The sequence below is a fragment of the Oreochromis niloticus genome, linkage group LG19 (assembly GCF_001858045.2).
Source record: "Oreochromis niloticus isolate F11D_XX linkage group LG19, O_niloticus_UMD_NMBU, whole genome shotgun sequence".
NCBI lineage: Eukaryota > Metazoa > Chordata > Actinopteri > Cichliformes > Cichlidae > Oreochromis > Oreochromis niloticus.
In genome coordinates, this window is record NC_031983.2 from 21,411,772 (window position 1) to 22,463,872 (window position 1,052,101).

At 39.7% G+C, this 1,052,101-nt stretch overlaps 43 protein-coding genes, 17 long non-coding RNA genes and 16 gene segments (V, D, J or C); 17 read left to right on the plus strand and 59 right to left on the minus strand.

Annotated features, from left to right (window-relative positions):
- The first annotated feature begins 1,085 nt into the window (after positions 1 to 1,085).
- Positions 1,086 to 38,551, plus strand: galnt16 (UDP-N-acetyl-alpha-D-galactosamine:polypeptide N-acetylgalactosaminyltransferase 16). Its single transcript, XM_005477406.4, has 15 exons — positions 1,086 to 1,518; positions 8,563 to 8,744; positions 11,054 to 11,152; positions 11,343 to 11,410; positions 15,983 to 16,048; positions 23,050 to 23,171; positions 28,329 to 28,416; positions 28,783 to 28,867; positions 29,717 to 29,820; positions 30,582 to 30,708; positions 31,291 to 31,383; positions 32,089 to 32,172; positions 33,918 to 34,044; positions 34,796 to 34,912; positions 37,616 to 38,551. The coding sequence occupies exons 1-15, from the start codon at positions 1,318 to 1,320 to the stop codon at positions 37,757 to 37,759; spliced, it is 1,707 nt and encodes a 568-aa protein (XP_005477463.1). The 5' UTR covers positions 1,086 to 1,317; the 3' UTR covers positions 37,760 to 38,551.
- A 1,913-nt stretch (positions 38,552 to 40,464) lies between these two features.
- On the plus strand, positions 40,465 to 83,506 carry numb (NUMB endocytic adaptor protein). 7 transcript variants are annotated; one of them, XM_005477407.4, is made up of 11 exons: positions 40,465 to 40,616; positions 65,384 to 65,520; positions 70,274 to 70,348; positions 75,168 to 75,200; positions 75,960 to 76,034; positions 77,500 to 77,640; positions 77,850 to 78,054; positions 78,775 to 79,071; positions 79,214 to 79,357; positions 80,425 to 80,556; positions 81,218 to 83,506. In XM_005477407.4, exons 2-11 carry the CDS (start codon positions 65,395 to 65,397, stop codon positions 81,970 to 81,972), a joined length of 1,983 nt encoding a protein of 660 aa, XP_005477464.1. In that variant the 5' UTR covers positions 40,465 to 40,616; positions 65,384 to 65,394; the 3' UTR covers positions 81,973 to 83,506. The 7 variants fall into 7 exon arrangements, with proteins under 7 accessions (XP_005477464.1, XP_003443005.1, XP_005477467.1 ...); XM_003442957.5 differs by having other exon boundaries at positions 40,466 to 40,616; positions 78,772 to 79,071; XM_005477410.4 differs by lacking the exon at positions 80,425 to 80,556 and having other exon boundaries at positions 40,466 to 40,616; positions 78,772 to 79,071.
- A 378-nt stretch (positions 83,507 to 83,884) lies between these two features.
- On the plus strand, positions 83,885 to 91,403 carry exd2 (exonuclease 3'-5' domain containing 2). 3 transcript variants are annotated; one of them, XM_003442956.5, is made up of 10 exons: positions 83,885 to 84,043; positions 85,339 to 85,390; positions 85,490 to 85,930; positions 86,209 to 86,465; positions 86,567 to 86,693; positions 86,825 to 87,132; positions 87,286 to 87,392; positions 88,367 to 88,502; positions 88,755 to 89,123; positions 90,067 to 91,403. In XM_003442956.5, the coding sequence occupies exons 3-10, from the start codon at positions 85,529 to 85,531 to the stop codon at positions 90,281 to 90,283; spliced, it is 1,923 nt and encodes a 640-aa protein (XP_003443004.1). In that variant the 5' UTR covers positions 83,885 to 84,043; positions 85,339 to 85,390; positions 85,490 to 85,528; the 3' UTR covers positions 90,284 to 91,403. The 3 variants fall into 3 exon arrangements, with proteins under 3 accessions (XP_003443004.1, XP_005477470.1, XP_005477471.1); XM_005477413.4 differs by having other exon boundaries at positions 85,490 to 85,915; XM_005477414.3 differs by lacking the exons at positions 83,885 to 84,043; positions 85,339 to 85,390 and having other exon boundaries at positions 85,777 to 85,915; positions 86,189 to 86,465.
- Positions 91,068 to 107,454, minus strand: si:ch211-168d23.3 (BRD4-interacting chromatin-remodeling complex-associated protein). Of its 2 annotated transcripts, none has more exons than XM_005477412.4 (14): positions 107,317 to 107,454; positions 106,152 to 106,337; positions 104,100 to 104,145; positions 103,915 to 103,957; positions 103,634 to 103,699; positions 101,892 to 103,433; positions 101,302 to 101,535; positions 99,436 to 100,108; positions 99,129 to 99,271; positions 98,677 to 98,738; positions 96,768 to 96,916; positions 96,500 to 96,594; positions 96,237 to 96,339; positions 91,068 to 95,581 (listed from the first exon to the last, which is right to left on the minus strand). In XM_005477412.4, exons 3-14 carry the CDS (start codon positions 104,138 to 104,140, stop codon positions 94,887 to 94,889), a joined length of 3,846 nt encoding a protein of 1,281 aa, XP_005477469.1. In that variant the 5' UTR covers positions 104,141 to 104,145; positions 106,152 to 106,337; positions 107,317 to 107,454; the 3' UTR covers positions 91,068 to 94,886. The 2 variants fall into 2 exon arrangements, with proteins under 2 accessions (XP_005477469.1, XP_019204344.1); XM_019348799.2 differs by lacking the exon at positions 107,317 to 107,454 and adding an exon at positions 106,775 to 107,040.
- Positions 107,455 to 109,538: 2,084 nt separating this feature from the next.
- LOC100697503 (enhancer of rudimentary homolog) lies at positions 109,539 to 115,708 on the minus strand. The gene is made up of 4 exons (XM_005477415.3): positions 115,569 to 115,708; positions 113,742 to 113,829; positions 113,056 to 113,176; positions 109,539 to 109,836 (listed from the first exon to the last, which is right to left on the minus strand). The coding sequence occupies exons 1-4, from the start codon at positions 115,569 to 115,571 to the stop codon at positions 109,734 to 109,736; spliced, it is 315 nt and encodes a 104-aa protein (XP_005477472.1). The 5' UTR covers positions 115,572 to 115,708; the 3' UTR covers positions 109,539 to 109,733.
- Positions 115,709 to 115,850: 142 nt separating this feature from the next.
- Positions 115,851 to 129,218, plus strand: psen1 (presenilin 1). 2 transcript variants are annotated; one of them, XM_005477416.3, is made up of 11 exons: positions 115,851 to 115,982; positions 117,355 to 117,441; positions 118,847 to 119,211; positions 119,707 to 119,848; positions 122,480 to 122,547; positions 122,654 to 122,874; positions 123,902 to 124,000; positions 125,867 to 125,959; positions 126,045 to 126,221; positions 127,050 to 127,168; positions 127,380 to 129,218. In XM_005477416.3, the coding sequence occupies exons 2-11, from the start codon at positions 117,406 to 117,408 to the stop codon at positions 127,533 to 127,535; spliced, it is 1,476 nt and encodes a 491-aa protein (XP_005477473.1). In that variant the 5' UTR covers positions 115,851 to 115,982; positions 117,355 to 117,405; the 3' UTR covers positions 127,536 to 129,218. The 2 variants fall into 2 exon arrangements, with proteins under 2 accessions (XP_005477473.1, XP_019204342.1); XM_019348797.2 differs by having other exon boundaries at positions 118,850 to 119,211.
- Positions 129,219 to 130,978: 1,760 nt separating this feature from the next.
- Positions 130,979 to 161,149, plus strand: paplna (papilin a, proteoglycan-like sulfated glycoprotein). Its single transcript, XM_025900816.1, has 29 exons — positions 130,979 to 131,075; positions 137,049 to 137,254; positions 139,314 to 139,376; positions 139,455 to 139,558; positions 142,754 to 142,814; positions 143,121 to 143,223; positions 143,385 to 143,515; positions 145,203 to 145,326; positions 145,489 to 145,569; positions 145,647 to 145,819; positions 146,313 to 146,436; positions 146,541 to 146,667; positions 146,845 to 146,910; positions 148,594 to 148,798; positions 149,683 to 149,859; positions 149,953 to 150,103; positions 150,322 to 150,402; positions 151,208 to 151,406; positions 151,573 to 151,657; positions 151,814 to 151,940; positions 154,002 to 154,467; positions 155,888 to 156,046; positions 156,144 to 156,271; positions 157,209 to 157,254; positions 157,419 to 157,565; positions 157,982 to 158,109; positions 158,977 to 159,085; positions 159,503 to 159,678; positions 160,405 to 161,149. Exons 1-29 carry the CDS (start codon positions 130,994 to 130,996, stop codon positions 160,581 to 160,583), a joined length of 4,008 nt encoding a protein of 1,335 aa, XP_025756601.1. The 5' UTR covers positions 130,979 to 130,993; the 3' UTR covers positions 160,584 to 161,149.
- Positions 161,150 to 164,295: 3,146 nt separating this feature from the next.
- LOC100696704 (immunoglobulin lambda-1 light chain) lies at positions 164,296 to 295,911 on the minus strand. The gene is made up of 10 exons (XM_025900821.1): positions 295,839 to 295,911; positions 295,637 to 295,686; positions 295,123 to 295,192; positions 294,713 to 295,011; positions 250,659 to 250,665; positions 165,665 to 165,718; positions 165,058 to 165,432; positions 164,930 to 164,953; positions 164,710 to 164,816; positions 164,296 to 164,589 (listed from the first exon to the last, which is right to left on the minus strand). The coding sequence occupies exons 1-10, from the start codon at positions 295,894 to 295,896 to the stop codon at positions 164,563 to 164,565; spliced, it is 1,071 nt and encodes a 356-aa protein (XP_025756606.1). The 5' UTR covers positions 295,897 to 295,911; the 3' UTR covers positions 164,296 to 164,562.
- On the minus strand, positions 177,986 to 189,543 carry LOC109195803 (T-cell receptor beta chain V region C5-like). The segment is given in 2 exon segments: positions 177,986 to 178,329; positions 189,352 to 189,543. Coding segments are annotated over 2 exon segments (339 nt in total).
- On the minus strand, positions 181,381 to 185,029 carry LOC112843080 (T cell receptor beta variable 9-like). The segment is given in 2 exon segments: positions 181,381 to 182,007; positions 184,751 to 185,029. Coding segments are annotated over 2 exon segments (360 nt in total).
- On the minus strand, positions 191,496 to 195,280 carry LOC109195935 (uncharacterized). Its single transcript, XR_003215193.1, has 4 exons — positions 194,773 to 195,280; positions 193,260 to 194,693; positions 192,111 to 193,143; positions 191,496 to 192,031 (listed from the first exon to the last, which is right to left on the minus strand). It is a non-coding gene; the product is annotated as an uncharacterized LOC109195935 (long non-coding RNA).
- On the minus strand, positions 196,163 to 197,562 carry LOC109195936 (T-cell receptor beta chain V region C5-like). The segment is given in 2 exon segments: positions 196,163 to 197,245; positions 197,325 to 197,562. Coding segments are annotated over 2 exon segments (360 nt in total).
- On the minus strand, positions 198,645 to 199,988 carry LOC102078057 (immunoglobulin lambda variable 6-57-like). The segment is given in 2 exon segments: positions 198,645 to 199,586; positions 199,687 to 199,988. Coding segments are annotated over 2 exon segments (474 nt in total).
- On the minus strand, positions 200,469 to 201,862 carry LOC109195937 (uncharacterized). Its single transcript, XR_002057368.2, has 3 exons — positions 201,167 to 201,862; positions 200,867 to 200,957; positions 200,469 to 200,764 (listed from the first exon to the last, which is right to left on the minus strand). It is a non-coding gene; the product is annotated as an uncharacterized LOC109195937 (long non-coding RNA).
- On the minus strand, positions 208,676 to 210,109 carry LOC112843086 (uncharacterized). The gene is made up of 3 exons (XR_003215201.1): positions 209,684 to 210,109; positions 209,384 to 209,474; positions 208,676 to 209,284 (listed from the first exon to the last, which is right to left on the minus strand). It is a non-coding gene; the product is annotated as an uncharacterized LOC112843086 (long non-coding RNA).
- LOC100701339 (uncharacterized) lies at positions 221,307 to 223,785 on the minus strand. Its single transcript, XR_002057367.2, has 4 exons — positions 223,652 to 223,785; positions 222,416 to 223,332; positions 221,527 to 222,291; positions 221,307 to 221,445 (listed from the first exon to the last, which is right to left on the minus strand). It is a non-coding gene; the product is annotated as an uncharacterized LOC100701339 (long non-coding RNA).
- On the minus strand, positions 259,522 to 261,726 carry LOC112843083 (uncharacterized). Of its 2 annotated transcripts, none has more exons than XR_003215197.1 (3): positions 261,528 to 261,726; positions 260,237 to 261,401; positions 259,522 to 260,110 (listed from the first exon to the last, which is right to left on the minus strand). It is a non-coding gene; the product is annotated as an uncharacterized LOC112843083 (long non-coding RNA). The 2 variants fall into 2 exon arrangements; XR_003215196.1 differs by having other exon boundaries at positions 259,522 to 260,113.
- Positions 287,054 to 287,560, minus strand: LOC112843082 (uncharacterized). Its single transcript, XR_003215195.1, has 2 exons — positions 287,463 to 287,560; positions 287,054 to 287,311 (listed from the first exon to the last, which is right to left on the minus strand). It is a non-coding gene; the product is annotated as an uncharacterized LOC112843082 (long non-coding RNA).
- On the minus strand, positions 290,930 to 291,293 carry LOC109195938 (uncharacterized). The gene is made up of 2 exons (XR_002057369.1): positions 291,197 to 291,293; positions 290,930 to 291,054 (listed from the first exon to the last, which is right to left on the minus strand). It is a non-coding gene; the product is annotated as an uncharacterized LOC109195938 (long non-coding RNA).
- Positions 295,912 to 304,749: 8,838 nt separating the features above from the next.
- On the minus strand, positions 304,750 to 305,781 carry LOC109195801 (T cell receptor beta variable 6-1-like). The segment is given in 2 exon segments: positions 304,750 to 305,314; positions 305,433 to 305,781. Coding segments are annotated over 2 exon segments (420 nt in total).
- Positions 305,782 to 305,821: 40 nt separating this feature from the next.
- On the minus strand, positions 305,822 to 306,433 carry LOC112843076 (T cell receptor beta variable 18-like). The segment is given in 2 exon segments: positions 305,822 to 306,196; positions 306,305 to 306,433. Coding segments are annotated over 2 exon segments (399 nt in total).
- A 584-nt stretch (positions 306,434 to 307,017) lies between these two features.
- Positions 307,018 to 307,739, minus strand: LOC112843074 (T cell receptor beta variable 18-like). The segment is given in 2 exon segments: positions 307,018 to 307,398; positions 307,517 to 307,739. Coding segments are annotated over 2 exon segments (417 nt in total).
- Positions 307,740 to 307,852: 113 nt separating this feature from the next.
- LOC112843075 (T cell receptor beta variable 19-like) lies at positions 307,853 to 308,613 on the minus strand. The segment is given in 2 exon segments: positions 307,853 to 308,279; positions 308,430 to 308,613. Coding segments are annotated over 2 exon segments (405 nt in total).
- Positions 308,614 to 308,707: 94 nt separating this feature from the next.
- Positions 308,708 to 309,436, minus strand: LOC112843077 (T cell receptor beta variable 7-2-like). The segment is given in 2 exon segments: positions 308,708 to 309,231; positions 309,342 to 309,436. Coding segments are annotated over 2 exon segments (399 nt in total).
- A 4,284-nt stretch (positions 309,437 to 313,720) lies between these two features.
- Positions 313,721 to 409,051, minus strand: LOC100702154 (immunoglobulin lambda-1 light chain). 2 transcript variants are annotated; one of them, XM_025900822.1, is made up of 8 exons: positions 396,893 to 396,959; positions 392,951 to 393,250; positions 382,848 to 382,852; positions 320,426 to 320,477; positions 314,602 to 314,949; positions 314,489 to 314,515; positions 314,184 to 314,291; positions 313,721 to 314,059 (listed from the first exon to the last, which is right to left on the minus strand). In XM_025900822.1, exons 1-8 carry the CDS (start codon positions 396,942 to 396,944, stop codon positions 314,040 to 314,042), a joined length of 912 nt encoding a protein of 303 aa, XP_025756607.1. In that variant the 5' UTR covers positions 396,945 to 396,959; the 3' UTR covers positions 313,721 to 314,039. The 2 variants fall into 2 exon arrangements, with proteins under 2 accessions (XP_025756607.1, XP_025756608.1); XM_025900823.1 differs by lacking the exons at positions 320,426 to 320,477; positions 382,848 to 382,852; positions 392,951 to 393,250; positions 396,893 to 396,959 and adding exons at positions 319,284 to 319,333; positions 408,557 to 408,863; positions 408,948 to 409,051.
- ccdc177 (coiled-coil domain containing 177) lies at positions 325,671 to 524,228 on the plus strand. 7 transcript variants are annotated; one of them, XM_019348676.2, is made up of 7 exons: positions 325,671 to 326,037; positions 445,689 to 445,829; positions 446,113 to 446,207; positions 460,308 to 460,462; positions 515,420 to 515,485; positions 517,654 to 521,002; positions 523,515 to 524,228. In XM_019348676.2, exons 4-6 carry the CDS (start codon positions 460,331 to 460,333, stop codon positions 520,204 to 520,206), a joined length of 2,751 nt encoding a protein of 916 aa, XP_019204221.1. In that variant the 5' UTR covers positions 325,671 to 326,037; positions 445,689 to 445,829; positions 446,113 to 446,207; positions 460,308 to 460,330; the 3' UTR covers positions 520,207 to 521,002; positions 523,515 to 524,228. The 7 variants fall into 7 exon arrangements, with proteins under 7 accessions (XP_019204221.1, XP_019204223.1, XP_019204224.1 ...); XM_019348677.2 differs by lacking the exon at positions 325,671 to 326,037 and adding an exon at positions 431,825 to 431,843; XM_019348678.2 differs by lacking the exon at positions 515,420 to 515,485.
- Positions 331,487 to 332,320, minus strand: LOC109195800 (T-cell receptor beta chain V region LB2-like). The segment is given in 2 exon segments: positions 331,487 to 331,918; positions 332,070 to 332,320. Coding segments are annotated over 2 exon segments (480 nt in total).
- LOC112843084 (uncharacterized) lies at positions 347,714 to 347,991 on the minus strand. Its single transcript, XR_003215198.1, has 2 exons — positions 347,874 to 347,991; positions 347,714 to 347,765 (listed from the first exon to the last, which is right to left on the minus strand). It is a non-coding gene; the product is annotated as an uncharacterized LOC112843084 (long non-coding RNA).
- LOC112843085 (uncharacterized) lies at positions 355,173 to 356,578 on the minus strand. Of its 2 annotated transcripts, XR_003215200.1 has the most exons (3): positions 356,525 to 356,578; positions 355,873 to 356,448; positions 355,173 to 355,686 (listed from the first exon to the last, which is right to left on the minus strand). It is a non-coding gene; the product is annotated as an uncharacterized LOC112843085 (long non-coding RNA). The 2 variants fall into 2 exon arrangements; XR_003215199.1 differs by having other exon boundaries at positions 355,173 to 356,448.
- Positions 363,375 to 366,255, minus strand: LOC106097400 (uncharacterized). Its single transcript, XR_003215194.1, has 4 exons — positions 366,102 to 366,255; positions 365,827 to 365,983; positions 363,623 to 364,791; positions 363,375 to 363,514 (listed from the first exon to the last, which is right to left on the minus strand). It is a non-coding gene; the product is annotated as an uncharacterized LOC106097400 (long non-coding RNA).
- On the minus strand, positions 368,758 to 369,482 carry LOC109195933 (T cell receptor alpha variable 23/delta variable 6-like). The segment is given in 2 exon segments: positions 368,758 to 369,206; positions 369,316 to 369,482. Coding segments are annotated over 2 exon segments (357 nt in total).
- LOC109195934 (T cell receptor alpha variable 23/delta variable 6-like) lies at positions 376,558 to 377,182 on the minus strand. The segment is given in 2 exon segments: positions 376,558 to 376,906; positions 377,016 to 377,182. Coding segments are annotated over 2 exon segments (357 nt in total).
- LOC112843087 (uncharacterized) lies at positions 380,760 to 382,115 on the minus strand. The gene is made up of 3 exons (XR_003215202.1): positions 382,062 to 382,115; positions 381,410 to 381,985; positions 380,760 to 381,223 (listed from the first exon to the last, which is right to left on the minus strand). It is a non-coding gene; the product is annotated as an uncharacterized LOC112843087 (long non-coding RNA).
- On the minus strand, positions 387,217 to 389,001 carry LOC112843081 (uncharacterized). The gene is made up of 3 exons (XR_003215192.1): positions 388,702 to 389,001; positions 387,854 to 388,539; positions 387,217 to 387,710 (listed from the first exon to the last, which is right to left on the minus strand). It is a non-coding gene; the product is annotated as an uncharacterized LOC112843081 (long non-coding RNA).
- On the minus strand, positions 391,370 to 392,347 carry LOC109195795 (T cell receptor beta variable 19-like). The segment is given in 2 exon segments: positions 391,370 to 391,994; positions 392,119 to 392,347. Coding segments are annotated over 2 exon segments (396 nt in total).
- Positions 400,977 to 401,907, minus strand: LOC112843078 (T cell receptor beta variable 19-like). The segment is given in 2 exon segments: positions 400,977 to 401,623; positions 401,756 to 401,907. Coding segments are annotated over 2 exon segments (396 nt in total).
- LOC112843079 (T cell receptor beta variable 18-like) lies at positions 415,891 to 416,727 on the minus strand. The segment is given in 2 exon segments: positions 415,891 to 416,537; positions 416,611 to 416,727. Coding segments are annotated over 2 exon segments (393 nt in total).
- LOC112843073 (uncharacterized) lies at positions 427,210 to 428,131 on the minus strand. Its single transcript, XM_025900825.1, has 2 exons — positions 427,750 to 428,131; positions 427,210 to 427,577 (listed from the first exon to the last, which is right to left on the minus strand). The coding sequence occupies exons 1-2, from the start codon at positions 428,111 to 428,113 to the stop codon at positions 427,216 to 427,218; spliced, it is 726 nt and encodes a 241-aa protein (XP_025756610.1). The 5' UTR covers positions 428,114 to 428,131; the 3' UTR covers positions 427,210 to 427,215.
- Positions 432,842 to 433,834, minus strand: LOC112843072 (uncharacterized). The gene is made up of 2 exons (XM_025900824.1): positions 433,382 to 433,834; positions 432,842 to 433,209 (listed from the first exon to the last, which is right to left on the minus strand). The coding sequence occupies exons 1-2, from the start codon at positions 433,743 to 433,745 to the stop codon at positions 432,848 to 432,850; spliced, it is 726 nt and encodes a 241-aa protein (XP_025756609.1). The 5' UTR covers positions 433,746 to 433,834; the 3' UTR covers positions 432,842 to 432,847.
- Positions 436,174 to 437,063, minus strand: LOC109195929 (T cell receptor beta variable 18-like). The segment is given in 2 exon segments: positions 436,174 to 436,606; positions 436,779 to 437,063. Coding segments are annotated over 2 exon segments (579 nt in total).
- slc2a1c (solute carrier family 2 member 1c) lies at positions 439,650 to 450,254 on the minus strand. Its single transcript, XM_019348517.2, has 10 exons — positions 450,108 to 450,254; positions 445,709 to 445,807; positions 444,897 to 445,057; positions 444,567 to 444,807; positions 444,249 to 444,411; positions 443,818 to 444,002; positions 442,680 to 442,781; positions 442,328 to 442,429; positions 441,796 to 441,999; positions 439,650 to 441,315 (listed from the first exon to the last, which is right to left on the minus strand). Exons 1-10 carry the CDS (start codon positions 450,252 to 450,254, stop codon positions 441,136 to 441,138), a joined length of 1,584 nt encoding a protein of 527 aa, XP_019204062.1. The 3' UTR covers positions 439,650 to 441,135.
- On the minus strand, positions 450,699 to 507,730 carry smoc1 (SPARC related modular calcium binding 1). 7 transcript variants are annotated; one of them, XM_005477441.4, is made up of 15 exons: positions 507,321 to 507,730; positions 489,702 to 489,864; positions 487,202 to 487,273; positions 485,165 to 485,283; positions 484,861 to 484,960; positions 481,941 to 481,991; positions 481,399 to 481,446; positions 478,443 to 478,535; positions 477,974 to 478,054; positions 467,685 to 467,877; positions 465,880 to 465,962; positions 463,287 to 463,392; positions 462,216 to 462,460; positions 461,522 to 461,555; positions 450,699 to 455,698 (listed from the first exon to the last, which is right to left on the minus strand). In XM_005477441.4, exons 1-15 carry the CDS (start codon positions 507,420 to 507,422, stop codon positions 455,659 to 455,661), a joined length of 1,530 nt encoding a protein of 509 aa, XP_005477498.1. In that variant the 5' UTR covers positions 507,423 to 507,730; the 3' UTR covers positions 450,699 to 455,658. The 7 variants fall into 7 exon arrangements, with proteins under 7 accessions (XP_005477498.1, XP_005477500.1, XP_005477501.1 ...); XM_005477443.4 differs by having other exon boundaries at positions 450,699 to 455,695; positions 461,502 to 461,555; XM_005477444.4 differs by having other exon boundaries at positions 478,443 to 478,499; positions 507,321 to 507,729.
- Positions 524,229 to 524,436: 208 nt separating the features above from the next.
- Positions 524,437 to 534,874, minus strand: plekhd1 (pleckstrin homology domain containing, family D (with coiled-coil domains) member 1). Of its 4 annotated transcripts, XM_019348681.2 has the most exons (15): positions 534,748 to 534,868; positions 534,465 to 534,639; positions 531,958 to 532,051; positions 531,731 to 531,820; positions 531,189 to 531,265; positions 530,924 to 531,015; positions 530,772 to 530,824; positions 530,499 to 530,593; positions 530,276 to 530,369; positions 529,445 to 529,635; positions 528,226 to 528,358; positions 527,103 to 527,247; positions 526,510 to 526,653; positions 525,913 to 526,086; positions 524,437 to 525,682 (listed from the first exon to the last, which is right to left on the minus strand). In XM_019348681.2, exons 1-14 carry the CDS (start codon positions 534,863 to 534,865, stop codon positions 525,929 to 525,931), a joined length of 1,659 nt encoding a protein of 552 aa, XP_019204226.2. In that variant the 5' UTR covers positions 534,866 to 534,868; the 3' UTR covers positions 524,437 to 525,682; positions 525,913 to 525,928. The 4 variants fall into 4 exon arrangements, with proteins under 4 accessions (XP_019204226.2, XP_005477505.1, XP_019204225.2 ...); XM_005477448.4 differs by having other exon boundaries at positions 524,437 to 526,086; positions 534,764 to 534,874; XM_019348680.2 differs by having other exon boundaries at positions 524,437 to 526,086.
- A 541-nt stretch (positions 534,875 to 535,415) lies between these two features.
- Positions 535,416 to 542,884, minus strand: slc39a9 (solute carrier family 39 member 9). Of its 2 annotated transcripts, none has more exons than XM_003445426.5 (7): positions 542,312 to 542,884; positions 542,080 to 542,188; positions 540,652 to 540,855; positions 540,179 to 540,247; positions 539,704 to 539,789; positions 538,366 to 538,500; positions 535,416 to 538,123 (listed from the first exon to the last, which is right to left on the minus strand). In XM_003445426.5, exons 1-7 carry the CDS (start codon positions 542,405 to 542,407, stop codon positions 537,890 to 537,892), a joined length of 933 nt encoding a protein of 310 aa, XP_003445474.1. In that variant the 5' UTR covers positions 542,408 to 542,884; the 3' UTR covers positions 535,416 to 537,889. The 2 variants fall into 2 exon arrangements, with proteins under 2 accessions (XP_003445474.1, XP_005477506.1); XM_005477449.4 differs by having other exon boundaries at positions 540,652 to 540,858; positions 542,312 to 542,881.
- Positions 542,885 to 544,047: 1,163 nt separating this feature from the next.
- On the minus strand, positions 544,048 to 554,388 carry rbm25a (RNA binding motif protein 25a). Of its 2 annotated transcripts, none has more exons than XM_005477451.3 (18): positions 554,197 to 554,388; positions 553,805 to 553,928; positions 553,350 to 553,399; positions 552,947 to 553,117; positions 552,448 to 552,505; positions 551,926 to 552,086; positions 551,475 to 551,669; positions 551,267 to 551,347; positions 547,914 to 548,182; positions 547,237 to 547,348; positions 547,022 to 547,111; positions 546,830 to 546,903; positions 546,578 to 546,728; positions 545,965 to 546,367; positions 545,549 to 545,853; positions 545,356 to 545,454; positions 545,206 to 545,253; positions 544,048 to 544,558 (listed from the first exon to the last, which is right to left on the minus strand). In XM_005477451.3, exons 2-18 carry the CDS (start codon positions 553,908 to 553,910, stop codon positions 544,466 to 544,468), a joined length of 2,466 nt encoding a protein of 821 aa, XP_005477508.1. In that variant the 5' UTR covers positions 553,911 to 553,928; positions 554,197 to 554,388; the 3' UTR covers positions 544,048 to 544,465. The 2 variants fall into 2 exon arrangements, with proteins under 2 accessions (XP_005477508.1, XP_003445523.1); XM_003445475.3 differs by having other exon boundaries at positions 551,267 to 551,350.
- A 3,978-nt stretch (positions 554,389 to 558,366) lies between these two features.
- On the plus strand, positions 558,367 to 563,750 carry arg2 (arginase 2). The gene is made up of 8 exons (XM_003445474.4): positions 558,367 to 558,775; positions 558,872 to 558,944; positions 561,393 to 561,567; positions 561,707 to 561,866; positions 562,017 to 562,111; positions 562,204 to 562,308; positions 562,452 to 562,588; positions 562,700 to 563,750. Exons 1-8 carry the CDS (start codon positions 558,656 to 558,658, stop codon positions 562,885 to 562,887), a joined length of 1,053 nt encoding a protein of 350 aa, XP_003445522.1. The 5' UTR covers positions 558,367 to 558,655; the 3' UTR covers positions 562,888 to 563,750.
- A 1,322-nt stretch (positions 563,751 to 565,072) lies between these two features.
- vti1b (vesicle transport through interaction with t-SNAREs 1B) lies at positions 565,073 to 568,973 on the minus strand. The gene is made up of 6 exons (XM_003445473.4): positions 568,720 to 568,973; positions 568,563 to 568,621; positions 567,438 to 567,632; positions 566,691 to 566,864; positions 566,029 to 566,090; positions 565,073 to 565,852 (listed from the first exon to the last, which is right to left on the minus strand). Exons 1-6 carry the CDS (start codon positions 568,814 to 568,816, stop codon positions 565,759 to 565,761), a joined length of 681 nt encoding a protein of 226 aa, XP_003445521.1. The 5' UTR covers positions 568,817 to 568,973; the 3' UTR covers positions 565,073 to 565,758.
- A 2,323-nt stretch (positions 568,974 to 571,296) lies between these two features.
- On the plus strand, positions 571,297 to 578,475 carry rdh12 (retinol dehydrogenase 12). Its single transcript, XM_003445472.5, has 7 exons — positions 571,297 to 571,466; positions 572,048 to 572,166; positions 573,863 to 574,018; positions 574,109 to 574,213; positions 574,356 to 574,565; positions 574,865 to 575,054; positions 577,587 to 578,475. The coding sequence occupies exons 1-7, from the start codon at positions 571,390 to 571,392 to the stop codon at positions 577,687 to 577,689; spliced, it is 960 nt and encodes a 319-aa protein (XP_003445520.1). The 5' UTR covers positions 571,297 to 571,389; the 3' UTR covers positions 577,690 to 578,475.
- A 1,713-nt stretch (positions 578,476 to 580,188) lies between these two features.
- On the minus strand, positions 580,189 to 603,626 carry zfyve26 (zinc finger, FYVE domain containing 26). Of its 3 annotated transcripts, none has more exons than XM_025901258.1 (43): positions 603,552 to 603,626; positions 600,988 to 601,274; positions 600,817 to 600,892; positions 600,484 to 600,570; positions 600,237 to 600,386; positions 599,799 to 600,120; positions 598,663 to 598,787; positions 598,301 to 598,465; positions 598,090 to 598,178; positions 597,841 to 597,992; positions 597,513 to 597,719; positions 596,584 to 597,183; positions 596,256 to 596,420; positions 595,936 to 596,087; positions 595,355 to 595,598; positions 594,889 to 595,152; positions 594,670 to 594,789; positions 594,410 to 594,580; positions 594,044 to 594,277; positions 593,756 to 593,861; positions 592,638 to 593,482; positions 592,202 to 592,401; positions 591,804 to 591,908; positions 591,533 to 591,655; positions 590,909 to 591,085; positions 589,877 to 590,126; positions 589,516 to 589,611; positions 589,238 to 589,425; positions 588,855 to 588,991; positions 588,692 to 588,720; positions 588,378 to 588,517; positions 587,921 to 588,141; positions 587,017 to 587,164; positions 586,702 to 586,911; positions 585,506 to 585,721; positions 584,785 to 584,982; positions 583,935 to 584,015; positions 583,700 to 583,827; positions 583,386 to 583,545; positions 583,039 to 583,098; positions 582,526 to 582,708; positions 582,352 to 582,402; positions 580,189 to 582,096 (listed from the first exon to the last, which is right to left on the minus strand). In XM_025901258.1, the coding sequence occupies exons 2-43, from the start codon at positions 601,176 to 601,178 to the stop codon at positions 581,893 to 581,895; spliced, it is 7,770 nt and encodes a 2,589-aa protein (XP_025757043.1). In that variant the 5' UTR covers positions 601,179 to 601,274; positions 603,552 to 603,626; the 3' UTR covers positions 580,189 to 581,892. The 3 variants fall into 3 exon arrangements, with proteins under 3 accessions (XP_025757043.1, XP_013126971.1, XP_013126969.1); XM_013271517.3 differs by lacking the exon at positions 603,552 to 603,626 and adding an exon at positions 602,643 to 602,790 and having other exon boundaries at positions 594,410 to 594,577; XM_013271515.3 differs by lacking the exon at positions 603,552 to 603,626 and adding an exon at positions 602,643 to 602,790.
- A 37-nt stretch (positions 603,627 to 603,663) lies between these two features.
- si:ch211-10a23.2 (Galectin-related protein A-like) lies at positions 603,664 to 609,085 on the plus strand. The gene is made up of 4 exons (XM_003445471.5): positions 603,664 to 603,799; positions 604,168 to 604,253; positions 605,480 to 605,660; positions 608,166 to 609,085. The coding sequence occupies exons 1-4, from the start codon at positions 603,773 to 603,775 to the stop codon at positions 608,307 to 608,309; spliced, it is 438 nt and encodes a 145-aa protein (XP_003445519.1). The 5' UTR covers positions 603,664 to 603,772; the 3' UTR covers positions 608,310 to 609,085.
- A 1,451-nt stretch (positions 609,086 to 610,536) lies between these two features.
- plek2 (pleckstrin 2) lies at positions 610,537 to 636,563 on the minus strand. Of its 2 annotated transcripts, XM_019349134.2 has the most exons (10): positions 636,313 to 636,563; positions 614,450 to 614,537; positions 614,201 to 614,365; positions 613,425 to 613,609; positions 613,242 to 613,333; positions 612,934 to 613,121; positions 612,693 to 612,794; positions 612,212 to 612,295; positions 611,909 to 611,987; positions 610,537 to 611,529 (listed from the first exon to the last, which is right to left on the minus strand). In XM_019349134.2, the coding sequence occupies exons 2-10, from the start codon at positions 614,501 to 614,503 to the stop codon at positions 611,402 to 611,404; spliced, it is 1,077 nt and encodes a 358-aa protein (XP_019204679.1). In that variant the 5' UTR covers positions 614,504 to 614,537; positions 636,313 to 636,563; the 3' UTR covers positions 610,537 to 611,401. The 2 variants fall into 2 exon arrangements, with proteins under 2 accessions (XP_019204679.1, XP_003445472.1); XM_003445424.5 differs by lacking the exon at positions 636,313 to 636,563 and having other exon boundaries at positions 610,538 to 611,529; positions 614,450 to 616,216.
- Positions 616,613 to 623,489, plus strand: LOC100710048 (zinc finger protein 501). Its single transcript, XM_005477455.3, has 2 exons — positions 616,613 to 616,714; positions 621,299 to 623,489. The coding sequence occupies exons 1-2, from the start codon at positions 616,705 to 616,707 to the stop codon at positions 622,774 to 622,776; spliced, it is 1,488 nt and encodes a 495-aa protein (XP_005477512.1). The 5' UTR covers positions 616,613 to 616,704; the 3' UTR covers positions 622,777 to 623,489.
- Positions 626,727 to 631,567, plus strand: LOC102079942 (oocyte zinc finger protein XlCOF20). Its single transcript, XM_005477457.4, has 2 exons — positions 626,727 to 626,818; positions 628,607 to 631,567. Exons 1-2 carry the CDS (start codon positions 626,809 to 626,811, stop codon positions 630,019 to 630,021), a joined length of 1,425 nt encoding a protein of 474 aa, XP_005477514.1. The 5' UTR covers positions 626,727 to 626,808; the 3' UTR covers positions 630,022 to 631,567.
- Positions 632,469 to 636,131, plus strand: LOC102079854 (zinc finger protein OZF-like). The gene is made up of 2 exons (XM_005477456.4): positions 632,469 to 632,576; positions 633,637 to 636,131. The coding sequence occupies exons 1-2, from the start codon at positions 632,567 to 632,569 to the stop codon at positions 635,088 to 635,090; spliced, it is 1,464 nt and encodes a 487-aa protein (XP_005477513.1). The 5' UTR covers positions 632,469 to 632,566; the 3' UTR covers positions 635,091 to 636,131.
- Positions 636,564 to 639,061: 2,498 nt separating the features above from the next.
- tc2n (tandem C2 domains, nuclear) lies at positions 639,062 to 651,566 on the minus strand. The gene is made up of 12 exons (XM_003445421.5): positions 651,125 to 651,566; positions 650,094 to 650,168; positions 649,845 to 650,006; positions 648,845 to 649,015; positions 648,362 to 648,441; positions 645,947 to 646,004; positions 645,285 to 645,385; positions 644,616 to 644,732; positions 644,328 to 644,519; positions 640,916 to 641,030; positions 640,614 to 640,810; positions 639,062 to 640,454 (listed from the first exon to the last, which is right to left on the minus strand). The coding sequence occupies exons 2-12, from the start codon at positions 650,158 to 650,160 to the stop codon at positions 640,344 to 640,346; spliced, it is 1,371 nt and encodes a 456-aa protein (XP_003445469.1). The 5' UTR covers positions 650,161 to 650,168; positions 651,125 to 651,566; the 3' UTR covers positions 639,062 to 640,343.
- Positions 651,567 to 652,174: 608 nt separating this feature from the next.
- fbln5 (fibulin 5) lies at positions 652,175 to 664,114 on the minus strand. Its single transcript, XM_003445420.5, has 11 exons — positions 663,640 to 664,114; positions 663,405 to 663,459; positions 663,135 to 663,183; positions 662,665 to 662,937; positions 657,137 to 657,259; positions 656,413 to 656,529; positions 656,194 to 656,310; positions 655,692 to 655,814; positions 655,345 to 655,471; positions 655,036 to 655,231; positions 652,175 to 652,928 (listed from the first exon to the last, which is right to left on the minus strand). The coding sequence occupies exons 1-11, from the start codon at positions 663,681 to 663,683 to the stop codon at positions 652,767 to 652,769; spliced, it is 1,386 nt and encodes a 461-aa protein (XP_003445468.1). The 5' UTR covers positions 663,684 to 664,114; the 3' UTR covers positions 652,175 to 652,766.
- Positions 664,115 to 664,376: 262 nt separating this feature from the next.
- Positions 664,377 to 685,496, minus strand: trip11 (thyroid hormone receptor interactor 11). The gene is made up of 21 exons (XM_005477458.4): positions 684,863 to 685,496; positions 681,615 to 681,691; positions 680,604 to 680,714; positions 679,986 to 680,288; positions 679,802 to 679,870; positions 679,553 to 679,718; positions 679,001 to 679,327; positions 678,756 to 678,796; positions 678,068 to 678,166; positions 677,643 to 677,843; positions 674,327 to 677,365; positions 674,038 to 674,178; positions 673,549 to 673,742; positions 672,966 to 673,129; positions 672,681 to 672,784; positions 672,399 to 672,498; positions 671,244 to 671,325; positions 670,548 to 670,662; positions 667,635 to 667,757; positions 665,970 to 666,114; positions 664,377 to 665,880 (listed from the first exon to the last, which is right to left on the minus strand). Exons 1-21 carry the CDS (start codon positions 684,999 to 685,001, stop codon positions 665,666 to 665,668), a joined length of 5,955 nt encoding a protein of 1,984 aa, XP_005477515.1. The 5' UTR covers positions 685,002 to 685,496; the 3' UTR covers positions 664,377 to 665,665.
- Positions 685,497 to 686,896: 1,400 nt separating this feature from the next.
- Positions 686,897 to 692,930, minus strand: golga5 (golgin A5). Its single transcript, XM_003445470.5, has 13 exons — positions 692,739 to 692,930; positions 690,989 to 691,636; positions 689,678 to 689,875; positions 689,364 to 689,583; positions 689,146 to 689,269; positions 688,847 to 689,050; positions 688,546 to 688,716; positions 688,328 to 688,456; positions 688,136 to 688,234; positions 687,790 to 688,009; positions 687,570 to 687,669; positions 687,410 to 687,473; positions 686,897 to 687,304 (listed from the first exon to the last, which is right to left on the minus strand). Exons 2-13 carry the CDS (start codon positions 691,626 to 691,628, stop codon positions 687,227 to 687,229), a joined length of 2,247 nt encoding a protein of 748 aa, XP_003445518.1. The 5' UTR covers positions 691,629 to 691,636; positions 692,739 to 692,930; the 3' UTR covers positions 686,897 to 687,226.
- Positions 692,931 to 695,460: 2,530 nt separating this feature from the next.
- Positions 695,461 to 708,693, minus strand: rtf1 (RTF1 homolog, Paf1/RNA polymerase II complex component). Of its 2 annotated transcripts, XM_003445469.5 has the most exons (19): positions 708,511 to 708,693; positions 702,607 to 702,717; positions 702,330 to 702,480; positions 701,353 to 701,554; positions 701,023 to 701,140; positions 700,588 to 700,699; positions 700,365 to 700,503; positions 700,072 to 700,249; positions 699,874 to 699,956; positions 699,673 to 699,760; positions 699,414 to 699,521; positions 699,230 to 699,307; positions 697,884 to 698,005; positions 697,627 to 697,684; positions 696,856 to 696,933; positions 696,494 to 696,595; positions 696,015 to 696,129; positions 695,743 to 695,885; positions 695,461 to 695,563 (listed from the first exon to the last, which is right to left on the minus strand). In XM_003445469.5, the coding sequence occupies exons 1-18, from the start codon at positions 708,592 to 708,594 to the stop codon at positions 695,779 to 695,781; spliced, it is 2,034 nt and encodes a 677-aa protein (XP_003445517.1). In that variant the 5' UTR covers positions 708,595 to 708,693; the 3' UTR covers positions 695,461 to 695,563; positions 695,743 to 695,778. The 2 variants fall into 2 exon arrangements, with proteins under 2 accessions (XP_003445517.1, XP_013126929.1); XM_013271475.3 differs by having other exon boundaries at positions 695,523 to 695,885.
- Positions 708,694 to 708,834: 141 nt separating this feature from the next.
- ndufaf1 (NADH:ubiquinone oxidoreductase complex assembly factor 1) lies at positions 708,835 to 711,702 on the plus strand. 3 transcript variants are annotated; one of them, XM_025900804.1, is made up of 7 exons: positions 708,835 to 708,979; positions 709,084 to 709,169; positions 709,560 to 709,772; positions 709,928 to 710,467; positions 710,572 to 710,757; positions 710,862 to 710,936; positions 711,046 to 711,702. In XM_025900804.1, the coding sequence occupies exons 4-7, from the start codon at positions 709,955 to 709,957 to the stop codon at positions 711,184 to 711,186; spliced, it is 915 nt and encodes a 304-aa protein (XP_025756589.1). In that variant the 5' UTR covers positions 708,835 to 708,979; positions 709,084 to 709,169; positions 709,560 to 709,772; positions 709,928 to 709,954; the 3' UTR covers positions 711,187 to 711,702. The 3 variants fall into 3 exon arrangements, with proteins under 3 accessions (XP_025756589.1, XP_005477516.1, XP_025756588.1); XM_005477459.4 differs by lacking the exon at positions 709,560 to 709,772; XM_025900803.1 differs by lacking the exon at positions 709,560 to 709,772 and having other exon boundaries at positions 709,931 to 710,467.
- nusap1 (nucleolar and spindle associated protein 1) lies at positions 711,362 to 714,848 on the minus strand. Its single transcript, XM_003445467.4, has 12 exons — positions 714,651 to 714,848; positions 714,423 to 714,491; positions 714,147 to 714,338; positions 713,825 to 714,008; positions 713,637 to 713,720; positions 713,172 to 713,284; positions 713,037 to 713,087; positions 712,777 to 712,943; positions 712,272 to 712,435; positions 712,050 to 712,166; positions 711,859 to 711,961; positions 711,362 to 711,776 (listed from the first exon to the last, which is right to left on the minus strand). The coding sequence occupies exons 1-12, from the start codon at positions 714,723 to 714,725 to the stop codon at positions 711,689 to 711,691; spliced, it is 1,407 nt and encodes a 468-aa protein (XP_003445515.1). The 5' UTR covers positions 714,726 to 714,848; the 3' UTR covers positions 711,362 to 711,688.
- A 134-nt stretch (positions 714,849 to 714,982) lies between these two features.
- oip5 (opa interacting protein 5) lies at positions 714,983 to 720,490 on the plus strand. The gene is made up of 5 exons (XM_003445466.5): positions 714,983 to 715,328; positions 716,713 to 716,779; positions 716,944 to 717,066; positions 717,364 to 717,445; positions 717,648 to 720,490. The coding sequence occupies exons 1-5, from the start codon at positions 715,154 to 715,156 to the stop codon at positions 717,738 to 717,740; spliced, it is 540 nt and encodes a 179-aa protein (XP_003445514.1). The 5' UTR covers positions 714,983 to 715,153; the 3' UTR covers positions 717,741 to 720,490.
- A 1,504-nt stretch (positions 720,491 to 721,994) lies between these two features.
- Positions 721,995 to 725,348, minus strand: LOC106098260 (uncharacterized). Its single transcript, XR_001224413.2, has 2 exons — positions 725,022 to 725,348; positions 721,995 to 724,144 (listed from the first exon to the last, which is right to left on the minus strand). It is a non-coding gene; the product is annotated as an uncharacterized LOC106098260 (long non-coding RNA).
- A 2,270-nt stretch (positions 725,349 to 727,618) lies between these two features.
- chp1 (calcineurin-like EF-hand protein 1) lies at positions 727,619 to 734,271 on the minus strand. Its single transcript, XM_003445465.5, has 7 exons — positions 733,894 to 734,271; positions 733,573 to 733,645; positions 732,542 to 732,622; positions 731,854 to 731,981; positions 731,715 to 731,776; positions 729,926 to 730,048; positions 727,619 to 729,176 (listed from the first exon to the last, which is right to left on the minus strand). Exons 1-7 carry the CDS (start codon positions 733,958 to 733,960, stop codon positions 729,123 to 729,125), a joined length of 588 nt encoding a protein of 195 aa, XP_003445513.1. The 5' UTR covers positions 733,961 to 734,271; the 3' UTR covers positions 727,619 to 729,122.
- A 3,206-nt stretch (positions 734,272 to 737,477) lies between these two features.
- On the minus strand, positions 737,478 to 746,415 carry lgmn (legumain). Its single transcript, XM_003445464.4, has 14 exons — positions 746,274 to 746,415; positions 745,834 to 745,999; positions 745,546 to 745,643; positions 743,150 to 743,231; positions 742,947 to 743,029; positions 742,758 to 742,833; positions 742,262 to 742,324; positions 742,056 to 742,122; positions 741,377 to 741,495; positions 740,763 to 740,852; positions 740,359 to 740,562; positions 740,076 to 740,246; positions 739,008 to 739,075; positions 737,478 to 738,374 (listed from the first exon to the last, which is right to left on the minus strand). Exons 2-14 carry the CDS (start codon positions 745,975 to 745,977, stop codon positions 738,338 to 738,340), a joined length of 1,302 nt encoding a protein of 433 aa, XP_003445512.1. The 5' UTR covers positions 745,978 to 745,999; positions 746,274 to 746,415; the 3' UTR covers positions 737,478 to 738,337.
- A 1,700-nt stretch (positions 746,416 to 748,115) lies between these two features.
- Positions 748,116 to 781,858, minus strand: pcnx1 (pecanex 1). Of its 6 annotated transcripts, none has more exons than XM_005477464.4 (37): positions 781,478 to 781,855; positions 779,883 to 780,097; positions 777,375 to 777,480; positions 776,414 to 776,450; positions 775,450 to 775,515; positions 773,658 to 775,370; positions 771,867 to 771,996; positions 769,892 to 770,085; positions 768,162 to 768,255; positions 767,405 to 767,462; positions 766,091 to 766,308; positions 761,657 to 761,810; positions 761,386 to 761,418; positions 760,277 to 760,448; positions 759,292 to 759,402; positions 758,988 to 759,079; positions 756,993 to 757,102; positions 756,551 to 756,656; positions 756,345 to 756,437; positions 756,024 to 756,174; positions 755,789 to 755,930; positions 755,477 to 755,654; positions 755,223 to 755,331; positions 754,976 to 755,105; positions 754,814 to 754,872; positions 754,422 to 754,637; positions 752,754 to 753,007; positions 752,436 to 752,666; positions 751,919 to 752,019; positions 751,510 to 751,660; positions 751,174 to 751,404; positions 750,802 to 751,076; positions 750,533 to 750,711; positions 750,019 to 750,449; positions 749,675 to 749,815; positions 749,253 to 749,387; positions 748,116 to 749,144 (listed from the first exon to the last, which is right to left on the minus strand). In XM_005477464.4, exons 1-37 carry the CDS (start codon positions 781,628 to 781,630, stop codon positions 748,944 to 748,946), a joined length of 7,170 nt encoding a protein of 2,389 aa, XP_005477521.1. In that variant the 5' UTR covers positions 781,631 to 781,855; the 3' UTR covers positions 748,116 to 748,943. The 6 variants fall into 6 exon arrangements, with proteins under 6 accessions (XP_005477521.1, XP_003445466.2, XP_013126930.1 ...); XM_003445418.5 differs by having other exon boundaries at positions 766,091 to 766,323; XM_005477465.4 differs by having other exon boundaries at positions 749,030 to 749,387; positions 766,091 to 766,323.
- A 1,320-nt stretch (positions 781,859 to 783,178) lies between these two features.
- med6 (mediator complex subunit 6) lies at positions 783,179 to 786,695 on the minus strand. The gene is made up of 8 exons (XM_003445463.5): positions 786,598 to 786,695; positions 785,365 to 785,524; positions 785,050 to 785,141; positions 784,754 to 784,836; positions 784,541 to 784,649; positions 784,258 to 784,373; positions 784,130 to 784,157; positions 783,179 to 783,826 (listed from the first exon to the last, which is right to left on the minus strand). Exons 1-8 carry the CDS (start codon positions 786,617 to 786,619, stop codon positions 783,696 to 783,698), a joined length of 741 nt encoding a protein of 246 aa, XP_003445511.1. The 5' UTR covers positions 786,620 to 786,695; the 3' UTR covers positions 783,179 to 783,695.
- A 2,953-nt stretch (positions 786,696 to 789,648) lies between these two features.
- ttc9 (tetratricopeptide repeat domain 9) lies at positions 789,649 to 793,322 on the plus strand. The gene is made up of 3 exons (XM_003445417.5): positions 789,649 to 790,335; positions 790,715 to 790,897; positions 792,302 to 793,322. The coding sequence occupies exons 1-3, from the start codon at positions 789,861 to 789,863 to the stop codon at positions 792,382 to 792,384; spliced, it is 741 nt and encodes a 246-aa protein (XP_003445465.1). The 5' UTR covers positions 789,649 to 789,860; the 3' UTR covers positions 792,385 to 793,322.
- A 3,362-nt stretch (positions 793,323 to 796,684) lies between these two features.
- On the minus strand, positions 796,685 to 814,223 carry map3k9 (mitogen-activated protein kinase kinase kinase 9). 2 transcript variants are annotated; one of them, XM_003445416.5, is made up of 11 exons: positions 813,456 to 814,223; positions 811,786 to 812,199; positions 806,307 to 806,487; positions 803,821 to 803,969; positions 803,332 to 803,507; positions 802,562 to 802,802; positions 800,091 to 800,213; positions 799,783 to 799,924; positions 799,540 to 799,652; positions 798,395 to 799,171; positions 796,685 to 797,367 (listed from the first exon to the last, which is right to left on the minus strand). In XM_003445416.5, exons 1-11 carry the CDS (start codon positions 813,841 to 813,843, stop codon positions 796,913 to 796,915), a joined length of 3,159 nt encoding a protein of 1,052 aa, XP_003445464.1. In that variant the 5' UTR covers positions 813,844 to 814,223; the 3' UTR covers positions 796,685 to 796,912. The 2 variants fall into 2 exon arrangements, with proteins under 2 accessions (XP_003445464.1, XP_013126913.1); XM_013271459.3 differs by having other exon boundaries at positions 799,783 to 799,948.
- A 1,800-nt stretch (positions 814,224 to 816,023) lies between these two features.
- Positions 816,024 to 944,989, minus strand: slc8a3 (solute carrier family 8 member 3). Of its 4 annotated transcripts, none has more exons than XM_005477469.4 (8): positions 944,182 to 944,989; positions 935,218 to 937,085; positions 861,139 to 861,245; positions 828,527 to 828,544; positions 824,951 to 825,075; positions 824,437 to 824,536; positions 822,467 to 822,736; positions 816,024 to 820,327 (listed from the first exon to the last, which is right to left on the minus strand). In XM_005477469.4, exons 2-8 carry the CDS (start codon positions 936,996 to 936,998, stop codon positions 819,951 to 819,953), a joined length of 2,778 nt encoding a protein of 925 aa, XP_005477526.1. In that variant the 5' UTR covers positions 936,999 to 937,085; positions 944,182 to 944,989; the 3' UTR covers positions 816,024 to 819,950. The 4 variants fall into 4 exon arrangements, with proteins under 4 accessions (XP_005477526.1, XP_013126982.1, XP_005477527.1 ...); XM_013271528.3 differs by lacking the exon at positions 944,182 to 944,989 and adding an exon at positions 943,403 to 944,166; XM_005477470.4 differs by lacking the exon at positions 828,527 to 828,544 and having other exon boundaries at positions 944,182 to 944,985.
- Positions 944,785 to 948,850, plus strand: LOC102081995 (uncharacterized). The gene is made up of 3 exons (XR_003215377.1): positions 944,785 to 944,917; positions 945,002 to 945,162; positions 948,395 to 948,850. It is a non-coding gene; the product is annotated as an uncharacterized LOC102081995 (long non-coding RNA).
- A 6,871-nt stretch (positions 948,851 to 955,721) lies between these two features.
- Positions 955,722 to 960,835, minus strand: cox16 (cytochrome c oxidase assembly factor COX16). The gene is made up of 4 exons (XM_013271480.3): positions 960,676 to 960,835; positions 958,970 to 959,047; positions 956,979 to 957,047; positions 955,722 to 956,417 (listed from the first exon to the last, which is right to left on the minus strand). Exons 1-4 carry the CDS (start codon positions 960,733 to 960,735, stop codon positions 956,304 to 956,306), a joined length of 321 nt encoding a protein of 106 aa, XP_013126934.1. The 5' UTR covers positions 960,736 to 960,835; the 3' UTR covers positions 955,722 to 956,303.
- Positions 960,836 to 964,755: 3,920 nt separating this feature from the next.
- LOC109194298 (uncharacterized) lies at positions 964,756 to 967,683 on the minus strand. Of its 2 annotated transcripts, XR_002057337.2 has the most exons (5): positions 967,669 to 967,683; positions 966,333 to 966,421; positions 965,343 to 965,517; positions 965,038 to 965,203; positions 964,756 to 964,887 (listed from the first exon to the last, which is right to left on the minus strand). It is a non-coding gene; the product is annotated as an uncharacterized LOC109194298 (long non-coding RNA). The 2 variants fall into 2 exon arrangements; XR_002057338.2 differs by lacking the exons at positions 966,333 to 966,421; positions 967,669 to 967,683 and adding an exon at positions 965,924 to 965,947.
- Positions 967,684 to 968,334: 651 nt separating this feature from the next.
- On the minus strand, positions 968,335 to 974,961 carry LOC109195866 (uncharacterized). Its single transcript, XR_002057340.2, has 3 exons — positions 974,765 to 974,961; positions 973,373 to 974,681; positions 968,335 to 968,612 (listed from the first exon to the last, which is right to left on the minus strand). It is a non-coding gene; the product is annotated as an uncharacterized LOC109195866 (long non-coding RNA).
- Positions 974,962 to 975,125: 164 nt separating this feature from the next.
- LOC102083183 (uncharacterized) lies at positions 975,126 to 981,156 on the plus strand. Of its 2 annotated transcripts, none has more exons than XR_003215378.1 (3): positions 975,126 to 977,112; positions 978,200 to 978,279; positions 978,430 to 981,156. It is a non-coding gene; the product is annotated as an uncharacterized LOC102083183 (long non-coding RNA). The 2 variants fall into 2 exon arrangements; XR_270147.4 differs by having other exon boundaries at positions 975,126 to 977,101.
- On the minus strand, positions 980,849 to 1,038,105 carry actn1 (actinin, alpha 1). 5 transcript variants are annotated; one of them, XM_025901239.1, is made up of 22 exons: positions 1,037,639 to 1,038,105; positions 1,011,743 to 1,011,857; positions 1,011,221 to 1,011,340; positions 1,007,025 to 1,007,111; positions 1,006,334 to 1,006,421; positions 1,002,869 to 1,002,947; positions 1,002,494 to 1,002,575; positions 1,000,389 to 1,000,474; positions 996,983 to 997,075; positions 995,746 to 995,976; positions 994,774 to 994,921; positions 994,468 to 994,618; positions 994,044 to 994,152; positions 993,513 to 993,653; positions 987,901 to 988,083; positions 986,983 to 987,117; positions 986,396 to 986,575; positions 984,809 to 984,955; positions 982,569 to 982,649; positions 982,186 to 982,251; positions 981,729 to 981,887; positions 980,849 to 981,430 (listed from the first exon to the last, which is right to left on the minus strand). In XM_025901239.1, exons 1-22 carry the CDS (start codon positions 1,037,744 to 1,037,746, stop codon positions 981,272 to 981,274), a joined length of 2,748 nt encoding a protein of 915 aa, XP_025757024.1. In that variant the 5' UTR covers positions 1,037,747 to 1,038,105; the 3' UTR covers positions 980,849 to 981,271. The 5 variants fall into 5 exon arrangements, with proteins under 5 accessions (XP_025757024.1, XP_003445508.2, XP_005477534.1 ...); XM_003445460.5 differs by lacking the exon at positions 1,000,389 to 1,000,474 and adding an exon at positions 1,001,676 to 1,001,761 and having other exon boundaries at positions 1,037,639 to 1,038,103; XM_005477477.4 differs by lacking the exon at positions 982,569 to 982,649 and having other exon boundaries at positions 1,037,639 to 1,038,104.
- Between the last annotated feature and the right edge of the window lie 13,996 nt (positions 1,038,106 to 1,052,101).

Consider the following 1,052,101-nt stretch of genomic DNA (forward strand, 5'->3'; position numbering starts at 1 on the left):
CCTACAGCTCTCCCAGCTTTGTTCTAAGCAATGCCCACCAGATGGTCATTTGCATGTGCTTCTCATGTGCTGAAAAACAGCAAGTAAAAGGGACCAGATGAAAACCCTCTACTTAATTATTGCTCAACCCCACTTTGTTTTAATAAGAGTTTTGTTTTATCCTGAAAATGTCTGAATGGGAGATTTTAAAAGAGCACTGATTGGCCAAAGTCTCCTGTCATAAAAGCCTGAAAGCCCACTGAGGTGAAGCAGCCCAGTTCTCTCTCAGACTGCTGAATTATAATAAGCTGAAAGGTTATTATCGATTTTCCTCTTAAAACCCAACTTACCCCAGCTTTAATAATCGGTTTATTGATTGGTAGATGAATTAAGTAATGCAAATGAATTGCTCATTTGTAGTTTTATAAAGGGAAACTTGCTGTTTTTCTTCGCTTTATAACACTATAAACAGAATAAGAAAAAGACATCCGAACATGTCTGTAAATGTGATGAGCATTTTTTTTCCTATTAATTATTTTTTGTATTGTAATAAAGACTCATAAACACATTTAGTTACAGCCCAACATTCTGTATTTCACCTCAGATTTTCTTCTTCGGGATGCTGAACCTCCAAAAATGCCTCATTTTACTTGAACGAATCAACCTTAAAGGCTAAAAGTAAAATATTTGCCTCTAAAAACTACCCTCGGAAACTCGAAGTACAACGAGATAGCTCCTCAAATATGTTCCAAATGCCGTTCTAAAGCATTGGGTGGAGGTCGACTTAGCTACCCTACACCCTTAATGCTTTGGCTATTATACAAACAAGGGGAGCTGCTTTTGGGTTTAAAGGGGAAGAGGTAATGTTCTTTGTAGGTAAAACCAACCAGCGGTGCTTCAGTAACGCGCAAAGGGAGTAAAAACTAAAAGATCACCGCGAATTAAAGCTTGAAAGAGCCAGAAGTGGAGATCTCTCATCTCAGTCTTTCCTTTGTTTCCCCCAATGATCTGCACCCAAGCTTGCGTGTCAGCTGTTCGTCGTAGATTGGACGCGCTCTCCTCATCACAGCCAGCGGATGGATAACGCGTGAGCGTGCGTGAGCGCGCGAGTGTTTGAGAGTGGGGAGATGATATGACTCGGCGCTAGGACCGTGGCTCTGTCAGTGCGCAAATCCCAGCAGAGAGGCATCGCTCCGGCAGAAGCGGCTGTACGCGCAGAGACAGAGAGGCTGTCTGTCTGCGCTGCGGTTCGACCCATCACCGGCGTGGGAGGCTGCACCTTCCACGGCGCACGGACCTGAACCTGCCAGGCTGCGGAGCCCTCCGTATGGGCTCACCATGCGAAGGATACGGGCCAACGCCATCGCGATTCTGACCGTTGCATGGATCTTAGGGACGTTTTATTACCTGTGGCAGGACAACAAGCCCCAGTCGTCGCCGTCGTCATCGGCTTCGCAGGCTCGCGGCAGGGGCCACGGGCAGAAGGTGATCCCTGGTCGACTGGAGATTCACCGGGATGACAGGACCATCCCGCTGATAGTGAGTGAGCGCGGCTGTGAGGGATAAAGACGAAAGGGGGGGATGAGAGCGGCGCTGTTGCTGGAGGCGCCGAGCTGCAGGAGAGTGTGTGCTGCATGTTGATGTGCATGTGTGTGCGCGAACCTTGGGATGATGATGATGGAGGTGGAGGTGGTGCTGCACAGCTGTAAGTGTCACAGTTGGACTGGACGTGTAGGCTGCAGGCTTGAGCGCCGACTTCAACCTCGTCAGGTGCACGCAACCTGCAGAGCAATCTACAGCCTGCCGTGCAGCCCTATTTTGTTTTTGTTTCCCCGCCTTTCTGAGCTGCACACCCGACGCCAGGGAGCCTCAAGTACCCGTAAGAGGCTTTCCGTAAGTCTCGTGCGTCGTGCGCAAACGCCTAGTAAACCATATTATGCTCCGACCTTTCCCGCACTGCACATGTGAGGTGAAAAACACGGAATTCCAGGTCGGGCATTCTGTCATTAAAGGGCCTGTTTCAGTCAGGTCATGTCTGTATTCGCCTGTTGTTGCCTTAGCGAACGAGGAAAAATACCGAGACTGTAGGTGTGGTGGTCGTCAGGCTTGACTTTTAGTAGCCTCCAGGTTGCAACACAGCCTACAGACACGGTCTGAACAGTATAGAGCTGGAGCTGGCTACATGCCAGCTCAGATTAGAATATCCAGTCTAGTCGGGCTGCAGGCTTTCTGTTGCATTTAGTGTGAAGAGACACAAGACCTGTAGCTTGTGCTTTTAGAGCAGTGCAGAAAAATAATCTGGTATCCTGGGATAACTGACAGGTCATTGACTCAATATAAATGACTAAGAGCTCCTTTTAATCTTGTTAGAAGGTGGAAAGGTTTTTGCTTAAACGATAGGAGATTACGTGTAAAATATAAAGTAAAAGTGAATCTTAATAGAATATTTTTTGGGCAAAGGCATAAACAAGCACTTTTCCTCAGATATTTATGCCACTACCACCCAATAAGCAAATATAAAAACCACTTAAGTGTGTGTATCCAGTTCAGTTTTAAGGAGACAGGGACTGTTGTGGAAATACTGCACACTCGAGCCTCTTTCACAATTTACTAGACCAATAAAATTGCCTCAGATGTGGCTGAGGTTGTGTGCCAACATATCAAAGCGTTTCACTCCAGCAGCAGCCAAATCATTAAAGTGTTGTTCGCAGGATTTATTAATTCAGGGGCAAATACCAAGCAGTGGGGTTGTTGTGGCATCTGTGCAGGCAGGCCCTCCGCAGCAGAAGAGAGGAAGCTGTGGTTTGCATTAGTGTGTGAGCACTGGCCAAGAGTACGGTGATGATTGGAGGATGCACGCAAACAAATATGGAATCAGTTTAAAAAACCCTCGGTATGACTGCAGTCAGAGGAGAGAGCGAGGTGTACAGTACCATGTCCCCGTCATAGTTTACAAGCTGATGCCATAAACTGCAAACTGCTGCTGAACCATAAAGAGACATCACTTCTAATCAGATTGTTCTTTGGTCTGTATGCTTTAGTTTTGAAAGCGAAGCCTTTACTGTTTGTAATCTTTGATTTGCTCAGCGGGGTCGTTCACCTTTATCACCAAACTGAGATTTTCTAGCTGTAGTTTGTCCTGGTAATCTGACCTGAAGCTCACAGGCTGCCAGCTTGGCACAGCAGGGTCCCATGGTTCAACAAGAGCAGGCTGGTACAGAGGAAGGCTTTCTTTCTTTCTGTCTTTCTTACAGACTTTCCAATTGTTTATTTTTCCCTTCCTTTCTTTTCACTTTGTCTTTCCCTTTATTGCCCACTCTCTCCTCTCATTCTTTATTCTTTCCTTATATCCTTTGTATCTTCATTTTATCTTCTTCATTAGTCATCTATTCTTTTCCCACCATCTATCTATTTATTCCCTCTTTAACAGTTTCTTTCTTTCCGTCCTTCTTTCTTGTCATTCTCTCCTCCTTCCGTCCTCTTAGGCTTCGCTTTTTTTCCACTTATGTTCATTAAATGCTTTTGAATCACTAATACATCATCTTTGAAAGCTGTTTGCACTGTCTCCACTTTTTTCCTCCATATTTCTCCCATTGAGCCTCCAGTTTCCCAGCATTGCTTTTGTTTTGCTACAGTTACCAAGTGCGTGAGCATTTTTCATCGTCTAATTTGATTTTAGCGTTCACAGTAATTGACAGCCTCCCTGACCTGCACAGCTCCCCTCATATCATGTCATCGCAGAGCCACATCAGCCAATTACTTTGTCATTTTCCTTGCAACACATGTCCCTCCTACTATATTTTTCATATGTGTGGTGATGTCTTCAGATTTTTTTTTCGGTTACTAACATTTTTAATGTATGATTTGACAATAAGAAGTTGTCAGTGCCTGGAACCGGCTCAGACTGCTGGTCTGGGTGCCCAGACGTTTTTTTTTTTTTTGTCAAACATTATTTCTGACATACACTTCATGAAAGAAATGTGCTGTTAACAGTCTTGTCTGAGCTAGGATTAACTACATATTCCATTACAGTGATGCATACATAACTTGAAGACTTTGTGAGAGTACAAAGCTCAACTAATGCTTTGTAGTTTGGCAACTTCCACTACCCAAACACAAAAGCTTTTAAAATCCGGATAAACATTGCAAAAATAAGCAGCATTCCAAGTAAATGTTTAAAAAAACCCTCTCTTTTTCTTATTTAGCAAGAGTTTTAACTCCAAAACCCATCTAATCTGCAAAGTGTGTGTGGTTTGTTTAAATTTGATTGCCTGTAGCATAAACCCTGTTCGATCCTGGTATGCCCAAAAAAATGCATAACATATTTTTTTCCCCAACTGACTTAAACCCAAATAAGTGACTAAAGCAGAAAGAGCTCTATAATTATATTTATATTGAAGTGAAGACATGGCAAAGCCGTGTTTTTAATTGTGATGCTACATCTGCTACAGTCAGCTGTAAGAGTATTGCAAACAGTGGTGTTTGAGCTGCCTACCTACACCTACCTACATTGGGATATCATTTCTAAATTTACCCATCCATCTTTCTCTGAAAAGAAAGTTTGTATATCAATACACATTCACTACATGGATGAAAGTGTTGGGCTAATGGACAGGTTATTTACATTCACCTCTTAATCTTTGAACTCAGGTGTGTTCATTGCCACAGCCACAGGTGTATAAATTTAAGCCTTTACAAACATTTGTGAAAGATTGGGTCGTTCTAAAGAGCTGACTGAGTCTGAGTGTGGTGCTGTCATACAAAACCACTGTTATAATAAGTCAGACTGTGAAATTTCTTTCTCCTAGAGATTCCAAGATCAACTGTAAGTGGTATTATTACGCAAAGGAGGCAGACCATGTAAAGTTGCAGAGCAGTGTCACTGAGAACTGAGGTGCATAGTGTGGAAAACGTGCCAATGCAGAGCTCAGTAACTGCAGAGCTCCAAATGTCCTCTGGCATTAACATCAGCACAAAAACAGTGTGCTTGGAGCTTCGTCACATGGTTTTCCTCTAGGCCTAATATGTAGGTGGCTCATTGCTGTTGTTCATAGAGTGTTTATGGACACATCTGTCTCGCTCGACCTGAAACTACCTTCCCTTGGCATTGTGTCTTTTCATTTTAAATGAATCCCTGTTAGCTGTGGGTCTCCAAACGTATACCAAATATGCAAGTCTGTTTTTTTTAAATGACCAAAAATACTCTTTAGAGGAAAGAACCAGTTTTGCTGATGATGGAAACTAATTAAGATAGCTGCTTGACAGTTTAATAATAATTTATGTAGCACTTTTTAAAAAGTGCTTCACATATGGGATGAAATAAAATATATTCAAATTAGTATACACACCTACATAGATGTTCTGTGGACTCATCTGTTACCACAGCCACAGCAGGGCTGCATCTCCGGGCAATCAGGCAGATTGCACTTGTATGTGACTTGTTGAGTCTTTTAACTCAGCCTGAAAGAGCGGACATGTGTTCATCTTCCAGACTAAGCTCATGTTTAATTCAGTGGACCGAGCCTCAAAGCGCCTTCTGTTATTTATGTCTTAATATCCTCTCTGTACCATTTTTTGTAGCTTTTAATATTTAGTCATGATGATATTTACAGATAACCAAGGATTTTGGAAAGAGATCAGAACAACGCAAGACTAAAAGAAATGCCTAAATATCACGTTATGGTAGAAAAACTTAAGATAATAATGAATTTCACATGTAACATATATTTACTAAACTATCCCACTTGTTTTGCAGATTTTCTAGTCCATGGCCTGACTCTGTCATCTCAGCACTCTTGGCTCCAGCCCGAAAAGATAAATTAATAGCAGTGATAAATATAGGCCCGTAGTCCCGATTGTGTCCCCTGCGAGATGATTTAGAGACTGCTAATGGACAGCTTGTTTACATTCACAAATGATAACAGTTTGGGCTTCACGAGCCTGCATTACATGGAGTACCTTAGCTCTAAAAAGCCAGAACTGTTTAAAATGATTGTAAATTTACCAGAATCTGCTGAATGAGCATAATTATCACACCTCTATATTTTCATCTAAATGAATCTGGTATACTTTATTAACCTTGATTAAATTATATGAAAAACACATATAATTTCAGTTTAAATGTCATTCACTTGGGTATTTTATTGGATTTATGTTTGGTTTTTGTAATCCTGGAAAAATTGATTTCAATTTGCTCAACATCAATCAAATACGTCACTAAAATAAATAATAGCTAAATAAATTCTCATGTACTTTTCTCTGTGTAACAAGCATCAGGTTACAGGGCTAGAAAATGTTACAATAACAGCCAAAGAATTTAACATTTAATTTTTCTGTAATTGGCTGCTGTTAAAATGCGACAATCTGAAATCTGGTTTGCCAATCGATCGAGCCAAACAGATTAGATTTGTTGAAGCCGTTACTGTCTCAAAGCTAAAGCTGCCGGGTTTTGTTTGGTGTTTTCCTCAAATACTCCTGCCATCCGCAAAAGGCTTCTGAAATTAGGATTAGGATTAATCCTGTTTTGCATACAGACGAGTAATTTTATTAGAAATCTATCTATATCTAATTAGCAAGTAGATGTAAAGAAGATAGAAAATTATATGGTCTTATTAGTGAAATGTACTGGATGCACAGAGTGAGGTCAAACAGCTTGGTTATCACTTTAATAATCAATTGATTGAACTGGATTTGATTAAATTATGTATTCAGCTCATGTTTACAGCTTTCAATTTGGTTCTAAGTATATACAAGAGAATGAGACTTATGTATTTCATGTATAATTAACCAGTCATGGAGTCAGTTTAATGAAGAATCTTTTAATCTTGTTGACTTTTGTTTTTCTTCTGTAGAAAAAACATTATAACTCAGCAATTTTATGAAAGATAAAAACATGACTGTTATATAAAATGTACCGAGTAAGATGATAGATTAGAATTTACACCTATTCTTTACCTTGTTTAACTCAGTATAACTATATTTTATATATTATGTAAGCTGTAATGTCTAAACTTTGCAAATTCAGGCTGCATTTTGCTTTTATTTCAATAACATAAACCCGTATTTTGTGCTGATCTATCAGAAATATGCTGCCACCAGTATGTGCATTAGTCAAAATAAATTAGTGTAGTTTTTAAAAAAAATCCCAAGAAGTCTAAAGAGCTTAAGTTCATGAGCTAATGTATGTACTAGCTGCTAGGTGGCCCAGTTTAATCCCACATGCACTGATTCCTCCACCAGGCATTGAGTGACATTAGCACTGATTCTGAATAATGTCAGCGTTACTATTTTCACCTGCTGGATGTAAGTTGTTTAGTTTGTTTCATGTTGCTGATGTAAAATTTGTCAGAGAGCCTTTGCTTAAGGCTGCTGCTCCTCGAATTCCCACCGTTAACCACCTAATAAAACCAAAACAATGAGCTAAAAGGCGGTAAACTGAAGAGTCAGATTTTGAGCTTCATCATCACCTGGTCCACTGTTGAAAAATATAAATTACAGCCTTAAAACTAGAAGTCTCGCTGCTATAGTTAGTGTGCCCTTCAGCTGGCTTTCTCTCTAGCTGTGCAGCGCAGATATATTTGAGCATGAATCCTTGAGGCTTGCGGGGTCATACTGCTCCTCTGGGGTGACTGAAAATGAGGTCAGTCTCACCTGAACCTCTTCAGGAGCTTTCTCTAAATCCCCCTACTTACACCGACCTTTAATAAAGCGGCGCAGTACAAAACCGCTGCCTTTCTGTCTCTGTCCATTTTGCCGTTGCATCTCTAATGAGGGTTGCTCTCATCTCCCTTTATGTATTCATCAGCTGTTTTAACCTCCCACTCACCCAGGCTGCCAGAGAGTGTTAAAGCTCCTTGCGGGGAAAATCCACTAATTACTGAGGATTTATAGACTATGTATTCCGATTTGATGAGTGCCCATCCCGTTTTGCCCTGTTAGCACTGACACGATGACCTGAATAAGAAAATAGCATTTACATTTTAATCATTTGGCTCGTACTTTTCTTCACATTGGATTAAAAGTTAAAGCAATTTATTTATTTTTTGGCTTATTTAGCAGGGACGCTGCGCATTAATAATTATGGCAGGAAATATGCCAGAGATTGCCAAGAGGGTTTTTTTGGGAATGTCCCTGAACAGATATTACAAAGTCACACTTAAAAAAACAAGAATGTGAACGTTTAGTTAGCAGAGTGTAAGGGCATACAAATATCAGATGAGGTGTTTTTAATCTTCAGAGATGTCAGAGTATTTTTTTCTCTTATCCTGAGAAAGATACTAGATCCCAAATTATTCCCAAAGGCAGACAGGTGTCTTATAGAGTTGTAAAGCACAGCTTGTTAAGACAGGCAGTTCCCTTTGTGTGTCACAGGAATTATAGGTGCTGGTTGTTGATAAAAGTTAAGGCACTGAGTGAGTGGAGTGTTGACAGTCAAAACCACCTGTGTATGCCTGAGTGACAGCAAGATAGTTTTGTGTGTGTATATAATTTAAATCCCACTCGTGCACACTTTTGAGTATCAGCCATTCACAATAATCCTTGTTTTTCTTAGTATTTGAATCCAGCTTTTATCATTTTGTGCAGGTGACCCAGCCCCCTCGGGCCGAGCAGCAGGGCCAGCTGCTGGGCAGCTTCGATGAGAAGGCTTACTTAGCGGCAAAGCAGCTGAAACTGGGCGACGACCCGTACAAGGACCACGCCTTCAACCTGCAGGAGAGCGACCGGCTGGGCGGAGAGCGAGCCATACGAGACACTCGACACTACAGGTGAGCGGGGTTAGTCCAGGTACTGTCTGCCTGCTCTGATCTGTACAAGTGGATCAGGGACTAATCTTGTACGAGCTGAACACTTGGAGGTGGTCAAAGATCTGTCTAATGAGCTGATTTGATGTTGGGAGTTTGTCGTCAGACTTGCAGCGTTTAGCGTAAACTGCTGTGACTTAAACCTTTTTTTGGCAAAAAAAGAAAAGAAAGAAAGATCAGATTTAATGTTTTGTAGACGTTGGACCTTGTGTTGAAACTTTTTGCCTTCTGCTGTGTTAAAGATCAAAAGATCAAGAATGAATCTTCCAACACATTTTCTTTGCTTAGTTTTGAGGCCTTGGGTTTTAGTGCACTCAGTAACTTAGAATATTTAGAATTTTGTTTAAAAGTGGAGTGGTTACTACAAGCACTGCTACAAAAGCAGGTCATACAGGTTTGCATTTTAACTCGCTGCACCAAAGAACCTTTTTCTCAGCTTGCATAATGTCTCCTCCAGTCTTTGTTTGCAGCTTCATGTTTAAAGATACAATTTGAGTTGAAGTAAAACAAACCTTTAGTTTTTCTCATTTTGCCTCTTTTGAGTTTTGTTTTTTATCCAGATTGCTCTAAAATCCACTTATCCGTGATTGTTGGGCTTCTTCTATAACTGGAAAATGCAGCTAAATGGCTGCCAACTGAAAATTAATTTTTTATTTAACCTTTATTTATGCAGAGCAGGTTGCTCCTTTTTAAAGCCGCATTCTGTTCACTGTTACACTGAGGCATAAAATTACAGGAAATAACACAAGTGAGTCATAAACAGAAGAGGACAATAGAGAATAAACAAAGTGCGAGCTCGGCTGAAAACAGGTTAAAGGTTATTATACATGCATATATATATAATTATATAATATATATAATTATACAAGTGGTTCTCCTGTTAAATTACAGTAAACTAGTGAAAGCTAGTTTCACTGGATGAAACTGCTGTTTAGAGTGTAGGTGGAGAAAATATAACCTTACTGTGCTCTAAACAGTATGAGCTGTACAGTATAATACTGCCAGCTGTTTATTTACCAACAACCAGCTTATTAGTTAAAATATTTTTTCAGTATTCTAGATATATATCTTTAAAAATGCACTTCTTATGCTGAACAGGTTCTTGGTTTGCATGTGAGCAGACAGTCTTTACCCACCTATTGTTTAAACCTTTGTTTGAAAAATTAGAAGACAGCTGGCCTAAGAGGCTTTGACCTGTGAAATCATGTAAAATCATACTAAAGTGGAGAAATTCACTCAAAACGTCCATTTTAACTATGAAAAATTCAAGCTTTTGTCTCTGCCCTCTGTACTTCTTGTGATTTCAGAAATTCTGCTGTATTCAACGTTTAAAAAACAGAAACAAGCACACTAAAAATAATCACTGGCCAGAGAATTTCCTTTGATCGTGATGGCCAAGTGCTAAATAAAACCCAAGTGCTGTTCTTGCCCCACAAACACTGCAAACCACAACATAAGTGGAATAGAAAATCATCACACTTCCAAATTGTAATATTTGAATATGATATATGGATATTCCACTGAGTCTCTGACCACTCTCACAGGTTGCTACAGTATTTTAACTCTTGTTTTAAATTTCTGTATATTGGAAGCATGCTAAAAGAAGGTAATAGGACTTGATGATACATTGTAACAACTTTTACAGTAGATCTCTGTACAAACTGTTTTTTCCTCAGAGGGCTTTCACGAGGATTGTAACATTTGTTTCTATAAAGAGAACAGCCAAACTATTTTTTTTAAAGATCTTTCATTTCATTTCAGTTAATGGATCTGCATGCTATAATATTCCCAGTTTAATTTTCTGTTCCTATTATTACATCAAAGTCTCATACGTAATTATATCAAATGGCAGCACATCTAATATGTGAACATACCCGTACGACTTACTAATTAAACAAACGCTGCAGTCGTGCAGTGATTGTTAATCTTGTAATAACGACTCCTTAGTGAATGTATATTGTTGCCTTTATTTTCCTGTTTCGTTGCTCCAAACACAAAGCGGTGTATGATATTTGAATTTCATGCCTTATAACCTAGGCTCAATGCGGCCAGCAACAGGTAGCCGATTAAAACAGAGGGTCGGATATCTGTGCAACTGTTGCTGGGCAACTGGATATTTCTATGTCACTACAGCAACAATGCAGAGACGACTCCGCGGGGCACCTCGGCCAATCGCATGTTTCTGAAACTGTGTCCAGCATGTGTGTGTGTGAATACAAGACGTCCAGGTTTGTATGAGTTACCACATGTGACCTTCTCACCCCTGCGTGCAGGTGTGCAGCTCTGACTTATGACACAGACCTTCCCTCCACAAGTATCGTCATCACTTTTCACAATGAGGCCCGCTCTACTCTTCTTCGCACCATTAAAAGGTAATGACACAAGTGGCCCAATTAGACAGGAGAAATGACACCAACTTGGGTACTTGCTCTAATCTTCTTCTTCTATCACAGCACAAATTTCCCCACCGTGGGATCAATAAAGTCTTATCTTATCTTATCTTATCTTATCTTATCTTATCTTATCTTATCTCATCTCATCTTATCTTCTTTTCCCGCTCAGTGTCCTGATGCGAAGTCCGCCATCATTGATTCAAGAAATAATCCTGATAGATGACTTCAGCTCTGACCGTGAGTTTTGTTCTCTTTGTATCTGAACTGCTGGTCAGAAAGGCTTCAGATGAATGTTGAATAGATGTTGCCCTGTGCCTTTTGCTTGTACAAAATAGAAAACTGTTAAAAAAGTATGTTAATTCTGAGTTTACAGCTTGTTTGTGCTGTCTCTATGGCAACCCCCACCCACCTGCCCCAAAAAAGAAAACTGTAAAAAAATAAATTGAAGCAAACAAAACAAAGAAACTGAAAATGGAAATAAATATTAATATAATATGGAAGCTAAATTAGCTTGTTTCTGAGAATTTAGATTTTATATTTGGACTGATGGTGCACATTACAATTTCGGGTTTTCTTAATTTATTAATTTACTTGTTTATGTGGAGTATCTTTGAAGCTACTTTTATGGAAACACTGACTGGCATGAATTATAATTGTATAGTTCACCTTCCCCGTGAAAGCGGCTGTAAAAAATGTTTCTGGACATGCAAACACAGTCGGACGTTGTAAATTTAGCTTACTGTAAAATCTGACTGCATAATACAGTGTTTTTGATTTGGTAGCTTCAGGGGTTCACAAGACAGTGTACTTGTACTGCTGCTCACAAGCCCGATTAATGGGGGAGCTGTGTCAGGAAGGGTATCCGGCTTAAAATCTGTGCCAAATCAAGCATGCAGCTCTATCTGCCGTGGTGACCCCTTGGGAGAGAAGGGAGCAGCTGAAATGTGCAAAGACTCATGTAAATGTGTAGGAACAGTACTGTGCAAAAGTCAAGGCACCTAACTCAAGGGAGGAACCAGTTTTGTGTCGGCACATAAACGACACCTTAGTAAGGAATCAATTGTAAATTGTATCTTGAGGGCAATTTGTTATTACCAGCCTGTCGCAAAAAATGGTTGAATGTATGAAAAAAATAACAGCGTTTGACAGGCATGAAATAATATTTTTTGCACCAAAGAGGTGATTCCAAAGAGCTATTAGCTGAAAAGGTCTCTGCATGTCGTGCAGAGTGTCCTTAAAAAGTGAGGAAACTGGACAAGTGAAGGACAAAAGGCCTAAAAAAATCCTGCACAGACCCGACGCAGCAGGCAAGAGATGCATCAGGCCCTTCAACTGATCATCTACTGTCTCAGTGGGAGCCTGGCTTTCAAAATAAAGGAAAACAAGGAGAAAAAGCTGAGATGTACCAAATTGTATAAGACTTGAACTGAAAATCAGTGTCAGTAGGTCCGAATTGATTCAAATGATTTTGGTTCAAATCATCAATATTTACAGAGGACGTCAGGAGAGATTACAGAAGGAAGACAGTGTAATGTAAATGGTAAACTTTAAATGGAGTAGTTCTTATATTCGCTTTTTTTTTACTGTTCCTTTTTTATATTTCTAAAATCCTGACTTTGATGCCAGAAGGCAGTTACGCATGTATCAGTGTGTGTGATGAAAATACCGACCAGTCGGGAATCCAAATAATTGGAAAATGGTAGGAGGGAATGATGTCAGAAGAAACGAGTGGCCTTTTAGGTTTGTAATGCTCACAGGAAATCAGAAACTTAATGACAGGTGGCTACTTTTTATATGTCTGAGGCAAATATGAACAAATATGAATGTAAACAACAGCTGTAGCAGAAGTGAGCTGGAGAAACACATGAGTAACAGCCTGGAAAGAGAACTAGCAGAATCAGTTTAATTCACCTTACCATTTTGAAAATTGGAGTTGAATTGGTTTAATATCACCGTAAAAAGTGGCTGATGTGGTTTATGTGGCTGCGGAATTATCGGATAACCACACTTTAGTAATTATTCCCCTTTGTCAGCATCGGTCTGAGAAATTTCATGAGCTCATGTCGCCAGTGCCTTCTGTAATTACCACCGCATGGATCCTCTGTCTGTGGGAACAGCACGGCGACCTATATCCACGGTGTACTAACACCCTCACACGTGCATTCGTACCCGGAGGTGTCAAAGCTGGCCAGACATCTAAACAGTAGTGTCTCAGTGGCAGGAGCAGCGGGAGCTCTGTAGCCCACTAATGCCTCATTTATCCCGCGTCTCCTGCTGCCAGTCTACCTGCACCTTGGCTGTACCAGCAGGGTTCACAGTGAACAAAGGGTTCTTAAGCTACACTCTTAATCTCTTCCCTGTTTTGGATTTTAATTCCCAGTATTAATTATCATGTGAACCAGTCTCAAACACACTTTGGTTCCAGTTTATGGCTTTTAGTTTCGACTCAGTCTGACTGTGAGCCAGTGAGCCTCCAATTAGCTGACTTCTCCAGTTGCTGCTCTCTAATGGGTGCCATTGTTACCAGTTTCAGACAATTAACACAACAGCTGCTACAGTTTTGAAACAGGAAGGTGCACAGCATGCTTTATTCCTCAAATATTTATTTTTTCAAATTTGTTTTCTTTCTGTGAGCCGCTACAGTTTTGAAACAGGAAGGTCCACAGCATGCTTTGTTCCTCAAATATTGTTTTACTTCTGTGAGATAGTAAATTAGATTTTTTTCCTGTAGTTTCTGTACAGTTAGAGTCACTCACCACTTAGACCCAACATTTTTACTCTGGGGATTGTTGCAGTGTATGTATTACCTAATAGTCATTCTGAAGCTGAATCCTTTACAGTGTTTTACAGCGGGTTTCAGCTCATTGTTAGAGGTTAACTTTTGTGTTTTGATGAACTCTCACCGCTGTCATAGCAGCTGGTCACAGCTGGCAAGTCCCAAGTGACAGATCAGTTATTGCAGGCTTAAATAAACATGGATTCCCATGCTCTCACGGCGGCCACTACAATATTATACATGTCCTGCTGTATGAGCAGCAATTGTTATTCAGACTATGATCATAAAGGTTCAGTTCGCCAACATATATGATAAAATAAGCACGTTTTTGCTTTTCTTCATGGATTTATTTCCCACTGTGTTGTAATATCTCCACCAGGAAAAAATGTAGATGAATGAGTGAATATATTCAAATCAGGACCGCTGTGTCCAGTGTGCAGGTGGAATTTAGAGAGACAGTCAGCCGATGCAGTGAGAGTGTGAGCTGATTTGTTAGTAGACGTGACGGTGTTGGAGGATGTCGGCCAGCAGCAGCAGCAGGAGGGATTGTCCTGGCCGAGCGTAATCCTGTTAAGGCTCGCCTGCTTTAATCACAAGGACATGGTGCTCAATCAAGGACAGTGATCTTTACTGCAAGCCTGCATGTGACTCCGACAGTGTGGAGACAGGAGTACACTGGATTAATTAATGTTTACAGGACTCTATCAGATAAGCTCAGTTCAAACTTAACAGATTCACACAGTCAGTAAACTAAAGGTCCTGGGTTTGAATCCACTGGCTGGTTGAGTTTGTGGAGTTCTTCCCATGTTTATGTGGGTTTTCCGCGGGTATCCGATCTTCTTCCCACAGTCCAAAGACATACATGGGTTAGCTTAACTGGGGATTTTAAATTGGCTGTAGGTGTGAATGTTGTCTGTGACCCTGAACTGGGTCAGCAGAAAGAAACAGATGGATATATGAGATGATTATCTTTATAATTCAGAAAAATAGGATAATATACTGTAGTTTAAAACAATAACTCACAAAACTCTTAAAATTGTCATTTTTTTGTGTGTAGTCTGGGGGAAAAAATTCCCTGATGCAAACAAGCTTTCACACACACATGCATGCATACAAGCTTATACAATCTGGCTAAAAGTATACAACATCTGTTCAGTGGGAGTGATCTATGACTTTTTGCTCTTCTTGCCCGAGTCTTGTGAGTCTTCTCTACACACACCAGCTGTCCCCCCATTAGGAGCAACACTAAAGCCATACACATACACACACACACGCCCTCTGACTCTACAGTCTACATGCAAACAAATAGGTTTGTACACACAGCAAATTTAATCACAGAGGATTACAACTTGTCATGCTCGTTTCTGTCAGCATAAGGTTGTATCGCTGCTCGGGAGGGGGTCTGCTTGATCTCTCCACAATCCCTCAGCAAGATCACAAACACAGACACAAACACACACTCTCTGCTGCTAATGCCAATCTTCCCAAGTGTGTGTGTACCTGTGTTTGTGTGTTGTTTGTAATGATGTCCACTACAACAGCAGCTCTGTGCCAGCTATGGCTCATGTAGAAACATGGAGTGGATGATGGAAGTTGGCTTGCTGGTGGATTTGTTTATGGAAAAAAGGATTTTGAATTGAATTATGCAGTGAAATGTAACTCTTTTGCTTGAACACTCTGACCTGTGCACTTTTTTGTGTTTACGTGTTTCTCATTATTATAGCCTAAGTGAAATGGATGCACCAATGGATGTTTGAATGTCTTTAGCTCATATTATACTGCAGCATTAAGTGACTTTTATCACAGCACGAAGTAGTGTGCTTATTGAGGGTGTGTATCCGTAACCATGCCCTTGTTTGTCTGTGTTTATGTCTGTTCAAGTGCACTAAATCCATGTAAGTGTAGCAGCGTGGTGTGCTTGTGGGTTTGGGTGAGTGACAGAGTGTGAGATGAGGCAGCGAGGAGAAATATTTTTCTCAGTGTGTGTTCTCCTTCCACCATAAAATGCCATCTCCTCTGCTCTCCTCCCCCAGCTGAGGACTGCCAGCTGCTCGCTCAGATCCCCAAAGTGCGCTGCCTGAGGAACGGCAGGAGAGAGGGTGAGTGTGCGGGGACAAGGGGAACGATGAGAAGGGGGAAAAATGACTTAATGGAAAAGATACTGGACTGAAAAGGGGATGTATTTTGTGTGGCTTTTTTAAAGGAATAATTCATATAAAGACAAGTGAAGGCAAGCTTTGTTGCAGAAGACGGTAAAAATGCTTCACATGACAGCTGATAGTCACTGAAAATGTGTGTCCAAAAATACTGGAGTAGAAAAAACAAATCAAATGGAAAACAGAAAATGCTTAAAAAAGCGATTGTCACGGGAAAAAGTGGGCTTGTAATTGCTGATGGATGAGGCCACATTGTAAGAATACACAAGAAACTGACAGAATCCAAAAAGATAAACACAAAAAGCCAGAGAATAAATGCAAGGACACAGAAGAAGCAGAGTTATTATAGATTTATATTTTGCATTCATTTATTTATTTTTAATTCTGTTTAGCTTCAGTTCATTTACTGGGTGAATTTTTGGTTTTTATTGTTTTTATTGTTTAATAGTTTCAGTGTTACTTTTAGTCTTTCTAATTATTATAGTATGTCTCAATAAACATGTCAATCAATGATTTAGTTTTTTTACCCCCCAAAAAACTAAAACTAAAGATATTTCTTCTGTATTTTTATTTTGCTTTAGTGTGTGAAAGTGTGTGAAACTAGGAGTGAAAAATAAATTTTAGTTGACTAAAGTAAAATCTATTTTTCACTCCTAGTTTTTGTTTTTAGCTTAGGTTTAGTTAATTATAATAACCTTGACAAGAAGAAACAGTAACATCCACAGACAGCATGAAAAATGATGACAGTATTTCCACTTGCCCCCTCCTGATTTCTTAGTTTTTTTTGCTTATTAGTCTCACTTATGTTTTTCAGAGCATCAAGCAAATTATAATAGTAGGCAAAGATAACTTGAGTAAATACAAAAAAATAGTTTTTAAATAATGATTTCATTTATTAAGAAGAAGAAAAAGCTATCCAAACGTGGCCCTATGTTAAAAAGCATTAGTCCTCCTTGTTAAATCATGAATTAACTGTGATTAACCACATTTTTTGGAAAGCTGAGTCCTATTTCAGTACCCACAGCCAGGCCTGAGTACTGCCAGACTGCCAGGTTAAATCCCCAAATCACTTAAATCGAACCCTGTCTGACAAAGCTTAGGAGGCTAAAAGACCTCAAAAAGCAACTCATGGTGCCACGATCTACAGAAACAGCTGAGAAACAAAGTCATTGACATCTATCAGTCTGGAAAGGGTTACAAAGCCATTCCCATGGCAAATGGATAAAACATGGAAGAGTGGTGAACTTTCTCAGCAGAGCGCATCGCTGACTCATCCAGAAAGTTTGAAGTAAAATATCCGGTTATGAGATTGTGCTCGGAAGCTCGAGCTATAATCCAAGGAAACTATCCAAAGTCCACTTCTAAATGGCTTAAAAAAACAAAATGAAGGCTTTGGAGTGGCCTAGTCAGTCTAGTCCAGACTTAAGTCCAACTGAGATCATTTGGGTTGACCTAAAAAGACCATTCATTCTCAAAAACCCTCCAATCTGGCTGAATTAAAGCAATTATGTAAAGAAGAGTGGGCCAAAAGTCCTCCACAGTGATGTGAAAGTGTCATTGGCAGTTATCACACATGCTTGAGGATGAGTACAACCAGTTATTTGGTCTAGGGTACAATTACATTACTCATAAAGGGCATTTTGTTTCCATTAATAAATGAAATCATCATTTATATTTTGTATTTACTCAGGTTATCTTAGTCTAGTATTAAAATTTGTTTAATGATCTAAAGAATGTAAGTGTGACCAAAAAAATAAACAATAAAATATACTTTATTATCCACTGTATACCTACTGACAGCTGATATGCTGTATGGAGTACTGGGAGCTGCTGGGACATGTAGAAGCCACACCCTGAAGCTCCCAGTGCACTGTTTCTCTGCTGATGTTAATGCCACAGGTGGTATCTAACTCTGCAGTTACTGTGTCAGCAGCACGGGGGCGCCTTTAGTGCACTATGTGTTTCATAGCTCACTGACCCCGGTCTGTAGCTTTATGTGGTCTGCCACTTCCTGATTGAGTTCCTGTGGTTCTTGAACACTTCTGCTTTTCAGTAATATCACTTACAGTTGATGAAGGAATATCTGTGAGGGAAGAAATTCAACAAGCTGACTCGTCACAAAAGTGGCTTCCTACGACACTCCAATTCAGCGTGCTGTTTAGAATGATCCATTCTTTCACAAATGTTTGTAAAGGCAAAATGCACGGCTAGAGGTGGTCAGTAGGTAACTGCAGACAGGTTAGACACTAACACGAAAACAGTAAAACATCTTGAAAGGTGTTCAGAAGTCCAGAAAAACTAAACAGAGACCAAAACTGAAGAAAACTGAGGCAAAATATTGCTAAAATAATATGACGTCAAAACAAGAATCCTAAAGTAAACTGACAAAGCATAAGACTCAAAACTTAAAGCACTAAAATATTAGAAAGACCTAAAAAGAAATCATAACTTCAATATACTAGATAAAAGCTCAAAACTCAAAAACCAACACAAAATCTGATCCTTCATCAACATAAAACAATCAACATATGCGTGTCTAAGGCAAATAGACAGTTATAGTAATTTTTGTAGAAACATACACTTAATTATTATCATTAATATTATTAATTGTGTTTGGTCACATGTAAGTATAAATCCATGTCTCTGGATTTATCTGCATTCCTTACAGTTGGATCTGCTTTTTTCTGCACTGCCACACCTTTCATTTGGCAAAATCCTGTGGCAGTACTTATTAGAACCACTCACTTTATTGTTCCATTGCTCCTTCACAGGCACCTGAATGAGTTTTATTCTCTAACTCTAGGATGTCAAACACAATGACTAGTCTGTCAAAGGGTTCAGTCGAGCCTACTGTGTGGAAATTGTCTAAATCCAGGGTACAGTTTTTTTTTTTTTACTGTGTTTCTAACCAGGAAACATTTGTACTGCACACTGTTAGAAATAGATGTGGGCTCATTTTATCCCAGCCTCAGGTCTGAATCATTGTCAGGTTTTCTAGCTTCTTACTAACAGCCTTTCCAGTGACCCACCACGTAAGCTGGTTTAACCAAGGACTGTACCAACTCGTTTCATTTTAGCGTTTGTTTTTGATGACAGCAGACTGAATGTGAGAAATGCAAGGGCTTTTTTTTTCTCAAGAAATCCAATTTTTGCAAATTTCTTCTTAATTTAAAGATACTGTTTTATGTGCCGTGTCCACAAATTATAATAAGCTTAATCTTAATCTATCTTTTTCATAGGCTTTCTCGTATAGAAATACACAAGAGGGTTTTTTTTAAATAGGATGACCCAGCAAAATACAGCCCTCTGAGATTTTACTGAAGACGGTAAAAGCAAATAGTCCCCGTCCTTGTGACTGAATTGATTTTCAGCTCTTAATGGCTTCACACCTTCAGGCATCATTGACTTTCTCTGCTTTAATGCGTCAAACTGCTGCCAGAGGTCATCAGGAACTGAAGCATTAAATGTACCCACAATTACACCAAACAAGCACGAGCAGGAAGACTTTGCTATCATGGGTGAGAATTGTGCAATAGCCAGTGTGTATCTAATATGTAGTATCTTCTGTAAATTAAGGAATTTTTCATATTGCCAGATAGATTACATACATGACATTTAGCAGCTTAATATGCAGTTTTTTCTTCGTGTGTTGGTGTAAACTAAAAGCACACAGATGAGTAATCTATTGGCCTGACATTTGGTAGGTGGCCTGAAACACAGCACCAGATAAATCACTGTTTCTCCCTAAGAGGTGAAGTGCCTTAACTGACCATGCGCGTAATCCTACTCTCAAATGTCACTTAGGTTATACTGGGGAAGAATGAAATGTGAACTGGTGTGATTCAAGCTCATTCATTGGTAAAACAAAGGCTAATGCATCAGGTAGGATGATGCATGTTATCATCAATTGCTGTTTGTTTATTAATATTTTTGTGTTTGTGTAAACTGAGCACTGCTTATTCACATGAAGCTTCTGTCAAAAGAAGCTTCGGTTAAACGTCATGCATCAGAATGAGGGAGAAACTTGATTTTTTTTGAGTATTTCAGAAACTTTTGATCTATTTGAACTTTCCCACATGCAGAGAATGGTCAGGAAAAGAGAAAACAACCAGTGAGCAGCAGTTCTCTGGGTGACAAAAAAGCTTCAAGCTTTTGGGAAGTAACAATCAAGCTATGCAGAAGAGCTCACTGGTGCAGGAAATTGATGCTATGATTTGCACAAGATTGCCAAAATTGGACAACAGAAGACTGGAAAAATGTTGCCTGGTCTGAAGAGTCTCAATTTCAGGTGCAACAGTTGGATGATAGGGTCAGAATTTGACTCATTAACATAAACGCATGGATCTATCCTGCCTTGTATCAGTGGTTCAGGCTGGTAGTGAAGGTGTGATGGAGTGAGGGATATTTTCTTGGCACACTTTGGAACCCTCAGCTCATTATTGTTTAAATGCCACAGCCTACCTGAGTGTTATGGCTGACCATATCCACCTTAACCTTTATGATCACAGTGATACCTGCTTCCAATAAGAAAGTGCACCCTGCGACAAAGCTCAAATCCTTTCTTGGTTTCTTGATAATGAAAATGAGTTTCAAATGACCTCCACAGTCGCCAGATCTCAATAGATTATCTGTGGGATGTGATGGACATGGAGATTCCCATCGTGGATGTGCAGATGGCAACTGTGTAATGCTATCATATCAACAAGGACCAAAATATCTCTGAGAAAAAGTTTCCAGCAGAATTAATTAAGAATTAAGGCAGTTGATCCTTGTATTAGCAATAGAGGACGGTGAATGTTTCTTTTCTTCTTTTTTTTCCTTCTCTGTTACAAAAGAAAGGTGATAATTCTGAAAACCATCCTTTGAATTATTCAGAGAAACAACCTCCTCTTGAGGTTATTCATAATAAACTTCATGGGTGCACATAATCAGCTCAGAACTAAGTTCTGAAACTCTCGTTCTATTAAAAACACAAAGCATTTAATACATTTGTGTTATTTTACTGATCTTTGACTTTAGAACAAAACTCTTAAGATAACAGGCTTTGTTTATGGATGCTGTATAAATATCAAAGACAATTAACCTTTTCCACATATCCAGATATTACTGTAACTGGAGGCGTACTTGATGAAAAAGAAAGCTGTTTTCAGTGCCCGGTGCTTCCAGCGAGTCAGTTTTAAATGTGAACTCTTTTAAAGTAGGTTTTACCCTCAATGTTGCTGACGGGAGTGAGACAAGTTCTGGGATCTACTTTAGATGAGTCCAAATAACTAATGTCATTTATAGAGGCCGTTTATTCTCTACATGCTTGTCCAGCTTAAGTCAAACGTATATTCCAGAAATTTGGATGATGGTGATTATCATTATCATGTTTTATCATATAGCACCAATTTAATAAAGAAGAAGCCAATGCTTTTTCTGTCAACTGTCAATTGCAATGCAACAATCTCAAAAACTGCAGGCAGGCCAGATCAGCCTGCCTAACCCTACCCTAACCCATGCTGTTGTAATAAATGAAGTGGTTTGGCATTGTCTTGCTGAAATATGCAAGGCCTTCCCTGAAAAAGACGCTGTGTGGGTGCTCTAATACCTTTCAGCAATGATGATGCCTTTTGCACATGTAGAAGATGTCACGTCATCTGAGTTCTGACAACAAGACTGAGGGTCTCTTTCCTCTTTCCATGGCGCCCTCTGTTCTGAAATTCTGTTTTCTAAAAAGGATTTAAAATATAAATTAAACTGACCTCAGAACAGTTTTCAACTCAATCCATTTTAAAATCATTTTGGCCCAAAGAAGACAGCAGCATTTCTGGATCATGTTCATTTATGGCTTCTTCTTTGTATCATAGAGCTATACCTGCATTTCTGGATGAAACAACAAACTGTGTTCACAGATGCTGATTTCTGGAAGTGTTCCTGAGCCTACGCAGTGATTTCTATGACAAAACCACAACTTTTGTTTTAACGCAGTACTGCCTGAGGGCCTGAAGATCACGGCCATCAAATACTGACTTTTTAGCTAGTTCTTGCACACAGAGATTTCTCAAATTTTGTGTGACATATTATATAAAATAAAGAAAGAAGGGGGAAAAAACAAATCATGAGACCTACTTTGACAGACTTTGTGTCTGTGTTGTTCAATTTATGCAGGTCCAGATATGAGGGCAACCTCATCCTTGAAATGAATCACCATCTTAGTGATGGTGATTCATTTTGTCCATTTAATGAGGGCAGTTCGCTTTATATCTCAAGGAATACATCAGGTTTTCCATCACATTTATATCCCTTCTGTCTATTCACGAATAAGAGGTTCCAACCAGAAGAATGTTACACAAAACCGCTATTTTTTCATCCATGTTCATTTTAGGGTCTCTTTTATTTGGTACAATGTCTTCTCTCCTTAAGAAAAGTCTTTAAAGATACTGTATTTCCCCAAGATGGACTTTTAAGTCTTTTCAAACAGGGTGCAGCGTTGCTTATTTGCAAACACTGAGATGAGAAAGATTTAAATACTTCCAGCCATTTTTCATCAGTTTGATACAGCTATTTTAGATGTAAATGTCATGACCTTGTGAGTGAGGATCATCCAGAACATGATGACATGAGGAGGAAACAAAGGAGTTTGTAATTATAACCATCTCGGTTTCAGAGATACAGATTTTTGCAGATTCTCCCAAAGCTCATTCGGAACAGCTACTAGAGTGATTAATAGCTGTCCACAGACTGAAGAATAGTTACGGTTGACAAAAAAATGACTATGGCATCTTAAATCAACATAGAGCATTTTTAAAAGTGACCCAAGATGTCACCAGAAAATGTAATTTCCAGAGATTTCTTTCAAGGATCAGAGTCTTGAAAACAACACTTCCATTAAACAGCATCAGTTTAATAAAACTGTGACCATCTGAGCGGTTTGAGACTTCAGTGTCATGTGTTTCCTTCAGGTCTGATCCGATCACGTGTGCGAGGAGCCAACATGGCGTCTGCTTCGATCTTGACCTTTCTGGACAGCCACTGTGAGGTCAACACTGACTGGCTGCAGCCTATGATACAGAGAGTCAAGGAGGTACAATCGCACAGGCTCACACACACACTTAATCAGACACTTAAATGCATGCTGCACATATCCACACGCACAGCCTCATGCATATGCTTGGAGGTGGAACAGTTATTTTCTTCTCTGTGGTAGATTTTATTGACTGTGATGCAATATGTTGGCACTGCGTGTTGTTAAATAAACACTCAATTTGTTCAGCTAAGATTCAAGTCAGACTATACCAGATGTCACACACTGCTCTGCTGCAGCTGGAAAAAGTTTGGTGGGCTTTTTCCTCCTCAGTCTGTTTTCCACTCTGTCCTTTGCATGAAATCACTTCATATAGTGCGCTGCATTTAAATTGTGCTATATATAGTTGTCTCGCCTGATTCGGGTTCATTTTTCTTATTTGATAAACACATTGTTCAGTGACACTTGGGAGCTGACTTTAATGAGACACAATGATGATTACTGAGTGACCAAAATCCTAATTAGCTTCTCACAACTGAGTCTCCGCTATAGAGGAAACTCTGAATGGGATAATGAGGGAGTGGTTTGGTTGAGTTGGCTGCTTTGTGTAGCAGCTGTGGTGCCGTGCACAGCGATTGCGTTTATTCTTACAGCATAGTCTTTAAATCAATAACACTCTTTGTTAATGACAGATTTTCCTGATTCACTGCCTCTTAAAAAAATAATTAGCCGTCCATCAGGAGCACTATAGTACTGTCACATCCGGCCGCGAGTGTTTTACACTTCAAAATATGATGCGATGCCAGCCAGTCTTCATTATGTGGTGGATTTATTTATTTTTAAAAATTGTGGTGGTATTTCCATGTGAACTTTCTGGGACGTTTCAGCTGTAAGCACTCACTGTTTCTGTTCCAGTCTGCTTTCTTTTTCTCACAAAGTCCCACAAGTGAGGTGCACAGAGAATGGAAATACACAGCGGCACAAAATCTTGTGCAGAGATGAATGTTTAATTCCTAAGAAATGAGTGTATTGATATAGCTGCGGAAAGAAATTCATCACCTGCTGATGAGTAACGACCTGTGACTGTCTCCTCCCTGCCCTGACATTATTAGCATCCTGTGACTGTGACTGCTTACGCTTTAGAACAACTGCTGATCCCCCCCCCGTCCCAATCTCAGGCTGTCCCAATGACTCTAGTCAGCAGGAGCTGTTTCATTTCATATTTCTCTTAGTAATCACCTTTCTCATGTTCATGACTCGTACTAATGTGTGACACTGTGATGTAGCTCCTGCAGTTTCTTCCTCGTCAGCAATGCACTGCTTCTTAATTTTCTTCCTGCTTGGCATTTTAGCAGCATGCTTGCTTCTCCAGGCTACAGTACAAGAAAGGAGTTGAGAAAAGAAGAAAAATCAATGAATTTTCTTTACTTTTCTCAACTTGTGGCTTGTTGTTTTACTTTAAAAGATATCTGGCATCTCGAATTTTCTTTTTGGGGTATTTTTGCCTTTATGTGACAACACAGAGCAGACAGGAAAGACGGGAAAGAGCACAGGGCGACACTCAGTAAAGGGCTATGGGTCAGAATCAAACCTGAACCGAGGCTCCTGTATTTCAGCTGTATAGTATATGGGCTCCTGCCCAACCAGCAAGCTAAACTGGCACCCAGTGAATTAAATTTTCTTATTGACCTAACTACAGTATACCTGTGAGGTTGACAATAACATTTGTTTCAGTGGTGTGCTTTTCTACCTTCAAAGAACATAACAAAGTTCCTTGTGTTATATTTATTACTTCTCACCTGTGTCCTCTGTATATGTTATTATGTCATTTGAGTTTTGCATTTTGCATTCTCTTTGGATTCGGTTCTTTTTACTAGCTACTAGGGAGGGGAATTGATAAGAATTTAATCATTCCGATTCCACTATTGAAATTACCCATCAGTTCCTTATCAGTTTTCTTATTGGGTTCTCACTGGCTCTGCTTTGAGAGTCAACACCATCTCTAAGCAGCATATCAAAGACATTACATTCATGCAAATTAATTGCATGTTGTTGGTCAAATGTTTGTGCATGTTGGAGGTATAGGCTACACTGCCACACATCAACACAAATCCCTAATGAGGACACATGTGTGATCTTTCTTTTATGCTGAAGACTTTTATCTTTTGTCTTTCACCGCTCCCCAAGTTGATCTTAGTTCTCTGTTCATTTTCGTCTTATTTCCTGTTTTAGCTCTTTGGTTTTCTGTATCTTGTCTAGTTTACTTCCCCTGTTCATTGTCTTGATTAAATGTGTATAGTCCCCACCTATTTGCGCTTCCCTCATTATCAGCTGTGTATATGTTGTCTCAGTCTACTTTTGTCATGTCATCCATGTAGCTGTGTGTTTCCTAACCATGTATTCCCTTTTTTTCCTGACTTAGTTTCCCTAGTCATTTCTGATATTTGGATCCCCTGGCTTTGCTCCTTGTGGATTTTTGGATTTTGAACTCTGGACACTAAGCCGCTGCATTAAATGCCCACTTTGTGTTTGAGTTCCATCTACTTCATCCGGGTGCATCTTAAATCTCCATTCCACACAGCTGGATATAAAAAACAAAAAAACAGCAAAACTTCCCACATCTGAATATTATGCAAAATCAAACCTATTTCAGCCTTTAGGAGAGTTCTTCAACTATACACTGTATGACCACAATTGAGGAGTTCCTCAAGTTTGAAAAACTCTGGGCTACTGCTGATTAATCAGATTAAATTATGTCACAGAGAGACATAGGGAGGCCAATTTTGATGTCCATTTAAGTTACCATATGTAGTCCTTTCCCCGATAAAGGACGGACTAATTTCTTGCCAAGAGTTCAGTGGAAATATCTGTAACCGCTAATTATTAAAAGCTAAAACATAAAGACTAAAAAACATCTAGCTAGGGATAAAATCCATGTAGATTACATGTTTGACCCTTTTTCTGCCCAAAGATGTGCTTAAGATGTTCTCTTTGGGATTTGAATAGTTTTTCCAGCTTTTTTTCTTTAACCTTCATGCTAAGCTGAGGTTAGAATCTCCTGACTATACCCTGATATTAATCGCAAAGACATGAGCGCTTCAAATTTAATTCTTGGCAAGAAAAGTAGTAAATGTCACAAAAAGACTGATATCCATAGATATATCCCTGTCCCCTTGGCCTTCCTTGAAAAGAAGACTAAGTGTTTATCTGCAGGAATTAAAATAGGCCTTTATTTTGCTGAAGGACAAAAGTCTTCTGTTTGTTTAGAAAGTACACCAGAAAACATGCACCCATTCAGAAACTGCATGCAGGACAAATCAGGCTACAAGCTATAAAGTCAAGCTACATATCATGTTTCTTCAGTGCAAACCTCACAGTTTATAATCACAAGACTCGACACATTGTGGGTGTGCGCACAACTTGTTTGTGTTTCTTGGGCTTTGGGCAGCTGTGACTCATCCAGCTTGCATTACAATCTTTTAGTCTGACGTTCACAAGAGTGCTGGCCTCAGTGATAATTTACCAGCCCCAGAGTTCAACTGCACCCCGCCTTCCATTTGCTCGTGTCCCAGAGACCACAACCCTGGTTTTATTAAAGCCTCTGGGGGCAGAAATAATGATGAATAATAATCTTCTCTGTTTTAACTTAATTATGCTTTTCCTTTGTTAATTAAAACCAGCAGGCGTAACAGCGTAATTCAAATGTTGCTAATGTGCAGCAATGAGCTTCTCACTGACAAATGTAAAGGGAACATGATTCAAATAATTGTCTGGCTAATCTTATGTGGTCAGTTTACCTTGCTTGTTTTCATCTTCGCTGGCACAGTTCCTTTAACTATATTATTAAATCATAAAGAATAATTGTAATGCTCTGAAGGAAAAGTCATGTTTTTAATTTTAATCTTTTACCCCAGCATGCATTGTCTGAGTTTCATAACTCAAAGACTGATCCTGGATGATAAAGTAAAGGAACAGAGATCCTGACATATCAAATGGCAAGAGCGTATTGTGAATTCGTCACCTGCCCATTCCTCGGTATGATTGACAGAGATCAGAATCATAGATTATGAAAGAAATATTTGGACTGACAACAGACGCGACGACACATTTTTGTATTATTGTGTCTCATTTTTGGTTCTGTGAAATACAAAGTGGTATTAGGAGACAGGACAGGGCTAGCTGGTTATCACACTAATTATGGTGGATAGCTGTGTAGCACCATCTGACATGATGTTAATATGTTGATAGCACATTTTAACAGAATAACATACACACCTGTTTCAGTTAACAAATACTATTTCACAGGCAGAGTACTGTGTCGTAAATTCAAAGACAGAAAAAAGGTGACATTGATTTTGGAAGTGCAGCCACTTTATGCATTACCAAATCACAGAGACTCATTAAAAGCCCAATAAATGTCCATTGCTTAAAGCTGTTGAGAGCATCACTTTTTAAATTGCTCTCTGGCAGAGTGGCTTTTCACACTCGCTCTTCCCCCGCACTCTTCGGCGCAACAAGCACAGAGTTCACAGCGGGTTCAATCTCTGATAAAGAGACGGACAGTTCTAATTGGAAACACTCATTTGGATTGTCCCGAGCTATAAGCTGTTTGACTACATGGACACAGGCACCCATTCACAGACAGATGCAGGCAGCACATATACGCTCAAGTATGCACAAACCAATCAACAGTTCGGTCTTTTAGAGTTTGTGTTGGATCTGCAGCTGACGGTCAGATTTGAGGGCTTAATGGGAAGGTTAGGGACACTCAGCTGATGTTCTTCAAAAGCAATCAGTATGTGCTTGTTATTATTCACATCAAAAGAATAATCAGAGCTTACATGCAGACACAAGTTTAGAGTACCACACAGAGTTCTTCCAGAAAAATTGTTTGATTGAAACAAATAGTTTCTTTCTACTAATAAGGATACATTTTTATGAAATGTTCTTGCTTTATTTAATTTGATTTCTTAGCATTACTCTTATTTTCATGTGATCAGAGGCTGGAAATTATAAGAAAAACCTGAAGTTAGAAATGCAAAGGTTTAAATATGTTTTATTCTTTAACTGGAAATCAGTGTTTTTTCAAGTATTTTTTAAAACTTTAATCCATCTCGATTTGTTGAAATAAATTAAACAAATAGTATTTAAGACTTTAAATATTTAACAATAGAATTTATTTATAATAATATGTCATTGTGTTCTCCTCCCATGCAGGATCATACAAGAGTGGTCAGCCCCATCATCGACGTCATCAGCCTGGATAACTTTGCCTACTTGGCTGCCTCTGCTGACCTGAGAGGAGGTCAGGGTGTAATAAACAGATCATACACAGTGGTAGTTGATCACACAGAGATCTGCAGGTTTAACAAACCCTTGTGACATGACATCATGATTCCTGACAGAATTCAATACCTATGACTGAACAATAAAAGAGGTTTAAATATTTCATTGTTTTATTGAAAAGCAGTGATTTATAGAAGAGAGTTTTTCCACAGATGTAAGGCTACGATTGATATTAAATTCAGGCCAATATATTAGATGAAATCATGCAACTGAGTCCAGCCAGAATATCTGTCATCTTGTCCGCTTTGGACTCAGGTCTAGACAACAGGAATATAAATTTGAAGATGAGAGCTGACTTTTTGCTTCCCCCATGCTTTTTTGTCAGGATTTGACTGGAGTCTCCACTTCAAGTGGGAGCAGATTCCCATTGAGCAAAAGATGGCAAGAAGTGATCCCACTCAGGCGATAAGGTATGTCTACAATGATATTTAGTGTGATAATATGCTTTGACTCATACCTGGAACACTCCCTTATGCATTATACGTGCATTATACCCTCACAGGCCACTAATGCCAGTATCTAATCCACCAATATGAAAGCAACTCAGTGCGTTTAGGCATTTAGATGGTCAAGATGACCCGCTGAAGTTCGAACCAAGCATCAGAATTGGGAAGAAAGGTGATTTCAGTGACTTTAAGCATGATAGATGAACCCAAAGTCACAAAGCTCAAATCATTTCAGACTGGTTTCTTGAAGATGCCACTGTACTCAAATAGCCGCCTGTGGTGGAACAGGAGAATGGAATCATCATGCTGTCATTTCAACATCGACCAGAATCTCTGAGCAATGTTTCCAGCACCTTATAGTATCTGTGCCATAAAAAAATTAAGGCAGCTCTGAGGAATAAATAGAATCCAACCCCAGTACCAGCAAGATGTGCCTAATAAAGTGGCCAGAGAGTGTATATTGTATGAGAATGACACATTATGGATTAATATGTCAGTTTTAGTTCTTGGATTACTAAAGTTAAAATAGAGAGACATCTCTCACTCTACAAAAGTTCAAGATAAATCATCATAGTTAGGTCCTTTCTATGTTGGTATTTGCAGTCTTTTTGTGGTGTGTTTTCCCCCTAAAACACGTCCAAATTGCGGCAAAGTAGTTAATGCATAACATCTGCTGAGCAAAATACAACTTTAAGCTCCTTTGATTTGTTGTTTCTTTCTGGAAAATATTCCCTTCTGGTGATTCTGATGAGGTCTGCCTGAATAAGCGAGCAAGTGAAGTTTTGTAACTCCTTCCCTTCCTCCACTCTGCAGGACTCCCGTCATCGCTGGTGGGATCTTCGTCATGGACAGGAGTTGGTTCAACCACCTCGGCCAGTATGACACCCACATGGACATCTGGGGAGGGGAGAACTTTGGTGAGATCATCGATGATTTCTAACCCTACTTGAATCAGATGACTTTTATTATCATATCATCCTCCACACGCATCCCACACCAAATGTCTTTAAATAAAACTAAGCCTTACTCTGCTGGCAAAGACTTACCAGACTCTAACAATGTAAATATTCCCAACTTTATTCAAGATGAAGGATTCCTAACAAGTTTATGTTAATTGATGACATTTACAATTACCTAATGTTGGCTAGGAGCAGGAAAGTAGGAGGATCAGAGTTAGCACATGTACTTAGCAAAATAAAAGTCATAATGTTTATGAATAATTTTCTCATTCAGTGTAAAATAAAAACTGAGCCCTGTGTTTACAAGGTTTTCTAGCAAGTAATTCAATTACATATTAAAGAAAATAATGTTTGTGTCAGTTTAGTGCTACAGTAAGCGTATTTTGTAAAATAAGCTTACTGTAGCATACTGTTTCCCACAAAATGATTTCATGTGTTAAGTCTGCATGCCTTCCTCTTTTGAATGCTGGAAAGGTCCGGCATCTCCAAAATGCTAAATATGTCCCTGGAATTTGAATGATCCACTACGACTGCTTTCATTCTGATGATTTACAGCTAACAGCCATTTGCTACAGGAAACAGTAGCAGGTGTACTACGCTGATACTGGAATGATACACATCAGGGCATTAATTCTAGGAGAGATTGACAAAATGACAGGCACGTCTTCAGTGGTATGCCTGCATTTTTGGACTCAACCACTGCATCTTTCCTTTTGCAGAGCTTTCTTTCCGGGTGTGGCTGTGCGGAGGAAGTCTGGAGATTCTTCCCTGCAGCCGCGTGGGTCACGTGTTCAGGAAGCGGCACCCGTACGATTTCCCAGAGGGCAACGCTCTTACCTACATTAAGTGAGTAGGCTGATCTGACTGATGACAGTTATTAACACAGAAACAACAGAAGGACGTCTCGCTTGTTGTTCGCCCTAAAATCTCAAATGTCACATGATTCAGCTCCACTCAGTGTGAAGTTAAATGCTTCGCCAGGCAAACTCACACTTTTCATACATCTTGACCCAAGTGCCAGTGAGAGATGAGCGTGTAAGAGAACTATGAAAGCATCCACAGAGCTCCTTATTTTACATTATTGTTCTTAATACTTAGTAAAGGTGGAGATGCTCACAAATATCTGGCTCTGTCTGGGAAGAGTAAAGCAGCAAGTTTTGAACTGTTGTATAATTACCCATAATGTGCTGTTGCTGACAGACTCTTTAGATAATGTTGCTTTTTATGAATCAAACCCAACATTACTAGTTGAAAATGCACATAAAACGTAAGATCTCAAAGCACAATAATATCTGTAGCGGAGCTGCAGTGAATAGCTGACGTATGAAGGCTCCAGAAGCATAGCACTGTCATTAAAGCTGGCTGCAGGAATGCTGGCAGCGCTGTCATTACCATGTCTGAGCAGGTGTTGTGTCTCTGTCCATGCAGGAACACCCGCCGGGCCGCTGAAGTGTGGATGGATGAGTATAAACAGTACTACTACTCTGCGAGGCCGTCGGCTCAGGGGAAAGCCTTTGGCAGGTTTGTCTGCTGCCATCCTCCTCTCCCGTATCTGTTTGTATCATACAGACACAAGTTTACTTTAATTTAACAATATGATTCTGTGTCTCCTGAGTTTCTGAGGTGTTTATAAGGTACCAAGTTTTATACGCAAGCATTAAAAAAATGCTTTGCATGCCATTTTTTAAATTTGCATGCACTGAGACTTCAACTAACATTTATTTATTTTAATTACAGATTATTCAGGGGATTTGTATGTTCTGTTAAAATAATTTTAAAATGCCTGTGATGACGTTACTCAATCCAAGGTGGCCCAGTTAAGACAGCAAACCCTTACATTTGATAGATGAAACCAGAACAGTTTTGCTTATTTTAAAGATTACCAAAGCAATAAATGAAGTTTAAACGCTGATAATCTTCTGTTGGACCTGCAAGTTCCGTTCCTATTGTATAAAAGGCCCAACACCTGTAAAAATGCAAAGACATAAGAAGTAAGAAGCAAAAAAAAACAAAAACTGAGTAAATAAAACACCCACACACACTGGTTTAACACTTTAAAGAAAACCTGTGTTAGCTGAGTGTGTAATTCATACTCCGTAAGCTGTTGATGGTAGGTTCACGAGGTTAAATGCACACTTTCTTTCTCATTCTCTCCTCCTTATCTTTTTTTATGTGTTCTATCTGCATTACTTCTCTCTGTCCCTAAATGCTTATCTGGTCTTGCAGTGTCACAGACCGTCTGGCGCTGCGACGGAAGCTGAACTGCAAACCTTTCCGCTGGTACATGGAGAACGTCTATCCCGAGCTGAGGTAACGAGGTTAACATTCAAGCTAAGCGGCGAGCATTCATTTTAAAGCGGTTTAATTCTCCCTCAATGGCACAGCATTGGAACACAAAAAATTAAAGTGCCATTCCCAACATTTTTTATCACATTCAGAAAAATATTTCAGTAAGGAGGAATCCTTTGGAAAAACTGAACACAATTTACTGAGACACAGAATTCAGTTTAGCCGTTTGGTAATTAGATGCCGATGATCCATCAAGGCAGAATGGAATCCTATCAGTGACAGGAATTAGGACAGGAGCCCCGGAGTCTAGTAGACTCTAGTGGTGGTGAGCATGAAGATGGAGGCTTCGACGGGGCTCTGAGTGACCCGGGTGAGGCAGAGATGGGAAGAAGACAGGTTGCACAAATGAGAGCCTGAAAGACAGAATGACAGAAGAGATTTAAAGTATATAGAATGGAAGCTAATTGGCTCACAGGAAGCAGGAAAGAAAATGATTGGACTAGAGCAGGAGTGTCAAACACAAGACTTAAACTTTGTACTTTTACAACTTTTCCTAATAATAAAAACCTCCCCTGTGGTTATTTATACTACACCAAAGTAATGAAGTAATCAATAAACTATTAGATGACAGAAGAATCCTTGTTTTTTTCACTACCTACAATAGAAATGTCTTCTTTTTTTTTCTCACAATGAGTAGTTAAGGTATAGTTAGGTTGACAGAAATGGTAGTTTCTTTGGTCCAGTCTGTGTAACATCAAAGGTTGTACTTGGCCCACAATGTAAAATGAGTAATCATGTTAGTATTGAGTTTGACAGTGTGGAGAAATTGAAGTGATGTAAAGAATAGACTAGGAGCCAAACACTTAGGAAGCAGACAGCTGAGTGATTACAGATGTCCCTTATTGAACTTATGCATAAGCTTCATTAATTACTGTACTTACACTTAAAGGGGTTGATATAAAAAGATTAACTGGCACAAGATTTTCTGCATTTCTGCACTTATAAAGTTCAGATTCAATTGGCAATGACTGGAAAATATCTAGTGTGAAAACTAGTATTCTTTTTGCTCACATGTGTGAGGTCATATGTATGGCTATCATAGAAAAAAAGCTTTTCCCATCAGCAGATGGATATGAAAACTGAGTCGTAGTGTCGGACTCTCCACAGGGAACATCCATTTTTCAGTGGAGATGTACATTATTTATGCAGTGCATCATAGAAGTTTTTGTGGATCACATTTTAGTATCTGTTTTGAATTATCTGTTATGCAAGAGAGACAAAGACTTTTCCAAACACCATTAGAATCCAACAAATGGAAATGTTCTCATCATGTTTTCACCTATGTTTATTTCTGATTGATCTCTGGAAGAGGCTCCAGTGAAGCAGAAATAACATTCAAGCTCTGTTTCCTTTAAGATAAAACTTTTTTTTTTCCCCTGAAGTAATCTCGAAACCCCTCGAGGTGCCATTACCCCGAAGTTCAGAGCCAGTCATCTAAATATAAATGATCTGGGTGGGAACCTCTGAGTGGGTTATCAGCTTGTATCTCACAAGCTTTTTTTCTCAATCTACTCCCTCGCCACTTCAGCTGTATCTGCTCCAAAACCTCAGAGTGTAATTGTATATAGTTTTCAGAACATGTTGCAATGATGCACATTACTTAGCGTTGCAATTCAATTACTCAGTTTAATCCATCTGTTCTTTATTGTTGAAATAAGACCTTTCACTGGCTTTGCGCCTGTCTCTTCTCTCTTGGCTCCCAACAGGGTCCCTGAGCAGGAAGCAGTGTCCAGTGTGTTGAAACAGGGCGGTTTGTGTCTGGAGACCCGTGGGACCGACGGCCTCGGGCTGGCAGAGTGTAGGGGCCTCGGAGCCAACAGGCCACAGTCGCAGGTCAGGACTTTACCGCTAGAGGGCGATTTATTGTGGCTCACAGTTATTGTTAGAAATACATCAGACTCTGTCCTGCACGCTCTCATTTTTGGTTCTAATTGAGTTCTATTAAAGCCGTCTCAGCGAAATGCAACTCTTTTTAAATTATACGCTGCTGTTCAACAGCCCAATTTGTAAACAGTGAATGGTAGATATTAATATAGGTGCCTGTGTGTGTGTTTGTGTGTGTGTGCGTGTGTGTAATGCATGCTAAATTATCCATATGTGGCCTGACTTGCTCTTAAAAAACACTGGCACATATTGTTTGAAGTATGCAAGAGATCCTTCCTTTAGATATTCCATTGACTTAAAGGTGTGCTTGAGTTTTTTTAAGTGTGCAGATACATAGATTTTCACTTATGGTCCCATTAAATTAAATCATGTCCCAGGATTCCATCTTTATAAACAAGTTGGGCATAAAATGGGATTTCTGATTCGTATTAGTGGAAATCCATTACCCTCTGAAGTAAAGTGCCTGATGCACAGGTTTCTAAACAAGTCATTGTTCCCAGTTTAGTAAACAAATTGGAAAAGCGCATTATTAAAGACTACATTTAAATTTTACTCCATATTTTTAACATGGTCACCACAACATTCCTGTAGTGGCACCACTCTGTATCGGTGGGGCCCACCGCCACAGTTTAAGAACCACCGGTCTATTTCACATTCTTCCTTCAGATGATAGCAGTCATACATTTTCTGTGTTTTGCAGAGATGGGAGTTAATAGAGCCGCTGATCCGGCAGCAGGACCTTTGCCTGGCAATTTCTGCTTTCACAGCAGGGTCGAAGGTCAAGATGGAGCCCTGCAATACAAAAGAGCCGAGACAGGTAAGAGGAAATACTGTTAGCTGATCAAATTGTATTTTCAGAGCCATAAAGAACTGGACTAAAGCTTTTTTTTCCTACTATTGCCTGTGCATTGGTCATGGCAAATTGAACAGTCTCTGCTAGCAGTCAGTGAGGGAAACTTTAACCGTTCATCAATAAAAAAAGCTTTATAGTAATAGCTTTAAAGGATAACATAGGTGGGTGTATTTATCTTAGCTTGGTGGTGTCCACACATTTAACACACGCACTGTGCAATTGTCTTTGTGTTAACTAAGGGTTAAGAAAAGAAACAGGACATGCTTTAATCTTGTGCTGTCAGTCACCGTTAACATTAGGTCTTAGGTTTTCCAGAAGGTTACCTCACTTTTGGCATCAAGCTGTTCATGCTTGATGTGCCACTCGCAGAACTGAAGTCGAACATAAAAGATTTGGACATAAGAGGTGGTTTCAGCGCAGATGCTCAGCAGCCCGCCTGCTGATGATGCCAGGAGGCTGAGACAATCTGAGTGTTCTTTTTGCACTGTTGCAGATCCTGCCAAATAAGAGTAGTTGACTTTATAGATGCAGTAGAACAAATGCTCCCATAACTTCAGACCCCACCCTGTTCCTTCCTTGTTCTCCTTTTTGTGATTATTTAATGCTAGCATCCCGGGGGGAATGGAGTTGGCTGCACGGTGATTTATAACACTGAAGAGGGAGTTATTAACTCAAACCATGTGCCGGACTCTTGCCAGGCTTTCCTCTCATCTCTCAGCTGGCCCATCGAAGTCCTTTGAGAGTAGTTTTGGGAGGATGCCCATCAACAAGAAACCAGTTATTGCTGTGGGAGACATTTGGGCTCTTTGTCCTGAGGCTTTAATCCCCGAGAAAGAAAAATAATACTTGTGTTTTTGACTTTGCCGCACAGAAGATAATTAACACTGTAGGCATAAAGTGACAGTGGAACCTTTATAAAAACATAAACGTCAACATTAAATAACCGTCTGAAATGGTTTACAGCAATATTTTTTCTTTCTGCCATCAATGTCTTTTTGATATTTTCAGTTTTCAAATCTTTCAACAATTCTGAAAGAATTTCATTATGTTTAGGGCTTTATTGGCGATATCAGATCCAGTGATCGTCTAAAAGCTGTTTTAGAGCCAAGGACAAAATGAATAAATGTAATAAAATACTTGGAGTTTCTCTGGCCAACCGATCACAAAATAATGGTGTCAGTTGCATATTACACAGTCTCCTGTTTATTGATGCATTGGCGCAGTGACATATTATTTCCTCCTTAAACAAAAGTTCTGACTGAGCACACTCTTCTAGTAGTTACAGTGTAATAACACGTGCATACACAGACGCGCTCTCTCTGGGATTTGAAGATTAACCCCACATTCACCTCTAAACTTTAATAAGCCTCCATGTGGCTCTTGATATCTGTACTTGGCATTCAGTTCAGCTCTGAGTACTTACTCAGTGACCCAATAAAGGAACCAGTTATACCTGGTGATTTGCAGACATCCTGCCCGAGGGACAGGTGTTTCTGGCAGGCTTTCCTTTCAGCTTTCTTGTCAGATTTGCTTTACACACTGTGATGGTAGAAAACAATATTCGATTTATGGAATATCAGTCAACACCTGGCTTTGTATTATGTCAGTGTTGATGTATATCCTCACTGCTTGTAAGCCAGTAGCCCCTCCCTTGTAGCTAAAATGGCTTGTTTAAGACAGTGGATGAAGTGAGGGGCTGTAAGCCCAGTATTAGAAAAATGAGGATTATTTTGAAACGTCACAGTGCAAACTGACTCCAAGAATAGTGCATCTGTAAAAAAGAAATGAACAAAGTGAATGACCATCTTTGCAACTGTTTTAGTGAAAAAGGAATATTGCTGAACTGCTCAGACTTGGTTCACATGACTGTGCATTATACTTATAATTTTAAAAAAAAGATCAGGTAACCGTGTACAAAAAGAATAAACTGTAAATTTATCCAAATTTACTGGGTAGTTTATTGGTATAATATTGCATATTATGTTTTTAAAATCCTCCTCCACAAGCAACTGAGTAAATGTAGTCATTCTCTATGACATGTATTCAAGGAAAAGTATTAAGTAGTTGAAATGCCAGATTCTTTACTGGACTTTAAGTTATTTATGAGAATAGATGTTCTGAATTAATCTTTAGCTCTGAGAAATGCAGTAACAAATTGAGTCTGTGTTATCTATGATTAAAGATTAGATTCATTATGTAGATTGATTCAGGACACCTTGTGATCTGAGGGCAAAGAATGGTGAAGGTGGGGGAAGGAAAGCAAAAAGAAAAGTTCACTTTTTCACAAATCTATATCCAGATCTGAAGCCCCTTTAAGTCTCCGGAGGTATAAAAATAAATAACTTTACACAGTATATGCACATGACTGAAAATGGCCCCTACACAGGACATCTTATCAGCAGAAACAAATTGTTTCTTCTCTCGTGGGATGGCAGGCTGCCGTGGTCTGCAGCTGGCTGTACAATGATTTTTCCACCGAGAGTGCAGAAAGTCAGTCATTCATGTGATTACTGCAATCCACCCCTGACTCAGTTCATTTCTCACTACTAACATGAACCTCCTGTGCTGATGCACATCATTTATGAGCCATGGATTAACAGGAATGAGTCAATGTGCACGAACATCTGTTAACAAACCAGCATGAAATTATTTTTTTGGTCTTTGCAGAAGTGGAAGCCAAAGGGCACAGCTCTGCAGCACATGGTCAGTGGCCTCTGCCTGGACAGTCAAACCCCGATGGGACCTCCAGTCATTTTACAGTGTCGCCCCCAGATGGCCAGCCAGTCCTGGGAGCCACAAGTCATTACCTGAGCCACAGAGAATGGGAAGAGGGAGAGGGAGGAGCAGATTCTGGACCCAGCCTGCAGAAGGAATTGGGGTGTCACGTCTGCACACTGTTTGTCGCCTTGCTGAAGGATAAAAGTAGTGGGAACTCTACTGTCTTGAAGTCAACTTCTAGCTCCTGCTCATTGTGTCTTGGGGACAAGAGTGCGCTGAAAACATTTTAAGACCCTGTTGAACAAAACATCTAAGGTCTTCTGTGTACAGTGCTTCATCCTTCCAGGATGCTTTAGTTCTTCTAAGTAATCTACGCTTTTCACAGAAAACTGTCACACATCCCACTTTTTCATTTCTGTATCTATTCTGGTCTACATGTTGCTTAAATCTGGAATAGTGAAGATTACCCGTAAAGAAAGAGTGCATAATGTACTGTTGCTAATATGCTGACTTGCACTTGACCCACTCTGAGTCTTGAGGTTTTTGGGCTGTTGAAGCATGTCTGATGACTGTGTGGACCAGGGCAGTTTTATGTGCAGTCAACTAAAATCTGAAAACAAATTTTTTTAATTGTTATTGCTGAATGGCAGTCTTGAAACCACCATGCGAAGCACTGTCAGGAAGATTATTTATTGTTTTTGCATGGTCAGACCCAAAGAATGTTTTTTTTCCTCTGTCTCTACAAGGTTTTATGTAAATATTTAAGGCAGGTAATGGCTTGTTTTGTGTAAAGTTCTCTATATGTTGTTTGAAAAAATAAAATGTGGTAATGGAGACATTGCTGTTGTAGTCATTTGAATAATAAACTGGATTACTGCACCATCACCGCTGTTTTCATCATTTTATAAAACAGCAAAAATCCTTTTTTGCATTGTACATGTTTGCATCCTAATTCACAATGGATATCCGAATAATTACATGGGGCTTATTGTAGCCATTTCAAACTTCATTTGAAGCCTTGGTGTCTACTAGAGTAGATTTACACGATTCACAGTTAAAAGTAATCATTTATTCTTTTGTGTAGCCAAACAACTGGTTTAGCTTCTCTCGCTTTAAGCCTTCTTTCTCATCATTGGTTGCCCCACTCAAACATAAAGTTTAAACAGTGGTTGTTTGGACTCAGTGCCTAACATAACCATTTTTAGACTATCCCCTGTCCTTGGTATCACAAACACTAAAGTGAGTCTGAAACGGAGTGAGCTTTTGGCTCACAGGCATTACTTTCACATACTCTAACCAGATTATTTGAAATTATCCATTTAAATATACAAAGAAAGCATTGCAGATCCACTTTCAAGTCCATTATATTTGAGACATTTATTTAAAGTATATATATCTTTAATATAAAGCAAAAAAATCAAATGGAGTTCTTCAGATGCTGATAGTTTCTATAGATTATTCTGTTACTTGGGGCCAGTGTGAAATTAGCAGTGTATTCCCTTTAAAAATAAGGGCCATGATTAGCTTCAATGTGTGCATAAATAATCTTTTTAATTAGGCAACGCAGTAAGTGGGAAAACGTGTAGACTCCTGGCTACATGACTGAAACCGTCCACCACTCATTACTCACACACACAAAGTGACCACCAGGGGGCATAATATGCTAACTTTTTTTCATTATAACGTTGGTCTCTTCATAGATGGAACCTCATGGTAAAAATAATAGATATACAAAATTAAAATGAATGTAAAAATAAAATAAAACAAGACTCTCGAAGAGTTAAGATAATTAAGGGGAAAAAATCGAGGCAGTAACAACGTGTTGGAGACTGGGAGGTCACTGCTGGGGCACTGTGAAGATTAATAAAGTTACTGTACAAGGCTGCATAACAGGCTTGACAACTTTGTGAACCAAAGTTTTTTTTTTTTTGTTTGCCTCCTTGTTGGTTTCATAACCTGTGAGGACACAATACAAGTTACACTGCAGCTTACAAGGCTTTAAAGGTATGCGAGGAATGCAACTTAATGCTGATAAACTTCTGGCCTTTTCAAGGGGTCAGTGAAGACAGAGGGAGTGGAGGAAGCCTTTAACTGGATGTATATGAAAAGAAACACGTTTCACTCGTTTAAACGTGCTTCGTTTTTGTTATGTGGTGAGAACGTGATGGCCTACACAGGAAGGATGATTGCGGTGAAACTCGGGATGGCACTGCACTGATGCCCTAATTTTTTTGTCGTTTCAGGAGTGACCTCACTGACAGGGTTATATTTGCATATCACCCAGACAATGAATTTGTAATGAAGGTGCTCGTTAAAAGTGGCGCAACTGAACGTTTGCAGTGGTGCCTTACATAGCCTGCTACATTTGAGAGGAAAATAGCACTAATATATGAAATACAAGAAAACCTAATGAGAACATAGGCATACAATTTGATACCTGCTTATATAGAAATCAGCCCCACTGTCACAAAATACGAAAAGTAAAGTGTTGCTTGCAACTTATTAATTGTAACAATAATCCATCACACACTCTTCAGGTCAGATTATAGTAGTTATATATTTACAGGTGCATCTTAATTGGAGCTAAACCCGATAGACTGAAGCGGTGTCTTACAATGTGCTTTCACGCCTGCTTCTCTTAATGACTACAAGACGAACAGCGTAAAGAGTGAAACTCAGCTTCGATCCAGGTTGCACTATCGAACATCGATCACCTTCGATGTACACGCGCCGGCCAATGGGGTCACGCGGAGGCGGTCCGTTGCTAAGGAGGAAGTTTGATTGAGGCTGTGAGTAGCAGCCATTCAGCGGCGGTGGCTGAAGCGATTGGACTGCGAGCGTCTCTCCCGACACTTTCTGTGGAATTTGAATTATTTTGGCACGGCACGGCTCGTGATACACTGGTGACGGCATACACGGGGCATCTTGAGGGTCGCAGCGGTGATCGCAGGTAGGCTGAAAGTGGGCTGTGTGCACTTTGGTAAGCATGCCCGGTGAAGCTTGTTAGCTCACCGAGCTAAGCAGCACTAGCTTGTGCCTCTCTGATGCGGCACACGGAGCTATGGCAGCTCCCATTAACACGGCATTTAGCTCTCTTGCTAACCTAACAAAATAGATGGTGTTAAGCTGTCTAACATCTTTATCTGCTGTTGGAAAATATCTGCTTCTGTCTTGCCGAATAAGCTAAGGTGTTTAAGAGGTATGGCTAACGTTAGTTAAGTAGCTAACGATTCTCAAGTTACCTGGATAACTTTAGGGGGATGGACGTTATTCAGCAAAATGACCTAAGCTCATCGGATAGCTTGCTCCTAGCACACGGTTTGTCACGACATTCACTTACACCCTATCACACGGTTCGCTTGTGTAATACCATTCTTACAAATGATATTCATCGGTAGCTTGGCAGTTTAGTGACTTGCAAGTTTCTCCCCCCCGCCCCCCTCAAAAAGTGTTAATTCACAATAAAGGTGGGTCTTCTTAACACTCATCCATCCAGACAGGTTGATCACCATGACGATACAGACTGTGACTCAGAGTCTTAGCACTCGGAATGTTCTGAAGTGTGATAATGTGTCTAAGATCGTCTTATATGGCAGGTGGATCTTTTCTTGCAAGAGAGATCAAGAAGTCCGCCATTCATGATCAGATAACCATCAGTGGTCAGATTACCTTCCACGTGGAGACTGTACTAAGATAGCCACATGATAGATTGTGTGATAGCCCCAGCAGCACAACCATACGGTTGAAACATCCTGTTTATTGGACGCTAATTCTATTTGGATTCTGTCATTAGGCATTTTATTATTGGAGCAGCGATGTAATTTGTGACCAGAAATAATACACAGGATGAGTTATTTGTTTTTGTTTGGAAAACACAGACGCAACCCTCTGGGTGATCGAGGAGAGGTGCTGAAATCCACTTATTCTGACTGTAAATATCAGATTATAGTAAAAAAGAAGGAGTTCAAAATATGTCCTGCATTGCTTATTTTATTCTGCTTACAATACTAGCACTCGGTTTCAGAGTGCTCAGAGCAGTGGGGGATGTAGTCAAGTGCTATACAGTTTATGTACTTTTTATTAGGTATTGCTAGTACCAGGTTTGACTCCCCTTTTCATTGAGAACAGAAATTCTTTGTGGCACAGATTCATAGGTTGGTTAGGTTGGACATGTTGAATGTTGTGCTCCTCACCTTTCTTCCCCATTGTGATGCTCAGTTTGAACTTGGTCTTGTCAACCAGCTCTCCCAGTTGCTGCCATGTGATCGGCTGATCATTTGTTTGCATTAACGAGTAGTTGATCAGGTGCACCTACTAAAGTGAGTGAGGAGGACATTAGGAGTGCTCGCACATCAGCTGTTGACTGCTGTCAGGCTATCTGCAGGGAAGATGACATTTACTGATGGCAGGGGATAGTTATCTGTTGTGTCATGTCAGTTTTGCACAGGCTAAATGTTTAATGATGGTGTGTTAAAGACCTGAAAGAAGCAGTAGACTTTCTGTTAGATAAGGGTTAGAAAAAGAATGTTAGGGCAGAAAATAAAAGCAAAACAATCAAAAAAGATCTGCCAAATGTATATTTTTAGCTGTGATTTTGAACTGGATGTATCAATGGATTAATTCCTAGAGAAACAGGGTAGTCTTAAATCTATTTACCATATGTAAAAAATCCTCAAAGAACTATAAAAGCAATACAGGAAAGAGAAGTAGTCATTATTGTTATTCATCCCTAGTGGTAGCACAGTAATGACCAGAGAGATGCAGTTTGTTTTGATGTCAGCTCTTATCCAGGGTTTGTTCTGCATTTACAACATTTTGGCGCCCATCAAAGACAATTTAGCCTTCACTCTAAGGAAAATCACCAGGACTGTGATTTTTGTCAATATTTTTTGCTAGTGGTCTCTAAATTACTCAGCCTTAAAATACACATGCAGACTTCTGTAAGGTGAGGTTATACAGACCCTTTTGTGGTTATGTTTGTAGCAGTCTCCAAAGGCTCATTTTGTGTTCATTTTGTGTTCTTTTTGGGGGACTGCTGCTTTTCCCTAACAGAGAGAGATGAGATTCTTTTTCCTCCAAATTTTGAAAGGGATGGCTTAGCTCATCTCACAGGATGAGGGAGGCAAGATTGGCTACCAGCCACCGAACCTACTGTGTAAGTCTGTCAGCTGTTTGGGAGAGGAGGAGAATGCAGGAGCAAGTCTCCGTCCTGAGCTCTGTGATTCACTCTGTGGGAGAATCTAGCTTTAACTCTCAGCATTTTGCTCTCTTCTCAAAGGCGGGGCCTACACTTGGCAGTGAGTTGTACATGTGAATACTGAGTAGTGATGCAACTGCAGGTAGATAAAGTTGCCGTATGATGACGATGCAGTCTAAAGCTTTACCCTGATAGGATGCTGATAGGAGAGTGATAGCTGAGCCTCTTGCTGCTCATGGTGAAATTAGAGTGAATGTCACTGTCAGCTTAGCATTCAGTCCAGCGTTACCTTGATCATTAAGAGATGACTGATATGGCAGATATGTTTTTTGTTTTCATGTTATCGTCAAACAGTCTGGATCAGGGTGATGTGTATGTGTCATCTGAGCCCGTTTCAGTGTTGTTATCCATATCCTGTGCTTTTTGTCAACACCAGTTCTTGGTGGAAGTGATGCAGCCATTAAATGAAATGCTCAGATGTTTACTTATTAAACCTGACTTGCGTGGGAATGCGAGAAAAAGGGTTTGTAAACTCATCTTCACCGAGATGCCTGCAAACCCGATTCTCTTCCAAGTGATTTTTCGTCAGGCGTGACAATGTTATCCAAACGCGTGGGTCTTTTGATGATGTAGATGTGCGAGATTATGACACGACAATGCGGACAATGCTGTCATTAACATCAAACGCTAAAGCGGAATGTGTTTTGGCGCCCTCCTGTTTTACAAGTACCAAAATGCTGCTCCCTAAGAATGCTGCTTGCAGTCTGTAAGTTTTTATTTATAAACTCTAATTGGACAGTGTGACACAAGATGAATACAATGCACCAAATTAAACTCTTCTGCTTTGAATAAGCATAGAGAAACTGACGTATATAATAAATGCCACAAAAAGGAAGCATTGTAAAAAGGACCATTGTATTTTAATGGTCCCCCTCACAAAAGAAAGAGGTCAACATCCAGGTGCATGTGGGATTCGATGCCTTTGAATCGATAGTGTCTACACTTGCTAGCTTCATATTCTCTGCTGGATTAGATCCAGCAAAGACACTCTGAGAGGATTCAACCAGAGGAGAGGTTTTAGAAGCAGGATCTCAAATGTGCCGCTGACCCCATTTCAACATAAGTAGCCTAAAATAGGATGTGTGGAGTTGATTTGAACTTATGTGTTTGCTGTGTTTGTTGGTAAACCGCGTCGTCTTCTCACACAGAGGATGATTGTTGTCGTTCAAGATGGTTTCACACAAGTTAGCTGCTTGGGAAAATGTTTTCCAGATTGTAAACAAATTTAAATGAATGGAAAAATCGAGGCAAGTAAGCATTTTAGAGTTTGCTTACATGCCCACACACAGGCTAACTGGACATGTTTATTTGCTGCATTGTTATTACCACTCATAAACCCTGGTTTTAGTAATGTAATTCTCTCAGCCAATGCAAAAATACAGTCACTTCATTGTAAATGTATTATTGTAATCACATATATACACACTGCACCTGATGTCCAAGAGGTGACGAAGTCATTTCCCATCACTTGGAGCAATAACTGTATTAGTGCAACTGCTGCAGTTACAAAATATATGCATAGTACACAGAGTTTATGAGCTACTTCAACAGGAATTTCCTCTTTTATAGAAGATAAAACTGGTAGAACTGATAATTCTCAATGTTTCTACACATTAACAGAAATAGTGTTTGAAGTTCTTGTGGCTGTTTTTCAAATCACGTTTCTTCTCTCTGGTTCAAAGTACTTTTATTTGCCCTGTTTTATGCAAACCGTGCAGTATTTGTATCTGTAGGCTGTTTCTTAGTGCCAGCATTTGGCTTTGTTAGCACTCTTTTAAGAAAGTGGAAAAAAATACCAGTGTAAGGTGGGCCCTGGATGGTGTATTACTGCTTTGAACTCTATTCCTAAAGTGTCCCCATCAGGGACAATATCTTTAGCTTGTAATTAGGTCCAAAGGGCTTTGAGCTCCTCATTTTGCCCTGGCTGTTGAAACTATGGATTAGGGCCAGGAGGGTTGGGGGTGCATCACTGTATGCAAGGAGTTGCCTTTCAGGTTAGTGTCTGTGTGACTCCTCCCTTGATATGGTATGGGGCTCAGGGACTCCTTTGTCCCTCTCTAGGCCCCTATAATGGTGATACCTGAGCCTCCTGGACTAGAACAGCTCATGCTTTATTCAGCCCTCTGATCTCTGCTTTAATTATGAGTGACCCAGAATGGAGTGACCGCTAGTGTATCTCACAGGTTGGGAGTAACCAGTTCTAGTTAGAGTGCTAAGATGTGTAAGTATTTTAGCTGTGGTGCTTGTTGCTTCACAAAGAGATGTTTATTTATAAAGCACAAGGTTTGGAATGACCAAAATGTTAACAGTAGGCCACAGTGACATCGGATAAGGTATAAAAATAGCCACTGGAAGAGGTTTCAATCTGGGATTTAAGGAGCTTTTTATATTTCTGATCTTTTCTAGATGTTATTTACCTTTTAAGGGGGACTGTAATGCTCGTTTACAGGTCTGTGTTTTTGTTCTTGGACTAATATAGCTTAGTATGATTTATAGTTCAAAATAATCCTTATTTATCTTGCCTTGGTGCAGCTCCTCAGTTTGTATAAGTGTTTGAAGCAGAAGTTTTTAGCTCATTTCCAGCCTGCATATAAGATAGCCTTTCATCCTCTGATTATCTGCCCCTCTCAGATGGAAGATTTGAACAGCAGGTGGGTGGGGCTTCTGTTCTCATAACAAGAGCTTCACACCCGAGATGGCCATATTGGCTAAATCCTCTCCCCTTGGCATCATACAGAGCTCAGAGAAGAGCTCCTGTGCTTCAGGAGTTCAGACACATTGACTTCTTTATTTGAATCTCCAGCTATTTTTACTATGAACATCTACTACTGGAAAAGTGTCTGTCTGTCACCCAAACTAAGACTTCAGCTGCTTATAACGTGACAAAAGATTCTGATGCAAAGTCAGGTTTCGGTATTGATCTTGTAAAACCACCGCTGTGCATCCCTTTCTCAGTTCCTCTGTATGAACTACGTAAACTGAGAGCGCGGTTGGTGTAATTACTACTTGTCTTAACACTAAGTGATATGTGTTTATGCCAAATGACTGCCTGTCCATAGCATGGGTGACAGTTGCACCGTTCTCTTGCGTACTGTGACCATCTGCAGGCAGCTTCCAGTGTAGTTCAGCCTAATCTGCACAATAGTCATGGATTTTCTTGGCCCCGCCTCCTCTCGTCATCCTGATGTATCAAGGTTGCTGTGGAACCAGTTTCCTGGTAACCACCACAGTGGTTGCTGGATGATGCAGCAGAAAAAGCAAGATGACCCAACAAAATATTCAAAGTTGGTGCCACAGAATAAAAAACCTCCTTGCATACAAAATATGGAAAAAAAACCTGCAAGTCCACAGCGTACGGCCTAAATGGCCAAAATGTGCTTTGCGTGCTTTTATGTACATTGGGATCTAATAATTATTTTTACATTTTAAATCTAATAGCTGTCATGTTATTGATTCTCAAGTTTAAATCCCCCCTTTGTTTTACTGTGCTTGATAAGAATTCCCTTTGCACCCACAATTTTTGTCATCTCAGCAGAACTGTGTTTAGAAATACACTGAGCTATGATGCTGGATGGGGGCAAGTCAAAGAAAGCATAGTAAGCCATAGTAGTGTTGCAATACAGAGAAAGCTGGCTTACTAGAATTGGTGTGTTATCATTAACACATCATCAAACACATAAAAGTATTTGCTTTTTGTTATCTTAATCACTAGTTATTTTATAGAGTGTGTTCATAGAATAGCATTGATTGAAAACTGACAGCTATTGAAAGCTTGAACTTATAGGTGTGATATAAATCATAAATCTATAAAATAATCCTGTATGCTGATGTTTATTCTTGGTTATTTTTGTGTGGAGGTAAAAAGCATTAAACACTGGTGCATTTCTGAGGTGTTGCTTGCCTGATTTAATGAAAATACCTGTTTTTATAGAGACATCTGTTTGCACGCAACATAATGAATTAACATGTGAAATGAGGTACAGCTGTGGTATCAACACTAAGAAACATCTTTGAAATCAGCTCGAAAATATGACATTGATACCAGTCTCGAAAGCTGTCTGCTTTATGGCCTCATAAACGAGCTCTTTTCCTTCAGTGTAACATCTCTCATCTGTTTAGATGTTGCTGCTTAGTGAGCAAATTCCTCCTCTAACTCTTGGTTTACAGGGAAGCTCCTTCTGGCCCATATGGGTCTGCTTTTACCGGCACTGCCTGTTGTATAACTGCACCGTGCCTCATCCAAAGTCTGCTGGCTGCTGCTGGGATTTCTGTTAGATAACAGTATGGTATGAACAAGCAAAGGAATCGGAGATGCTTCTGAGTTGTTCTTCTATTGCACCACTGCAGGAGTTTTTTCTGGTGGTGGTCAGAACTGTTTCAGACCGCTGTATTGTTGACAGTGGAGGGAGGATCGGCACACCAAGCACCACCACTCTAGCGTAGCCTAATCGATAATGAACGTTCCCCAGCACAAGAAAGACATCAATTATTAATGAGCTGAATATCATGTTTTGCTTCAAGTGAAGACACTTGTTTTGTTTTTTGTTTATAAATCACTGTTGATTTACAGCGATCGGTATGAGTAAGAGGAAAAGAAAGGAAAAATGTAAGAGTCGTGTTTGAAATGCCACAGTTTGGTTTAAATATCTTTGTCAGTCCACATTCCTCTTAGATAACGTGTAGTAAGTCGGGAACAGGCAGGTTGGCCTTTTTCCTGCGTAGGAATAGGTTATCAGGCAGGAAGGCAGCGTGGAATGTGTTTCATGTGTGTTGCATCACTGTGCAGCTCGTGGTGCCTTGTGCACTGCAGCGTTTTGTTTACAGGGACAGGTGTTTGATCAGCATGCGTGTGCACATTTGTTCTGCGTATGTTACGTGTGTGTCAGCACAGACACAGGGGCAGTATGTGGAAAAACTACGACATGTGCCATAGCAGGTTCACACACTCTAACCATAGCTCTCTTCCTTCAGTACTGAGCGGTCTACAGAGAGGGATGTCTGGCTTGTGAGAGTGCCAGTGTGCTGAGTCGGCAGGAGGGGAACAATGGCTTCGCTGTGCTGCTTCTCTGTTTGGCCGCCTTCATGCAGCATTTCAGCGAGGGCCACCATCAGCTTTTGGCTCTTGTGAGCCTTGTTGACCAGGCCTTTTCCTGGTGGTCACTGACCCGTTGTGCCCACACTGCCTGCAGCTCGTCAGGCCTCTGAGGAGCTGCCGATTATCCGGCAGTAATTGGTGCCTGGGCTCTTGCTGATCAAAGGTGCCCAGCTGATTGTGGAGCCCTGGTAATTTTCCATCCTCTGAAGCTCTGCAGTCTTTGCCTACTTGCCTGTCCATCTCTCTTTCTGCTTGCTTGGCTGCTCCAACTCATGGACATGGAGGGAAAGGCTTGACGTCTGTCTCTGTTATTAATCCTGCTTTTCTCATATGACATGACAGTGGTGGGCTGTCCTTGCCTTGCTTTTTCAAAAAAAACCCTGGCTTTCCTCCTTGTTAAATAGTTTGAGTGCTGAAACGTGTACAGCTCAGTTCCTCAAAATCAATTAATTTTGGAAAGTCAAGTTCAGGCCCTCAACCAATAGTGTATCCATCAGCTGTGTGATTTAGCACAGCTTTCTTCAGTGACACCTACACCTCAGTCATGTGCCTTGCACAGTTTCAGTTCATCTAAACTCTCTTCAACTGATTGCGTTGGTCTTTTTTTTTCTGCATTGATGGTTAATGACATCATCTAGTTTCTCTTTGGCTAGTGTTAAAAAAGCAACAACAACAAAAACAAAAACCCCAGGATCTGTACAACCCTCATACTTACCCTTCAAATATGATTTATAATCATCGGATCCAAAATGGGGTCCAATCCAAAAATGTGAAATGACTTTGGTCTCTAGTTTTTTGGCTGCTGAAGAAGAGCTTGTTTGCCTGGGCATGATGGCTGTGCAAATGGACATGGTGAAATCATTTCTTATGTTTGTTTTAGAGGCTTGTTCACAAGAGTTGTCCATTTTTGGGCAAAAGAAGGCACACAGTGCCAAATAGGTGCTGGCACTCAAAGTATACTATTAATTTAGTGTTTTGCCATTCCTGCATAATCATTAGTCTCTATGAAATAAAAACAATCAGGATTTTGAGTAAAGTTTTTCATTATCTAATTCTTACTGACTCTCCTTGAGTTCATAGTCCAGGCTTAAACTCAAATAGCTGTAAAACTGGCTGAAACTGAAACCTTCCTTGTGCTTCCAGAGGTAGCAACCTGTTTGGTAATCTAATTTAAGCACATGGCTAACACAGGACAGTTCCAGACTTTAGAAAATACTGCTGAGTAACACAATATAGTCTTAGAGTACACATTGAACAGTCAAAGTACGACCTGTTGGTGTCATTTGCTGGAAATGAAGTTCTGCTCCACCCCTGTCTGAGCAAAAACCATAACCATAAATGTGCTAGATAAATAGCTAGGCAGCACCAGCAGTCTGCCTTAATCTGTTACGTAATTTAGTATTCTACAGTCATCTTCAACTTGACAAATAGCCCAACCAGGATACAAAGAGTGGAGCTCAGATACGTGCAGAGAATTCCAAAAATAAGTGAGCAGCTCATACAGCTGCAGTAATTACTACAGCTGCATTTGCAGCCATACTCAGAAGACCTGTTTGGTTGGCTTCCTGACGTCAACATGCCTTTCATCAGACTGTTTGAGTCAGTACCTTTCCCTTTGAAAGTCAGTTAAAGGTAGTTTATAGAACAACATCCTTGGAGATGTCAGTCTTTATTCTTAGTTTGTCATCATTCAGGTTAAATCAACCAAACTGACGGCCAGGTGGAGGTAACTGTAAAACATGGTCCCCGTGTATGTTACTTATGTTTTTTCATGGATATGTGCGTTCCTGTGTGTCTTGGCCTGGTCAGAGGGGCAGTGTAGCGATTGTATGTCTGTTCACGCAGCAGGAAATTCCTCTTCCACTCCATCCTCTCATCACTCCTGCTGCTAAACAAATACTGCTCCTGACACACGCAGACACTAAGTGCCACTGTCTTTCCGTTTACAAACAGCACTGTTGGGATAAACAGTTATATTATTGAGATGACCTTGACTCATTAGTTTTTTGCATGTCTTTCTCTCTCCTGCCCCTCTCTTTTTCATTTATATTCTTCTCACACTGCCACTTCTTTTTTTTCTGTTTCTTTTTATATTGCTCTCTTTGCCTTTATCTTCATCACTTGTGAGTGTGGCGCTCTCAGACTTCCTGTGGGCTTGTGTTTGGGCATGTCTAAGTGACACATGTTCAACACTGTATATGATGTATCGCAACGTGTCAAAGTGTGTGTATGTGTGTGTGAATGTCAAAAGCCAGCAGTGCAGTTTTGAAAGACCCGAAAGAATGTGTTTCCCCCTGCAGCCATTTCTAGATGATGATTGGTAGAGCAGTGAAGAGTGACAGGCCTTCATCACTCAGTGAACTAAATGAACACACATACTGACACCATTCCTAACTGTGAGGCTTTCAGCACCTCTCACACCAGGATTGCCAGCCTAAATGATCTTTTGAACGCTTAAATTAGACTGAAGAAACGACAAGGGTGCTTTTAATCTGGATTGTTTAAAGAGTTTTTATTTGCATTTTTTTTTGTATCTTGCATCCATATTACCTCTGAGCTCAGTTTTTATATAGGCCCACAGGCATGGGCTCATTTGCATGCTGTGTAGTAACCTAATGCTACTGTTAAATGTTTCTGGTGGCTTCGTAATCACTGTTTACCAAGAGAGCGGATTGTAATGATGATGATGATGACAAAAATGACTAGCTTTTAGTCACCCCCAGCAATTGGCAGGAGATTCTAACAGGTTCTTTAAATGCTGCAGACAGCTCAATTTAACTTTCCCTTAGTGTGTTTGCACCACGCACAGGATAGACAAATCATCCTTGTGAAGCTTAATTCCTCTTGGAATGGCCCACAAGCTCATTTGAGGAACACGTTAATTGGCTCTGATCACAGCATAATTTGTTCTTCTTTCTGGTTTTTCTTTTATGCCTGAATAGTCTTTGTTCTTTCAAATGTGTCCAAATAACAATCAGAACATTTAATCAATAAATGTTCGTGTTAACTGAGCATCCACCTTCAGCTGTCAGGCCAGTTTCATTGCTGCAAGTGTGTTATCAAAGCTCCTTATAAGCAGCAGAGTAATTTGGCAGATGCAAGGCAGATCTATCCTCTGGGTTGCTTTAACTGAAGGGAAAGGAGAAGGATGAGTGGACTACAAAGAAAATGAGAAGAGTGGGGCAGCTGACGAACTGTAACCATTTAGCAGTGTCTATATACTGCGTAACCTGAAGTTGTTAGAGCCAACATGCGGTCAAGTAAGAAAAAAAAGGCAAACATCTTTATTGTTTTATTTCAGATGAAGCAGTTTTAAGTGGCAATATACTGCTTCCTTGTTGGTTCTCCTCTTTGTCAACCTTCTTCTTTTTTTTTCTTTTTGCAAGGTAAAGTGACCGCAGTTACACTGGGTAAAAAACAAAAAACAAAAACATTAATGCGCTGTCCTCTCCCTGTCTTGGTTGTGCAATTGAGCCCTCATTTTCCCAGGAGACTTTGTACCAACGAGTCGACGCAACTGCATAGTGAAAGCAAGGCTCAAAGGCTGCTTTGCACCTTAATAACCAAATATTTTGTGCCAAATAAATAGCGGATTAATGGAATCACTTGTCTCTTCTGTGATCTTCTCGACCTGTGCATGGGCTTTAACATCTGCTGATGCTAGTCTTGTTTCTGTTCCCTAGCCTTGGTAAGCTCCTTGCAGCAGCACTCTCAGAGCTCCTCAAAACTTAGACACTGAATGAGCACTACTGCCAGGTGTAGTCCAAGATGTTGGAGTTGTGGTTCCTTTGCAGGATGAGAAATTCCCTGGAGGCATGGTTTATTCTATTAATCCATGAAGGCCCAGGGCTAGGGCTTCAGAGTTGGTGAAATCCATTGCGTATTGCATAGCTGAGTTGAGATATACACTTTAGCGGGTGTTTATACTGCTACAAAATAACCTGGCCAAAGATTTCATTTAACTTTGTTTAACCTTTGACTCCTACTCTTTGTGTGTTTTTGTTCCTGATCGCTTCCTTGGGAGTTAAACTGCATGTTTGGCTGGTGATTAAGCTGAAAGCATTTTTACAGTTAGAAACAGGGGGTTGGTAGCTGCCTGTGTGGGTCAGCAGTAATTACAGTGTTTCAAAAAAGACAAGAAATGTAGACTTTCACTTTCTTGATGCTTTTAAAATTAGGTGTGGTGGTGCTGATGCGCAGGAAGAGCAAAATGTTAACTCTGAGACTTGTGATTGCTGATGCACATCCAGCATCCTTGCCTGAAAGACGGGCACTGTCTTTAACATGTTGCTTAACCATTAAAGATACCATATTTTATTTTAATTATCTGAATCAGCAGCTCTGCAACAAGTGCTCACTGGTCCATCCCTGCTTTTTTTTTTTTTTTAAACTGCCCTGCTCTGCATGCTGACTGGCTCACACTGGGACCCTCCTGTTTAACTTGACAGAAACAGTGTGTCTGTCTGTGCTGGATCTGATGCGTCAGTCCACGCCGTTTTTCTTGGCAAAACAGCGTGTCGGTTTGTGGTTAAGCTTCTCTTGACCCTGACAGCACTCTAACATGACATTTTCTGTGGCCTTTTATAAAGTGTATGTTGACACACACAGGGCTTCAACAAGTCACTAATCCACATAGATCCTGGGAGCACAGCTTGCAGTAACTTCACAAAGTCAAAAGAAGAATAACAATCAGAAATATAAGCTATCACCTTTTGGTCAGCAGGTGTTCTGGTGGGTTAGATTGTTATCTCATGGGTATGGTCTCAGCTCGGTAATTAAAAAGGGAAAAAAAAGACAAAAAACTGCAATCTGAGATTAGCATTCTTCTTCTGAGGCTCAAAATAAATGTGCTACTGCTTGCTTTTTTTGTTGTGAGTTAACCACAAGTAGGATTAATAGATCACGTATTAACTGATCTCTGGAAGTCAGGTGAATGAGTAACGTTCATGGCTGTGTGTCCTCATTGTCAGCACTGTCCTCATGAAGAATACCCAACGTGTGCAATTTGCCTTGCTTTCTTCATCTCGGTAAAACCCTACTAATGGCACTTTACTTATCTCAAGAATACCCAAACTTAATAATAGTGCCATTTTGGCTCTGGGGCCTTGAGAAGCTGTGGTCGACCCTCTAACTTGTGAGAGTGTGTTTTCATGAGCATTGTGCGTATCCTCTTCTGCTCGCTCGCTCGCTCTCTGAAGTGCCGCTATAGCATGTGCACGTAATGCGTGTGATGTCAAGGGGAAAAAGTAAACACGGTTTCCATGAGTAGCTTTTTTGCTCAGAGGTTTACTCAAAGTTTCCCCAGAAGAGTTCACTTCCAGAGTCAGGGAGAATGTATTGCAGTTAGCTCTGAGTATTCGCCCTGCGAGGAGGTTAAGCTTCTGTGCCACAGTTTACACAACACTCATGTGTTCCCAACAAAGGAAGGCTATCGTGATTCTTCTCATTTGAAGAGAGAGAAAGCCGTGGCTCCCAAGCACACATACAAACAGCCGCTTTGTTAACTCACAGCTGCTTCATAAAGACATTGCTCCATTGCTGCCACATGAGTTAATGGCTATTGAGTTTGGAGCAGTCATAAAGTCCAGGGCCAGGATTAATGAAGTTGGGCCACTCAGAACACTACATCAAACTCTTCCTTGCAGGCCAGGGGTTTGAATCAGCAACCCATGCCCAGCACAAAACTGCAACGTTTCCAGAACGATTCTTTTAAGTGAAATTGGACTAAATTTGGCACGCCATCTCCTCTGGCAAGAATTTCTGAAAAATGGTGACTAAATGTTGTTTTGGCGTAAATGCAAGTGATATAAATCTTAGGAGTGCCTGCTTGATGACCTGTGTGGCCTTGTGGTGGAAACCAGGCCAGATCCTGGCTATCGATTCAGTCTGTGAATCATTGCAGGGGGCATGTTTGAGGGGAGAAGATACAGTGACAGTGATTTGCCGCTCCCCAGTGAAAGGAGACTGCCCCGGCTTTTTAAATGTGGCTTCAGCTGTTGCTCAAAGTGATGTGTGGCTTTCTGTGTCGAAGGGTTGGCTGGCTGGTGAACTTGCTGTTGTTGAGCTCCCCCGATGCTTCTAGGTACATACACACACATATATCTATATATACAAACAAAAACATGGCCACATGGAAAAAGCCAGATGCAGAGTTTGTGATGTACACACAAACTGTTAGAAGTTGCTGGAGAAAAGAGCAACATAATATCCCCTGTGCAGCAGTCTGGGCTCATTTTCTTTCCCTTTCTCAACCCTAACCCCTTTACTCACATGCACTCAGGAAAGAGGGGTCATCGTGTCTAGCTGGGGGCAGGGAACAGATTGAAGGACTCCGAAATGATTCAGTGGCAGATAGGCGTCAGGGAGAACAGCGCAAACAGTAGCCAGCAACCCTATTCCCATCATTTCCTTCCTATGTTGCGTACCACCCATTTGTACCTTGTCCTACTCATGCACTCTCTGCCTCTCTTTTTGGAAGTTGGCTCACTCTGAGCATCTTGAATATCCCCAAATAGATGTTTTACCAAAATAAAATTGCTGACCCGATTTCTTGCTGACATTCTGGAATATTTTAATTTTGTTTCCTCTCCACGTAGTAATGCCAACTGCATTTGCCAACTACTTCTCTGCATTCGTCTTTTCATCACTTTATGTCAGGGGATCACTTCCGACACATGCCATACCTGACAGGTGAATGACGCAGAGTGTACAGACACGGATATTCAAGAGCGGCATGCTGAAGAGCAGCTGGCAGTGGGTTACACTTGTTTGCAAACATTCTCTCGTTCCACCAGCTCGATCATGCTGTAGCTAATTTTCGTAGTATTTATATCATGTAGAGCTTGTTGATATAAGTTTGGAAAATCTTACTCAGAACATGATGGAACATTTGGTAAAAGGTGTACTTCATTCTAAAGGTTTATAAAAATAAATGTACCACTTTAATACATTTGTAATTGTTTTGTGTATGCATACATTAACAAACAAAATACAGAAAAAGGTTTTAATTTAAACATTATGGTTCTCTAGTAGAAAAAGTGGATTGAGCTTCTGTGGAGGAGTTTAAGTGGAGTCTTATTAATGAGTGGGGGGAGAGTGGAAAGTTTGACAGATGGATTGACAGGGATATGGTTGGTTGGTTGAGGTAAAGAGAGAGTTAAATGTGAATGGAATGCCATTGATTTACTGGGCATTCTCTAATCATACCCTCAAAAATGGCCTGTGGGCAGTGGCCAAATGAATAAGATCATGGATACAAGCATCCTCTCGTATCCTCTGAAGTTTGGCTGGGCTCCCCCTAAGAAATTGTGTGATAAGCTCAGTAATTTGGGAGGGACTCTCAGAGTAAAGCTGCTACTACTCTAAAATGGAAAAGAGCCAGTTGGGATGGTTTGGGCCTCTGACTACGATGCCTCCTGAATGTGTCTTATTCCAACTGGGAGGAAACCCTGGTGCAGATCCAAGACATACTAAAGATAAAGCTTCTCAGCATGCTTGGAAACTACTTGATATCTCCATGAAGAAATTGGTGCTTAGATCTTCTTCCACCCTTGAACAATTGGAAGAAGATGGATGGATTGGTGGGTGGTTAATTGAAACAACATTGCCAGGATAGATTGCTAGAAACTTTATTTGGTAGTATTTTTATTTATCTTGATCATTAAAACCCTTTTCCAGTAGTACCTACTTGGATTGACTCACCACGGATCGCCATGACATAAGATAAAATAAACGAAATGTGGCTCTCAAGAAAAAGATTTCTATTTTTTCTATTTTTTTTAATAATTAGAAACTAGTTTTAATGGACCAAAGCCATCTATATGCCCTAATAACCCCTCTCAGTCTGTTGTTGTCTTGATAAGGTTTTATTATTTTATTTGTTGTTGTTGTTGTTGTAGTTGTAGTAGTAGTAGTAGTAGTAGTAGCGGTGGTGGTGGTGGTGATAGTAGTGGTATAATAAATGTGATCCACCCATGGATGCGACACAGAATGATATAGCCATTATGATAAAAGAAAATTTGCAATAATAATATTTATGTTGGAAAAAAATACAGAACAACATTTTATTGATACATGCAGCATTTATAAATATAAGTAAATGAATATAAGTAAATGAAGGCAGTTTTCCAATGTCATTGAAGATGCAATTCTTAATTTCAAGTGTGAGTTGGCTGAAATAGGCCAGCAAGAACAGCATTCTAGTGCAATAGTAGTGAAACAATATTATATCCAGTAACACAGCATAAGTCAGGACACATACCTAAGCACAAAAGTAGCCTAGGTAGTATTTATTTATTTATTCATTTATTTTTTTTTTAATTCCCTTGAGACTTATAAGTTAAAGTACAAAATAATGCTTCATGCTTTAGTTTAACAAAAACTAAAGTAACTTAACCCTGCTTTTCCATCATGTTATCACATCAGTAATTTTTATCTGCCGTTTGCTCTTTCTGTCATATGGAGTATAGCTAACGAGTGCTCCAGCGGCGAGTAATTTGTTTACATTTGGGTTGCACATCATCAGCTGCTGGTATTTCCATAGTCTGGTTGTGCTTGATGGTGTGTTTTTTGCCTCAAGTGCTGAAACAAGTGTGTAGTTTCCATCTTTATAGGTAGCTTTTTCTTGCATGTTTTGTGATCTATTGTATGAATTACTGAGTTTTGTTTTGTTTTTTTTGTTTTTTTAGGGGGGTTGTTTTGGGTTTGTTATTTTTATTTTTTTTGTTTCTTTTGTCTAGTTTTTTGAGATTTTTCAAGTAGCTCCATTTTGGATACTAATTTGTCACCAAGCATGTTGCTCTTACTGTCAGACATGCCCGGGCTTGTCTTGTTATTGCACACACTAGGCAGTTAGGTCATGATATGACATTTTTATATCACAAAAATTTGTATCAGTCCTATCACAAATTATATGTTGTGGCACAGCACCACTGAATAGACACCATTTAGGTCATGCTTTCCTCCGACTGGCTGTCTGTAATACTGTAATTGAATTTGTACAGTTGCATGTGACCCAGAATATCACATTTAGGGGTTAGCATTAATGAAGCTGCAGCTTAATGCCCCTTCACACACAGTTTCTTGTAACTGAATGTTGTATGTCAGTGACAGCCCTGTTGTATGTCTGTTGTGAAGTTTTGGTCAGTCTCATGTTTATTGTGTAGTTATTTGTATGTAATTATTGAGAGATTAGCTGACTTATTACCATAATTTTAGCTCCTTTTAGGCACATACTCCATTAATCTGAATGAGCAACCAGGACATTTTTTCATGACACTGCTGTTATAATGGACCAGGTGACATTTATGAATTAATTTTAACGCAGTAAAGGTCTGAGTTGCATGCAGATTTTTATTCTTGGTGCCCTAAGGAAATAAAGGAAAAAACCACACACACAAACCCAGGCATCAGCAGACTTCGATAGACTGGTGCAGAGCTTTTTGCCAACGCGAACAGAGACTTTAACGAGTGAGAGGCTGCTCTCTGTTCATAGCAGAAGAATGATGAGGACAGGCTTTGCAGAGAAGCACAGAACAGCTTCTTTTTGACCCAGATATTTCATTGTACTCTGTCCACAGCATCACCAAACATGGATGAGACATCATCCAAGTTGGTTTAGCCTAGCAACCTGACTGGTTGTCTTTTACTGTTATGTACATATAGCTCGACTGTCGTTTTTCTTTTCCCCCCCCCCACCTTTTATATAAGCATGCCAAGCCACAAACTGGGGCTGGAAAATTGGATTACCACGGTAACAGCATTTTTAAAATTCTCTATTCATATGGCCGTCTTGGAGGAGAACAGAGGCACTATCACCTCAAGTTGGCCAGCGCCCTGATAACATGGCTCAGTAGATATGCTTTGCAGGCATGCTTTGCATTATCTATAGCTGGTCTTATTCAAATGAGTATATAGTGTGTTATTGTTTGTCCCCAGACTATGAAGTAACTGAACATGCACACCGTGGAACTCCCTGAACCGAGTATAAAATGGGATGAAGAGTATCAGCTGGCAGAGTGGTGGAGCAAGTCAAGAAAGGAGACAGTGGGGCCTTTTTGTCTTGAATTGCTGCCTGTTCTCCCTCTTTCCTTTTCTCTTGGTCTTACACTTTTCCCCTCCTAGCCTCTTCCTCCCTCCCTGCCCCTATCTCTTCTTTGAAACCCAACTGCTGTGCTCATCCCTAGGATCCTTCTGCGAGGATTAATCAGTTTTCCATTCCTGGAGAGATTATTCAAATACTGTTACATCCACAGCCAACAGCAGTACTCCCTCCCTCCTTGTGCTGTGCACCACCAGGCAGAGGGGGAAAAAGTACTGTTCATTCTTTCTGCTTGCCTCTGCTTTTGTAGCTTTGCTTATTGTTTGTGCCCCTGTTTGGCCACCATGTCCTTACCTTACGATTTTCTGTGCGTGCCTGTAATTGTTCATTGAGCATGTTGGTGATATTGCATGTGAGTCTTTGGGAGAGCTCTGCACTTTTTTTATTATTACATGGTACCGTGTATATGAATGCAGAGAGAGTATAAATGGTCCTTGTGTAATTGTCCTCATTAGTGCTTCTAGGAGTACAGCCAGAGGGCCTCACAGCAATAGGCTGCAAGAGCTATGACAGCTCCAGCGGGGTTCAGATCCTGCTTTCCTAAACCAAAGCCCTTACCTCACTACATAACTTTTTGGCTCCGGCGTGCCCCTCATGCCTTTTATGCCCTCTGTTGTTTTAAAAAAAGTATGGTTTTATTTATTGAGGTCTAACAATGGGTCCAATATACGTAATTGCTGTCAAGGAGCACAGTTATATTTTTACTCCTTACAGTTTGCATCTGTTGTGCAGCTCTTGTTGTTAGAATAAAAATTATACCATTACTTGTAGGCTTGTTTTCCTGGTAGCACTGTCCCTATGTAAGTAGCCAAGCATGTGTTGTGCAGCTGGAATGAAAAGGTTCATATAAATGCTAGGCACTCAGAATGGAAATGCATTTCTCCAAAGACTGTAAGTTCATTAACACAGAGCAGAAACAACGTGTTTCTCGTCACATAACAAGTGCGAAAACAGCGCTCTGACTTTTGCTTTGACTTTGTCGAAGTGCAAATAACAACATGTTGAAGTTGCTTCATTTACATTTTGCTGTATTTTTGGATATCACTGGTGTTTTTTTTGTCTTTTTTTTTTTTAAATATAATTGTTGCTGTTAATGTTCATAAACTGTGATGTGATTGTCAGTGTTAGAAGCCATGTTGGATTAGTGCAGCTTTGCTTTTGTTCTTTGAGGTCATAAAGTTGCTTTGATTATATGTAGTTCTTTGATATAGTGGAAAAAAAACTGCTTGAGAAGTCTTACTGCTGCACTGAAGAAATATTATCTCCACCTCCACCCTGCTCTTTCTTCCCTTGCTTAATCATTTCCTTCCCAATTATTTCCCCTTCCCGTCTAAACTTATCACTCTGTCTTTGTTTCCCACCTTCCCTAAGTCTGTCCCTTCGTCCTTCTGGCTTGTGGCCAGTCATAGGACTGAACATATTGCGTTGCTCATTGTAGCAGGCAAACACAGACAGATTTTCACATCATTGCTCAATATCTGGTTTCTCTGGTTTGCACTGCTTCACGCTCACCTTTCTGCCATTTAACACACACAATGCATTTATCTAATGCCAGCCCAGCGGTAATGCAAATTTCACCAGTGATTACTTGGTTTACACCCTTTGCAGCTTTAGTTCTGTGCACAAGGCTGTGATGCGTTTACGTTGCTGAAATGTAAATGCTGTTGATTTACTGATCAAAGCACTTGTTTTGGATCAGTTTAGAAATTCTTATTTGCTGCAGTTAATGTAAATTATTTGGAAGTTCTATATGAAGCTGGAATTTTTCTTGTCTTCGTTGCATTGGAAGTTTTTCATTAGGCCAGGGAAATGATCTTTGTGAATAAAGCGTGGTTTATTGTGCCCAAAAAGTATTATGATTTAAAGATGTTGTACTGGAGAGGAGCTGTGTGATGTATTTTGATGTTATTAATCCTACGCTGAGGCTCAAACTTGCATCTTGCACCTTGCTGTGGTTTTTTTTTTCTTTTTTGTGAAGGAGATATAAAGGGTCAAAGCACAAAGAACATTAGTAGGAGCTCCAAATTGGATTAATAGCAGCCAGCAATAACATGTTATTAGGGAATTTAACATTTTTCTTAATACTGCTTGTTTCTAACATGCTCAACAAACATTTGCACCTTTATGCAAATGGTTACACATGTTGTACACTCCTAAAGTGCATATGCTTTGCTAAGCACCAGCACATATATACATTCACTCACACTCACACACACAAACACACAGTGAGCGTATGCTTTTCCCACGCACATGAATATATGTGCATTGACTTAGATTCCTGGACTCTAGGCCCTGCCGTTTACAGTACAGAGCGTGTGGGTTGTAAGCTGGCATGAAGCATTGAGCGATTTAGAGGTTGAGTTTGAGCAAGGTGCTGTGAGATGAGGCAAAAATTACAGGGGCATTAGTAGGCAAACATTTGACTGAGACAAAAAAATGGATTTCAAACCGTAGATTCTAGCTCAGCCTAAAGTGGGTTCCAAATATGCATTTATCTTTTAATAAAGGTATGTAAAGATGCACACTTCCATAAAGCCTTTATCTGTTTTTTGAGTAACTGATAAAAGAATCCAAGAATGAATCTGCACCTTGAACTATAACAAAAATAATCTTTGCTGTAAACATAACATAGATGTCAACCTTTTAAAGTTGATCGGTGAACACACACCGATTAGGTCTAACAGAAGAGGTAGACGTAAACATTCAGGTGCGAAAACACGGGGATTCCCTTGTGGTAAACACCCTTTCCACCAAGCCACTGAGTCAGCCTCAAATAGAGCAAGACGTGTTAATTTTCTATTTTGTTTCATATCAACCAGCTTTGTACACAATAACAGTGAGCATAAAAAAAGCTCAAAATAGCATTTGGATAATTCCGCGTGAAAGAGCGTTAGAAAAGGTCATAGTCAAGGTTCTCTCGTTGGGACTTCTTAAGAAAAAGGATTTGTTGTATTTCTTTCTTTGATTAAATTGTGTTTTTAGGACAGGGCAGAACAAAAAAAATGTTTGTTGCACTGAACTTGACCTAATTCTAGTAGTTATTTACAGAAAATGTGCTTTACAAGTTTGAAAAACTCGTGGAACTGGTAGAGGAGCAAAGCTGTTTTGTTTTCTATATAAAGTGAAAAAAAACAAAAACAAAAAAAATCCCCGCTTGGCACGAATCTGTTTTTAAAAAACCAAAAAACCCACCCCCCAAAAATATAACATTGTTGACACATCTCAAAGAGGTGTTTAAGTCATCAGCACTGGCCGATGTGCTGTGTCTACTGAAAATATGACAAAATTCATTCAAGGTGAGAACATTTCTCAAAATGTGCGCCTGGTGCGCCACAAATGTGTTTTCCCTCCTGCTCCTCCTCTTCACTCTGCAGGCTAGAAGCATGCAGCCTGTCAGTGGCACTGCAGTGAGCCCAAACATGATATGACCTAAATAAACGAGTGTGTTAGGAGAGAGCGGGAGTGAGCGATGAAGCAATATTTTTTTTCTAGTAGCTCAAGTCATCTTGTTTTCAAACACTCCAGTCTTCTGCAGGGTACAACTCATGCATGTGTCTGTGCACAGTTAATGCGGACATATGCACTAGGTTGTGACTGAGTGTTGTTATTATCTCAACGCTCGCTGAAGTATTTGGCTTAAAAGCTTCTGCTTGGTTTCCACATTGTTTCTGTCAGATTTTCCAACATGTGATATTGCAGAAAACAGTTTCCATTACAGATTATATTCTAAACCTTACTTAAATTTGGCTACACTCAGACTGATTTGATCCACTGATTAGCTCTGAAATTGGTGAAAAGAAAACGTAGCTGGCCTGTAACCTGTGCTGCAGATTAACTTTCTAATGTATGTTTTGTCTTGTGGAGAAATGCTACTGCATGACATTTTTAGAGTCAGTGGTCAACTCCAGTGTCCTGCTCTGGTGACAGTAGTTAAGTCTGATGTGTTTATCTGTGCTTCTGTGACCTGGTCAAGGCTGAAAGCTTTACTGTGTCCTGCCCGTAGCGCTGGGGCCTAGCACAGACAGATAAGTGAGCCTCACCTCAAACACACTTTACACTCTCAGTACAGGTTTCATTATGCAAAGAAACATCTAAGGTCCTCTGTGTGTATACATGTGTGGGTTAAGTAGGTGTGTTCATGTGAGAGTGTGTGTTTGCTGCTATGTTGCTGCTTGTCCTTGTGTCTTGTGTGTATGCGGACAGTCCGATCTACTGGATTAAAGACCTTTAATCCCCCTAGATCCTCATCAGCTCAGAAGTTAGCGGGTACAACTTGTTAGTCAAGGAGTTTGCTTTGCTCACGTGTTAAAAGTCGGAGCTGCATGGCTGAATGACTTCTGGTCCCCAGTTATGAGTCACTCCAGGAGACGTGAGCCGGGCTTTCGATGATGGATGCACCTTTCATTTCTAGTTTGGATCAGCAACTTTTAATTGGGTCTTTGCTTTTTTTGTGCCTCCTAATCCTCTCTCAGAGCCAAGAGGACATACATGTGCTGTTAGCCCAATTAATTGTGCTGGGGTTTTTTGGTTTTTTTTTAAAAATTCAAGATAATTTTAGAGTTTGAACCTACACTAAGGTCAAACCTTAGATTTGTAAGATTTTAAGAAAAAATACAAACCTGGGTATATTTTCAACAACTCCATGTATTAGGTTATTTATAAATAATACTAATTTAGTATATTAATAATTTAGAATAACAGCACTAATAACACTAGTTTAATAACTGCTTAGATCTGAGAGTCCAACAAGATCCCTAAAGGACCTGAAACATGTAGAGTTGGCCAAATGTTTGAATGATTGTTGAGAACTATATTTAGAAGTTAAACCAGTATTGAGGGCAACTTGCAGTGTGAAAGGTAGTTCAAACTTGAATGAGGAAGTGGGTTTAACGATTCGAATTTTATAGCCAGGATTGGGGTCTTTTGTTAATTATTATCCTCCATATGAAAACTTGATTTTTAAGCTTTGTAGTTGTATTTATCAGCAAGTCTCACACGTCTCCTGAGCTGTCTCAGCTCATTCTTCTTCTGTGAATCTGTCAAACTTCTCCAGCTTTGATGGTCGTCTGACATGGACCTTGGTGTTCAGTTCACCCCATAGATTTTCAATGGGATGTCATGTTGGAAGACGCTGGATTGTGGATGAAATCCAACAGAATGATGCTCCTGGCGGTAACAGACGTTCCAGCTGTGTATTCCAGCCATAACCCTAACCTTAATCCTAACCATAACCTAATCCTTAACCTTACCCACAACCTTAATGGTGTTAGATAGTGTTTTCTAAAGGGAATAAAGTAAAATAAATGTACATGTGCAGATTGAGTCCAAACGGTTCTCATGTTTCCTTCCTTTTTCCGAACGCGTAACATAGGAAAGTGTTAGGTGGCCGAAAGCATAACATACCAACGATTTGTCACATAGCGTAATATGTTATACTTTGGGAGTGAGAACGTGTTGCATATCCATCTTCCTTCATAATTCCTTCCACCTTGATGAGATTCCAGACGGACCGAAGCATCCCCACAGCATTATACTCCCACCACCGTGTTTCATTGTGGGGGACGGTGTTTTTTAGGTTGTACGCCTCTCACTTCTCTGTCCAAACATTAAGAGTGTCTCCATGACAACAGAGCTCTAGTTTTGTCTGCTCTGATCAGAGGATGCGCTTTCAATATGCATAATGTTTCTCAAGGTTCTCCTCGGTGTACTTCAGTCTGGCTTGAAGGTGTCTGTACTGCAGAGTTTTTCTTGGTCTGTAACCTCTGAGTTCATTCCTGTGCAGGGTTCTAGTGACAGCCTTCTTTGACGCTACAGTTCCTGACTTGCTATTCACTCATGTCTTGGCAGTTATTCTGGGGGCTTTAAAGTCTTTCAAATCTTTCTCTTCCTACCTCTGCTGGGCTTGTTATGTACTATGTGGCTCTCTTTCAATTTCTTGGTGATACAAATTATATATACAAAGTAATCTCAAGACCTGGATTTTCCATCTCCTGCTTTGTGAGCATGAATTCTTTTTCTCAAGTCTAAACTGATTTTTCTTTCTTTCTTTCTTTCTGGTTTTTTTTTCTTTTTTTTTTTGCCATGATGATTTTTCAAATTGCGTTTGTGTAAATTGGAAGATAACCCTAAATTTAAATTTGATATTACAAGCTTTAAGCATAAAAAAGTTATACCATATCATTACACAGCAGCGGTTTCTGCTGTGATTCAACAAAAAAGTCATTTTTTCAGGGGGCTAATGATATTGACCCTGGGAGCGTTTGTTTTTCTGAAATAAAAGAAATAGAATAGAAGTAATTAATCCTTTTAAAACTCTAAAGCTCTGTTAAAAACAATTGACAATAACTTTGTATTTCATAGGTGGGCTTGTACATTTGTCTTCATTTGTATACAATGCGTTAAACACTACTCTTTTACTTATTGTGCCAATGACTGCAGAGCTTAATGTAATGTGAAGTTTTTTGCTGATTAATAGGCAAATGTTTTATTCCAAGACTGTTTATACCAGACCTGGTGACAAGTTTACTTCTGACCTTTACTGGGGACTTGAGTTTGTTTTCTGCCTGAATGATCACCTGATCGTCTTGTTAGATCTATTTTTGCTCAGTTTACGTTAATGAGTACAGGGTGGCAATAAAGCCATGTTCTAGCAAACTTTATTATCAATATATAGTACCTGCCATACTTTGACCTCTGGTTTAGCTTTGTAAAATCTTACATTGCAGTGTAATTCAAAGTGATCTAGAGGTTGAAAAGATTTGTTTTACTAAATTCCCCCCAGAGAGGCCTCAGTGCAGTGTTTTGAGATATTAATGGAAAATGTCAGACCATCTAAATTAAAAATGTGCAAACACTGTCTGTTAAATTGTGGTTAAAAAAAAAGAGGCTCTGAATAAAAGGAACACTGCTCCCTTTTATTTGCACTGCCTTGACTCCCAACACTGCAAAGTCTCAGCCTCTTTTGTTTCTCCTGGTGAGTCAGAGACGCAGCAGCTTACTGTGTTTTGCACTGATGTCAGAGTTTAAAGGATTCCTATTTACAGGCACCAAAACAAGACTGCTGAAAGTGTTATTCTGGTGCTGTGGGTTTGCATGATCGCCTGCTTTTTGGACCATTATCTATAATTTCACTGTAGAAAAACACTAAGCTGAACCTGAGTTGGATGAATCTCCAGCTTTTTAGTGCTGCACCTTCTTTATTTCACTGCTGCTGCTGACAGCTCAGTTTTCACTGTGGGATTATTAAAAATGTCTCTCCAATTACAGGGAGCTCAGCGATGAATAAGCTACGGCAGAGCTTCCGCCGGAAGAAAGACGTTTACGTGCCGGAGTCGAGCCGGCCGCACCAGTGGCAGACAGACGAAGAGGCGGTCCGCACCGGCAAATGCAGCTTTGCAGTCAAGGTGACTCTCCCTCACACACAAACACACCTGCGTACACACCACTTCAGACACAGAAACGGAGTGCAGTGCTGACCTCGCTTTGGTGCATTCTTACCTTTGCAAAACTTCTTCATACCACCTTCCTCCCCAAGGACACTGCTTGTGATCAATCATAACCATTCAGAGAGTTTGAGCACAGCTTTTATCTGGGTTGCAGGATTATCTGCTGTAGTCTAACAAACCTGTGGGATGTGTGTGCACAATTACTTTGTGTTTTAGGAGTATCCGAACCACTTGAATCCCCAGTAAAATATGTGGAATTGAAAGAAATCTTTCATTACTGGCAAGATAAGTCGGGGACATGGTGAAATGGCAGTCAGCCCTGCTGTGCAGCAGTTGATGAAGTGGCGATCTTACCTTATTTTGGCAACAAAACCTCCTACTTTCGCAAACAGAAGTGTGACGGTACACTTCCTCCCATCACATGGGCTCAAATGCTCCTCTTACTCGGGATAAAAGGGAACTGAAAACTTCAGAGTCATGAAAGGGAACGTTTACCTCAGAATTTCTAAGATTGGAGGCTGTTCAGTGGATGTAATTTGTGCGTAAGCATGTGTACAAGCTCTAATTTGATGTTGCATATGTGCTCCCTTTATGTATTTTTTATTGAGAAGTATAATATAATGTGTAATGTATAAAACTGAAGAGGAGGAAGGTGGAAGTGACAGCAAGTACAGGAAGTTTTTAGATTTTTTTTTTTTTTTTTTTTAAAGTACAACACTTAAGTAAGACTTGTGTTGAGGTTGTTCCAAACAGAAATCTGAAGTGTCATTTGATTGATTTAAGCACATGTATGACAATTTTAGCCATAATGTAAGACACCAGCAATTTAAGAGTTCCTCCAAACTATTAAATGGTCAGTTTATCTCAAATCAATCCAATCCCCTATTGAAGTACTTTCAAGTTTAAACACTTAGTAATTGCCTTCTTGCTATCTGAATAAGTACTTGGAATTTGCTCTTGGAATTGCATAAACGGTCTTCATTTTTAAAAGAATTACTTGTCCAGATGCTTTCACAAAGTCCAGAATAGAATATTGAGATCCTAATTTTCTCCAATAAGATGAGCGGAAAACCTTTCATGCTAACTGTATTTCATCTTTTATATGCTTACATAAGAAATGTAGGTCTTATGAGCACATCATTTTGATTCTGTTGCTATGGCCCTAACCCTTAGTTCATATTTTAAGAGATATGTTAATCATGGATTACCAACATAAGGCAAATTCTTTAATAGGCATTTATCCCTTTGTTGACAACGGCACCTTCATTCTGTTGTGCAAAGTAATTTGGATTTTGTCAATATAATGTTTTTCTTAGCTCAGCAAGGCTAAGGAATATTAGCCGTATTACTTGGTATAATAAAATAATAGAATATTATAACTTTTGATAGTATATTCTTGACTAAGAAACACAGAAAAAGGTTTGTCGCGTTTAGAAAACTTTTGTATCTGTTTGAAAAGTAATAATTAGCCATAATTACAGCAGTGAAGGTGTAAAAGTAGCCAGTGACTTAGAAGCCAGATACTTTAGGTAAATGGGGAAAAAAACCTGACTGTCCTTTTGTTATCTCTGCAGCCAAACGCACACTTCTCCACCAGTATTTTGCTTTCCACCTTTCCACTGGCTTTCATCGCAATGGTGCAACCTACCATGCTACTCATCTGTATCCCTCCTCCCCCTCCTGCTGCTCCCTGTCTCCTGGTCTAAGTGCCTTAGAGGAGCCCAGTGTGTTTGTCTGTGTGTGAATAGTTGCGGTGAAATTATAGCAGACTGCTACAATACAGAGTAATAAATACATGGTAGGAGAGGACATGCAGGGAAGGAGAAGAGGAATACCCACCCATTCTGTAGTGCCTTTGGCAAGAAGATTATGAGTTTAATTGTCATTATCAGGGCTTGTTATGTAGCACTTATGTTTATTTGCATTTTTTTAAGCATAAGCAAATTGTTTTAATGTTAAATGTGTCTAGATAGACGATTAATTATAATTCAAGGTGATGGTGAAAGGCATAAAGATGTAGACTTGCTTTTTCATACGGAAATATCAGCCCTTATGACTGCTGAAGGCTGGTGGCAGATGCAAGATTAGATTAAATTGCTTGTGTGTGCTGTTTACCAACGGAGACATTTGTGAGGCTGCTTATGGAATTGGACTGAGTTTTGTTTTGCACTGTCACTTGACACTGATTTATAGCAAGTTCTCGGAATTAATTCCCAGGTCACATCCAGAGGATATACACTCCTTTTCTTTCACATGCCCCTAAAACTGTAAATTCCTTCATAGTTTAGATCAGTTTGAACGAAAAATCAAACAACAGTGAACCTTTTAGTCAGCAAAATCTGTCTAGAAGTAGTAAATTTCTCTGAATTTTTCAATGGGCAAACCTGTGGAAGAATCATGGACGGGGACCTGTAGGTGCTGCTTTCTGTAGTGTAAGACAGAGGTGTTGGTTGTGAGTGTCAGCTGTACATTGCTCTCCCTGTAGCTACAGTACTCCCTTCCCAAAGGTCTGTTCTTATTTCTGATGACTGGAAACAGGCAAAAATACCTCATACTCTGAGTCTAACTCCTAACCAGACAAACCTTAAAACTCTCCCTTTTTTCTTTCGTTTTTAATTTGACCTAGATATAAAGGTCAACAAAACCGTCCCACAGTTTAATAATTGCATGCATTTTAAGTTAATGAATAACCATGTTAAGAGATATAATTACTGACCAGCAATAGACACGTTTACGGTTGTTGCAATTATCAAGCAGCCCTAGTACTTTCTCTGTTTATGGTAGCTCTGTTGGCCTTTTACTGCTGGAAAAATTTAAAGTGATTCTGCAACAAAACGGAAACAGGTGCATCTAAAGTGTATTTCTTCAACGATCACGATTTATGTTTTATTTATCTTCATCTAATCGTAGCCCACCGTAGGATAGTTGCCAAGTGATTCTAATCCTGGAAGGGGCCCACACACAAATCTGAATTTCAGAACCAAATTGCACATGTGCAAAAATCTCTTCAAATTCTATTATTTTCCATTTATTTGGTGGAGTTCTTCTTCTATTAAATGTGAATGTTTCAGACCCCAGATTGTTGCTGGCAGCTATTTACTAATGGAGCAGAGTAAGACACCATAATGAAGAATCTGTTGTGACACTTCAAGTCTCCCCTGCATTTATTCATCTCACCTCTGCAACATCTTCTGGCTGATCCCCGATTAGTAGCTTTCACTGTCCTCACTATCCAAAGCTGCCTCCTCACATCACTATTGTCCTTAACACCTTGCACGTTTGCATGCATCGATGTGTGTTTACGTGCATGTGTATTCCAATACGGCGACAGTGTGACTCACAGCGGTTGCGTCACACGCTCAATATAGCAGGGCCGGGGGGGGGGTGAAAGGCGTTGGTCAGCATGTGTATCTATAAGGAAAGGGTAAGGACTTCCTCTCCGGCTCAGCATGCACAATGGCTTCTGGGGTAGTCAAGGTTGTGACTCCTCTGGAGTGACACACAGCAGGGCGTGATCTTGCTTCAGGTCTGAAAGGGGCGGGAAGGTTCAGGCAGGCAGCGGCAGCCTTTTCTGTTCATTCAGTTGGAGCTCAGCCTACTCGCGTAAGGTTTTCACTCCTGGTGAGTATTTCCATAGTCAGGAGCACAGGGTTTCCCTCGAGAAATTGATGATTGGACTGAACGTATAATGTGGACGATCATTTAGTGCAGCTTCCAGTGCTGAATCTGACTAATCCTGACATATCTTGTCTCTATTTACCATAGCTTAGTCTCAATGAATGTTTGGCATATATGGGGTATTGACTCTACCCTTCCCCATGAACTGTAATTCTGTGTGATTTAAAAGGCGTGCTGACTTTGTCTAACATAACTGGAGACCTTTTATTTACTTCCAAAGTACAGCGAGAAGGAAAATTGTCCGAAAAGGTCACCACTACAGCTTTATCAGCAACTTCACAGTAAAACCAGGATGTTTGCACTCACAAGCCACAGGATAGGATGAAGATGACCCTGCTGAAGGCCACTAGCTGAAATGCACTGCTCTGACTTCAAAGTTATTCTTTACTTTATACTTGAAGTGTCAGTACAGGCAGTTTTGATTCATGTGAAGCAGCTTGCTCCAGCAACAATATACTGTGGGAAGCCTTGGAGTAATATACTATGGGAGCATCTGCCAAGTTATTGCGTAATAACCTGGAACAACCTGGAACCTGCTATAGTCTTAACTAGAGTTTCGATGAGCCAGTCATTACTGGAACTTGGTGAAGCTCAAAAGAAAATATTCAGCCTACATTGTTTCCGTCAGCTCACAAAGAGATCGGAAGGGGCAGCTTCTTTTTGCCACTTTGCGTGCTTCTTTGATCTTCCCTGTGTCCCTAACAGGATCACACACTACAATCTACACACTTGCCCATTTACATTTCTCAGGAACGGGTTATCATTTTCTCCATGGACAAAATTAGAGATCAGCTAGGGAGCTATTGACTGCAATTGACCTCAAAACGGAATTTAATTAGGTGTATAAATCACCAGCGTTCGGGTACCAGGGGATATTAGACAATCTGGGCTCATTTAAATACCTAATCTCATTCTAGAGTTTATTATTGTAGCCTTAGTTAAACCTCAGCAGAGATAGCCACAGGAAAGGTTTGTCACAGCATTACTCATTCTTTCCTTTTTTTCTGTCCATCTACTTCTCTCTGCCCTGCAGTACCTGGGACATGTGGAGGTGGATGAATCCAGAGGCATGCACATCTGTGAAGATGCAGTAAAACGGTTGAAGACGGTAGGTTTCACTAGAAAAATCTTCTGTACTTCCAGGAATGAGGCTGCTATTTCCTACTTGTATCTTCTTTCTTTCAACTTTTCCTCCATTACTTTTCTATTTCCCCAACATCCTACTGACTTTTCCTAAAAACAATTTCTAAGGCAGCCCTCCTTTAGCTATCATTTCTCTCCTTCCAAGAGTGTTATCATTGCTTATTCCTACTTAGCTTTCTAGTACATAGAGGCCCAAGTGTGTCTGATTGTTCCCCTGTCTGGCTCTCTCCACACACTCTCAGCCAGAGCAGGTCAGCACGTACTTCCTGCTGGAGCAGATTCCGGCGGAGTTGCGCAAAAAGGAACAAATTCCAGTTTGAGGAGCAGGAGGAGGGGAAGGACAGGGGGAAAGCAACGGCGCTATTGCTTTTCCACGTTGTCAGTTGTTTGCCAAGGCCCCACCCAGGTCATAAACTCTTCTGGGCAAAAGAGGCTGATTCTCTGTGGTCGGGGCCAAACCTGAGTCGGCAGGTCTGCCGCTAGAGTCGGCCTCTGTATCATCAGGAGGACGTCATGCTCAGACATAAATATGATTCCTTTGCCAGCAATGGTAATGAATCTCCCGCTCGACGTGTCTGCTGACAGCTTTTGGTTTCAGTTTGAGGTGACTCAGAACAATTAAGAATTCACACCCTGTTTCACTTGTTATCAATACCTCTTCTTCTTGCTATTGTGAAAAAGCGCCTTTTAGTCTAGCTCAACAAACTACTGAAGACTGCTTGAGCTGTGAGAACCCTTTCTTAGCACGATTATACAGAAAAACATGCTTGGGACTCATTTTAAATACTTAAATTGCAATGCTAGTTGAAATGCATGACACATAATGAGAATGTACACTCACACGCAGTCTTACAGTTATATGTAAGGGCCTTTCTTCTCACTTTTGCATACTGACATTTGGTTATATTTTTAGAAAACACAACAGGGATTATACACACTACTTGTGGAGGAAAAGGTTTGACATGAACCATACGTGAGCACATATGGCAATTTGTACATTTGCTTATATTTGGATACAGCTGTCGACATTCGCTGCACAGCGTGCACACTGAGATGGAGCTCATAGTGGGATAATGTGTATGCACACAGGGCGAAGTGCACCCAGAGGCAGAGCAGACAGACACGCTGCATGTATACACACATGCCCTGCAGCACGCTTGTTCTCTTAGTGTACAGAAAATGCACAAAGGTCGACTGCAGATACAACGCACAGAAACACACAGCAGTGTCGTGCACACACTGGTGCTTGATGAGGTCACGTGGTTAACACGGAGCCCGAGGCCGCGAGCTCTTATTGAGTTACAGTCGTTTTAACAAGGCGGACAAAATGGAGCCAACTCGAGAGGAGAGGCGGGTGTTTCTGCCTCCCGTTCTCCTGCAGGCTGCGACTGTCTGACCCTCCTCAGCCTAATGACATTTCCTCCCCTGTCTCCTCCGCTGCTGCTCGCCCTCGCTTTCCTCACTGACCAAAAGCCTTATGTGTAAATGGACAGATGCACGGCTTCATTGGTCTGCGTTTACAAGCAGAATCGGTATTTTACACCAACACTCCCAAAACTATATTTTGGGAGTGTTAGAAAAACAAAAAAGTTTATGTTTGTAGTTTAACTGCTGCCATTATATTCTTGCTAAATGTTGAGCTCTGGCATAGATGTGGCACGTTACCTGTGCCCTGAATGGCTTGTCTTACAGGAAATGCCGGAAAACAATCTGCCAGTAGCTTGAGAACTGCATAATGTGTTCCAAGATGGTGCCTGTCCTTCCCAGTGGCAGGGATGCAGATCTGTGTTTCCTCTCCCAGCTTTGCTCATTGTAGTGCCACCGCCTTGAGGTGCACATTGTTGTTGTGTTCCTTAGGGTTGTCCCATAGATTTTACATAGTGATACTAAGTCTTCACAGTTAAAAAATTCATCATACAGGAGTATTATTTTTCTGGCATTAACATTCATCACTGGAGCTCAAAGCAGTGGAGCAGCAAACAGAATTGAGTCTTGCTGTACTGTGTCAGTCTGCCCCTCATTTCCATCATTCTTATTCCATTTCAGTCAGTAGATGAGAGTATGTTTGTAGTGTTTGTATCCTGCCGTACTGTGACCCTCTGATGCAGCATACGAAGTGTGCATTTTGCTGAGAAAATGAGGTTGGAGTGAGAGGTTCTTGATGGATGGTTTGAAACGCAGCCCCCTGATGCCAATGATCCACGTCAAAGCTAGATTGTCAGAGCAGACCAGGGCCACCTTTTAAACAAAAATACAATTAGTGAGGCCCTGATACATCCAAGTTCATCCTCTCTGACGCTTTAATAAGCAGACTGTTTCCAGGCAACAAATACAGTCCCTACCATTGGAGAGACATGCAAGTTAATATTGCTCTATTTCCAGAAACTAATAACTAAATTGGTCAGAAACCAGGCTCCACACCTGTAGGCACTTAAAATCTGCTCCTGGCCGATGATGGGAGGCTGTTTTCTGAAAGTCAGCTAACTGCAGCCACGTTACCAACACAGTCCGACAACATCGGCACTTAAAGTCTTGAAACGGATGAAAAACATGAAGAACAGCGACAATAAGCTGATGTGCCGTGAGAAATAGCTGCACAGAAAGAAATGTGTTGAGTTTAGATGTCCTTGTATGTGCGCTGTGCTTGAGGGTGTATGTTGGTGGTCCAGTCTTCCAGCCGGTGTGTGATTGCAAGTGTGACAGCCACAGCTCTGAGGCGACGCCGCTGCATTCCCAGCAGCCTTTGGGACGATAATAAGAGTTTTCTCACAGCTTTTTGACCCGTGACTCACATGGGAGGAGGTGGGGCAGAGGCAAGTGGAGAAGAAAGCTGCACTGCACCACCATCAACCTCCAGGCTGCCTTTTTTCTTGTTGGTTTTTTTTTTTGTTTGTTTGTTTTTTTGTTCCTGTCATCGTGACATCACTTCCTGCCATTGTTGGCCAGCAGCCTGGGGATTTGAAGTGTATTCTGAGTTTTTGCGGTGTGAATGTTTTTGCTGTTACTGAGGAGATGATAGTGCGTTGGAGTGTTACCTTTGTGCAGACTGGGTGAGGCACTCCACGAGGAACTGCTGACACATTAAAAGACGTAGTTGCATTTGAGCATGAACGCCCAGTAGCCTGAGGATGTATCATTGACGGTAGACTTAAAACAATTAAATTACGTGCTTTTTGTGATGCAGACTTTTAAAGTACTTCCTGTGCCACCCTCCCCCACTAGTAATATTCTGGTCTCAGTGCCATTTATTTTTTTTATTTTTTTTTAAAACCACAAACCTGACCTCATGAAGGAAAAAAATAAGTAAATAAGCCACGTATCATCAATAATAATCCCCTGTCCAGGATTAAGAGCACGCTGTCTTGCATTAGAGACTTATTTCATCCTTGCGACAAATATTGTAAGGTGTGAGCTGTTGCAGAAAGCAGCAGCGTGACAGATGTTGCACAAGATGTGCAATACGTTGTTGCACATCCTGTTGGTGGCTACCGTTGTTTTGAGGGCAAAATGACTTTAAACCACCAGTTGGGTGTGACAATGAAAGGTTTTAACTGTAGGCAGTAGTTAAAATGTTCCACTTATGTTCAATGTTCAACTTATTATTTTTTTTATCAACAGCGATCATGTTGGCTACATAGCTTTGTTTTTATTTTTTCGTCTTGTTGGAATCACCTTCATCTATTTAAAAACTACGCTTTCTGCCCACAAATCTCCTCCCATTCACTTTAGTTCCATCTCACTTCACACATTGAATACTTGAATGTTGTGTTACCTTTTTGTTGGTGCTTTTTTTTTGTCTTTTTAAGCAGGTTTTTAATGCAGAGAAATGCCTCGAAATCCTCCTCCCTCCACATTCCTCTTAACCCTTTAGAGATTTATTCCCCCTAACCATAGCATACTAATACTAACTTTGCAGGCTTTGCTATCATCAGCATGTCTGTGTGGTTCTCACAAACATAAATGTAAACACTCTCACGCTCACACACCCTAACAATCGCTTAGCTCATTCCAAATGAATCTCCAGTTCTGGTTAACATGTTAAATCATGCATTAACATGGCGCTTGGAGTGCCGTCTCCACCATGGCTGTGTAACAGGAGCGGAGTGGTACTCCTTTTCACAGCTTATGGGGAGGCGAGGAATTCTTGGGGAGTAGGGGAAAGAAGAGGGAGGGTGGGGTGGCTAAGACTAGGCCAGGTCTGGTTTGGTTTTTTGATGTGGTTGTGGAAGCCTAAACATGACTCCAGACTCAGGCTGACCATTGAACAGTCACAGGTTTGACTCAGAGGTCAAACTGCTGTCAGTGGGAATTTGTTTCTGTCTGCTGAACAACCATGCAAGGACCGGAATCAGAGAGGAAAAAGAATGAAAAGGGATTCAGGAATTTTGCGTCCACAGACAGAAACCTAATGATCTGCCATCTTCATCACCTCTGTTCAGACGGCTCTGTACGTTTTCCTGGGTGGTTTTTCTGCCTGTAGAGGTCTTGCTTTCAAGGGTATTCTTTCTTCCGTTGCGGTGTTACTAACAGTAATCATCAAACACATCATCACTCATCGAAACATCTCTCTCATTGTGGAATCACATGGAGCTACTTGATCCATTCCCTCACCCACTCACTCTCACACATAACCCAGCTTCACCAAAAACAAACCAAATCCAATCCCTTACTTTTGGCTCCAGACAATTTTTAGACTTCCTAGGTAACATTTTCATGCCTTGTTCCTCCTTCCACCTCCTCCGCCCTTCTCACCCACCCTCCCTTTTTACCATATCCACTTCCAGGACAGGAAATTCTTCAAAGGATTCTTTTCAAAAGTAAGTTATTGCTTTGTGTGTCTGAGTGTGTTTCTCTTTATTATTAGCATCATTATTATTATTATTATTATTATTATTATTATTATTTTTCTTCCTCTCACACTTCACCCTTTGATCATATCTGAAGGCTGGAAGAAAACACACAAACACACACGTTCGTAATACAGGGGGATCTGTCTGGGGAGAGACAAACATAACATTGCATGTGGCTGTGAGCAGGTGGGGCGGTTTAGTCTGGGGCGGGGCACTTTTCTGGTGTGTGTGTGTGTGTGTGTGTGTGTGTGTGTGTGGTATTAACATGCGTGACTCTCCTTTCAGCTCTTCTTTCCTGAACCAAGAATAGAACAATGAACAGTTTTTTTGTGAATGAACATTTCCTTGTTTATTGTTGTTGTTCTAACGAATGGGGTTCACTGTCAGGGGCAATGCATCAGGGGACAAAAATCTCATATCAACTTCCTTCTTTTAAATTTGGGTCCTGCTGTGTGACAAAAAAACAACAACTCCTGACTTGTCTTCTCTTTTGTCTTTTTACCTGCTGGTTTCTATTTATTTACAGGTGTGCTTTGTTTGTGTGTGTCTATGTGTGTGTGTGTGTGTGTGTGTGTGTTGACTGATATATATATATTTTTCTCCCTTACCCCTCTATGAGAAGGTTCCAAGGAATAACACAAAGGGAAGTAATCTTGAGGCATGTGGAAAGACTGAAAAAGTTTCCTTGTTTGTTAACTTATTCCATCCCTGTCATGTGTTTTCCAGGCTGGGAAGAAGCCTGTGCGAGCTGTGTTGTGGGTGTCGGCAGATGGTCTTCGTGTTGTAGACGACAAAACAAAGGTAATGAGTCCCTCTGGTCGCCTGTCGCACCTTGATCAAAAGGAAAGAACAGTCGGAGGAATTACAAGTAGCTTTAGCAGCTGTAAAGGTGGAAGCCGCTGAGCTTCACCAGTGAATAAGATAAGCTACTACAATTGTAGCCTAGTGACCTCCAAAAGGCAGATCTCTGGAAATATGTACTTAGTGCACCTGTAGATAAGATTCAGGTAAACAGGGTCACGTTACAGGTTCCACTGACACCTGCTGGAAGTAACCGGTACTGCATGCATCACTTTGTTGACCGTCAACAGCCTCAGAGTGCCAGTGCTGATGGTCTTTTGTGGTTTCTGTGAGGCTGTATAAATGGCAGCAAAAAATTTCTGGCACAACTTCACTTGCTTCCAAGGTGCATAGAGAGGATGAAAGAATTCACAAAGCAGGAACTGCAGCGACACTTGAGGGAAGATGAACAACTTTAATAATTGACCAACACGTTTCAATTATTAACAGGCTGTATAAATGGAAATTTTAACATGGAAAAGAAAATACGTTTTTCTCATCTATTTTTCTTTGTGACATTGATTACTAATAAACCATTTGCTAGCAATTTCATGCAGGTGAGCACAGAATGTAGTTTAAGATAAATTTAAGTTAAATGCACCAATCTGCATGTGTTAGGTGAGTTAACTATTCACTGTATGTAACTTGACCAATTTGGGTTTTCATAACATTTTTCTAGCTAACAATTTACTTCTTGGGGATAATTGTTAAAGATTGGTACTAAGCTGGTTTTTAAATATTTTAAATGAGAAATAATGAAGGAGTAGAACATTTCCTTGTGTGGAAAATAACTGTAATTTGTGAGAAAGTACTGATAAGAAGTTCTGCATCCTGTATTACCCCTGTTGATCTTGTCTTTTCTATAATTGTATTGTCATTTGTCTAGATTATGCTTTATTAGAAAATAATGAATTAACGGTGGCAAGCTTCCTGCATGAGTGAAACTTTTTTTTTTTTAGTTTGTTTATGTAAGAATCAGGGTTGGGTCAGAGACCAGAATCAAGTGCAGGCTGGTGCTTCTGAAGCTGGATGTAATTAGTTCAGTCTTTTTGGGCTCGTTTTCATTCAGTTATTATTTACTGTGAAAATTTTCAGCCCATGTTTTCAAATTGAAACAGACTGACTTAACTACAGGTGTTTATAGCACACATATGGATGGATGGATGGAACGATAGATAGATATAGGTGCTATATGGAGCACCAAAGCAGCAACAATATGCAATACAAAGCACCTTGCATGCAGACTACAGGTATCAAACCACTAACCTTCCGATTATTAGATGACCTGCCCTACCCCCCTGAGCTACAGACACTCCAGTTTTGGAACATTTGGAGTGGCTGAGAGAATCTCAATGATCAGAAAACCTCCTTTGAGCAATAAAATCACAACACCAAATAATTTTGAGGTTGTGTGTGTTTTTTGCAGGACCTGATTCTGGACCAGACAATAGAGAAGGTGTCATTCTGCGCTCCAGACAGGAATTTTGAGCGGGCATTCTCTTACATATGCAGGGATGGCACCACACGACGCTGGATCTGCCATTGTTTTATGGCCATTAAAGACTCAGTAAGGACTGGTTTTTGTAACTGCAGTTCTATTTTCCTGATTCATAATCACTGACAGTGAACATTAAAAATGTTGGAGTTCATATTCAAAGGTTGCTCAGGTGTACGATTAACCTTTTTTAAAAGACCGTCATATCCCTGAATCACTTAGGTTAGATGGCCGTTTTGACATTATGCACTTCGGTGTGCTTTTTGAATTGTTTCTCTCAGGGAGAGCGTCTCAGTCACGCTGTGGGTTGTGCGTTCGCTGCTTGCCTGGAACGAAAACAGAAACGGGAAAAGGAGTGTGGGGTCACAGCAACCTTTGACACTAACAGAACCACTTTCACCCGCGAGGGCTCCTTTCGTGTTACTACAGCAACAGAGGCAGCAGAGCGGGAAGAAGTCATGAGGCAGCTACAAGATGCTAAAAAAGGTCTGTATCTGGTGTGTTTTTCCCCGTCCTCAGGATTAGATCGACTGGCTTGTCTCCCACACAATTTAAAAAAGGTTTAATAGTTTATGATATGTTGACTTTTTAAGGTTTATGAATATATTTTTAAATGAGATGTATGATAAACCAGCACAGCTCGAATCAGCATATAGTACTTTGATGCTGCTTTACATAATTTCTTTCTTTTACAAAGCCATGACAGCAGATTAGCGGCTTCTTAAAATGCCTTAAATGTACATCAGCTAATATATAACCATTCATTTGAAAGTTTCCCCCTCGACACCAGTCTCAGATTTGTAATTTGACTCAGAAGGTGGCTGTAACCCTCATCACGGGCTCTATATTCAGACCAAGTCCATTGCACTACTTTCAAGCTCTTTGCAACCTGTCCTCCAATGTGTGCCTGTTATTTATTCTTGCTGTCCTACTATTTACATTTTTATTACATTTACATTTGATGTACAGTGACAATAAAAGGCTATTCTATTCTATTCTATTCTATTCTATTCTATTCTAAGATGTTCTTGGACCCCTACACCTGGCATTCTCTGTGAAGGGGTGTAGTGTTGCACAATGAATTACAGATGTAGAGATATGATTAAAAAACATGACTGATTAAATCGGCTTTAAGCTTTAATTTGTTTGTGATTTCTTACCACTGCAGAGGCCTGTTGTCTAAATGTTGCGCATCTCTTACAGCAGAGACAGAAGTGAAGGTTGCTGGGAACTCGGCAGTGAGTGTGACAAACTCGTCAGTCCACCAGACGGGCGGTTCACCGTCCCCCTCATCGTCACCGCCTCTTTCAGTGCCCATGCTGGGACCTCAGGCGATACCTCGCAGACACGCACCGGTTGAGATTCTCCACAGGCAGAGCTCCTTCAGAGGCTTCCCGGCACTCAGTCAGAAGACATCTCCCTTCAAACGACAGCAGTCACTGCGCATGAATGACCTGCCCTCCACTATGCAGCGCAAGTCTGACTTCCCCATGAAAAACACAGGTGAGTCCAGGGTGCCGTCCAGCTGTTACTGCCCGTGCAAATATGCACAATAAATCATAGTTCTAAAATACTTCTACCATGTTCCTATAGCATATAAGCTTATGTTGACCTTTACCTCTTTCCTAATGTGCACCTCCTCCAGTCCCTGAGTTAGAAGGAGAAGGTGACAGCATCAGTTCACTGTGTACTCAAATCGCCACAGCCTTCAGTGGACCGCCAGAGGATCCCTTCTCTTCAGCGCCGATGCCTAAACCGGCTTCATCCCCACAGTCTCCTGTAGCACCGGGTAAAAACCTATAAAACTTTCTGATCAGCTGTGTGTACTGTGAGAAGCTCTGAATGAATCTGCATTTAAAAAAATAAAAAATAAATAAAAAGTAGTAGCGAAATAACTTTGCTGTTTACTGGTAAAAGGTTACATTCAGTTAGATCCTGTTGCAAGTTAAAGATTATTTTTAATACTAAACACACAATTAAGTGAAAACAGATAAGTTGCTTAAAGTGGACATATTATGTTTGTTTCATTTTTTTTAATTAAATTATTTTTATTATTTGACTCTACTAGAGTAGCTCTGTATGATTCATAGCTCAAAATAATTGTTATGTATCAAACCATTTTAGCTCTTTTCCGCTTCCTTTTAATCTAAATGTATTCTAATTGGCTGCCTCTTGTAATCAGAAGGGTTGATCAGCAAGCGAGCAGAGCTGTGTGACTGAGAAGGCCATATTAGGGATGGTCAACAAGGTAGTTGATGCCGCTCACTGGATGTTTTATATTTTTGGACCATTCTCTGTAAACCCTGGAGATGGTCATGTAGAAAAATGTCAGTAGATCAGCAGTTTCTGAAATGCTCAGACCAGTCTGACTGGCACCAACAGCCATGCCAGGTTCAGTCACTGAACTCTGTCATCATATGACAAAACATGAGAAAAAGTATAATAGGTCCACTTTAACTATTTGTTTGTTATGGTTTAGCTGAGTCAGCTGTTGATTTTTGCATTTGCCAATTCAGGGAAATATAGAAGCATACACTAAAACCCTGGTTGTTCACTTTTATGATCAGCGTTATTTATACCTCACAGTTTGGCTGAATTTCCCTGTAATTCTGCTCTGTAGAAGTTAAGCCAGCTTCCAATAACTTGATGAATGTGTTGCTTGCAGTTTAAATTTGCAGTTGGAGAATGTGTGGCTGCTCATATTTTCTCATAACTTAGTGAATAACATTTATTTTGCGTGCAGTTTACGCCTCATTAGACTGCTAATTAAATGCAGAGTAACATTGTGCATGTCCAATGGACATCATCCATTGCACAGGCTTGCTTGTACTAGCTTCTGTCTCTTATTTGCTTTAGTGAATGGCACAACTCCTGCCTTCCCTGCTGCCACTACTGCTAACCCCTCAGTTCTCCCCCCTGCTCTGCCCGCTCGAGAAACTAACCCATGGGCTAAAAGCCCTGCAGGTGCAACGGCCTCTGCACAGACAGGTAAGCAGCTCATCAGAGGGTTTGGATTGAGAGTTAAAATTCAATATAATTCTTATAAGATGAGTCTAATGTGATGAGAACTTTTTTCTAGTTAAGCTGAATATGTGGGAAGAAGACAAGATTTGATCAAACCATTCAAATTTGTATGGCTTGCTTAAAGGGTGGTGTGGATTACTACAGATTAGCACATAGTAGGATCTGTGATTTTTATTTTAGGGCGGTCCCTAAAACATCTTGTCTTGCTATAGAACTGCTCTCCTAAATAGTACAACCCAGTAACTAAAGGTCAGGTGTGGGGTAAGTTAGAAGCCCCCCGTTATTTAAAGCAGATACAGGTGAGGTATCCAAATCTTTTGTAACACTTTAGAGCAAGAGAACAGGGTGGGATTATGATAAATAAAGATTTTAAAAATCAGAATAAGCATGAATGCATACATGGATCATTTAACTCAAGGATTAAACTTGGAAAAAGTGTTTTTCTTTCAGGTCTTTAAAAGGTTCTCCTTCATTCTTGCTCACAGACATCAGTAGCACGATAAACTTTTATTTTGCCTGATACTCTTTTTGCCTGCCTTTGCTTCTGTCTCAGTGTTGCAGTGTCTCATGTTTTGTCTGGTTAAATTTTTCAGTCGAGACTCATTCTTGTACTTTCTGCTGACAGGAGGTGACTGGTCAGCTCCTACTCCAGTGATCGTAGTGCCCCCCACGTCTTCTCCAGCTATTTCCTCCCACAAACGCACACCTTCAGAAGCAGACCGGTGGTTAGAAGAAGTCTCCAAATCTGTCCGAGCCCCGCAGCCCAATCCAATCCTGGCAACTGCCTCGCCCCCTCCCCAGCCGTTCGTTGCCCCAGTGCCGATGCCCGTGGCTTCTGTACCTTCTGGTCCCCCAGTGGCTTTTTTGCCCTCTATACCCCCTCCTGTGCCCATGTTGCCCCCTCGCCAGCCTGCCTTCCACGCTCAGGCTCCAGCCTCCCACCCGATGGCTAATGGGCTGCCGTTTCCTCAGCCCAGCGTTCCTGTGTTTGGCATCACTCCTTCACAGATGGTGGCTAATGTGTTTGGCTCAGCCACACAACCCCAGCCGTTCCCCGGCCCGGTCTCCACGACGCCCCAGCATGACGCTCAGCCTGTCAGTAACATCAGCCCATTCATCAAGCCTCCGCAGTCCACCGCGGCAATCCCCGCTCCCCAGCACCCATCCAGTGACAGTGTGACCTTTAACGGGGCGGACAGCTGGGCTGCTACATCTCGAATCGCTCCATCCTCCCCATCCACACAGCCTCCCCCGCAGCAGGAAGATGCCTTTGAGGCCCAGTGGGCAGCCCTGGAGGGCCGCTCACGCCAACGCACCACACCCTCCCCCACAAATCCCTTCTCTACTGAGCTACAAAAAACCTTTGAGATCCAGCTCTGAACACTAAGATTGAAGTTAGAAAGAACTGGACGTTAAGGACTTGGATTGGTTGAATTGACTAATTGACTAGAGCTGGGAATGTTGTTCTGCCTCCCTCTCTCTCTGTTTTAGTGGAAAATCTCAGTGGCGGCAGGGGGTGGGGGTGAAGCCTGTAGAGAACAGCGGGCAAATCAGAAGGGAGCGGAACCCTGCATGGCATTGAGGGAAGAAGAAGGCAAAAAACAAAAATAAAAAAACAGGGTGTATCCCCCTTCTCCCTCTCCCTGAGGCATTTCATTGGCATTGTCTGTATTATTTTGTTTCTGCTGTGGAGCGCAAGGTCGTCATAACTCTGTGGAATATCTGTGCCGAGCCACTCCCATCAGCTCCTCTAACTTCCCCAGGTGTGGCAGTTTCCTTCACTACCCCAGGCGTGGCAGCTCCCTTTCACAAAGTCCAGTTCCTAGCGCCCCCTGTTGGCAGGACAAGATCTCTGTCAACTGGCAGATGAATGCAGCAGTACTGAGAGAACTCAGCTTCCAGAATCTTAAGAATAGAGCAAGACGATGCCAAAATCTTTATTTTTATGCATTAAGTATATTTTAAATAGCTTTGGAATCTAACAGAAGAGTTGTAAGTAATCTTGCCAAAGGCACAGGCTAGCTACAATGAATCGAGTTTATGTTTGTGTATACAAGAAATGATCGTATATATTATACAAAAAATATATATCTATAAAGAATCTATACTGTACACAAAGCTCACAGCAGTGCTAATTTTTAATGTGATGTAAAGAGATTTTGTGAAGGGACAGCTGCTTTACTTTTGTGTTTATTTGTTTTATTTTTGAAGACAAGTCTCTTTATTGCCGTCTGTTGCATCCCGTGATTGATTGTTGCTGCAATGATACCCTATTTACAGTGAGATGCTTTACATCCAATGTGGACCTAGCGATGGTGGTGGTGCCCGACTGGTTGCCTCTCTTACCTGTGCTCAGTTTTTAATAGTTTTACTTCTTCTTCTGTCTTTATTGTCATTATTTTTATTTTTATTTTGTGTGGTAACAATCTTATTTGTTTTTATTTAACACGGTAGGATGTGTCATCTTGTTTTTAATCCACCTCTTTATTTTTTTAAGTTTTAAGTTGGTAATTTTAGGTCTTTTTTTTTTAAAGTTTTTTATGCACAAGCACTAAAGTAGAAGATTCGACATCACCTCCCAGGTGACCTCAATCACCGACGGTTTGTCAGTTGTGGTACTGCAGGATCTGAGAAGCTGCATGCTGACTTACCCTGACCTCCGTTAGACTGCTGTTGTTCTGATGGGCAGCAGAAAAATGCAGGGAGATATTAATGGTTTCATTTCTCACTGTCTGATTTTTTTTTTTTTTTCTCTCTCTCTGTCATGTTTTTATTTTTTTAAATCAAACCTGTGAATATGATCTATTCTCTGATCTATTTTTCCATTTTGTAATTATTTCATTACTTCGTTCCACTTCTTTGGAAAAATACTGAAGCTAAAAGATTGAATAAATTTATGGTGGTAGAGGAAAAAGTGGTGTGTGTTCTTGATTGTAAGCAATATACACTTTATATGAGAAATCTCTTAACAAGAATGACTAAATATGAACTTCTTAAATGATTAGTTAAGTGAAATTATATTCAGAGATTTATTTAAAAAAAGAAGAAGAATATTAATAGGTTCCAGGTCGCAAAATCTGATAATTTGTGTCATTTTTGTATGATTAAAAATCATGTCTTTGATTTAATGGGTAGTTGTTGTTTTTGTTTGGTTTTTTTGACAAAACATACTCTTTGCTACAGTGGCAACTAATTGCTAATGTAATATTAAATATTAATTACAGAAATGTGTGAAAGCTGCTGGCAATCACCTTAAAAGTGCACGCACCCTATCAGCACTGCCAGAGAGCTAAAGTTCTATGGGCTCCAGTGGTCTGTTGTGTTATTGGTCCATCCGCCCAACAGGCGGCGCTGCAGCTTCATATAAATGCACCCTGGAAGAGATGGACGAGCATAGCAAACAAGTGTACATGTGAGATAAAGTGGCGTTGTGTTGTTCGAAAGTGTAAAGGTAAGCTGCAGAATACGTATGTACGTGTGCTACTTTGCGCTTAAAAATTAGCGTCCAGGTTTCATTTAAAGGACGTATTGGGGCTGAAGAGCTCACAAGCTAACCGGTTAGCTCCAGCAGCTAACCAAGCTAACGTTGATTAAACTTTGCTTTGAGTAAATTGGAGGACACTAAACGGGATTAGAGGCAGAACGTAATTCGCGGTACGCCTTGCATTTAAAAGTGATGGACATTTGAAGAACAGAATTTATCGGTGTTTATTTCTGCTAAAGTTACGTCGCAGAGGGAAGCTAGCAAAAGTTGTGTTAACAAACGGTATAGTAACAGCTGGCTGCTCACCTGACCGAGAGGTGTTTGCTCTTTGTAACAACAATAGCTCTGCTTTTTGCTTTGCAGTGTTCTTATAACCCAGCCCATCCTTACAAACCAGTGTCAGCTAAGTTGACCGATGTTACGCTAAATTCGCCCTTGTTTTGTCCCCCAATTTCCCCAATAATTCTAATCCTGTCCTAGGACCCGAAGGGACATGTGCAAATATATAATAGCAGGATTACCATCAAGAGCTGCAGCTACTAACTATACACGAGTCAAGCTTCATTTCTTTTTATTTTGTAGGAAAATCGGAGCAAATCTTTATTGAAACATGTATTGCTTGGAAGACAGCATTTGGTCTGGCCACCTTTATTCTTAAGCAAATTCGGAACTCTTAGTCAGGCTTTCTTGTCATTTCTGTAAATATTCTTCAGACATAGTTTTGTTCTTGAAGGACATTCAAAGCTCGTATTTGGATTTTGGCTGCGTGGTGTTCAAGTCTCTCAAGATAATCCCACACTGCTTCAATAATGTGAAGGACAAAACATGACTACTAGTTTTTCATTGTTTTTTTCTATCCACGTATGTTTTTATTGCATTGTCAGTGTGTTTCAGATGATTGTCATACTGAAAAATGAAGCTGTTTCCTTTTCAGACGGCATTGCATGGCAGATCAAAATCTTGTGAAAATGAGTAAAATGCAGCTAATGTCTAAATTAAAACTTTGAATGACCTTAAAGACTGGAAAACAATGGCTCAAGAGTGCTTTAAAAATTGCTACAAAGTCTGGCTTCTTGGAATAAAAAAATAACCAAACATGATTAACTTGGCCAACGATTTCCTCGATTTTGCATGGTAATGGGCAGAGATATTGATGGTGTGAGGATTATCTGTCTGCTGTAAAACAGTATAAAACCTAGATATAGATCTGTTTATGAAGGGTATATATAAAATAACCTGTCTTTGCTGGTTTTGTTCCAAAGATGCGCATTGTCTGTCTAAATTGCAACAGCTGGGTTCACTGATGCAGGAAAGGTAAATCATCTCTTTTTTGTTAAATTTGATTTTAACAGACAAGCTGAATAAAACTTGCAGATCCTCTCACTCACTGCTTCTACTGTGTTTTGGCTCTAGGTTTGAACTTCAGACTGATTAGGATCATTACAAGTCAGCATGTCTCATCGAGGTCCTTTAACCGCTGTCGTAACGGCAGTACTAGGGGCAACCTTGGGAGGGCTGCTCATATGGCGGGTGTATCGAACAAAAAGGAAAAGGTTACCTTCCATCCAGAAGGTCGCAGATTCCTTGCACAGTCTTGAGGAAAAGGCCACAGAGGTCACAGCTGTGGAGTCTACATGCATACAGCCGCCACATGTTGTAAAGGATGAATTTCAGACTGTACAGTGCCAGACCACACTTCCTGCCCGGATCCCGTCTTCTGATCACCTGCTGGGAATCAAACCAGTGATTGTGACCTCTGAAGAAGAGTGGCAGCAGTTGTGGCCAATAATGCAAAAAGAACTGTCAGTCTTCCCTGTGCTGGGATTTGACTGTGAATGGGTAAAGACCTCCGCCGTAAGAAATACCTTTTGCATGTTTTTCCATTTTTAAAAAAGGGGAAAAATCCACCTAAATGTAGAAGAATATTTGGCCATGGGGTTCAGCGTTCCGGTTGTGAGGAATTCCTACTTTTTCCCTAAAAGCTGACAATAAGCGAACACCTTGAGCTTTACAAAACATTAATGACATTACACAATTGTGGTGGATTTTTTCCTTTTAAGCATCATCCATCATCATCACCTCACACAACTGTCTCTGTGTTTTCTGACCCAGCTGCTGTTGTTTGGATACAGGTGTCTGCTAAAGGCAAAGCCGCTGTGGTCTCCTTGCTACAGATGGCCTCGTACTCGGGTCTGTGCATCCTGGTGAGGCTGTTGCCGTTTCGCAGCAGTCAGCAGCCTTTCCCGCACAGCTTAATGGAAGTTCTCAGAAACCCACACATTCTGAAAGTGGGAGTTGGTTGCTACGAAGATGGCAAGCGGCTGACACGTGACTACGGCTTGTCGCTGACGTGTACGGTTGACCTGCGTCACCTTGCCCTGCGACAAAAGTAAAAATAATTCTGCTCTTGCTTAGAATTTAAACTATTTGTGTCAATTGCAAATACACCCTTACTGATTCTTTTTTCTTCATTATTTTATTTTATTTTAGGCAAACTTCAGTAAGTAACGGCCTCAGTTTGAAGTCACTGGCAGCAGATGTGTTGAAAATCTCTCTAGACAAATCTCCAGAGGTGCGTTGCAGCGATTGGGAAGCAGATCAGTTGACACAGGAGCAGGTGGGGATCTTATTGTATTGCAAATGCTATGCTTGTACAGACAAGACGCTGGTTTCTTCTGCCATGGCAAACTAATGGAACAAAAACATGTATTCTCAAAATAATTCTCTTTACCCTTTTGTTTCCTCCAGATGACTTATGCTGCTAGAGATGCCCAGGTTTCCATTGCTCTCTTCCTCCATCTCCTCGGCTTTCACTCTGAAGCCAGTCCCGCCTCTTCCAGTGGGAGCTCTTACTCTGAGCTGGCCTCCCGCTGCCAGGGTCTGGTCGATGTGCCGTTCAAGGGCCAAGGAGATAGAGATGACAGGGCTGGTGATGGAGACAGGAAGAGGAGGGCCAGGTCGTTAGGCTGTGAAAACCCAGAGTCTGGAGATCAGCAAGTCTCAGACCCTCGAAGGAATCACAAGAGGAAATCGCTGGGTGCCGGGTATTCCGCCAGGTGAGTGTTATTAATGACAAAGAAGCTCATCCTTAGATGAGGATGACCAGTTGTTTATTTTCCGCTCTTACTGTACAGTGAGTTTAGGGCATAGTTTGCACAGGAAAATATGAATGTAAACTGCTTTATACTGTCTCTCTCTGCCTGTTCCAGGAAATCTCCCCTCTATGATAACTGTTTCCTCCATGCACCAGATGGCCAACCCCTGTGTACCTGTGACAAGAAAAAAGCCAAATGGTACCTTGATAAAGGAATAGGAGGTATGCTGGATAACACCCTCTTTATTGCCTTTTAGGTTGTATTTAGGACAGCTGAATGTTTTTCCCTTTCATGTTGAGTCTCACTCCTTGCAGCAGCTGCACAGCTCTCTCTTTATTTTCTTAGCTCTCAGTGACTATCTTTAAACAGCCAGACTTGACGTGCGTTGCTGCACCTGCAGCAGCTCCTTAGAATATCCTGTTTTACTTTCCTGTCTTTCCAATTACTTTTTTTTTTTTTTAATTCTTATTGTTGCTTTACATTTCGTTTGTTGTTTATTGGTTCTGATGCTTATTCTAAGTATGAATGTTTGCAATTAGATGCTTAAATATGAATCAGGTTGCTGTAGACCACGTCTTAGGGTTTCTGAGGTGTTTAGATTTACCCAGTAAGTTGTCGTTTTATACCTGGGGCACAGTGTCACGCATGTCGGCAGCTTTTCAAATAGGATTTGACTATGAAAAAGCTCTTAAATGAATATGCAATATTTGTAATGAGTGTGGTGGTTTTTGGGTTGTTTTTTTTTTTTTTTTTGTATATACTAAAGGACTTGCTATGAGAAGGCAGTGGTCAGGAGCATCCGTTCTTACAAAAAGCATGCTCTTAGTCATTACTTCACAGCAACATGAATGCTGCTTTGATTTCAAACGTGCAATCCAGGGCATAGGTCAAGGGTCTTTTTGTTGTTGGTTTTTTTTTTTTTTCTTTGAAAGTGATAACTCAAAGAGGAAGTCAGTGAGGTGTGTCTACTGGAAGGCTGTGGAGTAGCACTAGTGGCCACTAGTATAAAGTATATATTTATGTATATTAAAAAAGTGTATTAATATTAATAGTGTGTTGAACTATACAATGGGTTTGTTTTTTGTTTTGTTGCTTTTTTCTTTTCTCAAACTCTGTAAATACTGTCATGCATTTGCGTCCCTGTGAGGTTCAAAGAATAGCCTGAAAACCCGATGCTGTTCTGTTTGTGATGCAGTGCTCGAGAGTGAAGAGCCTTTTATTGTGAGGCTGCTGTTTGAGCCGTCGGGACGTCCTGACTCGCAGCAGGATTACTACCTGACTGCCAAGGAGAATCTCTGTGTGGTCTGTGGAAAAGCAGATTCTTACATCAGGTTTGACACTTATTCACTTTGCAGTTGATTTATATTGAAGGTTTACTTAGAACTTGCTCTGCTTGTCTGATCTGAAGCACAGAACCAATAAAATAAATTTGCTTGACAAATGGCGGTTTGTTCTGAACTTCAGAGAATCCTTTGCCATGCTAAATGCACAGATTTGTGCTGTTTAAGTATAAATGTCTTATTTTGTGGTGCCACCAAATCACTGCAGACGTGATTAACATGCATCTTTGTTTGATCCTTAAGGAAAAATATTGTGCCGCATGAGTACAGACGGCATTTTCCCACAGAGATGAAGGACCACAACTCCCATGACATCCTGCTGCTCTGCACCAGCTGCCACGCTGCCTCCAATGTACACGACAGCTTCCTGAAACAGCAGCTGGCTGAAGAGTTTTCTGCCCCTCAGGGCTGCGAGGAGGGAGTTCGGATCTTTGAGGACTCTGATCGACGGAAAGTACGCTCGGCGGCTCGGGCTCTGCTTACTGCTGGGGAAGGACTCCCCGAACAACGGCGAGAGGAGCTGCAGGCTTTAATCAAGAGTTTCTTGAATTTGAATGACGAAGAGGAGGTGACGGAGGAGGCGCTGCAGCAAGCAGCCAATTTGGAGACGAAGTGAGTTTAAACTGATATGTGATCACACGTCAGTTATGGTTGGTTCTTAATGATACCTGAAATTATTTTAATACTTTAAAGCATTTAGGTTTTAAGTAAAGCTGAGCGCTGTTGCTGATTTACTTGAGCAGTGACTGCAAAAAAACCCATGAGCTACATCTCAGACTCTACAGGCCTGAGTTGGCATGTTGAGTGTTAAAGTTGTGACAGGACAATTAAAAAAGAACAAGTATGGCTTGTCTGGAAGGACTGTCAGGAGCAAGTCTCTTCTCGCTAACAACATGGCCGCATGGTTTGGGTTTGCGAAGTTGCATCTGAAAAAACTACAAGACAAAGAGTGTGCTTTGAATAGATGAGACCAAAGTGGGAGATGTTTGTCCATAATCCACAGCACCAACTTTGTTGAAAACCAAACACAGCATATCGACACAAATACCCTGTACAAACTATGAAGCGCAGTGGTGGAGGGGTGATGATTTGGGCTTGTTTTACAGACACAGCACCTGAGGTTTTTGCAGTCGAACCATGAACTCCTCTGTATGCCAAATAATGTCAGATGTGAGGCCATCTGTCCAATAACTAAAACTAGGCTGAAACGGTGTCATGCAACAGCACAACAAGCCCAGAGATTTTTAAGTGGTCAAATGGCAGAAAAATGCACAGATGTCATACAAATAAGTAATTATTTATACTTTTTGTGAACCACTTGTGCAAAGATGTGTACTTGCCAATCACAGGCACAGTGCGACATAAGTGTAGAGTTACTTTTAACTTTACTTGATACCCAGTTTAAATATGCTAATAAGCATTCATAATTTAACAGCCCACTCAGTTTATTGGTTGAGTCCTAATCATCACTGTACGTTTAAACAGCTGCATGTAGTGTATCATGATCGTTTTTGCTAGTCTGCACTCACTCTGGCCACTCCTCTCTCCTCTGAAGGATTTTAAACGAGGCGTACGTGCCTCACGGTCTGAAGGTGGTGCAAGCGCACGCTGAGGAAGGCCTGCGGGGACTGATGGTCCTGGAGCGTCGCTGGAGGCAGCATTTCCTCACCACCATGCAGCCTCGCCACCTCCCTCCTCTGTGGTGCATCGATCACAATCACAGCAAGTTACTTCGCAAATACGGAGAGGACCTGCCCATTAAACTCAACTGACTTTCCATCTCCGAGAAGGGCACGAGCAGCCTCGCACCTGGATAGGAAACCTGGATTTTACTCTTTTACTTTGAAACTCGACAGCCACTCCATCAGTTTCTCCATCCTGCTTTTGCTTTTTTTTAGTGAGCGCGTGAACGCACTAATTGAGCAGCAGGGATGGAAATGTTATAGTCTGTGGCTGCGGTCAGGACCCCACTGGGCAAAGAACATTACTTTGTTTTTTGAGGATGATGCCAAATGCCAGTGAGAGTAACTGACCTACCTACCTGTGGAGAGAAATCTAGGTAAAACAAACCTTACAATGTCGTGGACATGTTGTTCGCATGTGGACTTTTTATTTTTTAAAAAAACAAACAAAAAAAAACCAGATTCATGTCGAGATCACAAAGCTTGAACAGATTTTTAGAAAAAGCTGCTGCCTGCTACTTTTTGTTTTGTTCCCCCCCCTACAATTATTAATGACCTCCAGCCCCACCCCCTGTGGGTCAGCAGCTTATTATGAATGATTTGCTTTGCAGAGAGATGGTTGTTTTTATAGGACCTTAAATTATTTGGCTCTCCATCCAGCTTAAGTTTTCAGTCTGTTGTCTGGTTTAGGTCAATAGATGATAACTGATTTTCCCTGGGAATGCCACGAAGATAAAATTCATCTTTGCTCTATTTCATTTTTTCAAAGATGAGTCAGTCGAGGTGTTTCTGGGCCTGAATGTATTGCGTCTGTGGTTTTGTACACTTATCGCAGCAGGGGAGACAAAATGTAAGTACAGTTGGCATCTTTCACTTGGTCATTTATTTAAACTGCTGCTTATGTCGTGGTGCCGATTCTCCAGACGGGTGGGACCTCTCCATGGCGCGTGTGAACGTGCCTCTTAACCCCTAAACCTGACCGGAGACTGTCGGGACATGAGCTCGTTTCAGTTTCACAGCGACGTCGTTTCACAGAATCCAAACTGCACAGTAAAGAAAAGCTGCCAACTCGGACGTGACGAAGATAAATTACAAGATTTAACCCTCTGCAAAGCTTTAGAGTATAAGAAATTTACCTTATGGAAGCAGCTGCATTGTATTTATTCATGTTTTCCTGTGAATGATACAGTAAATAAGTGATGTTTATTAATCTTATGAATTATTGAACACACCTATACCCTCCATCCACTCCCCACCCCCTGAAGCAAGACATAGCCACATTCATTTGTTTATTTCTTACAAAATCACAGTTTAATAAATAGTCTGTAAAAATGAGTACAAAAGTGGTTTTCTTAACATTTCATATATGAATCACTCGTGACTTTCAGGTCAAAGGAGTCTTTAAGTGGATTTTTTTTTTTTTCTACAATCTAGTTTTGCTGAATTAAGGCCTCTTGATTTTGGCATCAGAAACAATCTGTCAGTCAAATGTTTTGTATCTGAAGTTGAATTAGTTATGAGCTCCCCTGGTTTCACAGTTCAGTCAGGAAAATTAAATAAAACACATTTACAAATAAATAAAACGGCTCAACATGCAGAATCCCTTTATCCTAAGACGCTGACAAACTAAGCATATTTCTAACGGTCAGTGTTTGACACTGCAACAATAACAATGGCACATGACGCTGCTTCATCCAAGGGGTTTCCATCAAAGTTGACTTTGCATTTCTTGGGTGCCCTTGATTTATTAACATGGACAAATAAGGGCTGACTTTGGGGAATTATTTCATTTTTTTTCTTGAAGTAAATTTTGGTGGAATTACCCTTGAAGAAGTCTAGCGGTGATAAAGAGTGCAATCCTGTGTTACGAAAGACACTCTGACATCTTTACTGCATTACAGTGAAAACCTCTGAGGGTGGAAACACACCTGAAGATTCAGTTTAAATTATTAGAAAGCCTTTGCTTTTATTTGGGGATATTCTATTTAATGAATTTTGGGAACTACTTTGAAAGGTGACAGCTAACCTGGCTTTTAGCAGTGCTGGTAGGCATTTACCTTTGGACAAAACCAGGCTAGCTGTTTCTGCTATGGACAGGCCTCATGCTAAGTTAGCATACATAGACTGTATATAAAAGAAGGCTGTTTCATGCTCACTGCATAACCACCATAAACCAGCATTTTCATTTTTCTTTTCAGTGGCCAGCAGGGGGCGACGCTTGTGAAAAAAGGTCTGCTTGTACAGAACTCCATTGGAAAACTGTAGAAGCTTCTTTCTGCCACTGTGAAAATTTCAGGTTATCCTAATTTCAATGTGACAAATTTTTGAGGCGATAATCTGAAATTTTGACTTAGGAAAAAAAATTTGGCTTTTTTTTGGGGGGGGACTTAGAAAAGGTCCTCAGCTTCCTTGATTTCTGCCTTAAGTAAACACTTTCCTGATGAGTTTATGGGCTTAACTTTAGGTAATCATCCCAATTAGCAATCACAGGGTGCCAAATCAGTCCCTATCTTATATTTCACAGTGAGATCTGTCCCATGTTGTGGTACCTGGGTTAAAAAAAAAAACACTCAGACACTCAGCTAGAGGCTTAAGAAAATAAGACTTCACAAATAGCGCATCCTGTCAAATTGCCCATGTCCGTCCTTTATATACAGTCTATGTTGGCAAGCATATGCATGGTTTCACTTCTAACCTTGAGCAGGAAACTTTAAAAGTTTAGAGTCCTTAGTGAATCCTCTTGTGTGTGTCCACCTGTACTCCCACAGAGTTTCAACACTAAATTACTGCATATTTATAACTCCTTTTGTTCGCTGCGACAAAAGACAATTTTTTTTTTTTTACAGATTGAAAAAAAGAAACCAAACAATACATTTCAACAAATGACTTTCAGATTTAGCCCCAAATCTCTGGATCTTATCTTTTTCTTTTTTTTCTTTGAAGGGACAAGTTATTTTCACTTTCAGAACACCAGATGTTATTCAAAAGTATTCAAAAACACCACATAAATCAGCTTTTTCTCCAATTCAGGTACACTGAAATTAAAATAAGGCATTTTCTCGACCATTCCAATTCGCAAGTCAAACCTTGATCCCTAACGGGATTTGCAAAAGCAAAATTTTTAAAACAAATTTTCAGGTAATATCACAAAAAAGGGAGACTATTTGCCGCTTGTACGTTTCGACCTTCTAGGCAAAAATTCACAAGGAACATTTTGCACGCATTTCACGAGGGAGAGAGTCGTACAGCTGTTACAAATGACCCCAAAATGACGAGAATTCACACCTTCACGCAGACCAATAAGATTGTCACATTAACATAAGATGTCGCAAAAATCATATATTGCTCCACAACGGCTGCGGTAAAATAAAGCTCCAGTTTTAGGACAGCGGGCTAGAAACAAAGAACTCTAAAGAGATGAGAAGCGGATGGTTCCTCTAGTTTTTGGTCAAAGGCTGTTTGATGATGCAGAGAGGCTCAATATCTGTACAGTTTGTCTGTTTTGGTGGGTTTTTTCCCCTAAAATGGACATTTTCATGGTCACATTTGCAGCTAAGTACCCTCAAAGCCCTTAAAACATGTTAGAAACACAATTTCTAAACTACACGGGCTTTAATGATGGAGTAAGCATCTTAGTCAATGATAAATAATCTTTGTTCTCATCCAATGACACCGATAAGCAAAACAGGCAAAGATCTGTTGTCTCCTCCTCTTCACTGCACCACCACTGCTCCCAACAACCCCAACTTATTATTGCTTGCATGTTAATACATACAGTATGGGAAACCATTATCGTTTCTGAAAACGCACAGAAAACTAGAAATTTTTCACAGTTAAGACTCTAGCACAAGTGACAGCAAGGGTCCCAAAAAATGAAAAATAAGAAAGCATGACTGCCTAATGTGTATTTTAACCCCCCTCGGGTTCTTTCTGCTATAACAAGGACGCACTCCAGTTTGTGGGAAGAGACACAACACGGACGTTTGCTGGTGTATTCAGGATGTAGCACAAATTCTTTGGAGTTTCATTCATTAAGCCGAGATGATGGAGCCTGCGGGAATTCTATATATTTTTTTTGTTTTTTTTGTGTACTGTCCCATAGCAGGATGCAATGTCTTCTCTATCTCTCTCACACACACACACACGCGCACGCACTCATCGGATCCACGCAAACCAATCCAAAGGAAAACACGCACGCACACCTTCGCTGCGCAAAACACAATTGGCACAGATTATCAAAATAAATACCCTGGAAGCTTGGCACTATGCAAAAGAAAACTTCACATTTTCGAAAGAAATCTTATAAAAAACTATTGAATAATCTCAGTCTACTCCACGTTTTCGTTATCCTCACTATTACTTATATACTATATGCTGATGAAGGTTACACCAGTGTCGTAAACCTCTGAATGACTCAACTACCACTGAAACAATATAGCTCCTATTCAAATAGATTTTTTTTTTTCCACAAACGTACATCAAAATGAAGTATCTAACATCTATCGGACTATAGATAGTGCTGTTGTCTGGTATGCATCTGCTTATAGTGCCTCTTAACTTTTTTCTCCTCGCTTTTTCTGTAAAATCTGAAACCCTTCTGGGAACAGGTAAGAAGTCTTGTACACCTTTCTTTGTTTTTACTCCAACTTCGATGTTTTAGGATCTGTGTGGATGCCTGTCAAGGCAGATTACCTCACAGGTGTCCCTCCAGGATGCTGGTGACAGCCTGGTCCAATGACGGGCCTGACGTGGCCCTTGTCGGGGCTGCAGAGGGGCCCTGCAGGCGCTGAAGCTCCAGTATGCTGTCGATGGCACTCTGTAGATGTTCACTGAGCATGTTGTCCTCTTGGAGAGGCGGAGGCGGCGGGCTGAACCGCTGCTCGGCCCGAGGTGACGCATCCAACCTGAAACATTTCAGTTTTGGGGCGCTGACATCTCTGGGAGGCAACTCAAAGCAGACATCCTGCGGCTCTGGCATAGAAAGAGGATTTGGGACTTTTTTTACGGAAGTGGGTGCTGTCTGTGAGACTTGCTCAGCAGTGTTACAGAGCGGCGCTCCGTTGGTCATCTCCTCGTCATGCTGAGGACACTGGGGTTCTCCGTTGGGTGCCTGAGAGTGGCGTTCGTTCACAGCCCCGCCACCGTTGGTCAGCTGCCCCGTGTGGTCCCTTTTGAGTCCCGGGTCGTAGGCCGAGTTGTGGATCACCTTACGAGAGCCCGACTCCTGCTTGATGGTAAGTCTGAGAGCCCCCCGCGAGCTGGAGCGGTAGGTCTTCAGTCCCGGAGGCCTGTCGGACAGTCTGGTCCAGGCCGGGGGAGAAGAGGGGCTGCCAGAGGAGTGGGCATGAGGGGAAGATGCTGATGTAGCCAAAGCTGTCATAAAGGACTCTGGAAAAAGGAAAGTGGAGCTGATTGAGCAATATTATCCAGTTTGGCTAGTTTAATTCTACATAGACATGCTGTGAAGATGGAGAATTTTCAGGCATAAAAGTCTAAAGGATCAGATCATAGAGAATAAAAAAATTATCCAAACAACTTTGTCTAATTATGCGCAAAGCTGTGCTTTTAGCTGCCCTCTGCCTTCACCCCCAAAACATAATGTTTTAATCCAGCTATAGAACTGCTAGATTAAAATGCAGCAGTGCGCCTGAAGAGAGCACATGCAAACAGACATGAAACGAATTGTTTGATGTCTTAGTTTTCGTAACAGCTTTTAACAGCCTCCTTCCCCTTTTCCAAATTTTTAATTAACATAACGGTGTTTTTTTCATCATCATGCTGAGTCTCTCTCAGCACACCCCGCTCCACATTTACACCATTTAATTACTTCTTAACACCTGGGAGCTGCTCTGGAGCAAATATGCAGGTTAAAAGCAGTGCTAATAAGTTTGTTTCACTAATTCATTCTTTCCCTGCCGGTTCAGATTTACTTCAGCGCTGGCATCTGCATTTTGGCAAACACACACACAGAGAGCAAACCTCTGTTTAATAATAGTAACAATAATAGGTGGTGGTGCTTCTTTTATCCTGCTGTGACACTGACCCGGGTCTCTGCGGGCTCGCCGTCTGTCCTCCGCTAGAGCGTATCGCTCGGCCTGGAGGAAGAGACGCTCCAGCATCACCATCTCTGCTGAGGGACTCTCCTGCTGTGGAGACAAGTTCAAATCCCCTTAAACACACAGATCCAAACGGTACCGAGAAGAGGATTATAGAGAATCAACATCTGAAACTGAGCGAACTGAGTCTCTCAACATCCAGATATTGATTTAATTCTGAAGCGATACCGCCCCAGAGGAGGTGTCTCACCTGGGCTTCTCTAACTAATAGCTGCCTGTATTTGTTGACCATGTCCTTGGTGCGTTTCAGCAGGAAACCGGACACAGTGTCGAACTCCTGGTCCACTGTGAAGAGGAGCATCATTAATAACTCATATGATAAAATAATTACATCCTATAGAGTAATAAGTTAGTTTGGGACTTTTGTTCTTTCAGATACATTTATGTGCAGTATATGGTTAGGTGATAAACACTAAAGAAGGAAAATCAGTAATCTGTTGGAGAGTAATCAAGCTAACCTAAATTGAAGTCATCCTGAGTGGGCAGGTGACCAGCGCAGGTGTGGTATGGCAGCAGGCGTCTAACAGCGTCCTTCAGTGTGGAGAAGGCTGGGCCAGTGAATGGAGCCTGCACTGCTCCATGGTCCAAACAAAGCTGCTGCTGGAACCTGAAGGGTTTTATAAAAACTCTGCGTTAACATAAACCTACAGTAGTTTATTACAGGACAAACGAAGTAGGACAATACAGAAAACACAGGTGGAACCATCTAATACTGTGGATCTTTTTTGTTTGTTTCATTACTTTTATCAGCTTCCAGAGCCATAAAAAGTACCAGTTTACAGGAATCTTAATGTTTTATGTTTCAAAACATGTCCCTGTGAGGACGTGTTTTGAGCCCTTTTATAAGGCAGGACCGCATGAAAGTGAGTATGTAGTAGTGCTGTGGTTGTGTGGTTTTGGGGCTCAGCTGCAGGAGGAAAGGTGTGGCAGAGCGATTCAGGGAGCAGTGCCAAGTGAGGTGACTGGCACACCTGTTGCACATTTTGCCAATTAACCTCTACCTTTTTATACAGTAGGTGCAGGGCTGACAACACACACACACACACACATATATGTACCGCAGACACGGGGAGCTGCTGCCAGGCTGTGAACTCATCAGGGGAGAGACTTTGGGTTATTATGTAGAATCTGAATCCGCTTCACCCACTGGGCAAGCTTTCTGAAGCGTGCAGTATTGAGTTTATGCCGTGTGTGTGCAGTGATGCAAGTAAAGTCTGATGTTTGCTGGAGGAGTGTTGTCTATACTGAGGCGAACACACAGGTAGCACAGACAACTGGTAGAATAAAATGTAAACGGTCTCACTTTTAAGTAAAAGCTGCTTATCAAACCTATTTTTGTCCAACAAACACTGCTTAGATAAGAGATGCCTTAAACCTCAGTGGCTGCCAGATAATGGCGAGAAATTCCATCTGCATTCACAAAACCACCACCAACTTTTGTTGCAAAGGGCTGAATATTGAACTGCTAGCTGTGGGAATGGGTCCATATTACATGCCGAGGGCATTTTAAATTATCTGGTACTTATACAGTGCTTTGAACACTACAAAACTCCTTCACCCATTCACACATCCCTAAGTGCTTTTAAACTAAAACTCACACACTCAGCTGATAGATGCACTCGGGGCGACTTTAGGTTCAGTATCTTACCCGGGGATACTTCGACATGCAGACTAGAGGAGCAAGGGATTGAAACACGGACCTTTCAAATAGCAGACAACCCGCTTTGGGCCCACAACCGCCCCCCTCCAGTTTAAATGCAGCTTTTATCAGTACACCATTTGGATTCCTCCATCAGCTGAGATAGTGGTGTAGATAACTCTTAATCATCATGTAATCTTATTAAACTCCTCACTTCATATTTAAAGTAGATAAATCAATAACTGAATATAAAGTGATTTTAAATCAAATTATACAATGTTTTAAAATGCGAGGCCTCACACTTCAGTTGGTGTGTACCAACGTAAGATAGCATACTCATCCAATACTCCAAAACCTCATTTCAACAACAAGAGAAGCGACAGAAGTTTCTCTTTGCATTAACTTCCCATCTTTCCTGTCAATAGCAGTAAATGCTTGTAGAATCACTATTTACTGCACTCTGTTTTCACAATAAGAGTCCAACAAACAAGAAAAAAATGCTTCTAAGGAATTATTGACAATCATTCTAATTATACATGGCCAAAAGTGCATACAGGGATACACACAACATTCATACGTCTGCAATAATTTCCCACTGCATTATATTTTCAACGTTTTGCATTTCGGACAGTTTCCTGTTATTCACCAGAAAAAAAAAATCTGAAAGACACTATAGCGTCTTGCATGACGACTTTCAGCAGTACAGAAATTTGCTTTGTTCCTCTTACCTGTGCCTGCGCATTGCTGGTGTGAGCCTCTCCTCTCTCTGCAGCTCCAGAGGACCTGCCAGCTGGCAGACGCACAACATTTTGGACGAGTTAAAAACGACAGACGCGGGTGCATTTTGAAGTCAGTCATTACACATTTGCAGTATTAAACAAATAATAATTTCGAAGCTTGTCATCTTTTATTCTTTCATTTCAGTACAGAGGAGAAATTATGTTGAGTAATTACGAGTAGATTACAGATTTTAATAGCACTAAACCTACTAAACACAATCAATATTATTACAAGAAAGAACATCATGAAATGATGAAGGCGCTGGTCAGAATTTAATTGTTTTATAAACATACCAAGGAATTAATACACTGACAAAATAATTATAATAACAATAAAATTTTTGTTATTGAATTAAATAATAAATCAGACTTCAAATAACTGGATATTAGCTTTTGCTCACCTTGGTGCTCGTCTGCTGACTCGTCTGGATGGGGGTGCACTCCATGGGAGCAGGGGGCCCCTGGACCCCCGGGGCTGCAGGAGAGGGTGGATGGACATCGAGAGTAAATGCCTTACTCTCCACGGCCAAGGCAGCTGTTGGCTCTGATAGAGGACAGAATTACAAGGATGACAGAAACGGTGGCAGCAATAATGATAATGAATGAACTGGAAATGAAAGATAATAACAGCGATAGCAATAGTGGGGGCAATAAAAAAAAAGAAGCTAATTAAGAATCATATTATTTATCAACTATCAAATAACTCACTGTTTTGTGTGTGCTGTTGGACAGCAGAGTCGTCTCCTGCTTTGGAGAGAACTGCAGATGCAGCTGTGGGATTAGGCTGCTGCTGAGGCACCGAGACACTGACAGGCAGAGGGGATTGACTGCTGTGGACTGAAGTATGGATTGAAGGCTGAGGCTGGGAAACAGATAGTTGGGGTTGGGAAACTGAGACCTGGGTCTGGGGCCGTGAAACCGAGGCCTGAGCCTGGGGCAGAGGCTTGGAAACAGCTGACTGGATCTGCACCTGGTTGTGGGCAAACAAGGCCTGCGATACCTGTAGCTGATGAGGGACTTCATACTGAACCAGGGGTTCACTGTGTGGCTGGGAAGCTGTAGTCTGGGGGACTGAATTCTCAGGTCCTGGCAGAGCAATCTGAGGGCCGGTTGGAGGGGAAAAAGTTGCTGCTGCTGGTCTTCCAGTGTCCTGAATCTGAGAGGGGGAGCAGATCAGTGGCGTATCCTCAGCGTCCGAGTGAAGCGGCGAAACCTCAACACACTGGTCTGACATCACTGTGCAGGTGTCCTGACCGGAGACTGCATGGGTCTGAGGTTGGGACTCTCTGTCACTGGTGACTGGTGAGGCGAGCGACTCCATTGGCACCACCGGCAGCGCTCCAACCAACAATTCAGAAGTGATCGGGGGACTAAGTGCTTGCTGTGGTAGAAAGGATAATAAAAAAAGACAAATTAGATCATTTTATATTATCTTCTCCACTGCATCTTTACAACTTTACAACTTACATTACAGATCTATACCAGAAGCTCTGCACACATTTTATTTTAATTTGTTTAACTTCACTTTTGTTAGGAGCGAAAGGGAAAGTTTACAAGATGGTAAAGAGACCTGCTGTGATGTCTGTTTAGGAGATGGTGGCACTGAGAAACACCAGGAGACTGAGCTGCAGGCCGAAGAGTTGAAGACTCCAGGTTCTCCAAGGTATGAATATTTACAGTTCTTTTCAGTTCTTTCTCTGCATCATCAGTAAACGTAACAAACAACAAGCATGCTATATTGCGAGTTCTTTCTGTAATTTGAATCCTATAGTGTTTGTGGCCACAACTATGCCAGAAAAGAGGGGTGACTTAGGGGGTCTAGTCCCTCCTTAAAGCAGCAAACTCAAAAATCTAACATTTGACTTTCCACATCTTTAAAAAGGTCGCCTAGCTTCTTGGGGGTGGCTGTAGCTCAGGAGGTAGCGCAGGTCACCTACTGATCGGAAGGTTGGTGGTTCGATCCCTGGCTCCTCCAGTCTGCATGCCAAGTGTCCTTGGGCAAGATACTAACCGCAAGCTGCTCTCCGATGCATCCATCGGAGTGTGAATGTGTGTGAATGTTGTTAGAAAAGCTTTAGATTGGGTGAATGTGGCATGTTGTGTACAGCGCTTTGAGTTCTCCGGGAGAGTAGAAAAGCGCTATATAAGAATCAGTCCATTTACTTCTCTCTGTATCTCCTATCTAAGTTCTTCCAGTTTGCCTGAGCCTTAAACTTCAGGCAAATCCTTGTTTTTGGTGAGCCTGTTTCCATAGGAAACAGAGGCAAGTCTATCAAATAGCAGCAGCTTGGTTAGCAACCTCAGAAACATAATCACATACTTGCACCCAGGGCTTGTTATTATAACATATAACATAAACCTATCAGTGAAATTCCTTTTTTAAATTCCTAATTGCTAATTTTAATTCACCATCATTTTGTCCTTTTCTGTACCCTGTGAAGTTTGACCTTAAATTACATTCTACCGTTTAGCTGCCTGTTGCTTATATTTTTACATCCACTTCACTGATGAGAATCGGCACTTTCTTGCTGTCATGTAAATGTAAAATTCGCAGGGGGTTGCTCGAGCTCTGACCTGTTGCAGATGTTGCATAAAGGCCTGGTTCTGACTCATCGAGTGGGTCACCTCCTCTACCACTTGGGTCATATCTGATGGGGGCAACAAGAGTTTGGGCATCTCTGCAGGGTCGGGGGCCAGAGGTGCTTCAGGAGGTGGCTGTAGGACTGTAACCACAGGGGGAGAGGAGGACTGCAGCCCGGCAGAAGTGGTGGGCTGTACGGAGACGTGCTGGAGAGTGTGTCCATAGGGCTGCAGAAGGAGACGTTAGAGTCAGATAAAACTGGGTTGTGTAATTGATCACAATAACCATCAAGTCTTTATATTAAAGTTATATTATTATTATGCGGTAATTAAGTTCAGGAACAGATAAAAAATGTAGTCGTGTAGATTTAGTGTGTTTATGGAGGGAATGTTTTCTGAATCTCTGTCGGCAAAATGGGATTTTAGGCATTTTGAGGCATCTCGTGTGTTACTACAGCAAGAAATCAGACATTTCTAAGTTGTTATTTTATGTTAAAGCAGCTATTCAGTTTTACTTTGTGAGTATCTACACCAAAAGCTCCTTCATGCAGATCATGTGCCTCTACACTCCAGTTACAGCTCACCTGTTGTAGCTGGTGAAAAGTCTCCTCAGAGCTGGTCCTCTCTTCTTGAATAGTTCTCTCTGGCAGCAGGACCACCGAGGCCTGCTGGAGGTTTAGCTGTCCTTCTGTCACTCCTCTCTGAGGAGCTGGGCCCTGGGCAGCAAAAGGCATCCCCTGAACCATTGAGGGGCCATTAACGATTGAGATAGAAGTAAGATCTGGGGGAAGCACCCCTGAACTGTTGATCAAGGTAATGTGGTTTCCAAGAGCAGGACTGTGGACCAGGGTGGCACGTTGCCCCTGCCCTCCTGGCGCATAGGTTCCAGCCAGCTGTGCTGGCATCTGGAAGACAGTAGCAGGTGCTGACTGTAGCTGCAAAGGTCCTGAAAGCACAGTGGCCTGGCGGAGCGCTAGCTGCCCAGCTGGGGTGGTGAACACAGGGCTGAAATTCAGCTGTCTTTGGGGCACAGTTAAGATCTGAGAGCCGTCTACAAGCTGCCCGGTGGAGGGGGTCATGCTGTGAACCGATGAGCCTTGGTGACTGGGTGTCAGCAGCGGTCGTGCTGCACTGACAGGCTGGGAGATTGTAACAGGACACTGGCCCGGAAGAAGGAACTGGTTTTGGCCTTGGAAGAGTCCCTGAGGCTGGAGCACAAAGGAGCCACCCTGATTGACCAGCTGCAGGCTGACTGGTTTGGGGAGCTGCTGGGTGGGCTGCGGTGGCGGAGCGACAGTCTTTTGGCCCGCTGCTTGAGACAATAGAATGTTTGGTGAGGCAGTCCCAGGGACGAATGTAAGCCCAGGAGTGGGCTTCTGCCCAGAGGGCTTGGGGCTAATTTGAACCAGTCTGGGCTGAATGCTGATGGGCAACTTGGGCTGTATAGGAAGAGGTGCGCGCTGCAGGACGATGCTCGGTGCTGCTGCTGCTGCTGCTCTCAGGGTTGGAGTTATAAGAGGTCGACTGGCAACGCTCGGCACAGCCTTGTGGATGATCATACTTGAGCCCTGGGCAGGACTTAGAGAGAAGGAGGTCTCTGGAGAAGGAGCAGGAAATACATTTCCAGGTAGTAGCCCCATCAGCTGAGGAGGGGCGGCAGGCTTTAAAGAAGGACATCCAGGCCCGACAGCCAGTAGGGAGGGCTGGGGAGGCTCCACTGCTGCCTGGGTGTCTCTGGGCAATGCCGTGGTCACAGGCAAGGTCACAGATTTGGGAATGAATGGAGCGGTGGGTGGAGAAAGGAGAGGGGCCGGTGAGTACAGGGACAGGCTGTCCCCTGATTGTGCCAGACCTGCTTCCAGAGCCATGGTCTGCTCAGTGATCTCAGCCTCCTGTAGGCTCTGCTGGAGGATATCACATGCCACCTCCGCCTCCTCTTCTTCCTCCACTTCTCTCTTCTCTGCCTCACAAGCTGCCTCCACAGGTGGCTCACCCTGCACCACCTGTGGGTCTTCTCCACCCTCTGGAGATGACAGGAGGGCTTCTTCCAGGAAGGACAGATCCACACATCCAGGCGGAGGCGTGTCTGGGGAGTCCCTGCCATCTCCCAGCAGAGAGACAGGACTCTGGGGGAAGAAGCAGTGGGAGATAAACAGAAAGGTGCAGACAACAGAGAGAGGAAGCTGAGTGAAAATAGGGGAGAACTGTGTGATTAGCACAAGTTAACAGGAAGCTTTTTCAAGCACAGAAGGGGAGAAAAACATAATTCTCCTGAGGGAAAATGCTGTTTGTTGTGACGCTACTGGCTGTGGATCCAGACACTCACCGGGGCATCTGTGAAGAGGGAGGGCTCCCCAGAGGAGGAGTTAATGAGCAGGTCTTCAGTCTGCAGCTGGTGGAATAAAATCAGCCAATTTTAAGTCGGGCTCACGCAAACGTGCTGAGAAATTCACGCAGTACTACATAACAAGTCCCTTTCACACTCTCTGCGCTCCTCCAGACATCTCTCAGTACCGTGTGCCAAGAAATATTTCCAACTCAAACCCATCATTAGCACTATTGATTTTTTTCCCATTTGAGTCCCTTTATTTAAGAGTCTTTTGTTACCTCATTGGTCCCATGAAGGAAGTCGTTCAGGGCTTGGGGGTCACTACAAAGACAAAGAACAAAAAAATCAGTTAATAACCTAGTGACTATTTATTCACGGCTTAATTTATTATAATCTATTTGCTTTAAATATTTTTGGGACTGTAGTTTTTTACCTGCTGTACGATTACAGATCAGAAACTCACCACAAAACATCAAGTAGACAAGTCCCATCTTCATCCTCCATGTCAACTGAAAGGAAGAGGAGGAAACGGTGAACATTTTGAAACTTGATGTAAGCTCCTTGGTTTTAAGGACAGCCCAGCCGGTTTTAGTGGCTAAATCTGCTTCTGAACGAGAGATATTTTGAGTGGACCACATTTGCTGAAACCGACTGAATAGATGGAGCAGGTGACTGGATACGGTGACAGTAAAACAGTAATCAGTTTATTTGTCCATCATTCATACTTATTTTAATCATCATTCTACTTTTTTTTTAGCCTGGAAAATTTATAATTAACAAATTAATGACAAAATTAAAAACTGTAGAAATGAAATGAGGCCACACACTCTTACAATCTATGAAATATGCCAAAAAACTTGGCTCTGTTACACATACTTCAGACCAGACTCTTGGTTTTGGGTCTTCCTGCAGAACCAGAGTCTAGCTTATTCAACAATCTGCCTAATAAGTTTTACCCAGGACTTGAAAACAGGCTTCTCCTCTGGTAACAACATTTTGTTTTGTGAATTTAAGCTTCTGCTCTTTCTAAACTAAACTTCTAAGAGCCTCTCTACTGCAAACATTATTCCTGCTCTCAGTTTGCAAACCCAACCAAGTGAAGTTGCTTCATATTCCCATGTGCATTATTTATCTGAATTTAAAGATACTTTAAATCATTTTGTTTACTCTTGCTTCAGTATTGTTCTCCATACTGTGCAAAAGTCTCAAGCCACCCCTCATTTCTTCATATTTTAATAGGAAAATTGGAATTAGGTGCAGTGAATTATTGAAATGTGGAAATATGTCACTATTTAGTATAATCACCTTTATTTTTCAATACTGCCTCAACACTCTGAGGCAAGCTTTCTCTAAGCAGTCTTCAGAAATAGTCTTCTGGGCTTCTTGCAGGACATTCAGAGCTCTTCTTTGGATGTTGGTTCCCTTTTGTCCCATTCTCTGTCCCACACTGCTTCAGTATCTGGGCTCTAGGGAAGTCAGTCCTTGGCTGTGGTTTTTTTCCTATCCAGATATGCTTCTGCTGCATTGTCAGTGTGTATTTGTTTGTGTTTCCAGATAGTATTGCATGGTGTATAAAAAAACGGATAGTGCTTTTCTGCGTTTATAATTCCATCAATTTTGACAAGATCTCCAACACCACTGGCTGAAAGGCAGCCCCAAACCATGGAGCGCCTCCACAGTGTTTTAGAGATGTATCTCTGTCCTGATTTCCTCTGTACATACCGATTTTTACTCCAATTCCTGTGTAATTTGGCATAATTCAGTATTTACCCCCCCCCCCATTTCCCTTCCTTTGAGACCATTTCTGATGAGGTTTCGGTGAACAATAGATGGATCAACTGAAGAGATGCATCTCTCAGATCCTAAATCAGATCTTTGCTAAAATTGTTCCTTCTCTTAAGCAATTTCAGGGACTGTTTGTGTGCTGTAGATTGTCTTTTAGGTCTGCTATTTCTTCCTTTTTCCTCCACTTATTCAGGTTCCTCAGATTTCTTTTAAGAACACTCTGCACAGCATGCTGAGGTTTGCCAGGTTTTTTGTTTTATGCCTGTCAAATTGTCTTATCCTCGATTTTATTTTCATAGATTCAACTAAAGGAACAAATGACATGTGGTTTTTGTGACAGGCTGCTATCCAAAGACCTTCAGAAAACCTGGAGAACTACTTCTTAACACCACTTAAAAAAATAAATAACAAAATAACTTGTTATGAATTTACACAGGGTTTTGTGTGTGTCTTTTTCAATATTGCAATGCAAGAGCTCACACAATAATCAGAAAATATAAAGTAATGTTAGTGGCTATTAGTCTTTGAATGCTTCAGCTAATAAATATTTCTTTTTATAAATTTGAAGGAGTAAAAGTGTCACATGTTTCACAAGGAAACGTGAAAAAACTCAATCTAGAAATCTCAAATGATCTCAAAACGAGAATTATTGGACCATTTTATAGCCCTGGATGAAAAACATGAGCACTGGATGTATCTCACCCTTATACCACATATAAGAGGAACCTACTTCATATGTGAGAGGCCCCATACAGAGCGGTCGAGCTGAGTTCTGGTGGTGGCCTCATGGGAAGTCGTGGTCGGGCATCAGTGTCTGGAGGCGGGTGGATGCCAGGCCGAGGCGGCGGGACGGAGACGAGACCTCCCTCTGCTGGGGCATCGCTGCGTCTCACGGTGCGGGTTGCCGGTGAAGATGCTGTACGCGAGGAGGGGGGGGGGCACAAACAGACCACCACATGCTGTCAGGTCACTTGAGGTTACCAGCAGCCAAAACACATTCTCATCTGAGCGCTGAGACATAAGATCAATATATGATTCATCAGTTTCTTCTCAGCTGTGGGCAGTGCTGGTGTGATTTTTGTAGCAGACACCTGGGAGACTGGACCAAATCTGCACTAATAATAGTGTAATACACACATATATATTTTACTATCGATTATGCCCGAGGCTGATGAGGAAAATGGAAGCTATTGTTGTGGCGCTCACAGACGTGAGAGGCAGATCTGAGCGCCTCAGCTGTAAATAGACGGCTCCCCCTGCGCCTTGGATGTGACTTGTCCTCTCCTCATGGCTGAAAAGGGAAGCAATGTGGAAAAGCTCGGCGCAGAGCAAGCCAATTATAACATTACTCACTGCCTTGCGCTCAGTTTCCCGGGGAGGTCCCTCAAAAAGACAAGACAAGCCTCCCTCTCCGATTCCGCTGACATATTTTTGTTTACAACAAGAGACAACCGCATTAACACCCTCAAGGTACCGCATCGCCCAATGAAATCCAGGCAAACGACCCTCATCTAAAGCTGCAGCGGCAAGTGCCATGCTATTCTCTTGGATCCTGTGATGCATTTATAGGTTACGTAAGGTGAATGTGTGTTCATGTGAAATTAATGTCCCAAACGATGCTGGATGCAGAGCCGCTGGTTTCCCCTTACGGTATTTTTTTTAAATTTCTTTTTAGAAAAATATATATATAATTTTTTTCTCTCTCCCCCCCCACCCCCTGAGTGGGACCACGGCAGCTGACGCCTGCTGTAAATCATATCGCGGTAACAAAAGATGCCGTGTGTTAAAATATCATCTCCGCGCAGCCAGCCTCGAGCGATCCCCTTATGGTTGTGCCATTAGAGTTAATTCCGCAATTCAAAAAAAACAACCAAGAGAGGGAAAAAAAAACTCACCCCTTCTTTGTGGTTTATTGTCCTGTCAAGCGGGCCTCTGCGCCATCGATTCTCACTCAGTGGTCTTTTCAGATGCTAAAAGGAGGAGAGGGGGTGGTGGTGGAGGGGGTGGCGGTGGATGGGGTAGGGTAGGGTGGGATGGAGGTGGGAAGGAGGAGGGGTGCGGATGGGGGGTACCGGGGTGGGTGTGAGAAACAGACTGGGAGAGCCGATCACAGCACAAAGGTGGAGAGCAGGAAAATACAGCTGAGAGGAGACAAGTATCCAGATTCAGCGGCGCGACTGCGGGAGGAGGCTGACCGCGCTGTGCGCTCCGCCAGGCGGCAGACGCTTCAGATGTGTCTGCGCTTCACCGCGGAGCTCCCTCATCCCGATTACTGAGGCTTTTCTTGCATTTTATGCATCTTTTAGTCACTCGCTTCTGATATTTGTAATACATTCGAAGGTCACAATTGTAAAGAAAAAGAAAATCAATGTTTGGACATGCCATGTGCTACCTAAAGGAGGAAGACATAACTACGGGAAAGTAAAGCAAGCTGCATTCGTGTAGCACTTTATGGTGTTAAGGAAGAAGAAAGTACAACAAGTGCTGAAAGAAAATAAGAAAACATTAGCAAATAATGCTTATAAATGCAATGACTGAGGAAATAGAGTTTTTCGTTTTCAAAAACTATAGTCTGCTGCAAAGAGGGTTGCTTCATCACGCACTGCTCAAGAGATCAACAGAGGAGGAGAATGTGGAAAAAATGAGAGGAAAAAGAGAAAGGAAATTAAAGAAGGTGGAAAAAGATTGAATGTAGGCCACATATAACCAGAAATAAGAAAAAAAAGAAAGAAGTCTGCTTAAGTATGATCCATGGAAAAACACACACATACACAAAGAGTTATTTGTCTGTGAAATGAGGGATAACTCCAAAGCAAACTAACATAATTAGTCACAGTTTTCAAAAGTTATGCACTAAACTGCCAAAGGAGAATGAGTGTAAGGGGGAAAAATATCAGTGAAGAAGGAAGCCTTTTCTTCGAAACCTTATCCCCATTTATTCTGAAAGGATACCAAACTGTTTACCACTGGACTGAGTCATTAAGGAGGTAATTCCAGAGTGCAGCAAGAGTCTGTTTAACTTAACCTTTAGCAAGAGTGAAAGGAGAAGTTTACGAGATGGTAGTGATACCTGCTATGATGTATAGCTTGGAGACAGTGGTGCTGACAAAAAGACGAGGGCGGAGGTGAAGGTGCTTAAAATTTTCATTTGGAGTGAACAGAATGGACAAGATTAGAAATGAGTACATCAGACAGACAGCTCAGGCTGAGAAGTAGGAGACAAAGTTAGACAGACAATACTGGACATAGGATGTTGAAGGTGGATGTCAGGCAGGAGAAAAAGCGGAAGACCACAGAGAAGATTCACAGATGTAGTGGAGGAGGACATGGGGAGGGTTGGTGTGACTGAAGAGGATGCTGGATAATGTGAGATGGAGGCGGACGATGAACTGTGGCAACTCCTAAAGCAAGCAAGCAAAATACAAAGAAGAGGTTGGACAAATAAGCAGAATGAGATTGCACACTTCTATTAAGGCTGAAAAATAACTCCAAGCTATTCATTAATTCAGTCCCTGCATCTAGTTGGGCCAAGTCTCACCTCTAATAATAATAACGAAGAAAAAAAAAATCATGTAAATCAGTCCATACTTTTTGAAACCCCCCTTTTTTAAACACAGAGCTTATTTGCTTTGTTAAGCTTATTTGCTTTTGTATTGTTGAGCCAAAACTGGAAGCCTCACAAAGTGCAGGACTGAAAGGCAAATTATCATTCTCAGCAGCACGTTTCTACATTTGACAAATTGATAGCAGAAAGGAGAGGGGGAGAATAAATAGTGCAGAAAATGAGGAACAAGGCAGGAAAAGAACACAATTACAAAAAAGAATAATGTAAACAAAAGCAGCAGCAAAAAGGGGAAAGCTTCACGAGTACTCTAAAGTCAGTCATTATTAGCACTTTTCTACAGCTGACATGCTGTTCAAGAGGGAGTGTAGATGAAAAACATATTAAGAATAAAACTAGTGAGAAAACAAAGAATTCCACTAAAGGAAATACGACAGAGATAATAAATAAATAAATAAATAAATAAATCAAACATGAGCAAAATTATTCAATTCAAGAAGGAAAAGACAGAACACAGAAAGACAGAACATAGGACAATAAGACGAGAGTCTGGAGTTTTGCTATTTAAAGGGAAACTTTATTAAGTCCAACAATAAAATACAAAATACATCCCCCCCACATGAGATGAGAAAAAAAGTCAAAAACTTCTGAAAACAAGTTACTTAAAACTTTTAAAACAAGTTCTAGACAGGAAAAATAATTCTGATCCCCCCACCACCCCCACTCCCATCCTCCACCTCCTCAGAAGCTTCACTGCGCTGCCTGCTGAGCCTGACGCCGCAGCAGCACGTAGATCTTCTCTTTGATCCAGTCCTTGTTGTACGGCTGGTACGTCTGCGTGTCAGCACGATACCTGAGGCAGCACAAAAAATGAAATTCAGTTTCAATTTTTTTCTTTTTTTTCCTCTGGTCGGCCCAGGATGTTCAGTTTTTTTTAATGAAAACATGCAACTCCTTATTTTTAAAAACACCCAACATGAGCAAATAAGTGACCTAAGTAGCGACTGTTCTTCTAGATTTGTCTTTTTGCGAGCTGCGATTAGCTCAGAGGAACTCAGAGTAATCTTGCCTGAATAAATGAGCTTGAACTTCCCACATTAAGAATAACAAATTGCCCTAAATCACCTGTGGGCAGGTTATTGCAGCTGGCTTGTTCTACATCTCTGTAAAGCTTGATGTGGTTTTCACTCACTGCCACGAGCATTAAAAGAAATATTAATAGAAACACCGATGCTGAGATGTGCCCGTTCCTGCCAAATGCAGCAGAAAAAAAAGCTGGAAACAAGCTCTCTTTAGAAGGCGAACTTACTGCTAAAAACTTTGTTTCAAATCAAACTGTGCTACAAAACTGCTGGAAATATCCCTGTAGGGTTGCTCTATGAATTATATACATGTTTTGGCAGCTTTGTGATGGAGAAATCTAAATGAAGGAAATAAGAAAACCCAGCAGATGACTGAAAAAGATTGAAAAAAAGGACTGTCATTGATTTGTCATCATCAAAAGATATGGGTTCTAAATATTTGAGGACAGATTTTAGCTCAAGGAGGGGCTGATCTGTTTTTCTTTAAGAATACAAAACATCAAGTGTGCCACTATAACTGTAATATCTTTTTTTTTTTAAGTCTGTCAACATTGCTCATCTAAATTCTTACACCTGAAGGGTGTACATTTAAATGAGTTTAATAGGTTAGACAGTTATTTTCTATGTCGTGGGTGGCTCTCTTTTTACCTGGTTAAATCGCCATGATAACTTATGCTGAACATAAGTTTGGTTTTAAAATAGTCTGAAAGTGCCATGTTTTCACTGATTCTTTTACTTACAGCATGCTGTAAGCACAATATAGATCCTCTGCTGGAGAAATAAGTTTTATATGTGCATGTTGTTAAGCTGAACCTAAAAAGAGTAAAAGTGCAAACTGGGCACCACATTGTAATGGAAATGCACTTCTATTAATTTTGTGATGCAGAAATTGCATAAATGTTGTTATACTCAGTCCTAATCTGCGGTTAAGCCTCATTTAGCCTGGTGGAACTGCAGCTACTAGAATACCTGTTCAGCCAATAAATTGTATTTCACTTTGATCTGCCGAGAAACTAAAGTGATTTCTACATCTCCTCTATCAGGCTGTGGGACAGTAGCATTTAATATGTTAATGTATCTGGTTTAAAGTTTTAGAGCTCTAATTTGCTGCCATCACTTTAGAATAAACAGCTTCCCTGAGAGCGCACTCAGAGATAAAATAATTAACTTGAATTAAAGCACATTTCACTGCTCTGTGTGATGAATCCAGAGATTAACGAGTTTCTTGCCCCAAAAAGCTGATTCTGTTCATTTGGCTGTACCGTTTTCAGTAGGAGAAACGTCACTCATCAAAGCGACTTCTTCAGTCTCAGTCTCTTATAAACAGTAAATTTGCATAATGACTTAAACTAATACCACTGATGAATGTTGGGATGTGAGGTTTGAAAGCCACAGAGATGTGGTGTCTAAAGAAAATGCATCTCAACTCTTCTGATACTCCTGACACGCAAGGGATCACTAAAGGTTTTCACTTAGGCAGCACTTGTCCTTCATCCTTCCTGGACTACCTGGACCATAAGACGTCCACAAACATCCCCAAAACATGCCGCGCTAAAAATTGGTCCACCACAAGGATCCGGTCCCCCGACACAAACTTGCCATGATTCATCAGGGAAACCAAACAACCTCTGGCTAAGCGGATAGCACGGCACAGGAGAGCTAACTCGTCAGGCCAGGGGACTCTGCAGTCTATTTACACCTACAGGCCAGTGGCCATTCTTTCAATGATAAAGATGCACGCATCCTGGACAGGGAGGAACGCTGGTTTGAGCGCAGAGTCCATGTACTGACCTATCCATCCATCTTCTCCCGCTTATCCGAGGCCAGGTCGCAGGGGGAGCAGCCTAAGCAGAGAAGCCCAGACCTCCCTCTCCCTAACATCAAGGTGTTCCCAGGCCAGCCGAGTGATATAACCTCTCCAGTGTGTCCTGGGTCTGCCCCAGGACTTCCTCCTAGTGGGACATGCCCAGAACACCTCTTTCAGAAGGCATCCTTTTAAGATGCCCAAACTACCTCAACTGCCTCCTAACGATGTGGTGGAGTAGCGCCTCTACTCGGTTCCATTCCCGGATGGCCAAACTCCTCACCCTCTCCAAGGGAAGGGTTAGGCTACCCTTTGGAGAAAGCTAATTTTCACTGCTTTTATCCGCAATCTCTTTCTTTCGGTCACTACTCAAAGCTCCTGACAACAGGTGACGGCAGTAAATTGAGAGCTTCGCTTTTATTCTTAACTCCCTCTTCACCTCGACCGACCAGTACAGCGCCCACATCACTGTAGCCACAGCAACAATCTGTCTGTCGATCTCCCGTTCTCTCACACGTGAAAAGAACTCAAGATATTGCCCCAAGTGGAGGAGTTAAAGTAACTTGTCACTGACCCGGAGTGGGCACTCCATCCTTTTCCGGCTGAGGACCATGGCTTCAGATTTGGAGGTGCTGATTCTCATTCCCTTTCCACAAGACTGTTTCTGGAGCCTAAGCCGTGCGCTTAGGTGAGCCTGACCTTATCCAGCCAGTACCTCTCAACCTCTCACACTAGCTCAGGCTCCTTCCCCACCAGAGAGGACACGTTCTATGGTTCCACGGTTTATAAGGTTGGGGAAACCTGCATTCAGCTGAGATTCAAGAAGTCATTTGACTGACGAAACGATTCTCCCACTGAAAACGGTACATCCAGATGAACAGAATCAACTTTTTGGGATTTCTTTACCTGGATGACTGAGCATGCATCGAAACTTATTTGTCTTTTTTTTATAGAACCCCACCCCGCTTTTTAAATCTGTCCTGCCCAGCAGCTTTAGCAAGCAGAATCATGAACTGAATGCACTGATGTGGCAAACACTTTAAACACTCTATTGACTCCTCTTGTTTTTTTTAAAAACTGATCATTCTCTACTATCAGTTAATTATGCTTTGCACATACATAGGTTTACAAGACATGCAAAGGGCTGGATATGACAAACAATTTAATAATTTAACATGAAACTTACACCAAACAGCTCAGGTCAGCCAGGTCATCAATGAAGTCAAACAGCTGGCTGATATCGTATGTTATCGACGGACTGTTGGGGTTCATTCTCTTTAAATGCTCCTCATACATCTTACATACGCCTGTGCAGGGGGAAAATATGCTATGTTACACTCACAATGTAAAGTAAATATTTCCATATTCACTTGACAATGTTTTGATTTCTGATGCAAATAAGGAATACCTTACAAAATAAATACCTGAAAAGTCTATGATTAGAAATACTGCAGTAAAAATAATAACATAACAGATTAATTCCTTCCTCAAGTCAAAGAAAGATAACTGTGCTATTAGAAACAGGAGATTATTACCATATGAAATGCTTATTTGACAATTACTTGTCAAATGACCAGAGTTTACTGGACAGTTTTAGTTGACCTGCCTGACCACTACAACCAAAAGTTTTCTCATGTAAGTAAACACAAGTTGCATACATGTCGGGTGAAAATAACCAGGTTTCCCTGAATATTTTAACACTACAGACTCAAGATAGATAGGAAACATTATGGAAACTTTACTAAGTTTGACTAAAATTCCAGGTGGATGCACGTAAGCTGTGTACATGTAAACAATGAAAGCCTGGAAGTTTGGAGTGGAATTACATATCACTGAAAGAAAAGGCAAAAGAACAAAGAACCACCAGCTTACCCTCCATACACTCATTGACGGATTCATAATCAGCGTAGGTCCTCCCCTCCGGCCTCTTGGTGGGCTGTACCAGGAGTATGGTGTGAGACTGAAAAACCAAATACTTATTGTTAGTCTGATTATACAATTCACCTTCTCAATTCAACATCTTCAAATGTCTTTTTTTGGTAGTTTGTGGGGGTGTACTTCTGTGTGACATATTTAATGAACACAGGGTCTATTAATTTTCAATCTTCTGCCTTATTATTAGTGCTTACCTACTGTGCAAAAGTATTGTATTGAGCCACCCCTCATTTATACATTTATTTTGTGAGGAAAATAGGAAATAGGTGCAAAGTTTTATTGAAACATGTGCAAACATAAATGGAAATATAGATTCTGAGGCAAAAACAGTTTATAGTTCTAAGAAGCATGAAAGTCAACATTTTACCATTCTTGTCATGTCTTTGAGTAGCCTTCAGGAATAGCTATGCAGGCCTCTTTGAAGGACATTCAAAGAGACCAATGCTTCAGTAATAATGAGGCCCGGGCTCTGGGGAGGCCAATCCATGACTGATAGTGTTCTACAGTGTGTTCTTCTACCCAGGTAAGTTTTTAATGTATTGCTTGTGTTTTTTGGGGCGTTGTCATGCTGAAAAATTAAGGTGTTGCCAATCAGATGCACTGCTGATGGTTTTACGTAGTAGATCAACATCTGTGCTACTTGTGTTCATAATTCTATCAATTTGGACAAATTTCTCAATTGTACTGGCTGAAATGCAGCCCCAAACCGCAAAACACTCACTGTGGTCACTTTCTCCTGAGGTCTCCTCATATTGATGATAATTTGTACGAAAAACTTGAAATTTGCTTCATAAGACCTGTTCCCACTGATTTTCAGTCCAGTTTTTGTATAATCTGGAATACCTCAGCCTTTTCTTCCTGTTTACCCATCTTAAGAATAGCTTCTTATTACCCACCCTTTCACTGAGTCCATTTCTGATGAACCCAGTGAACAGTAGATGAAACAACCGAAGGGTAGGATGCATCTCTCAGATCCTGTGTCGGGTTGTTTTTGGATTTATTTATTTGCTATTTCTTAAGGATATGACTTTCAGATATCTGGTGCAGAGTTTCTTTTTCGCCTACCACTTATTTTGTCAGGTTTCCTCAATTTTCTTCCATGCACTCTGCACGGCATGCTAAGATATGCCAAGTTTTCAACTAATAACTCTTTGTAGTCATCTTGATGGTGCAAAATTACTATTTTAACCCTGTGTGAGCCTGGAGGACTGCTGCTCAAGAACCCCTTAAAATATTACAGAAATTTCTGGCCGACTGGAAGCAAAACATAATGAAATGAGGAGTGGCTTAAGACTTTTGCACAGTACTGTCACCTACCTACGTTACTAATTTTTAAACATTTTTACTTTTATTTAATGTAATTGTCTTTCAATATAAGGCACATTGATTATTAAATAAATAACTACATTACATTCAACAAATACATTCCATCTGTTATAATCAAGTTATTACACATGGTATATTAAAATGCAATATTTTGGTTAGTTAGTAAAACTCTCTTTAGGCGATAAGCAAGTAGCAAAAAACTGTTAATAAAAGTAATTAAAATAATATTTTCGCCTCAGGCTGGTGGTCTATCAGCCGTGAATGTGCTTCATTTCTTCAGAGGTTTGTTGCAGCCAAACGCCCACTCATGCTAACTAAGCGTTACAACTCGTTTTTACAACAAACCCGGCTCTGCTGAAATGGCACGCTAAAACCGACGCACTGCTTTTGCTCTTCGTACAAATCATTTCTGCAAACACTGCATCAAAACGTACTAACCATGTTTTCTGACGCTTTTGAGTAGCTCTCTGTAGATTTTCTTAGCTCCTTGCGCCTTCTTCTCTGTTGACCTTTGTTACCCGGAAGAACAACCAGCTGAGAACAAAATGCGCTATTTTAATTCATTCTACTTGTTTCGGTTTCCTATTACTGCTTCGGTATGGCGATTTTAAAAGTTAACATTTCATCCTCAGAATTTATTTAATTCGACGAGGTTGGCAAAACAATAAAGACTACAAACAAATCTCAAACTGCCTTTTTGATCCTGACCACTCGCTGACTCTACAGGAAGTAGTTTCCAGCAGCGGCCGGATGTATTGCGAGAACACAGGAACAACAAAGAGGAGAAGGACCCGGGTTTAAACCCAACTCGAGAACCCCCAAATTAAGGAAATTATCTTGCGTTCATAGCAGGTAAGTGTCATTCTTTTAAGAGACCTTTTCAGGAACCATTTGAAATTTGAGTTACGTAACTTACCCAGCGCTAACCTCCCGCAGCGGTCGCAGCCTGCTCTATCGTTATTACATTATTGGCTATCGTTAACTAGCCATTTTAGCGAATCTCCAATTATAAAATACCTCTGTGAGTAGTTATTACAGCTAGATAATCAACGTTACAGCTTACTGGTTTCTCTCTGATAGGCATGTAAAGTCAGCAAGAAGAAGGGATCAAATAATAAAGATTTTGGATTTCCCGGCGTGTAATCAGCAACGTGAACGTTACATTCCCATAGATGTTTTATTTTTTTATTTTTATGGCCTTCAAAGATATCTTCAAGTCTTCAAGTACAGGTTCAAATACAATTCTCACGAGTCTCTGTATACACAAGAAGAGTTACTAATCAGCGTAATCATTCCTCTTGTACACAATGGCTGTGAAGTGAACACTGCCCTTGTCTGATCTACTCCCCCCAAAATGTGTGTGTATACATATATTTATTCATTTACTGTTTAAAGTTCAACCATGGCTAATTTGTGGCCCAAATGTTACCTTGACATATCGTGTTGTTATCTCTCAAAACTGAAATCTTATCAAAATCAATTTCCTCCTTATTTTGCAATAAGAAAGGCCCCTCTGTTGAAAGATAGAGACATTGACATGATTCAGCACAATCAAGGTTGTTATTTAAGCCTGGTATTTTAGTTTTTCCTAGTATTTAAAATGTTTTCATTAAAATGGAATGACTGATAACAAGTCTTCAAAACGATTTCACAGGTAATATTTTTGAGGAATAACTGAAACTGTTTAAAATATGAGAAGAATGTATTTTAAAAAGTGTGAAATTGTCCTTTAACATGATTTCCAACTCTGTGAAACACTGAATTCATACCAATAAGTAAAATCCTACTACTTAATTAGTGCTACTGTAGTATTTTATATTGGTTTTAGGTGTTTTAACATACATTTTTAGGTTGACGTTGAACATTTTTAAATAGCACAGTGGCCAGTGGCCAGGAAAGTAGTTAAGATGAGCAGCAAAAGGCTGTGAATCGAAATCAAACCTGGGCTGCTGCGGCATATGGTTGTATGTTCATGCTGTGAGCTAACCGACACCCATATTGGTCTTATGTTTTGTAACAACATGCACACGCAATGGAAAATCACTGATATTTAACATGTTTTTTGATTTATTTTTTTTGTCACTGTCCCTTTAGTTTCACATAACAAATATGTTTATATCTAGTTTATAATCTGCACAAGACATGACTCTCTCTGTCTTTACAATCTTGATTTATTCCTGTGTTGCTGGTTATATGCCCTATTGACCCACTTCTCTTTCATCAGGGTTGAAAAGTTCCGGTTTGCATGTGAGGACAAGAGTCCACCGAGCCAACAATGGCGAACAATGCAGAGGATATCGAAAACAATATGGTCAGTATTAAAGAAAGTTTCACAGTGGCTCTAATGCTATATCCGTCTGTGTTAATGTAGTGGTTAATGATTGCCACACAAGAGTCTCAGTAAGTGGGAAGTAAAGTAAGAGTCTGTTTCATAGTCACTTTGTAACATCATGTGCTGTTGAGTAGTTTTAATTGAATCATTTAATTTGGTCTCTGTTACAGTAAATTACCCAGGACAGGGTGATTATATTCTGATAAGGAGCAGTGTGTTTCCACTGACAGCACAACCATTAACCTTTAAATCATAGATAGAAGCTTTAGGAGCAAGTTGGCTTTGTGCTCTGAAGTTTGCTGTTACTGTAAACAAAGGCGTTTCCTCCTTAGTGGGGTGAATAAGTCAAAGTCCCTCTGTACTGTCATAGTGCACTTAACAGTGCATAGCCTCGTGCTTCACAACAGTTGAACTCGTACACTGCATCTATATTTCAGCTAAGGGAACACTTTGTTTCTGTCTTCCAGCCAGATTTGTTAGAGTGACAAGTCTGGCTAGGAAGGGCGTGCTGTTACAGTATCACTACATACCTGGTTAATTTATTCAGAAAAGCAGTCTGTATCTCTTTTGTCCTTGGGACCAATATTGGCCTAATTCCCAGGACTGAGACACAAAGCAGCATACCACACAGCGAGGTCATTTTTGCGCAGCAGCCTGTTTAAGAGCTCTGGCAGCTTTCACTACTCAGATCTCTGGAGATGCCTCCTGTCTTCATTTCTGTGTACCTGGTACAATTGCTTCATGTCTGGGCTGCCGCATGTCTCGACTCGTCTGGCAGCCTGACAGTTTTAGTTCACACAGTCTCCTTGAGTTGCGTCCTTATTTTGTCCTGACGGGACAGATCCTCAGGGTGAGTGGGAACAAGCACGCTGCTGTTATCCTTGGAGCAAGAGAGGCGGTGAGCCAGTTAAGAGCACATATGGATCGTCTGATAACATTTAGTTTTAATCTTTCACATTTTGGTGTGCATTTGTTTTCAATTTCAGCAAATAAAGTGGCTAAATGAAAACATTTAATTTGCCAATATAAAGAAGAAGCTACTTTTGGCTGCTTCTTTATTCATAAGGTGGTCACCACGGCGTTCCTGATGCAACCCTAAAGAGAATTGTGTCTCCTCCTGGGATTGATCTGGGGATCTTTCACTTGTTAGGCAAATGTGTACACCACTAGACATTTGTGTGGCAAAATCTTAGTTCATACATTTCATTATGTATGTGTACGTTTTGTGTAAATTACATTTTTGAAATCTATCATAGTAGGCAGGGGCTGATAAAACTCTCTGAGGGAATTTTATTTTGTAATGGGAGGCATAACTGTGTGTGTGTGTGGTTGTTTGTTTGTTTGTTTTTTATGCATTTCAAATATGGCTGTTTTCCTGCATCAGCAGAACCAACAGGAGGCTAATAGATCCCCAGATTCCACCCAGAAACCACAAGAAACTGGTGTGCCCAGAGCGCGGTCCAGAGGAGGTTCAGCAGCTGGTGCTGGAGCTGGAACTGGAGGAGGAGGTGATAGTGGCGGTGGAGGAGGTGGCAATGGCACCGGCCCGGAGCAGAATGGGCAGCCCCCTGCTGCTCCCGCTCCAAGAGTGGTGGAAAGAGAGGAGGAGGAGGAGGATGAGGAGCTGACCTTGAAATACGGGGCCAAGCATGTCATCATGCTGTTCGTCCCAGTGACGCTTTGCATGGTGGTTGTCGTGGCAACCATAAAATCTGTCAGCTTCTACACCCAGAATGACGGGCAGAGATTGTAAGTGCTATGGTCCATTTCACACTGATTGTAATAGGGAAATGAGATGTTCCAAGGCTCACATTAGAGCCGCTGTTTGAATGACATGCAGTGCAGCAGAACTGCCACTAGGTATAGTTAATGTAATGTGCTTGTGTCATTCCTCCATCCTTTGGGCATGTAGACAGTAATACGTGTAGCTTTGTAAATGCTTAAGATCTTTATAGAGAACCTGAATTTGGCTCAAAACACAGAAAGATAATCTTACATATCTTTAGTTTTTCTGAAAATGCCCCTGAATCATCAGCTCCAAAACTCTAACAGCAGCTATAACAAAAGTCACTGAATACAAGCAATATGCAATAACTACTGTAAATATGACATGATAATGTAAGATATGATAAATCCATCTTTTCTTTACTGCTGTGTTGCTTTCTGTTGACGTGTGTGTGTGTGTGTGTGTGTGTGTGTGTGTGTGTGTGTGTGTGTGTGTGTGTGTTTAATCTCTCACTTCAGGATCTACACACCATTCCCTGAAGACACAGACACAGTAGGACAGAGAGCCCTCAACTCCATTCTGAACGCCACCATCATGATCACTGTAATCATCGTTATGACTCTGGTGCTGGTGATGTTATACAAGTACCGGTGCTACAAGGTACGGATTAACACTTCTAACATTGTCTTATTAGCTACACCCTAGAGTGTAAAAACACTTAATGTTTCAAGGCTTTTTTACAGGATGTGTTTAGACTTGTTAAAGTCAGAAAGACATAGTTTCACTAGGAACATAGTGTTCGTGATAATTTGTTATTTAGCTGTACCGCTCAGATTAAAAAAAACAAAAAAAACAATAAAAAAACAAATACAGAAATCTCCTGTGGAAAACCGCCCAACACAAAACATGTTTTAAGTTGTCTGTCAGTTGGTGTAGATCCCCAGTCAACTTGTAGAAATATGATTTCAGGAACTGTAACTGTGTTAGAAACAAAATAAAGTTGGTAAGGTGTGGCTCGAAATCACTGCTTCCTTTATCAAAGCTCCTTCATTATTATTGAAAGGTGTAGTTTTTAATCAATACTTGACTTCTGCATTCATAATGTTTGTTGAATTAGCAGAGAGTAACAACAGACACCATTGTTTTCCCTTTCCATTGATAGAATGCACAGCATAATGGATACATTCAGTTGGAGACTAAAATAAAAAAATACAGGGATTAAGTGTGATGAAATATATAGCAAGTTAATCATGGAGTGATTACAAATACAAATACAGCTCTCATTGATGCTGTTTTCTGCTAGTCCATTGTGTTTCCCGTGGTCTACCTTGTATTAAACATGGCCTTGCAACTAGAGATGGACCGATCCGATATTACTTATCGGTATCGGTCCGATACTGACCTAAATTACTGGATCGGATATCGGAGAGAAATAAAAAATGTAATCCGATCCATTAAGTATCACGAAAGCACCTCACAAAACTTGCGACATGGCGTAACTCAGCTCATAACCTTAGCACGTCGGAGCAGTATACGTCACTTGAGCGGCTGTGGCGTGCGAGACCTCTCGACGGTCTGGTTGAGCATTTGGAGCCTCGCTACCAAACCGGCATTTCATCTCCGAGAAAGTTATCCCAGAGAGAAGTAAAGCAAGAGTGCAACTTCATCTCTGAATGTTTGTAAAGCATTCCCATGTTAAGCTTAACAACCGATATATGGAGCGACTGCCTCTTCTCTCTCCCTCCATCTCCTGTTGTTACTTCAATCATGAAACTGATCAATGATCAGCTGATCGGCTTTTCTGTCGCGACTCCCGTCTCTCTTGTTTTTTTTGGCCCACTTTGCACCAGAAAGAGGAAACCAGCAGATAAACAACAGCAGCACGTTTAAGCTTCATAAGGTGTTGTTAGAATTTATTTAATATTACTTTCTACACCAGGATCCTTTTCTACGTAGTTGATGGCTGGTAACTGTGCAGGGGCGGGTCTAGCAAAGTTTAGCCAGGGTGGCAAGTAGGGCATTAACAGGGAAAAGGGGGGCACAAAGAAATACTTTTCTTCCTTATTCTCATTTAAAATGTCTCGCTTTTAATAAATAATTATCCGAATCTTACACCCAGAGTTTTAATCTGATGTCAAATGTATAGAAGTCCATTACTGTATATAGTAACTATTAAGTCTAATATATACCCTGGTAAACTATAGTACCTTTTCCTTTGGGAAGGTACCATCTGTGCAGTCTGCAATTCTGTTGAAGAAAGATGTTGAATCTATTTAATTATTGTGGGAAAATAATAGATTTCTGTGCATTTTTTTAACATGTGCATTAAATTAAAGTTGATTACGTCGATTAAGCGTGGCGGAGGGTGGGGGGTGGTTCCTTTTTTTTTTTTTGCTGGGAGTTAGCAACCCTATTAGTTAGGTTGCTTAATATTTCTGCTAAGTACTCTTTAAAATACCAGAATAGGGAGGAATGTGTAGGTTTAAGTTTATTAGATTGATCAGTGTTGCTGAACTATGAAATATTTTGGGTGCAGTGTATTTTTTGCATACAGGTAAAACAGAATAGCTTTAGTGTTTTTTTTTTTAACTTGAGTATGAACTTATACAAAATGCAGCAAGATATTAAAAAAAACAGTTTTATTGATTAAAAAATACACTATATCGGATTCATATCGGTATCGGCAGATATCCAAATTTATGATATCGGTATCGGACATAAAAAAGTGGTATCGTGCCATCTCAACTTGCAACATATGTAAAAGTAAACCGTCTGAGCTAAAAGCACAGGCTTCAGACTGCTGCAAACACAGATCAATTTTTGCTACTCTTGGCTGTATGTGATGGCAATAATACAACATCTCTCATACGGTCATCTCATGAACACTGCTCTGTGACCACAGAAGCCCCACCCACAAACCCTCTGCTGGCAAAGCAAATGCAGCTATACTACAGGATGGGTGGTAAGAACATGGACTGGAGTACATCAGGGAACCAACTCCATTACATGAGATTTTTAGGGTGGAAGAAATGGTAGCAGAAATTGAGTTGAATGAGTGTTGGAGAAAATGTGAGCCACATATTAGTGACCATAATCACATATTTTGGTCATACCCTAAACTAAAAATGTTTCAGGAGGAGAGATTAAAGGGACTCAAATTTTCATGAAAGACCCAAAGGCGACCCCTTTTGGGTCAAATATTGTAGTTTAAATCAAATTCTAGATACATATTCTTACAAGCACAGATTCGGTGAAATATTCTGTAAATAACGCTGATTTTTGCTTTCACAGGTGATCCAAGGCTGGCTCTTCCTTTCCTCTCTCCTCCTGCTCTTCTTCTTCTCCTACATCTACCTCAAGTAAGCCGCACAACTCAACTTTTAATGCAGTTGTTACAAACGTTTCAAGGTCGTTATCAAAGTGTCAAGCAGTTTAATTCATTATGCTTTCACCCCGTCCAAACAGAGAGGTTTTTAAGACCTACAATCTGGCCATGGACTACATAACCCTAGCGATAATAATCTGGAATTTCGGAGTGGTGGGCATGATGTGTATTCATTGGAAGGGACCTCTGCGGCTCCAGCAGGCCTACCTCATCATGATCAGCGCCCTGATGGCCCTGGTTTTCATCAAGTACCTGCCAGAGTGGACTGCCTGGCTCATATTAGCTGTCATATCTGTCTACGGTAAGTCTTGCACTCTGCTTTTTGACCTCTGTGTGCTTTAAAGTCTTCATCAAACCTTTGAAGATGTTTTTGTGTGCTAATGTCCAGTCATCTGGTTTCTTTTAGCGGTTGCGCTGGATAAAAGCATGGGGGGTGAAAAAAAAGCTAAACTTTAAAATGTCGCTTTTAAGATATATAAACTTTTGATTTTTAAACAAAAACTTTTTAAGCAATTGAGCCTTTTCTATATTTTTGATAAATGAATAAACTCTGAAATAAAACCTAATCTTGACCAATCAGTTCAGTGTAAATGTATTCTTACTTATAGGAACATTTTTTCTCTGCAGCGGTATGTATGCAAGTGTCGAAATAACTCGTTGCGAGAAGGAAGAATGTTTCTCAAGAGCTAAAACATTTACAAAAGCACTTGAAAATGGGGTGAAAAGTCTGTGAGGAATGGAAATGTGGGGGCAGAAGGGCTGAGAGCCAAACCTGATATCCAGAGAGCACACACAGATGCTCAAACTGTCAAATCAGTGGTGGTTACAAGAAACGTTTAGATTGATTAGGTGTCAGTCACAGAGGAATTTTTGAGTTACTGTTCAAGGCTTAAATCACTTTGCTTGTATGCCATAGAAAAATAAATAAGAAGTGTGTTTGCCTGAAAGCTTGCTTAATATTTTTGTCTTGATTTATGTATTTCCTCAAAGACAGTGCACTGGGACAAAGTCCAGGGTATATCAAGCATCATCAAATTAGATTTCCTGTTAGTGTGGCAGTTTTCTTTTCCAAGAACAATATTTAACTGGGAGCCAGAGTTTAGGCACAGATCACAGTGTTGTGTAATATTTGGATGTATCGCCGTGTTTCAGTTAACTAAGACGTAAACCCTTTAGAGATTTGGGACTGCCAGAAACTGTGCATGTTAACTGAAGCTCCTGACTCTTGTTCATAACAGATATCACATCAGGTCATTTGGCCTCTTAAAGAACCCTCTGTTCAGTAGCTAACATCCTTTTTCTGGCCTCTGTCGTCTTTTCTCTTGCAGATCTGTTGGCGGTGCTGTGTCCCAAAGGGCCTCTGAGGATCCTGGTGGAGACTGCTCAAGAGAGAAATGAGCCCATCTTTCCAGCTCTCATCTATTCTTGTAAGATGGACAGTGTCCGCAGGCCTACATTTAGTAACATTTTATTGCATTAAAACAAAGATGGGCAAATGAAATCCTCAGTACCTTTACTTAAAATGTTATTTTTCTTCTCATACTTAACCTCTTTCCTCTTCTTTAAGTGATTTAATTTCATTTTTAGTATTTTAAATGATTTTATATGTAGAATAAGAAATCCCAATTCTATATGTATATGTAGAACTCTATATGTAATGTTTCCAGTGTTTCTGTTGTGTTACAGTTAAATCCATAACTTGCTGAACAAACACAGTTTTTGTAGCTTTGGACCTGTACACCACCACCACCACCACCACAGTGGATTTAAATTCAAACAACCATAATGTTTTTAAAGTGCAGATTTTTGCTTATATTTAAGGGGTTTTAAAAACATACTACATCAAGAACCTAGGAATTACAGGTATTTTTATACACAGTCCCCTTTTTTCAGTGGCTCAAAATTAATTGGACTTAAATGACAGGAGAGGATTCATTCTTGTTATTTCATGACAAATTAAGCGGACATAATCCCTAAAATTGATTTAAAGAGGTACATTTGTAATTTATAGCTTAACACTGTAATTTTAAATATGCCCAATGAAATAGCACGATAATAGAATTAATTTCATCACTAAAAAAACAACTTTGCAACGTCTGCCTGAAAAACATTCATGAGGAGCTCGACACATTATTGTCAAGGTCTACAATCACGGGACGCCTTCATAACCGGAAATACAGAGGGTTTACAACAATGTACAAAACACTGTTTACTCTCAAGAACAAGTAGACCAGATTAGACTCTCCCAGAGTCCCAGTTCTGGAAAAAAAAAGTCTTTGGATAAACAAAACGAAGACTAACTTGTAACATAATGATTGAAAGAGAAAAGTATGGAGAAGGACACAAATTGATCATCAACCAAAGAAAACTGCGTCATCTGTCAGTCATGTTGGAGGTAGTGCTATGCCATGGGCATAACTAGTGTTTAATGATGATGCGACTGCTGATAGAAGTAGTAGCATGAACTGTGAAGTGTACAGGGCTGTACTCTCTGCTCAGATTCAGCGAGATCTAAGATCCAGCAGAGCTTGCTTTTCAGTTACCCCAGATTAAACGGGGAGCAGAAAGACCCACACACATGCAGCAATTGAAAGTAGCTATAGCAAAGGGCAGCATTTAATAATGTCCATTGATTCTAAATATCACGGCGTCATTAACTGCAAATGATTTTCATCCAGTTAGTAAAAACAATCCTTATATTTTAGATTATGTCAGTTTAATTTGAGCCTCAGAAAATGCAGCACTGTATAAAATTGGCTGCAACTTAAATGGTTAATACAACTTGAAATAAATCTGAAAGTCTGCACTTCAGTCACATCTCGATTGTTTTTTGGTTTTAAATTCCCTGTGGTGGTTTTACGGAGGCAAAACTACAAAAATTGTACACGTACACGTTAAGGACCTAATTGTATGTAGTCAGTATCACACATCCTGCTTTAAACAGTGAGACCTTAACCATTCACCTCCATTCAAACACTCAAATGTTTTTAAAGGTCATCAGAAACTTCAGCTACCTTCAGCACGGCTATTTCTAATGAGACTTCTTCTGCTTTCAATAGTTCAAATAATCTTAAATTTAAGCTTTGTTTTAGAATGTCTGACTTCCCTTAAACAGATGGTGCTTCCTTTAACAGACACTTCAACTTCATATAGTGCTTGTTTTTTTTTGTTTGTTTGTTTTTTCAACTCATCCTGGCATGTAGTTGTAGCACTCTAGCTTCAGCTGTTGCCAACTTATATTTACCTTTTAAAGGCTCTTAACACAAACTGTTCTCCCAAACTTTCTTCTTCAGCTACGATGGTGTGGCTCGTCAACATGGCGGACACAGACAGGCCAAATAGGAACTCGACAGAAGCAGCTTCGCCTCAACAAGAGCCTCAAGAAGGTAACTAACAACTCAAAGAGATGGACTGGGCTTGACTTTGGTGCTCGACGGTTACTTTTCAAACCTGACTGGTATCTTTTTTCAGCACCAGTGGCGTCTCCGGTCCCATCGAGTCCATCACAGGACGACGGAGGTTTCACCCAGTCCTGGGTCAGCCAGCAGGAGCATCGACTGGGGCCGCTCCAGTCCACCGAGGAGACCAGACGGGAAATCCAGCAGATGCCCTCAGCGCGTCCTCCTGTTGAAGAGGACGATGAGGAGAGTAAGTGGTGAAACAATATTGAACATTATGACTGACTAATGTGTGGTTACTGCTGGATCTTATTTAGTACAAAGTACACAGGGCAGATGGAGGCGTAAACACAATGTTAAGTAATGGACCAAGTATATTTACTAATGTTGGCCTCCATGCAGGATTGCAGATTTAAGCCCAGTATTCCCTGCAACTATGTGGCTTTGCAGCGGTGAATTATTCCACACTGTTCTCCAGTTATTACTTAAAATGGGCAAAGATCCTACCTCAGGTTTCTGAAAACAACTGCCTGCTGAAGCATAAAATATTTTATTGTGCTCCATAGAGTTGAGCATCATACTTTAAATCATTCAAATTAGCTATTAAGTAAAAACAAAACCCGTCAGGGTCATTTTTAGATTTTAAAAGTGTAAAAAATGTAAAAGCTGGGTTCGGTAATTCAAACCTGTGAATTCTCACATTGTCTGCTTTCCTCTTCTTAGCGTGTAATCATCAGCTTTCACTTCCTTCTTCTAAACACACATTAAACATTTTAGGAATGTTTTTAAGTGTTCCCTTTTCTGTGAAATTGGGGGCATGTGTGAATGCAACTATTTTGGGACAGAGAAAATTAGGAAGCGATTATTCACGGAAATTGCTAGTGTTCATCTCTGTGCTATATTGAGGCCAGTGCTCTTTTTAACTTAAAGCTTCAGTAAATGCGGGGTCAGAGATCTTGTTTGTACAGTAATTACACACGAGGAAAGGTTTCTATAAGGGTTATAGGGTGTGTGGCTGAAGCAAAACTTGTGTTTGAATTGACTCCACCCTGAATGTGGCGTCCCTCTCCCTCCTCAGGGGGTGTCAAGCTGGGACTCGGAGACTTCATCTTCTACAGCATGCTGGTGGGAAAAGCCTCAGCCACAGCCAGCGGCGACTGGAACACCACCCTCGCCTGCTTCGTAGCCATCCTCATTGTGAGTGATCAGCTGTTTATTTTGGTATCAAACTCGACTCACCGCAACTTCAACCCTCTCTCTGTGCACAGTACCCACCCCCCTTTATGTAAACGTCTTGATTACATAATCAGCAATTTTTTGTCTCCTTCAGCGCTGATTTTGTTTGCTATACAATTACTCAGTGTGCTATTTCCAAAGTGTTTTATTTTGTCTGTCTCTGCGCCCGCAGGGCTTATGTCTGACTCTGCTCCTCCTCGCCATCTTCAAGAAAGCACTCCCCGCTCTGCCCATCTCCATTTTTTTCGGCCTTGTCTTCTATTTCGCCACAGACAACTTGGTACGGCCCTTCATGGACAAGCTGGCGCTACACCAGTTCTACATTTAGCAGGGCGCTGCCCTGATAACCCTCACCCACATAGCTCTCCGGCCAACAACATGAGAGCAGCCCCTTCACAGCCGGGGAACAAAGAGCGATGATGGGGCCCCTCCCGCCCCCACATCCCCTCCTAAGAGCTCATGATGCTGGGATACAAGTTGTTTTTGCTCTGCCTTTTTTTTTCTGGCACCGAAGGAGCGTATTCTCCACGACAGCTGTTCTTAAACCTTTGTATTTCTGTGTTAAACCAAGAAGTGACGCTTCTCGCTCGGCTTGGGATCTCATCTTCAGTTCGTTCGCTGATCAACAGCTTCAGGCGCAGTCCAAACCCAGTGGGAAGCTTTTACTTTTATTTATCCAGGGAAGCTTTACAAGAGCTCATCCGCTCCTTTCTCAGCAGTGCCCTTTTTTTTTCTTTTTTTTGCACACACACACACACACACACACACACACACTCAAAACTGGGAGAAGCCCAGTCCAACCGCAGTCTTCTACAGCTGTGGCTTTACAGCAGGTGCCTTCCTCAGGGACACCTTAGCGGTAGCTGTTGAGCAAAGGGAGACGTTTTCATAAAATCTTCCTTTAAAGACTTTGAACAACCTTCCTGTCACGTCTGTTTGCATTACTGCAGAGGTACCACTGGCCCCGAACTAAACCGAAGATTACCAAGCCTTCATCAAACGAATGGACACTCAGTGATGATAGTGATAATAGATAGAAATGTGTAGTTTGATTGTGTATAAGATATCAGTCACCAGAGTGTGCTTTTCTCACTGCTAAGAATGGTTTAAAAAAAATCACTTTAGACACGCAGAAGTCTGAAACAGGTGTGATTTACATTGATGTACGCTGAAGTGGATGCTTTGATCATGTGAGGCTCTTCCTTATGTGAATAGTAGAGACTTTTCTCTCTTGGACTGAATAATAAGTGTTATTGTGACACCCATCACATCATTTCACCCAGTTTTCTGCCCCCAGTTTTAAATGGAATCGGATTTGAATTCGCAGCTCGTAGAGGGAGGAAAGAGCACTACAGTGACACACTCACACCTGAGACTTGTCAGCCACTGAGGAGCTCTGCTGGAGCAGCCGGTGGTTCAGTGCCTTGCTCAAGGGCATTTAAGTAGTTGTTGTTGTAGGCCAGAAACATCCTTTTCGTTCTCTTTCCCGACTCAAAGTTTGTTGTCTTTATTTTTTATTTTTTTCCAACCTGTCCATTGGGATTGTAACCTGTGATCATATGGTCACAAACTCTGAACCTTTAGGCTATAGCTGCCCTCATGATGCTCGCCTGGTGCTTTTTGGAACTATGCTACATCGATACTGAAATGATTTTACTTACAAGCAGATACGGTTATGTTTTGTTTTGTTTTGGGGTTTGTTTTTTTTTTCAACATATGCAGAGAAGAAACAGTACTTTTAGAGACATGACTGTATTCACTGGACTCCTGCTAGATTATTAAAACCTGTGAGCGTGTGAAAACAGCGATGTGCAGTTGTTGAGCGTCAAAACCTGATAAGTGAACGAGTGCATCTATTTCCATTTGACACTTGAATTTGCAAAAGACTTAATCACCACTTATGAAGCAGACTGCTTTAGTCAGATTAAAAACAGACCAAAAACTTTCATTCAAAAATTTAAAAAAGCGATATGATATGTGTAAGAACAAAAAGCCTGCACATTACTTTGGAGGGTGACCAGCACTTCTGTCATTCCACTAGAGGTTCATGCTTGCAAAGAGAAGAATTCAAGAGGCGACATTTTAAAAAGACCATTTTCTTTCCACCCCTTTTGGTTTTTGGGAATAACCTGGGTAAATGCCTTTTTTTTTTTTTTTTTGTCCTTCACATGCTTATGTGTGTTATGCAAGGTTCCTCCAATTCAAATTTTGTTCTTTTTTTAATAAAAAAAAATTAAAATTGAAAATGCCCTTTTTGTTTTATTGTTGCTGCAGTTTCTTATCAGACATCTGCTTCTATATCCATTCTCAACCTGTACAAACGGTGGGACCACGGTTATAGTCCTGGAAGTGGTGCCTTTGCTCTTTGTGCTACTTACAGTTCACCAAATTACACCAAGTGTAAGGTTTATGCCACAGCTGCCCTAAATTAACAGAATTGTGATTGATGCTCAATCATCCAGGTAAGTAAACCTCAAAAGGTAGATTCTGTTCATCTGGAGCGTTTTCAGTGGGAGAAACATTTTGTCACTCATCCAAGTGACTTCTTCAGGAACTTGGATCAAATATGTAGTTAAGCAGATGAATCGGGATAGAACCAGAAACAAAACAGGATATTTAGTCATTTCAGCACAAAAGCTATAAACTATACTGTTCTCTTTTTCATTTCCACTCTCCACAGAGGTCAGGATCAACATCAACCTTCAAATAGTTGAAAAACACTTTAGCCTTTTTTGATTTTCAGTGAGCAATCCCTCATGAGACTGTCGCAGAACTACGCGGGTCGGTGGGAACATTGTGGAAATTCCTCGGCGTGCTGGTAAACTGGCATCCCGCACTCAGCATCCCCGATGCCAGCTGGCTGACAGACGCAGTTGGCATGTAGCCTGGGGCACTGGCCGCTTTTGCTGTCACCATGGGGATTGTTTGGCCTCGCTGGCTGGGACAGTGGCACAGTATGGCAGTTTACCCAGAATGTTTAGCCTCATACTGTGACTTACCTAACAAGCCCTCAGTGAGGCCTCCTCCTGGCATGCGAATCCTGCAGCTCGGCTGGTGAACACCTACGAGTTAATTCCATAATGCTTTCCTTGCACTGATTCCAGAAACCTGCTCTGGTCAGATTAAGTTATACCATGCACTTGAAGCTCTTTTGGGCTTCTCACCAAGGGGAAAAAAAGATTCAAACTGATTTTAACTTTCTCCCTTCAATGAAAGACACGAAAGTCTCATCATATGTGTTGCACTGACATAGATATAGACACTGCAAATATTAAAAGTGAAAATGCACAAAAATTAGACTTTATGGATGCGCAAGTATTTGCTGGAAAAGTGCAGTAAATCCCCTCATAGACGTTTACACTATGAAGGGATTTACCTGTCAGTATTGAAACCACTGACAAGTGAAGTGAATAACACTGATTTTTTTTTTTACAATGTCCCTTGGAAAAGTTGTGAGATATAACTCAGCAGATGAACAGTCATTAGTGTGAGAGAGTCGCCTGACGAGAGTGAGACTGTCATGACTGGACAACTGGGTCAGAGCATCACCAAAATGGCAGATATTACCAGGTTTTCCCAGCATCCAGTGATTAGTGTGTACCAAACGTGGTCAAAGAAAGGACAACCGGTGAACTGGTGACAGGGTCATGGGCAGCCAAGACTCATCAGTGTGTCTGGTGATGTCTGCAGATGATGTCTGCACATTAGAAAAAGAAGTAACAGAACACAGAGTGCATCTCATAGCTGCAGACCAGTCAGAGTGGAGCACAGAGCAATGGAACGTGGATGAATCCCACTGTGGTGCGTGCAAGTTTACCTGGGAACGAGAAGGAGGCAGGATCTATGGGAAGAAAGCTACCAGGTGGAGGTAGTGTGATGCTGGGTATTGTTCTGCTTGGACACACTGTGTCCTGGTACTCATGTTGATGTTACTTTGATCTCTACCATCTATCTTAAGAGCTCAATACAACTGAGCATCTGAAACAGGAGACGGGGGGACCTCCACTACAGGCAGGTACTTTTAATTATTATAGATTCATACAGAGGACATATTCATAATGGTTGATACTAATGGTAAGCCAGCAAGTAAGACTTAACACTTCACATGAAAGCTTCAACTTTCAACATCACCCTGTGGCTGTGGCTGTTTAAGCTCCTTTACTGGGCATGTGAGACCACAAAGTGAACTGAGGTAATCTGCCAATCACTGTCATCCTCTAGTGGGAGTCGATTTAGCCAGGAGACTTTGTGGCTGTGTATCACACCTGTGCGCGTAAGAGGTTTCCCAGGATAGTGCTAATAAGGAGATTACCATGCAGGGAGGGACGTCTTCTGCATGTGAGACATAAAAGGAATTGAGGATTAGGCTTCATTAATCGCTCTGCGCAGACAACAAGTGCAGACACTCAGCGGCACAGGAGAGAGGACACCAAGCTTGGACAAAAAGAGCAGAAAAGCCCGTTAAGGTGAATAAATAACCATCAAAGATGTCCAAGGACAAGCTGGAGAGCCTGGTGAAGCGTATGGAGGAGACACTGTCGGAGATGGAGCAGCTGAAAACACACTGCGGAAGGCAGAGCGAGGAGCTGAGCCAACTGGTGGTGGAGCTCCGGCGAGAGAACCAGGAGCTGGTGGAAAAGTACAACCAGCTCGCTGTGGAGATGAAGGAGGCCAAGGAGATTATAGAACAGCTACAGGACACAAAGTATGCCTTCAATGCAAAAGAAAGGCAAGCTCAGAAGCTCAGCAGGCAGCTCTGAGGGCCCACATGCAGAGTGGGAACCCGATGTGACCCAGTCCTGTAGGAAAACCAGACTGGAAGGCGAATGGAAAAAAAACAAAAAACTGCTCATTGAAGATGATGTCTAGAATCTGGGTGGGCACGCAAATTAAACTGGGCACAGCTGTTTCCTTTAACATATAGAGTGGATTTCTGAGTGAACATATGTGTACATTTAATGCCTGTGGCAGAGTGGCTGTAAAGCTTAGTAATTTGAATGTAACTTAAATCCTGTGGCTTAGAGTCCTTTTAAAGCTGCAACAAGACTTAATGACCAGGAATAAAAACCGAAAGTCTTTAAGAAGTGTGGATGTGGAAAATGTGGACTTAAAAATAGGTGACGATTATGCACAGAGTAGAATTATGCTCATTAGATTTCTATAATTAAAACAACATTCCTGGAAGCTAGGATACACTTCCCTGTAAAGTTTTTACAGGATAAAAGCCACTGGATATTATTTTTAAGTGGGTGGTCAGCTATTTTTGGTTGTGTCAAGGACTAAAAATAACTTGCTATCCCTCCCGCCCACAGAAGGAGTGCAAATACAAGAAAAACATAGAAAATGTGCTTTGATTTCTTGTTAGCATGTTTAAATTCTAAACATCTTATGCAGATAAAACTGACAGTTGCTTGTGTTTAAGGCTTTTTGCATCATGTTAATTTACAAACCCATTCAAAGCACTAATTAGTCACTGTCACTCCTGCAACATTGTTGGAAAAGACATATCAGAGCTGTAACTGCAAACTGGAAATACTGTCTTTCTTACTTTATTCTTTCCTGGGAAAACCTGGTGCCTACATTGCCCATAATGCAATGTCACCGCTGACAGTTTTGTTATGACACTAACGGTTTTACACTGCATAAAATAAAACTGATGTAGTCAAACATGTGCATTAAACCTGCATTCTTTCTGAAAGCCAGCAGGTGGCGACTTCACTGGTTTTGAAAAGAAGTCCGATTGTATAAAAGGTTCTGAGAAATGAGCTGATTTTCACTTGATTTGTTTCCTCTGTAAAGTTTTAATTGCTAGTTTAAAGTCTCAAGGAGCACAACCTCATGATCATTTTCTAAGTTATAGTCATATTTAAAGCAAAACTAACGATATATCAGGGTACGCGTTAGGGTGCGGTGACTTTGTAATTGCTCTCATCATGTATTGTTTTGGGGTTTTCAGTCACATCCACCCTTTGCCTACTTTTAACAAACCCAGATAGGGATGATCACCACAAGGCTTAAAATCAATCCACAAAAACAGTCTGTGGGCATGGCTGACGTAGCCTTAAGCCTTCTCAGGCAGAGCTAAGGAGCAGACTCAGTGCAGCCATGCAAAAAAAATCTTATTTGTGACATTTTGTTGTTTTCTTGTATTTTTGCCCATAAGAGTAAAATTCCATACAGTTGTTTTGAAAAACATCTGATCACATCTCTGCTAAAATCTGTGCCTAGATTTTTTAAAAATTATTCCACAACTCTGACTTCAAATCATCTTCACCTGTTAATGTTCAGTTAATATATTCTACAGAACACATTAGGGACCTTAATTTGCCCTGAAATCTGAGCTCACTGCCATGAACCACAGCACAGATCTTCAAACATGCGCTGAGATTCATGCACTGTATGTTTAAAACTCACATCACAGGTGGCCTTTTGCCTACCACAGCAGTAACATCACTGCCTTCAAGGACAAAACATATTCAAGATGATAAAGGACATTATTGTAAGATAAAAGCAGGAGACTTCAGTCACTGAGGTTTGCATTTTGCTTGTTTCACCTGACTGCATCCTGCCTTTGGGTCCTCTCTTCAGGATTCCTCACAAGCTTTCTCAGTAGTTGAAATCCAACACTAATCAACACTCTGATTGTGAGTATGTACAAATTGCTGTACTGCAAAAAGTTCCTTTAACTCTAGAAGGTTTTGCAATGTTGAAACTGTAGAAGATATCAAAATTGTTTGGATTGTAAAAATACTTTAGGAGGAGTACAATATAGATAAAAAGGCCAGTTCAAAGACGTTCGTCATCAGATGAAAGCATGTTGGAACAAGCTTGTAACTCAGGGATACAAATATAGTATAACAGAGTCAAAGAATAACACTTTGGTTCTAAGGTAAGTTATTAACTATGCACTCATGATGTAGCATGCTTTCTTCCAATGACAGCAACTCTAGCTACTTTGTTAAGAAGAGTAATAGTAATGACCATGTACCAAATGACAGGTGCTTTAAAGAGTTTTTAATTTAATTAAAGTGCACCTATTACCCTTATTTTAGCTCAATATTTTTTTTTAATTTAAACAAGTAAGATTGCAATTAAAAATAATCCTTATTTGTCTGTTTGTTGTACTCTTTCAGTCCATCTAGTGTCTAAAATAAGCCGTTTAAGCTTCACTCCCCCTCCGTTTAAGCAAGCTTTCTTCTGATTGGCTGCCCCTCACAAACAAGGATTTAAAGAGCAGGTGGGTGGGATTGATTGTGGCCTGAGATGCCCATGTTAAAGACGATTACTCTGACTGACATTAGATCACATCCAAAGGTAGAAAAAACTGTCTAAAGCATTAGGAGCAGTCTGAAGCTTCAGTTTTTGATTCACTGGATTACTCATGAATATGCTTATTATTTGAAACTTTAACCATTTTAATATGAATATCCACCATTGTAACAGCATATGCCACTAAATTGAAAGCTATAATAGGTCCCCTTTAAGCTCATCCCAAAAGGTCGATTCTGTTCATCTGGACGTAACGTTTTCAATGGGAGAAACGTTTCGTCACTCATCCAAGTGACTTCTTCAATCTCAGCTGACTGCAGGTTTCCCCAACCTTCTAAACAGTACATTTACACAATAACTGGAACCAGCCCACTGAATGAGCAATGGGCTGTGAAATCACTTCCTTGATCATTATTATGCAACATTGTCATGACCATTCAAGCTCATTTTTCATAGATCCAGGGTTTGTGAGAGTAGCACTAGCTGTGTTGTGAGATAATTTCTGTAGAGTTGTTGGGATATATAAGTCTGAAAATGTATATATCAAACAATATTGCACTGAGTCCTTTTACTTTTGATGGTTTAAAGTACGTTTACCAACCATAGGCTGCTGTGGTCTCTTTATACAATGGCCTTGCCAGTGATAAAATAAAAGCACGCTTGTGGAGTGTATAGGAAGCATGTTATTGTAAATGTCATACACTGGATTGAAGACTGAGATTCCTGAGAGCTATAACTAGAAGGCATATTTGATTTGGACCACAGGAGGTTACTCAGTGTCTTGTTGATGGTCCACTGAATTTAAGTGGAGTGAGAGGTGTGCCAGGTTTGCCAAGTTTGCACTAAAGATGAAGGTAACTGAAATTCTACATATTCATTCTTAGATCTGAGAGCCGCTCAGTCTGGCTTAAAGATTTAAAATGATGTTTCATTGTAAGGAGAAAAAAAGCTTTTTGGAGCCAAAGATTCAGCAACAAAACACTTCAGGAAGGTTTCTGGACCACAGTGTCTCTCTGGCCGAAAAACAAATGATGTCAACTGTAGAAAGCTGGCTCCAAACAACTACAAATCACACCCAAGCTGTATTTTTATAAACCCCAAACTATATAATTTTAGATGGTTGTGCAGTTTTCACATTGTGGTTGGGAAAAGAAGAAGTGGGACGAAAAAAAATAATCATGTTACATACTTGGAGATGTTTATAGATCTGGTTTTGCATTTAAAACCCAAAGGAAAAAAAAACAACCTTTTTGTGCTCGTATCTTCTAGTTTTAACATTTTCAGTAAGTTTTGAAAATTAAATCACCAAATTCTACAAATAGACTTTGTGTTTTTGTCAAGTTTGAAATCAGATTTAAGAGTTACAGAGTTTAAAAATGGTCAGCAGTTTTACTGGAGTCCAAGTAACACTGGACAATGACTGCTATGATTGGACAACAAATCACCCTGAGGGACTGGAAGATACCCGGAGAGGCTTTGATACGAGACTGGGTGATTAGGTGGCAGCTTATAAAAGGATGCACTAATATATGTCAAAGTGGAGCATGTAGGTGGACTTTTAATCCACGCCAATGTAATTTGACAAAACTGTTATAGGTATATTTACTGCTGTTACAGCCTTGAATGCTTTGGTGCTATCAAGCTACACAGGCGTCTTTTTTAGTTAGTTTTCTTCAGTCTCTTTTTCCTTAAACTGTGAGAATTGGGTGATTGTAATTAAGATGACCTCTTTTTGTTTGAGTTGAGGTTATCAAAACACTTTGTTAGACATATGTTTGTTGAATTGTTTTGGTTATGAAAAAAAATGCAAAAAAAAGAAGAAAAAATCAGACTTTTGAATTATTGACAGCGGTTTTCAGTGTACGTCTTGACTGATTGTGCAGTAATCGTGGGAAGGTGGATATCTGAAACTAAAGAAAAGGATTTTCATGTTTTGTAATCTGTGACTTCTTTTTTCTATGTTGGATTTCTGTTACTTCAGTTCTCAGTAACAGACCACACAACCGCACAGAGAATTTAGCATAGTGTACAATTTTTCTTCTGAAAAAGGAAATCTATATTTGATCTAATAATAAGCTCAGCTGTTTCTCTTCTCAGGCGCAATTTCTCAAGATATAAAGAGGCAAAAGTAAAACACAAAGATTAAACCATCACATTCCTGCTGAACATACAATCCAGGGAACATTTGGGACCTATTTTGAGTTTTATAATTGTAACTGAGCCTTTAAAATAGCGCCACAACTTCCAGGAAAGATGACTTTGGATGATTACCTTGGTGTCACATGTTCGGTATTACATGTTCGGTGGGTACAGTGGGGGAGCATGATAATAACGCGTTTGGTTACAGCAAAGCGGGTCTTTTTCTTTTAGCATTTGCTTGTGGGGAGCCTAGAACAAGCGAACATGCTGATTAACCCTTATTATTATAGTCTGAAATTAGAGATGGTGAGTAAAATGTCCCCTCCTCTACAGTTAGGGGGGGCTGTAATCGGGTTGGATGAGCTCCTGGTTAAAAGGCGCGGTGATGACGCGGAGGAGGTTTAACCAACGGGACTTTCTCTTCTCCTCGTAGGCTGGGCGCACGGCAGAAAGAAAGAAATAGAGAGGGAGCGAGAGGTTTCCACCCAGATAACTTTCCTCATATATCCAGGACACTGCACCGGACGCATCTTCAGGTCAAAACTCGGAGAGAGAGAAACCAGCTGTCAGGTCTGCTGCGCGCTGCAAGGTCCGACGGGTTGGAACTCCAAGAAAACATTATTAAACCCGCTGAACACGGTGAGGATCCAACATTATTTTACCTGACTTTACTTTAAGTTTGTAAAACTAACCTGTTCACGGTCACTGAGTCACTGACAGTGCTCTTGTAAATATCACTGAGGTACCATAGGAGGTAACATTTATTTTAATAGTATGTTTATTATTATTATTGTTATTATTATTATTATTATTTAATATGGAAATAGCACAAATAGGCTAAATTGTTATAATTTTCCCGGCTGATCAGGTGCCTGATGCAGACATTCTTCACCCACAGTACAGAGGACACAAGACACTGCATGCCCTCGATGACTGGCCAATAATTGTTAATTTGGTTGGATAAAAGCATGTAATCGCCCGAGGATAAAGGCTTTATGAGCTGGCACAATAAAAAGGGAGCGAGGCAGGAATCTCATAGGGAACTTCTAAATAGATCAGTGACCGATTATAGTCGGGATCAGTTTACAATCGCTGTTAAAACAACTAAGATTTATTAGCTTAAAACTTTAATCAATTAATATTTGACTCTAGTACTTTGTTTCAGGATACATTAATATGTTGGAATACTTTTAATAAAGCTATGATATAATGATATGAAGTTTTTTTTATTAGATGTGTTTCTGTGGGGGTATTTCTGTGTTTCTATTTATTTTCGAAAGTGCTTAATTTGGCGAGTTTATTTCCAAAATATTGTTTCTGAACTAATATTTATAGCTGAACTCACTGAAACAAATGAAACCAGAAATTCACGATTAATGTGGTTGTTGATGGGTGTAAAATGAATTCATTAAAAAAAAAAAAAGTTAATAGTTATTAAGGAAAAAAATGACAAACCACCCTTGAAGCAAAAAATAAATAAATAAATGAATAAATCAACAAATAGAAATTATAATAATCTAAATTAAATTTTACAGGGTTTGGATGAGAGATTTGTATTTTATTAACTATCTTATTAACTCATTCATGAAAACAGTTACCACTCCAGTAGTAAATGACATGACAAGTTTTATGTGGAGGTGCTGGTTTCATCATCAAGGACTTCTGCGGGTCCAGACAGAACAGCCTCAGATTAACTCCACCCAGGCCAATTACCGCATTAAGTTACTCAATTTTGTCCCTATGGCTCAGTAAGTGTTTGTGTATATATGTCTGAGACAGACCAGCTGACACCCTGTATTCTCTTCGCTTGGGCACGGCCATCCTTTTTGTTTTCTTTGTGTATGTGCTGTGAAGTAACTTTCCTTTCAGTTTGGTGGTCATGGCTAAGAGGTCAGGGGTAGTTTGGCAGCTACAGCCAACCCCCTTCTCACTCTCAGAGGGGCAGGAAACATGCAATTTGCCCTGGAAAAAACAAAACAAACAAACAGCCTCTCCACATGCAACAAAGGAAACATTTTAGCTCAGTTAAGCAATTAAGCAATGAGATAGCAGAGGGAAATGATAAGGCTGGCGCTTGAAGTGATGGACATCTGATAAAAAGCGTTTTTCCTAAAGAGGCTTTCTTCATGTCCGCATTCTTCCCGTCACTATATGCACTTTTTGGAATGTGAATGTCCACTTTTAACAATAGCTGGAACAACGAGTCATAAAGTTGGTGAATAGTTTTTTTTAATAATCACTATTTGGACCAGTGGAAAACATATTAAACTTACTGTTACAGAAGACTAAGAAAAACAATGCATATCTAAAGATGAGCCAGGAAATGTTTTTGCATTTTGCCAGGAAAAGAACTTTGTAAAAGTTTGTCTGTAAAACTGTCAAAGTAGCCAACACTGAAGTACAAGCAGTGCAGAAGCACCACAAACTGATTTATGTACTAGGAAATGTTTTAGGAAATGCTGCAAGGCAACAAAACTGATGTCTACTGAGTGTCAGCCGGCAGTGTTTTGCTTAGTCTTTTTCCCCCTTTCCTTAGAGCTCTGTTCTGCTTGTGTTAGCCCGTTTGTTGTGCGCCTAATCAATTACTGTTTCTCTCTCACTCTTGGCTTGTTTTTGAAAAAGTTTGCTGTGTGTGAAGTCATCTTTATTAGTCACAGTGACTAACTCTGGATGCCCTTTAATTCTTCTTTTTTTCCAGGGAATAACGAGGATGCTCCTGCCTTTGGCAATCCTACAGCTGCTCCTGACTCCAGCTTTAATGGTAATTTCCCAGCTAATACAGAAAAGAACAGGAAAAAAAGTCATTTTGACAAATTCTGATGTCTAATTTTGCACCCAGGGGCCCAGTGTGGATTACTGGGACTCATGGGGTCCATATGGAGAATGCAGTCGGACCTGTGGCGGTGGTGTGACTGTGAGAACTAGGCGCTGTATTACTCACAGGTAAGTCTTCTGCACATTAACTTTATCCATTTTAATGCATCTTGATGTACATAAATACATGTGTAAACTTACAACACACACACACACACACACACACACACACACACACACACACACACACACACACAGTTTTTTCCTGTTTGAATAAAGCTAATTGTGAGGTTCACGGGCACAGACTGTGTATTTTTATTGTGAAAGAATGCCTTGAAGTCACGACGATATCAGCTTATCTTACTTCCAAAAACACACTGCAGGGAGGAGCCCTTTAATATTAAAAGGACGTCTCTGTGTTGGGTGTTGTCGGTTGGCTGCTGAAGAGGATCAGATGGGAAGTGAACATTTCGAGCTGCCGTTTCTTTTGCTTCAGTAGTGGTTTTAAAAGTCAACATTAAATGTTAGGTTTCCTTTGCGGCACACGTGTTGTTACTTTTAAGTAACATGTACAGTTTTTCTTTAGTTTTTGGATTGGTTTTTAAAGCTTCTCCTCTCACATGTGACTAATATGTAAGCATGCTTTTCCCGTAAATGTTGCAGTATTGCTGGGGGCCATCTGGCAAATTGCCATTTGGAAGAAGTACTCAGATCTTTTACAGATAGACAAACATGAGAAAATTGAAGTAAAGATACTATATTACACATAAAACTAGCATTCAAAATTCTACCTGAATATTGGGACCAACCTGGACTGCACATATAGAATTAAACGCGCTTGTACAGTTGAGTTGAGTGCATTAGAAGAGCATGATTTTTTAATTAACTGTAGATTTTACTGTTAACTTACTGGCTGAAGGATTTCAAGTGTGTGACAGACTGCTGTGGTAGCACTGACGGATCATTTCATTTTGAGACAAATGTGACAGAGTTTAGAACAAGTTCAGTTGTATCGTTGACTTATTTAGGAAGTTAAAATGTCATTTTTTTCTGGCCTGAAATTACAGACAGAAAGACTTTTTCTAATCTATTCTCCCAAGTGTCTCATTACAGCATTTAAATTTCAGTAGTGGGCTGCAAGATGTTGAGAAGTACAATCACCTCAAAGTAAGAGGGTCCTGGATTTAAGTCCATCAGCCTCCTGTGTTTAAACCAGTGTCGCTCTGGGTACTCTTGCGTCATCACACAGTGCAAAGAAGTGAATGCTAGGTGAACTGGCGAGAGTAAATAAGCTATAGTTGAGAATGTAGGCAGGAATGATTGTCTGTCTCTCTGTGTAAGCCTTAGATTGGCAACCTGTCCAGGGTACACCCCGCCTCTCTCCCTTGTGTCACTTCCCTGCTTTGTTTCCTGCATTTCCGCTCTTTTTCTCCAGTGTACCTTACAAAAATAGAGAAAAAAGTCAATCTTAATATAGCCACGCTATAAATAAAACTATCAAAGAGGTTTAAAACAAAAGTCTTCCTATAAAGTAGATGACGGAGTATCTCAACGACCTATAATTTAGCTTAATATACTGAATACCTTTCTAAAATCAACAAGTCTTATTTTCTTTTGGGAAGAAATATTCCCACTAGACAGAACAAGTCTGTGAGGACCTGTTTTTAACAGGTCTAAGTACTTTGTTTTACTTTGTGTCATATTTTGTTGCATTTACCTGACCACAAGCTGTTAAATATGTTGTTTTTTTTCATACAGTGTTGATATAGGTGTTTGTGCAGCTTCTACATCTCTGTAGAAACTTGATGGCAGTGTTTTGATGTCTGATGTCTCTTGATGCTTGTTTTCAACATGTTCGTGCAGTCAGTCAGTGAGTCAGAGCCTTATAGTGAGTCTGTAGCCCTTCTTTAGAAAAATGATGAATAATAGGGAAGAGGTCCTACCCATTGCCAGTTAGATGAACTCTGTCATATCTTGTCTGCCAGGCTTGCTGAATCACCCCTTTAAACACAGTGATTTGACAGATTGGCTCCCTCTGTGCTTTACAGGAACTCCCACATCTCACCATACGTTCATTTTAGTAAAAAAAAAAAAAAGTACACACATTCATAAGAAAAACAAGCATGATTGGGGTTGTCATTTTGTCAGTCGGGGCTATAATCAGTTTCAATTTTGTGCAATCAATAATTTTGCATGAATAACTGCCACTTTTCCACATTTCTGTTTTGTATCATTTTAAACCGAAAGTAGTGTTTAATGCTGCGAATGTGCTGTTTTCCATTATTAAGTGAAAAGCCGTTGTTTTGACATGTTTTAGTTTCAGTTCAGGTGTGCTGACAGGAGCATGTCTTGTTTTAGGGCTTAAGGCCAGGTACTTTTGAAGGTGACTAAATCATGAATTATCAGCAGTGTTGGAATGGTGAGTGGCGAAACAGTCTGCTATCTCGCACTTTACTGGCATGTGCACGGATGTCTGTGCAAAGCTAGGGCTTAGCAATGTTGATGTTGAGGCTTCTGCTGTGCTGAGAGGTCATTTTTTTAACAGGTACAGATTAAAGAGGAATGTTGTTTAATGTCAGAGCTGAAACTTGTTATTTCTGCTTGCGCAGACAGTCTCTGCTGTATTTGCATACATTCATTGTACCTACTCATTAACTGTTTTTGTCTCGCAATGAGAAGCTGTCAAGTTTTAATGAAACTTTACTTGGGAGAGATGTGAGAGAGTTTGATGGGAAGTTAAGGGCAATGACTTTATACTGGATCGTCACCCCATTTTCAATTCAGTTCAATTCAATTTTATTTATAAAGTGCCAAATCACAACAACAGTTGACTCAAGGCGCTTTATATTGTAAGGTAGACCGTAGAGTAATACATACAGAGAAAAACCCAACAATCATATGACCCCATATGAGCAAGCACTTTGGCGACAGTGGGAAGGAAAAACTCCCTTTTAACAGGAAGAAACCTCCGGCAGAACCAGGGTCAGCGAGGAGCGGCCATCTGCCGCGACCAGTTGGGGTGAGAGAAGGAAGACAAGATGAAGACAGGATTATTTGTGAACATCTTCTTTTAACAGAAAGTCTGTGCTACAAATTTAAATGAAGTGGGCATTAAGAAGCACAGAGGCATCTAAAGAAATGTATCTATGATGTTGTGGAGTGTTTTAAAGCATAAGGAGTAGTAGAAGCAAGGATAAAAGTCAGTCAGGAGGTCTTAGCCTCTTCTCTTATGGAAATTGCTCTCACTATATCGGGCAGATCAGGGTTCATTCATAAAACTATTACATGAATTACATGTTCATGTTTTATTTTATTTGCACTCAGGGCGGATGGAGGGCACAACTGTGTGGGACCAGACAAGTCATATCGGTCCTGCAACATCCAGGTGATCACATGTGAAACTAATTTGGTTTTAATGGTCAACCTTTTATTTTCATCTATACTTTTATATTTAGATCTCTACATTTTTTTTTAATATATCAAAGGGCTTTTTTAAACAAGATAACTTGATAGCAATAATTGCTATAATGCACTAAAAGTACAAAAGTGTGTTTCTTTCTTAAAGAAGACATTGTAAATATATTTTTTGAATTTTTTTGACCCCTTCCAGTTGTTCGATTTTGCATTAAACCTGTCGTTATTTTAGGATTACTGACCTTTGACCTTTGCTGCATCTCCTTATTCAACTCAGGACTGTCCAGAGGGATCCAGGGATTTCCGTGAAGAGCAGTGCTCCCAGTTTGATGGGACAGATTTCCACGGGAAACACTACAAATGGCTTCCATATTACGGAGGTCAGAAACAAAAGCAGAGCTGAGAGTTTGCTTTGACAGGCCATATTTATATATACTATTGACTGAATTTTCTTGTGACATTTGCCAAGAACCCGCTATTTGTCAGCATTTGTATTTCTAAGTTCTTTAAATGGTTAAAATCAGCCTTATTTGTGTGATAGCTGAGAACCCCTGTGAGCTGAACTGCATGCCAAGAGGGGAAAACTTTTTCTACCGCCACCGCAGAGCTGTGATTGATGGTACGCCCTGTCACCCAGGGCGGAGGGATATCTGTGTGGATGGAGTGTGCAGGGTAGGATGCCCCGCCAAATATTGCGCACACATTTGCACACACACAAAGAAATTAATATCTGACAGGTTAGAAAAACAGAGAGGGTAGGAAGGAGGAGGGCGACCTCTAAATGTAATTCTATGTTTTCCAACTTGTCCTGAAAATGTCCTGAAACCGTAACTTTTTATTACTCCAAGCTTCTTGAGAAAGTGTATTAATAATTCTAATAATAAGTATTCTTTTCAGTTGATTAAAGATTATGTATGGGGCAATTTATTGTATTATTTTAAGTGGTAAACTTTCCAAATATGAGTGTACTGTAAGCTCTTTAGTCTCAACATGTTCCTGTTGGCTTCTCCTCAGCACTTACCCTCAGGGCAATCCCTGCTGACATTTTTACCCCGGTTGTACCTGACACGATCGTGTGATTTGTATCTGGGGTTTCTATGTGGACAAGAAAACACGTGTTAAAGCAGTTTATAATTGCACATAACACAGTTATATGCAGTAGTAATAGCTACATGCAGTGGTTAATCCAAAAAAACACACAAAAGATCCTGGTTTGAGAGCCAGCCTCAATGGGGCACAAACTAGTCTACTCCTAGTGTTGGTCCAAGTTTGGATAAATGGGAGGGTGGTGTCAAATTAAATATGCAAATCCATCCACTGTGGCGACCTCTTGGGAAACAAGGAGTACATTAAAAATACTCCTTGTACTAAAGTACTAAATGTAATGTACTAAAAGTACATTACCTCATACTTGGATGCAGAATATGTAGTGACCAGCAGAGGTCAAAATATATTTGGGAAAACATGATTGCTAAAAATATATTGGTTGCAATTGAATAAATGTGTGCATGAACATTTCAATTATAAGGTTAACTAAGTTGCAAGGCACATATTTTGTAGTTCTGCCCTCTGCCCTGTAGGTGGCAGCTCAAATACCATACAGTATGTATAACATATGCAATTTGGTGTTTACCACACACTAAAGGAATGTGAAGAGCTTTAGAGGTCTTATTTAAAAAATGCAACACATAGCCTGATATGAGTTGCCAGTTAGGTCTAATGATTTGATTAGCCTGCCCATCCATGATTTGGGGTTTGATGACTTCAAATCTTGGAGTGCAGCATCACTTCGTTAATCAGACAGGACACAATCAGTGGAGCTGAGCAGCAGGTTGAAAGATTAGCTTCGCTCTGTGGTAACGTCAAACACTCCTGCTCTTGTTCTTTTCTCATGCAATTATTGCTGCAACTTTTTCCTCATGAGTAAACCTTGTCAATTTAACCTCTGACTTCATGTCTCTATCACCTTCCCTGAAGGGAACAGCTGTCCCAAATCCGCTCTGTTCTCGGGTCTTTATTTATTTATTTTCAATTATTTCACCTCCAACCATGTTTTTCTTAGAAGCACACGTTTCACAGAAATAATATTCTCGGGACATTTGCTCAGCAGATGATTTCTAATCTCTTTCAGTTTATAGTGGAGCAGTGACTTTGACAGTTATCATACAAAGACAGGAATTTTACAAGATGAACACATCAGATTTTTATTAAGATCAAGGTTTAAAGTTTTTAAATGATGTTATTTGTGCTTGTTTATATCTGCAGAAGACAACCTAAATGACACAGAATAACAGTTTAGGTAAACTGTGGATTTCATCTTCTTTTTTTAACATTTTTTCCCAACTTTTCCTTTCATTAGCGTATGGGCTGCGACAACATGCTGGAGTCTCCTCAGCAGGAGGACTCCTGTCTGCAGTGTGGGGGTAACGGCCAGTCCTGCTACCGCGTCAAGAACAGCTTCACTTCCCGCGACCTGCCAACCGGTATGATTCATATTTCTAACTTGGTCAGACTTACTCCCAAATGATATGTCAAATGATATATGTACCTGACATCATAAATCATCATCATCTAAATATGTGTCATTTAAATCCTCTCCTGAAGTTTAAACCCCAGTTTCTTCTTTTTTGCCACTTTTATATCAGGCTACAACCAGATGTTCATCATCCCTGTTGGAGCCACCACCATCAGCATCAGAGAGACACATGCCACACGTAACTACCTCGGTAGGTTTGTGTCAGACCTTTTAGAAAACACACTACAAGATAATCAAAAATAATTTACATTTACAACTTCTTTACAGCTATCAAGAATCTACGTGGAGAGTACTACCTCAATGGCCACTGGGTAATTGAGTTTTCTAGAGCAACACCTATCGGCGGCACCATGCTGTACTACCAGAGAGGTGCCGAGGGCGACAGCGTCCCTGAAACCATCATCGGCCGTGGCCCCACCACCGAACCACTTGTTGTTGAGGTAAAAAACAAATGACACGGAAACTGGGATTTTGGTGCACCATTCATGATCAAATAGACTTCACAGGGTTATAAATATGAAATTGTAGAATGCACTCCACACACACAATGGTTGTGCTCACAGATGTCAAGTTTATTTTGGTTCTTATACAACGACCCACAGTCTGGTCTGTGCTGGTCTCAGCTTTCCATCCTCCCCTCTCATGTCTCCTGCCTCACTAAAAGGGGAAAAAGACTGTCATCAGTCCAAATGCCACCAGCTGTGTTCTCACCTGCCTCGCTGGCACCGCCCCGTTGAGCTCGCTGCACCACTCCTCCCCTGCAGCTGAGCCAGGGACCACGCCTCCGCCACAGAAATATATGAGAAACATTTCCACAAAAGAGAAACATTTAGTTTCTTCATGTCATAAGTGTTTGTTTAAAATTTTAAACTTAAGGTAGCGTTTTGGATGTGTAGTTAAAATTAATAAGTATGTTTAACTCTGTTCCCTCAGCTGATCAGCCAGGAGCCCAATCAGGGAGTGGAATACGAATACTACCTTCCAAATGGACGCTCCAGAGAGGGCTACTACTGGAGCTATGGGTCCTGGTCTGCTTGCAGCAAAGAGTGTGGATCAGGTTAGACTACAACTTTTATTTGCTGCCAGCATAATTTCATTTAAAAATTTTTTAAACATCCTTGTTTTTGGAAAGTATAATAGCTCCATACCTTCCTTTATCAGGCTACCAGTCTCGTTTGGTCTTCTGTTCAATCGACAATGAGGCCTATCCTGACTATCTCTGTGCTTCTCTGCCAAGGCCACAGAGCAACCGTACATGCAATCCTCAACCATGCCCACAAATCCGCAGGTAAATAATGCTTAAACTTCTCAAATGAAATCTGTTATTTCAGTAAATTTAAGCTAAATTTTAGACGTTTCCAGAGTTTACTTTGCTCCACTCTGAATGAATGAATTTAAAAAGTGCCATAAATACCTCCCAGAGCAGCATTTTGACTGTTGTTGGTATGTTATGCCTGTCTGAAAGGATGGCGTACCTGTATCCACCACAGTTGTTGAGATCCTCAAAGAGGCCCAGAGCCTCTGTGTTCAGGTAACCCATGGTCAGTGGTCGTAGAGGAGTTTTAGGTGACTGCAAACACAGGGGGAGGATCAAAATGATTAAATGCTTTCACTTATTTCCTTGAAAATATATTTTTTAGTAATTCTCTTAGAACATTTCCATGCTTTCTCTCAAACAAACACTTTTACAACGAATCATTTTTGGCTACTTGTCCCTAAAATTGGGCTGAAAATGCCAAAAATGACCAGAAATGTTATAAATGTTGATTGAAGATGTGATCTCTCCCCCTTTAAAAGTGTTTGACTCTAGTCGAGTCCGTCTTTAGTGCCAAGTTTGTTCTGTCCATGTGAGATAAGGATGAAGGCACAGGGCAACTGTCCGGCTCAGAGATCTCCTTTCAACCCTTTAATGACCCTCATTTATCTTAGACAAACATCCAGCACTTTGTACAGTGAGTGAAGGATGACTGGATGCAGCATTTCCCCCCCGAATGACCCAACTCTTCTTTAAGCTGTGGCACCTGTGTCTGATTCCTGAGCTGGGCTGCTGCCTGATCTCTTCAGCAAACTGCTTTAGCAAAGCTCTCTGTTCCTGTGCAATATTGTAGTCTATGTGTTGTGAGGTGCTGGGAGGCTAAAGATCGTCATGCCGTGGGTGTTACTTTTCAGGTTAGGACACAGCAGTAGTGCTAAGTAGTAAATAGTCGCTTTAGTCTATGACTTTCTGGTATTTCCTGCTTTCTTTTCTTTCATGCTGCTGCAGCTTAGAAACCTGAGATGTTTATGTAGCTCAAGTGACTCTAACTGCACCCTCAGTATCCATTAAAGTTAACACCTAAAGCCAGAATCAGTAGATGCTTAATTTGCGGAGATGCGGGGAATTAAATTGCCGTTTATTGCTGCTTTCACTTCTGCCTGTGCTTCTAGCAGCCCCATTAGTGCCAGTTCTAACCTATTATAGTGAGAAAACCACTGTCTGAGTTTCATCTGGGATCAGCTGGTGTCTTGACGTCTGTCTCTAAAAGTGTTGTTATCAGTGTCTATGTGTCCAGTAATTTAGTAGTTTTTCTAGCTGCATGTGAGAGGCTTTGTTCAAACAGCGCAGCCTTTTAAAGGCATTCGGAGGTTTCATTCCAAACAGCGATTTGCATCAAATATGAAATAATTATTGAATAATTATTCAAAAATTATTGAATTTGTCATGTTAACACAAATAGGTTTAGCATGTAGGTCATAGGTCAAGTGATTCTGCTCCTTTAAAAAAAAAGAAAAAGTAAACTACATGTGTTTGTATGTCTCACTGCTGATGAGCTAAAACAAGTAATTTAAAATTATAACACTTCTTTCCTGTATTAGTTTATCCATGCATCCAACCAAAAATAAAATTAAAAATATATACATAATCTACTAAAAATTTTAATTCATTAGCCAAGAATTTTTGGCTAATGGAAGACTGTGTCCCAGGTCAGATACTGACGAAGAAATGTTTACGTTATAGTTAAAGTAAAACGTAAAGAACCGGCTCTGAAGAGCAGTGAAGTCAAACTGGGCAGTATTTGTTCAACTCGTTTGTTTTTCCTGATTTTGGAACGAAACTCTTCCCATCACTCCTCTCTTGGCTGAAGCTGTGTATGCTGTATGTTCAGCTGTACAGTGTCTATATCAGCAGCAAAGTGAGTGACTCCTGTTTCTTGTCTTTCTGTGGTTTTCTTAGCTGGCAAACTGGGGAGTGGAACGCCTGCTCAGTTACCTGTGGTGGAGGCTCTCAGGTGCGCAGTGTGCAGTGTGTTTCCAATGATGTCTCGGGACCCCGCGTGGTGGAGGATGCCGTTTGTGCCGCTTATGCTGACGCTCCTCCTTCTCTGCAGACCTGCAACATGCAGAAATGTGCTGAGTACCATGTGACTGGATGGAGTGCGGTGAGCAACTGTAGAAGTCTATTTAAATCCTGGTAAAAGACTTTATAAATAAATTAAAGAAAAAATACAACCAGCACAAAGTAAAAGTGTGTGCTCTCTCTTCTAAATAACATGTAGAAGTGATGGAAAAGATATCAAGAAAGTAGAACTTTAAGAGCATCCACATTTATCAAGAGAATTTCTGACAGTTTCTGGCCGTTGTGTCGATTACTTTGGAAAAAATAGGCTGCATATTTAAAAGCCTCTGGCCTCTGACTCTGGGAACAAATGTAATATATTGTGAGAGTGAAGATGGTACTAAATGCGGTCCCTAAACCAGCCTAAACAAAGATTTATACATAAATAATATGTTAATGCAGCCAACTACAAAGCAGAGAAGCTGGTTTTAGCTTTATTGAGCTATAATAAACATTGGTATCTAATCTACACTCTGTTATAGTAATTTGTTTCTAGAAAAAAGTGGCTTACCTCAACTCAGTTCAATTCAGTTTTTTATATATATATATATATATATATATATATATAGATAGATAGATAGATAGATAGATAGATAGATAGATAGATAGATAGAAAAACATAGACCTCAAAGCACTCTCTATTGTAAGATGCCATAGTATTGTGTAAACAGCCCTCTATGAGCAAACCTTGGCGATGGTGAGAAGCAAAAACTCCCTCTTAACAGGATGAAACCTCAGATCCGATCGAAAGTCCTAAATGTAAAATTACATGATAAGCACATTTGACTATAAGGTTAAAATACCACACAAACATGTAAGGTTGGGTTATATTTAAAAAGTTTGTCTCCCCCACCTATTTTCATCTTTCTTGGGTCTTTATGAAAAAGCGTAATCTATGCACCTGATATATAATCCTTGTGTTTGCAGTGCTCCGTGACCTGTGGTTCAGGTCAGCAGACCAGAGAAGTGACCTGTATGGGTTCAGATGGTACGAGGCTGGATGAAACATCCTGCAGTGCTTTGCTACGCCCGGCTACTGTCCAACGATGTGAGATGGCCCCCTGCCCCCAACGGATCAGCTGGCACGTAGGAGATTGGGGACTGGTAAACCTGATGCACACATGCAACCAAACAAGGACTCATAAATGTAGTTATAGCAGCTGTATGGATGGAAAAACTCTCTCCATTTTCCTGCAGTGCTCTAAGAGTTGTGGATCTGGCTCACGAGAGCGCCAGGTTATCTGCTCCGATCAGGAGAGGAACTTGTACCCTGTGGACCAGTGTAACACCCAGCCCAAACCACTCACAGTGGAGCGCTGCAACACCCAGCCCTGTTACAGCCCACAGGGTGAGCAGATGCTAACTAAGCAAATAAACAATACACGTGTTGTTATTTCTTTATTTCTCAAGTTAAGTTGTTAAATTTCCATTTACTTAATAGACTGCAATGTATAAATACCATGTGCAAACTTACATTTAACATTTTGTGACTGCTCCCAGTCTTCAGTTAAGTTGCAATTGCATGCTTACACTGTTCCTCATTTGTTTTATCCACACTTCGTGCAGTCGTGCCCAGCATTCAGGACCCACGGGGACATGACAACACTCAGATTGGCTTCCAGCCTTATGTGCCAGATCACGCAACAGGTTAGACTCTACCTCTCAAAGGCATCTCATAATCACATCAGCATTGAACCTAAGCTAGTACATAAGCATTTTTAGCTATGTAGTTACTCAGAAAGTAAACACAAAAACCACTGAAAAAGCCCAATGTGACTAAAGGTAACATGTTGTCAGCCAGTTATTAACAATTAAAACTACCAAAACATACCATCTTCTTATTATGGTTGGAGCTTTAAAAGCTAATTGTAGGTGTGATTGCCCTTCTGTTGCTCAGCATCCCCTCTTCTCTGCTGATATAACTCCTGTCACTTTGTCCCCAGCAACCCCTCCTCCCCCCTTCATCCCCATTCAGCCTGTCCCAGCACTAATTATCTGGGCCTGATTGACATGTTTTTATGGTTCCATGGGCATTGTTGGCCTGATTAAAATATTTCCGAAGCACTGAAGTGTGCTAGTGCTGGCAGTGGCGTTTCTGGCATTTTCAGCATCATGTGCTGTCCCAGTGGTCAGGAATTTTAAGTTTGACGTCTTGTGTGTTTATTTCCCTTCAGATTGTTTCGTCTGATTCCTGATCGTGATTTCTTTTATAATTTCCTCTGCTTTGTTAGCCCATAAACAAAAGGAGTATGGATTTTTTTTTTGTTCTTCAGCATCCTGTACAGACTGACTGTGTGGTCTCAAACACAATGACAGACTCTATTGTTTATTCACAAATCGATGTGTGAACATCCCTATTGCTTGTATGATGTCTTGTAAAACATGGTGAACTGTGGGGTCTGGTTTGCATGTACAATGTGTGAATTCACCGCTCACTTGGCTTTGCCTGTAGCCCGCAGGCCTGAGACAAGAGATCCAACCCAGACGAATACAGTCTACGACCCTCACAGCTCTGCCCCGGCTCTCCACTGCAGCCAGTCTTATTATGGCTGCTGCTCAGATGGGCATACTTCAGCCAGAGGCCCCCAGGGTCTGGGTTGCCTGTCAGCTCCAGCTCCCTCTTCTGTCCCAACATCCTGCATTCAGACCAGGTATCCACCTGCACTCTGTCATTGCGCTGCGTCTGAGGTCATGTGCAGAGACTTTTTTAGGTCTTTGACTTGGTTACTAACCAGGGACTATGTGGCATTATACGTGACCAGAAGCTCAAACTTTTAATACCAACTGTTCTTGCTCTCTTCCTGTTCTGTGTGTCAGTTATGGCTGCTGTGAAGATGGTGTGACGGCTGCTCAGGGCCCCAATAAGGAAGGCTGTGTGGAGTACGTGAACCCTGCACCAACCGTAAGCAAAAGCACACAAAAGTCTGAATGAATGAAACATTAGTCAAATGTCAGCAGTAAGACAAAAATACTTTTTGTGCATTTTATGTCTGCATCAAGTCAAATTATTTAAAGAATTGGAAAATATTGCCTTATTTCATGCATCATGCCTTTTCAGGTTGCGCCTTCTCTCCCTACTGAGAATGCAGTAGAATGCCGCACCACCACCTATGGCTGCTGCTATGACCGCACCACACCTGCAGGAGGACCCAATGGGGAGGGCTGCCCCAATCCTCCAAATTATAGTAAGTTTTCTAAACTCAGTGAAGAGAAATCTTTTTATTTTTATATTATTTCCAGTTAAGATATAATTTTGTGCTGTTGGTTACTGAGATGCTCCGATTTAGAGGTCACTCTAACAGTCCCTTTTATCCAGTTGATCTAGATCACCTGCATCTCATGGATATAATGGTGTTGTAGCAATTGGCAGTAATAATATGAGAAGAAATAATCAGACAGAGAAACAAAAAATGGTATGCCGCAGAGGAAGTTTACTGAATACAAAACATGGGTGTTGTTTTTCATGGTTAACCCCTCAGGCCCCATAGTGCTGTAGTAAGAATACTGACTATAAACAAATACGTGACTGCAGTAAACTGTAATATTTTATCAGTAATACTGAACACAAACATATTCTAATTATACTTGATAAAAATACAATATTGTTTTTCCTCTGTATTTGCACAATACATCTATGCAATGTTCCCTCTAAGCTGCGCACGTGCGCAATTGCGCACTGCTGGCACGGTCTCTGCGCACAGAAAATCTGTGTTGCGCACAAAAAAAAATTAACCTGAATTGAAATTAAAATTAATACTTGAACAATTCTGTTTTGCAGTGTTAGTCAGTAAGTGACTGGCTGCTCCCGTATTGTATTAGAACGATGCCACCTTATCCCATAGTCCAGCCAATAATGCGATTTACATTCGTATATACGCAGCCAATCAACGTGGTTGACAGGCTATGACAGCGTCCTTATGTGCCGACACCGGTGTTTTAGCTGGCAAAGCGGCTGATGTGCAGTGAAGCCACGTTAATGACAACGTGTACAACCATTGGAGATGTGAGCAGGACAGACGGAACAATTGACGGAAAAAGTGTGGACTTTATACCAGTTTTTAAATTGTGTTGATAGGCCACGTAAAACCAGAGTTATGATAAAAAATATATGCAATGTTTGGTTTTCTTCCTGAATACTGTCGTTGTTTATATTTACTGCGGGAAGAAACGGTAAAAACGGCGTTTTATAAGAAAAAAGGCTCGAAAGCGCTCTCCGCCTGTGAGCAAAAACAAACTCCGCCCCCCTCTCCCTTTCCTATTCGTCCAAAAAAGTACCATGTCGACCAATCAAAAAATGATATGGCAACGTGGCATCTAGTTGTTAAGAAACGGGGGGAAGTTTTAGGAGTGACGGCGGTGCTTTGATATGTGAGAGATTTGAGACGTTTAGCGCGAATCTTGTGTAGTTAGTGTGTAGTGTAGTCAATAGTTTTGTTGTGTGTGTCAGAACAATGAGGCGGCTGCTGAATGTTACAGGAGTGATACATCTCCTGTTGTCAGGCCTGCAGGTATCAGGCTGTTGTTCTCCTTTATCTCATAGTGGACAGAAATTATTTTTTGGAGTGGCACAAATGATTTGTGTGGCATCAGATTTGATGCAGAACAGCTGATTGTTCTGTAAATAGTTTGAAATGTTTATTTAAAAATGCCTTGGCTGCATTAAACCCCCCCCCCCAAAAAACCAGCTGCAATAATCTTTGTTGTTTGCCAAACTGAGTTACTTTTTTGAAGAAGTAACTATATAATTAATTGCCCAGCATTGGTCATTATATACTGTATTTTGCAGACAGAGTTACAGGACTCTCTCCCAGACCACAGACTCATAATACAAGTCAGAGCTTTTAAAAAAAAGAAAGAAAGTAAGTTGTGTTTTCAAAATTGGAGTTCAAGTTATTTTTACTTCCAATAATGTTAACATACTACACAGGTCAATGACTAGATTTCTTTTAAATTTTCATTGTAAGTGGGCTAAAGCAGTTAATTAAAAGTAGTCTAACATAAATGTAAATGCTGTAATTTGATTATTTTAATAAACCATGTAACTTGGATGGATTAGATGCCGGCGCGACCACAGTGCACACGTCTGATGTCGCTCACAGTGGTCCAAGGGACACTCAGGGAGTTTGTGTGTTCGCTCAGACACGTGAAAAATTAGAGGAAACATTGCATCTATGCAAGAAAGCCCTGTTTGAGAAAATGCTCGACAATGACAAACAGCTGATCTGCATTGTGTTGTCTTTGTGCAGTTGAGCGATCAATCTGCTCCCTGCCCCGTGCTGCTGGCTCCTGCAGCAGTTGGGTGTCTCGGTACCACTTCGATGTCATCTCCTCCAAATGTGTGCACTTCTGGTATGGAGGATGCCACGGCAACAGCAATAACTTCATGACCCTAGCAGAGTGCAAACGGGCATGTCCACAACCTGCACCCAGCCGGCAGGCCCCGCAGCCTGCAGCTCCCTCTGGAGAGTCTACAAGAACCACAGCTGGAGAACACAGCGTGACTGGAGCAGAGACCTCAGCTGGAAGAGGATCTACAACGGATGGGCGGTCACGCAACATGGGGAGGATTTTCATAGTCCAGCGTGGCTCGACCAGCAGCACCGGCAGACAGGCTACAAGTGCAGCCACTAATGCCCACAGAGGTAGAGTCTACCTGCGGGTACGCCGGCCTTCACATGGCACAGCTGCACAGCACACCGGCCCAGCTGCGAGGTAAGATCCCGAAGACCCAGGGAGAGCAGTGAAAAGCTAACCCTACCCGATCCAACCCCACCCCTACCACTACTGGCCTCGTAATGCTGTTCAGAGCCTGCTTATCCCTGCTGAAGGAGCCCCAGTTCACTCTACCCTGCAGGGCCAAAGAGTTGGCTATAGGAGATGGAAACACAATCAAAAGACAAATCATGTGCCTCATTCACCCATCCTGGAAATATGATGGTGGAGCTGATGTTGTATAATTATTCCCAACTTGAAGAAACCAAAAATCATATAGAAGCAAATGATGTTTTATGCAATCCAAATTTTTAACTTTCTTTATTAAAATCTATCAGGGAACAAAACAAAGTAAAACACCAGAGAGAGAGAAAGCTCTTTTCCTGGCCTCTGAGAACATTAGCTAACTTAGTCTTACCCTCCATGTGGTTAAGCTCTCACTCTGACACAGCAGATGTCGGGTGTGTCATTTTCCTGTAACATCTGGTGTAACAAAGCACACCTCTGATCACACCCAACCTCACCCACAAGTAAATCAGGCTGTGTGCTTTCCAGCCTGGTGTTGAGTTTCAACCTTTCCCATTTTTCCTGGATTTTGTCCAACAAAATACTTAATGTACTGTGCTTCTGTGTAACATGCTGTCTTTGTAGACTCTTTTGATGCTCGTATAATCTAAACTCTTGCTTTATAATGAAGCCACAGCTCTTTCCAGCTCCACAGACTTTCACTCTCACGGCTGCTTATGTCGCAACACCTCATTTCTTCCTTTAACCTCAACCAAATCAGGAAGAAGTCACCAGACCTCACACACCTTATATGGACATCAACGCCGTTTCATGCTTCTGGGACTCACTGCTCTCTGTCAGTCATTATTGTCGGTGCTTATTTGTGCATGCTTACCTCTCTGTGTCAGTAACCACCATCATGTTTGGGCTTTGGTGTCTTCACCTAAATGTCATGAAATCAAACTAATAAAAATTCTCCTGTGATAATTCAGTCATCCTATGTGTGTGGTCCCTAAATCTCTTTCTTGTTTAGATGGTATTAGATTTAAATTTCTTTCGTGGTGTTTGGGTATTTTACATGAAAGTTGTCCTTGTCTCCTTTGTATGTTAGTAGTATTTTGTATTTGGGTTTTTTTTGCACTGTTTGTCTCGTCACCTTTTGGGCTGCATGTGGATTTCTCTTCTCTGAGCTATATCTGACAAACTCTTGAAGCCAGGTTGTGGGCGCTCTTTATGCTTGCTTTGGTGGCTGCTAATAAAAGTACCAACAGTGGAGCATAAAGTGACTTTTATTCTCTTCCCTTCTTCAAATGTCTCTTCCTTTGTCCTTTTCCTTTCACATTTCCTTCTCCCTGTTCTTTTCTCCTTTGTTTTCCTTCTGTTTCCTTTCCTTTTATCCCTCCCTATTCTTCAGCTTGACTCTGGGAGGAGTAACGATTGATAAGACCGACCCATCCACAGTCGAGGCTTTGGTTGGCCAGACGGTTGTGCTGCCCTGCCGAGTCAGCCCTCCACCTTCCTCCACCGTTGTTGTGGAGTGGAGGAGGGATGGTATACCTCTATCAACTCACAGGTCTGTAGAGAAACATACTCAGTGACTTAATTTGCATTCAAGTTGTTTTTCTGTTACTGTTTTTAATTATTATCTCTTTTAATTACATTTTCTTCAGGCATCACCAACAGCCCAATGGCTCTCTGTTAGTAGGTCCTGTCTCTAAGCTGGACTCTGGCTGGTTCCTGTGTGTGGCCACTCGAGAACGAGAGAGAGACCACCGCTACATTTACCTGGCTGTCTCAGGTAATTATATTTTAGCCACAACCTCTGTTTAAAACAAGACTGGTAGTTTCACTTGCAGATAATTATATCTGAAGTTAAGTAAGTTAAGATACCAAGTAGTGGACGAATTTGGAAAACATTACTATGACAGTCCAAACAAACTGATATGTGGGACATGATCTGAATTACATATTCTTATAGTTGATGTCAACAGAGTGACTTTTGCTGACAAAGGGGAAATGGCATATTTTGGAAGAGGCTCAGAGTGATAAAGATAAAGAGCTTTCTCTTGATATGCATTTTCGAGGGAGGTGATATTTAGAGGCTTTTATCTGAAGACTTCATTTGGTGGAATGTCTCTCATTTCAGACCTCCCCTGTTATACATATCCACACAGTAGATGGCCTTGCAATTCAACACCTTAGGAATGTTTCCAGGCCAATCCATTGGGAATCAATTCAAGCCTGGAATAAGTAGAATGTACCTCAAGAAATGCTTCAAAGTTCCTATAGAGGGGTCTCAGATGGTCTCAATCAAGAATCTGTGTGAAATTACACCATATATATATATATACTATAGAGTCTGTGTGAATGTAACATTTTGCATCAATAAGAAGACAAAAGTTGTAAAAAATTGCGCCTGATTGTAAAGGGGCCAGTTGGAAGAGGCAATGGCTGATTTTTCATGGGATGGCGTTCTCACACCCTGATATGCAATCGGCTAATTGGGGCTGGATTCGGTCAAACCGCTAAGTTGACCGACTTTGACCCCAATTAGTCTGTCACATGAACATGTAGAAAGTTTGGGGTAAAGCTCTGACGTCATAGGTTGTGTCAGAACATGCTGATCTTGCAAAGTCACTTGGTGTTTATACAATGACATTGTGCAAGTGCTCAGTCTGTGTGTTGAATTGTTTGCGAGCGGTCATATGTGCTTATGTTTTTGTATTTGGCCACAGAGGGACCATCTCCTACCTTGCTTCCCAGAGACGGTCCATTTGCAAGGTGAGAAGAATATCTGTGAATCAGTGCACCTGAAGATGGTTATTTACTGTTTCTGTAGATATTAAAAGCTCGGGCCCATTAGGAAACCTCAGTATTCTGATTTATTTCTGACAGAAGAAATAAATCATTTCACATTGTCTTTGCTTCCCTGTAATTTCTGTCAGGTTCAGTATTGACCGCTCAAGCTCAGCCCAGGTGGAAATGCGAGCAGGACAAACTGCCAGACTGCCCTGCACTGTTGTCCCTTCCTCAGCTCGGCAGTCTGTCAGCATTGGGTGGACTAAAGATGGACAGATAATCAGTGACCCCAGGTAATAAGTGAAGAAATTCACAAATTCATTAACCTTTTATTAAAATCTTTTAAAAACATTGCTAGCAGTGAAAGTTCTTCGATTTTATCCACGGGTCTTACTATTATTATTTTTATTTTTGAGATCTATTAACTCTGTGATGTCAGTTAGCATAGCTCAGTCATTTAGTCCACTTTATATATAAATCTGATTCAAGCTGAACTTTAGAGCCTAAAGAAAATAACCTGATCTGTCTTTATCCATGTGAGATTGTTTTATTATCCAAGAGAAACAGACACTGTTAAAGCCAGCTTGGTATAAAGTGCCCTCGTTTGCCTGTTAAGGTCTTGGTCATTTATCATTTTAAACCATAAAGATGAGTCATTTACGAAGAAGTCAGTGTAAACTTGAGGTCCTGTCTGATGGCTGCGCTGCAGGTTTACTCAGTATTCAGATGGCACCCTCATCATCGGCCCTCTGAAGTCTGACGACTCTGGTGTCTACACGTGTACAGCCTCCAACCAGCAGCAGCTGGAGCAGCGACAGCTGCAGCTCAGAGTCCAGCGTGAGTTTTATTTACATCCTCATCATTTTTTAAACATGTATCATTTGGATGCTTGTGTGCATTAGATAGCTTATCAAACCCAGAAGGAAAATTATGATTGCAAGACTGAAAACTGATGCTGCAGTTTCAGATAATCACCAGCAGAGATCAGTAAATGTCACTGACTGCATGATTCTCTCTCTGCTTGCGCTGTTCAAATACAATGAACAGTGCTGAAATAGTGTGTGAGTGTGTGTTCATAGACATAAACTGTAGTAGAAATCTCATAGAAATATAGTTAAAAACTAAATTATTATTATTTTATGATATAAAACCAAAGATATCTTAAATCTAACACATACTGTAAACAGATTGTTTCCTTTCCATTCAATGCATTCCTGACTGTGTGGGAACACCAAATAAACACTCATGCAGTTTAAATGCTCCAGACCATGAACATATTATTCCTGAATTTACATTCCTGAGATTTTACAGCTGAGTTGATCACATAATAAAGAAATCTATTTCTCTGTCAGACCAGTAAACATGTGGAATAAATGTTATGAGGAAGTAAGGATGTGTAGTTTATTTAAAAACCATAACTATACATCAGATGGCACACAAATATAAAACTGGAGTGTGATTATTATTGTTTATGAAACATTATTGAACATTACTGTTCATGAAACATTATTGTTAATATTTTGCCTAATTTTTTGGTCTTTCAGTTTACAATATGCACTGGGTGTAATAAGATAAAGCTAAGCAGTGTTTTTTTTCTGTTTAATTTAAGTAATTATTGACCAATTTTATTTTGGGGTGTTTTTGTTTTTTTTTTGTAAGAAAAAAGTGACATTAATCATCTTTTCTCTTGGTTTCTTTGTCCAGCTGATCTGAAAATCACAACAGCTCCCAATAACATCCAAGTGTCAGAAGGCAGCACGGGCATGCTCCCCTGTGTGGTGTCAGGAGACGACGTCAGTATAGGCTGGTCAAGGTGAAAAATGACATTATTATTTTATTAGACATCATTAAGAACACGCAGAAGAGATGCATGAAACATCTGTTAAACGGTCTGATTCCAGGTTATATAGCATTCAAAAAGAATCCCCAATAAAAGTAAAAATGACCCAGAAAAATACACCCTATAACTTTAAAGACTTAAATGTTAAATAAGGTGATATTTGTCTACCAAAAAATATATAAATCCAGTTCTTGTTGTCATCAACACTGACATTATTTACACTTTCATGGCCCTAAAATCCAGAAATAAAGACATGAGTTGTATTTCTGTTACTTGCAGTTACAGAGCACACATGCATTAAAAAGAGTGAACTGATTTTTAATTTAAGTGCCCATTGAATGCATTTAAATAATGTACCTAAACCTTTCTTGTTGCTCTCTTTAAATACAGAAATGGTGTACCGGTGCGTCCAGATGGGCGCAACATCCTCTTGTCTTCTGACGGCAGCCTGATCCTTAATAATGTCAAGCCTTCTGATCAGGGCACGTACACCTGCAATGCTTACACCGGCATTTACTCTGTGAGCGCCACAGCTGAAGTAAAGGTCGTTAAAGAAACACAGCAAGGTGAGAACGCTAAATCAGCTCAGACCTGTACCTGTTATCTGCACTGCAGAGGGAATGTAGAAAAACTGAACCTGGAACTGATTTATTTATTCTCCACGATATCATCATGTATTATTATTATTATTTTTTTTTTTAAGCTTGAGTTTAAACAATGATTTTGTTTTAACCCTTTAAAGCCAAGTGCATAATATTTTAGTTATGAGTGACTTTGAGTTTTCTAGTTTTCTACATCACCAATGTGACTTTTTCCCACTGAAAAAAAACAACATAAACTGCACGGTACATTTTTAAGAAATCAATTGCAGAAAAATGACTGAATATTATCTACATTTTAACAGATTAAAATGATTTAAACTAATCTGATATATGCAAATTAATATTTAATAAACTTTTATTTCACCATAAGCACTCCATTTTAAAACGAAATTGAATTTTCTGGCAAATATTTCATGGCTCAGGCTTTAAATTTTAATGTTTTTTTGGTTTTTTTTTTTAAAAAAGCTTTTTTGGAAGTATTTAAAGATCCACAAAGGATCAAAGCAAAAAAAAATTAAAAGATTTAACAATACAATTTTATATGACATAATAAACAAGGAAGCTGTTTAATGCTGAGAACAAACAATTACAAATAAAGTATAGAACCATAAAAAGTGTTTATATGTAGCTGGATTCATCTGTTTTACTTCTATTTATGTGACTCTGACCCTCTCTACTGTGCCATTGCAGGCGCTGACGTCCCGCCAGAATGTGTGGACCAGCCTGAGCTTGCCAACTGTGAGCTGATAGTTTACGCCCGACTTTGCTCCAACTCATACTACTCCAGTTTCTGCTGTGCCAGCTGCACCAGGCATTCACAGAAGAAACGACAGGTTTGGTCGACCAGGTTAAAGCCACAGAGGGTGTAAAAACTATGTGATGTGTGGTGGTGGACACTGGGGTGGGATCTGAATTCCCATTTAGATTCTAAAAAACTCGAGCTGTCGACTGCGAGCTGCTGCATTTGCCAAAAGGACTCAAAAAACCCTGACCACATTGTACAGAAATGTAATTCAATATTGCAATCTTAAAAAAGGGACAGATCACTGTAGATGCACAGTAGTTAAAGCTACAAAGTAAGTGGTGTTCAGGGAATCTTATGGAACGATAAAAGATGGGGCTTAAAATATAACGTAAACCTGTAAAGTCTGAATGTGATGAGACGATGAACTCGTTCTTACTCTGCCACACCTTTAAAATGAGTTATGCTCTCACTTGATCTATATATTCTCTGTTTTTTGAGAATCATAATGATAGTAACTTTTATATATGTTATTAAAAAAGGGGAAATTACTTTTTCATGCCAGTAAATCACTGATACAAGGCTGCACTCATTGCTGCTTCTGTATCATATAATGAAACTTTACAAGACTTTTCCACTATTTTTTTATTTCTATGTAATTATTTGACAATAAAGGTCATATTTTGATAAAAACTTTGGTTGACTTCAATGACTGTACCTTATACACGTGTGCTGAATTGTTCCAGTTTCTACCACAAGGTGTCGCCCAACATGAGAAGCACAGTTTCTCATTCACTTGATGGAAACTGAATACGAACATAACCGAACCTTCACTGGAAAATAGTTTAGTGACATCTCTAAATTCATTAGAGATGTTTTTCCACTGCATATTGCAGTATCTACTCCAACCGTCAAGTCAAGCAATGTCTAACAGTAAGAATAAACATTGAGATGAACATTTGCAACATCTCTCAGCAATCAGCTTTTTTTGCTCTTGTGTTGTTTTCATAAACATAATTTAACCACTTACATTCTAGCTTTAATGTGGATTTGCTGGCTCTACAAATAAAACAATCTTTAGCTAACTATCAGTATTTAATCTCCTCGCCGTGGTGTATATTTGTGGAGCGTTCTCTTTATATCTTGAATTTAGACCGACAATAAACAGTATAGTGTAATATTTTACTTAATGTAGCCATTTTTAAAAATAAACTCATTGTTTAATAATCTTTATATTTACAGTTCAGGTCCAAGGCTTTGCACATTAGGATGTTATAAAAAATAATCTGGCCCTTTCCCTAAGATTACGGAAATACAGCCTCAGACAAACATCATGTTATGTCATGTTATTACTTAACAAAGAGTGAGACAACATGAAGAGGTAGTTTGTGAACTGATCAATTGCAAGTGTGAGCTCCTTTATAAAGGCAGACATTTAGGAAGCTTGCTGGCCTGGAGCGTTCTGGTGTGTTAACACAATACTAAGGAGGAAAGACAGTGGTGCTGATCTGAGACAAGCAACTGTTGCTGCCCTTCAGATTGGGAAAATTTATGAGGTAATTTACAGACAATCTGAAATCCATGATGCTACAGTGAAGACACAATGCATCTGCCAATCTTCCCAGCAGTGGAAGTCCCAGCAACGTGACTCCAAGATCATTCTGTAATACACAGAGAAACTGGGGAAAAAAAGAGCTTCATTTCAGACTCTACAGGCCTCAGTTGGCAGGTTAAATGTAAAGTTCATGACAGTTTAATGAGAGTAAGACAGAATAAGTATACCATATTTTGAAGAGCTACTAGGAGAAAGCCTCTTCTCTCTAAAAACAACATGGCAGCATGGCTTAGGTTTGCAACGTTCAACTTGAACAAACTGCACAGCACTGGAATGCACAGGATCACATATGATTAAAGCCAAACACAGCTTATCAACATAAACGCATATCAACTGTCAGATACGGTGGTGGAGGGGAGAGAATTTGGGCTAGTTTTGCAGCCACAACACGTGAGTACCTTACAGTCATTAAGTTGACCATGGACTGCTCTGTATACCAAAGTATTCTGAAGTCAAATGTGAGGCCATCTGTCTAACAGCTAAAGCTTGGTTGAAAACGGATAATATAAAAGAACAATAATCTCAAGCACAGCAGCAAATCGACAGCAGAAAGACTGAAAAAGAGAGTAAGTGGTGCTGGAGTGGCCTGGATAAAGTCCAGACTTCAACCTGAGTGAAATGTTGTGCCAGCTGTACATAACAAATGACTGAAAAGCTCAATGAATCGAAACAATACTGTAAAGAAAAGTGAGTTAAAAATTCATCTACAGTGATGCATTTTGGCTTAAATTTAGTGTAATAATTTGTTTTGTTACTGGCTTATAAGACCTGGTACACACTGGCTATTTTGTTTTTATGTGCTGACATGTAAAAGCTTAGAATTGACAGGGGATGTAGTTTCTTTTTGTCATGTCTGTACCCGTCAGCTGTGATTGTGTTTTTAAGACGAAAAGCCCAAACACTGGCTCTTTTCTTTATGAGCTCCACACATGTGAGGTTTAAATTAGCAGCTTATACATTCATTTAAGGATCACATTCAGGGGAAGCTAAAATTATTTTCCTAACAGGTGGCAGATGTGCCACATTTCTGTTGCTGCTTCAAAGACTACGCTTCCTGTTGATTTGACTTCAGGACAAGAAAACATGTTTTTTAAGGAAGCAACCAGGGAAAGCAGAATGTGATGGTTTGAACTGAGTCCTGTAAAAAGGCCAGATTATCTTTTGAATGCAGTCCCACACAAACCTTTATCTTATAGTTATATACACATATGTACATTTAAACACTGTCAGTTATGTTTTTAAATGAGCTGCTGATATTTGCCTGAAGTTCTGTGGCTTCCCCCAAGTCTGATTTTATCTGGTGCAAAATACTGTGCCAGATCACTGCAAACAGCTTTTGCATAATGTATGACATTGTTTTTGTACAACGCGCAACTTCAGTTGACACAGAAATGGAAGTTTTTCCATCTGTTTGCTCATAGATGTGCAGAGCGGGGGGGTGGGTGCAAAGCTGCAGGTGCACAGAGCGAGCCGGAGGTTGTGGTAAAGTGAAGGTTGCACCTCCGCCGTTTCTCAGCACGGGGAGCGAGCTGCAGGCTGCTCTGTGACCACATCCTCTCCTCTGCTGTTGCACTCTCCTCTGCAGGGTTTCATGCCCTGGTTTATCTTTCTCACCCACAGCAGCTTTGACCTTCTTCAGCACACAGATGAAATGCTGATTTCCTGTTATGGGTTAGACTTGTGTTCTTATTTTGCTACAGAGAGTGTTTGAACTAAAGAAAGATATTCTTTGTTTAAGAAAGGAATGCATGTTGTCACACACTGTTTGTGTTTGTGGAAAAGGTGACTCAAAAAGTGAATTGATTTCCAAGAAAAGTAAAGAAAATTACTGGATAAAATTTAAATTTACTAGTAAATTTTACCAGACACTTTTTAGTCATCGGTTTTCTGAATGGAAAATCCTGTTATGAGTAAAATTAACCATCTTAAGAAGTTCTCCTGAGGTGAGATGTTTCAAGATTATGGGGGAGAAAATAGAAGACTTCTCAGAAAACAGGCTAGTTGATGAAAAATACATTTTACAGTATCTCTGGAAAATCTTAAGATGTAAAACCAGAGAAAGGAGATGATATTCTTCACAAGTTTGAGCAAATGACACATTATTATTCACCTGTCTCATCCTATCTTTTTCAAATTAAGTAATAGTGTTTGATATTATGATATGAAGACTGATTCACAGCTTTAAAAAGTATTTTCAGGGCAAACTACACAAGAACAAGACAGCTTTAAAATACTCAAACATATTTTTATTGAGAAGAAAATCAAGTTACACACAGAAAATCACTTTGTATCTAAAGAAATTGACATCAGTCTATTTGAAAGGCAGTTATTAATTATATAAAGACAAATAAGCAAATAAAAATCCACAGCAGAACTTGAACAGGCGATTAACATTGTGCACTTTAACAATAGACTATGTTTGTGAACGATATTTACAGAGAGCAAGGTAACTCATGTCCCAGAGTTATTTTTTGAGGCTTCAGCTCAGCTCTCAGTACTTCTGCTTTCCACCAAAACGCTGCAAAACATACAAAGAACACAGAAAGTAATAAGTCATTTGTGTTACTGTTATTATTATAAATGGAGACGGTTTTTGTTTAAAGAACAGTTCATCAGAAGTGGTAAGATTTGGACAAACCTGAAGCTTCCACACCAAAAATCCAACAAAAGCTCCATAGGCACAGCTCTTGACAGTAAGCACGCTGTAGACGACCTTGAAATTTTGTGTAGTTGTCAAATACTTCTCTGTAGAGGTGTAAAGAAGAAATATTCAGTGAAACAACACAGCTTCTATATTTTCTAAGTGATGATAATCATGCTAGATCTGATTCACTGAAGAAATAATCTACAATATTTACCTCTTGACATAGACGTTGTATCAGCTGTTTGAAAAAACAAAAAGAAATTATTAGTCAACAGACAGAAATATGAACAGATTTGCACATATTAATATGAACACAAAGATTAAGTTCCAGAAAAAAGTTACCCTGATCTCCTTTAATAGTATCTGAACGATATATATATTGATTGCCATTGTCAGTGCCATTGAACAATTTGACAGTGCATTTAAAGATATTGTCAGGATTTTCCCATTGTTTGGCATAGACTCTCAGCCTGCTGGTGATTTTGTACACGGTCTTGTTGTTGTCATCTTTTTCTTCACGCGCAGCTTCATCTGTTGCCACACCATCAGTGACTGTTTTCTCATTCAAATACCAATACACTTTGACATGGTCAGGGTAGAAACCAGAGGCCACACAGACGAGGGTCTTCTTCCTTTTTTTGTCCTTGCTGTTTCTGCACTCACGGGCTGAAGGTCTCAGTATTTTTACTTTTGGTTCAGTGACATCACGCCCTGACCCTGCAAGGACAAAGGACAAAGAAGAATCACATTAACACACATGACTAAAACTGCCTTTAGATCTACAACAAATGTAACACACCCAAGTCTCGTGCACATGCCAGGCAAACATAAACATTAACGCACAAAAACATGCAGGACAACTTTTTTTCCACACATATTAACACAAAGGATGAACTTAGATTACAAAACTCACATTTTCTTTGTTACAAAATTATTGTGGTGATCTTACCCAGAACTGTTAGCTTGGTTCCCTCTCCAAAATAAGGAGGATAAGTGCCAGAGCACAATGCCAAGTCACAGCCACAAAAACTCACAAGACTTAGAACACTTGGATTCACCTCGGGCTTATTTTTTCTACAGCATTTGTCAGTTCATACACAAAACAATTACTCTGCTATGTGCAATTTAAATCACTTTTTGATAAAACAAACTGCACTTTTCTGCCAGCTGTTCCATAACACACATATTCTTCCAGACTTGAGGCCATTTTTTTCAAATATCACAGTTTTTCTGACACATTCTGAGATGTTTACTCATTAAAATGCAATTTAAAGGTTTACAGCAGCAGATGACGACATCTTTACATCTCTAAAAACAAGTATTTATGCATGCTATTTTGTCACTTTCTTACCCAGTACTGTGAGTTTGGTGCCACTGCCAAAGTAAGCAGGGTCGTAGTTGTTCACACTGATAAACTGCTGTAGAAAAAACTGCTCTAGAAAGCTGCTGTCTGTCTTTGTTCTCTTTTTCAGTGTTAAACAACCTTTAAACCCAAACATATAGAAAAGACCTGAGGAAAATCATCTGCTTGTAGCATTATTAAGCAGATTTTGACCATGTAAGAGAATTAATTTTTGAAATGCACAAATCTAAAATGATAGACATTAAAACCAACTAATTTGCAGAACGATCACAATGAATATTTCATCAGAAATTATTACTTTAATGTTAATCCATCTTTGCACTCTTACCTAAAACAGTGAGTTTAGTTCCAGCTCCAAAATAAGCTTCTGACTGGGAACTCACAGTATTTCACAGAGCTGATAAGAACTGAGTGTGAGAACAATATTCTGGGCGCAGAGCCAAACGTTTTATAGGCACAGTACTTTTACTGGAGAACACAGATAACACTTTTTCTACTGGCACAAGAAAACTTCTACATAAATTACTTTTAAACTTTAACATTTACCCACTTTTTTCACTACCATAACATAAATATAAATAAAGAAATTAAACATATACTAAATGTTGTCAATGATATTAACATGTAACAGCATGAGAGTAAAGCCCAGCTGATTTTTGTTGGACGTTTTCTTACCTAAAACAGTGAGTTTAGTTCCAGCTCCAAAGTAAGCCTCGTTGTAGGAGCACAGAGACTTTGTACTGTGACAAAAACCCTTCCTAGTGCCTCTCTTTAACTGTGCCACATGGAAATTATTCCAACTGTCACTTTTTTACATGTAAAGACTTTGACTTTAGCTACCTGAGTTTTTGGTGTGATTTTAAAGTTTTAGAGGCAGCTTAACAAAATCAGTCCTCAACATTATTTAGTGAATGTGAAAATGTGTTCTTACCTAAAACAGTTAATTTTGTTCCTCCACCAAAGTGAGCCTCTGAAGTACCATAGTCACAGTGCACCTGATCAGTGCTCAAAACAGCTCAACACATGCTGCTTCTGCTTTGTTTCTTAATTCATTGCTTTCTTTTAATAAACTAAATGTTACTTTTCTTTAAATTAAAAATACCACATATGCTGCACTGCTTTTTTTGTTCCAAGTTTTTACAAGTTTAATATAATGCAAAATGTTTGTGTTTGTTTTTTCAGGTAACTCTTATGCTTTAATGGTTAATGGTTAATGGTTTTAATTTGAAACATTTATGAGAATAAATTTTCATTTTTCACTTACCAAGAACAGTTAGTTTTGTTCCCTGGCCGAAATAAGCTTCATACTGACACAGCATTTAAACCTCAGAGCAAAAAGCCCTGAGCTGAGACTACAGAGAACTCAAACATATTAGGTTGTTCAAAAAAGATTCCACTCCAGGGATAACTAAAATAACATGTTTGGATTCATGTATCCAAGACCTTACTGCAGACAAACATATACTCATATATAGTTTTTGTTTCTTACCTAAAACGGTTAATTTTGTTCCTCCACCAAAGTAAGCCTGTGCACCAGTACCAGAGTCACAGTGAAGTTAATTAGTGCTCAAAACAGTCCAACATGCTGTTTCTACTTTGCATCTTCATTTTTTGGTCTCTTCATAAAAATTAATGAAGTTTCCTTTTACTTTTCTTTAAAGTAAAACGTCTACATATGCAGCACTTGTGTTTTTGGATTTTTTTCCCGCTTTTTGTTTTTGTTGTTTTTACAGGTTTAAATGCCAAACACCTTACTGAAACACTTTTCACAGCTTTAACTACTTTTACTTTGACAGGTTTATGAGAATAAATTTTGATTCGTCACTTACCAAGAACAGTTAGTTTTGTTCCCTGGCCGAAATAAGCTTCGTTCTGACACAGCATTTAAACCTCAGAGCAAAAAGCCCTGAGCTGAGACTACAGAGACCTCAAATACAGTTTGTTTAATAATGACTCCAGTTGGGAAATTTTAACATCTATTTGGATCAATGTCACCAAGACCTTACTGCAGACATACATATAGTCATGTAAAGTTTTTGTTTCTTACCTAAAACGGTTAATTTTGTTCCTCCACCAAAGTAAGCCACTGCACCACCACCAGAGTCACAGTGAAGTTAATTAGTGCTGAAAACAGCCCAACATACTGTTTCTACTTTGCATCTTCATTTTTTGGTCTCTTCATAAAAAAAATGAAGTTTTCTTTTACTTTTCTTTAAATTAAAAACTCTTAAAGTGCTGCACTCGTGTTTTATTGTTGTTGTTGTTTTTACCAGTTTAAATTCCAAACACCTCACTGAAACACTTTTGTCAGCTTTAACTAGTTTAACTATGTTTATGAAAAGAAATTTAGATTTTCCACTTACCAAGAACAGTCAGTTTTGTTCCCTGGCCGAAATAAGCTTCATAATTGGCACAGTGTTTAATCTTCTGAGCAAAAAAGCACTGAGCTCAGACTATAACGAGTCCAAGTACAGTAAGTTTGTTACTAAGCTGCTCATGTAAGTAAGTTTTTTATATTAGTTATTCCTCTGGCCCAAATCTTATTACAAACTTTATGTATAATTTTTCATTCTTACCTAAAACAGTTAATTTTGTTCCTCCACCGAAGAAAGCTTCATAACCACCAGAGGCACAGTGAACTTAATCTGTGCTCAAAACATGTCACGATGCTTCTTTCACTTTGCTTCTTTAAGCATTTAAGCTACTATTAAGAAAACAAATCTGAAGCAACAGCTGCCCTTTAACATGTTTTACTTATTTCTGTGTTGAATTCATGTGAGAGAAAAGTTTTACTTACCAAGAACAGTCAGTTTTGTTCCCTGACCGAAATAAGCTTCTCTATTGACACAGCGCTCAGGCTTAATGTCAAAAAGCACTCTAAACATCTGAGCTCCTTACATTTCTTTTTGCAGCTTCACCCTTGAACATCTTCATGCATTTATTTGATTATTTTCATGCTTTACTTACCTAATACAGTCAGTTTGGTTCCTTTTCCAAAGTAAGCTTCGCTGTTTGTCACAGTGCAAAATACTCAGCATGAAACTCTTTCTCTACCACACTTCTCTTTGGGAATAATCTTTGCTCATACTTCTGCCAACACTTCTACTAATCCTTTAAACAAATCGATTTTCATCCAACACAGTAGAAAAAGTGAAATATTTACCTAAAACTGTCAGTTTGGTTCCTTTTCCAAAGTAAGCAGGATTGCCAGTGTTCACAGTGCAAAATACTCAGCATGAAACTCTTTTTGTTCCAGAATAACTTTTGACAAACGTCTTTGATAATCCCTCTGACAACGCTAAGGCTCTAATCAAAAATCCATTTATCAAAACACAGAAATAAAATGAAATATTTACCTAAAACTGTCAGTTTGGTTCCTTGGCCAAAGTAAGCTTCGTTAGCATTGTCACAGTGCAAAAATACTCAGCATGAAACTCTTTTTACGCCTGAGGGTTGTCTTTACTTATAATCCTGTCAATACTAAGCTTCTGATGAAAGGTACATTTTTCGGAACAGAGTAGTGAAGTGAAATATTTACCTAATACAGTCAGTTTTGTTCCTTTTCCAAAGTAAGCTTCGCTGCCCTGACACAGTGCAAAAACACTCAGCAAGAAACTGTTTTTGCACCAGAATTATCTCTGAGGATTGTCTTTACTAATAATCCTGTGAGTATTAAGCCTCTGAAGAAAGGTACATTCATCAGAACACAGAAATAAAGTGGAATATTTACCTAAAACTGTCAGTTTGGTTCCTTGGCCAAAGTAAGCAGGTTGGTTGTTGGTCACAGTGCAAAATACTCAGCATGAAACTCTTTTTCTATTATACAATAGTCTTTACTAATACTCCTGTCAATGCAAAGGCTCTAAACAAAGTTACAGTTCACAAAACGACGCAGTAAAGTGAAATATTTACCTAAAACTGTCAGTTTGGTTCCTTGGCCAAAGTAAGCAGGATCAGTGTAGGTCACAGTGCAAAATAGTCAGCATGAAACTCTTTTTGTATCAGAATCATCTTTGAGGATAGTCTTTTGGGATACTTCTGTTTATACTATGGTTATAGTTAAAGTCATATTTATCAAAAACTGTAGTAAAATGAAATATTTACCTAAAACTGTCAGTTTGGTTCCTTTGCCAAAGTAAGCAGGTTGGCCGGTGGTCACAGTGCAAAATACTCAGCATGAAACTCTTTTTGTATCAGAATAATCTTTGACAATAGTCTTTACTAATACTCCTGTCAATGCTAAGGCTCTAAACAAAGTTACAGTTCACAAAACGACGCAGTAAAGTGGAATATTTACCTAAAACTGTCAGTTTGGTTCCTTTGCCAAAGTAAGCAGGGTAGTTGTTGGTCACAGTGCAAAATACTCAGCATGAAACTCTTTTTGTATCAGAACAATCTTTGACAATAGTCTTTACTAATACTCCTGTCAATGCTAAGGCTCTAAACAAAGTTACAGTTCACAAAACGACGCAGTAAAGTGGAATATTTACCTAAAACTGTCAGTTTGGTTCCTTGGCCAAAGTAAGCAGGTTGTGTGTTGGTCACAGTGCAAAATACTCAGCATGAAACTCTTTTTACACCAGAATAACCTTTAGTTAGTATAATTGAACACTTATCTTAACACTAAGTCTATAGCCAAAGTCGTATTTGTCAAAAAATGGAAGTAAAGTGGAATATTTACCTAAAACTGTCAGCTTGGTTCCTTGGCCAAAGTAAGCAGGATTATTGTAGGTCACAGTGCTCCGTTTTTAGCTCAATATTTTAGATTTTTATGAAAACATAATTTTCCTTCACTGTCAAACCAGCATTTACACCAATTTCTGCGTAATAGGATGAATCAAAGCTTTGAGATATCCAACTTACCTAAAACAGTGAGTTTTGTTCCTTTTCCAAAGTAAGCTTCAGCTCCAGAGTCACGCTGTAGGCCTCCTCTGCCAAAAACTCTCAAAACTTTCCAGAAACATCCAGTTTACACATATTCTAATAATCCAGATGATTCTTAAACACTTTAAACATGGAGGGTGAGCTTCACAATGACCAGATTTGTTTTGTGTTTGTTGAGATAACAATACAAACATCCAACGGCTTCAAATATGAATTGCAAGTCTTTAAAAACTTATTTCCCATTAAAATTACTTCTTAGGAAAAGGTTTTCACTACCAAAGTGTTCCTCCATCCCAGACACCTTCAGATTAGTGATTTTTCCGCTCTGCCAGCGTTTTAAGTTGCATGTAGCAGTCTTCACAATGCATTTTAATGGGAGGAGGTTTTTGTACGACGGCTCTATGGGATTGTATCACCGTGGCCCCCTGTCCCCACGGTGAAAAAGCATCACACAAAAACCTTGCGTCTTTTTCGTTCTCTCCTCTCTCCTTCCCCCACCCCGCTTCTCCCTATCTCAGCCTCCATCTCTGTCTGCCTGTGAGCGCAGCTGTGCAAGTCGGGCTGACTGACGGATGAACGCGCTCCAACCTGACTGCTGCTATTTCTGTGACAGCTAAGAAAAGAAGCAGGAAGGGAGGGCAGAACAAAACAAAGAGACTTTTTTATTTGTGTTTGTAGTCGCTCAGAGGAAATGACATTTCTGGTGGTCACAGCTCTTTATCCAATCAGTTATCGGCAAGCAAGATGAGAAATACTATAAATGGATGCTCACGCTTTTCGGTAACTGTAACCTTCAGATAGACCCCGCATAGAACGCTATAAAAGCATGGCATGCAAAACAACCAAGCACTAGGTACTTGACACCAGTAATACCAGTAAAGTAAAATCTGATTGTTTATGGATGAACTTCTGCTGTCTAGTCCAGTTCATAAGAGTAAATTTATCACATAAATGATATAGTTTGTATAACTGAAAGGACATTTTGACAAATTATAACATAATATTGGATTGTGTGGATATAGAATCATAGAAATAAAAGAGCAAAAGTTATTATTCTGAAGTGAATTGTAAGATAATAGTCATAGTCAAGAACACAACGAGCCATTTCATAATAATATAAAATTGTATGTAGGTACTGATGTAAAAAATATTTATTTGATATATTTTACACAACATAAGTTTGAGCTAACTAAAGTAATCACATACTGAGTACCGTTGTTATGTACAAATTCCTTAAAACTGTATTTATGTCTAAATATATATTTATTTAGTTACATTTGCTCCACTGCAAATTAGCCTGGGCTATACTTACCTTATAATACCTTACATTTCAATTATTCTTATTCATATTTTTAATTTATTACTAAGTTTTATAATGTATTTTGGAACATTTCAGAACTTACTTAATTATATATTCAAACATCCCATCAGTTACATGTGTAAAGGCTGATGTATGTTTACATGTTTGACATTTAAGGATGAGTAAATAATTTGCAGCACAAGAATTGTTCTCATATTTAAACCTAAAATTTCATTGAGAACAGACTTAATAGTGCAAACTATAAGCATTTTTATGAGAGCATGTGTACAGTAGCTATAACATTAAGTATAAATTGCACTTTATTTGGAATAATTGTTATCCCGTATAAACCCAGTAGAGGTCAGTGTGTGATAATCTTCTGAACTTGATCGTATCAAACCTAACACACCAAAATAAATAAATGAATGAAGTAGAAACTAAAGCACATGGATGTTGATAACAGTTTGTGAGGATAATACTGTAGTAATAATGTAGTAAAATATCTTTACAGTACCGACACCTGCTCACTTATCTGAACAGATCAGCGTTGTGGTGATGCAGGGACATGACTGAACTGTGAAACGGCAGTTCTTGTACTTTTTGTATTGATAAATGTTCTTTAATTGTTTTTTATAAGAATTATTGTATCTGTTTGTGTCACATTGGCATTTCCTTTAAATTCATTTTAAGGGACCATCAGAGTTAAACGCATAATCATTCCTATTTATCCATCTTCCCCAACTCTTCCTGTTTTTTTCATTGAGGTTGTTGTTTAACTGCTCAGGCTTCCTGAACCACTGTGCTATACTAGAAGCACAGTAATACAGAGCCGTGTCTCCAGCCACAACGAGGTGTATCTTCAGGGTGGATTCAAGCACGGAAGGCCGAGACATGGTGTACTGTGAATTTTTAAAAGGAGCTTCAATGTTCGAGTTATCTTTACTAAGGGAATATGCCACTAACTCCAGTTTTTCATCACTGCTTTGTCTGTACCAGTACATGTAGTAATAGTCACTGTCATCTTGTTTACAATCCAGGGTCACATTTTTGGTTCCTTCATAGCTGAAAATAATTTGAGACTGATCAATTTTAACACCGCGGGAGAAATCTGTAAAACAAAGACACAAAGGCAAATCAGCAAATTAAGTGAAAAAATATGATGAAGAATTACCAGAGATATTACAGTTATCTAATATAAGTATAAATGTTCTTACCAGTGAATATAAAAAGCACAAACAAGAGGAAATTCATTTTTACAGTGATTATATTATTTCAAATAAAATATATCTTTCTGCGTTTGTATTTCTAACAGGCTGAGCAGGCACAGCACTGATGCAACTTATTGAACTGCTGCAGTTAAAGCTTCTGAAACAAGATGTCATCAACCCACAGTTTTTCATACAGGGGGTTCCTTTTTAGAGCAATCATATCCCAGTGGCCACCAAGCCAACTGCAGCTTAATTTAGTTTTTTCAGAGTAATGAGACAGTGCTGCTTGCAGGACTCAAGGGGGCAGTTTTTATCACTAACCACTGTATCTGCTAGTTACACAGATTGCACTTATGTTAATTCTCTTCCCTTTTTTTGTATTCTGTATTAGATTAATTGTGGAGTGCAGATGATGATGCAAAGCTGGGATTTACAAAAAAGCTATTACCTCCAATAACGACTGCATGGTCTAATTGCTTTTGGTGCAAACACACCGAAGTTCTTGTTCAGGGATGTCAAACATGAGGCCCAGATGCCAAAATTGTCGAGGTGAAGACTCTGTTATAATCTATTGGATGGCTTTGAAAAATGTGAAGCAATGCTGACAGATTTCTGTCGTTACATTTCATTGATCTGATATCAAAAATAATGTAAATTGTAAATGTTCTAGAATTTCCACATGATTCTACATATGTTTGAAGAGCTGAAATCTGTTCTATCTTATACTTCTGTTTCCACCAAGACAAAGGTGCTCTGACATTTACAACCAAACAAGCCACAGCTCCTTCCTGCTTAATGCCATCTGTGAAAGACACGCTGGTTATGTGTATGAGTGTCTGGTCTGTGTGTATCACTGTGACTGGCAGCACAGTAGTAGGTGCTGCTGTCATTGATATGCAGCTCAATTATTTGTAGAGAGAAGAGCTTATTGGATGCATCGAGAAATGACTTTAAGCGTCCCACAGGTTCATCATATTCTTTTATAAGGAACTCGATTGGAGCTCCATGGTGGTTCTGTCTGTACCAGAGCATGGTGTAGCCGCTCATGCTGAACCCTGAACCCATTTTGCACTCCAGCATCACTGTTCTCCCAGGGTCAGACATTTGATCTTCAGACTGAAGAACAATAACAGTCAGACCTAGAAGCCATGGGAGAGAACACAGAGAAAAAAAGTGAATTTACTCAGATTTGTCACTTATTAGGCAGTAAATAAAGTGTGAGTAAATACACAGCTGCCACACCCACCAGAGTGAATAAAAAATGAGAGGTAAATAACTGCTATAACCATGTTAGTATTGAGCTGTCTCCAGTGAAATGATGCAGCTGTTGCAAACATCACTGTATTCAGTACGAAAGCATCATGAGGTCACACGACCACGTGATTTGGGGGACGTATCATCTACAATTTTGTTCAATGCGACCACTTTGAAAACAGATGTTGACATATATTTAGTGACATTTAATTGATTGTGTAGGTGTACATATTTCATCATAACAAACCAAAGGTAATGGAAACAATGATTTAAAAAAAAAAGTAATGTAATGTTCAATATTACTGCTTTATATATTGAGAATCTTGTCTTATTACCTCATGAAATTTCTGCTTAAAAAGTCTCTGTTATGTCACCCTAATGATATTTTGGTATAGGATTACTTCCAGAGTTGAAAAACTGCTTTGCAAACACTTTTTGTCTAAATAATCAGAGTAATAAATCATTCTTTAAAAACAGCTCATTGCATCAAAATCAATGTGCATCAAGTCTGTCGAGTCTAAGTAGCCAGAAGTTATAAGATCACATGAACTTTAATATATTTTACTATTTATTAAGATTGTAGCAGACATGAAAAAACACACAACATTGGAACAGAAACATCTAAATTATCATTGTTGTACTGTGAAGCACATAGTTTATAGAGAAAAAAACAATTTTCACACAAAAAGACTAAAGCTGAAATTAACTTAAATGTAGTTAAACAGGGAAATTTGTTACATATATATAGTTACAGTACACTTCATAAAGAATACATAGATTTGTTATACCCCAATTTTGTCCTGATAAAAAGATGAACAGTCTCAACTTCCAAAAAGAAAAAACAGTGTGTCGTTGTCATTAGTTTTCCATCAGAGGTTTTTAGTATAGCGGGGACATGAAACACGTCACTGTGTGCTGGCAGCACAGAAATACACAGCTGAGTCTGACAGATTAAGGTTTTTGATGATCAGAGAGCCTTTCACTGTGTCGTCTCTTTTTATCTGAAACCGGTCTGTGAACTGGCTCTCATAGTTTGGTTCACCCATAAGGACTGTGTACCCAATGAGGCTCATCGCCTGATCACTCTGCTTGTGCTGGTACCACAGCATTACTTGTAAGTTGCTGCCATCATGACTGCAGTTAATCCTGAGCTCCTCAGTCCCTGTGTTCACAACTTGAGCAGACGACTGTTCAAAGGTAACACTCTCCACTTTTCCTGTGAGAAAAACAAAGGTGACGTGAGGTGAATTTGAGCATTGCAATTCAACAAAAATAAGACAAAACTGTTAAGCTTACTTGTAAGGACCACGAGTATAAATCCAAATGAGTACAGAGCTGGAGGCATTCTAGAAAGTAAACCTAAATGTAGATACGTGAAATCACACAATAAACTGCTTTCACGGCAAAATTACAAAACTAACATCTCTGCGGTGAAACATTTACATGTCGCTCTTGTCTAACAAACGTATACATGTTGAGTTATATCCTCTCTCTTCTTTACACCACACCCCTTCATTCCTGCCTCCTTAAAACTGCTCACGTGTCCCTTGGTGCACATGTTCCTTCATGGCCATTGAAAATTATTTACTGATTTTGAAAATATTTAAAGAATATGAGAAATATCATCCAAAAGGTGCAAATCCAGCTTGTAGTAGCAAATAATTGAATGGCATGATTTTATTTTATTTCATGAAAACAATACTGAACGTAGTAAAATATCTTTACTGTACCAACACCTGCTCACTTATCTGAACAGATCAGCTTTGTGGTGATGCAGAGACATGACTGAACTTTGCAGAGGCAGTTCTTGTACTTTATATGTATCAGTAAATGTTCTTTATTATTGTTTATAAGATTTCTTTTGTCCTATAATGTCACATTGGTATATCTCTGAAATGTATTTTAAGATGCTATCAGAGTTACACATATAAGCCTTTCCATTTATCCATCCTCCCCATCATGTAGTCATTTTTTTTCCCACTGAGGTTGTTGTTTAGTTGCTGAGGCTTCCTGAACCACTGTGTTCTACTAGAAGCACAGTAGTACAGAGCCGTGTCTTCAGCCTTAACAGGGTGTATCTGCAGAGTGGAGTTAAGCACGGAACGCCGAGACATGGTGTACTTCATTTTTTCAAAAGGAGCTTCAATGAATGAGTTATCTTGACCAGTAGAATATGTCAATAACTCCAGTTTCCCACTGCTGCTTTGTTTGTACCAGTACATGTAGTAATGTTGTCTGTCATCTTGTTCACATTTCAGAGTCACAAATGCAGATCCTTCACGGCTTGAAATAAATTGAGGCTGGTCAATTTTAACACCCTGGGAGAAATCTGTAAAACAAGAAAATAGAGAAAACAAAGGCAAAATCAGCAAATTCAGTGAAAAATATAATGAAGAATTACCAGAGATATTACAGTTAAATAATATAAGTATAAATGTTCTTACCAGTGAATATAAAAAGCACAAACAAGAGGAGATTCATGTTTATAACAAAACATAAATTTTTAAAAAATTTTCTGCATTTATATTTACAACAGTCACAGCACTGATGCAACTTATTGAACTGCTGCAGTCAAAGCTTCTGAAACACGATGTCATCAACCCACAGTTTTCCACAGCTTCCTTTTTACAGCAACAGTCTCCCAGTGGCCACCAAGCCAACTGCAGCTTAATTTCCTCTCTCCAGTGTACTGTGACAGTGCTGCTTGCAGGACTCAAGGGGGCAGTTTATATCACTTTACTGGTAAATGAACTAATGTTGATTTCTGCTAGCCACCCTTCCTTTTTTAGTCCTGTTTTTTGATACTTTTATTTATGATCAGTCAGTTTATTGGATGCTCTTTTCGTAATTTTATACCCACTAAAAGCTTCAAACTCACCGTTTTTGTCACGTATTGAATTAATTGTGCAGAGTGAGGGCAGATGGTGATGCAAAATTTGGATTTATAAACAAAGTTATTACCTCCAAAAATACTGCGTGGCTTAATCTCTTTTGGTGTACACCAGAAGCACATGACTTTAATCTGCTTCTGTATGCTTATTATTTGTAGAGAGAAGTTGTTTTTGGATGTATCAATAAATGACTCTAAGCGTCCCACAGGTTTTTCATATTCCCTCATAAGGAACTCGATTGGAGCTCCGTGGTGGTTCTGTCTGTACCAGAACATGGTGTAGCTGCTCATGCTGAAGCCTGAACCCATTTCTGGAAGTTTCAACTTCCAAAAAGAAAAAACAGTGTGCCATTGTCATTAGTTTTCTATCAGAGGTTTTTAGTATAGCGGGGACATGAAACATGTCACTGTGTGCTGGCAGCACAGAAATACACAGCTGAGTCTGACAGATTAAGGTTTTTGATGATCAGAGAGCCTTTCACTGTGTCGTCTCTTTTTATCTGAAACCGGTCTGTGAACTGGCTCTCATAGTTTGGTTCACCCACAGGCACTGTGTACCCAATGAGGCTGATCGCCTGATCACTCTGCTTGTGCTGGTACCACAGCATTACTTGTAAGTTGCTGTCATCATGACTGCAGATAATCCTGAGCTCCTCAGTCCCTGTGTTCACAACTTGAGCAGATGACTGTTCAAAGGTAACACTCTCCACTTTTCCTGTGAGAAAAACAAAGGTGACGTGAGGTGAATTTGAGCATTGCAATTCAACAAAAAAAGACAAAATAATTAAGCTTACTTGTAAGGACCATGAGTAGAAATCCAAATGAGTACAGAGCTGGAGGCATTCTAGAAAGTAAACCTAAATGTAGATATGTGAAATCACACAAACTGCTTTCACAGCAAAATTACAAAACTAACATCTCTGCGGTGAAACATTTACATGTCGCTCTTGTCTAACAAACGTATACATGTTGAGTTATATCCTCTCTCTTCTTTACACCACACCCCTTCATTCCTGCCTCCTTAAAACTGCTCACGTCTCCCTTGATGCACATGTTCCTTCATGGTCACCGAAAATTATTTACTGATTTTGAAAATATTTAAAGAATATGAGAAATATCGTCCAAAAGGTGCAAATCCAGCTTGTAGTAGGAAATAATTGAATGGCATAATTTTATTTTATTTCATGAAAACAATACTGAACGTAGTAAAATATCTTTACTGTACCAACACCTGCTCACTTATCTGAACAGATCACCTTTGTGGTGATGCAGAGACATGACTGAACTTTGCACAGGCAGTTCTTGTACTTTATATGTGTCAGTAAATGTTTTTTTTTATTATTATTTATAGGATTTCTTTTGTCCTATAATGTCACATTGGTATATCTCTGAAATTTATCTTAAGATGCTATGAGAGTTACACATATAAGCCCTTCCATTTATCCATCCTCCCCATCATGTAGTGATTCTTTTCCCACTGATGTTGTTGTTTAGCTGCTGAGGCTTCCTGAACCACTGTGTTCTACTAGAAGCACAGTAATACAGAGCCGTGTCTTCAGGCTCAACGGGGTATATATGCAGAGTGGAGTTAAGCAAGGAAGGCCGAGACATGGTGTACTTCCTTTTTTCAAAAGGAGCTTCAGTCTTCGAGCTATTTTGACCAGTAGAATATGTCAATAACTCCAGTTTCCCACTGCTGCTTTGTTTGTACCAGTACATGAAGTAATATTGTCTGTCATCTTGTTCACATTTCAGAGTCACAAATGCAGATCCTTTTTGGCTTGAAATAAATTGAGGCTGGTCAATTTTAACACCCTGGGAGAAATCTGTAAAACAAGAAAACAGAGAAAACAAAGGAAAAATCAGCAAATTCAATGAAAAATATAATAAAGAATTACCAGACATATTACAGTTATCTAATATAAGTATAAATGCTCGTACCAGTGAATATAAGAAGCACAAAAAAGAGGAGATTCATATTTATAACAAAACACAAAAATGATTTAATTTTCTGCATTTATATTTACAACAGGCACAGCACTGATGCAACTTATTGAACTGCTGCAGTCAAAGCTTCTGAAACACGATTTCATCAACCCACAGTTTTCCACAGCTTCCTTTTTACAGCAACACTCTCCCAGTGGCGACCAAGCCAACTGTAGCTTAATTTCCTCTCTCCAGTGTACTGTGACAGTGCTGCTTGTAGGACTCAAGGGGGCAGTTTATATCACTTTACTGGTAAATGAACTAATGTTGATTTCTGCTAGCCACCCTTCCTTTTTTAGTCCTGTTTTTTGATACTTTTATTTATGATCAGTCAGTTTATTGCATGCTCTTTTCATAATTTTTTACCCACTAAAAGCTTCAAACTCACCGTTTTTTGTTCCGCATTGAATTAATTGTGCAGAGTGAGGGCAGATGGTGATGCAAAATTTGGATTTATAAACAAATTTATTACCTCCAAAAATACTGCGTGGTTTAATCTCTTTTGGTGTACACCAGAAGCACATGACTTTAATTTGCTTCTGTATGCTTATTATTTGTGCTAGACAAATTTTATATTAGTTATTAGCATTATTATGATATTAAAAATAAATTAATGTAATTGTACCTGCATGTCCGTCTAATTCTACATAGATTTTAATATCTGAAGATGTTCTGTCTTATGTTTCCACCAGGACATTCACAACCAAACAAGCCACAGCTCCTTCCTGCTTTACGCCATCTGTGACAAACACGCTGGTTATGTGTATGAGTGTCTGGTCTGTGTGTATCACTGTGACTGGCAGCACAGTAGTAGGTGCTGCTGTCATTCATATGCAGCTCAGTTATTTGTAGAGAGAAGTTGTTTTTGGATGTATCGATAAATGACTCTAAGCGTCCCACAGGTTTCTCGTGTTCTTTTACAAGGAACTTGATTGGAGCTCCATGGTGGTTCTGTCTGTACCAGAACATGGTGTAGCCGCTCATGCTGAACCCTGAACCCATTTTGCACTCCAGCATCACTGTTCTCCCTGGGTCAGACATTTGATCTTTAGACTGAAGAACAACAACAGTCAGACCTAGAAGCCATGGGAGAGAACACAGAGAAAAAAAAGTGAATTTACTCAGATTTGTCACTTATTAGGCAGTAAATAAAGTGTGAGTAAATACAGAGCCAACACACCCACCAGAGTGAATAAAAAATGAGAGGTAAATAACTGCGACAACCATGTTAGTATTGAGCTGTCTCCAGTGAAATGATGCAGCTGTTGCAAACATCACTGTATTCAGTACAAAAGCATCATGAGGTCACACGACCACGTGATATGGGGGACGTATCATCTACAATTTTGTTCAATGCGACCACTTTGAAAACAGATGTTGACATATATTTAGTGACATTTAATTGATTGTGTAGGTGTACATATTTAATCATAACAAACCAAAGGTGATGGAAACAATCATTTAAAAAAAAAAGTAATGTAATGTTCAACATTACTGCTTTATATATTGAGAATCTTGTCTTATTACCTCATGAAAGTTTTGCTTAAAAAGTCTCTGTTATGTCACCCTTATGATATTTTGGTATAGGACTACTTCCAGAGTTGAAAAACTGCTTTGCAAACACTTTTTGTCTAAATAATCAGAGTAATAAATCAATCTTTAAAAACAGCTCATTGCATCAAAATCAATGTGCATCAAGTCTGTCGAGTCTAAGTAGCCAGAAGTTATAAGATCACATGAACTTTAATATATTTTACTAGTTATTAAGATTACAGCAGACATGAAAAAAAACACAACATTGGAACAGAAACATCTAAATTAGCATTGTTGTACTGTGAAGCACATAGTTTATAGAGAAAAAAAGTTTTTCACACAAAAAAACTAAAGCTGAAATTAACTTAAATGTGGTTAAACAGGGAAATTTGTTACATATATATAGTTACAGTGCACTTCATAAAGAATACATAGATTTGTTATACCCCAATTTTGCCCTGATAAAAAGATGAACAGTTTCAACTTCCAAAAAGAAAAAACAGTGTGTCGTTGTCATTAGTTTTCCATCAGAGGTTTTTAGTATAGCGGAGACATGAAACACGTCACTGTGTGCTGGCAGCACAGAAATACACAGCTGAGTCTGACAGATTAAGGTTTTTGATGATCAGAGAGCCTTTCACTGTGTCGTCTCTTTTTATCTGAAACCGGTCTGTGAACTGGCTCTCATAGTTTGGTTCACCCATAAGCACTGTGTACCCAATGAGGCTCATCGCCTGATCACTCTGCTTGTGCTGGTACCACAGCATTACTCGTAAGTTGCTGTCATCATGACTGCAGATAATCCTGAGCTCCTCAGTCCCTGTGTTCACAACTTGAGCAGACGACTGTTCAAAGGTAACACTCTCCACTTTTCCTGTGAGAAAAACAAAGGTGACGTGAGGTGAATTTGAGCATTGCAATTCAACAAAAAAAGACAAAACTGTTAAGCTTACTTGTAAGGACCACGAGTATAAATCCAAATGTGTACAGAGCTGGAGGCATTCTAGAAAGTAAACCTAAATGTAGATATGTGAAATCACACAATAAACTGCTTTCACAGCAAAATTACAAAACTAACATCTCTGCGGTGAAACATTTACATGTCGCTCTTGTCTAACAAACGTATACATGTTGAGTTATAGCCTCTCTCTTCTTTACACCACACCCCTTCATTCCTGCCTCCTTAAAACTGCTCACGTGTCCCTTGGTGCACATGTTCCTTCATGGCCATTGAAAATTATTTACTGATTTTGAAAATAATTTAATGAATATAAGATATTTCATCCAAAAGGTGCAAATCCAGCTTATAGTAGCAAATAATTGAATGGCATAATTTTATTTTATTTCATGAAAACAATACTGAATGTAGTAAAATATCTTTACTGTACCAACACCTGCTCACTTATCTGAACAGATCAGCTTTGTGGTGATGCAGAGACATGACTGAACTTTGCAGAGGCAGTTCTTGTACTTTATATGTATCAGTAAATGTTCTTTATTATTGTTTATAAGATTTCTTTTGTCCTATAATGTCACATTGGTATCTCTCTGAAATTTATTTTAAGATGCTATCAGAGTTACAGATATAAGCCTTTCCATTTATCCATCCTCCCCATCACATAGTGATTTTTTTTCCCACTGAGGTTGTTGTTTAGCTGCTGAGGCTTCCTGAACCACTGTGTTCTACTAGAAGCACAGTAGTACAGAGCCATGTCTTCAGCCTTAACGGGGTGTATCTGCAGAGTGGAGTTAAGCACGGAACGCCGAGACATGGTGTACTTCATTTTTTCAAAAGGAGCTTCAATGAACGAGTCATCTTGACCAGTAGAATATGTCAATAACTCCAGTTTCCCACTGCTGCTTTGTTTGTACCAGTACATGTAGTAATATTGTCTGTCATCTTGTTCACATTTCAGAGTCACAAATGCAGATCCTTCACGGCTTGAAATAAATTGAGGCTGGTCAATTTTAACACCGTGGGAGAAATCTGTAAAACAAGAAAACAGAGAAAACAAAGGCAAAATCAGCAAATTCAGTGAAAAAATATAATGAAGAATTACCAGAGACATTACAGTTAAATAATATAAGTATAAATGTTCTTACCAGTGAATATAAAAAGCACAAGCAAGAGGAGATTCATATTTATAACAAAACATAAAAATGATTTAATTTTCTGCATTTATATTTACAACAGGCACAGCACTGATGCAACTTATTGAACTGCTGCAGTCAAAGCTTCTGAAACACGATGTCATCAACCCACAGTTTTCCACAGCTTCCTTTTTACAGCAACAGTCTCCCAGTGGCCACCAAGCCAACTGCAGCTTAATTTCCTCTCTCCAGTGTACTGTGACAGTGCTGCTTGCAGGACTCAAGGGGGCAGTTTATATCACTTTACTGGTAAATGAACTAATGTTGATTTCTGCTAGCCACCCTTCCTTTTTTAGTCCTGTTTTTGATACTTTTATTTATGATCAGTCAGTTTATTGCATGCTCTTTTCATAATTTTATACCCAGTAAAACCTTCAAACCCAATGTCTTTGTCCCGTATTAAATGAATTATGCACCTCCATACAGAGTGAGGGCAGATGGTGATGCAAAACTTGGATTTATAAACAAAGTTATTACCTCCAAAAATACTGCGTGGTTTAATCTCTTTTGGTGTACACCAGAAGCACATGACTTTAATCTGCTTCTGTATGCTTATTACTTTTGCAAGACAAATTTGATATTAGTTATTATCATTATTCCGATATTAAAATTAAATTAATGTAATTGTGCTAGCATATCTGCCTAATTCTACATAGATCTGAAGATGTTCTGTCTTATATTTCCACCAGGACATTCACAACCAAACAAGCCTGGTTTGTTTGTCATACTCGCTGGTTATGTGTATGAGTGTCTGGTCTGTGTGTATCACTGTGACTGGCAGCACAGTAGTAGGTGCTGCTGTCATTGATATACAGCTCAGTTATTTTTTACAGGGAAGTTGTTTTTGGATGTATCGATAAATGACTCTAAGCGTCCCACAGGTTGTTCATATTCCCTCATAAGGAACTTGATTGGAGCTCCATGGTGGTTCTGTCTGTACCAGAACATGGTGTAGCTGCTCATGCTGAATTCTGAACCCATTTCTGGAAGTTTCAACTTCCAAAAAGAAAAAACAGTGTGCCGTTGTCATTAGTTTTCTATCAGAGGTTTTTAGTATAGCGGGGACATGAAACACGTCACTGTGTGCTGGCAGCACAGAAATACACAGCTGAGTCTGACAGATTAAGGTTTTTGATGATCAGAGAGCCTTTCACTGTGTCGTCTCTTTTTATCTGAAACCGGTCTGTGAACTGGCTCTCATAGTTTGGTTCACCCATAAGCACTATGAACCCAATGAGGCTCATTGCCTGATCACTCTGCTTGTGCTGGTACCACAGCATTACTGGTAAGCTGTTGCCATCATGACTGCAGTTAATCCTGAGCTCCTCAGTCCCTGTGTTCACAACTTGAGCAGATGACTTTTCAAAGGTAACACTCTCCACTTTTCCTGTGAGAAAAACAAAGGTGACGTGAGGTGAATTTGAGCATTGCAATTCAACAAAAAAAGACAAAACTGTTAAGCTTACTTGTAAGGACCACGAGTATAAATCCAAATGAGTACAGAGCTGGAGGCATTCTAGAAAGTAAACCTAAATGTAGATATGTGAAATCACACAATAAACTGCTTTCACAGCAAAATTACAAAACTAACATCTCTGCGGTGAAACATTTACATGTCGCTCTTGTCTAACAAACGTATACATGTTGAGTTATATCCTCTCTCTTCTTTACACCACACCCCTTCATTCCTGCCTCCTTAAAACTGCTCACGTGTCCCTTGATGCACATGTTCCTTCATGGTCACTGAAAATTATTTACTGATTTTGAAAATATTTAAAGAATATGAGATATTTTATCCAAAAGGTGCAAATCCAGCTTGTAGTAGCAAATAATTGAATGGCATAATTTTATTTTATTTCATGAAAACAATACTGAACGTAGTAAAATCTCTTTACTGTACCAACACCTGCTCACTTATCTGAACAGATCACCTTTGTGGTGATGCAGAGACATGACTGAACTTTGCAGAGGCAGTTCTTGTACTTTGTATGTATCACTAAATGTTCTTTATTATTGTTTATAAGATTTCTTTTGTCCTATAATGTCACATTGGTATATCTCTGAAATTTATTTTAAGATGCTATCAGAGTTAAAGATATAAGCCTTTCCATTTATCCATCCTCCCCATCATGTAGCAATTTATTTTTCACTGAGGTTGTTGTTTAGCTGCTGAGGCTTCCTGAACCACTGTGTTCTACTAGAAGCACAGTAGTACAGAGCCGTGTCTTCAGGCTCAACGGGGTATATATGCAGAGTGGAGTTAAGCAAGGAAGGCCGAGACATGGTGTACTTCCTTTTTTCAAAAGGAGCTTCAGTCTTCGAGCTATTTTGACCAGTAGAATATGTCAATAACTCCAGTTTCCCACTGCTGCTTTGTTTCTACCAGTACATGTAGTAATGTTGTCTGTCATCTTGTTCACATTTCAGAGTCACAAATGCAGATCCTTCACGGCTTGAAATAAATTGAGGCTGGTCAATTTTAACACCGTGGGAGAAATCTGTAAAACAAGAAAACAGAGAAAACAAAGGCAAAATCAGCAAATTCAGTGAAAAAATATAATGAAGAATTACCAGAGACATTACAGTTAAATAATATAAGTATAAATGTTCTTACCAGTGAATCTAATAAGCACAAACAAGAAGAGATTCATATTTATAACAAAACATAAAAATGATTTAATTTTCTGCATTTATATTTACAACAGGCACAGCACTGATGCAACTTATTGAACTGCTGCAGTCAAAGCTTCTGAAACACGATTTCATCAACCCACAGTTTTCCACAGCTTCCTTTTTACAGCAACACTCTCCCAGTGGCCACCAAGCCAACTGTAGCTTAATTTCCTCTCTCCAGTGTACTGTGACAGTGCTGCTTGCAGGTCTCAAGGGGGCAGTTTATATCACTTTACTGGTAAATGAACTAATGTTGATTTCTGCTAGCCACCCTTCCTTTTTTAGTCCTGTTTTTTGATACTTTTGTTTATGATCAGTCAGTTTATTGCATGCTCTTTTCATAATTTTTTACCCACTAAAAGCTTCAAACTCACCGTTTTTTGTTCCGCATTGAATTAATTGTGCAGAGTGAGGGCAGATGGTGATGCAAAATTTGGATTTATAAACAAATTTATTACCTCCAAAAATACTGCGTGGTTTAATCTCTTTTGGTGTACACCAGAAGCACATGACTTTAATTTGCTTCTGTATGCTTATTATTTGTGCTAGACAAATTTGATATTAGTTATTAGCATTATTATGATATTAAAAATAAATTAATGTAATTGTACCTGCATGTCCGTCTAATTCTACATAGATTTCAAGATCTGAAGATGTTCTGTCTTATGTTTCCACCAGGACATTCACAACCAAACAAGCCACAGCTCCTTCCTGCTTTACGCCATCTGTGACAAACACACTGGTTATGTGTATGAGTGTCTGGTCTGTGTGTATCACTGTGACTGGCAGCACAGTAGTAGGTGCTGCTGTCATTGATATGCAGCTCAATTATTTGTAGAGAGAAGAGCTTATTGGATGCATTGATAAATGACTCAAAGCGTCCCACAGGTTTCTCATATTCTTTTACAAGGAACTCGATTGGAGCTCCATGGTGGTTCTGTCTGTACCAGAACATGGTGTAGCTGCTCATGCTGAACCCTGAACCCATTTTGCACTCCAGCATCACTGTTCTCCCTGGGTCAGACATTTGATCTTCAGACTGAAGAACAATAACAGTCAGACCTAGAAGCCATGGGAGAGAACACAGAGAAAAAAGAAGTGAATTTACTAAGATTTGTCACTTATTAGGCAGTAAATAAAGTGTGAGTAAATACACCGCTACCACACCCACCAGAGTGAATAAAAAATGAGAGGTAAATAACTGCGACAACCATGTTAGTATTGAGCTGTCTCCAGTGAAATGATGCAGCTGTTGCAAACATCACTGTATTCAGTACAAAAGCATCATGAGGTCACACGACCACGTGATTTGGGGGACGTATCATCTACAATTTTGTTCAATGCGACCACTTTGAAAACAGATGTTGACATATATTTAGTGACATTTAATTGATTGTGTAGGTGTACATATTTAATCATAACAAACCAAAGGTGATGGAAACAATCATTTAAAAAAAAAAGTAATGTAATGTTCAACATTACTGCTTTATATATTAAGAATCTTGTCTTATTACCTCATGAAAGTTTTGCTTAAAAAGTCTCTGTTATGTCACCCTTATGATATTTTGGTATAGGATTACTTCCAGAGTTGAAAAACTGCTTTGCAAACACTTTTTGTCTAAATAATTAGAGTAATAAATCAATCTTTAAAAACAGCTCATTGCATCAAAATCAATGTGCATCAAGTCTGTCGAGTCTAAGTAGCCAGAAGTTATAAGATCACATGAACTTTAATATATTTTACTATTTATTAAGATTACAGCAGACATGAAAAAAAACACAACATTGGAACAGAAACATCTAAATTAGCATTGTTGTACTGTGAAGCACGTAGTTTATAGAGAAAAAAAGTTTTTCACATAAAAAGACTAAAGCTGAAATTAACTTAAATGTAGTTAAACAGGGAAATTTGTTACATATATATAGTTACAGTGCACTTCATAAAGAATACATAGATTTGTTATACCCCAATTTTGCCCTGATTAAAAGATGAACAGTCTCAACTTCCAAAAAGAAAAAACAGTGTGTCGTTGTCATTAGTTTTCCATCAGAGGTTTTTAGTATAGCGGGGACATGAAACACGTCACTGTGTGCTGGCAGCACAGAAATACACAGCTGAGTCTGACAGATTAAGGTTTTTGATGATCAGAGAGCCTTTCACTGTGTCGTCTCTTTTTATCTGAAACCGGTCTGTGAACTGGCTCTCATAGTTTGGTTTACTCTGGGGCACTGTGTACCCAATGAGGCTCATCGCCTGATCACTCTGCTTGTGCTGGTACCACAGCATTACTTGTAAGCTGTTGTCATCATGACTGCAGTTAATCCTGAGCTCCTCAGTCCCTGTGTTCACAACTTGAGCAGATGACTTTTCAAAGGTAACACTCTCCACTTTTCCTGTGAGAGAAACAAAGGTGACGTGAGGTGAATTTGAGCATTGCAATTCAACAAAAAAAGACAAAACAATTAAGCTTACTTGTAAGGACCATGAGTACAAATCCAAATGTGTACAGAGCTGGAGGCATTCTAGAGAGTAAACCTAAATGTAGATATGTGAAATCACACAATAAACTGCTTTCACAGCAAAATTACAAAACTAACATCTCTGCGGTGAAACATTTACATGTCGCTCGTGTCTAACAAACGTATACATGTTGAGTTATATCCTCTCTCTTCTTTAACACCACACCCCTTCATTCCTGCCTCCTTAAAACTGCTCACGTGTCCCTTGATGCACATGTTCCTTCATGGTCACTGAAAATTATTTACTGATTTTGAAAATAATTTAAAGAATATGAGAAATATCATCCAAAAGGTGCAAATCCAGCTTGTAGTAGCAAATAATTGAATGGCATAATTTTATTTTATTTCATGAAAACAATACTGAACGTAGTAAAATATCTTTACTGTACCAACACCTGCTCACTTATCTAAACAGATCAGCTTTGTGGTGATGCAGAGACATGACTGAACTTTGCAGAGGCAGTTCTTGTACTTTATATGTATCAGTAAATGTTTTTTTAATTATTATTTATAAGATTTCTTTTGTCCTATAATGTCACATTGGTATATCTCTGAAATTTATCTTAAGATGCTATCAGAGTTACACATATAAGCCCTTCTATTTATCCATCCTCCCCATCATGTAGTGATTCTTTTCCCACTGATGTTGTTGTTTAGCTGCTGAGGCTTCCTGAACCACTGTGTTCTACTAGAAGCACAGTAATACAGAGCCGTGTCTTCAGGCTCAACAATGTGTATCTGCAGAGTGGAGTTAAGCACGGAACGCCGAGACATGGTGTACTTCATTTTTTCAAAAGGAGCTTCAATGAACGAGTTATCTTGACCAGTAGAATATGTCAATAACTCCAGTTTCCCACTGCTGCTTTGTTTGTACCAGTACATGTAGTAATGTTGTCTGTCATCTTGTTCACATTTCAGAGTCGCAAATGCAAATCCTTTATGGCTTGAAATAAATTGAGGCTGGTCAATTTTAACACCGTGGGAGAAATCTGTAAAACAAGAAAATAGAGAAAACAAAGGCAAAATCAGCAAATTCAGTGAAAAAATATAATGAAGAATTACCAGAGATATTACAGTTAAATAATATAAGTATAAATGTTCTTACCAGTGAATATAAAAAGCACAAGCAAGAGGAGATTCATGTTTATAACAAAACATAAAAATGATTTAATTTTCTGCATTTATATTTACAACAGGCACAGCACTGATGCAACTTATTGAACTGCTGCAGTCAAAGCTTCTGAAACACGATGTCATCAACCCACAGTTTTCCACAGCTTCCTTTTTACAGCAACACTCTCCCAGTGGCCACCAAACTAACTGCAGCTTAATTTCCTCTCTCCAGTGTACTGTGACAGTGCTGCTTGCAGGACTCAAGGGGGCAGTTTATATCACTTTACTGGTAAATGAACTAATGTTGATTTCTGCTAGCCACCCTTCCTTTTTTAGTCCTGTTTTTTGATACTTTTATTCATGATCAGTCAGTTTATTGCATGCTCTTTTCATAACTTTATACCCAGTAAAAGCTTCAAACTCACCGTTTTTGTCCCGCATTGAATTAATTGTGCAGAGTGAGGGCAGATGGTGATGCAAAATTTGGATTTATAAACAAATTTATTACCTCCAAAAATACTGCGTGGTTTAATCTCTTTTGGTGTACACCAGAAGCACATGACTTTAATTTGCTTCTGTATGCTTATTATTTGTGCTAGACAAATTTGATATTAGTTATTAGCATTATTATGATATTAAAAATAAATTAATGTAACTGTACCAGCATGTCTGCCTAATTCTACATAGATTTCAAGATCTGAAGATGTTCTGTCTTATGTTTCCACCAGGACATTCAGAACCAAACAAGCCACAGCTCCTTCCTGCTTTACGCCATCTGTGACAGACAGGCTGGTTATGTGTATGAGTGTCTGGTCTGTGTGTATCACTGTGACTGGCAGCACAGTAGTAGGTGCTGCTGTCATTCATATGCAGCTCAGTTATTTGTAGAGAGAAGTTGTTTTTGGATGTATCGATAAATGACTCTAAGCGTCCCACAGGTTTCTCGTATTCTTTTACAAGGAACTCGATTGGAGCTCCATGGTGGTTCTGTCTGTACCAGAGCATGGTGTAGCTGCTCATGCTGAACCCTGAACCCATTTTGCACTCCAGCATCACTGTTCTCCCTGGTTAAGACATTTGATCGTTAGACTGAAGAACAATAACAGTCAGACCTAGAAGCCATGGGAGAGAACACAGAGAAAAAAAGTAAATTTACTCAGATTTGTCACTTATTAGGCAGTAAATAAAGTGTGAGTAAATACACAGCTACCACACCCACCAGAGTGAACAAAAAATGAGAGGTAAATAACTGCGACAACCATGTTAGTATTGAGCTGTCTCCAGTGAAATGATGCAGCTGTTGTAAACATCACTGTATTCAGTACAAAAGCATCATGAGGTCACACGACCACGTGATTTGGGGGACGTATCATCTACAATTTTGTTCAATGCGACCACTTTGAAAACAGATGCTGACATATATTTAGTGACATTTAATTGATTGTGTAGGTGTACATATTTAATCATAACAAACCAAAGGTGATGGAAACAATCATTTAAAAAAAAAAGTAATGTAATGTTCAATATTACTGCTTTATATATTAAGAATCTTGTCTTATTACCTCATGAAATTTCTGCTTAAAAAGTCTCTGTTATGTCACCCTAATGATATTTTGGTATAGGACTACTTCCAGAGTTGAAAAACTGCTTTGCAAACACTTTTTGTCTAAATAATTAGAGTAATAAATCATTCTTTAAAAACAGCTCATTGCATCAAAATCAATGTGCATCAAGTCTGTCGAGTCTAAGTAGTCAGAAGTTATAAGATCACATGAACTTTAATATATTTTACTGTTTATTAAGATTACAGCAGACATGAAAAAACAACAACATTGGAACAGAAACATCTAAATTAGCATTGTTGTACTGTGAAGCACATAGTTTATAGAGAAAAAAAGTTTTTCATACAAAAAGACTAAAGCTGAAATTAACTTAAATGTAGTTAAACAGGGAAATTTGTTACATATATATAGTTACAGTACACTTCATAAAGAATACATAGATTTGTTATACCCCAATTTTGTCCTGATAAAAAGATGAACAGTCTCAACTTCCAAAAAGAAAAAACAGTGTGTCGTTGTCATTAGTTTTCCATCAGAGGTTTTTAGTATAGCGGGGACATGAAACACGTCACTGTGTGCTGGCAGCACAGAAATACACAGCTGAGTCTGACAGATTAAGGTTTTTGATGATCAGAGAGCCTTTCACTGTGTCGTCTCTTTTTATCTGAAACCGGTCTGTGAACTGGCTCTCATAGTTTGGTTCACCCATAAGCACTGTGAACCCAATGAGGCTCATCGCCTGATCACTCTGCTTGTGCTGGTACCACAGCATTACTTGTAAGTTGCTGTCATCATGACTGCAGTTAATCCTGAGCTCCTTAGTCCCTGTGTTTACAACTTGAGCAGATGACTGTTCAAAGGTAACACTCTCCACTTTTCCTGTGAGAGAAACAAAGGTGACGTGAGGTGAATTTGAGCATTGCAATTCAACAAAAAAAGACAAAACTGTTAAGCTTACTTGTAAGGACCATGAGTACAAATCCAAATGTGTACAGAGCTGGAGGCATTCTAGAAAGTAAACCTAAATGTAGATATGTGAAATCACACAATAAACTGGTTTCACAGCAAAATTACAAAACTAACATCTCTGCGGTGAAACATTTACATGTCGCTCGTGTCTAACAAACGTATACATGTTGAGTTATATCCTCTCTCTTCTTTACACCACACCCCTTCATTCCTGCCTCCTTAAAACTGCTCACGTGTCCCTTGATGCACATGTTCCTTCATGGTCACTGAAAATTATTTACTGATTTTGAAAATATTTAAAGAATATGAGAAATATCATCCAAAAGGTGCAAATCCAGCTTGTAGTAGGAAATAATTGAATGGCATAATTTTATTTTATTTCATGAAAACAATACTGAATGTAGTAAAATATCTTTACTGTACCAACACCTGCTCACTTATCTGAACAGATCAGCTTTGTGGTGATGCAGAGACATGACTGAACTTTGCACAGGCAGTTCTTGTACTTTATATGTGTCAGTAAATGTTCTTTATTATTGTTTATAAGATTTCTTTTGTCCTATAATGTCACATTGGTATCTCTCTGAAATTTATTTTAAGAGGCTATCAGAGTTACAGATATAAGCCTTTCCATTTATCCATCCTCCCCATCATGTAGTGATTTTTTTCCCCACTGAGGTTGTTGTTTAGCTGCTGAGGCTTCCTGAACCACTGTGTTCTACTAGAAGCACAGTAGTACAGAGCCGTGTCTTCAGCCTTAACGGGGTGTATCTGCAGAGTGGAGTTAAGCACGGAACGCCGAGACATGGTGTACTTCATTTTTTCAAAAGGAGCTTCAATGAACGAGTTATCTTGACCAGTAGAATATGTCAATAACTCCAGTTTCCCACTGCTGCTTTGTTTGTACCAGTACATGTAGTAATATTGTCTGTCATCTTGTTCACATTTCAGAGTCACAAATGCAGATCCTTCACGGCTTGAAATAAATTGAGGCTGGTCAATTTTAACACCGTGGGAGAAATCTGTAAAACAAGAAAACAGAGAAAACAAAGGAAAAATCAGCAAATTCAGTGAAAAAATATAATGAAGAATTACCAGAGATATTACAGTTAAATAATATAAGTATAAATGTTCTTACCAGTGAATATAAAAAGCACAAGCAAGAGGAGATTCATGTTTATAACAAAACATAAAAATGATTTGATTTTCTGCATTTATATTTACAACAGGCACAGCACTGATGCAACTTATTGAACTGCTGCAGTCAAAGCTTCTGAAACACGATGTCATCAACCCACAGTTTTCCACAGCTTCCTTTTTACAGCAACACTCTCCCAGTGGCCACCAAACTAACTGCAGCTTAATTTCCTCTCTCCAGTGTACTGTGACAGTGCTGCTTGCAGGACTCAAGGGGGCAGTTTATATCACTTTACTGGTACATGAACTAATGTTGATTTCTGCTAGCCACCCTTCCTTTTTTAGTCCTGTTTTTGATACTTTTATTTATGATCAGTCAGTTTATTGCATGCTCTTTTCATAATTTTATACCCAGTAAAACCTTCAAACCCAATGTCTTTGTCCCGTATTAAATGAATTATGCACCTCCATACAGAGTGAGGGCAGATGGTGATGCAAAACTTGGATTTATAAACAAAGTTATTACCTCCAAAAATACTGCGTGGTTTAATCTCTTTTGGTGTACACCAGAAGCACATGACTTTAATCTGCTTCTGTATGCTTATTACTTTTGCAAGACAAATTTGATATTAGTTATTATCATTATTCCGATGTTAAAATTAAATTAATGTAATTGTGCTAGCATATCTGCCTAATTCTACATAGATCTGAAGATGTTCTGTCTTATATTTCCACCAGGACATTCACAACCAAACAAGCCTGGTTTGTTTGTCATACTCGCTGGTTATGTGTATGAGTGTCTGGTCTGTGTGTATCACTGTGACTGGCAGCACAGTAGTAGGTGCTGCTGTCATTGATATACAGCTCAGTTATTTGTACAGGGAAGTTGTTTTTGGATGTATCGATAAATGACTCTAAGCGTCCCACAGGTTTTTCATATTCCCTCATAAGGAACTCGATTGGAGCTCCATGGTGGTTCTGTCTGTACCAGAACATGGTGTAGCTGCTCATGCTGAAGCCTGAACCCATTTCTGGAAGTTTCAACTTCCAAAAAGAAAAAACAGTGTGTCGTTGTCATTAGTTTTCCATCAGAGGTTTTTAGTATAGCGGGGACATGAAACACGTTACTGTGTGCTGGCAGCACAGAAATACACAGCTGAGTCTGACAGATTAAGGTTTTTGATGATCAGAGAGCCTTTCACTGTGTCGTCTCTTTTTATCTGAAACCGGTCTGTGAACTGGCTCTCATAGTTTGGTTCACCCATAAGCACTGTGAACCCAATGAGGCTCATCGCCTGATCACTCTGCTTGTGCTGGTACCACAGCATTACTTGTAAGTTGCTGCCATCATGCCTGCAGTTAATCCTGAGCTCCTCAGTCCCTGTGTTCACAACTTGAGCAGACGACTGTTCAAAGGTAACACTCTCCACTTTTCCTGTGAGAAAAACAAAGGTGACGTGAGGTGAATTTGAGCATTGCAATTCAACAAAAAAAGACAAAACTGTTAAGCTTACTTGTAAGGACCACGAGTATAAATCCAAATGTGTACAGAGTTGGAGGCATTCTAGAAAGTAAACCTAAATGTAGATATGTGAAATCACACAATAAACTGCTTTCACAGCAAAATTACAAAACTAACATCTCTGCGGTGAAACATTTACATGTCGCTCTTGTCTAACAAACGTATACATGTTGAGTTATAGCCTCTCTCTTCTTTACACCACACCCCTTCATTCCCGCCTCCTTAAAACTGCTCACGTGTCCCTTGATGCACATGTTCCTTCATGGCCATTGAAAATTATTTACTGATTTTGAAAATATTTAAAGAATATGAGAAATATCATCCAAAAGGTGCAAATCCAGCTTGTAGTAGCAAATAATTGATTGGCATAATTTTATTTTATTTCATGAAAACAATACTGAACGTAGTAAAATATCTTTACTGTACCAACACCTGCTCACTTATCTAAACAGATCAGCTTTGTGGTGATGCAGAGACATGACTGAACTTTGCAGAGGCAGTTCTTGAGTTACAGATATAAGCCTTTCCATTTATCCATCCTCCCCATCATGTAGTGATTTTTTTTCACTGAGGTTGTTGTTTAGCTGCTCAGGCTTCCTGAACCACTGTGTTCTACTAGAAGCACAGTAGTACAGAGCCGTGTCTTCAGCCTTAACAGGGTGTATCTGCAGAATGGAGTTAACCACGGAAAGCCGAGACATGCTGTACTTCCTTTTTTCAAAAGGAGCTTCAGTCTTTGAGCTATTTTGACCAGTAGAATATGTCAATAACTCCAGTTTCCCACTGCTGCTTTGTTTGTACCAGTACATGTAGTAATATTGTCTGTCATCTTGTTCACATTTCAGAGTCACAAATGCAGATCCTTCACGGCTTGAAATAAATTGAGGCTGGTCAATTTTAACACCGTGGGAGAAATCTGTAAAACAAGAAAACAGAGAAAACAAAGGCAAAATTAGCAAATTCAATGAAAAATATAATGAAGAATTACCAGAGACATTACAGTTAAATAATATAAGTATAAATGTTCTTACCAGTGAATATAAAAAGCACAAGCAAGAGGAGATTCATGTTTATAACAAAACATAAAAATGATTTAATTTTCTGCATTTATATTTACAACAGTCACAGCACTGATGCAACTTATTGAACTGCTGCAGTCAAAGCTTCTGAAACACGATGTCATCAACCCACAGTTTTCCACAGCTTCCTTTTTACAGCAACAGTCTCCCAGTGGCCACCAAGCCAACTGCAGCTTAATTTCCTCTCTCCAGTGTACTGTGACAGTGCTGCTTGCAGGACTCAAGGGGGCAGTTTATATCACTTTACTGGTAAATGAACTAATGTTGATTTCTGCTAGCTACCCTTCCTTTTTTAGTCCTGTTTTTGATACTTTTATTTATGATCAGTCAGTTTATTGCATGCTCTTTTCATAATTTTATACCCAGTAAAACCTTCAAACCCAATGTCTTTGTCCCGTATTAAATGAATTATGCACCTCCATACAGAGTGAGGGCAGATGGTGATGCAAAACTTGGATTTATAAACAAAGTTATTACCTCCAAAAATACTGCGTGGTTTAATCTCTTTTGGTGTACACCAGAAGCACATGACTTTAATCTGCTTCTGTATGCTTATTACTTTTGCAAGACAAATTTGATATTAGTTATTATCATTATTCCGATATTAAAATTAAATTAATGTAATTGTGCTAGCATATCTGCCTAATTCTACATAGATCTGAAGATGTTCTGTCTTATATTTCCACCAGGACATTCACAACCAAACAAGCCTGGTTTGTTTGTCATACTCGCTGGTTATGTGTATGAGTGTCTGGTCTGTGTGTATCACTGTGACTGGCAGCACAGTAGTAGGTGCTGCTGTCATTGATATACAGCTCAGTTATTTGTACAGGGAAGTTGTTTTTGGATGTATCGATAAATGACTCTAAGCGTCCCACAGGTTTTTCATATTCCCTCATAAGGAACTCGATTGGAGCTCCATGGTGGTTCTGTCTGTACCAGAACATGGTGTAGCTGCTCATGCTGAAGCCTGAACCCATTTCTGAAAGTTTCAACATCCAAAAAGAAAAAACAGTGTGCCGTTGTCATTAGTTTTCTATCAGAGGTTTTTAGTATAGCGGGGACATGAAACACGTCACTGTGTGCTGGCAGCACAGAAATACACAGCTGAGTCTGACAGATTAAGGTTTTTGATGATCAGAGAGCCTTTCACTGTGTCGTCTCTTTTTATCTGAAACCGGTCTGTGAACTGGCTCTCATAGTTTGGTTCACCCATAAGCACTGTGAACCCAATGAGGCTCATCGCCTGATCACTCTGCTTGTGCTGGTACCACAGCATTACTTGTAAGTTGCTGCCATCATGCCTGCAGTTAATCCTGAGCTCCTTAGTTCCTGTGTTCACAACTTGAGCAGACGACTGTTCAAAGGTAACACTCTCCACTTTTCCTGTGAGAAAAACAAAGGTGACGTGAGGTGAATTTGAGCATTGCAATTCAACAAAAAAATACAAAACTGTTAAGCTTACTTGTAAGGACCATGAGTACAAATCCAAATGTGTACAGAGCTGGAGGCATTCTAGAAAGTAAACCTAAATGTAGATATGTGAAATCACACAATAAACTGGTTTCACAGCAAAATTACAAAACTAACATCTCTGCGGTGAAACATTTACATGTCGCTCTTGTCTAACAAACGTATACATGTTGAGTTATATCCTCTCTCTTCTTTACACCACACCCCTTCATTCCTGCCTCCTTAAAACTGCTCACGTGTCCCTTGATGCACATGTTCCTTCATGGTCACTGAAAATTATTTACTGATTTTGAAAATATTTAAAGAATATGAGAAATATCATCCAAAAGGTGCAAATCCAGCTTTTAGTAGCAAATAATTGAATGGCATAATTTTATTTTATTTCATGAAAACAATACTGAACGTAGTAAAATATCTTTACTGTACCAACACCTGCTCACTTATCTGAACAGATCAGCTTTGTGGTGATGCAGAGACATGACTGAACTTTGCACAGGCAGTTCTTGTACTTTATATGTGTCAGTAAATGTTCTTTATTATTGTTTATAAGATTTCTTTTGTCCTATAATGTCACATTGGTATATCTCTGAGATTCATTTTAAGAGGCTATCAGAGTTACACATATAAGCCTTTCTATTTATCTATCCTCCCCATCATGTAGTGATTTTTTTCCCCACTGAGGTTGTTGTTTAGCTGCTCAGGCTTCCTGAACCACTGTGTTCTACTAGAAGCACAGTAGTACAGAGCCGTGTCTTCAGGCTTAACGGGGTATATATGCAGAGTGGAGTTAAGCACGGAAGGCCGAGACATGGTGTACTTTGATTTTTCAATAGGTGTTTGAGTGTTTGAGTCATCTTGACCAGTAGAATATGTCAATAACTCCAGTTTCCCACTGCTGCTTTGTTTGTACCAGTACATGTAGTAATATTGTCTGTCATCTTGTTCACATTTCAGAGTCACAAATGCAGATCCTTCACGGCTTGAAATAAATTGAGGCTGGTCAATTTTAACACCCTGGGAGAAATCTGTAAAACAAGAAAACAGAGAAAACAAAGGCAAAATCAGCAAATTCAGTGAAAAAATATAATGAAGAATTACCAGAGACATTACAGTTAAATAATATAAGTATAAATGCTCGTACCAGTGAATCTAATAAGCACAAACAAGAAGAGATTCATATTTATAACAAAACATAAAAATGATTTAATTTTCTGCATTTATATTTACAACAGGCACAGCACTGATGCAACTTATTGAACTGCTGCAGTCAAAGCTTCTGAAACACGATGTCATCAACCCACAGTTTTCCACAGCTTCCTTTTTTACACCAACACTCTCCCAGTGGCCACCAAGCCAACTGTAGCTTAATTTCCTCTCTCCAGTGTACTGTGACAGTGCTGCTTGTAGGACTCAAGGGGGCAGTTTATATCACTTTACTGGTAAATGAACTAATGTTGATTTCTGCTAGCCACCCTTCCTTTTTTAGTCCTGTTTTTTGATACTTTTATTCATGATCAGTCAGTTTATTGGGTGGTCTTTTCATAAATTTATACCCACTAAAAGCTTCAAACTCACCGTTTTTGTCACGTATTGAATTAATTGTGCAGAGTGAGGGCAGATGGTGATGCAAAATTTGGATTTATAAACAAATATATTACCTCCAAAAATACTGCGTGGTTTAATCTCTGCTGGTGTACACCAGAAGCACATGACTTTAATCTGCTTCTGTATGCTTATTATTTGTGCAAGATAAATTTGATATTAGTTATTAACTTTATTCTGATATTAAAAATAAATTAATGTAATTGTGCCAGCACGTTTGCCTAATTCTACACAGATCTGAAGATGTTCTGTCTTATATTTCCACCAGGACATTCACAACCAAACAAGCCACAGCTCCTTCCTGCTTTACGCCATCTGTGACAAACACGCTGGTTATGTGTATGAGTGTCTGGTCTGTGTGTATCACTGTGACTGGCAGCACAGTAGTAGGTGCTGCTGTCATTGATATGCAGCTCAGTTATTTGTAGAGAGAAGTTGTTTTTGGATGTATCGATAAATGACTCTAAGCGTCCCACAGGTTTCTCGTATTCCCTCATAAGGAACTCGATTGGAGCTCCATGGTGGTTCTGTCTGTACCAGAACATGGTGTAGCTTCCCATGCTGAAGCCTGGACCCATTTTGCACTCCAGCATCACTGTTCTCCCTGGGTCAGAGATTTGATCTTTAGACTGAAGAACAATAACAGTCAGACCTAGAAGCCATGGTAGAGAACAAGGAGGAAACTAAAGTTGATGTAGAGTCAAGTAGGTATTAGGTAATAAATAAGGCTTGATTAAATACACAGCACTCACCAGAGTGAATAAGAAATGACAGGTACAGATAAAAAACTGCCACATCCATGTTAGCAATGAACTGTCTTCAGTGTAATGATGCATCTGCTGAAAAGTGGTGGAGATGAGGAGGAGGTGTGTTGCATGAAAGACACTTTTTAAGGGAGAATGATGAAGAGCTCATATTTAAAACTTGAGAAGACTAATTGGCTCAAAGAAGGCAGGCGAGAAGATGATTGGACTAGAGTAATGATGTCAGTATTGACAGTGACAGTGTGAGAAAGTGGTAGTCATGTAAAGAACAGAAAAGCAGCCAAACACCCAGGAAGGGAGGTAGACGAGTGATTACAGATCTCAGATCAGGTATTGTGGAGAGTTGATACGTCAGAGCTGCTCTGTTGGCATGAACGGTGTCTTACCAGTATTAATCAAGTGGTTTTAATGTTTTTAGTTTTGGTGTGTCTTTTCCTGCAAGTGGTAAAATGTCAGCCATCAGGGCTAAAGAAAGAAGATATTTTATTCTAGTCCTGAAAAATCTAATCATAATTCACCCTAAATGAAGAGTTCCACCTCCTTTTATTGTAGTTTGAAATGCCACTTAGAAATAGACAGCAGCATTTTCGTGTATTTTTTGAAATTTTGTGCCCTAAAAGGAAAGAAAATATATTATTCTCCATCCATTAAAAACTACACCTTGTTGTTAAAGCCAAATCAGTCATTTGTTTTGAGGCATATTCCATCAGCGTAGAGCAGAAAGAACAAGGTTTCTAGCATTGACGTTACACCAAAACACATCACTGTGTGCTGGCAGCACAGAAGTACACAGCTGAGTCTGATACAATCACACTGCTGATGCTCAGAGCTCCTGTTTGGATATTTTCTCTTGTAATGTCAAAACGATTTTCAAACTGCTCCTCGATGACAGCGACACTGCCTGTGTAGCTGTATCCTATGAAGCTCATTAAACCATTTTCTTTTTGCTGGTACCAAAGCATTAAATTGAGGCCATTATCATCATGACTGCATGCAATCTTAACATTGGCTGTTTCAGTGACTATTCTTGGATGAGATGGCTGAAAGGTCACACTGCTGGCTTGACCTGTGTGGGGGAAAAGCCACAGGTTAAAGGAAGGTAATGTAGAAGTCATGTTAAAAATCCTATAAGTGTTGTAAAATGTACAGGAAAATTTGAAATAATTACTTGAAAGGAAGACGAGAAGAAACCCGATCACAGCTGACATCCTCCAAGTTTGTGCTGTTGTAGGTTAAACACGGCTTTGTTCAGCAAAGGTCTGTGAAAAGAGTCACGTCACTCATGAGCTTATAGGAACAAATGCTTTTAGTAAGGGAGTGGCATTAAGCCACATCGCTGTGTGCTGGCAGCGCAGAAGTAAACAGCAGCGTGTGACAGTTCTGCTCTTTGAATGATAAGTTCTCTCTTGCATTTTGATATCCATACTCAATGAGGGTCATAGACTGATTCTGTTATATATACTGATACCAGAGCATTAGAGCAAGGTTCCCATCATTATGACTGCAGTCGATCTGGACTTGACTTTTCTGTGCCACTGTTTGGTGAGGAGATTGCTGAAATGTGGAAAAAGCAGAATAAAAATGTCATGCATGTATTTCAGGCAGAGACAAAAACCAAAACAAAACAGGAAACCAGATCTCTTTCAAAATAATAATACAAGTGAAAACTTATGAAATGACAGACTTCTTATGCTGACCCCTGGAACAACAATCAGTGGAAGACCCACCTCACAACTGACAGAACTGAAAGGATCTGCCTGATACTATTAGACACCAGCAGAGATATTGTGGAGTCCAAACCTTGATAGGTCTTAGTTGTTCTGGTGGCATAAAGTGTTTTTGATCAGAATTAATCAAGTGGAAAACTGTCAAAGTCATTATATTCAGGATATTCTGTTATTGCCAATTTCAAACTTCTGGGTAGATCTATCAGTAATAACACTCCAGTATTAAATCATTATAATTTACACTGCAAATGTTACAGCTAACTAAAGTAGTCATATACTGAGTACCAACACCTGCTCACTTATCTGAACAGATCAGCTTTGTGGTGATGCACAGACATGACTGAACTTTGCAGAGACAGTTCTTCTACTTCATATATATTAATAAATGTGCTTTATTTGTTTTTATAACAATTATTGTTTCCTTTTCTATCACATAGTCCTGATACTTATTTTATTGGGCTCTTAGAGTTTAACACATCAGCTTTCACATTTATCCATCTTGCCCTTATCTTCCAGTTTTTTCTTCCTGTGAGGTTGTTGTTTAGCTGCAGATGCTTTCTAAACCACTGTGCTATTCTGGAAGCACAGTAATACAGAGCCGTGTCTTCAGCCGCAACAGGGTGTATCTGCAGGGTAGTTTCAAGCATGGAAGGCCGAGACATGGTGTACTTTGATTTTTCAAAAGGAGCTTCAATGTTCCCGGAATCTTTCATAAGAGAATATGTCACTAACTCCAGTTTCCCATCACTGCTTTGTCTGTACCAGTACATGTAATCATATTGATTGTCATCTTGTTTACAATCCAGGGTCACATTTGCGGTTCCTTCATGACTGAAAATAAACTGAGGCTGATCAATTTTAACACCACGGGAGAAATCTGTAAAACAAAGAGACAAATGCAAATCAACAAATTCAGTGAAAAAATATGATGAAGAATTTCCAGAGATATTACAGTTACCTAATATAAGTATAAATGTTCTTACCAGTGAATATAAAAAGCACAAACAGGAGGAAATTCATTTTTACAGTGATTATATTATTTCAAATAAAATATATAACTTTCTGCAATTACATTTCTTACAGGCTGAGCAGGCACAGCACTGATGCAACTTATTAAACTGCTGCAGTCAAAGCTTCTGAAACAAGATGTCATCAACCCACAGTTTTTCATACAGACAATCTGAAGGGGTTCCTTTTTACAGCAGCTGTCCCCCAGTGGCCACCAAGCCAACTGCAGCTTAATCTCCTTTCTCCAGAGATTCTGATTCTGATTATTCTCCTTTAGTTTGTTTTTTCTTGCTTTTTTGAATGTTTTGTTTGCTTTTTTTTCACAATTTTGCTTGTGAAACCTCAAACCTGCTGTCTTCATCCTTTATTGGATTAATTGTGCAGCTGCATGTAGAGTTAGGGCAGATGGTGATGCAAAATTCTGATTTACAAACAAATCTATTGCCTCCAATAATTACGGTATGGTCTAAACTCTTTTGGTGTGCACAGACACACAGATGTAACAGTTAGACATGTGACTTTAAAAGGTTTTGACTTATTCTTTGTGCAAGAGGTAATTGGTGTTAGTCATCAACTTTTATCTGATATTAAAAGTAAATGCACCAAATTGTTTTAGGTCAGTTCTGTGTAAATTTGAAGATTTGTAGACTGCTCCATCTTTCTAAAAATTTTATATCAAACCAAACAAGCCACAGCCCTTCCTGTTATATGTGATGTGTGACAGACACACTTGCTATTTGTATGAGTGTCTGGTCTGTGTGTATCACTGTGACTGGCAGCACAGTAGTAGGTGCTGCTGTCATTCATATGCAGCTCAGTTATTTGTAGAGAGAAGTTGTTTTTGGATGCATCGAGAAATGACTTTAAGCGTCCCACAGTTTTATCATATTCATTTAAAAGGTAGTCGACTGGAGCTCCGTGGTGGTTTTGTCTGTACCAGAGCATGGTGTAGCTGCTCATGCTGAACTCTGAACCCATTTTGCACTCCAGTGTCACTGTTCTCCCTGGGTCAGAGATTTGATCTTCAGACTGAAGAACAACAACAGTCAGACCTAGAAGCCATGGGAGAAAAAACAGAGAATAAAAGTGAATTTTCTCAGATTTGTCACCTATTAGGTTGTAAATAAAGTGTGAGTAAATACACAGAGCACCCACCAGAGTGAATAAATAATGAGAAATAAATAATTGCTGTAACCATGTTAGTGATGAGCTGCCTTCAGTGGACTGATACAGCAGATGCAAACCTCACCACATTTAATGCAAAAGACATCATGAGCTGAGATCACATGATCACATGATTTGAGAAGTATCATATATAACCCTCCTTCATGATCGACTGCTTTATTTTTGTTCTTTTTGAAATGTTGCCAGTATTCTGTGCTGCTGTGACATTAATTTACATCTTTTGTTCCCAGCATCATGCAACATCGTGCAAGTAAGAGAAAGTTAGTGTCTACATTTTAATTATAACAAACAACAGGCCATGCAAATAATAAATAGGAAAAAAAATCCATCTAATGATCCAAACAATTGCTATATTACATGCATTATAAATGTACGATAAAATTATATTACCTGCCAAACTTATAAGATGACTGGTTTTGATCAACTTATTTTTACTTGATTAAAGTCAGAAGCAAAACATGATATTGTGATATGAGATTGTCACCACATTGTCTTTATAAAAGGATGTACTCCTGTTTGAACATGTTAATTATAATGGATATTATTTAACTGTTATTATATTATTTTAACATGTTCAAAATAAAGCCAAACATTACGTTACATTACAATACACAAAGGTATAAGATCACATATACTTTAATAAATTTGACTGTTATAAACTACAGTAGAAACTCAAAAATGACACCAAAATGAAAAAAACAGGAAAATCCCCTTTGCTATGTTTATTTCACTAGACTGTTTATGCTAACAATTACAGCTTCACCTTCTTAAGGTAAACATTTGCTTCTTTTTACAGCATGTAGCCTGCATTTGAATAAGATTGATGATGTACCAGACATACCAGTTAACGACTTAATTATATGTCAGCAAGTGAAGTTGATGTGTTGTAAAAAGAAGTACTTGGCAAGACTAAAAACGTTTTTAAAAAACTTTGACAAGGACCAAACTGTAAACAATGAACTCAGAGCGTCTCCAAAATCGGTTAAAAGAAGTGGGCACCCCAGGCTCACTGGTGTGTATGTGGAGTAAAGACACTGTGAGTTTGAACCACTGAAAGTTTGCCTAAAAAAACATTTTTGAGGCACATTCCAGCAGCCTGGTTCAGAAAGAAGAAGGTTTTTAGCATTGGCATTACACCAAAACACATCACTGTGTGCTGGCAGCACAGAAGTACATGGCTGAGTCTGATACAATCACACTGCTGATGCTCAGAGCTCCTGTTTGGATATTTTCTCTTGTAATCTCAAACCGATTGTCAAATTGTTCCTCCTTGACAGGAACATTGCCGAAGTAGCTGTATCCTATGAGGCTCATTAAACCATTTTCTTTTTGCTGGTACCAAAGCATTAAATTGAGGCCATTATCATCATGACTGCATGTAATTTCAACATTGGTTGTTTCAGTGACTATTCTTGGATGAGATGGTTGAAAGGTCACACTGGTAGCTTGACCTGTGTGGGGAGAAAGGCAGATGTTAAAAGAAGCTAATGTAGAAGTCATGTTAAAATAACAAGTGTAAGAAATTTGAAATAATTACTTGAAAGGAAGATGAGAAGAAACCCGATCACAGCTGACATCCTCCAAGTTTGTGCTGTTGTAGGTTAAACACGGCTTTGTTCAGCAAAGGTCTGTGAAAAGAGTCACGTCACTCATGAGCTTATAGGAACAAATGCTTTTAGTAAGGGAGTGGCATTAAGCCACATCGCTGTGTGCTGGCAGCGCAGAAGTAAACAGCAGCGTGTGACAGTTCTGCTCTTTGAATGATAAGTCCCCCTTTGCATTTTGATATCCATACTCAATAGTCTGATTCTGTTATATATACTGATACCAGAGCATTAGAGCAAGGTTCCCATCATTATGACTGCAGTCGATCTGGACTTTACTTTTCTGTGCCACTGTTTGGTGGGGAGATTGCTGAAATGTGGAGAAAGCAGAATAAAAATGTCATGCATGTATTTCAGGCAGAGACAAAAACCAAAACAAAACAGGAAACCAGATCTCTTTCAAAATAATAATACAAGTGAAAACTTATGAAATGACAGACTTCTTATGCTGACCCCTGGAACAACAATCAGTGGAAGACCCACCTCACAACTGACAGAACTGAAAGGATCTGCCTGATACTATTAGACACCAGCAGAGATATTGTGGAGTCCAAACCTTGATAGGTCATAGTTGTTCTGGTGGCATAAAGTGTTTTTGACCAGAATTAATCAAGTGGCAAACGGTCAAAGTCATTATATTCAGGATATTCTGTTATTGCCAATTTCAAACTTCTGGGTAGATTTATCAGTAATAACACTCCAGTATTAAATCATTATAATTTACACTGCAAATGTTACAGCTAACTAAAGTAGTCATATACTGAGTACCAACACCTGCTCACTTATTTGAACAGACCAGCTTTGTGGTGATGCACAGACATGACTGAACTTTGCAGAGATAGTTCTTCTACTTCATATATATTAATAAATGTGCTTTATTTGCTTTTATAACAATTATTGTTTCCTTTTCTATCACATAGTCCTGATACTTATTTTATTGGGCTCTTAGAGTTTAACACATCAGCTTTCACATTTATCCATCTTCCCCTTATCTTCCAGTTTTTTCTTCCTGTGAGGTTGTTGTTTAGCTGCAGATGCTTTCTTAACCATTGTGCTATACTAGAAGCACAGTAATACAGAGCCGTGTCTTCAGCCGCAACAGGGTGTATCTGCAGGGTGGCTTCAAGCATGGAAGGCCGAGACATGGTGTACTTTGATTTTTCAAAAGGAGCTTCAATGTTCCTCGAAGTTTGACCAGAAGAAAATGTCACTAACTCCAGTTTCCCATTACTGCTTTGTCTGTACCAGTACATGTAGTAATATTGATTGTCATCTTGTTTACAATCCAGGGTCACATTTGTGGTTCCTTCATGACTGAAAATAAACTGAGGCTGATCAATTTTAACACCACTGGAGAAATGTGGAAAACAAAGACACAAATGCAAATCAACAAATTCAGTGGAAAAATATGATGAAGAATTGCCAGAGATATTACAGTTATCTAATATGAGTATAAATGTTCTTACCAGTGAATATCAAAAGGACAAAAAAGAGGAAATTCATGTTTACAGTGATTATATTATGACAAATAAAAAATATATCTTCGTGCAATGACATTTCTAACAGGCTGAGCAGGCACAGCACTGATGCAACTTATTAAACTGCTGCAGTCAAAGCTTCTGAACAAGATGAACAACCCACAGTTTTTCATACAGACAATCTGAAGGGGTTCATTTTTACAGCAGCTGTCCCCCAGTGGCCACCAAGCCAACTGCAGCTTAACTTCCTTTCTCCAGAGATTCTGATTCTGATTATTCTCTTAGGTTTGTTTTTGTCTTATTTTTCATAAGATTTGTTTGCTCTTTTCACAGTTTTACTAAAACTCAAACCTGCTGTCTCCATCCTTTATTGGATTAGTTGTGCAGCTACATGTAGAGTTAGGGCAGATGGTTATGCAAAATTCTGATTTACAAACAAATCTATTACCTCCAATAAATACGGTATGGTCTAAACTCTTTTGGTGTGCACAGACACACAGATGTAATAGTTAGACATGTGACTTTAAAAGGTTTCTGCTTATTCTTTGTGCAAGAGGTAATTGGTGTTAGTCATCAACTTTTATCTGATATTAAAAGTAAATGCACCAAATTGTTTTAGGTCAGTTCTGTGTAAATTTGAAGATTTGTAGACTGCTCCATCTTTCTAAAAATTTAATATCAAACCAAACAAGCCACAGCCCTTCCTGTTATATGTAATGTGTGACAGACACACTTGCTATTTGTATGAGTGTCTGGTCTGTGTGTATCACTGTGACTGGCAGCACAGTAGTAGGTGCTGCTGTCATTCATATGCAGCTCAGTTATTTGTAGAGAGAAGTTGTTTTTGGATGTATCGATAAATGACTCTAAGCGTCCCACAGGTTTATCATATTCATTTAAAAGGTAGTCGACTGGAGCTCCGTGGTGGTTCTGTCTGTACCAGAGCATGGTGTAACTGCTCATGCTGAACTCTGAACCCATTTTGCACTCCAGTGTCACTGTTCTCCCTGGGTCAGAGATTTGATATTCAGACTGAAGAACAACAACAGTCAGACCTAGAAGCCATGGGAGAAAAAACAGAGAATAAAAGTGAATTTTCTCAGATTTGTCACCTATTAGGTTGTAAATAAAGTGTGAGTAAATACACAGAGCACCCACCAGAGTGAATAAATAATGAGAAATAAATAACTGCTATAACCATGTTAGTGATGAGCTGCCTTCAGTGGACTGATACAGCAGATGCAAACCTCACCACATTTAATGCAAAAGACATCATGAGCTGAGATCACATGATCACATGATTTGAGAAGTATCATATATAACCCTCCTTCATGATCGACTGCTTTATTTTTGTTCTTTTTGAAATGTTGCCAGTATTCTGTGCTGCTGTGACATTAATTTACATCTTTTGTTCCCAGCATCATGCAACATCGTGCAAGTAAGAGAAAGTTAGTGTCTACATTTTAATTATAACAAACAACAGGCCATGCAAATAATAAATAGGAAAAAAAATCCATCTAATGTTTCAAATAACTGCTATATTACATGCATTATAATTGTATGATAAAATTATATTACCTGCCAAACTTATAAGATGACTGGTTTTGATCAACTTATTTTTACTTGATTAAAGTCAGCAGCAAAACATGATATTGTGATATGAGATTGTCACCACATTGTTTTTAAAACGATAGTTTATAAATAGTGGAAAAGGGACGGACTCCATGTTAATTATAATGGATATTATTTAACTGTTGTTATATTATTTTAACATGTTCAAAATAAAGCCACACATTACGTTACATTACATTACACAAAGGTATAAGATCACTTATACTTTAATACATTTGACTGTTATAAACTACAGTAGAAACTCAAAAATGACACCAGAATGGAATAAACAGCTGTTTATTTCACTAGACTGTTTATGCTAACAATTACAGCTTCACCTTCTTAAGGTAAACACTTGGTTCTTTTTACAGCATGTAGCCTGCAAATATAATAAGATTATATGTCAGCAAGTGAAGTTGATGTGTTGTAAAAAAGAAGTACTTGGCAAGTGTAAAAACGTTATTAAAAAACTTTGACATGAACTCAGAGGGTCTCAAAAACTGGTTTAAGGAAGTGGGCACCCCAGGCTCACTGGTGTGTATGTGGAGTAAAGACACTGTGAGTTTGAACCACTGAAAGTTTGCCTAAAAAGACATTTTTGAGGCACATTCCAGCAGCCTGGTTCAGAAAGAAGAAGGTTTTTAGCATTGGCATTACACCAAAACACATCACTGTGTGCTGGCAGCACAGAAGTACATGGCTGAGTCTGATACAATCACACTGCTGATGCTCAGAGCTCCTGTTTGCATGTTTTTTCTTGTAATCTCAAACCGATTGTCAAATTGTTCCTCCTTGACAGGGACACTGCCTGTGTAGCTGTATCCTATGAGGCTCATTAAACCATTTTCTTTTTGCTGGTACCAAAGCATTAGATAGAAGTCATTTTTATCATGACTGCATGTAATTTCAACATTGGTTGTTTCAGTGACTATTCTTGGATGAGATGGTTGAAAGGTCACACTGGTAGCTTGACCTGTGTGGGGAGAAAGGCAGATGTTAAAAGAAGCTAATGTAGAAGTCATGTTAAAATAACAAGTGTAAGAAAAAAGTGCAAGAAATTTGAAATAATTACTTGAAAGGAAGACGAGAAGAAACCCGATCACAGCTGACATCCTCCAAGTTTGTGCTGTTGTAGGTTAAACACGGCTTTGTTCAGCAAAGGTCTGTGAAAAGAGTCACGTCACTCATGAGCTTATAGGAACAAATGCTTTTAGTAAGGGAGTGGCATTAAGCCACATCGCTGTGTGCTGGCAGCGCAGAAGTAAACAGCAGCGTGTGACAGTTCTGCTCTTTGAATGATAAGTCCCCCTTTGCATTTTGGTATCCATACTCAATGAGGGTCATAGACTGATTCTGTTATATATACTGATACCAGAGCATTAGAGCAAGGTTCCCATCATTATGACTGCAGTCGATCTGGACTTGACTTTTCTGTGCCACTGTTTGGTGAGGAGATTGCTGAAATGTGGAAAAAGCAGAATAAAAATGTCATGCATGTATTTCAGGCAGAGACAAAAACCAAAACAAAACAGGAAACCAGATCTCTTTCAAAATAATAATACAAGTGAAAACTTATGAAATGACAGACTTCTTATGCTGACCCCTGGAACAACAATCAGTGGAAGACCCACCTCACAACTGACAGAACTGAAAGGATCTGCCTGATACTATTAGACACCAGCAGAGATATTGTGGAGTCCAAACCTTGATAGGTCATAGTTGTTCTGGTGGCATAAAGTGTTTTTGATCAGAATTAATCAAGTGGAAAACTGTCAAAGTCATTATATTCAGGATATTCTGTTATTGCCAATTTCAAACTTCTGGGTAGATCTATCAGTAATAACACTCCAGTATTAAATTATTATAATTTACACTGCAAATGTTACAGCTAACTAAAGCAGTCATATACTGAGTACCAACACCTGCTCACTTATCTGAACAGATCAGCTTTGTGGTGATGCACAGACATGACTGAACTTTGCAGAGACAGTTCTTCTACTTCATATATATTAATAAATGTGCTTTATTTGCTTTTATAACAATTATTGTTTCCTTTTCAATCACATAGTCCTGATACTTATTTTATGGGGCTCTTAGAGTTTAACACATCAGCTTTCACATTTATCCATCTTGCCCTTATCTTCCAGTTTTTTCTTCCTGTGAGGTTGTTGTTTAGCTGCAGATGCTTTCTTAACCATTGTGCTATACTAGAAGCACAGTAATACAGAGCCGTGTCTTCAGCCACAACAGGGTGTATCTGCAGGGTGGCCTCAAGCACAGTAGGCCGAGACATGGTGTACTTTGTTTTTTCAAAAGGAGCTTCAATGTTCCAGGAATTTTGACCAGTAGAAAATGTCACTAACTCCAGTTTCCCATCACTGCTTTGTCTGTACCAGTACATGTAGTAATATTGATTGTCATCTTGTTTACAATCCAGGGTCACATCTGCGGTTCCTTCATGACTGAAAATAATTTGAGACTGATCAATTTTAACACCACTGGAGAAATCTGTAAAACAAAGAGACAAATGCAAATCAACAAATTAAGTGAAAAAATATGATGAAGAATTGCCAGAGATATTACAGTTATCTAATATAAGTATAAATGTTCTTACCAGTGAATATAAAAAGCACAAACATGAGGAAATTCATTTTTACAGTGATTATATTATGACAAATAAAATATATAACTTTCTGCAATTACATTTCTAACAGGCTGAGCAGGCACAGCACTGATGCAACTTATTAAACTGCTGCAGTCAAAGCTTCTGAAACAAGATGTCATCAACCCACAGTTTTTCATACAAACAATCTGAAGGGGTTCCTTTTTACAGCAGCTGTCCCCCAGTGGCCACCAAGCCAACTGCAGCTTAATCTCCTTTCTCCAGGGATTCTGATTCTGATTATTCTTCTTTAGTTTGTTTTTTTCTTGCTTTTTTGAATGTTTTGTTTGCTTTTTTTCACAATTTTGCTTGTGAAACCTCAAACCTGCTGTCTTCATCCTTTATTGGATTAATTGTGCAGCTACATGTAGAGTGAGGGCAGATGGTGATGCAAAATTATGATTTACAAACCAATCTATTACCTCCAATAAATACGGTATGGTCTAAACTCTTTTGGTGTGCACAGACACACAGATGTAACAGTTAGACATGTGACTTTAAAATGTTTCTGCTTATTCTTTGTGCAAGAGGTAATTGGTGTTAGTCATCAACTTTTATCTGATATTAAAAGTAAATGCACCAAATTGTTTTAGGTCAGTTCTGTGTAAATTTGAAGATTTGTAGACTGCTCCATCTTTCTAAAAATTTAATATCAAACCAAACAAGCCACAGCCCTTCCTGTTATATGTGATGTGTGACAGACACACTTGCTATTTGTATGAGTGTCTGGTCTGTGTGTATCACTGTGACTGGCAGCACAGTAGTAGGTGCTGCTGTCATTCATATGCAGCTCAGTTATTTGTAGAGAGAAGTTGTTTTTGGATGCATCGAGAAATGACTTTAAGCGTCCCACAGTTTTATCATATTCATTTAAAAGGTAGTCGACTGGAGCTCCATGGTGGTTCTGTCTGTACCAGAGCATGGTGTAGCTGCTCATGCTGAACTCTGAACCCATTTTGCACTCCAGTGTCACTGTTCTCCCAGGGTCAGATATTTGATCTTCAGACTGAAGAACAACAACAGTCAGACCTAGAAGCCATGGGAGAAAAATCAGAGAAATAAAGTGAATTTACTCAGATTTGTCACTTATATAGTAAGTATAGTAAATAAAGTGTGAGTAAATACACAGAGCACCCACCAGAGTGAATAAATAATGAGAGGTAAATAACTGCTATAACCATGTTAGTGATGAGCTGCCTTCAGTGGACTGATACAGCAGATGCAAACCTCACCACATTTAATGCAAAAGACATCATGAGCTGAGATCACATGATCACATGATTTGAGAAGTATCATATATAACCCTCCTTCATGATCGACTGCTTTATTTTTGTTCTTTTTGAAATGTTGCCAGTATTCTGTGCTGCTGTGACATTAATTTACATCTTTTGTTCCCAGCATCATGCAACATCGTGCAAGTAAGAGAAAGTTAGTGTCTACATTTTAATTATAACAAACAACAGGCCATGCAAATAATAAATAGGGAAAAAAATCCATCTAATGTTTCAAATAACTGCTATATTACATGCATTATACAGGGAGTGCAGAATTATTAGGCAAGTTGTATTTTTGAGGAATAATTTTATTATTGAACAACAACCATGTTCACAATGAACCCAAAAAAACTCATTAATATCAAAGCTGAATGTTTTTGGAAGTAGTTTTTAGTTTGTTTTTAGTTTGAGCTATTTTAGGGGGATATCTGTGTGTGCAGGTGACTATTACTGTGCATAATTATTAGGCAACTTAACAAAAAACAAATATATACCCATTTCAATTATTTATTTTTACCAGTGAAACCAATATAACATCTCCACATTCACAAATATACATTTCTGACATTCAAAAACAAAACAATAACAAATCAGCGACCAATATAGCCACCTTTCTTTGCAAGGACACTCAAAAGCCTGCCATCCATGGATTCTGTCAGTGTTTTGATCTGTTCACCATCAACATTGCGTGCAGCTGCAACCACAGCCTCCCAGACACTGTTCAGAGAGGTGTACTGTTTTCCCTCCTTGTAAATCTCACATTTGATGATGGACCACAGGTTCTCACTGGGGTTCAGATCAGGTGAACAAGGAGGCCATGTCATTAGTTTTTCTTCTTTTATACCCTTTCTTGCCAGCCACGCTGTGGAGTACTTGGACGCGTGTGATGGAGCATTGTCCTGCATGAAAATCATGTTTTTCTTAAAGGATGCAGACTTCTTCCTGTACCACTGCTTGAAGAAGGCGTCTTCCAGAAACTGGCAGTAGGACTGGGAGTTGAGCTTGACTCCATCCTCAACCCGAAAAGGCCCCACAAGCTCATCTTTGATGATACCAGCCCAAACCAGTACTCCACCTCCACCTTGCTGGCGTCTGAGTCGGACTGGAGCTCTCTGCCCTTTACCAATCCAGCCACGGGCCCATCCATCTGGCCCATCAAGACTCACTCTCATTTCATCAGTCCATAAAACCTTAGAAAAATCAGTCTTGAGATATTTCTTGGCCCAGTCTTGACGTTTCAGCTTGTGTGTCTTGTTCAGTGGTGGTCGTCTTTCAGCCTTTCTTACCTTGGCCATGTCTCTGAGTATTGCACACCTTGTGCTTTTGGGCACTCCAGTGATGTTGCAGCTCTGAAATATGGCCAAACTGGCGGCAAGTGGCATCTTGGCAGCTGCACGCTTGACTTTTCTCAGTTCATGGGCAGTTATTTTGCGCCTTGGTTTTTCCACACGCTTCTTGCGACCCTGTTGACTATTTTGAATGAAACGCTTGATTGTTCGATGATCACGCTTCAGAAGCTTTGCAATTTTAAGACTGCTGCATCCCTCTGCAAGATATCTCACTATTTTTTACTTTTCTGAGCCTGTCAAGTCCTTCTTTTGACCCATTTTGCCAAAGGAAAGGAAGTTGCCTAATAATTATGCACACCTGATATAGGGTGTTGATGTCATTAGACCACACCCCTTCTCATTACAGAGATGCACATCACCTAATATGCTTAATTGCTAGTAGGCTTTCGAGCCTATACAGCTTGGAGTGAGACAACATGCATGAAGAGGATGATGTGGACAAAATACTCATTTGCCTAATAATTCTGTACTCCCTGTAATTGTATGATAAAATTATATTACCTGCCAAACTTATAAGATGACTGGTTTTGATCAACTTATTTTTACTTGATTAAAGTCAGCAGCAAAACATGATATTGTGATATGAGATTGTCACCACATTGTCTTTAAAACAATAGTTTATAAATAGTGGAAAAGGGACGGACTCCATGTTAATTATAATGGATATTATTTGGCTGTTGTTATATTATTTTAACATGTTCAAAATAAAGCCACACATTACGTTACATTACAATACACAAAGTTATAAGATCACATATACTTTAATACATTTGACTGTTATAAACTACAGTAGAAACTCAAAAATGACACCAGAATGGAATAAACAGCTGTTTATTTCATTAGACTGTTTATGCTAACAATTACAGCTTCACCTTCTTAAGGTAAACATTTGGTTCCTTTTACACCATGTAGCCTGCAAATATAATAAGATTATATGTCAGCAAGTGAAGTTGATGTGTTGTAAAAAAGAAGTACTTGGCAAGTGTAAAAACGTTATTAAAAAACTTTGACATGAACTCAGAGGGTCTCAAAAACTGGTTTACGGAAGTGGGCACCCCAGGCTCACTGGTGTGTACGTGGAGTAAAGACACTGTGAGTTTGAACCACTGAAAGTTTGCCTAAAAAGACATTTTTGAGGCACATTCCAGCAGCCTGGTTCAGAAAGAAGAAGGTTTTTAGCATTGGCATTACACCAAAACACATCACTGTGTGCTGGCAGCACAGAAGTACATGGCTGAGTCTGATACAATCACACTGCTGATGCTCAGAGCTCCTGTTTGCATGTTTTCTCTTTTAATGTCAAACCGATTGTCAAATTCTTCTTCCTTGGCAGAGTCACTGCCGAAGTAGCTGTATCCTATGAGGCTCATTAAACCATTTTCCTTTTGCTGGTACCAAAGCATTAGATAGAAGTCATTTTTATCATGACTGCATGTAATTTCAACATTGGTTGTTTCAGTGACTATTCTTGGATGAGATGGTTGAAAGGTCACACTGCTGGCTTGATCTGTGTGGGGAAGAACGCAAATGTTAAAGAAGCTAATGTAGAAGTTATTGTAAAATAACAAGTGTTGTAAAAAGTGCAAGAAAATTTGAAATAATTACTTGAAAGGAAGACGAGAAGAAACCCGATCACAGCTGACATCCTCCAAGTTTGTGTTGTTGTAGGACAAACACGGTTTTGTTCAGCCAAAGTCTATAAGAGACACATCACACCTGCAGGAATAGGAACAAATGCTTTTAGTAAGGGAGTGGCATTAAGCCACATCACTGTGTGCTGGCAGCGCAGAAGTAAACAGCAGAGTGTGACAGTTCTGCGCTTGGAATAGTAAGTGTTCCTGTTGTTGCGCTTCCTCTTGTCAACTTGAATTGTTTTTCAAACTGACCCTCAAATGTTTGGCGGGTATTTTGATATCCATACCCAGTGAGGGTCATAGACTGATTTTCTTTCATATGCTGATACCAGAGCATTACAGGAAGGTTCCCATCATTATGGCTGCAGTTGATCTGGACTTCACTTTTCTCTGCCACTAATTGGGGAGGAGATTGCTGAAATGTAACAGCACTCACCTGACCTGTAGAGAAAATACAATAAACATATTTGTGCAAAAACAATTGCAAACCAAACAAAATATATCCAACAAAATCACCTCTAAAAAAACGCATATTTTGAATATTACTGTTCAGGCATATTAAAAGAGATCCACAAACACCTGAAGTTTGACATCTTACAGTAAAGACTGATGAAGAAAGAGCCAAAGGCATACAATGAAGACATCGTCAGGCACTGATGTGACTAGAGCAGTTCTCTGAGATTAAGACTGTGACACTGTAGGAGTGTCGGGTTAATTCATCACCACATCCTCATGATAAAAGCTTCAAACTACGTGCTGTGCCTCCACCTATCGGTTGAATTGGTTTAGTCCTGCCCCTGATGTTCTGCTTTTTAAATTCTTGATCATAATTAAACCAGTTTGAATGTACTCCCTGCTAACTTTCCATTTCTTCTCTGAAATAATGAATGTGGCAGTTCTTCCACCTGCTTTTTTACCATTTACATCCTTTATTTAAATGCACTCTTCTTCTTCTATATTAAATCCATAACATGTAAGTGCAGTGAAATGCTATTTCTCCACAAGTCCAAAACATTTATCACCCGGTTAATTTGCAAAGATAAACTGACAGATAGAGAAATACTTATTGATCCTACAAGTAAAATTATTGTATTAAAGAAGCAAGATTTTAATTGCAAGGATTTTCTGATATGCTTTGCCAGATGTGGTTGCTTTTTGACCATATTTTTTGTCCCAGAGAGTTAAAATGAAGAGTATCACTGATTGTTGGATTTTTATTGATTTTGGCTGAACTATATAGTTGGAAGATAAAACTCATTATAGATTGTCATATATTTAGATTTCCTGACTTTTTCTGTGCAGTAAAGAAAGTTGAACATTTAAAAAATCATTTGGATTTCTATCTAACTTTCATAGCATCATGCTGATGTTTTTTCAATCCTTTCCTTTTCTCAAACTACTTCTTCTTAATATTATCATTACCTGTAAAACTTGCTTCCAGTTCTAATGAAGACTGTTAGAGCACTGATATGGTGTCACATGGTATCTGTGGTTTCCTGTTGGGGTATTAATATCTGCTTGACTATTATGGAGGTTTTTGTATTGGGGAATGAGCATGTTTATCACTGTGCTTACTTGCTGCTCCAAAATATTCTCCGCTGTCTTCGGGGTGTTTTGGGTTCAGGATGTGAAGATAACCGGTTTTCTCTCCATCTCCGCTCACACTGAAACGACTTTCAAAACCCGGTTCAACTTTTGGGGTTTTATAATAGATGTAGGCAACCAGTTTCATGGAGGTGTCTCCTGCTGAGCGGTGATACCACAGAATTGTGTCATAGCTCGAGATGTTATGAGTTAAGGTCAGGTTTATTTGAATGTTTGGTTTTCCTAACAGTTGAGTTGGAGACTGAAAAACCTGATTTTGTTTATTGGGGTAAACTCCTGTAAAGAAATAAAGAAACACTGTTAGATATTGCTGTAATGTGCTGCTGCTGGAGAAGAAAAACCTTCAGCTTTATTACTGGAAAACAGTGTTACAGAAGGTGTAAATATTTAACCTCCAATTCCTCCATAGTAAGGTGTTTGTAGAGGGTTATTTTATAAATATATACAAGAAGAAGGTTAACTAACTAATTACCTTTAATCCAGAGAAAGGTGTTGATGGTGATGATAAGATAAGCTGGTGTCATGTTGAATGTCAAGAACTGAATAAAGTCTTTACTGTGCTTTGAGAAACAGGAGGAGGAACAGGAAGTGATGTAAAGAGCTCAGCGTATAAGATGAGATATAAAATAGTCTTCCAAGAAGCCAGACTTTCTTTTAATTTTTAAAGTGGTCTGTAACAATAGTTCTCCTGTTTGTTTTATTTTGAGTTTCTCAGTTAAGATAGTGACTACATATTTTATTTGTCACATATGTTCTAGCATTAAAAAAAAACATATGGATGTGTTAATTACAGTATGAATTCTATTTTCCCCTGAAAGGCTTTTATTTTAGTATATAGGATGTTGAGTTAAGTTTAAAAACGGTTCTCCAGGTGTTTTGGATTTGTATCCAAGTGTTTCTTTGGACATTGGTTACTTTTGCTATTTTAGTTACTTCTCAAAAAAGCAGTCGTAGTGCTAAAATCTACAGTTAAGGTGCTGAATCTATTTTTTGGTCCTCACATATCTTCTAGCATTAAAAAAACACCATATGAATGTACTAATTAGACTATGATTTTCATCTGAAGAGCTTTTATTTTATCATATAGGTTATTTAGTTCAGTGTGAGGTACTTAAATTGTGATATGCTGGCTGACAGGTACTGTTGGACTGGTTATGGGCTGGTACAGTAAGTGTCTCTCAGATTTCACTAGCAGTTGTTTTGTGGTCTGATCTTGGTGGCTTGAGTGTTCAAGGCTTTTTGTGGAATCTCGTGTCTGACAGGTGTTTTCACCTAACAGTTGGTCCAAGACTTTATTGAAAAGTCATTTGTGAGTTGATTACAAAAAGTAGAGGAGATCTGAAGGCAAACAGATCTTCTGTTTGGTGCACAAAAATAAATAAAACTTCATATAGAAACATAATGTACAGAGCTTGGATACAATTTAAATACACAACAAATTAATAATAACTACTCATTTTTGGTAAGATTGCAAACTAAGTTGCAACTCACCTATAAACGACTCTCCAATACAAAGATTAACATCACCTGTAAAGCCTACATCCAGTTCTAATGAAGACTGCTGTTAGAACACTGATACTGTGTCACATGGTATCTGTGGTTTCCTGTTGGGGTACTCATATCTGCTGGATCATTATGGAGGTTTTTGTATTGGAGGATGAGCATATTTATCACTGTGCATACTTGCTGCTCCAAAATATTCTCCGCTGTCTTCGGGGTGTTTTGGGTTCAGGATGTGAAGATAACCGGTTTTCTCTCCATCTCCGCTCACACTGAAACGGCTTTCAAAACCCGGCTCAACTTTTGGAGTTTTATAATTGACATATGCAACCAGTTTCATGGAGGTGTCTCCTGCTGAGCGATGATACCACAGAATTGTGTCATAGCTCGAGATGTTATGAGTTAAGGTCAGGTTTATTTGAATATTTGGTTTTCCTAACAGTTGAGTTGGAGACTGAAAAACCTGATTTTGTTTATTGGGGTAAACTCCTGTAAAGAAATAAAGAAACACTGTTATATATTGCTGTAATGTGCTGCTGCTGGAGAAGAAAACCTGTGCACGTCAGCTGATTTCTGGGAAAATGGTGAAAGTAAATATTTATATACCACCTCCAGTTCTTCCATCTATAAAGCATTTTAAGGGTTAATTTACAAATATATCAAAGAAGAAGGTTAATTAATGAATTAATTACCTTTAATCCAGAGAAAGGCAATGATAAGATAAGCTGGTGTCATGTTGAATGTCAAGAACTGAATGGAGTCTTTACTGTACTTTGTAAAACAGAAGGAGGAACAGGAAGTGATGTAAAGAGAGCAGTATATAAGATGAGTGTTCCGCCCCTCTGCAGCCCCTAATCTCTTTGCAGGGGCAGTACAAGAGTGTTCAGCTGCTAATTGATCACACCTGGTCAGGTGTGGATGAAGGCATACCTGAGGCAGGCTTTCAGGAAGGCTGACTGGTCTTTGTCATAGTGGTACCTGATATTTTAGTCAACTTGTTATGTAATTTAAAATAACACCTCTTCTCTATGAAACTCTGGTATTAGTCTGTGGCTGGGCGCGATACCGCTGCAGGTGAGATGGACACACCTGTGTGGCATCTATAATCACGCATCGCTGGTATGTTAGAGGTGAACAAAACACAGGCAGGGTTATGGGCTGGTACTAGCAGTTGTTTTGTGTTATGATCTTGACCCACATATCTTCAAGTAAATATGGTAGTTTAATCCACAAAATTTGAATAATTGTAATTTTAATTCAAACTGTTTAATGCAAACTGTCTCCATGCTGTCATGTTGGAACATGACAAAATGGAGACTAAGGGGCTGAGCCCAACCCCTGGAAAACAATCGCACACCATACTTTACACTTGGCACAGCACAATTAGGCGAGTATCGTTCTCCTGGCAACCGCCAAACCCAGACTCATTCATCAGACTGAGCCAGACGGATGGATTTTTCACTCCAGCGAACACATCACTACTCTAGACTCCAGTGGTGGCACACTTTACATCACTGCATCCAACTCTTTGCATTATGCTTGGCCATGTAGGGCTTTGATGTAAGTAAAATAATCTTAATCTAAATTAATCTGAAGGGCACGTGAAATTTGGAGGTCTGCAGCCATTGAATCTGCAGAAAGTTGGTGACCTCTGTGCACTATGCGCCTCAGTATCGGGTGACACTGCTCTGATTTTATGTGGCCCACCACTTTTTTGGCTTAGTTGCTGTTGTTTCTAGTTGCTTCTAGTTGATATTACACCACCAATAGTGGTGGACTTGTTGCACTGATGGCACACTGTCAGAATACTATGCTGGAATTCCTGAGACTGAGCCATTCTTTCACATTGATTTTATGCACCTGTGGCAATAGACGTGACTGGAACCCCTGAATTCAACGATTTGGATTGGTGAGTTAATACTTGTGGCAACGCAGTGTATGTCTGAAGGGTGAAAGGAAAGCAGTAGTGTAATAAATGTGCTGATAAGCTGGGAACTCGGTAAACCACAAAAACAACCCATGATTGTATGGGAGATAACTTACTCTTTAACCTACATTCATGGGTGAGCAAAAAAGAGGTTTTTGTTAGGAGAAGATGGATGTTTGATGCAGTGTGCTTCCCTGGCTGCACAGAAGTAAGTCGCAGTGTGCTCAAGTGGTTTAAGGTTGATTATGGTGAGCAAGCTATGTTTTTTCTCTCCTTCCAGATCTCCAGATAACTTGAAATGTTTTCTAAATGCCTCCTCCACGCTGTCATTGTTGAACTTTGCATATCCATATCCAACAAGTTTCAGAGCCGTTTCTCCGCGTCGCTTCTGGTACCAAAGCATCACTCTGTAGTCAGATTTTTCATGTTTGCACAAAATCTCAACATTGGCATCAGCCTTTTTGATGACAGAAGGAGACTGATGGATCTGAACCCCGAGTGAAAAACCTACAAAAAACCCAACAACAACTTAGATTTACTTAAACATTGAAACGAAATAGAAACTTGCTGATCTAGAGGAAAATTGAAATTACCCATAAGATGACCTAAAATAAGTAAAATTATCATTTTAGTTCTCTATCCTGTGCAGCTGCGAGATAAATGTGATACTGATGAGGGTTGTCACTAGTATGTATGTAAGTTTAAAAAAAAAAAACATGAGGAAATGATGTATGTATCACATGACAGGGATCCCAGAGAGCAGCTGGATGGCTGAAGGTTGCTTAAAGACATAAAACCACAGTTGATAAAAGATACACGCATTTAGTTTTTGTGTAACTAACAGGAAATCTGCCTCAGTGTGCATACCGCGCTGCACAGTAATACACCGCGCTGTGCTCAGACTCTTTTAGACCCGCTATAAACAGAGACCCCTTCTTAGCTGTATTTCCACTTAAATCTCCAGTGATGTTGCAATACTTTTCAAATTCTCCTTCATATTTTATTGTGCTATAGTCCACATATCCAATTAGTTTCAGAGCTGCGTCTCCAGGTGACTGCTGGTACCACAGCATCACTCTGTAGTCAGTTTTTTCATGGGTGCAGATTAGTTCTACATCATCACCAGCATTTCTGATAGCAGCAGAGGGAGACTGATGGACCCGAACCCCCAGTGAAATACCTGCTGTAAGCAGAGGTTGACACATCAATGATATAAAACGTGAAAGCAAAGATTGTAAATCACATTTAAGTGTGAAGCAGTTACCTGTGAGGAAAAGGCCAAAAAGAAATCTGATCATTGTGTAGAGTTCTGACATGAGCTACTATAAAATGATGGCTGTATCGCAGCATTTAAACCAACAGAGTCTGTGCTGCAGGTGCTTTCTCGCAGAGCTGGGTGTCACTGCACGAAGAAACCAGTGTGATGTAGGCAGAGGAGGAGTGGCTTCATGTGATTTATCTATATAAGTTCTCCTTTTATTAGATTTCACAACAAATGATGCTTTTGGACAGATTTCCTTATAACAAACATAAAAAACAGTCACAAAATACGTTAGCCAATGGAAACATGATTACATCAAACCACAGTACAACCACAAAACAGGTGTATGTGATCAGTTTATTCCCTTTCTGTTTTTTAAACCACTGATGATTCCACATTGTGCAGTTTTTGTAAGGTTCAAAGAGCCTTTTTGTCATTGTGCTTCTCTCGCAACACAGTAGTAAACTGCATTTTGCTCTTGTCCCGCAAGTTTAATTATGAGAGAACTCTTCTTTGCTGTATTCCCCGTCAGGTCTCCAGAGATGGTGAAATTATTTTTATATGGCTCTTCCATTGTGACATCTTTGGAGTATAAATACCCAATGAGTTTCATAGCTGTGTCTCCAGGTGGCTGCTGGTACCAGAGCATCACCCAGTAGTCGGTTTTATTATGGGTGCAGAAAATATGAATTTTGTCACCAGGTTTGTCATTAGGTTGTGTGATAATATCAGAGGGAGTCTGATGAACTCGAAGACCCTCACAAACACCTGTAGGAAGAAAAAACCCAGAATATTATTATTTATGCTCTGATCAATCCTGAACAAAAAAAAGCTAAACTAAATGTACAGTATTAATCAAACATCAACAAATATAGTTGAAACAAGTTTTTACCTGCCAGACAAAAGAGGAGAAACATGATCATTTTGAGCAACTGCTCAAAAAGCGATTCAGACTACACATGGGCTTTGCATGAGATGAAAGTGACTTATAGTGGCTGATAGTGATGGTAACCGAAGTGATAAAGAAACCCAATCCCTCCCAGACAGAAAAAGGCTTCAGCAACTTGGGAGGGGCCAGGAGTTCAAGTGAATTTATGAGGTCTGAGAGAGCCTAAAAGAAAAACCCATTTAATCAAAGCTCCATTCAATATAAATGAGGGAAAAAGCTTCTGTAGCTTTTTAGAATCTACATTTTGTGACGTGATAGATGGAGAGAAATTTATCAACTCAGGGGCCATAGAAGTAATTATCTCTTACTCTCTTAGTAAAAGATTATCTTTGAACAAAATTCAAAGTTGACATTTAAAGTAGTTTTGTTTGCTGTGAACTCTTTGTTTGTGCCCTCTGAAATCCTACTTTATATTTCACATGCTGCATGTTAAGGTGAAGTATTTCTTGAGCCCTAGTGCCACCTGGTGACATGATATAAAATGCTTGTTTTTTTCCAATATACATCTAATTGATTAGCAAACAGTTTTTGCTCAGCTTCTCATTCTTCTCGCATCACTGTGTCTGCCGACGGCACAAAAATACACCCCGCTGTCATTAAACTGCAAGTGTTTCACTGTGAGGGTCCCAATGTCAAAGTTTTTTTGCTGGCTAAATATTTTGCTTCAGAGACGTCTCCATATTCAATCTTCCCCCCAAGAGGTTTGGAGAGGATGAAGGTCATGGTCTTTCCTGGTCGCTGAATGTACCAGTATGTCTGCATATAAGTAAAGTCTTTGTTATGGCTGCAGTTCATCTCTGCAGAACTGGACAAATAACTCCAGCTGATTTTAGGATATTGAGTAACATCCTGGCAGTGACCTGTGCAGAGAAAATGCAACATTCAAACAGAATTTGATATCTTCTTATATAAGTTGTAACAAAAAAGTGTATTTACTTATTTTTTTCTCATTTAAACATTTTCCATATTCATTGATGAACTATTAGACCAGTCCGTTTTAAAAATAAGCAGCAAATAACTCAGTTATTACTTAGCCATATTTTAAATAAATAGTTTAAATGTTCCAGGTATTGCTTGACAGAGAAAAAAAGAACCCTAAACTAAACTTGGTTGTTGCAGTGCACACCATAACTATAGCAGAAAATATTTGCATTTCAAATGTTAATTATTAATTACTACCTTGAAGCCAGAGGGGAAAAAGTACAAATCTAATGAAAAGCTGCATCATGATAGTGCTCCAGTTTGCTGACATGCTGCCACTGCAGATATACTGAATATCTGAGGGCATTTAAATACTGAGTTGCCTGACAGAGGGAAGCTTCCTTAAAAAAAAAAAAGGAGGGGAAAAAAAACCCTCTTGACAGGTGCTGGTGCAGCGCCGTGTGCTGAGGGGAGAACACATGGTGAGGTTTTTGTACTGAAGCGCAGTGCTTTCTAGCATTGTGTTGAGTGACAGCACAGAAGTACACTGCGCTGCTGTTTGGGCCCAGTTTTTCGATTGTTAGTGTGCAAGTCTTATTTTTATTTGCATCTCCTTTTAATTTCACATCAAGTCCTTTCTCAGGATTATCCATGGTCCCGTACACGTATCCCAAGAACTGCAGATGTCTGTTGTTCATTTGCCTATACCAGAGGATTCGATCATAGCCCTGAATACTGTGAGAACAGTTTATTTCGACTTCTTCTGTTTCCCTTGAAATGTACAGCTGGGCTGGAGTCTGGTAAATTTGGGAATTCAGAGAAGAACCTGTGGAAAAGACATAAAAAAAAAAAACTCTGACTACAAATGTGACAAATTTTCCACATGTCAGTTAGTGCATATATGATTGACTAGATTAAGATGAGTAAGTAACCTTTATAAAAACCAAGAAAAGCAACACTTTAACAACAATATATATTTGCAGCTCCTCCTTACTTGTAGAAACAAGTGTTGGAGAATAAAAAAATGACCGGTAATAAAGTGTTTAAGTTAATACAACCGATCTACGTCTTCTGACAACTAATCCTCGTTTTAGAGACCATAGGAACCTCATGGTTACAAGCAAATACCTCTTTAAAAACATTTTAAAGAAAAAATACAATACAATACTTCTTTTTACCTGAAACATGGAAAAAACCAACAAGAGAACAATACAAGAAAATGATCATCATTGTGTTCTCTGACTTCAGTTTAAGGGCAGTCTGGTTATAGGTTAGCCTGTCAGGAATACAAGAGACCAGATTTTCAAGGTGGGTGGTGTCTTACGGGTTCCTGCTCTTCTATATGTTATGTTAAATGCTGCTAACCATACACCGCTGCCTCAACAAAGATATGCTGCCATCTTGTGAAAGAAAGTAAAACAAACCTGCAAGAATATATTCAAAGTTAGTCAGAAAACAGTCCCTTTGTAAAATCATTAACTTATTATTCATTAGTAGTTATGAATGTGTTCATTCATATCTACTATCTTGCTTCACAAAACAAGTTACTTGTCACGTTCTTAATAATAAAATGTCTTAAAGGATCAATTGTCAATGGTTCAATTGTCCTAAATTGTCCAATTTGACTGGATCTTAAATGTTAGTGAGCAGTAAACAAGCTTTTTGTTCCTGCTACATATACAGACCATAGTTCCTCCATCATTAAGGTCATGCTTTATAATTTGACCAGTTCTTTCACGCTGCTTTATGCGTAAAAACTGCTAACTGATACTGTACATTAGGTAAATGAATGGTTACAGCTTATGTCAGAAAGGTAAAAAACAGATTTCCAAAAGCAAGGGAAGTGTTTCTGGGGAGACAAAAACCTGACGGACCAGTTGCAGTTGTTTTTTCCTTTTTTCTGTTTTTGTTTTTCCTATTTCCGTTTTCGTTTTTCCTGTTTCCATTTTCGTTTTTCCTGTTTCCCGTGTGTTTTGTGTGCTTTTGCAGCCTTTTTCGTATTGCTGATATTTTCTTAAGTTGCAGTCCGTTTGGCCTCTCAGGGCCACCGTAAAAATTCCTGTTCCGCAGGCATAACAGTTGGCTACTTCAGGGACCCGATTAAGACCAGCCTCCTTGTCAGTCACATAAATTGATCAGATGCAAGGTTAATGATAAATGAATATTGATTAATTTCTTTCTTTATTATTATTATTATTATATTATTATTTTTACCATGGTTAAAACCAGCAGTTTAATCTTTGAATTCAGTTGTTTTCAGTCCCATTGCCAAAGGTGTATACAGTCAAGCACATAGCCATACAGTCTGTCTTCGACAATGTTTGTGGAAAAATGGGTTGTTCTAAAGAGCTTCAAGCACGGTTCATTAATAGGATGGTACCAATGTAACGGTCAGTTAAGTGGTTATGTAAGTGTTATTGGTATTAAAGTGGTATTATTCCAAAGTCCATGCATCTGTGGCAAAAGGCACAATGCATCAAATTCACCAGTGCTCTGCTCACTCAATAACTGGGATGTATTTCAAAATAAAACATAGCACTGATAATTTAAAGTATTAGTCAGTTGTTTCTTATAAACACCACTGCACCAACGGACACGGCTAAGACTAACCTGTTTATTTGACAATAATATTTAAACTATGTTTGAATGTAAACAGTCTGACTGAAGGCTTGAGGTGTTTGTTTAGTATAACAGGATGTGGCAACTCTATTTCATTATTGCACAGAAGAACCTCATATTATAATATCTGATCTGGATGGGGAGCAAGACCAATGTTGGCTAGAAGTGTGATCCAGGTGCAGAAGACTGTGAGCTACAAAACTGAAATGAAAAAGAAAAAAAAAGTAGCTGACGGGAGGTTTTTGTATTGAGAAACAGTGGAATATAGCACCGTGTGGCTAGCAACACAGAAATACACTGCACTGCTATTTAGGTTGAGTCCTTTAATTGTTAATATGCAGGTCTCGCCTTTAGTTGAACGCCCAGTCATCGTCACATTTACTCCACTCTCTCGATAGTCTTTATCGACATTCATGTATCCCAGGAGCTGCAGCTCATTGTTCTTTGATTGCTTGTACCAAAAGATTCGGGTATAGTCCTGGATATAATGGACACAATTGATTTTGGCAGCTGTTTCTTCAGATGTGTAGAAAGATTCAGCAGGAGTCTGGTGGACTTTGTCAATGTGAGAAGACCCTGCTGAAACAAGTATGTCTGCATTAAGGAGACTAATGCAAAACAATTATGCAGTAATAAAATCTAATAATTATAGAATTAATAAGCAACTGAAATAAAAATAAAAGAAACAATAATATTTACCTGAAACCTGTACAAGTCTAAAGATTAAACACAAGAAGATGATCATGATGCAGTGTTTTCTGAGTCTCAGTCTATTTGATACTGAGTTTCTGCCTTATTGTAGGCTGGTATGGCGATTACTGTATTCCTACTTCAGAGGAAACCCTCCCACTGTGTAAGCATACAGAACCTTTAAAGGTGGGTTGTATCTCATCACTTCCTCTTTTAACATTAAAGCCAACTACTCGTGCACACCACTCTGGACCAAAATGTGTGAGAAGAAGCAAATAACCCATGCAAAGCAGTTTAAAAAAGCTTGCTTTTTACCCTAGGTAGTGTTGTAAGCTCTAGATGTAAAACCTTAAACATCTCACACGATGCCAGTATTTTCATACCTAAACAGTTTCCTTCTTTTCTCTGACACTACTAATTTGATAGTAATAATATACTGTTCAGCTTTTGTGTATTTGGATTATTAAACAACAGATAAGGCTCACTTAAAGTACAATAAACTTGAGGATTGGAGTCATCACTGTGCTCATCTTAAAATGCAGACATATTGAATATTGAGGATGCTTTTTATACCAGGATGTGGTAGCTTGAATGCTGCATTCCTGTTCATAATGAATCTTATATGTTAATATATGATCTGGGTTAGAGGATAAATGCGTGCTGGTTTGAAGTGTAATACAGATACATGGGGCTGTCAGCTGAAAACTGAATTTGTTAGTAAGGGGTAAACGAAATGCTGCAGATGTGTTTTTTTTTTTTCTATAACAGGACATGATAGCAACAAATGTTGCTTTGCTGCTCATGAGGAACCTTCTATTGTGATATCTGATCTTTGTAACACCAACATTGGTTATAATGGCTGATCCCAGGTGTGAGAGGCTGTGAGCTGTAATACAGATATTAAAAAATGTGTTTGATAGGTTTTTGTATGGAAGTCTAGCGATGTGCACTACTGTGGTAACTAGCAGCACAGAAGTACACTCCACTGCTGTTCAGTTTGGTTTCCTTAATCGTTAATGTGCAGTTCTTGCCTTGACTTGCACTCCCTTCCATCACCACATTCAGTCCAGCCTCTGCATTACTTCCTGTTAAAACCATGTATCCCAGCAATTCTAATTGTTTCTTTGACTGTTTGTACCAGAGGATTTGGTTATAGCTTGAAATATTATGCGAGCAGGAGATTTTAGCATCTTCTCCATTTGTGTAAATATTAGCTGGAGTCTGGTAGACTTTGTCGCTGAAAGAAGAACCTGTTGGACAGATATCAACCAAAAGTAAGACACAATGCATAAGAATTAGCTTAAAAATGATGTATTTAAAAATGCAATTTATATCCTGTTATATTTCTAATACTCTTTAATTCTGGCTTAAATATATTCAACACAATTATGCTGTTACCTGAAACTAGAATACAGTTTAAATGAAACCTCAGGAGCAGAATAATCACGATCATCATCTCGCTATGAAAGGTGTTCTATGGTTAAAGTAAGAGTAAATCTGCTTTAGAGCAAACAGTCATTCAGTGGGTGGAGCTTATTATTAGAACTGTCATGGTGTCAGCCTTGTTCAATTTACAAGTCTTTGCAATGATATACTGCAGCGCCATGACAGGAAATGTTACAGGTGCACAGGGCTGTGAACTCTGAGAAGAAGAGATGAAAACTGATGATTGGGAGGTTTATGTATTGGGGAGCAGTGCTACATAGCACTGTGTGACTAGCAGCACAGAAGTAAACTGCACTGCTGTTCACAATGAGTCCTTTAATTGTTAGAGTGCAGGTGCTGTCTTGAATTGCGCTCCCACTTATTTCCACATTGGCACCAGTCTCTGGATATCCATCATTTACATTCATGTATCCCAGGAACTGCATCTGATCGTCCCTTGATTGCTTGTACCAGAGGATTTTATCATAGTGCTGAATGCTGTGAGAGCAGCTGATTTTAGCTGTTTCTTCAGCTCTGTAGTATATTTCAGCAGGATCCTGCTGGACTTGGTTATGGAGAGAAGAACCTGTAAGATGATTTATGCAAAAATATTTTCAGGACAGGAGTTTAAGACAAGAACAACTAATTTTTCATTACATGAAATACAGTTCTTGAATCACTGGTGCTCATAAACACATTATTCATTTCTGTAAGAAATCAAACAGTATGACAGTATGGTACATTAGCTACAACAAGCTGAAATACAAGGAACAATTAAGACTTTATTACCTGAAACCAGAATAATGTCAAAGCTTAGAAAGAAAAAAAATATCATGATGCTGCGTTTTCTGACTAGACTAAACATCAGTCTGTATAATGTTTCTGTAACAGTGTGTACTGATTCCATCTCCTTGTAGCCCCTCCCATCAGGGAAGTAGCACAACCTTTAAGATGGGCTGTATGGCTTAGTACTTCCTCCACTTCTTGACACTGACCAATCAACTACCACTGCACACCACATTTAGAATTGTGCATAATAACTGTTGCGGGTAAAAATGACTGTTTAAGCTCCAAAGTAATCATATTTCTCGGGAGCAGAGCAACTCACAAACATGCATATGACTGCAGCCAGTTTAGACTGCTGGGTTGAAAGTGATACACAAATGTTACTAGTACCATGTTGATATGATTGCCATCAGACTTTTATTGACTCCTGTCCCATTATAAAGGTCTACCTATAGATATCTGGTCACTATGTCAAAGATAGTCATGCAGATGTAAGAAGCTTTGAACTGTCTGGTATGACTAGTAACTCTCCAACTCTGTGCTAAAGACCAACACAAAAATACACTGCACTTATTTGCATTTCCATTCATCTTGACATCAACTTCACCCTCTGGAATTCACGACTTCCTAATATATATTAAAGAAACTCAATCTGACTGAAATTTGTTTACTTGGACATGAACCTGTGAGAAATGACAAAAAAACCCCTTTTTTTAAAGATCACAATAATAATGGAAACATGACTCACTGCAAGGCGGGGATGTTAAGAGGAGTGTGAGTTCATTATCATTGTTTTAAGACATGTATCTTATAAACTCTTATAAAGCTCTTTCTTTGCATGAAAGAGAACATTTGGTTATAAGATCTGAAGGCTACATGAGCAGTAGATTTTTGAGCAGTACAAGCAGCCTCGTTTGTGTCAACAAAACAAAAACAGTGAAACAATAACAAAATGTTCATCTGAACCCCAAAGATGAGAGCTTATTCAACTGAGAATCAGTCAAGATTATTGTTTACATCTTTTTAGGTGCTGATTATATCGGCCTCTGAAAAAAAATTAAAAATTACTTCATTTAAAGGTCATCAGTCACAAATTCATCAAATTCAATTCAACAAGTTGATAATGACGTGTGAGAATTTGTAACATCTTAGTGTTCTTGGTGGAATCAGACAGTGCACATATTTTGAATTGGAGGATGTGGTGGTTCAAATAGTGCCTTGCTCCTCATGAGGAACGTTCCGTTGTGATATCTGATCTTTGTGAGACCAAGATTGGTTATAATTGTTGATTCCAGGTGTGAGGAGCTGTACAAAACTGGTGTTGTTAGGTTTTTGTATAGAGGTGGAGTGATTTGCAGCACTGTGGAAACTAGCTGCACAGAAATACACTCCACTGCTGCTCGGTTTGATATCCTTAATCGTTAATGTGCACTTCTCGCCAGTTCTTGCACTTCCATTTATCATCACATTCACTCCAGGCTCTGGGTTGTCGTCGTTTAAATACATGTATCCCAGAAATTGTAGCTGTGTCTCTAACTGTTTGTACCAGAGGATTCGATTATAGTTTGGAATACTTTGTGAGCAGTAGATTTTAGCATCTTCTCCTCTTGTGTAAATGTTAGCCGGATCCTGGTTGACTTGGTCACTTAAAGAGGAACCTGCTGAAGAGACATCAATCAAAAGTAAGCCACAACATGTAAGAATACGCTTTAAAATTATGCTACTTAAAAAATACAAATATACCAACATTATAATAATAGTGTAGTTTCTTATTAAAATGCAGTTATTGTATTCACTGTATTACCTGAAACTAAAATACAGTTAAAATAAATGTTTAGAAGTAGAATAATCATGATGCTGTGAAAGATGTTCTCAGTTGTGATGAGAAAACAAACTCAAGTAAACCATCGTTCAACAGGTGGAGTCTTATTATGTCCTCAGCTTATATCATAGCTCTGACAGCCATGACTACACAGCCTACCGGTTCAGTATAAAAGTCAGAGATAGACTGCCACCTTATGACAGGAAGTGTTACAGGTTCAAAGAGGCTGTGAGCTGTGAGAAGAGCTGAAGTTGGTTATTTGGGAGATTTAAGTGAAATGGAACAATCTTGTTGTTTGTATAAGTGACAGTAAAAACAATTTATAGCTGGAATCAATATAACTTTACAGGTTAAATAGGAAGATGATGACATTGATGACAAATCTTATCTCTTTATAATTTGTAGATGTTACACTTGTGAACAAAATGTGCATTTGTTTTAGATTTCTTTCAACAAAGTGTTGTTGCTTGTAGTTTAATGACTTCATTAAACTACAATGAAGTTGCTTTTCAATTGTTTTTTTTTCTTGTTTAGTGACAGAAATGTAGTTTATTTTAGTACTGAACAAGTGCATTAAAGTCAAGTTCAGTGTCTTAAGTGAAAATTCAGAGGACAGCTGGATGGTGATTATCACTGAGAGAAGATCAGTGCATTTATGTATCTGCAATTAATCAACGTCTTCTGAGCATGTCTTCTTTTTTTGCAGAGTTCTCTTCTCTTTAAGAGCAGAGTAAAAATCTACAATAAAATAGTGCTCATGTTGAAATCCTACATGGGAGATATTTTTATTATTGGAGGTCGATTTTTTTTTTTTTTTTTTTTTTTTTTTTTTTTTTTTTTTTTTTTAGAGATGTGGCTTCTTAAATGTATAACTGTGTTTATTAGGTTTTTGCATTGAGGTGTAGTGATCTGCAGCACTGTGGTAACTAGCAGCACAGAAGTACACTCCACTGCTGCTCAGTTTGAGATCTTTAATCGTTAATGTGCAGTTCTTGCCTTTATTTGCATTCCCTTCCATCGTCACATTCACTCCAGTTTCTGGATAACCTTTGTCAATATTCATGTAACCCAGATATTGTAGCTGTTTCTCTGACTGCTTGTACCAGAGGATTTTGTTATAGCTTTGAATGCTGTGTGAGCAGTAGACTTTAACATCCTCTCCTTTTGTGTAAATGTCAGCAGGAGTCTGGTCGACTTGGTCACTTGAAGTAGAACCTGTTAGACAGACATCAACCAAAGAAAAGACGCAAAATAGAAAAATAATAAAAATGTGTTATAAAATGCAGCTTAAATACAGTTATAATGGTAGCTGTGGATAATACTGTTCTAAAGTGTATTTAATACATTCAGGGCATTACCTGAAACTAGAATATTGTTAAAATAGATGCTTAGAAGTAGAATAATCATGACTCCTTGATGCTTTCAGTTCTGCAAAAACGTTCTTATGAACAAACCATTATTTAGCAGGTGGAGTCTCAGCATCCTTATCTTATTATCATAATCGTCATAGTTTTAGTCACTACCCCCAATTTACATTTGTGTTTCAGTGTAAACGTTTGAGTAAAGGTATACTGCCACCTAATGAGAGGAAATGTTACAGGTGCATTGGGCTGAAATGTTGTTATTGGGAACAGTTAACAGGAAGAAGATGATAAGAAGATGATCGTGATGTTGTGTTTTCTTGCTGAAGTAAATATCAATGTACTTGATATTGTCTTACGTCTTACTGTATGTTCTTATGCTCATTATTTCTCCCTCCCATTAAGTAAACAGACCCAACCTTTTAAGGTTGTTTGAGTTACACAGACTGGCCATCATCCTAAAGTTTTCCTTTTTACTTTGAAGGTTATTAATCTGTGTTTTGTACATTTTGTCCATAACAGTACCTCCTACTGTAGTTACTCACACTGTAACTGTAACTACTCCATCATTTTAATCTGTGTAATTAAAAGAATCTCAAAATTCTTAGTGATTGGTAAAAGAAAAAATGTATATCCAAATGTTTAAAGAACATTTTTCAGTATAGAAGCTACTTTAACTACGTTATTTACAGCCCACTAAAGAACAACTGAGGAACAACTCTAAATATATGTAAATATTTGAGTCTTCAGCGTGCTGAAATCAGATGCCGCCAATATTTTGAATATTAGAGGTACTTTTGATAAAAGGATGTGGCAGCTTACATGTTGTATTGCTGCTCATTGCTGCAACTTTCTATTATAATATCTGATTTTTGTGAGACCAACATTGGTTATAATGGTGGATACCAGGTGTAAGGAGCTGTGAGCTGTAATCCAGATATTAAAAAGCTGAGATAGGTTTTTGTATGGAGGTGCAGTGATGTGCACCACTGTGGTATCTAGCAGCACAGAAATACACACCACTGCTGTTTAGCTTGATTTCCTTAATTGTTAATGTGCAGTTTTTGCCTTGATCTGCATTCCCATCCATCTCCACATTCACTCCAGTCTCTGGATAACCTTTGTCAATATTCATGTATCCAAGATATTGTAGTTGTTTCTTTGACTGCTTGTACCAGAGGACTCGGTTATAGCTTGGAATACTGTGCCAGCAGTAGATTTTAGCATCTTCTCCTTTTGTATAAATGTTTGCTGGACTCTGGTGGACTTGATCACTTAAAGAGGAACCTGTTGAACAGACATCAAATAAAAATATGACACAACATCTTATGTAAAATATAAAATGCAGCAATACAGCTAAAATTGAAGCACTGTATAATACTGGATATATACTGAACATATTCATGGCATTACCTGAAACTGGAATAGAATTCAAATAGATGCTTAGGAGCAGAAAAATCATGATGCTTTGTGATGAACGATGTTCTCAGTTGTCTTGATCATTTCCAGTTTTCTGTCTGAGTAAACTTTAATAGGAGCAAACTATCATTCATTGGGTGGAGTCTCAGTAATCCTCAGGTTATTATTAGAATAATTCACATGAGTAAGTCTGACTAGCGATATACTGCCTCCTTCTGAGAGGAAGTGTCACAGGTGTGAGGGGCTGTGAAATGTGTACATAGGCATAAGCATGACCAAGACCAGCCTCATTTCCTATAAAATTGACAAGTAAAAGAAAAAAGCAAAAAAAAGTCCAAAAATCTAAATGTTTCAACTTTTCGTAACTTACAACAACAACAACAGAAGAACACACTGGATGGCATGCCTGCTGTTACAACTGGACATTGAGGCTACTCTTTACACAGGCTTATCAAAATTGGACAAAAGAAGATTGGAAAATGTTTTTAGTCTGATGAGTCTCAGATTCAGATGATAATCAGAAAGATGTGTAAACAACGTGAAAGTATGGATCCACCCCACTTCATATTAACAATTCAGGTGGATAATGGTGGTGTAATGGGTTGGTGGATATTTTCTTTCAACATTTGGCCGCTCAGTACCAACTGAGTATTGTTTAAATGCCCCATCCTACCTAAGTACTGTTGCTGCCATGTCCATGCCTTTATGACCACACTCTACCCATCTTTTGATGTCTGCTTCCAGCAGGATAACACAGCATGTGACAAAGCTCAAATCACCTTAAACTACCAATATGTTTGTCATATGATATGTTTGAGAATTTTTGTCATCATTTTATTACGTTAAAGTAAAATAGTGCAGATCGTTTGAATATTATAGGTTTCTTTTTAAAACAGGATGTGACACTTTTATTCATAGTCAAAAGCTAATAATAATAATCCCCTACAGATATATTTGCCATTGGAGATTGGCCTCTATTACAAGATGTGGCAGCTCAAATGTTGCATTGTTTTTTTTATAAGGAACCTTTTGTTATAATATCTGATCTTTGTGAGACCAACGTTGGTTATAATGTCTGATTCCAGGCGTAAGTGGCTGCAAGCTGCCATACAGAAATTTTTAAAATGTGTTTGGGAGGTTTTTGTATTGAGGTGCAGTGATGTGCAGCACTGTGGTATCTAGCAGCACAGAAGTACACTCCACTGCTGCTCACGTGGGGATCCTTAATCGTTAATGTGCAGTTCTTGTGTTGTCTTGCATCCCCATCCATTGTTATATTTACTCCAGGTTCTGGATAACTCTTATCATAATACATGTATCCAAGCAGTTGTAGCTGTTTCTCTGGCTTCTTGTACCAGAGGATTTAGTCATAGCTTGGATTACTGTGCCAGCAGTAGATTTTAACTTCTTCTCCTTCTGTATAAATGTTAGCTGGAGTCTGGGAGACTTGGTGACTTAAAGAGGAACCTGTTAAACAGACATCAAATAAAAATAAAACATAATATCTTATGTAAAACATAAAATGCCGCAATACAGCTTTAATTGTAGCACACTATAATACTGTGTACATACTGAACATGTTCATGACATTACCTGAAACTAGATTATAGTTCAAATAGATGCTTAGGAGCAGAATAATCATGATGTTTTGTGATGAACGATGTTCTCAGTTGTCTTAATCATTTCCAGTCTTCTGTGTGAGTAAATGTTTATAGGAGGAAAACATCATTCATTGGGTGGAGTCTCAGTACTCCTCAGGTTATTATTAGAATAATTCACATGAGTAAGTCTGACTAGTGATATACTGCCTCCTTCTGAGAGGAAGTGTTACAGGTGCGAGGGACTATGAAATGTATGCATAAGAAATTAAAACTGATGATTGATAAGTTTGAAAAGCATTACCGAGACCAGCCTCATTCCTTATAAAAATTAACAAGGAAAACAAAAAAAGATGTAAATAAATAAATGTTTCAATGTTTTCAACATCTGAAACCACAACAACTTTAAAAGCTATGTACAAGAAATTATCATGACGATTTACGTTTGTTTTTTGATGCTAGAAAACAGATGTAAATGAACACACAGCTTCAGGCTAATAGAACGTCAACAGTAATTGAAATAAGCTTGTCATAACCAAGGCACAATTCACAATATTTCATACCTTAAAGCTGATGACTACAGCAACAGAAGAACACACTGGATGGCATGCCTGCTGTTAAAACAGGAAATTGAGGCTACTATTGACACAGGCTTATCAAGATTGGAAAATGTTGACTAGTCTGACGAGTCAGATTCAGATGCTAGTCAGAAAGATGTATAAACAACATGTATATCCACCCTGTCTTGTATTAATAATTCAGATGGACAATGGTGGTGTAATACCAACTGAGTATTGTTTAAATGCCCCATCCTACCTAAGTATTGTTGCTGCCATGTCCATCCCTTTATGGTCACACTCAACCCATCTTTTGATGTCTGCTTCCAGCAGGATAACACAGCATGTGACAAAGCTCAAATCACCTTAAACTATTAATATGTGTGTCATATATGTGTGAGAATTTGTGTCATCATTTTACTATGTTCAAATGAGATACTGCAGATAGTTTTGTAGGTTTCTTTTTATAATGGGATGTGACACTTTAAAAGTTCTGTTATAATATCTGATCTTTGTGAGACCAATGTTGGTTATAATGTTTGATTCCAGGTGTAAGTGGCTGCAAGCTGCCATACAGAAACTTTTAAAAGGTGTTTGGGAGGTTTTTGTATGGAGGTGCAGTGATGTGCAGCACTGTGGTAACTAGCAGCACAGAAGTACACTCCACTGCTGCTCACGTGGGGATCCTTAATCGTTAATGTGCAGTTCTTGTGTTGTCTTGCATCCCCATCCATTGTTACATTTACTCCAGGTTCTAGATAACTCTTATCATAATTTGTGTATCCAAGCAGTTGTAGCTGTTTCTCTGACTGCTTGTACCAGAGGATTGTGTAAAAGTTTGGATTACTGTGTGAACAGTGGATTTTAACTTCTTCTCCTTGTGTGTAAATGTCTGCTGGAGTCTGGTCGACTTGATCACTTAAAGATGAACCTGCTGAACAGACATCAACCAAAAGGACCACACAACATATAAGAACAAGAATAAATAAAATATAAATAAGAATAAAACATGTAAATTATTAAATGCAACTATAAAGCTGAAGTTAACACACAAAAATATAATGAACATATTCATTGCTTTACCTGAAACCAGAACAGAATTCATCAAATGTATAGCTAGAAGTAGAATAATCATGATGGTTTTACTGTGAATGACGTTCCCAGTTGTGGAGATCTTTTCAAACATTCTTTCTGAGTACACTCACTATCAAGCAAGGCATCATTCAGCAGGTGGAGTCTTATTATATTCTAAACTTAGTTGTGTAATTGTCAGTGTGTTAGCCATGAACATCACACTACTGGTTCAGTGTAAGAGTCAAAGATATACTGCCACCTAATGACAGGAAATGTTACAGGTGCATGGGACAGTGATGAAGAGTGATATGAGTCACTGTGGTAACTTGGAGCACAGAAGTAAACTACACTGCTTTTCACAACGGGTCCTTCAGTTGATCACGTGCAAGTCAGTCCATTTGTTGCAGTCCCATGTATACAGGAACCATATTGGTTTGAAAACAATGAACTGCTGTAGTGTAGGTTGATAATGCTACAGTCATGTTCATGAGTTCTTAGACAGTGGCACAATTTTTGCAGTTTTGTCTCTGTATACCAGCAAAGTGGATTTTAAATACGCAACATGCAAACTTTGAAAGGTTTAACAAAAGAAATGTCCAGAGTGTCCAAATCAATGATCTGTTTCATGTTTAGAAAGAAGAGAAGGATTGGCCTGCTCCACAACACAGAAGGGCCGAAAGACCACAGAAAAGGGGATAATCTGAAAGGCCAGACTTTTCCAGAAAATAGAGACTTTACAGTTCAGAAAAAGCGTTGTTTGGACATTTGAAACTAAGATGAATTTTTACCAGAATGATAGAAAGAGCGAAGAGAAGGAGAGAGCAATGAAGGAGACAACTCTTGATCTGAAGCATATCATGATCTATTAAACATGGCGGAGTTACCATTGGCATTAATGACTGCCACTGGCGCACTGCAGTGGAAGTGAGGCATTACTCATAGAGGAGCAGGATAAACTGTGATGTGTACTGAGCTTTTCTCTTGGCTGAAAAAGCAAATGAATAATGACCCACAGCATACTGCAAAAGCAACACAAGAATTTCCCAAGGCAAAGAGAGGGGATATTCTTCAATGGCCGAGTCATGAAAAAGGCCATCACAGTGATCATTTTGAAATTAAACACTACAGATATTTTCAATATATATATCTATAGATATTTATAGATATATAGAAGCTGCTTTTTAAAAACGATGTGGCAGTCCAAATGTAGCATTTCTGCTTATAGCGAACCTTCTATATTTGATCTTTGTGAGACCACATTCATGATAATGGCTGATTCCAGGTGTAAGATGCTGCGAACTGCAATAAAGAAGGTTTTTTTGGGGGGGGGGGTGGTTTGAAGAAAAACCCAAAAAACTTGGTTTTTGTATTGAGGTGCAGTGATGTGCAGCACTGTGGTTACTAGCTGCACAGAAATACACTCCACTGCTGCTCGGTTTGATATCCTTAATCGTTAATGTGCACTTCTCGCCAGTTCTTGCACTTCCATTTATCATCACATTCACTCCAGGCTCTGGGTTGTCGTCGTTTAAATACATGTATCCCAGAAATTGTAGCTGTGTCTCTAACTGTTTGTACCAGAGGATTTGGTTATAGCTTGGAATACTGTGTGAGCAGTAGATTTTAGCATCTTCTCCTCTTGTGTAAATGTTAGCCGGATCCTGGTCGACTTGGTCACTTAAAGAGGAACCTGCTGAAGAGACATCAATCAAAAGTAAGCCACAACATGTAAGAATACGCTTTAAAATTATGCTACTTAAAAAATACAAATATACCAACATTATAATAATAGTGTAGTTTCTTATTAAAATGCAGTTATTGTATTCACTGTATTACCTGAAACTAAAATACAGTTAAAATAAATGTTTAGAAGTAGAATAATCATGATGCTGTGAAAGATGTTCTCAGTTGTGATGAGAAAACAAACTCAAGTAAACCATCGTTCAACAGGTGGAGTCTTATTATGTCCTCAGCTTATATCATAGCTCTGACAGCCATGACTACACATTCAGCCTACCGGTTCAGTATAAAAGTCAGAGATAGACTGCCACCTTATGACAGGAAGTGTTACAGGTTCAAAGAGGCTGTGACCTGTGGGAAGAGCTGAAGTTGGTTATTTGGGAGATTTAAGTGAAATGGAGCAACCTCATTGTTTGTAAAAGTGACAGTAAAAACAATTTATAGCTGAAATCAATATAACTTTACAGGTTGAATAGGAAGATGACGACACTGATGACAAATCTTATCTCTTTATAATTTGTAGATGTTACACTTGTGAACAAAATGTGCATTTGTTTTAGATTTCTTTCAACAAAGTGTTGTTGCTTGTAGTTTAATGACTTCATTAAGCTACAATGAAGTTGCTTTTCAATTCTTTTTTTTTTCTTGTTTAGTGACAGAAATGTAGTTTATTTTAGTACTGAACAAGTGCATTAAAGTCAAGTTCAGTGTCTTAAGTGAAAATTCAGAGGACAGCTGGATGGTGATTATCACTGAGAGAAGATCAGTGCATTTATGTATCTGCAATTAATCAACGTCTTCTGAGCATGTCTTCTTTTTTTGCAGAGTTCTCTTCTCTTTAAGAGCAGAGTAAAAATTACAATAAAATGCTCATGTTGAAATCCTATACGGGAGATATTGTTATTATTGGAGGTCGATTTTTTTTCCTTTTTTAGAGATGTGGCTTCTTAAATGTTTAATTGTGTTTATTAGGTTTTTGTATTGAGGTGGAGTGATGTGCAGCACTGTGGTAACTAGCAGCACAGAAGTACACTCCACTGCTGCTCACTTTGAGATCCTTAATCGTTAATGTGCAGTTCTTGCCTTTATTTGCATTCCCTTCCATCGTCACATTCACTCCAGTTTCTGGATAACCTTTGTCAATATTCATGTATCCAAGATATTGTAGCTGTTTCTCTGACTGCTTGTACCAGAGGATTTCATCATAGCTTTGAATGCTGTGTGAGCAGTAGATTTTAACATCCTCTCCTTTTGTGTAAATGTCAGCAGGAGTCTGGTCGACTTGGTCACTTGAAGTAGAACCTGTTAGACAGACATCAACCAAAGAAAAGACCCAAAATAGAAAAATGATAAAAATGTATTATAAAATGCAGCTTAAATACAGTTATAATGGTAGCTGTGGATAATACTGTTCTAAAGTGTATTTAATACATTCAGGGCATTACCTGAAACTAGAATATTATTAAAATAGATGCTTAGAAGTAGAATAATCATGATTCCTTGATGCTTTCAGTTCTGCAAAAACGTTCTTATGAACAAACCATTATTTAGCAGGTGGAGTCTCAGCATCCTTATCTTATTATCATAATCGTCATAGTTTTAGTCACTACCCCCAATTTACATTTGTGTTTCAGTGTAAACGTTTGAGTAAAGGTATACTGCCACCTAATGAGAGGAAACGTTACAGGTGCACTGGGCTGAAATGTTGTTATTGGGAACAGTTAACAGGAAGAAGATGATAAGAAGATGATCGTGATGTTGTGTTTTCTTGCTGAAGTAAATATCAATGTACTTGATATTGTTTTACATCTTACTGTATGTTATTATGCTCATTATTTCTCCCTCCCATTAAGTAAACAGACCCAACCTTTTAAGGTTGTTTGAGTTACACAGACTGGCCATCATCCTAAAGTTTTCCTTTTTACTTTGAAGGTTATTAATCTGTGTTTTGTACATTTTGTCCATAACAGTACCTCCTACTGTAGTTACTCACACTGTAACTGTAACTACTCCATCATTTTAATCTGTGTAATTAAATGAATCTCGAAATTAATTCTTAGTGATTGGTAAAAGAAAAATTGTATATCCAAATTTTTAAAGAACATTTTTCAGTATAGAAGCTACTTTAACTACGTTATTTACAGCCCACTAAAGAACAACTGAGGAACAACTCTAAATATATGTAAATATTTGAGTCCTCAGCGTGCTGAAATCAGATGCCGCCAATATTTTGAATATTAGAGGTACTTTTGATAAAAGGATGTGGCAGCTACATGTTGTATTGCTGCTCATTGCTGCAACTTTCTATTATAATATCTGATTTTTGTGAGACCAACATTGGTTATAATGGTGGATACCAGGTGTAAGGAGCTGTGAGCTGTAATCCAGATATTAAAAAGCTGAGATAGGTTTTTGTATGGAGGTGCAGTGATGTGCACCACTGTGGTATCTAGCAGCACAGAAATACACACCACTGCTGTTTAGCTTGATTTCCTTAATTGTTAATGTGCAGTTTTTGCCTTGATCTGCATTCCCATCCATCTCCACATTCACTCCAGTCTCTGGATAACCTTTGTCAATATTCATGTATCCAAGATATTGTAGTTGTTTCTTTGACTGCTTGTACCAGAGGACTCGGTTATAGCTTGGAATACTGTGCCAGCAGTAGATTTTAGCATCTTCTCCTTTTGTATAAATGTTTGCTGGACTCTGGTGGACTTGATCACTTAAAGAGGAACCTGTTGAACAGACATCAAATAAAAATATGACACAACATCTTATGTAAAATATAAAATGCAGCAATACAGCTAAAATTGAAGCACTGTATAATACTGGATATATACTGAACATATTCATGGCATTACCTGAAACTGGAATAGAATTCAAATAGATGCTTAGGAGCAGAAAAATCATGATGCTTTGTGATGAACGATGTTCTCAGTTGTCTTGATCATTTCCAGTTTTCTGTCTGAGTAAACTTTAATAGGAGCAAACTATCATTCATTGGGTGGAGTCTCAGTAATCCTCAGGTTATTATTAGAATAATTCACATGAGTAAGTCTGACTAGCGATATGCTGCCTCCTTCTGAGAGGAAGTGTCACAGGTGTGAGGGGCTGTGAAATGTGTACATAGGCATAAGCATGACCAAGACCAGCCTCATTTCCTATAAAGTTGACAAGTAAAAGAAAAAAGCAAAATAAAGTCCAAAAATCTAAATGTTTCAACTTTTCGTAACTTACAACAACAACAACAGAAGAACACATTGGATGGCATGCCTGCTGTTACAACAGGACATTGAGGCTACTCTTTACACAGGCTTATCAAAATTGGACAAAAGAAGATTGGAAAATGTTTTTAGTCTGATGAGTCTCAGATTCAGATGATAATCAGAAAGATGTGTAAACAATGTGAAAGTATGGATCCACCCCGCCTCATATTAACAATTCAGGTGGATAATGGTGATGTAATGGGTTGGTAGATATTTTCTTTCAACATTTGGCCGCTCAGTACCAACTGAGTATTGTTTAAATGCCCCATCCTACCTAAGTACTGTTGCTGCCATGTCCATGCCTTTATGACCACACTCTACCCATCTTTTGATGTCTGCTTCCAGCAGGATAACACAGCATGTGACAAAGCTCAAATCACCTTAAACTATCAATATGTCTGACATATATGTTTGAGAATTTGTGTCATCATTTTATTACGTTAAAGTATGATAGTGCAGATCGTTTGAATATTATAGGTTTCTTTTTAAAACAGGATGTGACACTTTTATTCATAGTCAAAAGCTAATAATAATAATCCCCTACAGATATATTTGCCATTGGAGATTGGCCTCTATTACAAGATGTGGCAGCTCAAATGTTGCATTGTTTTTTTTTTATAAGGAACCTTTTGTTATAATATCTGATCTTTGTGAGACCAACGTTGGTTATAATGTCTGATTCCAGGTGTAAGTGGCTGCAAGCTGCCATACAGAAATTTTTAAAATGTGTTTGGGAGGTTTTTGTATTGAGGTGCAGTGATGTGCAGCACTGTGGTATCTAGCAGCACAGAAGTACACTCCACTGCTGCTCACTTGGGGATCCTTAATTGTTAATGTGCAGTTCTTGTTTTGTCTTGCATCCCCATCCATTGTTATATTTACTCCAGGTTCTGGATAACTCTTATCATAATACATGTATCCAAGCAGTTGTAGCTGTTTCTCTGACTTCTTGTACCAGAGGATTTGGTCATAGCTTGGATTACTGTGCCAGCAGTAGATTTTAACTTCTTCTCCTTCTGTATAAATGTTAGCTGGAGTCTGGGAGACTTGGTCACTTAATGAGGAACCTGTTAAACAGACATCAAATAAAAATAAAACATAATATCTTATGTAAAACATAAAATGCCGCAATACAGCTTTAATTGTAGCACACTATAATACTGTGTACATACTGAACATGTTCATGACATTACCTGAAACTAGATTATAGTTCAAATAGATGCTTAGGAGCAGAATAATCATGATGTTTTGTGATGAAAGATGTTCTCAGTTGTCTTAATCATTTTCAGTCTTCTGTGTGAGTAAATGTTTATAGGAGGAAACCATCATTCATTGGGTGGAGTCTCAGTACTCCTCAGGTTATTATTAGAATAATTCACATGAGTAAGTCTGACTAGTGATATACTGCCTCCTTCTGAGAGGAAGTGTTACAGGTGCGAGGGACTATGAAATGTATGCATAAGAAATTAAAACTGATGATTGATAAGTTTAAAAAGCATTACCGAGACCAGCCTCATTCCTTATAAAAATTAACAAGGAAAACAAAAAAGCAAAACAATGTAAATAAATAAATGTTTCAATGTTTTCAACATCTGAAACCACAACAACTTTAAAAGCTATGTACAAGAAATTATCATGACGATTTACGTTTGTTTTTTGATGCTAGAAAACAGATGTAAATGAACACACAGCTTCAGGCTAATAGAACATCAACAGTAATTTAAATAAGCTTGTCATAACCAAGGCACAATTCACAATATTTCATACCTTAAAGCTGATTACTACAGCAACAGAAGAACACACTGGATGGCATGCCTGCTGTTAAAACAGGAAATTGAGGCTACTATTTACACAGGCTTATCAAGATTGGAAAATGTTGACTAGTCTGACGAGTCAGATTCAGATGCTAGTCAGAAAGATGTATAAACAACATGTATATCCACCCTGTCTTGTATTAATAATTCAGATGGACAATGGTGGTGTAATACCAACTGAGTATTGTTTAAATGCCCCATCCTACCTAAGTATTGTTGCTGCCATGTCCATCCCTTTATGGTCACACTCAACCCATCTTTTGATGTCTGCTTCCAGCAGGATAACACAGCATGTGACAAAGCTCAAATCACCTTAAACTATTAATATGTGTGTCATATATGTGTGAGAATTTGTGTCATCATTTTACTATGTTCAAATGAGACACTGCAGATAGTTTTGTAGGTTTCTTTTTATAATGGGATGTGACACTTTAAAAGTTCTGTTATAATATCTGATCTTTGTGAGACCAATGTTGGTTATAATGTTTGATTCCAGGTGTAAGTGGCTGCAAGCTACCATACAGAAACTTTTAAAAGGTGTTTGGGAGGTTTTTGTATGGAGGTGCAGTGATGTGCAGCACTGTGGTAACTAGCAGCACAGAAGTACACTCCACTGCTGCTCACGTGGGGATCCTTAATCGTTAATGTGCAGTTCTTGTGTTGTCTTGCATCCCCATCCATTGTTACATTTACTCCAGGTTCTAGATAACTCTTATCATAATTTGTGTATCCAAGCAGTTGTAGCTGTTTCTCTGACTGCTTGTACCAGAGGATTGTGTAAAAGTTTGGATTACTGTGTGAACAGTGGATTTTAACTTCTTCTCCTTGTGTGTAAATGTCTGCTGGAGTCTGGTCGACTTGATCACTTAAAGATGAACCTGCTGAACAGACATCAACCAAAAGGACCACACAACATATAAGAATAAGAATAAATAAAATATAAATAAGAATAAAACATGTAAATTATTAAATGCAACTATAAAGCTGAAGTTAACACACAAAAATATAATGAACATATTCATGGCTTTACCTGAAACCAGAACAGAATTCATCAAATGTATAGCTAGAAGTAGAATAATCATGATGGTTTTGCTGTGAAGGACATTCCCAGTTGTGGAGATCTTTTCAAACATTCTTTCTGAGTACACTCACTATCAAGCAAGGCATCATTCAGCAGGTGGAGTCTTATTATATTCTCAACTTAGCTGTGTAATTGTCAGTGTGTTAGCCATGAACATCACACTACTGGTTCAGTGTAAGAGTCAAAGATATACTGCCACCTAATGACAGGAAATGTTACAGGTGCATGGGACAGTGATGAAGAGTGATATGAGTCACTGTGGTAACTTGGAGCACAGAAGTAAACTACACTGCTTTTCACAACGGGTCCTTCAGTTGATCACGTGCAAGTCAGTCCATTTGTTGCAGTGCCATGTATACAGGAACCATATTGGTTTGAAAACAATGAACTGCTGTAGTGTAGGTTGATAATGCTACAGTCATGTTCATGAGTTCTTAGACAGTGGCACAATTTTTGCAGTTTTGTCTCTGTATACCAGCAAAGTGGATTTTAAATACGCAACATGCAAACTTTGAAAGGTTTAACAAAAGAAATGTCCAGAGTGTCCAAATCAATGATCTGTTTCATGTTTAAAAAGAAGAGAAGGATTGGCCTGCTCCACAACACAGAAGGGCCGAAAGACCACAGAAAAGGGGATAATCTGAAAGGTCAGACTTTTCCAGAAAATAGAGACTTTACAGTTCAGAAAAAGCGTTGTTTGGACATTTGAAGCCAAGATTAATTTTTACCAGAATGACAGAAAGAGCGAAGAGAAGGAGAGAGCAATGAAGGAGACAACTCTTGATCTGAAGCATATCATGATCTATTAAACATGGCGGAGTTACCATTAGCATTAATGACTGCCACTGGCGCACTGCAGTGGAAGTGAGGCATTACTCATAGAGGAGCAGGATAAACTGTAATGTGTACTGAGCTTTTCTCTTGGCTGAAAATGCAAATGAATAATGACCCACAGCATACTGCAAAAGCAACACAAGAATTTCCCAAGGCAAAGAGAGGGGATATTCTTCAATGGCGGAGTCACGAAAAAGGACATCACAGTGATCATTTTGAAATTAAACACTACAGATATTTTCAATATATATATATAGATATTAGAGATGGCACGATACCACTTTTTTATGTCCGATACCGATACCGATATCATAAATTTGGATATCTGCCGATACCGATATGAATCCGATATAGTGTGTTTTTTAATCAATAAAACTGTTTTTTTAATATCTTGCTGCTTTTTGTACAAGTTCATACTCAAGTTTAAATAAACAACAACACTAAAGCTATTCTGTTTTACCTGTATGTAAAAAACACACTGCGCCCAAAATATTTCATAGTTCAGCAACACTGATCAATCTAATAAACTTAAACCTGCTCCATCCTCCCTATTCTGGTATTTTAAAGAGTACTTAGCAGAAATATTAAGCAACCTAACTAATAGGGTTGCAAACTCCCAGCAAAAGAAAATAGGGAACCACCCCCCACCCTCCACCTGATGATGCTTAATCGATGTAATCAACTTGAATTTGATGCAGGGTGAAAAAAATGCACAGAAATCAATTATTTTTCAAGAATAATTAAATAGATTCAACATCTTTCTTCAACAGAATTGCAGACTGCACAGATGGTACCTTCCCAAAGGAAAAAGTATATAGCTTACTAGGGTATATTAGACTTAACAGTTACTATATACAGTAATGGACTTCTATACATTTTACATCAGATTAAAACTTTGGGTGTAAGATTCAGATAATTATTTATTAAAAACTAAATATTTTAAATGAGAATAAGAAAGAAAAGTATGTCTTTGTGCCCCCTTTTCCCTGTTCATGCCCTATTGGCCCCCCTGGCTAAACTTTGCTAGATCCACCCCTGCACAGTTACCAGCCGTCAGCTACGTAGAAAAGCATCCTGGTGTAGAAAGTAATATTAAATAAATTCTAACAACAGCTTATCAAGGTTAAACGTGCTGCTGTTGTTCTGCCGCTGGTTTCCTCTTTCTGGTGCAAAGTGGGCCAAAAACAAACAAGAGACACGGACTCGCGACAGAAAAGCCGATCAGCTGATCATTGATCAGTTTCACGATTGAAGTAGCAGCAGGAAGGGGAGGGAGAGAGAGAGGCAGTCGCTCCATATATCGGCTGTTAAGCTTAACGTGGGAATGCTTTACAAACATTCAGAGATGAACTTACACACTTGCTTTACTTCTCTCTGGGATAACTTTCTCGGAGATGAAATGCTGATTTGGTAGCGAGGCTACAAATACACACAGCCGCTCTATCACGTGAGCACACTGCTCCGACGTGCTACGGTTATGAGCCGAGTTACGCCATGTCGCAAGTTTTGTGAGGTGCTTTTTGGATATTTAATGGATCGGATTACATTTTTTATTTCTCACCGATATCCGATCCAGCAATTTAGGTCAGTATCGGACCGATACCGATACGTAATATCGGATCGGTCCATCTCTAATAGATATTTATAGATATATAGAAGCTGCTTTTTAAAAACGATGTGGCAACGCAAATGTTGCATTTCTGCTTATAGCGAACCTTCTTTATTTGATCTTTGTGAGACCACATTCATGATAATGGCTGATTCCAGGTGTAAGGTGCTGCGAACTGCAATAAAGAAGTTTTTTTTTTTTTTTTTTTTTTTGGTTTAAAGAAAAAACCCCAAAACTTGGTTTTTGTATTGAGGTGCAGTGATGTGCAGCACTGTGGTTACTAGCTGCACAGAAGTACACTCCACTTCTGCTTGCTTTGATATCCTTAATCGTTAATGTGCAGTTCTGATCTTTTTCAGCACCCCCATTTCCAGTTTTCTGTCTGAGTAAACTTTAATAGGAGGAAACTATCATTCATTGGGTGGAGTCTCAGTAATCCTCATGTTGTTATTAGAATAATTCACACTAGTCTGACTAGTGATATGCTGCCTCCATCTGAGAGGAAGTGTCACAGGTGTGAGGGGCTGTGAAATGTGTACATAGGCATAAACATGACCAAGACCAGCCTCATTCCCTATAAAGTTGACAAGTAAAAGAAAAAAGCAAAAAAAAGTCCAAAAATCTAAATGTTTCAACTTTTCATAACTTAAAACAACAACAACAGAAGAACACACTGGATGGCATGCCTGCTGTTACAACAGGACATTGAGGCTACTCTTTACACAGGCTTATCAAAATTGGACAAAAGAAGATTGGAAAATGTTTTTAGTCTGATGAGTCTCAGATTCAGATGATAATCAGAAAGATGTGTAAACAACGTGAAAGTATGGATCCACCCCGTCTTGTATTAACAATTCAGATAGACAGTGGAGGTGTAATGGGGTGTTGCACTCTTTTTTTTTTCTTTCAACTTTTGGCTGCTCAGTACCAACTGAGTATCGTTTAAATGCCCCATCCTACCTAAGTACTGTTGCTGCCATGTCCGTCCCTTTATGACCACACTCTACCCATCTTTTGATGTCTGCTTCCGGTAGGATAACACAGCATGTGACAAAGCTCAAATCACCTTAAACTATCAATATGTTTGTCATATGATATGTGTGAGAATTTGTGTCATCATTTTACTATGTTCAAATGAGATACTGCAGACAGTTTTGGTATTGTAGGTTTCTTTTTAAAACAAGATGTGACACTTTAGAAGTTCTGTTATAATATCTGATCTTTGTGAGACCAATGTTGGTTATAATGTTTGATTCCAGGTGTAAGTGGCTGCAAGCTGCCATACAGAAACTTTTAAAATGTGTTTGGGAGGTTTTTGTATGGAAGTGCAGTGATGTGCAGCACTGTGGTATCTAGCAGCACAGAAGTACACTCCACTGCTGCTCACTTTGAGATACTTAATCGTTAATGTGCAGTTCTTGTGTTGTCTTGCATCCCCGTCCACAGTCACATTCAGTCCAGTTTCTGGATAACCCTTGTCGTTCCACATGTATCCAAGCAGTTGTAGCTGTTTCTCTGACTGCTTGTACCAGAGGATTGTGTCATAGCTTGGAATACTGTGTGAGCAGTGGATTTTAACTTCTTCTCCTTGTGTGTAAATGTCTGCTGGAGTCTGGTCGACTTGGTCACTTAAAGAGGAACCTGCTAAACAGACATCAACCAAAAGGACCACACAACATATAAGAATAAGAATAAATAAAATATAAATAAGAATAAAACATTTAAATTATAAAATGCAACTATAAAGCTGAAGTAATCACACAAAAATATAATGAACATATTCATGCCATTACCTGAAACCAGAACAGAATTCATCAAATGTATAGGAAGAAGTAGAATAATCATGATGCCTTTGCTGTGGAAGATGTTTCCAGTTGTAAAGATCTTTTCAAACATTCTTGACATGCGGGACCAGACCTCATTCACGCCCCTTCCGGCCTCAGGCTATATATGCCCCCTTCACCAATACCTGCTGTTCTCATTTTTATGCCCCCCCCCCCCCCCCCCCCCCCCCCTTTCTTTTCTTCTCCTCTTCTCCTTTTCCTTTCATTCAGTTCTCGTTTGTACATCGGGATCTGCCTGGCCTGGGAGCCGCTGCCAGTCTCCTTCCAGGCCTTCCCCAAACCGCAGCACCAGTTCACAGTTCCCTCATCCATCATCGCTCATCTTAACTGCAGATGTGGTCCCAGCTAGTGAAACTCCCTTTCAAGCAAGCCAACATTCAGCATGTGGAGTCTTATTATATCTTCAACTTAGTTGTGTAATTGTCAGTGTGTTAGCAATGAACATCACACTACTGGTTCAGTGTAAGAGTCTAAGATATACTGCCACCTTATGACAGGAAATGTTACAGGTGCATGGGACAGTGATCTGTGGGAGGAGATTAAGACCTGTGTTGGGAAGATTACGTATGGATGAAGAGTGATATGAGTCACTGTGGTAACTTGGAGCACAGAAGTAAACTGCACTGCTTTTCACAACAGGTCCTTCAGTTGATCACGTGCAAGTCGGTCCATTTGTTGCAGTCCCATGTATACAGGAATCACATTGGTTTGAAATCAGTGAACTGCTATAGTGTAGGTTGATAATGCTACAGTCATGTCCATAAGTATTTCACTACCTGGGCCCACGTCCTCATTTTAGGTTTGACAGCCTTTTAGTAGGTACAGGTGAATGCTTGGACATGAATTGAGCTGCGGTTTGGGGAAGGTCTCAAAGGGGACTGGTGATGGCTCCCAGGCCTGGCAGATAAATAGAAGCGAAGAAGTTAAAGAATTGAAAAGGGGAGGGAGGGTGGGTCACATAAATGAGAATGACAGGTTGCAGAACTGGGGGAACCTATATAGATGAGAACCCGAAGGAGCGTGTTTGGAGGCGTGGTCCTGCTCCTGAAATTCTGATACGTAATCTCAAATTAGACAGTGACACAATTTTTGCAATTTTGTCCAGACTTTGTGCAGACTTTCAGGTTTATCTCAAAGGCTTAACAAAAGAAATGCCCAAAGTGTCCAAATCAATGATTTGTTACATGTCTAGAAAGAAGAAATTGATTGGCCTGCTTAGCAACACCAAAGGACTGAATGACCACAGAAAAGGGCATAATCTGAAAGGCCAGACTTTTCCAGCACTTGCATTAATGACTGCCAGTGGAAGTGGGGTATTACTTATAGAGCGTCTGAAATGTCTGAAATGACCTTCCAGCTGAGCAATATATGTGAGCTTATGTGTCATCATGGTGATCATGTTGAAATTAAACACTAGATACATAAACAGATAATTTAATTATATATAGATATTTATAGATATATAGGGTTTGCTTTTAAAAAAAGGATGTGGCAGCATAAATGTTGCATTTCTGCTTATAGCGAACCTTCTATATCTGATCGTGTGAGACCACATTCATGATAATGGCTGATTCCAGGTGTAAGGTGCTGTGAGTGACAATAGAGATATTTTTTTAAAAAAAAAACAACGACAACTTTGGTTTTTTGTATTGAGGTGCAGTGATGTGCAGCACTGTGGTTACTAGCTGCACAGAAGTACACTCCACTACTGCTCGCTTTGAGATCCCTAATCGTTAATGTGCAGTTCTGATCTTTTTCAGCACCCCCATCCATTGTTACATTCACTCCAGCTTCTGGATAACTATTATCATAATACATGTATCCAAGCAGTTGTAGTTGTTTCTCTGACTGCTTGTACCAGAGGATTTGGTAATAGTTTTGAATACGGTGTGAGCAGTGGATTTTAACATCTCCTCCTTTTGTGTAAATGTTAGCTGGAGTCTGGTTGACCTGATCACTGGCAGGAGAACCTGCTGAACAGACAACAAACAAAAATAAAACACAATAAATAAATATGTGTATATATATATATATATATATATATATATATATATATATATATATATATATATATATATATATATATATATATATATATATATATGTATAAAAGCCAAATAATAAATTGTAAAATTCAGCTTAATTATTGTTATACCCTTACCTGAAGCCAGTATACAGTTAAAGAAGATGCTTAGGAGTAAAAGGATCATGATTCTTGACTAAAGATATTTCCAGGTTTGCTGATATTTTTTCTTTTATGAATAGATTTCTTAAAAGCAAACCATCACTTAGCAGGTGGAGTCCTACAACATCTTCAGCTTATTATTAAAATCATTACTGTTTCAGCCACCTCCACAAATTCACAACTGGTTCAGCGCAACAATCTGAGCAAATATATACTGCCACCTTAAGACAGGAAGTTTCATGGCTGCATGGGGCTGTGAGCTGTAAGAAGTGAACAGTCAACAAGAGCAACCCTATCGTTAGTAAAAGTGACAAGAAGATGATCGTGATGTTGTGTTTTCTGATTGAAATTACTATAAGTTTTGTTGATACTAAATCTATTTGTTAAAGATTTTCTTTATTGCCTAAGTTAGTATATAATTGTTATAAAGTTTCTTTCTTTGAAAGTTCGTAACATTTCTTGTTCATAACCCTTTGATGGTAGATTATTGTAGCTTATCTGTATAAGTCTGTATATTTAAAAATTACTTTAATTAAATTATTAATATTTATTAGTTTCATTCTTGTGCAACTCAATAAGTAAACAAAATTCAAGGTTACTGGAAGCTGCCTTTTGAATCCAATACTTCATTTTTGTTTTGGTAGGCATTTGAAGGATGTTTTTCTATTTTTTTTTTTCTTTAACCATTTTGCTGTTAGTCTCAGGTGAAGTTGCTGGGCTGGCTCCTTGTGCAGGGCAGTTTCCCCATGTGTCCATCCTTCCTACACATGCCTTATATTTGGCAGTCAAGTGCTGGGTAGAGCAAGGCTGGAGGCTGCATCACTTGTTTGCCCGATAGTTGTTGTCGTTATCATGAGCATTTTGTACATTTTGTTTGAAATCGCCTGTCTGTAGTAATCCTTGTCTCTCCTTGTATCCCCGAATTACCTGCTCCTCTCTGTCTTGGAAATTCTTGCTGCCTTGGAAACATACTCACCTACTAGCTGTGGAAATCTCCAGTCAAGCTTGCCCACCTCACCTGATCACATGATCTCTCTAACCTGTCAAAGGAAGGACTCACCTGCTCACCAGCCTGCCCACTCTCTGCCTCCTGCTCCCACTAACTTTTGGTTTGTTTCCAGCCGCCCACTGTGTGATACAGTAGCACCAACACATTGATGGCATTACCTGAAACAAGAATGCAGTTAAATTGAATGCTTAGGGGAAGAATGATCATGATGCCTTGTTTTGAAATATGTTCTCAGTTGTTTTGATCATGTTATGTACTCAGCTTAGTTGTGCAATCATCACTGTGTCAACCATCATCACAAATTTACACTACTGGTTCCAGTGTAAAAATCAAAGATATACTGCCACCTTATGACAGGAAGTGTTAGAGGTGCACAGGTCTAACAGCTCACAGCCTGTGAGAAGAAGAAAACTGATGTTGGGGAAGGTTATGTATTAATGAGTAGTAATATGAATCACTGTCCACGTAAGTAAAATTCACTGCTTTTCACAATTAATTCAGTTGATAATGGCAGCTCTGTCCAATATTTACACTTTAATGAACTGCTACAGTGTAGGTTGGCAATGACATAGTTCAATCTATACATATTTGGACAGTGACAAAATCTTTATAATTTTGCATGTGTAAACCAACAGCTAAAATGTAGAACTGCTGCTCACAAGAAACCTCATATTATAATATCTGATCGTTGTGAGACCAACATTGGTTATAATGGCAGATTCCAGGTGTGAGAGGCATGAGCTGTAAAACGGATATTAAAGGAGTGTGTTTGGGAGGTTTTTGCATAGAGGTCTAGTGATGTGCACAACTGTGGTATCTCGCAGCACAGAGGTACACTCCACTGCTGCTCAGCTTGAGATCCTTAATCGTTAATGTGCAGTTCTCATTTTTCTCTGCACCCCCATCAATCGTTACATTCATTCCAGTCTCCACAGAGCTTTTGCCTAAGTACATGTATCCGAGCAACTGCAATTGTTTCTTTGACTGCTTGTACCAGAGGATTTGGTCATAGCTTTGAATAATGTGTGAGCAGTTGATTTTAACGTCTTCTTCTTTTGTGTAAATGTTAGCTGGAGTCTGGTGTACTTGGTCACTTGAAGAGGAACCTGCTGAACATACATAATTCAAAAGTAAGACAAAATATATAACAATTTAAATACACTTATAACACTAGCACTGTATAATACCAATTTAAAATGCAATTAACATGTTGATGGGATTACCTGAAATTAGAATACATTCAAAATAAATACTTAGGAGTAGAATTATCATGATGTCTTGCTATGAAAGATGTTCTCAGTTGTGCTGATTATTTCCAACTGTCTGATGAAGAAACTGTAATTTAGTGGGAGGAGTCTTAAACAAATCCACACTACTGGTTCAGTGTAAAAGTCACAGATAGCCTGGCATCATATGCCAAGGAGTGTTTCAGGTGCCACAAGCTGTAAGCTGTCAGAATCAAGAGATGGAAATTGGTCTTTGATAGTTAGTGCTTTATCTTTTTGAGAAAATAATACCATGTTAATGTGAATGAAAACAAACAAACAAAAAAGAAAACAAAACACAACAACAAAGATCAGCTTGAATACTTTACACAAAACAAGCTGTTTGTTAAAGCTTATCACATAAGTACAACTTAGCTAATGGATAATGATATATGAAAGAACTGTCACAGTCCTCGGTCTGCAACCCAGTGTTTTGTGTTGCTGGTTTAAGTTTTCCTCTTTGAATTATGGTTTTCTGTTATATTTATTGTTGCTGGTTTCTAGGTTTCTGTTCTGGTTCTGCGCCTCACGTTTTCATGTCTCAGAGTCAAGTCTGCGTCTCTGTGTCTGTCTTGTATTTCCTGTTTTACTTTGGAGTGTCTCACGTCCCGTGTTCAGTGTTTTGAGTTTTGCTTCTGATTTAGTTCAACTGTGTCCACTTGTGTGTTCCATCTCCCAGATTACCTCTTGTCTCCTGTTGTTCGTTGTCAATGTTATCAATCTTCTGTCATTTGTTCTGTGTTCTGTTCTCTAGTTCATAGTTATGCCTTTGTTTGTACATGATTCTAAATTTATGTAACCCAGCAATAAAGCTGCAGTTGAATTTGTATCTGTCTCCGGCGTCTTACAGTAATCTGATCTTTCTGTGACCAACATTGGTTATAATGGCTCATTCCAGGTGTGAGAGGCTGTAATAAACAGATTAAGAAAACATGTTTGACAGGTTTTTGTATTGAGGTGCAGTGATGTGCAGCACTGTGGTAACTAGCAGCACAGAAGTACACTCCACTGCTGCTCAGTTCGAGTTCCTTAATCGTTAATGTGCAGTTCTTGTGCTGCCTTGCATCCCCATCCATTGTTACATTCACTCCAGGTTCTGGATTACTTTTATCATAATACATGTATCCAAGCAATAGTAGCTGTTTCTCTGACTGCTTGTACCAGAGGATTTGGTTATAGCTTGAAATACTGTGTGAGCAGTGGATTTTAGCTTCTTCCCCATTTGTGTAAATATTTGCTGGAGTCTGGTCGACTTGATCACTGTCAGAGGAACCTGCTAAACAGACACCAACCAAAAATAAGACACAATCCATAAGTATAAGCCTTAAAATGATCTAAATTATAAAATACAGATAAACAGATATGCAGGATTATTATAGCATTGCATCCTACTAAAATATAGTGAAGATATTCATGGCTTTACCTGAAACCAAAATACAGATAAACTTAATAGTTAGAAGTAGAATAATCATAATGCCTTTGTATGACAGATGTTCCTAGGTATGGTGATTTCCAATCTTTTTTTTTTTTTTGAGAAAACTCCCTTTTAAGCAAGTCATCACTCAGGAGGTGGAGTCTTATTATATCCTCAGCTTAGTTTTGTTTTCATCACTGTGTCAGCTGTTACCACAAATTCACACAACTGATTCAGCGTAAAAGTCAAAGATATACTGCCACCTTATGACAGGAGGTTTTAAAGCTGCTGTGAGATGAAGAGATGGAAACTGGTGTTTGAGAAGATTATGTTTTGATGAGCAGTAATATGAAGCATGTTATAAGGCAAGATGGATATTTCAATGGCCAAGTCATGTGTTATTGACCAAAAAGGCCAGTTTTTTCATTAGTTAATACCAAACTAAGGGCATGAAGAACCACAAACAAGCTCACTTAAAGGTGGCTGCAGTAAAGGCCTAACAGAGAATCTGAAGCAAGGACATGCAGCATTTGTTTATGCCTATGTAGAGCAGAGGAAAAGGTTTAAAATACTACTTATATTTTAAAGTATCCCTTATCCAATTACCTTTGAACCTCTGAAAATTGGATACTGTGTGTAGAAGAAGACAGTAATTCCTGAACATTTAAAGTAGCACTTTTATTAAACCTCTTGACCTGAATCTGAAAGTCTGAACTTCAATCACAGATTGTTTGATTATAAGATGATGAGATGAGATAGCCTTACTTGTCAGTTGCAGCTGCCCACAACCGAGATGACAGAGCTTGCCGACCATACATATAATACACAAACATCACATTGGGGAGACAGGTCAGGCTAGGCAGCAAGGGAAAAAAAACATCGAACACACTCACATGTACACACAGACAGGTATTCTTTGTTCACACACATGCCTGTTTAAGATGTCATATGTTAATGAAACTATGCATATTCATGTAACCACAATAAAACGAGCACTACGGGAAGTCTAGCTGAGAGTCTGACGGAGTTCAAGTGGACGGAACAACACTTGACCTCAGTTGGCTCTCTGTGCGGGAGATCACACAAAGAGTTCCGCCTGGTGTCTTATGTTTTGCTAGTTGCAGTAGGTTGTCTCGGTTGTTCCAGCAACAGGTTTGTGTTTAGATAAACCTAACGAATGTTCTAAAATATATTGAACATATTCATGTTATTACCTGAAACTCGGATGTTAGGATAGATGCTGAGGAGTAGAATGATCATGATGATCTCACTTGTGTCGATTATTTCTCCCGATGAAGAAGCTATCTCATGCGCAGACTTTCATTCAGCAGGTGGAGTCTTATTATACCCCAAACTTATAATCATAAACATCACTGTGTCTATAACTATTACAGATTCACATTCCTGGTTCAGTATACAATTCTGAGCAAGGATATATGCTGCCACCTTATAAATGAACAATCTACTTGTTATTGTGTTTCCATCTTAATCTATGCTGGTATCTATCTATGTTTTGAAGCTGGTAGGCAGTGTGAGGTCATTAAAAGTCTGGAACTGAGCCAATATTTATTTAGCCAAACAATATAACCAGCAAATTAATGAGCAAAAGTAATAACACAATTTCAATTTACAAAAACCTTTAACTTTAAACTACCATAACATTTTCAACATAGAGTGTTTATCGAGAGAAATGTCTTTTTACTTGTTTAGTTGTATCAGATGATGATCGGGAAAAAAATAAATAAATTTTTAAGTTACAGTAAACTTAAAAAAATGTCACAGACTCAACACAGTGATGTGTAAATGATACATGTGGGGAGGTTGTGTCATTGTTTTTAATAACTGGATATGACAGCTTAACTGTTGTTTTGCTGCTCATGAGGAACTTTCTATTATAGTATCTGATATTTGTGAGACCAACATTGGTTATAATGGCTGACTCCAGGTGTGTGAGGCTGTGAGCTTCAATGCAGATATTAAAAAATGTGTTTGATAGGTTTTTGTATTGAGGTGCAGTGATGTGCAGCACTGTGGTGACTAGCAGCACAGAAGTAGACGCCACTGCTGCTCACTTTGAGATCCTTAATCGTTAATGTGCAGTTCTCTTTTTCATTTGCACCCCCATCCATCGTCACATTCACTCCTGGTTCTAGATTATCCTTGTCATAAAGCATGTATCCGAGAAATTGTAGCTGTTTTTCTGACTGCTTGTACCAGAGGATTCGGTTATAGCCTGAAATACTGTGTGAGCAGTAGATTTTAGCTTCTTTTCCTGTTGTGTAAATATTCGGTGGAGTCTGGTGAACTTTGTCACTGAAAGAAGAAGCTGCTGAAAAGACACGAACCAAAAGTAATACACATTATATAAGAATTATAGAATGCAGCTTAAAGTTATGTCAGTAACATTGTATAATACTGTTCTAAAATATATTGAACATATCGATGATATTACCTGAAACTAGGATATTAGCATAGATGCTGAGGAGTAGAATGATCATGATGATCTCAGTTGTGTTGATTATTTCTTTTCAATGAAGAAACTTTCTCATGAGCAAATGAGCATTCAGCAGGTGGAGTGTCAATATATCCTGAGCTTATTATCATGAACATCACTGTGTCTATAACTATTACAAATTCACACTCCTGGTTCAGTTTAAAATTCTGAGCAAGGATATATGCTGCCACCTTATGAGAGGAAATGTTAAAGGTGCAAGGGGGTGTGAGCAGGCAAGAAAATGATCATGAAGTTGTGTTTTTTGTCTGAATGAACATAAATCTACTTGTTAGTGTGTTTCCATCTTAATCTGTGCTCGTATTTAACTATTGTTAAAGCTGGTCTTTTGTTTAAGGAAGTGTTATTTAAGTTATAAAACAGCTTTAGGTTGTTTACAGTCCAGCACTGAGATGGCATTCATGTAGCGTTACAATATAACCAGCACATTTACAGTTTCCTTTTCTTTGAAAGTTAATAACAGAATTTTTTTTTTCATAAAAAAACCTTTAATGGTAAACTATGTAATCCTGTCATCATAGCATGTATTGAGAGATGTGTGATATGATTAATTTTGTTGTATTACATAACAGAAAAAATAAGTTTTTTGGAAACTGAATATTAAAAAATATTAACTTAAACAGTAAACTTAGAAAAGTGTGATAGACTCAACTCAGCAAGGTGAAAATAATACATGTGGGGAAGTTATTTCATTGCTTTTAACAACAGGGTGTGGCAGCTTAAATGCTGCTCACGGGGAACTTTCTATTATAATATCTGATATTCGTGAGAGCAACATTGGTTTTAATGGCTGATTCCAGGTGGGAGAGGCTTTGAGCTTCAATACAGATATCAAAAAAGTGTTCGGTATGTTTTTGTATTGAGGTGCAGTGATGTGAAGCACTGTGGTAACTAGCAGCACAGAAGTACACTCCACTGCTGCTCACTTTGAGATCCTTGATCGTTAATGTGCAGTTCTCTCCTTTTTCTGCACCCCCATCTATCGTTACATTCACTCCAGTTTCTGGAGTACCTGTGCCATAACGCAGGTATCCAAGTAATTGTAGCTTTTTTTCTGACTGCTTGTACCAGAGGATTTGGTTATAGTCTTGAATACGGTGTGAGCAGTAGATTTCAACTTCTTTTTCTTTTGTGTGAATATTAGGTGGAGTCTGGTCGACTTTATCACTTGAAGAGGAACCTGCTGAACAGACATCAAACAAAAATAAAAACACAATGTATGAAATAGATGAAAAGTTCTGTTAAAAAATGAAGCTTTATGTTGTGACAGTAACATTTTATTTTACTATTATGAAATATATTTATCATCAATGGCATTACCTGAAGCCAGAATATATTTAAAATAGATGCTTAGGAGTAAAATAATCATGATGATTTGCTATGACAGATGTTCCCAGGAACGGTGATTTCCAATCTTTTTTATTCTGAGAAAACTCCCTTTTAAGCAAACCATCATTCAGGAGGTGGAGTCTTATTATATCCACAGCCTAGTTTTGTTTTCATTGTGTCAGCCATGACCACAAATTCACACAACTGATTCAGCGTAAAAGTCAAAGATATACTGCCACCTTATGACAGGAGGTTTTAAAGCTGCTGTGAGACGAAGAGATGGAAACTGGTGTTTGGGAAGATTATGTTTTGATGAGCAGTAATATGAAGCGCTGTTGTAATTTCAAGAGTTTTTCAAGGCAAAGAAATGGGATATTCTTCAATGGCCAAGTCACATGATCTTGACCAAAAAGGCCAGTTTTTTTATTAGTTAATACCAAACTAAGGGCATGAAGAACCACAAACAAGCTCACTTAAAGGTGGCTGCAGTAAAGGCCTAACAGAGAATCTGAAGCAAGGACATGCAGCATTTGTTTATGCCTATGTAGAATAAAGGCAGTCATTGCAAAGGCTTTCAAATTGTACTGAAATTTTAAAGTATCCCTTATCCAGTTAGTTTTGACTCTCTGAAGATACTGTGTATAGAAGAAGACAGTAATTCCTGAACATTTAAAGTAGCACTTTTATTAAACCTCTTGACCTGAATCTGAAAGTCTGAACTTCAATCACAGATTGTTTGATTATAACTCTATTGTAGTGCTGTACAGAGAGAAGAAAACATGTTATTGACTAAACATTTAGATAAGATAGATAACTCTTTATTGTCATTGCACAGTCATACATAGTACAATAGTACAATGAAATTGGAAAACTATCGGCACTACATATAACACAACATGACACGATACGACACATCACAACGCAACATTGACACACATTTATATTCCAAACTGAAACACATGAGATTGTTAGTTGAGATTTAGTTCATGGTAAATTTTGGGTATGTCAGACGTTTTTAATGTTGGAGGTTGCTCTTTATAACAACCAGTTTAAATGTTGCACTGGGGCTCGAAATGAAACTTTTCCCATATCTGATCTTTGTGAGACCAACATTGGTTTTAATGGCTGATTCCAGGTGTGAGGGGTTGTGAGCTTTTAATAGAAATAATTTTTTTAAATGCATCTGGGAGGTATTTGTACTGAGGTTGAATGATCTGCAGCACTGTGGGAGCTCGCAGCACAGAAGTACACTCCACTGCTGCTCAGTTTGAGATCCTACAGATTCTACAGAACTTTTGCCTAAGTACATGTATCCAAGATACGGTAGTTGTTTCTTTGACTGCTGATACCAGAGGATCTGGTAAAAGCTTTGAACATTGTGTGAGCAGTGGATTTTAGCTTCTTCTTCATTTGTGTAAATGTTAGCAGGAGTCTGGTCGACTTGATCACTGAAAGAGGAAGCTGCTGAAAATAGATAATTAAAAAGAAAGAAACAATACATAAGAATTATAAAAGGCAGCTTAAAGTTATGTAAGTAACATTGTATAATACTGTTCTAAAATAAATTAAACATATTCATGGTTTTACCTGAAACTAGGATGTTAGCATAGATGCTGAGGAGTAGAATGATCATGATGATCTCAGTTGTGTCGATTATTTCTATTCAATGAAGAAACTTTCTCATGAGCAAACTGTCATTCAGCAGGTGGAGTCTCATTATATCTTAAGCTTATTATCATAAACATCACTGTGTCAAAAGCTATTACAAATGCACATCTTTGATAGGTATAGAATTTTGAGCAAGGATATATGCTGCCACCTTATGAGAGGAAATGTTAAAGGTTCATGGGGGTGTGAGCAGGCCAGAAAACAATCATGATGTTGTGTTTTCTGACTGAATGAACATAAGTGTGCTTGCTTTTGTGTTTCCATCTTAATCTGTGCTGGTATCTACCTATTTGTTGAAGCTGGTTAGCAGTGTGAGGTCATTAAAAGTCCAGCACTGAGCCAATATTTATTCAGCCATACAATATAACCAGCAAATTAATGAACAAAAGTAATAACACAATTTCATTTCACAAAAACCTTAATTGTAAACTACCATAACACTTTCAACAGAGTTCATTGAGAGAATTATCTTATCACTCATTGGACTGTATTAGATGATAATAGGAAAAAAAAGAGATTTTTTAAAGATGTTAAAAACATTTTAAGTTACAGTAAGGTGAAAGTGATACATGTGGGGAGGTTGTGTCATTGTTTTTAATAACAGGATATGACAGCTTAAATGTTGCTTTGCAGCTCATGAGGAATCTTCTATTATAATATCTGATATTTGTGAGACCAACATTGGTTATAATGGCTGGTTCCAGGTGTGTGAGGCTGTGAGCTTCAATGCAGATATAAAAAATGTGTTTGATAGGTTTTTGTATTGAGGTGCAGTGATGTGCACCACTGTGGTAACTAGCAGCACAGAAGTACACTCCACTGCTGCTCACTTTGAGATCTTTAATTGTTAATGTGCAGTTTTCTTTTTGATTTGCATCCCCGTCCATCGTCACATTCACTCCTGGTTCTGGATTACCCTCGCTATAAAGCATGTATCCGAGAAACTGTAGCTGTTCTTCTGACTGCTTGTACCAGAGGATTTGGTAATAGCCTGAAATACTGTGTGAGCAGTAGATTTTAGCATCTTCTCCTTTTGTGTAAATGTTTGCTGGAGTCTGGTGAACTTGATCACTGAAAGAGGAACCTGCTGAACAGACATTAAACAAAAGTAATACACAGTATATAAGAATTATAAAATTCAGCTTAACCTTATGTCAGTAACATTGTATAATTCTGTTCTAAAATATATTGAACATATTCATGATATTACCCGAAACTAGGATGTTAGGATAGATGCTGAGGAGTAGAATGATCATATTGACTGGACAATCGCAGTTGTGTTGATTATTTCTTTTCAATGAAGAAGCTTTTACATGAGCTGTCATTCAGCAGGTGGAGTCTTATTATATCCCAAGCTTATTATCATAAACATCAGTATGTCAATAACTATTACAAATGCACACTCCTGGTTCAGTATACAATTCTGAGCAAGGATATATACTGCCACCTTATGAGAGGAAATGTTAAAGGTGCAAGGGGGTGTGAACAGGCAAGAAAAAGATCATGAGGTTGCCAGTTTAGCTCAGTGGTTGAGCAGGAAACCAGATGCTGCATGGCCGGAGAGCAGCAGTCCACTGAGTCAATATCTATTCAGCCATACAATATAACCAGCAAATTAATGAACAAAAGTAATTACACAATTTCATTTGTAAAATACCGTAATAAGAGTGTTTATTAAGAGAAATCTCTTTTAACTCATTTAGTTGTATTAGATGATAATAGGGGGGGGGGGGGTTACGATGTTAAAAAATATTTTAAGTTACAGTAAACTTAAAAAAATGTCACAGCATAAAGTTAGTAAGGTGAAAGTGATACATGTGGGGAGGTTGTGTCATTGTTTTTAATAACAGGATATGACAGCTTAAATGTTGCATTGCTGCTCATGAGGAATCTTCTATTATAATATCTGATATTTGTGAGACCAACATTGGTTATAATGGCTGGTTCCAGGTGTGTGAGGCTGTGAGCTTCAATGCAGATATTAAAAAATGTGTTTGACAGGTTTTTGTATTGAGGTGCAGTGATGTGCAGCACTGTGGTAACTAGCAGCACAGAAGTAGACACCACTGCTGCTCACTTTGAGATCCTTAATCGTTAATGTGCAGTTCTTATGTTCTCTTGCATCCCCATCCATCCTCACAGTCACTCCAGTTTCTGGATTACCCCTGTCATCAAGCATGTATCCCAGAAATTGTAGCTGTTTTTCTGACTGCTTGTACCAGAGAATTGTGTAATAGCCTGAAATACTGTGTGAGCAGTAGATTTTTGCTTCGTCTTCTTTTGCGTAAATATTAGGTGGAGTCTGGTGAACTTGGTCACTGAAAGAAGAAGCTGCTGAAAAGATACGAACCAAAAGTAATACACATTATATAAAAATTCTAAAATGCAGCTTAAAGTTATGTCAGTAACATTGTATAATACTGTTCAAAAATATTGTGAACATATTCATGTTATTACCTGAAACTAGGATGTTAGCATAGATGCTGAGGAGTAGAATGATCATGATGATCTCACTTGTGTCGATTATTTCTCCCAATGAAGAATCTTTCTCATGCGCAGACTTTCATTCAGCAGGTGGAGTCTTATTATACCCCAAGCTTATTATCATAAACATCACTGTGTCTATAACTATTACAAAGTCGCACTACTGGTTCAGTATACAATACTGAGCAAGGATATATACTGCCACCTTATGAGAGGAATAGTTAAAGGTGCAAGGGGGGTGTGAGGAGGCAAGAAAATGAAGAAAAAAAATGATGTTGTGTTTTGTAAAGGAATCAACATCAATCTACTTGTTATTGTAATTCCATCTTAATCTATGCTGGTTTTTAACTATTGTTAAAGCTGGTATTTTACCAAAGGTAGTGCTATTTAAGTTATAAAACAACTTAAGATCATTAAAGTCCAGCACTGAGCTGGTATTCATGTAGCTATGCAACATAATCATCAAATTTACAGTTTCCTTTTCTTTAAAAGGAACATTTCTTTAGTTTCTTTAGAAAGTTAATAACACAGTTTCTTTTCACAGAAACCTTAATTGTAAACTACCATAACACCTTGTTAGAGTGTTTATTGAGAGAAATAGCTTATTAATTTGGTTGTATTAGATAACAGAACAATATAATTCTTTTTCAATCACATATTAAGTTACTGGAAACTTTTAAAAGAAAGTCATAGAATCAACTCGGTAAGCTGAAAATGATACATGTGGTCAAGTTATGTCATTGCTTTTTATAACCTGATGTAGCAGGTTAAATATTGCATTGCAACTCACGGGGAACCCTATATTATAATATCTGATATTTGTGAGAGCAACATTGGTTATAATGGCTGACTCCAGGTGTGTGAGGCTGTGAGCTTCAATACAGATATCAAAAAATGTGTTTGATAGGTTTTTGTATTGAGGTGCAGTGATGTGCAGCACTGTGGTAACTAGCAGCACAGAAGTACACTCCACTGCTGCTCACTTTGAGATCTTTGATTGTTATAGTGCAATTCTCTTTTTCATTTGCACCCCCGTCCATCGTCACATTCACTCCAGGCTCTGGAGTGAATGTGCCAAAACGCAGGTATCCAAGCAACTGTAGAGTTTTCTCTGACTGCTTGTACCAGAGTATTTGGTTATAGGTTGGAACACTGTGTGAGCAGTAGATTTTTGCTTCGTCTCCTGTTGTGTAAATATTAGTTGGAGTCTGGTCGACTTGAACACTGGAACCTGCTAAAAAGACATCAAGTAAAAGTTATACACATTATATGAAAATCATAAAATGTAACTTAAAGTTATGTCAGTAACATCGTATAATACTATTCTTAAATATTTTTAAAATATCCATGGTATTACCTGAAACTAGGATGTTAGCATAGATGCTGAGGAGTAGAATGATCATGATGTTCTCTGTTGCGTCGATCATTTCTCATCAATGAAGAAACTTTCTCATGAGCAAATGAGCAATCAGCAGGTGGAGTCTTATTATGTCCTAAGTTTATTATAATGAATATCACTGTGTCAATAACTATTACAAATGCACACTCTTTGCTCAGTATGCGATTCTGAGCAAGGATATATGCTGCCACCTTATTAGAGGAAATGTTAAAGGTGCAAAGGGGTGTGTGCAGGCAAGAAAATGATCATGATGGGATGCCAGTTTAGCTTAGTGAGTAAGCAGGCAACCAGATGCTGCATGTCCAGAGAGCAGCAGCCTGGGTCAGTGTCTAATCTGTGGGTCTTTTCCTGCTTGTCTTCCCCCCTGTTTTCCCATTATCTTCACTGCTTCTATCCAATAAAGGTAAAATGCCGCAAATGATCATGATGTTGTGTTTTCTGACTGAATGAACATCAATCTGCTTGTTATTGCGTTTCCATCTTAATCTATGCTGGTATTTAAATATTGTTAAAGCTGGTCTTTTACTGAAGGTAGTGCTATTTAAGTTATAAAACGGCATAAGAACATTAAAGTACAGCTCTGAGCTGGTATTCATGTAGCTATACAATATAACCCTCAAATTTACAGTTTCCTTTTCTTTAAAAGTCAATAACACAGTTTCTTTTCACAAAAACCTTTAATGGTAAACTACCATAATGCCATCATCATAGAGTGTATTGAGAGAAATGTCTTATCATTAATTTGGTCGTGTCAGTTAACAGAAAAAATAAGTATTTTTTTAATTGGATATTTAAAAAATATTAACTTAAAGAGTAAACTTAGAAAAGTGTCACAAAGACTCAACTCAGCAAGGTGAAAATGATACATGTGGGGAAGTTATGTCATTGCTTTTAATATCAGGATGTGACAGCTTAAATGCTACAATGCTGCTCATCGGGAACCTTGTATTATAATATCTGATATTTGTGAGACCAACATTGGTTATAATGGCTGATTCCAGGTGTTGGCTGCTGTACAGATATTAAAAAAATGTGTTTGATAGGTTTTTGTATTGAGTTGCAGTGATGTGCAGCACTGTGGTAACTAGCAGCACAGAAGTACACTCCACTGCTGCTCACTTTGAGATCCTTGATCGTTAATGTGCAGTTCTCTTCTTTTTCTGCACCCCCGTCCATCGTTACATTCACTCCAGTATCTGGATAACCTTTGCCATAACGCAGGTATCCAAGTAATTGTAGCTGTTTCTCTGACTGCTTATACCAGAGGATTGTGTCATAGTCTTGAATACGGTGTGAGCAGTAGATTTAAACTTCTTCTCCTGTTGTGTAAATATTAGCTGGAGTCTGGTCGACTTTATCACTTGAAGAGGAACCTGCTGAACAGACATCAAACAAAATAAAACACAATGTATAAAATCGATGAAAAGTTCTGTTAAAAAATGAAGCTTTATGTTGTGACAGTAACATTTTATTTTACTATTATGAAATATATTTAACATCAATGGCATTACCTGAAGCCAGAATATATTTAAAATAGATGCTTAGGAGTAAAATAATCATGATTTGCTATGACAGATGTTCCAGGTATGGTGATTTCCAATCTTTTTTATTCTGAGAAAACTCCCTTTTAAGCAAACCATCATTCAGGAGGTGGAGTCTTATTATATCCACAGCCTAGTTTTGTTTTCATTATGTCAGCCATGACCACAAATTCACACAACTGATTCAGCGTAAAAGTCAAAGATATACTGCCACCTTATGACAGGAGGTTTTAAAGCTGCTGTGAGACGAAGAGATGGAAACTGGTGTTTAAAAAAGATTATGTTTTGATGAGCAGTAATATGAAGCGCTGTTGTAATTTCAAGAGTTTTTCAAGGCAATGAAATTGGATATTCTTCAATGGCCAAGTCACGTGATCTTGACCAAAAAGGCCAGTTTTTTGATTAGTTAATACCAAACTAAGGGCATGAAGAACCACAAACAAGCTCACTTAAAGGTGGCTGCAGTAAAGGCCTAACAGAGAATCTGAAGCAAGGACATGCAGCATTTGTTTATGCCTATGTAGAATAAAGGCAGTCATTGCAAAGGCTTTCAAATTGTACTTAAATTTTAAAGTATCCCTTATCCAGTTAGTTTTGACTCTCTGAAAATTGGATACTGTGTATAGAAGAAGACAGTAATTCCTGAACATTTAAAGTAGCACTTTTATTAAACCTCTTGACCTGAATCTGAAAGTCTGAACTTCAATCACAGATTGTTTGATTATAACTCTATTGTAGTGCTGTACAGAGAGAAGAAAAACATGTTATTGACTAAATATTTATATTAAAAACTGAAACACATGAGATTTTTAGTTGAGATTTAGTTCATGGTAAATATTGGGTATGTCAGACGTTTTTAATGTTGGAGGTTGCTCTTTAAAACCTGGAGTTTAAATGTTGCATTGGGGCTCAAAAATGAAACTTTTCCCATATCTGATCTTTGTGAGATCGACATTGGTTTCAATTGCTGATTCCAGGTGTGAGGGGTTGTGAGCTTTCATAGAAATATTTTTTTAAATGCATCTGGGAGGTTTTTGTACTGAGGTGGAATGATCTGCAGCACTGTGGGAGCTCGCAGCACAGAAGTACACTCCACTGCTGCTCAGTTTGAGATCCTTAATCGTTAATGTGCAGTTCTCAGCTTTATTTGCACCCCCATCTATTGTCACATTCACTCCTGTCTCTACAGAACTTTTTCCTAAGTACATGTATCCAAGATACTGTAGTTGTTTCTTTGACTGCTGATACCAGAGGATCTGGTAAAAGCTTTGAACATTGTGTGAGCAGTGGATTTTAGCTTCTTCTCCATTTGTGTAAATGTTAGCAGGAGTCTGGTCGACTTGATCACCGAAAGAGGAAGCTGCTGAAAATAGATAATTAAAAAGAAAGAAACAATACATAAGAATCATAAAAGGCAGCTTAAAGTTATGTAAGTAACATTGTATAATACTGTTCTAAAATAAATTAAACATATTCATGGTTATACCTGAAACTAGGATGTTAGCATAGATGCTGAGGAGTAGAATGATCATGATGATCTCAGTTGTGTCGATTATTTCTCATCAATGAAGAAACTTTCTCATGAGCAAACTGTCATTCAGCAGGTGGAGTCTCCTTATATCTTAAGCTTATTATCATAAACATCACTGTGTCAAAAACTATTACAAATGCACATCTTTGATCGGTATAGAATTCTGAGCAAGGTTATATGCTGCCACCTTATGAGAGGAAATGTTAAAGGTGCAAAGGGGTGTGAGTAGGCCAGAAAACAATCATGATGTTGTGTTTTCTGACTGAATGAACATAAGTGTGCTTGCTTTTGTGTTTCCATCTTAATCTGTGCTGGTATCTACCTATTTGTTGAAACTGTTAAGCAGTGTGAGGTCATTAAAAGTCCAGCACTGAGCCAATATTTATTCAGCCATACAATATAACCAGCAAATTAATGAACAAAAGTAATAACACAATTTCATTTCACAAAAACCTTAATTGTAAACTACCATAACACTTTCAACAGAGTTCATTGAGAGAATTATCTTATCGCTCATTGGACTGTATTAGATGATAATAGGAAAAAAAGAGATTTTTTTAAGATGTTAAAAACATTTTAAGTTACAGTAAGGTGAAAGTGATACATGTGGGGAGGTTGTGTCATTGTTTTTAATAACAGGATATGACAGCTTAAATGTTGCTTTGCTGCTCATGAGGAATCTTCTATTATAATATCTGATATTTGTGAGACCAACATTGGTTAAAATGGCTGACTCCAGGTGTGTGAGGCTGTGAGCTTCAATGCAGATATCAAAAAATGTGTTTGATAGGTTTTTGTATTGAGGTGCAGTGATGTGCACCACTGTGGTAACCAGCAGCACAGAAGTACACTCCACTGCTGCTCACTTTGAGATCCTTAATCGTTAATGTGCAGTTTTCTTTTTGATTTGCATCCCCGTCCATTGTTACATTCACTCCTGGTTCTGGATTACCCTCTTTATAAAGCATGTATCCGAGAAACTGTAGCTGTTCTTCTGACTGCTTGTACCAGAGGATTTGGTAATAGCCTGAAATACTGTGTGAGCAGTAGATTTTTGCTTCGTCTCCTTTTGTGTAAATGTTTGCTGGAGTCTGGTAGACTTGGTCACTGAAGGAGGAACCTGCTGAAAAGACATCAAACAAAAGTAATACACAGCATATAAAAATTATAAAATTCAGCTTAACCTTATGTCAGTAACATTGTATAATACTGTTCTAAAATATATTGAACATATTCATGATATTACCCGAAACTAGGATGTTAGGATAGATGCTGAGGAGTAGAATGATCATATTGACTGGATAATCTCAGTTGTGTTGATTATTTCTTTTCAATGAAGAATCTTTCACATGAGCTTTCATTCAGCAGGTGGAGTCTTATTATATCCTGAGCTTATTATCATAAACATCAGTATGTCAATAACTGTTACAAATTCACACTCCTGGTTCAGTATACAATTCTGAGCAAGGATATATACTGCCACCTTATGAGAGGAAATGTTAAAGGTGCAAGGGGGTGTGAACAGGCAAGAAAAAGATCATGAGGTTGCCAGTTTAGCTCAGTGGGTGAGCAGGCAACCAGATGCTTCATGGCTGGAGAGCAGCAGTCCACTGAATCAATATTTATTTAGCCATAAAATATAACCAGCAAATTAATGAACAAAAGTAATTACACAATTTCATTTGTAAAATACCGTAATAGTAGTGTTTACTAAGAGAAATCTCTTTTAAGTCATTTGGTCGTATTAGATGATAATGGGGGGGGGAGGGTTTTTTTTACGATGTTAAAAAATATTTTAAGTTGCAGTAAACTTGACAATGATACATGTGGGGAGGTTGTGTCATTGTTTTTAATAACAGGATATGACAGCTTGAATGTTGCATTGCTGCTCATGAGGAATCTTCTATTATAATATCTGATATTTGTGAGACCAACATTGGTTATAATGGCTGATTCCAGGTGTGTGAGGCTGTGAGCTTCTATACAGATATTAAAAAATGTGTTTGATGGGTTTTTGTATTGAGGTGCAGTGATGTGCACGACTGTGGTAACTAGCAGCACAGAAGTAGACGCCACTGCTGCTCACTTTGAGATCCTTAATCGTTAATGTGCAGTTCTTATGTTGTCTTGCATCCCCATCCATCGTCACATTCACTCCAGTTTCTGGATTACCCTTGTCATCAAGCATGTATCCGAGAAATTGTAGCTGTTCTTCTGACTGCTTGTACCAGAGAATTGTATAATAGCCTGAAATACTGTGTGAGCAGTAGATTTTTGCTTCGTCTTCTTTTGTGTAAATATTAGGTGGAGTCTGGTGAACTTGGTCACTGAACGAGGAAGCTGCTGAACAGACACAAAACAAAAGTAATAAACATTATATAAAAATTCTAAAATTCAGCTTAAAGTTATGTCAGTAACATCGTATAATCTATTCTAAAATATTTTGAAAATATCGATGGTATTACCTGAAACTAGGATGTTAGCATAGATGCTGAGGAGTAGAATGATCATGATGATCTCACTTGTGTCGATTATTTCTCCCAATGAAGAAACTTTCTCATGCGCAGACTTTCATTCAGCAGGTGGAGTCTTATTATACCCCAAGGTTATTATCATAAACATCACTGTGTCTATAACTATTACAAAGTCGCACTCCTGGTTCAGTATACAATTCTGAGCAAGGATATATACTGCCACCTTATGAGAGAAAGTGTTAAAGGTGCAAGGGGGTGTGAGGAGGTAAGAAAATGAAGAAAATGATCATGATGTTGTGTTTTCTGACTGAATGAACATCAATCTACTTGTTATTCTAATTCCATCTTAATCTATGCTGGTATTTAACTACTGTTAAAGCTGGCATTTTACCAAAGGTAGTGCTATTTAAGTTATAAAACAACTTAAGATCAGTAAAGTCCAGCACTGAGCTGGTATTCATGTAGCTATACAACATAATCATCAAATTTACAGTTTCTTTAGAAAGTTAATAACACAGTTTCTTTTCACAGAAACCTTAATTGTAAACTACCATAACACCTTCTTCACAGAGTGCTTATTGAGAGAAATAGCTTATTAATTTGGTTGTATTAGATTACAGAACAATATAATTATTTTTCAATCAGATATTTAGTTACTGGAAACTTTAAAAAAAAAAGTTATGCCATTGCTTTTTATAACCTGATGTAGCCGGTTAAATATTGCATTGCTACTCACGGGGAACCCTATATAATAATATCTGATATTTGTGAGAGCAACATTGGTTATAATGGCTGACTCCAGGTGTGTGAGGCTGTGAGCTTCAATACAGATATCAAAAAATTTGTTTGATAGGTTTTTGTATTGAGGTGCAGTGATGTGAAGCACTGTGGTAACTAGCAGCACAGAAGTACACTCCACTGCTGCTCACTTTGAGATCTTTGATTGTTAAAGTGCAAGTCTCTTTTTCATTTGCACCCCCGTCCATCGTCACATTCGCTCCCGTCTCTGGAGTAACTGTGCCAAAACGCAGGTATCCAAGCAATTGTAGAGTTTTCTCTGACTGCTTGTACCAGAGGATTTGGTTGTAGGTTGGAATACTGTGTGAGCAGTTGATTTTAGCATCTCCTCCTGTTGTGTAAATATTAGTTGGAGTCTGGTAGACTTGAACACTGGAACCTGCTGAAAAGACATCAAGTAAAAGTTTTACACATTATATGAAAATGATAAAATGCAATTTAAAGTTATGTCAGTAACATCGTATAATACTATTCTAAAATATTTTGAAAATATCGATGGTATTACCTGAAACTAGGATGTTAGCATAGATGCTGAGGAGTAGAATGATCATGATGATCTCACTTGTGTCGATTATTTCTCATCAATGAAGAAACTTTCTCATGAGCAAACTGTCATTCAGCAGGTGGATCCTTATTATGTCCTAAGTTTATTATAATGAATATCACTGTGTCAAAAACTATTACAAATGCACTCTCTTTGCTCAGTGTGCGATTCTGAGCAAGGATATATGCTGCCACCTTATGAGAGGAAATGATCATGCAAGAAAATGATCATGATGGGATGCCAGTTTAGCTTAGTGAGTAAGCAGGTAACCAGATGCTGCATGTCCAGAGAGCAGCAGCCTGGGTCAGTGTCTAATCTGTGGGTCTTTTCCTGCTTGTATCTCCCCTTTCTTTCCCCCTGTTTTCCCATTATCTTCACTGCTTCTCTCCAATAAAGGCAAAATGCCGCAAATGATCATGATGTTGTGTTTTCTGACTGAATGAACATCAATCTGCTTGTTATTGTGTTTCCATCTTAATCTATGCTGGTATGTAACTATTGTTAAAGCTGGTTTTTTACTGAAGGTAGTGCTATTAAAGTTATAAAACGGCATAAGAACATTAAAGTACAGCACTGAGCTGGTATTTATGTAGCTATACAATATAACCCTCAAAGTTACAGTTTCCTTTTCTTTAAAAGTCAATAACACAGTTTCTTTTCACAAAAACCTTTAATGGTAAACTACCATAATGCCATCATCATAGACCGTATTGAGAGACATGTCTTATCATTAATTTGCTTGTGTTAGTTAACAGAAAAAATAAGTATTTTTTTAATTGGATATTAAAAAATATTAACTTAAAGAGTAAACTTAGAAAAGTGTCACATAGACTCAACTCAGCAAGGTGAAAATGATACATGTGGGGAAGGTATGTCATTGCTTTTAATATCAGGATGTGACAGCTTAAATGCTACATTGCTGTTCATTGGGAACCTTGTATTATAGTATCTGATATTTGTGAGACCAACATTGGTTATAATGGCTGATTCCAGATGTGAGCTGCTGTACACATATTAAAAAATGTGTTTGATAGGTTTTTGGATTGTGGTTCAGTGATGTGCAGCACTGTGGTAACTAGCAGCACAGAAGTACACTCCACTGCTGCTCACTTTGAGATCCTTGATCGATAATGTGCAGTTCTCTTCTTTTTCTGCACCCCCATCCACCGTTACATTGTTACATCGTTACCTTAATTGTAAACTACGATAACACTTTCAACAGAGTTCATTGAGAGAATTATCTTATCACTCATTGGACTGTATTAGATGATAATAGGAAAAAACATTTTTAAGATGTTAAAAACATTTTAAGTTACAGTAAGGTGAAAGTGATACATGTGGGGAGGTTGTGTCATTGTTTTTAATAACAGGATATGACAGCTTAAATGTTGCTTTGCTGCTCATGAGGAATCTTCTATTATAATATCTGATATTTGTGAGACCAACATTGGTTATAATGGCTGACTCCAGGTGTGTGAGGCTGTGAGCTTCTATACAGATATTAAAAATTGTGTTTGATGGGTTTTTGTATTGAGGTGCAGTGATGTGCACCACTGTGGCGACTAGCAGCACAGAAGTACACTCCACTGCTGCTCACTTTGAGATCCTTAATCGTTAATGTGCAGTTTTCTTTTTGATTTGCACCCCCGTCCATCGTCACATTCACTCCAGTTTCTGGATTACCCTTGTTATAACTCATGTATCCGAGAAACTGTAGCTGTTCTTCTGACTGCTTGTACCAGAGGATTGTATAATAGCCTGAAATACTGTGTGAGCAGTAGATTTTTGCTTCGTCTTCTTTTGTGTAAATATTAGGTGGAGTCTGGTAGACTTGGTCACTGAAGGAGGAACCTGCTGAAAAGACATCAAACAAAAGTAATACACAGCATATAAAAATTCTAAAATGCAGCTTAAAGTTATGTCAGTAACATTGTATAATACTGTTCAAAAATATATTGAACATATATATTGAACATATCCATGTTATTACCTGAAACTAGGATGTTAGGATAGATGCTGAGGAGTAGAATGATCATGATGATCTCAGTTGTGTCGATTATTTCTCCCAATGAAGAAACTTTCTCATGCGCAGACTTTCATTCAGCAGGTGGAGTCTTATTATACCCCAAGCTTATTATCATAAACATCACTGTGTCTATAACTATTACAAATTCGCACTTGTGGTTCAGTATACAATTCTGAGCAAGGATATATACTGCCACCTTTTGAGAGAAAGTGTTAAAGGTGCAAGGGGGTGTGAGGAGGTAAGAAAATGATCATGATGTTGTGTTTTCTGACTGAATGAACATCAGTCTACTTGTTATTGTGTGTCCATCTTAATCTATGCTGGTATTTCACTATCGTTAAAGCTGGTCTTTTACTGAAGTTAGTGCTATTTAAGTTATAAAACAGCTTAAGAACATTAAAGTCCAGCACTGAGCTGGTATTCATGTAGCTATACAACATAATCATCAAATTTACAGTTTCCTTTTCTTTAAAAGTTAATAACACAGAAAAAATACATTTATAATATCTGATATTCGTGAGAGCAACATTGGTTATAATGGCTGATTCCAGGTGGGAGAGGCTGTGAGCTTCAATACAGATATCAAAAAATGTGTTTCATAGGTTTTTGTATTGAGGTGCAGTGATGTGCAGCACTGTGGCAACTAGCAGCACAGAAGTACACTCCACTGCTGCTCACTTTGAGATCTTTGATTGTTAATGTGCAGTTCTCTTCTTTTTCTGCACCCCCGTCCATCGTTACATTCACTCCAGTCTCTGGATAATCTTTGCCATAACGCAGGTATCCAAGTAATTGTAGCTGTTTCTCTGACTGCTTATACCAGAGGATTGTGTCATAGTCTTGAATACGGTGTGAGCATTGGATTTTAACTTCTTTTTCTTTTGTGTGAATATTAGCTGGAGTCTGGTCGACTTTATCACTTGAAGAGGAACCTGCTGAACAGACATCAAACAAAAGTAAACACGATGTAAAAGAATAAATGAAAAATTATATATAAAATATATTTAACATCAATGGCGTTACCTGAAGCAAGAATATATTTAAAATAGATGCTTAGGAGTAAAATAATCATGATGCCTTGGTGTGACAGATATCCTCAGTGGTGCTGAATACTTCAGTCTTGTTTCAGGAAAGTCTCTTATAGGGAAATTATGATCCAGTGGGCGGAGTGCTCTTAATTGAATGAACATTATTTGTGTAAACAACATTGTGCCATTCACAACAGTGCAATTCAAAAGATATACTGCCACCTTATGACAGAAACTTACAGGTGCAAAGGGCTCTAAACTGTGAGAAGAGATGAAAATTCATGTTTATTTATTCATGTGTATTTGTAGAGCTAAGCAGAATGACCATCATTTTATGGTTTTTTTCTTTCTTTGAAAGTTTTTTAAAGCAATTGTTTGTTTGTAGACTACTGTAGCACTTTTGTCTTAGCCTACATATATAAAAAAACAAATCTTCAATCACTTATTCATTAGTATGATAGACAATAGAAACTCAAGTCCTGTGTTAATACATGGCATCTTTCTGTAAGGTTGTAGGAAGTTTAATTTAAAAAAAAACAGCTGCTTTATTTATAGTTATCACATAAGCGCATCTTAGCAAGTCGAGAATGTTATTTGTGAGAATGTTTGTCTTCATAGTACTAATGTTGAAATCAGAAATTGCAGATATTTTGTATATTAGAGGTTGATTTTTATGTCTGTACAACTTTAATGTTTATGTACAAATACGATGTTTTTGGCCATGCTGCTGTTGCCAGGTCCATCCTTTTATGATCACAATGCACCGATGTTCTGATGGTTGTTCCAGCAGGATAAGGCGCCATGTCACAAATCACAAAACTAAAACTGTTTTCGTGTACATGACAGTACTACTGTATTTAAATGGCTTCTATGGTTAACAGGTCTCAGTCCAAAAGAGGAACTCTGGGATATAGTAGAACTAAAATTCACATCATGATTGGGCAGCAACTGTGTGATGCTATCATATCATATGAACCAACTAATGATACCTGTGAGCATATTTTTGCCATCATAGTGCTCAAGTTGAATTTGGACACTGTAGATATTTTGAATGCTGGAGGTTGCTTTTTATGGCAGGATGCGGTTTAAATGTTACGTTGATGCTCGTGTGGAACAATCTCTGGTGATATCTGATCTTTGTGGGACCACTGGTTATAGTGGCTGACTCTAGGTGTGAGGAGCTGTGAGCTACAATACAGATATCTTACAAAAACAAAAAAAACTTTGGTTTGTTCCATTTTTGTATTGAGGTATAGTGACGTGCAGCACTGTGGTAATAGGCAGCACAGAAGTAGACTCCACCGCTGCTCAGTTTGAGTTCCTTAATGATTAATGTGCAGTTTTTGCCTTTATCAGCATTCCCATCCATTGATACATTCACACCAGGCTCTGGATTATAGTTGCTTAAATACATGTATCCCAAAAACTGTAGCTGTTTCTCTGACTGCTTGTACCAGAGGACTGTGTCATAGCTTTGAATACTGTGTGAGCAGTTCATTTTAGCCTCTTCTTCTTCTTTTGCATAAATATTAGCTGGAGTCTGGTTGACTTGGTCACTTAAAGAGGAACCTGTTGAACAGATATTAACCAAAGATAATACACATTATGCAAGATTAAGCCTTAAAATTATCTAAATTTAAAATGTATGTAAAAAAAATGCAGCTATACAGTTAAAATCGTAGCATTGTGTCATACTATAAAACAATCAGCATATTCATGGTATTACCTGAAACAAGAATACAGTTAAAAGTAATAGTTAAGAGTACAATAATCATGATTTGCTTTGGCAGATTTTCCCGGTTGTGCTGATCATTTGCACCCTTCTTTCTTTGTAATCTTCCTTTTGAGTGAGCTATCATTCAGCAGGCGGAGTCTATAGCTTCAGCTTAGCTTTGTAATCATCACTGTGTCAACCTTGGCCACAAATTTACAAAACTGGTTCAGCGTAAAGGTGAAGACATACTGCCACCTTACGACGGGATGTTTTAAAGCTACACAGGGCTCCGAGATGGTGTTTGGGAAGATTATGTACTGATGAGCAGTGATATGAACCACTGTGCTAACTAGCAGTAAGGAAGCAAACTGCACTGCTTTTTACAGTGTTTAGTTGATAAAGTACAGGTCCATTTATTAGCTGCACTCACATCTGTAGAGTGAAGTTATTATTTTTGTCTGTTAAATCATGAATTGCTACAATGTTGACGTTGATACACTTGCTGTAGGTTTATATGTGTACACAACCATGCTGTATTTGAAGTCAAACAGGCGATTAAAGTAAATGGTAAATGGCCTGTATTTATATAGCGCTTTACTAGTCCCTAAGGACCCCAAAGCGCTTTACATATCCAGACATCCACCCATTCACACACACATTCACACACTGTGAAGTGCAGACTTTCAGTGTTAATTCAAGGGGTGTAGTAAAGAAAATGCCCAAAGTGGTCAAATTAACAATCTGGTACATTGTTAGAAGGAGGGAATGTATTTCAGCAAAATAAAAATGCCTGAAAGACCACAGAAGACAACAAGTAAATTCGAGAGCTCAGTTTTAAACTTTTCCAGAAACAATCTAAAGGAGGCCACACAGTTGTAAAAAACATGTTTGGACAGATAAATCGAAGATGATGGGAAAAGAAAAATATGGAGCAGGAGAGAAGGCACTCCTTATCTGTCATGGTCCTGGTTGGGACCCAGCATTTTGAGTTTTCTTGTGATTGTTTCTTCTGTATTTAAGAGGTTATTTAAGTTCATGCTCTGTATTGCTTAATCTTGAGTTTAATTCTTTCTCGTGCCTCTGAGTTTTATCAATATTTCTGGTTAATGATTTATTGTTTAATCATATTGGTTCCTTTTCTTGTCCTCAGCATCTCCTGTGAGAGTCAGTCTCATCTAAATGTTTATGTACCTCTATGTCTCCACGGTTATTTCCCTGTTTAGATCTGTCAAGTTTTTTTTGTCTTAGTCTTACATCCTGTTTTATTTTGATAGTCCCTTGTCCCATGTGCATTATGTTCAGTTTTACTTCGCCTGTCTCAGAGAGACTCACAAACAAACGGCAGCTGAAGGTGTCTGCAGTAAAGGCCAAGCAGAGCATCTCAACGTAAGATACGCAATATTTGGTGATGTGAAATCAGGTACGATGTATAGAACAAGACTGTAACAGCGCATTTGTTAAATCTCTTGAATTGAATCAGAAAGTCACTTCACTTAAATCCCACTTGATTGTTTATTAAAAATGTAGTATGGTGGCTTACAGAGAAATAGCAAAAATAGTAAAAAGTATTTATATCCCAAACTGAAAGACGTGAGATTTTGAGTTGTGATAGTTTTTAATGGTAAAACTGAGATATGTCAGACATTTTTAATGTTGGTTTCTCTTTATAACATCCAGTTATTTCCTATATCTGATCTTTGTGAGACCAACATTGATTTTAATGGCTGATTCCAGGTGTGAGGAATTGTGAGCTTTAATACAGATATTTTCAAAAATGTGTCTGGGAAGTTTTTATACTGAGGTGCAGTGATGTGCAGCACTGTGGGAGGTAGCAGCACAGAAGTACACTCCACTGCTGCTCACTTTGAGATCCTTAATCGTTAATGTGCAGTTCTCACCTTTTTCTGCACCCCCATCTATTGTCACATTGACTCCAGTTTCTAGAGAACTTTTACCTGAGTATATGTATCCAAGATATTGTAGCTGTTTCTTTGACTGCTTGTACCAGAGGATTTGGTAATACCCTGAAATACTCAGTGAACAGTAGAGTTTAGCTTCTTCTCCTTTCGAGTAAATATTAGCTGGAGTCTGGTCGACTTGATGACTGCCAGAAGAACCTGTTGAAAAGACAAGAATTATAAATGCAGCTTAAAGTTATGTCAGTAACATTGTTTAATACTGTTCTAAAATATATTAAACATATCCACTGCATCACCTGAAATTAGGATATTAGCATAGATGCTGAGGAGTAGAATGATCATGATGATCTCAGTTGCGTCGATTATTTCTCATCAATGAAGAAACTTTCTCATGAGCAAACTCTCATTCAGCAGGTGGAGTCTTATTATGTCCTAAATTTACTATCATGAACATCACCGTATCAGTAACTATTACAAATGCACACTCTTTGCTCAGTATACAATTCTGAGCAAGGACATATACTGCCACCTTTTGAGAGGAAATGTTAAAGGCTCAAGGGGCTATGAACAGGCAAGAAAACGATCATGATGTTGTGTTTTCTGACTGAATGAACATAAATCTACTTGTTATTGTGTTTCCATCTTAATCTATGCTGGTATCTACCTATTGTTAAAACTGTCACGACTGGTCTTTTACCAAAGGTAGTGTTATTTAAGTTATAAAACACCTTTAGATTCTTTAAAGTCCAGCACTGAGCTGGTATTCATGCAGCTTTACAATATAACCAGCAAATTTACAGTTTCCTTTTCTTTAAAAGTTAATAAAAACCTTTAATGGTAAACTATCATAATGCCATCATGATAGAGTGGGGTTTTTTCAGAGAAATATCTTATATCATTATGTCTTCATGTGTTAATGTATTAATTATTTATTAAGTATTAAGTCTTTAGTAATGGGTTGATTAAAAATATTCAAGATTACAGGAAACCAACAACAACGATTTAGAGATGATAGAGAATCAAGGTGAAAACTAAGAGAAAATGACACATGCAGGAAATTTATGATGACGTGTTCCCCGCAATGAAATCAGACACTGCAGATAATTTTAATATTAAAGAGTGCTTTTTTATCACAGGATGTGGCAGCCTTAATTTTTCATTGCTACTCATAGGGAAGCTTCTATTATAATATCTGATCTGTGTGAGACATTGGTTATAATGGCTGACTCCAGGTGTGAGAGGCTGTGAGCTGTAATATAGAGAAAAACAAGTGTGTGTTAGGTTTTTGTATTGAGGTGCAGTGATGTGCAGCACTGTGGTAACTAGCAGCACAGAAGTACACTCCACTGCTGCTCAGTTCGAATTCCTTAATCGTTAATGTGCAATTCTCTTTTACATTTGCACTCCCACCTATTGTCACATTCACTCCAGGTTCTGGATAATCTTTGCCAAAACGCAGGTATCCAAGCAATTGTAGAGTTTTCTTTGACTGCTTATACCAGAGGATTGTGTCATAGCTTTGAATACTGTGTGAGCAGTTGATTTTAACTTCTTCTCCTGTTGTGTAAATATTAGCTGGAGTCTGGTCGACTTGATCACTTGAGGAGGAAACTGTTGAGCAGACACCAATAAAAGTAAGACACAATATATAAGTACAAACAAAATATTACATCAAAAATTGTGGCATAAAATCGTAAATGGAGCAGTGTATTATACTCTCATCAAATATATTTAACACGTTCATGACATTACCTGTAACTAGATGACATTTAATATAGATGCTGAGGAGTAGAACAATCATGATGCCTTGCTATGACAGATGTTCTCAGTTGTGTCAATTACGTCTAACTTCTCTTATGTCAAATCATCACTCGGGGGTGGAGTCCTATTATATCTTGAGGTTTATTTTTATCTACAGGATTGTGCCATTCACAACCACCAGTTCACACAGCTGGTTCAGTGAGAAACTCAAAGATATACTGCCACCTTACGACAGGACATGAGAGGACATGCACCACAACCAAGGTTACACTAGTAGAGGAAACTCTGCTGTTAATTACAGAGACCCAACCAACCAAGTTTCTTCATCTTATTCAATGTATTTCAAATAATTAAATCACTAATTTTCTAGTACTTTATGAAATATAAGTCTTGAGTATTTTAATGGTTAAACATCTAAAACTTAACGAATATATGATCAAATGTTTTGCTTTTTCTTCTTTAAGCTGTTGTATTCATAGTCAGCAGCCAATAATAATCCTCTACAGATGTATTTGCAATTGGAGATTGGCCTCTATTACAGGAAGTGGCAGCTCAAATGTTGCATTGTTTTTTTTTATAAGGAACCTTCTGTTATAATATCTGATCTTTGTGAGACCAACATTGGTTTTGGCTGATTCCAGGTGTGAGAGGCTGTAATAAAAAGATTAAGAACACATGTTTGACAGGTTTTTGTATTGAGGTGCAGTGATGTGAAGCACTGTGGTAACTAGCAGCACAGAAGTACACTCCACTGCTGCTCAGTTCGATGTCCTTAATTGTTAATGTGCACTTCTCGTTTATATTTGCACCCCCATCCATCGTCACATTCACTCCAGGCTCTATAGTACCTTTACCTAAAAATAAAAATCCCAGCAGTTGAAGCTGTGTTTTTGACTGCTTGTACCAGAGGATTTGGTTATAGTTTGTAATACTGTGTGAACAGTTGATTTGAGCTTCTTCTCCTTTTGTGTAAATATTAGCTGGAGTCTGGTCGACTTGATGACTGATAGAGGAACCTGTTGAAAAGACAAGATTTATAAAATGCAGCTTAAAGTTATGTCAGTAACATTGTATAATACTGTTCTAAAATATATTAAACATATCCACTGAATTACCTGAAACTGGGATGTTAGCATAGATGCTGAGGAGTAGAATGATCATGATGATCTCAGTTGTATTGAATTTTTCTTTTCAATGAAGAAACTTTCTCATGAGCAAACTGTCATTCAGCATGTGGACCCTAATTATGTCCTAAATTTACTATCATGAACATCACCGTGTCAATAACTATTACAAATGCACACTCTTTGCTCAGTATAGAATCCTGAGCAAGGATATATACTGCCACCTTATGAGAGGAAATGTTAAAGGTGCAAGGGGGTGTGAACAGGCAGCAAAATGATCACGATGGGTTGCCTGCTTTGCTCAGTGGGTAAACAGGCAACCAGATGCTGCATGGCCAGAGAGCAGCAGCCTGGGTCAGTGTCTAATCTGTGGGCCCTTTCCTGCTTGTCTTCACCCTTTCTTTCTCCCTGTTTTCCCATTGTCTTCACTCTCTATTCAATAATGGCAAAATGAAAAGGATCATGATGTTGTGTTATCTGATTGAATGAACATCAATGCAATTCGTTTTGTCTTTTCATCTTAATCTATGCTGGTATCTACTTATCTGTTGAATGTGGTAAGCAGTGTGAGGTAGTTAAAAGTCCAGCACCGAGCCCTTATTTATGTAGCCAAACAATATAACCAGCAAAATGATGGACAAAAGCAAAAACACAATGCCATTTGTAAACTACCATAAGAGTAGTGTTTATTAAGAAAAATATCTTATCACTTGTTTGGTTGTATTGTATGACAATAGGAAAAAAATATGTTTTTTTTATGTTAAAATATTTTAAGTTACACTAAACTTAAAAAAAATGTCACAGCCTCAAGTCAGTAAGGTGAAAATGATACATGTGGGGAGGTTGTGTCATTGTTTTTATTAACAGGACACGACATATAAAATGTTGCATTGCTGCTCATGAGGAACCTTCTCTTATAAAATCTGATATTTGTGAGACCAACATTGGTTATAATGGCTGACTCCAGGTGTGAGAGGCTGTGAGCTTCAATACAGATATTAAAAAAATGTGTTTGATAGGTTTTTGTATTGAGGTGCAGTGATGTGCACCACTGTGGTAACTAGCAGCACAGAAGTACACGCCACTGCTGCTCACTTTGAGATCCTTAATCGTTAATGTGCAGTTCTTATGTTGTCTTGCATCACCATCCATCGTCACATTCACTCCAGTCTCTGGATACCTCTTGTCATAGCGCATGTATCCAAGCAATTGTAGCTGTTTCTCTGACTGCTTGTACCAGAGGATTGTTTCATAGCTTTGAATACTGTGTGAACAGTTCATTTTAGCTTCTTCTGCTTCTTTTGCATAAATATTAGCTGGAGTCTGGTGGACCTGGTCACTTAAAGAGGAAACTGTTGAACAGACATCAACCAAAGATAATGCACATTATATAGGATTAAGCCTTAAAATCATGCAAATTTAAAATGTATGTTAAAAAACGCAACTATAGAGTTAAAATCATAGCATTGTGTCATACTATAAAACAATCAGCATATTCATGGCATTACCTGAAACAAGAATACAGTTAAAAGTAATAGTTAAGAGTACAATAATCATGATTTGCTTTGGCAGATTTTCCAAGTTGTGCTGATCATTTGCACCCTTCTTTCTTTGTAATCTTCCTTTTGAGTGAGCTATCATTCAGCAGGCGGAGTCTATATCTTCAACTTAGCTTTGTAATCATCACTGTGTCAACCTTGGCCACAAATTTACAAAACTGCTCAGCGTTAAAGGTAAAGACATACTGCCACCTTACGACGGGATGTTTTAAAGGTGCGCAGTGCTCTGAGATGGTGTTTGGGAAGATTATGTACTGATGAGCAGTGATATGAACCACAGAAGACAACGAGTAAATTTGAGAGTACAGTTTTAAACTTTTGCAGAAACAATCTAAAGGAGGCCACACAGTTGTGAAAAAAATGTTTGGACAGACAAATTGAAGATGATGGGAAAAGAAAAATATGGAGCAGCAGAGAAGGCACTCCTTATCTGTCATGGTCCTGGTTGGGACCCAGCATTTTGAGTTTTCTTGTGAATGTTTCTTCCGCATTTAAGAGGTTATTTAAATTCATGCTCTGTATTGCTTAATCTTGAGTTTAATTCTTTCTCGTGCCTCTGAGTTTTATCTATATTTCTGGTTAATGATTTATTGTTTAATCATATTGGTCCCTTTTGTTGTCCTCAGCATCTCCTGTGAGAGGCAGTCTTGTCTAAATGTTTTTTACCTTTCTGTCTCCACGGTTATTTCCCTGTTTAGATCTGTCAAGTTTATTTGTCTTAGTCGTACATCCTGTTTTATTTTGATAGTCCCTTTTCCCGTGTGCATTATGTTCAGTTTTGCTTCCCCTGTCTCAGAGAGACTCACAAACAAACGGCAGCTGAAGGTGTCTGCAGTAAAGGCCAAGCAGAGCATCTCAACGTAAGACACACAATATTTGGTGATGTGAAATCAGGTACGATGTATAGAACAAGACTGTAACACATCTGTGTTAAATCTTTTGAATTAAATCAGAAAGTCACTTCACTTAAATCCCACTTGATTGTTTATTAAAAATGTAGTATGGTGGCTCACAGAGAAATAGCAAAAATAGTAAAAAGTATTTATATCCCAAACTGAAAAACGTGAGATTTTGAGTTGTGATAGTTTTTATGGTAAAACTGAGATATGTCAGACATTTTTAATGTTGGTTTCTCTTTATAATATCCAGTTATTTCCTATATCTGATCTTTGTGAGACCAACATTGGTTTTAATGGCTGATTCCAGGTGTGAGGAATTGTGAGCTTTAATACAGATATTTTCAAAAATGTGTCTGGGAAGTTTTTATACTGAGGTGCAGTGATGTGCAGCACTGTGGGAGGTAGCAGCACAGAAGTACACTCCACTGCTGCTCACTTTGAGATCCTTAATCGTTAATGTGCAGTTCTCACCTTTTTCGGCACAAACATCCTCCACTGCAACCACTGAACATCCAAGGTATGGACATTGAGGCTGTGGACAGCTACAGGTACCTTGGTGTTCATCTGAACAGCAAACTGAACTGGACTCATAACTCAGACGCCCTCAACAGGAAAGGGCAGAGCAGACTGTACCTGCTGCGGAGACTCAGGTCGTTTGGAGTGGAGGGCCCACTCCTGAAGACCTTCTATGACTCTGTGGTGGCCTCAGCCATCTTTTATGGTGTGGTCTGCTGGGGCGGCAACATCTCTGCCGGGGACAGGAAGAGACTGAACAGGCTGATCCGAAGGGCCAGCTCTGTTCTAGGATGCCCTCTGGACCCAGTGGAGGTGGTGAGTGACAGGAGAATGGCGGCTAAGCTGTCATCCCTGTTGGACAACATCTCCCACCCCATGCATGAGACTGTGACAGCACTGAGCAGCTCCTTCAGTGGGAGACTGCGGCACCCACGGTGTGGGACGGAGAGATTTCGCAGGTCTTTCCTCCCCACTGCTGTCAGACTCCACAACAAAGACTTTAACTGATCAAACACACACATCCACACATGTGCAATAACACTAATGTGCAATAATCTTTCTGGCATCGTTGTATTTTTTACTCAGTTGTATATAGCATTTGTATTCTATTTTTATCTTATTGTATATTTTATTCTATTTTATTTTACTGTATATAGTATTTTATTTTATTCTATTCTGTACAGTTGTGTACTGTATTTATTCTTATTTTATTTTATTCTAATTTTTCCTTCGTAACTTTTGCACTGTCCACTTCCTGCTGTGACAAAACAAATTTCCCACGTGTGGGACTAATAAAGGTTATCTTATCTTATCTTATCTTATCTTATCTTATCTTATCTTATCTTTCTGCACCCCCATCTATTGTCACATTGACTCCAGTTTCTAGAGAACTTTTACCTAAGTATATGTATCCAAGATATTGTAGCTGTTTCTTTGACTGCTTGTACCAGAGGATTTGGTAATACCCTGAAATACTGTGTGAACAGTAGAGTTTAGTTTCTTCTCCTTTTGAGTAAATATTAGCTGGAGTCTGGTCGACTTGATGACTGCCAGAAGAACCTGTTGAAAAGACAAGAATTATAAATGCAGCTTAAAGTTATGTCAGTAACATTGTTTAATACTGTTCTAAAATATATTAAACATATCCACTGCATTACCTGAAATTAGGATATTAGCATAGATGCTGAGGAGTAGAATGATCATGATGATCTTAGTTGCGTCGATTATTTCTCATCAATGAAGAAACTTTCTCATGAGCAAACTCTCATTCAGCAGATGGAGTCTTATTATGTCCTAAATTTACTATCATGAACATCACTGTGTCAATAACTATTACAAATGCACACTCTTTGCTCAGTATAGAATTCTGAGCAAGGATATATACTGCCACCTTATGAGAGGAAATGTTAAAGGTGCATGGGGGTGTGAACAGGCAAGAAAATGATCATGATGTTGTGTTTTCTGACTGAATGAACATAAATCTACTTGTTATTGTGTTTCCATCTTAATCCTGGTATCTACCTATTGTTAACACTGTCACAACTGGTCTTTTACCAAAGGTAGTGTTATTTAAGTTATAAAACACCTTTAGATTGTTTAAAGTCCAGCACTGAGCTGGTATTCATGCAGCTTTACAATATAACCAGCAAATTTACAGTTTCCTTTTCTTTAAAAGTTAATAACCGTTTCTTTTACGAAAACCTTTAATGGTAAACTATCATAATGTCGTCAACATAGAGTGTTTGTTTTTTCAGAGAAATATCTTATATCATTATGTATTCATGTGTTAATGTATTCATTCTTTACTAAGTATTAAGTCTTTAGTAATGGGTTGATTAAAAACATTCAAGATTACAGGAAACCAACAAAAACAATTTAGAGATTATAGAGACTCAACTCAATGTGAAAATAAAGAGAAAATATACGGGAAATTTATGATGACATGTTCCCCCCAATGAAATCAGACACTGCAGATAATTTTAATATTAAAGAGTGCTTTTTTATCACAGGATGTGGCAGCTTAAATGTTTCATTGCAACTCATAGGGAAGCTTCTATTATAATATCTGATCTCTGTGAGACATTGGTTATAATGGCTGACTCCAGGTGTGAGAGGCTGTGAGCTGTAATATAGAGAAAAACAAGTATTTGTTAGGTTTTTGTATTGAGGTGCAGTGATGTGCAGCACTGTGGTAACTAGCAGCACAGAAGTACACTCCACTGCTGCTCAGTTCGAATTCCTTAATCGTTAATGTGCAATTCTCTTTTACATTTGCACTCCCACCTATTGTCACATTCACTCCAGGTTCTGGATAATCTTTGCCAAAACGCAGGTATCCAAGCAATTGTAGAGTTTTCTCTGACTGCTTGTACCAGAGGATTTGGTCATAGCTTTGAATACTGTGTGAGCAGTTGATTTTAACTTCTTCTCCTGTTGTGTAAATATTAGCTGGAGTCTGGTTGACTTGATCACTTGAAGAGGAAACTGTTGAGAAGACACCAATAAAAGTAAGACACAATATATAAGTACCAATTACGAATTACATCATAAAATGTGGCATACAGTCATAACAGTAGCTGTGTATAATACTCAGAAAAGTGTATAATATGATACATTTAAAGCACTCTTGACATTACCTGTAACTAGATTACATTTAAAATAGATGCTGAGGAGTAGAATAATCATGATGCCTCGCTATGACAGATGTTTTCAGTTGTGTTGATTACGTCTAACTTCTCTTATGTCCGCCTCTTATGAGTGGATCATCACTCGGGGGTGGAGTCCTATTATATCCTGAGGTTTATTTTTATCTACAGGATTGTGCCATTCACAACCACCAGTTCACACAGCTGGTTCAGTGAGAAACTCAAAGATATACTGCCACCTTATGACAGGACATGAGAGGACATGCACCACAACCAAGGTTACACTAGTAGAGGAAACTCTCCTGTTAATTACAGAGACCCAACCAACCAAGTTTCTTCATTTTATTCAGTGTATTTAAAATAATTAAATCACTAATTTTCTAGTACTTTATGAAATATAAGTCTTCAGTATTTTAATGGTTAAACATCTAAAACTTAAATAATGTATCATAAAATGTTTTGTTTTTTCTTCTTTAAGCTGTTGTATTCATAGTCAGCAGCCAATAATAATCCTCTACAGATGTATTTGCAATTGGAGATTGGCCTCTATTACAGGAAGTGGCAGCTCAAATGTTGCATTGTTTCTTTTATAAGGAACCTTCTGTTATAATATCTGATCTTTGTGAGACCAACATGGGTTTTAATGGCTGATTCCAGGTGTGACAGGTTGTATTAAAAAGATTAAGAACACATGTTTGACAGGTTTTTGTACTGAGGTGCAGTGATGTGAAGCACTGTGGTAACTAGCAGCACAGAAGTACACTCCACTGCTGCTCAGTTCGATGTCCTTAATTGTTAATGTGCACTTCTCTTTTACATTTGCACCCCCATCTATCGTCACATTAGCTCCCGGCTCTATAGTATCTTGACCTAAAAATAAAAATCCCAGCAGTTGAAGCTGTGTTTTTGACTGCTTGTACCAGAGGATTGTGTTATAGCTTTGAATACTGTGTGAGCAGTTGATTTTAACTTCTTCTCCTGTTGTGTAAATATTAGCTGGAGTCTGGTTGACTTGATCACTTGAAGAGGAAACTGTTGAGCAGACACCAATAAAAGTAAGACACAATATATAAGTACCAATTACGAATTACATCATAAAATGTGGCATACAGTCATAACAGTAGCAGTGTATAATACTCAAAAAAGTGTATAATATAATGCATTAAAGCACTCTTGACATTACCTGTGACTAGATTACATTTAAAATAGATGCTGAGGAGTAGAATAATCATGATGCCTTGCTATGACAGATGTTCTCAGTTGTGTTGATTACGTCTAACTTCTCTTATGTCCGCCTCTTATGAGCGGCTCGTCATTCGGTGGGTGGAGTCCTATTATAGTCTGAGGTTGATTTTTATATACAGGATTTTGCCATTCACAACCACTAATACACACACCTGGTTCAGTGTGAAACTTATAGATATGCTGCCACCTTATGACAGGACATGTTACAGGTGTCTTGAGCTTTTCAGAAGAACAGATGAAAACTTCACAGGGATATTTTTGTATTAACCAGCAGGATTATGAAGCAGCGGTAGCAATTAAGAAGCATAGAAGTATATTGCAATGGCAATGATGAATTCAACATCAGTCTAAATGATGCTGTGTTTCAATTTTATTTTAAGTTAATGTAACCCTGATTTTTGGTTGTGGTAGACTGTTTTCCAGTCTTTCCGGACTGTGGGTGTATTGCAGGCTATAGTTCAAAATTCTTAGAAATGATCTAAAATAAACACCAACATGGCAGGACTCAACGTTTTACATCAACTCTGCAAGGCACAAGGACCTGTCACACCATAAACAGTCCCACCGTAAACACTGGGTAAGAACCAAAGTGACCTTACAAAATGCCATAAGAAATAACTTGATTATTATACATAAAATTATAAATTGAAGTAAGTGACAATAAAATAATTACTAATTTATAATAAATTTAAAAGGGTAAAATCATAAAATAATATTACAAAATCTAGTGTGCAACATAAATTTACATTATAATCCACACAAATTAAACACACCCTAAAACGAAATACATGTGCGATCACCAAGGTTACACGAGGAGAGGAAACTCTCCTGTTAATGACACAGACCAAACCATTCAACTTCCCGTCTGCAGCTCTATGGTCAAAAGCATACCACCCTTACACAACAGGAAGCAAATCATCACAAATCACCTTTTGGTTTAGTTATTGAAAATGATTAAAAGTCTTATAAAAGCTGTACATTTTAATGCAGTATAAGTTGTTTGTTTGTTAAAAGTCCAACACTAATTCAAAATTTTCAGGTCTTATTTCACAAATCTTTGAAAGTAAACTACTTTCTTCATCTTAGTGAATGTATTTAAAATAATTAAATCACTAATTTTCTAGTACTATATGAAACGTAAGTCTTGTGTATTTAAATGGTTAAACATCTAAAACTTAACTAATATATCTTTAAAAGTTGTTTTTTATTTTAAACTGTTTTATTCATAGTCAAAAGCTAATAATAATACCCTACAGATATATTTAACAATCGAGATTGGCCTCTATTACAGGAAGTGGCAGCTCAAATGTTGCATAGTTGTTTATAAGGAACCTTCTGTTATAATATCTGATCTTTGTGAGACCAACATTGGTTTTAATGGCTGATTCCAGGTGTGAGAGGCTGTAATAAAAAGATTAAGAACACATATTTGATAGGTTTTTGTATTGAGGTGCAGTGATGTGCAGCACTGTGGTAACTAGCAGCACAGAAGTACACTCCACTGCTGTTCAGTTCAATGTCCTTAATTGTTAATGTGCACTTCTCTTTTACATTTGCACTCCCACCTATTGTCACATTCACTCCAGGTTCTGGATAACCTTTGCCAAAACGCAGGTATCCAAGCAATTGTAGAGTTTTCTCTGACTGCTTGTACCAGAGAATTATTTCATAGCTTTGAATACTGTGTGAGCAGTTGATTTTAACTTCTTCTCCTGTTGTGTAAATATTAGCTGGAGTCTGGTCGACTTGATCACTTGAGGAGGAAACTGTTGAACAGACACCAATAAAAGTAAGACACAATATATAAGTACAAACAAAATATTACATCAAAAATTGTGGCATAAAATCGTAAATGGAGCAGTGTATTATACTCTCATCAAATATATTTAACACGTTCATGACATTACCTGTAACTAGATTACATTTAAAATAGATGCTGAGGAGTAGAATAATCATGATGCCTTGCTATGACAGATGTTCTCAGTTGTGTCAATTACGTCTAACTTCTCTTATGTCCGTCTCTTATGAGCGGATCATCACTCGGGGGTGGAGTCCTATTATATCCTGAGGTTTATTTTTATCTACAGGATTGTGCCATTCACAACCACCAGTTCACACAGCTGGTTCAGTGAGAAACTCAAAGATATACTGCCACCTTATGACAGGACATGAGAGGACATGCACCACAACCAAGGTTACACTAGTAGAGGAAACTCTCCTGTTAATTACAGAGACCCAACCAACCAAGTTTCTTCATCTTATTCAATGTATTTCAAATAGTTAAATCACTAATTTTCTAGTACTTTATGAAATATAAGACTTGAGTATTTTAATGGTTAAACATCTAAAACTTAAATAATATATCATAAAATGTTTTGTTTTTTCTTCTTTAAGCTGTTGTATTCATAGTCAGCAGCCAATAATAATCCTCTACAGATGTATTTGCAATTGGAGATTGGCCTCTATTACAGGAAGTGGCAGCTCAAATGTTGCACTTGTCATGGTTCTGGGTCGGTGACCCAGTGTTTTTGATTTTGTACTCTTATTTTTGATATTATGAATTATGACAGTTTGTTTTGGTTTCCCAAGTGTTCATTCTGTGCTCCCTCTGTTTTCCGTCGTCCCTGCCTGTGTATCCCCTCTAGTGTGGTCAGGTCCCTGTGTGAAGCCCGCGTCTCGGAGTCTGTGTCCTTGCGTGTGTGTGTGTGTGTGTGTGTGTGTGTGTGTGTTTCCTGTTTTATTTTGAAGGTCCGTGTCTTATGTGAAGGTGTCCTGCTTTGCTTCCCTGTCTCGTCAGTCCTGATTTCTCCCAGCTGTGCCCTCCTTCTGTGTCTCATTCCCCTCGTTACTTCCCAGTGTATTTAAACCCTGTGTTTCTCTGAGTCTGTGTCGCGTCGTCCCTCAAGCTGTGTGTTTCCTTGTGTGCCTCCCCGTCAAATGTAAGTTTATATTTCCCAGTTTAGTTTTGTATGCTTTCCCCCTGCCAGCAATAAAGCTGAGTTTTGAGTTCATCCTTCGAGTCTGAGTGTCTGCACCTTGGGTCCTACTCCTGCCTGCCACACGGCGTTTCATGACAGCACTGTTTTTTTTATAAGGAACCTTATGTTATAATATCTGATCTTTGTGAGACCAACATTGGTTTTGGCTGATTCCAGGTGTGAGAGGTTGTATTAAAAAGATTAAGAACACATGTTTGATAGGTTTTTGTATTGAGGTGCAGTGATGTGAAGCACTGTGGTAACTAGCAGCACAGAAGTACACTCCACTGCTGCTCACTTCGATGTCTTTAATTGTTAATGTGCACTTCTCTTTTATATTTGCACCCCCGTCTATCGTTACATTCACTCCAGTCTCTGGAGTACCTTTGCCAACACGCAGATATCCGAGCAATTGTAGTGTTTCCTCTGACTGCTTGTACCAGAGAATTGTGTTATAGTTTGTAATACTGTGTGAGCAGTAGATTTTAGCTTCTTCTCCGTTTGTGTAAATATTTGCTGGAGTCTGGTTGACTTTATCACTTGAAGAGGAAACTGTTGAACAGACACCAAACAAAAGTAAGACACAATATATAAGTACAAATGAAAAATTACATCAAAAATTGTGACATACAGTCATAATAGTAGCAGTGTATAATACTCTCATCAAATATATTTAACACGTTTATGGCATTACCTGTAACTAGATTACATTTAAAATAGATGCTGAGGAGTAGAATAATCATGATGCCTTGCTATGACAGATGTTCTCAGTTGTGCCAATTACGTCTAACTTCTCTTATGTCAAATCATCACTCGGTAGGTGGAGTCCTATTATATCCTGAGGTTTTTTTTTATCTACAGGATTGTGCCATTCACAACCACCAATTCACACACCTGGTTCAGTGAGAAACTCAAAGATATACTGCCACCTTATGACAGGACATGAGAGGACATGCACCACAACCAAGGTTACACTAGTAGAGGAAACTCTCCTGTTAATTACAGAGACCCAACCAACCAAGTTTCTTCGTCTTATTCAATGTATTTAAAATAATTAAATCACTAATTTTCTAGTACTTTTAGATGTTTAACCATTTAAATACACAAGACTTATATTTCTTAAACGTAACTAATGTATCTTAAAATGATTCTTTGTTTTGTTTTGTTTGTTTTTAAGCTTTTTTTTCATAGTCAACAGCCAATAATAATCCCCTACATATATATTTGCCATTTGAGATTGACCTTTATTACAGGCCAATCTCAAATGGCAGCTCAAATGCTGCATAGTTGTTTATAAGGAACCTTCTGTTATAATATCTGATCTTTGTGAGACCAACATTGGTTTTAATGGCTGATTCCAGGTGTGAGAGGCTGTAATAAAATGATTAAGAACACATGTTTGACAGGTTTTTGTATGGAGGTGCAGTGATGTGCAGCACTGTGGTAATAAGCAGCACAGAAGTACACTCCACTGCTGCTCAGTTCGATGTCCTTAATTGTTAATGTGCACTTCTCTTTTTCATTTGCACCTCCATCCATCGTCACATTAACTCCAGGCTCTATAGTACCCCTACCTGAAAATAAAAATCCGAGCAGTTGTAGCTGTGTTTTTGACTGCTTGTACCAAAGTATTCGGTTATAGTTTGTAATGCTGTGTGAGCAGTAGATTTTAACATTTTCTCCTGTTGTGTAAATATTAGCTGGAGTCTGGTCGACTTTATCACTGAAAGAGGAACCTGTTGAACAGACCAACATCAAAAGTAAGAAACAATGTATAGGAGTTAACCTAAAATTATATTTTAAAAATGCAACTTATATACTGTTATAATAATAGTACTGTGCAATCATGTCCTTGAGAGCTGATCACTGGAATATTGAACTTTAGGGAACACACACACACACACACACACACACACACACACACACAATTAAAGAGTTTTATTAAAGGGATAGAAAAGCTGAGGTTGTGGGTGAATGGAACAGATATATGATTGCTGCATGGTGGGGCAGGATGTAAGTACAGAGAAAGTAAGGAGCTAACAGGGAAGCAGTCTCCTCAATGCTCCTGTCACTATTGCTTTTTCTTCTTCTCTACCCATTTCTATTATTCTTCATTCTTTTGCTCCACCTCTGTTTTCCAGCCCTCACACTTCTCTTAATAACCCAGACTCGTCTTTTCTTTCTAAAGAACTTCTGCTGTGTTTAAGTGTTTTGTATTGTTTCCTCAAATATGAAATCCAGTTGAAATGATCAGAATTCAAACAATGTGGAGAGAAACAGTGCTCCCTAAAGGATGAAATAATTATAGCTGTTTCATGGCATGACAGCTGTCTGAGCAGTCACTGATATGTGGTTTATTTGGTGCTCTCCAGAATAACTGCTGCTGTCTGCATTAGAGGAGGTTTTTGTTGAAGAAGGATAGTAGATGCAACACTGTGCAGCGCTGGCAGCACAGAAATACATGGCGCTGTCCACAGACTCTCTCAGCTTTGGAATGTGAAAAGTTGACAGCCTACTCCCTTCACCTGTCACTTTATAAATGTTTTCAAATGCATCTTCAACAGCTGTAAAGGTAAATCGTGCATAACCGAGTAAAATCATTTCATTTTTCCCCGGAGACTGTTTGTACCACTGTATCATATCAAATTTATTGTTTGAATGGTTGCAGTGTATTTGGATTTCCTCTCCTGGGGCCTTAATGAGGGCAGCTGGAGTCTGATGAACACCAGATTTTGGGACTTCTGCAGAGTAAAAGTTTAAAAAATAAAAGCTTTAGAGGTAACAAAAAACTTTAAATATTTTAGAAAGATTTTGTAAGTTTGAATTGAACATTACCTGTTAAACAGAATGACAGCGTTCCAAAATGGATGATGAGTCTGATCATGATCCTTACATTGATGAAAACAAAGGTGTGACGAATATGAACAGAGCTGCCTGAATGTAAAGGAAGAGGAGGGATCTACATTATGTGTGTCGCTTCATCATCAATGCATTCTTCTGTGTGGGCTAACACAGGAAGAGATGGTTTTATGGCTGATATCATTGGTGATTTCCTGCCATAAACAGCAGCTAGATGCAGGTGCTCTCTTCTTCGCTGCTTATTTATGTGGCGTAATATCATGTAGGGTTTTTGTAAAAGCAAGACGTTAACTAGCTCACTGTGCGTACTAGCTGCACAGTAATAAATACCGCTGTCTTCAGCTTTGAGTTTCTCCACTTCAAGCTGTGATTTTACTGACCCATCTCCACTAATTTTGAAAGATTCTTGGAATCCATCCTCAATGGTTGGGTTTCCATATAAAATATATCCAATGAGTTTAAGAGCAGAGTCACCCCTTGGCTTCTGGTACCACAATATTACGTTGTATGTACTCTCTGAATGGTTGCAGCTGATTGCTGTTTCACCATTAAGACTTCCTAATATTGATGATGGAACCTGCTGAACTCTTGTGCACAATGAAGGACCTGTGGTGAAAGTGAAAAACAATATAAAGTGAACCAAAATAAAAATGCCAGCTGTGAGCAATAAATTCAGTTTCAAACGTACAGAAGCAGAGAAGCAGAAGAATGATCCTGGTGATGATTCTCATCATAATGTTGTTATGTTCCTCTTTGTATCTGCACTGAGTGAGAGGCTGAACACATGCTGCGGGTTACTTAAAGGGGAGGAGACAAAAATTATGATACCAAGAAGGTAAGCAACAGCTGTGCTGCAAAAAAGGTAAATCATTACTGCTACCATGCACAAGGCAGTTTCAATTAGGCCGTGTGTCTTATTGTACAACACAATCCAAATAAATGTGGCCTTTATTCACAGAAAATTCCTTTTTCAGGTACTTGTCTGCTTGTGACTGTTCATAAAAAACTATCAAAAACATAAAGTAAAACTCAGATGTAGTATAACATTTTATTAAAGTTGCTGTGTTAAACATTGAAATAGATAAATTAGCTTGTAAATAAATTTTAAAACAAAAAGTCAAGCAAAATTAATGCTGTTAAAAAATATCTATACTGCCATGCCAGTGTAACTGCAATAAGCCGTTCTTATCATAGATCATTAAAAAAGGAATGCTGAACCATAACCAAGTCCTGACATCAGTAACAGGTACAGAGCTCCCCCTACAGACACTGATATCTTTAGTTTATCAGTGTGCTGTCTGTAGGGAGTATTTGTGCGGCTCTTTAATCCACCTGTATCACTGTGTTCACTCACAGAACAGAAATACACTCCACTGTCTTCAGGCACCAGCTGCTTTACTGTCAGAGATCCAGTTTGTTCATTGGTCTTTGTTGCTGGAAACCTTTCCTCACTGAAGCCACTTTCATATGTGTGAGTACTGTATGCAGTTGTAAAAACAATTTGCTTCATTCCCTTCCCTGGCAACTGCTGATACCAATACATCTGTCGATATGTACCCCCCTTAGTGTGGCTGCAGTTCATTGTGACAGACTGACCCTCGGTACTCCACAACAGGGGAGTCTGTGAGACATCGCTCCCACCAGTTAGACCTGAGAATTAAAAAGTCACATCATGTAACAAGACCTCCAACAACTTTTCTATATGTTAACTAAAAAAACAGCATAGCAGCTTTTAGTGTACAATAACAACTTGTAAAGTACCTCCGATACAGAGCAGAGCTGCAGAGAGTTTGATCAGAGCAGCTGTGATCATCACTGTGTTCTGAGCAAACTGAAATAGAAACCACAGTCAACTGTCAGCGGGTGTGATATATGCAGAGATACATGTGGGAGTGTCACATTACTGTGAGACAATGTGTGTATGTACTTAAAGTTTATTTAAGTATTTAAGCAGATAATGGAAACATTGCATATAGGTTTCTGTTCAGCTCTCTGCTGTAGCTGTATCACTGTGCTTGCTCACGACACAGAAATACAAGCCTCTGTCTTTTGGCTCCAGGTTCTTCACTGTCAATGTCCCACTCTCAGGAACTGACTTACTGGCCGAAAATTTCTCTGTGTTTAAATTTCCATAGTCATGATCATCACCATTTTTGGCTATACTTATGAACACAATTAGTTCCAGAGTTTGTCCTGGTAGCTGTCTATACCAGCACATCTGGAAATAGACATCACCCTTTGTGTGGTTACAGTACATTGTTGCACTTCCACCCACCCTTCCCCACAGTATGGGAGTCTGTTGGACATCACTTCCATCAGTACCACCTGTGTGTACAACAGTTGAAGTTAATCAAGTAAACTTTTTAACTCTTGCACTTAACAGTTGTCACCTTCTCATAGCTGGAAATGTTGATCTTACAATATTTTACCCTCAACTAATGACAGGTTCATAAATGTTGTCCCCTTATAAACTTTACCTTTAATCCAGAGCACAAAAACCAACAAGCTGAGCAGACCGCATCCAATAACAGTCATGTTCTCTGTTGGTTTACTGTAGTTACAGAGATAAGAACAATTTCCAACAGGTAGTACAATGTATGAAGTTCTTTGATCCTATAAGCTGGTGTAAGAAAAGAAATCTGCTCACACGTAAAGTAAAATGCATAGATAAAAGCTGTACAGGAGCTCCCCCTACATACAGATCAGTCACATTGATTAGCTCAGCAGGCCAGACTTGAAGTTCTGAGCTTAACAAAGCATTAAAATTGGCTTGAGAATCAGTCAGTTAACGAAGATAAAGAATCAATGTTCCCTCTAAGGTGCGCACGTGCGCAATTGCGCACTGTTGGCACGGTCTCTGCGCACAGAAAATTTGCGTTGCGCACAAAAAAAAAAAATCTAACCTGAATTGAAATTAAAGTAAATATGTTAACAATTCTGTTTTGCAGCGTTAGTCAGTAAGTGACTGGCTGCTCCTCTCAGGGCCACCGTAGGGATTAGAACGATGCCACCTTATCCCATAGTCCAGCCAATAATGCGATTCACATTCGTATATACGCAGCTAATCAACGTGGTTGACAGGCTATGACAGCGTCCTTATGTGCTGACACCGGTGTTTTAGCTAGCAAAGCGGCGTGGCTGATGTGGAGTGAAGCCACGTTAATGACAACGTGTACAACCATTGGAGATGTGAGCAGGACAGACGGAACAATTGACGGAAAAAGTGTGGACTTTATACCAGTTTTTAAATTGTGTTGATAGGCCACGTAAAACCAGAGTTATGATTAAAAATATATGCAATGTTTGGTTTTCTTCCTGAATACTATCGTTGTTTATATTTACTGTGGGAAGAAACGGTAAAAACGGCATTTTATAAGGAAAACGCTCGAAAACACTCTCCGCCTGTGAGCAAAAACAACACCAAAAAACCCCCCACCCTTCCCTATTGGTCGAAAAAAGTACCATGTCGACCAATCAAAAAATGATATGGCAACGTAACGTCTAGTTGTTAAGAAACGGGGGGAAGTTTTAGGAGTGGCGGCGGTGTTTTGAGATGTGAGAGATTTGAGACGTTTAGCGCAAATCTTGTATAGTGGGTGTGTAGTGTAGTTTTGTTGTGTGTGTCAGAACAATGAGGCTACTGCTGAATGTTACAGGTGTTACAGGAGTGATACATCTCCTGTTGTCAGGCCTGCAGGTATCAGGCTGCTGTTCTCCTTTATCTCATAGTGGGCAGAAATAATTTTTTGGAGTGGCACAAATAATTTGTGTGGCATCAAATTTAATGCAGAACAGCTGATTGTTCTGTAAATAGTTTGAAATGTTTGTTTAAAAACGCATTGGCTGCATTTTTAAAAAATAAATACCTGCAAAAAACTTTGTTGTTTGCCAAACTGAGTTACTGTTTTGAAGAAGTAACTATATAATTAATTGCTCAACATTGGTCATTATATACTATATTTTGCAGACAGAGAGTTACAGGACTCTCTCCCAGACCACAGACTCATAATACAAGTCAGAGCTAGATATATATGTATATGTATGTATATGTATATATATGTGTGTGTGTGTGTGTGTGTGTGTGTGTGTGTGTGTGTGTGTAAAAAAGTTGTGTTTTCAAAATTGGAGTTCAGGTTATTTTTACTTCCAATAGTGTTAACATACTACACAGGTCAATGACTAGATTTTTTTACATTTTCATTGTAAGTGGGCTAAAGAAGTTAATTAAAAGTAGTCTAACATAAATATAAATGCTGTAATTTGATTATTTTAATAAACCATGTAACTTGGATGGATTAGATGCTGGCGTGACCACAGTGCACACGTCTGATGTCGCTCACAGTGGTCCAAGGGATCGCTCAGGGAGTTTGTGTGTTCGCTCAGACACATTAAAAATTAGAGGGAACATTGTAAAGAATTATGAAAAATGTATGACGTTGAAATCAGTTGAAATTTTAAAATATCTGCTGTGGATGCTGGTCTTTCATAAATATAAAACTGAAAGTTGCAAGAAGTTGATGTCTTATTTTTAGTAATCAGACATGTATACTAGTTGGAGTACTTCAATTGTCATAATCAAGAAATGTTGAAACAAAATTATGCTTTTATAGCTGAATGTTAAGTTGATCCGACAGTTCCTTTTAGATGTGTTTTTTCCAAAATGGGTCATTATGTATGATAAGATACAGGCTACGGTAATAACCATGTACTATTTCCCTGTAATCCCAGTCACTTTTGTACTGATACCAAAATTACTGGATCACTGTGTTGTGTTGTGAGTGCTGAACACAGTACGGTCAGATAACTAACATTTGCATGGATGTGTTACATCAGCAGAGCATAGTTAGACCTTGGTGTCCTAGCTTTGGGCTCAGCTTTTCTCATCACTTTTGGGAAGTGATGAGTAAATTTGTCCCCAGGCTCTACAGCTGTGTTTTGAGTTTAAACAGCAGGTAGCAGTGCAGGTCAGAAGTGCCAATGTCATGTGAGACGGTTTAAAATTTGGAACATAAACAAATCACCAATTGAGAGAGTTGCACATTCTGTGAAGAGACTAGGGAATTTTATGATGCCGTGCAGCTCACTAAGTCTGCCTGAAAGCGCTTCAAGCTTTGTCCCTCACAACAGAGGGGCATATCAGCTGAGTAATTTTACAGGACTTCCAACAACTGTGAAATAATAGAAAGACATTGTTAGCATAAGTACAAAGGTAACATAAGAGCGTATCTTGTGATTTGCAATGCAGTGTAAGGTAATGAACTTCCAGCATCAGTGATCATTCTTGTGATCTGAGCAAACTGCAATAGAAACAACAGATCTAACAGATATATGAAGAATGGTATTTGGCAGTTCCACAGTGTTGTGTGGCAGTACTTGAGGTTTCTCTACAGATGATGGGAACTTTGCCCAGAGGTTTATGTTCAGCTCTCTTCTGTGTCTGTATCACTGTGTTTGCTCACAGCACAGAAATACCATCCTTTGTCTTCTGGCTTCAGGTTCTTTACTGTAAATGTCCCACTCTCAGCAACAGGCTTGCTGGCTGAAAATTTCTCTTTGTCAAAATTCCCATAGTCATGCTCATTATCTTTTTTCCCAGTTGTTGCAAATACAATTAATGTCATTGTTTCTCCAGGCAGCTGTCTGAACCAGTACATATAACTATAGGTAAAATCCTTTGTGTGATTACACTGCATTGTTGCACTTTTACCCTCCTTTTCCCAAAGTGTGGGAGTCTGTTCAACATCACTTCCATCAGTCAGACCTGTGTGTAGAACACTGAAAGTTACATAAGTGTATATATTAAATCTTGCAGTTGTCATTTTCCCAAATGCTGTCACATTTCTGGGATATCTGCTGATCTTAGAGTATTTTACCTTTTGTCCAGAGCACAAACACCACCAAGCTGAGCAGACTGTGTCTGATAATAGTCATGATCTACAACTAAGAGTCTTGTACAGTTGTTAGTGTAGTTAGGCTAATATGAAGACTTACAGGGAGGCGTGTCACTGCAGTGAGTGGCATCCATTCACCCTGTGGGTTAATGTAAAATACTCTTTCTGTCTGTTAAAGTGTAGATGGTTAGATAAAAGTCAGTCACACTAACAAGCTAAGGAGGCTGGGTTTGTTGATGATATTATTTAATGAGTGGAATGAAAGTGAATGTAACGTATAAGCACAGGTCTGAGTTAATCTCTTTGGAAGAATACATGGAGGGTAATTATAGTTGCCCCTTATAGTTGTAATATCACAAACTACCTACCTGCTATTACCAGTTTTAATTAACTTTTTATATAAATGAATAAATTAATATACGTTTGTAAAACGTGTAAATATGTGCTTGTGAGTAACTTCAACCTGAATTTCTGTTCTTACTGCGGCCCACCTGCAGTACCTTCACGGACCACCTGAGGGCACCGGCCCACACGTTAGGAATCACTGATTTAGTTCCTTGGTTCTACTTTTTGGTAGGTTAGCAGTTCACAGTGTTCCTACTAGTCCTTCTGTTCTTCTTGCTTGTCCTTCTGTTTCTCCGGTTTATCTCCGGTATGACTGTTTTTAGACTTTGCACAGTCCGACCACTCACCTGGTTTGTTTGCCACACAAGCTACCTGGCATGTTTGGCATCAGTCTGGATTGAAGATTTCGATTTTGTAAGTCTGCTGTAGCATTTATGTTGATTCACAGTACAGAAATACACTCCACTGTCTCCAGACGCTAACTTCCACATTCTCAGAGATACAGTCTGAGCAGTCTTTGTCTTTAATGCTGGACTTTTTCCTGGATTAAAGCCAGCTTATATTTATGACTGGCCAATGCAGTTATGAAAAAATGCATCTGTTCACCTCATGCAGCTTTTGATACCAGTACTTCTGAAGATATGAACTCTCAGCGGTTCTGGAGACGTCACCCCCATCAGTGAGACCTGTGGTGTTAAAAATCAATCAAAAAGTCATCTTATATATATCTAAATGCAGACTCAGAGAACAATATGAAAATACTAAACAGCTGTGATCATTCATGTCAAAACTAAAATAGAAAACACAGTGTGAGTGCTGAGAAGTCTGACATGACATACATATAAAGTGATAGAAATGTGGGAGTGTCACATTATTGTGAGACATGGTGTGGTTGTACTTGAGGTTGCAGACAATGGGAACTTTGCCCAGAGGTTTTTGTTCAGCTCTCTGCTGTGTCTGTATCACTGTGTTGGCTCACAGCACAGAAATACCATCCTTTGTCTTCTGGCTTCAGGTTCTTCACTGTGAACGTCCCATTCTCAACAACAGGCTTATTGGCAGAAAATTTATCTTTGTCAAAATTCCCGTAGTCGTGCTCATTATCTTTTTTCCCAGTTGTTGCAAACACAATTAGTGTCATGGTTTCTCCAGGCAGCTGCCTGAACCAGTACATATAACGATAAGTAGCATCCTTTGTATGATTACACTGCATTGTTGCATTTTGACCTTCCCTTTCCCACAGTATGGGTGTCTGTTCAACATCACTTCCATCAGTCAGACCTGTGTGTATAACAGTAATAGTTACATAGGTGGACATTTAAACTCATGCAGTTGACAGCTTCATAAAGTTTGTTCATTTCTGATTGTTAGAATAATATTGGATTTTACCTTTTATCCAGAGCACAAATACCAAAAAGCTGAGCAGACTGTGTCCAATAATAGTCATGTTCTAAAACTGAGAGTCACATTCATCTACCAGTGTAGTTACACACCTATGAAGAGTTGCAGGTAGGAGTGTCACTGCAGTGTGTGACATTCTGTGAAGTCGGTTGGTTGAGTTTGGTGACGTGTGAGTTGCTCAACTGAAACAAGCGTCTCTTTAAAATTCTGGGGAATCAGGCTTTAACTGACCTGATACAACACATGTGGTCAGTCCTGATCTTGAACAACAATATTGTGGCGAGCTCATGAAACGGAGGAGACAGAGGTTTCGTTTGGTCTTGCTCTCGGCGAGGCTAGCCAGGGAGCACAGCCGTTTATTAGCTTTTTGAGGAGGAACACTGGCGCGAGCCCTCTGCTCAGCGCGGCAACACAGAACAACACAGGGCGCCCTCTGACCCCGGAAGGCCACCTCGTCGCAGCGAGAGGGCGTCACCTGTCACCATGGCAACATACACAAACATAACTGTAAACAGAACTACAAAACAGAACATAAATGTCTATAACATCCCCGAACAGCCCTGGGCCGCTACATAGCCCCCACCTAAGGGGTCAGTCGTCCCCGACAACCCCATTACCCCACACAAAGTCCTGCAACTGTCCATGTGTCTTCCTTCTGCGCGCAGGCCGATCTCGACCAGCAGGGGAAGAGTCACTTGGATGAGAACCTGGGGTGCCACCAGCATCCCCTGCCCCGGCGGCTGCTGGAGCGGGCGGCCAGTACGGTGAGAGCCTGTCCTGGTGCAACACCGCCACGCGTCCTGGACCTGGCATGCGGATCCGGTACACCACTTCTGTTAGCCGCCCCACGACCTCCGCCGGCCCTTGCCAGTGACCGCACAGCCTGGGGGACACCCCTCTCTTGCGAACCGGGCAGTACACCCAAACCTTGTCGCCGGGCACGAAAGCTCCCCCTCGGCACCTGGTGTCGCAGGCTCTTTTCTGTCGTACTCCGGCACTGACCTGGGCCTGGCGCTGCTCCCTCAGCCTCCTGTAGCCGTCTCTGGCCACCAACACGCGCCGGTTCTCTGCCTCGGGACGGGGAAAGGCTCTAGGACGCCTCCTCCCACTCTCTCCATCGGGGCCCCCACCCGATGCTGCTGTAGGGGGACAGTGAAGCATTGAGCAGAGCCCTTCCGTGCTGTACAGGTGTCACAGCAGTGCACATGAAGTTCCACATCCCGTCGACAACCAGGCCAGTAGAACCGTCCCCTGAGACGGCGGAGAGTTTTAGCATTTCCATAGTGGCTGGCCCCCACCGAGCCGTGGACGAGCTCGAGCACCTGCGACCGCAGCGTCCGAGGCACCAACAGCTGCAAGAGATCTCTGCCCTGCCCGGTGACCCGCCATCTCCGGTACAGGAGGCCGTCGTGGGTCTCCAGGGTGTTGTACTGGGAGTAGTAGGCCTTCACTTCGGGCCCCTGTCCTGACACCCCTGTCCAGCCTGGGCGTCGTGCTGCCTCCAGCCAGGCCCCCACCTGAAACAACGTCGCATCAGCCTCCTGCTCCCGCTTCAGCTGCTGCAGGGTCAACGAGAGCCATCCCCCTCCGCCGGCTGTGGCCCGAGCAGTAGCCACGCTCCGTGCCTCCTGGGCACGCTCTCCCGGCCGTTTCGAGAGAGGCAGCTGGCGTGGGCGCAGACAGATGGGTTGAGCAGAGCCGGTGTTGGTGGTGTGCTGAACCAGCCGAGTCTGCCTGCAGTCTCTGGTTACCTGCTTTTGGCCGCACTGGAGGGCCAGAGTCTCTGTGCCAAGAGTGATAGCCAGCTTCGCGGTGTCAACGCAGGCCCCCCAGCGGGTCAGCAGATCAAGGCCGATGATGCACTGTTCTTGGATGTCAGCAAGCCAGAAGTCGTGCACCAGCTCCAGATCCTTCACTCGGATCCGCAACGGTTTCTTCCCCAGCATGTCAGTTCTCTCCCCCGTCACTGTCATCAGCTGGGTGTCGGTGGGTGACCAACCCATCACAAGCGGCCCGGATGTTCCAGGAAACACACCAGGTCGTATTAGGGAAATGGTGGACCCCGTGTCCACCAGGGCTTGGCAGGGCTGGTCCTCAACACAGCAGCTTAAGTAGAGTCCCTTGAGGTGCCCGACTAGGCCCGCCACCGTGCATCGTTCTTGGAGGGGGGCAGGAAGCTGGAGCGGTGGTCCCCCCGCTGTACCGCTCCCCCTCTCATCCCCCTGAGGCCACATGGTCCTGGCCTTTGGGGCAGGCGCCAGGCAGTTGCGCGCCACGTGGCCAGGCTCATCGCACCGGTAGCAGCGGTCGGTCGGTCGACGGGGACGCCTCCAGGGCACCGAGGGCTGCAGCTGGCATACCTCCGGGACCTCCCCCTCCCTGTCGTAGTCTGCGGCTCTGATTTGAGGGTAGTTTGGGGGGCGCACATGCTGGTTAGGTGGCGAGGTGAGCACCAGCTCGGCCCTCTCAGCCTCAAGGAGCGCCTCACGGAGAGTTTGAGGCATGGCTAGGCGGACGTGTTGGCGTAGTCGCTCTGGAAAAAGTCCTCGCAGGAAAGCATGCAGGCTAAGCTCCTCACGGGCTGCTGCTGGGAACTCTGGGTAGCCACGACGAGCATACAGCAACACATCCGCTGCAAAAGTGCCCAGGCTCTCCCCCGGCCTACGGTTCCGGTTGGTCAGCTGCTCCCTGCTCTGCTCAGTGGAGTGCCGCTGCCCGAATCGCCTCTCGAGTGCTATGGTGAGGGCCTGGAGCTCATGCTGCTCTGACGCGGCTAGGTCATGGAGTACCTGCAGTGCATCTCCTTCCAATGCTAGCGCTAGCTGTGTAGCAGCCTCTTCGTCGCTCCAGCTATTATGTCTCGCGGCTAGCCGTACTTGTGAGAGGTAGGGCTCTAGCGGGGTTAGCCCGTTATATTTCGGTACCTTAGCTGGCGTTGCAGGCGTCACTGCTCGCTGTCGGGGGCCCGGTGTGTCGGCCGACGGAGGCAGCCCGTGAAGCATCGCCCTAGCGTCGGTCGCGGCGGGCCGCCGCCGCGGTGCGCTCGCGCCATCGGGACCTGTCGGGGCACTTACATGGCCGCTAGCTTCCTCTCTCTTCAATCGCCGGCTTCCCAAGCAGCGAATACTCTCCTCGACGGCTTGCTCCAGCCTCTGAGTGTCTCTCTCCATTCCGGCGAGGGTGAGCTATCCCACTTCTGACACCAATGTGGCGAGCTCATGAAACGGAGGAGACAGAGGTTTCGTTTGGTCTTGCTCTCGCGAGGCTAGCCAGGGAGCACAGCCGTTTATTAGCTTTTTGAGGAGGAACACTGGCGCGAGCCCTCTGCTCAGCGCGGCAACACAGAACAACACAGGGCGCCCTCTGACCCCGGAAGGCCACCTCGTCGCAGCGAGAGGGCGTCACCTGTCACCATGGCAACATACACAAACATAACTGTAAACAGAACTACAAAACAGAACATAAATGTCTATAACATCCCCGAACAGCCCTGGGCCGCTACAATATGATACAACATTCCTTCTTTAAACAAACAGCTATCCAATTTAATTACATTTTTTTTCAGGTAAATCAGGAGAAAGTGTCAAAGTTCATTTTCATTGTTTCCTGTGTTGTTTTTTTATTTCACGTGTGTTGTTGGAAGACAATTTCTAAAAGTTTACTTATATATCGTGAGGGGCATGTGAGCGTAAAAATCGTACAATTAACACTGAAGATAAGTATACTTTCCTCTTTGTCCAAAACTAATGTTGTGATTTGTGTTTGCATTTATGCTCATTTTTCTGTTCATTCTGACTGTAGCAGTACAAGAAAATTATGCTTCCAGATTGCAGAGGAGTTTTCTCATTGCATACCCTTTGTTACTGCAGATATTGCTTAGTATGACTGTAAATCTGAATAATGAGCATTGAGCGCCCCCTACAGATAATCAAACACACTGATGTCTTCAGTTCATTGTGAAACCATAGTCTGGGTATTTGTGCAGCTCTTTAATCCACCTGCATCACTGTGTTTACTCACAGCACAGAAATACACTCCATTGTCTCCAGGCACCAGCTTCTCCACTGTCAGAGATCCAGTCTCATAACTGCTCTTTGTTGCTGGAAACTTTTCCTCACTGAAGCCAGTTTCATAAGTATGCTGGGTGTTTGGAGCTGTGAAAACGATTTGCTTTATTTTCTGTCCTGGCAGCTGTTGATACCAATACATCTGTCTGTAATCAAAACTCTTAGTGTGATTGCAGGTCATTGTGGCAGACTGACCCTCTGACTTCCATAGCAGAGGAGTCTGGGAGACATCACTCCCATCAGTTAGACCTGTAGGTGTGAAAAATCAAATTATGATACAGTGCCTCACAAACACCACGAAATTTTAGCATTAAATTAAAGCTGAAGACACAGGTTATCTAGTCTTCAGCATCATGATGAAACATACCTCCAAACCAGAGCAAAGCTGCAGAGAGTTTGATGAGAGCAGCTGTGAACATCATTGTGTTCTGATAACACTGAGAGACCAGACTCAGTCTTTTTCTGTGTTGGGAGGCGTGGTATGACAGCAGAGATGAGTCACAGGTGGGAGAGTGTTTTGCATGTTTTTATCTTGTGACACCAGGTGCTTCACTGTAATAATACTACCTTATGTGTCACTGCATCTTTAACAGTGTGGAGCAATATTTTCATCTAATTGATCATTTCTGCTGCAATTCTCTTTGCATTGTTTGATCTTGTTCTGTGATTTTGTTAGTAACTGTGCCAGAAATATGTATGGGGAAGCCATTTATTTTTGGGAGTGTTTGTGGTGTTTGAGGTCCCCCTACAGTTTATGTAACAGTAGTGAACACTGCGCTGAGGTTTTTGTTCAGCTCTCTGCTGTGTCTGTATCACTGTGTTGGCTCACAGCACAGAAATACCATCCTTTGTCTTCTGGCTTCAGGTCCTTTACTGTGAACGTCCCATTCTCAACAACAGGCTTATTGGCAGAAAATCTATCTTTTTTGAAAGTTCCATAGTCGTGCTCATCATCTTTTTTCCCAGTTGTTGCAAACACAATTAGTGTCATGGTTTCTCCAGGCAGCTGCCTGAACCAGTACATATAACGATAATTAGCACCCTTTGTATGATTACACTGCATTGTTGCACTTTGACCTTCCCTTTCCCACAGTATGGGTGTCTGTTCAACATCACTTCCATCAGTCAGACCTGTGTGTATAACAGTAATAGTTACAGAGGTGGACATTTAAACTCATGCAGTTGACAGCTTCATAAAGTTTGTTCATTTCCGATTGTTAGAATAATATTGAATTTTACCTTTTATCCAGAGCACAAATACCAAAAAGCTGAGCAGACTGTGTCCAATAATAGTCATGTTCTAAAACTGAGAGTCACATTCATCTACCAGTGTAGTTACACACCTATGAAGAGTTACAGGTAGGTGTGTCACTGCAGTGTGTGACATTCTGTGAAGTCGGTTGGTTGAGTTTGGTGACGTGTGAGTTGCTCAACTTAAGCAAGCGTCTCTTTAAAATTCTGGGGAATCAGGCTTTAACTGACCTGATACAACACATGTGGTCAGTTCTGATCTTGAACAACAATATGATACCACATTCCTTCTTTAAACAAACAGCTATCCAATTTAATTACATTTTTTTCAGGTAAATCAGGAGAAAGTGTCAAAGTTCATTTTCATTGTTTCCTGTGTTGTTTTTTATTTCACGTGTGTTGTTGGAAGACAATTTCTAAAAGTTTACTTATATATCGTGAGGGGCATGTGAGCGTAAAAATCGTACAATTAACACTGAAGATAAGTATACTTTCCTCTTTGTCCAAAACTAATGTTGTGATTTGTGTGTCCATGTATGCTTATTTTTCTGTTCATTCTGACTGTAGCAGTACAAGAAAATTACGCTTCCAGATTGCAGAGAAGTTTTCTCATTGCATACCCTTTGTTACTGCAGATATTGCTTAGTATGACTGTAAATCTGAATAATGAGGATTGAGCGCCCCCTACAGATAATTAAACACACTGATGTCTTCAGTTCATTGTGAAACCATAGTCTGGGTATTTGTGCAGCTCTTTAATCCACCTGCATCACTGTGTTTACTCACAGCACAGAAATACACTCCACTGTCTCCAGGCACCAGCTTCTCCACTGTCAGAGATCCAGTCTCATAACTGTTCTTTGTTGCTGGAAACCTTTCCTTACTGAAGCCACTTTCATAAGTATGCTGGGTTGTTGGAGCTGTGAAAACGATTTGCTTTATTTTCTGTCCTGGCAGCTGTTGATACCAATACATCTGTGTGTAATCAAAATTCTTAGTGTGATTGCAGGTCATTGTGGCAGACTGACCCTCTGACTTCCATAGCAGAGGAGTCTGGGAGACATCACTCCCATCAGTTAGACCTGTAGGTGTGAAAAATCAAATTATGATACAGTGCCTCACAAACACCACGAAATTTTAGCATTAAATTAAAGCTGAAGACACAGGTTATCTAGTCTTCAGCATCACGATGAAACATACCTCCAAACCAGAGCAAAGCTGCAGAGAGTTTGATGAGAGCAGCTGTGAACATTATTGTGTTCTGATAACACTGAGAGACCAGACTCAGTCTTTTTCTGTGTTGGGAGGTGTGGTATGACAGCAGAGATGAGTCACAGGTGGGAGAGTGTTTGCATGTTTTTATCTTGTAACACCAGGTGCTTCACTGTAATAATACTACCTTATGTGTGACTTCATATTTAACAGTGTGGAGCAATATTTTCATCTAATTGATCACTTCTGCTGCAATTCTCTTTGCATTGTTTGATCTTGTTCTGTGATTTTGTTAGTAACTGTGCCAGAAATATGTATGGGAAAGCCATTTATATTTGGGAGTGTTTGTGGTGTTTGAGGTCCCCCTACAGTTTATGTAACAGTTGTGAACACTGAGCTGAGGTTTTTGTTCAGCTCTCTGCTTCATCTGTATCACTGTGTTGGCTCACAGCACAGAAATACAATCCTTTGTCATTTGGCTGCAGGTTCTTCACTGTGAATGTCCCTTTATCAGCAGTTGGCTTGGTGACTGAGAATTTTTCTTTACTGAAATCTCCAAAGTCTTGATCATCATCTTTTTTGCCTCTTGTTGTGAACACAATTAGTTTCATTGTCTCTCCAGGCAGCTGTCTGTACCAGTACATCTGGAAATAGAGATCACCCTTTGTATGGTTGCAGCTCATTGTTGCACTGTCACCCTGATATTTCCACAGTATGGGGGTCTGGGTAACATCACTCCCATCAACGTGACCTATGTGTGTATAACAGTACAGAATGCCATATTGAACTTTGATTGCTCACATCCTTCAGCATCATATCAAAATATGATTAAAGTATATTTATTGCAGCATGACCAGTGCAACTCTATGTAAGTTTAAATGTTGATTTTGTTGCAACTTACCTAATTGCCACGGCAAGAAGACTGCCAATGTGAAGAGAACTTGTTTAATGATGATGACATCCATCTTTTGTTGCACAGAAACTGAGCCACAGTCTCACACAGATTAAATGAAGAGCTGCTGATGGGAGTGTCTCTGCACTCTGAATTGTCAGTGATGCTGATAGCATGGTGGTACAGTGGGTCCCCCTTCAGGACATCCCAGTACATGAGCTTTAATTCTTTTCAGTACCTTTGATTACGATCATGTGAATTATTTTTCAATAGATCAGGCAGTCTAGGATTATTATTGTGTTCTTAGCTAAATAAAATCCAAGACCACAATCTGCCGGTGTGAGTGACAGTAACTGACGTTACTGCAGATATATTTGAGTGCATCAGATTATAGTAAGAATGTGTGTGGTTGTACTTGAGGTTTCCCTACAGTAGAGCAGGTAATGGGAACTTTGCCCAGAGGTTTTTGTTCAGCTCTCTGCTCTGTTTGTATCATTGTGTTTACTCACAGCACAGAAATACCATCCTTGGTCTTTTGGCTCCAGTTTATTCACTGTGAATGTCCCACTCTCAGCAACAGTCTTGCTGGCTGAAAATTTCCCTGTGCTGAAATCTCCATAGTCATGCTCATTATCTGTTTTGCCCGTTGTTGCAAACACAATTAGTGTTAGTTTTTCTCCAGGCAGCTGTCTGAACCAGTACATCCAAAGATAGTCACTACCCTTCGTGTGATTACACTGCATCGTTGCACTTTTACCCTCCCTTTCCCACAGTATGGGTGTCTGCTGGACATCACTTCCATCAGCACCACCTGTGTGTATAGGAGTGAAAGTTAAAGAAGTAAACATTTTAACTCTTGCAGAAGACAGTTTCCCAGAATGTTAGATTTCTAGAATATGCATGATAGTCTTGCACTACTACCTTTAATCCAGAGCACAGATACCACCAAGCTGAGCAGACTGTGTCTGGTGATAGCCATGTTCTAAAACTAAGAGTGTCTTTATTCTGTCAGTGTAGTTACACTGATATGAAGAGTTACAAGCAGGTGTGTCACTGCAGTGTGCCACATTGATCACGTGGGCTAATGTAAAACATGCTTTCTTTCTGTAGGCTGGGTTTGTTGATGTGGCATATATATATATATATATATTTATAGTATGAGCTGAAACTGATTTTTGATTAAACTAATTTTGCCAATAATAAATATATTTTTTATCAATATAAATTAAAACAGTGTAATCTTCTCTGACAGATGCAACAAGTTAATTGTAGTTTTTATGTTTCATTTTAACATTCAGACTAACCAAAAAGAATGTAATTTAAAAGCAAAAATACTCTAATCTGTTTAACAGTAATCTGTTTAATTTGCCATTTGCAGAGGTTTTTGTTCAGCTCTCTGCTGTGTCTCTATTTCGACAGTATGGAGGTCTGTGTGTCATCATTCCCATCAACACAACCTGCGTGTGTATAACAGTGCAGAATTCCATATTGTCAAAACTTCACACAGATTAAATAAAGACTTGCTGGTGAATGTGTCCCTGCACTGTGAATTGTCAGTAACTTTGTCAGTGTGGTGGTATTGTGGGTCCCCCTTCGGTACACCCCAGTATATTTGATCTCATCATGTGATACAATGTTTGGTTATCTAGTTTTTTTTTCCAAATCACAGGCACACATTAGTGCTAAAAGATGTAATAAATAAGACTTACCATCACAATTTAGTAATAATGTAGTAACAGTAGACTAACGATGTGGAAACAAGATGGTAATATTGAAGTCTGCGAAGTTTTTATACATATAAATTGTTCTAATTGAATAAATAAATACAATAAAAGCACATTAACAGGCTTCTGTAAATGCCATTGTAAAAGCTTGAACCATCAGATTCCCCAGCTTTCCTAATAATTTTTTATTATCTTGCATCACTCCAATATACATTAAACAAGAAAAATGAAGACTGTTTAAAACATAAGTTGAGAAAACGCTGACACTTCTGTGAAAGTGGGTGAGAACAGACACTATGGCATTATAGCAGAACAGCTCATTTTATTAGTAGGTAATAGGGATACTGGGGAAATTGTAAGCAAGAGTATAAGTAGCCCTTTTATTATTTCCTTAAAAGGTGTCTTCTGCAGCTCCTTCAAGTACAGTTAGTTTGGGAAGTATTGTAGAATTTTTTTTGAAGATGGCTGCAGGAGTTTGTGGGTAAAACTTGCAATAGATGATTTGATTTTCATACATGCTCTAAATTCAACAACAAACTGCTTCAAAGGCCAATTTGGACATTTAAATTAAGTCATGACAACAGTTTACATGAGCAGAACTCTACTCTTACTTTACTCTTCTTGAAATTGCTGTCAGAGACTTTATGCTTTGACTGCTGTCGTGCAGGTTTATCCAGCAGAGGTCACCCTGAGATCTGTTGAGCTGAATCCTGCAGACTGTACACATGTACAGACTTCACTGATGGGAGGAAGTATAACAGATGTAACTGTTGCAATTTCACCCTCTCCAGCAGAGAGCTGTTCAAATCCTAAATACTGTAATACAACTTCAGTACCCATACAAAATAAATGTGCTGCTTCTAATGTGCTGCTTCTAATGTGTGATAGATTAACTGAATTGAATCGATGATGTCTTCTTCACTATTTTTGCATCTCTGAATACAAAAAATTAGTTTGCACCACAAGGGGTCATGCAGCATAACTAAGATTTCGTTTACAGTGATGTGCAGAAGTCTAAGACCACCCCTCCGTTTGCATTTTTGTTGTCTTGAACAATAGTTCCCAGTTCTATTCTAGTTTGTTGAACATTGGCTGAACTTTGGCTGCTTTTTCTCATTACTTATTTTCAGTCTAGTCCTTGTACCTGTCTTTGTCCTGGTTCAGAGGAATTATTTTGGTTTTCCCCAAAAGGTTAATTCTGTTCATCTGGATGTAGCGTTCTCAGTGGGAGAAACATTTCTTCAGTCGCTTGGATAAAAACAACTGAAAATGCTACATCCAGATGACCAGAATTAACCTTTTTGGGATTTCCTTACCTGGATGATTGAGCCTCCGTCAAGATATTTTTGTTTTTGTTTCTACTTAACACCACTAAACACCTGAGTCTTTCATGCACAAACAGGTACCTAACTCAAGGGATGAATGAAACAAATTTAGATAGTAATAAATGTATAAAGATACAATCAGACTGTTCAAAAGCATAGAATTTCCCCAGTGTGGAAAATCTCTCTCTATATGATTTCTCATTGAAACTGTGTGTTGGAGTCAAAATTGAAAGAACGAAGAACATAGAAAACTACTGTCAGATATTAGTCTGCTTTTCAATACCATCTGGAACACATATTATTGGAAACAGATTCATTTTTCAGCATCAGCAACCCAACAATCCCAAACACGCTGCCACACTTTTTCAGAAAAAATTTTTCCTTCGTATTTTTAGTGCTCTTGCTGCAATGAGGGATGAGAAAGATAATTTTACCCCCATATTAGCTTCTCTTCACTGGCTCAGTGTTAAATCCTGAATTTAATTTGAAATCCTTTTCTTCACATATAAGGTTATGAAAAATCAAGCCCTGTCATATCTTAAAGGGGTCCTAGTTCCATATTGTCCCCAGAGCACTTTGCTAGGCCTTCCCTCCCTAAGGCTGGCTCTGCTCTATGTTTGCATGTTTCAATAAATTTCTGCACCTATTTCCCATTTTCTTAGGAAAATATAAAGAAGGGGGCCTCAAGAGTTTTGCAGAGGACCTGCTTGGAACTGAACATGAGGATGCAACATTTTGTTTGTGTGTTTGCTGAAGTGAGTTGGCGTCTGTTTTTTTTTATTTTTTTATTTCACCTTCAGTTTTATGTAACAAACATTATCCCCTGAGTTACCTCTCTTGGTAAAAGTGTGATAAAAACAATAATAATGCATATTCATAGTGTTCTAGGAAACTTTCTTATTGTCATTTCTTTGGAAGCTAAAAAATATTTGTACACAAACAAAACACACAAAAACAAAAATACCTTGTCAGTGTGAAACTAATACTTTAGATTGCATAGTACTCTCTTTTAATTGAATCTTCAAATACAGTTGATTATTAAGTTATTGTATAGTTTTTGGAATGCATTATCTTTGCTCTGTTATTCTAAAATCATAAATATTTACATTTAAATTCTGAAAGATATGGAAAATTTCAGCCTATAAAGATCAAGGTTTCCCAAAGGAGCTATAATTATCTTGCACGTGTTTGTAGCTCCATATTTCCGTTGCTGCCTCACAGATGTTATTTTCTGTTTATCTGACAGGAGCAACCGCAAACATGTTTTTAAAGGAAGCAAATGAGGAAAGTAGAACACATTCTTCATCTCACTGGGGCACTGACAAGAAAAACAAGATGTAGTGAACGGTTTAGACAAAAGCTATTGTGCAACTGCCTTCACTCAAACACCCTCAGTGGGGGGTTTTTTCATTCCTTAAGCATGCATTAAAAAATGGTTGCCATTTGACAGCAGCACAATTAAATTTACATTTCTTATCTGCTCCAACTAAAAAGATTGAAATAGAAATATCTGTTCCAGATCAGAGTTAAGAGCTGTTGTAGGTGTTGTAATTTTATTGCTTTGGTTAGCAAAGAAATGGAAGTTTTTCCATCTGTTTGCTCATTGATGTGCAGAGTGGGGGGGTCGGTGCAAAGCTGCAGGTGCACACTGTGAGCCGGAGGTTGTGGTAAAGTGAAGGTTGCACCTCCGTCGTTTCTCAGCACAGAGAGCGAGCTGCAGGCTGCTCTGTGACCACATCCTCTCCTCTGCTGTTGCACTTTACTCCTCTGCAGGGTTTCATGCCCTGGTTTGGCTTTTTTGCTTTGACCTTCTTTAGTACACAGATGACTGTTGTTACGGGTACACTCACATTCTTATCGTTTCCTACTGACAGGTTTTTACATAAAGAGAATGTAAAATGTAATACAACTGACTTATATGTGCAAGGTGTAAACAGAAACAATGAAAAACAGCCTACTTTAAAAAGGTCATTATGTATTTAAAATAGCAACGTTTCTCAGAAAATGTACATCACCTTTCAGTTTCTATGTTTATGACCCAAAATGAACCAACTTCTGAAGCTTTTCTGAGCTGAGATGCTTCAGTGTTATGTAGGAAGAAAAGGAACTGACTTCTCTGAAAACAGTCATGATCGGCAAACAGGAAAGAATACATTTTATCTCTGGAAAAAATCTTGTTCAGTGTGAGGTGAGATGTGGGTGCAGAGAGGGGAAAAAGGCACAGTCAAAAGGAAAGAAATGACTGAAAAGATCCTCTCATAAATGTTTATTGATATGAAAATGAAGCATTAAGTGGAAATTGTTCAGCAAGAATACAGCCAGTGTTTCATAAAAACAATAAAACTAAAATAAAATTAGCCAAACTTACTTTCATGCATTAGCTTTAATACTATATGAAGATTTAACTGCTCCTTTTCCTCTCAGCTTAGCAGTTTTATCTGAATGCAAATGGGCTGCAACACACAAAGTTGTGGCAATAAAACCAGCATCTTTTATAATTTTTATTTACAAAAAACATAAATGATCCAAGTCCCAAATCTGTGGTCAGTCCACAGCTCAGCTCTTATTTTTTACGTTTTCCTGGTGAACTCTGTAACACACATAAAGGACAATCTGTGTTAATGCCAAGCAAACAGTTATATTTGTTTTTATTTTTGTTGTTTTTATTTTTTTTTAAGGACAATGTAATGTAATTGGAGTTCATGTCAACAAACCTGCAGCCTCCACACCAAAAATCCAACAAAGGCCCCCATAGAGGCAGCTCTTGAAGATAAAAACGGCGTAGGAGAGTTTGGCTTTATTTGTGATCTTCAAATATTTCTCTGTAAAAGAATAAATAAATAAATAAATATCACACGGGAAATGTTCGGTGTACTTTGTGGAGGCAGTTTTCAGTACAGATTTTGTTTAGACTTTTAGCAGAAAATTCAATTTTAACAGTTTCTTACATACACTGATTTTAATTTTGTGCCTGTGATGATGATTTGAACTGTAATAAAACCACAAAATATGTATTTACCTCTTCCTGTGCCTCTATCTTCTTTATCTAATGGAAGAATAAAATAAATTAGACAAGAAAACATTTATTTCCCATGTCATCAATTATGGATCATTCTGTGCTCCTAAACATACCTTCAACACCCAATATTGTATCATGATGTTTGGTGGTTACGTGTCTAGAGTTGAAACTGACAATGCAGGTAAACTTTTTTCCCTCCGTGAACCAATCTTTAGCAGAAACTCTCAACCTGCTTGTGATTCTATAGGATAGGGGGGTTTCAATGCGCTCTGCAGCTTCATCTGTCGCCACACCATCAGTGACATTTTTCTCGTTCATTTGCCAATACACTTCGACATGGTCAGGGTAGAAACCAGAGGCCACACAGACGAGGGTCTTCTTCCTTTTCTTGTCTTTCTTGTTTTTGCACTCATTGACTGAGGGTGCCAGTACTGTTACATTTGGTGTAATGGGATCTTGCTCTGCAAGAACAAAGACAAAGAAAAATCAAAATGATATACATATGACATAAAATTGCCTTTAGATCTACAAAGAAATCAATCAACATTTATGTACCTGGGAATTCTCTACAACAGTCAGACATAAATGTTAATGCATTGAAAATACAGTAGAACTTTTCAATACTCATTAATGCAGAGGATGAGTTCAGATATTTATTGTTATTGCAGTGATCTTACCAAGAACTGTTAGTTTGGTGCCCTCTCCAAAATAAGCAGGATAATTGCCAGAGCACACTGCTGCCTGGTGTGTTAAAAACTGACTACTACAATCATTCATTTTAAAATTTTGTTCATGATCAGGCCAGGACATATAAAGTCAACTATCACAACTATAACAATCACAATAAGCATTTACATTGCATTTGCATCCACAGTTTAAGTTTTTTTTCTTTCTTTTCATTTCATTTAATCTAGTGCAACTAACAAAATATCATTTTGCAAATGAGACAGTGTTGCCACTTATACATTTTTTTGTGCAAATGCCAAATTTTATAACTTTATGATAACTTACGAGCACGATATTTAATTAAGCATAACAAACTCTTGTGCTCAAACAACTGTTGCATCTCAATTGCCATATTTATCTTTTTTTTATATCTTGTTATATAAATTTTAGACTCCCTTACTCAATACAGCAATCACTGAACAAGACAATAATGCATTTATTTACTCAGCAATAACTTTGCAGATTTAGACTACATGATAATAAAAACATGATTTTTTTTTTTTGTAAATAACATTTTCTTACCCAGTACTGTGAGTTTGGTGCCACTGCCAAAGTAAGCAGGTTCATAGTTGTTCACACTGATAAACTGTTGCGTAAAAAACTGCTCAACCTTTCAGCACTGACAGCTGCAGACCTTATTTTTTGTGCTTTTAAAGATAGATTTAATTTGTGGCAACACACAAATTCAGATAAAATGTATAAATTAACTAAGTAAAATCCCTTTTTGATTATATCATACTACTAAATAATTATCACTTAAAAGATTTTACACAAATACTGTACCAGACTTGTCTTCTTTGCTTTCAAAACAAAAACCTTTTGTTATGTATTTCATGTACTAGGTTTGTATCTTCCAAATAACTTTTATAGTCTTACCTAAAACAGTGAGTTTAGTTCCAGCTCCAAAATAAGCTTCTGACTGGGAACTCACAGTATTTCACAGAGCTGATAAGAACTGAGTGTGAGAACAATATTCTGGGCGCAGAGCCAAACGTTTTACAGGCACAGTACTATTACTGGAGAACACAGATAACACTTTTTTCTACTGGCACAAGAAAACTTCTACATAAATTACTTTTAAACTTTTTGTTCTCTACCATCACATAATATATATATATATATATATATATATATATATATATGAACCATATACCATAAGATACCCCCCAAATGTTGTCATTCAACCAACATATAAACACTATGAGAATAAAGCCCAGCTCATTTCTTACCTAAAACAGTGAGTTTAGTTCCAGCTCCAAAGTAAGCCTCGTTGTAGGAGCACAGAGACTTTGTACTGTGACAAAAACCCTTCCTAGTGCCTCTCTTTAGCTGTGCCACATGGAAATTATTCCAACTGTCACTTTTTTACATGTAAAGACTTTGACTTTAGCTACCTGAGTTTTTGGTGTGATTTTAAATTCAGACACAGCTCAACAAAATCAGTCCTCAACATTATTTAGTGAACTTTAAAATGTTTTCTTACCTAAAACAGTTAATTTTGTTCCTCCACCAAAGTGAGCCTCTGAAGTACCAGAGTCACAGTGCACCTGATCAGTGCTCAAAACAGCTCAACACATGCTGCTTCTGCTTTGCTCCTCAATTCTTTGCTTACTTTTAATGAACTAAATGTTACTTTTCTTTAAATTAAAAATACCACATATGCTGCACTGCTCTTTTTGTCCCAAGTTTTTACAAGTTTAATATAATGCAAAATGTTTGTGTTTGTTTTTTCAGGTAACAGTTATTCTTTAATGGTTAATGGTTTTAATTTGAAACATTTATGAGAATAAATCTGGATTCATCACTTACCAAGAACAGTTAGTTTTGTTCCCTGGCCGAAATAAGCTTCATACTGACACAGCATTTAAACCTCAGAGCAAAAAGCCCTGAGCTCAGATTACAGAGAACTCAAACATATTAAGCATGTTCAAAAAAGACTTCACTCCAGGGATAACTAAAATAACGTTTGGATTCATGTATCCAAGACCTTACTGCAGACAAACATATACTCATATATAGTTTTTGTTTCTTACCTAAAACGGTTAATTTTGTTCCTCCACCAAAGTAAGCCTCTGCACCAGTACCAGAGTCACAGTGAAGTTAATTAGTGCTCAAAACAGCCCAACATGCTGTTTCTACTTTGCATCTTCATTTTTTGGTCTCTTCATAAAAACTTATGAAGTTTCCTTTTACTTTTCTTTAAAGTAAAAATCTACATATGCTGCACTGGTGGGGGGTTTTTCCCCTGTTTTTGTTGTTTTTACAGATTTAAATGCCAAACACCTTACTGCAACACTTTTTTCAGCTTTAACTAATTTTACTTTGACAGGTTTATGAGAATAAATCTTGATTCATCACTTACCAAGAACAGTTAGTTTTGTTCCCTGGCCGAAATAAGCTTCGTTCTGACACAGCATTTAAACCTCAGAGCAAAAAGCCCTGAGCTGAGACTACAGAGAACTCAAATACAGTTTGTTTAATAATGACTCCAGTTGGGAAATTTTAACATGTATTTGGATCAATGTCGCCAAGACTTTACTGCAGACATACATATACTCATGTATAGTTTTTGTTTCTTACCTAAAACGGTTAATTTTGTTCCTCCACCAAAGTAAGCCACTGAACCAGCACCAGAGTCACAGTGAAGTTAATTAGTGCTCAAAACAGCCCAACATGCTGTTTCTACTTTGCATCTTCATTTTTTGGTCTCTTCATAAAAAATAATAGTTTCCTTTTACTTTTCTTTAAATTAAAATGTCTAAATGTGCTAGACTGGTGGAGTTTTTTGTTGTTGTCGTTTTTACAAGTTTAAATGCCAAACAGCTTACTGAAACACTTTTGTCAGCTTTAACTAGTTTAACTATGTTTATGAAAAGAAATTTAGATTTTTCACTTACCAAGAACAGTCAGTTTTGTTCCCTGGCCGAAATAAGCTTCATAATTGGCACAGTGTTTAAGCTTCTGAACAAAAAGCACTGAGCTCAGACTATAACGAGTCCAAGTACAGTAAGTTTGTTACTAAGCTGCTCATGTAAGTAAGTTTTTTATATTAGTTATTCCTCTGGCCCAAATCTTATTACAAACATTATGTATAATTTTTCTTTCTTACCTAAAACAGTTAATTTTGTTCCTCCACCGAAGAAAGCTTCATAACCACCAGAGGCACAGTGAACTTAATCTGTGCTCAAAACATGTCACGATGCTTCTTTCACTTTGCTTCTTTAAGCATTTAAGCTACTATTAAGAAAAGAAATCTGAAGCAACAGCTGCCCTTTAACATGTTTTACTTATTTCTGTTGAATTCATGTGAGAGAAAAGTTTTACTTACCAAGAACAGTCAGTTTTGTTCCCTGACCGAAATAAGCTTCTCTATCAACACAGCGCTTAGGCTTAATGTCAAAAAGCACTCTAAACATCTGAGCTCCTTACATTTCTTTTTGCAGCTTCACCCTTGAACATCTTCATGCTTTTATTTGATTATTTTCATGCTTTACTTACCTAATACAGTCAGTTTGGTTCCTTTTCCAAAGTAAGCTTCGGTGTTTGTCACAGTGCAAAATACTCAGCATGAAACTCTTTTTCTACCACACTTCTCTTTGGGAATAATCTTTGCTCATACTTCTGCCAACACTTCTACTAATCCTCTAAACAAATCAATATTCATCCAACACAGTAGAAAAAGTGAAATATTTACCTAAAACTGTCAGTTTGGTTCCTTTTCCAAAGTAAGCAGGATTGCCAGTGTTCACAGTGCAAAATACTCAGCATGAAACCCTTTTTGTTCCAGAATAACTTTTGACAAACGTCTTTGATAATACTTCTGACAACACTAAGGCTCTAATCAACATTGCATTTATCAAAACACAGAAATAAACTGAAATATTTACCTAAAACTGTCAGTTTGGTTCCTTTGCCAAAGTAAGCTTCGTTAGCATTGTCACGGTGCAAAAATACTCAGCATGAAACTCTTTTTACGCCCGAGGGTTGTCTTTACTTATAATCCTGTCAATACTAAGCCTCTGATGAAAGGTACATTTTTCGGAACAGAGTAGTGAAGTGAAATATTTACCTAATACAGTCAGTTTTGTTCCTTTTCCAAAGTAAGCTTCGCTGCCCTGACACAGTGCAAAAACACTCAGCAAGAAACTGTTTTTGCACCAGAATTATCTCTGAGGATGGTCTTTACTAATAATCCTGTCAGTATTAAACTTCTGAAGAAAGGTACATTCATCAGAACACAGAAATAAAGTGAAATATTTACCTAATACAGTCAGTTTTGTTCCTTTTCCAAAGTAAGCTTCGCTGGTCTGTCACAGTGCAAAAACACTCAGCAAGAAACCAGAATTATCTCTGAGGATTGTCTTTACTAATAATCCTGTCGGTACTAAACTTCTGAATAAAGGTACATTTATCAGAACCCAGAAATAAAGTGAAATATTTACCTAAAACTGTGAGTTTGGTTCCTTTGCCAAAGTAAGCAGGTTGGCCGGTGGTCACAGTGCAAAATACTCAGCATGAAACTCTTTTTGTATCAGAATAATCTTTGACAATAGTCTTTACTAATACTCCTGTCAATGCTAAGGCTCTAAACAAAGTTACAGTTCACAAAACGACGCAGTAAAGTGGAATATTTACCTAAAACTGTCAGTTTGGTTCCTTTGCCAAAGTAAGCAGGATCAGAAGTGGTCACAGTGCAAAATAGTCAGCATGAAACTTTTTAGATCTGACTCATCTTTGAAAATCCTATTTACTATAAGTTTTCTCTATACTAAGGCTCTAATTTAAGTGAGATATAAGAAAACACAGTACTGAAGTGAAATATTTACCTAAAACTGTCAGTTTGGTTCCTTGGCCAAAGTAAGCAGGTTCAGTGTAGGTCACAGTGCAAAATACTCAGCATGAAACTGTTTTTGTATCAGAATCTTCCCTAAGGATAGTCTTCATGGATACCTCTGTTTATACTATGGTTATAGTTAAAGTCATATTTAACAAACACTCTAGTAAAATGAAATATTTACCTAAAACTGTCAGCTTGGTCCCTTTGCCAAAGTAAGCAGGTTGGTTGTTGGTCACAGTGCAAAATACTCAGCATGAAACTCTTTTTGTATCAGAATAATCTTTGACAATAGTCTTTACTAATACTCCTGTCAATGCTAAGGCTCTAAACAACATTACAGTTCACAAAACGCTGCAGTAAAGTGGAATATTTACCTAAAACTGTCAGTTTGGTTCCTTGGCCAAAGTAAGCAGGTTGTGTGTTGGTCACAGTGCAAAATAGTCAGCATGAAACTCTTTTTACACCAGAATAACCTTTAGGTTAGTATTAACGAACATTTATGTTAACACCGAGGCTGTAGCCAAAGTCATATTTGTCAAAAAATGGAAGTAAATTTTTACCTAAAACTGTCAGCTTGGTTCCTTGGCCAAAGTAAGCAGGATCATTGTAGTTCACAGTGTTCTCTGTTCAGCTTAATATTTCTGCTGTTTTTAACAACAAATTTTTCCTTCACTCTCATGCTGACGTTTACACCCTTTTAATTATAATCGACTGAACCGAAGCTTTGAGATATCCAACTTACCTAAAACAGTGAGTTTTGTTCCTTTTCCAAAGTAAGCTTCATTTCCAGAGTCACGCTGATGTCGTCCTCTGCAAAAAGCTTTCAAAACTTTCCAGAAACATCCAGTTTACATGTATTCTAATAATTCAGATGGTCTTTAAAGGCTTAAAACATCGAGGGTGAGCTTCACATTGTCCAAATTTGTTTAGTGTGGCAAGATGACGGGACAGACATCATAATGCTGCTCCTAAGAACAACAAGTTAGAAAAAAAATGTTTTTCCATTAAAATTTCTGCATATAAACAACTTTTCACTACCAAAGTGTTCCTCCATCCCAGACACCTTCAGATTAGTGATTTTTCCGCTCTACCAGCGTTTTAAGTTGCATGTAGCAGTCTTCACAATGCATTTTAATGGGAGGAGGTTTTTGTACGACGGCTCTATGGGATTGTATCACCGTGGCCCCCTGTCCCCACGGTGAAAAAGCATCACACAAAAACCTTGCGTCTTTTTCGTTTTCTCCTCTCTCCTTCCCCCACCCCGCTTCTCCTTATCTCAGCCTCCATCTCTGTCTGCCTGTGAGCGCAGCTGTGCAGGTCGGGCTGACTGACGGATGAACGCGCTCCAACCTGACTGCTGCTATTTCTGTGACAGCTAAGAAAAGAAGCAGGAAGGGAGGGCAGAACAAAACAAAGAGACTTTTTTATTTGTGTTTGTAGTCGCTCAGAGGGAGTGACATCTCTGGTGGTCACAGCTCTTTATCCAATCAGTTATCAGTAAGCAAAATTCACTGAGAGATACAGCAAGACATTCTTTACATTTCTCAGTCCTCAATTTCCAAATGTTTAACTTTCAAATGAATACAGAGCACAACTTCTCTTTATAATACAAACCAAGGTCAAAACTCTACATTTAATTTTCAGTGTGATCCACAGATAGTTATTAGTCTGCAGCTCAGACTCTTTAAAGCCTAAACCATAAAATAATTACCAGAAAATTCTGTACTTTTTAAATGGAGCATTTATTGAACCACTTGACAAATTTGGTTGAATGTGTTAAAATTTTAATTTCCACATATGACTTTTAATTTGTATTTGCTACATCTTGTTTTTTGTTGTTGTTTTTTAATGCTTAAAAATGTATTGTGGAATTTATTTAGGTTCTTTTTGGGAGTAAAATATTCACACTAAAGTCTCAGAAACTCACAAAAACTGAACGTATCAAATATGAATCACTAAACTTTAAGGGCTTAAAGAAGCATTATAGCTTTTTAAAGTTTCCTTAAAGAATAAGTAAACTGCTTCATTAAAAATTATTATTGATATTTTAAGCTCATTCTTCTGGTGGATATGGCTGCAATTTTAAACATATCCCCAGTCTCATTATTTGAATTTCTTTTTCAGGATCTAAAAGTCAACACTAGTCGTAAAGCACTACAGAGAGGTTAGTGTTCTCCTCTTGCTGCTGAACATTAAAGATAATGGACCAAATATTTCCTTCTTAGCTAAAAGAAACTTCCTTCGATCCATTATGTGCGTGAGGACAACTCCATTTCAATCCTACTGGTGCTCTGTGTATGCTGGGTGTGTAGGTAGTCAACAACAATACCATAACAACAGCTTGTACTTCTGCCCCCAAGTGGCAACAGAAATCTATCAAATACAGCTTGGATCTTTTGGATCCTGTTGGTTGTGGGTTGGGAACTCCTTGGAGCTCTTTATTATTGATCAAGTCATTCCTGGGCATTTTTTATGGTGTGATGCATTATTTTGATGGGAGAGACCACTGCTGTCCCGGAGAGCCAGGTGGGTGTCTCAAATGATGTTTAGCTACATGCCAACTGAACAAAACAACCAAAACAGATCCCAACAGACAAAGTTTCCCTCCACTGTAAAAAGAGAAGGCCAAGTTTTTTCACCTCACCTATCAGTGATTATAATGTTTATAATGAAGTATATATATTTCTATAACTCATTAATGTGTGTGAATCCTTTTTCTTTTCTAATTTCTATATCTTCTTTGCTTTGCCATTAAATACATTTTATTATGTAGGAATTCCTACATAATACAATCATCTGTACTACAGGACCAATATGATACACAAGATTTACTCTTCATGATAATCTACCATTCAGCTCGATAGTACCTGTATCATTCAAATGTAATCATCTAAGTGTAATGCATGATTAACCCTGTAGAGGTCAGTGTAAAGTTGATATAGTTTTATTATGCCAGGCTGTACACAGAGCCAAAATATTTAATAAGATGCTGGCTTGAGCACAGAGTGACTCAGATGATGCTGAAAAGGGTAATATTGTATAAGCCTCACAATGCTAATGCACCTGTTCTGTTATCTGGACAGATCAGCTATATGAGGTTTGCAGAAACAAAGTGTGGAGAGGTTGTTTTTGTACCCTTTGAGAAGTATCTGAATTCATGAATGTTTTTCTTTTCTAGATATATTTCAAAGTTTGAAGTGTTTTAATGCAAGTTGTATATCTTTTTCGCCTCTAAAACAACATTTTGGTCAGAGTCTGACACTTTAATCCACTCTCAGATCTTCCTTCTTTTCTCTTCGGGTTGTTGTTTAGCTGCAGAGGCTTTCTGAACCATTGTGCTCTTCTAGAGACACAGTAATAAACAGCTGAGTCTCCAGCTTCAACTGAGTGTATCTGCAGAGAGGACCTCAGGAGGGAAGGCCGGGACATACTGTACTTGGATTTGTTGAAAGGAGCTTCAGTGTCCCACACTTTTTCACCAAGAGAATAGGTTATTAGCTCTATTTTCCCACTCTTGCTTTGTCTGTACCAAAACATGTAGGAATTATCCTCATCTTGACTACAGGACAAAGTTGCAGACCGATCTCCGATGTGACTGTTTATAAATGGATCCTGTTGGATTTTTACACAGAAGGAGAAACCTGGAAAACAAGACAAAAGGCAACAAGTGAGCATAAAAAAATCTTGAGCACAGAAAAATATTTATGTCTGAATTTAAAGCACTTACTGGAGAAGATTAGTACTGCAACCAAAAAAGTGTACATCATGATCATTATTATACACTTAGGGAAAAAAATTAAGAACCATCAACGTCCATTTACAGTTAGAACCATTTAGTCTTCTGTCGGGCTGAAGAGCTGCATGTGTCATTCACTGTCTTCTACAATCAAAGCTTCTAAAATGAGTTCAGATCATCCTCCTTCTCTTATTTTACCACAAAGCCTTCACTCACTTTCACATTTCCTAGGTTCTTACAGCTTTCTCTGCAGTTCAGCAGTCTCCTAGTGGACACTGAACAGCAACTGCAGAGCAGAGTTCTTGTTATGGTTGGGCACATTGTTAATAATGCTTCAAAACAATTAGAATTGTTTTTCTTTTTTATTACATAAAAAGCACAATAGATTCTGAAATTTAATCAGTGCTTCTCAAATTTTTGATGTACATTTCAAATTTTACTTTTCCAACTTTAAAGAAGAAACTGGACACAGTCTTTGACGATTTGTGTAGCAATTTATGCAGCATGTGGCGTTTTCACTCAGGTCCATAAGGTCCAGTGAAGACTAAGCTGAGGTCACAGAGATCCACGATCAAGAAGCAACCAAGGACCTGACAGAGCATCTCAGGGGAGGAAAAGCAGCATTTGGAGATGTCCATGAGAAAGATTTTCAAAAAATGTTTTAAAAATGGTTAAAATGTTACAGTTGTGTTATTATGTATAGCAGAACTGTAATTCCTAAACAGTTATTGCAATGCTTTTTCAAAAATGTCTTGAAATGTGAAAGTCTTCGAAAGGCAATTATTTTAAAAAAAAAAATCTAGAAAATTATGGGCTATATTGAATGTGCTTACTGTTTCTACACTGTGTTATATGACAGCAAAAGCAGCATTTAGTGACAATATCGATTCTGTTTTTAAACTCACGTTAGTATTACACTTTCCTGCTATTCAGCAAAAATCATAGTTACAGAAGTATAGAATAATATAATATTGTAGTAGTAATTAACGAAAAGCTTGACTTCAGCAAGGATAGGCTTGATATCAGTACAGTAAATTATGTAGATATATATAACATGCTTCAGTAATTACCTGGAAACAAACATACTGGACAAAAACACAAGTAAAGCTGAAATTCGTAAAAGATGAATCAGTGTACCTGGAATACCTGCCAACCAGTGATGAGAAAACTTTATAACTTAATACTGCCAATAGCTGTAAATTGTGATGGAACATGAGCTGCAATGTCACTGAAGTTTGTGTATTTCCTTTGTAGTCAGATTTTTTATATTCATATTTAATTTTTTTATTTTAGAATTGGGTTGATTTTTGTTTTTTTTCGTGGGTTTATTTCAGTTTTTTCAAGCAATTTATTTATTTGTCTAATTGACTGAAACTTTTTTTTAATAACAGGGATCTCGGGAGTAGACACTTCGTTGAGCTGGTGGACTCAGTCAGTTAAATCACATCTAAAGTCTAAATAAATAAATAAAAGGCTGGTTGTGATATTTGACTAAACTGTCAAAAAAATAAAATAAATTTCTTGTAGATGTTTTTCCAAAATGTAATTTTGATAGCTTTGTAAGTTCAGAATATTGCTTTAGTTATTTCCATTTTCCCGTTTTTCATTAGCTAGAATTTCATTTTCAAACATGTTTTTAGTTCATTTAGTTCATTTTTATTCATTATAACTGATGGTGCTGACGGGTTAAAGAGAGCTGGTGAAATGGGGTTGAGTGTGAAAAGGAGCTGTTAAAAAAAACTAGCCAGAATAAAAGGAAGAAAACAGAGCAACGTAAAACAACACATGTATAAAAACGCATCAAATTATTTATGTATTGTTTGTTTGTTTGTTTTGTTGACACCAACGTTTTGACCTAGCTCGTGCGGTCACCTGTACGTGGCTGCAGGAGGCGTGGCTGCATGAATGTCCTGTAGCTGCAGGGTTTGACCTAATTAGACTCAGAGCCACGTTTTTTCCATTTCTTTTAAATTAAGTCTTAAACTAAATTCTGCATTGATTTATGCCTCTCAGTTGCCTAATTTCTAACAGCTTACCTAGTACAAATATATCCAGTATCATAAACAGGCCTAATATTCTGTACTGCATTTCTAAAGCCGAGAGTTTAGTAATTTCTCCTTGCGTGGAGGATCCTTCCCAGCCCCCTTTCCTGCAGCTTTTCTCCCACACCAACATCCACCTGCGGACTGGGAGTTTTCTGAAAGGCTCCTTATTTCCGGAAAGCTGATGCTGCTTTATTTTCTTACCAAGGTAAGCCCCCATTTACTTTGGTAACATGTAGTAGTCGTTGTTCATCAAGTGTTTAATGCTAAGGTAACATTTAGCCCTGCTAATTTCAGCTTGCTAATGCTTTTGGTTTTTGTGTACAGCAAAGTAGTTAAATGTCATTCTAAAGAAAGTCGGGAAAAGTTCTTCACTGGCACAAAAACTTTGAATCAAGCTTTGTATTTCCTTCTTCGTGTCATCTTACATTCCTGTCTCCTACTTGAGATTTCCTTTTCACTTACAATTGTATTTACAATACTATATTTACATAACATTTTAAAAATGTAAATATAAATTGATCAATATTTCATGTTAATTTCAGTTATTTCTGAAAAAGATTCTCTTATTTTAGAAATAACCTTTGACCCTAACGACCTCATTACTTAGAGCCATGCAGCACTCACTAATCAACAACCTATGTCAGCTGAAGTGTTAACACACTGCAGGTATTCATTTGGATGGGCTTCATTTTTGTTGTTTATTAAGACTTTTATTGCCCGAGTTGAGAGTGAGCATCTTACAAAGATCGCACCTGAGTGATGTACAAAAATGTTCTGTTCTGTGAACTGAGCAGTTTGTGACCGTAGCTTAGGAGGAGTTGGTCTAACAATAACCAGAAGAACCAAAATAAAAAAAACACAGAATGACTTCAATGAAGAACATGCATGTTTTGGAACAGCCAAGTCATATAGTGCTGAATGTGACTTGAAATGCTCTGGGATGACCTGAAGAGGGCTATTGAATCAAGACAACCCCGAATTATTGATTCGTGAAGTAAATTTGTTTGCAGTCGTAGTCAAAACCTATTTCTCACTACCATGTAAGTCTCATAAGCAAGTAGAGGAATTCACTGGACCGTTTTTCTGTTATAGGAGGCTGCATTAAATTCAGTGGTTCCTTTTCTCTTTTTTTCTCTTCACCTGTTTGCCCTGCATGTTTGAATGGGGAAGAAAGTACAGTATCAGTCATCAATGCAAAAAGTATTGCAGTTATCAAGGACTGCAAATCTATAATGTGCCACAGATTGTTGCTCCCTTAATATTTAAATATTTTTGTGTAATACCTGCACTGCTGCATACTTTTAACAAATTCTACGTTTTCTTAAGCTTAATGTATGTGTTGTAGGATTTTAGTTTTAGAAGCCATCCATCCATCCATCCATCTTCTTCTTCTTCTGGATGGATGGATGGATGCAGCCCAAGCAAAAAAGCCCAGACCTCCCTCTCCCCAGCCACCTCCTCAAGCTTGTCCGTGGGAACACCAAGGCATTCCCAGGCCAGCTGAGAGATATAATCTCTCCAGCGTGTCCTGGGTCTGCCCCGGGGCCTCCTCCCAATGGGACATGCCAGGAACACCTGACACCAGGAGGTGCCTGGGAGTCATCCTTGTCAGATGCCCGAACCACCTCAACTGGCTCCTTTCAGTGTGAAGAAGCAGCGCCTCTACTTTGAGCTCCTCCCGAATGGCTGAACTTCTCACCCTATCTCTAAGGGAGAGGCCAGCCACCCTTCGGAGAAAGCCCATTTCTCCCATTTGTATAGGTGATCTGGTACTTTTGGTCACTATCCACAGCTCGTGACCATAGGTGAGGGTAGGGATGTAGAACGACCGGTTAATTGAGAGCTTCGGGTGATAAAATGGAAGCGAAGTTTTAGAGGCTCTCTTTGTTAATAGTAGGTCATTACTATAAAAGCACTATCGTTGTGACTGTAAAGAAAACCCTCCTCTGGTGTTAACTCTATCCATCATCTCTGGGTTTAAACAGCAAAAGATACATAAGCTATGCTGCAGTGTGTTTGTAATTATTAGCTAAAATTATTAATCAAAGTTAACTTTTTCTCTTTATTTCATTACATACAGCAGCATACATAATAACTAAGATATGGAAAGATTCTGTCCCCTTGGTTTGTTCTGCAATTCTAAGGATATGACTTCATGTGCACATCTATAATGCCTCACTTACAAAAAAAATGCTGAGGGTTTTTAGTGAGGGAGCAGCATTAAACCACATCACTGTGTGAAAGCAGCGCAGAAATAAACAGCCGAGTGTGACGCGTCTGTGTTTTTTATCGTCAGAGTTCCTTCTACTGTGCTGCTCCTTGCGATAATAAATTGTTCTGTAAATTGACCCTCATAACTTTGGCTATGTCCACACGTACCCGGGTATTTTTGAAAACGCAGATTTTTCTATGCGTTTGCACCTTTCGTCCACACGTAAACGGCGTTTTCGGTCAGTGAAAACGGAGATTTCTAAAAACTCCGGCCAGGGTGGATATTTTCTAAAACTCCGTTTTTGCATTTACGTGTGGACGAGAAAAACGGAGAAAACGCAGCGTCAAAGGTGTGCGCCTTTTTTGACGTCACAGTGTGCGCCACGTTGTTGTTTCGATGAAATGAATTTCTACAATACTGTTACTGTTAATTGTCCTCTCTGCAGTGTTTAAATGCTTACATATACACACACAGTTACTGTCCCTCCACACATACGACTCGGTTCTGCTTCTATGCCCCAGCTTTGTTTACTATTTCCCACCGAGGCTTCTAGACTTCTGATTGGCCAACATTTCTACACGGTTAGGAATATAGCGCCACCTGCTGCTTTGGCATGTTCCTAGCAGCGTTTTCCTTCATTTCTGCCTTTACGTGTGGACGGGATTATTTTTTAAAACGAAAACGGAAAATCTCCGTTTTCAAAAATACCCGTGTACGTGTGGACATAGCCTTTGGGACTGTTGATAATATCCAGAGCCAATGAGGGTCATGGATGCTTTCTCCTTTCTTTGCTGATACCAGAGCATTAATATGAGGGAGCTATCGTTATGCTTGCAGTTTATCTGAATTTCTCGATTCTTATCCACGATCTGTGGAGGAGACTGCTGAAATATAACTGCGCTCGCCTGACCTGCAAAGAGGACAAAAAACAGTTTACAGTGAGTCAGTACAGTATTTGCATTTAATTGATTGTTTTGGGAGTTCAAATTGGAATTTAAGATCTTACACGAAAACCAGATGATGACAAGAAGACTAGGTGAAGACATTTTCAATCACTGATGGGAGAAGGTGATTGCTCCTTTTAATAGAGGCTCAGGGTAAAGGGGGAGGAGAGTGTTTGTTGTGCTTAGTTCATCACTCCTGTTATACGGGCCTCATGCCATGTGCTGTGCTTCCATCTATTGGTGTAACAGAAATCCAGGCATCTTCTAAAATAGCATACATCGAGTTCCCTTATCCATTTTTCAGAGAGAGGCATAAGTTACATTTTTGAGGGGTTGTTAGTGATTAATGCCACACTATGTTCTTCTGCACTGTGTGGTGGTGTCTGCCTAATGAACAGATTGCCTGGGCATGGATGTTCAGTATGAAAGTTGTGTGTTTGTCTGTATTGCTATGATTTCCAGATTGGAAAGACTTATTTCCAACCATCCAGCAGTGCACAGGAGAGGTAAGAAAGCGAGCACAGTCAGGGTGGAGACCAGCGCCAGGAGCGATTTGTGTCAGAATGAGAGCAGCAGCTTTTATTGCATGGGATAGACTGCCCTCTCTAAGTTATGCTACCTAAGTTATACTGCAGTGCACTTTGTATTTAGTCTAAATTGAAGTGCTTTCTGTTCATTTTTTGTAGCAAACATATTTCATGGTAGCAAGCTATGGAGGAATCCAGTCCTCCTGTTTCTTGCTGCAACTCTAAGGAAAACCAGCAAACAGCTATCTGTGCATGTACAACACCTCACTTGCAGAAAAATGCTGAGGGTTTTTAGTGAGGGAGCAGCATTAAACCACATCACTGTGTGCTGGCAGCGCAGAAATAAACAGCCGAGTGCGACACATCTGTTTTTTTTATCGTCAGAGTTCCTTCTACTGTGCTGCTCCTCGTGAGGGTAAATTGTCCTTTAAATTGACCCTCATAATTTTGGGACTGTTGATAATATCCAAAGCCAATGAGGGTCATGGATGTATTCTCCCTTTTTTGCTGATACCAGAGCATTACTACAAGGGTCCTATCATCATGCTTGCAGTTTATCTGGACCTCAAGATTCTCATTAACTATCTGTGGAGGAGACTGCTCAAATATAACTGCGCTCGCCTGACCTGGAAAGAGAACAAAAAACAGTTTACAATGAGTCAGTACAGTATTTGCATTTAATTGATTGTTTTGGGAGTTCAAATTGAAATTTAAGCTCTTACACGAAAACCAGATGATGACAAGAAGACTAGGTGAAGACATTTTCAATCACTGATGGGAGAAGGTGATTGCTCATTTTAATAGAGGCTCAGGGTAAAGGGGGAGGAGAGTGTTTGTTGTGCTTAGTTCATCACTCCTGTTATACGGGCCTCATGCCATGTGCTGTGCTTCCATCTATTGGTGTAACAGAAATCCAGGCATCTTCTAAAATAGCATGCATCGAGTTCCCTTATCCATTTTTCAGAGAGAGGCATAAGTTACATTTTTGAGGAGTTGTTAGTGATTAATGCCACACTTATGCTACATAAGTTATGATTCAGTGCACTTTGTATTTAGTCTAAATTAAAGTGCTTTCTGTTCATTTTTATAACAAACATATTTCATGGAAGCAATCTATGGAGGAATCCAGTCCTCCTGTTTCTCACTGCAACTCTAAGGAAAACCAGCAAACAGCTATGTGTACATGTACAACACCTCACTTGCAGAAAAATGCTGAGGGTTTTTAGTGAGGGAGCAGCATTAAACCACATCACTGTGTGCTGGCAGCGCAGAAATAAACAGCCGAGTGCGACACATCTGTTTTTTTTATCGTCAGAGTTCCTTCTACTGTGCTGCTCCTTGAGAGGGTAAATTGTTTTTCAAATTCACCCTCATAAGTTGGGGACTGTTCATATCCAGAGCCAATGAGGGTCATGGATGTATTCTCATTTAATTGCTGATACCAGAGCATTAATAGAAGGGTGCTATCATTATGCTTGCAGTTTATCTGGACCTGTCGATTCTTATCCACGATCTGTGGAGGAGACTGCTCAAATATAACTGCGCTCGCCTGACCTGCAAAGAGAACAAAAAACAGTTTACAATGAATCAGTACAGTATTTAAATTTGTACATTTTGTATTAAATTAGTTGAAATTTAAGATCTTACATGAAAACCAGATGAGGAGGAGAATAGTTGAAGACATAGTTGAGCACTGATGGGAGAATGGTTGATTGCTCATAAAAAGGCTCAGTGTAAAGAGGGAGGAGGGTTTGTTTAGTGAGTATCTGCTGCTTAGTTCACCACTACACTCCCATTGTAAAGGGCTTATGCCATGTGCTGTGCTTCCATCTATTGGCAGGATTTATTTAAAACACCTTGCATCATCAAGAGCCGGTTAGTCTGAGGAAAATATCCATGTGTAAGAACATTATTTTGGGGAATACTGCAAATAGTGTTTTAATATTTTAGAAAACATTTTCTTACCTTTTATTTACTTAACAAACTTGATGGTAAAAATTGCTGTTATCTTCTCCACAGTGTGGTTTCCCCCCGCCCCCTTGAGTTGATTACTTATGTTTGAGTCAGATGTTTTTGTCATGCTTCTGAGGTCTGCCACAGTACCGTGTAGCCTTGCAGCGCAGAGATAAAGAGCCTCATCTTTCTCCTGAATACTGGTTATTGTCAGAGACCACTGCTTGTCATTTTTCTCTGCCTGAAAACCAGATTTGAATCCCTCTTCGAACTGTGAAATTCCAGCTACAGTAGCCACAATCAGCTGGAAACTTTTTCCTCTCGGCTGTTTATACCAGTACAGATATTGATAGTCTGTGTCATTCTGGTAGCAGTGCATCTTTGCCGAGCCATTGGAAGGGTTAGAAATGTAATGGGGCCACTGAGTGATCAGAACGGATTCAGAAACACCTGAAACACAGTAAGCAGAAATATATCTTTTATCATCTATATGGTAATAATATTTACATTTCTTGAATGGACTTAATACAGGTAAAAAGAAAAGGCAAGGAAAGTGTGAAAAATTAGAGTATGTTTTTGTCTTTGTGTTGATAAACTTTACCTGCTGCTGAGATAATCAAGAAAGTCAGGGTGGTGATGCAAGGAGTCATTTTGTCTTTAGAAGAGGAAATTAAATGGGTGGAAATTCAGCAGAGCCAACACTGTAGGTAGATCTCTGTGGAGGAAATGACATCAGAATCTGAGCAAAGACAGAAAGATTGTGTGAAGGCAGACTTTAGAACTGTCACTCCTCCTTTATCAATCATGCAGGTGTGGTTTTGATGCTGTTCGCCACCAGTTTTTGTAAAGCAGCCAGAGGAGTTGAAACACTGTGCCGACTCGCAGCACAGAAGTATTGTGCTGTGTCTGCCGGATTAACATTGGAGATTTCAAGCTGAGCTTTGGCCGTTGCATGGCCTGTTATGTTAAATTTGCTCTGAAAGCTCTTTTCAAGAGTTGGGGCACCAAAGTCAAGCCGTCCAATCAGGTCCATTGTCCGCTGGCCTCCTGCTGCTGACTTGTGCTGGTACCAGTACATGTAGGTATAGTCGCTCGATCCATGGTAGCATTCGATCTTGGCTTGTCGTTGTTCTGGATTTATCAGAAGATTTAAAGGTGTTTGCTGAATCACAAGTGATGACAGCGCACAGTCTAGAGGACAAAAACCAAACTGAAGGTTCACAGGAAGGATTAATATTGTTATGAGAAAGTACACATATCTTTTTTTTTCTACCTACCTGTGAGCACAGACAAAACCAAAATTCCAAACATTTCGAACCTTTACTGGAGAAAATCCTGAAATAGCAATGATCTATGTAACTGACTTGGAGCTAGATATACAGAGGTGTCAGTGCAAACACTCTGACATTACATGTTTCTTTATTGTATATGTGTGTTAAGAAGAGGGAGGAGCTATCTTAGCATTTTCATGTGTTGTCACTGCTCTCTGCTGTTCAGTCATTTTATTAAGACAAAGTCTTATGTGACACACGGAAAGCAGCAAGAGTGAAAGGGAAGGTTTACAACATGGTTTGGAGTGAGTAGCACTAACGCAAAGACAGGAGGCTGAGCTGGAAGTGACAGAGTTGAAAATGTTCAGGTTTTCATTGGGAGTGACCAGAATGGACAAAATTAGATACGAGTACATCAGAGGGATAGCTCAGGTTGAGCGATTGGGGGATTTGTAATGTTGATGTTTAATATTGGAGCTATCAAGCAGCAAGAACATCACAGAGAATATTTATGGATGTAGTGAAGGATGATAGGCGGAGGGTTGTGTGACAGAAGAGGATGCTAGAGAAGACTACATTTTATTAAGGCTAACTGAAATGGTTGCCTGAATAGTCAGAGGGGGCTCCATTGAAGAGCTAGATGCTCTTTCTGTTTGACAGGAATAGGACAGTACTCTAAAATTATAATTGGATTGCAATTAAAATCATCCTCATTCTGTTTCATTTTTACTGGCTGTCTGACTCTTAGCCTGATTTCTGGTTTTAAAAAGCAACAAATGTAAAAGTTATGCTTATTCTTCAAATTGACCCTCATAATTTGGGGACTGTTCACATCCATAGCAGTTATAAACACATTCTCCTGTCTTTGCTGATACCAGAGCATCATTACAAGAGAGGCATCATTATGCTTGCGGTGTATTTGGAGATGAAACTTTTTTCATTCATTATCTTGGGGAGATTTGTGAAACATAACAGTGCTCACCTGACCTGCAGAAAGAACCAGGGGTCTCTTTTCCTTTAGAAAGGAAATTAAATGGGTAGAAATATAACCAGAGCCAACAATGCAGGAAATGACATCCTAATCTGAGCAGTGATAAAAGGACCAAAGTGAGAGAAACTGTGAGAAGGCAGACTTTAGAACTGTCACTCCTCCTTTATCAATCATGCAGGTGGGGTTTTGATGCTGTTCGCCACCAGCTTTTTGTAAAGCAGCCAGAGGAGTTGAAACACTGTGCCGACTCGCAGCACAGAAGTATTGTGCTGTGTCTGCTGGATTAACATTGGAGATTTCAAGCTGAGCTTTGGCCGTTGCATGGCCTGTTATGTTAAATTTGCTCTTAAAGCTCTTTTCAAGAGTTGGGGCACCATATTCAAGCCGTCCAATCAGGTCCATTGTTCGCTGACCTCCTGCTGCTGACTTGTGCTGGTACCAGTACATGTAGGTATAGTCACTCGCTCCATGGTAGCATTCGATCTTGGCTTGTCGTTGTTCTGGTTCTGTCAGAAGATTTAAAGGTGTTTGCTGAATCACAAGCGATGACAGCGCACAGTCTAGAGGACAAAAACCAAACTGAAGGTTCACAGGAAGGATTAATATTGTTATGAGAAAGTACACACATCTTTTTTTTCTACCTACCTGTGAGCAAAGACAAAACCAAAATTCCAAACATTTCGAAAATTTACTTGAGAAAATCCTGAAATAGCAATGATCTATGTAACTGACTTGGAGCTAGATATACAGAGGTGTCAGTGCAAACACTCTGACATTACATGTTTCTTTATTGTACACGTGTGTTAAGAAGAGGGAGGAGCTATCTTAGCATTTTCATGTGTTGTCACTGCTCTCTGCTGTTCAGTCATTTTATTAAGACAAAGTCTTATGTGACACACGGAAAGCAGCAAGAGTGAAAGGGAAGGTTTACAACATGGTTTGGAGTGAGTAGCACTAACGCAAAGACAGGAGGCTGAGCTGGAAGTGACAGAGTTGAAAATGTTAAGTTTTTCATTGGGAGTGACCAGAATGGACAAAATTAGATACGAGTACATCAGAGGGATAGCTCAGGTTGAGCGATTGGGGGATTTTTAATGTTGATGTTTAATATTGGAGCTATCAAGCAGCAAGAACATCACAGAGAATTTTTATGGATGTAGTGAAGGAGGATAGGCGGAGGGTTGTGTGACAGAAGAGGATGCTAGAGAAGACTACATTTTATTAAGGCTAACTGAAAAGGTTGCCTGAATAGTCAGAGGGGGCTCCATTGAAGAGCTAGATGCTCTTTCTGTTTGACAGGAATAGGACATTACTCTAAAATTATAATTGGATTGCAATTAAAATCATCCTCATTCTGTTTCATTTTTACTGGCTGTCTGACTCTCAGCCTGATTTCTGGTTTTAAAAAGCAACAAATGTAAAAGTTATGCTTATTCTTCAAATTGACCCTCATAATTTGGGGACTGTTCATAGCAGTTATAAACACATTCTCCTGTCTTTGCTGATACCAGAGCATCATTACAAGAGAGGCATCATTATGCTTGCAGTTTATTTGGAGATGAAACTTTTCATTTACTATCTTGGGGACATTTGTGAAACATAACAGTGCTCACCTGACCTGCAGAAAGAACCAGGAGTCTCTTTTCCTTTAGAAGAGGAAGTTAAATGGGTAGAAATATAACCAGAGCCAACAATGCAGGAAATGACATCCTAATCTGAGGAGTGATAAAAGGACCAAAGTGAGAGAAACTGTGAGAAGGCAGACTTTAGAACTGTCACTCCTCCTTTATCAATCATGCAGGTGGGGTTTTGATGCTGTTCGCCACCAGTTTTTGTAAAGCAGCCAGAGGAGTTGAAACACTGTGCCGACTCGCAGCACAGAAGTATTGTGCTGTGTCTGCCGGATTAACATTGGAGATTTCAAGCTGAGCTTTGGCCGTTGAATAGCCTGTTATGTTAAATTTGCTCTCAAAGGTCTTTTCAAGAGTTGGGTTTCCATATTGAAGCCGTCCAATCAGGTCCATTGTCCGCTGGCCTCCTGCTGCTGACTTGTGCTGGTACCAGTACATGTAGGGATAGTCACTCACTCCATGGTAGCATTCGATCTTGGCTTGTCGTTGTTCTGGTTCTATCAGAAGATTTAAAGGTGTTTGCTGAATCACAAGCGATGACAGCGCACAGTCTAGAGGACAAAAACCAAACTGAAGGTTCACAGGAAGGATTAATATTGTTATGAGAAAGTACACATATCTTTTTTTTTCTACCTACCTGTGAGCACAGACAAAAGCAAAATTCCAAACATTTCGAACCTTTACTGGAGAAAATCCTTAAATAGCAATGATCTATGTAACTGACTTGGATATACATATACACAGGTGTCAATGCAAACACTCTGACATTACATGTTTCTTTATTGTACACGTGTGTTAAGAAGAGGGAGGAGCTATTTTAGCATTTTCATGTGTTGTCACTGCTCTCTGTTGTTCAGTCATCTTATTTAGATTTATTTATTTTAGTGTTTTGTGTTTATGCTTATTCTCCAAATTGACCCTCATAATTTGGGGACTGTTCACATCCATAGCAGTTATAAACACATTCTCCTTTATTTGCTGATACCAGAGCATCATTACAAGAGAGGCATCATTATGCTTGCAGTTGCACTATCTTGGGGAGATTTGTGAAACATAACAGTGCTCACCTGACCTGCAGAAAGAACCAGGAGTCTCTTTTCCTTTAGAAGAGGAAATTTAATGGGTAGAAATAGACAGAGCCAACAATGCTGGAAATGACACCAGAATCTGATCAGTGATAAAAGGACCAAAGTGAGAGAAACTGTGAAAGTAGACTCTGGAACCGTCACTCCTCCTTTATCAATCATGCAGGTGTGGTTTTGATGCTGTGTGCCACCAGCTTTTTGTAAAGCAGCCAGAGGAGTTGAAACACCGTGCTGACTCGCAGCACAGAAGTATTGTGCTGTGTCTTCTAGGTTAACATTGGAGATTACAAGCTGAGCTTTGCCCTTTGAATGGCCTGTTATGTTAAATTTGCTCTTAAAGGTCTTTTCAAGAGTTGGGTTTTCATAATGAAGTTGTCCAATCAGGTCCATTGTCCGCTGGCCTCCTGCTGCTGACTTGTGCTGGTACCAGAACATGTAGGGATAGCTGTTGTCTCCATGGTAGCAATCGAGCTTGAATTCTTGCTGTTGTGATTTTATCAGAAGATTTAAAGGTGATTGCTGAATCACAAGTGCTGACAGCACAGTGTCTAGGACAAAAAGAAAAACTGGTTTGATATTGTCATGAGAAAGTACACACATCCGTTTATTTTCTACCTACCTGCAAACAAAGACAAAGACAATACAACAAGCATTTTAAAATCCTTATAGCGATGCTTAATCTCCACTGTCGCTGCAGTGTTCTATATAACTATGATTTAGATATAGATATACAAAGTTATGAATGAAAGCACCCTGACACTACATCTTCCTTTATTGTACATTTGTGAAGAGGAGGGAGGAGCTTTCTTTTTACCATGTTCATGTGTCACCACTGCTCTCTGCTGTTCAGTCTTTTATTTAGACATAAAACATTTTAAAGAGACTGAAGGAAAAACGTTATTTGAACTTTATGGGTGAAAGAGCTGAAAATGGAGGGCAGCATTTATAACTGAAAGCCAGGTTTCTTCCAAAGTGAAATGCATCAGCTTCTTTGGAAATTGGTAATGGCAACAAATTATGTTTTGGGGTTTTTATCTGTAATGAAAACCTCAGTGTGAAACTTCTGTTCTTCTGCACATGCTCTACAGGTGTGGTGGTGGCTGCCTAATTATTTCATTGCTTGGGCATAGATGTATAGATATAGTTATAGATATAGATAATAAGCATGAAAATGGCACATGCAATGCTATGGTTTCCAGACTGAACAACTTATTTCTTTGCAACGCTTAGTGGGTGTGTCAGAAGTGTTAGTAGCAATCTGTAAATATAAACTCTGTGCGACCAAAGTTTTGCAAATAATGCATCCTTGAAGCATTTAGTACATTTTATCAAGGCTAAATGCAGTTTGGAAAATTATAGTCTGAAAACACAAAGTGGGTTCCACTGAGAGAAGCAACAGTTATATAAAAGAGTAATTGTAATTTTGTAGCCAAGCATTTTTTGCAGTTTCACTATTTTAACTTGGTACAGTTTCACGAAGTCTGTGTGGTTTCCTGTTGGGGTACTGTTATCGACTAGATCAGGATGAGGGTTTTTGTATGAGAGCATCACCATCTTTATAACTGTGTATACGTGCTGCTCCAAAATATTCTCCACTGTCTTCCGGGTGTCGTGGGTTCAGGATATGGAGATAAACTGTGTTTCTCCCATCTCCACTCACCTGAAAGTTGCCTTCAAATGGCTTCTCAACATTTAGATTTGTAAAATAGACGTAGGCAATCAGCTTCAGGGAGGTGTCGCCTGGTGAGCGCTGATACCAGAGAATGGTATCGTAATTAGTGATGTTATGAGTGAAGGTCAGGTTCACTTGTTGGTTTGGTTCCACTAACAGTTGAGTTGGAGACTGAGACAGCTGTTTTTCTTTGCTGAGATAAGCTCCTGGAGAAGAAGAGAGGGGGGGGAAAAAAGGAGAAAGACGTCTGAATATTTACCTTTTTTTTTTCTCCACATAAACTGATTTTGTAAGAGTTCGGTTTTACCTTTAATCCAGAACACGATTAGGATGGCAACAATGAAACTAGATGGCTTCATGTTGGATGTCAGCACACAAATGGTCTCTTCAGTGCTTTGTGAGTCAGAAGGAGAGACAGGAAGTGATGTAGTGAAATCAGAGTTGTTCATCAACAGCTTGGTTTTTTTGGGGGGGGTGTACTCAATGACAAATGGACTGGTTTTTAAAATAAAAAATGCGTTTTGTTCTTTCTGGGGGTTTTGTGCAGAAATCCTTGGTATTGATGCTTAATTTAAGAATATAAAAAATAATGCTGTTCCTCAAAGTCATCTTTAAAGGTTAGCTCAGAAAGTGTTGACACTGTGTTTCATGATGTCATCATTACTTCCCTCAAGTTAATTATTAACTGAAAAATTATAAATATCTTTTTTCTTTTAGTGAATAATCTGTAAGATTTCTTGTTATCCAAAAAGCCTCCTTGACAAATACTTCCTATAGCCGTGAGTCTTAGTGCTGCTGAATATGATGACTAATAGGCTCTTCTGTAACAGGAGACATGGGAAGAGGTTTTTGTTTAGAGCAGATGGGTGTTTGATGTACTGTGGTTGACTGGCAGCACAGAAATACGTTGCTGTATGTTCAGGTGCTTTTAGTTTGTTGATGAAAAGTGAGCCGTTCTTTTTATCCGAATTCAAATCCCCCTCTAATTTGAAACTTTCTCTAAATGGTTCCTCCACGCTGTCATCTTTGAACTGTGTATATCCATATCCAACAAGTTTCAGAGCTGTCTCTCCAGGTAATCGCTGGTACCAAAGCATCACTCTGTAGTCACTTTTATCATGGGTGCAGAGTAGCTGTACATCATCATTGACCTTTTTGATTACAGCAGACGGAAACTGACGGATCTCTATCCCCAGAGAGATGCCTGCTGTAAGCAGAGATAGAAAAATTAATGATTTTAAAATAAGCGAATGCAGTGTGTGTCACGTCACCGCGAAGCAGTTACCTGTGAGGAAAAAGAAAAAAAGAAATCTAATCATAATGTAGAGATGTGGCGATAAAGTCATGAATGTGCTGAAGCATTTAAATTAAAACAGTCTCTGCTGAAAGCACCATGTCACTGAGCTGATTGCCATTTCAGGAAGAAGCTACTAAGATGTAGGCAGAAGGGGAGTGGCTTCAGCTGCAGATGAAGATATTTTGGTTTTTAATTCTTTTATTGTTTAGCTTGTTAAATATCACAGCTCTGTTCTAGGATGCCCTCTGGACCCAGTGGAGGTGGTGAGTGACAGGAGAATGGCGGCTAAGCTGTCATCCCTGTTGGACAACATCTCCCACCCCATGCATGAGACTGTGACAGCACTGAGCAGCTCCTTCAGTAGGAGACTGCGGCACCCACGGTGTGGGACGGAGAGATTTCGCGGGTCTTTCCTCCCCACTGCTGTCAGACTCCACAATAAAGACTTTAACTGATCAAACACACACATCCACAAATGTGCAATAACACTAATGTGCAATAATCTTTTCTGGCATCGTTGTATTTTTACTCAATTGTATATAGCATTTGTATTCTATTCTTATCTTATTGTATATTTTATTCTATTTTATTCTACTGTATATAGTATTTTATTTTATTCTATTCTGTACAGTTGTGTACTGTATTTATTCTTATTTTATTTTATTCTAATTTTTCCTTCATAACTTTTGCACTGTCCACTTCCTGCTGTGACAAAACAAATTTCCCACGTGTGGGACTAATAAAGGTTATCTTATTCTTATTCTTATTCTTATATGGAAAATGCTCATTATCATTTTTGTAAAAGTCCTGTCAATGATCAGTGTTTTGATAAGCAAAGATTTACGGCATTGTAAATGTAAATCAAACTTCAAACTTTTAGATGGTGTATCATTGTAGTCCTGCAAGTTATACAGAATATATGCTCTTATTTTAATCATCCACATAAGATATGCTGCTTTAACAGAATTTTACTATTTATTAGAAATAATTACCTTTTATTATCAGTGACTGGAAGAAATCAACAAAATAATATCTCAATTAAAAACCAAAAGAACAAAACCAGGTGTCTGATGTCAGTTTCTTTCCATTCTGGTTTCAAACCACTGATGGTTCCAGATTATGGAGTTTTTGTAATGTTCACAGAGGATTTCTGTCATTGTGCTTTGCTTGCTGCACAGTAGTACACTGCACTGTCCTCTTGTTGTGTAGCTTTGACTATCAGAGAGCCGTTCTTTGCTGTACTCCCAGTCAAATCTCCAGAAATAGTGAAATTGGTTTTGTACTGATCTTCCATTGTGACTTGTTTGTGGTACAAATACCCGATGAGTTTCATGGCTGTTTCCCCAGGTGGACGCTGGTACCAGAGCATCATAAAGTAGTCAGTTTTATCATGGTTGCAGAAAATCTGCACTTTTGAACTAACATTTGCGATGATATCAGAAGACTGACGGACCTCAAGCCCGAGAAAAACCCCTAGACCAAAGAAGAAAAGAGAAGTTTTTGATAGCTGATAAATTAAAACAAATACAAAAATCTGAAAAAAACCTTAAAGAAATTGACATCTTTTTAAATGATTACCTGGGAGGCAGCAGAAAATTAGAAGGCAGATCATTTTATCTTTAACAACATAAAGCCTTTAGAAGACTTTCTAAGACTTTCTAAGCATTTAGAAACGTTATAACAGAGTTTAGTGGATTTAAACGACTAGAATTAGATCACACCAAGTGTTTATACTAAGAATTAACAGCCCAGCTGACATAACTGAGGTTTAAGAAGGAAAGGATGTGATGATGAAACGTCATCGCTTTACAGTTGCTGGGAGGAGTTTTCTCTTCAACTGATGTTTCCCTGAAGATTTCTGTGTACTGGAATAGAACAACATTCTTGTTTACATATTGAAAAATTGACTTAATTCCTATTTGCTGACTATAACAACCGCAAATTGTCATTACTTAGGCTGCGCAGTCTTTAAGGATATCTGAATTAGAGTATTTCACGAGTACTGCATTAGTGTCTTACTGCATGAATATGTTTAGTGATGATGTCTTTGCAACTCCTAGTGGCAGAAAAGGAAATGTGAACCTTTGTAAGGCTTGTAGGAGTGTGTCTGCTTCTTGGTTTTGTAAACAGTATGTGCTTTAAAAAGCATCCAACATGCCGAACTAAAGGAGAATAGAAACAAGGGTATATTCGTAAATTTTATATGAATGGATCGAGTCAAACGACGACCACTACAGCAGGTGCTTGGGAGCTTGTCTTGTCAAAACCACCAATGATAAAAATTATGTGGAGTTTTTGTAAAGTTCAGAGGAGCTTTCTGTCATTGTGCTTTGCTTGCTGCACAGTAGTACACTGCACTGTCCTGTTGTCCTTTGACTTGGATAGATAGTGAGCCATTCTTTGCAGAATTGCCCCCAAGATTTCCAGTGATACTGAAATGATCTCTATATTGTTCTTCAAGTGTGACAGCTGCATAGTTTAAAAACCCAATAAGTTTCATAGCCGTGTCTCCAGGCGACTGTTGGTACCAGAACATCACATAGTAGTCAGTTTTATCGTGGCTGCAGAAAATCTGCACATTTGAACTAACATTTGCGATGATATCAGAAGAAGACTGACGGACCTCAAGCCCGAGAAAAACCCCTAGACCAAAGAAGAAAAGAGAACTTTTTGTTAGCTGATAAATTAAAACAAATACAAAAATCTGTTATTTCCAGGCTTAAAGAAATTGACATCTTTTAAAATGATTACCTGGGAGGCAGCAGAAAATTAGAAGGCAGATCATTTTATCTTTAACAACATAAAGCCTTTAGAAGACTTTCTAAGCATTTAGAAACTTTATAACAGAGTTTAGTGGATTTAAACGACTAGAATTAGATCACATCAAGTGTTTATACTAAGAATTAACAGCCCAGCTGACATAACTGAGGTTTAAGAAGGAAAGGATGTGATGATGAAACGTCATCGCTTTACAGTTGCTGGGAGGAGTTTTCTCTTCAACTGATGTTTCCCTGAAGATTTCTGTGTACTGGAATAACACAACATTCTTGTTTACATATTGAAAAACTGACTTAATTCCTATTTGACTGACTATAACAACCACAAATTGTCATTACTTAGGCTGCGCAGTCTTTAAGGATATCTGAATTAGAGTATTTCACGAGTACTGCATTAGTGTCTTACTGCATGAATATGTTTAGTGATGTCTTTGCAACTCCTAGTGGCAGAAAAGGAAATGTGAACCTTTGTAAGGCTTGTAGGAGTGTGTCTGCTTCTTGGTTTTGTAAACAGTATGTGCTTTAAAAACATCCAACATGGATCGAGTCAAACGACGACCACTACAGCAGGTGCTTGGGAGGTTGTCTTGTCAAAACCACCAATGATAAAAAGTTTTTGTAAAGTTCAGAGGAGCTTTCTGTCATTGTGCTTTGCTTGCTGCACAGTAGTACACTGCACTGTGCTCTTGTCCTTTGACTTGGATAGTTAGTGAGCCATTCTTTGCAGAATCGCCCCCAAGATTTCCAGTGATATTGAAATGATCTCTATATTGTTCTTCAACTGTGACAGCTGCAAAGTTTAAAAACCCAATGAGTTTCATAGCCGTGTCTCCAGGCGACTGCTCGTACCAGAACATGATCCTGTAGTCAGTTTTATCATGACTGCAGAAAATCTGAACTTTGTCACTAGCCTTTGCGATGATATCAGAGGAAGACTGACGAACCTCAATCCCCAGACTAGCACCTAGAACAAAGATAAAAGAGAACTTTAGCTTGTGAAGGTTGATACATTTTAAAGAAACAAGCCAAAAAACAGAGTGCAAGTATTTCCATACTTAAAGAAATTAGCACCTTTTCAAATTATTACCTGACAAGTACCAGAACATTAAAAAGGAGATCATCTTGTCTGTATTCAAAGCTTGACTTTAGATGTGTTTAGAAACTTTATATAAGATTTTAGTGGCTATGAGTTGAAGAAATTGGACCACACTATTGTTTATACTGAGAACCATCTGCCTATCTGACATGACTGAGGTTTAAGAAGGGAAAGGGAGGAGATGAAGAATCATCACTTTATTGCAGATGAAACTGCAGATTGCTGGGCGGAGCTTTCTCTAAGTAAACTGTCATGTTTGTGTTTTTCTGTGAGTGTTTCTGTGGTTTCTGTGTAAATGTGGCTTTTAGTCCATATGTTGTATTTAAAAATAGATTTATTTGTCAGCTTTGCTATTAACAGTGTTACAAAAAATCTAAATTGTGATTAATTATACAGTATTTCAGGATGTGTGAATTAAAGTTTCACACGTCTAAAGATGGATCTGTGTGTTTCCTACTGCTAAAAAAATTCTTTCATATGGAGATGCTTTGTTTAAGTATGTTAAGGAGTGTTCTGCTAATATGTGCTTCCTTCCTGGTTATATAAAGTGTACTTAAATTATGTGCATAGTTAAATGAAAATGAAACATTGAAGCTGCAATACAACCACTAAAGCAGGTGGTGGGAGCTTGTCTTATCTAAACAAGCAATGATCAAATATGTGGAGCTTTTGTAAAGTTCAAAAAAACTTTTTTGAAAGTGCTCCTGTCCTTTGACTTGGGTATTAATTGAGCCATTCTTTGCAGCATCTCCACCCACAGTTCCAGTGATATTGAAATGATCTCTATGTTGTTCTGCAAATGTGACAGCTGGATAGTTTAATTACCCAGTGAGTTTCATAGCTGTCTCCCTGCAGCTGTTGGGATCAGAGCATCACCCTGTAGTCAGCTGGGATCTAACCAAGATGTGGGAGGAGTCTGTTCAGTTTAAAACCATCCACTTTGATGATTTCATGGTTCTGAGTTTTTGTATTAAAGAAAGGTGTTTTCCACTCAGTGTGCATAGCTTGCTGCACAGTAATACACTGCACTGTGCTCAGGCTTTAGGTCCACTATAAACATAGAAGCATTCTTTGGTTGACTTCCAGTCAAGTCTCCTGTAATATTAAAATGTTTCTCAAATGATTTCTCATGCTCTTTGTTGTTGTAGTTTAAATGTCCAATGCGCTTTAGGGCTTGGTCTCCAGGGGATTTCTGGTACCACTGCATGAGTGTGTAGTCGGTCTTTCCATGGCTGCAGACCAGCTGGACATTTTCTCCAGGTGTCCTGAAAACTTCTGAAGGTGTTTGGTGAACTTCAACACCCAGACAAAGACCTAGAAGGAGAGAAAATGAACAATAAACATGTAACCTATAGATAATATAAAGTGGGATTCTTAAATAGTGAATGGGATTACCAGTGAGCCAAAGCAAAATAAATAATGTCAGCATGATGAGCTTCTGTCTGAAAGCAGCACACGAAGTGACTCTAACATTTTCCCCATGGACACTTTTATTGACACCCCCCTCATTGAAGTAGCTACTGCATGTTTAGATATCAGCATTTCTTGAGCTCCATCGCCACCTACTGGAAGTACATAACAGTCAAGTCATTGAATCCCTACAGAATATAAACAAATAAATATGAGAGGATATGTTGGAAAAAGTCAAAAAGACCATGTTACCGGGCTAATGTTAAATCTTGTGCAGAGGACAGTGATTATCATGTTGTGTTGCATGACTATATTCAAGAACAACTGTACATTCAGTCCTTGTAATCATATCTCACTCCTGTTATCAGGAAAATGGGCCTTGATGCAGTGGGCACTGAATAACCACTACACTACAGATGTAGGGCCAATTTATTAAGGACTGAAAACGACAAAGACAAAAATTCAACCCCAAAACAGCTGGTGTACCAGAAGGTTATTTGTCAAAACCTTTTTGAGCCTAAAGAATGTTTCAGAAATTTCTCTGAATATTTTCAAAAACCTGTAAAGAATGCTTTGTGTCTAAACATTAAGTGCCACAGAGGCATTACCAAATTCTGTACCAAATTATGCAGAATTTTTAAATATGAATTACCATGGAATTCCCTGTACCACGAACCCTATGCTGACAGAAAAGAAGAAGACCGATCATTTGTTGGTGTTGACGGAAATTAAATCTCTTGTTGCAATTCAAGAGCTTGTTCCAATTCCTAGGGGTAGTAAAGGGAATACAAACATTCATAAGGCTTGCAGGAGTAAGTCAGCAGTTAATGCTGATGGTTATGTCGAAGAAAGTTGCACATATTTGCTAATTCTTGCATCCTTGCTGCTTTTACAAACTGCTTATTATATTAGTGCAATTTTGCGTGAATGGATCAATCCATAAGAAAACCACTCAAGCAGGTGCTTGAGAGCTTCTCTTATCAAAACCACAATAATAAAAAAATCATCTGGAGTTTTTGTAAAGTTCAGAGGGACTTTGTGTCATTGTGCTTTACTTGCTACACAATAGTACATTGCACTGTGCTCTTGTCCTTTAGCTTTCTTGACTATCAGAGAACCGTTTTTTGCTGTACTCCCACTCAGATCGCCACTGATTTCAAAATTATCGTTATTTTCATCTTCAAATTTTGGAGTGTTGGCATTTAAAAACCCAATGAGTTTCATAGCGGTCTCTCCAGGTGACTGCTGGTACCAGAGCATCACCCTGTAGTCAGTCTTTTCATGGCTGCAGAAAATATGCACTTTGGATCCAACGTCTGTGATGAACTCAGAGGGAAACTGACGGACCTCAAATCCCAGACAGACACCTGGATAGAGAATGAAGAAAAGATTATTTTTAAATCACAACAAATGGAAATCATTTCATTACATATATATCATGTTCAGAAGATAAATGGTAAACAAGTTATTACCTGTCAGGCAACAGAAAAAGAAAAAATTAATTATGTTGTCCTTCCTTTGATAAAGTGTCAAAGAGTTTAAAGATTTAAATTGCTGGGATTTGACATCAGATCATATGACTGACCCCACAGAGGTTTAAGAGGAAAGTGCTGTGAACACAATGCTTGCTTGGATGTTACCAAGATGTGGGAGGAGTGTGTTTAATTTTAAAAGGTTTTTTTTTTCTTCGTGTGTATAGTAGACTGCACTATGCTCAGGTGCCTTTAGCTTGACTACAAACTGAGTAACTTTAGCATTGGACACTTTTATCGACACCCTCCTCTTTGAAGTAGCTACTGCATGTTCAGATATTAGTATCCCTTGATCTCCATCGCCACCTAGCGGAATAACATAAAAGTCAAGTCTTTTCTAATATCCTATTAAAATGTATACTTGCTTGTATCAGAGGTTTTGATTGTATTTTTTAGACTGTCTGAACAGTTGATTTCAGCTGTTTTTCCTCTGGTTTTTTTTCTTGATTTTTTTTTTATACACATCAGCTGGAGTTTAGTACACTTTGTCAATGAGTGAGGAACCTGTGAAAAATACCATCAGAATCCTTAAAGAATATAAAGCAAGGAAAATGAGAGTCTTGAAAAATTTGAAAGTGAAAAAAACAAATCTTGTGCAGAAGACAGTGATAATCTTTTGTTGCATGGCTATAGTAAAAAAAAAACCTGTAAGTGTATGTTTGGTCCTTGTAATCATTCATATCTCAGTTCTGGGTAAGCCCTCCTATTAAGAAAATGAGTTACAGGGACACTGAATAGCTAGTACACTACAGACAAGGTGACTTAAAATAAAAACAGACCTGAATTCAAACCCAAAAATCTGTATAAGAATGTTATTTGTCAGCAAGTTTAAGAGAGCCGAACCTTTGGGCTGTGCAAGCCCACATAGTCCTTCTATTTTATATCTTCTTTTCTTATATATCATTATCTCAGTTTTTTCACCTATGGGAGCTCATAAAGGGGTTTGGTAATTTTTCTCAACAATTTGGAATCAGACCTCTGACCCCTTAATGTTGATGGTTATGTCAAAGAACATTGTTTTTTTTGTGTGTTGCTTATTTGGGATTCCTTCTTAGTTGTATAAATAGTGTATTAGTACACATATTAGCAAATGTGACTGGATTAAGCCACAAAACAACCACTCAAGCAGGTGTTTGAGAACTTGTCTCATCCAAACCACAAGGATAAAAAATATTGTTGAGTTTTTGTAAAGTTGAGAGGGACTTTGTGTCATTGTGCTTTACTTGCTACACAATAGTACGTTGCACTGTGCTCTTGTCCTTTAGCTTTTTTGACTATCAGAGAACCGTTTTTTGCTGTAATCGCACTCAGATCGCCAGTGATTTCAAAATTATCGTTATTTTCATCTTCAAATTTTGGAGTGTTGGCATTTAAAAACCCAATGAGTTTCATAGCGGTCTCTCCAGGTGACTGGTGGTACCAGAGCATCACTGTGTAGTCAGTCTTTTCATGGCTGCAGAAAATCTGCACTTTGGATCCAACATTTGTGATGAACTCAGAGGGAGACTGACGGACCTCGAATCCCAGACAGACACCTGGATAGAGAATGAAGAAAAAATTATTTTTAAATTGCAACAGATTATACAATCATTGAAACCATTTCTGCTGTCTGAGGATTTTATTGTAAGCAAATAAGTTATTACCTGTCAGGCACCAGAAAAAGAGAGAATGAATCATCATGTTGTTTCTTTGGCAAGAAACATTTATTTATGGATTTAAACTGCTGGGATTTGACATCAGATAACCTGACTGACCCCACAGAGGTTTATGAGGAAAGTGAAGTGGGTGGAGCATGTTCTGTGTTTTAATGTCAGCATGATGAGCTCCTGTCTGTGAACAAAACACCAGTTGACTCTTACTAACACCCCCTTCTTTTAGGCAGCTATTCTTAGATGTCAGTATTTCTTGAGCTCCAGCGCCACCTACTGGAGGACATAAATCATCTCTAATATCAGATTAATTGTCAGGCAGTTTTTGTACAGCTTCTCCTACTTCTCACACCACAGTGCATGCTGACAGCACAAAAATACACACCGCTGTCATTCTGCTGCAAGTCATTCACAGTAAGAGCTCCGTTCTCAATGGCTGCTTTGCTGGCTGAATATTTGTTTTCAGGCGCCCCACCATAGTCCGGGTTCCCACGAAATACTGTGTACACAATGAGCCTCATGGTCTCTCCTGGTCTTTGAATGTACCAGTACATCTGAGTATAACGTGTATCTTTGTTGTGGCTGCAGTTCATCTCTGCAGCTTTGTTGAGGAAACGCCAGCTGATTTCAGGTTCTTGAGTCACATCCTGGGAATGACCTGTGGAAAAAAAAAGTAATTCTGATCACTCTTTGAGAAATGTTTCTCAACCAATACATTAAAAAAATGAAAGCTTAGGAATCTATTGCACAGTTAATATGTCCATGTACCTTGAAGCCACAGAGATGAGACAACAAACGTTATGAGCACTTGAGCAATCATAGTGATAATCCACAAGGAGATGCAGCTGATGCTGTAAATATTAAAACCTTCTGCTATTTATAATGGTAGGGGGAGACTACAGGCATTACTTCAGTTACTTCACAGTAAGGACCTCCCATTCCAATATAGGATTAGATTATTGGTTAGAATATAGGTGCAAGTCTCTGTGAGCTGTAAGAGATGAACACGATGAGGAAATTTTCGTATTAACGAGCAGTGATATGCAGCACTGTGGTAACTAGCAGCGCAGAAGTACACTGCACTGATGTTCAGTGAGATCTTTAATTGTTATTGTGGTTAATAAAGGTCTGTCCTTTATTTGCACTCCCATTTGTTGTCACATTGAGGGCAGGCTCTAGAATGAATTCTGAACTGCATCACAAACATACTGCTACCTTATGAAATGACTTTAGGGAAGGGTAAGTCCTCAAGACTCAGCAAAAAGAGTGTATTCATATTTCTTTTAAGCTACTGTATATGCATTTGCCCTGAGAATGTGCTAATTTAAAATGTCCTTATTACCAAATATAATGTTTGGGACTAGTTATACATCACATGCAGCTTTTTAAATAGACTTACATTACAGGTATGTTCAGTTTAAAACCACTTGATGGGTCTAAGTTTTTGTATTGAGGGGAGGGTTTTTTAATCACTAATTTCATCATCAGTGTGCATCGCTAGCTGCACAGTAGTACACTCCACTGTGCTCAGGTGCCTTTAGATGGACCATTTTAGGTATGGTACGCTGTTAAGTTTTGTGATTACACACTGCATGAGTGTGTAGTTAACTTTCAATGGATACAAACCAAGCTAGACTATGTCTTCAGGCTTTTGGAAAACTTTCAAAGATGTTTGGTAGACCTTAACACCAAGAAAAACACCTGGAAAGAGAGCAAAACTATAGATGATATGAAGTGGGACTCCTAAATCATAAATGTGATTACTAATATGCTAAAATAAACTGGATGTCATCATGAGGAGCTTCTGTCTGAAAGCAGAACAATGGGTGACTTGAATATTTGGCAGTTACTGCAGTCCAGCGCCACCTACTGGAAGGACATAAAACTCACGTCATTTCTAGTATTAGTTTAATGGTCAGTTTTTGTACAGCTTCTCCTACTTCTCACATCACTGTGTATGCTAACGGCACAAAACTACAGACCACTGTCATTTAGCTGTAAATGATTGACAGCAACAGCCCCACTTCCAGCTATTTCTTTGCTGGCTCAGTGTTTGTTTTTAAAGGGTACATAGACGATGAGGGTCATGGTCTCTCCTTCACAAACCACTTTGTTAGTTTTTGTTTTGTCAGGGGTCCCACCATGTTCTGACTTCAGCCAAATTGTGTCGAGGATGAGGCTGAGAGGAGACGTGTAAGGGAAAAAAAAAAAAAAAAAAGGCTTTTCTTCACAGTAAGGACCTCCCATTCCAGTTTTGGATTATAATCACAAGACCAATGTTGGTTAGAATAAAGGTGCAAGCGGCTGTGAGCTTTAAGAGATAAAAACTAAGAGTGAAGTGGTTTTTGTATTGAGGAGCATTGATATATAGTACTGTGGTATCTAGCAGCACAGAAGTAAACTGCACTGCTGTTCAGGGTGAGATCTTTTATTATTAATGTGCAGGTTTGGTGTGGATTTGCACTCCCTTTGATGTCGACCCTCCATCCAGACTCTGGTGCTCCTTGGCTTACTACCATATATCCCAGGAAATGAAGCTGTTTGCTTTTTGTTTGCTTGTACCAGAGGATCCGATCATAGCCAGCTATACTGTGTGAACAGTTGATTTCAGCTCTTTGTCCTTGATTTTTATACATATTAGCTGGAGTCTGGAAGACTTGGTCACTGAGTGAGGAACCTGTGAAAAATATCAATAAAAACCCCACAACAATGTAAAACAAACGGTATAAGAGTAAATCGTGAAAAGCTGAAAAGTTACGAATGCATTACCTGACACGAGGATAATGTTAAAGGTTATGCAGAAGAAAGTGATCATTATGTTGCTTCGCATGATTAAGGAACAATCCTCTTAGGTCTACTGTGCTCTCATAACTGTACATTCAGCTGTTGATCATTTCTATGTCATTTCCTGGTAATCCCTCCCATCAGGAAAATGGGCAGTGATGCAGTGAATTTAGCAGCTGCTGTATTGTAGACCTTCTGCCATCTCACTAAAGGACTTAAAATAGCAAAGACCTGAGCTGAAAAGAAATTTGAAAGAGAATATTAAGTCAGAACCTTATGGAACATGTCCCTCCAACAAAAATATATTTTTAAAGAGTCTTCAGTGATACATTTAATCCAGAATACAGAATACCATTTCAAATTATTGAAAGAAGGCATCATTTTGTCTGTATTAACTTAATAGTTTTAGAAATTATTAGAAACTGATAATTAGTGGCTGTATGTGTAAGTAACTGGAATTTGATCATATCAAGTGGGAGGAGTTTTATCTTGGAGAAAGTGTCATATTTGTGTTCTGTGAGTGTTTCTGAGCCACTCGAGTAAAAGTGGCGTACTGAAAGATGTACTGGTTGTCTTTACTATACTTGGTGTTAAAAAAATCAAATTTATCTTTGCCTGAATTTATTATTAGATACATTGCACAGTCTTTAAGATTTGTGAATTGTAGCATTTCACGTACTAAGATCACTGCATAAAGAGGTCTTTGCAACTCTTACTACCACAAAAGTCAAAGTCCAAGTAAACTTTATTGTCATCTCTGCTGTATCCAGTGCAGCATACAGAGAGACAAGACGATGAGGCTCCATTTACATCAGTGTAAAAACGAGCTAATAAATAGATTAAAAAAAAGGAGAAGAAAATAAATAAATATACGCTTAAGAGTTACATTTAGAATTTACAGTTTACAATTTATTTAATATTTAGTATTTACTGTCATATTCCCATATATCATTGTGATCTTGTTTATTACTCTTGTCTTCTTCTGCTTGCTTTCTTTTTTCTTTCTCAACAGGTGATCCAGGTGATCGATATGTATTTTTTTTTTTTTGTCTGCTTATTCTGTTGGTTTTTGTTTTTTGCCCTTTTTCCCCGTCCCTCTTCTCAGGTGTTTTTTTTTTTCTTTCCCTCTTTCTTTCTCCCCTTTCTTTCCACCAGTCAAGTCTGTCCCATATTCAGCAAGTGAAAATAAAATAAACAATAAAAGGTGAATCAGATGGACCATTACGGCAAGGCTGGGATGGTCCATTTGGTAAAGTAAATCCGTTGGGCATCTTTCTTCGCCTTTAGACAATAATTCTGATGGCAAAAGAGCCAAACGGGACAGGTTAAAAAAAAATAAATAAATTAAAAAAAAAATAAATTACAATTTATAATTATGAGTGGTTTAAAGTGACCAGTGTAGCAGCTTGTAAACCCGGAGTAAAAAAGATTGTCCATAGAGCAGCATGTCTTACAGAGGTAGGGGTGTGTAAAGTGCAAAAAAGTCAGTTAACAGATTGTGTGAGTGTGTGTGGTGGGGGGGGGGAGGGCTGGTGGTGAGTTCAAAAGGGACTGCAAACGTTAATAGTGAGGAAAAAAAAAAGGTCAGGAAGAGCATGTGTGCTGTTTTTAGTCAAATGAAGCAAAGCTTCTCAAATTCTTTGCTATTTGCAGGTTTCTTCCTGTTAATGTAAGCAGTACTTACTCTAAGTAACATGCATTCTTAAAAGATATTAGAAACAGGGGTGTATCGGTACAGTTTTATACAAATCAATCGAACCACAAAACAACAGCTAATGCAGTGTTTGAGAATGAATGTGGAGTTTTTGTAGAGTTCAGAGGGACTTTTTGCCACTGTGCTTCTCTAGCTGCACAGTAGTACACTGCACTGTGCTCTTTTTGTGCAACTTTGATAATCAGAGAGCCGTTCTTTGCTGTGTTGCCACCCAGATTTCCATTTATATCGAAATGATCTTTATATTGGTCTTGGTCAAATGTGACAGCTTGGTAGTGTAAAAACCCACTGAGTTTCATAGCTTTCTCTTCAGGCTGCTGCTGGTACCAGAGCATCACCCTGTAGTCAGTCTTTTCATGGCTGCAGAGAATCTGCACTTTGGGGTCATCACTGATGTCGGATCCAGAGGGAAACTGACGAACCTCAATACCCAGACACCTGAATAGAGAATGACAAAAGATTGTATTTAAAGAAAAGGAGATGAGACATTTAAGGAAAGAAATTCCACTTTCTGAAGGGCTTATTGTGTGCAAACAAGGCATTATTACCTGTCAGGCACCAGAAGAAGAAATAATGACTCATGCTGACACTTTGCTGATAAAGTCTATGACCTGAAACTTATAATGATAAATATTGTAAGTTGCAGCCACAGAGATGCAACAACAAACATTATGAGCACTTGAGCAATCATAGTGATATCTACAAGGAGATGCAGCTGATGTTGTGAATATTAAAACCCGCTGCTATTTATAATGGCTACAGGTATTACTTCAGTTATTTCACAGTAAGGAATTATTAATGTGATGTAATGAGGATTTGAGCAATCATTGTGAGACTACAATGAGATATAGCACCTATTTCAAATTTTTAAGCCTGCTACTGTTTATAATAGTAGGTGAAAGTTAAAGGCTTTGCTTCACAGCAAGGATCTCCTATTCATGATTGTAATCACAAGAAAAACATTGGTTAGAATACAGGTGCAAGGTGGTAAGTGATAAAAATTGGTAGTGAGGAGGTTTTTGTATTGTGGATCAGTGATATGTAGCACTGTGGAATCTAGCAGCACAGAAGTACACTGCACTGCTGTTCATGAAGACCTCTTTAATTGTCAGTGTGCAGTTCTTGTCTTTATTTGCGTCCCCACGAATTGCCACAGTCACTCCAGGCTCTAGAGATTTGCTTGTTCCCAAGGAGCTGCAGTTGGCCAGTTTTTGTTTGCTTGTACCAGAGGATTTGATTGTAGGTATCTATACGGTGTGAACAGGTGATTTCTGCTGTTTGTCCTGGATTTTTATACATATCAGCTGGATTCTGGTGGACTTGGTCACTGAGTGATGAACCTGTGAAAAATATCAATGAAAACATCACAACAAATTACAACAAGGAATATGAGAGTGAATCTTGGAAAATGGAAAAGTTAAAGTGCATTACCTGACACGAGGATGATGTTAAAGCTTATGCAGAAGAAAGTGATCATCATGTTGTGATGCATGACTACATTCATGAACATTATGTCTTCTGTGCATTCATAACTGTGCATTCAGTCTGCTGATCATTCACATGTCATTTTTGGGTAAACCCTCCCATCAGGAAATTGGCAGTGATGCAGTGGATTCTGAAGAGCCACTACACTACAGACATACTGCCACCTTATGACAGGACTTCAAAGAACTAAACTGAACAGAGATGTGTAACAGAAATCATAAACTAATGGATGGTTATTTCCTCAGGAATACAAGACAGAAGTTATTAGGATTTGTAATTTTATTAAACATTTGTCTGTCACAGGCAATGAAACTACTACTACCACAATGAAAAACTACTTCTCAGCAACTATTTCTTCAGTTTGGCAACAAACAGCATTTTGATGCAGCACCCCTTCAGGCGGATGTTCTGCAAAACACAGTCATTTTTCCTATTGGTTAACATGATGAACAAGTACACAGCCATAATTGTTTTAAAATTTCTCAGATTATTTTGAAATATTATTTTTTGAATGTAATTATTAAGAAATATAATGTTTGACATGCTACAGCTTTGATCAGCTTGTTAATTTTGCAGACAGTTTTTGTCATCATCACAGTTCAATGATACGTTTAATTCAAGAGCACAGAAATGATGATGGAAACAACAAGTTTAAAGGCTTCATGTTTGATGTCAAGCGACATGTTCATATCCAACATGAAGGTGGTCTGTGGGGATGGAGGCGCAGCCTTATTATGTCCTCTTTCATTTGCACTGATATCGCTTTAGATTTTATACTGAATTATGAGTTTGAAGCTACCAAATACAGTTCAACTCTTTGACTAAACAGGCTCGCATGGCCATGAAACTACTTCTCAGTCAGTGAACTACTGAAAATGGGAGACTGTTCAAAGCTGTAGTTCATAAACATTTAAAGCAGTGCTTGCCATAAATCCACTGAATTAAAGTTGAAAGTGAGCACTTTGATCACATCTTTTTTTGTGTGTGTTTAATTTAAAGTCCACTGTGGTGATTTACAGAGACAAAATTACAAAAATTGTGCCCAATAATTCTGAATCTGTATATTCAAGCCACAACTGAGAAATATATACTTTTTTATTCTTTACTATTTAACTTTTATCCGTATTTTCTGTTCTGCTAATGTTCACTGTTTCACTGTTGGTCACGTCAAGATGCAAAGATTTGTTTCATTGTAAAACTAAAACTAACAAACTTACCATCTATTTTTCTGGTGATGAATTACTGTAAGCTTAAGATCCAGCGTTAATCTCTCTTCTCTTATTTCACCTGAATTATCAAAAAAACTTGTGTCGCTTTTAAGTTTTTATTACACATTAGAAATCTCATTAGTCTGGTAAAATTGGCATAAGCCAGCAAAACTGTATCAAAAGTAAAAACCAAAACCACAAAAACAGGTGTCTCAAATCAGTTTTTCTTTTTTCAAACCACTGATGATTCCAGACCGTGGGGTTTTTGTAATGTTCAGAGAATCTTTTTGTCATTGTGCATATCTAGCTGCACAGTAGTACACTGCACTGTGCTCATGTTTTGCCACTTTGACTATCAGAGAGCCATTTTTTGCGGTATCCCCACTTAAATCTCCTGTAAAATCAAAATGATCTTTATATTGGTCCTGGTCAAATGTGACAGCTTTGACGTTTAAAAATCCAATGAGTTTCATAGCTGTCTCTCCGGGTGGCTGCTGGTACCAGAGCATCACCCTGTAGTCAGTCTTTTTATGGCTGCAGAAAATCTGCACTTTGGATTCAACATTTGTGATGAACTCAGAGGGAGTCTGACGGACCTCTACACCCAGACAGACACCTGGATAGAGAATGAAGAAAATTCAATTTAGACCGTAACCCGACACATTTAATGAAACCATTTCCATGTTAACATCGCCTGAATAGACAAACATAAAAAAATTCTGGTTAAATTATAACAGATGATACACTTAATGACACAATATAAATGTCAACAGGATCTTATGGTGTGCAAACAAGGTATTACCTGTGAGGCACCAGAAAAAGAGAAAAACAATCATTGTGACCCTCCTTTGATAACGTGTCTTTAAATTGAACTTGCTATGTTTGGATGTCGGACTTTACTGATTTGTCTTAAACTTTAAGATGAAAATAAAGTGAACACTATACTGGCCGGGATCTAACCAAGAGGTGGGAGGAGTATGTTCAGTTTAGATCCATAAGACCATTAAAGTGGGTGGTTTTGAGTTTTTGTATTACAGGGAGGGGTTTTCCTCTCAGTGTGCATAGCTTGCTGCACAGTAATACACTGCACTGTGCTCAGGTGCCTTTAGGTCCACTATAAACAGAGAAGCATTCTTTGCTTTCTCTCCACTTAAATCTCCACTAATATTAAAATGTGTCTTAAACACTTCCTCATGCTCTTTGCTGTTGTGATATAAATGTCCAATGCGCTTCAGAGCCTGGTCTCCAGGGGATTTCTGGTACCACTGCATGAGCACGTAGTCAGTCTTTTCATGGCTGCAGACCAGCTGGACATTTTCTCCAGGTGTTCTGAAAACTTCCACAGGTGTTTGGGAAACTTTAACACCCAGACAAACACCTAGAAAAAGAGAAAAAGAGTAATCAGCATATAAACTGAATATAAATTGGGATACTTGGATGATGCATTTGATTACCAGTGAGCCAAAACAAACTGAATACTGTCAGCATGATGAGCTTCTGTCTGAAAACAGAACAGTGAGTGACTTGAGTATTTCCCCATGCACACTTTTATTGACGCCCTCCTCTTGAAACCAGCTGCTAAAGGTTTTGATATCAGTATTTCTTGAGCTTCATCGCCACCTACTGGAGGACATAAAAGTCAAGTCATCTCTAATATCAGATTAATTGTTGAGCAGTTTTTGTACAGCTTCTCCTACTTCTCACATCACTGTGTTTGCTGACAGCACAAAAATACACACCAGTGTCATTCTGCTGCAAATCATTCACAGTTAGAGCGCCGTTCTCAGCTTTTGCTTTTGTAGCTGAATATTTGTTTTCAGGCGCCCCACCATAGTCGGGCACCCCACCCAAAGCTGTGTAGACGATGAGCCTCATGGTCTCGCCCGGTCTTTGAATATACCAGTACATCTGGTTATGAGTTATATCTTTGTTGTGGCTGCAGTTCATCTCTGCAGCTTTGTTAACATAACTCCATCTGATTTCAGGTTCTTGAATCACATCCTGGGAAAAACCTGAAAGAAGAAAATATAAATGAATATTAAAAATGCTCTGAGCAAACGTGTTCAGGTCTTACAGGAACAAAAATGATTAATGTTTATGTACCTTGAAGCCACAGAGATGAGAATATGAAAGCGATGACCGGTTGAGCAATCATAGTGTTACTGTACAATGTGATGAGAGAGATTTCCATTATTTAAGTCTGCTGCTATTTATAATGGAAGATGGAGGTTAAAGGCTTGTCCTCACAGTAAGGACCTCCCATTCCCTTACTGGGTTATAATCACAAAACCAATGTTGGTTAGAATACAGGTGCAAGCAGCTATGAGCTGTAAGAAGACTAACAGTGAAGATGTTTTTGCATTGAGGTGTAGTGATGTGCAGCACTGTGGTAACTAGCAGCACAGAAGTACACTGCACTGCTGTTCAGGGTGAGATCTTTTATTATTAATGTGCAGGTCTTGTCTTTATCTGCACTCCCTTTGATTTCAACCATCCATCCAGGCTCTAACACGTCTTTGGTTTTTAACATGTATCCCAGGAGCTGTAGTTGACTGTTTTCTGTTTGCTTGTACCACAAGATTCGATCATAGTTAGCTATCTTGTGTACACAGTTGATTTCAGCTCTTCGTCCTTGATTTTTATGCATATCAGCTGGAGTCTGGAAGACTTGGTCACTGAGTGAGGAACCTGTGAAAAATGTCAACAAAAAAAATCCCACAACAATATAAAACAACAAATATGTGAGTAAAGGATTAAAAATTAAAAAGTAAAAAAGGTGCATTACCTGAAACCAGGATAATGTTTAAGGTTATGCAGAAGAAAGTGATTATCATATTGTGTTGCATGATTATATTCAAGAAGTTGCATGTTAAGTCTTCCGTGCTTTCATAACTGTGTATTCAGCTACACTGATCATTCATTTGTCATTTCTGGTTAAACCCTCCCATCAAAAAATGGGCAGTGATGCAGTGAATTCTGAGCAGCCTCTACCTGTAACAGACTGTCATTTTTCAGCACCTTACTATGTTTTTCTGTATCTCCTTGCACATCTTCATCATCTTTTCCTTCATCTATGCAGAACTATCTGCTATCTGCTCAGGAAGCTGTGCATCCAAGCTTCAAGCAGCACCATTGGGTCAAAATTGATGCTGCATTAATATGCTTGAATTTTTCATTTCTATCACTGAATTCTATCCACTATATCCAGATTTATGAAAAAGCTACATTTTTCTCAGACCACACCAGTGACCGTGAGCTGTGTCAAAGGTGATTTTATTCAAAGGTTCAAAGTCCCAAAGTTGCTGACAGCTCAGAAGTTGCTTTTTTTTCCTTTTAAAATGATTGTTGTCATAGCTAACTCAATGCAGAAGATGTTTCCTGAGCAACTGTTTCAGTAGTTTGACAGTAGATGTGGTGTAATAACTCAAAAGGCCTTCCAGAGGATATTAATAAAAAGAGAAGCATATTTTCATCTGAAAGGGGAGCTCCTTTTTTTTTTTTTTTTAATCTCTTACATGAATCATGTAACTGGAAGCCACAGAGATGAGACAACAAATGTGAAAAGCACTTGAGGAATCATAGTCATACTCTACAGGGTGGGCCATTTATATGGATACACCGTAATAAAATGGGAATGGTTGGTGATATTAAAGTCCTGTTTGTGGCACATTAGTATATGTGAGGGGGCAAACTCCTCAAGATGGGTGGTGACCATGGTGGCCATTTAGAAGTCGGCCATCTTGGATACAACTTTTGTTTTTTCAATAGGAAGAGGGCCATGTGACACATCAAACTTATTGGTAATGTCACAAGAAAAACAATGGTGTGCTTGGTTTCAACGTAACTTTATTCTTTCATGAGTTATTTACAAGTTTCTCTTTGTTCACAGCCATTGACATGTCGAAGAGGTTAACACGTGAGGAGCGGATCGAAATTGTGTTGATATCTGGTGAACGCAGTAACCGGGTCATTGCAGCAGATTTCAATGCAAGACACCCTACGAGACCACCCATCTCCCATGCTACAGTTAGCAAACTGCTTGCTACGTTTCGTGAAACTGGTTCAGTGTTGGATTTGCCAAAATGTGGACGCAAGAAAACTGTCACTAATGAAGAAACATCAGTGGCTGTCCTAGCTTCATTCAGCAAGAGCCCACAGCGTAGCACTCGCCGCATGTCACTGGAGAGTGGCATTAGTCGAACATCCCTTCGGCGGATATTAGCTACTCACAAATGGCAGCCTTACAAACTCCAGCTACTGCAGCATCTCAACGAGGATGACCCAGATCGGCGCACAGAATTTGCAGAATGGGCAAAACAAAAATTGGAACAGGACCCTCAGTTCACGCAGAAGATTTTGTTCAGTGATGAGGCAAACTTTTATGTGAATGGTGAAGTTAACAAACAAAACCACCGCTATTGGTCTGACACTAACCCACGTTGGATGGATCCCTCCAAGACTGTCGGAACAACAAAAGTGATGGTTTGGTGTGGTATATGGGGTACAACGATAGTGGGTCCATTCTTCATCAATGGAAACCTCAAGGCCACTGGATATTTGAAATTGCTACATGATGATGTGTTTCCCTCTTTATGCACTGAAGCTGGCACGTTCCCTGAGTTTTTCCAGCAAGATGGTGCACCACCACATTATGGGTGCCAGGTCCGAGCATTCCTAGATGAACAGTTTCCTGGAAAGTGGATTGGTCGTCGTGGGCCAGTTGAATGGCCCCCAAGGTCTCCCGATCTGACCCCCTCAGACTTTTATCTTTGGGGTCATCTGAAGGCAATTGTCTATGGTGTGAAGATACGAGATGTGCAGCACCTGAAACTACGGACTGGATGCCTGTGCTGGCATTTCTCCTGCGGTGTTGCTATCAGTGTGTGAAGAGTGGGAGAAGAGGGTTGCATTGACAATCCAACACAATGAGCAGCACATTGAACACATTTTATAAGTGGTCAGAAACTTGTAAATAACTCATGAAAGAATAAAGTTACATTGAAACCAAGCACACCATTGTTTTTCTTGTGACATTACCAATAAGTTTGATGTGTCACATGGCCCTCTTCCTATTGAAAAAACAAAAGTTGTATCCAAGATGGCCGACTTCTAAATGGTCACCATGGTCACCACCCATCTTGAGGAGTTTGCCCCCTCACATATACTAATGTGCCACAAACAGGACTTTAATATCACCAACCATTCCCATTTTATTACGGTGTATCCATATAAATGGCCCACCCTGTATATTGTTTTGCCCTGACAACGATCTGATGTTTCCATGTATAATTAGCAGACTGTGACATGCAGTATTTAACTGTCACTGTCCAAATGCTTATGGACCTGACTTCACCTGCTGTGAGAAGTGATGGACAAATTAAAGATAAAACAAGAAATGTAATAGTCAAGCAGCAATATAAGATGAGTTACTGTAAAATAATGGCTGTACTGCAGTATTTAAGTCATGTTTAGTGTCTTCTGTAAGTGCCTTCTCACTCAGCATCATATCATTTAAGGAATAAACAAATGTGATATCAGCACAGCAGATATTATATAAATAAACTGAAACTGCAGCTAAAAATATGTTGGCTTTTGATTCTTTACTGTTTAACTTGCAGAATATCAGAAACTATGGAAAATGCTCATCACCATCTCCTAAAACCAATGATTCAATGATTTGGATGCGAGTGAATACTTTTGGCAATACAGTGTATGTGTTGAGATGTAGGTCTGCCCCACCTGGTAGGAACAAAAGAGAATACAAACATTTATAAGGCTTGGAGGTCTGTCATGTCTGCTTTTTCTACTTATGTGAATTAAAGCTGTACTTATTTTTTGCTATTTTTTTCTTTCTTCCTGGTTTTATAAACAATCCATACTTTTAATAACACGCTTAGATAAATGATAATAGAACAAAGGTATATTAATACATTTTTACATGACTGGATTAGGCCACAAACCACTAAAGCAGGTGCTTAAGAGCTTGTCTTATCAAGACCACCAAATGTAAACAAAAAAAAATTAAACACAAAAAAAACCCGTGCAGTTTTTGTAGTGTTCAGTGGGGCTTTTTGTCATTGTGCATACCTTGCTGCACAATAGTACACTGCATTGTGCTCTTGTTGTGCAACTTTGATAATCAGAGAACTGGTTTTTGCCGTATCCCCACCCAAATCTCCAGTGATATTGAAATGATCTTTATATTGGTCTTCAAATTTCACATCTTTGAAGTACAAATGCCCAATGAGTTTCATAGCTGTGTCTCCAGGCTGCTGCTGGTACCAGAGAATCACCCTGTAGTCAGTCTTTTCATGTCTGCAGAAAACCTCCACTTTGGTTTCAACGTTTGTGATGAACTCAGAGGGAGTCTGACGGACCTCTACACCCAGACAGACACCTGGATAGAAAATGAAAAAACATTCAGTTTAAACCAAAACATATGACGCATTTAAAGAAACCACCTCCATGTCAAGATCATCTCATTTTAAGTAAAGTTATTACCTGTTAGGCAACAGAAAAAGAGAAAATTAAACATGTTGACCTTCCTTTGATAATATGTTAAACTATGTGCCTAAGGCTTATAGGGATTTAAATCACTGTGTTCTGACTTCAGATCAACTGTGTGATCCCACTGAACTATCTAAGACCTAAAAGAAAAGCGAAGCGAACACTATGCTGGCTGGTATGTAAGAGGTCGGGGAAGTATGATCAGTTCAAAACCATCCACTTTGATGGTTTTGAGTTTATGTATTAAGGGGAGGGGTTTTCCTCTGAGTGTGCACAGTAATGCACTGCACTGTGCTCAGGTGACTTGAGGTCAACTATAGACAGAGAACCATTCTTTTCTTCCTCTCCACTCAAATCACTTTAAAATAATTTTTTATTCTGACGTTTCGTTCCTGGGCCTACATCAAGTGCAATTGCTGCCCACATACCACTCCTATGAAAAGGTCAACAGCACAGAAAAATCCAAGTTTATGAGCAGCAGTTTGTCACTTTGAAGATATGCAATCCAAAACAAATAAAAACATCTAATCATCTTTGTTCTTCCCTTACAAAATAATAAGCAAACTCAAGACTATTCTCTAACTCTCAAAAACCAAGAAACAAAAAATGAAATATTTGAATAAAAAAGGGCCTCTTCCTCCTTATAAAGTTAGCTACAAATTGCTCGATATGTAAAGTGAATACAATTTTAAAGTTTACTATTTACAAGGATTATCTACAAAATGCTTTCAGCTACTGTAACCACAAAGACTTCAGATTGTAATGCTGATCTCTCACAGACAGGAGAGAAAGCTGAACACACCCACTCATTGTAATGGTAGAAAAAACATCACATCTTCATGGATCTTTGTTGTTTTAATTCACATGTCCAGTGCACTTCATGGCTTGGGCTCCATGGAATTTCAGTCTTTCTGTGGTTAGGACCTGTCGGACTCTGTCTCCGGGTGTCTGATAAACATGATGAGCTCCTGTTTGAACCCTGAGTGACTCTTACATTTTGCCAGTTGCTGCAGGTTTTCATACCTGTATTTCTTGAGCTCCTGTGCCACCTACTGGGAGGACATGAAAGTCAAGTCATTTCCAACGTTAGATTAGTTGTCGAGTGGTTGTTGGACAGCTTCTCCTGCTTCTCACGTCACTGTTTGCTGATAGGACAAAAATACATGCCACTGTCATTCTGCTGCATATTATTCACATTAAGAGATCTCAATGTCTTTTCTGCTGCCTGAATGTTTGTTTTTATGTTTCCAACCAAAGAATGTGTAGATGATGAGACCTCAGTCTCTCCTGGTATTTGAATGTACCAGTACAAATGGCTATGACTTTTTTTTTTTTTTTTTTTTTTTTTTTCCAATTTCTTGCATCAATCATGTATCCTGAAGCCACAGAGATGGGACAACAAATGTGAAAAGCACCTGAAGAATGATAGTGATACTCTACAGTGTGATAGCTGGCATTGTACATATTAATGCCTGTCATTATTTATTATGGTGGAGGTTAAAGGTTTTAAGTCTAAGGATTATAATCACAAGATCAATGTTGGTTAGAATACAGGTGCGAGTGTCTGTGAGCTGTAAGAGATAAAAACTACCATTTGGAAGGTTTTTGTATTGAGTATCAGTGATATGTAGCACTGTGGAATCTAGCAGCACAGAAGTACACTGCACTGCTGTTCATGAAGAGATCTTTAATTGTCAGTGTGCAGGTCTTGTCTTTATTTGCGTTCCCAGCAATTGTCACAGTCACTCCAGGCTCTACAGATGGGTTTGTTGAATACACGTGTCCCAGGAGCTGCAGTTGGTTGTTTTTTGTTTGCTTGTACCAGAGGATTATATTATAGCTGTCTATATTGTGTGAACAGGTGATTTCTGCTGTTTCTCCTTGAATTCTATAAATATCAGATGGATCCTGGTGGACTTGGTCACTGAGTGAAGAACCTGTGTTTAAAAAACAAACAAAAAAAAAAACATCGGAAATATGATCATTGTGAAATTTCCAATATAAGAGTAAATCCTGAAGACTTAAAAAGTTAAAGAGTGCATTACCTGACACGAGGATAATGTTAAGGCTTATGCAGAAGAAAGTAATTACCATGTTGGTTTGCATAACTAAACTCAGGAACACCACTGTTATGTTCTCTGTGCTTTCATAACTGTATATTCAGTTCTGCTGATTATTCATATCTCATTTCTTGTTAAACCCTCCCACCAGGAAAATGGGCAGACATGCAGACATACGGCCACCTCATGTAAATAAATAGTGTTTCTGTGTTTGTGGTACACACTGTTATTTTCTTTCTTTGTCTGTGACAGCTTCATAGGCTCTGAAATTTGCCGTGCTGTTTAGGGACAGGGTCCTTTTTTGCTCTATTCCCACCCAAATCTCCAGTGATATTGAAATGATCATGAATTGGTCTTCAAATGTGACAACTTTGAAGTTTAAAGAAAAGGTGTTTCATATCTTTCTTTCCAGGCTGCTGCTGTTACCAGAGCATCACTCTGTAGTCAGTCTTTTCATGGCCGCAGAACATCTGAACCAACATTTGTGATGAACTCAAAGGGAGACTGACGGAACCTCAAGACTCGTAGAAACGTTAAAAAAACCCAATTTTGCTTAAATCATAACATTTACACTTTTAGATAATCTTATCTTATGCAAACAGTGTATTATCTGTCAGACAGAGAAAGAGAATAGGGATCATATTGTCCTCCAATTTATGTTTTTTAGGGATCTAAATATTGGGCTTTGACTGATTGACATTGAGGAGAAAATTGAAGTGAAAATTATACTGGCTGGGATCTAACCAAGATGTGGGGAGGAGTATGTTAGTTTAAAACCATCCACTTCAATGGTTTTGAGTTTTTGTATTACAGGGAGGGGTTTTCCTCTCAGTGTGCATAGCTTGCTGCACAGTAATACACTGCACTGTGCTCAGGTGCCTTTAGGTCCACTATAAACAGAGAAGCGTTCTTTGCTTTATCTCCACTCAAATCTCCACTAATATTAAAATGTGTCTTAAACACTTCCTCATGCTCTTTGTTGTTGTAATATAAATGTCCAATGCGCTTCAGAGCCTGGTCTCCAGGGGATTTCTGGTACCACTGCATGAGCATGTAGTCGGTCTTTTCATGGCTGCAGACCAGCTGGACATTTTCTCCAGGTCTTCTGAAAACTTCCACAGGTGTTTGGGAAACTTTAACACCCAGACAAACACCTAGAAACAGAGAACATGAGTAATCAGCATATAAACGAAAGATAATATAAGCTGGGATACTTGGATGATGCATTTGATTACCAGTGAGCCAAAACAAACTGAATAATGTCGGCATGATGAGCTTCTGTCTGAAAACAGAACAGTGAGTGATATGAACATTTTCCCCATGCACACTTTTATTGACGCCCTCCTCTTGAAACCAGCTGCTAAAGGTTTTGATATCAGTATTTCTTGAGCTTCATCGCCACCTACTGGAGGACATGAATATCAAATTTCTAATATCAGATTAATTGTTGAGCAGTTTTTGTACAGCTTCTCCTGCTTCTCACATCACTGTGTTTGCTGACAGCACAAAAATACACTCCGCTGTCATTCTGCTGTAAATCATTCACGGTTAGAGCCCCGTTCTCAATGGTTTTTTTGCTGGCTAATAGATGAAACTAGATAAAATTCTTCTTTACCTGAATAGTAATAACCTCAAACTGTGGGTATTTATACTGAACCACCTTTAAGGATCCTTATGTACTTCATGGCATTAAAGCATGTACATGTGTGTTGAGATGAAGATATGTTTGAAAATCTTAGCAGAAAAGTTTCATGAGGCTTGTAGAGGCATGAATGCTTTTACTACTTTTGTGATTTAAAGTTGTACTTATTATTTGGACTTCCTTCCTGGTTATATAAACAGTACATATCTGAACAACATGAATAGATAGATAAGACTAAAACATGGGTGTGTTAGCATGTTGTTCTATGGATAGATTAAGCCACTAGACAACCACAAAAGCAGGTGCTTCAGAGTGTGTTTTCTCAAAAACCACAATGATGAAAAATAATGCAGAGTTTTTGTACAGTTCAGAGGGACTTTTTATCATTGTGCTTTACTTGCTGCACAGTAGTACGCTGCACTGTGCTCTTGTTTTGCGACTTGAACAATCAGATAACCTTTTTTTTACTGTATTCACACTTAAATCTCCAGTGATATTGAAATCATCATATTGCTCTTCAAATTTGGGATCTTTGTAGGACAAATACCCGATGAGTTTCATAGCTGTCTCTCCAGGCAGCTGCTGGTACCAGAGCATCATCCTGTAGTCAGTCTTTTCATGACTGCAAAAAATCTCCACTTTGGATCCAGCTTTTGTGATGAACTCAGAGGGAGACTGACGGACCTCAACACCCAGACATACACCTGGATAAAAATATTTAAAAAAAACCCATTCAGTTTAAACCAAAACATATGACGCATTTATATAATCTGATCAGTTTCCATGTTTACCTAGAATAAGATCTTCTAAACACGTTATTACCTGTTAGGCAACAGAAAAAGAGAAAATTAATCATGTTGACCTTCCTTTGATAACATGTCAAACTGTGTGCCTAAGTCTTTAGGATTTAAATCACTGGGATCTGACTTCAGATCAACTGTGTGACCATACTGAACTAAGATCTAAGGAAAGTGAAGTGAGCACTATGCTGGCTGGCATCTATTTAAGAGATCACAATCCACTTTGATGTTTTTGAGTTTTTGTATTAATGGGAGGGGTTTTCCTTTCAGAGTGCACACTACTGCACTGCAGAGTGCTCAGATGTCTTTACCTGAACTATAAATAGAGAAGTATTCTTTGCTTAGTCACCACTCATGTTGGCAGTAATATAAAACACAAAGATTTCAGAATGCATTTTTCAGCTTTCACATTTCAACTATTAGCTTATACTCAGACTTCTCACACAAACACTCAATGCTAGTAGCAATCTAACTGCTGGCTCGTTGTTTGCAGGGGAAGCAAGCAGTGGGGTGAGGTGGCTGTCACCTGGAAATTAAGATGCTTCTGTCTGTCCAAATATCCAATTTGCACGCATTATTTTCTGCAAACCAGTTAACAAGAAATCTCCACCTGTCTCAGCAGAACACACAGAGGAGAGAAAGCTGAACATGCCCACACAAGTTTTGATACCAGTATTTCTTGAGCTCCAGCGCCACCTACTGGGAAGACAAAAGTCAAGTCTTTTCTTGTATCACATTGGTTGTCAAACAGAGAGATGAGGCAATCTTTAAAGTCTAGCTATCTCTTGCAAGCATCATGTACCTTGGAGACGGAGAGACGAGTCAACAAATTCTACAAGCACTCATAGTGATACAATGAGATACGGCCGATATTGTAAATATTATAGCCTGCTGCTATTTATAAAAGGTTTTAAGTCACTCTAAGAACCTCCCATTCCTGTACTGGATCATAATCACAAAACTTTGTTGGTTAGAATACAGGTGCAAGAAACTGTGTGCTATGAGATGACAAGACAGTGAGGAGGTTTTTGTATTGAGTGTCAGTGATATGTAGCACTGTGGTATCTAGCAGCACAGAAGTACACTGCACTGCTGTTCATGAAGAGATCTTTAATTATCAGTGTGCTGTTCTTGTCTTTATCTGCACTCCCATCCATTGTCACAGTCACTCCAGACTCTAGAGATTTGCTTGTTCCCAACATGTATCCCAGGAGCTGCAGTTGGCTGTTTGTTTTCTTGTACCAGAGGATTACATTGTAGTTGACTATAGTGTGTGAACAGGTGATTTCTGCTGTTTCTCCTTGTTCTTTATACATATCAGCAGGATTCTGGTGGACTTGGTCACTGAGTGAGGAACCTGTAAAAATTAATAATCAGCAACCTCAGATCAATACAAAATATAGAATGAGAGTAAATCTTGAAAAATTAAAAAAGTTAACAAGAGTGTGTTACCTGACACCAGGATAATGTTAAAGCTTATGCAGAAGAAAGTGATTATCATGTTGTGTTGCATAACTAAACTCAAGAACAGAGCTGTTGAGTTGTCTATGCTTTCATAACTGTATATTCAGTTCTGCTGATCATTCATAGGCCATTTCTTGGTAAACCCCTCCCATGAGGCAAATCCAGTGCTGTTGCTGTGTTCTCTGAATAGCCACTACGCCACAGACATACTGCCAGGTTATGAAATGACTTGGTTCTAAATTGTTTTTAGAACAAAAAAGTTTTCTTTATGACCGATATTTTCAAATATATTATATGGGCATTTTATGTGATACTGCTGGGTTCCTATGAACGGTATAATGTCATTTTCTAACCCACTAAGTTTTTCAGTTATATTCAATTTCTTGAAAATTTACATTTTTCTCAAACCACACTTAAGGTCATGAGCTGTGGGTAGTGATTGAACAGTATTTACCTTAAAGAAAACTTTTTCATTTTGTTTTTCTGCGTTATGCAGGTCACCAGGTAAACCTTTAATATTGTAATGCCAATAAAGTTCCAGCAACCGCCACATTTTTATTGGAAGATTTAAAAATATCCAAAGACCACAGTTTTTTGTGGTCCCCACCAAAGTTTGCACAAGATGCACCAACATTTTTGGATTTTTAATTTTATTAGAAATGAATCCATCAAAGCCAGTAAAATCAGTGGCAAAGCTGGCAAATATGAAGCACTTTTTTCTATAGTTTGTCAAAAATCTGTGTTGAGATGGGACCTGTAGAGAACCATCTGCAAGCAGTGCCTGTGCTGTTAAGAATAATAAGAATGCCATGATCAGTGGTATTCAGATAAATCTAGTTGAACTAAAATGGAATATTCACCCATATCTAAGCACATAAGAATATCATTAGTCAGTGCCATGGTTTTTTGGTAAATCATGCAACCTCTTTAATGAATATTTAATAGAAAATGCTAATCACCACTTTGTAAAGCCCGCAGGGATAAGACCAATTATTTTGATTAGTGAGGTGCAAAGATTAATTTCCCCGTGTAACACTAAAAGAAACTAAACTTGGGAGATTTCCTAGTTATTTCCTTTTTGTGTGATGTAATCCTTGTGTTTTAATTCCTAATATGCCCATATTGTCATCTGAATCACCGACAAAAGAGCTGTTGCTTTTAACTTTTATTGTATATTAAATATGTTATTAGTGGGATATAATTAGAATGAACCAACGATAACATCAATTGAAAACAGAAACCACAAAAGCAGGTGTCTGAGATCAGTTTATTCCCTATACTTGTGTCAAACCACTGATTCAAGGCTGTGTAGTTTTTGTAGTGTTCAGAGGAGCTTTTTGTCACTGTGCTTCTCTCGCTGCACAGTAGTACACTGCACTGTGCTCTTGTTGTGCAACTTTGACTATCAGAGAGCCGTTCTTTGCTGTATTCCCACTTAAATCTCCAGTGATATTGAAATGATCTTTATATTGGTCTTCAAATTTGTCATCTTTGTAGTACAAATACCCAATGAGTTTCATAGCTGTGTCTCCAGGCAGCTGCTGGTACCACAGCATCATCCTGTAGTCAGTCTTTTTATGGCTACAGAAAATCTCCACTTTGGATCCAACATTTGTGATAAACTCAGAGGGAAACTGACGGACCTCAATACCCACACAGACACCTGGTTAAAGAATGAAAACAAATTCAGTTTAAATCATAACATAATGCCACATTTAATGAAACCGTGCATGTTCAGATAACCTTGTTCAGATAAGTAAAGAAGTTATTACCTGTTAGGCAACAAAAAAAGAGAAAATTAATCATGTTGACCTTCCTTTGATAACGTCAAACTATATGAGCCTAAGAGTTGTAGGAATTTAAATTGCTGGGATGTGACTTCGGATCAACTGTGTGACCACACTGAACTAAGACCTAAAAGGAAAGTGAAGCGAACACTATGCTGGCTGGTAGGAGGAGTATGAACAGTTCAAAACCCAACAAAATAAATGTTTTGGTTTTTTTCAGTTTTTGTATTAAGGGGAGGGGTTTTCCTCTGTGTCCATAGCTTGCTGCACTGTAGTACAAGGCAATGTGCTCAGGTGCCTGTAGGTCGACTATAAACATAGAAGAATTCTTTGCTTTCCTCAAATCACCATTAATATTAAAATAAATCTTCATACTCATGTTAAACTCACACAGAGGAGAGAAAGCTGAACATACCCCCACAAACTCTAATGGCAGAAGCAAACATCACATCATCATTTATTATGACAGTCTTTATTGTAATGCAAATGTCCAGTGCACTTAATAACTTGGAATTTCTGCCTTTCTGTGGTTGCAGATGAGCTGCACTGAACTTCCACAGGTGTTTGGTAACCTGCAACACCTTTTATTTTATTTATACAGCGCCAAGTCACAACAACAGTTGCCTCAAGATGCTTTATCATTCATAATCTGTTCTTTATAATCTTTTTTCTATCTATTTATGATAACATCTAAACTAAAGATAATATGAAGTAGTATTTTTAAATAATAAATGTGATTACTAATAATCCATAATAAATCCGGCTCCTCACATACAAGGTCTTGAATAATCAGGCCCCATCTTATCTTAATGACCTTATAGTAGAGTATCGGCCCATTATTATAAGGTCAGTTTTTGTACAGCTTCTCCTACTTCTCTCAGCCCCAAGTGCTAACTTGTGGTTCCTAGAGTATTTAAAAGTTCAATGTGAAGGAGAGCCTTCAGCTTTCCTTCCCATTCAACTGGCTCCCTTTTCTCTGGAGCCAGCTTCTAGTTTGGATTCAGGAGACAGACACTATCTCCACTTTTAAGATTAGGCTCAAAACTTTTCTTTTTCATAAGCATATAGTTTGGAGGTTTTTCCTTACCACTGTCACCGAAGCGCTATTGGGGGTTTTCTCTGTTTATTTTTTTGTTGTTGTTTTTATTATTCTTATTGTATTATTGTTGGGTCTTTACCTTACAATATAAAACTGAATATTGTTGGCATGATGAGCTCCTGTCTGAACATGTCTGACATTTACCAGCTACTGCAGGTGTTGATCAGTATTTCTTGAGCTCCAGCGCCACCTACAGGAGGAGATGAAAGTAATTTCTAATGTCAGGCTGGTTGTCGAGCAGTTTTTGTACAGCTTCTCCTACTTCTCACATCACTGTGTTTACTGACAGCACAAAAATACACACCGCTGTCATTCTGCTGCAAGTCATTCACAGTTAGAGCCCCGTTCTCAATGGCTGCTTTGCTGGCTGAATATTTATTCTCAGGGGCTCCACCATAGTCCGGCTTCCCACCAAACACTGTGTAGACGATGAGTCTCATGGTCTCTCCTGGTCTTTGAATATACCAGTACATCTGGCTGTGGCCCTTATCTTTGTTGTGGCTGCAGTTCATCTCTGCAGCTTTGTTAACATAACTCCATCTGATTTCAGGTTGTTGAGTCACATCCTGGGAATGACCTGTAGGAACAAAATATAATTTAATACCAATAATTCTATGAGCAAAATGTTCAGGCATTAGATGGTGAAAAGAAATCTTTAAAGTCCAGGTATCTCTTGAGCGGTTCATGTACCTTGGAGCCAGAGAGATGAGATAACAAGTACGATGAGGGCTTGAGCAATCATAGTGATGCTCTACAATGAGATATAGCTGACACTGTAAATATTGAAGCCTGCTGCTATTTATAATGGTAGGTGGAGGTTATAGGTTTTAATTCTCTCTAAGGACCTCCCACTCCACTACCAGATTATAATCACAAGACCAATGTTGGTTAGAATACAGGTGCAAACGTCTGTGAGCTGTAAGAGATAAAAACTGGCAATTGGAAGGTTTTTGTATTGTGGATCAGTGATATGTAGCACTGTGGTATCTAGCAGCACAGAAGTACACTGCACTGCTGTTCATGAAGAGATCTTTAATTGTCAGTGTGCAGTTCTGGTCTTTATTTGCATTCCCAGCAATTGTCACAGTCACTCCAGGCTCTCGAGATGGGCTTGTTCCATACATGTATCCCAGGAGCTGCAGTTGGCTGCTTTTTGTTTTCTTGTACCAGAGGATTTGATCATAGTTATCTATACTGTGTAAACAGGTGATTTCAGCTGTTTCTCCTTGATTTTTATACATATCAGCTGGATCCTGGTAGACTCGGTCACTGAGTGAGGAACCTGTGAGAAATATCAGAAATCTTACATCAATATAAAATATAGAATGAGAGTAAATCCTGAAAAGCAAAAAAAAGTTAACAAGAGTGCGTTACCTGACACGAGGATAATGTTACAGCTTATGCAGAAGAAAGTGATCATCATGTTGTGTTGCATAATTAAACACAGGAACAGAGCTGGTATGTCTTCCTTGCTTTCATAACTGTATATTCAGTTCTGCTAATTATTCATACACCATTTCTTTAAAACCCTCCCACCAGGAAATTGGGTGGTGTTGCAGTGGATTCTGAAGAGCCACTACACTACAGACATACTGCCAGCTTATCAAAGGACTTAAAATAGTATCTTTTAGTTTTTGGTTACACATTTTCAATCTTTACCAGAACCTTTCTATGAGCTTTAAACCATCATACTGTATAGGGACAGTATGAGGTATTTCTACCTTAAATGTTTTGGCTATATTCACTTTTATTAAAAACTTGATTTTTTATTTTGCAATATGGTTTTTGCCTTCCTCACTTTCATCTGCATGTCATTCGTCGTCATATTGAAATGTTTCATTGAGAAGCTTCCAAATACAAGTTCAACACTAATTGTTAAACACTTACCACTGCTTAATCTTTCATGGAATAATTAGGCAACACGCTCACATGGTCATAAAAATGTTTGCTAGTCAATTGTTCAAAAACTTTTTAACCTCTGAAAATTGGGAACTTTTTATAAGTCTAAAAAGTGAATGCAGTTTTTTGTGAAACTCACTGAGTTAAAGCTGAAAGTCAGCATCAGTCAGGTCAGACATCTTGTTTGTATTAAAATCCACTGTGTTGGTTTACAGAGACACAATTACAAAAATCCTGTCATTGTGCTAATAAATATGGACATGTAGATTTCAGCTGCAACTAAATTGTTTTGTTTTTTTTAATAAATATTCAGTTTAGCTCCTTATATACCATTATTTTTAGATGAATCATCCACATGACATCTTGTCTTTGACATATTATTATGTATTAAATATGTTATCAGTGTGGCATCATTAGAGCAAAATTATATAAAAATTGAAAACCAAAACCACAAAAGCAGGTGTTCTAGATCAGTTTATTCCCTTTCTTGTGTCAAACCACTGATGATTTCAGGCTGTGGAGTTTTTGTAGTGTTCAGAGGGGCTTTTTGTCACTGTGTTTCTCTAGCTGCACAGTAGTACACTGCACTGTGCTCTTTTTGTACATCTCTGACTATCAACGAGCCATTTTTTGCTGTATTCCCACCCAGATCTCCTGTGATATTGAAATCATCTTTATATTGTTCTTCAAATGTGACCGCTTTGAAGTTTAAAAACCCGATGAGTTTCATAGCTGTCTCTCCAGGCAGCTGCTGGTACCAGAGCATCACTCTGTAGTTAGTCTTTTCATGACTGCAAAAAATCTCCACTTTGGATCCAACATCAGTGATGACCCCAGAGGGAGTCTGGCGGACCTCAACACCCACACAGACACCTGGATACAGGAAAAAAAACAAAAAAAACAAAAACATTTTGTTTAAATCATAAACATTCACACTTTCAGATAATTTTATGTTATGCAAACAAGTTATTACCTGTCAGACACCAGAAGACAAGAAAGGGAATCATCTTTATATTCCTTTGATTTGTTTTAGAGTTTACTTTTTAATTACTGGGATTCGACTGACTGAGGTTTAAGAGGAAAGTGAAGTGAAAATTATACTGGCGGGGATTTAACAACAAGGTGGGGCGACTGCATTCAGTTTAAAACCATTCACTTTATTGGGTTTGAGTTTTGGTATTACAGGGAGGGGTTTTCCTCTCAGTGTGCATAGCTTGCTGCACAGTAATACACTGCACTGTGCTCAGGTGCCTTTAGGTCCACTATAAACAGAGAAGCATTCTTTGCTTTTTCTCCACTCAAATCTCCACTAATATTAAAATGTGTCTTAAACACTTCCTCATGCTCTTTGTTGTTGTAATATAAATGTCCAATGCGCTTCAGAGCCTGGTCTCCAGGGGATTTCTGGTACCACTGCATGACCACGTAGTCGGTCTTTTCATGGCTGCAGACCAGCTGGACATTTTCTCCAGGTGTTCTGAAAATTTCCACAGGTGTTTGGAAAACTTTAACACCCAGACAAACACCTAGAAAAAGAGAAAATGAGTAATCGGCATATAAACTAAATATAAATTGGGATACTTGGATGATAAATGTGATTACCAGTGAGCCAAAACAAACTGAATAATGTCAGCATGATGAGCTTCTGTCTGAAAACAGAAAAGTGAGTGACTTGAGTATTTCCCCATGCACACTTTTATTGATGCCCTCCTCTTGAAACCAGCTGCTAAAGGTTTTGATATCAGTATTTCTTGAGCTTCATCGCCACCTACTGGAGGACATAAAACTCAAGTCATCTCTAATATCAGATTAATTGTTGAGCAGTTTTTGTACAGCTTCTCCTACTTCTCACATCACTGTGTTTACTGACAGCGCAAAAATACACACCAGTGTCATTCTGCTGCAAATCATTCACAGTTAGAGCCCCGTTCTCAGCTTTTGCTTTTGTAGCTGAATATTTGTTTTCAGGCGCCCCACCATAGTCGGGCACCCCACCCAAAGCTGTGTAGACGATGAGTCTCATGGTCTCGCCCGGTCTTTGAATATACCAGTACATCTGGTTATGACTTATATCTCTTTTGTGGCTGCAGTTCATCTCTGCAGCTTTGTTAACATAACTCCATCTGATTTCAGGTTCTTGAATCACATCCTGGGAAAAACCTGAAAGAAGAAAATATAAATGAATATTAAAAATGCTCTGAGCAAACGTGTTCAGGTCTTACATGAACAAAAATGATTAATGTTTATGAACCTTGAAGCCACAGAGATGAGAATATGAAAGCGATGACCGGTTGAGCAATCATAGTGTTACTGTACAATGTGATGAGAGAGATTTCCATTATTTAAGTCTGCTGCTATTTATAATGGAAGGTGGAGGTTAAAGGCTTGTCCTCACAGTAAGGACCTCCCATTCCCTTACTGGGTTATAATCACAAAACCAATGTTGGTTAGAATACAGGTGCAAGCAGCTATGAGCTGTAAGAAGACTAACAGTGAAGATGTCTTTGCATTGAGGTGTAGTGATGTGCAGCACTGTGGTAACTGGCAGCACAGAAGTACACTGCACTGCTGTTCAGGGTGAGATCTTTTATTATTAATGTGCAGGTCTTGTCTTTATCTGCACTCCCTTTGATTTCAACCATCCATCCAGGCTCTAACACGTCTTTGGTTTTTAACATGTATCCCAGGAGCTGTAGTTGACTGTTTTCTGTTTGCTTGTACCACAAGATGCGATCATAGCTAGCTATCTTGTGTACACAGTTGATTTCAGCTCTTTGTCCTTGATTTTTATACATATCAGCTGGAGTCTGGAAGACTTGGTCACTGAGTGAGGAACCTGTGAAAAATGTCAACAAAAAAATCCCACAACAATATAAAACAACAAATATGTGAGTAAAGGATTAAAAATTAAAAAGTAAAAAAGGTGTATTACCTGAAACCAGGATAATGTTTAAGGTTATGCAGAAGAAAGTGATTATCATATTGTGTTGCATGATTATATTCAAGAAGTTGCATGTTAAGTCTTCGGTGCTTTCATAACTGTGTATTCAGCTACACTGATCATTCATTTGTCATTTCTGGTTAAACCCTCCCATCAAAAAATGGGCAGTGATGCAGTGAATTCTGAGCAGGCTGCCAGGTTATGAAATGACTTGGTTCTAAATTGGAGGTGTCTTTATGACCGATATTTTCAAATATATTATGTGGGCATTTTGTGTGATACTGCTGTGTTCCTATGAACGGTATAATGTCATTTTCTAACCCACTAAGTTTTTCAGTTATATTCAATTTCTTGAAAACTTTAATTTTTCTCAAACCAAACTTAAGGTCATGAGCTGTGGGTAGGGATTGAAAGGTTATTTACCTTAAAGAAAACTTTTTCATTTTCTTTTTTCTTTTTTTTTGTTTTTTGCAATATACAGGTCACCAAGTAAACCTTTAATATTGGAATGCCAACAAAGTTCCTGCAACTGCCCAAATTTTTATTGGAAGATTTAAAAATATCCAAAGACCACAGTTTTTTGTGGACTCCACCAAAGGTTGCACAAGATGCACCAACATTTTTGGATTTTTAATTTTATTAGAAATAAATCCATCAAAGTCAGTAAAATCAGTGGCAAAGCTGGCAAATATGAACCACTTTTTTCTATAGATTGTCAAAACTCTGTGTTGAGATGGGACCTGTAGAGATCCTTCTGCCTGTGCTGTTAATAAGAATGCCATGATCAGTGGTGTCCAAGGCTTCAGATAAATCTAGTTGAACTAAAATGGAATATTCACCCTTATCTAAGCACATAAGAATATCATTAGTCAGTGCCATGGTTTTTTGGTAAATCATGCAACCTCTTTAATGAATATTTAATAGAAAATGCTAATCACCACTTTGTAAAGCCCACAGGGATAAGACCATTTATTTTGATTAGTGAGATGCAACGATTAATTTTCCTGTAACACTAAAAGAAACTTAAACTTGCCAGTTATTTCCTTTCTGTGTGACTGATGTAATCCTTGTGATTTAGATCCTAATATGCTCATATTTTCATCTGAATCACCCACAAACAAGCTGTTGCTTTTGACTTTTATTATATAGTAAAATGTTATTAGTGTGATATAATTAGAATGAACCAACAATAACATCACAGTTGAAAACTGAAACCACAAAAGCAGGTGTCTGAGATCAGTTTATTCCCTATACTTGTGTCAAACCACTGATTCAAGGCTGTGTAGTTTTTGTAGTGTTCAGAGGAGATTTTTGTCACTGTGCTTCTCTCGCTGCACAGTAGTACACTGCACTGTGCTCTTGTTGTGCATCTTTGACTATCAGAGAGCCGTTCTTTACTGTATTCCCACTTAAATCTCCAGTGATATTGAAATGATCTTTATATTGGTCTTCGAATTTGTCATCTTTGAAGTACAAATACCCAATGAGTTTCATAGCTGTGTCTCCAGGCAGCTGCTGGTACCACAGCATCATCCTGTAGTCAGTCTTTTCATGGCTGCAGGAAATCTGCACTTTGGATCCAGCTTTTGTGATAAACTCAGAGGGAAACTGACGGACCTCAATACCCACACAGACACCTGGTTAAAGAATGAAAACAAATTCAGTTTAAATCATAACATAATGCCACATTTAATGAAACCGTGCATGTTCAGATAACCTTGTTCAGATAAGTAAAGAAGTTATTACCTGTTAGGCAACAAAAAAAGAGAAAATTAATCATGTTGATCTTCCTTTGATAACGTCAAACTATATGAGCCTAAGAGTTGTAGGAATTTAAATTGCTGGGATGTGACTTCGGATCAACTGTGTGACCACATTGAACTAAGACCTAAAAGGAAAGTGAAGCGAACACTATGCTGGCTGGTAGGAGGAGTATGAACAGTTCAAAACCCAACAAAATAAATGTTTTGGGGTTTTTTTTTCAGTTTTTGTATTAAGGGGAGGGGTTTTCCTCTGTGTCCATAGCTTGCTGCACTGTAGTACAAGGCAATGTGCTCAGGTGCCTGTAGGTCGACTATAAACACAGAAGAATTCTTTGCTTTCCTCAAATCACCATTAATATTAAAATAAATCTTCATACTCATGTTAAACTCACACAGAGGAGAGAAAGCTGAACATACCCCCACAAACTCTAATGGCAGAAGCAAACATCACATCATCATTTATTATGACAGTCTTTGTTGTAATGCAAATGTCCAGTGCACTTAATAACTTGGAATTTCTGCCTTTCTGTGGTTGCAGATGAGCTGCACTGAACTTCCAGCTTCCAGTTTGAATTTAGGAGACAGACACTATCTCCACTTTTAAGATTAGGCTCAAAACTTTTTTCTTTTTCATAAAGCATATAGTTTGGAGGTTTTTCCTTACCACTGTCACCGAATCGCTATTGGGGGTATTCTGTTTATTTTTTTTTGTTTTTATTATTCTTATTTTATTGTATTATTGTTGGGTCTTTACCTTACAATATAAAACACCTCTGGGGAACTGTTGTTTTGATTTGGCGCTATATAAAATAATTGAATTAAATTAAATGAAACTGAATATTGTTGGCATGATGAGCTCCTGTCTGAACATGTCTGACATTTACCAGCTACTGCAGGTGTTGATCGGTATTTCTTGAGCTCCAGCGCCACCTACAGGAGGAGATGAAAGTAATTTCTAATGTCAGGTTGGTTGTCGAGCAGTTTTTGTACAGCTTCTCCTACTTCTCACATCACTGTGTTTACTGACAGCACAAAAATACACACCGCTGTCATTCTGCTGCAAGTCATTCACAGTTAGAGCCCCGTTCTCAATGGCTGCTTTGCTGGCTGAATATTTATTCTCAGAGGCTCCACCATAGTCCGGCTTCCCACCAAACACTGTGTAGACGATGAGTCTCATGGTCTCTCCTGGTCTTTGAATATACCAGTACATCTGGTTATGGCCCTTATCTTTGTTGTGGCTGCAGTTCATCTCTGCAGCTTTGTTAACATAACTCCATCTGATTTCAGGTTGTTGAGTCACATCCTGGGAATGACCTGTAAGAACAAAATATAATTTAATACCAATAATTCTATGAGCAAAATGTTCAGGCATTAGATGGTGAAAAGAAATCTTTAAAGTCCAGATATCTCTTGAGCGGTTCATGTACCTTGGAGCCAGAGAGATGAGATAACAAGTACAATGAGGGCTTGAGCAATCATAGTGATGCTCTACAATGAGATACAGCTGGCACTGTAAATATTAAAGCCTGCTGCTATTTATAATGGTAGGTGGAGGTTATAGGTTTTAATTCTCTCTAAGGACCTCCCATTCCACTACCGGATTATAATCACAAGACCAATGTTGGTTAGAATACAGGTGCAAACGTCTGTGAGCTGTAAGAGATAAAAACTGGCAATTGGAAGGTTTTTGTATTGTGGATCAGTGATATGTAGCACTGTGGTATCTAGCAGCACAGAAGTACACTGCACTGCTGTTCATGAAGAGATCTTTAATTGTCAGTGTGCAGTTCTTGTCTTTATTTGCATTCCCATCAATTGCCACAGTCACTCCAGGCTCTAGAGATGGGTTTGTTATAAACATGTAACCCAGGAGCTGCAGTTGGCCAGTTTTTGTTTGCTTGTACCAGAGGATTTGATTGTAGGTATCTATACGGTGTGAACAGGTGATTTCTGCTGTTTGTCCTGGATTTTTATACATATCAGCTGGATTCTGGTGGACTTGGTCACTGAGTGATGAACCTGTGAGAAATATCAATGAAAACATCACAACAAATTACAACAAGGAATATGAGAGTGAATCTTGGAAAATGGAAAAGTTGATGTGCATTACCTGACACCAGGATAATGTTAAAGCTTATGCAGAAGAAAGTGATCATCATGTTGTGTTGCATGACTACATTCATGAACATTATGTCTTCTGTGCATTCATAACTGTGCATTCAGTCTGCTGATCATTCACATGTCATTTTTGGGTAAACCCTCCCATCAGGAAATTGGCAGTGATGCAGTGGATTCTGAAGAGCCACTACACTACAGACATACTGCCACCTTATGACAGGACTTCAAATAACAAAGACCTAAACTGAACAGAGATGTGTAACACAAATCATAACCTAATGGACGATTATTTCCTCAGGACTGTGCAGCCTCCCTGTAGTGGTTCTAATCTGTGGTTATACACTGGTGACCATGTTAGAAGGTAAAGACTCTACAATAATAAGAAGAACATGTTCCAGTGTAATAAAGCTATCACACTGGTACAAACACCAAATCAAGTTTAATGAGAAAATATGAAAATATTTTTTGAGGTGTTCAACAACATTTAACAAGACAGAAGTTATTAGGATTTGTAATTTTATTAAACATTTGTCTGTCACAGGCAATGAAACTACTACTACCACAATGAAAAACTACTTCTCAGCAACTATTTCTTCAGTTTGGCAACAAACAGCATTTTGATGCAGCACCCCTTCAGGCAGATGTTCTGGAAAACACAGTCATTTTTCTTATTAGTTAACATGATGAACGAGTACACAGCCATAATTGTTTTAAAATTTCTCAGATTATTTTGAAATATTATTTTTTTATGCAATTATTAAGAAATATAATGTTTGACATGCTACAGCTTTAATCAGCTTGTTAATTTTGCAGACAGTTTTTCTCATCACCACAGTTAAATAATACATTTAATTCAAGAGCACAGAAATGATGATGAAAACAAGTTTAAAGGCTTCATGTTTGATGTCAAACAACATGTTCATATCCAACATGAAGGTGGTCTGTGGGGATGGAGGTGCAGCCTTATTATGTCCTCTTTCATTTGCACTGATATCGCTTTAGATGTCATACTGAATTGTGAGTTTGAAGCTACCAAATACATTTCAACTCTTTGACTAAACAGGCTCACATGGCCATGAAACTACTTCTCAGTCAGTGAACTACTGAAAATGGGAGACTGTTCAAAGCTGTAGTTCATAAACATTTAAAGCAGTGCTTGCGTTAAATCCATTTAATTAAAGTTGAAAATCAGCACTTTGATCACATCTTTTTTTGTGTGTGTTTAATTTAAAGTCCACTGTGGTGATTTACAAAGACAAAATAACAAAAATTGTGCCCAATAATTCTGAATCTGTATATTCAAGCGACAACTGAAATATATATATATTTTTTTTTTCTTTACTATTTAACTTTATATGTTTTTGTTCTGCTAATGTTCACTGTTTCACTGTTGGTCATGTCAAGATGCAAAGATTTGTTTCATTGTAAAACTAAAACAAACAAACTTAGAATCTTTTTTTTTTTTTTTCTGGTGATGAATTACTGTAAGCTTAAGCTCCAGCATGAATCTCTATTCTGTTATTTCACCTGAATTATCCAAAAAAAACTTGGGTTGCTTTTAAGCTTTTATTACACATCAGAAATCTAATGTTACACGTTTGGTAAAATTGGAATAAGCCAGCAAAATTGTATTAAATTAAAAACCAAAACCACGAAAACAGGTGTCTCAAATCAGTTTTTCTTTTTTCAAACCACTGATGATTCCAGACCGTGGGGTTTTTGTAATGTTCAGAGAATCTTTTTGTCATTGTGCATATCTAGCTGCACAGTAGTACACTGCACTGTGCTCATGTTTTGCCACTTTGACTATCAGAGAGCCATTTTTTGCGGTATCCCCACTTAAATCTCCTGTAAAATCAAAATGATCTTTATATTGGTCTTGGTCAAATGTGACAGCTTTGACGTTTAAAAATCCAATGAGTTTCATAGCTGTCTCTCCGGGTGGCTGCTGGTACCAGAGCATCACCCTGTAGTCAGTCTTTTTATGGCTGCAGAAAATCTCCACTTTGGATTCAACATTTGTGATGAACTCAGAGGGAGTCTGACGGACCTCTACACCCAGACAGACACCTGGATAGAGAATGAAGAAAATTCAATTTAGACCGTAACCCGACACATTTAATGAAACCATTTCCATGTTAACATCGCCTGAATAGACAAACATAAAAAAATTCTGGTTAAATTATAACAGATGATACACTTAATGACACAATATAAATGTCAACAGGATCTTATGGTGTGTAAACAAGGTATTACCTGTCAGGCACCAGAAAAAGAGAAAAACAATCATTGTGACCCTCCTTTGATAACGTGTCTTTAAATTGAACTTGCTATGTTTGGATGTCGGACTTTACTGATTTGTCTTAAACTTTAAGATGAAAATAAAGTGAACACTATACTGGCCGGGATCTAACCAAGAGGTGGGAGGAGTATGTTCAGTTTAGATCCATAAGACCATTAAAGTGGGTGGTTTTGAGTTTTTGTATTACAGGGAGGGGTTTTCCTCTCAGTGTGCATAGCTTGCTGCACAGTAATACACTGCACTGTGCTCAGGTGCCTTTAGGTCCACTATAAACAGAGAAGCATTCTTTGCTTTCTCTCCACTCAAATCTCCACTAATATTAAAATGTGTCTTAAACACTTCCTCATGCTCTTTGTTGTTGTAATATAAATGTCCAATGCGCTTCAGAGCCTGGTCTCCAGGGGATTTCTGGTACCACTGCATGAGCATGTAGTCGGTTTTTTCATGGCTGCAGACCAGCTGGACGTTTTCTCCAGGTCTTCTGAAAACTGCCACAGGTGTTTGGGAAACTTTAACACCCAGACAAACACCTAGAAAAAGAGAAAAAGAGTAATCAGCATATAAACTGAATATAAATTGGGATACTTGGATGATGCATTTGATTACCAGTGAGCCAAAACAAACTAAATACTGTCAGCATGATGAGCTTCTGTCTGAAAACAGAAAAGTGAGTGACTTGAATATTTTGCCATGCACAGTTTTATTGACGCCCTCCTCTTGAAACCAGCTGCTAAAGGTTTTGATATCAGTATTTCTTGAGCTTCATCGCCACCTACTGGAGGACATAAAAGTCAAGTCATCTCTAATATCAGATTAATTGTTGAGCAGTTTTTGTACAGCTTCTCCTACTTCTCACATCACTGTGTTTGCTGACAGCACAAAAATACACACCAGTGTCATTCTGCTGCAAATCATTCACAGTTAGAGCCCCTTTCTTAATGTTTTTTTGATAGATTAAAAAAAAAAAAAAAAAAAAAGATAAATTCTTCTTCTTTACCTGAATAGTAATAACCTCAAACTGTGGGTATTTATACTGCACCACCTTTAAGCATTCTTAAGTACTTCATGGCATTAAAGCATGTACATGTGTGTTGAGATGAAGATATCTTTTCAAATCTTAGCTGAAAAATTTCATGAGGCTTGTAGAGGCATGTCTGCTTTGTTATTATTTGGACTTCCTTCCTGGTTATATAAAGAGTACATATCTGAACAACATGCCTAGATAGATAAGACTAAAACATGGGTGTGTTAACATGTTGTTCTATGGATGGATTAAGCCACTAGACAACCACCAAAGCAGGTGCTTCAGAGCGTGTTTTATCAAAACCACAATGATGAAAAATAATGCAGAGTTTTTGTACAGTTCAGAGGGACTTTTTATCATTGTGCTTTACTTGCTGCACAGTAGTACGCTGCACTGTGCTCTTGTTTTGCGACTTGAACAATCAGATAACCTTTTTTTACTGTATTCACACTCAAATCTCCAGTGATATTGAAATTATCATATTGCTCTTCAAATGTGGGATCTTTGTAGTACAAATACCCGATGAGTTTCATAGCTGTCTCTCCAGGCAGCTGCTGGTACCAGAGCATCATCCTGTAGTCAGTCTTTTCATGACTACAAAAAATCTCCACTTTGGATCCAGCTTTTGTGATGAACTCAGAGGGAGACTGACGGACCTCAACACCCAGACATACACCTGGATAAAAATATTTTAAAAAACAAAAAAAACATTCAGTTTAAACCAAAACATATGACTCATTTATATAATCTGATCAGTTTCCATGTTTAGAAGATATTATTCTAGGTAAACATGTTATTACCTGTTAAGCAACAGAAAAAGAGAAAATTAATCATGTTGACCTTCCTTTGATAACATGTCAAACTGTGTGCCCTAAGGCTTTAGGATTTAAATCACTGGGATCTGACTTCAGATCAACTGTGTGACCATACTGAACTAAGATCTAAGGAAAGTGAAGTGAGCACTATGCTGGCTGGCATCTATTTAAGAGATCACAATCCACTTTGATGTTTTTGAGTTTTTGTATTAATGGGAGGGGTTTTCCTTTCAGAGTGCACACTACTGCACTGCACTGTGCTCAGATGCCTTTACCTGAACTATAAATAGAGAAGTATTCTTTGCTTACTCACCACTCATATTGGCAGTAATATAAAACACACAGATTTCAGAATGCATTTTTCAGCTTTCACATTTCAATTATTAGCTTATACTCAGACTTCTCACACAAACACTCAATGCTAGTAGCAATCTAACTGCTGGCTCGTTGTTTGCAGGGGAAGCAAGCAGTGGGGTGAGGTGGCTGTCACCTGGAAATTAAGATGCTTCTGTCTGTCCAAATATCCGATTTGCACGCAGTATTTTCTGCAAACCAGCTAACAAGAAATCTCCACCTGTCTCAGCAGAACACACAGAGGAGAGAAAGCTGAACATGCCCACACAAGTTTTGATACCAGTATTTCTTGAGCTCCAGCGCCACCTACTGGGAAGACAAAAGTCAAGTCTTTTGTTGTATCAGATTGGTTGTCAAACAGAGAGATGAGACAATCTTTAAAGTCTAGCTATCTCTTGCAAGCATCATGTACCTTGGAGACAGAGAGATGAGACAACAAATTCTACGAGCACTCATAGTGATACAATGAGATATGGCCGATATTGTAAATATTATAGCCTGCTGCTATTTATTTTTAAGTCACTCTAAGAACCTCCCATTCCTGTACTGGATCATAATCACAAAACTTTGTTGGTTAGAATACAGGTGCAAGAAACTGTGTGTTATGAGATGACAAGACAGTGAGGAGGTTTTTGTATTGAGTGTCAGTGATATGTAGCACTGTGGTATCTAGCAGCACAGAAGTACACTGCACTGCTGTTCATGAAGAGATCTTTAATTGTCAGTGTGCTGTTCTTGTCTTTATCTGCACTCCCATCCATTGTCACAGTCACTCCAGGCTCTGGAAATTTGCTTGGTCCTACCATGTATCCCAGGAGCTGCAGTTGGCTGTTTGTTTTCTTGTACCAGAGAATTATATTATAGTTGACTATAGTGTGTGAACAGGTGATTTCTGCTGTTTTTCCTTGTTCTTTATACATATCAGCAGGATTCTGGTGGACTTGGTCACTGAGTGAGGAACCTGTAAAAATTAATAATCAGCAACCTCAGATCAATATAAAATATAGAATGAGAGTAAATCTTGAAAAATTAAAAAAGTTAACAAGAGTGTGTTACCTGACACCAGGATAATGTTAAAGCTTATGCAGAAGAAAGTGATCATCATGTTGTGTTGCATAACTAAACTCAAGAACAGAGCTGTTGAGTTGTCTATGCTTTCATAACTGTATATTCAGTTCTCCAGATCATTCATAGGCCATTTCTTGGTAAACCCCTCCCATGCGGAAATCCAGTGATGTTGCTGTGTGTTCTGAATAGCCACTACGCCACAGACATACTGCCAGGTTATGAAAGGACTTGGTTCTAAATTGGAGGTGTCTTTATGACCTATATTTTCAAATATATTATGTGGGCATTTTATGTGATACTGCTGGGTTCCTATGAACGGTATAATGTCATTTTCTAACCCACTAAGTTTTTCAGTTATATTCAATTTCTTGAAAACTTTAATTTTTCTCAAACCAAACTTAAGGTCATGAGCTGTGGGTAGGGATTGAAAGGTTATTTACCTTAAAGAAAAATTTTTCTTTTTTCTTCTTTTTTTTTGTTTTTTGCAATATACAGGTCACCAAGTAAATCTTTAATATTGGAATGCCAACAAAGTTCCTGCAACTGCCCAAATTTTTATTGGAAGATTTAAAAATATCCAAAGACCACAGTTTTTTGTGGTCTCCACCAAAGGTTGCACAAGATGCACCAACATTTTTGGATTTTTAATTTTATTAGAAAGAAATCTGTCAAAGTCAGTAAAATCAGTGGCAAAGCTGGCAAATATGAACCACTTTTTTTCTATAGTGTGTCAAAAGTCTGAGATGGGACCTGTAGAGATCCGTCTGCCTGTGCTGTTAATAAGAATGCCATGATCAGTGGTGTCAAAGGCTTCAGATAAATCTAGTTGAACTAAAATGGAATATTCACCCTTATCTAAGCACATAAGAATATCATTAGTCAGTGCCATGGTTTTTTGGTAAATCATGCAACCTCTTTAATGAATATTTAATAGAAAATGCTAATCACCACTTTGTAAAGCCCACAGGGATAAGACCAATTATTTTGATTAGTGAGATGCAACGATTAATTTTCCTGTAACACTAAAAGAAACTTAAACTTACCAGTTATTTCCTTTCTGTGTGACTGATGTAATCCTTGTGATTTAGATCCTAATATGCTCATATTTTCATCTGAATCACCCACAAACAAGCTGTTGCTTTTGACTTTTATTATATATTAAAAATGTTATTAGTGTGATGTAATTAGAATGAACCAACAATAACATCACAGTTGAAAACTGAAACCACAAAAGCAGGTGTCTGAGATCAGTTTATTCCCTATACTTGTGTCAAACCACTGATTCAAGGCTGTGTAGTTTTTGTAGTGTTCAGAGGAGCTTTTTGTCACTGTGCTTCTCTCGCTGCACAGTAGTACACTGCACTGTGCTCTTGTTGTGCAACTTTGACTATCAGAGAGCCGTTCTTTGCTGTATTCCCACCCAAATGATATTGAAATTATCTTTATATTGTTCTTCAAATGTGACCGCTTTGAAGTACAAAAACCCGATGAGTTTCATAGCTGTCTCTCCAGGCAGCTGCTGGTACCAGAGCATCACTCTGTAGTTAGTCTTTTCATGACTGCAAAAAATCTCCACTTTGGATCTGACATCAGTGATGACCCCAGAGGGAGTCTCGCTGACCTCAACACCCACACAGACACCTGGATACAGGAAAAAAACAAAAAAAACAAAAACATTTTGTTTAAATCATAAACATTCACACTTTTAGATAATTTTATGTTATGCAAACAAGTTATTACCTGTCAGACACCAGAAGACAAGAAAGGGAATCATCTTTATATTCCTTTGATTTGTTTTAGAGTTTACTTTTTAATTACTGGGATTCGACTGACTGAGGTTTAAGAGGAAAGTGAAGTGAAAATTATACTGGCGGGGATTTAACAACAAGGTGGGGCGAGTGCATTCACTTTAAAACCATCCACTTTATTGGGTTTGAGTTTTTGTGTTACAGGGAGGGGTTTTCCTCTCAGTGTGCAAAGCTTGCTGCACAGTAATACACTGCACTGTGCTCAGGTGCCTTTAGGTCCACTATAAACATAGAAGCATTCTTTGCGTTATCTCCACTCAAATCTCCACTAATATTAAAATGTGTCTTAAACGATTCCTCATGCTCTTTGTTGTTGTAATATAAATGTCCAATGCGCTTCAGAGCCTGGTCTCCAGGGGATTTCTGGTACCACTGCATGACCACGTAGTCGGTCTTTTCATGGCTGCAGACCAGCTGGACATTTTCTCCAGGTGTTCTGAAAATTTCCACAGGTGTTTGGAAAACTTTAACACCCAGACAAACACCTAGAAAGACAAAAAATGAATAATCTACATGGATACCATAAATAATATAAAGTGGGAATGATGAATGTGATTACCAGTGAGCCAAAACAAACTGAATAATGTCAGCATGATGAGCTTGGTGACAGCAAGCTCAGCCACAGGGATGAGACTAAAAATATGGTGACTACTTAAGCAATCATAGTTATATTCTACAGTGAGATACAGCTGACACTGTAAGTAAGAAGCCTGTGTAATGATGGGTAGCAATTAAAAGCTTTACTTCACATTAAGGACCTCCCATTTCAATGCTTCGTTCTAACCAGAAGACCAATGTTGGTTAGAACACAGGTGCAAGGGGCTGTAAGGGAGAAACTGCCAAGTGCAAGGTTTTTGTATTGTGACTCAGTGATATGTAGCACTGTGGTAACTCGCTGCACAGAAATACACTGCACTGCTATTGAAGTCGAGTCTTTTAATTGTTAATGTGCAGGTCTGGTCTTTATTTGCACTCCCCTCTATTGACACGTTCAGTCCGGTCTCTGGAGATCCTCTGTTTGCTAACATGTACCCCAGGAGCTGCAGCTGGTTATTTGATTGCTTGTACCAGAGGATTCGGTTGTGGTTGTCGTCGATACTCTGCAAACATTGAATTTTGGCTATATCTTCAGATGTTTTGTACATGTCAGCTGGTTCCTGGTGGACACGGTCGCTAGGAGAGAGGCCTGTTAAAAAAAATCGGAAAAGAAAATACACAAGACTTAATTAAATGCAATAAGTTAAAATACTGTGGTTTTAGCATGTTTAGAGAATTGCTTTATCAGCCAAATATATTAATAGATTTTATAAATTTCAAAAATGTCATTACCTGAAACCAGTATGGTGTTAAAAGTAGTGCTTAGCAATAAGACAAACATTTTGTGTTTTCTAAATGTTAGTGGAAAAATAAGAGACTGCAGTGTTGTTCTTATGGTCGGTTTTTCCTTCAGTTCATAAACATTTGTACTGGTAATTTCCAGCCTCCTTTCAAGTCAAGCTGCCTATCAGCACACAGACATAAACAGGAAATGGGTGGACTTGGATAAACCTCCTCTTAATGTTACAATCAAGTCAGCTACTGTGGGGCTGTACTGCCACCTTATGAAAGGAAACAATATAACTGGCTTTAAGCTTGCTTGTCATGGAGTTTCATGCAGACATGGAAACCACTATGATAAGGTTTTTGTATTGAGGATGAGTGATATGTAGCACTGTGGTATGTAGCAGCACAGAAGTACACGGCACCACTGTTCAGGGTGAGATGTTTAACAGTTAATGTGCAGGTCTGGTCTTTATTTGCACTCCCAGTTATTGACACGTTCACTCCGGTCTCTACATTTGCCATGCTTATGTACAAGCGTCCCAGGAACTGTAGCTGCTTGTTCTTTAACTGCTTGTACCAAAGGATTTGATCGTAGCTGTCTATTCTGTGTGAACAGTAGATTTTGGCTGTATCTGTTGAATTTATATAAATGTCAGCTGGTCTCTGGTGGACTTTGTCACTGAGAGAGGAGCCTGTGGGGAAAGAAACAAGAAAGAATTAGACCAAAAAAGGACATGAGCATTGAGGCTGCCAAGATGCAAAGCCAAATTTAAAAAACATTTTAAAAAATTGAATGAAGTAATACTTAAACTGCACATTTACAAGACTGGAGTAAACACTGGTATGTTTAATACCTGAAACAGAAAACATTTTAAAATAATGGAAAGAAATAAGATGATCATTTTGACTCCTGGCTTGAATTAGAGGCAATCAGATACAGCAAATGAAGCAGTTGCAATATTTATAACCTCCTTTTTGAGTAAGCCTTCCCCAGCAATTTTGTGGGTGGTGTCACTGTACACCTTCTTCCACCTAAACATATGCTTTACATTCGCAATACAAATGAATATATTCCAGATATTGCATGCAGGTGCATGGGCCTGTGAGCTGTGACATAGAGATCAAATAAAATATGATTGAGAGGTTTTTGTATTGAGGATGAGTGATATGTAGCACTGTGGTATCTAGCAGCACAGAAGTACACAGCACTTCTGTTCAGGGTGAGATCTTTAATAGTCAACGTGCAGGTCTTGTCTTTATTTGCATTTCCAATTATTGTCACATTTGCCCCAGTCTCTGGATTTCCTAGGTTTCCTACTATGTACCCCAGGAACTGTAGATGGCCTTTTGTTTGCTTGTACCAGAGGATTCGGTCATAGTTGTCTATACTGTGTGAACAGGTGATGTCTGCTGTTTCTCCTTGTTCTTTATACATATGAGCTGGATTCTGGTGGACCTGGTCACTGAGTGAGGAACCTGTGAAACAAAAAATGTTAACAAAAAATGTAAAACATAGTAATATGAGAGAGAATCTTCAAAAATGGAAAAGAGCTCATTACCTGACACCAGGATCATTTTAAAGCTCATACAGAACAAAAAGATGATCATTTTTGGTTGCTCGCAGATTCATGGATTTATGTTGTCTGCGTTATTGCTTCTTTACTTTCATAGCTGTAGCTTCTGTAACACTGATATCTCATATCTGAATTAACCCCTCCCATTTGGAAATCAACTTCTTTTCGGTGGGCAATGTGTTCTTAACAGCCACAAACTGTTGACATACTGCCACCTCATGACAGGACTCAAAATAACAACAACCCAGAAACACCTGGTGTAGTAGATTGCTATTTTTCAGCACCTGCTGGAAAGCTGATGACAAAGCTTTGTAAGCTCTCCAATAGTGTTTCTAAATTTTCTATTACAATTTTCTCTTCTTTCTTTGCCAGTGGCAGCCTGAACAGTAGAACGATATGGCAAAAGGTTCTGACATTTGCGACAGTGTTTGACTCTTTTCACCAAGTTTCATGCATAAACCTCAAGTAACACCAGTGGGTCAAAGTTATAGGTGTATTTATGTATCTTTGAGCCATATGCATACATTTTAAACATGCATCAAAGTAGTTACCATATCATTTTCCACCGTATTGCATTTTTCACCATATACAGTTTAGTTTTGAAAAAGTACATTTTTTTTAGTATCCACAAAGATTTGTGTCATTTTAACAACTGTGATGTACAGTATGAACACAACATATTAGCAACACTTCTAACAATAAATAAATATAAATATTAAATATAAATCAAGAACAATCATCAACATATAACCTGCTACTAAATGTATCACCTATCACTTTTGCTGTTGTAGCACATTAGAGTCCTCAAACAGTGCACATTGTGGAGAGGGAGTTTTTGTGTTGAGGCGCAGTGATAAGTAGCACTGTGGTAACGAGCAGCACAGAAGTACACCGCACTGCTGCTCACTGTGAGATCTGCGATTGTTAATGTGCAGGTTTCGTCTTTATTTGCATTTCCAGCCATTGTCACATTAACTCCAGGCTCTGGGTTTCTTAGGTTTTCAAACATGTATCCCAGGAAATGAAGCTCTTTGCTTTTTGTTTGCTTGTACCAGAGGATTCGATCATAGTCATCTATACTGTGCGAACAGTTGATTGTGGCCGTTTGTCCCTGAATTTGGAACATATCAGCTGGAATCTGGTGGACTTGGTCACTGAGTGAAGAACCTGTGGGAAATGGATCATAATTAACCATAAATAACCATTGAGCAGTACGGAAACAAACAACTTTACACATGGAAAAGTAAAACCAAACTTAATTATCAAGACATATAAAAAGTCAGTTACCTGAAACCTGTATGATATTAAAGATTATACAGAAGACAGGTGTCATCATTTTGTCTTTCATAGTTTCATTTAAGAAGGTCCTTGTAATGCCTTCTGTGCTCTAAAACTGTGTGTATGAAGTTCTGATTTCTTATGTGAGTTTAACCGTCCCATGGGTGGGGTGAGGGGTTAGTTCATTAGGTGGTGTCATAATGCACTCTTCTCTTCCTGAACTGTCACTACTAAAGTTCTGCTGCTACCTGTAGAAGTAATCGAAGTACCGTAATACTTGACCTGAACTGAAACTCCAAAACCCTGGTTATCCAGTAGAAAATATATATATTTTCCATCTATGTTCCTGAGCTCTCTGATTAGCTGTTTAAATGAAGTTAGAAGGTTGGATATTATGTTAAGAGATGGGGTATCCCGCGTCTTGCTGTAGGATAAGTGGAAAAGAATGGGTGGGTGTGTGGATGCCAGTCATTCTGTCTGGATTCAGAGAAACACCCTGGACAGGTCACCAGTCTGTCACAGGACTAACACAGAGAAACAGATAACCGTTCATAGTCACATTCACACCTATGGGCAATTTAGAACCCCCAGTTAACATAGCCCTGCTAATTGCATGTCCTTTGACTGTGGGAGAAAGCACGAGTACCTGGGAGGAATGTGGACTCATGTTTTCCCCATAAGTTAATTTAACTGAGCAGAGTGACAAGTACAGATGACCATTTTAATGGACAGTACCTCTAATGAAGAACAGAGCTAAAGAGGGCTTGATCAGATCAATTGTGATCAATAATTGTGCTCTGACGAACCTAAATTTAAGAAACAAGCGTGTGTGTGAGCTGTGATTTGGGAAGTTGAAGACCTTCATATGATCCTCTGATCTGTAGTTGTACTTGAGGTCCCCCTACAGTACAGGAAATAATTGCAACACTTGTGCCGACCATTCAGTGAGGTTTTTGTTCAGCTTTCACATGAGTCTGTATCACTGTGCTTACTGACGGCACAGAAATACCAGCCGCTGTCTTTTGGCTGCAGGTCCTTCACTGTAAATGTCCCATCGCGAACCTCAGTCTTTGTGGCTGAGTATTTCTCTTTTTTGAATTTTCCAAAGTCGTGATCGTATTTTTTGGCTGTTGTCGTGAACACAATCAGTTCCATATTTTCTCCTGGCAGCTGTCTGTACCAGTACATCTGGATATAGTTAGCATCCTTGGTATGGCTGCAGTCCATTGTTGCATTATTACCCTGTCGTTCCCACAGCATGGGAGTTTGTGTGACATCCTTGGCATCAATTAGACCTGTGTGTGTAGAACAGTTTGATTAATAATGAACATTTTTAAGTATAAAACTTTAAATCATAATCACTTGATTCTGCCTTCCCTAAAATAAGAAACACCATAAATGAGATTTTACTCAACTCACCTTTGATCCAAAGCAGAAATATCAAAAAGCTGAGGTGACCATATGTGAAAATGTCCATGTTGTAGACGACAGGAACACATGAATAAATGACAGTTTGAATTTATGTTGATATCAAGAGTTTCAGGTGGGCGTGTCACTGCTTTGTGGGGAGCTCTGTGATCCTGTTATGTGGCTTCACCACTGACAGTTGTATTTGTGGTACTTGACATCCCCCTGCAGTCCATGATGCCTCTGTGTCTCTATGTTAGCCCTGCCACAGCATGACAACCTGTCCGGTGTGTACCCCACCTCTCGTCCTGTGACCCTGAATTGGATAAGCAGAACAGAATGGATTAATGGAAGAAGTTCATTGGGAAACATCTGATACACACAGCAAATGGATGAAACAATATGAGGAGGGATCGTTTAACCATTATGTCCATGCTGTTTCAGATGGTTTCATGAAGTACAACTGTTGGTTACAACTTTTAATGATACTAGATGAAGGCTGAAGAAGACAGATTACAAGATGCTTTCATCTTTATGATCGTTGTTTCAACATTTATGCGGCTGACTGTGAAAATCTTGATAGAAAAATGGGTACAGCTTGATTGCAGCAAACAGAATTATGCGTCTGGCTTTAATCATAGATCAAAATTAATGATCTAATTCTTCCAATGATTCTTGGAACTATTAATATTTAAAATGAGCCACCAATGTGAAACTTTCAGTAACTTTTTTCCAAGGCTAGATTTAGTTGCATATTGGTTGCAGGTGTTCAGATATTAATCTCTCTGCAGAGACATTAGGAGAGGTTTTTGTATTGACTTCAGTGGAATCTGTAGTACCGTGCTGGCAGCACAGAAATACACAGCACTGTCAGTCACTGAAACATTAGAAATGGTCAGGTTTGAATGTTTTCTGGCATTTCCATCAAAGCTGATTTTCCCTTTCACATCATCCTCGGGGTATGGATATTCCCCATTTAGGTATCCGAGGAACTTTAAAGCTCTGTGTTCGTCTTGTTTGTACCAGAGAATCCGATCAAAAATTGACACATTATGTGAACAGTGGATCTGACTGGAAACAGATTGACCAACTTTCTTAATGATGGAAGGAGGTGTTTGCAGGACAGTGTAGGTGCTAGAAACTCCTGTGGGAACACAAAAATAACACGTGATTTTTAAGAAATGAAATTAACAGCTGTGTGATGATTTCCTGATCGTAAAATACTCACCATAATCCCCCATCAGCTGAAAGAAAAAGAGAATGAAGACTGTGGACATCATTCTGAACATAGACCCTATAGTACACCACAGTTAACACATGACTGATATGAAATCAAAGCACTGACTTTATCAACAAACAGACAGCTGATCTGTGATATTTGGGCGTGTACAATGTCTTTACGTACTTTCATTTCATTAACCGACTTTTGTCTCCCCCTGTAGGTGGGAAAAATGATATCAGTGCCCTCAGCAAATACAGATTTGTATGAAGCTGGGCCATTTATAAGTGAATTTGAGTGTACTTGTGTCCTGATATGTAAAACCTTCAAGTTGAAATGGGATGTAATTTGTTTTTCAAATGACTATATTTGGTGTTAATTTCTACATTAATTCCCATTTTTATATATAAAACCACTTTTGTTAATACTACATGAAGGCTGAAGAAGACAGATTACAGGATACTTTGTCTTTTCTTTAATCATTGTTTAAACATTTATATGGCTGACTGTGAAAATCTTGACAGAAAAATTGATCTGGCTTGATTGCAGGAAGCAAAATTATGTGTCTGGCTTTAATCATAGATTAACATTAATGCTTTAATTCTTCCAGCGATTGAAGCAACTATTAATATTTGAAATGAGCCACCAATGTGATTTCAAAGGGGATGAAAATTAGCTTGAAACTTTCAGTAAGGCTAGATTTAGTTACATACTGGCTGCAGGTGTTCAGATATTAATCTCTCTGCAGAGACATTAGGAGAGGTTTTTGTATTGCCTTTAGTGGAATCTGTAGTACCGTGCTGGCAGCACAGAAATACACAGCACTGTCAGTCACTGAAACATTAGAAATGGTCAGGTTTGAATGTTTTCTGGCATCTCCATCAAAGTTGATTTTCCCTTTCACATCATCCTCGGGGATTGGGGATTTTACATTTAGGTATCCGAGGAACTTTAGAGCTCTGTGTTCATCTTGTTTATACCAGAGAATCTGATTAAAAGACGACACCTCATGTGAACAGTGGATCTCACTGGATACAGATTGACCAACTTTCTTAATGATGGAAGGAGGTGTTTGCTGGACCGTGTAGGTGCTAGAAACTCCTGTTGGGGGGGAAAAGAAAAACATATGATTTTTTAAAAAAGAAATTACCAGATGTGTGGAAATCTTATGACGTTAGAATACTCACCATACTTCGCTATGAGCTGAAAGAAATAGATCAAGAAGACTGTAGATATCATGTTGAATATAGACCCTTTCTTTTCTGTCCTGTGGAGTTCATCACAGTTAAAGATGTGAAACCAAAGCTTTGACTTTATCAGTATGCTGTAGATATTGTGGCATTTTGGGCGTATGCAAAATGTTTGTGACATTATTTCATTTGCTGACATTTGTCTCCCCCTGTGGGTGTGAAATATATCATCTTTGTCATCACCAAAAACAGATTTTTACGAAGTTGGGCTGTCTTTGAGTGAAATATGTTTGTTTGTTTTATTTTGTTTTTTTTAACTTAATGGTTGGCAGTAATTTCAGTGTGTGTGTATATGGTTCTGTATGTCATATCATTAACCGGTCATTTAAAACTGTAACTAAATATATCTTTATTTATTTTACTGATTAATTTTGTTTGTATCTACTGAATGACTTAATGAGCCTGTGAATATGAGTTTATAATTTTCTATGAATGGTTTTTCATGCCGTCATTTATGTGGAAGCTTCATATATGCAAACAGAGCATTGAAGAGAGTTTTATCCAGCCAGCTGTGATCATCATCCTGTTCAGAGGAACCAAAACTTAAATGTGTGTGTGGTGGGAAGATGAAGACCTTCATATGATCCTCTGATCTGTAGTTGTACTTGAGGTCCCCCTACAGTACAGGAAATAATTGCAACACTTGTGCCAACCATTCAGTGAGGTTTTTGTTCAGCTTTCACATGAGTCTGTATCACTGTGCTCACTGACGGCACAGAAATACCAGCCACTGTCTTTTGGCTGCAGGTTCTTCACTGTAAATGTCCCATCACGAGCCTCAGTCTTTGTGGCTGAGTATTTCTCTTTTTTGAATTTTCCAAAGTCATGATCGTATTTTTTGGCTGTTGTCGTGAACACAATCAGTTCCATATTTTCTCCTGGAAGCTGTCTGTACCAGTACATCTGGAAATAGGAAGCACCCTTGGTATGGCTGCAGTCCATTGTTGCATTATTACCCTGTTGTTCCCACAGCATGGGAGTTTGTGTGACATCCTTGGCATCGGTTAGACCTGTGTGTGTAGAACACTTCAATTAATAATGAAGATGTTTAAGTATAAAACTTTAAATCATAATCACTTGTTTCTGCCTTCCCTAAAATAAGAAACACCATAAATGAGATTTTACTCAACTCACCTTTGATCCAAAGCAGAAATATCAAAAAGTGGAGGTGACCATATATGAAAATGTCCATGTTGTAGACGACAGGAACACATGAATAAATGACAGTTTGAATTTATGTTGATATCAAGAGTTTCAGGTGGGCGTGTCACTGCTTTGTGGGGAGCTCTGTGATCCTGTTATGTGGTGTCACCACTGACAGTTGTATTTGTGGTACTTGACATCCCCCTGCAGTCCATGATGCCTCTGTGTCTCTATGTTAGCCCTGCCACAGCATGACAACCTGTCCAGTGTGTACCCCACCTCTTTATTAGGAAACATCTGATACACACAGCAAATGGATGAAACAGTATGAGGAGAGATCGTTTAACCATTATGTCCATGCTGTTTTTAAATGGTTTCATGAAGTGCAACTGTTGGCTTCCGCTTTTACCGATACTAGATGAAGGCTGAGAAAGACAGATTACAAGAGGGTTTGCAGTTTTATGATCGTTGTTTCAAAATGTATGTGGCTGACTGTGAAAATCTTGACAGAAAAATGGTTACGGCTTGATTGCAGGAAGCAAAATGGCTTTAATCATAGATCAAAATTAATACTCTAATTCTCCCAATGATTCTTGCAACTATTAATATTTGAAAATAGCCACCAATGTGACTTCAAAGGGGATAAAAATTAGCTTGAAACTTTGAGTAATTTTTTTCCAAGGCTAGATTTAGTTACATACTGGCTGCAGGTGTTCAGATATTAATCTCTCTGCAGAGACTTTAGGAGAGGTTTTTGTATTGCCTTTAGTGGAATCTGTAGTACCGTGCTGGCAGCACAGAAATACACAGCACTGTCAGTCACTGACACATTAGAAATGGTCAGGTTTGAATGTTTTCTGGCGTCTCCATCAAAGTTGATTTTCCCTTTCACATCATCCTCGGGGTTTGGGGATTTTACATTTAGGTATCCGAGGAACTTTAGAGCTCTGTGTTTGTCTCGTTTGTACCAGAGAATCCAATTAAAAGTTGACACACTGTGTGAACAGTGGATCTCACTGGATACAGATTGACCAACTTTCTTAATGATGGAAGGAGGTGTTTGCTGGACCGTGTAGGTGCTAGAAACTCCTGTTGGGGGAAAAAGAAAAACATATGATTTTTAAAAAAAGAAATTACCAGATGTGTGGAAATTTCCTGACGTTAGAATACTCACCATACTTCCCTATGAGCTGAAGGAAATAGATCAAGAAGACTGTAGATATCATGTTGAATATAGACCCTTCCTTTTCTGTCCTGTGGAGTTCATCACAGTTAAAGATGTGAAACCAAAGCTTTGACTTTATCAGTATGCTGTAGATATTGTGGCATTTTGGGCGTATGCAAAATGTTTGTGACATTATTTCATTTGCTGACATTTGTCTCCCCCTGTGGGTGTGAAATATAGATTTCTTTGTTATCAGTTGGGCTGTCTTTGTGTGAAATATGTTTTGTTTGTTTTATTTTGCTTTTTTAACATAATGGTTGGTAGTAATTTCAGAGGGTGTGTGTATATGGTTCTGTATGTCATATCATTAACCGGTCATTTAAAATTGTAACTAAATCTGTCTTTCTTTATTTTACCGATTGATTTTGTTTGTATCTACTGAATGAGTTAATAAACCTGCGAATATGAGTTTATAATTTTCTATGAATGGTTTTTCATGTGGTCATGTATGTGGAAGCTCATATATGCAGCTTTATGATAAAAAAAAAAAATAATTGTTTAATCCATGGATTTATGTTTTTTGACTTATACAGATTTCTTTGAACATTATTGCAGTTAGTCATGGCACTGCGGCCCCTGACGCACCGCAGAGAAATACAAGCCTGCTTTAAGAGACCGTCTTTTCAGTTACAGTTGCAACACTAGTAGTAGTCTATCTAACAGCTATACAGTAATAGTAAAGCTGAAAAGCATTCACAGTCTCTAAGTGCCATTACAAATAATGAGTCTAAAGTTCCCTGTGTGTGAGATTATCTTCTGCTTCCTGACACCAGCAGTGCGGTATTATTTCAAGTGTCTAAGTCACTTGTTTGACTGTGTTGACTTACAGCACAGAAATGCACTCTTCTCTTCATCCAGCACCTTCTCCACTGTCAGAGATCCAGTTTGAATGTCACTCTTTCTTACTGAACATTTGTCCTCATGAGGCCTCCTTCATATTTTTGCAGGAGATTTAGAGACGTGAAAAAGGACATACTTCATTCCCTCACATGGCAGCTTTTTAAATCTGTGCAGGTTAAAAACTATCAAGCTTCCTTTGAATGAAGATGGAATAATAAACATGCATTCAGCAGTTTGACTGTAAGTGAGTAGTACAGATCAGCACTTCCAGTGAAGAACATTTTTGTTTTATTGTGTTCTGGGGATCTTAAACTTAAGAGACCAGAGTCTCTGTTAGTGTGTGTGAGCTGTGATTTGGGAAGTTGAAGACCTTCATATGATCCTCTGATCTGTAGTTGTACTTGAGGTCCCCCTACAGTACAGGAATAATGCAACACTTGTGCCAACCATTCAGTGAGGTTTTTGTTCAGCTTTCACATGAGTCTGTATCACTGTGCTTACTGACGGCACAGAAATACCAGCCGCTGTCTTTTGGCTGCAGGTTCTTCACTGTAAATGTCCCATCGCGAGCCTCAGTCTTTGTGGCTGAGTATTTCTCTTTGCCGAATTTTCCAAAGTCGTGATCGTATTTTTTGGCTGTTGTCGTGAACACAATCAGTTCCATATTTTCTCCTGGCAGCTGTTTGTACCAGTACATCTGGAAATGGTTAGCATCCTTGGTATGGCTGCAGTCCATTGTTGCATTATTACCCTGTCGTTTCCACAGCATGGGAGTTTGTGTGACATCCTTGGCATCAATTAGACCTGTGTGTGTAGAACAATATGTTAATAATGAAGATGTTTAAGTATAAAACTTTAAATCATAATCACTTGTTTCTGCCTTCCCTAAAATAAGAAACACCATAAATGAGATTTTACTCAACTCACCTTTGATCCAAAGCAGAAATATCAAAAAGCTGAGGTGACCATATGTGAAAATGTCCATGTTGTAGACGACAGGAACACATGAATAAATGACAGTTTGAATTTATGTTGATATCAAGAGTTTCAGGTGGGCGTGTCACTGCTTTGTGGGGAGCTCTGTGATCCTGTTATCTTCGGTTACACCACTGACAGTTGTATTTGTGGTACTTGACATCCCCCTGCAGTCCATGATGTCTCTGTGTCTCTATGTTAGCCCTGCCACAGCATGACAACCTGTCCGGTGTGTACCCCGCCTCTTGTCCTGTGACCCTGAATTGGATAAGCAGAACAGAATGGATTAATGGAAGAAGTTCATTGGGAAACATCTGATACACACAGCAAATGGATGAAACAATATGAGGAGGGATCGTTTAACCATTATGTCCATGCTGTTTCAGATGGTTTCATGAAGAACAACTGTTGGTTACAACTTTTAATGATACTAGATGAAGGCTGAGGACGACAGATTACAAGATGCTTTGTCTTTTTGTGAACGTTGTTTCAACATGTTAGAAAAATGGGTACGGCTTGATTTCAGGAAACAGAATTATGTGTCTGGCTTTAATCATAGATCAAAATAAATGCTCTACTCCATCCAATGATTCTTGCAACTATTAATATTTGATATGAGCCACCAATGTGAGTTCAGAGGGGATGAAAATTAGCTTGAAACTTTCAGTAAATTTTGTCCAAGGCTAGATTTAGTTACATACTGGCTGCAGGTGTTCAGATATTAATCTCTCTGCAGAGACATTAGGAGAGGTTTTTGTATTGCCTTTAGTGGAATCTGTAGTACCGTGCTGGCAGCACAGAAATACACAGCACTGTCAGTCACTGACACATTAGAAATGGTCAGGTTTGAATGTTTTCTGGCATCTCCATCAAAGTTGATTTTCCCTTTCACGTCATCCTCGGGGTTTGGTGAGATTACATTTAGGTATCCGAGGAACTTTAGAGATCTGTGTTTTTCTCGTTTATACCAGAGAATCTGAGTAAAAGATGACACACTGTGTGAACAGTGGATCTCACTGGATACAGATTGACCAACTTTCTTAATGATGGAAGGAGGTGTTTGCTGGACCGTGTAGGTGCTAGAAACTCCTGTTGGGGGAAAAAGAAAAACATATGATTTTTAAAAAAAGAAATTACCAGATGTGTGGAAATTTCCTGACGTTAGAATACTCACCATACTTCCCTATGAACTGAAGGAAAAAGATCAAGAAGACTGTAGATATCATGTTGAATATAGACCCTTTCTTTTCTGTCCTGTGGAGTTCATCACAGTTAAAGATGTGAAACCAAAGCTTTGACTTTATCAGTATGCTGTAGATATTGTGGCATTTTGGGCGTATGCAAAATGTTTGTGACATTATTTCATTTGCTGACATTTGTCTCCCCCTGTGGGTGTGAAATATAGATTTCTTTGTTATCAGTTGGGCTGACTTTGAGTGAAATATGTTTTGTTTGTTTTATTTTGCTTTTTTAACATAATGGTTGGCAGTAATTTCAGAGGGTGTGTGTATATGGTTCTGTATGTCATATCATTAACCGGTCATTTAAAATTGTAACTAAATCTGTCTTTCTTTATTTTACCGATTGATTTTGTTTGTATCTACTGAATGAGTTAATAAACCTGCGAATATGAGTTTATAATTTTCTATGAATGGTTTTTCATGTGGTCATGTATGTGGAAGGTTCATATATGCAGCTTTATGATAAAAAAAATAATTGTTTAATCCATGGATTTATGTTTTTTGACTTATACAGATTTCTTTGAACATTATTGCAGTTAGTCATGGTACTGCGGCCCCTGACACACCGCAGAGAAATACAAGCCTGCTTTAAGAGACTGTCTTTTCAGTTACAGTTGCAACACTAGTAGTAGTCTATCTAACAGCTATACAGTAATAGTAAAGCTGAAAAGCATCCACAGTCTCTAAGTGCCATTACAAATAATGAGTCTAAAGTTCCCTGTGTGTGAGATTATCTTCTGCTTCCTGACACCAGCAGTGCAGTATTATTTCAAGTGTCTAAGTCACTTGTTTGACTGTGTTGACTTACAGCACAGAAATGCACTCTTCTCTTCATCCAGCACCTTCTCCACTGTCAGAGATCCAGTTTGAATGTCACTCTTTGTTACTGAACATTTGTCCTCATGAGGCCTCCTTCATATTTTTGCAGGAGATTTAGAGACGTGAAAAGGACATACTTCATTCCCTCACATGGCAGCTTTTTAAATCTGTGCAGGTTAAAAACTATCAAGCTTCCTTTGAATGAAGATGGAATAATAAGCATGCATTCAGCAGTTTGACTGTAAGTGAGTAGTACAGATCAGCACTTCCAGTGAAGAACATTTTTATTTTATTGTGTTCTGGGGATCTTAAACTTAAGAGACCAGAGTCTCTGTTAGTGTGTGTGAGATGGGAGTTGGGAAGTTGAAGAGCTTCATACGATTCTGATCTGCAGTTGTACTTGAGGTCCCCCTACAGTACAGGAAATAATTGCAACACTTGTGCCAACCATTCAGTGAGGTTTTTGTTCAGCTTTCACATGAGTCTGTATCACTGTGCTTACTGACGGCACAGAAATACCAGCCGCTGTCTTTTGGCTCCAGGTGCTTCACTGTAAATGTCCCATCGCGAGCCTCAGTCTTTGTGGCTGAGTATTTCTCTTTGCTGAATTTTCCAAAGTCGTGATCGTATTTTTTGGCTGTTGTCGTGAACACAATCAGTTCCATATTTTCTCCTGGCAGCTGTCTGTACCAGTACATCTGGATATAGGTAGCATCCTTGGTATGGCTGCAGTCCATTGTTGCATTATTACCCTGTCGTTCCCACAGCATGGGAGTTTGTGTGACATCCTTGGCATCAATTAGACCTGTGTGTGTGTGTGTGTAGAACAGTTTGGTTAATAATGAACATTTTTAAGTATAAAACTTTAAATCATAATCACTTGTTTCTGCCTTCCCTAAAATAAGAAACACCATAAATGAGATTTTACTCAACTCACCTTTGATCCAAAGCAGAAATATCAAAAAGCTGAGGTGACCATATGTGAAAATGTCCATGTTGTAGACGACAGGAACACATGAATAAATGACAGTTTGAATTTATGTTGATATCAAGAGTTTCAGGTGGGCGTGTCACTGCTTTGTGGGGAGCTCTGTGATCCTGTTAGGTGGTGTCACCACTGACAGTTGTATTTGTGGTACTTGACATCCCCCTGCAGTTCATGATGCCTCTGTGTCTCTATGTTAGCTCTGCCACAGCATGACAACCTGTCCAGTGTGTACCCCACCTCTTTATTAGGAAACATCTGATACACACAGCAAATGGATGAAACAATATGAGGAGGGATCGTTTAACCATTATGTCCATGCTGTTTTTAAATGGTTTCATGAAGTGCAACTGTTGGTTACAAATTTTACCGATACTAGATGAAGGCTGAGAAAAACAGATTACAAGATGCTTTTCATTTTTGTGATCGTTGTTTCAAAATGTATGTGGCTAACTGTGAAAATCTTGACAGAAAAATAGTTACGGCTTGACTGCAGGAAGCAAAATTATGCGTCTGGCTTTAATCATAGATCAAAATTAATGCTCTAATTCTCCCAGTGAGTGAAGCAACTATTAATATTTGAAATGAGCCACCAATGTGATTTCAAAGGGGATGAAAATTAGCTTGAAACTTTCGGTAAGGTTAGATTTAGTTACATACTGGCTGCAGGTGTTCAGATATTAATCTCTCTGCAGAGACATTAGGAGAGGTTTTTGTATTGCCTTTAGTGGAATCTGTAGTACCGTGCTGGCAGCACAGAAATACACAGCACTGTCAGTCACTGACACATTAGAAATGGTCAGGTTTGAATGTTTTCTGGCATCTCCATCAAAGTTGATTTTCCCTTTCACGTCATCCTCGGGGATTGGTGAGTTTACATTTAGGTATCCGAGGAACTTTAGAGCTCTGTGTTCATCTTGTTTGTACCAGAGAATCCGATTAAAAGACGACACCTCATGTGAACAGTGGATCTCACTGGATACAGATTGACCAACTTTCTTAATGATGGAAGGAGGTGTTTGCTGGACCGTGTAGGTGCTAGAAACTCCTGTTGGGGGAAAAAGAAAAACATATGATTTTTAAAAAGTGAAATTTCCAGATGAGTGGAAATTTTCTGACGTTAGAATACTCACCATACTTCCCTATGAGCTGAAAGAAATAGATCAAGAAGACTGTAGATATCATGTTGAATATAGACCCTTCCTTTTCTGTTCTGTGGAGTTCATCACAATTAAAATATGACAGATGTGAAACCAAAGCTTTGACTTTATCAGTATGCTGTGTAGATATTGTGGCATTTGGGCGTATGCAAAATGTTTGTGACATTATTTCATTTGCTGACATTTGTCTCCCCCTGTGGGTGTGAAATATATCATCTTTGTCATCAGCAAAAACAGATTTTTACGAAGTTGTGCCTTGAGTGAAATATGTTTTGGGGGTTTTTGTTTGTTTTGTTTTTAACATAATGGTTGGTAGTAATTTCAGTGTTTGTACAGTCATGTGAGAAAATTAGGACACCCCATTAAATAATCAGCTCTTTATTATGAAATGTTCACATATCAATTTCCAATCATGATTTTGTGTATTACTGGAAAAGAAAGTGGCGTAATTGCAATTAAACTACAAAAATGAACATTTTGTGAAACATGGAAAAAAAAAGATAAGCAAAAATGTTTATTTCAATGGAGGAAAAAGTTAGGACACCCTACCCCCTAGTAACTAGTGTTGCCTCCTTTGGCTGATATAACTTCAGCGAGACCTTTTGTAACCTTTTACCAATCTCTGACATCGATCAGAAGAAAGTTTGCCCCACTCCTCCATGCAGAATTCTTTCAGCTGTGAGATGTTTGAGGGTTTTCTGCCATGTACATCCAGTTTCAAGTCACCCCACTGAATCTCAATGGGGTTAAGATCAGGGCTTTGACTTGGCCATTCCAGGACTCTCCACTTCTTAGTTTTTAGCCAGTCCTTGGTGGATTTGCTGGAATGCTTTGGGTCATTGTCATGTTGCAGTATCCAGTTCTGCTTGAGCTTTAATTTTTTAACAGATGGTTTCACATGTTCTTCAAGCACCCTCTGATACACAGCAGAATTCATGATGGATTCTGTGATGGTGAGCTGGCCAGGTCCTGCTGCAGCAAAACATCCCCAAACTGTGATACTGCCACCTCCATGCTTCACAGTTGGTATGAGGCTCTTTTCTTGGAAGGCTGTATTTGGTTTACGCAAAACATGTCTACTGTTCTGGTGTCCAAATAATTCAATTTTAGACTCATCTGTCCAAAGAACATTATTCCAGAAGTCGTGGTCCTGGTCTATGTTCGCTCTGGCAAACTTCAGTCTGGTCTTAATGTTTTTCTTAGAGAGCAAAGGTTTCCTCCTTGCACACCTCCCGTGAAAGTCAAACTTGTGTAGTCTCTTTCTGATAGTAGAGTCATGCACTTTCACATCAACAGTAGCCAGAGCCTGCTGTAGTTCCCTTGATGACGTTTTAGGATTTTTGATGACTTCTTTGAGCATCTTGCCGTCTGCTCTGGGGGTGAATTTGCTTGGACAGCCAGACCTGGGCGTAGTGGCAGTTGTTTTGAATGTACTCCACTTGTAAACAATTTTCCGGATGGTGGAATGGCTGATATCAAATTCTTTTGAGATCTTTTTAAATCCCTTACCAGACTCGTAAGCAGCCACAATCTTCTTTCTGAGGGCATCACAGGGCTCTTTAGATCTCACCTTGGTGCTCACTTCAACAGTCTGGAGCACATCAAACTAAATCTGAGGTTTAAATAAGGCAAGTCTCCTTTAAAATGCTGGTTAACAATGTACTGATCATGTGCACCTGATGTGATACACCTGTGTGTGATTTTAACCATTTTAAGTGGGGTAATATGTGGGGGTGTCCTAATTTATTCCTCACCAGAAATTGCATTCTTTTTAAATTACATTTCACGTAAAGTTTTAAAAAGGCTTTTCTTATTTTTTAATTTTTTAGTTATATTATTTGGATCCCTCAGTATCATTAAAATTGGTATAAAATATCCATATGGCCGAATATATTTTAAAATATACAGGCTTTCATAGGGTGTCCTAATTTTCTCACATGAGTGTATATCGTTCTGTATGTCATATCATTAACCGGTCATTTAAACCTGTTTGTATCCACTGAATGAGTTAATCAGCCTGTGAATATGGGTTTATAATTTTCTGTAAATGTTTTTTCATGCAGTCATGTATGTGGAAGGCTCATATGTGCAGACAAAGCGCTGAAGACAGTTTGATCAAACCAGCTGTGATCATCATCCTGCTCAGAACCTAAACTTAAATGTGTGTGTGGTGGAAAGTTGAAGAGCTTCATACGATTCTGATCTGTAGTTGTACTTGAGGTCCCCCTACAGTACAGGGAATAATTGCAACACTTGTGCCAACCATTCAGTGAGGTTTTTGTTCAGCTTTCACATGAGTCTGTATCACTGTGCTCACTGACGGCACAGAAATACCAGCCGCTGTCTTTTGGCTCCAGGTTCTTCACTGTAAATGTCCCATCACGAACCTCAGTCTTTGTGGCTGAGTATTTCTCTTTGCTGAATTTTCCAAAGTCGTGATCGTATTTTTTGGCTGTTGTTGTGAAAACAATCAGTTCCATATTTTCTCCTGGCAGCTGTCTGTACCAGTACATCTGGACATAGAAAGCACCTTTGTTATGGCTGCAGTCAATTGTTGCATTATCACCCTGTTGTTCCCACAGCATGGGAGTTTGTGTGACATCATTGGCATCAGTTAGACCTGTATGTTTATAAATGTTTGGTTAATAATGACATTTTTTAAAAGTACAACGTTAAACCAAATACGCCTTGTGTAAATGAGATCTTAGTCTAATCCACCTTTCATCCAAAGAAGAAAAGTCAAACAGCTGAGCTGACCATGCTTGATGAGGTCCATCTTGTTGGAGATGCATGAATAAATGGCAGTATGAATTTACGTTGATATATAGAGTTGCAGGTGGGAGTGTCGCTGCTCTGTGCCATGCTGTGTGATCCTGAATCAAAGAGAAGTCGTGAGCATTTGTGGTGCTTGACATCCCCCTACAGTTCATGAGCTTGTGTTTTTATTCCTGACTGTTAAATTCTTCAGAGGACAAGACATCTAGCATGGTGGCAGGAAACACAATTATGTGTGTGACTTTAACAATTGATCAGAATTAATTCCCTGCTTTTTCCAACGATTATAATAACGCTTAAGGTTTAATCTAAGCCAGCAATATGTCTTCAAATGGGGTCAAATCTGCCTTGAAACTCTCAAAACCTTAAGGCTAGATTTAGTTGCATACTGGCTGCAGGTGTTCAGATATTAATCTGCCTCAGAGACATTAGGTAAGGTTTTGTATTGCCTTTAGTGGAAGCTGTAATACTATACTGAGCCCAATAATGCACATGTTTCTGTCAGTCACTGAAACATTAGAAATGGTCAGGTTTGAATGTTGTTTGACATTTCCATCAGAGCTGATTTTCACTTTCACATTATCTGCGTGGTTTGGATATTCCACTTTTAGGCATCCCATGAACTTTAGACCTCTGTGTTAATCTTGTTTGTACCAGAGAATCCGATCAAAAGTTAACACATCGTGTGAACAGTGGATCTGACTGGAAACAGATTGACCAACTTTCTTAATGATGGAAGGAGGTGTTTGCAGGACAGTGTAGGTGCTAGAAACTCCTGTGGGGTGAGCAGAGTGAAAAGTACAGATCACTATCATAGTGGACAGTACCTCCAACGAAGATAGAGCTGAAGAGAGTTTGATCAGACCAGCTGTGATCATCATCCTGTTCAGAGGAACCTAAACTTAAATGTGTGTGTGGTGGGAAGTTGGAAAAACTTCATACGATTCTGATCTGTAGTTGTACTTGAGGTCCCCCTACAGTACAGGAAATAATTGCAACACTTGTGCCAACCATTCAGTGAGGTTTTTGTTCAGCTTTCACATGAGTCTGTATCACTGTGCTCACTGACGGCACAGAAATACCAGCCGCTGTCTTTTGGCTGCAGGTCCTTCACTGTAAATGTCCCATCGCGAGCCTCAGTCTTTGTGGCTGAGTATTTCTCTTTGCTGAATTTTCCAAAGTCGTGATCGTATTTTTTGGCTGTTGTCGTGAACACAATCAGTTCCATATTTTCTCCTGGAAGCTGTCTGTACCAGTACATCTCCTAATAGGTAGCACCCTTGGTATGGCTGCAGTCCATTGTTGCATTATTACCCTGTTGTTCCCACAGCATGGGAGTTTGTGTGACATCCTTGGCATTGCTTAAACCTGTGTGTGTAGAACAGTTTGGTTAATAACGCAGATGTTTAAGTATAAAACTTTTAATTATGATCGCTTGTTTCTGCCGTCCCTAAAATAAGTACCAGCATAAATGAGATCTCAGTACATCTCACCTTTGATCCAAAGCAGAAATATCAAAAAGTGGAGGTGACCATATATGAAAATGTCCATGTTGTAGAAGATGGGAGCACATGAATAAATGACAGTTTGAATTTATGTTGATATCAAGAGTTGCAGGTGGGCGTGTCACTGCTTTGTGGGGAGCTCTGTGATCTGTGGTATCTCCATCGTCAGTTGTGAGTATTTGTGGTCCTTGACATCCCCCTACAGTTCATTATGTGAGATTTTTGTACAGGCGTTGAGTGTGGCTGCATCGCTGTGTTCACAGACAGCACAGAAATGCAAGCCTTGATCTCCTGGCACCAAATTCTTCACTATCAGTGTCCCACTGTGAGCATCACACTTGATGGCTGAGAACTTTTTACTCCTGAAGTCTGGTTCAAAGTCAGGTTCAGAGCTTGCAGTAGTAAACGCCATTTGTTTCATTAGTTCACCAGGCAGCTGTCTGTACCAGTGCATCTGGAAATAGGTAGCTCCCTTGGTGTGGCTGAAGTTTATAGTTGCATTATCACCCTGTTTTTTCCAAAGCGTGGAGCTCTGGGTGACATCTTTTCCATCAATTAGACCTGTGTGTAACAAAACAAGTTATTGTGTAACTTATTTTTTTTAAATCAATTTCTATCAAGTATTAAAGGTTTTTCTCATCCTATATCTCATGAAAAAGAAACCTTTCAGTTCAAATAAATTGCTTCAAAGTAGTTTAAGTTGAATCTGTATTATATAGATGTTTTTTGGGAGTAACCTGATACCCACAGCAAGAAGATTAATATTATGAGGAGGCCTCTTTTGTTAATAATGATGTCCATGTTCTGTTTTGACAAGAACTCACTGGGTTAGTTACATGAAGAGTTCAGGCGGGAGTGTCACTCAACAAAACTGTCATGATGTGTAGATCAGAGTATATATGGTGCTGTTGATCCCCCTGCAGGTCATTAGTTTTGCTAACAATATCTAATGAGCAATACCCGATGAAGATTTCAGCATATTCTCTGCTTTTTGATCATTGTTTAAAAATTTATATTCCTAACTGTCAAATTCCTGAAAAACAGATCCAGCTTGATTGTACGACTTATGTGTCTGACTTTAATCATTATCATAATTAATGCTGTGCTTTTTCCAATAACTACAGCAACTCTTTAGGTTTGAACTGAGCCAGCAACACGACTTCAGATGGGATGAAATTTGTCTTGAAACTCTCAGTAACTTTTTTCCGAGGCTAGATGTAGTTGCATACTGGCTGCAGGTGTTAAGATATTAATCTGTCTCATAGACATTGGGAGAGGTTTTTGTATTGACTTCAGTTGAATCTGTAGTACTGTGCTGACTAGCAGCACAGAAATACACAGCACTGTCAGTCACTGAAACATTAGAAATGGTCAGGTTTGAATATTTTTTGCCATTTCCGTTAAAGCTGATTTTTCCTTTCACATCTTCCTCGGGGTAGGGAGAGTTCAGATTTAGGTATCCGAGGAACTGTGGAGCTCTGTCTTTGTCTTGTTTGTACCAGAGAATCCGTTCAAAAATTAACACCTCATGTGAACAGTGGATCTCACTGGAAACAGCTTGACCAACTTTCTTAATGATGGAAGGAGGTGTTTGCTGGACAGTGTAGGTGCTAGAAACTCCTGTGGGGGAATAAAATAACACATTATTATTTTAAAAATGAAATTACCAGCTGTGTGATGATTTCCTGATCTTAGAATACTCACCATTATCCCCCATCAGCTGAAAGACAAAGAGAATGAAGACTGTGGAGATCATGTTGAACATGGGTTCTTCCTTTCCTCTCCCGTGAAGCACATCACAGTTAATGCATGACAGATATGAAACCAAAGCTTTGACTTTATCTGCAGGCAATGTGTAGATATTGTGGTTTTGGGCATGTGCAATATGTTTGCTACCTTATGTCATTTGCTGACATTTGTCTCCCCCTGGGGGTGTAAAAAATCATTCTCTCTCCCCTGTTTCCCCTTTGTTGGTAGTCACTTTAGCATCGATATTCCAATCTGTATCTAAAGTTATCTTTCTATATTTTACTGAGTCACTTAGTTTTGTATCCACTGACTGACTTGCATTTATCAACTAGTGAAAATGAGTTTGTGTAAACTATTCTTGATGCACAATTCATACGTGCAGAGGGATCATATATGCCACTTTGTGATGAAAATGAATGTCTGTCTTATACAGATGCTGCACGTTGGTCCCTGAAACACAGAACAGTCCCTTCGGCTCTGCGCTACTTAATTTGGATTGGCTGTTCTTTTTTTCTTTTTTTTAAGAGGACAAGAGAGATGAGGCCTATTGCAATAGTTTAATTTTTCTATCGAGAAAAAGTTATTTCGCAATACATATTGTTATCGTTTTATCGCCCAGCTCTAATTGAACATGAATTCAACAAACTCAAACTTGAAAGGGAAGCTAGCTGCAGGTGCTCAGGAGCCCCAGTACTTTGTTGTTCTGTCAGGCAGATAAGGGAAAAGGTTTTTGTACTGACTTTACAGTGAACTGCAGCACTGTGGCGTTTGGCAGCACAGAAATACACTGCACTATCATTGAACTTTAGATTATAGATGGTGAGGGCTGACTTTTTGCGGCCATCTCCGTCAAAGCTGATATTTCCACTCGGATTGCTTTCTTTATTCACGAACTGCAGGTTGACATATCCCAGAATCTCCAAAGTTTGGTGTTGGTCTTGCTTGTACCAGAGAATGACCTCATAATCTTTAATGCTGTGTGAACATTTGATTTCACTTTGAACAGATTCACCAATTCTCGTAATGATGGAAGGAGGTGTTTGGTTGACACTTTTTGTGTCAGATGCACCTGAGGAAAAACAGAGTTTAAATACAGGAATCATTATGTTATAATTATTGTATTGTTATAATTATTGTTGTTTTTCCTACCTGTAATTTCTGGGAAGCGAAGAAAACAAAATATAGTGACCACAATGATCATTTTAAACGATTTATCTCAGCTTTCCTTTCAGTATAGTCGGTTCATCAGCTGTGGATGAGAATAGATCGCGGTTACCAGATGATGCACATGGGAGGTGTCAGCAGGTTTCTACTTCATTGCTTAAACTAGCAGTGGAAAACACTGTCGTCATTCGACAATCTGTGGGCGTGAAGATTTCATTTGTTGAGGTCTGTCTCCACCTACTGGAGTAAGGGTACTGTAAATGGAGCACAAGCCATGTGGAGTTAGATTCTGGCACTCATCCTTCTATAGAAACTGACTCGGTGTGTCGCTGATTATTAATTCAACACATGTATTCCTTTTGTTTCTTTTCAGTGGGACTGTACCTAAAACGGTAAACATTATAACTGGTGAACACGATTAATTTTATAATGATGAATTGATGTGGTTTTAGCTGATCGTTGCATCTTTGCCGTGTTTTGTTTTGTTTTTTCCCCTAGATTATGGAGGTCTCTGTGACAGACCTGTGAGTTTAACACAAAATTTTACGGCATGCAATATATATTTGACACAGTTTTCCATTGAAACACTTTGAAAACCCCTGGAACTCTTACATTAATGGGAAAAATATGAATATGTTCATCAGATTATAAATGACCTGAAGTCCACTTTAAAATGAAGAATAATCAGAGGACTACCTGTTTGATGAAAACAATATCCATGTCCTATTGGCTGCAGGTGAGACTGTCACTATAGTTTAGAATTTGATCCCACAAACACGTATGTATGTGTGTGTGTGTGTGTACAGTGGGATGCAAAAGTTTGGGAAATCTTGTTAATAGTCATTATTTACCTGTATAAATCGTTGGTTGTTACAATAAAAAATGTCAGTTAAATATATCATATAGGAGACACACACAGTGATATTTGAGAAGTGAAATGAAGTTTATTAGATTTACAGAAAGTGTGCAATAATTGTTTAAACAGAATCAGGCAGGTGCATAAATTTGGGCACCACAAAAAAAGAAACGAAATCAATATTTAGTAGATCCGCCTTTTGCAGAAATTACAACCTCTAAACGCTTCCTGCTGGCTTGTCCAAATGTGCTTTAGCATACCTCAAGCAGCTCTGTTTGTGCTGTGGGTGGAGAAAAGATTTCCTCTGCATCACTCTCGCATACAGCATCTCCTTGTGTAAAGTGCATCGAATGGTTGAACGATGCACAGTGACTCCATCTGCTGCAAGATGATGTTGTAGGTCTTTGGTGCTGGTCTGTGGGTTGTCTCTGACTGTTCTCACCATTCGTCGCTTCTGTCTATCCGAGATTTTTCTTGGTCTGCCACTTCAAGCCTTAACTTGAACTGAGCCTGTGGTCTTCCATTTTCTCAGTATGTTCCTAACTGTGGAAACAGACAGCTTATATCTCTGAGACAGCTTTCTGTATCCTTCCCCTAAACCATGATGGTGAACAGTCTTTGTCTTCAGGTCATTTGACAGTTGTTTTGAGACCCCCGTGTTGCTACTCTTCAGAGAAAATTAAAAGAGGAGGGAAACTTAAAATTGACCCCCTTAAATACTCTTTCTCATTATTGGATTCACCTGTGTATGTAGGTCAGGGGTCACTGAGCTTACCAAGCCAATTTGAGTTCCAATAATTAGATCTAAACGTTTTGGAATCAATAAAATGACAACAGTGCCCAAATTTATGCACCTGCCTGATTTTGTTTAAACAATTATTGCACACTTTCTGTAATCCAATAAACTTCATTTCATTTCTCAAATATCACTGTGTGTGTCTCCTATATGATATATTTAACTGACATTTTTTATTGTAACAACCAACGATTTATACAGGAAAATAATGACTATTAACAAGGTTGCCCAAACTTTTGCATCCCACTGTATGTGTGTATGCGTGTATATATACATACTTTCTAATTGTAGATGGGATTGTAAATGTCATTCAGGGTCCCCCTTAAGTCTGTAAATGGCTTAGCCAAGACTTAAACTGTTGCAGCTGCCACTACAGATGTTCAAGGCCAAGTGTGAAACACCGGGAATGAGAATCAGCGCCTCCAAGTGCAAGACCTGCAAAATGGTGATGTACCCACAGAGGGTCAGAGTTACTACCCCAGGTGGAGAGTCTTGTTCACAAGTGAGGGGAGGGAGGAGCATGAGATTGACAGACAGGTTGAAGCGCCGACTGCAGTGATGTGGACACTGTACTGATCTGTTGTGGTGAAGAGAGAGCCGAGCCAGTCAATCTACATTCCTTTACAGCATGCTTCAGAGGGGATCAAAGTTGTGTTCAGTCAATAAGTAATATTTTTCAAAGTCTAGATTTAGTTGCAGACTGGCTGCAGGTGTTCAGATAGTAATCTGTCTCAGAGACATTATGGTTAGAGGTTTTTGTATTGACTTCAGTGGAATCTGTAGTACTGTGCTGACTAGCAGCACAGAAATACACAGCACTGTCAGTCACTGAAACATTAGAAATGGTCAGGTTTGAATGTTTTCTGCCATCTCCATCAAAGCTGATTTTCCCTTTCACATCAACCTCAATGTTTGGATATTCCAAATTTAGGTATCCCAGAAGTTGTAGGACTCCTTTTTCATCTTGCTTGTACCAGAGAATGACCTGATAACTTGGTATGCTGTGTGAACATTTGATTTCACTTTGAACAGATTCACCAATTCTCTTAATGATGGATGGAGGTGTTTGGTTGGCACTTTTTGTGTCAGATGCACCTGTGGAAAAGCAAACAAGAGTTTAAATACAGAAACTTTGCATTATATTGTTATTATTATTGTTCATTTTCCTACCTGTAACTTCTGACAAGAGAAGGAAACAAAGTACAGTGAAAACAGCAATCATGTTAAACAGTGTAAGCCAGCTATCCTTTCAGTATAGTTGGTTCATCACTTGTGGTTAACAATAGATTGTGGTTACCAGATGATGAACACGGGAGGTGTCAGCAGTTGTCTACGTCATTGCTTTAAGAGCAGAATCTTCATACTGCAATCTGTGAAAGTGATTATTGTTGAAGTCTGTCTCCACCTACTGGAGTAAGGGTACTGTAAATGGAGCACAAGCCATGTGGAGTTAGATTCTGGCACTCATCCTTCTATAGAAACTGACTCGGTGTGCCGCTGAAATACTGAATACTCTAAATGTGACCTTAGTCAAACTCACCTCTCATCCATAGCAGAAGCATCAAACAATAGAGGTGAATGTGTTTGATCATGTCTGTGTTGTAGTAGTTTGTAAAACACGAATAAATGACAGTATGAATTTATATTGCTATGAAGAGTTGCAGGTGGGAGAGTCACTGCTCTGTGTGGAGCTCTGCCATCCTGTTGTCTGTGGTGTCACCATTCACATGATGAATCAACTTTCAGTTGTGAGTATTTGTGGTCCTTGACATCCCCCTACAGTTCATGATCTGGAGTTTTTGTAAAGGTGTTGAGTGTGGCTCTATCACTGTGCTCACTGACAGCACACAAACACCATTTGTTTCATTAGTTCTCCAGGCAGCTGTCTGTACCAGTACATCTGGTAATAGCTGCTGCCCTTGGTATGGCTGCAGTGTATAGTTGCATCTTCATTCTCTTTTTTCCATAACATGGAGGTCTGGTTGACATCACTTCCATAGGTTTGTCCTGTATGTAACGATAAAAGTTATAATTTAAAATTTTGTTCATTTCTACTTCTACAGCATTAAAGATTTTTGGTAATCCAGAATTTCCTGGAACAAAATAACTGTAAGTTGAAATAAATTCTTTCAAAACATTAAGCAGTTTGAGTTGAATTGGTATGATGAATCCATGTTCAGTTGTGAGTATTTGTGATCCTTGACATCCCCCTACAGTTCATGATCTGAGGTTTTTGTACGGGTGTTGAGTGTGGCTGTATCACTGTGCATACTAACAGCACAGAAATACAAGCCTTGATCTCCTGGCACCAAATTCTTCACTATCAGTGTCCCACTGTCAGCGTCAGGCTTGGTGGTTGAGAATTTTTTATCCCTGAAGTCTGGTTCAAAGTCAGGTTTGGAGTTTGCAATAGTAAACACCATTTGTTTCATTAGTTCTCCAGGCAGCTGTCTGTACCAGTACATATAGTAATAGCTACTGCCATAGGTATGACTGCATTCTATAGATACATTATCACCCTGGTTTTTCCACAGCATGGCGGTCTGCTTGACTTCCCCCCCATCAGTTAGACCTGTGTGTAATGATAGAAGCGATCATGATCACTGGTTCATTTCTACTAAGCATTAAATAATTTTTTGTTATCCTAAATCTCTTAAAACAAAATGACAGGCAATTAAAATAAATTGATTCAAAACATGAAATGGTTTAAGTTGAATTTGTATTATAAAGCTTATTGGGAATTACCTGATACCCACAGCAATAAGAATGAAAATATGAGGAGACGTCGTTTGCTCATGATGAAGATGTCCATGTTCTGTTTGGTATGACCTGTTTGAGACAGTTGTGTGAAGAGTTGGAGGTGGGAGTGTTGCTCAATGAAATTGTCACTCCAGATGTAGATGCAAGTATATGTGACGCTGCTGGTCCGCCCACAGGTCATCATTTCCATTAACAACAACATATGATGACTGAGGAAGCTGGATTTTGGTAATGGTGTTTTTTGTTTGTTTGTTTTAATACTTTTTTGAAATTTTCTCTGCCTGCCTGAAATTCTTGACAAGGAAACTGGTCCATCTTGATTATAGGAATTGCATGTCAGTATTTTATCAGTGAACATAATTAATTTGTTGCTGCTTCCACCAATTAAAGGAAATCTTAAGGATTTAATTGAGCCTCAAATGTGACTTCAAAGGGGATCAAACTTGTTCAGTTAGTCAGTCATTTTTTTCAATGTCTAGATTTGGTTGCAGACTGGCAGCAGGTGTTCAGATATGAATCTGTCAGAGACATTAGGAGAGGTTTTTGTATTGACTTTAGTGGAATCTGTAGTACTGTGCTGACTAGCAGCACAGAAATACACAGCACTGTCAGTCACTGAAACATTAGAAATGGTCAGGTTTGAATGTTTTCTGCCATTTCCATCAAAGCTGATTTTCCCTTTCACATCATCCTCAATGTTTGGATATTCCACATTTAGGTATCCCAGAAGTTGTAGGACTCCTTTTTCATCTTGCTTGTACCAAAGAATGACATCATAACTTGGTATGCTGTGTGAACATTTGAATTCACTTTGAACAGATTCACCAATTCTCTTAATGATGGATCGAGGTGTTTGGTTGGCACTTTTTGTGTCAGATGCACCTGTGGATAAAAGCAAACAGCAGTTTAAATATAGGAATCGTTAACTTTGCATTATATTGTTATCACTATTGTTCATTTTCCTACCTGTAAATTCTGACAAGAAAAGGAAACAAAGTACAGCGACAACAGCAATCATGTTAAACAATTTAAGCCAGCTATCCTTTCAGTATAGTCGGTTCATCACTTGTGGTTAAGAATAGATTGTGGTTACCAGATGATGAACATGGGAGGTGTCAGCAGTTGTCTACGTCATTGATTTAAGAGAAGAATCTTCATACTGCAGTGTGTGAAAGTGATTATTGTTGAAGTCTGTCTCCATCTGCTGGAGTAAGGGTACTGCAAATGGTGTGGAGCTGGGTCTCAGCACTTATTCTTTCTAAAGAAAATAACTGTGGTTGTGTGTCTGATTAATAGTCCAACACAACGTGTTCCTCTTTTTTAATTTCAGTGTGACTGAATCTAAAACTGTTAACATGACCAGAAAATTTTACTATGATATAGTAGAACATTTACAGCAATTTGTGACACTTGCCGATTATTTCTTTATCCTAAACAAATGCTGTACAGAGGAGCACAAATATCTCATGCACCTTTCTTTGTACTGTACAGTTAAAAGCTCCCAAGATGGTTTTGGATCATCTCTATAAAGTCAGAATATAAAGATAAAAAGCTGCAGGTGCATGTATTGTGTGGTGGGTACCACAGTAGAGGAGATTAGTAGGTAAAACTTTGCACTGACAGTGTACTGGGGTTTTTGTTCAGCTACTGGGTGCATCTGTATCACTGTGTTTGCTCACAGCACAGAAATACAAGCCTTTGTCTGTAGGCACCAGATCCTTCACTGTGAACGTCCCAGTGTAAGCGTCAGGCTTGGTGGCTGCAAATTTCTCCCTGCTGAAATTTCCAAAATCATGATCAGGTTTTGCTGTACTTGTGAACACAACTAGTTTCATAGTTTCTCCAGGCAGCTGTCTGTACCAATACATCTGGTTGTGAGAGAAATCCTTTGTGTGGCTGCAGTTTATTGTTGCATCTTCGCCCTGTTTTTTCCAAATCATGGAGGTCTGGTTGACATCACTCCCATCACCTGTGAGTTTAACAAAACATGTTACCACACGCCAACTTTTTTAAGTAGCACAGTTTTACACTGACACACTCACTTGAAGTCCACTTTAAGATGAAGCATAATCCGAGGCTGAGCCATTTAATGAAAACAATTTCCATGTTCTACCTTAGAGAAGGTGTCAGCATGTGAAGAGCTGCAGGTGAGACTGTCACTACAGTGTGTGATGTGATCCCATGAGTTGCTCTATACATATCAACACTTTCAGTCTAGCTGCAGGTGGGAACCACGTGGCACTCGGTGTCCCCCTACAGTCCATTAGTGCATTTGCTGTGATTTCAAACTGTAACACTGATGTAACATATGTGTTAAATACTTGTGAATTTCACCCAAAACCCCTTTTCTTTTGGATTAAATATGTCATTTTGCATCTCACTCTCCTACCTGTGTGATCTGAGTCTGTGTGCGTTCGTGTGTGTGTGCGCTGCGTAGTGACGTAGGCGCGTGCATGCGTGCCCCGGTCACAGCTCCTTTCAGCATGGCCGGAGGAGAGGTGCACTGGCAGACACATGACACACACGAAGATCACATCCTTATTTCTGTGTTGCAGATATACAGTAAAGAGCCAAAGACCCAGTACTGTCTCCTGCCTCTTACTCTTACGCCAGAACACAACGCAACGACAACAGGCGTAACACTTGAACGGGTTACATTGGTGCCGTGACCCTTTGGATTCATCAAGCATCGACGTCATCTCGATCACCGTGGGGAGCTCTTCGCGATTTCCTTTGTTCCAAGTTGGTTGCTTTTCCTAACTTGTGTGGGACTTTTTGAATGAGCTTGGACATTTAATCTGCTAAATTCTGATCCTGATTAACATTAAGTTTTTGCTTTTGTACGGTTACACTGTTTTGAATCTTGTGTTTTTTGTGATTGTGCTTTATTCATCATTATGGAGTCGGCATCTGGTTCAGAGGCAACTGGTGTTCCTGATGGGGAGGTTTCCTCTAATGTTGGTTTGGGGCGGGGGTGGTTTCTTGGGGATGGGTTTCAGACACCTAAAGTTGGTGTGTCATTTGCTCCCAAGTTTTGTTCCACTCGTCTCCAGGTTCCTCCCTGTGACATTCAGACCCCGCAGACAGCTGCCAATGCTGAGTTGAGTACGCTCATCTCAGATTTGGCCAATCAGATTGGTCAGTCCATTGTAGCCCAGCTGCAAGGTGATAAGGGGACCAGTATGCCTACTGAAGCCTCTAAGGCTGAGCAGGGACCTCCTGAGCTGAATTTGTCTGGGGTGAAACTTGTCTTGGAATCAGACGTCAAGGAGCCGCCAGTTTTCAGGGGTGACGGCAGTGATAAATTCTCCATTCATGAATGGGTGGAAATGATGGAAATGTACTTTGTAAAACGCAACACACCAACAGATCAGCAATCACGTGACATATTGGCTAGGTTGATGGGGAAGGCTAAGGATGTAGTGAAGGTCACCCTACGTCACAACCCCTCACTTGACCATGTCCAGGTTCCTGAATTGATCTTTGACATTCTGAAACAGCACTTTAGTGTGTTGACTTACTCTTCTATGCCTATGGCTGACTTCTATAACACTAAACCATTACAACATGAGGGAGTGATGGAATATTGGATAAGGCTAAACAATGCTATTGACGTTGCTGACGAGTGCTTGCGTAGGCAGGGGCGTAATGTTGAGGATCCGGGACGCGAGGTCTCGATGATGTTCATCAAGTATTGCCCTGACCCCATCCTCTTGAACAGGCTCAGCATCAAAGCAGCTGAGGAGTGGACAACCACTGAGGTTCAAGAACGCATTGATAGCTTCCAGCGTGAACTCAGGGCATGCAGTCAGGGCAGTTTCCACACCTCACAGAGGCAAGAGGTTAGCCACAACTGCTCTATTGTGCCTCAAGAAGTGATGGCATCACAGCCTGTGCAGGCCAGTGTCGCCTTGCAGTCTCAGCCTACAGCACCAGTCTCAAACCTTGCTTGTCAGCTTTCGCCCACAGCAGCTTGCTTCACTCCTGTTCTAACTGATGTTTCGACAGCCTGTCTCTCTGGGACATCAGTGTCTTCTTGCCCGGTGTCTACGCCTACTCCTCAGTTCCAGTAGTCTCCAACATGTCCTGTGACCACTCAGTCTATTCAGCAGTCAGTTGGTTGCGAGCTTGGTTCGACTACCACCCAAGCTTTTGATGTGACTGGCATGCGCGCTCTGATCAGCCTCTTGGATCGCGTGATGGCATGTCAGAATGTGCAGTCTGCAGCCCCGGCATCTGCAACTTTGCAGCATTTTAACCGCGGGCCCTCCCTTAAGAAGGGTTGTCAGGTCTGTGGCAACACTGGTCATTCCACTCACATGCACTGCAGGAGAGAGAATCTCTGTCTTGCATGCTTTGCTCCTGGTCATTGGAGAAAGGACTGTCACAGTCGTCGTGAGGGACGGGAGGCCGGAGCTGCCGCGAGGCAGAGTTGGCCTTCGGAAAACTGAATCACCCACACTTGGAGAGGGGCAGTGTGGGGGATGAACCTAATACCCTCAATCCTGATGAATCGGATCTTGAACTTCTTTATGTCAACACCTGTTCAACAATGCCAGAGGGATACCGTGTCGTGGTTCAGGGACCAGCAGTAGTGCCTACATTCAGTGAATTGTTCTACACCCAAGTTGCAGTGAATGACAAGGTTAACTTGAGGGGCATGATGGATTCCGGGTCCATGGCTTGCACTATGAGTGAGGAGGCCGAGAAGTTGCTTAGAGAAGCTGGAGCTCTTGTGAGTGAACCACAGTCAGCAGAACGTATTGTGCTGGTTGGCTGTGGTGGGAAGCAGACCCACCCAAAGTGTGTTTATGACTTGGCACTTACTGTCCACGGTGTGAAGTGCATGGTGCCAGTCTTGGTGGTGTCGGCCCAGCGTGATGAGCTCATCATTGGCTCCAATGTCCTCAAGTACCTGATGCGAGTTATGAAAAATTCTGATGACTATTGGAAGCTTGTGTCTGTGGGGAGCAACCACTCGCTCCTTGACTATGAGCACTTCTTGGACATGATGTCGTGCACCACCAGATGGAGGGGTGAGGAGGTTCCTGACAAGATTGGCACTGTGAAACTGCCTCGTGCTGTGACCCTACTCCCACAGTGTGAGCATCTGGTATGGGGCAGGCTGCCCAGCAATGTGCCAGTCTCTCCAGGCAGCACGATCATTGTGGAACCTTGCACCTCTGGGCCGAGAGACGTTCTTGTTGGCCGGGTGATCACATCCATGTGGGGTGATCGGTGGGTGCCGTTGAAGATGACCAATCTCTCCGCAAAACCAGTGACCTTGAAACGCAACTCGAGGGTTGCTGATGTTTCATCTTGCCTTGCGGTGGAGGACCTTGATTTCCCGCAGGACTCCTGCAAGGTGGCGAGTATGGCCCAGGCACAAGTCAGTGGGCCAGCCGCTACCGAGGCTGACTTGAATGATAGGTTGTGTTCCCTCGGTTTGGGTGATCTTGACATTGACTCATGCCATGCCACCTTACATTCAAAGAGAGAGCTTGTTGAGCTAGTTGAGCAATATGAGGACATCTTCTCTAGACACCCGCTTGACTGTGGCGAAGCTAAACGCTTTGTACATCGGATCCACCTGACTGATGAACGCCCATTCCGCATGCCTTACAGAAGAGTGCCCCCTGCTCATTACCAACAACTAAGGCAGGTACTTACTGACATGGAGGAGAAAGGGATTATTCGCAAATCCATCAGCGAGTATGCATCCCCCCTCGTCATGGTCTGGAAGAAGGACGGTGGATTGCGGATTTGTACGGACTTCAGGTGGTTGAATGCGCGAACTCTTAAGGATGCGCACCCACTCCCTCACCAAGCGGATTGCCTTGCCGCGCTTGGGGGCAATGCCTTCTTCAGCACGATGGATTTAACTTCCGGGTTTTACAACATTCCAATGTGTGAGGAGGATAAGAAGTACACCGCTTTCACAATGCCCGTTGGCCTGTACGAATACAACCGGATGCCACAAGGGCTCTGCAATAGCCCGGCTTCATTTATGCGCATGATGCTGAACATCTTTGGTGACCTCAACTTCACCAGTCTGCTCTGCTACTTGGATGAGCTTCTGGTCTTTGCTCCCACTGAAGAGGAAGCCCTGTGCCGGCTCCGAGCTGTTTTTCAAAGGTTGAGAGAGAACAATCTCAAGCTGAGTCCAAAGAAGTGTCATCTGCTGCGGAAGTCAGTCAAGTTTCTTGGTCATGTCATCGACCAGACCGGAGTCGCTGTGGACCGTGCTAAGGTGGAAGTGATTTCCAGGATGCCAAAGGAGGCTCTGATGGAGAAGGATGGTTGCACTCCTTCTGTGAAAAGGATTAAGTCCTTTTTAGGAATGGTCTTTTTCTATCAATGTTTCATTCCTGGTTGCTCAGCGATTGCCAAGCCTCTGTTTGCTCTGACGGCTGGCCAGAAGAGGAAGGGACGGTCTAGTCAGGCTGGGAGGGGTGCTGGCATGTTCAGGAGGTTGACTGCTGCAGATTGGAGCCCTGCGTGCGACAAGGCCTTTCATAAACTGAAGGATGACCTCCTTAACTGTGCCGTGTTGGCTCATCCTGACTTTTCACGACCGTTCATTTTGTCTGTGGATGCTTCTCTGGATGGACTGGGAGCGGTTTTATCACAACTGCCTATCGACGGGGATAAGGCACGCCCTATTGCTTTCGCGAGCAAAGCGTTAAGCAGGTCGCAGCAGAGATACCCAGCCCATCGCCTGGAGTTCATGGCCCTGAAGTGGAGCATCTCTGAAAAGTTCAGCCACTGGTTGAAGGGGCACGAGTTCACAGTATGGACTGACAACAACCCGCTCGTTCATATATTGACCAAGCCCAAGCTGGACGCTTATGAACAAAGGTGGGTGGCCAAGCTGTCATCCTACAACTTTGATTTGAGGTACATCCCAGGTCGAAAGAATGTTGTAGCAGATGCACTCAGTCGTGACCCCTTCACCTATTCTATTGGTGGGCGCTTACTTCAGGAGCCCTATGAGCACTTGGTGCGGAATGCAGAAGGTGCGGCGGCTCATGAGGTGCAGGACGCTTTCAGGTTTGGTGTCCAAAATCTTCAGGTCGCCCAACAACCTGCTCCAGCTCTGACCTCGGAAGATTCCTACAGCTTGTCGGAAGTCAAGGCTACCTTGGTTCACCATGATTACTGGGAAACCGCTGCGGAGAATAGAGCTGTCTCCCTTCTCCACCTTGTTCAGCAGTTGCAACCAGTTGGCAATGATGTACTGCCATCACTTACCTTGCATGAGCTGGAGGACCACCAACTTCGAGATCCTGTCATCTCCGCTGTCCTGCCACTCATAGCCCGCAGGAGGCGCCCTTCCAGGCGTGAGAGACATGATATGGATTCCAGGGCACTGGCCTTATTGAAGCACTGGGAGAGGTTCAAGATTCGGGATGGCATTCTCTACAGGGAGGCGAGAGACCCTGTGAGCAAAACAAAGAGACTCCAGTTGGTGTTGCCAGTGAATTTACGGGCGCAGGCCTTGAAAGGTGTCCACGATTTGGCAGGGCACCAGGGTCAAGTTCGGACCCTCCAACTAGCAAGGCAACGTTTTTTCTGGCCCAATATGGAGAGGGATGTGAAGGAGCATGTTCAGTGCTGTGGAAGGTGCATACTCGCCAAGACTCCAGAGCCTGCAGCACGAGCCCCATTAGAGAGCATTAAGACCTCTGCTCCCATGGAGCTCATCTGCATTGACTTTTGGTCAGCAGAGGACAAAAAGAAGCGCTCTGTCGATGTGCTTGTGGCGACTGACCACTTCACGAAGATGGCCTTTGCTTTCCCGTGCAAGAATCAGACTGCCAAGCAGGTTGCCAGAAAGTTGTGGGACTTTGTTTTTTGTGTATATGGTTTCCCTGAGCGTATTCACTCAGACCAAGGTCCCAGCTTTGAAAGTGAATTATTTTCTGAGCTTCTGCAGATTTCGGGCGTTGCCAAGTCTCACACTACTGCTTATCACCCTATGGGCAATGGTGGCACGGAGCGGTTCAACCGCACACTTGGCAATATGCTGCGAGCTCTCCCTCTCAGAGCCAAACAGGAATGGCCGCAGCAGATTCAGACATTGACCTTTGCTTATAACGCAACTGTTCACGAGACTACTGGATATGCCCCATTCTACTTGATGTTCGGCCGTGTCCCACGACTACCGGTCGACGTTATGTTCAAGTCTGTTTTGCATGATCCCATTGTGGTGGACTTTGACAGCTACTCCAAGCTTCTTCTGTCATACTTGTCTGAGGCTGCCAAGATCGCCCGGGAGCACACCAGCAATGAGCAGGAGCATCAGGCTCGTCAGTACAATAAGAAAACCAAGGGTGTGTCTCTGAATGTTGGGGATCGCGTGCTGCTTGCCAATAAAGGCGAGCGGGGCAAGAAGAAGCTTGCAGACAAGTGGGAACCTCGGGTTTATACTGTTGTGGAGAGGCATCCCAGGACCCACATCTACAGGATCAGTGACTCTTCAGGCCAGAGTAAGGTTGTACACAGAAACCTTCTGTTGGACGTGAGTTTCCTTCCTGTTCAGGATTCATTGGGAAGTCAGTCTCTGGACGTTTTCTCCAGTGAGGGGGATCTCAGTGCTTGTGGGGATGTGGAGGACCCTGGCAGTCTAGAGACAGAGTCTACCGCAGCAAGGACTTCCTTGTGGGTCCTTTCGGATTTGAGCCATGGGGTGGATGTGGATTCTGTGGCAGGAGAGCATGCCTCACAGTCTACGGATCGTCAGCACGGTTCATGTGATGGTGCGGACGTGGACAATACCTTACCTGACTCTCAGACTTGCACGACTCACACTTCAGCAAGCCCTTCTGGTCAGGCCCAGCACTTTGCTCTTCCTACTCCGGTTGACTGTTCCGCTACCTCTGATGTGACACAGTCTGGCACAGTTTCTGCTCCAGGTGCCTGTCATGGGGACGCTGCTGTTCCGCAGACTGTTCCTGTTTCTGGCTCAGACATAAATCAGACCTCTGGTCGGCCGTATCCTGGGCAGCCGTCCGACTTGCCAAGACATGACCCTGACCGTGCCAATGTTCGAGGCAGCGTGGTTACCAGAGCAGGTCGGGTGGTAAAGTCAGTCAACAGGCTGATAGAAAACATGGTCCAGAAGCCTATTACATGGGGCCTGTTACCGCCACGGGAGGCTCGGCCTCTGCCATAGACTGTTTTTTGGTCATCCCATTGCGTATTATGAATGTGTATTTCCTTGAGGCATCATGACGCACTCACTGTGCGTGTTTAATGGGACCACGTTTGATGAGGTGTAGGCTGCACCTTTGTGTTCTGAAAGGGTTGGAGGCCTGATCAACCTATCCAACTTCTTTTAATCCGTCTTACGGATAGTTTTTTAACTGAACTATGGATAAGATCCTGGGGTTGCCTGGTCCGGAGGTGATGGTAGTTCAGCATCGTTGTGCCTCTTGGTATTGCAGTACCATTCAGATGTGTAGTGATTTTGGTGAAATTCAGGGGGGGTGAATGTAACATATGTGTTAAATACTTGTGAATTTCACCCAAAACCCCTTTTCTTTTGGATTAAATATGTCATTTTGCATCTCACTCTCCTACCTGTGTGATCTGAGTCTGTGTGCGTTCGTGTGTGTGTGCGCTGCGTAGTGACGTAGGCGCGTGCATGCGTGCCCCGGTCACAGCTCCTTTCAGCATGGCCGGAGGAGAGGTGCACTGGCAGACACATGACACACACGAAGATCACATCCTTATTTCTGTGTTGCAGATATACAGTAAAGAGCCAAAGACCCAGTACTGTCTCCTGCCTCTTACTCTTACGCCAGAACACAACGCAACGACAACAGGCGTAACACTTGAACGGGTTACACTGACAAACTGTTTGTCGTCTTGTGCAATCACATAATAGATGTTTCTCTACTCAGACTGAAAAAAAGCTTCTAATTTTTATATTTTTCTGTATGTTATCATTGTAGTTTCATGAAAACAAGGTGAATGAAAGCAATTAGTCTTGTAAAAGAATGAAACATGCTCCTTTTTTTGTGCTCTTTAAAGTTTTCTAACTTTAAATTAAATGGTTACACAAAGTAACACAGCTGCAAATGTTTGTATTTCTTTTCTCAGACTACAGTGTCGATCAAGAGTGCGGTGGAAAGTGATGCTTTGTGACAGAAGTTTCAATATATACATTACTAAACAAATGTAGAAGTGCATGAATCTCTATGAACTGTTATCCTATACTGTTTTAGTTTTTTACAGAAAAAACAAGTAATGCAAAAGGTCCTGAAATACTGAATACTCTAAATGGGACCTTAGTCACCTCTCATCCATAGCAGAAGCATCAAACAATAGAGGTGAATGTGTTTGATCATGTCTGCGTTGTAGTAGTTTTTGAAACACGAATAAATAGCTGTATGAATTTATATTGCTATGAAGAGTTGCAGGTGGGAGTGTCACTGCTCTGTGTGGAGCTCTGTCATCCTGTTATCTGTGGTGTCACCTTTCACATGAGTCAACGTTCAGTTGTGAGTATTTGTGGTCCTTGACATCCCCCTACAGTTCATGATCTGAGGTTTTTGTACGGGTGTTGAGTGTGGCTGTATCACTGTGCTCACTGACAGCACAGAAATACAAGCCTTGATCTCCTGGCACCAAATTCTTCACTATCAGTGTCCCACTCAGAGCGTCACGCTTGGTGGCTGAGAATTTTTCATCCCTGAAGTCTGGTTCAAAGTCAGGTTCAGTGCTTGGAGTAGTAAAGACCATTTGTTTCATTAGTTCTCCAGGTAGCTGTCTGTACCAGTACATTTGGAAATAGCCACCACCCATGGTATGACTGCAGTGTATAGTTGCATTATCATTCTGGTTTTTCCAGAGCATGGAGGTCTGGTTGACATCACTCCCGTCAGTTAAACCTGTTTGTATATGTACAAGTTGTCATGTAAATGTATTCATTTCTACTATGTTTTTTTAATGCTGAATCTCTTAAAACAAAATGACAAGCAATTAAAATAAATTATTGTAAAACATGAAATACATTTAGTTGAATTTGTATTATAAATAATTTATTTTGCATTTACCTGACACCCACATCAAATAGTTAAGAAATATGAGGAGGTATAGTTTGTTCATGATGAAGATGTCCACGTTCTGTTGGGCACCACCTGTTTCAGATAGTTGTGTGAAGAGTTGGAGGTGGCGCTAAATTGTCATCCTTAAATGTAGATGTTAGTAAGTCCCCCTGCTGGTCATCATTTTCATTAAAAATAACAGATGTAGCCTGAGAAAGACCAAACTGTGAAACTCTTGACACTTGGCTGCGTTTATGCTCTTATCCTTTGTTATCACTATAGCTTCATGAAAATAAGCTGAGTGGAAGTTCCTATTCTTTGTTTAAAAAAAAAAATACTTGGTTCCTGCTCCTCTGTTTTGTGCTTTTTATGTTTCTAAGACGTTTATTGCTGTAATTCCAACAGTTAAAGTAACACAGCTGTCGATGTTTGTATCTTTTCTCAGACCACGGTGTGAGTCGAGAGAAAAATGATGCTTCTGTGACAGACATCTAATAAAAACAATTTTCTCTTAAAGATGTGGAACAAGTGCATGAATCTGAGTGGACGACTATCCTATCCTGTTTTCATCATTCTTCACAGAAAAAAGCAAGTAATGGGAAATCTTTATCTGCACTTCGTAAACATTGTCATCAGGTTAATCTTGGCCTTTTTATGAAAACGGTGGTATCATGTTCTCAGGACATTTTGTGTTTGTACATTTAGTAAATCGGTCTATCCATAAGCAAATGAGAACATATCGTTTACAGGGTCAACAAGCTTTTGCTCTGTGTTGTCAGTCATTAGAATCTGATTTGAGTGGACGAGTAAAACATTTTTCTGTCTGCCTGGTGTTTTTAAACTCAAACCTTTCCTCTCATCTTCTGGTTCCACAGCCTCGTTTGTATCTTTCCAGTTACATTAAACCATGTTGGATGATGTCTTCATGCTTAGAGCTGTGGTTGCTTTGCAGGTATCTTTCAAGTTTAAAGAGTTCAGAGATGTGCAAGATTTCCCACACCAATAATGAACTGTAAGGCTGAACCAGAGGAAAATCAAATTCAAGGAACCATTGTTTGCTGTTCCAAAGCCTCGATCGATATTAGCTATAGATTTGAATGTAACTAGGTTACATTCTAGTTACTAAATATACTAATATTTATTATCCTTGGTGTGGCGGTTGTTTGTTACTTTGTCACCTCATCTTTGTACAGCATAGAGGTTTGTGTGACTTCATTAGTATCATTCTATTTATTATCTTCACTAAAACACATGCATGTAGTATGTATTCATGAGATTAATAATGAAATATCTCATTAGAAGATGTGAAAATCTAACCACATTCATACTAAAATACTAAACGCTCTAAATGAGATGTTAGTCCAAGTCACCTTTCATCCATAGCAGAAGTATCAAACAGCTGAACTGACCATGTCTCATAATGTACATGTTGTAATAGTTATAGACACATGAACAATTAATTTATATGCTGTAAAGAGTTGCAGGTGGGAGTGTTACTGCTCTGTGTGTAGCTCTATCATCCTGTTATCTGTGGTGTCACCATTCACATGTTGAATCAACTTTCAGTTGTGAGTATTTGTGGTCCTTGACATCCCCCTACAGTTCATGATCTGAGGTTTTTGTACGGGTGTTGAGTGTGGCTGTATCACTGTGCATACTAACAGCACAGAAATACAAGCCTTGATCTCCTGGCACCAAATTCTTCACTATCAGTGTCCCACTGTCAGCGTCAGGCTTGGTGGTTGAGAATTTTTCATCCCTGAAGTCTGGTTCAAAGTCAGGTTTGGAGCTTGCAGTAGTTAACACCATTTGTTTCATTAGTTCTCCAGGCAGCTGTCTGTACCAGTACATCTGGTAATAGCTACTGCCATAGGTATGACTGCATTCTATAGATACATTATCACCCTGGTTTTTCCACAGCATGGAGGTCTGCCTGACTTCCCCCCCATCAGTTAGACCTGTGTGTAATGATAGAAGCGATCATGATCAGTTGTTCATTTCTACTAAGCATTAATTATTTTTTGTTATCCTAAATCTCTTAAAACAAAATGACAGGCAATTAAAATAAATTGATTCAAAACATAAAATGGTTTAAGTTGAATTTGTATTATAAAGTTTATTGGGAATTACCTGATACCCACAGCAATAAGAATGAAAATATGAGGAGACGTCGTTTGCTCATGATGAAGATGTCCACGTTCTGTTTGGCATGACCTGTTTGAGACAGTTGTATGAAGAGTTGGAGGTGGGAGTGTTGCGCAATGAAACTGTCACTCCAGATGTAGATGCAAGTATATGTGACGCTGCTGGTCCGCCCACAGGTCATCATTTCCATTAACAACAACATATGATGACTGAGGAAGATGGATTTTAGAACATGTTGTATTTTTTTGATTGTTTTTTGAAATTTTCTCTGCCTGCCTGAAATTCTTGACAAGGAAACTGGTCCAGCTTGATTATAGGAATTGCATGTCAGTATTTTATCAGTGAACATAATTAATTTGTTGCTGCTTTCACCAATTAAAGGAAATCTTAAGGATTTAATTGAGCCTCAAATGTGACTTCAAAGGGGATCAAACTTGATCGGTTAGTCAGTCATTTTTTTCAATGTCTAGATTTGGTTGCAGACTGGCTGCAGGTGTTCAGATATGAATCTGTCAGAGACATTAGGTTTTTGTATTGACTTCAGTGGAATCTGTAGTACTGTGCTGACTAGCAGCACAGAAATACACAGCACTGTCAGTCACTGACACATTAGAAATGGTCAGGTTTGAATATTTTCTGGCATTTCCATCAAAGCTGATTTTCCCTTTCACATCAACCTCAATGTTTGGATATTCCAGATTTAGGTATCCCAGAAGTTGTAGGACTCCTTTTTCATCTTGCTTGTACCAGAGAATGACCTGATAACCTGGTATGCTGTGTGAACATTTGATTTCACTTTGAACAGATTCACCAATTCTCTTAATAATGGATGGAGGTGTTTGGTTGGCACTTTTTGTGTCAGATGCACCTGTGGAAAAGCAAAATGACATTAAATACAGAAATCTTTAACAATACATTATATTTTTTATCATTAGTATTGTTGTTTTCCCTACCCGTCATTTCTGGCAAGTGAAGAAAACAAAATATAGAGACCACAGCAATCATGTCAAACAATTTAAGCTAACTGTCCTTTCACGTATTGTCAGTTCAACAGCTGTGGATGAGAATAAATCGCTGGTAACAGATAACCTGAGGAGGTGTCTGCAGTTGTTTGTGTCATTGCACGTCATAGCTGAGCAGCAGAATCTTCATAAGACAGTCTGTGAACGTGATGATTTCATTTATTGAACTCTGTCTCCACCTAGTGGAGTAAATGGAGTGAAGGCTATGTGGAGTTGGATGCTGTGGCTCAGACTTTATACAGGAACAGGCTCACAGTGTGGCTGATTATTAATTTAGCTAAATCGATTCCTTTTATTTAGTCTCAGTTAGCTGGATCTAAAACAGTAAACATGACTGGAAGTGAGCACTTTAATTAATACACGGTAAAACATTTACAGTAATTCTGAGTACTTTTTATTTTCTCTATCATACATTTCAGTCACAAATATCATGTGCTGCCAAGAATATTTTTGATCATCTCTATAAAGTCTGAATATAAAACATAACTGTCACAGATAAAAAGCTGCAGGTGCATGTATTGTGTGGTGGGTACCACAGTAGAGGAGATTAGTAGGTAAGACTTTGCACTGACAGTGTACTGGGTTTTTTGTTCAGCTACTGGGTGCATCTGTATCACTGTGTTTGCTCACAGCACAGAAATACAAGCCTTTGTCTTTAGGCACCAGATCCTTCACTGTGAACGTCCCAGTGTAAGCATCAGGTTTGGTGGCTGCAAATTTCTCCCTGCTGAAATTTCCAAAATCATGATCAGGTTTTGCTGTACTTGTGAACACAACGAGTTTCATAGTTTCTCCAGGCAGCTGTCTGTACCAATACATCTGAGAATAAGTATAATCCTTTGTGTGGCTGCAGTTTATTGTTGCATCCTCGCCCTGTTTTTTCCAAATCATGGATGTCTGGTTGACATCACTCCCATCACCTGTGAGTTTAACAGAAGATGTTACCGCACGCAACCTTTTATATGTAGCGCAATTTTTCATTGAAACAATCTGAATAACTCTCAGTGATAGCTAAAACATGAAAATATTGCTAAACCTGTAAATTACCTGAAGTCCACTTTAAAATGAAGCATAATCCGAGGACGAGCCATTTAATAAAAACAATTTCCATGTTCTACCTTAGAGAAGGTGTCAGCATGTGAAGAACTGCAGGTGAGACTGTCACTACAGTGTGTGATGTGATCCCATGAGCTGCTCTACATATATCTACACTTTCAGTCTAACTGCCGATGGGAACCACGTGGCACTCGGTGGCCCCCTACAGTCCATCAGTGCCATCAGTTTTAGTTGTGATTTCAAACTTTAAGACTGATAAGAGGTTTGTCAGCTTGTCAGTACTGAATAAGAGGTGATAGGTGTCTCTGTATTCAGATTGCAACTCAACTTGTTATCATCGTAATTTTTGAACATACAAATTCTGGTTCCACTCCCTGTGTGGTGTCCTCCAACATGTTGGACTTAACGCTCAGAGCTTTTCAGACATCTTTTAAATTTAGAGTTCAGAGATGTCTGAGATTTTCCCCACTGATTGGGAACTTTAAAGCTTTAGTAGAGGAAAGTAAAACTTGAAGAACCTTTTTTTGTCAGATGGCGTACATCAATTGATACTCACAGGTCTGTCACAGGTCATGTAAGGTAAATAATGAAATAGCTCATTAGAAAATGTAACCACCTTCTCCTAGAATACTAAAGACTCTAAATGTCACCAAGTCACCTTTCTTTCAAAATAGCGGTATCAAACAGCTAAAGTGACCATGCCTCATAATGTTCATGTTGTTTTTGACACATGAATAAATGAAACTATGAATTTATGTTGACATACAGAGTTGCAGGTGGGAGTGTCACTGCTCTGTGTGGAGCTCTGTCATCCTGTTATCTGTGGTGTCACTATTCACATGATGGATCAACTTTCAGTTGTGAGTATTTGTGGTCCTTGACATCCCCCTACAGTTCATGATCTGAGGTTTTTGTACGGGTGTTGAGTGTGGCTGTATCACTGTGCATACTAACAGCACAGAAATACAAGCCTTGATCTCCTGGCACCAAATTCTTCACTATCAGTGTCCCACTCAGAGCGTCACGCTTGGTGGCTGAGAATTTGTCATCCCTGAAGTCTGGTTCAAAGTCAGGTTCAGTGCTTGGAGTAGTAAAGACCATTTGTTTCATTAGTTCTCCAGGCAGCTGTCTGTACCAGTACATTTGGAAATAGCCACCACCCTTGGTATGACTGCAGTGTATAGTTGCATTATCATTCTGGTTTTTCCAGAGCATGGAGGTCTGGTCGACATCACTCCTGTCAGTTAAACCTGTTTGTACATGTACAAGTTGTCATGTAAATGTATTCATTTCTACTATGTCTTTTTAATCCTGAATCTCTTAAAACAAAATGACAAGCAATTAAAATAAATTATTGTAAAACATGAAATACATTTAGTTGAATTTGTATTATAAATAATTTATTTGGCATTTACCTGACACCCACATCAAATAGTTAAGAAATATGAGGAGGTATAGTTTGTTCATGATGAAGATGTCCACGTTCTGTTGGGCACCACCTGTTTCAGATAGTTGTGTGAAGAGTTGGAGGTGGCGCTAAATTGTCATCCTTAAATGTAGATGTTAGTAAGTCCCCCTGCTGGTCATCATTTTCATTAAAAATAACAGATGTAGCCTGAGAAAGACCAAACTGTGAAACTCTTGACACTTTGCTGCGTTTATGCTCTTATCCTTTGTTATCACTATAGCTTCATGAAAATAAGCTGAGTGGAAGTTCCTATTCTTTGTTTAAAAAAAAAATACTTGGTTCCTGCTCCTCTGTTTTGTGCTTTTTATGTTTCTAAGACGTTTATTGCTGTAATTCCAACAGTTACATAAAGTAACACAGCTGTCGATGTTTGTGTCTTTTCTCAGACCACGGTGTGATTCGAGAGAAAAATGATGCTTCTGTGACAGACATCTAATAAAAACAATTTTCTCTTAAAGATGTGGAACAAGTGCATGAATCTGAGTGGACGACTATCCTATCCTGTTTTCATCATTCTTCACAGAAAAAAGCAAGTAATGGGAAATCTTTATCTGCACTTTGTAAACATTGTCATCAGGTTAATCTTGGCCTTTTTATGAAAACGGTGGTATCATGTTCTCAGGACATTTTGTGTTTGTACATTTAGTAAATCGGTCTATCCATAGGCAAATGAGAACATATCGTTTACAGGGTCAACAAGCTTTTGCTCTGTGTTGTCAGTCATTAGAGTCTGATTTGAATGGATGAGTAAAACATTTTTCTGTCTGCCTGGTGTTTTTAAACTCAAACCTTTCCTCTCATCTTCTGGTTCCACAGCCTCTTTTGTATCTTTCCAGTTACATTAAACCATGTTGGATGATGTCTTCATGCTTAGAGCTGTGGTTGCTTTGCAGGTATCTTTCAAGTTTACAGAGTTCAGAGATGAGCAAGATTTCCCACACCAATAATGAACTGTAAGGCTGAACCAGAGGAAAATCAAATTCAAGGAACCATTGTTTGCTGTTCCAAAGCCACGATCGATATTAGCTATAGATTTGAATGTAACTAGGTTACATTCTAGTTACTAAATATACTAATATTTATTATCCTTAGTGTGGCGGTTGTTTGTTACTTTGTCACCTCATCTTTGTACAGCATAGAGGTTTGTGTGACTTCATTAGTATCATTCTATTTATTATCTTCACTAAAACACATGCATGTAGTATGTATTCATGAGATTAATAATGAAATATCTCATTAGAAGATGTGAAAATCTAACCACATTCATACTAAAATACTAAACGCTCTAAATGAGATCTTAGTCCAAGTCACCTTTCATCCATAGCAGAAGTATCAAACAGCTGAACTGACCATGTCTCATAATGTACATGTTGTAATAGTTATAGACACATGAACAATTAATTTATATGCTGTAAAGAGTTGCAGGTGGGAGTGTTACTGCTCTGTGTGTAGCTCTATCATCCTGTTATCTGTGGTGTCACCATTCACATGATGAATCAACGTTTAGTTGTAAGTATTTGTGATCCTTGACATCCCCCTACAGTTCATGATGTGAGGTTTTTGTACGGGTGTTGAGTGTGGCTGTATCACTGTGCATACTAACAGCACAGAAATACAAGCCTTGATCTCCTGGCACCAAATTCTTCACTATCAGTGTCCCACTCAGAGCATCAGGCTTCATTACTGAGAATTTTTCATCCCTGAAGTCTGGTTCAAAGTCAGGTTTGGAGCTTGCAGTAGTTAACACCATTTGTTTCATTAGTTCTCCAGGCAGCTGTCTGTACCAGTACATCTGGTAATAGCTACTGCCATAGGTATGACTGCATTCTATAGATACATTATCACCCTGGTTTTTCCACAGCATGGCGGTCTGCTTGACTTCCCCCCCATCAGTTAGACCTGTGTGTAACGATAGAAGCGATCATGATCAGTTGTTCATTTCTACTAAGCATTAAATATTTTTTGTTATCCTAAATCTCTTAAAACAAAATGACAGGCAATTAAAATAAATTGATTCAAAACATGAAATGGTTTAAGTTGAATTTGTATTATAAAGCTTATTGGGAATTACCTGATACCCACAGCAATAAGAATGAAAATATGAGGAGACGTCGTTTGCTCATGATGAAGATGTCCACGTTCTGTTTGGCATGACCAGTTTGAGACAGTTGTATGAAGAGTTGGAGGTGGGAGTGTTGCGCAATGAAATTGTCACTCCAGATGTAGATGCAAGTATATGTGACGCTGCTGGTCCGCCCACAGGTCATCATTTCCATTAACAACAACATATGATGACTGAGGAAGATGGATTTTAGAACATGGTGTATTTTTTGGATTGTTTTTTGAAATTTTCTCTGCCTGCCTGAAATTCTTGACAAGGAAACTGGTCCAGCTTGATTATAGGAATTGCATGTCAGTATTTTATCAGTGAACATAATTAATTTGTTGCTGCTTTCACCACTTAAAGGAAATCTTAAGGATTAAATTGAGCCTCAAATGTGACTTCAAAAGGGATCAAACTTGATCGGTTAGTCAGTCATTTTTTTCAATGTCTAGATTTGGTTGCAGACTGGCAGCAGGTGTTCAGATATGAATCTGTCAGAGACATTAGGAGAGGTTTTTGTATTGACTTCAGTGGAATCTGTAGTACCGTGCTGACTAGCAGCACAGAAATACACAGCACTGTCAGTCACTGACACATTAGAAATGGTCAGGTTTGAATATTTTTTGCCATCTCCATCAAAGCTGATTTTCCCTTTCACATCAACCTCAATGTTTGGATATTCCAGATTTAGGTATCCCAGAAGTTGTAGGACTCCTTTTTCATCTTGCTTGTACCAGAGAATGACCTGATAACTTGGTATGCTGTGTGAACATTTGATTTCACTTTGAACAGATTCACCAATTCTCTTAATGATGGATGGAGGTGTTTGGTCGGCACTTTTTGTGTCAGATGCACCTGTGGAAAAGCAAAATGACATTAAATACAGAAATCTTTAACAATACATTATATTTTTTATCATTAGTATTGTTGTTTTCCCTACCCGTCATTTCTGGCAAGTGAAGAAAACAAAATATAGAGACCACAGCAATCATGTCAAACAATTTAAGCTAACTGTCCTTTCACGTATTGTCAGTTCAACAGCTGTGGATGAGAATAAATCGCTGGTAACAGATAACCTGAGGAGGTGTCTGCAGTTGTTTGTGTCATTGCACGTTATAGCTGAGCAGCAGAATCTTCATAAGACAGTCTGTGAACGTGATGATTTCATTTATTGAACTCTGTCTCCACCTAGTGGAGCAAATGGAGTGTAGGCTATGTGGAGTTGGATGCTGTGGCTCAGACTTTAACAGGCTCACAGTGTGGCTGATTATTAATTTAGCTAAATCGATTCCTTTTATTTAGTTTCAGTTATCTGGATCTAAAACAGTAAACATGACTGGAAGTGAGCACTTTAATTATTACACGGTAAAACATTTACAGTAATTCTGAGTACTTTTTATTTTCTCTATCATACATTTCAGTCACAAATATCATGTGCTGCCAAGAATATTTTTGATCATCTCTATAAAGTGAGAATATAAAACATAACTGTCACAGATAAAAAGCTGCAGGTGCATGTATTGTGTGGTGGGTACCACAGTAGAGGAGATTAGTAGGTAAGACTTTGCAGACAGTGTACTGGGGTTTTTGTTCAGCTACTGGGTGCATCTGTATCACTGTGTTTGCTCACAGCACAGAAATACAAGCCTTTGTCTTTAGGCTCCAGATCCTTCACTGTGAACGTCCCAGTGTAAGCGTCAGGTTTGGTGGCTGCGAATTTCTCCCTGGTGAAATTTCCAAAATCATGATCAGGTTTTGCTGTACTTGTGAACACAACGAGTTTCATAGTTTCTCCAGGCAGCTGTCTGTACCAATACATCTGAGAATAAGTATAATCCTTTGTGTGGCTGCAGTTTATTGTTGCATCCTCGCCCTGTTTTTTCCAAATCATGGATGTCTGGGTGACATCACTCCCATCACCTGTGAGTTTAACAGAAGATGTTACCGCACGCAACCTTTTATATGTAGCGCAATTTTTCATTGAAACAATGAAAAATGTTCTACCTTAGAGAAAGTGTCAGCATGTGAAGAACTGCAAGTGAGACTGTCACTACAGTGTGTGATGTGATCCCATGAGCTGCTCTACATATATCTACACTTTCAGTCTAACTGCCGATGGGAACCACGTGGCACTCGGTGGCCCCCTACAGTCCATCAGTGCCATCAGTTTTACTTGTGATTTCAAACTTTAAGACTGATAAGAGGTTTGTCAGCTTGTCAGTACTGAATAAGAGGTGATAAGTGTCTCTGTATTCAGATTGCAACTCAACTTGTTATCATCGTAATTTTTGAACATACAAATTCTGGTTCCACTTCCTGTGTGGTGTCCTCCAACATGTTGGACTTAACGCTCAGAGCTTTTCAGACATCTTTTAAATTTAGAGTTCAGAGATGTCTGAGATTTTCCCCACTGATTGGGAACTTTAAAGCTTTAGTAGAGGAAAGTAAAACTTGAAGAACCTTTTTTTGTCAGATGGCATACATCGATTGATACTCACAGGTCTGTCACAGGTCATGTAAGGTAAATAATGAAATAGCTCATTAGAAAATGTAACCACTTTCTCCTAGAATACTAAAGACTCTAAATGTCACCAAGTCACCTTTCTTTCAAAATAGAGGTATCAAACAGCTAAAGTGACCATGCCTCATAATGTTCATGTTGTTTTTGACACATGAATAAATGAAACTATGAATTTATGTTGACATACAGAGTTGCAGGTGGGAGTGTCACTGCTCTGTGTGGAGCTCTGTCATCCTGTTATCTGTGGTGTCACTATTCACATGATGAATCAACTTTCAGTTGTGAGTATTTGTGATCCTTGACATCCCCCTACAGTTCATGATGTGAGGTTTTTGTACGGGTGTTGAGTGTGGCTGTATCACTGTGCATACTAACAGCACAGAAATACAAGCCTTGATCTCCTGGCACCAAATTCTTCACTATCAGTGTCCCATTGTCAGCGTCACGCTTGGTGGCTGAGAATTTTTCATCCCTGAAGTCTGGTTCAAAGTCAGGTTTGGAGTTTGCAGTAGTAAACACCATTTGTTTCATTAGTTCTCCAGGCAGCTGTCTGTACCAGTACATCTGGTAATAGCTACTGCCATAGGTATGACTGCATTCTATAGATACATTATCACCCTGGTTTTTCCACAGCATGGCGGTCTGCCTGACTTCCCCCCCATCAGTTAGACCTGTGTGTAATGATAGAAGCGATCATGATCAGTTGTTCATTTCTACTAAGCATTAAATATTTTTTGTTATCCTAAATCTCTTAAAACAAAATGACAGGCAATTAAAATAAATTGATTCAAAACATGAAATGGTTTAAGCTGAATTTGTATTATAAAGTTTATTGGGAATTACCTGATACCCACAGCAATAAGAATGAAAATATGAGGAGACGTCGTTTGCTCATGATGAAGATGTCCACGTTCTGTTTGGCATGACCTGTTTGAGACAGTTGTATGAAGAGTTGGAGGTGGGAGTGTTGCGCAATGAAATTGTCACTCCAGATGTAGATGCAAGTATATGTGACGCTGCTGGTCCGCCCACAGGTCATCATTTCCATTAACAACAACATTTGATGACTGAGGAAGATGGATTTTAGAACATGGTGTATTTTTTGATTGTTTTTTGAAATTTTCTCTGCCTGCGTGAAATTCTTTACAAGGAAACTGGTCCAGCTTGATTATAGGAATTGCATGTCAGTATTTTATCAGTGAATATAATTAATTTGTTGCTGCTTTCACCAATTAAAGGAAATCTTAAGGATTAAATTGAGCCTCAAATGTGACTTCAAAGGGGATCAAACTTGTTCAATTAGTCAGTCATTTTTTTTTCAATGTCTAGATTTAGTTGCAGACTGGCTGCAGGTGTTCAGATATGAATCTGTCAGAGACATTAGGAGAGGTTTTTGTATTGACTTCAGTGGAATCTGTAGTACTGTGCTGACTAGCAGCACAGAAATACACAGCACTGTCAGTCACTGAAACATTAGAAATGGCCAGGTTTGAATATTTTTTGCCATCTCCATCAAAGTTGATTTTCCCTCTCACATCATCCTCAATGTTTGGATATTCCAGATTTAGGTATCCCAGAAGTTGTAGGACTCCTTTTTCATCTTGCTTGTACCAAAGAATGACCTGATAACTTGGTATGCTGTGTGAACATTTGATTTCACTTTGAACAGATTCACCAATTCTCTTAATGATGGATGGAGGTGTTTGGTTGGCACTTTTTGTGTCAGATGCACCTGTGGAAAAGCAAAATGACATTAAATACAGAAATCTTTAACAATACATTATATTTTTTATCATTAGTATTGTTGTTTTCCCTACCCGTCATTTCTGGCAAGTGAAGAAAACAAAATATAGAGACCACAGCAATCATGTCAAACAATTTAAGCTAACTGTCCTTTCACGTATTGTCAGTTCAACAGCTGTGGATGAGAATAAATCGCTGGTAACAGATAACCTGAGGAGGTGTCTGCAGTTGTTTGTGTCATTGCACGTCATAGCTTAGCAGCAGAATCTTCATAAGACAGTCTGTGAACGTGATGATTTCATTTATTGAACTCTGTCTCCACCTAGTGGAGTAAATGGAGTGTAGGCTATGTGGAGTTGGATGCTGTGGCTCAGACTTTAACAGGCTCACAGTGTGGCTGATTATTAATTTAGCTAAATTGATTCCTTTTATTTAGTCTCAGTTAGCTGGATCTAAAACAGTAAACATGACTGGAAGTGAGCACTTTAATTATTACACGGTAAAACATTTACAGTAATTCTGAGTACTTTTTATTTTCTCTATCATACATTTCAGTCACAAATATCATGTGCTGCCAAGAATATTTTTGATCATCTCTATAAAGTGAGAATATAAAACATAACTGTCACAGATAAAAAGCTGCAGATGCATGTATTGTGTGGTGGGTACCACAGTAGAGGAGATTAGTAGGTAAAACTTTGCAGACAGTGTACTGGGGTTTTTGTTCAGCTACTGGGTGCATCTGTATCACTGTGTTTGCTCACAGCACAGAAATACAAGCCTTTGTCTTTAGGCACCAGATTCTTTATTGTGAACGTCCCAGTGTTAAAGTCAGGCTTGGTGGCTGCGAATTTCTCCCTGCTGAAATTTCCAAAATCATGATCAGGTTTTGCTGTACTTGTGAACACAACGAGCTTCATAGTTTCTCCAGGCAGCTGTCTGTACCAATACATCTGAGAATAGTCTACACTCTTGGTATGTCTGCAGTTTATTGTTCCGTCTTCACCCTGTTTTTTCCAGATCGTGGAGTTTTGGGTGACATCACTCCCATCACCTGCAAGTTTAACAGAAGATGTTACCACACACAACCTTTTATATGTAGCACAGTGTTTCACTCAAACACTGTAAAAAAACAAAACAAAAAAAAACATTCACAAAAACTGCAAAAACAGTAAAAATGTTGGTCAGACTGCAAATTACCTGAATCCCACTTTAAAATGAAGAATAATCCGAGGATGACTTTTTTGAGAACTGTATTCATGTTCTGTTGGACAAAAGGTGTCAGCATCATATATACTGTAGGTACAGAGATATGTAAAGCTGCTGGTGAGACTGTCCCTCTAGAGTATATTGTCCCAGGTTCTGAGGAACTGCTCTATACATAACGAGATTTTCAGTCCGACTGCAGATGTAACATAATTGGTACTCTGGTTCCCCCTACAGTCCATCAAAGCCATCAACATTAACTGTTAACTAAATAAATAAATAGATCTGAGCTCTGGGCTCTGGGCTTAATCATTTTACTTGTTTTATCATTTGATATTCATAAAAATAAATTAAACTAATGTCTTGTAATTAAAAAATAAATAAATACTGTCTGCTGTTACTTTTTTATGTTGCTATTGGTTTTCTAGCTGTGAAATAAAAGTTTACACAGCAGTCCTTCTGTGTTTTACTCAAATCACAGTGACTAAATAGCATCAGCTGAAAGGGTGGTGAAGGTATTTTTAATAATATCCTCAAGCAAAACAAATGCATGGCTTCATGGATTCATTCTTCCTCTTTTGTTTTTGTCAGGATGGGTTATCAGAGAAAATTACTTGATATTGTGGTTCTTTTACAAGTTGTTTTTAATACACTCATTTATTATAACAATACAGGATTGTTGTTGTTTTTTTATTTACAAAAGCTACACATAGCAGTGTGAAAACTGTTTCCTGTCTCACCGTGCTGTCCACTTGATCAGTTGTCTCCTCTTTGCTGCACCACTAACTAAAGCCACTTAAGTCATAGATTAATAACTAAAAGAGACTCTTTGGTCCAGTAGATGGCGCTGTTTACATATTTTTACACAAAGTGTTGGAAAACGGAATGAAATCCTGAATGTTGTTTTCTAAACACCCTGCTCACTTGATCTGCCTTTTTTATGAAAAAAAAAAAAAAATCATAGTCTCTGTGGACTTTGCTTGTGTGTCTAAAAAGAAAAAACAAGCTGTCCATAGACAAATGAGAACATATCCTTTACAAGCTGACTGAGTTCTGGCTCTGTTTTTGAGTTATTAGAAACTGACTTTGAATAGACAAGTACAGCATTATTCATTTCCATTTTATTCTGACCCCCTGCTGTTTTAAAACCCAAACTTGTCCTCTAATCTCCTGGTCTCACTCCCTCTGCGGTTACTGCGAGTCAAAGTAGATCGTGTTGGATCACATATTTATCCTCAGAGCTGTGGTTGGTTTTCAGGCATATTACAAATATACACAATTCAGAGACATGTGAGATTTCGCACACAAATAATGAATTGTAAGGCTGCACCGCTGAGAATCCAACTAAGAAAGGCTCCATAGGAGATCAGGTACAGATGGTGCCTTAAACTAGGCTGAACATTTAAAAGTACAATTTTTAGATGTGCAAAAACATCTAACTGGATCACTACAAAACCATTTTTAGGAATTGCAATAATCTCATTTGCTACCTGATACTGAGTTACAATATAATTAGCATATTTATAGAAATAACAAGAGGACAAGAAGTTACAGGAACTCTGTTAAACATTTAGGACATGCTGGAAGTGTTCTAACTTTCTTGTTTGCCAGGCAGTGTGTCACGGTACGCTTGTGTGTTAAAATTAAAAAAAGAGGCTTGGTTGATGGTGTGGAAATAAATCCAGCGTTTTTACAAGCTATAAACTATGCAAAGAATGTGTTGCAAACTTTTTCCACTATTCCCACAATCTCCCCCTAGTGCTTTTACAAAATAACAACACAATGGCCACAAAATGCCTCATAACATGCAGGATAAATATAAACTATAATCTACTTTTAATATCATTATTTTTTTACTGTCATGTTTTTAGTCTCATTTTGCTGGAGAGCCTAAAGAAGTAAGGTAAAAGTAAGAGTCAGTATATTCTACCTAATGGAATTAAATTTTGGTGCTCTGAGTTTTAATAATTACCATTTTTGAGTATTAAAATGTCGTTGCATAAATAAACAAACAAATTTGTGCGTGCTTTGAATAACAGCAATTGCATTGATAAGATGGTTTGGGGTTTGTGTTTTTTCCTTGTTTTGTGTTAAAGAGAGTAAGATTTGTTATTTAAAAGTCATTTTTCAATGCTGTGAGCACCAGATTTATACTCAAAACAGTTTTGTAGCATATTTTTTGTTGCTGTATATTGAATTGACTCGTTACACGCTGCTTATTGACCAGCATCAATCAAAACTGACACGTTGCTCAGGTGAAAGTGTTGAATCCAGTCTTATTGTGCAACGGGATGCCCTCTGCTCCTCTGAACTCCTCTGCGATGTCATCAAATGTACGACCCTTTGTTTCCGGGAGGTGAATCCAGGTGAAGGTGAAGGCGAGCAGAGCCACGATCATAAAAAGGAGGTAGACATAAGCACCACAGATTTTCTGTGTGAGAGAGACAGACAAGAATCCTTTATTTAAATGTTTTTATTTGACCTCTGCTTACCTAGGAATGGTCACTTAAGATGGGAATTTCATACCACAAGAGCAAAACAATGTTAAAAAGAGAAGGAAAGAAAGCAAACACAAAAGGTATCGATTTGGTTCACTGGTCTTAATTTCAGGTTGGCTGCCATTTCTGCTGCACTATAGGGAAAAGATGCTTCCTTTGTTAACTGTAATTTAATTACTTATTACATTATTTCAAGCTGGATTTAAAGGATTTAGCAATAGATATATATGTTTTTCTATAGATACATATGTGCAGTATAACAGATGGAGCAGATTTATAGCCTGTATTTAACAGCTATTTCTCTGAGGTGTAAGCAAACTCACAAAAGCAAACAAGAAATCCACCTTTAAAGTTTCCGCTGAAGTCTTGCTTGGTCATACAGCATGCAGGCCAACGGTATAAATGTTACGCACCAGTAATGGAGGAAAGAGAAGTGCCAGAACAAACTTCCCTCCCCAGTTGAGCAGGCTACTGAAGGCCATGGCTATAGGTCTGCCAGACTGGTCGAACAGCTCGGCAGCAATGAACCAGGAGATCGGACCTGGGCCCAGCTCATAGGCTGAAGTCAGGCAGAAAACCAGCAGCACTTGTAGGCTTCTGAGTTCTGGGACCAGATGCTGTACAGTAAAATAATAAATTGGAAGGATGGTTGGAGGTTAGACTTTGAGTTTGGGGATTTTGTTATATGTAGAAAATTCTGTTGGGTTAAGATGCAGATGGTTTCTTTCTCTCTAAATTAGACAGTTTTCAGCATAAAATTGTTTAAACTTGAAGCTTCCTTTTTAAACATCCTCCCAGCTCTATGCCATGGTTTGTTTTCATTTTATCCATTTAATCATGTCATAAGATCAGGTTCCACGGTTTGCAGAAGTTGGATATACATTCAAAACCAGCACATAACTTTTTTCTGCACAAATGGAAACAACCACACATAGATGATTTTACCAGGACAGAATCGACTACGGTCATGATTAAGTTGCACACTGCTATGGAGATGAAACCAGTCAGGAGCAACCTCCTCCTCCCTGCCCTCTCCATCAGGAAGAACTGGAGAGGAAAAAACAACACACTGGAATTAAAATGCAACACTATCCCTTTTGTGGTTCATGCTGTTAAACTATTCATGAAGAAATAATGACAAAACTTCATGCTTTCTGTGACAAAATCAACAAAATAGGGCACAGCTGATTTACTGAGTATATTGAGCAACCTATGAAATATTGTAAATAATATTGTTTCACATTAAAAAAACACACTGAACTGCAATATAAAGGATCAGCACTTAGTTTGCACTCACTGCTACCAAAGTGAACGTCAGATTGACGGCCCCAACACCCAGTGTGAGATATTTGGCCTGGTCAAACTTGGCCTGAAACATTTTGGTGGAATAGTTGATTATCTGGAAGAAAAGCAGAGGAATTTAGTTTAGTTTAGTGAGTAACTGAGAAATATTTCAGTGTTTTTTTAGGAGTTGAGATATTGCCTCAAACTCTTCTCAGGGTTACAGCAAGTGCGCAAAACTGAAAAAGAAACGAAGCCAATGTAGAAATGCCAAGTACTCCTTGAGGCAGCCTCCAAAAGTGAGTAAATCCTGTTAAGCCTCCTTTGTCAAAGTGGCCAACTTTACAATAGAAATATGTTTACAACCTGTTACAAAAAACAACATAAATAAATAAATCTTCCAAATAATATGTCCTGCTGTGTGATACATCCTGTGTGCTCAAGCTTTGGTAAGTGAAACTTTAGTGTGTTATTAGTATGCTCTTGACAGTTTGTAGTTGAGGAGGTGGAATGTATTGTCAACTCGGCTCTTCCAGTTTGAAGTGTCCTTGGGTAAGATGGTTAGTAACTTGCTAGAAATAAGTTCGCACGCCACCCTGTCTAAATATGATCACTTCACCACGTTCAGGTTCCTTTATTGATACCCTCAGATTTTTTTTGCAGGTAACCAGACATCTCAAACAGACACTGGACAGTATTCACATACACATGGTAAAAAAAAGAGAGACTGCTCCACTAAAAACGCAGTTTCAATCCCTCAGACTAAAAAGTACTACAAAAAGTCACAAAAACCCCACTATAATTTGTGCATCATATGCTATTGCTTATTCAGGCAATTTAGGGACTGCAAACTTGAATCCAGAGGATGGGTGTCTTCATGTAAGATGGAACTGGCCAGTCTCTGCAGCTGTCAGGTATACAGAGACTGGTAAATCGCAGCTTAACCCAATCAGTTTCCCTGATCAATTCATATTTTGCGTCAGTTTGTTCGTGTCTTTCAGAGTTAGGTTACCATAGCATGACACCAAGGAAAAAGGTAAAACTAAAGCAAAAGTTGAGGCCAAGAGCTTTTACTTGATCTATTTCAACACATAGAAAATGAGAAATTTATATCAGAGAAATATTTTTCAGATTAAGAGGATTTTATCACTGACCGCATTGAATCCAGAGAGCTGGCTTCCCAGGCTAACAATCAGGACAATAATGATCGGCTGCCTGTAGCTGCGTTTCTTGAAGAAATCCTGGATGGTGACACGACTCTGTGTATGAGCAGCTTCCTCTTTCATTTCTTCCAGCTCAGCAAATACCTTTTCTGCTCTGCCTCTCAGCCTCAGCAGGGCTGCAGGATTAAAGAAACAACTTTCAACATATTCTAAGGGGCTATTTAGGTGAAATGAACCGACAAAGCTGGGATACTAAACCGTAGTAAACCACTTTTACATTTTAACTTCTGAAACCAACTTGAGAAATGTCATAAAGATGAATTCATCTCTTTTAATATAGCATAATACAAAACAGTAATCTCTTTAAAGAGATGATGATTTATTAAATTATATGAGCAGTAAGTCCAGTGAGTGGAACCTACCACTTTTTGCCTTGCTTTCTTCTTGCCGGTTGATGAGCAGATAGCGGGGACTCTCAGGACAGAAGGGTAGGATCACATACTGTGTGAGGGCCGGGATGAGAGACAGGGACAGCATCATGGCCCAGTCATGCTCTGTGCCCAACACTATCTCCAGACCAGCCACCTGCAACGCACAAGCAGCTAGTTTGATGTCATATCCATGTATCGTATAAATCCTAATTTATGTATTATGGGATTTTGATGAACTTTGCTTCTTAATGCATCTCCTTACCAAGACCAGTGAGAAGGAAGTTAAATGTAAATTAAAGCTCAACTCACCATACCCACCAGGATGCCTGCAGCGAGGGACACCTGGTTCAGTGTAGCAAATGCTCCTCTGAGGTTGGTGGGGGAAACTTCCTGGATATAGAGGGGGTTAAGGCTCATCACCAGGCCACAGAACAGACCAAAAACCAGTCGCCCTAGGATGAGGACCTCAAATGACTCGCTGGCTTTGGAGGCAAACATCAAACATACTCCGACCACAGACAAACCGTTAACTATCAGGATGGAGTTACGCCTGGAGGGGAACAAGTAAATTTATAAGGAGAGGGGGGGAAAAAGCAAGCGCTGTTAGAAACTTTACAAAAGTTGGCTTGGTTTTCTTACCTGCCATAAGAATCTGCCAGATATTTGACTCCCAGCGAGCCCAGTAAGGCTCCAAAATCTTTAATGCTGACAGAGAGTGACCACAGAAGAGTAAGACTGTGATCTGAGATTGATTGGTTGTGTCTGGCTCTCCAGGTATTGTTGAAAAACTCTTCGATAATCTAAACAACAATGCCAAAGTGACACAGTTTGTACTGGTAACTCAATTAGATGCAATTACATATTTTCTTTAATACACACACATAAAAAGGGTTTACAAAGACATATTTTTATTCCTCTTTTTTTCATGGATGACTAATGTAGTGTTCAAAATCATTCATATGTTGCTTCTTTTGTAACAGAAAAACTTCCTCCACAAGAACTATTTCATGAATTATTGTTTTGGGGTTTTTGAGTGGGTAGAACGTCTGTTTCATTTTTGTAAAGTTAGAACAGTATACCTGTGAAAATGGAAAACCATTCCAAAAAAGGGAGCCAAATCCAAAGCTGAGACCGAGAGTTACCTTATTTAGTGTTTTATTGAGCCTCTGTAATATTTGTTTGACAGGCAGCATGCTTTCCAGCATTCCCCTCTGCATAACTGTTATATCTGGACAATGTAGGCCTTTTATGGAATATCAGCCAGACTAGAATCTCTACTTTTTGATGTCTGGACTTATGTTTTGTTGCAGTTTTATGCTTGCAAAAATAATTCTATTGTTTAATGCAGATTGTTTTGTATAGATTTTAATTTACACATCACACTTGTAATATAATTTGAAACATTGTAAATGTGTGTGTGCTGTCCCTCAGATGCTGCTAGCTCTGTTCACCTTGGCTGGAGCGTTGATGTTGCCAGTGTGGTAGCCAATCTGCAGGGAGCCGATCACCGCTCCCAGGATGGACGTCACAAGCGTGGCTGTCAGATGGCTCTGCCGCAGAAACAGAATTGAGGTTAGCACCATTTATTTTTTATCTTATAATTCATAGCTAATAAGAGAATGCTACCTCTTAAGGCAACATAAAAAGCTTTATATGGTTCTTAATTAGGTCATTTTTAACCCTTTACATTCTTATTTGTTTTCTTATTTTTGATTGACTACAATCATCATAAAAATCAAAAGTAGTTATGGTTATCATTAAGCAGATAGAAGACAAATACTCAATCCATTGCTGATTTCTAACCTTATGACCTCAATTCATTGATTAACATTCCTGATCCCTCCCATGATTCCAGCAACCAGGCCAATCATATGACTACTTGTAAAAGTCCAGCTTGGCAAGAACAACAAGGGTTTGGCGCACTGGCAACATGTCCAGAGCTTTAGTCAAGTAAGTGATACTGCCTCACTATGTTCATTCTGCCTCATTCACTCATTCATAGAAAAGCATTGATTCAAACAAACCTCCTGAGATGCCATTTGATTGTCTGAGATGGTGTATCACTCCCTCGGGATGTATGTGCATTTATTTTTCTTCTGGTTTTATTATCTGTAAAAACCAGATAGTAGAAAAAAAATGTCTAGCAGTTGTACTTTAGGAAGCATTAGTGGTAGTATAGGAGTTGGACGCAAAATGATAAGAAAAAGACTTGGCTAACAACCAGAGACACTGACATTTTTTTCTGCAGTGCTAATTTCATATAAATATATCAAATACAGTGTATATCAGTGAGTTAAAGTTTTTAAACCACAGTGCATTTCCCCTATAGCATCACAAAACACAACATTTCATGTTTCATCAAATAAAAATGAAGCAAGTATATGAAGCTATATACTTACTGCATACAAATATTTTTGCTTGTCTTTTTGCATGCTTACCTGTGTTACTGCATCAGCCAGACTACTTGATTTGTCCCGAAACAAAGTTGGAAGACCATATCTATATTAACACTTTCATCTATATAAGATTGTCCTCACCACTGTTCCTGAGTGTCCTACGTTGATCGCTTCTTCATCCCTGAGTTTTAGATATGACTATGTATCTAAACCAACTACCAGCTGAAACTACACACACACACATTGTACCAGTGACCACAGTGACGAAGTCACACCTAGCTGGTGAATTTGAGGTATATCTGATAAAATGGCAGCAGTGGGCCTCCTCTGGTTCTCATGAATCAGCTGATCAACATCCTGAGTTCCCACTGACTCCAGGTCTGCAGCACTCAAACCTCAAATTGCTTTGAAGACAGCAAAACTGCTCCCAGTTAAGGTTTTAAGAGGAACAGTTTGGTGCTTTGAGTAGGCATTTTGGCACTAATTAAACCATATGTTTGAGCTGTGTGTGTGTGTTGAACTGTGAATAACTTTGTATATGTCCTTTGTTCAAGTTCACTTAAAATGAAACTTAAAAGTACCTGATGATCATGTGTCTCTAAATGTATTTCAAGCAAGCCTGCCACTGAGATATTTCCCAGAGCCGTCAAAATAAACTCAGTTAAATGTGAAAATTGACTAAACAGTTATAATTACACAAACAGTGAAATGTATTTTGCGACTAATGCCACAGTTTATAATCGCATTTATCAAAGATGGAAAAAGTCAAGTACTTTGTTATAGTGTAGCAAGCTAAAGTTTATCAAAGCCTAAATGTCCGTGTTATCACGAGGTCGTACTGCATTCTTTGCAGGGTTTCCCATGCTTTGGCTGATATGTTCTTCGGGCACCTGGTAGCATTTTCTGTCTTGGAATCCCTCAAGTGACACACATCTGTGCATGGTAGTTTGTTTTTTTCAGGCTGGAGTCTGTTGGAAGTATAAATCTGTATTCTTGTATGGTTTGCCCTTATAAAACAAATTGCTGTAGAGAATTTAATTGAAACAACAAAGATTAACAGCAACGGGAGGATAACTAATTGGAAATTGAGGGTAAAGAACTGCTGCTGCAGAGGTGGCATGTGGATGGAAACAACAACACCCATCACACAATGCTGTCACAATTTAGGGCCTCAGGGCTTTTACTGATAATACTGCAATGAAGTACATGCATGTATGTGTACTTTCACTCCTCTTCCTCCTTCTTCTATCAGAAGAATACTAGCACGGAAATGCAAGTTTAATCTCAAAATGTTAGTATGTTTGCTGACGTGATAACTTTTTCCTGGAGTTTTCCTGTGCTGCCTTTTAATTTTTTGTGTATTTAACAAAAGAACAGCTCTAAAATGGTCCCTATTCATCTACGTGCGCACATTACAGCGTTACCCAAAACTTTAAAGATGGCAGTCAAAGACAGAAACTATGCAAAGGGGGAACACGTAAAACAATAACACGTTTCTATCTGATTTGGTATAATTAGGTGTTGTAGGTGATATGAACTCATCTCCAGTGTTCATCTTTGAAGTTATACTCTTCCTGAAAGCCTAATTTCATTATTCCGTTGCTTTTTTTTTTTCAGTCAGTGAATTGCTCAATTCTTTTTGCTACATCCTGTTTCTTTACATGGATCGTTAATGTTTAATCCAATCCAGTTTTATTGAATAACTATTGCACAATCGAGTATGTGCTTATATCTGTGCTCTGCGCTAGAATTCACTAAAGACAGATGTTTGAATATACTATATGTTTGCTCAGAATGTATCTCCACCAGTAAAATGTGGGTTAGGTTTATCTTTATGATGAAATCATGTAAGCTGAGCACACACCTGTCTCGTAAGAAAATCCACAAGGCCCCTAAATGTATTTCATTGCCGAGATGCACAAGCTAAATTAATATAAATGCTGTAAACATTTCCCACACTCAGTGCAAACCACATCATTTGAAAACTATTTTTATCATTAATTTTAAGTTGAATACGTTCACATAAATATTAAATGGCCCCTGGAGTCTGGAGGTGATGAAAAGCAAATAATCTCAGCTACACTGAGTCATATCGGAAATGCTTTATATTAGAGACGGAGCACAATTAAACACCATACACGAAAACAGATCTAGCTTCATATTTAAAAAGTAGTTCTTGTAAGCCCTAAACTGCTGACTGACATCATAGCTTTGATGTTAAAGTGTTTGATGTTACATTACATGAGATTGCTCATTTCATACAACAAAATGAAATATGTGCTTTCTTCAGAGTGAATAAGAAATATAATCCTTGCCTATGTCCATTTCTTTCAAACTGAAACTTAAAATAATTGGAACAGTTCCTTAAGGGTGTTCTATTTTCAAAGAAAGCCAGTCACAATATCACAAGACTATATTTATCAGTGATACTTATATTTAGAAGTTTCTGAGCACAAACAAGAAAGAGAAGTGTTTGGGGGCATTTTGGAGAGGGGTCAAATGCGTCATCCACCTGCAAGATCTTTTCTGTTCTGTGCAGCTGAGTTCTTAATCAGCGTGTGGATACGCCCGTCTGGAATATGACCTTTGACCCCTGAGCCCTGGCCTCCTGACAGGCAACCCCTTGACCTTGCAGTCAAGCAGCTGGGCAGGTGCTGCGCAGGCACACAAGGGCACAACTGGTGAGCGGTTTGCGCCATCATCCCCCCACCGCTAATGTTTTGCTATCGCCGAAGCTAATGGCTCGCTCTCTAAATTACCTGTAATGGTGGTTTTGATCTGTTTCTAAGCATTTCAGTGCGCACAGAGTTGGATAAAAATGCGCAAATTTACTCATCACTACTAAAACATGTGGGAAATATTAGATGGTGGCTAATTGTATTGGACAGCTACTTCTTGGACTAATTTCTTCCACACATGATGCCTGTAAATAGACAGCGAGGAAAAAGGTTGAGTCATTAGATGATTACTGAAATTGTTTTAGAATGCATTCCTATCAACTGAATTATCAGCTTTGCTGTAAAACCATCACTTGGGGAAAATGTCGGTAATTCAAGTTGATGTCTTTAACTCCAAGTCCAGAATCAAAAGATTCCATCTATGCACTTTCTGAACTGCTTATCCTGAATTAGATAAGTGATTAAAAAAAAAGATTCTGTGTTTAAAGAATTTTAAAAAACTACTTGCTCCTTTAAGGAAGTTAGATAACACAAAGTTGTAAAACTCCTAAACATTATTCTGCTCCTATTCTGCCCACGTCACTTTCAAAAATCCAAATTCCAGCTTTCACCTATGAAACCCCTCCAGCAACCTGCCTCCCCTTCACCCCACTTTCAACAAAGGAGAAAGAACACACACACTAACACACACACGCACATACATCCCTAAGCAGCTGCGTCATTATAAAACTCTTTTGAACTTCACACTGGAAGTCAAATGCCACATGTGTCAGTACAAGACAGATGTACTGCAGCTGCCTCTTGGCTCCAATTTCATCTGTGATACCAGCCCTCTCCACTGCCTGTCTCCCCCTTACCCATTTCCAAACCACTACCACCCCCTCCTTCACCAGCAACCTCACCACAAGCCCTCTTCCTCCCATCATGCACTGATAAAATCACCAGCACCTTTGAAGTATCATCACTAAATCAGCGCACACAAATAATTGTGCATAATAGGTTTCCACATTCAAACATGGGGACAATTAATTTTAGTCCTTTTTTAACATCGACGGGAAATTCCACTACAAATTTCTCATGGGATCTTTTATTTTTTTCAACCATTAAAAACACAAAAACTACACAAGTCTGCAGAGAAATTCAGTAAAAACATTATCTTTATTAAAATATTTCAGTTCATGAAATTCAGTTGGGTTGCTTGATGCAGAATCATAAGTAAAAACTTCTTGTGCAGACACTGGATTTAATTTGTCAAACTCAAACCTGCAGTGAGCAATCTTCACCATTTGGGGTCAATATTGAACTCCTTCGCCCTCCTTTCAGAAAATTTGTCTTCTGTTAACAGCTCTAAATCTGGAGTTTTTCCATTTTTTTTTAAGAATCATTATCAAGCTTTTTAAAATACCTATGTTTATATTGTAGTAATATTAAAGTGTGTCTAATCAGCTGGATACTTAGAGAGTGTCACACAGTACCTCTACAGTTTCATTTTCTCAACATGACTCTGTAAGAGATAAAACGTGGTTCAAGTTTTCAAGTGTCTTGTTGCTGAATTCAGTCCTCTCTGTCCATACAACAGTGAGATGTTAAATTCTTCCAAATGTTGGGCACCTCGATGGCTGCTTTAAATTTATGACACACTTAAGGTAGGAAACAGCATGAAGTATCCCAAAGAGTGATACAACCCAGGTGGAAGCTACTACTGTGTCGTAGCTCATAACCTTTATGAAAATTTTCTGAGCTTTACACTTCACTGATTCATTTTAAAATTAAAAGAAAAAAGGCTTTAGCCTCTTTTGTTTTGCTTGTGTCTACTTTGACACAAGTTTGAAAATGTCAATGATTCTGAGCAGCACCCAAATCCACATGAACCACATGAAAAATAACACATTTCAGTGTTTTCTTTTCCATGGATCTAATTTCCTTTGCTATGAATAAGAAACATTATCAAAACACATTTGGATGGTGAAGTGCAAAAACAAGTGAACAAGAAAAAAAAGCTGTCTTTTCTCTACCAAACTGACAAGCTACAAGCCTCCTTCACTACATTTTTCCCATCATGATTTGTAGTGATTACTAGCCTTTTGGGTTGTTTTAGATCTTGCATGTGATTTGCAGCTCTGCAGCGTCTGGAAGCACTTCAGCAGACACACATAAGCCCACTGTGTTCAAACCTGGATTGAAACAGGCACTCAGGAGAGACTGCACAGCCCTCAAAGAAAGGCTGGTTTCTTTTCTGGTTTCTTGGCATAACTATCCAATTCAAATTAGATGCAACTGGACTTGTGATTGTAGTATATTAAGCACCAGATACTGCATAAGTATGGTCCTGACTGTGCGTAGTGATGACGACGGGAATCTTAAAACACAAACTGAAATAGTAAAATAACCTCACCATAGTTAAAATAAACAGTCCTCAGAGCTGACAACGTGCAGTCTCGCCTAAGCATTTCCATGTTGTGAATTAGCTACTGTAACAGCCTAATGTTTGACATGATGTAAACAGAGAGAAAACTATATCTTTTTTACAAGAAGCCAGAATGACAGTGAAGTGAGTGAACAATCATACACCCCCACAGTGACATTTAGTAAAACAAAGCTTATTGTACATATTTACAAAAGGAGCCTTTTTTGTCTCATAATTGTGAGCCATTGCAGGGACTATTGGGGAATACAACTCATACAAAGTATTTAAACCACAACAGCAAAGGCACGATTCTCCGATTGTTCCCAAATGTGAGGATCACATTTTTATTTTTTACACTGCAAAACTAAAAGGATTTTTTTCCCCTTCACTGCTCATAAAATGTTAGCATTTATCAGACACCCGGGGGAGTATTTTTAAAAGACTTACTTCAGTGTCTTACATAAAGTGGAAAAGCTCCACTATGAGTAGTTTTAAGTGTTTGAGACAACAAGACTGACATCAGCTGCTTGAGGTCAGACAGTAATTGTGTTTACGTACACAATACATAGTCTGACATTACTGGGAAGGCTCCAATATTTACTGTATGAACTGGCACGCCGTATCTTGTGAGGTAAATGTGAATATGATCGATGAAATGGGCTGAGATTAACAAGATATTGAGCCATGTGAACTTCTTACTCTATTTACTGGTTAGATTAGTCAACTGTGGAGTCGTTTTTCTCTGATACTAATAATATTTAAAACATCTTTATTGTAATGTAATCTATTTAGAAAACTAAAATCTCCACAAGAGGGTCAAAAATTTGTTCAGTTTGGATCAGTAAACACTAGAAGGCAGAATTAAAGAAAGATCATTACTATAGATGACTGTGTAAAGAACGGATACTAACATTATAATAGTGCAGTTTAACAAAACCTGCACAATTACTTTTAACACTATATAAACTTATACACAAAAGAATGGGATGCATGTATTATAAATGAGTGGCCTCCACTGTGGTAAGGACACATTTAAATTGAAGTTGCATTAGTGAATGCGTCCCATTTGTTGTCTATGTAAACACCAATGCAATCGATTCCGATCACATAGTGTCGGACTTGGAAGTTAAGCATCAATTTGCCAGCTCCTCATTAGTATAAAGTTGAGCTCTATGTGACTTTATACAAATCAGAGGTCCCTGGTGCAATAGCGACTCTGGAGGCTTGGGAAAATGTAACCAAATTGGTAACAAATGAAGACAGATTTTGTCGCAGAGCTTGAAATTTGTTTTTTTCCGGGAAAATATTTTGCGGCTCTTTTTGCAAACAGTGTGTTTGTTTTGGTATGAAATCATTTGTACAATTCTACCTGGTTTTAGAAGAGCATCTATCAAATTATCTGTCATTACAAGGTCTAGTAGCTCGCCCATCTAACATGAAGCTTCACAATAACCCAGTTCTAAAAACACCTGTGTGGACATTTATGCTAAAATGCAACCCACAACTTTATAAGCTGTATTTTAGAGTTGTTTGTCTCATGTGGTTGCATTCCTGAAATCTTTCGTTACTTCATATTTAACACTGTTTGTTCATATTCCAACCTTTGTGTAAACATGCTGAAATGTCTTCCACTGGGTGCAACAGTGTAAAGTTGCATGAACATGCTGTGTGAAATCTTTTACTCGCAGTTGTTTTGCATGTTTAATTTGTCATAATCTTTTACCATTTCTTCTATTATTATATTTCTGTTTTTTACAAACCCATTTCCAAAAAAAGTTGGAACACTGTGTAAAATGTAAATTTTAAAAAAATGATTCCACTGATTTGCAAATATCATAAACCCATATTTTATTTAAAATAGAACACTGAAAACATATCATATGTTTAAACTGAGACATCTCATGAAAAATACTGGCTCAAAAGTAAGTGGTACCAAAAAGACAGCTTGTGGAAAATTTCACAACTAATCAGGTATTCTTGGAGTTTCTCAGAAGTAAAGATAGGCAGAGATCCACCAACCTGCAAAAATGTGCATCTCCAAATTGTGGAACAATATTAGAATAATGTTCCTTTTAAAAGTGATTGAACGTAAAGATTTTAAATGTCATATCATCTACAGTAGATATGATCTTGTGATAATATCACAAGTTTCACAAAAAGTCTCTGTGCGCAAAGGATAAGACTGAAAATCACTATTGTATGTCCGTGATGGCTGGGACCTCAAGTGGCACTGCATTAAAAACAAACATTAAAAACAGGCATTATTTTCTTAAATGCATGTTAAAGCTCTATCATGCAAAGAAGTAGTTATATGTGAACATGATGCAGAAACAAGCCAAAGCTTATTTAAATTGGACCAAGGCAAAGTGGAAAGCTGTTCTATGGTCAGATGAGTCCAAATTTCAAATTCTGTTTGAGGACCAAGCGCTTAACATTCTCTGAACTAAAGAGGGAAGAGACCATCCGCCTTATTAGTGCTCAGTTCAAAAGCCTGCATCTCTGATGGTATAGGGGTGCATTAGTACCCATGGAACTGGCAGCTTGCACCTCTGGAAAGGCATCATTAGTGTTCAAAGGTAGATGATATCTTTTTCAGGGAAAATCGTGCACATTTCGGCAAAACAATGCTAAACTGCATGATGAATCTTTTATGACAGCATGGCTTCATAGTATAAGAGTCTGGGTGCTGAACTGGCCTGCCTGCAGTCCAGACCTTCCACTAACTGAAAACATTTGGTGCGTTTGGTGAAACAGAAAAAATGACAAAGAAGACCAAAGTCTGCTGAGCAGCTAGAATCCTATATCAGACAAAAATGGGATGGGATTCCTCTCCCAGAAGTCCAACAACTGGATTGGAACAGAGGATTCTACACAGTGGTAAATATGGCCTTGTCTCAATTAATGTGAGATACGTTGCTACCAATAAATTCAAAATGAGCTTTTTCCCAGAAAATGGTACATTTTCATTTGTAAATAAAATATGGGATTATGAGATTTGCAAATCTTTGCATGCTGTTGTATTTACATTTTACACAGCATCCCAACTTTTTGGGATTTGTTGTTGTAAATTCTCTTTTTTGATACTACAGAGTGTGAAAATAAATTATGAATAGTGAAGAAGAGTGTTTTTGCAATGGTTTGGGGTTGTAGAAAAAGTAATCGGTTAGAAAAAAAGTGACATCCATGTAGCTACCACTGTCCGACTCTGGTGCATGCATGACACTTGACAAAAACCAGATATCCAAAATGTTAATGTATCCAGAAGGTTTTGTGCAGGATTCACGCAGCTAATTCTGTGCTGATGAACTGGACTGCATAGACTCAAGTCACAGTTTAATTCCAATGCATGCTACTCACATATTTGTTGCTTGTTCACATACACATTTGTTTTAGTTGTTCTAGACTGACTTGTAGAGTGCGTTTTAAATAAGCACCATTCTTTTTTGTATGTGACTCACTGCAAGATCCTCTTTTATAGGTTTCCACTGACCTGTGTGCTGCTTTTTGTAATAAAGGGCCTGTAATTTTAATTCACATGGCAAAAAACGTGTATTAGTACCTTGTGTTATCTGAGGACACACAGAAGGAATTAAAACATCAGACTTAACACAGAGAATTGTGGTAATATACACATACTTGCTCTTCCAGTGGTGAGCCTGTCATCTTTGCAAATATATTCTCATTCTTACCTAGATATTTTCAGTCACTTCAAGAAAGAAAAAAAAAACATGTAAAAACAAATAAAATGTCAAACATAGGGAGAAGAAAGTGCAAATATTTTGGCGCCACTTTGTTTTTCTTTTCCATTTTTTTTCTGTTCATTTACAAAACTCAGGAACTTCTTAATTTTTCTGCTCCATCTGTCTCTGTCCTGTCAGCAAGCGTGCAGATGCCTTCCCTCTGTGCCCTCTGCTCTCATCTCAGCTTCTTGATCCTTCTCTTCTCACACCAGACGTCCTACTGGAAACATGTGCAGGAGGAAGAAGACAAACGAAATCATTTAATAATGAAAGTGTAGGAAGTAGAAATTTGTTACTACTGATGTGGGCTGTGTTTCTGAGTACAATTAATGCAAACCCTTCAGTGCGCAAACACGTAACAATGCTCTTTGTGCTTTTTTTGTACATGCGAAAGTCTCTGAATGACCATGTGGAAAGCAGATTTGTCCTCAGATTTTTAAAACAAAGCAGATTTTTAGTTTAATTTAATCCGTTATCCATTTTATTTTAATTTGTCAAACTGTAATTATATCTCTATATTACATCCATCACCAGCATACTGTCTGCTCTCCATCTTTTTGTTTTTTAAGGTAATGTATTAAACTACAAGAGTAATATGTACTGACTCAAAATGTTATCCAGAACGGTAACATCAAATTTCCTGCAATTATGTTAAAGCCAAGCAAAATCTGTAAAGTTGTGCTGTTTTGCAGTTGCATGGGACACTGAACTGAACTGCGCATGCTGCTCACTCATCAATCAGATGTGTGGGTGTATATGTTCAGGGGCAAAAAGGGAGTAGAAGAGAAAGATAAAGAAGGAAAGAAAGAAGAACAGGCCTGGGAGAAAAGCAGATGGGTCAAGAGCTTAGATTGCTTGCAGATGGCTGTCAGAATAGAGCCGAGGTCCTCCTGTTAGAGCTCAGGCTGTGTTTCAAGCCGTGTGCCTGGGTGTTCACTTTTATATGCAAGCATTTCTATGCTGAGTTAAGTTTGGTTTAAATTTAGTGCATTAATAATGAAGTTGTATTTCTGTGTATACGTAAATTCTTTCTTTCTGCATATTTTCTGTGCAGTGTTTGCTTGTATGTGTAGACTTTACTGGCCTGCATGAGGTGTTCAAAAGAGCAGCCTGGGGGTGGGGAGCTGCAGGTGCAATATCTGTCAATAAGCTGGATTTCGTTTTTAGCTACGAAAAAGAAGCCCAGCTGATTTCACTCTAGAGGCTTCTGTAGTCTCAGATGATACATTTACAAGCAGTAACTCAGTTCAGACTTTCATGCATCACAATCCTTCCACTGTCCTATAAATCAGCAGTTACATTCCACATGAGCCATCCAGCGGTGGATGTTTTCATCTATACTTTACTATAACTGTACAAAATAAAATATTATAGCCAACTAATCTTGCCATGAGTCTGTTTAATCTAAGTGACTACTGTTTGCAGGTTTAGCTTTGACACTTTTATATAAATAAATATTGCTTTAGGTCCTGTATGTGACCAGAACAGAATGAATCATCTTATATCCACCCAGGTCGTAAAAAAATAGTTTCTGTGCTTGAAACAGAAATACAAAAAGTCTCTACTGCCTCTTTGCATAGAAGCAATGAGGTTAACGTGATCCCTTGTCAAAAGATAATTGTGATTTCCAATTTGAGCCATTTATATTTGGCAGCATGTTTCTGTTCTGGGACTCCCCCGCCCTTCTATGTGCCTACATAGGAAGCCAGTTGGAGAGAACAGCAATACCGCTGCACAGAACAGGGCATACACCAGTGACAACAGATATGACTGATTAAGTCAGGCACAACATGTAAAAGAGGTTTTGGGGTATAGGGGGTTTCAAAGCTGCTTGCAGATGTGCAACAACTGTGGCTAGACTAAAGCAGTTTAAATGGGGTGCCTAGCATGAGATATTGTCAGTCGCATGTCTAGCTAAGAAATCAGCTATTTTTGGCTGGTAACAAGATCAGATGATCTGCTGGGATTGAAGTTGAGCTTGGCCTTTTTGCCCAGCCTTGAGGAGACTCAGTTCTTAGAGGTTCTGGATGTTGAAGGGCTGTTTTGGTGACACATCTCAGCAACATCACATGAAATTTGAGGACAATGCCTCTTCTCTAATTTCAGAGGGTTCCCACAACGCAGCCACCCCAGCAAGGTCTATGCCAATGTACTGCAGAGGAAAATCCATCTCTTAGTAAAAGCTCATATTCAGGAGGAAACATGGTGGTTTGCAATACTGAACCAGCTCTTTACTCTCTCATAGAGAATGGAAGTTTGCCCAATGAGTCTGCATGTTTTTTGTGAACTCGGACAAGGCATTCGACTGCATCCGTTGGAACATCCTTTAGGTGGTGTTCCGGGAGTAAAGGTTGACTGGCCAGTAGCTACAGTTCATTCAGTCCCTGTATAGTGGTAGCGAGAGCTTAGCTTGCATGGCCTCTACTGCAGCTCCCTTCATCACCGATTCCTTACAACTTTAATGGATGGAATTTCTAGGTGGAGCCAAGTGTTGGAGGATCTCTGCTCTGGTAGCCATCTGCAAACCACTTTTTTGCAGATGATGTGGTTCTCCTGGCCTCATCAACCAGCGACCTTCAACTTGCACTAAGGTGGTTTGCCACTAATTATGTAGTGGCTAGGATATGAATCAGGATGTCCAAGTTTCAGACCATTTTTCTTATTCAGAAAAGGGTGGAGTGTTAACTCCAGGTCATCGACAAGTGTGGGGAGAGTGAAGTGGGAGAATGACGGCAGATCTGTAGTGAGGCGGACACTATTGGCTTGAAGAGGGAGCTGAGGGTGAAGCTGTCAGTTTACTGGTCAGTCTTTGTTCCTGTCTTTAGGGCCATGGCCATGAGCTCTGGCTAGTAACCAAAAGAATGAGATTGCAAGTACAAGCACCAACAATGAGCTTCCTCATGAGTTATTGGACTCTCCATAAGAGACCTGTGTGATTCAGGTTGGCTCACAGTGGTGCTGCTACATCTCCACATTGAAAAAGAAGCCAAGTAAAGCCTCCTGGATGTTTCCAGGATGCTTCAGGCGTTCTACTGCAAGGAGGCCCTGCGGCAACCCCAGGACACACTCGATAGATTATAGCTTACAGATTATAGCATACAGTTGAGTAAGACGAGGTGGCCTGGGAGAGGGAGGTCTAGTTGTCTCTGCTTTAACTATCGCCGTGACCCAAACATGGATGAATGAATGGATGGTTTTTCAGACCTAAAATGAAGTATTTGGCTAAAGTTTGGCCTTTCTCACATTAATGGATTTTTAAGTGGTAGTATTCGTTGTCATAAATCCTTTACCTTGGCAACACTAGTGGCATGTTCTACCTGTTGAGGCAGGTCCACAATATTTCCTAAGAGCTTTTTCCACTGAAGTCATGCTGTTCCTCTCTTTAGCTCAGATAAATGTCTCTGTTGTGAGGAGCTGAGCGACAGTTGTGCTGATGAATTGGCTTTGCAATTACGAGGCTCCAGAGGAGCGAATGGTCCTCTCCCTCCTCTCTTCCCAGTCTCTAAGGACACTGTCTGTGCCATTAACAACACAAAGCTCTCCAGCCTCTCCCTGGACACCTTGGCCCCACTTCTGATAAAGAGCTGAAAGCAGATCCTGTCTAGCAGTGAATCGCCTGGCCTCACCTGGGACTGACCAATAAAGCCACTTGGCTCAAGAGCTGGGAATCATGGTATACCTGTGCATAATGGCAGCAGGGGGGAAATCACTTTGCTAAGACGAGAGATACACTGGCTTGAGTTTACTTTCAGTTAGGTAAAAACAGCCCATTGAATGACTTTTGTAGCACATTCCTGAAGCTAATGATGTAAAGAAGTAATGCTTTCCTGTCAGTATCCTCTCTGATGACCTCTTTAACATCAGTCTAGAAGCCAGAAAGTCAAGCTGATGTCACTGTAATTAAAACACAAGTGGTGTTGGCTCTGAGGGGGCATGAGTTCTCTAATGGCCCTGTATCCCCAGTGCCAAGGCTGCTCAATAATGCCCTCTTTTCATTCCTGCCAGACGTAGCCAGAACAAACAGGAGAAGAACACAGGAAAGCACTAAGGGAGACAAGAGGAAGAGAGGAGTTTGACAGAAAACAGAAAAAGCATAATTCTGTGTGCTAGACTGTCTCATCTGTTTTTGTTACTCGTCTCGTCTACAAAACAGCACTGAATTATTTATTTGCCTCTGCCAGGTGAAATAAGTTTATGAATACCTCCAGTGATGAGCTCATTAGTTTCCTTCCTAATCTCTGCTTAAAGACTGAAAAAAACATATTTATATGACCACAGGCTTATTTTTAATTAAAAGATTATAATTAATGTAGATGGGATAAAAAAAAAAAATCATATTGGTTTTACTTCTGTAAACAAAGTGAAAATAAATCCTTCAGGTTTTGAAACCACCTCCTATCACATTCCCATCATGTGATTCACTCTGGAGTGACTTCAGTTTGCTGTCAATCTGGCAATACATGACGTTCTGCATGATGTACAAACCATCACATTTAGAACTTGTTGATTAGCCTGTTTGTTTTAAGTGTTATAGCAAAAATGAGCAAATCCTCATTCACAAAGCTCGTGCTATTCTTGACAGCAGGTGATGCATACTGCAAACTAAGACCTCTGTAGTCACTCTCACTAGATCCTCAACATCCTTTAACTGTGCATGACCCTGTGAGGTGTTTGTGAGCACTCATACATGCACAAGGCCATGTGTTTGCACTTACTGTAAAATGTGTTTACGTATTTCTAAATGGAATTAAGCCTTTCGGGGGGGAAAAAGAACTTTGTTAACCTTGCTCAACTTGTTTAACAGTGAAGCATTCTTGTGTTTTGTTCAGGAGTTATCTGAGCTTCCAGACCTATGGCTTACCAGTTGACTGACTGTAAGAAGAGATTACAGAGAATAAAATCATTGGCCTTGGCTTCATCTGTAATGACGTTTCCACTGTCTTCAGAGGATGGATGCCACTCTTTTCAGGAAATATCTCCCAAGGTATTTAGATATTTTTCCTTTGCTTTTGCCAACATGTCGGGAGGGAGAAACCTCATACAGATTAGCTCCACTCTTCCTCAAATGCTTGAAATCCTTCAGCAAAAAGCACACACTGTAAACGGTAAATATATCAAACAAGAACCCGATGACGATCCGGAGTTGCGACAGTGCCTGATAAGATTTAAGAGCTGACAAAGGCAGCTTCACTTAAAACGATCCAGGCCATTAAGGAACAGCTAGGCATACCTGAACACAATGGCTGTCCCTTAGTCAAGACAGTGAACAATGCCATATGTTCTTACAGACTTCTAGCTTCTCTCTGCAGGCTCTCTGCCCCCTCTTGTCTTTATTTCATACTTCACTTTCTCCACAATCATCAGCAGCTTATAGTGCCTGAGTGGCAGCATTAGGAGCCATATAAAGCTGTCAGGCCATTTACCTCCAGCTCTTAAGCATGAAGGTGATAGATTCAGTGACTGTAGTGAAACAGCTAGACGAGCCTCCTCTGCTCCAGCAGAGGGAGGCTGTTTATCCTGGCAACCATGCCCAGGGTCCAAGAACCCTGACGTTATGCCCGCTCAGAGCCACTGTTCTGCAGACACCGGAGGGCAGAGCCAGGGTAAACACATGACCTCAGTGTTATGTGGCGTTGAATAGGGCTGGTGGTTAGAGTCAGCAGCACCAGTGGGATCAATCACCACTCACTGAGGGGAATCCCGTTAGAGTGATCAAGAGGAGAAGAAGACAGGAAGATGGAAAAGAGCAGCGAGAAAGATTAAAAGGTCGATTGATGAGTTGGTCATAATTTATTTTTTGTTGCTGTGACTTACAAAAAAATGTAATTAACAACTAGTAGGCCAAAGTAATTGTGTGTTTATAACAAATCACACAGGGAATAGCATGCACTAGAACTAGTTTTAACTACGCCAGACTGTCACATTGCACATGTACATATATGTGTTAATGGATTACACAACAAGCCAACTAGAGCTCCTGAAGCAAGAAGCAGAGTTAGTGAAAGCGTATTAGTTTGCCTTACTGAACAAATTTGTCCCTTGCCTTGTCCCTTGGTTGCCACTTGTTGTTGAGCTACCTGCAAAAAAGAGAAACTGTGATTAAACCTAATGGGAGTGGATGGATTTTAAGTGCATAGGGTAATTTGGCTGTTAATGGATATTAATGCTTAAAATATAATTTTTTAATATTCAACACCAAGTAAAATTCTACTCTTCACAAATATTTGAACTGCAGCTGCTCTGAGCTCATCATTGTTAGGCTTGTTTGACAAATGCTAATAGTCTCTATTAGGAGCAAACTTGTTATTAGTACTTCAGTTTTCCTGCCCAGACTGTGTGTGTCTAGGATTGGTTAATGCATCAGTCTTGTCTAAATATTCATTAGTGGGTGCTGAGTGCATTAGCCTTCTTTGGACTGCGAACTGATTCAACTGTTTGTCACTTGCACTACAGTTACTTCATCTTTTACTTAAAATTACTGTCTTACTGTGACTGACTTCACATTTTTAAGCTATGAAACCATAATTATGTTTATTAAACTATGTAACAATAATGAAATATTAACAACAGATTAAAGCCATAAAACAGTTGCAGATGAGCTCCTAATGCCAACTGGCATCTCTGTCTAGTTGCTGAAGGAGGCCAGTCATGGTCTTACTGCATGACCCTGCTGGCGCAGCACTCTCAGCCATTTTGATTTCCTCGTTTTCTCCTCAGCTTCCTTTTTCCTCTCTTACCCTCCTTGCAGACACCCAGGCAGCCTTTCAGCTCCTGCAGGGAAATGGCTCTGTCCTTATTCAGATCACAGTAGTCGGTGAACTTTCGGGCACATTTCTTGGGTTTGGCTTTCTTTTTCAAGTACTTCTTGAAAGGCTTTAGTTCCTTCTTGTTGATGTCTTGACTACCATTGTTATCCAACTGGGCAAAGTACCAGTGCACCACCCTCTCTTCTAAAGTGTGACTGGGGTCAGGCTCCACAAACCTGAGTAGATATAACAGGCAATAGAAACTGAAAAATAAATCTGATGGAAACTCTTCAAAAAGTAATGTGAGGGCAGAAATACTTTTAGGACATTCACCACATCAATAGCCACAACTTGGTCAAATTTACTGTTAAATTACAGTAAAGTACTAGCAGAGAAATTTTCCAAGACTGGGCTCACATTTTGCAGTGTCTACAGTAATCCACAGCTTCTTACTATTAAAAAAAAAATGATGTACTGTCTGGTTGCTCTTTTATAGTTATGATTATTTTTAATGTTTCTATCGTACATTCTATAAAAAGTTTATTAATACAAAATATAACAGGATGTCCTTATCCATGTACCCTGAATTGAATTTCTTGTCTTTGAATTATGGCAAGATAACAACTTTGGTGCACTTTCTCTACTTTTTACTTCTCAAAAGTCCACTAACAGAAATGCTTCTGTATTCAGCATTTTAACAACCACCCTGAAGATAAAAGCTGGCTGGCCACACAGCAGAAAAACACAGAACACTTATCACCAAAGAAAAATATACTATGTTATGCCAGAAAAATGTAAAGTAGATAACAGTTGATATTTCCTCAAAGGCATTTACAGTATTTAACGATATGGACTCTGTTATTCCAAAATATCGTTCCGATCCATCATACACACATCTTTAGCACCGATGCATAGTAACTCCTGAAGTTTAGTGTCCAGATCTTCACATTGTGTGTCATAGAAATACTATGTGTTTGCAATTCATGAAACCAGAGGGAAACAAAGTTTTCCACGAACAATCAGCCAATATGTCAGTCTTCTGTGGTATGTGACACTACTTACCTCCCACCACCAGAGGGGGCTGGTGAGTTTATGGCTTGGACCATGTCTGTGGTGAGGGCATCTAACAAGCTTGTAATGAATTCCACTTTCTTGCCCTCAGGGCAGCCTGGTGCAAATAAAAGACAAAAATACACCAAAATTACCTACCACAACTAATTTGAGCCATTAGGCCGCAATGAAGAGCCTCTAAACCTTCAACACCAGTGAACCACTGTGACAGATGTCAAATAGAAAACGTCTGTTACACCGTCAAAGCAAACCTTATATAGAGCTTAGTGAGCAAGTAAATCTGTTAAAAGTGACCAGGTGAAAAACATGAACATATGAATATATGCTTTAACAGAGGTGAAATGCATTGTTTGGCTGTTTTGTTAGACTTCAAAAACACAGAGCTGAGGCACATGGGTGAGGTGGGGCAGAAGTGTGCTGTGAAGAGAGAGCTTTCTTGAGCAGTGCAGACCTGTTAACTTTTATGGCACAATTTTGAACACCTTGGGTAGCTCTTTTTAATTGCCCAGATGTATGGTTTTAAAAGCACGCAAAACCCGTGCAAAATTTTCCCTCCTAATTGTGTCTCTTAAAGGGAAACTTCAAACACAGCTGCACTGTAAACTAATCTTCCTATTCTGCCTTTTTTTCAGTCTCTTCGTTTTTCTCTCAGGCTTTCTCTGTAGATCCCCTCCTCCCCCTTTCTCTGAGGATTTGTGGCCTCCTCGTCCTCTGCGCCATTCACGTCTTTTCTTTCCTTTTGTGTTGGCTCAGGACGGTCTGTGGGAGGCGGGTTGATGCCCCGCCAGGTGAATCCAATTAGCATTTCCTACAGCATGACAAGCTTGAAGAATCTCTACCTCGCTGTGCTTTAATCCAAGTGTTAAATTGGGTGTTATGAAGCGCAAACTGTTATGTTGTATGTAGCTTATGAGGCAAGGTGGTTCAGGATGTCTGCCAGCATAAAAAAAGCTGCGGGCGCATGAAAGCTGCCACAAATATGAATGTTGCAGGTGTAAACATAAAGAAGGGCATTTACCCTTGAGAGACTCCAAATGAGACCCCCCCCCCAAAAAAAAAAAATCTTTTTGGCTCTTAACACCTTAAATGAAGTTAAATACTAGTGGATGTTGAAAAATATATGCAGCAATACTAGTATATCTGTGACAGGCCAGCATCAGAAGTCAGGCTTTACCTACAGAGCAGACACTGTAAATACTGCATTGGTGGCATATGTGTGTGGATGTGTTCAACCTTTCAATTTAAAGGCATTTGCTGATTCATGAAAAGTGTCATTTTGCTTTACTGTTTGGTGGACTTTACCATTATCACATTACAAATTGCATGGTCCTAAACAATTCAAAGCATAGCCACAGGATTCTAAGGCTTTACTACAGTTGAACTTAATTGATCTCATCCTTTGGTCTCAGAGGAAGAGCTGTTATATGCTCGAAATGACAGAGGCGATATTGTCACTATGTGTAGTTGGTGAGGCTGAACCTGTAGCCAAATGCTGTTAAGTCTGCCCTCTTAAGCATTCTTTTTTCACCATTGCCTTGATGTGACAGCCATGAAATATCATGCTTTGTTGTGGCGGTTCAGAACATCTCTCTACAGTACATAAAAATATCTACACTCAGCTCCCTGCAGCATCCAACACCACCAGCAGCCCCCCCACATGCCTTGCCACCACACCCCACAACACTAACACCTTCCATAAAACATACCACACATCTGCTGCACAGTCAGGAGTATGCTTGACTCTGTAAACTCACCAGATGGGGAATTAAATAAGAGTTACAATGCAGCCTTAAATGATGGGGAAACAGAGGGGCAACAAAAGTAAGTGAGCAGTAACAAGGGCAAAGGAGTATGAGCCTATGTTACGACCTCTGGCTCAGGGGGCAGTCTGAGTCATACATACTTAAAACTTTCCAGGTTACACTCTTTAACATGGATTTAAAAGCAGAATTCATGTGGATTATTATGTAGGACCTGGGCTTTTTTTCTGCAACAGCCACAAACAGGTATACATTGACAAACCACATCTCTGTATATATAATATTTTTCAGTTGTTATTTGCTTATATCATTCATCTAAATAGCTATAAAGAGCTTTTTTTCCATTACATTTTGGTATAAGTTTCTCTGTTTTAGCAATATTGACTTTAGAAGTTCTCTTGAATATGACGCGCCTTCCTTGTGGTGCTCAAAGTGCCAAAAAATAAATTTAAAAAACTTAAGCAGCAATCTCTCCTTCCAGCAAAGAGACATTGTTGTGAACAGATTCATGTCAAAATCATTTTCTTTCTACCAAACCACACTTGCCAATCCCTTCATGCTACAGAAGCTTCCATTTACCCATGACAAGCGGCCAGTGCCAGTGACAGGGTGAGAGGGTGTAAACATTGATGTTTTCCTCCTCAGCTAAGCTGTGTTGTTGGCTAGAAGCTAGTGTTCTGATATTAAAGTCCACTGACAGTTATTATTTGGAAAGCAAGTTTAATCTCTAAAGCAGCTATAAAAATTCTACAAGATAATAAATGGAAAGTTTCTGTACTCCCACACCCAAATTGGATTGAACTGCAGTGAAAAAGTGAAGTGACCTGGCAGTTCTCTGCCTTGGAATGCTTCTTCTGTGTCCGAGACTCGAGATCGTGCAGCTCCATCGCACTCAGGCGTCTGGTACCTGTTACAAAGAGGCAAGCACATGGCTGCATTAGATAGAAGCCGAAGAGGAAAAGAGTAAATCTGTCTTAGCAAAGTGTGAAAAATTGGAGACATCAAAGGAGTTGATTTCGAAAGATTTGAACAGCTAGAGAAAGAAAAAAAATGACCTGAAACTAAAACCAAACCAAACTAAACAAAGAAACCACCACAATCCAATTAGTCTTCCATGATGTCATTTGCAACATGTAACAAATGATTCAAATTCTGACTTCTTAAAATTACAACCTCTTGCTTTCTTGTCTTTGATCTGTATGCCCTCTCTTCATCTTAGTTGACCGTGATTAACCTTTCTTTATAGCTTGATAAATAAATTGGATTTGAAGTGCACAGAGCTTTTTTTTCAAAGCCATAACAAACTGTTCAGCATTACGCGTGGCATGACTCGTTTTCTCCTGGCTATTATATCAGTGGTTCATGGATACGATGGAAAATTGAGCACATGTGTTTGATTTGTCTTTTTTTTTTTTTTTTTTTAAGCAAAAGCAAGTTATCAACTCTATTTTTTTACACAGTCTGCACAGTCACTGATCCAAGATGGGGATATCTGATGGATGACTCTGCACATTGCTGTTTGGAGAAGAGAAACTGGGATGTATGACATGAGTTCTAGTCCAAGTGTATTTTTATGTGAAGGAATAATCACCTCAGGGTTTTCATAAAAGAGCTCTGAAATGCAGATCAGAATTTGCTCTGTCTAAAGTTTCCTGTTGTGCAAGTGATTTATCCTAGGCTGTCAAAAAATAAATAAATAAGTCTTCTGGTATCTTATTGATTTGAAACTAAACTTGAGCTTGTGTATTCAAACAGAAGACCATATCTTCAGATTTGAAAAATGTCTTTACTTCAGCTTGTAAAGCATTAAGCGTCTTGGAGAGAGAGAATGATGATTCCCTTTCAGGAACAAAATCAGTTCATCTCTTCACCAGTGCATGCTTATAGTCCACTCTTTGTCTTTGTCTCGCCACTTGTTTGAAGTTGTAATATTCATCTTCTGATTACAATCACGAAAACATTTTGCAGAAACAAAACATGAGCAGTGAACAATCATTTTTTTCGAACGTGTTTTTAATTCAGAGATCCCCCAACATGAAGCTTGTGCACAAAAAATACTGTGCTTTCCTCAAAGCAATGTAAACAGTAGCAACTGCACTAAAAACAAAGTCATTCCAGAAACAGAGTGTTTATAGCTAGCTAACCGAAATTCACATCATCTTGGAACTAATTGCTTTGGCAAGTGAACTGGCAAGAGAGCTTGGATCAGAAACTTTTTGGAAAATGTAACTGACCAGTCTGTCAGTGGGTCCACCACTTTAGTCTGACTTACAGCAAAAAGGTGTTATTCTTGAGCTTTTCCTTTGTTGATCCAAGTGAATTATTTTGGGGGATTGATTGCCTCAAATTTTGGAAGCAATATGTGCTTTTCAGGAATGGATTCCAAGATGGTGATTATGACTCCATAATCATTCATTCTCAGATGCCCTCAAATTAACTACCGTAGAGCACTCCTGTTTAAAATTAGACAGATTATTGTTTTTGACACATTTCACTAGTCCTGTTATTAGCATGTCAGTTATTCATATGACGGCAGACATACAGACATATCAAATCATTTAAAAAAACATCTGTAACTACTATAATAAATGATATTGTTTCTTTACGTGATTTTTTCTGATAATATTACCTGGTAGAGGTTCCAGGAATGGGGCGTCCCGTGTCCACCAGAACACACCAACAGTAGCCTGTGGACTGGTGGCACTGGACGGCCTTGTAAAGGCCTCCAGGCCCACAGTCGGGGATGAAAATGGCCTCACGTGGATTCTGCAGAGCCTCTTCCAGAGCACTCTGTCTCTCCTGGTCACAAGAGGGAACTTTCTCTAAAAGTATTAGAAAAACACTCAGTACAGGAAAAAAACAGATTTGGGAAACCAAATACAGACAGCACATATACAAAAAATTACTACTACTAAATTAAAATGTGAAATATGTGGAACAGGGTTCTGGAAGTGTTCATTGCAAACCAGATGGTGGCCTCTGGTAACATTTTATGTGGCCTGTGAGCACAAAAAGGGAAAAAATGCATTAATGTGCATTTTATTCAGGACATAAATGACAATTAACAACATAGAGCCTCATGTCCTGACCAGGCAACTTATAAATACCAAACCAGTGAGACTCTGAGTCATGGACTGGCTCTATAAAGAATCAGTCACACAGGCCTAGAGACCTGTAACCATCTCGTAACTACCGGTCATGAGGAAAATTTGTATTCTCCAACCGGTTGCAAATGGTTGCTGAGAATTGCTATGAAATTGATTGCAGTTCTGTTAACTCAGGTCTAGAAACGAGTCAGTGATGCCCATGGTAATCATCAGTCACTAAGGAAAAGTGTGTACTCCATGAGCAGTTGGCAAGGGGTTGCTAGAGTCTGCTGGCAGTCACTAACAGGTTGCTGTGGTCATTTGTAGTTTGCATGGAAAATGCTGACTTGTTTGCAAATATGCAACTTTTACTTTGAAGTCTGTTTCAGGTCTGCATTGCACTTTTTCCAAGTTTCACTACACCTTCAAGAATAAATAACAAGTGTTTCAAGAGAAGTCAACATCTTCCATGCAAACTATAAGCAACCACAACAATTGTAAAGCCAGCAACCTCAAGCAATAACTTACCAACCAGTCGCAGACACACTTTTTTTTTCGCAACATGTGCCCCTGCCCCTTTCTTGAATTCAGCTACCATCCGGTTCTCCTGAGAATCAGCCACCTGACAGTATAAAAGCTAGGGAAGAGCTGCTTGGTCAGTATGTGTTAGGACCAGCCTTTAGAGTATTGAGCTATAGTGGTGTCTTGTCTGAGCTGTGACTGAGAGTTTATCTGGGGGTCATAGCAGTAGATATTACTGGACAGAGGTTTATGTAAGAAAGTAAATGTTCCATTCAGTGATTTGTTCTCCCAGCCCCTTTGTGCAAAGTCTGTGTGAGCCCATGTTAAAATACTGCACAGCAAGCATGTGGATGCCAGGCATCCTCCCTGCAAGCATGTTCCAGGCAGGCAACTGTCACTGTTTAGTAACAATGTTGTGACTATCTCTCCGTAACCCATTCTTAACTGCAGATTTTTTTTTTAAATCAAATGGGTCTTCTGTTAAATCACGAATTTTTGACCACCTTAAAAGTAATGCCATTAGCAGCAAAGTTAAATTAGGGCTTTACCCACCGCAGTCTTACATGTTTCTGCCCAAAAACAGGCCTCAACCCTTGAGAGATGCTCCTGCAGCACCTTGTCTCAGTGCACATCAGTAGATGAAGAATGTATTTATATTCACATCCATTTAATCCATTGCTCACTCTTAAGCCACGTCCAACAGAGCTGCCTGCTGAGATGGTTACCAAGGTGATTAAGTGTGCTTTGGTCGCTGCAAATCCATTCTTCATTTTGCATTCAAGCACGCTATGATGAAGCCTTAAGCAACAATAACAGAGCCACAGTGACTTTTCTTCAAGGTGGTGACATGTGGTAGTGTTTTCACATTAAGGGGCTGACTAGTGCCAAGATAGTGCCTGCAGTCTTAGCTTACTCAGCTTTTGCTACCAAAGAATAACAGCTGTATCACACAGTCCCTGCCTAATTCAGATCAGCATCAGAGGAGTTGAGCAGTGAAAACAGAAATTAGATTTCTGGTCTTTACATAATTTAAGACCATCCAATAAAAAGCGGGTTGTATTCAACCCCTTTACGTTAGCAGCCACAATAGCAAATCACTAGTTGTGAGCACTGCTCTGGGCATTTCAGAATCTGTTGCTGTCGATTTAAACATGTAGACATGGTGAAGTTGACCTGCTTAAGGTCAAACCAAGCATCAGAATGGAGAAGAAAGGTTAAGTGAAATGTGAATGTGGCATGATTGTTGGTGCCAGACAGGCTGCTCTGAGCATTTCAGATCTACTGGGATTTTCCCACACAACCATCTCTATGGTTTGGAGAGAATGGTGAGAAAATATCCAATGAGCTGCAGTTCTCTGGGAGAAAATGCCTTGTTAATATTAGAGGTTAAAGGTGAATGCCCAACCTGGTTCGAAACGATGGGAAGGAAACAGTAACTCAAATAATGACTTGTTACACCAAAAGTATGGAGAAGAACATCTCTGAACATGCAACACATTGAACCTTTTAGTAGATTGGAAGCCACACGGGCTACCCAAAAATCTGACAAAAGAAGAGTGAAAAAATATTGCCTGGTCTGATGAGTAATGATTTCTGCTGACCGTCATCTAAAATCCACAGACTTCCTGATTATTGAAGCTAACCATGTCCCTACCTTTGTGAACACTCCAATTATTTCTTGGTTTCTTGTACCTAAATGGCCTCCACAGTCACCAGAGCTCATTCCAATAGAGAAACCTTGGGGCTTTATTGGATCAGGAGATTCATACCATGGATGTGGTACGAATCATGTCAGTATGGATGAAAATCTCTCAGTAACGTCCCCAGCAACTTGTACAATCTACATTAAAAACAATGAAAGCAGCCCAACCCATTACTAAGAAGTTGTACCTAACAGTATTGACAATAGCTTTGATGTTTTTAAATTACACCTTGTGTAACTCTTTTCTACATGGTAATAGACTCCCTCTCCTCTTCCCTACACCTGTATTTCAAAAGCAAATATAATCATACTATCATGGTCGTTTTTCAAATTCACAATAACACAGAAACCATACCGATAAAGTTGGTTTGCAATCAGTGTCCAGATAATATTTGTTAGTGTCTACACAGACCGTTACAATTACCAAAGGTGGACTGCAGTAATAATTCAAGCTAGGGATTTCACTCCATCCAAGGCTGCCCTGCTGCGTAACGCCAAACCAGTATTCTGGAGCCTTAGCAGGAAATGATAATAAAAATCAAAGTGCTGATTTAAAGGCTGACATTTAAATCATAATGCTCTGCTCAGAGTACAGAATATCATTGTCTGTTACAATGGCTGCCATGTCCATTTAGTCATAAAAACTTGTCTTTTTATGACTGAGACACATGACAGATCTCCATTGGTCACTGATCAATCATGGCTGCCATCTTTCACGGGATGCCTGATGTCACTGGATGGAAGTTCAGGAAAAGAGTGTAAACAGCCAACCAGATAGTATTACGATACTGGCTGTCTTGTGTTTAATAGTTCCACCTAGCTACTCCAGCATCATTATTCATCTTTTGCTTTGCTTTGTTTCCAGTTTTGCAAAGCTGAGCAGGGGAAAAAGTCTAAACAGCTGGTGGAGCACTCTGTACTCACGTCAGTCAACTTTACAGAAGTGACAGAATTGTTTTGAGTCTTCCACAATTTTTCCAAGATGCAAGTCTTTCTGTGACACTGACTGCTGTACACGATGCTCGCTTTCATCTCCAGCCTAAACAAGTGCCCAGCTTTGTCCACATCAGGCAGTAATCAAGCTGATATCATGAATCTGAACCCAGCAAAACTGAGCTGCTCTTTATAGGTGGCGTTTTGAGAACTGGGTCATGAAAAACATAGCATATGATTATTTCTGTTTCTTTTTTTAAGGCTGTGACTGTGTGCAAAACATAATACTCTCTTATCACGATCCACGGTGAAGTTAATAAAGATGGAGATGACGGTGGTGGCAGGTTCAGTAGCAGGCCTGAGACCTAGCTGAGGAGAGTGGGAGGTGGGGAGGTCATATTTCCTGAGCGTGGCTGCCAGCACAGAGCTAAACGTGTCCTTGCACTAAAGAACATTTTTTGTCCTGTAAAGACTCATACTCAAGTGTTCTTAGTGCTGTCCTCGCCAAGGTTCCTTCACATCCAAATTATTTAGCACTGTTTATTATACAGAGGTTATGCTGGCGCCAGGCACTAGGATTCCCAAAAGAAAATTGTTTTTGTACATATAAATGGAAAAAGGCTGAATGCTTGCAATGTAATCCTTTCAGTTTTGTGTGGACATGAAATTCAATCAACGTCGTCCAGGCCTGCCTTGGATATCTGCATTTCTGCTCTATTTATTTTTTGTTTTTGTTTCTTTTTCAATTTTATTTCTCTTCCTTCGACAGGAACTGAAAGACAAGAAACACAAAACCCTCAGAAAACAAATATTGTAGTTTGAAAAAAAAAATGAAACCCACACAAGTGGAAGTCAGGAACAGTTATAACAATGTGATCATTGTTGTCGTGATTTTCTTCAGGGCAAATTGATAATGAACAAAAGATGGCTGTCTGCAGTATCTTTGATAACACGCTTGCTCCATTTTATACGTCTCACTTTGGCCATTGTTACTGAGGCTCCAGCCTTGGCAAAACAATTTTTAATCTCCTTTTTTTCTTTATTCCTGTGCTTGTTGTGACCACCCTCACTTTCTCAGTATTTCCTCCACTCCTCTACATCTTTTTCTTTCTTTTTCTTTTACTCTGCTTCCCTCCATCCTAATTTCTCCCTCTTTAAACCTGCTCTCCCCCCCTCTGATCGCTCTCTTTTTCGCTTCACTTCAATGGCTTTCAGCTGTTGGGTAATCACTGCAACATTGTCTGCCTTCTCTGCAGTTAAGATGGCAGAAATGTTAGTAATAGAGGAACTCTGTGAGGATGTATATAGGTGCATGTGTTTGTCTTTATAACACAACAAAAGGATTGAGATGATAGACTCATTAAAAAGATGGTGTAACTTTTGAACACATCATGGCCGAAACCTGTTGCTGTGCACACTTATTGCCCTTTAAAGTTAAACAAGTGCATCCTGCCCTCATGCATGACATGTAAATTGGATTACAAGAAACAAAAGTCTTTTTAAGACTGCAAATGTTTAATGCTCATTAATGACATGATCGCATTATATCGCTTCAGCATTTTTGGTTTTCTTTTGTTTGCCGCACCACAAGAGAGGAGTGGTGGTTTGTAAGTTTCTGCTTCTCTGCACACTTTTAAAAATGAGCTGCATGACAGAGCGCTTCCCCCTGCTTGCAACATTTGATCAACAGCACGTCAAAGTCTGGCAACACAGCATCTGTTTGAAAAATGGACCTTGCTTTGCTTTGCCTAAGCAAACACATTTCACTAGCACAATCTCCACATCGCTCTAAATCAGAATTATTGAGTGTCCAGAGACAAAGCCTGTAAATGAATAACGCAGTTTATATGCGTGTGGGAGGTCTGCTCCATGAGGACTCAGGTTATCCCGCTTTGTATTTAAAGACAGGAAGGTTTAAATAAGGATTTTTGTGCCAAATCTTCTCTGCTTAGAAATTATTTTATCCAGAAGTCGATAAAGCAGTTTGTCAGTATAAGGAGCCCTGCCAGCCTCTGCCCTTGTCCTAGAGTCAAGTGGAGAAATCTCCTGGTGGGTAGAGAGATTTATTTGCTGTCTCTTCCCTTTCGCGTGCTGAATTGCCCGAGTGAGTGAGTGTATGTGTATGAATATAATACAACAATATAACACCTTCCTAGTACCCAGTTGGACAGCTTTTGCCTTTAGAACTTCCTTTATTCTTTTTAATTTATTTTTGACCTGTGCTGACTGGACAGCGTCACAAAGTTGCTCCAGATTTGTGACCTGCACATCCATGATGTGTATCTCCTGTTCCACCATATGGTGTTGCTCTATTAGAATGACATCTGGTGACCGTGGAGGCCATTTTGAGTACAATAGACTCACTGTCATGTTCAAGAGACCAGTTTGAGATTACTTGAGGTTTGTGACATGGTGTGTTATCCTGCTGGAGGCAGCTTTTGAAGATTAATGAACTGTGGTCATAAAGTTAGGCTGTGGCATTTAAATGATCAGTTTGTACTAACGGGCCCCAAGTATCTCAAGAAAATACTCCCCCACACCATCACGCCATCACTACCACCCTGAAATGCTGATACAAGCCAGGATGGATCCATACTTTCATGTCTAGCCTCATTACTTGACAGAAATGGCATCCAGTGTGGTCTTTTGCTGCTGTAGTCCATCTGCTTTAAAGACTGATGTATTGTTTGTCCAGAGATGCTCTTTTGCATGCCTTGGTTTTAATGACTGTTTGAGTTACTGTTGCCTTCATATATCAGTTCAAAGCAGCAGGCCAATGTCATTGCTTCAGGTTGTTTTTGCCAGTTCTAAGGGCTAAATACACTAACTTGTTGTTCATTTGATTGGCTGATTAGATATTTGGATTAACAAGCAGTAGAACAGAATGGCCAGTTCGTGTGTATTTGTGCACATTATACAATGTGTGATTGGTTACGACTTGAATTCTCAAGATTGCAGCCTCGAATGTTAATATTTATAGTATTTTGCATTTTAAAGGTTTACTGGTTATTTTTTTTCTTGGTTAAATGAATATAAAAATTACAAAATTGCTAGAAAATTATAAAGACAGAATGGATCCATGAATGAAGTATGAGAAAGGGCAGTTTTTGCAGTGAAGAAGAATTGGGTTTTAAATCTTTTTAGGATTTTAATGTTTTCGAAACATGTTAAAAAGGAAGAAGGCACAGCATCAAGGATATTAACAAAAGAAAAAGAATGGACAGAAGAAACACTGTAATTGCGTATGCTGGAGCTAACAAATTACAAATTAGTTATTTAATTTATTGATTTCCTTCTTGAGTTATCGCATTCACAAGATTTTCAGAAGACTTGACCTCTGACCTTAACCTTCAGGTTGAGGCTAATGCAATTCAAACTCACCTGAGATTTTTAGTAGCTACCCTTATGGGATCAATTTGAAGCCCCTACATCACCTCGTTCTCGAGTCATAGCATTCACAAACTAGGGCGTCCACGCCACCCACACGTCCAGCTAATGACAACGGCCCGAAAGCCTTTTAAGGCTGACGGGTAAAAGTGATCATTTGTTTTTGTTCCTTTGTTGCCACAAATTCTTGTAGCTAAAAGAATTTGTGACATTGTTCAGGTATTTTTTCCTGTTTCTTTTTTTTTCTTCTTTTTTTTACCTTACCTTACCTCTACCTTAAAAAGTACCTGCAAACAATGCTACAGCTGCCACTGTTAATGGAAGAGATGCTATCGGTACCAACCTGCTATGCAATGAGGTAAAGTCACTACATTTAGAAGTCCTGCCCTCTCATGTTAAGTTTATTTCAACCCTAAACTGAGAGTAGCTTTTTCACTTATTGTAATATTACTAATACTTAAAGTAAAATATACTTATTTTACTTTATTGTATTTATTTCTGATTAGTTTTTACCTAATTAATTTTTCATACTGTATTATATGTAAGTTATATGCCCTTCTACATATTTCATATATGTTTGTTGTGAACTTTGAACTGCTATAACAAAGGAGTTTTCCCACCAAAATAAAGTAAATCTTACATCTTCTTTTCTTTATCTGAAATGTACAGTAAGCTACATGGACAATATAATCAACATGTGCAAAGAATTGTGAATGCTGGTATCTCAAAGTACAAAAGTTATTTTTTTAAATAGGTAACATTGTAACATAAGAAATTAATTTATATTGTGGATATTTTGTAACGTAACAAGTATTCTTAAAAGTAACATTACCCAGCACTGGTAGCTAGCTCATTAAATTAAAGAATTACAAAAGAGCCAGTGCACTTAAGAATGTAAGCAGAAGAGGTGTACTGGTACAAATTTTCAAGAACAAGGGTGATGTGCAAAGCTGTTGTAGCTATAGAGGGATAAGGCTGAAGCTAGGTTAAGATGAGACTTCATGAGTATTGGTGAAAAAGTGTAAAGAAGGTCAAAAGGACGTATAGTGTTCTTGTTGATCTAGAGAAAGCATATGATGCCAAGAGAATGGCAGAGAGGGTGGTGCTGGACATGTACTGCTGGACAGTAAGACAGCGGTGAGGTGTGGGGTGGGAGTGACAGATGGGTTCAGAGTGGGGATGGGATTACACTGGGGATGACACTGCCTGACAGATGAGGTCAGGCAGGAATTTCTTGACTATGATGTTATGATCTGTGGTGAGAGTAGGGAGCAGATGGAAGAGAGCCTGGAGAGGTGGAGGTATTCTCTGGAGAGAAGAGGAATGAAAGAAAGACAGGATACATGTGTGTGACTGAGAGGGAAACGGGTGAAAAAGTGAAGGAGACAATTTTAAATACCCGGGTTCAACCATCCAAAGCAACGGACGCTGCACAAGAGAGGTGAAGAAGAGAGTGCAGGTGGGGTGGGTGGAGAAGAGTGGAAGGGGTGATTTGTGATAGAAGGATAGCATGAAGTGTAAAAGGGAATTTTTACAAGATGGTAGTGAGACCTGCTATGATGTATTTTTTGGTCGTGGCAAATGACAAAAAGACAGAGGCAGAGCTGGAGAGGGCAGAGCTAAATATACGGGGTGGACAAGATTAGAGAAGACAGACAAACTTAGAGAGGAAAGGTTGAGATGGTTTGGATATGTGCAGACAGGAGGGATGGTGGATATATTGGACAAAGGATGTTTAATATGGAGCTGCTAGGCAGGAGGAAACAAGGAAGACCACAGAGAAGAGATTCATGGATGAAGTGAAGGAGGATATGAAAAGGGCTGGTGTGGCAGAGGAGGATGGTTGGGATAGAATGAGATGGAAGCAGACGATCAGCTGTGGCAACCCCTAAAGGGAGCAGCCAAAAGAAGAGGTTTAAGTACTTTGCTTTCCAACTTTAAATTAGGCACAGGCACACAATCTCCTTTGACAACACACACAAACACACACGCGGTTTGCAATCACATGCAGATGTAGACACACACACACACACATCGCTCATGCCTCAAATGTGATGACATCTCCCCCTCACTCGGCCTTGTCGCTTGTCCTTTGAGGACACCGGATGCTAATTTGAAACAGGAAGCTGGTGTTTCCACAGAAGTTTCAAAGAGCTGTCACAGCGAATACCTCTTAGATAAAATACACCCCTCAATGCTGACCACAGTTTCCCCTTCCACATCACCATCATTCATAATCCCAGGAAACCCCAAGGTACAATCAAGTATTTGTATGCCTCATTGTTTGCAGCGTAGCATGTAAAATAAGATTTTGTGGTAAATGGCAGACAAAAAGGTTTAGGATGAAAGAAGAGTTGTGAGATTACATAGATACATCAATAATATTTAGATGCAAAATACTGATGTGTGCAAGATGACGGGCAGACAAACTACTGGTGAGATGTGGTGAATTTTTTCTTTTTTCCTTTCAGTATTTTCATGGCAAAAACTACGGGGCTTACAAGTTTGCAAGCTTCCACATCAGTTTTCATGGGTATTTGATTTTCTGAAAGTCTGATTAAATCATAAATGCTTTTTTAAACACTCGTGGAAACATTATAGCTTAACACACACACAGTAGGTGCCTGATTTGCACTTTTTTCCCTCTTTTTCCATCTTTAGGAGATACAGTCTGAATGAAAGATTTATTATTGAAGAAAAACAAGTCTAAACAAAATAGACTGTTTTTAGACTTTCGAAGATTTACGTCAACCCATATATATCAGCTAACCAATATATCCATCTACTCCTAATACACACATGCTCACACAGGCCACACTTCATTCACTCCTCGACTTGGTACAGCCATCAAACCGCCCAGAGTTTAGTGGACACGTCAAGGCGTAATTAAAAAGGAGACAGAGAAAGCTAAACAAATTACACCAAAGGAATGAAACCACAAAACATAACCCTGGCAGTGTAGGTCTGTCTTCAAGTTAAAACAGATTACATTTCATGGCGAGCTGGTGGTTTTGAAACTGGTTACACCGGAGCCACGTTTATATATACTTTGTGTAGGGTTCTAGCAACGTCTCTGACATAGTTTTCATATCTTCCAAAGGTCAGTATGGCTAATTATTTAGCCTGAGTATGTAAAAAGTGCAGCAGAGAAGAGCTGAATTTATCAGCATCCAACAATGCTATATTTTAAAGGCTTCACGCACACAAACTTCCAAATAATGCATACCCTTAATGCGTTTATTTTAGAGTATATGTGTAGAATAAGCAGAAAAATTTTCTATCACTCACCTGGTTTCCTGGAAGAGGAGCTGTTCTTCTTGTTCTCCTTGTAAACCAGCTGTTTTATCCATAGTGTTGGAGCAGTTATCTCTGCAGCGACAGAATGGCAAGTTCTAGACAAATAGCTTTCACACATTTAGGTGATCTCGAGAAAATTTTACACACAGCTGTGCTTTATTTAACCTCACCAGTAGCTACTTATTTGAAAAGCAACATGCACAGCCAAGCTTTGCCCACAAAACCAAAGCTAAAATTGCATCCAAGATCCCAGTTTTTCCAAAAATATCAAATGTATCATCTGGTATTTTTAACATCTGGCCTTTTCCATTTGATGTAATGGTGCATTCTTAAGACATGGGATGTAAGCACACAAAGGAGCAATGCTGTCAGCTGCCTTTAAACCCATGAGTCATTATAAATATACCGTATGCACACTAATTATCTAAGCGACTGTGGAGGAATTATTGAGGAGGCTTACCATCACCCTCAGGGGGGACATGAGTCTCCATGGTGGGTGTGGGCTTGGAGCCATCATCTGGGTTAAGGGTGAGAAAGAAACGGAAAGAGACTACTATTATTGAGGTTAATACAATCTACTCTCCAGAACTGTTGAATGGTTGGGATTTGCACATGGCCCGGCCAAGACAGACAGACAGACTGAATAATATAGAAAGAAGAGAGAGAGAGAGAGACAAACACCCACATGTGGTCCTGCTCACATGCATCAATAAATCATCCTCACACCAACATGATCAGCTGCACATTTAGCACACTTACTCACACTCGCAGTGTAAACCACACACCCAGACACTCATACGAGGAGGACACCGCTCCTCAGGACCTGCACAAATGCAGTGCAGATGTAGCATCAGAAAGCTGCATCCACAGTTAATGCAAAGAGGTGAAACTGTGTGTGTCATCATTCTTAATTGTCAAATTATGTTGTAACGTATCGCTAGGATGCCAAGTAGGTCAACTGGTTAGTCCACCCAAAAATGTTTGTTTTTGGTGAGATCTCAAGTTCCTCGAATGCATTAAAATTTGGAAATAATATACTCATGGATGTCCAGGGAATTTACCAAAGTGAATTCGGTGATGGTCTCATCGTTAGTTTACAATCACGTCACGCTGGAAAATTAGTCCTTCACACCTTGGTTAAGTAGAAGGATGTATAACAAAACCAGTTTAAAATGGAATCACACGAGTTTTTACAAAAATAATACGAGGCCATTTATTCTCCCAAGCGGATACGCATCACTCAAGCATCATCCTCAGGGCAAACTTTTATGTGTCTTCAAAGCACATGAAGTACTAGATAATTAACTGTCTCGGACACTAAAATAAAAAAACACTAATAAGCCACAGAAGAATCTTATTGAGCAATATTTTCCTCTTTATTTTTTTCTTTTTCTTTTTTTTTTTAAACTTCTTTCCTTTTGTAAAATATGCCAGTGTAGAAGGACACTTAAAAAATGTCGTGACTCTCTTGTGTTTGGCACATGCAAAATATGCAGCTCACTTTAACTACTAACCCAAACTACAAGTAATAAAATTGAAGATCACAGTATAAACGTTTATTCTTATTCATCACAGTTAAACACTGGTAAAATATTTGTGTCTCTGCTCGCACACTGAGGGCCAAATAAACTGCTGTCTTTAGTTTTCTTGGTAAATTATTAACTAAATATTTGACTTTCCTCTCTTAAACGCAGTAAATTCTGGCAATGCTAAAGTTCATATGGGTATAACAAAAATACAACACTTTAACTGTTAAGCAAAAACTAGAAACATTTCAAGTCCGTTTTTTTACATTTATAGATGTCATTATAAAGTTTTGCAACTCTGCCTATTAAAGATTCAAGAATGCTTTCTGGGAGTCCCCCTTTGTTATCACCTGAAGACTTTCGAGTTTGCTATTTAGCCCACAATCCCACAAGTGGCAGGTGAGCAAAGCTTTTATTGGTGAAGTGAAAATACTCCTGCATTTCAATTCACTGTGAGCATGTGCACAGTGCACACCTAATCTTTTCCCTCTGCGCAATATAGTAGACCTCCATGCTGTCAGTCAGATCCGATCAGCGCAAATTCAAACCCTGTGAACGATGAGCATGGTCGTGGCTGTCATTTGCTGCCTTTGGATGGAAATTTCTATCAAAAACTGCAGTTTGGTCTCAGGAACCAGAGCCCCAGCTCTCATTCTCCACTATGCTCTGCAGTAACATAGAAGTTGATAGTTTGCTCCCTACAAAAGTCTAAAGTCCATGTTTATATACCCCTTGCAGTTAGAGTAGAACTGATTTCTAAAACCCGCAGCTGTATTGAAAGTAATCCAGGGGCACCAAAGAGGGTGACCTTGTAGGGAAAACTGGTCAAATTTAAAGTAGCTAAGTTTTTAGGTAGAGTTGCAAAACTTTAAAAGATCTCATGTAATGCTGTGAATTGAACTGCCTAGAATACTCACCCACATGCGGTATTGTAGCATCTGGAAAATTCCTTGGGAAATAATTCAATCAAAAGCAAACAACAGAGAAACTTTGATTGGAGATAAACACTAATGTTAAGTTCTTAAATCAGATGACATGTCAGTAATGTTAAATAACCTCAGGTCAAACGGACCTATTCGGGTTGAACTGTAAATAAAATGCAGTAGTCATTGGGTCGGTCTCAGTGTAAACCCAGGTGAAACAAAGAATGAGCAGCAGCGTTTTTGTTTTGTTTATTACATATTTCTTGTAATTTACCATATGAGACGTCTATGTGTAAACCCTGCTAGAGTGTGATAAGCATTTCAAAATAACCTGTAACTTAATGCAATTGTCAAGTGGTGTGAAACAGCATCGGCAGAGAAGCTTTGAGAGACTGCCCACTTTTTCTCAGTTTAAAGAAATTCTTTAAGATCCATTTTCTGTGAGATTTCTGAAGCAAAGCCCGATTTTTAGAGGCTCATTAGAAAGAAGAGAGATGTGCCTAAGCGTCTCCTCAGTGTTTCTTTAATTTCTTGAATTAATTCTATAATGTTTCATATTTTATCATTTCTGAAGGGTGGAAAAAAAGCATAACTGGAGCAAAACCAGTCAAGATTTTGTACAGATTTGTCAAAACTGCTATGGTTAAAGATGAACTGTCACTTGAGGGATGCATTAGACAGTGGTGCATATATTTGAGATCTTATCTGGTTCGTTGAATACATTCAGCATCATTTGCATCTTATAAAAGGGGGAAAACATCTCTTGGTGTTGTTTTTAGCTTCCCTTTAAATTTAACAGTGAAGGCGAGTGCGTGTAAGTTTGTGTTCTTCACAAATATTGACTTTGCATGGATCACATGGAGTAAAATCAGGTCAAAACACTTTTTGAGCTTGTGCTCGTTTACCCTCTGTCATACACATAGAAACACTAGGGTACATGCACGCATAACAGCAGATCACAACTCACCTTTTCTATCTGTGTTTGGTGGCCCTGGTGGCTTATCAGTTACTGACCCTGTGCAGAGGAAGAAACACAGCGTAAACCAAAGACTAGACAGTAACAGGCAGTAAAGTTACATTTAAAGGATTTGTCTTCAAAACTGTTTTTGAGCTGGTAAAATAAAAAAAAATTACCACCTTACAGCAAGTAGATTTGTTTTTATTTCTTTTAAAACCGTTGACACAGGAAACATCAGAAAAACCAGCACTCCTACTGATTACCCTCTGGTGTCTTTTCCTTTGGTTAGGTGGACGAGCACATATTGTTAGTACTATGCATAATTTTAATACAGACCAACACAAACCTGAATGATCTGCTTCATCTATGGAAATGAAACATGAAAGATTCCAAGTTCTAAATGTCATTCTTGTTTGGTGCATGCAGGTATTTGTTGTCATGCGTGGATGCACGGAGGACCCGGCAAAATTAAACGGTGCAACCAATTACAATAGAAAAGAAAAATGGGAGATTCTTTTTTAAGTTAAAGCAACTAGAAGGAAATTTACTACCTGACAATCCACTTGTCCCAGCATGAGTTCCCATAAATTCACGGAAGTTTCCTGCAAATGTATGCAAGATGATTGATTTGGGTCACAGTAGACAGGGGCATCTGAGCATGTCAAAGGTTATTTGATTGGGAAGGTATAGTAAGGGCAGATGAGCTGGGCATGTACTGTTAAACTTTAGTATCCGGAGACACCAGTGGGTTTATTGTGCCCAGATTCAGGCGCCGGTGTCATACATACCTTTGCAAGAAACAATGAAGATATCGGATCTTATGCAGGACAGAAAGGAGACAGGTAGAAATTGTGTTGTGCAATAAACTACATTTCAGGATTTTAAAAAGAGTGTATTTAAACACGATTACACGAGAATGCACTTTCCAACCTGTGCTAAGTGTAACTGCTTTTAATTAAACTGGTAATTACACTCAGTGTCAACTTTATTAGTGCATCTTGCTGGTATCTACAGACTGTGAAGCCATTTGAGTGCATTGTCATGTTCAAGAAACCAGTTCAAGATGATTTGAGCTCTGTGACATGGCATATTAATGCTTTGGAAGCAGCCATCAGGAGATGGTTAGACTGTGGCCATAAGGGGATTTATATGGTCAGCAAAAATAATTAAGAGAGGGTGTGGCAGTTAAACTATGCTCAGTTGGTACCAAGGGGCCTGAAGTGAGCCAACAAACTATCCCCAACACCATTACACCACTAGGGAAGAAGGACTCAAGCTTTTATGTTGTTTAGACCAAATTCTGACCCTATTATCTAAATGTCGAAGCAGAAATCAAGCAACACCTTTCCAATCTTCTGTATGAATTACAGTCTGTTTCCTAGCTTTCCAGGCAGACAGGAATGGCACCGAGTGTGGGCTTTTGCTGCTGTGGCACATTTGCTTTAAGGTTTAAGATGTTGTACACTCAGAGATGTTCTTCTGCATACCTTTCCTGTAACAGGAGGTTATCTGAATTACAGCTTTCTTATCAGCTTGAAGCAGTCTGGTCATTCTCTTCTGACCTCTGGCATCAACAAGGCCCAGAGAATTGCCACTGAATGGATATTTGTTCTTTTTCAGACTATTACCTGTAAAGCCGAGAGGTGGTTGTGCCAGCAGTTTCAGAAATCCTCAGACTAGCCCGTCTGCCACAAACAAAATCACCTTTGTGCTTAATTCTGATGCTCCTTTTTAACATCGCCAGTCATTTTGACCATGACTACATGCCTGAATACACTGAATTGCTGCCATGCGAGTACACCGTATGCCTAACAAAATGGCCAATGGGTGTATTTTGTATTTTTGGACTGTCAGAATGTCGTAGTTAAAGATATCATCCAAAGTGACATCTTCACATTGCTTATTTTGTCAAACCAATCATCCAGAACAGATTTATGTCATATATGAACAGTAAAGCTCCAAATCCTGTAAGTTAAGGAACAGAACAAGCCAATATGATTTGGTGCAGCTCTGTTTTGGAGCAAATTCATTTTTTGCACGAAAATAAATTCATTTCAGTCTAATGTCTCTCCCTGAATTGGCTTACAGGAGTGAAGTAAAAAATGTTTTGCAAAACTTGCAAAAGTGATGATGTTTGAGGAAACGGAGCCTCACGAAAAAAAAGCACACAGAATTGTTTGCAGGGTTAAACACAGAAAAGTCACAAAGCTTTCAGGACCACATGTTTTGTGTGGCTGCACAAATTAATTTGCTGTCACTTTCTGTTGTGAAGGGTGAACTGAAAAATGAAGTATATGCGCCATTACAAAAAACACATCTGGTGCAGAGAACAATAGAGCAAAAAAATTATAATTAGAGCTACTTTGTCATAGCATACCTTCATAATTTGAAAATCAGTAAGGTGAGGTTTTATTGTTGTAACGGATAGATGTAAGTACGATCAATTTGTGAAGTTTTCTTCAAAGGATCAAACAGAAAAATGTGGCACAAGTTAGAGAGACAGAAAAGAGAAAGTACAGCAGATTAGGCAGATAGAGATCGATCAAGGAACTGAAGAGAAAAAGAAAAGAGGAGGTTTGGTTGGGGGTGCTCTGTCTGCTGAGCAGTTTCAGAGGGGCATGCGACCACTTTCACCGCACTTTCCACACAAAATTTGCACCATATGCTCTAGTGGCTTTGCAATCCAGCTCTGGCAAAGATCGCTGTGTATTATCTTCTGAGAGAAAATGATGGTGATTATCATAAAGTGTTCCCATCCAGGATGAGTGTGCAGAGCCCCGTTTGCTCTCTCTCCTCCAGCCTGCTGAGAGCACTTAGAGGAGGCGGGAGAGTCTGAGTGCCGAGAGGCCCCTGCATGTATGGCCATTAGCCTTCTCGTTGACCTTGCACCTGCTGTAAGCCACATGACATTTAATACACATGTGCCCATAGAATGGCTCGACGTTTACAGACAGACCTTTTGTAACTGTCATCCAAATGCTGTGTTCACTCTTTATCCTCCATCAGGACTGGCAGGCTTCCTGAACATCATTTATAAGTTTCAATTCTACCTCCGATGTGTCCAGTAGTATCCTAAAATTATATAAAGCCTTTGAAAAAGAATTATTGCCAGATGTTTTTTGGATTATGAAAACTAGTTCACTTCCTAAAATGATTGACTGGCCCCAAACCCCAGTGACTTGGCTTCCAAGCACGCTTGCCTGCAAGATCCAGCAAACATAGCCACCACTATCATGTCTAAAAGCTTATTTTTCTGTTTTTCATACCGACAAGGAATTGTTAGGAAACATCCAACCAACTCGGATGTTTTAGTCATGCAAACTGTTAAAAATTACTCAGAAGTAGAGCTGTTCAGGTAACACAAATAATTAACCATCACTCGTATGTGCGGTAATACAGCAGATGTTTTAAGATGATTTGGAAAAACTCCTCATCAACAGGTTACCAGCTTGATTCCTCCCTATTTAGTACCTGAACACACTGGGGTCCTGTTGTGCACAGAGGAGCCACTCACTGGCTTGCCATCACTGGTAACACACCAGCAGTAACCGGTCAGAGTATGGCACTGGACCTGCAGAGGCAAGACACGTGGAAGAGGTAAAACACATGGGAGTGTAAATAAAGAACAGGGGGTGGACCTTTCTGTCCGTGAAGAAAAAGCTAAATTTTGGGGTGATCTGAAGAGGGGGGTACACATGAGACGAATGGAAAGAGAAAGATGAAGCGTGAAAGATTTAAAAGGGAAGGAAAAAGCCACGGATGATCGGATACGGACCTGGGCAAATGTTCCATCTTCATTGCATTCTGGGATGAACATGGACTCTGAAGACTGAGGTCTTCTGGCTTGCTCCAGAGCCTGGTTCCTCTCAACACGACACTTGGACTGTCCTGCATCTGAAACATATTGAAGGGACCTTCTGTTCTCAAACACTGCATACAAACCTCCAGCACTGTTTTTATGAACTGAAGACACATGTTCTGTGTCAGTAACACTCTGCTCACACCTGTAAATACAGACAGAGTTTACTGCTGTGCCTTGCTCAGGGGCATGTTTTGACAGGATGGGAAAACAAACAATTTTTTAACTTTCTTCTCAGTTTTGATTTTTAATCTGACCCTTAAAACACTTCATCAACCTTTCACCGTGTGGTTTTTCACAAATCTGAAAAAAGCTCCATCCATAATAATTTTAAAACCTGCAGGTAGCTCAACTCTAGAGGAGGCAGAGACTTTTTAACAGTCTTCAAAAATACTAAAACAACACATTCCTCAACACTGACCACTGCTAGTGCCAGATGTAGGCTATGGACACTTCATTGTTAGTGCTGAGGAGTGCGTCATGTACTCTACATGGATATTTGGAAATGTCAGTGGAAAATGTTCGTGCAGCACCGATGAGCTTGTCCTGCTCTCAGGGCACAGAGATGGAGGTGGCTTTAAAGGTCAGAGAATGAAGTGGGCTTCACACCAGCTGTTCACTGGTTCAAACTCCCGTCAGCGACTACTGTTTTTATTGCACTCAAAAATCCTGTGGACCTGAGTTCATGTTCAACCGTTCATGTATACACAGTCACACCAGGGAGCTGACCAGTCGACCGCAGTCCTCCACTTTTGACAAATATTTTTCCTGGATAAATAAAAGTTTGAAAAAGTCATCCCTGGACCTGAGTGGAGACAGACATGATGTCTCCTTTAAGTGCAAAAGACTGACAGGGCCAAAATAGGGTGGTGATGTCACTGAGGAGGACAGCCATGCATGAATTCATAAATGAGACTTGTATTGTAGAGAAAATGCAGATAAAATATTGTAGTGAGAGACATAAAAACAACCCCAAAATCTAACCTGAATACGTCTGATTTATGTAAATGTAAAAAGAAAGTCGAGCCCAGCAGTTGTTTGCAGGTTGTCGTCTCGCGCTTGTCTGTGCTTGTTAGCTGTAACAAAGCCGAAACACAGTGTATGCACACAGACAAATCTCCCTTTGAGAGACTCTGAATGATGACCTCATGCATGATGTGTTGATTTTAAAGTTAAATAATGAATAAGCAGGTCTGCCGGTTGAATCAACCGCAGCTTTGTGCTTGTTGTTGTTTGCGCTTGTTTGTTGTACTTGTTAGCAATTTATAAGCCTCGTATTCAAATTAATCTGTTGTGTTTAATCTGAATCTCACGCACATTTCAACCAGACTTTGCCTGGCTTTGTCGTTGTAAACAAGGATTGGTTCACGAACTGCCTGCCTAAATAAAGCAGCATTTTCATTACAACAGAACAGGCCTGCTGCATCTGCAAAGACTGCGTGAGCTTTGCCCAGCTTTCCTTCCCTTGGCACAACACTGGTATTATGAAACAAAGCCACATATTACCACACAAAGGGAGTCAGATTCACTCCAAAAATGGATTTAGTCGTACTGCTGTTTTTCTAATGGATAGAAGGGGGTCTGGAAAAAAGGGGGCTACAATGCCCGGTTCCAATCTTGACTTTAGACCAATCAATCTCTGCCGTTGCTGGGTGGCTGGCATCCAGGGACTGAGGAAATGTGTGAGCCTGATCTGTAAAAACTTACACGGCTACACAGAGGCAGAAAATTAAAGACATCTTCTCATTTAGTTCCACTTTTCCCAGACTTTCAGTTGTGGCCACAGGCTGCAGTTACTTAAATATGCTATTTAAGGTTCCAATAAATTGATTTTATGGCTTTTTTTTAGTTTATTTTATTGCTTTTTTTTTAGTGGCCATATTACGTTTTAATGAATTATGAAACTTTTGCATTTTAGGTTGTGTGCAGTGTTTAAAGTGTCACAGTTCTTACCTTTGAGCTCCACGTCTCTCCCTTCAGATGTGGCAGTTGTTGCTAGAGCCACTGGCAACACCCAGTTTCTACCTGAATGACAAAAAAGTCACAGAGTCTGTGTGGTTTTGGCTGTTGATGCTCTTTTTTTGTTCTCTTTCAGGTACTATTTAGAGTCGAGTATGATACAGAACCTCTGCACACCTTAATGAGCAATAGGTGTGACAAGGAAAACTTAAACAGAACTCCCACACTCTAGTGAAATTACAATTAATTAAAATATTTCAGTCTGACTTTCTTTGAGCATCAAGTATCAAAAATCTAAAAGTACAAATCCAGCTGTATTGTTTTGACATTTCAGACCAATGCAAACTATCTACCATGGCAATGCTATAGTACACCATGTGTTTTTAGGGTGATTTTCATTTTGGTCCATTTCCTCTCCAGCCCTAGATACAGATTAAGAAAATGAGCAATGCATCAGTACAGGTAGGCCAAGTTAACCTCTACTGCAATCCCACAGGTCAGCTAATCTTAGTACAGTGTCAGTTTATCCAACCTACAGTTGCTATGCATCTGCAAGCTGCTTTGCAACCAACCTCCATCCCAGCTCCTCGTCGTCTTTCGATACGGTTGATCACTATATTCTCCTGGCAAGGCTAGAACATGTAGTTGGACTTAAAGGTAATGTCCTTTCATGGTTTAAATCATACTTATCCGAGAGGTCTTTCTCCGTCACAATGGGGAAATACTCCTCCTCTTCTGCCCCTTTCCGTTGTGGTGTGCCCCAGGGCTCGATGCCAAGTCCTACGTTATTGTCTTTGTACATGCTGCCCTTGGGACTCATTTTCAAAAAGCATAATATCTCGTTTCACTGCTATGCCGACAACATCCAAATCTACTTCCCCCTGAATCAGGATGTCCAGTCCTCATTAGTGCCTTTGTTCAACTGTCTGCGGGAAGTTAAAGATTGGCTATTGCAAAACTCCCTAACTCTAAATGAAAATAAAATGGAAATTATTGTTTTTGATAGTCCCATTCCCCTAGACCAGCTAACTAATACACTGGGGTCCTATGCCAGCCATCTCTCTTATACCGTTAGAAATCTTGGAGTGGTCCTGGACAGCTCACTCAAGTTAGACAAACAAGTTGCCTCAGTTGTGAAAACGAGTTTTTACCAGCTACGTCAAATCTCCAAGGCAAAGCCCTGTACAACTTTTACAATACAACTTTATTTGTATAGCACATTTAAAAGACCAGCGGTACACCAAAGTGCTTTACAATAAAAACAGGAAAATTAAGACAATAAATAAAAGACTATTAACAAAGTACCACATATGTCATCAGGTTAAGGGCACTAATTTTCAATAGAAGGGAATATAAGAACAAAGTTACTAAGAACAGATATAGCTAAAAGATAAAATACATAAATAAGAAATTGAACCAAATATAAAACAGGGACGCTAACTAGATGGAAAAGCTATGTTGAATAAATGAGTTTTTAAACGGGATTTAAAAGATAAAACGGAGTCTGACGCACGGATAGCGATAGGAAGGTTGTTCCACAGATTCGGTGCAACCAGCTATATTCCACATAAACACCTTGAAAGGCTTATCCATGCCTTCATTACTTCGAGACTAGACTATTGCAATTCTCTGTACATGGGCCTCCAATTCTCTCTCCTCCAGGGTTTGCAATTAGTTCAAAATGCCGCAGCACGCCTCTTAAATGACACCAGAGGGCATGATCACATCTAGCCAATCCACAATGGCTCCCTGTTAAATACCGTATCGTTTTTAAAATCCTTTTGTATACTTTTAAAATTTTAAATAACCTGGCGCCAAGTTACCAAACAGACCTTCTCGGTGTGTATAGCCCCAAGAGAGCGCTCAGATCCTCTAACCAACTGCTCTTAGTGCAACAAAGGCCCCGACGAAAGACTAGAGGGGACCGAGCTTTTGCAATTGCCCAAACTCTGGAATAATCTTCCTATCGATGTCCGCATGTCAGATTCCATTATATCGTTTAAATCACGCTTAAAAACTCACCTGTTCCATCTAGCTTTTGAAGCAAATTAGTTTGGACTTCCACCTGGTCTGCAGTTGTGCAATGTAACTGTAACTATAACTGTTTTTAATTGTTTTTAACTGTTTTTGTTGCCTTTGTTGTAATCTGCTTTGCTACCTTGTGTGAAGCACTTTGATGGACACTGTCCCTTTTTAAAATGTGCTATTGAAATAAAATATTGATTGATTAGTGCTGTGTCTGACTTAGTATTGTACCTGTTGTGTGCGCACTGATGTATGTAAATGCATATAATCAGACTTTTACTGATAGCTGTGGACTGTTTATGTGTGAGAAATGAATTGTGTAAACAGACATCAGGAAAACATTCATGTAAACATCGTCACTTTTTACATTTATAAAAAAACAGATGAATCCTACATCTCAATTTTCTTGAATGCGCCCTGAAAATAGCTCTGTTTATCTGCAAAAAGTTGACCAGAGTTTAGCTCTCACCTCGACACCGGCCTCGATGTGCTAATGTGAGTGTCTTATCTTTGCAGCGCGCCTTCTGCAATTCACAGTTGGTATCATAGCTCCGCCCGTCTGAACCACACACCGGCTTCCCCGTCCGTGAGCAGGTGATCCCACAGTCCCTGTCTCTGTCTCCAATCAGCCACTGCAACGAGAAATACAGCAAGATGTTAACGTAACACTAGTGCAATACACATTTAACTCACTTCAGATTTTATATAACGGGACAGACGCATTTTGAGATTAGGGACTTTGGAACTTTTTTGTCATCCCTTGAAAAATTGGTTTGTTCTTACTTTTTGGCTCCTTCTCTTTCTAGCTCCCCTATGTCTGAACAAAGGCAGCATTCAGCTGAATCTGAGGTTATGCCAAACTAACGTACAAATTGGACTCACGGGTCACTTGCCTATTTTGCTCAAAACATTTCTGTGTTTCTCAAACACTTGTCAGCTGCTGCCTTGCTTTTTTTTTTAGGCCGACGTGACAAGATTGTTTTGCACTGAAGCTTGACCTAGAGGCTAATTTATCTAATTGATCTTTGGCTGAAGACAGGTTCAACCTTGATTAAGTTTCAAAGTAGCCAAGCCACACTCTCCAATAGGAATCTGTCTTCCCCTCTCCCAAGATCACTCATGATCTATTAGTGAGTCAATTATACTGTACTGTTGGAACACGGCCTTCTTTCTGACAGCAGTAATGGTCCTTGGCATTACAGCTGCCTCAGATATATTTAAGCTCTAAAGGATTTCAGGGGAGTACAAACTTTGCCAGAAAGATGGAGTTTTGTGTTAGTGAGTGGAGAGAGTAGGTGTGTACTGAGCAGCAACAGAGTCCTCTGCTATGAGAAGTGTCCCAGTTGTGTACCTGAGCCAACTGTTGTTGAAATTATTTTCAGTATTCCAAAATGAAAACACAAGAAGAAACTGTGTCATCTTGCTAGTGATGATTATGCTTTTTTTCATTCTAAACATGTGTTTTATAAAAGGTAAAACAAAAAACAAAAAGAAAAGAAAAATATCCTGCAGATTAAAACTTTTGTCAAATGTGTTTCATATCGAAGGTCTCAAAAGTGACTAGAAGAGATCTAGTTGAATCCAACAGAGCATTAAGAGCAGGTACTTTACCAAAAACAGGACACACTTTTCCAACCTTCACTTGCCAAATCTTATCAGACAATCTGAGGCCATTTTCGAGGTGATCTACATTGAGCTTTCATGCTTCTCTCACTGTAACCCCCCACCCCCTCCTGGCCCCAGTCTCCAACTTCAAAACAAATTTTTAAAAAAAATATTTTGAAAAACATTAAAAAATGTTGCTTGGAGACAGATTTTCTCTGAACGTCTAATCAGACAGACATGAGCAAAGTGTAGATTGTAACTAGGCCAAATTTCTGATGTCATGAACAAGCTGGTACACAACTGGATCTCATACACACACCAGACGTTTTCATCAAACATACTCTAAACTCCTCTGTGGCTTTGAATTAGTGTTACTCTTGTTATCAAGGAGTGAGAACCCAACACAATCATCATCTCTGAAGACTTTCTGTTTATTCTGCCTTTAAAAAAAGAAAAGAAACTGCCAGTACAATCAGACGTGAAATATTTCCTATTGACAACAGCTTCCTAGGAATTTTGACTTATGTATGCCTTAACCTTAATCTATTCTTGAGGTTGTTTTAGTATACACTAAAGTCTACGCTAAAATAATTTTTCACATGACAATAGCTAGGATGTTCATCTCATTTCTTTATATTTTGCAAGGGAAATGGGAAATGTGCAGCAATTTATTGACGCATATTGGAAATTCAGTGAACTGCAGATGCATAAACAGATTAATTGTGTCATCTAACACAAAACTAAGGTATGTAGTCATGCCAGCAGCTCTGTAAACCCACGGTTATATTCACTTTTTTGCTGAAAGTAGTTGTTTTTTTTTATTTTATTTTACTTTCTTGTCCACATAGAGTCCTCTCAGGGGATGCATACTTAGCTGGTGCACTTAATGTGTTTTAACTGTGCAGACACGTTTGCCAACTCAAAACACAAAGCAAAGCCTGGAATGCCATTAGGTTTGCATGTCATAAACCACAGTTTGTGACCTAATTGTGACGCTTGACAAAAAAGGAGTATAAATGAGATATTATAGTAAATCCGGGGGGAATAATTAATGTCCATGCAAATCATTGCAATCAATCAATTTGCTGTGACAGTTAAAAAATAGCCATCCCTTGATACATGCTGGTAAAACCTGAAGCATCACTTCAGCCACAGTGGCAAAATACTCTTGCTACTTGAATTTTATATTCTTTGTCATATTCTGGCTGATATTTCGTTCTCTTTAGTGACCTGGAAAGAAAACAGGATTTTAAACTTGTTATAGCCTGCAGCACAAAGCCAAAACGCGGTGAGTAAAATGAGACGCAGGTCAGAAAATCATCCATTTGCAGTCTCTGTGGTTTTTTTACTTTACAAATACCGAACGATCTTTGCCAGCGCTGACAGCTGTGACAGTCAAAAACATTAATTTTTAAATCTCAGCATTTAAAAAAACACTGAGTCCCAAATTCAAAATGCAAATTATCTGCCAAGTGGTGAGTTAATATCACCAGTGTCCAATGCAAATGAACTAGTTTCAAGACTACATGGCTCTTTTTTTATTTATAATAGTGACGACTATTGAGTTTTTCTGGCTTTTTTTTCTTTTACAACTTTATTTGGAAGATTGGAAAATCATTTTACTCCACTGCAAAATATGTAACGGTGCACAAAAAATCAGCTTTTATTACTAAATGTGACATTAATTAGATTGTTTGGGCATTTTTTTACACTTACTATCATGGAAATAATCCTAAATTTCGATACTTCATTATCTGCAAAGATAATTGGATTTTTCTTGAAATATAAAAAGATACTCGACGTTATTAGCTAGATAAATCAGAAGCCAAAGTAAATGTCCTGAAACTGGAAAGTAACAGATTTAACCCCTTCAAAACACCGTCTTGTATCGAACGTCTGAACAAAGGCAGAAATGTTAAGTTTAATGTTGATTCTTCCCATATAGAAGAACCTTAATACAACAAGGTGAAGTAAAATTCAAACAAAGGGATTAATACTTTGGCGAGACACAAATACAGCTTGCCATGCTGTAAAAATATCCCTAAAACAAGGCAGAGAGTTTAACCTGATTCCAGGCTTGGCACTGAACTGTCACAGAGAAGCTCTTGTCAGATAGTGCAGAGTAAACCTAAATCATGACGTACCTCTTTAGGAGAACGTGCAGACAGGGAGAAAAACGTGGCACATCATTCTAAGTTTTAACTTGCGTGTCTTCCTCTTGGCTTTGGTCAAGGACAGCATTATTCAGTAATTGGAAAAAAGCATGTATCTGCATTATATCACGTTTTTTTTTCCAGACTAACCAGACCATATGACTATTATTCATTATCCAGGTAGAGAGCGACCATGTCAACTTTCTTTTTAAGCATTAGAAGAGGAGAGAGCAGTTACTTGTTTCTTCCACAGGAGAAATGATTAAAAATAGTCAGCTGGCCTGAGCCAAACGACTGTGGATGGAAAGCAGTTTGTCTGTGTGGTGAACTGTTAAACTGGTACATCACCATCCAAAGCAAACCATTTTTAAAAAGTGATTTAGCTCTATCCGACTTCATCTCCAGTGTTATGAGCCAAAGAGTCTGGCCTCTGCCCACAGACTGACCTGTCCTCCCCATCACTGACTCACAAACTTACTCTACCTCCGCTGTCATAATAAAGCATTGAGACGGTATTGTCTGGTAGGTGGAAATAAACACTTCTACCATGTCTCCCACAGTTCTTACTCATACCGTCCCACCCAAACACTCGCCTCTGGTAAAGGTGAAACAGACACTCAAGGAGATCATGAAAAGTTTCCCAATTTATAGTTGAGAGTACTTTTAATAAATGGAAGATTTTTTTTAATAAAGTACTCTAAAAGGGTAGGAAAGCATTACTTAAGCAGTCACTGGAACATTTTACCCATTGTTTAGCTTTCAATGTGACAGCATATAAATTTATCAAGTGTGAGTTATTGTTCTGTATGTTTCAAGTAGTACTCTTGAAATTCTAAGATAAACTAAAAGCACATCACAGAGAGCAATGTTGTGATATGTTCTTTCTCTCTTAGAGCTTTATCTGCATTACAGCGGTGTCTTCACAGTAACCTGTTAAGTAGTTTGTGAAATATATTCCTGGAAAGTTAACATAAGGTATGTATCAGCACCGATCAGGCCAAACATTTAAATAGCTGACAGGTGATGGTCTCGATGCAGTGTAAGGTCTTGCTCGGAAACCATTAGTCCAGACATTCACTAACCTTAAAAACTCCCCGCATACCGATCTGATCAAGCATCTACTGGATGCACCAGAACAGGCCTGCAAACAACGGGACCCAAAGGAAACATCATCAGTTAACTTGCCAGAGTGACTTGAAATGATTGATACCACTCTCTTGTCTCTGTGCCATGAAGCCTCAGCCAGCAGCTGACTCGTTACTGATGAAATCCCTTTGATAAGCTTTGTAATGTGCTTTGCTTCCTTTTAAATTAATATTAATTACCGTTTCACAAAACCCTGAAACACATAACTATATTTGGTAAAGAAATGTTCAAGAGGGCTGTGCAAAAAAAATCTTGACCCAACCCTTATTTTTTTTAATATATTTTGCTAGGAAAATCAGAAATAGGTGCAAAGATTTACTGAAACGTGCAAACTGTTTCAACAAATCTGTACAAAAACAGACATTGAATAACTCTAACAAGCCTCATTTCCTTTTACGCAGTGTTCAGGAATAGTTCTTCAGGCTTCTTGAAGGACATTTCAAAACTCTTCTTTGAATGCTGGCTACCTTTTCTTACATTCTGTCAAGACGTTGAGCTCTGAGCCCTGGAAAAGTCAATCTTCACTGCTAAGTGTTCCACTGTGGGGTTTTTTCTATCAAGGTATACTTTTACTGCACTGTCAGTGTGTTTGGGATCATAGTCATGCTGACACTGGTTCATACCATAAAATCTGTGCCTTTTTTATGCTTGAATGATTCACAAGTCAGTTTGTAAGTGGCTTAACAAACTCAAAAGACATTCATCTGAAAATGGACTGGACTGGCTGAAAAAGCAGCCAATGTCCAAAGGAAAACTCCAAAAGACTTTCAGACAGCATGGAGCTCTATTGCTCGAGACCACTTTATAAACTTGCAAAAGTGTCTGGCTGCTTGGAAACAAAATATAAAGAAATGAGGGGCAGCTCATTTCTGCAGTACTGCAAATTAAGACAACCACCTGAAAAATATCTAGCTTAAACAGAGAATGAGTCGTCAAACCCTTTGGAAAGAAGATCAAATAGTCTGTAGCATGCTGAGCTCTTTCCAATCTAATCTGAATACTCTGCTTTCTTTCACAGTAACATCTCAAACTGAGTCTTAAGGACACTCTGCTTTCGATTCCTCCACATTTGTCTCACTATAAACAATGTGAATGTGCTCCACTGCGAAAAAAAAAGCAGTTAATGTTACTTACTTTTTGACTTTAGCACTTGACAAAATTTCAGCCTTCTTAATCTTTCCTTTACTCTCCGGCTTACTATTATCTGAGCTGACCTGAAGTGATAAACCCCACCCATCACACAGCCTAAAGAAGTTAAAAAACAAACATTTAGAGTTATTTTCAGTCACTCCCTGACCCAGGACTGTGTGACAGTGATCAGCTGATACAGTATAAACCATGCTGACAGGACCTGGCATTATCTCCTGAGGAGAAACAGCCCCTACTGTTAGGCCCGTAATGGCTAACACTCCATAATCAAAGCCAAACAAACACGTCTACATTAAACAGGCTAACATATAACTGGAGCTGTTAAGGAACAAGCATAAGTCAAAGTAACATTAATTACATAAATCTTAATTACCTAAACATTATAGTGTAACAGGCAACACTCAAGGATTTATAGAGCCACATCCCCAAACAACATAATGGAGTGAAATAATGTAATTTTAACAACCACTCAGGGGCACTTTAATGTCCAAACAGTAGAACTAAAAGAAATGCACATTTTTCCTCTTTGATGGACAGAGAGACAGTTTATAAATCTCATTACATTATAAAGATGCGAGATCCTGCTTTTCCTGATGGACCACCAAAGAGATGAGGTGAAAGATTAGCTGGGGGTAGAACGCCAGGGGAGTTACACGATGGTTTGGTACTGATATCTTGACCGGGAAACAATGAGCATTGACATTCTCACATTTAACAAGCCACATTCCGCCAACACACACAAGTACACAAGCTCACACACGCATCGAAGTCAGAATAACACAGATCCCTGAGCCCTCTCTCCACCACTCGTAAAATAAGTGAAATGCAACCCCCATTGTGCAACCATTACTGCATTAGTAAAATGGTCTTTTTTACCATCACTGGCAGCTAGTCTGTTCCACTCCAACCCGCCGCAACGGAAAAAGAAGAAAAATATGATTAGAAAATGATCATTTTTATAAAGAGTAAAAAGTTGGCTATGTGAGACAGAACCAAGGTGGTAGTTAATATGCAGATCACATCTACAGTAAGTGTTTTTAATTTAGTAGAACTAATTTCTTTGGACAGATTAGGAGTATTAAAAAAAGCGATAACACAACATAAACGGTTGATCCCGTTTTCACCTTTATCAGGTAATGCTTTAATGGGGAACAGACTTGCTGAAGTTTTGTTGAACAGCAACTTAGCTGATTTATTTCCCAGATTTATTAGAGCTGGGATGACGTAAATGAACCAAAAGCTGCACAGCACAACATGAGCTGCGTGCTTACTGTATTTTATTTATAGCTCTTATTCTCAGATATGGTATGTGCTTTAGTGAGTGCACCACCAAAATCATTGGACTCAAAGTGAACAGTTTAAAAACAAAAGATCTAAAAAGAAACAGAGATGTTGTCTTTTTTATTCCTTGGGTTTGTCTTCCTTGTCATAAACTGGCGCCTGCTTTACCCAAATATAACCCAGCTTTCAACAGTTACATCCAGAAATTTGTGGTGTTATGGCTGGAAGCAGCTGGACAGGAAGTTTCACAGATCTTAAACTTCACTTCTTTCTCTACATTTCCATATTGTTTCTCATATTGTTTCATCTTTTTGTAACTTATCAGACCAAGCTGCACTGATTAGTGACCTGAGGACAAAAGACTTTTTTGTTTTTGTTGTTTTTCACAGTACTATCTCCCAAGTATTACACACCCTCTGAGAGGAAAATATTAACTCATAGATAGCATCATGAAACTTCCCATCTAATTACTCAAATTAAGACAATTATTTCTTGTATAACAAAGTTGTTTTTAAATGCACTATTTCCTAAATATGTGTTAACTTGCACAGATTTTCATTCATAAATATATGTTTATATGTCTTTATATATTTCCTGATATTAATTAGAGAGATTATTTTTCAGTCCAGTTTTTGGGATTTTATTCGGTCACGAATGATTTATGTTTTGCAGGGTCATTATCTTTCTAAATATGTGGTTATCATGTCATGTCATCATGTATGTAGTATTTTTCTAGTCTTACTGACCACTTAAAGCACTTTGGACTACATGTCACATGTTAATCACATTCATAGAAGTACTTCATTCACTTTATACAATTTAGTGTCACAAATTAACCTGTTATGCATGTCTTTGGACTACTGGAAGAAAGCTGGAGCACCTGATGGAAACCCAGACCAGGGTTCAAACTCGGGACCTTTCTGGCAATAGTGCTAACCACTGCATTACCATGACACATTATAAGTAAGGCTCAGAATGACACATGATCAAAGGCCTCTGGAAAAACCTTCAGAATTTAAAAAGGTGTAAAACTGGATAGTTTGGTTTATGCAGCCGCTACTAATCTTAAGATTTGTGGTTCCACTTCAGTAAAAGGAAAAAAACAGTAGACAACATCTAGTAAGATAAGATACGAAGGCAGTCAAAGCAGAATATGTTCACATTATTTAAAAAAAATAATTAAAACTATTCAAGTTCAACAAACAACAACAAAAAACTGAGTGCTTGTTTTTAAAGGAAAAGAGGTTAAAAATCTAAATGAAACAGTTTATCTTTGAAAACAGACTTCTGCATGACTTGAGGAGCTAACGTTTACCTAGCGAACTTACTGGTATGGCTGCTTGGTTCATCATTATCAGCTGTGGTATCTTTTTAATACCTACTGCAACAATGACTTGTGGTGTTTGTGTGTTATGTGGAAGATTGCATAAAAATTCAGCTTTTTTGTATTTGTTTAACATCCTTCATGAGCTGCCAAGAGAGATAAAGTTTCAAACCTGCAGCCAGGCGTTCCAGTAAGCAAGACGTTGTACTTGAGCCCGATGTTACACTTGGAAGTCACTGCCTGTAATGCTGTTGCTGTTCAAACTGAGAAATATAGCATATCGGTCCATTGAAGACATTTAATACTCATGCGTGCTTTGAAACTTTTACTGCCAACGGTCTGCAGAAAATTTGTAGTGCTGACATTTTTAAAGACATTTCAGTGTGATTAGGCATCATTGACATCAGCTTTCTTATGTGTTTTCCAGAAAATTTCCTGATGTTAATTAGAGATGATATTTTCCAGAGCTGTTTTTGGAGAGCCATTTATTCCGTCACAGAACAGAAGGTGATACGCTGGTTATGTCGCTGTCAAAGCTGCCTTGGTTATTAATACTTGCGAACATAAATATGTTGCAATCATGCACAGAAAACATATTTTGGATGTTTGGCTGTTTAGTCTGTGTAGACCTTGAGCCAGCATAATACAAATACAGCCTCCAATATGGTTGCAATTATACAGCACAGTGGTCCAAATTTCGCCAGCTTCACTGATTCTTTTTCCCCGATTGAAACACACAGTAGTCAATAATCCAAACTCTTTACTTGGAAAAGCCCACGGCCTCTTTTTTTAAACAAAGGATGACCTCAGCTCTTACCCTGATAACATAAGAGATGTTTAAATCAGATTAACTAACAGCACCGTGCACCTTAACATGAATGACATCACTGCTTATACAGAAAAGGCTTTTGCGTGCACAGATGGATTCATTACAGCCTGGTCCGCATCAGTGCATGTGTGTGAGAGCAAAACAGCGAGAGGGAGATCTGTGTGCCAGCTTCACGCTAACGTGTGATGGGTTCATTATAGCCTCCGGGCATAACAACAACAACAAACAATACAACAACACAGACGCATATATAAAGACATACATGCATGGCCATCTAATGCATCCCTATGTCATTAATCATCAGGTGTTTTGGCATTCCCTCACTGGGAAATAAGTGGATTAGTCAAATGGAGGAAAAGGAGGATGAAAGTGAGCCAACCACAGAGGTAACGAGCCAATGAAAGTTGTCCACCAAAGTCGGAGCTAATTGTGTACGGTTGTGGGCTTTTAACGGGCAGAGGTAATCACTTTTGTCCGATAATTAGCATTTAGTTTTCAGGAAATCTATAAAGTGAATGCCATCTGTCATGCTGTTTGAATTAACACACAGTGTTTTAAAAAAGTGTACAAAATAAAAAGGAATGTATTAAAAGCTACATCATTCTTTTCCCCATTCTTTTTAACTTAACTCTGTCTTGAGAAAGGAAAACCAGCTGACTACATAAAAAGCCTTGAGACACATTAACATTTTCAATTTTTTTTTTCACTTTTTTGGCCTGGAAGCCTCTAAAGAAGGTGGACAATTTTCACACAGGAGGCATCCACAGCAGGAAGAAATGACTGGGCATGAACTATTATATGCCCTGTTACTGTAGTGGATCTCCATATTTAGCATGGCCAGAGTTTCATACAATGAGGTCAGTATATGGGCAAAAAATCAGTAAGGTTTCATTGTGGTTAACCTCCTAAGACCCGAACTCTTTCATGGCATTTTTAATTTCTCTTTGCTGTTTTATTTGGTATTTACAATTGAGTAATGATGTGCAAAACTCTTTATTTGGTGTCTGAACACAGCAGCATTTTTCCTGAGTAAAAAAACAAAATGAGAAACAACAATTGGTGCCCCTTTGAGCAATATGGCTCATTTGAAAGCCATTTGAAAGAGCAAAAGGTAAAGCCACCCTTCACACAGGCCTACAGAGACAATCTGGCAACCACCTGTCACTAGTGGAAAATGTGTATTCCTCGACAAGCTGGCAATAGTTGCTAGAAGTTGCAAAGTGAACTTAGTAGCCAAGATGCATACGGTGCTCCACAGAAAACCTCCTTATAATTGGTTTGGTTGTTAGCAGACATTGATGCCTGAAGGTGAACATGCTCACTTTCTGGTTTTCTATAACACTTAAGTTTGATACACTTAACTTTACATTTTATTACTGCTTGACTAGTCCTTTCCAAGTGTTCGCATACAAGTGGGTATCTTCCATGCAAATAAAAGGCTACTGTGGCGACCAAAGTAATCACAAAGTGGGTTTTGCACCTTCTTTGCGACCCTTCAGCAACAACTCGCCAACCGGTTACATACACGTAGTTGCCAAGAATCACCAACTGGTCTCCTAAATGAAACCTAACTGGAAAAGAACTAAAACAAAAGTTATTCTGGAGAATCCAAGAATAAAAAATATGGAGTTCAAATTAAGCATAATTGTTCCCCTTTAAACTGTAGCACCTCCCCCTTTTGTTTCCTTTAGTTTTGGCAAAATTTCTTGTGGAAAAGCTGCAGAGCAATGAGGTAAAGACTGAAAGCAACTTGAATACAAACACTGAATCCAATAACCTTTGCAGGCAGATGAAGTTTCTGCCTCCGCCTAAGAACCAAAACAAAGAAAACCTGCAATTTTACTGTTAACACGTGTTATAAATGGAGAGAGAGTCCTGATTCTCTGTGGGCTCATCATGAGCAACTACGTTCTAATTACTGTTGTTAAGCTATTAATATGAAAATCTAGTTTATCCAGTAAATAAAGAGTTGACGACCACACCATCCTGAAATCAGATTTCCCCTTGATGATGGCCAGGACATAAACACATGATTAATGAATGCTGAAAACATCCTTATTTTTTCTTTTGAAGTGGTATGAAGAAATCCAAATCAAAGTATAAGTAAGGAGGAGGAGGGGGGGACATGTTCTTCCTTTTCGGAAATGGCTCTAAATCTGATTAACAACATTCCTTGTTTGTCACTAATGCTACATCCTGGCTAAAGAACAGTCAGCTGTCTCTGCTGTTCCCAGGAAGTGTGTGTATGTGTGTGTGCCCGTCACCCATTACAATAGGTTCCATGTCGCCATTGCATACTAACGCTGAGACCACACACTCACTTAAATCAAAGGAAACTTAAATATGAGGCAGAGCAGAAGCTAATCTGCTGAACCAGTTTGATAGGGAAGAGGAAGTGTTTCTGCCGTCCTGATAATCAAAAGGATTACAGAGAGCTATAACTCTTTCAACAAGCAGTAGTCCTCTCAAACAAGAGTCTGTGTTTGTCACTATAAGGCCAAATTTACATAGAGCAAGTTCCCATAGTGGGATAGATTGCATAAATGCAAACCAAAATGATCACGAGGATCTGCAAAAGAAAAGCGAGGTTGAATTAAGTAGCAGTGATCCGTGAGTGGAGCACACTGGCCTGATTCTTGGAACAGACTTAAGGCTGCTTTTCATTATGCTGATTAGAACGCCATGAAATTGAGCATGAAATGTATCTGATGATCATGCAGGCATGAGAGGGAATTGACATATGAAAGCAATTTGATTGGTCACTTGTTGAGTCACTATTAAAGCAATCTGTTAGTGTCAGATGGAGCCTAGGTGTGTAGTCACATGAGATCTTGGCTTATGAGTATCGAAATCAGAGGTTTCCATAAAAGTTTGTGTAACCATTTCTAATGGATCATTTTAATCAGGTGGGATTCGTGAATAGTATTACCCAAGGTCATTCTTATGTACGCATGTTTCTAACATAAATTAAATATGATTTTTTTTGCTTAACCTTCAAGTGACTGGATAAGATTATTTACGTCACCAGAAAAATAATTATATTCTGCTGCAATATCAATCAATTCATTCTCTTCTGCTAAAACAGCTATCCCAGCTGTCTTTGGGCGAGAGGCAGGGTACGCCCTGGACAGGTAGCCAATCAGAGCTAACAAATAGAGAAGAACAGGTATTCACACTCACACCTATGGGCAATTTAGAATTACCAATTAACTCAACCCCACTAACTATATGTCTTTGGACTGTGGGAGGAAGTCAGAGTACTGTGCAAACATGGTGAGATCATGCAAACTCCACACAGAAAGACCCTGAACTGATGGTGGAATTGAACGCACAACCTTCTTGTTGTGAGGCTAACCACTGCACCACCGTTTCCCTGCTGTTTTATTTTTATTTTCCTGAAATATTTTTTTCAGGAAAGTTAGATAAGGTCATTTATTTATTTATTTATTCTTTAATCTTAGAGAAAATTATTCGACCATAATTTTCCGCCTCTAATCACTACATTGCAATGTTTTGCAGTGAACTATGGCTAACTCATTCTTGCTTAAAAATAATTGAACCTTAATAACTACAGCAATATTTTAGAATATCTGTCATTAATAAAGTATGGTATACATATATACAGCAATTTGGAGTATTCATAAATGTCTTTATGGTGTTGTTTGTTGTTTCACTAAAATATCATATGTCAAAAAAAAATACCTGGCCACCTACACCTTACACCTACAGGAGCTACTCATGCCATGAACCTGCCAGCAAACAGTCTGTGTGCTGATGTTAATTAATTGAGGAGGTTTGGAGGTTGAGTCAGTAGAAGGCTGGAGACTTTTACTTGCTATGCACCTCAGCACTCGGTGACTGCACTCTGTAACTTCACATGATCTGACTCTTCATGACTGAGTTGCTGTGGTTAAGAGATATGTGTAAAAATATCGCTTAAAGTTGGTTGAAAGTCATAAACTTGTTACGATGGTGGCATAATATTACAGTATAGAAAGTTTGTAAAGGCAGATGGTTAGGTGCTTGATTTTATACTCGTGTGACAATGGGACCAAAAACCCCTGACTTTAAAGAATAAGAAATATGTTCAAGTACTGTTGTCGTTGTAGTGTAGCATGGCTGCTGTGCGACAATACTTGAGAGTTCAAACAACTATAGTTTACAGAAAAGGGACTGATTTGGCCTGGTGCAAGGTAGGTTGAAGTCTCCATGCTCACTGGTAGGTTAGGTAAAGGGTAGCAGGCATCAATTTGAATTTAAGCTGATGCTCTTAAGTATCATTTGCCAAATTCCACTTTTATGGCTCCAGGCTGGAGAGTAACTTTGATGGTATGATACCCCATGTAGCATTTGTTAATAGACTGCAGAATACAGTTAAGTAAATCCACACGAGCCTTAAACCTCAGAGCCAACAAAGAATACGCAATAATTTATTTTAAGGTGAGTTATTTTTCTTTACTCCACCACTAGGGTTCCCCCACCTCCTAGATCCCCTCTAACCCTTGATTAACACTCGCATAATCATGCAAATGTACTTTACGATACGACAAAAGAACCTCAAACCACAAGCTTCGTCATCAATGACTGTGTGCTGGGATTCTTCCTTTAACTGCCTAATCAGAAACTGCTGTTGAACAGTCAGTACAAAGTTAATCTAAAAGGTTTGTACTTCATGACTTCTCTTCACAGACGACGGTGAAACCAAACTATGACCTTATCACTTTGCCAGGAATCTTTTTTTCCCCTCATAAAGACTAAATGAGGAAATGTGCACTGCACATCTGCGTGATTATGGTCAACAGCTCTTCTTCATATGCATCTCAGTGGTTCATTAAGGAACAGTCCTCACACTCTGGCCTTGATCTCTCTCGCTTATCCATCTGCCACTCATAGCCTTTGTTATGCAGATGTTGTCTCTTCAGTTCTAATTATCACAATGTTTATTTACTATTGACTATTTCTTTAGGCAATTTTCTGTTATTCCCTTTGACATTTTGGGACAATTAAATTCAAATTTTCATTGTTACTAAGCACAGATTTATTATACTCTAAGAGAATAAAAGCAGAAGTAAACAAACTTCTTTTAATCCTGTAAATATTTAAGTTGTGTACATACTAAATTCAATGAATCCACAATTTTGTTTTCACTTTCAGAATGAGATTGGTGTGAATGCATTTTACTGATGAAAAGGCATAGAGATTACAAATGGGCCATAATACAGTCGGAACAATAGATAGTTAAGTTTGCTTTTTGACAACATTTCCCTTATTGGTTGACCCATAAAAGGGCTTTCTTAATAAGGCTTACATGGCTTGTTTGCCTCAGGTATTATCATATTGGCTATTCTGCATTCACCTCACCTCTTTTACCTCTTTATCAGACCTGCTGGGTTTGATAAAGCGAGTGAGTTCTCAGCTGTCCTGAATGATAACAGAATTCCATTTGTTGCCTTTCTTCATCTTTGTTTGATTCTGCTGGTATCCAACCTCTTGCTGACAACTTTGTCGTATATTTATAACCAAATATCTTGTTTGTTAAAGTAGTGAAACAAAAAATGGGCTCTTGACCACTTTACTTGTCCTGGTATGGGCTGCTCAGCCTACCCACAAAGTTGTAAAAATGTCTCGTTTTATCCCAGGGACTTCGTCTGACTAAATATCTGGATTTGAACTACAGACTCAAAATTGCTGAAAACTAAGTGAGCTTTCCCCAAGAAGGGAGAGTAATCATATTAGCGATTGCATTATAGGAAATATATGATCCAATTTTGAATCTGTTTTTGTAAAATGGTCTCTTGTGAGCTTCACTTATTGTCTTAATGTGTTTAGATTTTATTTCATTATGTTGGTTCTTGTAGATCTCTTCAATTTCCCCATATTCTTTTTTATGTCCTCCAGATAACAGATGTGAACTCATGTATATATAAATATAGCATAAACACTGACCAATTTTTAAGTAAATACTGCACTTAAGTTTAGTCACTTCTGTTTTCATGTTTAATTTTTCTTTCACTTAAAACAGGCCCGTTCTTGACCTCCATTCCTTTGTACACTGTAAGCATAATTAAGACTCCACGGCTCACCACACAGGCACCTGCACCCACACGCTGCACGCATCAGCACACTCACACCTGCATGTTTGCTGTGATCTACCTCACACTAATAAAAAGACTTTCCTGCTTTTGAACCAGAGCTCTGCTTTCGCAAGCTGAAGGTATGCAGTGTTCCTGCTTTGCTGCTTAGGCCTGTGTGTTTGTTTTAGTTTTAAGAGTCTTCACTGATGCTGTCACCAAATTATGCAAGCAGACTGCCCATAGCATCCCAAACCTAATCTGAGACTAACAGGTTGATTTGATAAGATGAATTAAAGTTGCATAGCTAAGCCTCTATAAAAGCTAAGCATTTCCTCCCACTGGGAAAACTGATTTCTTAGTTTAAATGTTTTAGGAAATGATCCCTGCAGACCATGTACCTCATGAGACTGATCATTCCTGGTTTTACGGTTTTAAAAACCATGAAATATCTTGTTGCACTCATAAAAAAGGCTAACTCATTGTGAACTTTAATCCTGTCTCTCTATAAAGGAAGCATCGTTTTGTTTTAAGGTTCATAAGAAGCTGTTTTTAAGTCCATTACCATTTTTTTTAATCTAAATAATTCAGACTAATGTTTATTCTACCAAATTTAAGCACAAACTATGTTGCACTAATTCATTACAACTGATCATCACACATCCTTAGCATCCAGCGGTTTACCACCGACTCACTGTTAAACTATTGAAGGACTCATACAAGAATAAAGAAGCTGTTGGGCTTCCAAACTGCACAGACAGCAGCAACTGCAAAATTAAAAAAAGGCTTTTTAGTCTCTCAATTACTTGTGTTCCTCAGTCTTGAGGATTGTTGTGCTATTGCATCATGGAACCTCAAGAGAAATGAGAAAGGAGCAGGTCTATGCAGGGAAATTAGCTCAGCCGTTCACTCCTGATATCAACGTGGAAAGTGGGGGTGTGAATTATGGTATTACAGCAGCTGTGAGAAATGTTAGAAGTAATCACTGTGGAGTGAGTGGGGGTTTCAGCAGGCTGACTGTTGCTCCTTGGGGCCTAATCCATGCCAGAAGGAGGATGAAGTGGGATGCAGAGGGAGTTTAATTTGATGGGATAAAGCTGATGGAGATGCTCAGATTTTCAGTGTTATCCCTGTTTTTATGAAAAGCTTTTGTCTGTAAAGAATCAAATTTCAGAGGACCAAGAAACCACATTTTCACCCTGGCCACCCTGTATTTTGGAGTTTATTCAATGTGGTTTTGAAGCGATTTACCAAAGCTGAGACTGATAGACTTTCACAGCCTGGCGAGGTACACAAAATCTTTCAGCTAAAGTTACAAAAGGAAGAACTTCATGATAAAAGGGCAGCTCAGATTATCAGCCATCATAATTTCAAAACTCACCTTCGTTTTGATTTTCTGAACACCCTAGCACGTGTAAGTGATGTAGCTAATCAAGGAGGTGCCACCTGAATCAGGCCCAATAATATGCAAAGTAACAAGCACTGCGTACAGTTATACTGCAGGAAAGCCACACACTCCACTTTGATCCTCTCATTATTTGAACAGTAGGAAAACAGTTATAAAAGGAGCAACAAAGAAGTGATTAGGCAAAATTCACTGTGGCTCTTTCCAGAGAACAGTCTTGACCACAGCATACTGTGTATGGAGGATGGGTGGGGGGGTTCAAAGATGTTGTGAAATAGTTCCAGTATGTGAGAGTATTACATATTCACCCCCTGTGAGTCAGCCCCTCGCCTCTGACCACAAATATTACAGTGCATCTGTGCACTGAAACAATGGTGTTCCCCTTCACTTCGCATCACTTATTTCCCCCTGTGCCAGGACAGGGGGAAATAAGAACCTTGAACAAGCAAAGCAGTGTGTGCGAGAGACTGAAGATAGAAAAAAAGAGAGCAATGGAGAGACATGGCAGTGACAAAAATCTGTTCCAGCTAAAGGAGAGGTCCAGGAGCAGAGATGCTGTGCCCAAGGAAAAGTTGACTAAGCTCAGTGAGTTATCATCGATTTCATGTTTTACAAGTTAGATTTGGCCAAACGCAAAGTTTAAAACCAGCAAATTGGTGGGATTAAGCTTTACAAGCCCAGTTGGAGATTGGGTTTGGAGTGTTCTCCTCTAAACAGTGAATCAGATGAAACTTTAACACCAAAAGCCAAATTTCTCATTTGATTTAAAGTCATCTAATTTCCCCACTCAGCACAAGTTTGAAAAAACCTTGAATCTAACGCCAGCTGTTGAATAAAGCTTGTCTTTCACTCTTCACTCGGGCTCGACAAAACTATATACACTCTCCACAACGCTCTAATGTGATCTGCATCCAGGGCTTCATCTTATCTACTAAAGGCGCATTAAAGAAAGATCTCTGCATATTTCAGGTTTACAAGCAGTCTGTAATTTATCCCATTCATTCTATTAAAGTAGAATCTAATCAGTTTGACACACTTTTACTTTCGTAATTAATGCAAGTATTGTGTTTCAAACTGCTACTTCCATGAAAGTGTGAGGCAGCAGACCCACAGGTATGTACTCACCCGTGACCCAGGCTTCTGTGCCGACACTTGAGGCAGGTAACAGAGGAACAGAGGCGCCATAAAGTAGGAAAAGGTAAAAATGAGGAAACTTGACAATAACATAATTGAGCGTCGGTGAGCGCAGAGCGACGAGCGGCAGGTAGTCTGAGCGCACAGCGTGTCCGTCTGTAACACTGATGATGGACAGGTCCAAACCGAAAAAAATATAATAGCACGTTCCAAAAAGACTCCTTAACCCTAATTTCCTGTTAATAATTCTCCTGTGTCTACTCCTCCAATAACTATTCACATAGTGCCACGCGTAGGATCGGGAATCAGGACTTGGCGGTCACCATTGTGATTGGTTTTATCCACTGCGGGAGGATCAGCTGTTCATCGCGGCTTCCACAGGTTGAGTCGCGCCTGTATCCATTGCACCTTCATTTAAAAGCAAAGGAGGGAGCAGCCTTCTCTAGCTGGCACTCGGAGGACCCAATAGCAGCGGCCGGTGGCGGGAAAGCCACGCCCACCTCACCCCAAGATTAACTGTTCGCAGAGTAGAAAGATCGGCTCCGGTCAGTTAGGAGAGAGGAGCAGGAGAGGCAGCAGCTGCAGGAACACTCAGTGTATTATCATGAGTCTTTGAGAGCAGAGACAATGGCCGAGCAATTGCGAGGTCAAATTTTAGGTTCTCATCCCCATTCAGAGACATATAATGCTATATAATAGCCTAGTATCCTGCTGCCGTGACATTTAGCCTGTGTACTTGGGTTTCAATGGAAAACATCTATTGAGTAAAGTCAATAGCTGTCACAAGCACTGCAGGGGGCCAGTCTGTGTTTGTAGATTTGGCTCTGTGTGTGTGTGTGTGTGTGTGTGAGTCTCGTTGTGGGTTTTAGTTGGCAGACGATTCATTGTTTGATAGAGCAAAAAAACAACTGTTTGTGTCACTTTATCCTTAATTACATGGTCATAATGTAACACATTTCATAGAATAAATGGGTTTTTTCTGCTGGAGAACGTATTTGGTTTTGGGAGATTTTTTCAAAATAAACTGGTTGTCCTTCTAAGAGCCATTTGGCTAGCATTGGAATTTCTTCATCTTATATGATAATCTGCAAAAACCTCAGTAATTAATGTATATTAACACCATATGTGTTTGCAAGTACTCACAATGTTAAAACTGCAATTTACCAATTTTACAGTAAGACTGAAATTCAGAAGAAAATATAAGGTTAATCAGTATTTTGATAAATAACAAACAATAATCTATGAAAATAAAGAAGTAGTCAATGTCTTAAACTGCAGTGCAAAGCAAAATAACTTCTTACTTCCTAAAAACTAAATGACTTTTGATCTTTTTTATTTTCTGCACTACTTTCCAGACTGACATAATGCATATAATATGTGATGCTGTATAGGTTAACCTAGCTCTGCTTCAACCTTCTACCGCAATCAAACATGAATGCATTAATTCTAATATTGTATTAGTGGCTTGCTGTGCACCACAACATGAATGTAGGGACATTTCTGCATTGTTGCAACCCTTTTGTCACTATATATACATTTGCATTTTTCACATTTAAGTGGAAAGTTTAAGGTTGTTATGAAGCACTTTAATATCGCAGTGTTGTTTCTTTGACAACTATACATGTTCTCAGTACTTTTCCACTTTTCCACCAGCCTGAGCAGGAAAGCACACTTAATGCATTCACAAAACATGCTTCCACACTGTAATCGGCCTCCAACCTCTCAATTTCTGGCTCTCACATCTTCCTCGCCTCCGTGCTGTCCATTTCTCCATCATTTCCTTTCAGATAAATTGTGAGGCCCATTAAGAAGAGAGAAGCAGTGTTTAGTGCAGGTGTCCCGTCACCCTTTACTGGAACGGGTAACCCCACCCCCACCCCAAATCCCCTTCTCTCACTCTTTGTCCCTATAGATATTTTTTAATTGTTGGTTTTGACAGTTCAGCGGCTTTTTGAGTGCCTCAGAGAAGAGCCTTGTAATTAGAGCTATTGAGCTTCTGGAATTGGCACAATTAGGGTCAGCATTAATTATTCCTCTGTGCTCTGGCCAGTTTCTGTAAAGCACTGTTTGCAGAAAGGATGCCAGAGGAGGGTCACTCCAAATGGGAGAGATAAAAATGGACGGGGCAGTTGTACAAAAGGGAGAAAACCCGAGGCCTAAGTGGTCTCAAGATAGTGAATTATCTGGATTCTTGCTTATCGGACCACCATAGAAACTCAGCAAAGCGTCCGTGTAGTATCATTATCAGAGCTGTGAGAGAAGGGATGCGCCTCATTCCAAGCCGTTTCCCACCCCAGAGACTTAACCCAACTACCCCTCCCGCTCTGTGCCAGCCGGTCCACTCATGTCCTTGTGTGGGTGGAGTAATGCTGTGGGAGGTGAGGATGAGGAGCAGAGAGGGTCAACAGGAGTGTCTCTTGGAATGTTAACGAGATCAGTTTATATCTGCTCTTCCCTCTCACTTCAACCCGCCACCCTGAACAATGAAGACAAAGTTTCTGTTGTCATTTGGCCGAACATAAAAGAAAACCTCTGACAACAAAAACAAAAGGAGGAATGAATGGGCATGCTGAAAGAAAATGTACTTCCCAATTACTGCAGTGGCCCTTCCAAAGACGCCCCAGCCGTCGGTCCCCCCACCGGCTTACACCAGCTACATACGGCCGAAAATTAGCGGGTGTGTGCAGACACAGAAACAGACGGAGCAGCACTGAGGCCACCCAGAGATCTGACGGCCTCTGGAGAGGAGCAGGTTTAGCACAGATGTGCAGCAATGATGTCACATTGCCTAAAAGTACAGTTTAGGTGCACACGCAGTTCAGATGCTGTATGATAAATGTTGAGATGAAAACAAGTTGAAGAGAGGCAAAAACTGCTACTTGTCGTTCATTTTTGCATTGCTTTTTTCCAGTTTAATGCTAAATAACTACATTTTTGTCTAAATAAAATCAGCATTTGCATTTGTCGTGTGTTTCAGTAGATTCTCATTGTTCTTCTAATAACAAAATCCATGAAAACCTATTTGTGACTTTCATTCCAGTGTGTAAAAAGTTCCTCCCTTTGTTTATTGTAGCGATATTTCACCCTCACCTGTACAACAATAAAAAGCTGATGTTTAGTTGATTTACCAGTAATTTAGGATAATCTGAGAAGGCCTACTATAATTATCGACCAGTCACCCAACAATACAGCAACCAAAACCCGAATCTGTTTCTGGGTTTAGGATTTTTTTCATCCCTGAGGTTCTTCAAGTGCTGAACTTATTCAAATTATTGAAGTATTTGCAACTCCCATGTTGCTTCACTACTTGTTTGGGAAGCATTTTTAGTATCTCCTATGTTCCTCTGTGAGGACACGGGGTCTCAGAAGGTTTACTTTACTTCCCACACACCTCCGTACCAATACAATTTTTTTTACGTTAGAGAATATTATTTGACTTTGTTTAGTTTTTAGAAATATATATATATACAGTATTTGCTTTAATAGTACCTTCACTGCAATCAACTTTATAAAAGCTTCCTTGTATGTCACCGTGTCAGTAAAAATAAACCAGTTATTTCAGATTTATTAACATGTTAATAAAGAAAGCATACTTCATGATTAGTATTCTGTGCTTGCAGTTGTAGTTCTATTACTTGTATTTCTGCTCTGAGATGTCGCTACTTTTACACCCACATGTAGTGTCCGAATACTTTTTCTAGCAGTGCATCTGTTTGATGAGTGTGTGATAGCACTTCAAAAGGCAGTACTGTCACACACAACAGAATACAGTTGCAGCACTCAATGAAAGACAGAGAGAATAGGGCGGCTTGTGTGTTGAAGGGAAAAATCGAAGGTCAGATTCAAAGCCTTCTCTTTTTAAAGTGTCATCTGGATTTCATTTCATAAATTCCATATATTTTACATGTACTGGCCGCAATTTTCACTAGCTCCTGAAAACGAGGAGGAGTGTATAGCCCTTGGCTGGCCGGCACTTCTGAACAGCAGAAACCTGGCCTCTTATTACCCTCTTCAAATACACACTTGCACACAAACATACACACACTGAAGCTGATGTAGAAGCATGTCTGGTGATGGAAAAGCATAGCAACAAATAAATAAGCCCACAAAGCCAAATTATCTATGACATTAATCAGAGATGTGAGGGATTTTTACGCAGTGAGAGAGTGAAAGAGAAAGTGGCAGCAGAGAGCCACGGGTGTGAAAAGGCCTATTGAGTATGGAATGGGGTGTCCCGCACCTGCGCTGTCTATTCACCCCACTGTTTACACACTGTCATCCACAATTAATACCTCCTGGGGACTGGGCTGCTTGCCCTCTACAGGGCCCCCGGACCCATCCAGGGCCCTTATGGATGCCTAATTGAGCATACCGCTCTCTTGATTGAATTAACAGCTATGTCTCTGGGACCTTTTCCCCTTCCACCAAGGAGGGGGACTGTTCCACACCCGCATGAGACCCCTGTACCATCCCACAGAATAGACAGCAGGGAGAGAGGGGGTTGGTGGCTGAATATGGCAAAGGGCTAGAAGCGGGAGTTGAAGCTGTCTAGAAAATGTGGCCCTTTCTGTTGGCAAACCAAGGCTGGAAATGTGAACTGGGGGCAATGAAAGGTCTCAATCTTCACAGGGCCAGTGAGTTCCAGCAGGCATAGAGTACTGTCCATGCACACACACACACACATATTTGAGTGCTTATGCAGCACTAAGTTTCCCAAAATCCATGTAGTCAGTCGTGCACTTTCTTTTGCTGTTTGCTGTTATGATCGTTCTTGTTACTTGTATTTTCTTTGCTTGTCTGTCAGTGAGACACAAAAATTTACAATGGCAAGTTTAATGCAAGTTAGTGGAGAGGTAAAGCCCTCCAAAGGAAAACTGGAATTTAAATGTTGGTGCAAATGCTGCTCAGTCAGACAGGGTGCTGTGGTATTGTGTGGCCTTGAGGAATACTGGAAAAAAAAAAAGCTATGTGATTGATATATAAGGTTTTAGTACTGATCTATTATTGCATAAGGAGCAAACCTAATCTACTCTTTGATTGTGTTGATTAAAATACAAAATGTCTTTTTAAAATGATCATTATTATAGGATCCTTATATGATCCTGCAAAACTATGTGAAGAGATTTAAAAAAGAAGAAGAAGAAGAAGAAGAAGAAGAAAAGAAAAACATATTTATAAGTATTAGAATAAGTATATATGTATTCAATAGCTTCATTGAGCTATGACCTCCAGCTTGCACTGGAGCTCTTTGCAGCTTCCAGACTTAGCGATTCCAAATCTGAGACCTTGTCTCTCAGACAGAAAACAGCAGAGTGTCCACTCTGGGTTGAGAATGAACTGCTTCGCGGCAGACTCTTAACACTCTGGAATGATTATGTCTCTTGGCTGGCTTGGGAACACCTTGGTGCCCCAGCAGGAGAGCTAGAGGAGGTGGCAGGAGAGAGGGAGGTCAGGGCATCTCTGCTTAGACTGTTGACCCAGAAAAGTAGAGGTGGGTGGATGACCAGTATCGGCAGATGAATATATCAGTCATGCTCTAATATGAATCATTTCTAACTGGAAAACTATCTGGGGTTTTACAGGAAAATTGGCAAATAGGAGATCATGACAGAATAACCAGCATTCACTGTGCTTCATTATTGTGGTCATCATTGTGACCCTTCCTGTTTATCTTCTGAAAACATATGAGTTCCCAGGCTGCTAGGTTGGAAAGCACTAAAGTAATCAGTGTAATAATATGTATCCTAAAAATTAAACATTATTGTCCGCATATTACTTTGTTGGCATCAAGCAATAAAAAACAAAACCAACGTACAATCAGAAAGAAACATTTAGTTTAGGATTGGAATTCTAAAATTATCTAAAGCCTTTTAAATATTAGAGCAAGCTTATACGTAAAGTATTTTTAAAAAGAAATCTTTTTTAACGAGTTTAAGAAAAATACATATTACTGCAAGTTTGCCCGATCTAATGTGTTTCTTATTAATTATGTTTGCTGTCTTTGAATAGGAAATACATTAAAATATAAAATGCATCCAAGAAAGCTTAAATTTGGTTCACTGCACTTGTCTAGACAGCTGTACACACTCACTCCTTGTGTTCAACCCTGAGCAACCACTGGTACAGTAAGCTCCTGGCTCGATGCACTACAATAGTAGTAAAATATAATAATGTGGAAAATCAGAAGCTCTCTGGAGAGGTGGAAATGTACTGAGGCCTTTTTATTTCCAGGTCGGTAAAAGAGTTTGCCATGTCTCTATCCATACTTGTCAAAGTTCTGCACACATGTCCAGCTGAAAATCTGATCTGCCTTTGAAGGGAAATGAAATGGGTGAATTCATTTCAGCTGAGGCTGCTGACTGTCAGAGTCATGTAGCCAAAAGTGTGTAATCTCTCAGTTCCTCTTTCGCTATAATTTCCTGGCTGGATTTATGTATTGGCTCTGTGTAAAAAAAGCCTTCCTTAAGTGGCGTGAACGGGACGTAGATCCTCGTAACGGCACAGATACTGGCTCACCTGTGTTGTTATAACTGAGTTCCTAAATCAATCAGATGCTTTTGAGGATCTGTCTTTCAATAGGTCCTCAAAAGCAGAGGAGCTGATACATAATCACTTTCCCAATCAGGATATTTTAAGGAAAATCTTTGAAAAATTCAATATGTTGGTTGTTGCATAGTATTTATGGTATACCACATTAAAGGTCTGGTGGTCTATAAGTTTATTGGTTGCAAAATACTTAAAAATTTATCTAGAATAGGGATTTTGGCATCTCCAGGTCGGATCCTACATGATGTGGTGGAATGCTGGGTTCTCACCACTACATGGGCTGTGTACTGGTCTCCATGACTGCACCAAGCAGCTCACCTCTCGATGAACCCCCCAGTTCAGCTTTGGTGGTGGGGAGCATGCCCTACCAAAAACAAAAACACAAACACAAAATTTCTGCAGAGCATAACCCTGCACCAGTGAACTGTGCAGCAAGCACACCATGCACCGCTCTCCTTTGGCTCCCCTCGCAGACCCCATGCCCCCAGTTAACAAGCCAGCCAGCACGTTCCTTGTTGTCACTTGTTACCCGCTGTCCTCCCGATACAGCTTGCGGGTGGGGCCAATTAAACTCGCACTGTTCCCCACAATGGGTCAGGAGTTTAGTGGGTCATCATCAGAGCTATTTTCACCCAGAGTTATCTAATCCTGAAACTCTGGACCAAACCAGACCAGTCTATATGCAGAAGAGGGCTTTCAATTAATCAACTGCATTTATTAGTGTGGTTGCATGTGGTGAGTGAAATCAGTCAGACACACACAGAGAAATAATTTTTTTCAACTTCGACTATTTGTACTAGATCTGTGAGAACAATAGTTGTTACTACTGATGCCAGTTGTAGTACAGTAAGAAATAATGTTGATGTATCATCAGTATTAGTATAAAAATGACTTTTATAGGAAGTGAAAGTAGTAGTAAAAAAGGTACAAGCAATAGCAAAATGTAACTGTAGTGGTAGTGTCAAGCAGGGGGGTTACCTGATGCATTAGTTTCCTATTCAACTAAATCTTTACAGTGATGAATATGAGGCTTGTCACTGCATAGTTCGCAAATCCCTGCCAGTAATTTATTTCTTCTTCAGTCACAGGCAGAGGCTTTTCGTTCATTTGTCAGGATGACAGTGATCTCAAAATCACTGCCATTGCAGTAACCGCTCGCTCTTTGCACCTTTGACTCATCTGAAATCTCTTCTATTCAGAGGGTGTTTGGGTGATGTTTTTGTGTTCTGTGTTGTTGTTTTTTTACTGATACCTCTGGAAAGTACTATGTGACTGGTTTCTTGTCTTAAAAAGCACTGTTGTAAACATAATTTACATACTTACCATATTATTAAAGAAGTGAGGGATCATCTTCACACAGCCTATAACCTGATCACCATTGGTCTTCAACACAGCCTAAAAGAGTTCAGGCTGTGTTGAAGGCTGTGTGTTGACTTTCAAGCTCATTAGAATGTCACAAATTCTGTTTTTGCCTTATATGCAGTATTTTCAGCATTTTTGCACATGTTTCAATTAATCTTTGCACCCATTTCTCGTTTTCCTAGAAAAACAAGAAGGCAATGAGGGGTGGCTCGAGAGCTGTATTTGTAAGAAATCCCCAGCTCATTAATGTGAGTGCAAATGGGTGAATGTAAATGAATGTGTATAAGTATCAGTCCTTTTATTTATGTAATAGAGTGTTAAAAGTCTATTTCTAAATGCTCATCAGTGCTAAATGTTATCACCGATATTATGGACACTTTAAGGTCTAAGATAGAAAAATAATTACATACATTTCGAGCACAGTAATGTTTATCCAACTGACATTAATGTCTGAGAGTAAACCTTTTCACATCAGACATGATGGCTTCACTGATCAGAACATCAGTGATGGTTCTAAATAATTATCCTATGACACTGTGACACTGAACCAATTCAAGCATACCTCTAGCTGGCACATTAGTTTCATAAGTCAGGTTTTATTTACAATTGTGCTTTTCTTATATGTCTTCTGTAAAAAGAAAAACAAAACATTTAGGCCTAAATTAATTGTGGTCATGCTGTAAACTAGGGTGATTTGTAATTTATTCGATCCAGTGTGTCACTTTTCAAGTGTAAGTGGCCTAATGGGGTGTTTATTCTATGATACTAAAATCAAAATCCTCGATAACTCAGTATTACGACTTCTTGAGGTCAGATGACCTCCCTGAGACGCCCCGAGCATAAATCTGCAGTGCTCTTTCGCCCTCTGGTGTCAATTTCGAGTAATTACATGCATTTTGATTTCACACCCAGGAGTGGTGGCAGATGTCAGCTTTAAGAGAAAGTGATGTGACTGGTGATGAGCCAGCCACAGATTAACAAAGACAAATTTTAAAATTCCACGCCTTTTTATTCCATCAGTATTTTGGAAACGTCTCCTACAAAATCACTTCTAGAAATGGAAAATAGACACATTTTGGAAACTGGCTAATATTCTTCTTCAACGGATAAACTGCGTGCGTGGTAGAAAAGCAGGCCTGCAGGAGGATCTTTGCTCGGGGGTAACATTCAGCACCATTACGCCAGCTTAAAAGCTTGTAAGTGGAGTGGACAGGCGCTCGGATAATTGCAGCGTGCACTCAGTATTTTTAGCATATTTGCCACAAGCGGGCGGAGCCAAGGAGGCTGAGATGGAGGGATGCTGAAAAGCAGGTGGCGACCGCTGATGTTTACAGGATGAACTTTAGCGAGGGAGGATGAGAGGAAGCTGGATAGGAGAGCCATCGTAGAGAGCAGATTTCACCGCGGGGACGGTTTTTATCGGTGTTTCTGATTGCGAAGAGTGCACATTTTCAGCGCCCCGGCGCTCAGAGGCTGACCGGCTGGGAAAGGCTCCGTCTGTGTCTGTCGTGTCGCCTGAGATTGCAACGATGTGATGCACCCATCTTCGGGACGACGGCCGAAGCCTTTTGCCTGAAACCTGATATTATGCAGGAGACGAGGCTTTCTGGACGGATTAAAGGGGAACAAAGCACCGGTTTAGAAAACGTTTTGCGACCTGGCAGGTCAGTGCATGCTTGCGCGATGCAATACCGCATTAAATTACAGCCAAATCCACCGGATTTAAGCAGCTGTAATGACTGTTGTTGTGCACCAAAGCAATCAGCAATATCCCTTTTGTCATTTTTGGAGTTTTAACCTTGAACCTGAGCTGTTCGTGTTGACAGTGCGGAGAGGGTTTTTCTGCCAGCATCCTGCTGATATGCAGGAGAAAAGTCTAGGCCTTCACTGTGTGTTACCAGGTGTGATGAGTCCATGTTAGTGAGCATAATAGTGTCCAGTGGTTGTTTACTACTTTCACACTCCATGCTATCCCATTCTTTTTCCAAGTAAGCTTTTACTATCAGGTGCTTAATAATTCATACCCCAGACGTCTGTGCGTTAAAGCATTTGTAGGTTGATTGTGTGATGTAGAGTGAAAAAATATTGCTATGAGTAATCAGATTCTCTCAGCCCAGTAACTCTGCCAAAAATAGATCCCCCGTTAAAGGACTGTGGTGTTTTTCTGTGTTGTGTCTCTTCCCTGAAGGGGGAAAATGTCTCATCTGGTGTAAAATCAGTGAGTGCACGAATATGTGTTCATGCGTGCATGCATGCATCTCTGGACCTGTGTAATGACCCTCCCCCCACAGACTGCATCTCTTAAGCTCTTGTCTCAGTGCTATAATCCTCTAATTGAAACCTCTCCCCACTTTTTCATCTATTTTCTCTCCTGTTTTATTCTCCCCTGCTCCCCCTGCCCTCTCTCTACCTGCAGCCAACTATGGTTGACCCCTCGGAGGCTGAGGAGCAGAATAAGTGTAAAGGCCCGCAATTCGACACGCCAGCTGTGGCCACCGAAGACTCTCGACTGCCAGAAAACACAGATAGCACGACAACAGAGGAAGATGGGGATGCTGGTTTTGAGACGCCACCAACTGGCAGTTCAGAGCCAAGCCCCTGCCACACTGCATCTCCAGCGGCTCCAGAGGTCACCTCTCAGGGCTCAGCACCTCAGCAACCACAGACTCAGACTGACAGAGATGTGTCTCCAAAGCTGCACCTGGATCTGTACAACTTTGACTCACCGGCCGCAGAGGGCAGCCGATACGTTTTAACGAGCCCCCGCTCTCTGGAGGCGTGTGCTCGATGCGGGGTCAAGCCTGTGGAGCTGCTGCCTCGCCCGCTCTCTGACTTTGCCCGGGAGGCTCCTGGCCGCTCTATGCGTGTTGCCACAGGCTTGTTTGAAGTCTTTGAGAGGGACAGGCATGCCAAACTCAGGCAGTGCAGGGAAGAGAGGGAAAGGATTGTTAGGGAGGAAAAACGAAGGATTCTTCAGGCAGCGGTCAATAGCAGCAATGCATCTTCTGTGGATAAAATGTCCTCTGGCCTCACCCAGTCTTCTAAGTCTGGGCCAGTGACCTCCAGTTCCACCCTCAATGCTGGAACATCTTCTGGAGCCACAGCATCAGGTCAAGCCTCCAAAACAGGTGCAGCTCTTTTATCCAAAGCACCTGCCTCCACTCTTAGTACCTCCCCTAAATCTTTTCATGCGGGACCAACCACATCCTTAAAATCTGGCTCCACAACCTCTACACCAGCTTCCAAGAGTGGATTTCTAGGATCTGGAAAACATCCTCTGTCCTCATCCCCTGAATTAGTAAAGCCCACACGACCACTTTCATCTGGCCCCCCACCAGTAGTTAGGAAATTGTCTGGTGGCAAATCTTCAAACACTTTTCCTAGACCAACACCGAAACCCCCTTCCTTCCCCAGAGCCAACTCCACCTTGACTTCATCAGTGTCAAAACCTGCAGTTCAGAGCTCTGGGATACCTCTGAACGGTGTGACAGGAGGACCATTTACACAGCACAATGGACATCTTGGATTTCATTCCAAGGTACGAGGAAAAAGCCATTCACTGGAATCTTTACAGCGAAGGATGGATCCCGTCTGCTCTTCAACCTCCACTACTACAACTACGACTACATGCACCTCGTCAGAGTCGGGCGCTTCTTCTTCCTACAGTTGGGATGGTGCACGAGATCACTGGGCTAGAGTCTCCAGTCCTCGAGCTCGCACTATGGCCACTTTCAACTCCCTAATGGGCCGCAGCCTCAGCCTCGGCGACCTGAGCCACTCTCCTCAGACGACACAGAAGGTGGAGCGCATAGTAAAGGAGGTGAAGCGCAGAGGGCTGAAAGCTGTGTCTGAAAGAGACCGCAAGATAGCAGCTTTGATGCTTGCCCGATATCAAGAGGAAGACATCATGAGCCAGACCCGCTATGTGGCTCACCTTCAGTGGGATAGCGAGCGCAGGATGGAGGAGCTACGTCGCGAGCAGGAGGAGCGAGAGAAACAGCGTGCCGTGCTTCAGTGTCAGAGAGTGTGGCAGACACAGGTGTCGCTGCGTCAGCGAAGACTCAGCCAGCAGGAGCGACAATCAGCAGCAGCCAAAATGCGACAGGTCGAGGAGAGCGAGGAGCGATGGAGGGAGCTTGCAGAACTGCAGGAACGTAACCGCCTGTTAAAGTTACAGCAGGCAGCACGAGAGGAAAAGCACAAGAAGGCTCTTCAGGAGCAGAACCTGAAGGCTTTGGAGGAGGAGAGGGCTGCCATGCTGGAGCAAGAGAGGCTGCTGCTGAATGAGAAGCTCACCATGGCTGAGCTGAAGAGGCAAGAGAAAGAGCACCAAGCTCAGGAGGAGAGGCGAGGTCTGAACAAAGCAGAGAAGAGGCGTCACATCGCCCTGATACAGGAAATCGCCCGTAGAGAGAAAGAGGAGAGGGATGAGACCAGGAGGGCAGCGGAGGAAAAGCTCAGCCGTTCCCTTGAAAACTACGAACAGATAGTTGAACGTCGAGGGAAGGAGCTGAAAGAGAAGGCCAAGCGCGAGGAGAAGCAGATCCAGAAAGCACGCAAGGCAGCAGAAAAGCGCGAGAGGCAACAGCAGCAGCTGCTGGAGGCTCGCGTAAAGGAAGCAGAGAAACGAGCCCAGCAGGCAGCTTTGGTGGCCGAGGAGAGGGCCAAAGAGAAAGCGCAGCGGGCAGTCCAGAGCCGACAGGAGAAGGAGAGACTCCAGAAGCTCAACAGGCAGCGCGTGGAGGAGGAGGAGAAGCAGAGGCGTCTGGAGCTGCTCCAGTCCATCGAGAGGAAGCTGGAGAAGAGCGAGCAGATCTTCAAGGAGAAGAAGGCAGTGTTAGAGAGCGCCCGATCCGTGGCTAGAGCCTCTTTTCACGTGCGAGACAAAGTGCGGGAGGAGACCAACATGCGTACCTTTGATAAAATGGCCCTGGAAGCTCAGCTCAAAGCTAGTCTTGATGAGAAATAACCATAGCTTTGTTGTGGACTCCTTACTTCTGGTCATGTGCTTGGCTCCTGCCTTCATTATGGCCCCAGTCACTCAACAGCTTTACCTTTCTACCCATAAGCACCTGCAATGTTATTTTTTCCCTCACATATCTTTACCCATCAGCTGATTTTACTACATTTTTCATAATTTTTATTGTCAATGCAAACAAAATAATTTTGTATCGTGGATGTAATGAGACTACAAACGAACAGTAACGCCTGTGAAACACATGCAGTGGACTTCATGAAAGACATGAGAGTTTTAGGACAGCAGCAAACCCCTTCTCTGTCCTTCTCTTTGCCTTCTGCTCCATCGATCTCAGCTACTGGACTGAAAGCTCTGCTGGAATGAAAAGAGTCATTGTTTACCAGTAAGCACAACTCCATGACAACTGCAGAGGCTTTTAAGGGAGCACTCACGTAAGAGAAGAACAAGCATAAGAAAAAGAAAAGGCAGATCGCAGATGATTCTGGACCCTCAGAGCAATTGAGAGATCCTTTTGTACATGCACTGTGACACAGCATGAAAATAAAGCCCTGGGCTGAACACTTAACTGCTGACAATGCAGCAGTGGAGGGTCATGTGCACGATACCCGTGCTGATGAAGCATCGGAGGACATTGAACAAGAGGGAGGAGAAGCAGTGTGCAGTGCATCAGTGTCAGGATTCTCCTGGCCATGCCGATTACAGTAAAATAGTGACGCACTCTGAAAATGCCCTCTCTGCCCACTGATCTGCTCCCACAGCCACCTGGTGACCACGTCAAGGTCAACAGGTACAAGTTTTTATTGCTTCTGCAGCTTATATAATGCCTTCTGTTTTGTTGCAATAAAAAAAAAACACTTGGTCACACTGACTCGACAGCACAGAGGGAAATAAAGACACACGAGTCGACGTGCAAGCCAACAGCAGGTTTTAAAGGCCTTTGGCTGCACTAATCCTGCAATCTCAGATTAAAAAAAGGAGGATGTGCTTAGTTTTTGCCCTCAGATGTAGCTGTTGCCATAGTGACAGAAGTCAGGATGAAGCAGCAGGAGGTGAATTACTGAGAAAGGAGAGTGCGTGGGAATTTGAGGGGGCTGTCTGTGGGAAACTGGATCTTTTGGCAGCTCGTTATTTGTGGGGCGTTATAGGAAAACTATTCAGTTCACTTTGTTATGTGTAAAATCTATCTGAGGCAGTGAGAGATTACTGCAGAGTTCCGTCTCTTTATTTATTTAGAAGTCGACCTCTACCTGGAGAGTCAGCTGCTCTCCCTGCACCCAAACTGCAGCCAGGAAGTAGACTGAACTGAGCAATTCAGGCAGTCACATGTTGGATATCTAAAGCCAGAATAAATATGGCCAGCAGAGGACTAACAGGCTTATGGCTGACTGATCCGCAGTGTTCCAAGCATATAATCATAGGGAGGTGATGTGAGGCCGGAGGATGAGACAGCATATCTGTAGGTGCTCATGATGCGATTCAGAAGGTAAAGTCGGCAATCTAAAGTATAGTTACTGTCAAACACAGAGGTTGCTGCAAATCTAGTAATTATTAACAACATAAATGCAGGTATGTCTCATTTCTAAAGAAAAATTAGAAGCCTTCCAGACTTCTCATGGAACACAGAACCTGCACATATGTCAGCCTCTAGTTCAAAGAGATGGCATTAAAAACTGTCTGTTACTGTCCGTGCCAGAGCTGGTGTCGTAACTTGCTGATAAGTGGAGGGAAAAGAATCGGTGGTTAAATGATGTGCATTTATAACTCGCCCTGGAAATATAGGAACTTATGAAAGAGAATATCTGCCCACAGTGCAGTGGTTTACACAGTTGCCTAAAAAGCCAAAGATCCCCAGTTGGATCCCAAGAGGAGACATAAATCCCTTAGGGGTCGTGTCATTTGGTGCATCTGGTATAAAATAACATCTGCCAATTCAAACATGCAGCGTGCCCTGCTGTGACGACCCCTTTTGACTAGAAGTAGCTGTTAAAGAGGATATTCATGTTAAGGAGATGGTTCATCACAAAAGTTCAGTTTATTCCTGTAACACCACTTATCTGTCTGGATGGCGTTTATGTGCTATCATATTTTAAATGGTTTGCCCTTTTCTTGAATGTAATAGAACCAGACGGCATTTGCCTTGTGCTGAAAGCACCATAAAAAGCCATTTGAATCAGTGTCTCTTTCCAGAATCACAATACAGTTATTCAGACATTTCCACAACCCTTGTTGTAACCAGTTTCACATAGGCACTATTTTATGTTTGCCGAACTACATTCACCAACCCTGTCATTACCTAAATTGTAGTGTGCCTCTAACAGCGAAGAGACGTTCACGCTAATGAGAGGTTTAAAGAATGCAAACATAGCTGACTCCCACCTCAGCTGATCAACTATATGCACACTTTTTTAGTTAGTTTACCTTCTCACAACAACTCTGAGCAACACAAACTGAGTAACATTTATTATATTATTTTTCTATAACATTATCATAGTCAAGAAAAGGCAGGCGCTGCTAAAATCAACCAAGAGTGCATTCTACTGTCCGTCCAGTCAAAATTTCCTTTAGTTGAATCTGTGTTACTTAATGTGAAACGCTCTTTAATTTTACATCTAGCAGCCTGATTCTTCATCAGCAGTGCTGCAGAGCCAATGCAGTTTTAAGTAGCTCATTGCTTTTTGTGTTGCTTTGAAGCAACACTTGAACATATATATATCAAATCTATTTAATTGTAACAAGTGAAGATACCATCTTTTCCTATAGACAATTAAATAATCAGTATCTGGTGTGCAAAAGATAACAATACATGTTTTCTTTAAGGTAACACAATGGACTGTCTGAAATGCACATGCATGTTACTAACCAGATTTACTTCATGATACTGAAAACGCAAACAAAATGTCTTTTAAAAAGGTATTTATTACGTGGACTGTGTAGTACAATGCTTGCGTAGACATCCTTGTTTTAGTACAAGTAATGAGTCTTCCTAAATAAAGCAGGGAATAGTATTTCACCATCAATTATATTAAAATAAAGTGCAATAACAACAGAAAAGGACAAATAATCAACCAGTTGCTTGTTGCTGAAGATGGTTCTTTATGGCTGTGTCTTTGGACTCATGTAATTCTGCAAAGTGAATGCAGTCTGAACTAAAATGCCCAAATCTTTCATTGTACTCTGGCTTTAGATTTCTTCCTTATACTTATTTTGAACACTAGCCTTCATTAAACTTCTGTTTTACTGAAGACCAAACTGCACTGCTGATACCCACATTCATCACCGTCTTATTTTTTGTGTTTCAGGTGCTGGTGATGAGCGTGAGCTGGTGATGTAACCCACAAGCCTCCCGACAAAACTGTTCCTCCCACACTGAGCTTTATCAAAGTGTAAAACAAAGCCTCTCCTGGTGGAAATACAGTCTTATCAGATCTTATTTTATAGGTTTTTATTCAGTTTGTACCCGTTAACAGTGCCAACTATTGTGCTGCAGAGAAGAAGAACCTTCCGCCTTTTACCTGCATCAATGAAACAACGTGTGCAAGGTTCAAACACAGCTTTATTAGCATCAAGTCGTGTTTAGTCCAGTTTGTTTCCTTCTCATCTTCCCCTTACATGTGGGCTTTGTTTCTGTATCACTTCTGGTGTTGAGTTATTTAACATTTGTACATTATCATAAAATGCTTCCTTTGATGAATTACATTGAGTTGCATTGTCAAGAAAGGATTTTTTCAGATGTAGCAATAATGAAATGGTCGTGGATGATATCGAACACATCTGTCAGTTCATCGTTTCCATCAGTCCTCTAAACTGAAGGTCTGTGCATACAATCAAACGTGGAAAAATAAAAACAAACATTTTTCAAGTTGGATTTGTGTTGTCTGTGCCATCTGCTTCATTTAGTAACAAGCTTTTTTCAGGAATACAAAATGGTAAAAGTACTAGCAGTTACACAGATACATCTTTAACACAGATATTCATTGGTAGAAGAATCAGAAAAATGTACTTCAAATATTAAACGGTAAGTGTAATTTATATTTTGCATCATTTTTCTTTTGTCTTTTTTTTTAAACCTTTTTAATACGGCAAGGTTTTTTAATTACATATGGTTCCAAAACTAGTGGTCATGTCCCTGCAGGGGGTGGAAAAAATTAATCTGACAGGTCCTGAGAAAACTAATGGTGTGGGAAAGTCTAAGAAATAAGTTCCTACTACATTTTTTTTTTTAATTCTGAGCTTTGAACTCAGAGATGTCAGACAATTCATTCTCTTTGAACCTAAAGCAGTTTTCTCGGTTAAAGTCTCAGTTGAACTCAGGTTAGGTCATTGTCCTACTTTTTTTTTCCCCTCACATGTGCCATACAAACGAAGATCACGTGTGGATTAACAATGATGCTACCTTACTATAGGGTGCAAGAAGCAGGACGCAGGACAACAACACACTCCATGTGGATTCCCCTGAGTATCACCCGCAGCTGCTCCCAGATTGCTGCAAACTGCCACGATCAGCGATGACCCAGACTTTGTACTAAGGAGCTGGCGGGGTAAAGACCTTTTAATGTATGTTGTTCGTTAAATGCTTTTCTTCTCACATCCACCTCTTTGGGGAAGTGACTGAAGAAAGATTCAGTGCTATAGTGCATTTGTGGAAATTTACCTATTTGACCTACAACTAAAATTAAACAGCAGGTTTTCTATAAGAGGCCCCAAACCAAAGACACAGGGAACCACTGATTGGCAGTAATTCGTTTTAAAAACTCGTGTTGTTAGTTTAAGCATGAAAAGTAACTAGTTAATACATTGGTTTAAGTTTAGCTTTAAGATACTCACATGTGGCTTAATCAGATCTGAAAGCTTCATGTGGTCATTTTCAGTCAAACGGTTCCAGGAACTGTTGACCATAAGGAACTAAAACTCAGCAGCTATTAGGATGTTTCCACTGCAAGAATTTGGAAAATATGGATATTCACACATTCTCTACGTACTTTTTGACATCTATAAAGTGTAGACTGTTTGAAGAAACTAGTGTAGTGACCATGAGTGACTATGACTCTTTTCTGACAGCACTATATAGTAAATAAACTGATCCAATCAACTACACCTAATAAATAGAAATTTCAGACAGTAATTAGCCAAGGACCTTTTGGAAATTTAAAATAGGGTTATTTCTAATGCTTTCTTGAAGGTTATGCTAAAAATAAATAACAGTAAACCCGAAAAGGAGTAGGAAACGTGGCATTCCTAGTTTAGCTTATGTGATTAGTTCCTTTTGGTCAACAAAAGACATAATTTATGTTAATGAAAAAATTAAAGGTTCTACTCTAAAATAAATCCCCACAGCTCTATACAACAAAACTCTCAGCAGCTGCTTTGGAGTCTCGTTTTTCACCTTGGCGCCTCCTATTTGCCTAATCTTCACAGTTTTCCCTGCTGTAGGAATTTAGTTCCCAGTTTAACTCCACTGGCCCTAGAACTGTTGAGTCAAAAAGACAACAAAGCCATCAGACCATGAGAGAACAGAAAAAGTGCTCTTATATTTACTCTATTAAATTTTGACTGATCAACTAAAACTTTGTCATGGTTTCAAATAACACAGATTTCTGTGCACATTCATTTACAGTGTCTTAATGGTGGGTTTGGTAACAGCATCTCTGGGTGACTCTGAGACTGAGGTGAAGCTAAGGACCGTTTCTCTTCTTTTACCTCGCTCGATCTCCTCTCAGACGTCTGCTATGTTTGTGGCGTCCTTGCGAGCCATGATCTTGTACACGCTCTCTCTGAAGCTGCTGTCCGAGGTCAGGCGTCGCGCGGTCTCCTTCAGCTCCTCGATGCTGCTGCCGTCGGTGTTGGCTACAGCGAACGACTTGGAGTGTTTCACTGTAGCGAGACAATGAAATGTGGAGCTCAGTCAATGGAGTGCTCCATTTGGGACAATGCCATTTCAGAAATGTATTGTTTTAATCATTTGTCATGAAGACAATGTGTTGCTTCTCTTGATTTTTTATAAATAGTATTAGGCAGAGATCTTGGGTTTTTGGACTGGTAACTGGGGCTCTGAAAAAAGATATTAACTAAACAATTACTCTATGGCAAAGCCTAAAATAATTACTGTTATTTAACAGTCTGTAACCGTAATACAAGTAGAAACTCCATAAAATGGCATCGGATTTTTGAACACTTTAGAAAGAAAACTTAGACACTCCATGGAGAGAGCCAAAAGTACCTGAAAGTAGGGACTTGAGAAGCATGTTTCTTTGGTGCGTCATTATGCTATGATGATTATTTCATGATATAACTTACACCAGTGGCGCTTCGAAGCTCGCCTCTGGATTCTGCAGCTCTTAATTCTGCGCGCAGCAGCTTTGTGAAGGTATACTGCATTCTTCATTATGGCTGGGAGCTTTGCCTCAATCTCTGCTGCACAGATACACTCCTCAAAGAACTCTGGATACACACAATCATATGCATTTGTTATAAAGAGGATGCTCTGCCTTCAAACATGTAACCTCAGACAGGGTCCTGATTTCATGCCTCAGTGGTAGCTTGGAAACTTAACAGAGCCTTTTCCTCTAATGACAGGTTAAAATATGGCATTATGGTACAAAATTACAGAATCATTTCTTGGAGAAAAATCCACTAAATCTTTGTCTACTGGAATATTTATTAAGAAATGATTGATTCCTGTTTTCTGGTGAAAACCAGAAGTGCCAGATTAAATCAGTTTCCATGGCAATAACATGACTATCACTTGTTCTGCGTGTGCATGATCCACCGCCACAGTCAGATTTCTCCAACAACCGACTTAAGCTCTTTGAATTTTTCAGTGCACTTAATGCATCACATATTGACCAGATAACTACACCCAAACGGATAACATCAGTGCATGCACTCACTCCTCAGCTGCGTGACGTCGCCCTTCATCTTCTCATCTCTCTCTTTGGTACGCTCCACTGAGTTCAGGCCTTTCTCCAAGTTCTGCAGAGCCTCTTCAGCCTCTTTTAGCCTCCTCTCCAGCTCCATCCGAGACTCTATCTCTGCCTGGGCAAAGGGGGGAATAGAAAGCCAAGTTTATTTAAGACCTATACTGTAGAGGATTATTAGTCCATAGTATCCTGATCAGTTGCTGATGTGTTTTTGATGCGAGTTTGAAAATTGAACTTAAACAGAATAAATATTGATTGATGTTAGCTTTTGTCCAAAAACATCTCTGTAAAACTCAATTATGTAGACATCTATAGTGTTAGGCTATGCCACATGAGGGTATTCTGCATGTGAAACTGCTCATCTGCACTTTACAAATAATCAACTTAAACTGAGGCCTGAGAAAAAGGGATGCAGAAGGAGCCGTCTGTGAGCAGGTGTACTAAGGTGATGAGGCAAAGCAGGCAGAAAACAAATGTAATTTCGTACAGAGAAATTAGACAACAAAGGAGAGTGAGCATCCCCGTCAGTGCAATGCATAACTTAAAGTCAGGGAGATCAGACTGAGTATGGTGGGTGAGCCAGCTGATTATAGGCAGGATGCAAAAGAAAGAACTGACAGGATGCTGCTATACAGCCACTCGGTAATGTATAATTTGTCAGATGCAAAGCCTTATATTGTGTCATTTCTTTTAGCAACACTTATTTAAAAGTTAGCTTATTTTTCTTATCTTTTTTTTATGTGAATATAAATTTACATTTGCACTTTTGTCTTGTATTTGGATGCAATGTAAAAAAAAAAAAAGCATTTGAGTAACTCTGTAGCAGTTGTTACTCAGCGAGATGCTACACTGTTGTTATAGGTGTTAAAATATGTTATAATATGTTTCCAGCAAGCTATGCTGTAGGGTCTGAAGTGTCACACATCACTACACACACAGACTCATCTAAATTCTTTGGAAGTTGTGAGAGAAAAAAAAATTCTACTCAAACTACATTTAAAGACTAAAGTCTGCCGGCGGATTAACGCAGTGATCTTTGAAAAGGTGTTTCATTAACATGCAGGCTGAGAGCTGCTGAGTCACGCTGTGTTACCTTGAGCTCAGCCTCAGTCTGCTGCTTGTCCACACTGAGCTGAGAGAGCGAATGCTGCAGCGTCCGGGCCTGAGACGAGTAGTACTCCCTCTCCTGCTGCAGGACTACAGCCAGCTGCTCATTCTCCCTGAGCCTGAATAAAAGAAACCACACTCAACATTAAACAGGAAGCACACACAAAACCCAACCAACGTAAAGAAAGGGTTTGGTCTGTGGGTTTTTAAACAACACTGCCTGTATGGTGCATGCATCTGTCAGTTTTCCTACTATCATGCTGTTCACTGAGCTCTACAGGAGACACATGAATGTACACCTCAGGTCATTTCTAGGAAGAACTGGATTTTTTGTTTAAAGAGAATTTTTCCATGAGTATTTAGTATCTGCAATGCTTAAAAATGTATTAACTAGTATTTGAGGTTTTGGATCCCAAAGGTTCAAAATATTCCTTACAGAATAATTGTGTTCTATGGTTTCTTTTTGTTTTCTATCTGTGGAATTAAACTGAATTCCTGAATGTCAAATAAAACTGAGAAAATATATACTTTCATCGTGATACGACTATGAAAAGGGGCAGACACTGTATAAATAGACAAGTTTAAATAAGTAAAAATGCATCTACAGTTAGTAGACATTGTTGGAGATCCATTCATGAGCATGCAGGGTTTAAAATCTCACCAGCAGCATCCTTTATACTACTTTTAATGTGATCCAACATATCTGGCGTGATACAACAAGAGAAGCAATGTATGAGAATGTTTTCAGCCTGATTATGTTATATAGTGTTCATATGACAAAAATACTGCTGTCAGTCCAAATATGACCTAGGAAAAATGGCTGAGTAAAGGTCAAGCATTGTAAAAAGCAATGTTATAGGTTTCAGCATTTTGTAACTGAACATTAGTGCTACACAGTCAATAACAGCTGCCTGTAATACTTCACTTACAGCCACCAATCAATCTGCCGGTTCTTTTAGGATCAATACACATTTCCACTAAGAGTTACATCCTGTGTTACATTATTATAGAAGTTCCCTGTCAGACTGTTTTTTGTGATATCCTGGTATGATGTATGATTCCTCAGTCAAAGAATATCAAAACAGAACATGGTCGTATTGGATGTACCCTCTAAAAAGAATCAGAGAAATAAAAATCCTAAAATGTTCCTTGCTGACTCCAACAATGCTCTGCCAGTAATCGTTTGCTCTTGAGGTTACACTCACTTATCCTCAGCCTGCTCTTTCTCCTTCAGCAGGATCTTCATTTGCTCCTCAATGTGATGCAGGTCCTGCAGCAGGTCACCGTCCTCAGACTCCATGCAGCTTTTTTCTGAGCTCTCCTCCTCCGCTTCCTTCTCCTCCTGCTCCTTTACTCCCAGCAGCTGCAGCGTTCGCTGTTTCTCCTGGGACAGCTCCTGAACAAAAATGAAAAACAGGAGAGATCCAGATTTTGCTTAGTTAAAATGTAGTTGATTTGTGACATATAATTTTTTTTAATTCCCCTATTTAATATTTCATATAAGCCAAGTGAAAATCTTTCCATTAAAATCAACTTTGTTTATTGTGTCCAACATACTGTTTTAAACTTGCATGAAGTTATTTTAGCACTAAGAACAACAACAACAAAAACATAACAAGCAGCTGGATAGCGTAGTAGTGAGACTACACGCCTTTGGAGCGGGAGTCGCAAGTTCGAGTCCCGCCTGAGGGTGTCTGTATCCAGTAAAGATCGGTTCGGAAAAAGGGTCTCATGGCCTGCTCTCCCAGTTAGAGATTGATGAGGTACAACACACATGCTACGGCAAGGGGGAGCCAGGACGCCAGGTCAGGGGGGGATATCATTATCATCCCCCACTTGAGAGTCTTGTTGTTGTTTTAAAGTAGTTAGTTCAGAGTAGAGGTATTGTAAGTTCAGCGTAAAGTAGCTGAGGCGAGGTGTAGACCTCTGGACAAGCTGAGGAGAGGGCCCCTGGGCCCCGGACAAGCAGAATGAATCATGTATGTAGTGTGTCAAGTACATAGGATCAACAGCGATCCAGTTTTCCAATTAAATACCTCAAGGGATTTCTGCAGTGTGACCGTTAAGCTGCTCAGCTCTTGTTTTTCACGCTCGACACCTTTCAGGGACTGAGCTGTACCATCCAGATCACTGCAGCCAGCAGAAGACAAACAAGTAAAGATAAACCAAACTCCAGACAGACAGTTTAATCAGACACTGCTAGAATATTAGCATTAGGAGTACGAAACAAGCCAGACGGGATAAAGGCTGAGTGCGTACAGTTTGATCTGCTCCTGCTCTGCCTTTAGCTCCACGACCACCTCTTCAAACTTCTGTTTCTCTTCCTCCAGGACCTGGTTCAGACGCTCCAGCTCCTAGCGTGGACAAACAAACTGAACTAACTACTAGATCATAAAAAGATAACACTCTTATCGTGATGAAAGTGACTACAAGATGATATGTATTTTTCATTTTATCGCTTCAACATAAAAATTAAATGATTTATCTTGATATATAAATCAATACTAATCTCTTTAATCCTTCAAAGTTCACCTCTCTCTGAGCTCGTTGATGACTAAGCTCCTCAGTCTCTTCCATCAGTTTATCTGGAAGAAAAAATAAATAAATATATTGCTAATACCCTGCCTCCACTTGTATAGACCTTTGAAAGGTAAATTTATTGAGATGACCTTTCTCCTGCTTACCCAGGTATTCTTGCTTCTCTTTGGCCAGCTGCAAGCCCTGAGCCTCCAGACTTTCGATCATCGCTTCCCCCAGCTGTGCATTTTTCCATGTGCTGTTGAGAAGATGCAGTGATTTGAGATAATCAAAGCACTATTAGCAAAATTAAAACATTCAAATGCTTTAAAAAAAAGCTGCAGAAGACAAAGAAATCATGTTTTTAACGGCAGAAGAAACGTGTCTCGAAAATAATACTTCTGACGGAAGTAAATGAATTACAGTACTCACACTTTCCCTGACTCCTGGAGCATCTCCATCCACTGGACCTGCTCCTCCTGAGACTCAGCAGCCAGCACTATGGTGCCCTGGGGGCCGGACACACTGTGTTTTACATATTAGCAGCTAATCAATGATCGTTTCATGCTGTAAAATGAATTTTGGTTGGGCGGTGATGGTAGTGTGTCTCGCTAAAGCTCCAGTCAGTTAACTATGTGCAATTTGTTTGATATGTTTATTTTTGTAGAAATTTGTTGTTGTGTGTTGGTGTTGTCTGTGTGCAGCTTTTCTCCGCACGCAGCTTCATAGATGACAAGTTTTAGACTTACATGACATTCGTTTGTTAACCACTTGGGGGCAGTAGAAAAAAAACTGTAACCACAACATTAATAATTAATCTACCTTATTTTAGAGTACTTTATCCTGGCATACGGATTTTTAGCTTAGTTTTTGGTCTCCACCAGCTTATTTTATATTTTGATTTAAACTTGCAATAATTTATAATGTAATGGGAAAAGATTTTTTGTGAAAATGTGAAAGGATCATGTGCTTACAGAGAAATCTTCAAGGTTGATGATGATGGCAAAGGGCATCCCCAAGTCTTCATTTGCCGACACCACACATCCTCCCAGAGGAATGACTCCCTAGGACAGGAAAAGGTTTTGTTCTTTTGGTCATTTGAGTTCATTTGATCTTTCAAAACTAAACTAAAACATCAGAAAACAAGCACATCTTTAACTTCAATTTTGTTATTGTTACCAGAGATGCTGCAGCTGCTCACCTTGGGGTGAATGTTGAAGTACCTGTTGGTCTCAAAGTTTCTCTTCTCACTTTCTGCATAGTAGAGCAAGAAGCTGTCTTTGATGATGAAGAATCTTTGTAACAAGGAAACAATGAAAGCAAGACTGAGTGAGTCCTGTGGGGCTAAAAGGAACCAACGTCTGGCATCGCTCAAAGTTTTGGTCACTTGATTGACTGAATATGAAAACGTTTTTGCTGATAACCCATTAACACTTTTCTCCAAGTGTTTCTCTTTATGCAAGTTTTTCAGTCTTATTGCACACACGTCCATGTTATGTTAACACACTCAGCCTAGGAACTCAATTTTCTTTTACTGCTGCTGCACTACCACTGTTTGGTTTCTTTGGGTTAAATAGCAAGTGATGAGTACAGTTCATCTCGTGTATGAGCTGCTCTTTTCTGTCCATTTTTTATTACAGCATTAAGAAGAATATTCATATTTTTCCTAAGTCCACTGGTCCAATCATCAGTCTGTTCATCATACCAATCATGACACAGAGAAATGGTTGGCAAGAATGGAATCGTTTATTTTATTTATTAAAATATAACATTAACTTTATAATTAAGTGTTGTGACAGCATATATTTTATTATTACAGACGTACTATAAGTATAAGCTGGTTGAATATGATATATAATAAACAATTTTAAACCAGTTTTTATTTTATAACATAAACCCTTTTATCCACCTATTAATCAGAGTACTGCAAACAGGTCTACACTCTGGAATGATAAAACCTTCTTAAAATAAGAATGTTTTATTTCACTGAGTCATTACATTAAATTAAATTAAATAAAAGATAAAAAGATATACGAGAAAATTATTTCATTTACAGTTACTTGTAAAAGTCTTGAGCCTGCCTTTATCTTTTGTTAGGAAAATGGGAAATAGGTACAATTATTTATTGAAAAATGTGCAAACATACATGTAAATAGAGTCTATAGAGCAAAAAACAAATATTGTGCAATTCTAACAAGCTTGAAATTAACATGAAAAATATTTGTTGTGATTTTTTCAGTCTGGTTTTCATTTAATTTGGCATGCATCAGCATTCTCTCCTCAGTTTGTCCAGTTTTCTCACAGGACATGCTGCGCAACATCTAAACAACATTTCAGGTAGCAGCACTTTGGGAATCGCCTTGTTGCTGTAAAAATAGTTCTTTGCCAGATTGTTTGTCATGTGTAAACTCAGCATTAGTTCATCCTGTGACTTAGCTGTCTTTTTCAATGTTTGAATGATTCATAGGTCAGTGTGAACAAACATCATTTCATCACAATAAAGAAAAACACCCAAAGACCTTCAGAAAGCCTTGTAGTCTCATTCCTTGGAAACAAAATATAAAGAAATTAATAATAACTCAAGACTTTTGCACAATACTGCACTAGTTTAGGGAGTGGCTCTGTAAGTTTGGGTGGCACTCATTGAGGGAAATGACTGACTAAGAGACATATTTATTTTAGAAATTAATCAAAACTGGTCAATAAAATCTTAATGTTTCCTGACATTTAGTTTCTAGTATGAGTACATCCTACTTTTCCAACACTACAAGACCTTCCTGTCTTTAGAAAACTCTTACAACACATCCAAATGTGTAATACTCGTCCTGACTTTCATTAGACTATTTAATTTTCACCATAAAAGAAGCTGTGAAATGTGCTGGACCATTAACACTTAAGGCTGATAAGTCTTTTACATACATTTCATCCCACTGGTTGGGAGATTTATATTAAACAGCTGGTAATGACAATAAAACCTACTAAACCAAATTTAGCACAGAAATCCAAAGAAGCACTTACTGAAAATTATGGCGACCTTTATGACACAAGCAGCTGGGATAGGTGACAAATAGTGTGCTGCAAATGGACTCTCTGGATCCACCGTATATTGTCGTTTTAACTGTTATGTAAACTAAGAGCATTACCATGACTCAAGATATCAATCCAGGCATTTTGACCAAATTTAAACTGCTCTCAGGATATACTGAAAATGCGGGTGTGCATAAATATTTCCTGTTATTATATAAAGCAATCCTCTAATGGAAAACACGTCAATGGTGCAGTTTACAAAATCCTATTGCTATCTTCTGGGATTAAAAAAAAGAAGTTTAATCAATAAGCATTCATAAAAGATAATAAATAAAACAATGATTGTCAATTTGTAGGGAAAAATTACTGCAGATGTTTTACCTACAATTTGTAATGCAAATTAAAAGGTAAAATTTCCTCTCAGTATACAAGAATTTTTATTTTACAGCTGTAACAGCCAATAAATGTGTTCTAAATACAACACAGCTAATTCAAACTTTTAGTTCAGACTTTGACACATGACAGAAAATTCGAACCACTTTCTAAACATGATTGATTTGTCGCTGTCAAGGGGCAGCCGACAAACTAAAGAAAAAGATGAGGCATCAAGAGAATTGGTCACATTTAGCTCTAGGATCAAAACAAAACAACAACAACAACCCAGTCACACCTCACCCTCACCTGCGGGACCACTTGGCCGAGGGCCGACCGAACGGCCTCTTCCAGAGCACGCCATGCAGCTGCACTTTGGTGCTGATGTCCAGCAGTTCAGAGTCTGACTGCTCCATTGATGACCAGGGCGAAAACAGAGAGTTCCTGGATGAAGACGAGAACATCCTCTGTGGCTTCCCTCGCCCTGGGAGGTGGGACAAAAATGATCAATAAAATAAAAATAAATAAACAAAGCACAATGCAATCACTCAATAACAATTAGTCCAACAACACCCGATAAATACACACATACACGCACGCATACACACATAGAGGTGCTGCAGGCACAGCTTCAATACAAAGCAGGAAAAGCAGCAAACAAATCCCAATAACTCAGCAGGGCGGAACGATTCAGCTGCCAATACGCTCATCAGCTGGAGGCAGACTGACTGCACAGCAACGATGAAAACAGGATGAGAGGGGGGGGGCAAGAGGAGGGATACTGGAAGGCAATGGGGGAGGGAGAGAAGCTTTAGCAATGAGTTGCTAAATCTGAAGCCGGTCGATATATTCCAGCCAGTAAAAGCTGTTATTCAGATTACAGTATTTGCAGAGAGGAGCGGTTTCCAGTTATTGGCAGGTATGAACTCTCCGGTCTCTCCATCAGTCCATCCTGCACCCCAGCAGCGAGTTAAGAGGAAGGCCATGGCTCCACAACTTTCTGCTAAAGAGGATGAAGAGTCAGAGCAGTTGTTGTGTGGCTTTAGTGTCATGGGTATCAGATTAATTTACAGAACATGTGTCCGAGTGGATGGACAGAAGATTATAAAGATACCGATAGTTCAGCCTTGAAATCCAGGACAGAGAAATGCTGTCTAACTGTAAGGCAACAGTTGCTGTCTAAACCTCTGTGATTTTGTTCAGGCTCATAAACATGTTACCGACCCATTATGTTTGATAGTTAAATCATCAGACATCATCAACAATTAAAAAAACTTTAATTTAGTCATCATAAAACACGCTCCTTTACAACTGATTTTTACAATCAAAGTATGGAAATAAGGCAGACTCCTTTAGGAATGATAGGAAAAGAAAAGAAAACAGATTCACACCGACCTCCACCGAAATTAACTATACAACAATCAGCCTGATATCCCCACCCCCCCCCTTGATCCCAGTCAGCCCCAATCTGAGCCTTTATCTTTAATCATGAAATGCATTTAGACCATTTCAAATCTGAAGGGGATGTGCCTTCAGCCAATTAAACCCCAGTATTTTGGTTGTTCAGGAAAAGATGATGAAGCCTCGTGTTGAAATATTATCACACATTATCATGTGTGAACAAACTACATTCTGAATAAGAAGTTAGAAAGAGATATCTTGCAGCCAACTCTACAGTCTCCCAACTTTTAAGAGGATATTTGTCTATTATAAAGCTTTTTTTCCCTGTTTTGACTGCAATGTTAATTAAATTCAATCAAGCTACAATAGCAGAACCACAGTTTTTTGTTTTTAACCCCACAAATGATCAAAAATATTTTTAACTTGAGGATAAAAAATAAAAAAAAGAGCCAAATATCTGCTGGATTTAGCTCTTATAAGTAACTGAAGATTGTGCTGAAGTAATCTCGATACATTAGGATATTTTTAACGTTTGACATTTGAAAATATTGAGGCTGCCTACTAGTGTGCCAAGTTGTCAAGCATCACAGTGGAGGGGGACGGTTCCCAGTTCCCTTTAGTACGCACAAACAGTTTCCCAGAAAAAACAAAACAGTCATGCAGCTTCTGGTCTGCATGCAATTCCACCCCACCTTCTGTCACAGTCACTCAAAAACAAAACAAACAAAAACAAAGCCTAAAACAACACGGCGTGCTTCTTCTCATACAAGTTAGAATTAATTCACAGGTCATGTGTAAAAGCCTTAAATTTTTACATAAATCAAAGACTCCTCAAGTCAGTCTGTAGCTTGTTGAGTTGGTACTGTGAAGACGAGTTTGTCGATGTCCAAAAGTTCAACATAGAAAAAAAAGAAACCGTAATTAAGAGTAAGCTCACATGAGAAATCCTGATGATTGTGGAGGGAAGAAGTTGCTTTGTACAGTATACATACATATACAAACACGTGAGCTCTGCTGTGAGCAGGCACAGTGATACAGAAGATATCCAAAATCAGCCTACTTACATTTTTATTGGTACTGGACAAGAGAAGTAACTGAGGCAGAGCAGCATTCGGGACTCCCTAACTTTCAGATCTTGGTGCGTGAATAACATAATGAGCACCTTTATGATCAAGACAAACCCTCTGTACACATTTCAGACTTGGCTGCACTGCTGGCAAAGAAGTGACCTGGCCTCAAATTCACTTTTTGGTGATTATTGCTATAAGTATAATTACTTAATAGAGAGTTAACCCAAATAAAATGAAACTGTTGGTCATAATTCTCCTCAAACAATCTTTAACAGGTCTGTTCTCCTGTGCCCAAAAAGGTTTTACCCAATTAATGCCCTCGAGCAAGACAAATCCCTCCACCACCTGAAAACACTCTACAACACAGACTTATCCCAAGTTTAAATATAAACTAAAGAAATTTTAAAGAAAAGTTACAGTTGATGTTCAGATGGGAGGCTCGTTGCGTTTGTCGTTATGCAGGACTTAAAGGAAACTGTGTCGCATAAAGAAAGAGTTTGTTACAACTGATTTTTCTAGCGGTGCCAGACTCTCCACTTGCTAGACAAACTCACTAGCCACTAGCCACTGTTACAAGGATCTTGCTGGTTAATCTGTCTGATCTACTGTGAAAACATGACCTCCTTTGGCAAGAAGAAAACATCTTGTACAAGCCAGTGTTGTTTTGGGGCCATCCTCATCAGAGATCTGTTTCAGGCTTGCTAATATGGCACTTAATCAGATCCAGTCCATCAGTATTGTTGCTAATTCATCTACACTCTATACAATTATTTTTAAAAAAGTGAGTTTCACTGCTTTTGAGATATCACAAGTTTAATCAAGACTAAATCTCACTGTGCATCTGCCATCTAGTAAAAGGTCTCTAATGAAATCAGGGCTATTTTTGACTTGGACGAGCACTACAGTATAACGCAACACTGAAAAATCCACAGTGACCTAAATGAACTCATCTAAAAGATCCACCTCTGGCGTCTTGGAAAAAAATGATTTCTGGTGGAATTAATGCATACATACAGTAGATGCATTATACTTTGTTGTCAGTGTCAGTAGATAAAATATCATCGTGTGCACTGGTTGTCACTGGAGCAACTCTGATTTTCACTCGTTCCCTGCTTCGAGTTCATTTTCAAGTCATAAGAAGTCCCTGCACAAGATCCATTAATAGACACCAAGCAATAAGACATCTGAATCCACCGTGAATGAAGTCTTTGTTTCAGCTTCTTTCCCCTGTACACCCATCTTAAATCCATCCTGAGCATGGGTCTAATGATGGTGACCGATGGACAGCACCAGCGGAATGAGGCAGCCCAGCACCAGAGCTCCCACCTCCACCTTGCTCAGTCCCTTTCCTCCGTTTCCTCCTGCAGGAGCGTGGCTGTGACCGCCGCCCCCCACCTCAGGCAGAACGTGGACCGTTGCCACGTAGAGAAATGTGCCGGCAGAGAAAAGCATGGCGACACCTGTGGCGTTGACGTCTGACAGTGCTTCTTTGCTGCTCTAAGAGGGGAACAGACAAGAACAGTGTGAAGCTTAAAGTTCTCCTTTTCTAGTGACTCCAATGTTGATGAAATAATGTCTTTGTAGTATTTGGGCAGTAGTCTACAAATCACAATACAGACTAGTAAGATGACAGCTGGATATCTCGATCCTCAAAGTACTGTATTGTACCAGACAGTTAACACTGAAAACTAAACATCTAGCAAAATGAAAACAGATCAGTGCAAAAATATAATAATTACCTGACTGAGACCTAAAAATGTGAGCATGGCGAGGACTGGCGCTGCCAGGGCAAAGACCAAGAGATGTTTGCGGATACGATTTCTCTCGAGACCGGCATGCATTAGGAAGGATACAAGACCAAATGCTGCTGGCGCCTACAATCAACAAAACAGAAGAGTTCATATAGCAATTTACTGCAGCAACCAACAATCAATTCTTTTACCAATTAATGTGCAAATTAATGCTGAAAAAATCCTCTGTGCATTATAAACTCAGTAGCTGTACTTAAATGTAATTCATTTGCAGGCCTGCAAAAATTAAAGACACCCTTACTGCTTCCTTAGGATTTATGGTGGAGTAGTAATTGATCATCATTAAGTGTAAGCACCTCTATAAATGCAGCTGTTTTGTCAGCAATCAGCAGTGATCTTAAAGAAGCAACTGTTTGTCTGGGAAGGGTTGTAGGTCCATTTTTATACAACAACAAGCAAACATAGTCCATCATCCTTGAGTGACAGTGATTATTTACAAGAGGAAAACATTCAAGATAGCAGACAATCTTCCTAGACGTAGACATCACAGCAAACTCCTCCCAAGGTCAGACTGTACAATGCCCAGATAGATTGCAAAAAACCCAAGAGCTACATCTGAGACTCTACAGCCCTCAGTTACAATTTTAAATGTTAAACTTTAGTAGAAAAATGGAAGGGTTGCTAACAGAAGGAATCTTCTCTTTAAAAAGAACATGGCAGCCTTGCTTAAGTTACCAAAACTGGATCCGGTCAACCCACAAGACTTCTGGAACAATGTCCTTTAGATAGACAAGACTAAAGTGGAGATGTCTGGCCATAATGCACAGCGCCACGTTGGTTTGGAGAAAACCCAAACACAGCATATCAAGAAAAAAAACACAGATCATACAAACTATGAAGAATGGCGGTGGAGAAGTTATGATTTGGGCTTGTTTTGGAGCCACGGGACCTGGACACCTTGCAGTCATTGGTAAACAAATCAAAGTATTCAAGAGTCAAATGTAAGGCCATCTGTCTGACAACTAAAGCTTGGAAGACACTGGAAAATGCAACAGAATGACTGAAAAAAAGAACCAAAGTGTTGCAAAGTCCAGACCTCAACATGGAAAATATCCTCCAAATCTATGAGAGACTGATAAAGTCACACAGAAAATAATTACTTAAGTTATCACATCTAAAGATAGTTCTACAAGCTACTGAATCACTGGGCGTGCTAGTTTTTCACAGGCCTGTGCAAACTTTATTTTTAAGATGCCTGTATACGTATACACACAAACAAACAAAAAAAATCAACCACTGACTTTATTATATATGATGTATATTTACCTTATGCAGCATGATAGCTACAAAGACAATGAGCTGAACGCTGGTCTGAGAGGTTGAAGCAGCAGCACCCAATGCAACACCATCAGCTGCAGCCAAAAAAGAAAGGTACAATAACTACTGGAACACTTTTAAAAGCAATGATTCGTCATTAAAACAGCAATAAAATCTGGATTAAACTACTGTAATAAAAAGAAACTATTACTGTTTGAACTGAAAAGTAAACTTCATGTATAAATTTTCCAAATGAAAACAATTTAAAGCTTAATTAAATTCATTGTATTTTGAAGTAACACAAACTCAGGTACAGAATAAAATTACACCTTTTTCATGAGTTCCACCAAATGTAAATAAATATTTAATATCTATTATTAAATATTAATATAATTAATTGATATAATATAATTTAATATTAAATATTATTTAATATTTATTTTGTGTACAGTAGCATTATCAGAAGATATAAAACCAGACTTACCTGCAGCATGGACCACAAGCCCCAGGGTGGTGGTGATTTTGGAGGAAGCAACTCTTGCTGCCTCTGGATCTAAACCAAACAAACAAACAAACAAACAAACAAACATAAATAAATAAATGAACAAACACAAACACACATACACAACTCAGACAGTTTGTGGCAAGGAAACAATAAAGGGTGAAGAAATTAGTGATTTTGATGGACCACTATCTCCACACTGAGAGCTAAATAGCACCATAACGTTGGCAGACTTTGAAGAGTATTATCAGCTCAAATAAAGAGCTCTAAAATTGTTCAGTGCAGAGTGTGGGTGCATCTGAGAAAACAGAATCGGCAGTTGAGCCATTTGGATGTGTTTTGGGTTTAGTTCAATTTTATTTTTAAAGGACAATAACACGAGATGAGACTAATGACAAAACTGCTTTTGCATCTTTTCCCTAACCAACTCTGGCTAAGGCTATTTGAATGCTTACCTTCAGTGTTGTGAACATGAGAACTGCCTATCTGGTCCACCAGTAGCATAAAGACAAAGCCTAGAACCAGGGACACTCCAATGTAGGCATGGAGCTGCTCTTGATTGTGCTCATGTTTCCCACTAGCACTAAGAGCTACCTCTGCTTCACCCTTTCCCTCCGACGCTTCTGCAACTGCAGATTGGCCGTGACTGTGGTGTCCACCTGCTGAATGAGAAAATCAGCAGAAAAATGGACTGTTAAAGACACAAATACCTTAATGCATCAGAAACAAAGAGATTTAAAATGAAAATTCCAGAGACCATCACAAATACTGCTGATATGCAAATGACAGTAAGTCAGAAACTGATTTCAGAATGTTGTACTTTACTTTCCTCTGTTTAAATAAAATTCATACTGTTACAATCTACACAAGCACATGTACCTATACCATTGGTCTACATGCTCTCTACTTAATTTTCCTCTGGTATATTTCAGTTTAAACCTGTTGCAAGCATGAAGGAATCTGAAGCTTTCATAAACGTCTAAAGACTATTTTATAATGCAAAATCTAAAATCTAAAGTGCATAAAATAAGAAGCTGACAGGAAATGAGGAAAAAACAGACACTCAGTAAAGATGCACAGCTTAAAGTTATAATTACCTAGTACTTTCAGTAGAATGATTAACGGGGATGGGGTGGGGGGGATACCCGATGGACAAATCTGGACACCAGTGCATTTGATTGAAAGTGTGTGTGTGTGTGTGTGTGTGTGTGTGTGTTTTTAACTCTTATTTGTACTTAATGTATGTACCGAGAACTGAAAAGAAGACAATTTGCTTCTCATTTGAAATTTTGATTACTTTTGAAAGTATTTTAACAAATTGTTTTGTCTGACTACCAGCCCATTTCCACAAGAAAGATTACATTTGCATTACACATCAAAGAGAAAAGCAGCAAAATAACATACAGGGAAAACTTTGTGTCCTTTCTCGATAATCAACCAGTTAACTACTTTAATCAATCTACTATTGGATTAGGATAGACGTTTATCACTTATTTAAGTTTATTTGACTATTTCACCAGGGCAGCCTCTGAAACACACTGTACATTAGTGTACAGTGTATTGTAAACCAATAAGACAGTGTATGCCCTGAGCTTTGCAACTCATCCATGTATTGCTCATAGGCTTAAGGAACAAGTATTTCTGAGAGCTGTAGCACATCCCGGCTGATTGTGAAGGGCATTATTACTCGTTTTCTGAGTCAGACTAAATTAAATAATAAATAAATAATAAGCTTATCGTCAAACGTGCAAAATCCAAAGATATTGCAGCCCGTAAAAAATCATGACTATTTCATTGTCTTACAGTTATTGATACAGTAGTTAATTCTTGTCTGTCCATTCATGATCTGAGCAAACCTTCCACCTCCACCTGTGGAACCCTACCTTCAAGGATTTCTTCGTAAAGTGCGTGGACCCCTTCAGGGATGATCACGGCAAGTGCAGTCCCACAGAGCAGCCCTGCTCCCAGCACAGTGATCAGCTTCAGCTTCTCCTAAACAAAGTCAGAGACCCAGACCTTAAGCACAATACCTCCTTATTGTTTGAAAGTTGAGTCCATTTCATGATAGCTTGGTAGCTAAAGTTAGCTACATGCATACGTATGTCACAAACCTACCTCTGAGAAGTTAACCGCTAAAGGTATCGTCCCGGCCACATAACATCCCACCAGCATCGCAAGGGACAGCAGGCTGATCGAGCTAAAATCGTCCATGACTGCACTTTTCTCTTCGGCTAACGTACTGCTAAGCTATACCATCAAATCCAAACTCCACTCCGCTTTTAGCACGGACTTTTACTCGTTACGGTAAAGTTCAACAACATTAGTTTTTTGCTGTTTAATTCAATACACGTCACGACCCACTTTCGGTACCAGCCCGGTCTGGTGCCAAACATCCACGTTATAACTGGTCAGTGTGTCTCTCTGGCCTCGGTAACGCAGTCAAAGCTAAGCTAACTAGCGTCAGTATTTATATGCCTTTCGATATTAATGAAAAAGGAACCCGGAAACGGTAACGGTCCAGTGCAAACAACTGATACTACGCATATTTTCTGTCAAGTCCAGTTGTCAGAATAATATTGCAACTTCCCGATTCGGTTAGCGTCAACACACCGGCTAATGGAACATCTTCTTGTTTGGAGCCGATCAAAGTGCTTCCGGGTCAGAGTTCAGGCGACCTGCCACGTATCCGTGAGACTCGCTGGAAAAGAGAAGGAAGTAATGTGACAAGAAGTCATAAACATAGGAAAAAACAAAACTAAACACCGACAGTAGATTCTGCAAGAGAATTTGCAGCTTTTATTTTTGTGCGATTTTTAAAAATGTATGTATTTATTTATTTTTTGTAAATAATACACTAAACGTAAAATATGACTATAAATAAATTATACACTGGAAGAAAATTGTTAATACCTTTTCAGATTTTCAATGTAAAATTTTCAGATTATTTTTATTTTATTCACTTAATGTATACTTAATATATACATTAAGTTAATTATTTAATTTACTTAATGTACATAATCCTCTATCCATCCTCCTCTATCACATCAGTCCGTCTGCATGTCCTTCTTCACTGCATCCTCGACTCCTCTGTGGTCTTGCTCTTCTCCTGCTGGGTTACTCCATATTCATCATTGTTTTTCCAGTATACCTATTATCCCCCCTCTGTACATGTCCAAACTAACTGCGCCTTGCCTCTCTAACTTTGTAACCATCTCCTTCTCATTGACAGTCCCTTACTTCTGACTTTACATGCTCTTCTCTCCAAACTCACTTCCACCTGCTTCCTGCTTTATACTACAGAGTAGGGAGGATAGGGAACATAATCTGAAAACATCACAGTCCACAGACACTGCTGCTTGACCTAATTTTTTCACCTGCCTATCACTATCGCAAAAAGGACAGGGCTCAATGCTGATCCCTGATGTGACACCTCACTAACGCTCACCCTTTCTCATACATGTCCTACACCACCATCAGGTACTTCTCTGCCACTCCAGTCTTCCTCATGCAATATCACAGTTCCTCTCTGGGAACCCTATCATGTGGTTTGTCTACATAATATGATGATAATAACAGATAACCTATTTGCACCAAAATAAAGTAAAACAAGGTGATGACCAGCAAATATAAGTATGGCTTAATGCCAACAAAGAGCACTGTAGATGTTTCCTTTGAGAAAAGTGATTGAGAAGAATAGAGAAGGTCAGAAGGAGTAAACCAGGTACATACATTTACCACAGTGATCACATCTGTATATGGAAGTGACCCCAATTAAGTTTTTGGTGTTTGAAAAGAATGTCATAATTCAAAAATAACTACTAATAATTATCAACATTCAACAAAAACAGATATTTTGTTTGTTTTTTTTGTTTTTGTTTTTTTTAAAAAGCATGTTTATTAGTTCACACAATGGAGTAGTGCCTCCAAACAACACCACTAAATTAAAGCAGAATGTGTCCAACACATTGTAGAACAGATGGATGAAATTCCTCCTGAACGGCATTAACAAATAAAAGAATTACAACCAAAGTTTTTTTTCATGCAGCACATTTGTTTCCAAACCCTTTCAGTTCACAATTTTGACTTTCTCACTCACAGTCTCACACACACACACACACACACACACACACACACACACACACACACAAGGCAGCAGCTCATTGCCGATGGAATGGAGTGCCGTGTGGGCATGTTCACAGTCTGCTGGACCGGAAAACTGCAGACAGTAGAACTGAAAGCTCAGGAAGTCAGTCAGAGAGGCGTGTTTACTTATTTGACCAGTCCAATCTTCTTTGCTTCCGTTTCATATATCAGTAACCTCCACATTTTTACTATGAAGACTTCTGCTTCTTCATCAAGAACCTAAAGACAAACAGGTCAGTTAAACATACTATATATTTCAAAGCTGAATGTATTCAATGAGTCAGCATATGTATACAATGTGACTGTCACCAACCATTTTAAAACAGACCAGTCTGGTTCTAAACTGACAGTTTTTCCTTTTTTTGGTTAGTCATCCACTTAATCGACAATGTGTGGTACAGACCATTCAAGGACCGTTCAACTGGGTTTCAGTTTTGGTGAGTGACATTCTAGTATTTATGAACTGAACTTAAGCACTCTGGTTGAAAAACTAGTGCTACTGGTTCTGAGTTTAAAAAGGTAAATACTGTCAACTTAACTTACTCTCTGCTTTTGTTAGCCATGCTAAGTCAACCAACAGATATAAAAAAGGTAACATGCAGATTCAGAGAAAATGGCATTATATTTTAAACTCCTCTACTTTGAAAGAAAAATGACAGCTTCTGTATTTTTGCATAAGGGTAAATTAACAAGAACTAGTTTAACAATAAATATTTTTAGCAATTCTTGTGGAGATGTATTCTGTTATTTATCATAAGTCTGGAGAGGATTTTACAAAGAACCTCAAACAATTAAACCTCTCCCAGAAGATGGATTACATATGTAAGATGTTTAAAGACTTAGGATCCAGGCAAAGTTCAACTTACCATAGCAACATCATCAAGAATACCCTGAGGAGTGCTATGCGCCATTACCTGATCAGAAGAGAAAAATATTAACTAGAGTGAGCAACAAGCCCAGCATTTCAACACCACAAGCTTAAAGATACAGATAAACTTCAAAGGATAATTACTGACCTTGGAGCAGACAAAATCAACCAACGTAGCTTCCTCCTCTCCAATGTACTCTATAATCTTCTTATTAATCCACGGTCTAATGCGGCGATCCATCAGAGTCTATGGAAAGCAAATCAAAACCAAACATAACCAATAACTAAAATATTCAAGCTATGGAAATAAGTGCAATTTCAAAATATGCCGAGCCTTTTACCGAATCAACCATTGCCCAGTCCAAAGGATAGGAGAAGAGCTCTGGCCTGGCAGTGGGGATCTTCTCTATAAGGCTTTTTATGTGTTTCCGTTTCTCCTCTGTGTTAATGCTGCCTTTGGCCCCTGAAATTTCTGCTCCATCAAGCCCCAGACTCTTTTCATCATCACCATAGTCCAGTGGAACCAGTTTCCTTTTGCGAGGCTGCTCATCTGCCTCCTCTTCGTCAAACTTGTTGAAAACACTGTCCACAGTTGCTAATTTCTTTCGCTTTCCTGCGCTGAGCTGACTCGGACTGTTGGTGGCACCTGTAGGAGGAAAAAAAAAAAATCATCAGGAAAGACTATTTACTCTGGGAAAAAGCAGTGGCATTAAACAAACAGATCTGTATGTGTGTTTTGCTTCGTTGCTGTACTCACCTAGCTTGAGGCTGAGGCCAATCTTGGGCCGGTGTTCCTCTGGAGGTTGGACCTCTGGAGTGTTCTCGCCTGGAATGATGATGCCACAGAGAGACTCATTTCCGGGGGTGTTTGGAGTAACATTTCCACTGGCAGAGGACACAGAGGGAGCAGTGGTGATTGGTCGCATGGCGGGTTTGAGTTGCGGCTTGGCTTCTTGTGAGTCCTCGCCATCGCGGTAATCATCTTCATCTGCCTCTTCCACATCGTCATCTGAATGCTGCAGGGGAACTTGAGGCTCCGGCTCCACAGGCCTTCCGGATCCCCTCTTCTCCCGCTCCTTGTGAGTTTTCTCCTGGTTCACATCCTCCTCAGGTTCAAGTTTCAGAGGTGGCTGTCGTCTGCGCTCTGCTTCCTCCTCCATCTACACAAATATGTAACATATTAAGCAACCTCAGGATATTGTTGTTTACTGGTGGACTGGCATATTATTATTAAATGTACAAAAATCATTACAGAACAAGTGAAAAGAGAAAATGGGGAATTCAGCAGTAATTCTGCAAAACAAACTGAAAATATCTGTGTCTATCAAATGTCTTTGTCAGAGGTTAGGGAAAGTTCCAGGTGGATTTACTCTCTGTAATTCAGCATCAGGGTCAGGGTGACCCTCAGCGAGAAGTCTTTGTCTAATTTCCTCCAGCTCCTCCTTCTCCCTCTTCCGGTCGCGTTCATCCAACTCGATCTCCTTTTCTCGGTCACGAAGGCGCTTCTGCAATGCGCTGCCCCTAAAAAAAAAAAAAAAAAAAAAGATTAGCATTAACGTTAAGTAATGACAAAAGGCATTAAAAGCATTAAAACATTTCAAAATGCTAATTAACATAATCACCTGTAGTATTTTGGGTCGTCCCTGTCATCATCATAGTCTTCAAGGAACTCTTTGAGCCTTTTGGCTTCTTTCATCTGGTTTTATGCACAAAATGAAACAGTAAACAGTAAATCAAGCCGTCCGTTTTCACATATCTGAAATAATAAACAGTCTAAAAGTAGTTTTATGCAACGTGGCATGCATTCTGTGTACCATTTCACGACGCCTCTCTTCTTCTCGCTCAGCATCTTTGCTATAGTCACGAGCCTTCTTCCTCTCTCGGACCTCCCAGTTTTTCAGGCGCTTTAAGAAGGCACAGAAAAGAAATTCCAATTAGTAATCTGTCAAACATTAACAGTAATTTGCTTATATGCAGTTATTTTAATGTACATTTCATCAGATCAAAATGGGAGAGATGATAAACATACTTCTTGATAAGCTGCTTCCTTATCTCTAAGCCTCCTCTCAAGTCTCCGCCGCTCATACATGTCCTCCTCATCTTCTTCCCGGTCTCGTTTTTTATCGTCTCTAGACCTCTCTCTGTTAAAATAATAATGGGTTACTGATCTGCGAAGTTCAGCTTTATATCAAATTAAGTTAAAATGCAATCATTTCAAGGGTATTTGCCCATAGCCAGTGCCAACTGCTGAATACATTTCACTACAGTGCTTTCATTAGAGTTATTTTGTAATATGGATATTTTCTACAAATGATCAACTGAACACAACACCCCCCAAAAATCAAAAGTTCCTAAACAGCTTCCAACAAACCTCCTTGGTTTCATTTACAGCTACTAAATGAGTCTTTCATTGTAGCTTAAAAAAAAAAAAATCTTACTAAGCTCTGAAGTGGGGAACAAGATTTCATATCTAGCACATCTTTACATCATGGATAATAAATTATGTTATGCCACATGCATTGATAAGCCAAAACTCATGTGGAGAAACTTATGAGTGGATCTTGAAGTCTATTGTAAGAAACAGCTGGGACCAACAACCTTTTGATTTCTCAAAGTCCAAACAGTTAGAATTAAGAGACGGCCCTTTAGATGAGTCACAACCGTTTGTGTGTGAGCCAGAACAAACCATCTTGCATTAGAACCGACCTCGATCTGCTGCGAGCTTCACTGACATCTCGACTCCTCTCCCTCTCCCGCTCCCGCTCCTTCGTCCTCTCACGTTCACGATCCCTCTCTCGCTCACGGTCACGATCCCGGTCTCTTTCCCGCTCCTTGTCCCTCTCTCTCTCCCTTTCCTTCTCTTTCTCGCGATCGCGGCGCTCCCTCTCCCGCTCCCGCTCTTTGTCTCTCTCCCTCCTTTCTCTCTCCAGCTCCAGGCGTTCCTTTTCTTTTTTGCCTTTTTCCTCCTCCAATTTCTGCAGGAGCCCACATGGGAAGAGAAAAGGAAACTGCATTACAAGATGCAAAAGATGAAAAAAAGATCATCATACTAAATTACATAAATGTAAACAAGTTATCGGCAAAAAATGGTTTACACTCCCTGTTTCAGAAATGCTCACGTTCTACCATGACTCATTGTTTGGGGAGAGGTTGGCTGCTCCAAGTCAGGAAGTGGTTTCCTCCAGGAAGAGTGGTCCGCAGCTTGAGCAGCTTTAATGTATATACTGCTCATTTCAGGACACACTTATATAAAACCATAAATGACAGTATATTCTTGAAATACCTAACAAACTGGGGATGTCACAGTTTATATGAGGGGTTTCACCAAAGAAATATTTCCAGTGTTATTGTAAACACTTATAGTCTTCTTTACCTGTGCAAAGAGATTATTTCTTGTTGTGGCTCCAGTATTTGACCTCCCTTCTTTATCACATTTGTACAGAATATATAACAGGCCAACTCAACCTTTGCTGTTACGATGGGCTCTATGGTGATCTGGGATTATTATCTGATATCGAAAGGCAAATAAGTACTGGTCAAACCAGCATCTGGATGTTTTCCAATTCAAAGTGCACTCGTGACTGCAGATAAGGGACAGATTTGACCTTAAATGCATAGGATTTCACTAGAAATGGTGTTTTTCCATATGGCTCATGTTAAGTAAAAAAAAAAAAAAAAAAAACAACAACAAACTGAAGCCAGCTTTAAACCTTTTTTAACTTAAGGTCATGAAGATCTAACTATAAACTTGAGATCTCCACTATATAATGCACTGGTTTTACCTATAGGTGCCAAGTGGATTAAAACAAGCCTAAGCTTAACACGGCAAATGGCGCAACTAAGTAAATTACATAATCGGCCCCCACGTGTTTTCAACATGGTCATCTGAGAAGCATAAAGCAATGCCTGACTGCAGTGTAAGTGATCCCCTAGAGCAGTGTGGGACTTCAGTATGAAGCCAAGCAACTCAATAATAATTTGAACACCATTTTATTTAGCCGTAAAGGCAATCACAGCTCACTGGTTCTCACAGCCGTCCATTGACAATCTCAGTAAACAAAGTATGACCCGTTTGTCTACATTCTCACTAGGTAACATTTAAATATGTTCCACAGTCTGTTCTGGAGCTACTGGTGCAAAACTTACAGATGATGAACTAGGGTTTCAGCACTTCTCTGCCCCTACACATCCTACAGGCTACATGTGGAAGGAAAAGCAGGTCAAGAGCAAAGTCAATATAATCAGGAAAAAAAAAAGAAGTCCAAACGATTCCTGTGAAGCAGTTTCATCTTATTACAACTCATCCACATAAAAAAAACAAAAAAAAAAAACATCCACATCAGTTTGTTTTTAAAGTCAATGCAAATCAGATACTGCATTTCATTTTGCCACAAAGAAATTAGTGAAGCAGTCTTACCGCCAGGTTGTGGTGTCTGTCTGGTCTCACCAACCCAATAAAAAAAATTTAAAAAATAAACCCTTCAGAGTCAGACCCACAGTTCAAACAGACCTGTGGCTGATTTAAAAAATGTTCCCGCTGGTAGCTTTGTGGATCTGGACTGGTTAACAACATAAACTACCACATGTTAAATGTGGGTCTGACAGCTATTAACTAAAAAAAACAAAAAGCAAAAAAGGACCACAGAGGAGGAAACTACAAAACTGTAATTTAAATAAAGTCTGCTAAAGTCTGTAAAGTCTGCACACCATTTTAGCACGCCTACCTTCGCTCTGAAGGGAGGGCTTTGACAAATACACATTATTTGTTTTGAAACAGTTTTTCCCTAACCTACAACTTACCTCCTGTATTAAACTAGTTAGTACTGAGTTTGAAACATACTAGTTGGAAAACAATCTTAAAACATTGCCATGAGCAGGTTCCCAACATACTGTGTGTTTGATGTGGTGTGAGGCTTGTTCCTCTTTGTTGATGGCAGTTTTTTAGCATATAACATCTACTGTCCTCAGTTCCAGTACACAAAGTCACAACTTTTGGGGTTTTGTTAGTAGCCTATAACTTCTTTTAAAAATAGCATACTACTTATAAGAGAACCTTGTTTTAAAAAGCGGCAAAGAAAACAGTTAAATGGTATTCATACTAAAATATCCCTGCAGCTTATTCCTCCTTATTTATGTTTGCATACTTTACTGATGCATTGTCTCATTGTGGCATAAATTTCTATGGGTTAAAAAAAACAAAAACAAAACAGAAACAGCAAAGCAATTACTTACCTTGCAAGTCTTCAGACCGCAGAGTGCTGTGAAGGGGCGCTCCCTGCTTCAGTAATACTACAGGCTGCAGTTCAAACTGCTGCAGTGGTTAGGCTCTTTCAGGCTCTGTGTGTTTTTCAAACACGCTATTTATCATATGAGGACATGCAGAGGTTCACTGAGCTGCCCGACCTTCTTAAACATGACTCACTGTAATCACAACCTGCTAGGAATTTGTCCAGCATCACTCTTTTTTTGACAACCTTAGTGTAAGTCGACTGAGAGCCAGCTGCCCCTCTGCAAACCCTCCAGGAGGGAGCGCCCAAAATGAGTAGAGAAGAAATAAAAGATCATACTTACATCCTATCCTCGCAACTTTTTCCAAAGCTGAGATTCTGAGATTCATCTTGCTCTAGTCACCAAATGAACTCTACCATATTGGTGGGGTTTAATCAATAGATTAGCTTTGGTTGGAATTTCACATTGTGTCCATGCACTCTGTGTGATGAATTTAGCTTGTGAAGAGCGAAATATTTTAGTCTCAATCAGTACTGTGAACAGTGACAACTCATGGCCAGTTTGGAAATACTGACACGTAGTATAAAGTAATCAATCGGTGGCTGAAGTATTAATGGATCATAAATCAACATCAACTATGTTCTGTACCGTTTGAATTCCACTAGCTACTCTAAGAACTTACTGACTACCAAAAGACTTTGTTTGACAGAAACAGAATAGTCTTAAACTGCAGATCCGTTTTGCGTTAGAGGAATTTCTACTAACAAATGTGGAGGATTTCTTCTTCAAAACCTAAATTACACAGTAACAAGAGCAGTCTGATACATTACCTTGTGTGTGTCCCGGAATTTACTGATCTCTCTGGAAATCAAGTCTCTCTTGTCATCCTCCATCTCCATGGCATTGATATCCTCCTTACACAAAGTGAAGACAGAAAGGAAACAAACACACTAAGCACTCCAAAAAAAATTACAAATACAACAGCTAGAGCCATGCTCCAGCCCCTTCTCCTCCCTGCGTGCATCATGCAAAGACTACCTCCTCTTTCTTCTCTTTCCGCTTCTTGATGCGAGGCTGACTGTCAGGATCCTGTGAGGGAGCATTAAGCTCACTTGCATACTCTCGGATGAGGACATCTATTGCCCCCTTCACAGCCTGGTCTCTGCGCAGGGTTTCTTCATCAAGAACCTCCTCCTCGTCTTCATCCCCGTTTTTCCCGCTGCCACCGACTCCCTGTTGATTAGATCAAGAAAGATTTGGAAACAAGAGAGGTAAGGCTGCCAGCTTGCTAAGTTGCAAGGAATAAAAGAGGAAGACCTCAGAAGAGGTTTGTGGATTTAATAAAAGAGGAAATGGAGTGGGCTGGTGTGAAAGAGGAGGATGCTAGGAATACGATGAGATGGAGGCAGATGAGCCACTGTGGTGACGTCTAAATGTAGCTTCCAAAAGAAAAGGAACAGTCAAAATAAAAGACAGATGAGCAGCATACCCCATTTGCACTCCTCTTCTTGGCTTTCCACTCATCTAGCTGAGCCTTAGTCTTGGCATCGACCTTCACCAACAGCTTCTTATCACCCAAGAGCAACTCATGCAGGAGTCTGAGGGCTCGCAGTGTGGATTCAGGCTCCTTATACTCACAGAAACCAAAAGCTTGCAGGAGTTAAGATGAAAACAAAGTTAGTTCACAAGGTTTTCAAATTCAGCCACAAAGATATTTTATAACTTTTTTTTTGTTAGAAAAAATGGAGTAAATATATGGGGAAAAACAAGAATCTGACATTCAACTTCAAATGTCCTAATTCTCCAAATCACTGATTGACTGACTTTACCAGAGAAATGACCAAAAACCACATACATAAAATTAACATATGAAAATAGGTCTTTAAGCATGATAAATAAGAGGGTAAGTATGTTTAGCAGGATTTAAAATTCTAGGAGTGTCATCCCGGTGCACCATTCCATGCAAACAACAAAAAAGGTTTAAAATGTACTTTTGTTTTTGTGCTGTTACCTTGAAGTTTCCCAGAGGCACCCTGGACCCTTTTCCAGCTTAGAACAATACCACATTTCTATATTCAAAGAGAACAGAAAAGAAGGATTTATTTTTTTGTTTAGGAGTCCAGATAATAACAAGAATTAACAAGTAAATGATCACATATAAAACACTATTGTTGTATCCCTGTAACAATACTTCCTGGCAATTGGCTATTTGAGAGACTCAAATAATGATCAAATATAATGAAAACCTCACTCCCTTTTACTTTTATTATACGTTGCAGATTTGCATTTGACTAAAACAAGAATAAATGTCTGTCACCTGAAACTCCTGAACCATTGTCATCTTTTAATTATTATGACTGCAATCTCTAAATATTTAAAGTGCTCTCATAAAAAAATAAAGATTTGTCTAGCTGTAGACTGATTTTACACCAAATTGATAATTGTTTCACATGAAAAGATCACTAATGTACATTAACAGGATTATTCCAGTTCAGTAACAGTAAACTTACAGCCAGAAGCTGCCTGACCAACATGTCAGATGCCTTTTCAGAAATGTTCCCCACAAACACAGTGGTGGTGGGACCGCCACCGTCCTCCGTATCCTTGGCTCTGATCGTGCCAGGCTCTTTCTTCGGAGTCATCGGCTTCTGTGCTACAGCAACTGTGGTTGGAACGAGCACCTGCAAAATAAATTTGAGGTATGCAAATGTCACTCATATTCAGAGAAACACCAAAGAAAACCAAAAAAAAAAAAATGCAAATACAACAAGCAAACAATGACAAGCATAGGGGTTTTATTCTTTGACAATGTAAGGAAAAAAAAAAAGAATTCCACCAGGCATTATTGTTAATATGTGCAAGCATTGTGTTTTTAATAGTAGGTTATCCAGAATGCTCATGTTTCAAACTCACTGTGGGTGTGGGAGTCACTACACCCATATGAACCGGTATCATAGGAGTCCCTGAAAACAGAAACGAAATACAGCACACTCAGGTGTTAAGCCAAAAACCAACAGATAACATGCGTAACTCCATGCCAATAATAAAAAAGTGTTTTGCAATTTTAACATTTAATTTTCTGAATAGTAAATGTTGAGGGAATTTTCCTGTAACATTCCCCTCTCTCTCTCTGGGGTCTTAAGTTATGTCAGTTTATTGGGCCTTCAGGTATCTTAATTCTCAACTGTTATCTATGTGTACTCATTTTCAAAGATATTCTACTGTCAATCGATGCTTCATCCACATTATGTGGTTGTAGATTTAGATCACCCTGCTGCTTTTCCTTGAATGCAACATAGCTGCCACTTCACAGTGTGTTCCTTAAAAAGGCTACAGAGCAAGTTTAAAAGCCCACAACTTTTCAATACCTGGTGGGACTGCAGGAGCAAAGCCTGCATACTGTGGAGGGGGGATCCTGGGTGGTAACTGTGGGATACCAATCTGCTGGCGGTTTATCGGAGGAGGATACGACATCCTGAAGACTCCAGAAACCTACAGAGGGAAAAAGATATTTAGCAAATTAGCAAAACATCAGAGGAACATTTCTTTATGTCCTCGGGCTTTTGTTAAGATCATGACAGTAGTATTTTTCACACGGATAGACAAAATGATCGTTAGTATGACCAACTGAACAGATAGGATATCTGCTCAACGTAAAATCAGCCACATTAACTAGCTAAATTAGCTGAGACTGGCTAACGCTACTCTGTGGCCTTGCTGCTAAATATTAGCTGCAGCGGTCAAGCACGGATTTACCTACCTGGTACACCAAGAGTAAAATAAAACCGGAGCCTAATTACGGAGTTAATTGTCCAAATAAAGCCCAGTTAAAGTCAACTAAAAGAAAAGCTGAACGCTAATGATTAGCGTTGTAATTTTCATCGGTAAGCAACGAGAACCACTACGGATACAAATAGCTGGGACCGATTCTTTTCCGAAATGAATCATGGGAAAACATATCAGTCACACATTTTCTTTGTTGCCCTGTTTTTAGTCTGGCAGGCAGGAAACACACCCACGTGTCCTAAATAAAAAATAACGGGACTTTACAAATGTGCTAAAAAATATGGAGAACAGTTATCTGAACTTTGCCTTCAATGTGGAAAAAAATAGAGAGGGAAAAAATATGACAAAGAGTTCTGAAATATAAAAAGGGGTTGATCGTAGAATTAGAGCCATTAGCGTATAGAACAAATTAAATATACACATTTATTTTATTTTTGTAGTGTTACACTTTGTAAATATTTTCTATGAGAAATGTGGATTACATTGTTACTTACTGAAAATGTAAACTGATACAATCAGAATAACATTTATAATTTGTTGCAAATTACCATACACTATGTGTCTAGTTATATACAGTGCAAAAGCCTTGAGCCATCCTTCATTCCTATGTATTTTGCTTCTAAGGAGGCAGATTTTATTGTCATTTTTAATAAATAAAAAAGAAAGAAATCCCAAACATAACACAGTTTGACAAGCTTAAACAACAATGATTTACAAAAAAAAATATTGGCTGAAAACTTGGCATATCTCTGCATGTTTTGCAGAAAATCTATCTAGAGCAAATGAAACAGATACATAATTCCCGCAAAGAGCAGATACAGGACCTGAGAGATGCATCAAGCCCTTCAGTTGATCCATCCACTGTTCACTGAAGCCTCATCAGAAATTATCTCAGTGGAATGGAAGTGGAAGCCGCATGGGATCATTTTGATAGAGAACAGAACAAAAGTAGCCGACATCTAAAGAAGAGCTTTGAATGTCTTTCAAGAAACCTGGAGAACTATTCCTGAAGGCAACCTAAAGAAATTACAAGGAATCTTACCTGAGAATGTTCAGCCTGTGTTTAAGAATAAAGGTGGTCATACAACCCCACAAACACGGAAGCACATTAGAATTGTACAAACTCTCTTTTTTTTAACATATATGTTGTATTCCCATGCTTGCACATTTTTCAATAAATTGTTACACTCTTTGTATCATCCAATTATATCTCTTATTACAACCAAATATTATCATTGGTAGAATGTAGTCGTAGATATTTCACCTGCCTTTTTCTCCCCTGCACTGCTAAGGGTTGTAGTCTCTCCCAAACACCTCTCAACTGAAAAAGCAAGTAACCATGGAATTTTTATTTTATTTTATTCAAAATTATCTTTTTTAAAAAGCATTTATTTCTTTTATGAGTGGACACATCATGAATGTGTGCTTTTAGGATGCCCTGTCTGAGTTTCTAAGCTTTAGTTTTGTATACAAGAACAACAAGTCCAACAGATAAAGAGTACAGGAACTCACAAGTGCTGCTGACAACAACAGGCTCCTGTACAGAAGACACAGAAGAAGGAAAAAGCCTGCCCATGAAAATAAGTCGGCAAGGGCCCACCTAGCATTTGTTCCTAATGGTCTGATACAGTCATTGCTTTACTTACTTCTCATTTTCCTAGTAAAATATGAAGAAACTAGACTTTGGCACAGTACTCAAAGTACAAAGAATTTTCAAGTGCCAGCTTGGGTTTGTCCAGTGATTGTCCAAATAGAACCCAGAACACGTTTAAGCTACATCAGGTGAAATACAATACAATCAAAGGTTTTCCCTGGCAAGCCTTACTGAGGGCTAAAAAAAATCAATATAACTTCTGTATCTCTACTTTTAGACGCTTGGTGGCGCTAAAGTTTTACTTTCGTAAATTTGCAACTACAGGACCCTGTTTTACGAGGACCAGTCTATCTTTGTTATCTAGATTCACTTACCCTGACATCAGGATAAGTGGTCAGCCTAACCAGACACTAGGAAGATGATAAGAGGAGAATCACAGTGGCATGACTGACATGAAACAGCATGTCTCCATGTGATATCAACAGTACTTTCCCTTTCGTTTCCTTTATCTCCTTTCAAGAGCAAAATCGTGACTGTAGACTATTTGCTGAGGGAAAACAAACATGTTTCGGTGCCACCCAAGTGTTCATCTTGATCACGAGAAAGTTCCTTTTAGTTTGTTTGTGCAATGACAGAGAGGCATTGAACTTTTTTTATTTCCACTTTCAATTTTACGTTTTACTGAGGATAAGAAAAATATTTAGGATTAGGATTCAACTTTATTGTCATTACACACGTATAAATACAGTTTACATCTAATCAGACGTGCAAGACCAGTAAGTGCAATAGAAGAAGATTATACACAGATACTTTATTTGGTCCCATTTTTAAAAAGTGATAAAAAGGAGAAGGGGCCCATTCACACTGATTACTGTACCCGCAGCTGAACAGCTGATTTACAAAGGAAGAATAAAGAGTTTTAGAAAAACATGAAGAGGTTACACACGTAATACAAAATGAAAGCAACAAAGCTGCCCCAGATGAACATCCCTGTACAGTACAGTAGCATCAAACTACTATATGAATGCGCTTTGGTCAACAAGACCTGAAAGGAGCTACCGTAATAATAAAATTAAGCTTGTTTAAAACCCATTAAGAAAGCTGTCCATCTATTCGAGATAACAGACAGCGATATTACAACAAGAGAATCTAATGGTTCATAATCGAGTATTTTATTAAATGACAGTTTAGTTTATATTACCCCAGCTCTAGTCTGGGTGTCTACTTCCGCCTACTTCCCAGTCAAGTTTCCAGAGAATTGCCTTGAGCAGGTTCACAGCAGGTTCACAGGTTCACAGCATTAGAGATGAGCAAGAATGAAATTCCTGCTGTTCACAGCATTAGAGATGAGCAAGAATGAAATCCCCGCCTACTTCCCAGTCAAGTTTCCAGAGAATTGCCTTGGAAGTCCCCCTCAGACATCTGTGTGCGGAAAGTAAAAGGGACTAATAAATTTTTACTAGCGTCTAATTTTATCGCGTTTCCCTGATCATTTGTCGAAAATAGAAAATCACTTGATCCTATGATCCTAAAGCATGTGAACCTGCTCAGGTTCACAGACACCACAGGGTTAATCCCGAACTTACCTTAATATTAACCTCTGTTTCGTAGTACAGTATGTTTATTTTTGTTCACTGCGTCATGCCACAGTCATGCATGTGAGGTGGCCTAATGACGTCAGAAGAAAAACTCGCCTAGAACCGCTCAGTGGGTTAGGATTAGGGTTAGGATTTGCAATTAGGCTTGAAGTTTAGAAATGCACTACTTTGTACCCACAATAGCCCATGTTAATGAATCCGAGCTATCTTTGTGTTGCCTGTGATGTAAATAATTTCACCTGAACGCTGTGCATCGTGCTTGCGAGAAAATCCGAGTACATAAAGATAAGATATAGTGGATTCATCATAGCCTGACAAGACTATAACAACTAATTAACAGTAACAGAGTAAGTCCGCAAAGCATTGTGTCCTCCTTTACTTGTAAAATAAAATTATAATTATAAACTAACTGCAATTCATCAACTAAATAAACATAAATAATAAAACAATCGATCGTTATATTTATTAGAAATCTTTGCTGTTTAAGTCCATTTTACTTTCAGTTAATTGCCTATGATAACTTTTTTTTGGTTTCGGTAAAACATGAACTTGCACTTGAGATTCTTTTATTGCTTTACAGTGTGAAATTTCTTGCGCTGGTGAAAGATAAACCCCGTAATTATACACTTACCCAGATAATAACATGTTTTTATGTTGGCCTGAAATCAAGTGGGATATGTTTTGGCCGGAGCTTTAGGACAAACACCTCGGTCAAGAGTGTTTAATGTAAACAAGCGGATCATTACACTACGCTGCGTCTGTGGAAATTTCCACTTTGATGACACTGCAGCAGCGCGTCCCAACATTTCACAAAACACCCCTTGGCCCACATTAGTTTGCAGGACACGCCTAAAAGCGAACCCACTTCTTTCCATAGTTGCTATTGGCTACTACGAAGGTGTGTCATTCAACCTGACGTCAGACGCTCTATATATATCAAGACGTGCCTCGGTAAGAAAAGCTCATAACACATTGCAAACGCTTAAAAGAAATTACGCTTTTTTATGGTAGGCGGCAGAGGGTTTTTTTTATTTTATTTTATGACTGAATTAAGAGGAGTTCTCTTCGTATTCGTTGTCAGAGTCACAGTCTCATAAATATTCAGTAGATTGACGAGTCATAAAGACCGCCTCTCCTGCACCAACGACACATTCAGCATCCTCCGGCGCAACATCTCACTGTGCTTTCGTCAGACTCCGAGTCGGTTTCATTGTGACCGCGGCGACTTTTAATTCCCGAGAATGGCTTTGAGAGGAGCGCTTTCCCGTCTTTTCCACTCTTCCCGTCATTTCAACCATACTTGTCAGCAAAGCAGAGCTCAATCGGTGGCCGTGCTTGGCGCTCCGTTTTCAAAAGGACAAGTAAGATATTGAGGGGTTTTTTTTAACATTATCATTAATTTTAAAGAGCCTATCATCTTCAACAGTTTAATAACCCCCATGTTTCCTTCCCTACAGAAGAAGAGAGGTGTGGAGCATGGCCCTAAAGTCATCAGGGATGCGGGGCTCATGGAGAGGCTTTCAAATTTTGGTAAGTGACGAACGAGCGGATAATCGTGGAGCTGCCGGTGGTGCTGCGTTATGTAACTTGTCGGTGGGTGTAACCTGCAGCTTAACCCGGCAGACTTTTAGACAGACATAGCTTCAGCGCTCGGTCGTCAGTCAGTCTGTTACATCACCGGGAGACAGTAAATATAAACAAATGATATGTAACCTAGGAGAGAGATTTGGCGCACATGTTTCGGAGAACAAAGTGATTTACGCGCGAGTCCAGTTTGAGGCTTTCGTCATTAGTTTTACAGGATAAAACGTCGTGTCGGGTGTAAAAGTAAATTTATTTATAGGCTCCCGAATGTATATTTGTGCATGTTTAATGCCATATTGAAGCCAGTCAAAGAGAGAAACCTCGAACATCCTCTCCGATGTTTGATGTTAATCCTCGTCGAAATGTTATTGTATAATGGCTACAAACTCATGCATAGGACGGAAAGACGAGACATTACAGGAGGATATTGTGAAAGCTGTCAACATGGCACGCCGGCGTCTCGCTCTTCTTGTGGGAAATTACACGTATTGCTCAGTCATTCTTGCCCCCAACCCCCCACCGCCGTTCTTGCACATGCTCGTAAGAGCCCAGAATGAAGATGACGGTGTTATTTCCATTATGTCGTCACTGCAGAGACAGACATTGTTACTTTTTATGTGGTCCAAATGAAAACTCCCACGCAGTCCGGTGTGAAAAGAAGTTGTACCTTTAACGTGAAAGGGACAGCAGGTGAAAAGAACCCCCTCTGTGCGCATGTCAGAGAGGTGCCATTGTGATTGAAATTCCACTCCAAAGGGGAGGGAATGACCAACAGGAAAGGATTCATGAGAGGAGGGCAGGCCATGATAAGGTCACAGCTATCCCAGGGTACTTAAAGTCTATCTGTGATCCAGACATAGTTAAGTACCTTTGGAGTGATAAGGTTAATGTAGATTAATATTGTGCATGGGACAAACACAATATAAATTGTGATGTCCTCCATTAATTATTGTAGTAAAGGTAGTTCAAATTAATCTGTTTTATGCTTAGTAAATATACTGAAAATGCCCAAAGTAATGGCTTGAAATTTCAACTAAAATGAAATGTAAATCTGCTGTTGTGATACTTCTTAGCTCACCAGAATCCCCATTTGCACCACAAACCGCTCCTGCGTCTGTAAATATAACAGAAAAACTAATGAAGGTGTGTGATAATGGCAGCTTGGTAGTAACTTCCTAACTTCCCTTACCTAACTACCCAGGTAATCCAGTTTGTTCTGTTCCACACATCAGCTCAAGAGTCGTAAACATGTTGTGCAAAAGGAAGAGCGCTCCCTTTGTCTCACCCATACATTATACAGTGTGTCACTGGCTTACTTTCATTTTTCTGTATGGCCACTAAGTGGATGTGCACAATTACATATAACCATATCCTCCAAAATACCTCAAACTGTATATACACTCATCAGTTTGTTCTTACTTTGCTGAATCTCAGACTGTTGTAAGTTTTATAGTAAGTTTTTATAGTAACAACCTTGGTGTTTATCACAAGGTGGTTTTTAAAAAGTAAAATAAAACCTGAAAATATGTAATCTAATGTAAAATGTTGGCCAGGAATCAATTCCGTGGTGGCCAAATTGGCAGCAATGAAATGAGATCTAGCTGCTATGTCACTAACAGAGTAGGACACTTGAAACCAAACAGTAAGAGAACTAGCTGCCATGTACATCTTACATCTTCACACTTTCTTGGTTTCCTGTCAATTTGTACAAATTGTTTAAATTAAAAATTTATAGATATAATCAAACCAATACTCACTGGCATTTACAAACATTTAACATGCCTTTACATATGAAAAATAGCGCTAGTAATCTTGCATTTTAAATTTAAAAGCTCATCTCTTTGACAAACTTATGAATTGTCTTGCAAGAGATGCTCACTGTTGCATCAAACAAGGGCTATTCCTGTCCTGTCTACGAATGGTCATGAACCGCATTGGTCACCCTTGGATCAGCAGAGTAATACTACACTACCATCTAGGCTCATATAGCTGGATGAACCTTAATATGGCGAAACACTTCACTTGTTTACTTCGCAGTCTATATCTAAACTTTTAAGTCTTTTGCAACCACGTAGTATAAGGCAAACTACAGTCACTGAAACCTGACCCGATGTGGGAAACGAGACTAACGGAAAGTGCTCCGTCACTAGTTCCACTGGCATTGAATGACTCAAACCCATGAGACTGCAAGGTCAGACAAACGCATGTTAAGTCACGGGAGCTACGGATTATGTAGGCTGCCTAACTGACACCTGCACATGGCACGTCTGCTAATTACAAATCCTCAGGTTGTTTGAAACCATCAGGTTTCATAGTGTACTCCCGTTCAATGCAGCAAGTGTGACACAGCGCAAAGTAGTTTAAATGTATGGATGTTTGTTGTTGTGTTTTTAGACTTTTCTGTCCATGACTTTGGGGATCTCAACTTCCAACACCTGGAGGAGGATGAGCCCTACATGGATGTAAAGTTCCCTCGGACTGTGGGTGCAGCAAATAAAAAGCTGTCTGGAGCAGTGAGGAATGCTGTCAGTGCTGGCCACACTCTTCTTATGCTGGGAGGTGATCACAGGTAGGTACAGAACATACTGGCAATACTACAAGATAGCCTACTCTGTACAACAAGTCCAGTGTTTGGATGTTTTTCCTGTGTCTTAATATTATGAATCCATTGCACAGATATCTTTAAAGCTGCTCTACATCTGTTATAGTCTTGCTATTGGATCAGTGAGCGGCCATGCCCAGCATTGTCCTGACCTGTGCCTTATCTGGGTTGATGCTCATGCAGATATCAATACACCCATGACATCCCCTTCAGGAAACCTCCATGGCCAACCTGTGGCATTCATGCTCAAAGAGCTGCAAGACAAGGTGAGGAAAAACATTTAGCTTCACTAAAGATATTAAAAAAAAAACACTTATGTAGCTACATAAGGGATTCTGTACTTTTTTAAAAAAAGTATTAGTGCTTTTTTTTTGTATCCCGTATGACACATTAAACTACCTCTTTTCACTCACCAGATGCCAGATATCCCTGGGTTCTCCTGGACTAAGCCGTTTCTCAGCTCAAGAGACCTGGTGTACATTGGACTGCGGGATGTTGACCCTGGGGAGTAGTAAGTACTTACATTTAAAACGTTTTAGTATACGAAGCTGGGGTGCACTCTGAAAAATAGTTCTTGATGTATTTTAATTTTGTGCATTGCAGCCAATTCCTCAAGAGCCTCGGTATCCAGTATTTCACCATGAGAGATATCGACAGGCTGGGCATCCAAAGGGTCATGGAAGTCACTTTTGACCATCTTCTGGCAAGGTAATATTACCAAATTGTGATTATAATAGATTTTAAAATGATAACGTTTCTAATGTTTTTAATTTTTCAATTTTTAATTGATACAATAAAAATAGTTATAAGTGTTTAAACTGAGATGTTTAATTTTATTACCATCTTGACAGAAAACAACGACCAATACACTTGAGCTTTGACATCGATGCATTCGACCCGTCTCTGGCTCCCGCCACAGGAACACCAGTAAATGGAGGTCTGACCTACAGAGAGGGAATCTACATCGCAGAGGAAATTCATAACACAGGTACAGATCACTACAGTTATGGCTTTCATTTCCTTTGGTCTTTTCTAGATTTCTTAAAGGTTTTTGACTGCCTGGTTGTCAAATCTAACTTGTCATCATCTTGGTGTGCAGGTCTGCTGTCAGTCATGGACCTGGTAGAAGTAAATCCTGACCTTGGGGCAAGTCCTGAAGCTGTGGAGGCTACTGCGACGTTAGCAGTTGATGTCATTGCATCATCATTGGGACAAACGAGAGAAGGCGCTCACACATCCATGGACGAAATCCCCCCTGGGAAAAACGACACAGAGCTTCGCCTCTAAAGGCATGAAGCAAAGCTATGGACTTCAACACTGTCATCCCTGACCATTCCACAGATTTAAAGAAGACTGCAAAGACTATATCTATTTGAAAGGTGACAGTTTAAAGCTTTTTTTTTTTTTTCAATCTTTTTGCTGCTTGGTCTTTCACTTTGAAAGCTAAATTATGTCGGGATTCATGAAACTACGAAAGGGCTTTGTATAATCTTTCTTCATATTGATAATGCTGAGAAAAGCCTTTGACAGAATTTAGACACCAATACAGCTATTGGGGATACAGCAATACTAACTTATTTTATTATTATTATGTGTAATAACTTATCTGGCTATCTGTGATAGAGCCTCTAGCACTATCAGAGATAGCCTCCACTCCTGCAAACCTCCAATAAGTGGCTAAGAAATGATGGGCAGATGGTTAATCTTAAGTGTACGTTTACACAGCTGCCAAGTATCTATCATGTTTGGTTTATGAGAGAATCAGCTTGCATCAGCGGTACAAAAATATTGAGTATGTATGTACAACTTTGAAGTTCACAGTCTACTGTGGACTGTTTTGTGGCTGTGCCAGTTAGTTAAAACTAGAAGTATCCTATCACTTCTGTGATAGTTGTAGTTACTGTATTTTCTTTAGAGTTTACTTTTGTATTTTTACTGTGAATCAATACATGGACTATAGTGATTTGCACACCACTATTTCAGCATCCCTAGAAAAAGTAATAACTGTTTGTATGATTATGCGTGAACTAAAGTATGGCTTGTTATCTATGTTTAGCTTAATGTGGCCACTGAATGACTATTGTCCTTGTAACAAAGAGCTTCTATTTTGGTCTTCCTTTAATATGATTAAAAATTTTTGTTTGTTTGTACACGTGTCTTATCTCCTCATTATTTTGTGCAAAGTATAACGACACTGTTTCAATCTAACGTGAAACTTTTTAGCTTAGTTTGGTGATCAGAGTAATATATTGCTCAAATTAACTGGTGAATTTACTAAATGAAGAACCAAAGAATAACCCTGAGGAATGTCTACCACATTCATCATCAATTAACCCAAAAGTTGCTGAAATATCACTAAACTCCACAAATATGAACCTCATAATTACTCTTCTATGGTGTACATTGGACTGCAAGAGCAGTCAACACTCCCCCGTATGTGAAATAGAATGATTAAATAGAAATCATTACATTTCCCCATAAAATAGAATGATTTCTGTTATGTTATTAGTTGTATCATGGAAATGAATCATAATTTGAAAATGTTTTATTTAATTGAATACATTGAAAATGGTTAAAAAAACTATTTATAACATTCTGAAACTGAGAAATGTTTTTGTTTCTTTAAAAAAAATTTACAGTCATTTTAAACCTCATGCCAGCAACAAATTTCAGAAATGTTTGAAGAGGGAAACAAGACTAGAAAAGCTATTTAATTCTTTAAAAACATAGCACAGGAACAATCAAAACATTTTTTTCAGGTAAGACCTTTCGTATTTCAGCAAGACCATACCCAAACACACCCTGTATGTATCACAGTAACATATGTATCCATACCTACTCGAAAGTGCTAAACCGTCCAGCCTGCAAACCAGATATGTCACACTGAAAATATTTGCCAGCAGCATGTTTTGTTGTTGGAAACATGTGAGCATGGAAAAATTCATTTGCAATGAGCATGAAAATAAAAAAGAATCTAAGTTTTAATATTTTATAAGTTATCTGAGTATTATCTTTCAACTAAATCACTGCATTCTGTTTGCATTTGTATTTTGTGTCCTGGCTTTTTATGGAAACAGATTTATTTTAAATTAGGTTATAAAACCCTAGAATGTTCCGTTTGTGCTTAAGAAGATGGAAAGGATTTAAAGAACTTCAAAGGCGATATTTTAGCACATTAAAATGATATTTCCTTCTTTCTACGTTCCTTATCGAACCCTGTCATACACACGCAGGTCACCAAACTTGTTTGTATACTCTAGAACACACCAGGTGGGCACGATGGAATAGAAAAACATTAAGGCAGGTGTACCGTTTCCCTTAACACCACTGGAAAACACCATATGGTCAGTTATTTGAGAATGAACTCCATGGTAAGAGGTGCTGTTTACCTTTTATTAACCTGATCAGTGCTTCCACAGAGGATTTTTCTTAACTGTTTTCCTTCCTTAAAAATATCAGATCTGATGCAAACTGAGGTTAAAGATAAACTTTAATGTTGTGAAAGACATCAAATCAGAAACCAAAAACCTATTTATAACAGTGATTTTTGAATTGTACAGTAATTTTGCATGAACTGTATTAAGACATTGCATCTATTTATTTCACTGATAGATCTGATTTAAAATTTAAGTCTTTTTTTTAAGCACAAAACCACTTAAACACAGAAAAGGAATTATTTTGTTGTCAGGTGCCGTTTCATCATATTGTAAAAGATATTCACACATCAGCAGTTGAATTTGAGCAGTTTTGTAACCCAATCTGAGAATTATAGCTTTCTAGAACTGTCAGTCACATTTCACAAGTGCTTTCACCCAGAGAGACATGTGGGCGCAATTAGCTTGTTTTCTGACTCAGCTAAGATGCTACAAAGAATCATCCATGGGATCTGTAACAGCCAGCAGACAAGTCCAGATCATCATCCTGCAGGACATCAATGGCATTGAGTGACAGTGCAAATCTTAGTTCAAAGAGCTTCTGTAGGTTTGGTCCATTAGCAAGTTGGCAAATTGCCATTCACATCAAATAATGGACAGAATCTCCTGTCAGAGTTCACAGATAGCTGAAAACAGCAGGACAGTGTTATTATTGCTACTGGATAGTCAGTAGAGACAGATAGAGTCTGAGTTTGCCCTGGATCCACAACTTAAAGAAGTCTGCTCATTTTCGGAAGAACTTCAGGTAAATCACAGCACCCAGAATGGCCAGTTCCATTAAAATGATGATGCCCAGTAGCAACTTGTTTGTCACCAGCCTGTAAGAAAGAAAATAAGCAACAATAAGATGCTTAAACCCTGCTCAAGTGTTCCAAGAACATTTAAAAGAGACCCTAACCATCAGAATCATGAGACTCACACAAAATATATTTAATTTGCATTAAAAAAACGAAGGAACTACTGTGGTGTAAGACGTCTTGTAGGGTGCACTTACCGCCTCGACATTGCACGAAGAATTTTTCTACTACGACTCAGATTCTCTCCAGTATTCGCAAGCTACAAAAACAACAAGACAGAAGAGTTTCAACAAACCTACTAATCTCAGATCATATCGTCATCCTACAGTACTGTGCCAAAGTCTTGAGCAACTATTCATTTCTTTATAGTTTGGTAGGAAAATAGGAAATATATGCAACGATTTATTGAAATGTGCAAACATGCATGAAAATACAGCACATAAGGTAAAAACAGAGTTTTTATTTAAAATGCTAATGAGCTTGAAAGTTAATATTTAAAGTTTTAGTTAGGTTAAAATTTTTAAGGACTGCACAGGATAGAGAGATATGTCAGGCTGACAGCTAGTAGCTTTTTGGAAATCACATTTTTAGTCCAAAAAATAGTATTTTATGCCTGTTGAACTGTGTTATATTTGGCATTTTTCATATATTTGACTAAAAAATTTGAAACTAATAATGTGTTTTTGTGATAAGTTGTCTGTCACGTGTAGACACATCAATACTGGTTCATCATTTGATTTAGGTGCCTTTTTAAGCTTAAACGATTCATAGGTCAGTGACATATAGACATCACAGGTGGCTAAAGACTTTTGCACAGCACAGTACAAGAATACAAGCGTAATAATGATTCTCAGCTCACTCTGTTTCTGGTTCGATCCAGCTGTTCCCTCTGTTCTCCCAACTCCTCGATGATATCTGTGCCAATTTGCTCTGTCTCAGCAGCGATGCGCTGGCTGCGTTCAATACTCTGGCTGGCGTTATTTAGAGCATCCGTACCCTGAAGAAGCAACGCTCTCTGGGACTGCAGGTGCGTCTACAAAGATGGGGAAAAGCGACAAATGAAACCAAGTTTAAGCAGATTTATTCTGGAAATACACTTACATAGACATTTTGCTGTCATGACAACTTCTACAATTCCAATGCATGGCTTTAATAAGATCCACAAGGATCACTAGGAACCAGGGTTGACATTTTTCTCTTACATTTTATTTAATTTAAACAGTTCTTGCTTTTAATTTGTCATTATTTTCTAACTGCAGTATGAATGTTGTTATCCTCTGTCAAATAATACAGTCTGGATCTGTAAGTGCTGCTCAAAAATAAGCCCTTATAAGTTGAGAGGATTTTGTGTCAAACTGATGAAGATGTTTTCTTGATTTGTGCGTCTCCTATTTGTATTTTTTTCTTATGTTACAGCACACTGATATTCCTCAGCAAAAAGAGGAAGAAAAAAAATACACACCCAGAAAAAGTCTTACCCTACACATGCAGCCTGACATAACAGCAACATCATAAAATAATGTTTTGTGCATCCAAACAGACTAGGGACAGGGCCTGTCACACATCTGCAACAGCAAACCCAAGCATCCCAAAGCCCCTCACTCACACTGTGCTGATTTTGTGAAGAGTAGATGCCATGATTTCCTTGCACTGTGTTGTACGAGGAGCCAAAGCCAGGTGCTGAGTTTTTCATGTCCCTCTGAAGCTTGCCGAGGTCTCGCCGGTACATACGCAGTTTTGTGCTCATTGAATTTCGATAGGACAGAGGGGCAACGCGCAGCTCCTCTTCCATTCCTTGTAACTGGAGAAAGACAAGAAAATGTTATTGTTTGAGAAAAAGACAAAAAAGGATCTTACTCCATAGAAACAAGGATATATTATTAATGTATTCACTAGTTTAGGCTTAACCTCCGTAAATCAGAACATTTCAGTGCCGTTTGAATTAATGTACAGTTAAAAATCTATTAAAATAGGGCATACTTACCATACTACAGAGAGCTGTTAACTAAATTTATTGAGAGCTTCTTTTATTTTGGTTTTATTCTTATAAACTTGATGGCTAACATATTAGAAACATCCCTCAGATTTTGATAATATAGGTAATAAGGTCGCTTTGGTGAGAGTGACACATTCAATCTAGTCAAAAAAGCTTGGAGAAAACCCCCCCAAAAATGTATAAGCAAATATCCAACCCTGGTGCTAGCACAAGACTCAATCATGTCACTGCATCTTTGTCATGTCACTCACTGTCTCGTTCTTTTCCAGGTTAAACAGGTGTTGGTAACAGGTTTGCACATATGTTGTAGGACACAATTTGGAGTGCATAATTCTTAAATAACTATTTAAAATATGTTGATGTTAAACAATGGAATAACAGTTATAAAAGATTTGTGTCAACAAAATGAAAAAAAAAAAAAGTTGTTTTTTTTTCTCTTTAAACTTCACTGTTTTACTTGAAATGCATTGTGGTTACCAAAAAGACTGGGCAAGAGAAAAATGCCTTTTTTGGGGTAAAATGTACACTAGGTTTCCATTTTGTATTGAACAAGTGTTATTTGCACAACAAATGCATGTATTATTTTGATAATTCACTATTTCTCTGGTGGTAAATTTCTTAAAAAGTTAATTTCAACCTCAATTTAAGAAAAAAAGTGTATTTACATGCAAAAGACATAGCTAGTAGTCAAGTGAACTTTAGCTAGCTGTAATGGGAAAAAGATAAACAGCTCACCACTTCTTCAGCCTCCCCATGTCTCTCATCAAAGGTCCTCACCAGCCTCTTCCTCTCCTCTGCAGGAGTGACAGTACAAGTGTTACTTAAAAGCACATAACTTATATTCCAAGGCGTAGTTATTTTGCTAATCTCGGCTTTATGAGCAAGTATTTACCTCCGTGAGATTTCTGAGCCTTGTCTGGCATCAGCTTCAGCTCCTCGTACAACGATCGGTACATTTCGTGCAACTTCTCGAATTCCTCCGACGACATTTTGCGTGTCGTTTAAATTCCTTTCTTGTGATATTATTTTTGTCTTTTATTGTAAAATACAACACTGTTTATGATCACAAGTTTAAGTATGTAGTTTTGCTAGGACTATAATCAGATCCTCGGGATTCTTCCGGATGGTTTTCGACCGACCGTCGTAACTCCGGAACAAAAATCAAACGTACTAAAATGTAATTATTTTTACTAGATATGAAATTGAAAAAATATTTTACAAACACAATTGTGTAGGAATTTAAAACAAAATAGTGAAATGTTGTGGAAAGCGTGTTTTAAAATCACCTGGATAATTATTTAACAATTATTTCATTCAGGCGCTACAGAGACAACGTTAATGGGGCTTTCTGGGAAATGTAGTTTTTAAACCGGGCTACTTGGGAAATGTTTGTTTATTCGGTTATTGAAACTACATGGATTCAGAGTTCCCCTCGTTGAAGATGGAGGAATATCCACATAGTAAGTGTCTATAACGAATTTTAAAGTACAGATCTATTTTGAATGTATAAATAGCCTGTCTAAATGGGTGATTAATCATGTATTAATGTTTCAGAGAGCAGGGGGAGAGTATTATTTCATGTTTTTTGTTTTGTTTTGTGTTGTTTTTACCTAAGACATCAAAACATCACTGTCAAAATAATTACAATGTATCTTATTGAAAGTTAAAATGGCACATTAAGGACCTGTTGGGACTTATTATATATATTCTTGTATAACAAATACAACTGTTTAACACTGCCCTCACTACTATGTCATAAAAACATCCTCATAAAGGTTTACAAGATGGTAGAGACACCTGCTATGGTGTATGGTTTGGACACAGTCCTGCGAGGTCTGTGAGGCAGGAGGAAACAAGAAAGACCAAAGAACAGGTTCATGCAGAGGGCAGGTGTGACAGAAGAGGAACAGGGGATAGGGTGAGATGGTGGCAGATGATCCACTCTGGTGACCCTTAAAGGGAGGAGCAGACCGAAAAATAAGATTTCCTTTATATTTATCAATATTAATTGAATATTAACAAACACTTAGAGCATAAAACTTGCTTGTTTTATTCTGTAAGTGTTAGGCACACACTAACAAGTCTGTGTTAGGCACGGTGGTAGAAGACTTTGCATGAGTGGGACAAGTGTTTCCCACATTTGCTGAAATGGCAACCTAGGTGCCTTTACAGTCTTATAACCCCACCAACCCCTGTGTTGATTTGCGTTTTAATCTCAGTTAGGTAAGAATAACACTAAACACTTCTAGTGCTATCTCACATAGCCAGTTTAGAATCACTAGTTAACCTGACATCCAGGTCTTTAGGAGGAGGCCAGGATACCTTTAAAACACAAAGTTTAAAGTTCCTGGGTGTGCACATAGACACAGACTCCCAATGGAGCTCAAACACTTCGGCGGTTGTAAAGAAGGCCCAACAGTGTCTCCATTTTCTAAGAATCCTCAGAAAATTGGACCTGAAGAGGGAACTGCTGATTGTCTTCTACTGTTGCTCCATTGAAAGTGTGCTGACATACTGTATCTCTGTATGGTTCTCCAACTGCACCATGGCACACAAAAAGGCACTTCAGAGGGTCATTAATGTCTCCCAAAAAATCACTGGACATCCTCTTCAGGCTGCTGAAGTCATGGACAAAACGGACTCAAGAACAGCTTTTACAACAGGGCAATAGCCCTAAGCAATGCTACCAGCTGACCAAATTTGCTACCTCGCTGGACTTTTTTTTTTTTTTTCCTGGGGGGGGGCAGCAATAACAACAACAACAACAATAATAATAACAATGATAATGTGCAATAAACATTCACTCATTCTTTTATTTATTTATTAAGTTATTCATTTTTTTTGCTCATACCTTTCTTCCACTTTTAAAAAACTCCACTTTAAGTTACTGTGTTGTGTTATTACAATGCATCATTGTTTTGCATTTTATTTGAAGGTCCCCTTTAAAGTCCAGCACCACAAAGAGGTAATTACACAAAGATGCCATCTACAGTTGCATAAAACCGCAATTTTCCTTGAGCTGACCCAGAGTGGTGAATCTAAAATCGATTTGAATAGATGTGGGTAAAATTTGACCCAGAGCAGCCTCAATTTTTCTGTATTTTAGCAAATTTCATTAAGCTTCCAGCTTAAAAAATGACCTATAGGGGATTTTTACTGCTGTTAAATGGCTAAAATATAATTCAACTGACTTTCTGTGTGTGCTTAAGACGGGGCAGATGAATTACATTTACCAAAAAATTTGAAACATTTGAAACAAGTGACTCTGTCTTTGTCTTTTTGTTGTTAATAATTTCTTAACTAAATTTGGTTAATTTCTTTTTTATGACATTTCACTTTAAAACCACTGCGCCCAGCTGCAAACTCGGTGTACCCTGTTACGTAACGTCTCCAGTAGCCGTCTTGTCACGCATCGAACTACAATCCCATGATCCTGTGCATGGTTCAACCTTCACCCCATCCGTTTGCAGCTCGCACCCCCATTCCTGCTTTGACATCAGCTGTTCCGCCTACACTTCGGTAGCATCCTGCTGGAAGAGGCAGAGGAGCGCAGATCCATAGCATGATGTTCCTTTTATTAATTATCGCGGGCCTCGGAGTGGTGACGCTGCTGGTGATTTTATTTGCACCACAAATAAGGTAAGCGCCCACTTCACGCGCTCAGTCATTAGAATTTAAACGCAGAGTTTAACACTGGATGTCAGGGCAGGTTATTACTTGGTTAACAAGACATTTAGGTGGTGTGTTGTAGTTATTACGATGAGGATCAGTTTGATTAATGAAGCCACATGATCGTTATTTGTGAATGCTTTACGTTAATGGTGATTTCACATGAGGCTGCTGATCAATGAAATAGAAAAATTGAGCTGTGGGAGGGTGTTTTTTTTTCTTGCACAGATGAACCGGGTGTCTTCCGTCTGAGCTGCTCGGGCCTATCAGCAGCCGGAGCGTGGGAGGAGTTATATATGCATGCAACACTCCAAGAGAGCTATTGGTTATGTGGCGGCACTGCTCACTGGCGTGTGTTTCGCACCACTTGCACACTTCACTATCCAAGTTTTTGTGTGAATAATTAACCCGGTTTCACCACAATGCCAGCTTTAACGGGGGCATAGCATGTAGAGACTGCAGAAGGAGCTCCTAGTCATTTAAATGGAGCTGTCTGCTGCATTTGATGATGCAGAATTTGTGTAGTATAAATCAGTCTTGTTTGTGTGCAGAAAATATGCAGCAGGAGGAGTGTGCAAGTCCACAACTCGTCTTGATGGGAAGACGGTCCTCATCACTGGAGCCAACACAGGAATTGGGAAGGAGACTGCCCTGGATCTGGCAATGCGAGGTGCCTCTTTAAATCCATAACCTGCTACTGAGAGAAATCAGCAGTCTCTTAAAGCAATAAGACTGAAATCAGCGTCCTTGTCCCATTTAAAATATACATAATAAAATGGACCATGGTGTGACACAATTAGCTGTTGTGGTCTCAAGGAAATCCTCGCTTTAAATGTAGTCACATAAATACTTGACTTGTTGTATGATTATAATATGGTCAATATGCCATCAGTCTGGGTTTGGAAAAGGTATAAAGTTTTATTTTGGTTTCGTTAAGAAAAAAACAATTCAATCCTATGAGTGGGTCATGACCTCCAACCGTAGCTTCAACCCTAACTTCATGTATTAGGTGCGAGTGAAAGGGATTGATGCATGTCGATTAGAATGATTCGTTTTTTTCTCACCTCATTCCAAATACTCAGGGGAATAAGCTTTACAAAATGTTAAAGAAATACATAAAAAACATTTACATATTCTGAAAGCACAGGATTAGGACTAGGTTTGTCGCTGATGATGACTCACAGTGCCATTAAAATCTTAATAATTTGAGATAGAAGGCAACTGCATTTCTTTAAAGTTTGTGAAGAGGCTTCTTTAGTTCTGAACTGAACAATCATTTTTTTTCACACTGGGTCAGGTCAGTTTAAATTGCTTTTTTCCCCCCTTAATAAATTATATAATAATTTAAAAGCTTTTTTGATGATATTTAAGCGTGACAAATATGCAAAAAAATCTACGGAATCAGGAAGGGGAAAATACTTTTTCCATGGCACTTTATGTTAGAGTGGATTGTTAAATGTTGTCATTTTTATGCTTACCATCTCTACATTGTTTTAACTCTGTGATGAAAGGATTCTTCTGTCCTTCCCCCAGATTCTCGAGGTTCTGAGTGGGGGGCTGTAGTCTTTTATTACAGGCAACATCCTTGTGAAGGTCTTTTTGATGTTTGGTAAAACTTCTTGCCCTTTGTATGGTTTCACTTTGTTATCTATGGTAAACAATACATTGGGTGTGGGGGAGACTACCCTCTTTATGACCAAGGATGTTGCTCCTGCTTTTATGACCCTCTTTGGTCAGGAGGAGGACACACACACACACACACACACACACACGCACACACATTCTTATTTACATACAGAAGTTCACACATATACATACAATGCCTTGTCTTAGAACCATGTGGGCGTTGCTTTGCTGGGATGTGTTTTGTGTGAACTGTTTCTCAATAAAAGGCAGCGAGAGGAGGCCATCGTCGGGGTCATTTTTGTGGTGGACACAGACGAGGCCTCCCTCGTCTGTGTAATCGATCGATCGTTGACTGTCTTGTTTTCTTCATGATGAATAAGTCTCTAGAACTAGCAGGGCTTGTGGAAGCACAGACCCAACACTTTATACCTTACAGCATTAAGTTACTCTTTAATGCTTTTTAGTGGATGACATTGTAACAAGTTTAAATCTTTCAACAGTCTCAAATATTTCCTGCGCGTGGGACTTAATAATTACTTGGCCTTTAAAAATAAATTGCATTCTCTAAAAGGTTTTTTGAGTCATCAGTGAAAAAGCTTTTCTACATCACTGACTAACAGGTCAGCTACATAATTTCCCTAGAGATTAATTCTGATTTTTCCCAAACCACACACCAAACCTTTGTTTGAGTTCATTTTTTTTGTTAATAGTTTAGTTGCTGCTTCTTTGTCACCTGGTAGGAGCTCGGGTGATCATGGCGTGTCGAGATGTGGAAAAGGGTGAGGAGGCTGCGGCCAGTATACGAGCCAGTTACCCCGAAGCACGAGTGGAGGTCCGGGAGCTCGATTTGGCAGATACGTGCTCTATACGAGCCTTCGCACAGAAATTCCTAAGAGGTGAGCACAGGTTAGCTTTTTAATACTCACATCTATAGAGCCCAAGTGTATGGTTATTAAATAGCTTTTTTGTGTTCTTCTCTTTTTTAGAAGTCAACCAGCTACATATCCTTATAAACAACGCTGGGGTGATGATGTGCCCCTACACGAAAACTGTCGACGGCTTTGAGATGCATATCGGAGTCAATCATTTGGGTACGCCTTTTATCGAACCTTTTATAATCAGTGAATCATTGTAATTATTGTCCAGCATCGCTGTAAATCAATTAGTCTCCAATGTGGGGACAGTTATTTCCAAAATAAAATACACTGAAAGGATGATTGTTACATGTTGCAGGCCACTTCCTGTTGACGTCCCTCCTAATCGGGCTTTTGAAGCGCAGCGCTCCGGCCCGGATTGTGGTGGTCTCCTCTCTGGCACACAACTTCGGCTGGATCCGCTTCCATGACCTTCACAGCCAGGGCAGCTACAACAGCGGATTAGCATACTGCCAGAGCAAACTGGCAAATGTACTGTTCACCAGAGAGCTGGCTTCCAGACTCAAAGGTACACAAATACAAAACATTGTAACCAGCAAGACAAAGTGTGGGAGAAACTATGTGACATTCATATCTGAGAGAGGAATGATGAGCATTTGTGCCAAGGGTGATCACGAGGTGTTCTGAGGCTTCTTAAATGAAAGACTCAACCATAAAATGTGACAACACAGTCTTTCATAAACAAGCTTTTAAAATGGAAGCTTTTAAAGCTTTTAAAGCCAACATGAAAACTTACAGAAGAAATGTTTTTACCTAAAATTTAAGCTGATAAAATTGTGACAAAAAGTTGGTGCATTTCTTTCACAGGAACTAATGTCACAGTGAACTCGGTTCATCCGGGGACGGTAAACTCTGACCTGACCAGACATTCAACTCTGATGACGATATTGTTCACCATCTTCTCCGTGTTCCTGAAAACTCCACGGGAAGGAGCACAGACTAGCATCTACTGTGCCATTGCAGAGGAACTGCACTCTATCTCTGGGAAACACTTCAGGTATGACACAAAGAAAGACAAAGGAAGTGAAAAATCTGTATAAGCACCAACCTGTAATTTGTTCCTGCTACCAAACTTTCCATCCTGACCACAGAGCATTTGACACCTTAGTCTACACCAGTGACTCCAACATGGTTTGTCATTGTTATTAATTTATCAGCCTGGTTTTACACTTAAAGGAAATGTATTTTTCACTGCTGGGACCTTTTAGATGAATATTATATCACAACATTTGTCAAAGGACCTGAAGCGAGATCGATCAACTGCAGACCAGACAACAAACGACGGAGGCACCAGACAAGTGCAATCAAACGATGAGTTTATTAACACAGGAGAAGAACCATCAGCATATGGCTTCTTTTCCTCTTTTCCTCTGACAAAAATACATTGAATGCTGGTTTTATAGCATAGAAAATTAACGCCCACACATACATGTCAATACAGGTCAAAAATACATTGTTTACAGACAAGAGTACTGATAGGTTTGTAGCTTGAACCCATTCGCTGGAACGTTGAAGACAATTTAATTACACAGCAAGCAAGACACGAGTAGGCAAGTTCTTTATGTTTTACGTGCACGGGAGAGAACCGGACAAACGCCGTTCCTTCGCTTGACCCCAATTGCTCTCGTCCGCTCTCCCGTAACACTGCTCTTTTATTGTGGTTACATGAATATGCATAGGTTCATTAACATATGACATCTTACATGGGTGTACATGTGAACAAAGAATACCCTGTGTGTGTATGTGTGTTTATGTGTGTGTGTGGGGTCAAAGCATGACCCCATAAAGACTTCCCTAAGCCTGCTGGCCTATAAGTCCAGCAGTTCATCTAGACCAGGGGTCGGCAACCCGCGGCTCCGGAGCCGCATGCGGCTCTTTAGTCCTTATAGTGCGGCTCCGCGTGGTTTGGGCAAATAAATTAGAAGTATTTAGCTGAAGTGTATTTTATTTATGTTAGTTCTACTGTTGTCTTCCTATCAACTCAGAGCAATTTGGCAGTTCTCCTCTGAGCTTAGTTTGTGACATTTTCACTCGGTGAACCGCTTCTCACTGGATATTCTTTCGTTTTTGGACCATTTACTTTAAACTACAGAGATGGAAAATCCCAGTAGACACCAGTGGTTTCTGAAATATCAACCAGCAACTTTCAGAGTGACTTAAATCACCTGTCTTCCTCATTCTGATGTTCGGTTTAAAATTTATTTCATTTCTGCATCCTTAAATGCATTGAGTTGCTGCCATGTGATTGGACAGCTGTACCTAAAAAATTAGCTGATACTCAAGTTCGCAAAAGCCCACCTGGATAATCCACAACAGTTATAAATTGTTTTGTTGCCTTAGAAAAAATATGTAAAAATGCAAAAATGTTAAGTTTGGAGTAAAAAAGGCAGCAACACCAGAACCTTGTCCGCGCTGTGAAACTGGGTAACGTTGCATAATGGTTTGAAACCTGTACGTCTTGCAACAACTTTTACAAAACTGTAACAAATTTTACAGGGTAGTAGTCTATGATGGGAAGTTTAGAAGACGTTGTCTGATACACAAAACAAGCATGCAAATAAAAAAACAATACCTGGAAGCTGAAAAGGGAAGAAATGGTCAATTCAAACCATGTACCTGAAACCAACTCGGGGGCTGTGGAATGAAATGAAGAAGAAATAACAGTGAACTGAAACAATTTTCCAGAATGTAATATTCACAGTTTCACTTTTAGCAGCCACACAAAACATCTGATGGAAGGCGTTACCGCAAAAGAACATTCCAGAAATTACTTGATTCGTCTGTTAGTTTGTTAGCCTGCTTTGCAAGTGATTGTTCACTGAACACGTGAACACTGAACACGTGAGAAGTACAAATCCTTGTCTGCTATTAGTTTAGTCAGATTGTTTTCGGCTACAATTGTAACATTGATAAGCAGCTAAATGTACTTTATGTAAATTAATGCCAAAACCCTAGTGAATCTAAAGGTTTTCCTTTTTTCCCCTTTGCAGCTTGACTTCTTTTTAAATTTTTTTATTTTAATTATTTATTTTTTTTTATTATTCATACCCGATTCAGGGTTGGGGGCTGGGGCCTATTCTGGCTGTCATAAGGCAAGAGTCGGGGTATACCCCTGCCAGGCTGTTGCAGGGCTAACACAGAAAGCCAGACAACCACTCACATTCATACCTACAGGCAATTTAGAGTCACCAATTAGCCTAACTGAATCCTGAAGGCCCCAGTCTGGTGGATTTGAACCCAGTACCTTCTTGCTGTAAGGCACCATTGCGTTGGTTGTGCTTCTTTGCTTTTATTTTTACAACTTTGCACATAAAGATGTTCACTCTCTTTGTAAGCAGACCGAGCACTGGATCCAATGTTTGGATCTGAGTAATTGATACTTCTTATGACTTAAAAAAAAGCTTCTTGGGGAAAAAAAAGATAGTGCTTATACGATTACACAAGGTAAAAGAGATCCTTGTGCCCAGGGTGATGACTCACAGCGTCATAAGTTCTTATGTAATAACCACTCCTCCTCCTTTCATTTCAGTGACTGCGCCCCTGCCTTTGTGGCCCCACAGGGAAGAAGTGCGGAGACGGCGAGGAGACTGTGGGACGTCAGCTGCGAGCTTCTTGGAATCGAGTGGGACTAATTAGGCTTTCGACCGCCATCTATCTCAGCTCTCCAAGGAGTCCTTAACATTAAAGTTTTTCATTGATTTAATTAATTCCATTATTGTTTTGATGTTCTGTACTTTCCTACCTAATAAGCAGTCAGGTAATTTAAGTAAGAGGTACTATAATGTGAAGTTGCTTTTTTGTGTAATAATATATTAATTACATTATAATAACTTGAGTATTTTGGTGCTCTACAACAGCTTCTCAAACCAAAACCACTCAACCATATTATCATGTAAACACAAATACCTTTTTCGACTTTATATTTTTTGTGACACAATGTGAATAGTGTAGGCAAAAAAGCAACTTGATGTGTTGTAGGATACAGTGAGGAGTCAACACAGGGTAAAAGACCAGCATCTTTATCAAGTATTATGTTTTTTCCAAATGATTTTTCCTGAATTCGCAGTTAAATTGCTCGACTTTAGTGCCAGCATTTCTTAACAACTGCAGGGGTTCTTACAGTGTTTCCAGGTTGATTAAAATTTATTAAAGTATCAAACATGCGCGACAGTCTGAGCCAAAATCACTGCTTAAATAGCATAAATGTATTTTGTCATAACTCTACTAGTCGATGTACAAGATAAGATTTTTTTTTTTTTATTATAGACAACGAATAGTTGAGATTACATTCATATTTCCAAAGATTTTTTTGGTTTTGTTTGGTTTTTTTTACCCCCTACTCAGTGCAATCTGCACATTCCTGTAAGAACTAGTTTAAAATTTATAAGGATCTCTTTAATCATGTTTCCTTTGCAGCATTCACATGCAGGTTTGCCAGGAGTTTACATTCTGTGTTTTATACAAGTCAAAACATGCCTTTTACTACACTTACATTCATGTTACCAGTTGAATGTTTACATTTTATGTAAATAAAACTGAAATATTACTAAAAAGTTTGTCATCTTCTTTAGGCTGCTCCCTTTAGGGGTCACCTGCCTCCATCTCACCCTATCCCTAGCATTCCTCATCTGTCGCACCAAGCTTCTCTTCCTTCCATCCAGAAACCATCTCTGTGGTTTTCTTACAAATTGGGAGGTCCAAGTTCAACATTTGTTGTCCAATCTCCGCAGCCTTGCCTCTCCAGCTTTGTCTTTCATTTTTAATCGTGCGTCTTCGCAATGAAAATTTTCAACTCTGCCACTTCCTTTTAGATCCAAAATTGAGAGAATGAAATGCACGAGTACCTAAGAATTGGTGGACAAAGATGATTTACACAGAACATGCGAGTCAGGTTTCATCACACTGTTACTGTTTAAAAATAAACTAAAAGTGAAAATATAACAGGACTTAATGAAAATGTGGCAACTTTTATAACAAGGCAACTATCCGGGGGCCTCAAATGTCAGAAGTTTTGCAAAACCCCATTCCCCATGTCAGTGCATTCCCCAGAATGCACTGACATGCAAATCATCAAAATCTTATAGCCATTTAAAAATGACTGCAAAGGCAACACACCCAGTTTTGAAACAGAAATGCTCGTTCTTTTTTTAAATAGGCATGCTCACTTTAAATTTGATGTCAGCATAACATAAAAAAAACAAAAAAATCAAAGAGAGTGGAAAAGTTGTGTAACGCTCAAACAAACACACCATTTAAAAACATCCCATAACTGATTTGTTGCAACATGTCATAACACGACTGTGTTTAAAAAGAGGATCTAGGAGCCTCAGACTTTTACCACAGTTTAACAAATTTAGAATAAAGTTTCTCAATATTAAACTATGAATAAATAAATAGCGATTTTATCATATATTGGGCATAATATCACTAGAATTTAAGCGAACTGTGACTTATCTCAGAATTTTATTTAAGAAATCTGTTGTACAAACATGGGTAGGTTGCACATCTGTTGAGGCACTGTTAATGTTGCTATATGCACACACTCCACAGTTGGAGCAACAGTTGCTGGCATCAAATGGCCTGTTTTTAATGCAAAGTATTGCAAGATACTGCCAAATTACAAGTATAAGCTCTGGAGTAAGAGGGTCTGCGTGCGTGGCAAACTGGCATGCCTGCAGCCAAACCCTGCCAACAAACAAATACAACAAAGGAAGCACCAAACCATAAGACACTAAAAAAGCTACAGCATATGATCTCCTCCATTTTTTTTTTTTTTTTTTTTTTTTTTACCTAAGGCGCTTGTTTTTTGTATTTTGATACAGAGTTGCTTTGTTTTTTCTATATTTACATATCCTAATAACTGAAAAATTTTAAATTTAAATTACTGAATGTTGTTCTGTATCATCTATTACATTTATATTTGTTGAACGTTTATTTTTACATGATTTTTAGCACATTTTGCTAACTATTTGCCTCAGGAAACAGTGCATAATTCCAGTAAGGCTAAAACCAACAGTGGTTTTCATTATTTATTTATCTCACAATCTTCTTCTTTAATAATAGATTAATTCTTCAGGGAATAACCCAAACTCTAAAATGTCGAAAATAGAAAAAGGCACAGCAGTACAGCGCAGTGTTACATATTTTATTTTATTTGATAAGGGATGGCAAAACAACTTACATTTTTGAACCATTAGTCCCTGCAGCATTAAAGCAGTTACATACCTTCAAATTTGTCAAAATATTTGATATTATTATTTATAAAGTGCGGCAGTGATGAGACAACAGTCAGAATTAGGGAGAATGAGAGTGGATCTCAAGTCTAAATTGGCTTGACACACTCACAATAACAGGAAACTGGTTTTAGTCTTCTGACTAGTGCAGCAGAGCGAAGCAAGGCAAACAGACACCACAGTGTCAGATCTAAATGAAGATACACTTCACCACATCACCATGTGATCAGAACAGTTTCAAAGTACACATGAAAGGCAGCTTGAGCAACTTGGGTGATTGTCACATTATCCAAAAATTGCGTTGGTGGTGCTATAAGTACATCACAGTTGCTCTTTTTCTTTCTCCGGGTTGCAGATTTGTGAAATCAGAGGGGGAAAAATGCATATCAAAAGAAAATATCCGGCAACAGTACAATCCCTTTTTCAAACATTGTTCAACTCATCTGTATATGTCAGTCTTTAGGAATTTAAATTGTTGAGACATCTGTCGTTCAGATCTATCGTGAGAACGAAGCAAAAAGCATAATTTACAATCTGCCGCCCTCGGGATAATTATTACCAAAACACAACACATTAACAAACAAGAGATCTGAATTCAAAGCAAACAAAATGCCCTCCAATATTTCAAAGTAATGTTATTATTATTATTATTATTATTTTTTATCAAAAAGAAACTTACACTGAAAGTTGGCCACAAAATGTGCTTCACATGTACAACACGTAAACATCTTCATTAGGGTTACAAAAACAAGACAGTTTCGAAACATGTAACTTCTTGGCAGATGACACCTCATTATAAGTAAAAAGCTCACTTACACACGGATACCTACAGGTAATAAATTTGTCAGTGGCCTTCTAGTCAATATATTTTCCCTTTAGGCTGAGGTAGGAAACAAATATTAAACATATACAGATTTACTATGAATATGCTTATATTTCAAGGGTGTAACTGTACCTATTAACCACAGTTAGCGGTTCTGTTGTGTAATACTGGTCGCCGCTCAAATGCAGTAACTTTTTTCCCTCACAAATACTGTGCAGATGAACAAAAAAAGCCAGCAAAAATATTTCCAGAGTGGAAATAAAGCACAGTGGTGATCCGTTTGTTTTGCAGTGGCATAAAGGTCACTCAACCAAAGAGTGAAGCTGATATCAGGGTTTTAAAAGGACCCATTTTTTACACGTTTTTCAGATCTGTTCCAGGTTTAACTCGCATTTCCTCTACATTGTGACTCCACTGTCCCATGCCAACTCAATAGCAACACACATTAGAGTGATAGTAAGGGTCTAGTACAATATGAATTCATTGATAATATAAATAATGTCCAACTAAATATGTTGTTTTAGTGTGAAGTATTGATACATTTACACAAAATGCAATGCATCATCTAAAAGTGTATGCTTAAGTCTTAGCAGGGCAAATCTGGAGCCAAAAATCTAATAAGAGGACTCTTTAGTAAAACTGCAAATGTGATAAGCTCTGTATATCAGTTACATAAGTTAATATTTCACCTTCCCAAAAAGTTGAATGCCCTCATTTGTCCTTAATGGGGGCTCATCTGTGTGCTCTCTGTGGAATCCCTTGTTATGCCCACTGTGCCTTTACCTGGTGCGCCCCTGACGCGGTTGAGATGACTTGTTGTGTTCAGCCAGCCACTGGCGGCAGATATTCTGCATTACTGAGTCCTGTGCTCCTTCAGCGGCCTGAAGGACATCCTGGACCAACGGGCCCGCACGGCTTGTCTCCAGCTTCACTGCTAGCAGGTACGCCGGCCTTAGCTTACTGCACATCAGGAAGGCTTTGATCTGTGAAAAAGACCAGCAATGAGATTAGAAGGGAGCTTCCCAAAAAAATTATACAAACTGAGGTCCAAAGATGCTAATAAAGGAGAGAAAAAGCCAAATAACGACAGGCTACAGAGGAAAAAATAAAGCTACATCGATTGTAAGGAAATACAGAGGAATACAGTGAGGGTAGTTTTTTTTTTAAAGCAGCCTCTGGCAAGAAAAGTAATTACAGGGGAAGGCAAAGAAGGGTAGACAAGGCAATTATTACTCTACCTTGCTTTCTGTGTTTTTTATCTCCAGAATGAGACTTTCCAGCTCCTTGGCCTAAACCACATCAGAGAGAATAGTCTTTAGGATGAGTGGACAACATTGTGCCTAAAGTATAGTTAGTATAATGAATATCTCTATCACATGCATCTCCATAGCAATTCTGTCACTGTCACTAACATCAGCTGGTCCTTTCTCTGCACAGGAGATGTAGTTGAGGATGAGGGCGTCACAGTCGTTTTTAGTGGCAGTGCCTGATTCGCCCACACATTTGAGCAGCTGCCGCACGGACGCGTACTGCTTGCGTCGGATGAGCCACTGTCCAGCTCGCACATAGACAGCCTGAGCCTCCAACTGGAAGTCCTGAAGGAGAGGGAGACAACATATATATTTTCAACTTTTAACTGAGAAAAAGACAACATCAGTAATCTAATTCTTCATTTTGCTCAGTTTTTGCTGCTGCTGTACTGTATTTTGTTATTTAAGTTACATTGGAAATCTTACTTCCACCATTTTTGGCTGCCTACACCGAGATAATTAAATTAATTATTGTGCTATCTTAGCTTGACTGGTGCTTACTTCCAATACTTATTTTGGCAAAATATATCAAAGACATCTGCACACAAAAAACTGCTGTGTTTGCAGTCTTGAATTTTGGCCAAAAGCAGTTACTGATCTCAGACATGAACATACCTGTATGACTCTGTAAGCAATGCCAAACCCTTCTTCTATGTTTTTTCCTCCAAGCATCACCTGCAAAAACACATCATAAAACATTGTACTGATTTTATGTAACAAATTATACAAATACATAACATACAAAACCAGTTCTAACAAAAATATTTTGCATTATTTTTAGCTACATACATAGCTATACACACACATTAAGACGCCCTGCGGCAACTGTTGTTGTACAAAAATCTTTTATTAAATATATAATGCTTAATGAGTAACTCAAATATGCTAAATAATGTTTTTTAGATTATTGCTATCAGAAGATTATCACTTTATATATTTCCAAAAAACAACTGCAGCCTAACCTTGCAGGCAACTTCTACTTTCATAGGGCTTCCTCCAAAAAGCGTAGGCAGTGAACTGGGTGCAGAGGGATTGGTCTGCGAGGCCTTGGAGGCTGCTGCATTCTCACAGCGATGGAGAAAACGGGTTACCTCCAGCTGGAGCTCAATCGTATTCATGTGCCTAAAAGAAAAAAAAAAACAGAGGCGAAGATCAAAAGCTTGAAGTAAACATAGTAATAATGAGACATTTTAAATAAAGTTTTCAGTTTTCCTTAATCATTGGTAGTCAAAAGTAGATGTCTATTTCATTAATTGCTATAAAGCTCTTAAATAACCTGGACACATCACTGGATGACATCATCTTCCTGAAAGAATTGGGCTGTGACCGTCTCCTCCCAGAACCTCGACCTTGCTGCTCCTGCAGGTATGTCCTTAGGTGCTCTTTGGCTCTGACCAACCAACGCTGTGCAAAATAAAGTTCAAGTTCAGCTTTCCCGTGTAAGAAGAGGAAATAATTTTTTAAAAATATATTCTTATTGCATAACTGTAGAAGAAAAAAATAGCAGATACCTGTTTTTCTCCCAGCTGTAGGTATGAACTGGCTCGATGTGTGAAGAATCGAATACAGGTCATGGCTGCACGCACGTGATCCTGTCCAGACAAACACAATTTTAAAGCTTCCCCACCAAGAATCATGAGGACCTAAAGAATAATCCTAAAGAATAAAACGCTTGTGGCCTTCATCAGGGTCATGACCCTTCATCAAGGTCATTACCCTGATGAAGGTCACAAGCCGAAACGTGTTGGTCAGTCAATAAAGGTGTTCCTCTTTCATTTTAAACTCCACCAACACTTAAAATGAAAGAGGAACAACTTTATTGACTGAACAAGGTGTTTCAGCTTGTGGCCTTTACAGTTGTTTATGACCCTGATGAAGGCCACAAGCTGAAATGCTTTGGTCAGTCAATAAAGGTGTTCCTCTTTCATTTTAAGTGTTGCTGGAGTTCCTGCGTTGTGAGTTTTTCATCCTCTCCATGCACCTTGGAAGTAGGTAAAGTGGTCCAGAAATTTTTGCTGTGATTTATAACTTCCAGACTTCTAATTTTTCACCTTTTAATGCAAATTATTGCATCAAAAAGGCTGCAATTCTTTGAGAAGAGAAATGGGCATGTAAACTGTTACTGGAACTGCAGGCCCATTGGGAAAAAAAACTTTACAATTATATAGTACTCATCCTAATCACTAACCTGCTAGGATGACATTTTGAAACATTCATGTGGGAATATAAAGGTTTTTCCCCCCCGTTTGGAATTATAAGTTAGTCAAGTCTCTGACCATCCACCTATCATTTCAGTCTAATTATTATTTTAGTAGTTTATAAGAGATCCTAAAGTGAGCATGAAGAAAAAAGTCCTCGAACCGTCATGAACTGCTGAAACTGGTAGAGAGAGTGATAGTATCCCCGTCGCTGAAGAAACTGGCAGGAAGCAATGAGGTACCGGCTGCATGTCTCCAGGCTGGGGTCCTGCTTTTCCAGTATTCCCTGGAGCTTGCTCAGATGGCCCCGTTCCAGACTGGGCTGCAACACACCCTCTAGAAATACTTCCTCTGGACACTCCTGATCCACAACACAGCAAAAAAAAACAAAAAAAACAAACAAAGAGGAAGAGGAAAAAAAATGACAAACTTGGATAAAACTGAGGCAATGAAACATCCAGCAATAATTTCAGGCAAGTGAAGTCATGTACTAAATGCGATGCTGCTTACTCAAGAAACATTCTATCTTTATGATACAAAGTACTATTACTCAATGTACTTTGTTGACTGTAGGCCAAAATGAAAACGAGCCATCGCTAATAAATCAGTGTCACATAGACCTCATTGCCCACACATTATGGGTAACCTGACATCCCGCATGATATGAGATCTTGGCAACAGATGGATATCAAAGAATAACCGAAGGTGAGTTAGATAATCGCCTGACCACACACAAGCTGCATCACAAAAGAGGACTGAGATTTCTGTTTTTGGCTTGTACTTTGTGCTGTTCACTCCTTTGACTTCTCCAGTAAAGTAAAAATAGCTAAATATTGATCCAAACATGCCAAGGATATGGACACTGTTAATAATTTAAGCCTCACCCTTTTAAGAAGGTATGTCAGAGCCTCCGTTACACAATCATGACGCATATAGAAGCTGATCAGTCCCAGGTGAGTGCCGTATGCATTCAGGTAGTAGAGACACTCCTGGTGGAGAACACTGTTCTGCATCAGCCCCTCCGGTCGCTCCACAGGACTGACCTCACACAGAGCGTCCTCCAGCTCCCGCAGGGATGCCAATATGTCTTCACCATTAGACTGATATATAGAAGAATACAAACAACAACGCAAAGGGTTATGCATTTATTGTGTATAAAAGCAGGTACAAAAAACCCAAACTTCTGTGTATTTGTAGTTTGTTCTGATTTAACAAAGGTTTTTTGTGTTTTTTCAGGAAAGGAAAGGAAAGGTGTTCCTGAACTGGGAAAACAGTTTCTTAGGATTACTCAACATTAACATAGGTCTGTCTTTACTTTCTCTTAGTCTGGATTCTAGATGCAGTAGAATCCGACACGTGTAGTGCTTCACATGCCAGGACTTAGCAGATTCGTCTAGCGTGCAAGAAATGTGCTACATGCCTAAGGTGTTAGGTAGCACAGCTAGTCTAGTCTTTCTGTCTGAGGATAAACTCTGCCTGACACTGGTGTATGCTCTTAAAAATACAGGTTGGTAAAATTATAGTTTATTGCATTATTTTAAAAAGTGAAAAAACTGGAAATGATCAAAAAACGTTTATGGCTATGTTTTTACATTTTTTAATGTTTTCAATTTTCTATTGCTACGTCAGACAGGCATTTGGTGTATCCTAATAAATTTGTGCGTGTGATAGTGATCTTCCCAAATGACTAGTTTCAAATTCATTTAAAAGGCAGGCACACATAATAGTGTTTATCTTTGTGTGCGCTACTGACTGCAAGAATGTAGCTGCTACTGCATACTTTCTTAACCATGACAGCTTTACAAAAGGACATGTTTAACAAATGTAAAGGTCTTTTAATGCCAGCACAAATTCTTTCTTGTACTTCAGCATTTGTATTCGTGTACAGTTTGACCTTTTAGCTGCATGCAAAGCAATGCACTTATGTTAAAAATGTTAATATGGTTATATATCAAACTTTGAGAAGGAAGTGTTGTGCGATGACCTACTCTATTTGCAGACAGGAAGCATGTTAGACATCTGCCCGTTTTTAATATGTTGTGGGCTGGAGGCTAGTGCCACCATGAAAGTATCTACCTACCATAGCCAGAGAGGGCCGCACCATGGTTTCCAGGTGCTGGACAATCTCCTGCAATAATAAGGGACCCGAGTTGAGCTGGTTGCGGTCCACTGGGGGCTTCAGGCAGCGAGCAAACTTCTCCCGTGCCCCTGAAAGATTTCCTGCCTTCAGAGATGCCATTCCCCATGCCTGCCACACACCACCAGGGTCAAGGCCACTCTTGGTTGACACCTGACAACCAAATAATAAAGATGACAAAGGCTTTGTGATTTAATTCTCTGCAACTTGTCATTTCTTTGAAGTTGAACTTTAATTTAACACGAACAAGCCTCTCACCTCCACAGCTAGCTGGTAGTGTTCTGCTTCTAGCAGCTGATTGCGGAGCCGTGTGACAGCAGAGGTCTCCAAAATGTCATCCAGAGAGGGAACATATTTGTAATTGGCTGTCACCAGAATTTTAAGCACATCCACTTTACTGATGTAACTGTTGAAAAAGAGAATAAGAAGCACAGTCAGACACCTGCTTTCATAATATCTTGTATTACTCTTGTGAAATAAAGGGCTATCCACTGAGTGCTGGTAACCATAAACTACTTCAGCATACTTCCTGTGACCTCATCTGTTCTCATTTAATGACAGTGAATCATCTTAAATCCAAACAAATGTGCCTGTATTACTCAATATTTTCAGAGCAAACAAGTCATTGGCCAGGTGTCTTTTATGATGCCAACAATAGCGCTATGGCAACATATCTCACTGTTTTGAAATGGGTGATTAAAGTTAAGAAAAAGAAAAAAAAAAGAAAAATGCACAGAGCACATGGACACATGTATACATATGCTGTACATGTATAATTCACTTACTATGCTGTTATGCATCTGTGTGTTACTGTGCTGCTCTGCATTAGCTGGTTGGTTTGTTAGCTGTATCAGCTTCATAGGTTTTATCATTTTCTCTGCATGTCTCTGGTTGAGCTGTGGTCATTCTGCCCACACATGCCCTAACCACTAGTCATGAGTTCTTTGGTTTCTGACTTTGCTGCATCTACTTTTGGTTTCTTATTAATCTGAAAGCTAACCAAAGTAAAGTAAAGGCTTAAAATATATATATATATATCCTCAACTACATTTTGCACAATAACTCACTCTCTTTCTCATCACCCTAATGACTGTACAGTCTGCATAATAACATGCAATTTTCAACTGTTGGTTAATCTAACTTACCCAGGGTTTCATCTTACCTGTCACATAAGGCGAGGTCATGGCTGCGGCCTACTTTAACAAACATTAACTTGGCACTGAACAACAGCCGCCGCATGATGTCAGTGAGCAGGCAGGCATCCACCTCTGGATTGGTCAGTTTACGAGACAAGGAGCGGCAGTGGCTGATGAGCTGATGACCACAGGCGGTTTGGTCACTGTGCAGAGATAAAATGGCCACGCAGAGGTATGCACTGGGAGCCTATGTGTTTTAGGGAAAGAGCATTATTACTTTTAAAGTACTGACTGGGTGAATTCCACTAACTGAAAGCTATTAAAGCAGACAAAGACAGAAATCACACAAAATTGACAGCTAAATTTAGAGCAAAATAAAGCTTTTGCTCTAAAAAAACAAAGTTACCCTCAATACGCTGCTAATGACCAACATGTAAAGTTAAACTGTACACTGGGATGGATGGTGAATATACAAATCCTAACCTGTTCATAGTAGAACTCGCTCCGCAGATTCTGGTTCTGTGCAGGGTTGGTGCTGAGGAGGAACTGTCGATGGACCACTTCAGGCAGATGCAGCATCCCATCGAGGGACTGCTCTGTGACCACAGGGCTACCATCCACTGCTAAAAAAAGAAGAGAATACGTCATCATTAAAGCCTTCATTAATTAGGTATTTAAGAATGGCTGCATGTAAGTGGCTCTGCACTGTTTTAGCAAATTCAACATAATGTAAAACTCTAATATTGCAAAAACTCAGGTGAAAGCACCAAAACACAACATAAAATTATTTAATTTACCTTCAGCAGGTTCCAGCTCATCATCAGTACTGCAAATAGAGACAAATTAATTTTTAAATTATATCCAAACCCTTTCTTTTCCCTGAAGTGCTGATTTTTTTTAATTTCTCGGTTTCTGTAATTCATATGCATTTGGAACTACTAGCTCTGATAAGCGTCTTACTCTGGGTGAAAGTAGGTGTAACACTGATCACAGACTCTGACTTCCTCTCCTGGACACCCGTCAACAGGCATCTTCTTTTCCGAACACGCATTACAAACAAGACGGCCACATCTCCGACAATGATGACGTCTGTTGAACTAAAACCAGAAAAGCAAAGGAAAAATCCCAGCTGAGCATACATGAAAACTGTATTTTTTTAATCTGTTGAGGAGATCCAACATTAACAGTCATGTTTTCTCCATAAAAATGTCATACAGAGGCCAATTATTCTTCACATCAAAGAAATTGAGTGTGAAATGGAAAAGGCAGGATGACAAAGAAATAAAATAATAGAACTGAACTTGAGCAGGTAATTCTCTTTCATTGGTAACTGCATCACTCACCATGGTGAACCTCTCACGCTTGCAAACCATGCACACATGCTGCTGGGTGTCTGGAACCCAGTCTTTGCGGGCTGGGGGTTGATCTGGAGGCTGGAACTGTGCAGGTGAGTGACGTTTTTTCCCTGCTGAACCACGGTCCTTCTCTCTGTCTGTGCTGCTTCCCGAGGCTGTGTGTGTAGGGGTACTGCCTATAATTAAAAGAAACAATCACAATGATTAAAAAACAAAAAAAACTACACTACAGTAATATCATCATTAAACATATCCAAATATCTCACTTCTGGAGGGTGCTGGCGATTCAACTCGACTGGAAGAGAGCGAGCTGTCTTGTGCAGGACACTGTATTAGCGCTTCCTGAAGACTGATTACAGAATCTGGAAAATAAAGTGTCATATATTTAGACACAACCAGTTGGTAAGGTGGATGGTTCTTTACCCATCTAATAAGTTAAATATTTATTACAGGAGTACATAACCAAGACAAGAATACAAACTAGAACTCCACTGAGTCTCACAACAATTCAGTTTAGTTTTCAGCAGTTTATTAAACCTTCGCATTACAAACATTTAACTCAAGTGGCTGCCCATCTCTGATATGTTTGTCTACTTGGCAACCGTATGCTGTAAGATTAGCACTGACCAGACCGAGTCCTCTCTCTGGGGGCGCAGGAGAAGTCGAGAGCCTTGCGGGCGTAGTCTTCCAGAAGCGTATCAATGTCCTCAGTGCTGAAGCCAGCCTCCTGGCCAACCAACAAGCTCCGCAGGGTCCGCACCGCCACATCAGCCCAGTCTACCTTCAGATTCATCAACAGCTGCTCGAGCATGAGCAGGGGATCTGACAGCAAGGGGAAGTAGTCCTGCCTGGCAGCTGGAGGCAGAGTCAGCAACACCTGGAGGAGGATATACACTTACTGAACCCAAAGATAGGAAGCAACTCAATTGGAGAACAATGCAGAACAACTTAAACAGTGTAAAACTAAAACTTTGGGCCAGAGTCATTCAAACCCAGCAATAGTAACATTATTATGATTATTAATAAACAGGCTTAAAACATTTTCAGTGCTACGCAAAAAAATTAATTATTTAATTTTTTATACAGAATTAAACACAACACCAATCACATGCAGACATCATCTGGTCATTTACAGAATAAACTCAGATTTGGAAAAACAGGACCATCTTTTTAACTGGATTACTTTGTGTTAGAGGAATATTCTCTACATATTAAGATATTTTTCTCATTAATTGAAAGAGCTTATGGTTTCCTGTGAATATATTACAAGTTTAGAATTGAAAAGTTGCAAAACCATTTTCAGTAAACCAAGGTTCACAGAATTACGCAGACTTGTGAAAGTCTCTATTGTAAGAAGGGAAATTTACAAACAGCTAAGGGGAAATTGCAACTGACACAAAGACAATGTGCAGTATTTCAATCATTATTATTATTGTTTTCTGATTATGAATTCAAACACACTATGTGGATACAATATTACTTAAAAGACATTTTTGAAATCAAACAACACATCCAAAAGATGTTTTTTAGAAGATTTTACCCAAGTTATGATTGTTCAATGGTCATTATGCACTTCAAGTCTACTAATTACTAATGCTGTTCATCATTTATTTATCATCTTCATGCTAACATACTAGTGCAAACTTCCCAATTACAAACCTTAGAGCCCAGATGAAGCGCGTGGATGTATTGGCGACGTGCAGGAGACACCTGCCTCTGGAAATGTAGGGTGAGGTAGTCTGCCAGGAAGTGGCATGCATCCAGTCCAGGGCGACGATCGAGGGCACGCTCGCAAACATCTAGACCAGCTGCAAAATCTGAGAGCCCGTCGAGTAACTAAACAAACCATGGGAGGGACAAAGGATATTAAGTGGGAGAGAAGAACACATAGTAATAGAGAACACATAGTAATAGAGGAAAAAGGTTTGAGAGGGTAAATGAGTTCTGAAATGTTAAAAAAAAAATCTTCTAAGATCTTAGAAGACCTTAAAAATAATCATATGCTTTCTCTACTTTATGTTATGTAGAAAAAAAATTGCAAAGCTAATTTGTTTTTTTCCCCATGCAAGAGAGGAGTACACCACAGACACAAGTATATGATGCTGATTTTAAGTTAGTATTACATAAAGAGTTTTCGGGAAAGAAAACTGTGTGTGTTTGAACAGAGCTGAGTTCTGCCAGTTCAAGGATAGATTTGATGACACATGACCACACTCTAACAAATGTTTATACATCTCAAAATGGACTTCAATCTAAATTTCCAAGAAGGTGAACAATCTGGACCTGAAAAGCCTCATTTGTCTGTTCCTTTTCCAGTAGATGAAGCAAATGCTCAGTTTGCAGCTGCAGTCTCAGCTGATCTGATACAGGATACAGCTCTGTCCACTGTGCACAAAGATGAAATTCCTGCAAAAACATAAAAAACAATTATAATTATAAGAATATACATAAACAAGTGCATACTATGGAGAGTAAGGTCTGTGTTAAGTTTTGGTAATAGTAATTTCCTGTCTAATGTTCTGTCAATAAATTGTTCTAACTGAGCTGCACCTACCTTTGCCTCGAGTATCATAGATAACACCCACTCAGAGTTTGTCTTGGATTCATTTCTCAGCTCCTGCCAAGTGCCCCAGGGCAACGAAGGCTGTAAATTCAGCATCTGTGACAAGGACGAGGACCACAAACAGTTGGCAGGATACAATGGAAAGTCAAATAAAGTGCCTGAGTGGTGTATTACATAATACATGCACACCATGCTGAACTCAAGTCATAATATCACTCCAGTAAGAATTTGAGTGACTAAACTACCACCAACTGATTTTCAAAGTTGCACAAGCCTTCTATAAGAAAGTCTACAAGCACACGTCTAAACTGTGTTTCTGCAACTACTTTGTTAGAATATAGATTTTTTTTTCCCAATAACAAAAAAAAAGTAACTAAATTCTGCACTACCTGGTGGTAAAGGTCCAGTTCTTTCTTCTTGAGCTCTAGATCTGTTTTCAGTGAGGTCTCTGTGCTCGGGTCATTAAGGCAAAACTCGAGCAGCTCCAGGCAGGCCAACAGTGGCCACCGCTCCAGAGCCTGGAGGGCAACACGGGCTCGCAGATTAGGGTCCTGTACTCGGAACAGATGACCTATACCTTCATCTCCATCTGAGCAAAAACAACAAGCATTTTAGTTAAAGTTGAAACAAATGGTAGATTAAATTAGTATTTTTTAAAATTTTAAGCTTTTTATGCTACATGATTGTGATTACTAAATTTGACCTCAAGTACTTTATAAAAATTTTTATCGTCTTCGTATTCTGTTGATGCAATTTTAGTTTTGTGTGAGCCACAGATACAAACTTTCTCTACAAGCATAAAAAATACAGAAAATTAATTCCCACCTTCTAAAGCAGCACATGCAAGCAAGCGGTCTCTTAGCGCCCCCTCCTGGCTGCAACTCTGCCCATACAGCTCCAGCAGACTGAGGGCTCGGCTCAGGTCTCTGGAGGCAAGAGCCTTCTGGAAGGCGTCAGCAGCAACACCCTGAGCGGCAACTTCTTGCGGCCCAGACAGCAGGAGACTGATGAGCGGTTTCCCGCAGACAACTGCCCCAAATCCAACGGAGCTTTCCTCATTCTCGCTTAATGACATGCCCAGCACTGGTTCAGCCATGGTGTGAAGGTAAGCCTGGAGAATAGGGAACTCCCTCAGGAGGTTATCAGCTTCACGAGAAATCTGCTCACCATCTAAGACAACTTCTTTACGTCCGCTGCGGAAATATCCAGACCATCCAGAAGATTGTGTCCGGGCAGTTTCTCCTTTACAGGCGCTTAAACATGTCAGTGTGGCCAGTAAAGGGGAGCGTGACTTAAGGAAAGACAGAGCCGATGGTGTGAGAAGAAAAGAATTCAAGGAGGAAGAAGAAGAGGATGATGACGACGAGGGTGGAGATGTGGAGAGGTTAGTGGGTGTAGAAGAATGATCCTCCACTGAGGCGTCAGACTCAGAGCTCACATCAGACTGAGACTCGGCAAGTCCCAGAATTGTCATGTGATCCTGAGCATGGCGTTGGAGTAGGTTAGACAACGCAGCAACACCAAACACACCATCTTCTTTAATCGCCTCATCTGACTCTTTTCCATCATCTGGACAGGAGATCCACAGAGGAAGAGCCTCACAGCATCGCTGAACAATCACTTTTTGGATGCTCAGTCGCAGCCCTTCCTGTTCCAGCAAGGACAGTACTCTGAAAACATAACAGGGTATAAAAAGTCAGCCTGTTGCTGCTAAACCCAAACAATTTCTGTAGTTTTAAGACAAAATTTTCTTACAGGATAATCATATGAGATTTGTTTTTTTGAAAATTTGAAGATGCTTAACTGAAATCTTTATTGTGAGGTAAATAGTTTACCTGCTCTGTTTACGTTTGTGTATTCTCAAGCAAAGGATAAAGACACTATACAAACTACACACTTATATATATGTGTATATGCTGATGGGGAATAACCACTGTGCATACTTGTCAGGAGATACTTGTCGGTCAAACAGCAGGTGAGAGAGAAGTTGAAATGGGGCTTGAAGCAACACTAGCAGTGGGTTCCCAAGCTTCACTTCAGTGTTCTGGTCTATTAGAAACAGCAAGAGATGCCAAATCAGAGCAAGACCAGGTAGTAGAAGAGAAACACTCTACATTCACAATTTAGACAGGACTTAAAAGCTGTTAACGTCACTCTAAGAATCAGAGATAACAGGTGGTGGAAGTGGGTATCAAGTAGTTATGATTGAGATGTAAAAGTCTTCATTTTACCTTCTGAACTGAGGCTACGCACTAACACAGATGCTAGTGTGTTGATGTAGTCAAAGAAACTGCGGACATAATCTGGTCTGCTAAGGTCTCTATCTGGCTCGAAGGGACAGAGGCTGTCAAGAGAACGAAGTAGCTGCTTCATGCTGGAGCGCACCGGATGAACATCCAGTTCTGACTGCTTCAGACTGGCCTGCTCCACCAGAAGTGCCAGTAGAGCGCTGCCCACACTGCCCTCTGTTATAAGTTAACATGAGAAAACAAAAACAGGAGAATACTTGTTTAGCTTTTTAAAACCAGAGGGGGGTTTAAGTTAAATATTTAAGTTAAACTATTTGATCAAATGTAGCATATGTTAACTGTGCCAACCTGTGCCATCTGTAGCAGCACTCAGATTGTGCAAAGTGTTTTCCAAACGCTGCACCAGACTAAGCCGAGCAGAAATAAATTCTTCACTCAGTGTTGGATAGCAACAGAGCAGTACTTCCTGGATGCAGCAACCAAATGGGCTGGCAAACACCTGGTCTTCCCCAACAGCTTCTACGAAGAAGAGTGAATCAGTAACAAAGACACTATTCTGCACACTCAATTCATTCAGTTAACTCAAGTGTTTAAAAATGTGCATTCACCTGTTTTTATAGAACTTTTATTGGCGGTTGAATGATTTAGGATCTTGCTGATCTGTTGTAATACCATGGGAAATCCACAGATCCCCTCAGAATGAGGCACTTTAAGGTCAACTATTACTCCTGGGGAAGCAGACAGGGATAAACACAAGACACCATTTGCTCTCGTTCCCATCACCATGTCAAAACTAATTCTTCCAGATAGAAATTTGGGCTTCATACCTCGACCCTCCAGGCTGCTGTTGAGTCTGCGTTCAGCTGTGTCCAGCAGCTGTCGAGATGTCTTCCAGAGCTGACAGTGGCAACACGCCAGGTCAAAAGCAGCCATGGCTGCTGGACTGAGCTCCTCCAGCAATGTGTAAAGAAGGCCAGAGGCATCTGAAGAGTAGTGACTTAGCCAGTAGCCTTCCTCCAGTGAGGGCAGTTTGTGAGCAGGGGTGCTGAGGAGACGGTCTGCTATGTCTGAGATGGAGTAGAAAGCCACTCCTGAAGAAAAACATATGCATGAGTCAGTTGTCATGTTGCACAGCTGCCTGTAAGTCTTTGCTGTGCTTTGCTATATTAATCTCTTCTAAAAACCAATATAAAAAGAGGCCAAACTAGAACTGTAAGCAGGTATACCAAGTTAAAATGCACACTGGAACTGAAAAGCAAAATAGGGAGAAAACCTTAGAACAGAAAGTCAAACCTGCAGCAGCAGCACTTCCAATGGCCTGCAGTGTCGATCGGCCACTACTGCCCAGCCGACTCCTCCCTGTGCCTGACCCAGCTGCTGTCCCCAAGCCCTCTGATGAAGATGAGGATGAAGACATGGATTGACTCTCCATCTTTTGCTCCACCTGTGCCAACTCCACCAGGACTTCTTTGTAGCGCTCCATGAACACCAGCTCGCCACAACAGGCAGACGCCTCCAGATCAAACACCACAGACACCTGTCACGAAGCAAATGTTGTTAACTGGATGGAAAACACTCTGACAATACTTACAAACGTCGCCAGTAATCAAAAATCAGGTTAATCGAAAAAGTAATTAACTGTAGTTCTGGTAAAGTGTAAATATGGCTAATGACCAACACAAAAGTGAACTTCTAATGTGTTATAAATGATGCTTGTAATCATATAATTAGTATGAGTGAGGTTGGAGTTAATAATAATACAATGCCAATAATTTGAAGAGAGATAACTGCTCTAACAATAAAGAGGAAAATGATTTTTTTTAGCTTTGTTCAAACAAATAAGCAGACTGTTGCATCCAAATTTTATTAGAGACCTGATGAGCTTCCATGAAGTTTCCTCGTCGGACGCAGGACATTAGCAGAGACTCTGGAGGGGACAACATGGCAGGAACCAGCCAACTGTGGGGACCTCCACATGGACAAAACTCCAATTCCACAGAGCCTGTTGTCATTCCTCCTCCACCATCTGACAAAGTATTAATAAATAATAATAAATCAACAACAACAACAGAAAAATTACTTTGAAGACAGAGGCAGACAAACAAAAACACATTTCTCCTACAGATTTAAGTCTTTAAGCAGTGATGTAAACAGGACTTACATATGTAAAGAAGAGCTAGATGTTTTTCCTTACCTGATGTGCTTGTGCTGACTTCTCCATTGTGTTTTTCTGTGGAGGAGTGTCTCTCTATGCTATGCCTTCCTGGTTTCCTTCGCCTCCTCAGGCTTGAACTCTTGTGGGGTCCCAGAGGAGTGACAGTACAGCCTACTGTTGATGTCGTAAGAGGACTTTCTGAACCTGTGGTTAAACCAATGTAACATCAAAGCTCCAAGATTTATGCTGAAGAATTACCTAAGTATTAACATAGTCATATGTACTGTACCCAGTACATATGTCAGTTCCCAGTCAAATATGTTACTTAAACATACAGAAGAATAAAGAAAATAAATTGCTAGCTCACCATTTCCAGTGCCCTGGTTGCTGGTAATAATCTGCAGCCTCCACTGAGCCTCTGCAGTGCGTTTGGTCAACCTCTGCAAGCGTGACCCAAATGACTCAGCAGTCACCGAGCAGCCCAAAGTTGCAGCTGCCTCTGCTTCTCGAGGCAATGCTCTTCCTTCCTCTTGTCCATCCTGCTGACCCACTACACACATTCCCTCCAGTCCTTCCTTCAACAGCTTTAAAAATCCCTCCATGCCAGTCACATCAACCAGAAACCCCTTGCAGCCCTGGATAAAGTGTCCGAGGTCCAGGTGACTAGAGTGGGCTGCTACTGGACTTGAGCATAGCTTCTGCTTCCCCTTTTTTCTCTCCTCAGTGTTATCCATCTGTCCTTTGTTTTCTGAATCTGTATTTTTGTTTCCTGTATTTGGAAAGCAAGTGTCATTCCCTACATTCTGATTTGAGTTTGCATCTTTTTGACTCTGCTGAGCAAAGTCACTGGTGGACAGAAAGAGAAGAGAGAAGATATTTTCCAGGAGCTCCAAGCGGAACATGGCCGGCACTGCCTCCAGATAGAGCTGACACTCAGACAGGTAGTGTTGGAACACCAAATGGCAATCTGAAAAACAACACAACCAAAAAAAGTGAAAACATCAGTAAACGGTAAACAACCTTGATGGCTTTAATACGTAGGAGTGGAAGTCCTTGTTCTGACTCCCAGCTTGACCTTTAATGTAATTTCCTGGTCTTTCCCCGTGCTTCCTGTCTATATTTCTGTACTTCTAGAAGAAATTTGCCATTAAAACTTGGTTTGTAAACTGTAATGTGACTGATGCACAAGAATGTGTATGTTTTTGCCAAAAGACTGTAATGAGAAAAAAAGAGAGAAGACTTTTCTATCATCTATTATCAAAGTAAAGCTTCACTGTATAAAAACAGCCTTGTTACCTTCTGAGGAAGCTGAGGTTTTATTTTGGTCCTTTTCTGCATCAGAGGGCTGGTACTGCTGCATGGGATCACACTTGGTGCAGTTTGAGTATTTATGTGCATTCACACAGAGTGCATAGATGGCATACTTCATGGCACAGAACCCCTGGAACAAAACTATGTTTCTTTGTACAACAGGGCTGAGAGTGCCAACTGCCCCAGCACCCTCTGCAAGTAACACACATACACAAAAATAAAAGAACCACAGACACCTTTAAATGTAAATACTATGCAGCATCAAATTCATTATTTTTTACTCATCTGAACAAAAAAAATGCATAACGCAAACCTGCTTCTGGTAAATTTGGCAGTTGCTGTAATAGATCTAATATCCTGCGTTCTTCAAACTGAGCCAAAGGAGTCAGAGAATGCAAGATATAGAGGGCTGAGTGGTTGTCCAGAGTGTGAAGCTGTGCCAACAATGCCTCCATGGAAATCCCTCTAGAGACACAAAACACAAATATATTAAAAGCTAAAGAGTAACTAGTTAGGAATTAAATGACAGCAAGACTTAAATCTAGAGAAAGCCAGTGCTTACGGATTGTTATTTTTACACCATTCAAGTATTCCAAGCTGAGTTGACAAAAGATTAGAAAACTCTTGTAGAACTGAGTCATTGGCTGCTGCCTGAAAAGGTGAAAACAGAGTATCAGTAAAGTACTTCCACCAAATATCAAAAAGATGGAAAATGTCTTTAGAGGTTGAGGTGCATGTAGATGTCTGGAGAGCTAAATGATTCTGGTTGTGACCTGCTCTTTGTGAAGGATGCTGAGCAGCTTTTGAGCTGAGCTCAGACTGTGACACTGAGTCCATCCCAGCAGCAGCAGCAGACGGGACAAGGGCTGGAACTCCAGCTGCAGCAGGTTTTTCAGCTGACTGAATTCCTCGTGTTTAATGAGGTCAAGTGCAGTAACCTACAGGAAGAACCCAGCTTTATTACATTACTCCATTTTATCACATGCTGTTGGTTTACTAGACCATCAAGATACAGTACGGATTATAATAAAAAAAATACTACCGAAGCAACCCTCTGTGCACTTTTTATTACATCTTGGAGGAATTTATATCTGGTTACTAAACTAGTATTACCAGTTTCCAGTTATTTACATACCAAGACTTGCTCCAGGAAGTGCTTTCCACTACTAAGGCACTCAAAGTAGATGGTCTTCCAAATGGATGGACGGTCTTTGTGGCAACATAAACTGATGGTAAGTTGCTCTGCTTCAGGCAGCTCAACTAACAGGGGAATATAAAAACAGCAAATGAATTCATAACAGAACAAAAATGAATTTTTTTAAGCAAAACATAAAAAATAAAAATAAAAGAAATCCACACAATCCTGACTTTTATAGACTTTAGTAAAATGTTTTTGATTAGATTTAGTGGGTTGAAATACAGCCAATGCAAAAGACAAAAACGATTAAAAACAAAACACCAACACTATTTTAAGTAATAATAAAACCTAAATCACAATAGTCAAAACAGAAACCAACAAAAACAAAGCAAAAAGAAAAGAGGAAATCTTCTTCAGAGCCGGTTAAATCTTCCACAGCTTTACACCCACAGATGCAGAAGTGTGACTGAAAGAGGAAAGAGGTGATGCTAGCATTTCTCTTTGAGCACAATAAAGCAGATGATGTCTGGTTTTTAAACTATAAATATATCATCAGTATCAAAACTATAAAACAAAATGTCAAAGTACCACAAAAACAGCTCATGGGGGAATTGACTTCTAGGAACATGTGCTTGTGCTTCAAAGCTTTTTGTAAAACTAACCATCAAGGAAACTGATTAAAGTTTAATCACATATTCTAGCTAAAACCAGTAGTTTTTTTTGGATTGCATTGGCCATCATACTGATCCTAAGGATCAAGCTAGAATAAGTCTTGATGCATGCTCTATATCAACCCTTAGTGATCCTGTATGTATCAGGAGTATCGAAACAGTTGAGATGCATTTTTTCTAAACACTGCGTCTCCATGGCTTTTAAACCCCCAAAACATGCTGTGCCAAAAAAAATGGTCCACCCCAAGGATAGTTTCAGCTATTGTGCAAATGTACTGTTTATAAGATTGGGGAAACCTGGAGTCAGCTGAGACTGAAGAAGTCACTTGGATGCGTGATGAAACGTTTCTTCCACTTAAAATGCTACGTCCAGATAAACAGAATCAACCTTTTAAGCTAGAATAAGGTTTATAGGACATGGAATGGTTGGCAGAATAATGTAAATTTCCTTAAATGGACTACCTTGTGTGTGAGGTGAGCTCCTCAGCAGATGATCTCTCTGCAGCCTGAGAGCAGTAGAGCAGTATGTCGAGACAAGTGCGTCACATTGAGGGCGAAGCAAGGAGCTGAGGATCCTCTCCTCTTTCAGGGGGCCCACTCTGGCTGCCCACAGTGCTTCACAAAGTGCCTCCAACTGCCCATCGCTTCTACGGGAGCTCCATGGCATCACAGCCAACACAGCGTATATCTCCTCCACCCACTCCTCCACATTCTCTGGCCTTCTCAGTTTCCTTATCAAGTGCTGGATGAATGCATTCTGCAGAGTATGGTCCTCTGTGCATTCCTGGTCAATGGATAAAATTAGGAAAACCGAAATGATTTTTAAAAAATATGATAATTACACTGACACATTTTTCAAGTACTTTTAGTCATACATGGTAACGATATATTTGACTTTACCTGTAAGAAATGTGCTAAAGATTGAGCGAGTCTTGGCTTTTTTTTCTCCAACAGGGTTAACAAACAAGTCTCAACAGTAGCAGCAGTTGTTCTTGAACTCTCCACCACCTTTAGCTCAGACTGTTTATCCAAGAAAGCATGTTGCAACTCCTACAGAAAGATTGTGGTCATATAATTACAGAATAGCAAAAAGTTTTTATTGTCAAATCTAAGCTCAACTCTAGTTGGCAATAAAAAGCAAATTAACCTTGAGAACAGTCTCGGGTATGCCCTCTGACCCCAGTTCCTCCAGAAGTAACAAAAACTCCAGCTCTCTTCTGACATTAGGAGAAACCTAAAGTTAAAGAAAAAGGTTTATATAGGTGTTTTTTCTGCTCTCATACTGTTCAGCTGTGATGTTTTAAATGCCTTTTTACATTACTTACACAAAAAAATATTATCTCTTTTTTTGCAAGAGCAAAAAGGTATTTTTTAATCTTCAATATTAGTTTTTAAAAATATGTCAATAATAAAATAATAACACAACAGAAATTTTTTTTTAAAAAATTCACTTTTATTATATATCTTCTGTGACAGTTACCTGTTCTTCTGTCCATTTCTCCAAGACCTGCAGCCAAAACCAAGCCAGTCTATGTGGACTCCCTACTGACTCCCATCTACAAAAAACATTGGCACTCAAACATTTAAAGAAGCTCAAATACAAAATGTCTTCATAGCCTTTATTTCTTATTATAATTCACTTCTGACTCACTTTAAGCTGTAAGGATGGCTGACAATAGCCTTGATTATGTCCCGTAAATTTTCGGAAAGTCCTCCCTCAGAGTTAACCAGCTGTGGCACACAGGCCCTCGCCAGCTCCCATTCTCCATGCTGCAGGCACCTCTTGAAGTACTCAAACAGATCCTGAAGCGATGTCTCGGCTTCACAGCCAAAGGGATGCATGGTCACTTTCCCAGTGACGCTTTCTGCTCAGTAGTCACACCTGAAGACCCAACCTCACTACCAGGTAGCCAAAGAGCACCCTTGAGCTTTCTTTACCTGAAACACACGATGATATTTATTTAAGTTTTTCATAAATATTAATAGTAACAGACTATTTGTTACATAAGCCCCAAAACCCACATCGACTGTTCACTTTTAAAACAGCTTTTGGGTATAATCAGATAATAAACTGTTTATCATAGAGGACTGTGCAAAAGCATTGGGACAACACTCTTATGTATTTCTTCAGATTTTGCTCCCAAGGAGGCAGAATTTCTTGTCATTTTTAACGTGGTCTTGAGGAATAGTTCTCCACGTTTTTTGAAGGTTTTCTAGTGTTTTTTTCTTTGGCTGCCTTTTCACTCATTTTCAGTCCAGTCTTTGTACCTGAATATTTTCACAAGAATGTTTCAGTGTTTGTTTGGTTATAAAGCCACTTCACAAAAGTGGCTGTCAAGAAGCCATTCTTAAGGAAGTGAAACAGAGAGAAAAGGCTGAGGTATGCCAAATTACACACGGACTGGTCTGAAAGTGAGTGGCATCAGGTCTGGTGGAGTGATGAAACCAAATGTGATATTTCTGTTTTAAAATGTGTAATACTACAGAGAAGGCCTGGGGGGAGTTACAAAAGTGAGTGGCTACAGCCATCTGTAAAATGCGCTGCAGCTGCAGCTACTGCTAAAAAGCCAGTGGTTAATTCAGTTAATGCAAAGCCATTATTAATGCAGAAAAATATCATTAGATTTTGAGCCACCATACCACCTGATAAGAAGCAGCTTCATTTTTCAGCATCACAATGATCCCAAACACACTGATAACACACTCTAATGCAGAAAAAGCACACCTGAATAGAAAAAAACAGACCTTGGAAGACCTCCCCTAAGCCCGGAACTTATACATTTTACATACATTTTAAACGGTATCAAAGGAGAAGTGATAACTGTACCGACCCTTTTACATAGCAGATCATGGATGGCAGGACACAAGCAAAAGATAAAAAGAAAGTTTGTTGTGGATCTCGAAATAAGTCTTAAACATTTATGGGGCGCTTACACATTTATTTTCAATAGTAGTCTACTTATCACATTATTACGAAAGTGAATTTATAAGTTCTTCACTGACTCAACCCAAAAGCAGAATTTATACCAAATGTATGAAAAGCTACAAACTGTATTTGAATAAGCTGTACATCTTATTCGCTGTAGAGAGTGAAATGCTTCCCGTCCAAAGTGAAAACTATAACTTCGCTTTACAAAAGTGTTTTCTTCTTTGACAGTTATCCCACTAGTTAGCATTAGCTTTCGTTAGAAATCAATGTGACTGGATGTCGCTTAAAAATGTCGGATAACTTCCGTAACAGTTGGCAGGACCGTATCGTTGCACTCACATTAATTATTAAGAAATAAATTCAGAAAAGTTACTTACTCATTTCTTTGAGCCGTTTTTCGTTCAAACTGGGTGCAAGTTACTCCTACCTACCTACGACTTTCTCTCGGCCTGTTATGCTAGCTGCATACAGGCTGCATAACGACAGTCATGTGATCAAATCAGCTGACTCTCCTACTCCGGTTGAGCAAAGGTTGGTTCGAAGAGGGCGTTACGGATTGTTTTTTAATTGATGCCTTAAAGTGCAGTCGAAAATACAGACTACTTTAAAAAAAAAAAGGGGGGGGGGGGGGGGGGCGGTCATAGGGGAGGTATTTGACTTGGAATAATATTTCTAAACCAATCATGTTCTCAGTATTTACGCTTTTTTTCTTTCTTTTTTTTAAAAGAAATAATCCACTTCAAATCTTAGCACTTGTGTGAAATATCAAAAAGCTTTTAACATATGATATGATGCTGTGATTTGGGCCATAAAACACTGCAGTCAAGCAAAAGCCTCAGTGAGTGGAAAAAACTTTGTGATGATTTCTTTTTTCAGTTAATCCCTTTAGGGGTCACCACAGCAGAGCATCTGCCTTCATCTCACTCATATCCATAGCATCCTCCTTTGTCACACCAACCCCCTCCATGTCCTCCCACCCAAAATCCAGGATTTTTTGTTTTCTCTATTTCTAATAATTAGCCTTCTAACGTTCAAATTTCACAATCAGGATGGTATGATTATTATTCTAAATGAAGTGCTTGATTATTGTATCCAAATATAGATTTACTTATCAAAAAGACACAGCAGAGATGATGACAGAGATGTCATCACACCCTTTACAAAACCTGTTTCAGTGCCTTCACACTCTCTGGTACAGACCACTGCAAATCAAAGGGACCTCAGACATCAAAGAGGAAGACAATTTGTGAGATAACAGTCAACACATATAAGAAAAGCTGACTGACCTTTAACCAGATTCCTTCACTATTAAAAAGAGTGAATGTATGAGTGTGCATTCGGCCGCCCCATCCCTTACTCTCTGTCTGCCTCTCCCACTATCATCACTGGGAGCCAGTCTCTATGACAACGTAGTGCAGGCGGGGTTTGCCAGCTGGAGGCAGAGTCAATCCGTCCTCAGTGTGTATCGCCGCTCCAAACCTCCACACTGCATCACGCCCTGAGTGGAATGGAAGAAAAGGACAATAAAGAAAATGTACGTAGCTTCCGTTTTGCTTTTCGTTTTTTTCCGTTCTTTTAAGCAGCTCGTGCATTGTGACATATCTGCATGCAACAATATTATTTCAATTAGAGCACGCGGTAGATATACAAATATAGTTTGTGCAGCTGAGTCACTGACTGTTTAAATCCGGGATCAATAAAGCTATTGTTCCGGCCGGCGCAACAGACTGCAACTGACCGCATATTAAGACATCAGCACGGAGCAGGGATTAGGAGACAGCTTTTATACACTTGTATCCTCAGAATAATAAACTCAAAAAAAAAAAAAAAAAAAAAGGAGAAAAAAGAGCTGTCTTTTGTATCGCTATAGGCCTCATCTGGCTCATCTCTATTGTTTCACAGGGGGAGTATATCGGAGAGATAAAAGGTGGGCTGCGGCCTTCAATGAAACTGGTTGTGATGGGAATTGTTGACAAAAAAGCCAAGAGGTTAGTGCACACCTGTTTTCATTTTAACCGTCTAGGGGGGAAGTGATTACATTACTATTAAGCTACTGTTGCGCACATTTCAGGATTGCCAATGAAATTTTAGAGAGAAAGATGTTCATTTAAAGCAGCTGATGTCTGCAAGTGCTTATGCCAGTCAGCTAGTTCCTGTTTTGGGAAAATGTCTTGGCAGTGCCAATGCATTTCCTAATTAGGGTTAGTCTGTGAAATGTGCGTGGGAGAGGAGCAAATCCCATGAAATCTAAAGAGTCACTGGAATTTCTTTTGGTTGATAACATCGGCTAGCTATTTTTCCTTAGTAATTTAATAGCCTGAGTGCAATAAGAATTAAAATAAATAAATATGACAGCTTTTATAGTAAGATTAAGCACAAAATAAACTGTGACGGACTTTTTTTAATAAGATTTTTCAAAAAAGTTATTTTTGGTTGAAGTATCTTTAAAGAGTTTGAGGCCAAATGCTGTTAAGTTACAGCTTTGTTGTCCATTTAAGGCTATAGATTTTCTTAGCTTCCCTTGGGAATTTATCCAAACAAAGTGCTAATACACTTCATCCTGATAATAAATACCTCATCATCATCGTCATCATTAAAAAAACAAAAACAAAACTGATGCCAAACACACTTACTTTATTGTGCTGGTTCTCAGAGGGTATGGAAATATATTTAAAATGCTAAAATGCTGAAATTTAAATTGTCACTGACGCAAAGTTTTGTTGTTTTTTCCACATGAAAAAACTGATTTGACAGAAATCTATAATTTGGAAAATATACAGTCTCCTGCAGGAACTAACTAGCATGCCTTTTGCCTGTTGTGTAGATAGTCACTATGTTCTGAAATGGTCTAACACTAATCAATACACTATGTAATTCAGGAGTGGGGACTTAATTTTCCCAATGGGTCACATGAAATTGTGACAAGCTAATACTATTTTTTCTCTTTATAAGCTAGTGGTGCCAGTCTCCACAACAATCCCAGTTTCTTATGTGGCCCCTTGGGAAAATGAATCGCCCACTCCAGATGTAATTTGTTATTCAGTTGTCTCCTTCTTACCTCGTTGACTAATACAACTAATTGTAACAGAGACCAGAAGATGTCACTGTTCTGCTGATGACTGAACTACTTCATTTAGAAGAAAATATGACAGAAAATCTGTCACTCCTATCTTTGAACATTGTCTTTGTTTATGTCTGATTTGGCTTTCTGCAGCATTGAGGTGACTCTTTCCACTAAGCCACAGGAAGAGGAAACCGAGGGTGATGTGGGTCTGCAGTTAAAAGTCAACTTTAGAGATAAGGCTGTCCAAAGAAATGCCCGTTTGGACGGAAAATGGGGCTCTTCTGAAAATACCCTCTCCTTCTTTCCCTTTGCACCTGGAGAATCCTTCAAGGTAAAGGTTAAAGAAAAGATTGTTGGGACAAAATCAAGGAAGGTGGTGGACAAAAACAATATTATTGATAACTTTCAATCTGATTTTAGAAAGTTAAACTCCATGGAAACAGCTCTCCTTAAAGTCTTTTGATGGCTACAGATGAAGTGATTGCTCAGTTGTTGTTTTGCTGGACTTTAGTTCAATTGCCTTTGAAACAGCTGATACTAATTCATCAGCTAAGCCACATGGGGAATTCCAGCCCTGCCTTGGAGTGGTTCACATTACTTTGGGTCACAGTGGGAAATTTTTGTTCTGATGTGGCTGCATTTTCATATGGCGTTCCACAAGGATCTTGTTTAAGTCCCTTGTTATTTTCAATTTTTATTAATTGTTTTAACCCCATTTTTTTCATCATCTGTATGAAGATGACATTCAACTGTACCTGTCCTTTAAAGCTTAGATAAGCTATCCATTTTAACTGACCGTCCTAATGCTATGAATAGTTTGATGGCAAGTAATCTTTAGCGAGTTAGCACAGGAAAGAGACAGAGTGTCTAATTCTTGCTTTGGAGAGCATTTTCCCCAAATTAGAGAATGTCTGGGTTCATTCCTATCCACTGCAAAGCTAATCCACAAAATCTTGGGTTCAGTTTTGAAAAATTGCTAAACTCAGGACCGTTGGCTAAAAATGTGAACTGGAAAATCTTGTTCATGATCTCACCTCCTCCCACTTAGATTATTGTAATGCTCTATTTTCTTGTGTGTCTAAAGCATCTATTAATCACCTCCAATCTGTCCAAAATGCTGCCACTCACACTCATAAATTCTCGAATATTTCCCTATTCCTAAAGTGTCTACAATGACTTCCGATTAGGTTTAGATATCAGTTTAAAGTTTGATTCTTACTATTATGACTTTACAAAGTGAGACCCCCACTCACATCAATCTACTCCATCCATATTCTCCAAACTGGAGACCCACAGTTGAGGTCTTCCCATCAGCTGAAAACTAAGGGAGATTGTGCATTCCAAACCTTAGCACCAAAACTGTGGAAAAGCCTATCTTTCTCTGTCCCCACTACTTTGTGGCACCTTTTTTTTTTTTTAAAAAAAGCTGAAAATACATCCATTCAGACAGGCAGAGTAATGTTTCTTTGTTTTGTATTGTTTCACTTGATTCAGGCAAGTTTATTTGACCATGTTTTTGATACCCATATAAAGGACTCCATGACAGCTTCTTGTCTTAAAAACGGCTATATAAATTAACTTTACTTACTAGGTACTTTTATAATCTCTGGATTAAGACTTCAAGAGTTCAATAAGCTTCAACTTCTACAATGTTAAATGTTGTCCAAGTTTAGTCTGTAAAACGGCATCCATGTATTCCATACTGCTGCACCCAAAAGTGAGAGTGAAACATGGTTCACATGTTTACACAGTTTTATCTTCTTTTTTTTTAAGTTGTTACCATAACAACATTGAATCTTGGCTGGTAGTAGTGTGTATGATCTGGCAGTTACTTTTACCTTCATTTTGCATAGTCAGCATTTAAAGCTGCATTATAAGCAACTTCTGTTTGTTTTGCTGCCTCAGTAACAAGTTACTGTTTGCCACTGTTTCCCCAGCATGAGAGAGTGCAAGAGGGGATATGACTGATAGAAAGAAATGCCAGTTATGCTTCTGCTCTGAATTTTCTGCATCATAAAACATTTACAAAAGATGTTTGTGCAAGACTTTGAGTCATGATGCATGGTTGTAAAAATGAATGGGAACTGGACGCTAAAGCCAAAAATGGCAACTGTTCACTTGAATAATAATAATAAAAAAAAGTTTTCTAGCTTCCAGGTTTGCTCATGTTGGTGACTTATAAAAAAAATACTCCGTGGACCACAGGGCATTTTTCCATTGCAATATTGGATATAGGCTAAATAGGATGGATATTTTAAGAATAATTGGATAGTGGATGTCCTCTAATCTGGTCATGGAGAGGTGTTATATATTTGTAAAAAGCTATATATCTGTAAAAGCTTAAAAACCAAACATGTTTGCAGTTGAAGGTACTGTAACAACAGTTTTCCACATAGTTTTACAGTGTCTAATGGGATTTTCCCCCCTGTAATATAATGAATGGCAGCTGGAAAAAAATGTCTACAACTGATCCAGCTTTCTAATCCATCAGCGGTTTATACATCCAGGGGTCTTCCTCAGTCCTGCCTTTGCTTACTGTTTCTTGGCACATTACTGCTACCAGCTGTCAGTTAGTATAAAAAGAAGTAACCATCATGTGGCTGCATGCTTGTGCATACAAGATGTACAAAGCAAAATAGGCCCTACTAACAAAAATAATTCTCTGCCTTGCAGATAAAGGCTGATAGCTCTAGTGTGTTTAACTTTTCTGTGAATGTTATTACTCTTATTAGCTTCTCTGATGCAGCATTAGTTTGTGATTCAGGCTCTAGCAATTTGTTTTTTCACATAAACCTACATGTAAAAACTAACTTTGACTGAATCTATATTTTCTTAGATGGAGATCGTTTGTGAACACCAGCAGTTTCGTATTTTGGTGGATGGACAGCCTCTGTGCGGCTTCACTCACCGCCTCTCCCAGCTTGCCTCCCTCACAGCCTTACGAGTTTTTGGCGATCTACAGCTTACCAAGGTGGCCTAACACCAGCGCCTCATACACAGATACCTAACATGAGGATGCCCTGGGACAGTATACTATACAATAAGTAAGATTAGACTAGACTACTACTTTCTAAGTGCATAAATTTCCCCATGAGGGGAATGTTGTGTTTCCATTTTCAGACAAAGTTACACCTGCCTCGTAATCACATGTTAAGACAAAGTGCCTTCACTAAGATTACCTGTCTGGAGACTTGAAGATCTTGACTGAATGTACCAGTCATTGATCTCTCAAATCAAATGAGGGGAAAGTGATTTTAACTAAAGTTAATTAAGTTATAAAAAATGCGATCTGAGCTCTACTATTTTTCCTGAACGAACATTTGTACAAACATGATGTGTTACATCAAAAATGAAGTTTTTGTGATCTAAGAAAAAGAGATTTCAGGCATTTTGTCTTTGATTTCTCTGAGGTTAACCTTTGAAAGCACTTATGTTTACGAGCGCCCGCATCAAGGTGAATGTTTCTGAAACTGAATACCTAACAAAGATTGTCATTCTGTGCAAACGAAGTACTGTAACAGGAATAATAATGTAAAACAAAAAAACCCTCCATTACTGCATGCCAGTGTGACAGTGTGCTTGTGTCCTGATTAAACACAATGGTGGATGGATGTGAGTCTGTCAGACTTTCAGTTTTTACCAACTTTGGCTTTGAAAACACCCGACAGTTTGTGTGCTTCATTTACAACTAGCACTTTTTATGTGAATGTTTCATAATGACTTTAATTCATTGCAATAAATCAAATTTGTTATGTTTTTGATGTCTGGATTTTTTCCAAAACACAGCATCATCTATCCAGCTTCATATATAGTATTCCTGTGGAAACTGCATCATGATTGCTGTGAAAACAAGCATTTAAACGCCGCCACCTCAGCTTGAGTCATTCAAATAAAGGCTTGAGTCAGCTTGCTGAGTGGGAGTGTCTGTCTATGATTCCTGGGAGTGTCTCATGCAGCAACCCTGAATTAAAGTCATGGCTGTGACAGGTACCTCTTGAGGCTTTTCTAGTCTGTACTTGTATTAAACTTCCCCTTGATGTCATACCCTTTACTTAAGAAAAAGCACCATTGAAAAATAGGCTCACTATTTAGGGATTGCCAGATTAGATTTATGACTTTTTAAGAAAAATTGGCACAACATAGAATGTAATTTAACACCAATTGCAAGCTCATGTGGGCCAAAGCATGAAGCTATAACTAAAACCAGTTATAATGATGTCCCCTATAACTGTTTCCGAGCAGTATGTGACTATTAAGTTGTGCACCTGGACAAACTGTAAGAATAAAGGACAGGGTTGCCAATGAAAAGGACTGATTAGTCACCTTTTTGATAAAATACACACCTTTGATACAATAAACCTCCACTACACCGGCAGTAACTGTGATTCATACAGGTCTTATGGTCCTGATAGAAAATGATTAAACAGGCTCCGTAAGCACCATGCACTTGCACATGCTTTTAGTTTCTTGTATGTATATAACTCCCTCCAACAGTATGCAATAGGATACATGTGCTCTTTATATGTAGTTTAGTTTATTTCATTAAACGCTGTTTAATAATGTCTAAAGAATTTCTTTAAGGCATCAAAGTCCAAACTTCTTGTTCAGGCAAAAATGTGTTTGTTTTTGACTGATATGTTATCATGTGATGCATGAATAGGTTGTTTTTCAGTGTTGCATCAAGTCTTTTGAAGCCATTCCAGGTGGAGTCAGCGTAATTATTTATTACACAGGTAGTTTAATCCAGTGATTCACAAAGCGTGGGGGTTAGGCCTTATTTACTTTAGTCACAAAAGTAAAGCCGAGGCAAACTTGACACTGTTCAAGCAGTTTGTTTTCCTCTTAAAGCCTTGGCTGTTATTCAAATTAAATAATCTGAGATGTTCATGACAGCAAAATGTCTCTCAAAGACCTCTATCAACCTCAAAGTTGATCATGACTTTCACTTTTGTAACTGATTAAATGTCAACAATGTTCCAAACCCCTCTTTTCATAGTATTTTTTAATTTTAACTTGTATTTAAGATGTTTTTAAGAAAGAATCTTCACTTGAAAACCAGTCAAATATAAAAGGACAAAATACAACCCCAGTTTAAAAAAAAAAAATAGTGGTACTGTGTAAGATGTAAATAAAAAACAAAACGTAAAAATGAACAAATCTCATAAACCCATTTTATTCACAATAGAACGGAGAAAACAAATCGAGTCAAATCAAATCAAAATGTAACAACTCAACAAAAATGTTGGCTATTTTCAATTTGATCGCAGCAACAAGTCTCAAAAAACTTTGGACAGGGTCATGTTTACATCTGTGTAGCATCCCTTCTTCATTTAACAACACTTCATAAATGTCTGGTAACTGAGGAGACCAGTTGTTGTTTTCCAGTTTTTCCTCAGTCTTTTTAAATGAGCTTTGGCAAGGAAAAGACGACGGGATTTCTGGATCATGTTCACATACGACTTCTTCTTTACTTGAGTTTTGCTGATTAGTTGCCACTTCTTTTTAGTACCACTAACTTTTCCAGCCTTTTGTTGCTGCTGTCCAAACTTTTTTGAGACACAATGCTGCCATTTAACACAAAATAAGCTAATATTTGTCATGAAATTGTAGAATGCCTCAGTTTCAACATCTGATATGGTTTGATTTATTGTAAATAAAAGGCGGTTTATTAGATTTGCAGTGCAAAATATTGCATTCTGTTTTTATTTATGTGGCAGAAAATGGAACTGAGAAAAAAAGCCCTGGAAATGTACAGTAAAATTTTTTGTAAATGTACTTTTCACTACTATGTTGTATAAAATTCAGCAAGAGACACAATGTTCATATAATGATTTTTAATTATTTGCATTTTATTAACACGTAAAAAAAAAGGTTTAACTTAAACACTGCTACAACTTTCAAAACATTCATATTCATTCATATACTCACAAAGAAAACAATCAAAACAAAAAATATATTTTAGGCACTAATGTACAGAAATGTTATGGAACCAGTAGCTCTGATACTGCTACACATTCTCTGAGTATTTAAATTAAATCTTCTTCACCTGCTGAAACGTGTTTTTAACATGAATCAGCACTGTGTTCTTATTGCATCTATCCAGTCCATTTTCTCCTGGTGAGTTGGCGCCTGGATGAAGTAATGTGTGTCTGTCTGAGTTATAATTTTAAACAAGTTGCCTTGAACGTTGCCTTTAACACCTGAATGGGAAGAGAAAATAAAGTTGGTGAAGTGCATCTGCATGGATATATCAAACCTGCTTTCAATGGAGAGACTGGCAAATAAAACAGACAAAAGCTTAAAATGCTTTTTTATTTCACTGAGCTTTTTGATCTTAAATAATATAAAAGATAAGATAAATTTTATTAGGAGAACACGTCTGTAATTGGATTACAACTTAGCATTGATATACAGATAGTGGCTAGTAGGAGCATGTTAGCACACTCACGTTTTTAGTCTTCAACTCAAAAAATGACAAAAACTTAAACATAGTCTTATTTAAACTGCACTTCTGATAGTTGTTGGTCCTATTTTGTAATCGTTTGACAAAACTAAACTAGATATTAGAGGGTAACTCACCTGAGGGAACGCCGTTATCCTCTAAAGATGACACAAGGCACCCTCGCAGTGAGAAACCACCAACAGGGCTGATGTCATCCTGCCAAATGACATAAGACAGGAAGTAGATCAGACTGAGTCACTCATGCAGAAGAATTATTGCTAATTATGAGTAGTTACATAGTTTCCAACACATGAAAACAAAACAGTTTGGGCAGTTCAGTTTCTCTTATCAAACATATTAGAATTTTATATCTTTCATTGTTTAGCTGGTTTTAATTTTCTATCAGGTATTTTTCTCATTAGCATTGACTTTGCACTCACCTTGGTCGGATCATAATAGTGAAGGAAAGCAGGTTCTGATCGCAAAACAAACAGTCTGACTTTCCAGTTCTTTCTTCTGTGCCCCTGCGTTTAAAGATGAATAAAGTTTGACTAATTCGTTCAAACACAGTCCAAACAAATGACCACCTTTAAGTCAAAGTACATGCATATGGTGCAATGCTCATTTTTGAGCTGCTACGACAGTGTTAATAACATTAGTGAATGGTTGATATATTTAGTTTGTTCAGCATATTCTGTGCCCTCTTTCTTAGGAATTATTTAAATGGTCCAGTCACCCAGCAGTGTTTTCACAACCTGACAACTCAGAGTTGTTATTAATGGCTATTAAGTGACCAATAAAGTCACATCAAATTATTTATTAACTATTAAAACTACTATTCATAATTTAGTTTTCTTGTATAAAATTCATAAATATTATTATTTATAGCATCTTAACACATCTTCAATACAGTATTTTTACCTGTTTAAGCAGATATCCTCTTTTTATCACCTTCCCACTTAGCTCCACTGCAGACAGCGATGTCTCTGCTTTCACACTGCCTCTCTTCTTTAAGCTGTCAGGCTGTAATAAATCACAAAACATGTTCTAAACCAAGAAAACGCCAAGTTTTCGTTTACTCTCTCAGATCAATTTGATTCATTAAATAACATTAATAAGCCACACTCAGTGTTTAGAGCCTGCATTATCCAGTGCTACATACAAAGCTGTATAGAGCAGTGGAGTCATCCATGAATTGCTCGCCGAGGCCGGCAGTGCGAAGTGCCTCCACACTCTTCTGACCAACAGTTCGCAGGAAACCCTCCTCCAACAGGGCTGAGGCCAGCGTCACAGCCTCCACACGGGTAAGAACCAGCTGCATGAACACCAGCCAGTCCACCACCGCTGAACCTGTGGGAGGATCACACATGATAGCACATCCATAGTATAAGATCAAAACAGCTTTGCAATTAGTATGAGGCTGAAAAACATTGCAGAAGGTCAAAGGTGCAGCTTGTTTCAAATGCTCACCTGAGAAGCAGTTACTGTAAGTGCTGCCCTGCTCCACATGGTTGCTCAGCTTGATGCCACTGTGCACGTCATACATTGAGTCCAACACCTTGCTTTTAGAAAGAAGACAAAACAAGATTGAGACATTTGGAACAAAATATACTAAATAAACTCAATTAGGAGACAGTGAAAACTCGTTTTTACCTCAGGTTGATGTTGTTCAACTGGGATTCAGCGGGGTCTGGCTGGTCTGTCTTGGACTTGCCATTGGTCGTTTGCAGATTGTTGACTGCAGCAGTGATATCAGCTGCCCACTCATCTCTCTCCTCCCTGGAACAAGCCTCCAAATAGTGATCCACCCCATGTTTTGTCTGGAGCTTCATCACCAACTGTTACAACAACAAAAAGACAGATGTTTGCTTTAATTGGTGCCAAAAAAGAAAAGAAAAAGAAACGAAAACAAACTGTTCTCGGCAGAGGATGGAGATCAGGTCCAGGCAAAAAAGAAACCTGGGGCAATAAATTCTCTCTCTGAGTGTGGCATAAGCCTCACCTGGAGAAACACACCTTCACAGTGGCTTCTAGCTATAAAGAAATGAACAAAGGACTGACTAGAAAATTAAAGAAACAGTACTGGGAACTATGATATAAAAAGTACAATATTATATAAATGAACATTAAACTCTTTGTGCATACCAGAGTAGAAAATCGCTCTGCTCTATCTGCACTTAAAGCAGACTTAAATTTACTAAATAACTTCCATGTTTTTAATAGTTCTTATGGTAATTTTATTATTACATTAAAGTTTCCAACTTTATATGATCAATCCACATACATATTATGTCAGAAAGCATATTTTCTAAATCTTTAAATGAAATGTTGCCTTAAAATCTATGTTTATTTTACCTGTTTTGTAATCTTTTGAATTTTTTGCAACTCACTCTCATTTTATTTGTAGAACCCAGTCTACAGTAACCTACCGGCCGATTTTCATACTCCAGGAAAGGACATGTTATCACACAGTCCTTCAGCAGGATTTTCCCTCGCTGGCATGAGTCCTTTTTACCTCCTTCATATTTGTAATACAACAACTTGTCTGGGGTCAACACAAACCAGCGTGCCTTCCAGTTGTGTACAACATGACCCTGTGAAGAGATGATCCAAAGTTGGAGTTAAAGTTATTATCATGTCTTATGTGACAGAGAGCAACTCAGTGAAATCTGTCTTACCCTTTTCACCAGAAATCCTTCTCGAAGAATATTGACTTGCTTGTCTGTATCCATGCTCCTCACTGTGATCTTGACAACTGAGCATTGCCTGTACACGTAAGCTCAGGCTTTCAATGCAGACGGTAAATGTGTCACCCGGTCTACACCCACATTCACACCCACACACTGAGCTTGCTAAACACAGTGTGAATAATCACATATTCTGCAATTTCTACTCATTACCACATGAGGGTACTCTGACTCACTTAGAAACTAAAAGACGATGTTTTCTAATGACTGTAGTGCAAATGGCATCCACAGATTTCGTTTTCCATCAGTTATAGTATGTGAAAAATTCAGATTTAAGACATGTGACTGTAGGGAACATCCTCCTGACAGACCAGAGAATTTTATCTTATTATGATTTAAAAAACACCAGCTGGTGGTCCACCACAGCCCCTCTCCTCTGCCGCAGCTGCGCCCAGTAGGAGTAGAGTTTCATTCAAGTCTCTTTCAGATATTTATTACTGCACAGAGCACATCTACCCAGTTAATGAGACTCCAAGAAACAAGCATTTTTACTCAGACCCCTGCTTTTACAACCATCTGTGGCACTGTCTGCTTCATTTTCCTTTCCTGATTCCTGGTTCTAAGAAAACTGATAGCTTTTGTGGAGCTTTGGAATACATACATTCAAATAAAAATATAGTTTGTGTTTATTTATTTAGACTTAGATGTATTATGGCTGTTGTAGTTCTCTAATGAATCAAAATGCTATATATACACACAATATAATAGACATGAAATACCAGTCACTTTTTAAAAATGATTTATTTAATATTGTATTAATAAGTGAACAAAGTGACCTTTTCACATTAAACTGGTGAAGATGTTTTAGGAAAGATTTAAGCTAAATATAGACCTGGTTTTTTTTCCATTGTGACTACTCAAGCTTGTTCTAAACAAGTGGGGACTTTATGAACAGAACATTGGTTTTGAATTGTATTTGTTGTAATAATGCATTTTGTATTAAATGCATTGATATGCAATATTAAACATTTAGTTGAACTTCTGATCATTCTTTGAAAATGTTTTGTTATATTTTACAATTGAACTCAAGCAGTATGAAACCTGTAAAATGCAAACATTTATAACACTTACAGTATTTTAAAGGAATTAAAAGTTAAATATTCGCCATCCATTCACACCAATTGGCAATTTAGAATGACCATGCCTAACCCCATGCCTCTGGACTGAGGGAGGAAGCCAGAGTACCTGGAGAGAAGATGCAAACTCAACACAGAAAGACCCTGGTGTGGTGGAATTGAGCTCAGAAACTTCTTCCTGCGAGGCAACAGTGCTAACTACCATGCTACCACCATGCCACCACATAAACTCAAAGGACTAATAAAAAACTGCCCTAGATCTCTTCTGGCTTGGATAAAGCTTTTTGTAACCCTTCCAGCTGCTCACTTTAGGATTCACCATCATCTTCCTCCATCTTTTACTATCCCTGTCATTCATCTCTGTCACGTTGACTCTCTGCATCTCCTCCTTCACCCCATCCATGAATCTCCTCTGTGCTTTTCCTCCTGCCTGGCAGCAACATATTCAACATCTTTGTCCCGTGTATTCACTATCCACTAACCATCTCAGCCTTGACTCGCTAAATTTGTTATCAAAATGCTCAACCTGAGCTGTCCCTCTGATGTTCTCATGTCTAACCTTGTCCATAAACTCCAGCTCCCTTCTTTTTGTCAGTGCAGCCATCTCCACCCACCCCGTCCTGCTTTAACTATCTTCTGTACCTCTCTTATGCACTGCATGCAAGTTATCCCCAGGTGTTAAATCACCAACCTTCACTACCTTGTATCTTCACAATATTTATTAGAATCATAATCAGAATACTTTATTGATCCCTAGGGGAAATTGTTTAAATTAAAAAATAAATAAATTATTATTTATATTATAAATATTTATAAAAAAAAATTTAATTACAAGATTTTTGTAATACAATAAAAAAACTAATAAAAAAATAACGTAAATTACGTAATCTACTGTCTTTCTTGCTCAAATCGGTCAGTAGAAGAAGACTGATACCAGAAATCATGATCCTTGCCTACAGATTTTGCACATTCTTATCACATCCATAGTGCGTGTCCAGGGCTTTTATTATGAAAGGTACGGGCAGGAAATATGTTCTTTTATCGACGAACCGTCATGTTTCCGGTATAGATGCAGGCTCTAGCATCCAGATGTGTTGTTGACACTGTGTGATGGCTCCAGGTGAGTCTTTTAAAGATGTTGGATTAGCTGACTACTAATTACCTAGTTGGTGCATGTGTTGTTAATAAAAATCACACCATATGCTTCCTAATAATTACGTCGGGCAGCATTGACCGGTTGTGCTATGCTAATATATAATCAGCTACACGAAATTTGCTGCGAAGGGAGGCGACTTCAGCAGAGATGCAGCTCGGAGAAGCACAACTTTGGTTGAAGTATAATTCTTTTATTGTGAAAAAGATCACGTTTCTATCTAAAACAAATTGAGAAAAACAACAAGGATGAATCCAAAGTTTAAGATAAGTGTGCATAGCATTTGGAATGCCTTTCATATTTATCATAATGCTGATGAGTGTTTTCAGATTTGCCTCTAACACCAAAAACTCCAGTGCAGAAAGTGTTGCAGGGTTTTATATACAAAACTTGAAATTTCCCTCTAGTATAATTCTTGGAATTCAACATGAATCATTAATGGCTCTGCCACACTGGAGTAAGAATGGGCAATGGTGATTGCATTATTATTATTATTATTATTATTATTATTATTATTATTATTTTTAATTACATTCATGGTGGTCGACCAGTTTCGATTAGAAAGTGTTTGGTTTATTGTCTCAGACTATTTGCAATTCCTCCCAGAGAGATTAATGAAGGTCTGCCAATGAATTGCCATCTAATTTGTAACCACAGAAACATTAGCAACATGTTGCAATCAGTCTGAGTCACTCTGCAGTGAAGAGTACGACTCTGTGTGTGGAGGAATTTTATGAATTTCTGTGTCAGATCTATGACTTTCTGGCTTTACTCTTACAGATCATTATTGTGAATTTCTGTGTACACAGACTGCAACAGATTTGCAATTTATGCTTATTTATCACAGCTAATTTTCATATTTTCACAAACAGACTGACCTCATTAAATAGTAAACTGAGTCCGTCAAACTGTCTTTTTTATCAGGGCTGCAGTTATTGATTGAGTGATCAAGCAGATTATTCCATCAAATAAATGTGACATATTAAAATCAAAACAAGAAAACATTTTCTTAATTGCAAAAATAAATAACTAATAATATCAGTTATAGTTACGTCAGTATATCAGTAATTAAAAAAAAACAAAAACATAAGACATACATACAGCCTAAATTAAATAATAAATTAAAGTAGTGTTTACTCTGTCTTGTTGGAAGGCTTCCTTATATTATTAGGGGGCAAAATTTATAACATATGTTTTTCTGTTTAGATGTGCTAATAAATGAGCCTGTATGTGTCTGTAAACCTTTAAAGGGGCATGTAGTGGCTGCAGTGAAGAAAAGTGAGCATATTAACTTTCTCAGAACTGAGGTTTTCCCTGTGCAACGTTCTGATGGTGTACATGTTAATAATGAATATTAATAATAAGTTAGAGTCCAGCATCACAGCCCCAGGTCAGTAGCTCACAGTTTTACTGCAGCAGAAATGTTATATTTTGAAATAAAAATATGCTTTAATTAATATAATTCATTGATATTTTATATTATTATATTATATTTTGTAGGGGTGTCTTGGTTGACACGCCTCTGCAATGTTGCGTGGAGATCAGGGGGAGTACCCCTGGATTGGCAGACCAGGGTGGTGGTTACCATCTTTAAGAAACAGGACCGGAGGGCGTGTTCCAATTATAGGGGAATCACACTCCTCAGCCTCCCTGGGAAGGTCTATGCCAGGGTGCTGGAAAGGAGAGTCTGTCCATTAGTCGAACCTCAGATACAGGAAGAGCATTGCGGTTTTTGTCCTGGTCGTGGAACACTGGATCAGCTCTTTATCCTCTCAAGGATACTTGAGGGTGCATGGGAGTTTGCCCAACCAGTCTACATGTGTTTTGTGGACTACAACCGTTGCAAGAGCTTGGTTCGCATAGCCGGCAATAAGTCGGACTCGTTCCTGGTGGGTGATGGGCACCGCCAGGGCTGCCCTTTGTCACAGATTCTGTTCGTAATTTTTATGGACAGAATTTCTAGGTGCAGCCAAGCGGCAGAAGGTTTTCACTTGGGTGGTCTCAGAATATCATCTCTGCTTTTCGTGGACGATGTGGTTCTGTTGGCTTCATCGGGTGGCGGCCTCCAGCTCGCTTTGGAACGGTTCTTAGCCAATTGTGAAGCAGTGGGAATGAGAATCAGCACCTCCAAATCTGAGGCCATTGTCCTCAGCCGGAAAAGGGTGGAGTGCCCACTCTGGCTCAGGGATGAGTTCTTGCCCCAAGTGGAAGAGTTTCAGTGTCTCGGGGTCTTGTTCACGAGTGACGGGAGAAGGGAGCGGGAGACCAACAGACGGATTGGTGCTGCGGCTGCAGTGATGCGGACGCTGTACCGGTCTGTTGTGGTGAAGAGAGAGCTGAGTGTAAAAAGCGAAGCTCTCAATTTACTGGTCGATCTACGTCCCTACCCTCACCTATGGGTACGAGCTGTGGGTAGTGACCAAAAGCATGAGATCGCGGATACAAGCGGCAGAAATGGGCTTCCTCCGAAGGGTGGCTGCCCTCTCCCTTAGAGATAGGGTGAGAAGTTCGGCCATCCGGGAGGGGCTCAGAGTAGAGCCGCTACTCCTTCACATCGAAAGGAGCCAGTTGAGGTGGTTCGGGCATCTGACAAAGAAACATCCATCCGGTGTTCCCCCGGATGAGCTGGAGGAGGTGGCTGGGAAGAGGGAGGTCTGGGCTTCTCTGCGTGGGCTGCTGCCAGCCCCAGATAAGCGGAAGAAGATGGATGGATGGATGGATGGATGGATATTTTATATTAATCTAAATTGCAAAATAATGTTATGAAAGCCTTAAAATAAATATGTTAGCAGAATGTGATGCCCCCAGTTTAAACTCACCCCTGCTTGCTTCAGGTGTCACTGCGATAGAAAGTTAAATAAATCCTCTTTTTTTTAAAAAAGCAAACAAATAAATAAAACTTTCTTTTTTTTAAATTTTTTTACTTCTGCTGCATTACTGTATATTTCTTGTCATGTAAAACAAACAGCAGCTGTTGTAGTTTGTTGAACAGGTGGTTTAATTTAAGGTGGCAAATTACAGCATCAAGTCCACCTGAGCTCAGCGTCTCGTTAAAGGCTCCTCTCTTTGCACTGCACCATGTCTTTGTAGACTGTCTCTGGCTCCACGTTAAACTATGACAGGTTACTGCTGCTATTGTGTTATCAGTCTGGGGGGGCGACTTTGGCTTAATATTTTAATCTTTTTTATTCACACACATGCTCATAACTGTTTCTGTTGCAGGTTGATGTTTAGTTGTAAATGTGGATGAAATACTTAGATGGTGACAGCTGTGCGATGCAGAGTCATGGATTAAACAAAGCACGGAGCAAAGAATTTGCATTGAGAATTTTTTTGCAATCGAGCTATTTGAATGAGTTATGAATGGTTACAGACTCACATTTCATCGGCATTTTGCACCAAAATCTCTGTGAACATAGCACCTGATTGTGAGTGGTGACCTGAAGCAACCATTTCAAAGACAACAAGATCACAAGATCACTGCACACGCCACAGTAATTTTGGTGGCGACGCAGTCTCCAACCTCTGCTTCCCCTAATCTGACTGTAGTGTAACCAAGCTATAGTCAGTGTTCATGAAAATGTAACCGTGTCCACTAAAATGTTTATTAACTTCTTTAGCTCAGAACAGGGATTTTGGGGGAAGATCCAAAATGCAATATGTCTCTTCAACAGAAATCTGTGTATTGTTTGCTCTTAGTTCAGGTTATTTTTTTGATCATTTGGCAAGAAGAAGAAGAGTGCATATAATGTCATATAATGTAATGTAAATTAAACGCCAGTAACATCATAACATTTTGTTTCATATTGGCTCGGGGTGAATTTTTTATTTTTAGAGATCGAGTCCAGCCGTCTTTGTGCACTTTTCTTTAGTTGAGATGAAAATACAATTCTTTGAAATTAAATTGTTTATTACTTATGAACTAAGGAAATATATAAAAGGCAGCCAGTACAGCCCATATATTTACTACTGTGTGTGAGAGTGCAGGCCAGAGAGAGCTAGATGGCAGCAAATGAAAGGCAACAACTACATTGTGTTCATTCTTAGGTTAATACGCCTGTATGTCACAACATACCAAACAGCAAGTTCATTTTTAGCAATAATACTACTGCTATTTTAGTTTGAATATTAGGGTAATCATATTATTGAGAAAGCTTCTGGCAACTCACAGAATTAACTGTAACACGTAATTTCCTTCTTCAGTGCGACACTGAATCCACCTTAATCCACCATGTAAGTGAGCAGGATTACTATTGCATCAAAACACCATCAGTAGGGTAAAACTAACCTGTGTCACAACAGGCCTGTGCTAATCTTATAATTCACTGGTGGAAAACCTTAAGTGGTCAAGTTGCCTTGAAATCATAGTTAGTAAGGAAACATTGTTACGTTATTGGTGGATTTCATTTTAGTATTTTAATAGTTTTTTGTTTTATTGGTTTCTACAAGCAATTTTGTTTAATTTGATCAAATTAAACTCCTTAGCATAAAGTAATAACACCAGCATGATTACAAAGTTGTCATTGTTCATTATGAGTGTGTGTGTTTCAGTGTTTCCTGCAGATGTCCAGCAGCTGTTGGTGATAAAAGAAGAGCTTCCCTATGAATGCAGCCCTAATCTGGACCATCATGACTCAGAGCTTCTTCACATAAAGGAGGAACAGGAGGAACTCTGGAAAAGTCAAGAAGGAGAACGGCTCAGTGGGCTGGAGGAGAATAACTCTGGGTTTGCATTCACTGCTGTTCACGTAAAGAGTGAAGATGATGATGAGAAACCTCAGTTCTCAATGCTTCATCAAAGCCAAACTGAAAACAGCAGAGAGACAGAGCCTCCAGCTAGCAGCTCAGCTGAACAGATAAAAACAGAAATCAGTGAAGAAGACTGTGGACCATCAGAACCAGAACCACATGCAAACTGTCATTTACAATCTAATACTGATGGAGAGACTTCAGAGTCTTCTGAGACGGAAGTCAGTGAGGATGATGATTGGCAGGAACCTTTGTCAGATTTTGGACCAGAAACTGATGACAGCGACAGCGGGTTAAACAAGAGCAGAGCACCTGTGTCAAGTGTAAATAAGGATGTGGGATTTAAGATTGCAAAACAGTCTTTAAGTTGCTCTGAGTGTGGTAAACAGTTTGTCTGCAAGCAGTCTCTTCGGAAGCATGTGACATGTCACTCAGAAAAAAGGTCTTCCAACTGTTTGGTTAATGAGAAGCATTGTAGAGTGGATCAAAACTGTGATTCTCATGTGACAGTCGACACAGGAGAGAAATCAGTTAGCTGTGACGATTGTGGTAAAAGATTTAATCAAATGAGAGATCTTAGAATACACACGCGAGTCCACACAGGAGAAAAACCGTTTGATTGCAGTGAGTGTGGCAAAAGATTTAGATATCAAGGAAGTTTGTATGTACACATGAGACTCCATGGTGGAGAGAAACCATTTTCTTGTAATAAATGCGGTAAAAGGTTTAACCTCAAGACAAATCTTAACAGACACTTAAGATCCCACACTGAAGAGAAACCGTTTAGCTGTCACATTTGTGGACAAAGATTTAACTATAAAAGAAATCTTAACATGCACATAAGAGTGCACACAGGAGAGAAACCTTTTAGTTGTGACGATTGTGGACAAAAATTTAACCAAAACAGAGATCTTAGGAGACACATGAGAGTTCACACAGAAGAGAAACCGTATGTCTGTGGCGATTGTGGTAAAAAATTTAGTTATCAATGTAATCTGAAGAGACACATGGCACTTCACAAAGGAGAGAAACATTTTGTTTGTGGTGTTTGTGGCAACAGCTTTAACAGAGAGGGGAATCTAAAGATACACATGAGAGTCCACACAGGAGAGAAACCATTTGGCTGTGACACTTGTGGTAAAAGGTTTAACCAAAAGATACATCTCGAGACGCACATCAGAGTTCACACAGGCGAGAAACCTTTTGACTGCGAGTTTTGTGGCAAAAGATTTAGACACCAGTGTAATCTAAAGATACACATGAAAGGTCACACAGAATAGTTAAGTAATAGATACAAATTGAATTTCAGCTGTTCCCTTATTCGCAAGGGGTTGCCACAGTTTTTACACATACCCTTGCTTACACAATCCAGAAAAATATTCACATTGCTTCAGTTGTTCCACATTTTTTTCATGTTACAGTTTTATTTCAAAATGTATTACATTTATTTTTCACCTCAAAATTCTACAAACAATCTTAACCCCAAGATCACAAAGTAAAAAAGCTTGCTTGAAATTCTTGCAAATTTATTTAAAATCAAAAAGCAAAATATAAAATGTACAAAAATATTCACACCCTGTGCCATGACAATCAAAACTAAGCTCAGGCAGCTGAGAAATAAGGGTAAAAGGCTTTAGTCAAGGAGGTGACCAAGACCCCAATGGTCACTCTGACAGAGCTCTGGCATTGTTCTGTAGAGAGAGAAGAAACTTCCAGAAGGACAACCATTTCTGCAGTACAGTGGTCCTTCGCTATAATGCGGTTGACCTTTCGCGGCCTCGCTGTTTCGCGGATTTTTTTTGTGTGCAATTTTGCATGCTTTCTTTTTTCAGTGCATTGTGTTCTGCATCCTGATCAGCTGTAGACCATTGTCAGTCAATCTCCTCCATGCCGTGTCTGCTGTACAATACAGAATGCATTCAGCTTATCAAATTTACATAAATCTTCGATCACTAGCAGTGTCACTCTGAAGTGCTGTACTGTATGTTTGTAAGTTTTCACCTCAACAAACACAACAATGTCGATGAAATGTTTTGCACTGTCAAAGGCACTTGCGATAGCACCTAAAAGGTAGACGAAGATGCTAACCATTGCACAAAAAGTTGGACTTCTGGATATGCTAAAGGACGGTAGAAGTTACCGTATTTTTCAGACCATAAGGCACACCGGATTATAAGGCACATTAAGCAAGTCAGATAAGTCAAACTTTACTCAACTCATTCTTCTTGCTTCCTCTACTTCCGTACCATTGATTAATTAATGTTGAATTCTCTTGCAGCTGCTCTATTCCCATGTTCTGGACCTGAAAACAAGGTTTGATCTTTGGTTTCATTCTATAATACTGGACTTATTTTTCTACGAAGGTTTGAACTTTGTTTAAACAAGAGAGAAAATTGTGTAAATGTTCATGCCTGTCTGAGAAAAGTGTATAAAGTGTGTAGTGAGGGGGTTTACAGCCTTAAAATATCTATAATAATTGTAAAAAAACAAAAAACAACTGGCTACTTTGTGGATTTCACCTATCGCGGGTTATTTTTAGAACGTAACTCCCAGGATAAACGAGAGACCACTGTACTCCACCAATCAGGCCTTTAAAGTAGTGACCAGTCAGAAGCCACTCCTCAATAAAAAGCAAATGACTGTCCACTTGGAGTTTGTCAAAAACCACTTGAAGGACTCTCAGACCATGAAAACAAAATTCTCTAGTTTGATGGAACAAAGATTGAACTCTAGCCTGAAGGTCATCTCTGGAGGAAACCCGCCACCACTCATCAACTGGCCCATACCATCCCTACATTAAAGCTGGCAGTGGGAGCAACATCATGATGAGGTGGTGTTTTCAGCAGCAGGAACTGAGACTAGTCATGGTCAAGGGAAATATGAATGCAGCAATGTTTAGAGATACCTTGAACTGGAGTGAAGACTGATCTTCCAACTGGACAGCAATCCAAAAAAACTTGAGGCTGTAATTGTGTGTAATTGTTTGTAATTGTGCTTCAACAAAGTATTGAAGAAAGGCTGAGAATACTTATGTACATCTTATGGATTTTATTTTTAATTTGCAAGAATTTTGAGCAAGCGTTTTTCACTTTGCCATTATCTGGGGTTGAAAAATGAGGTTGTAACATAACAACAAGGAGCAAGGAAACCACTGTGAATACTTTTCAGGTGCTCTGTGTGTCTCTTCCCAGGATCAGATCTGAAAACCACTACACTATGGACACATTCATAAATTATATGAATAATAGATTAATATATATGAAGCCATTTGGGTCTGTAGCATATTTTGAGAAACTCCTTCAACATTTTTAACCCTATGCTTTTATGTGTGTGTGACACCAGATTATTAAAGCAACTTCAGATGATAACATTCTCTCCGATCTGTCTAGGATTGAGGGTCTAGAGGGTATCAATACTTTTTGTAACAGCCTTTCATCTTAATGGAATGATTTTGAGTATCTTTCAGTCATAATTTCTAGGTATTTTGTTGTTTGTAGCAGATAAATAACTCATATGTATATACAGCATGTCACTATTTTGTACATTTTAGAGACATTTTGCTTGAATTGGGTTGTATTAATTTTTCATTTTACATGACGTAAAGTTAGATTTTGATAATAAAAGGAGAGATGTGGTAGTAGGTGAAGTGTCAGTAATGAGATCAGTGGCGATGTTACACTGAACAGTAAATAATGTGTTAGTTTTAAACCACAGTGTTGCCATTTTAACGTGTCCTCTGTAAGAGTATTTTTTTGTTGCTGAATTTGAAATATGTATTTTTAAAGTTAATATTTGTATATTATGTTTTGAGAGTCAACATTGAAATTGCACACCAGCAAGCTGCATGTGCATCACCTGGGAGACCTGCTCTTCTCAGATTGGTTATCATGTCCTTTAAGATTAAGGCAGAGGCAAATGAGGTGATGAGTGTAAAAAATAGTCAGTGCTCCAAATCCTTTAAAATATTTATATTTCACTGTGAGATAAACAATTTATATTGAAATATAGAAAATCTGGTATTTTCCCCAGGGTGCAGGGTGATTACTAAAAATCCAGTTTACTCCCAGTTAGCCTATACTGGAGTTTTTTTGGATTTATGTTGATACTTACAGATATTACTCACCACATTTTGGAGTGAAATAATGCGCTCTTTACCTCACTACACTCACCCGACAGCTGGGATATTAGGAAAAAGTTATGGCACATTACTATTACTCATTTATTTCTCATACCTAACACCTGTTTATATTATTCATATAATAAGGTATGAATGATGAAATAATATTCATTAATTATTCATATGGTAGAGTTATATGAATATATATGGTGTATGTTCTTTTTGTTTGCGTCAGCAAAGGTATCTTTCTTTAGTGTTAGTGTTGGTTCTGTGGGTGTGCATTTGCACATGTGTTTTGTTAAATCTTTGATTAAAATGACAACATGTCTTTAATACATGTTGAGGAAATCTGCTCATTATAGTTTCTCAGTTTAAAACATTTTAGGTGTGAAGTCATTTAATATAACTTAATATTTATTACAGTTTTCATAATTGAAGAAATTTGTTTTTCATTTTTTTCATTATTTTTTTAACAACATAAATAAACAGCTCTGTTTGTACTTCATGCTGGATGACGTTCAATTTATAGTTATTTCACAGGAATAGTTGTGATCATTTTTTTTTTTTAAATCGCAGCAATATCTGTAAATTGCTTTAACAAACTGCTTCTTCGTGAGAGTGTCGCTTTGGTAAGCAATCAGTCTGGTACTCTATTACTTCTGCTTAAGTACGAACATGAAACTGCAGAGGCAAAGCTTTAACCCTTTTGCTCTAGCCTGTATCTTCAGATAATGGATAACACATCCAGATTGTTTAAAATACAGATAATTTAATAGTCACCTATTTCAAGCTTGCATTTTGACCCAATTCATCTCTTTTGCTTCACACAGACTGTTTTTTATGTATGCAGTAAAAACCTACTTAAATGTAACTGGTCGAGAGAATTACAAGTTAACTACAGGAAAGCTTATGGTACAAAAAGTGATGGCATTTTCCCTTAGATTGCATTTTTACTTCAGTCCCTCTTTGCTTTACACACACTGTTTTCCTGTTCATTGTACAGAAGGCGATGGTCTTTGCCATACAGATTCACTGATACAGTTTAAGGATAGTAAAGAATGTATCTAGGGCTTTTATTATGAAAAATAAACCGGAAGTAGGTGCATTATTGCGCAGGGGAAGAAGAAGTGGTGTTTCCGGTGCGGGTGGCGCATCATCAGGCAGGAGCATCCAGAGGTAGAGTAGAAGGTGTATAATGGCTGCGGGTGAGTGTTTTGAACTTGTTGAACTAATTAGCGGTGATCTGTGAGGTCAGCGGGTTTTTTGTGAATGAAAATCTCCGCATATGGCTCCAAACAGTGCGCAGCTTGTCACGTTTGCATCAGTCTGAGCAAGCGTCCCCCTAACATGTAGTCAGCTACATGAACTGCTACCTTCCAATAGAAGGAGAGAAGGAGCTGAGGGAGGCAGCTAAGCGACACACGGACATTAAGCATGGTCGTTTGGGAGTAGTGAAGGCAGACACTCGTCTGATAGATACAACCCCATTTCCAGGTTGGGACCATGTGTAAAATGTAAATAAAGACTGAATGCAGTGGTTTGCAAATCTCATAAACCCATATTTAATTCACAATAGAACATAGAAAGCATACCACATCTATAAACTGGGAAAATGTACCGTTTTAAGAAAAGAAATGAGGTTTTGAATTTGACGTTGGGACAGGGTCATGGGCACGAGAGCATAGGAACAGGATGAGCAACCAACTTTGACTGAGGGGCATTTGGCTCAAGTAAATTTACTATTTTCCAAAAGTTGAATCTGTTCATCTGGACGTAGCGTTTTGTGGGAGAAACGTTTCGTCACTCATCCAAGTGACTTCTTCATTGACTTCAAATTTACTATTCCATTTTTTACAGAAAGATAAAAAAGTAAAGGTGCTTGCTCCACACACGGCCTGCATAATTACAGCTATGCATGTACACTCAGAGAGCTGTAGCCACAGTTATAAAAGTGCATACATGTCTTTGATTGCAGAGGCAAAGAAGGAGACAAACAAAAGAGACATTATCTGTGGGTGCAGAAGCAGATCACCGAACTCACCACACACCAGAACAGCTGACTACGAGCAAAAAGTATCTTCAAAACATTAACATTTGATTTGCAGAATTTTAGACTGATACTTTAAAACTAGCTGCACGAGCTGATGTGTGCCCTCGTTTTTTTGTCTCAAAGAGACGTCTTCATAAAGTCTGACCTGCACGGGTCCAACAGCTCAGTGTCCCCCTCGCTCATGCTCATTAGCATTATTGCTGTACAAGCACTGAACCACTGTTAACCAAATAAATAATCTAAGCTCGCACTGCACTAACTTATTGGCGATATGAGTGTTTAAGGTTTGAATTAGTAGATTTTAGCTAAGGTTAGTAGTAGTAGTGGGTGTAATATTCAGTAATAGGAAATGCTGGGGTGAGAATGAATTTGGAGCATTGTAAAGGTGAATGATACCAGTAGCTGTACATATCAGAGGAGGAGCTGTGTGGCTATTGTTGAGTTGTGTATTTCACTCAGAATTGTTGAACTGGGAGAATGTAAACAAGGCATTTGTTTACCCTTCAGCCGTAAAAGCCTGATAGGGTATTGTTGCCACCCCACCTGGTTGATGGACGATGTGGACACCCAGGTTTGTGCATGTGATAAATCGCGAAACGAGGTGATGTATTGTTTTGAAATTCGTAACGTAGGCACATAAACTGAAAGTCTCAGAGGACCTTAACCTTAAGGTCAAGGTGAGAAGTCAACTTTTCTGAAAATGACCCATGATTTTCAAATTTATAACATAGATTCATCTGCTATGAGGCTGAGGGGCAGCACTGCTGGCTGGATGGGAATGTAATTTTCAATTAGCTTGTTAGTTTAGATTAAGTTAGATTATATTTAATAGCGCTGTGTATCCACAGTCATCTCTGATCTCACTGACATGGAGTATTAATACCAGTGATAAGTTATCCGATTATAGAGTTTTTGTTCTTAATTATGAGTGTGTGTGTTTCAGTCTTCCCTGTAGATGTCCAGCAGCTACTGGTGATAAAAGAAGAGGTTTCCCATGAATGTGAATGGAGCCCCAGTGTGAACCATCCTGACTCAGAGCTGTGGAAAAATCAAGAGCGAGTTCACTGTAATGGGCTGGAGGAGGATATCAAGAGGTTTCCATTTACTGTTGTTCATGTGAAGAGTGAAGATGAAGAAGAGAAGCCTCAGTCCTTAAAGGTTCATCAAAACCAAAATAAAGACAAGAGAGAGACAGAGACTCAAGCGAGCAACTCCTCTGAACAGAGGAAAATAGAAGTTAATAAAGAAGACTGTAGACCTACAGTTTGGGACAGACATCCAAATAATAATTTACAAACAAATACTGATGGCGAGGCACCAGAATCTTCTGAGACTGAAGTCAGTGAGGATGGCTGGCAGGAACCTTTGTCAGATTGTGGACCAGAAACTGATGACAGCGACAGAGGGTTGAACAACGGCAGAACACCTGAGTCAGGTGTAAATAATGCAAAACACCCTTTAAGCTGCTCATTGTGTGGTGAACAGTTTGTCTGCGAGCAGTCTCTTCAGAAACACGTGACATGTCATTCAGAAAAAAGGTCTTCCAGCTGTTTGGTGAATGAGAGAAGTTCTAGAGTGGAGCAAAGTGTTGATTCTCAGATGAAGCGATTTGGATGTGATGATTGTGGTAAACGATTTAACCAAAAGAAAGATCTTAGAGTACACATGAGAGTCCACACTGGAGAAAGACCATTCTGTTGTGCAGATTGTGGCAAAAGATTTAGATATCAAGGAAGTCTGAATGTACACATGAGGCTCCATGCTGGAGAGAAACCCTATGCTTGTGATAAATGCGGTAAAAGATTTAGCCTAAAGACAAATCTTAACAGACACATAAGAGTCCACACTGGAGAGAAACCATTTAGCTGTGACATTTGTGGGCAAAGATTTAACTATCAAAGAAATCTTAACATGCACATAAGAGTGCACACAGGAGAGAAACCTTTTAGTTGCGACGATTGTGGGCAAAAATTTAACCAAAAGATCGAACTTAGGAGACACATGAGAGTTCACACAGAAGAGAAACCGTATGTCTGTGGCGATTGTGGTAAAACGTTTAGTTACCAGTGTAATCTGAAGACACACATGGCACTCCACAAAGGAGAGAAACAGTTTGTTTGTGGTGTTTGTGGTAACATATTTAACCAAGAGGGAAATCTAAAGATACACATGAGAGTCCACACAGGAGAGAAACCATTTGGTTGCGATTTCTGTGGTAAAAGATTTAATCAAAAGATACATCTTGAGACGCACATCAGAGTTCACACAGGGGAGAAACCTTATCACTGTGGATTTTGTGGCAAAAGATTTAGACACCAGTGTAATCTAAAGATACACACCAAACTCCACAAAGAATAAATAAGTATTGAGAGTCTCAACGGGATTTCTTCCCCTAACTAGGAGTAGTGATGCCCACCAAAATAATCTCTGCAAACACAGTGATGTGCAACAGTGTTCTTATCAGTACTGTTTTTATTTTTGACAAAGCTAGCCACAGTTTCTATTTTTCAAGGGTGGAAAATGTTTCTCATTTTGTTGCCAAAATTCAAAAATGTGTTTGTTTGATTGTTTTTCCTTGACATAACTGTTCTTTTCTTATTCATTAATTTTTCTCTGCTGGTCCATAGAAGTTTCTCCAATTCTCGTCTTTACATAGCAATAAACTGTCCTTGAGAGTTCAGTCAGACTTGTGCCACATATCAAACACACGGTTACCACTATAAGATATCCTTTTCATACTATATATTGTCTTCATCATTCTGGTAAGTGATAGCAGTCTGTCAGTCAGACATGACAAACTTTAACACTAATAAAGGCATCATTAATATAAATACTGGTGTTAATAATTTCAGAGTCTCAGCTGAATGTTCACTACTTAGAATAGTTTTCATTTGCTCATTTCTTAACTTACTTATTTGCTTTATCACACAAGATCACTGAAACCCAGATTTCCAAATGAATAAGCACCAGAAATCTTAACACCAGTTATCGGCCTTCACATGTATTTTCTAACATGATGGAAAATTCAGATGACGTTGCATTGCAAGTACCTTAAACCACTGACCAATGTAAGGATGGCCTCTGGTATTTTTAAAACTGTTAACAGATTTGCCTAACACCTGAAAAGTCTGAGTCAAGCCTGGGAGGAGACGCAAATCCCAAAGAGGGTTGTGTCATGCAGGACATCTGGTGTAAAAATCATGTAAAATTCAGTAGGACTGCAAAACTTCTTTATGATAAGCATATTGTGTATTTGTGGTAGCATATTTTTTTATTTTTATTGATTGATTTCTACTCATTTCCAATAGTATATTTAGCTCATTCAGCCAAAGGACCTGTGAGCTTATCGTTACTCATTAGTCCCCCTATAGAAATGGTCAAACTTGCACATAATGGTCTTTGGGCTTTACCTTACAATGTAAAGCGTCTCAAGATAGCATAATTTCCTTAGGGATTATTAAAGTATTCTGATTCTGATTGTGAAGATCAAGGTTACGTTTGTCACTTAACAGGCAATAATCTGAATTGTGAGAAAACTGAGCTGCTGGGTTATTGACATTATGGTCTTGTTTTTGGTAAATTAAAAATATGTATATAGAGTATATTCCACTTTGACTTTTATTTAGTAAATTTATGAGATATTTTACTTGAATTAACCGTCACTAATTTGCACAAAGATAACTACTTTGGCTTTTTTAATTGTGTTCTTTTACCGTGCTGTAAATAATGTTTAAACCTGGATTATAACAGCACCATTAGGTATGAACAGTGAGATTGATGGTGATGTTAAATTAAACAGTGGTTTTTGTGTTGGTTATTTGTGAGGTGTTATCATTTTTGTTATGTACAATAGTGACAATGTTTTTGTTTTTGATTTGTTAATGAATTAAAAATTTAAAGTCAAGCCAAGTTTATTTATATCACTCATTATATCACAACAGACATCAACCAAAGTGCAGCACAACAATCGGTAAAACAATTAGAAAGACTGATTTACATAACATTGGGAGGAAAGGCTAAAGAGAAATGGTGAGTCCTTAGTTGAGGTTTGTAAGCTGTTATTGAAGCAGGAAGTCTGACCTGGAAGGGGAGATTATGCCAGAGTTTCAGAGTTACGTGTTTATACCCCAGTCTGATAGATACTGGCACTTGTGTATGAGCCGATGCAAACATTTACAAGTGAACAAAGGAATTTTATAGGGAACTAAACTACACAGGTAGCTAGTGTAACGATGCCAAGGCTGGTGAAATATGTTCATGTTTTTCTTTACCAGTCAGATAAGGCATCTGGTGTAAAAGATCTCCCAAATCAAACATGTGGAGCTACCCACTTTGGCAATAAGGGAACAGCCAAAAGTAGCTGCTTCAAATTTTAAGACCACAAATTTTTACCAGACAGATGTGTAGCATCGTCTAGAATTAATTCTTGGCGTCTAGCATTACTATTGCATTAAAATCCACTGATAAAATCCTATGATTTGTGCAGACAGACACTTCTAGTCTGTCCAACTCATACATTCTGAAACTGCACGAATATGTTACATTTTTAGACCAAGACATTTCAGACTGTCTAAAGTTTTGCATAAACATCGCTGTGGATTCAATTCTGGAACATTTTGTGATGTAAGAAACCACAATATAAATTTAGACTAATACCCACTGTTCTATTGATTGTTAAAATACAGATAAATTAACCTGAATGTTTCTCTAAACAAAACTGCATTGAATTTAATTTTGATCTCAATAAAGACAGTTTTGCCGCTCATGATCCAGCAGTGCGTGTATCTAGGACTTTTATTTTGACAAAACAGAGATCGGAAGTTGTTGAATTATTGCACAGGGGAAGGACGTGAGATATTTCCGGTACTGGCGGTGTATCCAGAGGTAGAGTTGAAGCTGTCTAATGGCTGCGGGTGAGTGTTTTGATCAAAAAATTAATACCGAACTCTGAAGCCAGCGGATTTTCTGTGAATGAAAGTCTCCGTATGTGAATCCACACAGTGCGCAGCTTGTCACGTGTGCATCATGTCAGACAATCTGCGCTAGCTTCCCCCCTAATATTTAACCAGCTTCATGAGAAATGCTGCTTTCAAAAGGAGGAGAGAGCTGATGGAGGCAGCTAAGAAAACGCTGCAGTCAGACAACCAGCAAGTGTTGATGTCTTGTAGTTTATTATTAATTTAATGAGACTATAAGCATGATCACCACTGTTAAAATCAGTCTGTATAGCCTTATCTAACAAATCAAACTTGTGCAGCCAAATCTTGTTTTGTTAAAATAATTCCTCCCTGAAAATAGAACAATTTTGACTAATAATTAAATGCAGAGTGTTGTAAAGGGCACATGGTGAGTGAAAAAATGTGAGATAAGAAGTGCTTCATGAGAATCAGCCCTGCCTGTTGCAGCATTCCCAACGGTGAGGATTTAAGCTGAATCCTAAAGGTAGAGATCACTTCCTTCTCTTGTATCCAAACTGGGAGCTGGTTTGACAGAAGAGGGGCCTGAAAGCTGAAGGCTCTGCTTCTCATTCTACTTTTAAAAAACCTGGGATCTACAAGTAAGCCTGCCGTCTGAGAGCAAAGAGCTCTGTTGGGATGATACGGTACTATGAGGTAATTAAGGTAAGATGGGGCCTGATTATTCAAGACCTTGTATGTGAGAAGCAGGATTTTAAATTTGATTCTGAATTTAACAGGGAGCCAATAAAGAGAAGCCAATATAGGAGAAATAAGCTCTCTCTCAGTACTCTGACTGCAGCATTGTGGATCAAATGAAGACTTTTCATGCAGTTTTTAGGACATCTTGATAATAATAAATTACAGACACAATAAATACATGAACTAGTTTTTCAGCGTCACTCTAAAACAGGATGTTTCTAACTTTCGAGATATGGGACTAATGAAAAAAAAAACACTAGTTTAATATGCAAATTGAGCTAGCTGCCATTGTTCATTATGAGTGTGTGTGTTTCAGTGTTTCCTGCAGATGTCCAGCAGCTTTTGGTGATAAAAGAAGAGGTTCCCCATGAATGCAGTCTCAGTCTGGACCATCATGACTCAGAGCTTCTTCACATAAAGGAGGAACGGGAGGAACTCTGGAAAAGTCAAGAGGGAGAACAACTCAGTGGGCTGGAGGACAATATCTCTGGGTTCCCATTCACTGCTGTTCATGTGAAGAGTGAAGATGATGATGAGAAACCTCAGTTCTCAACGCTTCATCAAAGCCAAGCTGAAAACAGCAGAGAGACAGAGCCTCCAGCTCGCAGCTCAGCTGAACAGATAAAAATAGGAAATTATTCTTCACCAGATCCAGTCAGACACCCCCATCCAGATACTCCTTTACAATCCAGTACTGAAGGAGAGGCCTCAGAGTCTGAAAAGACTGAAGTCAGTGAGGACGATGATTGGCAGGAACCTTTGTCAGATTGTGGACCTGAAACTGACGCAAGCGACAGCCGGCTGAATGACAGCACAATAACTGAGTCAGGTGTAAATAATGATGTGGGATGTAACGGTGCAAAAAAGTCTTTAAGCTGCTCTGAGAGTGGAGAACAGTTTGTCTGCAAGCAGTCTCTTCAGAAACACGTGGCATGTCATTCAGAAAAAAGGTCTTCCAACTGTTTGGTTAATGAGAAAATTTGTAGAGTGGAGCAAAGTGTCGATTCTCAGGTGAAACGATTTGGATGTGACGATTGTGGTAAACGATTTAACCAAAAGAAAGACCTTAGAATACACATGAGAGTCCACACAGGAGAGAGACCATTTGGTTGTACTGAGTGTGGTAAAAGATTTAGATATCAAGGAAATCTGAAGATGCACACAAAAGTTCACGCAGATGAAAAACCATTCGGGTGTGATGATTGTGGACAAAGGTTTAGCCGAAAGACAAATCTTACCAGACACATGAGAGTCCACACGGGGGAGAAACCATTTGGCTGTGATGAATGTGGACAAAGATTTAACCATAAGGCAAACCTTAAACTACACATAAGAGTGCACACAGGGGAGAAGCCCTTTAGTTGTGAAGACTGTGGACAGAGGTTTTACCACAAGACTGATCTTAAGAGACACATGAGAATTCACACAGAGGAGAAACCGTATGTCTGTGATCACTGTGGTAAACTGTTCAGATATCGATGTAATCTGAGGAGGCACATGTCAGTTCACTCAGGAGAGAAACGGTTTGTTTGCGGCGTTTGTGGTAACATATTTAACCGAGAGGGAAATCTAAAGATACACATGAGGGTCCACACGGGAGAGAAACCATTTAGCTGTTACGTTTGTGGTAACACGTTCAACCGGGAGGGAAATCTAAAGATACACATGAGAGTCCACACTGGAGAAAAACCATTTGACTGTGATTTTTGTGGTAAAAGTTACAGACATCAGTACAGTTTTAAAACACACATGAAAGTCCACATAGTATAGAAACTGCACTGTTGCACTTCATTAAAACAACACATTTCCTAATATATTTATAATATTCTATTTAAAATATTTTATTCTTTTTTTTTTTTTTAAATAACAATTGATCAGTGTACTTTGATCTGTGTCACAGATACAACCCAAGAGTACGAGGGCTGCATGTTAGTTAGCATGAAAGGTAGAGGCACTGACAGTCAAAGATGGTGTGGATTTAAAGAAGAAATGTTTTTAAGGTGCTTTTTTACTGTTTTGTGTACAATGTGCACATTCAACACCTGCTCAACAACTTAAAATGTACAGTATTATGCCCATGTCCAGAACTTCTTTACACTTCTTTTACTTGTCTTAGGTATCCCACAATAATTTCATAATGCATCTTGAGATACACACTGCTGTGGTGTCCATAAACGTGGAGTCTATGTGTTTTATATGCGTTGCCAGCAACAAAAGAAAAAGAATGCTGGGACTTCTTCCCCTCCTGTGTCTTTGTTATGCTCATTCTGTCTGTAAACATAGTAGCTCAAAAAGTTTTGGATGAATTCTGATAAAGACTTTGTAGGGGTGTGGAGTCATGTTAACAATCCATTAAAATTTGGTTTACATTCACTGAGGTCTTCAAGGCCAACTTAATAATTTATTGCTTGAAAATTAGTAAAAGTCTTAAAACTTAGAATATGATCCTTAGAAGTGTGGTATGTGTATTGGCAGCATATAGCAAGTATCATATAGCAAGTATCATCATCAAGTAAAAAATGTCTTTTATCTTTAAAACAGTTCTTAAAATTCGACTCCCTTTGTTTGTATTGGAAGCATTTAGGAAATGATACGGGTATATGGGGATTCTAAATCTCACATTATAGTTTGCATCCCAATATCATGTCATATTTGACCGCTGATCTCAGTTTTACATTTCATGTCTGCCTTTCTGTCAGGTTTACCCCAGAATGTGTTATTTGTACAAACAAAATCTCCTTCCAGGAATTTGCTGACATCTGTGAATCTTTATAATCAGGCAATAATTATTATTGTCTCACTGAGAAAAGTAAATTCAAATAAAAAAAAAAACAACATAAATGCAAAGTGGTGAATCAACAATACTGAACACAATCACAATAGCTGTGGGCTGCATCAATGCAATGTGGAGTTGCATTCCCATGGAGGTGCACGTGAGGTTACTGCATAGATTACCTTGTAGGTTTTCAGAGCATTTGTGGTTAAAACATACCTAATGTCACGGTGAGCTGAGTGGCAGGCAGTGGTTGGACTCAGGCGCAGGACTCAGAGACGGAATATTTAACTTAAAGGTGGCAGTTTTTATTCACTGGCAGAAAACAAACTTAGAAACACAATACATGAACACGAGAAACAAAACCAAAATTCAAACTAGGAAGGATGATCTAAACTGGGAGTTCATGACGTGGCATGACATAACCTGACAAAACACGACAACTGAGGAACACACAACTAACGCAGAGGACGCAACAATGGGCCGGGAAAAACACAGGGCTTAAATACATACTGGTGTAATCAGGGAATGGGAGACAGGAGGGAAACACAGCTGGGATAATGCACTCATGATGAGACACGGGGAGGCAGAACTGAAATCATACACATGGGACAAGGACTACCAAAGTAAAACAGGAAACTGAGACAAAGCACCAAGATGCAGACTAGACACTAATCCAAGGACTAAAGATGTAACCTAAGCAGAAAACCATAAGTCATAATAATAATCAGAACTATCAGTTCACCAATAAACACAAAGCACTGGGTCCGTGACACCCATGGCAATATTAACACAGAAGTGTAAATCCAATGAGCGGCTTTATTCAAAAGCCAGACTTCGCAGCACGGTGCAGTGCATGGATGTGATCGATTGCTCCAGCAGAGGAAGAACGCACCTGAAAAATGCTTTCAGTAAGAAATGCATCAAACAGCTGACACCAAGGTGGATTTCATTTATTATATTGTGTGTATCTGAGCTTACGTCTAGCAAATAAATCATTTTTACTGATGGCAGTAAACAAAAAAAGCTGCCCAACAAAGTTAAAACTGCACCAGCAAGAGAAAAATGAGAGCTCAGAGAGTTGATTTTCAAATAGGACTGAATGTCAAGATTGTGTTGTAAAAATTCAGTGGACTAGTTAACTCTTTAATTGTATATTTTTGGGAAATAAACCTAAAAATTTAGACAGCAAAGTTCCTCCAGATTCCACTAAGTATCCAGGTAGGGCATGTCCCCTGGACCCCTACGTGTCCCCTTCTGGACCAACTGGTACAACTTTTACTGCCTTTTCAGGCTTTTTGGGGAGGATCACTCTCTTATACCTAACCTGCTATTCAGTGATAATTTAAAGACTAACAAAAGACCAGAATTAGAGCACAAATTTCTTGGACAGCCTGTACATGGAATGAAATATTCTCATAATTCAATTAACATGATCTAAAGAGCACAAACACAATGGAGAGCTTTAGTTAATGACTCCCAGTTAGTGGAGGTGAAGTCTAGCAGACGCCGATTGGCTACAGCTGCTGGAAAGCTTCATGAAAAGCACCAGGATTTTAGAGGGCCTCTGCTCTTTGCTTCCACACGCCTATAAACTTTCTGCTGTGTCTCCCAGGTGAGAAAACCTGCACAGTTAAGCATGCATTCATGACAAAATGGGAATGTGCTGTGGACTCGAGATGGCAGCCAGCCAAAGGAATCTGTTAAGCACACAGAAGACACAATAACAGCAAATCCTGCTTTTTCAGACACAAGCGCCTTACTTAAGTCAGACTCAAACATACTTATCTAAGATAAAAGCCGAGTGTAAAGCCTGTTAACAGATAAGAAATGTCCGTCTGAATTTCCTTCTGTGTACCATTAACCATAAATCAAACATTATTTTCCATAAAATGACAATGTGTTTTGGCACGCCAGGATGTGAGACGCTCTGACGCAGGTCAGCCCACGTGGTGCACCTAGTTGCCCTGGTCACGCACACTTAAGCACAAACACTCACTGTTTTCTCGGTTCACAGACTCTTTGTTCGTTGGGTGTGTGTTTGCGTGACCACAGCTGGTTACACAGAACACATCGCTGGTCAAGCTCATGCTTTCTGAAACAGAGAAAGGAGTTCCCTTTGGGATGATAAATGGCACCAATTCACATGTCAAAAATCCTACTGATTAGTTCATATGCAAATTAGCATTTCTTGCAAGTAAAGAATTCAAAGAAATTCACATATTTGTATATTTTTCTTTCTTTTTGGGCACATTTACTTGGAGTAAAATTTCAGTGCCACAGGAAATTGTCCTTTTTCCACTAACGACAATTGTTCCTTTCTGTAGTCACTCTAGAGATAAGGATAAAATTGGCCATATACAGCAGTGGCATTAAATTACTTTCCAATAACAGTGAAATCGGGGGAAAAAAACAGGATGTTCCCTTCCGGGAGGACACTGTGGATAACTATCTTGCTGTTTGCTTTGACAATCTCTCAATCATAGGCTTCTTCAATAAAAAGTGACAATAGTAGCACTGTGGTTTATGGTTGTTGACTTGTCTCATAAATACTGCAGAGTGTGAGTAACGAGTGTAATGTGCAGTACATGCTGTAATCCAGTCTGTTTTTTTATATGTGCCACTTGTATTTAAACCTGTCTTTTCAATCAACACACTTCACATTTTCAAACAATATAAACTTTTTATTACACTAAACTTTTACACTCAACACTTTTTATTTACATTCAGTATATAAAAAGCAGCTTTTATCAAAAGCACAGAGCTAATGTTTGACACAGAAGCCGCTGTTTTCTCCAGTAACATGACACCTTGTAAAGTTAAATTAAGGTAAGGGAAAGCCTTCTAGCTCACATTTAGGGAATTTTAAAGGACGTATATTTTGTTTTTCCAAAAAGATTTTAAAAAAATAAGCAACAAGACAATCCTACTAGTAAGTATTTTATATGTAACCAAACCCTGATACAGCTTACTCCAAACTAACCTTCATTTTTCAGCGCAGTCTGATTTGTCTTAGGCAAGCTTTCTTGTCATTTCTTTAACTAGTCTTCAGAATTAGTTCTCCAGGTTTTTCTTAAAGGACATTTAAAACTCTTCTTTGGATGTTGGCTGCGTTTTGTTCCGTTCTCTGTCAAGATGATCCCACACTGCTTCAATAACATTGAGGTCCATGGCCAAATCTTTGTTACTGCTAGTAACAAAGTGCCGAGAGATACAACTTAAAATTGGTTTTTCAACAAAACACTTGTTCATTCCTCAAGTTAGGTGCCTTTTCTTATGCCTGATTTATTCATATGTCATTGTTAGAGCCTAACAAAATAAAAAGCTCCTCTGAAATTGGTCAGGTACAAGAATAAAAAGCAGCCAGTGTCCAAAGAAAAGCTGTGAAAGGCTGTCTGAAAGCCTATTAAAATTACAAGTAAGTCCATGGAAGCAAAATATAAAGACATGATGAGTGGCTCAAAAGTTTTGCACAGGACTAAAAGGAAAATACTATTTTTCTGTAGCTTTTATAATTATTTGAAATTATCATTTAATATTGCATTTTATGCCTAAGACTATGACATTTCATTCTGCTGTGGTCTTATCATGCTAGCCAGCTTGCTTTAAAAAATATAAATGACACTAAATATTTCTGGCTTTTTTAAAAGAATTTTAAAAGATCTTTAGTTAATAAGTGACTGAATAGCAGAATTTTTATGGTTTTAAAAATACAGAATACCACCAACCTTAAACTATTAGATGAATCTTCTTTACAGTCTGAAACCACAAAAGTAAATATGGTTTTCCTATCACCTTTCTCCAGCTTGTAAACTTTCTTTGCCAAATGAAGCAGACTCATAAAGCAGTGATACTTCCACGTCATGCAACTTGCAGAAAACAGCTTATGTACAGTACAGCTAAATGCTAAGCAATTGAATTGTTAATTTAGCAAATGCTCTACTGTTTTTAAGAAATATCCTTCATTTAGTCTACAGTAAACACACACACAAAAAATAACCTTTCGACCATCTACACTTTGTTCGAAACCCTTATTTATAACTGATCAGTGAACACGTGCGCTGTCTCTGCGGAAATTTCCCAGAGCGTTCGGAGCACGTTCATCAGTTTACAGTCTGGTCAATCAGAGTTGACTATGTCAACGTAGAGGACTGTGGCTGGCCAACTGGAAAAGTAAGCGGGCACAGCGAGATGTGCTGCACGAGAGCACTATGTCAGTAGTGCGTAAAGAAGTAGCCGGGAGAAGAGGTTTAGGAAGAACTCAGCCTGTGCCACGCTGCCACCACTTTCTCTGGATGAGCCATTGTGTCCTTCCACTGCTCCACAGCCTCTGGGATAGGGCTATTGAGTCCCAGCTGAATCTGCCACAGACACAGAGAAGGAGCCAACTCCTCAGTTTGTTGCAAATAACATTTTGATTTTGACTTTTAGGCTAAAATAGAAGAAATTTTATTCATTCTATTAGAAGTAATGAAAGAATAAGCTAATAAAATACACCAAGGGACTCATAACTAACTCACCTGTCCGAGATACTGTTTCCTCCTGACTGAGCTGCGACTGTAGAGTTTCACTGACAGTGAGTAGGGGTGGTCTAAGATGGCCAGATGGAAGTGAAACGTCTCAGCCCACTGACACTGACCTCCCGAGGCTTTGAGCACTCGGGTCTTCTTCTTCGTCACCTGCTCCAACTGGGTCATCTCAACTTTGACAAAAAAAGCTTCAGAGGATAGGTGCAAGAGAAGAGAAGTTACCATTAAAGCTGCAAAGCTACTTATTTTAGGGGTTAAATATTGAAAAATACAGATGTGTATTTTACAGATACCTTGAGTGAGCGGTGAGGAGGACGCTGGGAGGTTTTGAGCAGCAAGGACCTGGACCTGGATGCGTCCATTCACCGGCTGAAAGCATGTAGTAAGATGCAGCTCAGAGTGGCACACCTGTAAGAGAATGGCGTCAATGAGCTTTTACATTTTCTTTACTGATATTTAGAAAGAAATAACAAGCCTCTTGCAACCCACTGTACTCATATAAGAACATCACACTTCTGCACCTTATATTTAAGTAAACATCCATTATCTGGTTTCTAGTGAATTAGACCCAAAGTAGCTACAGTCTTGCGTATTTTGACCTTTAACCACTGTTCTGCCTTTAAAGTAGTCAGTGCAGGTTGTCAGGGCATGTTTTAGTTACACTCATAACATGAAAGCTCCAACAGATTGAGCTTTAATAATGGTAAAGTGGCTACAGTTACAGTATAGAGTATGCTTTTGATCTTTAGACTACAAGGTGCTTTTACTGCTTTTTCTTGTTACAGGACATATTTCAAAGAATTAAAACAATATAAAGGCTGTTTGTCAAAGGAGGCTATGTAGAGTTATTTAATAATCCAAAATAAATAAAACAAGTTAAACACTGTTGCGCATAAGGCGTTTGGTTAGGAAGAACAGCTGTAAAACTAATGCAGTGACATCATACAGGTTCCTGTTGAACAGCTAAAAACAAAGAAGAGATTGACACGGTTACTTTTCTTTCATTACTCAGTGTTGTGTTTTTTTCCCCTTCACTGCCATCTCCACCATATTGTCAACACTGAGTGCCACACCAGCGCACTGAATCTCATCATGCTTCAGAGGCATCTTTGGAGAGCAAGTCCAGTCTCAATGCCAGCCTGGAACAAAACTTACTTCGTGCTCCATGAAGTATGAACCCTAATGACCTGATTTCTTCTACATGAAGTACAATTTTGCTTCGTCATCTCCTACAAATATCCTGAAGTGGCTTCACATCAGCAGCTGTACTTTGTGTTTGGTGCTACAGAAGTTGACTGAAGGCTAGTCTTTTAATAAGATGAAACTCATAGTCTATAGATGATGAGGTGGCAACATGTCAACATGTTTACATTATCACCAACACTCTTAACAACTTTTAGACATTAATACAGTTTTGATAATGAGATATTTTTGGACAGTGAAGTATTTTTGGTCATTTGGTTTCTGTACAATAGTCAAGATGAAGTGCAGATTTGGGGCTTTGACTTTAGGGGTTCAACAAAACTATTTCAGTAACTAGTCTGTAATTACAGCCATTTTATTTTACTTTTCACAGGCTCAAGAGTAACTGGACAAGCTGAATAATCTGAAATACAAGGGATGTTTTAAATACTTGGTTGAGAAGTCTTTGCAGTCAATGTGTGCCTGAAATCTAGAAACCACAGATCTAACCAATGGCTGCATTTCCTCTTTGAGATGCTCCACCAGGCTTTTACTGGAGCCATCTTTAATTGCTGTTTATTTGTGGATCTTTCTGCCTTCAGTTTTGTCTTCAGTAACGGAAAAGCTGCTCTGTTGGGCTGATGTCAGTGGACTGACTAGGCCATTGAAGAACATCCCATTTCTTGGGTTGATTTTACAGGATGTGTCAGGTCATTATCCGTTTGTAATATGAAGTGCTGTGCAATGAGTTTTGCAAAATTTGGCTGTATCACAGAGCACAGCCATGTACACTTCACAGTTCATCGTAACCCTAACCATCCTGCTTCTAGAGGCATTCATGTCATCAATAAACTCTAGTAGCCCTGTTTCATACATCCATACATCACCATGCCATGTTGCCTCCACCATGTTTGGCAGATATTCAGGGCAGTAGGGGAGCTTTGGATCATAAAATGCTAAGGAAAAGTTAATCTAGGTAAGAAATTCCTTCTGTCCTAAGACTTTTCCCCAGATCTTTGCCGGCTCTATTAGGTGTTTTCTGACCTTCCTGTTCTTGAGTGTATAAACACCCGACAATGATAAAACCTACCTCTTAGCTTTGTTAGATGTTGTGAAGATGTGTTTTTCTTAAATGAAGATATGAGGTCTTTCAGGCCCTTTGGTGTTATTTTGATGCCCACTCTTAAAGTTTTTGCTATCTCTCTAACAGGTTTTGGTTTGCAGAGAAATAAAGGGACAGACCTTACCTGACCAAGAAACTCCTTAATGGTCCATTTTTGATCAGTAGGCAGAAGGGGACTATATAAAAATTGCTGTAATTCCTAAACAGTTGATGCAATTCTTTTACACAAACCCCTTGAATTGAAGCTAAAAATCTGCAATTCAATCACATATTGATTGTTTGAGATAAAATCCACTGCGGTGGTGTACAGAGGCAAAACTACAAAGCACACTTCAGTGTCCAAAAACGTATGGACCTAACCATGGCCTCTCAGAACTCCTAAACTTGCTGCAAACCAGTTTTCTCACTTAATGATTCTACTTTTTTTTCTTCATTGGGTTCAGCTGTCTTCAGCCTTAAGAGCCTCCTCTAAATGACAGTGATTTGGACAATTTTACTCTTTTGTGTCCAGCAGATGGGTAAAATAACCGAGTGAATCAATTTGTCCCTCTGAAATCTAATGATGAGTCACCCTCTGATTTTCCAACTATTCAGACAGTTTGTATTTTACCATCACTGGCCAGACATAAATCCATTTATCAACAAAACCACTCTGCACTGGTAAAGTGGTTTAAGGTCTGACCTACTTTCCATGTCTCACATTTCCAGGACATGCTTTCTGGTTTTTACTCTCTCATTGTTAAAGCCTGTTTCCTTATTCCATGACAAATGAATTCCATTTCTATTTTTCCTGTGATTATGCAACAAATTCAGCCACAGCATTAATATTTTTCTGTTCAGGCCAAGAGGATAGTGTGTGTCAGTGGGCTACCATGCATCATGGGGACAGTTTTACAAGGCACCTTTAGCACTTTCTCCTTATTTTCTATACTTTTAAAAGAAGTGACAAAGGAAAGCAGCCAACACAGGAAATGGTGAAGAATAGGCAGTAAAAATCCAGGGAATTCCCACACAGAGTTTTTCCTCTTGGCCAAAGGAGTTGGAAAGTTGTGGCGAAGTACGAATCACATAGATGGTAGTTGACACTTTTCTTATTCTTTGCTTTCAAATAACTTACAATCTTATCTAAAACTTAGAGCTAACATAAAAGTAAAAACAGCTGCAGCATTCATGAAAAATACTGATGCAACATTGCCCTAAAACAGCAACAAAACTGGCAGAGATAGATACAGAATAACAACTGACTGTCTCTGTATACGTCTTTCATTGTCATTAAAAAATTGTCCTGTGTTACTATTTAACACATCAGTGACAGAAAGTATCAGAGAAACAGCAAACACTCCATAAACCCAGCTTCAGTGCTACAGGCCCGTCTCATGAACAATGCAGTGAACTCTTACCGAAGATTTAGACGGAGGGTTGAGTTCAAGCCAGTGCTCTGCCTCCTGAGAACCGAGGTGTCGCAGGGAAAGGACACACTCTGCCACCGTACGTTTTTTGGGGTTGTGTGTCTGCAGTCGCAGCACCAAGGCGCTGCAGCGCAACAGCTGGAGATGCAGCGCAAACACAAAGGTCTCCATGAAGGACACATCCTGAAAGCAAAGAAAGGTTAAAGTAGAGATTAGGTAGTTCTGCAATAGCGCTTTAAGGGCCTATAAATACTTAATAAATATAAACAGCATCAATACCTGACAGTACTCTCTAACTGAGCTCTTGAACTGTATAGGTTTGGGGGTGGTAATGATTGCTTTGAAACCAATCATTTGCTGCTCCCCTCCATCCGGATGAAGGTTGAGATCTGAACACTGATAAAAAATTTAAAAAAAAAGAAGATGTGGTTCAATCTATGAGTAGAACAACAAAGGTTTTATCCACAGCGCTCCACTTGGAACAAAAGACAAAAAAAAAAACAGTTCGGTTTTTGCACTAAGAAAGTCTTCAGGTTAGACAACAGTGGCAAGATCAAATGCCACCAATGTGATCTGAGGATGAAAACAAACCCAAACCAACAACAAATCCTAAATCAAAGTTGGCAGAAGAGTACACCTTGTGGAGTAAGAGTGCATCTCTGCAGCAGAAGTTTATTTAGTGTAGGGTTTTGATTTCTGAATAAACATACACTTCCTTAGACGATGTTCACCGTGTTGGAACTATTGTAACGTCAGTTAGGACCGTTCAGTTCCCTTAGAGGAACTTTTCCCTCTGGGTGTCTGAGCCGGAGTTAATAGAGCATTGAGAGGAGCTAAAGGAGAGCTGTATTCTGGACGCACAGAGGGTCCATTGAGAAATGTTACCAGTGACCACAATGGGGCTTTTTGTCCCTGAATCCCCCTCCTCCATACTGCATGTAACCTTACCTGAACCAGGGTGATCCACACCTGCTCCAGAGCCTCCTGATAGTTCAGCCGGACACACACCTTCCCCAACTCGCGCTCATCCCCAGACAAGGTGACAGACTCTGCAACATTTGGAAACAGACAGCAGGATGAGGCGTTAGCATTTAAATACGAGCTTATGTATAATATGATTTGAAGTTTTTAAAGATGATGCTTTTCAATTATTAAACTCAAAACTCAAGGCAGAAAGATTTACAAACATGCAATGAATCAAGATGGCTGCACTAAATGGCGAGAAGAGCATCTCAAGGGAGGAAACACAGTAAATGGTGATGTCCATGAGTTCTAAATTTCAAGCAATTATTGACTGGAAAGTATTTTCATTGACATATTAAAAACAATGCTTATATTTGGGATTTTAATTGTTGTTCCAGTTACTTTTGAACCACTGAAAATTCCTAAACAGTAAATGCTACATTTTGATTAAACCCTTTGAAAGTCTTGACTTCAATCACATCTTGATTGTTTGATTTCAAAAACTGTGCCTTTGTCCAACAAATGATTTGCTTGACTGTATGAAAAACCCAGAAACATTATATATCAGGAACTAAGGTTCAAAGTCTCTTTTTCTCTTAACGTTGGAAAACTGCTGGAACAAAAAGGTTTGTTAGTATGATGTTTACCCAGGCTGCTTGTCATGGAGCTCATCTTGGAGGATGCACTGCTGAGGGACTCAAAGTGCTGCAAAGAAAACAGAACAGACAACACATCTGAGACCAGACTTTCTGCAGTTTCCTGTACAACACAGTTTATTCACAGACTGCACAACACTAAACATTTCTAGCCAAGGTAAATATGGTGAAGAGCATAAATGTAGGTATAAACACCTGTGTGTCACACTTATCATCAAAGAAATTTTAAGAATACAGTTTCAGTTATTAAGTTATTAAGGGTAAAATAACCAAACCTACCTGGCCCTGTATGGAAATGTAATTCCTTTTAAAACTAATAACTGGTTGTGCCAACCTTGCAGCAAGAACTACAACCAAGTGTTTGTCATAATTCAAAATGAGTCATTCGCATCATTGTGTAGGAATTTTGGCTCATTCTGCTTTCCTGAATTGTTTTAATGAGGCCAAAGTGGAGGAGTTTTTGAGTGTGAACGGCCCATTTAAGGTCAGGTCAATCTGATTTTAGTTGAGATTTTGACGAGGTCAGTCCTTTTTTTTTGGCTTTTTTGTGTGTTTTTCTTTTAACATTCGTAGGTGGACTTGCTGCACTTACTTTCAGATCATTGTGCTGTTACATAACCCACGTGAACTTTAGCAAGTCGTCAGGTCCTGAAGCAGCAATGCATCACACTACCGCCACCATGTTTGACTTGTTTGATGTTCCTTTTATAAAATGCCGTGTTTGTTTTACACCACATGTAAAGGGGCTCAAACCTTCTAAAAAGTTCATCTTTTGTCTCGTCAGTCCACAGAATACTTTCCCAAAAGTCTCAGGCATCATTATGTTTTTTGGCAAAAATGAGATGAGCCTTTGTGTTCTCTTAGGTCAGCAGTGGTTTTCGCCTTGGAAATCTGCCATGGATGCCATTGTGGCCCAGTCTCTTTCTTATTATTAAATTATGAACTCTGACCTTAACTGAGGCAAGTGAGGTTTGCAGTGCTTTAAATGTTGTTCTGTGACTACCTGGATGAGTTATCAATGTGCCTACTTCACCCTGTCAGACAGGTGCTATTTAATTGATTTCTTGAGTCCTTGATTTAGGGTACAAACACTTTTTCATAGCACTGTTTGTAAAAGCTTGATGGACCAAGAATGAGATATTTTGCTTATCAGTTTATGGACTAGTTTTAAGTTTTCTTTTACAAAGCATGCTGTTCATTTTATAAATCGTGGTGCCATTTAGAGTAAGATGGAGAAAAACTTAGTATGGTGTGGTGTGTGCCTCCCCTGTGATTGCCCTGCAGTATCCTCAGCTTCTTAGTCGCATTCACACTTTGGTTGTTAAGATCAGTGTTTCTTTGAAGCTGTTGTGTTTACTGTAAGATCTATTGCCAGTAAGGTGGTTTGCATTTCCTGCCTATAAAGCTTTTGTTTGCTCATGATGGTGTCAAACTAAACAACTAAGCTAAACAGCTATGGTAATTTAACTGCAGTTGTGCATGCAATGGATGTTGTACTGAGCACATCAAGCCAAAAGAAATGCACAGAAATGTATCTGTGTTAGTTTCCAGGAAGAAACTGCTCTGACGTTTTTCACTGCGAGGGCTCTGAATGACATTTTGTAATGTTTATTGAGGTTTAGGGAGTGACTAGATTGATTGTAAGAGACAGTCAACTATTTATGTAAAGTAACAAGGAGCTGACGACAGGTGCGTCACACCACATCCTTTATTGAACAAAGAAATCCAACTCAACCTGGTCATTTTTTAAATTGGCATTACTGATTAATGTCCACTTTATCATAGGCAATCAGCAGGTATGTTCAATCGGAAAAGCTGGCCACATGTGGCAAACAGAAGTAGATTTTATCATAGCCACTAAAGGGGAAGAATAAGACCAAAAATGAATCACGACTTTCAAATTCATCGCCATAATGCCCGTCAGATGCATTTTAAAACGAAATTACAGGCTTATCTTAGCTATAGATTATTAGTTGAGACTGAAGGTAACTGAATGCTTTAAATGAAGTCTGAATCCTACCTAAATAAATTACACAGTTACATAACTAAAAGGGACTGTAATAAAGTTAAAGAGAATTTCATCTTTATTACAACCAGATCAGTTGATAAAAACTACTTGGCTTAACTAATCTTAGAACACTTATTCTCTCTTCTTTTTTCTACCAAGTGTTATGGGACAGCAGTCATACCAATCTAATGCCTGTATGGTAAATATAGAGGTAGCTGCATTACATAGTACACATTACACTCTTTGCTGCTTAAATCAAAATACCAGCTTTTGAGCCTTGTTTGCAATGCTCCACTATGCTGCTGAGGACAGTGGAAACTATAAAAACTATATTTAGTCTAGGTTGAGACAAGGTGAGAATTCTGTGTGAATACAGATTAGATAGAGGACAGTCTCACCTGCATGTGACCCTGGGGGTTGGACAAATCAAACATGGAGCTGCTCAGTCGCTCCTGGCCACCCAACTTCATATTCCAACCTGGGAAAAAAGATAAAAAGATGTTTTGAAGCTGTTTCAATCCTGAGATAATTCTGGTTTTCATGCTTCACTCTGCAGCAATCTGTTGACGAGTTCAGGTAGAGCTCAGTAAACTACTGAATAAACTACTCAGTACTAAGATGAAACATGTGTTTATGTCCAATTTTGTTATTATGTAATATGTTTACTACAATTTTAGTTAAATCATTCCCAAATTATTGTTTCATATTCCGTTCATCTATCCATTTTCTTCCACCTATCCAAAATAAGATCATGGTGGAGTTGGAGCCTGTCCCAGCTGCCATTAGGTGAGAGGTGGGTGTGGGGTACGCCCTGGACAGGTCATCAGTCTTTTATGTTTCATATTAAACAACAAAATACCATTTTTTCTGGAATTTGGTACCTGGGCTTTGTGGACCAAAGCTTCTCTTCTTCATTGTGTCTCGGCGGCTCGAGCCGGGGGAGATGTGCTCTGCCATGTGACCCTGATGGAAGAAGGACTCGGGGTAGTAGATGAAGGGAGTGGTGCTGACCAGCTCTGCCTTCCTTGCTGCAAATGTGCACCGGGCTGAACCTGCGAGCAAACAGCACAGCTGGTTGTTATCATGCTTTAAGCACATTATTGTTCTCTGTATCTCTAACAAGTATGAATAGCTATTCATCAAGAAACAAAGTGCCTTGATGCTTTTACTTCAGTGCATTGAAGAGAGCCGATAATATCTTAATAATCCCTGAGATAGGTTTACTGCAGTTTAGATTCTGTTTGTTCGCCGTAGCCTTTGCGTCAAACTAACCCTGGGTTGAGGCATGTTGTGTAACTTTCACTTATCTGTCTTGTGGGGCTTCTTGTTGACTTTAAGAGTGAATTAATTTCAGGACCACTTAAATGAACCATGGGATCTTTTTTGAGGTGTAAACTTCTAAGTCAGTATGTGTTGGTGTGATATTCCCTGGAATGTGAGTGTGGACATGGGCTGAGTCGAGCATAAAGTCAGCTTCATTTAGAAGCAATTCAGCCCAACTCTGAGTCAGATTTGGCAAACAATCACCAACTGCTAAAGTCATTTTTGTTAACTCACATTCCGGTACAGCAAGTCCAAAAAAAAAAGTTAGAAACAGCAGTTTTTAATTTATAGTTTGTCTGTTAGTTTATATGTTTTGCTTTTAGGGTAACTCTTAAGGCATATATTTAAATATTGATATGAAACACAACCAAAACCAACAGTTCAGTCTCATTACTGGAAGTATCATTACATGCTGTGTGCTCATTGGAGACCTTCCAACAATTATGATGGAATCATCATTATTTACCAGCCCATCCTATAAGTCATCACTATCCTCTCACATGCTACTAATTTGGATCATCACTGTTTGACTCTTTAAATCATCATACAAGTACGTACTCTGTGGCTCAGCCTGTAAATTAGGGAAGTTGGGTTGGACATAGGTCGGCACAACAAAGGGAACCTCTCTGCCATCTGGGGGCATCTTGGAAAGTAAGTAATCTTCAGATACATTTTGTCCTGGGGCTGCTGCTGTGTTAGGGGGCATCTTCAGTGCAATCACTTTAAAACAGAAGACATTATTCAGTAAGACACAAGTAGGTCTGTTAAAACCTGTCTGATACACATCTGTGCAGGACGGCAGCTTACCTTGGGTCTCCCGCTCCTGCTCGTTCTTCTTCATGAAGTTCTTGCAGCAGTTTTTGATGCACTCCATGGCTGAATCTGGAAATATTTAAATGTTGAAATAGAAAGTGGTAGTTGCAGATTGCATGATAAACAGTAACAAGGTGGCTAACAATAACAAGCCAAAGCCAAAAATTATTCATGGAACATGCCAAAATGACCCGGGTTTGCAACTTCTAATCTAACTGAACACTCAAAGCACTTTGATCTGTAAGCCTCAGTCATTGAGTTACTCTGACATTCACGCAAGCATGCAGACTCGAGGTGCCCGGGATTAAACCAGTGACCTTCCAATAAGTGGATGACCTGCTCTGCTTCCTGAGCCGCAACCACCACCTTCAAAACAAATAGTCTGCTTGCACAAGTCTCATAAATTTTAGGAAAGTCCCAAAAATTGTTCTGAACTTGTTTAACTTGTTTACCTGCTCTGCAGTTGCCAGAGTGTGTTAGGCTAGACTGTTCGAAAAGATTTTCTACCTGTTGAATTCCACTCTTTGATATCTTTGAGATCTCAAGGTCCCCTCATATCACCCCAAAATTTAATTTGGTAACATGTCATTTTTTGATAGTCCACCTAAATGTGGTATAAATACCTGTTGCTATGGTGTGACCACACTTTATAAATCGGATACATTAAAAAATATGTTGTTTTAACTGCTCAAATTAGGAGCACATAAAAAATCATAATAAACATAAAACATAATATATTTCAGTCATTCCACACCACTTCTATAACTATGCTATAGTCCCCAGAAACAAACAACTACATTCACTGCCATGACTTTCTTCAGGGGGCTCGGCTTAACCGGGATTATTGATTAACTCACCGCTTAAAACTGAATAACTAGTTATTTAATAAACCAGTTGGGCTGCTAGTGAATGGAGGAATTTCCGTAGGTGTGACTTTGGCCAACGCTAAAAATAGCATATCATCAAACATCACTTTAACTTACCAAACATAGCACACACACAAAAAGTTTATAAAATAAACTTACCGACGCCTTGTTTTCATTTAACGAGGATCCGCTTCGACCACCCAGGCCTGAGGTTCACACTCACCAGCAGGCGGGAGAGAAATGCCACCGAGCTCAGGTTTAAGGCTGACTTTCGTTCCAGGTCTGCCTCCCTCCCTCTCTTACTCCCGCCCACGCGTTTCTCATCTGTCATTCCCGAACTGACAGTAGCGCTTCCTTCCTTCCCCGAACAGCTGTGATCACAACCCTTTCTATTTTCACCTTTTTGTTTATCACTTATCGCTGTGTGCTTACTTTCCTTTGTTTCTTTTCATCCTCGGTCGATATGTTTGCATTGTGTGCATCATCTCAGCAGAAACTTGGCCATCTCCCCGGATCAAGATTTACAGCTCCTTTCTGAGATAACAATGACGCAAATAAGAAATTGAAAGAAGACACATCATAACTTTCTCGGGCTACTGTTATCCTTCTAAGTCGCCTATACTTGACATATTACCCAATTAATTAATGTAGACTGAATTCGCTGATTGCAAAACATTTGCTGATATATAAATATATACATTTTTTCTTTATGTACCTAAAAACTGTCATGTGTGCCCAAATCCCGCAAATTTTCTCAGTCACCCCTCAAATCTATTAACTGTTTAGATCCTGAAAAAAAATTAGATGAGGTGTTAAAAATGTGGTTCCCCATATTCAAAACAAGTGTTGCTGTAATGTCCATATCAAATAACCCTCACATGGTATAGCATTCAAAGGTTTATGCATATGCCCTTTTTACAAATTCTGATACCCAAATAAGTGCTGCTATAAACCCATACTTATCCCAAACTGACAGTTTTGTATATATGTGTAATCCAGTAATTCAAAATGTATCACAGTCCCACATTATAATCCAAAAATTAGCTGTTGTTTCAGGAGTTTTTGCTAAAGTGACCCCTAAAATGGACTGGCATAATCTCACAATTTTTTATAGTGCCAAAAAAATCCCCATCCGAATTCCCCAGAGTATCCACAGAACCAGGTGATGCGTTAGTCTGGGAGCCGCCTCATGCCAGGGACAGCTGTTTGTGTGGTGAAGAAGTTTATTGGTCAAAAAGAAACTGTGATCAATAATTCAGTTAATGACTTGTTGTTACATCATTTCAAATACTGTCTCTGTAAAATGCACATTTACACTTCTGCTTCGGATAACTGGCTCTCCTCTTGTCAGCTAAGATCAGATGCCACTTGAGAGGAAATGACAACATAAAACTCACAGCTTATGTGAAGGGATGAAGATTCACAGACAAATGGACAAGCTCGTGTGTATATACACTGATTCTCTGTGATGTTGCTGTTGTCAGGTCATCCTCTGAATGGAGGATGTCGGAAATTGTACACCATAAATATCCCTGCATGTCTGTGTGTGCGTGTGTTTGTGTGTTGAAAGTCAATATCGCAGTCATAAAAGCTCAGTGTCTATTAAACAAGGGTGGAGATTCCAGCACGGGGAAGTCTTCCCGTCAGCTGATCTCAGCGGAGTCCTGTTGTGTCTCTACCGAAGGTGACATAATGAGGGGGGGAAAAAACAACAACAAGCAAACTATTACATCAGCTGCAGGTGAAAACAGCTGCTTCATGCTTGACTTTCTTTTGTGGTAACGAAGTTCATTTGGGACCCTCAAAACGGATGCTCTGATACAAATATTGTCAGACGGATGATGGAGCTGCCTCTGAAGTTGATGACATTGTTGACCGTGACCATCTCCAAGTCCAGCACCACCTTCTTCGGCCCCTTGATTGGCCGCGATAAGACGAGCGTGGCGCTCACATTACTGGTTTGCTTTAAGAGAAAGAGGACAGAGACAAAAGGGGAATGTGAGGAATGAATTACAGGAAACACTACTGCACACAGCGGAAGAAACACGTGGCTCAGTGCCTGGTTATACAACTTCCAGTAAATAAAACAAGAGCACATTTGTTTAGAAAGTCAACTTAGCAGTTTCCGATCTATTTCTGATCTATCTGTAGAGCAAAATCAGCTTTTCAGATACATTACACACAATTATTGTGCCATCTACTGGGTGCACTCTGCATTGTCAGGTTCTTACAACTCATTAAACATTTGGTACACACATATATATATTTATAATTTATCCAAAATAAACCGTATTCCTTACATGTGAGTTTTTTCCTCCTGTGATATTTCAAAATGGCTTGAGTGGAAATAGCCACTGTTATATAAACACCTGACATTTCTTTGACGAGTATCCAGAATTTGATCATAATCACAACTACAAAGAAAAGGATCTAACCCTAACTGTAACCCATGATCAAAACTACCATCTTTTTCTTTCTGTCTCTGAGCACAAACTCGAGTCTTTATTTTAAAACATCAAACCAGTCCTGTGCAAACTGGAAATAAAAACAGAATGCAATGATTCGAGAACCTCATAAACCCACATTTTACTCATAAAACGACATAGAAACCATGTCGAATGCTTAAACTGAGAAAATGTATCACTTATGAGCTCATTTTAAATTTGATGACACCAAAACATCTCAGAAAAGGACAGCGCTATGTTTACCGCTGTGTAGCAGCCCCCCTTCTTTTATCAACAGTCTGTAAACATCTGGGAACCGAGAAGACCAGCTGTTGGACTTTTGAGAGGAATGTTGTCCCATTCTTGTCTCATGGAGGATGTTGGACTGCTCAAAAGTCCTCATATTTTTGGTTTCATGATACTCTAGTGTTTTCAGCCAGTAAGTCAGATGTACTTTTTTGCAGATTTGTCAACCTCTGTCCATCTTTACTTCTGGGTATAAAAAGAACATCAGCTGACTTGTTCCCAATTAACCTCATTAGTTGTGAATTGTTCCTCGAGCTGTTTCTTTTTAGCACCACTTCCTTTTACAGCCTTTTGTTACCCCCATCCCAACTTTTTGAGACATGTTACTGCCACCACAGTCAAAATGAACTCATTTTTTTCTGAAATAGCAAAAGGTCTCAATTTAAAATGTCATGTTTTCAATGTTCTATTATGACTAAAATATGGGCGTATTGGATTTTCAGATCATTGCATTCTGTTTTAAGTTACATTTTACACAATGTCCCAATTTGTGGAGGGAATATGGTTTGTATTAGAATGAAGATCAAAAACTTTGTGTAATTATTTGTTGTATTTTCGGTTACATGTCACAGTAATCCAAGACTCTATTTAAAATAAGCCTACTCCGTGTTGTGGGTGAACAAATCCTGATCATCTCACTGTGTAATGATACGAGGAAGTGCTGATACTATTCACTTAGATAAGTGCCAATACTAGATGGAAATCATACTGCATTACAAGGAAAGGTGCTGCAGGTCAAACGCCTATGTGAGTTTGTTACATTATATCATATGACTGAATCAATAAGATGGATTACATTAAATGTATCTTTTAGATGAAAGTTTTTGTAAAGCACTTACATAATTTTTTCAGTTGTTTTCAGTATTTCATTATGAATAAATTTGTATTCATTCATCTTTTTAGATAAATGTCATGTCATTGCATTACTTAACCTTTAAGATAAATGCAATACAATAAAAAGGAGATTTTTTTGCGTCACATGGTATCTTCTTTGCAGTGATTCTAATATGTTTTGCTCACTATTAAGCTGGTGAATTATCATCATCTAGGACAAGTCCAAGACTGATTTTGGAAACATCTTTGGTAACTAAACAGTCACAGCTGTGGAGTTTCTGGACTGCATTCTTTAACAACCAAACACTACTGTCATTTCCTTTCCTGCCGAGTTCTGCAGTTTCCTTGAATTTCCCCATCAACAGAGTTTGTGTTTCTGTAGGAGCGGGGGACCACTTTCGTTTATTGTGTTACTTTGCATTAATTCAGTGCATTAAAGTCTTCCATCTGCCATATCTTCTGTTGATGGGTCTCTGAAAAACTTACCCTCATGTAAAACTCTCGCCCATCGTTGCCTGACTTTATCTGGAAGATGTAGAAGGCGCCGGGATAGCGCGTGGTGGCCTGCATCTGGAAGATATCTGCAGGCACGCTGCGCCCCGACGACATGTCCATGTGTCGGTACAAAATAGTGAAGGGCTTATCCCTGCAGGCAGGGTTCTCAGCTGAACACATACACTGACTGCCAAGGAGGAGACACGGTCAGTTTAAGCTTTAGAGGATATATTAAAAAGTAAGCAGTGAAACAGTTTATAATTTGGTGTTAAAAGAAGAAAATGAAGAAGTAAAACTCACTTGTCACTAACTTCGACGTAAGGAGGGTTGCACTGTAAAGTATTCAGGCATGTATAGCTTCCCTGGAAATTGAAACACACTTGTGCTGTTGTACAGGTGTTGTTACCAGTGTCACATTCATTGATATCTTTAAGAATCAAACACACAACAATCAAAGTCAGTTAAAACATCATCATCATGAGAGAAACAAAAAAAGAAGCTTCAACAATGTTGATATTAAAGAAATAGATGCATGTGTCCTGAATCAAGAGAAGTATTTAACTGATAATAATAATAACTTTATCATATAAACTAATGCATTCAGTTAGGAAATGATGTCTCTGTGTGAGAGTTCCTCTTCCTCTTACCCTCACAGCTCCTGCCATCCTCATATATATAATATCCAGGTGGACAGATGCAGGAGTAAGAACCAGGGATGTTGACACATCTGTACTGACACAGAAACTCAGAGAAACTGCACTCATCCAAGTCTGCACGAAACAAGAAACAGAATTAACACAGAAAAGGACATCAGCACCAACAGTGTTCAGTGTTCAAGCTCAAGCAAGCCCGCCTCAGTATGTCTGAGTGAAGTCTGCATGTTTTGCACGGTCTCAGTCATGCAGCTTGCTCTTTCTAAACTGTGTCGACCTAGCCTGTGATAAACTGGAACCAGTCTCATACAGCACACCTGCTCTCTGTGATCCTGCTGCCAATGCAAACATTTTTATTCTGTTCAGTTCACCTCTGTCATACCACTTTTTTTTACAAAAACGCATCTCAGTTTCTGGTTCTTTACCGACTCAATTATTCACACTGCTTCAAAGATAGATTAATATTGATATATCAAAAGAATAAAATCTTCCTCACCGATGCAAGTAGTACCATCAGATGCCAGCTCAAATCCTTCGTCACAGTTGCACATGTAGGACCCGTAGGTATTCAAGCAGCCATGACTGCAAGGTTCATCTGCACACTCATCCACATCTGGAACAACAGAAGCTGGAAGTTAACAACACTGGTATGCGGTATACAAGTGTTCTTCTTTCTGTTGTAAAGCCGTGGCCCGGTGCTTGTGAGTGTGTTTACCTTGACAGGTCCGGCTGTCTGGATTGAGGATGAAGCCAGGATTACAGGAACAAGAATATGAGCCGGGCACGTTGGCACACAGCTGCTGGCAGTAACCATAGCGGCATTCATCAATATCTGGTACCAAAAAAGAAAAACAAAGAAGAAAATTTTGAAAAAAAGTAGAAGGTAGTCACTGACCATAATACATATTGTGCTGTAGGTAAGTTTACTGTAAGTAAATGTACGATTAGTGTTTTGATTTGAACAGACTCTGCTGAGCTGCATTGCACCACAAAGCATGAAGAGGGCGCTGTTCTTCTTTTCTAATTGAGGACAAGTACATGCAGGGACTTTTCTGCATTATCCAACAGTGATCATAAAAATTGACATGATCTCTGATCTATGCTTTTTACAGGGTTAGTACTAGGATGTAATAGATTGCTGGTTTTGCATGTCCAAGACTACAATTGCATTTATTAATGCTTGAAGAAGAAAAACAAAGTTTTTGCATCACTTGGTAATACCAGAAAATATTGAATTAAAATGCTCAGTGCTTGTTTTCCTAGTTTCCTTTCATTTGATAATTTGCACAGAGTAATTGAGCGATGGCTGAACGATGATAAACCGACTCTGAGTGCACTTTGTAGAGTATTTGCAGTGATGCAATGTGAATTCCATTGGGTAAAGTGCATTGTTAATATATGCTAATGTTTAAAGAAGTTTCATGGAAAAAGTGACTCACCCTGACACTGTCCACCAATGAGCCAGTAACCTTCAGTGCAGGAGCATGTGTAGCCACCTGCTGTGTTGATACAGACCTGGGTGGGGTTACAGTGGTGAGAGTTTGTCTCGCATTCATCAATGTCTGCAATAAAAAAGAAAAGAAAAAAAAAGAGGAGAAAAAATGAACAAAATTCAACAAAATTAAAAAGGACGCTCAAAGAGGCAGAAGCGACATAAAACAAGAAAAGTTTAGCACATTAACCCAAAAAACATGTTTTTCTGTTACATTTTGGCAGCTAGCCTTTCAAATCTACACAAAAGTAACGCCCAGAGAGACACTTTCAAAGTTTGTTGAGAGTTGGGAGAAGAGTATCACGTATCATCTAAAGTATTTCATAAAGTGAGGCATGGGTATTTTAAAAATGACATCAAAGCAAACAGATGAGATAAAAGCACACTGATAATATTGATTTCCATGTGGGAGTTATGCTTTTTGCACTTCTCGGACGTCAGTTGATTTGATTCCAAACATAGGTTTAGCCTTCGCCTCACCTTTTACTGACTAACTCCACTGCAGGATTTGATGCTTATGTGTCTTGCTCAAAAGCACATCAGCTAGTGAAATGTTTCCTGCTGGCTTGGAGATTGCACCAGCAATCTTCTGTTTGAAAATCAGTTTATCCAACACTCAGAGTTTCATCGCCCTGTGCTTAAAAAACCCCCCCAAAAAACTCTTAACCAAACAGTTAACATTTCAGTGCTTCTGATCATTTCTACACAGGTTTGCAGATTTCTCAGATTACAGTCTGAATTCCATCAACGCCCCTGGAGCAACTCATACACTAAATTATAATGCCCTTATGAGGATACGACAAATCGCAAATTCCAACTTCTGTTTATGGTTCTCAGACAATGAAGTCACCGATCTCTAGAAAACCGGTGGGGGGAAGTGGGTGGGAGCCTGTTTTTTTGTTTGAACAGGCAGCTATGATAAGCGATAACGTCTGTCTGTGGGACCGTTGCCCTTTATGCCAGCTGGGACCACTGGCCCTTCACAAGGGTGGAGGAGACCCAGTGCATTAGGCCACCGGCCAAAAGCTACACAGCCACGGCACCTGCTTACAGTTTCCAGTGAAAATCTCCCTGAATGCCCCTCATCTGCACCCCATGTGTAGACCTTACTGAAGATCTCCAACATATACACACACAAGCTGCAGGAGCGTTTCAGTTCACCTCCTTATATAGGCTGTTTTATGAGCTGCCCACGAGTTTCGGGGTTGCTGACAGTCCTGATCAGCTTCAGGGAAGACATGACAGGGTCAGATGTAGATTAAAAAAAAACCCCAAACTCCTATGCAGAAAGATCTTGACCACATATGGCTGAACAAACTGATTCAAAATAACAGTAAGTGACACATAACCAGCTTGCTTTTCTTTATCAAGATTCCAATGAAATGATTATAAGGATAAGAGTTTTTAGCTTCACTACCAGAAAAAATGCTTTGTTAAAAGATGAGCTGTTGTGCATTTTTGAGTTTACCCAATGGTTTCAAAAGTCCATAAGGCTGGATACTTTTCTCAAGGCACAACGGAGCATGTAAATCCCTGGACTCCAGTAAAAACCTGCAAATCCCTAAAATTGAGTTATGAGCTGAAATGAATATTACAGTCTCTCGTGGGATGAAAAGCACAGCATCTGAAATTTAAAGGTCTCTCTTTTTTTACTTGGTAGAGAATAAAAAGTGTGCTTAAGCAATGACAGTTTTGAACAGATTTTTAGCAGGTGTCATTTTTATAATGTTAATTTGATCTAACCTAATCTATCCTAATTATTGTGTGTTTCGTCTAGAAAGTAAACTGTAAGCACTTTTATTACGGTCCATTTATTAGAGATAGTGTGGTTAAATAGAGTGAAAGCTCAACCTTATTCAGCACCTTCAGGATGAAGCTTATCATTTCTATTGTTCCCCCAGACTGGTTCCATTTGAAACACTGACATGCCATTAACTCAGAAACAAAACCACAATTGTTGCAGGTTCAGACGGGAAGTCGCAGTCTGTGTATTTTCTGCCCCACAGCAGCATCAATCAGCAACTAATTACATCACTGCACACACAGTGTGCCAGCCTTCAGGGGTGTGCTGAGTCGTTGCCTCCACAGAGGCATGCCTGTTCTCTTGCCCTGGCCTGGGCACAAATTTGGCAACATATGACCTCATTTTTGGCACTCACATGGTATAGTTTACCCAAACAAGGTTGCAAGCTGATTCCATCACGAACCTTCTCCCCTACAAAAAGGAAAAAAAAGTCCATATTTGTCCATGAGCGAACTTCTAGAGCGCTCTTTGGAGGGGGAAAACTGAACCACATATGTACATTATCCCCCTCCCAGCACAGTCATGGCTAATTTATCCAAAATGACAGAAAAACACCCCAAATGGACCTTAAGGAACCCATTTTTTAACAGCTTGTCCCTGTTAGACCCACCGAGGAAAGTTTGTGAAGTGTTTATCTAACAGCTGGGAACTCTTGAAGTTGTGAAATTCAAATGGCTCAATTAAAAAAGATGACATTTATTCGCTTTGAAAAGTTAAACGGGCCTCTGGGTCGGTGGGGTGACAGCAGACAGGCTGCAGCACAAAACACTAAAAAACATCTGTCCCTGTGATGCGATGGATTCATGTATTCCTCTGGATTTTAACCACACTGAATTCCTATCTATCTTTTTCCACTCATGTTACCTCGTTCATAGTTTCACTCTAATATCTGATAAACAGCAGCAGGTGGCAGATGTCAAAACTATATTCTGCAAAACATTCAAATTTTTCAGCCACTGCTGAAATCCAGTTAAGAGCCTCAAGACCAGAAACAGCTGCAGCCGCGGATAGACACCTTCCACCCTTATATCTCCTGCAAGCAGTGACACAGACTAAAAATGAGCTTTGGCAGAGATGGGTTGCAAAGCAACTTGCAGATGTGCAGTAACTTCACGCCCTATGATGAAATTTGCCAGGTGATTGCTGATCAGCTAATCTGCAGGGATCCTGGTTGAAATTTGACTTCATAACTTGCCTGAAGTAACTTTAAAGATGCATTAGAGTGGCAGCAAAGGGAAAAGCTGCGATTGTGGTAAGAAAAACACTCCAGAAAATCAAATTTGACATTCATATATCAGTTAAGAGGTTAGAATACTCTTTAAGGGTAAGGTAATTTACAAGAGAGGTTACAAGATGACCACACATTTGATGGGGAATTTATGAATAATTACATGTCTTCAGTCCCGAAATAGAGTTGGGGAATTTCAGTGTTTTTCTTTTTTTGTTTGTTTGTTTTTAATAGAAAGGCTGGAATCTAAACCCACTTCCCTGCTTGTGGTTACATTCCCTCACTGTGATGAATGGGCGCAAATGTTGACCCACCGTGAACAATCAAACAAGCATTTTGTCAGACTGATGTAGGCAAATGACTGAAAACAATAAGCAACTTTGAACTTTCGGGGACTTCTGATGAACACGAACAAAAGACTTGGCTCGACCAATGTTTACTTCATTTTTTAAATTGGCTTGAACAGAAGAATTGTGAAGTTTTCAGCAGAACTTTTTATGAGTCAGTCTCGTATGACTGAACCGCAGCTACGGGAGTTCTCCTGAGCCCAGAGTTAATACTTTCTGCATGCGCAAGTATGCAAGCGTCCAAGTGACATCAATTTCTAATGGATGCAAATTTCGTCATCAGAGGGTGTACATGATGATTTGTACAGACAACCACATACCCTATGATTATCAGGATTTAACCCATTAGCAATTACCAGATCATTTCTAAATAGAGTAGTGACTGCACTGGCTTCCTCCAAATGGACAAAAAAGGTTGTATAATAAGAAAAACTGCAAGTATAATCCTGGCTTCAAGCAGGTGACCAGCCCCATATGGAACAACTGGGGAATGAAATCAGACTGAAAAACATGCAGTACATTTATTCCAGTGCTGTATTAAAGTACAATGTTGAGTTACAGTACTTTGCAAAAGTCTTGAGCTGGCTCTCATTCCCTTATATTTTGCTTTCAAAGGACCAGACTTTCTTGCCTTTTTTAAGGGGTCTTGAGCAACTGTTATCCAGGCTTTCTGAAGGTCATTGGCTGCTTTTTCACTCATTTTCAGTCCAGTCCTTGAACATTTTCAGAGGAATGTGTTTTGTGTTTGTTTGTTAGTCACCTTAACACGGACCTGTGTAATTATTCAAACATAACAAGGCACCTAACTCAAGGGATAAACCAGTGTTTTGTCTACACATAACAGATAACTGAGCAGGCACTTTGTTAATAGCAGTCTGTCACAAAAACACATCATTTGTTCAAACTTCTTTAGTTGAATTAATAGAAATGCCAAAGATAATGCAGTCTGAAGACATAAAGTAGTTTTTTGCACTTTTTACTACTAGCAGCTATTAGTTGAAACCTTGTCACACCTCAGCGTGGTGTGCAGTCTGTCCTTAAAAAAAATTAGCTAACTGCACAAGTGGAGACAGTATTTGAATGTCATGTCCTTAAGAAATAGGGGGTGGGGAAATCAGCAAAGATCTGTCACAGGACTTGCGAGGTGCAGCTAAACCTTCAGCTGATCTATCTACTGTTCACTGAAGCCTCATCAGAAATGTTCTCAGTAGAAGGATGGATTTCAAGAAGCTCATCTTAAAGAAGGGAGGCAGGGAGAAAAGACTGAGGTATGTCAAATTATACAGGAACTGGACTGAAAATCAGTGGGAACAGGTCTTGTGGAGTGATGAATCCAATGTTTTTCCCCCTAAAACTGAAAACAACTTGAGGGAGAAATTTGAGGGAGTTGAGGAGAAAGCTACAACAGTAATTTGTGAGCCATCTGTAAAACACGGTGGAGGCTCTGTCATGGTTTGGAGCTTCGTTTCAACCAGTGGTGTTGGAGATCTCATCAAAGCTGATGGAATTATGAAAACTGAAAAGCACCATCAGATTTAAATCCAACATGAAATACCACCTGGAAAGCTTCTGGTTGACAATAAATTCATTTTTCAGCATGACAATGATCCCAAACACACTGCCAATGCAGGAAAAGCATATCTGGACAGAAGAACACACAGTACTATCAGTCATAAATTGGCCTCCCTAGAGTCCAGACCTCAAAGTTACTGAAGCAGTGTGGGATCATCTGGACAGAGAACAGAACAAAAGGCAGCCAACATCCAAAGAAGAGCTTTGAATGTCCTTCAAGAAGCCGGGAGAACTATTCCTGAAGACTGCTTATAGAAATAACAAGAAATCTTGCCTAAGAGACTTCACACTGTGTAAAGAATAAAGGTTTTCATTTTAAATATTGACTTTCAAGCTTATTCAAATTGTACAAACTGTATTTGTACCTTTATTTCTGTTTTAATAAATTATTGCAATTATTTCTCATTTTCTTCTCAAAATATAAAGAAATCAGGGGTAGCTCAAAAAGTTTACACATTACTATATTCTACTTGTGGTAGTAAATATCTTAGACCAGTGAGAACAAACTGCAGACTCCTACTAACCGTTACAGGTGCCATCCTCTGCAAGAGCATATCCCAGGATACATTGCGCAGTGCTGATCACTCTTGGGTAGCTGGGCTCCACAGATCTTGGGGGAGATTGGACGAAAGAGTCTCCAGCTGAGGGGTCCGGGTAAACCGGCTCAGGCACTATGGGATCCGGTCTGTAAGGCTGGTTGTACAAGTTCCTCGGGATGCATAGGTAACCTCCGTTCTGGTTCACACAGCGCATGTCTCCTCGGCAAGCATCTGGCATGGTACGGCACTCATCTACATCTGGAATACAGAGCCGTGCACTGATAAGGACATTCTTGCATCCGGAGCATGTGTGAATCTGTGCTACAACCCATCCCGGTCCTTTGGGATTTGATTTTCTTGCGCACACCGTGTTTGCATTCCAGACACGTCTGTTTGTTCTATAAATGTAACTTTTCGATGCAAAAAAAAAAAGCCACAGGAGTGATGCCACTCACCTATACACTGTCTTGTCCTGCGTTCATATGCGAAACCTTCTGTGCAGGTCTGAGGAGAAGTGATCAAAATGCGGTTTGAGCATGTTTTTTTAACGCATTCATTTGCTGAGATGTCAAACTAGTATGAGAAGAATATATATTTTAATGCATAAATATATTAGCTTGCATCAAAGACGCATTTGCGTCTTTATTGGTTTTGGTAAGTTTCAGAGCAACTTTTTAGTTGAGTGATAAAAGCCTTAGACTAAATGGATGAAGGTGTTGTCTTACCTGTCCGCGCCCAGGCTGGACACAAAGCAGAATAAATACCAGCGCTGTCAGCATCCTGCAAAGAGGAAATTTTACGTTTTTAGGCTCTTCTCGGAAGGAGCTCGCAGAAGAAAACAGGAACTTGATACAGGCATTCTTCTCATATTCATTCAAACATGCAACTTAAAGAGGGAAAAAAAAAGAGTCCGTTACGCAAAAGATGCCTGCGGAGAAAATAAAAGTGGAGACTACTGACCTTGAAGGAGAGCAAAACCTGAAGCCACGTCTCTCTAAATGCATGGTTTACGACTCCAACTGAGTTCTCTCAAAGGAAAGATTTGAAACGACCCGTAAATTTGAATCCCCTCGCCACTACTCAGCAGGGCTCTCACCACCACCCCCAACTATGCGCCTTTACGCGAAAGCCGACACCAGGTTTTCATTAACCGCTGCCTGGTCAAGCTGAAGCTCCAGTACATTGACCAAGTGTTGGAAGAATGCTTTTTCAAAATGGACTGTTCTGCTTCTTCCCCGCTCTGTCGGCGCTACAGATTATTTAGCAATGCAAATTAACGGGCCCCCTCCGAGCACTTTCCCAACAGCTGGATTCAATCAGGAGAGCCAGCCCCCTCCAGTCAGAGCGCACGGAGACGGCGGCCCCACAGCGGCGCGCTCACTCCGACAAGCGGCTTCTCCTGGGCGGTTAGGAGGCAGAAAAGCATAAAGCTTACACACAGAGCCTGTTTTCCAAAGATATAAACAGCCCACCCCACCCCCTTACCCCAGTTGAATGACACTGCACATCTGTCGCAGGAAACGTACGCTATCCGCGCTGTAGTAGCCACATGTGGTTCAGATGCCTAAAACCTGGCGTTAAATATATATATATCTATCTATTAATATATCTATATCTATCTATCTATCTATCTATCTATCTATCTATCTATCTATCTATCTATAAAAACGGTAAAAATGACAAGATGCACACAAGCATGGGGTCAGCAGTGGTACCTTTATTTGATGTTAAAATCCCAATTAATTCACGGGTACTAAACTTAAGTAAAGCCCATCAAAGTCCGAGGCAACCCGACTCCTTTTAGACGCCCAAGTGTTTCAGATTTTACATCTACAAAAATTCTTTTCAAGGAGGATTTACAGTTTGTACATTTAATCATTACACCTGGAGAAGCCCTGTAACATTCCTTCTGCAGCAGCTGATTGATGTCTATACAAAAATGTAGAGCAGCTTCTGCTACTGTGGTCCTTCTAAATGTGCAATTTTGTAAATATATATTTTTTATATTATTTTTTACAATCCTGATTATAGAACTATGAAATTAGGGGAAAAAAAACGCAGGCACTTTTTTTACTTCCACAACATCCTCAGTGCCTATAAATAGAAAACAAAATAACACCACCCATTTTTACACATATATATAACTATATAATAGTACTTTACTTAAACATAAGAGCAGTCTCAAGCTTCCGATCAACCACAGTCAGCAGTTATAGCCATAATTACAACGCTTATTGCATATCACAGTCTAGCCGTCTGGAAAAGACAAGATTTCTGCAGAAATGTCTTTATGGTTTTAACAGATGTACTGAACCACATAAATCTCTATGCAGGCTGCCGCTGCCAGAGTGTTTCAGGCGAGTCCTGGATAAGAAACAGCTCACTGCATTGCTGAAAAGAAAAACAAAAGTATTCAACAAATAAAAAGTTGTTCCAAGAAGGACGTGTTTCCTCTTGCTAACAGAGGTGATGATTAGATCTAGCCCACTTGTATTGTACTGCGCAGACGGAGCTGAAAAAGGTCACTTGTGTTCAGATGTGGTGCGATAAATAAAAATCAGAATGTAACTCAGATGACCAGATCTTTGAAAACTCTCCCTCCGAATGCCTCAAAACTTTCAAATGCTCCGATCCTGCATCGTTTTTGAAGGTAGAGTCTCATCATTGATCACCTATCAATAATTCTGAGCGGGAAACACTTTCACTGGTGTGTAAAGGGAGAGTCTGTTGCATAGAACAGTAATTGCAAGTGAAACAGAATCTAAAAAAACAAAAAAAAAACAAAAAAAAAACTAATAACTTCTGTTTTAATCATCTCCCCGAAATGGTGACATTAAGCCTTTGTGAACGCTCTGCTCATTTATTTTTGCAGAAAGTAAAGAAAGCAGCAAAAAGAAGCAGATCTGCTCCAAGATCTCAGTCTTTGTAGTGTAAAACTTGTGTTGGCTAAATTAAGACATCTGTGTTGCACTCCTCACAGGGCTGATCACTGCTTTAACAAGTCTTTGAGCACGGCTCCACCGCTGGCCTCAGCTGAGACCGGCACAGGAGTGAAGGTGGGCAGGGTGTCAGAGATGGGCTTCATCAGCAGGTGGCCTCCTGGGCCCCCAGAGCTGGAACCAGCCAGCAGAGGTACCGCTGCAGAGCGAGGGGCCAGGAACGGATTGGAATCACCGGCTCGCTTCAGGGAAACTGGAGCCCCTGAGAAGAAAGAGGCTTAAATTTAAATAAAGCTGGATGTGTGAAAGGAAATAAGAAGCGAGTGTTTTTCTTTTAAGTGGGCCATTTACCTGCGGCCATGCTGGAAGTGCCGCTGCTGGTTCTTCCCGCGGGTGGGGCGCTCAGAGGCTTGATGTCATGAACCGGAAGCTTTGGTGCAGGCAGAGAGGGAGTCGACTCTATCTCCAGGAATTTCACAAACATCTCAGAGAAGGACTGCAACAACAAGGAACATGACAGTGAGTGAATGAGGCATTTTACTGAGCCAAATGAAGAAATTCTTTCTGAAAACCAAAGTAAAGAGCTAGCATCACAGTACCATCCTGGTAAAAAAATAAGCTGAAATTTTCAAAAAACGTATTCTGTAATTCTTTAAATGTGGATTCTTCACAAGTACTAATATTAAGAAAGCATTTATTTTGCTGAAAAAGCAGCTTTATTTTGTAAAGGGTTTTATATGTAATTGTTGTTATCATCTCAGTCTTTTGCAGATTTCCATTGCACTGTTGTGTTTGCACTGTCTTGTGTCTATATCATTCTGTTCTGTCTGGTGTTGCACTGTCTTTGTGTTTTTTTGCAATTTTTGCACATTGAACTTAATGTAGTCCTGTGTTGATTGTTATATGTCATATGTAGCACCATGGTCGTGGAGGAACGCTGTCTCGTTTCACTGTGTACTCTACCACTGCACTTTCTACATTTTGAGGACATTTTAGAAGTTCAGACCTTGGATCGAGTCTGCCGACTGTTTTCTATTTAAAATAAAGGCTAAAAAGTGATGTAAAAAAAATAGTAGGACTGTGGGTTTGTGTGTTCATGTGTAGGGATGGGTACCGGTATCCGGTACCATTATGCAAACTCAGCAGCCTGCAACAAGTGCTTTAAGGTGATACTGTGCAAAGGAGGTAACACCTCGAATCTGGTGAAACACCTGGCGACGCATAGCGTTTTTTTTTAAAAGCCGAGAAATGCACTGTATTTGATAGCTTGCTGCAAGACCTCACACGGAGCACATCTACTGCTGGTGTGGTGCCTGTTATCGGACCCGGAGTTAGCAACATCCCCCAAGAACCCGAAGAGTAGAGTCCTGGCCCCTAGCCCTGTCAGTGTAGCAGAAATGATGACGGATGATGATGGCAGCAGCAGCCGTTCTTCTCTGCGTGAGTAGCTTAGCCGTATAGCTCCACAGAAGGCTAATATGATCTTTTTGCAAAAAACCCCCAAACAGCTCAACATGAGAGGTTTTAGGACAAAGTTTGTGTTTTCCATTGTTTAAGCACCGGTTCCAACCACAGGAGGTGTGTTGTATCAACAGAAAAGGCTAACTTGGTTATCATTTTGCAGAAAAAAAGAGACTGCTAAAAATAAAAACATAAGAGGTTTTTGGACAAAGTTTATGTTCTCCATTCTTTAAGCACCTGTTCGAGCACCGTTTAAGCACCGGCACCGTTTCAAAAGTACCGGTTTGGCACCGGTATCGGATAAAACCTAAGCGATACCCATCCCTATTCATGTGTGGTCTTCTGTCAGAATCATGACTTTTCGTTATTGATTTTGTTTGAGCCTAATTGTAATTGTGGCTATTAAGTACAGAATTCTTGTCAGTATTTCTCTTTAATGAATCCTCTGTAAGTGCTGCGCTTCATGGTGATGAAAGACAGTTTAAGGAACTGTTGGGTTGGGTTCCATTCTTCAGGGTAAAATATATACAGTGAGAACTGTGAATCATTTCTTACAGAGTTGAGCGCTTGGCCACTGGTGGGTCTCTGTGGAGTGTTTGGGACACTTTGTGCTCCTCTGCTTCCCAACCAGCTCGATACCCATCCAGTAACACCGTGGCCCCTGTCCTCCTCCAGCATCTGTAGGTAGGAGAAGTGCAGATAAATATTTAGGATATTTAAAACAAATACACCGATTTGCTATGATCAAATACACAAAATAGACTTAATTTTTATTTAAACAAGCACAAGGATGAACAGCGCTGGCAAAGAAAAGGTGACACTGATGATTCAGGCTACTTTTTGGGATTTTCTTTGTCACAAAGTTCTTTCCCTTTCAGCGCTTGCCAAAACTTTATGGAAAGTTAACCCCTGTCACTTACTCCAAGTCCAAACTTTGTAGAAGAAGCTTTACTTGCTATCGCACAGCCCTACCTAATCCGAATCATCAGTTCTCTGGCAGGATTTAACTGGACAGAACCCATATAGACTGTATGGATGACAGCATAAGGCTTAAAAAGGGACAAGAAAGGGGGTTAGCTCCTCTACAGAGACAGATTCTGAAAACTTGCCTGGTTTTGTGGGACACTTGGCTCCCATAAACACGAGTTGAGTGGAAAATTTAATTAGCATTAACAGGAAATGAAGAAGAGACGAGAAAAAAAGTAGAATGATTTCCAACACAATAAAATGGCTCTTCTGAGGAGTTGTAATCGCATTGCCCCTCACTCTGTATCTGTTTTCTTTTAGGAGTGTTGGGTAATATACTTGGAGTACTCTGGCGGGAGCCCTGTGGGAATCGCGCCAGAGTACTTCAAGATCTGGACAAGAAAATGCTTTTTTTTTTCCAGGGCTGAGCTCCGAGAGGATTTTCAGGGACTGCTGGAGTCAAAAGAGACTGTTAGACAACTTTGTAGATCACTGAACGATATCTGAAGGACATCATTACCCAATTCATCCTGTCAAAAATTTCAAAAAGGCCTGTTGACAGAGTGTCAGCGTGACCTGTGACGGAGAATGTAAACAATGGAATCAGCCACTGAACTAAACGGACGCTAAACTAACAGTGATCAGCCTGACATAAATGTAACATCTTGTGAAGCCGACATAGGTAAATATTTTTGCCAAAAGTGTGCCAACGCAGTGTTAACGGTGGAACATTTAAAAATACTACACAGGTGCAATTTTGCTGCAATTAATATTTGACTCATTTTAAACTCAACTTGCTGGAGTTTCTTCAACAGAAAAAGGTGTCGCTGGAGAAAGCTGTATTTTTAAAATACTGATGGAAAAGGGAGTGCAGAAGGCTTTTTTTCCCCCACGGCTTGTGTAGAAATTCTCCTTCTTTTTTTTTTTTTCCTACTGCTACATTCGTCTCCCTCTGTAAGTGCTGTCTGGGAGTCCCATCATCCCACGTGGCAGGAGATGCTCACAAACTCAAGCCTGCAGCACTTTGCATATCTAACTTTCCTGTTATCATTATTTCATGTGACAAGATCCCAGACACCACTGCCTGAAACGCAGCCCCAAACCATGACAGAGCCTCCACTGTGTTTCACAGATGGCTGCAGACACTCACTGTTGTTCTGCTCTTCTGACCTTCACTGTACTTATTGTTGATGACTGAGCCAAAAAATTCAAATTTCATCACTCCATAAGACCTGTTGTTACTGATTTTCAGTCCAATTCTTGTGTAATTTGGCAAACCTCATCCTTTTCTCCCCCTTTCCCTTCCTTAAAAAAAACAATTCTTGACATCCACATTTCCACTGAGACTGTGGTGGCGGGTGTGGTTTTGGCTCGGCTGCAGGAGGAGATGTGGAGAGGAAGGTTCAGAGGTTCAGTGTTAAGGAAAAGCCGAGTGGCACAGCTGTCGCCGATCTTTTAATCAACCTCATCTATTTATGCAGTAGCATGTTAGGCATGGACACTCATGGAAGTACAGACAGCAGCTAGCTGATGATTCTGACTGTGAATGCACACAAGAGTGAAACACCACGCTGGAGTATAAAGCGTAAATATAATATTAATAGTGAAAAGATGAGTCCATGTGTGAGTGTTGGGGAACACAAAGTAGACAAGAGGCCAATCTGATGAGGCTTCAGTGAACAGTAGATGGATCAACTGAAGGGCCAAATGCATCTCTCATGTCTTGAGGCCTTTGCTCGATTTCTTTTGCCATTTCTTAAAGACATGGCTTTCAAATACTGTTCAACTGCTGTACATAATATTTTGGCCCTGGCACTTCTTTTGTTTTCCACATGTTTTTGCAACATGCTGCTAGTATCGAAATGTCTAAAGATAGTGTGTTTTGTTGAATTGCATATAATGTGTAGACAAAACTAGTTCATCCCTTGAATTAGGTACCTTATAATGCTGTAATGGTTCATAGGTCAGTATGAAGTGGCTAAACAAACAAACACACACAAATACATTCCTCTGAAAATGGACTGAAAATGATTGAAGAAAAAAAAAAAAAAAGGCAGCTGATGTCCAAAGAAAAACTTTGAAAGACCTTCAGATTATTGGAGAATTATTGCCCAAGAGCATTTTAAAATAATTACAACAAACTGACTCCTTGGAAGGAAAATATGAAATGATGAGGGGTGGGTCAAGAATTTTGCACGTATAAATCTTTAAACACTTAATTCATTTGGCAAATAACCAACATTCAACATTACAAACCTTTTAGTGATTACTGCAGGAAGCATAAAGATGTTAAAAAGTGAGTTTTATTTTTAATTAAACAGATTTTCATTTTTTGGTTTTCTACTAATTCAACAGAGTTTTAAGAGAAGCAAACCAGCTGCTAACGGACAGACACTGTCGCACTATTGTCACTTCTTTGCTAACAATGCTTTTAGGTAATTGGACTTTTTGCAAAAAAATCAATGAAACAAAATGATTATTGTCAGTCCAGAAATCTCTCACCTTTTCAACATCTTCTCGGTTTAGACCCAAGACACTTCCCATGAGCCTCAGCACATCGGCACGCTTGGTTTTGGGCGAGTGGAAGTATCCCAAGAACAAGTTACGCATCAGGACCCTGCAGAAAGAACAACATGGGCAGCAACGTTGACTGATGATGTAATTCAAGGTTTAAAAAAACAACAACAAAAAAAACCAAAGATGTGGCTATGATCCATTTTTATGCAGCTGCATGAACAATACCTAAATTCAAAACGCATCAATCTTCATCAAAGCTTATTTATAGCACTAAACACTATACTGGCTAGAAGGGTACATTTCTTTTCCATAATTGCTGCAATCCTTTTAAGACCACGTATCTCTAAAATAATCCAGTTTCCGTGAACTTAGTACAATTTGGAAGGATTTATGTTGCTAAAGATGGAAAGTATTTTTTTCAACCTAGAAAAAAAAGAATTCAATCACTTCAGTTTAACAGAAAAGGTTTAGTTTGATTCACCTGGTTTTCCCTAAATGGGAACAAACTGCTTCAATCATAAACTTGATCCTCTCAATTTCAAAGTTAAAAAAAATGAGAACTTGAAACTGGGAAATCTACCTGAGGATTTAAGAATAATCCATTTAAAAACAATGGAAAAATGTAATCATAATCTAAATAAACTGGAACTAATATTTAACAGAAATGTACTTGAAACTTACTTGTCTATTTTTCCCTCTGTGCTGTTCAAAAGGTTCATGAGTTTCCTCTGTGCCTCTTCCAGCATCTCCTGCCTCACATCCACTGCAACATGGAAACAAACAGAGTGACAACTTTAACAGTAATGTTCATGCCTCTGCTGTACATGGGCCACTTTGTGCCTCTTGTGTTTCAACATCTGCAGTGAAACCACAGTGATACAGTTACAGACTCCTCTAATCCTTCTTGATTAAAAATACAACAGCGATTGCACAAATACAACATTTTTCTATTCTGTTTATTAACAGATGTAACGACAAATTGCAAATGACAAGCAATAAATTGTACTATTTCATAGGAAATTAGGATAACACAACAATAACAAAAAATAAAAAATGTGTATGTTTTCTGGCTGCTAAGGTGGAAAATACAGTGCAAAAAAATGTTTGGCAAAGTCTTAAATGAGTCAGAAAAACTTTCAGCAAGCTGTTAGTGTTGCAAAAAGATCTGGATTTACAAAGATTGCAGGCTATTTACTTTTCTGAATCTCAGATATGTTAATCTGTGGTTCAAATGACAGGCACAAACTAGAGCAATGCTCCACAGACATACCAAAGCTAGACTGTTCAGTGTGTTCTCACAGTTAATCAACTATTTTTAGACACAATGTAAATTTTCATATAGGTGACTGATTTGTAAAGAAAATATAGAGCCTCGTATCAGGTCTGGACAAAGTCTGAACAGCCAGAGAGCAGTAAGAAAAAAAACAGTCTGAGAATTTGCTGTGATGTAATGTTCATATCTGATAGGAATGAAATCTGCTGCCGAGTGTGAAACAAATAATGGCTTCCCACTTGAGAGAGTTACAGTTTCACTAATTTGGTCCTTTACTTGGCCTATGCAAGGGAGGTAAGTGTTTCTTCAAAGGCTGGCAGATGCCTTCCATACGAGCTTTAGAAAGTGCTGTGATCTTTAAACCCAGCCAGCCTTAAAGACAGCCGTTTTATTGCAACCTCACGAGGATTCATTTTTCAGTAAAGCTGGAATGCTGAGCTTTATACAGTCTGATAAAGACACCATTAACACAACATTTATAGTTGAGGTTTAAAAAAATAAAAAATTTAAGAAAATAAAGACATGTTGAAGTCAGTAGGTGAAAACGCTTGGCTGAAGCTCACCTTGTTTTTTCAGCTCCTCAATTTGTTCCTCCTTCAGATCGAGCTGATCTGTGAGACGAGATGCTGAATCTAGAGCAGCGTTGGCTTCATCCAGGTTCATCTGACAGAGAAAGTTACAGCGGTACATAACGTTTGTCTTACTGATTTTTATTAATGTTTGTCTTCAAAAGATTATATGACATTTTGATATCTATCAACTTTTAAAAAAAAATTTAAAAAAATAGTGCTACTGATGCTAATCACTGGTATGATTCTCTGATAGGTGATTGGCTGCTGGTTTACCTGGAGAGCAGAAGCTTGGTCCTCCAGTTTCAGAGCTTTTCTTTTCCACTCCTCTTTCTCCTTCTTGTGCTTCTCAAGTTCTGCTGAGTACATGGCTTTCTCTTCTGTCGGAGAAATGCAGATAAAAGTATTACTAAAAGTAATCCAAAAAGGCATTGCCGGGTACACCAACTGTAAAGTGCTATGAGGAAAACACAGTTTTAAATATTCCAGGATAACAGATACAATTATCCTGCTCGAGTCTGATCTAAACAGCAAAGATCTCTTTGAAGCCCTCAAACTCGCCTTGTTGGAATTGCTCTAGCACCATCTGCAGGTTGGAGAGTGACACTGCATACTGGTTGACTTGTTCCTGAGAGGTTCTGAGTTGGGCCAGCGCATCGTCTCTCTGCTTCACCACCCCAATTAACTGCTCCTGCAGAGACTCTACCTGCATGCTGGCCTGTTGACTGGAAGAGAGAGGACGGGTAAGTAGAAACACAATAAGAATGACACTAAAATAATTTTAAAACGTTTTCATGCAAAATTATTTTAGTGTCAAACAGCAATGTTGGATCCAAGTGAAAGTAACAGTTTTATAATCAGTAAATAATTAGTTGTCAGCTAGTGGGTCAAACAACACTTTAGTTTGACAAAAAAATATTTGATCCTACCAGGTTTAAACCTTTTATGTAAAAAGGTCAAGGGTGAAGAAAGCCTACTGTAGATGTGTTATTTCTATGCATTTCCGCTTCCTTGTCAATGAGAACAAAGTGCAACATACATAAAGAAAACACCTGAACTAATTACAGTAAGTATAGAACAGTTCCTGGTGATTTTATCAGTCTTTAATCAAACCTTTTAAAACACACATTAGTTTTATGCTAACCTGGCACTCTCCACAGCACTTGAGGATGTCGTCAGTCTGTCATCCAGCAGAGCCACCTTCCTGCGGAGCTCTGTCTCTCTGTCCTCTGCAGCGAGGGCTTCTCTCGTGTATGAATCTTCAATCTCCAACAGGTGATTACGCAACCGTTCAAGCTCCAAGTTTAGGCGGTGCTCTTTGTCTCTCACATGTTGGAGCTGTAAACAACCAAACAAAAAAAAAGATAGCTTCAGCACAGTGCCATTTAACTTGAAGCAGCCATGTCTTATTATCAACAGACAAGTATTTACTTGACTATACTGTTATAGGGTATATATACAATATATACAAGAGATTCAATACTGCAATAGTCTGAGTATTTAATGAATGAAAACAACAGAGCATGTATAATGATGCCCGATAATTAAACTTGGTAACCTGGATGGTTCCATATGAAGTTACAATACCTCCACAAGTAAAATTAAGGGCGATGGGTGAATATTGTTCTCTTACCTCAGTCTGTAATGCCGTAGTCTCCATTTGCTTCTGCTTGAGTGCCATCATCACCTGATCCCTCTCCTGCTGAAATGCCACAGCTTTGTCCTGCATGGACTTCACTTCGTTCAGGAGCTGATTCAGCTCACCAGATTTACCCTACAAGAGAGCAATAAACAGTAAATCATAAAAAATTTTGAAAGAATAAATGACAAAGTTTCCTGTCTAAAATGACGCTGATCGATGAATTCCATTACTAAAATGCGTCAGTATAAATTTAACCACAAAAAAAAAAAAAGTTACTGACCTGCTCTTTGTCTTTGAGCAGTTTCTCCACAGTGGCAGCCTTCTCGCTCATCGCACTCAGTTCAAACTCCTTCTCTCGCAGCAGGAGGGAAACCTGCATGTTAGTTTCCTGCAGAGCTCTAAACTCTGACTCTTTCTCTCGAGAGCGTGCAGCAACCAGCTCGTTCTCCTCCTTTAGCTTCTTCACGTCCATCTCAAGAATGAGCGCACGCTCTTTGAGGTTGGTCACAGCCTGCTTCAGAACCTCGTTGTCATTCTCACGGTTACGTAGTGCTTCACTTACTTGAACTAGTTGGTCTCCTTTGCTTTTGATGAGCAAGTCTTTCTCCCTCACAGACCTCTGCAAGGCCTCCAGTCTCTCTCTGACCTGTCGAGCCTCCTCTGCCTGACTTCGCTGCTCGCTTTCAGAGGCAGACGCGGAGTTGGAGAGTCTGTGGTTGTTTTCTTGAAGAGTCCTGATCGTGTTTTCTTTCTCAGTCAACTGTGCTTTTAGTTGAACAACTTCTTGCTGTATCTTCTCATCTTTTACAGCGGAATCTGGCTGATGGCTTGGAGCATCAGTACTGAGAGAAGAGCCACTACACTGAGTGGCTATGACTTCAGGTGTCTGCGTGACGCTGTCCAGTTTGCCTAACAGGACATCCTTTGTGCTGCTGAGCTGGGTAATGGTTTGTTGAACCTGTGCGAGTTCCAGACTCAGACTTCCCAATCTCCTTTCCTTCTGCTCGTAATTCTGGACCAGTCGAGCGTAGTCCACTGAGAGCTTTGAGCTACAGTCACTGTCGGCAGAAACCTGACTCTGGAGTTTGATCAGCTCCTCGTGCAGCTGAGCCGACTCGTGCTGCATGTTCTTGACTGTTGTGATGACCTGCTGCTTCCACTCCTCCATCTTCTTCACCTGTTGCTTCAGTGTGTCCCTCTCCTGCAGTAGCTCCTCAAACTGGTTGCTGCTGACCCCTCCAGAGCCAGCACCGGGCTCTCCTCCTGAGGACTGCAGGACGGTCACCAGCGTTTGGCACTTCTGGGTCAATGCATCGATCTCTATGTCCTTCTCCCTAATAATTCGAGACAGATTCTGGATGGTCTCCTTGAACATCTCCTGGCTTCCCGAGGGATCGCTCATGTTAGAGAGGCGCTGATTTTCCTGCTGAAGCTTCAACAGGGCTGCTTCCTTTCCGGCCATGATATCCATGAGGCGGTGATAGTCGGACCGAAGCTGGCTGTTTTCTCTGGTCTTCTCGTTAAGCACGGCAATCACTTGCTCTCTCTCCACAGCGTATGCCTGTAGCTGCTGCTGTAAGAACATGACATCCTGGCTGTGTCCGCCTCCCATGGAAACTCTGGCATGAAGTGCCTGAATTTCAAGATCCTTCTGCATGATCATCTGTGAGAGCTTTCCCACTTCGTCACGAGAAACCACCAGCTGATCCAGCTGCCTGGTCAGTGACAGGTTCTTCTCATTAAGCTGGGTGATCTCAGTCTCTTTCTCCTTGATGCCCCTCACCAGTCTTTCTATATCTACCTTAGACAGGTCGTGTTTCTCATTGCCATTCTCCTGATTTAGGGTCTGAGTCTTTTCCTCCTGCAAGATGACCTCTCCCTGCACAGACGGAGAGTTGGCTCTGCTCTGACTCTCACTAAGCTGCTCTACAGTTTGCTGGAGGCGGGTTATCTCTTCGTCTCTGGCCTGGATGAGTCTGTCGTAGTTTAGTGTTGTCTGCTGATGGTGAGCACGAGCCTGTTCAATCTCACTCTGCTGAGCCTGCAGAGACTGTTGAGAGAGAAGTAGAGAAGCTTGCTGTTCCTCAGTGGTTCTCCTCAGAGTCTGGACCTCCTCTTCCAGGGCATTACGGGAGGATTTGAGTTGGGTGATCTCTGTCTCCAGCTCTGTGATGATGTCCAGAGTCCTGGGCTCAGCCAGAGGTAGAGGTCTGCTCTGCTGATCCCTGAGGCGGTCAATCTCCTCTTTCAGATGGCTGTTCTCCTCCTTCATACCTCCCAGCTGCTTATCCTTTTCATCTAGCGACTGTTTGAGTGTTTCAACTTCCTTGGTGAAAACTGAAACCTTATTATCCAGCTCTGTCTGTAAATCTGCAGCATTTTGTTTTAAAGTGTCCATAAAGACATCTTTCTCTTGCAGCAAATCCGTCAGCTGCTTCTGCCCTGCAACTGTGATCGATAGCATCTCATTGGTGTCTCTGTGGTCAGCTGCCACCTGCTCCACATCTCTTTTCAGCTGAGCAATCTCCATGTCTTTCTCCTGGTTTAGTTTGATGGCACGTTCATGCTCAGTCTGCAAAGCAGAGGCGTCCATAGATCGAGCTCGAGTTAACTCCTCGATGGTCTGCTGGTACTGTTTTACCTGTTCTTTTAGTTTGTTCTCAGCCTGCGTCAATTCACCTTCGAGCTGATATTTCTCCAGCTTTAAAGCTTCAATACGAGTATCCTTCTCCCTCACAACCCTGTTCAGAACACCCTGGCTTTCCTTCAGCTGTCTGGTTAGTTCTTCCACTTTACCCAAGGTCTGCTCATTGTCCGCCTTGAACCTCCTGTTCTCCACCTTCAACTCATAGTCTTCAGACATCACCTTCTCGTGGGAGCGCCTCATCTCATCCAATTCTCTCCTGAGGTCTGACAACTCTCTCTCCTTCTCTGCTAGCGCCTCATTAGTACCCTGTGCCTCACTTGCTCTCTCCCTTCCTTCATAAAGTTTTGCTTTAGCAGCCGATAACAGCTCCTCTTTCTCCTGCAGGGACTTCTTTAGCTCGCTGACCTCTCTGCGTGCATCCCGGCTCTGCTCCTGTGCGTGTCCCAGTTTGTCTTTTAGCTCTTTCACTGTCCGTTCCAATTGCTGTTTCCCCATATGCAGTTCGTTAAGGGTAAAAGCACTCTGGCTCATTTTCTCTTTTTGGGACTCCAGCTCTTGCTCAAGTGCCCTTTTCTGGTCATTGGATGTGTTGAGCTCTGCAGTCATTCTTTTCAGCTCTGTCTCGGCCTCTTTCAGCTGTCCAGAGAGCTGCTCTTTCACTGAGATCATATGCTAAAGTAGAAAAACAAAGTGTTAATATTGTCTCTACTGTTGGGCTTTGCTGTATCAAGTTGGACGGTATTTTTTGTTTTTTCAAAACAAGATGTTTTATTAGGGTAAACTATACAGACTGCGTATAACTGCTGAGGAAAAGGCTGAGTTATTTATTGTATGTTTTTCTAATCAAGTTAAACATTTTAAACACTTTGACACTTGATATCAAACATCTCTAAATAAGATGCTGAAATAAACAATAAACAAAGAGATAAAGCACCAAAGTCACGCAGACCTGTGTAGCTTCCTGGTTTTGTCGGTCTAGTTCCTCCAGTTCAGACATCAGTGTGTCCCGCTCCTCCTCAGTAGCTCTCAGGGCCTTTTCTCTCCTCCCCAATTCTGCCTTCAAATCATCCAATGACTCCAAATCAGACTCAGCTTCATTTCTGCTGACTAGTTGTTCTTCTGCCACTTTAAGTCTTTCTTGCAGATTAAGCTGTGGACAGAAAATCAGAAACTCACTTACAGAGACCGAGTACCTTCCGCAACCCATTATTGGCAGAACCGATCAACAAAACCACCTTTTGTTTTTCTTTGCTGACACTGTGTTGTCTGAGTACGGTTTTTCTTCTTACCACTAACTGACACAATTACACCGAAAACAAAGTCAAATAAACTCACGGGTGACTAAAATAATATTTCTGTACAATATAAACAAACCTTTTCTTGTTCCAAGTCTTCCTTTTCTTGTCTCAGTGCTCCAATAATGGTGTTCAGTTCTAAGATGTCTGCATGCTCGACTTCTTCCTTTGGTTCTGCCTAAAGTTAAAATAAGTCATTAAATTAATTGGAGAAGCTTATGGAGGTGACTCCAGCCATTAAATGCAAAAACTGCACACCATTTAAATGTATCTGTTATCCCCATTTAGGTCTTCATCTTGTGCAACTCTCTTGAAGGTCTGTCTTTCTTTGGCGTCACATTTGTCATGCACTAGGTCTCCTCTTTCTTTTTCAAAGGAATGGTACACAACCTCCTTGAATGTGGCAAGCCTGATCCTGTTTGCACTCCTGACCTGATGTGTTGACTTTGTGCTTAGTCAATGCAAGCTTTCCATTTGAGACTGCTGTTTGATCTGAGTCACAGCTGGAAACGCAAATCTTATCACGAGTGATGATCTTCAACAAGAAAGCTGAATCAATGTGACTGAAGTCCATCACAAAGTGTTCAGGATTGAAAATCCAGTGTAAACAAAAAGCAGCACAAGCACATGAAACAGTGCAGCACATCACCAGATGACAAGATTAAAAGATAGGTAGCCAAACTTACACACAGGTACAGTTTTTGCTTTTATAGCCGGAGTCACACAGTATATACAAACATGTGCATATTGCTGATCTTCATGCTTACCTCATCCAGGTTTTTCAGTCTCTCTATTTCCTTTTCTGCAGCTGGAAAGTGGACATTTTAGTTAATATACAGATGCAATGGCTTAAAAAGTGAAATCTATGACAATTTTCTGCATCTACATGTGATCTATATACAGCTCCTACAATACAAATTAGAATTAGCTATAGCTGCAACATCAATAAAGAATGTTAATTAAGCAGATAACACATCCATATGAATAAGCCATAATTTAACACAATGAATACCTGCAAGGCTATTTCTTAACATTTGGATCTCGTGGTCTAGCTGGGCTTTTTGCAAAGCCTTCCCCTCCTGCTCTTGAACTCGTGTCTGGAGCTCAGCCACGGAGGCCTGCAGCCGCGTGTAGTTCTGCAGGAGCCCGGTATTCTCTTGCTGAGCATCATCCTTCTCAAGCTGCAGTGAGGCTTGTATCTTCTGTGCCTCCTCCAAACTGGCAGACAGTTCGGCCAGCTGCTTCTCACGCTGCTCCGCTGCTTCTTGCAGGGACTGTATGGTTTCATGGAGTTCATGCAGCTTGGAGGTGTCTGACACAGAGGTGGGCTGACCACCACCTGGAGAAAATTATTAAGAGGAGCAAATTTATTTGTGTGTGACACCAGAGTAGTGCAACTAAGATACTTTCTCTAATAGAACTATTCTACGTCAGATGCATTTAAATATGTGCGTAGCTCTAAGACACTGTAAGAATTTAGGTCATAGCAGATCAGTGGAGCAATGAACTCTCAAAAGTCCCTAATTGCCCAAGCTTCCCATAGTTATTCCAAAAATGAGCTGACCACTCTGAATCTGTTCCTCCAGCTCCTCTATCCTCTCCTCGTACTCTGCCAGCTCCTGCCTGTGCCGCCGGGTGACATCTGCCAGCTTCTGTCGCTGGGCATCCTGCAGAGCTGCAAGTTCATGCTGGTGTTCATCCACCTCACGACTCATCTCATCTCGAAGCTCCTGAAATGAAGAACCCACAGCAGCAAAGTTAGAAAAACGCAGTATCATTTGTACAGACAACAGTAAGAGACCATATCATTTACCTTAATAGTCCTTTGAAGCTTGAGAATCTCACTGTGGTCGCCATTACCAGCTCCTGTTGCTGTTGATGCCTGTTACAAAAAACAAACAAACAAACAAAAAGTGTGTTCATGTGGTTATTTTAAAAAAATATTCAAAAGGTAAAACCATCTGTTCCATAATCATCTAATTCTTCTGTAGTCTTACCTGAGACATTCGTCGCCAGTGTGCTACCTCCGACTCCAGACGCATGACTTCTGTCGACAGCCTATTGATCTCTTGCTGCGACCAGATCACATCGCTGAGGTCCATTTCTTCACCATGGAAGCCCTGGTGAGATCCTGGGTGACGTAACAGGAAAGAGGAAGCAGAAGAGGAGGTAGTGGACGATGACGTAGTGGTTACGGGCAGCATCGCAGGGCCAGCTGAAGCAGACTGGGCTGATTGCTGTAGCTTCTGGACTTCTTCTTGAAGCCCACTCTGCCGAGCTTTCAGGTGACTAATCTCCACCTGAAAGGACAAAAATTACAAGACTTTCCCTTAAAAGACTTCCAAATGAAACTGGGTTTGTCTTAGTCTAACAAAGCACAAACGGCGAGTTTGATTTAGGCAAGACATACATGTCTATTTAGAGCTGAAATTCCTTTCTTAAGTAGCTTTTCATTGCAGATAAACTCCTAATGTTACTGGCACATCTGCAAACAGCGTTCACATGTTGGCGCATACAAAACATTTTAATACATCTAAAAATGAAATAATGTGTCTTAACCACTTTTCAATCTTCTCTCACTTAAAGCCAACACTGTTAAATTCATGTGTACATACATCTTTCTGCTGCAGCAGGGTCCTGTATTCTGCAGACTGACGCTTGATTTGGATCTCCGCTGCCTCCAGCTTCTCCTCAAGCTCTGCATGAAGCTTTCGCAATCTCTCATACTGCAACAAAGACAAATCAAGGACAAAAGACCGAAATACAGAAACATTCAGCAAATTAGAATGTATTTACAAATTTTATAGGGATCACAATCAACTACAAGGCAGACATATTGGATCTCAGAGACACTAAAATACTGCATTTTCCCCCAAAACTAAACCAACAATATTAACCCATTTCTGTCTATTTTACAACTTTTCCATCTACTTTTTTTCAGTCGCACTGAGCTCCAAGCTTATTTAATCCTTCCAGAGACTTAAATCTGATTGTGACCATAAAAAGCACATCGCAGAGTACATAGCCTTATGTTTTTATATGGTTAAGTGCTGGCCACAAAACAGCTGGGAACAGCTGTAGCTTTGAGCAACTGTTACTCAGAAAGGAAGATCTAATGTAGTACATTTGTCCAGTGCTATATTTAGCCACAGATTACAACGCATTTGTAAGAGTATTTAAAGCAGCAGGATGGTGTGTGAGGGACTGAAAATCAACAATAGGTTGATTCATGGCAAGAAAGAAGCATACAGTGTTTTTCACTAATGCGTTTAATAGTTTTGTGGGAGCTCAATGTCACAGAGGAATAAGCAATATGAAGCAGTGCATGCTAGTAGGTTAAATTCACTGTTGGCTTATTTATCTTAATTGGCAGGAAGACAAAATACAGAATGCTGCTACTTTTATTCATTAAGGAAGGACCTATTGCCATCTTTAAAACATGATTCTATAGTACTGATAAAGTTCTACTATGATTATGAAAGCTTTGATGAATTGAGGTACAAGCAAAACACACAAACCAAACAACAAACCCACGGTTAATGATATTAGTTTCACATTTCCTGCTATGACAAGTGAAAAGACTTTAGCCAGAAAAGTTTATAATACTGCAGAGTGAAAAGACTAACCTCAGATTTCTGAGCACCAAACGCAGACTCGACTTCAGCCAACTTGGAATTGGAAACCTGCAGTTCCGTGGCCGCATCTGTAGTTGCATGGGGGAAAAAATGTAGCAGTTCCAAAATTATTCATGATTCAATGTAAAAATAATGCAGCACATGATTTAAATCTGTTGCGTCATTTTAGTTATACAAATCCAATAAACACAATAAAAACACACTTCTGCACTACTTTTATGCAGATTTATATAGACATGTTTTGTTTTTTGTAATGAGAGGGGCTTTTCTGCTTTATCCACCATAGTGCATGTAGCACATTTAAGTGATTCTAACTGGAGCCTAACCTTGCTCACATGATAAACAAACATGCTTGGCTGAGCAGGCTGAACATTCCTCGCCATCTTGTCTGAGTTATGTGATCTAACAGCTGAAGGAATCTCAGCCAACACATAACATTCATTAGAAGACACATCAAGCCTCAGTTAAAGATCCAGCAATAAAAGTTTACTTAAAAGTCCTTCCTGCAGTGATATCAATTCATTCTTATTTTTTTTTTATCTAGAGCTGTGAGTTGGAAATCTGTGGCCAAAGTTCTCTTTCTGTCAGCGTTTTATCATTTATCGATGTTTGCTTTAGTAGGATGACACTTCAGGGTTTAAGTGGGTAAGGTTGATGAGGCTCTTCTAATCCAAAATAACTGCATTTTAACACTATGCCCAACACTGGCGACACAGTCCAGCAATCAGTATTTTCACATTATGCAATATTGAAAATAAATAAATAAATAGACTGTCGGCTCCCTTTTTCATATCTAGCGACCGATGAGTTCAAAACAACACTCTGACAGGAAAACTGTTAAACACTAACTAGAGTTTAAGTCTAAGTTAAGTTAAGTCAAATTAGTGATGATGAGTTCAAAAACCAGATATGAACCCAAATATGAGTAATTTTGGAAATCAAACAACGCCTCTCTATCAGTGTTGACAACATGCTGCTAAAAGTCAGTTGACAATGAAAAAAGAGGGACCATGTTTGCTTAAAGGCTTGCACCTAAATGAACTCAGAGTTGGAGCTTTGACTTTGCTGATAGCTTCAGACGTGAATCAAGTCGCATATTTGGTAACATGCATTTGTAAAAAAAATTAATAAATAAAAAATTCCAGTTGATAAAATCAAAGGCTGATGGGGAATTGATATGTTTCAACATACAAGAATGTGTCTACATGGAATATAAATAACCAGTGCTGAAGCTGAATAATCCACTAGCGTAACAGGAAAATAACATAATGCATAAGAGGGAAAAATCCACTTTAGGATTCTAAAACAATGTGCTGAATCTACTTTACAGTTAGTCTGACCATGTTCTGATAGCAGATCACGCTGCACAATAGCCATCAGTCTAATCAGGCAACAGTCAGTTTGAAAGAGACACCTTTTTAACTGCACCACACCAAAATCACTGATACAGACTTTTGTGTTACAATAAGTGAACTCTGCTGTGTTTCTCCGATCCATATGTCCATATTCAGCTGCTCTCACCTGGAATTTATCTGTCAGTTTACAACTGAATTGTTATTTTTAAATTCAGACATTACTGACTTTAATGTACCATTGAGAAAATTTTGACTGTAATAAACACAAAAGGAAAATTTTATTTTTCAGGAACTAAGAGTTCTTTCAGTCAACACATGTCTGTCAGAAGCTCAAACTTAAATATAGTGCTGTGGTGGTGTGGAAATGCAAGTATGCAAGAATGCTACCTACACTGTAAGTCACAGTGGCTGTTTCAGCCCTTCAACAATTTGGAAACTTTTGGAACTTTTAGTTCACTGCTAATGGATGTAAAACTCAAACACTGTTATCATACTAGCTGTCCCACTCATTCAGTGCCAAACAGAGGAGCTCCTTTTAAGACCAAAAAAAGTTGTTTAACTTTTATAGACTAATAGCACATAACTATAATTATATACAGCACAGCATGGATTGTTTTGGGGTTTTGTTTTTTTTGTTTTTTTACATCTAATGAGGACTCAGACAGTCACAGGTGTCTAATTAGATACGCAGATATTTTACTGTAAATACACAAGAATACAGAAATGCTTGCAATTTATTTGAACTTCTAAAGACTTGCATGAAAGGCCTTTTTAAATTTTAACTTTTAAATTGCATTGTACATTGTGCTTGATACTGAACTCAAAATTTTCATAACTCTTAATAAACTTTCAGAACTTTTAATAAATCAATTTGTTTATATTTTATCCTGCATTTTGAATCAATCACCATTTTAAAAGGTATGCATCCCTGTTTAATACATAGCTAGGTAGTTCACTGTCTATATTATGTGCTGCTGTAAAGCACTAATGTTATTATTTACTGGAAATGGCCTATATCTCATTTGAGATTAATTCCAAACACCTAACAAAGTAAACTACATTTACACACTGGTTTGACAATTTATAGCGAAACTCTAAGCTGAAAGTGACAGAGTTTAACACAACAGCGCTACTGTAATCGTGATGTCAGTTAAGTTTAAATCTTTATACAAAGAAGATGATTCAACTTCAGGTTGGAGTTTGTGGTGGTGTTAGAGTGAGCTGTGCTGCAGTGCAACTCGTTTCTGATCCTGATATAAATGTTTGTATAAGCACTGTGCAGTGTGTGAATGTGTGTGTGTGAATGGGTGGATGACTGAATGTAGTGTAAAGCGCTTTGGAGTCCATAGGGACTAAGTAAAAGCGCTATACAAATACTGGCCATTTACCATTTACCATTACTATATTATTTTCTGAATTTCTTTCAACAAAGCTGAGTTGTGTCTGTTATCTGTTGTGTCATATCCAAAATGCTCAGTGAAAGTACAATTCAGAGCTGAGGAGCAACCAAAAAGTTCAGATTTTCTTTGTGATGAAAAGGTCTATTTCGTCAAGTATTATCTTGTGTGGGTCACGCAAAAAAAGCAATTGATGTGTTTCTGCTCTTTCTGTCGCATCTGAAAATTAGGAAATGCACTGCAATATAACCCATTAACTGCAATATAACCATAAAGTTAAACAAGTCCATCTTCTACACAAAACTGAACACTGAAAATGCTCTTGAACCTAGGACTGATGTATCAGACAGCACAGGTTTTAATTGTACATCATAATTTGGAACTGAAAAGCATGTCTCATAGAGGTGTAGAAAAAGCCTCACTCAGGTGTGCTCTAAAGGTGATGTGGACATCGCACGGATCAAACCAGGAACACAAACAAACTTACCTCCGACTTCTTCTACACCCTCCAGCAGCATGTCTTTGGTAAAGTTCGATATCTGCCCGGTGAAAGATGACAGACTCCCGCTAACCTGGCCCAGAGACTGGCCGAGGCCGGAGCCGATTCCCCCCAACCACGATGACATCTTCGGAGGAGACAAAAACCAAACAAAAACAAAGCAGGGCCGAGGAGAACAGGGGAGCTAGCCTAGCCTAGCTTAGACTCGAAAGATAATACAGCTTGCTCGCTCATCAAGCTCAGCTGGAGACTCTCAGCCACGGGGGACCCGTAAATTCTAAAATCCAATTTCTTTCCTGCGTGACAAAGTCGCTTTCCAAACCGACAGAAGCTCATTTAGCAAGCACAGAACCCGGCTAATGACAGCTGGTCGTCCACACGAAGTAGTTCCTGAAAACCGGCGGACATAATATCGAAGTCTGACAGCTAATACCTGAGATGACGACTTTATGTTTGAGTCTGTGTCGTCTGCGGTCAGCCTGAGAGGAATATTCAGCGAATTTTTTGGCAAATCTAAACACCACAGCGACCCAAAAGTGCCACCTCGACTGCAGCCATTATCGACTCGACCGTGGCGAAGGGTGTCAAGTTTGACGTGGACACCGCACACGACAGCGGTGCATTGTGGGATACTGGAGGACCAACACACTGAAGGCGCATTCAAGGTCCCGAAGAACACAAAGCGTTGCAGTCTCATTTAAATAGTTTATTATAAATGGTGTAAATTCCACAAAATACACTATACTACTACTATATCTTCTTTTCATAAAATGTAAAATATTATTAAGATAGTTGATTAATTATTGTCAAATAAGCAGTAAGCTACAGTTAGTTTATTACAGTGCTTATTTCTTCCACTCAGTATTTTGAGCTTATGGGAAAGAGCTTTATCGAAATGCATGCAAACATATACCGAAAAACAGCGTATAAGGGAAAAGCAGAGCTTGAAACTCAGTATTTGGTCTGATCACCTTTATTCTTCAAAACAGCCTGAAGTGTCTTAGGCAAGCTTTATTATAATTTCTTCAGACAGTCTTCAGTTCTCCAGACTTCTTGAAGGACGGTCAAAACCCTTTTTTGGATGTGGACAGCATTTTGCTAATGTTGATGCCCAGGCTGTGGGGAAGCTAGTCTATGTCTGACAGGGTTCCACTGTGTGTTTTCCTATCCAGGTATGCTCTTACACTGGCAGTGTGTTTGGGATCATTGTCATGCTGAAATATGAAGTCGCTGCTTATCAGATGGTTTCCAGATGGTGGCATGGTGGTTCAAAATGTGGCTGTACTTTTCTGTATTCATAATTCCATCAATTATAACAAGATCCCCAACACCACTGAATGAAGTGGCACTCCAAATCACAACAGAGCCTCCACTCTGTTTACAGATGGCTGTGAATAGGCACTGTTGTACCTCTCTCTTGACCTCTGGTACACATCAATGATTTCAACCAAAAATTTCACATCTGGATTTATCACTATATTAGACCTGTTGCCACCAATTTTTAGTCCAGTTCTTCGTTAATTTAGCATACCTCAGCCTTTCTCCTTGTTTACCTTTCTCAAAATGACAGCCACACTTTCACTGCAACCATTTCTCTGGTCTTGTGCCAGGTTTTTGCAGTCTTTCCTGTTTCTGAAGGACATGACCTTCAGATACTGTTTGTCTGCTGTAGACAGGCCCATCACTTATTCTTTTTGTTCTGCAGTTTTGCCTAATTTTTTAAGGATACATTGCTCACCATGTCAGGATATGCTGAGTTTTCAGCTAACAACTCTTTGGGAACCATCTTTTTGGTGTGAAAACCCTTTTTTTTTGTCTGTCAGACTGTGTTATCACATCATCCTTGCATCCTCGATTCATCCTTTTGTGTTCTTCATAGCCCCCAGAATTTTTATTCAGTTCATCTGGACCTATCGTTTTCACTCCTCAAAGACTTTTAAACTGAGTGTTGTGCAGAAGATCTGTGAAGGTTCCCTTTCTGTTGCTTTGCGGCTCAAACAATGTGACAGAGAAGAGCCAGTCTCTGTTTTTCCTTCTAATTCATTTATTAAAAGAGTATTTTTTGTACATAGTGTTAAATACAATCTCTCAGAAGTCTGAAACCAACACAATTTTTGATTCATGTCCGTTTAGGAGACCACCAACACAATATCACTCTGTAATTACTTTAAAACTCAATGCTACCCATCTTCAGTTGGAAACAATATAGAAGAAATTAGAGGAAATGTCTTTTAATTCATAGCATATTTGTGCAAAACAGGGAGAGGTCCCAGAGCCCATATTCCAGCAGCTTCCTTACATTAAAGGCCAATGAAAACATCTTTTAATACCCAACCATAAAACTCAGGCCTTCTATCTTCCATCAGGACGACCATGCATTTCTGGTGTGTAGGTCAGAAGAACAATCATGACCCACAGGTGCAGTACCGCCTGCAAAGAAAAAGGAAAAAGAAAAACGATCATGAATAAACTCCGGATGTTAAAGACCACTTTACCAGCTACTGAGCACTCTCTCATTTCAATAATAACACTGACCATGTACAGGATGACAAAAACTCTGGCCATTGGGTAGCGCCTCAGAAAGATTCCCAGTCTTATGCTGTTAGAAATAAAAGTATTGGTCACAGTGAACAGTTTTTCACTGGTAAAACAGTGGAACTGTAGCACAGTATAGCGGTGAACAGTGAAAGCTTACCTGAAGCGGTCAATTGTGCTGGCTGCCTTACGTACTTTTCCATACACTCCTGGACTGTCCTGGTCACTGAAGAGCACAGGTGTGTTTCTTTGTCTTGCCCCTGACAGTCCAAAACAGAGAAATGTAAATGCATATATCATATATTAGGTTTTTTAATAAAACAACTGTTCAAAACAGATCTCATTTACCAAAACAAAAAGCAAATGACAGCTTCTCCTACCTGCTCCCTCTAAACCGCTCATGTTGATTGCCGGCCCTCCACTTTGTCCTCCCTGAGTATTCTTCAGCTGCTGCTCCAGGCGCTCCAGCTGAAAGACGAGGGAGTTTTTTTCTGTGCCAAGAGCTTCCAGCATTGTCTGCTTCTGGATCAGTGTCTCCGTCAGCTGGTGGAGCCGGTTCTCCAGCTCTGTTTGGCTGCTACTGAGTGTCTTGTTGGTCAACTGCAAAAAGGAAATTCATCAGACATTATTATTCAGTGGTTTTAATAGACACAAAGCAAATGTTCCCCAAGTCGTGATCCGGGAAGGAGACTCCTCACTTGTTTTGTATAACTTTAAGGTACTGACCTGGTTCCTGAGTTTTTGGATTTCATCTTCTCTGTCTTTGATTCGACTCTGCAGAGTCGTTTTGGCTCGATGGTGCTCTTCCTCAAGGTACTGCAGCTCCTATAGGCACAAAGATTAAATTAGTCTAAACAACAGCTTGTGCACAGCTTTTATCATTTTAAGCTTATTGTTATTATTGTGACTCTCTTTTACCTGTTTGTAGCGCTCCACCTCAGCCTCCACCTCCTGCTTAGCTCTGTTCTGTAAGGCCTGCTGCTCCTGTAACTGCGCCTGCTGCTCCCTCCACGTCTCTGCCTCTGCCAGCGCCTGATTCTCCAAATCCTGTAAGCAAAAATTCAACCTCCACTGATTTACTGGCCTCTCTCGCAAGTAAGTAATTTTGCTTTTTCCAGCTACAAATAGTATCTCACCTGTATTTCAGTCCTCAGAGTGAGAACTTGCCCCTGCAGTTTTTGGATCTCCTCCCTCTGCAGGTCCTTTTCATGACGCAGCTCCTCAAGCTCCAGAGCCATGGTCCCACTGCCGTCCAGTGCGTCTAGACCGGATCCCTCCTTCAGACTGCTGATCAACTTCTCTTTGGACTAAGCAAACATTTAAAAGTATAAAATAAAAGTTCAAACATCTAATGATGAGACAGTTTGTAGCCACACTTTACTCCAGGCTAAAGCTTTCAATGAAATGTTTTTTCTGGAAAGCCTCCACAAGCCTTACTTGTAGGATGCGTGAAGCTTTTTGTTTATAGTCTTGTAACTCTTGCTTGGCAGACTCAGCTGCAGCTTTGGCACTTTTTAGTTGGTGTTGGAAGTCGTCGATCTTGAACTTCTCCTCTGCTGCTCGCCGCTCAGCTGCAGTCACTGTTTCTGCAAGGGTTTGCCTCTCAGCCTCCAATTTAGAGAGCCGGCCAGCATATTCAGTCTACACAAGAACAGAGAGTTAAGTCTCATCATTTCCATATGACCAGTCTATATTTAACAGTTGTAAATACAGAAAATGAATGGCATCATGTGCACCTGCATCTGCCGGTAGTTGTCCTGTTCTCTTCTGAGCGCCAGTTCAGCCTCTCGCAGCCTCTCCTGTAAGGTTTCCAGAGCTTGGGACTGCATGCTGTTCCCTTCTGTGTGGTCTTGCATAATTCTAAAAATCAAACAAGACAAGAAAATGATGTTAAAATCAGCTCTTTATAAGTTTAATGTAATTTCTATTTCAGACTTTGGCTGCAAAAGCATACTTTGACTTTTCCTTCTGTGCCTCCTCTAATGCAGCACTGCGGGATTTTAGAAGCTGATCGGCTTCATCGAGTCTGATTTTTAGGACTGCAAGTTGACCGTCTTTGGCTGAGAGAGCTTCTGTTAGGTCATCGACTTGTGACCGAAGTTCTCGTAACGTTCGGTCAGTCTGGGACTGCTCCGAGTTCCATTTGTCTGCACGTAGACGGGCCTGGTTTAGCTCTAAGAGAGAAAAAAACAAATTAAATCATAGGAAGAGGTGTAGATATGTGAATGTGTGCCATTTTCGGTTTCAGTTTTGGGTTTTTTTGCTAACCATCTTGTAAGTCTTTTGCTCTCTGGATAACTGAAGCCATCTCTTGATTGAGGGAGGCCACCTCACTGCGCAGTAACTGGTTCTCTAGACGCAGGCTGGATAGGATCTGGTTCTGTGGTTCTTCTGTTGGTGGAGGAGGCTCTTGCCTGTTGGACTCCTGAGGGACAGCCAAGCCTGAGTCTGAACTCTCAGGTGTATCTGTGGTGGCCAGGCAAGAGTGAAGAGAGATCAGCATTTACAGGTATAAGTGTGGTAGCTCTTATATTATACTGCTAAACAGCAACAAACTGGTATAATAAAGCATTAATATAAAATTATCTTATTTCATACCATTGTACTTTAAGGTTCCCTGTCAAGTTTTGGACACTAAGTGGGTTAATTCTTTATTGGGAGGTGGTAAATTTAACATTTTAAAAGGGAGCCCCACAAGGTTCAGTATTAGGTCCCATGTGGTTCATATTAACAATCTTGCACCCTCTCTCTATAAGAAAATATACCATCCATCTTTATTCACATGCTACAGTTCTGTACTGTATTAATAATAATATTCTTTACTCAGCCACTGAAATCCAACAGCAAGTCTTTCTAAATTGAAAGAACGACGTAACCTAAAATTTGCTTTGAAAGCAAGTAAGTTCTCAAGAGCTTATGAGAAATTGTGGAGACGATCTGTATGTACACCTCTGACTCAATTCTTAAACCCTCTTAATTCATTTCAGCTCTTCAACCAAAGATTTACTAATAAAAACATTGATTCTTGTTTTTACTGGGTTTCATATAAAAAAGCTGAGTTATGACTGTGGCAGAGTAGTCACTGGTTTTCATTCACTTTCTTTATAGACCTTTATTTTCTTGTAAAATAATTTTACCCCTTCAAGCAATTGACTATTTCAATATGTAATTACAAACCAGAATGTTCTTGAAGATAACTGTTATCTTACCAAGTGACCAATTATTAGTTCCTTTTCATGTGTTTATTCACTCCATTTTCACTGTACTCTCTAAATATTTGCAAATTAGTGCATCCTATCACCGATTTATTTAAACAAAGGCTGCTTTCATGTGCATGCTCAGGATTCAGCATGCACATAACCGCACATAATTTTTCTCTCATAGTCATGAGAGCCTTTCAGTAGAAGTAATGTGACAAAAATGCATTGATGTGCCAATAAAGGTGAAGAAGAAGCTAAAAAAAAAACCTGTCTTAACTGTAAGCTGAAATTTTCTTCTCCTGTGAATAAGGTTGATTGTTTATAAAATGTTTGAGTGTTGTTAATTAGTCACACAGTGTTCTGCTGGTTTTGCTCATACCTTGGCCTTGCTCTTTAGCAGAGTTCTCCTCTGTTTTGATGCTGTGAGCAGATAATGAGCTCATGCTTGAAGCTCTTGATACACCCCGGGTGGACGGGGGTGTGGAGGGGACTGATGGGGTGGTATAAGAAGTGGTGGAAGCAGGAGATGTTGGGTTTTGGGCCTCTACCACTTTTACAAGCTCCTTTCTTGAATCCCTCCGATTGCTGACTTGAGGCTCAGAGCTATTAAGAAAATCGAAGAGCATGTCATCGTCCACGTTCTGCTCACTCTTTTTGGGTCTCACAAACCCAGATGAAGTCTTGCTAGTGTTGGGAGCGCTGCTACCAGAACCCAAGGGTGTACTGGTCACATTGGCAGACCCAGCCAGCACGGTTGCATTAGATTTCTTGATGTTGCCAGCTGCAGAAGAGATGTAGCTCTGGGCATCATGAGAGGATGCATAGGTATGATGTGTCACAGGTGGGTTGGTCTTGTACCCTGCAGAGTTGTAGTCAGTTTTAGCAGTGGATTCTTCTCCATAGGCTATTGAAAAGGAGGATGATTTTTCCTGGCCTTTGCTCAGGGCAGTAGCAGCTCCCTGGTCCACTTTATTCAGGAAGTCTTCAGCTTTCCCAGCCAAGTCAGTAAACCAAGACATTTTGCAACCTAGCGATAGAGACAAACAGCAACATGTAAAGATTTACTTGACAGATAATATATTTATTTACTTTCCAAGTTCTTGGATTTCTATTTAACAACATAAGGAAGGTCAGTAGGAGAGTAAAGGTCACTATGTCAATGACAGACGCTAAATCTAGACAGGCAGTTTAACTGTAAAATAGCATTTCACCTCCCCTCATCATTATCACCACTGAGATATCATCCAATGAGGCCTTTAGTTTCAAAAGCTCAGGATACACTGGCTAACTGTACCTGTGCATGACAGAGCTACTTCTGGTGTGGCTACTACCAGCCCAGGTAACCACAGCAGATCTTCTGCCTCTTTCTCTAACAGTCTTCTCTGTCACATCACACCACTGTATGCCCTCCTTCACTAGATCTATAATTCTTCTCTGATGTCTTCCTGTAGACTTCAGGAAGAGCAGCGCAAACCCTGCCCTGGGCTGTCAACAAAGGCTCTGTAGAGACGGTTTCTCAGAACCTTTATTGCTGACAACCTCACCTGGTCTGCCAACACAACAGGTGCAGACAAGACAGCTCAGTGGTGCATTTGCTTAATAAGGTTTCTGAAGAAAAACAGTCATGGATGAGAAACTACATTTGGTAACACTAAAATATGCCAGCTGCTTTGCAAAATCGTTATATTTTCTAACGCAGTGGCAATAAATGGATTCTGAGGATGGCCTTGAAACTAGACAGGACTGAGCTTGATGGGAAGCAAAACTGCGAATCGATCCATATTAAATAAACAGGATCGCAGCAACAAATTGTAGACAGTTAAAGTTAGGACTCTTCCAGTTTTGTGAGCAGCCTGTCAAGTTCGACTCAGGACTAAAACTCTCCCTGCGACAAATGCTGCACAGCTAGCATGCTATAACAAAAAACTAAGCAGCGAAATTTAATCAGCTATTATTTTTAACCACACCACGCTTTTTTTTGTTAAACATAAATGAACAAAGGGGGTTATTGGAGATGTTTTAACTCTAACGTTATCGTAAAACGATGTAAACACAGTTGTTCAGGATCAACTCCATCAGTGCTGCGGCTAACAGGCTAGCTGGCTGTTAAAGGAGACATTTAAACGTACCGTTTGACAAGAGGTATCAGTCTCAGGGTGTCTCCAGTCACCTGACTGCCGCCGAGGTTAAACAGATCAGAGTGAAAGAGTAAAACTGCTTGGAAAACAAAGTCAAATATCATCATCTGTCAAGGAGGATGTTGATGATCCTCTCAATACGTGGACCAGGAAGCGCTGCAAATAAGGACCCGACAACAGAGCGCCTTGGGAAAAGCCTGATCGAAAATTAACGGGGTTCCCAAAGCGCAGCACTCACCTCTGTTAAGGACTTTACTGTTTACTTTACTTTTACTGTTAGTAAAAATAAATGTTTATATATATATATACATATATATATATAGATATAGATATATATATGTGTATAAGAAGAAGGAGGCGAAGAAGAAGACCTGAACAACTGGTAAGTTATTTACTTTTTTTTAAAGGAAATTAAACATAGTTTTGTTTTGTTTTTTTAAGTTTAAGTATGATCCTATTTTAATTAATATTCGTATAAACACGTATAAAGTTCTCATCTTTGGATAAAAGCTTGCCGTTTGAAACAAATGAAGCTAAACACTGGGGAAACTAATATAAAGTAAAAGATACATTACAGACTAAGGCCAGAGTACTTTATTTTGTTCCGACAATCAAGATATGATTGTAGTATAGACTTTCAGTTTTAATTTAAGGGGTTTACTAATTGTTTTAGCATTTTTGTACATTGTACCTCATTTTCAGAGGACCAAAAGTATTTAAGATATTAAAACACAATTGCTTGTTTGTTTGTTTGTTTGTTTTAGTCCACTATAGTCAATAACCTTAATTATAGAACCCATGGACGTTATCAAGTAGATTATCTGCTAACCCTTTACTACTGTCACCATCCAGTGCTTGTGACTCTTTCCGTATTCAGTTTTTTATTTATTTATTTTTTTGCTGTATTCTTGGTTGTCTGTGAAGGTTCTCAGTCATCCAGTTCATAGCAGTCTAAGGAGCTTGGAAAGAAAAGCCTCTGGACTTCTTTATGTTTCTTGAAGACATTTCACCTCTCATCTGAGACACTTCTTCAGTTCTAAGAGCAATTGGTGGAGAGTCCCTTTGGGTCATTATCCATTTGCACTATGAAGGACTGTTCAATCAGTTTTGGAGTATGTGACTGAATGTAAGCAGAGTATATAGGCTTGTAGAATGTACATTTCATCCTGCTACTTCTATAAGCAGTTACATCATCAGTAAACACTAGTGACCCGGTTCCACTGACAGCCACACAGGCATATGGTGTAATATTATTTCCATTACATTGGATGATATGGTATGCTTCAGCTATTTCTGTGCTTCTCCATACTTTTCTCCCCCATCATTCAGGTACAAGTTCCTCTTGGTTTCATCTGTTCAAAGATTTTTTTCTCAGGACTGCACACTTCAGGGTTTTCTGGCTAACTCCAATCTGTCCTTCTTATTCCTGAGTGTAATCAATGTTTTGCACCTTGTTGTAAACCTTCTGTAGGCATCTCCTAAATGCAGACTTTGATAATGATATGCCTGCCTCCTTGAGAGTGTTCTCAACTTGGCTAGATGTTGTGAAGTTATTCTTAACCATGGAAGTAATTCTTTCGTCATACCCCTTAGCTGTCTTGTTTTTTGTTTTTGGGGTTTTTTTTTGGGGGGGGGCATTTAGTGTTGCTGAGCTGCCATTCAATGGTGAATAACACTTGTCAGTTAATTGCCTTCTTACTTTTGAGTGGGGCACTAGCATAGAATCGAATGAGATTGTCTTCTTTGAGGGCACAATTCATTTGCTCATGTCTTTGCAGTCGTCTTCAGACACAACTCTCACTAGTTTTGAAATCTCTCTCTTCTTACCTCTGCTGAGCTTGTTCTGTACTGTGAGGTTCTCTTTAAATTTCTTGATGATTACTTCTAACTCCAGTTTCTGAAACTTGGAAACATTGTTCTAACTTTGTATATCCATTTGCCCTCATCTGTAGTCCATACAGAAGACAGACAAAATGACACAGAAGTTATGAAACAGTGCCCCTTTATTTTTTTCCGCACTCACTCAAAAATGCATATTTACATGGCATGCCACATCAAAACAGGAACTGACTATGGACACAATCGATAACACATAGAATCTGCTCTGGGAGTTCAGGGCATGGGAGCTATCCCATGAACAACCAACCGAGGGAAACTAAAAATGAAGCAACACTTAGAATAAGGTCGGCCATACAAAAGAGTTCCTCTTTATTTAGGTTGATTAAAAAGTGACAGATGTCCAGCTGACCTGTACTGAACGTTTTACATTTGTCATGAAGGGCCAACACTGTGGTTAAGTCAGAGATGATGATAGTGTAAACTCTGCAAATAACCACAATGCTGTTGAAATTTAGGATGGAACTGCAAGTGCAGATGTTCATACATACAGAGGGGGAAAATGGACCATTTTAATTTATTACTGATGAGAACAAGCTGGTCAAATCCGAAGATGTCCATAGACTTTAAAATGGCTAAGCAACCTAAATTGTCTAAGACAGGTTCCTTGTTCAAGGTAATAATCCACAAGTGCCATGTTGTCTTTGTCCTCTTGAAGAAAATTTAAAAAAAAAACATTAAAAAATTTAAAAATTAAAAAAAAAAAAAAAGGGGGGGGTCGACTCCAGACATCCAGAAGAGTAGGAGAAGTTAAATACATTTAAAAAAAAAAACCAAAAAAAACAAAAAAAAAAACCACCACACAAACAAACTCAGTATACAAGTTTGTCTGTAAATGCAAAAGGAACAAAAAAAAACAAAAAAAAAAACCCAAACATATCTGGACAAGGTTTTCTTTTTTCTTCTTCCCGAGAAAGATCCTTTGAGAAAAACGTTGTCTCCGTTTAATCAGTATTTCCTTTGTGTTGGATGAACAGTCTATTTTATCATCATTCGAACACACATCCTTCAGGAGTCATTCACATTCTCTCTCTCGCTCACACACACAAACACCCAGTCTCTCACTTTCACTCAGACACACACACAAACTCTCGCTTACACATGCAATGTGGGTTCTCGATGAGGTGCTGCCACATCAAATCAGCCCCCTCCTCTTCTTGTAGTCTTCCAGGTTGAGCGACCTGCGGGGAGCGCCGTCCTTCACTGGCAACGCGTTAGAGCTCACAGACAGAGACTTCGCCTCTGCAGACGAAGAGCAAAATTACACAACTTCACTATATCACTGTGAAACACACTAGCATTCACCTTGTGCTCCAAGTAAGTAGAACATCTAGGCCGTACAGCTTCAACAGTACCAAAAAAGGGTCTCACCTGCATTGGGAACCTGTAGGTCAATCTTTACATCAAAGTCGTGAACTTTAAACAAGTCTTCCGAGAGGTCAGTGGTTGGCTTCGGGACATCTTTGTCTTTCTGGTTTGTTTGACCCTAAAAGAGAGAAAGTTAGATTTCTTCAGGATAAAGAGCTACAATTCAGGTTGGTGCTCATTTCCAGTCTAATCTTATTTTAATTAGATCTCAACGGAAAAAGAAATTATTTTCTGCTAAATTTTTGCCATATTCTAAAATAATAGTTTTGTTTTCATTATTTTAACTATGAAAGCTTATAAATCATGTATTCACCAAAAAAGAACTACAGTGCTGAACTCAGTTTATTCTTTCAAAAAGTTGAGTTTATCTCAAAATATCTTTGGCTCTGTCCATCAGTGTGTGCAAACTTTAACATCAATTTTGGCATCATTTCTACTTATCAGTATCTACATTATGAGCTATCAGGGAGGGTCCTGCTTACCAGTTTGTTCTTCTCTGGACTTGAATTGTCTGGTGTTGAACCAGAGCCATATTTCTGGTTTAGGTGAGCAAGAATAGCTGCGTGGACTGACGGATCTCTGGCCTGCCAAATGAAAAGAATCACAGTGACAGATCAGATCAACAGAAGTAGAAGTAGTGGTAGTTTAGGGGCATTTTCGACTGCTGTTATGCTGTATGCACATAATTAAGCATGTCTTCAGTCTTATTTATAGCAGTTCAGTAATTTAAACTGTCAATTTCATTATTCAGGTATTGTGTTTGTGAAAATGAGGCATGTGTTATTTCAGTGTGTTTAAACAAGTACAAATATCCAATCTGATAAATTTATTATAGAACACTTACATTAGACACCATGGTGGGTTTGCACTGTCTTCGTGTGAAAGGATCCATTTGTTGGTTTTTGGCATTTTGTCCTTCAGCCTGTTGGAAAATAATTAATAATATACAAATAAATAAACTAAATATTAGTATGTAGAAACCTGCACCATGAAGGGATGTATAATCATGAAAGCTGCATTAAAATTCATAGGTATGTTGTTTTTACTACACATGCAATAGGACGTGATGGTTTTAAGCCTCTGCAGGTCATCTTGGACATACAGGTGCTAAGGTTAGTATAAAACTCTTAGGCTGGGAGTTGGCTGAAGTGAACCACAGTGATACTGAACATGGTCACAGTAAAGCAGCACCAGATTAAGAAAACACCTGACATGAGGAAGCACTTTGAGGAAGATTATAAATGTACCATTTTTGATAAAATGCTGCAAAAACAGACTTTATAGAGATGAAACTCTTCTTTTATATTCCCGATGCTTGCATCATTGAAGGTTTTCCTATCCATAGATCTATTCATATGGTGTTATGCTGTCAATATTTTAGCATAAAGTTATGAATTCCTAGTTTCTTCAATCAATTCTATTTAAATAGCAGCACATTTGATTGGTAGCGACTTAGTCTCTTAATGCTTATGGAAGCAGTAAGGGTGTGTTTTTTCCAAAACACAATGGCTTAATTTTTGATAAATAATTACATTATGTAATATATCTTTCTTTTTTAACTCATCTGAGGTTGTGATGGCTGTATATGGTGCTGCTGAAGAAGGTGAACACTTACCACAAGAGCTTTTTCAGATTCAACAATGTTCCAGCTTCTGTTCCTCTGATTAATGTAACTGGGTGACAAAAGAACAGTTTAAGATCATTACAGAGTAATGATAAAGGGGCTACCAACAAAACACAATTTAGCTGTTTTTCTGTAGTTAATAACTTTATTTAAAGAAACCAGTGTTTTAAACTGTGTATTTTAATTCAGTAACTTTGGATATCTGTTTTATTTAACACAGTAAAATGTTATAAGTGTAGACTGTGTACCTAATAGCAGAGATGTTCTTGGTCCTCTGTCTGTCGAGGGCTTCTGCCCTTTCCTCAAGCTCATTCAGTTCATCCTGGATCACTTTCACTCGTTCACCATCTCCACTTTCCTCTGCCATGGCCTTCAAACCAAAAAACCAACAAGAAATGAAAAGGTAAGCCTGATGAGCCTTTGTCTCTCATCAAAGTTCAGTTCAATGACATTTGCTGTCAGTGTCCATGTTTTGTTGGTTCAGAGTTACAGGTTAGCAGGGTGACATTTAAAGGGCTATGATAATTCCACCTTCTCTGGGAGTCTTTACCTCTCTGGGGTTCCAGGGTATAATTGGCTGTTTTTGACTACTTTTGATTTGACCTCTATATATCAACTTTAAAAACTGTTTATCTTGCCTATCAGCACAACCTCACATATCTGAATTTTGAGTGATTTTTTTCATTTTGGCATACCGTATTATCACAATTGATCTAAATTTAGACAAAAAATAAAAAAAACAACAACCATAAAATCTGAGTAGAAAAGTTATATTTCTTACTATAAAAACCACAAACTAATGAATCGTTTTCATAACTTGAAATGCAAATAGAAATTGTACATTTTTAAAAAATTATGCACAAGTTTATAAAAAACACAAAGTAAAATGGTACCATTTACCTAAAAATGCAGCCACGGCCTCAGGCGTTTTTTATATAACCATTTAAAACTATTTACAAAACAATCAGGTGTGCTGCATCAAATAAGATGCCACACAAATACAAATTATTTATGCAAGTCCAAAAAATAGTTTCTGTCCACTATAAGACAGAGGAGAACAGCACAGGGATAAACCCTGCAGGTCTGACAGCAGGAGGTGTATCACTCCTTCTGTTTTCTAGCTGGAGACAGCGTTTGCACTGCAGTCTGCCTTTGGTGGCTTTTTGGAGAAACTGTCACATTCATCAGTATAACTGACACACAAATCAAAACAACGACTACACCACACACTAACTACACAATAACTATAGCCTCCAAACACACTAAACGTCACAAATCTCTCACATGTGAAGACTCGTTCTCTCTGTCTTTCAATTACTCGCTTTCTCTCCCCGGCATCACTCCTAAAATTTCCCCTCTTCCTAAACAACCAAATGCCATGTTGCCATATATTTTTTTGATTGGTCGACAACACGATTTAAAAACTGGTATATTGTTTGAAGTTTGGGCTTTCAACACAAGTTGAAATGAAGACTCTGGGTTGCTGCATCTTGTTGCTGTGTTGTCTTAAATGGGTCATGTGATTTTGACCCGCCGGCATGTCTGTCGACCCCAGAGGGTTAAAAAAAAAAATAAAATGCTGGTTCTCTTTTACCTTATCTTTGAGTAACTGCGTTTTCTTCATGGCGTAATTTGGTGGTGCTTTCCGGAATCTGTCCTTTTCTTTTACAATCTGCAGAGAGTTTAGACAAAACAGTTTTATGTCCACTCATAATTAATGACATCAGAAAAAAAGAATGAAAACCTAGTAAAAAAAAGAAAAAGAAAAAAGGACTTACATCCTCAATGTCTTTATCATTGAACTTGTAGTTGAGAGCTTCTTTGATGGATTGCTCCTTCTTGGTGATTTCATCCAGAGTTGGTACTTGCATTCCAGCAGCAATCATCTGAGAAAAATCAATGAAACACATTTCATCATCACTTTATTGATTATATATTTATTTTATTTTTTATTATAAAATAAAATAAATAATAAATATATTTTATTTATTTTATATATTTTGTTCAAATATTCTCCTTTTGTTAAAAATCACCTACCGCCTCTTTCCACTTCATGAATTCACTTTCTGTGAACTCTTGATTTGATACAAACTCAAGCCTGAAAACCCGTGTGTCACCACCATGCCTGTAGATGATTTACAACATTAAGAGCTGTGTTTTTGGAAACCAGGTAAAAAAGAAAAAAACAAATATGCACCATAAACTAAATGATCCATGTGTCCATGACAGTATGCTTACCTTAACTGTAATCCCTTGTTTGTTCGTGTTGACCCAAGCTGGTAAACCTTTGCCGTCTCTACTACATCAACAATTTCAGCAACCTTTCAACAACAAGGGAACAAGAAACTCAAACATAAGTAAAAATACTTCCTAAATAAATAAATCCTACATCTTTTCTACCACCAATATATTATCGTAACAACAATATGAGCTCACCCTATAAACTGGTTTACTGCTGCTGTTCCCGATTCCTATCCTTACAAAGCAGCCAGTCACAGTCTTAGCAAAGAAGGGCATGTGGCACCAGCGCTCCAGCTTGTGTCTGGACAGGCGGATCCTGTTGAGTTCATCTGGCAGGGAAACGGGCTGCGACTTTGGTGGAGTCTCCTCTTTTCTGGTAGCAGAACACAGTTTAAAATGTTACTCAGAATCAAGAGAAAAAGCATCAAACTTGTCCATTGATCTTCTTGTGATGGAACTCTGGTGAATGCACTGGTTGATACACTTACTCGTCTTCATCGTAAGATGATGAACGGGAACTCCGGTCGCTTTTGACAGATGACTTGTCATCATCCTCCTCTTCTTCTTCCTCATCGTCAGAGTAAACCTCGCTCGTCTTCAGCGGCTGACGCTTAGCCAGCAACTCCGCTGTAAAGAGATGAAACGTCAGCGTTTGAAAGACAATCAGATTGGCACAACAACCTGTCACAAAGGAGTAAAAAGCATGCCAACCTGTTTTGTTTTTCTTCTTCTCACGTTCAGCCTTTAGTTCTTCCATAGCCTGGGATTTTTTGTCAAGTTTTTCATCACGCTTGGATCGTCTCTCCTTGTTGTGTGACATGACCTAGAGAGCATGTAGAGGTTAGAATTAGAAACATGATAAAGACAAGGTGTAATGCCACCCCTTCTCATACCAGGCAGAAATGAGGAGTAAAAGAGGCATCAGATTTCACTTAAATTACTGAGTGAAATTAAAAGTTCAGTTTAAGCTCTTATTTAGGCTTTAGGCACTTGAATTAGACACCCCAAAATACTATAGAAGAGTAATTTGTACTATATACAGATGGTTACTATATACAGTTACTATAGGCACTAAAAGACACACTGATACACACTGTCGTATAGTATGTCTGATATTGTTTTAGATGTATGTGAAACTGGACTCACCACTTGTGTATCTTGAACTTGAGATGCCTTCCTTTTTTCTTGCTCTTCTTCCTGCTTTTTCTTCTTCTCCTCCTTCTCCTTCTTCTTTGCCGTCTTTAGTTTCTTCTTGATTTCAAACCTTTGAAAACGAGCAGAATCTTGAGTGAATAAACGGTGATCTCACGTGATAAGTTAAAAATGACATGTTTTTTCATTGTATGGCAAGTTTGTTGAAGTAAAATAAGAGTACTCTAGTGTATTTTAATGAATAAATATCTTGTAGGATTTTTTAACAACTTAGTTATTTATGCCAAGTACAACTTTTTTTAACGATTTTTATTCCCCACTCACCGTCTCTTTAGCACCTCTCTTTTCTCAATTCTGTTGAACAGCTCTTGTTCTCTCTCCTTTTCTGTCATCTGCTCAAGTCGAGCTCTGTCCTCAGCGTCACCCATCAAGTCATCATCATAACCGTCCCTGAACACCTCGTCCTCAGAGGAGTCTGAGTCCGAGCTGGAGGACGAACTGTTGCTCTCTGAATCAGACACCTCGCCTAAAATAATTTCAAGGAACCAGAGACCAGAGAGGAAAAAAAGGCTGTTTTCAAATCAATTACAACACAAAAAGTTAGAGATGTCATCAGAAAGATTTTAATTCTAGTATATCTGACTTTTCTTTACAAAATGTGTCAAAAACAGCTTTTATGAGCAGAATTTGGTAGGGAAGCTTTTAACCATGAAACAGTTATAAATCTTTTTAACATTGCCAATGTAATTAGGTCCCAAAAAAGTAAATAGGCTCTCCCCCCTCAGTTTAGACCGTTTCATGTCAAGCATCCACTATATCAGTGGATTACCAAAACTGAATTGGATTTGTGAACAACCACAAATTCCCAGGATAATTTTTTTCAGGTTTTTCTTAATTGTGTCAGCCAGTTCACACCAGGACAATGTGACAAAAATAAACAGCAGCTTAGATGCTTTGCTGTGAGGCACCTGGGATAAACAGGATGAGTGAATGAGTCATGTAATCCTAACATCTTAAAAAAAAAAAACTGTGGATGCAGCACTGTAGTGATGTATAATCTACAGTTCATAATATGTCTGGATGTCCCGCTCTACACTTCATGGCAACATGTTTTAAACATGAGAACGCATACAAGTCCGTTTTGCTCATCAGTTTAGTAGCCTTGAAATGCTACTAAACTGCTATGGACAGATGTGTGACTTAATTTTTTTAAAAAAAAGAAGAAATAAGTCTTCAAAGAAGCCTTATTTGAGAGCAGGGAAAATCTTTTTCCAATGTGAACACTGAATTAAGAAACCTACCTTCCTCCGGTGCAGAGCTTTCAGCTGAGCTGTCCCCATCTGAGCTACCAGACGCTGTCGCTTTATTAACCTTCTTCTTTGTAGCGTTCTTCTTTTCAGACCCTTTGCCCTGCTTAACCTTCTTTTTGCCTTTGGTGCCACCGACAGTCCACTGGATAATAGGAATGAAAATTTAACTTTTGATTATGTAATTGACAGTGAGTTCAGGTCTAGTCTCTTGTGCCTCATATGTGTCAAACTGTAAGGTCTTTTAGAGTAAATACTAATATTGCTATACCTCGTCATCACTGTCAGATGTCTCAGAGTCTGTGGAAGCTGCTGGTTTGCCAACAGGTTCTTCCTGCTCACCCGAATCAACCCTTTTCCTCTTCGCCAAAGACAGCAGCTCCTGCAAGTGACAAAACAGTGATGTGGTTTAGAAAGGTTCACCTATAGTGAGGGAAATAATTATTTGATGCCCTACTGAATAGGGCTGTTCGATATAACGATATATATCGGATGAAGATATAAAAACATCTATCGTTTCATTTTACGCTATCGTTTGTTTCGTGGTGTCGCAAAATAAACTGTTTACGGCAATATTTTTTCATCGTTTTGATGGTCACTGTAGTGGCTATATTAATTTCTTAAAGTTCTCTCTTTCTCTTATATTTAATATAACCACACTACAGACGGACAAGCGCCTGTTTTTATGTGTTGTGGTTAGCAACAACGACGGTAACACCATTGCGTGTCCGTTTGTTTATGTTCCACATAAGCCTTTCACAATAAAGCTCAAGATCCTGTTGGGACTTTTCAAAATAAACTGAATCACGTGAAAGATGCAGAGTATTTACGGATGAGAAGTAAAAAAGAGCCGCCAGGTATTAAAAAATAAACCTTAGACTCAAACGTTAGAACAGGCTTTTCCCCGCAGCACGCCATGTAATAAATACAAAGAAAACGCGGCCGTTACAACTTATGTCTAAAAATGTATAGTTTCATGCATCGGTTAAAATACTCGTCTCCAGCTACATAACGCGCAGCTAGAAACACTTCCCGCAAGTCGAGCTGCCCGAGATTCACAGAATTTACAGAAAATGTTACATTTTTGTGATTTATATCGTTATCGGGACGATAGAATTCTTATATCGGGATATGAGATTTTGGTCATATCGCACAGCCCTACTACTGAATTTGTAAGCTCACTTACAAAGAACTGCATACTCTGTAATGTAGTTTCATTTTAATGAAGAGACAGAATATCAATCAAAACATCCAGAAATAACACATTACATAAATGTTATAAATGTCACTGAGTGAAATTAGTACTCGTTTAGTACTCGCCCAGCCAGAATTAAGGCTCCCACAGATTAGTACACCTGTCCACAAAATCAATTCCTTTCATTTTGACCTCACCACCACCATACGTGAGACCAAAGAGCTGTCAAGAGACGTCAGACACAAGATTGTACACCTGCACAAGGCTTGAATGGACTACAAGACCATCATCAAGAAGCTTAGCAAGAAGGTGACAACTGTTGTTGCAATTACTTAGAAATGGAAGAAATATAAAGAGACCATCAGTATTCCTTGGTCTGGAGCTCCATACAAGATTTTGCCTCATAGGGTGAGGATGATGATCATGAAAAAGGTGGTGGCATTAGATTAAAACTCCATGGGAGGAGCTGGTTAATGATCTGAAGACAGATGGGACTGCAGTCACTAGAACACCATTGGTAACAAATTACACATAATGGACTGAAACCTTTCAGTGTCCGCAAGGTCCCCCTGCTCAAGAAGGCACATATACATGCCTGTCTTATGTTTGCCACTGAACATCTAAAATGATTCACAGAAGATTTGCAGAGAACGTGCTGTGGTCAGACGAAACCAAAAATCAAGCTCTCTGTCATCAACTCAATCTGGCATGCTTGGAGTAAGACAAATGCCAAGTATGATCCAAAAAACACCTTGCCCACAGTCAAGCACGGAGGTGGAAACATTACGCTTTGTGGCTGTTTTTCTGCCAAGGGTAAAGAACATAATTGAAGAGTCATGTACCAGAAGATTTTCTGGTACCTAATATTAGTATTATAATACCTAATATCTGGTACCTAATATTAGTAATATTAGTATTACCAGAAGATTTTTCTGGTACATGAAGACTTTCTGATAAGAGACCCTTTCCCTCAGCCAGAACACTCCAGAGAGGTCGTGGATGGGTTTTCCAGCATGAATGGCCCAAAGCATACTACCAAGGCATCAGGAGTGTCTAAAAAAGCAGCAGATTAAGATAATGCAGTGGCCTAGCCAGTCTGAAAAGTGTGAAGGGAGCTGAAGCTTTGAGTTGCCAAGGAGCAGCCAAGAAAATTAAAGAACTTCTTTATAAGTGGGCAAACATACAAATTTAGCAGAGGGGTCAAAAAAAAATTATTTACCCATACTGCAGTACAAATGGACAGAATTTCTCAAGCCACTTCTCTGTAATTCATATAGTGGGACATGATCAGCAGAAGTAGAACCTTTAAATGTAATGATTAAACCCAACAAAAGCTTATTTTCCTTATTATTTAGCTTCAATCTGTTTCCCAGAAGTAAAATTACATGTGCCTTGTATTTCTCAAAACACATTCCAATGCTAGTTTGATGATTAACTTGCCTCAACTACATTTATGTAATGTTGTTATTCAAGACAACTGCTCGAACAGGACCTGATAACACACAAAAAGAAAGTGAACCTACATACTCCATTACTACAAAATGCAGAAAAAGAACAACAAAACTATGCTCTCTCTCTTTCTCTCACACACACTTGAGAGCTTTCATTAAATACAATTTCTTTCCCTGTGACTTACCGGTAATATAATGCAGGGAGGATCATGTCGGGACACTGATCAAAGATGGTTTCTCTCGTGAAGTTTACAACAGCAGCCATTTGGTTTATTCAAGGCTACAGACTATATAGAGCAGCAAGAATGTAAAGCTTGACAAAAGTGCTATATTCTCACATGGATGAAGCAAGACATTATACGGTATTTGTACTAAAGAGCAAGCAGTCTGAAGAGCATTTGCAATTCAGCTTAGAAAAACAATTGCTTTTTCACATACAGCTCCTGCAGTTTATGTCAACAAAGATTCACAGCCACAGAAATGATAGGTCGAACAGTCTTGCGTTTCACGCATGCGCAGTACTGGAACGTAAGTATTTTCGGCCGTTTCAATGTGGACGCACAACTCTGTGAAAACGACTGAAAACGATAGTTTGGACGCGGAGCGTTTTCAGACGAAAACGCAGTTTTCAAATCTATCCGGGCTAGTGTGGACATAGCCTCAGTTATACTACTATAGGTCCTCCAAAACACTGAGGTCATCTCTTTAGCTTATCATGCATTTATTCACCATTGCTGCATATCATTAACAAGTTCTCTCAGTCTTGCAGTTTCTACTTTTTACCTGTACCCAAAGAAATCCATGTACATCTGCAGTTATTGTCCTCACCAATTTGGCCAAACACATATCCATGAACTCCGAGTCTGCTTTTGTTTGAGGTCTCTTCTTGTTACAAGGGAGCTTTCCTCACCACTGTTTTGAAACGTTTGCTTTGGGGCTAATTTGAGGGTTCATCTCTATGTTAAAAGATCTATAAATTCAACTTGTAAAAGTCAAAAACCTTAACTTAAAGTTAGCTAAATTAAATTTTGCAATGAGCAGTTTCCAATTTTGGAAACTGCTGGCTCTTCAAATGAAAACTCCAATTCAATCTTTGGGAGACTCAGACCAAGTTTCTTCAGCAGCAATTATAGTCATTGTGAATGAGTTGAGTGCTTAGGGTCCATGGTGAAACTGTTAATATCCACACTGAAGTGCTCAGAAAAGGTGTTCCAGGAACCAATCTCAAAATAGCATCGCAGGAAGGAAGAAGTGGCGCAGACTGGACATGAGAAGAACGACGCCTTGGCTACAAAATAAGGTTGGTGAATTACAGGCTTATTAAATTGCCTTCTCCTACACGTTCTGGCTGTCATCACATTGTGCCACAAATTCACACACGTCTTACACATCTATTTTCTAATGCAATTACAAAACAAATTCAGTTATTTAGACCATCAGGGTAATATTGAGAAATACCAACAACACTACCATGCTGTAGACATGAATTGACGCATGCTGCTCAGATTAATGTCAGGCTTAAACAGCAGCAGAGTTGTCGTCTTTCTCCAAAACTGTGTAAACAGGCATGCATGACAATGGGTAACTATGGTTACAGAGTGACGCTGGGAAGCTCATGATTCCCAAGAAAAGATCTTAAATTATTATGCATATGCAAAATCAAGAATGAACCTCAATGCTCAATGCTAGTAATATGGATATATACTTTGTGGTATATATATACTATATACTGACTGCATTTTTTTTTTTTTTTTTTTTAAAGAAAGGCAGGCTAACACACCTGATTGCAACCTTTACAGTGTCTGATATTTCACTATAAAGACTAATTAACAACTTTAAAAAGTTGCTGTTTTCAACTGAAAATCCAAAAGATTTCTGGATTGGTTTAACCACCCAAAGTTTCAAGATCCTAGCAATGCCTCTGGTAACATTTAACACCTCATTCCTCCAATCTTCTTCTTTCACCTGCTTTCTTTAAGGTTCACCACAGTGGATCATCTGCCTTGAACTCACACTATCCCTAGAATACATGCATCTACTCCTTTACTACATCCATGAACCTCCTCTGTGGTTTCTCTTTGTCACCTGCCTCACAGATCTATATTCAACACCTTTTCTCCAATATATCCACTATCCCTCATCTGCATATTTTCAAACCATCTCTGTCTCCAAACTGCTCAATCTGAATTGTCCCTTTGATGTACTACTTTTTTTTTTCTTATCTTGGCATTTTCTGATCACTCCCAGTGAAAATCTCTGCACCAAAGTCCCCCTAACATTCATCTCTACCAACTCCACCCTGCCTGCACTCTCTTCTACACTCATTTTGTTTTGGATGGTTGACATCAGGTATTTAAACGCATGTATCTTCACTACCTCTACTCCTTGCAGCTTTGGTTACACCCATTTAACTCTCGTTCACAAACGTATTCTGCTTTGGTTCTACTGACTTTTATTCCTCATCTCTCCAGACTCGCTTCCATCTCCCAGCTCTCAATACAGATCACTATGTCATCTGCAAACATCAGTCTATTGAGACTCCTGCCTGATCTCACCTGTCAACCTGTCTATCAACACTGAGAAGAAAAAGGGGCTCAGAACAGATCTCCAATGTAATCCCACTCCCACCTTAACCCCTTTCTCCTACCACATACCTCACCACTGTCTCTGCACCAGCAACAACCTCACCTGACTTCCCTCCTGTAAGCACATCAGTTCCTCTCTTGGCACCCTATCACGTGCTTTCTCTAAATCCACAAAGACCGTGCAACTACAGAAGATAACTATATTAATCCGCACTTAACAATCGGTCAAAAAACACGCACGATCAAACCTACTGACCGTTTGAGCAACCGAAGAAGCTGGTCTTATTGACCCAGTCTGATCTTCTGTGGTCACCGTTTCTGTTTTCTCTGGGAAAGGGTCAATTACACGTGAGTTTAAAGGTGATGTGAACAGCGTTGCCAGCTCTTCAGACTGACATGTTTCTCTGCCAGGAGCAGTTTGACAACAACACCACCGAAATAGAACTTCGGCTCATGACGTCATACAGGAGATAATGTTCTGTCTAAAGCAAACGCGACTCCAGAACGGTTTCACTTTGTCAAAAAAAACAAACAAATCCCATTCCAGTTTAGTCTGAACGCTAAATCACCAATTATCCAACAGAGCACGACTGCAGTCACGCAGCTTACGGCTCGAAACCAGTCAAAGGCCCACGGCGCGGCATTTTCATGGCTACATAATACTGCATGATTGCAAGCGTTGGGTACCTTTCATAACTTAACGAGCTGGCTCTGTACAAACTCAAACACTTTCCATTTTATCCAGTACCATACGGAAACTCGTAAACGCTTAGCAGAAACCAAGCTCCATGTTAAGATTTGAGTGTTTTATCACAAAGGAAACAACGGTTGTAAATAAAATAGGCCCACTCAGCGCAATCAGCTAGCACACATTAGCTTCAGCCTCAAACTGTTGTCAACTTCAGAATCCACCGGTGGGGAAAAACGGTAAAAATAACACCTACCTGATCTAAGTTATCGTCACTAGCGCTGTCTTCCGAGTCAGAGTCAATAACGACTCGACCTTTCCGCTTCTTTACATTCACCATGATTAGCTGCAGAGCTAACCCACTTGCTACCACTGTGTCGTCTAATGTAATGCTGTCTACGATAGCCGTCGCTGCTACCTGACTAGCTCTGGAGTCAATCACACAAAGGCGGAACTGCGCATGCGCGCCAGTATAAACAGCTTGATTGACGCAAAGTGTTTAAGTGACATATAAAAGCATTTTTTGTTCTTGATCCCTCTACACTAAATAAGGAAATTCAACTAAAGAACATACTACAGAAACGGAATCGGTGGATATAAGAACATATACAGTTAGCAGAGAGAGGGAACCATATATGAGTACAGGAGTCAGGACAGTAATCTTTGATGCACGGAAGCTGTGTTCAGTGATTACCTTGTGGCTCCAGTGACATTTCTGGTCGAAGGTTTGCTGAAGGAATTTCAATTGTTTTGGGTTACCTGTTTATACTGGGACAACTTTGGGCTAGCATACACCAGCAGTCTGTATTTTTTTTCTTCCCCATATTAGAGATATGTATCATAGTGTATGATAAAACCTAACCCGAACAAGCCCTGATGTATCTACCAGACATTTGCTGCTCCATCGTAGTCAACGTAAGTGTAAACAGTTTACACTGTGTTAAGTTATTAACTGTAATTTAAAATTACTTCATGTAATTTTTTCCGGTTTCAGTAATTCCAGTATGGTTAAGCTTTTATTGATTAATTTGTGTGTTTAGACAAATATCATTCGAAGAAAATGTATCTGACAGTCATTCAAAACCAATAGCACACAATCCGTTTTAATTCTAAGGACTTGGAGGTAAAAGTGTTTATTCACCAACTGTTTAGACAGGGAAAAGAAATCATGACCTCTCCAGAAACTACTTGGAGTCAAGTGATTGAATTAAGAAATGAGAGTGGGAGTGTGGTTATAGAGATGCCCTTCCTTAATCTAGTAATTGTCTTGGTTTGAATTTCTGTCTTTTTTTTTTTTTTTTTTAGCATTGTAAAATCCTTCCAAGATAGATTGGACAGAAACTTCTTTACCATCTTTGCTAAAGTCATTTTTCATCAACATTGTGTTAACACACATCTGAATGCACCAGACCAGTAAACTGCGAAAAACTTCTGCTCAGTTTGGAAATGGACGTGAAGAAAACCCAGGAATACATAACTGAAACAAGAAGCTTTTCATTTTTCTTCATAACTATAGTTGTATGAAGTGGGACAGTTTAAATGTCCTCTATTGAATAATTATACAAAACTATATACATATTGTTTAAAGTGTGTCAGGCCATTATTTTCTTTTTGAGAAACATATTCCTGGTTATATTCATTTTGACTGTGTTACTCTGTGTTATGTATGTCAGCAGTGAAACCTGCAGATCAGCGTTGAAATGTCCCTGCTGAGGATCACACACCTCCCTTCTGGGAGGCTGCTGAGCGCCATCCTCCACCACCAGAGGCTTCTCCCCTCCATCATTCCTCTCACTGTGCCAAAAAGGGCTGTGATCCAGGGTGAATACAAACGGCCCGGCCAGCCCAGAAAGGCCAAGTTTCCCTGGAAAAAGATTAACTTTAACTTCTCAAAAGGTTTGGAGGGAATAAAGAAGCATTTCACACTCCTGAAAAAGGAGTTTACTGACCGCTGGGTTGGCCCTGAGGGTAAACCGATTGTTGAGCACATGCTGGAGCAGAACAGAGCTGTATGGGAGTTCAGAGGTCCAGAGAGCCTGGGGGAGTGGACGGTGTCCTCTGATCGTGAGATTGGAGGCCATAGTGAAGCTTACCTGAAGCTTGGAAGGAACAATAATACCTGTTTTCTGTATGGGACACTGAGCTCTACTCCCCCACGAGATGGAGAAACACGCTACAGTGGATACTGCACTATGCGCTCAAAACAGCCTCTGGTTAGTGTTCATTGCTGAATTCCTTGTTTTTGTAGGATGCAGAAGGGTCCTCCCACATTACAGTTTATGTAAATGCTAATTCCCAAGTCTTTTGTCTCTCCTAGGCTTCCTTTGATAGAAAAAAACACCATGATTGGAGCAGTTTTAACACTCTGCATTTACGTGTACGTGGTGATGGTCGCCCATGGATGATTAACATCTCAGCAGAAACATACTTCTCTCACCAGAAGGATGACATATACTGTTATTTCCTATATACCAGAGGAGGGCCCTACTGGCAGGATGTTAAGGTGAAGTTTATTAAAAAAAAATTATGTAACAAATCTTTATAGGTCTGTCTGAGAGGCATGATAGTATCAAATATGTTGATCAGCCTGAAAATGTTCTTCTGCAGATTCCTTTCTCCAAGTTCTTCCTTACACATCGAGGGAGGATACAAGATGACCAGCATCCTGTCTGGCTGGACAAGGTAGTGCAAAGAAACATTCCTCACAAAGTGATGATAAAACTGATGTATCATTACCTGAATCCCTTTTTAGCTTGTGGCCTTCATTGTTTTTTTGTATTTGTATTTACAGGTTAACACCATTGGGTTTACTTTGGGAGACAAAGCTGATGGCCCATTCCAGCTTGAAATTGATTTCATTGGTGTCTGTAAAGATTATGCACACACAGAGGAGTTTGCCTACGAAGCATACAAGAGGAACCCAGAAGTCTAAGAACTGTTAATGCTGCAATCAGACTGTTGGGACAAATTTGAACTTATATTGACACCATTTCTGTAATGTCATTACAGAATTCAAACTATTAATATTTAATGACTCATGCAGATTGTTTATTATTAAATGATGTATTAAATACCACAGGAGAACAAATAAAAAAAGAGACAAGCTCTTGGGTTAATAACTCTTTTATATGAATGCCTCAATTCTAGCAAAAGTAATAAAGCAAATGAAATTTTTAATTACAAGCTTCAAAATGCAGCAAAACAGGAAAGACTTCAATCACATCAAAATATTATTTTAAAAAAGGGATTAGAGTTGGAGGTAACTGTTTAAAAGAAATGCACAATTTGAACCTCAAAGACGCTAGAAAGTATATTTAAGCTTCTACTACTTTTCTACAAGGGGCTACAAGATGCTGCTGAAACTGAAGCTGCAGACAATGAAATATTTACACTTCAACAGGCTGTACAAACGGCCACGAGCAGGCGCAATATTTTTATGCCATGACAAGGCCTCTTCTTGCCCCAAGGATACTTTCTTTCTTCTGCTTCCGATCTTGTACTTGCTTTGCTCTGCGGCCCTCCCTAAAATAGGATTAAAGACATTCAGAGATGTTGCATGAGCAAACTGCAATGGGAGAATTTTCAGTGTTAATTAAGGACCTACCTTGACTGGACTTTGTGCTGTTTGTAAGCTTCCTGATGTGGATTTGAGATAGACTGGTTCATGGCCATGTTTTCTTTGACATCTCCAAATGGCTTCAGTTTACCTATGTATAAAATAAAAGACTCAATGCTACATCTCATCCATTCAAATAGTGTTTCACACGAACAGGGAAAATGAGAACATTTTTATACCTTTATGAGGCTTGTAGGTGAGGGGACGTGACAGACTCGCCTTCAGATCAAAGCTGGGTTTCTTGTTTGTGCCAGGCGTTGTTGAAGTGCTTGTGTTGCCAGTGAAAACAAATGGTCCTTGCAGAGTGGGGGGGGGGGGGGGGGGGGGGGAAATATCATCATCTACGATGTTTAGAGACATATACTTCAGATATCATTCAAAGGGTTGAAAGGTCAAAGTACCTGGAGTTTTTGTGGCCGAGAAAGATGCAGTTTTGACACTGCTGGGCTTTAATCCGTTGGCGGTCTGTTTCTGAGGGGTGCTGGAAGCCACGCAAGGTGACATGCGTGCAGGTGTCTTCACCAGTGACCTTTTATATTCATTGTCATGAGTAGCTTCTGAGAACCTGTATGTAGACAGTTCTCATTAAAGCATTACATTGAATACAAAACTTAAGTTTCAATGTTTTCACTTTGCAATACCACTTAAAGTTTATTTTTGCAGTTCCACTCTTGAATTCAGGTTAATCCTTTAGAATGACCCATTATTTCACCAGTGTTTGTAAACAGAGACTGCATGGCTAAGTCACAAGTTTTGTACACCTGTGTGAATGTGATTGATAACTAATGAGAAGATTAAAAGACTGTGTGGCTCAGTACTTTTGTTCATTTAAAAGGCATATTAGATCCCCTAGAAATTCATTAGATTTGTTGTATCAAAAGGCCAGAGGACAAAACGGTGACTCACCGAACATTGATCCTGCGAGTGGAAAGAACAGAAGGCCTGAAGGAGACGACCTCCTTTGCAAGAGGTTTTTTGGTGGCTGAAAGCAAAGTGTGCCTGCGGTTTCCTCCACCTGGTGTCTTGTTCACTGGGGCAGGGCTGAACATTGAAGCACGAGTTGGATTTGCCCTCTGTGGGATTATATACACATGTGCCATTAGTGTGCTTTAGAAGTAATTGATATATACATTAAATGTGGGTGACGAGTAGATGGTGATGCTTACCACTTGAGCTTTGCCATCAACTTGCAGCAGCTCAGTTTTGTCTGAAAGACTCTACAGGTAAAAAATAAAATAAAGTTCAAGTAAAAGTTAGACTTAATTTTTCCTGAATAAAAATAAGCCAAGATGATTTGGCACCTTTAGTTCCTTGACTGAATTTCTGTACGTCTCCATCTGTTTCGTCTTCCGCTGAACATAGGAATCAATGGACTCCATCTTGTTGAAATGAGCCTCATGAAGTTTTTTGAAATCTAGATAAACAAATAAAATTTATAACATTATTCAAAGATTTTGAAGTGTGTGTGTGTGTGTGTGTGTGTGTGTGGGGGTGGCACCAGTACTGTAAGTATTGTTTTGTAGTTTTTTAAAATCGATTAAGGTTTTATTTACTAAAGCAAAATAGATGTGCATCATCAACAGGAAAATGTACAGATTTCTCTGAAATTCTGAAATAAAGTAAGACAGGCTCTGCTGTACATAGCAGAGACTCCTATAAAACTTTTGCTGAATCAGGCACAAAAAGAACAATATCATGGTTAACTTAAATAAAATACTTTGTTGAAAGGGAGACAAAAAAAGGAAAGAAAAAAAAAAAAAACTTACTGGGGGTAACAGGCTTCAACAAAGGCTTACTCTTCTGCTGGAGACGAGGAATTCTACCAGCTTTTGCCCCTTTTGGTGCCTTTTCTGGACACAGACATTTAAATTTAAAATTTGTGCGAAAGTCAATGATCTTAAAATCCAATGAAGAGAACTTAAGTGTGTATCAGCTTTTATCAACTATTACTAACCTGTTTCAGCAGTCACTGGTGCTTCATCCTTAATGGCAGGCTGTAGCTGCTGCTCCTCACGGTTAGGAGTCTGGATCTTTTTAGGAGGCTCATTTTTTTCTTTATCGATTGTAGACGACACCTTTCTCTTCTTACCACCCCTGGCATTGCAGGGTGCAGTAGATGCATCAACTTCAGTGTCACCCTTAAAAAGAAAAATAATCATAAAAGGTTTTAGACCTCCAGAATGCAAAGAACTTAAACAGCTGCAAAGCAACCCTATACACAGGGATATAGAGTGCTTCAGATGTATTTATGTTGAATACAGTGTAATGTATAATACCTTTGCAGCAACTGGAGGCATCTTGGCATCGCTTTTAGTCAGTGTGGCAGTAACAGAGATTTTTCTCTTGGTACCCTGTCCTTTACCTCGACGTGTGTTCACAAACCCAGTAGTGCTGGAAACTTCCTCCTTGCAAGATGAATCCAGGACAACCTCAGGTTTCGCCTGAGCTTCATCATTAATACCTTGCCCCTGGAACAGTCATAAACGCATTAGCGCTGTCCACACGAGATGCTGACAACAAAGCCGATACATTACAGAACAGCAGTAAGTTACCTGCTCCTTCGGCTCTTTGTTCTTTTCTTCTTGATAATGCTGCTTTATTGCCTTCAGAAGTTTGTCGGCCTAATGTTGCCGGAAAAAACCGGGAAAAAAAAATGCATTTGAGTGTAGTTTGCACAACACACGTTGACGTTAGAGAACAGCCAGCTACCGTTAGCGAATACAAGGTAAGTCTACCAAACCTCGCTAGAAGCTAATTTTAAAAAAGTAAAGCTCCCTTACCTTCATGTTCGCCTTGAGTCCCAGCTCCTTAGCGAGACTTCGCAATTCTGCATATTTCATGGAGTCCAAATCCATGTCGGTGTGACAGTTTATTTCGCCTTTTTTTTTAAAAAAAATTCGCGCACACGTCCGTCTTTCTCCTCACCACAAACAGCGTCGGTTAAAACTAGCCTCCGATTCAAAACACAGGAGCGCGACACATTTGATTGGCTCTTCACTCTAACCGGATGTGCCTCACAGCCAATCAGAACAACCGTGCATTTTTCGGCATTTTTTTTTTATATCCCCCATGGTTATTTTTTCTTTCTAAAACCGTATTTTTATTAGAAATTTCATACATTTAAAATAATTTAATCAGCCACACTTCTTTGTTAAACTTGTAGAAAAGTGTTATTTGGTAGCTTGTACATTTCTTTGTAGGGGCGTGGTTACGCTGAGGGCGTGCTTTCCTCTGTTGTTCAAATTCGCGAGGAGGGCAAGTTGCTGGCTAGGCACCGTGAAACATGGAATTTAACGACAGCTTTTTAATTAAACACACCGACGACCTAAAGCTGCCAGCCACAGGAACAGTGCACAGACAGCAGATGACTCTCCACTGTCACCAGTGCAACGCCGTCCTGGCGGACTCCACAGGCGTCTGTGGGGAGATGAAAAGCATGGACTCTCTTATGTGCATAAGTAAGCACACTTCATTTCTAAACACTTGTTCGCTGAGGCATTGGGTTTATGTTAAATGTAGTATCAGTTTACAGTGCTTTTAACTAAACTCATAGTAGATGGATTTTGACTTGTTTTTATGGCGACTGTTTACACCACATGACCTAAAATTTTGGAGTAAGATAAGCAATGAGATGATAAATACATTATTCAATAGCAATATGGTAGTATGCCTGGTGGTAGATGCCTCTCCTGTAGCTGCAAAGCTCAATCGGTCTTTTAGAGAGACTGCCTATTCAGCGCAGTGGTGGTCAGGATTATTAGTGATGGAAAAGTTTCATCACAATATCCTCAAAGTTTCCAATTTACAGCCAGTTACAGAGTCAGCCTTCATAATCAGTTTATTCAGTCTTCTCCCCCAGCAGACCCCAGTAGAGTTCAGCCTGCTGTTGATGTGGACACCCAGGTACCTGTACTCCACCACCTCAAAAGGAACCTTCTGAAGTAGATCACATTCCCTCTGGTCTTATTCATATTCAGAAGCAGATGAATCCTCCCAGGCCATGCCACAAAATCATCCATTAGTGCTCTCTACTCCCCATTCTGCCTCTAAAATCAAACCGTTGCATACTGATCAGAGTATTTCTGTAGGTGCCTAAACCCAGAGCTAAACTCTTCAGTGTCTTAGGTGTGCAAGGTGAACAACAAGGGAGATTGCAGAGTCCCCTGCAGAGCTCCTGAACTGAACATCACCAAACAGACAGAGTACTTCCCCAGTCTCATATGCTGTGGACTGTTTGTCAGTGGATGTGTTTCCTGACATTTCCTGTAGATTCTCTCTCAGTAGCAGCAGATGGATTGTGTTGAATGCACTTGCGAAATCAAAGAAGGTAATCCTCACTGTGCAGCCATTACTGTCTAGATGGCAGTAAGCTCCCTGCAGGATGTAGGTGATTGCTTCCACATTTGGTCTGTGTGCAAACTGCTGAGGGTCAAGAGGTGATTTCGCCTGTGGTCTCAGCTGGGCAAATGTTTAGTATCTACAGTACCTTTGTCACATGCCGTGAGGTCAGCTGTTTGATAATCGTTAAGCTCTGGCGGTGTTGACTTCTTTGGTACTACTTGGGCCAGCGCACTTGCTCTGGTGTAGTTTCTTCTGCCGTCTGTTTGGGAGTGGAGGGGATGGAATAGCCTGCCTGTAGTCCTGTCCTCAACGCCATCGAACACTTGTGGGATCAACTGGGACGTGCTGTTCGTGCCAGAGTGACAAAAACAACCACATTTGCTCCCTAATGCTCTTTTAATGTCTGTTTTTTCAGGGATACTATACTTAAACTCCACTGATGATTTTCAAAAGTTTTATGCCAATATATTATTAAATGGTTTTCTACCTGTTTTTCTTTAGGAGTAACCAACGATGTAGTCATTAGTGACAAGATGGAGTCAGGACATAAAGGGGAAATGACTAATTGGTGAGTAGGGTAAAGCTGCAGCGTTTATTGACCTTGTAGAGGGAATTTGTTTTGTACCACAAAGCATTGACATAAGCACAGCTTAGACTTTAGTGGTATAGATAAAATACTGGAGGAATCACAGTCATCCACAGGTTGTTAATGAATGTCTTGGTCACTCCCAGCATCTACAGCTCTTTAAAATGCCGTGGCTGCCGCTGTGCTCTGGGGAAAGTCATTCACTCAGCACCCTCACGTTTGGCTCTGATTCGGTCCATCTTTCTCCTCTACAAAGCAAACATCAACTGGTAAGCCCTCCGGCTTCTACTAACCACACAACCATATTGACTACTTGTGTACATGTTTTTCTGGGGAGGGTAGAATAAACATGTGGCTTATGAGCTTTGTTCACTTATTGTTGTGAGCTCAGGTCAGAGATGAAACAAACCCTGTATATGTTGTATACTTGATGAGTAGGTTTAAATATTCACTTTATAAATAAGTGGGTGGTAATTATATTTTTCGATCTTTAATGGAAACAGTTTCATTGAAGTTATTTTTTTGCATCCCTCAATCTTCAAGAACTTGCTTAATTCTCTCTGCAGTTACATCCTCAACAGCAGCTCCCTGGTGAAGGCATCCACACTCACATTTGATCAGAAGCCACTCAGAGAAAGCATGAATGAGGTGGGACACTGAAATAATAGTATCATGTCTGAGCAAAAGAACCAATTTTAATTTTTTTCATTGGGTTATATTGTGGTTCATTAGTGCTCACACTCACTTCACAATAGAAGAGATTGGTGCATAAAGCAATCCAGTCAGGAATGAAATAAATTATAATTCCCTCTGCTGAGCAAATAAATGTGTTACTTGCTTTCCATTGCAGGTGAGACAACAGTTTGAAGCACAGCTGGAACAGATGTCACGCATTAAGAACAGACTGGTAGACAGAAGTGTTACCAGTAATATGGTCAACTAGTGTACACAGGACACCCAGCTTGACCTGGGATTAGGGAAAATGTGTTCTTCAGTCTGCTGCGTACTGTATATGGTTTTTGGTGATGGTGGCATTTATGCGCCTCCATATGCTTGTAAAGAAAATTATATCACTAATAATGGATTCTAGCTGAAATGTGTTTGTTCCATTGGAAAATAAAGGGAAGATCAGAGAACGCTAATATGTCAGATTGTTTGTAAACAATGGATGCAGCTCTAACATTCAAGAGTGTGAATACTTAAACCTGCCTCAAACCTGCATTCTTTAGAAGGACCAGCAGAGGGCGCCTCCTCATTGAAAAATCAATTCTTAAGGTAAAGATGGAAAAACCCTCCCGCTTCTTTGATCTGCCACTTTCCTGTTGAGTTTATGGCCTCGGTCACTATTTTTAAGTCTTACTGAATACGGCATGATTGTTTTATTTTGTAAATTATGGCCCCACTTAGGCTATAAGGATACAAAACAAAACTGTATGCTTTATGATTGGCTAGTTGCTACTGTGTGACCATGAAGTGTCCTTGGTTAATCAGTCAGATTCACCCCTCCCTTCTGATGTGTTGTTTGCTGACCAGAATGCTTCAGAACTGGACCTCACTGTGCCAACATCCAACTTTTATATACAGTCTATGTTGACAGCTACTAAGTGAAATTACTTTTTATTATTCACTTTCTTAATTGTTGCAGGTTAAATCAGGGCATTGTTATGAAAGATAAATGCCATTCCACCTGCAGATATTAACAATTGTTACAGATGATGGCAACAGTTGTTGACACAGCTTCTCAGATCCCTTCTCTGCTGCTGATAATGCCATGAAAGCAGTGTGGCATTTGGTCTGGTGACTTGTCAACTTTTGAGATGTATGGTCAATGTTCAGAGTCACCCTCAGTTCAGTTCAATTAAAATGTCAAAGTAATCTTGATTTACTGTAGTTTGTTTGTAATGGATAGCATACACTCAGTGGCCACTTTTTTAAGTACATCTTGCCAGTACAGTTTTTGCCTTCAGATCTACACTAATTCTTCATGGCACAGATTCAACAAGATGTTTGAAACATTTCTCAGGGATATTGTCCATTTAGAGATGATAGCATCACACAGTTGCTGCTATCCATGTTGTAAATGACCTGTTTCACCACCTTCTGAAGGTGCTGTATTGGATTGAGATCTGGTGACTGTGGAGGCCATTTGAGGCCACCACTACCAGTCTGAACCTTTGATTATGAAAGTGAGATGGATCCATACTTGCATACTGTTTATGCCAAATTCTGACCCTATCATCCTCTTGCTCTCGTAACCTTCTGTTGTCCAGTTTTTGTAGCCTGAGTTTCCCGTTCTTAGCTTTGCCTTAATGTTCTTATGCTTGCATAATAACAATAAGACAATCCTGTCCCCGTTCTGATGCTCGGTTCGAACTTCAGCAGATCATCTCAACCACAAATACAGCCCTCAATGCTTTGAACTGCTGCCATGTGATTGTCTGCTTAGATAGTTCCATTAAAAAGTAAATAATAAAGTGGCCAGTGAGTGTATATCTCGTGTATTTGCTGTAAATGCTATTTTGTTAATAAAGTTAGAGCCTAATTCTTCCCATGATTTTAGGATCAGCAGTTCAGTGAGAGCAAAGGTAGTTTTGTCCCTGCTTACAATCTTCTCACCAAGCTAGAATTAGGTTCAAATCTTCCTTCAGTAATAATTTTCTGGTGTATAACCAGCCTCAGAGTGGTATTAAGGACAACAAACCTTTGGTTTGTTGGTTCGTGTTATATGGCACGAACCCTTGGTTCTTGTTATATGGCATTCAAACTGTAGTCGACACCCATCAATTTAATTGGCACCATGCTGCATTTTATTGCTGAACTTCTGATACAGATTCTTTTTTTCTTTTTTTTTAAAGTTAATACAAAACCAGACAAGAGGCTCACACATAACAAGCATGCCCATTTCCTCCCTCTGGAGTGCATAGTTTCTACACAGTCCACGTCCTGTGTGGAAAAGTTGATCAACAAAGTGATGTCGTTAATCTTACCTAAGCTCTTGATACATTTTTTTCCTTTTTTAATGGGAACAAAGGTTGATTTGTTTTTCAGCTGCACTGTGGCTACACTGTCAGGTCATATTTGACACAATGGAGAGCTACTCCGTTCTTTACTGTAACAAACTAGCGGGTAGTCTGTAAAACTGTTGAAGCTTTTTCAACGTGCTCGCCGTTGTGTCAAACAAGTCCTCACAGAACATCCAAAATGAACATTTCAATTTCCTAATTACACTCGTTCACATTACAAAGTTGGATTATTGCATGCAATACAAATCATTCATTATTCTGCTAAGACATGCATATTTTTTAAACCCATATATTAATGTTGCTAGATGTCTACTTGCTTATAAATTGTTGATTACAAATTCCAAGAAAGAGCATTACAGGGTTGTTAGAACAAAGTATCCAAGACAGGGTGGAGATGATGACGGTGCAAGTCAGTACATAGAGAAAGTGCTTTTCAAACAAGTGTCAAGTTCGCTCAGTGAGTCCTTTGCAGCCACAGATCTACTTCATTGTTTATTTCTAAATAAGAAGTGGGCTTTGAATGGATGTAAAAATGCTACGATTGAAGTTTAAAGCATCTCTCGTGTACTAATGTAATAACATGATGCTACAGCTGCTCTAGAATACACTTTGTTCTGCAGAAAATATCCTAAGCTTTCAGTGATAAATCCCTAACTCCCTAAAGAAAGAAGTGTCTAATTGACTGCGTGAGCAAATAAAATAAAAATGGGTGGAGATAACCCTTTCCACGTGATGCTACAGAAACCTTTAAACATTTTCACCCGGGCACTAAACTCATGCATTATTGTAGGTTATTGCTTCTAAAACTCTAATCAAATACAATTTTATGGATTAAAATATAACGCTTTGAATCCCATAACTATGAGGTAATATGTACAAAGTGATGTCACTGTGAGATCATTATTCTAGGATTAAAAGTCAATGTCGGATCCTTACCAATCAGATCCAAGTCTAGGATTAAATTGAAACTCATTCCTAATAGAACATTTCTTCATCATTGTCACACGTGAGTAGGGCTGCCACAAACGATTATTTTGATAGTCGACTAGTCACCGATTATTTTTGCGATTAGTCGACTAATCGGATCATGCATCCATTGGACGTAAAACGTACAGCTTATTGCACCAGCAGCATCTGCTCTTATATAACATTAGCTTACAGTTTTAAGTGTTTAGGGTATGTGCTAACTAAAAATAAAGACAAGATGATAGTTTATTAAATTTAATGAGATTTACAGATTGTTTCGGTAAAGTTTAATAAACTCCTTGATATCTAAAATATAACGGGACACCGGAGTATATTCTCGAACATCTCACACTTCTGATAATCAGTTGTCTGCTTGACGTTTATTCGGCCTAACTTTAATCTCAGCCAAACCGATTTACTCAGGAACAAATAAAATACTAAAAAAAAGGCCAAACAATAACATTTTTAAGTTATCTAAGTGACTTATATATGTTTAACCTGAGTAGCGAAAGACGGTGGTGGGTTTGAAAACGATTTGCCGGGAGTCCGGTGTTCTCACGGGCTCTAGTGAGCCTTGCCCCCGGCTAGCTATCGAGCTAGTGGGTAACAGACGTCTCCGAAAACGTCGGAGCGCTTTTGAAAATATGCAGTGTCTTGATAAACTGAGCAGATATTTGAGGTTTACACAGCTACATTCTCGCCTGAAAATATGTTGAACGTTTATTTTGTGACCCAGAAAGATTAATAAGAGTAATATTAAAACTAACTAGCTGCCGCCATTGTTGAAAACTGAGCAGGGCCGCGCTATGAATTCTGGGACACTGCTTCTTCTTCTTCTTCTTCGGAGTGTAACGGCAGCTGGCATCCTTGTACATGCAGTGCTGCCATCTTCTGTTTCAGTCCGTTATTACACTCTTAAATCCTACTACTTATTCCTGCGTCTTTTGTGATCTTACAAAGCTTCAAACGACGCGTCGACTATTAAATCAGTCGTCGACGATTTTGATAGTCGACGTAATCGTGACTAGTCGACTAATCGTGGCAGCCCTACACGTGAGACTTGGGAGATTTTTGGCTTTTGCATATTAACTAATTCTTTTAATGCCTTATAGTGCATAAATAAAAAAGTTACTTATTTTAAGTATATATGCTATAGTAAATGACTTGATAAATACTTAACTTACCCTGATTGTGCCTTAGATTAGTTGTATTTCGATTGCACAAACTAGTCATGTGATGAAAATGAGATTTTGCAGTAGAGTTTAGAGTAAAGCTGTGTCTTTATGCAGTGTATTTAAATGTGCCGAAGTCTACCACCCTTCAACTTCACTGAAATGGTTTCCAAAGTTTGGCGCTCCAGCTTAGCCTAAAAATCGATTTCACTATTCCTCATGAAGCAAGCATCACTACTGGTCATGCACGGCTACTATAATGTTGGCACCACAGTCCCGCTAAATAAGCTAATGCACATGAGTCTATACATATCTTAATGGAAGACATTGGTGATTTTGTTGCTTTCAAACAACTTGTCACTTGTTTATACAATATACAGTTTGGTCAACAACATGACAGTTAGGATCAAATATTGCACAAATCCCGGTAAAATGTGATTTTTCTCCTTTGTAAAAATCACAAAAGTGAACAAAAGAAACTGAAAATGTACAGAAGCAGCATGCATTCACTTGAGCAACAATTATGCATTTTGTTAGATTACATTATCATGAGAAGCTCTGACCAGCCTCACTCTTTGCTACTTGTTTATGCTTTCAAATACATGTCTGAATGCAGTTTAGATGCATCATACATCAACTGAGTTGCGAAGAATTTCTTTGTACGGCTAGTCCTAAAGAAACACCATAATGTCCGACAGACCAAGAGCTGTCTACCTAAAGAAAAAACTACAGATTAAAATAAACAAGCAGGACTTTGTTTGATTCCATTAGGTGGATCGCTAAATTAAATGTAAAGCTTCTTCTAGGATTTTCAGTAATTTCACTAATCCTAAAAAAAGCATTTTCTTTTGTAAATGAAATGGGTTTCTCTGAAATCTGAGATAATTACCTGCGTAATTCAGGGGGAAACTGGCATTTTCTTCCTCAAGTGACTGCATTATACTTCTGTTAAAATAAAAAAAATAAAGAAAAAGAAAAATGAGACCAGGTTTCTTTTGGGTGAGATAAAGCATATTTGATAAAGCAGATACTTTTGATCTAATTGTGTCTTCTCACAATTCCTTAAAAGAAATCAAAACTGAAAATCTATCTCAACCTGAACGTCCCATTATACACGTCCTACATGCAGGAGGGAAAAACAATCCCAGCAATTTACATGGGAAAAAACTAAATAAAAACATGTTAAAGTGAAAGAGACCAGACGAAGGAAAACTGAATCAGAATGCTTCAGGATACAAATTTGAAATAATACAAGTTGCCAGATTTCTATCTAAAGGACTCGACATTAAAAGGAAAACTTCCCAATTTTATCTCTGTGCTATATGTAAAGAAACACCTGCCGACCTGACAAAGGAGAGCACAATACAATGCAAAACAGATGCATAGGAGACCACAGTTTGAGTGGTTCAGTGGTTTTTTTTGTACCCAAAATGAGTGACAGTGTGCATCGTGTGCTTGTGTGCTGCTCAGTCTTCTCCCATTTACACCCAACCTCACTTTTTGACCCCCAGAAACAAAACTAATCATCCAACATTATACAACTTTCTGTGGCACTTGACAGCCTTTTAGCTAATTCACCACTCTCCTCGTCCATCCTGTTGGACTTCCCATGGCAATGAGGTAGAGCAAAAAAACTAAACATTAACACACCCAATGAGTCTAATGAAAATCACAGGCCTTGATCTTTGCTACAGTATCTTGTGTCTTTTGCTATGTTTCCCAGAAAATTGGGAGCAGGTACTTTGTTCTTTATCAAACTGTTTTGTGTAACTGTGGTGAAAGTAGGTTTTTCCTTTCTTACTATTTGGGAAGTAGAGACTATGTTTACATGCAGCCTGAAGAGAATCTCACACGTATTTCTAAAGGACTTTCTGGCAGACAAAATAATGCTAGGCTACATGTAGACATAAGCAGAGTGTGCATCATGCAAGTCCGACCGCCCAAAATTTCGGCACATGGTGTGCACTGATGATCCGTGGGATGCTTTGGAGGAGAGGTGGCTAATGTCCCAGCAGGAAGGAGGGCACCGGTGTCCCACATGCCCAAATGAGGTCATCTTGATAGTGGCCGTTTACCTCCAAATGTCTTGGTGGTGGCGGATGTGACATGTTGGTGGTGCTGGGTTTAATTTGAAAAGCAATATCACTTGCCGAGGTTTCATGACTCCATTAAATGACGGTTTATTCCTAAAATAACAATTCACATGTCATTTTCATAGAAGAAATATGACCATTATTCATGATTATACTCAGCACATTCTGTCATTGCATTTGGAACAATTAGATATGCAGTGATGTACAAAAATCTCGAGCCACTCTTCATTTCTTTACATTTTATCTCAGCAAATGGTAAATATTCAATATTGATGTACATTTAAAGCTCTTCTTTGGATGTTCACTGCCTTTGTTCTGTTCTCTCCCAAAATGATATCTCAACATTCAATTTAATCTTTTTTTTCTAAGCTGTCTGTTATGTGTAAACAGAAGAACACAGTTCATCCCTTGAGCTAAGTGCCTTTTTTGTGCTTCAATGACTAGGTGATTATTAAGTGATTTAACAAATAAATACATAACATATAATGACTGGATTGAAAATGAGTGAAAAAGCAGCCAATGTAAAAAAAACAAAAAAACAACAACATTTAAAGACCTTAAGAAAGCCTGAAGCCACTTTGAAAAATAATAATAATTGAGTCTGACTCAGTGGAAAAAATTCATAGAAATGAAGGGTGGCTCAAGAGTTTCACACAGTACTGCAGAATGAATGCATTATATAATGCTGCAATCGATTCTGCTCCTTAAGTTAATTTATTCGATTACGAATCACTTCAGCTTTAAACAGAGATTACAGTAGACTCTTATAGTGCTCAGTGGTGCTTAATGGACACAGTGTCATTTAATGCAGGCAAACATAATTTTCGATGGTGTTACTTTCAGTTAATATTCACACGACTCCTTAAAATAACTCAAATAACACAACGTAGAAGTCCGCTGGCATACAATTGTCGACAGTTTTCAAAAAGTGAAGACAGAGGTTTAAGTAAAAGCTGACCGAAGCACTGACCTTGGTGCGAGTTGGACCGAAAGGATGCAGAGATATTTCCTCTGTGGTCTGAGCTGCAGTTGCACACAATGGTAAACAAAAGCCGTGGGGAGGAGAGGGGGTTTCTTCCGCTACGGCGACACATTTAGGACTCCCAAACGAACGACTGTCTGATTTATCTTACTGAGAGAAACCACAGCGGCGAAGAAATAAAGTTCTGGACCCTCTTCTTTCCCCGGTTACCGCAAACGAGGAGAGAAGAAGGTCCTGTCGTCCCGTTCTCCCGAACACCCTACGTTCTACGCCATTTTCGCTCCGCTACTACGAGCTAACGGAAGAAGGATTGCGCTGGATAGCTGTCAATCAACATTAAACCCGCCCCGGAAGTTGTTCTTCTTGTGTCCTGAACATGGAACGCTTCACTGCCGCTAACTGGGTCACCCCCAAAAATGTAAAATAATTCACACACACAATGATAAAAAAATATGTTTGTTGTGTGAATTACATTTGCCCCAAACACAAAATACTAAAATTCAAACCTATTTAATATCATAATAATAATTAACACAGAAAGAGGCATATACAGTTAATCTTTGGAAAATACCAAACACAAATTTATTTACTTTAGTTTTTCACAACGTTTAAAAAGGAAACTGCGTATTACATTAAACCATATCTGAATTCAAAAATAATAAATATCAGTATATATTTTTTATTTATTTTATTTTTGTGTGTTGTCCACTTAATGCTTTTGTTTTGTTTGGGGTTTTTTGTTGTCGTTTTGGGTTTTTTTGCATAAGATCGTCCCCTGCTTTTTCCGTTGACTCCGTTAATGACTATCAGTGTTTATTGTATTTGCTAATAATTACGATTTTTTAAACTGCTTGAATGCTAGTTTTCATGTCACATCTAACATCTAAAATAGTCACAAATCCACTGTTGATTTTGTTTATACATGTTTTTTTTTCTTTCCTACGATTGTTAAACCACTTTTTCTAGAACAGTAATCATGCACTGCTTGTGGTGTTCCTTCTGACTAGATTGACTGTCACGCTAACCAATGCAACAATATTACACATATTTCCAAAATAAGACAAGGTAAAGTCTAAGTTTCCTTCCTTTATTTACATAATTACACTTGTCCTTGACTTTCACAGTGCATTACACTCCACAACTTGCTTCTGTTTTTGAGAAAACACTAATATTAGCACTTATTTGCAACCCTGTTACCGTGCATATTGAAATCAACTTTATAAAAACATGTTAAAAACATATAAAACACCGTTAAGTAATATTTCTTGAAATGTAACCATGTCACCATATCATTTTCAATAAAAGTAAGCAAAAATATTTTTATTAGCTCACAAAAGGGTTTAATCTGTTGCCTTTATGATAGTTTTATTCATTATATTGATAGTGTATCTAAGCATATATTTGAAAATATGTGATTATTAAAAACTTGAGCAAGGATGTCAAAAAGTTGCTTAAATTCATGTTAATTCAGGCTTATCTGAAACTGAGTGAAAATTCCCTATGAAGGTGATTTTTCAGGTTCCAGGGTATCGGTAACAGGGTTGAGTGAACCATAACCCACAGCTTTTTTCTGTCTTTTTCTGAAATACAAAAAAAATATTTTTAAAAAAGGTAAATTTTTTCACAATTTTTGAAATTATCTAAATTATCCTCTAATAGTAGAAATAGTACCGAAAGCACAGTCATATTACTCTTGTTTAAACCTTAGCTGCTTCCCACCAGCCACACAAGAGAAATGGCTGCTTTGTGCTAAATTTAAAGGTACAGCGCTTTTACAAATTACATACAAATTACCATCCAACGTTTTATAATTAGCAGAAAACAATAATAAAGCATGTTATTATGTTTTGATTGAGATGATTCAAATTTCCATATAATCATTTTCTGTCCTATTTAGGGCCTTATGGCACTATAGCAAGTCTAAAACTCAGCAGGTGATTATTATTTATGAATATCTGCTGTGTGCCCGCATCAGTGTAACATGATGATCTGTTTCCTGTGTTAACTGTCGATTGACTTTGTGGGGGCAGGGATCTGATAAAAGTCACCTTTGACATTTCCAGAATCCTCCCATTGATTTTTATGGAAGATTTTTTATATTTCTGGGTCATCCACTTATTCTCCTTTGTCAAAAACAGGCTGCTTTAACTCCTCTCCCTTTGAGGTCCCGCAGTTAATACAATTTTCTTGTTGAAAATGGAGTTTGTTAACATGGGATCACTTTGTACACACACTGACTTCATCATGTAGAAATCTGGATATGCTTAGTATCCACAGTTCTAACAGTATGTTACACAGAAAAAGAAGGAAAACCATGATAGGTCCACTTTATATCCCTATATATACAGTAAGTATATCTACAATATATTATTTAATATGTCAATGTTGTCATTGTTATCAGCCAAATATTCAATTCAAGAAATCATCATCTAACATATGAAGTTGTAGTCTGTTATATTCTAATTTTATCACACTCTACAATGTTTTAATTCCTAAAGAATAAATAAATAAAATTTCCAAGCTGGATGTAAACCGTGTGAGTAGCACAAAAATGTCACAAGAACATCCCAATAAATGAGACAAAGAAGCATGGCACTTATTTTTATTCAAATCAAATTCCTGAATCACTTTGATAATACCTCGACCAACATCACATAACGTGATTCACATCTGACTGATGATCACAGATTGATAAAATGATTGAGCTGTGTTTCCTGCACTGGAGGGTGCTCTAGTAATGACTTCACAGACTCACATTAAAGATTTAAAAGGGGTCATGCACAGTGACATGTCCCAAAAAATAATATGTCCAATGCATCAGGCGCTGGTCAGTAAGGAAAGACATTCTAAGAAATACAGAGCAGAGGAGAAATCAGCATTTTTCCTTAGCTGCAGGGAAACTGATCAAATGAGTAAAAGCACAGTATGTTATCTTCGCCTGCTCTAAGTCTACAGACTAACTGATCCACAGCCCAATTTCCAACACAGTACTCATAGCAAGGCCTTCATTAAGTCTTAAAGCCTTTGAGGGGTGGTCCAGGTGGCAGATACTTTTTGAGGATATCAAAAAACCTGCTGTGAAAGTCTCACATACTGATGAGACACCAGCATTTTTGAAATCTTCATGCCACTGTTCTCACCTCTAATTGAGGCACTCCTTTAAACCAGCAGTGGCTCCAACAGGCCCATAATTTGAGTCTACAGGTAGCAGTTGATCCATGGTGTAGTGGTTTACACATTCATCTAACAAGTGAGATTCCAGGGTTTGATCCCAGTCACGAAGGGCATCCGGCTTAAAAACTGCCAACATCAAACATGTGGTCCTACCCACTGTAAATACGGGAGCAGCTAAAAGTAGCTTTAGATTCTACTGGCAGTAGCTCTGTTAATTATATGAAACAGTACACAAACATGGCCATGGGTTACTGTTTAGCTAATAACTTACAAAGGGGAACCAGACACTTCAGTGAGTTACACAAGAACCCGAGGAACAGGTCAGTCCGATTTTGCTTCAAGAGACAAACTCGGATTGGCTGGTCTGGCTCGCTCAAAGGAAACAATTCATAATATCATGATGGCATTAAAAACACTGACATTTTGAAGTGGAATCACACAAATTTGAATCTTTGCATATTTATATGGACAAAGATGCAGCATGGGCTAAATATCAGTGGAGCAGCATGATTAAACGTATAAACTTACTCACTGCCATAGCAAAAAGTTAATCTGCCATGCTATAAATATTTATTTTTCCATGTGAAAAATGAACAGAAGTGGTAATAACTATGATCCTCTAAAAAGTTTCCTAATAAATAATGTATCATTACTGGGGGAAAAAAATACATAGTCACATTGCATAAAACAACCCAAGGCACGCAACTTTTCCCTTTGTTTACAGAGCAGTGCAAAGGCCGAAACTCAAGATTTATTATGGTATCCACCCAATGCTTGGCCTAAAGGAATGAATCCATAGCGTGGGCCACAGCAGCTTGTTGAGAAGCCGGATGAGATTGTGTCCTGAAATCAACTGACATGTTCAAGGGCTACTCTAAATAGGATTACAAAAAAAATGATAACAATAATGAAACTTTAATGCAGGAACCGGATGCTCATCTTCTGTTCCACATCCACCTTTTCCAAGACCTGCGAATAAACAAAAACAAGACAAGTTTATACTACAGAAAAATGTGCTGCTCTAAAGTTTACATTTGCAGCTGGGGCTTAAAAGAACATCTGTTTTAAACCAATCCCAAAAAACATGTCTAAGCTCTCCTGCCACTTCAGTTAACCATCACCCCTGTCCTGGGTGCTGGTTCACCCATTACACCACTGCGACATAAGTCCCACACAAACGATTTAAATCTCAATGTTACAACATAGTGTGACATTTTTGTCCAGTGGTGCCATAAAACACCTTTAACTGTCACTATAAGCTGAAAACAGCACATTATATATTAACTAAAACAAGTCTTTGGAAGAGTTAGAGGTTGAGACAGTTTAACTTGCTTGTAAATGTCCACACAAATCAAACTGTGAAAACCAAGGCTTTAATTAACTGGAAGTATTTCATCCTCATCCTCTCTTAATAACTAACAAAGATACACAATCAAATTTTTGTCCACTGGAAAACCATGCTGTGCTATGTAAAATGCATGCTTGATATATATATTTTTCCTTCTTTTCTGTGGTCAGTCCTGGGTTCTAGTTTGTGTACCACTGGGGCCTCAGATGCTAAAAATATACCTGCACATGGTAGTGGTCAGTTTTTAATTAAAAAGAATCCTTCAAACAGCATCTGTTATGTCATTTTATGTTTAGCAGCAATGGTTCAGTGGCTAGCTTAAAAAGGAAAACACAACAGTACAAATATGTATGTTGACCACAAAGCTTGCCTTGATAAACTCATTGAAGGAAATGCAGCTATCGCCGTTTGTGTCAGCCTCCTGGATGGTCCTATCAGCAATGCTGCCGAGTTGTTCATCTGAAATGTTAACTCCAACCATCATCCGCAAGACCTGGAACAAACCAGCAAAATGTATTTTTAACAGTCACCAAATAACAAGGTGACGTATATTTTTGCAATACACAAGATCATTTGTAGCTATTTTGGTTCACTGGCAAAGCCACACTTGACCAGGAAATTCACTATAATAACTGATGGTACACGCATAATGAGTGAAAAACGAGTGCACAAATAGTACTCAGAAATACACATTTAGCCCTACAGGTTCATGCATTACACGAAGCAGGTGACACGGTGAAATGTTTTGCGCAAAACAAGAGATGTGGCTGAGTCATTAACCCTGAGCTTAAAGCAATTACAGGTCAGAGAATGTCACTGAGCTTGACCCGCTTTAAAGCGGGACGACAAATAACACAGAGGGAGTGCAAAGGAAGCCAAAATACAGGATATTAGACTGTCTGGAAAGGATCAGCCTGTAGTTAAGGTGAGATATCACGTCATTGTCAGCACAAGGGCAAAGTTTTCTTTGACGGTGAAATCCTCCTCTCTGTAAAACACTTTAAAACAAATGTGGTGCAATAGAACTTGCTCCTTTGTCAAACTTAAAGTCTGTAGAGATACATTTACAGAAATAATAACTGATATTCACAGAAAGGAAAAGTAGCATCTGAAAATGTCTTAGATTCTGTAATATAGGAGCAAGAAGGTAGCTATGAAATCATATCCAGACTTTATGAGGGCTTCCAAGAGGCCTCAGATGCAAACAGCCACCACATTAAAGACATATGAGAATTTGAAGTCAAAATAGTTCTATCTACAGGGGAATAAAAATTACACAAAAAAAATTACACAAATCTCAACCAAAATATTGCTTCACGTACTTGAAGTGGATCCGGTTAGAAAAATGTTGTTAACTTTTATTTTATTACTCCTACCATAAAAGACACCAAAGAGTAGGAACAAAGTGCTGGAGGTTATACAGACCAACAGTAGCTAATCATTACCATTAATTGTGTTCTGTGTTCTGGGAACATTCAAGCACAGAACATTCAAGCTAAAGAAGACAAATACAAATACATGGAAAACAAAAGCGAAATAAAGATGTGGTTACATTCTGAAGGCTGGCTCAAAATCATTTATGAAATCTACGTAAAGGAAAGAGTCATTTGCTCACATTTACAGCAGGATGAATTTATGGAATTGTGGTTCAAATTGATTGCATTCATCACCTCAATTAGATCAGATTTAGCCTAAGTGGAAGTGACAAATTATCTTTAACCAAGAGAAAAACAAAAAACAACTTGAAACTTATGTGTGAACCGAAACAAGAATAGAGAAGAGAGGGAAGTGTGACATACTGATCTATTCTAGTGAAATTATACAGAAAAGTTAGTTAATATGACATAGAGGTTTCTTATAAATGTTACAGTTTTTGCTATATTAACAGACGACAATCCCATGCATGTAAAATTTAACCTGTATGCTGATGTTTTTATTTGGGAAATTACAATTTGACCTCGGAAAAATGATACATGACATCTCAACTAAAGAATGACTACACAGGGCTGACTGAACTTCTGATAAATGGGTGTGGAATTACAGATATTAATTTTTTTGTAAGCCTCACAGTTGCCAAAAGATTCTGTAATGTTTAAACACACTAATTATTCACTGTGTGAACCACAAACTACATGATGACTCCAAGCCAATCCACTCACCTGCAGCAGCTCATCTCGGGAGATTTTGTCATCTCTGTCCAGGTCATACAGACGGAAAGCAACTGAAAAGAAAGAAACAGGTAAGTCAGATACTCTTAAACCCACGCTAAGATGATACCAGTTCCACCCCAATACTCACAGAGCAGCTTGTTTGTCCTGCTGTTCAGGGGCTCAGTAGCTGAAGGGTTCTTGTTCTTCTCGTTGTCTTCGATGGGTCTGAAGTGAGCTAGGGTCCGCATGAAACCCCGGAAATTTACCTGGTCCTCTCTAAAAATCACAAGCACGAAATATTTACTATAGCTCTCTGGAAAGTTCAGTCAGATTACCTTTGTGCTCAAATGCATATTGTGGGCACCACAATGAGCTAGTAACCTAACACCACTGTGCAGATTTGAATGGTTTCTACATCTATTCTCAAGTTTAAAAAAAAAACAAAAAACAAACAGGCCAAAACCAGAGAAACCAGAATCCGTCTGAAACCATTAAAAGACAGAGCTGCAATTACAACGCCTACACATGTGACCTTTTAGGATTTTAATGATATATTTAAAGACATATGTTTTTTTGTTGTTGGTTTTTTTCCCCTCCCACAGTGATGAAAACATCCAAATAACTGTCAAGTATACAACTCAAAACCCCATTTGATTTACTTCCACACAGACTTGGCAGTAAGGGCTGAGCTTCTCCAGTCTGCAGTCAGGAAACCACAACTGAAAGGCATTACAGCCTGGTCCAGCTTTGTGGCGATGGTGCTGGTGACTCAATTTTATAGTAGTGCAAAAACAAGCTTTCCAAACTACTGCAGAGCATTAACACAGACTACTCACCCCTCAGGAAAGAATGCATTGATGATTCTATCTCCCAGAGGGTTGATGGCCAACTCGGGGATTCTCTGGAAATCTTCTCGACTGTAAAAATAAGGAGACGTGATCACAGTTCAATTCTAAACTCAGTATGTTTTAACTGTTCATTTTAACCTAACAATTCACCACCAGTCTTATATGGAGAGTTGATGAGCTTTACTAAGACATGACACATAGCAAAACGAATGAGGTCATGTGATGAATAATGTGATGAATGCAAAAATCTGACATAAATCAAAATTGTTAAAAACATTGTACAGATTTGTTACACACTGAAAATGTTTCTTACTCCAGTTGGTTGGACTAGAAACAGATCTGTGAAATCTCACTGTTGTGAAAACTAATGAAACGATAAGGAAGTCACACTGAACAAACGTGACTTCTACTGTGACTGGAAGCACTTGAGCAAGAAAAAAAAAAAAGTACAGCCAGGAACTTATTATGTGTAAACACAACATCTTTCATATATCTAAGTTGAATGAAACCAAACAGAGTGTGTGCATGGGGGGTTTCATCTGCCCTTGAGAAACTGACTGCCCTTTCCCCTTCAAGGAATCATTTTCAAATAACGAAAGGGCCGTCAAATTAAAATTTTAGCTGCTTAATGATTACCAGTCTCTTCACCTATCAGTTAACAGAATCTGAACCAGATGAATAGTCAGTGACAGGAGAAAGATTTATTACATGATTTCATCACTGAAATGAGAGACAGATCTCACATTGCCCACCTTTATCTCAGCACAACACTTTGTCTTAGACCTAATTTATTAATATAAATACCACATTCAGAGAAGCCAAATTAGTAAAACACTACACACTGTACGATTTTCTCAATTTAAATACCCTTGGAGGTGTGGGTTTTTTTATGACTCACTTTCAAGTCAACCAGAAAACTTAACTGCTTAGGTGACCTACGGAGTCCTTGTAGTGTGTACTGGTAAAGGAACAAAACAAATAAGGTGCAGGTTGGGGCTCCTGTTTATGTTTTTGCTCACCTGAGGGTGCCGTTTTCCCCTTTATCCAGGCTGGTGAAACGGCTATACAGGCGAGTGATCTGACTGTGGGAAACTGCGGCGACAAAGATTTTGACTATCAGATGAGCCAAAGATAGCTGATACACAACTCAATCCACAATAACCCCTCACCGATATAATGCAATCGATTACACTAGCAAAATATAGAGAGTTACAGCCTCAATCAGAAAAAGCAGTCAGCCAAAGACATCTAAATATGAGAGTACAGAAATCAACTAGCTAATTTCCAAGAGGTTTCGTCTTCACACAAGGACTAAACTCTCAACTCTGAGCTCAACTTACAGCCAGTTTCCTTCTTAATTTCTTCAATTTCCTCTTCTCGGAGTAACCTGGACGCTCTGGATCCCATGGTGAGATGTTAACGGCGATTTAAAATCGAGATGATTTACTAAGGCGCCTTGCGCAAGCTCTACAAGAGTCTCTATTAAAGTTAGCAAACAAGCTAACTAACCGAGCTAAAAAGGCTGCTATGTTCGGTTAAAAGCAACGCAGCTGGGGTTCAATCTAGAAATTTGCTTTTTATCTTCCTGTCGATGTAACTCAGCTGGAAGTCGGTCTGCTGCTACTGCTTTTCTCCGGCACACAGGGACGTTTTCACGTTACCAAGACGGGTTTCGGTGAGGTTATCTTCCTGGTTTATGGAGAAGGCGGGGCTAAGGAGGCCGCCTCCCCGTTGGGCCGTTCTCACCGCGGTTAGGTGGTAGACTTGATGCCTGCTTAAAATGTCAAAAATGGCGATGTGTTTATACACAGCGGTGTATAAACAATAATTACAGTTTTAAAGCTTAAAAATTATAATTAAAACTAATAATGGACAGGACAGAGCTGTTAAAAATTGTATAATTTGTGGAAAATGTCCACAGGTTTATTTTCTGGCTGAAAATAATCTAGTAAATAAATAGATAAAAATAAAAATAGTTTCAACTTTTAACAGTTCCAGGTAAACACACACAAAGTGGATTTCACTTCCATTTTACATTATACTATAACATTTTTAAACAAAGTTCACTAAGACGCATAAAATTAACATAAACACATACTACTACTACTACTACTACTACGAAGAAGATAATTTCAAGCTACGTTTCTAAAAATTTAAACTTTTCAACATTTCCACTTACTTTTTTGTAAGATGAAATTTCGAATACCTTACTTTAAATTTAAAGCTATCAAATCAAAAATTTAAGATGCCTGAAGTCAGATTTTTCAGGTCAGTACCCCAAAACCTGGGCATTCATAAATTAAGTTGTTGTTTTTTATATCTCCCACAAATAACAAATAAATAAATAAATAGACATGTACATATATACTGATGGTAATTCCATTGCAGAGCTTATACAGAGACATACACTGCTGTTCAAAATGAAGGCCTCAACCACCATTTCTTTCAGTTTTACTACTACCAAGGATCCAGATGTTCTTCTAAGTTTTGTGTTACGCATATAACATTGACCTGGGAATCATTCAAGCATAAAAAGAAGAAATGGACCAGTGTTATGTCTACACATAACAGACAACTTAGCAAAGAAACTGTTTTAATTGTATCTTTTGGCACTTTGTAATCACCAGCCTGTCACAAAAAGACATAATTTGTTCCTGTTCCTTAGCTGGATGAAAAATCCTGAATGAACCAACTGGGGGGAAGGTTTGCACCAAAAAGGCAATTCTAAAAACTTAGCAAATTTCAAGAAATTGGACAACTGGAGTGTGTGTGTGTATTATGTGCAGGTGTTGTCTGTTATGGTTGTATTGAGAGTGTGCATATAAGAAAGGATGACTCACGACTACAGAACAGATCTACCTTTGCGTAAGTAACGTGAACCTGAAGATTTGTCTGCTCATGTCTGGAATGCATTTCATTCAGCGGTCAGGAAGATCTTATCAAAATGGGTGGAATCATCATCTTGACAGAGAATAGAGAGCAAAAGTAGAGGTTTGGATGTCCTTCAAGAGGCCTGGAGAACTAGTCATCCTTAAGACTACTTAATGGATTGGATTTTGGATTGGATTTTATATAGCGCTTTTCAAGGCACCCAAAGCGCTTTACAATGCCACTATTCATTCACTCTCACATTCACACACTGGTGGAGGCAAGCTACGGTTGTAGCCACAGCTGCCCTGGGGCAGACTGACAGAAGCGAGGCTGCCATATCGCGCCATCGGCCCCTCTGGCCTTAAAGAAATTACAAAAAGCTTGCCTAAGATGGTTCAGGCTGTGATGAAGAATAAAGGTGGTCATACCGAATACTGAATTTTAATCTTGTTAAAACTCTGCCTGATATACTGTATTTCCACGAATGTTTGCACATCTTTAAATGAACTGCTGCCCCTTATTTCCAAATTTACACGCAAAATATAAAGAAAACCGTAGGTGACACAAGGGTTTTGCACAAGAGTGTCAATAACAACAAATACGGGGGCTGAGAAATAGCCAATAATTAAAGAACCCAACCAGAGTATAAATACAGCCGTTTTAATTTTAACATGTAAGTAAAGATTTCACCACTAGATGGAGCAATTTTATAGTTTTTCGTCGCGTTTTAAGGGTTTCGTGTTATGTTCAAAACTCAAAGTATACTTAGAATGACACTATCTTTGATGTGTTATAAATAATATCAATAAATAATAATAAACAGAACTTCCGGATCAGCTAACTGGAAGGTAATTAGCTCTTCCTAATTTGAGGTAATGAAAGCTCACTTCTCCCTGGAATCCATCTCTTTCGTTTTCTAAATTATAATTTTTAAGTTACCACAGTTTACATAAAGAGAAAGAATTCACATTTCCTACATATGTTTTAATATATATACATATGTTCGAAAATTCTTCTCAAAATGAGAACTTGTCAACTAGACTTAAAAAGCATGACCGATATTTATAACAACAGTCTCCACCGAACTCTGGAGAGACAAAAAATAGTTAAGGAAATGTGACTTCATTAGGTTCAAGTGTTTGACTGTTTGTTTGTTTGTTGTTTGTTTTTTATGCAAAATCACTAGTCAACCAATCACATGGCAGCAACTCAGTGCTTTTAGGCATATAGACATGGTCAAGATGACCTGCTCAAACTGAGCTTCAAAATGGGGAAGAAGGTAAATTAGGTGAATTTGAAAGTGGCATGGTTGTTGGTACCAGATGGGCTGGTTTGAGTATTTCAGAAACTGCTGATCTGCTGGGATTTTCTCACTCAACCATGTCTGAGGTTTACAGAGAAAAGTCCAAATAACAGAAAATACCCATTGAGTGTCAGCTCTGCATGTGAAAACGCCTTGTTGATGTCAGAGGTCGAAGGAGAATGGCCAAAATGCTACAACTAGAATGGAAAACTTAGACTGAAAGTCCCTCTTTGGGCTCACCAAAACTGGACAGCAAAAGGTTGGAGAAACATTGCCTTGTCTAATGAGAGCGACATTCAGATGGCAAGGTCAAAATTTGGTGTGAACAACATGAAAGCTGATCCATTCTGCCTTGAACTGACAGTTTAGCCTTCTGGTTGTGGTGTGAGAGAGTTTTTCTCAGCAAGCTTTGGCCCTCTTAGTACCAATTCAGCACAGTGTTTACCCATCTTCTGATAGCTGCTTCCAGCAGGCTAACATATCATGAAGCTCAAATCATCTGAAACTGGTTCCTTGAAAATAGTTTACTCAAAAGGCGTCCACAGTCACCATATCTCAATCCAACAGAGAACATTGGGACATTTTAGAACAACAGATTTGCATTACAGGTGTGCAGCCGACATCTGCAGCAACTATGTGATTTTATCATATCCAAAGTGTCTGAGGTTTGCTTCCAGTACCCTAATAAATCTGTGCCATGAAGAATTAAAACGGCTCTCAAGGCAAAAATGAGTCAAAGCCAGTATTAGCAATGTTTAGTGAGTGCATTTTTACTTTATTTAGATTTCTTTCTGCAGTGGAAAATGAGGAAATTCCATTAAAATATATTTTTAAAGGAATGTACATGAATCAATGATACTAGTATAACCAAGTTTGTTTTTAATTGATCAATCTCAAGCCTTTCACCTGATCTCTGATGACCCCACAGTCTCTGTTCTGTTTCTGTTAATATAGACCTGCTCCCAGGCTCATTGATATCCTGTAATAAACTATCAGCTGTTAAAAATCAAGATCACAGGGAGTCCAAAATCCTGTTAAAGCTCACAGCAGTTCACAGCCAAAGAGGATATGGGTGTATTCATGTGTTTATCACACAGTGGTGTGCTAACTTAAAGGTTTCTGATGATAGGAAATGCAGAATTATCTGGAAAAGAAATCCTTCCGAGGTTAGCTGCTGTTTACTATTTCAGCAGCTATTAGAAATATCATCCAGAAAGCATGTCACCTTTGGTCCATCGGATTTTATTCCCAGCAGTGTCACAAAAAAGTCTCTTGAGGCTTAACATTCATCGTTTAGTGGTCTGCCCTTGACAATACCACAAATAAAGCTTAGCAAACAATTTTATTTGCAGTCCATATTATAATTGTGTATTTTGTTCTAAAAACAAAACGGGTAGCAATAAAAAGTCTTGCACGCTCTTCACTGTGAAGTCATCATAAAAGAAAAATCAGTAAAATCAAAAACGACTTTAAAAAAATTATAGTGTGCTCATAAAACAATAACATCAGCTCCACATCAGATTGATTCCCAAGTGGTGCAAAGAGATGCTCAGTTTTCTCAGCTTCTCAAGCGGAAGAACCAGAGGCTTTGATGTTTCACAGAAATCCTTTTAGTGGCCACACACGGTGTCCATGGCCTGCTGGATGCTGTGGAGAGACAACAAAACAAGATTACCTTAGTATTAGATTGCCAAAAAATATATTTCCACAAGAAACAGAGTGTCTTCATCAATTTTCAGTAAGAAATATGACTGATTATAGGCTGCGACTACTGATTATCTGTCAAAAATGTTATTTTTAAGGACTGATGTGAAAAATTCACTTCATATGTTCCTAGAAACCAAGATGATTTATTCAAACAGCTTTCCCCTTGACAAAAACGCAGCAAAACCCAAAGATATCTGATGTAAACCAATAAAATATAAAGTTAAAAAAAAAAAAAAAAAAAAAAAGGTACACCGTTGTGTAGACTAAATGTTACAAAAAGAGGTACATTTTAATAGTAATTAACACACTGATAACAGACAGGAGAGTCTTAAAAAAACAAAACAAAAAAAGCCACATTTAAATGGTGCAAAGGTTTCGTACTAGTGTATAGCTACTTCTATCTACGAGAAACAAATCGACTAAAATCTGAGATAAAATCAGCTTGAATCCACATACTGTATATATATATAAAAATACCCCAAATCAGATGACTGACAATGAATTAGAGAGAAAAAAAACAAAGAACAGAAACTCAGATGAAAGTGGTTAGATTAAATGAGAAGTGGTCTATACCTCTCTGCAGGATATCCTCCCTCACATAGGTTCACCAGCGCATACAGATGTCTGAGGGCATATTCAAACTGGAAAGAAATCACATCGTCACACGTCAGAAACGTCACCACAGTCTGTGTTTTACATGAATCTTCAAATGTTCACCAGCTTCCTCTTGTTTTATCTGACGCCCTTAAACGTCAGAAACTTTCCAGAGCAAACAAAAGAAGACTTTCAGATTAAAAGCACACAGCTGCATGAAAGCACCTGGGAAAATACTGAGTTTAAATCATGTGATTAAGGGCTTTCCCAGTCAGTGAGATGACTAGTGATTAGTGTTTACAGAAGTTACCGATTGTAACTTTGTACTATAGTGACGTCTTTACCTTATAATAAGCGCCTCGAGACAAATGCTGTTGTGATTTGGCAATACATAAATAAAACTGAATTGAATTGAAGTATTTATGATCATTCTCTGCCAGATGGTGTGACATGATGAACAGAGAAACATTTACTGCTCAATTCTGTTTTAAAAATCCAACTAATACTGATTTTTTTTATATGTAATTAACATATTTCTCAGTATTATTCAGCAAGTCAATCCAATTTCTTAGTCATGTTATTTTTTTCATTATTTATTACTTTATTGAGTGATATTACTTTTAATTTATTATTTATATATTTTTTCCTCCATTTCCCTTTATCCTGAACCTAAATGATCAGAGATCACAGTGGGCAATTTGCTTACTGTGTGAAGCTTTTAACATGGCTTTCATAGAACTGTGAGTGGGAATTCAAGCTTATTCTCAGAGTGCCTAGATTAGAGTCAGCTGAATGCAAAAGAGCTGATGAATGCGAGTATGATACCTGCTGATGAATAGCATGTGAAACTGATCTGGCACTTCCCCTTTACAAGGAGAACCAGAGTTTAGGCATGAGAACAAAATTCTACTATAAGCTTGAAATGTGCCCACAATGGTGACTCATTTATTAATGTCTGTATATGAATCACCGACACTCTGTAAACTGCAATGGGATGTCCCGGGTCTGTTAAAAAGGAGGTGAAAGAGTAGTATTGTGTGGCTCTACCTCAGGTTTGCTCCAGTTGAAGCAGTTGTGTTTGAAGTGCTTCACTGCCGCCTTGTAGCACTGATGCTGGGAGAGGTCAGCTCTGCTGTTTAACATGTCATTGGCCTTGAGAGTATTGCTGACGACTCTCTCGACCACTTTGCGCATAGTGTCGGCCATCACCTCCCTGATCTACACACACAAAGGTTCACACACCCTTTAAATTAAAGTAAATTATCATCAAATGGATTTTCAGTGTATTGGCACACTGGCACAAACATTAGAAAGCTTTGTCACTCTTTACCTTGAGGTGGGCGCTGATCTCCATGAGCAGGCTCCGTGCCACACTGATGTCATTGGAGGCCATCATCTTCCTCTTCAGGATGGCAAGAGGAACGTCAGGGCTCGGGGTCAGATCCAGGTTTGTAATGGGTGGCAGGTTCATCGGAGCTGGACTGTCTGCTTTGTGATTACCCTGAAACTGTATAACTTTCATGTGGGCCAAAGTCTGCAGAGAAAGACATACAAGCGTTAAAATAGAAGGAGGAAACAAACTTTTTTTTCTTCACTCGCATACATAAACACATTCTGCAAGTCATTCCAACTTAAAATAAAACACTACTTCCCCCTCAAATTTCTTTGGTCTAGAACCGACAAGTGCTCATTGATGCATTTCGTTCACAGTTCGCACAGCCTTCTTGCTCTCACCTTGTTTCCGAACTGCTGGACGTGGCTCGTGTCTGTGTGGTTCTTCACAATCTTAAACTGCTGTAGCAATGTTTCTTTTGTCAGATCCTCCTGGATGCACAAAGACAGGGAAAAAAAAGTGAGCGTGACAAAATGCTTCCAAAATAACAGTCACATGAAGAGTCAGTGAATTTGTTCCGTAAAATAATGTGTGGCAGTTTGACTGTCTCATGGTCAGGTTTCTGTTCTGCCGTTACACACTTATGCAAAGTACTCAGGTCTGGTTAAAAACAAAAGTTCTGCTGCGTTTATCACTTCCTTTTCCTGCCAATCTTAAACGTTAGCCGTTTCTTCCTTTTTCATTCTTTCAGTGGATTCATGCTTCTGGATTAAATCTACATCTACACCATAATCCGATGTGCACCTCTCTAAAAATGTAACTAAATGTTGCATCCCTGCAGCCTGAAGTCTAAACATTATAAGATGTGTTAAAGCCACCACACAAGATACTCTGAACTTCAGTGTCACAATATATCACAGACAACAATTACATTTTTCTTTTAAAAATATTTCTCAAAAATGAATAAATATTAGAAGCTGTGATTTGGACACAAATGAGGACGATAATCACACACCGCATCAGAGTCCTCCATCCAATTCACGCTGTACCAGTCACCCAGATAGGTGTCCCGTTTCTCATCATAGTAGCAGGCATAAGAGGACTCCTCAGCGTTGGCTGCTGTGGTGGCATACACTGAAGGATACACAGAGATTCTCATGTTAGGAGACTCTAGTTTTACACTAAGCAGATCTAAAGGTCGCTCGCTAATCTGTTTAACAGCCTCAGAAAAATTTGAAGACTGTTACTGAAGATCTAAACACAAATTTCAGTAACTGCTTTACACTTGGACTCATCAAAAACAGACATTCATTGAAAACAATCAAAGAAGAATCTTGATCAATGTCATGTGCAGGTCCGGTTCTGTTTATCACTTGATGTCCGACACAGTAACTGTGCTTAAAGATGAACACAAGCTGGGTTGCTGACCTCAGCATTTAATGGATTCTTACAAAAGACTAAAAGTCAAAAGCAGAAGTCCTCAAACCACGGACCTGACATCTGTCTAGTCAACATAACACGAAGCGTAACACAAGGACGATTTTTTTTTAATTAAAACATGAAAAATAAAAATCACATGATCCTAGTCCGATCCCATCAAAAGCATAGACGAGCATCAGTTTCACTCTCATCACTTGATGCTGGGTCATCATCTTTGTACTGGAAAGTAATTCTGCTGATAAAGTTCAACTCACCATCAATGTCAGTAGGCAGGTGGGTCATCATTGACCCAGACTCACATGCTTCAATGTAGAACACCATCTATATGTGTGTGTGTGTGGACCAAACACAAATGTTATGAGCTTACACATCAGCACAGCTAAATCATCACTTTATCAGCTGAATTTTAGACTGCGGGACGTGCCCACACTTGTACGGTACATATCAAACATCACATCACCTTTTTGTATTTCTTGTTGTCGTGCATGTATGTAATGGCTGCTTGAAGGTCGTCAACATGGAGCTGCAGACAGAGCGGGGACAAATTTGCATTAACCACAATGATACACTAGTGTTTCTTAGAGCACCGTGATGGCATGCACTGCAAACATAAAAACACGGTTAGTTTACTTGGTGAGGATGTCTCCCTGGTTTGACAGGGTAAACACTAACAATGCTGACTGCAATGATAATGCAATCAGCATGACAATGGTTAATGTGCTGATATTAATCATGAATTGTGTTTACCATCTGTGTTTCACCTCAATGGGGCACTGCTATCTTTTCATAATATTCCATCTAATAATTAGATATTTCACTGAATTAAAAAAACAACCCAACCCAGATATGTCAAAGTGATTGTGAAGTAATGAGGCTCTTTATGAATCTGGTGTAACCTGTCTGTGGTTGTTGCAGTGCCAGGAAGTTTAAACTAAAAAAAACAAAAAGGTACTCACCTCATCAGCAGGAAATGCCAGAATACCAGGTGCTCCGTGATCGGTGAAGTAAACAAACACATGATCGTTGGGTCCACTGCCAGGAAAATGAGAACAAAGTTAACGGGGGGGGGGAAAGAAGGTATATAAACCAGATTTATTGTTGTTCGGCCACGCGCTCATTACTTCCTGTTTTTTTTAGCAACTTACCTCTTCAGCACTTTTCCAGAGCCACCTTTGACTTTTGAGGCATCACCCTTCAGCACTGCCAGGAAGTTTTCTGGGGTCACATCCTGCAATAACAGACACACCAACCCACAAAGTTTGCTTTCAGCAGAGAAGCCTCTTCAAACAATCATCTGGAAAATATTGAAATTAGTTGATTTTTTATAGAAATGCCCTGAAGCACTCACTTCCCCGATGTAGTCTTTAGGAACTCCCTTGTACACATCACTGCCATTTGGTCTATTGATCAGTATCCCAGGGGTAGGGTTCCTGGAAGAAAAACGTGATTCAGACACACAGAAGGAAGTGCAAATAGCTGATAAAACACTTTGTGAGATAAAAGGGAAACAGATGGATAACAATGATTCACTCATCTGGTGACAGAGCCACAAAACAATATGACACCACAGATGTTAAAATAAATCAATGAATAACATTTATAGTGAAATCTTATGGTATACGTATCTGCGCACTGATACGTGCAGTTTGTCTTTCTTGTTTGCATTTCTGTAACTAGGTATTTATTAACCAGATGCTCAGTCTGTGATTACAATGGCAGTGATACAAGAGCGTGACACGGATATTAAAAAGAAAAAAGTCCATATTGCATAATGTCTCTCAAACTCTCAAAAAAAACAAAGGGAGATTGACATTCATGGAACATTTTAAGGTGTGGGAACAGTAAACAATAACAGCATAAAAACATTCCTCAGCTAGAATTGTGTCTGTCAGCTTGAATAAACATGTCTACACATGGGTTATGATCCCAAAAAAAAAACAGAAACATAAGGAAGATATGTCTCCCATTTATCAGAAAGTTCTATCACAAACTATTACTAAATGTCTGAAATGAACCTGAAAGATTGACTCGATTGACTGCCAGGTAAACCTCAAGCAAAACACAGTGAAAAGTCTTTGTTGTAAACAGCTGCTAATATATTAAAGTATCTCTAATTAAAGTAACAGCTAACTACATGTGCAAGTCGGCTGGCACTGAAATTTAAGTAACACAGGCCAACTTTCTCAAATCACTGCTAAAGCTGGGTTTTACATTGCGTCCCACTATGTAACTGCCATTGTGATTCCTGCAACCAGCACATCTCCTTTCATTACCCCTCCTCTGCCAGTAACATAACTCCCAGACCATTTCCATGGAAGCACCAAAAGTGCTTCCTCGTGACTCCTCTCAGCACGACTCATTCACTCAACCTGTTTTTGCTGAGCGATGCGGGACCCTGCTACACGGTGAGTGGAGGAATGCCAGTGCAACTTTTTGATCTGATTGGGAAATTCCTGCAAAAACCCTGAAACCCACCACTATCTCCAAAGATGATGCCAGCAGACTGTTAGTTTTCCATGAGATAGACTAAAGATTCCATCAGCATCACAAAAGACGAAGACAAAAACGTAACGACTGACAATCCAGTTGTTTTTTTGGAAAAAGTAGTTCCAAGTGTAATTTAATCTCCCGAGCATTTTTAAACATCAAGAATTCATTCAGAATATTAAAAAAAATTAAAAAGAGTATCCTGTTGTTCAGTGTCTACAATGGTTACTCTGATTTGTTTGTTTATGTCCGTCAGTCACCAAAGCTGAAGGCCATTTAAGGTCATTCAGCAAACAACGGGATTGTCAGCAGTTACTTTTTTGTCTTTGTCTTGTGTGACGCTGATGGAACAGTGTTAGTCGGTCTTATACAGGGAGGAGATTCACAGTTTGACACCATAGAGAGCTGGGTTAAGACTCCAGCTTTAGGTTCCTAGGAGTCACCATCACAGAGTGCCTTTCCTGAGCCAAACTCCTCCAAAACCTGCTTAATAACTTCTATAGCTGCATCCTCACAACCTGTATGACTGCTTGTTATGGTAGCTGCACCAAGGTGTGCTGTGAAAACAGCACAAAACCATCTCTGGCTCATCTTTAGCCCACTGACTGTGCAAAGAGTGAAGGGCAAATCCACAAAGACTCTGAAGGTGCTTCAGAGCCATCCTCACACAAACAGACACTTGAAGATTCTTTCAGGCTTCTTGCTGAACTTCAGCTGTCAAATGACTTCTGTATAACTCTGTGATATATTCTCCTGCTCAATTCCACATGTTTATACCCCTCAGGAATATATGGATACATTTATAGGTAATATATTTAGTAACTCATGCAAAGTGCATTATCCTATTGCTCAAATATATACATTACACATTCATATATATACAGTTTATATCTCATGTTCAGTGCTAATGTATAATATTGTTGTGAATGTGTGTACATACACACACAGCAGATACATGTATCAGTATATTTATATGTTATGTAAATGTAATTCAGCATGTGAGGTAGTAAAGCTAGACTTTTGTTATGCATGCATAATGACAGCAGAGACTCTTGAATTTGAATCAGATGTAACAGGGCCTACAGAACAGCCTTTTCTGGTTTAAGATTTAGTTTTTGTGAGCTATATCTTACTAATAGTTAATATCCTACTATGGTCAACAGCTACTTAAATTAGGATGAGTTTGTGTCGAACATTTTAAGGAAAGAAGAAGTATGAACAAGTATCTACAACAGAGAAACAAAAGTGCCAACTCACTGTTCATTTTCAGCCAAATCATCGTACATCATAACCACAATCTGCTCGTCGGGGATGCCATTCTTGTGGACAATCTGGTAGGCATGGCAAGCATCGGCCTGAGCGAGCAGGAGAGCAAAAGATTCGGAGGTCAGCTCCACATTATCACAGTATGCAGCCTTTTAAACGGCAGGAGTACTTGGAAAGCATGCATTTGGGAGGTGAAGTAGCTTATCAGAGGTTAAAGCTGTGCTTATCAAAAACCATGAGAGAAAACTAATGAGTCATGCACTGTGGTCGCAGTCTCACCTGGTGCCTGTAGTTGTACCAGCCGTTGGAGCCAGCCACGATAACGACCCAATGTTTTCCGCCACTGTTTTCCTCCTGGGTGGGAAACCCAATAACGAGCCCGGCTGTCAGGCCGAGCAGTGCGAATAGGACGGACCGACACATCTCCTCGCTTTCTGTGGGATTCCTGGATGGATGACAGTAGGAAAAAATATTCAGATCCTCTTCTAGATTTCAGCTATGTTTACCGAGGTGGCAACAAACACGGAAATATGAAAAAAATAAAAAGACGTAAACGTCTCACCTGATAACTCTGGGAAGCTAACTAGCCATCAGTAGCACAACAAGCTTCGCAAAACATGAACTTTTTTTTTTTTTTTAATTCGGAGTGAGTTAAAGGTATTAAGACACACCGCTCAGTTCTAGAAGTTTTAAAGGAAGACAAAAACATATTTTATTACCTTTTCTTTGTGTTGTTAGACGAAGAAGGGAGCAATGAACCGACTACACGCACATCCTCAGCGGCACTCCACAGTTATATTTAACGTCGAGGGGAAAAACAGTTGGCATCGTCTTCGACGGGAGCCAATCAGAGTGCTCAGGGGCGGGGCTCACTGTAAATCATGTGAGTAAGGTAACAGCGCTCCGTCATGTGACACTATTATGTTATAAGGCTATAATACAAGCATAAAGGTATTTATGTTTTGGATGTAATTTCAAAACACCATAATCTCCTTGGCCATCGGTTTTTTATTATTATTTTTATTATTTTTTAATTTGACTTTCAGGTAATTTTGCGTTTCCTTTTGAGCGATCACTTCTACTTCTTTGTCCTGTTTTCTCTGTGGTTACTATCTCTTTCACTTCATTTTAATCACCCTTTTATATACTACAGCAAAACCATAAATATAAAATTCAATCCACGTGCTGATCACAAGTTTGATTTTATGCTTACTGACGCAAGTATGACTGCTTAGCTTCTGCTTAAAAGTGGGAATTCTACCCCATATTTTCCGTATATGGGGTATAATGTTAGACTCAGGCTTGTTGCAGCCCATCATTAAGGTTTGAAGAGCGGGTAGGTGGGCTTGTTCTCACAGTTAAAGCTGTGCCCTTAAGATGATCAAATTAGTGAAATCACCACTCTTTAACATCAGAGATCTAAATGAAGAAGAAAAAAAAATCTTTTTGAAAGAATGTTTTAAAGAAATCTGAGATTTTAACTCATACAATTCTATCAAGCTTCAAATATTTCTTATGACCACCTTTGTTCTTCAACAACCAGAACTCTCTTATTGTAATTTCTTTTAAGTAGTATTCAGGAATAGTTATCCAGGCTACTTGAAGGACATTCAAAGCTCTTTTTTGGATGTTGCTGACTAGATGACCCCCACACTGCTCCAGTAATGTTGATGTTTGGACTTTAAGGAGGTCAGTCTATGACATCTCCCCACAAGACCTGTTCCCGCTGATTTTGAGTTTAGTTCTTGTTTACTTTGGCATACCACAGCCTTTTCAGCCTGTTCCTTAAGAATGGCTCCTTGACAGCCATCTTTCTATTGATGAGGCTTCAGTGAACTGGATCAACAGAAGAGCCATCTCTCAGGGCTTGTGTTAGATCCTGGATATTTCCCCCCCCCATTTATTAAAGACGTGACTTTCTGACACTGTTCATCTGCTGCAAATATTTTTTCAAGACTGTAGGAAAAAGGAAGAATTGGCAATTTTCTTAGATTTTTTTTTTTAATTAACTGCACACCATAAAATGTGCCAATTGGAAGCAAACAGGTTTTTGGAAATCACCTTGGTGCAAAAACACTATTTTATATTTGTCAAACTCCGTTTTCTTTGGCAATTTTTATAGATTCAGGTAAAGAAATGGGAACAAATTCTGCTTTTGTGACAGGCTGACAGTCTCAAAGTGTACAAAGACAGAATTTAAAATTGGTTCTTTGTCAAGATGTCCGTTATGTGTAGACAAGACTAGTTTCAGCCCTTAAATTGGGTGCCATTTTTATGCTTGAATGATTTATGTAAAATACTGATCTGAACATGGTCAAGAACAAAGACTGGACTGAAAATAATGAGTGAGTTTCACAGAGTGAAAAAGCAGCCGATGTCCAAATGAAAAACTTATATAAGAAAGTCTGTCTACTTGGAAACGAAATATAAAAGATATGATTGGTGGGTTGGAACTTTTGCATGGCAAAGAACAATTAGAAAAGCAGAGGACATCTACTTTAATGACAAACTTGTATAGGTTTTTCTGTTTTAAAAAAACTCATGAATAAAATCATTCAGAGTATTAAAGACAGCAATAAATCAAACTTTTATTTCTCCATATAGAAAAGAATTAAGTTAAATAGAGAAACAGTCCACTGAAATTGCGGCATCTCATTTTCAAACAATGGTCCTTTGTACATTAATCTTTGTCCCAAAATGAAAAAAAAAGAAAAAAAAGGATGTAACAAAGTGTAAATACCGTATTCACAGTAATAAATATTGAAAACAAAATCTTTTATACATTGACATTATATATATATTTGTGTAAATATATATAGATATAGATATAATCATATACAGTAAAAAGTTATTTTCAAGTTTATCAAACATAAAATATTAAAATAAAAATGGCCAAAAACAGAATAATGATTGCATTTTTTTTCATTCCCAAGGCATCTGTAACCATGGCCATTCAGAATCTGTAATAAATAAAATGTGAATTTATCTAAAGATTGTAGTCCATCACTGTAAATTAAAAAAAAAAATAATTATAGTGCAAGTTCCTTTTTTCTTAGGCGTAAATTAATCTTGCAAATTTCAAACTAATCCAAACGGAATGACAACAATGAAACAGAGGGTGTTGAGGACAACATCGAGTCTCTGACTTCTGTCAATTCTGCACCACAACTTTCTTTGTAGTCTTGGCAGCAAAAAACAAATAATAATAAAAAAAAACATAAGGATTTCACATGTATGAATCCATAGCAGATATTCAATAAACCTATTTGGCAAATAGAGGAAAAACAAGAGAAGAAGAGCTCCAGAAGCTCCTTACACTCAGCTCTGTCAGGATTTCCAAAAAAACAAAGAAAAGAAAATGCATAGAAATCAATTACCAGTAGCAAGAACTAACTTAAGGGTTGTTTACTGTCATGCAGCATTTCTGAGACGCAAAGCAAGGCAGATATTGTGGATGTGAGTGTCGATGAAAGCATTGGATAAATGTATACTCTGCCTGTGCTTGCACATTTCCCTGGCTTCCTTTCCCCCTCAGCAGTAAGGAACGGGGGAGGGGGGAGAGCTCCCATTTCCTGTTTGTCTCCAGCCTCCTGTTAAAAGTCAGAAGAAGGCCTGACTTCATATCCACGCAAGCGCGCAGGGGTATATGTGTGCGTGTAAGTGTCTGTTTGTGTTTGTGTGCTTGCTTATCCTCAAACCTCTGCGCCCAACTCAATGACCCCAGTCTCAATAATGGGCACTAGCTTATCTTCCACCTGTACCAGCAGGATGGTTTTGTCTATATGGGAGCGATTGGCTAGGTCTCGGCTACAAGGCACCCACCGGTGAATCACCTGCAGGGGGCAATAGAAGAAACATCCAATAAAATTTATGAATCATTTATGACAGAACAAGTAGGTCAGAAAGGGTGTTACAGGGCAAAAAACAGGGCATATGCAAGCATGATAATAATTGCTAAATCACATCTATAGCACCAGAGGTGAGTGGGTGTGTAAAGTGAGTGTATGAGGCAAACTACAGCAACATATTTACATGACCTAGAGTTTACTTCATCTGTGTGTGAAGATGAGTAAAGGGAAACATGGTGCTGATTTAGTAAAGTCTGTGAGAACACACTTACATGCCCTTCCATGCCCTCTAAAGGGCTCCAGTCTCTCCAGCAGGTCCTTCCTGCTCTGAGTCTCATGGTTTCATCTGGCCACTGCAGCTCTTTCCGCTTCGATAAGTTAATGTTCTCCAGCACCAGACTCACGTCCACAATCTGAGGTGAAGACACGGACCGACAGTGTGTAAAACACTTATGTAACCACAAAGGGACTGAGGGCTTTTATTAGAAAGAAATCACTGACATTGCACGCACAAACACAAGGAGGATAAAGTGGAGAACAATGAAAAATAAAAATAGTTATATCAGGAATTTTTTTTTTTGCTGCTGTGGATACACAGAACAGATTAGTTACAAACCTGCACTCTGTAGGAGATGTCATCTCTCCGTACTGTGGAGACAGTGGGGTTGTGTTGCTGTAGGTGTTGATGATGGTGATGGTGCTGACTGAGGGGATCTGTCACGGTGCTGCAGAGGCCATCGTTGCCCAATAGGCCTACCAGTGTGTGGCGTTTGCAGGGAGGTATGCTGTGGCTGGAGAGGGAGGCCGAAGGGCCAGCGGGGTCAGAGGTGGAGCCCAGCCGGAGCTGCAGGGATGTAGGCAGCGTCCGTAGAGACAGCTGGCTGGTAGAGGAACGTCGGCAGGGCTCCAGGCCGGTGGTGGAGGTGCGAAGCGAGGAGTGGCGGCTGCTGCCATAGCGGTATGATGACGAATGGCTCGCCACGGAGGCCCGGGCGGGAGAGTGGCGCACCAAACCCGACTGAACCGACTGGGAACTTTGACTGGTGCCTGGACACAAAGGGGAGAATTGGTGTTAGTTTTCATGCTGTGCTGTTAAAGGCAAAATGTGACAGAGGAGCAGTAGTTCTCACCCAGAGTGTGTGGCTGGTATGAGTGAGGAGGGGGAGGTCCTGAGGTGCCCCCCTGAGATAATGAGCTCTGCTGAGAGTCGCCACCTGTCCCATTCCCACTGCCGCAGGACAAACCCCCTGCATCTGAATCCTCGATATTCCCGCCACTATTACAGCCTGCACCACAACCTTTCCGTAATCTGACAAGAGAAATCGTCATATTAATCTCAACGCAGACCCAAAATATACAGAAGAAATACTCAACAGAGAAGAACAACACAATAGGAAACCTGTGCCAGGTGCTGACAATAAAGTTGCGGATGTTTCCGATGCTGATGGGGCCTCCCAGGATGTGTCCGAGCTGCGGGTGTGAGTTGCAGTAGGAGGTTGTTAGCGGGGATACGTAGATTGGATATCCAATAGGCTGGTCGCAAGAAGAGTTGATCATGTTACGCAGAGCCTGCTTGGCATTCTGGATGCTCCCACGCTCTGGATTTCTATTTCTCAGGAACACCAACTCCTGCTGCTGCCCTGCCCAAAGTCCTCGGACACATTCTTTATTTACCTGCGGCAAAATTCACAAGTTTGCATTAAATAACCCGACTTAGAGTGAGTATCATTAAACCATTCTGTGCAGTCTGTTGACTCTGTTGCAGACCCACCTTGATAACACGGAAGCTGAGGTATCGCCGATTGAGCATTATAATTTTATACTCGTTGGTTCCTTCGTCCAGGACGTGGCGCAGAGCTAGGAGTGATGGAGCATTTGACAGCACGGCACTCCTCCAGGCAGGGTCCCCCTCGTGAGCGATGACCAGGTTCTGCTGGTGAGAGGAGATGGCCTCGAAAAGAACTGCTGGCTCATCGTACTCATCGGGGGACGTGAAGTGGTCCTGAGGAACATATGAAAAAAAAAAATAAAAAAAAGTGAGAAGATTTTGAGTATAGGGTTTAGGACAGTTTTGTCTCAGTAGATGGGGCCACATTCAGGGTCTCACCTGGTGTAGTTTGAGAGACATTCGGATACCAGGCACCACAACTTTCCTGAGCAGTTCCATGTCTGCAAAGATCCACTCGTCTCGCACTGAAGAGATGCGAAAATCTCCTTTAAAAAGAGCATGAAGTCCATAAAGGAAAGACTCCAGATTGCTGTGATGAAAAGAAGAAGAAGAAGAAGAAGAAGAAAAAAAGATTAGTCGGTACTCTTTATCTGGCTCACACAGACAGATAGAAAATAGGAACAGACTTTGAGTGCATTCATGCTTAGAAAGACGTGCTTTTGAAAGCTAAACAGGAAAACTACAGGAACGATTGTCACAACAAGTCAACCTCCTGTTGCTGTTTACTCTCAGTACATGACACATTTGAACTTATTCACTCACAATACAATAACAATTACTAAATAACCTGGACATATGATGGGCTGCAGTTCCCAGAGCTCTCCTTCCCAGCACACACAGTCCAAAGCAGAGCAGCACCAGAGGCGAGTCTTTCTCACTGTCCAGTGGCTACAATCCAAGCAAAACATGAAAGATTTTAGAGGTCAGCTTTTATCTCCAAATCTTTACAGATACTTTCATCATGGCTCTGATCCCCTCACTCAGTTTTTTATTAAAAAAAAACAAAAAAACCCCCCATATCATCTGACAACAACTGACGCAAATACAGGATCCCTTTGGGCAGTAACTAGATGCAGTGACTTTTTAAAGAGTGATTAAAATCAAACTGCTCAAGGGATCTAAAGTCTTTGAAGATCTTAGGTTTCCACTGTCATGCTATTAGAATATTTTTTAATTTATTGTGACAATGCAATGAAATATGCTCTGCTTGTACAGCTGAAAAAAATAGCCTAGACCAATAGCCTGCTGCCTCCTTTATGCCATTTGGGGGACAACAACTGAAGCAGAATTGAAGGCCTCATTACCTTGGCCCTTCGGGAGTTGCAGTACTGAATCCAGCCCAGGTAGACACCACAGAAACTGTCCCTGGAGATGCCCGCAAGCCGGTGGTCATAGTCCTCATCAATGTTGGGATTGAAAGTGGGATCCAGATCGACATAGTTCCTCTCTCCACAGCCCCGCAGGCCATCTTTCATGGTCTCATTAGCCAGCCATTCCTCCAGTTTAGGAGAAGCAACCACATAGTAGATGATACCCTGAGCACAGAAAGGGATGATGCATTTAGAACTTTTAGAAATCCCACACTGCACTAAAACATTCTTCTCTCTTGTCATCCCACAAACCTTGACATAGTAGGTGGTGAGGATGCGGCGTAGATCGAACACCTGCAGCATGGAGGCAGCGCTGTTATCAGTGATGCTGTAGCCTTCCAGAACATATTTGGTGACCAGCACCTCCCACGCCAGCCAGCGCTGCCCAAAGGCAGCATTAAAGGACAGGATGTGAGGGAGATGGCCTGGCTCGCAGCAGCAGCAGCCCTCATCTTCCTCCACCCCTTCAGTGATGGCTTCGACTTCCCTCTGCTGGCAGTAGGTTCCTGTGGAGGAAAAGTCAGCATGTTAATGATGCTGTGTGGGACACAGGTCTGTTCCAATTCAGTCCGGTAAAGTGCACCGACTGAGAGAATCGTGATTATCATTAATAGTTCAACCAATTAATTTTCTGTTAACTAACTCGTTGATTAATCACTTTATCACTGGAGCTTTAATCCAATAAACCGGCAGAAGGAAGATGCTCTGTAATAAACAAAAAGCTGCTGACAGAAACTGGTGATGAGTGTCATGCTTCGAGGCGTGCCTCCAATTCTGTCAAATGTTCACTGTGTCACATGCTCTCAGCTAATGTTTCAGCAGGTTTATTTGCAGCACAAAGCTTCAGGCTGAATAAAACAAAGTCACGTTGATGATAAAGCACGACCAGGTGTGTTTGGGAAGGAGATAAAAATGACTAAACAAATACAGTGGAATGCCACTTTGATGAAATATCTCAATAATTCTTAGGGTTTAGTTTAACATTCTTAAAAAAAAAAAAAAAAAGACACAAAAAAACAAAACAGGTGTACAAATATGAATGGAGATTGAAACTGGAGATCTATGAAACGCCAAACACACTTGAAAGCCAATACGTGTCACACTTATTTTCCTCTATGGCATGACTACGATGGGAACTGGCTTCACAAGTTTAAAGTTAGCTTTGTGCTGCTACACTACATGGACAAAAATGCTGGGCCACCTACACATTACTCCTACAGGAGGTGTTTGGCCTTGGAAACTCACACTGAAGCTCCTTGTCCACAGTTTTCATGCTGATCTTAATGGCAGAGGAGGTTTGGAGCTCTGCAGTTACTGAGTCAGCACAGAGTTCGCAACTTTTACACATTACATGCCTTAGTGACTTTAACATTATGTCATTTATCACGTCATGGCTGAGTTGCTGTGGTTCTTACACACTTCCCCTTTGCAATAATACTCTTATAGTTGATTGTAGAATATCCAGGAGGGAAGAACTCTCATGAAATGATTTGCTACAGCAGTGATGTCCTTCTACAGTACCATGCTTAAAACCAGTGAGCTCTGTAGAAAGACCCACAAACGTTTGTTAAGACATGTGATATGGGTCACAGGTCTGACCTGACACTTGAAAATAATGTTTAATGAGGTACACTAAAAAGTCATAAAATACATTTTCACAAACACTTACAAAACGTTAGACCACATGATCTTGGTTAGGTTGACATGACCCAAATAAGGTTACTTTGGAAGATTGTACTAGCTGTAGCAATAGGGCATGGGAAGACCTCTTCACCGTGAAATACCTGTACAGTTTTCTGAATTCTTTTACCTTCTTTTCTTGCACTACCACACACATTTGTTAATAATTAATTGCCATTAATTAGTGACTGAATTCCTGAAACAGCTGGTTCAACACTTTTTACAAATGGATCTTCTCACCTCTGAACTCCAGCCCTCGAAGCTGAAAAGTAACAAGGCCGTTGCCAATTTCTATGAGGTGCACCAACGCATTCAGGTAGTCAGAAGCCAAAATGAAACAGTCCCCGGTGCTGAAGTTTCCCCAGCGGCCCAAGAGGAGGTCTCCACAGAGGCTGTGCTGCAGGGAGCGGGAAAGGTGCTCATAGAAGATGGAGTTCAAATTGTTGTCGTCAGAGCCTGAGGAAAGATGAAGGAAGGAGTAAAGTACATTAATAAATCACTCGTCACTGCTTTATTGTGTAACCAGTGTGATCACTAGGGCACATTGAGGATTTAAGTCTGCCCCAATTAAATATCAACATTTAAACAAGCAATTCTCTGGTTACAGTTTTAACCAAAAGACATGTCGTCACCTGGATTTCTGTCCAGCTGAGAGGCCAGTCGAGTGTTTGAGTGATCCACTCTTTTAGTGCTACAAAAAAAGGAAAAGAGCAACACATTTTACAAGTGCAAGAAAGTGTCAAAGTGTATTTGACATTAAAATGTTTTTTTTTTTTTTAAATAAAACTCTTTACTTGTAGTCTCTCTCCCAGAACTTGACAGGGCGGACATAAGAAGTAATGAAGATGGCACTGCCCAGAAAGGGATTGAGGGGGGTGGAGAAGATTGCTGACACTACAGCCTGGACAAACAGCATGGCAGAGTCTGATGAGGCCTCAGGTCAAGGTCATTTAACAACTTGCTACAAGAAAAACTACAGCCTCAAAAAACAAAACACTTAACATGTTATAACAGGAAGAATTTACTGCAGTGAAAGGATACGAGGCACGGCAAAGGGCTGAGCAAAGGCGTGGAAGGCTGACCCCCATGTGATCTGCCAGGGGGCGATGTAGGTGTAAACAAAGTGCAGCTTATAGAACAGCTCCCACATCTTAAAAAACCAAAAAACCAAAAACAGAAAGAAACAGTCAAGAAACCAGTAATATGAATCATCCACCTGTGATATGATAATGTATGCATGTGTCTTGCAGTTAATCAGAATAGTTGTTCAAATAATTTAAATACATTTCTCTCACCTTGCTGAAAATGATAGACATCAGGAAGAGGTCAAGCAACAGCGTCTCCGACAGATGACGGTAGTCAAAGGTGAAGAAGAGGACGGTGAAGAGGATCGTCACATACTGGTAGGTAGGACTGCTGTAGCAGGAGCGAAGCAGTTTCAGGCCTGCCACTGTGATCATCAGCGCGCCGATTCTGGAGCAGCAGCAAAGAAAATGTTTTGTTTTGTTAAAGTACCACGCATTCAAACTTGCATCACTCTAAAAAGCTGTTAGAAATTAGAGGAAGAGTCACAAAGAGATATTATAGAAAATATCATGAGTCCTCACTCGGTGTCGAGTCTCTTCGGGCTGGCCAGCTCTCTGGCGCTGCCGCTGAGCTCGTTGAGAATAACGAGCGGATAAAGAACGTTCTTTTCCACAAACAGCAGCCACACGTGCAGCTTTTCAAACCACATTACATGGGCCGCATCTGACAAAAGAAAGGAAGAGCATTTGAGATGCTAAAGCAAATGGAAAAAAACAAAAACAAAGCAGTGCTGCTGAGAGAATTCACTGTACTTACCCCTGACTTCAAACTGGTAGTACTCCTTGGTTTTTAAAAGAGGGTGAGAGAAGCAGTACCAGGGTAGCTGCTTGCGAACTTGAGGCAGCAGGTAGTGGGTGAGCAACCCCACCGTCCCCAGCAGAGCATACAGGACATAACTGAGGAAAGGCTGCGGGAACACAGAGATGCAATAATGCTTACAGTTTGTGTCTGCTGGTTTTAAGAACAAGAGAGAATAACTGACTAGATCATCATGAGTCTTAAAAGAATATGTAATGTAACAATACAGCACACATTACATTTGATTTTCTGTTTTCAAAACCAAAGAAATGACTGTACCTGCAGCGCTATGAATACTGTGCTAACGTGGATGGCGAAGTAAAGGACAGCAATGACCACACAGACGATCAGGTCTGACTGCAAACGCTCATTCTAAAACATTTGAAAAGAAACACTTAAGGGATCAAAGAAACAAAAAAAACTATTTTAGACTGAAAATTAGTATTGTGCAACAATTTTAATAACTAAAATTGATGTATACTCACCACTGAAGACCGAAGCTTCTCTGGCAGAGGGTCCTGTACCTCTGACAGGGGGTCTTCTGGATTTTTGTCTCTTAAATTGGGTAAAATCTTGGACTGTACCAACGAGCTGTAAATCAAAGACAAGAAAATATTACCGGTTTGAAGGCCATCAACCTCCTGTGCGGGATTATACAATCAGAAGGAATGCAGAGTCATCATCTGTTATGAAGCAGTGTTAAGCTATTTGAACTGATTTTAAGAAATCCATATCTAAGATTATACTCAAATATATTCTGTGGATTAAGGTCACAAATAACTCTTAACGGATGAAGCAGTTAATGGAAAATCCTTTTTTGAACCAGATAAGTGATTTTCACCCATCCAACCATTAGGACCAGTTTTGGTACTATGTGAATTTTGCTCTAATACAAAGCAAAGCTGTGGTGCATGTCTGTAAACTTACAGGAGGACAGAGGGGTCACTGCTCTGCCGGCTCAGGTGGTAAGACACTGCCACCAAGAGGCCACAGAATACAGAAAACAGCACAGGGATGTGATGAGGCTCCCAGGTCTCCTGAAACACAATATCAAGGATTTAACACACTTCTGGGTGTCTGACCTTTTGTTGCTGGTATGTTTACACATACAGTTTATTGTTCATGTAGATGCCTGATGTTTCCAAAACTACTGGATGGACTACCATGAAACATTCTACAGACGAATCCTGACAATGCTTTCTTTTCAATATGCTAAATTATGCTTCTGTGTATCCTCTATCCTGCCATGACCCACAAACCTCTTCCTCCAACATTATGACAGATCTTTTAGGAGATGAAAAGGACAGAGAGAGGAGGCTTCTGGAGGAGCTAGGAGTGAGCAAGAACAAATGTAGCCTATATGTGGCATAGGCTACATCTGCATAATTTTAAATGTCACTCTTCCACATGTGACACAGCTTATTCCCACGAGGCTTACTTTGTAGTGCTATTGATAAAGACCAGCAGCCAGTATAACAGAACACAGCGACATAGGGAGACGCTGTTTAATGTACCTTCTTGTATCATGTGCTAAATCTAACACGTTTGCAATGTGGTTTGGCATCACGGAAAGCAACAGTTAGTCTTGTTTTTATTTTTATATTTAACACCCACACCTTTATGTAGGTAGGTATACTGTACAGTAATGATGCTTTACTTGTACGGTATACATGAATAAAGGCCTTGTTAGGAAAAAAGATGTTTTATGGACATTTGTACTTGTCAGTTTTAAAGGTAATCCAGATGTGCAAAACATCAATATGATGATTAAAACTGATGCTATACGAGTAAGAATTTCTCAACTATGGTTGTGTCTCTTCATCACATCCTCACCGGGAGGATGAGAAGCAAGTGAGGGAAGCGAGGAGACATGGATAATTAAAGGATAATGAATTAGGACAATAAATAACAAGTAGTGTATCCTGGCGATTCCACAGTAAGTTCTCTACTGCAGACTGAGGTTCACAGATTTTAGTGTCAAGTAGGGCTGTTCGATATAACGATATATATCGGATGACGATAGAAAAACGTCTATCGTTTCATTTTACGCTATCGTTTGTTTCGTGGTGTCGCAAAATAAACTGTTTACGGCAATATTTTTTCATCATTTTGATGGTCACTGTAGTGGCTATATTAATTTCTTAAAGTTCTCTCTTTCTCTTATATTTAATATAACCACACTACGGACGGACAAGCGCTTGTTTTTTATGCGTTTTCGTTAGCAACAACGACGGTAAAACCACGGCGTGTCCGCTTGTTTATTTTCCACATAAACCTTTCACAATAAAGCTCAAGATCCTGTTGAGGCTTTTCAAAATAAAACGAGTCACGTGAAAGATGCAGAGTATTAACGGATGAGAAGCAAAAAAGAGCCGCCAGGTGCTAAAAAATAAACCTTAGACTCAAACGTTAGAACAGACTTTTCTCCGCAGCACGCTGTGTAATAAATACTCAAAGAAAACGGCGGCCGTTACAACTTACGTCTAAAAATGTATAGTTCCATGCATCAGTTAAAACACTCGACTCCAGGTACACGACGCCCAGCTGGAAACACTTCACAAGTCGAGATGCCCGAGATTCACAGAATTTACAGGAAATGTTACATTTTTGTAATTTATATCGTTATATCGACGATAGATGTCTTAATATCGGGATATGAGATTTTGGTCATATCGCACAGCCCTAGTGTCAAGTGATGCTGACAACAACTAGTTGGATTGAAATTAGACACAATCATTCATGTTCTCCTCAAACTGCAAGAACAAGAATCAGGTACTTCTTATTTTTTCCATTTACTGTCACCACCTCAACAAAATACAATTTTTTATTTGTATTTTTAACATTATAGCTCAAGAATACACTCCTCCTTGAGCATCACTTGTACTTTGTGTTTAGCCATTATTAGGCATTGTTTGCGCTCACCTTCAGAGCTCCGTAGCAGAAGCCGTAAAGCAGAGCGACAGTGACGATGCTGCGCAGGATGCTGTACAGTGCTGACAGAAGGCTTGTAGAGGCTGCAAAGGGAACAGGGAGGATGCCAGCAATGAGAGCACTCAAACTGACAGCAACAAGGGCAGGCAGAATGCAAATCAGCACAGTGGCCTCTTATGATGTCTGGTATATCATAATGTATAAGGTAAAGCAACGTGGATAAGTGTCTGACGTCTCATCCTGTAGAGCTCAAAGTCACCCCTGCAGAGAAGTTGTGCATCTAAAAGTTACTCACCATTGCCCCCGAACACATGGATGTCCAGCTGCTCGAAGAGATACATGACGAACGTGTTGACTTGTGGCAGCAGCCCCACAAAGAAGATGATGGGAAAACACAGAGTAAAGACTGCAGGGAGAAGCAAGCAAAGCAAAATTAAACACATTTATCATCCTATAATTCTGTAATTTGCAGGGATCACCTTTCACACATGGGAAACAATGACCTGAGGTTCACTTCAAATATTACTGGTTCATAATAGTGTACAGAAATGTCTCCAAGGACAATGCAATAATTATTGATTATGGGCTGATGAAAGGAGCTTTTAATATCTATATAAACCAAAAGGAAAAATTTGCTTTTAGTAGAGATTTGTTGCTCACACACAGTCTGCACTTTATGACTGTTGCACAAACAGTGGATCAGATCCCAGAAAACCTATTTTATCTATCTTCTTATTAATGGTGGCAAAAGTTAGAACCATTTGGATTGCTTCAGATATTTCTGGACTCGGGCTGTTTTGTCAGTGCTTCCATACTTTGAAACACTTTCAACATCTTATGACAGCTGCTGGGTTGTTTGGTTATTACTGCTCACACCAAGAATTCTACATCAGATGAGTCCTGAAATTTAACTCTTAATATTCTCAATAAATGTTACCAAAAATGCTTTTGACAGCTTTGAAAGTTCCTTATTTAGTCATTAATATTTTATCAGGTTAAGTGCTTATGGCCACTTGCAGCATAAGCAAACTTTTTAAGGCCTTTAATATGTTTACTTACAACTTTTAAAGCATTTCCTGGCCTGGATTCAGCCTCCAGCTTTTGCACGCATACACACCCAAACTGTGCTGCTCAAAGTTGTCTTGCTACGTCACCCCCTTTCATTAAATCACTTCTAAAACTTCCAGGATTTAGCATTTTGGCATGTTTCTCTATGACTTTGTTTTAAACATTGATTGTTATTCACAGAGTACAAAGAAGTAACAATGTAGTGTACTCACCTATGACGAGGTCCCTGGCAGAGGTGAGCACCAGGGAGCTGGTGAGTGCGACTCCATACAGGGTGAAGCGGGAGGAAGTGGTCCGCAGGCTGCCGTAGTGGAGCAGCCAAATGAGGCCACAGCACAGGCAGAAATAGACAGGCCGGCTGTACGCTATGATACGATTATGGCCCTGCAGGGACAAGGGTATAAGGATACAAATGGATCATTAAAGAAGCATTTTTTTGTGGTTCAATATAGCTCAGTAAGACATACCCTGTGTATTAAAATAAGCAAAAAAGGACAGAAAACCTAATGTTTTAAATAACAATTGTCTGTTGTCATAGTATTTATTAAGCATGATAAAAAGCCATAATGCTAGTGTGCACATATGTTTTAAAACTTGAACAACAGCAAAAAAAACAGTAACTGCCAAGTATAACACAATGATCATTCTAACAATCGTTCCTTAAAGGCGTCAGTGTTATATCAGCCCCATGGAGAGTGACACAGGTATAAACAGAAATAGCATCAAGTGTAAGGTTTCACAGGAGAAGGAGGATGCATATCTGCAGCGTGCAGGTTGCAACCCAAGAGGCTATAAGATGTCCTGCTTTTCCACTCTGGGAGGCAGCGACAGTTCACGCACCACCAATCAGATTAAAAAGACTTTTTTTTCCCCCTCCCCACCCCGAAATGTCGAGAAATGGGAAGGAAAAAAGTCCTTGAGGTGAGATGAGAGGACACCCAGGGGGGAGAGAGGGAGAGAGAGAGACAGAGACAAAGAGTAAGAGAGTGAGCTGTGGTCTAAACTCTGACCAGCTATTTAAAGCTTGTGCCTGCAGCTGAGTATGAGCTGCATTAATAAAAGACGCCGTTTCAGAGCAGGCCACTGACGCAAGGGAGAGAGGAACACCCAGGCTCACAAGGAAGGGGGGGGTGGAGCAGCATGATTTTTCGGGACCACAACAGAGCAACAAAAAGCTGCTGAATAATAACTACAGAGCTTCAAAGTACTGCTGATTTTCTACTTTTTAATACTTCTTATACAAAATCCATTTAATTTCTTGTTTTGATGTCATTTCTCAATAAGTCGCTCTGTTCTAATGATTTGCAAATGACATACTTACATGACGAGGGGAAGAGGAGTCTGGTTGAACACTCTGTTGATAAAGAAACTCACAATTAAAATGATAACATCGACATACCTCGTGCAAACATGTTATTACAAACTCTCCTAAGTAATAAATCATTTTAATTTTTGCACCAGCTATTCCCCTAAAAGACATAACAAACCCCTGCAGCCATGCCTAACACATTTTGCAGCTTTTAAACTGCTTCTTTGTAGCAGTGCTCGTCTGTTGCACTTTAAGGTTGAGTCCTGTACACCCAGCTACTCACCTTTAGTAACGAATACTGGCAGCTTGCAATGACGAGGCAGAACTGGAAGACCCAGATATCAGTGAAGAAGCCGTGAACCAGCAGCACTGAACCCAGAAAGGCCACAAGGACAGCCAGCACCACTGCCAGCACATTCTCTAAAACCTCACGGTTCCTGTAACAATTGGGAAAGTCAATTCACAGGTACATTCAGCCACTTAAGGACTTCAAAATCATTTTTTTCTAATGCTTACTACTGAAAACTCAAGAGAATATTCATCAAGACTTAAAGTCAGCTCTAAAAAAATAAAATAATTATAATTGAAAAATAATTTGGAAGATTTAACAGAGAAGAAAAAAAAAAACTGTTCCAAAGACTGGGATCAACAAATAAAGAATGTCAACGGCCCTCCATTTAAACTGGCAGCATGTGGTGATGGGTCAGCAAACTGGAGCGACTTAGGAGGATAATATTGACTGAAGAGATCCACGTGGTGCTTTAAAAAAAAAACAACAAATCAAAAATCAATTCTTTCACTGCCAACTGTGGTTATTCTTCTTGGTGCTGTTGAGAAGCTTACAGCTAGACAAGTCTGACTGAGTAACTCCCACATAGAGATAATTACAGACAACTGATAGAAAGCAGAGACTCCAAATCCCCAAGCAAGATGGATGATTTTAATTTCAAAGACTTAACAATGTGGCTGATGTTCTTGCTGAATCCAGAAACAGAAACAGAATTGACAACAATGCTGTGCAAAAGTCTTGAGCTATCCCATTTTTTGAAAAGAAAAAAGAAAAAAAAAAAAAACTTACTTAGGCACGCTTTCTTAAGGTCTGGGTTCTGGGGCAGCCAGTCCATGACCAAAGGTGTTGCACTGTGTTTTTCCATCCAGGTATGCTTTTAGTGCACTGACAGTGTGTTTGGGATAATTGTCATGATGAAAAATGAAGCAGCGGCCAAAAGCTAATCAAGGTTAACCCTTGCTTCTCTTTTCTGATCAGAGCCATTTCTGTCTGGCCTCCTTCCAGAACATAATGAATGGGTTACTGAGGGTGATCTTTGCCTGTACAGCTTACTACAGCTACACTTGGACAAAAACTTAGAACATTGATAGATATTGAGGTGTCATAACTTGAGATTAAGGAATCGGGGTTGTCGTCAAATATCATCATTATCGGAGGAAGGCCTCTTAGTTTTTATTTCGTCCTCAACTTGTACAACTTGTTTTCTCAAATTTTTCAGGGATACACTGCACACCATGCTGAGACATGCTACTTTTTGGCTGATCACCTTTTTGGTGCAAAAATACTAATTTATGCCTGTAATCTGCGCTGTATTTGACATTTTGCATAGATTTAATTAAAACAATGGGAGGAAACTGAGTGCTTTTGAGACAAACTGCTAATAACAAAGTACCAAAAGACAACTTAAAATGAGTTCTGTGTTATGTAAACACATACATTCCTTCATCGTTTGAATTAAGAGCGTTTTTCATGCTTGAATGATTCAGAGGTTAGTGTTAAATGGCTTTAAAAAAATAAAAAATAAAAACATGAAGTGAAAAGGAGCCCATGTCCAAAGGAAAACTTTGAACGACCTTCAGAAAGCCTGGAGAACTATTCCTCAATTCAACTTTGGAAACAAAATATAAAGAAGGGGTGAGGGTGGCTCAGGACTTTAGCACAGTACTGTTGATTACCATAACAGCTATTTAGTTTACTATTTGAAGACAGGACTTTTGCAGGAAACTGCTGAACAAAAATGTTTACCACAGAAATTAAATATATAACATCCTAAAATGTTCACAACAAAAGCTGACAGCAGTATAAAAACCAGCAGTTATTTTAAAGCCAATGTGATCAACACAAATTAAAAATTAGGGCAAACAAAACAAACAAAGCGATCCCACTAAGCTGTTGCTACAAAATGTTTCACAATAAAAGCCCTGTTATTAAGTAGGGATGGACCGATCTGATATACAGTATCGGTCCGATACTGGCCTAAATTACTGGATCGGATATCGGGGAGAAATAAAAAAAAAACAAAAAAAAAAAACAACAACAACAAAAAGTAACCTGATCCATTAAATATCACAAAAGCGCCTCACAAAACTTGCGACATGGTAAACCCAGGTCATTAGCACATTGGAGTATGCGTCACATGATAGAGTGGTTATCGTGTGCGAGATCTGTCAGCAGTCATGTCAGCGGTGTGGAGTTATTTCAGTCTGAACGAAGAAAAAAGCAACACTGCCGAATGTCACTTATGCAATACAAGTGTTTCGTGAGGTGGTTGCAGTGTTGGGAACTTTAACACCACAAGCATGATTAAACACTTAAGGAAACACCACAGAAAGGAGTACACGGAATTTATCCAGGCCTCCAATGTTAAGTAGTATCAACAAACGCTTTTGGAAAACATTCAGAGGCGTGAAAAACTCGCTCCAGAAAGCAATAAAGCAAAGCTGATAATGGAGAAAATTGTTGAATTTGTTGTGCTTGATGACCAACCAAACTGTGCTGTGGAAATGTCGGTTTTCGACGCTTAATTGAGCATTTGGAGCCTTGCTACGTGCTGCCACATGGCATTTCATCTCCGAGCAAGCTATCTTAGAACAGTACAAGCAGGTGTGCAAGTTCATCTCTGAATATTTGTAAAGCATTCCCATGTTAAGCTTAACAACAGATATCTGGAGCTTGGACGTTTGTCCGATGTCTTTGCTAAGTCTGACTGTACAATAACAAATGCGTAATTACAAGAATATCGTTTGTTTTTTAGTTGTTTTTTTTTAGTTTGCCTATGTCTGCTAATATTGCACTTCATTTGTTTTTCAGAACCAAAAGGTTTTTGAAATTTGCATGAAGTTGCACTTTTAATTACTTGAATATTACTTTAGGATTGGCCAAGTCGAGGCCTTGAGGGCCGGTGTCCTGCAGGTTTTAGATCTCACCCTGAGTCTTCACACCTGAATCAAATGATTAGTTCATTACCAGGCCTCTGGAGAACTACAAGACATGTTGAGGAAGTAATTTAGCCAGCTGTGATGAATCAAGGACACATCTAAAACCTGCAGGACACCGGCCCTCGAGGCCTAGCTTTGTACACCACTGCATTAAATACTTAGATTTAAAGTTCTGCATAAAGTTGCCCACTTTGAGGATGGATGTTTGGATAATGGTGACAGCTAAACGGTGTTAAAGTTTAAAAAGATCAGTATTGCTGAACTGAGCCATATTTTGGGTGCAGTGTATTTCTTGCATACGAGTATAACAGAATAGCTTTAGTGTTTTGTCTTTTTAAATTTCAGTATGAACTTATACAGAATGCAGGAAGACATTAAAAAAAACAGTTAAACACTTAAAAAAAATTGACTATATTGGATTCGTATCGGAAGACATCCAAATTTATGATATTGGTATTGGACATAAAAAAGTGGTATTGTGCCATCTCTATTAGTAAGTGAAAACTCTGATCTAAAATTGTTACATGAGGTGTAGCATCCTGAAAGGCCATGTCGGTGAGGATCTGGGTGTGCTGTAGTAAAGCTTATGCTCTGACAATAATGATTGACTCCAAGCTCGTTCAGTCATTTTTACAGTTTGTTTGCACATGCTGTGTTTTATTTACCTTTGCATTAAATTAGCAAAGGTCATCCCTGTCTTAGTGGAAACAGGTGTGGTGGGCGCAATACTCTGCTTAACCATAAAACACAAGCTAACCTGTTGATCTCTTTGAGTAGTGACTGTAATGCTGTAATTCTGACTGGGCAATGGAGAGCAGATTGAAACAAACAAACAAAACTACAAATAAAGGCTTCTTGTGTGCTTTAAATAAAGGCCTGTTTTTTTGTATTTTGGACTAGTAAACTTCAGCTAATAACACACAGATTGTGTTTTTGCAAGCTGAGTCAATTTCAGATATACACATATAAAGCAAAGTAACATCAAAATTATTTCTATTAAATTTCACGTTATTCTTCAAAAGCAGGCACAAAATATCCTGCAAAGGGTGACATTTAAGGACATTTACACATGTATGTGCTTGAAATACAGTTAGGTAGTTCTCAAGGCGCCGATTTCTGTAGGAGAAATGTCAGTCTCAAACTAGGGGATCTCTTTTCGTTCATTAGTCAGACACTGCTGCAACCCACTTGGCCTGCTTTTTAATTTAATTGGAACTGATTAAATAAATGGCTTATGCTGTGATAGGCAGACATTTCATAAAAAGAAATATCAATTTTGTAAATAATCTAATTTATCTGAAGGACAAACTGGTTTTCTAGTAGAAAAGTCCTGGAAAGGTCCTTTAACATTCAGTATTTTTGAGCCTGACTAAATTGTGATCAAGTATGTACATGACACACCGAATTTTAAATTTGCATTGAGGTCATCAATGGTGCTTTGTAAAAATAAAGCTGAAGCAGATGGAAACGACCTGATGTGAAGCCCTACCTGTCGAACAGCGCCAGCAGGGTAAGTCGGTCAAAGTGCAGGCCGACCCACAGGTAGGGGAGAAGCCACAAACGGTAGTACTGCTTCGCTTTCCCAGCTGCAGCAGAGCCTGCAGGATCCTCTTGTCCCAGTGGTGCATCCTGGAGCTCTGGACTCAGATCTCCGTCCTGCTGCTCCAGCAGCTCTGGGTCCATAGTCAGCAGACGGTTCAAACGGATCTGAGGGAGGGAGATCTATCCCACAATCAGAAACATGTCCAAAAACATGATTTGGAAGAAGAAATTGATTATATTACAACACGATAAAGCAAGGAGTGATAATAAAGCTTTAATAGCATTTAATATTTTCTTTTAGTACAATTAAATATTTGATTTTGGCTTTCACTCAGGTTAAAGATTCACCATCACATTCATTCTTCAAACCATATGAGCCCTTATTGCAGACACGGATATATGACTGAAGACATCTTTGTTGCATATTGAAAAAGCAGAGCACATACAGTACTTTGCAAAAGTCTGAAGCCACTCTTCCCTTGTGTCTTTATGTTTGGCTCTCAAAGAGCCAGACATTTTAAGTCTTCTTTAGCAATAATTTTTTAGGCTTACATAAAAAGGCACCTATCTCAAGGGATAAAGCAGTGTTGTGTCTGCACATAACAGCTTAGCAAAGAACCTTGAGGCACCTGCCTGTCGCAAAAATACAGTTTGTTCCGGTTTCTTTAGTTAAATGTATGAAAAATGCCAAAGACAATAGTTTAACAGACAGAAAATACTTATTTTGCATCAACAGGGTGAGTCCTAAAGAGCTATTTGCTGAAAATCTGGTAAGTGTCCTTTAATTTTCTGTTTTTAAATAATGAAAACTGCAAAGGGAATGACAAAGAAAAGAAGTGACAGGGTTAAAAACAACAAACAGAAGATGGACACTATCTGAAAGTCCTTAGGAAATAACAAAAACTCCAGCTGAGACCTGAGAAAAGATTTAACAGATGTATCTGTCCTTTCATTCATGGGCTGTTTGGTGAAACCTTGTCAGATACATACTTGCCTAAGGGTTGTTAGAATTACACATAACTGTTTTTTTTCTCTTATGTACTGTATTTGCACACATGTATCAATAAATTGCTTCACCTGTTTCCCCATTTCCTGAGCAAAACAAAGAAACGACAGGTGGCTCGATACTTTTGCACAGTACTGTATAACTATATTAAATCAATTTAAACTGGTCAAGTAGACATTTAAGAGCTGAAAGTCTCCTTTTTTCACAAACATACAAACAGACATGCCAAGAGCAGCTCACTGGTTGGGTACACACCAGGTCATGAGGGTAAAAGCGAACTGAGGTAGAACTGGAGAGGTGGGAGTCCGTATCCCTGCGGGGAATTAAAGAAAATGAGAACACTGATGAAAGAAAAGCATCTGCTGCACTTACTGTATTAAACCATGATTCATTTCCTGATGACCTCAAACTAAATAGCCAATAGGCTATTTGCTGTGTTTTTGTACTGTACAGTCATGTTTTCCTTTTAAGGTAGGGTTCCATTAAAAGTAACCATTGGAGACATTAGGAACTCACTGCACCGACTAGCAAAACACTACAATCAAGAAAAGGTCAGCTAGCTAACTTGACAAATGATAAAAAGTAATGTATTTATTTCAATTTAAATCAAGGTAAATGATCTTATTTCAAAACTCAAAAAATGCTGACCAAGCAAAAATCATCAGGGCATGTGTTATGGTGTTTAAATCCTTCAAAGCTTAATGAGAAGATTAAGACTCCCTTCACTTTCAGTGGCATTTTGTTAAATGTGAAGCTACGGCCATCAGAAAGCTCTTATTTTATGACAATGGAAACCAGGGGAAAAGGTCTAGCATGGTTCAGAACAAAAGGTAACAGAATCCACCCACGAGAAACCTTAGAGGTGCTGGTAGATGCTTTTGTTTAACCAATCATTTCACAGCTCTTTAGAGAAAACTGCTACCTCCTGATTAAAAATACAAACCCTGAGCTTTTTTGTATCCCGTTGTCTAAAAACCCACAACACAAATTAGGTGATCATTTTGACACTAACCATATGTTATTGGAGGCTCGTCTGGTTGCAGGTTCAAAATTGACCAGCGACATATCACATCCGCCAGCCTCGTATAAAGAGGGAGTGAGCTTTCCTGGAGGCACACAACACAAAGAAAGAGACGAACGGTCAGACCATGGAAATCATAAGCACAGAGTGGCGTCGTCTGTGAGAGTAATTTCATTAAATTACATGTTTATATGTGGAGAATTAGATGGATTTGACAATATTGCTGTATTCATCTGAGCTAATGTGATTATGCAGTGAAAGTGCCTCCTCCCAGTGGCTGTAGGCAAGTCACTCATTTCCTGCTTGGGCTTGACAAGTGGTCAGATTTTTCCTAATACATGTCTGTTGCTTCAGAGTAGTTTTACTCCACTTTTTTGTGTTGAGGTACAAAACCCCACCCAAAAGTTACAGATGTACCAAGCCTTTCTATCAAATCCAAACCCTCCAGTATGAATCCAACTACTATAAAAGAAAGCGGACCTAAAATACCTACGATATTGCAGTATTCATTGTTGTTCAGGTATAGACATAATATTACCATGGTAAAGTTGCTGTTCTGCCTCAGTAAGTGAAACCTCACATGCATTCCAAACACTGAATGTAATGGGGATTAAAAGTGTGGGGAAACGCCATAAAAAAATAAAAAAAGCCAAGCTAGTCATTTCAAATATTTTAAGTAGACTTTCTGCCTCTCAGTGATAGAAATTAGGATTCCTGCAAGACAAAAATCACTTTCAGGAATTTGTTACAGCCCTTAAATGCATTTCTATTCAAGTCATTTCTGTTAAGAACCTGACCGTTTGTGTAATTCATATCCTCCTGAGAACCGAATTAAAGAAAAATCTTTCAGTTTAACTTTTTTTTGGTCCACTACAGAGAACATAATGAATAGGCGGGGTCTCCGGAGGACATGGCATGATGAAATTATCTGAAAAATTTCAAAAGTTAATATACTTCATCTAGTTGTTCACAGACGTTCCATAAACCACATCTTCACTTGAGTAGTCTTATAATCACCTTCACATCTAGAGTGCATAAAAACCTGCATCAGGCCACTTTTAGTCTGTCCCATACGGACAGACAAGACAATGGGACGAGTGCACCGACACACACCGACACACACCGACACACACCGACACACACACACACACACACACAGCATGTCACAAAAGTAATTTGCTTCTAGTTCAGTTATAAGCAGGAGTAATAATCTATTCATCACTGGTTCTGATGAAGAGTGCATGACAGCCCTTACACAACCCCTCCTTTTCCTTGATGTTTATGTAGACATGCTTACGTATAGACATCTATACCAATCTGTTACACTGCTGTCAGCATTGGGGTATGTGCTATGATGTGACCATAAGGTAACATTAATATCCCAGTGAGGTCAAGTATTAGCTACAGACCACAATATCGCAGACAGAGATAAATGGAGCATGGATAATGGTGCCGGGCTTTGACTGATTACAACAGTCCACCGACTGTGGATAATAGTGAAGTGCTATGACTGACGGCCATGGTCATATCTGTGACAACTCTTTGAGCAATTCCAAAATAACAAGCAGCAGCTTCCTAATCAAGCATGAGGAAAATACCACAAAATACAGGTCTTATGACAAAAATGACCAGATCTGTCACCTCTCCATTAACTACTAATCGAATACTCTCTCCAAAGAAATTCTTTCCTAACAGCTCAGCTCTTTTCATGAACTCCCTACCGAAGTCCTCCTGCAAGCTGGTGGCACCAACAGTTGAGGCCTTGTCCTGAGAACCCTCCAGGTGTGCGCTTCCATTCCTGGCCAGCAGGGACGCGCTAGCGCTCAGCACTGTAACCTGGGACGAGGTTCTGGATGGCTGACTTTTCACCTGGGAAGTAGAAGGCTGGGAGGCCTGGCTGAGAGCCTCCTGAAGACTGTTGGGAGGAGAAGGGAAGAAGGGGAGGAAATGAGTGGTGGAGTCCAAGATGGTTGGGGTTGGTATTGCTGGCACATAACGTCAAAAGGTGAGCGGGATATGACGTGTAGTTTTGAAAATGGTGGGATTTGATCCGGAGGCTACAGACTAATTTTTCCCCCTCACACAATAATCATTTTTTGTGATGGTGTCAGACATGGTTTAGTCTGAATGCAGAAATTATTTCTTGTTTCTCAAGTTACAATCATTTATAAAGCGGTGTACCTAACTCCATTCTTTTAATTCTTCTTAGGAAAATCTACTAAGACGTGAATGTCCTGTCAAACTTTAGACGAAGATTATTCTTAATGAAGCTGATAAATTCAGGCCTCTGATTACAACAACAGAAATCAGACTAATGAACGCAGAAGACTCAGAGGATTTTCATCAAAATGCTAAACTCAATTGCTTTCCCTTATAAGGTTGGATTAAGAAAACTACCTGAGAAGGCAAAGGTGTCTAGTGCAGCATAAGTGCATAAAGTAAAAATGTGCTGGAAGTGAAGGGATAGTGAAGGGTGGAGGAATCAGTGAAAGAGGGAATGATTTTGCAAGTTTATTGACCCCTGGCAGGCTGCACGCTTGCTTTTGTTGCTTAAGGCTCAGCATTTAGCAACGTGACCTTGTAAGATAGATGAAAGAAAACAGAGTTTTGCCTAGAGGTGAGTAACTGCTGGCAGTTGCACAAGCAAACGGGAGGGGTTTTAAAGAGACCTCGGAGGAGCTTGATGTGCATCCACAGAAATATATCAGTGGAACATTAACATATTTTTTTTGAGCACCAACACAACTGCTACTTTACATCTCTGAGTGGTTTTCTTCTTTTTAATCATTCTACAAACCGAGGAGTAACAGTTCATTTGTAGTATTCTGCAGGGAAGCATGGAGCACAGAAAAGATTAATCCACTCCAGACAGTACTCTGACTTTCAAGGTGAGATCTCATTTAAAGGGTACTAGAGACCTGCTCAGTTTGACACTTACTAAACTTGTGTAGAGATGTGATTTGCACATGTAATAAAATGAATAAAATGTTGCATCAGGGATGTGATCGGGACAAGCCACAACATTGGAATTACATTACATAAAGGCATTTAAAAAAAGAGCTAGAATTTAAAAGAAAAAGGTGGGAACATTAAGACATCTGTGTCCAGTATGCTGAAAACTGTAAAAACTGGGCTCTTAAAATCTAGAGAAGAGCAACTGGGAGTATCACAGATAATAAACAAACAAAATAAAAACATTCTATCATCACATATTATTATTTTATCATGTCAGGAGTGCAGACCTAACCTGTGACTTTTTAATGATCAATATAATCAGTCTCTCTCTGCACAGAAAGTTCTTTCTGAAGGGCAGAGCAATGTGATACAGCGGGGCGCCTGTATTGCTTAACAAATCATGCGCACATCTGAGAGGAGACGGCGTGTCAGCCAAGTAGATTAGTCAGACCTTGTGGCCTTGTGCCTTTGAATTTCTCAGGACTCCAAGTGGAATTTAAAAGATTGGATGGGATGACAACAGGAGGAAGAGAGAAGTCTTGAGAAAAGTAGGACCAAAGAAACCACATGCAGAGTGGAGAAACCAGTCCAGTCATAAATGATGTGCTGTTTGATGTCATGCACAGCAGAAGACCCAAATCATTGGTGGTGATGTGGGACAGGAAAGAGCGCCACCTGGTAACATGCTCATACCAGGCAACACAACAACAGAAACGACCCCCTGCTCCATTCACGGCGTACCTGAGAGGAGATCCAATGAGGGAGGTGGGTGGGGTGGGGTTACTCCCTGCGTTGTGTCGCCGCCGCACAGCCTGCCGACGAAATGTGCTACGTTCGCGGCGAAATATGACCGTCTCCTCACTTCCTGGGGCTGTCGTGATGAGAGACATCATTGGCCAGTTAGACTGGATAAGTTTCCTCTCTTTATGAGAGCTTTATGTGGACACGGGGACATGATTTTTCCGTGTGTTACGGCTGCTTTCAGGTACATATTAAAACAGTTACAGAGCAACACCAAAACACAAATTAATGACAGTCACTGAAAAATGAACCAGGTATGCATATCCTGCATCTTACTCTCTTAACAAATTGTCTTTCTACGCCTTTACTGTCACAATAAAAGGTACAAGAAAGTATTCCCCGATATATACCAAAATGTGAAATATTTTATGGAGGTGCAATATTTAAACCTTATCTGATGATTTCTGCTGACAAGCACATGCTCTGGTCATGTGGAACTTGCAGGATAATGGCAGAAACAATGAATTTTGCTATTATGGCGCTACTTAATCTGTTATGACCAGCAGCTCCTTTTAGCTAAAGTTAGCACATCTACTAAGTAGGTACAGCTTATTTAGGTCTTATGCTCATCTTCAGATAAAACACTCCAAAGGTCGATGGGTGAAATGCTAAGAAAGTATGCCAAACAGATAAGGGCAATAAAAGCAACAAAATGACACAGCAGTTCAGAGCTAAACTTAAGTACCTCCTACTAAATTTAGTTAGCATTAACCCTTGGGTGCAAGTCAACAAGGAGTGCTGCAGCAGCAAAACCCCCAGTGTATCAAGATGAGCCGATGTTCCTTTTTGTTTGCATGATAAATAATGCACAACTTATTCACTGAAAAAATACTTAAGCTTGCTGCAGTCACAGAGGTAGCGTTTGAATTCATGGGCTTCTTCCAAATCAGCCAAATCTCCACCAACAACCACTGCTGAAAACTTCAATTGCAGTCACAGACTTATATTATAACAGCAATAAAAATCCCTCGACTGACTGTGATATAACAGTGTATAATGAAGTTATAACATGTTTCTAGCCAACCAGTCATATGCCCTGGTATGTCCTGCCTCCAATACTGTATCCAATCCCACGAGGTGTACACTCCAGAAGCCAAAAAATAAGAACCCAGAAAGAGGAGGACTCAGTAAAAATGTGATATATCTGCCTGCAAATTTGAAGAATGTGGAGTATGGAATGTCTATTATACTATCTGAGCTTTACACTAATAAGAGAGCTGCTGCTTGTCTAACCTCAATACAAAGCACACACTGTGCCATCATGCTAACTGTGATCTACACAGGGAACACTATGCTTGGGTCAGAATTGCCACTCCATGGTAACTTACCATGACTACACTGAATGAACAAGAGAGACAGCATCTCGTCCGCAGTTTTGTCTCACGCACTCACTCCCACACAAACACACACAATTTTGAGGCAGCTGGACGACTACACCTAAACAGATTAAAGTTTATCAACTTTACCAGTGTGCTCCTGTTTCGTGTGCCAGAAACCATGAGTATGACTAAAGGTTTCCAGTGAAGCAGTGTTCACTGTGTTCAACAGATATCCAAACCATCACCAGCGATTATTATGCAAACAATTTGCAAGACAGATAAAAACAGAACCAGACTAATAACACTGAATTCTGTCTGCCAGCATAAAAAGTAGACTAGTCATCAATCACTAATGCAAACCACACAGAATGCAATGTGTACAGTACGTTGGAGCTCAGTGTGTGGTACATACCCCGCAGGGAAGCAGCATTAGCATCCTGAGGCTCAGCGAAAGCTGCCTGGTTGGGCAGACTGTTTCTGGAGCGGGTCACCGATTCCAGCTGGGAGGCCCGACCCAGCAGGGATGCCGCATCCAGGACTTCCCCTTCTTTGGCTTCCAAATCTGACTTGGAGGTGGTAAGAGGTCGAGGTCCTGCTGGAGCTCCTAGGTGGGTGGGATCATTAAGGCATGCAGCCGTACCGCTGTCTAAGCTCAACACTCTGGCATGCGTTTTGGCACTGCCTGTGCTTGGAGTACGGCGGGAGGTACGCCGCTTCCCTCCATTTCGAACTCCTGTCTCAGGTTTTACTGTGGTGGAAGAGGAGGAGGAGGCATTGGCTGAAATGTGCTTGGCTTTCAGGGCCCTGTAGTGGCTCTCTGGTGAGTGGCAGGAGCGGGAGGTGGTGCTAGATGAACTGTCCGTGCTTAGGTGCTTGGTGGAGCGGACACTGGAGGCACAGCTGAGTTCACTCTGATCACTGGAATCATCCTCTCCACCACCAGTGAATACAGCACTACAGGGCTTAGCCATAGCACGCATAGAGATGTAATCCCGGTGATGGCTGGCATCAAAGCTGCTTGCTCTTTTCTTTCCAGTCCGCCGGCGTCCACTGCGACCCGCTGACAGAGAAGAAGTCCTCTGAACAATGTTAGCTGAGTTTGGTTGAACGTTGTCTTTCACCTGCTCCTGCTCTGTGACAGCTACACCTGTTGAGCCATCAGCACTGGTCCTGATGCCAGGCTCTTCGGTACACTTGACAGGTTCCACCAGTTCTTGGGTTGCAGATGACTGAGTGTCCGCAGTTTGTTTAGCAGTCAGCTCATTGGCATGTGGGTTTTTATTGGCTTCCCTGGAGGGAAGATTACCAAGACTTCGAGGGCTAATACTAGAAGTCCTGTCGTCTGCAGGAGCAGATACTGTCTCTCCCGTTTCCCGTGCACGTTCATCCCCTGAAAGTGAGAGCAGGCTCTCCACATGTGTAGAGCTGGTCTGTTCACTGTGGAAGCTGCTGACAGTGCTGTTGGTGTCTCTGTCTGTGCCACTGCAGTAACTCTCAGTGGAACCACTACTGCGAGTACTCAGACTCCTCAGGCTATCGGCACTTCGCTCCCCTCCTTGGGACTTTGCTCCTCCGCCAGAGGCTTTTCCACCACCACTCCCTTCCACCTGGTATAGTCCTGAACTACTCTCCCCTGCTTCCTTAGAGGCTGAGCGAGCAACCCTGCGTTGCTCTTTGTGTCTGTAGCACTCTACTCCAGAAGTCGAGGGCACAGCTTGGTCCTGCTGGTGCAGGCGGTCTGCCCCCTCTCTGTCACACAGCCCTGGCCTGTGTGGTCTGGCAGTCTCCAGCTCACACACAGGGTCAAGGCCACCTCTTCTGGGTGGAGGATACAGAGCAAAGTCTGGCAGACTCGGGTCAGGGAAAGCGGAACCTGCCGAGCTAGAGGTCCGTGGCAGACCTCGAGAACGGAGCTCCTTCCTGAAGGTCTGAGATTGCATGGATGAATGAGAGGTCACCTCCGTGTCACAGGAGGAGTGTGATAGGCTGAAGTGATAAGCAGCAGAGTTACAGAGATCCGCAGGCTCCCTGGACAGCTCTGAAGGACACAAGGAGGTTGACGGCTGCAAGGAGGCGAAGGAATCATTGGGAACGAGGCAGTACATCTTTGTGTCTGAGAGCAGATCTAAACGGATACAAAGAAAATATACATTGAGAAAAACGCTGAGAAGTATTAGTAATAGCATAAGTGACTGTGTGTTTACCATGATCATGACTACAGCTCTCAACAAGAGTCAAACTAATGTCATCTGAGGTCCTTCCACAATCTCCTGAAAATATAGGAAAAACAGCTTTTAAGAAAACCATTATCTCTGAAAACCTACACGTAACTGGGCTCTACAGACTACATAACAGAATATTATGAATACAAACTGTGGCTGTGCACTAAGAAATGCTTTTTCTGGGAGGTTTCCCTAATTGTTTATGGGGAAAGGCCACACTTAATGGAGGTATGAGCTAGTCTGAATAGATTCTTTGAATGCTCTGATGGCAGCACAAGATAACAATTGAACAAAGATGTAACTGTTAGGATTTGTCTTGGAAATGAGAGTTAAGGGGTTTTTTTTAGGAGTTGCCATGACTTCCTGGAAGTCTGTGGCAAACCGTCTAAGTGTACAGTAAAGGGGAGGGGAGATTAAAAAACTAAATCCCTGCAGAGCCCTTGTCCCACTTCAGACCATTTAGTCTCATCACAAACTGCCAGCTAATTAGAATGGCATCGAACAGACTCACTGAATTATTCAGGCGACGCAGGCGCCTCAGTCAAACACTCAGTACAATGGCCCCCTAGCACAGCTACAAGTTCAGTTGTTGTCTTCGTCTCTGTGTTTCAATAATGTGCTCTCAGAGAATGACTCCCATGCTGGGTCTTACAATGTATACCACCCCCACCCCACCCACCCCCTTCCCATTTTTTCAAAGCCAGCAGCGCCTGTCGAAAGCTGCCTCATCATGGTGTGACTGTTGAGGTCACAGCAATGCTGAGTCAGGCTGCATGGGGGGTCGGGGGGGGGAATCATGGTTAAGGATGTGGTTCTTCCACAGTCGGAACATGCATTAGTGTTGCAAAGGAGTTTTTAAACCAACCCTACTTGTAACATGTCACTTCTTTCTCTTTTGCTCTTTTTAAGTTGAATAGGCACAGAAGAAAGCTGTGTGGCATATTACCTTTGGCAACTGTTGCTCTTCGATGTGAAGATGCTATCTGAAATTTGAATGAAAAGATAAGTTAAGCTATTTGTCTTTCAAAAGGAAAGGTGGTCAGGATATCAGAAGCTTATTTCTGCAACAACATTTTCATCAAGCAAACTGACAAGGTGTGATCTTTACAGAATATGACATCTCAAAGAAGATGCCGTTTGTGTTTTACAAATAGCTAACGCCTGTGTACTGTCAAAAAAAAAGAAAAAGAAAAAAGTTTTTGGTTTCTCTTCCAACTTGCCACACAGCAGCTGAGCAGAATGTGCAGGCTGATTAGAGACAAGGACATACAGTACAAAGACACAGAACACAGCACCCATGGGGATTCAGAGGTTAAATATATCTCACAGAATAAGGGAGCTAAAGAACTTCGAATATTAAAGGAGATATCAGCCTGACAGCAATATGTAAAAATAAATAAAGAAATAAATCATTCCTAATGAAAAAAAACTCCACGGCATATACACACACAACCCAACAGCTGCTTCCTCTAGTCCACCAACAACAAAAGTAAAATAACTTAGCATGCTCTGCTAAATAGCTCTGCTTACTAGAAGGACAGTACAGATAACAATAAGACAATCTGTAGAAAAAGTATTTTCATGCAATATCAAAAACAGGGTTTTTCTAAAATTCCTTGTTCAAAATTCACTATTGGGACTGTTAGGAAAGTAGTGCTGCTTCTTCTGTGGTTATTTCTTTTAGCATTCAATGAAATGTAAACAAGCTCAGCTGCGATGCGGTGCACTTATACTGGTACATAAACACATTGCTTTCCCCATGCTGTAAATAGGAAATAAACTGCCTGCTGTCTCCCTTCTCTCTTCTCCTGAATATAACACCACACAATTCGCGATTCGCTTTATAGCGGTAGACAGTTCTACATGAGTTGAGTGCAACATTGCACTGTATTACCTGCTCTGCTTACCTGCTGGTTAGACTCCATCCCAATATAGGAGTTCCTGGAACTGCAGTCCACTGGTGGAGTCTCTTGTCGGATGAAGTCTGCCATCTCAATACCCCCTCCAGGGTCCCTTTGCAGACACACAAACACATGCACATCAATGGAAACTATTGAGTTCACCAAGATTGTTCAGCCCTGTTACATGTCATTTATCTCCTTCAGTCAAACAGAAAAAAGATGGCAGCAGCCTCAATTTAGGGAAAAAACACCATGTGAACTTCTTAAACAGGCCTCTATTTGAAATATTTTGCACAGGCTTTCAAATTCCACAGAGAGAAAACAGATGAAAGCATCCATGATTTTTTTTTCTGGGTCTATATTTAGCCCAGACGTGCTTATTTAACCAGATGGTATGTAGAAACAAACAACTTGCCAGGGATATAAATCATTTCCATATGCCAAAACTGCATCATAGCAGGTCAGACAACAAAACAACACTTAAAGTAATCAACCACAACATGTAGCACCAAAAAAAGATACTGGAAAAAAAACTGGAGCAGGAAGTGGGGAAATTGAGTGGGTGGTGGAAGAGGAAATAAAGAAGAAGAAGGAGAAGAAAAAACACCTTAATGAATGTCATCTGAGCTTGTCGGCTTCACTGCAAACTTAAACAACCTGGAATGCTGTTCCAGATGTGTGGGCAAAGCTATGACTGGTTGAGCGGTCTCACTCTCCCTTTCTTTTTATTTTTTGCCTTTCCCCTGTCCCAGCGTCCTGCTAAGCACTGCTTCTGGAATGTGAGTATGAGTCACTTCTTCAAGTCATTTGCAGTAAAAGGCTGAAACCTCAGTGGCTTTTGTTCACTCTGAATGAGAGCTAAACCTAATGTTAGAAATCTGGCATGTGGCAGCTAAATAACGCTCAACTGGTACTAAGGAGCCCGAAAAATATCCCCCACACCATTACACCATCACCACAAGCCAAAAACCACTGATACAAGTTAGGATGTATCAGTGGTTTTTACACCAAATTCTGACACCATCAGCTGAATCTCACAGGGGAAATCGAGACTAATCAGACTAGGTCAAGTTTTTCAATCTTCTGTTGTCGAATTTTGGTGGGCTTTTGTAAATTCTAGCCTCAGTTTCCTGTTCGTAGCCAAAAGGATTGGGTCTTGGTGTGGTCTATCCATTTCAAGGCTTAAGGTTGTGTGTGTGGAGATGCTGTTCTGCATACCTTAGTTTCAATTAATGGTTATGTTAGTAGTTCATGTTGCCTTTTTATCTCCTCTTACCTCTGCCATCAACAAGGCATTTTTACCTAGTAACAAAGTGGTCAGTAAGTGTACTGCTACAACGTACTATTGTTTCTTAATGTTAACACTGATGAAACGTATCCCCCCAACAGGTGGGGATTAATTGAAAGCACATATACACCTGTACTGTTAAAGATAAGTGTAGATTTATGTGGCCAATGAGAAATAATGTTAACATCTTTTTAGTTTATGTTAATGTGAACACTGAAATTATATTTAAATAAGATAATGCTTCAAAATAACTAACCAAATAAGTGCCTGAAAGCATTTCAAGACGGCTGCTGAATAATGACGCTTGCTTCAAGAGCTTTGCCAATATGACAGATCCAATAAATTGGGAGGAAAAGAAGTAATAAAACCCAGTGCATGCTGTGTAAAGCACATGGCAATAACTGTAAAACCTCTAGTTTCTGTCAACTGGTAGCCCTCTGGAGGTTTTTCTTTATCCCTTTAAGGAGTACTCTCTCATTTGGTTTGTACTTTAAAGCAAACATGTGGGAGACATGATGAATCTTCCTGCCAACACTTTCACGCCACTTCACTGGCCTACAAGTGCTGGTAGCGTGCCAAAACAAAACCAACACACAAATGAACCAGAAAATGCAGGGGATGAAACAGACCACTAATGTAAGTAACACTAGTTTTACAGACAGAAAAAAAAACAAAAAAACAAAAAAATCAGCTTCATAGAATTTTATGGCCCAGAAAATGCATCCAACACATTTGTTAAGCTTTAAAGAAAAACACAATATTTCTGGATGAATCTAAACTTAAGTGTTGTCAATATTAATGAGACAGACAGAAAACTCTGCAATGGTTTTTGGAACAGAGCGTGGTAACAGATGTGTTAGCCGAGGAGAAATTAAATGTCACTTAACAGTTTATTTAAAAGTAACTTCCTGAACTGGTGTCAGCATGTTTGGTTTAATAATTTGAAGTCACCCTAAAGCAGCTACCCAGCTAACCTTTGAGTAACGTGTGTGTCCGGAGTGATCACTACTCTAGCCCTCCTTCCTCAGCTCCATTAGATAACGACAGATCACATGATCTTTAAGTGACTTGAAGATCAGTCACACTTTCTGATCACTCATCTGACAGTGCGATTTATTTCTGCTTAATGATCTTGCACATCCTCTACAAAATACTTTATCAGTTGTGCACTACAGTGCTCCATCTCCAGATATTAAATCTGCCATGAGACTATAACATGAACTTACCCTGGGCCATTGCTGTCCTCCCTTCGGGTCACGCCTCCATCATTAGCCCCCTCTGTGCCACCTCTGCTGCCCTGATTCTCCTTAGCCTGATGCTCCACCACCTCCCCCTCATCCAAGGCATAGTGGAGGCGGTAATTCACCGTCTTCAGCAGCAGGAACATGGCAGCAATCACACCACAGTAGATTCCCACTATCACCATGGTTGGCGGTAGGGCCTGGAATTAGAGGAACAAGTAGGGAAAAAGGTTATATAGACAACCCTCTTACGGTTTCATTTTTACCCATGTTACAGCATTTTATATCCATTTTCTTTCCTGTGTTTATCTCAGCAGCCCAGGAGTGATGTTGATTAAATTTGGACATTCAGACACGATGACACATCATTTATAAACCCGTGAACTGGAACCAAGCACTGCCACAGAGAAAATTAGCTCTGCTAAACGCAGCTAAAAGAGATAATTACATTATTGCACCTATTGTCCCAATTATTTATGACACATCTGCAGTGTCTTAAGATTTGATTATGAATTTGTCTGCTTAGTGCAGCTGGCAAGCAGGCGATTACAGAAAGAGGTGACTAGATGGGCTCTAGGCTCTCTCTTGTCCTTGAGATATCCTCCTGCATCTGCTTGTAGCTCTCACAAACAGCAGCAGCACGACTCAAACTTGCGGCTCAATATAAACCACAGAGCTGACCAAAGCATTTCCACTCCAGGAATAGAAAGGAAACCACAAACCTATTTCAAACACCCCAGTTTCTCTATATAGAAGTGAGCACACAGACATTCACAATCATGCCAGCAGTTATAAATGTGCATTTTATGTGTGCAGCACATAAAGTTTGGCAGAATCATTCTGCAAGCAACCTTTTATTGACGTGCCACAGAAAAGAGCACCTTAAGAAAGTAAAGCCGTTTAGGAAACCCGCAAACAAAGACATTTTGAGATGAAAAAACTGAACAAGCAGCTCTCAGCAATATGATTCTGATTCCTGGGCTTTTACACGGGCAAGATCCCTGCTAACACCCTTGTGAACTGTGCTCCTACAGTCACAGCTGGTAGCTTCTGAAAACTGGTGATACCGAAAATCACTGTCGACCGGAGGACAACAAATAGATAAAGATGGGGGAAGGGAAAATAAATTCACTGATTACAGCCTGACACAGTGTAAATATCCAAGTGGACCTTAACCTAAACACAGAATATGAACAAAAGAGCGTTTCGGTACGATCTAGTTGATGGACAGTAGACTGAAACCTCAAGGAGTTAAAGGCTCTTTTGTTAACGTCTCCACCAGAATAAGGTTTATTTGCTAAGAAATGCTTTTGCTTGATGGATAATTTGGATAATTCCACTACACTTCAAATATCCCGTTGCGTTTCCTTAGTTTAATGTGAGCTTACATTGTCTCCGCTCCAGATAATAGACCGAGACCGACCGTTAGTGAGCTGTGGCTGCTAACCTAACGGACAGTTGGTTTGGTTAACTTAAGCTGTCAACAGTCATGACAAATACATAAAGAAATACCAGTCTATGAGGTAAAAAAAATAAATAAAAAAAATAAAATAAAATAAAAAGGAGACAAAGCGGCTCACCATGTACAGCGTGAAGGGGAAACATAGTAGAAAGAGCCAGATGTAGAGATGTAAAGCGTTGACGAACGTATTCTGATCGGGGTCGTAGTACCATCCGCCTGTGATTGAAGCCCAGACCCCCTGCCTCAGGATCTGCAAAGTCTGCGACCCCATGTTGTTTTATCCCCTCCGACGAATCCAGGCGGAACCGACCGACACAACAACCGGGGTGACACGCTGGGGCTAGTCGTCGTTCAACATGACAAACAGCGCTCTGTTTTCAGACACTGGCCTGAAAATCCCCTCTGCAGCCATCTTCTCTCTGCAGCTAGCCAGCCAGCTGGGGCACTGTTCAGTCCTCCACTGAGGAAGACTGCTATCCCACCACGCCCTGCGAGGAAGTTCTTCTTCGTGGCATCGGTACTGTTTACACTAAAAATATAAGACCATACATACAAGCTTTATGCCTTCAACCTTCAGGTATTCACTCTCTCTTATTGGAAAATTATATTTTTTAGTGAGTAGGCATATTTATTTGATTGCGACTCAACAGGGTGATGGCAGAGAGCATAAACGTATGAAATAAAATGTAAAAAATCAGGCACATATATGGAGCTTTATACTAAATATGACTAAATGGCGACACCTGTCGGTTAAAAACAATACCTGCTACATTAAGGATGCAAAATGGTACTCGAATCCTATCCCATTAACAAAAATCCTGGTCCCACATGATGAAATATGGCATGTCTGTTTTTCTGTGGTAACTAGTCAAGGTGGGGTGACCTCCAACCACTTTTGATATATGGTGTTCTAAAAAAGTAAGAAGCCTCTTGTTAAATCATGAATTAACTGCATATTTTTTAGTTCAATTTCACTACTTATACCCAGGTCTGATTACTGCCAGACCGGACGAATTTAGAAATCACCAAAATAAAACCTATTTGACAAACTGAAATAGGTTAAAAGATCTTAAAAAGCAACATATCATGTCATGATCTAAAGAAACAACTGAGAAACAAAGTCACTGATATCTGTCAGCCTGGAAAGGATTACAAAGATATTTCAAAGGCTTAGAAACTCCAGCCAACCACAGTGAGAGCCATTATTCACAAATGGAAAAAACTTGGAATATCGGTGGACCTTCCCAGGAGTGGCCAGCCTGTCAAGGGTTCAATGACTCATCCAGGTCACAAAAGAATCCAGCATAACATCTAAAGAACCGTTTCCTGCTTCGGGACCTGGATGACTTGCTGTAACTGATCGAACTATGAACTCTGCTCTCTACCAGAAAATCCTGAAGGAGAATGTCCAGCCATCAGTTTGTGCCCCAAAGACCTACAACCACCCATATACCCAGATCATAAGAATAATAAGAATCAGGCACAAATACAGTAATGTGCAAAAGTCTTGAGCCACCACTTGTTTCTTTACATTTTGCTTCCAATAAGTAAAAGTGGAAAGTATCACACAAAGCACACAACAAAATCCCCAGAAACCAGATGACGCAGTATGAGATAATCTTGACAGAGAACAGAACAAAAAGCAGCCATCATCCAAAGTAGCATGATATAAAGAAATCAGGGTTGACTCAAGACAGGAAAAACGCTACAGTGCAGCTCTGAGTGCGAGTCTTGATTACAGGTTGAAATAAAACAGAAGAAAAATGGATCAAATAAATGTGAAGCCTGTTAAATGTTAAGAATTAAACAGATCAGAACACATTAATCAATACCATTTAATGTATATAAAAAAAACCATACAAAAGCAGGGCATTTCTTCCGAAGGAGATGAAAGTGTCTGAAATGAACAAGCCATGTTCAGGTCAAGAGGCCATTTGCTTTCCAGATGAGATGACACATCATGTTTGTAAAGCAGACAGCAAATTAAACGATCCTCTGAAGTCACTACAACAGAAACATTAAGATGATGTTGACAGTAAGCTGACACTGATGCTGATGTCAGCTTATCAAAAAAAAAAAAAAATCCTCCCCCACTTCAAATTGCTTGTTTGTGCTACAGCTGCTTGAAGCCTATCAAGGGCACAGGACTAATGCTGCAGCGTAAAAAGAGTCTCAACACTGACATAAACAACTGACTCCTTTTATTTTCAGTATTCTAAAAACTGATCAAATAAGCAGAGAGTTGGGGAGGAATGTCTCAAGTCATTTTCCCAGTGAGTGATGTAGGACTTTGCAGAGCCGTGCGCAACCTTCCCAGTGTCTGACAAATATGGCTGTCACTGTAGTCTTGCTCTTTTCTCAGGAGGTGGTTTGTTAGGTGGAGCTGGAGCAGAGGACTTGGTTGCCTGCTCCCTCTCCTCTTGCTTCACTGTTTCTGCGGGAGGTTCAGGTTCCTTTTTCACCTCAACTGCAAAACAAAAGCCTGTAGTTAAAAGTAAACTCAAGAATTTGGCCTTGAAGGACAGACATTAAAAACTAAACTTAACTGATTTGAAAATTGAAATATTCAGCAGAAAAAATAACTGATGTTCTTTTAGTTTAATCAAACAACATGAATTACATTCTGAAAGTAAAAGCAATGTTTCACATATGAAAATAAATTAATATCTTAGTAATCTGCAGAGTGTTAAGCACTTCCAGACAGACCCTGATAGACTCTTATTATCTATCATAATGATCTATAAACAAAAAACTGTTTTAAATATCATACCTGGAATGGGCTTCTCACCAGGCTTAGGCTAAAAGTTCAGAGAAAAGCAAAACAAAACAAAATCAATACAATTGAATCCTCTTAGACTCAAAATTCAAATGAACAAGCTGGGCAATAGCTGACAGTACCTGATAGAAAGTTGGTGGAAATTTTGACCTAAGGTCCAAAAGGAGTGTGTCAACGCGATGCCTCTGAAACAGAGAGCTAGGCTCCTCTTTCTTCTTAGTCTTTGGTTTGGCTTTTTCTGTACAAGAGATTCATGTTAATCACCTTCTGTCAAAGTCATTATTTTAAACTAAAACAAGGATAACAGGTTCAGACTCCTTCTTTTGTTGCTAGTATTTGTGATCACATCACATGACTGATAATCAGAACTTTAACATCTAAATTGTAAACTGCCAAACTGCTAACCTCTCTCCTCATGGTCCTTGAAGTGCCACCAGTATCCCTTGGATGGGTGATAGCGACAATATGACATGGCCTCATCAAAAGCAGACTGGATTCCATGTACAGCAGAAAGCTAAAAACAGATATAATTCATATAAATAACACTGATTTTTTTAAAATCAGTGTTACACAAACTTATCTTTTACAGAATTACAATGAATGTTTTTTTTTTTTTACCACTCTAGAGCTGATAACTGTTCCCAGGTCTGGAGCCTGATACACGACTCCAGCTATGATGTAGTAATCAGCCAAGGGAACCACTGTAGTATGAACAGAGAAGCAGAAATTCAACTGATGTGAAATGAAGACTTTACAAATCTAACAAATAACGGCTTGAGTGTTATCCAGCTGGACTGCTAATTACCATTTTTATGCAGCTGAAATTTTATACAAAAGACTCCAGTGGTAAACAGTATAAGTAAGTAAATAGAAGGACTGAAACAGACTATAGTCAATCAGACTTTGGAACCCACCTTGCGTCGGTGACTGCCTCTGTTGTTTACGGATTATATAAAGAATTGGCTCCTGAGCATGAAGAAGGATGTATTCAACTCCCACCATCTGACTGTAAATGAGACAGAAGCAACGTTTTCACAAATCGGTAGATGTGGCGATATTATAATAGTATTACTTGTGTGTGTGTGTGTGTGTGTGTGTGTGTGTGTGTTTGGGCTCTACTTGACAATATGATTTTGATCAGAATGTCTCCCTTCATAATACTTAATGTAATATTTTCAAAAATCTTTTCACTGCTCTCTATCCAATTTCCATCTATGAAACAAACTTACTTCAGATGATCCACAGTAAGCCGCTGCATCTTCACTACCTCATTATTGCAGGTACGGTCATAGAAAGGGTTGCTTCTGTCAGAAAAGTACTCCAGCACATTTCCAGGATTAAGACCTGGTACCCAATTGCTGTCCACCCAGGATATCCCGAGAAGGTTATCTGGAAATTAAACAGGCAATCAGTTTATGAAATTATATTATTAACTGATGCTGTCTGAGAAATAACTGTGAGTGCATTTATATGTTAGCGATGAAATGACATCTCAGCTTGACATGGATATTGTCAATACTGAGAGCATTTTATTGATGAAAATGTCTTGTTACACAACTATAGAGATGCCTTCTTTTTGTGTGCATGTGTATGTCTGTCTGTGTGTGTGTGTGTGTGTGTGTGTGTGTGTGGGGGGGGGGGGTGTTGGTGTAACATCTACACATGTTTTCAGTCAATCTACACTTTTATTATTTCTGGGTATGAATATAATTGAGGAACTGAGTCTGTATTAACACTATCTATCCAATAATGAAAATGGGTCAAATGGCCCAAAGGAAACATGAGGGTAATTCTGGTTTCCTGATTAACATGATTACGCTCTTGATAATAAAAGGTTTTATTTCAGGTAATAACAAGACACTCTATTGACAGATGACTTATCTCACAGATGACTTATCTCACTGTGAAAGCTGAGTTCTTCAGCAGATCCGAAATAATGCTAAAACAGAGCAGCTATTTGTATTTCTTGATTTTATATCAAATAAAATCAAACTAAATAATATAGCTTCATCTTTTATATGCTTCTCTATTGCCAGTATATTTATCAGATGTTAGGATACATGAATAAAGATAATGAATAAAGATAACTCAGAACAGCTAAACCGGACCAGTGAGCAGCGTCCATTACCAATTACCAATTATGCAGACATCACTTTACCAAAGATGAATAGCCCACTATACTGTAAAACTGAAAGCTGCAATGACTTGAAGTTGTTTTCTGTTGTAACTACCACCAAAAGTCATTCTAAGGCTCTGGCAGACAGCATAAGCTATGCTAGCCGATATGCTAATAAAAAGCGAAGGAGACGCTACTCGTTAACAGCGTTAGCTTGCAGCACAAACGAATAAGCTTGAAGCTGCAGAAAAAACAATCAAGGAGCTGTTTCGAAGTTATAAATAACATGAGGTTTTTATACTAATTAAACTGCACATCTAAAAAAAGAATATAACAATTTAGCTACCTCTGAAATCCACCGACGCCATGATATAAACAAACTGTCTCCTAAAGATTACGTCTCCGGCGTACTTTGATTACGTCATCGTACTTTTCGGCTGAGAATGTGATTAAGATGAGAAATGCTTTTGCTACAGCAGCTGAAATGGTGGTAAAATACTGCTGTTACTACTACTACTACTACTACTACTAATAATAAAAATAGCAGTACGAATAACAATACTAATAATACTAATAATAATGATATGACAGATATATATGACAGATAGATATATAATGTTAAAGAGGGTGATGGCATGTGGCATGAAAGACTTTCCTCTATCTGTTTTTGTGGCAGCAGAGCTGAATCAGTCTGTCACAAGAGATGCCTTTTAAAAAATTTATTTACAATTTATTCAGTGACCTTCTCTCCACCAGAGCTTTACTAGTCTCCAATTTACAGCCAGTCACAGAGCTAGCCTTTATCATCAGTTTATTCAGTCTGTGGGTGTGACCAGCTCTAAGGATCTCAGCTTTTTTGGAAAATAGTTTAGCTTGTGGATATAGACACCTAGGTATTTCCTGTCCCAGGATAGACACAGTTCATTTGGTATTCCTCTTCCTTCTGAAGTCTATCTCCACCTCTAGTCTTATTATTCACAAGGAGAACTCCTCCCAGACCACTTAACAAAAAATATCCAGTGGTGCTCAGTAGTCCTCCTCCTGCCCATCACTAATACATTCTGTAATTGGCACGGCCCAGAGTTGTACTGAAATTCTTAGGTGTAAAGCATGAGCAGGACTGGAGGCAGCACGGTCTCAGTGGTACTCCTTTGCTGCCCATCACCAGATCAGTCAGCACCACTGCCCAGTCTCACATGTTGTGGTCCATACTCAGTAATCCATGAGATGGGAGCACGTTTACCGATGTTCCCTGTAGCTTCTCTCTCAATTACGGCGAAGAATTAAAATAAATAAATAAATTCACTTTAGAATAAATATGATCCTCCCCACCTACCAGTCATTACTATCTAGAGTGTAATAAGCTGTCTACAATATGCAGATGATTGCACCATCCACTCCCAGATTTTGTGTTTATGCAGACTGCAGAGGGTTAAGAGATGTATTTCACCTGAACGTTCAGAAATAATACAGAATAATGAATGTTTATTCATTATGTATTTAAAAAGTGCATGCATGAAGTGGAGTGCAGGACAGAAAATTTTGCAAACGTGTTTTATTATTATTTTTGATCACAGATAGAAAATATGCTATTACTCTAGGATAACATAATAATAATAATAACTAGCAGAATGTTACCCAGAATCTACATGGTCAATGTGAGACCCCAAGTCAGATGGACAGACCGTATTTTCCATTAGGTTATCCCATTGTATAGACTTTATAGACTTTATATAAAGGTTTATACAAAAGCTTATTACAAGATTTTAATAACTAAAATTATGCTTGGAGGAATATTTTATTGTAAATGTACTTTTTGTAATTATCCCATGCTAATTTTAACGTAAGATTTCACCACCAGAGGGCAACATTTTGCCAGTAGATGTATTGAAATGTTTTTTGATGCCTGCCATTTTTCTTATAACTTTTCTTTTCTTTTTAGGCCTACTTCCCTTTCCTTAAACCCTTAGTTATACTCCATTGTGGACGTGTGCACAGACTTCTGGAGACCCGACTGTTATACTTCTTAGAACTCTGGTTGGAGTCCTCTCCCTGGAGCACATTCTACTTGGTTCAGTAAGGTAATCTGTTTAGTTAGTTTGGCAAAATTGTCAACTAGTTTTTAAAAATAATAATAATTTAGAATTACGACCTTTGATCAAGATAAGACTGAAAATAAAATACTCTTTTTGTTCTTCTAATTCCATATTCAGAAGAAAAAAATTGACAGGTAACAAGCCACTTTCATAATATTTATGTTATCATTAAGCACCAGTCATATTACATTTAAAAAATATAATACGATATATATATAAAATAGATCTTTAAGTTATTAAAAAAAACATGCAATAACGTTGCATATTTTGGGAGTGTAGATTAAACTGATCTCATTTAGTATTTAGTATTGACTTAAAACACACACACACACACACACACACCCACACACACACAATGTTATAAATGATGTGGTCATTCTTGCGGTTAATTTGTTAAAATTCTACCCTCACTTTCAGTGCATACAAACCCTTATAGTAAGGCTAACTGCAGAGACATTTTTACACGTGTTCGCACTTGTTGACAGCAGCATGCTGTAGATCCCAGGCGCGTGATAACGATTTCATGGGTTACATGGTCTTTATTTCTGATCAGCAGCATTTGTTCAACGCTGAAATTCCAGAGACACACCCAGACAGACAGCTGACTTCATTCCCCCAGTGACAGTGACAGGAGAGACACGGTGAACAAACAACCTGACACACGCTCAGTGCTGCCGAGAAAATGCCCAGTCAAAATGAAACCGTATGCCCGAAAATGCTCTTACACATGCACCTCCGTCTTCATAACAGAGACTAATAACACTATCATCCTCCAAAACCCCCATCCGAATGACATCATAGTCTGTAATTAGGAGTCTGTAGTCTGTCAAGAGTAGCTGCGCAATGCTGCTCTGTAGAGATAAAATGAGCTGGATGAGCTTTATCTGATTCATCTGAGTAGAGATGACTACATTCCTCCACTTTAAGACAAGCGTGACACCAAAAAAAGACATAAAAAGAAGAAGTGAATTCATATTCACTCCGATTAAGTTTTTCCTCGGTGGTGAGATGGCTTAGGAAGGATGAAATACGGCAATTTATTACACGGTCATTTGGCCTTATTTAGAAATACAATACAAGAAATCCACGATAGGGCCACAAATTACTACTGGCGTCTGAAGGGGAAATAACATAATTTCTTCTTTTTAAAAAATGTTAATTCAAATACAGGACTATAACTTCCCTCTCATTTCTCACAGGTTGCAAACGAAATGATAATAAAATTATCTCCAGATAAATTGATAATGATATTAAACCTCTTCTTCCTGGTGTGGGACCCCCATGGGACCACTGGCTCTGTGTGTGTCGACCAATCGGCGAGTTTGAAGAGAAACATACGAGAGCAGGCTACAACAGAGGAGCGCGCATCGCGTAGGGGTGCGCACACAGAAGACGTAGTTGCGACACTGGCGAGGCGAAGACGCGATATAGCCGAGAGGATGCAGTGAAAAGCCTCAATTTCCCAGCTAATTTACAGCCGGGCAGGGCAGCTATAATAGAAATAACGTCGAAAATGAGTGTGATCCAGGCTGCGCACGACGGCAGGGTGGATAGTGGCAAAGGCAGCCACACTGACAACGCCTGCGGATCCCCACGGCTCCAGCAGTGCGCTCACCCCCCTAACAGCAGCAGCAGCCGGACCAAAGATGCCAGATATCAGCAGCAGCTCCAGCAGCAGAAGCATCATGGTGGGTCGATGCTGAAACAACCATCCTACAACGAACCAGCGGACGTCGTGAGACGGGCGCTGGACTTTAAGAGCCAAGGCACCCAGTGCTACAAGGATAAGAAGTACCGAGAGGCAATCGGCAAGTATCACCGGGCTCTGCTCGAGATTAAAGGGCTGTGCAGGGTTCTGGGGGATCCGGACACAAGCTCCAAGTCACCCTCCTCCCTGCTGCCGACCATCAGCAAGTCCACCACGCTGACGGATGAGCAGAAGGGGGCAATGGAGAACGCAGAGCTGGAGTGTTACAACAGCCTGGCCGGTAAGAGACGTTTCTCGCATACATTTCCCACAGATGGACACAGATTCCACTTATCAGCTGTCTTTTCAGCAGAGGGAAATTCTGGGAATACTCCAGAGCTCATGAATGATTCATTGCCAGTATGAGTCATTCTCAGGCTTACCCCACAATCCGCCTCACTTTCTTTTTAATTATCACTTTGCTTGAATGGTATATTTATTCACCCCTTGGCAAATTTATAATATTTGCCTTATGTTTAAGATTTAACCAAAGAATCAGCTGTGTTTTAGTCCCTGACAGGACATATTAGTACTTCAGCAAAATAATACAAGTCTAACATTGGGTCCTGCAGTGTGATCAGGAGTTTCGCCCTCTCTCCCCTCTTTTAATCTCTTTCTAGCTTGCCTTTTGCAAATGGAGCTGGTGAACTATGAACGGGTAAAGGAATATTGCCTGAAAGTGCTTAACAAGGAAGGAAAAAACTTCAAAGCTTTGTACCGATCTGGAGTGGCCTATTACCACCTAGGAGACTTCCAGAAAGCCCTGTACTACCTGAAGGAGTCACACAAGCAGGAACCTTCAGGTAAGGATTGCTGGTTCATGGCAAGGAACATTACACCCCGGAATAATATCTGAAACACACGATACATTATTTATGCAGCTTGCTGACTGTGAAAAACATTTAAGGGTGATGAGATGACTAGTAGAGAAAATAAAATAAAAATAAGTAGGAGTCATCCTTCATCATGCTTCATTGCAATTCAAAATGTGGGTGAGATTCAGTATTTCAGTCTGGACCAAATAGAAGATATCTAAATTAGTTGCTCTGAGCATTTAAAGAAATTGAGTTCTGGGACAAGGTAAAAAGACAGCATTGTAGTGGCTCATTAGTGTTTTGGTTTATACATTTGCCCAAAAAACAAAAGATCCCTGGAGGAGACATAAATCCCTTTGGGGTTGTATCAGGAAAGGCATCTGGTGTAAGAAAAAACAAAAAACATGTGGAGCTCCCTGCTGTGGTGACCGCTGTGAACAAGGGTGTAGCTGACAGTAGCTTGTGTATCATGTAAAAGTGTTTCACATGAACATGAACAGGTGCACTGCAGAGATATTTGTGGACTTCAATAAATAAATAAAATAAAACAGATGACTCTTGTGGTATAGAAATGGAATAGCAGGCTGTTGACTGGCACTAAACTGACTTCATGCAAAAATATCAAGCGCGCATTGCAGACATGACAGTGAAACCACTGAGTGACATGTTTAAAATAGTCCAGAGTGCTTGAGACAAAGGTAGCTGGACTTCTATTGAGTTCCTGAAGATGTTTCATATCTAAAAGCTGACAGGGTGAACCAGGTATTTGATTAATAATATGAAATTTACAAGATTTTTCTTTTGTATATGGAGACTAAAAATTATGACTGTGGGCTTTTGGCCTATTTGTGATTCTGTCCCTAGATGTTATTTATAAAATTGGCAGAAATCTGGTACCTAAGATACGCACAGTGAATCAGATTTTCTAGCACAACCTTGGCCTTTTGAATGTGGGTGCTTCATTCATGTCACCCAACATTAATCAGAGCTACAGAAAATAACACAGGAAGACTAGTCAAGTTAGGTAATATGACAACTTTAGAGGTGTATTTGTTGCTTGAATGGCAGGTGGGAAAACTGTAGATGAAGAGGAATCTGCAAACAGCCTCCTGCACGTGGTTAATATCTATTTGTTATGTGTATGTTCGTTTATTTATGTGCTAAGCTAGTAAGATCATTTAGAAAAACCACTGCAGATACACAAGATCTTCATACGGAGCTTATTTGTTTTTGCACTTCCAAAAAGCTGTGGTTTAAATGACTTCTAGCTGCTTTACTTTAATTCCATGTACCACAGAGTTGTGTTTAAATGGAAGATTTATGACCATATTGATGCACCGTTTCCTGTCTGAGCAGGAAATAAATCAGCCTTTTCCTGCCTTTGTTTTCCAGACACCAATGTCATCCGCTATATTCAGCTGACAGAGATGAAGATTCGGAGAAATGCCCAAAGGGAGAAGAAAGAGGCCACATAAGCATTTGCTGTCCGATGACTTCTCTCTCGTCATAAATTTCAGCCCTACTGTGTGCCACCCAGACCTTAAACACCACGGCTTGGAGGTTTTGGTGTAAAATGATGTTTGCTCGCTTTTGCCTTGCACAGCATCTGGTTGCCAGTTACGTGATTGAATTTCACTGTTGTGTGCTTGAAATGTTTATTTTATTTATTTTTTTAACTGTACAAGGTATTGTGTTTCAAACCTCCAATCATATCTAGTATGAATTTATCCTGAGTATGTTTTACCCATTCCAATCTGATGCACTGCCAGTCCAAACATCGCACATACAGGCCATAACTTGTGACGGAGACAGGAGCAATAAAGGTGAATCCAGCATGTCTGCAGGCGAGTATAACTGTAAATTAGCACCTGCCCTCGCACAAGATGTCTTTTAAATGCCTTGGAGTAAATGAGTAACAACCACCTACACTTCTGTCACCATACTTTGATTTTGAAAGCACTACAAAACTCACTTTTTTATACTCCCAATTATACCTGAAGTAAAGGTGCTAGTCGTAAGTAGGTTTAAAACTCAAAATGCTTGGGCAAGGACATCAAGAGCACATGGTTGCTAACTGCGGTATGAGACATATGAGACATATCACACAATGTAAATAGGCTACTTTATAAAATCACAAGAAGATATCCTGAAGAGGTGAGCTTTTTGTGTTTATTAATGCCAAAATGAAGCACTTCACTCACAGCATTTACTGTATCTTCAAATACTGTGTTTACTGTAAAGGTATGGTTGTAATGTGTGTCTATTGATTGCATTATTTTTTGTGGTGCTGCAGCATTGGATTTCTCTTTAGTTTTCCTTTTTTTATTTTCCTAATGAGCTTAAATAAATGAATAGAGAAAACCGGATAAAAGCACACGTGTAAATAAATAAATGAAACAATGCTGGGTGGAAAGAGTTGATGTTTTTGTCTTGGTAGTTGACATTGTGAAGCATAATGTTAATTTTTTAGAGGGACGGTATCAGGATGCAGAAATCCTGACACTGGCAGTTATTTAGGAGTTAATCAGTGCTTTTCATTTCCACCATTTTAGTTGATATGGCTAATTTTTTAGCCCAAGCTTTTAAATCTTTATATATTAACAGTATTATCATTCACACAGATTTTTTTAACAATACAATAAAGTATAAAACTAACATTCACTCTCTTTTATGGAAAATAAAATTCCTGTGCTAGCTAGTTACTAACTTATTCTTTCTGATCTTAGATGCTGGATTTCTGTCTTGTATCAACATTAGTTACATGTGAATCAAACCATTTTAATATATCTGTCTAATGTTTGGCGAAGGGATAGCAGCAATAGCCCATCCTGTAGCATTAACTGCAACAAGGGACAATGATAACTTTCCTATTTTAAAAAAGGGTTTGCAAAACTACAGAAACTGTACTAAAAATAACTGCATAATCACTTAGGAGAAATATTCAGTCCAACACTCCACATACAAAGATTCTTTAAATACATTCAAGTTGGTGGCTAATTGGTCACTTGCTAGCAGATGGGCAGCAAAGAGTTAAAAACTCGATTTTCTTTCTTCTTTTTCAAAGTTTTAAATTGAGGATTTATAAATGTTTTTGGTCAGCTGAGACCCCTAGAGGGTTGCAGAATCATGTTTCGAACATTATTGGATATTAAGTTACGTTTTTCTTGTGTTGTAATTTAATGCTAATGCTAATATACATAAAACAAACTGCTGCTCAGTAATTTTTTCAGCAGCTTGTACTTAATTTTGTCTGTTGCTTGGATCTGAGAAGAATTATGGTTTATAGTATATATTTTTTTAATAGTTTCCACTATTTTCTTAGATTTTTAGAGCAGTAAAGTTACTGGTAGAGGATAATAAGTTTAAGCTGACACAAAGCTGAGGAGACCTGAAGGCTTGGGCTGCCAGGTTTGTGGGACAAAAACACCAGTGGCCACATGGTTGGGGATTATCAGAGTGCTTTGGTTTTCATCTGCAATCTGAACATATTGATACAAGCTTAAATGGTGATTCTGAATGGTCTGTAGGTGTACTTGCAACAAATGAAAAAACGTCTGTCTCTGTGTTAGCCCTGTGATTAACTGATGATCTGTTCAGGGTGTATCCTGCATATCCCGTGAAAAGCTCCAGCCCTACCAAGAACCTATATCAGAGGTGGGCAATTAAGTTTCCCATTGGGCCAAATGAGAAACTGGGACAGTTGTAGAGGGCAACACCAATAAGCTGAACTCAATCCTACTCAGTATTATTTTTATCTTATCAGCGCAGCCCTCCACAACAGTCCCAGTTTCTCATGTGGCCCCTTGGGAAAATTAATCACCCATTCCTGCCCTAGAGGGAAAAGTGATTAAGAAACTGGATGAACATTGTGAGGCATGCACAAAGGAGGCTGCAAAGAGTATTACAGCACAATGGGTGTGTCATCATGAGTAGCATCAGCGTGTATGTGCTGCTCTGTTGTTGGTTTGGTATGTTTTGGGTATAAATTGAACATTTCACATAAAATCTACATATTTTTACATGCAAAATAGTTCACTGGGATAAGCAACACAATTAACTCTTGAGCTACTCAAACCCTACTGACTGGCCTAGTGAATACACGCTTGTGTTATCATCATGGCCAATAGTCACATAAACAAATGCAGAGGCTTAACGAAGAAATACTGATCCAGTTAAATCGTTTACTATGATTTTACTCAAGTGTGTTCCAGTGCAATACAAATCAGTCATTAACAGTATTGTTCCCAGCATGAGCAACAGTTCAGCTTATTCGTGGTAACGTTTCAGACATGACACCTTAAGTTTGTTTCAACTACTGCCCATAGTTGAAATACTGTGTTTCTACATTGAGCATGAGCACATTCTGAAAAAGCATTCACATACACAAGTACATCGGGTCACACTTAGAATAAAGACAGCTGAAATATAAGAGGCCACTTAACATTTGGAAATAAAATGAGAGAATCAGGCATTGAGACTGAAGTCAGAGAATATTTCTGTTCATTTTTTTCACATAATTGTTGCTCTATTTTAATGTGGTGGATTTACAGTTAATTAACAGGATTAATCTCTGGCAGAGGCACAGTAAATCACTGCCTAAATATCTTTTATTTTGTTATAAACTGCTCTGTCCAGGAAATTAAAACAAATAGAATCTGAAAACACATTATTTACCTCACTCCAGTGAGGAAAATCCCAGTTTAAATGCATTTAGCACCTATTTATTTCAAAGCTGCTAACTTGTTATTTTTTATTTAATAAAATGACTAAAAATTGTCATCAAATTAAAATTTTGATATGTAGCTGTGGTCATGAAATCTGTTGAATAGTGCAACATCAGAACAGACCGAATGTTTATTCGCACAGATGCTGAAAACACTAAAAAAAATTTATGGAAATTATTAATAAGTGTCGAAAACCCACAAGGCAAATAAAACAAATGATATAAAAATAAATCATCAGATAAATTACTTAATAAATACAATGAAATAAACGCAAATATAAAAATAACCCAGGCTAAACTTCCACACGCCACCAGGGCCTGCTTGAAAGTGAAGTCTTTCATCACTGAGGCTCACATAACCTAAATGCCACTTTGTATCCCTCATTACATCATCTATCAACAATTTATGAGGCAGACAATTTACATAGTTACAAACACAAAGTTCCCTTTTTAGTTTGGAGAAATGTTTCTCTTCTGGCTGCTCTTGCAGGATTACACCAAATAGTAGACAGGAAAGGGAATGGTCTCTATTTTGAACCCAAGCGGTAGTGACATTCTTCTTTATGGTCACCATACAGAGCTCGAGACGACGTCAGACATTAGTTTACGGAGACCGTTTCTAGACTGTAGGTTGCTAATACAAAGAAGTGCACATATTATACTAGAACATCCCCCATCACTGGGATAGTAGAAGTGACTGGTGACAACAGGTGCAAAACAGGAATCCATCTGCCATGAGAACAGGAGTGGGTGATATACATGTACAGAGGATTTCACATAACACAATGCTTTTACAGACAAGCAGAGCCAGAGGTTTTTGACAGTGGGAAAACCTGATGCTTTACATTCATGATGCTTTTCAAAAGTGCACTTTATTAAATGCACAATCTTTAACTCAAGCATAAAATCAAGACAAGTATGCAAAGCTTTATGTAGGTGAAAGCCATTAATGACTTTAGTCTGAAAGAAAAAAATAAATGACACATGAAATCTCTTTCGTCTAATGAATAATCAAGCAGGCTTGGGTCAGATAATATTTTGAAATTCTTTTATTTTTTTGTTTGAGCAGTTTTGGATGCAAGATTTAAAGATTTGCTGCAACAAATGCCAGAAAGGGAGTGTTTTCACAGTAAATATCTTCCTAGCATTTACGACCACTGTGTAGATGGAGAAAGGTGAATAAATTCCAGATTGCTAACTGACCCAAATTTGTGGTCATCCAAAAGCTAACAGCAGGTAGAGTCTCCATGTTGTGTAGGACCAATGAGGGTCAGGCTGGGTTATGACCAGAATCCTGGTTTGTAGCGGTAAGGTGAGTCTTTAGGGACACTCGTCTCCGGTCTGCAGAGCGGGACTGTTCCATCCCGATACTGTCCCTCATCCAGCTGATCCAACAAATTTTCATTCCGGCGTGGGGAGTACGGTGTTGGGGCCTCCATGGGTGTGGGTAGCACTGCTGAGTCTCTCCCGAACTCTACGGTGGGTGGAGTCTCTGTGCTTGAGGTGTGGGCAGGGGAGTCGCCGTTACCTAGGGTCTGTCCGTTTCCCCTGGGCCTCGCTTCTGCCCAAAACACTTCGGAGCGCGCTCGTGGTGAAGGTCGAGGTCGTGCCACAAAGTCCAAGGTTTTGGGGCGTTCGGGAGGACAGCGACGGCGAGGTGTTGGTGGGAAGACAACATTTGGATCGGGCAGCCGAGGGACCTCTGAACAGTCTTCTTTTACAACTCTGAAGCCACCTGTTGTAGCAGAATAAAAGTTTGCTAATTGGCAAAAATTTAGGATATTATTATTAAATATCAGCTATTTGGAAATGATTCTAAACAACATCATTCGATTAAGGATGCTTTACCTACAGACTGTATATAAATGATGGACATAGCAGAAATGCTGTGACTCACTCGTCAACTTAGCTTTGCAACAGAAAATCTTTTAGCAGCCAAACGCGTCACCCCCTGGTGGCCATTTTTCAGAATGCAGGCAGTATAAAGCCGCAATCTAGCATCTCTTTGGAGATTTGTAAGCCACATCCACATTTGTCTTTGGTTTTACCTACTCAGAAAACGTTTGATTAAAATAAATATGATTGTTTAAATGTTGTCTTTTCCACACAGAATTTATGTGTTTTTTTTTCAGCTAATGGCTAATGCAATGATTAAAACATAATAATGGCAACATGCTGGTGTTGATGCTTAATTAACACTGTTAATCCTGTTTTCCCAGGCTTCTGTCTTCCTTACATTTATGTTAGACATCATGGGAACCAGAAAAACAAATCCAATTAGTCCACAAAACATCATCCATCCATTTTCTTCTATTTATGTAGTTCATACTTGGGGGAGGCTTGGAGCTTAACCCAGTTACTATAGGGCGAGAGCTGGATTACACCCTGGACAGGTCGCCAGTCTGACACAGGGTTAACATAAAGAGACAGACAACCATTCATGTTTCAGGACTGAAGAAGCTTCTCAGATGAGAAGTGAAACATCTTCAAGAAACTTAAAGAAGTCCAGTCGCTTTTCTTTCCAAGCTCCTTAGATTACTAAGACCTAGATAACTGAGAACCTGCACAGGCCATTCATACTCACAGTCACAACATGGTCAATTTAAAAAATCATCAACTAACCTAACCCCACTAACTGCATGTCTATGGACTGTGGGAGTTCCCCAGAGTACCAGGAGATAACCCACACAGACAAAGGTAGAAGATTCCACTTCGACTTCTAACTGTAAACAAAAAAACCCAAAACACAGTCAACACTTTACCTGTGTTTTCTAATGCTGTTTTTTCCGGTAATGGCTCCAGATTATTAGGTGGGCAGCTCTTCTTGATGGCTCCGTCTGATGGTGTTCGACGGAGGCTGCGTGAGGAACTTGTGGTGCAGGGAACATGTGTGGGTGTGAGTGACTGGCGTGGGTTGCGCTTGAAGCTCTCAAGGTGTGTGTTGACCAGTGGGTTGATTGGAGTTTGGATGGCTTGATGCTGTGAGACATGAGAGGGAAGAGGAGGCTGTGTGGGCGGTGAGGCAGGGCGGCAGACCAACAGCTCCTCGCTGTCAGAGCGCAACAGCGAGCGAGTGGAGTTGCAGTCAGACACTGATGATAAAGACAGCAGTGTGTATGAGGAGGGTAAGCCTCGTTCAGGTAGTGAGGGTGCCGACGGTTTGAGCGGGCTTTCCCGCCGGAATAGTCTGCGCGTCGGGGGGCTTGTGCTTCGCCTCTGGCTCCCCGTTCTATGGAAAAAGCCCTCCCAGCGTGGTTTGATATGCTCTTCCGGTTGGGCCAACGTTAACAAGTTGTAGCCCAGCCCGACAGCTGCAAGCAGAGCCCCGCAGCCCAGCAAAACCAGTTCAGAGCGTCTGCTTCCACCTGGGCTCTTCCTGCATGGTGGTGTTCCTGGCACCTGACTGCTGAGGCAGTACTCATCTCCATCACCATCAGCAGCGGCAGCAGCAGTGTGGGTCTCCTTATGGAAGGGAATGCAGAGGTAGGACTGACCAGGAGCTGCTCCTGGTTCAGTAGTGAAGCAGCAGTCTTCATTTTCTGAAAAAAAGTACCATGTTTGAACTATAAAACGTACTTAATTGGTTAAAAAACATACACATAAAACTTTTTTTCTTGATATATTCACAGAAACAATAGTGAACGTTTAATAGTGTAAATGACCTGAAGTCTATTAGTATTTCAAATTCCATCTTTCTAAATTCAGTTTGCTGAAAGTGGATAATCTTCATACAGCTGCAAACATGCACATCTGCGAGTCTGCCAGGCCAACCACTAAGAACCGCGTGGGAGTGAAATAGCTCACTTCTAGCCAGCCTGCCACCTTTAAGCTACAGCTGTTCCCTCTATTATAATGTGGAGTGTGCATATGTCAGACAAAACAGATCTACTACGCTCTTCCTACTCACCCATCTCCACAAGGCTTGGCACTCCAGGCACTGCTGGGCTGTGTCTAGGGGATCTGCGGAGGTTTGGGGCACTGCAGGATCGCTGTCGGCTGCCCTCATGGGGAGGCTTCACACTGTGAGCAAGAAAGGGTTTTGTATTCCAAATCACGCCTTTTACCTTTAGAAACAATTTAAATATTGGAATGCAACAACAAAGTATAAGCCTTACTCCACAAAACCTCCGCAAAAATACAGTCTCCTCACCTTGCATCAGCGCTATGTTCTCTGTATGGGCCACATCCACGAGTTCTGCCCTTCTTTCTTGACCCCTTCCTCTCACTTTCCTCCTCATCAGGTTGAAAACAAGTGTTGCGACCCCAACCTGTACAACCTTCCCCCGGCGTGACTGGAAAATAACATATTGCTAAATCTTCAGAAGGAAAATGCAAAATGGGTTTTAAAGAATAGTAACAAATAAAAAAGGAAACTACATGAGCCAATAACAAGTTTGATCTGCTAAAAGATTTAAATAAGTTATGGAATATAATGATATAAAACTGTATTATGCTTACGCTGGATAGCTCTCAGGCGAGGCAACATCGGTGGACTAGTGGGAGGGCTGGAACCGCTGCTAAGCAAACTCCTCCGTCGATCATGGGAAGGAGATGCCTGCACAGTGATTTTGTGCTGAAAATCTAAAATATTTCATCAGACTTGCATTAGTTTTTCTAATTGTGTATGCGGTACCTTAGTAAATGCAAATCCAAGACAAAAAAAGACAGACAGTAATATGAATTATAATACATGAATAGCTGGCAGCAGTAATAGAGAACAATTTTGATTAATCTTAATTGAGTGCGTATTTTATTAAAATAATTGGAAATTGTCAGAGTTGTAGAGCATTATGCACAGATACTGTATAAAAGATGAACATCACACATTCATTTTAGAGATTCACTGATTTGAGTGATTTTTAGAGGTCCCAGTTGTTTGATTACAAGCCAGTCTGTTTCATGCACGTGCACATTCACTCTCTAACAACATGTTAGCGTGTGGCTATGACCATTAGTGAGTTCTTCATTGTGAGTGAAGAAGACACAGTTTGTTAAAATAGGGCTGTAGGGCGGGTTGTTAAATATGAGTCCACTTTTAAAACATGTCTTTAAACCCATTTTTATTCTTTGGCTTTTGACCTTAGTGAGACTTAGTTTCTCTTGTAATGAAATTAGTTATTAACTAACTAATTAAATATTTTTCTTTTATTTGGCTTTTATTATACATATTGTAATTTTGTTATTTAGTTCCAATGTTAGTACAGCACTTTGCGTCAGCTGTGGTTATTTTTTAAATAAAGATGATGATGATGATGATGATGATGATGATGATGGGCAGAATAGACCTATCAAAGATTCCAATCCAGCACACTGGATACACCTCCTAGGAGAGGTCGTATCTTCTCTTGCTGATATATGGTATAGCAAACATACGTATATCTGTTTGAGTCTAAGAGCCTTTTGTTCAGATGTACCGCTAGACTCCTGGCACCAGCTTTGGGGAGTCTTCCTGGGGTTACATCTTGACCCCATATACACACACACACACTCAGGGTATTCTTTGTTCACATGCATACCTATATAAGATGTCGTATGTTAATGAACCTATGCATATTCATGAAACCACAATAAAAGAGCAGTGTTACGGGAGAGCGGACGAGAGCAACTGGGGTCAAGCGAAGGAACGGCGCCTGTCCAGTTCTCTCCCGTGCACGTGAAACATAAAGAACTTTGCCTACTTCGTGTCTTGCTTGCTGTGTGATTACATTGCCTTCAACGTTCCAGCGAATAGGTTCAAGCTACAAACCTATCACTGGATGGCATTTAAAATTATGAAGGCGTACACAGGTTTACAGATTTTCTATTAATAAATACACCCTCCCCCCATTTGCCATCCATCCTGCAATCAAGTAGTTTCACTGGTCCAGCCCACTTATGATCAAAGTCAGTAGTATATGGCCCACAATATAAAATGCATTTCACATCTCTGTTGTAGGGGCACCACCACGAAAATATTCATACCAACAAACCTAAATCACCGCCAGCCAGCTGAGCATAAACATTTCAGAGACACTAACAAAGGAAAAGTGGCTAAATTTCAAGCTATCCAGAGCTCAGAGAGCTCAGAGCCAGCCACACGTCAGCCTTGGTATGAGCCTCGGTAAGAGCAATGAAAAGACGATAAATTATGGAGACAAGTAAAGAAGTGAAAAGGATTGATAGCCGGCTGTTTGGTGAAATTAAAAACATACAAGGAAGTGATCAAAGTCCCTGTCATTTTTCTTTTATACACATCTGTCAGAAGAGCTTTTGTTTTCAAGGTAATATATGTCAGGTAAAGGTAGGTATACCCCAACCCATTTTCTTTTAATTATTTGCAGCATGTTTTCATTTTCAGTTGTTTCAGTGAGAGAACTTCCTGCAACTTACTCCATTACAGGGGAAAATGTAAAAATTTCTGTTATTATGAAGAAAGGGACTTACTGGGACATACTGTCTTCACTTGTAGGGCTTGGAAGTGACACCTATCTTTTATATACAGTCTGTGATTACCCACGAGGAAACTATTGCTATTATCTGTCATCTGAGTGTGACGCCACACCCCAGCTATGTTGACTCAAGTGACAAAGTTGAAGACAGCTCGAAGCAATGTCTCAGTGTCATCGCAAGGCCATAAAAAAAGCTTTTTATGGGAAAAATTCCAACTAAGAGCAATAAAAGCAGCAATAACCACACATTTGTTAAAGATCTTGTCAGTATGATTTCCTTTATTGATCATGTGACACTGCTTGTCATGCTGATGGGAATGAGTTTTTATGAACAAACGAAAATATAATTAGTAATAATTACAACTATTTGCATAAACAATGGGACAAAACATACAGGCAAAGTCTATAAATTCATTTCAGCTCGCTATAATCAATCAAGGGTGAAATATTGTATTGTGTAACTATGATTTGTGTTTAAGCACCATATTTTGTTTGCATTACCTGAAGGCAAGCTGATCCTGTTCCCATCCTTGAGTTTAAGGCGGTTGCGGCGGAACTTGCCCTGCCTGCTCTCCACGTGAGGCTTTTCCTGGTAGAGCTGGTGAATGATGATATTGAGCTCTCGCTCCAGGATGTGGATCTCACGTTCAGCTAGTTCCTGCTCCCGCCTCCTCAACGCCTCTTCCTGATACTTCTGCTGCAGTGCCGCTCGGGTCAGCTCCTCCTCCCACGATCGCAGCTCCTGGGAAATCCAAATACAAGAGGTGAATTTAAAAAAACAACAACACTAAAACTTACAGTAAAAACAAAGCTGTATTTACAGTGAATGGGAAAAAGAAAAGCTCAGGACATCCCAAAACTGGGGTTGTTTTCAGGAGTTTGGCTCGGCCCCTTAGTGCCAATGAAAGGAACTCTTAATGCATCAGCATACCAAAACATTTTGGACAATTTCATGCTCCCAACTTTGTGGCAGCAGTTTGGGGATGGCCCATTCCTGTTCAAACATGACTGTGCATCAATGCACAATGCAAAGTCCATGAAGACATGAATGAGCGAGTTTGGTGTGGTAGAACTTGACTGGCCTCCACAGAGTTCTGACCTCAACCCGACAGAACACCTTCTGGATGAATTAGAGGGGAGACTGAGCCGGGCCTTCTCACCCAACGTCAGTGTCTGACCTCACAAATGCACTTTTTTCCCCCCCTCAAATGACTCTAAATCCTAACCAGCAATTTTCCAAACTACCTACATCAAAGACCTCTCATCTTTACCTTTTCCTTGGTCCTCAGCTGATCAAACATTTCCTGGATCTCCAGTTTCCAGTCATCTTGGAGAGAGTGGAAGGATTCTGCTGGCATTTCAAAAAAGCCTGACTCCTCAATGGCCGTCAGCTGGTCTAGGATAGCTGTGAACTGTGGCCGAGAGTGAGGGTCTGGGCTCCAGCAGTCTGTGGCACCAGATGAAACACAATCCAAGCAAATTTGCTCTTTAACTGTTTCCAGAAAGTAATAAAATATTCTGTTCAAATTTGATGCTTGTAAGTTATGGTTCACAGGATCTGAACACACAGGAATCTTGTAGTTAACCATCTGATTTTTAATAAAAAAAAAAGAAAAAAGAAAATCTGTGGTATGTTTGGGAAAACAAACTGCCATCTGGTTGACATATTTGCTTCCGAATCTCAAATATATATGTGATTCCTTTCATCAAAGCTGAAGGGCAACACTTCACATGAACATTAAATGATGTTGTTTTCTTACCCTCCATAAGACGTGCAAAGGGCTCAGGACAGGTAGACGGGATTGGCAAGGCCATTTTGTTCATCGCCACTCCATAAGCTACTGCCAGACCATCGATACCACGAAATGGGACTTCTCCAGTCAGCAGCTCCCACAACAGCACACCATAACTTTTAGATTTTTAAAAAAGGAAAACGTAGAAAACAGTTACTGAAAAAAAACTGAAACTGAAAGATTCATGAATTCAATTTGGATATATAACTGAAAAAAAACCCAAAAAAACTAAACATCAACAGCTTCTCCAGTGTGCTCTCAGGAGAAAGGAGCTTGATGCATATGCAGAAGTACTTGCACAATATCTGTCAGTCTGCCTCTAAAGCTAAAAGTGTGTATGAATATATGAATGTTAAGTAAGATGCTTGCTGAAAGAGACTGTGAGTGTTCACCAAACCCATTTTATTTGAATAAATGTCAAAAAAGATTAGTGTGGCACTGCATTTGTGCACCACTCATTTAAATACCAAGGTGAGATATAAAAAGGTCAAAATGAGAAAACGTCAACAGGACAGAAAAGAAGCTCACAGATCCATGTGACTAATACTGGAGCTAAATAACCAAGAAATCAAATAAATCAGGAATGCGTGAAGATTAGTGTATGACAGGTTAGTCTTGACAGATTTAGATCAGAAGGACTTGGAAATAATGACACAAGCTATGCCCTGACTGTCTACACAGTTTATTCACCTATATAGCAATTAAACAGGTCAAAACAAACCACTGTTCTTAGGAATTACTGTATTTGATCTGTGTTTATGCTACATCAGGGTGGAACATTGATTAGGAAGAAGAAATATTTCCCCTTTCTTCTCAGCACCCTTGAGAAAAGAGTTACTTTTATAATGCATACTTCTTGGTCTTGGCTCCCACAATTCTCACACTATATGTGGTAACGCAAACAAGTTATTAATCCAATAACGTCAGGGAACTGTGAGAATTAACCACTTTTAAAGTCTATTAATTCATTCCTTTAACTGGTTTTCCAACCAGGGTGACAGAAGGGTTGAGTCTATCCCAGTTTTCATTAGGCGAGAGGTGGGAGACAGCCTGGACAGTACATCACAGGGCTAACACAGACAGACAGCTGTTTACACTTCACCCCTACACCTAATTTAAAAATAACTTTTTATCCTGACATGTTTGTGTGGGAGGAAGCCGGAACACCCAGAGAAAACGTGTGCATCCACAGGGAGATCAAACAAAATCAACACAGAAACGCCCCAGGTGACCAGCAGGCTCAGAGCTGACGGTGCTAAACCCACCACCAATATCCTTCCCACACTGAAATGGCATACCTAAATTAGACACTCAAAGTGGAAAAATTGCCATCTCATTTACATACACTGATGCTTGATTTGGTGTGACTTGGCTTCAGACTGCTCTTGGCTCTGTATGATATCTCAGAGTGGGGATATCCTCTTTACTGTCTCTTCAGGAGTACAGCTCTGGCTGAGAGCACAGACTACCCACCCACCCACTGTGTAACCATTCTGTTAATGAAAGGCAGCCAATCAGAAGAAAGCTGGTTTAAAGGGTTTGTGAAGGAAACCAAAAGGCCTATTTCAGATGCATGAACTGAGAGGATTCACCAAAGGACAGCACAAAAGATAAATTTAAATTACTTTGACCTGTAAATCATGCAGAGTTACTCAAGCACAGTTTAAGAATAAAAGCATGGAGCTGGAAATGAGGATATTAGGCTAAATCATGATATCTAAGTTTTCCAAATAAACTGGGCATTGTTATGTATTTTATTAAATATTCTGCTGATTATTTCCAGACAAATATTCCTTTCAGTTTCTCAGAACTTCCACTGATATCTTCAGATTACTAATTTAATATAACCAATGATCCAGACACCCAGTGATACGCCACTGGAGACAAATTATCATGTATTAGAAGCTAAAACCACCACATGCTTGACAGTCTTGCTTAAAACATGACTGCAAAGTAAATCAATCAACTACATGACCGGCCTTTTCAACTTTTAGCATAATAAATAACACTGAAATGAATGTATGAGATCTCTGCTCTCACACCAAATATGGAAATGAAAACACATGAGCTAAGTATGTGCAGAATATCTTAGCAGTTATGGTTGTGAGGGTTGCAGGTGTTACTCTGTACACATTTCTGTAAATCAGATATGTGATTACAAATATATTTTAAAAATTGATCTTTTTTGCTTCCTGATTATCCATTGGTATGTCAGCTTGCATAAAATATCACAGTGCATAAAGCTACGGTTACATGCACTGCATTTGTGTACCCTTCTCATAAAACTCAACATAATGTTCTTGTTCCCATGTGTCAGTCTGTGCTTTGTCACTATGGCAACTGCTGCCCAGGCTGAACTTTTTTCTAGTGCGTGGTGTTTTAACCGTTTCAGACCAGTTCCACAACATGATGCTTTTGTTTTTTTCCCTGCAAAAACACCCTCCCCTGCCCACCTCCAAACGTCGCTACCCTTGGAGAATGTAGATGAGCGGATGACTTCAGGAGCCATCCAGGCGTAGGTGCCGGCAGCGCTCATCTTGGTTGTGCGGTGCCACTCTCGAGCCAGTCCAAAGTCTGTGATCTTCAGAGTCTTGTTGCTGAGATCTTCCATCTCAACCCTCTCAAGGATAAGGACTGGAGCGGGTGGCAATGTTGGAGGGGGAAGTGATGAGGGAATTTCAATTACATGATGGGGGGGGGGAGGTTGGAGGATGTGGGAAGGGGAGGTATACGTGCAGATTGGTGGGAGGATTGACGTAAAAATAAAAGGTTTCAGGTAATCATCATCAGAAATGTTGAAATGTTGGGGAAGGCAGCAGCAGAAGTCCCATGATAAAACACAATGTGTGTGGAAATGCAAAAAATTGGACATGTCATGATTCAACAAAACAGGGTGCGGTTGGTGGGAGGCCATGATGAAAGGATTGGAAGGATAAAAGCGGAGAAGAGAAAAGGAGAGAACAAACAGAGAAACCAAGAAATGGTGAGCTACTACAGTGAGGCAGAGATGAAAACCACCACCCTTGATCAGTGACAATCCCTCATTGTGTATTTTAACAGCACAAATCTCAGACAAACACTGATAATATGCTTAAACTACACAAATACCCTGCTGCGACACACCCATTTTCACCATTAGGCATTAAAAAAGAACCCAATCCCAACATGCGCAAGCAAAACAGGACTCCTCCTAACCACATGCTCCTTCTCCCCCATTCAGCTCTGCATTGCCAGACCATCTGCTGTGGCTGTGCCCAGTGGAGGGTGTGTCTGCAGGCTGTGGTGCACATCAAGAACCCCCTTCATCTGGTGCTCATGTGGCTCTAATGCTAGACGGGCAGTTTTCAAAGAAACTGAAACCAAACACACGGCTAAAGTAACTCCTGATAGGGAACTAAAACATGAAACAAACACAGCTCATTCCCCTTGAGGCCAAAAATGCTCCACTCACTGTAATGCGCAGTGCTTTAGATAAGAGCATCTACCAAATGGCTATGAAGGAGAGGCCAGAGAGGCAGTGGAAACTGTACAGATATAAAAATGGCATATTGCTGAGTGGGATAGAATGAAAAGCAAAGCTATGTGTCATTAAAGCAAGAGTTGCAGTTAAGCTGGTTGTAAAATTTAGAGTTTCAGGTCAGCAAAAGATGGAATATAATGTTAAAATAGGATGCGGTGGATTACAATAAAACTGTTTTTTAAAATATGGGTCAAGTTTTGACCATGTTATGTAGAGACAGTCATAGCAAGTTCACTTCAAGCTACATGAGAAGCTTGAGGATGGCCAAAAACACTAAGACTCTGGAGACCAAGAATATGCAATAGTTCAAGGAACTCCCAACTTTTTTTTGTAAACAGAGTTGTGCAGCTTTAAACCAGACAGTCATCTGGCCAACACTGCAAGTATGACTGAAAATGAGACTTCCACATAGATCAGTTCCTGTCTTACAAAAAGAAATCTTAACTTTTCCGCCTTTTTGGGGGATTAGTTGCATGATGCTGCCTTCAAACCCTTCATTACCATAGCAGCGTGTGACTAGGCGGTGTCTCACTTCTCACTTCTCTAATCACTATAATTAATTTGTCTGGATGTTAAAGAGACCTACTTTATAGAATAAAATGGGGAATTTTTCATTGGGGAATTTCCTAAACTAAACTCAGATACATGTACCTAAACATGCCCTAATTTCTATTTAATTTACTATGCATAAAAAAAGTTCTACGGACGACATATCTAATGTTGAAACAGAGAATAATTGTCTTTATTTTAAGTAAGTGTTCATTCTGAATCTAATAGAAATAAAAATGGGCTGAGCATCTTTACTGATGAATTATATCATATTTAATCCTGAAGAAACTGAAGAACCTGACAGGACCATTTGGTGTAGTTTGGAAAATGAAATGTTCTCCCATTCTTGAAAAAGGATTTCAGTTGCTTAACAGCTTAGGAACCCCTTTATTGTATTTTTTGTTTAATAATGTATCCCTTTTCTTTTCAGTGATGCACAGGTGTGTGCTGTAAACCAGTTAGCCTTGCACCTGGAGCCATGATCTCCCAAAATGTGCAGAATATGGTTTTGCATTGTCTTCCTGAAATAAGCAAAGGCCTCCCCTGGAGATGTCGTCTTGATACAGTCATTGCATAAAGAAATTACACCCACTTAACTTTTATAGTTACACATATTTATTTACCGCTTATTATTTCTGAATGTTACATAGTGGTTTTTCAGAAGGACAAGATTTGGTTCTTAGCAGCTTTACTAAGCCAAAATGCAGATGCAAACTGAAAAACTCAGTACACCCTTACTGCTTCCAGTAAGTAACAGCCAGTTATGCTAATCAAATGCACGACTTGATTAATTGATCATTAGCATGTGTGATCTCCCCTATAAAAGCAGAAGTTTTCAGGTATATATCAATGCAATTCCGAGGAGGAGAGATACCGGGAATGACCTTAAAGAAGCAATTGTTGCTGGCCATTAGTCTGGGAAGGCTAATAAGACCATTTGCAAACAATTTGAGGTTCATCGTTCTGCAGTGAGAAAGATTCACAACTGAAAAACATTCAAGAGATTTGCCAGTCTTCCCAGGAATGTGTGTCCCAGGAAATTCAGCCCAAGGTCAGACAGTGCCATGCTCAGAGAACCCAGTGTCAGACTCTAGCATTTAACATGCTAACCAAGCTTCTAAAGTTCATGGTAATGCAAAGAGAAAAAGAATGAATGAAGTCTGGCTTTAGGTTTTTCCAGCAGAAAGCTTGGCAACACTTCAGTAAGAGAAACAGAAAGCTCTTCTCTCTAAAAAGAATGTGGCTATCATTAGCATTGCATCATAGCTACAGTAAGCTGTGCTGCCATGGAATTATGTCCTTTGGACAAACAAGACCAAAGTGGAGATTTTTGGCCATCATGTATAGCACCAGTTTGGGGAAAACCAGCATTGGCACAAGCACCTCATACCAACTGCAGAGCACTGTGACAGGTTGTTTTTCCTGCCACAGGACCTGAGCACCTTGAAGTCATTGAGTCGACCATGAACACCTCTGTATACCCGAAGTATTTGAGAGTCAAATGTGAGGCTGTGAAGCCAAATGTGAGGCTAAAGCTTGGCTGAAAGTGGGTCATGCAACAGGACAAGCACAGGAGCAAATTTACAACAGAATGGCTGAAAAAGACAAAAATCAAGGTGTCACAGTGGTCGGTTCAGAGTCCAGACCTCAACCGGACTAAAATGCTGTGCTAGGACCATCAGAGTACTGTGCGTAAATGAAGGCTTGCAAACCTCAATAAACTGAAGCATTGTTCTAAAAAAAAAGAGTAGACCAAAATTTCTCCCCAAAAATGTGAGATAATGATAAAGTCAAATGGAAAGTGATTACTTTATGCTAATATTACTGAAGGTGTTTCTACAAGCTTTTGACTTATGGACCACACTTAGTTTAAACACACTGCATCTGCATTTTTGGCTCAGTTTTTGTTAAATAAATAATGTAATATGTTGACATATATCATGTGCATCTTAAGTTATATTTACTTCATTTTAAGACCTGCTAAAGACCAGATATTTTTGTTTTGTCCCGATATGTGAAAGCTTGGAAATGCCAGAGGGTGTACTTTATTTTTAAATGACTGGAGGTTTCTAATAGCAAACTCAAATTTTGATTTGTTAGACAAAAGGACAATTTTCCATTCAGCTCAGTACATCTTAAATGAGCTCAGGTCCAGAGCAGCTGTTTGTGTAGAAACAGTGTATAATATATACAAAATATAACTGAGCATTATAGTATAGGCCTTTAGGCACTCAGTCAGAAACCACAGCACTGAAAGGTGAACAGTTTGATTGTTAAGAATCAAACTAAGAAATTAAGAATTAAAGAATCAGATTAAGGAATCATCAAGGTTTTTACAATTCATGCCAACAGTGATATGACTCAGCAGTGAATTCATTACAGAATTTTTACCTGGGAGCCAGAAGACTGCTGCCAATCAATTATTTTTCAGAGTTCTCCTGTGCATCTAGAGAGTTCTTCAAATTCTGAAGTCCTCCATGTTCTATAGATAATGAACTCCCCTCAATCTTTTTTTTAACACTGTCAAACTATATGACCATTCTGTCTTTTGTAGACTGATGGACCCCCCCCTCCTTTACTACTAATAAAAAATGTAGAATCTGTGGGATGCTGGTTTTGTGCTTAAATTCAGTCCTGTAGCAGTCCTAGTATCAAGGTCAATGACTTCATGTGTTGTTTTTGTGGTAGTTTAAACTTAAATATAGGGATTGAAATTATTTTATTTACATTTCAGATAGTACCTTAACTTTTTGGAAGGATTTTGCAGTCTCTAAAGAAAAACAGATAGCCATTCTTTCATGTTATGTATGTCTTTGCTAGGTAAACTAAATTTTGAGTCACAAGAAACAAAGGAGGGGGGAAAATAAATCACTGGCATAACTCTGAAATAGCTAAATGACAACTGCTGTGTCCTGCAGTGCCCCTGTACCATGATGAGGACATGGGTTTTCCCCTAATTTCCCAGGATGGTAACCAGTTAGACTGACTTTAACGCTTTAAAGCACCCTATTGAAGTGCGGCGTCTGAGCTGATCACTGCAGAACAAGCCAATGGCAGGTAAGAGGCTTGGGGTATGTATTGTCAGAGCCTCCAATAGGCAGCCTGGGACAGAGCATTGGGCAAATCCTCACTAATAGGCTTGGGATTTAGGGGATCCAGTCGAGTAAAATGCAAGATTACAACTGCTCCATAAACACATGAAAACTCCTTTTCCTCTCTACTCTCATTCCTAAAGTGAATACAAGCAGTGCAGGTCACAGAATGAGCATTACTTTCAAAATTCATTTCATGCGGTACTGAAGAGTGCATCAGCAGAGCTATTATTGTCCCAGAAAGACTGTAATATAATATATCTTTGGGTGAGGGCTGTTTGGAGGTGTTAAGCACCAGTGATTAATATCAGTGACAAAGTCATGTCAGTCTTTGCAATCGTGGCATTGGTGGGTGTAGATAATAACCTTCTTGGCCTGTATTTTGTTTGGCAATTACATTCCTTATTGTATCTAAACACTGAAAACCAATGCTATCGACTTAAATAAAAGTCCATTTCAGCATATTTCAGGTTTTGCCCACAGATATGGCAAGACATATGATGGATCAAAGACCTTTATTGCTTTGAATGCTATAAATTATGCATGAAAGACATCAAAGGCACAGACAGTTGTTCAATTAATTGAATATTTCACAATAAAATAATAAGCCATGTCTCTAAGAACAAAGCCAGATACTCATTTTTAACATTTTCTCTTCAGGAAACCTGTTTTTTCAGATCAGACAAACAATATGAAAATGGGCTTTTTTCACTATTTTTCAGCACTGGTTCTTAAACCTGTTAATAAAAAGCAAAGTGAGGTGACTCTTACTGTTGCTGGACTTGAGATCCCGGTGAATAATGGGGACAATAGCCTGGCAGTGGAGGTAGTGCATGCCTCGGGCAATCTGCACAGCCCAGTCAACCAGAGTACATGGAGGGATGCGTTTCCCAGCTAGAGCCCGGTTGAGAGGGCCTCCTCGGGCATACTCCATTATCAGGCACAGGTTAGGCTCCTGCAGACACACTCCCAGCAAACCCATAATGTTGGGATGGCTGAGCATGGCAAAGAGCTTGGCCTCCTGACGAACGCTCTCCATTGTCTGCTCCAAATCCTCATCGGGGTCCCGTCGTGCTGCCTTCACTGCCACCTCTGCGCCCTGCCACATTGCACGGTAGACTTTTCCAAAACCACCAACCCCGATAATTTCTTCCAAGGTGAGCTCTGAGAAATCAATCTCAAGAACTGAGAAACAAAGAAGACACATATGAGACAAACATAAACATCAGCTAAGTGTATTTGTACTTACAGCCATCCAGTGACATTAGAAGTCAGGGTCACCCTGTCTGCAGCCTTTAGGATTTCCCCATTTTGCTTTTCAGCAAGGTACATCCTTGCTAGCAAGGATCTTAAAAACAGGTCATTGAGTTGAAGGAGGCCTTCTTAGAGCTCTAAGCCACCCTGCTGCCCCAAATTCAGAAACTATCCCTCTTGCTGTTACACAAGGATAAGCATCTGTCCTAAAATCTGGCTAGAATGTCTGGAGAAGGAATAAAAGCAGGTTATATAGAAAAGAAGGTCTATGTGCTGATGTGAACAGCAGCTTCTGTCTAAGTGTTTGAGGCTGTACATGCTCATGTTGTAGAGTCCTAACAGTAAGCAGACTGACCTTGATGAATATTTCAGGTGTGTGAAAGTAGGCCAGCTGCCTCAGTATGAAGACATGAAAGCCAACAAAGACTGAGACAGCTGCTAACAAAGACAGCTGAGGTGGTTTGGTCTGCCCAAATAGCATGTGATAATTTGTGGTTTATTACCTTAAAACAACTGCATATGCTCACATGCTGATTTGTAGTCATCAGTCAAAAAACAGTGGCTTTGTACCTGTGTTTGGAGCATCTTTATTGCTTAAAGGCCAATAAGAAGGAAGAGTATTTTCATTTAGGGCTTCACAGTGTAGTACACATAGCTACTTGTAATTATGCTCAGTGTATCTTTCTGAGGCCTTAGCTCTACATTTCCCTCCAGAAGTTACTTTTATTTTTCCCTACGAGAAGAATTTTACATTTCTTTCCCTCTTGCACTTGCACAAAATTGGTGCAACACCTCTGGACACTTAAGAAAATCATTTTTGAAGCACATAACAACGTTCAAATTTCATCCAAGAACATCCCATCTACAGGATTCCAGTTCTGTAACAGGCTTCCTGCCTTGTATCCTGCACACATTGTGAGTTGTAATTTGAGAACTGAGGTGGGGTGCATCACTGTTTGTTTGACAGGCCGTGTGATGAATAGCGGTCCTGAAGCTGTAAGGATGCTTGGGGCAGCCTGTTTCTAGGCCAACAGGAGTGCACTGCGCCTACCATGACACAGCACTCTACGTGGTTTTCCGCTGGCTTTCCCCCTCTGACAAAAGAAAAGTCTGCAGCCCTGTGCTCCTTTTCAGTGATAGTACGCGGATTTCATTAGCAGAAGTATGAAGCACAATGGGATACTCACGGTGCAAAGGAGGCACGGGGTACTGCTGCTCTGAGGTGGCCCGTATTTCCTCCGGTATGCCGGTGCCTTTGCTGACATAATTAGAAGGGAAGATGCCAACCCGGTCTGCTATCATACCGGTCCACCATCCTTCATCTCCTGACACCAGGGAGTCCTTGGACAGGACTTCCACCAGATCCCCCTTCCGAAGGCTGAGCTCGTCGTCCGCAGTCGCTTCATAGTCGAACACGGCCGTCCAGAAGCCCGGCGCGGCTGGTCCCGTATCCGGCGCGGCGCTAATGCCATTCGCCGGTGTGGGCCAGCGAAAAACATCTTCCTCTGCTTCTTCCGTTGAAGAAACGCACGCCTTAGGACTACTACTGTCCAAAGCAGGTTTGAAGACATCCATGGACGCGATCCATAGGGACGACCTGGATCACTGCAGGCGCATCCACCTGGCGCGGCTGGCTGGAGGCTCGATGCGCCCTGCTTCTACAACACACACACGGAGCTAAGTAGCGGCTAATCCGGCACACAAACACTGCAGGAAACCACCATCCTGCTGCATCGCACGCCCCTCAGTCTCAGCTGGCTGCTATCAAACATGCAGCTCCTGCCTGGTTATTTTCAATGCACAATCCTACACCCAATCATCGCTGCAACTTCTCGGACGCAGTGGTCTTTATTCTAAGCCAATTGTGCCAGCGTGGGAATCATCCCCGGCGTCCTATTGGCGCACAGACACGTCAACAACACTTTATTTCCCACCCTTGTCCCAAGACAGTGTCCTTTTATTTAGTCGTTTGCCTCCTTCAGAAAACCAAACAAACCAGAACAAAATACTAAATTTAGGGTTAAATTCCATGCACAATTCCCTGAAATACAAAACAAAAAAACAACAACCCCAAAACAAAACAACACAAAAAGAAAACAGACAACATAACAACCCTCACTATTTTAGTAATGTGATTAAAGAATGAGTTTATATCGATAGCTGAAATCCAATCAGCTGGCATTCTGCAACCCACTTTTATATAGACTTAAATAATTCCAGCCTATTTGCAAAAACTGTAACTATCCTTAAATGTTATGTTTTAGAAATTCTCCATAGTGGAGATGCAATAAAGTGATCTACTTATTTTCTCAGCTTGAATGGAAACCATGAGTGAACAAAAGGAAACAAGAGTCCACGATCACTTCAGTCCACTTCCTGGCACGTTTTGTAAGAAGCTGCTTGCAGTTTTAGTTTGCATCCTGTATTTGTATGGATGCAGTATGGATATAAGTAAATAATGTGAGAACACGATGATTGACATGATGGAAGCCCAACACCCAAACATAAGAAAAAACATTGAAAAAATAAACAGCATTATTCAGTTTCTATTTTTTTTACTTAACATGTCAAAAGCAGGTTAAAATTAACCTATAAGAACAATAGAGTCAAAAGCATGAGGCTAAAACTCAAAATCTGACCTCACAAAATTAACAATATGAGTTAATAGCTGGAAATGTTAAGTAATAAAAAATAGCCTAAATAATGTTAAAATTCATCTGCATCCTTTTTTTCCTCCTTTGGCACAAATGAGCTTCCATTTTTTGATTTTGTTGAAGAAAAATATTATGCAGCTTATCTAACAGGCTTATTTTTATTAAGCAGCAAACAAAGACTTCATTTATTTTGTGAGTGTGAAAGAAAATGATGGATTTATTTAACTAAGAATGATACAAAGAAAATAAAAGGGAAAAAAGAGTTTTAGATTCTCAAGGAGGCTTTGAGCTAATGTGCTCCAAAAAAAAAAAAAAAAAAAAAGCCAGAGTAATATACACATATTAACAATAATCCTTGTTAGAAGTTGCTTCTTATCTGCTTATGGTTGTGTTTCCTCAGTGCTGACTTTAAGAAGTGTCAAATATAAATTCGGAAGATTCTGAGGTTTAGAAAAATGCTAACAAAGCAGTTCCTCTGCTGCTGGCTCTTGGTTTCTTTAACTGCATCAGGATAAACATGAAACCATACACAGCAGGCAATTTGAGGTGTGGCTAAACAACCTAATACTCCAAATATGCTTTAAAGCTGCAGTTACATGATATGTACTGAGATTTCTTGTGTTGTCAAACCCAACTTAACACAAGAGGCTTGAAATCTTATCAGAATTCTAATGAAATCATTTGGTTTGTTGCTGGATTCCTGGTGATGCAAATTTATATTTAAAACGGTCAGGGTTGATTTAAATGAGTGAAACCAATGTTTGCATATCAACCAGAAAGCATTTTTTTTATTTCACAGAAAAAAAGAACAAAACTGTTTAATCTCAAAACACTTTGGAAATTTGCTTTTTTATTTTTGACATCTCATTGCAGGCCAGGAAAACATACCCATCCATTAAAATGTGCCCCTTTTCTGTTACACAAAAACAAAGTTAAAAGAACAGTATTCACCTCATCAATGAAACCTTCCACAGTGTCTTACAACATCATCAACCACTAGTCCAGTTACTGCACGGTGATATTTCAATGCCATCCTATAGACTGAGAAGAAAAAAAAGAGACTGGTGCTTTCAGAAGTGATTTGTATGATTATGTTTTAAAAAAAAAAAAATCTTTTACAGAATTAAGACATGTATTTATACGACAAAATGACAGAACCAATTTTGAGTCGCGTCCCTGTGACGACCAACAGCATCATCATCAGTGTGCACATCATCTGTCCACACGGGTGTGAAGAGGATGCGCAGCCTGGCTTCGGCACGGCAACATGCACAGCACACAAACACACACTGGCCAACGTTTCAACTCAAGTCCTGGCAGATAAAACCAAAAACACAACCAAATAAACAATATAAACAGCCACTAAAGGCAGAGATAAAATAAAGAACACTGGCACTTCCTTTTGTTCATGAATACCTGCTCAACTGAGGACCAAAATATTTCCTGTTGCAGGAGTTTTACAAAGGGACAGATAACAAAGTGACCCTCTGTGACTTAAAAAAAAAAGAAAAGAAGAAAAAAAGAAATAAAAGCTTCACACTTCCACTGGCTCAGACGAAGCGACTGCAGATAACCTGTAGATGAGATGTGAGAGTTGTATTGTCATGCTTTTTACCCCCCAGGACACCTAAACTGTGTCTATGTAAACATACACTGAAAGTTATGTACATAATCTGTTTTGTGTTGCATCTGAATTGGGACAGCAAGCCCCTCCAACTGTCCTCCCTATTGTGCAGCAGTGGACCCATCGCTCTTCATTGAATATGTGTGTGTGTGTTTATATGTAAGAGAGAGATAGTGTGAGAGAAAGAGAGATAGCGTGAGGTGAGCATGTGTGGTCCAGGGCCAGGAAAAGAGCATCCGATTCAGCCACGAGACGTATTTACAACACTGCTCACCACAAAGGAAGAACACTGAGGAAGAGGAGGAGGAAAGAGTGCTGAGAAATTAAAGAAGGAACAACCACAGGGACTGGAGATTGACATCCCCCTTGTGGAAATACAGTGTCACTGCCATTTACTGTCACCTATTCTAAAAAACTTTTTTTTTTTCAATATATTTTTTTATATATTTTAAAACAGATGTTGCATCCCACCTCCTCTTTGGTAATCTCTTGGGTGATTTTAAAATTAGCCAAGAATCAATTCCCACATACACTTTTTTGCAAATTATTCAATAAACATGTTTTCTGACACTTTGGGGAGTTTCTGTATTTTTTAACTCTTGTTCTAAAAACAAAGCACCAGTCATGTGTTAAACGTAGTTCGTTATTAATATCGGGCTACTTTCAAATTCAACCTGGAGCTACCTGCTGCTCTCACGCCCACACCAACAGCTCTCGATGCTGAGAAGTTTCACTCCAAACGGAGCACCGCTGACACTTGCTCTTTACATAATGACTACAGCAAAAGGAGGCCAAAGTTATGCAATACATACAAAACTAATACAGTAATAATAATTCTAAGAAAGGAAACATTTATAGACTTCGGCGAAGAAACATTTCATTACTTTAAAGCTGCACTAATGACCATTTCTTAACTATGAAATAAATTTATGGAAAGTGTATTGAAATGAATGAAGCATTTATTAGTTTTAGTAACTAAACATTTGTGCTAAATGCCTGCAATAAATCGGAAATGAAGCAAGCCTTCTGCACATGTCAGGTAAACAAATTTTTCCTTTAAATATTCAATGATAATTCAAAGAAAGTGAAAACTCTAAAGCGTATCACATACTTTATTATTTCAGCCTTCAAGCCATAGACTGTATAAAAGATGGTCAAGTCCATGCATGAACTGGCCAGCAGGGGGTGACTTCTGTGGATGTATAAAGGCCAAGGTGAAAAACAACCCTAAAATCCTCAATCTGTAACCCCAGTAAAAACTTACTGATGAATTCATGGGCTGATTGCTAGTTAAACATGAAGTTAATTTTCTGAGTTATCGATGGGGGAATATCCAAGATATCGGGAGTTTGCTGTCAGATGTTTGCTCATCATCTCCTGGTTCGAAACACAGAGAAGACAACAGCAATAATGCCCAGCTTATGTCATCATAACGAGACCAACCAATGGATGATGTGAGGATGGATACGTCCATCATTAACAGTCGACAATGGGCGACATCGGACTCACAACCTGGTGGCTGGTTGCAGGATAGGTACTTAAATGTTCCACTCTAAATATTAGACTTTGTTTTTGATTAGTTAAGGTAATTTCCAGGGTGTCTGTAGACCTCTGTAAATATATGTAGTTTTTAATGCTTGAAGGGTCTAAAGCAGGGATGTCAAACTCATTTTACATCGTAGGCCAAACACAGCCCATTCTGACCTCCAATCTTTAGTTTGACACCTCTGCTCTAAATGACACGGTTGACATGGATGGATTTTAACCCTAATAATAGTCTTTTCTAAACTTATGCTTTAAAATTTTCTGCTTTAACCAAAATGCCACATAAAAAAATCCATGAAACCCCACAAAACCTATTAACTTTGAAGGACCTTTTTTAACATAACCATGTGATGGTGAATGAAGGGCATCTGGTATAGCTAAAAAGCTAAGGGGACAACCAATCCATAGGAGAAAGCTTTCTGTGACTGTACAGATAACTGAAAGAGAGATAAAAGCATCTTAGCCAAATTCAGTGGGTATGTGCTCCTGGCAAGCCCTTAGTTCCATGATTCCAATCAATTAATGCAGCTTTAAAAAAATAGATAAATAAATAAAAGCTCATGCACCATATAAGGAGGAAACGCTCGTGTTCTTCAGCAGAGCAAAGAGCTGGTGGTTGTGGGCAGCTGCAGCAAACGCCTTTCCCTCCACAGGCACTCTGTTCAGTCCATGACGACACCTTTTTATTGGCCTTTTGCACATGTACAAGTAGAATTCTCCAGAAGTCGAACTATACAGCAAAGTGCATGGAAGGAAAAGTACAAAAATACCTCTGAATTTATCTCTGCAGCAACACGTTTTTGTTTTTTTCCTATTTTCAGATTTCTGATCGAAAAGGTGAAAACTTGAGTGAGACCAAGATATCAGTAAATAAATAAAATACAATGTCATACTTTTACCTAGGCAAGATACATAACTCTTAGAAATGTGAAGACATCGTTCCATTATATAGTTTATCCCCCACCCTCCCCTCCCACTTAGCCACAGCAATCCTCTGTTGTTAGAGCAGAAGGTGACCACATTTAAACAAATATTCAAAATATACAGAAAATATGGAAATATATTATATATAGATACGTTTAGAGTACGGAAGTAATGTTCAGGGCAGTTTGACCATGTTCACGGCGTCCACCTCTTCCCCTCCTGTTTGAATGGTGACTCGTCTGCCAGTATGAACGGCCGCTGTCGCTGCTCATTTTCCTCTTCGTGTAATTTCTGACAACTCTGCAGTGCTCCTTAGGAAACTATGCAAATAAAAATAAATACTATGAATCCATCCCACTGTCACTCAACAACATATTCCCATTTTCACTATAATCATTTGTTACTCCATAGATCTGAAAATAGTTCTTTGATTCCTCTTTGTGTCCTTGTGTGTTCGTTTTTTGTTTCGTTTATTTTTTGCATTTTTATCCCCAAAATACTTTTTTGTTTTTTAAAAAAAGTCATTCTCGTCAGATGTTGAGAAAAATATAGACCTCTGATTAACTCAACCCTCTCCGGATATAAGACTGCAGTCTCTTCCAGTGGAATGCAGGACCACCTATTGGCATCGCCATCTTCTGTACTCGGTGGTATCCCAATCCCAACTGTAAGCACACTCACACAGGCTCAGGGTCGCTCCTTCATCAGCCAGGCCTGTCGGCACTAGAGGGCAGGATACACACCTCCAAGCATCCTTACAGAAGGGGTTGAGAGAGGGAGAGGAGTAGGGAGGTGTAAAGGAAAACCCTCTCCTGTCCTTTCCATACAAGATTGACCTAAATTCCACAGTGAGAATTCACTCTTTTACCTCTAAAGTTGTACTTTAAACCCCTGTATGTTTGTATTGTGTCACACTGGAGTCTTGTTTTGTTTGTTTAGAAGCCCTCTATATGACAGTAGGCCTCCAGACTGGAGAAGAGAATGTAAAGAAACCAGAGGCTGAAAAGGAAGGCTGACGTGGCCAGTCTGTGTCCCCGGGGCCCGCCCAGTTCTCCTCCGATGTGGGCCCGGCGCCGGTAAAGCAGCACCGAGATGGCCAGGAAGGCGAAGATGGTGAAGAGAGTGACAGAAAAGGCCAGCGAGCCGGCCTCCACCACAAACGGCTTCCCTTTCATGTGCCAGTATATGGCCGCAACTGACCAGGCCATGCCGATTCCCAGGAAGACATTGACTGCGTTGCTGCCAGTCACATTCCCAATGGAGGCGTCTGCGTAGGTGTCCTGGACTGCTGCTACTTTACTGGCAAAGGTGTCTGTAGAGAGAAACCATCTGTCATGAATATTTTAATTTGGTTTAATTATTTTAAATGTTGTGGATAAATCACAAAATCTGTGATGGTGAAAACAGCTGAATTTAAAGTGTATTTAATAAAGCAAGCAATAGAAACGAACACAAATGGCAAACAGTGCTAAATATACTTATACAGGTATATCTATTTGCTATATTCATCAGTATTTTGAATAAATGAGCAGAAAGTCAAACTTTTCAAGACAAGTTTCATTATATTCTAACTTTTATGTGAAATTTTGATTAATCCATGAGTACATGTGACCCCACCACAAGTAAAGACACTGTATGCAAGAGACATTCAAAGAACCACAAATACAAACCTACAGGCCAGTTCTGCAAGAGCAAGGATGGCATTTATGTCAGTAAAAAGCCACATCAGGAAAAACACAAGCTACTTGTGCTAATAAAGGTTCATGTGTGGTGGGCAGCAGATTAGTGAAGTAAAGAGGAAGGTAAGTACACTGTACACCAAGTTATTCCTACTCCATATGATACCAATCAGTGCAATATCCTCGCTGTTCTGGCTATGAGTCATTCACACGTTGTTTAGTCTTTTCAGAGGTTTTGGAGGGGCAGCCAATCAGAAGAAGGCTGCCTTAATAGGAAGGAGAAGGGAGCTAAAACTACTTATTCTAGACAGAAGCTGAACTGAGGGGCTGCACTAAGGCTCAGTGTAAGATAAATAAAGAAATGAGAATGAGCACAGGACAATGAATAGGCTTTAGAGTTAATGCTCTCTCCTCATTCATTTATGGTAATGGAAAGGCATTTTCATAGCCCTTTTCTAATCTTACAAACCTTTTGAAGCTCGATACAAAGCTCTACAAATTTGATCCTTTTCACATATAAATTCATACAGCACATTTTCTATGGACTTAAGAATTTTATCTATTTGCACTTTGAATTACTAATTAACCTGAGATGCACGTTGTTTATTTTGGACTGTGGGAGGAAGCTGTGGCAAAGTCACACAATAACAAGGAGAACATGCAAACTCCACAGTGTGAGGCTACAGTGTTGATCACAGCAACAGCTTCAAATAAGTTCAGAAAAAATAAAAGCATTTTATGGCATTTAATTTATGCATTTTCTAGAGCAGTACATATATGAGAATAAAAGAGTTAAAAGAGTCTTAACAAAGCTAATCTTAATTGCTTTGACTCAGTACTGGTAACATTAGAATTTGATTGAAATGCTGCTAAATCAGGTTTGATGGACAGAACTACATGAAGTCAGCTTTTTAAGGAAATCCAAGCATAAACCGAAGGCCCAAAAGTAATGACAATAACAGCAAAACACACAAAAGAAACACCCTCTCAAAGCTGCCGGGATTTCCTGATTATACATAAGGTGTCCTGGGTAATGACACAGTCGGTAAGTGTTACTTTTCAGTTTGCAGAGTTAAGGCTGCAAAAGAGTGTATTTAAACCCAAACCATGATCTTTTCCTAAACCTTAAGTCCTGTCTGACAAACTTCTGACTTACTCCACCACAACTCTTTCAACCTCTTAAAGCAGACTTTGTAACTCTTCAAAAAAGGCAAAAAAGGACAAAGTAAACCTTGTTAATAACTTCATGTAACAAATCAAAGCATCCGATTTCGATGAAGATTTCTGAGCCTTGTTTAACTGTCATCTAGATTCTTGTAGAATAGCAGTTGATATTTTCAAAAATGGAAACTATGTTTCCCACAATGTGAAAATTGTGAAAGGTTCCTCTGTGAGCCAGCCTTGGTTGTTTTAAAAATATTTATATATATATATCTATATATCTATATATCTTATTAGTGCCACATATAGGACCTTTAATAGCAGAAAATGCTGATGGAGTCAGAGTTTTTGGTGACTTATTGTTCCTGTCAGGGTGGAAAATGTCATTTTGGAGTAAATAAGATCAGCAATCTTGATGACAAAGCATGTTTACTGTTTGTGCCCATGAAGTCACAATTTTCATAACAAAAATATGAACCACATATCCATCAAGCGACATAACAAATAATGAACACAATTTCAGAGCCCGGATTTGTATGTAATAAACATTTGTGTATTGAAAATGACACGCGCTTTTCAAAAACAGTTCCTTCTGCTACTCTTGAACTCACCTGGGACTGAGGTGCCGAGTGCCACAAAAACCACAGCAGTGACTGAGTCCTTTAGGCCAATAGTGCAGCCGAAGTGAGATGCCAGGTCGCCGATGACGGCCGTGAGCAGGCCGATTATAATGATAGAGATGGTGAAACATGCCCAGCCGTTCAGGTAGTCCGTGGGAGGAACACAAGCAAACAGAACCTTCCAGAAGACGGTCAGGAAGTGCATGACGTAGTCAAAACAGGAAGGAAGCCGTTCTTCCCCTGTGTCGTCCTCGTCCTCATCTCCTGGGCAGAAGTGGAGCCGAGCGGGGGGAGACGGAGGGGGAATATAGGATGACAGGAAGGAGCGGAGAGAAGAGGAGAGGATGGAAAAATAGCAGCATATTTGGACAAAGATAAAGAGAGGGCCGTGAAGCAGGAGAGGTAAATATTAAGTGAGGGGACAGGGAGCAATGAAGAAGAGAGAGACAGAAGATGAAGAAGCAAAGGGGAGTATGACACACAGAGAAGGATGACAGATGATGAAGCAGAAAGTAGAGAGAGAGCGAAGAGGATAAAGAACCAAGGGTTGGGAAAAAAGGGGTGAGATAAAGGATCCATAAAGTAAGTAGATAAGGGATGACAGAGGGGAAAGAAGAGAACAACATTTACTTAAAATGACATCTCAACTTATTTCTCAGTGTGAGACAGTGAGAACCATCTATCTGTCTGTCTGTCTGCACAGTTGTTTACATAACTAATCACATGGAAGAAACTTAATACATTTGGACACTTAGACATAAAGACAACCTGCTGAAGTTGAAAAGGACGAAAGGACAACAGGAGCAATTACAAATCTAAATTTTAATATTCCGGGGTGATAACGGAGGTCAAGCAAATGCAAACTACTAACACAGGTAGTGCAGAAAACTGGTGGGAAGGGAACAAATTTCAGACGTAAAGCTAACCAGGATGGAAGACTGCTGATTACAGATCAACAAAAACCTATTGCAACAATCATGTTAAAAAAATTTAAAACTACGTTAAATATTAGAACTCTCCCTAAACCAAACTACGAAGCAATTCTAGGCAGGTTTTGAGAAGGTTTCAGATTTACACTCGAAATGTATTTACGTTACGGTCTCTGGTTTGAATGACATGTTTCAATCACACTGTGATGTGGGCAACTAGATTTGATGTTTTCCCTTGTTTAGTGAGCGTGTCAGAAGTGTTACCCAGTTAACAGTGATGTGGATGTAAACTCCAGCATATTAAAAAAGCAGTGCACATAATACTGTAAATCAGCTGCCCTTGCAGAAACTCTGGGGTAACATAAGAGGGATTTTCAGGGGATGAACGCAGCCCTTTTGATTTGCAGGATGGCCAAGTGGCCAGAGAATGCTCCTTACGAGCGCATTCGGATAAAAGTTTCATCTCAGCAGCTGAAAATGTCCGTGGTTACCCTCCTCAGGTGAAGGAACAGGGTACTCTCCGTGTCCCAGCGCCTCAAAGGAAACTTAGCAGAAAGGCAGGGACACTGTCAGGACTCAAAGTGTCAGACTACGTGAACTGCATGCATTTTTCAGATCATGAAAAAACAAAGAGCATTGCAGGATTTAATATTTCAGCAGCAAAGTGACAAACCAAGGCCTTTGTGGCGCTCACTGTTGTGGCTTGACGTGATAGATGAGGTATGTGTTATGTACAAGACATTATTCAAGAGCTTTGCTTTCACCGATATGAGATTTTGCAAACGAATAGTGGCGTCTATATTTTTAGACTGAAGACTGTGGCAAAGCAAATAGTGCTGCCAGAGTCTTCGCCTGATTAGTCTCTTTCTTTATGTTAAATAATTACACAGAAAAACACATAAAAGATAAATGGCTTGGCTTTGCATTTTGGAAAACATACCTTTTGCCTTTATTGTCATACATAGTCACATATAACATCTCACACTGAAGTAAAGTTTGGGTTTACAGCCTGCTCAGAGCGGATTACATTACCTGCACTGACTGTAATGGCCTCCATGAACTGCTCTCTCCAGGAGTTTGTTCCCACCACCAGAGCCAGGTTGGTCTTCTTGATAAGCTTATCCACTGTGCTCTGCATGACACGACACCAAAACACAAATCAAATCCATCCATTATTTAGCCCCAGAGTTTATACTCTGCATCCATGGAGCCTCCTGAAGAAAAATACACGAGCTTCACCACATGATGGCAGTGCTTTCCAATCCCTGATGACAAAAACCCGTTTAAAGCATGATAAAAACACACACACACCAGAAACAAACATGGAGGGTATATTTGGAGGGCAGAGGATGCATTTAAAGCAAATCACCTCCAGAAATAAATCTATGTGGGATGGGAAGCCTCGGAAGAGGAGCTGAAATTAGAAATATGTGGCTGTTCTTTTATGCAAGGTCGCAGCTGGATAAGTTAGTATGATCTCTCTCTTACTACAACAACCAAACACGTGAAGCTATCTTCACCTTGTTTGAAGAGTAACCTTTCCCACCTTAAACTCGTACGATTCCTCAATAATGACTTCTAGCTTGGAGTGTTCTCCCAGCACCGGCTTCCCCATCTCCGCGATGCGCTTGGCTTCCTCCTCGTCAGAAGTCAGCTTCCTGTCTGGTACATCTGAGCAGACGGTGCAGGAGGGAGCAAAAGACAAAGGAATCAAAGTGAGAAAGATGACAATCAGAATAAGCAGACACACAGCTGAGCATCGTGTGGTGTTGCACTTTGGAGCGCACAAACAAAAGATCAGAAGGTTGCTTTATTTGGAACTTTCATATTATGCTCAGAAAACACTTTTTATGTGCGGTGTTCAAGTCACATCTGTGAAAAACTAAAACAGTCATTGTGGCAAAGCATGAAAAGTCTCTCTGCATTGCATTTGGTGGTGAGCCAACTTACTTGTGTAAAGGTTAGACAAACACATTCTTTATCGATCACAGCAAAAACTCAACCCAGGCAAATATTGGGTGTAAACATTTTCCATTTTGCTTTTAATGATTCTGTTTTTATCCACTTGTGCTGGACTTTACAGCAAATTTCATACTATAAGTTAGCACTTCATCAGGAAATCTGTCATGCTTTCTTGTTAGTCTTATAGGTATTTACTGTAAATTCCTCCATCTCCAAAAACATTGTAGCTTTGGTGAGCCTTCAGTCTCACTTAAGCTGACTGCTTTATAGACCTATTCGGTTTATTTCTGGCTTTAGCACTCAGTATTTCTTGTATTTCAGAGACACAAGTCTCAAAAGCTCAGCATAATAAACCTGATACACTATAACTCTGCATGTAGCTACATGATATGAGAGGTGAGAAAGGGCATTCCCTGCTCAGTGTCCACATACTGGCTTTAAATGATATTACATGATCTTTACATGGCAGAGTAGAGCTTGTTCAGTTGTCAGTGAGATGAATGTTGTTGGTCTGCAAATTCAGTGGCTGATATGATTTTTACAGTTGGGAAAAGGTCAGCAGATTCATCTCAGTGACAACAGAGTAGATCCACACACCGACGAAGACAGCTTGATATCGAAGAAAGTTCACGAAAATGAGTGGGTCTTAAGTTAGAATTATTTTATCAACCTTAGGAGGAATAATGAACTTTTAAGGATTTGACAGCTCAAGCTACAGCGCTCTAACAACAAAGTCTAGTAAGATGCTTTTAGAAGTATCTATTCTTATGCCTTGCTGTATTTTCTGTTATCCACACACTGTTCCACTGGTGGATGCTACAAACATGGCTGAAGTTCCACAGAAGTGCAAGTAATTGAGAGATAAAAGCTAAAAACAAAACTTTATCTGACACATTGTTTTCCTACTCCTGTCTCTGTGTGATGACAGTGATAGTGGATATGCTTGATACAGTATATGCTCTTAATGCAGCCATGAGAAAAAGAACATACAAGTACACCCTTGCTGCTTAAACAGGAATTGAGAGGGTAAATATAAAATAATCAAATGCACTTGAATAACTGATCATTAGTGACCACCTCTATAAAATCAGTTTGCTGGTCTTCAGGTGTGTGTTAAAGCAATGTCACAAATTTTCTAGCAAATTCACTTCGATATCAAACCCAAAGTCAGACCCTGCAATGCTCAGAGAAAAAACCCAAGATCGACATCTCAGATTCTACAAGTCTCACTTAGCATGTAAAATGTTAAAGTTCATGAAACCACAATCAGAAACCAATCAGAAACCACAATCAAACCTCTTCCTTCTAAAAAGACCATGACAGCACAGCTTAGGATTGCAAAGCTGCGTATGACAAAACTAATGTGGAGATATTTGGACAATATGGACAGCACCACGTTTGATGAAAACCAAACACAGCTTATCAGCACAAACACCTCCTACTAAGGCATGGTGGTGGATGTGTGAGTGTTTGGGCTTGCCTTTCAGCTGCAGGTCCTGAACACCTTACAGTCACTGAATCAACCTGAATCAACCATGAACTCCTCTGTATACTGAGGTATTCCAGAGTCGGATATGAGGCGGTCTGTCTGACAGCTAAAGCTGGGCTGAAAGTAGGTCATGCAACAGGACAAAGATCCCAAGCACAAACAGAATGGCTCAAAAAGAAATGAATCAAGCTGCTGCAAGGGCCCAGTCCAGACCTAAATCTGGCTGAAATGCTGTCGTGAGACCTTAAGAGAGCTGTACCTAAATGAATGCCGGGAAACCTCAATGAACTGAAGGAATCTTGTAAAGAAGAATGGGTCAGAATTCCTCCACAACATGAGTGACTGATAAAGTTATGCCACAAACCATTACTTCCAGTTACTGATGCTAAAGGTGGTTCTGAAAGATACTAAATCATGGGGGTGTACTTTATTGTTTTTCACATGAGTGCATGGAGTTTTTTGAAAACCTTCACATGACTGCACTTTCCAGTTTTTGAAGGACAGTTGGTTTAAAGAATCAGTAGCTAAGAGAGCTTGACTGAAGCAGAGGATAAACTGAGGGGCTCCACCAGGTCCCAGTACAAGATAAATGAAAAGTTTTGCAAGTAAAGCTGAAAGAGCAATAAACATGGAGATGGAAATGACCGTGACAGGTCCCCTTCAACTGTAATGTGGAAGCTCTGATGAATTTGCGTCCAGTCCATGTCTGCCTGCGTGCCTTTGCTTTGTAAAGAAGCAGCAATGCTTTACTGAGCTCCTAAGTACATTCCATCAAGTCCCATAACATCAGTCCTGTGCTGTTCAGCTCTATCAGGAAGGAGCCCTTGTGCATCCAAAGGCCTCTCATCCTACTCTGCGTATGACACCCCCAGTGAGCCACCTGGTGCAGAGACCCTGTCATCTTTTATACGACTCCAGAGTTAGCCCTGCTGCTCTTTGCTGACAACATGCTTACCATTAAATATTAACATTGCCATTAACGATCACAGGCAAGTCCCCTTGATAGGAGGGCGCGTTTGCAAGTGCACACACGCGGGCATGCATAATATACCAGTGCATGAGTGCCTGCACACACACACACACAAACACACACTTTTAAGCTAAATCAATTACACATCCAAGACAGTGTGTACCCTCAAGTCCTGACAGCATTTCTTTTGCTCATGTTTAAAATTTGATTATCCAGCCATTTCATTGGCACAGTGCTGCACCACTACATGACACAATTTGCTTGACAAGGATGGGAAATATAATAATAACAGAACCACAAAGAGGTAATTAAATTTCTAATTTCAGGACTGTAGGTTTTTATCTTGATTGTTATCAACTGTTTGTACCTTGCTCTTGACTAGAGAACATAATTTATGGATTTGTGATTAATAATCCTCTGATTAGCATGCAAAACCATCATTAAGTGAAGAAGAGCGCTTCAAAGGAGCCATGTATTGTTTGTAACAATGACAAGAGAAGAGGACACGAACGTGGGCATGCAGTTTATTTATACCAAACCTCTCAAAGTATCAGTTCAGACTCAACATCTTTGATGGTGACAAAAAAATTGTTGTGATTCGGATTTCAGATCTTTAAGGCCTCGTGTTAAGACCACAGCACGCACAAGACGTGATGTTAGTGGAGATTCTTGTGGAGATAGAGAAGGAATGGACAACTTACCATCCGCTAACAACAGGGCTGTTGATGGAGAGGAGAGAGGGAGGAGGAAGAAGAGGGGAGGGAGGAAGGCATGGAAAAAACAGAAAATGCAATGAGCAATGGAAATGCAACAAAGAAACAAATAAGAAAAAAAAAGGTTAATAAGAAGGAGAGAAATGTGATGGCCTCGGAGAATTACTTTGTATTGACCCCGAGGTGCAACCGAACGTTCGATTGGCTGATGAGGAGGAAGGATTATGGCACTTTGTAGCTTTTTACAAGCATTTATTATGTTCATTAGGGGGGAAGCTGAAATCAACAAAGCTGTTGAAAGTTTTCCTTTTTCCCCCCTTTTTTTAAATGTTTTTTACTCTCAGCTTTGGTCAGATAACTGAGAGTAAAGAGATGACAGTTTCACATGAACACATATTTAACAAGAACACTAATCTCCTAAACTACTAAATATGACATATCCTCCCCTACAAGCCCTTTATTAAACAGAAATAGTACAGTAAATACTAACCCCTGAAACACGTTAATATGTGCATCCATTACAAAAGTGCATTTGCTGTGGACATCTGCAAATCGTGAAAGGTAACACTTCTATAAATACTGTATTATGTAAAAGCTAGATTCACTACTGTCAATATGGTGGAGGGGAGGATGACAAGAATTTATTTGGCAGCTTCTGTTATGGGGTGTGGGCCGTGAAACAACAACAACAAAACCTGCATCAACCTGTCATGAATAGCTGCCAGCCGGCCTAAAAACCCAATGAGTGTTTTAAAGATTGTGTCACGAAAGCCTGCACGCTGCTTTTAAATTCTGCAGAGATTCATAACTAAACACAAGCAGCTCATGAAAATTCCCTGAATTTAAAGATTTTAGTCATTTTCAGTTTAAACCTGCATTAATTGGTGCTTGGCCCCTCAGCAATGACAAATAATTGTCTTGTAATACACATGTGTGCATCAGCATCAGCATTCATTAATTTCTACCTAGCTGTTTGTGGTCACCACGCACTGCTGAGAACAATCTGTGGTTTTTCAGCTGCTAAATTTTCACCTTTGTGAACAAGCTAATCATAATCCAAAATATGGAGCCAATTATACTCAACTGCCCACATTGTTATTGGGTATTTTCATAATAACATACTTGAAACTATGAGCAAATATCTGTATTTAAATCTCTTTTTGGGACGATCAAAAAATGTCACAGGACCACGAGGCTGTGATTAAAAAAAACATACACTTCTGCAGTATATGTTCACCTAGAATAAGCAAGCAGGCACTTGTGCACCTACTGAAATATTCTTAGTCAGATGTGGTATTCTGTAACACGATGATGAAAATGTCTCTCGCAGCTGCTCAGAAACATCACTTCCCTTTCCCCACGTTTTGATTTGACTTTTCCTGGTTGTTTATCTGCATCCCGTAGCTGCGGATCACTGACACACTCAGATGCCCTCGGCAAAGTTTAAACCATAACAAAAATGAAATCATAAAGAAAAAAACTGGGGGTTTGTAAAGTAATTTGGCAAGAAAGATAAGTGCATGACAAATTATGCCATTAGTGAATGAAAAGCGAGGAGAAAAGCCTCCCTATGGCTTTCAGCCTCTAGAGCAGGGGTCCCCAATCTCAGTCCACGAGGGCCGGTGTCCCTGCAGGTTTTAGATCTCACCCTGGGTCAACACACCTGAATCACATGATTAGCTCATTACCAGGCCTCTGGAGAACTTCAAGACATGTTGAGGAGGTAATTTATCCATTTAAATCAGCTGTGATGGATCAAGGACACATCTAAAACCTGCAGGGACACCGGCCCTCGTGGACTGAGATTGGGGACCCCTGCTCTAGAGGTTCACGGTGACAGCTCTACCTTTTGACATCTTCACGGTCAAATTCTCCTTAAACAAACAAATTTTCACATGACTTAAAAAAGGAATCAGATGATGGGCAGGAAGAAACTAAGCTGTCTACATCCAACATGAATGGACCAGCTGCTTACTGAAACCTTTTTCACTGAGACATGATACTAATTAACCTGTTTGTGTTCAGAGGCACCTTATCAACTCCCTAAATCAAATACAGTCCACAGTTAATCATGATTAGAAGCTAAGTGCATTAATTGCTATGGGTGACTTGCTTCATTATCATTAGTGGTAGCCGAGCTGTGTTGATCTTAAGCCAAATGTGGTGGAGTGTCCACACCACACCAAGTAATAATAGGATGACATTTAAAAAAAAAAAACTGAGAAGGGAGCATCTAGCATTCACACATTCAGGTGCAGAAAATACACTAAAACAACTACACATTGTTAAAGTGGGCTTCTTAAAATCTCTAGCATGTATTAATTCATCAATAACTCTTTTGAACACCAGAATGATATCTATAAAGTACAAATGTTGTCTTTGGTGAACAAAAATTCAATTCAAATCCCTTCAAATTTATTTATATAGCACGAAATGACAACATTAGTCGCCTCAAGGTGTTTTATATTGTAAGATAAAGACCCCATAATAAATAAATAAATGTTTCCAGGTAGGAAAGAAGTGCTTTTGCTCATTATTTTGTTCATAATGATGCTGATAATGCGATCTGGAATGGTACGAGGAAGTTAGCTGCATCTAAATGTTCCACTTTTCATTACATAAATTTATGTTTTATAAATGCAGAAGAGCCATGTTTTGATTGCAAGGGTCACTGTTCATTTGTGGCTAACATGCACACAGAGATCATTACTAAGTTGGTCTCTTTTTATTAGTTGGTTATAAAAATACATAAAATGAGCTATGTGCATGTAGACATAACTGGGGCCTCCAGTGAATGAAAGGCTATAGTGACATGCATGTTCTTAGGGGCCATAAAGCCCTCATGAAGTATGAGCTCGGGGGGGTTTAGACAGATTGACAAAATACTGGACTCTGATGCAACAAATTGCTGTTTATTTGTGCAAATGCTCCCTTACCTTAAGAACAAAATGCCCAGAATGTCAACGTGTGTAGGAAGCCTCTATCCCATATCATTTTTCACTTTCGGTGGATAATTTCTGAGCCATTTTCAGCACAACCATCAGCGTGTGCACCCACAGTCATGCCAAAAAGGGAGAAAACAAACTCACAACTCTATTATCAGACACATAAACAGGAGTGTTTTAAAGGCAGTGGGCTGGCAGCACTGACTGCACTCACAGGCCAGAGTGCTGTCATTTTGCCAGGAATACAACTGCGATAGGGAAGATTAACCTAAGAGATGTAATTGTAGAGGTGGAGGAGTGTGCTTGTGTGTGTGTGTAGACAGTGACTGTGTAAGTGGAGGGTTAGGGTATCTGTGTCTCTGTTTAATTGCCATCATCAGCATGCTCTTTTGTGTGCTCTGCCTCATCAGATCTGTCCGGCTACAAAAGAGTGAGTCCTCCTCTTGATGTCGCACACATCTGGACTCTGAGACCGGCATCAATACGACACTAATGGGGCGCCGTTTCTCTCTTTAGCTCATTACGGAAGAATCATCATTTGACTTACCGGGGCTACTCTGGTTGCCAAGGACAAAGTGGCTGTGCTGGGAGTGTTGTATGTGAATACATGAAGGAGTGGATGTATGTACGTATGGATGGGGGAAAGAGATACAAAATGAAGGAGAATTTTGTGCGTGCACAAGCAAAGTATGGGAGATGGCTAAATAGATTTATGAGGCAATAACAAAAGAATAGAAATGAGCGATTGGTGGAAAAAGGAGAGTAGCAGTGGAAGCAGGGATGGAAAAAGAAATTGAGGAAGCTAGGGGTATTAAAGGATAGAATCTGAAGGGATGGATGGATGAACACTGGCAGGAGCTGCTACATACAGATAGACAGATGAAGGGAGTAGTAGATATGATGAGGAAAAGAAAGACAGGGATTATTGAGTGGAATGAAAGGAGTGGGTGGATGGATAAAAAGATGGGATCAAAGATGAACAATCTGTTGGATGCAAGGAAGAATAATAATTTAGTGAGTAGTTTAATGGAGGGATTGGCAGAAATGGGAGGGCAAGAATTTACAGAGCAACCAAAGATGTGAGGTTGAAAAAAGGATAAGGAGTGGAGGAAAGAATACGTAGGCCACAGCCAAAACAAGGACAACTAATATAAGGAATATGAAAGAAAAAATGGGAATCTCAGCGAATGAACTAATGGACAGGAGGACAGATGGATGCTTGCGGGGACTGAAAGGATGGATAAAGGTACTAACAGAGCTAGGATGAGTGATGCATGAGTTGTCTGATGGATAGAAGAGGTACAGAATGAGCACTATTGATCTATATACAGAAAGATGGATGGAAATGGAGAAAGAAGCTGCAAGAACAGGCTATGGAGCAAAGAAGGGATTGCAGATTCTTAATAAGAAAGAGATCACAGCTTAAAGGAAAAGCTGGAGCATACAGTTGGATGTGATGTTAACGTGTCTGCATTTCGCATGTGTGACAGTCATGGTTCAAGTGAATAAGGTCCCAGTCACACAGGCTAACAAACAACATGGCAACCACCAGTCGTGAAGGGAAAAATGTGTTTCATAGCAGTTGCTGGAAAATCGATTGCTAAAGCCCCATACACACAGTGACCACCTGGCAACCACTGGTTGCCATGGAAAAATGTGTATTCCCAAACTGTGAGGCACAAAACCTGCTTAAGATTGCTGTGGTCACCTGTAGCTTGCATGACTCATGCCGACTTGTCTACAAATACTCGTCAGTTGCTCTCTGAGTGGTAGCGAAACTGGAAAAAGTGCGACAAATCAGAAACAGAGACCGCTTGTTTCTAATGCAAAAAGTTGCGTCTTTTAAAATGTGTCGGCTGACTTTTACTTTAAATGTAGGCAATCCCAGTCTCCAGTTTGCGTTGCACAAGTTTTTTCTACAACTTTGCTTGGACTTCACGGGTATTTTCAGACAATTCAGAGCTCCTTTAGAGAACTAAGCTATTACAAGTCATCTTAAGGAGAATATGTGCAATCCATGTTATCATTGTTGCAAAAACCTCACCAATTTTTTCAGTCTCATGGTGACATTGGAGATCAGGAAAATAATTAGGTTTCATCAACCACACTATTCAAACAGATAAAAAAAGACTATCTGCAGGATGTAAGCTAGAGACCATATAGCAACATGCTCAGGCAATAAAACCTCAGACTACACCTGCAGTTGAACATATCAGAAACAGGTACAGATACCTTATATAGAGGGCTAGAAGAATATGAGACAAGGGTGTAAAGTGGCCAATCACCTTCAAACTTAACTTTTATGTGATTTAATGTGAAACTTTTGCGACTGTATGCGACTATGACAGAGCTGTGACATCACTGTATTGGCAAAATCTGTTCAACGCACACACATACACAGAAATGCGATCAGATAGGACAAAAAAGGATAGGTGGAAGGCTGAAGATGTGGACATAGAGGGAAGGAAGGAGGGTTGAGTGATGTTCATCTGTTTCCTGCAATCGTCCAATCATGAAGAGACATTATCTACTGTACTGAGCACAAGTCATCAGTCTTCATAAGGCACACATTTGCATTTGTGAAGATATCGACACCCGTACTGCACATCACATCCACACACACAGACACACAAAGCGACTGTGAGAGAAAACGTGGTGCACAGGAATCTCAGCAGACAATCTGAGTGTTTCCTGCAGCTCAGAGTGATTCGTTAAATAATAATGGTTCAGGATTGCAGCTGAGTGGCCGCCGTCTCTGGTCTGCACCGCTACTCAGCTTGCACCAAACACACGCACAGAATTGTCAGCCTGTGAGAGAAACAAGATGACAAAGACGGATGCTTCAGCTGCCTTTATTATCTTTCAATATGCAGGCTGTGTAACGCGTCCATCATCTTGTTATGCTGTATCCATGTTTCTGACGGTGTGGAATCGGAAGGAGTCAAAATGCTGAGCACACACCATGCTTCATCTTCTCAGGCAACGCTGCTAGACTGAATGAACTGATAATTTAACTGAATGCTGGATGATTTCACTTGAGCATCCTGATGGAGGTCTTTCATGGATGAAAAGTCATGTTTTTAATCTTGCTGCGCTAATTAATGCCGCTACGAGTAACGTTTTGACATAAACAAATCGTCGACACATTAATTTTGAGATATTATAGTGATTACTGTAAACAAATACAATCATTGCCAAGAAGATTGGCACACCCTACCATACACAACACTGTGTTTAAATGACATGCAGCAGGCTGCTGATGGTGGTCTGGTTTACGACAAACGAGGAAGAGTTTTGTGTTCTCCCATCTTCCCATTTATTGCGTGTAATCCATCTTACATCATATCAGAGCATATCATATCAGAGCATATCATATGGCGATTAGAGATGCTGGTAGGTGAGTTCTGTTAACCGTGAATACAACAAAGCCAGCTTCTCCTCTCTGATTCCACTCTTTCTGCTAATATAGGTACAGTAATGACTAAAGTGGTACTCACTTGGTAGAAGACCCCAAAAAGCCTAACTGTTTCTTTAAACATTTGTAAGAGGAATTGATTAGTTGTTAGGTTCCATATTTGGTTTAATCTGCATCTCTAGATAACGGCTGCTTGGGAGAGCCCACAAAGCCCCAGACAGTCTGCCTCGGGACACACCAGAGATGCTCCTAATCGGCACATATGCCGCATTTTGCTTGGGACGTTTTTTTTTTATATTAACAAGAGTCTTGTTCCTCTCGCTATTACCGCCTTATCATCTCTTTGTGGCCTTTCCCTATCTGTCTCTGGATCTTTCCCTTCAATCCTTCAAATGTTTTCTTTAACATCTTCTTTCTGTGGCTCATTCGTACATCTACTTCTGTCTTTATTTTCTTGTTTTCTTTAGCTGTATTAACTTGGTAGGTGAGAGGTTTAAAAGGTAGTGATTTCAACTGATTTAAACTGTCATTTTCTATCTGAATATCATTTATATTTTTATAAGGGTAAAACTGAACTGAAAAATTAGGGTCACCGGGCAGTCTTTCTGTCTTTTTCATTTCCTTTTAAATTAAAACTAGGCTACGTAAAACTCAATGCAGGCTGGATCTTCCTGTTTTAAGTAAAAAAGAAATTTCATGTTTTTACATAAGCTACATTCAGCTCTTCCCTTATTCAAAGGGGGTCACCACAGCAGGTAGCGCTGCGTGTTTTGCACAACCCCTTCCCGACGCAACCTCAAAGGGATACGTGTCTCCTCCCGAGACTGAAATGAATCTTTCATTTGTTAGGCAAATGTTTGAACCAGTACACTAACTTCCCGCTTTTATGTATGAAAACAATTATTTCTAAGACTTATTAGAAAGATGTTCTGGTTCTGGATCAGCTACTGGCCAGCTTTACTGATAGTTGGCATCAAAGATATCCTGCAGAGTCCCGGATCACTGATATAATTTTGACTGCTTCGGTTTTCATGACTCTTGAGCATTCTTAAAATAGTTTTTAATATCATGCAGCGGCTAACATTTTGACAGGAAATATCAGAGTAGCAGTTTCTGCCTCTGTAAAGGCACCAGTCTGAGCTTCTGTGGATTGATTGATGTGTGGAGGTCTCTACCCACGCGCAACGTGTGACTTGCTGTGCTGCAGTGGTTTCACATGATCCCTCTGACTGATTGCGCTAAACAAGCAGAAGAGGACGTAATTAATGTGGGTTTAAAAATCAACTTTGAAAAGATGTTCTGGTGAAGCAAATGAAATGAACACAGAGGAAACATGTTAGTTAAACCTCAAAGATGCACAGTGCATTTCCATGTGGAACACTAACACTCTAAACAAACTTTCTTTGCTTGCAAGGAGAAAAAAACTAGTATCTCAATCGACACCTTTCAGCTGATTTTGTATTCTGCAGCTGACTCTAGAACGTTGCTCTGTGTTGTGTATTTGTTGACACCGGACGTTATTTGATTCTTCAATCTGGCTTTGAGGACTAGCTGCCCAATGCTTGTAGAGATAGCATAATTCACTATTTTAAAAAACAGGTTATATTTTGCCAAATAATGCCACTGTTACAACAGCACCACCTCTTGTCTATGTTCATTCCCTACACATCCTCCTCGCCTTTCTCCATCCTGCCTCCATATTTTATGCATCTTTTATTCCTCGCCTCTGTTTTTCTCTCTCCCCGATTTGTCCGGTCCAAATTTCACGCTGAGCTGCGCGGATCAAGTGGAGACGAGCTCCCTCTACTTGTTAACACTCTGTTTATTCTGCAGCCATATCAGCCTCTCTGCCGTGTCAGCAGCAGGCAATTACAGAGCAGATTACCAGCTCTGATAATGTCATCAGACCAAGGCTTCGACACAAACACGCGCAGTGAATACACACATATGCATGCAAACAACTAAACACTGAAGTTCACCAACATGTAGAGGATAAGCACAAACTTACACCTGCAAGTAAACAAGGATTCCGCAAGCGTGGAAAGAAACCTAGAAGTACTTCAAGTTTATCCCGCTACATTGTAACTGACAGCTGTATGTGATCATTTATAATAAATGAAGTAATTATATAGAGTAACACAGTAGTTTAAAACTAACAGTTCAAAGCTATAAGGTTCCTGGTTCAATCCTGCCACCTGGCTGGGTATTTTCCTGGGTCTACTGCAGCTTTCTACCAAAGCCCAAGGACATGCAAGTTAGTTCATTATTTTAAATTGGTGGTAGCTGTTGATGTGAGAGTGTGTGCTTGTCTGTCTCTCATTGTTAGCGCTGCGACTGGTGATCTGTCCAAGGTGCACCCCAGCTTTCGCCCAAGCTCCAGCAACCCTGGATGGATATTGTTTCGACAAATCATCACTTAAAATGATATCCTTTATAGCCAGTGTTGCAATGGACGCATGCTGAAGTACAATTCAAAAATTATTTTATGCTTCTTTCTACTTTAACTTCACTCTAGTTCGGGGGAAATGTCCACTACTGTGTCTGTCTTAGAACAGTAGTTACGTTACAGCTAAAATATATTATTAATGGTACACAAGAGGAATCATTTATCATACAGCAAACAGGATAGTAAATAATAGAACACTGACAAAGTCCTTTTCTGTAATAATTGTATACTGTATGTTTGCTGATAATAGTTTTACTTCAGGTTTAGATTGCAGCATTTTTACTTTAAAACGAGTTATTTAAAATTGTAGTTTTCCTACTGGTTTGAGAACGTCTTCCGCCATTGCACCAAATGCAATGCTGTGTAGTTAAGATAAGATCAGGTGACTTGGTGTTCAAACTGTGTTGCTGTCACACTCCGATGACTAAGTCACAGACACAGAGAAGTTTTGTTAAACTGAGATGCAACTGCTATGTTGCAGAGAAGCTTGTAATCATGACTCATGTTTTAGCGATGTCCACACTGGATTTTAACCTGTTGCAGTCTGGCAAAAACATCTGCATTGTGTTCTTATCTGTTTAGCGAGGAAAATGTATTGGTCTGCAATCCACCAGAGGGTTCTCTCTCTGGAGACTGTGTGTTGGAGATGTGCTGAGTTCATCGGGAATCGAGGGGTCTCTCAGCTACTCGATTTAATCTATTGTGGCCACTGTGCTTACTGATGTTACCCTGAGAGCTGATTAACTGCCTTGCTTGGCCTTTGCAATCGCACAGGCAAAGCTGCAGCCGCCACTAAGTCGTCTCATCGGCTTTTTAAAGCCCAAGGGGTCCTTCTAAAGCCCTCAATATCCACTTATCATATACAACATTATTATCTGCACCATTATTATGCTTTTTCTACTAAGCACTACACTGGAAGTAACTTTTTTGGTTGTTTTACCCTCTGGATATCAGACAGCCTGCATATGAATATTTCAACATGTGTATTTTGTCCCTAAATGAGACATCTTTCAGAATAGCTGGTACCACACAATTAAAACAAATGATTCAGCAATATTACTCATTTGTTGACACAAAAAAGAACAATTTCTTAGACTACGGCAACTGAGATTGAATCAAGAAATACTGAATTTTTACAGGCAGGTAATCTTGTCAAGAGAACCCCCCCCCCCCGCCATTTATGCATCATTTTATGCATTTATGGTACTGCATTCATTCATTCATTCATGCATGTATTGTGCATTTGTTCAGTGACTATATCTGTATTTGGTGTTAACTATATCTTGCCTTCAGTATTAAGTCCACTCTGGAGAAGAGGATTAGTTGTTATCCAAATACCATCAGATCCCTCAAGGTTTTCCTCTGAACAGAGCTACGAAATCCCACAGCAATCGAAGGAAGCTCCTAAAAGCACAGCTTGCTGTTTGCATATCAAATGGTTATCATGCAGGCCTGGAGATCAGTTGGAGACCTCTCTGACAGCCTCCAGTTGCTAGGGAAAAGGTGTACTCCCCAACCAGTCGGCAAGTTGTTGCTGGTTGTCGTAAAGTACTGGAGAGGGTGCTGCACTACAAACCTCCTTCTGATTGCTCAAAGGAGGAATTTGTAAAACTAACTGCAATTTCGTTCCCAAGTGGAGGAATTTAAGTATAAACCTGCTGTATTGAATGTAAAGATACATTAGTTAGGTAAGATCTCCAGTGCTTGTGGCAAGCTAAAATTTGTCACACAGAAACTCACGTTTTGTCAAACTCACGTTTTAACACTCCATTCTGAACCTCTTGATGCATGCTCAATCATCCACGTAAGGGAATCATAGAAAGTTGTTTTCTCGCAAATCCCATAATTAGATTTATAAAAGTTGTAAAGCTGTTTAGGCTAAAATCAGCTTAAAATTTGCTCTTGATTTTTGCTAACTTCTTCTTCATGTGATTTTAATGGCAACAGATTCAAATGAAAGAAAAATAATTCATTGAATCTAGCAGCAAACAGGAGTCATAGATGTGACCCTCCAGTGCAACACCTAACATACAGAGCTAAACCAAATGTTGTTCAAAAGATACAGAAGTGCTTGCTCATAGGGGGTCATATGATTGTTGGGTTTTTCTCTGTATCTACTGTACAATATAAAGCGCCTTGAGGCGACTGCTGTTGTGATTTGGCGCTATATAAGTAAAATTGAATTGAATTGAAAAAAATATGATGACACGGATGACACACTCCTCTTCTTTAACTTCCTGCGGCTGATCGCTACAGTGGATCATTTGCTTTCATCCTCTTCTGTCACACCAACAATCTGCATGTCCTCCTACAAACATAAAACTCCTCTGTGGTCTTTCTTTTCTCTTCCCAGATAGTAACTTCATTTTCAACATCATTTGTCCAGTCTATCCACAGTCTCTCCTCTTCACATGTCCAAACCATCTCAGCCTTTTCACCAGACCTTATAACCTGATGTCCATCCTGGTCACTCCCAATGAAAAGCTTCACATGTTCAAGTTTGCCACCTCCAGCTCTGCATCCTGTTTTTGTCAGTGCCACCATCTCCAAACCATACATCACAGCAGCTCTCACTGCCTATTAAATAACTATTAAATGGTGATCTAAGTCACCTGTAAAGATTTCAAATAGTTAGCCTAACAGCTTCTGCATACATGTAGACCTACATTTCAGACCCTAACTGTTACTCACTTTTAGACCAATAGGGATCAAATTTTCTATTGTGTGCATTCCTGTAAATTTATGGCTGGTTTGATGATACAATTTTGTAACAGTATTTGGGTTGAAATGAAAATGAATGCTATATGAAAGCTACAATGTAGCTGCAACATTGAAATCTGGTTTAAGCGCTTCCCTCAGCTGAACTTGGTCAAGGAAAAAGAAATCATTCTTTCTTTCTTTTTTCTTTTTTTAGGGAGGGTACTATACATAGCAGCATGGACACACAACCACACATGTGCTCCTCACACCTCCGAGGTGACTGCTGACATGCCCCAAAATAAACTGGTTTAGTCAAAATAAATCAAATCAGAAGTCAAGTGACTACTGGGAGCCATCTAGCATTAAAGGGAGGGACGTTCACTAATGCAAGAAAAAGCACATGAGTTGCACCTCCTGTTAGGTGTGTCAGTGAGGGGTGAGCTTGGTTTTCGGGAGGGTAGGGGCAACATAGGAAGGTCATCAGCGACACCGACTTTAATGAGGGCCCACACAGAAGACCGGTGCCCTTGCCGGTCCCCCCGTGTGTTAAGACAGGCCTGACACTGTAGTGTGCCACTAGCATGGCAGGTAGCAGTGCAGCTCATCCATATCTCTGTGCCGAGAACAGCCCCCCCACACACCTCTCAGGAACAATTACCGCTCTTCCAGCTCCTCATCACAGATGGCGAGGGCTTTCAGAGCGACCCCCGCCCCTCGCCGTCTTTCCTCCGCGTCTCATTGTATCTTTGGTTGACTGTGTCTGTCTCTCTCCACCTCTCTGTCTTTTTTTATTTATGCTTAGACTATTTCTGTCTGCTTCCTCCTCCCTCTGCTTCTATCCCCCTCCTCCTCCGCCTTTCCCCCTTTGCCTCTCCCAGCTCCAAACTCAACAGTTCAATTTAAATCCATTACACCCAAGCCCCTGACAGAGTGTGGCATCCATGGTAACCGTTACTAGACAACATTCTCGCTGTGACTCTGCAGCAAGGCCACCGCTGGCAGGGAGATGCACTGAAGGCATGTGGGGCGTTTTGACGTAAATGCCTGTGTCATTTGCTAAGTGACAGGTCCCGTCCTTCAACCGCAACCCCAATGTGGAAGGGGAAAAGATCACATCATAAATCATATCGTGCTGACGGAATGAAACATATTTGTTTAAAAGCATGACAATTCAAAGCAGAAGGATGAATCTAATTTGATAGCAAGATGGCATCCTTCTTTTGTCATTCCCTGTGCATGGCTGCCCCCGTAGCCCTCCTATCTGCTGAGCATGATGCTGCGTAAACATGGGTAGGAATTTAGCAGCAGTGATGGCTGAGGTAAACCTGCTCCAAGCCTCCGTTCTTGAAGAAAGAGTAAAGACGCACTAAATCACCAACACAGCACCTCACATCCTACACTAACTACTGTACAAAACCACAGTAATCACAGCAGAGAAACTCAGCTCTGACCTTTCCACTTGGAAGGCGGTGCTGTAAGCATACACTGCACTTCCACTATTGTCTTGATTCACGCAAAGTTGGGCAAACAATGTACATAAAGATAAAGATTCACAGTGAAAATATGCAAGGTTATAATCACAATCAGAGATAATTAAAGGGACTGCTCATGCAGTGCTTCCCACAATAACACTGCATCAATGAATTACCATTTAATTGCATGTTGATACAATCAATGCTGCTGTGACAGTTAGCTTGGCGCTAGCAGAAGGGGAAAATTATCATGCATTTCTTCACTATAATGGAAGGAAACTGTAAAAGAAGACATCTGCCTTTTAAAATAAGTGGCAACTGTTCTTGGAAAATGATTGCTGCCATCATGCCATTAAAGCTACACACATAATGGCGGTTATAAGCTGTCTGAAAAACTTTTCGTGGACTTGATGCAAATCATGATACTGTTTTTAAATCTTTTTTCTCTGTAATAGTCATTCCGTCATTCTCTAATACCTCCTCTGCTGTTACTGGTGGATTTAGAATAAATATGCCTCAAATCCAAACACAGAAAATGGAGAGGTTAAACTGACTGTGGTGGGACTCTGGTGTGGTGGTTATCAGTGTCACCGCAGAGCATAAAGGTTCTGGGCTGGTACCTGCGAGTCTGCTGGGGCCTCTGAATCTGCGTGTTTTGCAGGTGCTCTGGTCCAAAGACAAAGCGCACAAAGGTTTGACAAAAGCGGCGTACGCTAAAGGTTTAGCGTGCTATTGTGCCCTTTTTAAAAAACATATTTTAATAGGTGGCCTTTTCACCACTTTTCTAGCAACGGTGAGCTGCAAGGTGGTCGTTGTCCTCCAGCAGCTTCCTTCTTATTCTTCTCACTAAGCTCCAGCATGTACCAGCTCAGTTTAAGTTGTTTTGGATGCCAAATTCTTGCTTTTTTTCTTTATTTTTGGCCAGCAGCCAGTTTCTCTCTTAACAACTTCACAGCTCTCTTTATGGCACTATGCAAATTGTAGATAGCAATCAAAGACCTGTCAGTTCAGAATGGAGGTAAGAACAAACCAAGCTGGTGGACACGTTCATACATTTTATGGTAATGGTGATTTTGTGGGCATTTTATGCACACATTAGGAAACAAGGCACCTTGTGAAGCATCCGAAGAGCCATAGGTGACCATCTCAAGTGAAACTGCTTATTAACTTTCTTTACAAAACTTGAGTTTGCTTGGCTGCACTATAAACAGATGAACCAACTAAACATCTGTTTACGTCTGCCAAAGCAGATGTGTTTTTTATGAATCTTTATTGATCTAAACTTTGATAGCTCCAGTTTTCAGCTTTTAATTGACAATTTTCTGTGTCGAGGGTATCCCAGTTATATAGACAGTACATTAACCTCTACATAACCTTCATTATCATGTCACACCCTTCCTCTGACAATCCTCTCAGTGACCCCAGAAAGAAGTGGAGCTTTAATGAAGTCAGGGTCTGCGAATGCATGAATAGCACTGGACTCCCATTTGAATTAAATCTATTCATCCATGCCAGTGTGATTTCTCTGTGGTACTGAGGAAACCGAAGGCCCTCTGAGTCGTGACATTTGTGCCATGGCTGGTGGAGCAGGCTGGGAGGTGAACACCCATCTGCCTATATCCCTGACCACAAATTCCAAACCCATTGCAATACATAGGCTTTGCCTGGAATGAGAAAGATAAGGGGAAAGGAAATCACAATGTAATAGGTTTGTGAGCAGGTGTTTTAGCAGACATGTATACATGTGTCTATTTGAAAGAAAAGCAGGAACACACATTTCTTACATTTTGCAATAAAATGCAAAGCAAAGACTGTTATTCTTCCACATACACCAACAAAGGAGCATCCAGATTCACTTCCTGCAGTGCACCTGTGACACACAGTCCCTGGGGCGTATTTTATGATTACATAATAATCTTTACTTAAATCCATTTCTTGCATGGGAATTAGTATCAGTGTCACACGATTCTAATTTCAGAAGTCTCTCGACATATTAAAGTAATCCCTCCCAGATTTCAATATTAATTTGTCATGTGTATTCAAAGAGAGCCTTGCACACTTTGAAAATGAGCTGAGAACAAACCAAGAGACTTTGCTGACAACAGAGAAGGGATTTAAATGATTTTAGACAGGGGGGGGGTCAAACTGTTAAACCCCCACCAGGACTGATGCAAGTTAATAAGGCAGGTGTGCAATGTGCAAAGCAGATCTCCAGCAATTAAGACAAGAGAAAATAGCACATTGGAGATATAAGAGATGTTCTCGAGGCTGATCTCATTGCTCAAATGTCAAGGTACTGATTATGAGAAAGAACTGCAGCACAATGCTGAAAGCACAGTTTTATACACTGTAGTCCATGCGCTATTATTATTATTATTATTAATAAAGTGGACCTATTCTACTTTTTTCCTATTTTCTGTCAGAACTATGAGCTAAAACTCAAGAGCAAAAATTTATTATAAAACTAGCTTAAAGGGAGAGGTTTCAACTCAGCAGCTGCACCAAGTCCCATTGTCAGATAAATAAAGACTAGTTATTATTGAATCTGCACAATTACTCTAGCAAAGAATAAAAACATGGAGCTGGGAACGAGCTTGATATGCACCTTTTACACTCGTATTAAACATCATTCACACCACAAATCACCAGACTACACAAATCACCAAGTCCAAATTGCAGCTCATTATCATTTGGTTGAAGGACTGCTGTGTTAAGTTGTAGTAAATCTGAAATCTGACAGTTTAAGCCAAGATAATGATCAATAGTCAAAGCCTACTGCTGTGCTCCCATACTATTTAATTAATTACTGTGCAATGTTTCAGTGAAGATTGTCTTTATTTTTAATTCAGGGCACAAAAGAGTTATTTAGTAGCTCCATTTCAAAAAAACTGGTCAAATCTATTATCTCACTTTGTTCTTGTGCATTGTTTATTGTGTCAGTGGTCTCTGTGGTAATGCCATTTCTCCAAAGCTGTTGAATACATTGTAACTTAAAGTGAAACACTGATTAACACAGTCTGATTTTATAAATATGAAGTCACTTTCACTGGCTGATTAGCTTAGCACGGATGAAAGAAGCAACTATGTTGCAGAAAGCTCTGCTCCCAGTTCTAAAAAAGAATCTAAAGACTCCATAAAAAATAATGAATTCTTTTTCATGCACTATAGTTATCACACAGATTAGGTATAAACTGTTATTTTTGTATGTTGCAGTACTTGTTTCCTTAGTCTTTGTGTAAACCCACCCATCATTTCTTTATATTTTTCCAGTAAAACTGGAAATAGGTGAGGCTATTTATCAAAACGTAAGCAAAAATAAGGAGAATATGAGGGAAAAACAGAGTACGTAGAATCTAAAAAACTTGAAGGTGAATCTTTGGTATGATCACTCTTATTCTTCAACACAGCCTGAACTCCCTTAGGAAAGATTTCTGTCATTTCTTTAAGCAGCCTTCAGGAATAGCTCTCTGAGCTTCTTGAAGGACATTCGAAGCTCTTCTTTAGATGTTGGCTACCTTTTGTCTTGTTTTCTTCTTCTAAAGTAGTTTTCAGACAGCACTTCATGGCGAATCAAAGTTTGATGGTACATTTGCCAAGACCACAACACCACTGGCTGAAATGCTGCCTCCACCATATTTACAGCTGGCTGCAGAGTCTAACCTCAGCCTTTTCTCCCTGTTTTTCATTAAGTATGGCTTCTGGACAGTCACCCTTCCTCTAAGACCATTGCTGATGAGGCTCCAGTGAACAGGAGGTGGCTCAACTGAAGGTCCTGATACATCTCTCAGGTCTTGTGCCAGGCAGATTTGTTCCTATTTCTTCAGGACATGAGTTTCACATATTGTTTATTGGCTGCAGATTTTTAGGCCTGCAACTTCTTTTTTTGTCTCCTTTGTCCAATTTACTCAAGTTTTTTTTCGAGATATGCCTCATGCATTTTCAAACTTTATGTACAGGAACTAAGCTCATCTTTTAAATTAAACTCTCAGTAAGAAAACAAAGAGAAAGTGTTGAGGATCATGTATACTACTACTTCAATTCAATTTCAAGCCTGAACATTGCTTGATGTTACAGATTTTACTGTAATCTTCAGTGTTCATCCATCTCCGGCATCACTACACCAACTTTTCTTTTATTCCTAAACTGAGCTGCATTAAGAAAACAGACTGAGGTCCTAGGGTCACATCCCTGAATTGTTTGCCAACAGGTGGTGAGGTTGCTGCTCCTGCAGGGAGTGACAGCTGTTTCCCATCGCTCACTCACCAAGGTCTGTTTCTGCCATCATTCGTGGAAACAAGGGCAGAGCTTGATGAGCCTCTGGAAAACTGATGGCAAACGCACCGGGAGACAGCTAAAATGGCAGGTATTAGCAGATTAGTGGCTCTTGTGTGTCATTAGCTAAGGTAATAATGGATGGCTTTGTGGGAGGTTATGTTGTGTAATGATGCATATGATAGCATAAGCCCTTATTAAACTACATTTCAGGCCTATACTGACCCACATAAAATGTGTCATTTGATCAGTAAATGGCATCTAATCCATGGATTTTCTGATTACCACTTCCTGTGCGTTCTTGTGCAGACTGCAGCCGCCGGTTCTCTGCACACCTGTTAAAACTGTAGGAATATTTAATCCACCTTTCGCAGAGGATACCATGAAGGGAATGTGTCCTTACATGCTTGTGGTGCCGTGGGAGGTTCCACGGCACAATCACATAAATGGTTGTTCAGTGTAATCCAGCTCACGCACCTATGCAAACCTAACCATGCTGCAGTATAACCATGCTGCTTTTCTTTTTTATCTTAAAGAGCTTAACACAAAAACACACAAAAGAGAAAGGAACAGGAAGGCATTTTATGGAAATACCACGCCACAGGCCACCTGTCATCCAGACAAATTCAACTGAGGTAAAAAATAAATAATTTACGCTGAACAACATAATCCAGAGTCTGTTATGCTGTGCTACTATACTTCCTCAACACTTGAAATTAATAAAACGCATATTAATTCATAATAAGTTCATAATAAGTTGTCATACAGTGTGTAGTTGTGGTGCACATACAGTACACATACTTTTCCTCAGGTTTCCTGGATTACTGTGAGATTGCCAAAAAACATGAACAGCTTCATTCTGACATACTGGCACATCCATTGGGAGATCCCCAGTGCCATCTGTAATGGCTGGTGGGGCTGGTGATAAGGAAAGTGAGTCTTTATCTCAGCCCAATTAGGCAGCTAATTGATTCAATACCAGTCATTTAGACCTCCTCCAGGCTCAGGATTGAGCACTTCAAGCCTTTGAAAAGACATGAGGTCCCCGCAGGGGAGCAACCAGGGGAAGATTGTGTTTGACCCTGCAAAGGAGGTAGATTATAATCTAGATTGAAATCATCTAAATAGGAAGAAAAGGGTAAATCTGACGAGAGATTCAACCCTCAATATTAACTGTCACTTTAATCTCTGACTAGTTTGACTGATTAGAAGACAAAAGTGTCTCATTTTAACTTCACAGTGATCAATTGGCATTTTTTTTTAGGATATTAGAGTATTTTTATGGGTGTTTATTGGAATTATTGACTAATATAATGTTAATAGTAATATAAAACATGATATGCTTCAAAATGTGTCTATTTTTGTGTGGGCTATTGGTTCCCAGCCAAGTGTAAAGTGGATAGAATGAGAGTTAGCGCCTCCAAGTCTGAGTTCATCGTTCTCAGCCGTAAAACGATGGAGTGCCCCACTCCGGGTCAGGAACAAATTGCTCCCCTAAGTGGAGGAGTTTGAGTATCTGCAGTGATGCGGACACTCTACTGGTCTGTTGAGGTACAGAGCGAGCAGAGTGTGAACAGACAGTTGTCAATTTACTGGTGAATCTGCATTCCTACCTTTAACTATTACCATGAGCTGTGGGCAGAGATCATGATTACAAGCAACGGAAACAAGCTTCCTCTGCAGGGTGGCTCAGCTCTGCAAGACAGGATGAACGACCAAACTCCTTCATCCTATCTCCTCCACATTGAACGAACCAGTTGGGTTGGTTCAGGTATCTGATCAGGATGCCTCTTGGGCACCTCATAAGTGAAAGGGAGGAGGCCGCAGGAGAGAATAACTCTCTCAGGTGTCCCCCCTGGATGAGCTGGAAAAAGTGGCCCGGGAGAGGGAGGTCTGGGTTTCTTTGACCTTGTGACTCAAACATGGATAAATGGAGTGGAGATCAGAAAACATCTGAATGCATAGATTTTGAAAAATGCAAGACATTTCATGTTGTGAAATTGCATACACAGCAATATCGTCCATATCGTCCACCTCTGTAACAAGTGCAACCTATCATACATGCTTATTACAAACTGCACAATTACTATAAAACTATTTATAAAAGAGCACTGCAGATTAACACTTTCTCAGATCTAAATATTTAAACGTCTTTTTATCCATTCTATGCTCTATAACACCTGGATTTTCCATGTAATCTATCTACATATTTCCATAATTCCACTGATGTACGATCAGATTAGGTGCAGATCAGGATCAAACTGCAAAGTAGGACACTGCCCTTGATTGAGAATATGCTCTCTTAGTGTCCTTCTGAAAAAAGGATGAGCCTACTGAGCCTATACTTGCAACATAAGAACAGTGCTATTTACAGAGATGGAGGTGGCCTTTCATTTCCCATGGTGCTAATCCAGCACTGCCTCTGGCTTTCCATTTCACTTTTCTGAGGAGGCAAATAACTCTTTTTCTTGACACACTGAAAGCAGGCGATTCATTTGAGGTCAAATACAGGTTGGCTGCTAACAAAGGGATGATAAGCTTGACTTTTAATGCAAGACAAAGAGCAGGTACATGAAATTCACTGAGTCATAGAGATTTATGCAGCCCATGACCCCAACAAAGGGAACGTAATGAGCTTCAAGTTCATGAGTGGTATGCTCTTGGTTCTATCACGTAGGAAAAAGCAGATATTATTCATAGGATGATGACATGGAGGAGACTGTGTGGAGCATCACGTGGTCTCTAGTGGTTATGGAAGTCTAGCAAACCTCAAAAAGATGCCCTTTTAAAAAATTTAGTCTGGGTATAATATTACAGTATTGTGGTCACATGTAAAGGCCTCATCTACACATACACTTAGTCTTGCTTCTTTAATGAAGACAACTTTTTCCCTTTACACACAAGACTCGTGAGGAAAACACAACACATGCAGGTATCTTCAGAAACCCAGAGTACAGGATTACATAAAGTACAGGAAAACGTTGACGGCTGGAAGGCTGGTCTGAAATGGTTCCCAAACTTTTTGAATTAGTTTCAAATGGTGTCTCGCTGTAACTCACCTCTCAAGTTAGATGTCTTTAGCTATTTCTGGGTGCAAACTCAAACAAAGACTGTGGCATCACTGAGAGTTAAAAACGGCCCTAATGCTTCCATCTCCAATAAAATGTTCAGCGTGGCTGTTCTCCTGCATGTTAGTTTAGCTACATGGCATCCATGAAAACTTAGCAGGAGGTTAGCTTGTTAGATTTTCTTCAACAAATTGATTGACAATATGAAATTACCTCTACAACTTTTGCATATTCACTGTTAACTACCGTGCCACTCACAGCTAAAACTGCTACCAAAGCCTACAACCATGGCCAGTGCTAATGTTACATTTTTCTTCTTTTTACACACACTATTCCTACTGCTAGTTACTCTCCCAAAGGCTAACTGTGTTTGCAAGACATTAATTTAGAAAACACACAGCAGATGTTTCAGATTTGGTTGAGCATCACATTTAATTTCTGGCTCAGTCTGATTGAATGTCAGTATAATTTTGTGCAACACATAAGTGTCTCATACCACATCAAACACCTCCTATATATGTATTTGTATTCAACATGATAATGTTCTACAGCACAAATGTCTTTATATTCTCAGAGGGCGCTTGCAGCAACATTTTAAATTGTCTATTTGAACTTCACGTGTCCTAGCGTTGGTGATCTGGCCTGAGCATCCCGCCACAATATGACTCACCCCTCATTTGGTGGTAATGAATGTGTGTGCGTGTGTCTGTGTGAGATGGAGAGAAATCTGGAAGAAGGACCCGGCCAAGCTCAAAGAACAGCATGTGAAGTGCCCTTAGATGCCACAAGAGCTCACTCTGAGCGAGGCGCCTGACGGGTGGCACATTTCCCAACGATGGGCATGATTTGAATGAAAAGTGGCAGGGTTGGAGATGGATTACCACAGGGAGGAGAAGGGAATTAATCCTATAGCCAGGCATGCACAAACGCATTAACACATGCAACAGATGTAGAGGATAATAATATACTTTCATCACAAACACGCTAAAGCCATGAATACTTTCTCCCTGATTCCGTTTTAAACAAATGCAAGAAACACACTCAAGTGTTTGCTCCTACACAACACACCACAGTACATGAATGATGACACTGCCAGCCAGTGCTTTGTAGAACACTTTTTGCAGTGTCATTTGAAGGTCCCACACTTTCAAGTCTACCCGGGATGCTCCACCCGTCCTCCATCCCCTTTGCTCATATACTGATGTTTTTCATGAAACATTAAAGTAGCTTATTCTTTCCTCTGTCCTTCCTTACTTCCTGAACATATCAATTATTATCATGTCTTGACTCCAGCTGGCCAAGTTTATGATGGCTTTAGGTGTCAGGAAACAGATTGTTTGGGTATGATTATTAATTTGCATCAACTTACCGTATTAAAAAGCTAGATTAATTAGCTTGGCCAATTTTATTTGCAACTAGTGCTCAAAAGACTTGTTAATAGTCTTTAAAAGCAAAAATGCATATATTGTGAAGATGTGACCTTTTTTGTTGTAAATATATATCTTTGTATTTTTGGACTGTCAGAATGAACAAACTTGACATTTGCATTTGACATTTTTGGAACATGTTATGAGTCTGATTGCATAGAAGTCTATGAGAAATTGACTCTACAGCTGATTTGATGCAATGCAAGAGTAAAACCTTCCCAGCTGGTCTCAGTTGTAACTTTCTAGTCAAATTGTAGTACAACAGGATATTCATTTTGCACATTAAGCTCCCATTTTGTGCAAAATAGACTATTAATCAGGGTACGAGTTAATGCACGAGTACCCTGAGATTGACAAGTCACTAGTACAAGCAGTATCCATTACTTTTACTTTATCAGAGGCTAAAGGTGAAAATTAGCCTTTGTTGTCTCAGGAGTGTAAAAATAACATAAAAAAGAAAGTTTTCACACACTATGCCGTCCTGTGAAAACTAAGTGCACCCTTGCTGCTTAAACAGGAATTAAGAGGGTAAGTAGCCAAGTACTTCTTGATTAATTGATTATCAGCTAGTCTCACCACTTCTGTAAAAGCAGAGGTGCTAGAATCTTCTCAGGAATGGATGTGCCAGGAAATTCACCCTGAAGTCAGACTGTGCAAAAAAACCCCAAGACCTACATTCCACATTCTACAGGCCTCGGTTAGCATGTTCAGTGTTAAAATTTATGACAGTGCAATTACAAAAAAGTCTGAACAGGCTTGTTTTGAAGTATTGCTAAGAAAAAACTCTTCCCTCTAAAACATCTGGCTGCAGGGTTTTGGTTTGCATAGTTGCATCTGAACAAACGCAAAGACCTCTGGAAAAGATAAGACCAAGGTGAGAATGCCACATTTAATAAAAACCAAACACAGAATATCAACACCTCATACCAAGAGTCAGCACGTTGTTGAAAGAGCTGATCATTTGGCTTGTTTTGTATCCATAGGACCTGGGCACTCAGTTATTGAGTCCACCACAAATTCCTCTGTATAACAAAATATTCTGGAGTCAAATGTGATGCCATCGGTCCAACACCTAGAATTTGGAGCAAACTGGGTCATGCAACTGGACAATGATCCCAAGCACGACAGCAAATTTACAACAGAGTGGGTGAAAAACAAAAGAATCTAGGTGTGTAATGGCACAGTCACAAGTCCAGACCCCCAAAGACTGGAATACTGTGGTGATGATGTGAGATACTGATAAGCCAAGTTACTGTAAAGCTAATTTCAAGTTAATGCTGCTAAAGATGGTTCTGTAAGTTCTTGAATCATTAGGTGTACTCAGTTTTTCACAAGACTGCATAAAATCTACCTTTGTGGTCTTTCTACCTTGCTGCTAAAGCTTTCATTCCTGTGTAGAAAACTTGAAAAACATCTGATTATAAGCAGCACTCCACAACTGAAACCGCGCCAGGTTCAATAGTGATATCTCCAAGCATGACTTACTGCTTTCTATCAGATATATTTTACTGCTTTGGCCCGGATTCCTGCTAATTTCATTAACGTCAATAATCCAAAGATTTGTTACTTTATATAATTTTAAATAAGATTCCACAATTTTTGAATGTTACAGGGACATTCATGTGAGTTTCACTTGAGTTTAATAATTTAAAGCTGCACATTTATCTGGTTTACGCACATAAAAAATGGCAGAATTAAAAATTAATACTACTTAGATCAAATGTAACATATACCAAATAAAGGCAAACATTTGTGCCAAATCAACTACAACAACATAGCTTTGTTACATATTATAATATGTGTGTTTTAGGTGAACGTCCAATCTTTATCATTCTACAGATGCCCTGGTCTAATGTCTCCACACATGTCTGACATGAATATCGACATGCCTGAAATAAAACTCAGTGAACTGGGAAGTGACACCTCCTAATTCTGCAGCTTGTGTTGTAGCAGAGTAAGTGGACTGGCTGGACTGGCCACCTCACCAAAGGTGCTAATGGTATTGACCACTTCATTGTGAGTTAGGGAAGGGCATTGCTGGAGCTGGCAGTAAACAACTCCAGACTGACAGGTCAGGGTGACTGTTGGCTTGATTGCTTTCATTACTCAAACACTGTCCAAAGTCTGACCCAGCATCAGCGCCCAGTGCTTGAAAGAATTCGGGAGCTGCAATGAGTGATGTCACTGTGAAGATCAAAAATCTGACAGTTGTTTTTTTGTGCTCCTAGTTTGATCATCATAGGAAGGAAATAATAAAGAACTAAGAGCTAAGTTTGTTGTTTGATGCAAAGGCTGCGAAGAAAATGGAGCAAGGCTGTTCCATATGAAAAAAAAGGCAACAAAACAAAGACACTCATAGAATATTCATCAATTCTGCTCCTACACTATGGCTTTAATAAGGAGAAAAACAAACCCAATCAGCCCCACATCAGCGGTTATGAACAACAATATAATCGCTACATTATATATGAAAACGGAGAAATTATCATATCATTCACATCACTGTGATCCAGCAGCACCAACTATGGCAGCAGGAGAATGGTGTATATGTAACCTCTAAAACACTGGTGTGTGCTTTCCCTAATATCAAATCAAACAGATTTCATCAGCACGGGCACATTCATAAAAGATAATCGTGCACGGGAAATAAATAGAGAAAAGCTTTTTCATTACCTCCTCATCACATATAGATCAAACATTTATTACCCTTGATCAAACATTCATTACCCCGTGCATTTAAAAAAGTAAGTAGACAGAGCTCACATTACTCACTGTCAACACGGTCTGCACTTTCATTGTGTTTTTATCTTTCTAGTATCAGAATTAGTAACACTTTAATCAGTCTGGCAATAAGTATACACGAGTATGTTTAATAGAAAGAAAGTGAAAGAAAAACATGCATTGAATATTTTATCATCTGCATACAGAAACCACTCAAAAGGTTTCACTTTCTTTCCCTTCAGCCTATGGCCCAACAAAGCAGCTGTTCTGATTTCTTTAGACTGAACCTGGCCATTGGCATGTGTCTTCCTCAGCTCCAGCCGTCATTACCCATCTTCATCTCTCCCTCCATCTGAGCAGATAGCTCGCTTTTCCTCCACTTCCTCTACACCTATTCTGTCTGTAACAATCCTCACTCGTGTTCACTGCAGTGAACCCAGTAGTCCCGCAGTAGACCTCGACCGTTGGAAGCAATAAAAAACAACGCACAAGTGATTTAATTTTTTTTTTTTTTTAGCATTAAAGCACCAGGAGGCACCTACTGCAAGGTCTAATCATATTTACAGGAATCTATCAAAATATATTTATTTCACCTGTCGATACAAATGCTTCCAAATGTGTAAACGCTTTACCTTCTTTTAACCACCTATCTCTTTAAAGTTTTTGGCTTTCTGTTTAATTTTACTCAAGTTGGAAGAAATATTATACATTACTATATATATTTTTGTGTTGTTTTATATACTAAATGCTAATTTGTGTGACTAATTAGTGAAATCTTGTTCAGATATGATTTGATACTAATGAATGTATGTGTCACAGTTTTGATTGACAGCTTACGTGTGCATGTTGAATCTTATTTTGTTAAGTGAAGATTCAAAAAGTAAATTCAGATGCTTCACCAAACTTTTGCACTGTTTGCGAATTACACATTGTTTTATACACAGTCTCTATTTCAGAGTCTTAAAATGAACTCGACAAGCTAACATAATTAACATATAAGGACTGTTTTTAATCATCTTTTGCATTGAAAATCTTTTGCATTCAGTGACTGTCTGACATCTGTGATTCTCTGCCAGGCTTTTACTGCAGCCACTTTCAGCTCCTGTTTGTTTGTGGGTCTCTGTGCCTTCATTTTGTCTTCAGTAAAGCATGACCTTTTGCCATTGAAGAGTATTTCAGGTCCTTGCCTTGAGAAACTCTTGGGTTACTAATACAGTATACTTTGGGTCATTATCCATTTTTACTGTGAAGCCAAATTAGTTTTGCAGCATTTAGCTGAATCTGAGCAGAGATTATATCCCTGTACACTTCAAAATTCATCCTACTGCTTCTATCAGTAGTCACATCATTGATGAACATTAGTGCCAGCCATACATGACAATGCCACAACACTGCTTCCACCATGTTTGAATAATCTTCACCTCATGAGCTGTTCCTTCCCGTTCTCTATGCTTTGGTCTTCCTATCATTTTTATACTGGTTACTCTTGGTTTCATCTGGACATTTTTTTTTTCCATAACTGTGCAGACTCTTTTAGATGCTTTCTGGCAGCGTTTAATCCGGCCTTCTTATTCTTGAGTGTAATCAGTGGTTTGGACCTTGTAAATGTCATCCAGGGAAGGACGGATTTTGTTTTGAAGTTGTTTTGCTTTGCATGTTTGCTGTGTTTCAATGTGGAGTGTTTTTATTTATTTTTTTATATTGCATGTTTTAGTTATTGTGGCGGAGGTGTGGTCCCGGGCGCGGCTGCAGGGGAGGAGTGGTGCAGTGAGCTCAACCGGGCGGTGCTGGAGAGGCAGGTGAGAACAGCTGATGGCATTTGGGCTGATGACGGTTTCCTTCCCCTTTTTTAGTGAGACGGGAGAGGAGCGGAGGGGAAGCTGGGATCTGCTGAGACCGGAGCTGTCCAGACTACGGACTGTCACAACAAATGAAAACTAAAAATAAACATGGCATCTGGCAATAAAGAACTGTGTGTGTGTGTACTTGTGTGAAGTGCATCTCACAAGTGGTGCCGAAACCCTGTCTGTGGAGACAGCGAGATGGGTCCGGTGCCACCGTCCCGCGAGTCTGGAGGTCGCGGTAACTTTGGCGGAGGACCATCTCGCCGCCAGAGTGGGGGAGCCCGGGGAAGGCAGCCGGAAACCGAGCAAACAAACCCCAGTGCCGGCACCAAGGCGCCGGGTACCTGCGCCGGCGCAGGCAGAGCGGGTGCCAGCGCTGAGCCCCACTAATCCTTTTGCTTCGTTTGTGCCTTCCCAGGGATTAGAAATGAGCAGTGCCGCCCCTGAACCACGGAGAGTGGCACAGACGCCGGGGCAGGAGTGCTGGAAGTGCGGGCAACCGGGACACCTGAGGAGGGACTGTCCTCTGATGGAAGTGGGGCAGGTGTTCCGCGTCGCCGGTGCCCCAGCACACTCTCCCGGTCCAGGAGGGACGTACAGCATTCCGGTAAGGACTCGATGGGGTATACGCCATGCTTTGGTGGACACGGGCTGTACGCAGACCCTCGTGCACCAAAGCTTGGTTCGCCCCGGGGCATTGCTGGAGGCAGAATGGGTGGAGGTGAAGTGTGTTCATGGTGATGTTCACAGGTATCCCATAGTGCCGCTGTTATTAAAGTATAAGGGCAAAACGCATAGAGTGACGGCTGCGGTTAGCCCGCGCCTGTCGCATCCCCTAATTCTTGTCACGAATTGGCCGGGGTTTCATCATCTGTTAGGGCAGTATGCGGGGATGCGATCACGACCTTTAGTAGCGTGTAATGTCTGTGCGGCGCTCAACGGTGACGCGGGGTCGTCCGACACTGACTCCAGGGAGGGGGAGCCGGCGGATCCTTCACAGGAGGCCCCGCCGGCTCCGGAAATTCCCTCCACGGGTGATTTCCCACTGGAGCAGTCTCGTGATGACACCCTACGCTCAGCCTTTGACCAGGTGATTGAGATTGATGGTCACGTGGTGCGCCCTGAAGCCGTGCGGACCTACCCGCGCTTCATTTTATTAAAAGATAGGTTATATCGAGTGAGTCGTGACACTCGCACGGAGGAGACACACACCCAGTTGTTGGTGCCGCAGGGCCGCCGGGAAATGATTTTCCTGGCGGCTCATTATAACCCCATGGCAGGGCATATGGGATATGAAAAAACTCTGGAGCGAATAACGGCCCGATTTTATTGGCCGGGCATCCGAGCGGATGTGCGCCGCTGGTGCGCGTCCTTCCTGGACTGCCAACTTGTTAATCAGCCGGCCATACCAAAAGCGCCTTTGCGCCTGCTCCCACTCATGGAGGTCCCGTTTGAGCGCATTGGCATGGACCTCATCGGGCCGTTTCACCGGAGTGCACGCGGCTATCGCTTTGTATTAGTCCTGGTGGATTATGCAACGCGATACCCGGAAGCAGTCCCGCTGTGCAACATCTCTGCAAAAAGTGTGGCGCAGGCACTGTTTCAGGTCATCTCCCGAATCGGAATCCCGAAAGAGATACTGACTGACCAGGGCACTTCGTTCATGTCTCGCACACTGCGGGAACTGTACGAATTACTGGGCATTAAATCTATTCGGACCAGCATCTACCACCCTCAGACGGACGGGCTGGTGGAGCGGCTGAATAAGACTTTAAAGTCCACGATTCGTAAGTTCATTACCGAGGATGAACGCAATTGGGATCGCTAGCTAGACCCTCTGTTATTTGCAGTGCGGGAGGTGCCCCAGGCCTCCACGGGATTTTCTCCCTTTGAACTGCTGTTCAGCAGGAAGGCGCGTGGGGTGCTCGACCTGATTAAAGAAAGCTGGGAGGAAGGTCGGAGCCCCGCCAAGAATGAGATTCAGTACGTGTTGGACCTGAGAGCGAAACTCCACACTTTGGGGAGGTTGTCACGGGAGAATTTGCTCCAGGCTCAGCAGCGTCAGCAACGCCTGTATGACAGAGGGGCTAGACTCAGGCAGTTTTCACCGGGAGACAAAGTGCTTGTATTACTCCCTTCTTCCAGCTCAAAGTTGCTCGCCAAGTGGCAAGGACCCTTTGTGGTCACACGGCGAATTGGGGACGTTGACTATGAGGTCGCTCGGTCAGACAGGGGAGGAGCGCCACAGATTTATCACCTCAATCTCCTTAAAGCGTGGATAGAGGCTGAAACCGCTTCTCTGGTGAGCCTAGTTAAGGAGAGAGATGAGTTGGGGCCGGAGGTACCAAATTCCATCATCCCCGCCTCCCTCCCTTGTGACGACCATCTCACACAGGCCCAGAGAGCGGACGTTGTTGCATTACAACAGCGTTTTGCTGATGTGTTCTCCCCCCTGCCCGGCCGAATGTCTCTCGTTGAGCATCATTTTGAAACGCAGCCTGGCGTGACGGTGTGTTCACGGCCCTACAGGCTTCCTGAGCATAAACGGCAAATTGTTCAGAGGGAATTGGCTGAAATGCTGAAAATGGGAGTGATAGAAGAGTCGCACAGCACCTGGTGTAGCCCCATAGTTCTTGTGGTGAAGAAGGATGGGTCTATACGGTTCTGTGTCGACTATCGCAAGGTGAGTGAAGTGTCACGCTTTGATGCTTATCCCATGCCCCGGGTCGACGAGCTCCTGGATCGGTTGGGCACGGCCCATTTTTTCACGACACTGGATTTAACCAAGGGCTACTGGCAGATTCCCTTGTGTGCCGAGTCCAAGGAAAAAACGGTCTTCTCCACTCCGTACGGTTTGTACCAATTCGTTAAGCTTCCGTTCGGCTTGTTCGGGGCCCCTGCCACCTTTCAGCGCCTCATGGACCGGGTGCTGCGTCCGCATGCTGCATATGCTGCCGCCTACCTGGATGACGTGATCATCCACAGCGACACCTGGGCGGAGCATGTGCAGCGGGTGGCTGCGGTCCTGGAGTCCCTGAGGAGGGCGGGGCTCACGACCAACCCGAAGAAGTGTGCGGTTGGACGGAGGGAGGTACAGTATCTGGGGTACCACTTGGGGGGCGGGCAGGTGCGCCCACAGGTGGAGAAGACAGCAGCTATCGAATCCTGCCCGCGCCCCAAGACTAAAAAGGAGGTGAGACGGTTTCTGGGGCTGGCAGGTTACTACCGCTGTTTCGTGCTGGGGTTTGCGCAGCTGACCAGCCCCTTGACCGATCTCACCCGAAAGGGTGCTCCAGATCTGGTCCAGTGGACGGGGCCGCGCCAGGCAGCGTTTGTGCAGGTAAAAAAATCTGCTTCACACTCCTGACTTTCCCCCCCCCTTTTGTTCTGCAGACTGACGCCTCGAACAGAGGGCTGGGGGCCGTTTTGTCCCAGCAGGTAAGGGGGGCCGACCGTTCCGTTCTTTACATCAGCCGGAAGCTGACAGAGCGTGAAAGACGGTACAGCACCGTGGAGAAGGAGTGCTTGGTTATCTGGTGGGCGGTCGACTCCCTTCGCTACTACCTCCTGGGGCGCTCATTCACCCTCTGCTCGGACCATGCCCCGCTGCAGTGGCTCCACCGCATGAAGGATGCCAACGCCCGGATCACCCGGTGGTATCTGGCTTTACAGCCCTTTAAGGTCAAGTTGGTCCATAGATTGGGGGCGCAGATGGCTGTGGCTGATTTCCTCTCTCACTCGCGGGGGGGGGGGGGGGGGGGTAGGTTCGGCCGGACGGCTCCCCGGCCTCAGTCGGGCGGTGAGGGTGTGTGGGGAGGTGTGGTCCCGGGCGCGGCTGCAGGGGACGAGTGGTGCAGTGAGCTCAACAGGGCGGTGCTGGAGAGGCAGGTGAGAACAGCTGATGGCGTTTGGGCTGATGACGGTTTCCTTCCCCTTTTTTAGTGAGATGGGAGAGGAGCGGATGGGAAACTGGGATCAGCTGAGACCAGAGCTGTCCAGACTACGGACTGTCACAACAAATGAAAACTAAAAATAAACGTGGCATCTGGCAATAAAGAACTGTGTGTGTGTGTGTGTGTGTGTACGTGTGTGAAGTGCATCTCACAGTTATATTTGTTAATTTGTCCTGGAGACTCTGCCCTTTCCCGTTTTACTAATTTGACACACCTGAGAGGTGACAGCCGGGGGTGATTTAGAGAGAGCGCTCAGAGACGCAGGCAGAGGGCTGGTGAAGGTTGGTGTGCAGGACATGGGAGAGCATACGACGCCAGCGAGCAGAGAAGCAGAGGGAGCTGTTCTGCTGCTGGAATAACTGGAGGCCAGATCACGCTACGGTGGGGAATCAGTGGCAGCGGGACAGCGCCCTACGTCCCACGGCGAGACGGGCTCGTGCCGATTGGCGTGCTACAGGAAAGCGGCGGGCAGAGTTAAGAGCTCTGCCCATCCGGGGTAAGTCTCGCAACTAATCCCACTATAACAAACCATAGCCACTATAAAGAATAGTGACTGTCGCTGCCCCTCTCTTCCAGCACCCCGGAGCGGAAACGCTGACAGGACAGCGAGGACGCTGCCAGGTTTTCCCTTGCCCGCTCTGATTGGCTGGATTTTAACTTTTAGTGACTTCTATACCATGGCGGACGCCACTGGACTTTTAATGTTTATGTTTTATTGATTTTTATTGTGTGTTTTCCCTGGCCAGGGTTGTTTTAATTCCTTTTATATTTTTAACTGTTTTTGTATAATAAATTACATTTTAGTGATACAGTTTTTAATTCAGTCTATTCCCTTGGCTGCTCCACTGTTCCGTCCGTTTTTGGGGGGAGGGTTTCCCTCCTAGAATAACACCTGTGTTAATTCCATCCGTTACATAAACAGACACCTTGTTGTGTGTTTACAAGGCCAAAGTTCATCTACCAATTGGAAAGTCCATGGTTGGCTCCCTTCCTGCATGTGAGTTTGTGACTGTTACATTAAAAGTGCTTATGCACAGAGAAAAGCACATAAGTAATTAAAGATTGTAGTAAAAAAGTGCTTCGGTTGATCAAATAGAGCAGAAAAAGCCATATAATTATAGTTTATTTTTACTATTACATTCACAATTGGGATAAGCTTAGAGGCAATCGTACAAATTTAAAACAAGATGCTTGACAGACAGCTTGCATGTGTGCGTGTGGGGAAAAAACCTGCAACAACACAGAAATGGAATTTAAAAACAAGAAGCATCACAGAGGAGCGGCAGAGTGACGCGGCCGTCACTCATGGAGACCTGCGTAGTAGCTGCTCTTCATCATGACTCTGAGAACATGGGAAGCCGGCGCACAGACAGTGCTGCCAGACCCAATAACGTAAACATAATGAGCTGTAGTGTTTGGAGGGAACAGCCAAGTGTTAGTTTCTGCACCCTCCGCACCAGCTTGTGAGCTTCTCCCGTTGCCTGGCCTTGAGCATGGTTAGATAACACTGCATTAGATAACGGTGCGCAAAACTTAAGAATATGCCTGTTGGCTTCTTTCAGCACACATTATCAACAACAAACAGGGCAACAAGGCAACAAACAAAACTTATGATGAAAACTTGCTCTGATTTGGATTCTTCTGTCTTACTTTTATTCTCTTACTCACCTTGTTGCAAAAAAAAAAGATATGCTTGTTATACGGGAGAAGAAATATAAGAAGCTAAGAGATGCATATGTCCTCATTATAAGATGCTATGATGAAAAACAATGTTTTAGGTTCATATAGTTTCATGTAAACTATGAAATTCAAAGAGTCCTGTGAGTTATTCTGTCTCACAGCAAAACAAAAATCGGTAATGTAATTTCACCAACAACAGCATGCTTGCATTTTTCACTCAAGCAAGAATATGGTTAAAAATAGCTACTAGACTCTGCATTTAGTAAAACGTGTCTTTGCATAATAATGGCTACTTGCTCCTTTGAGAAGGTAAATGAAAGCAGCTCCTAGACTCCCTGTTCTCTTTTTATGCAGATGATGATGCTGTCTGGGGAGACTGTCATTACAATAGCGATGGTTTGATTTTGTAGCTGTTTTTTTTGCATGAAAGAATAGCTGAGAATGGGTGTAAAGTAAAAGAAGGGTGTCGTGAGGTGAATAGGGCACCAATGTCGTAGAGTAGTGTAATGAAAGAGTTGGTGAAGAAAGAGGACAGATAAGCAGGGAGGCTATAAACAGTGAGATATAATACAATGACAATGTAAGAAGATAGCAAGAAGAAGCTGAGGGAAAGAAGGGAAGTGGTAAAAAAATAAATAAATAGAGTCAGTACTGCACCTTTCTGCAGACTCATGTCTACCATGCGAGGTTCGGCCAGCTCCAGGAAGAAGTTCTTGTTTTTCTCATACTCCTCATCGTCAATTATTTTCACGTGAACAAATTTGCTGCAAGAGGGAGGAGGGGAGGAGGAAGGGGGGCGTGAGAGAAAAAAGGACAGAGAAGGAGAGAGAGGGGAAAGAGAAGAAGAAAAAGGTTAATTTGTGATGGAGGGACACAGGAAGTGTGCTGTAAGTAGGATTAATAATCAGCATGGAAGAAAGGTTAGGAGGTGGAAGGTCAGCTTGCTTTGGACCAGCCTGTCTGTCAGCAGCTGGACATGACACACACACTGGTTTCAGTGAGCTCATTGGCTACAACGGGTGTCATGACAACCACATTTATCACGTCGCCAGACACAAGTGGAACGAGTAAGAGGGAGGTGGGGGAAGTTGAGAAGCACTCCACGGCAGGGCAGATAAAAAGAGCACAATGAACTGAAAACAGCAGCGTGTAATCAATCGGGTTGTAAAATGTGTAAACGAACATTTCGCAAGGGCAAGAAGGTGAATGAAGGATAAATGAAAAAAACTGCCACTACTACCTAAATTGATTTTTGCGGCTCAGTGTTTCAGTCAGAACCCCTTTAAACAAGATGGCCGGCTGGACGCAGCGAGAGCTTGGCCACCTCTCGAGGCACGGACGTGGCAGAGGAAAGAGAGAAGTAGCTCATTGCTGAGTTCACTGCTCCGGTTTGGGGAGAACACCCCTTTAATGAAGTGAAATGTCTAGAGGGCTCAGGCTCCTTCTCTGGAAAAGGACTGCTTGTGACATCATCACACAGAAACAGCTCAATATGGCACCTCAGCCCCAGCAGCGTTCTCACCGCTGATCGCCCTAATTGATCTTTATAAAGAGTTATCGACAAGCGCAGGCAGTTAAGTGGTCAGTAGGTACCCAGATGCCTTAGTGCCTTGCCATATCGCAGCAAGAACTCCTAAAGGAACAGGTCTGTTGGATTCAACGGGATTCACGAAAACAGCTCATCGCACGTTGTCTGGTGCTGGAAAATAAAAGCAAATTCAAGTCTTGCGGCATCCACTTTATCAAGGCTTTGAAAGCATTCCCTGCAAGCACAGACAGGTCAACAATACTCAACAGCGACGCTGCCGCCCCTCAGATAGGGATGACATATTTCATTATGCGTCTGACATCTTCACAGGAAGACGCTTTTCGTCTTCATCCGCCAAAAAACACAATTTTCCGCATGTTATTTAGGGAAAGTACTTGGAGAGCAGGGGTTCAGCTAATAAGATAAGTAGCAGGGAAGCATTCATTATGGATAGCTGCTCATGTATCATGTATCAAGTCAAAAAGCAGCTCCCTCTCCCAAAATCCCGCTGATGTACTTCCAGCACCATGACACATAGCGCCGCTTGTGTCAGTCAAAGCACTGACACGCACAGAAGTCTGCCGCACAAACCAGCATGCTGCACACATGCCATGCATATAAAACTCCTAATCCGAGCATCTCGAGAGGAATGAAAATGCATAAGTAATCTGGCTGTAATGTATAGCCAAATCCCTGTCTCTGCCCGGGGTATTTTCTAGATCTGAATTTGAATTGCTGAGGGGTGGGAGCCTACAGTTTCAACCTGTTAGCATATAGCACAAAGAAGATCCATCTTTCTCCCCCCCCTCTCCTTTCACATTAGATCGGCAGGTGAGATGTCTCCAGTGCTGCCCTGAAAAGCGCCTCGGTTTTCATCAGGACTGAAAGAAGAAAGACCTGGAGTCTAATGAGCAAGTGGAACACGGCAAACACACACACACACACACACACACACACACACACACACACACACACACACACACACACACACACACGTGGCCTGGCTGCTGTAGGGAACGGTAATCTGGCCTGACATACACAGCGAAGCTACAAATGCAGCCTCTCAATTAATCTAATCCCACATGCAAAAAATAAAAAAAACAGCTACATATTTAATGACGCTGGGTAAAAATGAGCTACAGGACCCAGATTCCCAACTTTCTCTACGCACTTACTACAGTTTTCAAGCCAAGATGCTATCCTTGCTCTTAGATCCTTAGGTTAAGGAAATAGGCAACAAGTAATTAGACAAGTGAGTCCTGAAAGAGTGAGTGAGTAACCTAAAAGAGTCACATTACACACAATAATCTTAAAGTCATTGGATTTCTGCACAGCTTAAACCTAATATAGTAGAAAATCATCATTTTTAATTTTCCATGACAGTTTGACCAACCTGACAAGGGACTGATGCCAATGAAAATGATCTTCTAATAATAAATGACCATGTTGGTGTTATTGAGTAACTTCTCAAAGAATTAGTCACATTCATTAGATTCACAGGACATTTAGCAGGCAAATGGACCAGAAGATCACATTATGACAAACTGCAGTGAAAAAAATGCTTTATTTTGTTTGTTTGTGTGTTTTTTCTATGTTTTTGCCTATAGGATTACTGCAACTTTTAAATGGCAAATGTTGAGGCTCATTGGTTGCCAAGAAATAGCGCCCCCTGTATTATAGTTTGCAGGGATGGCAAAGTTATCCACTTTTCTCACCTGCTGGTTTAAAAAACTAAAAACTACTTATTTTTTTATTATAAAAGACTGTGGTTTGATTTTAATCACACACCTTCACAGCAGTAATGCTTTATGTTGACAAGTTGGAAGTGACAGCCCTGTCTCACTAATGCCACAACCTAGTGTGTCACGCACCACCGCCAAAGGACACCTTGTGCGTAAGCGCGACACAGTGAGCAAGTGAGAAAAAGAAGAGGAAGGGTGAGAAGATAAGAGACAATAGAAAAGGAGTCCATATAATAAGTCCTTATTATAAGTTTGTATATGACTGGTGGCAAAAAAAGAACAGAAAATATCCTGCAGTGTTCCCTTTTCTAATTTAGAGTAATATTCACACGCATGGCCCACACTTCACAAAGCATCGCAATCATAACTGCCAACAGGCTAAATATAATCACGCACAAACATATAGAGTGCTTAACAAATTTATGCGAACATCTGTCATTAAAACAAGAAAACAAATGTTTTGGAAATCTGTCAAAAAGTCAGAGTCATGTCCAGAGGGCCGGCTCAAATTTGGTTATAAAAACATTCATTCGGTTTTGTTATTTGCAAAATAAATACCATTATTTTTAGTTTGAGACAAGTCAGAAATGAATCATGCATAACATTCAACCACTAAAATGACTTTTCTGTTCAGGAACGCACACAAACAATTAATTTTGGCAAGTAATTTGGCATTATAAGAAAAAATAATAATAACACACTCGACTATTTTTTATGCATTTTTTGCAAAATGGTAAATTTGAAAATTCATGGATAGCATTAAAAATATCATTCTGATTAAAAGGCTAGCACACACTAGTAGGTTAAACATTATTTTGGTAATTACCAATACTGTAGGACAGCTGTGGCATTAAACTTAAAGTGGGTGGGGTCTAATAAATTTGTTAGACAATGTGCATGAGGTGAGATTTGTCTGTGAAAATTGCCAATAATTCGTTCATTCAGGCAGGTTGATACAGTTTGTGTGAGTGCATTGTCAAACATCTGCTGTGCACACTGACGCAAACCAGAGTGTTTAAAGAGAAGTTTTAATATTGCCTTTATCTACAGGGAGTGGTGTAATAGCAAAGCTTTGGATTGATGTGTTGACATAAAACACACAGAGGGTCTGATAAATTGATACCGTATACACAAACACATAAAGCACTGTAAGCTTCTGCTGCTCTGGTTTTATTTGTAGTTTTTTGATACATTTTTTGAGTATGAGCTGCTGTGATATTAGTTTTTCGGAGGTGTAACAGGTATTTTCATGAACCAGATGAGATGTGATTATCTAAACACTTATCTTTAGTCATTCTTTATGCAATTAGCTTGACACGCGCATTACAAAGGAGAAAAAAAGCAGCAGAGGTACAAAGACAAATGCATAGTGCCATCCATCCATTCGCTTCCACTTATCCTTTTCAGGGTCGCAAGGGGTGCTGGAGCCTATCCCAGCTGTCATAGGGCGAGAGGCCCTATGACCCTGGACAGGTCGCCAGTCTGTCACAGGGCTAACACATAGAGACAGACAACCATTCGCGCTCACATTCACACCTATGGGCAATTTTGGATTAATCAATGAACCTATCCCCACAAGCTGCATGTCTTTGGACGGTGGAAGGAAGCCTAACCACCGTGCTACCGTGCTGCCACAAATGGATAGTGTTGATATGCAATTTCATATTAGTAATTTACTATATTTATTGACATGTAACAGAAAAATATGTGTGCAAAATACCAAGAAATAACAATTCCATCTATTAAATATATTAAATGACATGTGAAAATGGTACATGGCTTCAAATGAAGCTGCGTGACATGGAAGTAAATAGTGGATGTTATTCTACCTTTAGTTATAAAAACAAGCTAATAGTGATAACCAGTGTTGGGACTAACGCGTTATTAAGTAACGCGTTACAGGAACTACGTTATTATTGTGGTAACGAGCACGGTAACTAGTTATTATGCCAAAACCAGGAACGCGTTACTCGTTACTGGGATTTAGATAGGCTCGTTACTCGTTACTTCGTGTGGTGGATATCGCGGAGCTTCCACAGATTCAATAACATTAGCAAGTGGTGGAAGCCAGCAGGTGGATGAAGGAAAAGGGAGGGAAGAGGAGCGGCCGCCGGTCCGAGTGTCAGGTGAACTGAACTTCAGGTAAGAAGTTATGACCTGCAGTCTATCTGGGTCAGATATAAACCAAGTTTAGGTGGAGTTTATTTTCGGTATGCTGACATTTTCGTACTGCGTGCTAGCTAGCATGACGGAGTTTCTATACAGCTGGGTGGGTGCTATGTTACTGATGTTGAACTTTATTTTGTTCATACGGTTAATTATTAGAGTTGTCAACCGTCCCCTAAAAAACAGAATCGTCTGGTATTCAGAGAAAATATTACGCGTTTCGTACTGAGGTGAAAAGGAACACAGTTTGTCCCGGACTTCAGCTACAATGAAAAAGACACAAAGCTGAAGCTGCACAGCTGCCTCTTCTTCTCTCATTCTCTCCTCTCCCGTTTCTACTTCAATCACGAAACTGATCAATGATCAGCTGATCGGCTTTTCTCTCTTGTTTATTTATCGCCCACTTTGCGCCAGAAAGAGGAAACCAGCGGATGTTGCGTTAAACAACAGCAGCACGTTTAAGCTTGATCAGCTGTTGTTAGAATTTATTTAATATTAATTTCTAGTATCAGCTGATGTTTGCTGGAGCCACAGCTGTAAAGCTGCTGGTCATGATATCGGTTTGGTTATCTGGTGAGAGGGAAACATGAAGATGAAACCAGGAGATGTCCTTACTGAATCATCAGAGCTGAACAGGTGATGGAGAAACAGGTTTACCTGTTAGGTGACATGAATGAGTTGAAGGGAAGTTATGAACTGTTTCTGAGAGACAAATAACACCAGGATCCTTTTCTACGTAGCTGACAGCTGGTAACTGTGCAGGGGCGGGTCTAGCAAAGTGTTGCCAGGGGGCCAGGTAGGGCATTAACAGGGAAAGGGGGGGACAAGGAAATACTTTTCTTTATTATTCTCATTTAAAATGTCTCGCTTTAAAAAAAAAATAATTATCTGAGTCTTACAACAAACAATTGATAGATTGATACATATATACCATCAGAACAGTGTACATCACTGTCACAACAGTGTTTATTTTCATTCAAAGGCTTTATGATTTTTCCTATAATGGTGGGCTGGTCTCTAGTCAAAATGCCTGGGACGATTTTTTTGTCCCAGTCCAGCTCTGTATGCAGCTCATCTGCAGTCTGGTGTTACCTACATCTTCCTATTCAGAAGGCAGAATTTCCAAGTTCTGAGTACAATCAAAAGCACCACGACTGCAGTTTTTGTGTTGGATGTAAAAAGCAGGCTAGAATCATGGCGGCGGTCAACGACGGTCCAGGCGTGGGATTTCTCTCGTGGAAATGTGCACATTATTTTTTCCTTTCTGTTGGTAGGTGGCACAGTGCACTTGTGGCAAGTAAGCAAGCTAGAAGACTGGCAATCTTGCTGGGTATCCAGTTACGGAAGCAACATATTAACAAGAGAATTCTGAGTAAAATCAAAGTTACTTTCCCTAGTAACTAGTTACTTTGAAAGTAACGAGTAACTTGAAGTAACTGAGTTACTTTTTTAGAGAAGTAACTAGTAATGTAACTAAGTTACTAATTTAAAGTAACTTACCCAACACTGGTGATAACGCAGGGACAAAGGTGGCAGATGGTGGCTTTCCACATTAGCACAGGATGCCGTAGTGTGTAACAGTCTTGAGCCACCCCTCATTTCTTTATATTATGCTGCTAAGGAGCCAGACTTTTTAATGTGATCTTGAGCAGTTCTTCTTCAGGCTTTCTGAAGCATTTTTTCTTTGGACATTGTCGGCCTTTTCACTCATTTTCATTCCAGTCCTTGTACATTATCATTTTCAGAGGAATGTTTTTTTTGTTAAGCCACTCAATACTGACCTATGAATCATTCAAGCATAAAAAAGGCACCTAACTCAAGGGATGAACCAGTATTGTGCCTGTATATTACAGTCAAAGAAAAATTTTAAATTGTATCTTTTGGCACTTTGTTACCAGCAGCCTGCTGCAAAAATGTATAATTTGGTCCCTTTTGTTTAGCTGAATCAATGAAAAATGACAAAGGTAATACAGCTTGACAGGGATAAACAAATATTTTTGCACCAACAAGGTGATTCTTAAAGAGCTAACAGCCAAAAACCTGGTATATCTCTGCATGGTGTGTAGTGAGTGCTTCAAAAATATTAGGAAACTGGTCAAGTGGAGGACAAAAAACAGTGGCAGTCCTGAAAAAAAGAAAAAAAAAAACTATCTAGAGCAGATGACTTTCAGAACAGTATCTGAAAGGTATGTCCTTGATGGGAAAAAATCCAGCAAAGACCTGACACAGGACCTGACAGTTGCATCTGGCCCTTCAGTTGATCCATATACTGTTCACTGAAATGGTCTCAGTGGAAGCGTGGCTGTCAAGAAGACTTTTTAAGGAAGGAGAAAAGGGAGAAAAGGCTGAGGAGTGCCAAATTACACAAGAACTGGGCTGAAACTCACAGGCAACGGGACTTATGGAGTGATGAATCTGAATGTGAAATTCAAATTGTCAATATGCAGGAGAGAGATACAACAGAGGTACAACTGTGTACAGCCATCTATAAAACACGGTGGAGGTTCTGCCATAATTCGTGGCTGCTTTTCAGCCAGTGCTGTTGGAGATCATGAGAACACAGAAACATACCATCAGATATATTAATCCACCATCTAGAAAGCATCCGATTGGCATTTTCATACTGGCAGAGCACTTAAATATTATAGAGAAGGCAAATTTACTGATGAGAAGGATTTGAAGTGTTTATGTATATGGTGGGAAAAAAATTAAGTAAATATTAATAAGTAGTTTAATGTCAGTCAGAAAGGCTCTACTTTTGGTACGTGACTGCAGCAAGGTGTGAGGTTAGAGCAGGATAGAGCTTATGACTCAGGAAACAAAGTTTCTGTACCTCCTGTAACTCTCAACAGATTGTAGTTCTGCACTTGACTTACAGTAGAAAGGCAAGTAAGCAAGACAGTCATTAAGTATATTACCCATAATGCCAAATTAATCCTTCAATGATGCTATCTGTAGCAAGTCCCATTAATCCCTGTACCCCCTTACTGCATCCCTTTACTGTTCTACTTCTATGGAAATTGTGTTTGCTCTAAAATGTGGAATAAGTAATAAGTCATAAAGCTCAAGTATGAAATTCAGCAAAAATAACTTAAAGTTGAATCTGCACTGTTCTGTGTCATTGAATATGCATTCTTTGTTATGAAATAAGAAACACATCATGCAGGAAAGTACAGCAGCGTAAAAACGATGTCAGTCTTCGCACCAGTGTTCTCATTTGTTAAAGTGAATTACCCTAATGTGTCAGAATTAATGTGATAATGATTTATTGATGCTAACATACTAGACATGACGCCCTTAAGTTGAGTATTAGTGTGGGAAGTGCCAGTGGGTAATGACAGACGATTAGAGGGTTCACACCTCCGCTGCACTGGGCTGCCGGGCGGCCAGAGGTTTCTGTGTTCCCCAAGTCCAAAGCAGATGGAGGAGAGGAAAAAAGAGAGATGGAGGGGGGGAGAAAAAAGTAAAGGGAATGAGACATGAAAGTGGAGGTGGTGCAGGAAGCCAAAAAGAGAGAGGGAGAAGAGATGGAGAGGCTGATACAGAGTGTCTCTTTCTCCCTCTGTTCTGTGGCCAAAATCCACACTGCGGCTGAAATTTGCTTTAGCTGCCACCTCCTCTCCATTTTCAGATGCCTCTTCTTCGACAGCAGATTTACTGTTTTGGTCTCCTCGCTGGCTTCCGTTCCACAAACACTAAATAATACAACCGCTCAGAGTGTGAAGCCACTGTGGTGGAGTAACACATCAGAGGAGGTGATATGTGAGATGTGTGATATCCAATCTCCAGTTTGACTTTTTGCTTGTCTGTTGGTGCAGACTGACCCTCAGATTATTGCTCAGCTTTTCAGCAAAGTTCTTTCTTTTTGAGAAAATCTTTGGAAAGACTCGGGTACTCAGGCAGCTGAAAGCACTGCAATTAAATGTGACCTTTTTTTTTTCCAGGGTCGTCCTTCTCTATAAAACACCTGCTAACACCAACCTGCTGTCTTTCTGGTTTAAACTAAAGACAATGTGTCCAAAATGTCTTTCCTCTGCTTCCATCGACTGAGTTGCTTCTTCACCCTCACGCAAGGATGCTTTTACACAGCATGCACGAAGGGACTCGAGCAGGGTTTTTAAACAGAACCCATTACTTCTACTTCAATGGAGTCTGCAGCCCTTGTTGGTTGTAGGATTGTGAGAAGTTCACTTCCTAAAAAGTTTTTGTAGTAAACATCATCTGAATATTGCTAGAGGTAAAAGCAAACATGTCATAAAAGATCAGTAAAAACCAAATATTCCAAAACCAATCTCTTTTCCTTCAACAGATCTTGGAGACATCTCCGCGAAAAAATACCAAATAAAGCGAAGCCTATAAAGTCAGGGCGAGGACAAGGGGGGTGAAAAAAAGGCCCCGGTGCCCTGTGGGAAATCAGTGCCTTAATTAAGCAGGCCTGGTTTCTGTCACCAAGCACAGGGATTATGGGCCTTGCTCATTATAGTCCTGATTATTGCTTTTCCCCAGCAATCACAGAAAAAAAGCCAGTAAACACATTTGTCAATGATTTCTTGCCAATCTGACAAGCTCACATCAGATTTAATATTCCACACCCAGCAGGCCTACATGACTGGTCTTCCCTCTTACCCTCATCTTACTTTCATTCATTTCATCCCTAAAAAGAAATCAAACTATACTTGACCTACTAGTAATGATCCCGAAGAGCAAAAGCCTTCATAAACAAATAAATTGTGACTGAACTGCTTGAGTCGAACATCAGTATTATACAAAATCAAACAAAACTGAGGCACGCAACCCTAAGAAAGTCTCCACTTGGCCGCTTGCAAATTTGCTGGACAAACTTTAGCCAGATGAGCTCTGAGTGGGAGTTGTTTAAGGGAAAACGCATCAGAGCTCGTGCAGTGGTGCCAGATGTTGTTTCAATAATACATGCGTCAAAGTGACTCCCAGTTTAAACAGTGCACAGTCGATTCAGGAGGAGGGAGAAAGCAATTTGGCCAAATTTACCAATACTGAAGATGTGATGTATTCCCTGTTATGTTCACTCAGTGTGAGGGGAAGGGTTGGCCTTGTATGTGAGAGACAGTCATTCATCCTGAGAACCCAAAGTCGAGCCCCCGCTCTGGCAAACACCCTCCCTTCTTAAGTGTCCTTGAGCAGTTCATGAAGGGTGTGATCACACTAGAGGCAGCGGTTGTTTGTAGAGAGAAATTGATTTGAGTGTTTATACAACTAATGTTTTAAAAAGGGCACAACATTCACACACAAATACACACTCTGTATCTACAGTACTGCCAAGGGACTGCGTGGTGATTTAGAAATAATACAATAATCTTTAATGAAAAAAAGCAAATGTTTTCGAGTTTCTAGTTTAATAATGCATTGTAGATTTAGTTTTGTCATTTGGACCTCTGGTGGAACTTAGCCCTGTAAAGCCAGTTCAGTTTAGTTCAGTTCATTCTATTTTAAATCAGTTCAATTCAGTTCCCATTCTATTTAAGTCCATTGTATTTATAAAGCACCAAGTCACCAACAAGAGTTGCCTCAAGGCACTTTATACTGTAAGATAAAGAGCCTACAGTGATAGAGAGAAAAACCTCTATGAGCAAGCACTTGGCGACAGTGGGAAGGAAAAACTCTCTTATAACAGGAAGAAAAAAGGGGCAGCCAGCACCGGTTGGGATGAGAAAAGAATGAACCTCCTTACAAAGAAAAAAAGTATCAATACTGTTTTTTCATCCTAAACAAAAACAACAACAACAACAAAACATCAGAGAGTTCGAGTTAAAAACATCCCACTGATGATGTCGAGGTCTCAAAAACTCATGTATCAAATATGACACACTTGGTGCTATGGGTTTAAATTGATCAGTAACAAATAAATCAGTGCAGATGATTTGAAAAAATCCTGAACTTTGTTTTAATCACTGCTTTTAAAACTCATCAGTTTCACTCAGTGGGAATCCCGTCTGACTCACCTCTGTTACATTTTTACTGTTACAACAAAAACACTTTATATCCAAATTCCGAGATGTTAAGCTTGAACCTAAGAACATCCTGGTGTACAATGATGTGTGGAAGAGATTTTGCATCATCATCCACACATCTAAAGTAAGTACAGAATGGGAACATCACCAAACTGCCCCAATAGTAAAGCTCATGTAGACCATAAGGTTGCAAGATCTGTGGGAATGAAAGAATCTGGTTGGGAAGATTCCCCTGATCCAGTCTCCTTCTATTTCCACATGGAAATTTCTGATCTCAGAGTGTGTGAATATGGAAAACCTGGACACTATTATTCTTTTTCAGCAATGGAACTTCTACTGGAACTTCTAGGGTTGATTATAATCTAGATTTAAACAAATGATATGAACAATTGCCACATTTGGGGACTAAAGTACATGGATTCATATGCTACTTGTTGTATTTGTGCAGGATACTGTCACATTGCATTGCTGATGTTAAAGCCTCTTTCACCTCATGTATCAGTTTAACAGCATCTCTGTAGTACTGTTTGCTTTTTTGTGAACTTACTTTTAAAAAATGAATAAACAGAATTAAGATAAAGCCAAAGTTATCAATATCTCAGAATTAACATATGAACAGACTTGTTAGCGTTGGAGATGTGACGCATACTTTGCTCTGTGGGTCAGTATTTTGGATTATTGCTATGATTGCTCTTCTAACAGTTATTTTTGAATTACTCATGTCAAAGCACGCCTGTGCATTCCTTCCTGCTTTGTTCTTTTTCCCACCAGCTTTATCTATCATCTGTATTTAATTAATCACTCATTGCTCCTATAATAAATACCCCTTGCTGGTCACATTACAGTTTTGCTTTTGCATTGCATCCATACTCGGGGTTGTGTTTCTCATCTTACCGTGTTTCTAATTTTGACCTCTGCCTTATGTTTGTGGTAGTTTTCCTTGTGTATTTCATATTTCTGATCCAGGATATTGTGTAGATTGACTCACTTCCCATGATTTCAATTTTGGACTACACACTTTACCCCTTGAGAAAAAAACTTAATAATAACTTAATAACACACATTGTCTTCACTGTCTGAATAATTTTTATAATATAATCTGTATAATTTCTTCCAAGATAAGACAAATTTATATTTGCAGAAAGCACCATTGCTTCTACAACACTGTAGCCTAAAAAGAAAAAGCATTTTTGCTAATAACGTATTTGGCATATAACAAACATGTTGTTTACTGTTTCCTTCTCCGGAGAACTTTGATTATTTTGTCTTGTACCATATTCAGTTGTATGGTTACACAACACTTATTTACATAAAATTGAAATCCTTCTCCAAGCCAAAGATTGTAGTTTGAATGGACCACCAGTCTCTGATGTATTAAAGTTGTGCTTATCATTGACCCCAACGCCCTCCTGCGGATGCAGGTCATAAATATGGAGCTTCATTCACTGCAGTTGAAATCCATCCATCCATCCATCCATCCATCCATCCATCTTCCACTTATTCAGGGCCTGCAGCCTACATGAAGAATCCCAGACTTCCCTCTCCCCAGCCACCTCCTCCATCATATCCAGGGGAACACAGAGGCGTTCCCAGGTCAGTCAAGAGATGTAATCTCTCCAGCAAGTCCTGGGTCTGCCCTGGGGCCTCCTTCCGGTGGGACATGCAATAGAGGAGTAGTAGCTCCTCAAATGACTGAACTCCTTTCTACATTCTTTAAAGGAAACTCATTTCTGCCGCTTGTATCCACAATTTCATACTTTCGGTCTCTACCCAGAGCTCGTGACCACACATGAGAAGGTGAAAAAAATCCAGCCAGTGATTACGATGCCACAAAAACTGTGTTTGAGAAAATAATTTAGTTATGTAGGAATGTAATTTTTTCTGTGACAGGGCTGCTCAATAACACAGCAATTCTTTACATAATGTGTAAGAGGTGACCTTGGGCTCTGTAGTCCCTCAGATTGGTATTTTGGACAACTATCTGATACCTTGACTAATAAATGAAATAATAAATCATTCCAAGCCTCCAAACTAAGCTCTCCTTTGGATTTACTCACTCCACTTTTCTTCTGATGCCTTTAAAACGACCACTTAGAAACCAGCGGTAGATGTCACTTTCACCTCGTCCACTATTATTTATTGTCTGTGGCTTCAAAAAAAAGAAATGCAGTGTGCCCAGCCTTCACCCTGAGCAATCACGGCAAGCTCAGGGGACGCAGAGCTGCAGTTAACTCTGGGGGAAGTGTCATGGGTCATGGCAACAGACTGATCAATAAAGTATTACATGACTTCACAATATCAGGTAGAGGACGTAGGGGAGGGAACGTTTTATCAGTTGCAGACGCATATGCAAACACGCACGTATACAGAAGCAGATGGAAAGGTGACGCCTCGCAGTGAGGTACACGCTCCTGCAACTCACTGGGGTGTAACTCATGTCGAGAGCTTGCAGCGAGAACGCAGCCAGGTTTATTAATACTGCTGCAAAGAGGAATCATGGGTAGTCACGATGCTGGACGAGGTGTCAGATTTTATGGATTCCATGGCAGGACTGCAGCTGTCCCTTCTCAGCCCTCTCGCTTTCTTCAGCATAGCCTCACACACCTGCATCCATCTTTGTGGGAACATTATATCTCTCATTTATCTTGCCTGGTGGGCAGCTGGTCAGGTTAGAGAGTGTGTTACATTTAAGAGAGGGGTGATCGTATGTGCCCTCACAGACAAGACACCTATGAAATTCTCCAGCCTAGGATAGAAATGTGTAATGTAAAGAACCCGCTCCCATTTGCTGCTCTTGCTTTTCCTTGTTGTCATGGATACAAAACCCCTTCGCCAGCCCGACTCTTCTCTAAATGCGACGCATGACACACGAGCACTTTCTGCAAAACTTTTCCATTCATTTTCTTTTCATGTGGCTGCATCGAGCTAAGCCACACAATGATCCTGTCCCTGGAGGGAATAAAGAGCCCTAACAGGTTTACCTCTGTCTGCTGACACACACTCCATTACTTCATCTCCGACCTGCACACACATTAACCTCAGCAGCTGTTGCAGGTGGCAGGAGGAAGGACCAGGAGTTCACACAGTGGCAGCTTGCTTCCTGTGCCCTATTGGATAGTTACTCCGGCACTTAAACCTATTGTCCACATTAGTAACAGCTCAGATTTCATAGTCCTCTTGGCCCTACAGAGGGCACAAACAGCACATACCCTACTCTTGACATGCTCCTTAACCATTACCTGTTCAAACTGAATCTAACAGTCAGGGCCCATGGTTCTGAGAAACTGGGATGAGCTTTTTACTATTTCATGTCTTTTTATATCACATATCTGATCAACAGGTGGTGGTAGCACGGCATTTGGCAGCAAAGATGATGACTGAGAGTGAGTAAGCATTAATGTAAACAATGCAGGCTTTCAAATTCAAAAATGAAGAAGGAAATCCGCTTTACAAAAATTACAAGAGGAAGGATAAAGTATCCATTGTCTATCTTTAATTTAGATTTCTGCATTATCAATTAAAAAAATGTGTGAAAAATAATTGCAATCCTTCAGTACTTTTGGCAATTAGGTATTAACTTCTTTTTTTGTCATTTATTTGCTTTGGAAATTTAAATTTGTGCAAATTATACAATTATGTTTGGGCTACAATGATCATGATCACTCTAGTTTAATAATAGAAAATAGAATTGCTTCATTATTATTGTCTGAATAAACAATTTTACTTTTTTTTTACCATTAACCTTGATTTATAGGAAAGCTATGAAACTGGGTACTAAACAATAGATCAGTAATGCAAATAATAATTAACTGGACCTCAATCAAATCTTTAATCCTAAGTCTTAATGCTTTGCGCAAAAAAATAGCTCTAATCATGCATTCGCTAGCTTAAGTCATAGAAAAGGGAAGATTTTTCCTAATAAGATTTGAAGAGAAAGGCCAGGGTACGGATTTTGGACAGAAAGCAGGGAAACAGAGAGCTCTGATAAACCAGGAATACTAAAGACATGAGGGACATGGCTGAGAATGAAATGTACTTTCTGGAGAGGCAAGAGACTGTCACTGATCTAAAGAGAGAGGCCTGGATTGGGAGGAGGAGGAAGAGTGGAGCTGGTCGGCTTCACTTGTCATGCACCCTTGCAACACTGTCTCCATAAAAACATGATGACTGCCAGCACTGAAGGAGAAAAAGACAAAAGAAGAAGATTAAAAAAGGGAGAGGACACTCAAAGGTGAGCGAGAGAACGGGGGAGCAAGTGAAAAAGCAGATAGCCATGCTCCATTCTGAGCAGAGAGCAAGGCGAGCATCGGGTGTGGGATTTGGGGGGGTGCACGCTCTATATTTTTTATTTTTTTGCGGGGGGAGGAATGTCTGGAGCGGGCCCAAAGGTCCTCCTCAACAAGGACACAACGCAATAAAACACTCAGAGATGAAGTGTCTGATAGGGGGCGACAAGGGAAGGAGAGGAGAAAGAGGGAAGTAATAGAGGATGGAGTCAGGCCTCCACAAAGAAAGAAAGAGCACCAGCCTGGTGGGGATGAAGGAGATGGTCGGGCTGAGGGCAAGAAATGCACGAGTGCTATTCTGGGTGTCTGGTGTGGGTCCGTGACAGCCCAGAGAGCTGGAGCAGGCCAAGTTAAACTGCCGGCAGCCAAATGACAAACACCATCATATATGAATGACTTGGGAGAATGAAAAGCTCCCATTGCATCAGGGACGAGTAAATCTTAGAAATGCAGTGCACTGACATAATAAAGCATAACCTTTCTTGTCATGTGCAGAAACAAGGCAAATTGTTACAGTTTCGGAAATACAAAGCTGGTCTTCGCTGTTGCTCTACTTGCTCGTCCGTAGCCTGGGTCAAGACTCTAAGGCCATTAGATTCTTCTTTTAAACTTGCAGGTTTCTTTTTTGGGTAACACTTTAAACCTATATGTAGTATATAAACAGTCAAAATATGTAGGTTTGCAAATAATTATAAATTGCCTACTTTAAAAAGTGTTAAATTTGCTTAACATACACAGTAGACTAGGTTTTACTCCATTAAAGAAGTGCATGGTGAGAATACTGGTAAAATACTACTGCCGAGGAGGAGAGCCACCATCAGCGCACAGCTTCAAAGCAAGAATGTGATGAAGGTGCATTAGTAACACAGAATTGGCAACTTGCTAGTGCTAATCGACATACAAAGGTGCTGGAGCAATACAGCATGATGCCATTCAGATAATATCATTTTCAGGAAAGGCTTTGCTTATTTTCAGCAAGACAGCAATGTGCAGGATTCTGTAGAAAGAGTTCAGGTGCTAAACTGGCCTGTCTGCAGTTCAGAAATCAAGTGGAAAAACAAAAGAGGAAGTGAAGTGTATCAAAAACTTACAAAAAATTACAAAGACCCATTTATCAAAAATGATACACTAGGCGTTATCATAAAAGTAGAGCTGACAATAAACAGCATTAACATGTAGGTCCAAACTTATAAGATGCATCAACATTTGAACCATTTCTTCATAGATATATCGCTCAAATTATCTGCAAGTCATTTTACGTCAATTAAAAAAAAATAGGATTACATAAGTGAAAATTGAATTTTTTTCCAACATATGTAAGTAATAGTATCCTGTTGCTCTACTGATTAAAGTGTACACGCTGTATTTTTTCCTTAACTTTATTTCTTCCTAATTTCTATCAGAAAAGGGAAATAAAATTGTGGCTTCGAGTCTTTCTCTACTTCTTGTCGCACTGTCCCACATCACTATCTGAACGGTAATAACCTTAACATATTCTTATTATTCATTAGCCCAACAGCCTTATCAGTTGGTTTTTCGAATTTAATTTAGACTTGGGATACGAGGCTATTGAGCCTCACTTCCACATGACTGAGAATAATTTCCCCACACTGTTGCGGCCAGTGTCAAAGTTGTCAGCAAAGATAAAAAGGTAACTTAGCCTACTGTCTAATTTATTTCTGCCTGCCGGTTTTTCTTTCAGCGTGACCACAGTGGTTCGCAGAACATGACTGTTCCAAGATATCTGACTCCCACTGAACAAAAAATAATTTAGCTAGAAAGCAAACATAAAAGTCATGTTAATGTCCACAGGGACTAAATGTCATACATCATTGATGGCTGTGCACAAATTCTCTACTCCCCTGCTCTCAAGGAGGACACAGCACAGAGGACCTATTTTAGAAGAAAATGTGCAGCTGTTTAAATATTTTCCCTCAAACTCTCTGTACCTAAAAAGTACAGTGATCCTGCTCATGAAGAAATACGAAGAAGAAATCTTAAACCAATTGTTAGAGTTGATTTATATCATGTCATATATATGTGATATATATATGATATGATATATCATATATACATATCATTATTCATCTAGCAAGACTAATGAGTCCAAGTCCGCGAACGCTGTCAGAACTTAGGGCTCAGTCACAAAAGCCTATAGACCAGTCGGTGACCACCTAGCATCGCGTAATTCTGGAGTAGTCACCAAAAAAAGAGGGTGCAAGGAGATCTGAAAGTATGAAACAAAGAACTCTTTGGCCTGAATGCCAAGTGTCATATCTGGAGGAAACCAGGCACTGCTCATCACCTGGCCAATACTATGCCCACAGCGAAGCAGCATCATGCTCTGGGATGTTTTTCGGGTTTATCTTCTAATAGGACAACGACCCTAAGCACACTGCCAAGATAACAAAGGAGTGGCTTTGGGACCACTCTGTGAATGTCCTTGAGTGGCCAGAGCCAGAGCCGTGCTCCATCCAAACTGATGGAGCTTGAGAGGTTCTGCAAAGAAGAAGAATGGGAGAAAGTGCACAAAAATATTTTGTCAATTTTTCACCAATAAATCCTTAAGCTGACCTTGAAGTGAAATCCACTCTACGCTCCTACAAAGTTTTATCAGAATTCCTTTAAAAGTTTTCAAGCATTCACATTTACAAGTACATGCAAATGCTACCAAAACCTCTTTGGCAGAGCTAATGTAGCACAAACTAACAGTTGTGTTATTTTTGGACTATACGTGGTAATTGTCAGTATAACAGTTAACACAAACAGGCCTGTACACTATAAATAAAGCCTAAAATAAAATCTAGTGTGCCCTCTTTGTTATGCACAGTATGTACCAAATAGAGGTATCGTCACGTATCGAATGGTGGTTTTCGAACAGTAATTTAGACGCCTACTAAATGATGATCCCTAAAGCTGGGTCATCACAATGAAATCCTTCTCTGTAATTACTAGGGCACGCTGTCACTACCTGTAATGTCTGAATTAGAGCTCACAACCACACCTGTCCGTCATGTTGGCTTTTCTGTGTGTTACGCTCTAGAGGAGCTGGGCAGCGGACCAACCCCCAGCACATGTTTCACACATAAGGCAGCACTGCCTCTGCTCCCGTTCTGCACATTAGTGTTATGTTCTGCTTTCTTTTTTTCCCTGTAACAGGAACAGAGGAGACCAATAAAAAAATAAGAAAAACACAGTGTCACACCTCAGCAAATCTCTAATCAAGCAAAAGAAAGCACATTTATGAGTGTGAATATGTCAGTTGGTGCAAATGTTCTTGAGCATTATGTCAATTTGTGCATTCTGTGGATGTCACCATTTTTACAGCTACAGTGGAAGGAACAGATGTGGGAGAAGGATTGAAGTTTATTGCATATGTCCAAATGTTGCTTTTCTTAGCAGGATAAATGGTGCTTTAAATATTGAGAATGAGGACGAATGTAAGACGAGGGTATTTTTCTAGAGAGTGAACTGTTTGAAGAATAAATCAGTATTTCAAAATGACAACAGCTTAGTTATACTTGTGACTGCAAAACTGATTTGAAAACAACTTGCTGCAAACCTACAGTATATTTGGCTGCCACAGTGTTACACTGTTAACACATAACCATTATTGTATGAATGCAACATGAGGTAAGGGTGCTGTTGTGATATTTATTCTGCTCGTCCACTGAAACCTCCAAATTTATTTAATTCGAGGGAACATCAGCGGTCCTGACAGATGAACTCCTCCAGAAAAAAACGTCGAACCTGGCTCAAAACTTGGCTCAGTTGCACTGCGTTAGCCAATGAAATACGGGTGCCACCGAGTGTCATTCTACTGCTTATAATTGGTAAGACAGAGAAGAAAGGAACTGCAGCAGTGATGATAAAATCCTGTGTCTTTGAAGGCGGGCTCTCATGGCTAGGGGTTATGGCCACAACCATGAATGTCACCCTGCATCTCTCTCATATTATTTCTTATTTGCTGAGATTTGGAAGCATTACACGATCAGACAGGAGCTCAAACGGTCAGAAGATCATAGAGAGCACACAGTTTCAGCTGTGCTTTTCAGTCACCCAGCTACTACATTAACCAATCCCAGCTGTTCAGGTGCACATTATGGGTTGCCTTTTTTGTGACCTGAAGTTTCTGGGGTTTTTTCACCTTTTGAGCACATAATTTGGGATATGGCCACTGTGAACTGGGCTTTGAGTGCTCCCAAAATGCAGATGACCTACAGATCAATATTGTTTTCGAATTCCCATTGTTTGGACATACACTGGTGCTAATGTGCTGCTCACATTATGTAGACACAGAGTAAACAAACCCACAGTTTACCCAAAGAGAGTCAGAGGTGTGAACGGTAAAATTTTCAGCTATCTCTTGTAAACAATTATTTCTGCTGACTTCCTGCTTTTATGAGAGTAGCATGCAGACAATTCTTGTGTGCAATGATGGGTTATTAGTAATGTTTGGGCAGCCTCGCTCACAGAATTATCTCTAAATAGAGATGTTAAGAACAGTGGTCTCCTGCCTCGAGGTTAAGATGATCACATTTCTAAAATCCTATTTTGTTCTTGTTAAATACAGTGTCCTTTGGTTTACCCCCTATATAACGTAAAGTAAGACAGGCTGAAAAGACAAAAATCATGTTTTGATTGTACAACAAATAGATACACACCTTTAGATCACTCTTTAAGTAGATGTGACGTGTCTTTGATTTGAGGCATTATAAGCAAAAACAGGGTGAATGAGAGTCCTAACAAGAACTACAATCGAGAGTGTGTGTGTGTATTTGTGTGTGACTGGTTTGGTTTCAGTGGGGGGCTCATTTGATTCGATGCAGACATTGAAAGACATCACTGATTGGGAAGCGGATCGCACAGGGAAGATGCACACTTTTCTAAAAATAGTCAGGGACATGGATTCTTTCTGGCGGGGTGTGTGTGTCAGTCAAATACCTCTGCGTCTCTGACATTTAATGACTACACGCATACACCCTATAATACAGCAACGCACTTTAACTCACATGAACACAAACTCTTGAAAACACCATGAAATTGTGATCACTATTCAGAGCCTGGGGTCCTGCACGCACAATGTTGCCATACAAACTCCACATACGCATACATAACATGCCCATAGCTAGGTTTTGCTCTGCAATTCTCTACAGTACATCACAGCTTTCTAACCTTAGGGCTGGCAACCAATGCAGTGTCTTCTGATGTTGAAATGGGTCCCTTGATAAATTCCTAATTATACAGAAATGACTGTGGAATGTCTTCAAATGGCCTTTGGGCTGCATAGAACAAGTATAAAACGTCACACGGCTTGCCAATGAATTTCCATTGACCGGCTTATGAGAGCAGCTTTATTTCTGCCCTCTGGAGCGTTAAAACACTCCTCTACTGTATGTAGTCTAAACATTTCCTTCAGTAGTTACTGGGGTCAATGTGTATTTTGGCCTCAACACAAGGCTAAATAGCAAAAACTAAGATTCTGAACCTTACATAAATTCATGCCCCTGCTGTTCACGTCTTCAAATGTAGTGCTGTGAGGCGAGTAGGTGCAAGGTTTCTTCAGCTGTCATGAGGGTTTGGGTGGAGGAATGGGTTGTTAACAGCAAGGTTAACCTCTAAATCAATCCTCCCCTATTATAATATACAGTATCTATCCTTGTCTTCTAGGTGCTGAGAGATGAACCCACAGGAAAAAAAAATGAAATCAGCTTAGGAGCTGAGCACAAAGGGTAGAGAAGACTGCTGGCTTTGTCCCTGAGAGGGGATGTGCTGCATTATGCATTGTATGTTAGTTTAACCTCTTAAACTCACCTGCCAATAAATGTGCTTGGAAGTCTGTTTTTCCAGCTCCAGTTTTTGCAACAAATCCATGCATTTTTATTTTTTTATAAGTCACCATTAAATTAAACTTATATTAGAATATTGTTCAGATGTGCATTAAACATTTGCACAATTTAAAATGAAGTTTGGTAGCTTCCAGATGTGAGTTAAGAAAGATGAAACTTTAGCAGAAACTGCAAAGACATTAGTAGTATGCTAGTGCTTTTACTGCCAGTTTAACTGTGTATTAAATTCAATCTTATATAGTGTCACTTCCCAGAAGTTATCTTATATTAAAGGCAATCCAATCACAGAGCTCAACCTCTTGGCCACCTTTGTGTTTTTGGAGCCTCTTGGAATATTTTTAAAGGGCTTTATCACACGGATACTATGGCCTGTTGGAAGATAAAACTTATCTGAAAGCTGTACTCCAGTTTTGATGAATGAAATTCACATATTATTTTATTAGTCTCTAGAACTAATGCATGACTACCAGTCCGGGCTTCAAACCAAAGCGTATTATCCTGTGTATGTTCCTGACAGTCTCTGGCTGGCCACCCTATTGTGCATACAATATAAGTAGACTTTAGGGAGATTTCTTTGACAGTAAGATAGTACAACAAATGATAAAATAACTTGTACTTTACTACCTTTGCTTAGAGCGGTGGTGAAGGCTTGCACATCTCCCATTAAGAAAGAGAAGTTAAGGGATTTCATGTAGCATAAGAATCATCATCTGACACTATATACTGTGCATATACACTCACTAGCGTCTTCATGAGTTGCACCATGCTAGTACTGGATTGAACTCAGTTTTGCCTTCTTAATTCTTCATGGCATGGATTCAACAAAGTGCTGGAAACATTCCTCCCAGAGATCCGTGAGATTTTGGTCCATGATGAAATGATAGCATCACACAGCTGCTGCTGATATTTGTCTTCTACATACCCTGGTTCTAACAACTGATTATTTGCAGTGGGGAGGTAGAGCGTACAGCCCGATCCGGCGGGGAACTGTGGGAAGCCAGATCGGGCGCCCCCCTTCCGGCTCTCCTCTCTGCTCTCTCCTATCTTGTCCCTTTTGTCTTACTTCTCTCTATCACCTTTTCTATCCCTTTGAAGAAGTGAGGCTCCATAAATGCTAAAGAGGTAAGTATTATTTCTCAGTTGCAGTGAATAGATAGGAGAAAATAAACTGTAGAAAACTAAACAGAAGAAAGAAGATACACTCTAGGGCCTGATCAACCCTGGCAGGGCCTCCTTGGATGAGGGTGTCTAGTGATAATGGCCGAAACACCCGATGAATCCAAGGTCCACTACTGACGATGTGTCCCAAACTGGTAAAGTGTCTGGGCTGCCTTTCCCCATAACAGCCATCCCTCAAGATGTTAAAGCAATGCATTATCAGGGACTGTAACATCTAGTCCTTTTTACTGAATGAGTTATTGTTGCCTTCCTATCAGCCTGAAACAGTCTGGCCATTCTCCTCTGACCTCTGACATCAACAGGGTGTTGTCTTCCAGAGAACTGCTGCTCATTAGATATTTTCTGTTTTCATACCATTCTTTCTAAACCCTACAGATGGTTGTGTGGGGAAATCCCAGTAGATGAATGTGGCTGGCACCAACAACCACATTCAAAGTCACTTACATCACCTTTTCTTTTCCCATTCTGATGCTTAGTTTGAAGTTCAGCAGGTCGGTTTCACCATGTCTACATGCCTAAATGCATTGAGACACGACCATGTGTTTGGCTGATTAGAGAATTTGTGTTAATGAGCTGTTGAACAGGTTTAACAAATGAAGTGAATAAAGCATTACCAACTTCCAACAGGTATCACAGTGCTGTGATTAAAACTAATGTTAGAAAAGCCTAACTAGATTACTTACTTTCAAGCGTTAAAGTGTTAAAAAAAAATCTGTTTATCATATTGTGTGTTTTGGACAATAAAAGACTTGATTATAGTGAACATAATTTCTTCGAAGACTGTCAAGGTTAATGTGCACTCTGTATTCAAAGACTTGTAAATGCATAATTTCACAGTATTAGGGGTATTAGTGTTATTTTAAATATGCATAGAAATCTGAAAACAAATGTCCAGAAATGCAGTGCGATCACTGTGTGTTTAACAGTTACTGAGAAGATGTTTGTCCTGGCAGCGTGCTGTTTACTGTCTTCACTTCAAAGCACAGCTGACAGTTTGTTACAAAAAAAAAATCTTGAATTTCCTTCACACTTTCACCTTACATGTACTCTGTACAACTGATAGCTCCCTTGCCACATTACACCTTTCTATAATGCAGACAAGGATGCTTGCATACACACACATACACACACACGGAAGATGAATGGCTGCATGGCGTATTCCCATCTCGCGCACACACATGGCGACAGGGAAAATAGGGGTGGAGGAGTAACAGGAGAGGAAAGCATTGAGATGAGCCAGGAGAGGAGGATGATTCAACATGTAAGGGAGGAACTCGCCTCCATCGCAGTGTATGTCCTCTGGTCTCTGATGAGATTATTGGGTGGCTCCTCCCTCCCTCCTGGCCCTCAGCTGTGTTGTCTTAAAAAGATTAACCACACCATTGTCTCTGCCAATAATGACGGGATAACAGGGCCTCTGCCTCACAGGGAAAGTTGAAATGCTCGGCGCTAATTCCATCCCATGGAGCGTGTTGCCATCATCCGTCCTCATGAATCCTGATTACCATTAGCTAACAGCGCAAGAGATCGGATTGGATGCCCGAGTCACGCAATCTGTCCCACTAAGCACAGCCCAGTGCTGGGGAGGTATTCTACCTGTTTGGAAAAGACTGAGGCCTCTTTCCCCAAATTTACTGGCAGCAGCAAACAGTTAACAGGCCGACAGACCACAGTGTTACCGGTGAAGCCAGCAGATTATAAATAACGAGCTGTGTGGGCTGATGAGCTGCTGATATGAACCTTCTCACATCTTATCATAATGCCATGTCAAATCATTATCATTTCACAACTGAGATCCAACAGCCTCTGGGCAAAACTAATTACGTCTACCTGAGTTGGAACACTGAGCACAACATCATCTTAAAAACAGCAATCACATCTTCAGAAATGACTCCTTTACGATATTTTATACTCCACAGAGGTATAATTATAATTATCCATTTACACTCGAAATGTAATTTATAATAAAGCATAAAATATGAAAACACTTAATGTATTTTTATTTGTCATGAAAATGGCCTGAGAGACACTTCTTTCAAGGTATTGACTTTCCGATCAGAATTCGACAAATGTCTCTAGACTGAGGTATGCGTCTAGTACACCCTGGTCATGCAGCTTTAAAATTAACTGAGAGGCTAATCATTTTTTTAAAATAAAGTTATTACCCATAAAGTCTACAGATCCAATAAATCCAGGGGCGCGAATCAAGTTAAACCCAAATCCTGGCTTACCTTTGCGGTCTGAAGCTACCTACAGATCCTTCCATAATCTGGGAATGCAACAGACCTTCAAGTTTGCCGTCTGTTTGGATAAATTTAAAACAATGCTTTTGAAGCCTTGCCATGAACACTAGATCTCTGATCTTGAGTGCTTGTTATTAACTTTAATTGTTTTGCAGTGCATAACAAAGAAAAATAGAGGCACAAGCTACCAAGTCATCCAAGCTGTAAGAACGTTCAACATACTTCGGAGGTCTATCTGCACTATCACTCGTAAGATTAGATCCAGCATCCTTTGCTGCATTTATGATGATGATGAGCTGGTGAGCAGCAGGACATCAACCAGGTAGAAGGAACATGCAAATGGCAAGAACCAACAGTAGAGGAAGTGGGGGGTGGTGAAGTGCTGGTGCGCTGTATGCCTCGGGGAAGAGGGGAAATGAAGAGCATGTAGCCAGTCAGTGGAAGCATTTAGGTTCTCTGAGGCAGAGATGGGAATGCACAAATAGCAGGAGAAGTGGGGGCAAGGGAAGAACCAGCAGGAACTAAACGATCAATACCGTCCTCCGTCACTCACCTCATTCACTATGACATTTGTTGAAAACCTCTCGAGGACAAGCTCTACAGCTGTACATGCCTATTCGATTAAGATGCCTGCCTGATGTTTTGCTCGCATTCCCCTCTGTGCCTCCTTTGGCATGCCCTATCTTCATCTCTGTGTCCCCACATTATCCCTGTTTATCTCTCTTGGCTCTTATGTTTTTTCACCAAAGTTAGTTCAGGGACTAAACTCAGGAACTTAAAGCTTCTTTTTTGTATTCGGTGAATTCAACTAAACATGCCACACAGCCCCTGAATTTTTTGTGACATTACACACAAGTTATTATCTCACAAGCACAAATCATTTATTATTTGTGCAATGTTAGATGTACAAATGCATACACAGAAAGCCTAGCTTTCTGTGTATGCATTTGTAGTTTTAAGCTCAGCACTTTGCTCTAGCTCTGTATTCCCAAAAACGTCGAGTCCATTCTTTTAAACATCAGTTGCATCTCCAGTTCCTTCTGTTGGCAACACATTAAAGACATTTCATGTTTGCTTACAGTGTGAATGATTGTTGATTTGTGTTTGAACACTAAGCAGCGTGCAGTGCTGCTAACTTGGCCTGCATTTCAGGGCCCACAGGGCCTAAGCTGCTCGTTTTTGGGGGTTTAGAAGTTAAATTTAAGAACCTATCTCAGGTGAAATGCAGACATCGTCCCTAAGTTGATAAAAAAGGTTGTGTTCTGGAAAACTTCTGGGGTTGAAAAGAGTGTTTTGTCGCCTGTCACGACAGAACATTCTGTTGAAATTTATTTAAATCTTCATTGTACTCGAGCAGCCTCCATCAATCATGTCAAAGCAAACACTAAGAAGTTATTGCAAATCCCATCTGACCCTGGTATGACTCGGTTTCATATTCATCCCCCTTCCCGTACTGTGTGAGCTAATCCCTCTTTACAGTATGTGTCTTCTTTCTTTCTCTCTTGTTCGCCGACTTTCTCCTTTGCCCACCCTGCGTGACCGTGTAATTCAGCCTGAACAATACAGCAATGCCTCCTGCAGCCACTATTCCTTAGGAGCTCTGGTTTTTTTCTCGTGTCCCCCCTGCTGTGTTTGTCAGGAACACAGTGTGTCAGCACCTAAGGACACAGGAGGGGTCATGGGGGAGCACAGCAGGACACCTTAACAAGGTGTGGCAGGGGCAATCATGGAGATATGGTTTGCCCCATTCAGCCACCTTTTCCTTTTTCCATCCTCATCGCCTCTCTCATTTTCCCCACTGTCTTCTCCTCCCCTATACGCTCCTTCTCTCACTCTATGTATATCTTCTACCTACCTCTACATTTGTTTCTCTCCGGGCCACCCTTGCGCTCATCATATCCTCCACTTCAGCAAATGCTTCTGCTTTCATTTACTTTATTTTCCTGCCCACCCCCCCGTCGGTGACAGCATTATTTTTAGACACTCTTGGCAGTGTGCAGCAATGTTTGTGTGTGCAAGTTCAGGAAACTGACCCGATTTCCCAGTCATCTCAATGCCAACTTCATTCCTAACATCTCCTTCGAGTGTGGCCCCCGACAGGGAAATAACACCTGTTCACGGCACCCTAGGTGTGCCAGCTGGGCCAAATACAGAAGAGAAGCGGGGAGAAGGTGAAATACAGGGATAGAAGGAAGGAGTGAGATATTTGGGAGGGGAAGTGAATGTCCAGCAGCTGCCCAGACCATGAGGGAGCATACCTGGGGTATTAACCTCCATCAAAAACAGGTCAGAGTCCCTGAAACACTGTGACAAGCTGGGATTAAAAGCGTGGATTTGGTAATAGTTATGACTGATAGCCACTGAAACAGGCTTAACTTTAAGATCTAACATTGATGCTTACTGCATGTCATCAATGTCCAGATCTGAAGAAGTTCTGCCTTTCGCCCTGGCTCTCTTTTTTCATTTATAAGCCTTTTTTTGTGCTAATGTTCAATATGTACAGCTGCACTCAATACTCGCAGTGCTAGATTGGTCAAAGCATGTGTGCTGTTATTGCAGTTTCTAAACAATATCCCATCTCAAGCCACCATCTATGATAGCCACCTCTTTACTTTCCAGCATATGTGTTGGCATTTGCTGCGAAGAACATTCGACTTCTAAGGAGGTCATAGAACAACTGTCCAACTTACGATGAATATTTGAGGTTTCAGAGGAAGTCTCGGAAACATGCAATGTGATACACAGGTGAACAACATCTGAACAACTATTTAAATTATTGGAATGTAGCTTTTCTAACCTTTCAAATCCATTAAATTTGCATCTAGAACAAAAAATGTAATTTGTCCAGGGTAGCCCGTTTGAGTCATGACTAAATACCTTGTACACCTTTTATTAATGCCTTCATAATAAATAAATTCTTCTAGTAGTCAAACAATATCATTGTCATGGTTGAGGTATGCTGAAGGTCAGAGCTAGCCTGTTAGATGTGAAAAAACTCAGAGTTGTAACAAGTGCAATTCATTAATTGTCTCTGTATGCTTGATCCTTTTCAGTCTTAAAAGATTTTGGGAATCTTGGGCTGGGATTACCAGTCCACTGCAGAAATAACACAGACAGGAATTTGCAATTTAAAATCTCAATCCTTTCTGACCTGCGCGTCTGTCTTCAGAGTCTGTAATGAAATCCGTCTTGAAGAAGCCCAAACGGCACAGGAATAATGCAGGCCTGCATTAAACCCAATTAAATTATCCATTTATTTTTTTATTTGCTTCAACTGGTATCCTTAAAATGCATTGAAGCTGGAAAGTAACAGTAAAGCTGATGACAAAGGAAACACAAAATGACCAGCCTAATCCACAAGGACCTCTCAGCTGTATCAGGGGACCTTGTGGAGGGAAGTAATGACTATTTGATCATTAGAAGATTAAAACAATACAACACCACAATAAACTTAGATTCACATCCAAGAGAGAATAGGTCAGGATCATTCAAGTCTTGCATTAACTCCTGCTCTGCTGGTGTCCCTGATCTCACATTCTGTGTTTTCTACACTGCTTCCTTCCCATCATCCCAAACTCCTCTCTGTTCAGTCACCAGCTGTTCACACATCCAAACCTACGCCTCTTTCCCTCCCAGTCTGCTGGAGAGGTGCACAGATCGTCTGTCTGCTATGTCCTTCTGGCATGCAGCAACCACTTGGATTCTCTGCTTCTCGCTTGCACACAGCCCTCATTCATTCAATTTGAGTCCACTCCACAGCCAGGCATCATTAGTTGGTAACCATGAGATTTATCTGTCTGTCTGTGTGCAGGAAGGCCGCAAGACATAGACTGATGTAAATCAATGCAAACAGGGATGACATATGACAAGGTAAGGAAAAAAATGACATAGGAACATGGTAGACAAAGCGTGGCCCACAGGGAAGAGCTGGCTGACATGCTTTAAATGAGTGTCATCTGATCAGGGCAGAAAGTTTGTCCTTCAACACGCTTTCCCCTTTGGACACAACAGCACTATGGATAGTGAGCAAACATGTTTAGGCTACTGAGTAAACAGTTCTTCCAAGTATTCCACTTCTTAGCCAGCACTGCTGGGAATCAGGGTTTAGAAACTGGCAGGCATTTTAGGACATACAGTAAAAGACACGTAAATTATATAAGAAAAGAAAACACTATTTTATTATATTACAAATGTGCAACTGAATTACGTCTTAAATTTTAATTTATATAAATATCCATTTAAAAAGTCGTAGACTGCTCCACAGCATTTTTTCTCCCTCCCACAGGAACTGAAGTCAGCTGAGTATGCAAAAAACTAAAAGACTTGATGGATGTTTCTTTCTGCCTATCGTCCAGGTGATTAAGTAAAAAAATGTAACAACATAGTTGTTTAATTTGAATTTAGCACAACAAAGATTTAAAGAAAAATGTATTTAAAGTAATGTGCTACTGTGGGATGTGTTACACCCAGCCGATTTAGACCTACAGTTGGAATACACGACTATCTGCAGCCCTGTGAAAAACTATGTGCATCACACGATTTAGTAACTTGGAGAAGCATATTCAGCAGCAATGACAGCTTCATAAGTCTCTCACATAGTTGTGGAGGTGTTTTGTCCCACTCTTTTCATTGAGGTTTGCAGAGATTCATTTGTGCACAGCTCTCTGAAGGTCCCGCCACAGCATTCAGTCCAGCTGAGGTCTGAACTTTGGCTGGACCATTGCGTCATCTTGATTCTTTTTTTTTTTCAGTCATTCTGTTGTAGATTTGCTGCTGTGCTTGGGATCATTGTCATGTTGCATGACCCAGTTTTGGCCAAGGCGTTGGATAAATGGCCGTACATTTGACTCCAGAATACTTTGGTATACAGAGGATTTGACGGTCGACTTAACGACCAAAAGGTGCCCAGGTTCTGTGGCTGCAAAACAAGCCCAAAACAGTAACCCTCCACCGCCATGCTTGGCAGTTGGTTTAATATGTTTGTGCTGATGAGCTCTGTTTGATTTTGTGCATTATGGCCAAACATCTCCACTTTGGTCTTGCCTGTCCAAAGGACATTGTTCCAGAAGGCTTCGCAAGCCATTTTCTTGGCAACCCTTCAACAAGTCACACATGCTCAGTCTTTCTCTAATTGTACTGTTGTGAACTTTGATATTTAACATGCTAAAATGCACAGCTAGTCTGAGGCTACAACTCAGACCAGCTGTAGCTCTTACGTTTTGTGCTATCTCTCTAAACATTGCACAGCTGAAAGACGTCCACTCTGGAAAAGATTGTGGATTTGCATTAAGACACACCTGAATAGTCCAATCTAGCAAAATTTCTGCTTTTATAGAAGTGCTCACATGATCAGTTAATCAAGTATATTAATTAGCAGCAAGTGGCTGCTACTTACCCTTTTAATTCCTATGGAAGCTGCAAAGGTGTATGCAGGTTTCACAGAACTGCATAGAGTCCTGTGGAAACTTTCTTTTTCACATGACTGTAGGTCAATTTTATATTACTCATGACTTCATAAATAAAATATTCTTATTATTTAATGCAAAAAGATTCAGTTCAGCCTTGTAATATATTAAAGTGACACCAAAATGAAATAGTAAGATCACATTCAAGTTTTACAACAAGACAAGAGAGCTCATACAGAGAAGTTAACACTTTCAGATGCTGTAAGATTATTGGAAGTGCAGCCTTAAAGCAGCTTAAGGAGTTTAGACTTTCCTACACAGTTATATGCTACTATAATAAGTAATTTCTGGTTTGTTTAAAAACTGGATCATGCATACATGCTTTTAACATCTTGTCCAGGGCTCATGTCGTCCATTAAGAACTCTCCCAAGATATATAAGACATGCAATCAGGTATCTTTTGTTTACACCTCATGATTCACCTTTTACCACACAAGCATGCAACACACCACATCTCTTTCTTTATAAAAAAAATAATAAGAAAAGTTCGTTTAATTTGCATAGAAGATTGATGAGTCATCCAGAGCACCCGTGTGTTTAGTTGTCAGGTGTGGGAGGCGTTCACTAAGTTTGACTGTGCCTTGCCTCTCTTCTCACCAGTGAACACTCAAAACTGCAGATCAACACACGTTTCAAAAGGACACGCCTTTTCATTCATGTCAACCTTTTTCATCCTGAGAAATCGAGAAAAAAAAAACACTCTGGCATGAATAATTTATATTACCAAAGAGATATGAATGAACTTTGACTGGGAGCCTCTGTCTCACAGCTGAACAAACAGCGCTGCTCACGTGACCAAAACCTGAGCAAACCACCATAGCCACATGGACTCTATCTCTCTTAACTCTGCCCTCAGTGAAAGTACTGTAGCAACAGAGCAGCACACGGTGAACCATCAACATGCAGAAGCACTTTAATGAAAATTGGATGAAAACTGGGTTTAAATGTGGGTAAAAAGCAAATAAATTCTGACGGTTCTTTCAGTGCCAGACGCACTGTCATTGTGAATGCGAAATGTAAACTGTGTGCCAACACTACATCTTATATTGCTCTCAATATTTCTCATCAAAACTACTTGTTTTTGAGGCTAAGCAAGTGCATCCATTCTAATAGAGAGCTTTGAGAGCAGCCTTATTTTTAACCAATTTGAAACGGCCAGTTCACCTCACTTTCCTCCTAATCACTGCTAACTCTTTCTGGCCTGAGGAGGTTGAGGAGATCCGTGCCTATCAGTTGCACCAGCTGCTTCTTTTCACGCAACAATGAGATGCTTTCACCGCTGGGATGTGACTGGCTGCACGTGGTCATGCTATCCGACCATCCCGACCATCCTAGGTAAGTAAATGTTGAAGCAACATGGCATCGGGAAATGTGGATAATACACTCTGAAACACTAAACCTCTGTCTTTGTTGTTTTGCTTGTGCTTCCTCTTCTCTGAATACGTGGACACACATTGATACAATGAATGAAAACTTACAACTATTGTATGTACTAGACAATAAAAAGATAATAATAAGCAAATAAAAATAAATGGAAACTTATATTATAGATATGGAAAATCATTTAGGGAAAATTACTGAAGGTCATTCAGCAGAATACATAAAAAAAAACATCACTAACTGATGAGAGAACAATGCAAATCACAGCCATTAACCATGTTCTACAGTGGGAAATTATCACTTTTTGATGTGTGCTGAATAATTTCCAGGTAAGTGGACTGTGAGAACAATAATCTTTTTTTTCTCTGCCTCTGACCAGTGACAAATCTGGCTCTGGACTACACATCCTGACTCAGAGAGTGACACAACGTCATGTGACCAACAGCAAAATGGTAAAGAAGAGGAGGGAGAGCGAGGAAGAGAGGAGGAGGAGGTGGATGATGTCACCCTTAGTGACTTTTCTATTAACAAACATGAGTAATAGACTACATATCTGATCATCAGAAGTGCGGCCATTCCTAAAAAACAAAGTTAGAAAGAAGCTGAGGAGGCGGAGGTAGGGGGGCGGACAGTTGTTTCTTTTGACCAAAGTCTGTGCAGCCATGCAAAAGGTGTGCATGCATGATTATATAAGAACGTCTGCTAAACCTTTTGCACATGTATGTATGCAGGTACACAGACATGCACACACCTAGACCTTGTTTTATGTTTGTGTGCATACTTAAGATACATTTGGTGAGCTCAGAGAGGAAGAGTAGCAGCATTAGAAGGCTCATTAGCATAATGCAGGATGCAGGGAGAGACGCCATGTACTTAATTTGCTTTTGCCTGATCCTGTCTGATGGTATGTGTCACATACACCCTGAGCAACTACCCAAGCCCCACCGCCACACATACACGTCTACCCAGTCTGTCCTCCCTACGGTCCCGTCTCTCCCTCTCCTCTTTTCATTTCTCATCTGTCTTACTATCCAATAACACCATCCTCCTTCCTCTTTCTCTCTCTGCTATCCTCCCATCACTTCTTCCCTCGTGACTCTTCTCTTATTCAATTCCTCCTTTCTCTTATTTGCTCCTTTGTTCTGCTTCCAACACTGCACTTCAGATTTTGGACAGTTTGATAAAAATGCACTAATTCTGACACATTTTATTTAGATTACATTATATTTAAAAGTGCTAATTGGAGGTTTATAACAGGTTGTTGACTTTTGTTGCATGCCACTTCCCTCTGTCTGAAATTATTAGCAGCAAAATGCAAAGTTTTAAAATAAGAGCAGACAATTAGAAGTCTTTTAGTGTTATATTAAAGAATAAGATAAGTTTTTATACAATGCTTTATCAGGCTTTAATATTATGTTACTGTTAAGGCATAAATGTTTTACATATACATATTCATGGTTAGACTCAACTAAGGTTGAGCAAAAGTATTTCTCTTTTAAATGTAGAAATGTGGAGTAGAGTTTAAGTACTAATAAATGGAAATGATTAAGTAAACTAATACAAATACCTCAAAATTTTAGTGCACAGGCTTAAATGTACTTAATCACAGAAGGTGGCAGATAAATCAAATTATCTAATTAATCTTTAGCGTTACATCAGCTTTAATGTTCCCTCCTCATGCTCTTCATGCATCAAACTTCTCTTCTTTACCTCCTGCCTTATCCAGGGACTCCTCCCCCCATTTAATTTCCACGCTTCCTCCGCCGCCTGTCATGGCTCATCTTTGTCATTAAAAATTAAAATGTTGTCTGCCTTTTTGCTCTCATTAGAGATCACGCAGTCGGGGGGTAAAAAAAAAGACAAAAGGAACGTGAGAGATGCAGGATGACAAACCTACATGAGCCTGATTTAAACCTGCAACACTACAAATTCACGGCACACCCCTCTCTCGGGTGAACTATGAAGACACCCCGTCTAATTTCTATGGCTTCCTCCGTTGCCTCTCGTGGCCCCTCTTCGTTATTAATCTGACACTTTCCTTCCCCCTGAGTCAACACTTTCCCGGCTTGATATTGCCTTGCCTTGCAGCCAGATGAGGGGAGGGGGGGAAAAACGCGCAAACATGCGCTTTGAATTTTGACAAAGAATGGCATCCCAGACTAATCATGTCCAGAATATTAGGTCAGTCTCGCTTGAATGGAGGGATGAAAATTTTTATAAAAGATACTAAAAGCCCTGGCGTGACACGAAAGAGACGTGGTAAACGGCATCTTCCACACCTGTCATCGGCTTTGGTTTGCGGTATTTTAAATCAACATCACTCTGCTTGGTCCTGACAGTACAACCAGCAGCTTCAAAACACAGATGAGCGCAAAGCATCGAAAAGGAGAAAAACAGCAAGTAAAGCTCTGTCTTAAGGGAACTAAATCCTCCTACCAGCACTTCTAAATCCCTAAATCTCAATAATAACTAAGGTATACCGATGTATACCTGTACAAAGAATTTTCTTTAGCATTTTCTATTTCTGTTGTTTGAGTGAAAGATACGGTGCTTTGTGGGGAGAACATCTGTCCATACTTCTTTTTAACTGTGTATCCCACAAAGGTTGCAGAGGCTATCAAAGTATATCCTTATATGTACAGCTATGTATCCATGCAGCTGTGTTTGTATAGTAGTGTGAAGTGAATATAAATGTATAAAAGGTCAGATCCAGTCACCAGAAAATTCACAGTGAATCAAACTCCTTGCTGGAAAACCCAGCGAATGGATTCCAGAGGAGGTGTGAACCCAGAAAGTTAATTAAAGAGTAGACAGTACAAACACAACAGGCATACAATCCTAAACATGCATCCACATATAGAGAAGAACATAGGTGCAGGAAACTCAAAAGCAGCATAAAAGGTCACTGTTGCTCGCACTGCCTTGAGCAAGATGTAATGATGTGTCACTGAGCTGTCAGGCAGAAAACTACAGCCAGTGGAAAACCCTCTCTGCGGCTGCCTGTCAGTCAGCCCAAAAAGTCACGTCTGAGCTGCACAACACCTGCACACACAGACGTAAACGCTCCTGCATTTCACATATGGGGTTTTCGAAACGTAAACCTGACTCACTCATGCATATTGCCTCAAAATCCTTTTCATACATACAAACGCAACCCCCATCTGCAGCCGACTGTGACCAAACATCACTGTGGAGCAGCAGAGCAGTCCCTCCATGACGCTCACGGCTGTTTCTCTCGACTCAGCTGCAGCAGTGAACATCAGACCCGGCTTCGTACAATGACTGAGCCGGATGAAATGACTGAGTGCAACAGAAGCCAGCGCGGGACTGTCGTTACCAAAAAGCTGTATCAACAACAGTGTGATAGGTCATCGCTTTGCTGCCTCGCTCTGTAATCCAAGATCAACAATAATACTACACGTCTGCCATCATAATGCCTGGACAGGGGCCAGATGTAATTTCCTGATTGACCCGAGAAGGTTTTCTCATATTATCAGATTTGAGAGCTCGGGGTGAGCATCCAAGGTTTTTACACCGGATAAGGTCAAGATAACAATGTGGAAAGGGGCAGGTTTCCTAGCAAGCAGTGCACACATTTGGCAAAGACATAATCACTACTAGCTGAATTTACTCAAGTCAGGAAAAACAGGAAAAGTTGAAACATCATTCAAAGCATAGCACATGTTGTTAATGACCTTCTTTAAAGAACCAATTTACGACACTACGTCACCAGGACTGTGAACTTGGATTTGGTGAGTTGCATCTTATGTTGTTGTTTTACATTATGATTAAAAAAAAGAGGTAGAGTGAAGCAGTTATGCCCCCATCAAACTCCAGAAATAGGTAAATTATATCTAAATTATAGTTCTAAATTATATCAGCATACATTTAAAAGTGTTATTTTCACAGAAGAACTACAAATGCACTAAGTTAAATATAATATTATGACATGTGATATATGATAATATTCTATTGCTGACTACTAAACAGCCCTAGACCTGTCATTTGGGACATAACAACAGTTATACTGCGTTTAATGTATATCATTATTATTTTCTAGTTTGTGTCAGGTTTTTTTTTACTGAACATGTTCAAATGTTAAGATGCAGGTAATTGTTCTCTATTGCTCTTTTTTATATTATATAGCCCAGTATATGCCAACACTACAGTAATGACTGGCTGTTTGTGCTGTGGGCAAATTGATACACTTAATCATACTGAGAAAACAAAAAAATAGCGGTAAATGCTATATATGTGATAAAAGTGGGTCATTTTAGCTGGTTGCTAGGTGGTTACTAGGCATGTATAATTCAGTGTGGATACAAATGATGTTATTGTAATGAAATTAAAATGAAAGCATGCTTTCATAAGGTTCTGTAGGTGCATAAAGGCTAAAAACAGATCATTTTAGCCCCTTGTTAAGTGGTTGCCAGGCAGCATAATGCCGTCATAATATATCATGCATAACTCGGTTTTTGTAGATGCAAATGAAATGTTATTGTTGTGAAATTAAAATGATAAGATGGTTTCTTGAGGTGCTGTAGGTGGATAAATGCTAAACACAGGCCATTTTAGCCTGTTGTAAGGCGGGAATGAGGCAACATGGTGACATCATAATCTCTGAAATACATGTACCGATGTGGCTGCCCAATTCCTGATGGTCTAGCAGAAGCTTGAGGCTGATGAAACAGACACAGGTTTTGCGTATTATAAGATGAAGGAATTCTGTGAGTTTTTATCTCTTTTTACAAAATGTAAACAAAACACAAAAACTGGGTGGTCTTACACGGTGGTACCAGTCACTGTGCCCAAGAGAATGGCACAACTGACTGTGACTTCCTGTGAGAGCACAAAACACCTTTATGAAAATATGAATATTAATCAATATTAAACAATACTTTTAAACATAGAAGAAAGCCAGGCCAAAACCATTCACCCAAGATCTCTATTCTTCAGGTATAAATTATATTTATTTTGACCGTCTTATTTATCATGTCTAAATCAATCAATCAATCAATCAATAAATAAATAAAGCCATGAGCTGTTCATTTTTATCGATCTTTACAGGTTTTGTCTGTCTGGATGCAGATAGATGGTGAAGGAGGTAAACAAGAAACTCATCATTTAATTAAATAATCAATCACAGACTATATTTAATAAAGTATCTTCCTTAAAAATCAAAACTATTATGTTACAATGGATGTGGAAAAAAGGAACTCTACTATAAACTATAACAATGCATATTACTGCAGAATACATACGAGCATATCTATACCCGTAAATTACTACAAGTGCGATAGTTTCCACTTAAAGTAAAGTGAAACAGTGTATATTAAGAATTAAGTGGGTGGTTTAGCTGACATAATAAACACAAATGACTTTTGACCGGTGACTAAATTTAAGTCTTGTCTTGTCACCTCGAGCTTAGCTGACCTGAATGAGTTAAAATATTTACAAGTGACTAACATTGATTTTAGATCGATTTTAATGCCTCCTCTAACTCTGGTTGGGGGTGAAATGCCTGACTGTCTGTATTGGATCCAAAAGTGTAACCGGCTGAGGTCCAGCAGATAAACCATATGGTTGTGTGAAGTCCATTAAAACTCCTTGGTTAGGGTGAGGGTTAGGAAAAGGTGGAGTGAAAAGGAAAAGGTCAGTAACTCCTGAAATCAGCAGTGCAATCCTCAGTCTATGCCCCCAATCATAGCTGCTTATAGCGCCTCCCTAACTACAGTACAGTTACTGCTTGACATGCTGGCACGACCAAGTGTCAAGCAAAAGTAATTAGAGATGATAGTGTAAGCATTTTTCCACAGCTGTACAGAAGTAGGATGCTGTGCATACATGCAGTAGCTGCTGTTAGATTTTGATGACTCCTCGGATGCGGCATTCATCCACTCGTTCGCATCAAATACACCTCGCTGTACAGCAAAGACCAGCAAACATGTAAATCCACAGAGAGGTTGTTTACGGGTAAAGCTGTGATTTGCTGAATGTTACAGGAGTAAGGCAGAATGGGTTATTCCCACCAGCTTGGCTGCTGGCCTCCATGAGCCCACTCTGCCACTGATCCCACTAACTAATCCTGAAATGTCATCTATTTTCAAATTACCTTAAGGAATGAGCTCACGCAGACGGAGAGGAGGGGGGGAAAAGGGCTAAACAAGAGTGTGGATCACAGCCCACTTGGGGATATGAGTCTTTAAAAGCAGCAAGCAAGACTGTCAGAGAGGATCTCTGGTCTTTTAGAAGTCTTTGTGCACTCTGCACCACCCTCTTCTAATTCTGTTGTGTTACAATCTGTTTAGTCACCCATTTCTCTTATTTCTCTCTGTGTTCTCGTCATGTCTCTATCTCTTTTGCCTTACCACATTTTCTCTAATTCTTTCTCCTGCTACATTGCTCTTTTGCATCCCCCGTTAACAAGACTATAGAGTGCCATAGCAAAGGTAGAGATGTCTGTGTGGCGAAGAGAAAGAAAGGAAAGAGAAGAGGGGCGAACAGATACAGATGACAGTTGTGGGAAACTGACAGAAATGCACGAGGAGAGGAAAAGAAAAAGGAGAAGATGTTGAGTCAAATATATAATGAGGCAGGGAGCATGGGGGGACTAGAGACTGAGGCCAGAGAGATGGAAAGAGGAGTGGAGAAACAAGAAAATACCAGGAAAGGAAAAAAAGCAAGAGAGGGAACACATAGGAGGAAAAGCAGAGCAAATTTGGCAGATAGGGGGTAAAGGAAATACAGGAGATGTTTTCCCCTTCCTTTTATTTCCCCCCAGTGTCACCCTGATTATATAAGCGCCACGTGCTAAAAATAAAGCCTGCAGTACAAACTGTGAATGTGAGGCTCTGTGTGCGCGTACCAGTGTGTATCTCCCTCTTGTGCACACATGCCTGCACTTGATGCTCACAGAAAAACACACACACACACACACACACACACACACACACACACACACACACACACACACACACACACACACAAACCAACTGAACGACAGTTACACTTCAGACGGAGGCACACATGCAGCGGCGATGAGCCGATGTGTTTGCGCACCACACATTCATGCATGCGCACGTACAGCCCGGCCCGGTGAGCCGGGAGACGGGTGCAGATTCTCGCTCGTTGCCATGGCGACGTAGCCTCCTTCAAATGGAGAGGAGAAGTGCTATGACTTCCTGGAGGGACAGAGCAGAGCAGAGCAGAGGCGCTCCCACAACCAGCATGCATCACATCATCCTCCTTGGCCTTCTCCCTTTCCTTTCGCTTCTGCGCCTCTCCTCTCTTTCTCTTCTCTCTTTGTCTAATTTCCTCCTCTCAAGTCCTCGCTAGTGTTTCGTTTGTCTTATTTTCCTCTGTGTGTTTACTTGACCCCTCCAGCTAACCCCCGCGTATTCATAAATCCCATCATCAGCACTCCAGAGAGTCCTCACTGACTTGGGGCCAGGAGCCAGAGGGCTGGGGCTGCTGTGCCTCTGGAGAGTCAAGGATGAGGCTGCCACTCATCCCCTCCACACCTTCATCAGTAATCTCCTCATGTGCTGCTTGTGATGCGCTCCCCTCCATCCATCTCTATCAGCGCCTGGCAGGGGTGAGACAAGGGCCTCTTAGAGCCGCTTTCATCTGTTTTAGCAGCGCCACTCCTGCAGCCGAGGACCACATCACATCAGCTTCCATCAGGAGGACGCCCGGGGAAAACGAGGGTGTCCAGAGATAGAGTGGGAAGGGTACAGTTACTGGAAACATGTGATCCATCCAGCTGACACTTATAACTGTGGCAAAAGAGCAGCGACCCAAACACTATCTGGGGCTCGAGAGATTTTTTCCCCCTCACAGTGAGAGCACGTGCATTCACACAAATAGCAACACTCCTGTCAGTAAAGCACTAGCAGTGCATTCCCCAAAATAATGATGACACAGGTACAATCTGCACACACACAGAGTCACACATACGCATGCACTTTGTAGAGGTTTTGCAGTTTCATCACAGATTCCCTAGCAACAACGGCTGGGCTGCTGCCATCACGGAGGACCATGAGAGAATTGGCTGTGCTAAAAAGAACATCTAAATGTAGCAAAAGTGAAAACCTGTAAAATACTGTTGTGTTGTCAGCTCCATGTTTCCACCTTATCACCTGCCAGGCAGAACCTATTTGGTAAGGAAATCACATCCCAATATTTCAATCCACTGACTTTTTAAAAATTCATTACTGATATCTAGTAGTAGTGGTTTACACATTTGGCTAACAACAGAAGATCCCTGCTTGAACTCGAAAGCAGACACAGATCCCTTTTGGACTTGCATCAGGAAGGGCATGCGGCCTGAAAGATCCGCCAAATCAAACATGCAAAGCTACTCCTTGTGAATAAGGGAAAAGCCAAAAGCAGTACGTCTGAACCCTCCCTTAATTAATTACCCTGCAACAGGTCCAGGCTGCTCAGGGCTTCCCATGAACTGAATTGAATTTGGTGTTGTGTGTGAATACAAGGACTTAAATATAGTCGGTTACTCCTCTGTACCACAGAACAATAAACGCCAAACATGTTCTTTATCACAATGAGCACAGGCGTCACAGTTTATTTTGAGCCAATCTCCCATAGATTAGAATCACCAGTACATCAGAACTGGTCCATCAAGAACATCATGCTTGTCCATAAACATGTCATTTGCAATAACTAAATTAAGAGAATACCCCCCATCCTACAAAACTCTATCTTTGATATCTTAGATAATCATCCTTTAAATGTTCAGTATGTAAAATATCTAGCTTTTTAAGCTCTTTAAGGCAAAGTTGCTGTTTTTTAATATCTTGGCTTAAATTTCTGTGGATCATTGAGCAACCACTGTTAGTTTCTACCGTCACCAATGTGCCCTGAGGGCTGACTGAATGTAACACAGATTCAGTTTCTCACCGTGACATACAAAGTTGCATTACGTGAGGATACAAGTGAGTGCAAGCTGGTTAGCATGCTAAATTCAGCAGAGATTTCTGCAACACAGTACATACATATGAAAGTCAGCATTTGAAATGACTGCCGTTATTCATCAAAACAACCTGAATTATCTCTGAAAAACTTTCTTTTTACTTGTATTTGATCATTCTGAAAATGTTGAGAAGGATTGCACAGAAAATGAGTGACAAAGCAGCCAATATCCAAAGAAAAGTGTTGACAGACCTTCCAAAGGCCTGCAGAAATATTGCCAGATACCTCTTTAAAAAGATTTTAAAGACTTTCAAGACTTTTGCACAACCCAGTACATGTCACTCTTAATAATTTTAGTTTTAAACTGAATGTCTAAATATTGGACCTTTAAGTGCTTGCTAATAACGTGTAGTCAGCTTGCACTCATCCTGGCTTTACACATCTGCTTCTCTTGTTTTGACCTGCACATTCAGTGCATTTACCGAAACTTATTGCTTCTTAGTTTTGAGGAGGTATGCGACACAGTGAGCACTAAGCTCGGCTGCAGAGAAAGTAGCGTTAATGACTGAAAAGCAGATTATAGAGCGGCCTACAAACTCTAAGAGCCACCTTTCAGTGCTATTCCCACTCCAAAAACAAAATTCTTTTAAGCTTTTGGGGTTCCCGTGTTTGGCACAGGAATGAGAATAGTTCTATAAAAACTTTTTTTTAGTTAACCAGCTAGTTAGAAAAATTTGCTAACATGCTACGATGATCAAATCAAAGCTGATAAGATGTGTCAGAAGCAAAGTGATCAGCTCCCAGCTAAATCAGTGCAGAAATTAGCCATGTCAAACACAATTTTCACTCCAGACAGCCACGACTTTCATGTCTTCACTTGAGAAACCCAGTGTGACATTCGCAGTCATTGTTGCCCATGACCTCGGGACCTCTGTCACGACTCCCAGAGGGGACATTACATCATCTGAAAGCTTCCTATGAGCATGTGTACTTATGTACAACTCACAGAAACAAGCTAGTGTGATATAGTCTTTGTGCCGGAGTGTGGTTTGTGGCTCAGCTACAGGGCTACAGGGGAGGGGTGGAGCGGTGGGTTTGGGGGACAGTGCCAGAGAAGATGGGTCGGCACAGCTGAGGTACATCACGTTAACCACGCTTTCCCTATTTCAGTAGCTGCCAAGGCCCGGAAGAGGTGTGTGAGGTTTGGAGAGGAGAGCAGTGGACTGGAGCACGCTGGAAAGCGTACAGCTGCACAGGTGGATACCTGTGAGAGCAAAATAAAAATGAGTTTGCTAAAACAACCTGCAGAATCTTTGGGTCCTTCTGTCACAGTCTTACTTACAGTTTATGCTTTTTTTTTAAAAGCATCATTCCTCACTGCACCCTCACTGCTAATCTCCTCATTGCATACCACATGTATAATGTATCCTTGGGATATGACCAAGGCTTGGTATAAATTCAGACAGAGATCTAATCCACATTTGGTCTCAGGGTAACTTTAGATGGATTGTAATCCTATAGCCTCCAACGAGGCCCCTGAAATTCATGGACATTAGAGGAATGTGCTGGGTCTCTTTGGCAGATAGACATATACGAATAGCGTATTGACATAAACACATTTGGAGGCATTCACACACGTATCAACTTCTTACAAGGTTGCACCAGCTAACTAACCATGTAGCTCATCTTGCAAAAGTCCCCTTCATCTCTTGTCACAAATAAAAACCTGGACGGCATCCCAAGGGCCTTGTCACATGGGCAGCCATCTACACGTTTCATTGCTCATCCCAAAGTGCCTTCTACAGCCCGTAAAACGTGGTCACACCATCAGGCAAAGACACGTACTCACAGGCCACATTGGTACGTGTAGGATACAGCAACTGATCGCTTTCTGTGTTGTTCTGTTAGTATTACTAAGCTATTCATTCAGAGTGTTTCACAGCATGTGAACAATACAGACAGCCTGTTATGCTTAAGCTGACATTGCTTGGCTGACATTATGACAGTCTGACAAAAATAAAGAAAATAGATGCTTAGATTAGACGGTCTAAAAATACCTGATTTAGCATGGAAACTTCAAGCTGAGGGGGAAACTTGTACCCCACCGGCAGGTCTTATTTTTCCTATTTCCATGTCTCAGCGTGCAGCTTTCACATCACAGATTTGCTTTCTCTTTCTCTCTGGCTGGGTTTCTCAGTCAGTCACAAGCCTGCCTCCAAACCATATCAAGAGTCCCACTAGCTCTCCCTTGTCGTCCCGTTGCTTTTGTCAGGCTCTCCAATTATTGCTGCGTTCAAAGAACGGACTCTCACCCAAACAGCACAGTTCCACTTTCCATTCGTTTTCATTCAAAACCACTTTAAGGTCTTTGAGAATTGACTGAGGGACCCATGTAGTTGTTGTGCTTCCTTTTTTTTTTTTCACGAGACAGATCATCTAATAAATTTTAATGATATAATTGCTCTAAATGGTCGTCCAAATTTTTGTAATATAGGTGCAGACACCCTCACTGTTCCATGATATTTACCCTTTTGTAGTAAAGCCATACCTCTAAAGTATGGAATATTTTACAATAAATGTTTACAGTTTTCTGTCCAAGAGTACAAGGAGACAAAAATTTGGTTTGACTGTCATTGTGAAAAACATCCGAGCTGTACCTGAACTCACGACGTTCAACACACAAGTGAGAGGTGAGAGAGAGGACTGGCAATTCCCTCAAAGTCGACTTCATCACCGGAAAATAGTAAAATATTTCAGAAGCAGTACAAAATTTAGAAAATCTGATTCAAAGCACGCAGTGCAATGGTCATTTTCAGGTATGAATGATCTGAAGAAAAAGAGAAAACATGGCAGACGACAACAATCCCACCAATCAGTAGTATTAGTATACTGATTGTTTTCCTAAAGTAATGATTTGTGTGTGAAACGTTCATATACACAATTTGCGTGCAGATGTGTGCATATACACTGTTAGTGAATGAGTGCTATTAAATGGATAACAATATAATATGCAAGCAGGGAAATAAATATCAGTGATACGGTATCATCCTGCATACCAGTGGTTCAGCCACTTTTAGGAGCAGGCAACAAAAGGTCATGTGCAGTAACAATAACCTATGCAGACTACACCGGTCACCAAGTGTTCTTTTTTTGTATCATTAGTCCCCTGTATACAGGAAATGACCACAGCATCTGCATTTATTTTTGCTAGTGCCAGTATGTTGTTGCTTAGTAACTTTAACCATTATATAAAAGTGAAGACAGCAGGTGTTAATTTACCATTATTACACAAACTTACATTGCCCTTGGTCCACAAACTGAAACCACAAGAAAATCTCACCATCTTCTCTTGTCTTTGCCTCCCACAGCCCGACACTACATGGGCGCTGCAGGTAAACTGAATACATTTAGCAGCACATTTCCTCTGCAAATGGACCACAAACATTATGCATTCGGTGTTTTTTGAGTGTATCAGTGACTATCAGCAGAGATATTGCATCAGAAGAACTAACAATGTAGTTTTAAGCTTTAAGTGTTTATACACATGAAAGAAAAATGACTTTTCAGTTCAAAATGAATCAGTGGTAATCAATTACTTATGTAAAATATTGAGAATTGAGAGTAGCAAAGCAAGAAGAAGCTGTCTGTGCAGGCTTTTGGACTGTAATGCCTATTAATTTCTATTTCTTTTTTAACATTTTTGAACTAACAATGAATCAGCTGAGCAACAAATTATTGGTAAGACTAATCAGCAATGAGAAAAATCATTAGTTGCAGCCTTGGAAACGGCAGACCAAAGGACAATGTAAATCATGAGCCAAGTGCATGAGTCAAACTCAAATGAACACTTGAGCTAATTCTTATGCATCTACTGCTGGAGATGAATCGTTGACTCTTCAAAAATAACTTGTGTTTTCAGTTCACAGTGAAGATTAAACCACACCATCGCTTTCAGCGCTGACAATGAGATTCATCAGCCTGAGTATTCTTGGGGTGGCAAACACCTGCACTAATCCGAGCCTGAATGATGTCCTCCATCCATTATACGATGATTAAATCATTACCACCCCCAACCCCCCTTTCCCCCAGTCACATCACTGTTATGAACCAGACATTCATCAAGGTCCTGTCTCGGCTTTTTTGGCAAGAAGGTGAGCACTGGGAGACTGAGGATGTAGAGGAGCATCTCTGCTAGGCAGCCAAGCAACTCCCAGAAAATGGGGCGTGATGGGTAAAGACCCAGTGACCCGTTAGGCCTGCGGTCACGCACACTGGCACTGCTGCTGAGAAGCCAAAATGAGATTTAAACAAAGCAAGCCTACTACTGCTTCAGATATCACAGCTTCAGATTAGAGGATGATGTGAGTATTTCAAAACGTAGGTCAGCCAAATAAACACAAAAATCATACAATGACCATCTTTTTCTAGAAATACATGAAAACAGCTGCAGACTTTAGGATGTTCAACATGCTTAGCTTCCTCCGTAGAGTCTTAATTTTACATATCATTACTTCCAAAACCAAGGGAATCCTTTTCCTACATGCTACACAGTAAGATTCATGGTTACGGAGGTTTTTTAATGCCATGAAGTTGGCTGGATCATCATGGTAAGTTATGGCGCACACCTGACCTGCTCCAGAGGAAGTTATATTCAGTTTCTGTTTAAAATCGGCTGTAGGGTCATATTTTTAGGTTCCATTTAATATTCTCTCAGAGTAAAAATAGATTCTCAGCTGAGATGCGAAATGTAAAATTAGTAATGGCACCAAATTAAACTGTATATTTACAGGAGTGTACTGTGTGATAACTGCATGTTGCCATGGAAGTTCACATGAATTCAGTTAGTGATACTGGAAAGTTATAGTTTAGTCTGTTTTATATGGTACTAATTATTTGAAAAGTCCATTTTATTGTGTTACTGTTTTTATATTACTAACAGCTTAATATAAGAAAAAGAAGTGTAATTTCAACAGCATGTCTCAGTTTTTCTACATGATGAAGAAATGTGCCAGAACAACATTTTGGGCTTAGATTAATAGATTTATAGATTCATTTTAACTGTGGAACCATAAAGCAAAACAAACAAACAAACAAAACAATAAACAAACAAAAAAAAGAAAACAGAAATTTGTACAGTAGATCATTTAACTGTTTATCTGTTACTTAATAATTTTGGCCATGGGGGAGGTCTTTATCAGCAGGAAAAGCTGTAAAACTTAAAAAGAACAAAAATTAAACTGTTTAAGACATATTTTCCAAAGCCCTCTAGTGGGCCAAATTGAAGTCTTTTTCTGGCCAATTCTGGCCCCTGGGCCTTATATTTGACACCCCTAGTATAAGAGCTGAATGTAATCCTTGGTTATGGTACAAATAAACAGCAGGAGGTGTCAAAGGAGGTCTCAGCTGTAAAATAAATATATTTAATTACATATATACAAGATTACAGTTTTTCTATTGCCTTATTTGTGTTGCACTTTTCAACCATGTTTTTTTTTTTATATATTTCTGTGACTCAGGGGACAAGACTTAAACTCAAAAACAGCTTTAAAGTTAAAAAAAAAACAAAAAAACCGAACAAAATAATGGCAATGCTGGAGCCAGGAATTCAAACACTAAGAATCCAGGGGAAACCACAGAACAAGGGAGCACACAACCGAGAGGGAGGATATGACAAAGGGCAAGAAGAGAACTGAAGTATAAATTCACACAAGATAATGAGGCAGAGGGCAAACCGGTGGGAGACACAGTGGGAACAAATCACGGATAACGAGACACAAGAAGAAAACCAAATGCGAAGCACAAAAGACACAGGACTATCAAAATAAAACAGGAAGTAACTACACACAGAGACAAGACTAATATACAAGTTGACACAGAAGGACTCCAGGGAAAAGTTAGGAAAATACAGAGGCTATACCTGATGAGCCCAAAGTGGAATACTAATGAAAATAGCCATTTACAGAAACCAAAGAGCTGAGATTTAGGATACCAAGGAACTACAAATTAACCATGATTGAAATAAGAACCAGAAAAGGCCTGGTTATGTTGCACTTGCTATGCACATAACACACTACTATAAACTTCATTTACTTCATTAGCTAATCAGCTAGCTTGGATGCTGACATATAATCAACGAACCTCTTATAAAATATCAGATATTTACACTTAAAGTTATATTTAAAATGCCTTTTACACTTGGTGTAACAGACTTATAGAGCACATAACTAATTGACAAGGTAAAAAACAGCATTGTAATATATATACATAATATTCTTTGAAATGTTACTCCTGTGCTGCAAGGTTTCAGGTGGACTTTTTTCACCAAACAGCTTTGCCGTGTTTTGAAATGAAACCTTTCAGCTGTTCCATCTTCCTGCCACTCCCATCTTGCCTCTGACAGCAATTAAAGCAACCGAGTCTCCTGTTCAATACTGGCTCTTCCACAAGGCACTCCTTTGAAACTGTCACTTTTCTGTGCGCGCGTCTCTCTGTCTGCATGTAACTGACAAAGACTGAGACAGACCAAAAAGAAGAAGAAAAAAAAAGATCCAGGAAAAGACATAAAGACGGGCAGAGTGAGACGTAAAGAGGAGACGAAGGGGAGGAAGAGAGTCTAGCCAAAAAAGAGAAGAGAGAAAGATCTCAGACAGGTTGCGTTTGTTCGGCCTGTGCTCTGCGAAAGGTGAATCCATATTTATGGGCTGCAATTATCATCACATAAGACCTCAATTATTCAGCTGCAGTTCTTTTAAGCTTTCATCTGTTACACATAGGCAAAAAAAAAGTTCCAATCAACTCTCAAACTCACAACAAGTAAATGTCTGAGTTTCCACTCTGGCCAAACACGATCGTCACTGTAGCTCAATGATAAACAGTGTGTGTGTGGGTGGGGGGCTGTATTGCTGCTTTTGTGACACAACTCTGTTTCATACCTGCAGCTCGAGGGAGAAAATCTACAGCTTCTCATGAAATCTCATTCCCAGCGAACAATCCCTCATCAATCTATATCTCCCCCAAGTCGGAGTCGGCCTTCCCTCCCCTTTGGGCGCCACATTTGTTCTGTTCTCCTTTTGCTTCAGCCATTGCTGCATTCATCAGTAGGCAACAGAAATTCTATACTACTCTTTTTTCCCCTTATTGACATTCTGATGAAATGGCCTGGCCAAAGATGACAGGCAACAGATTCCCATTAGCCGGGGCTGCCACGCAGCGAGCTGCCTTCCAAAGACACGATGTCCCATGTTTAACCACGACCCATCAACAGAGGAACACCTCCACCTCAGCTGTCTCCTGCACTCTTTTTCTCTCTCTCACACACACACACACACACACTTCCTATCCACAGACTTTTACTCCATCTTTAATCTAGGCTGACTCAGAAACAGGCCAAACTTCAAACAATCAAAGATTAAAAGTGTCTGCTACTGCCTTTATCTTGACGCCAAATTACCTTGTCAGAGATGGCTGGGTTGTTCGCGCAAATGAGCTAGCGGATCACTTTAAACTTAGGGTGTTTAAAAAAACCAGCATAGCATTACAACTGGTAATTTTGACAGATCGACACTGCAGTAATTGCTCAATTAACAGTTTCATAAATTGTGGCAAAAGGAATTAAAGCAATTTTGAGGATGTCAAAACATCAAAGGATGGATTTCCAAAAGAGAACACATGGAAAACAACAGAGGCTTCAGAATGAGCCGTTTTAAACATCTCAGGATTGATGCCTGCGACGTGAAAACAGGAGGGAACAAGAAGACCAGAGATGACCCTTCCCGACACGTTAGGAATCAGAGATGCATTTCTGCCCACTTCGATGTTGACGTCTGTCAAGCTAAGTCAGACAGAAACGGCACTTTGAAACAGCTATTAGCGTTTCTGTAATTTAATTCTTAAATAATAACCATGTTAGTTTTTTGGTTAATATGTTTAATGTATTTTTCAAGCCTATTATGTAAAGTTTGGAGTCTAATTACCAAAGCAGTTTTAGAGAGTCCGATGTGCACGGGAGAAAGGATTAGCATCATTACTACAGTGTAAAGCAGGGTTGGGTTCAGTTCACTTTGCAGTTTAGGGAGTAAATTATAATCTACTCTGAAATCCCTAATGTTTTTGCAAAGTTTTAATTATTGTAATTTATCTAGGAAGAAATTATTGAAAATGAAGGCATTATATTATTTAAAACCTAGAACTCTGCTTTTATTGCAAAACCGTAGAAAAACAAATTAATATCATAAAAGCTCCATTTTAGAAAACACTCTTATGTGCTTTCAGACAAGAAGATAGATGATGGAATTAGGAGATTAATACCATCTCATGTTTATGAACTACCTGCAAATTTACAGCCCAGCCTGGCTAGCGCAGTGAAAAGACTTGAAACCTTCAAAATGGCCTTCAAAGTTTGATTGTAATTTACTCTACCTTAACTGACAGCCAGTATTAGTTTTACTCCGCCTGAAAAGCTGAATTAATTTCAAACTAAAGTAGCATCAGCACAGCAGAGAACAAACTAACCGAACAAAAACCCTGGATACAGATGCTTGCTGCACAGAGGCCTTGTGTATGGAGAATTCAATTTAAAGAGCAAAACATACACTCACTATTAGGTACACCCATTCAGCTGCTCATTAATGCAAATATTTAATTAGCCAATCACATGGCAGCAACTCAATACATTTAGGCACGTGAACAAGGCAAACTGCTTAAGTTTAAACTGAGCATCCGAATGGGGAAGAAAGGTGATTTAAGTGCCAGATAGGCTCATCTGAATACTTCAGAAACTGCTGATCTACTAGGACAGGGGTTGGGAACTCCAGGCCTCGAGAGCTGGTGTCCTGCAGGTTTTAGATCTCACCCTGGGTCAACACACCTGAATCAAATCATTAGTTCATTACCAGGCCTCTGGACAACTTCCACACATGTTGAGGAGGTAATTTAGCCATTTAAATCAGCTGTGCTGGATCAAGGACACATCTAAAACCTGTAGGACACCAGCTATCGAGGCCTGGAGTTCCCCACTCCTGTACTAGGATCTTCCCACAAAACCGTCTGTAGGGTTTACAGAGAATGGTCTGAAAAAGAGAAAATATACAATTGGCAGTGGTCGTATGGGTGAAAATGCCTTGTTAATTCTGGTGGTTTAGAGGAGGATGGCCAGACTGTTAATAGGACAGCAAAAGTAACTCGAATAACCACTCATTACAGCAAAGTTATACAGAGGACCATCTTTGAAGGTACAACACTTTGAACCTTAAAGTAAATGGCAGCAGAAGACCACACCATGTGCCACTCCTGTCAGCCAAGAACAGAACACGTAGACTACAAATCACACAAGATCACCAAAATTGGACAACAGAAGATTGGAAAACATTGCTAGTCTATGAGTTTTAATTTCTGTCTTAAAATTTAGTGGTAAGGTCAGAATTTGGCGTAAAACAACATGATCCATTTCCATTTCATGGATCCATTCTGGTTTGAATCAACTGTTCAGGCTGGTGGTCACGGTGCAGTGATGCCCCCCACATCACTGATACTTTCTTGGGAAACTTTAGTACGATCTGAGCATCTAAGCCTACATGAGTATTATTGCTGACCGTGTCCAATCCTTGACCACAATGTACCCGTCTGCTGCCCGGTTTCTGAGTCACTGCACTCAAATGGCCTACACAGTCACCAGATTATATTCGAATAAAGCAACTTTGTTATATGGTGGAATGGGAGATGCACATCATGGATGTGCAGCTGACAAATCTGCAGCAACTGTGTGACACTATCATGTCAATATGGACCACAATCTCTGAGGAATGTTTCTAGGACCTTGTTGAATCTGTGCTATGAAGAATTACAGCAGTTCTGAAGGCAAAAGTGGCTTTTTAAGCAGTTTATTTCTCACTTGCTAGCTATTAATAGATAACATAATAATCAAAGCTTAGCCCTACCCACATTCTGCTGGCTGACTTAGAAACAGTTAGCTTGGCTCATTCCAAGCTAAGCTAAGCAGCTGCTGGGGTAAACCTCATATATAAAATTGGTACCAATCTTCTCATCTGACCCTCTGCCAGAGAGCAAACTTCAAAGCATTTCTTAACTTATATTAAGAGATTCAAAGTATCCCTGGGGTCTTTCTTAAACTCGCAGTACATTTTGATCCAGTTCTGCTACAATGCACTTGCAAAATACTAAAAAATGTCTCATCTGAATGCACACATATGTACATCATACCGGCACTTGGAAACCTGCTTCTGTGATTAACTCAGAGAACTAAAACATCAAGAGAGTTATCAATTAGCCACAAAAACAGCAAAGTGACCATTATTCTGATGAAAATAACAATAGAGGAACAATAAAGAGACTCAAACAAGAGGAAATGGTGGGTTATAGGACAGAAGTACAGAGGGGAACTGCGACATTGAAGCCCATCCACTGGGACTCTATAGAGAGATCAAAGAGAATTCATAGCATTGGAAGTTTTAATTAGGCTTGTCTAAAGCCTCGCTGCCTTTCTCTTTATGAGGTCTCTGACAATGAGAAGAAGAAATACGTGCTTCCTGTCTATTTCTGGTTTCAAAGACCTGGCTCTTCGCTGACACCCACTTTGCTACAGTTCTGTGTAGTTCAATTGCAAGTGTAGAGTATTCATTTCCCACTGGAGCCACTTGTACAAATTAATACACTCATATTACAACAAGCTGTGGTGTCAACGTAATAACATCTGTTATAGGTGTCACAGCCATATGATCTGCCAGAATTCCACCACCTGACTGTTTGATACAAAAAGTTTGTACATCTACATACAGCCAACTATCAGCACTAAGAGCAGTCACCTGGCCTTCCTTTATCAGTACAGATGTTTTTATACATGAATGTCTGGAGAGACAAAGTCCCAAGGTTCTAATGAACTGAAAAGATCTTGGTGGATATGATTTAATGACTGAAATAGCATAAAAACCAGTCCTGTTACATCACCCAGGTGGATGCTGTTTTTTCTCTTGCTATATAATCCCTCATGTTCTGTCCAGGCTCCACCTCCTCTGTCCTGATTGGATGCTGCTCACAGAATCTGCTTAATTGCCAATCAGCAGAGCACTATATAATGCCTGGGGAGCTGTGTTTCTGGGTCCTCCGGCCATTCTCACTGCCATACTTGTGCAGGCTTGCATGCCTTTTCACGTTTGTGTACATTTTGTGTTTCCATGTTCAGACTGCTTTTGTTTTGATCCCCTATTTTCTCCTGTTTATGTGTTGTTAGGTAGGTTATGGTTATAGGTTGTATATTTTGTTTCCTTTGGAGTTAGGTAAGTTTCTTTTATTTTCGTATCAGCGATGTTTTGTTTGTTATGTTGGCCTTGGCTCTCCCTGAAGTTAATCCTCAGTCTAAATCAGAACTTTAATGGTAGCAGAAAATAAACCTTTTAAAACTACCATCTTGACTCTTCCTTCACTATTTTACCTTTATGTTAGTCTCTTCTAACCCCTAGAACAGCCTGGGGGTGTAACAGTTCTAAAAAGGATCCTCAACAAAATCAAACTATGCTAAAAAAAACAGTTTCATTCCTGACCCCAGCCTGTCACATATCTGGTGTTTGGCATACAAGTTTAATGGATGGCAAATCCAAGATAAATATTTTTCCTACAGACAGTTAAGCATGCTTCTGACATTCATTTGCTCCCAAAAACCACAATAAAAATTGTCAGTTTGATCAAATGCCACTAACTCTTAACAATATCTAAGTCGCTATAAATTCAAAGTCCTGTTGCTCAGACGTTCTAATTTTACAATCAGTATTTGGTTCATGGCCAAGTTTGAAATGGCGCTGAAAAAACAACAAAGAGAGCATCGATGTGCTGAGCAGGAAAGTGTGTTGTAACTTTTCAAGTTTGTGATTGGCTCAACCAAATAATCTCGCTCAGATTATCGCGCTGATCTCACTCAGAGATCTGGCTGGACTTCTCTCCTTTATCTCCTAACGAAGGAGGATTTTCAAAGAGTCAGGTTCAATAATCAATGTTGATCGTGAGGAAATTCAATCCCCTCTTTAGTGACCAAGACGCTGCTTTCCTCCTCCTCCCGTTTCCTCAGGCCTGGTCAAAGAACATCTGCGGGTTCCTGTCTCTTTGCTTCTGTCTGTCACAGATAGTGTTTCACTCTCCTTCTCAAACAAACTCCACACTTTTGTCTCTGCCCCTCATTCCTTCTTCTTCTCTCTCCCTCCCTCCTTTTTCGTCTCCATTTCTTCTGGCTGCCTGCATGTTTCATTTCACCGTCACAACCTCCTCCACCCCGCTGTCCTCTTGTTGCTGCAGTTGGTGGCATGTTAAAGAGCGCTGCTAGACCGAGTTGGATGAAATCCAACATGACAGTTGCCTTGACTATTGCAGGAAGGCAATGTAGTTTTTGGAGTTTACATCAGTAAATGACAACCTCTCATTTCCTTTGACACTGGTCTGAATGTTTTAAAGGCTTCATTTCCTATAAATAACCACTGTGTACATAGGCTGGGAACACCCTGAACTAGATTCTAGTACATCACAAGTTAACAGCAATATTTTCTGAGACTGCAATACACTTCCACGCAACCCTCTTCCCAAAAAAACGCCAAAGCTGATACATCATTTTAAATGTAAAGAAAAACAGCATTAAAAGGGTTTCACAACAACTAAACATTAGAATTAACAAAAAATAATAAAACTACAAGACATCAAACGATGAAAGTGAAACGTTTGAATCTGATGTCAAAAAAGTGTCAGCGGCATGTTTACCCCTGCATTGCATCACCTCTTCTTTTAATAACACTCTGTAAGCTTTTGGAAACTGAAGGAACCCACTGTTATAGACTTGAAAGAAAAATGTTTTTCCATTGTTGTTCGATAAAAGATTCCAGCTGGGAGAGAGATCCGAACAGAGCCGGAGGCCAGTTTAGCGCCCATACTCTCTTTTAAAGAGCAGTGCTGCTGTAACACATACAGAATGTGGTTTGACATTGTTTTGCTGAAATAAGCAATTCTTTTACTATATATGTAGCTTTACCCATGTCATGTGCACTACTATACCTCACATCTAATGAAGGCCAGTATTAAATTTAAACATTGAAACAAATAAATGAATACAATTTATCTCTTTGTCTTTCATAGAGTCCTTAAATAGGACTTTATTTGCTGATGACAACAATTTTTTTGTATAGAGGGAAATTTCAAGCATCTTTTGGAGACTGTGGGAAGTGAAATACTAATTGCAGAAATGTTTTGACTCTAAATCTAATTCGAATTATCTTCACCTTTGACAAACAAAATGTATAACATTTGGAAATCTTACATTAATTAACCAAAGAAATGTTCAAATGAATGAAATTCGCAGGTTTATGTTTATGTTGATAATAAATTAAATTGGAAATTGTGAATAAACTAGTGCAAAGCAAAATGTTTAAATCTGTGGCAATATTGTACAATGTATTTTAGATTATTAACTTATTGTTCGATATATCACTTACTATGTAAATCTGTGGAGAAACATAAAGATAAAAATAAAAATCATAATAATCAGCTCAAATGTTACTCAAAAAATCTTGTATGCATCATACCACACAAACAGCGCCTATGGGCATCATGGAAATTCAACAATTTTGCAAATTATAAGATATTTCAGTCTTATAATGGCTCTCTTTCACAGCATGTTTCTGTCCTGTCTTCATCCGCCCCTCCCTGAGCCTGGTTCTGTTGGAGGTTTCTTCCTGTTAAAAGGGAGTTTTTCCTCCCCACTGTCACCAAAGTGCTTGCTCATAGGGGGTCATATGATTGTCGGGGTTTTCTCTGTTTTTTACCCTACAATATAAAGCACCTTGAGGCATCTGTTGTTGTGATTTGGTGCTACATAAATAAAACTAAATTAAATTGAAATAATATGCAAATATATACAGATTATTTATAATACCACTTAATATCCAGAAACTGTTCGAAATGAGGGATAACAAATAGAAATTAAGAGGAAATTATATTTTTGAAAAACTCAATGACCAGTATGAAATATCAATGTGTATCTGTTACAGGGGTTCAATGTTGGAAGTGTTGTGATACTCACTGAAGCTGTTTGAAAATTGTGCAGAAAAAGCATTTTGATAAAGGTTTAGTGTAAAAATGCTTTAGAAATTGGGAATCAAATCCAAGGTTAAAGTTGTAGCTAATTTAATTTTCCTTAGGTGATGACTGTTGTATTAGAAATTGATGTTATTTAACTTTTATGTTAAATCCTTTGTTATGGTTTGACTTCTTGTGGTATAAATGAATCGAATAAAGTAAACCTGCTATTACTACTAAATTATTTGCTTTTGATTACATATGTTGTTTTTTTTACACAGTGTACATTTTTATTTTTTATTTTTTATCCATTTTTATCATGACCTAAAATGATAAATTACAGTTAAAATCTTTTTAAAAAGCTAATTATCTTCTTGAACATTGGATTTCACTGCTGTTACATTTTTAGCTTTGGATAATTCTCTCCTTGGCGCTAGCTGGTTTTGGCTTCCTTCTTCAGCAAACATTTACCAAAACTTTACAGTTCTTTCTTTAAACGGATACAAAGGCAAAGTAAATATAAAATCTAAGTCTTGCCTAACCATTTTTTATAAATAGGTATTAACTGAATTTTGGCTTGTGGCATTTGGGAAGCAATTATTCAAATCTGAAACCGAGGAACGTTAAACACTGTAACGTGATTAATACAAAATAAATGATCCAGTTCATCAAAAGAAAACCAGTGAAGTTTACTTTCAGACTGAATTTTTAATGCTTTCTAGAACAAAAAAGCTACAGTATGTTGTATCTTAGAAAGACCTCATTAATCAGTTAATATTTTCATAATTTATGGAAAAGAAATCCTTTCATTTCTGCTTTTAAAATGTGACACTTGTATATGTATATAAAAGCATATTATAAAGACTTTCTGGTCACATGGTTACCTTGTGCTAAGGGACACTGATATTAGCATTTTTTTAGCTAAATAATTAATGTAATAACTCAAGAAAGGGGGGTAAAGAAACAAATGATTTATCAGTTGCAGCTTAACATCATGGTCTTTACACCCAGTGGGACAATGTACTAATTCACACATCTCAGTTCACCAGAAATGATCTATTCTATTAAAATGTGCGTGACCAGTTTGCCCACAAGTTTAACACCTCAGCCCTGACGCTGTGACACTCTAAGGGACATGGTGTGAGCAGCTCTCAGTCCAAAGCACAATTACAGGTTGAGACAGAAGTAGGCCAACATCTATAAAGAGGAAACGGCACATACGGAGGCACTGCTGAGGGCTTAAATAATAAATATGAGCAGTGGGAGGGTGAGAAGAAATAAGATGGAATTAGAACGATTCAAATGAAAAGAAATTAAGGCGATATAAAGAGGAGGAGGATGGAGAGAAAATAGAAACCTGGGTAAAAATGTGAGAAAGGTTGTTTGAAAATAGGCTTGCGGGGATAAAACCGAGAGCAGCATACAGGGGAGGGGGGTGTCGGGGAGGGGGCATAAGTGAGCCAGGAACAAGGGTCCCCAACACGATAAGGGACAGAGGAACTTGAGGAGAAGAAAAGGAGAGGGTAATGAAAGGGGCGATAGTAAAGGAGATTAGGCTGAGTGTTGTAAAGGGAAAGAAGTCCCGCAGGCTTTGGCAGAGCTGTGATCCAAACAGCGTAACCTCTTCATCTTTCGCCAGCTCCCTCAACATGACAGCTCTACCCATCTTTGGACCCCAGAGGGGCAGCGCAGGCACGTTTGTTTGCCAAACTGACCCTCCTACCGACCATGCAGTCCCATTACCAAGCCTCTGGCAGGTCTGGCCTTTCGACATACAAGTGGCCAAAATGTAAGCGTCTCAGTTTAAAATTATTGTACAGATACTATGCATTACAGGCATCTGAATTTGTCATTCGTTAGCCAACTTTGTTTGCAAACCTGTAAAACAATGCCAGTGAAATTCCATCACCTTATAAAGCTGCTGTGAAGAATGTGCAAGCAAACAGCAGCAACAGGAGCATTTATTTGGAGTAATTTATGGCCAGCTCATGAATGTAAATCTGCATCCACACAAGGAACGACTCGATAGTCGCTAGCCGATGTTGCAGTCTTCGGTTGCCTAGGTAACCCTCTAATGTATTTGCTACCCTGTCATATCACAGTATCCTGCACTCTCACTGGCTTCAATCGCTTGCATCGAAATTGACAGAAGTTTCTCTCGGGATCCGCCTACTTTGCATCGCCATCCATAGTCACTGGCTTTCTGTGGTGTTTTCTAATTAGTTTCTATTTTTACTTCATTTTGGATTTTTGTTTTTAATTCCGTTTAGTTTCAGTTTAGTGGATTTTCTGGTTTTAGACGAGTTTTTATAGTTTGAAAATGTTTCGTTTTAGTTTATCTTGTATTAATTTTAGTGTCAGATTCAGTCTTTTTGATTATTATTGGTGACATGTCAGAGGTAAGACTTTGGAAACTTAGTACATGTATTACAATAAATACACACCATGTTTTGAAAGTAGTAACTCAAAGTCTTGTAAACACCCAATCTCAGTATGCACACCCAACAATCAGGCAAGTTGTAATAAAAATTTTTACCAAACTAACAAATACTAAGATGATATTTTTGTTTTATTTTAGTTTTCCAAGTTTACAAAATCATTTCAGTTCGTTTGACCTCTTTTTTCAAAGTCACATGTTATGGTAATTTTAGCCAATACACAACTGGTAACAGGTTCAGTGGGGAAAACAGATAAAAACACTCTTTTATTATACAATGAAGTCATCCCGCCCCTAAAATGATGTCATATTGTTAACGCACACTGGTTGGTCAATTAGGCGATCACAAGAGGACGTACTCACTAAGGTTCAAACCTTTAGAAGCATAGTTAAATCACATACATGGAGCAGTGCATTGTGGTGGTTGATGATGACAGTTATCAGCTGGCAGCGCCTAGAAATTCTCTGCTGGTGATTTAATTCTTGTCCTTAGCTTATGCAAATGTATTTTACAATCTAAAGAAATAAAAAAGTGGACTAAACCTTATGTCTGGCTACTGCTATAATGAAAATTTACAGAAGCGCTCCACAGGGCCTCATTCATTCCAGACCATCCAGTGGGAGTTCTTTGTAGTTATCCACAGTTAAGTCAGATCAAACAAACAGAAATCAGTCAATTTCAGAAAGAAACCTCAAATAAGTTTTTCCTAAAAGTTCAGCAAACAAGTAAACAAGTGGGGTTTTTTCCCTTTTTAAAAAAAACGCCCTATAAGTAAATTGTGATTTTTTTTGGGGGGGGGGGCAAATGTAGACCCTATACATGGGAGGCAGCTTGTAATGCTGGTGTTTTGACATTGTGTTAAAAATAAAACACAAGTGAGGAAAAGAAATTCAAACTCCAAAGGTAAACAAAACTGACAGAGTACAAACAAGCAAGAAAAGAGTGAAAAACAGCACCCCACAAACACACGGACTAAAAAAAGAGATGGCAAGCAAATGACAAAAACATCAGAAGTCAAGAAGCACAACAGACAGGGGAACAAACAGAGTTTATCTCTATAGACAAAACGCAAGTTCTGTTGAATGTGGACCTGAAGACGTCTGCATTCACCAAAGCACATAAAAATGTGATGTCTGATTCCTGGGGCGGGCAAAGCAGACGCAACTTCTTAGAACTAAGAATGTGCAGGCTTTTTAGAATGAAGGCTAAAAACACATAAAACAAAAGAGGAATATAAATATAACTCCACAGGTAGAGCCATAAAAACCCAGTGGGAATTACAAAAAGGAGCTCACCCGGAAAGAAGACAAAACAGAAATGCTGAAAAAAGCTACACGACAGAAACAGACGCCAGAGAAATGTACTGATAAAAGATAAGGGACTGAAACAAAAGACTAGACCAGAGGTTTCCTGGATTCGGGATATCTTTCTGCTGTTCTGCAAAGTTCATCGGATCACCCGCAACCTTAGCCGACCCGTGGCCTGTGCTTCCTGTTCCCTGTCGTGATTCATATTGTGCCATCCAGTAAATCCTTGAGGAATATAGTTATCAGGCAACTTTCCCCCTGTTGTGAGCCTAAGTGGGAGGGATTGCTGCGCTATTACCACATTCAATTCTCAACCTCTTAAGGGATGTGGCACACTCTGCATAAAGGACCCTTTATTTTGCACCTACTGTTGTGGGTTTGAAGCACGTGGAAAGCCCTGAGAGCAAACCTTCCCTTGGTGCAAAGCGTACGTTGTCTAATAAGTCTGCCACTCGAGTATCAACAGGGAGGATTAGGAGGAACACAAGATCTATTTCCTCTCCCTCTCTCCCACCAGCACAGACGCATCAGGGAGAAATTTCACGCACACAAACACACACACACTCAGTCTCACAAACGCACCCCGACAAGCATTCAATATGTGTCGAGCATGCAGTCTGTCTTCAGCTCTGTCCTCGAGGCACCAGGGAGAGTGTTTGGCTAGCTTTTGCCTCAGGGACCGGATTGTTTTTTTCCTCAAGGGGGAAGAAGGAAAGTTGAGACAGACGGGGGGGGAAAGGGAATTGGACAGAGAAGAGATGCATAAAAAGAGAAAGAAAAAAGATTTTCCACTGATTACAAGTCTGTCTGAGCTCAGATTTATCTGTCACAAACGAGCACTAAGGCGCACTGCCTCTCATCAAAGTGATTCCAATCAAAAGCTGGCATTTTTTCCCCGTCTTTTTACACACAGTGTTGCTCACCAAACACAATGAATCTATGATAGGACTGTCTGAACCACACTGCCAATGTTTTTTCACCAACTTGGAAAAATAGAAGCACTCATTATGCAGCAGGATAGTCACAGGCTGTCAGTATAGATATTTTTGGAGCATAATTATGGCTGGGCGATATATCGGTCTATATTTTGGGAATATCTTCACCTGAGATTTAGCTGCACTGTTTTAACTAAAGTATCCTAGCACAACTTTAGCATGACTGCTCCACTGAAATCCAAAATTAGACTATTTCTTATTATGATGAGGTAAGCTGAACATTCATCTGTGTTATTCATTGAATTAACTGGATTAACTGATTTTCTGATGTAACAGTTTTATCTGCAGATGGTTTCCTAATTTAAACTCAGATGAATGATTTACTCTACTGCGATACATCATAGCACAAGTCGTGATACAGTACTGTGCAAAGGTATTGAGCCACCCCTCATTTCTTTATATTTTTGTGAGGAAAATGAGCAATCAGAAATAAGAAAAATGGAAATTTAATATAAAAGACAAAAACAGAGTTTGTAAAATTCTAATAAGCTTGAAAGCTAATATTTGGTATTGACCAAAGACTGTGAATTGTGTTGTTTTCTCCTTGTTTCCCTTCCTTAGGTATGGCTTCTTGACAGCCACCCTTCCACTGAGACAAAGCATCTCTCAGGTCCTTTGTCATCCTTGCTGAATTTTCCATCCTGTTTCGTAAGGACATAACTTTCACATACTGTTCATCTGCTGTAGATTTTTAAACCTGTAACTTCTTTTTTCTCAACTTGTCCAGTTTCCTCAGATTTTTTAACGCCACACTACACGCCATGCTGTCTGTTAAACTGCCTTCTTTTCTATTTTTGATAGACTGAGCTAAAGAAATGGGAACAAATGATGTATTTTTGCAAAAGGCTGCTAAAAAGTGCCTAAACATACAATTTAAAATTGATTTTTTATCAGATGACCTGTTATGTGTAGCCATAACACTGGTTCATCCCTTAAGTGAAGTTCCTTTTTTTTATACTTGAAGGTACAAAACTTGAGTAATAATGAGTGAAAAAGCAGCCAACGTCCAAAGAGGAACTTTAAACAACTTTCAGGAAGCATAGATATCTATTATTGAAGACAACTTTTTTTTAAAAATCAAGAAAGCAAAAGTAAAATATAAATAAGAAGTGGCTCAAAACTTTGAAGGACACTGTATAAAACAACTATAAAAATTGATTTGATCCTTGTGACCCTCCTTTACTGATGGATAAAAGTGTAATATAAACAGGTGAAATGATTTTATTATGTGGAATATTGTAAAATACCCAGAATTGACCATATATATGTTAAATGACTCTCTGCAAAGTAAGGAGGAACTATTGCAGTCATTTAAATGAAATACAAAGTTTCCTTCTGAAAGGCAGTGAAGTAGAAGTTTAAAGTACTGTAAAATGATAATGTCTAAGTAAAGCACATGTCCTTAAGTGCAGGAGCTCAGTAAATGCACTCTCTGACTCTCCACCTCTGCTGTTTGTAAAAATGATCTGACAAATACAGCTGCATAAGTAAGTCGAAAACAAGAAAAGGCAGACGAAATGCTAAATAATACAAAGCATGTAGATAATAAGAGCGGATGGATTCATGATAACAAAGTGCATTTATGACACAACATTCACTTTTTCTTGTTCTGCATTCTCACTGAGTTGGTGTCCAGCTATGCAGTTCCTCACAGACACCAAAAAATATTTAAGAATCGATGTCTCCAGTCTTTTAAGCTAAATATAGAAAAGTCCTGCTGGCTCTGCAAAGCAAGATTCACTGCCTACCCTAATTTAGCCTCGAAACACAAATCAAGCAATTCTTTTAAAACAGCTGATACGTGAATGTTGAGGTCACTCCTGCTTTTGCACCAAAGAGCTGCTGCCCCAACAGGAAAAGGATGAAAAAGGAAAGAGGAGAAATGGGAGGCAGCATGGGAAAGAGATGAAGGGTTAGGGTTGACATGCAGGAACAGGATAGGAAAGAGGAGCGAGGAACTACTGATGCATTCTGGCGTATTTTCTGCTGCAGCATCCAGGGAATATTATGGAGAAATGAGTTCCCCCCCAAAGAAGGTCCCCTGAGCTGCTCACAGAGCATGCTGGTCCAGCCTGAGAGGAGAGGAGAGGAGAGGAGAGGAGAGGAGAGGAGAGGAGAGGAGAGGAGAGGAGAGGAGAGGAGAGGAGAGCTAGGGGACTGTGGACAGTCTACATGGTAGAACTGGAAAGAGATCACAACAAAAATCTGTTCGGGGTGTTTCAAGAGAACGAAAACCCCACTGCAGGGACGGAGGACTGTGGCAAGAGAGGACTGCTACAAGTTGGATAATCAAAGATGAAAGAAAGAAACACACACACACAGCTGAATGTGAGCTTCCTTGAATGCTCTGCATGGATCACTACATTGTGGCAAGACAGCTGTCTGAGTTCAGGGAGTGAATGATGGAGCTGAGGCTGATGCATTTCACTGACTGACCTGACCAGAAGATAACAGAGATCGACTGGAAATATTATCAAAAAGAGAGCTACCAAAGTCAGTTACATGTAATACAATTACATTTTAATATTTTAGCACCAAGTTGCAGTTCCTCTACTGGCCACTTGAGGCCGGCTTCAAAAGTAAGCGCACAGGGGGTGATTTTATTTATAATTCACAGTTCAAATTTGAATAAGCCTTAAGTTTATGTAATATTGTGGCAGCTTTAAGTGACGTGTCAGCTAGGCCACTAGCTCATCCATACACTTCCATCCATCCATGCAGCTCCAAAAAAGTAAGATGATGGACCAAGATGATGACAGTCAGATTTCCTACCAGATGTAGACAAACCATCGGGTGAAGTTACAGTGATCTAAAAATGGTAATTTATAAATTTCCATTCAAAAAGAAATCATGCCTCAGTTACACGGGCCTAGAAAGATCAGCAACCCCCTGCTGACCTCGAGTCAGGGGAATAACCTTGTATGGTTGCTGAAGGTTGCGCTGGTCGCAAGACACACACTTGTCCGCAAATATTCGCCGTTTAATCTCAGAGCTGTACTGAAATTCGAAAAAGTGCAATACAAACTAAAGTGAAATAAAGCTGTGTCTGCAGAGCTGCAGGAACATGTTTCAAAAGGCACAACTTTTATTTTGAAGGTCAGTGTTTTCTGTTTCCAGTTCAGGTTGCACTTTTCACAGTTTTGCTACTGCTTGACGAGTAGTTTGTGACAATTTGCAGACAAGTGGGCATCTTCCATGCAAACTACAGATCACCACAACCACCTGCTAGCGAACAGAGCAATAGCAGGGAGGTTATTGAAGCAGCATATGGCTATTTTCAACCAATTTCATGCCGGCAACCAATCAATAACCACTCTACAAGCTGTTGCAGAATACAATATTGGACTATAAATTACCAGTTAACTGACATGTAAATTCAGCACTTAATAGAAAAAGAAAGGAAACACAAATAATAACTTAAAAACAGAAAAATGAAAGATGTCAAATTATTCTGCAGGACTGACAGGTGATCTCTGGGAAATGAAGTGCTAAAAACCCACAGCAATTAACAGTCAACACCAAAGACACCTCCGCAATAAGTAAAAAGGATGATACAAATTCCCTTCTTTTTTTCTTTTGGCAGAAGGAAGGGAGATATACGTGAGAAATGTTTACAAAAAAGACCTAATTCAGATTCATTCATTCAGCTTTACTGATTCTCATCTGCCTCCGGGGTTGCTCAGTGAAGCACTTTGTATATTGGTCAGACATCAAACGCCAGTAGCCAAATTCACACATTCACCGTAGTACATTTGAACATTTGCAAACACATCCCACTCTCTCATATGCTTTTCTATTGTTCTTTAAGGGACTACAAAAATAAGACAAGAGCAGGGGGAAAAAAAAAGCTGACATCTTCTCTCATCTCCTTCAGCCTTTTGCAACCTTAGCTCCTCTCTCTGTGAGCCGTATCGATTTCTAGTCCTAATGCTGCTGCGCTGTGCATGGAGGAAGATGCTGTGAAGCGAGACTGACCTTTATCAAAGCATGCAGATGCTGGATGTAGGTGCAGGGGCAGCAAGGGCACCTCCACTGGCACCACAGACCGCCGCCCTGGCAGGTAGGGACCAAAATGGGAGCAGTGACCTGTATTGAACAACACTACTCTCCGTCCCCTTTTTTCAAGTTCAAATCTACATCCAGACTTACACAAAAAAAGACATCAACGGCAGTGTAAAACTAAAGAGGGGATGAACACAGTCCCATTTAGAGATGAAGTAACTGGCAGAAAAATGAATTAGTATTACTATAAAAAGAAAACTATATAGTCTCTTAAAAAGCTTTTTTCCAAGACCATTCAATGAGAAGATTGCTCCTTATGAGTTTCGATATGAAGCATTAACCTGATTAAATGCAAACTGGCATTTCTGATAATGTCACTGCAATTGATTATTAGGAGAATAATTCATTAGGTTTCATCTTAAAACGTTTGCCTGTATGCAGGCTTGTTGTATTTGTTTATTCTTCCAGTAGGTAAAGTGTGAGAACACATGGCTCCGTCTTTGTCAACATTTTTGAAAAGTGCTCTATAAATAACTAAAAGGTAAGAGCTAGCACAGCCTCCACAAGTCAAAATTGAAGCAGTAACGGTCAAAGTGTCCTGACTTTTACAGTCCCTGTGGATAAAGTATCGTCCATTGTGCTTAATGGTAAACAGCCTTCAAGTTTACCAATTCAAATAAAAATGTGCAGCTTCCAAATCGAAGCATAAAACAAGTTGGAAACATTTTTTTTCTTTTACAGACTTTAGAAAAGTAAAACTTCTCTAAAAACTTTACTAGATCATCATGGACGTGTTTTTAATATTCGCTCTTTCTTTTTTGGCTTGCCATTTCTGCTGACATACTTCCACATGTTTTTATGTCAAGCTGTGGATATCACAGCCAATGAAGAATTCCCACATATCCTACTTGTCACCTCTAGGAGGCCAACATCAAATGTTTTTCCCAGCAGGCAGTTCCTATTTACAGCACATGTGATATGACTGAAGGCAGCCTCAGAGTGCTTGAATAGTCGACTCACAAACAAGCTCGCACTAATTAAAGACACATATCTAATACCGCAGCACGCTCAGGTTTCAGGGTGCATATGATCATAACATCAGCTATGATGTTGCTGTGCTGAACTGGACGCGTTTAAGGAGGATCTGCATTGTATTTCCCTGCAAATACTACAAAATCATTAGTATTTTGTAGTATTTGGCAATAAATACATGCACTGGACACTTTTTCACTCAGTAACTCGTGGGATTATCTGTTATTAAAGCCTAACCTGCCATCAAGAATGCACAGTGTTTTTTGGATTTCTCAATAGAGAAAGTGACATCAGTATAACTAGTAAATCTGATGCCACGGACTTCTGGCAGTGTATGCAAAAATCTTCATTCAGCAAATTTTTGAGCTACCAGCGTGTCCTGAAACCTGGACATGCTTAAAGTGCAGGTTGTGCACTTTAAGCATTTGATAGCATAGGTTACCCAAACCACCGTGACTATACTTGCAATCACTGGTTGCTGGACTGACAATGACCACTTGGAAATTATTAACATATTGGCAAACCCATTACAGCTGTTTAATTAGCCATGGGGCTAAACACAGATCTCTGTATGAACTAAATTTCATAAAAATCAGCTTCTTCAGTATTTTATGGAGTCTGTAGAGGAGACGATCATCAATCTGGACCAATGAACCTAAAGACTGATACTGCACTCCACAGCAGCCATTTTCAGTCCTATAATTCTCAGAAATTAACACTTTTTAATGAGCATTTTACTGTAGTATGCATAATAGAAAATGTTCACATGGCTACACAACAATAGTGTTCATCCTTTTTTTTTAAACTGCTCACTTATTAGTGCAATCTCTGTTAATTTTAGCCTCTAACATTAGCTGATGAGAGTCATTTTCAAGTGTGTGACACTTTAGGGTAAACACATATTCGTGGGGTTAATTAAAGGAGGCATTTTGCTGAATTATTTAAACATTTTATTATTGTTTTGAATACCTGCAGATTTAAGGTGAAATAGCCCTACAATACAATGCTGATCCAGTCTCTGAAAGAATCACTGTTCTGTTGAATGAGCACTTAAAATTATAACTTTGCGCTATTAAATCACCATGTATGAATAGATCTCTATAGCTATGAATAGTCATCTGTTATAGAACGAAAGCAAATTGTAAATTAGTGCAGGGTGCCTTTGTTAAAACATCTGCAGCTAAATGTTCTGACAGTCAAATGGGTCAAACTGATGCACTTACTTCCATCCTAACTCCATTAGGCTGGAGAAGCTGTCAAAAGTTTGGGGAGCCTGAATATACGATCCCAGTCAGATTTAAACACATACACTCTGGGGGTGCGGGGGGGCTCAGAGCTGGCGACACGCCCTGCACTGAACTGTGTTATAAATAAGCTTTAACTTAATTGCATTCCCCCAACTGAGAGAAACAAACGCACAGGCAGCATATTTAATACCACTAAACCTGTACGTGATTTAGTGTGTTGGTGTGTGTTTGTATGTGCGGGTTCCTCTACGGTATTTGTAAGTAGGACCAAAGTGTAAAAGGTACACTAAGTTGGCAGAGGAAATGTTTTCATGAATCCTCTGCTACTGTATGTCTGTGGTTGTGGTTAGAGTCTGTGTGAAACATTTGTTTGGCTCTCATTTTACTATTTTATACTTTTTTGTAATGTTATCCAATCGTTCTGATTATTTTTTCTTTACAACTCAGACTCTCATCTGACCTCCAGTAGGCTGTTTCCAGAAGCTATTTATATCACATCTTTATTATTTATGACCTTTCATGACTGTGACTGGTTGGAGGTGTAGCCCTGTATTTACCTCCAGCCAACTGGAATACACCCTAATAAATAATGCAAAACCTGTGTAAAGAGCGCTCCTTTCAACTTAAACTCATACAGCTTCTATGAAGCAAAGACTGACCCTTGATGGTAAGAGGAAACATCTAGCTGCACCAATTACCCCTCAAAAAGACACATTTTCTGCATTGCAGCCACAGGTAGGTTAGCTTTAGCATATACTCTAAGTATCGCTGAGCAACACAACCACTTGGAAGCAACTGAAGGAAAGACTGCTTCCAAAAATTAATTTCAGCTATTCCAGATGTAATTTTTCATCCTCTTGAAAGCTCTTTACAGACTATTTAGCTGCTGAAAAACAGGCAAAAACATCCTTCAGTGCATCACTTGGCATCTTAGCACACTGCAAAGCAAACTCTAGCTATAGAAGTTATGTGCATACTCACTGTGGCACTCGTCACAACAGACCACTTCAAAATTGCTTCATCTTTCTAGGAAGATGGATGTTTAACAGTTTGTCATCATAATCTAGCCTAAAGCTTCTTGCTCTTCTACAAAGAACTGCTACAAGCACTGGGGGCTCAAGCACAGCAATTCGTGTTGTGTGATTCCCAGATTATTTCCCTAGTGTCACAATTAGGTAAAAAATCTTTGTCTCCTGCAGAAGTTTCTTGGCTGGATTGGCATGAAACTTACAACAAACACTTGTGATTTGCAGAGGACGCTTCACTGACTTAACCCTTCAGGTGAATATTCATTTAATGGGAGAAATATTTCTTTATCTGCAAAAAGAAATGAAAACATGGAATGAAAAAACCCATGGTCCTCAAGAGGATGAACTCTAATAGTATTGGTGACCTGTGACCTTTCAAAGGCCCGCCCATAACTACTGATTTATCGATCTGGTGACATGCAGGTCAAGACTTAGATACACAGGTTAAAATTGGACTTAATTCGGGAGCAAAGATGGCTGATGTATTATCAACATTCAAATTTCTATATTTAGAGCAAGCTTCACTATGAAATACAGCTATAATATAAATACCTTTTAAAAAATATCACCTTTCAAACCAAAATCTGACTGATGTTAACCTACACGTGAGGAGAATTTTCCCTGCAAGACCTGTTTCCCTTTTAACTTGATGTAAATTGCAATGAAGGAAAAACCAAAAATGCCCAAAACAACTTCAACACTTTACCAAAGAAAACAAAGTCTGCCTGCACCCTGAGGTGGCATAAAAACACAAAGACACATTCCAATTATTGAAAGAACACACACTATGTGGCTAGCATGAATAAAACAACAGAAGCACAGTGTAAAATATGATTAGCTGAGCTGGAGAGGATCCTGGCTGTGTGAGAGGGCTGGCTGCAAGGTGGTAAGGTAAACCTCATGGGCCTATTCCAGGATGTCTGGAAAAGTGCTAGCAGGAGGAAAAGCTGAGTGGTCAGCAGGATGAGGATCAGTGTGGACATGTGTTCTGTCAGTCATGACACCCAGAGGGGGTTACAGCTACACATTCCTTAGATATTAAGGAAAAATGTTGCGTGAGGGGATTTAGAGGAGGTGGGCGTTCATCTCCTTATGAGCACAATACAACCCCCAATGCAATGTTTTTCATATAAAAATATAAGGCAAGTTTACAAGCACAGAGGCGTGCTCACAGAGGCGTAACTACTGTGGCAATTACTGTAGGTGATTCAGGTCTGTCTGCTGCACACCACTCATTTGTTTATGAATCTTTCAGTGCCTGGTTAAACAGCCGTCTCTCCGGGGGGATGGAGCATCTCCACTTCACAGCTGTGTTATCTTTAATGGGTCAAAGGAAACGGAGGCCTACATTTATTATTCTCAGCAGCTTAATACCAATGGCTCCTCAGCTAAAGATAAGAACAGCCACCCCTCAAACCCCAAGACACAAGTGAGGGGTCACAAAGGTTTACTACCAATTAATATTTCAGTAATTTTCTTGATTATTCATCTTGTCAAAACAAAAATTCAGTCGGAGACTGAGAAGTCTGAGGTGTCTTCTTCAACACACATGGATGTTCAGGTCAGGGAAGCAGCCAATAGTCATTTTTCTTTAGTAATTATTCAAACTCAAGGACTTGGCTTTGAGGATAGCTGCTGAAACAGGAGATGATCAACCAATGTGAGGTTTTGCAAATACGTGAGCATATGATAGTAACCTGTCCATCATTTTGGACTGTGACAGTTAGGCTGACAGTCCAGGATCAAGTGCATAAGGTCTCATGTATATAGATAGGTCTAGAGACTGGACTGTGACCATCAGTATTCCCCAACCGGTTGTGAGTGATTGGTGGAGGTTGGTGACTGCTGAATGGTAGCGACTGCTGGAACCACAGTAATGCAGGTTTACAGACTGATCAGAGAACCATCTGTCGCTAAAGAAAAAATTTATATTTCCCAACCAGTTGCCAAAAAACTCCTTATGATTGCTTGGTTTGCTTGCGTATGGCTGCAGTCATAGTTTGAATTGAAGTGACTTATTTCTCTACAAACACTGCCCAGCTGCTCTCTGAGCTGTGGTGAGACTGTGTGACATAAATTGGAAATGGAAACCATGTGCATTAAAAGCAAAAGTTGTGACCTTTGAAACATGTTAGCTGCACCTCTTTACTTTAACAAGGAACTTTCTTTATTTCTGGTTATATTGCACTTTTTCAAGTTTTACTATAAATGCCGGCAATCGTTGGGAAGTTATTGGTGCAGCACTTTTTTTGCCAATCCACCGTCAGCCAGAAACCTCCAGGAAGCTGAGGGTATTTTTTGTTCTTGTTGTCTTTGGTAAAGTGGTGATGAAAGCCTGAAAGTCAAATTTACCAAAGACGCTGCAGCTAATGTTAGCACATCTGTCACTAACCTATAAGAAGCTATGGATTATGGATTATGACGATGTGATGAGATCTGAGTGAGACACTGACAGCTTCATCAACATCTTCTCCACACAGTCATATCTACTTATTGGTAAATAAGATGAGCTTTATCTATGAAAGATGCTGGTTTTGTGACACATTAGGGCTCCCAAATTTCTTATTATGTTCATCCTAATCAATTAATTAATGAGTATAACTGCAGCAATCGTAATCATTGCTTAATAATTATTGATAAATAGTCATATTTAATCATATAATAATCATATTTCTAACATTTATAATTAAGCGTAATATAATTAAATAATATAATTAATTAAATTACATTATTATTAATTTAAATGAAATTAATAATTTAATAAATAAATTGTTGTAACATTGTAAATCAAATACATCTGGATTGTATTTGGGGTCTGAGGGTTGATTAGGAAAGATTTTTCACTGTTTTTATTCAGATTTTGTAATCAATTAATTGATTAGGAAAAAAACTAAAAGTGATACAAATCAATATATGGTAACGGTTAGCTGCAATTATAAATGAGGGATGTAGCTACCCACTGGTCTGTGAATTCCTTTTATGAATTTTTGAAATGTGCACCAGTTAAATTAGCCAAAATTAATAATTTATTAGGAAGCAATCTTGGAGTCAAAAGTTACTGTGCAGCTTTGACCACCAATTTTAGAGGTATAATATAAGACGCTTATGTTATCTTGATGAGATTCATACCAGTTGGCTTGGACCATAATTACTGGCACCAATAACTGAACTATGAGAGTAATTGTCCAGCTAAGAAGTGAAGTGATGTATTCCAGAGCTCCAGATTAGGACTCTAATACATTTCCAGTCTGGTTGTTAACAATGGGACCAAAGTATGTCAAAAGAGATTGAAAGTCAATGCCTCATAAAACATGGGGAGAACAAAAGGAAGAGTGAAAGAGTGGAAGCACTATGTGGTCTCATTGCCCTATAGGGCATCAAAAATGCCCTGCTCTTCAGATTCTGCCCTCACTCAGCTGTCACAGTTACCAATGAATTAGCGTCAGGAGCGTTTTTATATGTATGCCAAACAGGGAATCCTCCTGCAAAGTGGAAATAAACAGAAGATTCCCATTTTCAAATATAAATGTGAACGCAAAGGAGGGAAATAAATTCAGTATTTTTTCATGTAAAGAGCATGAAAACGACCCCGAGGAGAGCTTTCAAGGCAGTGGAAGAAACATCGTTGTAATTATGCCTTTAGTGAATATTCTACACATTCATCCCTTTTGTTTTGTACATGGAAATGTTCTCATGAATCTTCTGGTATGCTTCTGGATGAAGCTGTCACTTCCACTGCTCCTCTCTGTCTTTTTTATGGATGCACACCGAATCTAATTCATCACTATCCAAGTGTAATTATGGAAATTTCTGGAGATTTGTTGGGAGTTCTGAAACAGCAGTCTGCCATTCTACAAAAGATCCAATAGTCTCTGCAGAGAGAAGCAAAGACTTTCATATTAATACCGGAGCATGTTGATGCTCTGACAATTTTCATTATTTTAACTGTTTAACTGAAAATTCATTCAACATTTGTCATTACTGCATACAAGTACATTCATCAACACTGACGGTGTTCAATACCTACAATGTTTCAGGATGTGCTTTCACAACAAAAGTCTTATTTTGTAGCCTTTGCTTCTGTACAGACTGACACACGTTATGTCTATATAACTGCAGGAAAAATAAATCCTTTGCTCATTTACTGACTTTTTATTTGCATACCATATAATTCCTTCCTTAAAGTGCACAGCCTCTTCTTTCCACTGCCAGTGAAAATCTCAGAGTTGATATTTATCACTGATTTAAAAGCCAGACTATGATTTTAGAGCTCACTAAAAGAATCAAAGGTTGACTTTTTTCACCGTCCTTAACCTTTGCCTCATAATTCATTGCAAAATGTTGACACAAATTTTCACATCCTTGGTGCATGTATAATAGAGTAAGGCTATGTTTCAGGAGGTGTTTTGGAAATTCATTTAGCTCCTTCTTAGTTTAAAATGAGTTTGAAAGAGAGGGTGCCAAACATAAGGCCCATGGGCCAAAAGCAGCATGCCAAAAAGGTGCTGTTCTGCCAAACTGAGGGGCTTTGCAAAGTAAAAGAAACTGCAAAGAATCCATTATCAATTCAAATAAAAAAGAAAATGTACTGAGATTTCTGATGTGGTAACATCAGCACAGGAATGGAAATGCATGGAAAAGCGGAAGCGTTTCAAGATCACAACAAGTTGTTTGAATCATAGAGACGTAAAGTACAAGTGCTGATGAGTAAGGAAGTGCCGATCTGATATCTGGATCAGATATCGGACCGATACTGACCCAAAAAGCTGGATTGGCTATTGGTGACGATGAGCCGATCTATTCAGTTCAATTTTACGCTGTTCTGAGTTTACTTCATCACTGGATGGCGGGAGCTATCGGCAGAGTTAATGTAGCATGGAGGCAGCTAACAGCAGAGGGACAGCAGTTTGGAGGTATCTCATGCTGCTACACCAACAGCTTCTATCTGTATGTTTGCAAAGATTTTTCACTTCACTGCAAACTGTGGTCAAAGTGAGCTGACAAGAATGAAAAGCTCCAACAACGGGATGCTGTCTCTCTCTCTCTCTCTCAGTCTCTCCCTCGCTTGTTTATTTTACTACTTACATTCAGTCAGAGAAGAGAGTTGGGTGAGTGCAGTACTTGTTGTTGAGCTTTTATTATGCTATTTATGGTGTTGTCAACTGGATTAAATATTATTTCACTTCAGTTGTCTCCTGAGGAGAAAGTGCACTGGTGTCACTTCAAATGACAGCAGGTTGAAATGACACCAGTGCACAATAATGTAAATAAATTACTGTATGTATCCTGGGCCTGTTTTCATTTATTATTCATCAATAAATACAAAAGAAAAAAGTTCTAAATTTATATGCTTGGATATATTTATATTTGTTACATTCAAGTTGTTTAAGAATGGTTCCTAATCTCTTCGTGACAGCCAGATTATTAATATGATATAATAATTAATAGTGATACTCGGTACACAGTACAGGTATTGGTATCAGATCAGAACCGGAAACAGCTGGATGGGGCCAGGTCGACCCTTGGATATGTCCTTTTTTAGAGTGAGAGTGTTCTGTGAATTGCATTGCATATATAATACCAGGAGAGTAATAATTAAGTGGCATAACTAAGACCTAATGGTTAATTATTGACAAATGATTTTTTAAAGGCCATTTTTTGTTAAATATACAAGTTATTACATATTGGTTTTAACTGCCAAGCCAACTTGACCTTAAATTGGTCTGCATGTGACATAAGAACTAAAATGACTTTAAATTAACAAAGCATTAAAAGTGTTTGCATTTTGCAAATACAGGCTTTCATTCTGTTACACGGGACTGATAATTTATAATTTAGCTACAACTAAAACACAAAGACAGAAACAGTTAAAAATCCACCATCATGTTAATCCAGATTGTTCACCCCATTCAATACAAAGATAGATGCTATAAAGAGTATTAGTGAGCTTTACAAATGCTTGTTAGGAGGATTTAGTTACCATTACAGAGAGCCTGGCTCGCTTATCACCCCCTTTTCCAGTGTTTATGCTAAGCTAGGCTTGCAGGCTGTGGCTTGAAGCTACGTGTTTAGATTAAGGGTAAAAATTAAAAATTAATAAAAGCATTCCTTTAATTATTTCAACATAGATTCTCATTTTTTTCCCGGGCTTGTTTATATTGTGAGATTGAACGCATCCAATATGCAATAACGAAAATAGTTTGTACCGTTTTAAAGAAATGTTTGCTAATTCTGCTTCTAACTCATGACTGGTCTTAATCAATTTACAGTGTTGTGCACTCATATTGAAGCTGTGCCGCACTGTAAGAAGCTCACAGCATGATGCTCAACACAATGAGCAGATCGATACGCTAACATTCCCTCACAATGCCGACAGCATCACAGCAGTCTCTCTCCGCATCTCTCCCTTCTAACTCCCTCAGCAGCCTTCGAGCCCAGCTCCAAAAAAGCATCTCTCACATAAATCAAGCAAAAGCCTGAAAGCTCAACGGGCCCCGAGAGCATGCTGATCACCCCGACACCCCCCCCCCGGTCCCCTGGGCTGCCTCAGCCCTCAGGAACCCACACCCTGGAGCACAGTCCCTGCCAGTCAGCCACGGCACACTGAGAGGGTCCTGATTGGCGGCGGAAGGGAATGTCACAGATGTATGTCACTTTGATTCAGTGCCTGCAGACCAATATGTGAGAGGCAAACGGATGCAAGCTGTGAAATAAACAAATCAATATTTTTTAAGAGCCACACTTTTGTGTACAAGCCAGTATCCTGGAGACTGCTTTGTATACATCTTTTTTTTTAATGCAGCAGTGTCATACAATATATGGCCCTGATAAAATTTCTGCTACAGTATGGTATGTTGGTGTTATTGCAAAAACCGCCAAAAATGCCCACTCATTTGTAAGCCTATGTGGTTTTTTGTTTTTTTTTCATTGTTGTTGTTGTTGGGCAATATTGTACACAGATGGTACAGCTGACAAGGCTACACAACACACGCAATTTACATAAGTGTACTATTTAGATTAAATTCAGGGGTTTTTTTTAATCGGGGCTGCCTCATGGAGGAATCGCACCAACATGTCTCACCATGTCACAGTCCACCTGCTAACCTAAAACAATGCCATGTAAGAAGATTTAATTTTCTCTTTTATTATCTGTTTCCATTCGTGCTTGCTGAAGTGGAGAGACATGGAAACAAAACCAAAAAAAAAGGAAGCGAGCAAAATCCCAGAGTTTGACAAAACAAAAGCAGCAAGGATTAGAGAAGCTTGGGGGGAGTAGGGCTAGGGGGGTTACTTAAGGACTTCCTGTTTCCACGGTCGTGTAACGAATCCAAAAGTTGAATCCCTATTGCATGCGACACACACACAGGATTGCTACCAAAGCACTCTGATGACAGCAAAATCTCCTGACGGGAAAACAAGGGGATATAGAGTGCACGCTCAGATGAGAGGATACATCACCCAACCATGTAAAGAAAAAAAGGCATTTAAAGTTCACAGCGTGATGAGTGCACGCTGCACATGAACAGGTTATCAAAGTATGCTCCAAACTAAATGATGTCAACAGGCAAAGAAGACAATATCTTTTTTCAAAGCAAATGCTGAATGTGACGAGATTCTCACAGCTTTCTCGCAGACTGCTGAATATCTTTGAAGCTATCAAATAGTATATTATTTCTAGAAAGGTATACCGGCATCAAACTGCAATTCAAAATCAAGACATAAATCAGTGAGTTTAAACTAACCCAAAATTATCAATGACTCCTGGGTGCATTTCATTTTGAGTAAGCTTGATACATAAAAATACCAAGAACACAATAAGAAAAAGCAACTCCACTCCAACCACACAAAGAAAATGTTGCTGCCTTACCAGGTTTCATCATTTTTGAACTCGAGCTCTCCGTATGTATCTTCAAAGTCCTCTCCTCCTCCTTTGGCAAGTCCCTCCACAGTGCGATAAGGCACGATGACCGTCCCCCTTGCCCCAGAAGTCCTCAACACTTTGACTTCCATGATACCGATGCTCTCACTGACATGGGCTGAGTTACTCTCAAAGGTGAAGATGCCTGAATGATCGTCGTCCAGAATGGTCACAGTGGCCACAGTGGGGAACCCCAACACCGCCTTTGGATATGGGAGACTGTTGGCGGACAACACCTCATCCTCAGTTTCCAAGACGCGCAGATTACTGAGACGTACAAAGAAGTGCTCGTCCTCTTCGAAGATGTCATCATCTATGATGCCGATGCTTATTTCCTTGATCATCTCTCCGGGTTTGAATACTACCGTACCCTCCGTGAACTCATAGTCTGCCCCGGCATTAGCCGAGCCATCCTCCGTCTTATAATCCACGTAGATAGTCTTATTGATGTCGCCTCCTTTTCTGGTGATGGTCAGAATAACGGCCCCGCAGTTCTCGAGGCACTGGTAGACAGCAGGCTCGAAAGCGATCCGGGAAACATACTCTTCCGGTTCCTCCACGTGCACCTCCTGCACGCTGGCGCTCTTTTTCGCCTGTTCTGCTACGTGTTTTTTCAGGATATTTCCAGCTCCGGTCATCATGCGCGTAGCTTGAATGCGGTAAAAGGCACGGCTCTTTTGCTGGTGCGAGAGAGCGTAATAGTTGGCCATCTCAACAAGCTGATCCAACTCTTTCTCCGGGTGCTTCTGCTTCAGGTCTTTCAAGATGCGAATCATATCACGTCGGGACTCATCTACCTCTTTGCTCTCGATCAGACCAATCAGATTGCTGGTCGCACCTCCATCCATGAAGTGAGAGTTTACCATCTTTCCGTCCATTTCAATCCCCTTGGAGCGTTCGGTCTCGGTCTCAATGATGACACCCCTGTGTTTTTCAGTGCGGTACTTCTTGTGCATGAACTTATAGAAGAGCAGTCGTCTGTCTGCCACCCATGCGAGGACTACACATATGGGGAAGAAGGCCAGTGTGACTAGACCCTCCCAGACTTGGACTTCATTGGGAGAAAACACAGCCAGGATCATGTAGAGCCAGATGTAGGCAAAGATACTCCAGCCTGCAGTGACAAAGAACACTCTGAGGTGCTTGACCTTTCGTACCTCGCCTTGGGGGATGACAGACACGCAGAGGCCAATGATGACAAACATATTGAAAGCTGCACTGCCAACGATTGTGGAGGGCCCAAGCTCACCCGATTTGAATTCATGTCCACAAACTTCGATTACAGAAAGCATGATCTCAGGAGCGGATGAGCCCAAGGCCATGAGGGTAAGATTGGAGACCGTTTCATTCCACACACGGATCGTGGTGGTGGTTGTTTCCCCATTGGGCCTTTTGATAACAATTTCTCTCTCTTGGGAGGTGATGACCTCAATGGCGGCCATAAAACGGTCAGCAATGATGGATACTCCGAGGAACATGTAGATCAGTGCCACGAAATAGACAATGACCCGTGCAATCTTGTCTCCCATGGAAGGATCCTCAGGATACCAGATGGGCAGGATAATCCCTGTATGACACTTTGTGTTCCCTTTGCAGGTACCATTGCTGGGGCTGAGCAGAGGGCTCGGAGTGGTCCGGGCCTCTGTACAAAGGAAGGCTACAGCCACAGAGACCAGCCCCAACCAGAGGCAGGCTGAAGACCCTGGTTTTACAGGCTTTGAACCCTCCATGCACCCTCCTTCGTCTCAAGGGTCCTTACCACACTGACGGTCCCTCTGGGATCCAGCACTGGGCTGTGTCTTTCCTCCGCCCACCACCTAAAAACACCAGACAGAAACAACAGATATTATACAGTTTATTACAAGAATGAAAGACTTTATTTTCAGCCTTACAAAGCAACTGCCCCACATCGCTTTGTAGGCTTTTTTTTTTTGCCTTGAATATTTTTAGTACCAAATGAATATTATTGTACTAGAGTACAGTGCATTCTCAATAGTTACATAATAATTTAATATTTAATGTAATGACATAATGGAAGGAGTATCCAACCTCAGGGTATTTTCACATTGTTTTAAACTTCAAGTGGTACAAGTCTGCAAGACTGTGTTTGCATTTCACGGGGAGAAACAAACACGGACTGAAGCAAGAAAAGAATTTCTTAATTTTAAATGAGCGCAAGAATTCAAATTATCCAACCATCCTTCTGTGCGGCTTAATTGGGTTTCTGCTTTCTACTTCACAAACACCATTTTCATGAGATCTTTATGTTATCTCCGAAAATGCTCAGCGATTCAGGTCGGTAAATGAATATGTGAGCAATGCAGACAACATTAGTTTAATAAAATTACAGCCTGCGGGCTCATTTCCAATCATAAACTTTATTTTGATTTGAGATGTGGATACGTGCAACAAATAATGTGGGTTTGAGCGTGATTGTCTGAAATCTCTCGGGTAATACACAGCTCTGAACCGAACAGCTCGCTCAGCAGGCATGCAATGTTGCCAAACTAAGCACTGTCCAAAATGTCGCATTGGCAAAAAAAAACAGCAGCAGGGAGGCAGGAGATTGTCAAGAGGCAAAGTGAAACAAAGGCTACAGATGTCCCGTCCAAATTCATTATACACTGAGCCCTAAACGCGCACTTACCACTTCTGCAAGAGAGAGCAGCATTACGATAGCAATGCAGACACTGTCCAAATTCATAAAAGCCCTAGCTAAGCATTTTACGCACCTCTTCAGCTCTTATGAGATACGACTCGACCATCCTTTTGATGCTAACAGCTGGGGCCTAAGGCAGCAGGAGCATAATGAACAGTTGACCACCCCAAAACTTAGATGATATAACACAGGGGGGAATTATTATAAAGGCTCTCTCCTTGGTGTTACCCGATTGTTTAGCGGTTCAGTGAGTTGGATGGGACCCTCTATGCAGCCTCCACAACACCTCTGGACCTCCTGAGGCTCACAGGCAGTTTAGTCTGAATTAAAATGATCTCTTTAGAGAGATACATGCAGGGTAAGTTAATAACGCTACCCAAAATTCACCAGAGGATTACATTTTTATATTACCGTCACACTTCCCTTTGCGTTTGTCGAGCTAAATCTAGTTCAAGTCTTTTTTCAATTTGTACGTAAAAAGTGCATTCTTATGTTCTGATTCCTGCTTAAAGGGTTGATTACCTCTGGGGCCACCCTGCACTAAAAGGTGTACAATACAAACCCATGGCACTTTAAAGCACTCTCAGAAAAAAAAGAGATCCATTAAAGGACATATTTTATGCAATGTAATGCACCTTTCTTATTTGATTTAGCTCATTCAATCTGAAAGCCTCTTACAATAACACCAACTACTTGAACTCCCAGGTGATGTTTTTGGATATGATATCATCCGCGTGGACCGCTGGCTAATTTGGAGGTGTGCAGAGCAAACAGTTGGTGGCATATTGTTTTAAAAAGTACACCAATTCAAAAGCTAAATATTGGATAGGACCATGGTAACGCACACCTTCTGTGAAATCTGCAAAAAAAACGGGAAAATCTCTGTCAAGGTCTTGTGTGCAAGGGTTGATAAAAATCAGTTCATCTATTCTGGAATAAATTATCCTTAATATCTCTAATTTAATGGTTCACAGGTATAAATAATTGCGTCACTTGCAGAACTATAATGATGTCTTTTTGAGAGATCATAACCTCAATAACATCCACAGAGATGAGTCTTTTTAGAGGTGATACAGAGGCGATCTCAGCTCGATATAACAATCCTCTGATGTTAAAAAAAAAAGAAAAAAGACGTTGATTGCAGCACAGCACACTGATCTGGAGGATAGAAAATGGGATGACAGCAAACGGCAGCAGAAGCTGGAGACAAGGAACTGAAATTTAACTGACTCAGCAGAGCCATTTATATGGACTGGAGCCAGCTATGCAATCCCTGTGAGAACCAACAGCGCTGAGCACAAACAAAACCAACCGGGGAATAATTGAGTGACAAAGTTGTAACTTAACGAGAGAAAACTTGAATTTAAAAACTCAAGTTTTTGCCTTTGTTTGGACCTGGACACTGACGAGAGTAAACTTTGGGGGAATTAAATAAAAAAATGCGTGCATTCCCCTTGTTAGTGCTATAAGTCTTTAATAACACATACTAGCCGTTTAATTGAAAAATGTGAAAATGGTCAAACTGACAAGCAGGTATTAAAGAGTTGCTGAAGCCACTGAGAAAGGCTTAAGTAGGTGCTTCTTCCTGTTTTAAAATCAAGAGCAGTACTGCTGAGCTGCTAGCTTCTCCTTGTCTGTTTTATTGCATGGTGACAAGCTGGGGTGGAGGGGTAAAAACTGCAATGAGGCACAAAGGATTTAAGACTACAGGGTCAGCCTCTCTGCATGATACATGTTGGGAATGGCAATAATTAATTCACACTGCTGTTTCCAAAAAGAAATAAAAGCTGATTTGAATTAACAATTATAAAAATTTAAAAAAAAAATTAAGAGGCATATTCATTATGTCGCCATACCTCTACTGTTAATAAAACTATGTATGCTTTAGGAACAGGCACAGCAGTTGTAGCACTTTAGAAAGACAAATGTTTACCATTCATGGATGATAAAGGTTTAAGTTGTTCAAGAGTCACTTTTTTACTGCATAATGCATGAAACATTTTCAGTGGGTGACAGGCCAGGTGAGTTTCACACCTGGCCTCTTACAGTGGGGCCATGCTGTTGTAATACATGCACGGTGTGCTTTTGCACAGTTAAAATAGTCAAAGCTTCCCCTGATAAAGATGTCAGTTTCAAAATCTCTCTGGTCAGACCATACTTAACCTTTGCCACCATAAATGAGACACAGCGGAAGCATTTCTGGATAATGTTTATGCATGTTTTTCTCTTTCAGTGGAAGAGTTTTAACTTGTATTTGTGATGCAGTGATGAACTATGCTCATTGGCGCTGCTTTTTGGTGATTTCCACAACAGAAGGTTGGCTGTTTTTAAAGACGTGCCATCTGAAATCCCAAAAATCAAGTCCAATTTGTTTTGCAATGGAAATTTTTAAGAATTCTCTGAGTTTTGTTAAATTAAATGATTCTGTACTTGTTAAACTGTCATTCTTTGTCAAATACAACGAAGACTGGCAGCTGCTATACCCTGTCCTGCTATTCAACCCCTTTGCAAATGCAAATTCAAACCTTACAAAGACAACTTGTTTCAGATTCCCAAAACAGTTTTCAGCTTTTTAGATGTCACCAGATTTCCTGTTTTTTTATGATTTGATATACTTTCTGAGATTAAACCCCCAAAAAGTCTTTTCCATTTGACTATGCAGTCTTTCACAGAGAGGTGAACCCCACTCAGCTTTACTTCTTAAACGCTCAGCCTCTCTGGGATGCTTTTTATACCTTGTCTTGTTACCTATTAACCTGCTTTGTTGTGAAATGTTCCACCAGGTGTGACAGTCTTTTGTTGCACTTCTGCAGTCTATTTTTTAAATGTGCTGCTTGCTCAAATTTGCCCTAAGCACATATTTTTGAAGAAATAACGATACAGTTTCAGCATTTGATGCTCCGTCTTTGTATTATTTTCATTTAACAGACTTAGTTAAATTTATTTATTTTCATTTAACACACTGTTTTTCCTGTGTATCATCTTCTATTGTGTCAACTCAAAATCAGGTCATGAATTTAAAAAGTACATTGCCTGTCCAACTTATTACTGTAATAACTCCTGTGGGAAATATATTAGCTGCTAAATGCTGCATTATATATTATCGCTGTTTATCTCCAGTGTTGTGCTGAACAGGTAGAGCGCAGCTGGTTCTCTGAGCTTTTTCGCTCAAATCAGCTGAAAATTACACTGCAAGAGCTGTGCAGATTACACCGCTCTCATGGGGTAATTTTCACCACTTTCAAAACGATAAAACCAGATCACGACCAACAAAAAAGGGGTAAAACGCTGGTGTGATGATTAGCACTGTCGCCTCACAGCAAGAACGTCCCTGCCTTTCTGTGTGGAGTTTGAATGTTCTAGCCAGGCCTGTCTGGGTTCTCACCGGGTACTCTGGCTTCTTTGCAAGGCCAGAGGTTAACTGGTGATTCTAAATTGGCCGTAGTTATGAGTGTGAATGGTTGTTGGCCCCACGACAAACTGGCGACCTGTCCAGGGTGTACCCGACCTCTCAGCATGTGACAGCTGGTGTGAGGCTCCAGCCTCACTATGACCTTGAATTGGATAAGCAGAAGAAGACGGATGGACGGACCAAAGCGAGAACAGACTGGCCCTGCAGAGTTAACTGATAATTTGCTGTTGATTTATCGCTACAAACGACGCCTTTTATTCATTGCAGTTAATATAAAATTATTGATTGAAGCTGCTTCCAATGAGCTGCGATCCCCTATGATTTTAACACTTTGCTGTCATTTCCTGCAGCTTTAATTGAGGCAGCGGCACTCTTGTGCCTCCAAGTGTAATGTGTGTGGAAGGGGAGTGATGAAAAACACTCAAATGTGTTCAGTCACTCTGCCTTGGATAAACAGAGGTAAAACAAAATGGCAAACAAGCCAAATACCCATGAATCCAAGAGCAAACTACCAGGCTGACAGAGAGGTTTTAAAGATATAATGCCATACAGTGACACTGGACACAGAGAGTCAATTGCTTGGTAACTGCTTCCTGTCTTATCCCATTAGACTTATAAATTTCACAAGCTGAATAAAATCATGCTTGGAAAAAATCTTTTAGCTGTAAACCATAGTCGTGCTCATTTTCATGCCTCCCAAAAGACAAATAATAAACACTTGTACTTTTCTAAGCTGTAGATTTTGCCATTTTAAGGGCACAGTCATTCCTTATGCATGTAAAAATTCCTTCCTCGCATTTGCAGCCCTAAAATCGAGGAGCTGATTGATTGACTCACTGACTGACTAACCGAAGACACAAAAGTACATAATCTTAAGGAATAAAGTAAAGTTCATTACAGTAATTACATTAAGCACTCAGAGAGACCGTTCAGGTGTATGACCCCGCGAGGATTTTGTTTTTGAAATATTGATTTTCTATCTTCACACAAATTGCATTCGGGGGCTGTTAGGCAGTGGAGATTTAACCATCCCATTACTCTACGTGCATCACCATTAGAACCGTGACCCCTAAATTAGGAGCTACACAGAACAATTTGCATACTAATTACTGTTTTAAGGATTGTATTTTGCATTGTGAATGCAGGGGCATTTAATCGAGGCCGTTCAGCAGCTCCCGAAAATGTGCTAAAAATGAACAGATAAGACCAAGTTATTAACATATGCCGGACATTAGCATAGGAACCACATCACAAGTGACATTTCTAAATTAAGGCTAAAGATCAGATTTGACGTTTTCCAATTAAATCCAACAGTGACCTCTTCAACCACAAACAGTTAGGAGTGAAAACATTTGAAACATTTTTTACTTCAGAAAATGAAGTTCAAGAGATATTCTGAATATGCAGAGTTCTTTGTGTATTTATATAATTTAACTTGGGGAAGTGATGGGGGAAAGTCAAAATGTCTGATCTACATATGCCAAACACATTTAATAGATGACTAATCTAGATAATTAACAACAAATATTGAGTCTGTTGTTGCTACTGCAGATTAAATGCAAACAGATTGTTGGCTTCATTTTTGAGGAGATTTTAAGATGAAGCCTGAAAACCAAACAGAGACTATTATCAAAGGACAACAACAGCATAGCCTAACACTGATTTCATTTTGCTGAGATTAGACAGTCCTGTCAACTTTTAGCTACAACCTTTAGCAAAAGTTGCCTAAAACAAGAACTGTAAGCGTTACAGACATTTATCGTCAATGTGGAGCCTCCAGTTAATCAGCACAAAGGCCAGTGTTGCACAAAATCATCATTTCAGTGTTTTTTCGTTCTTCTTGTTAAAGGTGCTAAAAATGTCAATTTGCTGTTTTTCTTAAATTGAACAGAAAATATTTTTGGTTTTATTTTGAGCTTTTTCTTAGATGTCAAATCCTTTTTTAGTAAACAATTTGTGGATTATAAAACAGTCAAACAAGTATGCAAGTATACCATGCGGGGTTTAACAGAAGAATGCACATTTTCTTATCATGTGCATCATATAGTAATCACTGTACACACCCTTCTATATGTCCTGACAGATGCAGATAGCATTATGGACGAGACAGTTGCTCTTTCTCTATTTTGGGAAGAGGGGTCTTGTTTAAGGAGGCTATCTGAGATCCGTGAAACATGGACTCAGCAGACAGGGAGCCTCAGCTGTTGCTGATTAATCATCAGAAGGCCGTTTCGCTCTCCGTACCAGTGTCAGTACTACCTGAGGGGGGAATCCCTGCTGGAGAGACTATAGGCCCGCAGTTTAACTTATAGTGTGCATGCAGGCCTGGGCTGCACATGTCTAGGAGACACTCGTCTTCAGATATTAACTCCCAATTGAGACACAGCGTGATATAAACGTAAACATAAAAGCACATACGTGAAACTGGAAATCCAGGTGTTCAGCCAATCACCAGCAATGATGAGCTCGGCAAGCTGTAACAACCGGTATCCTTCAGTTGCGTTGCCAGACGCCAATTATTTTAATGGCACACCCATTAGAGTGTATCACGAATCCATTTCAGTCCGTTGCAATGGATCATATCTGCACAATCATGAGGAGCAGTGTGAGCGGACAGACAGGTTAAAGCCTGGGCAGAATGAAGCGCTCCGGAGTGACAGACCGCATCCAGCTATCGCCTGTTTTTGCATCTTAAAACGCATCTAATGTGATTCGTGTTCAGCAACATATTATATTTCAAATTCTGTCTTTGTGCCATACCAAGTTGCCCTCCATGTCACGAAGACTAGGTTCTATATACATACCTGCGAGTTTGAATCATGCGTTATTCATTGTAACCTACCTGGATTTGTATTCCGGGGAGTTTATGTAGAGACTGCGAAATAGCTCCTGTCCGCCCCCTTTATTATTGTTTTACCGCGCAGCTCAGCCTGCCAACAGTCTCAAAATAACCTCGCTGTTTGGATCTCTTTAGTCTAACGTGCTCCTCGGACCAAAATCCCCCAGTGATGCCGCTGTCTCGGTCTCCAGGCTGCTCGATATTGGCGATTGGATCAAACTGGCCAGAGGTGATCGCCTTTGGTCTTCTCCTGCCTTGGCGCCCTCCTGCCCGGATCCTCCCCGTCTGACGGATTGACCGGGTCGCAAAGCTGTCAGTGACAAGGGAGGAGGAGGAGGAGGGGGGTGGTCAGTATTTTAAGGTTGCAGCCTTGGTGGAGATGGATCCTCTGAGCCCGTCCGCACGGCTCTCCCTCCTCCTGCAAGCCGTGAATCAGCGCTCTCCTCCTCCTCCTCTCTCGGCTGCGATAGCGCAAGAAATCTGTGATGTGGCTGTCAGAGACACTGGCGTAAAGCTCCCCGCCTGCTGTCTTCGCTACAGATGTGACACACACCGGTTCATCTGAAACATCGTGTGTTCATGGAAAGCTCAGCTGTGCATCCAGCTCTCTGAGTTGCCAGGGCTGTCTGCTGGACTTTGCGCACCATCGGAATGACCGCGATGTGTCTCCTGTGCGCTCCCCTCAAAGTCAGTTTCTGCAGCTTGCAGTAAACGCTGGAGATGAGTGTGCCGTCCTCGCGTGAGTAATATTTAAAATATGTATAGATATCAATATTAGAACCACTGTCACGCGATGATGGTGTGAAATGGTTGCGCCCTACAGCCCTCCGCCCCCCATTTCTAAAAGTCACACAGACAGACTCGGTTAGGCGCGCAACTACGTCACCATCAGCTGAGAGAAGAAACCTGCAACACAAACCATGAATCTCTTCCAGACCCACAGCCCGCTGCTGCTAAGAATGAGAGGAAGGGGATAATCGAGAGGTAGGAGATCACAAAGGTTTTGACATAAAAACTAATCGCTGTTTTTTCTGGTTTGTTTTTATTTTTATTTTGTAGTTCTTTGGACCATTTGTTAATTTTAGCAAATACAATATGCCCCAGAAGTAAGATGAAAAATTACTCTGGCTGGCCACATCTTACAGTAGAACCAACGCGCGAGGCTTTCTGGATACGTGTATATGATATAATGAACTAATCTTAACAATTTCCTTCCATCTTATGAGCATTATTATATAACCTACAATGGCTGTAGGCATGCACTTGAAGAGCCAACTTAAAATACCAGCAAGCATTAAAGGCCCAACACATCAGCACACGTGTTTTATTCACACAAACACGGACTCTTAACCCACTACTTTGTTATGTCATGATGGCTGATCTCAGAGACGAAGTTATCAGCCAGTGCTTCCCAGCTTGGTTAGTAGAAGCTACAGCTGAATCCAAGCAGGGCAAGTGACAAAAATTGCAGTTCCCCTAGGTGCCACTAGAGGCTGCCTGCAAAAGGGAGTCAATCCTCCCGGATTATCGTGTTAAAATGGCTACCTCTACATCATTCAGAACAGTTGTGGGGTGAGGGGAATTAGTTTTATAACTCTTCCACCAGAAGGACTGAGTCAGTCAGATGTCTGTGTTGAGTGACAGGTGTCCTTACGCAGGCAAGTCGAACCATTTCTTAGAGCCATGGCAGCAAGAACAGCAATCAAGTGTTTTGCATAACTGACACAGACTATTTCACATTGCTGTGGAGGAATTTTGGCCCACTATTATTAGTATTATTATCATTAAATAACAATTATTCCATAATTGTTTTAAATCAGCCACACTGGAGGGCCTTTTTAGTATGAACAGTTTTTTTAAGGTCATTCCAAAGCAGCTCAATATGATTTAAGTCCAGACTTTGACCAGGCCACTTCAAAACCTTAATTCTGTTGTTTTGGAGTCACTCAGAGGTGGACGTGGAGTGGTGGACATCCACCTTCTACCAACTACCAAGTCCGGGTTGTGGAGGCAGCAGCTTACGCAGAGACGCCAAGACCTCCTTCTCCTTGACCACCTCCTCTCGCTTAGTACAGTTAATTATTATTTGTGAAATAATGACATTAAAATTTTCTCCAAAAGTAACCAACACCTTAATCTCTGTCAAGAGGTCCAATTCAGTGACGCAGATTAGCAGCCATCTGTTGCCTACAGACACCTGTGTTCAAAGTGGCAAATATTCATTAGCACAAATAAAACGTGTGAGATCTAAAATACAATACTTTTTTGAAGCTGTCTGCATGTACTCTTAATTTTCGTGGGCGTTTTAGCGTGGGTATCTATAAGAAACAAGCCTCAAGTGGCCATTAGAGGAACTGCATGTTCAGTGATGTCTTTGGTGCTTGTTGTTTTTATTTATTATGTTTGATGTCAGGCGACAGAAGCTTTTTCATAAGAGTCTTTGTTGGACGTTTATAATACAGAAGTCCCTGAAAAATAAACAATAAATTGATGGCGCCACAATCTGTCGTTCCTGCTAGTTAAACCCACATTTGATGCATTATATTGTCATCAGGCAGCGGTACAATCAATCACACAACAAGAACACTTGCAAGTTGTCAACATACAAATTATATCCAGGTGGCTGTGGCTCAGGAGGCAGAGCAGGTCATTCACTGAGCAGAAAGCACTTTGAGTGCTCAGTAAGAGTAGAAAATAGTATGATATAATTGCTATTCCATTTCCATTTACCATCCTAATTAGTATCAGCATTAGGGATAAAGGCTGCCTTTAGAGGTGTAACATTAGTAATAGGAGATATTCTATTAATGATCCTGAGAAAATCAGATGGAGTACATGAAAACATACTGAATGTGTCAGGGCACAAAAGGTGTAAGTTAACTATAAGTAACAAATTAACTGGGCAAAAAAAGCTTTTATAGCATGTTTGTACTTATATTGAGTGCATGTGGTTATAAATGTATCAAATCACCAAGGAATTAGAAAACTTAAAACATATATAACATCAAAAAAAGAGTGTTAATTCATATAATTCTTTCATAAAAGGAAACTCATTCAAGTTATTTGAATGTGGTTACCATCGACAAGGGATCACTTGGTGGTCCTGCTGAGCACATTCTCAATGATCTCTCATCTGCTCTTCTGTGTTGTTGTGCCCATTGTTCAGTTGCACTGCACAACCCGATGATCTCCATCTCCAGTTATATGCATTACTAGTCAATAAGAGCTTTGCTGGGCACACAGTCCTTGATGCAGCACAATCACCCTGCTGACGAGACAGACGAAGCCCCAGAGACTGGAGCAAAGCAGGAGGATGTTGACACCGCCACCACCTCTAATTATAGCATCATACAGGCCTGAGGCACTGTGAGGGAGGGGGGGAAATCCTTAAACTCCCAGAGCAAACCAAACTGTATGTAAAATTAATTCCGGTATTTAAAAGTCTTTTAAAATAATTAGCAGTTAATCAATAATGAATAATTATTCCTCTGTCTAGAAACAACAAGGAGAGACTCTTACTGCAGCATGCCGAGTCCCTCTCTGTTGGGACGGAGCCTGTATGCAAAGCAGGAAAAATCAATTGGATCCGATTTTAATTACATAGTCCGGCACTGTGGTACAGAATCTTATTAGCCTGTTCAGATTTCCATGCTTGTTGAATTCAAATCTGAGATTCAAAAACAATCACTCCCCAAATGGACAGACTGTGTGTTTTTGTGTGTGTGTGTGTCTGTGTGTGAGGAGTGCAGGGCTGCTATGATGAGCCAATCTGTCCAGGTAGTCCTAACCGCCAGCACTCCCCCATCCTCCACTCCTCTACATGCAATGCTGTAATTAGTATGGAGACTACAGTTGGATTTTTAATGAAGTTTTCTTATCTGCAGGAAAAAGGGTGGAGGCCGAGAATACACTGGACATACTGGTGCTGCTTAAGTGTACCTGCACCCAGCATGCATCACATGATTGGAATTCAATGCCTGCTCTTGCCTCTCTCATCAAAGTCCTCTATGCATTTAGTGATGATTAATGGATTATACTTGTAATCAACACACCAGGCCTGCTTGTGCTACCCACTGAGAGGAGCAGCACTTACAAGGGGGAGGGTGGCTTGATGGTCTTAGCTCTGAAAACTGACTGCTGACATTGATTTTCAGAATAAGGCAACTTTTCTCCAGCTCCTCCTTGCTAATTTCTTTCTTCACTGTTTTTACCACAGAAGCTTGATAACGGCATGCCACACCACGCAGGAGCACCAGCAGCAGCAGCAGCAGTGGGGAATAAAACAGCATAGCAGGAGAGAATAGTGCTGCACTTGCATTTTCTGATTTGTAATTTCACTCTCTCTCTCTGTGCTGCACTCGGCACTCTGCACATGCTGATAATTTGTAGGATTGAGATGCAACAACTTTGCCCACCCAGGCAAAGGCACTGTGGGAGCGGCCAGTGGGAGAAACGGGAGGGAGGGGTCATCGGGAAAGTTAACATCAACATCACCCCCTGGGCGACGTCCACTTACAACAGGCAGTAATGAACAGTGAAGCTGTGAAACAAGAAAGGTAGAGAGTCACCTTGCATCAGGATCTCAGGGATGGCGGTCACTCTGAAGACTTAAAAGATGCTTGGAGTGTGAGTTAAATCAAAATATGGCTTTGGTCTTCACTGCTTAGCTAAATGGCTGTCTGGCATTATACATTAGTTTTAGTGTTATCTACCATGTAGACATTTGATTATAGCATTTGTAATGTCCTGAGAAACCTGTAACCACATCTGGTAGCCCCTTCTATCCTTGAGATGAGCTGACACACACTACCACCACCCACGATGCATCAGAAGAAGATCTATCATCTAATTTTCAAGAATTAGAGAAAAATAAATACAGTTTAAAGGCAAAATCTTGGTTTTACTTGTCTCTTATGGCCTCATCAAAAAGGAAAATTTTACAGCAAATTCAATTTGGCGTTGAAGCTCAGATGCACATTGTAGCCTGAAACAGAAAAATTGTCATTCAATCATCGCTCATTATTTTGTCAAGACACAGTGAACTCAGGAGAGGCTGCTTTTATTTTAGAGGCAGTTTATACTCCCAGCAAAGGAGACTCACATACAGAACCGTGCAAAAGTCTTGTGCCACCACTTTTCTTTTGTGCAATTAAAATGAGAAGCAAGGGCAGTGAAACACAGAAATATGCATGGGAATGCAGTATATAAGGCAAAAACAGTTTGTACAATTGTAACAAGACTGAAAGTGGTATGACTTTGGTATCACAGCCTGAACTCTCTTAGGAAAGCTTTTACTAGACTTTAACTAGTCTTCGGGAATAGTTTTCCAGGCTTCTTAAAGTAAATTCAAAGCTCTCATGCTTCAATAATCTAGTCCAGGCTCTGGGGAGGCCAATCAAGGACTGATCGTCTTCTATTGTGTGTTTTTTCTATCCAGGCATACTTTTACTGCGTTGGCAGTTTGTTTGGGATCATTCTCATGCTGAAAAATTAGGTCAGTTGACAGTTAGTTAATTTCCAGATAGTATTGCATGGTGAATTAAAATCTGATTGTACGAAATGGCCTGTATTTATATAGCGCTTTCTAGTCCCTAAGGACCCCAAAGCGCTTTACATATCCAGTTATTCACCCATTCACACACACATTCACACACTGGTGATGACAAGCTACGTTGTAGCCACAGCTGCCCTGGGGCGCACTGACAGAGGCGAGGCTGCCGGACACTGGCGCCACCGGGCCCTCTGACCACCACCAGTAGGCAACGGGTGAAGTGTCTTGCCCAAGGACACAACGACCGAGACTGTCCGAGACGGGGCTCGAACCGGCAACCTTCCGATTACAAGGCGAACTCCCAACTCTTGAGCCACGATCGCCAACTACTCTGTGTTCATAATTCCATCAATTTTGACCTCCTTCAAACATACTGACGATGAGTTGAACATAAAATTCAGAATTTGGATTCATCAAATTCTAAATTTGATGAATCCATAAGACCTGGGTCCATAAGACCTGCTGTCAGAGATTTTCAGTCAAGTTCTTGTGTAATTTGGCATACCTCAACTTTTCTCCACACTTGGTTTCTTGAGAGCTACCACCATCCACTGAGACCTCTGAGGTCCAGCATTCAGATGAGGCTTCAGTGAACAGTAGATGGATCAACCAAAGGGCGAGATCAACCTCTCCTATGTCCTTTGTCAGTTTTTTGTTTGATTGATTTGTTTTTCTTAAGGACGTGACTTTCAGACATAGTTCATCTGCTGTAGATAATTTTTAGGCCTGGCACTTCTTTGTCCTCCACTTTTCAAGTTCCCTGGACCCTGCTGAGATATGCCGAGTTTTCAGCTAATAGCTGTCTGGGGAAAACCAAAATACTATTTTATGCACAGTAAAGTGTTATCTTTGGCATTTCTCATAGATTCAGCTCAACAAATGGGAACAAATTACACCGTAGGGGGACCAGCATTTTTATTCTGCATCTATGCTTACAAATAACAGTAGATTGCTGTACAAAATGTCCTGCATTTTTAAAAGAATTTGCTCAAATGTTTGAATATGTTTGCCATATAAATATCCTCACAATGTCATAGTCCCAGAAGGAAAAATCCTAATATGGTAGAACAGCTCACACCTCCACTGCACTAGAAATCTTTTCTTCTTTTTGTGGCATCTAGCCAAACCCCATCACCGTTATCCCATCATCCAGACATACATGCTTTGGCTTGATTAGGTGGGGATGCACATAATCAAATTGAGAGGAAGAGCTGGTTATTTTTTCTATAATGCAATAAAAGCTTTACCACTGTGCACCAATAAATCCTCTCCTCAAATAAAAACCTGACAGTCCATAAATTTGTACTGAGTGCAGTGCAGATAGAGAGGAAGCACTAAGCTTTCCCAAATATATGATAAATGTACTTTTACTTCAGTATTTGCTCACATAGTGTTGCCTGTCTATGAAGAGTGCCACTTCTGCAGCTGCAGCTATTGGAGCTGAGCATTCAGTGGTTCACTGGTCCGGAATATATTTGCAGGGGAAGATGGGTGAGTGAGGGATACCCGCACCGACTCCATTACATCAGAGGGACGGTGCACAGAAGACGAGTGTAGGACACTGGACTCCACATTCATCTACTCATCTCCCTTGTGCCTTATGGTGCTGAATGAAAGACAGAAAGAAGGACAGGATGGAGGGTGGAGCATCAAAAGTACGGGATGGCGATATGAAGGAAGACCGGATGAGACACAGATCAAGGCGGAGAGGTCAGTTCGACTGAGGGACTTAGCGTCACATCGCCCGGGCCCCTGTGCCCCGCGGCCACATCTCCATGGCAACGTGTGGCCCCTGCCTCGGTCGCGGGGAGAGTGGAAGTGACGGCGGCGATCTGTGCGTGTTCCGTCTGGCTCATTATGTGGCGAATGAAGTGAAACAGCCAGGGGGTGCATTTGTTCTGCGTGGACTACCCCTCAGCTGCCAAGCGTCTGTCTATTTATAGAAATGAAAGAAAAAGAGAGAAAGCGGGCCTAAATAAAATAAGCACAAGGGCCATTTCTCGACTCACTTTTCCTCCTCTCTTCCCCCTCCTCCAGGTGGTAAAAGTCTCTATTTTCTGCATCTCTCTGAGACTCAGAAGGGTAATGAAGACCCTCCCTGACTAAAGACCGTTTTCATATTTGATAAAAACTCTGTTATTTTCCTTTAATGTATAAAATTTCACAGATATATCATAAAAAATCCTGAAACTACAAACTGATATTGACTGAATGGAGTCTAATACCAGGCATCATCATGAAACAAAGTTTAATACTAAGTTTAATAATTGAGTTATTAACATTTTAACTCACAGATGACTGAATTTAGACAGAAAAATCAATGTTTCTTTAAAATATATAACTCCATATTGATATATTACAGAGAAAGCCTTGTATTTGTAATGATATGCAGAAGTTATTCTTCCATGATGTTAATTATTTTGCCCCCAGCCAGGAAGAATATTCAAATCCTCAGTCAATTATAACACAGAGGACAATAGACAGTCAGGGAGTGACTACCCTACTAAAAGGGACACAGGCATGCAGGAGGGGTTTCCACAAGTACTAACTAAACTGGCCTTTTTGAACTTATTGCACAGAAAATGGTGCCGGCATCAGATGAGTGCAATACAGATGTGTGCAGTTCTTTGTTTGTTTTGCATAAACACATTTCTGCAAATCTCAAAGAACTGAAATAACAAGAGTGAAGCAAAATTCCTCCACACTGATGTGAGAGTGATAAAATCAAACAGAAACTTATTACTGCAAGTTATTGGTGCTAAAAGTGGATCATGGTGTGTACTTAGCTTCTTTTTTTTTTTAAACTAAATAACGACACTGTGTAATATGTGTTGTTGTTTATAATATTGAGAGATTAATACCTGGTAAGAACTAGATATAGTTTTTATTATGTCCAGATATGTAAAATCTGGACATAGTGGGCGTACGTTCTTTTTCTTTTTTTTACCATGCCTGTAAATCATAGTTAGAGTTCTCTAAAAAGCACATTCATCAAAACGTCGAAGATCACAATAAATACAGTTCCTGGAAAGAATCAAATTTCCAGTGTTTACTTTGCGTCATCAAAGTGACACAGTATTTCTTTTTAATTTTCTGGTGATGATTTTTAATCAAACTACCATTCCCTATATAAGTGACAGTCTGCTGGTTAAGCTGTCACTGATTAGCATTAAGTAACAAATATCAAAACGTTGCGATTTGAGTCTGGTGTGAGAATTAACCCGATGATGACAAATGAGATATTATATTCTGCATTTCTCTCACTGAAGTGAATAGTCATGTCTGCAATCCTTGTGAAAAATGTCTTCTCATGAGATAATACCAGTGGTAATTAATCATCATCTGGGGTATGTGTGAGTGAATCTGCGGAGAGGGAATTTTTCATTCATCAAGGGCCAAAAGGACTGAGAGCAGAACGCTTTTTCTGCAGCGTTTCCACATCAGAGCTGTGTTGATCTGGCAGATTAAAAACCAGACTCGCAGGGCTGCTAATTAAAGGGGGAAACGACTGATGGAGGGGCCCCAGAGCAGAATAGGGCCACTGGAAGATGCTCAAGATTATTTCGAGAGCCTCAGTTGTCACATTGCCCTGAATCTCAACTGACTCCACAACTCTTGTTTCTCAAATTTCATTAGCTCTCATCGAACTACATGGTAAATATTGAATTTCATTTCCCCTTGTTTAGCCTCGTCCGCTTAATATTTAATTGCATTTTCTTGCATTCTCTAATAAAAAATTGAAGTGCATGTGAATGGGCGTATGTTTTTCAAATATGGGCTCCATCTCATAACACATCTTGGCAGCTCACTTACGATAGCAAGGCCTTCCAGGCTGACCTATTTTGGCCTCTGATGACTACACCCCCGCTTTATCTCCTCATCGTAGAACTGTAGAGCTGTAACATGTCTTTTGCTTCAGCGCTCTTAAGTCTTCTTCACGTGACTCACTTGAAGTAGGCTCTGTGGAAAAGCTGCGAGGCTGTAGAGCCGTACACAATTAACAAGGTTACACGGTTCACCAAACACTGAGCTAAATAACTTCCATATAATGTACAGTGAAGTAGGACGCTGTGGAGGAAATAAAGAAATGGCTAAATGAGTGGGATGTTTAGCTGAAAGCAAAGCCACCTCACCTAATTTCACACATCATTTTGTCTTCTAGAGATTTCCTTGTTAGCAAGAGAAGGGCCCACTTTCCTAGACATGTTACGCTTCGTCCAAGAATCTTCTTTCTTTTTGTTTTTCTTTTTTTTTTCCAGGACATGGTGCAATCTGTGTTTAGGAGACCGACGCCAAAAGTCTGCAGTGATGAAAGCACGTCTGTGAGGAAGCTAACTGCTAATACTATCATGCTGTGATCCATTTATTACCATGTTAATGTCAACAACGTTCATGCTGACAAATATTTATCATGTCCAAGTATAGTTAGTAGGCTACAGAAAAATCTTCAGCTTATTTCTTTATATCTTTGCTTCCAAGGAGCCAGATTTTCTCGTTGTTTTTTGTAAAAATGATCATGAGTAATAGTTTTCTAGGTTCTCTTAACGTCTTTAAAAGTTTTACTTTGGACACTGGCTGCTTTTTCACTCATTTTTTTAGGGTTTTTGGCTGCATTTCATCCAGTGATGTTGATGATCTTGTCAAAATTGTTGGAACACACTTTTCCACATCACAAAAAAACACACTGCCAGTTCCCTTTCTACCACAACTGTTTGATTTGTTTGTTAGAGCCTGACTGTAGTGCTTCTTTTACTTTATTTTCCAGTAAAACCTTAGACTTTGAATGTGTCACTTTTTATTGTATCACATTTTCAAATGTTCCTGTTATTTAATTTAAAAAAAAATACATTTTTCCACCACCACAGCTAACCCTTCAGTATATTGAGGCCAAGCTTAATGAGCATCATCAAACTCAATATCTTTTCTGTCCCAAAGAAACAGCAGCATCCTCGCTGTAGTTCTTATTTCTAGACAGTATTCATCTAATCAAAAACAGCCCTGGGGCCACCCGGTGGAGCATCCAGCGCGAGTGTGTGATTCACCTCTAAGATTACAAATGCACCAACATGTGGCTATTCTAATTTTAGAAGCCTCTTCGCAAAACACCAGACATTTTTATCAACCCTCCGCCTGACGCGAGAGCTTTGATGTGATCCGCTAATCCTGTTACAAACACTTGATTACTCCGCTTTGTTATTCAGAGGTGTTTGGCGGATAAGAGGCGATTGCTACTTCATGGCGGCTTTGCCACACATTCGAACAGCCTATGACAAAACAGCACTCTGAGCAAGATGTATTTTTGTACAACCTGTGCGAGGGGAAAAAAAATAACCCTCACATATGATCTGCTGTTTGTTTCCTGAGCCCAAGAACACTGTATTAAAACAGCTCAAAAGTCATGAACGTAAAAAAGGGATTGCGGAAAATGTATCCCAAGACATTTTCATGCACCTGAAGAATATTCATTACATCTCATTTCACAGCTGAATGAGATGAGGCAGCACATGCATTATCTGTCACTCACCCACACATTACCTAAACGTACGAATCTGGAGCCATTGTTGCATACAGAAAATATCATGTTCTTTTGTTTTTAGGACCAAAAAGCAAAAAGGTAATACTATTTCTATTATAAGCACAATAAATCCACCGCAGTGCAAAGTAATAACTGTCAGAAAAACAGATTACTGTCGAGAAGTATAAAGCCCGAGGAAAGGCTGGACTGTTCTCTTATTTATTCCTTTATGCTTCCAACTGGTAAATCAATGCAATACCACTGTAAACAAAGACCCACCACATCCACCGGCTTTTGTCAAAAACAAAATGAAAGTGAAGGCAACACTGTGGATAAACAACAATAATTTATTGAGTCATGTAAATCATACATGGATGTATAATCCTTTCCTTGTGGAAGATGCAGCAGGACACAGTTGGGCCACCTGCTGGCTGAGACAGGTGACACCTGACTTATATTTGTGCATAAAATTATAAGTATCAACTTTTTTTTAATTACAACACCAGTTTTGCTTCTATGGCATAATAATAGTAGTAATGGAAAGCTTGAGCCAATCATAATGCAGGTATTTAGGGAGTAAAAAAAATTATGATTGTTTATCAACTTTCCAGCAAATCAGAAAACACCGCTCGACTCTGCAGCACCAACTATTCAGGTGGGAAGCCTACTCTGTTCCACGTGCTGAAAACAGTGGAGACAGGATGTGTATTATGACTGCATTATGTCTGAAAATTAATAATAATAATAATAATGATAACATTATTTAATATTGGACACCACATGAATTTATCTGTGAACAGCAAAAATCGTCCTGATGATACATCAGTCTGACTAGTAGCTGTGAACGTGTTACAACCAGAAGAAACCATTACCGCCTATTAATGTATATTCCCCAAGTCTGAATTCCTGCACAAGCAAAGACAAAAGAGTCCAGGCCCTGAAGCTGCAGAGACTACGGTAGCTGAATCTCAGGTCTCGCCACAGTTCATTCTTGTAATGTTCACAGTGTGTATGTGTGTGTGTCTATGTTCAGCCTGCTCAGTCTGATGTCCTCCAGTCTCAGTCTTTATTGCTCAGCTTCCTGCGCTGCTGCTCCTGGTACTCCCTGGAGTCCTCCCAGGGACGAGGGCCACGGATGTTCTTCCATTCGTCCAAATTCGTCTCCTTTAGCTTCTGCAGAGCAAAAAAACCCACAAGTGGAGGCAGAGTTAAACTCCAAGATGCCTTGAATGAAAAAACAAACAAAAAAATATAAAAGAGGATCATCTGCCTCCATCTCATCCTATCCTAACATCCTCCGCTGTCACACAAACTCTCCTCTTCCTTTATTGAGCTCCATATTTAACATTTTTGTCCAATACATCCACCATCCCCAAACCATCTCAGCGTTGTCTCCAAGCCACTCAATCTCTCCGATGTACTCATTTCCAGTCTTGTCCACATCCAAATCTTCACTTTCTGCATCTCCACCACTCCCACACCTCCAGCTCCTGTCTTATTGTCTGTGCCACTTTCTCCAAACCATACATCACAGCAGGTCGCACTATCTTGTGAATCTTTCCTGTAAATTAACCTGGTACCTAAAATTTTTAACAATGCACCAAAAATTCTGTCAGTGAGGCATTTTGAAACGTAAAAGTATGATTTTTGCTCTCCCAGCTTTCTTGCAGACACACCACACAAGTCAGTCTTTGATCTACTCCATTGCTAGTCTCACAGCCTTGTTCTCCTTACCTCGTACTCTTCTTCCAGTATGACCGGCTGCCTCTGGATGTTCACTTTAGCCTCCAGTGAAGGATCCAACTGCAGGATGGGGGAAAAAAGCGAGGAAATAAAATGTTTACTTAGCTGTCACAGCATCACAAAATTAAATTCCAACAGTAAGAAATAAAGAGATTATGCAAAGGCTCCCCTTGCTTGAATGACTGATTTGGTGATAGTTTGTTAAGAGGAAATTAAAAGTACTAAAATGAGGTAAGAGAAGGTTTGTATAGTTGCAACTTGCAAATGAGGTCACCATTTTGTCTTCCACAATGTTATTAAATATTATGTATTATGCTATTTAAAAGATGACATATGCAGAAGAGGTGAACTACTTTTCTTGTGACTATAAATAGAAGTAAGAAACACTCTACACTTTGTCTCACTGGTGTAGAACTCTCTAAACGCTGAGGGAGGATCCAATTTACCCTGTTTTACTCTACAAATTGTTCTCCTTGAATTGCCATCAACATTACCCAGTTCAGTTACATATACACACACATGCACACACACATATATATATAAGAAGGTTATCGGAGAGAGAGTTGAGTCCAGTCGAGCCATGAGGACTTTGCAATTCAAATTGATTTTGCCTGAGAATAGGGCTGAAATGAATCCCATTCTAAATCATTACTTTTAATGAGTTCTAATATTTCACAGCAATAATGCTGCAGTTACACAGCTGACTGATGAATTTCATAACACCATGATTGATTTACAATTAGACCTACATTACTACAGCCTATTAATAATATATAGAATATTCTGGAGCCTTCAGACCAGGGAATTAATAGCCTATGTATTCAGTCAGGTACCTGCTGTGGAGGTGTTAGCAGCTGAAACTGGGTACAAACTGGGTATGTCAGAAATAAAGGAAGTTCACGAAAATCTGAACAGGGAATACAAAAGGCATTCAGGTTCATCTCTGCCACCAGGCTAAATCAAATCATTGAAGGGAAGATGCAAATTGGATCACACAGTGACTTACTCTGAGTGGTTTCACTGACTTAAGTGAGCACTTATCTGCGAGAACAAAATAATGAAACTGGCCGATAACAGGCTAGCTAAAAACGGTAAGAGTGGTTTTAATCATGTGCATACAACTTTTTAGATATGCAATGCATTAAATTATCCATGCAAACACGCACACAGCAGAGTTCAACCTTTACTCCACAGTGTCAGAGAGAGAGGAACAAGACTCTCTTTGCTGCAGGCCCAATCAAAAGAGAGCGATAAGTGTGGGGGCTGCTGCACAGGCACAGTGCCACAGGGCCCTCCTCCTCCTACTCCACCATGATGATGATGATGATGATCATCATCATCATCATCTGTCTAGTACGGCTTCACATGGACAGTAATAAGAAAAGATGTCCCTGCTATCTGGCTCCCACCCAGGTATCACGCATCAACATATGCACAAAACAGTTACTTCCCCTCACAGCCAGCTTATCAGATTGTAATGCCTTCTAATAAATGCCCAGCCTTTCGTCATTTTAATGAATTGATTGTCATTTAATGAATTATTAGAGCTTGTTCTCCCAGCTTGCTCTTCTACCGACTCTACCGCTTGTCTGAAAAGATGGGTAAACTAAGTATTCAATTCAGATGTCTTAAACATTGACCACAATGTACTGATCTGTAACAATCCAGGACTCTTAACAATGAGGCATAAAGTGTGTTTTGTTTTGACACTTTACACTTGGGAGGAAATCTGCTGCAATTACAGTTCCAACCACTGGGTGGAGAACTTGCACACTGTCTACTGTATTGTACAGAGAGAAATTATTTTACCCGCTAACTGTACACTTAATTACATTGTATAGGAAGGGGTTTTCCCACTTAACAGTTTATGTAACCATAAAGATCTGGGAGTTTAAATGTAACTGACAAATAACTGACTTTGAATAAATCTTGACCAAATCTTTTTTTTCTTCTTAAAATACAAAAGGAATCAAACTACAAACCCTTTTTCTGATCTTCTGGGAATCATACCGAATTTGTGTGAACTCCCGCAAGCCAAAGGAACCACCAACTACCAGCAACTGAAATAAGAAATATAAGAGAATGGAACCATAAGCATTGTCACAGTGCAAAAGTCTGGAACCACTCCTCACTTTGTTATATTTTGCTAGGTAAATCAGTAAATATCAGCAAGCAATTTATTGAAATAAACACACATGTAAATACAGTATATCAAGCAGAAAAATTAAGCTGTTGACAATCACATGCTTTCTCATGGTGGATCAAATCTCATGGTACTTTTCTGTGTTCATAATTCAAACCATGACAGACCTCTACAATGTTGTTTAACAGATTATTGTATCTGTCTCCTGAGGTCCTCTGCACATGTTGGTGACAGTTTGAACCAAAAATTTCATAAAATATCTATTCTTTACTGCATCAGACCTGTTGTCACTGATTTTCAGCCTGGCTCCTGTGTAATTTCGTATACCTTAGGCTTTACTCTTTGTTTCCCTTTGATAAGGTGAACAGTAGATGGATCTGAAGGGTGAAATGTATCTGTGAGGTCATCTGTCATGTCCTTGACTGATTATTTCCCTTATTTCGTAAGGATATGACTTTCGGACACTGTTTATCTGCTGTAGAGTGTTTTCAGATCTGAGAATTCTTTTGTCTTCCAATTTTCTAGTTTACTGGACCTTTGACATTTTTCATAGATTCAACTAAAGAAATAAGGAAAAACTATGTTTTTGTGACATGGTACTAGTAAAAAAAAAAAAAAAGCCTCTTTTTTAGTTTGTTACTTTGTTTTCTGTTATGTATAGACGCAACACTGGATCATATTTTCGATTAGATGGCTTTTTTTATGCTTGAATGATTAATAGGTGAGTGTTAAGGGGCTTAAAAAAAACAAAATTCCTCTTAAAATGATCAAGTACAAGGACTGGACTGAAAATGAGTGGGAACAAGGCAGTCAATCTCCAAAGAAAAACTTTGAAAAACCTTCAGAAAATCTGAAGACCACTTTCAAGAAAAACAAGAAGTCTGGCTTCTTGGAGGCAAAATATAAAGAATCCAGGAATGGTTCGAGACCTTTGCACAGTACTTTGTGGTATGACTAAGCGATATCAAAGAAGCTTTGTATTTCTGGTTAAAGTGTATGTAAATAAATAAGAAAATAAATGATACAGTCACTGTAGCTTCCAAGACTTTCAAAACAGAACAAGAATTGTTAACCATCTAAAACCTTAATGATTTAGTCCACTGTATAGGCCTGTAGGCCTATCAGACGAACAAATACAGCTTCCTTCCTAAAACTGTCACCAAAACCAAGCACTACAACCTTTAAGATGCTTCGACTCACATTTGTAAACCTAATAAAGTGAAACTATAGAAGCCTGGGATTCGGTTTGAAATACTGTTAAACAGTCACGATTGAAGATAGATATCCTTACAGCAAAGAAAGGAAATGCCCAAAATGGGCTATAACACGCGATTAAACTATAACTAAGACAAAACGAAAAACAACTAATACTATTATGAAGTTCCAGATACAAGATCTTACTTCAATATTAGGAGTGAAATTGTAAAAGAAGTCATTTAAACGCACCACGGTGGGGTTATGCATTCATAAAACAACTAAGCTGCTAGCAAATATTAGCTTAAACTGCTTTGTCTCCGTAAATATCGTCGTATAAAAGTTACTTACAAGCATAGGGACTCCATATTTCAGTGTTTTGTTTTTCTGCAGCAACTTTAAATTAAACATGACTCCTCCTTAGACTATAAGCCCATGTTACAGGTTCAAACAACAAACAGGTGACTTCTGAGATGCATTTCCTGAAAAGGTCCCACACTCAAACTGGTCCGTATAGTTTTGAGGGCACGCTAAATTGTTCCGATGACTGTTCGTATAAAATGAGTTTGTCACATTTTTTCTCGTTGGTCGCTCAACCAGGGGCTCTATAAATGTTCCCAGCAGAATATTTTGAGCACCACTCACTTTATGTCCTGTGAATTTGTAGCATGAAACCGTTGTTGAAATGTCTTTATTTATAAAAACATACAGAATAGATGTCTTTATGCACCCTCTAATTTCTAACTAGGCAACTAGCCAAATTCTTTAAACAGATCAACTGCAACAAATTTGAGACCGATGTTGTTGACGATTAGTACAGATGATGGCCGAATGATTTAGTCGAATATAAAATGGCACAGATAATGTATAAAGCACAAAATAACTTGCTTTGCCGCAGTATTCAGAAGCTGTTTAAAGTCAGAGAGAGTCAATATGACTTAAGGGGAACAGATGTCTTTAAAAAAAACAAGATAAGGACAAACATAAAGCAGAGATGTGTTTCTGTTAGAGGAGTTAACCTGTGGAATAGTTATGACAGTGATTTAAAAAGGTGTAGTTCATTTTCCTTGTTTAAAAACATGTTTAAAAATAGAGTATTTGAAAAATATATTAATCAAGAATGAAAAGAGCAAAAATAATAATTCTGAAACTCTTGATTGTTTTGCTTTGATGTAGTTATCTAAGGTGGAAAGTTTTTTTGTTTGTTTGTTTGTTTGTTTTTGCTTTGCTTTGTTTTATTCTTTGCTTCGAGCCCTGTGTACAGGAGCTGCATGCAAAAGATTTTTTGTTAAAAGGGTTGGCATAATAAGCAAATGCTTCAGCCAATACCTTTGATTAGCCTTGTCTCATGATTTTTTGCTTTGTGGTAATCTTTATTTTGTATTCTGTATTCACTGAGATATTTAAATGCTAATCAATAAAATCAATCAATCAATCAATGATCCAAATTCAATAGAATAAAAAATGATTCACAGAAAGCTTTGGAGAGTAGTGGAAAGGGCTGCTGTCAAAACTGAGTTCTATCCAAAATATCCAAAGTAGATCTGAAGTAGTTTATATCCCACAAAACCAGATGAAAATGAATTTTTAAAGAAACACCAACTGAAGTTTATTCTGCACTGAAATAGTTTCATTTAAGCAATTTACTGATAAAACTTTTTTTTTCTAATTCCTCTCGTGAGTGTTTGGCAAACATGCTTTATTCTGTACAAGCGCCAAGGTTGTGATGCAAAGATTTGCTATTAAATACTGACATAATATACTTCGAACAAGTTATCCAGTTACTGTTTTGAAATGGAAGAAAAGTTTAATTTAAGATAATGATTTCTTACACAATAATGAAAAAACATCTGAGAATTTCACAAAGTGACCTTCAAATGTTTTCAGTTCAAATGTATGGATGCTGTCATTATATTTTAGTATAGTGCCTGAGTGGAGGAGAATAAAAGAATATTTAACATTAATTGTTGTGTACTAAGCACAGATGAATTTGAAAAGTTATAATTTACGAATTTTTAAGCAAATGGTGTATTAGGTTGTAATTGTATGTTTAAGGATATAAAGAAGTACATTTAACGAGTTACAGTAAAAAGAAGTGCTTGGAAATGGTAATATAAACAGAACTTTCAATTTTTCTGTTACCTGAAAATATCAGTTAATGATACAGAAAATATACTGTGAATAAACTGAATTTTCCGTTTCTTTCATATTTTGGGGTCGATAAAACCCAATTTTTTTCATTAAACACCAGCGTCCTCTATGCCTCCCTGACAGTATTTTTTTTAAGTCATATTTAATCAAAGAGTTATTGAGTTCATGTGTGAAGCGCTTGACTCACATGTTATATGTTGACCCCCACATGCTGTGCACAACAACTGCTGTTTTCTTGTTGTCAGGGACCTGGTTTGTGTTGGCATCAGTCCAACACTTTGCAGGTCTGTTAGTGTAAATCTGCTGTGCAATGGCTGCGTGTCTGAGAATTATACCAGGGAGTCAAGTACTTCTGATTTGAGGCTCTATTTTTCCCAGGAGCTACAGCATCCAGTGTTATACGTAGTGAGGAGGCAAAATTATTAACAAGATAATCGACTTCTATGGGAGTAGTGTTCAGGTAGCTGCTCTGCTCTGTGTTGGTACAGGGCATTGAAGATGATAACAGTGACTGGATTATATTCTTAAACTTAGTTACAGCACTTTCAGAAAGACATCTACTTTGATGAAATCGACTCCTCACTGCTGTGTAATCAATTATTGATAATTAAAATGTTATCAGGAAATGATCAGAGGGGAGAGGGTTTTCAGGAAACACTGTTTCATGCATGAATTATGACAACCTCAATCAGGATTTTTTTCTTAAGTATTTTTATTCATCTTTAGGCATGAAAAAAGATTTTTGAACTTCATTTTTTTTAAACGTACTTTTCAAAAAACTTTTCACATGTCCACCGAGGTGGACAACCACTCAGGTGGACAACTGATGTGTATGGAGTGACACATTAGAGTCCAATGTAGTGGTTTATGTGCAAATATACCATCAACACTGACACAAACACAAGAAAACAGCCTTTGAATAGCTGTCCACTGTAGTGACCACTATGCGTGAAAGGGTTAAATGTTCAGTTTCTATACCATATGTATATATATATACAAATACTACAAGATCTAGAGTGTGATTAAAGCGGTGGGTGGGTTCTTTTACATTTTGAGAGAAGCCAATTGAGTCTAATAACAGATGCAATGCTGTGTCGAGGGTGTCATTTTTAGCATCTACATGAATGTTAAAATCACCCACAATAATTATTTTATCTGAGCTGAGCACTAAATCAGATAAAAGTCTGTCTTAGTCTTTGGTGCAGATGTGGATACTGTATTGTTCTTTGTCATTTTTTATGTTTAACTCATAAGAGAGAAAAACAAAGTCCTCCCTCTGAGAAAGCTGCTGGGTCCTGTTTGATTCCTACAATGAACTTCAGTCTTCCTGATTTTTCTGACATGATGTCTGCCTCATCCAGCACAGGATGGCTGTGATGAAAAAAAAAAAAGGGAGGAAGTTTCTACAAACCACTGGACCAATCAGTCCAGACCCAGCTAGCCCCTGATTGCCTTTGCTCGAGTTCCCCAGGGCGACTGTAGCTGTTGCATTGTAAGATCTAATTCGTTTTTTAAGTGCACAGAACTTAAAAGTCTATGCAAAATTGTTGCCTCAAAAAAAAAAAAAAAAAAAAAAAAAAAAAAAAAAAATGCTGAAGGTTAAGTTAGAAAGGTTGAATGAGCTGAAAATGAGAATTTTCCACTTGAAAACAAAAGTACAGAACACTGTTAGACATTTTATTGTATTTTTACAGTAACTTACTGGCAACACTATTGCCAGTAAGTTACTGTAAGTACTGATCTACAGTATCTGTACTGTTGTGATGTTTTACAGTTCAACCACTTTACTGTAAACATATATTACAGTATAACAGCTTTACTGTAAATGTTTGTGGTAATGCAGCTTTACTGTAAACGTGGTTTACAGTTAGAAAGACTTACCGTGATTAAGTTTTGTAGTATCACTGTACTGCAAATGTGGTTTATGGTATAACACTGTAATTGTGTACAGTATAATTTGTTTAGACTGTAATTGTGTTTTACAGCATATAAAATAATATTAACATTCATATTCAATATAAGAACATTTACAAAAAACAATATAATTCAATAAAGTAGTCTCAGAATAGTGAATTAAACCAACATTTATTGTTGATAATTTTTTTTAACAAGAAAAACATTTTTCAACTGAATAAAAACAATGTCAATAACCAAAATAAATAGAAGCGTATATGAAAACTACACAGTCCTTCACCTTTCTGTGTCTGATTTTTTTAAGGAAAACAGTTTTTCATTCCACTAAAAACAGGACAAACCCACCAGCATGAACATTAACTAAACTATTACAATTGTAAAACAAAAATCATTTACAAAATGTAATAATTATCAGTGGGTCCCAGGAAATAGAATGTGACATGGGATTTAGATTTCCGTTACCAGGATGGTCGGGTTCAGCGTAGTCTTTATCACCACCTGTCAAAGACACATCATCAATATTCATGTTTGCTCAGGTTATTCACTTGTTCACATCTGTCTCAGATCATCATCTGTTGTATGGATGTGTGTACAGTATGTATATAATTATCAGCTATGTAAAAGATATTATCATCTCTGTATTCTTACCTAGTTGGAAGTCCTCCATTCAAACTCAGAGAGCCGCTGGACGAAGGTGGTGATCCGAGGGCTGATGCTTGTAACCTTCCTCTTTACGACACGACCTGTCTTGCGGCTTGTACCAAGTTTTGCAGGGCATTTTGTTCCCATGTCTGGATTGATCCTCACAAAGAACCTTTTAACAGAAAAAAGGCTGCTTTAATTTCAAAATTAAAACATACAGCAATCACCTATATGTTTCTGCAACTGTAGTCAAGCTATCACATATATTTCATTCTTAAATGGTGTAAGCTTTAATGGTGTAAAGTATTTACCTCTGTATCATCTCCAGTGTGATGGACGCTGACTCCTGATACTCAAGGTTGAAAACGTAGTATGACGCAAAGAAGACAGCAAGGGTGCTGGCAAAGTCATGCATCTGCTCAGGCTCATAAAATACCTTGCCCTCCAAACTGATCATCCAGCGGCTTGCAGACATGAAATTATTCCCTAAACAGACAAGAGTCCAATAAGACAATGTGCTCACCCTTACAAATAAGGTTTCCACAAGAATGCTGGATAGCAGGCCTCACACTGTACAAAAATAGAATCCACACGGTTTGCTGCTATTTCTCTTATTATTTATTATGTAATGAAAATTATGATCAATTACAGGAAAAAACTGCCTAATGTTTTGGCATTTTGGCCTGTGCTGAAATGTTAGGCTGTTTTTTCCTGTTGGTCATTGTGTATAATAAATAATAAGAGAAACAGCAGCAAACTGTGTGTATTCTATTTATATACAATATAAAACAGACAAACCCCTGTTAAGTAAGTTGTTGTGGGTACAAATACCACAATAATTACATAGATTTTTTACAAAAATATTACAAGAGGATTGAAACTATTTACTTACCAAGCGCTATTACCCTTGGTACCCTATCCCCTATTATTAAAGAAGGGAGCTACATTGCTTGGGTTGTATCAAAAAAATGGGAAAAGTTAAAAGAAAAACTATCTATAGATCAATGTTATTAACTTAAACCATGCAGACCCTGAAACACTGGAGGAAAAATTTTGGAGGGTCTGTCAAGCTGACGTTAAACCCCTTAACAATGGCACTGCAACTAACTGCGACTAATTTACAAACCACTACACTGTCTTGCTTTTTAAATGGAACCTATGAAACAATAAACCACAGTTGAGATTAGAGCAGGCTAACCTGCATGAGAAACTTCAAAACTGGGTTAGATTGTTTTAGCAGTCTTTAAATTTCCCCCAAAAAATGTTGTCTACCTTTATTCTCACTAAATATGTCTTTTTACCTGCTGTTTTGTCTTGTCTCTCAAAGAACTGAGGCTACATCACACTGTCAGCGTGGCCAGCAAGGGCAGGAGGACAGCAATGCACCACACTGGGCGGGAAAAGACAGAGCGACAATTGTTAATTTAATGTTGCATTTATTTAACCCTTGAAAAATATATTTACATAAGTAAATAAAAGAAAAAAAATAAAAGGTTCAAGGTTCTTTATTTGTCACATGCATAGTTATACAAGTATAACACACAGTGAAATGTATCCTGACACGCTCCTCGACATGTGCAAAAACATTGGGGGGGGGGGGGGTAGAGGGATAACATTATAAATATATATATAGTATATACATTGGATGAATGTGCAGTAGAAGCAGCAGCAGGTGAATTCTGTACATTAATATGAATAGACATCTGACTATTTTACAGAATGGACAATATAAACATATTTAAAGTTAAAGGAAGTTAAAGGAACTGAGTGTCTGGAGGAGAGTCTCAGTCAATTATAGATGATGTGAGATGGCGTGTGTGTGTGTGTGGGGGGGGGGGGGGGGGGGGGGGGGGGGGGTGTTGGTTTAGGGCCCGGATGGCTTGAGGATAAAAGCTCTTCTTGAGTCTCTCTGTCCTTGCCCGGATGATGCGGAACCTTCTACCAGATTGTAGAAGTTGGAACAGTTTGTTGCCAGGATGGGACGGGTCCTTCAGTATCTGCGTTGCTCTAGTCCGGCATCTCCTGGTGTAGGTGTCCTGAAGTGGGGGGAGAGCAATCCTGCAGCAGCGTTCTGCTGTACGGATCACTCTCTGGAGAGCTTTTTGGTCCTTCACACAGCTGTTCCCGAACCACGCTGTCATGTTCTGTGTGAGGATACTCTCCACAGCGCCTGTATAGAAGATCCTGAGGATCTTTGGAGAGACCCTGAACTTCCTTAGTTGTCGGAGGTGATACAGGCGCTGCCTAGCCTTCTTGGTCAAACAAACAAACAACACAACCCATCTTTTCCAGAATAATTCAACTAATTGCTCTTTTGACCAACCTAACACAGACGTTACATGGTTTTCCTATGAAAAAGACCCTGGAAGACTATTAAAGGAAAAAAAAAAAAAAACATGCTCCCCTTCCCACTTAAAAAAAATAAATAAATATTAAACTTAGGTTGGAGTTCCTCGCGCCACCAACCTAATGTTATATTAACTTTTTAATGTTGTGTACTGCAGCTCACACAAAATTAAATAAAGCAGGCTAACCTACATGAGCAAGCTCAAAACTGGATAAGATTGTTTTAGCAGTCTCTAAATTTCCAAAAAAAGGAGTTGTCTTTCTTTATTCTCATTAAATGTGTATTTTTACCTGCTGCTTTGTCTTGTCTTTCAAAGAGCTGAAGCTAAATGTCCCACTGTTAGCGTGGCCAGCTTCTCAATAGTCATAGAACAGAACCGCAGGAGGACAATGCACCACACTCGGCGGGAAAAAGACAAAGACTGTCGTTGGCCTGTGTTCCTCGCCCCTCCCCGTGGAAAATATATATCTAAATATATATTTAAATAAGAAAAAAGAAAAAACACACAACCTATTTTTTCAAGAATAATTCAGCTAATGTGCTATTTCGACCAAGCTAACACCAATTTTAAGCCATCAGATATCACTCTGAACATAAACACAAGCTACATGTGATATCTCTGATGGATACCCGTTTCTACCTGTGCTGATGCTGGCATGACTAAAGCTAGCCAAGCAGCAGTAAATATGTGAGGCAAGGCAGAAGGATATACTCATAAAATGAACAGAATTATAAGAATATAAGACCACGAGCACTGCAAATGTAACAAATATATGATGACATCACATGGTATGCTATTTGAAATTATATGAAATAATGAGACGTTTTTTTCCAAATATTCTTTAAAAAAAAAATTTATTTGAAATCTTAAGAAATCATAATTATATACAACTAAATGTGACTCGCAAATATGTAAATGGATGATTCCTCATTTGGAATCATCCATTTAAAACATATTTGCTGAGTCCTAAATTTGATGCCAGTGAACTTTTTTTTTTTAAAAGCCCCCAAATCCCCTATGAGCAAGCACTTGGCGACAGCGGGGAGGAAAAACCCCCCTTTAATGGGAGGAAACCTCCGACAGAACCGGGCCCAGGAAGGGGTGGCCATCTGTCGCGACCAGGTGGCGTTTAAATGTTCACTGACAATTTAGTTGTATTGTAAGGAAGAGGACTCCCTTACCTAGTATTATTTCTTTTTAACTATAACTTACCGTTGTTCCAGGTCCTGTCACCTGTTGCAAACTTCCATCAGCAGCTGTGACCTGTTGTCAGAGGAGGATTGCCAGCAAAAGAAAGGTACAGATAATTCCAGCAGCAAATATTAGGAATTTGATGGTATCGTCACGCCAAAAACTCCTTGGCTTCCTTGCAACCTGCTCCAGGACTTCCTTCATACAGAACTGCAAAGCCTTCACAATTATTATGTCCACAGCTGGATCTGGTGTAGTAAGTATGTTTTTCAGCTTCTCAGCAGTCAGTGCCTTTTGAATGTCACTGAGGACAGCCCTGCTGATCTGTTTGACGAGCGTTTTTGACACATCTGCGCTCTTTGGGATGCTGAGGCCCTCCATTGTCTGGTCTAGCAGCACTTTAGTGTGGGTGGCATGCTCGTCTTTAGTGGAGCTTTGGAGAGCTTTACATTTCCTCAGGACTCTGACCAATACAATGCAAGCAAACAACCGGTGCCGCTCTTCCTTGGCTGTTGTTTCATCAGCTGGCTGTGATCGGTCAAATATATCTCTTGCCGATGGTTTCATAATTTAAATATCAAGGGTTTCTTGTTTTTCCTTGTTCTCCAACTAATCTCAAAAGTCGCCGGACGTTCACTCACAATCCTAGTGAGTTTAGGGTCCCTATATGCCCTCTGCGAATTATCTTATCTGTGACGCATCAAAGAGAACTCATGACGCGTCAAAGGTTCACATTCGCACATGCGCACACTCGCTAAGGGGAAAACATAATTTAAATGAAAACTCATTAAGGAACTGAGTATAAATAATATATATATATTTTTGTTTTTATTTCCAGGTGAATTTATCTCAATGGTTTTATTTACTTATGTAAATGCAGCGCTCCAAACGTGTGTGTGGAAAATACATTCTTAAAGTTTAAGGAATGCCTGCAGTATCGCATTCAGTCCAGAAATGCGATAATGCAGAAATGCGTAATGAATCGAGGGAACAACGGTTGAGTTGCCAGGATCATCTGACGGTAAATAATGTGTTAGTATCACATCCGATAGGTCAGCTGCTATACACAGTGTGTGTGTGTGTGTGTGTGTTTCATTTCTAACTAAAGAATACACTCGATCTTCAAGCGTTATTTTCTTTACAGTGTTCTCATTGTTTTTGTCTAGAAATTATTAATAAAATTACACGTCCATAATGTTTTCTTCGAAATACTAAAGTGGAAAATAACAATAAATCCCCGTGTTCTCCCTTCACTCCCGTGTAGTGTCTTTCCCTAAAGAGTCCGTGGCTTTGTGCTCTCCGCTCCCGTGTCCCAGCACTCCTCGTGCTGGCTGCTGTCTGGTGCTCCACACTTCTCCTGGGGAAACAACAGAAGCAGCCGTCAGGATACTTTACAACTGCGGGCATACACACACTAACTTTACTAAGCGGAAGACTAACGTGGAGTCTCACGCAATGATCCCGCGTCGGTGGACGCTTCACCACACCATTAAGTAGCTCCCTCTGCCCACGCTGATCCGCTGCAGGTGTGTGGCATCCTCCTTGGGCGTGGCCAGTCATCCACAGGCCTGACGGTGCCTGTAGCCCGGCCTCCTGGCCACACCCACACACCTCCCTATACATAGACACATGGAACAAAACCCCCAGACAGCGGAACACTGCACACACATACACCAAATGATAATAATAGTAATAATGACAATAATAATAATAATAATAATAATAATAATAATAATAATAATAACAACAACAACAGTCCACACTGCTCACGGACCCCGAGTCCTCCAGAGCTGGGTCCGTGACACCAGTAGTCATAAACCATGAACCAAAAGAAAAAACAGACTAACAAACAACAATACAAAATCAAGACACTGGGCCACCGGCCCAGGACTGTAATACTCTGAACATAAACACAAGCTACATGTGATATCTCTGATGGATACCCGTTTCTACCTGTGCTGATGCTGGCATGACTAAAGCTAGCCAAGCAGCAGTAAATATGTGAAGCAAGGCAGAAGGATATACTCCTAAAATGAACAGAATTATAAGAATATAAGACCACGAGCACTGCAAATGTAACAAATATATGTTGACATCACATGGTATGTTATTTGAAATTATATGAAATAATTAGACATCTGTTTTTTCCAATATTCTTTTTTTTTTTTTTAAATTGAAATCTTAAGAAATCATAATTATATACACAACTAAATGTGACTCGCAAATATGTAAATGGATGATTCCTCATTTGGAATCATCCATTTAAAACATATTTGCTGAGTCCTAATTTTGATGCCAGTGAACTTTTTTTTTTTAAAAGCCCCCAAATCCCCTATGAGCAAGCACTTGGCGACAGCGGGAAGGAAAAACCCCCCTTTAATGGGAGGAAACCTCCGACAGAACCGGGCCCAGGAAGGGGTGGCCATCTGTCGCGACCAGGTGGCGTTTAAATGTTCACTGACTGTTGTAGCTCCTCCAACCTACGGCTGCGGCAGGCTAAACATGAGGACACAGATGACACGCAACAATAAACGCATAAAATACACTTCTGTACCATTTGCTCCTTTTATTCCACATGCAGCTGTCCAATATACAACTCAGCACATGGGATTAACTATTAAACAAATGCACAGACTACACAAACAAATAACTGCAACTCACCACCAATTACCAATTGGCACCAATTACTATGCCAAATAACAACTTGGCCTATGGCATCAAATAGTGCATAAATATACAAAAACCATCAAGTTACAATCAAAATACATCAAAATCATTCAATCTGCGCTCAAGCTGCTTTCAACAGAAGGGTTGTGCCTCATGCTCAACCTACCTTTCTGCTCATCAACATCAGATGCGGTGAACAGGTGAGTGCAACGACATTTATCAACACACCCATGAGACACGCCCCACACCCGTGCACCAATACAGTGAGTCCATTTAAACCAACCCACTTAATCAAAAAAGAGCAACTCATATGGCTCCTACACTGACAATTTAGTTGTACTTATTTCATCATGTCCTATTTATTTATTTATTTATTTATTTATTTAATTTTGAACACTTTGGAGTTCCATACACTAGCGGGGGTTGCCCTACTATTGTAATAGCTTTGGGAGTCTCCTAGTGGGTGTGTTGTTAGCGGCAGCCATTCTATGCTGCTCATGTTCTTTTCTCTCAAAAGAAACCATACTATTGTGACCAGCTGGCGCCGGCGATACCAACCTCCGCGCATGTATGCACGGACGAGTACAGCCGTGGAGACCTGGCTTATGAGGTGTAATGTTGCTGACACCAAATAAAGGTCTGTTATTGGATTTAACCGACTGGCTTCGGGTTATTCGGCTAACCCCCACACCACACGCTAGCTGGACCTGCTAGCCGCTCCTTCCTCGCCAGACTGCTGTTACAAAGTGGCGCCCGAACATTGTTCTCTGGATCTTCATCGTCTTCCGGACCATCTGACGATGGGCTCGGATATTTTTCCCGTGTTTTTCAACGGTCGACACTTCGGCTGAGGTGGCGTGTTTTTTTTTTTTCCTCTTCGTCTGGCTGCATTGGCCGGCCGATAGGACGCCGTGACGGAGCCGACTCCCCGCGATTTCAACTATTTGCAGGCACGGAAGAGCACCGACTGATCGCTTGACACGCTCGCTCGCCGAGGGAGAGTACTCCGTGAGTAACTGTACGGTCCGTCGGACCGCCAGCTCAGTGCTATTGGACAGTTACGACATCGGCGGCGCTAAAGCTAAGGCTAAAGCTACAGTGACTTTGACTCAGTGTTCATTCAGAGGGACGTGTTGTTTCGTGTGAAGCATTGAAGTATCAGAGTGTGCACGGACGCTCTCTGTCTGACTGATATTAACGCTTAGGTTCTGTGTGTGAACGCTCTTTTCACTTTGCCATAACTTTTGTGGGAGAGAGTGGTTTCGGCCACACTTTAAAAATGGCGTCCCACGCAGACACGGGGAGTGAGGAAGATGGCTGCGACCCGGGTGCTGCAGCGCGACAGAGTACATCATCCCTCGCTCTACACCTCTTGACCTCAACCTTGAAGTGGAAAACTTGCGAGGAGAGGTCGAGAATCTACGAGTTTGCTTACGAGATTTGCGGGAGCTACAAAAGAGCCTGCTGAAGGGTTTGGATCATGGAGCTACGGGAGAGCCGAGAGAGCCGAGAGAGGGGCCATCTCCCCAACGAATCCCGCCGGTGCCCCGTAATGACCGCTGGTTGGACGGGTACCAGGTGGATTAACCGTTATTATACGGACAAACTTGAGGTTGACTGAGGGTTGGTTTCATGCAAGATGTAATGTAATTATTCTGTTCATAAGGGATGATTACTTGTTCTGTTCCACTGAACCCTCGTCACCACGGCCGTGAGAGGCTTTTGGTTTGGTTTTCTATCGTACTGATTTAAGCGACGGGATGTGTTGTGTTTTTGACTGTTTTTCCCTTGTCTAGGACCATCTCCAGAGGATGACTAGCCAGTAATACTGCATGTTCTATCTTGTTTGCTTCAAGCACTAATTTTGTTTATTGATTGTACCAATGCTGTAAGGTAAGGGTGTCTAACAATTCCTCCACAACCTGCTTACTACCTAAAGTAGCTATGTATAGTGAAAGGGGGTAGCGGGAGGAGGGTCACCTGGGGTCCAGCTGAGGACTGCCTTCTAATTGCGGGGGGGGGGGATGTAACAACCCTTGTGTAGAGAAAAGAGTTGGTATTGGGAGCAAATAAGCTCTACCATTAAGGAGAAGGTAGACGAGAAGAAAAGGAAGAAAAAAAAAAAACAAAGTCACCTGTTGCAAACTTCCATCAGCAGCTGTGACCTGTTGTCAGAGGAGGATTGCCAGCAAAAGAAAGGTACAGATAATTCCAGCAGCAAATATTAGGAATTTGATGGTATCGTCACGCCAAAAACTCCTTGGCTTCCTTGCAACCTGCTCCAGGACTTCCTTCATACAGAACTGCAAAGCCTTCACAATTATTATGTCCACAGCTGGATCTGGTGTAGTAAGTATGTTTTTCAGCTTCTCAGCAGTCAGTGCCTTTTGAATGTCACTGAGGACAGCCCTGCTGATCTGTTTGACGAGCGTTTTTGACACATCTGCGCTCTTTGGGATGCTGAGGCCCTCCATTGTCTGGTCTAGCAGCACTTTAGTGTGGGTGGCATGCTCGTCTTTAGTGGAGCTTTGGAGAGCTTTACATTTCCTCAGGACTCTGACCAATACAATGCAAGCAAACAACCGGTGCCGCTCTTCCTTGGCTGTTGTTTCATCAGCTGGCTGTGATCGGTCAAATATATCTCTTGCCGATGGTTTCATAATTTAAATATAAAGGGTTTCTTGTTTTTCCTTGTTCTCCAACTAATCTAAAAAGTCGCCGGACGTTCACTCACAATCCTAGTGAGTTTAGGGTCCCTATATGCCCTCTGCGAATTATCTTATCTGTGACGCATCAAAGAGAACTCATGACGCGTCAAAGGTTCACATTCGCACATGCGCACACCCGCACACTTGCTAAGGGGAAAACGTAATTTAAATGAAAACTCATTAAGGAACTGAGTATAAATAATACATATATTTTTGTTTTTATTTCCAGGTGAATTTATCTCAATGGTTTTATTTACTTATGTAAATGCAACGTCCCAAACGTGTGTGTGGAAAATACATTCTTAAAGTTTAAGGAATGCCTGCAGTATCGCATTCAGTCCAGAAATGCGATAATGCAGAAATGCGTAATGAATCGAGGGAACAACAGTTGAGTTGCCAGGATCATCTGACGGTAAATAATGTGTTAGTATCACATCCGATAGGTCAGCTGCTATACACAGTGTGTGTGTTTCATTTCTAACTAAAGAATACACTCGATCTTCAAGCGTTATTTTCTTTACAGTGTTTTCATTGTTTTTGTCTAGAAATTATTAATAAAATTACACGTCCATAATGTTTTCTTCGAAATACTAAAGTGGAAAATAACAATAAATCCCCGTGTTCTCCCTTCACTCCCGTGTGGTGTCTTTCCCTAAAGAGTCCGTGGCTTTGTGCTCTCCGCTCCCGTGTCCCAGCACTCCTCGTGCTGGCTGCTGTCTGGTGCTCCACACTTCTCCTGGGGAAACAACAGAAGCAGCCGTCAGGACACTTTACAATTGCGGGCATACACACACTAACTTTACTAAGCGGAAGACTAACGTGGAGTCTCACGCAATGATCCTGCGTCAGTGGACGCTTCACCACACCATTAAGTAGCTCCCTCTGCCCACGCTGATCCGCTGCAGGTGTGTGGCATCCTCCTTGGGCGTGGCCAGTCATCCACAGGCCTGACGGTGCCTGTAGCCCGGCCTCCTGGCCACAGCCACAACCACGCGCACACACACACACACACACACCTCCCTATACATCAGGGGTGGGCAATTCCAGGCCCCAAGGGCCTGTGTCCCTGCAGGTTTTAGATCTCACCTTGGGTCAACACACCTGAATCACATGATTAGTTCATTACCAGGCCTCTGGAGAACTTCAGGACATGTTGAGGAGCTAATTTAGCCATTTAAATCAGCTGTGTTGGTTCAAGGACACATGTAAAACCTGCAGGGACACCGGCCCTCGGGGCCTGGAATTGCCCACCCCTGCTATACATAGACACATGGAACAAAACCCCCAGACAGCGGAACAGTGCACACACATACACCAAATGATAATAATAGTAATAATGATAATAATAACAATAATAATAATAATAATGATAACAGTCCACACTGCTCACGGACCCCGAGTCCTCCAGAGCTGGGTCCGTGACACCAGTAGTCATAAACCATGAACCAAAAGAAAAAACAGACTAACAAACAACAATACAAAATCAAGACACTGGGCCACCGGCCCAGGACTGTAATACTCTGAACATAAACACAAGCTACATGTGATATCTCTGATGGATACCTGTTTCTACCTGTGCTGATGCTGGCATGACTAAAGCTAGCCAAGCAGCAGTAAATATGTGAAGCAAGGCAGAAGGATATACTCCTAAAATGAACAGAATTATAAGAATATAAGACCACGAGCACTGCAAATGTAACAAATATATGTTGACATCACATGGTATGTTATTTGAAATTATATGAAATAATGAGACATCTGTTTTTTCCAATATTCTTTAAAAAGAAATTTATTATTTGAAATCTTAAGAAATCATAATTATATACAACTAAATGTGACTCGCAAATATGTAAATGGATGATTCCTCATTTGGAATCATCCATTTAAAACATATTTGCTGAGTCCTAATTTTGATGCCAGTGAACTTTTTTTTTTTAAAAGCCCCCAAATCCCCTATGAGCAAGCACTTGGCGACAGCGGGGAGGAAAAACCCCCCTTTAATGGGAGGAAACCTCCGACAGAACCGGGCCCAGGAAGGGGTGGCCATCTGTCGCGACCAGGTGGCGTTTAAATGTTCACTGACAATTTAGTTGTATTGTAAGGAAGAGGACTCCCTTACCTAGTATTATTTCTTTTTAACTATAACTTACCGTTGTTCCAGGTCCTGTCACCTGTTGCAAACTTCCATCAGCAGCTGTGACCTGTTGTCAGAGGAGGATTGCCAGCAAAAGAAAGGTACAGATAATTCCAGCAGCAAATATTAGGAATTTGATGGTATCGTCACGCCAAAAACTCCTTGGCTTCCTTGCAACCTGCTCCAGGACTTCCTTCATACAGAACTGCAAAGCCTTCACAATTATTATGTCCACAGCTGGATCTGGTGTAGTAAGTATGTTTTTCAGCTTCTCAGCAGTCAGTGCCTTTTGAATGTCACTGAGGACAGCCCTGCTGATCTGTTTGACGAGCGTTTTTGACACATCTGCGCTCTTTGGGATGCTGAGGCCCTCCATTGTCTGGTCTAGCAGCACTTTAGTGTGGGTGGCATGCTCGTCTTTAGTGGAGCTTTGGAGAGCTTTACATTTCCTCAGGACTCTGACCAATACAATGCAAGCAAACAACCGGTGCCGCTCTTCCTTGGCTGTTGTTTCATCAGCTGGCTGTGATCGGTCAAATATATCTCTTGCCGATGGTTTCATAATTTAAATATCAAGGGTTTCTTGTTTTTCCTTGTTCTCCAACTAATCTCAAAAGTCGCCGGACGTTCACTCACAATCCTAGTGAGTTTAGGGTCCCTATATGCCCTCTGCGAATTATCTTATCTGTGACGCATCAAAGAGAACTCATGACGCGTCAAAGGTTCACATTCGCACATGCGCACACCCGCACACTCGCTAAGGGGAAAACATAATTTAAATGAAAACTCATTAAGGAACTGAGTATAAATAATATATATATTTTTGTTTTTATTTCCAGGTGAATTTATCTCAATGGTTTTATTTACTTATGTAAATGCAGCGCTCCAAACGTGTGTGTGGAAAATACATTCTTAAAGTTTAAGGAATGCCTGCAGTATCGCATTCAGTCCAGAAATGCGATAATGCAGAAATGCGTAATGAATCGAGGGAACAACGGTTGAGTTGCCAGGATCATCTGACGGTAAATAATGTGTTAGTATCACATCCGATAGGTCAGCTGCTATACACAGTGTGTGTGTTTCATTTCTAACTAAAGAATACACTCGATCTTCAAGCGTTATTTTCTTTCCAGTGTTTTCATTGTTTTTGTCTAGAAATTATTAATAAAATTACACGTCCATAGTGTTTTCTTCGAAATACTAATACTAAAATCGGCGGCATTCACGCAGTCATTAAATAATGCTACCATTAATGTACTTTTATCATTAATATTGTACCGTAAGAACAATAAACTGGACTCTTCTTCAGCTCCGGTGCAGAGCTTATTTTCTGTAAACAGTGGTATGTTCCCGTCTCTCGCCACTTCTGTGAAGGCAGTAACACAAAAATAAGAAAAAGTATGTATTTCAACAGTCCCTCATTAACTGCAAATTTAACGCTGTATTGTGAAAATGTTTTCACGGTATTCGTGGCTGAAACAAACTGTCTATACCATCAGTTTCATTCTATAGCAGGTATCTCAGTTGGTTGATGGCATAGCTGATGTCCATAACATAAAAGAGACCTGCTAAATTAAAAAACAACAATAATAATAGTAAAGTAATATTTATGTGTTGAAACCAAATGATGACATTTTAGCAAATTAAGTTGTTTTTTTCTGGAGACTCTTTTTTTAGGGTTCTTTTGTGTGTGTTTTTCATATATCAATTCTAAAAATCTGTCTCCATCATTCTTAATAAGGCATTATTCATTAAGTTACATGTGGCTGCACCTCAGATGGCTGTCCCTCCTTGAGTCTGGTTCTGTGGGAAGTTTCTTTCTGTGAAAAGAGTGTTTCTTTATTACTGTCACCAAATGCTTGTTCATTGGGGGTTGTTTGATTGTTGGGGTTTCCTCTGTATTATTGTAGTGTCTTTACTTACAACATAAAGCGCCTTGATGTAGCTGCTGTTGTGATTTGGCATTAAATAAATAAAACAGAATTGAATTGAATGTGCACCTGTATAGCTTACGTCCTCCAAGAGGAATAATATGAAACATTAATACATGTCAATGTTAAGACAGCTTATCAGAACACTGGTGATAATACCTCTATATATTTGTCTCTGTTTTCCTGCAGAATGACTGAAGCAGGACAGGAAACCTGGTCCATCATCTCATCTTTGCAGATCTCTGTTAAAAAGCACCGAAGACTCAAACGTAAAGTTTTATTACACTGTATAATCTGTTGAAATATAAAGCTTTGTCTTTTGTAAAAAAAAAAAAAAAGACAAAGCTGCAAGACAAAGCTTGCAAATGCTGCAATCGCAACTTTCATAAAGGGCTGGATTTGTCCATCTCCTGGGGCAGGTCTATGGTGGAGGTATGAAGAAGACTTCCCTCTGAGGGAGCTGCTGGGTCCTGTTTGATCCCTGCAATGAACTTCAGTCTTCCTGGTGTTTCTGACATGATGTCTGCCTCATCCAGTACAGGACAGCTGTGATGAAAGAAAGACAGGAAGTTTCTACAAACCACTGGACCAGTCAGTCCAGACCCAGCTAGGCCCTGATGGTTGCCTTTTGCTCGATTTCCCCAGTGCGACTGTAGCTGTTGCATTGTAAAATCTAATTAGTTTTTTTTTAAGTTCCCAGAACTTAAAAAACCATCCAAAATTGTTGACTCAAAAAAATTGCTGAAGGTTAAGTTAAAAATGTTGAATGAGCTGAAAAAGAGAATTTCTCACTTGAAAACAAAAGTGCAGAACTGTTGAAAGCTGACATTCACACAGAAGAAGTTTCAAAGCTGAAAAGCAGCTGAACATCCTTAAAATGTAAAAAAGCTGAGTAATGACAAAAGAAAAAAATTTAGAGTCAGAAACCATCTGAACATCTCAGTGTCCTTTGCTCCCTGCTTTCAAATCAGATGTTACTCTGTGTTATGGTGTGCTGTGTGCAGGCAGGAGAAGAGGAGCCAAACGCTGGACTCACAGTGAACTAAAAGAGGCAGCTTTATTGCGCTGTGGCAGAAACTCCCAACATAAACTCGCAAAAACAGACCTAAACTGAAAACGCAAAGCTAATAACAAAACAATAGGAAAACCTAAAGACAAGCAAGTGGGAGCACGGAAGAAAAACACACACCAAGTTAAAGGTACAACGTGACTATGAACACTGGAGGACACACAATATAAATACTCATGAGGGAATGAGGAACAGGTGGGAACACAGCCGGGAGAAATTAGACCTAACGAGACAGAGGAAGCGAAACTAGAACACTGACATAAGACATAAACCTGAAACTTTCATTGCTTCATTGCTTTTTTGATACATCTGCGCTCTTTGGGATGCTGAGGCCCTCCATTGTCTGGTCTAGCAACACTTTAGTGTCTGTGACATGCTTGTCTTTAGTGTAGCTTTGGAGAGCTTTACATTTCCTCAGGACTCTGACCAATACAATGCAAGGAAACAGCCAGTGCCGCTCTTCCTCAGCTGTTGTTTCATCAGCTGGCTGTGATCGGTCAAATATATCTCTTTCCGATGGTTCCATGATGTAAATGTAAAGGGTTTCTTGTTTTTGTTGTTCTCCAACTAATCTCAAAACTCGCCGAACGTTCACTCACAATCCTGATGAAAATAAGGTCCCTCATAGGGACAACATTTATTAAAGCTTTCGGGGCGTGGAGCATGTGTTATATTGATGCTGCTGAGAGTTACTTTATTGACAGCTCATGCATAATCACTACAGGTGAACAACTTGCAGCTCAGTGCCAAGAGTTTGGGTTATCCTGCAGGTTATCACTGAGTCCAAACAACCTATGTTTAGAGCAGAACCTGGAATGCTTCTGGTCCTCAATACGATTACGAAGCGTAGGGTGCCAGAAGGCGAGGAAGAGTATTTGCTTGTTTAACACTGAAGAAACAAACATAGATCTACGTCCTTGTTGCTTAAACCGGGTTCAGCCTTAGAAATTCCATAAAATTTAAGCAACTTCTGGAGGATCACAGTTTGGTAAATATGCGCATTTACACATAATAATGCGTTCTTCATCACATCCAGTAGGTCAGCTGTTATATAGGACTTCTGAGTTTATATTGTTTTTAACAGGAATACTCTGTGGATTATTGTGGCGCTCTACCTCAAATTTATCATAGAACTGTCTCACTCACCTCTAGGCCATGACAAATAAGACGAGGACATGCAGTGAATAAATATTACTGAGCAAAAGCTGCCTCTGGCTCTTTTCCGGTGTGCCCTTTTTTTTTTCTCACCGTTTTGTTTTCATTATTTTTCTAGTTTGTGACATCTAGAATAATTTTAATGATCATTTTATGTACATCTATGGTAACTAAACTTGGTGCTATATGGGGCTTTTCTACTCTACTTCAGCAATCAAAGCTCTGTGTAAAAAATGTCTCATTCACCCATTCATTCAAGCACTATTTCTATATCTAAGTGCTTTCTGTGTAACATTCACATACATTCATAATCTGATGGATGCATCAGAGAGCAACCTGGTGTTCAGTGTCTTTCCCAAGGGTACATTGGCATGCAGACTGGAGCAGCCAGGAATACACCAACCTTCCGATGAGTAGGTGGCCTAAAAATATATATCTATATATACATATACACATATACTGGCTATCAGCTTTTCTTTGGATTTTAGGAGTCATACAGGTAGTTTAAAGATGTAAGAAAATATACTACAGGCACAAACTCCCCACTTAACCCTCTTTGGGGAAAAAACTGCCACTGATGATTCCTGGAGCAAACACAGAATTAGAAGAGAAAGTATAGCAATTTTTCTTTATTACAATTGTTGTCTCTTATTTTCAATCAGGTGAAGAAAAATACCTTTTTTGTTCAGTATAATAAAATATGTTAACTTTATTCATTTCATGAAGAAAAACAATGACAACAAGAAAATAAAAACAGAAAACAAAATATTTTTTGTCTCTCCCTCTTTGTAAACCTGGAGAGCTGCTGCATTGCGTGGGAAGCAAATACAACGGAGACAGAGTGTGAGGGAGCGGTGGAGAGGCTGGACAGGTGGAGGGGGAGAAAAGCAGGAGGAGACATAGGATAATGACAAAAAGATAAGGCCAGAGACATACAAAAAAAAATGAACAGGAGGGTGGTGACTGGGCATTTCAGAGGACGTGGCGGTTGATTAGAGTAGGCTGGTGGTCCCGCGTCAGGACAACTGACAGAGTGTTCAGAGGTCGCTCTCTCCATACAGGGCGGTAGAGAACGACATGTAGTCGAGGGCTCCGGGGACACCGTCGGGGCCAGTGTACGGGGCCATGCGAGCGATGCAGTACTCGGCCTGGTCTGGAGGCAGCTCCCTGCGGAGCTCATCAGCTAAGATGTAATTCTAACAGGCATGACAAAAACAAACAAGATATGTTACAAAATTAGACAAACACAATCTAATACAAAAAGCCAGGAAACCAAACGATGATGGTCAAAAGCTCTGCAGAGCTGAGATGTACTGGAGATATTGCTGATAATCTCCTGTGTCCTTATGGTAGTCATGCCATTCATTGTTAGCACTCAGTTATTAACTATGACCACTTTAAGTCCAATTCTAAAGGATTAAGCTCCAAAAATAACTATGTTTAATTTTTACCAATATATATATAGGCTGTGTGTTGTTTAATATAATACTTTACCTTATCCCCTGCCAGAACTTTGAAGGAGGCCATGACTTGGTCGGCGGTGTCTGTGTCGGCTGTTTCACGGGACATAAAGTCAATGAATGCCTGGAAGGTGACGAGGCCCATTCTGTTGGGATCCACTATGCTCATGATGCGGGAGAACTCGTTTTCACCCTGTGGTAACAAAGAGGATGTATGAGAGACGATGCACAAAGCACTGCAAATGACTGACACCCTGCATGCAGTGATATATTTGTCCTACTGTTAATGTGCAAGTATGTAATAAACAAGCAAATTTTAAGCTGTGTTCAGAATAAATTGAATTGCACTTAAAAAATTATACAAGTCCAAAATAATATCAACAGCACAGTATTTGATCATATTTAAGGTTAAAAAAAAATCTCCTCATTACCGCTTCTTGTTAATAACACATAAACAAATGGTCATACTTGAAAACTGCACATGGCTTTACCAGGTTGTAACCCATGGAGATAAGGCAGGTTTTGAAGTCTTCAGGGTCCATGATTCCTGTTCTCTTCTACAAGATGTCAGCGAGGGAAAAACAAAACCAGGCGGAAAAGAGAGAAACAGAGAAGGAGGGGCAGGGATAGCCATGTGAAGCATTAAAGGTTAAAAAAAGAGTAGAATTAAGGAAGAAATCCACACAATCCGTGATGTGGATGTTGCAAGGTGAGGGGGAAACCACATAGGGAGATGTAGAGAGGAGGACGAAAAGCAAGAATAGAATAGAAGGGGAGGGATGGAAGTATAAGGGGGGAAAAGTGCAAAAGAAAAACAAAAAAAGAAGAAACCAGTTAAACCTCTCACCGCAAGGGTGTGGCTACAATTAAGTACCTGTGCATCGTTGGCGATATCGAAGCCCAGGCTGATCAGGCAGGCCTTGAACTCCTCCGCGCCCAGAGTGCCCGAGTGGTCCTGGGGTGTGGGAGGCCAGTGCCAGGCGAGGCGTCGGGGCCACAGGCCATGCAGCAACACATACAGGGGTGTCAGTGGTGGTGAGGTGAGGGAGTGGTGGTGGAAGGGGGCAGGACAGGTGAGGTGGTGTTGGTGGGGGAGGAGTAGAAGTGGGTGGGGGGAGGGGGTAGTGCACCATGCATGGTGGGGGCAAAAAGAGGTGAGGGGGTGAAGAGGGCCATGCACGAGAGATAGAAAACAGAGAACACAGTGCATATTCATTAGGATCTGGCAGGTGAACACACGGTGGCAGCAGTGCTGCCATGCTTGGCGAGGCATTCAGAGGCGTTAATGTGCAGTGTGGCAGGCAGACTACAGGACCTTGTGGAGAGGTTATTCATATCATTGATGGCACATGTACTTAGCAACACAATGATTATCTTTCTTAAAAGCAGAACTTTCTTTTTACCTTTCTTTGTACAGCAAAACACTGGAGTGAGCACGTCATTAAACACTTCTCACAATTATGAGTCAAAGTCTTCTTTCTTTTTTTTTTTAAATCACAAAATCAGATGATTTAAGAGCGTCAGTTTGGGTTTTGAAAACAAATATTTTCAGTTTAATATGAGAGAAGATGAAGCAAACCTCAACTATTCCCATTTGAGAAGCTGTAAAAACCATTTTTTCCAGCTTTCAAAAGTAAATATTTACCTGAAGCTTTTCGTTATTCTGTTATTTTTTCTCAGTATTGGCTAATCTGGCTTAATATCTGGCTAATCAAGCAGTGTCAGGAAAGCTGTTCCTTGAACAAAGATAACCTTCAGAGAAAGATGTGAATCCTGAGACAACCAGGAAATACTTTTTGCTTTTATCCTCAGTAGACTTTAAAAAGCAGATAATTGCAGCACTTTAGGTCCCCATCACATCTACCAACACATGTTTAGCTGAAAGCCCAGCTAAACATGTTTAAACCAAAGCAGGGCGAGGTCTACATTTGTGCTCCTGTGGGTTCTGATTGTTGACCTCGGGTATTGATTAACAATAGGACGGCTCCGGATGAAGGCATGAACTTATGGTAATGTGCGGGGGTGGGGTGATGGAGATAAATAAAATCTCATCCATAATTGATGCTGTTCCTGACATGTCTGCGCCAATGTAAACACTAAGCTCTGGAGATAGGAGAAGGAGATGTACAGAGGCAGCTATCCAAGGAAAGCCTGTAATGCTAACTTTAATATTCCTCTTCTGTGTTTCATCTTAATTTCACGTATCACAAAAGCATCCAGCTGAGCCTTGAGGCTCATTCTGCCAGACTACCACTTTTGCAAAAACGTCTGAAAGCTTTTAAAGATGAATGTTGCATCACTGAACTGTAAGTCTCTTTTCAACCCAGCCATAACCCTTGGGTGCACCCTTACGCGTTCCACAAACAAACTCTACTCTACACACTCGTTTTCTTCAAGTTTCTGGTTAAAGGATTGCTGTTAGCCACACGTCGGGCAGCATGACAGGATAAAAACATCATCTCAAACCGGTTAGGTTATACAGCCTCACCTCATCTTCTTTGCTTTGCTGGTGATGTCTGAATATACAGAAAAATGAGTGACTCCAAATGCCACAGTGTTACTTAAATCTGCAGAAGAATAGTTTGACATTTTGGAAAAATGCATTGTCTAATAGTAGAGGCAGTACATGGTTAGCCTAGAGCTCATAAAGCTCACAAAAGGGCACCTCAGAAGTTCAGAGTTTTTCCTGCATAGAGGAATTTTTGGCACATCCCAAAGAGGTTTTAGGTTGTTGCTATTGGTGCTTGTATGTGTAGAAACCCCACAGACCTGGCCAGGAAACAGTCTGAGTTAATACCTTTGTCAAACTGTGCAACTTGCACTTTGAAACCTTTTCATCTCATTTGCTGAATGCAAATGAGGTACAGCATGCTAATTAACCAGCTAGTGTCCGATGTCGGTTACTTGAACATGGAAAACCGTTTTTCTTCTTTTGTGTTTCCTGATTTAGCCTCACATTTATCAGACAAACATGACAGGTGCATCAAATTTGTTAGTGAAGGAACCTAAAAGCATATTTCCCAAATGTCAAAATAGTCACAAGTTTAAAACAAACTAAAGCTGTCTGCAAATGCCCGGACCTCTCCAGTGTGTCTGCACAGTGCGAGTACTGACCCTGTCGAAGTGGTTGAAGGAAGCCCGGAACTCGTTCAGCTGCTCTTGGCTGATGCCCTTGGCGTCTCTTGTCAAGATCTGGTTCTCGATTTCGTTGATGGTACGAGCGATGGTGGTGAGCAGCTGCTCCCAGCCCACACGGATGTGCTGGAGGGGAGAGAAAGATGAAGGCAAAGGAAGTGTTAAGGTTGGCTAAAGAAGAGTTTCAGAGGGACTGGTTTTAGCTGAGCTTTAGCAGAGGTGGTTTGTAGATTGTTTTATGCCCTGTGTAAAGAGAAGAGGAAAATTGCAGCTCAGTACAAGGCAGATGTGTCAGATATAGCCTGTAAATTGTACTTTTGAAGAATAAAATGTTATAACAACTATCTGAATGCTTTGATAACGCACATTCTATTATTTGTCTGCCCTTTTGCTCTAACAGGTACAAAGATTACAATGAAAAGTAATGGCTGTCTATCAACTGCACTCCAGACTGAGTACAATTCACTCAGCTGTGTATAAAACAGCATCCTCCAAACTATGTTTACGTCAACAAAGCCCATAAAAACAGCAAAACCATGTTTAAACCATCTCTCAGCACTGATTTTACAGTGTGTGGTACTCAGGGTTCAAATCCATTAGATTCTGCTCAAATATGAGCAGCTAGAAAATCGTCAAAACACAAACAAATATGCAAAACAGTTTACTAAACCAGCCGAGCATGGCAAACATTGCAACAGGAGCCAGTATTCTACTTGCTGGGGACTAGTTTCAGCTGCAGATCAGTGAGTGTAAGACAGTGGCGTAAAACTCCAGTCCTCAAGGGCCAGCATCCTGCTTGTTTTTGTGATATCCTTGCCCTACCTGCTGCTGATTACCTGGATCAGGTGTGCTTTGCCAATAAGAAGCTGCAAGGGCAGGTTAGTTGGAAAACAAGTAGGAGAGCGGTCCTCGAGGCCTGGAGTTCGACACCTGTGGTGTAAGGAGAGGACTGTATATACGGGACTGACCCTTAAAGCGCGACATCACGGCTAACAGATGTGTTTCTTCTCTAATTTTTGCACAACAGTACATACACCAATGAGCTTTTAGTGAATTTATTGCTGGTTTTAATATTTTCATGTAATTTGTTGTGTGAGACAACAAGAAAGTAGATTAAGAAGAGATCTACTCTCATAAGAAAAAAGAATATCCTTCATTTACTAAAAAACAGTAGAGGAGGTGCTTTTGTTGCTTCCCAGTAGCCGATTCTGGACAGTTGCCTACATAAAAGTTTGGAAAATATGTCTGTAATTATGCAGACAAAATACAAATTAGTTTGGCTTGTAAAAGCTATTCTTGGCGGGCACAGTTCCCCAAAACTTGGCTCATGAGCCAGAAAGTTGATACTGTACACTAAAGACCAGCCAAAAGCTCCATATTCGTAAAGACTTTCTTGCGGCCATGTAAACATACCGCCATCTATTGTTCTGTAGTGTTTGGAAACCAAGAAAACCAAAGTATTCACAGGACACAGCCAAGTCAGACAGACGAGTCGAAGACCCGGAGTGAGAAGTGAAATTAGGAACACTAATGTGAATATTTGTTGGCGCCAGAAGAAATGTTTACCTCCATGGTGTAGTTGGTGTGCTTGTTGTCAAAGATGAGAGCTTCCTGAATGAGCTGGTGGTCTCCCTCCAGCTGGTCGATCTTTGGCTTGTAGTTGACGATGCTTTTCTCGTACTGGCGGAGGTGCGTCAGCTGGTCCTCCAGGGTGCCGTGCATCTCGATTGAGATGCGGCCAATTTCCTGTGTAAGCACACAGAGAAGGTTATGACACCTTTTAATGAGAACAATGAGTCACAGCAGAGATGAGGACATGCATACATGAATACATTCAAGAATAGCCAAAAATCAAATACCACAGCCTGACTTTGAAGCTTTTCATTCATCAATTTTTTTTTTTTTTTTAAAGGGCAGCATCTCTGCTATTTTACTGAATATAACATATGTCACCATTATGTAAGTACCACCAGGATCAAGCTTTCAAGAACATAAAAATGTCTCCTTTATATAAAACTTTTGATTATGAAATTCTGTGACAGGAAAAAAAAAAAAAATACCCCCTAGTTCAGACCTAAAGACCAAACCATCACTCTGGCCTCATTCTCAACTTATAATGTGCTCATCCGACTGCCGTTTCTGTTCACACTGACCTCCATCTTGGTTTGGATCCAGGGCCCGATGACATTGGCCTGGTTGGCAAACTGTCTGCGCAGACGCTCGTTGTTCTGCTGCCGGGCGTGCTCTTCAATCAAAGCCTGGTCGCGCTGCGGCACCAGCTGCCTGACCTACAGCATGGAAACACCCAAGTGTGTTAATACTGACTCGTGTGACAACAATAAAGACGGGAACAGTGCAACCTGTAATGAATGGAGAAACTCTTCCCCCACTTTTTTAAAAAAAGATTGTCTCTCAGTGCTTCACTTTTCCATAACACAAGTTCTTATTCCCTTACTGAATATAAAAACAAATCTCTTATGCCACTAAAGCTTACCAAAGCATGAATTTGCTTTGACTGGAGCTGCCATACTCATTTTAAGTTACTTTAAAGAGCTCACATTTTCTTTGTTGTCTCTTTTGTTGCCTTCCTTTTTCCTCTTTTGTTCTAAATTTAATTATCTCTGAATTATTATGCAGAACTGTGGGCAATAAAATGTGGGTTTGTATTCTGACTGATTAAATATTAAAAAGTAATAAAAACCAACATGACACAAAATAAGCTTTTCCTTCCCTGATGTTTTTCTCTTTACCAACTGTTCTCCCAAGACCTCTATTATTTACTATGTTATGCCTCATCCAAACTTTTTGTCTTGTACATTTTTGCTTTTATTTCTATCACAGGTTTTCTTTCTTTCGTTCTTCTTTTTTGTTTGTGGTTTGGATTTATGGACACTCCAGATTACTTAAAAATCTGGATTAAGTAGTGAATGGATAACTGAAAGGAGAAAAAATGCACTAGACCCCAAATTTTCACTCATCGTGCACAGACAAAAAAAACCCCCACACACATGAAAATTCCAACAAATGAAAACAAAAAACATCATATTTTACATTTTTATTGATTGTATTACCTTGTCCCATTTGGCATTAATCTCCTGTGGGTTGATGGTAGTATACGGGTTGGTGCCGGCAATATTCACATGATAGGTCTGCACAATTTTGGCAATCTCATTGTGAATTCCCAGGATGGCCAAGCGCTCTTTGTCAGCCTCTGGCAGCGTGGCTTTGAACTGCTCGTGGGCTGTGCTTAATCCCTGACACACAAAATGTAGACAAATAAAGACAACTGGTCTTTTTTGTGAATTATGGAATACAAAAATTTGAGTTTCAATTGTTTTGCCTAAAAACTGTAGTGATATAGAACTTATATTACACTGTGCAGAGATATTAAGAATGTCATATATAAAAAAAAAGAAAGAAGAAGCAGCCAAATTCAAACAACTGCATTTTCGTTTTTGTTCTCTTGATTGATTCATTAGTTAAGACAAACTTGCTTAGGTCTGCTTACATCTGCTTTCATGGTTTTAGACCAGATTCTGACAAAGTCAGACTTTGATATTGCGTTTAATTGCATTCCTGCTGTGAGTGAGATGAGAAGATCCATGTCTGTGTCAAATCTGTTTAATAAATGTTAGACTTTAGTCTGAAGCCCATCAAAAGAGAACAACATCCACCTGCTGAGAGTTTTAAATAAAAAACACTTCAGTTTTAAAGAGGCACCAGACAGTGCTTTATTTTATGAAAGCTTTCTGTAACAGCCATCCTGCCACTGGGCTGGAATTTTCCTTTGTTAGATCAAATATGATTTGTGGCAAAGAGGAAGTACCTCACACAATAGTGCAAACAAACCTGGAAGTGCTTAACTGTTAACAACAGGCTTCCTAACGCAATTTCAGTGCTAAGCAGCTATAGAGAGAAATTCAAAACAAACAGGCAGCTAATGTTATCAGTGCTTAATCATTAAGTAGCAAAACCTGCCTGCCTGTTGTCCAGTTTATAGTTTTCATATGGTCTTAGAATACTCCTGGAGTCATTTGAAATTAAAATTTAATTCAATTCAGTTTTATTTATATTGTGCCAAATCACAACAACAGTCACCTCAGCACCCTGAAATATTACAGAGAAAACTCCAACAATCAGATCAAGCACGGAAGGAAAAACTCCCTTTTAACAAGAAGAACCCTCTGGCAGATCCAGGCTTAGGAAGCGCAACAATCTGCCACAACTGGATGGGCGTGAGGACAAAAGAGAGCCCATTCCTGTTGAACTCTGCTGTTGCTTCGTTCCCTGTTCTAGCCCACAGATCAAAGGCTCTGAATACTGAATGGAACTGAAGTTGTTAAATATTTAGATAATAGTAAATCTTAGTCCAAAACTTTTCAGAAGCACACTGTTCCGGTCATTTTAGAGTTTGAATGGTCTTTCTAAAACAGACGGTGTTGGACTAGCTAGGTGCAAAAGTTTTGGAGAATTTGTTTCCATATAACATTTAGTGGGATTGTTTGCTTTGCAACAGTCCTGCCAATAATGGAGTCATGAAATAAAACCATAAATCTTAGTATATTTATGAGTTTAGTAGTCTCACATCATAAGAAGTACTCAGCAAAATGTAAAGTAACAACCATTATGACTTATCCAAAGCATCTATTTAGTATACTGAAGATATATCAACTTTGGTTTGGTCATATGTTCATTTATTACTATTATGTTCCAATAGAAGGTGCAATATGCTGTTAAGCTAGCAGGCAATATATTGCTTCTTCACATTAACTTCACATAGACGATAGCTGCTTAGCCAACGACATCAAGAAAGTAAACAAGCACACTTTCCAAACTAACAAACACCTATGTTAACTTCTCAGCTACATAACCCCTGCTCTGTGTTTAAAGGCAGATAATTGTGTGGATGCTGGAGGCATCCACACTATTGAGTTCCTGTTTCTCTTTATTCTTTATTATTATTATTCCGGGTGTTTCCGTACGTTTTTCGCCGTGGATCTACTTCCACAATTTTCAGCCGATTTTCACCGTTCAAATTTTAAACTATTCTGCTAATTTTTCCCTTTCCGGCTATATCTTTTGGTATTTTATACTGTTATACTTTTTAAAATATTAAGCTTTTTCCTTTAATTTGTCCCATTGAAATGAATGGGAAACTTCCGCAATTCTGCTAAAACTTGCTTGTTTTTGAAACTTAACTACTTTTTCCTACTTTCACGTAGAACAACCATTCAAACTTTAAAATGTTCTCAAATTATTGGGCTATTCAGGAATAAATCAGCTTTTTCAAATCTTTTACCGTTTTACTTTTATCCCTCTTTAAGTTTTGAGTTGCAAAATTGTGATTTTTCACAAAATACATGCGTTGTTATGGTTGCTATGCACTTGGCTTCCAGTGTGCCACTGAAGGTTTTGCAGTCTTCTCTTCATGTCCGAACAACTTCTTGCTACTTGCTCAATTTTCACTCAACTTCCACAAATTATACATCAAAACGTAGGTATTTTTGCTGGCTTTCAGAAAATGTCACCATCATTGTTGTGAGATTTATAGAATTTTGGCAAATCTCCTCAGACCAACACAAAGTCTCAAAAATCCCCATAGAAAGTCAATGGAGAGCTTGTTCAAAATCACAGCTTGATTTCTGTAATGAGAGGCATATTCGAATCGTCATATCTCCTTAACGAAGCAAAGTTAAGACATGAGGCTTGTCCCAGTATATCTTCAGACACTCCTGACGCTCACAATTCAAGAATTTCTTTCTCACCTATTACCGTTCTGAAATGAGTTAGACTTGTTTGAGGGTAGGAAATTCGTCCTTCGCTCAGATTTCTTCAGATTTCAAACTCTGGAAATGATGCACTTTTTTCTCTCGTCATATCTTTTTGATGGATTTCCACAGAGACCTGAAAATTTCCATGACTGTTCACCAAAGCCTGCTGTCTCTTACGGTGAAAAAATGATATTGATACTCCAAATAGATTTAGAGTTAGAAAGCGTTGTTTGAGGGCAAGTCAAGGCAGTTTTTGCTTTGTTCTACTCAGTTATGGTGCATTAGAAGTCAAATATCTTTAATAATTCATATTTTAATGATAAATTGTCAACACTTTAAGATTCCCCCATCTCTTCTGAACAAAACGGTGTAAGAATGACCGTTCTAGCCCCTACGGTTAGGAAATTATGGTCATTTGTTTGAAGGGAGTCGTCATTATGAGAAATAGACTGCAAAAATCCTGTGTCTCTCTGTGCTGCGTGCACCTGTTTTGGCGGGAAAAAGTGCACAGGCTCTCTGATTGGTGGATTCAAATTCAGCAGCTCCCAGGCTGCTTGACTGAGCTAGAAACTTACTTCTCTCTCCCTGTGTGTGTGTGTGTGTGTGTGTGTGTGTGTGTGTGTGTGTTTGTGTGTGTGTGTGTGTGTGTGTGTGTGTGTGACAGAGAGAGAGAGAGAGAGAGAGAAAGCCTTTCTATGAGATGATCTCATTGTAAGATTCAAAATCAATATATTTAGACTGGTTGACTGAATTGGATCTTGTGTGTGTGTGTGTGTATGTGTGTGTGTGTGTGTGTGTGTGTGTGTGTGTGTGTGTGTGTGACAGAGAGAGAGAGAGAGAGAGAGAGAGAGAGAGAGAGAAAGCCTTTCTATGAGATGATCTCATTTTAAGATTCAAAATCAATATATTTAGACTGGTTGACTGAATTGGATCTTGTGTGTGTGTGTGTGTGTGTGTATGTGTGTGTGACAGAGAGAGAGAGAGAGAGAGAGAGAGAGAGAGAAAGAAAGGCTTGTTATGGGATGATCTCATTGTAAGATTTAAATTCAATATATTTAGACTGGTTGACTGAATTGGATCCTGTGTGTGTCTGTCTGTGCATGTGTGTTACCATATGTGTACATATTTGTGGTTGTGTGACTGTTATACTTTTTTTTGCTGGTTTTTTTCTCATTTAACAATTACATTTGAGGGACCCTTAGCATGTTCAGGATTTTTTCAGCTGTCCATTTTGCTTTTCCAATTTTTCTATTTAGGTTATTACTATTGTGCTAAGTCATAGCATTTCTCCTGCTTTCCAGTATTTGTGCTAAATACAGCATTTCTGCTAAATCATACTATTTCTTCTATTTCATCAGATTTGTGCTAAATATAGTGTTTCTGCTACAACATAGTATTTCTGCCAAATATAGTATTTTTGATTAATTATAGTTTTTCTACCAAATCATAGTACAGTTTTACTGCTTTTTATATGGCTTCTGAGACAACCAATCATATCCGAGGGCTTGCACATTCAAATTTGCATATTGTTGCCTTCATGGCTTCCCAGCCAGCCAATCATATCTTAGGCCTTGTACATTCAAATTTGCATATTGGGGCAATCATGGCTTCTAAGACAACCAATCATCCATGTCATATATCTATGATATTTCATATTTTTATTTTAAATGGTCAACATTTCAAGATTCTCCCATGTCTTCTGAACACTACGGTCTAAGAATGACCGTTTAAGCCCCTACGGTTAGGAATTTATGGCTGTTTGTTTGAGGGGAGTCCTCACTATGAGAAATAGACTGCAAAAATCCTGTCTCTCTCTGTGCTGTAAAAGCCTGCACTTGGTGCACCAGTTTTGGCAGGAAAAAGCACACAGCCCCTCTGATTGGTGGATTCAAATTGAGAATCTCACAGCTGTTTGACTGACCTAGAAACATGCTGTTAACAGCCCCTGTTCACTTGCTGATGCTATATGTGTGTGTGTGTGTGTGAGCCTGAGTGTGTGTGTGTGTGTGTGTGTGTGTGTGTGTGTGTGTGTGTGAGAGAGAGAGAGAGAGAGAGAGAGAGAGAGAGAAAGACACACACAAAGCCCTTTTTAGGGCAGCATCTCATTGTTGGATAAAAATATAATATATTCAGACTGGTTGACTGGCATACACCCTGTGTGTGTGTGTCTCTCTCTGTACATTTGTGTATCCATATTTGATTTTGTGTGTATTTGTTGATTTGTGTATCCATATTTAATTTTGTGTGTATCTGTTGGCTGTTCTTATTTGTATTTCTAAATGTATTTTTATTTTATTTTTTCACAGGTGAACAAAAATTAGTTTTGAGCAAACTTAACCATGTTCCTTTTTATTCAGCTTGTCATTTTACCTTTCCAATATTTTCACTTAAGTTATTACTATTCTGCTAAATCTTAGTATCTGTTCTAAATCATTGTTATTGAGCTATATTGCAGGATTTCTGCTAAATCATAGTATTTCTACTATATTATATTTTTCTTTCTAAATATATCATTTCTGCTATAGAGTAGTATTTCTGTAATGTTTAAGAATGTTTGGCTAAATATATTCTTTCTGTTATCTTATACTATTTCTCCGAAATTCTTGTATTTTTGGGAAGTTATCGTGTTTCTGGTAAGTTACAATATTTCTGCTAAGTTCTGCTATGCTATTGTATTTCTGCCAAGTATTATGTTTCCTCTAAGATATTGCAGTTCTGCTAAGTTACTACATTTTAGCAACGTTCCTTTGCTTCTGCAAAGTTTTTACAAATTCTGCAACTTTTCAGCTTTTTCAGCTAGTTTCAGCTGACAGCTTCAGCGTTCCAGCATCCACACTGCATTTTCGCAGGAAATGCAAATTTTTCTAGTTCTATTTATTCCCCAAAGTCGCATCTATTTTTCCCCATCTCACCTGGATCTCTTCAATGGTGTGGACAATAAATGTATCCTGCAGGTCCTCCATTGCGCCCTCCATCCAGTTGTTGAATGGAGCCGCTCTTTTGGCAAACTCAAGGTACAGCTGGTCGATGGTTTCAAGGAGCTTCTCTGTTCTCTGTTGAGCATTAAAATGTGATAAACATAAATTTACAGGGCTTTTATTGACCTTCAAAGTCTATCTGGGTGAAATTCAAGAATTTGCAGAGGCTTATTTTTTTGCATGAGCATTCACAAAGCTCATAGAGGGATTTGGGGGTTATATCTTCACAAATAAAGTCTCTAAACTTGAAAGGCTTTTCAAGGCCAGCAGGAACTCTGAAATTGTCGTCACAGCTTCTCACTGTGAGGAAAAACTCTTTCATCTCTAAATTTTTGCCCTCACCAGCATAAAGAAGGACAGGGGGAATTTAAAACACTTTAAAGTGAGTTCTTTAAAGCGAGTCAGAAATGTGACTCTTTGCTAGGTTGTTTACTTTGGATTCCCTCTGGGCTTGTCCCATGTTACCTGCAGAGCCTCGCTGCGTTTCTGGGTCAGAGCTCCCAGAGCGTCCCACTGGTCGCAGATCCGCTGGCAGCGAGCGTTAACACTGGGGGAGTCATAGTAGTCCAGCTCACTGGAGCACAAAAGAGACAGGAACACAAGTGGTTCGTTATCTGCAGCAGAGCAGCTTTAACTCACATTAATCATCTTTCATAGATAAGAATTTTGTTCCTGTTTGTCTGTCATCTTGATTTGTTGATTTTGTTTTTATGTGGCGTGAAATGAGAATGAGCAGAATGTCCTAGTTGTAGGCTCAGCTCTTACTGTGCAAACAGGGAAGCTGTAAATGCACAGGAGCCCTCAAATTATCCAACTCTGCTTCATCCTTTTATTGATCCACAGAAGGTTCCTGCACAATTTACGATTTCCATCTGTTCACTTCTCTTACTTTAACTCCTGTGCAATGGCTGCAATCTGCTCCACGCGGTCCTGGTGTGCCGCCAGGTCACTCTCAAAGGCCTCGTGTTTTTTCAGCAAAGCCTTAATCTCTGACAGAGAGGCCGTCTCATAGTCCCGCTTCTGCAGCATGTCCTCTTTACCTGCAGGGGGAGACACAGAAAGTATATCATTAAAGCTAAAATATCTCCAACCTGTAATGCTGCATTTTTACTTTACCTCAGCCACAAAGCACTAAACACAGGAGCGCTTTAGTTCTTTATGTTCATATGTGCACTTTTTTCAAAACAGTAGGTACCTTCAGTCCAGGCTTCGTGGATGGCTGCTTTCTGCCTGAACTTCTCTGCCAGGTGGTCGAGTCTCTCCAGCCTGCGGATCTCGTTGAGGAGCCATTCTTCGTAGCCTTTCTCTGCTCCCTCCAGATTTCCCCACGCATTGTTAATGTCCTGTATGAGGCAAAGGAGAAACAGTCTAAACCGGGCTGTGACTTCAACGGATGAAAATCTGAGCTATAAATCCAAGTAAACAAAACAGCTTTCATGTTCTGGGACTACATATATTATTTTACAGCTATACACATCCACAACCTAGCATTACTTTATTTAAACCTCGCATTTACTTTTATGGCTCACCGTCTTAAGTCTGTACTTAGCAACTGTATATATTCTACTTAAGGAGTGACGACTTATTCTGTTTAGATCAGTCCTCAACGTGGAGCTGAGACTGCTAAACCTCGAGTGTAAAATGTTAAGGTACTATTTGTTGCACTGTTTGAAAACACTTAATATTTTACATGCATTCAAATTGCTTGGAATTTGCATGTGCAAATGTTGAGCACCTTAATTACACAAAAATCGTTTTACAGACTTGGCGTTTGAGACATTTAGAAGTTCAAAAGCATTTGTTACTTTTGTCTGGCTGTATTTGAGCTCTGATAAATGCTTTACAGATGAGGTTTTATTGCCTTTTTCAGTTAATAATGAAAGCTTTAAGACTGAACCAAAGGGGAATTGAAAACAGTGAAGTTACAGTTGGGGGAATCTTATTCGATTTGTTCATATACTACTTATTTCACAGTTATAATGGGAAAAATGGCTCCTGATGTTTTGAGACTTTACAAATTGTAAAATGTTTATGTAATTGTTGTCACTGTGTAATTATTCATATTATGTAATAGTAGAAAATGCAAAATAGAGTAAAAAAAGCTACAATGTTTTCTGACATCTCAAACTTTTTCAAGTTTGTTCTTTCAGAAACTGCCCTGACTTACCGAGACCATCTTTCCCTCAGAGGGCATGAATGCAGGCCTGTTGCTGAGCCTCAGCTTGGTCTGCAGGGTGTTGAAATTGATCTCCAACTGGCACTTTTCCTGCACTTTGGGCGGCTTGTGGAGGCGGCGATAATCTCTGAAGTCCTCCAGCTTCTGCTGCATGGCCTGCATGGTGTTCTCCGGCATTCGGTTCTCCAGCCAGGGGATGGTGCGACGGATCCACTCCAGCAACTGGGGTGTTGTGTAATGCGTGGAAAAGTGTATGTATGTATATGTGTGTGTGGTAAAGGATGAGATTATGAGGAGGCAGATGGAGGGAAAATGAGTTTATGGAGATGAATGGGGAAGAAGAACCATGCAAATCACAGAAAATGGAGCGTAATGATTGTCAGAGAGGAAGAAGATGAGATGTGTTGGATGTGATTGACATGTGAAGAAAGAATACAAGGTGAGATAATTAGTTGACTAGTTACGTTTTATTAACTGATTGCAACGAAATGTAAGTTTTGTGTCTTTTCGCATGTTTTCTCTCATTTTCTTTACCATCATCCACAACAAAGCATCAGATATACACAAATATTTTTTTATTGAAAGTTCACTTAAATTAACCTGACTTTACGACAGGTCACTGAATGCACCAAAAATAAGTCTTTTTAAAATAGTTTTTAATAAACTGTTAACCTTTAAAAATCCACTGATTTTTTCAAGGAATTGTTCACTATTTGGGGAAATAGCCTCTTTTGTCATGAGAGATAAAAGTCTCAGCTTCACTGGCATAAAGTGCTAGCCTGAACCTGCCCACAGGTACTGTGGTAGGTAAATACGTAAGGATAGAATTAAATAAAAACATAAAGTTCATATCTGTTTGTTTAATCTGTGACAATGTGCATAACTGTGAGGTAACTCTATAATGTTCTCATGCAGCGTGTACTTTACCAATCTGGTCTAGTTCTCTGCTACCTCATTTATAAGCAAATGGTATAAAATGAGAGAGAAAACAGACCAACTACCATAAAATCAGATTTTATCTGGTGCACTTCTGTGCCTAAAACCTGTTTGTCTGGCCGCTGGTTATCTTGATATGCCATGTTTATACCTGTTTAGAGCACAAATACCCCCAGGGGTAGGAGGTGAGGGAGTGGCTCAGTAAGGGTGAGGAAAACAGAGAGGGGGGGGGGGGGGGGGGGAGTAGAGAAGTTGCAGGGCAATTAAAGGATAAAAACTGGGGTGTGCTCACATCACTGGCCAGCTTCTCATAGTCCTCCATCAGCTGCTCATTCTCTTGGTTGACAGCCAGCACCTTGCAGATCCTGTTGGCCGCTGTCTCTGCCTAAATGGCGGGGGCGAGGGGGGAAACAGTGTGAGACCCACAGCTGAGAGAGACAGAGCAAATTTTGAGCCTTGGTGTTATGCAGCCATCTATAATGTTCCTTGTATATCTAACTGGTGAGTGTGCCACAGGTGATATATTTGATCTGACTGCATCTATCCATCCATCCATACTGCCTACACAGAAGCACTCCAAGATTTCCCAAATGAGTCATTTTTAGGGAATGAAGCAATACATCAGCAACAGCTCTGCAGGAAAGTAAAATCAGGACAGTCACTGCATGTTACCATACCTATAATGTATAATAATGTCTGTGCTGTACTGAGAATGTCAATGAAATGCCTCAAGATTAAATAGAGTCCAGCCTGTTTCCAGCGGGCAGGACTCGAGAGAGCAACGGTGACAACTCGGAGAGCTGTAACAATGATGCATTAAACTGTACCTGTCATCAGGTGTAGGGGCAGCGTTCTCTCTGCAACACTATCTTTTTATAGCACAGCAGCAGCAAATAGTGTGTTATTTTAGCCTCTCAACCTACATAAAGAGAGCTCTGACTGGAGAAATGTAGAGTGAAGCCCAGTGGGGGGAACAGAGGGGCTCATCTCTGACACAACACCTCTGTCAGTCTTTAATACTGAATGCACAATGTATGAATAAATCACCATGACAATATGTAGTCGGTAACCTGTTGTGTTTAAGATGAAAATGCTGTAAAGAGAAAAGAATTCTGAAAGAAAATACAAGCAGAAACTGAAGCGACATGCATAAAGTCTGGAAAATCTGCAGCAGATTTTAGCTGAGAAATGCAGCACAGTTTTTAGCATAAAACAAGAAAGGCAGAACTCCATCTGTGACTGCAGCAAATCAAACCCATTGTCAATATACCTCTGAAGTGCTTGACAAGTAAATGTATTGATTGAAAAGACAGTGCATCCTTGCAGCAGTGTCCTTTTAGAGGGTGCACAGTCTCAGTAAGCTAAACCCAAGTCTCCCTCCTGCCCCATTTCATAGTTCACAGCCTGGCATCCCACACTGAGGACTGTTTCCAACCTCTTTTGTTAAGAGATCACAGGGGAAACTTGGCTCGGTCAGAGACATGCTCCGGGGGTCCCACCAGGAGTTGCCTTAAAAGGAGAGCCATGATGTGCAGGTCGTGCTTCTGTGAGCAAATGTTTGCATGCTGGGCCTGTTTAATGAAAGGCTCGACAGCCAGGACCTCTTTCATGAATTACTTTGTTGTGACATCACAGGGACAAGAAGGGAAGGATTATTAAGGTGAAAACCATCTTCCCATTTATCTGCGGTGCCACTGTGGACGCTGCCCTATTTTGTGTCTCTTCTGTATGATCAGCAGAACCCCCACAGACCTGCTGCTCAAACCTTCAGGTCAGAAGAAAGTCAACTCAAAAAGACAGAACAGCTTGTTTCAGACAGTGGAAAAACTAAGGGGGCGCACCAAGACTCAATATAACAAATATTTTTAATGGAACAATTAAAGGAAATTTTATCATAATAGGTCCCACATTAAAACCTAGAGATCAGACTTCTTTGATTCTTTTCACATTCCTTTTTTAATTCAAGCCCTTAAACTTGCAATTACTCATTTTTTAGCCCCTTTGGGACAGCAGAAACACTCATTAAACACCACAGATTTGGAGCATGATTGCAATTTTCCCTCCCGTTAAGCCTATCTTTTTTTTTAGCAGCTAAAAATGAGTCCTTTTGTCTAGTGTGAAGTTTAACTGAGCTTTTCACTTTAAACACTTGACAACACTGACTGAGAAACAAAACAATTAAGTGGCATGTCTGACAGCAAAACTAAGAGCTGAAAGAAGCTAAAACAAAGCACAGAACAGCAAGAAACTGTGATAAAATCCTGGGTTTTCCCCTCACCACATAGACTATGCACTAATAAAAATGGACCATGTGATCCAGTGTTAATAAAAACATTAATTATGGGGCTGTAACTTAAAATTGGGCCTTAAAGAAGATGGAATATGTGTGTAACTACAAACTCCACCACAGCTCAAAGAAACCTCCACAATGAGAGAAATAACTAATCGTTTTTTATATTCATGTTCCATTGTCATGTAGCTAACAGGTGATACAAGGGAGAAAAAGGAATAGACAACATAATCACTGCGCACAGAATTTATTTTTGGATCAGAAACTGAATTATAACCTGATTATCAGGAATTACACTTCCTTAAAAACAATATTGTTATTTAACTTTGCAGAGTTAATGTGAGGATTTCCACGTGCAGAGCGTTCCAACATGGGGATGTCTAACTCATAGTGTTTATTGCTAAATATCTGCCCTAAAGGGTGAAATCTGAGGTGTTAAACAGAGGAGGAGTAACTGTTCCTCCACCCATCGTTTCTGAAATCTACGCCAGAACTGTAAAACTGTGTGCCAGCCAGCAGCAGTTTCCGGACTCCTGCTTCTCAGGAGAGCTCCATTAAGAAGTGGATCCTAATAAAGATTTTAAGTACAGGAGACTTAGCGGATATCCTGCATGTGTGATAAGTCTCTATTACTCGCTGCGGAGATCTTTAGCGGATTTGGCATGTCTTTGGAATAATATATTCCACTGAGAGTGCAGGGACTAGTTGCAGGGGTGTACATTGTATCAGGGATCAATATACTGCTGAAAGAGAGGCGATAAGGAGGCTCTGAATAAGCCAAGTCTCCCAGTGGAGCCTCCCACAATAAAAATGCATCAAGCGATAGCACTTTGAGGCACATAAACTTAATTTTCAGACAGCAATGATGTCAGCAATGCAAATATGTGTGTGTTTCTTGGATTGCTTAATGTTTTAATATGAAGTCAAAGCAACCAGATATCCCACTCCCACCTAGTCTATAATCAGGATTTGGTGTGCAGAGAGGAAGAACTCTGGGTGTCCTGCATTTACTGCAGGACAATAGAAAATGTTCTTTAGAAACTTTACATACGAATCCAAAACATGCACGCTGCTTTTAGTTCTATTTTTCAACTCCACAGACTCTTCCTGTTAGCTGCTGAATGCTCCATTATGTTAAATACGTAAACTCTTACTGTTTTGTCTGCTGTCTGAAGCTGGACCAATGATGTACAGTAGAGGTATTTGAATGTTCTTTGGACACTGTAAACATTTCTATGAGGGAGGTGTAAGTGAATGGAAACATGGAACTGTATAACCCAAACAATGAGCTAAAAAAAAATGCTAAAAAGCTTCAGAGAACTAAGGCAAAAAATATTCACTGCCAACCAGTACAGCAGGTATTTTTGTGAGGTTTTTTTAAAATTTTTTATTAGGTTTTATTCCTCACCTTCTGTTTGCCTGAGAATGCGTGGTAATAACACGACACATAAGTCATGACGGCCTTCTCATCTGGCCTCAAGGTGCTAATGATATCTGCCAAGGGAACAGAGGAAAAGGAGAGAGGACAGGGAAGAGAAAAAAGGCACAAGAGTAAAAGTGTGCAGAGACAAAAAGGGCCAGCAGGGGGTGCAGTGACAAGTTATCTCCAGTTTACCTGCAGTTGGTCTTCAAGTTAGTTTGTCATTAGCGATTCCTAATTTTTCTTGTGAATAGTGAGATGCTTGCCTTGATTCAAAGTGGGAGGTGGAAGCATGAAGTGAAAACACATTCATTTTATAAGGAGTAATGGTTTCTTGAGTGTTTTAACTTTTCATTTTGTTGCATTGAGAGCCAGCTGTATGTCATCCCACACCTCCTTATCTATGATGCAATCCAGAGTCCAGCTGTAGTTTAACTTCTCTCAATGAGGCACACCACTCTCTCCACTTATAAACACAGACATCTTTTGGTGCACGTTGCTCAAACACAGCTGTGGTGAAGTGCTCTCTCCACTGCTGGGCCTCTTAGATGAACCTGGCTCTTACATAACTTCTGCCTCATGATGCTGCAGAGGTGCAGCACAGTCTCACATTTCCTGTTGTACTTCTATGTACGCTGTTGTCAAACTAACAGACAGGAATTCGTTATCCCACTGAGAAACTCCAAAGTAGCACTTCTTTCCTGCAAAGCAACAGGGAAATGAACTCCTGTGTGTAGCCAGCTGCCACATATCCAGCCTCCTGCTTGACTACGAAGCACCAGTTTTAATTTTATTCATTCCTTCACTCTCAATTTAAGCTGTCACTCGAGGGCTGAACATAATCGTCCAATTAAACAGTTACATATCCCCCTCTGTAATACACTTCAGGCTAATTTGTGTCAAACTATACTATCACAGCCAATCACCATCACTCCGATCAGATAAACGTCGCCACACTTCCCACTCTGCTTTTGCTCAGCACCATGAAACCCTAATGAGGGGTGGCTCTGCTAGCCTGCAGTGCCATTACAACAAGGTAGACTGGAGACACACTTGCACTCATTGCCTCTAAGAACAGCGTGTTTTTGTCCCATCATGCATTTGGTGGTGTGAACCATGCGGAAAGTAAAGAAGACGACCCCTGCAGGGGGCGTTGTGCACTGCAGAGAGAGAAGGATACCGTTAGGAGAAACACGTGGAGGTAGAAAAAAGGGAAGGAGGGGAGTGAGGACGAAGAGGAGAAGGAGGAGGAAGGAGACGCTGCATCCAGGATACCTTCTGAGCGCCTGAGAAGGCGTGGTAGAAGCTAGAGACGTAGGTCATGATTGCCTTCTCGTCCGGACGGGCAGTGCCCACAATGTCTGTGGGGAAGAGAGGATGTCAGAGAGGGGATGGAGGATAGGGTTGAGTGGGAGGAGGTTGAGGTTGTTAAACACAGAACAGTTAAATGAAAAAAAAGGGAAGCAAAACTCATCACACAAATAATATTTATAGTTAAGAGATGTAGCTAAAGCTATTTATTAATAGCTTTAGCTACATCTCTTAACAGAAAAACTCCAGTTTTCACATCTAAAACTACTTGGTGAGCAAACCATACTTGAAAATAAAGGATGACGTCAGTAAGGCTTAATTTATTTGTAGAGAAAGAACTGAATATTTACATTTAGTAGAAAATAGTCTCCCATTGTTTGCACAGCTGCACAAGTGAATGTTAAGGCCAAAATATACCCTCTCAGGAATCAGATAAAGCCCACTTGTTTAAAAGTTGGTCATTTAAAGTCAAAGCAGAATGTCATTACCGAGAAATCAACAAATAGACAGAAAAAGTGGTATTTTTTACATTCCTCGACTCTTTTCTGAAGGCACAGTAGCTCTCACAGCTGTAAACACTAAAGCCTTTAGAGTGGTTGAAACTAGAAATAAAGTGATGTAAATATACAAAGATCGAGTTAAGGTGACACCCAGGTCTTCAAAGAGCTCTCAGATTTCTGAAGAGAAAATCTGAGAGAGCAGATTTTTGCCTTTAAACAAAGAGAGGCAGGAAATCTGCTCTTCATGATGTCATTTTACAGTTTGACTCCCTGCCTGCTCACCTTCTGCGTCCAGCATCTTGGGGATGTCCAGGTACTTCTCTGCCACGTCGAAGGCTGTGTTCAGGTTGGTCATGGGGTCGTCCTGGCAACAGCAACAACCAGCAGATCATCAAAACTTTTATATTGCTTTTAACCGCACCATAGAAACAGTTGACATCATCCTTGGAGATATAAGCATGGTAATTAAAGTTAGCTACAGGGGCTGGCAACCAGTACAGAAGAAGGTACAGCTAGAGTTCTTCTTTAATTGGTCAAAAGACAATGATGTTACTTCCTTGTCTTATTTTCAGAGTTTATTTGAGGCATGTGAAACGCAGTTACTCCCGTCTATAGCTCCAGTTCGGGGTTTCGATTGCAGTCGAGCAGCACACTCACCTTGCGCAATTTTCCATAGTCAATGAGCTCTGGACGGTGTCGATGAATGAGCGCGCAGAACCCCAAACCATCTTTCCAGCTGAGAGAACGAGGTAGAGAAAGAGTGATCAGGAAAAATGGCAGGAATTCAACTTTAATCAAGACCATCCCCATCAGTCTGTCCTCCTTAATCAGCTCTGTGTAACTCAACCCCGAATCATTCCAACACCACGTGCCATTTCACCCAGATCTTCTGCACCAAACGTGCTCAAACAATAGCCCTTAAGAAATTCAATGTTTTTTATCCTTCGCCATGAAATTTTCCTTTGTGCTTTTGTTGCAGAATAAGAAATAAGACATAATAAGACGAGACAGATGTTCAACGTGTGTTCGGGACCCAAAGGAGACAAGAAGGCGGGGCTTTTGGTGCTTTTCAAAAGAGAAACTGTTTAAAACTCTGATATCTGTTGGAATTTGAGCGCCAGAGCCTGGAACACATTCAAAGAAAAAGATATTCCTGCTCAGACACTTTTGTACACTGAACAGACATGATATCTTGGTGCTGGTTTTCTTTCATTTTCCAGAGCGATTGTCTTGGCAAGTGATCTCACTGCGACTCACTAACAGATGTTACGTGGTTCGCTTTTTATTGTATGCAGAAACCAGTTGGCTCTCTTCTGCACAAATACAATAGAATGCCAGGTTTTAGTGACTCATATAAAGTTATTTATAATTCATCTTCAGCATTTACTGCATTTTGTCATATTTAAACGATGCAGCACAATCTTCATGCAGATATTTTCTGCTTATGCTTTCTCTTTTTCATGAGACTGACAATAACGTTAACATTGGGCCATTTGATGATCAACATGTTATATGCACTAATATACTCCCATATCATCCAGATGCTGGTAATTTAACCATGTGTTCATAAGACACCAGATGGCCAGCTCCTCTTTCACCCGGAGCATGGGGTGTCTATGATTTTCAAAAGGAATTTCAAACTTTGATCACACACGCTTACACCACACAGGTGTTTTTTGTGTTGTTTTATTTGGTTTTCTTTTTATTATATTTTGCTGTTTTCACTGCCTTAAGGCACTGTTAACCTAAACAGGACTTTATGTTTTAATCCTCTGTGTTCAGCACATCAGGACTGCGTGTAATAAAATGTGCTTTACAAAGGAAACCGTCATTGCCATCATGGGACAGTTTTCTACTTTGCCTTCAACCTAAGTAAGCCTGAGCACAAAGAAGGCCTTTGTATACAAATAACTCTCAATCATTTAAAACTATCATGCACCGTGATGCAATCTGAGAAATAATTCTGGATCATATTACTGAGCTATTGTCAATTGTTTTGTTTTGCTCTTATTTATGTTTCACTACCTTTCCAGCCTTTGGAAACTCCAATATGTGGAGAAAAGCCGACCATGTGGATATTCTACGATTTTTAGATTAGATATTAGATTTGAAATGATTACCAAGTCACTGCATCCTATCATTTTTGGATCCCAGGTTATAAAATCCATACAAGGCATAGCAGCTAAATCTGATTTTTCTGTAGCTCGATGATCGTGATTGTGATTTTATTTCTCTGAAATATATTTTTAGCTTGGCCTTCTGTGGCTCATTGATTGTTGCCCTTGGTGCTGAAACCAGTCGGTCTAAATGCAGCACGATGAGATGGAGCCTCACAATATCATCAATCTGGGGAAGCTGGAGAAGATTTATTAGTGCTTTCTGGTTCCAAACAACAAATTAGTGAGATGGGATGCTTAATGTATTACTCGCCATAAAAAAGTGCCTGTAACGCACAAGAGGAGTTTTTACAAGGGTGCTCATTGCTTCTCATACCTGAAGCAGCAGTATGTGAGCGTTCAGGAAAGAGAAAAGCAAACTCTGTACTCTTTCCTCCTCTTCCAACTCAAAAGCCCTGCTATAATCTCTCACAGTGAGACCACATCAAAGATCGGGACTCTGCTCTGGCAATCCCCTTCTCCTGAAATGACCTCATCTCCACCTTCTCATCTCAGCTTTCATCCACATCTGAGGATCACAGAGGTCTCCTTTCAATAATTCAACATACATGGAGGCATTCTGTGAGGTGGATCCAGGCCCAGCCAGGCCTGAAATAGGGATGCCTGGGCAGCATCCTCACTTGTGTTTTCACATTCAGAACTTACAGCTAGTCGCTGTAATTTGATTAATTATTTGCATGCAACATGTCGATGGATAATTACTTCCACTTCCTGCGTTTCACAGTCTACTTTACGAGGATGTCTACTGTCTGTTCTTGGTTAAGGGTGTGCACTCTGCTATTTCAAGTCCGATCTGTTCACTATCAGCGCTGTCTGAGGCAACTGCTCTCATCTGCATCGAGTCTGAGCTATTTATGAAATTGTGTGTTTGTGTAATTCGGGTGTTTTGAAAATTAACTCCTCATAAAGACCTCGCTTAAACAGCCAAGCTGAAAACCACATTTTAACTGAAGCAGTGCCCTTTGCCGATATTTGGAGGGTAGAAGGATTCATGCATAAAAAGCTTACCAGTAGGAAAGTATCATGTGTCAGTAGGGGACTTCCAAAATTTAAAAACACTTCATTGAAAGAGGCTTACGCTTTGATTTTTGAGGTATAGGTGGCAACAAGATACCTGAAAGTGCAAGTCCTCGAACACGAACAAAGACTAAACCCAAATACAGAATTTAAACGCATGAAGAAGCATCCTGTTACAGATTTATTTATTTTTTTAAATCTCTAACAGGATGTCTCACAGCTGGGATCGCAACCTAAGAATCTGTGTTGCATTAACGTTATGTTACTGTTATAATAGCGTATACAAGTTCATAGTGTTAGAAGAGATCTAGATCACAAGGTGACACAAATACACCTCTGTTTATATGTGTGCGCACCTGCCAGTCCAGCAACAACATGCCTCAGGTGTTTAAGCGTCTCATCGTCCGTCCATGATGAGATTTGTGCGTTTGCAAAGACTTGTTTTTCTCAAAGTTTCCAAAACAAAGATGAACGACAAAGACAAAGGTAACATAACCCAGAGTGGACGGGCCGATATTTAACCATCCTCCTGTAATCCAGCTCTGAACTTTTGCTCAGGTAATATCTGCTTACTGTATCTCCTGATTGTCAGAAATATTTCCAACACTAAGCAACAAACTGGGCTGTTTTCCTTTTCCCCCTAATCTTATTTTAAAGTTTGGGTATAAATGAGCATTAGAACAACGAAGAGCCAAAAGCAAAAATGCACAAAAGGTAAATTTTCCACTTAGGTTCAGACTACATAAAACTGACTTTAGCTGAGGTGAAGGCACCCCTGCTCGTACACATTCTTTAGTCTAATTTTCCCTGTTTGACATCAAATTTTGAGCCTCCGATAGTTATGTTTATGGTTCCACAATCTCATGTGATTAACTGTAACTGCAGCTTAGCATGTGAGTAAAATTTGTGTTCCTCTCCGGGCTCGTACCTGATGTGAAAGTTTTGGATGTTGACATTCTTGTATGGGGCAGTCTTCCTCTGGCACCACAGCAGGAGGCCCTCTTTGGCAGATGTCTCTGTGGTTGGAGAAAAGGGATCATTGTGAAGTTGGAGCAACTCTCGGGCTTTTACTTTGACCGACTCTCCACTAATCCCTGTTTAGTGCTGGATTAAGTGGAGGTGAAGAGAATGGAAAGCATGTGTGACTGCTTGGAGGTTTCATGCTTTCCTATTTTCAGTCAATACCAAATGGTGTCAAGCATCCTCTTAAAGCAAACCAGTAAAGCAAAATTCACTAATAAACACAGTGTGGAGATGCCGAACAAAGCAAACTTTGCAAACGTCTGGCGTTTAAATTGGATTATCCTGTAAGTGCATCATATACGTTAACCATGGACAAGACCGCATCGCAAACGTTTCCACCTTGATAGAAAAAAAAGCACCTCTGACACATTCATATACAAATGACTGGAAATTGTCTCAAGTCTTTATGAGGTACTGTGCAGTTTTTTAAGCTCAGTGCAATGCGTGACAAAGGTCTTAACACTGAGACACTGTGTCAATGAAAAGTGTTTTCAATTGCAAATGAAGACAGTGAGCTAGGCTTCTTTTCAATAAACCAAATGAATAAGACGCGTGTGGAAATGTTCCCACAAACACAACCACACACACAACACTACCTTCCACAGAAATGTCTTGAATGGCAAAGCGGAGGATAATGGTCCAGATCATTCCCAGGGTCATCTTGGCGTTGCCATCTACGATCTCTGCAAGAGGGAAAACCAGTAACATTTCAGGACTGGTGCATTCAGCAGCCACTTATAGTATAATATATTTTTCTCATATCTGGCTTGATCGGTGGTTTTCAAGCAAAGAAAAACTAAATTTTTAGGTTTAAAAGTTGAAAACTTTGTCCATGGCTCTCAGGAGATGGCAAAGCCCTTTGGTTTCATCTATTTAATGGATTGCCATAAACTTTGAAACTTTGCCACATAAGGCTTTACAGACTGCACCTATTCTTAGTCCCTTGATGTGGATTAAGAAACACTGGGGGGAAAAATAAAAGAAGAAACTCTCAGGAACGCAGACATGTTTAAAAACAAACAAACAAACAAACAAAAAACACCATATTGCTCTGTGAGATTTATAAGTAATCTTAACATCTAATATTACTGTACAACAACTTTTTAAAAAACTATATTGCTATTCTGTGCTGTACAGATACAGGCAATTACTGTAAATGTTGTTGCAACAAAACTTATATGTATTTTGGGTGTTTGGAAAACATTTCCACTAAAATTATCAAAATATAAAGATGCTAAAAATACAGCAGAACAATTGGATGTCGTCCTGAAGCACCAACATCCCAACTTGGAGTAGTTTCTTCTTAAACTACTGAGTGAACGCTTGTGAGGCCAGCAGTTTAACAGACTCACATAACCTAACATGCACTTGCACACGAACCAGCTACCAAAACAGAGAGTGGAGATGCTCAGGTTACAGCACACGCACAGGGAGGCTGATCTCATTTGCTGCTAAGAATGCCATAACTCCACTATATTTTGATCCCCATTTAGTAAAACAGCTGCTTGCTGAGATATCACTGTTCAAAATCTTTTAATCGCGATGCTTAGATTAGACAACAAGATAACCAAGAGGTCAACTAAACACTCAACTCCACTTTAATGATTTCCCATATGTGTGCGGCAAAGCCTTTATGAATGAAACATGTGATGATTCAGTGATTTGAGCCAAGACCTGTTAAGCTGTCAATCAGCTGTGCGCCTGCAGCTGAAGGCTGTGAATGAACTGCCTGTGTCCAGCCCTCTCTGTGTTGTCGATAATGAAAATCCCCTTCAACAGGTCACCCTGTTTGCCTGCCTTCAATAATCATTTGTTTCTGCCTCTAATCCAATAAGGCTTGGAGCACGGCCGCTCGACTGTGACAAACTTAGACTGCGAGATGCCAGTCAGATGTCTCTGCATGTAACGCGGTGCGAAAGACGCCCGCGATTGAATTAGGAGGCAGCAAAAAGTCGAGCTCGGTGCTTCAGGCTGACACATGCAGATACATGTTGAGATTAGCTCTAATGAACATGACTGATCCACCAGGGGAAGAACAAAAATCCTTCTAATTCCATTTGAAACTGCATCCCCCCGTCTTTTATCCCTCACCCACAACAAACCCCCTGAGGAGTCGCAAAGACGTGAGCCTTCGACTAGTCACATCCCACCACCACAGCTAGCAGAGCGGCAGGACCAGGAGGGGATTCCAGGCGGATAATCTGTCTGGAATGTTGGTCTGGCTTAGGAGCTTTTATACTATTACTCTGGGCAGAAAAAAAATCTCTAGTTAATTTCAAGTTATTTCAATTAACTTAAATTTAAAATGCACCTGCTCTGTCTCAGGTGTGATTATTCGCTGGTGTTCTCTGTTTGTAATCAAATATTTTTGACTTTCCTACTGCTGGTCTCACTGAACACAAAGCCAGTTTTTAAAAAAAAATATTTTAGACATTACAGATCAGGTCTGTCAAACTCAGCTACCTCATGGGCGCAAGTTTGAGCTCATGTGGGATGGACCGGAGTAACTATTTATTCCCCCTAATTGCAGCAATCACCGAAAATCTTTACCATTTTCAATTAACAAAATTGTTTATGTCTATGTACCACAAGACTTATATTATTATATTATTCCACCTGTTAAATATTTTCTGTCATCACTCCTTTTTCAGCTCTGTAATAAATCCAAATATATCACCAGAAATAGGTTGATTTCTATTTAAAATAGTTATTCACTTGCTATTTTTTTTTAATAAAATAATACTATAAGTCACTTAAAAAGTTGACATTTGTGCTTGTGAATTAAAAATATGTGAAATCAATTTTTCATTCAATCCCTGTTTACGCAAATGAAGCAGAATTGTGACTTTGTCAGATTTTACATTGCAGCTCAGCTTTTGTCATTAAAACCTTCTCAAGCTAAGGAGTTCTTCCAAGATTTGTGCACGACGCTGACAGAGACCGGCTTATGATGGAAAGACTAGAGGTTCTGAACAGCAGGCGTTAAGACTGGTCAGAGGTTAACCTTATTAAGTGGCATTGGGGAGGGACAGTAATGCCCGTCTTAGCCACCGTATAAGGGATCATATTCGTTAAAGGGACACTTCACAAAAAACATTAAAACATATAATATCTCCTTTAGTCAATACAGTTATAAATTGAAGGAGAATCTATTAACCTTGAATTCTAGGGCTTTATTTTTTGTTTATTTTCAGTAGAACAGACTCTACTAGAGTGGTTTTTACAGTTAAAATTATTCCTTATTCCTGTATTTACCTTCAATTGGTCTTTGATGAGGACATTTTCGCTTGTCTCACTTTAAGATTAACCTCCCTTTGTACATGCAGGTTTGTGGGACTTCTGTTATCATAGGCAGAGCTGTGTGGCTGAGTTGACTGCATTAGGCCTCAGTCACACAGCCCTAAAGACCAGTCAGCAACCATATGGCAACCAGAAAAAATCCCACTGATAGGTGAGTGGCTGCTGGAGGTTGCTACAGGTCACAAAGAGATACATGGTGCTGCACGCCTCCTTGGGATTTCTTTGTTGCTAGCAGGTTGTCACCAGTAGTTTACCGCAGAAACAGAGAACATACACCTTCAAAGTAAAAGTTTCCCCTTTTGAAACCTGTTGATTGCAACAGTAAGGCAAAACTTTTACTCTGAAGTTGAATTTTCCAATTTCCTTTTCTCTGTCCCATTTTTTCACGTTTCCAGGAAAAAAGGAGTTTTTTTGGGTGAAGCTGATCTTACCCAGCCACCCCCAGCAACCACTTGCCAAAAGGTTGGGGGATACACATTTATAGTCACTGACTATATCAGGGGTAGAGGACTCCAGCCCTTAATCGCCGGTGTACTGCAGGTTTTGGATGTGTTACCTCCTCAACATGTCTTGTAGTTCTCCAGAGGCCTGGTAATGAACTAATCATTTGATTCAGGTGTGTTGACCCAGGGTGATATCTAAAACCTGCAGGACACTAACCCTTGAGGTCTGGATTTCCCCCCACCCCTGGATGATATATAGAAATACCTGTTTCCAACTCAAGACAATAGCAGTAGATAAAGAGCACTGAAAACTACATTTGTAAGCAGTTTTCACAGTGTTCAGAAACATAAATGTTAAACTGTTAACAGCAAAATCAGCACACTCTCTTTAGTAATTCTGGGTAGTTTTTAAAGCCATCTTTCAGTTTTTGAGGAGCTCTGCAAAATATCTGTTTACTTTCACTCTAAACTAAACAGTAAGCCAAAAAATATCTGACAGTATCTGATTTTTTCAGATTATCTACAGCCGCTGACACACTTCCTGTTTGTTGCAACACATGTATGCAAACTATGCATGTGGCCAAGACTGGACAGACAGTCAGAGAGAGTGAGAGAGACAGAAAGTGAAAGTCGAGTGTTTACTCTGCTAAAGACTTGTTTACTCTCAGACGGGAAGAGGATGGACATCCCCAAGTTATTTGTGCTGAACAATGAGCAGCCTCAGCCCCAGAGGGGATTGCTGATCCTAAGATCTACTCTCAGAAAATGCACTGCAAAGCACAAGCTCTGCCCGAGCACTCGGCAATAAGGATCTCATTAAACCGCACAGCAGCCTGTGCCACTGCCATGGTAACGGGGGAGAAAGCGAGAGGGAGGGCCGGAGGCCACATTATACATAACTATTTACAACAGAACAGTAGCTATTGACTTGGCTGATGACCTAATTAAAATCAACAGGTGACAACGTGAAATGCAAACTAGCTACAGAGAAGGTCATTCTGGGTTTTATGGAAACTGTCTGACCTTTGCGTTGATGTGACATCACTCACCTTCAGCTCCAATAGAAACCAGCTTCACTCCTTTGCTGGCGATAAAGTCGAGGGCTTTGTTAACATTGGAGATCTTGTGGACTCTCATCTTGCCTCTCTCTGGTTTGGCCAAGCGTTCGCCTGGACAAGAAACACATTTTCAATTACAAAAAAATATTTTTTGATTAGCAAAAATACATGACATCTTACAAAAACAATGTAATGTTATTTTAATACTTTGTTCTGAACTCCACCTTCAAATTGACCTACAGCTCTGGTTTCCATCTGCATAATCAAATATGAAGGCCTGAATTTAAATTCCTCTCATAACCAGACACATTATAGGAGATAAAGCTGTTTAACTTGTGTTTCTTTAGTTCAAACAAACACAAGAGCGTTATCTACACTATGATTTAGCTGTCAGAAATACATTTTATAGCATACTGTTGGACTAGTAATGTAAGGGGAATTCTGGTAGCTAAAAATCAACAAGTGCTGTTTTCGTTCAGGTAATCTTGTTAAGCAAGGAGCTTTTTTCTTCACCTGAGATGACCTCCAGCAGCAGCATGAGTTTCAGTCCATCCCGGAAGTCCTCTTCGATGTTCTCAATCTGCGTGCCTGCTTTCCTCAGGTGAGAGTTACACCAAGCTGTAAATGTCTATACGATGGGGAAAGATAAAAACACCGTCACATGTGTGTATTTAATGTACTGCAAAATATGCACCAAACATGAGCCAACCAGGTTCTTAAAGGGGGCGAGTTTACTTATCAAGCAACCAGAGTTTCTTTGTTTGCATTGTATTGTATTGCAGGCTTATTCAGTTTTACAATCTGATGATATTGGCACTAGTTCAAAAGAATAAAGCAAGCAACGGTGACAATACCATCGGCAGGAGATTATTTGGATTAGCAGATTTATTTGTGAAAAAGTGTTTTTTTTCCTTAGGTGGTTATAACATCATTTTCTCAGCATTCCACATCACACACCACTTCTTCCTCCTTTCAATGTACAGACTGTTGTTGTGTCTTGAACTGTAACCTTTTTGCTGTAAGTGTAACGGGCACAATGGATGGTGAACGCCATAAATCCTGCATTTTTGGCTCATTGCACTTGGCAGAAATAATGGGACTAAATCTTTCTCTGATATATTAAATAACAGTAATATGGGTACTGGAGTGCACCAGAATTATCAGCTGTAAAAGCAAAGAGCAGCTCACAGGAATGCTGTTAGCTTTAGGGCACAAATTTGGTAAAAAAAAATAAGAGGATCAACGTGGTTCATCTTTTGGGAACCACAAATGTTTGTACAAAATTTGTACATTTTCGGAGAATTTGAAGTAGATGCTGACATTTTTCAGTCTAGTCCAACATTGCTATCCATGGGGAAAAGCTGCCAGGAAATCATGTCTGGTTAGGATATCTGTGAACAAAATACTGAAACACTGCCAGCTCCGTTTACGGTTTATGAGGGATGAGGGAGCTCTCCTACAAGGACTAATAAACCACAACATCGGGACCTTTAAAAGTTACATATCAATGGAAATCTGTTGATGGACAGATGCAATCCCTGCTCCCACCCTTTCACCTTTTCCTGTGGTGCCGACAAACTTGACTTCTGGATTTTCCTAACAAAACCACCGCACACTGGAGCATTGTATACATACAGTAGGTGTAGCAAGCCTTGGATTGTCTGGCATTGCTGGCATGCAAACATGCTAATGGAAACCATCTGGAGCAGGACCTCAACCGCCCAACAGGAGCTGGCATGAGGACTGGGCCCGTTATGCACCCTGCTGCAAAACGCCTTTTTATGAGTTCCCGAGTTAATTGCATCCACTGTGCGCAAAGATCAGACACCATGTTTCCTCCAGAGAGCTGAAGGAGGACCTGCAGGAGCAGAGCCAGGCGTTTATGAAAGCCAACACTGTCTTTCACTGGCTTGCTTGCCACTGCTGGGGAACAAAAGCCACTTAAAAGTCATTGGCGATCTGGTTCGAAGCACTTGTGGAACTTCCGCGATGAGATCACTCGTAAAAATGGAGTGGCGTGAGGTTTACACGGCTATCAATAAACTACAGTGTGGAAGGGCTGGGTTTAAGATGTGTGCGAGGTTGATGGCGTGTGGTGGAGTTTCAGCCAGCCAAAAAAACTGGAGGAAACTCTGTAGATACTGTAGAAGATGTGAAGGGAAACGGACAGATTATATGGTGTTTCATCCCTAAGGGCAGGACTGACAGAAAAAGACCAGCACTGAAGATTTATGTGCAAACAGCAGGCACACGCCCTGGACCCAGAAGATACTACTTTCCAGCAATACTACTCATGATTTAAGTCAAGCTCCAACAGGCACTAAGGTATTTGAAATAATTCTAATCAATAGTCCCTTTAGGGGCTTGCCAAATGTTTTAAACAGTCGAGGCAGAGCTGTGGTGTCAGCAGCTTGTGTGAATACTGTGTAATTTAATCAAAGTATTAAGATAAGAGTGTTTGCTGGCTCTGCAGGTTCAGATTCTTACAATGTTCTGTCTCTTTTTTGTCTACGATGACATTCTTGACAAGTGCCAGCTCTTTTGTTCCCTCCTCTTTGTGAAACACCTTCAAAATAACAGAAAGACGATCCTAAATTGTATCAGGACATTTTGCTAACCACCTGCAAACGGCTTCATATTAAAGGAGAGCAAAAAAGACAGGAAATGGTCTTTAAAGTGGAGTGTTTTGTATGCTCTGAGCAGAATAAAATAAGTTTTTACCTAAAACTTGTGATTAGTGCAGATTTATAAAGACCAGGGTGTTGAAAACGCTCAGAGTGAAGCTGCAAAGAGCACAGTTGTGAAAACGACTAAAAGTTCACAGAAGGAATGTTAGCTTGTTAAATGTCTTGGAAGGAGGGCAAGTTTGGCTGCTTCGGGTTGGACGACAGGCCTCCTCCTGACAGGAATTAGCCGGCCCTCCTGCAGTTTCTTTAAGTCTTTGGGTCACTGTGGAGTTTGGCAACAGCATACAGTCCAGGCTGGCAGCCACCTGCACCATCACATGACCCCCCTCTGGCTGCGCTGTGGACTACACTCCCAGACACCTTCAGGTGTTCTGAGGCTCTTGGCAGGGCAGGACTCAGAGTTGCTGCTCCACTGATCACAGAGAGACAGATTACTGCACGAGCAGACAGCCAAGCATGGCTTTGAACTGAAAAGCTATAGTCAGTCTAATCTTACAAAAAAGAAAATTAATATGAGAAATGTGCACATTTTGTTGACCCAAGATCCACTTGCGGTCACCGCATTTGTGGGACTTGCCAGCGACATTACCCAGCACAGTAATAAGATGCTGTTCAGTCCTCAACCTAAAAGTCTTTCTATTGTAATGTTAAAAGTGAAGATATACTATCTGATCCATTTCCAATTTTCCATCAATAAATTGTTAGGATGATAATTTTTTTTCCTGGAACAAAACGCTTTAAAACAAGCCAGGTTATAGTTGCTTGTCCAGCACCAACTGCTACAGAGTGGAAAGGTGACTTTTTCCCCATTGCTCCTCCTTGGGATTGAAAGTGACACCACAACTGTGCAATGAGTTTCCATATGACTCAAGCTCATCTTTGCAGAAGATTGCCAACCCAACTTAATTAATAGCCATGGTGGACTCCCAAAAGAGCTAAGGGAGAAAAACCTCCTCTGAGAGTTACCTAAGAATGAGGCTGAAGGGCTTTCCCTGTGCTTAGCACATATATATTTATAGCCTGGGGAGGATGCAGGTTGAGTAGCATCGTCAAGAAAACCTTACACAGTATCATCAGACACAATATGATGTGACATCAATATAATATACTTAAAACTTCCAAGACTTACTTTTATAAAAAGCAATATTAAAGAAAGCCCATGTTTGCCCATCATCTCAGCTCTGTAGGTCACTGAGACTCTGTCTCTCTACTACCATCAACTTCTCTCTGTCTGATTGTTGAAAAGCAGGGACTGATTTTAAAAAAAAAACTGTGTCACTGTTTTTGGATCTGCAACAAAAGGACAGAGTTGCCCACATCAATACAGCAAACTGACCAAAAACTCATGCAGCTGTGAAGCATCTAAAGAGATTAAAAACTGCTCATTATATGAATCCACGGTGTGGCGTGTCTCGTACTATTCCTCTGCACTCCATGTGCAACTGTTTGGTCCTTGTACAGTTTGTGTCAGTACAGTATGTGCTGTGAATCTCTGTAAGCTGTTGACATGTCTGCTCCAGAGTCCTGCCAGTGCAAAATCGTTCTCATTACTGCCGTTTAACGCAGTCTGTTTCAGCTTCAGCAGCATAACGTGTAACCGAGCAAAGTGAAAGCATGACTGAAGGGACGAATGTGTCTGTGGGAGGAACTGGAGGGTCATAAAAATTGGAGGCCTCCCCCATTCTCTGCTCTCTCTCTCTCTTTCTCTGTCTGGTCTCAGCCTCCCAGAACTGAGGCAGGCTGTAAAAACAACAGGGGTCAAGAGTGGGAGAAATCTGCTCCACATCAACTTCGGGGAAGTCTGCCAGTGAGCATCATTGCATGCAATGTTTGTCCCATGGCAACCACCGAATCCGCAGTTCAGGACCCTTGAATACCACAGGATAATCCACCTGGATAACCCGTACTCAGTGGTTATAAACACTCAATAATAATTTATGTCACTGGGTATTTTGTTAACTACCAGCACCAATGAAAGAAACCTGACTCAAGTTTTAGTAAAATACAGCTACAGATCAGTGAGCAACCATCTAGCAACCACTGGTTGCAAGGGAAAAATCTGTATGCAGTAGCTGTGATTGTTTACTATTCATGCAGCCCTAAAGGCCGGTCGGTAACCTCGTGGTAACTCCTGGTCACTAGGGAAAGGTGGTTGCTAGTAGTTGCTACCATGAAATTGGTTGTAAAGAGTGCTATACTGAAAACCTTCTTGTGATGGCTTGCAGGTTGCATGTAGTTTGCATGGCAGATGCTAATGAACCAGAAACAGAGAAAATTCACCTTTAAACTAAATGTAGTCTTACTGTTGCAACCAACACATTTAAAAAGGTGCAACTTTTACTTTGAAGGCGGACATTCTTAATATCTGGTTTCAGTTGTACTTCCTTAAGCTTAAGTCTTTTCCCTTGTGACCATTTGCCAGATGGTTGCTAACCAGTCTCTAGACCTGTTACAGAGAAGTTCAGACATGTACTGCATGGCATTTTTATTTGTGATATGTCAAAGCCAACTGCTTACCCACAGATACTCTAGCTAAAGTTATTCTGCTAATATACTGGTAAAACTTGTTGTGTTACCGTTTGCATTTGCTTGGTGGCTGTTATGCATAAAGAGGATATGAAACAGCTCACTGCAACCAAAATAAAATGGACTATTAAAGTCAATAAACATGCATATTTCTGTGGGTTTGGACATTTCTGGGAAAATCTGGGGCAATGTTAATACATACGGATGAATAAATAAAAGAATAAAACTGACCAGGTTTAACTGCAGGGAGTGGGGCAAAAAGAAAAATGCATTATATAAATAAATAAGCAAATAAATAAATAAAAAAAAGAAATTCTGTAAACTTAATAGCTTTTTCTTTGGTTTCAACCATACTGCCATTCTTTAAAGTGCTTTTTACAAAGCTGTTTTGTGTAGCTGTAAGGATTTAATAGGTTCACTTATATGTAGACCTCAACCTGTCAAACAACCAGGAACAAATGACAATACTGATCATATATTGGAAAAGGGGAGAAAAATTCCTAACAGATTTAAAAGAAAAAAAATCTACCAATATAAATTGAATTGATTTGGGAATTTTAAATATCTAATGAAGGTCAGCTCGACTGAAGCTTGATTATAGATGACACAGATTAATTTGATTTTAGCAGACTCATCCTGACATATGACATTACTCAAGTAAAAGGCGACTGTGAGTAAGCCACTGTTGTTTTTATGTCAAAAAACGCTAAAGAATTATAATATTGAAGCAGTGACTATGACTAATAGTATTAACACTTACCAAGAGCTTTACCCACTACTGAACTAAATAACTACAATCATTTCTCACTGTATAAAACTCTCACATATTTCCCTCTTCTTTAAAAACCCACCATCTCCCCTCACTCCTCTTACTCTACTCCCATCCTCCCCCTTTTTGCCCACTCTCTCCCACCTCATTAATCACCCTCACTTAGAAAAAAGATTTCCTGCCTCTCTGCCAGTTCCATATTAGTACAATCCTTTTAGTGAAACAAGCCAGCTCATGAGTGCGAGCCCCTGCCATATCCAAACACGCAGGCAGGGTGAGTTTAGGCGAGAGAGGAAAGGCAGACTGTGCTGGCAGAGCCTTTGACACAGGAAGGCGGTTTTCAACACTGCGACCGGTTTCTCAAGCCTCAGCCTCCAGCTCAGGGCCTCTCGTGTCCCCACGAAACCCCAGAAACAGGCAGATAAACTGCAATGAAAAAATAGAGTCTAGGAAAATATCTTTCCAGCATCTCCTCCAAAATGTTTAACAAAGATGGTTAAAAAAAGAAGTAGTTTTTCTGTTTTATAATCAAATCCACAACATGAAACATTGTACTGCTGCTTGCAGCTCCTGCAGTAATGAGAATAAATACTGTCTGGATGAGCTGACATGGAAATGGGCCTCTGTAGATCCCAGGCAGGTAAAAACTGTCATCTCTATCCTAAGTATTTCTCCTACCTTCACTTCACGCTGGCTCGTGGGGCAGGAAAGTGCTGATGGAGAGAGTTTTTTGTTCCAGGAAAACTGAGCTGCTAACAGTCATACAGCACTTTCCTCCTCCTCAGACCCCCAGATGATTTCCTGATGTGATGGATTAGGACATTGCATTTAACCAGACATGCTCACAGAAAGCACATTCTGATTTAAAATGGCACCCTGGAGGAACAGCTGTGCAGGAGAGGAGTGCCTTGCTCAAGAGTACGCGAGCAGTAAATGATAAAAGGGTGAGTTGTTACTCATTTTCCTGTTCATGGGGAACTGGAAAAAAGCCTAATCGTAGCTGTGTTTGTAATTTTAGTTCCAATAAATTACACAAATGTGTAGATTCAGACATGCAAAGGAAATCAGTACAAATAATTCACGCTGAATTAAAATTTGGTGAACTCTGACAATGCTGTTGAGGAAACTGAGGTCCAAAGAGACAAAAACACAGGGCCTTGTGGTATAAACTGAGACCAAAGCACATCCAAGAGAAGCCTCTATGTGGCCAAAAAGCCACAAAACGCGAATGAAAACCAAGCTAAAGTTAAACCACAGCTTCCCTGTGCATTTCTGACAATGCCATAATCTGATATTGGCTTCATATATTTGTTACATCCTTCCATCCAAAACCCAGAACTGAGAATAAAGGTCTGGCAGAGCAGATCGAATAAGATTCGGGTTACTGCCGTCTTCAGTTTGGAGGCACAGTGGGAAAAAGAGCCTTGCAGGACGAGCCAAACTGCTGTCTGGATGCTCTGCAGACTGCTGCGCTGTGGCTCCATGCATCTGGCATGCAAGAAGGCTTAAAACCCATCTCCGAAGTTGAGGGGGAGACAAAAAAGAAAATGATGGTACGGAGAGGAATAACTATGTTATATGTTCACAGACAGAGATGATGAAGAAGAGCCAGCAAGAGTTACTATCTCTAAGCCTTTCAAACCATGCCCAGCTGGCGGGGGGACCCCGGGTAGACCCAGAACTCACTGGAGAGATTATATATCTTGTCTGGCCTAGGAGTGTCTCAGGATTCCCCAGAAGGATCTGGAAAATGTTCCGGTTTGGCCAACTGCCATCGCAGTCCTACCTACTTCAGAAAAGCAGACAAAAACTGTTGGATGGTTGGAGAATGTAGGCATTTACCAACTAGCCAAGTTGCAGTTGTATGAGTTTTACATGGATGTATATTTTCTAAATTTAGAGTAATAACTTAAAAATGAATTCAATAGGTGAGCACCAAATATGAAACATAGTCGCAACCCCTCCCCCTCTTCAGTTCCTGAGTTGAGCAATGACCAAAAACAGTGTGATGTCACAGTCAAGTTGACCTTTGGGATATAAAATGCTTCATCGTTTCATTAATCATTTTACCAACTAAAAAAACTATTTATAAAATTCTAGCAGTCTTTTAGAATGATTCACTGGATCTGCAATCTGTCTTGACATTGCTGACCTTTTAGGGAACACAGAGTAAACTGAAGAAACCACGCACTAAAATTAAAGTCTCACCAAAGCATGCGTTTTAAAGAGTAAAGCAATCCACAAGAAGGGTTTCAGTCATTTGTCAGGCAGTAGCTGATTGACTGAACTCATTGTGTAAACCAAACTGGACTACTACGACATCTTTCATAGTAGAAATCCGTTCAGTGTTGGCACTTTCTGGGCTCAACTCCTGGATCTGGAAACATGTTTTTGTTTTTTTTAAAGTCTGACCCAAAGTCCAGTCTTACTGTCTGTCAACATCTGATCACTGAGCTGTTATCTCTTTTGCCCTAATGCAGTTTGTTGAGCTATAATCCACCAAAAGCAATGAATACGGTGACCAGAACTCCCAACAGTAACATGAAGCGGTTACTATCTATTTATGTCACACGTGTTCTTAGGAACATTGATGCTACCAGTCAGTCAGACAGGTAAACAAACACACACAAACAGAGGCTCCCAACATCCCTGGACGGGTGTGTAATAAGAGCCGCTGCTCCATCCATCCTGCTCAGAGTCAGTCATGGACAGGAACAATATGACCTTTCTGACTCCTGAACCTGGAGGAGAGATGAAGGGGAGGCATCTGCTTTACTCCCCCCCCCCCCGTTAGTAGTCACAGTGCTCTCTCTCCCTAACAGAGGAAGGGCAGGAGTGCCAACTAGCAAAGGGAGTGTTCTGAAAGGGTCAAAGGTCACCATTCGTCTCCCTCTGTCTCCTTCCTTCAAAGCGCACTAGAGGATGCAGCCTGACTACCCACACTGATATTTAAGCACTCACTTCTCTGGCTGTGAAAACTGTGAACCAGGCCAAGGCTGAGGCTGCAGGGCACATGTGAGCCGCTGGTCCAGTTAGCTGAACCAAAACTTACCAGTATAATCTAGGGGAGTGGGAGGAAATATCAATACAGCATGGTATCGCAATATTTTGCATGGCAATATAGTATCAATACAGGACACCAGATATGGATATTTTATTGAATAAACAAAAATAATGTGGGAATGCTGTGAAGAAGAGGGCTCAGCTCTTGCACCACCATCCTGAGATAACATTAGCCGAGCAAACTTACATTTTAATTGGCTCAAACAGAAAAAACATCTAACACTGGACATGACAACGCTACCTCCTCATTCACAGCAAGCTAATGGCTCAGTCACACACAAAAAAAATAGTAGAGCAACCTCCTTACATCTATAAACAAATAAATAAATAAAGATAGTGGTTTTCTGGTGATTTTAACATTTTTTTTGCACAGTCACGACCATGTTTCATCACAAGGCAAATGCACAGGTTGATAGGAGGCTACCTTTCTGCAAACAGTTACAGTCTGACTTGGGCAGACTGCAACCACTCTTAGAGAGATTGCTCAAGGCCTGCAAAAGGTCTTGCTGTTTAATTTATAGATGCAGACATGGCAGCATGTTGCAATCAGTCTGAATGACTGCCAGCTAGTTGTATTCTGTTTATTTTCCTATAGAACAGGAAGGTTGCTGAGCACAAATTTAACAGTTAAATCTGAATTTGTGTCTATGTAGACTGCAACAGATACGTCATTCGTGATGGTTTATGAGTTAATTGCTGTATTATTAGAAATCGATTGCATGTAATTGCCAACTTGGCCCCAATTAATCACAGACTGATAGCAGACTTAATCCATTTTATGGCAGGTTTTATGGTTGATGTGCTTAATAATCTCATTTGACAGTGAAAAAAATAACTGAAGTGAGATAACGTTATCTAATTGTATATCGACAAAGATTAACTTTGCAAATGAAAAACTAGCTAATCTCAACATGTTATTGCAACACTCAGCACACCGCAAAATGCTAAAAATCACAATAATATCATATAGTGAGTGTAATATTGTGATAGTATAATCACTGGTATAATCCCAGCACTGTTGTTTCCCTAGTATATCCCCCTAAGAGCTGCATGAGCAAACCACTCACTCTCACTTTCTTGTTCTCTCAGTTACTTCCTGTATTACAGCTCTCTACAGTTTCTGGATGACAAACACAACAAAGCCAGACTGAAAACTAAACAAACATCACAAAACTTCGAGACAAACATTCAAATAAAACTGAAACTCCCTCACCTTCAATTAACTGCCCAGTTGTTAGGCCTATAACATGTTGACTAACAGCTGAAAAGAGAGGAGTTATTGTTTATGGACGGTGTCCTAAAATGTCCAGCTAAAAACTGGAAAATATTCCCCTGACAAAAATATAAAACAGAGGAAAGGAAAACCATCATAATGAAGTTTTGCTTGAAAATGATCTCAGAATTGTTGCCAGCGTTTCTGTACTCAATCTGCTAAGCTCTGCAGTCCAGTTAGGCGGTACTCAAATATGTGCACGATGTGTGCATAAAACTACAGACTAAAGATCTAAAAAATGTCAAATATAATGCATGACACTGAAGTATCTGCAAAAACAGGTACTGTAGATTAATACAGCTCATTTCAGTCCAGCCATGCGACGGCGTGTGAAAGTCTAGTCTCTCAGGTGCAGCATCCATCCAACCAGGCACTCAAACAGGCTGTTACTACAAACTGCCAACTCAGCAAAGTCATTACATTTAACTATTGCCTTGGCTGCTGCTTCAGCATGCACACATGCGAGGCGGCAAGTGTGCCTCAGAAAGAGAGTGCAAAAAAAAAACCAAGCAAAAAAAACAGCATGCAACACAGGAGCACATATAGCCAGCGTGCAGCTGGTGCAGAGAGATCCTGTATGCTGTGCAGGCAGAGGCACTTTGCACACATGCATGTACACGCTCCTCACTGTTCCCGCGCGTGCTGACCGAGCTGTGGACGAGCCAAAAAGCGCAGACCGACAAAGAATAGCAGCCATTGTGACCGGTCGACTGATATTTACTCTCTCGTGGCCCAGACCTGCCCTGCTGCATATTCATGTGTGTGTGTGTGTCACAATAGAAAGTCAAAGCGTGGCGATAGCTCTTCCTCCGGCGTGTTCATTTAACAAAGACCGGCTCGGCTGTGAAAATGCCGCAGAGTGCCCGACACTGGGCGGTTGCTATGACAACCAAAAAAGCCTGGAGACCCGCAAACAAACAGCTTGGCTGCTCAGAGGCTCTTAAAAAACAGAGTCCACACACACACTCTCCCCACGCAACACAAGTTTATGACCACAAAAGCATCTGTGTTCAGAGCGTGGTTTCCTCCCTGGATGTCAGCAACGTTTTAGGGATGATCTGTTGGACTCCCAAAGTCCAGGTTATCTCGCTCAGGTCATAATAACACAGATGCTGCATCAATTTCCCATCAGATTTACATTTCTAAAGGATGCAACAGTGATGTTATTTAATACAAATATGTTTTAGATGCAGACAGTTTAACCGGCAGATACACTTACCTTGTTGACTCAAAGATTTTCACCAGAACATTTAGTCAGTTAAAAGTATATCCTCACAAAATGAATTAAATGAACATCCATCCATTTTCTTCTGCTTATGCGGTTCAGGGTCATGGTTGAGCTGAAACCTATACCAGCTGTCACAGGGCAAAAGGCGAGGTACACCATGGTCACATCGCCAGTTTATCAAGAGACACAAACCACCATGCACGCTCACATTCACACCTACAGCTAGTTTAGAATGACCAGTTAACCAAACCCCATGCATGTCGCTGAACTGTGGGGGGATAGCCAGACAGACAGAAAGGCCTCAGCGAGCTGGTAGGTTCAAACTCAGGACTTTGTTGATGTGAGGTTATGGTGCTAACCATTCCACCACCGTGGCTCCAAAATTAAAGAACATGTTTTTCTATTAATGCACCTTGATTGTTTTTTGGTGGGAGTTACCCAGTATTTGAGATATCAGCTAATTTTTCATATATATAATGGAACTCAGTGGCACTCCCTCTGTAGTGTCCAAAGGACCAAAAACTTACCAGCAAGGTCACATTCCAGAAATCTACGAAAGACTTTTAGCCACTTAAATGTTTTTCCCCCAATCTAAGCCACATTTCGACTTACTATCTCAGATGGTTGAGTTAGTAACCTGAAATTTTGACTTACGAATGACAAAAAAAAGATTTTCTTTCAGCGTAGGAAATAAGCTTCCACAGAAATCAGCTCAGTTCTTTCCCAAACTCTTATTTCTACCAAATTACACCGGGATTTGTCACGATGCTCGAACTTCAAAACTCCATACGATACCCAGGAATAGACGCCGTTTTCAATACCATGGGCAGAAACTGAGGAAATTAAGAGGCAGATTTGGGTTAGCAATGACTGGAACTACACTGGCTCTCGCAGCTACAGTTCTGTTTATTTTCTGTGCTTCTGGCACCATATTTTCATTGCTGATGAAATACTTGTTAAGGTAGGTTGACACTGTTTCTGTGTAGTTGCTGGCAAACTTTTCTCAGCTTCAAACTGGGACTTTAAGAGAAACATAACACTTCTTAGACACAAATAATTGTGTTATCCTGTTAATTTAGCGCCATCTTGTAAAATCACAGACACAAAGGACTGACAACACTTGTTGTTGAAACAAGAGCTTTAGTGAGGTCTCAAAATTCTCCATAAAAAACGTGAGGTCAGCTTTAAGATACTTCACAGAGTTTTTGGTGCTCATGTTCATGTTTGTGCTGCCAGTCTGCAACAGTGCTGTCAATCCTGCTGCAACTCCAATTTTAATCTTTACTATCAATTAGTGTCCAAGTATCAATTTCTCTGACAACCCTACTCGCTACCTATAGGACTGAAAAAAGTCCCACAGCACTTTCAGAATTTTGATATGGAAAGTTACCATAAGTAGAGGCTCTGGTGACATCCCTAATTACAACTGTCAACCACATCACTGCACAGAAGGAAGCATCTATTCGTGACGCCATGTTGGGAGGTAAATCAAATGGCACTCAACCTCAGTTAAGCTAATGTTTAGCCAGATATATTATGACAGAAAGAAAAGAGTTCCTAAATAATCCAACAGTTTCTGCCCTCTCCTCACTTAAGACAATCAGCCCTATTGCCTCTGGGCGGCCTTCCCTCATAAAAAACCTGTTCAACAATTGTTGAAATCAGGTGTACCTAGTTTCAGTTGCTTCTAGTCACCTCTGAGGTAGGGGTGGGCGGTATAAACGGTATACGGTAGAAACGATATAAATTTGGCCAACGGTAGAGATTTTGACTATACCGCGATGTTGATGGTGTCATCAAGCTGTGCGTTTTTTTACCACAGTTGGAATTAAATGTTTTTATTCTTACATTCTGACTCATTTTCAAGTTATTATCTTTACTATATTGTCTGTGTATGCATGTTTGGTGTTGTGGGTTCTTGGAGACCTGGATTGCGAATGAGGGTACCTGTTCAATTCAATTCAATTTTATTTATACAGCACCAAATCACAACAACAGTAAAGCGCCTCAAGATGCTTTATATTGTAAGGTAGACCCTACAATAATACATACAGAGAAAAACCCAACAATCATATGACCCCCGATGAGCAAGTGTTTTGGCAACAGTGGGAAGGAAAAACTCCCTTTTAACAGAAAGAAACCTCCGGCAGAACCAGGCTCAGGGAGGGGAGGCCATCTGCTACGACTGGTTGGGGTGAGAGAAGGGAGACAGGATAAAAGACATGCTGTGGAAGAGAGCCAGAGCCTGTTAAGCACTTCGGGTTGGCTAAAATACACTATATCACAGGTGTCAAACTCCAGGCCTCGAGGGCCGGTGTCCTGCAGGCTTTAGATGTGTCCTTGATCCAACACAGCTGATTTAAATGGCTAAATGACCTCCCCAACATGTCTTGAGGTTCTCCAGAAGCCTGTTAATGAACTAATCATTTGATTCAGGTGTGTTGACCCAGGGTGTTATCTAAAACCTGCAGGACACCGGCCCTCGAGGCCTGGAGTTCGACACCCCTGCACTATATGAAACTGACTTGACTTGAAGCTGCACTCAGCAATATTTGTTTGAAATTTTCGGACTTTGAGCACCACTTCTCCTGAAAGATGCATCACCATCCAACCCCTGACCCTTTTGCAGCTTTTGAATGCAAAATTTTCACAGATTTCCAGCACTGGAAATAAATAACTAAAAACATCTTACAATATGTAGTTTTATTTCTTCTTCCTCAAATGTACAAAGTGCAAACTTTGAAGACATCCATAAAACAGCAAAATAGCTTCTATCTACTTCCTGAATTTTACATATTTGATGAGACTAAGAACAAGCAGGTTTATGTCCAGACAAATGTCTAACTGAGTATGACGCAAGCTGATAAGAAGACGCAGCACTTCTGATGATCTCACAGCACACAAATTGGATGCAAATCTATGTGCAGATGCTATTCAAATAGACTCTGGGCATCAAAGAGGCCTTGCTGAGCAGCAAGTCATTGAAAAGCCCAGCGTGAACATGTATCTCCCTGCTTCGCTGGCTCAAAGCAGGAGTCTCCCACCGCACAAAGGCCACTCTGTGACGGATCCCATTTCACTGCAGCGTATGTGTCCAAAATGAAAGTACAGCTTATGTTCCTGGTACTTAAACAAACATTAAGGTCTGTGTTTTTGCAGGAGGCTGAGTTTACAACATGTGCATACACATGTTTTTTTTATATGCTTGCTTCAATTAAATTATATTGTTTGTTTGCAGTTTTAGTGTCAATACAATTTTGTTTAAGAAAAATACAAATTTATGAAGATGCTGGCACTGTAGAGAGAACTTATTATCACAGCTTCAAGTCCTGAGTCATGCCTGAGCTGTCTCTGACAACAGTTGGACGGCAATGTAAACAGATACGATGAAGCACAGTGGCCGGGTTCAGAGGCAAAACACAGTAATCGTGAGTCAGCTCGAGCTCGGTTTGCCAGCAGCCGTCGTGTGATGGTAGGTAGCCAGTCGTGGTGCTGCTTTGTGCCGAAGCAGCGTTTTTCCACTGCTGACCATCACCTGACTCAGAGAAATGCTGAGCTGGGGAGGAGCTACACTGCACTCAAACAAAAGACACTTTCAACTCATCTACACATCAGCTGTACTGTACATGACCTGTTAAGGCCAGTGCACTTCTGCAGTAATTTTCTGTGCACCAAACTAGAAGCTTCCAGGAAAACTGACATTTCTCTCCAAGTTCAAAGACAAAATACGCTTTCACACTTTGTAATTACTTTAATTAACATATTTAATTCTGCAGGTAGCCAGAGCAAAGAATCAGTGTGTCTTTCACATGTCCCAAAAAAACTCATATCTGTCGTTTTTCTCTTCCTCTTTCTACCTTTGTAATTGTTTCACTGTGACAGACAGCACAATGGAAATGTGTTCACACAGGAACACATTGGTGTTTGTTGATGATCTGTTTCCAAAGTAGTTCTCAAAAATCCTGATTTGTTCAGCGTTTTAATGTTAATGGGAGAGTCTCGAGGGACGGCTACGTGACGTGGGTCATATGAGGGTGTTTCAAGCCTTTAATAGGTTCTTTGCTTGTTTTTCTGTGGCTAAAAATGTTATCTGTGAAGCTCTCCACGTCAAAAAGGGAAAAATGCTGAGACCTGTTCGTCCAATTTCTTATATTAATGTAGCATTAAATATGGCATCACACGGGAAGAAAAAGAAAGAAAACCACTTAGGCTGCTGCATGCACACATCAATTTATTGTGTATAATTCGGTTGAGTTTCAGCACTGAGCCATAAAAACAGTGCAGTCTGGTGCTATTGATAGTCAGACATACAAAAAAATAAACTTCGTGTTCATCAGTTCCACCTGTGAGTCAAACAGAGAAGTGGTAACACTCTCAGTTCAGAAAAAAAAACCTGAACTGAAAATTTGCTTATACAGAAACGAGCACCGCCAAGGGTCCAAGTAATACATGCATCCAAACCTTGGTTACAGCTTCCCTGACCTATGCAGCTCAGCTCCAGGGGCCGCTGACTTGCTATAAGATAAAACAGCCCTTTAAAGTGGTGCAAACCTGCTGCTGGCCCCAAAGACAATCCGAGTTTAGCTTAGATGTCAGTTTTTCCAAAATAAACGTGACAGAAAAGCTCCAATCAAACGCTTCCATCTGAATATGTGCAACACATATTTGCTGTGGCAGCAATTACATTTGTAATTGTACTCATAATCCTGTATGAAAATATATGAAACCCTTTTTAAGACTTCTGAAATGACTGCCTAGATGATTTGCTCATTGCTCATTTAAAGAAACAGCAAATAGCAAAAAGTTACATGGTAGGTGGACTAAAAAAATGTTAATGTGGGCTCATATTCCCACATCTATAAGAATGACCAAAAATGGCTACACAAACCTAGATTAGACCGATGCGTCAAGCTGAGATAAATGTCCTGCAGAAAGTGCAGAGAGCTATGATGGAGGCACACCGGCCTCACATGAAACACTTTAATGAAAGTAATGAGACACTTCTTTTGGAGTGTCATCTAGTAAATGCTCGGCTGAGATGACATTCAGCTGGATCAGTGTTTGGTTCATAAATCAAAGCCATCAAACGCCCCAATACATGGATAACTTGACTTATTAGAAAGGATGAATGTACCCCATTTTACCCAATTTAAGTTTTTTATTCCTTTTTTGTTTTGCTCCTGAGAGAAACTCTGTGCTCAGGGCGACACAGCTGAACCACAATTTTTCATCAACAGAAAGGACAGACAACTTCAAACAAATAAAACCATCCAACCCCCCCAACACCAGTGGATAAAGTGATATGTGATATATGTTTCTCCTCTGGCTGTTCTGAGCTGTATTAGTTTTTAGTCATAGAGATTATCCTTAAAAAAAAACTGAGAAAAACAAAGTGTGGGCAGACTTTTATGGGCGTTTAGGAGGACACACGCGCACACATCTGCCAAAACTACAACTCAACTCCACAGTTAGCCACTGTGACGGCTGTACCACCCTCCCTCCTAAAGTCCATCCACCAGCACCAGCACCTGCCAGCACTTCACGCAGCTTAAACCACTCTGCTGCCCCACCGCTCTGCCGAGGGCTCTCCACTACACACCAACAAGCAGCAGGCCGGCTTTCCTCCTGCTTTGGGTTGCCAGGGTGGGGCCATCAAGGGGAGGTGTCTGTTACAACTTGTAATGAGATCTGCTGCGAGCACTTCACAGAAGCTGCTGCTGCTGCTGCTTACCGTCATAAATGAAGTGACGTCAGGAGGGTGCAGGCTAATCCTGCGGGAAACTGACAAAAGAGAGCAGGGCAGGGAGCCGAGGTGTCGCTCAGCCCTCGCTGCTACTGTGGAATTTAAACGCGTATCACAAACAGCTCAGAGTCATCAGACCACAATGTGACGTGCCTGCAGGGAGTCCGCTCTAACTGACCATGAGTGCCGGTGGAGCAGACGATCAATAGCAGCCACTGATTGAAATTCAGACGTTCAATACTTGTCCCACTTTAGAAGAGTGTAGGAGTACAACAGAACAAATAGCCCCCGGTCTCAATTTTCCCAGTGACACTCCCCACCCTGAGAACTCACTTATTATCACTCACAGGATCGTTTTCATCTTCATATTTACTTCCTCTCATCTCCTTCTGGCCACCTAGGAAGGCTTAGTCACTGCAGTGAATGTGACTCCCTCTGAATTAGACTTAATTGCCCACAGTGTAAATAAAACACTAAGAAACATCCCGTCTGTATTGTTCAAATGCTCCAATTGCCCATTTACTACACACAGTGCAAACAGCGATGCACCACCCTGTGCGCAGTGGCTTCCTGATAAAGCTGGAGGGAGATTTCAACATGCCCAGACTAAAACTAGCACGGAGGAAAAAAACAAAACAAGTTTTCCCTAAATCCATTGCCACCCACTCAGCCGCACAAAGGGGGATAGATAGTGGAGAGAAAGGTCTTAAATAACGGGAAGCAAGGGAGAGAAACGGATGAAAGGAAGGAAAAAGAAAATATAATATGATGGAAAAGATGTTTCAAGCTGATGTTATGGAATGATGTTTGTAGTGATTGTTTTTAACCCCATATCTGATGAGTTTTTCACATCCACTTCGTCAGTGAGCATCCAAAATCAGTTAAGCCATGTGAGAAACAATCTTACATCATGTGGGAAGTTATCAGCAGATTTTCGATAAAGAAAAAAAAGAGTATCTGGAATAGGAAGTGTAAGAGTAAGATCAGACTCTGGAATTCAGGAATTATATTATAGTTACTAGGCCTCCATTTTCTGGGTGTAGGATTATTTTCTGTAAAAAGGGTGGCAAACTGCTTCCTGGAAATCCATTTGTTTAATTTGACCATGTTCTTAGCTAGTTTGCTAATTAGGAATGTCCTTCCTGTTTTTTCCCCCTCAGTCTGGAAACTTTGCAGCTGGTCTTTAAGTGCTACGAGTCCTGTTTCACCATTTCTTTCAATGTTAAAGGAAGAACTCAAAAGCAAATTCTGGAAAACAAGGTTACCTGCTATCTTGTGTAGATGTAATGAGGAGGGTTATATGCCTTACATGTCGGTCTATTAAATGTAAAAAAAAAAAAAAAAAATTACAAAAAAGTAGCTTGGTTAGCTTAGCTTAGCAATAAGACTAAAGAAGATCAAGCAGTTGACATCTAACAAAAGTGCACCTACCACTACCTTTAAAACTCACTCATTTAAGGATCGCTCACACAAGCCCACAGATCGCTTGGCAACCATGTTTCTCTCAGGAAAAACGTGTATTTCCCAACCAGTTGTCAAGCAGTTTACTGGACATCGCTGGGCAAAATCTTTCACATTGACACCTTTTTGCAATTGCTCTAGGACTGGATGAATGAAGCTTTCCACAGCGACTGTCGGCAACCATTTGCAACCAATTGGGGAATACTAATTTTTCCCCTCATAACTGGTGGTTAGTAGGTAGTCACTGACCAGTCTCTGGTCCCAAGTGACTGAACGTTACCATCTTTTTTTCTCCTACAAAAACTGAGGTATAGAAACAAATCTTCTCTTTTATTAATCGCTGTAGGTTAGCCATCGCCCCAGTTTCCAGTGTTTATGCTAAGCTAAAGCACCTGATGAATGAATGGAAAGGTGTGCCTGCGCCTGTTTTTACCATGGTGTCTGTTTACTCAAAGCTTTCCCCCCCCCCCTTTTTTTATGTATAGGAAACACACTACAGCTGCTCCCATGAGGAGGCTTAAAGCTAATACACTAGCATGTGCACAGACCCTCTGAGTACAGTACAAACCCCCTCCTGGCTTCAAAGCAGTCAGCACATGCACTTGAGAATGCATGTGGTGTGATTAATAGCATTAGCGGAAGAAAGACTCGACTACATCCTTCCCATGTGGTGCATGAAAAAAATTCTTGGAAACATGCAGACAGATCACCTATAAACGCCCCTCTGCTATTGAAAACATGTGACCGTAAGTGTGCAGTGGATCCACACATTCTTGCATATTGGGTATTGAGCAGATTTTTTTTTTTTTTTTTTTATTTGGCTCGGCAGTGTCGTCTCCACAGGAAATGCACCTTGACCCCAGAGCTCAGAGTTAATGCGGATTCTAAAAAGACTCCAAGTCTGGGGTCTCAAAGAGGCTACAATGCCATACACATAACAACAAACTGCAGTCTATGCAGGATTAATTTTCATTCATGAAACTTCAAATGAAGCAAAGCAGTCAAACGTATCCAAACCCGTGAAACTAAGTAATTAAAATTCAGTGCACAATGGGTCTTGAAACTGTTTTAATGACCGAGGGCTTGGGGTTGACTTCTGTATACAACGTTTCTAAATTTGGAGCTAGAGAAAAGTCAAGAATTTGCATCAGGGCCTGGGCCTTTGGGAACTGCTCAGATAAGAGCCTGGTAATTGCTCACATTTGACTTTTCAAACAGTGGATTCTTACAAACTAAGATGTACTGTTCAGCTGGATGAGGATAGATTAGCATACACCTTCCTGAAGCAAATAAAGGAGAAACTGTTCAGCGATGAGAATTTCACCAACGGCACGGAAATGTTTTTACAGGCCAAGAACGGACCAGAAGTTGTGCAGCGGTCCGACCTTCTCTCTTCAGACAGCTGGAAACAGCTTTCTCAATCGCTGGCTCTCAGTGCATGGTAACACACACAGAGGACATACATCCACAGTGCTGCACATGGCTATTCAGATATTAAAGTTAAAACTAATTCTTCCAGCAGCATCTGATCAGGAAAAATCTGTATCCAAGGAAAAATTCAGGTGAAAAAAAAAACACTAGGAAGGAATGCAAGGACCTAAAACACACTCATGCCAGAAAAAAGATCGCTGAGAAAATACTCCTGCACTTCATAAAGTAACTTGACATAAAGTGGGAACTGACATTTGCCCCTCTGATTCCAGCAGTCTTTACTTTGAACTAACAAAGTTTCATGCCTGTACCTTGCACAGTTGCAGTGTTATTTCCTTGACAAATCCAGTAAATATAAACTCAAAAAAGCCTGTGCGGTTGAAGAAAGAAGGTGTCTTCAGGTCTCCATTTTCCCCTGAAGACACACACACAGAGACTCACAAGATACAGACAATACCTACTTCATAGCATAGCTGGTAATCATGAAAACTCATTGAGTTACATCTGAGAACCATTAGTGTCTAACTGTGTGCCAGTGCATCCAGTAGTTCTTCCAAAAATTATGAACTTAGTAAGGGAACATCACATAAGAAGCAATTAAAGTAAAAACAGCTCCTTCAATTTGACATTTCCTGGGCAAACAGTGACACCAGTCCTCCAACTAAAGCCCAGGTAGAATAAAACCCCTTCTCCAGACACAGAGTGAGGTTATGTAAGAGTCATTAGACACAGGTCACAGTCTTCTGACACGCCGTACATCCGCCAAAAGCTTCAGGCCATAAAGAGGAGAGGGTTTCCTCCAGACTGAAAGCTTCCCATTAGCAGCAGATAACAAGATGTTTCAGCTAATTATGAAACCGACTCCATCAAACCCACATCGTGTTCACGCCGGATCAGTTTACAGGAAGATTTCATGGCAGCAAATCTTGTTTTTGGTTTGAATCCCAAATGAGAAAACTGGAAGAAACGTGGAAAACGTTCAGTTTTTCATGGGAACGCACATATGGCATTCAACAGGTTGACAGTAATTGCTTCTTTGACGAATAAAAATCTATTTCAGTCAAAATTATAAACAAGTCTGTGTCATTAAAGCACTAAATATCAATTCAAGACAAAACATCTGCTCTTTAAAATCTGGAATATAAAATTTGCACATCTCCTCTAAGCACACCCCTCCAGCTGAGCTAGGAGCACGCACATAAAACTTCCTATGATGAGGAGAGTGGATGATCCCGCGCCCTCTCAGTCTGGGTGTCAGCATGTGACCCCATCAATACGGAAAACGAGACAGCCCTGAGAGCCGTGACCGGGGTATCATGACTGCTTCTCCTGGGAGCCCCTGTTGGGATTTATAGTCTGGCTGCAGTAACCACAACAGTAGGATCCACCTGGGAGTTCCCGAGACTTCTAATAAGATATCTTTCACTCACATATTGAATTTTGAGACTTTTTAGTGCTTCACAGGGAGCTGCAGCCACCCTGACAGATGACTAAGTGACTGAGAAAAGGATGCTGAACCACCTCCTGCTGACAAACAGACAAAAGGCTGCTCACTTCCCTGAAGCATCTCTGAATCAGATAAAGGTCGCATCGGAGAAACGACCGGGTCTCGCAATCGTTTTTTTTTTAAAAGTCCTCTAAATATAAAGATACATCACAGAAACGGGAGAGTGGCTAACACATCCCAGCAACATGTTACATCTCGTCTTCTTAACCTTGGCAATAGTTCTCCAGGCTTTCTGAAGGTCTTTGGCTGCTTTTTCACTCACGTCCAGTCTGCTTGTAATCAGAATCATCAAGGGAAGAAAACTTTCCTAAGAGAGTTCAGGCTGAGTGAAGAATAAAGATCGCCATACCAAATACTGACTTTCAAGCTCATTAGAGCTTAAAACTCTGTTTTTACCTTATATTCTGTATTTAAATCCATGTTTACATACATATTAATAAATGTTTCCCCTAGGAAGATATAAAGAACATCAACATAAACTGTTTAGGTTAAACCAAGAAAAAGTCTTTGCTTGTATTATTTTTTGTAGCCTGTCTCGCCCCGAGGAAGCAGATAACCTGAATTTTTCAGGTTAAACCATGACTGCGGACATATTTTAACACTATAATTCTGACTATTGCACATTTTGCAAAGCACATGCTGGGACTGTTTTACATCAAAGTTGGCTGAGCAACAACTCTTCCCATTGACTGTGTGTGTGTGTTTCTGTGTTTGTAGACCGGCAATAGTGCAAATATCATCCATATTTTTAGATTATATTATATTTAAACAAACTAAATTCACATGTGTAAATTTATGTTCACAAACTGACCCTCGCAAGTTTAAAAAAATGCATTTTCTCTTTTGTTGTTCATATTTTCTGCATATCTCCTATCGCGCGTTTCATTTAAGTGCTATTATAAGACTTAAAACCCTGTTTGTCTCATAAGGTCACTGACAAAATTACATTTTACTGGCTCAAAATATCATTCAAGCACTATGTACACAAACGATGATAAGCACATGTGAGTTTAATCATATGATTGAGTGCAGTCCTTGGTGGCAGTGGTCATCAGGGCTCAATGACAGGCCGCAGCAAGGAAAACATCACATGACACAGGCGGGCAGTTTACTGAAAATGGAAAATAAATGTGACACACTCTTCAGCCTGCTCATGTTTTATGTAGTGAAGAGGAGCAACATTTCAGCACATGACGCCTTGATCAGTGTGGAGAGCAGAGCTGCCTGGGAGACAGAGACAGAGAGGGTGGGTGGCTGGAGGGTTTTTTCACTCTTTTGACATCCACTGTTTTGTCACCAACGATCTGACACTCTTCTCCTTTTGTTTAAAAAAAGAAAAAAAAAAAACAGGGTTTGGAAAGGTGCATTATGGGAACAGAGGAATTTGATGACAGGAAACATTTTGAGAGGTGGCCAGAGCTGACATTACACATCCTATTATGCAATGTAGCAAACAGCTGCCAGTGTGGAACAAAACACTCATCTCTTACAGGTTTTCTTACTAGAAGTAAAACGTCACACCGTCATTCATGTGTTGAGTCAGTTTCCTGAGTGATGAAACTTGATGTTTTTTAGGACACGAGCAGCCAATCGACTTGCTTATTAACAGAACTAAAATATCCATGTATGGTGAAGGAAATCACTCAGCAGATCGTCACATGGGAAAAGCTTTGAAATTTTTACTTCAGTTATTGAAATTACTGCTTATCAAATTAATTAATCAACTTAATCATGCTCCTTATTCAAGATGAGGTTGAGTGACTGTACGTGGATTCGGTCAGGGTGCCGAATTGGGAAGTCTGCTGCCTGTGACAGCCACGCCCAGTGCTGATTGATCACAGTGGTGACTGATTCGCTTCACGGACACTTCCCACATATGCATCACACAGACAGGCAAGTCTCTGCAAAGCCTTCCTGGCCACATAGCACATGAACTCTCTGACATCACAATTCAGAGAAATCTATTGATCAGCACGCTGATTCTGCTGCCGGCAGTCACCACAAATTAAAGAGACAGACCACTTTTCTGCTCTTTGCCTCAGAGAACAGGTATGCTCTGCGTCTGTCTCCACTTTATTGGCGAAGGTGAACAAATCGTGAGATCAGAGGCTCTGATCTGTGACCTGGCTTGTAGAGTCTGGCCAGGGGAATGTGGGTGTGGGTTGGGAACACAGAGTTTAGGGGTGTGTGAGATGGGAAGTAGGAGGCGGGAGGTTTACAGGCAGAGCTGGTGGAACGTGCTGCAGCTCATACCCTTATAAGGACAAACCTGGACAAATTAGCTAGAGCAGTTAACACCTGAACTCCACCTTCCAGCTACAGAAAAGCAAAATAACCAAAAATTAAAGGAGCATGATGATAAAGTTCATTCAGAGTGATCACTAAGGAATGTATCATGTGATAAAGGTGACAATATGTGAGCTTCATGTAACCTTTGGCAGAGGGCAGCAGACCCCTGGGTATGCAAAGACATTAGGATTTCAAGATTAGAAGATATCTTTGTGCGTGGGAGTCAGGTTAAGACTTGTATCGGACGCCAAATATTTTAAGCACTCTCAGACACGCCAGGCTTGTGTGTGTGTGTGTGTGTGTGTGTCAGTGAATTGCAAAATATCCTGGAAAAAAGCCCTCACCTGTGTAATGTGCTCTTTTTTTGTACTTTTGCACTGTTAAAAAGTGTAAAAGACGCTTAAACGGTAAAGAGACACCCAGCTTGGACACATATGGCCACTTGGACCCAAAGAGAATGAATTTGGTTGTAAATTTTTATCCAACTAATTATCACATCTTGGTGGTCTGTATCAGTATCCAAACAACAGCGAGTTTAGGTAACTCCAGTTATATTCCACAGCAAAAACCTTCAAATAATCAACTATTGCTTCATTCTATGTTTAAATACAGCGACCAACATCTTAGATGTTTAAGCACTTAAACACTAAGATCAGAATAAATAAAGTTATGAGGGAGAGACTCTGAAAGAATGAAAGGCTTCCTGGTTATCTGTACATCAGCAGTAGAGCTGATTGCTGAAGCCTGGGAGGAATTTTTCAGTGCTGTGTGCATACATGCACACGGAGAAGTGTGCACGCGTGTGACAGTTATCTATGCCCTCCTTGGGGCAAAGGACAGAGGCCTGCAAAGGAAGGTGGGGGCTGCAGTGATCCCTCTCAATCTGTAATTGTATCTGGTCAGACCTCAACATAACCCATCATCAGTGCTCTGTGAGACAAGGGGAGGTTAACATGAATAAATATTCTTGCTCTCTGCAGGATGATTAGATCAATGAGGGCCATGCAGGCACAAGAATGTGCAGGTCATCGCAGGCAAGTGTTTCACCACAAATTCTGACTTGTTTGTGATATGGGCTGAACAAAACAGCCAGGTGAAACCTCCCCGTTTGTTGCATGATGACCTTTCTATACCAAAAGCCCCTAAAGGAACGCCAGCACGAGACAATGACCTACTGATGTCCGAAGCACTTCTGTCTACTGTTCACACCTGACATCAGTCCCGCATACCTTTCCTTTACTTCCCCTTTATCTGCTCTCGACCGGTAGCAGCCTGCCGATGACATAATCCAGGAAACCAGAAGCCCAGAGCTTCGTAGAGCAAGAAAGAAACTCGGGGAAAAGTTTTCCAACAGCAGCGAGAGGGGCCGATTATTACCATTTTTGGGCACGCTTGCTCCCATGCAAGCCCAGCCCAAACCAAACCACAGCGCTTACTCAGATTCCACAGGGTTTTTCTTCCCCCTTTTTCAAAGCAGAGGACAAGTATGGGGAGCAGGGAGGGGAAAAAGTAGCACCCATTCTCGAAACAGACCATTCATATTCCGTTTGGAAAACGAGCAGCAGCTGGGAGACGCGTGTAGAAGATCCGGACTTCTTAAAGCTCTTTATTGAAAATATAAACTGTGTGCAGTTCGGGTTACAGAGCTCATAATCGCTTAAAGGGGAAGAAAAGTAGTGTCAGAAGTCAAATGTCTAACTTTCTATCACTGGTAATAACACCGAAAACAACTTCCTAACTACAAACAGGTACTCCTTTGTTCGTGGCGATAGAAAATATGCAGAATCCGCGCGTAAAATGGTCATTTCGCTAAATAAAGAGGAGTCGGAGTGACTTATGGTGAGTTTACCCCCCTTCTCACACAAATACACTCCATCCCCGGGTTGTTAAGCATGGCCTAATCCACGTCGCATCATAAGCCAGATGACAGGAGGGGCCAGGCACACACCATATGCAGTCAAGCGCATGGCTGACATCTGTTGCGCTGAAAAGGTAGCCGTCCCGTCCGCCTTCTAATTGTATTTCCTCCCCTTATACGCTTTCCCTCCTGCTGCACGTAAAGTGCTGTTCCTACACACGGTTTATATATGTCCATACAGCTCTGTGGGATATGTGCAAGTCTCCTCGAGATCTGTAGGCGAGAAAAGTTTTGGAGCCGCATTTAAAAGTAGCCAAAGAAGCCGCACAGGTGATTTTCGCCGCGATAATGAGCCTGATAATTAAAGCAAACCACTGCCAGCTGGTTTTTGGGGCTGCCGTTGGTTGTCCTGCTGGCTCCACTAACGGATCGCTCAGGAGCCAAAGTCGCCAAGCGCACATCCAAGCGGATGTGTGACGATAATATTAATGAGCTGTGTTATTAGAGCCTAATTATTATCACAGGCAACAATCCCACTTCCGCACGGGAGACAGAAGGAAGTCAAAGCCCTTACCTTTCTCTGCTGCTTCTCCCATGCAGGATCCAAGAGGAGATCCCGATCCCAGTCATCTTCTTGTTGCATATAGTCATTTTCGCCATCATAGTTTTCCATATTATACATGTATATATAAAGCTTTATATATAGACGCTCTCTGCTTGTCTCGTAAGTCCTCCGGTCCTCGGCGAGGTGATGTTTTTACAGCAGCTCAGTCTACTCTCCTCCACGCATTCAAGACGGTGTGTGGATGAAATTAACGGTCCACCCCCGGCTTCCCTCTCTCGCTCTCTTTTTCTCTCTCTCCCTCCAACTCTGCCTCTTTTCTTCTTCTATGTGCTCTATTTTTTTTCCCTCAGCAGGAGCACTCAGCCGTAAGCAGGCAGTAGGCAGGTCTAGTATCGAGGAGCGACGGACGCAAAAACTTTGCCTCAGACAAATTGGAATCGATAGCAGACCGAGGAATCCGATTGGACGCCTCTGGGACTCAGAAACCGCCTCCCCGAAGCAGACTGGCTGCTTGGGCTGTCAGTGGTGAGGCTTTATAACCAAGGTTGACTGCCTGGGTCGAGCCAAATATCTGTCGGCCTGTAATCAGAATAAAAAAGTGTAGAGCGTTGTTTTAAAAGACTTAAAGATGCACATGCTAAACAACACAAAAGTGTTTTTTTTTTTATTTCAGTTGTTTTATTTAAATAATTAGAGGTAATTATCTTTCCGCAAGTCAAAGAATCAAAAAGTAAAATTAAAAGCCGTGCATTCAAAGTGAAGTAGAGGAAAGTAACCTAAAAACAGGGGCGTTTCTGGGTTGTTGTTGTTTTCAGGGGTGGGGGCTCCCCAGAAAATATTGAAAACAGAACTAAAATTATGTTTCCTGTTTCTGACTTCTTATGTGAAAAGTGGAGCCTCACAAGAAGGCATGTTGGATAATTGTTCTGCTAGGGGGAATTTAATGCATTTAAACTTTTTACTTAAGTAAAACCTATAATCCTACTTCAGTAGCTTAATATTGCACAGGTTGTATAATCCAAATATATTCAAAGTACCCAATATTTAATGCACTTATGTCCAGTAACACTTTTCAAAATGATATTATTGGATTATAACTGATTCATTGATGCATGTATCTCTTTAATGTTACAGCTGTTGATGATTTTAATCACTTATTTATTGTTCTGTAGCTTGATCTATAATAAGGCAATTAATCTGCAAAAACACTAAGTAACAAAACCTTTAAAATAATGCAATGCAGTAAAAGCAGAAAGTAGCATAATATGGAAAAACCACTTGCTTAATTAACAGTACTCCAGTCCAGTGGCTTTGGTGGACCGGGCACCAGTCAAATTTTGGTAGGTTGTTTTACAGAGTCCATTGCAGTTATACCACATGCCACACTTTGAATTTAAAAGGCTATATAGGTATTAAAAGTAAAGTAGTCCCCTCATTATGCAGAATAGCCCCTTAAAAATCATGTACTGGTATTACTTTAAATGTTTTCATTATTGTTCAGGCAGTAACACATAAGCAGGATATCTTTAAAAATCCATCCATCCACTTCCGCTTCTCCTTTCCAGGGTCGCGGAGCCTATCCCAGCTGTCATAGGGCGAGAGGCGGGGTACACGCTGGACGGGTCGCCAGTCTGTCACAGGGCTAACACATAGAGACACAGACAACCATTCACACTCACATTCACTCACAGATTCACACCTATGGGCAATTTAGATTAATCAATTAACCTATCCCCACTAACTGCATGTCTTTGGACTGTGGGAGGAAGCCGGAGTACCCGGGGAAAACCCACGCAAACACGGGGAAAAGATGCAAACTCCACACAGAAAGACCCCCGCGAAATTGAACTCAGGACCTTCTTGCTGTGCAGCAACAGTGCTAACCACCGTGCTGCCCGTCCTGCGCCCGTCCTGCACCCGTCCTGCACATAAGCAGGATATCTTTAAAAATATTTACTACAGTTATATTTTAAGCAAACTGGAATTATTTCTATGACTGTAAAGCAAACATAAGGGAGTGGTTTCAAAGAGGGCTGCATTCATGTGGTGGTGTTGTGTTAAAAATTTCAGTCACTATTGAGATGCTTTCCAACAGTTTTGATATTATCCAGCAGGAACGAAGCTCCTAGTACAATCTGTTTAGTCATAAGTTGGGATCCAATGACATGAACCAACTCTAACTAAAGTTTGGAGAAAATATTTGACATCCAAGAGGAGGTCATAAGATCGTACAGTCATCAGCATAAAAATGAAAAGAAACACAGTCCAAGAGAGATCATGCATAAATAATAAAATCAGTGCCAAAACTGATGCCTGTTCACACATCACACTTGGCAAATGCAAAGAATGATGCAAAGTGTGGATGAATGAAACCAGTCTGACACTGCATGCAAAAGTGTTGTAAATTAGTGAGTGTGGACAAAGGAAAAACTGGTCCAACTTAAAATATTTCCATAAAAACATCTGTAGAAATTAGGTGGGACTTCGTTAAAAACAGAGACAATTCTGTGGCTCAGAAACACTTCAGAAATCAGTGTCTGTGACACAGTTCACTCAGCCGTCCACAATTGAGGGTTAAAGTTAAAGAAAGTTGATTTTAGTGACTTTGAATCTGGTATGGTTATTGGCCCGAGTTTTTCAGAAACTGCTGATCTACTAAGAGCTGAGTTCACTGCACTCAAATGGCCTCCACAGTCACCAGATCTCAATCCAATAGATCACCTTTGGGAAGTGGCAGAACAGAAACTTCTCATCGTGGATGTGCAGCTGACAAATCTGGAGCAACTGTGTGATGCTATCATGTTAATGGGCCAAAATGAATGTTTTGTGCACCTTTGTGAATCTATGCCACAAAGAATGAAGTCCATTCTTAAGTCCAACCTGGTATGAGCAAGGTTGGATAACAATGAGATGTAAAAATAACAAAATTAAATCATCATGCTATAAAAATAATAGATTATTGGACAAGGTGGGTAAGGGGGGTCCTTTTGTCTGAGCCCCAGTCCTGCTAATCTCATAATCCATCCATGTACTACAGTATGAGAGCTGTGAGTAGAAAGGTGAGTCACCACAAAGCTCCTGCAAACATTTGAAGAGATGGCCAAGTCTGTCTGCCTTGTAAGGTAAAACCGGCTATATCTTTCTCTGTCACACACACACACAGAGGCACACAGAGGCTTACACAGTGCAGGAAAGCGGGATAGACCTGACAGTCTGGAGAAAGTGGAGCTCTTCCATATATGGACAAACTTCCAGTGGTAAGTGTTTGGAAAAGTGATGTCACAGTCAGAGAGCAGGCTGCCAGCTCACTGCCTGCACAGTCCCCGGCCAAAAGGAAGCTGCCTGCCACTGCTCTGCACCTACAAAGGAGCAGAAAGAGGCATGCAGCAGCAGCTCTGTGGCTCAAAGATAGCAGAAAACTAGAGGCAGCTGACTGCAGCTTTTACTAAAGAGTCTGGACTCATACACAATTCCATTAGCTAATTAGCCTACAGCCATTTGAAGAGCAAAGCAATTCATTACATTTACTTTTAATATACGTCCAGAAACAGCTGGTTAAAAGGTGATACAGTGGTTATTATCTATGTGAACTAACTCTGTTTGATAAGTCATTTGCAGACTAATGATTTAATTAAGAATGCAGAGCCTGCAGCCACACCGTTTGCATCTTCAGGTCTTGAAGCTAACAGTTATATGCTATCCAATATGCTAACGGTCAGCAGATTGCCTTTCTTACAAACTTTGTTGTTAGTAAGCTGATACTTTATATTTAGCATGTCTGTGTAGGTTCTCAAAGTCAGGGCTAAAATTCAAAGAAACTGGACTTCTTCCCCCACTCCTAAATTTCGGATCACATGAGCCAAGATCTAAATCTTGGGGCATTCAATTTGAATTTAGAAATCTGAAATTCTGGAAACCCCTCACACTTGAGTTGGAGTTCCAACTCCCAAAGTCAGAGCAATGCTACCCCACCCCGGACTCCACAATCCAGGATGACAGCAGTGCACATAAACAGCAGTAAAATTCTACAAAGTCTGTACAGCCACTGTTGTATATTACTCACAACACAGACCAGCTGCTATCCATGAGTGTGCTGAAGCACAAACAAGCGTTACACCATATTGTTAGTGATCATGCCTTTAGTGGTGCAGTGGCTAACATGTTCATTTAGCAATCAAAAAGGCATCTACTTCAGTTTCACCCAGAGATGAAAATTCTCTTTAGGGTTGTGTCTGGAAGGGCATCTGGTGTAAAAAGCTACCTTTGTGGAAAGAAAGGAGCTGAAAGTAGCCATCAAGCTGCATTGCTAGTAATGCATAACTGGCTCCACTTTGCTAAGGAGCAGTCAATGTGCGAACGATGGGGAAAGAGATTTCATGAGTGCATCATAGGTGGCTGATATTCTGTGTCCTAGGGCACCACCTCTTTTCAGCGATGGTCATCCACAGTAAATGTTGGTGGCCTCCTTTACTCCTCTTGGAAACTGTCAGTCTTCTCGGTCATGTGAACATTGGCCTCCTCGAAAGAGTGTCCTTTCTCCTTTAGGTGCAGATTTAAAGCTCAGTCTTGCTTTGAGGAGCTGTTTCTATGTAAAGGCTCAAACTCTCTTGCACAGCATATGTTTTATTGTTTAGCTTGTTTGTGTATTTTGTCCTTGGGATGAACCAGAGTTTGTCTGAGGCTGTTGCTGGGTCTGCAGCATGCCGATTGTGATGTTTGGACAAAATTTTGAGTTTTTCCGACAAACCTGCCTCATAAAGAACGCCAGTGTTGTTCCGCCTGCTGTTCTGTTTCTCCCCGGTTAATATCTTTTCCAAGGCCAAGTTTAATAACCACATATTTTAAGTGCTCTCTTAATGTGCTGTGTGTCCCTTTTCTGTCCCTCGTGCCTAAGAGGAAACGCTCTCTGCTCAGCAGTGCGAGGTCATGATAACCAAGTTTTTGTTCCAGTGGGCGGTGGGAGTCAGAGAGTTTTTATATCTGAAGAAGTCTCTCAGATAAGACGTGAACCGTGAACCAAAAAAAGGAACTCTGGTTGCTTTCAGTTCAAGTACCAGCACACACAATGCAGCCAAAATGATGGAAAAGTATATTTTGACCCGGAAGGGAAGTTGAGATTACTCATAACAAGCTTCTCAGTCTCTTTCAAGTTTTATGATGTCCTCCTTTTGTAACATGAACAAGCTTTTCAAACTTTGAGAATGACAATGAAATCAGCTAAAGTGTGAAAGAAATCCTACCTGGGAAAAAAAGAGCATTAAAGAGGACATTTGTTATTAATGGATGCTGCTGCTATCAAATTAAATTCATGGAAAAAAGAAAGTAGACATTCTTTAAATTCTATGATTTCACATTTCTCAACATAATAAAACAAATCATCTTGTCCTTAGCAGGTTTTAAAATAGATAAATACAGCCTCGCTGTGTCAATCAAATAAACTTCCTCAGCAAGTGGGAGCTCCTCCATAAAACACAGATGTTTTGGCCGTTTTCTAGTCTGGAGCATCCAGATATGTGTTGTTCTCAAGGTATTTCCAAACAACTTGAAGTCCACCATTCCACAGTGAAAAAGAATATAAACAAGTGGAAAACATTCAAGACGGTTACCAGTCTTTTCAGGAGTGAATGTCCCAATTTCACCCCAAGGATAGACTGTGCAACACTCTGAACCACTGCAAAAAACAACAACAAACAAACAAAAAAATCCAATCCAAGAGCTACATCTCAGTCTCCCCAGGCCCACGTTAGCATGTTAAATACTAAACTCCACAAAAGCACAGTTAAAAAAAGACTGAACAAGTATGGCTTGTTTGGACAGGATTACCAAGAGGAAGTGTAATCTATCTAAAAAGAACATGGCAGCACTGCTTAGATTTGCAAAGCTGCAAGGGATGAAACCACAATACCTCTGCAACAAAGTTTTAGACAGATGTGACTGATTTCTGTCCATAATGCACATCACCATGTTTAGTGAAAACCAAAAACATAGCATATTAGCACAAACACCTCAAACCAACTGTCAGCACGGCAGTGGTGGTGTGATAATTTGGCCTTTTTTGCAGTCACATGACCCGGGCACCTCGAAGTCATCAACCATGAACTCTGCTATAGAGGAGAGAGTTAAAGTTTTAGAGTCAAATGTCTGTCAGCTATAGCTTGGCTGAAATTGGGTCGTGCAACACGACAATGATCTCAAGTACAGCAGTAAAGAAAAAAATGAAGGTGCTGCAATGGCCAGTCAAAGTCCAGACCTCAACATGATTAAACTGCTGTGGTGAGACCTCAAAACTGCTGTGTATATACGGATGCCTGCGAACCTCAATGAACTGAATCACATTGAAAAGAAGCCAAAATTCCTCCAGAGTGATGTGAGAGACTGACAAAGTCTGCTGAAGGTGGTTTTACCAGCTGTTGCATTGTGGGGTGTACTTTTCACACTCTGCTGCAGAATTTTGACTTAATTTTTCTTTGCTAAATAATAACAGATCTAACATGTCGTATAAAGTGTTGTCCATCTGAAGTTGGAGTTAAATCATTTTAGCATCTGGTAAGGACGAGATGACTTTTATTATAACCTGAAATATAAAAATCTTAGACTTGAAAGAGACAGTATTTTATTTTATTTTCCTAAATAAGAATCCCCAAAATCAGGACACTTCAAGTTGTTGAGCCATTTCAAACTAATGAACTGACCAACATTGTGATCTCTACAGCTATACTGCTAGCGAGGCTAATAAGGTTTCTATTTTTATGCTTTAAAATACAGCCAAAACTAATAGAAGTCCACCCCAGAGAGCAGCGACATGAGCTCTAATTGGCCGTCTGACAAAAGAGGCTCGTCCTCTCAGTGCTGCAAATGATGGCTTATTAAACGCATCGGTTAACCCATTCTAATTAACCGCTGAAATATGTATAATTAGTCTGGTGGCACACTCCACGCCGCACAGTTTGGGTGGGCAGACAAGGGGAATTTCTGTGCGGTCCAACTGCTTGACGTCAACATTCAGCAGAATCCCAGAATATCTTCTGAAGAGTTAGTGGTGCAAAGACACTCGGGCCTGCTTTCTGAGGCACACGGGTCATGTGAAGAGCTGGTGCATTTGGCTCAGTCTGGTCTCTGGCAAGTTCCCAAGGTATTCCAGTCATGTCGGGAGGGGAATTCTTAAATAGCTGTCCTTGCTGTTAAAGCTGAGCCATGTATGGGATACTGCAGCACAACCATGATAATCCTATTGAGCTGTACATGTGTTTGGGTTTGTGGTCAAACATCAGGAGCCAAAACACCATCTGGGATCAAAAGAAACATACTGCAGGAACAGGATAGAGAACAGCACGACTCAGTCCAAAACAAAAGGTTGGTGCTTTTAGAATACAGATTTGCAGCAGCTTGCGGGAGCTGATTTTAACTAAAAGCTCAGGAGTCAGAAAAACAAGAAAAACAAGCTCCCAAAAACATGGTTTAAAATCTGTACCTCTAAAACAAAGCGGGACCAGTGTCCTTGGATGAGTATGCCTGTAATAGGCCAAGTTTTTAGGTAGCTAACTTATCTGAATAAATCTAAAATGGGTTAGCAGCTCAATTAGATGGATGTGATGAATTAGAAAGTTGCCACCTTGAACAGTGGCTAATGCAGTTTGCAGATTTAAACCAGGAAAAAAGTGTTTATTTCCTGTAATGTCAGAACTACAGAAATCTTATATTTCAAGCATTCAAGAGCCTGATTATGCCATTGAGACTGAATTTAGTTGGTTTTAATTGGACTGAGTTTGCCAATAAATATATATGGAGATACTGCTAAATCCTTACTTGGAGATGAGAAAGACAAAATATGCATGATGCATTGCATATTTCCTTTTCAGTCACCTTTCTAAATCAACATGTGTTAATAAACCTCTCTGCATTGAATCACACTTGTTATTAATCTCTGTCTCTCTTCCACAGCATGTCTTTTATCCCGTCTTCCTTCTCTCACCCCAACCAGTCGCAGCAGATGGCCGCCCCTCCCTGAGCTGGGAGGTTTCTTCCTGTTAAAAGGTAGTTTTTCCTTCCCACTGTCGCCAAAGTGCTTGCTCATAGGGGGTCATATGATTTTTGTGTTTTTTCTTTGTATGTATTATTGTAGGGTATAGTTTGCAATATAAAGCATCTTGAGGCGACTGTCGCTGTGATTTGGCGCTATATAAATAAAATTGAATTGAAAATATAGAAATCCCTCGACAGAAACGACCAAAACTGTCAGAAAAAGATTTTTTGTGTAAGAGCATAACACTCCACAAGGAGGCTAATGAGAAAATTAGATTTTCAAGACTTTTACGTAACTTAAACTGACATGGTGTCTCCTCCCAGGCCAGTACAATACATGTGATTAAACCCATTCCTGCTCCAGTGGAAGTCCTCAAAGGCTTTGGCTCGAGTGGCCCTCTATGAGGGAAGGAAAGGGAACAGAGAGCCAGTTAACCTTCCCTGAACAAATACAGATAAAGAGTTCACAAACAAGTGCAGTTCTCCTCCTAACCCAAGGATACTTGAGTTTTGTGTGACGTGTGACCTTTTCAGGTTTCTTAACTGTCCACATAATTTAGATTGACATCAGTGTGTAAAACAGTACAATTAGCTCATAAAACAGGCAAACCCCCGTGTGTGCCTGTAGTCTGTAATTAATCATTAAGCCTAATGCACCCAGCAGGCGTACGCCTAGCAAAACAGAAACAGCTCCAAAGCATATAATATCGCAACTTGAATACTTGCACGAGGGGAAGCATGGGTTAAACGAGGGTGTCTACTTCCTGCAGATAAGTGACAGCCAGTAGTAAGAAGAAAAGGAAATTATTTTGACAAGAAAGCTGTGCAGGCAGCTCGATAAGCCTGCCCTCAGATTACCACTTCACCACCAGCCCGAGACTGGGATGCCTTGTGTTGTGCTTTCTTTTGTAATCTTTCTCGACAGCTGCCGGTGAGCCCTCTGTTAGTCTGCTTTCGCCTGGCAGAAGAGTCTCGTCGTTCAGAGACAGGATGCCAGTTTCTTCAGAAAATAATGACGTTGCATGCTTCATGGACAATCGCCACACTGTTAGAAGAGCTGAGTGGTAGTCAGAGGGGGCGTGGTGTGACTATCTGCGGAAAATATTTGGGTATAGCTAATAGACTCTCCTTTTTGTCTATTTCTGGCAAAAAAGCTCTAAAATCTACCTTAAAGTTCCTGCTCAGCACCAAACACCTGACTAACACAGCTGGGAGCTGCCTTTGGACACAGTGAAGCATTTAGCACCAACCAAATTCATTTTTGGAGATGGCAGAGACCAAAAACAGAGCTACAGGAGTCCCAGATAGCAAGGAAACATTGAAACAATGTTGAGTCAATATCAGGCGACGTCATTGAAGCAACGTTGAAGTGTGACGTTGACCCAACATCACTCTTGCACCCATTTTTAACGTTGAAACAACGTCAGGTTTTGATGTTGAATCAATGTTGAAACCTGACATTGATTCTACGTTATATTTTCTAACACTGTTGACATTGAAACAATGTCAGATTCTGATATTGAAACACTGTTGAGCTATGGTATTGATTTTCCACCTCTTTCGCACAGTTGCTTTTTATTGAAAAAAAAAACAAAAAAACAAAAAAGGTCAATAGACATGTATCATTTGCAAAATACTTTATTAAAAGACAAAGTTTCCTATTTACATTTCTATGTTTCACGTCACTTTTTATTATTTACTCCGGGATGGGGATGGATGATGTGCGTCCTGCGCGCCACCCGTACGATCTGGAGCATATCTGAGCCATTTCTGGACTGCTTGAGCAAAGACCAACTCAGACATAGAGTTCGCCCCTACCTGCTGCGCCAGGCCATCTAGGACAAAAATAGACACACACACAAAAAAACAAAGACAAAAAAAGGGAATTAGAGCACATGAATAAGCTCTTGTTAATTGTCTTCAGCAGGGAGAAAGTATGTAAACTCCTAGGCTGATAAACATGAAAGTCACCAGGCGGAAATCAGCAAACTGCTGCATTTGATTCCCAAAGAGCTATAAGCTGAAAATGTGATATGTCTTAGCATGGTGTGCCGTGTATCCTTTAAAAAAAAAAAAAAGAAAACATGGGGTCCTCGGGCTGTACAAAGTGTAAAACCCGAGGACAAAACAAGCCGAAGACCAAAGACTCCATCTCCAGATTAACCGGACATGAAAGTCTTGTTATTAAGAAAGACAAAGTAATATAGCAAAAAAAAAAAAAAAAACATAGGAAATGTGAAACGCACCCAGCACATCAATTGATCCCTTTATTGTTCACTTTAGGCTCATAAAACTACAATAAATGTTAAAACTTACCAAATATGCATCTGCACAGCGCTGTCTCTTTAAATGCCCTTTTTTGCTTTGTCTGGTCCTTGGTTTTTTCCCTGCCCAGTTGAGTACAGAGGCCAGCTCCTTTGTAATGGCATAAACCATTACACGGCGGACTCGCACCTCCAGTGTGGTCCAGCAGCACCAATCAACGCAAAGCGTCTCACCTATAGACACATTTTATGAGATGGAATTAGCGTGTCTCATGTCTTAAATGTGTATGCAAGTGCTTGTGTGTTTACTTCATGTAATTGATGATAGAAACATGTCATTTAGTTTTCCCTAAAGCCTGATTTTCAAGTCATACAAAGAATAAACCAAAGTATTGGCAGTACAATGTATTTCTATTCCCTTTTGTTGGATATTCATTTGTTAGTTCTTGTAACTGCTAAAAGTGTTTACTAGTTTTTGCCTGTCACATATATTTGTTATACCATGTAAACTGTGAAATTCCAAGATTTTCAAACTTGCCTTGTAATAGTGGCCTCACAGAGTCTCTGGAATCTACAGAAGAAAAAAAAAAAAAATCACAACAAGATGACATTCAGGAGTATAAATTGGGTTTTTTTTTTTTTTAGATAAGAGTACAATGACATTGTGATGCAGCTTTAAAACTTTTTTAAAAGCATACCATCTATAGGGAAGACATCAGACTGCATGCTGGCGAGATCGCAAAGCTGTGTCGGCTTGTGCCGGAGTGGCGAAAGGTGCCGGAAGCTGGGTGTGGCATTATGATGGTTGCTATCAGTGGGCTGGGGGGCAGACTGGAGTGATGAGGGCTGTTTAGAAAAAGATAATTTTTTAAGTATTTAAGAATACAGACAACTTGTCAAAAAAGTTTCCTCGTGTCAGACACCGATATGTACACAGACACTAGACAGTATTTTATTACCTGGTATTTTCACTCGAGGGGCCTGGGGAAACCGTTTTTTTGTAGGCTGCTCATCCTCTGAGTCCGTATATGTGTACAGGGGATTTGGTCTAAAGAAAAGAAATTAAAAATGGTCTTAAGTAATTGTAAATATGCTTTTGGCATATTGTTTCCTAAAGTTAGTTTGATTTCTAACAACACACACAGGAAACAGAGACGTGCAAGAAGGTACAGTATACAATGAATTTTTGAAGTGCACAAGTGTACACGGCTTTGCATTTTTAAAAAGTTTACAAACTTCCACTTTTTGGACTATATTATGTGGTGATATTGCAGTATGCAAGCACCACAGATATGTATAAAAGACAAGATCATAAATTCTTAACAATCAAAGATATGTTTGTGAATAAAAGGGTTTTACTTGTGCTTTCTTTTAAGACTGGTCTGGGTTTCTTCTTCGGACTGAAGGTCAGACGTATCACAGCGTTCACGTGGATATCTCTGAAGACTGCGTTCTGCTTCGTGAAATGTGCCTGGAAATACAAACACAGACATGTACGGCCAGACATACATTACGTGTGGACAAAAGGTGCAAACGCATAGAAAAATCAGCGTTTTCAAAAATACGCTGGTACGTGTGGACGTAGCCTTATTCATTATACAAGGCACAAACGGAAAGTCATGTACGCGTGCAACGTAAAGTTAGGTCAGCGTGCAACGTACAGTCACGTGGGCATGCCGCGTGAGCATTCAAACTGAGTCTAACGTTTTCGTGTGCGAATTGAAACGAGTGCTCTCCAATCATCAAAAGTAACAAAGTCATTGAACACGTTTATACAGTTAACTTTACGTTTATCAATCATATATCACAGATTTAGAATTTTTTGTAGTACTAAGCAACTACAGAGCGAAAGTCTGGGTCAAGCGCCGAGGCGACGGCAAGAACAAAGGAAAACTCGAAGCGTTAAAGCTAGCTTTGTAAGGGAATGTAACGAAGAAATTATGAAACGAAAATGTTTTCTTTGTTGATATACTTTGTTCGCAGTGCAGTTTATTTGTTGCCGGATTGTAAGAAGTAGACACAATTTCGGGCTCGTAAATAACAGTAAAAAAAACTCGTTAATGTACAACATTAACGAGTTTTTTACTGTTATTCAAATGCAAACATGGAAATAACGAGTAGGAAAAAAAAAATCATTCATTCTTACCTTATACTAATCGTGGTGCAGGCCAGTGCAGTGCATGACCTGATGCCTTCTCCGGTCAATTCCGCTCAGAGTAAATCAAATGTCCCGCTCTACTGTAGAAGACAATGAATACCTGGGGGGATGTACCAATGTGAGAGGGGTGCTGCGGAATAGTCCAAGTGATCGCTGCTTTAATTTCCCGGTCAACTATACATAAATTGCACGTAGACATGATTTTTTTAAAGCTGGTGAACTAGACCAAGTCATTGATAACAAATGAACAATAAATCTACTTTCTCTGGTACTTTATACCCGATCAGTTGCAATGCAATTTAATGCTCAACTACAAATCGATGGTTTTTGATGGTGACCGGAGCCGAATGATCGTCAACTATAAATAGACGTTTTCTCGACGTTGTTGTTGTCACCTGGTCGACTATAAATAGATCAAATATCAATGACAAAAAAACAACGGTGAATCAACATCGTTACAACGTCTCTATAGTAAGACCGTCGGTTTACCACAGTATTTCAATGTTGTTACAACATTGGCATTTCAACCCCGACCATATACGACGGTTCGGATGAAAAATCAACATAGATTCAATGTCGTCTTGCTATCTGGGGTGTGATGAGACCATTTAAATGAATGATAATGTTGTTCTGCAATGCTGGATATACAGAACTTTCTCATATCAGGTTAAAAATGTCATGCTTTACCTGCTGGGCTGCTGATTGGTGTCTACATTACAGCTTAAAGAACACCAATAGAATTTATTGTATGTGAAAACATCTTGGGGTTTGAAGAAAGGAGAGTTTCAGTGTATAAAGAATGTGAATGTGGGGACACTGTTTTTAGGGAAAGATTCATTAAGTGGGGCTTAATCAACAAACAAACAAAAAATCTTAGGATCTTAGTCCATCTCTTGTCTACCTCATTTTGGTGGCATGTTAAAAACAGCTTGGCACTAAAGGGTACAAGCCAGATGGGTGACAGCTGTGGCAGAAACCATGACCTGTATCAGAAAGACAATCTAATTGTTTCTAAATGTGAATCCTCACGGTAGCCTGAAAGGCAGAAAACCGCATTACTCATCTTCTTCCGAGCAGAAAAACATATTGTGGTAATTATCTAAGTCCATACAAAACTTCCAAAGCCATAATGAATATCCCACATGGCTGTTTTAAACTTTCTAATGCTGGTTCCCCGGCTGGTATCTAAACAGCACGAGGCTTAATGAGCCTACTGCTGTGAAACGATTTCGAAACTAGTTCAAAAGACGATACAGGAACAAAAACAAAATGCCTATTAATCGCAGTACAGCTTTTACAAAGTATCTTGGTCATGTCCATGACTGAGCTGGCATTTTAGGTCTTATAAATAATAATAAAAAAGGAAGGTCTAATTACTAAAATTATATATACCTAATATGGCTGTTTATACATAGCCAGATCCCTAAAAATCTGCATTTCTGTTGTTTTCTTAGGGGTGGGGATTATGCTCCAATGGAAGCTAATGATGTAAAACTTACCGTTTATGAAACACTACTGCCTTTACTGACTACTATTATTACTTTTCCCCAAACCTTTCTGTTATCACAGAGTTTTTCAAAATGTTGAACAGCTGGGAAAGCAACCTTTTAAATATACTCAAAGGTAGACATGGTCAAAGTAGAATAAATTGTCAAAGATCAGTCATACAATAAGGTGTAAAGGTAAGAAACAAACAAGCTATTCTGAAGCTTTTGATTGGTCAATGTGTTGTACGCCCTCTAATGTCGCTTATATTAAAATTGATAACATTTTTAAGTCAAGGTGGATGAAAAGCCATTAAAACATTCAGAATGCCAGAACGTATCCATGCGCCAAGTGAGTAACAGATCATGTGACCATAAGGATCTAAGAAACATGGAGCTTGTGGTGACTTTGTGTTGTTAGCTGTGTTAAATGCAGCCTTAATGCAGTAGTTTTAGGGGTGATTTTGGCTCAAGGGGTTTGTCCACTAATTGCAGTATTTGCGGTTTGAAGCACCAAGTTGACACAGACGCCAGGTGAAGATCT

Coding starts and splice junctions, on each gene's coding strand:
- galnt16 (XM_005477406.4), top strand. CDS start 1,318: ATGCGAAGGATACGGGCCAACGCCATCGCGATTCTGACCGTTGCATGG. Junction 29,821..30,581: donor CTGGGGAGGGGAGAACTTTG/GTGAGATCATCG, acceptor TTCCTTTTGCAG/AGCTTTCTTTCCGGGTGTGG. Junction 30,709..31,290: donor AACGCTCTTACCTACATTAA/GTGAGTAGGCTG, acceptor CTGTCCATGCAG/GAACACCCGCCGGGCCGCTG.
- numb (XM_003442957.5), top strand. CDS start 65,395: ATGAATAAGCTACGGCAGAGCTTCCGCCGGAAGAAAGACGTTTACGTG. Junction 78,055..78,771: donor GCTACAAGATGCTAAAAAAG/GTCTGTATCTGG, acceptor CATCTCTTACAG/CAGAGACAGAAGTGAAGGTT. Junction 80,557..81,217: donor AACGGCCTCTGCACAGACAG/GTAAGCAGCTCA, acceptor TTCTGCTGACAG/GAGGTGACTGGTCAGCTCCT.
- exd2 (XM_003442956.5), top strand. CDS start 85,529: ATGTCTCATCGAGGTCCTTTAACCGCTGTCGTAACGGCAGTACTAGGG. Junction 86,694..86,824: donor ATCAGTTGACACAGGAGCAG/GTGGGGATCTTA, acceptor TGTTTCCTCCAG/ATGACTTATGCTGCTAGAGA. Junction 88,503..88,754: donor AAAGCAGATTCTTACATCAG/GTTTGACACTTA, acceptor TTGATCCTTAAG/GAAAAATATTGTGCCGCATG.
- si:ch211-168d23.3 (XM_005477412.4), bottom strand. CDS start 104,140: ATGGAGGATGAAGATGGGACTTGTCTACTTGATGTTTTGTG. Junction 103,700..103,914: donor TCCTTCATGGGACCAATGAG/GTAACAAAAGAC, acceptor TTATTCCACCAG/CTGCAGACTGAAGACCTGCT. Junction 96,340..96,499: donor TATTAGTTAGAGAAGCCCAG/GTGAGACACCTC, acceptor TTGTCTCCACAG/CAGGAGAGTCCCTCAGCAGA.
- LOC100697503 (XM_005477415.3), bottom strand. Junction 113,177..113,741: donor CGTCAATGAGTGTATGGAGG/GTAAGCTGGTGG, acceptor CCCCCTGCACAG/GCGTATGTAAGATGTATGAG. Junction 109,837..113,055: donor GCTGACCTGAGCTGTTTGGT/GTAAGTTTCATG, acceptor GTGCTGCCTCAG/GTATCGTGCTGACACGCAGA.
- psen1 (XM_005477416.3), top strand. CDS start 117,406: ATGGCGAACAATGCAGAGGATATCGAAAACAATATG. Junction 122,548..122,653: donor TTCTCCTACATCTACCTCAA/GTAAGCCGCACA, acceptor CCGTCCAAACAG/AGAGGTTTTTAAGACCTACA. Junction 125,960..126,044: donor TCAACAAGAGCCTCAAGAAG/GTAACTAACAAC, acceptor ATCTTTTTTCAG/CACCAGTGGCGTCTCCGGTC.
- paplna (XM_025900816.1), top strand. CDS start 130,994: ATGAATCCCACTGTGGTGCGTGCAAGTTTACCTGGGAACGAGAAGGAG. Junction 145,820..146,312: donor CCGAACCACTTGTTGTTGAG/GTAAAAAACAAA, acceptor CTGTTCCCTCAG/CTGATCAGCCAGGAGCCCAA. Junction 146,437..146,540: donor CAGCAAAGAGTGTGGATCAG/GTTAGACTACAA, acceptor TTCCTTTATCAG/GCTACCAGTCTCGTTTGGTC.
- LOC100696704 (XM_025900821.1), bottom strand. CDS start 295,896: ATGACTGTTATTGGATGCGGTCTGCTCAGCTTGTTGGTTTTTGTGCTC. Junction 295,012..295,122: donor AGCTCTGCTCTGTATCGGAG/GTACTTTACAAG, acceptor TTTAATTCTCAG/GTCTAACTGGTGGGAGCGAT. Junction 165,433..165,664: donor AACCAAGCTAACAGTTCTGG/GTAAGATCACCA, acceptor TTGTCCTTGCAG/GGTCAGGGCGTGATGTCACT.
- LOC100702154 (XM_025900823.1), bottom strand. CDS start 409,008: ATGTTCAACATGATCTCCACAGTCTTCATTCTCTTTGTCTTTCAGCTG. Junction 314,950..319,283: donor AACAAAACTGACTGTATTAG/GTAAATATTTCA, acceptor TTGTTCTTGCAG/AGCAAGATCCCATTACACCA. Junction 314,292..314,488: donor AGATAGAGGCACAGGAAGAG/GTAAATACATAT, acceptor ATTCTTTTACAG/AGAAATATTTGAAGATCACA.
- LOC112843073 (XM_025900825.1), bottom strand. CDS start 428,113: ATGTTCACTGATAAAATACTGACATGCAATTCCTATAATCAAGCTGGA. Junction 427,578..427,749: donor CTTATTGCTGTGGGTATCAG/GTAATTCCCAAT, acceptor CATTACACACAG/GTCTAACTGATGGGGGGGAA.
- LOC112843072 (XM_025900824.1), bottom strand. CDS start 433,745: ATGTTCACTGATAAAATACTGACATGCAATTCCTATAATCAAGCTGGA. Junction 433,210..433,381: donor CTTATTGCTGTGGGTATCAG/GTAATTCCCAAT, acceptor CGTTACACACAG/GTCTAACTGATGGGGGGGAA.
- slc2a1c (XM_019348517.2), bottom strand. CDS start 450,254: ATGGGAGGAAGAGGGCTTGTGGTGAGGTTGCTGGTGAAGGAGGGGGTG. Junction 445,808..450,107: donor AGCTGCAGTACATCTGTCTT/GTACTGACACAT, acceptor TTTCTGCGGCAG/AGCCATCTGACAGCCACGCT. Junction 444,003..444,248: donor AGAAAGCAAGGCAAAAAGTG/GTAGGTTCCACT, acceptor TTAATCCTGCAG/CCCTGCTGAGGCTGAGAGGC.
- ccdc177 (XM_019348676.2), top strand. CDS start 460,331: ATGGCTTACCAGTTGACTGACTGTAAGAAGAGATTACAGAGAATAAAA. Junction 460,463..515,419: donor TTCAGGAAATATCTCCCAAG/GTATTTAGATAT, acceptor TCGTTTTCCTAG/AAAAACAAGAAGGCAATGAG. Junction 515,486..517,653: donor GAAATCCCCAGCTCATTAAT/GTGAGTGCAAAT, acceptor CTCTACCTGCAG/CCAACTATGGTTGACCCCTC.
- smoc1 (XM_005477441.4), bottom strand. CDS start 507,422: ATGTTATTGTCAAGTTTCCTCATTTTTACCTTTTCCTACTTTATGGCG. Junction 463,393..465,879: donor CCAAGGCAGAGAACTGCCAG/GTCACTTCACTT, acceptor TATTTGCACCAG/GCTGCCCTGAGGGCAAGAAA. Junction 461,556..462,215: donor CCTGGGTGTCTGCAAGGAGG/GTAAGAGAGGAA, acceptor TCTTTTTTGCAG/GTAGCTCAACAACAAGTGGC.
- plekhd1 (XM_019348681.2), bottom strand. CDS start 534,865: ATGAGCGTATTGGCAGCTGAATCGTTCCGCCCTGCTGAGTTATTGGGA. Junction 532,052..534,464: donor TCGGCCAAGTGGTCCCGCAG/GTGAGGGTGAGG, acceptor CTTGTTACAAAG/ATTCTTCATCATCAAAGACA. Junction 530,594..530,771: donor ATCAACGAGCTCAGAGAGAG/GTGAACTTTGAA, acceptor TGTCCACGCTAG/GAGCTGGAGCGTCTGAACCA.
- slc39a9 (XM_005477449.4), bottom strand. CDS start 542,407: ATGGACGATTTTAGCTCGATCAGCCTGCTGTCCCTTGCGATGCTGGTG. Junction 539,790..540,178: donor GCTTGTGGTCCATGCTGCAG/GTAAGTCTGGTT, acceptor TTTTGGCTGCAG/CTGATGGTGTTGCATTGGGT. Junction 538,501..539,703: donor TAGCTATCATGCTGCATAAG/GTAAATATACAT, acceptor TGTTGATTGTAG/GCGCCAGCAGCATTTGGTCT.
- rbm25a (XM_003445475.3), bottom strand. CDS start 553,910: ATGTCGTATCCTCCTCCGATAAACCGCCAGCAGATTGGTATCCCACAG. Junction 551,670..551,925: donor AGAAGAGGAGTGCAAATGGG/GTATGCTGCTCA, acceptor TCTAATCAACAG/GGAGTCGGTGGCAGCGGGAA. Junction 545,854..545,964: donor TGGCCTCAGCCTCAAGCTAG/GTGAGTACAGCA, acceptor TTCCTCCTACAG/GTGCCACCAACAGTCCGAGT.
- arg2 (XM_003445474.4), top strand. CDS start 558,656: ATGGCTTTGAGAGGAGCGCTTTCCCGTCTTTTCCACTCTTCCCGTCAT. Junction 561,568..561,706: donor ATGCTGGGAGGTGATCACAG/GTAGGTACAGAA, acceptor CATCTGTTATAG/TCTTGCTATTGGATCAGTGA. Junction 562,309..562,451: donor TTTGACCATCTTCTGGCAAG/GTAATATTACCA, acceptor CCATCTTGACAG/AAAACAACGACCAATACACT.
- vti1b (XM_003445473.4), bottom strand. CDS start 568,816: ATGTCGTCGGAGGAATTCGAGAAGTTGCACGAAATGTACCGATCGTTG. Junction 568,622..568,719: donor GGCTCAGAAATCTCACGGAG/GTAAATACTTGC, acceptor TCACTCCTGCAG/AGGAGAGGAAGAGGCTGGTG. Junction 566,091..566,690: donor TGGATCGAACCAGAAACAGA/GTGAGCTGAGAA, acceptor TTGTTTTTGTAG/CTTGCGAATACTGGAGAGAA.
- rdh12 (XM_003445472.5), top strand. CDS start 571,390: ATGATGTTCCTTTTATTAATTATCGCGGGCCTCGGAGTGGTGACGCTG. Junction 572,167..573,862: donor CCTGGATCTGGCAATGCGAG/GTGCCTCTTTAA, acceptor GTCACCTGGTAG/GAGCTCGGGTGATCATGGCG. Junction 574,214..574,355: donor TATCGGAGTCAATCATTTGG/GTACGCCTTTTA, acceptor TACATGTTGCAG/GCCACTTCCTGTTGACGTCC.
- zfyve26 (XM_025901258.1), bottom strand. CDS start 601,178: ATGCATCCCTTTGGCTGTGAAGCCGAGACATCGCTTCAGGATCTGTTT. Junction 593,862..594,043: donor GCGTAGCCTCAGTTCAGAAG/GTAAAATGAAGA, acceptor TGTTTCTAATAG/ACCAGAACACTGAAGTGAAG. Junction 583,828..583,934: donor TACAGCTGGGAGAAAAACAG/GTATCTGCTATT, acceptor TATTTTGCACAG/CGTTGGTTGGTCAGAGCCAA.
- si:ch211-10a23.2 (XM_003445471.5), top strand. CDS start 603,773: ATGGAAGAAAAGGACAATAAAGAAAAT. Junction 603,800..604,167: donor AAAAGGACAATAAAGAAAAT/GTACGTAGCTTC, acceptor ATTGTTTCACAG/GGGGAGTATATCGGAGAGAT. Junction 605,661..608,165: donor CACCTGGAGAATCCTTCAAG/GTAAAGGTTAAA, acceptor ATATTTTCTTAG/ATGGAGATCGTTTGTGAACA.
- plek2 (XM_019349134.2), bottom strand. CDS start 614,503: ATGGATACAGACAAGCAAGTCAATATTCTTCGAGAAGGATTTCTGGTG. Junction 612,795..612,933: donor CCACTGCTCTATACAGCTTT/GTATGTAGCACT, acceptor GATTTATTACAG/CCTGACAGCTTAAAGAAGAG. Junction 612,296..612,692: donor GAGGATATCTGCTTAAACAG/GTAAAAATACTG, acceptor CTTTAAACGCAG/GGGCACAGAAGAAAGAACTG.
- tc2n (XM_003445421.5), bottom strand. CDS start 650,160: ATGGAGTGCATCAAAAACTGCTGCAAGAACTTCATGAAGAAGAACGAG. Junction 648,442..648,844: donor CTTTGGTCCACAAAGCCCAG/GTACCAAATTCC, acceptor CTTTTTTCCCAG/GTTGGAATATGAAGTTGGGT. Junction 640,811..640,915: donor CTCCTCACCGCTCACTCAAG/GTATCTGTAAAA, acceptor TATCCTCTGAAG/CTTTTTTTGTCAAAGTTGAG.
- fbln5 (XM_003445420.5), bottom strand. CDS start 663,683: ATGCATTTAGAGAGACGTGGCTTCAGGTTTTGCTCTCCTTCAAG. Junction 663,184..663,404: donor TCCAGCCTGGGCGCGGACAG/GTAAGACAACAC, acceptor ACTTCTCCTCAG/ACCTGCACAGAAGGTTTCGC. Junction 656,530..657,136: donor CATTGGTGGACAGTGTCAGG/GTGAGTCACTTT, acceptor TTTTGGTACCAG/ATATTGATGAATGCCGCTAT.
- trip11 (XM_005477458.4), bottom strand. CDS start 685,001: ATGTCATCGTGGTTGGGGGGAATCGGCTCCGGCCTCGGCCAGTCTCTG. Junction 681,692..684,862: donor GGGTGTAGAAGAAGTCGGAG/GTAAGTTTGTTT, acceptor ATGCAACTACAG/ATGCGGCCACGGAACTGCAG. Junction 671,326..672,398: donor TGAGGAGCTGAAAAAACAAG/GTGAGCTTCAGC, acceptor TCCATGTTGCAG/TGGATGTGAGGCAGGAGATG.
- golga5 (XM_003445470.5), bottom strand. CDS start 691,628: ATGTCTTGGTTTACTGACTTGGCTGGGAAAGCTGAAGACTTCCTGAAT. Junction 688,235..688,327: donor AGGTGGAGCGCTACAAACAG/GTAAAAGAGAGT, acceptor TTGTGCCTATAG/GAGCTGCAGTACCTTGAGGA. Junction 687,474..687,569: donor AGCACAATTGACCGCTTCAG/GTAAGCTTTCAC, acceptor TATTTCTAACAG/CATAAGACTGGGAATCTTTC.
- rtf1 (XM_003445469.5), bottom strand. CDS start 708,594: ATGGTGAATGTAAAGAAGCGGAAAGGTCGAGTCGTTATTGACTCTGAC. Junction 699,957..700,071: donor GCAGTAAACCAGTTTATAGG/GTGAGCTCATAT, acceptor TGTTGTTGAAAG/GTTGCTGAAATTGTTGATGT. Junction 699,761..699,873: donor AACAAGGGATTACAGTTAAG/GTAAGCATACTG, acceptor AATCATCTACAG/GCATGGTGGTGACACACGGG.
- ndufaf1 (XM_025900804.1), top strand. CDS start 709,955: ATGTCCCTGCTGAGGATCACACACCTCCCTTCTGGGAGGCTGCTGAGC. Junction 710,468..710,571: donor TGCGCTCAAAACAGCCTCTG/GTTAGTGTTCAT, acceptor TGTCTCTCCTAG/GCTTCCTTTGATAGAAAAAA. Junction 710,758..710,861: donor CCTACTGGCAGGATGTTAAG/GTGAAGTTTATT, acceptor GTTCTTCTGCAG/ATTCCTTTCTCCAAGTTCTT.
- nusap1 (XM_003445467.4), bottom strand. CDS start 714,725: ATGGATTTGGACTCCATGAAATATGCAGAATTGCGAAGTCTCGCTAAG. Junction 714,339..714,422: donor ACAAAGAGCCGAAGGAGCAG/GTAACTTACTGC, acceptor TGACTGTTCCAG/GGGCAAGGTATTAATGATGA. Junction 711,777..711,858: donor CAGCACAAAGTCCAGTCAAG/GTAGGTCCTTAA, acceptor ATCCTATTTTAG/GGAGGGCCGCAGAGCAAAGC.
- oip5 (XM_003445466.5), top strand. CDS start 715,154: ATGGAATTTAACGACAGCTTTTTAATTAAACACACCGACGACCTAAAG. Junction 715,329..716,712: donor GGACTCTCTTATGTGCATAA/GTAAGCACACTT, acceptor GTTTTTCTTTAG/GAGTAACCAACGATGTAGTC. Junction 716,780..716,943: donor AAAGGGGAAATGACTAATTG/GTGAGTAGGGTA, acceptor GGTCACTCCCAG/CATCTACAGCTCTTTAAAAT.
- chp1 (XM_003445465.5), bottom strand. CDS start 733,960: ATGGGATCCAGAGCGTCCAGGTTACTCCGAGAAGAGGAAATTGAAGAA. Junction 732,623..733,572: donor GGGGAAAACGGCACCCTCAG/GTGAGCAAAAAC, acceptor TTATTTTTACAG/TCGAGAAGATTTCCAGAGAA. Junction 730,049..731,714: donor CCCGAGATGAGCTGCTGCAG/GTGAGTGGATTG, acceptor GGTTTGTTCCAG/GTCTTGCGGATGATGGTTGG.
- lgmn (XM_003445464.4), bottom strand. CDS start 745,977: ATGTGTCGGTCCGTCCTATTCGCACTGCTCGGCCTGACAGCCGGGCTC. Junction 745,644..745,833: donor GGTACAACTACAGGCACCAG/GTGAGACTGCGA, acceptor CTGCTCGCTCAG/GCCGATGCTTGCCATGCCTA. Junction 742,325..742,757: donor TGGCATTTCCTGCTGATGAG/GTGAGTACCTTT, acceptor CTCTGTCTGCAG/CTCCATGTTGACGACCTTCA.
- pcnx1 (XM_003445418.5), bottom strand. CDS start 781,630: ATGGGGTCGCAGACTTTGCAGATCCTGAGGCAGGGGGTCTGGGCTTCA. Junction 780,098..781,477: donor TCCCCTTCACGCTGTACATG/GTGAGCCGCTTT, acceptor CTCTAATTCCAG/GCCCTACCGCCAACCATGGT. Junction 749,388..749,674: donor TAGAGGGCATGGAAGGGCAT/GTAAGTGTGTTC, acceptor TGCCCCCTGCAG/GTGATTCACCGGTGGGTGCC.
- med6 (XM_003445463.5), bottom strand. CDS start 786,619: ATGGCGTCGGTGGATTTCAGAG. Junction 785,525..786,597: donor GGCGTCGGTGGATTTCAGAG/GTAGCTAAATTG, acceptor TTTAATTTCCAG/ATAACCTTCTCGGGATATCC. Junction 784,837..785,049: donor GAGGCAGTCACCGACGCAAG/GTGGGTTCCAAA, acceptor TTCATACTACAG/TGGTTCCCTTGGCTGATTAC.
- ttc9 (XM_003445417.5), top strand. CDS start 789,861: ATGAGTGTGATCCAGGCTGCGCACGACGGCAGGGTGGATAGTGGCAAA. Junction 790,336..790,714: donor GTGTTACAACAGCCTGGCCG/GTAAGAGACGTT, acceptor ATCTCTTTCTAG/CTTGCCTTTTGCAAATGGAG. Junction 790,898..792,301: donor ACACAAGCAGGAACCTTCAG/GTAAGGATTGCT, acceptor TTTGTTTTCCAG/ACACCAATGTCATCCGCTAT.
- map3k9 (XM_013271459.3), bottom strand. CDS start 813,843: ATGGATGTCTTCAAACCTGCTTTGGACAGTAGTAGTCCTAAGGCGTGC. Junction 803,970..806,306: donor AAGGGTAGCGACGTTTGGAG/GTGGGCAGGGGA, acceptor AAAATCTAAAAG/TTATGGTGTGCTGTTGTGGG. Junction 799,653..799,782: donor GAACATAGCGCTGATGCAAG/GTGAGGAGACTG, acceptor TCTTGCTCACAG/TGTGAAGCCTCCCCATGAGG.
- slc8a3 (XM_005477469.4), bottom strand. CDS start 936,998: ATGGAGGGTTCAAAGCCTGTAAAACCAGGGTCTTCAGCCTGCCTCTGG. Junction 861,246..935,217: donor TTCAAAAATGATGAAACCTG/GTAAGGCAGCAA, acceptor TCCCTCTTGCAG/CAAATTTGTTCACGTGAAAA. Junction 820,328..822,466: donor ACTCGGCACCTCAGTCCCAG/GTGAGTTCAAGA, acceptor TTCTCTCTACAG/ACACCTTTGCCAGTAAAGTA.
- cox16 (XM_013271480.3), bottom strand. CDS start 960,735: ATGTTTAATTTAAAGTTGCTGCAGAAAAACAAAACACTGAAATATGGA. Junction 959,048..960,675: donor AATATGGAGTCCCTATGCTT/GTAAGTAACTTT, acceptor TTCTTATTTCAG/TTGCTGGTAGTTGGTGGTTC. Junction 956,418..956,978: donor TACTGGAAGAAGAGTACGAG/GTAAGGAGAACA, acceptor TTTGCTCTGCAG/AAGCTAAAGGAGACGAATTT.
- actn1 (XM_025901239.1), bottom strand. CDS start 1,037,746: ATGTATAATATGGAAAACTATGATGGCGAAAATGACTATATGCAACAA. Junction 1,006,422..1,007,024: donor TCAAGACATTTCTGTGGAAG/GTAGTGTTGTGT, acceptor CTCCAACCACAG/AGACATCTGCCAAAGAGGGC. Junction 986,576..986,982: donor GGATCCAAACCAAGATGGAG/GTCAGTGTGAAC, acceptor GTGCTTACACAG/GAAATTGGCCGCATCTCAAT.